The sequence below is a fragment of the Apiospora kogelbergensis genome, assembly GCF_038363985.1.
Source record: "Apiospora kogelbergensis strain CBS 113332 chromosome Unknown utg000009l_segment0_segment0, whole genome shotgun sequence".
Taxonomy (NCBI): domain Eukaryota; kingdom Fungi; phylum Ascomycota; class Sordariomycetes; order Amphisphaeriales; family Apiosporaceae; genus Apiospora; species Apiospora kogelbergensis.
Window position 1 is genome coordinate 150,107 of NW_027117426.1, and position 986,921 is coordinate 1,137,027.

Genomic DNA, 986,921 nt, shown 5'->3' on the forward strand with positions numbered 1-986,921 from the left:
GTGTTGGCCAACGGAGATTTAGCTGACCACGACAGGCAGGGACGCAGATGACGCCCTTTAATATCTATCACATCATGGGACGGTGGAGTTTGGGAAGAAACGCTAAGAGTTGATGCTGAATTAAAGAAGAAAAATAAGAAGAAGTATTGTTACTGGCGAAGATGGAAACTACCACGTCTCGCTGCCGCTTTGCAAAGTCTGAACTCGTACATCAACATCCCGACTGCTACATCAATCGCACTGTCCACCGTTTACTTTTCTGTACCCCCTTTTCCGATCCAGAACCTGCTCAGGTAGCCCGAACCCAACCCTGCTATCCTGACCCGACTTCTCATTGATGCTCTGCAACGTGCCATACTGTAAGCATGTCTTCAAGAACTCGTCTGTGGGTGCGTTGAAGAGGCCCTGGGTTTCACGTATGGTGATTTTGTCGAGGTCCGGGTTTCGAGTGGCGCAAAGCAGAGTCGAGAAGTTGTTGTTGCAACTCTTTCTGCCGTTGGCAACGTATGCTGCTAAACCCGCTATGACAGCCACTGATGCCGAACCAAACGCAATGGCATAGGTCCAGATGAGTTTCGATGCATTGTAGTGGTATTGATTGACATATTTGAAAGTCGTCACTTTGGCCGGGTAGATACCGTGAACACTGTCGCCAGGCAAGTTAGTGAAAATGAGATGATGATATAGGAATTGAAAGGGACGCACAGATTCTGTTGTTGACTGAATATGCTCAAAGTCAAATTCCTTGACATCTGCTCCAAAATCTCGTTGAGTCCAAGGGTCCCACTGCCAGGTGAAACAGCCAAATCAGCTTTGGGGAGTGCCCCATCGTTTGGGTCAGCTAGTCCTTCTGTCGCGTTCTTAGATAATTCCCTAACTGCGGCGTTCGAGATCATGCTCCATCGATTATTGATTTCCAGAAGGACGTGGCTTGCGAGAGCTGTACGATCGACGTTCGTCGAATGCTTCTGGTAATTCCTGCGGCTGCATTGGGATATTCCTGCCATGCGAAAAGAGCACCACGAGGGTTGAAAGAAAATCGACCCAGTAAGAATATCGAGGAGGCTCTGTGTAAGCATGATGTATCCATTTGAATCGATAGACTCAGAGTCAGTTCCTTTTTCAGAGCCGTTGAATACTCCATGCAGAGAGAAGTTGTAGCCACTCAAACTCGACAACGGATTCCTCGAGTCAAACGTAACGTTATACTTTGTCTTTTGGATAGAACAGGATGACCGATTGGCTCCAAAGCGCATCCACAATGCGTCAGTGGTGTCCGTCAATTCTCCTAAGCCCCCTGAACCTAATGATGCGTCAGTGAATGGACAGCGTCGCCAATCTGGCTTAACAAGGCAGTCGTCAATGAAGTTAGTAAAGTCAGCATTATCTGTTCCCGGAGCCTTATCTATTCGCGATGTGCCGTTGGTAAAGAAAGGCCACATAGCTCCCGCGTAAGGACTAAAAGCCATGTAAACAGCATTCAGTTGTGAATAATTGCGACCAGCAAGTTGCTCGAATACTTGGTCAATCATTGACTTGGTGTTATTGTTGGGATATTGACAAACAAGCGAGGGTCCGGTGAATTGAACATTGTACGAAGCGTTCGGTAAGAATGCTGGAACTGGTGCTATTTTTTCGCCCGCGGTAACAAGAGAGGCCAGTTTACCGGCACTGGGCGTCACCGCATACGGACGTGTGGCTCGGAATTTCGAAAAGTTGATAGTTGGTACCATTTTAACATCCACTTCAGATGCCAAGTTGGGGACAATTGCAAGGCTCGAAGGGGTGAAAACCGTCACAAGTGGTATAAGCCTGGCGAAGTAAGCGACTTTGCAGTTCAAGCAATGAGACAAGGAAACATACCAGGTGAGTATCGCCAGCAAGACGCCGCAATTCGATGTTGTGAGGAACTTGGGGTCAAGCAGGGAGAAGATGCTTGATGTTGCGGTGAACTTGGAGTCCATTGCCGAGACGGTAGTACGACTCCTCGTGAAGTAAAACCACATGTGCTGAGTGTATGCTGTGGATATAGCTGCAACAAGCGCTGCCTTCGCGATGATAGCCAAGGTATTGCCGTATGAAATGTTCCGTTGCTGCTGCCCTGTAACGCTGCTGTCGTCACCAGGACTCTCCCCATCAAGAGAATGATATAAACGGTGGTGCCCATATGCAGAGCCCCCCACCTAAAAGTAGCAAGCCAACCATTGTCACCGGTGCTTGCCACGTTTGGCGCCAGTCATGGGAGTCACCCATGTTTCGATCGCCATTGTCAACCTTCTGATTGGTATCTATGGTCGATCTGGGTGACGGAGTGTACTCAGGTGGGGAATTCATAGCTCAGAAGCGTCGAAATAAATTCGTGTATGCTCGTGGTGGAATAAAAACAATTAACGGGGACTAAGGTGGGAATCGCCGATATATGGCAATTGACCTTCAATCTATCAGATTTCAAAAGATTTATGTATACGTACTTCGCTATTCACAAAGGCGCGGACGTGCTAGACAGAAACCCATCTGAAGGTAATTATGTTGGACAAGCAAGCCACTTGCTGGCGCGACTTCACCGAATCATAAAACATAAATATCAATAAAGCGCCTGTCCCACCTATTCACGAAAATAGATACGATATCGGCGAATGTAGATCCAATGAGACGTGCCAAAACCGTATGAGCGGTTACACCTGGCTTTCTGTCATCCGAAACATGGCGTTGCCGCAGCCCAGCACCACCATCGCGTGACAACAGGGATCTTTTGACCAGCCGACGTTAGAGCATACCCGAATGTGTCTTTATGAACGAGAAGAACTCTTCGGGCTTCTAAAGATAGATTTCTAGCGCCACCTCGATGTTGGTGTGATGCACAATCATGGAAAGTTGCGCTTTCAACCTAGCTGGCTGTGACAAAGATAGCCTGCGTGGCATCTTTACTACCCGCGGCTGAAAATATTGATCACTAATTGCAGAGATCCCCAAGCGCCCCGGCAATTTGCCAGATGAAAAGCTGGACCTCTCGGTGGTTCTGGCCAGGATAACCATGTGCTTGCCTTCGACGGGGTCTGCGACTGAGGAATCTGAAAAGACTTTTTAGACAACATCGTACGAGACAGCTAAACTCTATATTTAGAAGCTATTCTCTATTATATATTGACTCTCTTTGTCTAAGTGGTAGATACCATGATTTTGATTCCAACAAGGCCCTTTCACTTACCTCTTGAAATGGACGATAACCTGATTCCAGTGACGGCCACGGCATCACTATCAGCACTCGCCCACGTGACGGAGTTCTATGGCTTCAGAAAGCTGACAGGTATAGATGCTGTCGGTAAGTAGATATCCTCCTCCTACTGATCGGGAATCCACATAATGTATGGGACTTTGATCTGACTTTATTGAGAAAAACAGTGAAATACATCAGTTGCAGGTCTGGAGGGTCGTTCACGCAGGCGAGAATAAACTCACAACTTGTAGGAGACTGTTGTGCTAGATCAGACTCATGTAATTTATATTACTCTGCAGAAGGCATGACTGCTTGGTGGGCAAGCTCTAACTTGATATCCTCAACCACATGGTAAGACAATACTGACAACCCGTGCAATTTAACAATGAATCTCTCTAATCAATATTAATAAGGATAATAGTTCGACCGACTGGCAAACACACACAATATGGCAAGACTCTCTAGCTACTGGAGAGCCTATTAAAGCCTATGAGTGTAATGGAATTGGGAACGCAACATTTTACCGAAGTATCGCTTTGGCCCCTTCCCCAGCTTCAACAGGGTCTTGTCCCAGCAACGCGTCTCAACCTGACACTTCAACTCGGGTCTGGATCATTGGGGCGGCTCTTGGTCCCGTTGCGGTTTGCGTTCTGATCGGCTTCCTGGTGCTTTTCGTTGTTAGACGGAGGAAGAAGAATCCTATGGCAACCCAGATGTCGGAATAAGCAGGTTGACAGGTCAACACATGAATCAGATGGGCACGACCAACCCGACAACATGCTGGAAAAGTGGCAGAGGCGTAACACGGCAACATTAGAGGTGGAGAAGATGTAGTGTTTACTATGGGGCTAATATAGGAGTTACATCTGTGTTTAGAGAAGGAACGCTTGAGACTATCCTGCACCTATGAAGCTCTGCATATCTCCCCATCGTATCGGTCTCGAACGGCGCAGATAATTAACTGACGTAACTCGGTCTACCCCGGAAACCAAGGCGTTTCTCATTTCTCTTGGAATTTTCTCTATATAATAGCACCCATGACGTCTTGTGAGTGGAAATTAACCAGGCTGCAGGGAAATGGGAAGCTGTGCGTGACGGCGACATCTATTCTGTTCGCGGTGATCCAGGCCTTGTCCAGCGATGCCTGACTGGCACACGTAGTGAGTGTTTGGCGTGTTTCCGTAAATACACACGTTGTGATTGGCAAACTAATACTAATTCTCTCCTCATTCGAATTTCTCGTATCAAACCCGGAAGAGAAGGATGGTGTAAGGATCCGTACGCCATATCTCATATTGACGTTCTAGAATCTACTGCTGTGGCGTCTCTCTAAGGTCTAGGCATCCTGAGCACAGTGACTTTGGGAGAATATTGGGGGGCTGGGTTCGAGCTATTGGCGATGGTGATGGTAGGAAAGCCAACCTGGGAGGAATGCGACCCCTGACCCCTTTCATGCGCCACTGAGGCGCTTGGAGGGGATGGGGGTAGAAGCGTCCAAGCTGTAGAAATATATTTCTCGTGCGACACACGAACGTGGCGGCCGGGTTCGGGGTACCAATAGAAGGACCGAACCATGATTTTGGCTACAATGAGGAGCGAGTAGCTGGAAATTCTCGGACTGCTTCACGCTCTGGCCAGTGAGGCTTGCAATCTATCCCTTCCCCGTACAATACCATATTGCTGGTTGGCTGATGATTAGACTTGGTAGCACCCAGAGTACGTATGTCAATATACCACACGACAAGGGAAGAGCCTCCTTCATCTGGCAGGAAGTACAAAGTTCTTGCACGAGGGTAACGTTGCGAAGTGCGATTGCGACCTTGTGATGTATGCCAGTCTGAGGAAGATAAAAGCTTGAAATCCAGAGTAAGTGGCATTTGCAAGCATTTGCAGCAACGCTTTCGGTCGGCGAGATATATGCAAGTGGGGTAGTACTCCTATTTCGGTCCTGGTGCCAGTCTGTTCTGGAGCGAGTCCAGCTGGAAGAAGATTACGTTGCATATACCGGAATCAGGTGGGTGTGCGGCTGCTCTACCCCTGATTTGCTGGCGCCTGCAAGGTTCTTGTTGCAGTAGCTCGGGCTGTGACCAATGAGACAGACCCATATCCCTCCCATCCAGTCCCACTCAACTTCCTATATAGGACAGTCTGATCCCACGACCCTTATCGGCTGCCCTCACCGGGGTTCACATTCTGTCTAGCACCTCCATGATACTGAGCCTGGTGATTCTGCAGCAAAGCGCTTCATGTCAAATCTGCCATCAGATCCATGATAGCACAGAATGACCACGAGATAACATCACGCACACCATGAACTTCTCAGGAAGGGTCTTGCGATGTAATGTAACCAAATGAAGTGCGTAGTATCGGATAGTAGTAGTGTATTTGAAGAAGACAGGACAGCTATATAAAAGGAACAATTTGTCTTACCCTGGAGTAAATAAATGTAGATTAAATCTGCCACCCACCGGCATCTAATTACAAGCACCGCGGGTTGTCTATCTAGGTCGAAGGACCGACTTCAATCTTCAATATGTCTGCTTTACTGAAATGCATCCAGCTTAGTCTGCCCTTGGCAGCTTTGGCTCTTCCCACCAAGGAGGAGGCCCCTTCGGCAACCGCTATCCACCCCATCGGGCCACCCCTGGAGGAGTTCAAGTCGTACTGGGCCGACGCGGCCGTCCCCGAGGTGACGACCATGTCCTCCGAAGACCTGTTGCGCCAAGCGTCCACCGAACAGCCCCCCTCGCCTCCCAAATCCGCCAAACGGTGGATCAACGGCGGCGTCGACAACCGCGTGCAGTACAACGACCAGAGCTACCCGTACGCGGCCATGGGCAAGCTGGGGTTCCCGGGCGGGTACTGCTCGGGCTCGCTGATCGGCCCGCGGCACGTGGCGGCGGCGCGGCACTGCTACGTCGCGAACCAGCCGTACGTGTTCCAGCCCGACTACAACAACGGCGACGCCTTCCCGAGCTCGTCCGTGTCCAACATCCTGCTGGGCAACCAGGACGGCGACGGCGGCGGCGGCGACTGCTTCTCGCAGGACGACTGGGCCGTCTTCGTCCTCAACGACCGCCTCGGCGACGCCCACGGCTACCTGGGCGCCCGCGTCGCGCAGCCCTCGGACGCGGGCCAGGCCAAGTTCCTCAACTTCGGATACCCGGGCGACCTCAGCGGCGGCAACCGGCCGTACCGCCAGACGGGCGTCACGGCGACGAGCGTCGCCGGGTGCGGCAAGAACGGGCCGGGCCCCGCCCACACTGACCTCGATTGCTCGGGCGGTCAGTCTGGCAGCTCACTGTTCGTGACGGAATCGAGCGGCGCCTGGTCCTACGGCGTCCTCAGCACGGCCTACGTGAGTGGGGACGTCGTCGTCGATTCCGTCTTCGCTGGTGGGGTGACTTGGGTGAATGGCATAGGGTATGCCCGCAGTACCTGGGCTTAATATTAGGGGCGTGGACGTGTAGTACTTGCGTATCGTTTTTCTTGGGTGTAGTTCCTGTCGGGTAGCCCTTAGTGTTAATGATATTTCACGAATTTAATATATATAACATCTACCGCCACTCGAGTAGCTGCGACTCCTGAAGTGGACTGCGCAGACGGGCTGTTTCGGCAATCTATAACTAACGAACCTGTCGCTATTCGTAGACCATCTTACAATAGGGGGTTATCACCGCTTTCATCACTCTGCTCCCCCTTGTCATTTAATCTATCTACGCATAAAACGCCGCAAAACAAGGTTTTCCACAATGGAACCCAAGGGCCCTAGCCCCCAGCCGGATAGGCCCGCGAGAGCGTCGATAGCGCGGGGGGCTGCAAGGGTGAAGGCCAATTCCCCATATAATATAACTGCCGAAATCATCCATCTGTTCCAACACGCATCTATCGCTCTTAAGTAATATCCTTTCGCCAACAGGTGCTCTCATCTTTCCTACGCCAGATTATATTCGCCTAGTTTTGCTTTCGACCCTGGCCACACTCCCTATTTGTGCGAAATCAAATTCTAGTTCCTTCAGCATGTCTCCATCAATCATCTTCTCAACAGTGGTTCTGCTTGCCGGCTTGGCCCGCGCCGTCACTCTCCCAGCCTGCACCCTCAGTTTTGACGGGCGCGTGCCTCAGAATGCCACAGCCCAAACGTTTGTCTCGAAGCAAAGTCCGTTCAACCCTAGATACGTACTGGGCCCCAACGTGACTTGGGATCAAGTCATCGAGTTCCCACAGATCCCGCCGTCGCGCTTCGACATCCAAGCGAAGACCAAACCCGTTGGCTTGAGCCTATCGGACAAGTCTGTTTTCCTGTCGGGCTCCGAGGGCCTGGAGACGGCGCTCCGGCGAGCGGAGCTGCTAGTGAACAACAACAATCCGACGGTCTCGGGCCACAGGACCTGGCACCTGTCGGTGCGCACCGACCCGGCGCGGCCGCTCAACTACACGCACGAGTACCTGTTCGCCTTCCACGAGGCGCAGGACTTCCAGGCCGACTTCTGGAGCATCAAGGCCGGGGCGCCGCTCGGCGCCCCGGTCGACACCCCGCCACGCAAGACGTTCCGCGTCGAGGGCTACAAGTGGGACGTCCCGACCAAGATGTTCTTCGAGACGCCGCTTACCGACGATGTATGGCACAATTTCGGCATCGACTTGAACTTTGACGAAAAGTAAGCAAATCCAACTAGCTCTATCATGCCCCGGTTGCTGCCTATTGGAAGGCCGCAATCTTGCTCTTCTCTGTGTTCCTGACCCCATTGTGTATATATATATATGTGTGTGTGTGTGTGTATGTGTGTGTTGACTTTGAAAACCCCCTTCTGCAGCTTGATATCAGTCTTGTACAGCACCAACGATCTGCCCCCTAGAGGTGGTGGTGCCGCCAACCTTCAATAATATATCGGGCAAGGCGCCGACAACACTTGGCGAAACGCACTTTGGGCTCCAGAAGCGGCCGCTAGGGGCCAACATTGATAATTTCCTGTTTAATGGCACGCAGGAGGAGGGTATCAACGAGGCCCTGTACTTGGGTGGAATATTCCAAGACAACTCGGCCACTGGTTGCATCACCTTGTAGGGATCGGTGCGGTTCTGACTGGGATTACCTATAAAGCTCATGCGTCTAGGAACGAATGATTAGGCAGGGTGGGCTGAATCATGACTTGTAGGTGATAGGGGCAAATCAAGTATCTCAATTTACCTATCACATTTAACCGCTAATGATTTTAGTAATTAATTCAAGCTACTTAGTTAGTGCATGAAGGCACCGCGGATGGCCGAGACGATGCGCCGATACACCCGCGGCCGCAAGGTAGCAGTCCAGTCGACGGCTGTGGCAACAAGTTGATAATGGCTTACCAAACATCGCTGGAAATGATATAGACCGCGTTTTGGGTGGTAGGAAGGTCGCCTACGTGTCTATGTGGTGGGCGTACGCACACTACACCGCCATGAGCGTGTGCGTTGACACGCTGGACTGAGGTGACGCTAAGGCACCCGTCAGAGGGATGCATGACACCTAAAAGGACAAAAATGAAATATACAACACCGAGGATTTCCAGGTCATCACCGACCCTAGTAGTAATTTGGCTCTCTGCTGCTTATATATGCGAGAGCGGATGGGATCCCTAGTATTCAGCAGGATGTGGTTGTATGTGAAAGAGTCGCGCTGTAAATGCAATTATGTTGCTGCGAGGAGCTTTGTTGAGCATGGGTGCATGCAGTGTGTGCCACCAGCTCCCATGTGCAGCCAGCTGACGGAATCATGACTGAAGCATTGAGCAAACAGCGCATATCGCCTCGAACATGTTCCCGGCGGTTGCCATGGTCCAGCAGTCTTTGAATCCATCATGATATTCATTTGTTCAGGCCAGATTACTCGAAAGACGTGGTGATAATACGGTAGTCTGCCAAAACTAGAACAATGGATTGAATCATACCCACGGGTTGTTCATCGCAAGCGGACAAGCCCTTTGACGGGACTAGCCTGTATACCTACCATCATCATGAAACCAGAAGCCAACTTGAATACTCGGATACAAGCCGCCGATATGCATTTGAGCATATTAATTCTCGCAGCCCTCGCAGCGCTGACCCGCGCTGAAAACAACCTCACAGATGTTGTCAACGAATTTCCCAGCTGCAGCTTTAAGTGCCTGAACAAAGCATTTGAGGATCAAGGCTGCAAAACGGACGACTTCAAGTGCATCTGCGACAGCATGACCAATATCGTCTTCAAAGTAGGCGGCCTGGGCTGCAAGTGTGGGAGCTCCGACAATTACGGTAAGTGAAGCTACTCTCCAGCATCTACCTACCTACACGGCGCCCCTGAGAAATAGGGGCGTATGTGTTGACTGTGTTGGAGGTCACTCTGCTGACACATAAGTGATTGGAAAACACACAGACATGAGCAGCGGCATGGGAAAGCTCTGCGAACGCTGGGACGACAGCCCGCCAGCGACCGAGGTCGCTGCCGCTACCAGCACCATGGCCTCCCTCGTCGCGGTCGCCGCGACGACAAGCCCAACCTCGACGCCGGGTGCTGCTCACCACGCCGTTCCCGGAGCCGGCCTCGCTGGGGTTATGGCCGTGGCAGCCATCGTGATTTGAGCCGACACCATCAGCCCGTTTAGCTGCATGTCACGCAATGGGTCCCCTTTACTATCCGAGATACCTGGAGGTTTGTTTTGATTAGAGTATGAGATGGATCCACTTAGCAGTGGCATCACGTAGCCCGTGGGTAAATAAAAGAAAATGTTGGATTATGTTTTTCGCTTTTCCAATCCTGATAACAGTTTGAACGGCTAAATGACATTTAGACAAATCGCGCCGCCTGCGAGCACCGTCGAACACCATGGTCGCCGAGAAAGTTGTTATAAGGAACCCTTTTGGAACCACGTACCTGACTACTCTGTCCGTGGAGTTGCTGCACGCCATTGCCGCACTGTTCCTCCTGCCAGATCAAGCAGCACTGGCTCGGACCTGCAAAAGGCTGAATTCCGCTCTCACCCCTATCGTCTGGCGCGAGATTGAGCTGCTTGTTCGGGGTAATGCAGGGCATATGGACGTTCTGGTATTCAAGGTCGTATCCCCGAATGCGGGAACCTGAGTACGAAGGGGATGGACTTCTAGACGGCTGGGACTACTACCGGGACTACCTTAAGAGACATGGACCTCGATGGAAGATCGCAGGCTAGCAACAGACAGCCCATCTATTCAACCGGCCGGAGAAATGAATTGGGCAACCTAAGTGCACTACTACCAATACAAACTGGCTGCAGTAGTAGTATATTGTCAAGCTTGACTGCAATCCTTGAAGATCATCAACCCCGACCGATCTTGCTGACGCCGATATAGACCCAGTACGGCATCGGGAATTCCGCCGTCCTTGCGAGGGAAGCGCCGATTGAGCATGATGAGCGTGACGATACGTCGCGTCCCGCGTGGCTTAATGCCAATAGAAACTCGTAATGGGGTGTTAACGGAACACTGTATAGTAATTACGTTATCTAGCTTATTCTAGCAGCTTCGTGCCTTGTAGCCGACAGCTCGGAGACTATGGAAGATTCGGCCGAGACATGGGCGTCAAATGAAGCCATTCAAAAAGACATATTGGAGCCAGCACCGGCGGAATCCGAGGATGAATAACTAGTTGCCGCGAAGGAGGTCAATGAGTCTCGCATCAGCGCCGCTATATGGAGAGTGGGAGACTTCTGTCTTTAGTCAAGCCTAGAAAGCCTAGATGAAAGAAAGTGCATCCCTTCTTACCCTCTCATAGAACATGCAATGTCCTTTCTTGCTTTTGATCCGCTACGAATGCATGTTATGGTGTGACTATTGCTGGTTGGAGACGACAATTTGTAAGAACTTGTTCTTTCCCCGCCTTCTACATGATAGATGAGCATCGGGTTGCTGGTCGTTGTGGTGCGAGACATCATTGCGTGTCGTCGAACTTCCCCGACAGCAAAATCGCTGCATGATCTATAAATAGTTTGGCAGCATGCACGTGTGGTTCACATTGCGTTGCATTTTGGCAATGCTTGTCTGGAGAAGCGAGGGTCGGATGGCAGGTCGCATTGTTCACTGGTACTTTTCCTGGCCTCGGGAAATGGAACGCGCAGCGTGGGTGGTGATTGTCCCAATGCAGAAGTTCCCTGGTGATGATGCAGAATGCTTGCTTTACTCAGGTGTGTGGATGGACGCCAATCGCTGTATCCATCTGCAGCACGGCAAGGCTGACTGCCTTATCGCCCGGCTTTTGCTGCTGCGATTGGGAGGTAGCAGGGAGAGAAGGGAGTTGGATTGTCAGGTGTGTAGAGCGAAATGTTCCGATTGGGCTGGGCATTGCAGATGCAATCTAGACCTGCGGGCCACGCAACCGAACGAGAATGAATTCCAGGTAGAAATCGCCGTGCACACGCATCTTGCTTGCTTATTTACTTAGTTACCTTCTTGAATAGGGAGGAAGTTGGGCATACATACGAGAAAGACGTTGGATTGCGTTGTCTTTATCAAAGCATGAAGCGGAAGTGTGAAGAAGATGATGCATCGGGGCTCTGTCGGCAATACTCTCTCTTTACAGCTGTGGGAGCTGCTGGGAAATTGGGGGCCACTCGGATCGAGTCAAGACAATGGATCTGCCGGAGAAATCATCTACCCAGGGTCTTCCTAGCACCTGACCTCGGGGCTCCTCACGCCGCACGGCAGTATTTCACGAATGGCCAGCTGCGATGTCGTCTGCGACAAGGAGGGAAAAAGTGGCACGTGAAGGGCCTTTGTCTGTTTCGCCGATAGCATTGTGTCATCGGGTCGGGTGCCTGGGCCGGAATGGGAAGGTGGATGGGCGACCAGCAGTTGAGGGCCGTCGCTAAAGAAGCCTAAAGCCGTGCCCCCCTCGGTAGCTCTGCCACAGCTAGCACAGCAATCGGCCTCTTCCCTCTTATCAGAGCCATGGCACCGCAATGCTTAACCGCCATAAGATGAGCGCGGCTCTTGGCATTCATGCCAAGAGGGCCCGTCGCTGCAGAAGCTAGACCACGACCAGAATGTGCCATTGGGCTCACCACCGCCGCCGTCTGCGCAATCCGGCTCCCTCCCACATGCGCATGTCCCGGATTGGCAGGCGCCCAAATGACCACGACAGGCATCTGCTTATGCGCCTTGTCTTGACTTCTGGGGACCGTTACACCAGCCACGGGGCTAATGGCTACACAATCGCCGACATGTAACGCTCAGCTTGGTCGGTCATCCAGGGCCAAGAGACCGGTCACGGAGTGCTCTTTCGACGTCTCCAGCCAGACTGATCCGCCCGCCCGCCTGCCCGCCAGAGTATGAGGCGACAAATCTCGAATGCTCTGATGGGTTTATCATGGCAAACGCGGCAGTCGTGTTTTCGCCGCTCCAGTATCTCCGAGCCTAGCGAGGGCGGGTGATTGGAATCTTGGATCTACGTACGCTGCGATGGCCCTCGATGCGGATCCGGCAGCGGCCGAATGGCTTGCTTACACGTAAGGTCCTGTAAGGTTATCTGGTGGCTCGTCGCCCTGACATGGGACGGAATGGCGTACGCCATCCCTGCAGCCTCTAATCAGTCGGGTGCGAATCCCGCAGACAGTCCAGCTCCCTCCAAGGCACACCCGTCGAGGCCACCTTCCCTTTTGCCTTGGCCTCTCGAGCCGCAATATCACCCAGACCCAGGACTCGCTTAACCGCCGGGCCTATGGCGCCATCCACACTGGCTCCGATCCCCCGCTCCTGCCTATAGCTGTCTTGCATATCACGAACTGCTGTGTCCACAATCGGCTCAAAAGAGGGTGCCCGTGAGCCCCCCTGCAAGGCTACCCGCCTATACTCGACCGCCTATTGGGGTTAGTGAGCCTGCTTTCGGATTAGGAAGCTCATCCTACTAGCTCGACCTGGCCCGGCATCACAGGTCGTCAAGGAGCACCGCTATATAAGACGGCATCGCACCGCGACAAGATGGAGAAGAGGTCCAGGCAGCTCCCCAGCCCAGTGTCCATCTCTCGTCTACTCCTCTCGTTCACAGCTCTGTCAAGATGCGTTCCTCTCTGCTCCTCGGCCTCCTCGGCGCCTCTCTGCACATCAACGCCCATCCCACCGGCCACAACAGCTACAAGTCCAACCTGCGCCGCCGGTCCGTCGACTTGAACGCCTTCCGCCTCAAGTCCACGGCCAAGTACATCAGCTCCAAGGCCACCACCGACGCCGTGAGGATTGCCCGACGTGACACCTACGTCGACACCGCCACCGAGCTGGTCAAGACCATTGCCCCTGGTGCCGAGTTCCGCCTGGTCGAAGACCACTACGTCGGCGAGAATGGCATTGCCCACGTCAACTTCAAGCAGACCGCCCATGGTCTCGACATCGACAATGCTGACGTCAACGTCAACGTAAGATTCCTACTCTGTTGCCTTTGGAGAACAGCCCAGCTGACAGTTCGCCCAGATTGCCAAAGACGGAACCGTCTTCTCGTACTCGAACAACTTCTTCACTGGAGCCGTTCCTGCCGAGAGCCCGCTGATGAAGCGCGCCTTCAGCGAGCCCACTGTTGCGCTGAGCGGAGCCACCAAGATGCTCGATCTTGGCATCTCTGGCCAGGCATCTGCCGAGGCCCAGCCTGATGCGAAGGAGACTTACACCCTGAAGGGAACTTCGGGTGCGGTCAAGGACCCCGAGGCCAAGCTGATGTACATCGTCAAGGCTGACGGCTCCCTCGCCCTGACCTGGAGAGTCGAAACCGACATCATGGACAACTGGCTGCTGAGCTACGTCGATGCTACCACCAACGAGGAAATCCACGGCGTCGTTGACTACGTCGCCGAGGCTACCTACCAGGTCTACCCCTGGGGACTGAACGACCCCACCGAGGGCGAGCGCAAGTCCCTCTCGAACCCGTGGGACACCAAGTCCAACCCCTTCACGTGGCAGGGCGACGGGTCCTCGACCTACAACACGACGCACGGCAACAACGCCATCGCGCAGACCAACCCCAGTGGCGGGTCGGCGTACCTGAACAACTACCGCCCCACGAGCGCCAGCTCCGACTTCTCGTACCCGTACAGCGCCACCATGTCGCCGCCGTCGACGTACCGGGACGCCGCCGTGACGCAGCTGTTCTACACGGCCAACACGTACCACGACCTTCTCTACACGCTGGGCTTCACCGAGGCGGCCGGCAACTTCCAGACCAACAACAACGGCAAGGGCGGCAAGGGCAGCGACTTCGCCATCCTCAACGCCCAGGACGGCTCCGGCACCAACAACGCCAACTTCGCGTCGCCGCCCGACGGCCAGCCGGGCCGCATGCGCATGTTCCTGTGGACGCAATCCACCCCGCAGCGCGACGGCGCCTTCGAGGCGGGCGTGGTCATCCACGAGTACACGCACGGCCTGTCGAACCGCCTCACCGGCGGGCCCGCCAACTCCAACTGCCTCAACTCGCTCGAGGCCGGCGGCATGGGCGAGGGCTGGGGCGACTTCATGGCGACGGCGATCCGGCTCAAGCCCAGCGACACGCGCAAGACGGACTACCCGATGGGCGTGTGGGTGTACAACAACCCCGCGGGGATCCGGTCGGTGCTGTACTCGACGAGCCTGACGGTCAACCCGAACACGTACACGACGCTGAACACGCAGAACGAGGTGCACGACATCGGCGAGACGTGGGCGACGATGCTGTACGAGGTCATGTGGAACCTGATCGACATCCACGGCAAGAACGACGGCGCCAAGCCCACGTTCGACAGCAAGGGCGTGCCCACCGACGGCAAGTACCTCGCCATGAAGCTGGTGGTGGACGCCATGGCCCTGCAGCCCTGCAACCCCAACTTCGTCCAGGCCCGCGACGCCATCCTCGACGCCGACCAGGCCCTCACCGGCGGCGCCAACGCCTGCCCCATCTGGACCGCCTTCGCGAAGCGCGGGCTCGGCGAGGGCGCCAAGTACGCGTCCAGCAAGCGCACGGGGAGCACCGTCGTGCCGTCGGGCGTCTGCTAGATGGGAGGTCCGGCGTACAAATCGATCGGCTACTAGGGCGGCGAGGGACGGATGGGTATGTTGGAGTTCTTGGGAAGGGGCTTTCTTTGCAGAGTCTTGCATGCATGCATTTTATGAACGGGACGATGATGTTTTGGGGGTTGCTTTAGGCATGAACGAATGCCTTTGGGGTTATTGCTGTCTGGTTAATTATTAATTACCTAGGATGTATGAAGATACCATTACTTTTTCTTCCATTTTTAACAGCAATAGTTACTGTGATGTTTTGTCAATCCGGCAAGTATGAGGTGTAAGTAAGGTCAGCCAGCCCCCTAAGCTACAGTGCATTGCGGGGAACCGTACCTAGAGAAATAGAAGGGGCTGCCGGGCGCAACCGGGCCCTTATCTATACAATCCTTTCTTACACATCTTCTTCTTCAAAAAAAAGTATTCATTTTTATGCCAATTGATATATTGAAGATGTTTATATATGGCAGGATAATTAACTATTAATGCTTCGCGGCTACCAGCCTTCCAGCTCCGACGTCCCTCCTGCTGTTATCCCAGCTGCTATCCCGCCCCAGCTATCCCACTACGGATAATGAGCGGGACGTTACGTGGACAGTCGTTTGTACAACTTCTCGATGATTAGTATATATGTCCAGTACAAGGCCCTATACTGGGCTCGGGCGATTGACTGGCCTGTACCTGCAGCTAAGGTAACAGACCGAGTAGGGGCAATGGAACACCCCAAAGTGTCAAACTGAACCCCTCACCCCTCAGCGCCGCAATGCATGATTTCATCCCAACTCAACCCTTGATGTTTCGTTTGTCGTCATTGCGATGATCACCGTCATCATGGCACACGGCAAATAAACAATAGCATCTCTCGTCGACTGCTTACTCGATGAGTACTATAAGACAGAAATTACAACATCACCCAAGCGATGGCGGCGATTCAGGAGCGCGAGTTCGCCGTCTCCTTCCTGTTCAAATATGATCCTGACAACACCCACAAGGCCCAAGTCGCCCTCTTCCGGGGTATTGACTCGGCGCGGCTTTTCAAGCCCAAGCTCGTTCCCATCTCGGGAGTCGTCGACAGGGAGCGTGACGCCAATCCGCTAGCCACGGCCCTACGCTTGATCGAAGAGGAGGCGACGCTTGATTTCACGTCTAACAATATCGAGCTCCTGCGCCGGGGAAAGCCGTGCACCTATGTGCGCGAGTCGCTCGGCCGCCAGGGCACTGTTTACCCGTTCGCCTTCCGCCTCGAGGACGGCGGGGGGCCGAGGCGAGAATCACCGCCGACCGGTTGCAAGTGAGCTGGGGGTGGCACGACCCGCTCGAGGCGGCCGGCTCGGACGAGCTCTTCGGCGGCGTCCCGCGGTGGAAAGACAGCCTGCGGCGCGTCTGGCCCGAGATCGACTTGGGCGCGGAAGCGGGAGGGGTCCTCGCCGCGGGCCTGGAGCGACTGCAGACGGACCACGAGAGCGGGGCCCGACAGCTGGCGGCTTTGGCCGTCTCCATCCTCCGCGACGTTGTCGTCGCCGTGGCGGAGTCGGGGTCGGATTCGGACGGCGCTGCTGCTGCTTTGGACGGCACGTGGTGGGCGAAGATCCGGATGGTGGCGTGGCATATATGGAAGAACGGGCGCGAGAGCATGGGCGCGGCCATTGTCAGTGCCCTAGTAACGACACTTGACCGCGTCGAAAACGTCCTGGAAGTAAATAGGAGTCCGGATGGTGGCCAAAGGCTCCGACAGATCCTGAGAACGATTAACGACTATTTGGCTGGACGCGAGTCGGCAATATGGAAGATTCAGTCCTCGTTCCTCCAACATAATAGGGACCGTCACACGACTTGCAACAAATCCCCACCGGGACTTACAGTCCTAACACTATCTTCGAGTTCGACGATTTCCACTTGTCTGTTACAAGCCATCAGAGATACCGATGTGGGCACCACCCTAGACATCCGCATCCTCGAGTCGAGGCCTCTGTGCGAGGGGGTGACGCTGGCATCGAAGCTTCTATCGGAGACACGTCAGACTGACCCGGGCCTTGGGAAGCGCGTCCGCATCACGCTCTATTCCGACGCGTCGGCGGCGCTGGCGTCCGAGGGCGTGGACCTGGTCCTGCTGGGCGCCGACCGCATCAGCGCGGCGGGCGACGTCTCCAACAAGACCGGCTCGCTGCCGGCCGTCCTCAGCGCGAAACACGTCGCGCCCGGCGCCCAGGTGGTAGTTCTGAGCGAGGTCGAGAAGGTGGCCGGCCCCGGAGAAGCCGGCGCTCATGCGGCCGAGGAGAACGACGCGGCGGAGCTGACGCAGGGCTGGCGGCTAGGTGGTGTCAAAGGCGCGGAACGGGTGGTAGAGGAATCAATCAACTCTTCAGCGATTGAGTTGGACTTAATGCATTCTCCGAATCTCGAGGTGAAGAACATCTATTTCGAATGGGTCCCGGCGCATTTGATTGATGTTTACATCACCGAGGAGGGAGTGTGGTCGGTCAATGAGATCCGCCAGAGATCAGACTGGATCGGGGCCGAAATGCAACGGTTCTTTGGCGATCTCTGATGGCAAGCCAAAACGCTGGCATTGTTTTACTACAAGAGGAATGTCTGGTATATTAACGCCAATAGTACTGTCTGCTACTTATCGTGTGCCCATCAGCCCTTAGTAGGATAGGGGTATGTCCACGGCACGGTCGCGCTCTTGCAAGGATCCTCCCCAAACCGCACAAAATCCAGCACCCGGCCGGTTCGTTGGACCTTGGTCGCTATTTTCGTGATCAAGAAAGTCTCTATGCTGGGTATGAGGTTCATCAGCTTCTCCACCAACCAATACACCCAGCCGCCGCTCGTCGCGGGCCAAGCGTGCTGCCGCGTAGTAAAGGCCGACAGCGTCTGGACCATGTTCAAGTCTTCCCGCCGCTCGCGGCCGTACCGTTCGAAGGCCTCGGCGAGCTGCCGCGTCGTCGGCGTAGGGTTGTCCCGCGCGTAGAGCAGGTCGTGTAGGGCGTTGGTCAGGACGACGGCCGAGTGCGCGCCCGAGTTGTAGCCCCAGCCGATGTTGGGCGTGACCTTGAAGGCGGCGTCGCCGGCCAGGACGACGCGCCCGTGGTGCCAGTGGGCCACCGTGCCCTCGTACAGGTCCGACATGCCCGCGTTGGTCCGCCGCGGCCACACCGCCTTGAACTGCACCGTGTCCGTCACGTGCATCTCGGCGAACTGCTGCGCGTACTGCTCCATGTCCGCCGCCGTGTAGTCCCGCCGCGCCTGCGTCGGCGCGTCCAGCTGCTCGTACATGAAGAACCACGACCGCTCGGGGCCGTAGATGACCATGGACGAGAGCTTGGGGCCGTGGCAGTCGTGGTTCTCGCCGGCGCTGGGCTCGTTGGGGTCGGCGGGATAGTTCCCCCACTAATAATGAGGTTGTTAGTTCACGCGGGCAAAGTCATGGACAGGGAATGGGTGAAGGGGCTTGGTTGTACCATGCACCGATAAGAAGCCGTGTACGGCTTTTCGGGGTTGACTTTCACGCTGGGGTCCGACGCCGCCGCCTGGAGCGCCAGGTTGCGCATGAAGCCGCGCGTCTTGCTGTGGACGCCGTCGGCGCCGATGACGATGGCCCCGTCGAACGTGGTGCCGTCGGCGCAGTGGACCGTCACGCCTTCCGAGGTCGACTGGACATCCGTCACCTTCTTGCCCGTGTGGATGTTCTTCTGCGACCCGGAGTCCAGGGTATCGTACAGCATCTTTACGAGTGCCTGGCGATGGAAGGCCTGCGGCGCGGCGCCATGGCTGTTTGTTCGGGATCAGTACTTGGAGATAGAAAAGCCACGGGCATTCGATCATACAGTTCTTTCACCAGCTTCAGGTTCTCGGTTTCGCGAGCGAGCTTTCCGTCCGGATTCACAATGCGAAGCAGGGTTATGGGAAAGGAGAGCTTGAGGGCGGCCTCCAAGATGCCCAGCTGCGCGTAGATGCGCAACGCCCCCGGGTACAGGATGATGCTGGCGCCCTCGTCGGCGAAGACGGTGTCCCGCGCCTCCAGGACCACGAAGTCGATGTTGGCCTGGGCCAGCGTGTGGGCGAGCGTGAGCCCGACGGGCCCGCCGCCGACGATGACAGCGCGGAAGGGCTTCTTGCCAGCTGCGGCGGCAGCGGCAGCGGCAGGGGCGTCCATTCTTGAGTGGTCTTTTTTTCCCTTTGGGGTGCGTGTGTGGAAAAAGGCTGTTTGCCAGAACGTTGTTTGACTAGAGATAGAGAAGAACGAGGGACTGGACAGCAGTTGCGATCAGCGCATCCCCGGCCTTTTCAAGCGGGATCGGAACGTTATGGAGGACCGACGGATAACGTTCGCCAAGTAGCCAACGGGTCTGTCTTTTCTATCTTTAGGTAGGGCTAGACAATACAGGGTCTTGGAAAGCCAGCATGGGGCACGAGGGGAGCCTGCCCCTGTACGGAACTGGGGCGGCCTGTCCAATTTGGTATTTATTTTCGGCATCTCGGAGGCTCCGCCGGCTGGTATCGGGTATACAGTCAAATATGCCCGATTTATACCCATCTTTATCGTAAACATGCCTTTATAATGTGGCTGGTAGGCTATCATGTGCTATGAAGCGCCGTTGGCCTAGCCGTTTCGTAAACCATTAGCAAGTGAGGGGCGAGCAATGTTGGCAGTTGGTGTAACCCGGCGTGTCGCCATGCCTGAAAAACGCTATCCATCCGTGCTTATTGTAAGCTGGTCCAGGTCGGCCGCAAGCAACAAGGGATGCGTTAGGGCGGTAGGGTCTCGCGCCAGTTGCGGAGTCCTCGTGGAGTTGCTGCGGAACTGATATCTACAATTCGCTATCGGCGTCTTTGCGACCCCTGGCGACTCCATAATTGACTCCATTAACACAGTTGAGGCCAAAAACTAGTACCGCACTTTTGTCGCACCTCTTTCCCTACGCCAGTGGCATGATCTATGTGTATAGATGCCATATTACCTCGACGTCTAGCTTATCTAAGTTCAGACCTCGAGACCTTCCTGTCATGGTCATCTTCGCTGTGACAAGTCTGATATCGAAGGATATCGTCGGAAACGTCATCGAGGATTGCCGTAATATGAAAATGACGGAGTCACATGATAAATCCTCAATTATATAGTAAGCATGACAGTAAGAATGGCATGTACCAAAAGAGATTGGGTAACACAAGTCCTACCACCTAGCCAAAACTGCGGTGAGAAAATCACACCTCTAGCTCTAGATATACCATTGACATGTTTATTCCTCATGACCATCATTGGGGTAAATCAATAGTTAACCACGTTGTCCCCGATCTTGCCGACAGTTGCCCAACTGCATTGCACTGTCGCAATCTCGCTCCGGTGCGGATAGATATAGACTGCCGCGAAAACGGACCCGGGCGCGGTCAAGGTGCGGCGGCCTCCGGGATAACCACTAATCTTCAGAACGAGGCATAGTAATAATGGCCGACCTGTTGTATAACAAAAGGTTTACGTGAAGCTCTTCTGAAAGCCCGCAGTGGAATAGTAGCTGACTTCAGTGGGATAACAGCTGCAGTGGGGTACCAGTTGGAATAGAGTAGCTTGAATGGGATAATAGCTGGATTGGAATAACAACTGTAATGAGACAGCAACGGGAGTATTATAATAGCCAGTGGCTGCAGTGCGATAATAGCTGAATGGGATAGGAGAAGAATATCGCGCGCCGGTCGATTGCCAATGATCGAATACCTAGTCTATTGGAAGAATTATCATACAGGGCAGGATGAGTGGTAATTATCCGCCCAGTTTGCTGATAGGCAGGACAAAGCGGCGGAACTTGTGCAAAACTACGACACAAAGTATAAGTTGAGCAAAGAGGATCTAGCTCTGGAGGCAGATCGAATAACACAGGAGGGGACAATTCAACACGGGGGGTGACCAGCTAGCTAAGTCCCATTGTCAACATACCCCCTAAAAAGCGAAGCTGAAGGGATTTGGGAGCCGGTCATTGCTGGTTCTGTATCATAGGGTGTAGCTGGTCAGGTTGATAGAAGCCGTTCCTCAGCCGTCACCCTCCCCGGTCCGTGCTGCCATCTAACAGCTTATGGAGCAACCTTGTTTCCCACCCACCCTTGTGTGATATCTGCTCTCCCCTACCTGTCCATAAGCCACATAGTCCCCTCTCCAACAGCTGTGTATACTCCAATAAGATCTCACCGTTCAACAAACACCGTTACCCATCATCCTGATAGGTCACATCACATCACAGCTCGGTTAGCTCAGTTGGTTAGAGCGTCGTACTAATATTGGTTCTGCGATCAATACATAGTAATGCGAAGGTCATGAGTTCAACCCTCATACTGAGCAATCTCTTTTTGTCTCTATGTTCTATGTCATCTTTTGATGCCATGTAAATGTCTGGGGCTGCTGGGCCTCTTGAAATTTGTATTAAAATGAATTCGACACTGTCGGCTGCTGTCGCAAGAAATGAAAGGGGCAGATCTTCAGACTCGTGTATATATAGCACTATAATTAGGCGCTGTTTCTATTCTTCTTTTATTTCTCGCATCTGCATCTGCCAGCTTCAACACTACGATGTCCGCCCGACAATTTTGTATTAGCATGTCTGGGACTTGAACCTCTACAAACATAATAATGCATAACTCATAACTCGGTTTATTCCTTAATTACTCTCCTATACACACCCGCCTACCAAGTTTCATCTTAACGGGCAATCATCCATCCCCACGACACGCCATTAACATCCCTAGACATATCTAGCATTTCCATGCTGCTGGGCCTGCCAATCAGCAGGAGGCTGCACGTACACTGACATCTGGCCATAGCTAGGTACAGAGCTCATTATAGGGTATTGCGCACCAGAGCCCATTGTACCGAAAAGGTATTATTAACTGCGGCAGGACGAACTGCGCTACATAGGCGTTAATAACCATTCCTTATTGCTGCTAACCAATCCACTATATTATTTTATACGGTATCGTTTCTATTAAGTTAACAGCTTAGTACTACAAGAGGCTGACAAGAATATTATAAGAGACTGACAAGAGTATTACAAGAGATTGACAAGAATATCGCTAGAGGTCGAGTCGAAGTAAATTAATCGAAGAGTCTATATAATTACGACGCTCCAACCCCGGGTTGTATATGTAAGCTGAGGCTTTAGCGATCTTCAACTCTTCCATCTCTATTACAGACTGGTAGAGGGAGCTGCTGGGTAATCGGAGGGGTAGTTCGTCATGATTATCGGGATAGGAGCCTGGTAGGCGACGAGTGGCTACCTGGAGTATTAACAGATGTTAGTAGGTAGACTTTTAGGCCGAGGCGGGTTAACTTCCAATTGCTGAAGATTGTCTTGAATTTGTTACCAGAATTGTTGATCTCCTTCCGGCTGTCTGTCTCTCTTCCAGCGCCTTCTGCCTGAGCTCAATCTACCCAAGACCCTGAACCCAGTGTATGTAAACTAAGACCCAAGCTTCCACACCACCACCCCAGCACCCGGGATCATATTGCCACCCTTGTCCCCAATGATCACGTTGCCCCCCTTGACCTCAGGCCGCACCGCATCCTCAACACCGTAGTTGAAAGCCCAAAGCAGCCCGCCCCGCCGCAGCAAGCGAACCGAATTGCCCAAGTCATTGTCCCTGCCCGCCGCACGACCCGTAAGATCGCGGACACCGGCCTCCGCCGCCAGGTCGCCCAGGTACGCCACGAGCAGGTCGACGGGCGGGTTGAAAGCGAGATAGTGCATCCCGTCGTTTGCGCAAGCCGCCGGCTTGCCGCTGCCCCGGTGGCGCGACGTGTACATGACGGTCGCGTTGCTCGTCTTGTCCTTGTCACCGCGCGCGCACTCGATCCACTCCTCGCGCGCCGTGATGTTGTACTTCACGCCGCTATACGCCACACCGCTGCGCGCAAACTTCGGCGGAGTTTCGACGCGGTTTACGCGCATGGGCAGGCGGCGGCTGAGCGTGGTGTTGTCGCCCGGGTTAAGGCCCGGGACGGTGGCGAAGTCGGCCGTTTTGGAGCCCGTGTGGGGGCCGAAGACGACGGGGCCGGCGAAGGAACCCAGCGCGGCGTCGAAGGCGGCGGGGATGATGGGCAGGCTGGGGACCACGGCCATCTTGTAGCCGTCGAGCGACTGGTGCGGGTCGATGATGTCGACCGAGAGGCCCAGACGCCGCAGCGCCGAGTAGAAGGCGTACACCAGGTCCGTGTACTTAAGCGCCACGTTCTTGTAGGACGCCGACTTGGGGTCCCAGGACCCGCTGTAGGGCTCGATCGCCCAGACCCAGTTGGCCGTGTAGTCGAAGACGAGCGCGACGTCGGCCTGCGGCTCGGAGCCGTTGACCTCGGCGCGGAGGAGGGGCAGGTCCTCGTTAGCCAGGATCTGCTGCTCGACGAAGCCCTGGTCCGCGGCGTCGTCGGCGGTGAAGAGGGCCGACAGCGTCTGCTCCTGGGCGAAGGGCGCCTGGCGCCAGCGGAAGTAGTTGACCAGGTCGCCCGAGGCGGCGAACAGCTCGTGCGTCCAGAGCCGCACCATGCCCGCGAGCGGCGAGACGCGGTACGGGTTCCAGTTGAGCACGCCCGGCTCCATCTCCATGACGCCAAAGGGCCCCGCGTTCCGGCCGTAGGCGGCGCCCGCGACGCCCCGGTACAGGGCGTCGTGCAGGGCCTGGTAGTCGGGCAGGCCCTGGCGCAGGCTGTCGGCCTGCTCGTCCTCGGAAAGCCAGTCGAAGGCGAAGACGCCCGCGAGGGCGTACTGGTCGAACGTGGCCAGGTCGATGCCCACCTCGCGCGCGAACTTGTGGTGGTCGAACTCGGCGAAGAGCATCATGAAGTTGTGCGTGATGGCCTTGTCGGGCGAGTGCCGGCGCAGGACCTCGGCCTGCTCCTTGGCGAACTCGATGACCATGTCGGAACTAAAGGTATACCAGTCCAGCGTGTGGGCCTCGTTGGTGGTGTAGACCTCGAGGAACGGCGGCTGCACGGCTTCGAAGCCGACGTACTGGGAGGACCAGAAGACGCGGCCCTGGCGGGCGTTCATGCTCTCGATGGAGCCGTACTTGTCCTGAAGCCAGGTGCGGAACCGCGCGATGGCGTCGTGGTCGTAGCTGACGGTGGTTCCGTGGCAGCCGAACTCGTTGTCCAGCTGCCACGCGACGACGCGGGGGTCGGCGCCGTAGCGCGCCGCCAGCTTGGTGGTGATGCCCCGGCTGAGGCGGCGGTAATCGAACGACGAGAAGCTGTAGTGGCGCCGCGAGCCGAACTGCAGCGTGGCGTTCGTGACGTCCACGAAGTCGATGGCGTACTTCTCCGTCGCCCAGTTGGGCGGGGTTGCCGTGGGCGTGCCGATGATGGCTTTCAGGCCGTATTTCCCGCACAGCTCCAGCGTCTTGTCGAGCAGGGTGAAGTTGTACTGGCCCTCGGCGGGTTCGAGAATGGCCCAGTCGAACTCATTGACACGGATGTAGGAAATATTGGCGTCGCGCATACGGGCCATGTCGGGTTCCCACATGGACTCTGGCCATTGCGAGGGGTAGTAGTCCACGGCGAGATGCAAGCCGCTGGGCCAACGGTCAAGGGAGGGCCCAACATGTGTGGTGTTGACCTGGCGAGAGCGTCCAGTTGCGGCACTAAGGACGCCCTGCACTAAAAGTGCCCCCGTATGGAGAGCTTGAAGCATCCTCATTGAGGCGAGTTAACAGCAGATACTACCAAGCGGCAACAGGTCACAGGGCTGACCGTGACATTGGATGAAAGGTTGATGAACGAAGCAGGCCGCTTGAAAGAGTCAACTCGTTATTTATCGATTTTCCTGCCCCGGAGATCAGTCCGAACCCCTCACGACTTCTCATGGTTCCACCTCATCAGGTTGGCCTTGGCTGGCAGTCCTGCAGGACCTCGCAGAGCGGAGAGGATCAAAGCAAGATCTTCTGTTTCTTGCAGGACAGACCCGGCGAAATGGCGTGAACGAGAACGGAAACGGGCAGGTTTAGTGGACTTGGACTTGGAGTCCCCATCGTGACCCCAACACTCCCCGCAAAAGCGAACGTGGGCTTGGGGTATTGCATGTCCAAAACCCTCCTCCACTGCCAGAATCTGAATCTCCCGATCAATGGGCAGATACGAGACTGTGAATAGTTACTCGCACATCATCTCATCAATTGGTGGACCATAGTAAGCAATGCGACGTAAGCGATGGCCCCCAATAACCAGCTGAAACACCATTGCGCTGAGAGCCCACGGCATTGGCTCACTGTCGACTCACCTGGGGCCAGTGGAAGAGGGGTTTGCTGGCCCTGAGTGGTCGCTTTCCTCGGGCAGATTAGCGATCCCTGCCCGTCGCTGCTGCAACGCAATTACAGGCTTCTACAAAAAGCTGCACGAACTCCCACCTCATGCCACCTTCAGGCCGCCCGCCGTTGAGCTGATCGGAATAAATGGCGCTTCCTCGCGACTGCTTTCTGAAAGCCGCCCCCCGCGCCGACCAGTACTTTTCTCAAAGGGCAGCCAGCCAGTGAGGGCGCCACTCGTCAATTTTTGAATGATCGAGGAGAGGCGGAAACTGGGGAAATCGGCAGCAGCCACAGACGAAATGGGGAGAGACGCTCCCACCAAAGCGTCTCGTCGCCCGCACCGGCTGCCCGTGAACCAGCGCCGACACAAAGTCGCGCCAGAGAACCGGAAACGGGTGTCCACCGCGTAGGTTACCTGACGACGACCGAGACTTCTGCTCGGGGTAAAACTGACACACCATCGTGGGGTCCAGGTGCAACAGCTGCAACATCCGGCGCATCAAATGCACGGGCGAACACCCCTGCCAGCCGTGCCACAGCAGCGCCCGCGACTGCGAGTACCCGGAGACGGTCGACAAGATCTACGTTCCGCGCGCGGACTGGGACGAGCTGGTGGCCCGGTGCGCGCGGCTGGAGACATGTCTCGAGCACGCCGTCCCGGATGCGACACGGCGGCGCGACCTGATGGGTCGCGTCAGCGCCGGCAGCAGCAGCAGCAGCCCGAGGGACCTAGAAGTTTCGCAAGGCCATGCCCTCGAGGATTCGTCTCCCCCTCGAGAAGAGGGAAGTGTTCCAAGCGGTGAAAAAGAACCAACCTGCTATCTAGGTCCCACCTCCGGCGCCGCATTTCTCGCCCAAGTCAAGGATTTCATGGCCGATGCTTTTACGTCGGGTTTGACGGGCGACTGCCCTACAGATACCATAACGTTACTCGACTCGCTTGGTCGCTACCAGGCACACGACATGCCACCACACAGATCGCTACAGCCAGCGGGTGGACCACAATCGAATGAGCTAAAAGCGCTGTTGGCGGAGTTGAAACATTTCACGCAAGACGGACACGACGACTCTTCTTTCGGTGGCATCTTTTATTGGGGCAACATCAACCCCTCGCTTCTAGATTTCGGCCCCCTCGACACGCAGCCTGATAGTCTACGGAATCGCCGCGAGATCGCATTCATTCACGCCGCCCTTGCCGCGGCATGTGCTGGACACCCCATTAGGTACGAAGACTAATGCATATAGGGCCGAAGCGTTTTTCGAGAGAGCCAAGGCACTCATGGGGAATCTACTGGATACAGCCAGGTCCTCCTCGCTTGATCTCCCACTGTTGGTCCTGCTGGCTGTCTATCTGATCGAGGCCAACAGGGCCGATGCCGCGTACATGTACGTCAGCTCCGGCTTGCACATCGCCATCGCACACGGCGCGCACCAAGGGTTCGTCGACGACGAATACGAAAAGCGCGCCTTTTGGGCCCTGTACGCCCTCGACCGGTGGCTGAGTGGCTTTTTGGGCCGGCCGCCAACACTCGCCGACGAGGCGATCCACCTTCCGCTCCCTGTAGATACCCAGTAGGTTATCCAGTCGTCGCTTGAGACACGTTACGCAAAAAGACTGATGGCGTTGCAGTGGTCTTCCTAAACCAACGGGCCTGGTTGCCCACGTCAAGCTGGCCAAGATCGCGGGCCATATTGTGCGTCACGCCTGTCAGACCTCTTCCCGTGACGGCAGCACACCAAACGATGCGAGCTATGTCGAAACGACTCTGAGGATGCTTCAAAAGTGGTCAGCCACACTGCCGGCGGAACTACGGCTGGCCAACTTCCACCTGGGCTCCAGCAGGGCAGCCTGCGAGCTCCGAATGGAGCATAACCAGGTAATGGCATCGCCCCCAAACCTTCATAGAAGATCAAACCGGGCTAACGATTTCTCGTCTCTCCTCTCTCGCGCATCAGCTCGTCATCCTGACGACAAGACCCAGCTTCCTCGAGGTCATGAAGAAAGCCGTCGCGGCGCGCATCGACCGACGCACATTTCACCGGCCCACCTTGGCGCAGTCTACGACGCATGTATGGCCATGCCTCGACGCGGCGAGAGAGAACCTGAAGCTGGCCAAGTGGATTTGCAACTCCAAGTCGTCGTCCCGGAAGCTGCTCGCCCCAATTCTGCACCATATTTTCGATGCGGCCATTATCGTGCTTCTCAATGGACTCCTCACCGAGCCCGCCAATGGCGAAGATACTAGCGACATCTCCTTCGCCATCGGCTGTCTCGACACCGAAACCGACAGCAGCAGCAACTATCCCAGGGACTGCGCGCGCGTTCTCCGCGACATGGAGACGCTTATAAGGCGTATGGTCGACGGCGGCTTTGGCGGTGTCCTAGATATTTCTGCTACGGCTTCTCGTACTGACCTAGGAGTGCCAAAACGAAACACGTCGGCCGCCCAGGCACCGACCACGGCCATCTATGACGTCGGCTTTATTCTCAATCCCGAGATCCCCCTCGAGACCCCGGCTCCGGCTCCGGCCCATGCGGCAGCCACGGCGGCGTCTCATGCCCTGTTCACCGAGATCTCGTCCTGGATGAGCAGCGAGGAGCACCATGTCTATGATGGCTACCCTAGGTTTTAGTGTGCCTTGAGGTCCAGCCGTACCTGCTATCTCTAGTCTACTGCCTTGTCCTTGCGGTCGACGCTTACACCCAAAAAGGCTTGGTCGACAATTTGCTCGCAATACGAACTACGCTAGATTCATGATAAAGGTACCGCGTACAGCCCATGGATTTGGTTGAAACGATTTCCTCGATTACGAGCTGATAGTATCTATCGACACCGCCCTCCAGCCCGCACATTACTACCATGATCACGTCCTCGAGCTAACATTGGTAGCCGTCACCGACCCCCTGAGTCCTTGAACGCATGATGGGGGACCCAAAGCTGAGCCTCTTCGTCGTCATTCTGGAGCGCCAGGTGATAGCGGTTCCCGGGGTCAGGGGCGACAGGGAACATCTCATGCGACAACGCCGCGTCTTGAGGGGCCAGGTTGTTGCGGCGCTTGAGCATCTGGCGCTCGGCGTTGCGCTGCTCGACGGTGTCGACGGTTCGGCCCTGCTCGTCGCCGTCGCCGCCGCCGCTGCTCCGCTTCCCGTGCGACGAGATCAGGGCGGGGAAGTACCGCGTGAAGAACGGGCGCAGCGCGGGCACCGAGGCGCAGACGATGCCGGCGTTCACCTCGAGGAAGCACAGGATCATGTCCGGCACCGCGTCCCAGTCGTAGTCCTCGCTCGCTTCCAGGGTGGGGATGTAGCTGACGCGGTAGATGGCGACGACGCAGACACTGTACGGAATCCCGGGGTTTCAAGGATCAGCCATTTATAATCCGGGCAGGAGCGCGCGCCCGAATCGGTTTCTACGGGTGCAAGGAAGAACAGAGGAGCATGTCAAACTCACAATAGCCCGGTCGCGAACGTGAGCACCAGCAAGACCTTCTGCCGCGTGGGGATCTGCAGCGGAATCACGATGGGGACGGGCAGCAGCAAGATGGCGACGTCCATGACAATATTCAAGCAGCTCACGGCGATGTATCCGGGGTAAGAGCCGTCGCAGCCGCCGTCGACGTCGCTCAGCGTCTCGTCGACGATGCCGCGCAGCGGGCGGCAGCCCAGGGATTCGACCAGCATCGCCGTCAGCGAGTAGGCCGCCACCACGAAGACGCCGCCGTACGCCGCGGCCCGCACCCACGTCTGCGGCGCCAGCCGCGTGTAGAAGACGAGCATCGACATCTTGGCGAAGCTCACGCTGAGGATGAAGGTCAGGTAGGAGAGGAGGCCGTACTGCATATCGAGACGGAAAACGTTAGAGGATAGCGCGCGTGGAGCGGAGAGCATGGGGAGCAGAGGGAGGGGACTTACGAGGCGCTCGCCGATGTGATAGGTGCTCTGAAGGATGTCCCACACGTGGTACGTGAGGCCGTGGTCGATGTCTGCCATGTCATTTATTAGCTCTATACGTACATTTGATTCCCGACGTCAAGGCCGGAGTCGGGACGGGGATGCGACCTACCTTTCTTGACGAAAATGGTCATCAGAATTGACATGGCCATAGCCACAGTCACGAGCCCTGTTCCCAAAGATGTCAGTCAGCAACCTCTTCTTGGTCTGGCAAAGAAAGAGAGCAGCAGAACCAAGCTACGTACAGTCATCCGGATTCAACCCCGTCTTGACGACGCGGACGCGCGTGTATAGGCGCAGGGACACGGCGACGCCCGCGATGAGCAGGGTGGTGATGCCGGCGGCCATGAGCTGGCCCTGCCGCGTCGGCGGGTTGACGGGCGTCCGCACCTGGCCCGGGGGCACGTCGGCATAGTACGCCGGCTCGGTGTCCATGGGTTGTTGAAGTTACATGCCCGATGAGTTAAGTCAGGCACTGGGTCAAATCAGTCGGGTTGTGGTGGGCTCGTGTTTTGTGTGGAAATGACGGGTCGATCCTTCCTGTTTCTCGGAGATGATGGTGGTGGGCTGCGCTCTCTGGTATGTCGCCAAGAGGGAGGGGAGAGGGTAGACAATCAACTTGACAAGTGCTTATGCGGGATTGATATGGTCGCCAATGCAGGGACTTAATAATGCCACAGCAGGTAGGCGATCACAATCAATTGATTGCCTGCCGATAACGACGGCAAGGAACAGCCTGGCTGCGCTGCCGGTAGAAATGGCACCCGAGGGAGGGAGGGAGGGGAGGAAACGAGATGCAATTTGTTGACTGCGAAGGCAAATGCCAATGCCATCCCGGCTGATGTGACACGACAGGACGGCTTCTCCTGTCTTGTGCGCTGGTACACGGCATAGATTGAGGGATGCGTCACCTCGGCCAGCCTGTTCTGCCTGGGAGCGTTACAATCTGTTGGGTCTCCCAATCAATCAGATCAGTCTGCCCATCAGCTACCTGCCAGTGTGCCACCGCTTCTGTTGTTCAGTGAGAGAGACACTGGAAAAGCGCCGCTCATCCCGATGCGCTGTTCGTGTGTCCCTCCCGGCCGTACACACAATGTGCGCCCAGCGGAAGGATCGAACCACTGGATGACGGCGTGCATGTCTTGACGTCGCCTCCGTCGATGTGAAGATAAGCCTTTCAGTATCCATACCCGACTGCCGACCCTACTGCTGTACGTGCAACCTATCAACTGCGTCTACGTGCGTGTAGGGTACGGCCGGCCGGGGATGCATATGGATTGAGGGGATTGCTCAGCCACAGCCACCCCGCCCAATTCTGGCCCTTCTTCAGTGCATCTTTGCCCTGGGCAACTATGCATGTCAATTAACGCCCCCTGGTGGCTTCGATGATTAGTGCTCTCTGCAACTGTTAGCGAACGCTCGCTGTTGGACGAGATCGTCTTCGTGATACGTGCTTACTCACCAATTCGGCTGACGGAACTTACCACCTACTTCAGTCGTAGGTGTATGCCAAAAGAGGTGTTCTCATCTCTGACTTCTTCATACGGGTTCGAACGAAGGACTCCGCTTCGTCGCACACTCTTAGCGCCCCAACACGACTAGCTACTTTCCTCATGGAATATCATGACGTAGCTGCCATCTTACCACAACTCTATCAACGCCGCAAGTAATAGACGAGTAGTCTATCGCTGTTGTGGGATTTAGTTGATCTCAGGGTCCGATCTAGCTGGTCGAGGGCGCAGCATCGCCTCAGATTGAGTGCCAATCAGACATCTCTTCCATACCCCATGGCCGTGGGTTATTCGTCGGCATAGCGAACCGCATGGCAGGTATATTATATAACATCCATACTTTGTAGATGCGATACCACAAAGCACATTGCATAAAAAGCTAGGATAACATTCTTTGAAAATACTCGCGTGTCGTCGGTCATTTGCGACATCTTCAGGTGGATCGAAAGGAGAGCCCAGACTTGGGCCGGGATGCAACTCTGGGTATGGGTGCTGATACCCGACTGGCTGGTAGATGACGATTCTGCATGTACAGCATTAACAACTCAGCTTTCTACCATATTGCAGCCGCAAAGGCACTTTCACCTGAAGAAAGCAATCTCCTTCTCAGGCACGGGACATTCAGCCTCATTTGGACTACGTGGGCTTGTTGCTGGGATTCAGGGGCTTTGGCTGGGAGCTTGCCACATGCCAGAAAATGATATTTCAATAGGAACCGTCTGCCCCAAATCGTATGCTAATACCCATTAGATATATTGCTCTATTCATTTACAGTCTTCACCGCGAGTCTCGAAACAACGCCATCGAAGTCTGCAATAATGAAAAAAGAGTGCGTGCTTTACGGCCTGGCCTCGGCCATCATGCCCTTGAACGCCGTCGTAGCAGCCCAGATACTTGGCGCCGACGACGAAAACTCGAATCTGGCGGCAGCAGCCCCCAATGGCTCCCTCTACGACACCGTCGCCGGCAAGGCATCCTACACGGGCGGCAACCTCGCCGGCGGCAAGTGCATGCTGTCGACCTAACAGCTGCCCGCCGGCCTCTTCGGCACCGCGCTGTCGGCCCAGGTCTGGGACGCGTCGTACCACTGCGGCGAGTGCGTCGAGGTGTCCAACGCCAAGGGCAAGACCGTGACGGTCATGGTGAGTACTCCAGAAGCGGACGGGACTCCCCAGGGCAAGGCAACGCAGCACCATGAACACCCGCGCCTGCTTGTCCCGTCAGGATCCTCACTCACTGCCGGACCAACGAACGCTGACACGTCCCGATCCCCCCTCTCCCCCCAGGTCGTCGATGTGTGCACCCCCTGCGAGCCGACGCGGCTCAACCTCTTCCAGCCCGCCTTCGCCGAGCTGGCCGACCCGTCGCGCGGCGTCATCGACGCGACGTGGACGTACGTGCCCTGCGGGTTCCGCAACACGCCACTGCGTCTGTGCAACAAGACGGGCGCGTCGGCCTGGTGGTTCAGCATGCAGGTGGTCGGCGCCGACGTGCCCGTCGCGTCGCTCGAGGTCAGCGTCGACGGCGGCCGGACGTGGAGGCCCACCCGGCGCCAGGAGTACAACTTCTTCGAGGAGCCCGCCGGGTTCGGCAGCGACACGGTCAGCGTCCGCGTCACGGGCGAGACGGGCGGGAGCGTGGTCGTGCACGGGGTGGGGGTGGAATCGGAGCTGGAGGTCACGGCGGGGGGCAATGTTTGAGGTGAGAAGGGGGACGGTTCTCGTTCAACTAGCTTATGGGACGTAATGTTTAGGAAGAAACAGTTTCATATTCGGTTGTGGTATATCAATCTACTCATAATGAAGGTTACGGCTCCCAAATGGAGCCTCACGCCCAAACTCTCCCATTGCTCATTCAAGTCGTCTACTCGTTTATACCCGCAATTCGTAGCTCCTACTCGCGTCCCCTTCTTATAAGAATTTCATCCAAGTCGACGTCCTTCCTAGTGGTAAGACTTGCGGACGACGCCGACGGTGGTCCAAGCCTTCTGGACCGTCTTGGCGGCGTCGTCGCCGAAGAGCTCGGCGGCCTTGTCGACGGTCAGGTCGGCGAACTGCTGGAAGGTGCAGCGGGCGGGCACCTGGTGCGAGTTCATCGTCTCCCACCAGATGCGGCCGGCCTTCTCCCAGCTGTAGCCGCCGAAGTCGACCGAGGCCAGGTAGAAGGCGCGGTTGGGGATGCCCGAGTACAGGTGCACGCCGCCGTTGTCCTGCGCCGTCGGCTTGTACTGCGCGAAGTTGTCGGGCTGCGGGTCCTTGCCGAAGCGCGGGTCGTCGTACGCCGTGCCGGGCGCCTTCATGCTGCGCAGCGCCGTGCCCTTGACGTCGGGCAGCAGGCAGCCCTCGCCGATCAGCCAGTCGGCCTTGTCGGCCGTCTCGTCCTCGACGCGCTGCTTGACCATGATGCCGAACACGTCCGAGACGTGCTCGTTGAGCGCGCCGGCCTGGTCCTGGTAGTCGAGCGGCGACGTGTGCTCCGTGACGGCGTGCGTCAGCTCGTGGCCGATGACGTCGACGCAGGCGGTGAAGTTGTGCAGGAAGTCGTGGCCGTCGCCGAAGACCATCTGGGCGATCTGCGGGTCCCAGAAGGCGTTCTCGTACTGCTGGCCGAAGTGCACCGAGCTGATGACGTGCATGTTGTTGTTGTCGATGCTCTTCCAGTTGAAGATCTTGGCGTAGAAGTCCAGCACGTTGCCGACGTTGTCGTAGGCCTCGTTGACGGCCTTGTCGCTCACGGCATTCTGCCCCTCGACGCGGATCTGCTTTCCGGGCAGCTGCGACTCGTCCTCGGTGCCCTGGGCGTCGTAGACGGCCCGGTAGACGGTCTCGGCGGGCTTGGCCTTGCCCTTGCCCTTGCCGGCCAGCGTCTGCTGCTCGGCCGAGTCATCGTCGACGCGGAGGCCCTGGGTTTGCTGGACCTTGGCGTGGACACTCTGGAGATGCGCCAGGTCTCGCTTGGCACACTCGCGGGTCTTCTCGTCGACGTCCTCGGACTCGGAGATGGCCTTGAGCATGGCATCAGGGACGATGTTGCGGCGCACGGGCTCCGCACCATGGAATCCTCGTGGGACGGTCAAGGCAGCGAAACGCTCCTTCCTCTTCGTGCAATAGTGGCCGTTAAAGTTGAGGGCGTTGCGAGCAGACGTGCGAAGACGCTCCTCGTTCTTATCGCTCTCGGCAATGCCGCTCAGCAGATAAGGAGGGACGACGCAGCAAATGTGATTAGTGGCCATGTTTGTTAAATGGCTAAGTAAGAAACGATAAGAATGGATTCGACTGAAATCTTTTCTTCTTCTGTTTTTCAATAGTTAATATGTTGATAAAGAAGGCGATATCCTGTGACGGGGGACCGACCATCTCTTTATATAGGTGTATGTGGTTCGGGGCTGAGACAACACATTCAGCCGTCTCGCCTTGGGTCTAGATGACTGCCTTGCTGGAGATGCGAGGTGCATGGATGCATATGCAACTCCAGCAGAGGCACCCAAACTGGGACACTCCATTCATGACCCCAAGTCAGGCGTCCGGTGCTTTCAGCTAGCCACCGAGCTGTGTGCTGCCGTGTCTCTGCACCTGTCGTAAACCCACCGCCCACCCAGCATCCACCTTCGACTGGAATCGGCATTCCAGACATATGACGACGCCAGGCTGAGTTCGAAACATCGAGTAGCCGGCTAGCGGTACAGCGCATGACTGTCAATGCCTACTCGTGAAGTATATTAAAGTATACTGGGAAGCTGAACGCCCTGTCGCGGTCGGTTTCCCGACGATGCATCTCTCTGGGCGATAAGGAGGGAGCGACACTTGACACCCACGCATTCAGCGTTTGATATGCCGCGTAAGACCAATGCTATGGGGGTGCGAAGTAGCCTCATTGGGCAGGTTGCAGATCTCCTCGGTGGGTGGTGGGGGGTGCGGCAGGGCTAGTAGGCAGTAGGTTCAGATAGTGACTGGTCAGTCGGGAGATCAAATCGAAAGCGACAGTAAACAAAACGAGATGCGCATGATGTCGATGATGTAACAGAAGGTGACAACTAAGTCGGCCGTTTCAAATGACGTCGTGCCTTGGAAAGCTAAGGTTGGCACATGTGGTTCGGAAAGGCCTGAAAGCTGATAAACCTCCAAATGCCCTGAGCTTTCCACCCCAACACCCCCTAGCGTGCGCTATCTGGCGGCAGCGGCCGGAACAGTTGTGAGCACTTCCTAGGCGCTCAGTGCTGTTAGTGGAGGGGGCCCAGTGGATCAACCACCCTTCACCCTCTGCGATTGGTGTCTGGTGACTTCAACTGCTACGATAGAGCTTCGGTCAGATCATAGGTCACCGTCCCCCAAGTCTTACTTGGTGGTCAGATGCAGACGAACATCTATCAATCTTACCACCCCACACAAGTGCATGCACTGATAGGCAATGTAGGTACGTGGCGTGCATTGCTCCGTTTTCGTTGCTCGAAAACAAACTAGGCCATACACGTGTGTACATGTTCAGCTTGGACGGCCCCGTCTGGCATCAGTGGTGGCTAATGGCTAGGCTGGAACGCGCACTGCTGCCTTCATTCTTTCTCGCCAAACGCCCTCGTAAAGGCGCTTGGCATGTCTCTCATGCTCACGATATGTCGTTGCCTTGGCCAATAATTGATGCATCGTCAGCTATGTAGGCTGCGGTCCAGATCTGGGGAGGCTGGTCGGTGGCGGCCGGCAGTCGAGCCCTGAAAGCGCCGGCGGATTTAGGCTTGCGGGGGGGACGATGAATCTCACCTGTTCATTTCGCCGTGACGCGCCCTGCAGCAGCAATGACTAGCTCCTCCCATTATTATGTAACAACACACCGCTCATCATGGAGGCATCCAGCCATGGCGTAAGAGCTGACAGTCAGTCCTTTCTTGGAGGCCATTTCTTTGGCTCTGCCCGAGTTCTGGGACATTGCTGGCCGTCAATCATTCGTCGCGATACGTTGCGGCGTCTGTCTTGTCGACGCCCCGCGCCAGACTAGAAGGTTGACGACGGTGCCACTAGGCTGCTTGCACACTGAGGGCGTTAAAGGTGGATGAGCAGAGCACATACGCGCTTCGGCTCGATTTCTGAGCGGCAGGAGAGGATTCATGGGTAGTAGCCCTAATGGCTGAGTTCGTCCCAAAGCTCGTGGCTGCCGCGACCTCTGTGCGGCCCGCTAATGTCAACGCCGGTCGCAACGGCACCCCCTCCGGGGATGACAGTACTACTAGTACGCCGAAATAGCGCTGAGATATGGGGCTAGTTCTCGGCCTCGAAGAGAACGAATCTCGCCGGCCCCTTGGCCCAAAAGCTTAACTGTACATCGAGCTGTACGATGCGATAAAGCTGGAGATGTTCAGACAGATGACTGCAAACTGTTCTGTCTTCGCCATGTCCACGAGGCAAAAAGACAGTGCCGTCAAGCCATCATTTCATCGTGACAGAGGCAGAAAGGCACCAGGTACTGGCTGCGCCTGAAGTTCAGTGCCCCCAGAACACCGCAACATATTCTTGGGCGAACTGTCGCTTCAGGTCCCGAATAGCTGCTGTATATCACGCACAGAAACTTTTGCTCACACGTCAAACAGGCATCCTGCCCCCCCGAGGCTCGAGAATACGCAGTGTCTGACAAAAAGGCTCGGGTTGATATATCGCGTAGCACATGCAGCCTCCGACAGACAAGCCCGAGTGCTACCGGCAATACGGTGCACACGTCCAGCTGTACACGTCAATCATGGAGCGGGCGCGGCCGAAGCTGTCCAGCATCACCGGCAAACGAAGGGTCACCTAGGGCGGGAGCTGGAGGCGCCTTGCCCAAGACATCCAGCAACCGGGTGGAAAGCCAACTGTTCTGTGCTCGAATAAGAACTAAGCCTGGGCTTGGTAGTGGTAGCAGGAGATGTCGCTCTCCCCAAACCACGGTTGGCAGAACGGGCAGAAGGCCAAACATACGCCTTCCTAGGGCATTATACACAATACGGCTGGCCTCATGCCTCGGGACGCTTTGCCGAACCTATATTTAGACAAACCTCATTTCCGAGAAACCCCAACGAGCAGCTGGCGGCGGAACCGAGCAGATATTCCACCGAATGGAGGCCTGATATCTGTGGACAAGTACCTCCGATTGACGGTGGCAAAGACCTCCAGTCCTAGAATCCCCCCGTTCTCGTGACTCCTATGGAACGAGTCTCGAGCACGATGGGGCAAAGGACAGGACGCGGTCGCATTCTGTGGTGATGCCACATGCACTTCCTGCGTGCTTAATGGAATTCCTTGATCCATCCAGTGCCACCATGGCAATGGCGCATCGAAGGAATGGCGGACACCAGAGCCAGGATAAGGTTGCTGCCTTCCGGCTCACCCGCTCGCTCCCTGCTCCGATCAAGACTTTTTCTCCGACCAGCGGACTGCCTCGGATCCTATAGTCGGTGAGAATTGGGAAAAGATCGACTGGCAAACAACCCGGTGCGAGGGTGCTCGAGTTAACCTGAGACGGAGGATGTGTTGTAGGTGAATTGAATTTTACAGAATAGGAAATCCACATTGGAGAAGAGGAGTCGTCGCCGCCGTCCAGCAGAAATATGGAAGATTACTGCTATATACCCCTGCCCGGTCTATAAATAGCACGCTCCCTTGTCCTTTCTCCACTCCCGAGGATGGTCTGGAATCTCACTCCGTTTTCCGTCTTATTAGTCCTCAGGCTGCACCGCCCAATGTGGTATATGTATGCCGAGCCCGCCTGCAGGCCCCCCAGACTGCACCAGGTTCTACGACGGCAAAGCGGCAAAGCTATCTCTCTCCACCTCGCTTGTAGCCGAAATCTTGTTCGTATGGTCAGTTCTGGAATATTTCCAAACATAGGCATGATAGCCAAGCTACGCCCCACCAACGAGGCTTATGTCAACTTGCCCAGGTGGCAGGTGGATGCGAGTCTACGCCAGACGCAGTTTTCGCATATGATATGGGGCTGCAGCCGGCTTGCGGCACGCACAATTTCGCGATTGAATATGAATGGATGGTATTTGATTTATTCCAGTAACGTTGGTGATCCCTTTTGTGCAACGATGGCCGGAATATGGAAATGATTCTCTGGCGGAAGGATCAGTGTCGCTTGAGGGAACGGGCTGGATGTATCGCAATATATTGCCAACATATTCTCAATGGAACGTAGCGTTGAGAGGCTTCCTGTCGGATGCACGAAATTTCGCACTTCAGCACTGGCTCGGTGTTCCTGAACCAGATCTCTCATCTCTCATCTCATAGGGGTCCACTGGTACGACCGTCGCCAGTAAGCAGCATCCCTGCCAGCCGAGATTCGTCCGACAAGGGTCCCTCCGACGGTATGTGATTTGTGCCAGTGATGTTAGGTAAGCCAGCCCATTTCCACACTTTTATTTGGCTGCGCATAGGACAGGGGTGTAGAGCCTCAAAAAATGTAGCCGCAATGGGCGTGGTTAGGCCAGGGGTTTCTTGCGTGCTTACCCGATGAGAGGCTCCAAAGATTCGGTCGCGCTTGTGTTCTTTTTTCCGCTCATTGGTACAACCATACGAGAAGTGTAACTTCTGAGCCATAATGTTTTCGTCCAACGTCAGTTCGGCCAGTCCCGTCGACTGTGGCACCAGTCACAGACAACTCATTGGTTCAACCCGATCTCACTGCCCCGTTGCTCATGTAAGGCTCACGCCAGGTGGTTGTTCGCAAGTGTAATTTTGACCAGGCTGTAGTAAGAGATATCTTAGTCCGTCTGACACGTACGTGGTGGGCAATCTCTGCGATTGGACGGTCTCGACTGACCAGATCAGGCGTCTATCCTGCGGCCCAATGGCGGCAAACCCCTTTTACTCCAACGTGCAGGTGCAGGCTGACATCTCGAGTGTCACGGCAGGGGTGTTGTTCCTGCAGTAGTGGCATATGAGTGTCTCCCACAAGGGCTCAGACTTCAGCTGCCTGAAACAGAGTGCGCTTTTCGGCATCGTGACCTATCGTGACCCTCAAGGATGCAAACGGAACATGATCCTGCCCCATCCTGCGATGCTGAGGTGAGTGGGCGAGATGAGAGTCCTATACTCGGACTTGCTGTCTGACTGGTTCTCACCAACATGTCCCCCTCGAGGCTTAGATGTGCCTGGGTCATGCCGGCAACACCCAGCAAGGCACCGCCGGAGCAGGCAGCGGGAAGCCTTCAGAACCGAGTATAAAGCATTCGACATGCCCGTCTCGTCTATCGAAAAAGAAGAAGAGCATCACCAACAACACAAGCAACACAGTCCTTACTACCACTTCACTTTCAAGACTCTCCTTTTTACCATTTCACAGTAAATACTATCCTTTCATACACATACTACTCTCTTCGAGAATATCCAATTTCACAAATCACACAAGAATAACAACAACTACGAAATGTACGCCGCTAAGATCTTCGTTTTCATCGCCGCTGTCGTCAGCGCCTCGCCCATCAGCTCGCTGATGCAGGCCGAGACCGGTAGCGTCCTGGCGGCCCGCGAGGCGCCCAAGCACTACTCGGGCACGTGGGACAAGTTCCCGGCCAAGAAGACGTGGAAGAGCTTCGACGCGCTGTGGAAGCTGAACACCAAGGCGATGAAGGCCAAGGGCGACACGGACAGCGACCTGACCAACATCAAGAAGGCGCTGCAGAGCGTGGGCAAGAAGTACGGCATCGAGGACCGGGTGCTGCTGGCCATGATGATGCAAGAGTCGCACGGCGACGTGGGCGCCATCACGACCTACAGCCAGCCCGACAACTTCCCCACGGGCGGCCTGTTCCAGTGCTGGAAGTGCCCCGGCTTCTACGGCAAGCACGGCCTCACCCTCGACCAGATCACCAGCATGGTCGAGGGCGGCGCCAAGCACTTCAAGGAGAACCTCAGCCACTGGGGCAACACCATGGAGCCCAAGAGTGTCTACCCGGCCCTGCGCATGTACAACTCGGGCAACGTCAACGAGAAGGACCTGAGCTCCGCGCCCAACGCCACCCCGGCCTACGTCAGCGACATCGCCCAGCGCCTCGGCGGCTGGACCGACTAAATGCCTTCGTCCTCTTCCTTTCTTAGTCCTTCGCTTGTGGGGGACCTAGAGGTCGGCATTGGTTAGCGGCAGCAACCTAGATCTAGCATATCGGATATGCAACTTATGTATGGGGGGAGTTACGGGGATGGGAGGATGGTGGGAGTTACAGGAATGATGATAGATGGCGGGACAGTTGGGGGGGCAAAGGAAACTGCGCAGGGTGCATTTCATGTTTATGCTTTATTTCACATTTTCTCCGTATATAAAATTTCAGGATTGATTTCAGAACACCACACAAAACCGTCCCTGTTGGAACTACCGTGAGCCTCGCTAATACGACCATTGTCCCAGCATATGAAGTTGCACTCAAGTTAGTACCACGGGCAGAAGATAACCAGTTATAATTATTTTACCAATACCCACTAACCTAATAGGAGGTAAGGTATAGATAACATAGCATAATCAAATTTCATCCTCCCATAGGTAATCCTCGGTGTCGAACTGCAGCTTTTGCTCAACAGCGTGGTCGTTGGGCAGCTCGTGCACGACTCGCTCCATAGGCTCCATGAGCTCCATCTACTGACCAGGAGGGGCGGGCTGCTCGTGCAGCTCGTCAAGCGCATGCTGAGCAGCGACACCCGAAAGGTAGGCTTCCAAGATGTCCTTGATGCCTCTCAGTATAGCTGTAGCCTCGCCGGCGTCGTGAAGAACCTTGCGAGCTTTCTTAGCGCCAGCTCGGGCCTGGTGGCGCACCTCCTCATTGCTGGACACATACTCGGACGTCTTGGCGGCGGGCAGCTCCTTGTGGCTGCTATCGTTCTTGATGGCAGGCTCCTGGATGGCGTTGGACATATTGCCGCTTGAGGCTTTCTCCTTGGTGGCAGTGACATCGTTGGCCTGGGGCTTCGGTAAGACGAGAGGCACGTTGCCAACCTGGAAAGCAGCGCCGTTGCCTTGAAGAGTGGAAGTCGCGGCACGCGCAACTGATCCATGGCGGCCAGGCAAGGGGGCGGCCTTGGGGTTGGGTGAGGAAATGTAAACCTGGTACGGATGATGGCCACGTTCCATGCTGTTGTAGATCATCCAAGTACTTAGCATCCACCGAGACAATAATCGATAGCTAGATCAGAGGTAGGTACTTACAACTTGTCGCTAACATCGTCCTTAATCATCTTGCGGCGGGCCTTTTTAAGAGCTTGGGACTTACCGGGGTTGGCGGCTTCCCAGCTGGCAGCCTTCATATTGACCTCAAGCTTGATAGCCTCCCATCGCCTGTGCTTCTCTGCATCCCTGGCTTTTTTTCGTGGTTAACTCGGAGGGAGCGGCGAACTTCAGGCGCTTGGCGGCTTGGGCGGTGGCGGGAGTGTCCATGGATCGCTTCTTTGCGCCAGTGGCATCAGTGGCAGGGCTAACGGCAGGATGAGGAGTGAGGTCGGAACTCGAGTCCCCACCCGAAACGGAAGTGATCTCCTTGGTCTGGGCTGCCATGATGAGATGCTGGCTGATTGAGATGTTGATTAGATGGAATGAATGTGTGAACGGGGTGCGAATGTGGTAGAGTGGGTAGAAAGATGAGGTGAGTGAAGAGTGGCGGAAGTAGGGTGAAAGAGGAAGGCTTGCAGGAACTTAATGTTGCAAAGATATAAATTGCCCAGGTGATTGTTTGATCGATTAACTGTAAGCAGTGAAATTATTCTTGAATGGAAGGTGCGTCGGCAATCTGGCTGATTGTCTGTCCTAAGAGCCTCAGAACCCTGAGTTTGAGACGCAGAACACAATCACTTGGCGAGAGGACAGTGGCGGCAGCGGGTTGAGAATGAGAATGATATTTAGACTGGCGATTGACTGTGAGTTGTAGATGTGTTGGTAAGATGGAGTGAATGAGTGGGTGTGGTGAAGAGGATGAGAGGCGTAAATACCTAACTTGGTGGTCAGCAAGATAGAAGTCGTAACTTCGTGGTTGTCCGTGTGTGAAAGACTTGTTGCAATTATGAGGCTGAGTGAATAAGGCCAGTGGAACAATAGGTGGCAAGGGATGGGAATGTTAAACAAGCGACACACACTTACGGAACAGTCACCTACATGAGTAGCTAAGTAGAATGTACGAGATAAAAATGTCAATGCAGTCACTAATTTCATATGGAAACACACTTTCATGACCACCGTGGTGTTGCTTTACGTTGGGGCTTCTCATTTTCTTACGCTGCTATAATGATACCACTATCTCAGCCAAGTCGATCCCTTGCGAGCTTTCCACATATGAAAATCCATTCCAATAATTCTCATAGAAGCCGCTGCTTCCTAGACCCGCCATCTTGTTAGCCGGGAACCACCCAAGAGTGCCTGTGTGATTCCATGTTAGCACTGACGTATCACCTGGAACAACTGCTTGACTTACAATGTCTTGAACCTCACGAGATTGTGACAGTACACTTGCTGTGCCACTTTTGGAGCAATTCACTACCGGTCAGGTCCTCGACGTCCTGGTAGAACTCCAAGACCCCCTCCTGGTCCAGAGGGTAGGTGAGCTTGATAAGCTTCTTGACTCCGCCGAAATGCCATTTGGTTTCGGAAAGTTGATAAGAGTCCTCATACTCATACTCGGGATGGCAGTCGCCGCAACCGTTGCATTCGCCGTCTTCATCATTGGTGTTGATGCAAATATCCGACTTCTCGATCTCCCAGCACTTACCAAACTCCTCCGAGGGACACGGGAGCTCCATGATGTTCTGCATGGCATCGCGATGCTCCTGTCGGCGGAGCGGCTGCGCCACGTGGTCCATGGATATCTTGTCGGAACAGATAGCTCCCCGGAGGACGTCATCAGGGCAAGGGTGGCCAACCACCAAGACGTCATGCTTGGGGTTAATGTAAAGCAGACCGACGTCGTACCAGTCGACTCTGAGCTTAGTGTGATAAGCTTTCCAATACGCGTCATGGCTTGTGCGGAGAGTGATTTTAAGGCCGACCGGGAAACGCTTCAGAAAGACCTCGCGGCTCTCCTGGGAGACGGATTGCAGGACCGAGAGGAACTTGTGTTTCTCAGGCCGGATGAAACCGGGTTTCCGTGCGAAGAGGAGGCGGTCGTGGATTTCGGGGATCACTTCCTCCCAGATCTTGAGGCGTAGCTCGACGGGAAGGCGCGGGAAGGGATGAAATGTTGGCTCCCCCGTCTCGGGGGCAGCGACAAGCTGACAACCTGTATCAGTGGCCATTTCTGCGTGCCCATGAGACATAGTCAGTCAAGTGCTCTTGGTGATTTGAGTAGTAAGCCTTACCTTTGTGAGACTTGGTGGAAATGAAATGAGTCAGGGCTGCTAGTTTGATGCGATCCAGCGGAAGAGAGGCGTAAAGTTGCGAAGCCAGCAAGGGAGTTGTTGGTCAGATGAAGAAGCAGTTGAGGAGAGAAAATGAAAAATGATTGGAACTGAGTAAAATGGTCTTTATATAGGTAGGTGGGCCAGTGAATTGAATACTGCGATTGTCTTAGTGAATGCAGTGAGAGACATTGAATACAGTGATGAAGTGACGCTATTTTGTATGATGACTACCTACTGAGCAGGCACACACTCACTTGACCCCACGTCCACTGCGTTGGTTGATGAATGCAATTTTCCTTAGTAGGTTAATTAATTATGGAAAGCCTAATCGTCGCAGTCTTTCTAGTTCGTTGTCTCCGGCACTGCAATGGTCATCGACAACGCAACCTCCCAAAGCTTGTCGACCCAACCTGGGAGGCGGTCTCTCTCATGTATCTGGAAAGCCTCCACCGGCTTAACATCGCGTTTAATTATGATTGAGGGTTCTACGTGTAGTATAATGACAGTCTCACCAGTAAAGCTGTCTAGGCTCATCTGGTGTAACTGCTCAATAGGCCCAGTGTCTATATGTGAGCTGTAGTGGAGGCTCTATGCTTTCCAAAATGCCAGATCCATCGTGATAATACTCATCGCATGGAGTGGCTTCGTTCTTCTCGTCGAGATCAAATATGAAGCTTTTCCCCAAGACCTCACAGAATCTATGCGACATTACGGGATCGTCAGAACCAAAGGATCTAATATGGAAACGAGCCTTGAAGTGGTGCCGCAGGATATAATCAAAAACCTTGAACTCCTGGGTTGGTAACGAGCAATCACCCATCCAGTCTGTAGCTGAGTTTGGCTTGCCCGAATGTCGAAAGACGGCGTGAAGAATGCAATCTCGCAAATTGTTCCAGTGAGTAAGATCCTTGTATGGTACCTCTTGTTGACGACCACCGTAAGAAACAGGATATGCGAGGATATTGGGCTCGTTGGCGATGTCGAGGGCTTGTGGGGTGTGTATCTCCTCGGGCCAAAACTGGCCAAAAACAACGACATGAGCCTTTCTCAGGCCTTTCTGGTAATTTGCCTGAGTAGATACCTGGGGAGTATCCCTTTGGGGACGCTCGACACAGGAGAAAGGACTGTTTTGGTCCAGCCCCTGGAGATGGCTGCTGACCCAAAGTATCTGCATCAGTTTCCAGACTACAAAATGTGAGTCGGAATGCTGGAAAGCCTCCATATTCGCTATGGGACAGGGGTCCTCGTCCCGTTCATCGTTATTGTTCTTGCAGCACCGAGCCCGACCAATATCCTCCTGGTACTTCAAAGAAAGCGCTTCACGGCCATCGCGATCTGAGAAAATCCTCTTGAGTAGCCAATCAGCCAGCGGGCCAAACGTGTCATGCTCGGCTGCGGGTGACGGTTGCATATCGTAAGCTGCGAAGCTTTCCAAATACTTGAAGTGCTCTTGCGAGAAACTCTCCCCACTCTTCAGGTGCCACTGTAATCCATCGTCGTAGAAAGAATCCTTCCATAATCTCATGATGTCGAAAGCAGGCTCCGTGTAAGCGCGGGAGAGAGAAGCGCCGGCAATGAAGCTGCGGTAGATAGCCTTCCGTAGATGGGTGCTCCAGACAGGCATGCGATGCGGGGGTTCAGGATCTGGGCCATCAAAGAAGTCGAGAAGGCTGATGGAAATCTCCATAGCATGCACGCAATGGTCCAGGTCCATAAGACTCGGAAGCTCGTGGATGGTGGGAGGCCGGGCGCTGAGCTCCTCGAGCTGCAGGTCCCTAGGCGGCAGCTTCCCCTCGCGCTCTGCATCGACGCACACCTGGATGGCGCGGACGGCGACAAGGGCCTCGTCAAAGGCGAGGATGTTGGCGGCTCCGACGTGTCGTATGATGGTGGATGCATTGGCGTGCCACATGCCGCGCGAATAGCGGCAAGTAGCACCGAGGGCAAGCACATCTGCTATGGAACTACATGCTTGAAAAACCATGACGAGCAGCTCGGCTGGGCCGGAGCCGGACAGGAAATGCGCCGCCATGGATGGTTTCGGAACGGGAAGAAGATGTTGACCATGTTTCTTTGGGTTCAGAACGAGGTGCCGAGTCTATCATGGGTGGTGGAAATGTGGGTTCGTTTAGGCAGCTTCAATCGTGACTTCTTATCTCTCCGGCCAGTTCTTCACTCATCCCTGTTCAAATGCCTAAGCTAGACCACCTAATACGGAACCACCCTTGAAATTCGAGTAAATTCGAATTAAATAAACTGCCTTGTCTTTCTCCGATTGACTCGGCGACTTTGAGGCCGTTGACCTTTTCGCTGCATCATAGTATCTGAACCACGGCATAAAGCCCCTGCTTGGCGGAAAGGGAAGACGACGTGGCACACATGGTTGCCTGAAACAAGAGGCGCTATCTGTCCAACGGCGAGCTTGAGCATTTCGCCGCCTATGATAACCTTCCTTACGTGGATGGGCTGTTCGACGCGATCGGCGTTGCCGCGCGCCGGAAGAAAGGCTGGCTGGGGAACATGTTCGCTCCTATCATGCCTGCCGATGTGGGGAGGGTCTGGCAAGAGTATCTGAAGCGCCAGCGGTCTCCATCTGGTTCATAGACAACGAGATGATGGGCTAACGAGAAATAATGGCACGAAATGCGCCCAAGAGGGATTGTACGGCAAGCGGCTCATATGAAATCTACCAGGCAGCGCTCGGTTAACCATTTTCACCAGTCAAGGCGGGTTTCTATGTAACTGGGATTGTAGCAAGTGTGCACTTGCTTACGAATCAAATATGCGAATACGCGTGATGCCGTTACGCGGACGATCTAAGTAAAACCCGATACATATTTGCTCAATGTTAGCGACCAAGCCGTCCGGCAATTAATAGTACAACCATTCCTTCGGCCCCAAAGCCTTGTGCTGCCCCTTCCCATTGAAGCCAGACGTCTGGGACAAGCTGACCCTGTCCTTTGAAGCCGCGAGTACCCTCACCTTCCACTTCTTAGACATCTTGGCATCGTAGTATGACCAAAGGCGGGGCAAGAACTGGACATCCTGGACGCAGTAGAGTCGGATCTTCTCGGGCAGCGGGCGCTCGTTGAACACCTCGTAGCTTCCACCCTTCTCCGGCGCGAATAGCGCAAGTCCCTCCTCCTTGGTCCGCTTCCAGTCCTGCCTCTCCCCAGATGTCATGGGACAGTCACGATCAATGCATCGGGAAAGCCCGTTGATGTGTCGCCGATTGAATGTGCGTGTCGCCAATTCCATGAGCTGCAGGTCCTGGATGCCGGCCAGGTCGACCTTGAAATTGCCGAACAGCGCGTCCGAGTCGTTGCGGACATCGAAGAAGACTTTGGGAATGGTGTCGGACTCTAGTAAGTCTTTGAGGGTGTTCTTGCAGGCCTTTCCTGGCGTGTCAAAAGCGTCATTGCCGAGGGCGTGCACGTCGACGAGGTAGGTGCGGTTCTGCGGCCGGACGAAGATCTGGAGGATGGAGATGGACCCGTGGCGGGACAAGTTGACCCCTTCAACGTCAAGGAATAGGGATGGGATGGTGGTGGTAGGCTGATCGTAAAGATTGTCTACGAGGGCAGCCATAGCGGCCGGGTTGTTGATGAGGCCGGTCAGGGGAATATCGCTGATTTCTGTCTTGGCAAGTACTTCAGTGATTGCTTCGATGTCATTCTCGCTGCTCACACTTGTGGTGGTGATGACTGCGGTGGTAGCCATGATGAATGATGAAGAATCAATGAAGCTAATGAGGTGTCTATGCGAGGATAGAAATCTACTCGATGCGAGTGAAAAGAGGGGGTTCTTATATTCAATATATTTAAAGGATGATTGTAAGCACGTCTGTAAAATTGTAATAATCTGATAAGTAGGCATGTCTTATGGATGCTGATCATTAAAAGGCCAGTCAGTAGATAAAAGCCGTGGCACACTGTTCTACGGCCCACGGTCCTGCTGTCTCAAAACCTCCCTACGACTGCCGAGATGCGGGTAGATATCATGCATTGTCTTGATTACAGTTTTCTTTCCCGTGCTGGCAAGACACCAGCTGTGTTGCCCATTGGTAAATGGTCCAACGAACACTGCCAACTGAGTCATCTCAAGGTTCACTTCAGTGTTTGGCTCATCAATCATTTTTGACCAAAGGCGAAATAGGGGTCTTATGGCGGGACTTGAAACATGTTGCATAATCTTAGGGCAAAGGAAAGTTTGAAAGCCAGAGAATAGCAATATTACGACTCAGTTTTGTAACAACTTCCCATTTCCAAGGCTCTTCCCCTATGTCTGTCTTTGCACTGTTCATGAAACCTCACCCGTGCCAGCAACAGCTGCTGCACTACACTCGAGGTCGGTTCTAAAAGGACGCGGGCTCGCGAACGAGCTCTATGCCAATAACGGTGAGTTCTAGACTTGACCTGCTGGCTGCGCTAGTGTGCCATTGATACTATTCTGACTCTGTACTTCGACAATAGGGTCAACAGGTCAGCAGGCGACTATGAAGCTAAGACCGGAAACAGCGAGCGAGGATCTTCGAGCTCTCAACCGATGCAGTGAAAAGAGAATATGCTTTCGGAGGATTCTCTCTGAGGCTACCGACCTCTATCGGAACGGTAGAAGTGGAGCGCTGGGGATATCAGGTTTTGTCTTGTGCACCAATACGGGTATGGGGTGCGCCACAATTTGTTTGTCTGAGGTTCATTCCCGTCTCTCTGTCGAGATTCTGCATTATAATCAATCTGGCCAACAAAACTCAGGACCGAAACAATCCATGAGACTCTTCGAGTTGATGCAGCTTGTCACTGGATAATTCTGGTTCCATTCGGAACTGGCGCACTTCGAGAAGGGTACAATAAGAGACTACGGTCGTGCGGGCCATATTGGTTGTTTGACCTCTCAGTCATAGGTGGGAATTGGAGGGGTTACAGAGTGCCTCTTTTAATCCAGCAGGTGCGCCACACCCAATCATACCTGCAGATATAGGGAGTGTCCTGCAAGAGTATCTAAAACGCCAGCGGTTAATAAAATGATTGGATATAGATTTTCAACTGATTGGAATAAGAGTGCTACGACTCTACCGCCTGTAGATAAATGGACGGGTAGGCTCGGTAATAGGCTACGCGGGTAGGAGACTATTATTAGGGGTACCGACCTGGTCCAATGCAGCCTATGTAACTTCTCTGGTATACCTAAACGTGTGAAACCCCCATGTCAGCTTAGGTAACACTGCTTAAGTGTGTCAGATTCAGGGGCCAACAATCAACGCAAAGGGGCGCGCGGGGCCGCCAACGGAGAAACCCGTCACAAAAAGAGCAAGGATCGTCGTATCTCATATCAAGTACTGGAAGTACAGATTTATATGATGTTGGCTACTTTTAGATTTCATTGTCGACTCTAGGGAATCCATGGTATTTTTACTTCACATATATCTTGCGACTGTCGGCCTCAATATTCCTCTTTCGACAAACAGATTGTCGATGTAATGAATTCGAGACGCCCAACAGCTATTTCCAAACCTTTTGCCTAGCAAAAGAATAAAATAGTCTAGGGGTTCATTTGGGCATCAGGCTAGATTCGATGCATGGGGGCCGCCGTCGTCCAATGCAATGCTATTGACTGTTGGGGGCCAGTAGCCCAATTCATCCCCATTGTCATAATCAGGTGTGTGATCACACAGCAACCATAAGATATGTGCCTTTAAGTTAGCCCTTCTGTGTATCCTTACGTGCTGTATTAGTGCCTCGGTGTCCCAACGTAACGAAGATCAAACTCACTAGCCCCCTCAGGGGCTGGCCACGACACCTTACATTGGGGCAGACTCGCTTCACCGAAGTTGGGGGTAGCACTTTGTAACACGACTGGGGGTTGTGCGCCGGCTGCGCGCGAGCTGTGATCAAAAGGGCATGGATAAGCTGATGTAAGACATGAAAAGCCGTCGTACCTGCCGTCATCGGTGTGACTGTGCTACATCAACAGACTACGAATGTTCGAAACTAGAGAGGTAGGTGCACAGTCTGCCTCGTGGGGTAGTTTTCCGATATAAATCATGTCCGTCTAAGAGAAAATACACTGACTTGAGGTTTATAATCTTGCAGTATTCATCTCAGCGACTTCAGGTGTCTAGCCTGGGCAGCTGTATAAACTTGACTTCTAATTATCACCGTCGAGCACTCGCTCCTCTGATGTTCTATGGTAGTTGAGAAGCTACTGATACCAACGCACAATGGATCCGGCTCACAGAAACATCCATAACCAGCCTCCCTCAAATGATGACCATGAGACCGTATCGCCTTGTCCAACAGCATCGTCGTCGACCGTGAACCGTATCGAACCCGACCTACTTCACGGCCAGTCGACTGAGTCAAGCAATAATCAGTATCCAACCAACTCCATTGATCCCACGTACAAACTGCATGGAAAACCCGAGCCATCGGCAAAGTGGAACCCATTGTTCCTCTCAAAACTATTTCTTATACCCTTCACACTAGTATTAGCCGCCTTGACAACGGCGCTGATCGTGCTGAGGAATGCGTCAGAGAAGAACCAAGGCTTCCCTCTTTCCACACATAACAGTTACTTGTGGACGTATTCCCCTACAGCGGTGCTCGTGTCTGTGGTCAGCGGGTGGCAGCAGATCGAGTATTGGTGCAAACTCCTCCAGCCATGGAAAGGATTACGAAATGGCCCGACAACCGCTTCAAACAGTGTCCTTCTAGACTACATCTCGCCTAATGTATTCTCGAGCCTTTGGCGAGCCGGAAAGCTGAGACATATCTCAGTCCTGGCAGCGCTACTGGGTGGCCTTCTTCTCAAGCTCGTCGTCGTCGCATCGACCGGTCTTCTCTATCCGATTCCCACCTTCACGCCTATGCACAATATCACTTTGGAAGCTTTATCCACTTTCAAGAGTTCTGCCAATGTTCACAACATGATTGGCAATACGGAGTCTGCCTTTGATTACGGTGCTTACGCATTGATTGCACAGAACCTAAGGCTTCCCGATGGTCTGCAGCCCAATCTGGCGTTTCAGAGATTTGCCTTGCCGAAGAATACCACTCTAAACAACACCGGGTCAACCATTCAAGCCGTGGTGGACGTGTTGATTCCCCAGTTTCATTGTGAGAGTTCGATAGTCTCTCCTTTCAACTTGACCTGGGAGCCTGTGCCCGACGGTGCAGCTGTTATGAGGTTTGGTCTCAACAGCACGGTTTCTTGGCCAAGCTGTCTTGAATCTACTCATAAGGGATTTTACCATCACTTATTCTTTGAACACGCTTTCTGGAATGGCTCAAGCAACTTCCCTCCCCCGTCAACTTTACGGTCAAACGGGATTGATAGGTTGTGAAACTCCTGCTGACCACATTATTCCTGGGTTTGGTGGTGGTGACACTAACCTTGACGCTAATCTGGCACTTCTCTCCGTCCTGGATGTCAGATATAATCAATCGTCAGTTGCTGGGGCAGCTCTACAAGCAGAAAACAACAACGTTACTGGTTTGTGGGGAATCCAGATCATTTCTATCAACGCAGTCGTGTGCAATGCAACCTACACGATGGGCAGAACACAAGTTTCGTATAATTTTACTTAAGGATTTCCACAAGTCACTGTCGACACATCAAACATTACGATGGGGAGTCAGTCGATCGATGGGTTTTCGAAACCAGATTTTTCTAAAAAAGCTGTTTGACGACCTTAGCATAGCAAAAACGATGACCGGAAACTATTTGTCAAACAGTATGGACGAATCAACCCCCAACCCGTTCTGGTCAATGATGGCAGTCATCAACGGCAACTCATCATCGTACGAGGCCTTCGTTCAGAACCCTTTGAAAATTCAAAAAGCAGCACCGGTTGTACTTGGATACCTAGCTGGGCAAGTGACAAAACACTACGCTATTTCTGATGCCTCTCTCCCATTAGAGGGGGAAATCAGTTTCCCCGAGACGCGGCTCATTATCGACGGGCTTTCTTTCTACATGATGCTCTGTGGCCTCCTCCTGGTTGTCGTTGGCAGTATCGTTATACTATTCAAACACCCCACGACGTGGTTCCGTGTCATGTTGGGACTCTAAGCGGGAGTGGGATGCTCTTGTCCCACAGTCAGGAGTTCCAAAACGTGCTTAGGAACTGTATGGGAGCGAAGTTCAAGTCCTCATTACAGGGCTATATGTTTGTCTCCGAGCCATCAAACGCCTGCGATGAGTCACTCGTCATTCGCACGCAGAATAGGTCCTCAAGCGAGCTCACCAACGTCAACAATGAACCAGACATCAGACATTTGTCACGTCGTTGGTGGCGGCCTGTCATTCTCAAGCCGGCCGCTTTCATTTCTATTACCCTACTTCCAGCCTCACTCGTAATTACATTAGAGATACTTCAACGCCTGTCCGCTCGGCCAGATGGAATTGCTACTAGTGTCAATCCAGAGGGCTACCTAGTCACTTTCGGCACTCGGATCCTTCCATCGATCATCTTCACAATCGTATCGTTGTTTTACGATTCTTTCTCGTTCAACCTCCTCCTGTTTGCACCCTTTTATCGTCTCCGGAAGCAGGCCACGAACGCCTCGACAACTCTCCATGAATGCTTGCTTGACAAGATTGCACCACATGCGTTTTACATCGCATTCCGCCATCGGCATTGGGCTGCAGCGTTATCCGTTCTCGCCAGCTCCGTTGGAACTTTGTTCCCAATATTCATCTCTGGCCTTTATAAGTTCGAGGTGGTCCCTGGCCCATTACCGATGACTATGGAGAGAGCGGACACGTTCAATCCAGTGTGGTCTGACAGCTTAAGTCATGACGGCGGAGCTGCAGTGCTACTCACTTCCATCGAGATGTTGAACCTCTCCTTTCCCAGTCTCACAAACGAAGAGCTTGCGTTGCCGCGCTTAAAAATATCAGGACCAGATATAGGAAGGGTCCAGGACTCGTTGAATCCAGTCATATCGTTGCGGTTGCCAGCATTGAGAGGCGACCTAAGCTGTGCGATGGCAAAAGTGGATTGGAAAGGCACTCAAGAATTTGTGACGATCAATGGCTCATCGCGAACGCCGCTGGGCTGTGATATTGCTGCGCCGTCAATCGAATGGAATTTGAGGTTGCTAATTAACCCATCAGTACCCAATGAGATATGGGTAGGACAAATGCAGGACCTACATGCCCAATTCCCTCCCGGCGACATTCGCGGCTCGGGTGAACGAGACCTGCCATTCACCCAAGACAACCAACCTGGCTGTCCAACGCTCGCTTTCACATTTGGAAAGTACGTGAGATGGCCTCAGAACGATACACAGACCAAATCGAATCTCACATCAATGGTTTGCACACAGCTGATGACAGAAGTCATTGTCGAAGCTACCATAAACATCCCTGAGCAAAGGCTCATATCAGCTTTCCCAGACGAGTCCACCGTGAAGTACTTACCCAGTGGCCCTAATGGACAGACCGGCTTCCCCTATCGACCACAGGTGCACTTCGATCTCGAAGTGGCAATATGGGACGGCGAATTTAAGTTTGGAGGAGACCTCTCAGCTGACATCGTGACCTTTTATCCGGATCCGAATATCATATACGACGGATTCTTCGCTTTGATGTTACATCCTAATAACAGTGTTCACGCAGAGGAATTGTTAGGTTCTCAGAATCAGCATCGCCTCCAGGAAGAGATCTCATCCGTATATAGACGTTACATGGCACAAGTCGCATCGGCCAAAATGAGGTTTCCGACGAATAACTCCTCGAAGCCCGAGACGTTCGGTGCAACTTGGACTAACCCAAACCGGGGAGTTTTGCGGCAGAACATTGTTTCTAAGATTGTTTTGCAGGTCATAGTTGCAGTGATGTTTGCCAGTGGCATCTCGGCATACTTGCTTATCGACACGAAAACCGTGCTGCAGAGAAACCCATGCACCATCGCTGGAATGGCAAGTTTGCTGGTCGACAGCGCCATTTGCAATGGTCAGCTTGCAGATATTGTATCGCAGGACACGGACTCTGTCCACAGCTCTATTTGGGGCTCCCTTACTTTTAGCTTGGGCTGGTGGGAGGATGAACATGAACAAGAACGACGCTATGGCATAGATGTAGGGCAGGCCTGTCGGACGGAGACCGAAGAGTCAACTTAAAGGCTCGGATACGTTAGAACGAATAAGGTTACTGCAGCGGTGATAGTACCCGGAAATCCTTCGATAGCTTGGGAAACATCCGTGACTACTCTAGTGGAGGTGGGAAGGTCTGTGTGGTTGAGCACGGTGATAACTTTTGGGGTAGTCTTATTGGTATTATGAATCGTTAGTCAGAAGAGCTTAAGATGTTGGTCGCATCACATTTCAGGGCTATCTACTTGCTGCTAATTAGCTCTACATTTTTAGGCTAGCTATAGAACGGAATATGGGAACTGAATTTATAATCCACACTAAATAGCAAACATCGTAGTGTTCCACCAGTCACTCATGAGATGGAGAGAAGTTATACATATATGAAGATAAGTATGGGCTGTACTCAAGTCCGTATCCGTTATTGACAAGGGTTCCTGTCCGGTCTCAGCTGAGCCACGGCTAACTCCAAAGGAAAAGGCCGGATAACGTCACTTGCTACTTATGGGCTAGTGCTCATGCTAGTTGTGTATAACAGGCTGATCGGCTTCGAATGTGAAGAAAAAAATCCTGGAGCTGTCTCGACTTCATCCATCCACCTATTCCAAAGGCAACCATGCAGGTTCCTCAAGACACGCTCAGCTGCTTTGCGCTGGTCACCCGGTTGAAACGCACGAGAGCGTCGCTTCCCAAGACAAAAACAGGATTTATTACCTAACAGTCCACTGTTCCTTGAGTCGGCTATCCACTATCAGTGTGTGGCTAGTTGGGTTTATGTACGTAGGCAAGCACGTTCACACTTGGAGTTGAGCTGGACCGAGACATGATGGGCTCTAATTCATGTTTGAGGAAGCGCCGTGTGGAATGCGACGAGGCCAAGCCTAGCTGTTCGGACTGCGTCAAGCTCAACGGCGCTTATGAGAGATACCAGGGGAAGCCATCTGAGCCGCCGCATGTAATACTAGACCGGAAACCTAGGAAGACAGTTGATCCAACTCCCGCTAGTAAGTCCCAGGTAAAAGGCAACAACATTAGTACCGCCACAAGCGGGGGAGATAGAATATCGTCCTCCATTAAAGATACCGATGAGCTCTTCGTTATTCATTTTAGAAGCTCGTGTTTGAATTTAAAGTATTATTTCGAGAGAAGGAATGATCTCCTTATCCTTACATCTGTAGATCTACTTTACATATTTCTAGACGGTATAATGAACGCCTTCCGAGACAAACCCGCACGGCAATATGTGTTGACACAGGACTTATGGAGTATGTGAAATGAGTTGGTTAAAGAGGGAAAGAAGGGATCTCTGAGGAGCAACTCTGAGATGTGACTATATATATTTATAGACAAGGCACATGACTGCCACTTCAACAAAGCAGTCAATCACGGATAAAATATGCCAGGACAGACTCCATGATAATGAAAAGGCCTACCACAAAATGACCGTCTCCCACCGGGGATTGAAGTCCTTCCACCTGCTCATGCGAATCTCGCCAGCCCCGACCTTTCGGGCGATGTATGGGTGCATCGAAATTCGCTCTACCAGCATCACACGAAGCCACCACCTGTCATGATCAGGGGAAAAACCACGGAGCCAGGGCTTTTCCGTGGTGCGCATTTCCACCAATGCACAGACAACGATAAAGTCGAAGATAACCCTCCCTTCGCTCTTTATACCTCTTTGAGCCCAGATCCGCTCTTGGTCTGACGACTTGCACTCCAGGTACCCCAGTATTACACCTTTTCGACCCCTTATCGTTGCGGATAAATGGTCCCTACCAACGAGGCGGAACCTTTGGTCTACCGAAGCGACCGTCGTATTGAAGACCAAGCAACCAGGTAGCATGTTGGCGATTCTACATTCGTCGAAAGCGATGTCTTGATGAGCAATGGCCTCCCAAGGACTCTGAGGACACTGTTCCCATGCGTCATTTGTGGGCGGCCAGTTCGGATGCGATATGGGTTGGACAAGTGGCAAATCGGCCACACTTTTTAATTCGGTCATGTCAACATGCTCTGTGACCCATTTCTGTTCAACATCCAGCTTGCGCAGATCACCTCCACTGCCTTCCGGGTCATGGTAATAGAAACATGCCACTATGCTTGCCGTTTGTCCATATTCGGTCGTGAGATATATCGTGCCAGGGGAGCCCATCCAGCGATACTGAACGGGTTCCGCCCAACGCGCCCAGCTCCAGCTTGGGATCGACACGCCATCTATCTCGAGATGGACACCAGGATCAGCAACTTCCGATGATGCAGGTCCCCACATAAGCGCCTGTGGTAGGTATCTCTCTGGCAGCCCGAAGAGCATACGAGACCCGAAAGAGCTTGACACCACCTTAGCGGGACCAGAAAAGGCATTCAGTATGTCAGAAGGATAGGTGAGCTCGCGCCTAGTGTACTCTTCGACCCAGGTGCAATATTGCCACAGGTTTGGTGGTCTTCGCTCTGCCCAATTAAGTTCCTTGCTGTCAACTTGGGAACTGACATAGCCATGGCTCCAAGTAACCTCCTCCTCTTCCCTTATGAGTCGAAGCCAATCTTCGGCTTCCTCAGGGCCACAGCGAAGACGCCGCAGATGGTCTACGTGCGGTACGAGCTCTATGTCTTTATAGCTCCACGTCTCCATCTCCGAGGCTCTTGCTTCTGGGCACTCGAATCTGACTTCATGCTCGGTTACGAATATAATTCTCCTGGACAGTAGCCTTTCTTGGAATGTCCAGCCACGCCTGTTCCATCGAGAAGAATATACGTTCATACCCCTTGTGTTCGGATAGAAATCTCGGTCCACGCCGTTTACGTCGTGCACACTCTCGGGAACGGAAGGATTCGGGTATCTTGGACGGTTTTTGTAACCGGGTAGACCTGTTCCATCATTGTTGTTGAGAGCAGCAGCAATTGTGAGAGTTGCAGATCGGTAGATGGCATCCATGTTCTGGATTTGTTCCATCTTGGAGGCCAAATCATCCTGGACAATGCATAGTCGGTCGACCCATAAATACTTCTCACCCATATCCTTGCACAACGACATGGCATCGGTGAGAATCCCAGGCAGCCCAACTTCGGCGAGGCTACCTGGCGCCTCCAGCCTCGTGACGAGATCTCGTTGGAGCTGGAAATCGCCAGTGCCACCACTTTTCCACATATAGCTGAGCGCTATGAAACGAGGTGTCCCAGTGGGTTGGCAGATATTGAGGTTGATAACATCAATGACACGAAAGTCATGCGGTAACTCTACTATTGTGCTTTTTGCATCTGCTGTAAGTCAGCACACGAATTCCAAACAAGCCACGGAGCGGATTACCTTCTGTAGTCCAACCTTCCTCGCAATCTTGGTGGACATTATCGCAGCGGCTGATCCAACGTTTGAGAAGTTCAATATCGAAATAGTCCACTGTCCATCTTTCCAAATGATGCAAATGGGGCTTCCCTTTTCGAGTGTAGTAGAATTTGAACTGGGGAGTGATGCGCAACTCTCTCTTGTCAGCCCTGACGACACAAACCATAAGTATTAAAGGAATGATGGGTTCTTCATCCTTGAGTGACTTTAGGTGTGAATTGAAAGGATTGCTTCGCCGAAAGTGTCTGAAGTAGAACGGCCCCCGAATGTGTAGAATGCAATCGCTTTGGAAACCTAGTTGGTCTTCTTCGTGATGGTATCGGGCTTGAAGGGATTCCCAAACCGCCTGGCAAAGTAGGCAACAGCTCTTGTTGCTCGACATCTGCTCAGGAGTCAAAGAATATTCCAGACACTCAACACTTGGAAACCTGAGTGGTATGTGGACATCTGGACAATCCCATATTTGGCACTTGTCGCAAAGTAAACTTGCTCGTTCGTTGGGATCTCCCATTGCGGCAATCTTCGCACTCTCGAGGCTCTGGCATCCATGGATGTTAAGGAGATTGCAAATCGCATCAGCCTCGATCTCACGCGCTTACTCCAATGCGTTTCCACGAAACCCCGCACATTTCTTTTCGTCATCCACCAGTAAAATCTCCTCCTTAAGATGATCCGTTTCCGCACCGTTGTCCAATAGAAACTGCACCAGCGCCGCATTCCTCATTGATATGGCGGCTTTTAAAAACCTTGCGCTCGTCTGCATCGTGCAACTGACATCGGCTCCATGGTCTACCAGCCACTGCAGCACCTTGGGGTAAACGTTACCGTGGTTACGCCAGCTCAGCAGCGAAGCGTTCAGAAGAACCCAACGGTATATTGCGTATATAAAGAGAGCGTGTGTTGGGAATGTACTTGAGATGTGACACCACGATGAGGCGTTGTATGCCGCAGAGCCAGCACTTGGATAAAATGGTCCGGTTGTCTCTGTTGTACAAAGTTGGTGAAGGTCTAATATTCTTTGTTTCCTGCCGTGACATTTACCGCTACCACGTCTTTCTTGCCAGGATCCCATCGCATACCGTTGCCGGTTAGGGCGCTGCCTACCGACATCAAAGACCCAGTGTTAATTGTATCGCTAGGACTAGGCGATACCGCATACGTCGGGTCGATCTCGTACCAAACGGAAAGCGGCCACGAGGCCATCGTAGTGGATCCACGCCGCGACCATGACGGCTACGTGGAAGATCTGATGGCTGGCGCCGTAGACGTCGAAGACGCGGGGCGCCCACCGCTCGGGGATCCTGCAGGCGTAGATGGCGGCCCCGACGAGGTTGGACGTCGCCATCCAGCCCATCCACACAAGCGACATGTGCGACCTCTGCACATCCCAGCCGTAGCGTGCAAGGCCATGGACAACGAAAATGATGGAGCTCAGCCCGAAGCCGGCGTAGAAGCAGGCGCGCCACTTGCGGAACTTCGGGGTGGCAAAGTGCGGGTGGAGCGTGAGGATAGCGCAAGTAACTGCGGTTCCAGTCGTCTGTTCTGCTGTTAACTATAGGATATCGTCGCGAGGTTGACATGTTTTGGGACAACTGACAGACATCCAATAGAGTAGACGTAACCTTGGATCGCAGAAGAATCCATAGTAAATGGTCGGTATTCCAGCTCTCCACATCAATATGAGGATGCCCATGTAGTCAAGCTTGTTGCAGATTGACGCCAACGGATGGCTATGATTCCATAGGATATGGAAACTAAACGTCGTAAGTTAGGTACCAAGGGCCGTACAGCAAGGCACATACTTACGTCGCGGAAAACAGAAAGCATACCGACACACCTAGACAATACGTCGAGACAACAACCAAGTCCGCCACTTGACTGTTGGGTTGGTATTTGTATACACACTCTTTGAAGTGAAGAGGCAAGGCGGCAAAAGCTGCGGCGCCAGCGAGGTGCGTGTAAGCGTTGATGGTCTGGTTGTGTAAGTAGGAGAGGCTTTGGAGCGACCTCCATACAGAACCCGAAGTCGGTCTTCCATCCTCGTCAGCAATGATCTCGAGCGAGGCGGACCAATCATTGTGTGCCTGTAACCGGATAGGATGTACTCGTTATCTTGCTGCCACGCGGGGATCTCGTGGAAGGAAAGTAGGCGGGCATGGTTGTGCCAGGACGGAGACTCATTATTGCCGCCAGGGCTGAGTTCCTTGCTGAGCAAGGGTGATGAATCCAGCTCGACAGATCGGGAGCCTTGGCAGCAATTCATTTTTCACGCGGAGTTGAGGAAGCAGGGAGAGATAGGGGAAATGAGCAGCACTCAAAAATATTAAATACCCTAGTTAATGTACATCCTTTGTGCACATACTTCAAGAAAACCAAATACCAACCCGCTGATGCCACTGCAGCAAACACTAATGGAATGTGGTTGGGAACTGTAAAGTCAGAGGGTCCCAAGTGAACAACGTGCAGCCAACAGTAGCACTTGGCACTGCACGTGCCCCTATTCAGCACCAACACCCTTCTCCACCACCGTTATATGTTACATTGCATGTCTTGTCAACTCGTATATGGAAACGAACCGCAGAGTTGGCTGAGACACCTTTTCATCCTTCAAGCGCAGCGTGGTCATTGCCTACTACTGCGCCAGATAACTCCATTTGCCATAGGTTCAATCGCAACACAAATGTAGGTTCAACCCAGCCGCGTACAGATCCCATACTCTTTCAGCGCCAATCCCACCTGAACCATACCCCCAATAGCCGGCACATAAAAGACAGTAGCGAACAGGAACCGCACGAGTGCCATGTTCCACATCGTGTCTCGCTCCATGGCCACTTCGTAAACGCCCCGAACCCACGCGCTCGAGAAGGTCCCGATCAGCAGCCACGTCGCCATCCAGCCCGCCTGCGCCGGCGTGCTCTCGTTGTGCTGAAAGTTGGACAGGAAGCCGACGATGAGGAGCGGCGACGCGGCCAGCGACACCACGGCCAAGCGGTACAGCCGCCGCTTCCACTTGTTCGGCGGCGGCACGTCGTACAGCCGCTCCATGTCGACGGCGGCGACGACGCCGTCGAAGACGCCGCCCTCCTTGCGCGCCCGCTCCATGTCCGGCGTGTGCACCAGGTACATGGTCTGGTACTCGGGCGTCAGGATCCCGACCGCGAAGTTCACCATCGACATGATGGCGTATGGCGCCACCGTCAGCCCGAAGGCCGCGTAGCCGTACTTCTGGACCTGCGCGCCGCGGGCGGCGTGGTACAACGTGACGATGCCCCAGATGGCCTGCACGAAGCCGACGAGCATCTTTGGGATGTTGTACGTGTAGGATAGCTTGACTTGGTCCACGGTCCCAACGGCGGCGCGCTCACCAATCAGGACCTCTTGATCTTCATCCCCGGCTGCTACATCTTTGCGCGCTCCGAGATGATGCTGCCTAACGTTTCCTCGCTGGCCCATAGATGCCCCTCCATCGCAAGATCTCAGTGGCGTACGAGGCGGTAATTCCATGAGCTGGTAAGTCGTGGACGTGGGCATTACGCATGTGCCGTAGAGCTTGCGTCCCCTCGGCACGATTCTAGGTTCCTTGAGCCTCTGCTTGTCCATGATTATCGCACTGGCCGAATTATCCTCACTGGAATAGATGTGTAAGTGTCAATATGTCAAACAGAGTGTGGCGAGCTGGCACTCACCATATGCGGATCATGGCCAGCGCACCCGATTTGGCAGCGCGGCGCAGGTCATCATGCCGAATAGTTCCCGAATGGGTGAAGATTCGTTTCAGCGTGTTCAGAACACCAAACCCGGGGATAAACAGGGCGGTGATAGCAGCAATTAGCGACTCGGTAAAAGAAGCCCCCGGGTTGGAGTGGAGGGTCGCCGCGTGCGCCAAGTAATTTGCAAAGAAGAAGGCAGCGTAGTCATACCATTCCGGTGGTACGCATATAATCCGGGGGTCGCCGTGATTTGTCGTGCCAGGAGGCGCCTGAATAGTGAAGTTCATAGCTCCGAGGGCCTTAAAGTAGATAAGAGTATCTTGATGGGAGGGGACATCCGCCAATGCTCCTGCGACAAACGCAAACGTATCGGGGTGGAGAGATGTTAGAAATAGTGAAACAATCGGGGGTCGCGAGTAAAGAGCGCGCAGCCAATGATGGCACTGGCGGCCCCCAGCAACTGCTCAACTTCTGCATTGGCTTGTACAGCTGAGTCCCCAATGCCAAGCAACGCCTCAACGAATCAGCTTGTTCAGCTCGTGGCGTTTGCTTCTCGGGTTACATGCAGGTAGCGAATGAATCCAAACCAACGCTCCGAATCGCTTTGCTTTTCCCCGCATCCAATTCTATGACTGGATGGCCACGCCGTCGGCTGCAACCATTCCGTCACCCATAGCAGGGATAAAGTGCGCCGGCGAGTTCGCGACAATTGAGCTGTGGAGCCTCGTCAAGACTGATGACCCCAGCCTGATCTTTGGGGATTATGTGGCATCAAAAAACATCTTCGGGGAGGTAATATGCGACGTGTTCTTTGATCGATACCTTGCCAAATCCTGGTTGAGCGTGCAGTCAGATTCATGGGTTGACGATGGAAGGCTGCTCGATTCAGACCTAGTCTCTATCGCCTCGCCCCCTAGAAAGCAAACTCCTATATTCCTCCTCTTCTTGCAAAACTCTTGAACACAACGGCTTCGGTTCATCAACATCCTGGCGCAGGACGTAGCGGCGCAGCCACCAAGGCGCGTACTCGCAGACTTGGTACCGCGCGAACGTCCGCGTGCGTATCGAGAAGACATCGTCTAGTTGTTCCAGCGTCTTCTGTCGCGTTTCGGGCACGAATAGGAAAACCAGAATGAACGCCACGAGGTTCAGGAACGCGTAGAGGATGAAGGCACCCTGCGACCCCAAAGCCGTCTCGAGTCGGGGGAACGTTAGAGACAGAACTGCCGCCCAGAAGTTGGTGGTCGCCACAGCAAGAGCCATGCCAAGCTCCCTATGGAATCGAGGGAAGACCTCGGCCGAGTACGAGTTCGGTACGGGACCCATTCCGGGTGAATACAGTGCGCAGAAGACGTAGATGAGGATGACCAGAAGGGCAAAGTGTGCCGGGTTATTTGCCGGTATGCTAAAAGTCAGCCCGGCGCAGAACATGGCAAGGGCCATCAGTGGCAGGGTCAAGAGCAGCAGTGTCCTTCTCCCAAGGGTGTCCATTGTCCAGATGGCGGGGAAGGCCCCAAGGAAGTTGACAAGTCCAAAGAGAACGGTAGCTATCAGGGCCCCATACCTGGAGAAGCCGGCACCCAAGAAGATGGATGAAGAATAGAACGAGATGATGTTGATGCCGCAAAGTTGCTGCGAGATCATGACCGAAAACGATGACAGTGTGGCTCGCCGTATTCGTGGGACGGAGTAGAGGTCAATGAACTGCCTGCCAAAGGACATCTTCTCCTTGGGCTGGTCCTTAAATGTTTCAATGGAGTGGTAGGCGATATAAACCTCCCTAGCGGCCTGAAGCTTTGAGTTGCGAAGCCGGCACAGTGACTCAAAGGCTTCCTTGTATCGTAAGTTCTTCATCAACCAAGCTGGGGACTCCGGGCATTGCCAGATAAGGACCGTAAGAGGAATGGCAGGCAGGGCAGGTGCCACGAGTTGCAGTCTCCAAGTCAACTCCCCGAACTAGCACGGATGTTGGTTAGAGTCGCTAAATGACACTGATACGAGTTGCTCACATTGAAGAATGCCACGTTTGCCAGAAAGCCGGCGAAAACACCAAACGCGACCCACATCTGCCATGAGACAGCAAGCCCTCCCCGGATGGAGGGAGGAGCGCACTCGGCGGCCAATATGGAAACGGTACTGGCGCTGATACCCAGGCCGATACCGACCACGGTTCGGAAGACCAAAAGCTGCGGCCAGGTCCGGCTGAGTGAGGATGCGACATTGAATACAAGACACAACAGCGCGCCCGCGAAGACAGCGCCGCGTCGACCAAATCGGCGGTTAAGAGGCTCGGAAAGCCATGCACCACTGTTAAAGGGACTGGTCAGTAGAAGCCCTCGCTCATGCCGCTTTGAATGGAGCCCTTACACAATTGCAGTACTGAGATAAATTGCGCTGTTGATCAGGCCAACCAGCAGAGTGTCCCTAAAGCTCGAAGAACCAATTCCGAATTCGTTGGGAAAGTAAAGATTGGCACCATTCATAGAAGCTTGTGCCCATCCCTGTTCAATCGCGCCAATGGAGCAGACCAGTATTGTGAAGTAGAGCGCCTTGGGCTGCCTCCATTTTCGATCGGTTTCGAGCGTCAGTGCCTGGAGTTCTGCATGTGTGATGTTGGGGATCTGGTCTACAGGCACTTCGCCTCGTGACAAAATCGCGGCTTTATCAAACAAATCAAAGTATTCCGATAGATCGCATTTTCTGACAATGACATGGACGACAGCCTGCCGGATGAGGATTTGGATATCTTCCGGAGAATCACCAACTGTGGTTTGTGTGGGTGAGGCCGTGTCGGAAATGATGTCGTCATTATGATTCTCTCCTGGCAGCGCATCGTAACCACGCATTTTGATCGTGGGCTTGTCGGGTTCGATTCAAAACCCAATGCAAAGTATTGAGATGTCGGGATCAATTAAAGAATGAATGCAAAGTCACGAGAAGTTCGAAATCGAAGTAATAGGAACGGGAAGGTGGGAATGTGGGTGCCTGGTGCATGTCCATCTGCGCATCGTCGCAAGTGCCCTGAAAAGCCGGGGGTCCGGGGCGCCCCACCCTATTTATCATCCCCCAACACCCTAAAAACTCACCTAGCGATTAGTTCCCGGCCCATCATCTAATCCTCCGACGAGCCTCAACTTTAAGCAGACATCATGCGACCAATTTCAATTGCTGTTTCTCAATGTTTCTCGGGCCGGAGTCACAGCGCACAGTACATAGTTGCCGGTTGTTGTTATTTTGTCCAAGATTAGATGCTAAGTCGGTCCCGGAAACGCGCAAGTGCGTGCTGTAAGCTGACAACATGCATCAACGCCCTTCCAATTCAATGTCCTTCAAACATGCCAAGTCAAGCCAGCCACGACCCCATTCTCCGAGCGACACCGTCATTTCTATTTCTATCTCTATTTCTATTTCTATTCAAATTAGTTGACCACCCGCATTTTCCGTAGGTCTCACCAGCACTGCGCCGTCCGCCAAACACCGACGTCCCAATGGCTACCGCCTCGAAAGTAGCACCCCCGCAAAGGCCCGCATTTGGGTGGTATCCCAACGAAAGAAAGCATACACGATAATGGCCATGGCCATGGTTATGACAGTCCATACCCAGATAGAGGGTGCATCCGCATCGCCCAGCTCTCTAATGTTCATCCCGAACGCCGACGTGGTGAACGACAGCGGCACGAACACCAGGGCGAGCTTTGTCAACTTTGTGACGCTTCGGGCTTCCGCAAAAGCCTTCTGCGACTCCTGGAGAGTTGCGTTATGAGCGACGATCCCGATCCCTTCGAAACACTCGTCGCATAGCCCCTCGGCACGACGAAGCGCGGCGCGGAAGTCGTCGAGCACCGAAGCCATCTCGCCCGCGCCTTGATTGATTGGGTTGTTGATGACGGCTTGGTACGCTGGCCTTTTCATGAAACCCTCCACGAAGGCGATGGTCTCCCGGAGGCTGTCGATGTGACGCTTCAAGATCGGCCGGGTGTACGGCAGGTTGGACATTGTCGGGCTCTCTTGGGCAGTCACGGCAGAATGGGCTATCTCGCTTCGAACATTCGACTCTATAATATCCAGCAGGGCCACTTCGGAGTACAACGCGAATTTGAATATCGGACTCAGGGAGTACAGCGGATCAATAGCAGCTTGCGCGCTATCGAGGTGCTGGTCATATTCTTCGAAGAGTATCGATGCGCTTTGGTGTTGAGCATGCGGTGCACTATCGTGCCGGCTGCGCCTTCCGCGTTCAAGAGCGATCCTGGGTTTGAAGATGGAAATGGGCTGGAATATAATTTCTGAGTGGTCCAATTTGGGCATTTTCGGTCGCCAGGGCCCGTCCAGACCCTCATCAAGACTGCGACCGACATCCGACCATACTGTGCCTGGACCCACATTAGCTTCTTCTTGAACACGTAGATATTCCGCCAGGACTTACTCGTCCACCCTCCATTTCTGTTGGCAACAATACTGATAGAAATGATTTGCTCGATTGCGAAGTGGTTTGCATCCAGCATTACGAACTCTCTCACAATGGAGTAAGCCACATCCATATCGGGGGACTCCAGAGTTGATAGTTGGGATATGTACGCTGTCATCCTCTGCGATGTCTGTCTCCGGATATGCTCAAGGTTCTCAAGAACGGCATCTCTATGTGTCGGTTGCTTTCTTCCAGTCAGCTTGCCAATCGTCGGGATCCGAAGCCCGATGGTCTCTGCTTGGACCGAGGGGAGGCGAGGTGCCATGTTTCGCCTCGAGGTGTTGTTTCCGGACTCTGACCAGAAGCACAAGTGCCTCTGATAAAAGTCTGGGTCGATTCGGAATTTAGCCCCAAGGGCATTAAGCCACTCAGCTGTTGGATATCCCTTTAGTACAACGAGATTGGCTGTCGACTTATCGACCGTCTGCAATTGGTCCACGGTGCTCAATTGCTGTATCCGTTTTTCCGGCCCCTCTTGCCAATTGAGTACCATGAGGAATGGGAATGGCTCAAACTGATGGGCGGCTGTCGTCGGGCGGTACCTTGTTGTGGTGGCGCGATGTTCGTATGGTCGCCATAGAAAGTCGCCCAGGCTCAGAAAGCGCGGGCCAGAGTACAACGACTTGAAGCTGGATAGGCGCGAGAACTCTCTTACTGTCTCTGCATAGTCCTTTGCACATTCTGGGAGGCGAATTGTGAGACCGGCTATCAGGAGTAGTCCAGGGGTGGGCTTACTGATGTTGCCACTGTGGCGGCGACAGCAACTGTCACGCGATGCCTTGCTGTCACCCGTAGGTACTCGCCTTGCTTGTTCGAAGCTTCCCATGGTTACTGAAGTCGGCAGGATATGTAGTGAAGGTCGTATTAGGTGTAAGCAGGATGTGGAACTCGAGTTTCATTCTTTTTTCTCTTCAGTTCGATGTCATGGTGTATGGAACTCGGCTTGATAGTCCAGGCTTGCCCCTATCGTAACTTTCAATGCCTGGATCGCGATATCGATAAATATATGGGATCAAGAGCATTATTATATCTAACAAAAGTTGCTTCTCAAGTTCAAGATACTGTCTATGGTAAATTTTTTGGCGCCAAATCGAGTGGTGCCTTGGAAGACTACTTGGTGTTGTGCATCAACAGATCAACGCCGAGATGCCTGATCAAGATGCAGGAAGTTTCCTGGTGTCTGAGAAATAGCAGATGCGATATCCACAGTCGGGCGCATCAGAGTGCCCGACAGCTCTGCGAACTACTGTATCCCACAGCATGAACTAAATATCCTTGACCTGGTGTATGGTGGAGTGTTTGTTCATCGGATTGATCCTGAAAAGGAACAGAGCATGTTGGTTTTCATGGAGCATTAACTGCATTGCATCCTAGGGCAAAGGCACATGCACCAACTGGTGCATCTAATTACGTTGAAACATCGAGGTACGATCATCGCTGCAACCACCAGGGTGCGGATACTACCCTACATTTTCAGACCGTTGCCAGTTCTTGCTTTTTTTCGGTTCAATGTCGAGCTGCCAGCCATCCGACCCGTGCAACACCTTACCCATTTAGCCATTTAATACTTTCGCCTAGGTACCATCGCCCACCATCGCTTGTTGATCTTTTCTAACTCTGTTCTCGCCCTCGTCCGCATCGACGCCCTCTTCTCGGCACTAAAAGCACGCAGCCCGAAGGCATTCTAATTACAGTATTGGAATTTTGGTCGGAGGTCTCTGAAAAGGGGCTTCGAATACTCTCAGGGCGTAGCCTTCATACATGACAACACGCCGTATAGATTTGAATAGACGATTTTCGGATAAGGGGGGGAGGCGCGGATAGTTGATCAATCTAGGTAGGCTACAGTTTGCTGGCAACCCACTTCCATCATGCATTTCGTGGTGGCACGACGCCTTGTGTGACTTCAGTTGGTCCACTGGCCTCGCTGCTGGACTTGTCACCCTCACCATCACCATCCGCATGCGTGCGCTCATCCTTGCCCTTTCCCTTATCCTCATCCTTAGCAGCACCGTTGTCCTCGTCCTTAGCAACACCCTTATCTTCACCCTCAACTTTATCCTTGTTTCCATCCCCATCCTTGTTTCCACCCCCCATCCTTGTTTCCATCCCCATCCTTGTTTCCATCCCCATCCTCCTCCTTCCCGACGCCCTTGTTCTCAGCACTCTCCACCTCCTGGCTATCTTCCGATTTCTTATCGACACCATGCACATGAACTACATTGCCATCCATCACGACTTGCTCCCCCTTTCAAATCCGTGGCTTGTGCCAGGACCGCTGGATTCGGAAGCTGCTAGTGCATCCCAGTGCTCTTTCCATGGTTGCCGTTTCTCTGGGATGGGTGTCTCATCCCGGCACGGCTTGACCCCTGCTGGCGGCATCTTCGATCTGATTGTGATCGGGGATTGTAACACAATAACTGAAACACAGATTCAGCCCGACTGAGAACATGCATTCGAATTGAACAGTATGAGGACTTACTTGGAGTGAGCTGGATATCCTCTTCTTACAGGGTAAGTGCGCGCTGAACTTGTGAACGAGAGTGAAGAGCTGGAAATGGTGATCAGACTTCATACCTACCTCGGGCATCAGGAATAAATACATAAGGGCCTGCTCTGGCTGATTTTCCTCCTGACTCTTAGGAGATCATCGCCTCATCGCCATAGCCTTAGGCGTTTTTTAACACTACGAATGAAAGACTCGTTTCACTTGGGCGCCAAAGTAAAGTGTCCAACTACTGTAACGACAGCCCAGTAGACTGCTCGGTCCTGAACGTGGCATATAAGACGATTGCATATACACTCCACTTTTGTAGGAGAAATACTACATAAAGCAGCAGGCTGAGAAGCCCACACTTACGATAGGCCATGGAGCCATCTAAGCCACCTGTGCCTCCTGCAAGCAATTGGAGATTAAATTGGCTGTGATTTCCCCAGAACCACTCATTGTCGCATGTCGGTTGAGTTTCGCCCGGCGGACCAGAACCTGCAACCGCAAGTTCGGCGAAGCTGGTAAGTACGTGGCTGAGCGTGTGCAACCCCTATTTCATCGCCCGGCGACGCGTGGATCGTCTTTGGGCCGTCGCGCCAAGCACTTCCTGCCGTGGGTGCCTTGAGGCGCAAGACTGACGATGGCTAGATGTTTGGTTGCCGCGCCTGCGGAGTACGGCCCTTTCCGCGTTACGGCCTTTTCCGTGAGTATGAGGCCAATACGAACAGATCGAACTCTGTGTTATGACTGGAACACGTCAGTAGACGTTGGGAAATCGTTTCTGCTCTTTCTCTTTCGGTCTGATGTCGAGCTCCGGCAGAAACGAGCCAGGAACTCACTGGAGGCCTCGCGCCCCCAAAGGATCATTCTTTTGAAGACCTCCTACGCGTCTCACAACTTTACACAACTCAGCATTGGAATTTCGGCACATTCGATTGACAATGGAGGTTCACAATGATCACAGTGTCATCTCCCACATGCACTACCTGGAACGGCACGATATTTACACCGAAGAGAAGCCATACAGCTTACGATTCCCTCCAAATGGCGTTCCGCAGCTCCCACAATCCAACGTGAAAAGGGATAGACACCAGATCCAATTTCACAGTATGCGAGGAGTAACAGATCTGACACTTGAAAGATGCGGCTTTGAGTTATTGTCATCTCCATGCCCCCTTTCTTACCCGGACTTCGAGAATCAACAGAAGGTCCAAGGCACGTACCTTGCCAACATCGCCAACGCTGTGAAAGACAAGCTCGGAGCGAAGCTAGTGATCCCACTGGACGTCTGTGTAAGTACACAAAATCATGTTGCTGTGCGACACTAATCAGGGACTCAGGTCAGGAGGCGTCACGAATCCTTCCCCATTTCCACGGGAAACAACTACGAACATGATCAGCCTACAGCCATGGCTCACATCGGTCCGTGAACAGCCATTAGCCTTCCGACCCCCCTACAGACTCTAATGCGAACTAGACTTCACCAGGCGTGAAGGCGAGCGGATGATCCATACCCTGTTCGGAGAAAATGCTAGCAGGGTTCTCCAAAGTCGCTGGCAAATCATCAAGCAAGCGAATTGTCCCCAAGCCGATTGGCCCAAAATCAGCACGCTGACTAGAACGTAGTGCATGGAGACCCATTAAAGGTCCTCTTAGTGATTGGCCTTTGGGGCTCTGCGACACGAGAACCGTTGACTTCGATTCAGATACGATGCCTGGTGACATCGTATTCCGCAGCTTCTTCACTGAGAACATCCAAGTCCACTTCAACCCAAAGCACGTTTGGTACTGGCTTCCTGAACAAAATGTCGACGAGGTTCTCATCTTCAAGAGTGCTGAATCAGATGCCAGTTCTGTCCAAGGTATGAATCATATCAGTCGAAAAAGGCAACCATCACGTTGAGCGAAGTAAGTTCCTAACAAGAAACTCATTACAGGTGTACCCCACGCGGGGTTTTACAATCCAAACATAACTGAAGGAGTCATGCCCCGTGAAAGTATCGACTGTCGGCTGCTGGTGTGTTACGCAGATCTGGCCAATTACCCCCCCAATTGTTGGCGGGCTTTTTGGAAAGCCCGTTCAGGGGCATTGAGTGGCGAATTCCTATTGAAGACCCTTGCTCTCTGAGCCTGCTTCTTATGTCGGCTCCTCCGATGTATCTTCGATGCAGCCAGCTAGCCAGCTAGCTGTGCATATGTATACTTCAGCAATCGCTACGGCGTATTGGACAGCGGCGAGGCAGCGTTGCAATGAGATCAACACAAACTTGCATGTACCCCCGCAATGACGGGTTTTCGTAACTTGCCACCCCCCATTTCAACCAAACCAACCTTTCATCTTGGGGCCAGAAGTGATTGTCGTATCATGTCGTACGTGTGTAGGCTCTAGCTACAACTAACCCTCTGGGTGCGATACTGTAGAGCCTCCCCCACTTCTTGTTTTCTGATACACTAGAGAGGACCAGGCCCTTTCTTCGCCCGCCTTCTTTGAGTCCAAGATACCAATCTTACGATCATCTTTTGTGCCTATATTACCATAGTATCGCAGATGCCACATTGGATTCTCCACGGACCGTCAGATCTCCGATCGCCTTGTTGAAGCGTATGCATGAACTGCAGCCAATCACACATGAGCATTCAAGACATGGATTCACGGTCGCTTCCCGAGTCTGCCCACAACACCTTCAAGCAGCTTCATAGGCTGGAAGGATCTCCACCGGATGTCCAGTAAGGCATTTCCATTGATGTTTTGGAAACCACATCTGACATTGCCCTAGCCTAGTGCTGATCCCTGATATTGGAACCTCAGCTAACGAAGGCTGGGGGATCTGCCATGGAGTTTGGCTCGAAGCACTCAGAAACCAAACCCAGTCAATTGTGATTCAATGGTACAACCACGGGATCTCATCGAGTAATCTGTCTTCATGGGACATCATACTCGTGGAAGGAGGACGCCTACTCACAGCCCTTGATCAATATGCGCAAGGGGGCAATGTATGTAACTGGATCCTGAGAGGAAGTGTGCACTGCCTACAGCAGAACACTGACTAATGAACAGAAATAAGGATAGGGAACACCAGAGCCTTTGGTTTTCATCTCACACGGCTTCGGTGGATTTATCCTCAAACAGGTATTTACCCATTTCGGCTGACAGCTTTTCGATCGCAGTTTCCGAGTTGCCCAATTCAATTGATCTAACAATCTCGTGAAGGCACTCAATATCGCGGGCTTGAATTTCGAGAGATACTCCGGCTTTTTGAACGCCGTAGCTGGGATAATCTTCCTTGGCGTACCGCATCTCCTGGAAGATGCGGACGATGACCACTATGGAAAGCACATCTCATACTTGCTCAAAGCGAACCCTGCGATCAATCTCAACCGCCAAGCCATCACGCGGCTGATGAACGACATTTTTGACCTCCGAGACATAGCACGGCGTTTCAGTCTTCGGAAAAACATACTGTCAGTCTACGAGACCAAAGCCAGCAAGTTGCGAGACAATCGCATCCTGCAGAGAAATAAGAAAATGGTGGTGAGTATTATTATTATCACAGCTCGTATTTGCTTTGGCTAATCGCTAGTAGGTTGTCGACCGGTCCCTGTCGAAAATTGTATCACCATTGGAGATTCTGCTAGGCCTTGACCTTGACCATATCGAATTGCCATCATTGATTGATTCGACACAACAAGGACCAAGTGAAGAAGTCAAATCATGGCTTCTCTCTGTAATACACGGGTCTGTGTCCGAAATACAAAGACGTTTCACATGTACTGGTTTCCCGCTCTCTTATCATTTCGATAATATACAGACCAGCACGGTGCTGATCCATTTAATCAGATACGTCAGAGTCTGAATACAGCTATGACAGTAACGTATCCATTGATGACGTCAGGCAAGGTCAGCACCATCCGAATGCCGTTCACGTGGGTACGAGTTAACATGATCATAAAGCTCTAGCAAAAGCCACGCCAGGACCAAGTTCGTCCCGTGATGCGCAGCACGGGTCAGTCAGCGCTGGGCCCTCCAGATCCGAAAACACAGATTCGTTCGTTGATGTCGGTGTTGAGTCTCTCCTTAATGGCCTAACTATCCAGGAAACCGAGCCCCAGATACCATGTTTCATGGTTGAGACCTTCACGAAAAACCCGGACTTCTTCGGGCGTAGCGATGTACTGCGTCGCCTTGATGAATGCCTCCTACCATCGAAAGATCTCATAGTAGCCTCGCAGCCTGACAGAATCAGGGTGGGGGTCCTTACTGGTATGCCTGGTCTTGGAAAGACCGAAACAGCGATAGAGTACGTCTACAACCGGCAGCATGAGTTCGATTGCATATTCTGGACCCGAGCCGAGGACACAGGGAAACTCGAGGCAGATATTGCGCACATCGCCACAAGTCTTGGCATCCACGACACATCCGACCCCCTAAACAGAACTGCCAACAAAGGCCTGGCCCTCGGTTGGCTCACCAACCCATTCAAAATCGAACACCGTGCAAACTCGCCACAAAGGACTACAGCGTCGTGGCTCATCGTGTTCGACAACGCGGATGATCTTGAAATACTTCTTCCTTATAAGTACATTGCCAACTGCGGCGCTGTACTGATAACGAGCAGAGACCCTCGGTCTAAAACCCTCTTTTCGCCGTCTTCCGTTGATGTTGAGCTAAACGTATTTGATGATAAGGAATCAGGGATGTTTCTCCAGCGGATCACCGATGAGGACCATGAGGACGAGGCGATACTGGTTGGATCAAAGCTGGGTGGTCTGCCTATCGCGATAGCGCAGATGGGAAGGATGATCTGCTCGAAGTACCTGACCTTCTCCGAATTCCTGGACTTATACGACAACCCAGTCGAAGAAACGGAAGTGTTGGAAACAGACTCGCGTACGCAGCGGGAAACATCACGAGGTAATATCTCTACGATCTGGGCCATTGAGAAGCTATCCAAGGAAGCCAGGTCTGTTATCGAGGTTCTAGCCTTCCTGGATCCAGATAGCATTCAAGATGCAATCCTGCCACGAGACGAGTCTCACTTCTCCACCATACCTTACTACCCAAAGAGGAACATCACCTTCTATGATGCCAGAAAGGAACTACTACGGTCCTCGCTCATTCGACGAAACGACCAGACGGGCGAGTTCTGGGTCCACAGAGTGGTACAGCATGCTGTAATGGCCAAACTCACCCCCGAACATCGCCTCCAGGTATTTACGTTAGTCATTTCGCGCATAGCTTCGAAGTGGCCTGCTGCCCTGGGAGCACATGACCCAACATTGTGGAATGAGATGGAGTCGCTTTACCCGCACGTGGTCTCTCTCACAGACATCTACAAGAAGTACTTGCGCGAGAGTTGGTTAGACAGCCATATCGACCTAGCGAAGCTGATACTTCGCGCGACTTGGTTTGCTGTCCATTGGCAACCGTGGTTAGGAAAAGCTCTAATACATCGATAGGTACCAACACGAGCGTGGAGCTTCACATATCGTTCGCCCGCTCTTACTGGTAGCACTAGAAGTCTGCGCACAGAGTGGCAAAGAGTCACCGAGTATTCAAGATCTCGAGTCCGACATCCATTGCTGTCTGGGCGCTGTCGCAAACGAAACGAATGACGCCGAGTCTTGTTTGAAACACAACAAACGATACTTGAATATTCAACTCAATCTCCAACAGAAATCGGACTTGGTCATCGAAAAGCTTCCACGGGCTTTTAACCAGATGGGAACGGGGTGGATGATGGCACACGAGTATGAGCAAGCTGAGTCGTGTTTCTCTAGTGCAATTTCAGGGTTACATGACTTACCAACTTGCGACAACAATATGCTTGCAATATTCGTGGCAAACCTCGGCCTTGCCTACTGGCTTCAAGGCAGGCTTGACGATGCCGTGAAAGTACTAGAAGAGGGCCTGAAAGAAAGGGAAATGTCTTACGGCCTGAACGACAAGCACTCCTTTCGGTAATTGCCTTGGTATATCCTTCTTTTAGTGAACCTTTCCAACTAACGTCATGCGTTGCAGTACCGGCAGACTTTTACACGCTCTTGGGAACGTGTACTTTGACCAAGGAGATGCGGAAAGGAGTGAGCAATTTCATCGCCGAGCTTTGAGGCAGTATCAGTCCACCATCGGCAACCACCACCATAGAACTGCAGATGTCTGCCACAAAGTCGCGCAGCATTGCCTGAGACACGGTCAAAACGAACACGCCCTCCGACTGGTTGACCAGGCGCTCGGCGTCTGGTCTGTCGACAAGTCAGTCTATACGCCCGAGATTGCTCGCACAACATTTCTGAAAGCCAAGATCGTCATGGCTTTGGACCAGGAGACAGAGGCAATGGGGCTGTATCGAAAGGCTGCTAGTCTGCGCAAAAGACTGACAAATAACCCGAAGAAACACGACCAGCTTGGTGAAGCTGACTTTGAACAATTGGTGGCTTTCTGGTCAAGATGATGCCACAGGCATGACAAATAAGCACACATTCACTGTCAGCTATTTCATTCGGGTGTTATCAATGGCGTATTGAATTAGAAGACCAGGATACAATCAGGCTCCAGCTGGGCGACATAAATGTGGATAAAACTTTACTATCTTGATAGGAGGCTGCGAGACCGTCGGTAGGAGCGGAACTGCGCTTGAGGGGTAATGTAGTGTCTATTTTTGACTCAGTCAAGGATTTCAGAGTGACTATGCTGACGTGACGTAGGCTTGATCTTGTGCAGCCACACCCTAAATCTGTTGTCGAAGTCACCAAGTGGAGGGATCACCTGATCAATAACTGAACAAGTATCAATAGAGGTGCTGTGACAATGCCGGTAGTGGTACCACACCAATGCTGCAGATCAGCCTGTCGGAAAAATAAAAAATCTCTATGTGGTTGGGGCTGGTGTGATCGGGGTTTGTATGCTAGCTGTTATGCATTGCATACAGTCTCACCCCTTAACACTATGCAGTGGCACTTCATCAATCATTATTATAATGCACCAACCCGATTACAACCCAAAAAGTATTGCTCTTCACCGAAGTTTACAGCCGAAGCTGGCAGCTTACCACCCTGGTCATAGTTTAAAGATAGTCTCATGGGCTGTAAAATCACCCAGCCCTCTCTGGACTAGAACCGGAATGGCATACAGTATGAGTAATATCCCAAACTTCACTCATACAACCTGGGCGCAACTGACCCCTCTTCAAACAGGGATTTGACTGTGTGCTGCAGCCGCTATGCATATGCAGTGCTCGTGGACTAACGACAAAAAGGTCTTGCAGCTGCCAACACATGCGACCGAATGTACACATGACATGATAATGGATATAATTAGCTCGGGAATTTTTAAAAAATGTATTTCTGCACACTTAGATACCTGCTTCTCATGCTGAGGTTATATTACTGCCGAGCCTTCTCACGTTTTTCCGATAGGTCTTCCCCCGCGACGTAAATCCTCAATGCATTCATGAAGATCGCATGAAGCTGTGGCCAGTCCTGACTGGTCTACCAATATGGCCTAAGCCTTTTCGGCATTCAATATTGAATCTCACTGCATCTAGTGGCATACCATATGCATTTCATGGTGTGAGTTAAAGTCACGTTAGAGCCTGGTGCTTTTTATAGAAACTAGCAACCATTAAGGAAGTCCTAAGCTTCACTCACTAGAATATTCAAGCCTTGATTCTGAAATTCTCTTCGGCTTATCGTGCTGCCTATCTGTACCCGTTAATGAATCCAGCTTATAGCTTTGAGGTTTGAGTCGAAGGTTTAAAGAGCAAATTTGTTTACATATTGCCGCTGGAGATGCCAACGTCACTTTTTCAATACTTATGCTTTCACATTTATTTGACCATTATCCTTAGAGGCTGGTGTCGGCACCGGTCCAGTCACGAACGGCAAAGTCAATGGTTTCAAGCACAGACAAAATCCAACACGTATGATGCAGTCAACAGCCTTTTCTCCATCTGAGCATACGCACTACTCCCCTTATTTGGGAGATGACTCTCGGTTGCATCGTACTTTTAACACAAATCTTGTGAGCGCTGAGCGCAATCCAAGGCACGGAGCTTCCAGCCGAATTTGCAGGTAAGAGTCAGCTAAGTACTTCACACCGGAGCAGTCAAGCTGAGTAGCAATAGATTCCAAACAGGGGTCGTTGACAGTTGCTATAAAAGTCGATTTTACGCTTTAGCCCTCGAATATTACCTCCTCGATAAGGCTTCTCCTCCAATGCCCCACGGTATAAAGTGCCTGATGAGTGATTGCCCGAGGGCTTTCCGAAACGCCGAGCAAATGCTTTGGCACCTACGGGACTGCTCACACTTTTCGAAAGGAAGATACAACTGCCCGGAGTGCCACAACACCAAAAGGTTCCCCGCCTCTTCTAAACGGGAGTGTTCATGGCTTCGTTCAAGAATTAGCAGCAAAGCTATGCAGATTTTCCGTGCCTCTGCAGTTGTTATAAGGCGTATGACAGGTCACGAGCCAAACATATGCAGAAAATGTTGCAATACGCTCAAGGATGAATTTGAAAATCCATTACGCAATTGTGATATCCTAACAAACCCCGTTGGAGATTCACCACCTCTCGTTATCTGTGAGCGGGGCAGCTTGCACACACATCATGAGAGAAGGCCAGATACGGGCCCTTCAAGCCCGTTGGGATACTACTTACCTGGGTCTCATGAGCTCCCTGTTGCTTCAAGTGAGCTAACACCTCACTTGCAGCATAGCATTAGCGAGCTGCCTGGGGATGGCCTTGCCGAGTCCCAGACGGCGTTCGGTTTTCGCAGGGCCCAAGTCACCGCTGGTATTTCCCCAGAGCGGCACACCAACGATCCAACACCTTCCACAGATTCCTGCTGCATGTCTGGGACGGCTGTGCATAGTCGTTCTACAGACATTTGGTCAGATATCTTTCAACTTACGCCTGCGTATCTCCAGGGGGATATCGAGGGTTCGATCACAACGCATCAGGCCGAGGTAGAACCTAAATTTCAGACCGGCACCGAGCACCACTGTTCAGATATTGAACGGCCATCGGAAAGACTTTATAACCCGAGCTGGGACCAACTCACAGAACCGCATGATGCTTTCATGGCTGAACCCAAGGAGCAGCCTTTATTTCAAGACAGATTTGTTAACAGTATTTCCGTTTCACGAAGAGGAAAGCCTCGCGCTCATCGGAAAATACATTCCCTCAGCCTACATATCCCGCCCATGGAGATGAATGACGAATCGTTCTCTTGGGAACCAGATATGCCGGGCAAATCCATCGAGCACATGCTAGGCCTAGTCGCCGGTTCATCAGCCCCACAGATGGAAAAGAGTACCAAGTGTTCCTTGGTCAGATCTTCGTCGAGCCCTACTGCGAGGACACTCAATCAGCAAAGTACCGGAGCTCGAGGAATCAGATCCTCTGTGAACTCATCACCGAGCTTAGCCAACGACCTAATCGTTGGATCGGATTTCGATTCAGCTAACACGCCAATTCAATCGGCACTGCAGTGTGCCGACTGCGGCTTCCGCTCCGACGGCAAGGCGGAAATGCCTGTTGTATATTACCATAAACACCGGATGATTCATTCCAAGGGGGGTTTCCATTTCCCTCGTCTCAATCAGCCTGCACCGCACGTGGAACCCTCCTGCGCTCTTGAAAGATCTGTTGGAAAGGTTACGCCCGACGTTTCCCCAGATTCCTTAGCCAAGCCTCTCAGCACACTTGCCCGTCCTATCCCTATGCAGTGTACCAACTTCGAACCTTGCCTTGGTATGAGCCCGACCGCAAATATCAAACCGGCCTCTCCAAATCTGGTGGGCTACATGTGCAACCCGGTTGCATACGTAACTTCCAGTATCGGTATTCCTGACATATCGCCAGGCGTGTCACCTCAGATCTCACTTGGAGACGATGGTCCGCCTAGCCTTGGAGTGGGCATTCCGCCCGAGACCTGTGTGCAAGTCAAGTCAATAAACCTGGGCTCAGACTACACGGATTTCACCCCATACCAATGTCTGGATCTTGGTACCAGCGACACCGCCCCGGAAACTACGACCACACAGAGCTTCGAGAACACGTTGACTAGATCTTTCACGGACCCGTTTCCCCAAACAACATCAGCAGTTGCTATTAGATCTGCCAGAAATATCCACATTCGTAGACAACAGAGCAATTACGAAAGAATGCTCCATTACTCAACAATCAGCCCGAATCACTCCGGAGAAACTAGTTCATCTCCAATGGGTGGCGATGATGCCAAACAAGTGGTACCGAATACGGACACCCGACGCCATGACTGCGGCTTTATGTCTGATCGGAAGCACCGGACGACCCATCTTGGAGTGCGCTACAGTTGTCCGCACTGCAACAAGACGTACGCGCGAAAGGATAACTTCGTTGCGCATGCCAAGAGGATTCACCATGTATATGGCCTAGAAACACCATTTCCCCCCCCTGGAGGTGGTATGGAGAGCCAGGGAAGCGACACCGGTGACCAGGGCATTGTGCAGCGACAGAGATCCCGGAGCTGCAGCAGCGTATCTTCTCCATTGTCGTCTTCAAGGTAATCATTATGGGCCTAAAAGTTGGACGTGGCAAATTCAAATTGCTGATTTAGCAGAGAATGCCTTCAATGTTGCGTGGCACGCATACGTTTTCTTGGACAAAGCCGCTACCGGAACTTGTCGAAGATTCTTTCTATAATTGAGATTTGTTGCAACACCATTTATCCTTCCATCTTCACGCGAAATTCCACTTAGGTAGCTCGGCACATGATATATTTAAAAAAGATACCAATACTGTAACCTACAATTATAATAGATCAGTCGATAAAATAATGGAGAATATCGTTATAGGCGTGTGTTTTCATGTATTCCATCATTATAAACCTATTAGAAGATCCTCTTTCGAGCATATTTGGCCTCAGATCTATGTTTTTGTGTGATGAATAGTTTTCGTGAAATTCCAATGATCCAATCAATCAGGGCTTCTGAGGCGAGTTTTCCAGACATACAAAAGTGAAATATCGTTTCAATTATGCCTAGATTTGTTCCGAATTATCCGGAGAATGAGATCGGTGATCTGCCATATAAATGAGCCTCGCGACATCTATGACACCTACCTAGGATCAAATACAAGATACATGAGAAAACGCAGCAATCCAATTTATTCATCCCACCATATCGCCCTCCCCCCGGTTAAAGCTTGCAGAGGCGGGTACTAAATATAGAGCTGATGAACTCGAAAGTTCAATGTTATTCTTAGTACTCGTACAGGCCTATCGTACAGGACCTAAAGGCCACCTGAAATCTATAGATAGAGCATTTTGATATAACTTTGTAGAGGGTGAATGGTTGCCTAAGAGATGTGCCAAACTTGGGTTGAATCGATGAATAGGCTGTTGTACGTAGAGGCCAGGAAGAGGGCATCATTACATGTTCAGGAGATACCATTGTAGGAATATAAATTGACTTCCCGTCCTTTGAGCTGTCTGAAAATTCTCACACATCCTTTCTAATATCTTCTTGTTCCATTACAGAAAAGAACTCTACTCCGACTCTTCCCAGCCTCTCGCGGACAAATTATACGCAGCAGGCGTACTTGTTCTAACCTTGTGGACAAAGGCCCTACTTAAGCACTCGTCACAATGGGGAAGCACAAGTACGTTGACCAGACCTGAGACCCTTCCCTATATCCATGATCACCAGTGATATACTCCGTATACAGTCTTTGGCATCGTCTAACATATTCCAACAGTGCAACAAACGAACCGTCCCCTTCATCCGCTTCCAAGAAATCCAAGCGAAAGCACCATGATAGCTCGTCCAAGGCAGAGTCTAAGGACTCTACATCTCATCATCAACATAAGGATTGGTCCATTCCGCTCGATCGTTATGTGTCTGATGATCAAACTCATGAGCATGTTGCGCTTGGCGAGCCATCTGGTCGCAACACAGAAAGGGTGATGGCTGATTGGAATGCTGCCTGGGAATCGGCGAAGACGAATGGGTCATAGACAGGGTTAGCTGATGTTCACTAAGCACAGACCAAAATATTCGAGTGTTGGTTAGGTGGTGCATTTTCTGTTTCCGAATTAGGTAGGAAGCGGCACACGCATACGGTTTGGATAAGGGCTGTAGACTGGACCGGGAGGTATTGCGTATGTTTGGAATCATTTTCGGTATTAAACGTAACATTCAATTGTATTACATAATCAGTACGGGGAAAAACTGAGTACTTTAACACAAGTGATCAAGATAGCTATATCGAACCTTTAACGGGAAAGAAATGGGAAACAGCATTCAGGCTATCCTGACTCTCCGGTGGACACTGTAGTATGGTTGGCCAGTTCCACGACAACTCAAGTTGCGACTTCAACCAGGTGCATATTTGGCATTGCTATGCCACGCACAAAAGATCTGCGGCAAACAAGTAAAGCTATAAGGCCCCTTAGGTGCTGGTCTTAAGGGGGCACATAACCGGACGACGGGCCACGCGTTGGTAATTCATACGGGTGAATCAATGCCAAACATCGTGGTTGCTATAATGGGTTATCTGCGGCGAACTACAACACTGGAGACTGGATATTTCGGAGCATATATATTAAGTAAATAAAGATCTAAGGAGCCGGCTTTTGGATAGGTCCCCACGCTCGTGTTTTCTACAAGCTTCTTAGGCATAAATCATAACCAAAGATAATAACCGGGCTAAAAGATAGTATTGGGGACAGTTTATATAATCATGTATCATTTAAATTTTAAGCATGAACATACATAAGTATTAACTGCCACATTGAACACCTTTTCGTCAAATTGAGTGATTTTCACCGGCCAGTCATACTAACATAATCGCGACAAAATTCATCCAGCTGCAGTCCAATTACACCATCCGTGAAACTCTTTATGGTTGTATCCATAAAACTTTCAAGTTTACACCCGTGTGAATAATATGAACCGGGAACAGTCCAATTTGGCGTTTTGAAATCGCACACAATTGCAGTTGTTCCTGCAACGCTGTGGCCAAGGAAAGGTTTTTTGGGCTTTGGCTCGAGAAGGCCCTTGATTTGCATTTGCTTGGTAAGTGCGCCTAGCAAAATCGAAGAGCATTCGAATGTGCATTTCGATCGTATGTGGAAATACGATATAAGAGTGTGAAGACCAGAAATGATATCATTAATCGTTTCCTGCCTTTGCTGATCGATAACTTCTATACACTTGTTAGCTGTGATAGGCATTATTCATCACACTACTTACCGACTATGTGCTGGGGTATTGGAAGGCCTAAAGTCTGGAGAGGCCCGGCCGTTTCCTTTATAGCAACTTTTGTCAAGGTCTCGAAGAGGTCCTTTCGGTAAAATACCCATGAAATTGAGATCCATAGTGTGAGGTCTCTGCAATACTCTTTCGGGAGGGGACTCAGGTTTTGTGTCCAGCAAGCAGCAAACAGTTCAACTGCTTCGTGGCATTGGTAGTAATCAACGAGAACCGCGATCTTAGCTAGCATCTCAAGACTGATGGATCGAGGAACTGCTCGGTTGCGGCCATGGATGATGTTCATCAGGATCAACAGAGCCTCAGCATCCCAATCAGATGCCTCCATTGTATGAGTCCGGCTTTCCTCCCACGGGCCTTGAAGCATTTTCTTGAAGACCACAGACGCCAGCATCAAGTGCTTTGAAGAAAGTTGCATGTGTACTTCGACGTCTTCAGCTGAGTGGGCAGCGTTTCGAGACTGGGAAGATGATCGGGTTTTAACTTCGTCGCTAACGGGCTCGGGTTCGGGTTCAGGCAGTTCGGGTGCGGGTTCGGATACTTCGGGGTGCGTCACGGACTCGTTACCAGGATCCAGTGACCTGAAAAATCCGATGATCGATTTTGGCTTCTTTCCTTTTCTCTTTTTTGGCTTTCTTGTTGCTTCTCTGAACTCTTGGGTCGCGACTGGTTCTAGTGCCTCCAACAAGCTGGGCAAATATTCAACAAGGAAGTTTTCATCCCATTCCGCAAAGGGTGCGTCTGGATTCCGTAGAATCAACTCAACATCCCCATCCGGATCAATCTCGTGACACCTATTGGCCATGATGAATAGATGGCATCCAAGCCAGGACGCCGATGTATTCTCGGGTGAAAGACGAAGAAGTCACGGTTGTGTGTCTGTCAATAACCATGGAGATTGTTGGTTTGGTCCATGAATTGCAGTGCGGGGCAAGGAAGGAGACAGACATTGGGTGAAGTGCAGAGCACACTGAATGCAAGGCAGCACTCCCCCTCACCATCAATCATACTGATTGGTTCAGGCTCTCGGCAATGACGTTTCCTGGAATCACTTAGAATTACTTGCTAGAAAGATTGCCAACTCAACCAGCTTGAATCATGCGATGATTGTCAATAACTTTGAGGAGTTTTTTTTACCATTATCTGTACCTTGAATAAATGGGAAATAGGATAAGAGAGCAGTTTTGCTTGCAGCAATATATATTAACTCTGCCCTCAGGCATATCAACAATACATATTGATCTGTATCAAGCCTGGCCATCTTCACGGGGCGATCCGTCCTTCCGTAAAACCCCACTTTAATTCTCAATTTCCCATAAGCGCGTCTTGGCTATCTCCAGTGCGTGTCCCGCGTACTCCTAATCCAGGCAATATCTTGTGCATTAGAGGCCCATAAAACAACGCAGGTATTGACAAGTTACAGACTAGTAGATATCTAGTAAATATTATGTTAGCAGAGAAAGGAAGAGCACACAATTGCCTTAATCCGGACTGATCTGCAAGGTGCGTACTTGAGACAAGACTGAAAACGCAACGAGTCAGGGGTGAGCCGGGAGCACCCGCCAACTCAATATTGACTCCCGACGACCCACCTGACTCGTCATTGGCCCGTTACGCAGGTTGCATTCTATAAATGAACATATCCACGTCAATTACACCTGATAGGCATGAAGGCCATCATTGACCATTACAACAAATATATCGTTCCAACACACCAACACTGCTTCCCATACATACACAAGAAACGCCACTCGCAAAAACAGAGGAGAAGATGAACACATCTAACACAGCATACCCCCATGTCCTTATATTGGGCGCTGGGTTGGGAGGTCTTAGTCTCGCCCAAGCATTGCGCAAGCGGGGGATAACTTTCGAGATCTTCGAGCGAGATAGGCACGATCTCGAAAGACTCCAAGGGTGGACAGTTTCTGTGCATAGGTAAGTCCGCTCGAATCTGCCTCGGCCTTTATCTACCGTGCATGACCTGCTACTGACGACGAGAGCCCCTGAACGCAGCATGGTAGAAGACATGCGGGAGTCGGTGGCCGAGGACATGCCGCCGTTTACGATGGTGAGCCACCTGGATTCGGTCGACGTCCCGTGCGAGTTCGCCTATTACAACCCCGACAGCACGGCCAAGATGGGCTACCGGGACGACGGCAGCCAGACCTACATGTGGGCCAACCGCTCGACGCTGCGCCAGTGGCTCTCGACGCACGTGGGCATCCAATACGACAAGCACGCCGTCCGGATCGAAGAAAAGGCAGACGGCGTGACTGTCCATTTCAAGGACGGGTCCTCGGCCACGGGCGACATACTCGTCGGTGCCGAGGGCGCTCACAGCATGAGTACATGGTCCCCCCGTTAACTGTTGAAAATAATATGATGTGCTAACGTTTCCCGTCCTGCTCTATTACTAATAGCCCGCAAACACATCCTGAAAGGCAACGACCCCGTGCAAGCCGAGAAGATGTTCCTGGTCAGCGGCGACGTGCGCCTCGATAAGCGCGAGGCGGAGGCGCAGATGACGCTGTCGCACTCGTCGTACCTGGTCGACTTCGCGGGCGCCGACGACGGCAAGCCCTACCACCTGTTCGTGGGCCTGGACAGGCTCGCGACGCCGGAGCCCGGCAACCAGATCCCGGGCGCCGACTACTACTTCCACCTGACGGGCCAGGACGACGGCGCGGACCGCGACGACTTCTGGACCTACGCGGCCTCGCGCCAGCAGCTGCTCGCCTTCGCCCGGAAACAGGCCCGCGACTTGCCGCCTCGGTTCCGCTGCGTCATCGACAGGGCGTCGGTGGGGCGCATGAAGAGCCCGCCGGTGCGGCTCAATACGTTGATCATGGACTCGCTGCCGGTGGGCAGGTGCACGCTTCTCGGCGATGCGGCGCGTAAGTGGAACAACACCCCCTCGATCAATGGGTTTCTGCCTCTTTTCATGAGCCGCCGGCTGGTCTTCACTTACGACCAATTGGTTCATCTTGATCGTGTCGTCCGCTAACCGCGATATCACAGACGTCATGACCCCTTTCCGCGGCGAGGAGGCTGCCACGCCATGAAGGACGGGCTCAACCTGGCGAGGGCCATTGGCAAGATAAACAAGGGCGATGGGCAGAGCTTGCGACGTGAGCTGGGAGAGTACCAGGAAGAGATGATCAAGCGGGGGTGCGGTGCGGCGGCGGCGTCTAGCAAGGAGTACACGACGGCCATCGACCATGAGAAGCCCGAGAGCCGCGCCGTCCGGGGGTCGCCATGGTGGCTTTGCCGCAGGAGCAGGTCGTTCTGTAGAATACCTTCTCACCAAATATCATTGCAAGGCACTTGAACTGGGAACCACCTTACGATGTCATGAGTTAGCATGTGGGTTAATAGACCTAAAGAGAGAAGAGAAGTGTCTTCTGCAGGCTCAAAATCTGAGCATAGTTTCTATCTCCTAGCAATACCCTTGTGCTTTCATTTTGCTCTCATTGCTAGGGAACTGAGCATTCAAAAAAATAAAAATAAAAAAACAAAAAGCAGGCGATGCGTCCCCCCATCAGGTGCAAGGCACATTGCCACAGCTGGCACTTAAGAGACAGAAGCAAAAAGGATGAAAATCCAAAAAGGAAAGCATTCTTCTTTTTCAGAAGATCGTGATATCTCTAATGCTGTGATCAGAGTGGGATTCGAACCCACGAGGATTGCTCCACCAGGATGAAAGTGTCAAGGTTTACCTTAACCTGGCGCCATAACCAACTCGGCCATCTGACCGTGATGCTTGTTGAAGAAAGGTCGGTTACGAAGGGTTATGAAGCCGTGAATCGTGGCCGACCTGCTTTTGGGGGCATAAGTAGTTGTGGTTGGTATTGCGCTGGCTGGTGCAGCAGATCAGTAGTCGGGTGGGATCCGTCAGGATTGACGTCTGACTACTCATCCACTTCTGGACTGGAAAAAATAGTATGATGGCACTGCAGTGCTTGGTCTTCCTGGCCTACACGGTCGTTGTTGATCAGGGAAGTTCAGGTGGGGAGGATAGGGGGTTCTTGCCAGAAAGAAAAATGGAGGAGGGGGACTTGGGCATGGGCTTGGACTCTGACTTTTATGACTGTACGTTCAGTGCAATAACATCTCGAGAGGAATTGTAGAATGGTTGTGTGCATATTCAAGGCTCGCCAGGTCAATGCACAAGTCAGCGTCCTTAGTAGTCTAAATAACCGCCCAAAGAAATAACACTTCTTTCTACGCAGCGTTCGTTTCTAGAAGCGAATGAGGCGTGCTTATCCCTAGTCACTCGGGTGCCCTTTGGGTCACTGGTCTAACTAACGAGAAATGGAATGGTCTGCTGGGTTGATAAAGTATGGAGTTGAGTTCAGAAGGAAGTGTCAGGTTTGGTTAGTCATGTAGCTCTTTTTAACTGCTTAGTAAATGGGATTGTACTGTCGGCTAGAGTACTGGTAACAGTACCTTAGCAGAACGTCACAGTCTGTTCACAATTAGACGGCGGGTAGCGTCTCGCCAGACTTCTCGGCCGAGTACGAATAAAGTTCAAAGATGCGACACACATTTTCGTTACCAAAGCTATATGATATGTCCCAACGGGTCTCGGTTGAGTGGTCGCTAGAGGGCCGGTAAGCCCGAGTTGTGAAGAGCTATCCCTTGTTATGGGCTTTTAGACTTGTCCGAATTCAGTGAAGCTTAGGTCATGTCATGGCAGGTTGGTCTGATCCAAAACGGTTCTTGACTATCCAAAGCTGAACGAGCACCCGATGGACGCGGCTAGAATCATTGAATGTCAGATCCGCCGTCCACGCCAGTCGTCGCTTCCTGCAGGATCTTGATTGGCCGCATATGAATACAATTCAGGGCTGGAACGGAACACGAACACACCGGAGACTTCTCAGCCAGCCCAGTGACAAAGAAAGACCCAATAGTGAATTTCGCTTGCTCGATGGCGCGGAAAGGGTAAGAAAGCCAATGTTGAGATACGACGAGGAACGATTGCCACGTACAGACAAAGTAGTGACATGTATTACTCTGATCTGGATTGGCATGCGGGCCAGGTCTTGGCGATCTAGAGCTCCATAGATGCGAGTGTGACAAGATCAAGCCTCATTGTCGGGACCCGGCAGTGCGACCCCGCCTCCGTGTTCCCCCAAGGGGACCGAAGGGGCCAAATCTCCAAGCCCGCCAATCAAGCACCTGGCTGGCACTTTACTCATGCATTATTTGCCGATTAATCTGGCTCGACTGCCTGTGGTATGGACGACTGCCCCAACATGGCCTTCTTTTGCCATCGTTCCGAGCTGGACATGACAGTCGAGGGAAACCCTTTTGGGAGTGGAAGTACATGGGTTGTGCCACTAGGCATAGTTAGGCTTCTTGCATCGGAAATAACATCGGCCACGCGACGTTGCGGTACGTTGGAGTTGCAATCGGTTGGTTTTTAATATCTGTGGCAGTTGGGAAGCATCGGGCGTGGTGCTTCCGTTTGCCCATCCAGCGGCGTCCGAGAGCATTCGGAAACGTCGCGGAGCTTCCTTCGGCTGGCCTCAAGCTGCCTACCACCAAACGCAAACTGCTTCTATTATCAAGCCCCCTTTAATTTGGTACAACAACGTTTTTTTGGCTGGTGACCTCCCCAATCTGCCCATGCTCTAAATGGAGTGACAGTTTTACCAGGTTGTTGCCCGCCACGGCGTCGTCCCGCGCACGCATGGGTAATTTTCCTAGCGTACAGGCAGGTTTGCCCCACGCACAAAAGCCGCAGCGTCCCGCTAACAAGTACTTTGGCAGAAAGAACGCAAGGGTGGTGTATTACTTGGCGATGCACATGCTGCACAAATTGAATGCATGCATGTTAGCTAGTGAATGCTGGGCATTCGACGGTCCCGGGATCCTTCAACTCAGCATCGTATTGACCAGTAGTAGGCGGGTTGTGTTTCGCAGCGATCAACAGGAACTGGACAGAAGGGTTGTTGCTGTGCTGTTCGGTCAAGATATCTGAACTTAATCCATTCATCAGGCAACTTGATGGTACAGTGAAATCCCAAATGGCATACGTGACGCTCATTTAGAAGTTTTGACATGACCGTTGCTCGATATGCCTAGATGCGTAAACGTAGGAGCCAAAATTAAACAATGCCTGCATCTGCTGACGGATGCAGTGGAACGCGTGGGTTAGGTATTGTTGGATGACGCTCACGCACAAAGAGCGCATCTCAGGTCTCATGAACCGTGTTTAGTGGACGTAGCAGTGCGCACGGCGGGGGACAGGCCTGGTGGTGGTGGTGCCTGGACAGTGCCTGGCTCAGTACCTGGCTTGTCTGGCAGCGCGCTAGGCGGCCGCCACCACGCAGAAACCACTCAAAACTTAAAGGGGAAATCGATGATGGGTATGTTCGTGTGGAGGGATTTGTGCCACTACAAATCAGACCACCCCTGCCCTTCTCGCATCTTCTCTGAAAGGAACTGTTTCTACACAATTGCTTTTTAAGGACTTTTCTTGAAGATCATAAAAGAGAATCCTGTTCCTCGCTTGATCTATCGTTTTTGGGGCTTCCAGTGTAACATCGCATCACATTGCATCCTCACCTTTTGTGACCAATCGCAAGACCTTCAGCTACACCCACACTCGCAGTGTGCTTCGCTACGCCGGTTGATTATCCGACTTACAGGCACCACCAATTAGCTGTTTCGCTGTTCTGGGCTTGTAAGATTTCTGGAATTACGGGCAATCGCAAAATAAAGTAATAAGGCAGGCAGTTGCCCACCCTGCAAACATGGCTACCGACCCAGCACGGGAGCCTCTGCTCCAACCTTTGCTCCAACCTCGGGACCAAAATAACAACAACAGCAACAACAATAATTACCAATCCATATCCACCACTACGAACATGGAGGCTCCGGTGTTCCAGGCCACCCTGGCCATCGGCGGCATGTCTTGCACCAGCTGCTCCAACACGATCGCCAAGGAGCTCGAGAAGCAGGACTGGATCTCGAGCGTCTCCGTCAACTTCGCCACGGCCATTGCCAACGTGGGCATCCGCAACAGAGACGCGGCAGACCGGGTTGTCAAAGCCATCGCTAACATGGGCTTCGAAGCCCAAGTCCAGGAGGTGCGAGCCCCCGTCCAGGAGCGTGCCCGATTCGTTCAAGTCCGGCTCGACGGTTTCCATTGCGTCCACTGTCCGTCGCGAGCCGTCGCCTCTCTCAGCAAAATGGAAGGCATCGTTAATATCGACCACGAGCCTACCATGGCTACGCCCGTCATCAAAATCACATACATCCCCTCCGCCCCGACCCTGACGATACGGAAGATCCTTTCCACCCTGGAATCAGTCGACCCGGCTTTCAAGGCTTCCATACATCACCCACCCACAGCAGAGGAGGTTTCCCGGAAAATGCAATCACATCATAGAAAACAGCTTCTCTACCGCATATGTCTTACACTGGTCATGGCCATCCCTACATTTATCGTTGGAATTGTCTACATGAGCCTGGTTCCTGCTGAAAACCCCACCAGGATGTACCTCATGATGCCCTGGACTTCCGGCATCAGTCGAGCCCAGATCGCCCTTTTCGTTCTTTCTACTCCCATATTCTTCTTCGGTGCCGACGTCTTCCACCGAAAGGCCTTGAAAGAAGTCTACAGTCTTTGGAGACCCGGCAGCAAAACACCGATACTTCAACGATTCTATAATTTCGGAAGCATGAACATGCTTATGTCCCTCGGCACAACTATTGCCTACGTTTCTTCGTGTTGTCAACTTATCGCCGCGGGTGTGACCAAGCCGACGCACATCAACGACGCCAACTTTTACTTCGATTCCGTCGTCTTCTTGACCTTGTTCCTCTTGGTCGGCCGGATAATTGAAGCCTACAGCAAGGCCAAGACTGGCGACGCCGTCGAAGCTCTCGGCAAGCTCCGACCAACAGAAGCCGTTCTGGTTAAGCCCGATGGAAGCGGCAGCGCTGACAAAGTGGTTGCTGTCGACCTGCTTGACTTTGGGGATCTTGTCCGCATTCCTCACGGAGCTTCCCCGCCTTGTGACGGGAAAGTCATGGAAGGCAAGACCAAGTTCGACGAATCGAGTTTGACTGGCGAGTCACGCCTTGTCAACAAGAACACTGGCGACGAAGTATTCTCAGGCACAGTCAATAAAGATGCCCCCATCGTCATTCAAATCACTGGCGTAGCCGGCCGCTCCATGCTTGACAAGATTGTCAACATCGTGCGGGATGGACAAACGAAGAAGGCCCCGATCGAAGACATTGCGAATGCCCTTACTTCTTACTTCGTACCCATCATCACACTGATTGCTATCCTCACATGGCTCACTTGGTTGAGCCTCGGTATCAGTGGTGCTATTCCTGAGTCTTGGATGAGTGTCTCTTCCGGGGGCTGGGTCGCCTTCTCCTTACAGTTTGCCATCTCGGTTTTCGTCGTTGCCTGCCCCTGTGGTCTAGGTCTTGCCGCCCCGACTGCTTTGTTCGTTGGTGGTGGTCTAGCGGCGAAGCATGGAATTCTTGCCAATGGTGGCGGTGAAGCCTTCGAGAAAGCGAGCAAGATCGATTGCGTTGTTTTTGACAAGACTGGTACCTTGACCGAAGGAGGCGAGCCCAAAGTCGTCGACACCCTGTTATACCCGGAGAAAGACGATGCTAGCGAAGAGATGCGAAGCAAACTCCTCGCATCTCTGCGAGCCATTGAAGAGAACAGCAGTCATCCCATCGCCAAGGCCATTGTTTCGTATTGCACGCGTGAGACGGAGCGACGCACAGAAGTCACCCATGTGGAAGAGATACCCGGTCGAGGACTGAAAGCCAAGTACAGCGCCATCTCCACCATGGCGGTTGGCAACGAAGCCCTCATGCGCGAGTTGAAAGCCTCGATATCCCCGACACCGCCAACCATATTCATGACTGGCAAAACGAAGCCAAGTCGGTTGCTTTTGTCGCGACACAGACAGACTTGAATGCAAGCTGGAAAGTTGTCGCAGCTTTGTCGATCGAGGATCGCATCAGAGACGAGGCCGTAAATGTCGTCCGAGACTTGCAGGCTCGTGGAACAAAGGTGTGGATGTTGTCTGGAGATAACGCAAAAACGGCGCGAGCGGTGGCACTCCGTATCGGCATCCCTGAGACCAACGTCATCTCCGAGGTTCTACCCGCAGACAAGGCCGCCAAGGTCAAGTATCTACAGTCCACGCTAAAGGCTGGGATCAACGAGGACTCCAATGATCGCGCGACTGTTGCCATGATTGGCGACGGCATCAACGACGCCCCGGCGTTGACGACAGCCGATATCGGCATCGCCATCGGCTCCGGCTCCGACATTGCCATCTCGTCGGCGGACTTCGTGCTGATACAGAGCGACCTGCGCAGCGTGGTGACGCTGCTGAGCCTGAGCAACAAGGTGTTCCAGCGCATCAAGATCAACTTCGCGTGGGCGCTGGTGTACAACCTGGTGGCAATCCCCTTCGCGGCGGGGTGCTTCTACGCGGTCCGCACGCCGAGCGGCGGCCACTTGACCCTGGACCCCGTGTGGGCCAGCCTGGCCATGGCGTTGAGCAGTATAAGTGTGGTATTGAGTAGTTTGGCGTTGCGTAGCCGGATCCCGGGGTTGGGCTTCCGGGGTTGATTCATTTGGCAAAGGGGGCGTTAGGTGTTTGATAGAGATTGGGGCGTTTCGGTCGGTTTACAGGAAGGTAATATCGGTTCATCAGGAATTAAAGAGTTGAACATAGCAAACTCGAGTTTGTAGTTAATAATGAAGTGATGAAACGACATTGGCATTAAGGTGGCATAACGCCGGGGCTGGACTATGTAACTTGTGCCAAATTCGTTCCTCTCCAGCTTTTGAAATAAATATTCATGAATTTCTCTTCTTCACCCGGTACAGCTAACTTCGATGGCGCAAGCCTTGCCGGAATCTGTGCAAGTGTCATGAAGGGCTTAATAAACATAAGTAGCGTCCTCAGCTCTGCTCCTCGAACTCCTTCCGCTTCTCCAACAGCGGCCCGGTGTACAGCTCCGCCAGTCCCGGCACGCCCTGGAGCCCCTCGTAGAAGCGACGGACGTGGGGATACTCGTCGCGCATGGCGGCGTCCATGTAGGTGAAGCGCAGGATGAAGAGGGTGCCGCCGAAGACGAGGTCGGCGAGGCTGGGGCCGCCGGCGTCGTCGGCGTTGACGAGCCACGTGCGGCGGCCGGCGGCCAGGTGGCCCTCGTAGCGGGCGAGCCAGCGGCGGACGTCGGCGGCGGCCTGCGCCTCGTGCGCGGCGTCGTAGGCGGCGTAGCCCAGGCGCCAGCGCGCCAGGTCGGCCGCCGTGCGCTCGAACGTCAGGTCGTTGAACTGGATCCACTGCTGGTTCAGGGCGCGGGCGCGGGCGTCGCCGCCCAGCAGCTGGTCCCGTCGGGGGCCGCTGGCGGCGACGTGCTGCGCGATGGCGGTGCTCTCGCTCAGGTACAGGGGCGGCTCCTCGGCGGACTCGAAGGTGGGGATCTGGCCGAGCGGGAACTTGGACAGGAAGTCCGGGGTTTTGTTGCTCACGCCGTTCTCGAAGGCGGCCGGCAGCGTTAGGGTTAGGTCGTTCAGGGCCGCGGCGGCTAGGATCTGAGGGGGCAGGGGGGTGAGAATAGGGCGGGTGAAGCGATCGGGGTGAGTAGGGAGATAGGGGGAGTGGGAAAGAGGGATGGAGGATGCGTGTGTAAGTCAGGTGACTACATCATGCTTGGGCTTTGGGGGTGACTGGCAGGGATATTCATTCGTTTCCTTACCTTTCTGGACCGGGGGTGGACAGTGTCCGTGAGCGTGTATAGGGTTCCGAAGGGCGCCATTGTCGATTGGGTAGCTTGGTTGGTGAGTTTTGCAAATGGAGGTTTCTAGATACCAACACCAGTGCGATGCGAGTACTTGGAGTTCTTGTTCACAGGGCCAGCACTGACTTATATGTAGGTATGACTAAGGCGATGGGGGAAATAACTTGACGGAAAAGGCCACTTTGAACCAAAACCACCTACCTACTTATGGACTATACCAAACGAATCGTGCATGCAGCAGACCGGAGTTCGGGCTGTCTTGGTGGGCAACGCCGGTCACGGCTCGAGTACAGGATTGGTAAGCGCGCTTCGGGCTTGTTACCGGACGGAGGAACGTCGACCGGTCGCTAGTGTGAATGTTCGTCGAGTGGATCCCTCGGAGACATTTGGGTTGCGGCGCTTACATAAAGGTGCCGAGTGTTTTGGTCAGCATTAGGTTCGTTAGGGGCGGCGCGGCATGATTAAACGTGGCATATCTGACGACGAAGCGATTGGGCTGCAGTATAATGGCTGATTCGTGGACAAGGAGCGGCAAAGCTGTTCATGGGGTTGGTGTTGAAGCAAGTGTGCACCCTGGACGAGATGACTCCGATCAGGCTGCTTGCTTGATTGATACAAAGTCTCGAGTTGCTAATATACAGACGGGAGAACGCTTATCTGGGAGAGTTCAGACATAAAGCATGCATGCACTGCTGTATCCCCTTGTGACTATCCCTATAGAAAACCCCATTCACTTGACCCTTCACTACCATTTCATAATCTTCGTTACGGGACCAAGGCCGCTTTTCTCAAATTTGCTTGCGAAGCCCTGAGGTGTCTCACGAACCGTGGACATTTTGATGTGCTCCCACTCTTTCACTCTGTTATGGCAGCCGTATCCCGGTTCCATATATTTGTATATCCGGAGGGGGGGGAGTGTGGTGGTGTCGATGTAGCCTGTGCTGTCCGGCCATTGCGATGTCGTGGGGCGGTTGTCTGGGTCAAACGGCCCCAGCTGCAATACGTTCTGGATGTGGTCGATCACTTGACGCGGACACTCGGTGGACTGGCGCTTGAGGAGGTTGCTGTACTTCGTAGGCACGCCAGTGGCTCTGTAAAAGGACGGCACAACGCCGGCTACGAAGATGTCCGTCGCCGGGTTGAGGTAGACCACACCGAGGTGATGATGACGATGATGACGATGGGTGTTATGTTGACAGGGTTGGATACGCCGCCGCTGTGGGAAGGAATTGTAGCACAACACGTCCACGGCCACGGTGAAGAACTCCAGGAAAACGCCACGAGCCTCGCGGCATACGCGCAGAAGAGGCGAGGCAAGTCGTCTGGTCGCCACAATCGTCCTGATCCGATGCTTACGCATGTTGTTGTATACAGGTCCGTGTCTTATCAAAACGTGACGTCCGGCTTTGTCCTCGGCCAGGAACTCCTCCCAGATCATCAGGCGGATCTCCGGTGGGAGCTTCGAGAACTGCGGGAACTCTGGAGGCGATGGCATCTTGCGCACTTTGTGTGGACTGTCAGAAACTTGTCAGCGACGTTCCTCGGAAGCTTGCGCATTCAGATCCCCAGAGAGAGAAATGGGAGAGAAATGGGAGAGAAATGGGAGAGAAATTGCGCGTTCGGAAAGGCAACTTACAGGTTGAATGTTCGTCGGCAAGAAAAACGACGATCTTGAAGTTGTCAAATCGCAATTCAGAATGACCTGGAGGTGTTGGCGCAGAGAAAGTAATCTTCTGCGAGAAGTAGTGGAATGAGGCACCGGTTGAGGTTTTGTTTGTTTTAGGCTGATGACGACCCGAAGTCGACGCAGAGAAAAGAAGAAAAAAGGTGGGAGAAAGAACAAGTCATGGGAGACTTCCTGACTGGGGGTCCAGCAGAAAGAATAAGAGTCCACTGAAATCAAAAGCAGTTGAAGTAAATTAACGATTGTGAACACGATGAGTTGGGAAGCAGGCAGGTGGGCATTCATCAGTCCCTACGGCACACGCAGCAACACTAAGCACATTAGCACCACATCACTCTCACGCACTGTTAACTCGAATTGAAAAATGATTGCGGTTCTGGAGACTCAGGTGCAGTGCCATTCAACCGATGAGCTCAAATAGTATGTATCGCGTATGGAAGGGCCTTAATGGCGAGGTACTGCGTAACTCCCTAACCACTCTGCCACCTAATTAGTGACCAGTGAATTTTCACTAATTCATACCACTCCCATACTTGTCATCAACTATCAGCCAGCTGAGGTAGAAAGGAAAATTAGTTCTCGTCTTCAGTCGAGCAGGTATCGTAGGGGAAAGATGAAAGAGTTCTGCAAATGATCATTGACTGCACAAGAAAGACTACTGGTCGCCAGTTCGTTGCCACGAAGGTAAGATGAATGCTCTAATTGAGTAATCTGATCTGATTGGTATATGCTGCTTGTATGTAAAGCGATACCCTGTCCCAAACGACACTCCATATGTGCATCTATCATGGCCAGGTCGCGAGATGGTACCTGAATAGCATACGCAAATCCCCAGCTTCTCCCCAATCGCCGCTGTTTGGAGCCGCAAAAAGATATTCTCCTCCCAAATAATGAACCATAAAATCCCAAAATGTGTTGTTCTATCTACCGTATTCATGCAGAAACCACTTAAGCAGATGTAGCGTTGGCTGCGTTCTGATGCTCGTGTTCCGTGTGGATCGGTGCCGTAGTCGATACGAGGTACCAGGAAGGGTAGAAAGAGGCAGTCATTGACTTGAGGTCTATTGATAGCATGCTGACTGAAGACACAACGTAGCCTGCTGCCTCGCCTGAGGGAAGATTAGACACATGCGTGGACTAAGATCAATATGATGGAACGTACCAAGAACAACCAAAACCATGTTCCTCACCACGGAAGGTGGTAGCCCATAAGATCCCATCACAAGTGATGCCGCGGGGCACCATATGTATGGCCAGAGGGACGCGACTGGTGATTTCTTCGAAAGAGCTTCTTCAACGATAGCGGCAGATGCGGCTGTCTCATGCAATGTTTCGAGGATCTCATTCGTCATGCCCTTTGCCTGGTGTAGCAGTTTGGCATGAACATCGTGTTTCGAGGAAAGATCGCCCGTCAGATCAACGAGTCGTTGCATTCCCTAACGCATGTGTTAGACGATATCTCTTGAACAAGAACGTGAAGTTTTGTCTCACCTCTTCAAGTGTCATCTGTCTGTGCTCCAATTCGGCAGATTGCATGCGCGATATTTCCTAACCACAGTTAGTCCATTAGCCAGTCAAGATACTCAGATAAGCTTACAATCTGATTTTGTAAACTGGAGGCCGACGCCACTGCGGCGGCCATTGCGTTCATCACTGTGGCCATCTCAGACCCCGTCCTTTGAGAGACGAGTTCCATGGACTGTTGGTGGGAGGCTGCGGCTTCAGCATTGGTGGTCAGGACTGTTTGCAGCAGGACGTCTAGCACTCGTTCCAAATTCGCCGCCGATCTCGTACCCCCCTCTATGGCATTGGCAGATTCCTGTTATCATGTCAGCTATTGAGGTCGACAATTCACGTTGGGGGCTGTACATACCATTAACGCAGTGGTCAAATGACCCGAAGCGATCCCTCCGGCATTGGACACTGCGCTCCTCAAGTATTCAATCCGCGAGGACAGGCTTTCAACCTTCCCGCCTGCTGTATGGAACTTCAAATCGAGGTCGGTGAGCCGTTGGTCCACCCGGAGGCCAACATCATCTGCCATTCTGCTCATGATTTTGGTAAGTCGCTGGAATGTCTGAATACTGCGAGCTGGAATGAGTTAGCAATCAAGGTCAGTTCAATCATGACAATTTACTTACTCTTCTCGCTATCTGCTCTTGCCGCCTCGCAAAACCGAAGAGCTTTGTGTCGGTAACTGATCCATGTGTTCCATGCGGAATCTGAAGCACCCAGCCCTGACAGACAGTTGTCAATCTGTTTTGAGGTAGCATGCAGCTGGATGGTGTTTTGCAACGCCAGCTGAGTTAGTGTCGTTTCTCGAAACGGGTCGCAAGCCGTCGGTATGCTGAAGCGTCCTCTCTCCAGGTCGCAGATGGCAAGACTTGCGGCGTAAGCATCCACGAAATCTCGAACTTGGCGGCCGCTGTCTGTCAATACAGTTGCGTCATCTTTCCCCTCGAGCACTTGGCAGTTGCTCACAAGTAGTCTGGCCGCTGTCTGATGACACAACGGCTCCGATTCCAGCTCTTTCAGTTCTTGCAACGCCACCTCGTATGCGGATCGTGGGCGCGAGCCTGATTGAAGTAGTTGCGATGCGCTCAAGCTTGGGTCAAAAGCGGGTTGACTGTGTATTTCTCGAGTTCGCGATCTTGCTGTGCTTCCCCATGAGAAGCCAGATGCCGTGTCAGCGCCGAGAAGGACGACGAAAACAGCGACTAGAATCCAGCTTGCCATGTTGACGTTCGTAGGTGTTCATCCATCCACCGATATTTCGAGTGCATGTGTGATTAGGTAATAAATCAAATGGGTTGGCAGATGGTGGAAAGGTGGGTAATGTGAGGCGAAGAGTTGCAGTCGCTTCCCAAGTTCAGGTTGATTGTTCGTGCAAGTCAATCAGAATCAAAGTTGTTAAGGGGTTGGGAGACAGAGAGAGAGCTTGATTCTGAACGACAATGCAGCGTACATTGCCCAACTAGATGTATTTAATTTCCAGTCCAAGAAGCTCTTGCGTCCCTCTCGGGTTAATTAGACTTGCTCGGCGCCGTTCCTTCTCTGACACGAGACGCTACACGCGATGCCATTGTAGTAGACAGCTTTTGCAATAACCAGTGGAAACTCTGCAAAGTCCAGTGAGCAAGATAAAAACTAATAATCCGTACATAGGAAGCAATAAATTTGCATTCTAGCCCGGATTTTCAGTACATGTTGGGGTTGAGTCATAGAACTAACTCGAAAAAGTGACGGTTGTCGTCGTTCTTTGGGATGGAAAGCGCATCCCCCAGCTTTTTAATGGGTCCCTCTTTGGACTTTTCGACGCCAGCTAGCCGCGCAGTCACATGACCTTGATCCAGCAATTTTCAGACGCCCGAGCTCCAATTATCGCCGAGAGCTTCAACATTCTGGTCCCAGTGCGTCCAGGATTCGGCGTTATTTGCGAGCAAAGCCAATTGCTTCACACCACCGACCAATTCGCCAACCATGCTTGCGCCCAGTCGAGGCCGGGTCCTCGAGAAGGCCCTGAACGGCTCGAAATCCTCGACCGCCCTCCCGTCCTTCCTAGTACCCGCCTTCCAGTCGCCATCGTCATCATCATCGTCGGCGCCACAGCAAAAGCCCTCACCACCCGCATGCCGACGAGCCTTCTCCTCCACGGCGGCGAAGCCCTCGAAGCTGGGCCGCACGCCCATCTCGATACCGCCCGGCGTCGAGCTGTCGGTCGGCGAGCCGTTCGTCAAGAAGGACCTGACGACGTACCTGCGGGTCCCGATCCGCAACGTGACGGTGACGGGGCCCCTGGGCGCGCTGCAGCTGCAGATCCCGCCGTACCTGACGATCGCGCAGGACACCGAGGCGCGCAAGGCGGTGCTGTCGATCAATGACACGACACAGAAGCAGCAGATGGAGATGTGGGGCACGACGTGGTCGTACCTCCAGCGGCACATCATGGGCGTGTCCGAGGGCCACACGGCCATCCTGCGCCTCGTCGGCGTCGGTTATCGTGCCAGCGTCGAGGAACGGCCTGCCAAGGCCGCCTACCCGGGCCAGAAGTTCGTCTGTCTCAAGCTCGGCTTCACCCACCCCGTCGAGGAGGGCGTGCCCGAGGGCATGAAGGCCAGCACCCCGCAGCCCACCAGGATCCTGCTCGAGGGCATCAACCGCGAGGAGGTCATGACGTTCGCGGCCCGCTTGCGGAAGTGGCGCAGGCCGGAGCCCTACAAGGGCAAGGGAATCTTCGTCAACGAGGAGACTATCAAGCTGAAGCAGAAGAAGATCAAATAGACGTACACATACTCCCTGCGGGGAAGGTCAGGAAGAAGGCCAAAAGGCTGCCTGGGCCATATTCAAGGTGGATGGATGGTTGGCATTTACAACATGGGGCGTCAATGTACATCATCACATATTCACTGGACGATGCAATACTTTCGTCTGGCTGTACTCTTTGAATTGTATTCTATATTGTGTACATCACACGTCTATTTCTTGGAGAGCACCTCCTGCACAGCCTTTAGTACCTGGGCGTGCCCGCCCGCCGGCGCCGCCACAACGCCCTTGTTGTTGGCCAGCGTCCGGCCCACCGTGAAGTCCAGCCTGTTTCCGTTGACGTCCGTAACCTGGCCGCCGGCCTCGCGCACGATGAGGTCGCCCGCGGCGTGGTCCCAGATCTTTTCCTGGTAGGTCGCCTTGACGGGCAGGCGTAGGTAGATGTCGCCGGCGCCGCGGGCGATGGACGCGTACTTGGCCTGCGAGTCCATGCGCACGCTCGGGGCCGTGATGCCGAGCTTGTTGGCGATGTCGGCCTGGTCGCCGTGGCTCGAGTGGCCGGCCTCGACGCTCTCGCAGAAGTTGGCCTTGGTAATGTCCGTGATAGGGCGCATCGAGATGCTGCGCTCCGCAGCCAACGCGCCCGTCGTAAGGGGCCGGCTCGTGGCGCCCTGGCCCAGCACGGCCGAGAAGAGCACGCCGCGGCCCTCGCTGTCGTCGGCGTCCTGCCCCACGTCGGCCGTCAGCGGCGCCGTGTCGTCCACCGGCAGGTTGGGGCAGCCCAGCACGCCCACCACCACCTCGCCGTCCACCATCAGCGCCAGGCACACGGCGTACTGGCCGCCGCGCAGGAAGCCCTTGGTGCCGTCGATGGGGTCGATGGCCCAGATGCGGCCCTTGGCGCCGCCCTGGCTGGCGCCCTCGTCGAGGCGCTTCAGCATGTCCTCGTCCGTCTTGACGGCGCCGCCGACCACCTCTTCGGCTTTGTCATCCTCGAGCTTGGTCGAGCGCACGAGGTCCCAGACGGTGCCGCGCAGCTTCTCGTTCTCACGCAGGTCCGCGGCTTCCTCCTCGGCCACGATCTCGTCGGCGGGGAAGTTGGCCTTGAGCGCGGCGATGATCAGGGCCTGGGCGCCGAAGTCGCCGATGGTCACGGGCGAGGCGTCGTCCTTGGACAGGGTGCCCTTGGCCTTCTCGTGGAAGACGCGCTTGGTCAGGCGGGTGGCTCGCTGCACCGCCAGCTGGGCGACCTGGAGTTCCTTTTCGTAGGCCATGATTTTCTTGGTTGTGGTCGGAGTGGTCGTAGTAGCTGTAGTTGTAGAGAAGGGAGAGCGGGAGGTGTACGCTGCTGATGACGACGCTTGTAGTATGGAGGTAGTGGGGGTCGTAGAGGCGAGGTGGGAGAAGAGGAGATTTAGGCGGGGTACGGCGCGGATTAAGATCATGGACGCCAGGATGGGAAGCAGGAGAAAGAGCAGGGCCTTTTTGAAGGTGATGGGCCTTAACGGCAAGTTTCGTGTCATGGGCAGATGTGCTGCGTTTATCAGTGCTCCTATGCAACCTCCGCGATGTAGTAATTGCTGACCAGGTCGCTATATTTACCCGGTTGATTCGCCTATCAGTGCTTTCTCCGGTTGCATCATTGCAGCTCTACTGCCCCGCCATCAATTAACGTTGCTGGGCGCATAGTACCGGTACCAGGTGAGGAGGCCTAAGCTCCGGCGCTGTGGCTCTGGCGGCAGTGCAGCCCAGCAGCGCCTTAACTGCAAACTGCATGGCTCTCTGGCAAGGGTCACCGTCGCCCCTCCGACCAGCAGGGATCATTCTATTTACAAGCGAGCAAACCTTCTTATCAATGGCCAAGCTTGCAAAGCGCTTCCTCCGGATTTGACGATCTTCCAAGCTACAACTTATTAATTCAGCCTTGCATTTCCTTCTCCACTGTAGCCCTTTGTTTCGTCGCATCGATCAAACACCGGCCGGTTAGACTCGCCGTCGACTTCCTTTTCCTGCAAGCCCAGAACAGCCAGACTGGCACGCAGCCAACCAGCATCACCTGTCGAGTTGTCGAGGCCATAATTCTCTCCCGTCCGGCGTGTTGTTGTCTCACCCAGCAAAGTCAAAATGAATGCTACCAAGCGGAAGTTCAACACCCTTCTCCAGGGTCTGGGTGGAAAGCCCTCGCCCACGAGTCTGTCGTCCGAAAACATCGACGACCTAGACGCTCCCACCATGGCCGGCTACACCGATCTGGCCACGACCACGGCTTCCGTGCTACACAAAACGCCCACGGCCGGCTCCACGGCCAGCACCGACTCGACGCGCGCTCCCGTCTCGGCTCTGACCGCCGAGCTCCTGGCGAAGCGACGACGCACGGCGGCGGCGAGACCCATGAGCCTGAACGAACCGGGCGCGACGATTAGAACCCTCGTTTCCAACGTGACCATCAGAAAGTCGACGTCGAGAGCCGCCGAGAAGAACACCCCGACCGACCCTCCGCGGTACTGCCCCAGTGACCGCGGCCAGCTCATCAAGCGGCTCGCGACTTTCCAGGAGCTGACGGAGTGGACGCCCAAGCCGGACAAGGTCAACGAGATCGAGTGGGCGAAGCGAGGCTGGGTATGCTCGGGCAAGGAGACGGTGCGCTGTTCTCTCTGCCACAAAGAGCTGGTGGTGAATACGGGCAGGAGGAATTCGGAAGTGCAGGATGCCTCTACCTTGGCGGCATCTGAGTTCGAGGAGGCGTTGGTTAAGAAGTTCGCCGAACTTATCGTGGAAGCCCATCAGGAGGATTGTCTTTGGAGGAGGCGTGGTTGTGACGGTAAGACTATCTATTTCATCACCATTCGAGTAACTACAACTGGCCATTCACTAATTGTCTGCTCCAAGATACCCTACTACGACTCAGCTTGACGAGCCCGCAGACAGCGCTTCCTTCCCTCCGACAACGATACGATGAGCTGTGCATGCGGCCTGCTTTCCTCCCATACGACTTCAACCTCCGACTTCCCGACGCGATGCAGTTGAAAATGATCAAGTCCCAGCTGCCGCCTAGATTCTTCTCCGACCCGCCACCGCCACCGACCAACCCCCCAGTAACGAAGCCCAATGATGTAGCCCTGGCCCTCGCTCTAGCTGGCTGGCAGGGCCTTTCCAACGACCGAATCGGCCAGGTTCCGAACTCTGCTTCCTGCACCACATGCATGCGTCGGTTGGGGTTGTGGATGTTCAAGAGCAGGGAGATCAATCCAGACACGAATGAGGTCATCATACCAGCTCCGATGGACCATCTGGACCCTGTTCGCGAGCACCGCTTCTTCTGCCCCTGGCGAAACCCGGCCAGCCAACGGAATCCCGGCAGCAACACCACCGAGGCGGACGACAAGATGGCCTGGGAAATCCTGCTCCAGACCCTGCGTAACGCGGCCTACCTGCGCAGCCAAGGCAGCCACAAGAAGTCGGCCACCCCGGCCCACGGTCGAAGCAAGAGCTCCGCCGCCCCCACGACTCCGACGCCCAACACGGCGTCCCCCTGAGCCGGAGGCGGCCGGGGACGGCGGGCGGCGACGAAGACGCGAACGAGGAACAGCTCCTGATGATGAGCCCCGCCACGGTGGGGGGCGACGAAGAGGACGGGGCCGAGCGCGACGCCGAGGACAAGCAGCGCTGGGCGCGGCTGCGGCGCGTCAAGAGCCTCTTCGAGACCAAGGCGGGCAAGAAGCTGCGGCGACTGAGCCGGCCGGGCAGCGTCGTCAGTCGGCCCGACACCGCCAAGAGCGGGACGCCGGATACGGCGGGCTCGGGGGCTGCGGTGGAGAATGAATGAGATGAGAGACTTTGAGGTGTCAACTGAATGGACGGTTCTAATTTGAAACCGAGAAGGAAAGAAAGAAAGAAAGAAAGCAAGGGTGGCACTTTTGTATTATTCCTAATATGTAACCGTACCTGTTTGTAGGAAAGCTCGGCGTTGCTGGTTTCTTTGTAGTTAATCTTTCAGTTGGTCGGAACTAGTGGTGAGACGAAGATGAAGTCTACGAAGTGGGATAGCTGTAATTGACTGATGTTAAATAGCATCTTGGTACCGTACAAAAGCCCACGCGATGAAGACACAGCATATAGACGAAAGATGCCGCTCCGTTGACGTAAGTTGCTGCCCCTGATGACTTGTTTCGCCAAGTCTTCCCAACCCTCTGCTCATAACGTGTCACTAAATATTCATATACATCTTATAGGCGTATCAATAGGGCAAACCCAATCGATACCAACTCGTATCGTGTTTGGATCGCGGTGTTGTATTCTCCCTTGCCTGCTCCAACCCTCAGCTTTTTCTATATATCAACTCATTTCGGGGGGTGTGCTACCTCGAGTCTCGAGGCTCCTTCCACTACAACTCGTCATCGAGCAAAGCCCCCCGCGCCCGCCTCCCACTCCTCCCCGCACGATCCAGCCGCAAACAGCGCCGGCGCAACCGCGACAGTGTCGCTACCGGCCGTGAGCAGGATGCCGCAGATGAAGGCGGCCAGTTCGTCGGAGAAAGTTTCGTTTTGGGGCTTGGAGGAGGTCTTTGGCGAAGCACGTCTATTTCAGGTGTAAGCAAAACGAAACGCTCTCTTCATTCGGAAAACAAGGATCATAACCCGCATGACCCGCGCCGCTGAGAATCCGCCCCCTCGCCCCGTCCCAGTGCCCCAAGAAGATCCCCAGCTGCTTCCGGTACGAACCCCGCGCGCGCCGGCGGGTCGGGAACAGGGTGTCGGGCAGATACCGTAAAACCGGGCAGATGTCGGCGAGCGCCGTCATGGTCTGCCCCTGCAGCACGGTCCACTCGGCGAAGCACTCGTGCAACCGGGCGAGTTGCGGGTCCGAGGCACGCGGCGTGCGGGAGCTACTTGTTCTCGAGGTCTAGGTGGGACCGGTACCGCGCGGCGGCTTTGGTGTTGAGGTGGTTGGCGAAGAGGCGATGGCACGTTTTCCAGGGCTCGTTGTATTGCTGTAGCCGGGAGACGGGGTTTGTTCTGCGTGTTAGTGAGATGTGAACTTTCCTTCGTTGGGGGTTTCTGGTAGGAAGACAGATAGGAAGGGAGAACTTTGCCATGTCGGCGAAATGGAGACGTCCGGACGATATGTCCGAGATGTACGACTCGGGTCGCGAGGAGTAGATGTGGCCTCGCGTGTCGAGGAGATCCCTGGCCGTCTCGGGCAAGGTCAGGACGATGATGGGCTTGTTGCCCATGAAGACTGTGGAGGCCGGCCTGCGACGTCGCCCGACACTCGTCAGCTTTGTTTAGTCTCTTTGAGGAGGGAGATCAGATCCAAACTCATCCGTACTTCTGCGCCCATTTCTGGAACTGGAGCCACCACTTTTAGGTCGGGATCTGGTGCAGATTGCCGATGAAAGGGAGGGCTCGGGGGGCGGGGGCAGGCCGATGGCTCTTCGGCTGGACTTCCAGAGCTGAGTCAGTGAGATGAAGATCACAGAGGCGAATTTTATGAGGTATAAGTAGTTCATGGTAATGTCGCTGCTTCGCTATCGTTTGCTTTGATTGTCTGGTTGCTCTACGGGTGATTCGCACTGCTGGATATTGACGTAGCTGGCCGTCTACTATATATACAGGTATATTGATTACATTATAGACCAATTACTTTATTAGAGTACTCCCACATATTCACATACTCTATATTTTAGCCCATATGGCCAGGAGCGGGGAAAGGAGAGCATATCGTATCTATGTTTGCCTCCAACTGCCCATAGTCGCCGGCGAGGCGGGAGCCGTGGCTTATAAGCCAATGAGAACGCGCCAATCCCGACAGAGTGTGACCGGCCAGCCCGTGGTTTTGTCCAATCACACGAGCTCCATCCGGCATCTCCTTCTGCCTCCTTGCCTCCAAACTGGAGAGAGACGAGTCTATCGCCACGGATACGGGCGGCCACCGTGGTGTGTACGCACATATCCACCCCCGCTCCCGCTCCAGCTCGTGCGTACCGTTTGGCAAAAAGCAGCAAACAACTCTTATATCCAAAAGAGCGTTCATCTTGGCCTACGGACGGCGAGCTGAACCTTGTAGGGTTACATTCACGGACAACACAGGGGCAGGGTTGCGACGGCATGTATCCAAATTGCCGGGTCAGATCTTCTCCGTCAACAAGATTGGGGAGGTGAACGGGAACCTTTCATTCCGGCATCGGTCCCTCTTCGACTTGGTCATAGGGGGTAAGAACTTCCATGTCATTGAGACGACTGCTTGGCTTGCAATGGCCAAACGCGTGCTACATCGAACCTAAACCTGCATGGTATCTTTCCTGGCTGCCGAATAACAGGCTCTCTCAGGGAATTATTCAACAATATCGTGGTCTTTTAGTTCTTGGGGGCAACCGCATCATCTCTAGAGCATTATATAGGAGCACCCAGTCAGCAAGGCTGCGTGCAAGAGCAGTTGGCTCTATCCACAAAAGTGTAGGGAGCTGTTCTAATAGGCAGGCCGCTGTCCAAAAGCTCCCATAAAGCCGCTTGTCCCTTCCGGGCACTAGCGGGCATCAGGCTGGACGCTAGCCAGGTCGCCTAGGATTTTGATGCGTTCACCGTAGGTTCCCAGGGATATTCCGACTTCAGGGGTTCACTAATTCCACAATCAATCGGTGCTGGCTCTCCCCAAACCACTGAAAGGAACGAGAAGGTGACGACGAGTGATGTTTGTTGCCTGTTTGCTTTGACTCGATTTCTGCTCGTGTGCTATTGACATTGACAGCATTTGCATGTCGTCGAATGCCCCTCACCTGAAACGTTCTGGACGTCGACCAAGTGCAAGACCCCCGTCACCCTTGGGCCTGTTCCGGGGGCACTCCTGGGCACCTCCTGGACGCTACTCTCGCCCGGCCCGCATTTTCCCCCTCTCTTTGCGCGCGGCGATTTCCCCTTACCGAGTCGAAAACCAAGCACCCAAGCTGCACATGCCAGCTCAATTGAATCCGACAACAAAGTGAACGAAGAGGCTCGCTTTCTTGGCTCCCATTCCCATTCACCGCATCAACTGTTTTTTTTTCTCTTTCACTTGGGAACACCAGCAGCACATTTCGTCGTCGCCATCATCCAGCCAGGCATGCTTGTGGCTGTTGGGATCTAGTCGTCCGCTATCTCCTTCTGATCTTGTGCCACAAAAAGTCACAAGTTCGACGTGTGCCGGCCTCCCTCCTTCGCAGCAGCATCCCTACATCCCTACCTACAGTACCATCAACAAGTGTCATAGTCGGCTAGCTGTTCACTCTCGCTGCCCCTCCTTAATCCCCCAACTAATTTACTGCACCATCGCTGCCCAAAAGCGTCCAAGTCCAAATTGCCCTCTGCAGGCACTTTCTGCTACATAGAAACACACTGCGTCTCGGCCCGTCGAACCGCCACCATGGACCCAAACAACCGTCTCTATCTGAACATTGGGAACAACGAGCAGCGTCTTGGTCCCTCCGACAGCAGACAATATCCCACCACGCCCTCGACCTTCCCCCAGCCTGTCTTCCCCAACCAACAGGCAATGGCTGGCCAGCAGCAGCAGCAGGGCCAAGGCCAGCAGCAGTATGGCGGAGGCTACCAGCAGGCCGGCAACTACTTCATGCAGCAGAACCAGTATCAGCAGCAGCAGTATGCCCCTCCGCAGGGCGGCGACTACGGCCAGGGCCAGCAGCCTGGCTACCAGCCTCGATCCAACACCCCGGGCAACGACCCCAACGTCGGCCTCGCTCACCAGTTCTCCCACCAGAACCTCGGCGGCTCTGCCCGCGGTGCCGCCTACGGCTCGCCCCGGGGTCCGTCCCCCGCTCAGCGACCCCGGACGGCCGGCTCGTCGAACCAGTCGCAGCCCAGCTACAGCTACATGAACCAGCCGATGCCCACCCAGGGCGGCCAGCGCCCGACCGAGTTCCAGCCGGCGCCCGAGCGCAACCCCCGAGAAGTTCGGCACCAACGCCAACAACAACCAGAAGAAGTGCTCCCAGCTGGCCGCCGACTTCTTCAAGGACAGCGTCAAGCGCGCACGCGAGCGCAACCTCCGCCAGAGCGAGATGGAGCAGAAGCTGAGCGACCCCAACCAGTCGGCTTCCAGACGGGAGCAGATCTGGCAAAATGGCGGCAAGAAGGAGGGCCGCTACCTGCGATTCCTGCGAACCAAGGACAAGCCCGAGAACTACAGCACCATCAAGATCATCGGCAAGGGTGCGTTTGGTGAAGTCAAGCTGGTGCAGAAGAAGGCCGACGGCCTGGTGTACGCGATGAAGTCCCTGATCAAGACGGAAATGTTTAAGAAGGACCAATTGGCGCACGTGCGAGCCGAGCGAGATATTCTGGCCGAGTCGGACAGCCCTTGGGTGGTCAAGCTCTTTACCACTTTCCAGGATGCCAACTTCCTGTACATGTTGATGGAGTTCTTGCCGGGTGGTGATTTGATGACCATGCTTATCAAATACGAGATTTTCTCCGAGGATATCACGCGTTTCTACATCGCCGAGATAGTGCTCGCGATTGACGCCGTTCACAAGCTTGGCTTCATTCATCGGTAGGTGACGACACTGCCCTCAACACATTTCATAAGGTATAGCGACTGACTTTTTCACCACAGTGATATCAAGCCTGACAATATCCTACTGGATCGAGGTGGTCACGTGAAGCTGACAGATTTCGGCCTGTCAACCGGTTTCCACAAGCTGCACGACAACAACTACTACCAACAGCTTCTGCAGGGCAAGTCAAACCGGCCGAGAGACCGAAACTCGGTGGCCATCGACCAGATCAACCTTACCGTTAGCAACCGTTCGCAGATCAACGACTGGAGACGGTCACGACGACTGATGGCCTACTCGACCGTCGGTACTCCCGACTACATCGCCCCCGAGATCTTCACTGGCCACGGCTACTCGTTCGACTGCGACTGGTGGTCCCTCGGCACTATTATGTTCGAGTGTCTTGTCGGTTGGCCGCCGTTCTGTGCCGAAGATAGCCACGACACGTACCGGAAGATTGTGAACTGGAGACAGTCTCTGTACTTCCCGGATGACATTACACTAGGCGCCGAGGCCGAGCATCTGATCCGAAGGTTTGTTCCACTCTTGAGCCCATGTTTATAATAAATAACAACTAGCTAACTTTGTCCCAGTCTGGTTTGCAACACGGAAGCCCGTCTGGGCCGCCACGGGGCCCAGGACATCAAGGCGCACCCCTTCTTCCGCGGGGTGGAATTCGAGAGCCTGCGCCGCATCCGGGCGCCGTTCGAGCCCCGCCTGACGTCGAGCATCGACACGACGTACTTCCCCACGGACGAGATCGACCAGACGGACAACGCCACGGTGCTCAAGGCGCAGGCCCTGGCGGCCGGCAAGCCGGTCGAGGAGACGCCCGAGATGAGCTTGCCGTTCATCGGGTACACGTTCAAGCGGTTCGATAACAACTTCCGCTAGATGGGGCGTGGCGTTGGACACACTTTCCAACGTCTGATGCATGCATGCATTTGTCAAGTAAGAATCATGTTTGGATCACCGGTTGCGGTTTGACGATAATGTTCTATGTTTCGATGAGCCAGCGACCTGATTGCTTGGGAGGAATACAACGCTGCAGAGCTATTGTACGAGTATGGGTGGTTCTTCTTGACTTGCTGGCCACCAGGGCTCTGTCTGTAATGCACATACTCCAACATGGTACACCATCACTTTGCCCAATGTGAGATGGAATCGGACTTTGATCTGGCCCGCGATAAATGATGACAGACAGAATAGTGAAATTGTGCTTCCTCCGTAGATTGGCCAGCTTATAGATGCCGCTGTCACTCTGGGTAGACGCATAAACGGCGCTACATGCATACACCTGCAGGCCCCACTCATCACTAGTCTAGCCCGTGCTATCTTATCCAACCCTTGCTCACCTTGTCACCTTGCTAGCTCAGCTTCTCGGTATTTCATCAGCCTTCTCTATCTCATATTCCAATTGCTGGAATCGATAATTCATTGCCATCTTGATACCCATACCAAGTCCGACGTGAACCGACGTTGCATACGACTGCAAGTATCTCCCTCGGGACACTACAACCAAAGCTTAAAGCTCTTTCGCGACGAGCTCCTCCTCAATCGCCTTCGAAAACAACAACACCACCCAGATCCCAAGATGGATTACCAGAACCGCGCCGGCTCCAAGTTCGGCGGCGGCGGTGTGGCCTCGGGCAGCGCGACCACGGCCGACCGCCGCGAGCGCCTGCGAAAGCTCGCCCTCGAGACCATCGACCTCGACAAGGATCCCTACTTCTTCAAGAACCACGTCGGCTCCTTCGAGTGCCGCCTGTGCCTCACGGTACACCAGAACGACGGCTCCTACCTGGCCCACACCCAGGGCAAGAAGCACCAGACCAACCTGGCACGGCGCGCCGCCAAGGAGCAGAAGGAGGGCAAGGGCCAGATCGACGAGCGGACGGGGCTGCCGGTGGGCGTGGTGGGCGCCGGGTTCGGCGCGCTGGGGCTCGGCGGCGCCAAGCGCAACGTGGTCAAGATCGGGCGGCCGGGGTACAAGATCACCAAGGTGCGGGACCAGGTGACGCGGCAGCAGGGGCTGCTGTTCCAGCTGCAGTACCCGGAGATTTCCAGCGACGAGGTCCCCAAGGTCCGCTTCATGAGCGCGTTCGAGCAGCGCGTCGACGACCCCCGGACAAGAACTTCCAGTACATGCTCGTGGCCGCCGAGCCCTACGAGACGTGCGGCTTCAAGCTGCAGGCGCGCGAGATCGACCGCACCGGCGAGCGCTACTGGACCTGGTGGGACAAGGACCTCAAGGAGTTCTGGGTCCAGGTCATGTTCCTCACGGAGCGCGAGGAGCGCTACGTGGGCGTGCCGGGTCTGCCGGGCAGGCGGTAGGCGATACGGGTGATATACAACACACACACACACACACACAGGCCGTTTGTTGCCCGGGCTCTAAATTGATTGGACGAGAGGCGGAAGCGAGGGAGGGAGAGAAAGGAAAGGCGGCTGGACACTACAAGGCTTGTACGATACGCCAAGACTACGGCCACGGCTCTTTGGCCAAAGGCATAATGATACCACAAGATTTCACGTTCTTACGTTTTTCTTTTTGATGACCGAGGTTGCTAAAGACACCAGAAGTAGCTCGTTGGTGGCACTTCAGGGCTTCGAATAGCAATAGCCCACGAGATGAGACACCGCAACGCGCAGGCCGAACCTGATTGATCTGCCACGTTGTTTACGTCTGCCACTTCAGACAAGCAAGATCCCCGCGTCTCAAATGAGCTGTTTTGTCCGTCTTTCGCCGCGGATCAGGCGCGACGGGCTTTTTGGAAATTTAATTTAAAGAGTGCATTCCCGCCCTCAATAGTCTGAGAAAAAGGAACTAAACAGGGATGGATGGACTTGACTTGACATGCGCTCTCCCATAACGAGCCGCTCCAGCTCCCACTCGCCCATTCACAATAAATGCAATTCGATCTTGTTGGAATCTCTTTCTCGTTTCTTGGACAGAGTTTCGCTCTATCCATCCTATCGCCGCCACGTCGTGGCAAACTGACTGACTGACTGACTTCCTTTCCAATCATCTGTCTGTACATTCTCGTTGCATGCAAATCATGTACCATCCCAAGACGGCCGAAGCCCCTCCGGGGGACCACTGCGTCTGCCACTACCCGGACAACACGACGCACGTCTGGCTCATCCACGACGACGACGACGACGACGGCACTGCTACTGCGGCACATGACGGAGGCTCCGAAACGCAGGAGACCAAGAAGACGACGACGGAAAGCACCGGTAGTAGTATTGGCAGTATACCGACAACAGCCGGCGCGGATGACGGAGAGGATGTCATCGCCGTGCCCCTGCACTACACCCGCCAAGGCGACGCGATCCGGGCCTCGTACTGCGACTGTTTCGTGGCGGACGCAGACGCAGGAGCGCCGGCGGACGCGGCAACGACGACGACGGCGGCCGGGGCGGCGGGCCACTTGTTCGCGGGGGCGGTGGTCCTGAACCACACGTCGGGCGGCTACGACTTCGTGCCGCTTTCCAGCGAGGACAGCGGCTTGGGCATGTTCGCGCCGCCGCGGCAGGGACGGGAGGGGGAGAGACGATGCGTATGGACTCGGTAGCGGGTATCGGCGACGCAAGGGGCGCTTGGGGGTGTTTGGCAGCAGAGCTGGCGGAGTCGGTACGGCGGGGTGCTGGTGTGCGTCTTGGCGGTATTTTTGGGTGTTCGCGGCGATGCGTTGGAGGGGGAGGAGGAGGAGGGGGAAGGATGCGATGGGTTGGCGGGCGGGAGGGGGCTTTTACAGGTCCGGTGACGGTGAAGCTCACGGCACAGAGCGGGGGCGGTTTCTACCACTGCTGCTGCTGATGATGATGATGGTTTAGGGGATTGCAAGTGAGCGGTTCGGAATTGGCAAGTCAGTCACTGCTTTTGGGACTCTTCGTACATGGTCTACCACGGTTAAGGGATGCTTGCTTGTCCGAAGGGAGGCTGGTGCGCATTTTACCCCCGACTTCCTTTTTCGCTGCGCTACACCTTGGCCTCTTTCTATGATCTGTCCGTAGGTCAGGCAAGCTTCGTGAGTTTGCACTGGGTATAGCAGACCCGATGATAAATGTTCAAAACTTGGAGAGGTACGGTGTTTAGGGAAAAGAACATACCTGATGGCAGGAAGTAAGGCATGGTCGTTGGTGTTGGGTCGATATGTGCAACTCCGACTTGACCCCAGCCATTCTGAATCCGAGCGATACAGTCAGATACAGCAACGTCGGTTCCTCTTCGTGCCTTTGCCTTGAAACTCGGAGATTGTAACCAATGGGTTTACTTCGGTGCTTGCAAGACACGGGAAACAAAACCGATGCTTGCGGTCGATGGGTGTAGGCAACCCGGCCATCACAGTCCAGGACACGATGATCATGAGAACCGTATGAAGCACGTAGACTCTGACCCGAAATCGCGGGAGTCTACAAAGACAACGATATTGGCAACGCCGGGCACCAACGGAAGAGCCGGTCATCGCGCCATCTCGGACAATCGCTGGACTAAAACTGTTGTCTCGTTGTCCCGCGGTTTTGATGGAAGCGGCGGGTGGCAGGGCCCAGATGTGTGTCCTGAACCACTCGCCAGGGAGAACAGTGATTCCTGATCTCTCCTGTATCCCAGACTATCTGGTCCTTCATCAGACAAAAGGGCTCAGGGACACATAAATTCCGACGCCGAGCATGTCAAATTAGATCACCATGTTGTGCGTTCCCTTGTAGATTCCGTGTCAGTACGGACTCATATCAACAAGACGAAGAAAAGACCTACCATGCGATGAAGTGCGAGCCTAGCCATAGAGGTCGCCAAACTCTGGGATGCAAAGTTTGGAAATCACCTACAGAATTGCAACTGCATCATCGTCAAAGTTCTCTCTGGGGTGATGATGCGGAATCTGACAGACGGCTTATATCTGAAGCTGGGTAGCAGGCACCGGTATTGGGAGGGACTGGATGTGAACTCAGGACTCACCGGCCCCCAACGTTTGACCACGTGCTCTATAGCAGAACCGGAGGGAATAATTATAGGGGACGGGAAATTACCGGGATTGGCTCAGATGCGAAAGGATCAAGTCACGCATAACATGGGGACGGTGTGCAAAGCGACTTTTTCGTCCGCATTCTTTACCAGGCTCAAGACGGGCCATCTGGGGGGTGGCGTGGGTGTGTCACGGTATTACAAGAAAAAGCACCCATCGACATGCACAACCCGTCTGCCAAGCCACACGCGAAAGGACCTCACCGAAATCGAGAAAGGATCAGCACCACTGTCAGCTTACGATAGTAATCTTGATCTATTTTGCAAAAGGCGATACTGCATACACCGTATACGATGGCCCAACTCTACCATACGCCGAGACAATAACTTGCCCACGTGGGAAACTTGCCTATCAGACCCTGGGGTTTCGATTATCGCTGTCAGGGGTGGGATCCCAACAAGGGTCGTTGTGCACGGGGTCGATATAGGATCCCTCCTCACTCGTATCTTTGCCGTCACAAAAACGACAGATACTCCGAGGAAGGGTTTTGAACTGGATTTACTTCCTCATTATGCTGTTTTCTTTGTCAAGCGACTGACGCCCATTTGCAGAGTATCTGCCTGGTCTTGTTACACACGCTCGCAGTGGGGGCTTAGAAGGATTGGCCGCAGCTGCTCACGCGAGTCTTGATAGTTGGTAGCCTCAATCTGAGTCAGACCCCAGAGAATGGGTGTTGTGACTATCGTTGGCCGTGGCTTCGTTTTTCGTTGGTGGTGACCCCGTTGGTTGTTGCTTCTTCCCCCCTTTCAGCCCTATCAAGGTCAGGGGTGCAGCTGCGTTCTAGGAGAGTATATAATGTTCGCATACCCACCGACGTAGGATGTAACGCCGGAGCATGCAGGACTTGGTTTGCTTAGCATAACCTAGAACTTCCTTTCTTTCTTTTTCTTTGGCACTTCGGTTCAATGTCAAGGTATGATCCCAACAGAGACAAAACCTTATAAATCTGACTTTCTAGATCAACGCACATAACCTAGAACTTATTCCTTCTTCTATCCACGAGCTTCCCCCATCTCCACCTACATCTGTGGGTTTCATTCACATACTCCGTGACCATGTCATCCACAGCAGCCAAGGAAGCCCGGCCCCCGCTACCCTCCGTCGCGACCGACGTCGGGCCCGGAAAAGCAGCAGTACCCCCGCTGTCGCAGCCCGCCCCCGCCACAGGGTCGTCTGCGGGCAAGCCGAAGCCCGCGGCGCACGACTCGCAGACGCCCGAGAGCCCGGTGCACATCCGGCACGCGCGCGCCGACACGAGCTTCACGTGGGGCTCGCCGGCGGGCCTGGGGATCCGGGCGTCCAACGACGAGAACCTGCTGATCTTCCGCAAGGCCGTCGGCATCAACTACCTGCCGCCCGTGCGCGGCCCGGCCTTCGACGCGTCGGCGACGGTGCTGAGCCCGCGCACGCTCGAGGAGGGCCGGCGGCAGGCCATCGGCATCTACCGCAGCGTGCTGGCCGAGGCGTCGCGCAAGAGCACGCTGTACACCGTCATGACGCTGCTGCTGTACCTGTGCTACTTCGCGCAGGTCGTCATCGGCGCGGCGCTCACCGCGCTCGGGTCCGTCGCGGCGCGCTACTCGACCACCATCACGGTGCTGGGCGCGCTCAACACGGCGCTGGCGGGCGTGCTGGCGCTGATCCGGTCGTCGGGCCAGCCGCAGAAGCTCGGCAAGGACCAGGTCGGGTTCCGCAAGCTGCAGGACTGGATCGAGGAGACGGACGCGCTGCTCGCCGTCGGCATCATCGGCCGCAACCGCCACGAGGTCGGCGTGCTCGTCGAGGTCGCCTTCCGCAAGTACAACGCCGCCAAGGAGAGCGAGGAGAACAACCGCGCCGACATGTACGTCCAGCAGCCCGAGGACGCGGACAGCGTCGGCGCCGGCCGCACGAGCGGCGCCAAGGGGGCCTCTAGAAACGGCGGGGGCGCCGACAGGAGGGGGGACACAACTGACTGGCACGGGCTTGTTTGTATTTTAAGAGATAGACTATTATATCTTCAAGGATGGGATGGATGTGTCTACAGGGAAGACATACCAACCAGTCCCCAGGATCTCGTGCCCTTTATTAATTGTAAGTAGATATGTAATAAAGCTAAAGACATAGAAGAAAACTACTTCATGAGAGGCCACTATTGTTCCCATTTGCTATCCATATCTGTCATCCCATAAACATGACTAGGTGTTTCAAGAATACTATATTTGCACACATGGGAGCCATTACTTTACAGCAAAGTAGATAAAGGAGAAGCTAGTAGAGCCCACCCGAAAGTTCAAGTTATTCAAATCCCCCGTCCCTGTGGTGTGCGCGCAAACGACAGTGTGCAATGACAACTGGGACGTGTCCGCTGGGCTTCTACTTGGTTTGGATAACCATTCCAGCTTGAACGGCCCTGATCCTACTAGCGATGTACCTGAAGGCCCACGAGTCGCAGATCAGCTAATACTGGACAACAACACCAGCTGTATGTACGTGTAGCACAGTCCGTTGATTAGTGCATATGGAGCTCGCCGACAACGTGGTACGGAAATAATGTGTAACTGCAGAGATACTTGAATAATTAGCAGCCTGAGCATCAGGCACTTTTGTATTGCCGATTGTTGCTCTTCTTCACCGTGACCTGAATGAAATACGCACACACCATCCGAAAATGTGAACTTGTCTATGCCATGATCATCGACGCTGTAGATAAGCTCGGGCAGACAATTCACTCCATGTTATGGCCACCCCTGTCCACAGTCCAAGTTATCTCGGAGTGCGGCACCCCTCCCTGTCTCGGAGAGAAAGGCTTACCGAGATCGGCAGCTGCGTCCCAATGCAGTATGCTGCTCATGACGAACACCCCAGCAGCAGGCATCGCGTCCAATGTCCGATGGACGGATGGGAACGAGGAAAATCACATGCCACTACTACCCCCGGCTATCGCTTGCTATACCACTCAACAGAGGTATGTAGCCGACACCCGTATAATACAGACAGATAACGAGAAAATAACGTTCGGGGCGGGGATGGATACCATGGGGGGGGCGGACTATTCTAGTCTCTTCAAACCTAGCCGCCATCCACCACCCACTGGCTCTCTTGCGCTCGGAGTCGGTCCGATTTCAGTTAGTCGGGTTCTGTATCCAACTCAGAAATAACACCATCCACTATAAGCAAGGGGGCCTCCTCCAATATCATACATGCCGTATTGAGCGAGCCTGAGTGTCTCACCTTGCGTGGCATTCAGCAAGCAGGGCAGAGAGGCCACTCGGCCGGTGAGGGGTTAAGGGATGCCCTTACGATTCCCATCACAATCAATACAAAGCGAAGTAGATACTATTGGGCATTTGGCCCGTAAACCTCTGGCGGTGAAAGTTACCCAAGGTTCCCAAAAATGTTTTCTTTCTATCGCCGGTTTTTGCTCTGCCCGTACAGTGGACAATGGGTCTCGATAGTGACCTGCCCTCGAATGTACCGGGAGACATGGACACACCAATGGTATACTGTACAACTGCAACTGCCGTAAGTGTCTGAACGGAAATGGTATCTATTAAAACCAAGGAAGCTTGTTTGTGGTATCTTAAAAGTAGAAAAAAAAAGAAAATAAAAATGCCGTGGTATCATAGATAACAGAAAACAAAGAAAACCCCCCAAAACCGCCGTCCAGTGGTGGAAGAGATCCTTTTGAACCCCTTGCAATGCATAACGTCGCGGGACATCAAGTCGTGAGCCGTCCACCAGAGAATGCTACCATCCAGCCAACCCGCACGCCGTACGCCAGGTTCCTCCTCCTGCCTGCTTCCTTTTCTTTTCCCCTTCCTACGTCATCTCTTCCACCTCCATGGGCATGGGCCGTCGCTCGATCCAGGCCCGGACGCACTGCGCGAAGAGCTCGGGCAGCTGCAGGTTCCACGAGTGGATGGCGTTCTTGACGACAAACGTGCGCGTCTCCTCGCCGGGCCCGTGCCCGAGCGACCGGAGCAGGCGGCCGACCTCGCGGACGCCCTCGAGGGGGTCCTGCTTGCCGCCGGCGAAGACGGCGACGCGCTTGTTCTGCTGGCCGGCGCCGGCGACGTCCTCGCGGCCGAAGCGGCGCGTGTCGCCGACGCCCGCCGTCGACAGGCTCGACGTCGTGTTCTTGCGGATCTCGCGCAGGAGCTCCTCGTTCTGGAGCTCGGGCGCCCAGCCCGTCGCCTTGAGCAGCATGCCCGACGGCGAGTACAGCAGCGCCGACAGGCCCAGGTACATCATCTTGGGGTACTGGCGCGACAGGCTCATGATGCCCTCCTGGATGTACGAGACGCCCGAGATGAAGCCCGTCTGCACGACGTCCGGGTGGCGGCGGATCAGCTCGAGCGCGATGTAGCCGCCCGTCGAGATGCCGACGACGTGGGCGTGGCCGTCGTGGGCGTGCGTGCGGATCATGTCGGCGATGAGGTCGGCGGCCAGGGCAAAGGAAAAAGGCCGCACGTGCTTGGAGCGCGAGTGCTGCGGCAGGTCCGGGATGAGCAGGTGGTACTCGGAGATCTTGGGCCAGATATGCGCCCAGTCGAGGTGCGAGCTGAACAGCACGTGCAGCATCACCACCGTCACGGGCGCCAGCGGGTTGAGCGAGATGAAGTACAGGTCCCGGTCGCCGCCCGACTCGTTGGTCGCGATGGTCGTCGTCCAACTGCCCCCCCGCGCCGCCGCCGCCGCCCTCGCCCCCGACGACGACGCTTTGCTTACCAGGCTCGCCGCGTCATCCCTGGTCGACTTTCGCCGCGTCGAGCTGCTGCCGCTGATGCTGCTGCCGCCGCTGCCCGAGGTACTGTTGGTGGTTAGTGCCCCCGGGAACAGCCCAGAGCGAGGCATTGCAGGCTTCTCTGTGCTCCGCAGCCTCTTATTCAACGAACTGGATCGATAGGCTCCGACGATGTTGTCGTCGTGGTCGGTGATAGTGGTGCTCCTTAATGTCGCCTCGAACACTGCGTAGATTTGGCGTGGTTATTCAGCGTCTATTTTGGGAACCGTGAGTCTCAACTGCCGACATTCATGCAAGGAAGCGGCTCTCGTCCAAAATGAGGAAAAAGCAACGATGCACGTCACCGTCGATCCGGGGAATTAAACTCTGGGCCCAGACTGTCGGGAAGCCTAAGCGAATATGACGAGTCAAAAACTGGCGAATATGAGCCGGCGGGATGTCAACGTCGACTAAGAACAGTAACCAACAAATAGTTCGAGATGACAGATGACAAGTGCGAGCAGTAGTAATAATAAGTGGCAGGACGGAGGCGGAAATGTATCGGAAATTCTGTAGAGGGTGAACGGGGGAGCCCTGGCCTACTTCAGACCCGACCTTTTTGCCCTTCTAGAACGCAGAAGTGGGAGATGGAGGAGGAGTCGGCCGCCAAGGAGAGGGCTTCTCTCAGTTCTTAGCTCAAACAAGGCCCCCTTGCGTTCATGCGTAACGAACGTATGGCTCGCTCGTTCGCTGGGTGGACGGGACGGCAGGCACCGGGGTCTCTGTTTTTTTTCTTCTCTCTCAGCTCTGATCACTCGGAGGGGTTCCTCGGATCTGCTCCAGTCATGACACTTTTTTGCATGGCAGCTGAGAGTTGCTCCATCCAAAGGCTACCTCGGGCGGCAGCGGAATGTGGTAGCAGCGATGGATACGCTGTCTGTCACGCCAAGAGGATGACAGCGAGCATTACGGCGGGCAACCCTGTTACCAGATTTCTGACCACATGACGCTGGCGCAGAAGCTGGACGATGTCGGCAGAGACGGGTGTGGGACCGAAGGACGGCCTTCTTGTTTCGGCATGGTGATCTGAGCAGAGAGAGAGTCCCGTGGGGTTCTCTAGGCTCTGAAGGCCAGGTACACATGCCAAAACACGTGGTTCTTCGGGCACTTGATGGCCTCGCGTGTAACTAGAAGGCTTCTAGACAGAGCCGAAACGGCGGAGAAGAGAAGTGCTGGCGCCATTGCAGGCGACCTGGAGGCCGTGGTAGCTTCGTCTCGTTCGTGTATGCCGTGCCCAACGGCGCCGGGTTAGCGTCCAAATTGGTGCTAGCCATGGGAGCCCGACATGGTGGTTCTCTGGGTTCTACACGTCGCCCAGTTAATTTTCGGCAGGAGGGCGGGTGGACGGAGGAGGCAGAGCAGGACAGAGCGGAAACAGAGGAGCTGAGAAGTGGATGGACGCCTGAACCCTGCAGGCACCGTGTCAGCTGCAGGCATGGTCCCTGTCAGCTCGGATCGCAAGACGTAAGCTCTGGAAAGCATCAGTGCGCATCCCTTGGCTTGCCATGTCGTGCAGCCTGCAGCTCGCAGCTCTGCTTTCGGAGAGCCAGGGGGATGCTTGTGGAGGATATACTCCGTATGCTGTGACTGTTTTTGACTGGTGTTGGTGGTCGGGGCGAGAGCCGAACCCGGCCGAAAGAAATTGTCGAGATTGTCGAGATTGTCGTAGCAGAGATTGCAGGTAGGCGCTTACTCAGAATGCACTTTGTTTGCGACACTTATTTACCGCCCGGGCTGGCCGACTCTCCGACTCTCTCCAACTCTCAGGCCATCACTCAGGCTTTTCGTCCTGTTGCGTGACCAGAAAAAGATTGCTCCCCAGTTCTTTGGTGGCTGCTAGTCGAGCTCGACTCTGGCAACCTTGGTTCAGAGAGAAGAGCGAAATTAACCATTACGTGGCCAGATGCGGCATGTCCTCTCGTCTTACATAACGTGCTAGCAGCCGGACCAGGATGACGGATGGACAACAGTGGATGGATTAGCGAGTTCCTATCGTACATGCATCCAGGCTGTAGGCTGCCAGGGCCTCAGGGCATGTTCAGGGCATGCAGCTAACCAATTGCTTGTTGTTTGGTTTGTTGAAATGGTTGCACCACACATGCAGCTTCCCATGCAGCTTCCCCGATGGATCCGCTTCAACTGCCGGTCGGCATGTTATCACTTGTTACTTGTCACTTGTCACTTGTCACTTGCGATGTTTGTTTCCTCAAAAGACCCCCCCATGGATGGCCATCCCAATCCATCCATCCATCCATTCAATCCCATACCCACGCACCACGCAACACGCAACGCGCGAGTGGAGGAGGAAAGGAAGACCACTAGGACGAAGCCCCGAGTCCCGAGCTGAGCCTGTCAGGGGAAATGACATCATTTTCTGCTGCACGCACCGATAAGGCTATCCAGTTCGGCGCCCCTAAGACCCCTAGCACTTCATCCTCATCAACAAAGACCCCCAAAGACCAAAACAAACTACACACGGCAACCGACCACATGGCCAACTAGGCAAGCAGCCTCGTATCAAACCTTTGTCGCTTTGTCCAGCAAACGCCCCCAATCTCCCGAATCCCCGGCCCAACCTTTCTGTCCGACGTTACCTTAGACCGAACGCACGCCATGCCCCTTCCCCAAACATTCCAGTGATCCGGCCCGAATATAAAGGAAAGGGAGAACGAAACAAAGAAAGCCAAGACCATCTTTAGGTCGCCAAGCCATGCTCCCGAAATACGACCTCGATTCGGTTCCAGGAAGAGGAAGGCGGAGATGTCCGACAACACCGTGATGGCGCATACTCCCGCAACCACCACCACTGTCGCCGCCGCCGGGAGTCCCGATGCCGAGGCTGGGACTGGGAAGACTACTACCACGGTGCAGCTCGTGTTGTCGTCCCGAAAAGGCAACAAAGAGAAGACGTACGTCGCCGAAACCCGCACCCGCCGCCTCAACGACCTGATGTTCATCATTGGCTGGCTCGAGCTCTTCAACGCCCTCGACTTCCCCGCCAACGTCTTCAACCAGCGGCCCGTGCCGGCCTACGCCGTCGCCCTGATGATCACGGGCGGCGTGCTCATCGTGCTGGCCTCGGGCATCGCCATGTGGGACCTGCGGAAGAGCTGGCACAACCTAAAATTGCTGCGGCGCGAGCGGGCGTACCTGCACGCCGAGCTGGCCGGGGCGCAGGCGCGGCGCGGCAGCGAGGACGAGGCCGAGTGCCGCATCGTGCACATCCGCGCCTGGCTGCTGGTCAACCGCGGCGAGCTGGGGTGGGAGCTGATCGACCGGGCGTTGATGGACGCCATCGGCGGCTTCGGCGGCTTCATGGTGGGCGTGGGCACGCTCATCGCGCCCGCGGGCGGCGACAACCGCCGCATCTTCGACGCCAGCAACCTGCTCTCGGGCTACGTGGGCAACGGCTTCCTGGCCTTCTACGGGCTCGTCAACGCCGGCTGGGCCGCCTACCTGTGGCGCCTCGGCCACCAGCGCTGGAACGCCGTCGAGGCCCGCCTGCGGGACCCGCCCGTCCTGAAGCGCGCCCGGGGGTGCTTCTGGAACCACCAGGTCTACGCCGTCGTCTACGGCGTCACGGTGCTGGTCGCCTCGGCCGGCTCGCTGATCAGCGCCACCATGTGGTGGGGCTATGTCATCCTGATCCCGTGCATCGCGTCGTCCGTCTTTGGCAACGTGCTCTGGCGGCGCCGCGTCGGCTACGACCGCGTCGTCTTCCCCTTCAAGCCCATGCCGTGCCACGACATCCTGGACGAGATCCGCTGCGTCATCGGCGTGCAGACGCAGGTGCGCGAGGGCCGCGTCGACGCCCTGCTCGCGCCGCTGTCGCGCCTGCAGCTGCTCGACTTCCTGAGCGACCACGACCTGCTCGAGGATGTCTGTCTCGAGCTGACGCGCGACCCCGCCATGGCCAACTCCCTGCTGCGCGGCGCGCCCGCGCGCATCCGCTGGGACCAGGCCACCCTACAGGCCGTCGAGTACGACACCTTGCGTCGGGCCACGGAAGCCGCGCTGGCAAAAGTGGGACTGCGGCGCGCCATCGACCGGGAGCGCATGCTCTACGAGCTCCTAGGATGCTACAACGGTGTCGAGCGGGAAATGTTCCGCGGCCCCTCGCGCAGCGCGACGGAGAAATCGCTCATGGCGCGCCTCACGCCGGGGCAAAGCACCCTGTCGGTTGGCATGGTGGGGATGCGAGAACCCGAGTTAAACGAACGCCAGGACACACGATCTTGATCACGAGGCAAAGAAGGGTATATATATATAGATACGTGGTATATGTGATAAATATTATGGACAGGGGAGGGGGTATGTGGCCACCAAGCTATTGGGGCATAGTAAACAAACAGACTCGAACCCAAAGGATGGCGGTTTCTGTCTCGAGATAATGAATATAAATAGGGGGAGGGCGACGGCTTATCCTAGGCCCGGAACAGTAGAATGTAAGATCGAGATTTACTACATTCTTTCCTTCTCTTCTTTCCGCCTTCGTCGCTTCTCTCAACCCCAGATCTCCGGCTCCCCGAACGAGATGTCGGCGTTCTCCATCTTCAGCCCCAAGGCCAAGCCCGGGGTGCCGGGCCAGAAGTTGCGGAAGAACTCGTCGCCGACGGGGTTGCGGCCGGTGTCGCCGACCTGGTCGCCGCGGCCCTGGTCCATGTCGAAGAGGCCGAGGCTGGAGCGGCGCGAGGCCTGGCCGGGCACGACGGCGCGCCAGCGCGCGGTGCCCGCCAGCTCGCCGTACCGGCTGGCGGCGTTGCCCGGCAGCGGCGGCTGCGCCAGCGTCGCGTTGATGCCGATCCACTCGTACAGGTCCGTGCTGAACGGCAGCCCGCCCAGCACCGGCGTGAAGGTCGTCTGGAAGAAGGGCAGCGCCGCGGGGCCCGACTCGGCCGCGTCGCCCGTCGTGTCGAAGGGGTACACCTTCACCGTCGTGCTGCCGTCGGGCTCGTCGGTCCAGTCGAACTTGGCGAGGTGCTTGGGGATGTTCCAGTCTGTTGGGGGGTTGGTTAGCACGCACACACACAAACACACACAAGCGTCCTTTGTAGTGCAGCAAAGTGTTCTGCTTGGGGGTATAGCGACGACTACTCACTCAGCCGCCCGTTCCTGGCCGTGTACTTCTGGCTGACGTAGATGCGCGTGATGGAGGGGTTCAGGCGCTCCGTTGTGCGGCCCTGGGCGTCGACGTGGGCGTACTTGAAGTAGCCCGGCACGATCAGCAGCTCGTCGTAGGGGCCGACGGGGCTGTCGGTGTAGCGGATGATCTGGATCATGCCCAGCAGGCCGACGTACTCGGCGGCGGTCGTGTAGCCGGGGGCGGCGCGCTCCAGGGGCCCGTACGCCTTGGCCGGCAGCTCGCCCGGCGGCAGCACGCTCGCCACGCTGTACACGGTCCCGTGCAGCGCCCAGGGCGCCGGCACCTGCTCGATCGGCGCCGTCGAGTTGTTGGTCCAGTCGTCGCCGAGCGCTTTGGCGGCCGTGGCGACGGCGCTGCTGACGAGGGCGGCGGAGAGGCGCATCGTGGGCGATGGATCTGGCCTGTCTGTCGTCGATGGTATGTATGTGTTCTTTTTTCTGCAGGGAGAGAGAGAGGATTAGAAGAACCGAACACCCTCAGTGAGTCGAGGAGTTGGTCGTGGAAACGAGCGACTGGAGCAGGTAGTATAGAAGAGAGTAACAAGGCTTGTTCCCTGACAATTTCAATGACGACGTGCCCGCATATACACACGCACGACTACCGGAGCAGTCTCCGTTCGCAGCAAGCACCGAGCGGCAGGTGACGGTCGCTATATAGGAATGTCCGATTGCCAAACCTGCCGGGGGTAAGGGAAAACGTGGGATGCCTTCTAGACTCCACGCCTCTTGCTCCTTGTTGGCCGCATCTTGCATATCTCCCTTCCCCACACCGTTTAACTTCCCTCCCCAATCACGAGCTACCCATCTCCAGGGTTCTGCTGCTGTCGTTGATCATACGAAATTTCTGGTGATTTTGTTTTCGCACCTGTCGGGGAAATAGATCTACAGTTGTACCCGCTCTTGGCAGATGCGGGTCTTGGGACGCTGGGGACTTTTGCCCTTCTTCATAGGGAAGGTCTCTGGGACCAGTCTACTTTCAGAATCATCTCGTCTCCAGGGAGGAAACCTCGACGGACATCTCCTTCTTCTTGACCGGAGTGTGGGCGGTCCCCAGGTAATCACTTGATACGACTTAGATCAAAAGGTTCCTGGGCGCTGGAGCGTGGACAATTGACTGAATAGTGCCTTGCTGCAAAAGGAAGTGATGCCAGCCAGGGTGTTGGCCATGACTCGCTGGTGGGTGTTGTTCACTGCGCTGGGTGCAATCAGGAGACCTTCTCGAGGGCGGCGACTACTACTATGTAAGTATAACATGTGAAGAATGACGCGGAGTGCTGCCCATCAATTGCCCTCTAAGGTCTATACCGCCTTATATCCCCTCGCGGCAGAAGCAGGAAAACCTGGTCGAGCAGAAGCTGAGGTGACATTCCGCCATTGGCATGCATGCGTGCTCGGGGGCGCTGGGCAGAACATGGCAAACCCCGAAGCCTTCCCACCATCTTGGTAATTAGTTGCACGAGATGCTATCCATCTTGGGACGCCGCCAAGATGCAGGTAATCTGCAACGAGCAGCCCTCTGAAATTGGGTCGCCAGGGTCCCGGGTGGGGATGGTGGAACTCGACTGAAAGAGCAGCAGCAGCAGCAGCAGCAGCAGCGACGTGAACAATGGATACATAGAAGATGGCAGGAGAAGAGATTTGACCGATTGACCTTGCAACCCAGCAATTCATATCAGCGCAAGAGAGTGAATGGGTAGTTGATGGGAGGTTTCTATTCCGGCCCAGACGAGCACTGCGATGTGAGATCTCATCGGGGGCTGCCCACTGAGCATGTCACCATAGCAGGGCCCCCAGAATGCGGGGGTGTGGTAGGCAGAGAGCCAGCATGGGGCGCTGGCCGTTCTGTCTTTTCGCTTCATCTAGCCGGCTCCGGAGCGAATTGGCCGATACGTACATACACTTGTGGATTGCGTCAACGAGATTGGCCTTGATCTGGGACAGGTTGTTTCCCGATGGAGACGTGTCGGGATGCCCCGACCGACGACGGGGTTGGGGGCTTGGTTGCTGCCCGTCGGTAAAATTGCCAGCCAGCCAGCCGTCCGGATATCCCCTTTCACGTGGAATCTCGACCTGGGGCCGAAGACGTGGTAGTTTGGGCAATCGGGTTGGACCGGACATTGATTGACAGCAGGCTGCACCGACTATTCTCTATGTGCGGCCCTACACGCATGATTATATGGAACGCCAAACCCCACGATGAATTCGTCATTTTCGTATGATCCGTCCTAGATGCTGGTTGGCACAGTTGCCTACGAGCTTGAATCCCGTTCGTGTTAATCATTCAGTGCTCTTTTACCACAGGCCTAAAGATGGTGGGGCGGGGAATTCGCTCGCTAAACTACAGGCAAACCTACCAATAAGGAAGCCAGTGTCCGGCCACTGCTCAATACAGGGAATACAGGGATGGGCATTGGTGTTGCACCTTCAAAAAGAGACCGGTAAACAGAAAACATCTCGAGCGAGAGAAAATAGCGTTTTTTTTTCAATTACTTGGTATTCTAGCTGTATCCATGTCTAGTCCACCATTGGGCGAGAAACCCCCACCTCGAGCTTCTTGGGGCAGACTAAAACGCTGCTCGCCATCTCGAGGAAACCCAGAACGCCGTATAACCCATCTACTTCTTTTCCCGTCAACCCCAATACCTCGTCTCCCACATCATGCTAGCGACGGCGGCGGCGGCGGCGGATCGTCGCTCCTGGCCGCGAGGGCGGCCTGCTGCTGGTGCGCCTCGACCTCGGCCATGTACCGCTTGAGCTCCGCCTCCATGGCCGCGACGGCGGCTTCTTCTTCCTCGCGGGCGGCCTCGTCGTCGGCGCGGTGGGCCTCGGCGGCGGCGCGCGCGGCGTCGTCCCGCGGGCGCTCGACGTCGCCGTCCTGCAGGACGCCGTAGACGGGCTCGGCGGGCCGCAGGAAGCCCTTGGCGTCGGCCTCGATGATGGCCTGCACGATGATGCGGCCCATCATCTCGTAGCCCGCGTCGTTGGGGTGCATGAGGTCCGGGCCCAGGTTCTCGGGGTGGATGCCGTCGGGGCCCATCATCTCGGCGAGCACGACGGGCCGCTTCTCTTTCTGCAGGATCTTGTGCAGGCGCCGCAGCTGCCGGTTCACCTCGACCACGCGCGCCCCCGCGTTGAAGCGCGCCGTCTCCGTCGTCGGCAGCAGCGTGCCCATGACGAGGGTGGCGCGCGGCGACGCCGCGAAGACGTAGTCGACGAACTGGTAGTAGCGCTTGTAGAAGTTCGGAATGTCGAAGTCCTGGAAGCAGTCGTTGGACCCCAGGTTGGCCAGCACCAGGTTGGGCTTCAGGAGGGGCAGCGAGTGCTCGGCGCGGTGGTGCATGACCTCGGTGCGGGCGCCGGGCCAGGCCTCGAGGTCGTTGTCCGTCATGTTGCCGACGCGGTGCGGGCCGACGAAGTTGACGGGGTTGCCGATGCCCGTCAGCCACTCGCGCACCGGTCGCCGGAACCCGTTGTTGTCGAAGCCCTCGTCCCCCCGCGTCGTCGACGCCCCGATCGCCATGATGCGCAGCGCCAACCCGTTGGCCAGCGGCCGCTCGTACCCCGGCCGCTGGTAGCCGGCGCCCAGCCGCATCGGGCCCCCGACCCGAAGGGGAAGGTGGTGCCGTTCAAGAGCGTGCCATTCTGCGCCGTGAGGTGTGAGAACCGGCCGCTGCCGTGGGTCCAGTTGGGGTCCTCAGTTTCCGTCAACGATATGGCTAAGAACCGGACAAGAGCATAAGTTAGCTACTACTACTGTCCATAAAGAAGCAGCGCAGGTCGGGAAGAGGTATGCCGTGCGCAAGAAAGATATATATAGGTTATAGCTTACCGATGAGGATTAGAAACACTAGCGACACGCCGAACAAGAGCCTCTTTCGAGCAACAATTGCCGACACGTACGATGTTTGCGACACGTTGTCTATAAACGCCTTCATACTGGGTAGGGAGATAACGAAAGAGCGGGAAGGGAAAATGCCGAATAAGGAGTGTAAACTGGTGATAGTCCTCGGGGCTAATGACCCATCAAGCTTTGATGGCCGTTGGAACAAACGTTGAGAAAGACAGGAAGGATCAGGAGAAGAAGGAACGACAGCAGAAAGGAAATGAGAGTTTGTCTTTTTCTTCCTCCGAGCCAGCACTCGAGAAGTGTAACGACAGACAAGAAGGACGAAAATAGGAACAAGATTCTCTGCATGCGAGACCACGGCCAAGCAAAAGTCGACGGGGAGTATGCAAGTTGAGGCGCACGCCGGTTGCTTACTTACTGGGCATCATCTTGTTTTATCGGGTGCGTGGTAGGTGTCGGGGTTACGCTTATCACTGGAAACACTAAGAGCGAGTGGCAGACGCAATGCCTGTCTTACCTTTGGGGGATGGGCATTGATCCATTTGCTTGGCTGCGTACGGTTTTGCAAGTTGCGACAACCCAAAAACGGTATGTACGGGTCGACATGACTGACGGTGGGGACTGACTGGTTCACCACTTCCCCAGTCGGAGCTGTGTAAGGTGTGTGCTTAAGATTCCGATGCCAAGACGAGGGCCGCATGCCGGGTCTGCAGAGGCGACGGGGGTGATGCCTGCGGGAGGCCATGGACGCTGGAGAGACGGAGATAACAGCAGCAGCAGCAGCAGCAGCAGCAGCAAGAGATGGACTCAATACGGGATCTGTCTGTTGTTGCTGATACTCATACATACTCGACTGCAAACACTAGAATCCAATACGCAATGGGCTATGTGCATCCGAGCATCGACGGGCGCCGAATCATTGCACAATTTTGGATGTTTCGGTAGACACGACATTGAATCACAACATGAACCGGTTGTGTGTATTGTGTTGTATATCAACGGGATTGAACTAAGTCATGGTGCATGGCGATCAACCTGCCAAGCCCGCCCAAGCTTTCGGCAACGGCCCCTTGTGACAGAGACTAAAAGGCCTCGAGACCCTTCCTGGCTTGGCCCTACTCGATCTCTGATCCGATCCCCTGAACCTAAAACATGTCTACAATTGCCTTGTCCGCCCTCAGCTAACCTCCCTGCCAATCAACAACTCTGGATTTACTCTGTCTGGCCCGTTGTCCAAGTAGAAGTGCCTACCCAACTCATTGCTCTACCTGCAGCCCCGAATGGCCAAGATGACGACGACCAAGATGACGACGACCAAGACTGTTGCTTGCCCGCCATCACCTGTAACATGCCGGATCGCCAGGCCCCGGTAACAGAAGCTTGGGGCCTTGGGGTTCTTGGGGGGCGGGCAGGGCTCAACCTCAAAGCTAGCACTGTAACTGGCCAGAAACTGGCCTCCCCCAACCAGCCCCCTCTACACTATGATAAGCTCTCCATCTGAGTCACGCTTGGTCATTCATTCACTCAGATTGGGGAGCCGTTTCTGCTGCAAGGCCGCGTCACTTTTTTCAATTCAGGTCCCTCGAACAGATTGGGTTCCCGATAAGCAAATCCAACATTGCTAACCAAACCAGAATGCGGCTCTCCTGACCCCCCAGCTGCAAGGACGATAACCTAGTTTAGCTCCCCCAGGACCCGCCGAATTATGCAGCAAAGCTCCCCCGGCCTTCGAAATTGATGATAACAACACCACCACCCTTGACGAGCCAGACGAGATGTGCGTAGTACGACATTTCATAGTCCACCAACCACCAACCATAAATTGCTGTGTCCCCAAAGATCGGACGAAGATGGCCATATGACCCCGCTTGATCTCCCAGCTCGGCCACGACATCTTCTCCATTCCGACCGCTTCAGCAAGGCCCGTCTGTCACTTTACTCAGCCCCGACATACACGGCGACGAGCAGCCCGCCGTGGTAGGGCGCGGTCGACGTTCTGAAGCCGTTGGCGGGGTCGTTGAGGTACACTAACAAGTCGGCGTACTTCTCCTTGGCGGCCACGACGTTATCCACCACCACGGTCGCACCGATTCGCATCTTCGGTTGCACGAGACGCAACGCCGGCAGTGCGAGGACCGCCCAGACTAGATAAGAACACGCCCGATTAGCCGCCCATCAATCAATCCACAGGTAAGCAGTCAGTGAATTCCCACGTACTGTCCAGCAGAAGAAAGTCGACCTGCTCCGGCAGGTCCGTCTTCAAAGTCTCGCGGATGTCGCCCACGCGCAGGTCGATGCACTCGCCCAGGCCCTCGCCCGTCTCGGCCCAGTGCGCCCTGGCCCTGTCGGCCTTGGACGGCTCGTTCTCGGTGGCGATGACCTTGGCCCCCGTCCCGCCCGCGTTCTGCCGCGCGGCGAGCGCCAGGTAGACGGTGCTGACGCCGAACGAGGTGCCGGCCTCGACGACGCGGCGCGCCCCGCTCGCGCGCAGCAGCAGGTACACCAGCGCGCACTTGTCGGGCTCGAGGGCGACGAAGCGGTCGAGCGCCGCCGCCTGCGGCTGCGTCGCGTCCGTGCTCACGTAGGCCGGCTCGTGCAGGGCCTGCGTGTGCAGGCGGCGCAGCAGGGCGAGGGTCGCCGGCGCGGCCTGGATGGACGACAGGGCTTCGTCGATCATCTTGTCTGTCGCAGTGGTAGCCATGGTGATTCTGTTAGTGCAGTGCAAGTTTCTGGTGGCTGAGAGATTGTCGACGTGAAGAAGAAGTAGAAAGAAATAGTATCATCCATCCATCTTTATTAGTCGCAACTCTACTCTGGCGAACCTACTGGCCCCGAAGCTTGCGCGGGTGGATCCTACGGTAGCCGGCGGCTCTGTCCGCTCCCGTAGCCGAAGCCGGGCAGCCAACTCAATGTTGAGCCGCACTATTGCGCCTCTCGTAGCACAAAAGCAAATGGCGATGACTGATATCCTACACCAAGCCCCAAGAGCGCACCCTGTAACGTCGCTTTGCTGCGTCACCCATACATGACCCCGCCTCCAACCGCAGGAACCGGACCTCTCAAGTTTGGTGGTGTAGCTTCAGTTCCACCACGCTCGTGACTCACATTCTCCGTCCATCACCGCACATCTCCGCGGAACCGCCGGCAGCTGCCTGGATGCAGGGACATCTATCTCCCGCGATCCAGTCTGCCTGGCAAGCGGTTTCATATTCATCCGGCACCGGGTGCCGTCGTTGAGCCGCAGATCACTGAGCAACCAAGTAGTAATTTGCGACATTGCGCATTCTTTTTCCGTGAATAGCCGATTTCGCCGTATTTACCTCTAATCAGTACAAGTATTCCTATCACATACACAACGGCCCGAGAAGCCCCCGGAAACAAATATCCCAGCGTTCAGTTGGGACCAGCAGAAACGAATGGGGACGAATATAATACACTCTTCAACCAATGGCTATTATTACTCCGAGAACGCAATGAGAAAAGGAAAAGAAGAGGCCAATCCCCCATCGCCGTGTGCATCCACGCATTCCAACAGCTTACAAACCTTCAACCGTCTTCGCCAGAGGATCCGGCGTCATCGATATCCACATGCCGTTCCGGTTGGAGAGGGCCAGCCGCGTCCGGGGCGCATAGGGGCGGTCGTCGCGGCTCTCGATGCGGGCGAACGACTGCACAAGCCGGACGAGGGTGTAGGTGGACTGCCGCTGCACATAGGTCTCTGGAGCGCGTCGCCCGTCGGCTTGCATTAGCATCTCCCAATTTGGTGTCTTGCAGTGGGAAAATACATCAAAAAGAGAGAAGAAGAAAGCCACTTACGTCCACTGCAGGTGCGCGGTCCGATGAGGAACGGCAGGTAGCCCGGCGTGTCGATGGGCAGCTCGTCCCAGCGATCCGGGCGGAACTCCTCGGCGTCGTCGCCGAAGACGTCGGGGTGGCGGTGCGCGCCCCAGGTCGACAAGACCAACGGCTGGCCCTTCTTGATCAGGAGGCTGTCCTTGCCTTCGGGTCCGCCGCCGGTCGGCAGCCAGGTGTCCTTGTTGGCGATGCGGGCGTTGACGGGGATTGGGGGAAGGAGTCTCAATGCTTCAGTCGTTGCGGCGCGAGTTAGCAGTGGCAGGAGACGGTGGAGGGACAGGAACAACAAAAAACTTGAAAGAAGTCACTAACCCTCGTTGACGACTTGCTGAAGATAGGGGAATCCTCCGATCTGCTGGTATGTGGGCTCTTCGTAGCCGACCGTGTCGAGCACACTCCGCCGGAGCTCGGCGTACACGTCCGCGTGGCGCGACAGGAACCAGACCGTGGCGGCCATGATGCCGGCCAGCGAGTCATTGCTGAACGAGACGGTGATCATGGCGTCTCTGATCTCCAACGGATCATCCGTGTACCGAACAAGGCCATCGAGAATCGAGCGACGCACCTCGTTGCCGTCGTCCCCTACCTGTAGGTCCGGGGAGGTGGTCTCGGCTATCTCTTGGAACTTTCTGGTGATGATGGCGTCCATGTACGCCTTGTAGACGGCCACGTCCGCCTTCCAGCTGCCCTGCGGCAGGTACTGGTAGAGCGGCCCCAGGTTGCCGAGCCACGCCACGTTGCGCTGCACGCGCGCCGCGGCCTGGACGAACCGCCTCTGGCGTTCCGACTGGCGGTCCGGGACCTGGCAGTCCGGGCAGTCGCCCGTGACGGCCTCCTGCAGCACGTCGGTGGCCATGTCCACGAGCAGCGCCTGGACGTCGACCTGTTCGCCGCCCGCGGGAATGCGCGCCAAGAGACGGCGGAAGTGCGCGTCTTGGGAGGGCATGTGGAACAGGTCCGGCAGGCGCGAGAACTGCAGCCGCCACATATTGCGCTTCTCGCGCCAGGCGGCGCCGTCGGCGACGGCGATGCTGCGGGGCGAGATGTCGCGCATCATGTGCTCGCGGATGCTGCGGCCGGCGTCGAAGTCGAGCCAGCGCGTGTGCAGGATGTGGCGGAGGTTCGCGGCGTCGCGCGTGAAGGCCACCCGGACGCCCAGGAAGCGGGCCACGTACGTGTCGCCGTGCTCGGCCCACAGCGTGTCCAGGTACTCGGCCGGGTTCTCGCGGACGACGGCGCGCACCGAGGCCGCGATCTTGCGGAGCCCCAGGACGTCCCAGGGGCGCTCCGTCTTGCCGGCCTTGCACCGCCGGCTCGCCCGCACTTGCTGGGCGGACCGCCACCGTTTGGCTTGGTGCAGGAGGTACGTGACGGAGAGGTGGGAAAACAGCAGGGCGAGACAGACTTGGGATAACGTTGTCAAATACATTTTGGCTCTACCGCTTCTGGCGAGAGCATCGGACAAGGGAATTTGTGGGAAAAAGGAAAGCGAGAAAAGGCAAGGCTGGATTAGTTTCTCATTCGGCTATATGTACACTATATCCCCCAAAAGACGATATCGACCACCCGAATTCACACCACCATGAACTTGACGTTCCTGTGGGGAGTTCCAGAACATACTTACCTACTTGGCTCGGGCCTCACCAATGATGGGGGACGTGTTCGGCAACGTTCCGAACCAGTTTTGATTTGCCAGTACAGCTAATAGGTTCGTGCTTTGATGTTCTGAACGGTTACACCGCATGGCCAGTCAAGCCCTACGCAGTCTAATCTGAGACACGTATGGTGATTTCCGCTCTCAGATTTAATTTTTTCGTGATCTCCCTCGCTAATTGCGGCATTGATTAGTTGTGGACAGTGTTGATCGCTCGAGAATTCGCGCCGCCCGGGGACTTTCGCTTGAAACAAGGTCTCACCAACCTCTGGGCTCGAGTGAAGCCAAACTTTTCGGGGTCCATGGGCGGGAGCCTCATTGGTGATAAGTTCTCCTTGGTCATACGGGCGGTATGTTGTGGTGATAACCACCACTCCAAATCTTGAGCAGACCAATCAATACGCCGCCGGCAGATATCAAATTCTGCACCAGGCCCAAACGCCCCGGAGAAAGTCTTTCAAGTAGCGAAGCATGGGGCTTTGCCAAGTCCGAACTCATACATCCTTTCCATTCGGCTCACAGACCGACAGCCCCAACGCTTTCACTTCTGAAGATTCATGTAATGGGTCTGGAATGGCACATATTATTGGTGAGGACCAGCTGTAAAGCACAAGCCTAGTAAGGTTCTTGGTGATTAATTTACACCGGTTTATACGCATATGGTTCATGAGTTGGACCTGGAATGTGTTCACAGGCCTTTACCAAAGGCATATATTGTGGCCCGTGTCGTCAAGTGGCATAGGGAATATGGCTTTCACTTATAATCGGCTCCGTTAGAGTAGGAAAGAAGGGCATTCTGGAACCCCAAAGTTGGTAAGTGCAGACTGAATATTGGTCTACCTAGTAGCCGTTGCGGTACCACCTCTGCCTGCGCTGTGGGTTGTGCATCATTAGTTGATGGTCGTAGACTCCTCTTCAGCCGCGTAGATCGCGTACTTCGAGCGCTTGTCCAAAGCGTCTTCATCCTTGCCAGAAGCATAAATAGCATATTTCTGGCGCTTGTCCAAGGCATCTTCATCCTCGCCAGCCGCGTAAATAGCATATTTCTGGCGCTTGTCCAAGGCATCTTCATCCTTGCCGGACGCGTAAATCGCATACTTCTGGCGCTTCTCCATAGCGGCGACAGAGCCCGAACGCTCCGAGTTGCGCTGCAGGCCAATCTTGGTTAGCATTCAAGGTGGATGGACTGAGTCCGGTCTTGGAACAGGCTTACGCTGTTTGCAATATTAGCTTGGGTGATACAATGATACATATATAAGATTTGATACTTACTCCTTGTTGATGGGTCCGGCCATCGCACCGAGGCTCAGGGAGAGGATGATGAAAGACTTGAATTGCATTGTGACGGTGTGTCTGTTAAGTCGATGCTTCGATACGAGGAACGTTTTAATAACAATGGTTAAGAACTGATAGTTGTCGAGAACGATGCTTGGATGTTTGAATCGACTCGTGGAAGGTGATAGCAACACGGGTTATATAGCATTCTCAGTTCATTCCAAAGACCTTATCAGCACCACCAAGTTGAATCATCGCTTAGCCTTTTCGGCGTTTTGTTACAAACACTTTGAGCCGCAATCTGTGTAAGACTTGTACACACCAATGATTGACCTGTTTCTACTTCTGCCAGACAAGTAAGCCGCGGCATCCGCTGGACTCGGTACGCGAGATGATATGAGATGCGTTTCGCGAACCTCTCATGGCGATCTTGAAGGTACCGCACTTGTACCGGCTGCCATTGAGTTCTTCCTCATGTTATTACCACGATGTACTATGACCAGTATAAATCAGGTATACTAGTAAGTAGTCAAGGTAGCACAAGGGGTGAATTGATGTGCATGATCTTGTGCCAACCAAAGACTAGCCTGCCTGATGTGTTGACAAGTAGGAATAACACCAACTTTGCCAAATCCACTTGATACATTAGGCAGGTCGAAATGCAGTCCCCAGCCTATGTGATATGCAATGTCCTTTTGCCTTTGCCTTTTGCCACGCGTGATTTCTTTGTGACTGATGAGCCTTGTTTCGAATGAACTCCCCCGCTCTCTTCTGTGCAGTAGTTCAGCCACCAAATCATGCGTGGGCTCTTTGTATTCGCTAACGTATCGCCAGTTGCATCAGGGACATGGTCCGAGTAGCCGTTGATCTCGCGATGAGAGGTTTTCACTTGCATATACGAGCACTATACGCAGGCGAGACCACCAATGCGATCAAGGGAGGTCAGCCCCAAGGCGTCTATGACTTCGCATGTGCTAGAGATAATCGAACCCCACCCCAGGAGAACCGCTAGATACATAGATTATGCAGTGAGACTCGGTTGCTATGAGTAAGCGTCCAAAGCTGCAGTAAGACTCGGTTGCCATGTGTAAGCGTCCAAAGCTGCCAGTCAGCAACATTTCTGCACATTGAATTCCACTAGATCTCTAATACTTGTGCTCCTTGTTGTATGTAGTACCGAACCAAGTTGTGGTTTCTCCAATCTAGTGCGAGGCTTCGGCGTCGGTAGAATAGGACCGAGAAAGCCGCAAGGTGAGTAGTCACTTGATGTTATCACCAAAGTCTCCTAAACGAGATGTTAGCTCCCATTTAGTAGCACATAATCTATAATCTGATAGAATAAACACAATTTTGGTAGTGAGAAAGCACGGCACGCGTAAGTCCAGCAAAACTGGTATCATAATATACAATTCTATGTCGTTCAGCATGGCGGGTAAATTACTTCCATGTACGCATGTAGCCCATCCAGCTCGTGAAACTCCAGAATACTCTTGGAGCAATGATCCGTGTGATGCTGCTGCACCGACTCCGCGTCCGTCCTCCAGCCATGCACAACCGCCCGGTTCAGCTTCCTCCACATGTACAGGCAGTGGGCCACATGCCAGCGGTTGGTCGTCCAGATCCTGCCGGCGGTATAGCTGCCCAGGGTATCGGGGTCATCCGGCAGCCGCTGCGCCCCTGCTGGTCGGCGTAGAAGCGCCAAGGGTGCTCCGACAGGAATTCTTCCATGAGCTCCGTGTCAATGCACCGTGGGGGCAGCCACGCCGTGGCGACCATGTCGAAGTGGCAGCCGCGTGCGATAGCCTCCGATGGGGTATTTCCGCATGGCAGAGGGCTGAAGTCCACCGAGTAAGAGAGCTGACCATGGGGAAAGTCCTTTCCGTCCTTGGTCAGGACCTCGGCGATCAGATTCGTCCTGAAGAAAGACCCTGTGGCTTGGACGCCAAAAGCAAAGGCGATGGCCGCCAATACAGCGAGAAGAAACCAATATGGCCATGAGGGCATTGAAGCCAGTGTTATCTCGGCGTACGACTTGCTGCGGCTGTCGTGTCCACTGTTGACTTTGCTCTCGTGTCCATGCAGGCCATCTTCCCCGCTGTCTTCAATTTCCGAGCCGTCAGTTGCCAAACGTTGGCTGCTGTGTCGCCGGTAGATGTTCTGTGCTATGTCTCGTATATAGCTCCAAAGATGGGTGGCCATCTTGCGTGTCTGATTATAAAATTTCGACTTTGCAAATGATGACTTTATCAAGAATAGACCGAGAAGCGACAAACGTCTGGGAAAGCAGAAGAGCAGAGGAAACGAGGAGCTCGAAACTCGAAACGAAGCGGATTGAAAATGTTTCAATAGGGGACAGATGTCGTTTGACATGGGAACTTGCTTGACCCCGTAAATAGCTGGCTTAGAAGGGTTCCTTCCTTTCAACTAAGGTTATACTGAATTGTGGTAGCACAACCGCTATGATAGGGATATAGTACCATACTAAACAGGTACTGCATAGTACATGAAGTCTTACGGGCCTAAAAAAGTGAATCTGTACCGAGAGATCCCGCAGGTACAAGCCAGCCAATCAAGTTCGAACTAGCTTAGAGACTGCATGGGGAGCAGCAGTACCGAGTGAGCAGGGATCAACCCCGCAGTTATGACACCCCTGAATAAGCCGCCATCAGCTTCGTGGGATTATACTGCATAGAGATGAGCTCGCAGGGACGATCATGGCCCAGACCCAGTCAATGCTACCCAGGACTGGGGTGAGGCCCGACCCTAGTCAGCCCTTACGATACTTACTGAGAACCCGTTGTAACACAGAGCTCTGTACCACCTACCTTGGGAGGTATGCGTATATCAGCCATTGATAAGTGCCTAGTCAAGTGACCTAGAAGAAGCTCTCTTGTCTGATCATGAGATGTATGCCACGCATGTTGGGCCCGAATGTGGCTGGCTGATGCTGCGATCGGGCGAGATTGTTGTCTGACGTGATACAGCACTCCTATGGCGGGATTTCGGTTCACCCTGCTCTATGTGGCGCCATGGTGCGATCGCGATAGACCAGGATGTTCGAAAGCCAAAGCGTTTGTGGTTATAATAATATAGCTTAAATGCATCTCAACGACTTTCTAACGGATAATGCCCGGAAACAGAGAAACCATGAGCTGCCTTGGCCTACATACTGCCAGGCATCGGGCTCGCATGCTCCTCGGCCCATTTCCCCAGCGCCGCACGGTTGCGGCACACATGTAGCTGCCCGTTCGGCACATGCGGCCACGCCGGCTCCAGGTTCACAAGGGTCGGGTCCAGGAAGCATTGCAGCGCCTGCCGCACGGCCTCCACGCAGTGAAGCACATGATCCCGTCGTGACCCGTCCTCCAGTGCGTCGATGGCCGCGGGCTCGTAGAGCTGATCCCGAATCTCAGACTGTTGTCATGTTCGTGTCCCATTAGCTCTGTCTTGTAATGGAGGCGATAGGAGGCGAAAGGTACCTACAAGGCAATGTAGCTGGTGATAGCCCGCGATCATGTAATGCATCTCCCCTGGATACTGTGTAGACTCGGCACCCCTGGGGAGCGAATATTTATCGGCGAAAGCAGTGGCTACACGCACGGATCCTCCGCCCTCTTTGGCACGCCACCGTATTAGCTTGGGGCATTCATTGTCTTGGGATTTCCAACGGAAAACATACTAGGGATCGTATCATGCCACTTTTCGTCGGCATAGCGATGACCCGGTAGGGCGTCATCTTCCAGGCCCACCCAGTCGTGGTCGAAAGGTACTGCGATCTTGTCGGGAGCACCAACTAGGGAAGCACACCTCATTAGAAATAATTCAGCTTTTCTAATTGGAGAGACACCTGAGCCAATGAAAAAGATGGGGAGAATCTCACAATAGGCAAGCTCACGCGGGCCTGACGTCGAAAGAAATAGGTGCAGAAACCAACTGGCACTTAAGGCGATGAGAAAGAAAAGGAGCATCAGTTCTATCAGCGTCCAGCGCCGAACTAATCGACGTAACGAAGGGGCGGAGCGTTCATGGCCGCCATCCAATGAGGTCGATTCCTGTGAGGCAAGAGTCTCCTCGACTTCAAAGTCTTGCTGCGGAAGAGGACCGTACGGTTTCATGGTCAAGGTTATGAGCGACAAGCTTGTGGATGTTAGATGAAAGAAAGAGGTACAAGTCTTGCAACGACTAACGTGCATGGTCATGATTTCTTATATGTCTTAAATACATAGTTCCGGTATAGAATATTGCAGTGTGGGTCTATTAAGTACTTTTTGTACTACGGTAAGCTGACTTATTTGGCAAGATAAATTTCCTATTGGCCTGATATCACGCCACACTTGAATACCGATAGCATAACGGACCGGACTCCGTCGTCATGACATCGCCGACCCTTATGGCCCGAGCAAGTCCTTCATACTGCAATACGTCTGCCAGGTTTGCGGGGCCGGAAGACGAAGGCTGTTGCTCCGACTCGGAGTAATCGTTCTGTCGGGCACGAGCATCCTCCTCTTGCCACAGCCACCACAGCCGGTCTAGTTGAACATGGTGAAGCCAGAAGAGGGGATCTGGCACTCTCGCAAAGATTAGACAGCGTTTTCCTGGCCCCTTAGACCTTCCGCGATTACCGTATAATAAGACAGAATAACGTACCGTTGGGCGCTGCGCTGGTATTCAAATCGCCGTCTATCTGGTAATGGAAAAAGTTGTGGGCAAACCCCTCAAGCATGTACCGAAACGACCCGTAGTTTTTTGCTTGGGCCAGTCGCTTCATAGCCGCGGGCTTGATGAAATCCCCAGAGAGGCTGCCTCCTTCGCCGGACTCGTAGTTGTGGAAGCTCCGGGACAGGCAATGGGGTAAGATGCTCCCATTTTGTGTATAAAGAGCCTGGACACTCCCAAAAAGCCCAGTCACACATCCCGCGTTGAAGTCTTTGTTTGCTTCGCCACCGAATCCGGTCTCGTCATCCCATATCGAAGAACTGCTCAGATTTTGCCAATCTGTCGTCCAGTCCCAATATCTGTCAGATAGCTGTCAGCAGTGATGAAACGACAATCGCAGCTCCAATGGTCGATGACGGACGGGAGTTGACCTTGAAATCCACAGTATTCTCGTAGGTGTTGCTCGTAGATGTGGAGGAACATGCGATGCCAAGGTAGGAACAAGGCTCTATCATGCGCTGCGCAGGCAGCTCGTCAGTATTACGAGGCCAACCGAGAGAGAAAGAATCGGGGTCTGTTCGACTTACCGTCTTGCATGATATGCACCCAGGTGAGATCATCAAGCAGCGATCCCTCACCATTGAGTTGGGACGGTTTCGTGTAAAGACACATGGCGGCCGACATATAGTCTTTCTTCTCTCCCGTCGTCAAACTCCTCCATTCCCGCCTCGTACGAGGCCTAGAGCATATTTGTTCTAGCGGAGCATCAGAGGGCTTTCTATCCATGGGCGGTGACGGAGCGGACGACGATAAGGTCCAAGCAGCTCCAAGTAAAAGCAAAACCGTAGCAGAGAAGAGGAGCACATAGCCGAGAATCGTGCGCGCTTTCCATTGCTCTTTCTTGATGCTGCCCCGCGGTCAGAGAGAGCTCAGGTATGGGAATCAAGAAGGAGAGCTGTCGCTTACTCTGTAACCTGTTCAGTATCATCGTAGTCACTCCCCTGTAAAAGAAAATCCGAGCTCTGGGCCACACTCGCCATTGTATTATTCAACGAAACAAAACGCTGGGTTAGAGTGGCGGAAGAAGCAGTGAACAACAACCCGCTGCACAATTATTACAAGGCAGCATACGGTGTTTTCTCTGGAAATGCACTAGAGTTGGGCATACCAAGAACCCTGAAACCGATTAAATGCATAATAAGCTATACCGAGGTTTCTGATGTCATGAAATAGGTTAACCCCTGGACCCCCGTCTCACTCGGTGTTCTTACTCATACCCTGCATGACCCTCACATCTGCATGCGCGCTAAGACTATAATAAGTAAGGTATACCAGAAAGGAAGGTGGGGTTACCAGATGCGATTACTAGTAGATGTGCATAATCTACTGCCTTTGTTACTTATGGTAAGCTTACGGTAAGCATCTTATCATTTGCGGGGTTATGTACGTGGATGGACGGATGGATACCCGTGTTCAAAAAGATGTTCTTGAAGAAAGCTATTGGACAACCTTTGTAAGAGCCCAGCCGGCTTTACAAGACAAGCGTTTAGGCGACGATCTCTAAAGTACCATTCATAACAGTGGGAAGACCATTGTAATCCGTCATCCTTCCTAAAGCCCATTGGTGAATCTTGTCAAAATCTCGGCATGTGTGTGGCGTTTTAGTGCTCAGAATCAGCTTGTTGCCTACCCTTTCCCACTCCATCGGGGTCAGGTCACTGTGACACTGGATAGACTGTCGCAGGTGGTTGAGGCAATGACCGATATGGTCCTTCCGCATCGGCCCGTGAGACTCCGCGAAGACATGACCGTATGCCTCGGGGTAGAGCGCTTGGCGAAGCTTGTTCAGACAGTGCAGCGAGTGGAACACCTCCAGCCCGGTGAAGGAGGCGCCCGTCTCGGGCCACCTGAATGTTTGCACCTCGGCCCCTTCCTGCCCGTGCAGGTCGATATTCATACCGCGTTCGAGGTAGTCCCAGGCTTGGTCGACCGCGGGCGAGGGCGGTCCAACGTACTCGGAACCCCTCGAGTCGGTCAGGAAGTTCCCATCCTCGTCGAGCTCCACGCCGCCGCCAAAATCATGTTGGATCAACTCAATTGCGCCCCTGGCAGCCCCTGATGATTCACGTTAGCGTCAGAGTACGAACAGAAAGACTGCGTGCTGAGGTACGCACCTAGGTCGGTCGCAAAGCCACGATCATAAGACGAGTGAGAACCGCGACAATGCCAGATAGTAAATGAGGCGAAAGCGATGTTCAAAAATATAGATATGAAAAGTCCACTTCGAAGAAGTGTATAGGAACCTTGAGAATCGGATGGCCTGGCGGCCGCCTGTTCCAGCAAACCTTCCGATTCAAACTCCTTCTCCTCTCGGTTGAGCATGGTGATGTGCACAGCAATCAAGACGAATGCGAACTGGATACGAAGTATTTCAGGACGTATATCTGGGGTGCCGGGAGCAGAGAAAGACGACCAACAGAATGCTCGATGGCAACAGATAGAGTATGTTGCCGTGTCGCTACGGGGAATTACCTTTAGATTCTCGCCGCAAGCCGGACTGCCATTGAGCTCGTATCTGCGTATCTGCATTGTCCTTTGACGAAAATGGAAGCTATAGGTTGCGAAATCTAAGGGTGCCTTAGTATACGCCACCTAGATGCAGCTGTGCTACCACACATTAGGTAGGACGATATGCAGTCAGACTTTGGAGCCCGCATGTCTAGTCCCACCAACCTTTCCAAAGAGCTGCGATATACTACATCATTATTCTCCTAAATTAAAGAGCTATCATATCATGCAGGTGGTCTCACCGCTGTTCCAGCGTGGCGAGGAGCCCGGGAATGACTTTGCAACCCGTCCGCTAACGTCATGCCGTCATCGAGGGCCGCGAATAACTTGCGCGGCAACTAGTCCCTGGCACACGGAGGTACAAACTGATACTTACAACACCAATTTTAAGGACTGAACTTGCAAGCCTCTTAATCTCCCTGTAGTTTTCCGCTTTGGAAGGTGGTACTGAAAATATGGGTGGGAAGTCTCTGAGTAAGCCCGGCAGAACTCCTTACACGCTTTACGGACCACTCGGCCAGCGGATGAAAATCAACAAACTAGAGACTAGACCGTGGTGCAGTTTATACGCCGTAATGTGGACTTTCAATTCTCCTTCGGTACCGTTCCTCACACAGGCCAGTAGGTAGACGAACCGATGCCAAGACCCAGCGATTTATTATCACCCCCCTAGGCAACCCCACAGTATACATGGGAAAGATAGCAGACTTCGGACAGTCAGCCGGAGCAGATAGAGTCATCCAATGGATCGAAATTTTATTCCAGAAGCCCGACACCACATCGATTTTTCCTCTTCTATCCATCAATCTATTGAGTGCCGGTCGTAGACATTCATGGTTGCGAAATAGCCTATATGTTTTCAATATTCTCAAAGAGCCATAGAGGAATGGCACATTATCGTGACTTGGGAGACTCTTTGGCAAGGGAAGCTCATGGAGATACGAGGACTGAGGCTCTCGAGTCGTTGATAGGGAAGGAGGAAAGACAAGACTGGGGAGACGACCCAGGTAATCATCTTGGTTCCAGGCGTGCGCGGGGGCTGAGATCACAACATATGAAGTACACGATGATTCCCTTGCATTGGGTCTTGCATGCCGTCCTGGTGCTGGTGATAGTAGGCTTGGTCCTCGACAGGAGTTACCACGAGGAGCGATATGGCCAGATAGAGGTTGCAGGTGATCTCACCGGCTTTGCCCCAAAGAGTGAGTAACGGCCCTTGCCACCCACGTTGCGCGGCGAGTGTGCTCACTTCTGAAACAGTGTCGCAGCAAATTACAACCTTCGCACCCGACACGGCCTTCGTCCCGGAAAACATTTCTGAATTCTTCACCGAGAAGGTTCAGAAGAAGTGGCTGAGTATCGTACCCAGTACGTGACATCAACGCCCTTCGTGAGCACAGTTGGCATCACAGCTGCTAACACAATATTCATTCACCAGAGGGTCTTGGCTACGTCAAGGTCCATGATCCCGAGAAATACAACAACCTGCCTACACCCTTGGTGGGCTACAGCCCCAACACGTTCACCACCTCCGTGACGCACCAGCTGCACTGTCTGCACTCCATCGTGTCGACCTTTGCCACCATGACGTCATCCGACAACAGCACCGAAGAAGGGGCAGACGTAGAGGCGTGGCACCTCTCCCACTGCTTCGATTACCTCCGGCAGAGCATCATGTGCTGTGGTGACATGGCGCTTGAGGGGACGCACACAACCTTCCCGGACGGCTCGATAGGAAGCGACGGCTGGGATGCCAAGCACGTCTGCAAAGACTATAGGCAGATCCTGACACACCTCGAGGAGCAGCGGGCGAACGACGATATCTGGATCTAACTAGGGCTGAGGGTTTAGAGGATGTCAACCGCAGCATATGAATCTAATGGATAGTACCTCTGGAAGCGGTGTCAATTTTGTTTTAAGCTTTTATTGAAGCCCAAATCTATTGCATGTCCCCCCAGCCCATAAATTATGTACAGATCATGGGGATGCAATTATGTTTCCCAGTACGGATGCTCGGCGTGTAGTACATGGAAGAATCCACTGGGGGATCATCCGATGCTGTCTTCCCAATTGGTACTGAGATCGTCATTTCTCCCGTGACGTTCCATCGCTCGTTCGTACCTCGGCGGCGCAGCACACGATGATGCAGTGCAAAGATACAACCCAATCATATGAGTGCAGTTACTAATGTAGTGGAGGGGTCGAGATTGACGGGTACGGCAATCAGTGGTTTATAAATCGAGCTTCCTGTCATTCTGTTTGCCCAATAGAACATACACATTGGATCCTGAGGACAACAAAATGAACCGGAATAAGGTTGCTGCCAGCTGCCTTCTGCTGCTACACTACGCCCGTATCGCGAGCGCGGATACAGATACGAAGTGTGTCAGTGACCCCCTGACCACCCCTTAACAACCCGTGCTGACAAGATAGTGCAATGCCCTGTCGCAGGTGTCATCGCTGATGGATAAGGTCTATTACCCAGACACGGAGGAATACCAGGGCCGCGCCAAATCCGTCTGGTCCTCCAGCGCTGCATTGGGTCCTTGGTGTTTTGTGCTGCCTCAAAGCGCCGAAGATACGGCTACCGTGATCCAAACAGTGGTGCGCAACGAATGCCCCTTTGGTATTCTTGGCGGCGGCCACAGCGACTTCCCGGCGTCCAACAGCGCCAAGGAGGGTGTCACGATAGATTTCGGTCGCATGAACCAGACAGGTTACGATCCCGGAAAGAAGATTTCCTCCGTTGGCCCGGGGTGTTCATGGCAGTCCGTGTACGAGACGTTGGAGCCGTTGTAAGTGCCAATCCTGTGCCATGTCTTGCCTCGCCTCGCTGACCACCTCCTAGCGGTGTCACAGTGACGGGAGGCCGTGCTGGCGGCGTTGGCGTGGCCGGCTTTATAACTGGCGGAGGTAACTCGTTCCATTCCACTTCCCACGGTTGGGCCTGCGACAACGTCCAGAACTTCCAAGTGGTCCTGGCCGACGGCACCGTTGTGAACGCCAATGCGGATGAGCACAACGACCTGTGGCAGGCCCTGAAGGGCGGCTCGGGGAACTTGGGGCTCGTCACCCGCTTCGACATGCACGTCATTGAGTTCCCCGACCCCAAGAAGCCCAACATCTGGGGCGGCGTTGCCGAGTACGAGTTGAGCGCGGCCGACGATCTAACCGCGGCGTATGTGGATTTCGTCGAGAAAAACCACCTGGACAAGAACAGCTCCACGATGCTCTACTGGGCCTACACGCACTCTGGTAAGAAAGACCCATCGTACTGTTTCTTTCTGACTCGTCCCATAGCCCGGTCCCTGGTCGTGCGAGTGGCCATGGACAACACGGTCGACATGGCGTATCCGCCGATCTTCGATCGCTATCTCAACACGTCGGGACTCATCAGCACTTCGCTGCGCTCGGCACCTATGTATGAGATCACCGCGGAGTTCGACCTTGGCCAGCCCGAGGGGCTACAGTAGGTGGCCAAGTCTGCTATTATGCCTCGTACACTCACTAACGATTTTGGCTGCAGCAACATCTGGCTGACCGGGACTTACAAGAATGATCCGTAAGCACACCGACCTAGCTTAAAACATGATGCTGATACGTACTACAGACGTGTTATCAAGTTCGCGGCCGACAAGCATGAGGAGCTGATTGCAGGCAAACTGGCTGGACTGGTCGCCCATGATAGCGAGCTCGTCACCCTCTGCTCCATGTTTCCCCTGACGCAGGCCATGATAGAGCACGGCCGCGCGAACGGCGGGAACTCCATGAACCTTGAGGCCAAATCTAAGGGCGAGAACGGTGTGCTATTTCTGGCTAGTTTATCGATCAAAGGGGCTGAGAACGAGGCCATTGCGCTACCCATTATGAAAAGGTGGCAGGATGAGGTGGACGCTTATGCCACACTGTTGGGTATCAACTGGAATTGGCGCTTTCTGAACTACGCTTATACTGGCCAGGACCCCATTACCACCTATGCGACTGACAAGATAATGGTTGCCTCTAGAAATTACGACCCGGACATGGTCTTCCAGAGGCTGCGGAGAACTGGACACCGGATTCTTGCTTAGTATGTGACTCCAAGGGGTCTTATATAGACCTCTATTTCAGCAGACATGCGCAAGAAACATAACATTTGTGCCCACACTATTCAAGGCAACCTCGAAGGAATAATGGTCCAGCACTAACCATGTCTAACATAGGCAATATCAAGTAACTAGCACTGACAAATCCACCACAAAACCAGCTAAGACAACCACCTTTTTAGAAGGCGGGGCGTAATCGTATTCGCGTTCAAAACATTGTCGCTGAAATGCAACAGCATCATTCACCGGACATGCACGGGGACTTGACCAGGGCCGCATATGCAGCTGTAGTTGATAAGCACCCACATGTCCTTCGATTCCTGTTTGAGAACGGCGCTTCTGTAACAGGAAAATACTTTTTTCTCTCTGCCGGTTGCCGGTTTCCCCGTAATACCGAGATACTTCAAGTCATGCACGAGCATGGATGGGACGCAGATCAAATCAATAAGGATATGTCACGTTGCCCAATGGGTTTGTGAGTGTTTGACTCTAGTCCAGTTGGACAAAAGCTCATATCGGGCGCAATAGGGAGATTGCAATGCATAGCAAGTCTATCACCGAGTGGTTGCTTGATCATGAAATGGACCCTGACCTGAAGGGCAGGAGGGGATCAAGCATGGTCAGGGGTGATATGACGCCCATGAACGCCGCCGCTCTGGACGGACGAAAAAGTGAGATACGATGGATTTGTTGCTTTCTCGCGGAGCCACGGTCGAGCCTACGATGCTGATCAATGCCATCAGCCCCAATTCCAGAGCCGGGTTGCGTGTACGTAGAAAGGGGTTACATGGGCAGCTCTCGAATGTCTTCGCCAGGTATTCGCACGATTATGAACGACAAGCTCTGAAGGGTAGTAGTTTGCCGTTTATAACAGCGGAGTGCTAGTGGCTAACTAGATATACTTGTAAAGAGTGACTTGAGAAAATAAATCGCCGTTCCTCCCCCACCAGGTCCACCAATTGCCCGAAGCATCGCCATTCCTTTCGGACTTCGTATCGATACCACCAATCTTCCGTATATCAAGACTAGTGTCTCTGGTTGTCTCCCTCTAGCACTTTCCAGGGCAAGAGCTGCAAGTAGCAAGGCTGTCCCAACGGTGTTAGTATTCAGAAGTGAATAACGGAGAGCTCAAAGGTTCAGGGAGGGACGTTACCAGTTGATGGTGCTGGGAATGTTCTCCTGATGGCAGAACGAATACTTGTCGAAGCAGGTTTGGCAGTCACCCCAGTTATCGGTGCAGAAGTTACGCTTGTTCAAGTCGCGGGTGTCGAGGTGAGAGACGTAGGCATCCAGCACGGGGCGGAGCTCTCTGGCCTCCTCGACGGTCAGGCCGGATACGGCCGTGGCGGCGAGGAAGAAGGAGGAGATGGCGGTGATGGAGAACTGCATTTTGGCGGTTTGGGTTTTGGTGGTTGTTAATATGGATTGGCTTGGTAGAATGTTCTGGGAGAAGAGATAGAGAATGAGGGTTTTTGATGAGGATAGTAGATGGGATACGGTGGTCTCTTTATACTTGAGAAATGGCGGTAGTATTCCTGATTCCAATGAGCGACTTGGCTGGTATGGACAGTCAGGTGAGTGAGCACTGAGAATACGCTACTTGCGATACTTAGGGGGCAACCTTTGGGATACGTCGTATACTCGTAGCCTGGGCTGATGGAGAAGCTATTCGGGATTGTTCCGCGCTCGCCAAGCAACCGTTACAGTGTGTAGTATCATCACCCCGTACGAGCAGCGACTCTAAGCATTGATAGCGTCACCAAGCTTTGTCTCAATCTACGCTCAGCTCTTGGTAGCTTTGTACACCTACATTACATACCTAGCAATTGCTGGCTGTTGTGTAAGACGACGTCACCCCAGGTCACAGCCCCGGAAATCCTTCTCCCTCACGCATTAACAGAGCTGGAGGCCCGTATCCGTATCGGCATATTCCTGATAGTGGTTATACTGGGCATGACAACATCTCCTCCGCTATCTTACATGCAACTCTCCAAGTTCTTCGCAATGCTGATTGGACAGGCACGAGTGTAAGCATCTCTCCGACATGTCTACCTTACCTGCCTATACTAGACTAGGTAGCACAGAGATATCCTACCATTCAACTGGTATTTACGGAAAGACCTGAGCACGTGAATATCATTTCCAATCTTAACGACGTGAGATTTGGTTTGCAAGTGTCGATCGGCCGTAACTTCTAATCTTAGACGTATTCTGCGAAATTATCACTAAACACAGGCAACAGCTCGTTCGCTAGGTATTATACCAAGCCCATCCTCCTCTTGGCATCAAGCTACGTGGACCGCCAAGCTCAGCTCCCAGCTGATGTTGCTGACTTAAAAGTTTCTGATAGGGTAGTGTACCCCATAAGGAGCGAGCAACGTAAGCAGCCACATGATCTGACCATTTAGACTCGTTGTCACAAATTCAATGGTTCTTTTAATTCATTGTGCTATGTGGAATCATTGCTAAACCTTTGGGTATATTTTCAGGGTTTGACCTACTTCTACCCGCCTTGAGCGAAACACTGAGTGTCTGGCACTACGGAACAACCCTTCTTGCAAGCAGCTTGCGAATGGACTCCAGTGACTCCGCCCTGATGTCATGATAGCTACCGCCGTGGACCGGCCATAACACAGCATGGTCCTCCCTCTGAAGTAAACTATCGGCGTCCGAGGCCGGGCGGCTGGTAATTAGGTGCACGTCGCGGCGGATCTGGTCGCAGAAAGTGTCAAGGGGTAGATCATTGACGCCTTCATCGAAGGGGTTCTCGATCTCCTGGCCGATCAGGGCAATGCCAAGGATGATGTAAGCGGCGAACACGGAGGCCGGCACAGTGATCCAGCCCAAAGTATTGAATAGTTGGAAGGGCAACAGCAAGATGTAAACCCATGTGATTTGCGAGATAGCAATGGAGTAAGCGAGCGGTAGCGGCGTGGCGACGATGCGGTTAGTCCCTTGCTGGATGTCGTGCAGCAGCGCCATCGAGTTCATGGCCGAGGTCTGATACGGCACGCGGACGAACGTGTTGTTGTCCATGATGCGCTTCAAGTAAGCGGAGCAGTGCGACAGCAGCTCCAGCGGCACGTTGCCGAGCGGACGCGGCGGCGCCTTGACGAACTGGCGCGGGTTGGGCTCCGCCATGGTCAGGCCAAGGACCCAGCCGAGCAGTTTCCAGGCCGAGGGGTCGGGCTCGGCGCGCACGGGGGCCTCTTGGGCCGTGAGCGGGAGGTGGCGGACCAGGGGGTCGACGTCGCCGTAGCACGTGTAGGGCTCGAAGCGCAGCTGGTGCTTCAGCGCCACCGCGAAGGCCACCAGCATGTTGCAGAACGCCACCTTGTCCAGCACGTCCTCCTTCTCGTGGCCCGCGCGCTCCTCGGCGTGCACCCACACCAGCCGCGCCAGGCTCGACGTGCTCGACGCCAGCTGCGCCCAGAGCTTCCGGCCTTCGTTGTAGCGTTCGTACGCCGTGGAGCTCCGGAAGGACAGGGATAGACCGACGACGAAACCCAGCACCGTCAGCAGGACCGGGTTCATGGCGACTGAGGAGACACATAGTAAGCCACTAGGTACGACTGAAAACACGAAGTTCCAGGAGGCAGCAACGAACTGTTGTGGAGATATTTGCATATGGTAGTGATGACTGTCGACCAAGCTGCCACAAAGGCCAGAGGGAGAATCATCAGGGGTATGACACTGCCATACATGCGGAAGAAATAGGGCCATCTTGAATGGTGCTCCAAATCCCTAGGCCCTGTCTGAGGTGATATTAGGAAAAGAATTATGCATGATGGTTTCCGCTGCCACAACTTACGAAATATGAGAAGAAACAGCCAGGTTCGAAGTCATCCTCAATCCCAGAAGCCCCAGACCCATTGACAAAAGCCGTGCGTGAGGAGTCCATCTTTCAAACGTCGTTAGGTTGATAGATCGACATTGACCAAGCAGGAAATAGCAAAATAATATTTCCAAAGGCAAGTTTCTTGACTAGACACTGAATATGTCAAATACTGAATTTAATGAGGTTATATATCCGAGTTTGGCCATACGGGGCTGACTCGTTGCAATGACGGGCTTCCCTAGACACAGGCCAAGGGCGTGACTCGCCAGGGTATGGCCTAGACCTTGAGCTGGGGTAATTGAGGCTCCTATCCCCACTGAGGTACTGCATGGGTATATAGATCTCGCTTTGTAAGAAACTTACATCTCTCGCTGACCTTAAAGTAACATTATTGGGGATCGCAACCAGTAGTCAAGACGACGCCCGATAATTATCATACACTACCTCCGGGTCATATCCTGCTGGTAGGCGGTGGATAAGTGACGCAGTTATAATCCCGCTGATCATTATCTCTTTTCGGGGTCCTAGGGTGCAACTGCTGGGACAGAGCAATGAAGCTATTTTCCGAAATGCGAACATCGACAATTAGTTGCTCGCCTTCCCTATCGTTGATGATGATGATGGCCTTTCACGTGAGAATGGGTTGCCAATATATGAAAGCATAACTCCACGCCTGACTCGAGTCTGGGGAATCGCCCGATTGCCAACGCTAAAAATAAAAGTCGCTCAGGGGTGCCGGGGAAACCGGTCGTTTGGGATTCAGGGGTAAAGCCACTAGCCACAGACAAGCCACACGCCACGCCACACACGATGTTCCGACACATGACCGACGTTCGGCTCAAATGTCAGATTCACGAGTGTGCCAACGATGCATTATCAGAAATGCATCATGCTGTCTCTGGTCTCGCCTGCCGGAGACGTAATGTTTTGGGAAACTGCGCGAAAGCGGATGAGCCAATAGCTGGTCGCGGCCTGGTGTTTAGTTTCAATGGCATATGGAACCTGAATAGGGGTACCCTGGCTAGTGCCGGGCATCAACTTCATGTGCCAATGAATCTGTAACAGATATCCGCAGTTTGATGAATTTCATGTTGAGTGGCCATAATACACGAGGCAGAAGACCAATCGTCCATCTTCTTGCCCCGAGTCTTTCATCTCCCACCTGACGACAAAGAGAAGCCTAATGCCCGAAGACATGCCATGTGGTTGACAAACTTCGGGCAACGTCAACCGCCCGTCTTTGTTGGACGGACGTACGGCTTGTCAATGCCTTGTCTGAAACCAGGTCGACAGAGTTTTAAAAATCCCCCGACTTCCAAGTTCCAGTGTTTTGGCTTGACTCATTTCCGTCTCATGAACGAGCACGCCTGATCGTGAAGCCGAGAGCCACATCCTACCTACTAATTACTCTATTTGAAATCGTCTCATCCGCCGGACATATCCTTATATCTCTCCAGTCCAGCAGACACCCCCATTGTTTTCTTCTTACGCATCTGATATGTGTACCATGTTCGAGATCTGCTAGCTACGCCTGCTGCTGTTACATCGCACACACGCCAGCCCTGATGACTTCGTCATGGCGCCCATCGACGCCGGCATGACTACGCCTCTACCCCACGATTCCAACGGGCCCTGGATAGTCGCTTCCACATGGACGTTGACGGCAGTTGCGAGCGTCTTTGTCCTTTTGAGGTTCTATTGTCGCATATTCAAGGGCCACATTTTCCCTATTGACGACTGTCTCTTACTGATAGCCTGGGTGAGTGCCATTTTCTTAAGGCCATGGGCCTGTGGAAGAAAAATGTTGCTAATTTGGTCCAGATTTTGCTCGTTGCTCAGACAGTCTTGTCTGTTTATAGTGTTGGACTGGGCTCAGGGAATCATATCTGGGATATGCGTCCGGAGTCATCGGTAGAGCTGCTCATGTTGCAGGACATAACCACGGCCCCCTCAGTCCTTGCTGTCGCATTCTCTAAAGCCTCGGCCGGTGTATCGCTATTGCGCCTCCTCGCGTTCCGGTGGCAACGGGTGTTGACAATATTCATTGTTGCATCCATTGCGTTGCTTATGACTGGAATTATGGTAAGTGGAATCGTCCAACCTTCCCCATTTTGATTATGTTATGCACTTTACTAACTGATCACAAGGTCCTTACGTTGGTTCAATGTATGCCGATCCAAAGGCATTGGGACTACACAGTACCCGGCACATGCTGGCCTCCGAGCATTGTCACCCAGTTTGCCATTGGGGCGTCCATCTGGTCCGGAGTAATGGACATCATTCTCGCCATACTTCCAATGCCGGTGATACTGGGTCTGCAGATGAACAAGAGGGAGAAGCTGGGTGTGACCATTGCCCTGGGTTCCATGGTGTTGTAAGTAAAGCGGCCCCTATTACACTTTGTGATGTCAACTAACATGTTATGCTTCAGTGCCGGTGCATCTTCGTTTATCAAGGCCAGCACTCTTATCAACTTGAGTAGTACCGACCCAACCTGTGAGTTCAAATATTTTCATCCTGTAACCAAGTCACCTAGCGCATGAGCTGACCCTTGTCTTCACCTAGTCGACATAGCATCCGTGGTCGTGTACGGCACCGCCGAGATCGCCGTCACCATAATCGCCGCCTGCATCCCTGTCCTGCGCGTGCTGATCCGCGACGTATCGCGTGCCGGCACGCTGCGCTACGGCCACACCGCACGCCCCCACGGCAGCACCCCCCGCAGCAAAGGCGGCGGCACCAGCAACACCAGCAGCCACCACAACAACAACTCGTCGCAACGGACGCTGGCCTCTTTCCATAGCGTTCCGGCGGGCCGCACCCGGCCGTTCTCGTCGCAGACGAGGAAGACGCTCGAGGTCATGAGGGAGAACACCATCGAGATAGAGTACTCGTGTGCCAAGAAGGACAACTGGACCCTCGCGCCCGTGAACTTGAGTCCGCGGACGTTGTTTGACGAGGAGTTCGAGAGGACGATGCGGGATCGAAGAGACTCTGTATGACGTATGCTTATAATTTCAAACTAATTCCTACTAACTACCTAATATCTTTACCGTTGGGCTTTTGTAAGCTTGACCCAAAGATCAGGCTTCGTCATGGAGTGAAAGACTTTCATGCGTTTCAGCTTGCCGTCCAGTCCCCAAACCGAGTTTTCCTTTGCATACCTCTCCCTGTCGAGCTCGATGTCGAAATTCCATAGCAGGTTCGCGGTAATCAGCCGCATTTCCATGTACGCTAGGTGCCGCCCAATGCAGACGCGCGGGCCCGTACCGAACGGAAGCGAAGCGTTGAGGTGATCGTTCGCGTACCGCTCATCTTCTCCGAGCCACCGTTCCGGCCTGAACTCGGTGGGCTCGTAGAAATGCACCGCGGAGTGAGTCGAAACCCAGGGCGGAACGGCTACGGTCGTGCCCGCGGGGACGTAGTGGCCGTCGATTGTCGCGCCGCCCTGGGGTACGACGCGCTGCTGGCTCGCGGGCGAGGGCGGGAACAGCCTGAGGGCTTCATGGATCGTGGCTTCGAGGTAGCTGAGGTTTCGTACTTTATCCCATCTGATATCGTCCTCTGTGGCCAGACTACCCCTGACTTCGGCCATCAGACGCTGGTACACCTCGGGATGGGTAGCTATGAAATACGTCCATCCGGTGAGTGCCGTGGCCGTGGTGTCGGTGCCCGCACTGATGAACAGAGCTACATTCAGAATGACTTCGCTGTGGCTTAGAGAGCTCTTCGACTCGCTGTTCAGGATGTGGTATATGAAGTCCGCGTGGTCCTGGTCGGTGTCGGCGAGTCGCCGCAGCGTCCTCTCCCGGGAGTTGTTCAGGTGCGTGTCCCGCCACTCGGACGCCTTGGCCGGCACGAACAGCCGCGTCATCAGGGCCTCGAGCCAGGTGCCGGTGCCCGAGAGCCGGCGGATGCCCTGCGTCCACGTGGCGGCCACGAAGACGTTGATGACCGAGGTGGACCACTCGGTGTTGGTCGCTTGGTCGAGACAGCCGAAGGGCTCCGCGAAGCAGAGGTCGCCCATGATGTCGAAGGCGAGGTAGGTATCTACATCACTGTCAGCTTCGTGTTCTGTGCCCAATTTCTCAAACTGCTGGGGTCGTGGCCTACACCAGCTGGAGACGTCGACAGGTTCTCCTTGCGCCATCTTCTCCCCCATCACTGCGATGAACTTCTGGACCTGCAGCTTCATCAAAGGCTCGAAACGCAGGAGCGCGGTGTTGGTGAACAGATACCCCAGCGCCCGACGCTGACGGGCGTGGTCGGCGTTCAGAGCAAGGCTCACGCCGGTTTGCCCGTCCACCTTGCCGACGGCTCCCAGGAAGATAGGGCTCTTCTCCATGTTCAAGCCGCCTTTCTGGTGAATTGTTAGTTGACTACGTACTGGGGCGCCGGTCATAAGGCGGACGACTTACGCGAAGACCATAGATCTCTTCCCGGGCTTCGGTGCTGAGGAAACTCAACTCGTTGGGGGACACCCGAACCACATTGCCATATTTTTCGTGCAGGGACTGATAGTAGATGTGCTGGTCACCCTTGACTAAGGCCAGGGCGGCGGGGATTTCGGATATGCTGTTGAGCCATGGTCCGGGTATGGCGCGCAGAGGGTGGAAGCGCCTTCTCCAGAGGACTTGGGCAAAGAGACCGAGAGCAGCCTGGATGGATATTATTAATTTGCGGCCATCGTAATTTGGGAGTGAGGAGTAGGTAATTACCACTATCGCGACAGTCAATGCCAACGGCAATTTGTCCATCATGGCCATCGCAGAGTCAAAGCCAAACATGTTTGCCGAAATCGTTGGTGTTTTAACATGCAAGAACAGAACAATTGTAAAAATGCGCCAAAGGACGTTGGAGAAGGTTCAATCATAGATTGCTGAATTCGCGGCCACTATGAAGTGGGAATATGTCGAAGACGTCGAGGAGTACTCCAATTGTCCCCACCTATCTTCACGAGATGCGTGTCTCGTCATAAGCATTTCCTGTCACTGACTCTCGTCTGAAGGGATGATGCTACCGTTACGTCGCACGTGCATATCGCCAAACCGCCATACTAACTGTCGGCAAGCCCCGTATATGGCGCGCCTCTAGCCAAGTCCAACCCCTGGAAGGCCCGGTAGTGCAGCCAATAGGAGAGATGCACCGCAACCCCGGAAACGTGCTCAAAATGTCGCATCGCGGAGACTCTGCAGATCGCCCATGCACGATCCGGCCGCTTACTTTTATTCATCTAACGGGGCCCGCGACACCTCACCCACTCTTGGCTATGAAACATGACGAACCGTATTACCCGAGCCAGCCACCGATGTGCGGAACTCGAAAGGACAACAACCCAGACTCTCACATTAGCAACCCATTTCGGCATTTAATACTCGTGTACCTGACAGGTCGCACTTCTCTGGTGTCACAAAATTGAGCAAGAAAACTATCCAGTCAGCAACGCATAAGCACTCCATTGCAAATCAACACAGCCCACAATGCGCGACACCAAAGAACTCGCCCAGACCTACACCGTAGTCAACAACACACAATATGACGCAGGCCGCTTCCTCATCCAGCGTCTCGACCTGGAACCCGGCATGCGCATACTAGACGTCGGATGCGGCCCGGGCAACCTGACAGCCTACCTAGCCGAGCTGGTCGGCGAGCGCGGGGCCGTCGTCGGCATCGACCCCAGCGAGGAGCGCATCGCCCTGGCGCGCGACACGTTCCGCAGCAAGAACCTGGCGTTCCACGTCGGCCGCGCCGAGGACCTGGCCCGGTTCCCGTCGGCCAGCTTCGACGTGCTGTACTGCAACTCGACGCTGCACTGGGTGGCGGACCAGGCGCGGGCGCTGCGCGAGTTCGGCCGCGTGCTGAAGCCGGGCGGCCGGCTCGGCGTGTCGGGCCAGTCGGGCGACTTCGTCGCCGCGCACCAGGCCGTCAAGGACGCCGTGCTGGCGCGCGCGCCCTACCGCGACTACGACCACCGCGCCGCGGGGGCGCCCACGTTCCTGCGGCGGGCCGAGATGGACGCGCTGCTCGACGCCGCGGGCTTCGGCGCGCGCCGCTTCGCGACCAACAAGATCTTCAAGTCGACCCGCGACGGCGCCGAGATGGTCGACTGGCTGTCGTCGAGCTCCTCGGGGGTGACGTTCGGCGGCGTCCCGGTCGATATGCGGCCGCGCGTGAGGGAGGAGATGATCGTCGAGTGGGATAAGCTGGCGACCGAGGAGGGACTTACGATGGAGCTGGATTTGCTGGTTACTGTGGCTACTAAAGCATAATAAGTTAACTATCAAGTACTTATTAATTGGATGACGAATACAACTCACTAGGCATTCATGAGCTCTGCAAATTGACATAGTCTGTGTTCAGACAGCGATTATGATATGATTTTAGAGTTCAATTCCTCGATTATTTCAAACCATGCAAACTACGTAAGCATATGTCTTGAATACCCAATGGGACCATCTGTAGTCTCTCAAGTCGGACTTGATTCAGACATCCAGATGGTCGTAAGTTGTACCGAAGATTATCCTCCAACCCATTGTCAGATGTTGGATTGCATTACCAACAAATCTTCCTGCGGTGTGTAACTTAATGACGGCGGCGAGAAGAGAAAGAATGTCCCAGGTGTTTGAAAGGGCAATTTTGGCCAAAGTGCCATTAGAGGCATTAAGGAATTAGCAGAAGGTCATTTCGATAAGAGTCCCATTTCGCAACAGCCAAGCACCCCCGACAGGCGAGCAGCTGATAGCTGTGGCAAGAATGCGGCAGATAATTCAGCACCAAAACCGAACATATCAGGATCTCCCCAGAGAACCATAAATACTATCGGATGAAGGCAAGAGGCTAAAGCACGAAGAAAGCCCCAAGAAAACCCGATCCTCGCCGAATCAGATACCCCCTGAGCCTGAAGACTACATGGAATGGTTCGATTGGACACACCAAAAGAAGCCGAACGGCTGTAGGCAGATAGACGACCAGTAGAACTAATTGGGGATTCCAGGGTTCACGAATGGCTATTATGAAGCAGTCGAGGAATCCAAGTGTTGATTGCTGTAAATGATCCACGAATAACGTAACCTCGGTCTGGTCGGGTACAGGATGTTCAGGGCCATCCAATATCATCCCTCTATCGTCGCTAGTTTCCACAGCTTCCATGATAGCATTGACTACGTCGTGGAGGTGAGGCTGCTCATTGTTTTTATCAACTTCAACGTCCTTATCGCCCTCATATTCGGATCTTTGGGGATTGGGAGGGACTTGTGCTCGTTCCTAGAGGAGGTGGGATCCGATATGATCTGATGATGGTGGACAAAACGCCTTGAATCTCGCAGCTGATCGGGTTAGAAAATAGACGGACGAGCGAGCTGGTACTGCAAATTTTCACAAGAATGATTAGACGAAACTCGAAATCTAACGAAGAATAAAATCTTGAAGGCTCAGACAAAGAAAAGATTCAAGTCCACAAATACTAGCTGCGACTTCAGATCCTATCTTGACAGGCAACTCCGTCGGCAGCCAATAAGCCCTGCAGAACAGTGGACACGACGGTGGCACTAAATAATGGCAAAGGAGCATCGTGGCCGCGAGACACAGTGGGCATGCTCTAGCGTCTACGCTGCCGTACACCCAGTAGTGGGATTGCCCCTAACGGCCACTGATGCTAGCCGCCGTTTGGGGGTGATAGCCCTGGGGTTAAGTAGGACCCATAAGACTGGACACGGGACGAGGAGCCTCCACTGGGATATGGTGCCCTGCTGCCTAGTCCTGAGCGCGCTCTTGCAAGCACTATTTGGCAACCAAGTCCATACGGGAGACGCACAGTGGGCGCTTCCACATAACGCAACCAAAGCAGAACTTCAAGTAGCCTCCCCTACAACCCCATGATTGCAACTGTTTGTGAACGTACAATAAAGTACCGCATTTCCTGCTTGGGACAGGATCGGAAACCAGTCCGCCTTGAAAGGTCTCTGGTACCATTTTCAGACAAAATATATATCTGCATGGCTCCAGTTCAGTTGTTGTACTGTACTCCCACAGTGTTAGATGGATCCATTGGGGCGGACAGTCAATGTACACATTACCCAGACCAAAACGACGCATTTTGTTGCCACCAGTAGGCTTCATGGCCGCAATATCAGCGTCTAGCGATCAGCAGCATGAATTCCGAGCCAATAATGTTGATATATCTGCCCTCCAGACTGTGATACTCTGGACACACGTGTAAGCGACCTGTAGGAGTGACATCCAGTTTCATAGGTACCTGCAAAGGGCACGTTGGAGCTACACTGTTAGCCGCGGTAGAGACAAGTAGGTAGAAAGGAAGGAACGTCAGGTAAATGGCCGTGCTCATTCTTGGGCGCGGGGGTCTATGTAGTCGTCGGTGGTTTGAGATTCTTGTGATTTTCTTTCCTTTTTCTTCTTCGACCACCGTCCGACAGCGTGAGTTGACCCCAGATGTTGCGGTTGCGTTCGTGGAGGATTGCATACTGACTATATATATATTAGTTTCGAAACTTACCTGCCCCCTTTTTTCGAAAGATTCTCGCCCGTAAGTAAGCCCCAATGGCTTGGTTGGTTTAGGCCTGTATTAACTGGAAATGGAGTCAAGACTACTACCACTACTACTGCTACTGCTGCTGCTACCACTACCACTACCATGCCCAACCCGTAAGTCCAGATATGATTCCCCCTTTTTCGTTTCGGAAAGACAGAAACTAAGTATATATACAGAATCACCATTCTAACCATGGTTGGCAACGCCACCACCACCACCACCATCACCACCACCACCACCACCGCCTCCGCCGTCGCCGCCGCCGTCGCTGCCGCCACAGAGACAATTCTCTGTAAGCCGGCCCCCTCGCCCCGACCGACCAAGGCGCCAGCGGCGTCAACGTCGGTGTCGAGTGGGTGTCAAGGTTCGGCCTGCCAGGCACCGCGGCCGCCATCTTCTTCGCCATCCTCTTAAGATGGTGTTTGAACATCTTCGCGGTGCGACGCGTCGCCCGCAGCCTCTGCCTCGTCGACGAGGCCAGCCTGAACGCGGCTGATCGCCGCAACCAGAAGAAGGAGAAGGAGGAGGAGGCCAAGCAGGGCGTGGACAAGATGGTCCGGGCTGCGGGCGATGCCGTCGTGGCTGTTGAGAACCTGGCCAGCGTGCCAGCTGCCTCGGCTTCCGTTAAGGTTGCCCGTGCCGCTGCCGCTGCCGCTGAGGGCGCTGTCGCCGCTGGCTTCGGCCAGCAGGCTGCTGCTGCTGCTGCTGCTGCTGTTGGTGCTGCTGCTGCTGCCGCCGCCGCCGCTGCTCCTGCCCCGGCTGCTGCTGCTGCTGCCACTGCTGCTGCCCCGGCCCCCTCCCCCAACGCCGTCGCCGCCGCCGCCGCCCGCGCCGCCGCCGACGCCTCCGCCCGCCGCCTATCCGCCCCTGTCGCCCCGGCCGCCCCTGTCGCCCCCGGCGACCCTGCCCCTGCCCCTGCTGCTGCCGCTGCCGCTGACGACGGTGTCGCCGCTGCCCCTGCCGCTCGCGCCCCCGCCTCGCGCCGCCGCCGCCCGACTCTCTGGGCCGAGCTCCGGAACAAGTGGACCCGCCGCACCTCATCCTCGTAAGGGGATGGGGTGTGGTGGGGGAGTAGGAGAAGAAGAAGAAGAAGAAGAAAAGAAGAAGAGAAGAAGAAAAGAAAAAAAAAAAAAAAGTTGAAAATAAAAAACCCTAAAAAAAAAAAAGACTTCGCCGTCCCTCCGGGGGGTCTTCCGAAAGGAGGATTCCCTGGGGGCCCGGGCCATGGAAGAGTGGTTCAGTGTACCTGCCTGGGTCTAGTAAGCAGGATGTTTCAAACATCTCTCATTGCTGAAGCCAAAGCATCTTCCTTTGCAGCTTGACATCTCCTCAGTCAAGTTTGCATAAACGACGGCGAAGTCAATTTTCAACTTTCCACCAACCTTCATTTTCTTTAAAAAAAACACATTCAGTCCATCAGATTCGACTTCTTCACTTCTTCATCTCGGGCAGAGCTCCAGTCAATCAGGCTCGACTTCTTCACTTCTTCATCTCAAACAAAGCTCCACACATGGCAGGCAGTCCAATGACACAATGAGCAAGAACAACCAAAGCTCGAATAAAACAGCGACTTGGTTCTACTCAGACTACCCAGCGTCACGTTTGTTCGTCAGCTGCAAGGGACGACTGACATCCTCATCTTGAGGCAAAAACGGTCTTCCACGCCATCATCCACGGTCCACTCCCATTCAGCTTCTTCTTCCAAACAATCCGTTTCCTGGATCGATCCTTTCTCAAATCCATTACCACTAAGATATCACAACTTACTGGATTATCTTCTCGAAGCAATGTAGACATCATCCCATTACCTCCACTGGCAGCTAAAATTCAGGGGATTTCTTTCATCGGAAACAGAGCAGTTTCCGTCATTTCAGCAGGCTATCCATTGTCTTCACATACGAAGCAACCAAGGAAGACACTCAATACTTTCAATGGTACCTGTCGGGCACGCCCTCGCCTTCATTTGAGAACCAACTGCGCATAATCTGCCCTCTCCTTCGTACGTCTGCTTGAGCACCAGCTGCGGGTCAATCATTCTCTTTCGTCCACCTTCCTGGGACTCAACAACGTTTGCTCAAAAACCGGTCGGGGCTCACTCAACTGGTTCATCTGGTTCACATGCGTTGTGAAACCTCAGTGCAGAGGCCTTGCGCAACCAATCCCACATCACCAAGCATTTACAAAAATGCGATCTCTTGGTAGTCAGCTACTTCAGCGTGGATATCCATTCCAGGCATCATCAATTGACTCTTTCTAGTCGTTGCAGAGAGTCTCTCGTCTTCGGTTCAGAGCCATATCAATTGCAAGATCTCATCTCTTGGTCTTGAGAGCCAGCAACTACCTTCAACCATGATACACATCTTTATCATTCTGTGTCCGAGAAAGCGGCAATCTCGGCATGCCTCTGGCGGCAATCAAATCAAAACAACAAATATATACGGATCCTACCATGCTTCATGGATCTCATCACAATCAGGCGGCAAATCAATTAGGCGGCAAACCAATCAGGCGGCAAACCAATCAGGCGGCAAATGAGACTCAGCACAAGACCATGTGGCGGCTTCACTGAAGGTCTCGTACTACCCAAGATGGGAAGACACAGTTCATTCGCATTGAAACTCTCATGGGACGGCTTTCTTGCATACTTACTCTCGCTGAGCATTCCAAGTTCTTGCGGGCTCGCAATAGCTTCATCAGATTCTGTGTGGTGGCAGAATTATGAACATGCACCAAATCCAAGCAAAGGCAGCAACAATGAATATAGCCCTCGCGGCCACGTTGATAATGACGAAACGACGCGGTGGTCTAACAGGCGGAGCAGATGGTGGTAGCCAACTCGATGGTGGATACCCAGGTTGATTGCTATCGTCATGAGATGGTGTTTGAACATCTTCCCGGTCTAGAAGAAGGGGAAGAAGGAATCTGTCGGGTATATACTGTGGTTGATTGAGGCCGGGGACTACCGAATGCCCATATTGTGGCCACCTCACTGCCAGTCGATTTCGACCTGACCGATCAGCCCACCTGATCGAGATGATGCATTGTCAACACTACCATCATCAACATCATCACCCAAGTAACGCTACCGTCACCATGGCTTCTTCCACGCTGCCCTCAAATTAAAGTCAATGTCGGCGCGATATGTTCAGGAGCGAGCGCGATCATTCCCAACCCGACCAGATTGGACGACAAACCCATACAACGGCGGCTGGGTGCCAATACAGCTCGTCGACTTGGTGCAACCCAGAAAGGTCGAAAGATCAGCAAACAACCAACAGCCCAGTAAGTTGCTATATGCGCTGTTTTGAGATGATTCATATTCTAACGTTCAACAAGGTCAGCGTCATATTGGCCGGCCATTCGTTCTTTCTTCTCTTCGGTTCAATCTCAAGTCATCAACCAAACAGAAACGAAACCTTATGAAGGCGGCTTTTAAAATCGGCGCACACAACGAAGTGGCAGCTTTCTCCGATGATTCAGGGCATCCTGAACGAAGCGACATCTTTCTCCGATGATTGAGGACATCCTATATAAAACCGTCGTAGTCGTGGCGGTCCAGTTCATCGCTGCTCCTTAGCCTTCCCAACCTACACCAACCCTCTCTTACCTAGCTAGGCTTGTCGTTGCTACGATATGAGGGTCTTTTTCTTTCTTACGTTTTTGGGGGTCGTCCAGTCCCACCCCGGCAATGGTGGATATGGATGGCACTCGTTGAACATGGATAATTCGGTCCCCAGCCCGGCCATCCCAGCTGCCTCCATCCCCGCTCGAGTGTCTTCCTCGAAGGACGTCGCTGTTCGCAACATTAACCACGCCAACTATATTTCGGATATGGAGTCAATGTTCATTGAAGTCCTACAGAACGCGCTGAAACGCAACCGCGCCAAGATGTGCAAGGGCATGGATCAGGGGAGGCCATTCCTCGAGCGGATGCATAAGTTCCTTGCCTATTGGGAGACGGATGACTACGTCATGGGCAATAAGACGGAGAGCGATCTGCTCATCCGCCTGGTTGAGTATCAAAGTGTCTATCAAACCATGGTGACGCAGAGCCGTCAAGACGCCTTTCCAGACGATATCGTCGACCAGGTCCGGAGCCTCCATGCACTGGCCACCAAAGCCAGCGCCTTCGTCGGCACCAACGCCCGCCTCCTAGACCCGCTCGACGTCATCCTCAACGATGTTTGCGCCGACACGGGCGGCGCCAAGGTGCCTCGCCGCGTCCAGGAAATTGTGGACGTCATTCTGCATGGACTCACGTACAACGCCGAACTGGGGAATGCCGAGTCTCCGCCGGAGGAGTGCCCGTGTATTGGGACGCACGAGGACTATCCCTGCGGGGTCACGGCCAAGCTCTTTTGGCTTAAGGAGACCAATATTTGGCACTGTCATTGTTTGAAGTGGACGGGCTGTGATGGCAACGCTACGGTGATCTGTGACGATGGTATATGCAATGAATGACCATACTCAGGGTCATTTTCATTAGAAAGGTAGTAGAGAACTGTCTTGCTCTTCAGTTAAAACACATCTACTAAAAGTTCAGTTGATGAAGTTACGTAGTTCATCAGTCAAAATTCTTGAGAGTGAAAAGATCCAATGGTAATCCTAGCCCCTTCTCTGCCATCGTAAGATATGTTGAGCTCATCTGAAGACTGTCAGTGAGCCCTAAGTCGCCTTTTGGTTTCGTTTGCGGCAACGAGCCACACGGGGTCCGATTGGATATACATAAGTGCCGCCTCCGAACGTAGTTAAATCAACGAATGGCATATATAATGCGCAGGGAACCAGTGACATCACCTTCGAAGACAATAGAACAGTACATACCTCGTCTCTATTCAACTCCAAGCAGAAATGTTTCGTGAAAGACCTCTACATCGTGATCGGCTGCGGCGGGGACGATGGTGGTGATGACGGTGCCGGTGGTGGTGGTGAGGGCGGTGGTGCCGGTGGTGTTGCCAAACACGCCTCTAATAGTATCGGAGAGTGGTGTTACTGGTGGTGCCGGTGGTGGTGAGGGTGGTGTTGCTAAACACGTTTCTGGTGGTGGTGAGGGCGCTGACGGTGGGATTCGTAACAAGGGTGGTGATGGTGGTGATGGTGGTGAGGGTAGTATTTTTAAACAAACTTTTAATAGTATTATTATACCCTTATGCCCAGGAGGGTTAATTAAGAGGATCTATCCGTCATCTTACCAACAGATCTCTAATCATGCGGGTGGGAGATCGAAAGCCCGGTTGGCTGTTTTGCACTGGCCACGGCAGATCTACGGATGACTTACCGAAAGGAGAGTCACACGGCAAGTGTTGCCGGCGCTTCTTGGCACAGCGCTGTAAGCCTGGTACAGGACACCTACATTGTGTGGAACCTGATCCGGCTCCCTTGATAGTCCCCCTTCCATAACAATCTGGACCTCGATACCGATGGGTCCAGCAGCTTCGTCGAATTCATAAGCGCATCTTGGTAATTGAGCCCTTTCTCAAAGCAGGGCACCAATACTGCGACATTTCCCTCCCAAGACGCAAGTCCATACAGCTCTGACGTCATGCTTTGGGAACCTACAACCGCCCTACAGGATGCGACCACAGTATGCGCCGCTGTGTTCCTCGTTGCCCTCCCTTTTCGATTGCTCCAGCTTAGCAGGTCTACCATACGCAATCTGCCGAGCTCAGATGGACGTCTCAAAGCAGTCAGTGCCCCAATGTCCCCATGCCCACGTTTGTAGGGACCCAATGCTGAAGACCGTCACAGGCAATCGCGTTTTCGCTCTGCCTCGCCCTGTTGCGGTACTGGACGAAGGCCTTGGCCTTGGAAATCGCCTTCAAACAGCACATCCTCCTCTCGCTGTCCGCTTCTGCCGCGGCGGCTCTAGGACTCTGTACTCTGTTGGTTTTCGAGCAGCAGAGAGCATCCGAATCGTCAGACCTGGCCACCTTGTACCTCGTCGCGTCACTCATCACGGACATCGCTTTCGTTTGGATACCTCTAAGCGCACCTTTGCCATCCGGATTACACCATGGCGTTCGAATTCGCTGTTTTGCCCACACGTCTCTGCTGGCATTAGAACTCCGAGCCAAGAAACCCGCATACGACGGGCAGGGTTTGCCATTATCGCCCGAGGAGCGCTATGGCATTCTCAGCAGGGCAGTCTTCGCATGGGTCAATCCTGTTCTTGCCCAGGGCTATAGCAAAGTACTTTCCAAATACGAGATGCCGGTTTTGAGCCAAGATATGAAACCCGGACACTATAGGAAGTTGATGATTCGCTCGTGGTCACGAAGAGGTAAGTCGGCAGCGAGCTTCTGGATGCACTGGTTACCCAGTTCTGACGAAGCCTAGATAAGCCGGAAACCAAAAACACGCTACAGCGGGCCTTGCTTCACTGTTTGCAAAGGCCATTCCTGGCAGCCATCGTACCTCGCTCACTTTTGATCTTATTCCGGTATTGCCAACCATCTCTGATTAAGGAAACCATCAGATATGTCACTGCTTTCCCAGATACTGCGGGATCTAATTGTGGCTTTTGGCTTGTACTTGCAGCCGTCGTAATTTACGTCGGCCTTGCGGTAAGAGATGCGCTCCCCTTGGAACCTTTTCTGCATGTTACTAAAATTGCCTCAAGATATCGACGGCTGCCTGCCAGCATCGCATCAACAGACTCAAACTCATGACTCGAAGTGCCCTTGTTGGACTCATACACGCCAAGATGATGGAGTCCCCCAGTGTGATTGACGACAACGGGGATGTCATGACCCTCATGAGCACGGATGCAGAAAGTCTAGACGGGATCGGTGAAATGGCCCACGAGACGTGGGCCCAAGCCGTTGAGGTTTTGATTGGCATCAGGCTTCTCGCGGGCCAAGTCGGTTGGATTTGGCCTCTTCCCCTTTTCCTCATCTATCGTTAGTTATCCATTAACCTTTTGGGATGCGGGATGCTGATCCGAATAGTGTGCTCGCATGTCAGCCGTTTCGTAGCCAGGAACCTCCAACCAAGCCAGAAAGCGTGGAATACAGCAACGCAAGATCGCATAGCGGCTACGAGCTCTATGCTGGGTGCTATCAAGACGGTCAAGATGCTCGGGATGCAGAGGAACATGCACAGGCGCATCGAAACACTCTGGGCAAACGAGCTTTCGGCAGCTTCGAGGCTTCGATGGGTCATGGTTTACTACAATGCGTCAGGTATGTCCAGCACAATTCCATACTTCCCTCTCGTTTCCTTTCGTTTTGCGGCGGGAAGAGTCTGACTGTGTGATCTAGCCAATGCGTTAGGAATTTTCTCTCCGGCCATCACCGTGGCAATCTATGCTCTAGTATCGGCACTTAACGGCAATAGGATGGATATCGAAACCGCATTTACCACCATGGCTATTCTCAGCATGGTCACGCATCCGGCCAACATGGTCATGACCATTGTCCCGCGCGCGGTAGCGGCCCTTTCCAGCTTCCAGAGGATACAGACGTTTATGCTCCGCCCTTCCCTGCCGCCTCATCGCGAGATTTGGTCTGAAGCCTACGCCGACACATTGTCTCCTCGTCCCCGTACTCAACAAGGTGTTGGAAGGGGCTTGGCGGTGCACCTTTGCAACGTCACAATCAGGCACAGCAAACCACTCTTAAGTCGGGTCAATATCAAGGTACCTGTCGGGGCTTTGACTATCATATCAGGACCCACGGGTAGCGGGAAGTCGACTCTGATGCGTGCTATCCTCGGCGAGGTAGTTCCGGCCGAGGGCTCTGTTGCCGTGTCGACACGCCGGATTGCATACTGTGCTCAAAGGCCCTGGTTGCCCAACGGCTCCATTAAGGAAGCCATCTATGGCACCACGGAACTTTACGATGCCGGCCATCAGGAGCACGAGTCTTGGTATAACAAAGTCACTAAAGCTTGTTGCTTGGCCCACGACTTCGGTTCCCTGACGGACGGCGATCAAACTCAGATTGGGAGCAGAGGTCTGAACCTCTCGGGTGGGCAAAGGCAACGCGTGGTGAGGTTCCATGATCATCCTTCTGCTTCCCTCCCGATACCATCTGACACTTTTAGACGCTTGCGCGCGCCCTCTTCGCAAAATGTGACATACTCTTGCTAGATGATGTTCTCAGCGGGCTGGACGGAGACACGGAACAGACTGTGTTCGACAACCTCTTCGGTGCTAGAGGACTGCTCCGGCTCTCCAAGACTACCGTCATCCTCGTCACGAACTCTGGTATTTTCATCACCCAGTCCAAGACCTTTCGGCCAATGACTAAGCTAAACTCCGACATAATAAAGCACAATACTTTCCATCGGCAGATCATGTGGTGATTTTAGACCACAGGGGCATCCGGGATCAAGGGCCATGGGGAATGCTCAACATCCCATCGACCTTGATTACCAAGTTTTCCTCCGGCCACCAGGTGCAAGTCGACGAGAATCTGCTATCAGAAAGCTTCAATAACCTCAGCACCCAGGTCCAAGCCAAGGACGAGATCAAGGCAGACCTCACTAGGCAAAGTGGAGACCCTGCGCTCTATGGTGAACCTTCCTCCCTTCTCTCGTTACTGAGACACAGCTGACTTTGGATCCAAGCATTCTACCTGACGTTTGTGGGATGGGGAAACGTGTGCCGACTTGTAGTGTGCACTGCTACCTATGCATTCTTCATAACCATCCCGCAATACTGGCTCCAGATGTGGACCGAGTCGGGCAGTGCAAGCACCACATATTATGTCCTGGGCTATCTAGCCATTGCATTCATGGCGTGGGCTTCGACGAGTATGCAGATGTGGTAGGCCTTGCCAAATCAAACTTCTGATCCAGGTCTCACACGCCGCACCAACTAACTACACCAAAGGTCGGTTTTGATACGGTTGGCCCCGCGTTCGGGGTCTTTGATACACAAACGGCTCCTGGACATTATCACTGGGTCCGTTCTCCCTCCTCGCCCTCCTTTCCGCCATCTAATGAATTCCTCATTGCTTCATACTGTTTCTCACCCCTAGATCCACAGAGCTCCCCTCACGTACTTCTCCCAGACAGACAACGGATCCATCTTGAACAGGTAAGCAGCAAATCTTGGTCACTTGCTAACCCTCTCCACACAACTAATAGTAGTGAGAAGATTTAGTCAAGATATCCAGTTGATCGATAAGCAACTACCAGGAGCATTCCAAACTATCGTGACGCGTAAGTTCTAGGACCCGGCCAGCTTCTCAATACGTACTATACATATATACTGACATATATGCATGCTCATTTATTACCAGAAATCTTCAAACTCTTGATGCAGGTAGTCTTTCTCTGTTTGGCGGAAAAGTGGCTCGCGCTTTCGCTGCCCATCTGCGCTGTCGTTATCTTCATTGTGCAGAGGCTATACCTTCGTACTTCGAGGCAACTCCGATTTCTCGAGCTCGAGTCTCGGGCGGGAGTCTTCTCCAGCTTCTTAGAATCAGTACGTCTTGTCCAGAAATAAAACCAAGATGATAAGTCTCAATATCCCTTAAAATCACCCGCTGACTTTAATCGCTCCCCTTCTAGGTCGAAGGTCTCGAGACGATCCGCGCCTTCGGCTGGGCCGACAACGCAGTCCGAGCGAACGTGTCCAGCGTAGACCAAGCCCAGCGCCCCGGAGTTCCTCCTCCTGTGCCTGCAGCGCTGGCTCGGCGTCGTTCTCGACCTGCTAGGAGCGGGCGTCGCGACGGCAGTCGTAGGTCTCGCCGTCTCTCTCCGGGGACGCGGCGAAGTCACCGGCGCTCAGGTCGGGACCGCGCTCAACCTTATGCTCGTCGCCAACTCCACACTGTTGAAGCTCGTCGAGAGCTGGACCTCCCTCGAGACATCCCTCGGCGCCGTCGCCCGCCTCAAGGGGCTGCAGGAATCGACTCCGTCGGAGAGGGGGAGGCGGGGGGCTTGGAGCCAAGTGAGAGCTGGCCGACGCGGGGATGCTTGGATTTAAGAGGTATCACGGCGTCGTACCGGTGCGTAGCCACTATCCTACCCTCCAAAGTACAAAGGGCGTTGATAGAAAGCTCACTAACGTGCCTCTTTCTCCCTCCTTTTCCAGTCCTGGGTCGGTGGCTATCCAAAACCTAAGTCTTGGCATCTCAGCTGGGCAGAAACTCATCGTGTTTGGGCGCACTGGCAGGTACGTCCCTTAATATCCATTCGCATTCCGTTCCGTGTAGATTGCTAACCTGAGGCCCATTTGATAGTGGCAAAAGCACCTTCCTGTTGACCCTTCTGCGTCTCCTGGAGCTGCAATCTGGGAGCATTGAGCTGGACGGGATCGACATCAGCCAAGTCAGTGTTGACTTATTGCGTGAACGGTGCTTCGTGACGCTGTCCCAGGATCCCCTTCTCCTGTCCAACGAGACTGTCCGCTTCAACCTCGACCCCGACAGCTCGGCCTCTGACGAGACCATCGTATCCGCCCTAACCAAGACGGGGCTATGGGCCCATTTTCGGTCGTCTCAACTCGGTGGAGCTGCTCTAGACCGCCAGCTCGCTATGTTCCCGGAGATGTCTGTGGGGCAGATGCAGCTCTTCGCGCTTAGCCGGGCACTGGTCAAGGCGGCGACGCTCCGTCGCGACGCGGGCACGCGGCCCGTCGTGCTCCTGGATGAGCCTACTTCTGCGCTTGACGCCGTTACTGAGGCTGCCATCTACCGCATTATAGACGAGGAGCTTACTTCCAGGGGGGCACACGGTCATCATCGTGGCGCACCGGCTCGGGGTGTTGCGGTGGTACATGAAGAGGGGGAGGGATACGGTGGTGGAGATGGTGAATGGGAAGTTCAGTCCTGTTGACTTCGAGTAACTATCTTATTGTTGAACATGTATTAAGACCTACTGTACAATGTAGGCATTCCGAAAGCCTGGAAAGGGGCTTCACTTCGACACGTTCATTTTGTTTGAATGGTGCACGATATGGTCAGACTTGCGGCTGAATTTATCCTCCTCGTCGATGTGAATCGGGTCATGAACAATGATAATGGCCAACACTACACGCATTGGATGAGAATAGGTATTCCAAATCGGACTATTTCCAAATATCCAGACAATTTCTGAGTTGTGACGTATTGTAGATTGTCCTTCAGCCCCTGTCCAACATCGCGTTACAGATGGATTGTGGATGATCGGAGACGTATCTCGGACCTCCTCCCAGCTGATCTAGCTAGACCGAGATTGTCTGTTGCAGGCTAGGATGCGCCCTACAGTAGCTTCGGATGCAAGCCCCGAGTATGAGGTTGGGGCGTGAGCTTCTTTGAGCACATTATTCCTTGGCAGCGTCCCCACCCAACGGTCTCGTCGTGTAAGGCAATATCGCTATATCGTTTATTTGCATAGCTCCGTAGGATGATGACTAGGAACAACGACATGACACGTAATTGAGCAAGTTGATCGCTTGACCCATTCCAATCCACACCGGAAATGCAACTTATTGTCACCCTAAGCCGTCGCCCAAAAGACGATGCTGCAGATGAGACATGTAAAGGGGCCTACTGCAAGGTACTCGCCGTGACATGCTCGCTACTGTCGGAGTGCTGAGACTATTAGACGAACTGTAATTTCGCAAACTGGAACCCCTTTTGTTTTTAACCCAATGCGCTCAAATCTGCTCCTGTGTTTGGTTCGTAACACATCATAGTACACCTACACACAAACGGCACTTGTGGTCACTGGTATTAGCCGAATCTATGGACGAAACAAAGGACCCAAGCCCGTCCACCTCGTCCGCCGAGCCCGACGGCGGCGCAAACGCCATGCTCGACGTCTGGTGGGCCGAGCCGGAGGATTCGGACCCTTCAAATCCCATGAATTGGTCCTCGAGGAAGAAATGGACGAACATATTGACCATCTCGGTTATCAGCTTTCTCGTGTAAGTGACCCAAGACAATAATCGACCTAGCTATGGAAATTAATTTGGACTAACTAACTCTCTCCTCCCCAGTCCTCTGGTATCGTCGATGCTAGCCCCGGCCGTGCAGTCCGTCATGCACGACTTCGACACCACCTCCCCGCGCTTCGCCACCTTCGTCGTCTCCATCTTCGTGCTGGGCTTCGCGTGCGGGCCGCTGGTGCTGGCGCCGCTGAGCGAGCTGTACGGCCGCGTCGTCGTCTACCACGCCACCAACGCCCTGTTCTGCGTTTTCACGGTGTCGTGCGCCCTCGCCCGCGGCGAGGCTGCCCTGCTGGTCGCCCGCTTCCTGTCGGGCTTCGCGGGTGTCGCCACCATCACCATCGGCTCCGGCACCATCGCCGACCTCATGCCGCGCGAGCGCAGGGGCCGCGCCGTCTCTGTCTGGTCCGTTGGCACCATCTTGGGGCCCATGGTCGGGCCCATCATCGGGGGGTATGTCGCCGAGGTCGCGGGCTGGCGCTGGATGTTCTGGATCATGGCCATTGTCGTGGGCGTCGTAGCCGTGTTTGCTTACTTCGTCCTCGAGGAGACTTACCCTCCTGTGCTGCTCGAGCGTAAGGCCACTCGGCTGAAAAAGGAGACGGGAAATCCTGACTATCGGTCCAGGCTGGCACTTGATCTCGCCCCAGGACAGCTGTTCGCCAGGAGTATCCTCCGGCCTACCAAGATGCTACTCTGCTGTCCCATCGTCACCGTCATGTGCACGTACGTGGCTATTCTATATGGCACGCTATACCTCCTCTTTTCGACCTACTCCTTCGTCTTCAAGGAAGTATACGACTTCTCCACCACGGCAGCCGGCCTAGTCTTCCTCGCCGGCGGCTTGGGCACCCTGGCCGGGCTAGCCTACATCGCCCACTTTAGCGACCGAAACGTGAAGCGCTGCGCCGCGGCGGGCGAGCAAGTCACACCAGAAGCCCGCCTGCCACTCCTCATCACGGTGCCGGGCGCCCTCGCCTTCCCGCTCGGCCTGTTCGTCTACGGCTGGAGCGCCGAGGCGCGTGCGCACTGGATCGTGCCCCAGATCGGGACCGCCGTTACGGGGTTCGGGTCCATCCTGGTCTTTGTGGCGGTACAGACCTACCTGATAGATGCCTTCGAGGGCCACGCCGCGAGCGTCGTCGGCGCCAACGCGGTGCTCCGGGGGCTTGCGGGGGCGCTGATACCGCTGGGCGGGCTGGGGTTGTATGACGCGCTCGGGTGGGGATGGGGAAATAGCTTGCTGGGCTTCGTTGCGCTGCTGTTTGCGCCGATACCGTGGATACTCGGTGCGCATGGGGCGCGGGTTCGGGGTATGAAGAGTAATAAGGTAGAATTGTGAATTTCAGATAGAACAAAATCAGTAGATTTGCTTGCTTGCTTAGTGCGCTAAATACTCGACTTTGACGGGACTGAATTGTACCATCATCTTCGCAGTCACTGACTATCATAGCCGACTCTCATGCTGCGTCGTAGCCGCAGCCGCAGAACCAAACCGCGCCACCAGCTCCCTCCGTGAAACCGTATCCAGCTGCAGCTTCGCCAAATTCCGCCCCGTCTCCCTAAAGCGCACCCCCGTCGTCAACTCGGCCAACACGACCACCGCCGCGATGGGCGACGCATCGATGCCGAGGACCTCGGCGAGCGCGCACCACGGCACCAGCAGGTCCGGCACGTCCTCGGAGATATTGCGGTGGCCCGCGTAGTCGGGCGGCGCGCGCAGCCGGTTGTGCGGCGGCGAGTGCCGCGCCAGGGCGACGAGGTCCGGGAAGGACGCGCCGTAGCACGCGTTGGACGCGGCGAGCGCGCTCGGCAGCTGCAGCCCCAGCGCGGCGCCGATCTGCTGTCGGACGCGGTCCACGCCGTCCATGACGCCCGCCACCGCGGGCGTCAGGCCGTCCCGGTACAGCAGGAAGTCGCCGCCCGTGCTCTCGATGCGGCCCGCGTTCAGCAGCATCATGGGCGGGTGGAAGACGCCGTTGATATTGGTCAGGCACACCTCTACGACGCTGCTGCACCACCGTAGCCGCGTGCCGGGGAATAGGTCCTGGACCACGTCGAGGTCGAGGGGTTGGTTGTGCAGGGCGGCGATCATGAGGCGCTTCTTCCGACCCAGGACTAACAGCTGACCTTCCTCCATGCGACACGAGTAGGGCGACAGGTTGGTCTCGAGGATGTTGCCCACCTCCATGCTCGCGTCTTTGACCAGGGATAGGAGATTGCCTGGGACCGCGATCAGGATGTGTTGGCGTAGGTCGTATGCCTTCATTATTTGTAGGATGGTTTCTTGGCCCGTGGACGGCACGGCCAGGAACACGATGCGCGAGAAGGCGATGACCTCTGTCATATCGGTGGTGATGGGTACGTTGGTAACCCCTTCCATTACGCCGATCGACTTGAGGCAGCCCTTTTCTTGCACGCTGTTGGCGTGCCGCAGGTGCTCGGGGTGCGAGTATAGTAGAACCTTCTTCCCGTGGTTCAGGAGGTCGGCCGCCAGTGCGAACCCGGCAGGCCCTGCGCCGATTATAGACACAAATTGTTGGTACTCCATGATGCCAAGCAGGGTCCGAGTTCAAACAAATGCTCTGAAAGGGGTTGTTGGTTTTCAAAGATATTTAGGGGTTCACGACGTTTACTCTAACATAGTCGGGTTTCGTTGGCAACGGACGAGGAAACGCGAGTAGCTTTGACTGAATTATATTCCTAGGACCTCCCATGTTTCACGCCCAGCTTTTTCCTAGTTCAGACTACTATATTGGGCCGTTCTAGTCCCTAGCTGGAGCCGGTCTCAAGAACGCTGGGGCGCTGCCGTTGAGACCCAGCCCAGCCTCTAGGGGGGTTCTTGTATAGGCATGCGCAGGCGGACATGCAATTAACAGGAAATGCATGCATGCGTGCTGCAACGTTCCGCGCCCCCGATGTTTCAATGCACCGCGCTTGAGCAAGTTTGCTCTGATTGTCTTTGGCTAAATGCAACCCCATGCCGATCCCTCTCCCCGGCTCGGAGCTCCACGTGGTACGCAATGTTCCGCATTCTGCGAAGATGCAGTGTTTCATTCTTGGGCTGCTGTGAGATTGACGGACTACATACGACACCTGCATTGCGGATTCCTGGAGACCAATGTAGCCATCCCCGCCATTAAGCCATTATCGGACTGTTGCCCCAGGTTCGTTTCATCCCTGTCCGGTGCCCATGAGACGAAAGGTCCGCGGCGGCCTAGGGTTCTTTGACAGCTATCGGATTATCATATCGTCGAACTTACTTTACGAAAGACTTTGGTGAAAAAAGAAACTTTCATTTGCAAGGGCCTAAAATTAGATTCGACACTGCTTTCGACGTCACCACGCGTACGCCTCCTCGATCAGGTCGACTCTGAGCCCGTCCTTCACACAGCCGACCACATGACCTCGGACTTCGTCCGTCATGGCTCCCGGACCGCATGAGATGATGGTCGTATGGCGGCCCTCCTCTACCGCAGATCGTACTACTTTCCCTGTGTCCATCCGCCCCTCCTGAATCGCCGCCGCCGCCGTCGTAGACATCGTCTGTTCCAATGCGACCCCCTCGTCCTTGGAGCTAGACATCGCGGCCGAGGTGGAGGAGGAGGACCCCGTGCACCACAGCAGACATTTGACCCCCTTGACGTCGCGCAGGAAGGTCTGCTGCACATGCTCTATAAGGGGCAACTCCCTAGCTGACCATGCGAGAACGAACCGTTTTGTTCGTCGCAAAATACCCCTCTTGCTGTTTCCAAGGTCTTCTTCTTCTTCTTCCACAGCACCTCCTCGCGGTCTCGAGGCTTGATACGCTTGTATGAAACCAAGCGCGTTCGTGATCCCGATGCCGCCGATCACGCAGACCACGGTATCCGTGGCTGACAGCGCTTGGTGCGCTACGGGATGGCCGGCATAGGGCCCTTCGTTAAAGACGGTCATTTCCAGCCGGGGCTTTGAGGAGGATAGGACCCGGCGTTGGAGGGTCGCGGTTGCCCCGGTGTGCACGCGGGTCAAGAACCGTATGGAAGCGCGCTTTTCACCCGTCTGGGACTCGTGTGCGTTCGTCGAGACGTTGGGAGCCCGCTTGGCTTCACTGGCAACTCCGTTTGACACGGAGTAGTCTGGGCTGCGAGAGGCAGGCGACACCGGCAGCTCCCCGGATATCCAGCCCGCCACGCTAAAGGGGTGGCTTTCCCAGAACTTGCTCAGGCCGGGAAAGTACAGAAAGCTGTGCTGTCCGGGGCCGAAGCCCGCGGTCGTTCGCGGGAAGACGGTGATCTGCAGGATGTTGCAATTCGGGACGGCCTCCACCACGGCCCGCGAGCTCCCGAGACGGTTGTAGTAGAGCAAACGCGCTACGCGTGCAAGCCGGTCCGCGCCCCAGAAGGCGAAAGCGATGTAGAGCCAGACTTGGTAGCCGTAGTCGAAACCGAAGTGGGGGACCAGATGGTACCAAGTAGCCGCCAGAGTCAGGATGATGAGGGCGATGTGCGTTATCAGGAAGGCTTCGTAGAACCGGACGCGCAGCGGCAGGACGGCGAAGGCTACTGCCAAGCACATGGCTATTGTAGCGATAATCCCCCAATACTGTTTGCCTCAGTAAGTCAATGGGTTCTTTTGGTCTGGTCATTTGGGGTATAAGGGAGCAAGGGGCAGAAAAAGAAGAAGAAAGGATGAACAACATACGAAATAGGGCTCAGCTGCCTTAGCTGCATATTCTTTCGCGCCCCCGTATCCGGGCTCGAAGTAAGCCTGTGTGTACACGATCGAGTGCACGACAGCCTGCACGGTCGCCACGCGCGCCGCCCAGCGGTGGAAGGTCAAGAAGGTGGTCTGGCTCCAGCCGGTGAGGGCGAGGAGCAGGTTGTTGCGGCCGGCGAACAGGACGGCGATGCTCATGTTGACGAGACTCAAAGTGCCCGTGCGGTTGCCGACGTACTCGCACAGCTCGAACCCCGACGAGACCCAGTAGATGTTCGGCTGGAAGCTGCGGAAGGACACGGCGGAGAAGACGACGTTGAGCGCGACGTACACCGCGATGAAGAGGCTCAGGGCCCGGTTGGGGACGTAGCCTAAGCTGCCGGGGAGGGGCTGGAGGTGGCGGGTGCCGGCGAGCGCGGGGAGGGAGGAGGGTCTGGCGTAGTTTGGACCGGAGTTTGGACCCTTGTAACCAGTTTTGCAGACTGGGTATTCTGCCTGTCGTCTGATTGAAGAGTCCGCAGACCAGTACAGTACCGATCGTGAGGAGACATAGAATGACTCTGTAGGGGCAATGTCAGTCCAGTGCCCGAGGGCTATCTCTGTTCTGTTAGAAGGGGACGACTTGCGAGTATTTCGTATGAAGATATTCCTCCCTTGCGAACTCCCCGAGGGTCCCGTGTATGGAGTAGTAACTGTCGCCGTTGACCAAGCTGGTAGCATTGAGCCACATCGCATCTGCGGGAAGCTCGGCCGTGGGGACAGCACCTACAGGCGGCAGACTATCCCGCAAGGTCGGCTCCGCCGCCCCGTCTACGGCGTGCTTGCGGAAGCACTGGTCCTGCTTCTCGGGCGGATAGCCGTCGGCGTCGCAGCGGGACTGGATGCAGTGTGCCATGGTTTGGAGCCACGGCTGGTTGGCCGCGCGGCACTCGGGGCTCGTCATGCCCATCGGCATGTCCTCCATTCCCATGCCCATGCCGCCCATGCCAGACATGCCCCCTTCCGAGGAGCCGCCTTCGGGCTGGTCCATGAACGTGGTGCAGTTCAAGAATAGCGGCGACAGGGCGTCGTGGCAGGCCTGGCAGCAGAGGTCGGGGTAGAGGTCGATGCCGAAGCCTACGATGCCGTGTTGGAAGCACATGGTTTGGAATGGGAGAAGCAGAAGGAACGGCAGTGCCGTCCATGGCGATGATGCGTACATGATGGGTGGTGTTATGGTCAAGCGATGGTGATCAGAAAGGTGGTTCTCTGGCACGACTTTCGTGAAGAGGAGAAGTTGCTAAGTCGTCATGGTGTGTTCTTCGTCTGAAAAGCACTCAAGAAGATCCGAACTTTGTGGGATGGTGAAATATGTTTTGTGTCTCCGTCTCGAATCAGGAGAGCAGGCAGAAGGCTATAGCTAGAAAGCTCATGGTACAGTTGGTTCATGGCACCCTGTTTACTTCTACCGGCTAATATCAATTACGTATATCAATCACATCTCCCTCCTACGATGGCCGCGTTTGCTATCACGGGAGTTGGTCGAAACAGTACCCGGAAATATCATGTACGTGCCCGATGAGTTATAATTACCTATCGTTCTATGCCCCGGGTTTCATCGGGATGTTCCATATGATCTCGGCGCCAGAGATGGGGGGTGCATTTGAGCTGGTTTCCTTAAATGACCCGAGACGGAGGCGGCTAAAAGGGGTAACCGGCGCCACCTCGCCCGAACTGTTCTGTCATGATACATGCAGCACAAATTGAAATCCAGTCTTGGGACCTATAGACGTGGTATCCAACAAGCTCTTGGATGCCGAATTTTCCGAATGTAGGCACCATCTGGGGTGCATGGGAATGCATGGGATTTCCTGGGAGCCTGGGGACTGCTTGCCCCTGAGCGATTGCCCAAGGGCTCTTCATTGGGTCTCTGGAAGTGCATATTGAAGGATGTATTTATATTCTTGCCTCCCTGGACAGCCCATTGGTTGGGGAATGAACCAACTTCAGTCTCTTGGGTGACCCTTCACAGTGGTTGTAGAACTGTGTAATATCAATGTCATATATATTCCTATCCAACTGCTTGCATTTTACTTACTGGTGGATCAGCCCCCAAAGGTGTTAGTGGTAGGTGTCTGTCTACCCCACTGAGAAGACCTCCAGGCACCAAGCTAAGCTTCGACGCCCCGGCGCTTGGCGTTAGTACCTAAAGCTATGTATAGTGGGGGTAGGCACTCAACGCGTCCACTGTCCACTGCCTACTGCCAGCGCGTCGCAACTGTTGTCTAATTTGTACAACACTGCAGACATAATGCGATCCTTTCAGGCGAGGATAGCTACCACAATGCCGGCCTGATCCAAGTGCGACGCAACCTGTTACAAACCACCAACCCCGACAATCTCTGGAATGGATCAAGGCTGCAGTGAAAAGGCAACTTGGAAATTCAAAGGTCGCCGCCCATCGGGGTATAGCAGAAACAGAAGCTAGGAGAATGGAAGGTGCCACGAAGCAACACTTCTTCTTCCACGGGCTACCCGTAAGTCTTCATCTTCCATTCTTACTGCTTTCTACGTCATTTTAGATCTACGTGTGATTGGGCTACCTTGCTGACAGACAGGCTGCCCGCCATACGTAGGGTCGCGAAGCCGAGAAATCGAAATGCCACTTCTGCCAGATCCGGTCCTTTACCACACATGCCGAATACCCGATCACCATCACGAACATCCATGACGAACTGGTGCTCGAGCCCGGCTTCCGCTTCGTGCAGAACTCACATCTCGGCCGCGGCGTCCAACGAGCTAATGACGAGTTCCGCGTCGGCTGCGACTGCCAGGATGCCGAGGAGTGCCAGTACGAGGGGTGCACCTGCCTAGACGAGTTGGAGGGAAGTGATGAGGAGCCAGACGAGGACAATATAAGATACCGTCGGAAGAAATACGCCTACCACTCCCACGGCGTCAAGGCCGGACACCTACGCACCGAAGTGCTGGAGTCTCGGGATCCCATCTACGAGTGCCACGACGGATGCGCCTGCGGCCCAGACTGCCCCAACCGAGTTGTGGAGCGCGGACGAAAGCTCCCTCTGCAGATCTTCCGGACCGAGAACCGCGGGTGGGGAGTCAAGAGCCCCGTAGACATCAATACGGGGCAGTTCATCGACAAGTACCTGGGGGAGATCATCACGCCCAAGGAGGCGGCGCGGCGGCGGGCCAAGTCGGACATCTCGCAGCGCAAGGACGTGTACCTGTTCGCGTTGGATAAGTTCTCGGACCCAGAGTCGCCCGACGAACGGTTGCGGGGCCCGCCGCTCGAGGTCGACGGCGAGTTCATGTCCGGGCCCACGCGCTTCATCAACCACTCGTGCGACCCCAACCTGCGCATCTTCGCGCGCGTCGGCGACCACGCCGACAAGCACATCCACGACCTCGCCTTCTTCGCCATCCGCGACATCGCCAAGGGCACGGAGCTGACGTTCGACTACGTGGATGGCGTCGAGGACTCGCAGAACGACGCCATGAACCCGGCCACCACGAAGGACATGACGCCTTGTCTCTGTGGGAGCAAGAAGTGCCGAGGGTATCTATGGTAGGAAGGAGTCTACTGCCTATTGAACATGGATGCACCCATACCATCGCCAATCAGCTGGCGGGAGAGTTTGACCCTGCGCCTAAAAATGGCTTATTTAGAGTCTCGACAGGGCGAACCATCACGATGCTGTGACGGAAGGTTGTCGGGAATACTTGCTCACGCCCTAAAAGGAAAAAAACTCCGGCCTGCTTCCCTCGGATCCGGATGGATCCCACGTGGTGGACATGTGACAAGGAATTGATAGTGCTTATTATCGACATGTGCATAGAGTGAGCCATATCAAGTCGATGATGATGAATCATGCATTCCTGCGTCGTGACTCGCCGCAGATGGAGCGTGGGAGAAGCAGGGGATACAAGCTGCCAGAGAGCAATGACGACACACATGGTTTGGTGGGAGATTGTGGTAGTTTGCATCAACTATCTGCAATGCCGAAACGAAGCATGCCAATCAAGCATCCGCCTATTGACCGTGTAAGCTATTTTTAGGACCTCTGAGGTTCTTGTGTCACTCCCTAGATCCCTATGGTTGCCGTGTCTTTTGGTGGTTTAGTGGTTAGTGGTCGACCTAGTGTGCTATGGACATGGATCTCCAAGCCTGTCTTCCTTCCCTGCTTCCCTCCCATTTTGGGCCTAACCCGTAATCAATCGCAGCTGCAGCAACTGGAAATTCCCAGTGGCGGGGCTCTGTCTGCAACCTGCCAAACCTTTTGCGTGCACTTCCTACTTCTTTCTAGCTCACCTAACCGCGCACTTGCCCACGATCGAATCTCGGACGTGCTGCCTTGAAGAAAGCTGATCAAATGCGAGCGAGCCTGAGGGACGGAACAGGGAAGAAGAAACATCTGATTGCACGACTAGAACAAAAGCCGGGGATGCTTGGCGTCGTTTCCATTTCGTTCCCTTCATTCGCTTGACCCGTAGGTCGTCTCAGTCAGTCAGTCAGTCGATTGGTTCTCAGCCTCTTCGACCTCGAACCGAATCGAATCGTCGTTCGACTTGAAGAAAGTCCTGGCTTTCTACACCACCGACACCAACACCACCCAGATCTACAAAACAGGTGCGCAAAGCGTCCCTGCGCAATGGTTTTATAGAGTCTGTAACCCGATCGCGAAAACTCTGATCGGCGCGCAAACATGGTATGCTTCCAATTCCCCTCCATTGAGCTCAATCCCCAGTTCGACACCCGCCTGCAGACATGACTAACCTCTCGGCTCTTCTCTCTCTCTACAGGGCTGCTGCTTCTCAACGCCCAATGGGCCCAATGCCCCATACCCTGGAGGTGCGCCTCCCTCCAGCTCGGCCCGCGCCATCAACTCCCCACGCCTCGCCGCCAACAACGAGGAAGCCGTGCGCAGTCCCCGGCCCCCGCAACCGGAAGACATGCGCGCCGTCCGCCGCAGCAACCGCCGACAAAGCCAACACCGCCAGGCCTCTTCCCAGCAGCCGCTCTCCCAACATATCGACAAGCCCCTGCGCCGCCACTCCTGGGTTGCCAAGAACCGCACCTGGACCCGACAGCAACTGGCCCGCGAGCGCCAGGACTTCTTCGACACCCGCGTGGCTGGGCGACCCGAGATCTGGCAGACCATCCGCGGCGCCCTCGAGGTCCTGTGGGAAGCCGACGCTGCCAAGGCTGCTGCTGCGTCTGCGCGAACGGGACCAACAACGAACGAGAATGGGGAAGAAGTCCATAATGGTGAACCCGAAAGCGACGATACTGCCCTGGCTACTGCCCAGAGCATTTTGCAAGCGGCCGACGTCACCCTCCCCACTGGCAACCTCGCTAATGGCGTGTACGACGCCCTGGGCACCTATTACGCTGTTCCCGAGTGGATCGTCTGCGACCCCACCAACGTGGTCGACGGCGGCAGCCGAGACGACGCTACCGCCGATCCCAAGGCAGAGGAGGATCTGACGGGCGGCGAGGAGACGGCCGAGGACGATGTCGATGACGACGAAGAAGAAGCCCTTCGGCGGCGCGAGGAAAAGGGCAAGGCTGTCGCCGACGTACGCGACCTCGTCAAGATCCGGGCGCGCCTCAGCGAGAACAGCCGCGACATCGTGCTGGCCGTCGGCACCGGCGAGAGTGTGCGGAGCATTATACGGAAAATCAAGGAAGAAGCAAATGTAGGTTGGGTCTTTTTCTTTCCTTTTGCCCCCCTCCAAACCCCACTCCACGGCCCATTCAACACTCGTCCAGCGTGACACAGTGGCTAACTTGTTTCTCTCTTCCAATAGCTACCCACCACCAAAGGTGTCCGGTTGTCGTACATGGGCAGAATCCTCAAGGAAAACAACTCCCTGTTTGACCAAGGCTTCCAGAAGAGCCATGTCGTCAACGCCTTCGTGTTCACACGGTAGGGTAGATGTGAGAAATGTACGTACGGGCGTCGACTCTGCTATCTTGTTGGCACGGGGTCTCAGCTTATCTACGACGGCTGGAGCCTACCCCGGCATAGTTCATTCTGGTATATTATATGGATGACGGTATGATTGCTTCATCGCCTGCAATCCAACATCGATCGTCGAATGAGGGATCAGCCACGCATCATGACCCACGCACCACAACCTCCACGCCTGTCTATTTGCTCTTCTTGTGTTTTCTTGTTCCCCGTTTGTTACATATATAATCTGCATGTTGTTTCCGGATAATACCCCCGGTTTGCTACGGCTAGGAATGGATGGATGGATGGATGAACCAGCGTGTTTTCCCTTCCCTGCCGAGGTCGAACCTATTATAAGGAGTTAGGTGTGGCGTTGGGTAGGACAGATCTGAGATTTTGTGTTTTTTCGTTTCTTTCTCTTTTTTTCTGTTTCCTTTACAAAGCAGCGTCCCTGTCGAGGAGGGAGGGACACACTACTATTACTACTACTCTTCAATTGTCTACTATAGCGAGCATTAAAACCACTCAGAAGGAGCCAAATTGATATTTGTTTGACGTTAGGTACTGGATTAATTGATGGATTCATCGCGCTCGATATGTTTCTTCGTTTGCATTGATGTTGCGGTAGTTTTCTGCTTGATGTCTAGGGAGGCTTACTGATTGCCTAGTCCGGCAACCGAGCGACTTGATATCTCATCCGGCCTTTCGCGCGACCCACGACTGAGCCATGTAGCTACTCTTGGTCAGCCCGCGCACATTTGAGCCGTATGTAGCCTCCATCCCCCGAACCTTCCCCAGACTCCCCGCATCATCGGGGAACGTCGGCTCCCCGCAGCCCGGGTCCAGGTCCAGAAACGCAAACCCCATGCCCTCGGCCACGCGCACAATCTCGTCCAGCGACAGCTGCACCCACGGCCCCGTCCCGTACAGCAGCGGGCCGAGGTTCAGCCAGTGCCCGCCGGGCCGCAGCAGGCGGAACACGGTGTCGAGGTAGCTGAGCAGGTTGCGCGCCGTGTCCAGAAAGAAGTAGGTGATGATGGCGTCGTACGAGCCGGCGGAAGAGGAGGAGGAGAAGGCGGTGGTGAAGTCGCCTTCGACGAGGAGGACGCGCGATGGGTCGTTGAGTAAGGAGGCAGATTCGGGCGAGGGGAAGACGATGGGCCGCTGCAAATCGGTTGTGGTGGCGTGGTGCGACAGGCTGTCGATGAAGGGGTGCAGGACGTGGCTGTCCGCGGCGGGGTGGGATTCTAGGTAGCGGTAGGCGGCGATCATGTACGTGGACCATTCGTTGATGGTTACTTCGAAGCCTTTCGTCATGTCCAGGAGCGATTGTCAGTGGTAGAGCGGGAAAAGGCATCCTCACGCGCAACGTCAGGGAGAAGAGAAAGGGGGAAAGGAAGGAAGAGCTCACCCCCTAAGGCCTCCACCTCGTACCCCAACCGCCCCAACCCCGCGCCCGGCACCAAGACCCGAGCCGGAAGTGCGCTCGCGTTGTTGTTGCCGCCGTCCAAACGGTCCGGATAGAGCCCCTCCAGGGTCCGCAGCAGGCACGCGAAGGCCGGGTCCCGCTCCCGTGCGCCCTCGACGGACCAGTCGCGCACGTAGTGCTTGAGGGCCTGGACGACGCTGACGCGCTCGGCAGGCCGGCCGGCCTTGGCTTCGTCGCGCGCGAACTCGGACAGCTCCGGGTCGCTAACGGCGTAGAATGACTGGGCGTGCGCCGCGATGGCGTCGCCCAGGAGGGCGTTGCGGTCGATGAGGTGGTCGAGGGTGTTGAGCTTTTGGCGGTAGTTTACGGCGGGGGACTCGAGGGACTATTCTCACGAAGGACTGTCAGTCGGTCCGGTTTCGGGGTATCTATGGTTAGGGATAGTGGCTGTCTAGTAAGAGGGATATGCAGATGGAGCGGTATGGGGGCGGGCCCGGCCGGGCTGGATCGGGCCTGCTCACTTTCTTCTGGTCTTTTCCGATGTGGCGGTAGGCTTCCCGCCACCGGTCAACCTCGGCCTTATTCGCGTCCCGATAGGATCGGAAGCCGTCTATTGCTTTGAGGAGGCGCCATCGGGGATGATTCGCGTTCCAGGTCCCTTGGTCTCGGGCAAGCCTCCCCATCAGCTTTTCCTTCTCGGTCTTGTGTCGACTGCTACACTCCTCGGCAGACCCATTACAGGCAGCAGCGGCAGCAGTTGTTATAACATCGAACGAGTTGATAATGAGCTGGTCATGGACCGCGTGGTTGCCTTGACCTCCAGAAGGGTCTTTGTCTTTAGGTTGCGCAGATTTAGATAAGTTAACTGAGATGATAGGCAAAAATAGAGAGATGTGGCTCACTTTGTGGAGGTTCTAAGGGCGCTGATTCGACATTTCTTGCGACCACTAAGGGGGCGAGGCTTAGGCGACTGAGTATAGCGATCAGTAACCAACTAGACAGAAGCCGCACCATCTTTTCTAAACACTCTCCAGTATGTCGTGATCATATGGGGTTCCTGTAGGTTTAATTACACTACACAAACATTTCAACAAGGTGACGCGTTAGGCATATTTTTTAAAATTTCCCCCGGAATAGAGAACCTTGATGGCTCGATGCCGAGCCCGGAGTCTTGGCCGCGGCCACGACTCAACCCTGTTACAGGCTCCATTGCCTGTTCGTAAGCCCTGCGATGATCTTTTACCCTGTTCTTTGTATGTAACGTGTGCCAGACCTATGCCACTTAAAACATTTTGAGCCATCAAGGTTCCTCCCGTAACACTCGTCACAAGGCAGCTGCATGCGCCCGAGTATGCATCTGGTTTAGTAGCCGTTTATAGTGTGTAATATATGGATCTGTGTATCCAAAAGGGTATCCATTTTCAACGACATGTTTGTGGTTTTGTCTCATCTTGAGTCATCTTGGGGGCACAAGGTGCCCTGAGCAAGTTGAAGAGACGCAATATAAATCCCTGGCGATACAACATTAGGACTCTAGGATATCAATATACAATAAATGCCCCATTGCCATAGTTGGCTACATCATCCAGAATGCACCGAATTTCCCACCTATACGCCGTGCTCAGCTTACTACTGTTGCTTGCATCGTTCTCCTATCAAAGCCCACTTCAGCCCCGGCCGGCCGAAGAGAATGGACGCATTATATATAGGACGATCCGGGGAAGGACAGCGATATACCCGATCAGGAGTGCACCCAATATATCAGTGCTACTAGGAGGTGAATCTGGTTCCAGCGAGAGGCATTGCCATTTCCATGCCGGTGTCGAGTAAGAGACGAGTTCCATAACCAATGGGTTGCAAAAGATGTACAGAGCCCGTTGGCGTGTAACATTGAGCAATCCCTGGTTGAACACCTCAGCTTGCTAACAGCCGATCTCCTACCCCCCGAAGACACTGCGAGGATGAGCAGGACTCCCACCATCCCACGGACTGCCAACGCGTCGAACGGGACTACAATGTTCTGTCAAGATGGGTGGCGGTATTCGCGATTCTCGGTTCTAGTGCCATTGGTGAGCACGTTTCGAGCCCCCGGTCGTCTAATGGCTACGCCACGTTCAGTACTTACATGTATACCAGGTGTATACGGCCCCATCCTGATGAGAGTAAGGGCGCCTTCAACGAAGCATGCTGTCTTCATTTTCGTCAAGCAGTTTGGCACCGGCGTCGTCGTTTCCACGGCGTTTGTACATGTGAGTCAACCAACCCCCCTCTACTCTCCAAACCAAACTATTTATTCATCCTACCCTACGGCTGCCAGTTGACTTCCAATCATTTCCCCCTCAGCTCTTCACGCATGCGAACCTCATGTTCGAGAACAAATGTCTGGGCAGGATAAACTACGAAGCGACGCCGGCAGCGATCCTCCTGGGAGGCGTTATCGTCTCCTTTATGGTGGATTTCCTCTCCCATCGATTGTTTTCTCGACGGCAGCAGGACGACGACGAGCGCCAAATCAGCAACGACTTGGTTAAGATATTTGCTCTTGAATGCGGAATCCTGTTTCATTCACTCTGTAAGGCGCCGAGTTAATAATGAAATCTTTGGCTAAGACATGGAAAACAGTGATCGGTATAACCCTGGTGGTGACGGGAGATAGCTTCTTCTTCACGCTGGCGTTGGTTATCAGCTTCCACCAGCTCTTCGAGGGCATCGCGCTAGGGAGCCGAATTGCCGAGCTGGGCCTGGCCAAAGTACAAGTTATAGCCGCCCGAGCATCGTCGTACGGGACCATGGGCGAGGAGGGCGCCGAAGTGCCGCTGCTGGGCATCGAGATCCAGACGTCGCCCGGGGTGTCAACCGAGTGGAAGTTTGTGCTGGCGTCGGGGTTCGCGTTCGTGACGCCGCTGGGCATGGTGGTCGGCATGGCCGTGCTGCACCAGTTCAACGGGAACGACCCGTCCACCATCTGGGTGCTGGGCTCGCTCGACGCCTTCTCCGCCGGCATCCTCGTGTGGACCGGGGTCGTGGAGATGTGGGCGCGGGACTGGCTGGACGGCGGGGAGATGGCGCACGAGAACAACGCCAGGACGGGCGTGGGACTACTGGGGCTCCTCTCCGGCATGGCCCTGATGGGTGTCTTGGGGAAGTGGGCTTGAGCGAAGTCGACGGTATCTATTTATTCTCTTCTCGGAGCCGTTGATCGGTTCTAAGCGCCCACTTCAACGTAGACGCATTCCCTTTAGGGCTCTAGCCCATAGGTCTTCGGACCTCGTACACTCTTTGCGGCACGTCATTTCTGTCGCCGATTTGCCCCAAGACCGTGCCAATCTGCTTGAAGCCGGCTTTCTCCAGTACACGGGAGCTCCCGGCGTTTTGATCAAACACGTAAGCTTGCAGGGTATCTTTATGTTCCTGGCTCATCTGTTGAAGTCCATTCGGATAATTCGACCAGTAGGTAGTTAGAAACGCCCCCAAAGCTTCGGTGGCGTACCCTTTGCCCCAGCTGGCCCTGCTGAAGATGAAGAAGACTTCGGGGGGCCTGGCAATGCCAATGAAGCCAATGACAGTCTCGCACTCATCTGCCGCCCCTGTGGTCGTCACAGCAAAGGCGAAGTTGCCGGGCTTGATCATCATTTGCATCCTGACTAGACTATGCGACTTCTCCGCATCAGGCTCGGTGTCTACGCCAGTTGTCCTGGGATACCGTATTAGTCAACTCTACACTTCGCGAGTCGCTGATAACCAAATACGCACATGTACTTCATGGCAATAGGGTCGGTGCGAATTGCATGCAGTGGGTGAATATCCGCCGGGCAGACGGCGCGTAAACGGAGCCGCGGCGACTTGATATCCAGCCCATGTTGAGGACTCAACTGCTCAAGTAGAGATGTCATTTTTGGGGTTACAAGTGAAGAAACCAACATATGAGAGGATTGTGAAGAATGCTTGAGCATACTATGTCACTTGGTGTACCGTACGAGGGTAGAACGTCCTGTTGTTGCCTGGCATTGTCTTGGCGCTTACATTCGCTCGGCTTTTACAGCAGATCGCCTATCAAAGTCCGAGACTAACCCAGAAGTGATGCACCGTTCTATTGACCGTGAATGGAATGATATGTGCCAAAGCTGGCATGCCCTGACTAACAAGATTGACAGACGGGACCTTGCAGTTGAGCAGGCAGCAAGGAAAGGACTTGGGGAGTTCAATCTCAGAGCCGATCAGGAAGCCAAGCTGTCTACCCGAACTACCCGAGCACGCCGCGATCGCACTACAGCCCGGCACAGAGCCACATTGAGAAAGGTCGTCAGTGGGAGGTTGTGAATCGTCGCGCCCCAGGGTGCTAGGTTGGTGCAATATATCAATGGTGCCGTTGCAGCGTTGCGTTCCCTTGCTTACTGCAGTCTGCGGTTGGACGGTCAATGCTTTGCAGCACATGTTTGCTCAAACCCATCACTAACTGAAATGTAACATTCTCGGACCCTCGAGAAGGCTGAGAGACTCCCAGCCGATCCATCCGATCATATGAGAAAATGCCCAGCCGAAATGATAGGGAGGCGGCCCTGGTCCGGCTGACCGGGAGGGCTTGGCGGGCCATGATGGCTTTCCAATATTTGCTCGAGCTGACATGGATGGCTGGGGTTCCAGAACGGTCGGATTGGGACACCCCAAGCCACGGCCTCTGCATCTGGGAATCGTGATTGACTGGGAATGCGAATACGCGGCGGTTGTGTGCCCTCCCTCATGTACGTATGAGGACTCGGCAGGTAGAAGTCGGTTGTTTTTTTCCATTGCGTGGACGAGGGGATCGAGCCTCGCGGTTGTGATCTCTCGAAGGGCGTCCGTCCCCTCCAATGCCTGCCAGGTTCATTGCTTGAAGTGCGCGTGAAAACTGATATCAGAGCCTTGAAGCCCAGGCGTTCGGTCTGAGAATCGAAGCGAGAGAAATGCGACTCCTTCCTTCTTTGCCGTAAATCGATTAACTGTCTATAATCACCAAGCGGTCACATCGGTCGCGCCACCTAAAGACATCGGCGGCGTAAAGTGCTTGAATGAGTCCTGCTCGGCCCCCAACGCCATGATTGGCCTGCTCCCCGCCATTGTGATTGGAGCTGGGCTTGTATGGTGCCAGCAACAGCAACCATTCTTGCAACTGGAAGATGTCGAAGAAACAGCTACCGACTTCTCGGCCAACCCTGTATGGAGGATCGGAGAAGTGCAAACGATACGGTGGACCACTACGTCCGTTGGTTGCACCATCTCGCTCTGGCAGCAAAACCTCAAGAGCGGCTCTGCATTAGAGGGACCGCCGATCTTCCGTACGTTGCACTGAAGAGCTCTCTTAGACATGTGGCATCCCTGACGTTCCATATCCACAGACAGCCGATCGGCGACGGGTCCTACCCAATTTGACTGGACACCGCAGATCTTCGACTTCGACCTCTCGGAATCGAACGTCTTCTTCCTCCAGCTCCGTCACGGAAATGGAGCGCCCGACGTCCCATCGCTGAGGTCTCACTACGTGAACCTCTCGATGGCGTTATCACCGCCGCCCCTGCGCCTGAGAGCCCTGAGCGCGCCCACGGAGGTGGACGACAGCATCCCGACCATCCCCCGTCGTTCACGGTGCTGACCCTGGCCTCGGGCGCGCCGCCCCCGACCCAGGCCCCGTCGCAGAAGCCCGTGGCGCCCCAGCCGACGTACATCATCGCGGGCACCAGCAGCACGGCGACGCCCGACCCGCTGTCGACGGGGGCCAAGGTCGGGATCGGGGTGGGCGCGGCGGTCGGGGGCTCGCGCTGGTGATCGCGGGCGTCGTGTTGACGGTGCGGCGGGCGCGGAGGCGGGACGGCGCCGTGCGCATGAGCACGTTGAAGGAGCTGCCCACGACGCCTCCGCCTCGGATCCCGACGGCCGTGGTGGGGGGTGCGCCGTACTCGCCTTCTTATTCGCAGTTTTATCAGATGAAGGGGGCGTACCCTCCTTCGAACGTCAAGAGTCATCAGCAGGTGACGATTTCGGAGACGAGTCTGGGGTACCACCCGACCAAAGTGGCGGAGATGGGGTGATGGGAACATATGTGTGACATAACACCCATTGACAGCTTGTCAAGATAATGCCCTCGAGGGAAAGATGTAGACTGTCCATATCCCTTATGAAGGACCTCCATAATGTATAAGCGCTTCATTCGTCCCCACTTCTTAGTACGAGGGACTCAGTCAACATCTCAGGAGATCATGGGCTTGGGCTACGGCTACTTATGCCATGAAAATCGTATTGACTCATTTATTAATGAGTCCCGCTAAAAAAGGTATTAATTACTTTGTTGGATCAACTGACAAAAGTTCAAAAGTTGAGGGCCAAGCGGGACTCGAACCCACAGCCTTTGCTAATTCCTTGAACCGGAAAGCAACGCGCTACCATTGCGCCATCAGCCCTTACATCCCTTCGTTTGCATTTGGATGAAAGATTTGGTAGTAATGAAGATCTATATGTCATAACATGAAACTTTGCAATTCGATTAGTTTCTCTCGAGTGACACCTCATCCTTTTGCAATTGATTGCAGCCCCTCTTGAGTTTATGGGCTTCTTTTTTCTTCTGTCTTCTGACCCATCGCCAGCCTCTTGCGTTTAATTACTCTGCTTGGCCAATCGCCCATTGATTATGAAATCAGAGTATTGCCGTCGCAACTCAGATGATCAATAACTGCCCTGCCACTTACCCATGAGGCGGCGGCTGCCCTCGACCGGCAATCATTGGATGCGAAGAGAGCAACTTAACCCAAATATGTCACCACGGATTTCACTATTGGGGTTTTATAATCAAGGCGAAGTGGTTCGTTGTACTGAGTATGGCAACTTACATTACTGATCAAACACCTGGACTAGGTTCGGGCCAAAAGTCCATGGCGAGAGACCAGCCGCCGGGTGGTGTTGTCCACATCATGCGGTAACTGGGGACAGATGGATTGCGTATTGCGTGAGGAACATTCAGACATATTCTACAGTTCGTGAGTAACTATATGCCAGATGGATCTTCAGAAGAATGATATAAATGCTGTGAAAGAGCAACCATGGAGCGAGGCAACAGCGCATTTCCCGCTTTGAGGCAGGGGAGAGACGATACCCCCTCGACCACCAAGGTCCACAGTTGGAAATGAACAGCCGGATGCTAAACAATCCGAGAATACATGAAAGGTATACGAGGAGCTGCTCTCAAGGTTCCCCTGAAGTGGCCCAAACTATGCGTCCGCAGGAATGAAGTTCCGGTATATGATTGCGATCGCAAGCGTTGGCGATGGAAAGAACATCGACGTCAATGAGCAAACAAGGCGCACGGATTGACGGATGGCGACGAAACCTTCTTGATATCCCTCCCTCTAGCATCGCTATCCCTCCCCCAAACTCAAGCGCTCCCCGAAGGGCACTCAACATCAATCCGCCTCACCAAAAGCCCCTGCTCCCCCTGCCCGTCCCCTGCATCCACCCCCAGCGCCACGCAAGGCTCCGACTCGTCGTCCTCGTCGTCCTCGCCCTCGGCGAAGGCGATCTCGCTGGGGTCCGGGTAGACGCTGTTGTCGACGAGGTCCTCCTCGCCGGGGTGGCGGTGGTCGAACCAGACGCGGACCCTGCAGCCGGCGTGGGCGGCAGGGATGCGGGCGCAGACCATGGCGTACGACGACTCAGACGAATCGGGAGAGGCGTAGGCGCCGGGGAAGGTGAAGTGGCTGTCGCCCGCCGTCGGGGGCTCGAGCATCCGCACGTAGTTGCCGGCGCGGTCGATGAGGCGGAGCGGGATGGCGGCGACGGGGGCCGGGGCCTGGGGCGACGATGAAACGACCTGGACCTCCTCGGGCTTCGGCTGCTCCTCGTGGTTCTGGATCGTCGGGCTGCGGGCTTCCTCCGGCATGGCGGCGGGGGGCGGCTTGGGCCGCCGAGGCGAGCAGGGAGAAGAAGAGGACGGCGACGACGGACTTCATGTTGGGCGACGGCTTGGTTTTTATTAGGTATATAGTATAGTATTAATGGTATTATGTAAATAGATTAGACCACGAATGGATAGTGCGCGTATATGACGATTGCCTGTTGTGTATAAACGAGAGTGATTGACTATGGTCAGGAAGATCAGGCTTGATGGTGATCATTCTAAAATCCTCTCGCCCGCGCCGGCTCCCGTCGAAGGGGCTATTATATCTATGTATGAAATTCTCAGTCCGCGCGGCGGCCGTGGCAGCAAGGAAGAAGGGAGTGACATCGCGTGTCCCGCGTCCCCCCACATTATCCAAGATTGCGCTTCGCAGCAACAAGAACTCCCGCATTCTCTGCCTTGATGCTGTCTTGGCAAGCACCCCAGCACTCACTAGCATGTATGCCTGCCGTTCGAAATGGGAAGCGGTCGACCCTTTTTCCTTGCGTGCTTTCCGCCACTCATTGCCCGATGCAGGGTCGCATGCATAGCGACGTCGCATCCCAGAGCGCTTTTATTGACTATCGCGGGACGTCATTGGCGGGCGGGCTGGGCTGGGGTTGCGACTACAACGATTTGCCTGTCTGCTTTGGGAAGAAGACGCTATGCACGCCCAGAACACTGCCGCCCTTTTGCCCTCGTGCGCCCGCGTGCCCGCGTGCCGCCCTGGCAAACAGCCGACCAATCCGCTTGGGGTGTTGGTAGGAATCGGCCTTCGATCGTAATCTTACCATGCTTACCCCGGCAACGCGACGACGGGCTTCTGGACGGGTGACTGGGCTGCATGACTGCATTGCAATGCAATCAATTTCCCTTCTGTGCATATCTACATGCAGTTCAAGTAATCGATTCATTCCATCCCTTATTGGCGATACTCGAGTCAGAAATGGCAAAATGCCCTGGAAATCCATGCTGATAAAATGTTAGCTGCTGCAAAGGGCAATAAACTCATAATGAAGTGCTACGGCAAGCTGGCTGGCATCAACATCTCATTGTCACATTCGCTCTTTGCCAAAATCTGGCCACAGTCATCCGTCCCGAAGGTAATGGTTACGTAAAATCGATTGCTGACCTCTCTATCAGTGTATTACTCTTTCTCAATCCTACTCTCTTCTTCTCTCGATCCTAGTATCTACCTCGTTGGGCCACCAAACCCATAGAAACAAACGACGCAAAGCTTTGTCATCATCCAAGTCGACCGATAGCAACTGGCCCGGGACATGATCAGTCGGTAGGTAGAGAAACCGACCTGCTTAGACCTCCGGACGAAACCCCGGACGCATTGCAGACAGACAATTTCTAGTATACAGAACGGGCGAGAACAGCCAACCCGCCCCCCTTTCAGCAGCCAGCCAGCCAGAGGTGGAGGCCCCCTTCTAATTAGCGTGTAACCAAAGCCACGTCGTTCCTCGAAATGGCTTTTCTGACGCGCATCGCCTGAGCCTGCAAAAAACACATACCGCGTGCGTAACTGCAGCAAAGCACACAGGCATGCATGGTATCCCCTCTCAAAATCCATCCCAAACGCCTAGTCTTACATCGTGTTGATCATGGAGGATTTGCTGTGTAATGTGTATCTTCGATGGTGCAAGCTCATCTCCGATCCCAGCTCTATCAGATAGGACGCGGGTCCATCGCGTGCAGGTTGAGTGACCACCGGGGCAGCTGTTTTGTCTGCTCCCATACACTGCCACAGTTGGCGCAAAGTGTCTGGATGTTAAAGTCAGCAACGAAACTTGGTACAATAGCAACTTAGTAGTAGAGCAGAGACTTACCCGATCGCCATAGGGGCCCTTGCGGACTGCCCATACGCTAGTGCCCCAGACGCGGCAATGCAGACAGCGCCAGTTAAACCTCTCTTGGTCGCTCAACGAACCACCACCTCCGTAGCCTCCCACGTCGGGTGTACCTCGTCCAGGTGTGCCAGAGCGACCCACGGGACTGAGACTTCTGAACCTCCGCTTCTTCTTGGACCGCTCTCCACGTCCCATTCGCTCTTCTTCCACTTCCACAGTGCCCACGGGCATACCGCCCAGCATGCCAGTATTGCTGCTGAACCGTGCCGTCTCGCGACGAAGGCGGCGAACCTCTCTCTCGCGATCACCTTCGCGCTTCTCGATCTCTTCTTTGGACAAGAATTCGATCTTGGGCTCCCAGTCTTCGGCAAGGTGTTCAGGGTCATAGCGCCAGCCGGCATCCGCTCCGTGCGCCGCGTCGTTTGGCAGCTCTGCGCCCATAGCACCCCACCCCGCCACAAGGCCTCCGGACTCACAAGCTTCCTTCTTTAGACGCAGAACAGCTTCGTAAATGGCGTGCGTCAGGGCCGGCACCCACTCTCCGGCCAGCCCCAGATCCGTACAAGTGATTTTTGCGAATGCTTCGGCCGTGCCAGGGGGATGGAGTAAAGACCATTCGAACTTGTCAGAATACACGCTACTAGCCAAGTTGAGGCTAAGTGAAACTATGCATCTATACGTATCGTCGGGACTGTAGTCGTCTGCGTCGGCAGGAACAGGGCTTGCCGTGGCCGTGACTTGGGGAACAGAAGCAGTGGGTCCCTTGGAAGGAGTGTCGACAGCGCTGAGCATGGGTGTATTCGAGCCGCCGACAAAAGACGAGGAAGATTGCTGGAGCGGAGTCCCGGGCGTGCCCGGGGTATCGTTGACTGATCGTAGGGCTGCGGCTGCAGCGGCCACATTGCCATTGGCCACAGCACTCGCGTCCTCGGAATGGAATAGAGGGTGAAGCGCAACACCGGCATACTCCTCGAGCTGTGTCCGTATTTGCTTGCTAATCTCGTTCGCGATGTTGACTTGGTTGGGAAGGTCGAGGTCTTGCACCAAGGTCATGGCAAACTGATCTGTAGTGATGACAGTCTCGTGCAAATTCCACAAAAAGATATCTCGTAGCTTGTAAGGGACTGTCAATTCGCCGGCTCTGTAAAGGCTTGGGTCCATGGCTGGTGTAGGCTGAGTGACGCCCGGGGGCAGAGGAAACGGCGCGGGTGGCATGAAGGCGGGAATGTCGACATCGATACGGATGGGGATCATGGTGACAGGCATGGCAGCCTGGGCCTGGGCATTCAGGTCGGACCGGGTCCGACTCTTGAGCATCCAGTTTCGCCAGATGCCCTGCAGATCTACCGGCGCATTGGTGTCCTTGCCGACCTTGTCGCTGGCCTCCAGCCTCGAAGTGCTATCCTCGCGGCGGAGGCTGCGAAGGCCGGTCGGGCGGCGCCTGCCTTCATCGTCGTCGTCGTCATCGTAGTCGTACCCGTCCTCGGCGTAGTTGATGGCGGTGGTGCCACGCTTGGTCGTGCGCGATTGGGCGACGGTGGTGGTCGGATGGGTGATGGGGGTGATGAGGGGAGTTGTTGTAGGTGCGCAATCGCGGCGCGTAGCTGGACAGGAACGCCTGGGGCGCCGCTCGAGTTCCCATGGCGACGGATCGGTGGATGGCTGGGAAAGAATACGACCTATCTCAAATCATACTCATGTCGCATAAGCATGCAAAGAAATGAAGAAAAATAAGCTCCCGAGCCGGACTGACGCTGGCTGGTCCGCGCAAGGGGGAATCGCAGGTCGGGTCGTCGAGCTGTGGTTACGAGGTTGAAAAGCAGGAATGCGTAATGGTGCAGCTCGAAGTGTACACAGATGGGTTGGGTGACCTCGAAGCTCTTACGTCGAAAAACGGAACGTTAGTTCAATTGATGGAGAGAGGCCGCTGGGCTGGGTTGACTTGGAGAAGCGCGTTTGTCTGGTCTGCGGCCAAAATTTCCCAGCAAACCAAACACCAAGGGCGGAGGGCGGCTCCTTGCGTCGCGCGACGGGCAGTGGAGTCCTTGCATTCTGGCCGCTAATCACGTGGGGAATCGTGAATCGTGGCTGGGCTGAGTGTGGCTGAACCGGACAAACATCGTCAACTGGCTGAAATCAACATTTGTGGAAGTTGTGATCCTGTATGGAAAATGATTTGAATTCTCAATTGAAAACTACTCATGTGCAGCAAGTATTTTATCGTTGAACAACGGGTGCAGTCATTCCTGTCTGTGGTTGGTCTTGTAAGTTGTCGTTATCCGTAATGGGCTAGCAGAGGTGGTGGACAACTTGGGCAACATAAGCTTCAAGGATGTAGCTATTGGCATATGTGCCTACAAAAAGGCAAAACAACAGCATCTATCCAGATCCTATCCGAATGCATCCATGTCCATGATCAGTTGCTACACTAGTCACAATGTATACTTGGTTGGCACCCAAGAGCCGCACTAACCGAGACAGCCTGTAATTATCATTACACTCCCTAGCGCATCATCACACGTCATTGTACCCAAGCACCGTCTTCTCGAGCCCCTAAGTCCGCCACCGCCCAAACCCAAGCCCTCCCCGCCTCGCCCGTGTAGAGGCTAGAGTTATCCACGCCCCGTTTCAGCTCCATCAGCCGCCCGGACCGCACGAGCCCGGCCGTGCTCATGAACGACTGGAAGTGCACGAAGTCCGCCGGCCGGTCCAGCGCCAAGGCGTTGCCGGCGATGCCGTGGCACAGACACGGCGTCTTGGTGAGCAGCCCGCGCGCCCAGACGTGCGCCTGGGTACGAGCGATGGCTGCGTCGATCTGCTCTCGCATGGAGGTCGGGACGTAGGGCCGCAGCGAGCGCAACGACACCACGAAGCCCGGCGCGCCGTGGCAGAACTGCACGAGCGTATCCCTCCTGTCGGAGGAACCCGCGGGTGCTGGGAGCGAGGCGGGGAAGCTGGCGCTGGCTAATTGGGCGGCGAGGATGCGGCGAAGTTGATCCTGCATCTCGACCGTCACGGCCTCCGTGGACAGCACGATCTGGCAGATAGTGCCAATGGTGCCGTATGCGGCGCCCAGCTGCTGTCCCGCCTGCCAGTTCCAGGGCTGCGGTACCTCGAGCATGCGATGGATGGTCTTTTCCATCGTACTGTGGAGCAGCCGGCGGCTGCTGGCATTCCCCTCGAAATCGCCGGTTCTCTCTACGACGTAATCGGATACTCGGAGAAGGTACAAGTATCCGGCCCTTCCGTTCATCCACTGGTTGCACCCGTCCTTATCTTCGTCGTTGATATGCGGCTCGTGCGAACACAGCTGATATATAGCCCGATGGTCCCACTGAATCAATGCCTTCGCGGCCAAATGTGCAAGCGTCTCATTCCTAATGCCACAGTTATTGGCTGTGGGTGCGGTGTAGCTGTGGCCGCCATGCCTCGGGTCCGACAGACGCAGATAATACAGTGCCCAATGAGCCAGAAGCTGGCTTTTGAGTATCAGGCCAGGGTACAGGGTGGAAAGGCGATGAAAAAGAAAGGCAATAGAGGTGGGCCCGCAGTAGAGCCCTTCAAAAGTCGATTTAGTCGAGGACGAGGGCGGGTTGAAGTCGATGATCCGCTCTAGGCATGCCATAAGCTCATTATAAGGCACTGGGGTCGCTTGAGCATCACCGACCGAGGGGTTGCTGAAGTGCCGGGGGACTTCTTGTTGACCTTCCATCCTGCGTAACGGACTTTGAATGGAATCATCTTTGCTCGTTGCCAAGATGGAACTACCTTCCAGTCCAGCGGAGTCCTTTTGATGTCACGTCTTTGGTAGGCTTGAAGGTCATTGGGCATAAAAAGCTCATATTCGAGTGCGCGAATTTGAGAGGTAACCCAAGAAAAATGAATAGAAACATCTTTTTGAGAAAGCGTATGGCATTCGTTGAGTGGTGAGAGGTAACGACCCCAGATTTCATTTGGACAGACAATTGGCATTTCTCGGCATGGTTGGCCAGACCTGAACTTCACAAATGTATCTTAATACCTGACAGTGGAAATGTAGGGATTCAACGCTAATGAAAATGCGAAACGGCCAAATCACTCCTTTGGGTCCCTCCCGCCCATCGCCTCCATGGCCTTATCGTAATGCTCATCGGACTCCAGGTCAATCTCGAGGGGCTGGGTGATCGGTAGCATCGACATGCCCTTTTCCTCCAGGAGCTTGAGGCGCTGCGCCGTCAGGGGCCTCGAGCGGTTCATGCTATAGATCTTGACGCGGTGACAGGACGACGTCACATGGAGATCCCAGTTCCTATCCATCAGGTCAATCAGTAAGTTTCTTTCTTTCTTTGTTTTCGGGGGTATGTAAAGCGAAAACAATGGGGAAAACATACCAGGCTGACCGAACAAACGTCGGCTGCGTGTTCAGGGCGTTGTCCCAGCAGCGCACGCAGAACTCGAGCCAGCCCTCGGCGTCGACGGGCATCTCGATCTCCCAGAGGCGCCAGCCGTGGAAGTACTTGGTAGACATGTTCTCGGGCGGGACCTCGTACCAGACGGAGCCGCCGTCGGCCGAGACCTCGACGCGGATCGGCCAGTGGCCGCCGCCGCTGTAGGCCCAACCCTTAAGCCGGACCTTACCATCGTGGACGATCTGGGCCATGTCGACGGGCGACATGATGGCCGACGACACGGGCATGTCTTGAATCGAAAACCCGTTGCTGTACATGGCGTTCTGCTTGCCCACCTGCGGCGTGTAGTACAGGTACTCCTTCTTCTGCACGGGCGCCTGGCTGGGGCCCCGGATGCCCTTGATCTGGTACAGCCACTTGCAGCTGCGGGCGCCGATGTAGCCGAAGACGACGGTCCTCAGGGGGAAGCCGTGGATTTTGGGCAGGGGCTCGCCATTCATGTCCCAGGCCAGCAGGACCTCGTTGGCCTTGACCTTGCGCCAGGGCACGCTGACGACGTAGTTGTAGGCCTGGCCCTTCTTGAAGTAGGTGTCGGCGCCGTAGAACTCGAGGTGGTCGGCACCATCAACGAGCCCGCCGCAGTGTTTGATGACCTTCTTCAGGCTGACGCCCGTCCACCGCGCGTTGCCGATGGCGCCCTCGGACCACGGCGCGTTGATCAGCTCGTCGCCGTCACCCGGGTACACGCTGATCTGCTCCATGCGCCGCGTCCCCGAGCACTGCAGCGTCACCGTGCTCGACTGCCGCGGGAATAGCGCCTCGTTCTGCAGGTCGGCGAGGGTCAGACGCTGGGGGTTCTTGACTAGCCCGGAGATGTCCAGGGTGTATTCCTGGGGGTCGATCTCGGGGATGCCGCCGTGGTTGCGGACGAAATGGTCCTTGTTGGGAGTGATCTCCGTTTCAACAAGCCGGTCCTGCTCATCATTGTTAACGATACATGTTTGCTAGGTTAGTGCGCAACCAGCAGTCTCGGGCACTTACCCGTGGGGTCTCGCCATTATAAGGGAACTGGAGCACATGGATCATGTCCTCGGACTTCTCTTTCTTTACGTAGTCCCAGCTGATGTCCGGCAGCTTCTCCAGGTTAGGTCCCATGGCATAGTGATACTGCTTCCACCGCTCTCCTGTGAGGATGGGGTTCGATTTCGGTAGTGGCTGCAATTGGAACTCGGGCGGCTGGTGGTGCTAGAGGTCAGCATCATGTCCCTGAGCCGCGGGTTGATCTCAGCGGAGAGTGTAAGTACTGACGACTGGGAAGTCGTATTGCTTCAAGACTTCAGCCGCTTGCTTCTTCTTCACAGGATACTTCTCCCATTCGATGTAGCCCTTCCATCCTTTCCGTTCTTCTTCGAATACTGGCGGCTCACCTTTGGCCCTGAAGGCCAGTGCGTTTGGTTCAGCGGGTGCCATGTTGTACGGGTCCTGGTCAAGCACAGCAATTGAGTTTCGGTATAAGAATAACTTCGAAGCTAAATACCTGGAGAACTGAAATCATTCAAGTCCAGAAGAACCGTTCCTGGAGCGGCCGCACCGTCCACGGCATTGCCATAGTCGAAACCCACCACACCATGCCGGCCCCATCTTTGCCCTGGTCAAGTCGCCCAAAGATACACCGTCATGACGTTTACATTCCCAAAGTGGAATCGGGGTGCTTCGTCGCTGCGACCAGCCAAATCCAGCAATCGACAACAGCTGACTGGCTGTAATGCAACCGATCAAGCCCACTTCAGATGTTCCAAGTTTCTTGTGTCAATTGGACGAATGCTGAGGTTGCGTGTGGTGTTTTTTGGGACAAGGTTCGGCCACAAGTTATGGAGTCCAGTTCTTTGGGCTATTTTTACGGGCGGGGAAACCGGTAGTTGATCAAAAGCTAAGGCGTCGACGTTAGATCTTAAAAGCTTGGCTGGTATGGTGAGTGAGTGAACACCCACCGGTGTCAACCAATATTCTATCCAACATAATGCAGTGGTATTTATCCGTGCTATAGAAGTAAGGCTTGGTGTGGCGTACGCCACAAGCAGTTATAGTGGCTTATCCCCTTGCACATGTTGGTGTTGGTTCGTGGTTATCTGTGATGGCGGCCTCCATCTGCGGGGTTAACAGCAGATTAACCACCCCAGGTATCCCATCGCTGACATACAACGAGTGTCGCCAGAGGCTCTACACGAGCCAGCAGGAACACAAGAATGGCTGATTCCACAGACCATCTCCTTCGATCCATGTCGGAGACCTGTCTTTCTTATTCCCACTCCTGCCGCCACTGTGAGGTACCGCTCCAAGTCCACAGCCCTGAAGCGCGACCACATGGATTGTCTCGACTGCCATTGCCTTACACAGTCCGCCAGGTTTTCAAAGCATCCCAGAACGGTTGCTCGCTATGCAAAGAGTTGGTTTCTGTCTACAAACAGCGGAGCTGGTGGTTGCTACTGAAGACACATCTGTTTTCACGATGTTCCTGCTGTAGCAGCACAAAGCAGCGCTTATATTATCTCCTGGAGAGCATGGGCCAGAGACCATTTCGACTTGTTTTCTTTCCATTCTACCACGGACCAGAGCCGGAAGACCCAATACACTCTTTTGCGTATTTTGACTCCGGAAACGGAGCCACGGGAACTCGATTCAATGCTTATACCTACACCGGTAAGTAATAAACAGCAATTATAAATCCACCTCCATAAGCTGACAAGACTGCAGGTGACGATGCGGCAGACATCCTACCGGCTTTTAGCCTCGAAGTTGACTCTGCAGAAACAACCCGTGGCATACAGCAATGGATCTCATCGTGCAACTGCGTCCGAGGTATCCACGACACGGATCGTTCTCCCTTCAGACCAACGAGGTTAATCGATCTCGGCGAACATTCAGATTGTGAAAGTGTCACAGTGATGCCAACCTTCGGTCTCAATGTTCCTGCATATGTGTGCCTTTCATATTGCTGGGGTGGGCCTCAGACTTTCGTCTGTACATCGTCCAAATTCGATTCTTCCCACGGTTGGATAGTCCCCGTTGCCGCCATTCCAGCTGGCTTCGTGGACTCTTTCAAAGTTGCTCGCAAGATTGGTTTCCGCTACATGTGGATTGACAGCTTATGCATCATCCAGGATGATCCCGCTGACCTAGAGAACGAAATTCTTCAGATGCCCAACATCTATAAGAATGCCGCCCTAACTATCTGCGCGTCCTTGGCAAGTTCGTCTCGAGAAGGCTTTCTACATTCTCGAGCGGACTATAGCGAAATGAAGGTTCCGCTACATCTTCCAAGAGGTAGGGTGGGGACTGCCTACCTGGACTCCTTTATGTGGTGGTCCCCTCCCGTCCCCGAGCCTCTGAGCGTACGTGCTTGGGCCTTCCAAGAGCGTTTGCTCTCGCCAAGGCTTCTGGAGTACGGCTGGCGGACCGCACGCTGGACCTGCTCGTGTACCAATGGCTACAGCGGCCGTACCGTTCTATCGCCGAACGAAATAGTGGATGCGACTTCGGAAGCCGACATGCAACCCAGAGCCTACAATCTCTTCATGTATTTGAACCCTAATGGCATTCGAAACCTCCCGACGTCAAAAACTGACATCTTTGACTCCTGGGTTGCTATTGTCTACAAATATTCCGCCCTCAAGCTAACCTTTCCGGGAGACCGCCTGGCGGCAATTGGTGGCGTGGCAGCAGAGCTGCAACGCATCACTGGCGTGCGATATCTTGCCGGCCTCTGGCACCACGAGAGACTGGCCTCCTTCTTACAGTGGCGGGTTACCTCTTCACTTGGCGACTTGTGTCAAAGGCCAGTTAACGCCCGCACACCATCCTGGTCATGGGCCGGGCTCGACAACAAGGTGGTGATTATCCAAAGCAAAGTTGTTGTTGAAGCTTTCGAGGTCATTAGCGCCGATGCCACGGGAGGATTTGGGACAACAACGGCCACCGGATCCATCAAACTGAAAGGGCCGCTGAGTGGAGGCATGTGGTGGCGGGGGCCGAGAACGTCCGGATGGAGTCATCCCAGACCGGGCTTGAGATACAAGACGGTGACGGGCCCGCTTTGACTATCTGGCCGGATTGCGCAGAAGAGTTTATGGGCTTTGTCGATGGATATCCTATGCTGTTCATGATGAGGTTGGAGTTGGTCTTGCTAGCCATTGGACGAGCCGGCAACGATCATGGTATCGTTCGTGGGTTGATCTTGACGAGGAAAGATGCAAGCAAAGCATTTTACACACGAGTAGCCATGTTCGAGGTCCGGGATGAGGGTCATTTCTCGGTACAAGATTGGAGCATTGAGACTATTACGATTATTTAGATGTTGTAGAGCACGAGATGTATTTTCAATATTTTCCAACCTCTAATTCCGGGTCAAATCACCTTTTATATACCGTAGCTCCTGCCCGAGACTGTCACAACACAGTGCCGGGAGCTGGTCTGGCCCCTCTCGTCGGTATATAATGTGGGATTCGGGGGTGCTCCCAAGCTCGGGAGAACAGCTTGTCTTTTGGACCGTTGGCCGGTTGGCACCCCATACCAATCCTGCTAGAGACTATTAAAGCAAATCTATCCTGTTTGGAACTTGCTATTTTCCTTCTTCCTTTTCTCCCTTCTCACCCTCCTTCTTTTCTCCCTTCTCTCCCTCCTTCTTTTCTCCCTTCTCTCCCTCCTTCTTTTCTCCCTTCGCTTCTTCTTGTGTCTCAATAAATTGAGTAGAACCACAATAGAGACATTGGTGAGCAGTTGTGCTAGATATAGTCTGACAGACTACGCATCTCTTAAAACGCATACTCTAATAAGTATTATAGTTAATTCTTTATTTATTAGATAAAGAATCTTTTTAAAAGTAATATTATGAACTTACTCATAAGATATTCAAAATTAGGTTACTAATAGGATAGAAGAAGATATCTTGCGGAGGAAGGAAGTTACAGTCAGCTAGTCCTTGTCGTTTAAATATCAAGAGGACGCCAGGCTCCGCAAATACCTGGATGTTCCGTTAGCGTCCCTCAGCCAATCCGCTCAGACATCGTGTCTATGCTGCATGCGGGGTCGCTGCCTAAAATCCCGCAGGCAGAAGGCAAGGCAGGTAGCGAGCTATTGCTCGACTGATGCAATACATCCGACAACATACCGATATTCCAGTGCCGGCTGTCTACTGTGATCTTGAAGACGACGAGGCCTATTACTTGATCACAGAGTATATTAATGGGGTCAACATGGCAGACCTCGGAAAGACTCAAAAGGACACTGTTCGAGCAAAGCTTCAACGCCACTTGGACACACTCAAGACGCTGGTGTCAACTCGCATTGGGAGGCTCACGGGAATTGTTATTACCCTTATCGGGCAATGAAACTAACCAACAAGGACGAAGGGTACTTGCGAGACTCAAAATCAAGTGAGTATGTTTTCTGCCACAACGACTTGTCTCAACACAATGTCCTTGTGAACCCAGTTACCTTGAAAATCAACGCGATTGTAGATCGGAAATATACTGGTTTCTTTCCGTCCTTCTTCGAATTCCCGCTCTACAATAGAGTTGGTCCTTCGGTGGCATTGGGGGATGAGGACGATGCGTCGAAACTGGTCGGTTTTCTTGTGTCCCAGGTAGGTGCAACATTCCAGGAGTCGGATGCACAGGCTACTGAATGATCCATTCTGGAGTCGAAAAGGGGTTCCATCTTCTGTGGCTTTTACTTTTTCTCAATTAGAATGACCACGAAGACCAGGTTTAAAAGCAAGAAATATTTGGATGGATACACTTAGAAGGGATACGTGATCTCCTCTGTCAGGTTCGGGTGGTAAAGTGGCCTCCACATTGCGACCTGCCCCTTTTCTTAGTCAGCACAATCCATCAGGACTTGACTTACACGATTTCAATTGAATCAACAACATGTATAATAATAAACCAAGAGTGAATAAAATTTCACAGATATCAGTCAGAAGTTTAGTTAAAATATTAATTGTCTTTCAATTAGACGATTATTCTATCCAAATCATGGCGAACCCCACGTGTCGCCCATCTCGCTGTTCTGACCCCAGCGGCTTGCTTTCCCCTTTCTTTTAGTATCCCCAACGCCTTACACATAGCAAACCGCTACTGTATCCAATCCCATGCTATTATTTTCCACCAATATTACCGCCTTTCCATTAGACCGACCGACCACCTGTCGGAGTCCCTTTGGGTATCATTCGAATGTCAAGAGTTGTTGTGCCATCCCTTCATCCTCACTCCAGCAGAAGGAGCGAGCATATCGAGAGTGACAGAGAGTGACAAGAGCCAGCTTGCCGTGCTTGCTTAAGCGAAAAGCCTTAGCGGGCGTTGCTGGCGCCGTAGAGACCCCAGACGGAGGCGTTGAGGCTCTCGTGCTGGGCGCGGACGCGCTTCTTGTGCTCGGCCGAGGAGCGGGGCGAGGCGTGCGGCGACGCGGCCTGGGAGTGGACGGGCGAGGCGGCGGCGGAGCTGGCGCGGCTGCTGTTCTGGCTGGTGATGCCGGCGGTGCCCATGCCGTAGAAGGTGGAGTAGGCCGCGTTGACGGACTGGTGGTGCTCCTTGGCGGCGCGCTTGATGGTGGACCAGAGGCCCTTGGGGCTGCCGGACGAGCCGGTCTTGGTGGTGTTGGCGGCGGCGATAGCGGCAGGCATTGTGATTTGTTGGTTTTGGAGAGTGATTTGGTTGGTGATAGATAAGCAGGTGGTGTGATGTTTGAGAAGAACTGGAGCTGAGCTCGGGGATTGGCTGTTTTGGTGGGATGAGGGAGATAAGGAAGATGGAACTTCGGAGATATAAGTAGTTGAAGATGCTAGTGTGTGTTTGTGTAGATGCGATTGATCTGTTGATGATGCTTGATGCTGGATGATGATTCGGACCTTCTAAATCATCTACTTTTCCCCATGGCGGACCCCATCTTATATCCCCTTCGCATCGCCAGTCCACGAGTACGTACACATGCTCTCGCCATCTCCCCTTTGTCGTATTGTTGTTATGAAAAATTTGCTTGGAATTAGGTAAACGGGGTTCTCTGGTTTCGGTTTGGGCGCAAGGCCTTCGTCAGCTGCCCCCCGGGGCCCTTACGTAAAAGGTGGCACGACATGGTGACTATGCGACGAGGCCCAGTGACCAGCCAAGTGAATGGGCGGCGGTAAAGGGAAACAGGAAAAACCAGGCTTTGGCGGTAGACGGACATTTGCTCGTCTCGGGTCTGTACGGTCGCTAACACCCCTTTCGGCACAGGTACCTTGTAGCGCCAGCCAATCAGGGCCTCGGCGACCCTGAAGATCCCGGCCTCGAGCCCGCAAATAGCGCAGCAACCAGAGAAAAAACTTCCTTTCGTTACTCACAGGGCTGAAAACACTTGTCAGTGTAAGTGACGGTATGGAGTGACGATCGCTGTCCATTCACTCCATATGCTCGGGTAGCAGAGAATGGAGCGCACTAGAATCGGCTTGAAATGGGTCGAATCCACCCCCTAACTGCTAGAACCTCTGAGTTTTCCCAGACATTCCAAGGCCACGAAACCAATCGCGGGCGTCGCCTGGAGCCACGAGCCAGGCCTACCATCTTGATCTGGGCTAGCCGGTGACAGCTGTGACCGAAATAAACCATGGTTTCGAAATTTTCTACGGGGGAGGCGTTACGTTGGCGTCAGACTCAGACGAAGTTTTTTCGAGTTTTCGAGTTTTCGTTCGTGGCTTGCCAAAATATGGAGACCTCCCCCGGATCCGTCCGCCCCAGCTGGTTTTTTGCGAGTCTTTTCACTTACACGGGCGCGGCTCTTGACGGCTTAATAACCAGCAATCCCACCTCTTTGTTACCTAAGCCCACAATTCGCGACGCAGCTAGAACTTCGACACGGGAGTGCATTGCTGGCGAGAGTGAGTCTGGACCTGCATATTGAATGACCTCGTGGCCCAAGCCAGCCACATGTCTGTGGTCAATAGGGGGCTTCGCGGACGTCCTTCCATGGCGGCCTACTCCGTCAACTACCAAAGCGAGAGAATTGGTTTCAAAAAAGAATGCAATCCTACGTATTTTGCGCCAATATAATCAAGCAGAGTCTGAAGCGCCAGCGCTTTAGTCAATTGTGCTTCTACGCAGCGCAACTCGAGAGAGTGTGTGCAATGAATGCCATTCTCTATAGAAACCTGCAAAGCTCTTCAGGCCCGGCGCCTGGCCCGTCAGGTCACCCAAAGACACGGGTGCGGGCCGAGCTCCTAGATTGGTCCGTTCGTTCGTTCGTTTTGTCTTGTCTCGCGCGGCTACTTGAGGCTCTGTCGCATCGGATTGCCTCTAGAGGTGTGGCGTAATGGATCCCCTTTAATTCGTTTCCCTTTCCTGTACATGTGTACATGTGCAAAACAAGATCCTAAACCAACATTCGATCGTGAACTCAGTCGGTGCTTCCCGCCCCTATGCACCACCTCATCGTGTGAATCGTGATCAGGGGGACACCGCCGCCGCCCCATGCCTGCCTACTCTTACCTAACGGCTTACCCGTCCCGAATCTAGCATCGACGTGGATGGATGGATTGGATCTCGCTTTTTCTCAGGTTTATGTCTTAGCAACTCAGGAGGTCGATTGAATTTTCTTGCACTTCCCCTTGATTTTTTTATTACTCTTCTTCATCTCCGCCCCAGCCCACTTACAGCCGCACAAGTACGTATTCACGACAGCTCAAGCCGCGTACAGCCGCTTCAATGAACAACTGCCTGCCTCCTTTACTCCCTTCACCCCTTTTTCATTTCAATTCAACCATACACGCGCACGCACACACACACACACACACACACACGCATACGAACACACAACATAATCGCATACGAGGAAGACGTATCGGACCCGTGCATAAACACATAGAAGTGAAATGGCATTAGTACATTACGAATACGAGTAGTCCTTTCGTGGCTACGTTACTTTCTACTTCTCATACGTACAAAACTCTCCTCTCTCCACATACATAGGATATCATCGTCAACAGCGGGTGCCACAACCCGGGCTCACCGCAACCAGCTACTCTTTCTCAGCAGCAATATAATAGCCACGCATTTGGAAACTCACATGGTGCGCGAGGAATAATATCAGGCAGATCCACATGGCTGCCTCCGCCAGTTGGACGTCCGTCCAAGGCTAGCCAGGCAAGGCCCAATGCTCCTCACCGCAGTATTACACACCGATCTCTCACAGCCTAGCCCATCGACCAAGCTATGATTTCGTCTTCTACCTCCCCCCCACGCGCGAGCTCCCCTCCCCCGTTCCCTGCCTTCCCCATCCCGCTTCGCCGTCCCCGTAACCCTCAACCAATCCTCCCACTCCTTCGAAATCTCCATGAGCACCGTACCCATGACGTTAGCGCTGGCCATGAGCCCGTGGCCCTCGCCCTCGAGCACGCGGACCTCGCAGCGCTTCATCATCTTGCCGAGCCACTTGACGTTCTCGACCGGCACCCGCGTGTCCTTGCTGCCGTGGTGGATCACCACCGGCCGCGTGATGTCCACGTACCGGAACCCCACCGTGTGCCGCCGCTCCAGGCACACCAGCAGGTCCACCGCCGGGTTCGCCCCCGTCGTCGCCAGGTCCCAGATGGCGTGCGTCAGCCGCGTGTCGTAGTTCAGCTGCCGCTCCTTGTCCGCCAGGGCGTCGGCGGCGGCTTCCAAGATGGCGTTCTCGGGGGAGTTGAAGTTGGGGTTCGGCCTGTATTGGTCCATGTTTTCCGTCGGTAGAGGTGGCGAGGTCTTCCCATGTGGTAAGTAAAGGTCGGTCGGTAGGTTTTCTTTCTCTAGCCCCTCCGTCAAGTCACGTTTGTCCCGTACAGTTGCCGCCGACTTTCGTTTGGTTTTGGAACGAGGAGTCTTGGGCAGCGAGCTGGTGATGGAGCTGCTAGTGGCCGACATGAACGAGCTATTGGCGGCCTTCAAGAAAGGAGTAGGTAATGCCCGCAATATGCGCTGCGAAGTCGGTATGGCGTTGGTAGGGGGCATGGCTTGCGAAGCACCAAATACGTTCATTTGCGATGGCGGTATCCACGGGGCTAGGAGGTGAATTCGGCCGCGAATATGTTGCGGCATTCGGAGGGCTGTCGCGAGGGCGTAGATGGCACCTGCAGAGTGAGCGAGAATCGAGAATTTCGTGATCTTCAGAGCCTGACATATCGCGTATACGTCATCTGTTACAATGAAGGTTAGCAAGATGCAGTGCAACAGTGTCACCCAACGCTGTACTTACCAGGCCAGCTTAATGGCGTCGCAGTGCCATCATTGTAAGCCTCGCTGTCTCCCACACCAGGACGGTCTGGTGTGATCAGGCGCAGCTTAAGTGTGAGCGCAAGCTCATCGTAAAAGGCCGTGATGTAACGCGTTAGTCCCATGCCAACGCAGCAGAATACAGCCGAGCCATCTGGGTCTCCAACTTCGGAGAACGAGATTACTCGCCCAGTCTGTGGATGCTTAATCTTCTGTGACAGCCTCGGAGAGGTTAGATAAGACTCGACCGCCCCGTCCACCGAATCCGCGCTTTCTGGCCTTTCGTAGCTGACGTGGGGGTCGGGCGTCGTGGCGCGGCGATCGCCTGGCTCGGGGGTTCTGTTGCCAGACAGCCGTTTTAATGCGGAGCTGCTCCGCTTCGGCTTAAGAGTTTCTCTGGGTTCAGGAGTGCTGCGTCCTGATTTTCGCCGTTCCGTGCTCCGTGCACTACGTCGTCGACTTGAGTAGACTGAAGGGAACGGCGCCCCATCCTCCATATTGTCCTCGGGGGATAGAGCATGGGGTGAAAGGGTATAGTTCACCTCTTGAGGATGGCGGCCTCCCGCTGTAGTGGACCGGCTGGGCATTTCTGGTCTCAGGTGGTCGTCTCTCCTCCGACTCTCGGCTTCGACGTCTGTGTAGGACTGGTGACGGCGAGCAATGGGCGCCGGTGCCGAATCGTCTCGCGACCTGTTGTTGTAGTGTTCTTCGTGCTCTGGGATGCTGTCGTTGATGCCCACCTCGTTCTCGCGTTTCGATCGCCGTTGTGAGGTGCGTCTCATATTCGAGCCCGTCTTTCGGAGGGAGGACTCGCGGGCGGGGATCGTGGAAGGGAAGGTCTGGTGGTAGTTGTCGAGGGAGGAGCTGCGAACTGGTAAATGCTCATAAGTCGTTGGCTCCTCTCGGATCGAGAGCTCGGACAAGAACGGATCTGGCCTGTAGCTGGATGGTGATAGGGCACCAGGGCTGTCGCCGACTGCTGCGACGTTGGCACGCTTGCGCTCTGCTGAACTGGCTCGCAGGCGCTCCCTGGAGCTCGTGTACATAGCACTCGACTGGTTCCGGCTAGTCTTCCGACCCCAACTGTCCTGCGATGCTCGCCTTTGTAGTTCGGGAGTTTGACCTCGTTCGATGGACAGGTTTCCTATACTTCGTGTGTCATCGTATGCCGACACTTCGGATCCACGAGAAGACGGCCGTGATGATCGCAACAGTGATCTGAAACCGCCCGATACGTCGCGACTTGGTGACCGAGGGGACTTGGGGGCAGTCAAGACCGAGAGGCCGGATGGAGGTTTAGATGTGCGGATAATGGGCGGTGCCGCGGCGAGCTCGTCGAGACGAATCCCCTCCTGCACTCTGCCCAGGGGCGGGGAATGGAAGGCGCTGTAATCGATGCCGAAGCTGCCGTCGTTGGGCGATACGGGCGTAGGAAGGGTGGGCGGGCCGTCGAAGAGGCTATTGGCAGGTTTGGAGATGACGGAAAGACTCGTGATTAGGGACGAGATAACCTCGGGAGACGCAGGTTGTACCGTGACACGATTGCTGTCATCGGCCGCATTACTATGGCCGCGGGGGTGGGCGTGGAGGGAGGACGGATCGAGGGACAGGTTGTTGCGGCGGGATTGGTGGCGGGTCTGGCTGTGACTGCTGCTATATCGAGGGATAGGGGCGCTGAACTGCGATGATGTCGAGTCCATGTCCGGATAGCCGACCGTCCGAAGGGTCGGGCACGACAGGGCAAGACGACAATACCTTGTAGGCGCCTGGCACCTGGTCTGGTTGCTGACAGTAGGGTACTCGTCCGGAAGTATCGCAGGGCTGGGCGCGAACCAAAGGCGGTGCCAAACAAAGCGACGGTACGGTTTCGGTCGTGTGCAAGTACGTAAGGACCGGACAGATTTTTGCCTAATTGGAACTTTGGAGGGCGGGTAGCCAATGTAGCCTGCCGGACTCTTCAGGTGTGACGGAGACTACCAGGAGGGTGCCTGACTACCAGGTAGTAGGAGTAGTACCTGTGACGGTTTTTTTTCAATGGAGCTCCCTGTTTCCCTTTTGTCGCAGGTTGCGAGCGTCTGCGCTGCAATAAGCAACCGGCTCGCTGGCTGCGGGCGGAATTAATTGAAAATAGATCGACCTGCAGTTGGGGTAAGTCGAGTGCGACTTTGTTTCGGTTCGGGCGAGTCGGCCAAGATCGATCCAGGCAAAGGCCAGGCACCAAAACCTAAACTACCAAGTCCGGGCTGATTATAGATTGTCGCCGGCGCGCAACTGGTTCGGTTTTCCGAATTGCGAGTGGAGTCGCCTCGGGATGATGGCAATAATAATAAGAAGAGCGCGAGACGGGCGAGGGAGACAGGCCTGAAGAGCTAGGTAAGTGGTAAGTAGGTAGGTAATGACGGTACGGTATGGTATGTAGCAGTGATGTGATGTTGAAACTTTGGGTGTTCCTCAAACAGAACCTAGGCGGTAATTGTAATGTAGGCCTGCATCTGCATGCACGCATGCACGCTGGTCGTCGGAAGTTGGTTTTGGTTTGGAGGACACTCAAAGTCAGTCCATTTGCAGCAACACGGCACACCAGTTCAAGCTTTGGGGTATGGCAGCATGACTCTCTGCGCGCACTCTAATAGAAGCATTGGTCTTACTACGGACATATTACGAGAGAGGGCGAGGAGGAGAGGAGAAAGGGAAAAGAAACTGCGGTGATGGTGATGAGAGCTGTGATTTGCCCCGGGCCAATCTCTCCATCGGTCAAATCACAGTCCTCGCAGCAGTTATGCGAGCAAGTGACATCGGCCCCGTCGGTGCAGGTGGACATGACCTGCCGTAGTGTGTATGCACGCAGATCTCTTTCTCTTGTGCTTAAAATTTGGGGGCTCCGTGCGGCGTCTTCAGTTGGTCTAGTGCGCTGGGCGGGCGCCCGTCTTTAAAATGAGACTGTAACCACAGCAATTCCTTTGGAAGCGCAGGACGGGTGGCCGGAGAATGTGGCTGCTCACGCACTTCATTCTTTCGAAGGATGTCAGGATGCTCAACGAAAAGCAGCCTTTCTACACACAAGGGATTGCAAGAACAGTGTTGGCAGTTGGGACTCTGCGAAACGCCAATCGCCCGTTCAACCTGGGGGAGGGGATTAATTGAAAAAGTCCCTTATCAATTATCGAGGGGGGTCCCGGACCCTCTAGACCCTGGAGGCCAGCCCCCCTGGAGATTGTGTCCGAATAGGAGACCTAGAAGACGGATGGGGACAGAACTGGGGCCTGGGCGGACAGCAGTGGGCCAGTGATGCAACCATGTCCCCAGTGCAGTTGAGCTGCACAGAAACTCCCCCTGCATGACCAATCCCCCCACTTGCACTAGCAGATGCCTCATGCGAGTTTCTTCTTCTTCTCTTATTACGCTCTGCACTTGGAGGACCATTACATACCATAAAGCATATTGAAACACACATCGCCTGGAGATAATTCATGATGCTTTCGCTTAGTTGTATCCTGCTTGAATTTTCTCCTTCTCCTGTTTTGTCTTGCATCCAGATCAGGTGATCCTTCATAAAGAAAGAATACTCGAACGGCCTGCTGTCTCACCGCATGCAACGAACGATGCCATGCTTGCAAGACTTTGCTCGAGGCCAAGTCGATCTTGTCGGTCCGAGTCAAAACGGTCAAGGCAATTGTGACTTCGCAAGTGATGCCTCCTCTGTGCGGTATTCTGCCCGCTCGAAACACGGCGGGGAGTCACGTTCGTCTCTTTATCTGCTCGGACAGCAAGCTACCCCATGTTTGCGAGTCGGCCAAGACAGACAACGCCCCCTAAAATCTGACGTGTGGAACGCCGCCGTGCAGACGTATAAGACATGCCTCGACTTCTAATCAAAAGCCTAAGCCCCACCCACCAAGACGTGCATGATTATATTGCGCTCTCGATCGCTACGACAACGCAGCCCATCCTCGGATATGCGCAATTGAATGCGCTTCTGGTCGGTTTGTGATGTATTCTGAGTGGATAAGTCCGTGTTCCGCGTCCAGATCCAGGCTGACGGGTCGATATTCTCGGTAGCGGTACCGGTATGCGGCTGGTAGGAGCTTCAAATATAGTCCGTGTTTTCCTGCTATAGCTTGCCGTTGACAGCCGTACGGGACCCACCAACCGCCCAGAGTCGCAAGGAAAAGAAAGCAGTGGCCGGGGAACTGGACGTTGCTCATTGATTGCTCCCATCAATAACGGGTGGTTGAGTGCCACCACTGGCAATAGAAAGGGAAGAATCGATCGCTCGTTGAAACATTTCGGATCTACACAGGGGCATTTCACGATCGATAATGCCTGTTGTGCCTTTCGCTACCTGGCCCAGAACTTAGTCAGGGAACTTGCATGCATGATGCTTTGGGTTTACCTTTTTCACCAAAAGTGACTATTCAATCAGTCATGCGCGCTTTCGCATGACGAGCTTTATGGAATTTACATTTCTCCCGCCTCCTCGAGGCTCAAGCTGGCAGTTGTTGCTCCTCCTGAGATATCGAGGAGCAGCAGCTCCATATGCACACAGCTCGTTGCGTGTACGGCAGGGGTGTGAGCAATGTCTCCATCGACAGCTGTCATTGTCCAAATCGCTACGTCATTTTGCGACGAGGAGAAAATGGGAATCAAGGCTGGCGCAGAGCACCCGAGTAAATGAAGATGGTAAGTCATATTCCACATGCAATTGTCAATAGGATTTTACCATTCCGAAGAAGCGCAAAGCTATTCCTATTGAATTGTTACCCAACTGCGATTCCATCTCAAATTGAGCCCATCCGCCCACAATGGACGTCATCCTCTCCCTGCCCATTGTATCGTACTTTGCGGCGCCCATGCTGACATCATGGTCGACCTCGATGAACCTGCTGTTCTTCTACATGACGTGGACGACGCTGGTGCTGTCGCACTCGCCCCTGAAGATCGAGCTCGTCGGCACCCTGGCCGTGCGCGTCGTCTTCTGGCTGCTGCCGTCGCTGCTGTTCCTGCTCTTTGACGCGGGCGTGCCGAGCCTGGCCGAGACCATCAAGTTCCACGGGTCCGCGTCGCTGCCGCGGCGCAACGCCGCCGCCCTCGCGCGGCAGGTCGGCCTGGCGGTCGCGAACCTGCTGGTCGTCACCGCGGTGCAGGCCGGCCTGTCGATGGGTGCGACGATGCTCCTCCAGGAGCCGCTGTTCCAGACGGCGACGACCCTGCCCCTGCCCTGGCACATCATCAAGCACGTCGCCACGCTGTACGCCGCGCGCGAGGTGCTGACGTACTACATTCACCGCGACCTGCTGCACTCGCGCCGGCTCGGCGGCGCGGCGGCGACCCTGCACAACCGCTGGGCGCACGGCACGTCCTCGCGCTGGAGCGGCGGCGGGGGCCCCCTACGCGCTCATGGCGTACGCGGACCACCCGCTCCCCCTGGTGCTACACCGCGTGGCGCCCGTTTACCTGCCGGCGCTGGTGGTGCGGCCGCACCTGCTGACGTACTTCGTCTTCACGCTGCTGACGACCATCGAAGAAACGTTGGCCATGTCCGGGTACAGCGCCGTGCCGGGCATCGTCATGGGCGGCGTCACGCGGCGCACGGCGACGCACTACGCCAGCGGCGGGCGCGGCAACTTCAGCGCCCTGGGGTTCCTCGACTGGATCCACGGCACCAGTGTCGGCAAGGACGTCATCGACGACATCCAGGACGAGGCGGACAAGCACCGCGTCAAGGAGCGCGGTCGCCGGAAGGCGAATGAGGGCAAGGGCATGGTGCAGGACGGTATCGATAGCTGGAGGAAGAACCGTAAGGGCGGGAAAAAAAACTGAGATCGTTGGACTTGACGCATATAGTGATTTGACTTGGTCTGCTGCATTGAAGCTTCCTTTGCACCCGCCGATACCCTGAGCTTCAGGACGTCTTGCGTATTGTCTTTGAGTAATACGTTCTAACTATATTATTAGGAGTTAGATAGATGAGTTTATGATACTATACGAATTGAACTTTATTCTTGTCACATTGACTGCTATAGGTATATAAACCTCCGCTGAATGTTTGAAGAAGTTGAGACTCAAAAGGGGCCGTCGCCGTATATCAGAGGGCGGCTGTCGTCGAAGTTGGGGCGTACTTTCGTCTGCTGATATACCTCCTCAAATATGTCTTCCATATTGAGTAGATACGTATCGCGCAGCGAGGGACACCATGCGACCACCATCCCAAGATATGTGCCATGCCGGATGCTCATGGCCCATGAGCCGCAATCACCCGGTTCTGGGATCGACGAAGTGGGCTGGGCGACACGCACAGGCTGAGGCCGCATACTTTGAGGAAGCCCCAATATAGCGACAGAAACAAGAGTTGCCCCCTTCGTTTCCAGGGGTGTTTGGATCAAGAGATCGTTGTCGCTCCTGCTGTTGTCAAGAGAGGCGAAGGTCTTATTCCTGGCCCAACCCGGGACCTTCGTCAAAACCCAATCCAGACCATTCTCAGGCGGCACTATAAGACCGAGGTTCCCTTCTTGGGCGATCTGTAATGCTGCGGCCCTTGAATTCATTTGCAAGTGTGATCGATCCGTCTGCCACGATTTTCCCTCGTCGAACTCGCCTTTGGGATCATCTGGGAAAAGCTCCTCCAAGTCTTCCACTGATTCGTCATAAAATTCAATGGTGTCTTCTTCTGGACTCTTGCCATCTTCAGATGCCACCAAACTGGCTCCCGTTTCATCTTTCTGTAGAAAGGCGTGCCAAACAGTCATGGCATAGACCTTGCCATTGTGTCTGACAACTCCGCCCAAGGTAGCTTCGCTGAGGACTTGGTCGGCTTCCCTGATTTCGACTCCGATTCCGTTGAAAGTGCCATGGACCAGCTTCAGCTCCTTTCGCAACACAAGGCGATAGCCACTATTGCTAATTGGAGTCACCCCATCACTCCCCTGGGCAATGCTACCTCTTTGACTTGTAGCTTCATAAGGATTCAGGAAATGACGGAACCAGGGAGGTGCTTTGTATCGGGCAAGTGATCTGTCTCTGCGACCAGAACGATGTAGAACCCCTGCGGGTATGCTAGCTGATGGTTTCCTGGAGGTCTTGCGAACATCGAACTTCTTCTTCTTCAGCAGTGCTTCGAATTCTTCGAGTCCTTCCCGATTACCAGCTATTGCTTCGATCCTTTCTGGCAATCCAAGACATTTAAAGCCGTCAGGCCACAATAAACCACTTTGGGTCAGACGGGTCCCTATAATCTTACGAAACCATTTCTCTGGACTGATGATGACCACGTGAGGGCTGGCATGACCCTGGTCAAGTCCTAAGAGGAAGCAATCAAGCACGTAGCTTGGAAAATCGTTCCCGGTGCGTTGATTCGGCTGTCGCCTAGGTCTTTGAGTAAGCCATTCGGGGAACTTCTCTTGGATAAAAGTGCATAGTGGTCTGTAAAGCTTCTCCCATTTCTCGGCAACGAGTCCGGTGACTCTCCAGAAGATGATTTCATACTTGATGACACCGCTCAGGCGGTTTTCTGAACGACGAAAAGCTTCAGGGCCAAAAGATTGTGCATATATCGGATCTGTACTTGGGTACTTGAGCCGACCAGCAATGGATGCTGCCGTTGTAATCAACGCCGTCGTATTTGACGCCGCTGTATTCGTGACCATCGTGTTCGTTGCCACCGTGCTCGTTGGCGTTGTACTTTCTGTCGACTCGTACATTGGTGTCGCTGTTCCTGCTCTTGTACTCGCAATCGCTGTATTTGGCGCCGATGTAATCGTGGCCGTCGTGTTTGCCGCCGCAGCAGTACTCGCAGCAATTGTTTTAGTCGCTGTCGTATTCGTCGCAGATGTATTCGTCGCTGTTGTCTCCGTTGGCGTCATGCCCGTCTCCATTATGGTCGCCGTTATTGTGTTCGTTGCAGTCGCATTTCTCGTCGTTCCTCTCTTTATCGCCTCTTGTGCTGTTGGTACGGCGGCGAGCCCGGGTGACGTCGACACGGTATGCACCGTGGGCACCATAGACGTTATTCCAATCGTTGCCATTCTTATCGTAGCCCAAAGGATCAGTACAGACGTGATGCATCTCAGGTGCTGGGACGAATCGAAAATCTCGGGGTAGCTGACGGCTGGGGTCGCTGCTCATGCAGCGGCTAAATTGACCAGGCGTCCTGGTTGGGCGGAATATCGGTAACAACACTTGAAGTGGCGCGAGAAAAACTTGAAAGCGCAGCCTTTTTCTAGAACCCTAGAAGGTAATACCTTTCCTTTTAGCAAATGGTCATGAAATGCTATACAACCAGTGAAATGACTACACCAGCTCAATCGAGTAGACTGCTCGAGGGGCCGCTCTTTGCTCCTGACGCGCTGCCTCCTGATGCGAGGGTTGTCTTTTTGGATTGCATTTGGCCCACGAATAGTACTGCCAGAGCCTTACCGGTGACAGACTTTGATGCGTACTTCGCGTACGTCCGACAAAAGCTTGATGGGACAAATCCTGAAGAGCATGTCGTCAAGACCTACAACGACGTAGTGTGGATTATCACGCTTGTTTCCAGAAATTTCACGGAAAAGCTTGCTGTTTTGCAAACAAAAATACAGTTGGCATACCCTGGAAGCGATAAAGACAGAGTCTCCGCGTCTTTGGAATTGACAATGCAGCTGTGGCTATTGATGAACATCCGAGTCCTCATGTCGATGGATAAGTACGCCATGTACAACAGCCAGCCATGGCTCGAAAGCCAGAGCCTGCAGGACGTGCTAAGTCAGATCACAGTGTCGCCTAGCAACAACAGCTCGGGACAGCTCGACAGTAGCAACGGGAAATTCTCAACTTACTTGAACGCGGCTGATATGGAGAAAATCGCTGGGTACCGGATCGTGTGGACCAACAGACTGTTGGATCACCTGGATACCGCAGGCACATTGGTATACATGTTCCATCATGTGTCGGTACTGAAGCGTCTGAAAGACTCGCTGCCTAGGTTAGAGAGCATCCCATATTGACCAAGACCAACATCTCTGACCGGAAGATACTCATAGGGGCCTGCTTCCGCCCACATACTTCGACGAGACCCTCGCCACCATCAGCCTCCTTGTCCCGCACAGCCAAGCAGGATGCAACGCCTGGCTCGAAGAGCAGATCTCGCAGAATGGCCTCGATGCCAACATTCGGTATCGCGAATCGGCTTCACGAGACAAGGGACATTACAGCCACTGGCAATACCGATTGATGCTCGTCGCAGAGACTTTCGACACAGCGGGGCCGGCCACGCTACGGCAATGGTGGCACGACCGACGGAACATGGAGCGCTGGTGGCAGTTCTGGATGGTCGTGGTCGGGGTTTCCCTCGCACTTTTGTTCGGGCTGATCCAATCGGTCACGGGGATTCTGCAAGTGATCAAAAACTGATGGTAAATACGGTCCTGAGCTTCATATCTTCCTGGATCCTTAAGGACTGAGACGATGCCTAAAGTATCCTTTCCTGAGTATCATATCAGGAGCTGGTGCAGTACCTCTACTTGCCTAGCGAAATTTAGCAAAAGAGACTTCAAGGCTCCGAGGGACGTTAAATATAGCTTGCTTAAGTACTCTAAAACAATATTCTCAAGAGTATCAATATGCGTATCTTATCACACTGTTGCGCAAAGAATAATGAGATCCCCCACTGTTTGACTATTGATACGAGGCCATGCTCACGTATCGCAGCTAAGAACTACAATTGCAACTGTTGGTATAACCGACATAGGGGTAAGAAATACCCTTTTTCGGGGTGTTACGTGTCGACAGCAAACGGGCCACATCGCTACTGTACGTGGGTGGCCGCGGCGCGAATACAACCACACCTGAACCAACCAGTACGATCGTACGAAAGCCCATTCAATAATAACTATCCTTGAAATGACCGCAACCTTCACAAACCCAGTCGCCGTAGCGGTTTTGGTTAAAATACGAATTGTCAGCACAATTGCAGCAAAATTTATTTGTTGATCTACCTCGGCGGCAGGTTGATCGACTTCGTGTTAGTAGGGTAAGTGGTGGATTTGGTGCAGGTCGAACGGGTAGTCGCCGCCTAAGCCTTTTGGCGATTAGTTGTACTCTCTTGAACCCTGAGGTGTCTTCGTCATCAGAATCGTCTGTTTCCGTGGGCTGGCTACAATTTGCACATTGAGGGCCATGCTTTTTTCCATGCTGAGGCGCCTCTGTGCCGATATTCCCAACTTCGGTGACCCTGGTGAATATCAAGTCACACCTAGTACTGAATAAAACGTTAGCCAAAAAAGATCGCGAAATTATATATAGAGTGGATTACCATCGAGTCCCTTCATTTGTCTCTTCCGTTGACGTGCTGGAGCAGTTTGGACAGCTCTGAAGAGGATGTCCAGATTCCGGTTCTGACTGGGAGCTACAAATGATGCTCATGCTAATTTGGGATCCAGGCAGCATGGCAGACTGCCAAGGCATGTCGTGGCGGATTTCTCGACGCCGGCGGTGGTCTTGCAGCACGTATCGTTTCCGAGTGACCCGGTTGAACCCCCTTTGCCTTTTGTAATGCCCAATCATGATGTCGTCGAACATCTCCCATGAGCTAGCAAGTGTCAGGGAGATTTGTATGTGGCGACCAAAAGCGTCCTCAAGGGTGAACATTCCCTGGGCAGGAGGCCTCGCGATGTGGGATTCCAGGATCTGAAGCCGAGCTTGAAAATCATGGTAGATGAACATTTGAAGCTGCACGAGTTGTTGTACCCCCTCACGCACAACGATGCTTAAAGTGTGAATGGAGCCGAGTATGCGCTGGCCGGCCTGTAGTATCTGCCGACTGGTGTCTGACAAGACAGTGGCATCCCTGCGTCTTGCTTCTTCATTGACAATGATTATTCGACTAAAAGAATTAGATTTTCGCAATTATAAAGTGTTTTAGGCTTTTGAACTGCTCACCTGTTTGCCATGGTTATCATCATGATTATCAACCCGTTATACGCATCGAGCTTGTTGCGGAACTTGTTGATATCGTCCTTTTCCGTAAGCCACAACAATTTCCGGAAATCCCTCTTGAAACGGTTTCCACTGTCACTCCCCAGCGAGCGCTTGTACTTGCTCAGACGTATCGTGAAAGAGGTCAATTCGTCTTGACAATCTTTGATAGTTTTCTGTGCGAACTCATGCAGCACCTGCACAGCAGGAATGGCTGGGTGCGATTCGAACAATTGATGCGCATGCTTAAGCACGTTGTCTGTGGTGTGAAGCACTTTAGCCAGTGAACGGTAGTCGTCGACCGAGCCATGAGTGTCCCTAAGTGCGTTCACAATGTCCCTGATTAGGATGCTTAAGGTAATGAAGTCGCCGAATGAGCCAAACGCAGGTGAGAAAGACATCTTGCGAGGCCTGAAAAGTTCCCACGTATTTTGATAAAGTGCAGGATGAGAAGAAAAGAGAGAAATGTTAAGAGAGAACTGAGAGGACAGGAATGGGAAGATAGAAATAAGAAGAGAAAATGGGGAGAGAAAATGGGGAGAGGGACATTGCTAGTGGGCTCTCGAGGCATTCTGTAAGGCGCTTTTTGTTTGGTGAAACCCAAGTTGCATACACACTTGCATGCATTAGTTTCCAAAAGCCAGCCAGTAGATACAAAACACATATAATCAGGTTGTAATCTCTTATCGATATTCCTGATTGAAGTTGTCACAAATTGGTTCTTCGCCTTCCGAAAATGACAGGCCAATAGGAGCAGATCTCACTCCTTTCCGAAATTACGACACCAACGAATTCTGCCCGATAACGACTGTAAGTCATTGAAGGATATATCATATCAAGGACAATAGTTCACATCCCCTACACTCCCAGTCCACCTATAATGCCCGACATCGATAATGAGCCGCAAGTTATGCGGATGCAGCAAGATCCGAGCCGCATCAGCAAGCCAAGCCATGTGACTTTCAGTCAACAGGCGGCTGCGGCAATACCTGTCTTCCAACTCCGCTCGCGTCATTCTGACGTTTGGGGTATTGTCTCCACATGTGCCGAACGATTCCAACGACGCAAGGAGACTGTTGTATGCCTCCATGCCCCCATACTCACACGGCTCGACACCGGAAACTTGCTCCACGCCGGCGATGACCTCGTATACCTTATGGTGGGACGCCATAAATAACCAGTTGCAAAAGCCCAGGGCTACCAATGCGGTGAGCTGGCTGTTCGTGACCATTTGTGTGACGGCAGCGATGCATTCTCTCATCCGACTGCTGAGATATCCGCACATGTCATCCGTCATTCCTCTGAGAACAGGGTTTTCCCGCTGCTTGCGCATGGCGTCGCTGCGGAGATCGATAAGGTCGTTGAGTAAGACAGTTGCGTAGTAGAGTTGGCGGAATTGATCATGATCGATCCGTTCACCCGTGGCAAGGGAGGCAGTCACTATGGGTGGTATGATAGCAAGGTCGATGATTCGGTGTCCCAGCAGACTGCTCATGTGGCTCCCGTATATCCCACCTGGCAATCGGGGTCTCGCGTGGTCTCTATAGTAGGACAGGACGCGGAAATGGATCGAAGAGGCGGCCAGGATATCGAGATGCCATCCGTCTATGGTGCTGGCCATCCGGCAAAGCTTCAGGAAGGCGAGTGCAGCAGCGCCCGACTTTGACATCAGCTTCAACGTCAGCTCGTCAGCCGCTTCGGCGTAGTCGCCAATCAAGATGTCGTTGGATGCATCAGTAACCGCCCGGGACAAGCCCCCGTCGCATTTCGAAACACCGCAGGCTATGGAGATGAAGTACTTGGCGTCTGAACATAACTTGACTTGCTCAAACGTGGGGAATCTGGCGCGGTGCTCTTCCGGGGAGGAGTCGACGAGTTGGCTCACTTTCCGGTCAGGGGCTTGGATCTCATCGACGGTTGTAGAGAAGCACGTCTTCGCAAGCGGTCTTGTGTCGGTATTTAACAAGACCAAAGATTGAGCAGCTACTCGCAGGTCCGCTGTTGTGAATAATCCGTGACCGCACCACTCATCAGACCTTGCAGTGACCGTGTCGACGGCTTCCCACAAACGGTCGATGGCGTGGCATTTGCCCTCGGAGAAACTCCTGGCATCCTGAATGGCAACCGTCTGCGCTGTTGGACTCAGGCCTTCACAGGAGCAGTCTACCCGAGGGTCATAGGAACCAAAGAGCAGGTCTGTATCGTCGCTTGAAGGCATACTGGCTTCAGTGCCGAGGATGCGCGACTGGGGGTCATGGTGGAAGTTTGCAACGACCTTGTACAGGACTTGCTTGCTGGCTTCTCCATGCGTAATGGCCTTTGCATCTTCCTCGGAGATCACGCCATGGGCTGGCAGGGTCATAGGATCGGCGTTCATCCACGCATCTACCCATGACAAGTAGCCCTGGTAGCAGCTCATGGTCAAATACTTGAAAGATACGTCTGGAGCGTCAGATGTTTTGTTATTTGGTGCTTGATGAATGACAAACTAGGATACTGAATATGAGAATCAGGAGCAAGAAGCTACTCCTAGGAAGGCACTTAAGTCCCTCATCACCCATGACATAGTTTACCACGTGAGAACTGCTTTCTGCAAGTCATCTGCCGCGAGCTGCTTCAGGAAGAACTAAGGCACTACGATGATGCAGTTTTAAGACACGGGACATAAGTTCTGATGGCGCAGTGTTGGGACACGGGACAGAATGGCACTATAATACTGCGAGTAGTGGCTAGCCCCAAAGTCCATAGAGAATGGTGTCCACACCATCTGCCTTTGATTCGGCGATGCCTATAGGCTTCTTGTGAGGTCATCCTTGCAAAACCCAACCAGTTATGTTAGTGCATTGGTGCCTACACAGCTAGTCTAGTCAATGGATACGTGTCATCGGAGATGCAAGAAAAAAGAAGACATCTCTCCAGCCACGGCACGTTGGCACCCCAGTCCGAAGATGACAGACTAAGATAGGTATATTTCACCTCTTTCTCCACCATAAGCTTTGCCTCCCAAATAAGGGCTGTCAGCCGATCTGCTGCCAGTACGTCGTGGCGCCACTTCTGGCCCGACGAAAGCCGTCCCGTCTCGGGGAACTACAGGGGTTTCTTGGCGGCGGCGGCGACCTGCTCCGCCATTCCCAGCGTGTAGTCCCAGACCGGGGTCACATTGGCAAAGTCGAACACCTGAGCAATGGGATTTGTCCCGGCCCATGAGGAATGCGTCATCTCCCCTAAGTAGCCATAGAATACTCTCTAAGTTTGGGAAAGCCCTTGCTGTCAGTCACCCTGAGATCCACTGATGAGTTGCTTATCCCATTTGCTTTTTCTCGTAATGCTGATGATGGACAATCAAGTACCTACAGACTTCCTCAGATTTGACACTGCTGATAGATAACTGCCCAGTCAATCCACCAATCATGGTGCGTGGACTCTTGAGTGTCATATTTCCCCCTACTTGCAAGCACGGCCTTCCTGTCAACAGTGATCGACATGGCAAGATTGAACTCGGTACGAAGTGGTCTTTGGAGGTTGCCGATGCCTTTGATTGGTGGTTCCATTAAGGCAGCAACCCCGTTGACGGGTTGGGGGCTTTAGCCAATGGAGTAATAGAAATGCACATTGCTGTGGCTATTTGACGAGAGGCTCTGTTGTCACCCAAAGGTCCGCGGGTCTGGATCTCTCATGGTAGAGAGGGCCTTTCGTGCACTAACTCGTATCTGACCATAGCACTTAAACGCACGGTTGGTCTCCCACAAGGTTCATCTGGCTAAGCTTTTTGTAACCGAACTCGATGGAGCAAATGGCTTGTTTAGACTGGGGCACGAACGATGACTTCGGCCGCCACGGGCCCGGCTGACGGCGGCAGGCGGGTCATAGGTGTGTGACACTATAAGGATAAACCCCTAAACATGGCCATTTTTCAATATAACCATGCGGCTCTGGTTTGCATATTCCGTTTCACAACCCCCCCGAAGGGACAGTCATGTCCAGAACCGATCAGAATATTTATTATCCTCGGCAAGAAACCCGAAGTTGGTCGGCAATACTGTCAAATCAAAAAGGTCTCGGAACAATTCGGCAACCGTTTTCTTGGCGATCCAACTCACTGACGACAACGCCAAGAAACTACAAGTTCCCCTTACCCGCAATTGCGGGAATCGGCAGTCTCAGGTCTTCACATAAATGTTTTCCACATTCAACAACTTATCGGCTTACGCGTAATGGTAGTTTCCAGCTGTCTGGCTGCATGGATTCAAGTTCAATATCGAAGTATTTGAGGTGAGGAGGATTTGGCACCTAGGAATCACTATCAACCTTTCAGCCAGTGTGTGACGCGACCGCAGTGGAAATGGGGCTCCCAATATTCGAGCACGAGAAATCGGGCCAATGGAGTATGGAGAAGCGACGCGACTCCAGGAACGAAGTCCGAACACTTCATGACTACTCTCATCACCAGTTGATTGCCAACCGTGTCGCGCCCGGTGCAAAGCTATGGACGCCCGAACGCGCTTCGTGGGCGTCGTGGCTCTTGTCGAGTTTCGCCATGTCAGCCGTGTTTACGTCCTTACTGAGTGGCCGGCCCCTGGCTATGATCCAAGATCTGTTCCTGGGCGCTGAGCCGCACCTCGGAGGGGCTTGGCCCGAAACCGCCACGACCAGCTCGACGACAGAGTCGACATTGCATGCGCCGCTCGAACGACGCGCATCCTGCCAGTCTGGCGGCGCCGACGCCGCGAGCTACAACCTGCCCCTGCGCGTCGGGGCCCTGTTCATCATCCTGGCCGTGTCGTCGGCGGCCTGCGCCTTCCCCATCCTCGTCGTCAAGCTGCCCGGGCTGCGGATCCCAGACACCTTCTTCTTCGCGGTGCGGCACTTCGGCACGGGCGTGCTCATCGCCACCGCCTTCGTGCACCTGCTGCCGACGGCCTTCACACTGCTGGGCGACCCCTGCCTGTCCCGCTTCTGGACCAAGGACTTCCAAGCCATGCCGGGCGCCATCGCCCTCTTCGGCATCTTCGTCGTCACCGTCATCGAGATGCTCCTGCACCCCGCGCGGCGGACGCCTGCGGGTGGCGAGGAGGAGGGGAGAAGAAGAAGGAGAACTTGCCAGGGGGTCCAGCGGGGAGGAGGGCGGCCTCTTCTGAGGTGCGGGCGAAGAGACCGGTCGTCGGCCGCTCGGAGAGCATTGGGCGCACGCTGTCTAATATCAACAATCGCGCCAGCATTGATGCTATCCAGGCGTCCGCGAGGAGAGATGATGGCGCATCACCGCCCAAGGAAGCTGTTGATGAGGAAGCCGAGGACGCGGAGGCTGGGCTCCCAACTAGCTCGCTGACGGTGCTCAGCGACCAGCAGAAGCACCGGAAGGAGATCATGCAGATCGTCCTTCTGGAGATGGGCATTTTGTTCCATAGCGTATTCATCGGGATGGCCCTGAGCGTGTCAATAGGCGGCAACGAGTTTGTCGTCCTACTCATCGCCATCGCCTTCCATCGTAAGCATACTTTCCCTACTCTAGCTTTGCATTCCAACAGAGAATGGCTAACCTTGGTCACCAGAAACCTTCGAGGGCCTCGCCCTCGGAGCCAGAATCGCCGCCATCGAATGGCCCGAGAAGAGCCTCCAGCCGATCTTCATGGCTGTTGCTTACGGCTGCACCACGCCCGTTGGTCAAGCCATCGGGCTCGCCGCGCGATCGGCGTATAGCCCCGAGTCCGAGGTTGGGCTCATCCTGGTGGGCGTGATGAATGCCATATCCGCGGGCCTCTTGACCTTTGCCTCCTTGGTGGAGCTGTTGTCGGAAGACCTCTTGTCGGACGAGAGCTGGCGAATACTGAGGGGCCGGCGTCGCGTGTGCGCCTTCGCGTTAGTCGTGGCCGGTGCGTTTCTTATGAGTCTTGTTGGCGCCTGGGCGTAAGTTCTCTAGATGTAGTTGACAATTATTGATAGAGAGGTTACGATGATCCAAAAAGGCCGATGTGGCTGGACATTGTGACAAATCGCTATTGAGTCTCCTATTGAATACAGAACGTCTCTTCCAAAAGCTCGTCGTCCTGCTCCAAAGCCGACCCGTCCATGCACCCGTCCAAGAAGCATTCCCCTACAAATGTGTGGTGGCGCCCGTTATCGGATTTCCGCAGGAGAACAGGAACACTACAGCCATAGAGCACACATACAAAATCTCCTTTCCTTGCCTTGTGCGACGCCATGCCAACACGTCCCTTGCGACTGACCATCAAACGCAGAGTCATCCTCACGACGGTTTCGTAAAACCGGCCGAAGAACGATTCATGGTAGAATTCGTCTTGGTTTGGGGCTGGGCCTCGAAAATCGGCGAAAAGTCGGTACCCGTTGCGCAGGGTCGTCTCAAAGCTACGCCCGTCGATTCGAAGTGACCTGGTCAGGTGGAACCACTCCTGCAACGCCTTGGGCGCAGAGCCGTGGGCTTCGTGTAAGAGTGGTGCGCAGAGATGAACGAAGTCCCCGAGGAACTCATCGGTAGGCATGGGGTACCGTAGGAACCGGTCCCTACGGTCCAGTACCAAGCATCTGCAAACACTTTGCAGAATATCGGTGGCGGAGCGCCCCGAGCTAGAGAGACCGTCTGGTGCCGACGCACTGTTCCCTTCAAGACTTTGGACTAACCCGCTACCCTCCGATCCGGCTACTCCGTCGACCCTATCAATGATGGCCCCACGGACGAGTAGTAGCGAGCCTCTGAATGTGTACTCAGCCTTTCTTTGCTGCGACGCCGTATAATAGACTGACGGGTCGTAGTCAAGGTAGTGAGGTGCCCGAAGATTGCCGATGTTGGTGTTGGAGCTTTGACTGACCATTACAGGGACGACCAATAACTCGCCCCTTTTTCGCCAGTCGGGTACCCAAGATGGACAGCCGGACCCAGGTGGGGCGCTGAATACAGACGCGAAACATATAATGTCCAGAGATCTTGAGTGCTGGATGAAAGCTTTGGCGAATCGTGTATAGACTTCTTCACTGGTAATTGAGTAGTTGACTTCCAGCAGGGAGCCGCCGTCTGTCGACAGGGCTCGGAGGCCGTACAGACGGTCTCGGTCGTCGGTGGCATCCGAGCTGCAGAAGTAAGCCGCCAATGAGACGAGTGACCTACGGGGGTTGGGCTCTTGCTCCTGCTCAGCCCTATATAAGACACACGCTCTCCTTCGACTGAAACCATGACGGAAGCCTAGCGTCTCCGGAATCCCGGTAGATTTGCATTTGTCTGCAACTGACAGGCTATTGCACATAGCGACCCTGCTGACGTCCTCTTTGCCGCACCAGAATGAAAGACTTGGCGGCATCACGAACTCCTGTATTGTCCAGACTCGAGTCCACCATTTTCGAGCAAGTAAATTCGTTAGAGCTGCCCATTGAGACTTGTACTCCTCTTTCTGCAGTATCGTACGTATATCGTGAACACTGTAGTCCTGCAGATAGATTTTATCGAGGTGTCGGATGAAGCTGATAGCAAGAGAGCTATCGACTGAATGGTCGCCTAGCCAGACCACGACGTCGGCAGCTCGGCAGTAGATTTGGTGCATGAGCTGCACTTGTTGCCCTCTCTCCTCCAGGTTTCCTTGGTCGATGCATATTGAGTCGATCCACCACCGTCTCCCGCTGAGCAGCAAATCTCTAGCCCGCAACGCTTGGACAAAGGGTTTCAGTGAGTCCAGAACTAGAAGCTGCTGTTGCCCTATCAGGAGAGACCATGATCTTGCGAGAACTGCCTGGTCGCAGGCCCATGTGTAGGATAGAGTATAGTACTTCGGGAGGTGATCGTCGAGTGAGAAGATTTCGAGAGCAGCGGATATTTGGGTTTCATCCTGGAGGAATCTCAGTAGCCGGATTTGATTGGACTGTATTGGATTGTATAAGTATGTCATCTTTTATTACAATATATAAATCAAAGCAGAAGTAAGAAGAAGTGCACAGTATGGGGCGGATCTACATACCTTACACAGCATGCGGTCCCCTTAATAGGGCGGGAGGAGGATCAAAAGAGCGGAACACATATGATCATATAATTGCTGACTAAGATGATTCCATTCCGTCCCCTCCATTCAGAATCCCATGGTATTCAGCTCGAACATAGGACGCGCTATTAGCTTGATTTCAGTCACACTGCATCCTGTTGGTCCTCTCTGATTGGGGGACACCTCAGCACATTTGGTGTACACCAATAGAATGCCTGCCAAGGACTGGAAGCCACTGTGCGTTAGCAGTGCCACGCCCAGCTAGTCCGATTCGAAGAATAGCTGGCTAGATTGCAAGGGAAAGTATCGGTCGGGCCAATCCAGGAAACCGGCGATGCAGAACGTGGGAAAAAAGAATGTGTGGCCGAGCTTCTGGCTGGCATGTCTTTCGGCTGAAAAGACTTGAAGATTCAGCTGAAGCTTTCTGCATTAGTCCACCCCTTCGCATTCTATTTTTCACACCGACTTTTCCCCTCCTGTGGAAAGTATTTGTGGTATTGAACACCCTCCTGCGTATATCTCACCCACAAGAAGTGCCACCTCTTTTGCAGGTTAATCACTGTCGGCGTTCGTTATCCTTTAGAAGATGAATTATGGAAAGTCAGGAGACTACCACGACAATGATTCAGAAGGAATCCATAACTGGTGAATACAAACATCCAAGGAAATATCCCACGCTCCCGAAGGGATATGATTGGGAAACCCAGAAGCGTCGGTATTGTCCACCTAAAGTGAACGGAGAACCCCCGCCCTACCGCCACGAGTTGGCTGATCCAAATGGCAAAGTGTACTGCCATCGGGGATTGTACCAAAGATCAACAGGGATTACTGAGAATTCCCAGTCGGCGATTGAGAATGGGTTACGAGAGGGCATATTCCTTCACGAGATTGACGCTTTTGCACTGAATGGGCTGGGCGAAGCAATTGTAGCCCACGACCAGGATGCAAGTGGCGTGACCGAAATGGAGATGCTTTGGAAAGACGGCACTTTCGCCGAGATCCTCAGGACTCCTCTGGTGGGAAGGAGAGGCCATATGCAAGGCCCTTATTTGAGGAAAGGTGATTATGTGCTCGGCCTGATAGACATATTGTGGGGGGGAACTGAATCGACCAACCGGCCGCACCCTTCAAATCGACTTAAGGGGTGAAGATCTCGCCGAGGCGATTTCCTTTTACCTCGCCCACACCGGCAAACAGGCTACCCAGTACTGGCCAAATAGGGGTCAGGATCGTACCCTGGTTTATCGCTTGTTCGAGCATACGATACTGAAAGGCTACAACCACAGCTTCAAGTCGTTCGATGATCTCAAAAAGGCCATCGAGAAGAATCTTGACGCGTATGAGACCCAAGGCAAGCGGCCTCGACGAAACCCTGCTCCACGTGCAGACTTCGCATTGGAAGATCTGCATGGTCTTCCACGTTTGATCATGGTTTTTTCTCATGGACCGTTAAGAAGCCTCGCGGAAGAAACAGAGCCGATAGACAAAGGTTCGCGAACGAGTTACGAACACTTCCTTTTCGTTGTGCGGCAGCAGGTTTCGTCATTTGTTCAAGTTGGGAAGAAAAGGCCCTACAATTTCATACTCGAGATTGCTCATAGTGGTCTCGGCCTGGGCTATGACCGAGTGACACGAAAGGCGACGAACCCTCTCAATGGGGAAGGTATCATAGACACCGATGTCGTCACAGAGAGTTGTCTTGACCGAGCCATGATCGATGTCAGTTTAGAGCTGAGGGAAAGGGACCCGACACTACTCTTCGCTTCCTGCACACGATTGCCCGACGTTATCACACCGGATGGGAAGAAGTTCAAAGCTCATTATCAAACGTCGAAATTTGAACCTTGGCCAGAAAAAGAGAAGGAGATTCCGTATAAACTCCGAGCGATCCATGGAGGATTGTATCCGCGGTCTCATATCGTCATTGCCGACGACCCGCTAGCAGAAATTGCAGCACGGACATGGATCGACGAAGAGTTGAAACTGGATCGAAGCAAGCTTCTGACATGTTCTTATGGAAAATGGCTAGAAGGGGCCGGGGAAGAAGCGGTCAATGTCATTAAACAGCTGAACAGCGACTTCCTACCAAACATGGCAGATCACCCGGCAGAACAGACATTGGTTACTTCAGCACGTCATAGCAACGAATCCTCTAGCCTGGTCACTTCGCCACAAGAGACAGGCGATTTAGACCAGGGACATGTCGAAAGCGATGCAGCTCCCACCACCTTCGGATATATGCCAGACGAAATACGGGTTGCTCGGCATTCCAGAATAAAGCTGCAGATATCGGGCGAGAAACAGGAAACTTCCATACCTGCCAACGCAGTATATGCAGTTACCACTCTCGCAGCCTACAGAGCAGCCTTGGTAGGGGCTGAAAATGTCATCAGAGACATCTTTTCTAAAGATGCTACCAATCAAAGGGGCAATGAGACGATTGTCAACACCCCAATCGGAATTTACGGCACCGTGCTAGGCGCAGCTTGTGAAAGGGGTAATGTAACGAGTGTACAGCTACTGCTGGATGCAGGAGCCGACATCCACGCCAAGGCCGAAATATACGAAGCGGTCGCAAAGGCCCAGGGCTACCCGTCCTACTTGAAAACCCCCTTGGAAATAGCATCTGGAGCTGGTCGTACCGAAATCGTCAAGACCTTACTTCGGTTATGGGGACCGAATAACAAGCTTTCCGGGATTCTTCGACGACGATACCACTCCGCTTTCTTCGATGCTTGTGAGGGAGGACATGCTGATATCGTTAATTTGTTACTCGAGGGAGAAGCTGATGTGAACTTTGTTGGTTTTCAAGAGAAAACCGCGCTCAAGGCGGCATGCAAAAGAGGCAACCTGGGTGTTGCCAAGCGTCTGTTGGAGAAAGGGGCTAATTTCAACCAGCCCTGGTCTCGCTCATGGCTCGACCCCGGAATCATACAGCTCCTGGAAAGCTACGGCGCAATACTCCCCTTTGAGACCGGCACAAAGGGGCCGGCGCAAACAAAGCCATCGTTGAAATTCAGCCGCAAAAAGACAACGCCACCGAGTGGGATGCCAGAGATGAACTTTGAGCCATTGGAGGTGCTTGGGCCTACAATTCATGGTCCATATATCCGGATACTTAGGTGCAGATGTCTCGTGTGTTTCCTTGACAAAGCTCTTTACGCCACGATATTGAAAACAGGCCAGCCTAATGGAACATCGAGCAGTACTCTATGGCGTCTACATTCGAACTCTTATGATCCCCACGATTATGAGCCATCAGGTAGTATTGAGCATAGCATCTATAAGAGGCTTCTATCACAGAGTTTGGCAGGGGAAGGCTCTGATAGTTAGCACTGGTGTACCAAGCTATGAATACGGCAACATATAGAAACGCTATTGGTGGTATCGGGGGCACGAGATGCTCCAGACTAGATTGCCTATGCAACTGTACAGTAGAGCCTCCAGATAGAGCCGGAAATCTCGGGACAATGTGGAATCCCCCTTCGCCCTGTCAACCACTTTGACGAACATCGACATATATGCACGGATCTGCTGTTTGCATATCCCCTTGGCTTCTTCCTCATCCGCTTGGTACTCCTTCATGATGACCCAGATGGCATTGAACACGTAGTTTGACCGCGCTTGCTTGGCTGCTTTCAGTTCCTTTTCCCACGAGTATAAGTCATTGGTGAGCCCAAGCACGGCGTAACCCGGCCGCGCCATCTCCATACATGTTTGATACTCGTCCGCCGGGATTGTCAAGGCCATGCCAAACGTCAGAAAGCCGAACCAGAGCCTGAGGGGTAGATCAGACAAGCGCTCATACACGGGGTCAGGACTAGTGGACGAAACCGGAACAGGAACTCACATCTCTCCAGCGTCGATAACCCGGGCGGGGACATATTCGGCTAGAGTCATGTATTGCTTGACGCGCGTCCTCGCCGCCAACTGTACGAATTCGGCCCATGCCTTCATTGAGGTCTCGCCTCGGACAGGGTCAAGCGCAACCATCTCGGTGAATATGCGCGATTGAAGTCGGATTTCGGGCCGCGCGTGAGCTTTTGCTCTACCCAGAGCCGTTTTGTCAAAGCATTCGTCGTCAAAAGTTGCCAAGAAGCCGTGGACGGCTGATTGGGCGTCCAACCCGCCATGCAGATCGAGATTTTCAAGCTTATCTGGGATTATGTCAGGTTTTTTCGCGCCCAGAGAGGGGGATCCCAAGCTAGGTACGACGTTACCATCGTAGAGAAAAGCGAACTCGTTCGCGTAGGCGAGAATCTCCAGCCTTTCTGGAAGACACTCTGGCAACGTGACAGCCATGAAGCTGTACGGGTCGCCAATGCCCCCTTGATATCCTGCGATGTTCCCTACGTTTGCGTCCCAATCGTTTTGGGCTCTGAGGCAACCTTTAACATCCATGCAGGAATTTATATGCACTTGGAATTCAAATTAGTCGAGACATCATTAAGCGTGTTCGAAGCATTACTAGCAAGGGAAGCAGAGAAGTAGTAACACGAGGATCATAAGTCCATGGCCTTCTCCTCTCGTCGTGTGAATGAACATCACGGCTTCGCCAGGATTTTCAAAATGATAAGGAGCAACGAAAACTATACATACCGCGTAGTGGTATCCCATGGTTCAGACCATCTGTCTCGTAGAGATCATTTTCAACCTCGCGGGAATACTTGAATTCCATTCTCGCTTGAAGACCAACTAAGAACTTCACGTGAAAGAAAAGGCGATCAACTAACTAATGCGGTCCCCAAACAAATATCTGGCGCCGAGGTGTAGCACACTCTTCATAGGTTGGACTTAAAGCTGTATCACACCAGGGGAATGTTAAGCGAAATACGCTCCACACCATACACATGTCAGAGTACGCTCGAACCTGGAGGATTCGGATTGAACGGACATGGAATAAGCACTTGTGTTCAGGCTGCATGCGCAGGGAATGAGTGAGACAATACTTCCCCAATCACAGCTGATGTCTAGGGTGCTGGGCCTTTGTGGGAGACTATGTATACACATAGAAACGGACTAGCTCAGTATTCTAGTGCTGAGCAGCAAGGGTCACCCCTAACACATTCTTCAGCCCTTGCCTAATTGGTTAATATTCACGCCTACTACGTACATCTTCATTCGGGCCATTAGGAGCGTGTATCTGTCGACATAGGGCGTTCTGCAGGGTCTCGATATCGTCATCATATAAGCGCTATAATGCCACACCGCTTTTCTAGGAACAGAACAATGGAGCGCAAATCGCTTCGAGGAATATCATAGCAATCTAGCAAACAGATACCACTAAATTCTGAGGGTGTGTTGCGGATTTCAGCTGTGACCCCAACAACATGTCCACATACCATGAGAGACTGGCTACATCCCACCTACAATACACATAATAAGCCCCAGTCAGCCCTACCGTGTGGAATTTGTCCTGTTATCTCAAACGGCTGCCCGTCGTCCAATCGTTTGTGTCATTCATATGAATGAGGCTCGTTCTGATTCACCATGGATCGCTTGCACTCTGGCATGTCTTCATGGCATCTGGCGGTGCTCCTTGTCTTGGCGTCGCTCTTATACTTCACCACGCTGGTTGTATGGAGGTTATACTTCTCGCCGACAGCCGGATTCCCTGGCTCGAGGCTAGCTGCAGCAACAGGCTGGTACGAGTCCTATTATGACTACTGGCTTAATGGGCAGTACATGTTCGAAGTGGAAAGAATGCATCAGAAGTATGGTAAGTAGCAATGAATGAGAGAAATCCTAGATTACAGCGGTGTCAACTCATGGCATCATCATAGGCCCAATCATTCGAGTGAATCCCGACGAGCTCTCCATCCACGACCCAAGCTTCTATAATGAAGTCTACGTCACGAGGAATATAAGATGCACCAACAACTACGACCATTTGTTGAAAGGCATCAATTTTGCAGGTAAGGTGCAGCCCAAGCCGAAGTGGGACACGATTTCTGACGGTCGTTCAGATTCGCATTTTCTGACCACGGATCACGATCTTCACCGCAAGAGACGCAAGCCGCTGGAGCCCTTCTTCTCCAGAGCCGGGGTCACCAATCTGCAGCCTATGCTTTCCGAACTCGCGCGCCGCATGGAAACCCGGATTCAAGAGTTCAAAGACCAGCACCTACCGATTCGTCTGGACCACGTCTTTACCGCCTTCACTGGGGACGCGATTCAAAAGTTATGTCTTGGTGAAGACGCCAAGTTTCTAAGCGGCCCTGATTTCTCTCCTGAATGGTAATGCAGTTCTTAACATGAAAGAAGGATAGTTGATACCAGGATTGCTAATTTAGACCACAGGCACAATCTGATTGAATCAATCATACGATCTATACCATTGATTACAGCTTTCCCGTGGCTCGTGAGGTACGTTGACCAACATATTGCTATTCCCTTCTACCATGAACTGAAACGGACCCAGATTGGGTACGTACCTACCTGAATCGATAATTCTACAGATTGATCCTCGAGTCCAGTCTCTGAAAAGGTTTAGAAACGTTTGTAACCCATGCCCCATTAGTCACGAACAAAGCATCACTGACAAATTTACTACAGAAGGCCACAAGTCACATCCAGAGGGTTCTGCAAGAACGTGGCAAGCCGAAGGGTACCGTATCCCTATTCAGATTCATTGTCCATCAGAGCGACATGCCAAAGTCCGAACTATCGGAAGACCGCCTCATTAACGAGGCACAAACCCTGCTGGGTGCAGGCACAGCCAGTGCCTCTAGTGCTATGAGATTAGCTTCGTACTACATCCTAAGTCGCCCAGGTCTGCAGAACAGGCTTCAGACAGAACTGGGGGATGTAATGGCCGACTGGCCTCATCAAGGTCCCACATGGGCGCAACTGGAGGCTCTGCCACTCTTGCAAGCTATCGTAAAGGAATCATTAAGGTGACTGACTATTCAGTTTTTTATCCGGCACTCAATTTGCGTTGTCTTCCTATACTAACCACGCGTCGACTTAGACTCAGCTACGGAACAGTCCGCCGACTGCCCCGTGTGTTCCCGAACGACGATATCCAGTACAAAGAGCACGTCATTCCGAGAGGCGTAGGTGTGCCCCTTCTAGAGCTTGAACCAAAGCTTTCTCTCTAATGACGGGAGTTAGGTGCCTGTGGGCATGTCTACGTACCTGATGCACACCGACGCCGAGGTGTATCCTTCTCCTTTCACCTTCGACCCAGACCGTTGGCTAAGAAGAATTGGGCCGTTGATGGACCGAAATTTCGTGCCGTTCTGCAGGGGATCTAGAAATTGCACTGGACAAAAGTGAGCTTTATTTCCCCTTGACAATATTCGTTCCGACGACACAGAGGCTGACGCACGCTCGATGAGTGAATAGCTTGGCTATGGCGGAGATCAGCCTTGTACTGGCGATCCTGTTCAGGCCGAGGGGTTGCAAGCTGGAGCTTTTTGAAACTGATGAGAGTGATGTGAAGATGGCTCATGACTTCTTACTTCCACTCCCTAAACTTAGCTCCCGAGGCTTGCGTGTCTTAGTCCGCTGATACATAGGACCGACTGATGTCCTCTGTTGTTCACTCAGAAATCCAACCTCTGACATCACCCACACTTCGTTTGATAGAAGCAATATATCAGTGGGTTTCTATGCCTGTGGTGTCGTTTAGCTGTATTTATACGAAAAACAGTTTAGATCTTCTGATTTATTCGCCCACCTCTTAAAGCCATTTCGACAAGAGTACATACTCAATGATAAGAGCACATGAAGAGGATTTGCGACGGATTGTAGGTTAACAATTCAAGTACAGTATCTTCCGTTTTGAGTCAGCCTTGCGAGGGGAGAGATGTGTGGACTTACCTTCTCTGAGGATGAAGTCTGGGGGAAGTTTTCTTCTTCATGTCAAAATATTAAATGGCCATGGAAATGGTAAGTTCATGTTGCAAAGGAATTTAGGTGATGTTTGCTTTTGTGGTGGTTTTAGTCTCCCCATGGTATAAGGATAAGGTAATTAACCCTTCACGTTGCTTTCATTCCCCATATTCGGCCTAGTATAAAGGGGATGTGCGTTGTGACCGTTGCTACGCACTGTACAGCAGGGATACATTCATCTTTGTTACTCTACGTCGAGATAACACATTCTCCTTGACATTGCGCATTAGCATCTTCCCATGTATCGAAAATGGTTTCCTTTGTGGCGTTGGCTTTCATTAAACCTGTTGTGTCGGTTTCTCTTGTCGACACCACCTGTCAATGCAATTGTCTCGTCACTTGTTAGTTGAAGGTAACAATCGATTGTTCGTTGCACCCATAAGCATCATCGTCATGAGTATAAGTACCAGCCGCATTCCCCCTTGGATTGGTTTGAGAGCAGACACCAACGCAACCTTTTATCCCATCAACACTTTTACACACAAATCTTTCAGATCATCATTACCTTAAAACTCACCATAATGGATAGTAGCATCGCATTCCGCCGCTTCCTGCTGCTCGGCAGGATGGCCGAGGATGCCGACCTCTACGAGGACTACATTCGCCAAGCCCTTCACAAGTACTTCCAGTGGCTCTCACCCGAGGATCAAGCCAGGGTCGCCGAGCTGGAAGGTAGCGACATCGATACCGTTCTGTCAACGGAGGATGCGGACCCAAAGCCTCTCTACGAGGTGAAAAACGGAGGCCGCGACTTTGAGATCCGCCAGCCCATGCTGGAAATGGCAATCCGCGAGGCCTTGGAGAACCCCCTTGAGCTCTATGGCCCCCAGGGTTGGTTCATTGCCTTCGCGCGCTGGACACACTCTCAAATGGCGCTCCCACTTTCCCTCCTGGACCCGATCCTGTACCTCATCCTCCTGGCCCACCAGCTGTTGGCGCATCCGAGGCTTCGCCTCCAGGAGTCTGTCCGGAAACGCGCCTTTGGAGCCTGGATCCGCGTCTTCAAGGTGGAGCGACTTTCAATTTGCGGTGCTTTTCCACCCAAGGAAGTAATGCCCGAAGACGTGGACGGGATGCGGGTGCTTACGGATCTCATGGACGATGTGCTGGCCCGGCTGGATCCCCACTAGACCGTCTGGCGTTGTGCGAGGAGCTGCATGACTCTCAACAGAAGCCCATCGAAAATGATGAATTCAAGGATCGCTGGAATGATTTGCTCAATCTTCTACAGGGAAATTAGGTAGGTGAGAGGGCGACGAATTCGTAGCTAGATATGATGTCTAGTTGTCAAACAAAGCGTAGGTAATTGAGAATTAACAGAATGCAAAAACTCCGTATGATAATCTGATGCGTATCCTGTTTGACGAATATCATGTGACTGACTATCTTGGGACACTGGCGTCCACTGTCAACGAAGTATAGATGGAGTTGCGTTCCTGAACTCCAATATATTATGTGACCCCTAATCATCCACGACTCTTGGCCTGTCGAGTCACTTCGTACTCCTCCGTGACCAGTATGCCATGCGGCGATATCTTCTTGTTGTGCGATGACGACCGTCCCAAAATACTCTCCTCGCTCGTATTTCCCGTCCCCGTACGACCGCCAGTGATGTAAGGTTGGTTGAACGCTCCTCTCACTTTAGCCTTGACGTCCCCATCGCAGGGACCATCTCGGCCAGCCGACGAATCCAAAGTAGTGCCGTCCAATGGCTTCAGCGTGCTCCCGCCAAATGTATGCATGGCGAACACGTCGCGCTCTTCGATGCGCTTCTTGTACTTGCTCGCGTCGCTCGAAGTCAACCGGGTCAGGAAGCTCTTGTATAGGGGCCGGCACACGGGTATGCCGATGCAGATCATGGTGACTGCAATCTCGGCCGCGGACCAGACGATTAGGCCGACCGTATCCTCTAATAGCGATGTGAATAATTAGCACTCATAAATAAATACGAAATCGAGTGCAGTGAGAAAAACAAAGGGGGTTCTCGTGCGCGACACCTACTTAGATAGTTTTTACTAGAAAGCTCGGGCACCTCCAACGTCCTTTTGATCCCACAAGCTCCCGCACTAGACCCGTAGTCAGCATTTCGTATGTCGGTAGCAGGATGGAGAAGTATACGGACATGACACCTAGGCTCATGCTGATGAGGATCATGATCTTCTCCCGGCTTTCCATGTTGAGTTGCCATATGAACAACCAAGGGAACAAAGCAAAGAAGAAATCGACGACAACGCATATTACTGTGAGGATGTACAGTCAGTGCCAGAGCCTCCTTCAATCGATTACCCTGACCAGATGGTTCGTTGAGGAAGTGGTGAAGATGCGTTTCGCTGCCTTACTGCATAAAGTCATGGATACCGGGGTCGAATCCAGATGGCAATACCCCTTGATTCGGCGATCCCACAGATACGCGGGCGGTGTACACTGCAACCAGAAGACGAAGCACGTTGATATCGAGGCTCCCATGAGCGCTATCATGGCGATCCAAATGGCCCACTTGTGCGAGTTCTTCATGACGATGCGCAGAAGAAAGATTCCAAGCGACCACTTGGCTATGGCCATGCCCAAGACGGCAAAGGTTTGACCAATAGCCTCAAAAAGCACCGCTCGGACCGCGTCCTCGACGTCGAGATCGTATACATTCTGGCCAAATCCATATCTTGCAGAAATGGTAGTGAATGCAGTGTAGCATACGAGGAAGACCTGCCGCCGAGAAACGATGCCAAGCAAATCGTCAGCCAAAAAATGGACCAAAGGGTCGTGGAAACGCACAGCGCGCTGTACGTGGTGGTTATGTTGGACTCACAAATGCCAATATATAGACCTGATCGTCTATACCGAACGATTTGACCACAATCAATCTCGTGTATATCCTGAGAAGAACGAACACAAAGGTCGCAGTGGTCAGGGCCCACATGACTGTGATGGCCCATGGTCCATCTCCTCCCATTGCCATGGTTTGCCGTAGTTGGGGTAAATGGAGCAGTCGGCAGTCGGGTGGGAATTCATGAGGTAGGGCGGCCAAAGGAAGAATCAACCAAGATCCGAAGCCTTTTCATACCCCTCAGCATCTATTGCCCCTTTTATGTAGGATGGAGGAGTAACGGTCTGCAGCGATCAGCAACGCATTACTTAGACCCCATACTTACGAGATTTCCCAGGCCAGGGGTATAATAGAGGATCGTGTGTGAATGACGTTCAGGCACTAGTTGTGTAGGAGCCTGAAACTGGGCCCTGCAGTATTCCGACAACGTATCCAATGGTCAGGATTAATTCCAATTGGCTATATACCTACATATCACTAGACTCAATTGGCAGCTGTTTCTACCAAAATCTGTCACCCTGAAGAGCGAATCTCTGGTAGGCATCTGAGAATCCTGTTATGGACAGGAGGCACCTTGCATGTCAGCTTGGAACCGTTGCTAGCCTACACATTAAAGTTTCCGGTAGGTAGGGACGCTAGCGGTATAGTGACAAAAGGGGTAACGATCGCCCGAATTGGCCAAGAGGATTGGTGCACGGCGTCTTCAAAGTTTGCGAAGGCCTAGAGGCATAGTCTCCATGGGCACCGTTGTGTGTCATTATTGTTCAAAAGCTTCTCATTGGGGCTTTGCGGCCATTCTGGCTTATAGTCAGACTGCAGGTTTTCAGGAATCGCATTGCAGGATTAGACTGAGTTTCGCGAATCTACCTGTAAGTTGTTGCGCCGGGCCAAGACCAGGATCATCTAAGAACAAAAGTTTAAACTTGGGAAATGTGGAAAGTGGCCTGTTCAGCCGTGGGATACAGGAAACAACCCCTGTCGTTGCCGGCACAGACCGACCCCGGATCCCGATGTTCCACCGGGCCACTCACAAGAGCAGCGACATCCGTACGTGTAGCCGCGATGATAACTAAACCCTCCGGACTAGACTATTCTGGTTGTTGAGCGCTTTGCTGCTTGCATGGCTCGGGACTGGACCCGAGAAGACAGCAACCCCAGAAATCGAATGCCCCTCGTTTCTTCTTTTTCAACTCTTCTCCTCCTCTCCTTGTTTGGGTCCGTGCTAGGACGAATAGTTGCGAGAGCAGCCAAGAATGGAGGCCATTCAACCTATAATCTCGGACCCGAGGTCGGCTCTAGTTGCCTTGGTCGCCGTCTCGGGTCTGACAACAGCCGTCTGGTGGACTATCTCATATCTCACGTCCCCGTTGCGGCAATACCCCGGTCCCTTCCTTGCCGGTTAGTACATGGAGACGAGGCGCTCTGACAGCTCGGACGCTCACCCTACGACCACCCACTCTGACTTGCTGGATAGGCTGGACGAACTGGTGGCGATTCTTCCTCGTCCGCACGGGTTCCTACCATATCGGCATCAAGAAGCTACATGACGAGTACGGGCCGGTCGTGCGAATCGGCCCTAATACGCTGGACATTGACTACCCTGAACTGAGCAAGACGTTCTATGGCACTGATGGGAAGTGGAAGAAGGTAAGTCATCTATACGCATAAGGAGATGCATCCCAGTTGTAACTAAGCATGTTTTTAGACCGAGTTCTACCACAACAACAGTGCTGTCGTCAATGGCAAGATCACCTATCACCTGTTCAGTGAGACTGACCAGGCGAACCATGCTCGGATGAAGCGGCCGATCGTGCATTACTATTCGGCGAGTAGTGTCGCGGCACTGGAGCCCCTGATGGACAAAGTCATCGGAGATTTCTGTGGACACTTGGAGACCCGATTTATGGGAAAGACCAGCAAATCTTTTGACCTGGGCGAATGGATTGCTTTTTGTAAGTGGAAGGCTCTAGGAACGCGGTTGCTCATGCTACGTTGAACCATCAAGCTCATGGAGATGCTAGGTTCGTGGGATGTCAACGGCGCTGTCTCTTTTAGTAAACGGTTTGGCTACATGGACGAGGGTCATGATTACGACCACACCATTTCCATTGCAGATAAAGCACTCGACTAGTAAGTCACTCCCCAAATGGCTCCCAGACACTCTCCCCGGCATCCGATCTGACAGCGAAACCGGTCAGTTTTGCCGCAGCGGGCCAGATTCCCTTCTTAGACTTCCTCCTGGACAAGAACCCGGTCATGCGTATCGGACCGCCAAATCTCGGCAACGTCACCCGTATCTCCTTGGAACATCTCATTGCCCGCCTCCAAGGCAAGGACGCCAACTTCGATCCGGAAGTGCCCGATTTCCTGCAGCACTTCGTCGACACCAAGAAGACCAGCCCGGACCTGGTCGACGACGGCATCATCATGGGCTACCTGCTGGTCAACCTGCTGGCGGGCGCCGACACCACCGCCATCACCCTGCGCGCCATCTTCTACTACGCGCTGCGCGAGCCCCGCGCCTACCGCAAGCTGGAAGACGAGATCCTCGCCGCGGACCTGGGCGGCGCCGTGCCGAGGTACGGCGCCTGCCGCAAGCTGCCGTACCTCGAGGCCGTGGTCCGCGAGGCCTCGCGCCTGCACCCGGGCGTCTGCATGCTGCTGGAGCGCTACGTCCCCGCGGGGGCCTGACGCTGCCCGACGGCCGCCGCGTGCCGGCGGGCGTCGCCGTCGGCATCAACCCTTACGTGGCGGGCCGCAACGCGGGCGTCTGGGGCGCCGACGCGGACGCGTTCCGGCCCGAGCGCTGGCTGCGCGGCGAGGAGGAGAGCGAGGAGGAGTACCGGCGGCGGCTGCGCCGCTTCAACGCGGCGGACTTGACGTTTGGCGGGGGCAGCCACGTGTGCATCGGGCGGAACCTGGCGCTGCTGGAGACCTACAAGGTCGTCGCTACTATCGTGAGGAGGTACCACGTGGAGCTGGAGGACCCTGCGAGGGAGTGGAAGGTCACGGGGAGCTGGTTTACGCGGCAGAAGGGAGGTCTGGATTGCCGCTTGCGTTTGCGTTGCGGTCAGACACCAGCGAATGGGCGTGACGGCGTCGCGCATCGAGATTCGTGATGGGCGGCTAATGTTGCCACTTGCTTCATCTCGGGAAGCTGGAAGCCTTTCCCTTTCCAGGTAGTGTCGACGCTTGCTGTAGATAGGATGGCATTTAACTTGTTCTAAATGGGTTCTAGCTCGTTTCGCTGGAGGGGCTGATAGACGGCTGCGGCCAGTGGATGGGGTCCCGGAAGATTTGTCCGGCGCTGCTGCATTTACCAACCAGACGGCCGTACTCTGCGCGGCATGGCCGGCATTGCCGATCAAACATACGACTAAGCTCGGAGCTTTTCATCGTGAGTTGTCGTCCATAGGGTTCTACATAGGGCTGAGATTGACACTATTAGTGGTTACAGGTGGGATAGTCCTGGTTGGCGCCGGACGCTACGGGATAGTCGCCTCCTTAATAACGCTAGGGGCTCTGCTTGAAGTGGGTATACCCTTTTATTTCAGGCACCGGACCGAGATAGGCTAGTGTAGATCCCCCAGCTTCTAATTATATTGATTTAGTCAATTTCTCCCCTGGCCCGGAGAAGGGCTTTTCTATTGCTGTGGATTCAGCCCTCTCCCTTTCCCTTGGTGATCGACGGACATAACGCTATACCAATATGCCCTGCGTGTGGCAGTGTCATGTGATGCGTAAAATCACTGTTGAGCCCATGGTTTCAAACATCAGCTCGTGAATGTCATTAGCCCCCTTTCATATTTGACAGAAGCAGCCTGTTTCACCTTATATGCCGTTACCCGTGAAGTGGCCATTGCGGCTCACGATGTTCTAGTTCGACGCTAGAAGCATGGACGATGGGCAATCGTAGATAAAGTAATGGAAGCCGCCCTTCTCTGGCATGCGTCTTGACCACTGGCTTTCCAACCCATATGAAACGTTGAACGTCTTCTTGTTTTATTCTATTGTCCGCAAAAGACACACTTTTCAAGATGCCGGCATCAATATCAGATAACTCCACGAGGACGAGCAACGTCGAACGAACGATAACCGACCGGTCCACGCTGCACCCCACGACGTCCATCGACGAACATGAAAACTCCCTTAGTATCAAGACCAAGACGCCCCGAGCCCACAAGTATGGAGCCGGCAGCCGGACCAGCAGTAACAATAACGCCCTTGACCCGGACTTTGGCAACCACAGGGATAGCGGATCCTACTTCGAAGGCGCCACACTGAACACCGCGCAACCATCATCGCCGATGCCGTCGCAGTTCCTGACGCCATCTCAGGGGCGGACCATGTCCTTCTACGAGATGCAGGAGCAGGCCAAGCAAGCGAAGAAGGAGGCCAAGATGCAGGCCAAGAAGAACCGGCGGTCCGCCCTGATGATCCAGCGCTCCTCCTGGCGCAGCGGCGAGATGCCCTACAACTACGCCGACCACATCGGCGGCGACCGCAACAACTACAACCCGCCCACCATGGGCCGCCCGCCGCCCAACAACCGCCACAGCGCGGGGACCTGGACCATGACCGGCGGCGGCGGCGGCGGCAGCGGCGGCCGCGACACGCCGGACCCCTTCTCCATGCGCCTGCCCCTGACCATGTGGATGCACAGCGAGGCCAAGAACCTGTTCGTCGCGGCGCTGGGCGAATGGGTCGGCACGACCATGTTCCTCTTCTTCGCCTTCGCCGGCACGCAGGTGGCCAACGCCGGCAGCAAGACGCCGGCCGCCGCCACGACGACCAACGCGACGGCCGGCTTCGACCCCGTGGTGATGCTGTACATCGCGGTATCGTTCGGGTTCAGCCTGATGGTCAATGTCTGGGTCTTCTTCCGCATCTCGGGCGGGCTCTTCAACCCGGCCGTGACGCTGGCGCTGTGGGCGGTGCGCGCCGTCAGCGCCAAGCGCGCCGTCGTCCTGTTCATGAGCCAGATCGTCGGCAGCATCACGGCGTCGGCCCTGGTGCTGGCCATGTTCCCGACGCAGTTCAACGTGCGCACGACGCTGAGCGAGGGCACGTCGCTGCCGCAGGGCGTGTTCATCGAGGCCTTCATGACGGCGGAGCTGGTCTTCACGATCCTCATGCTGGCCAAAGAGAAGCACAAGTCGACCTTCATCGCGCCCGTCGGCATCGGCCTGGCCCTCTTCGTCGCCGAGCTGGTGGGCGTCTACTACACGGGCGGCTCGCTGAACCCGGCGCGCAGCCTGGGGCCCTGCATCGTCACCGGCCAGTTCGACCCGGAGCACTGGGTGTACTGGGTGGGCCCCGGCATCGGCGCGCTGATCGCCATCGCCTTCTACCAGTTCATCAAGATGCTCGAGTACGAGATGGCCAACCCGGGCCAGGACGGCGACGACGAGAACGACCCGACCAAGAACCCGAACCACGAGCTGCGCGAGAAGCAGCGCGAGGCCACCATGCGCATCCTGTCGTCGCTGGGCATCGATCAGCAGCCGCCACAACAGCAGCTCTCGCCACAGCAGATGATGCAGCAGCAGCAGATGATGCAGACGCAGTGGAGCAGTAGCGCCGCCCGCTCCGCCGAGGAGGGGGCCTCGCATTACCACCCCTCGCCCATCATCAGCATGGACGAGAGCGACCATGAGCGCCGCCACAACCCGGGCGTCGCGCTGTCGACGGTGCAGTCTATGAGTGACCATGTGGCTAGCCCTACTATCACGGCCATTCATCACGACCTTCCTTCAGGGAGGAGTTCGCCGTATAAACGGAGTGACCGGGCATCTTAGCGGGTGTTTGTTATACATTTCCCTTTTAGCATTTTCAGATTTGAAGCGATATTTCTAAACCCTTTTTCAACTTACTGGTATATATCTCAGTGCTATAGAATATTTGGCATTACAGCGTAGCAGCAGAAGGAGGTTGACAAATGAAGTAGTATAAGGCGCTGACCTAGCTAAGCAACAAAAGAAAGAGAGCGAGCTACGCTATATATATATACTAGAGGAGGCATAGCACGTGGACTAGGCCACCGTGCTATGCTCCATACCAGTGACAGGGGCCTACCCCTGTTACTCCTAATGCGACAGAATATATTAATCATTATACCCATCAGTAGCCTCGCTGCTTTCGCCTGTGTCATGTTTCATCTCGGCCTATCCCCTAACTTCTAATCGCCATGATACTTCTGGTTTCCATTCAAGTTGCTAAATGATAAGCTTGATCTGATAGTAAAATCAGAATTTCAGGCTTTGTAAAGATTGATTTCCTGGCAAAACTCTTCCTCCCACCCTCGTCGGCGCTTGCGAGCAATCTGAACGAGCATTTGCCCCTAGCTTGGCTCCGTTGGCAAAGAAGCCACTTGTCGTGACAAGCAACTTAACACGGTTGTCTTGCCCATTGCTTCTAATTGCATCCAATAGATCTCCCACGTACTGCGCGAGCTCCCCATATTCGGGCAACTGGAGGCCATCAAGGATGCAGATGAGTTTGGGAGATACCTGGAACAATCTTCCCAGTAGACCTATTGCCTCAGGAACTGCCTCGGGCGACCCGTCCAATTGGTCCAAGACCTCAATGTCGGCAATATCTTTGCTGGATTCTGGCGGGATTAACAGGCACAGCTGCCGCACCAGAGAGTAGAGCATCGAAGTCAACAGTTTCTGCCTCTGCTGCAACACTGTTTCCAGACAGGTGATGACTGGAGGCCTGCAGATGTACCATACGCAGGGCACATTGGCCTCTTTCGCCAGAAGAATGATGTGAGCTGCCGCGATCGACTGAGGTGAGTTCTTCGTAGACATGGCCTTGCCCATGATCCACAGAGGCGTCGACTCGGTTTTGGACAACCAATGCCGCAGCCTGATAATGGCCTGATCTGGAATCTCTCTTGCAACCAGATGATGGGCTTGCGAGCGTAGGGATTGTAAATCATCGCGGTCGTCGAATGCTTCAAGGTGTCGGGAAGCAGAGTCGAGATCTTTGCGCTGGGGCACCAAAACTACCTCCTCGGGAGTTTCATATTCCACCGCCAATAACCTCTGTACTGGCTCGCCGGAAGACATCAAGTCTACATCATGAGACTGAGATAGCAGCCTGTCTTCAGAAATTGTTTGACTGGCCTTGAATCCGGGTTTGAGACTCTTGTCTAGATTGGATGTAATGTAATTCAGAGAGTCTTGGGTGTTCCTCTGTGACTCCAACGATACCTCGTGCCGAATGCTGTCTGCAATATCTTTGATCTCATTGACCTGGGCCTGAATCTTCTTCTTGAAGTAAGTTTGGTCGAGTGACGACTTGATTCGTTTCCACTTCTTGGAAAACCACTTCATGGTTTTGCAGAGGAACTTGAAATACTCGATGTACAACTTGGCAACGAGCCTTCTAATCCGATCGGTAGAGTGCACCGAGTTTTGTCTCAGGCTGAAGTTCATTTTCTCGCTTATTTCGATTAAGGCGTGCGAGAAACCCTCAGCAATCTCTCCGTGACGACTAACAGCCTGTCGCTCGTCAGCTTAATCTTTCCAGTCACTAGGTTGTAACGGCCTACCTTAATGATGGACGATACTACGCCAGTAAAGACGGATGTATAGTTATTGCCCTGTGGGATTACGGAAAACAGCTGGGAATGTGCCAATAGGGTGTCACAATATTTGGCCAGAAATGCCGTTGCCTTCCCGATGCCCTTCTCGTTCTTCTCTTCCCATTTTTTCAAGACTTCCTCAACCGCAGCTTTAACGGTTGTGATACTGGGCGGCTCATGGAAAAGAAGTTCATTTGTCTGAAGCCCAGGAAAAAGAACCCGAAAGTCATCCCAAGTATCCACGAGACATTTGCATTCCTTTTCGAGGTTTGCTATATCATCATCCCTGGTAACTCCGTTAGCTGGATTGCAAAAATATAGTTTGACTCGCTCCGGACACTTACTCGTCGTAGTTCTCAAACCGAAGCCACTTCTGCCATTCCGAATGTCGATGACGCCTGATATCATCACTTTCCACTCTCTCGCCCCCAGACGGAGCTTGACACAGTGCCATTAAACGCTAGCGATACCGAAAGATCTTTGCGCGTTCAATTGATGGACAAAATGAACTGGGCTAGGGTTTGACGGATGCAATGTCAGCCACTGCTGCTCCCGGCTCTCGGCCGTGGACGGTGGACGGAAATTTCAGATGGAACCACGCACCACGTATAGATGGACTGACACTCGATGGAACGCTGACAGCCTGCTTTATCTTTTGCCAGCAGGGTTTGGGGTCTACTATAGTCAAATAGCCAATCGCTGGGCCAGAGTTACCAGCCTGCTTTATCTATTGCCAGTAGGGTTTGGGGTCTACTATAATTAAATAGCCAATCGCTGGGCCAGAGTTACCAGCCTGCTTTATCTATTGCCAGTAGGGTTTGGGGTCTACTATATATAGCCAATCATCCGAGTCAGGGCCGATAGCCTGCCTTATCTTTAGCCTGCCGCATTTTAGGCAGTGACCTCGTATGCAACATCGACACGATGCATGTGCGGATTGCTCGGGGAGATCCAGAAGAACAACAAATCATCCACGGACGCCATTACATTGAACCGGAGAGGGGGCAAAAGAAAAAAGGAATCCACGGGGCTTAAAGTCCTCTCAGTATCCAACTTGCAAGGGCTCGCACCAAGCCAAAGCTTTCTTCCCCAGGTTTCTGACTTTTGTCTTTTTTCGCTCTTCTTTCTTTCCCTCTTGCCAGGCTACTATCAAATCCTGCGTCATCCTCACTATCCTGCTCGTTCCTTCCCCTCTACCCTCGGTTCGGTCATCAGATATCTCATTTTACCCCAAGTTTCAAGGCTACAGTAACGTACAATTTCGACCGTACGCTACGGGCATTGGAAATGTCATCCACCGGGATTCGTCACAGCCGGTCTCCTCCTACAGAAACCAAGGCCACTAACGACGTGAGCTCAGGGCTACCTGCCGATTACACCAACCTGGAGTGCGCTGATCCACCTGCCAATTCGGATTTACAAGATGGCTCCATACATTCCGGAAGCGAGGAGTCGTTGCATGAGCCTCCTAGGCTAACCAGATCCTATAAAGGTCAGACTTCGAAGTCCACCTCTCTATGGTGTTCAAAAACAGGTCTTAGCCATGGGAGTTTGCAGCAGTGGCATATTACAGCTTGCCCCGCGTGTAAACAGCATCTTCGATCTCCCAGAGCAGAGAACGGCGACATGAACAGGGGGCGTCGCAGGGCTTCACAGCCTTCAACGGCCCCAGACTTTGCACCTCTGTCGGAAGATCAACGTGGATTCCTTGGATTTCATGTACCTCGACGAGACTCATCTCGCGCTTCACGTTCAACATGGGGCTCGTCAAGAAGCAACTCAAGAAGCCCTCAACCTGGTCCCCATGGTGCAAAGGTGTCTTCCGGCGACCCAACAGGCACGCTTCCAGTATCAGTTCTGCCCCGAATATACGGGACGGACCCATATGTACCTTTCACAACAATGCCTAGTCCTGGCAATGAACCGGGGTCTCTCGATGTGGGATATTCTATCACATTCTTATCTGCACAAGGGGAAAAGATTGGCGACCGCCCATACCACGAACGTCTAGACATCCAAAAAGAACGAGACGCAATTGTGAGCAATACGGATGCATTTTTCAACAATAAAGATCCAATTATCCAGATCATGACACTGGTGCAAACAAACATCAAAGAGCCTTCTCAAGTACAGCGCACGGCCATCCCCCACTGGGAGAGGACCATGAGAGAGGGAATACTGAGGAACCCGAAGTATAGCGTCGAAGTCAAATCGGAATGCATCAAGATTCTTTCTTATCGCATCATCAAAAGATTGAAGGAGGTGGTCACCTACTATCCGGCAATGAATCTAATGGAAGACGAGGTTACTCTCAAGGAGCCTTATGCTTTCGTATTTCATTGCATGGACATATTCAAGTCCCATCAGCAAGACAATACAGTTCCAGCCAACACGAATGTTGGTGCTGAATCATATTGCGACGAGGAGACGCGGCGCCATCTGAAAGTACTCTTCGATGCGGTGGAGGTCAAGCAGGGAGCCGATGTAGAGCGAGAGTTAGCTCGATATGCAGCCCCTGTTCCAAAAGCTACCTTCAAGATGCTATGGCTGCTGTTTAGACCAGGGAGTACTGTCTACACTCGATTGCTTGGAGGATGGCAGGCATGTGTTGTGACTGAAGTCAAGTTTAACTATCCCAAGGTCTCCAAGCTGTCAGGATCATATTTGTTAAGTCTTTGGTACCTGAATTTCGATGGCAGCTTACTAGGACGATGCAAAGTTGTCCGCGAGATCACACCCTTTGACGGAGAGGCTGACATCGTCTCATTGGGCGCATTTCCAGCCAAGTATCTCGATGCCGTCGATGGAGGAAGGATGAGGAAAAAGCTCGAATCGAGAGGAGAAAGATATTACAGATATCTGAAAGGGACCCAGGTGCACTATAGCGGGGAAACCCTGGGAGATGAAGCTCGCCAGGTTCGGCTCGCCCCTTGAATCTCATTTCGCCACGCTAATTTGTGCCCTTAGTATACTGGTCCAGCAATCATTGATATCAGTGCGTATTTCCGGTATGGCACAGCTCAGGGCTACTATACGAACCGCATGCTGGCCAAGCCAACGATTGGGTTTATCAATGACCATGTATTCGACAAAGAAATTGACGACATGTACGACCCTCGCCCTCCTCACCTCCGCCATGGAGCTCGAAGGCAAATGCCCAGAATGCCCATGCAAGGGCCTCCTGGGGCGCCAATGGGCCCATCGCATTCATACGACGATGATGAGGACGCCAGCAGAGCTCAGGATCTGAATGAAGATTCTTCCTTTTCCTTTCCTTTCAGCGCATACGATGACATTGATCCAAAGAAGACATCAAGCTTAGATCTCCAAGATCGTCGAATGGGCCAGAGCGAACGACATCGGTATCTTCTATGTCCAAACATGGTTATTGGTTTCATGTTGAAATCTCGAAATTGGGGTTTGTGATCCTTGAAATCCACTTGCCAGTGCTGATACTAACTTACTGTAGACCTGCTAGATATAGATTGCTGTCACGCACCTCGGAATAACAGAGACGCAATCGATACACTGGTTATATCTAAGAAGAGAAAAGTCATGATCAAAGCCCTGGTTTATCGCTACACCGATCAAGCACTCGAGGGAAACAATAGCTCTGTGCCTTGGGCTGCGGACTTCATCGAGAATAAAGGAGAGGGTCAGATCTTCCTGCTCCATGGAAGCCCTGGCGTAGGTAAAACTTACGTACGTAACCCCGTGACCATATGGATGTGTAAAGACGACTAACATATATAGCTCTACAGACTGCAGGCAAGTTGAAGAACAATATTCTCAGCTTGGTTCATATTAATTAATACGGGTTGATCTAGAATGCATTGCCGAATCAACAGGACGGCCTCTACTTTCCATCACCTGTGGCGATATCGGCACTGATGAGGAAGACCTCGAGCGTCGCCTGTCAAAATGGTTTCGTCTAGCTGAAAGATGGGGAGCAGTCATGCTCTTAGACGAGGCTGATGTCTTTCTCGAACGAAGAGCGACTTCGGATCTTCATAGAAACAGCTTGGTGACAGGTAAGTCAAATTTCCTACTCATAATGACGACCACCCTCATGCTAATGTGACTTTCTTATAGTCTTCCTAAGGGCTATGGAGTACTACAGAGGCATTCTATTTCTCACGACCAACCGAGTGGGTCACTTCGATGACGCCTTTATATCTCGCATTCATGTGGTGCTTCGGTACGATAACTTGACAAATGAGGACCGAGAGACGATCTGGACTCAATTTTTCGAAAAGCTGAAGAAGGAGCGAGGCAAGTTCATCGAGATCTCTCGGGAAGCCAAAAAATATGTCCTGAAAGACCCAGAAATGACGAGCATCCCTTGGAATGGGAGAGAGATTCGCAACAGTAAGATCCATACCTTCTTCTACCTATTTTTAGACATTTGCCGACTGACATTGTGATGGGCAACAGCGTTCCAGACTGCCGTTGCTCTGGCGGAGTATCGATTTGTGCATCGGGAGTATCAGGAGGACGGCGAAAAGGCATGTCTCGATTGGGAAGACTTTGAGAATGTCTGCAGAATGACCGGCGCGTTCAAGGGATATCTCCAGTCGGTTCACCATGGTGACGACGAAGCCCAGAGAGCCAGGAACGAGCTGGCACGCAACGACGCCTTTGTTGAACCTAAGGGCGATGTTACATGATATGTACGGGAGGTGAAGGTTCAGACATGGAAGTGATGTTAGCAAAACAATAGGTCTCAATCTCATTATATTGCCTTTACAGATGTCAACGACTTGGCGTTATGGTGACGATTGTGGAGTTTGGCTATAACATACCATTATACCACGTCAATCTGGATTTCTCCGCTTTCGTTTTCGTCTTTAGACCTGCGCAGTGCGTTGCGTTAAGGGAGCTCACAACAAAGCAGGCTGAGCTCAGCTGAGCCGAGCCTGAAAGCCATTAGCAGCTTTCCGAGGTTGGAGAGGGGTGCTGCCTTTTAAGTTGCAATCAAGTATCAGTGCCAAGATGTATGACGTAATCCAAGATAATCGATGCAAGGCGTCCATGGCTACCTAGCGCATCATCCAACTGCCAGAAACTATAACCCTCGCCCCTCACTAGTAAAGAGTAGACCTCGAACATGACCATGAAGCTCGCCATCGCTGTCACGTCTCTAGTTGCCTCGCCCGCCTTCACGGCAGGGCAGGCCACTCCGAATTACACATCCCCGCTCGGCGTCGAAATCTACAATCCTGCCCAGCTTTTCAACGCCAGCGGAACTTGGAGTCTCATGTCACGAGCCGGAAATACACTCTACATATCCGGTACTGCACACAAGCCTCCCTTATCACTCTCTCCCTCCCTATGGCTAGCAATCCCTCCGGCTAAACTCAGACCCTGACGACATGACAGGGATGCGGGGTTTCTATCCGTCCAACACGACGCTCGCGCCTGTGGGACGCGAGCGTATCTACCAGGCCTTTGCCAACATGAAGACGCTGGCCGAACTCGGCGGCTCAGACCTGGCAAGTTATTTTCTCTCTCCCACCCACAGACAAGTTGATCTGCATTGGATGTCCCACGCTGACTACTGGGTGGGTGCTCCAAAAGACGTCTTGTGTACGGCTGCAAGTCTTTGTTACAGACATGTATCGCTGGCGGCCACTAGTGAACGAGGTTCAGGAGGAACTGTGGAGGACCGTGGCTCCCAACTACCCGCCAAGGACGATTGTAGAGGTAGACAGGCTAAATGATGATGATATCGTCGAGGTAGAGGGGACTTTCTATCTGGGCGATTAGAATGGTAGGACATAATTTTAAGGGTGTTAGGATATAAAGTGATTGCTGGTTTATCAACTAGCCCCCTTGAACAGATCTAATATTGCACGTTATGGAAATCCTTCGAAGGATTGGTATTATGCGATAAACCCCTGCCAACAAGACTCAGGGGCACGGCCCCTTCGTGTAATACTCAGCCTGGGCCCTTCCAGGTAGTCGCAAAACATCTCGCACACCCCGAGTGTAATACATCAGTGGCGGCTGCGGTGGGATTTCAAGGCATCCAATATGCATAGAAGCTCTGTTGTGACCACATAGTGTTTACAGCATGTAGAATTAGAGCTACCTACAGATCAGGAACCAAAGAGGCTATGAACCACCACGCGTTACGATAACCTATTGACGGTGAATCTATCATGTTACCTGCATACTGCCCATGACAATGATCCTGCTATACGAAATCCCAAGTACGGAGCAGTACCGTTCTCAATGTGTAGCTCGCAGATCTTCGCAAGTTTAGGCCACCTTTTCCTTCCTCAGAAGATTATCTTCCTTATCAGAGAGATGCAACGGAATGAAAGTCTCTATAAACATCCACATAGGAATATGCAGCAGTATATAAGAAAAAGGAGATGAAAGAAATTTCTCTGAAAAAGCAACAAGTGTTACCACAAATGGGTAGCCGAAATGGGCAGCTGCGTGTTTCCAAACGTTGCCGACTTGTGCTTGTGATATGCCGCACAGCTCCAGTAAGAGGCCATAATATATAAGGCATGACTGCAAAAGAGCCAAAGTTGGGGAGATGAAAGTGGCCAAGAAAGTGTTAAGGAAAGATGCTGGAACCCAGCGATCAACCAGCTCGTTATTGAACAAGGTGAGTAGAATGAAAATGGCGAAGCATATAAGGAACTCTAAGGAAAACTGGAAGGCGAGCGATTGAGAGCCAAAATTAGAATGGAAGAAAATCACCGACACCCTCGTCCTACTCTTCTTGGCAAAATAAAAAAGACTGCCAACAAAAGAGAGAGAGATGGTGAGCGAGATCAATTCTATGACTTTGATAGGCGGGAAATACAATAGTAGGCCGAGCGTCAAAAACATAAGTATATAGCCGAATTGGAAATAGTAGCGTTCGTAGACTCTGAGATTAGACGCCAAGTGTAACGTCAAGATACGGAATGGGTTCCTCGTTTCGATGCAGTCGGCACGAACGTAGCGAGTCCCGAATGCCGATTCGCAGGAGACCTTCCAGTAGACTTCTGGGTGTCGCCGCCATATGTGTTGCAGGCCGGCGCCGAGGGTTGAGCATGTGCTGTTGTACATACTTATCTTTACGCCAGCCGGCCTCGAGGTGCAAGCTTCATCAGCGTAGGCCCAAAGGATACGGACGGGAATGGCAACAGGACTCAGCAAATCCCTCTTGTGATGAAAGAGGGAAAAGTGGGCATCAGTTCTGGGCCTGAAAAGTTTCCGAGAAGGATCCCAGCCAGATCCGTGATGAGAGATGGTATATCCTGGTGGCAGGTCTCCTAGCTGAACAGAATCGCTATACATGCCCCATCCAACTTGAAGCAGTTCACCACTGCGACCCATGTGGAGGTATACGAGGCGTATGGGATAGCGTTTCCACAACTTGGCCCATTCCCAGCGTGGGGGTTCGTCAAGTGCCCGAGCATACACGCCGTTGGAAAGAGGGACCAGGCGTAACACCAGGATCTTGGACTGATCCGACTTGGTGCAGCAGGAAAGCAACATATGAGGGTCGATTTCGTCAACGAACGGCAAGGTCACCATCAAGCCTTTGTTCGTTATACCATATGGTGCCTGCATCACACCCATATCGCGTGGTAATAGGTCGCCACAGTCGACGAATGCTGCAGGGGAAGGTGCTAGGATTGGCGAGTGCGCTGTCGCCCCTTTCCTGTAGTTGGATCCCAGCAAGCGATGAAGAGTCTTCCATGGCCAAGTCAAAGGGGTTTTGAATCGCCTCTCCCCACTCCACAAGTCAGCGTGGCCCAAAAGGCCCCAAGCAAATATTGTCTGATCGGTGGATGATTTGATGATTTCCTCCTGCAGCCTATGGAAGGATTTCTTCCCTTCGCCGTACAGAAGCGGCATACTGACTTGGAAAATCCCAAGGAGGCAATACGCCTCGTCCTCCACAACCGTCGTGGTCCTCCTGGAAGCCCAGCTCATTCGTGCCGCAATACTCGAATCATGGACACGTTCCGGGTTTCCAAGGACTTCCAAGTCAATACCTGTGATAGATTCGACAAGGCGGCCGAGGGAATTGTTGTCCTTGTTTCCCAGATAGGATCTGTCGCGTGCGTAAAATTCCACTACACGGGGGCCAAGTAGCTCTTGCAGCGTCCAGCCCCTTGTGAACCAAGAGCTTTGCTCGAAGGAAGATCTGGATTCGACGTCGGCCATGTAAACATAGCACTTGGCGGCTTCCCGATACCACTGGAACATCGAGTTGATGGCCTTGGAATACTCCGTGTTGTTCGATTTGTTGATGCAGCACGTGTCAATCCAGAAATATCGTAGCCCGTCTTTGGAGCTTCTCTCGGAGCAAAACCGAAGTTTCTCATAACCTGGTTTGTCGAGGCCGGCGCCATCTCTCATGTCCTCGAACGTGACTTCACTCTTGTCTGGACCCCACCTGTGCGACAGTATAGCGTACGGAGGAAGGCGATTCTCGTGCTGGTCATCCGCCAAGGTGATGCGACCATCCGTCTCGGTTCTGAGCAGACGCATTCTTTCTGTAAGAAAAACAGTGGATATAGATTACTGGAACAATGATGTGGGGATGATAGAGTCACTTGAACTTGTAGTCAACTGAATGAAGTACACATCCCAACAATCAGGCTCCAGTTCGAAATATGTCAGCTTTCTTGGCGTGTGACCAGGCTGTGGATGCGTCATAATGCAGGCCGCTAGGCCGCTAAAGGCCTGTCCGAGAAGTAAGCACAAGGGCATAGTGTAGGTACCCCATGGGTAATAGTAAGTAAGCCCAAACCCCAGGCTAGGAACACCCACGAGTTTCGGAGTGGAACTAATTAAAAGGAAAAAGAACATCGATAACTCGATCGAGCTATCAAATCATCAAAAGCAACCCCTATTATATTCGAGACTGTTATATGCGATTTGAAATTAACTTGATGATTATCTATCTTCTTTTCCAACCTTAGACGTGGTGATGCCCTATACGCTTTAGTTCCTGAAAAACTAGTGCCCATACCTATCTTCTCAGACTTATGCGGCAATCAAGTCATCAGATAGCGTGCTAGCCCAGTTCATGTTGCCCACTAACAGCGTATGCGTTGTGTTGGTTGTGAGCGAACAGTTCGTGGTTCTGCTTAGGTTCCCTACTCCCCCAATCTCGTACATATGGTTGCTGTCCAGTTGATGCCCGGCAGTTTCGGATTCCACAGGGTTTGAAGCCGCAGATGACGCCTTTGCTCTTCTACGCTTTCTGAGTAGAATGAAATACCCAGTCGCCCCAAGCAGCAGCAGCGCGGCCAAGGAGGCGCCAACACCAACTCCGGCTTTGGCACCGACACTCAGGCCCTCTTGTGCAGGAGTAGATACAGGAGAAGCGTTGCTGTTGGTGGGCCCCGGAACCTGGACGTCCGTGACAGATCCCGTAAACAGACTAGTTGGCTGCTGTGTGGAAGTACTACTGGGGAGGTCGGTCGGCTGCCAGTTGATCTGGATCATGGGCGCCAGCAGGACGTGGTACGAGCTGGCCGTGGCCACCAAGGTCGAGACGGCGGTGCCCACGGCGCCCGCGCCGCCGCACGACACGACGTCGTAGACGGTGGACTGCAGGGTGCGGATGCACGTCTGGATGTTGTTCTTGTCGCGGGCGCACGCGTAGGACGTGGGGCAGCAGCCCGCCGCCGTCTCCCCGTCTGCGGGCGGGTACCGGAACGTGAAGCCGTCCGGCCGGCCCGCCGTCTTGGTGCACGCCGGCGTCTGTCCGGCGGGACAGCGCACGCCGGGCGAGTAGAAGCCCCAGCCGCCCAGGCCGGCCTTGGTGGCGACGTCGACCGTCGCGGCGCCGGCCGTGTACGGCGGCCAGCACGAGGATTGGTCCGCCAGCCCGTACGAGTTGCCGAACTTCGGCAGGCGCGTGCATACTTGGCCTTGGTAGGCGTAGCAGGGCGCGGCGCTGCATTCGCCTACCATGGGCGTCACGCAGGTCGGGTTGGGAGTAAATGGCGTCGTGAGTGGCCCGAGGTTATAACGCGTGGCGGTCATCTCGGCTCGCGATACTGGAAGACGGTTTCGTGTATATCGAAAGGTCCAGTCGTAGAGGGCGAGCAACAATGTGACATTTCCTGCCTTGCTTGAGTGGTGCTTGACAGAAGAAGATATTTGATGACAGAAGTTAGGGCAAAAGGTTGAGATCATACCCTCCTCGTCTCCCCCGCCCCTTGCGAGAGCCGGCCCCTTGTTGCGGCCCCCAAAGCTTGTGATAACGGTTAAGCTAGTTTCCGAGAAGCTCCATCGGTGTGTTACACAGTATAGATAGTACCGAGATGATATGATAGTTGAGTCAGATTATTCCCTACACCCCCAAATTTGGGGAGACGATACCTGCGATCTGATTGGGGGATACATCAAATTGAGACGCGAGCTGAATCTATCCATGAGGTCAATACGCAGACCCACCCTCCGTGATTGGATAGAAGTGTTCACCCTCGAAGGAATCGAACCATCGAGATTTAAGATGTCAGCCACCCCAACGTTTCTACAAGCACACCAATAATCTGGCTCACCGGTGATGTTGGTGGTCCAGCAGGGGTCCAGAGGCTATATGATGACCGACGTGAAAACAGAAGCAGGGGCCAGCAGCACCTCGGCAATGGCGATGGTAGCAGCATTAAGGGAGCGCGTCTAATCCACGCGGACATGATGCTTTGGACAGAAGAGTGTAAGGGGGATATGGTAGCAGTTGTCGTAGTACGTTTCAGCAGTATTCGTTAAGTACACGCGTCTAATGTATGGATAACGGGGTAAGTAGTAAGCCTATATTTAATGAATACCCTGCTGCTATATCAAAATACCTTTAATGGGATAACCTACCTGTATAGCGGACGTTGCTCTCTCTCACCCTCTCTTTTTCTCTATACCTGCTAGCTTGTCTAGGTGGGCTGAACCTACCTGTATATCTAGACCTCATTACAAGAGTGCCGAACGATAGACTCACCTAGGTTCTGCAGCATCGTGCGATACGTCATGCCACCACCGATAACAAAAGGGACTTTCTGGAGCTCGGCCGTGTGCCCGCCCTCCCAGCCCGGGTGTGCCGTCGCCAGAGGGTCGAAGTCGCCCTCGAGCAGCTCCTTGGGGTTGTAGAGGCAGGTAAGGGCATACTCGCGCAGCGCATACTGGTACTTGGGTGCCCCCTCCCCGAGCGGGTTGGGCATCTGGGCGAAGTGGTTTCTCACACGAACATGGCTCTGACTATACCTTGACTTGGAATCGGGCATGTCACTTGACGACGCCGACGGTTCCTGTTCGTCGTCAGGACCAACGAACGTCTGCTTCACACCCTCGAAACAGACGCCGAAGCCCGGATGAGGCTCGTGAAGGGACTCAGGGCAGCGGATGGGCACATCGACGCTGTAGGGGAAGTGGTGGCCACACCCAGGGCAGGCTAGAGTTGTGTACTGTTTGAAGCACATCTTGAGAGAGATGCGCGCGCCCTGAAATGTGGTGGATTTGCCTGTAGTGAGTGGGTGTAAATATGTCTTATGATCGGAGTCTGGGAAATCAAGCATGAAACAGATCCATGATTGAGATTGTGAGTGGTCTTATGAAGGGGATCTGATTCTACAAAGGGCATTGTGCGCAATATTAGAGAGACCTGATGTCAAAGCAAATAACACATAGAAGATAAAGGAGACATGACGGGATCCAAAATAATGCTTCTTCTTTCTTGTGCGACAATGCAATCCCAAAAATCGTGGGAGAGGCATTTCATTAGCGTTGAAAGACTGGGGGAGAAACCGGCCGACTAGAACTACCGGAATTAGTGGGCTCGACTTGGCTTCCCCGCATCACGATACCAACCCGAAGCCGGGGCAGGCCCTGGGACCCCAAGTGCGGAGTGGAATGGTGACGTGCGGCAGATAAAGTAGCCACTTGCAATGCCTGACTCGTGCTTCTCTCAGCTGGAGCTGGGGACTAGAGGCACGAGACATGCATATTGACAGGCTGGTACCTGTTACTCCCCGGAGAACGGAAACTCTAAGGCCATATATCCCACGTGCCGATCTCTTACTTGGCATAGCTTGTATCCACCAAGCCCCTGGTTAAATAGCCCGGGGGCAGAACTTACACCCTCTCACTTTCAAGTGCAATCGGTCGTATCTGCTATTTCTTAGAATCATGGCGAACAATCCCATCAAGTCGCGCGCCCTGGTCGCCAGAGGCCCCTTCTCCGAAGGCAAATGGGCCATGGAGGAGGTAACGCTTCGTGAACCCGGCGACGACGAAGTCCTCGTGGAGATGGTGGCGTCGGGACTCTGCCACACCGACCTGCACTGCGGCGACACACCCGACGACAAGGGCGTGCCCGGTGTCTACTACCCACGGGTCTTGGGACACGAAGGTTCGTAACTCTCTCGTATCAGGTTCCCGCAGGAGAAGAGCCCCCCCTAGCTAACTCATGTGCGTCGGACGATCAGGCTCGGGCTACGTGCAGAAGGTGGGGGCCGCCGTGACACACGTCCAACCCGGCGACGCGGTGCTGCTGTCCTTCACGCACTGCGGGCAGTGCCACGTCTGCCAGACGGGGCCCGTGTCGCACTGCACGTCCTTCTTCCGGATCAACTTCATGGGCGGCCCGGTCTTCGCGCCGCAGCCGCGACCCGACGCCGACGACGACGAGGCGCCGCCGCTCGGCGGCCTCTTCTTCGGCCAGTCCAGCTTCGCGCAGCACACCATCGCGAGCGCCAAGTCCGTCGTCAACGTGGCGAGCTTGAACCTGACGCGCGACGAACTGAAGCTGCTCGCCCCGTTCGGCTGCGGCCTGCTGACGGGCAGCGGCACCGTCGTCAACGTGGCCAAGGCGGGCCCCGACGACGCCGTCGTGATCATGGGCATGGGCGGCGTCGGCCTGGCCGCCGTCATGGCCGCCAGGAACGCGGGCTGCCGGCGCATCATCGGCGTGGACCGGATCCCCGCGCGGCTCGCGCTCGCCAAGTCGCTGGGCGCGACGCACACCATCGACACGACGGGCCTCGCGCTGCCGGGAGGGCTGGTGGACGCGATCAGGCAGGCGGCGGACGGGCTGGGCCCCACCGTCGCCATCGACGCGAGCGGGCACCAGCCGCTCGTGGTGGCCGCGATCGAGGCGACGCGCTACATGGGCCGCATCATCCAGGTCGGCGCGGGCATGCCGGACGCGGCGGTGACGCTGCCCATGCAGAAGTGGATGGATAGCGGCAAGCAGTACTTTGGCGCCGTCATGGGGCAGTGCGACACGGCCGAGTACATTCCGCAGATGATCCGGTGGTGGAGGGACGGCGATTTCCCCTTTGAGAGGCTGGTGCAGTCGTTCAGCTTTGACGACTACGAGGCGGCGATCGAGTCGATGATAAAAGGGACGGTGGTCAAACCGATCATGGTTTGGTGATGTACGAGATGAGCAGCAGCAGCAATTCGGTCGAGCAGAAGCATTTTGGCGTGTTCTCCTTTGGCACTTTAGCGTACGTAGTAGGCGTTAAGATCTTGAATTTCGTAGACTTTCATACAAGTATGATCGACAATAGCCCAAGTGCTTGCCTCTCGAGTGAAGCAGCAATCGACTAGAAAGTAGTAGTCCCCATAAAGAGGATCAAACCGGCCGCATACGTAGTAGGATAACAAGTCGCAGCGGATGTTAGAATCCACGGAGATTTGAGCAATCAGTCACAAACGTATTGTGTCTATTTGAGGGGTATCATCATGTCGCATAATACATCGTGTTATACATGTAGTGTACAGTAACCTTGGAGCCCTATTTGGATTCCCCCGTCTTTGGCGGCATAACCAGCGCGTCCGCCGTAGCGATGGCACCCTCCATGTCATCCTTATGGAACAAGAAAAGCCCCTGAATGGCCGCCGTGCTAGTCCGAATAGGCGTCGCCTCTCCTTCCTTGGGCTCGGCAAAGAGCCCCAGCCCCTCGAGCCGGGCGAGGAACCGTTCTCGGCCCTTGCCGTCCGTGTCCACGTCGCCGTAGAACTTGTCCCAGAGCGCGGCGGCCTGGTAGCTCGTCGCCTCGCCGATGCGCACCATCATGTCGACGCGGCCGGGGCGGATGAGCGCGGGGTCCAGCAGCTCGATGTGATTCGTGGTGAGGAAGGCGATCCGGTCTTCGCCAGCCATCAGGCCGTCTAGCGCGTTCAAGAGGCCGGAATAGGTGACGGTCGGGCCGCTGTATCCGTCCGAGGCGCGTTTCGTGCGGTTGACAAAGGCCGAGTCCACGTCTTCAAGCAGGATAATTGTTCGCTCGGGGACTTTGGAGAGTAAGAAGGCGAGCTTGTCGTCCGTCACGCCGACCTCGCTCAGGTTGACCATGGCAACATTGTAGTCCAGCTCGCCCGCCAAGGCGTGGATGAACGAAGTCTTGCCGGTGCCGGGGGCCCAAACAGCAGGTATCCTCTTCGGTAGGGTATGCCGCGGTCGACGTACCACTGGCGCCGCTTGACGAAGTCCTGGACGTCACCGACAATGCTCTCTTTTAGCCCCTCAGCCAGCACCACGCTATCCAGCGGCCGCTTCCAGCGCGCCTCGCCCAGGGGCACCCAATCGAAGTTGCGGACGGAGTAGATGACGGTCTTGCCGGCAACGGCCTGGCGGGCGCTGGCGTGGGCCTCGGTGAAGACGTCCTCGAAGATGTGGCGGTGGGCGTAGAGGGTGGTAAGAAGGATGGTCTCGTGGGGCTCGCCCGTGTTCATCTTGGCGGTCGACTGCTTGGTGCGCGAGACGGCGATGTAGGTGTTCTTGTACTTGACGATGTGGCGGCCGTAGCCGGGCTGCAGGAAGAAGCTGGCGTTGGAGGGGCTGCCGGTCGACGAGTTGGTGTTGGCGACGGTCGTGATGGACAGCTCGTTGATGCGCGTCAGCCGCTTCGCCAGGAAAGACGTGTGCTGCCGCGGCTGCGACAGCCACGCGAGGATCCACGGGTAGGCGGGATCTTGTCGGCTGATCTCGACGTTGACGAGCAGGCGGCGCCGCATCAGGTTCGCGGTCGAGATGGCGCCCCGGCGCGCAAAGGTCAGCACGGCGCCCAGGGAGGCCAGGCCGAAGCCGCCTGCGAATACTGGGTTGTCGAACAGCTGGTTGAAGTCCAAGAGGGACTGGCCCGTCTTGATGGGCGTGTCTGACGCCATGGCGTGGGATGTTTTTTTCGACCTAGACCCCAAAATTCGGTCGCAATTGGCGTCAGTTTATTCTTGGACAGAGCTTGACCCACTAAAGAGCTCGCACCCCTCACTGTGGACTAAGCTTAGTGGGTGGGTAACAAAACACCCGGCCTTCTTGCACTCGTATCAACATCAACAGCAATCATCAATCAATATGGCAATCAGCTATCCATGTTATGCGCAGTCTCCCTAGGTAATTCACGAACACAAACCTGCTGCATCTCTACCTCAGGCTGGCTTTGGCCACCCACTCAATCAATGCAGCGTAACATCCACTATCCATCGGAAGCCGGCAATAGCCAAGTCAACTACACATTGTACATCATCTTGGTTCCCGAGATATAAGAATAATATCAACGCCAGCTATTGAGATAATCTACATCGAAATGTGTAGCAAGAATTGAACGATCGATCACCACTCATGTAACCGGTGGCCCTAAAAGATGTTGCTTTTCTCTAGCGGTGATTAATTACATCACCCGGAGGTTGGAGTCATTTTCGCAGCAATCAGTAATCGTTCGACGTCTAGCCCCTGGCTTCTAGCAACCGAGGGTGCCATTTTTCGGCCGGTGTGAATTTTGGGGTCCAAAAGGGGGATGATATGATCCCGTTGGCGATTTCTTTTGTCGGCGTTAGGTCTCCAATGTTCACTAATCACCACCCACGATGACCACGGCCCGATCCTGAACTACCGAGGCATGCCGTTACACTAGGCATGCATTGCGGAATAGACGGTCAGCAAAGCAAACAGCCTGCATCCGCAGGCTCGTCGGGATCTCCTGCCTCGTCCGATTTATAATCCCCTTGCGTCCTGTGATCATGACAGGGCCTTTGCTGTATATTGAATGCACGCATCAGTAATCGCATGCCCTAAGTACTTATAGGGGGGGCTCCCAGTCTCCTCAAAGTCAGTCTGGTGAATATCTGCTCTGCGCACATCTCAATGACTGCTCGTTGTGCTTAGGGGGTACTCCACGAGGTGATTCTTGGGTTGAGCAAGTAACTGCAAGCGCTGACAAGCAAGCAAGCTTGAGTCCGTTTCTCATAGCAAGATACGCCCAACAAACTAGAGTGGACTGCTTTTATCAACCCCGACCTCGATCCATAAGAGTCGCATCCTCGACTTTCTTTTTTCTTCCCAGCCCATCCAACTGGAAGCCAGGCGGGATCGAGTAAAGACATGGCGGAGGTGGAAAACCCATCCCGGTCTCGGCTGGACACCTCCAGCGAGGAGGAAAAGCAAACGACCGGCAACAATTCCAGCGAGAGGACTGGCCTTCCCAACGGGCCAGCGGCGATGGAGAGCCCAAGTCCTCCGTGGGAATGGCGAGACGACCCGGCGAACCCGTACAACTGGCCCAAGTGGAAGAAGAACCGCCAGCTCGCTATGGCTGCCATCACTGCTTTCTCAGGGTGAGTGGGAAGCCCATCACGCCAACTAGCCGGCGATCAATGACGACTTCAGAACTAATCATCATGTTTCCGCATCCACAGATCCCTAGCGACTTCGATAGTGAGCCCGGCCCACAGCCAGTTCATGGACCAGTTCGGCGTCTCGAGCACCGTGGCCTTCCTCCCCCTGTCGCTCTACATCCTGTCGCTGGGGCTCGGCCCCGTGCTTGGAGGCCCCCTCTCCGAGCTCGCCGGGCGCCGCGTCGTGTACTTCATCGCGCCCATCCTCGGGGGCCTGTTCTCGCTCGCCTGCGGCTTCACCACCAGCTTCGTCGGTCTCTGCATCATGCGCTTCCTCGCCGGCTTCTTCTACGCGCCCAGCATCGCTGTCGGCTCGGGCGTGCTCAACGAGATCTACTATCCGGCGGAAAGGGGCTTGCCAATCGCACTCTACATTCTGAGCCCGTTTCTGGGACCGGGGCTGGGGTAGGTTTATCGGTCAACTCAAGGGTACAGAGGTACTAACAGATGTATTGCGATTTCAGACCGGTCGTCGGCGTGTTTCTTGTGGACAGGAAAGGGTGGCCATGGACGCAGTTCACCGTCGTATTCTTGTCCATCTTTACCCTGCTATGGGTCGTCGCGACCCCCGAGACGTACCACCCGATCCTCATGCGCCGCCGCATGAAGCAGCTCGGCCTCGAAGCGCCGAAGCAGCCGCCCTTCCTGTCGCTGATGCAGCAGTTCCTGCGCATCGGGCTGTTCCGGCCGATCCACATGCTGCTGACGGAGCCCATCGTGGGGATCCTGGGTCTGTACATCGCGTGCGAGTTCGGCACGCTCTACCTCTTCTTCGGCGCCTTCTTCCTCGTATTTCAGGGCACGTACGGCTGGACTCTGGTCCAGTCCGGCATGGTCTTCCTGGCCGTGGCCTTCGGCTGCTGTCTGGGCACCGGCCTGGTCTACCTGTGCGACCGCTTCCTGTACCAGACCAAGATCCGCCATTTCCCGCCCAACGAGATCCCGCCTGAGCATCGCCTCTACTCCGCCATGTTCGCCACGCTGCTCCTCCCGACCTCATTGCTCTGGTTCGGCTGGTCGGCCCAGGCCGCCGTCAATCCCGCAGTGCCCATCGTTGCCATCACCCTTTTTGCTTGCGGCAACGTGGCCCTGTTCATCAGTTCCATGCAATGTAAGTGGGATGCTTATCTGCGTGACTCCGTCTGGCATCCACTGCTAATCAAGAACTTATATAGATACCTCCGATGTATACCACCGAACCAACGTTGCCAGTGCTGCAAGCGCGAATGGATTGATACGTTACATATTCGGCACCGTGTTCCCCTTATTTGGACTGCAAAGTGAGTCGCCGATCCCCTGTGCTCAGGCAAGTCAAAGCTAGAGAGATATTAACGATGTGGTGTTAGTGTATCGAAAACTAGGCACCGGCTGGGCAACCAGCGTCCTCGCCTTGATCGCCTTGATACTTTTGCCTGGCCCGTGGCTGTTGTTCAAGTATGGGAAGAAGGTTCGAGCCATGAGCAAATATGAGACTGCGAGCTATTGAATAGACACAACTGGTTCCGCCCCGAATGTCGAATTGGATAAAAGTGACAAAGGGAGAAAATGGCAAACGCTAAGGCAAAGTCAGGAAACATTCGAAGACCCCAGCAAGATAACGAAATCTCAAACAAAACATATGAAAGCAGGAAGCATATAACCAAGAAAGAAATTTAATTGCAACGCATGTTAATCAACAGATGGTCCTTACTCGCTTGTATTCATACCCGGGTTTGTCTCCATTCCCATAGCAACTACCTACTCCGAGGATGCAGGGCCTAGATGTTGTTTTGACCCGTACATGCGCTGTTCGCGCCTGTCATGCTGTTGCTCCTGTTGTTGCGTGTCCTGCGATTTCTCTCGGTGGAGCGGAAGCTTGAGCGGGCGTTGTACCATGCTGCGGTCGAGTGAGTTGTACTAGGGAGTCCGGTATTGGGACCTTGGCCCGATGACTTTATCATCACGGCCACCAGTTTTGTTCATCGCTCAGCTTGTGTTCCAATAAAGACCCAAGATTTCACCTGCTATGCAGAACAGTCAAATCAAGTCTTGATGAATATGACACAGAAGCGAACAACAGATCTTCATGTCTTCTTGCCGCTGTTACCAGAGTTCCCCGGATAAAACTCCTCATCGTCCTCAAAGGCACGGCCCCGGTCGTACTTCTTGCGGGCTCGGTTGACATACTCCGCCCTCTCGCGCTCGGCCTTTTGCTCCGTGGTTTCAGGCGCCCGGATTAGTGTCGGCAGGGAGGCCAGGCGACTATGGTCGACAATGTGGGCGACTGCGGGAGTGGGTTAAAAGGGGACAAGTTATAATTACCATTAGCAAAGCAGTACTTACAATCGCCGTGGTGGGCCCCCAATGTGGGAGATCAGCCTGCCACATGCCGCGGCCCTGAGACGGCTGTGGGTGTATGGGCCCGTCGGAGATGACGCGGCGATTGGTTGCGCCGGAACGGGCATCGTAGGCGGTTCCGTCAGGCGGCTGGAAGTAGCCCGGAGGCGGGCCCAGGTTTGCCTGTCGGCGATCCGGGGCAACGTTCATCTGCTGTGGACCAAGTTGGGCATGCGGATACGGGCTTTGGAAAGGCATGGCGAGTCCGAATCCGTATGGGGGTGCAACGGGAACAGCCGGGGCCATCTGATGGTGTACTGCAGAGAAGGACGACGGACCATAGATGAGATGGGAGGGCAATGCGGCTTGGCTTGGTGTTCTTGCGGCCCTCGCCTCGGCGGCAGCGATGATAGCACTCGTGAGGTTTATCTCGGGTCGTAGGTTCGGAGCTTTCGTGGGAGGAAGGCCGGAGGGTTGGGGGGCGTTGTAATCCCGGTTGTCGTGATTGCGGTTGTTGTTAGCCATTTTGAGCAGGAATTGCTGGAAAAGCAAAAGCGTTTCAGACAGACGAGAAGGATGTAGAAGAGGAGGGGAGGTGGTGGAGAGAGAAGAGGAAAGGTTTGGCAAAGTGAGGGAAGATTGATACTTATGGAGCTTTTTTAATGCTTGTCAACCTGGGAATGGGATCCGGATACCTGGTGATATCGTAAGTACCGTCCATCAGAGTGTGTCGTTGGGTCAACGGCCATCCGATAGGGGGTTGCTGTAGTGAATACCAAATGCCCTCATAGATACCAGACTTAACTCAGGACGACAATTGCAGATATCAAAAGCCCAGAGTCTCCGCGTGGACCACAAACATCAATACGAGTCTTATCCTCGAATCTTCAGAGAGGCTTGCCAACAGCGTAACATGCTACACGAAAGTCCACTCGCAGTTTGACCCGTCGCTTCGAAGACCCAGTTACGAAACCCTCAGATGAGGAGGTCATAGTGAGATTGCTAAAGGGACTACAGGAGAGATGGGGAGGTGGTCCCTTCTATATATATACATAGTATGTGGGCCGAACCACCCTGGATTTGCGATAGAGACCGTGGGAGCCGGATATGCCCATGGCTATCATATTGATGATAAAGATAACAGCAAGTAAGATACTGGTAAGCCCAACTGTAGGGTAAACAATTGGACTCGAATAAAACAACCCCTGGCATCCAAAACACACATAATTCAACATCCAGCGGCAACCCAATACTCGTTCCCCTAAATCAGCCTCGACCAACTGACAAGGGGGCGGGTAAAAGACACGACCACATTCGATGGCAGTCAACAAGACCCTCGAGACGGCATACGCGTTCATGTATTCGCTAAGCTCAAGCACATAGAACAAAGCAAGGCCTCAGGTAAACTAGTCCGAGATGCAGGCCGATATCTAAGGCAACAGGATCTCGAGGACCTTGGGTCTCCATCGTCATTTCAGTTGAGGCAGTATCGTGTCAAGGTTCTGAGGATAGCGTTGCTAGGGGTTATAAAAAGATCATAAGTTATGTCACCAAAGATCCAGGTACAGTCCACGGCAAAAGTCAAAAATACTGATTCGCTATTTATTACTACATTTTTGCGCCTCTGAACTAGTGGCCCCCCAGTGTATGATCAAAGGCTATCAATAACAAAAGACATACTGAGAATTCGTGTGTCATACCAGAATACCAACGCTTTGTACCCGACTCATAGTAAGAACATATTAGAAATAAAAGGCAAGCTATGGCATCAGGTACCAGCCCTTGCCGTCTGGCTTCCTCTTGCGGGGACCTAGAATCGATGGAACGCTACCCTAGTTCTTCTTCGTCCTCTTTCTGGAACTAGCAGAAGCGGCAGGCCCTTTTCTCTTGTTGGCGGGTTTTTCCTCTTCCTCCTCGGGCTCCTCGTCCTCGTCGGCAGCCTTCTTGGCGGCCATGCGGTCCCGCTTCTCCTGGGAGACGCCGTTCTCCAGGATCTGGAAGAACTCCTCCTCGGTGATGGTCTCCAGTTCGTTTTCGTTGATGGTCTGGAGCTTCTTCGGGCCAGCTCGCGTACCGAGAACGATGTAGTCAGTGTCTTCCAGCTTGTTAATGACCTCGGCGCCGTACTTGTAAGCGGTGGCGACGGACGTCTTGCGATCCATGGTCTCGAAAGTGCCGGTGAAGAGCAATTTGAGGCCCTTAAGGCAATCGGGCTTGCCATCGGGGATCTTCTTGCGATGAGTGGCGGGAACGACGGCAGTCTTCTTCATTTTGGGCCTGGCCGCCGGCTTGGGTTTCTTCTCCTCCACTACCTCCTCCTCTTCCTCTTTCACTTCCTCCTCATCTTCATCCTTGACCTCGTCATCCTCTTCGACCTTGGACTCCTCCGGCACCTCGAGCGCCTTGGGGCCATCCCCAGTGACGGACTCATCTTCGTCCTTGATGATTTCGACGTCCTCTTCGCCTTTCATGGCAGCGCCACGGTGTTCCTCGGGAAGAGAGTCACTTGGGCTAGACGCCTTGAATACCTTAACCCGGGCGCCGATGTGGCCGTTGTAGCTGCTGCCAAGGAAGCCGAAGTAGTAGCCGTCAGACGTCTTTTCATGATTGAATTCCCACTTCTTCAAGCTGCTGGGCAATTTGCACTTCTTTGAATAACGGGTCATCATAGCCTTGGCGGCATCATTGGCGGCATCGAGTCCACGGTAGACTTCTGGCAGCTGGAGGGTCTGGGTCATGTCCTGGTCATCCCAGATGAGGGAGGTGACGACGTAGAGCGGCGCCGAAGCGCTTTCAGATGAAGCCATGACAGCTCTGAATTAGGTATATGATGTAGGTTGATGTATGTTGAGCTGAAAAAATGAATAAAGCAGGTTCCAAGGCTATTAGCGTATCGAAGATGGATGTTTGCGGAAGAAGACGAATGAAGTATGAAGTCAGAAGTAAGTAAGAAACCAATCAGTCCGTCAGCAGTGTGTTGTTTGAAAATGCGCGCTCGCGTTTCCCAGTGGTCTTTAGGCAGCTGCAGGTAGGGGCAGGGGTAGGAGGGGCAGCAGCAGTAAGCCGTTCCTGCGTTCCTGCGCCGCTGCAACTGCTGCTAGGCTTAGTTCAGTTGTCTAGGCTACGCTGCAATTGAAGGTGCGTCCCCACCACAGAACTAAACAAATGGACTAACGATTGTGAGATGTAGTATGCAAGGTCACAATTTCATTCAAATATCTCAAATAGAGCATTTCCAGGTTCAATTTGCCGTGTTTTTGGCGTGGATGGATGGCAAGTGCACCCGAAATATCGCTGCAACTGCCCGCCTTGGCTGCGGCATGTTCATGGGGACTGCATCCAGTGGTGAGAGTGCATTGACGTAAGCCAAGTAAGTTCTTTTCTCACTGCGCTCGTTTCTTTTTCCAATTAATAACAGACATGAGGCGGAGCAATTGCCGCTATCATACATCCAGATGCCCTTTCCAGACCTTCTATAACATGGCTACGGCAACCACCCAGCTACACAGCCCTTCCTCGATTAAGGGTGTTTTCCCGAGTTGGCTTACATGATCAAAGGCCAAAGATCTCGGCATCTGTGATTTATTGGGGAAGACGATCTGTGACACATGGATCCTAGAGGGGCGGCACAATCCAGATCAAATGTCAGTTCGCGAAAGTAATCCCCAAGTAGCTCTGCGGCGCATGTTTTCTCTGTAGAGCCAACACCATATTTCAATACACATGTTTAATGCCCCTCGTTGTGCCAGCTGTTAGCAATGTAAGATACCTCACTCATTCATATGAAGGTTTGAGATCTGTGTGGTTGAAATTGCATACAATTGGCCTAGAACTCTGGTGCTTGACCTTACTCCGAACACTGTTTCCATTAATATTATCGTCGACTAATCATCTCATCAATCATCAGTCTAATCAACCTGCGTTTTCACCGAATAAACATTTTGACGAATCACACCATCATTCTACGCATGAAGCCACTCCACTGCATCGGAGCGGGTGCATGCGGTAGCGTCTGGTCCATCGATTACGATGGCGCCGACGAGGTTTTGGCATTCAAACGAGAAGATGGCGCCAAGAACCGCTCCCTACTGAACGACTATCAAGTCCATCATTCCATCATCCGGGCTCTACCACATTGCCCCACGGGCATTCGCACTGCTTTTCAGATTCCTCAGTGCCACGGCTTCGCGCGACCCGAAGAGATTCCTCCCCTTTTGCTACAAAGATTTCCCCCAGACCAACAGCAGCCATGCAACATCTTGACCTCGCAACGGATCCCACCATTGGGTAAAAATGTCCGTGATATGCTCTGCGACAAGTACTGCCCGCCTCGCTTCCTCGACCAGATCAAAGCCGACCCCAGGTCCGTTGACTGCATGATCCGACCCTATCTAGGCCGTCGCCGCGATCCGGGAAGCAGCGGAAGTCGACGTTCGATGTTCCAGTCCTTCAGCCTGCGCAACCATATTGTGTCAGTTGACCAAATGGACGAGCTGGGCATCGATTTCGAGACCAAGGAGGAATACGCAGTTGCCATGGCTAAGGTATTGGCCTTTATGCACTGGTGCGCGCGCATAGACGCTGACGATATCGAGTTTGTCCTTGCACCACCCCCGCCTCCACCGTCGTCCAACCATACACATCAGCACCAAAACCCAAGTCCTACGGTATTCGATTCTAAGTCCCTTGGCCGCCATTACCTATGGATCCTCGATTTTGATCGGTGCAAACCCCTGACTATGAACGAAGAAGGCATAGCACTGGCAAAAAAGGCCTTCTACCGGAATGACCTCTACTACCCGCGCCCGGGACGAGCTCACCCCGAAGACCAGCAGCTTTGGGCGACGTTCAAACACAGTTTCCTAGATGCCAGTGCCAACATCATCAAATCAGGCCCTGCTTCAGAAACGGAAACCATACCAGTACACCTTCCCGCTCGCCTACTCGAAGCCATAGAATCTGGCATGGCCGGGGTAGAAAAGGGCTGACGGGGCAGAAACATGGGGGCTCATCAGGATATCCCCAAATATACATCCGCACGGGAGGCGTGTTCTGGAGACATGAAATTCAGAATATCCTCATCAAGCATGCCGTGAGTTGATCGACACCGCATATGATTATTATCGAATAGAGCAAGCATTTAAGGAGCATGGTGTTCTGAACAGACAACTCTGGAATTACCCGCACATTCTCCAAACGGACCCATAAGCTATGCAGCCCCCGCAGCTACCTATTTGCTGGGGGGCATCACTAGCTCGGTGGGTTAGTTAGTGGCTGCAACGCAAACCCATGATATCGTACGTGGTAGATTCCCGTCGTCCTCTTCCAACAATTCTTCAGATACCCCTTTCGATAGTTCACAAGCCTGGCCTAGATTCCCCAGGCCTCAGAGCTATGTATATGATGCTCCACACTGCTTATTTTCTGTGATCAGCGGTCAATGTGAAATTTGTGGTGGGGGCTCGCAAGCACGATGCCTGGACCAGAACTTCTCAAGATGGGGCGGTTTCTGCGACACAGAAAGTACGTTGTATGGCCAGATCATCATCGCCCGGAATAATTCGCGTCGGTGGCGCTCAGGAATCATCTGTCAAAACGATGCCATTGCCACTCCGGTGGCCGGGCTTGTCCCTCCGTCTACCGGAACGGGCTTGGCGTTGCATTCCACTCTAGGGTGGGCGGCCCGAATATTGAATTCAGCTGTCGCGACCTTCTGATTCGCGGATAATGCTGCCTCACACTCCGTGCAAACCTTCTGTTGCGCGCATGTTCGTCGTACTACAGGCTTTCTCCATGGTGATATAATTGTCACTTCCTTCCAAGAGATGGTCTCTGTTCCCCAGGCTTCTTCTTCACGTCCCCTGCTATCGTCTCTGTTCCTGTCTTCGCTCATTCAATCTAGCTGCAATGGCTTCGAAAGCGGCATTTGCCTTCGGCATGGTCGCAGCCCTCATGGGTCTGCAGGCCAATGCACAGAACCCGTAGGTTTACTCGTTCTCCATGGTATATTAAATCATTCACGTCTAACATCGTGCAGTGACGATACCGCAGAGGCCTCTCCCAAGTTGACCACCTACAAGTGCACCACAGCTGGTGGCTGTGTCTCACAGAGCACGTCGGTCGTTATTGACTGGAACTACCACTGGTTTCACACCAAGGACTGGCTCTCCTGCACCACCTCCAGCGGAGTCAACTCGACCCTCTGCCCCGATCAAGCAACATGCGCCAAGAACTGCATGGTCCAAGGAGACGCCAACTACACCGCGAATGGTGTGGCGACGACCGGCGATAGCATGACCATGAACCAATTCACCTATGGCGCAAATGGCATCCAGAGCGCTTCCCCGCGCGTATATCTCCTCGGCGCCGATGGCAACTACGTATTGACAAAGCTGTTGGGTCAGGAGCTGACTTTCACTGTCGATCTGTCCACCCTGCCCTGTGGAGAGAATGGTGCACTGTACCTCTCTGAGATGGATGCGTCCGGTGGAAGGAACCCTTACAACACCGGCGGTGCCAAGTACGGTTCCGGTTACTGCGATGCTCAGTGCCCCGTACAGAACTGGATGAACGGTACGCTCAACACTGCACATGCTGGCTACTGCTGCAACGAGATGGACATTCTCGAGGCGAACTCCAGGGCGAACGCCTTCACCCCGCACCCATGCACCAGCACCGACTGCGACAAGGGCGGCTGCGGTTTCAACCCCTACTCGCAGGGCCACAAGAACTACTACGGCCCCGGCGGGACGGTCGACACGACCAAGCCGTTCACCGTCATCACCCAGTTCATCACCAACGACGGCACCACCCGCGGCACCCTGAGCAAGATCACGCGCAAGTACATCCAGAACGGCAAGATGGTGGCGAGCGCCGTCGAAGGCGGCGACGCACTCACGGCCGACGGCTGCATCGCCGCCGACCCCGCCGCCGCCAACTTCGGCGGCCTCCCCACCATGGGCAAGGCGCTGGGCCGCGGCATGGTGCTGACCTTTGCTATCTGGAACGACGCCACCGGCTTCATGAACTGGCTCGACGGCGGCTCCAACGGGCCCTGCAGCGCCACCGAGGGCGACCCGGCCCTGATCCAGAAGAACAACCCCGACACCCACGTCGTCTTCTCCAACATCCGCTGGGGCGATATCGGCTCGACGTTCAACAGTGGTGGTGCTGCGCCTCAGCCGGGGACTACGACGACTTCGAAGCAACCTACGCTTACCACCACCACCAAGGCGAGCACGACGACGGCTGCTGGACCCATGCAGACGCAATTGTGAGTTTTGATCGTTCATGTTATTCATACCATATAACCGGTTGTGGGACACTCACTGATACTTGTGACCTGTTCTAGCGGACAATGCGGTGGTAGCGGCTACACAGGACCCAAGACTTGTGTCAGCCCATACACTTGCAAGGTTTCCAATGAGTGGTAAGATCCCGCTGACTCCACCTCCCTGCTTAGCTTTTACTGACATAGTTTTAGGTACTCTCAATGTCTGTGAGGAAGGGATTGAGTTGAAGACCAGTGAACGAGTGACAGAGGATGAAAGATATTAAACGAAATCAAGAGACCAACGACTGAGTTAAAACCAGTGTGTGGATAATAGGCTTGTATTATAACACACCAGCTGAGCATGTCACTTTATGCAAACAGATGGCAGTCGTGTTGTCACTGTCCAGTACTGAAGCATTCTCATTATCCTTTCATGCTCCCCCAAAAGATCAAAAGTAATATCAGATATCTACACCTGCTCGTCTCAACTCATGATTTCAATAATACGAAGGAAACAATCAATCTTCAACTTCCGGCCAATTGTGATTTGGTGTTGGGCTTCATCTTTCATCCCAACGTGTTGCAGGCAAATCAGGGGTAACGATCCAAAGTCGTATTATAAATCCAATGAATAAAACACATGGTGATGGCCAAATAAGAGACTGTAAGAGTTTGGGGAAGTGAGAAAGGAGACGGGATTTCGTCGTTGTTGTCGCTGTCGCTATCGCCAAAAAGAATATCAGCCAGGAGGATAGAGGCTCATTGCTTGCGTCCGGCTGCTTGTCGTGATTGACGCCAATGTTATCGCCCAACGCGAAAGGTGCGAGAATAAGCTACACGCAGCTTATCATTCATGATTTGCGATGTCTTCGTCGCGGCGTGCAACAATCCGATAACCCCTGGGCTGCCGCGCCAAGCCACCGCTGCACCGAGCCCCTTTCCACCGTATCCTTGTCCCTGACACTCCCCTCCTCCTCCTCATCCATGACGAAGATGCCAAACTGGCTCGTCCCCGCCTCGTTCTCGCCCCCACACGCCCGCCCTTCGTCGTCCGGAACCAGGCCCCATCCCATCCACAACTTGAGTCCCCGGTCGTCTTTGTCACAAGTCGACGAGGGCTGCGGCCAGCGCGCCAGCATATTCCCGCCCGCGATGAGCGCCAGGACCGACGCGATGCTAGCCGGTCTTCCGCGCGGCATCACGTCGGTGCGCGGCTGCGTGGCCCAGCCGAGCGCGGCCGAGACCAGCGCGGCGGCCAGGAGAGCTTCGAGGATGCGCGTGGCCGTGGCGTCCTGCACGACGCGGCGGCGGCCGGCGGCGTACGTCGCCGTGGCGTTATAGCGGCCACGGTCGTCGAAGGCGGCGGGGCCGCTGACAAGCCCGAGGTTGTTCGTCTGGTTCGCGGGTACCCGTTGCTGCGCGATGTACTGGGCTGCCACGATCCCGTGCTGTTTCTCAATGGCGGCGGCGATGCGACCGCTGGCCGCAGCGTCGCCCAGGTCGGACAGCAGAACGGCCCAGGGGGAGGACACGAGTAGGCTGAAAAAGTTGTCCAGGAGCTGCGGGTCGAGGCTGAGGCTCGCCAGGTACATGTAGCTGAACCACGCACGGAAGTGTAACTTGGTTGACGACGTGTTGCGGGCGGTGGTCTGGTGTAGCCGTGGTGGAGCCCGCTCGTCCATATCGAGCTGGCTTCCTGTGAACGTCACGTCCGCATCCACGGTCTCGAAGGTTGTGTTGCATCCCAAGGCAGAGACGTGCTGCACAATGGGATTTGCCTTGTAGTCAATGCGGCCCCAGATATAGAGCAACTCACTGCAGCCATTGATTGTATTGGCATTGGACTTGGAAGCCAAGCCGAAGTAGGTCGCATTTGGGTATGTGGATAGTATTGCATTATAGCCGGAGCTTTCTGTGTGGGAGATTCCGCACTCCTCTCCCTCGATTCCGATCTCGAGGGGGTTTTGATGAATTCGGTGGGTAATACTGGTCACATTGCCCCAAGCGATGTGTGTCCGTATCTTGGAAACCCCGTAGGACCGGCAACTCAGTTTCCCGCGAATAGCTGGGATCACGGCAGCAATCGTCGGTATAGATGCAGTACGAACGTTGGGGATGGTTCCTAGCGAGGGAGCCGATGATAACTCGGGGAACGCCAGGTCATCGTAAGTAAATCGAGGGTAAGAAACGTTACCGCCCAAGATCGTGGAGGATACGCTGCTATATGCGAGGTCCCGGTCACCCGAACTATCAAAGCTATACGGGTCAAAGTTTCTGAGTGCTTGAAGTGTGGTTGGGACCGTTGTGGCAAGAGGAAGCACCTGGAACAGCGATCCAGAAAATATAGTGAAAAGTGATGCAATCAAAAACGCAGTGGTGGTTGCGAGCAGTCCGATATTTGTAAATTTGACCTCTCTGTAGAGGATTCTGGGGAGAGATGCATCCAGAAGGTCGGCAGACGTCATCCGGGCCACATGGACTCCTTTTCTAAGTATCATGTAAGGAGCAAGGGCTCGAATACAGGAATCGGTTGCGGATAGGGATAAAGCGAACAGTCCACAAACGAGTGTTGGGATTGCCGTCCAAGTGTAATGAAGATAGGAATCATTTCCGGCATCCCCAATGCCTTCATTCTTATTGGACTCCTGTAACGTTAGCTCCAGCGTGATTAACATGGACACTAGGCCAATACACAAAGAGGAGCGGAAGATTGGGTGGAGGAGTGGTGGGTGATACGGGTCTGAGGAGGCCTGTTTCGCTGGTTCCGCATCACCATCTCCAATGATGCAAAATTGCTTTTGGCCGGTGGCTGGATCAAGAGCAGTCGTTGACTGGAAAGCCTTCCCTTTCAGGTATTTATCCAAGTATTTGTCGTCAGCCAATCCAGCGTAGCGTAAACGACGAAGAAGTTCCTTGCTGTAAAACGCAATAGATGTCATGTTTAGTATAGAACTGGGATTGGATGGCAGAATATCCTCTCTAGGAACCAGGAAGAGTGAGATGATGGCGAGGACGACACAAAGTATGACCAGTCCAGCAATCCACTGCGCTGCCCAAGCCTGAACAAGAAGGCGGTACTGGTTGACTGTGGCCAAACCTGTTATATCTGTCGACTGCGGACGCATCAAACATACTTTGGCGATAATAGCACTGAACTGCATGTAGTAGTCGGTTGCGATTCCTTGCAGAAATTGTCGATCGTACAAAGATGCTACTTCTTGACCCGAATACCACTGACTTTTCAAGAGCGTTTTGGTGTATGTATCAACGTCCACCAGTGCTGAAGAAATTTCAATCGACTGCTGGTAATAATAGCCATATGGCGACATCACACCATCGGAAGCAGCAAAGAGGGCATCCATGATGCGCCACGGGCTCACAGAGTCTAGTGTCCTGGTAGTGCTGACCTGTAAAGGTGTTATACTCCTGGTTTGTGTTCCATTGCGGACGACTTCGAGGTTCATTATAGTGTACCTTGGCACACAGAGCAACTGTGTGGACTTCTTCAAGGTTCCCGTAAACGCCAAATACTCATTCTGCGACGGGTCCCTAGTGTAGCTCATCTCACCGAAGATGACAAAGACTCTTCGCCCTGCATCCCCGGTCGTTCCATCGCACGTTGTCCGGGTGAATCTTGCAAAGTTTATGACCGCAGTGGTATTGTCTTCGCCGCTCCACTGAACGCCTCCCATCTTCAATTTCGACACTGTACACTGAGGCGAGTTGATGGTGAGGTTCAGCCCCTGGCCGTTGTTGCTATCGTTAGGCGGCATTGCTCCTCTCAGCTTCACTTCCACTTTCTCACAATCCAGGGTGTTGATGATACCCTGCACCACGGTTCGCGTCTCTACGCCGCCTGGTAAGTCCGACTTTACCGACTGAAACGCATACGCGCGAGATATACCATCTGGAAAGAGAAAGTTTTGCGACCTCGATTCCTGTATAATATGCCATGGGAGGGTGCCAACGTTGTGAAGCTGTGTGTCGCTATCCACAATCTGATCTTGCAGAACCATGGGATGGGAGCCTTGAACTCCTGTCCATGTAAGGGTAATCAAGCCAGATGAGAGCACGATTATGAGCTTGATGATGAGGCCAATTGCAGTCGTAATGGACACGAGGAAATCGCGATTGCGTATGGAAGTGAAGGGTATGATGAAGGGGGACATTGATACATAGTCTAGGAGAAGAGACTTGGATGCAGGAGTTTCGGGTTGAGACAAGCGAGTCCACGGTGCTATTAGCTTGCTCTGATACTCTGCCCTAGTCCAGATGGCCGCGATTATAGTAAGGAAAGCAGTTGGCCCGTTAACCCAGAGATGATGGTTACTGGGTGTGCTTGTGGCGATCCCGCTGTTCTTGTTCGAGACAACGAATAGGGTCTCAACCGTGCCCAGTATAAGAGAAAATATGAGAATGAAACCGAGTAGGACCCGTCGCCTCAGGTAGAATGGCCGCCATTTTAACGGAGTCGTGGTTGACGGAGATGGTTCTGCAGGTGCGGTTGGAAATTTAGACTGCGGGTTGACGCTTGCCATTTCGCATTCATGCTGGCCATGCGAATGGCTTGTCGATGGTATAAGGGACTTGTAAGACATCAATGTGTACGATGATACTCTTTCCTTTTAGGTCGCCTGTGTCGTTATTTTGTTATCTTTCACTGCTGCTGTGTGTAGAATATAACAAAAATGGTATACGAAGGAAGAGAACACGACATTCGATTTCAGCAGCTTCAGCAGTGCCCATAGGCAGAAAGGCAGTCGGTCAGTAATTGCTTTTCCTCCACGCTGACGTGTATTTCATGTGGCTGAGCACCCCTCTGTGCAACACCTCCATCAACCATCCCTTGGCATTCAATTATCTACATATGAAGTATCTCAGGGCTGCTAGAAACTGGATGTGATGTGTGATGTACCCAATTGGCTAGCTCCCGTGTACCAGCCATCCAATGGGCTCGTACTTGGGAGATAGCTTCGGTGAGCCTATCCATCACATCCTAGGCTCATGCTGCATCGCCTCTCTAACTATATTCACAGGATAAGCCCTTGTTGGCCTACCTGCTTTCGTGGCTAGCATGTGAGGAGAAATACGACATAGAAAAGAGGTCAAGTCGACGTAAAGATCCGAACTTTCTGCGGGGATTGGACTCATCTATGCACGTTGGTACTGCATTATTGAGTTGAGTATTTACCTGCAATTTTCAGACCCTCCAAATTGCATACTGAAAACCTCCAGTCATCGGAGCGTCTGAGATGGTGGCGCGGGGCTGCACGTCATTCCATGATCAGGATATTCCACTCACATCACTGTGGCTTGTTCGACGTAGTGGATAGGAAACCGGCGCGCAAAAGTAAGCACACAAGTGGCAGATCTGAACCCATAATCCATGGTATGAGGTACAATACAGATAAAACTTATCTATCCTTCTCCAGGAGCAGCAAGATCTGCTTGGCAGTGCCAAGGCAGACCAAGACAGTGAAAACCAATAGCGTAGCCTCGAGCTGGTTATCTGGGCATGTCACTGTAGGCAAGCAGAAGCCGGTCGTATTTCGATGTCCAGCACTTAAAGGTCTGGGAAAACGGACGAACCAAGAAAGAAGTCGTATTCATGGTCCGGGTCGGTCTTCTAGGGCGCTGCTCCACCTGTTCCGTAGCCAGGGCGCCCCCGAAAGAGCCTCCTAATGGCTTGCCGCTAGAAGGGACCCCTGGAGGGACCCAGGCTTTAGTGGTGTGGACCACCGTTTAAGGCCGAAGAAGGCCACTAGAGCGCCTAAACACTAAACAGTGAATGTACCATGTGTTGCTGCATGTGCCATGAAGCATGGTCGCCATGGTCTACTACGTACACACCGTAAGCTTATGCACATGCGTGTGCCCCTAGACAGACTTCTTTCTCCTGGGTGTTGCTGGACGTAAAGTAACCCCTTCAACTTCTAGAGGCAATATAGTGAGAGAGAACAGTTGCTTCCTCACAACTAACAAGCTTCCTACCGATTACCGAGCATTTCCTTGTTTACTTTTAGCGCCCGCGCAGTCTCTGTTCGCATTTCAGCTCGCATGTCTTTGCCAACCAACAGTCCATGTAGACCAGCCCCGCTTTGGGGCCGACAATCACTCACTTGAATTGCTGTGGTCATCGAGCGATCATCAACGTCGATCAAAGTGCCACAGATAGACTCGTTACTTGTGGCAATGCCGCTGGTCAATGGCCTCAAAATGGCTTGGTAAGCAAGCAGAGAATCATCCAACTATGCGCAATCACCGAGCATGCCATCTTCTGACCTCGTCTCCGTCGCAGCGAGCCGTGCATTCGGGGACACAGGACTTCCGTCTGCAACCATGGCCAAGAGCGTGTTCTCATAGCCGTCCGCAAGCCGGGCCGGCCGTTGCGCCAGTGTCCGCACCCGCCAGACCGTTCTTGCTCGTGCAAGCCCCAGCCTCCGCTCGTCACTGCCGCCCTCCCCCGCAAACGGAAATGCGATTGCATCACCGACGCAGAGGATCCTCTGCCCGACGCCCCAGAGTCGTCTCGTCCAAGGCTGTCGGGCGCCTCTCCATCCATCCCCCAGCGGCCGCAGTCGCCTTCCCCGTCGCCAACGCGCGTCTCATTACCATCTAGCACCACGGCCAGCCACTCCGCGACGGCCGCCACTACAACGAATGCCCCAGATGCCGTTCCGGACGACGGCGGCTTGGACATTGATCTGTATGACGCTTAACATGCCTTTCTCTGCAGTAGCACAACTTTTCTAACGGTCAAAGATCAGCAAGCCAACCCGTCCCGACGCCGGCACCGCTGCAGGCCAATACAATGGGGGCCACGAGCCAACCCATAACCATCAATCTGAGTATCTGCGCAGCCTGTCTCAGCCAACCCCAACAGAACATCGTCTTCCAGCTTCCGCCCACGCTAGGAAATAAGGGTGCGCCCATCATAATTCAGCTGCCAGCCCACCAGACCGCGTCGCAAGGTTCGGCCAACCCACAAATGGTACCACAGATCTTCGAGGGCCGCCCTGATACAAATGCCTCGGCGCCGGCGCCACAAATTCCTGCGCAACCTGACCTACCACCACATGGAGAAGTGGTATCATCTGTTGCGAGCCTTGGTGATGAGTGTGGCGCGGGCGGTTGCAACTGCGGCCCTTCGTGCCAATGTGTTGGTTGTGTGGTCCACCCTTACAACAGCGCCACCGAGGACTTTGTTTTTTCAGCATATCTTGACAGCATGGGTTTGGCGGATCAACCAGGTCAGTTATGGGACTCTCAACATCTCGGGTTTGCTACGCCCGAAGTGGCATCCGGGAGTCTGCCGTGGACGTGGGCTGGCTATTAGAACCCCAGCTCACGTATAACCCGAGTTCTGTTGGCCCAATGGCTGAGGATGCGTATTTAGATGACGACTTTCTTGTCATCAATTATTTAAATTATACAACGTATCATTAGGAAGATATAACATTACTGAGTTTATATATACTTCAAATATCAAATACATTAATACAGGTATAATCCGTAAACAGATGTAAACTAAAGTCCGCTCTCACCTTAATGGCAAGTGTTATCATCGTCCGTGCCAAACCGGCCAGCGAGTAATGTACCACAAAAGACACCGCCGAGGGCAGATAAAAAATACCCCAAGTTCATAGTCATAACCACTAGCATGCTATACCAGAGAGGAGAGACTTTCGAATTAGCTAGGTATGCGACGTGCAAATTTGGGCGCCGCCCTGAACCCCCGTGCTTCTCGTTGACTTACAGCAAGTAGCTCACAAGTACAATGGTAAGTTCACAGAACGCCCGCACAGCACCGACGGACGTCGGAGGTATTCTCCTCGCCTGGGGCATCTCGCCCGCGGCGCCGCCGTGGCCCAGGCATGCCGTTGTCTCGGTTTCGTCCTCGTCGGCCGGCGGTGGCGGGCCGGTCTTCTCACACCTGGCTGAGGCGCCCATGGCGCGGGCTTCCTCGAACACAATGTTCCGGAAGGCGACCAGGAGGCGGTGGATGACGCCCATGGCCAGTACGAAGACGCATGTGGCGGCGTAGGCGGCAGGGCCGGAAGGCGTCCAGGCTCGGGAGAAGAGCGGCGTGGAGAGGGAATGGAAGAGCACCATGCCCATCTGGTCCATGCCTACGGCCATCGCGGTTGCAGAAGCCGCCCCTTGCCTGGTCATAGTCGCCGTCGTAGGCGTCAGCGATGGCATCTCCATATCAACCTAAACAGTGAAGATTCTAATGTGTGAGGCAACGACCGACGCAGATTCAGGTCCGTAAACTTGGATCAAGCCAAGACGTAAGGAATTTAATATTAGTTCAGAGGAAGGAAAGATCGTATTCCTTACATAATCTTTCCAGTTACAAGGACAGGCGCAGCTAAACAAATATTGCACCCCAGGAATATAAACAAATCCCCAGGACTTCCCCACTCCCATCCCTCCCCCCCAACCATAAACTGCGTTGCTTGTGCTGGATACCTGAAACAATGTGCTCACCTAGAGATCCTGCGGCTTGGCGAGATAAGAAAATAAGATGGTGGCGATAGGGCGCGCAAGTCGTTGCCACCCAACCTCAAAGCTAATGCGGAACCCGAAGGCACACCTCGTCAGCTGTACGAGGAACCCATGGGAATAGTCATGGACAACCTCCCGGTTCCAGCCGCTAGCGATAGGCTGAGGCGCTGGGCTGATGCTCTGAGCTGGCGGAGAGGGCAACCCAATGCCCCGTCTCTGGCCACCGTGTGACATTGCGCTCGCTCGAAATGCAGTAAGTGGTCTGTAGGATCAGGGTCAGGCCGCCCAAGCTAACTACGGGAGCATTTCTCTCCAGGTTTGATCCCCGTTCCCGCGTCGTTCCAACCCCCCGGTACATCAATCGGAGCAGCAGTGCGTGCGTGTGCACGCGTAGGCCCGTACCTGCAAGACCAGGGCGCTTTTACTTAACGCCATCAACGCTACCGCGGTAGAAGGGAATGGGCCAAAACGAGAAGAACAGTCGTTGCATACGGGAAGTAAGGGGTCTGGCATGCACGTGGACATTGCCTATGCTGTCTACGTCTGTCGGGCCACGCCCGCGAGTCGCCGTGCGAGAAACAGGTCGATGCGCTCCTGTCGGCCCAGCCGGGCCGCTGAGGTGCCCATGACACGCAGCTCTTCCAGCAGCGCTTCATGTGTCTTTAACCGACGGGCTGCCATCCTCTTGGCCCTGGTACCTACTGCCAGCAGCATGAGGCAGCTTCCCGTGCTCGCCAGAAGCAGGAGCGTGAGCACAAACCTACGGTTACGCATGAAGACGGCCTGTTGCCGGCAGCCCCTCGCTCCCCTGCCATCGCCATGCCCGTGCGCGGCCCTCTCGCCCTCGTCGCGCCATTCCTCCCAGTCCTCCCAGACCGCGTTCATGCCACCGCCACCGCGCCGCCGGGCCGTTTGCGCGCGCTGGTGGGTATGCGCGGCGCCGGCGGGGCCGCCGCCTTCACCCGGGGCCCAGCCCACGCCGTGCTCGTCGTACACGCGCCGGCGGGCCGGGTCGGAGAGGATGGCGTTGGCAGCCAGGATCTGGCGGTAGCGCTCGACGCGCGTGGCCTTGGGGACGCCGTGGTACTCGCCGCCGTGGACCCAGCGGTCCGGGTGGTAGACCATGACCAGCTCGTAGAAGCGCCGCTTGTTGTAGGGGCCGCCCCGGGCCTGCTCGAGGATCGTGTAGGGGTTGCAGTCCGCCGCGGACGGCCAGCGCGTGAGGACTTGGTGCTCGTGCTGCCAGCGGCCGTGCATCCGACGACGTGTTATGCCTCCCGTGGCTCCGAGGCGTAGCAGCCCGGGCTCCTTCTTCATCGCGGTGTAGGTTCGAACACACAGGGGGTGGTGGTGCAGGAGCATAGCGCGCTTCTGGGTTGCCGTTCTGGGGAGCCTCTTGCCTGCCGGGGTAAACAAACGTGGTGAGATCTTTAGGCCAGGAGACTTGAGCCACTCGAGGCAAAGGACAAAGGGAATAAGCGCAAGGAGCCCTCGAACATGGCACAGCTGCCGCAGGCGGGCATTTCGCCTCCTTTTCAGGCCGTTTGGGTGTATATTGGCCTCATCCAAACGGACTCTTCTTTGACCATTGTAGGGATCCTGCGACAGAACTGCGGAAAGTATGTAAAGATGCCCTCCTCCACTACTTCCCCTCGGAAGGTGCCGTGTTTCACTTGGCCCAGCCCAAAAGAGACCTGCTTGATGCAGGCCCGCACTCTGAGTTGCCCCAGCTGCCAGCCTGTACGGCGCGACTAACAAATGCTCTCAAATGTGCTCACCTCATTGTGTTGCACACGCTGTGACGCGACGAGGCCGTTTGAGCAGATATCATCAAAGAAAGACTAAAGCGTAAGCCCTGACAACGCCGATCACTACTACGATAGACCAACACCCCGCATCTCTACATATGCATAGTCCTGTGGGCATCACACATTGCTGTGCTCTGTATAAGGTATTGGTGCACAACGCCTACTGCTAACCTACTACACCTCGTGCTGATAGCGCTATGGTTCCCCCACTGGCACGGGCTTGGCTGCCTAGTGCCGCCACGGGGGCTAGCAACAAGGGTCTTGCGCAAGTTAGAGCAAAATACGGGATCTTTAACGAGACACACGATACACCCTTTTGCCGAACAGTGCGTCTGCATTGCAGTAGTCGACATACATACGTACTTATTAGAGTAATCGAGTGACTCGCAGACGGGTCACAATCCGAGACCCGATCCGCCCGGTGGTTATTACGAAATCTGCCTGGATAGGAAAAACCTAGGAACAGCTCGATAAACAGCCAGGCTAATAACTTCACCGAGTAAAACCATCTGCATGCGGTTCGAAAATCGTTTCTTCTCCTGCTGGCCCCGTAGGGCCCCTCCACCGATATCCTGCCGGTGGTGCAGTATTCCGGGATGCCAGAGAACACCCGTGGTCACTATTCCAACAACGTGCTCAACTTCGTCATGGAGATAGTTTCTCCACTTCCAGCTGACCTGCCATCAAGAGACGATTGTGATAACAACGTTCGAGACTGGTCCCCCGCTCGCTCTTTCTGGACTTGAACTTGCCATCTTTGAAGGTCGAGTTGGACGGGAGCGGGAGAGATTGATTGGCAGCCATGGCCCCTTTAGACTTAATAAGACTTCAGGCTGTCCTCCCTCACTTCCCGGAACGACAAGACGGAACGAGGGGATAGTGTAGAGGCAAGACGAAGGCAGCTCAGGACGGTGCTGTCAGATGAGAGATCCACTAGGATGATGATGTTGGTCATGCTTGATAATGTCTCTGCTCTCCAAGGCCTGCCAAAGCTTTATCGCATATAATCGCCTGAGCCCGTGAGATATTCCCTGCCCTTCCCTTCAACGACTTTTGGGCAACCTCTCGTGGCAAGGTCGCTAGTCTTCAGGTTTGAAACCGGCTGTTTCCCCAGTTCATAGACGCGAAACATTTGTAGTTGAACGTACCAATTTCTTCGATGCCAGGATTGCTTGGGTTTGTCGTTCGTAAGACGGCTGCACTCACCAGTGATGCTGCGGCTGTCCACATTCAAGTCCATGGACTCTCTATGGCCCTTGTTTTGGTTAAGAAGACCACAGATTTTCCCTATGTGATTTCTTTGTTTGATCCCCTTTTGCTCTCCTCTTCTTCTCTTCATGTTCGATCGCCGATTCACAAGTTTGATATCAAAACAATAAGCAGATCGTGGCAGAACACGGGGAAAAGAGAACAAACATGGCCATGATTTGCCAACAACGGCGGAGCTGGCTGCGGTATCCCAGGGCATTAGTCGTGAGGGCGGGCTTTTGGTAGTACCACTCGTTGTTTTCAAACAACTTCGATAATTTGATCCACGTATGCAAGTTTTGGTCAGAGTTCTTCAAATCGACAATCTCCTCTGCCTTGCGCTTACGCAACAAGGGGTTGAACTCACCCGAGGTGAGTGAACCACTTCGTTCTCAATGCCTTTTAGGATATTCTGGGCTACCTGATGGGCTGAAACTCCAGCAGTCGATACTAAGCTCTCATGCTCCCGAGCCCCAGGAGGGCCTTGACGAGTAGGGACTGTATCGTGAGGTCATTGTCGATTTTCTTCGGGATTTCGATGCCAAAATCATGGTTCGAATCAGCTTAATTGTCGTTGTGAACCATTATAGCATTCGGGTTGTGATGTGATGCGATGAGAAAGGCACTCATCTTCCAAGACACGTAGATGACAAGACAGTGTCAAAATTGATGGCTAGTTGTAAATGATCAGCACAACGAGCTACCATAACTGCGTAGCAGTACTTACTCTACGAGCATGGCGGTCGTCCGGTAGGAGGGAAGAATCGTGAGCTGCAAGGCCTTTGGTGCGTATGAACGGGGCGTAGGCGGGTAGGGGGTGATCATAATTATGTCTAATAGTTAGCCGACATTCCGATAGGAAGAGAAGCAAGAATTAGAATACAATCTCATATGGGAGTCACATACGTTGTGATGGGAGCACGAAAAAAAACATCACCACCTTGCTATTGCCATATTCTTCACAGCCATGACCAGCATGATCCAATAGCCATAATCACTCATAGCTCAAGTCAGTATTTCAGGGCTTCTCTAGTTCGTTAGTGCATGTCGCAGTATGGTTCCAACTTCTTGTTTCTGGCCTTGGCATTGCGCCACCCGGTGAGACGGAGCCAGTCTTCGAGGCGAACTTCAAGCTGCAGCCTGTCACAGCCCCTGAATGGTACATCAGGTCGTACCGCTGTATCCCGACAACATTCCCACCACCCTCTGTCGGTACACAGATCAGGTTTGTCCAGCATCGCCAACACCGTGTTCTTCGAACCCACGATCTCTTCAAACTTGCGCCTGCGCAACGAGGACTTGGACTCATCCGAGGTGGGTGAGCCATTCTCCTTAATAGGAGGGTCCTCCTCCTCCTTGTCCTCGCCCCGAGTTTGTCGGGGAACAGCGGTACCTTCTTTTAGGTTTTCGATGCCAGTGTCGTCGCCCGTCACACACTAGCTGAACAGCTATCCCAATCATACCTTGAGCAAAGGTTTGTCGCCTGAGCTCATAGGAGCAGACAAGTCCTAGGCAGTCGCCTTGCCCCCGCAAGCGAGTTCTAATCGACAGACCAGACCAAAGGTGTCCGCGGTACTGGTCTTCAGGCCCTGTGTTTCACTGATGGGATGGGAATGTACAACATCACCGGCCACAGCAATACGTACTCCTCGTCGAAATAAGCCATTATACTCACCAGTGGCCTCTTTCAACATATATCGAGAGTCCCAGGCCCGCGTCAAGTGAAGGATCAGAGGAATCCAACCACCACAGGCTTCAAGTTCTTTGACTCGTTCAGATTATTAGCGCCGCGAAAATGACGGAGAACGCGGTCGATAATTGGGAACTCTACATCGAAGTTCCTCGGCAAGTGAAAAACAACAAGTGGGTATTTCTGGCGGAATACTCTGAGCTTTTTACCTTGTCCGCGCTTCAGTGGAAGTTGTCAGACTCATTGGTTTATCGTCCTTTTCGCTTGTGACGGCGATCAAATTCGCTTAGGTCTCCAATCCAAATCTCCTCCTTTTCGTTTTCTGTGCGAATGGGAAGCGTCAAGCTTTTTCAGGCTACTGCGGATGACCACAGTGATTGCCAGTCTAGGTATTCCGCTCTTGTTGCATATCTCAACGAACATGAACACAGAATAGGGCATGGGCTTCTGGGTAGAGAAGGCCTGGTCGACCCCCATGTAGGCATGGGAAGGAGGTTCTGACTGCTTGGTGGCCGCTCACAGGATATGCCGCATTGTTGATTGCAGCGTTTGGTAGTATACAGACGTGTATCGTGTGCCGTCAAGAGATATGCTGTGTGGGGTGTGCCGGAGGGAGGGCCTAAGGCCGGGTTGGTTCTCTGGGTGTTAAGTATCTCAGGAACCTAGGAATTATCGTTAGCGATTCGTTTCCGGGAATTACACAAAATGGCGAGAAAACTGCCATACCCATATCGTCACGCAAGCATCGCCCTTGCCGCGATATTCGGTTTTCAGGGGCCTCTCGGTGCCGCATTTAGACGAGTTTGGGTTGTCAAAGGAGCAGTCTGTCTCCTTCTTCTCTTCGATAGGCTCACAGGTGCCCTCCCACGCTGGAATACACGGATAACGGCTGTTAAGAACGCGCCGCTCGTCCGAGTACCGGGTGGGTCTTCAAGACCTGGCGACGACGGGCTGTGGCGGCACGTGCAGAAGCGACGACGGGCTGTGGCGGCACGTGCAGAAGCGATAAGCAATCAGCGAGCGATCATCACCCGCGCGTTATTAATTTTGCCGTTTTCTACGGTATCTTCTTCTTGTTAGTCTGGTTCGTGAGTCGATAGTGGAGGAGGGATGAGGAAGACTAGATGGAGGAATAGCAGATGGAGGCTGTCCATCATTCGTCTCGCCCAGGTGATACTTGCGCCAAAACGCCACGAGCCGCTCCAGCCGTTCATCGACGTCGTCGCGCCAGGGGTCGGGCGCCAGCGAGCACACCTGCCGGTTTGGGGATGATGCGCTCTCCGCCCCTCACGAGTTCGTTTGGTCATGACCCTGAACACGACGGTGACGAACGTCTCGTTCGCCCATGGCATGCATGTCGCCCCTCTATGTATATGATATCCATGAGGCGCAGTCGACATCCGTTGGGTTGGAAGCCGAGAATTGCGACAGCTATCTTCAATATACCTGGACATAGCTGGTCGAGCCGCTCCAGATCTTCCTCTGGTTTGAAAGGGACTATCCCGTCGGGTACTACAGCTTCGCCCGTCACGCGAAGGAGGTACTCGCCAGCCTCGTACGACATGTACGGATGTCGTACTCATCGAATACGTAGAACTCCGTGAAATCGAAGAGGTTCTTGCCGGACATATGCTGTTGAGGGCTGGGACTGCCTCGACCTCCATGTCTTCGCGGACTCTCACGCGGGGGAAACCCACGTGGGCAGCTTCTTTTGACGTAACATCAGGTCGCAAGTAGTTGGGGATCACGTTGAGCTCTTTGGTGTCGGTGGAGGACTGGCGCGTCTGCTTCTCGATGTTCTCGTGCCCCGGGTCGTACATGATCACCTGGTACCTTAGACGCGGGTGGGTCTTTTTGTGAGTGCGGCACAGGGCGAGTGCCAGACCGCGACGAATGCATCGGTCGCTCCAGTACTTTGCGCGGGTCACGGTCTGGCCACTCTCCGCGTAGAGCAGTCGATAGTCAAGCGACCCGAACCTCTTGCTGGGCGAGTAACAGGCCCAGAAGTAAAAGCGATAGAAAAGTGCAAAAGAATGCGTTTCTGAGTTTATGAACATGTTCTCCCGGCGCTGCTATGTGCCCTGGAGTTGGGGGGTATGGTCAGAGTTCTTCTGGTTGGCATATCGTGTTCATGCTATTCCAATGGTGTGTGTGGGCGGAAGCTGGTAGAAAGTGAGCCTCATGTAAAGACTGGCAAGCCAGAATGCGAAGCCTATGACAAGTATCATGGAGACTTACTGGTAGATATCGATGATTTGACTGTGTCCGTGATGGGTAGCGTTAAACGCAATAAAAAGGAGTTTTTAAACTGACTAGAAGACCGAAGAATATACGAAAGGGTCCCTCTAAGTAACAATAAAGGAGGCAAAGATAGTATAAGAAGGTTTATGTTCTTAGCGCCTTTCGAGACGTGATAAACGGGGTGGTAACAAGATTTCTGTTTTCTGAGACCCGATCGAGGTGCGCAGAGCGCCGAGGGTCATGGCGAGAAAAACATCGAGGATTCAAAAGCGTAGCTTGTTGTTATCATCCTTCAGGGATGCCAGTATGTACACACCTTCACTGTGCATATCAACCGTTGCTCGGCCCCCATTGAGCGACGATTACCTCGCGGATATTGGGAAATTCTTTCTTCAAAAATGCTCTGATCTGTGCAGCGAGCTCTCGAGAGGGCGCTCGCCCTACCATTGAAGGAACACTTCTTCCTGGGTAACAGAGTCAAGGGGGACTGGCGCGGTAACGGCAATTGGGTCAAAATAATCGTTGTATCTCTGTCGTTTGGTGGCCCCGGGGGCCACACTGGTCTCGTTAGCGTCTTTGCTGAACTCAGGCCGAAATTCGTAATCTCGATATTGGCGATGTGAAAGAGTTTGTTGGGTGTGCGCAGTGAAGAAGCAGTACAAGATATCGTCGTCATCGGCGTTGAGGAGACGACTTCGGTGTTTGGGCAGGATGCCAGATGATTTATATCGATAGCTGGGGCGAGCCCAATTCTTGCGATCTCTGATGGCCGGATAGAGTACCAGGTGTTGGATCCTGAGGCATCCACGTGTATGGTTAATTGTGTGATGCAACTGTCTTCTTCTGGGGAGGCAGGCCTGCGGGGTCTTCTACTTACCAGCTCAAGACATGCTATTTCGCGGGGTTATTCTGTATGAGAATATGAGCAAATTGCTGGTCGGCAGAAACCTTCAGGCTTTGCTCAGGTGTTTATTGCCAGTGGGCGGTTAATCTCCAAGCATAACTCCTGCATTTGGTACACCCACGGCTTCGAATAGCGATATAGTAACATCGATGAGGGGAGATGTTTGAAAGATGTCGTTTGGCCATCGACGGAAGCAAGCTGGCTACTGGTGCTGGGTGTAGGACTTTGGGCTCTCGGCCGCGAGGGCTGTCGGTTCATTTCCGTCTTCAACATGACCGTGAGACAGAGTTTGCAAAACCAGTATTCGCAGGTCTGCACGTGCTCATCTTTCAATAATCGCGGGAACTGGCTCATATATCAGCCGCATCTCTGTGGGCTGCTAAGCCGAGCGCTATGCTTCCTAAAGGCAGCATACGTCTCTCCGTTGAAGCGGCGGCGTCGAGGAGCGGCGTGGAGGCTCGGCTGGGTAAGGGGAAAATCCTGCTTGGAGTAGCCATATGAGGAGCGACGATCTAGTCGCGGGAGTTTTATGCCTCTTGGGTGATCACAGATCGGTGTTCGGGGCCATCATGGTTAGTCCAGGCCATGATAAGTATTTGTTGGGGATTGTCAAAAGACCTTTAGCCTAACTAATTCGATATCTAGGGTTAGCGAATTCTTTGGCCGCGAATAATATAATCAAGTGAGCAGTGTATCCTCAGTTTGGATTGAGCTGGAGTGACAAAGGGAGAGCTTATGACAAGCTGTAGAGAAACAGCAAACGTGGATTACCTTCAATCCCGGTTCCAATGAAAGATCTTGGTCTAAGACAAGCCTTTCCAGTTACTCCGCAAAGAAAGTATTTGAGCGAATTTTCCAGGCCATGCCATGTTGCAAAAGTGTGAAAGGTTCGCATAACTTGCTCGTTCCGTGTGCAGAGCCAAGCAAGGTGGTGTTCAGGGCTCTTTGAGTGGTGGGGCATTCAGTAGAAGAGTCAGAGAAAAGGGAAGGGGAGGAAACATGATAAGCCAGAAATCCGATCTGTATAACAGCACTATGGCTTGCCTGATCTGAAGAAAATGTGATTTGGTTGTGACCGATGTGAGTGTTATGGGTGACATATGGCGGATGAAACAATAGATTGGACTCAGATCGAGGTGAGGTGTGAGTAGATCCCGCGAAAAAAGTCGCAGGATCTGAAAGTTGAGAGAGAGTGTGTGTATAAAAGCAAAATCAAGCTAGGTCAGAGAGGAAAACTTGAGGTAATAAACATTTGCGGCTTCCGTAGTTTAGCCCCATGCGCGGCTGTTGTTGCGGCTTGAATGCGGTGAATGTATCGGCGACTGACAGCGAACACCTCGGCGACAGACAGTGAATGCATTAGCGGTGGAGGGAACTAAATTGGCAATCGTAGCAAAACTTCGTTGGCGTTATCATGCATCAAATATGAGACGAACCTCTTAGTCTGTATATATATGTATTGGTTGATAGCATCAACATGACAACCCGAATATATCATGGTCGAGGGAAATAGGGGCTTTGTCTGGAGTATGAACTGGAGCCCATGGCCACCATGTACATTGCTGCAAAGGATCATATTACGGAATAACTAACAGAGTCTGAATTGGATACCCCCATGACTTGATTCGCAGATTTATCTCTGAGCAACAACAGTTCTGGCCAGGAGAAGACTTGATTAAGTAATTATATATGTACTGCCTCTGATGGTGATGTGTGAGTCAAAGTTGGATTGCCTATGTCAGATGTGGCCCTAGCAATGCTTGCCCAAGGGTGACTAAACTCATGTTTATACATCGCAAAGTTTGATATGGTCCTGCCACGCACATATTGAGACAGAAGAACCTATTCCCATTCGACTATGTCCCAACCATCCATAACCTCCAAGAGGCCAATTCCAGCACGATGACCTGCTAAGCGAGGATAGATGGAGACATCTGAAGCGGAAAAGAGTATCGCCGACACCCCCCAAGCTATCCAATGGGGCCCAGTCTTAAAATCCCGCTAGTCCTCCCCACTGGGAAGACAGGATCCCAGGGTCCCTCACTGCAGCAGTCAAGTTTCCATGGTGGCGTGCACCCCCACCTCATGCCGGCAGTCATGTCAATTGCAACTCATCACCATCATTCCCTCAGCCTTGTGTGACAGAAACGACGTACCGAAGAAAAGGCAAGATGGTGGCAAAATTGTCGGATCTCCCCCGAGCTGCTGGATCGGGTCTGCTATTTCGTAGATGCCAAGAAGACTTTGGTGCACCTGTCCAGTTGCTCGCGGCAATTGTGCGCCGCCACCACCCCACATCTGTATCGTCACATAGACCTGCTATCAACACCGGCAACGAACGTCGACAGGCACTTAGACACCCTCGTCTCGCTCTTTCTCAGCCATAGCGAGGTTGCTCACCATGTGCGTCACTTGGCGATTCGCATGCCCGACAGTAGGGCTCCGCGAGAGGAGTCTACTGTGCGTGCGCCGGAGATTCAAGAGTTCATCAGGCGGCTAGATGGTATCTTTCCGTCTAGCGACAAGCCGAGTCCCAGCTTGGCAACTCAATCGACTGAGGCCATCCCTGTGGTCCTCGAAGACAGTGACGATGATGATGCAGATGATGACGACGGCAGCATTTGGAGCACCACCGACGAGAGTGAGGAGGAGGAGGAGATTGAAGGCGGCGACGAGGAAGAAGCCAATGAGGACATGAGTGGGAAGCTGTCACAAAAGGCAACCGAGGTTCAACGCTGGGTGATTCTCGTCATTTTGTTAACGCGGCTTCAGAAGCTGGAGACATTGGATCTTGAGTTCTCCCAGCCTGCCTACTGCGGCGAGATCTTCGATATGATTCTCCGCTTCAATGAGCGTGCGATATCTGCGAGACTCCCCACCATCGACAGAATATGTTTCGGGTACTCCTCCGTACCTGCACGGGGCTTGCTCTGTGATGGTGTCTTCTCCTTTCCCGGCTTGAAATCTGTCTATCTGCACCGCGTCACCAGCGGGGCTTCCATGACCTTCCTGGGCGAGCCGTACACGCTCCCGATGGAGCATTTGGAACTGCGAGACTGCCGCTTGTCGCCCCCGGAGCTGAGCAACATCGTCAAGTCGGCGAAGAGTCTGAAGACGTTTATATACGAGGTCGGCGAGCCGCGCACCGTGTATCAGAGGAGGCAGAACATCAGCTACAAGTCGGTCCGCCTGGCACTGGAAAGCCAGAAGGACAGCCTGGAATCCATCTGGATCGATTATCCCCACGATTACCTCTTTGACGAGCTCTCGACCGACGAGACAAGACCCATCGGTTCGTTCTGCCACTACACCGCGCTCAAGCGCTTGCGCATTGCGGGCACTTACATATTCGGCTTCGTCTACACGGACAACCTGGACGTGAGCCGGCTCGTGCGGGCGCTACCCGAGCAAATCGAGGTGGTGCATCTCACCCACGCTGATGAGGACGAGGAGACGATGGAAGGGGCACGGATGGTCTTGGACGCCAAAGCAAAAGGCCGCCTGCCGCAGCTTGCGACCATGGTGATGGAAATGTCTGACATGTACTTCGAGGAGCATGTTGAAGACATCGGAAAGCTGGACGACGATGCAAGAGAAGCCGGCATGAAATTTCAGATTCTCGACAACCATAGCGACGAAAGGGTCGTCTCGGACCACGACTGGGTGGGGTTGTCGCGGTCGGGGAATCTGGGCTACGGCCGACAGGAGAGCAAGTGGGGGTTTGACGGCGAGGTAACTTGGCCAACGCGGGCCTCTGGATGCATGTCGAGGCCCAACTACGGCGAGATCTGGATACCTGGAGAATCAGATTCTTCATACTTAGATCCACGGTTGCGCTGAGACACACAGGCGCTTATGCACGCACAACGGCGATATTACGGAGGTTGTCATGTACGTGAGCAGTAGTACAATTCTGCCATCCTCATCCGGAGCTATCTTACTGTAGCCATAGTTACTACATACATCTTCTTCCAAACAACTGCCTAGCTGGCCTGGGTCTTTGCGGGAGAACTATCGGTGAGAGAAGGAAAAACTCGGCTCGGCCCCAAAACTTGTCCGAGAGTGAGGCATCGTTCACCCGGGGTATCTTTGAAGAAAACCAGGGGTAATGTGGAATAACCGGGCGTGAATTTTCCAGAAGGAAATCAAAAAATCTTCGTCTCCAACAATTAATGGGACCCAGCTGAACATTACAGTAAACCCGTGCTCGGCAGTACTCGGGAATGGCGGGAATGAATTGGATTGGCAATTGGATATCGCAACCCCTGTAATGGGAATCGGTAAAGGCGACCGAAAATATGCCAGAAAAGAGATGCCTGGTGGAGGGGCAGGGACAGGGGCAGCGAGAGATCTCATCCAAGGTCCTTGCACGTTGACTTGCAGAGCAGAAGAGTGAGGGGCAAAGGCGAAAGGCGCTGTAAATGGCGATGGCACTGCACCTGGCACCGCCGCACTTTACAGGACTTTAGGCCTCAGCGCCGCCTAAAAGAAGCTCTGCCCAGCACGTATTCAGGCACACCCACGCGCGAGTGCCACTTGTTTCATCTTAACTTCTGCACTCTAAAACCCTAGGTCCGATCTCTTGGCGGGACTTTGTCTGGTGCTGACCTCCAGTTTTCCCGGTTTTTCCTTTGGGCGAGCATTGCAGGATGGATGACGATAGCCCACGATTGCGCTATGGGGCTCTTTTTTCCTGTCGTTCCTCTTTGCGCCCTGGTACCTTGAAGCTGGCCCGCAGCAGAGCCGCTAGCCTAGCACGCAGCACAGCACAGGCAGCAGGGGGGCTGGTGCGCCCGCGGAGCTGAATGTCCAGGCGATGGATGCTCAGGTAGCAGTATCTAATCTTGAGCAAGGCCCGGCCTCGCTATGCGCAATGCGCCCGCGCGTCCACGGAAGAGACGAACGGGTTATGCCCGAGAGAAAGAGAGACGAGAGAAAAGTAAAAAGCCCCGAAGACGGACGGACTCGTCCGTAGCATACTGTAATCCCACAGGTACCGTACCTGATTTGTAAACACCATGCTGACGAGCTGAGAGCTAATATTGAACGAAGGGGAAAGGGAGGGCGTCTGCCACGTCGCCCCGGCCTGTATCATGGTTCTTTTTGACGCTGCTGGCGTTTGTTATGACACCCGCTGTTTGAACAGGCCGCGGTCACTATTGGCGAGCTGGACTGCAGCCACACGTCACGTCGGGTTGCATGTACGTACAAACTCCGTACACCGACTTCCAGCCAAACATTTCTGCATGCAGAGTACGGAAAGGCATCATAGATATGTATGTAGCTGCATGTGTCATAAAGAAGAGGCCGGCGATGGTTACATTGCCAATGCTTCTTCTACCTGCCATTCAATTGTTCCTTGATTGCGCAGATCCACCCACCACCAGGCTGTTTGTTACCATGTTACCCGGCTGCCGTGTTACGCGACTCAGAAGGTAGCAGCGAGCTACTGCATCTTACGCAACCGCTAGTTCCTTCGCGGGGGGTGCTACGCCATGCTGCGAAAAAGGTCAAAATATTCAAGATTTCAAGACTCTGACTCTGACCGAGTAAAGAAAAAAACCTGGCGCAGCGACGAACCCCGCCAAACAGGCCCAGCCCCAGCCCCAGCCAGCGCAGTGCAGTGCAGCGCAGTCCCGAGAGGCAGAAGAAGAAGCATGGCACTGGATTACATACCATCCATCTCTTGGCACGCCTGCCCGTGCTCATTGGATCACGTCCGGCAGGCAAATGCAAGCACAAGACCCCCTTCTGTAAGGCCACGCGTGTGCTGTTTAGCAGAGGGCCTATCGAGCTCCAATGAGTGCCGCCGAGTGCCACATGCTGGCCGGGTCTTGGGTTTCAAGAATAGATCATGGACTCACCACTACGCGATCGAGGCAATCAGACACCCCATATCATATGTACATAGATAGATACGTAAGCTGGAAATATGACCAGGACGGCGGCTAGGGGCATAGAACTAGCAGCAGCAAAAGGCATCGAGAAGCGAGCAGCAGTCGCTTCGTTCCGCTCTAGGGCCCCCGTCCCCGTACGGCGGCCTGTACCTTGCTCTCGGGCCCCCTCATCAAAGCGGTTCCTGGCGCAACAAGAAAGCAAGTAACCAAGAAAGCAAGGCGAGACAAGAGCAAGTTTGACCGACTATGCATATGAGACGAGACATATAACGCTCTCACCCCAGACTTCCTGGTTTATTATTAACCTATTTCACATACTTTGACATCCGGGCCCTGTTGTTGACCGACCCTCTCGTTGGCCTGCCTGCTTGCTTGCTACCACCCACCCCGCCTAAATCAGAGACCGCCCACACACACACAAACTCACCCGCTGTGTATCGTATCGCAGTGCAGCAGTAGCAGCGCAACTTGGGAAACACGGATACGTGCAAGCAACCTTATCTTGACTGCCATTGCAGCCCTTGGAGGTTACATGCAGCAATAGCAGAACGTTGCTAGCTTTCCCGTCAATTTTGAGGAGAGGGGTTGTTGATCGGACTTGGCGATTCACTTTAATACTACTTTCCCCCTTACCTCCACAGATACGAACGAACCCCCTCTCGAGGACGAAGCGCAACAGAGATGGCGGGCACCAGATTGCAGCGACCGACCCCGGTCACGTTGCAACCGAAGAAAGCCCCCAACACGCTGCGCAAAAAGCCACCGCCAGTCTCGATGCACAGTCACAGTTACAGTCAGCCCGCAGTGCCCACGCAGCAAAGGCCACCCCCGACTTCTTTCGACAACGTAAGATCCTCACCTGCGGTCCCTACTGCGAGACGGAGGCACGGCTCCTTGTCCTCCATCACTGGATCGAGCCAGCCATTATACCAGGCGCCGTATCAGGGAGGGCCAGGCCAAGCGGCGGCGCCATATCAACCACCGTACAAGACAGCACCAGCGCCCTACCAAGCGCCTTACCACCAAGCGCCCTACCAAGCGCCCTACCAGGCACCATATCAGCAACCACCATACAGCAATAACAGCAACAGGGCACCGTATCATAGGCATCAGGCCACTCCCTCGCTCGACAGCTACAAAAACGACGGGCGCCGGGGCCGACCGGTTGATGCGGCAGGTGATAACAACACCACCAACAACCACAACCAGTAAGCGACCCTTGCATTGAAACCGTACAATTTCCTCGCCCGTGGCAGAACCACCGGCCGCCTATTTGTGTCTTTCACCGTAGTTGGTGCTACCAAAATCCTGCCATCCTGCCCATCCTTGATGACATGGTGGACCGGTCCATGTTCGCTCACACCCCAGCTTCTGCTTTCTGCTGTCTTGACTTGGTGTCTCCTTTTTTAAGTGGCTTTCTGGGCCTGCACAAAAGACGGGCTGGCAAATTGGGCATTTGGCGGCTGCAACGACTCCTCTTATGCGCACCAGATGCGAACCTTTCTGGTCGAGCGATCGGCATGCCATCTTTCCCCATGTTTCGTTAGAATCCCACCCAACTTTACCATGCCGTTTTCGCTCAGTGAGCATCCCAGAAAGCATCCATCAGCCATTGCCAGCTTACAGCACGCAAGCAAGCAGTTGCGTGTGTTTCGTGCAGGTTCCACTCCCTGATGATCTTATTCCCCCACCACTCTCGCCTGCACACACCCACGCATCAGCCCCTGCCCCCTTGCACATGTTCGTGGTTAGCGCTGCGCTGAAAAAAAAGCAACCATCATTTCCACAACTGCCGTTGGCGCTGCTTTAACCTCTTCAGCAACAGCCTCGTACTATTCTCAGGCCAAGTGGCTTGTAGCCTCCTTCTGGTTGATACCTAGAACGGTCTAGACGTAGTGCGTCCCAGCAAAATGGACAGCCGTATTCAAGTGAATAAATGAGTTTGGGGGAAACAAAGACGAGAGAGAGGGAGACAGGGAGAGAGGCAGGCTGGAAAACACGCACTCTCAATCTCTCTCTCTTGATGTTCTTCATACCCCCTTTTGAAATCTGCAGCACACAAACACCCACCTACCTACATATACATACATCCATAGTGACATACACGTGGGCTGTTGGATCGCCGCGCGTTTCCCTGCGTCGTATTGCGACCTCCATGAACCCTAGCACGCCAATCATTTTAATCCCTTGAAAGCCCCACGGAAACCTGCCGATCGCTTTTACCTCCCCATCCCCGTCCATATGTGCCTGGGGGTGTTAAGCCGATAAGACATAAACTGACCCTGTCCGTCTCTTTTCTTCGCCCGCTTGCAGATTTGCGAGACAGCCGCATACAAGAACTCGCTCTGCCTCTGCTGTCGTGTACACGCATCGGTACGACAACGACCTGCTGAAACCCGCCAGCGCCCTCGCCCCCAGCAGGAGAATTAGTCCTAAGATGGTTGCGGCAGCCGACCCCGGTCCTGCCTTTGTCCCCGTCACCGCTGCTGGTCCTCCTCCAACAACATTAACAAGAGACCCCAGGATGATGAACATGGACCGCCAAAGCTCGTTCGGTGCGATCAACACCTCCACCACCTCGACACAACAAGCACGCCGCACGAGGGTCCCGCCGCCCATCGCCCCGGGCTCCTATGCGCAGTTTGACAACCGCCCGCAGCCCTTCCAGCGGCCGTCGAGCAGTAGCTCCAGCGCCAGCGGCAGCAGCGTCATGACCCGGGAGAGCATCGAGTCCCGGATGCGCAGCCCGGCGAGCAGCCGCACGAGCTTCGAGTCGTGGGACTCGAGCCCCCGGAAGGGGGAGTTTTCGGCCTGGAACCGTCCTTCCCCCATAAAGCAACAATTCATGAGGAGGAGGGCGCCTCCGGGCGAGCTGTTCGCTGCCCTGCCGGGAGACGTGATCCAGCTTATCCTGGACCACCTGGGAGACTTGCATCTGGAGCCTAGCAGCACCAGCTGTGCGACTTGCATGATGAGAGACTTCTGCTCCGTGGCTCTGTCGGCTAGGAAGCTACTGCCTTGTGCAAGAGTAGCACTGTAAGCACCCATTGGCAAAGCTACGCCGTTTCATCACTAACAAGATTGCAGCTACGAGAACATTCAGTTAGTAGGAAACGATTCCGCTGTGCAGAAGAAACGGTACAAGCTCAATGCCGGCACTCGACTCGTGTTGCTCCGGCGCACATTAAGAGCGAATCCCCAGGTGAGCGCCCTGGTGCACACGTTGAAGGTGCCTACAGCCCCCCAGGGCATCGCCCCCGAGGAGTACCAGAACCTAGTGGCGTCGGTCATCATGGCGTGTCCCAACTTCGAGCGGCTTGTCGGCCCCATCAGCACATACGACCACACCTGGAACCGCCTACACCATGCCTTGTCCACCCGATGGAAGCTCAAGGAGATGAACTGGGTCGTTGGCCCTTCCCAGTACCAGCGCCAGCGCCGGATGCGGTCGAGCTCCATGGCCCCGAAGACGATGACGCCCGCGAACCAGCAGCTGCACACGGCCCCGGGCGACCTGCAGCCGCAGCAGAGCATGGCCTTCCTCGACTTCAACACGAACTGGAGCCGCCTCAAGACCTTGTCTATCCACTGTTTACCGGGCGCCACATTGACACCTCTTTCGCTGGTGGAAACCATGCTCGCGCACATGCCTAACATCGAGCACCTCTACTTGTCGAACCTACCCCTGACCTCATTCGACGACACATCCCTCCTGGCGCTTCCGTCGCTCAAGACGCTCTGGCTATCGAATCTCCCCGGCATCACCAGCGCCGGCCTGTCCGCGTTCGCCACCCGCCAGAGCGCGCGGTCCATCACGGTCCTGACGCTGAAGGACCTCAACATCGACTCGCTGCCGGCGCTCGTGCGCATCTTCTCGAACCTGGTGCAGCTCGACCGCTTCGCCTTCGTGCAGGACCGGGCGCCTGTCCTGCCTCCGGACGAGATGATCTGGCTCTTCCCCTACCTCGCCTCTCGGTCCCTCCGCAACCTGCACTGGGACATCCCCGTGAGCGACGTCGCCAACGCGGCCGACCCAATCCTGGCCAAGAGTATTGGGGCAGGCGGCTTCCCGTCCCTGCGCTTACTGCGCACCCCGAGCGACGCCGAGGGCATGTTCCAGTCGCTGTGCATGCCGGTCGAGAAGGTCGAGCTGGCCAGCGACCGCTTCCACGGGCGGGGGCTGCTTCCTGGGGCGCAACGATCGGGCCCGAGCTCGCCGACGGCGGCGACGCACAATATACAGCAGCTGGACTCCGCGGCGCCCTTCAGCCGGAACCTGCACCACGCGCGGCTGGCGGCGCAGACGCGGATCGAGGCGTCGCGGTCGCGGCCGCGCTATTTCGTGAACGTCATCGACGAGGACGGGTCGGTGGTGGAGAAGTACGGCATGTCCGGGTACATGGGGCAGGTCGAGTCCAAGATCCGGTACCACCTGCTGCCGGACGCGGGCGCGGCGGACGAGAACGGGGGCTCGTGGACATGGCGGACATGTTGAGCGACGGCGGCGAGACCCTCGGCGACCGCGAGGGCTGCTCGGGCCGCTGGAACGCCAACGAGACGAGCGCGGCGGACAAGCGGGACCGCGAGAGGTGGTGGCATACGGAACGGGGGCGGTGGAGGTCGGTTGGGTTGGCTTGAGGAGGGAGCAGGGAGAAGGAAGGGAGAGGAGAAGGGAGGGAGGAGCTGCAAAAACTTACAACATAATTATGAGCGGAACGAATGATGGGATAGCGAATGGGAGTTTGGGTCTCTCTTTGAGTATTGGGCGGATCAATGATTTTTCACGGGCTGAAAAGGAGCCTAGGTTGGTTGGGATAGATTTCCTCGAGCCAGGCAAAGTCTGATGGCTCTTGCATAACCTGTAATGCTATATAACACTAAGTGATACCCCCACACATGGAAATCAAACTGTACTGGAATTTGAGGATCTTTCCTTCGTGACTGATTACCAGTGTTCAGCAGGTGTGGGAAGCAATCATCGGTTCGGCGATATGGTCGTGGTTGGTGTTTGGCTCGGGCTCGGCTCCGATGGTCGGGCATCCTTGACGCCGACCAGGGATTACAGTGGACGTCATTGAAAAAAAGGGTGGCCAACGTTATCGCGCATAACTAACGAAACACCAACCCAACCAACCAACAAAAACAGCACAACTACAACGCTCTTTGTAATTGATACACAAAGTGCTACCTTGAACCTGCGACGTCGACACATTGCCATACCCTACAATCAGTACTACTTCGATAGTGCTGCCTTACTCTGTCTGCCAAAAGTCGCATACACCAACACAATGCGACCCTCGTTACTACCTCGCCGGCGCCCGCTGGAGCGCATCTGCGACGCCTGCAAGCAGCAGCGGCGCGAAGCATCCAGCTCGTCCAGCAGACCCCTCTGCCGCTTCAATAAGCCTGCGCCGTCACCCTCTCCATTGAGGAACAGCCCGCCCTCCTCGACACCGCAGACGTCGTCCAAAGCGACACCGACCGCCTCCTCGTCTCTGCTCTCGCCGCACCGACGCCCCTTCTCCTCCACGTGCCGCGCGCCAGCCGGCGAAGCCGCGTCGCGCCAACCCGAACCCGAACAACCGCGGGAGCAAGCCGCCGCGGTGGTGCCCCCGACGCACTACGAGCTCTTCCCCGACACGCTGCCGCTGGGCCCGCCGCCCGCGGGGCCCTTCGCCGTCGACACGGCGACGCTGCGGCGCGAGTTCCTGCGGCTGCAGGCCAAGGCGCACCCGGACATGCACCCGCAGTCGCAGAAGAACCGGGCCGAGGCGGCGTCGGCGCGCATCAACGAGGCGTTCAAGACGCTGACGGACCCGCTGCGGCGGGCGCAGTACCTGCTGGAGCTGGCGGGGCGGGGGCACAACGCGGCGAGCGACGAGGCGGCGAAGGTGGAGGACCCGGAACTGCTGATGGAGGTGCTCGAGGCGCGGGAGGCGATCGAGGACGCGGAGCGGGAGGAGGACTTGGTGCCTTTACGACAGGAGAATGCGCGCCGGGAGAGGGGGAGCGAGGAGGTGCTGGCGAGGTGCTTCAAGGAGGGGGATTTGGAGGGGGCGGCGCTGGAGGCGGTGAGATTGCGGTACTGGGTCAATATTCGGGAGAGCATTGACGGGTGGGAGAGGGGGAAGCCGGTTGTATTGGAGCATTGAGGGGAAGATGGACATGGCTGGGGCGTTTATAGAGACCCAACGTTGCTACTGAATATCACTCTACTCTGATATGAATTCACCTTGTCCACTGTTGTGGTTTTGTTGGTGTGAGATTGATCGATCTATCAAGTGACGATGGCCGTCGGTGCCTAGGACTTAAGCATAGCTAGGTAGACCATCATCTCCAACCCCCAAAGAACAGGTACAACCAAAAACGTTCACATCGCCCTCGATCCTGATCAGGTCCTTGATATTGATTGTGTCGACTGGATAATGTATCCCAAACATCGTGAAGAAGATAAGGAGTGGTGTAAACAGTAGCAGTACCAACACTAGCAGCAGTAGTACTAGCAGTAGTACTACTAGCCGGAGTAGTAGGCGGATGACGATTAATGGTGCAGCCATGTTCGCGGCACGGAAGCTTGAAGCTGACCTGGGAAAATGAACAAGAGAGGCTGTAGGAGTAACTCAAGATGATGGCTGTGACTTGTCGAGGAGCTGTCGAGTTGAGTAGACTAGAGGAATATACGTCCGTATATAGCTTCTTAAGTGGGAATCTGGTTGCTTGGGTGTGACCGGTTGAATGCAGCTGGTATCTCCCTTCGGCCCTGGCGTATATGGATACCAGGTATCGGTTTCGTTAAGTGGTAATCTGAATAGAGCACTCGCATTAGCACGCCATCCAAGCTTCGTTCGAGAGGGCAGGGGATTGTTCGAGAAATCAACGCTCTGGGTTGTTCTGACCTCGTTGCAGCTCGGGCTGATATACTCAGTGGTGATAAGCGTCCTCGGCGCCTTACTATGAAATCTAATCGTATCGTCTGTGATGGAGAATTGGACCGCGTTCAGATGTAGCTTGATGGATTCCGGTAAGTTGTTCAGCAACAAGTGGTGGAGGGTGAGTTGATCTTGACTGCGCGATGGCAAGATCCGGCAGGTGCAAGCAATAGATGAAATGATGGGTATGAAGTTCATGTCTTGCTGTTGCCGAAAATTGTCACTACGGGTGCCACTTCCTCTGCTGGATGACCTCAAAGTCGGTGTTTCCATTAGGTCCAGAAGCATATGGGATACTCGCACGTACATATCCTACATCACCAGCGGCACGAATGATAATCAGAAATTGGACAGTTCCCATGGTCTTCAATGAGCCCTTCCTGGTCACCTCCGCGGCGACCCTTTCCCCCACTTGAAGCAATCCCCGGTAGTGCACGCAAGATCAAACCACTTCATCACCACCGCCTCCTGGTTCTGGATGTTATGAGAAACCCCCGCGGCGCTGTACGCCTCGAACCAGCCAGTCGATCCATACACGTACTTAGTCCACCCAGACAATGGAGTGTCAGCCGTGACACTAGCCGGCGTCGCGTCCAGGCCCAGCACCGAAGTCCACTGCTTGACCTCCTCCCCGAAGTTGACGTAGCTCAGCACCTCATCGTCCGTGCCGTGGAAAATCTGCATCTTGGGCCGCCACCCGTCGCCGTAGCCCGGATACGCCGCCCGCACCATCTCGGCCCACTCCGCGCCCGTATGCGTAATCTTCCCCTTGGCGCAATCATCGCTCCAGGCCCCGTAGCCCTCGCCCGCGAAGCACCCGAACGGCACGCCCGCAAACGCCGAGCCGGCCGCGAACAAGTCCGGGTACGCGCCCACGAGCACGGAGGTCATCATGGCGCCCGACGAGACGCCCGTGACGAAGACGCGGCTAGCGTCGCCGCCGTACCGCGCCAGCGCCCACCGCGCCATGCTCGCGATGCCCAGGCTGTCACCGCCGGCGTCGTGGCGGAGCGTGGCGTTGGTCGACGAGACGTCCCAGCACTTGTCGGCTGCGTTGGGGCTGTCCGGGTAGATGACGATAAACCCGTGCACATCGGCCAGCGCGGCGTACTGGGATCCCGCGTACGCGGCTTGCGCGGAGCCGTGGCACCAGTGCGGGTTCACGAGGATGGGCGGGCTTGGGGCGAGGGTGGCGGGGACGTAGAGGTAGAAGCCTACGTTGCGCGGGTTGGGGCCGAAGTCTTCTGCCACTTTTTGCAGGGTGGCGGCTTGGGTTGCGGCTAAGAAGGTGCCGGCGAGGACCATCAGAGTGGTGCGGAGCTGACTGATCGGCGTCATGTTGGTTGGCGTTCAGATGGTTACTTCATGAGTGAGCAGCATGTTAAGAGCACAATGTAAATGCATGCGATGACTTATATACAGATGTGAACGGTAGTAGACCGGACTCTTTCGCGGAGCCATACCCGAGCGGGCGTGGAGGATTGCGCAGATGACGGAGCGTTGATGCCCGTAGTCGAGATTGGTCTAGCATGCATTCTGGTTCCTTGCTTTTCATAATCTCACATGGCAAAAGGAGATGCGGCCATCACTTTCATATTCGGACGGGAGTCCAGCATTAAGTTGTGCTGCATGTAGAGACTGTCCGGGAAACCATACATCGCATTTCTTCCAGGCTTGTTTACTAACAGTTGGTAGTTGGCGGGGACTGGGTGGTTTGACGTTGCGGCAGCGAGATCCGACCCGTGCTGATCATCAGTCTAGTCCCCAGTTCAGTCCACTATGCCCCGCATCTGTGCGACGACGACCAAATCATGTCCCGCACATAACTCAGCAGACGGCAGTCGGCCCGGCTCTAACAACTCACCGTTCTTTATATCACCGGCAGTCAACTCGCTGCTTTCATTGCTTCTTTCCTGATTGACCGGACATCTATATTCTGGGGGAAATATAGGCATCTCAAAGACAGCGACAATGGCAGCCCAGAATCTTCCGGAGGAAGGGCCCGTGGACCTGTCCCTCAAGCCGGACAACAGCGACGTCCTGCCGCCCCCTCCACCGCCCATGTCCGCCAGTCCTCCCCGCATCCTGGTCATCGGCGCCGGCTCGCGTGGACGCACATACGCTCGCTCAGCCGTGTCGTCCAGCAACGGCGTCGTGGTGGCCGTGGCAGAGCCCAACCAGTACAAGCGCGAGCAGTTCGCGCGCAGCTTCATCAGCCGCGACGGCGACGGCTTACCACCCTCCGAGGGCGCGCTCTTCACGGACTGGAAGGGGTTCCTCGACTGGGAAATGACGCGGCGGGAACGCGAGCAGGCGGGGCAACCTGTTCCCGAGGGCGTCGACGCCGTCTTCGTGTGCGTGCTCGACGAGATGCACCACGACGTCGTCGTCGGGCTGGCGCCGCTCGGCCTGCACATCATGTGCGAGAAGCCGCTAGCGACGACACTGGCCGACTGCGTCAGCATGTACCGCGCCCTGGCCCCGCACCAGAAGGACAAAGTCTTCTCCGTCGGCCACGTGCTGCGCTACAGCCCGCACAACACGATGCTGCGCCAGCTGCTGCTCGAGGACCGCGTCATCGGCGACGTCCTGAGCGTCGTCCACACCGAGCCCGTGGGCTGGTGGCACTTTTCCCACAGCTACGTTCGCGGCAACTGGCGGAAGGAGTCGACGACGGCGCCGTCGCTGCTGACCAAGAGTTGTCATGACATCGACATTCTCCTCTGGCTTTTGTGCTCTCCGGCTCCGGGCTCGGATGCCCCGCCGCATCTCCCGTCTACAGTGTCCTCCTCTGGCTCTTTACAGTTCTACAAACGCAGCCGGAAACCCAGGGCCGCAGGAAATGCCACGAATTGCCTGAGCTGCCCCATCGAGAAGGACTGCATGTACTCGAGCAAGCGCATCTACGTAGGCCCCAAACACATGGGTCTGGAGACGGGCAACACGCGGTGGCCCATCAGCATCGTGACGCCCGACATCGAGAGCTTCGACGAGGGCAAGCGGAAGGAGGTGCTGCTGGCGGCGCTGGCCGAGGATTACGACGAGTCGACGCCCAAGGAGGACGTCGACAAGCGCAACTGGTTCGGGCGCTGCGTCTTCGAGTCGGACAACGACGTCTGCGACGAGCAGGTCGTGACCATGACGTGGGAGGAGGAGCCGCTGACGCCCGGCGCGGCGACGGATGCTGAATCTTTACAAGGGCGGGGCTCCAAGCAGGCGACCTTCCACATGGTGGCGCAGACCAAGAAGCAATGCGAGCGCTACACGCATATCTACGGCACCGAGGGCGAGATCTACGCCGACTCGCGCGTCATCACCGTCGAGGACTTCGGCACGGGCGAGACGACGGCCCACAACACCAAGCTCGAGAGCCTGGGCCACGGCGGCGGCGACGTAGGGCTCACGCGCCAGTTCATCTTGGCCGTGGACCGCGTCAAGAACCACGGATGGCCTGCGCAGAAGGCGCAGGCGGAGTACATCGGCTGCACGCTCGAGGAGGTCATCCGCAGCCATGCTATGGTGTTTGCGGCCGAGGAGGCGCGGACGGGCGAGAAGGTCATTGAGTGGAAGGCTTGGTGGGATAGGGAGGTTGGGCAGATTGAGGGCTGAGCTTCATTCTCATCAGCCAGTCAACTCCGATACCCGAATCTCAATAGATATTAATTTGCTATAATATGAATCTCAATGAAGCCTATATCATGGCGGCTCATCCCACGTCCTTCTTCCAAAAAGACTATCGAGAACCTCCGGTGGACTGCATCTCTAATGATCGGCGCCGAGGTCATGCAAAGGAAAGCATTTTATAGAGGACAAATAGGACGAAGCAGAGGCATGCAAGTCCAGACAAGCCGGCGATGACTCGATCCGTTGGGCTTTTCCGCCCACGTCGCTGCTGCGGTTCAGTTTGTGTTGACGGGAATGTGTTGTAGTGCGACACATGCTGGGTATGGGTATCCCAAATCACTATATCCGGACCCAGGTGTCCCTGCCAAGCCGTCTTTTTAGCGTCCGTCGCATCTAGAACAGGAGTTGGGGTGCTTGGAGCCGCCACCTACATCTAAATTGTTTGGATCGGGGGCTGCTGGTATGCCCTCCATGTTTCTCACGATTCGGCGCCTCGGCGGAGTGGGTGGGTGGTGGGTGGAAAGAAGTTGTGCGAGTGGACGAGTGAATGAGTAATCGTCGATTCCGGTGGCTGGCACTTCTGGATATCAGCTGAAGGCTGGTCAAGGTTGCTGTGCCGGACCGGACACAACTTTGTTTTGGACACCATGTTTGTTTGGTTGGCAGTTAAGAGGTACGGTCAGTCGTCCAGTAAGTGTAACAACCCCGCCACCATGGCAGACAGTCACACGTGCTGCGCCTCGTAGAGCTTGTTTCATTTTCGGGGGCGGATCCCTAAAGGCTGCGTAGGTGGCGCAATTCTGTTTTTATACTTAGCTGATAGGGGTCGTCGGACCTTTTTGGGTTTGGGCTTGCCTATCTAAATCGTCCGGACTGGTGAACGGGGGCTCGTCAACGATCCGTTATTTGCCCAGTCGTTGGCCTAGTGACGAACAGATGCCGCTCTTTCCAGCAGCGCTGATGGCTGCTTATATCGGCTGCACGTTCAGCTCATCGTCCCTACTAAAAACACGCAGTGCAACGGACATGCTAGAAATCGAAATTGTTGTCGGGTCTCTCTTACGATCCGTCGCTTTGTGGTTAGGCTCTGTTGAAACGGCAATCAGGTGCTTTGTCTGTAAATATATATAGTCACATCTCAGAGCTCTCTTCTCTTTCTTCCCTTCAATCAGCCCATTGTTCATACCCCATAAGTCCTATGTCAACACGTTTTGTATAGTGAACATTTACAATTATTAGTTTCATTGGGAGTTGTAATATATCACAAACGGAGGGAAAGGATTGGACAGTACGCGGTCGTCTCACTCCTCTGTCCTGTGTCAGCATTGAGGCACTGATCGGCTCGAGCACATAGCACTTCTCACATACTGCCTGAACCACTTTTCTTTTTCGCATAGATTGTACCACCCCTTGCCGTGATATCCATTTTCGAAAGACGTCTTTATAAAAGATATGAAGCAAATAGTCCGTACTACGCTACCTCTTGGTCGGAGGGTGATCGGATGCTAAGGCGGCTTCCCCAACACAGCCCCCTTCGCGAACGCCTTCCCCGATCGGGATCGGACATGTGTGCTCGAATTTGGAGCTCATATAGAACAATCGCTTGATCAAGGAAAGGGGGAAGGAGGTCGACGACGATGGGGTAGACGGCGAGGTTGGCGATGGGGGCCTCAGCAAGGAGGGAGGAAGGTGGCGATGAGGCTCTCAGCCCCCTTGAAGAATGAGATGGCGTCTGTGTGGTCGGTGACTAGATCAGGTGACTAGATCAGGCCGTTGTGCAATGCATAAGCTCTGGCCCCTTGATTTCATACAATTGCAATGTACTGATTATAGCTGTGCTATGTGCTATGTGAACAAGCCGATCACAGCCTCAGCCATCACCCTCAGCGTCACGTGAACGTACTTTCTCCTTTACATGGTCACAGGGCTAGTGCGCTGGCTATAGTGTCACAAGCCACATACATCTGAGAGACACATCCCCAAATTGCCTGCCACACAGCCATATCTTTTCCCCATTCTGAAGAGTCTTTCTCAAGCCAGTGTTATTTATTATTCTAGTTGAAGGCAGCGTTCAACTCATGGCATTGTACCTCTCAGATGCACGTGACTTTGTACCACCTAAATCTATAGATGATTGACTCAAAGGCAACATGGGTGATCAAGCTGTGTAATGCATATTAAAACGCTCGACGGTTAGTTGGAAGATGACTAGCAACGTCCACAAGGGCTTCCTGTGCTGAAGAGGAATTGGCAGTTACTCAGGGCTACGAGAGTTGTTCTTTTCTTCTTTTCGGTTCAATGTGAAGGCGTCAACCCAACAGAAACGAAACCTCATGAGATATAACTCTTTAATGAGCGCACATAACTAAGTGGCCATTATACCCAATGAACTGGGCTACGAGAGTCATGTCTGATTGTCCTCACTACAACTCGGTAACAGTTTGCTTCATAGAAACGGCTGGCGTCCACGACCGGCACAGATTCGGAAAGTACAGGCGGTTTTGAGAGGTTCATGAGGACGTTAGGGCCGAATCTGACTCAGCATTGAGCGTCAACCCATTCAATGACATCAACGTCTATATCCACGAGGCTGGCTCGGGTCCGGTATCCTCGGGAGTAGACGTTAGAATATCTGATTGAACCTCAGCCCTGACGGGCGGACCGAGGTCAGATGGGTGTTGTCGAGAATAGCTAAGTGAGACCGGTTAATCAACGAATCCCACCAATTACCTACGTCCAAGGTGAGCCACGTGGTGAGCAGCGACCAACGACAATACCTTGTCGAAGCCGGAGTCGGGGTTGAGCTAGAGCTGCCTATGATCAATTCTTCCGCCATGGCAAAGCCAGATCCAGCCTAGCAGGTTCCTGTGTACAGCCCAGCAATCTGACGGGATCGAAAGCAAAGAGGCACGCAAGATACTTTCACCTTGGTGTCTTAATGAGGGGAAGAGAAGCTACCAGGAAACGAAAAGGTATTAGGCGAGGCGTGAGGGGCTGAGAGGAAGAGCTGGCTAAAAGCAATCTAGAGTCCGTCAATAGCGCGAACCAACATGCAGTCATCCTGGGCCGTGGCTAGGCCGGAACGAGTAGGAGGATGCAGGGGTGTGCGAGCGGCACCGCACGCGATTGGTTCCCGATATGAAATCGCTGCGACCAACCTTTACCCCCGCCAATCCGATAGTCTAGTTGGGGCTCGCCTAGCTGGGATCGCGAGCGAGCCCAGCCCGTTGGCTCCTGCTCGGCATCCCGGGGAAAAGAGCATGCCCTGCTGGAGCGCATACTGGGAGCTAGATAGCTGTTGTATGGAAAAGGAAGGTTGCAAAGCCACCGCCTGTGTTCGCCAGACGCTGTTTGGCATGTTCGGCTTGGCTGCATGGCCTGGTAATCACCCAGGTTCGACGTGTTACTGAGGCAAGATACATCCATATAAGTGCGGGAGCCACCCTCCTCAAACTTCAGCTTTGTGGTCTTCGTGTTTCTGGGCTTGTCAGATTGGTTCAAATTTCTCACCTGCAAATAACTCTCCCGGCAGTCTCACCTTGGAAAGGCACCACCCGAAACCATGAAGTCGGTCCTGATCACCGCAGCCCTGCTGCCTCTGGCCTTTGCCGCCGCCGCCTTCGAGCCTCGCAACAACAACGGGTGCAATTCCGTAAGTGACAGCATCATCCATTCCTCCCCCACAAAGGGCCAGCACCAAGCTAACGCGCTCTCTCCCGCCCCCAGGACAACTGCGCCCGCGCCGTCACCGGCACCCGCCTCGGCTCCGCGTCCGTGTCCGCCTACCGCCAGGACTGCACCTCGTTCCTGTCGGGCACCGTGACGCCGCCCACGTCGACCGCCACCGTGACGGTGACGCCCGATACGTGCGACGACGACGAGCAGGCGCCCCTGACGTTCCGCCGCGAGGTCAAGCGCACCGACGCCGCCGTCACCGCCTTCCCCACCGCCGTCCCCACCTACGCCGCCGCCTGCTCCGGCGCTGTCCGCTACAGCTCGGCCTGCTCGTGCTGGGGCGTCTCGGCCGCCTTCACTACGGCTCCCACTCCGGTCGTCACTGTTACTGTCACTGGATACTGAGTTGGGTGTTTGGTCCGACGCCGCCGCTTGGGAACGAGAAAATGAGCTGCGTGGGACGGGTTGTTGTTGATGATAAGTGGGCTACGCATAGTATGATAGATGTCAACTAGAGCACAGGTCTAATAATGAAATATACGCATCATGATACATACCTTTTGAGACCCAAAGCTTGGAATCATAGTAGTAAGGGTCAGTCACTTAATGTTACTATTGTTAGGAGTGGGTATAGCTACCAGCAAAGGGAAACTTGACAACATGAGCTGGTGGGAGCTAAGGATCCAGACGGCAAATTGGGATATGGAGGGTGTGTACGTCACAATATCCACTTCACCCCAGACTCCAAATTCGTAAATATTTTCTAATCACGGTATCTAATTTCATTGCACCTACCGCGGAGGGGCCGTGGTAAGACTCTGATAAGAAATTCTCAAGAATGTTTTATTAGTTTGATCCATCAACCAATTATCACTCTCATACTGTAGCCCGGTACTTTTCCAACGACTGGATTCGTTAGCAACGCAAAATCCATATGAATAATCCTAGTAAATCTGGGCGGGACAATGTCTTCAGGCTCTAACTTCCACCTCCATTTCATCCTGTCGTGGCCATTCCCATTCATATGCCTAAGCATCGACGATTCGGAAGACTTACTCGGTCTTCTCGTTACCGACAAGCTCTTGCCGTTGTAGATGGCTCAGTCTTCTTCTAGCAAACCCCGGTCGTAGTATAACACAAGAACAAAATAAAAATCATTTCCCTTTCGGTAATAGTCTATCGTTCTCTCAACAGTTCCTGGACCAAAGACCGACTGACGTAGGCTTTACTAGCGCCTTACATCGACGACATTGTCGTATGCAGCGATACCTGGAAAGAGCAGTCGGAGCACTTGCGGGCACTATTCCAAAGATTCATGGACATCAGAGTCTTACTCCCAGAGAAAACATCCTCCCTCGGTTACCCGAGCGTCAAGGTCTTGGGCTCCGTGGTAGGCTGATGAAAGTCACGTTTTTTATCTTTATATTTCAAATAGCCACATCACAGAGCTTTCGTCTGTCACTCTCAAATCAATCGATTGTTCCCATCCCATAAGTCATATTACTACAGCCCTCTTAGCAGGCCGTTCTTCTACGACGATTTCTCGATGAGCTCTTTCAGCAGATTGTTGGTTTCATCTGAGGTATGGCTAGCCGTCAGGTCGATATTCCTGGGTGCGTGTCCAAGGTCTCACTTTCGAAAGCTGCAGCCGGGGGTCGTGCACGTCGATATCGTTTTGGATTTGTTTCCTGAGATTTCTCCCTCGTTCAAAGGCGTCCACACTATACGCAGCCACCACTGACAAGACGGATCCAACTGTGCTAGGAAATTTGACAAAATAGTCAATGGGAGAGGACGAATCGACCGCCATGCGCAGAGACAGCGGTCTGGACACCCGCATGAAAGGCAAGTCGGTTTCCATAGCAAAGTTTGAGCTCACCAGCTCCGTCAGGCTACTTGATCGTATGGGTGAACTTTAGGTGGTGGGTGGTACCGCAAGCTGAAGTAGCGCATATTGTACCTGAATAAACATTATCTACATTTATTACAGAAGAAAACAATCAAGCATATTATGAACGCATTTTCATTATTCTTGTTTCAAAAGTTCGGGATTTATATCTATAAGGTTTTGTTTCTGGTTGGGTTGACAGCTTGACATTGAGCCGAAGAAGAACAAAGCAAGAATGATCTCGAGAGGGCCCTCTTGCTCGTCGGCGCTGTGGTAGCGTATGAAGGGCAACATTATCTCAAGTGGACCCTCTGGCCCTCTTGCTGGTCAGGCTTTTCCGCCTTCTTGTCGGCTCTGTGGCGGTGGCGGCCATAACTATTGCAGCGGCAACTGTGACAGCGGCGGCGGCGGGGGGCGGAGGCGGACCATGGTCAGGTCGGCCTGTTGTTGGTTGCACCGGTAAAGCCGCCAGGCACTTACTATCCTTCTAACAGAAGGTTCATTCTCCTTATTGATTGGTCATGGGTAATATGATCTTAAGAAGGCTCTCTTGCTCATCAGGCCGTTCAGCGTTCTTGTCGGCGCTGTGGCGGCGGATCGTGGTTAGGTCGGCCTGCTGCTGGTTGCATAAGTAAAGTCGCAAGGCACTGACTGCCCTTCTAGCAGAAGGCTCTTTTTCCTTATTGATTGTCTCTGCGGCGCCAGAACTCCTGTTGTACACTGTGGCCCAAGTCGCGAAGTCAAGCCTTCTGCCTCGACGAGAAAATGACACCAAGTTCATAACCCTCTTGGTGATGGTTATAAGTTTCTCGGCGATGTTTACCGACCTTCTCGGCGATGTTTACCGACCTTCTTGGCGATGTTTAACAAGATCCTCGGCGATGGTCGTAATCTTCTCGGCGATGGTCGTAATCTTCTTGACGATGGTCATAACGTTCTCAGCGATGCTAGCGTTCTGGAACTCCACGAATGCGAATTCACTGATACCGTTCTTGATCAGAAGTGGCGAAGTCTGGCACCAGTAACTCGTGTGAAAGACAGTTAAGTGCTCTGGCACTGCCCTTGGGTCTTGTCTTCTTGCGCATCTTGTGGTAAACCCCACCACTCAGATGTGTGCCCTAAGTACACATCCGAGGCCAGCGATATGGGGAAGGCACCCCGGCCTCCGGACTGTACTTGCAGGGAGCGCTGCATACGGGCGGCGTTGCGGAGGGAAGAGCCGTTCCCTGGTTCCTTGTAAATTTCCGAGGTGGTGAGTCTTGGGACTCTAGGAAAACCATCTCAGAAGGTGTGCATATCTTCAATGTTCATGGGAGCTACGCTTGAGGCTCGCGAAGGTTGGATTCAGACTTGGGTCGGGGTGTCAACTCGCTTGACGTCGCCGGCCGGGCGTTGCTTGCGGATAGCTGCGATCGGGAGACTCGGGTCTGTCGTGGGGTTTGTGCACCTGAAATCTATTGGGTGATGGTAGGTTAGCATCAGGCGTGTAAATATAGGGCGGCAACGGTGGTGATCTTACCTCGATAGGCATCGGGATTCCTCATCATGTGGCGCAACCTGGGCAACCGCAGGATTTCGCGGGCGCATCTCGTGGTGATATAATGTACAATACTTCTCTACAAGTCCTCTCTGTTGCCAGTGTTTCTCCATGCCAACTGAAAAACAGACGACAGCTGCTGAGTGTGTAACTCATAGTAGACAGAGAAATGTTCCGCATCAGACACTTCTGCTTCGTAATGAGTAAGGGGTGTGTTTGCATTCGTGTTTCGCTCGGCGCTTAGTCGCGAGCCTGGGCTCAATTGAATGCTTTGGTGTTGCCCTTTGCTGCCTTCCTCTTGCGCATCGTATGGTGGTCCTCATCACTCGTTCTAGAGACTTTACTTGGCTGGTCATGTCCAGTAGAGAAAGCTGTGAGGTCAAGTCTGTGAGACGTGTGACTAGTACCAGACTTCACAACATTCTTGGTGACAATTGAATTCTGGAACTCCACGAATGCAAAGTCGCCGCCGTTCTTGCACTTCGACCTGAGAGCCTAATCCGCTCAACCACATACCACTTGCCTGATCTTTTGCATAGGTAGAACCACCCCTTGCCGTGGTATACCTTTTCAAAGATCCTAGGCCTGCCTGTTTTGGCACGGTGATGTGCTCGAACAACCAATCGACACCGCAACACTTATGAAACACCAGCTTCGCAGCGCAGTTGTGCGGGTTCCGGGAATCTAGGCGGTTAATTTGAAGGGCCCAGACTTTGCTTCCGCAGCCTCGGACGAGCGAAAGCAACAGGCTGTGGCTGCAGGTGGGCGGCAAACCACGACTGAGCAATCAACACGACATGTTCACCATGCGGCACAGCGTTGATCAAATAAATGACGTCTCTCAACTTTGAGTCGAGATGCTGAGGAGTGACTGTCATAGGCTTTCCTGAAGATTGGAGGTGTTTAGCCCTGATCGGGCGGTCTCGAGCTTTCAGGCCATTGGATATAATGGCCACTTGGTTGCGCGCGCAGATTTGAAGAGTCATATTTATAAGGTTTCGTTTCTGTTGGGCTCATACCTTGACATTGAACCGAAGAGCAAAAAAGGGATTAACTTGTTTGAGTTGGGCGAATGTTTTCACAAGGATGAAGTTACGGCCGTTTCCGGAACCAAGGAATTTCTTGATCTCTCCTCCCCATTGGCGAACAATGTTTGGTGGACAAGTTACCAAGTTGCAATTGAGTGCTTTCTTTGTTCCTCGGTTCAATGGAGGTATGATTCCAACATAAACGAAATGCAATTGAGTGCTGTCGTGGTGCTGTCCAGGCGTCGAAGAGGGAGGGAGACGACGATGTTGGCGATGGAGGCATCGGCGATGAGGCTCTCGGCCCTTTTGAAGGATAATATGACGTCTGTGTGGTGTGTACTAGATCCGGTCGTTATGCACTGGTTATGCAGTACATACTGTAGCAGGGCCAGTGCGTTGCAACGGCTGCATGCAGCTAGGGTATAAAAGCTCGAATCGGCTGCTGTATAGCCACAGTCACATCTTCAACCGATACTCTCTTTTCACCTTTTCTCTTCTGGAGGGCCGATGATCAAGAGCTTCGCTCTTGATCTGAAGTGCCGGTACCTTTCCAAGGTTGGGTGTTTTCATAGCTCCCCTTCGCACAGGCTCGATCCCTTTGGGCCTCCCTCTCCATTTGAACCTCTCTTGCTTTGAACAACTCTCTCGCCAACAGTCGGAGAGTACCAGCACCAACGCAGAACTAGCACCAGAGCAGAACAACGGAACAAACGGAACATCGATCTCGGCAGCCTGGTTGGGGACATCGGAAGGCCCTAGCCAGCAGTCTAGCCGGTCTCGCACAGGAGCGCACATCGTGCATCAGCAGCTGGCCGAAGGATGGAAGCTGATGGAATGGTCTGATCAGGGCAAACGGAGACGAATCAGACGGAGGGAGGCGAGAGCATTGGACCTGCTACAATACGCTTTGGTCCCTTGATCTGGATGTCCATGTTTTCTTTGTCTTATGTGCTATGTGGTCGAGCCGGTCAGGCCCTTAGCCCTGATCTGGCGGTCTCGGAACTTGAAGAAACTCGACAAATTGACCACGCCATTGTTCAGGCGGGAGACCAGCACAAGCAACACATCAGAAGACCAGCATAACATTAAAAGAGGTGCAGAGAAAAACAAACGGTCCGCATAGTACTCTTCTGCTTCGTGATGAACGGAGGGAAATGTATGTTTTCGTGTTGCGCTTGACGTTTAGTCGCGTGCCTGGATGTTCCGGGCATTTGGCGAAGGACGGCCGGTACTGGAGGCACTGGGGCGGGAGCTGGCCAGTGACTTGGGTTCTTGATCCTTCCGGCAGTTGACCTCGATGGCCTGGAGGTCTGGTCCTTCGGAGGCTGCAAGCGGGTCTTGCTAGCCTGTGAGGATCGGTTTCACGGCGAGTGTATCGATCTCGACAAGAAGCTGGGCGAGAAGCTTGTCGAGCGCTTCGTCTGCCCTGACTGCACCGACGGTGATCTCAATCATGTTCTGCCAGGCGCCGGGTGTGATGATGATGAGCTCCCCGGAGGAGTTCCGTGGCTAAGGAAGCGAAGAGATCCTCAAGCCTTACCGGAACAGAACTTTGGGTTCACAACAATGCGTTCAGAGGCACTTCCAGATACCCAATCCTGTGGTCGCGGACTTTGAGAAGAACTTCATGAAAGATATGAAGAACAGAACTCGTACCACGCTACCTCTTTGTCGGATGGCGATCGAATACCAAATCGTCGTACCTTGAAAGATCATCTTTGCGAGCGCCTTTCCCGATTGGTAGGGGACGAACCTTCTAGTGTATGCTGAATTGAATTCTGAAAGTCATGCGTGTACCAAACTTGTCGAAGTCGGTATGGTTCTGATCCTTCTTTAAACATGATGGTATGCTCGACCAGATCCGTCACCTTCAAATCATCCAAGGTTGCCACGAAACAGTCTCGCCATGTATAGCACAGGCGTTCGACCAGTGCTCGTCGTTCATCAGTGTCCACAGCTGCTCTGATGATTATCAGCAATTGGCCGAACCAGCCATCGACGGTAGACTGCTGCTCGCAGCTCAGATCCCTCGTCCACGACCTTCTTCTGATGATTGATCGATGTGGTGTTCGTTGAGACGTAGGGTTCGCAGTCGTTGTCCCCGGATTCACCGACATTGCCGGTATTAAAAGTTGCACACATAGATTGGTGCTTCTGGCCAAGGGCATCGAGAATATACCTCAATCATCAAAAAACACGCCACTCAAGACGATAATCCTGTAATCCTTGGGATTGCCTTGTTTGAGTTGGGCGAATGTTTTCACGAGGATGAAATTATGGCCGTTTCCGGAACCAAGGAATTTCCTGATCTCCTCTCCCCATTAGCGACCAATTTTCAGGCCCTGATCGATTTGACCACATAACACATCTCATATGCCGCATATCACACTCTTAACTACCCCTTGGTGTGGTAACCCTTTTCGAAGATCTTAGGCTTGATTTGGCGTAGTAAGAAGAGGGAAACGTCTTTACAAAAGATATAAAGAATAGAATCCGTACCACGCTGCCTCTTAGTGGAACGGCGAGGGAACTCAGCGAGAGAGGAGGGAGGAGGTCGGCGAGGGAGGTCGGCGAGGGAGGAGGTCGGCAAGGGAGGAGGTCGGCGAAGGAGGAAGGAGGTCGGCGGTGGAGGTCAGTGGCGGAGGCATCGGCTATGAGGCACTCGGCCCCCTTGAAGGGTGAGATGAGGTCTGTATGGCCGGCGACTAGATCAGGCCAGTTATACAGTACATCCAGCTTAAGGGGCCAAAGCGTATTGTAGCAGTGGCAGTGCGGCTGCGTGCATGCAGCCAGGGTATAAAAAGCCACATCAGCTGCTGCGCAGCCTTCAGTCAGATCTTCATCCAATACACACTGTTTTGATTTTCCCTTCTAGGGCCTGGTGCCATCATACCGTACCAGGTGTTTTCAGTATGTATCAAATTTAGATGTACTATGTGATATGTGAACGAGCCGATGACAGCCTTGGTGGACAAACTACCAAGTTGCAATTGAGCGATGTCGTGGTGCTGCCCAGGCGTCGATGAGGGAGGAAGACGGCGACGAGGTTTACCAAGTTGCAATTGAGTGCTGTCGTGGTGCTGCCCAGTGTAGCAGGGGCAGTGCGGCTGCGTGCGTGCAGGCAGGGTATAAAAAGCCACATCAGCTGCTGGACAGCCTTCAGTCATATCTTCATCCAATACACACTCTTTTGATCCTTTACCTTCTCTTCCAGGGCCTGGTGCCAGCATACCGTACCAGGTGTTTTCACCAGGCTTCGATGAGGGAGGGGTCGGCGATGCGGGAGGGAGGGTGACGACGACGAGGTTAGCGATGGATGCAGCGGCGATGAGGCTCTCGCCCCTCTTGAAGGATGAGGTAACATTTGTACTATTGTTTTATGTGCTATGTGGTCGAGCCGATCAGACTCTGAACCTGACCATTGGTGGGAGCAGAAACCGGAGCTCACGACTCCACACGACTGCAAGTAAAGGACGAATACTCCACTACATGGAATATTTTCACACGCCTAGAAGACTTCACTTCACAGCCTTCTTTATTGGACATGACCATGAAGTAAAATCTCCCAGGCGTGTAAAAACAGTCCATGTGGTGCAGTATTCATCTTTCACCTGCAGTCGTGGGGAGCCGCGAGCTGTCTCCTTCCCACCATGGAAAGGCATCGTCTTGGCGGCGTGGCACGCGGCGGTGTTCGGGGTTTGGTAGGCCTCAAGTCCGGCTGACTTCTGTTTGTGGCTTTTGAAAGCCTCCACTAACACGTGGTTGCCCTGTGATAAACGGTTAGCAAAAAGAAAAATAGCTGACGATAGGATTCATGTACTTACCATCATGAACATCTTGAATGTTCAGGCGGAACGGCGACCAGGTGCTGGCCAAATCCGCACGGCGGTCCTGGATCCAACCATCGGTGGGGGGCAAGAACAGGACCTCGGACCGGCCATGAAGCTGTCTTTGGCCTGTAGTCCTGTCGAGCCGCGAGCCGTCTGTCACCTCCTCACCAAGGGTCTGGCTTCTAGGACGTAGCACTGGCAGTTCATGTGGTCGTTGAAGCGCAGCTCCAGCTTGAGGAAGAAGCACTGCATGCGGAGCAGGTCGTGGTCGGTGAAGGCCAGGATCTCTTCCGGCAGGCCGGCCACGCCGATCTCGGATAACATCTTGAGCTTCTTCAGGGAAGGAGGGACTTGCCCGCTTTCAAGGCGGCCTTGGCTTGAAGCATGTAGCATTGACAGTTGATGTTCGCACTACTACGGGCGTCGCCGCGGATGAGGAAACGCCGACGCTCGTTGGTAGGCGTTGCTATAAGCTTCCAGAGCTTGAGAAGCGCGGTGTTAGTGCCTGGGGGAGTGCGAAGGCCGCGGCGTGCCAGATGTGGCAGAATGTTGTCTGCTACGCTCAGAGGACCACTGCCGCTCCGCCACTGACTTCAACAAGGAAACTACAATACAGTAGAGTCCCAACACTCATAAGCTAGGCTTAAGGGTTGAAATGACGCTCCCCCCCAACAGCCGTACCCACCAGACTACTGCCTGCTGGCGCTTGAGGCACATGATGTACCACTTGACCGTGGGGACCAGGCGAGGGACGACGCGGCTGTGTTGGGGGTTTTGTAGGCCTCAAATCCAACCCTCCCGGCAACGGTGGCGGTCTGGAATTTCGACAAACGCAAAGGCGCTGATGCCCCTTTGCATCCCTTCGGTCGAGTCTTGTCTGTGTGGGTGATTCCATGGTGCAGCGCCAACTGAGCGGTGGCGTACTGCGAGGGATTGGTTAGCGGTGAAACGTACTCATCTTAGACTTGCATCGGACTGAACTCACAGGATCCATCGCCGTCGGGGTGTGTCTCAGAAACACCCGTGTTCTCATCCTCACCACGCGCCGGTGTCAAGAAGATAATGTGGTTGGCAATTACCAGGTTGCCCCCAGCTGCTTGCTCTGAGTTCACTTTCATGGTTAATACCTTGTATTCTCCATTCTTGAACTTCTCCAATGCGTCATTGTCACTGTTTCGGGCAGATTCAGTGGTAGCGAGCTCATTCGTGGTAGCACATGTAGTGCTGTCCCAGGCCGCCCGGGCTACCTCTTCCACGTTCATCGGTGATCTATTGGCAGCTGTTGTTGTTGTATGAACACACCCAACCCTTGAAAGGTGCCGGCACTTCAAATCAAGAGCTTCGCTCTTGATCTGCCGCGGCCTTCAAGAAGGAAGGTGAACAAGAGTGTACTGGCTGAAGATATGACCATAGCCACACAGCAGCCCCGGTCCACTGACCGGTGTTAGTGTTGGCGAAGGTGGTGAATAGCGACTCGCGCTCCTTGACGTAAAGGGTGCGGCAGGTGTCAAGGAAGTCAGCGACGAGCTCCTCCTTGACGGACTCGACCAGGTGGACCGATGACGGGGCTTCTTGCTCAGCCCTGGTCCACTGGCCGCTGTTAGTGTTGACGAAGGTGGTGATCAATAACTTATGTATGGTCTGTTGTGTTTGTACTGTCCCTTCTGTGATCAACGACTCGCGCTCCTTGTCGTAAAGAGTGCGATAGGTGTTGAAGAAGTCGATGATAGGCTGCAGCGACGCGCCCAGGCACACGAGTTGCAAGTCCATCTCATAGTGGCCGTAGCCGTTGACCTGATCGTCGCATGTAGTGAAGCACTGGTCCTCACTCATCTGACATTGAATGCAGTCTGCATCCAAATCGTCCCTAACCTTTCGTCTCGGCTTTGGGACCAAGTTGCCGGACTCAGTTGATTCATGCGCTTTGGACATCAGGTCCATCGCTCATCCAGGGTCGCTTGAGTGTGAGGGAGCTGTCATCCAGATAGTTCACACCCAATGCCTGCACCTGCAACCCTTGACGGGCGCGGTGAACATCGTAAGCTGTTACACGGTAGAGCGTGTGGTGGCGAAGGTTGATGTCGCAAGCCGTCACAGGGTAGGCCGCATGATGGCGAAAGGCCAATACCCGCGACCCTTGACGGGCACGGTGAACATCGTACGCTGTTACACGGTAGAACGCGTGATGGCGAAAAGCCAATACTTATCGGCTTTAAAAAGCTCGAGGTTGTCATCGTTTGCAGTCAAACAACAGACCCCACAATGGCGGAACGCCTAAGTAGAAAAAAGGTAGGTTAGTTGCTGGCAAGTGGCTTGTCTCAAGCAGGATGAAGACACTTACAGCTTGGACGCCACAATCAGGGTCGTAGTTCTTGAACTCGACCGTCACCCCTGCCTGATACCGTTGGTATAAGCGGTCTCAGCACTAATTTCTTCAGCGCCTTGAATGGGTCCAAACTGCTTTTGGAACTCTCCCAGGTGCCTATACAGAAAGAAAAAGGTAGGTTAGTTGCTGACAAAAAGCTTGTTCCAAGAGGGATAGAGATACTCACAGCTTGCACATCACGATCAGGATCGACTTGGGAGACACGACAGCCAGTGGTCCGAAGGCGAGTCCCAAGGCACTAACTGTCGCGGCTGCGATCTGGAACACTATGTTAGCCCATCTTTCCAACGTGTGTAGGATGAATGGATATCCAATACTGGGGAACTTACGGTGGCACAGAGCATCAACTCTCAAGCGAGTGCGAAGAAAGACCGACGCCCAAGGGGAAAAAACCTCGTGAGTTGGGGTATCTTGAGGGAACGGAGTCCATGTCTAATGCCGTTGGCATACGCGGTCTCGGCACTTATCTCTTCAACTCGTTCAATCGAGCCGAACTGCTCAAGAACCCACCTTCTTTCGCTTGTCCATTCCAAGAGAATGACCATCACATATGAGAGGCTGTCGATTTCGGCTCAAGAATGACTGCATCAGCGGCGGTGAATACTCGTCGTAATTTCTACCGGATACGGTTGGAAATTGTTTTGGGAATAGGTGGGGGACTGGGAGGGAGTTGGAGATGTGATAAGATGTTGGTAAGAAGGGTTCAAACTGGGAGATGGTTTAGGAAAGAAAAGAGTTTTCTTTCCGTGGAAATGTTTAGATCGTGGAGGGCTAGACAAGCGGATCACTCAGGTTTATGCCCTGGAACACAAAGCACATAATAAACAAGGCATCTGACTTTGGAAACAGGTTATTCGGTAGGTCACCGGCGTTCATCAGTGGCAAGGGAGCCGGGGTCCACGGGGAGGGTTGTGTCGAAAGGGGGCTGCCCCGGGGGCTATCCCCGTGGGCTGACCTCGTCAATGGGTAATAGCTGGCTGTACCCCCGGGAAGATTTGAATGCCATAATAGAGAAGGACCGGAATGCTGCTCATCGCTACTCATTGCTTCCTGTAATAAAATTGGGTTGCTTGTCAATAGTCGTCTATCTGATCATTGCTACTGATATCGGATTGCTCAAAAGTATCACCACTATAGTGGCCAGTCATCATACTAGCCTTCTTGCCCATTCTGATAAAGAGCACTTTCAAGAATCACACCGGAAGCCTCTCCTCCTCTTGGAGGTGGCACCGGTCAAAAGACTTTCCACGGGGGTCACTGTGGGAGAACATGCCACTGGAGCCTTCTCCCTCCTGAATAGGAGTTATCATAAATCCACCGAAGTAACTGATCGACGAGACCGGCTCAAATGCTGACGTACTATGAAGGTAATGATTGTATATCAGATCTTTAAGAGTTGCTGTTACAGGGTAATTCGACGTATATACTGTATGAACTAGGGATGAATATTTCTCCAATGTTCACTGCCGTCATTCACTCAGCGGTATCACCATCCCACTCTCAACTGAATCAGAGAAAGATGCCATAATGTAGGAAGAGCCTGTGGAGCGGCGAAGACAGGCCCGTTGTTATTCATATGACTGGAGCCCTTAAGCTGTCCGAGTACCTCTCACAACTCAATGTATGTATTACTTACTTACCCAGGTTCAGAACCGAAGGAAGTGACTTGTCTACTTAAGGTTGAATTACACATATGGCAATAAACTATGCTTCTTTGGGGGATGTTCTCATTCAGAATAATATCCGTAGTGATGTACACTATCTGATACATATTCAGGAAAATAGTTTGCGCCTAGAAGTAGTGCACCGGATAAAGCTATTTCAAAAATGGCGAGTGTTGATCTCGAGAAGTCGAATCACACTTTTAGATACTTATCCTGCAAAGTCTATATAAGGTAATAATATGTCGTGAAAAGGGGACATTGCCCACGTAAGAGGATTGGAACGCAAACAAAGCCACTGCTACGCTAGACACCAATTTTATCATGTCAATCGGCTTCGGGGACGAGAGAGCGCTGCGTGGATTGCTTAGAAGAACTATGATTATGGCACTCATTGGTTCAGTCACAGTATTATCATCAATTTAGTGCTTACTCAGACCTTGCTTTTTCTGACCTTCTAAAGGCTGTGTGCATACTGCAGAATAGCACAGCCAATGCTCTGCGCCATGTTTCATAGCGGGCTCTCGTGCATGGAGCCCAATGACGGTACTTCTTATGAGATGCGATCTCACTGGTTGCTGGTTAAGATTCCTTGCATCCGTCTACCGTCAGGGGGTCCATGGTAAAGGCCTAGGCCTTAAGATGAGCGAGAACCCCGTCCAATTCAAAACAGGCCCTTTGGTTCTTCCAATTGATGAATATCTTGTCGCTCCCCGTACCTCATTATGTTCCTAGGGGTCGGACTCCTTCTACTAGCTGGCAGTACCCTCGCCGCCGCTGAGAGCAAGCAATGCTACTTCCCCCACAAGAACGTCCACTCTCTCGGGATACCGTGCGACCCCGACGCCCAGGGGGCCGTGGCGTGCTGCGAAGCGACGCATACGTGCCTGTCCAACCGGCTCTGCTGGGACACCAAGACGAACCACGTCCTGCGCGGGAGTTGCACCGACAACGCCTTCAAAAGATCCCAACTGTCCCCACTACTGCAAAGGCAAGGCCCAGGGCGGCGATCTGGGGTTCTTGCGCCAGTGCAACGGCAGGTTCGACGACTGGACCTGTGTCGACAACTTGGATGTGACGAACTGCGCATTACCCTTCGCCTTGGCTCCGGGGTTCGTCAGGGACTACCGGCCAAGCAACGTCAGCAATGTCATTTTCTCCAACGCCAACACCACGAGAGGCGCCCATATTGAGGCGCCGTCACCTACCAGTTGCGACAATAAGGAGAACGCTACAATTCAGGTTGGGCTCGGTGCTGGATTGGGTGTTGGTCTGCCGCTGGTCATCGCTTTCGTTTTGAGCTTGTGGTTCTTGAGAAGAGCGCGGCAGGAGCTCAAGCAGCTGAGGGCGGACCATCAACCCGACAGTAGCAAAGCTGCAGATACGGAAAAATACACCCAGGCTCCATTGCAGCAGCCAAGCGATCTGCCACATCAGACCTCACCCGCGGAAATGCGAGGGATTTTGAGCCCGCAAGAGCTGGAGAGCGACGAACAAATGTTGCGACAAGCAGCCAGCTCCTCGGCGGTTCAGCCGCCTCTCTCAGCTTTCCAGACGCCTGCTCGATTTTATGCAGCGGGAGATTGACCCACTGGAAGGACCAGGGGTTTGACTTGCAATTGAAATAGTTTGTCGTCGTGCATCTTAGGGGCTGGAACTCTGAGGAGAGCAACACTTTGTGGCTTTACCTCTGCCATTGACCCCCAACGCTAGAGAGCTGCAAATATAAGGAGAGCGCGATACAGAAGCGGGCATACCGACGAGCCTCAGTGCCCGGCCGTCACGGTTGTCGCCACTGGCTACTACCTTGGGGTTTAAGTCCGATGCCACTGTTTGGGAATGGGAAAAGAAGAGGCATAGGTAGGGTGTTAATATTCAAGTAGAACGGAGTCTATGAAATCCCACGACAGTACTTGCTCAACCAATACGATGTGGAAACCCACTTCCCTCGATTCGAGAAAGAAAGAAGAAGAAATGACCCTCGAAATGACCAGATAAAAGCACGCACACGACTCTATTGATCGACGTGATCTTAGCACAGGCTGGCTTTATGCCGAGCCTTCATGCTTTGAAGTAAATCAAAAGATAAAGAAAAAGGAATACATCGTCATCACCCGCCTGTTCATTTCACATCTTGCCAATGAGGGGTACGTAGGCTCATTGCTATTGACCACGAGAAGAGGCGGGACTATGCGTTCCTTCCACGGACTTCTATCCCGCGTCTTATATACGATGTGTAGCGTCCACTGTCCTCGTTCTTGGAGGCCTGAGGAGGTGATGATCTTTTCTCTGTTGGTTTGCTTGCCGTTGGTTTGCTTGCTGTTGGTTTGCTTGCTTTTGTTGTTCTGCTTGGTCTTGTTGTGCTATGTCTTCTTTTTATCGTTGTTGTTTTGGTGGTTACTGTTGTGATTGTGGTTTTGTTTGGTTCTAATATGCGTGTTGTTGTGGTTGTTGTTTTGCTATGTGCTGGTCTGCGTGATGTTGAACTGTTCCCAGGCATGGCGTATAATGGATTGATTGGCTGGACTGAATTGAACTGCAACGTTTTAATACTGCGAAAGACTATGAGAGTGGAAGTCAACCTACTGGTTTCGGGAGGCTAGGACAGTTGTATCTTTACGGCTGCGATAACTAAAGAGATTGCCGGTGGTTCTCGTAGACTTGTAGTCCTGAATCAGGCATAATGTAGGAATGACACGGCATTAAGTAGTTCAACTCAGCTAGGCTTAGAAACGCCCATCTGATTTCCTGCACCTAGCAAAACGCCTTGCTGAGGCACGTCACTCACTACAGAAGGTTCTACAGGGGGGTAATTTAGGGGGGTTGCATCAGGTATCTGGCTGTAAGCTCAACCGCATCTGCCCGGGTGGCTGACTCCCCCTCCTTCGCCTGAAAAGCCTCCTTGATTGGCTGGTGTGACATTTGAGAGGGTCACGAGATGCTCGCAGTTGTGGCTATAACTGTACATCCACTGTCGCCAGCCCCCATTCTGAGCCAGCCTTCCTCGGAAACAGAACTGGAAGTTGATGAGCAATGCATACTTGACGTGCTCTCCGATCTTATAGTCGGCATGGCCGACGCAGTGGGCTGAACCGATCAGCGTCGAGTGGCTGGACTGGGTACGACGGGTAAGCATGGAGGTTAATACGATCGCCCTCTTTCTCCCCAAAAAGGCTGCGAACGCGATTGAAACGTGCCGTGCGTCTCCGGGAATAGCTGACAGTCAAGGCCAATATCATACATGATGCGCCATCTAGCTGCAGAAATGTAGAAGCCAGTTCAGATTTGTCTTGCAATTGAATTAACCATTCTAGATGGGTTCAATTCCCTAGACTTATGACATATATGGTAATATCAACAAAGTTCTATGATATCTTCCTGCAACTCTCCTTGCTGTAGTGCTCCCACGGCTTCCCCGTTCATGAAATCTCGGAAATATGAGCCGCCAACAAACTGATATCCATTTTCACACTGCCTTATGAAATAGGGAACGCCGCCTCCGTAAAGCACAACCAGAAGATCCGTTGGGCAGGTTGCGTCCGGGCCTATTCCAATCAGGCATCGCGATGTGACGATCAAAGATCTGCCATGGCAATAATTCCGGGCTAACTCTTCGTAAAACACCGCATCGCCGCCGAGGGAGATCTCCCGTAGCTGCTTGAAACCGTCTGGGCCACCAAAACAGGTCTCGAAAAGCGATCGGGGTGTGCCATGGTCGGATAGCAGGGAGAGAAGATACGCTGAGCCATCCTTCAGCATCTGATCTGATCCGCGTCCACTCAGATAGTGTTGATCAGCAGTTGTCGTCTGTATGTAGCATGCTGCGAAACTCATCACGTCTTTGCCGTCAAAGAGTGGTATAGCGACTTCCAACATTCGTTTGGATAAGGACGCAAAATCCGTGATCCCGAACTCTGCTGAGTGCTCTGTTTGGCGAAGTCTCAGTATTGTTCTCACTGAATCTACTATCAACCCAGCAAGTCGTAATGTATTATGACTGCGAGACTCCAATGCCTTGAGAGGTAGCCTGTTCGAGGCGTCATATTGTCGAGGAAATCCAAGCATCGGGGGTTCTGCAAGGCCGGAATAGGTTATCCATGAGAAGGACTTCGGAATCTCTCTGTCGGAGACGGCAAAGTCACTCCAGTTTGGCGTCCACGTTGGGAGTCCCTTCAGATTGTACTTGCGCATCGATCGATCAATATCTTCAGACAGATCTCTGGTGCGAATGAGCATTGCAAGGGGAGGCTTTGTGTAATACGAGATACCGCGCGATCTGTACGTACACTTCCTCTACCGCAAGAGTGTAGTCTGGAATGAGAGGCGTGGGCACGTTCGAACCGTCGCTGCATTCCGCTGCCAAACCCAATAGTGCGTAAACTTTGTCTCTCTGGTCTGTGGCGTGGAACTTGACCGATGTTGTTGTTACAAGAGCATCCAGGGGCCAGGGCACCTGGGACCGGCGGATGTTGGATATCTCGTCGACATTGCGCATCACTTGTGGGACTGCTTCCAACCGGAAATACCCGCAGCGACGCATCCAAGACGCAACCCATCCAAGCCGGCTCCATGGATAAGAATACTGCCCAAGCAGTATTATCGGATCTTGGGATGATATGGCCACCTCTTGGATTACCCAGATACGCGTAAACCAGGGCAGGGTGAAAAGCATGCGGAGTGACTCCCAGCCCTTGTCGTCCCAGTCCGGAAGGCCCAGGAGTTCGTGGCGTCTCGGAGAATAGAAAGTGAGAGGAATGTCGATGAGGGTTTTGGCACTCGGGTTCTCAGCTCTGAAAACGCCATAAATGCTGTCAACCAATGACCATGCGGCAGAGAAGTCTCCAGCCGTTGGTCCAAGCCATATCAATACATTGATTGCCTGGGAGTATATTCGGCCCATACGACTAACCTGCGAAGACCTTTCGGCGGTATCGGCTTGGTTAATGCAAATGGTATCAATCCATACATACGATATAGGGGGTTGTAGCTCGGAGTCATTGGAGGCGAGCCTCTTCAATCGCTGAGTGCCTTCAAATAGGTCCTGGTTCACGTATAGTGTGCCCTGTTCTGCTCGCAACGCCACATCTCGAACCTGGCTACCCCAGCAGTAACTCAGTGCGTAATATGACGGGGCCTCATCGAGGTGCCAGGTTTCCAACACGCCAATATAGTCTGTTGCTTGGGCGCCTTGGATGTTGAGCAGACGAATCGTTCCTTTGGCGAGTGCATCATAAGCAATAGACCCATCCCTTGTGGTGACCATGGTGATGGCGAGCATGTATCAAACCGAGATTCAACCCAGTTTCTTTGAAGATAATTAGTGGGTTGTTCCTTGTTGGAGAACGATCCAGAGGCCGACACACCATAAACTGTTCCCGGCTCTGTCAGCATTGCAGAGAACTCCGCGGAATTTGAGCTCTCGTGCATAGAGGTGTGTTACTCAATCCAGCGATTGGCCGGATAAAACCTGGCTTGGAGCACTGCCTAGCACACCGCCTGCAATGCAATGCATCGAGCAACAGGTTACGGCTGAAAAGTCCTGCGCAGCCAAAATGACAGCCACAACGGCACCCCCTTACCAATAGTAGGGCAGTATTTCCACATTTCATTTGACAGGCTGGCCTCGGCGAGGGAATGCAAAAATGCCTTGCGGGGGTTTTGGTCGCAGCTACTTGCTCTTCCTCCATGGCTTAGCAACGAGTGGGTGGTCGGGATTCCTCTCAATTCAACGAAGTGCTCGTCCGGACCCTATAGGATCCATTATATTCAGTCTTCCCTCATCATAAGACTCGAATGTATAAAGCTGACATATCACCAGCAAATTGTTTCAATCGACTTTACTCTGCCACGGTACAGTCGATAGAAGTTGCATTTCCAATCAAGCCCTTCTCACCCTTATCATGGAATTCCACACTCTTCTCCTTACTGTTTCCATCGCCACGGCAACTGCCCTAATAGCGTGGTACTATTACCCCAAGCAAACCAAAGAACGTCGGTATGGGTTAGTGCAGCAATTCCCTAAGGTTACTGACCAACAAGCACCCGATGCTACTGTCCAACAAGCACCTGATGCTACTGTCGAGTGAGTGAAACTGACCTTGATTGGCGCGTGTTATCTTTCTAAACTCGATGAAAAGTATTATTGCTATCCATGGCCTAGACACCTCGTCGCCTGGAACATGGACTGCCTGGCAAATTCCTAATAAGCCAAATTCCGGCAAAGTCCATTGGCTGAAAGATCCACACATGCTGCCCAACGAGATGAAGACGGCGCGCATCTTCACCTACGATTGGAACGCATCTTTGGTAGGGCCGGGGGTTTCACAGAATCGGTTGGCTGACCACGCGAGGGCGCTGCTGAACAGCATATCCGGGGAACGAGAGAAAACGGTTCGTACATGGAAAATCATTCCTAATGAAGACTATTGTTAACACATGCAGAAAACCACCCAACGGCCAATCATTTTCATAGCATCTTGCTTTGGTGGTCTGTTGTTAGCAAAGGTAACGTGCGACAACAAGCACCCCAAGACTTACATAGCAGCGCCCACGCTGCATCTTTGCCCTGCTGACAGAAATCTTCTCCAGGCATTGGTGACGTGCTCTCAGGCATGGCAAGCTGAAAACCAGCCCGTCTTGGATTATACCGTAGGTATAATTTTTCTAGGCACTCCGTTCCACGGAACTGCCGAAACACATCAGAACGCAACCGAACTCCGTCTCGTCCTTGAATCCGCGGCAAGGAATACGACTGCTGCCCATCTCGCCGAGTACGTGGGAAAGGGGGAAGACGCACAAGCGACGCTCCACGAGGTCGTAGCAGACTTCTCGCACCTGATCAGGCTGGAACGAGCCAACATCAGTGTAATATGTTACCATGAGACCCAAATGACCGACTACTCTTCAATCGCCTCCACTCTTCCCGAGAGCTTTAGAGAGCGATTGGACAAGAACAACCGTGCAACTGTGAGTCGATAATCATAGTTATCTTGGTCGAACTAGGATATCTTCTGACTGACACATAGTTCGTCACCCCCGTTTCTGCCTCGCTCCTGGGATGCCCATCGTATTCCCTTGACAAGAAACACAGCACACTGAATAAATACCACAGCCCCAGCGATCCGGCCTTTCAAGAGGTGGTCAGAAGACTGAAGAAGATGGAGGCCGACGCACCTGCTGAACTAAAGCGTCGCGAAAGTTAGTCTCATTATCTTATAGATGAATATATTGTTCCTTGTCGCTTCCTTATTCTTCAGCTGCCTAATCGACCTGCGCACGTGTGATTTGTTTCAGGGATATTAGCTGACATTCGCAAAGAATGGAATGAGATCTCACAGCCTGAGAAGCAGAAGATTTTGGATATCTTCTACAAACAATACAACATCTACCGCCAGATAATAGATGAATTGTCGCTTTATCGGTATCAGGATCACCATCAGAAACGCTTAAAAGATTTCCAACCAGGGACTTTGAAGTGGTTTTTTGATAAGGACACGAATGATACGTTCAAGCACTGGGTAGGAGACTCTCCCGGGGTGGGAAATAAGCCGCCTAACAAACGTGTATTGTGGTGCCATGGGGGTCGTGAGTTTAACCTTGATGCTTTCTCATACATTGCATATTCAGTCCCACTAACTACTCGGTAGCTGGCGTTGGCAAAAGTGTTCTGACGTGGGTGCTTTCTCGCTGAGATCAGAAATGGTGCTAACATTAAGGATACAGGGCACAAGTTGTAAACTACCTCCAAACAGAATTCCCTAAAGGCGCCGTACTCTACCTGTATTGCGAATATACAGATCGGAAACATCAGTCAAGAGAGGCTTTGTTGTCCAGCGTCGTCCAGCAAGTCGCAAGACATGTCACTCAAGAATATCACGCAGAGCTTCCCCAAGAGCTTGTCATAGCTTACCAGCAAGGGCTTAAAGCTACTATCCCGCAACTTCGGAGATCTTTGGTGGATATGCTGAGGAAATCGCCTCGCTCATTCATCCTCGTGGACGGCCTCGATGAGATGGTTCATGCCGAAGGCGAAAAGAGGATTGTCAAGTCAATCGATATCCTGGATGACTTATACACCGTCATGCAGGATGTGAACTCGTGTAGCATGTTCTTGACGTCTCGCGATCAATCACTTGCTTTGGAACCGAAGGTTGACGCCATGTACTTACCAATCAAAGGGACCGACGATGATATCCGATTGCTCATCAAGGAAAGAATCAACGACAAATCCTTCAGCCACTCTGAGAGGGTGAGAGAAAACAAAGACAACGAGAGCTATTTCCTAGAAAAGCTAGAAACCAAGTGGAATGGACAGTTAGTTGAGTCGAGTTCAAGATGCGTCGGTAAATAGGACACCATACTGATTTTCTTGTTTGGCAGATTCCTTCTCGCTGTCTTGCATCTGAAGATGCTAGATAGCACAGTCAATTTTCGAGATGCCAAGGATACCCTCGAGACACTTCCCTTGGAACAATTTGACATATACCAAATCGCACTCGACAGGATCAACGCCGCGACCGGTTCTCCAGGGATGAGAATTCTTGGCTTCCCTTTGCACTCAAGAGCAGCGCTTACCGTTCGTGCTCTGCAGCATGCTCTCGCAACGCGTCTTAAGGACAAGAGCTTCGATGCCGACGGAATGATGTCCCCAAAAGACATTCTTCTTCACACATTTGGCCTCCTTACGATTCAAGGTCCAGAAATAAAATTCGACCACTATACCGCTCTCGAATTTTTGAAGCAAGAGCACATATACGACAAATACTTCTCGACGTTTGAGGAAGATTTGTCGCGGACCTGCTTGACATATTTGCGTTTTTCAGACTTTTCGCAGCCCTCCGACGAGTTGGAGAAGCGCCACCAAGAGTTCCCTTTCCTGGAATACGCAGCTAGCCATGTTGGCGGCCATGCTAGAAAAGCCCTCGCTCGCGCAGCCAGAAAAGGAAGTAGCTCTACTCTCTTGGGCGAGATTTCTGGTTTCGTCCAAGACGACAAGCCCCTAGGCACACTCCAAATCTTTGCCAGCAAAGTCCTCACAATGCCGAGGTCAGATAGAATGAAGTATTGGAAGAACACTACTTCCAAGCTTCACTTCGCCATCTGCGCGGGCCTGAATGACACAGTCGATCAGCTTCTGAAGCAGCAAGAGAACGTTGACACATTGATCAACTTGAGAGGCTACAAGAAGGAGACTCCAGTTCACATGGCGGCGAGAGCAGCTAATGAGGATGCGCTTCAAACACTGATAGACAAGGGTGCCGACATCCAAATCAAGAACGGCAGCGGCAAGAACGCGCTCGACATGATCCTTGACGCACCTTATACAAAAGCCGTGCTGGAGCCTCATAGTCATAGCTTGTCCGAATACCTTTTGGGGATGGTGTTCATGCATGCATCAGCGTCCGAAGCCAGCGCAGAGAAGACGAAGATCGAAGAAGAGGTTTTTGCCGATGTCAAAGCCAAGGGCATTGATGGTTTCCTCCGCAGCATAGACCAGACAGACTCGGATACCAACAAGTCGATGCTCAAGCGCATCTTGACGGCAAAAGCTGCAATGGACATCACAGATCAAGAAGAGAAGGTCGCCCTCAAGTTGATCGAGCACGGTATAAAGAACAATGCTGTGGGCACACAGCAGGAAACCCCTCTGCAGATGGCGGCACTGTATGGACGGGAAGCCATTGTTCGTAGCTTGCTTGAGAAGGGTGCGAACCCATGGCTGGACTGGAACCTTGGTTACACTCCTTTGGAGCTAGCAAAAGCTCGTCCTGGAGTCGGTACGACGGGGAATGACTCTATCATTCAACTTATATCCGACACAATGAAGGCATTGAAGGCCGCGGAGGATGCGGCCACAGACGACGCGGAGAAGAGAAGTGAGTCCTGGCATCATCCAGGATAGTAGTTATGTCCATGCTAATGTTTCCAGGAATCCCCGGTCCGTTTCAGGCCTATCTTCTGAAAAGAGAGACTACGGAACGGCGGCCTGTTGACATGCTGTTGTTTCGATTGCATGGGGGTAGCTTAGATATCAGGACGGAGGCGCGAAGCAACGGAATGTTACTCATATTTATAGCATAGTAGATGGCACTTTTATATCATACAGAGGGTGCTGATTAAGGTCACACAAGCAATGTTGGCGTCAATCCAGGAAACAGCTCGGCCCCACTCGCACCCCGGAACCTTGTGTGGCCATTTTCCGCCCTAAGCTGCAGCAATTGGCAAGCCTTCTCAACCCCCCAAAAACGAAGCTCCATCAAAAAGTTCGCGAAGACGTCAAAACGCCAGCCCAACCCACGACGACGACACACCAATTGGCCCCCGACCTCGATCGATCCCCCCCAGCAGCAGCACCATGGCGTTCCGAATACAACCTCTAGCCCGACCGGCGTCGCGGGCCACCGCCTTCGCCGCCGGCTGCCCCACCACCACATCAGTATCGTCATCATGCCGCCTTTCGTTACAGCAGCAGCAGCAGGTCCGGTACGCCCGCACCATGACGCGAGCCGAAGAAGAAGACCTGCAGGGCATCCCGGTGCGCCTGCTGCGGGACATCGTCGGCTTCGGCCGCCAATACGCCATCATCCGCGTCAAGCCCGGCCGCATGCGCAACGTCTGGCACCACAAGGGCCTCGCCGAGTACATGACCAAGCAGCGCTTCGCCGAGCTGGGCGTCACCGAGGCCGCCATCGGCGTCCGCGACCGCAGCTTCGGCACCCAGATGCTCATCGAGGACGACGACGAGTCGGCCAAGGCCGGCGGCGGCAAGAAGGCTTCCGGTGGCGGCAGCAGCAGCCAGAACAGGAAGAACAGCGCGATGCTCGAGGGCACCAGGGCCCAATCGGTAAGTCTACGTTCCCGAGTTCGCAGGAGGTGGCATTATATCGGTAGTTTGGGATCAATGATTTGCTAACGCTCGAAACCCCACAGCCCGAGGAGACCCGCGCCATCTTCGACCAGATCATCCCCCAAGTCCTGACCTTCGCCCGCAAGCCCATCACGACGCCCGAGCCCGCGCCCGCCGCGCCCGCCGAGCCCGTCGTGCCGCGCTCGCCCGCGCTGGCGGCCAACGCCATCACCTCGACGCACTCCGGGCAGCCCCAGCAGCCGCCGCAGGAGGTGCCGGCGGCCTACATCCCCGTCACGACCATCTTCGGCTCCGTGACGGCGCAGGACGTGCTCGAGATCGTCGTCGCCGCCGCCCAGGCCGCCCACCCGGGCGCCTTCAGCGGCGTGCTCGGCGCCCGCGACGTCGTCCTCTTCGGCCTCGAGGACGGCGAGGACCGCATCAAGCGCCTCGGCCGCTTCGACGTCGAGATCCACACGGGCGGCGAGGGCGTCCCGCCGCTGCGGAGGGTCGTCGAGGTCGTGCCCGAGGGCGAGGAGAAATAAATGCGGAAAGAGAACTCTGGTGGGTCACTCCGAGGACGAAAAGGACGAACCTCCCAGCAGGGTTTTTCACTCGAAACAAGAGAAGGCTGCGAGGTCGGGCTCCCAGAATCGAAGGTCATGATAGATGGGAAAGGGGGAGAAGGGAAGGACATCCAAAAACTTCGATATCTGTCTATCTGCTTAGGGCCATGGAGTGAATCGTAGACATGAGCGGGTGGGAGGCGCCGACTGTATACTAGTTTCGACAGAAGTGTCGATATTATATATGCACATGTACCATACATATTACCACGACAACCACGGGGCCATATTGCAGTTCATGAAAGAGTGAGCGAGCGGACGGGGGAGGCTCAACTGTGGAGGCAAGCCGCATAGATCTTAGTTGTACCTGTAGCCACCATATTTTGAAAGCACACCAATCCAGTCAACCACACACAGCAACACATCACTGAAAGTCTGGCCCATGACCAACTCACTTGATGCTAAACGCTATCCTGAGGAATGCCGTCTATAATGATCTTGGGGTATACTGCTACAAACTAAAAGCAGCCCGTCGTCTTCTTCCCTTCCTCTTTCGCGTGTTCGTGTCATGCAATAGTAAAAAGGTGCTTGAATAACAATTTCCTGGGCACAACTTCACGCCCCGTTCATGCCGCCGCCGAGCAACTTGCCTACTTGGCGTGACGTAAGGAAAAAGAGACGATCAATCTGGGGTGCGAGTTGAAGCCGACCGACCGACCAAAAATGCCAAAAAAGGAAAACGCCTCTCCTTCGCGTCTCTCGTCCGAATCCCAACCAAAACCTAACCAACGAAGAACGTACCCTTCCACAAAAGAGATGAAGAGGATAGAGAAAAGCACCAGGAACAAGCCAAGTCACCAAACACCCCAAATTGATATATGTTTGCTATGAGAATCGCCTATTCCAAAAACCACTAAACACAAACTATGTCCCCAGGGGCACGACCAAACGATATCCGAAATTACTGTCCAGGATAACTGACATCCAGACTCCAGAGCTCGTCCCAGACCACGCTCTGGTCGCGGCCCTCAGCATTGGCGCTGCTAGCGTTGCTCGCGTCGCGGTGAAGCGTCGGAGTCGGCGGCGGCGGCGGCTCCATCGCCTTCTGCGGGCGGAAGTAGGGGTTGCGGGCAGGAGCAGGAGGTTGACGATGGCGGCGTCGTGGAGACAACGACAATCGCTGCTGCGCCCTCGATTAGTGAGTAGACACCTCGGATACCCCCTAGTCACCTTTCTTCAAGGACCGAGCAGGGCATCTACGTCGTGTTGTCGTACCTCGTTTGCATTGCCTCCTGGACCGCTGTCTGCGTTGCTTGCTTCCACATTAGACAGTGACGTCTTGCTGGAACCGCCCTCTTGCCGCAACTTAGAAGGGCTGCCCCCGGGCACCGACTGTCCTGCCTCGGAAGCCTGCCCTCCAGCAATAGGGACTGCCCGCAAGCTGTTGGTCTCTGACGTCAGGGCACTGCTCTTGGCGGCACCGGCACCGGCGCCTCCTGCGAATGGCAAGTTCTTCCTAGTCGAGCTGCCAGAACTACTGCGTCGGGTCTTCAAGCTCTCGCTTAGAGTCTTGCTCACAGCCTTCATCTTGGAATTATCGCCCCCAGCCGACAGGAGCTTGCTACCGCCCGTGCGTGCTTGATGGGTATGCATGTCGGCTCGGGCCTCGACGTTATTGGTGGCCACCGTGCTCTTGCCTAGGCCCGGAGTAGACGGAGCGCCGGCCTTATCCTCAATCGCATCAATGAGCCACCAGCGGAGACCATCGGACAAGTCAAAGGGGTTATCAAACTCGTCTCCAGTATTGACGGAGTCAGTCTCTGAGGGTGGAAGTTGGGCAGCTGTCGAGGACAGACTCTTAGACAGGTCAACAACACGTTCCTGAACCCGTGTGATCCGGGCAACCAGCCATTCTCGCTGGCGTAAGCGGTGACTTTCTTGTTCACGCAAGAAGAAATGGGGACAGCCAACATTGAATGCCGCCCAAGCACCGGTGCTCTGATTCCTAGTGGGCAAGAATAATGCCAAGTCGCCCTCCTTGAAGTGCCTGAATGCAATCTTGTCATGCGAGTCTTTGACGGCAGCATGGGCTCGTTCACGATAAGAGCGGGCGTCACGGGTCATCTTGCGGGCAGTATGCTCAGCCTCCTTCACACGTCGATATAGGGTTTCGGCAAATACATCGATGTCGAAAAAGCCTGGTCCCTTGACAAAAGACTGGTATTGCGAAGCCTCAGTGTCGCCGTCATCAGCGTTCATCCAGAACATAAGTTTCAAGTCGGTACTGCTGGCCATTGGTGCTGTAGCCCAAGAAACCGAGCGGCGGACTGAACTGCTGGGGTCGGACGAGTCGTTAGGGTCTCGAGCGGTACGTTCTGAGCGCGGGATCCTCTGGATGGCGAACTCCTCGTCTTTTCGGGTAACGGAAAAGCCCAGTCTCTCAAGGAGACGGCAAAGCCGCTCGTTATGAGTGTACAGCCGCTGTGTAATGTCCTTGGTCCGGTCATTGCGTCCCTCAAAGCGCTGGTTAAGACTAGTAAACCGGGCTTCCGAAGACTTGAGCTTTTCTTGGTACATGCGAGCTTCCTCCTCCAAGCTGCCGACCTGAGATTGCCTCGATGCCAAGGATTCTGTCAACTCGGCGACTCGCTTCTCCGCGTTTTCAAGCTCTGACCGCAATGTCTCGGATCCAGACTCGCCTTCCGTCATCTTTCTTCGGAGTTCGCTCAGCTCATCACGACTCTGCTTCAGCTCACCTTCCAAAGTAGCACTCTTCGCCTTCTCCTCATCCAGAGACTCTCGTAGCTTCATCCGAGTGGTTTCCTCTGCGGACAACGTGTCTTGAGCAGTTGAGAGTTCGGCTTTGGTGTCGTGCATGTTGTGTTGCGCAGCTTCCAGCTCGGTCTTTAAGATTGACATGTCCTCTTCCAACGACATGAACTTGGTGAGCATTTCGCTGGATTTGTTGGTGACAGCCTCCATTAGGTCGTTGATGTCTTCGGGGACCCGGTCTCGCGGCGACATCTGCCCGTGTAGATCTCTAAGTGTGCGAGCATGAAGTTGAGAGCTTTGCTCAGAGGTTTCCGCTCTGCTTGTCAGGTCCTTGACATTTTCTCTGGCTGCCTGAAGCTGTCTTTCGAGTTCCTCGTTTCGCTCGATCTGAATCCGAGCCTCATTTCTCAGGTACTCGACTTGTCCTTGCGTCTTCAAAGCTTCATCCTGCTTCTCCCGGGTCAAACGTTCTACCTCATCTTCGAGCGATCGCAATTTGTCGTCGTATGTGACCTTTTCGTTCTCCCTGGATTCGCCGAAATGTTCGATCTCGTCTTCGGTTTCCTCGAGGCGGGCTTTGAGTGCTTTGATCTCATCTTCCAAAGACTTTCGCTCTTCCATAAACTCTCGCTTCAAAGCTTCCATGTTGCCCAGGAGATCTCTCTTGGTCGAATTAACCTCATCCATCTGTCCTTCTATTTCCTTGGTGCGTGCAGCAGCTTCTTTCAGCTGCGCTGACTGCCCCTGCTCCGCCTTGAGTTCGCCTTCCAACTGGGCTATACGATTAAGAAGAGCACCGTTAGCTTCTGACGTTCCTGAGCCCCTTCGGCTTTCGGATGCACGCGGCGACTTAAGCGAAACAGCAGAGTCGTTGTGTTCTTGTTGGCCGCCCGGTTGGAAAAGACTGCCAATAGATGGTCTAGATTCGGCACTCTGTCGGTGCAGCAGACCTTCCAGGCGACGGACACGACTCTCCGCAGTCTTGAGCTTGTTCTCTAACTTCACTTTGTCGTCCTGAAGCGTTCGGAATAGATCGTCATCGCCACGGATCATGAGCCCACTACGACCGAGCGCAGCCTCATGAACGCTTCCATTCTTGAAGGCCTTCAGTCGTTTGGATTGCTGCTTCGTTGGGGAGTTCAGCTCCTTGACAATCTTGGCTACCTCTTCGATCATGTTATCGTCAACTCTTTGCTGCTGGGCTTCGATCATGAAATCCTCAAGCTCGCGCTTCGTCACGGCTGGCCAGGTATCTTCGTCACCTAAGAGGTTCACTTCGAGGGCTATCACGCTGTCGTTCTTATCGGGGCCATACGTGTTTCCAACCACTTTCTGGAATTTCCGCCGGCGCTTGAGCTCCTCGTCCTGGAACAATGCCATCTCGTTGGCCAGGGTGGATGAGTCTGCCTTGACCTTGTCCTGCCACTCACGTCTTCGGATAGCCTCGGCTACAAATGAAGCGTACATAAAGGGTAGGTGTTGTATTAATCGGAGGTAGTCGAAAGTAGTCATTTCTTCCTCTCCCTGGTTGATCAAAGTCATCTGGGTCTTGACGCTAGAGTGCAATGCCGTGATCTCAGCGATGGTGCGCATAAAGTCGAGCGAGCCCGAAGCCAGGTCGTTGCGTGCTTTGGTGGCATAGCGAAGCATCTCGTCCATCTCTTGGGCCCGTGTGCGAATGCTGGGCAACAGTCGCTCCGTATGGTTCGCCGCCGTTTTCGAAGCCTGGGCAAAATCTCGCGTAGAAGAAGAGTAGCCAAGCGTCGTCTCGTAGTCGGTTTCGACCTTCTTGGCCACAGCCTCAATGTCCTCGAGCAGCTGCATACATTCGTTGCCACGTTGTAGTGCCGAACGAGCCATGACCTTCTCGAACTCCTGGAAGAGATTGTCACACCCATCAAACAGGTTAGCGGCCGTTTTGTCCAACTCGGAAACCTTGCTGTTGAACTTTCGTAATGACGTGTTTGCCAGCTTTCCTGCCTTGCGTGTGGTATCGAGGTCGATCAAATCCTCCAATGTCGTCTGCCGGGACTTCCGTGTTTCTCTACCCGTCATGAAACGCACCATGGCGGGTGAAATACTGACGCTTCGTGCGATCTCTAGAAGACGTTCCCAATTCTCAGCAAGCGAGTTGTATTCTTCCTGCGTGGGGGTCACCCAGTCCTTCAGCTCATTGTACTTGGGCTCGATCGGGCGGACGGCGGTGTCCAAGTTGGCCACGGCGGCATCGAGACACTTGACCATGACGTCCATCTCACTGTGACGCGCTTGGGTTGCCTCGGCCATGGCGGAGCAGTCTTCGACAACCGTCAGCGCCCAGTCGCGCCGACTCTTGAACAGTTCGTGCCATGACTGCAGCGAACGGGTGTCGGTAAGGGAGTTGGGGGCGGCGGGAATGTTGAGGCGCTTCGGGAGAGGTTCTTGAGACACTAGCGACGTCGGAGTGCCTGGCGTCGATGCTTGTATTATGCGGAGGTCGAAGATGTAGGCCTCTTTGTCCGTTTGTAATGTTTGGAGTTTGACTGTCTTGCCGTGGGGCGTTAAAGCGACGATGTTTTGGACCGGAATGGCGCTCTGCTGAGCTACCCAGGACTTGAAGTCATCGAGGCTGCAGCATATCTCAGAGTCAGTATTCGTCACCGCAACAACTGATTGCCACACCGACAGGGCCGTCATGCATGGGCCAGATGCAATCAGGAAGGGACGGGAACATACTTTGCGAACTGCGAGATGTCAACCTGCAGGCGCTGGCCCGTATGGGCTATCAACACCTGCGTCCTGGTCGCCATGGCGTATGCATTTCTCCCTCGCAAGGCAATAGGATGAGGAGGAATAAGCGAAGACGAAACCTCGGAAACCCAGGGAATTTGGGCGATTAGGTAGAGATGGAGATTCTGGGACGGAAGAAGGCGGGTGCCTTATCGAGTCATCCGGCCTTGTCTTGCCTGTCGCATGGGGTTTGAGGTGGTACTTTTTTCTTTGTCTCCCTGTTGTCGACTAGAATGGATGATTAGCCAACGTTAGGCAGTTGCATTTAGTATTGCCAGTCACCGGCATCTCTCTAAATCCGTGCTTATTGGAAGACAACAATGCTAAAGTCCGACCAAACACACGCGGGCGATGGCATAATAAGGCTTCCCTGGGGCCGCGCATCGAATCAGGAATCGTCACTCGCCGTCTCTCAGTGCGTAGCTCTGACTTGCCTTGTAGCTTGCCCGTTCGGACTAGGTCGAAGGACCCTGGCAACCTGACCGTGCTAGGTTGGCTATTGCCGTTGCTAGTGGGGTACTGTGATGTCGCCTGCTGATCTTGCGGCCTGGTGAGATAAGGCCTGCTGTTGTGAGTTGGTGTTCGAGCAATCAGGTAGTAAGAGGTGTATAATTTTGCAGATAATTACGTCGGTATATAGAAGTAATGCTACGTAATGGGACGGAATAGAAAAATAATTTCAACGAGTTGGGATTTTTAGTTACGTGTTGCAAATGTTCTCTCACAGAGTTTGGCCGGACCTTGGACGGTGACGGGCAAGGCATCCGCCACATTTGACCAGCCACAAGTGTTTCCGCCACACTAAACATCACGAGAACGCGTCTTGGAGCAATCGGGGGCATTTACACGTAGCGCTTCCAAGGCATTGTAGATTTGATTAAAAAACCGCAGTCTTTCTTACTACTAGCACTTCCAGACAATACTTGGGGATGGATCGTTTACCACGAAAGCCGACAGCCAATTCTCCTGCCGATGAAGGCGAAATCCCAGGATCCAGTGAGCTGTTGCTGTCGGACCAAGAGAAGCGTGTCCTAGCGCTTTACGATCAACTGCAGCAACTGCAACTCGAGATTGCGCTCATAAATGCGCACAATAGTTATGTTCCGGGTGAGTATATGACCTATCCTGGTTGCCCACTCACTAGATGCTAATAACGCTTATTCAGGCCAAGAGGAACCACAGTCCCTGGAGGCAGCACAGGAGGCCTTGCTCCAAACGAGAGCGAGATACGTTTTGCGGAATGAGGTGGCAGAGAGCGTGTTGTCCGTGAAGCCTGTCCTGCAAGCTGTCCACGCGGGTAGCAGGGCATCTCCTATTGAACGGTACATATATGGCAACGTTTCTGGCCCAGCAGGCAGTCTCTCTACACACTTGACTAACGATATGTGTCAGTGATCTGCTCCCCGTCGTGCAAGAAAGGGATGCGGCCTCGACAACTCTGGCGCAGCAATCCACAGAGCTTCGCGCCACCCTGGACGACATCACCGAGACGGAAGCCAATGTGCTACGACTGAGCCGCGAGAACGCGGGTCTGGCGTCGCAGGTGCTCGAGCTCGCCGCCGAGGAGAAGCGCCTGCGAGACGAGGCCCTCGTCTCGGACCCGGCGTACCGCGATGAGATTGCCCGGCTGGAGGGGGAGGTTCGGACTAGCCACCGGCGCTGGCGGGTCATGAAGGGCACAGCAAGCGCCATCGTGGCTGGGAGTGGAGTCGACTGGGCTCAGGATGAAGGTCTGAGGAAACTGGTGCTGGATGAGGACGAGGACGGTGTGTAAAAGTACCGGCAGGAAGAGTGGGCGAGTCGTAAAAGACCTGTTCGAGTTGTTATTATACCCCTACGTACTTGGCCTGGCAGCCAGTGAACGATCAGTGATGTGGTCGATCAATCAATACAGGACTCAGCAAAACTGATGCCGATTGGACATTTCTTCTACACGGATTCACCCATGGGTTGCTGTTTTGACAATGTCAGTTAAAGGGAAACCCAGTTTCCTATCAAATATCCAGATGCTTGTATGGCTCGTGTAGGCAGTATACTGCACCGACCTGGGAGCGGCCCGGAAAGCATCCCGCGATCTTGGTTCGATTTGGTTGAGACTCAACCTGTCTTCATGAAAGTTACGCTACCTACCAGGTCTACCCCGACACGCTTGTGACAAGTAGCTTGTCGATACTAACAAAGCGACATCGCAGTGTTGAATACCCATGTGGTAGAAGACTTTGCGGGTATCGCAGAGCTCCGTGGAGTGCATACGCAAGTAGGGACCTTCCAGATGGCGGGGGGATTGTGGATTTGGCGCGCGAGATCTGGGTTAAAGAAGGGGGACGGGCATATGCATGTGCTGTTCGCGATCACCACAGGCTGGGCTGGACTCTCTGCTGGCTGGGATTAGAAAAACAAGCCGAGCGGGCCAATCTGAGAGAAGCTGTGCCTGAATGGAAGAGGACTAGCGCGGTTGCGGTCAAGGTCGCATTCTGGCTTGTCTGGGGTCCATGTCGCCCTTCGTTTCAAGTCCATTTGATTGTTTGGTTTGGGTTGGGAGAACAAGAAAAACCCTGGACTGTCGGTCATCGAGGTCGGGCTGGGAAAAAGCAGATCAGAGCACCTCGGTCCCAAGCCTAAACGGACGAGGATGGAAATATTGACAATACTGAGAGGCAATAGCTTCGGCAGCGGGATGGGGGAATCGATATTCCACGTGATGTCAAAGTTACAACAGAGTGAAATCAGCCGCCCGTCACCTTTCCAAGGCAGAAGAAGATGACATGGCGCATTGGCATGGTTGGGTTGCTTATTGTCCCTATTCCTATCCTGTCTCCGACTGTTCCCAGGTGATTGATTTGTTCCTATTATGGGCGATTATGCTTTGCCGAGTGGACTGGCCGCTGGGCCTTTCCCGGCCTGGGCTTGGAGTAGGCGTCGCGGTGGAGGACCGTCGACTTAGCGACAGTGCGGATTGGTGCGACGCACGCATGGGAGCCCGCGAAGAAACCTGGCAGATCCTGTACAGTGTACACCTTTGGTGGCCCGGTACATTGCTCTCGACGCTGATTTCGCCTCTGCATTGGGGCTAGCGAGACATCCAATGCCTGACATTGCCTGTTACTTTGGGCGTCGTTGGTTGCTAGCGCTGGAATACCTTCCCAGTGCTCCAAGGCAATAAGACATGACATCGCGTCGCTCCTCATGTTCCGCATAAAGCAGCATCAGGATCAGTCTGGCCCTACCTGGCAAGCTGGGTGCTGGTGCTTGGAGTCGCCAAGTGTAGTCGGATTAGCCATTCTCCCATTCACCGCGTCTGAAGCACCAGCATTGGGTGGCGCAACTCCCGAAAAGATGGGATCCGCGGTACCCACCCAGAACAGGTGAGGTTATCATGTATATGGCACGCTCAGCGCGAGCCTTGCTTTGATAGTCCTTATGCAATTGTAGTTGCAGTGGCCAGAATAGCACTCTACTATCTAGTACAGCAAAGGCTGCCTGACTTGCTGCAGAGTGAGTATGGCTGGTTGCACTTGCTCTTGATATGTACGACATGTTGACCGGGCGGCCAGATTAATCAATATCAGAGGTGCAGTGCGGTCCGGCCTGTGGAAGGGAGGCTCGCTGCAGAGACTCGGTGTCACGAGGTTACGCATTGGAAAAGATCAAACTCCTCACTTACGGGGAGGAGATATCAGGGTAAATATCTGCGTGTGCCGCCGTAACGTAAAGGCTCATGTAGTGCAAACCAAATAACTACACTTTAGGATCCTCTCCATGTAGGTTTTATAAGTCGTTCGTAACATGATGCTATGATGTAAGTAACAGGCAGACATACGACTATGAGTGCACCAGCTCGGGGGATGCATTGTTGAGCAAGGCATTGCATGAGAGCAATGATGGTGCCATGCTCAATTGTCGTTGCAAGCAACATTGAAAATTCGCGACTGTTAGTGAAAAGGCAATGGTGATAGGACATGGGAGAATCGCTTCTGCCCATCGTATCATCCAAAGAATGATCAGAGTCCGAAGCAGGATTGAAACCAAAGCGTTGATAGGTCAGAATAAAAGAGTGTTGAGAGAGGCGGGGCCCATGGCATGTTGGAGAGGAAAATTGTGTCAGCTTTGTTTGGAGGAGAGAAAGGGGAAGTAGGATGGGAAGGGAGAAAGAAGAGAGAGGCGGTTGCTAGGTTGACCAAGCAAAGGCGACTCCAAGAAAGCTGTGTCGTCCGTGGTCCAAGGTGCAGCAAGCAAAGGCAAGAGAAGAGAGGGAAAAGTCCGCTGCAGGCAAATTGGGGGACCGTCGAAACTCCCAGCGAAATGGTGTGCCACGGAAATCAGCTGCTGCGCGACAAAAGCACCCAGCTTCAAAAAGCATCGCACCCACTTTGTTCGTCATGGAACAGGAGATAGGGTGATAGGCCGATGTACCACGCACGCTAACAAGGGACCGCGAGGTACATGGGCAGCTACCGGGCTGCGAGCTTCCCTCAGCCGTAGGTGTGCGACAAACCGATGGCTCTGGGAGGGTGCAGGTAAAGGCGTAGGCAAAGTCAGTGGGTGCAGGCGACACGCTGATTGAAGGAAACGTGGGCATGGGAGGGTTTATCATCGATAATGGATGGGGGTAGGCCTCGGAGAGTGATGTGTGTCAATTGAACGAGCCGGCCGGATGGCTTGGAAGGGGACCTCGCCAACGACGCCCAGATGAGACCAGCAGCACCCATGGATCGCGTCCCAAGTACACAGTACTGTAGCTGGAGCCGTGGTGGACGCGCTACAAAGCCGCGCAGTTGCAGTACATCGCTTGCGGGTGAGTGACATGAGCAGGGGAGAGAGGCAGCAGCAGCAGCCAATTTTGATTGATAAACATGCACCCAACTGGCATCTGCATCACTCACTTATTCACTGTGTACTACCAAGTCGGTTAAAGGATAATGGAAACAGAAATGTATAAAAAGAAAAGGAAAAGGAAAAGGCAGGCCTCAAAACCATCAAAGCCTTCTCCAGACAGACATACGTCAAATTGATATGATAGCCTGCCTCCCATTTAGGTGGTACCTTAACGCACATACATACACACATGCATAAAGCAGCGCGCGAAATGGATTCACGCTTTGCGGCCTGCAGTGGACAGGCAGCAGGCAGGAGGCAGACAGGCTAGCACAAGTTCAGCCAGACACGAGACACCACAAAACAATCAGGAAGGGGGGACAGGAACATGGAAGGAAAGAAGGAAAAAACAGACAGAGAGAGAATCCACACCGAGCAGCGAGATCCTTTGCAAGTGTGCCAGGCATGCCAGGCTCCCAGGTTCCGTTCCCAGAATTATGCCCAGTCGTGCCAGTCTCAGTGAACCAGAACAGCCGTCGCCCTAAGCAATGGCCGGGCAGGCTGGACAGGGAGTGGTGCAGGTTACAGTCGTGTGTGTACAAAGGAGCCAATGGATGGGGCAGGTGCATAGACGATGAGTGTACGTGAGTGGTGAAGTGTGTGAGGGCGTGTGAGGGTACAGTCCAGCACAGTAGCAGTAGCAGCAGCAGTAGGGTAGTGTGTAGTAGGTAGTAGTGTATTCCCATTGAATGTTGTGTGTGTGATGTCTGTCTGGGTCCATGTCTGGTTTTTGGTTTCCCCCTCAGAAGCCGGGCCCCCTCCCTCTTTTCCCCCTCTTGTCCTGCGCCTGCGCGCACACACACACACACACACACACACACACCAGACACTTTGCAGTCAAGTCCAAGTTCAAGCCTGGCTGGTCTGGTCTCCCCCTCTGCCCGCGCAATCACCCAGCCAGTCCCAGCCCATAGTAAAAAAGGCTGTCTACCACTTTCCCCCCCATACAAATTCCCCCTTCTTCTCTCACCCATTCTCTCATACAAAATCTCCCACCCAAAATCGTGTCTTCACCTACAACTGCTTGCCAACACACTCAAGGCGAGCATACCACTATCCAGTGAGTACATCCCATTCTGTGCAATTCCCTCCCAACCACAAGTCACTTTCGACTATCCGCCGCATACCCAAGTTATTCATTCTCAAATCCCCTCTGGCTTTGTCACAATCGCCATTGGCCGGGTTTTTGGACTGCTGGCCGTTGTGCATCCGTCGCCAAACGCGCAAGGTGCTTCTTTAAGCTTTTTCCAAAGCTTTGCCATCACCTTGCGTGCACAACTGGCTGGCATTCGTCTCCTGGGCCAGCAACCACAACGCATCGCATCATCACCATCATATCCAAGTGTTATCAATCACTAACAGCGATTTTGCATCATAGCTTCAACCACCACCACACACACATCTGTGGAACCGCACAGAACCTTCAAGGTATGCAATATACCCTACACGATCCGATTCCAAGCTTCAATTCCCAATTGTCCCGCGTGGGGATGCGCAATTGCACTTGCGCTCGGAGTGCATCACACAACCACACCCACGTCCATGCTACGCGTTATCGCATAAACTGCCCCGCGACGCGACATTGCTGGCGCCGTCGCTTTCCCCCTGCCCATCCCCATGGGCCACCCGAGTCCTCAACGCAACACGCCCAGAACACATCTGTTCCCAACCCATGAGAATGACATGACTGACAACGATTCAAGATGCCCAAGGAAGCCACCACCAAGCGCGGTAAGACCGGCAAGGTCGAGAAGAGAAAGAGCAAGAAGGGTAAGTTAAAACTCCTCCTTTTGGCACTTCGAGAAGATTATATTGAGCACGTTGCTGACTTGCCTCTTATCAGACCCCAACGCACCCAAGCGTGGTCTGTCAGCCTACATGTTCTTCGCGAACGAGCAGCGCGAGAACGTCCGTGAGGAGAACCCTGGTATCTCGTTCGGTAAGCAACACCTGCTATGGACTGTCCCCGATCCCCCCTTGACTAACACCATCCCCCCTCTACAGGTCAAGTGGGCAAGATTCTTGGTGAGCGCTGGAAGGCTCTCAACGATAAGCAGCGTGGTCCCTACGAGGCCAAGGCTGCTACCGACAAGAAGCGTTACGAGGACGAGAAGCAAGCTTACCAAGTAGGTCTCTCGACATGAGAATAATAACTCCAAAGACGTTCGTCTGATAGAGATTAGGCCGGCGATGACGACGACGAGGAGTAAACTTCTTGATGTCTGCTTTTTCTCGTTTTCTACGCTTCCGCCCACGAGAGCCTAACTTTATGAGAGATGACTTCACGCTTGGTCGTCTTTTGCAAGTGAACTTGGGCCCCAGGTGGATGGCCTATGTTTTCTTTTTTGATTGTAATATGGATCTCGGAATGAATGGTGTTGTCACACAGGGAAGGCCCTCGAATCGGTTGATTTTCCCATTTCATAGTCAACAGAGCTGTTAGTTGACTACACTTCGCGATGAGCCAAGGGGCGATCAAGTTGCGTAAACGTTCTCAGATACCATAGTCATCGAAATCAAATGTACAATATTCCCACTCGCCAGTATGTACCCTTCTGTGAAACCCTTCGAATGTGCTCACCAGTCTGTTCACTCTTTCACAAGTAGTCGGTTCGTCACCGGTAACATTAAGAGCTATGCAGCCATTCATACTTGGATGACTATTTTAGCGAGTAGGTAGTACTTCTTGTGTTGTGAAAACGCCGAAACGTCGTTCCTGTCATTGACAATAGCAAAGCAATCAATGTGCAAGTATGTTAGTACGTAAAGAAGGCAGGTTTGAGAATGGCTCTACGATAGTCTCCATAGATTTCTCAGCTGAACACAAGGGGTCCGTGTAACCAGGTTCTGCATTCCTTCCATCTACATACACACATAAGCTCATCGCCACGGCCCACCCCTAGGGCTGACTCGCTCTGGGGCGCGGTGTGGTGTGTAGTGGTGGTGTGCAGGGTGAAGAGCCTCGACATGATTGGGCGCGAAAGGTTCGTTCGAAGACATGGAAACACGCGAGATGGTTGCCTCAGTCCCCCAGGATCCCAAGGATCTGACCAGCTTTCCCTCGATTGCTTTTAGCTGCCTTGCTGCCTCCGGCCGGCGTGTTGGCAACCTGGATGACTCCGGCCCGATGATGTATTTTCCAGCAATCACCGTCTCTTCTCCTAGCACGGTTTCGGGTCCGTTCTGGTTGACGACATCCCCGTAGAATGCGGCTACAAAGTTTCCACCAAACCGGCCTCTTTCATGTCTGCCAAACATTGTCACTACTATATGCGACGACTTGGCCCGATCAGCCTAGCATGCTAAGGCTACGAGCATATTCAAGCTCGATACAAGTCTCGGCGATGTTGGATTGGTGATGGCCTCGCCGCCTGTCTGGTCCTCGAAATACTGTCAGCAATCACAAAACGCACGCTTGGATGGGGTACAGCAGCCAGAGTCGGAGCGCCAGGCCCTTGATGGGGCCGGTGGTCGGAAGTACCCTGCCATGCATGAATGTACTTCTCGACAGCCTTCAACATTAAATCTTGGTCTTGGGTGCTCGCAGCCCCTGCTGGTGTTGCTTATCTCGAGCTGCAGTTTACCGAAACGGATTGCACAAGCCTTCGCTCGGCACTACCCAGTGGATTCATTCCTCGAGAAAAAGGAGCTCCCCCCGATACCGATGGGACCAACTGTTTGCTTGGTCTGCCGAGAACCAAATGTTTTCAACGCTGGCAATCATTTAATCAATTCCATCAATTGACTTCTTCTTGGCTGTTTGCTTCTCTCTTGAAATCAGGGAATGAATGCCCGTATCAACGATCGGGGCCACGTAGCCCCAGCCGTGGCGAGCCCTCGAGGCGAAGCTGGCTCCGAGGGACAGAATGTTTTGAAGGCTCGATGCTGTGAGTCGCCGATGTGATATTGCGATATGCCACAGAGTCGGCCGGGACTGGTCCAAACCCCCTCTCTCCGCAGGCGGCTTATGCAGGGTTGCTCGCTTCGGAGTAGCGAAATCTACCTACACATGACACAAATTGCAACCGGCTCGACCAATCCCCGTTGCATTTACTTTACGATAGTGGGCGAGGGAATTCGTGGCAACCGCTTACTGAACATTTGCGACATGCTGTTGAACTCTGCTACCCACGTATTGCCGTCTCCGGCAGCAGCAGCTCAAGTCAATGGCATTCAAGGCCGGGTGCAGTCGAGGTCGGCTGGTAGAGAGAGCCCTTTGCTCACGGTTGCTTGTTATGCCGCCAGTCATTCTCCTCACGTCCTGTGGATATCTTGGCCCAAAGTGCAAGTCGGGGTAATCATCGACTTTGGTGTTTTCGTCGTTGTGCGCCTATGGGTTTCCCTCTTTTTCCTTGCCGTGACGAGTTGTTCCATACAATGACGCTTTCGCCCAACACAACCCAACACCTGGTGCTTCTCGTACGATAGATGTCTTTCCACGTCTTTCCCGTTGACGCTCGGGACCTAGCAGCATAGAACTGCCATTGGATACGGGGGTGGTTCATTCTGGGGACGCCCCATCGCTCCTCATCTCATCTCATCCATCTATATCTAAGACAGTGGCCTTTTCCTATGCACATTCGCGCGCGTATCATTGACACCGGCTTGCGACTTCCCCACACGGCCACTTGGCCGGCCTCGTGCGGAGCAGACAGCCTGCCGCTGCTTACCTGCCGAAATTAAAGCCTTTTTCCTCTCTCCCTCTCTCTATTTTACTTTCCTGACTCGCAATCTCCCGTGCGTGTAGGTCTCAGGCTGTGATCCCCTCTTTCTTTCCTTTGTTTTCCATACTAGCTTTTGATTTCCTGTTTGCGGCACACGCAAACACATCCCCGAGACTTGCCACCCCGGGTTCAAGACTCAGAAGATATGCATACAATCACTACCACGACCAAGCGCCATGGGACTCTTTTAACTGCACTCCTCCTTCTCGCCCTCAGCCCCCTGCCGGAGCGCCGACCGCTCATGACCTGACAGCCATGGACATCATCACGCGGGAGGTTGGCCCCAACTTGCTCAATGGATGCTGCGTCGAAGCCGAGCGGGCCCGGCGCGTGGCGATGGCCCTCGAGGGGCTTTGCGTCCGCCTACACGAGAACTTCCACCAGCACATGAGGGGCCTGATCCAACAGATCCAGCAGTGCGGCCAGATGCTGCGGACCATAGCGGACCTGTCTCAGCTCCATATCGCCCGTATCCCGGTGGTCACCGACTACCTCAACGAACTGCTCCCCTGCTTCTCCCGGAGTTTGCGGGATATTACGGGCTACATCGAGGACACCTCGCTCGACAAGGAGCACCGATGGCGCAAGATGTACCACGTCCTGGGCGCAGAGCTCCCGGGCACGACGCTACCCGCCCGCTTCGCCATGTACTACTCATTCCTCATTATGCTGAAGCACCTCCTCACCAAGTACAGATCCTTCCTATGACCGCCCCTGATGTACCCCTTGCTTACTTCAGGATAGGTCTCCGGAGTTTGACCTCAACGGTCTCGAGTTTCTCCGTCACCGGGTCTACCAGCTTCGCGAAGCTAGGGGTATTCGTGAGTGTAGATGTCGACGCAAGATTGACCGTCTAGCTAACCTCTGAGCCCAGCACCTCCGAGTCCAATCCACCATGACCAACTCATTCGCCAACAAAAGGCGATGCTATTTTGGGAACAAGAGACGGTACGTGCCCCGGAATCTTTTTTTCCCGAATTGCCACTGATGCGTATCAGGACGCACACTGGGCCGAGGATATCTTCACTCGGCCGCTCCCTTGTCGTACAGAATTCAAGAGAACCAGTCGGTAAGCACCACCATTCGTCAACAATGCATCGGGCATGCTCATATTCTCTAGCTTCTTCTCACGAGCTTACGGCCCCTTTCACCGTTTGGGTTCTCTCGACATGACGGCCGAGGTCAAGACGCTCGCTAAAAGGTATGCAAGAATGCTGACGGCGGATTACTCCCCCAATGGCATACACTTTCTACCGTTGGCTACAACTGACGTCTTGATCTTCCTTAGAACCTTCGACGATGACAACGTCTCCGTCACTTTCTTCCTCCAAGGGTTGGAGGAGACCCCGTTCCTTATGGTCCGACAGATCCATAGTGGCGAGCCTTGGGCCTCTATAAAAGGTGCCCATGAGCTGTGCATCAAACGCGACTTCGACTCCAGACTGACGTTGAATCGATGGAGCTCGTCAGAGGGTCGGAGCAAGCCGTGGGCACAGCTCACGTTTATTACCTGGGAAGGTGAGCATCCCCCAACCATGTGGTTGGAGCCCCGGTTGGGGACTACCGGCTTATCACAGCCAGCATCTTACCCCGTCTTAGAAGTTGTCCTGTTCTACTGTACGTTCGTGTGCCTGAAGGTGCGCAGTCCGATGTTCACCAAAATGCGCTCGGAAGAGTACGAGATCCGCAAAGAAAAAACTCTGTTTCAAGCGTAAGCCTCCACATGTCTGGTATATCTAGGATCAGCACGATGTGCTAATGCACATTAGGCAAATCTTCGACGATGGATTCTACCACAGTCTCAGGGTCTACGAAGACATAGTGACCCATCGGCGGCGCCTTCACGCTTCTGTCCAGGATGGGGAACTGAAAAACTGTCCCGTTTGGACCGCATTCCGTACGTACAAGGCATCTCAATAGCCAAACTATGTCCACATGATCACTAACAGATGCTCTCAGTGCCTGTGAAAATGGGGCCCCTGAAGAGCTGGTTGCTACTGAAACGACCTCACGTGATCGCGATCCGGGATATCAGCCCATATATCTTTTGCCAAAATTATCATCCCAATACCACAGACCCGCGCCAGAGCAAATTCCAGCAGCTCGAACTGGAATTCACACACGCACAAGGTAAGATCCACGATGACGAGAGCGCCCTTGGTAGTGAGTGGAACTATGTTGACCATCGACTTTGAGAAAAAAGGGGCCAAACGTTTCAAAGAGTTGTTCGAAGAACCAGCCACACCTTCGATAACGTCGGTAGCGTCATCCGACCACGACACTGCTCCATCTGGTGACTCTTGAGCCTACCGGGTCTCGTGATATCCGTGATCACTTCCTCCATTTCCAGCACGGAGTTCGGGAGTCATTGAGACCCCTCACCCCCGTTCCATCATCGATTCTTCCGACCGGTTTCCTCGCTATATCCAAGGCGAATACGCATGACTATGTCCAACACCATCACCTCTACCTACCCACCCACCTCCTTTTGATTTTACCTAGACAGCGCTTTCTTACGACTGACGACCATGACGACCCCTTTTATGCCACGGGAACACGATTTTGCATGACACGCTGTACGAACTTACGTTTATCTTTACGACGAGGAAGACTGCATGATACCCCAGGGGGAGAGGAAAAAAAGCATGCTGATTATGTATGGGAATTCTGGCGACGGGCTGTACTACCAAACGGAAACACGGAACGTTGGCAGGATCTGCATGATAGATGTGATGTGATGATGGATGGACAGCCTTTTCCCCATTTTGGCTCCATGTTTGTTCCCATTCATGAACCCTTCTTGAGTCTTCTCTGCCATAAACTATGCAAATGTTTCTTCTCCTATGAGCAAGTATTAAGTTATCATAAGTGCGATGCTTTAAAGCTAAGTAATCACGAGGCACACGACTCCAGTTTGAGGAAGTGTCACGAAGTCCCTCTGTTCTGCGTTGTCTAATCTGCCGTTACAGGGCGTAGCTCTTTGTGCCTCGACTCGTATGCCTGCGTGTGCGAGACCTAAGATTCGGTCATGTTGGGGTGCGGCGGACCTGCTGCGGCTAGTTTGGGCTACTGGGCTAGCTTTTCCCACGCCTCGTACTTTCCATTCTCTTTTGCTCTTCGGTTCAATGAAGGTATGATCCCAACAGAAACGAAACCTTATAAATGTGACTCTTTAAATCTGCATACGCAACCAAGTGGCCGTTATACCCAATGGCCTGACTCGTACCTTCCATGACGCCAGTTTTCCGGGGAGAAGATAGGCAGGAGGCTTCTGCTATGCCGTCACATCCATCACAACTTTGCCATCTCCGCCCCTTTTCAGACTTGCCTTACACGACTACTACAACTTGATCTGGAGGTTCTGTATACGATCACCGCCTTGAGCCCACCCCGGTCTGTCTGTGGAAAACATCTTGGTCACTGCCACCTCTGTGAGGAATACTGGTATCGTACATTGAGAGATAACAGGGATTTGACCCGAGAGGCAGGGCCTTCGAAAGGTCTGTATACTATGATGGGCTATTGCTAAGGTAATTGGCATAATGACTAATCACTACAGGGTAATGTTTCTAAGCAATCCGGTACCATTAGCAATGATCATACAAGCACACTAATTTGTTATAGATAAACAATGAGTACTAAATAGCAACACTCCGGTACTTCGTGCCCAGTGGTAGTCTTTAAATCTCAACGAGGGGTATAACTAGGACTAGTAACCCCCCCGTAAGACTGGCACCCTTTCCTCCTCACCCCCGGGGCGCGGGTCTTTCCCCCCTCCCTCCCCGATTCGAGCCCCGTGGTGACTTATAATCGGTGATGGCTAGATAGGCCCCTGCTTTCAAGAATCAGGTACCTCGTTTCCCAGGCAATAAACTCAGTGTGATCCGCTTCTCCAGCCCTCCACGTACTAGAATTACAAATTCCACGAGGGAAAAATGTGTTTTGTGTTTCTCACACACCTCTCGACCAAACTCCAAGCTTTTTGACCACCTTTCATATACCCCATCATCAACTAATTTCGGAGCACTCCCCATGGCTGATATCCATTCTCCTAGCAGGGAGAAGCGTAAGAAGCCTGGAAAACCACAGGCTTCAGAGACAAGCGATTCAGACAATGATCGCCCCACACCCAAACGAGCTCGGATAAGTGATGGACCTCACCAAGATTCTGTGCCAGGCCCTGCCGAGCGCAATAAGTATGACCCTGACCATGTCCGAGTTCCCAAGCCGAGAGGAAAGGTTCGAGAGGATTTGGAGGCAGGTTCCGCCCAGCAACAGAAGAACGAGAGACGATGCGTGAACTGTTGGCGCTTCGGCCGGAGTCACAACGGCTTCCATCCCTTTCGGCAGTGTACCAAGAACGACCGTAAGAAGAAAGACCCATAGACCCCAAGCATTACGCACATCTCCAATTGCTAACAGCACACTCAGGTCTGTCGTGCGTTTTCTGCAAAGCCCTCCATGTCCCGTATAAAGCTGCACCACAAGACAACGTCTTGAAAGCGCTGGAGAAGGAAATGGACGAGAAGAGAGCCGAGATGATCAACCAGAATTGCGTCAAGGAAGACAACTGGGACTATTGGTACAGCAAGACGGACCCTGTGAGTCACGCCAGCCCCGGTACAAATCCAAATTGAATATGTTCCGTTGCTAATTCCCCTCTCAGTTCGTTGTCGCTTAGTTGGCGGCGGCCGAGAAGGCATACGCGCGAGCCCTTGTCGTCGTTGGGTCCAATCCGAGATGGAAGGACAAGAAAGATCAGGATAAGAAGGCCAAAGAGGTTCCGAAGTGAACCAGCCGAACAGAAGGGCCTCACCTCATCCATGGACTGGGATGATTTCGTCGGCGCCCTCGGCTTGAAGGGCTCCAAGGAGGCCAAGACGGCCTTTGAGTTGACCTGGTGCAAGAGTCCGCAACATTGGCGGTGGACAGGGCTCTTTTGACAACAGCAGCTGCCATTTAATAATAATATCTGCACATTGAAGATACCTGGACACAACAGGCGGTAGATTGAATGGAAACGGAATGAAACGCGGCTCGTGATCTCTTAAGACAAATTCAGGTGGGAAATATCCCACACCATTGCAAAATGACATGAGTAGACAAGATCGGGAAAGCACGAAATACGGTTTGCTTTGGATTCTCTGGGCGTTGAGAACATCTCTCGTCCCCCCTCTACCCACGTCGATCGGGGCTGTCTATCAGGTCTCACTCCCCTTGGATATCGGAGAAATCCCAACCTTGAACTGAATTCATCATGCTCCAGTGTGGTTTGGATTCGACCCTGTAAAGGAAGTTTTGTTGTTCCCTCAGCTGAAGCGCCACTGCGGCGTAATGCTGAGCGACATTGAATTTTCCAACCTCGTTTTCCAGAGCTACAACTCGTTGTTTGCAGCACCAAAAAGTAATGTGGCATTTCAAATAACTCTTTTGCTTCAGCACGCTGGTCGTCTTGGTCAGCGTGATTCACATTTTTTCTCTACGTTCCAACAACAGGCCCTGGCTTGATACTATCTAGCTCGACTTTGTGTACGACACCACTGCTATACGACATTGTGTAGGAGGTCCTGAATGAGCCGCAGTCTTTTCCTCTCACTTCGATTCGACGCTATCTCAGTTGTTTAGGAAGCCATATATTGCGTAGTGGTACATAATATTACAGTAGCGGTACTTAAGAGGGAGGTGGGTAGGATTGCCTGCAAGTGCGGCATTAAATAGACGTCTTGCCTATAGGATACTTGATGTGTGGCGCGAAATGGCGTGCTGGCGGCGCGTTGGCATCAGGCTCCTCGTTGCGAAAGGCATTGTACAAGGAGGCCGTTTCCTCTATTAACGAGTCCATTCCGAACCGCTTCATGACGGTTTCCAGCGCCTCGTCACCCCCGTCAATGAAAGCCGCAGCGGCAAGGGCTTCGATGGTGGTAGCCATGTACTTTGGTGTCGAAGTATATTCGGTTATTTGGTCCATGGCTGGGAAGCAACTAGGCAGACCGATCCTTTTGAAGAGAGCGCATAGTTCTTTGTCGCTCAAGGCGGTTGTATTTATGGAGTTCCTAGGAGAGAGTCAGCGGCGATGCGAGGACATAAAATAGATGCTGGGAGATTACCATAGCAGTCCGGTACCCTTCTCGGGTCCCAGCTCCATCAACTTGCCGGTCAAATAAGTTCGCATCAGGCTGTCGCCGTAGATGGCGATGCGCTTATTTCCCGGCAGTAAGTAGGGGCTGCCGCGAATCTTAAACTGCCTATAATCCTCAGGTTTCCAAGCATGGAGGTTGAGTGCCTCGGCAAGGAGAACTTTGGACTTAAAAGTGTAGCCGAGTATGCGCTAAGTGGGAGTTTCGTCAGTCACAAAACACAGCAATGGGGACGGGTTGAATTGTCATCTTACCTCACACCGTGCCACGCCAGGCCCAAATCCGTGGTGGACGGGCTGTGTCAAAGCACAGATAAGGGGCGAGGATGGGGCGAAGAAGGCATAGCGGCCGAGTGGGTTTGGGCTGATGCGAACAACCTGGCTCAGCGCCGGTGTCTTGAGTGCTGGAGCGACCGGTGCTGGCGGCGTCGGTGCTCTTGGTGCTCGACGTGCCACGAGTCGTCTTAAAAATGCCGGCACCCAAGTTTTTGTTTTGGTTGCTGCCTGTGCTGCCTCTTCCTCTTCCTTCAACGTCTGTGCCAGTAACCGCCTTCGTCGTCTTCTAGCTCTTTTTAACAATGCCGATGATGTAGTCGGCGCCCAAGCCTCTGCTTCCGTTGCTTCCGGTGACGCCTTCTCCGGTGATGCCTTTTCCGGCGACACCTTCTCCGGTTGCGTCTTCTTCTCCGGCGACACCTTCTCCGTTGGCGTCTTCTTCTCCGGTGGCGTCTTCTCCTCCGGTGACGCCTTCTCCTGCGACGCCTTCTCCTGCGACGCCTTCTCCTGCGACGCCTTCTCCTGCGACGCCTTCTCCTGCGACGCCTTCTGCGACGCCTTCTGCGACGCCTTCTGCGACGCCTTCTGCGACGCCTTTACTGCTTTCGCATCCTTCTTGGCAGCAGCAGAAGCAGCTGCTGCAGCCTCAGTCATTGCGCGAAACTCATCACGCTTCGACGTCTTTCCCTCCTCTTTTTCTAACTTTGCCTGAACCGAGAGCAACTTTGCACGTGCTGCTGCCTGCTTCTTCGGTAGTTTGGCAGCTGCGAGTGTGCGCTCAGCTGCTGCTAAATTCTTTTGCAAGGTCAACAGCTTGGACGCTCTCTGTTTACCCACTGTCACTTGCAAGTTAGAAGATCCAGAGAACTTTGGTGTGACATGACTTACTTATGCGTGGAGTCGGAACATCAACAGCAAAATTGATAACGAAAAGGAGGTTGGCTGCATAGCTGGAGCTTATATCCGTCAAACGCCACTAAGTTGGTGAGAAAAAAAACACATATGATGGCGCCACTTTCTGCCGAGAATGCCACACCCGAGCCACATTTAGTGGGGTCCCATTACCCACACACCACAAGTCAGCACCTCCAAAATATTTCATTGGACCCGACCCAGCGCATGCCCATCAACAGGCTCCACGACGCTGTTTCCGGCGGCCCGGGCGGAAACGCAGGTGGGCAAACCGGCGCCGGTGCTACTTGACGGACCCGATCATTCAATCTCGATCCACCGTCCCGACTTCCATGTAAATAATCTATCGTATAGGTCATTGTAATGTCTCATCTCCAACTGCAGTCCCATCCCCATCACGGCACTGTTGCTAAAAGCTCTTCCCCGAAGAGCTCTGCGATAATGTGACGATCTCTGCCCACGTTGGAATATCTAATTGTCTTGTGTATGGTGGTTTCTCGAGGACACTGTGCAACATTTGGTGGTCGGCTTCGGCTCTGCCGTGTATCAAAAGCCATCTGGCCAGTGTGGATTTGACAAAAAGCCCGAACGACAATTGGGAGATCTCACTACCATATGCCGGCGTTATAGTTCGATGAATAATTAAAGTTCGCTTAAACTGCTCAGGGATACACACTCCATCTGAAGTGTAAGATAGAGTTGTGAGAGCTCTAAGTGTATTGACAAGAGATTTTCCGGTCAGGAAATTATCCCACATGCTGCTTGCAGTATTTATCTCATCGATAATCGTCCCCGTCCCCGCCGATATTGGAGGGTTGCTGAATGAGAGAGGTGTAAGCATGGGTAGTCTTCTTATCTGGGGAGAAGTAGTGCAGCCCAGCTCTACGCATTTACCAGCTCTGAAGTCTGGCCAAGCCCTTGGGTAATCCAGCCTGACAGCTCCAAGGGAACAACGAAGTCTGGGACTCAGCTTGGTAAGTTTGGACTGCGTCGATACTTGCAGTTTTCCCTATCGTATAGTACGCGAAAACGTGACCCCATGTCGGCTGCACAACGAAACCAATATCAACCCATGCAATGGCTATATGTCCCTCGCCTACGCCGTATTACAACTTCACTGTCGTAGCCAGCGGCACTTCTTCACTATCATTAACCCATCATATTTGCACAGCTTATGCACCTATTCTTCTGCCCAAAATCGTTGGAGGATACGGAGGGTAAATTCCGTGAATTGGACCGTCTACGATATAGTTTGTGGCAGGATCAAAATCCCATTGCCCAACAGTGATACACGGCGTCTGATAGAGGTAGTTGGAGTATGCTTAACACATACTCTTGTTACACCTTTCACGAAGTCTGCAGCACCGGTGTTACTTTATGGGACTCGACGTACGAGCAGTAGAGAAACCCACTATTATATAGCTTTCCTTTCGCCAATGGAACACATGGAACGTCTCAACGCTCGGTTACACCTCGGTTGGGCACCATGACTGGACCCGATGTGCAACGCTGGACAAGATTCTATGGTTCATATGCGCCAATCCTTGTTCAACCGATGGTTTGCACTACGGCGCGTTGCATCATGTTGCAGGGTTGAATCTTGAAAACCCTTGGATGGGATGGATTAGAACATGATCCCACAAGGACACCACGTTATGCGGCGTGACCCGTTTAATGATGCAGTTGTGAGGAGTATATGGGATTTGGAGACGAGATCGTCTTGCAGCAAGGACTAAACTATTCGCTTTGAACGTGGCATACTCATGGCGACGTATTGCTACCACACTGTCGTGGAACATGCACGTTGATCGTGTTGTTTATTATCATTCTTCAAACGTGGCTAGACCAAGCAAGACGTAGGGAACTTGGCGAAAGCATCTCTGCGTTTTCCATCAACTTGATGGGCTGCATCACCAGAGGTTGGTCTGGGCTGGATCTTTATATATATGCCCATATCCTCTCTCTGTCTTCCAGGAAACTCGAGCAAAGAATCATCCATCAGCCCTTAGCCACCAGCAATCACTCTACCCATCAATCTCTGTTCTTCACTACACTTACCTTTCAACACTTGATTCCATCATGTCGACGGAGAATGCCCAACCCACCACGGACTCCCAGCCCCCCACCAGCCAAGGACAACCCGAGCTTAGCCTACAGACCACACCAAATGGTAAGAAACTTCTTTCGCTTGATGGTGGCGGCGTCAGAGGCTACTCCAGCGTCTTGATCCTCCAGGCCATCATGGAAGAAGTCAAGAAGATCGAGACCAACGGCCAGGACGACGGCAAGGAGCGCAAGCCTTGCGACTATTTCGATCTGTGCGGCGGGACCAGTACTGGCGGTCTAGCCGCCTTGATGCTGTTCCGCCTCGAGATGGCACCTTCTGCCGTCAAGACAGCCTACGAAGATCTAGCCCCCCCAGATCTTCGGCGAGCGCAAGAAGGTCAACCCTGTCCTAAAAGGGTTAGTGTCTGTGGTTAATAACAGTTTGATGAGGTGGGGATGCAAGGACGTAACTAAATATATCTACGGCTTCATCTTCGGGTACATGTACGAAGCCGATGGACTGGAAAAGGCCATCAATGACCTGGTCAAGAAGCACGCCGTGAATGCCCAGGACCTTGAGAAGGGAGGCAATGCCCCGCTATTGCAGTCTGACGAGAAGAAGCCCAAGATGTGAGGTTTTTCTTTCAAATTTAAATACTGCCCCTTTCCTTATTCTCTGTCTAACAATATGCTAATCTCTATCGCGCCTGGGTAGGTTTATGTGCGCGACTCTTGAGGATCACGACAATAAGGTCCTGCTCAAGTCTTACCACGTACCCTATGACGAGAAGGCCCCACGTGAGGGCATCAAGCACGACTTTTGGGATGTGAGTAACTTATCGGTCTCAACCTAGGTGGTGACACAGATCACTCCCCTGCTAAACTTGATGTGTCACGTTGCTGACTAGCTGCTTCTTTTCCAAAGTCTATCACGATCCTACAGGCAGCCCGCGCCACCTCGGCCGCCCCTCTCTATCTTCCAAAGGCCGAGTACAAGGCGCACGCGCTCACGGACGGCGGCCTCCTGAACAACAACCCCATCGACCAGGTCTGGGACGCGCGCTTCGACCTCGTGGAGCCTCGACAGCCGGCGCCGGACGTGTCCGTGGTCATCAGCCTGGGCACGACGAGGGAGGACGAGAAGGTCAAGCTAGCGGCCGACCACCTGATGTTACAGTTATACTCCAGAACCTTCGGCAAGGTGCTCGAAGACATGGTAGAGATCGGCCGGAACGTGATCGACGGGATCGCGACCGCCAGCCAAGCGGGGGGCGAATTCATCGATTCCCTGTACAAGGTCCTCAACTTCACCACCAACACCGAGGCGCGCCACCTGGACTTCCGCCGCCGCCTGTATTTCGAGCAGGGCCATGGCCGCCAGGCGGGGACGCCGCAAACCCGCTACTACCGCTTCGATGCGGACGTGCCGAAACCAATCGCCCTCGACGACCTTGCGGGCATGCGCAAGTCGCTGGTGACAGAGACCGAGACATACCTGGCAAACGAGAAGACCCAGGGGAAGATCGCGGAGTGCGCCAGGCTCCTTGCGAAGACTTAAGCTGCTCCACTGGACGTTTGTGCTGGGCCTAGGGCGTGGTTTGGAAATCTTGGCGCGAGCAAGCAGGTGGTACCGGTAAATTGATGAGACATTCTGGGGAACCCTACTGATAGCACGAGTAGTCGACGGGGTTTGTGTTCAAGTTTATTTGGTCTTACATATTCATATCGCAGAGGTTGTATCAAACAACTGTGACTACCTTTGGGAATAACGTATTCCATGGCCTACATTTGGCCCTACGATAGTGATAAGACTTAGCAAAATACAAAACCGAGACATCAAGGCGCTGGTCGTCTAATATGAACGTTTTGTTCCTAACTGATCGTGTACCTACCGATGGACTAGGCCGCTACATGTTAATCTATCCTTCCCCTTTGGCGCTAATATAGTCGACTTGAGGCCAAAGAGTGCTGGTTGCCGTGGCGGTCTTGTGCCCGTAGCAGAGTACAAATGGTATGCTTAAATTGCTCCGAAATAGAGTGGCTCGAGCCAGAGCCAGCGCCGTGCCCATCCTGGCATGCACGTGGGCAAGTACCTCGAGACAAGTCCTGGTGGTTTCTGGGTGCCGCAGTGGCTACTGCCTTCCTCTTTTCGGACTCTCAGCATGGAAATTGCTCTAAGATGTGGAAAGTCCACTAGGCTATAGGCAGATTACATCTATGTAACACTACCACATATTCGATGTGTGCAGAATTACCGCCAGTTCCTGATAATAGGGGTCAAGTACCCCTTCCACAAGCCCATCCTTGATCCAGGCACTATCCCAGCCAGGGCGCCAGAGGCTCTTGCAATACTCCCAATATTCCGGGTAAAACCCGGAGTACTCCCAGTCTAGAATTGCGACCACCGTTGAACCCCGGACCAGAATATTGCGAGGTGCAAAGTCATTATGGGTCATGACGATATCATGGCCATGCATGGTGGTTCGCTGCATCTGGCAGAGAAGAAGCGTGAATGCCTCCTCGTCTTCGCGATCTTTAGACCATGCCTGGCACAAACCCTCATTGAACTTCTCCTCGGTTCGGTACGGTCCGTATGACCAGGGGCTCGCACAGAAGAACTGATCGTCGCATGCCGAGCCGTCCACGGCGCCGATGAAGGACCCTTTGATGCTTCGAAGCTCGTCGAAATAAGTTCGAGTTGCTTCATCACGGATCCTTTCGCCTCTTTGTCCAGTGTCGCCCACGCATGGTCCAGTCGGGTTCCCGCCACATATTCCATGACGATACACCAAAAGCCTATTCGCTGGTCCTCATACACGTTATAGACTTCGGGGACCGGGATGCTGGTATGCTGTCGTACAAATTTCATCGTGTTGCCTTGTGCTTCTCGGGTACATGCCCCGGTCTTGACGACGGTCTTGCCGTCTTTGAGAAGCCAGACGCCAGTAAAAGGCTCCATAAGCACGGCCTCGTTCATCTCTTCTTTGGTAACGATGCCACCCATTTTGGCTCAACCCGACGGGGACTGGGTCTTTGTCGAAACGTTGGCTTCGAAAAGCTAACAACATAAAATATCAAATGCTTAGAAAGGGGCACAGATATCGACAGCCACTGAGGCGGCTAGTTTTCAACTAAAGTATCCTGTTTGATAGGAGTTCTAATAGCCACTCGGTGCAAATTTCCAAGAAGAGAGCCAACTGAGTTTAGGTACTATATATAGGTAAATGCATGTAGTAAAGGCGGGTCACTTTAGGCGCCCATGAACCAACAAAGATTCCCCCGCATTCCATTGGCTCCTCCCTCCTCTTGTTTTCCTTTCATCTCTCGGGTTTCAACCGACCCTTGCTATTAACAACCTCAGTGTTATCGACGACCTCGCGACCGTCTTTGCTTGTCGTGAGTATCATGACGGTCTGATTGCGATACGGCCTGTACGCGGTGGTGTCGGCCGCGGACCGGACCTGCAGGCCTGCCTTGCGGGTTGCCGGGTCGACGATGGGTGCCTCGCCGTTCAAGACTCACAAGCGTAGCCTTTGCGTCCAGGCGCGGAAGCGACAAACCATCTCGCCGGACTCGGCGTTGCTCTGCAGCGACAGGAGCAGGGGGGCGAGAAGGAGGCGGGGCTGGCTCCCCGGGCTGCGGCACTGCGTCACAGCGTTCGGCGTCCGCTCGTTGGATGCTTGGACGGAAGGTTGAGGCGTGTTGTAGAGCGAGATATACTGGTCGAATGACGCACCCGTCCTCCAGTTAGAATATCGCGTTGCAGGAAGCTCTGACAATGGCCGGTCCAGCCTTCATCGGCACCAGCGCTACGTGGATGGCCATGGCCCATTGGAGGGCGAGTATCGTCACGAGCATGTCGCGTATCCGATCCAATCGGGTCTGAGCATATCGGGGAACTCGGGGTGCTATGTTAGGATGGACGAAGCGGAATTTGCAATGGCTTTACGACTGGCGCCGAGGACATACAGGGGTTGTATGAATGTGGTCAGACAACCGTGGCGGTACCGGGACGGACCAGGCCGCTGCATGGGCGATTGAAGACATAAAATTTTCATATGCAGATGATCGCCGTCGTGCCGCCCGAGTTGGCTCTTGAAAGTTCTCTGATTGCCTTGGCGCTGGCGTGGACTTGCGGTGGATGTGAACAACTCACGCTCGGTCCTCTGATGTATGCTCGGACTTCCACCCAACATTATGGATGTGATTAGCCATTATGATGTTGCGGTGTAACGTCAAGAGAAACGGGATCGCTATCTGTTTAAGAATACCAAGACGTGGCTCACCAAGCATCCCCCTCCAACGAGAATATGTAGGCCTTGCGTTTATATGATATATATATTTTGACCCTCCGCCCCCTCCCCCTTCTCCCTTTCTCTTCTCCCCCTCCCTAAAAACCCCCACTGTCTCTGAATTAAGTTTTTTCAGTCTAAGTTCTCGCCCGTCTATCGGTAAGTTCGCCCGTGGCAAACCCATGTTCGCATGCCGCAGGGCTGATAGACGGGAAACAAAGCGGCAAGGAGGTGTGGCCTTAACGCCTGCGTTATCTATAATTGATTGCGGCGAAGGCCGAATGAGACTATGCAGCTTTTACAGAGTTTTCCATGAAACAGAAAATGCATTGTCAGCCTCTGGCCCTCAACAAATATCTCTAACCAAGGGTTGCTACGCGTGTGATGCATCTATATATAGCCAAAGGCTATATTGAACCCCCCTTTCGAAACGTTCAACCCATGTCAACTAGCATACCTAAAATACTCGCTGTTGTCATTTACTACTGCTTCTAACGATGAGCAAATCATTCATCATGGACGAAATTGACAAGCTAGACCAAATGGATGACCTGGACGAAATGGACGAAATGCCCGCTGACCACCTGCGAACCACAACCACAGAGACAGAATCCTTGACCCGCAGTGTTAGTCAGATACGATTCTCAAGGCACTCGATGTTCAGAAATCTAATATGTTAGAAGGACGAGATAGCCGTTGGCCACCTGCATACCTTGGTCGAGGAAATAGAGTCCTTGGCCGGCGATGTCAACCAGCTATCATTGGCAAGGCACTCATTGTCGAGTACAGCAACAAGGCAGAAGGGCGAGGTGGATATTGACCCCTTACGAATTGTGGCCAAGGAGATGGATTCCTTGACCGACAACATCAATCAGCTCTTGGTGTCAGAACATCCATCGCTCAATCATGCTGCGACATACTACACCAAAGCCGAGGGTAAACGCATGCGACCTATGATTGTTTTTCTCATGTCGATTGCAACAGCACTATGCCCCAAGGCTCCTTGGACCTATGATCTGACTGAGAAGCAAATCAATTCCTCCATCGCACCAATCGACGTTATTAAAGACGGAAACCCTTCGACATCTTTGATAAGCAACTTTTCTTCTCCGCCAGACTCAGCAGAACCTGGACCCGGTGTTCTACCATCCCAACGACGGGTTGCTGAGATTACCGAGCTAATCCACACGGCCTCGCTCCTCCACGACGACGTTATTGACCATTCAATCTCACGGCGAGGATCTCCTTCCGGAAATATCGAATTCGGCAATAAAGTGGCTGTTTTAGCCGGCGACTTTCTATTGGGCCGGGCTTCAGTAGCGTTGGTCCGGATACGGAACGCCGAGGTCGCCGAGTTGTTTGCTACCGTGCTGGCAAACTTGGTGGAGGGCGAGTTCATGCAAATGAAGAACACAATCGACGACGAGCAGGTCCCACAATGGTCCGAAGCTGCCTTTTCCTATTATATTGAAAAAACCTATTTGAAGACGGCCAGTTTGATATCCAAATCTTGCCGAGCAGCTGCGTTGCTTAGTCGTGCCAGCGCGACAATAGTGTCGGCTGCGTATGCCTACGGCAAATACTTGGGTCTGGCATTTCAGCTTGTTGATGATCTGCTGGATTATACGAGAAGTAATGAAGAGCTGGGTAAGCCTGCTGGGGCCGACTTGGAGCTAGGTCTGGCGACTGCGCCACTGCTCTTCGCATGGGAAACTCACCCGGAGCTGGGTGCTTTGATAGGGAGGAAGTTCGCGCACGAGGGAGATGTTGCAAGGGTGAGTTGGTCGACGAGGAACAAGTCTTTCTTGCGTGCCGAATCTGACAATTATCTCTAGGCGCGGGAAGTAGTCGGGCAGAGTGACGGAGTTGAGAAGACTCGTGCCCTCGCCAAAGAATATTGCGAGCGCGCCATTGCAGCTCTGGATACTTTCCCCAAAAGTGATGCTAAGGACGGATTGGTAAAGATGGCTATGATGACACTGCACCGTAAGAAGTGATGTATATCAGATGTTGGGTGGTCAGACGAGGATGATGCATGGGCATTCAGGTGATATGCGGAGTCGGATCGGGGGCCGAAGATGCTGCTGGGGTTTAATCGAACTCGATCTTACTTGGCCAAGGATCTAGAACCTTTTTTATTGGAGGTTGACGAGAGCCAAGAGCGTTGCTTGTCGTGAGGTGATGGTTGGTGGAACTAGCCGTTATTGCAAGAGCAGCATTCGGCATGCAGCTCGCATTTGCCCATGTCAGGGAGACGGGGCGTTTCGTCTTGCTCAATCTCCCCAATCTCCCTAACCTTACGGGGCACCTTCCTCCCCCAGCAAAATGAAGAATTGACGAGTCTTCAAGCGACAGCCCTACCCTTCATTGATGACTTCACAATTATCTCATCGCAGCTGAAAAGAACTAAGCAAATGCATACAAGTACGCCTTACTACGGTGGGTCGTCGCATCGTCGACGGGTCTTCTAGAAGAGGTCCGATGTTCGTTTTCTCAGCTGGCACGGACAACCAATCAGTACCACGTGCCTGCCGAACGAATCGAATGCTACTGTGATCTAGCGTCGCAACGAGTCAGCACTGACCGGCAGGTGGTCCACTGCCCTACAAGGACATCCATCACAGTGAAGATCGCAATGAAGACCTAACGCTCGAAGAGGGTTGCAATCCGATGCGGCCCGTATCGACACATGGCGATTTCGGCGTGGGACACGCATCTTGGTCGACTAAATCGGAGATTCTGCTTCCGCACCCTTGGGTCATCCTATTTCAATTATGGGGAGGGACGCATCTGGGGGCCAAGAGGGGAGAAGAGGGGGTCTTCTTTTCTTTTTGCGCAATCAAGTTTTACGACATGCCCCGTTGACGTCGAAGTCGAAGTGACGGGGAAATGGAGTGCCGGGTCACGCGGCAGATAAAAGACGTTTAGCCACTCTATGCATGGGCCCGATCCCTGAAGTCGTTCAAATAACGGCCTTTAGCCGCTGTTCTCAGCTTTCTGGGTTGGTCGCTGATCTCCTCGTCTGCCCCCATCCAACTCGCAGGCTGGCTGCCAATCAAAATGTACGCCTCTACTCGCCTGTTGATCCTTAATGCCCTCTCTTTGGGCTGTGTCTCGGGCTCTCCTCTGTTGGGATCCCTCCTCAACCCACTCACAGGGTCCTTGGAGACGCTCACCAGCGGCTTGGTGGAGGCCACAATCGGTGAGCTCAAGGGAACTTTGGGTGATCAAGAATCCTTCGACTACGTCGTAGTAGGAGGCGGAACCGGCGGCAACACCATCGCTTATCGCCTGGCCGAAGCCGGATTCTCCGTCGCCGTCGTCGAGCGCGGCCTGTCTTACGAAGTCGGAAAGCCCATTGTTGGCCCGGCACCTCTCGGTGACATCATCGGCGTCGGCAGCAATCCTATCGACTCCATCCCGACCGTCGACTATGGCCTGGTTACGGAGCCGCAAGCAGGAGGCGACGGTCGCCAAATCCACTACACCCAGGGCAAATGTCTCGGTGGCTCATCTGCCCTCAACTTCCTCATTTACCACAGGCCTGACAAGGGATCGATGAAAACCTGGGCCGACGCGGTAGGCGATGAAAGCTATGAGTTCGACGCTCTGCTACCCTACTTTGAGAAGAGCATTACCTTTACACCCCCCAACAACAAAGTCCGCCCGGCCAATGCCACGCCCGTCTACCACGAATCCGACTTTGTCCCCGCGGACAAGGACAACGCGCCGCTGCAAGTCTCTTACGCCAACTGGTCGCCTTCTTGGTCGAGTTGGGCTGCCAAGGGATTTGAAGCGCTTGGATTCAAGGTCACCAGTGCATTCAATCAGGGTACCCTTTCGGGATACCACTACTCTCAGGTTACCATCAAACCTAAGGACCAGGTTCGCTCCACGTCTGCTGACTTCATCTACCACGCCAAGGACAAGGGCACCAAGGGCAAATTAACCGTCTACTTGGCTACTCGCGGAAAGAAGATCCTCTTTGACGACAACAACAAGGCTACCGGAGTTGAGGTGGGCATAGATTTGCTGCCCTCCTACGTTCTCAAGGCCAAGAAGGAGGTGATCGTCTCAGCCGGTTCCATCCACTCCCCGCAGCTGCTCATGCTGTCAGGTATCGGACCGGCCGCCCACCTTGCTCAACATGGTATCAAGGTTATTGCCGACCGTCCTGGCGTCGGCCAAAACTTCACGGATCATGTTCTCTTCGGACCCTCGTACGAGGTCAAGATCGATACCCTGAACAAGGTGATCGGAGACCCCGTCGTACTTGCAGCTGCTATTGCCGAGTACGCCTTGACGCAAACTGGCCCTCTGACATCTAATGTAGCTGAGTTCCTTTCGTGGGAGCGAGTGCCCGCATCGGCCAACTTGTCCCAAGCCACGCGAGATGCGCTGAACAGCAAAGCGCCCAGTTGGCCGCACATTGAGTACTTCTCTGCCGCCGGGTTCATTGGCCCCTTCAACATCCCGTTCCTGGACCAGCCCAAGGACGGTAAGATGTACAGCTCCGTCCTCGGTGCCCTTGTCGCGCCTTTCTCTCGTGGCAATGTCTCACTGTCCAGCTCGAGCCCCTACTCCGTGCCCAAGGTCAACCCCAACTGGATGACGGACAAGGCCGACCAGGAGCTCGCCATCGCCATCTACCGCCGCCTCCGCGTCCTGTACGAGACCGAGCCAATCAAGTCGGTCCGCGCCAACACGGCCGAGTACTGGCCGGGCCTGGACAAGGTGCAGACGGATGAGCAGATCCTCGCCCACGTGCACAAGACGCTTATGGCCGTCTACCACGCCTCGTGCACGAACCGCATGGGCCGGCGCGACGACCCGACGGCCGTCGTGGACAGCCTGGCCCGCGTCATCGGTGTGAGCGGTGTGCGTGTCGTCGACGCTAGCGCCTTTGCGCTTCTGCCGCCCGGTCACCCGCAGAGTGTCGTGTACGCTCTCGCCGAGAAGATTGCCGACGCCATCATTAAGGGGTTGGAGTAAAACACTTACCTATTTTAATCATTGATTTTTTTACTTTTATATAATAGAACCCGAGCCAATCATTCACTGTCAGCCTTCAGCCATCATTAGCGTATTTCTTTGTTCCCATCTTGTCCCATCATACCATCCAGCGCAAACAGAATGTCCTTTGTTCGCATCCACACGCCAATCGCTTGCGAAATTCCGATACGATTGACTTAGTCACGCCAAATTTCCATGCTGGTTCCTCCTCAACGGTGGTTGTCGAGATCCACTTGTCCACGAAGCAGTGTACTAACCCGCATAAACTCCATCATGGCCGACCCTTGGTTGATGACATCGCAACAAACATACGAAAATAATCGAAGGGAGGATAACTGGAGATTTAACCAATACCGTACCACAGGTCGTCTCCCGCGATTCGATGATAGGAATCAAGTTTTCGCAAATGCTTTTGGGACGCCGTTCCAAAGAGCTCCGGGTACGCAGGCGCCTACTTTGGGGGCCATTAGCCAGGTTGCTCCCAACCAAGTTCGAGGCCGATTCGCCGCGAGACCGCCTGCCCAACCCCCTAATGCCGCGGATCAAGCAAACCAAAACGCTCTGTTATTAACCACAAAGAGTTACTTCCAGAGACCTCCACGTTACCGCTTCCGACGAAGTCTTGGCCAAGGAGGGCAGGGAACAGCATACAAAGTGACCTACCGATCACCCAACAACAACGATTTGGAAATAGACTTTGCCTTAAAAGTCAGCAATAAAATAAGCGGAATCGATGAGAAGCTCCGAGCCGAAGCACGGATGATGGAGGTAGGTTGACGACCTTTAAGGGGGCGCCCCACCCTGGAGCTCTGATGACTGACCTCTGGCCAGAAAGTCCACCGCGCTGCGCATTGTGTCCAGATAATCCATTCATCGGGACCGAAACCGGATATCGATATGCTGGATGAGGATGACTCGAGCGACGGAGAAGACAGCAGCGGCGATGAGAGTGTCGACGAGCCTCCAATTCGTCCACCAAGAGCCGACCGTGATTTGGAGGAGAGAATGAACAAACGTCTGGAGCACACAGCCCGAATAAATCAAATCAGGGAGAACAGAGCCGAGTGGAGGGCGCGTTTAAAGAATTATCGCCAAGCTACGGGGGACGCGAATGCGATACTTCCCGAGGACACGCGCGATTTCATCTTCATGGAGTACCTGCCCCTGGGGGATCTGCAGCATGTGCTCTATAGGGTCGTTGATGGCAGTACTACTGTAGTCGCAGGCTCGAACGATAGAACCGTCGAGACAATACCGAACGAGATACTTTGGTCCTTCTGGCTGTGCTGTAAGTACCACACAGGCTTAGGCGGCTCTCCAACACTTTACCTGGGAAGCCACTGATGCTCCCCCCTCCCCACTCCCCATCTCTATTACTACACCGCGTGCGCATGCCACTGAATAACCCGGGGTCGGAAACCAACAGTGATCCGCGCATGCACTGGCATGGCCTATCCTCCGCGTAAATTCCATCCGATGAGGAACAGTCCAGCGAACCCACGACAGTGGAGGCTTGACCGGACAACGTGGGACTTCGATCCCACCCGGGCAGTCTTAGAAAGATTTCCGCCTGAAAGAAAGAGGTGGAGGAAGAAACGGATGGTCCACTACGACATTGACCCGCAAAACAGTGAGTGCTTTGCCTTCTGGGGAAACAGGCGTCTATCTTCCCCTATCTCTTTTCGTATTCTGTGTACGTATGTCATGGCGACGCTAATGAGTTTATGCAGTCCTCATAGGGCCAGCCATGCATGATTACGATGAGAAAGATGATCCCGATGATGGAATCGGCCAAGGGGGCAGTGGAGTTGGCCCGATGCCAACAAAGATCGATATCAAGATGGAGGACATGTTAACTCGCCCCGACAGTCAAGTCGAAGCCGAACATGACGTGATCCCTATGCTGAAGGTGAGGCCCGGCACTTGCCAGCTTGCGGATGTTTTTCATTCTATGGTCATTTCTGACAACGACCGATCTATCTAGCTTGCCGACTTTGGACTTTCCAAGGTGATCAAGAGCAACAAACGCAAGTAAGTAGGACCTGGCCGCAGCTGCCCACGCACAACGACGCATCGATACACGACACGCGTATGGATGTTACAATATGTAATGTGTTTCAGGGGCTGACAGAGTTGTTCGATCAGCGGGTACTACGCCGATGAGCGAGATGGTGGAAAGCCAGGGTATCTTACACCAGTAGGTTACGCCCATGAAACAACACAGAGGCAATGAAAGGGTTTACTGACACAGCCATGTCTGTCCACAGGAGCAATTTACACCTGACTGGGATTACATCCCATTGGACCGAGACGGCGATGACATCGTCAACGAGCCGGTGGCGGGCAACTTTGACGATCACTCCAACGTGTTTCAATGTGCCTTGGTAAGTCCTTACTATTTCAAGGCCGATGAGGAGGAGGGACCTGATTATTAGAATTTTACATGACTAACTACTTTTGTTCTTGTTTTTCAGGTCATGTGGCAGCTCATCACCCTCTGCATCCCGCCCCGGCCGCCGAGGCTGGTCACGGAGCGTCTGCCCCCCAACCGGTTCGAGCAGTCGTACGGCGTCCTGCTCTTCGACCCCAAGTACCGAGACGTGGACCGCGAGCTGCGGACGACCATCTTCCGCTGCCTGAAGCACGTCCCGAGCGAGCGCCCCACGCTCGAGACCCTCCAGGCACAGGCGTTGCGGGCCGTGGCGAGGCGCAATAGGGATGCTACCCCGGGGGAGGTTCGGGGCTGGGTGCAGGAATATATCTACGACGCGTAGGGGGTTCAGTGTATCAAATGCGGTGGGGTTATGCAATTGTAATAGTTTATATGAGGAAGCAGACTTGTCCTGCGGATGATAGAAAGTATAGTAACATTTACTGGTATCATTGTACCATGTACATGTTGTTTCCTTCTTCTCACACGTCACGTATCTTTCTAGTGTCTAAGCCCCATCTTCATATCCCTCTTCTTCTTAGCGCACTTGGCCCCCTTGGTCTCGAGCACCGCGATGCTCAAGTCGGGCAAGCTGAAGGTGAACTTGCCCTCGGTGTCCGAGACGACCTTTGTCTTGGCCGTCTTGACGACGTTGACCCCCGTGAAGGGGTCGTTGAAGCCGTAGGGGTCCTCGGGCCCGCTCAGCACCGTCAGCTCGGCCTCGGTGCCGGGCTTGAGGCCCTCGAACACGACGGACACGGGCACCTCGTCCGTCGTGGCGTTGAAGACGGCGCCCTTGAACAGGTAGCTGCCCTTCTCCTCGTTCTTGCCGGTGACGTAGTACAGCGGGTTGAAGTCGGCCGACGCGGGAAGGGTGTGCGTCATCAGGTGGCCCGCGAACAGCTCCCACAGGTACCAGCTCGTCGACAGCGTCGTCTTGGCCGGGTCCGCGGCGAACTGGATCATGACGGCGGACCATTGCCAGCGGTCGAGGCTGCGAATGATGGGGGCCTATGGTTTGGTTGTCACGTTAGCGGACCAATTCGCAAAGCCTGGGGGTCACAACAGGTAGTAGAACTTACATAAGCTGCGCCGATGATCCTGTCCGCGTTCCGCTCGTAGCCAATCATGGACACGGCCTCGCCGATGGTGCCGCTCCACCAGGGGTACTCGAGCAGCCCCGCGTCCCAGCCCTTGCCGCCGTTGGGATGGACGGCGGCGGCCTCGCCGATGATGTGGGGGATGGTGACGTTGTCGAAGAGGTCGAACTGGTCGACGAGGCTGTCGGGGGTGCCGTAGATGTGGTAGTCGCCGGCGCCCGGGGCCGGGATCTCGTAACCGTCGAAGACGGACCCGGACGAGATGACGGTGATGTGCGGGTGTGCCTTGTTGATGGCCTCGAGGAACATGGGGAACCGGTATTCCTTAAAGCTCGCCCACCCGGCCTCCTTGCCCGCCAGCCAGTCCTCGTTGCCCACCTCCACGTACTGCAGCTTGAACGGCGCCGGGTGGCCCAGCGAGGCGCGCACGGCGCCCCATTTCGTCGACGCCGCGCCGCTGACGAACTCGATCTGGTTCAGGGCGTCTTCGACGAAGGGGACGAGTTCTTCCTTGGAGAGGATGTCGCCGTCGAGGGAGAGGCCGTTGTAGACGCCGAGGACTGTGACGGGGATATCGAGTCAGCATGGGGATCGTAAGTCTTCCAGCCCAGTAGCAAGACATGAGCTAGAGGGGATTGATTGCTAAAGACTCCACTCACCAATCTCGAGTTCCATATCCTCCGCAAGCTCCAGGTACTCCATCAACCCAAGACCGTTGCTCTGCTGGTAGTTCCAGACGCCCGAGAAACCGGGACGGTCCTTGAGGGGGCCGAGAGTGTTCTTCCAGTCCCACCAGGAGTTGCGGTTGTTGCCCTCGAGCATGTTGCCGCCGGGGATGCGGAGCAGGGTCGGGTGGAAGCCCTTGATGGCCTCGGCGAGGTCGATGCGCAGGCCGTTCTTGCGGCCCTTGTACGTCGGCGGGAAGAGGCTGATCAGGTTGAAGTCCAGCGAGCCGTCTTTCGCACCCTATTGCAACATCACCATCAATCAGTAAGCCACCTATGGGTATATAAAGCCAACATATGGGGGGTGCGAGGAAAGCTTACAGCAGCATCAAAAGTCAGCGAGAACGTGTTGTTGGAGTTCGGCGCGTTCTTGGTGGGCGTCAACTTGAACTCGTGCTCGACCCACTCGGAGGGCGACGTCTTGGCCTTGATCTCGGTGCTGCCAAAGACCTCGCCGGTCAGGTTGGACTGCAGCGACGCCGTGAAGCTGCCCTCGTAGGCGCCCTTCACCCAGAACGAGCCGGCGTAGGGCTGGACTTTCACGTCCATGCCCCAGTAGCCGTCGTTGGAGAAGCCGACCTGGTGGCCGCTGCTGCCGTTGGAGGACGAGCCCGCGGCGACGTGCATCGAGGTCTTCAGGACCTTGGACAGAGGCTCGGCGAGGTCTTTCAGGGACAGGGCGGCGCCGTTGACCGACGTCCACCCCTCCAGGGTCGAGTTGAACTTGTTACTCGACTGGAAGGCGCGGTTGCGGATCAGTTCGGCGTACAGACCGCCATCGCCGGAGTTGTTGATGTCCTAAGGTTAAGGCAGTATTAGCCAGCATTCCGGGATCGAGTTGGGCGCATAAGAAACGCATTGGTTCTTACCTCGTGCAGGAAACCATATTGATGAGGGCTGGTAGCGTTACCACCAGTGGCCTTGACAGAGATGTCGATGGCAGAGGCCAGAGGAAGGGCTGCCGCAGTGGCCAGAGCAGCCAGACTGACGCGAACCATGCTGTCGACTCAGGATCCCAAGGGGGTATATCGAGGGAGAAGGATAGAGAGCACAACACGGGGCGACGGTGAGTCGGTGTCTCGTTCTGGAAAGGAACTTCCATCCCCGGGGGGGCGGTCAGCTCACCCTATATACCCCCCGGGCACGTAATACGACATGATGGAAGACGACAAGACGCATGCGGAGAAGATTGGGGATCGCGGAAAATTTGGAGAAGATGCAGCAAAAAGACGCAGACACATGAATGCCATGACCCGGCCAAGGGGACCAGCTGTCGGTTGAGATCATTCCGGCTAAAGTCGCCAGCCTTGGAAAGAGGGCGTTGACTCGGTAGGGGGCGCGTACTGCAAGCCCGGCCCCGTTCTTTTTTCTTCTTCGTAGGCGCTCCTATAGGAAGTGACTGCGTGCTGTGGGGAGATGGGGGAAAGCGAACCCGGGAAGACGGGTTCAGAGAGTTGGTCACTGGGCCACCCAGCCCCGGATTGCGAGCAACTTCGGGACACCCAAGGTGCTTGGGGCCGACTGCGACGGTGTGGGCGCGCTAGAGACCATCACGGGATAGCTCTGCTCGCAAACGGGCAGCTTCTCCGCAGAACCTCGCAGAAACTCGCATGCGCGGTCGTGGAGGCGTGGAGGCGGGTACCCCTGACTGCGGGGGAGCAACCTTGGCGTGCGGGGAGCGGTCCGTCTTGGCTCTTGGATATTCATCCATCTTTCTTTCCCAGCTTGTTAGTCGGTTGCCCGTCGCTCGTCCGTCACTGGCCAATTGCACTGGGCAGCTGGGGGCGTCTGAGATGATGGAAGTACATTGCAGCAGCGTGCGTATAATTGGCGTTGCGGTTGTGGGAGAGCTGACGGATCTGCCACGCCCGGATATTGCTCGATTGCCCGTCGCTCGTCGCTGGCCAATCGCAAGGAGGACATCTGCTGAGAAAGGCTAGCCGTCGGCAGTGAAGTCGTGGAAAAGGTTCCCGAGATTAGCCATTCATGCCCAGTCGCGCGACTTGTTGCGAGTCACCGCCAAATCTTGGAATTGCGATGTGCGCTCAAATTAACATTAAATACTACTATTAGTCATTATATGTGCAGGATCCCTTCAAAGGAATTGTAATAATCGTCATGGGTATCTCTTTATAGCCCCCTCGAGTCCAGCCCGGGAACGGTCGTTTGCTTCCTTAGCATTTTCCGGTTGATGTGTTTCTTTCGTTGGTCCAGTCGTATTGTAGCATTTCTTTTTCATTCTCTCATCCTGGCAGAGCCGGACGGGTTATCAAACCCGCTCGCCTTGGCCGTTTCTTCTTCCTCGGCCGCGCTGATGATGATCAACGGAGGTTCGGACAGGCGCTGCTTGTTCGCGTCGGTCGCTTTGTCTTCGGTCGCGGAATCCTCCTCTCCCTCGGATCGGTCGTCCTTCTTGATGTTGTACACGACGTAGCGGAACCCGCTGCGGAGCAGACACCACAGCCAGAAGAGGTTGAGCGACTGCAGGAACGAGAGGAGCACCAGCACGATGACGTTAGAGATCCAGCACTTGTACTGCTCCGCGTGCCAGTCGAGCTCGTAGGGTCCGACGGTCTTGAACTCGGTGAGGATCGAAATCAGGATGCGGATGTTGAGGTAGTGTCGCATGTAGATCCAGACGCCGACGTTGGTGGCAAAGAATGGCCCCACGATTGCGCTATCGATATAATGAAGCGACTTGGACACCTGGATGTGTCGCATGAGGTCAGTTATGTTGTTACGCGCCGATATGGTAAGAACAGTGAGAAGCGACTTACAGCGAGAAAGAAGTCACTGATATCATGGGTAATGTAGACAGCGATACCCGCGTAGGTAAAGTGGTAACGGTAGCTCAGAGAAATCAAAGACAGTGTGACGATCTGGAAAACATTAGCAAACCTGCACGTTGAATCGAGTATTGAAAGACACCAGGCAGGCTTACATGATGTCCGACCAACTCCTTGAAGTCCTTGCGCCTCTTCTCGAGGCCCAGGAGCATGACCAGGGCCTGTTGCGCCCAGTACGCCGCCTCAAACAGGTAGTAGAACTTGAAGGCCGCCTCGTGGGTGCGGTTCGGATACGTCTCGTACATGGCACGGGTGTTGAAGTACCACACGGGCGTCTGGCGCATGACGTAGAGGCCGAAGGGGCCCATGGCGCCGAAGTAGAGGGCCGTGTACATCTGCTCCATGAAGCGCAGCTGCTTGGCGCGCGACGCGATGCCGCAGAAGCGCGAGCGCGACAGCGGGCGCAGCACCTCTTGCATGACGAACTCGCGCGTGAAGGTCAGGACGACAGTGTAGAAGGCCACGAAGGCGACGTCCCAGAGGCCCTTGCCGTACTGCGTCGGCGCCCGCGCATCGCCGTGGGCCACCGTTTTCGGGTACGAGAGGAAGATAAAGTGGTGGATGAGGTTGGACTCGGTGGGGTTGATGGCGTACAGGGCGGCGATGCCGGCGAGCATCATGAGGGGCAGCGCCCAGGTGTGCTTCCTGATGAACCGGTGGCCCGTCTTGGCTAGGTGCAGCCGCTTGCTGCTTTTCGACGACGCTTTGCGCTGCCGGCCCTGCCGAAATGTCTTGATGACCAAGCCATCTTGAAGGCCGCCGGACGAATTAGAGAAATCCATTTTCTCCCCACAAGAACGAATGAAAGGTGGTGGTGGTGGTTTTGTCTGCAGTTGTGGGTGCTTGCTCTGCTGCTGCAAGGTGATGTTACAGCGTGCGTTAGTGATGTGATGATGCTTGCTTGGTGGACTTTTGGTGCACCTAGCGAACGAAGGCTTGTTTTGTTATGTCCCCCGATGATCGAGAAGGGAGGGAAAGTGTCGAGGCACGTTTCTTGGTGTTGGCTGATTCTCAATCGTCTGGCGATAGCACGATAACCCAGCCAAAACAGGAAAGAAACATGCCAACCGGTCAGGAAAATTGGCCTGTCTCTCCTAATCTCGCTGGGTGAGGTGGGATGTTTGTGGGCGGTTTAAGATGAAATGAGCCGGGATGCGCGGGCGGCCGAAATCAGTTCTGCCGCTGCTTTGGGTTACACGACACCGGCTTATCAATCGAGACGCGCATTGTGATTTGGCCGTGCCGCATTTGCACAAAGCTGATCCGAAATTGGCTTTCGTATTGTCAGTGATGCAGGAACCGTATGCGGATTGACTTCGGATCGGCATCGTGCTCGAGTTTGGGTTCATGTACGCTGCAATTGTGCCACGGCAGGATGGGCGACAGTGAGACATCTTCCCGAAGGTAATGCAAGCGCACGTGGCTATCCGAGAAAAAGAGGAATTCAGATTGGAAAGGGTTTCACCTGCACTACATTTGGTTTGCCGGTCGGAAATGTGCTACGGACTTCATAGTTGCACTGAGCCGCTGGAAGCTGACATTGCATGGTACGTTGAACCATATTTCACATATATTCCATTCGCATCTTCTTGCTCGTATTTGGGTTTTGTCTTCTGGTCATCCATGCATTTAGATGAATAAATATCTCGTAAGTGGATTTGCACGTTTACCAGACAGCGTCAATGGACGGGCCGTCCGAGACTTTACCATTCCCGGTAGCGCCGCCAGAGAGCCGAGTGAGAATGTCAAGATCTATGCGGCAACCTTGTACACCAATTTCTCCGCGCTCACCTTGCCCTGCGCATGCAACTCGAAGCCCTTGGGGATATCCTCGAGCCCGCCGATCTCCTTCGGCTTGTTCGGCTTGACGCGCCCGGACTCCAGGTACCCGGGCAGCAGCGCGAGGTACTTCTCCCAGAAGGCCTTGTCCGCGGGCGTCTCGCCGCCGTGGTTGTCGAAGTCGCCGTAGCGCAGCGGCCGCCCGAAGACGGTGTATGCGATGGTGGACTCGACGCGGACCCTGTTCTGGAGCTCCTCGGGCAGCTCGGCCGTCTTGCGCGGCAGGATGCACATGACGTGTCCGCCCTTGGTGGGCGACAGGCACCGCGCGACGGCGGGCGTCGTCTCCTTCTCCGAGATGCAGTCGAAGGCGTGCTCGAGCCCGTCGTGCGAAACCTTCCGCACCTGCTCGACCCAGTCGGCGTCGTTGTAGTCGACGACGGCGTCGGCGCCGAGCCCCCGCAGGAAGGCGTGGTTGCGCCTCGACGCCGTGGCGATGACGAAGAGCCCCGCCATCTTGGCGAGCTGGACGGCGTAGACGCCGACGGACGAGGTGCCGCCGTTGATCAGGACGGGGAACGGCGACGTCGCGGGCTTGCTGGGCTCGGGCAGCCCCAGGCGCTGGAAGAGCGCCTGCACCGCCGTCGCGAAGGCCAGCGGCACCACGGCCGCGTCCGCGAACGACACGGCGTCCGGGATCGCGTACACCAGCGTGCCGTCGACGACGGCGTACTCGGCGAAGGCGCCGCGCGTCGGGTTCGCGGCGCACCCGTGCACCCAGCCCGCGACCCGCTGGCCCTCGCGCCACGACGAGCCGTTGCTCGCCGCCACGACGCCGGCGAAGTCGCAGCCGACGGTGCGGCCGGGCTTGGCCGCGGCCGCCGATTTCCAGTCCGTCGGGTTCTGGGCGGCGTAGTGGACCTTAATCAGGATCTCGCCCTCGCCTGGCGTGGGGACGGGGATCTCTTGGACGGCGACCTTGCCGCCCTCTACCGTCATGAGAGCTTTCATGTTCGCCATTGTATAAGTGGAGGAGTGGAGTCGTAGGCTGGAGTTTGAGTTGACAGAGGAGGGGTTGTGGTAAGTCTTTTGATATTCCTGGGAGGGACTCTAGAGCGAGACTTGGAGGCCAATGTCTTTATAGCGTCACGAATGAGGCATCGACAGAAAGTATTATGTCTGAGTCTACCTCTTTTAAGTCCGGAGGGATTACAAATATGCATATGCTTAGTCTTTGGTGACGATTATATGCCACGATGACACATGAATTGGCTAGCACATGAATAAAGAAGGGGCCATGTGGGGCCGGCAAAACGATAGCCCTGGCATCTTGCTTTATCGCATCGCAGCAAGTAGCAGAAGGAGATCGAAGAAGTGGTATCTAGGGAATAGATAGTAATAAAGTACTACTCTAAAAGAGAAAGGTGATACAGGAGAACAGCACTCGCGTGCTTATGTAAGGGAAACATTACCATTGCACACCGGCTCGAGTAAGGGGTAAATAAGCCCCTAGCGTCGATGCGACATGGTTGTGTGATCGGGAAAATAGGTCAGAGGGTTCGTCCAAGGAGTTGGGGCTGCAGCATGCGATTGGTCTCGAGTTTGGTTTGTAAGAAGCTAGATTTGTAATCCGTATTGTGTTGTGAGATCTTAGGAGAAGCCCGTATCGGCATGGATACGGCATTGTGTTACCCAATTGGCATAAGTCCTCCCCTATGGGGGTCAGCAGGTGTCGCCAAAGGTAATTCACCTCCGCCTGACGGTCACCGGCATCCCTTCGTTGGGGTGCGCCGTAATCATCTCCTTCAGCTGGATCTGAAACCCCTTCTCGCCCTGGAAACTAGCCGAAGCCTCCGAGTAGGCCGGCGCGATGTCGAACTCGCGCACCGTCAACGCCAGCACGAGCCGGATCTCCAAGCTGGCCAGCTCCTGCCCGATGCAGTTGCGCGGCCCCAGCTCCCAGGGGCGGAACGCGTTCTTCGGGGGCAGCAGCGGGTCGGCCTCGTCGCGGGTGGTGAAGCGCTCGGGCCGGAATGCGAGGGGCTCCGGCCAGACGTTGGGGTTGACGTGCGACGCCTTGGTGCAGGCGAACAGCACGAAGCCGTCGGTGGGGTACCGCACGCCCGTGTCGGGCGCCAGCAGGCTAAACCCGCGCGCCCCCGCCCGCACCGTGCCCACCACCGGCCACAGCCGCAGCGTCTCCTTCACCACGCCCAGCGTGTACGGCAGTCGGTTCAGAAGCGCCGGGTCCGCCGCGATGCGCGCCGGCGCCTCCGCGCAGTCCGCGCCCAGCACGGCGTCGAGCTCCGCCCGCAGACTCGCGAGCGCCGCTGAGTTCCGCGCGAGCTCGTAGTAGGCGTAGGCGATCGTCGTGGCCGTCGTGTCGTGCCCCGCGAACATGAACATCTTGATGTGGTTGACCACGCCGTTCAGGAACGCCGGGGGGATGTTCCCGCGTGCGGAAACGTCCACTTCCGTGACGTACGACTTGAGCGCTAGCGCTAGGATCGTCTTGGGCCCTTCTATCTTCTCGTAGTTTCGGACGGTCTCTTGAATGTAAGGCATCATCTCGTTGTAAAATATCCTGTTGTAGATCCAATGTCGAATAGGAATGAGCGGGTTGAGCATCTTTTGGAGATCGTTGTTAAAGTAAAGCATGGCAACCTGCTTGACCATGGTATCGATGAATTTGACTGTGCTCATATGTCAGCATGACTGAGGAGTTGTTGCTATGTACCCAAGGAGTTTTAGACAAAGATAAGGTCGTCCTAAGCTGACTTACCTGACTTCTTCTGGGCCTCTGTACGTGCACCCCTGAGTTTCAAGTCAGTCAAGATCATGTGCAGCCGTTAACGTTCAATACTCACAGAACCGCTCGGCAGATGATGTCGACTGTCAGATCGGTCGTGTAGGTTTCCATCTTGACAGTTTCTCCATTATCGGCGACTTTGCCCAACCGTTCACGAAACACGAGCACCTCCTCTACGAAGGCAGGCACAAGAGACAGCAAGTTTTTCAGCGAGAATCCGGGGTTGAAGATGGACCTGGCCGTCTTCCACTCCTGGCCCTCAAGCGTGGCCAGGTCCGCAGCCCCGGTGAATGGCTTCATCTCTTGTTTCATGTTGTCATGCTTCGGTTGGCTCTGATCTTGCGTGAATTGCGCCATCATGTCGGGACGGAACACGGCGAGCAATGGTGGAGACATGGGCCAGACATCCATGTACAGAGCGCCGGCATCCATTATCTCGGGGTATTCACGCGAAAGCAGCAATGGCATCATCTGGCCATGCAGCGCCGGGGGGCGTTTTCAGCTTGATGGCGAGCTTCGTGATGACGATCAAGTGGCCGAACAAGAACGAGTGAGGCATGAGAAACTGGATTCATCGTGAGTATGATAGTGCAGCCAGTTCGTCGCAGGCATAGCGGTGTTTCCCTGGCGAAGAGAGATGTAGCTTCCACTTACGACTCCAGGTTCCCTCCCCGCCTTGCGAACCGTCGTCCGCACTTGATACAGGCGATAGAAAAACCGGGCGAGGCCCAGAAGTGCGAGGTAGCCCACAGCCTTGATCGCAAAAGCATAGTAGGCCTGATAACCTCGTGACCCTGCGTCTTCTGCCATGGCGACGGCTAGATTCTCGCAAGTTGTTTTCGATAGGAATGGAGGGTGCGAGAGCGACAGCTATTATCCATACATTGACGTGACACAGCTTCTGGGGTGCAAAGTAACGTTAAACTGGTGTGCGGAACTGCATATGTTCAATTGACCCTCGCAGAGTGTCGCCGTCATGAATGCTTTTTCGGGATTTTCGCCCAGATCTGCATAAAGCGCACATAGCTACGCAAAGGCGCACTACAAGCCATGGCAGTCTCCAATGATCACACATTACTGGAAGGAGGCACCCAGACACGCCGCCAGCGACGGGTGTGGGGAGGGGGGTTGCAGAGCCAAGTGGAGGTCATTGTGCCCAGGATGAGTATATCCTCTTTGGTTGATGGCGGTGATTGGTAGCCGTACTTGGATGAGTAGGCTAGACCACACGTTAGGTGACAGCCAGCCAGAAAACCAAACCTCTCTAATTCTTCGGCGGGCAGCTGCGGGATCGACTCTCCGCACGTTCCCGAGGCGTTGGTGATGCGCCCGATGGCGTACACGACTGGTGGCGCCTGTTACGTTGCGAATACAGAGTAGACCATGCGCTCATGTCAGAACCCGTGTCGCCCATTGAAAGATAGAGTGCTCTGCATTGGGCCTTGGAGAGGGGTTTATGCAGATTATGGGGGATATATATAACCAGTATATACATCTGACCTAGGCCTGGCGCCTGGCTTGGAGATCATCGTGGCCCACAAAGCTCAGGTATTGAGATCGCGCCTTGTGGAGGAGTTAAGGTTCTCAGCTGGTTCCGATTTGGGATTGACGGGTGACGGCTACAGTAGCGGGTACAGCAGCCTAAAGGCTTCAGGGCTAGAAATCAAATGGTTTTCTTTTCTTTCTTCGTTTTCAAAGACGTATCGCTACCAGTTGCGTGCAGCATATCTGTCATGAAAAACATGATTGAGCATTTCGCAATTTCGGTAAATGTAGCAGCATTGCGACGCCTACAACCCACATCCAACAGGGGGTTCAGGATCTAGACCTGAAGATAGGCAGACCAAGGAATAGGGGTGCAGGCCATTTCTCCATGAAAAGTTGAGGTTCCCAGGTTTTGAGGTCCTGCCATGTCGGCATTCGTCAGTTTAGTGGTCCGATAGGCTGTGCAGCCAAGCCTTCTGGCCAAGCATCCCACTTTGTGACTTGGGAGGTGGACTCTTCGCAATCGATGGTCAGGAACCCTTAATGTCTGCTATCGATTTAGATATGCGCATTATTTTGGTGTCTGACCCAAGGCCGGCATCTCAAGGTGTTAGCATGCAGACTTAAGGTTAGCGGTCCTGCGTAATTCCTAGTCGTACCTGTTCATTGGCGATCGATAAATGAACACGCGCGTCGGCGGGCGCGGCGGGTAAACCGGTAGGGATGCATCTTGTATGTATGTAGGTAAGCAAGCTGCCGGGGGTCGAGGGGGAATCTCGGTTGAGTGCATGGCTCGACAACTTGAATTCATGTCCATCTCCTTTCCAACTTTTTCTCCCACCAGCTCCCGAGACGAGACATCTTGGTATACATACCATTTCGTATACCCTCATTAAGTGCCTGCTTTGCTTGTGTTGGGCTGCATTTTACTTGTCACTCGTTTTTCGCTTGTTCCAATCCAACGTCGATTGCTGCTGCCTTTATATACCATCTTGCCTTGGGATCGCCGTACCCATCCGCTCGCTAATTTTAGTACCTGCCCACCATTCGAACCACCTCACACTACACTAGTAGTGCCTTGCGACGAGCGTCATCATTTCTCTCGCATCTTCGTGCTTCTTGCTGGACTCAAGTTGCAACTTGCACTTTTCTTTTGCGAATCTTGACGAAACTACCTTGGACTTTTTGCGACTACCGACTGCTGCCCCGCCCTTGTCACTTGTCTGACCTTGAGGGCGATCATTTGCGTTTGGACCGCTTGGCAACCGACAGCGGCCACGAGAGGACAAACTCCTACCGAAACGATGGGGCTCCGGACAGAAAGCGCGACCAATATGCGAAACTTCGTCACGACTCGACTCTCCAAGTTCCGACTTCAGATCCTCGCGGGCGTCGCCGTGCTGTTCGTCGTTTACCTCCTTACGCCATACGATAGCGACGTTCGCTCGGCACTGCGATTCCAAAAAACGATAGTGGCCAACTACATCCAACACAAATATCCCAGCGATAAATGGCTCTTAGGGGCACAAAAATACCCCATTGATTCTCTGCGCGATGTAGGCGTCGTGATCAAGACCGGCTACGGCACGAGGCGGCGTGTACCCCAAATGCTCAATGCCTATTACAAAGAGGAATTCGCCGGCGACATGGTGATCGTGCAGGACTACCCCGTGGCCGACAACGAGAAGAACTATACCCTGCCGGATGGGAAGAAGGTCCCCGCCCTGGACATCATTGGATGGATGCTGGAGAAAAAGCTGTTGGCGGGTAAGGAAAACTTGGAACGCATCAGCAAGTACAAGCATCTGGCCGAAGCCATCGAGGGAGAAGAATGGTTTCTTTCCGAGGAGCTGAGCAAAGAGATCGGGTGGGAGTTGGATGCTATGAAAGTAGGTGCTACTCAGGAGTCCAAAACATGATAAGCCTAGGCTGTACTAACTTTTGCTTCTACTAGTTCATCTCTGGCCTCCAGTACGCTTGGCAGACCATGCCCAAGAAGAAGTGGTATCTGATGGTCGACGACGATACCTACGTCCTTAAGGAATCCATGAGCCTCCTGCTAGGCCACCTCAACTACGCAAAGCCGCAGTACCTCGGAAACCCTGTTGGAGACTTCAAGGGACGATTTGCTCACGGAGGCTCATCCGCCATCATCTCCGGAGCTGCCATGAAAAAGCTCTTCGAGGACTACCCTCAGGTCGCCGCCGCGGCCCATCTCGAGTCGCCCACGGCCATTTATGGCGACAAGCTCCTAAGCACTACCCTTATGAAATTGGGCATCTACCTCGACGAGGCATACAGCCGACTTTTCAACGGGGAAAACCCCCACGCGACGCGCATCTGGGGCGATCGTTTCTGCGTGCCTCTGGTCTCTTTCCACGCCTTGGGCTCGGGCAACGCCATGGAGCAGACGGGCGATACATTCAAGGCTCTGAAGGAGCCCGTCTTCTGGCGACAACTCGCCAAAATATACGGAGCCGCTGAGTGGGATACATATTTAAAGGAACCGATCCGGGTGAACATGAATTATGTTGGCCGCCTCGACGAGCATTCCACGACCATCAAGAACGTGAACACAGTCGAGGATTGCCTCCACAACTGTCAGTCTCGCGGTGGTGAGTGTCTGGCGTGGACCTGGAGTCAGTCCGTGAAGGAGTGCTACGTTGCTCCTTGGGCCGTGATCGGAGAGTTCCAAGAAGGCGTGTTTTCAGGTGTCAATGGGCCGGTGGCGACGAAACTCGCAAGCCATTGCCATTCACCGCCAGCACCTGCCAAAATACCGATCGCAACGGCGTGATGGGTTGGATAGCGATCTTGTTTCTCATTTATTTGTGCGTTTTCTTTTTGGTATATATATAAATCCGTCGATGGAGAAGCACCAAGTGGTATCTTGGTACACTCGACTATGGCTCAGGATATAGGCATGGCACGAATTGGCTAGCCTCGGACTCGCTGGGATCTCAGGGTGGAAACGGACTCATGAAGTGATGGAATGATACCCTTGGAGAGGTCTGTAATGTATTCGTCCTAATGGAGGTGTTTTGCTGGATTTAATGATCAATATACTTCATCACACACATACCTATCTCCGAATACAATTTGAAAATCTGGAAGCCACATTAAAGTTAGAGGCCCATTGTTCTTTCCATCACGGCCAGTACACCATGAAGACAAAGGAGAAGCCGCACCGAGGAGCAACACATGGCTTCAATCTCTTACCACGAGCACAAAGCCTGGGGAGATCCGCGTTGTCTGCTTCAAACTCAATTCTCTTTCACCCGCAACCAATACGTACTTATTTCTTCAAATATATTCGCATCTGCATCTATACCCGTGCACGACCTCGATTTTGCTTCAAGACGGTCAGAGAGAGCCGCAGCCGACGGACGGATATCTCGACTTTGCAGCTTATTGGGGGGACTGTGGTGTTGTTTTCCTCAAATGCACACTCCTTAGCAAACATCCTTCGCATACGGCATTGTATTCACTCACGCATCCGCTACATTCACTCGCATCGCTGAGAAATCGCTTACGTTCACTTTCCTCCGCCACGCTCACTCTCATCCGCTACGTTCATTCCTCCAGTAACGGACGAAAAACCCCCTCAAGCGCACAGAATGTCACCACCACCCAGAGGTCAACGTCCCCAACAACAGAGAGGAGGGCCGACGCCACCCAATAATCAGCAGATACCAGCGAATGCCGGATACCCTCCTCCACCTCCGACCAGACCGCGAAGCCAGCCGCCGGTGTTCGGTGACTACCAAGGCAGCGGCCCTCCCATGGCGCCGCCATCGACACCATCTCCACATCCTCCTCAGCCACCGACCCAGTCCCAGCAGAATTATCTCGCGCAGAATATGAGGAACTTGAGGGGCCTCGAAATGCCGCCGCCGCCGCCACCGCATCGTCACAGGACGCCGATACCCGGTCCGCCCCATCAACAGCAGTACCCGCCGACGGACTACATGATGCCGGCAGCGGGATTTCATCCTCCTCCCCCTCATCAACAGCACTACCCACCACCAGGCCGCATGATGCCTCCACCGGGATTCCATCCTCCCCCTCCTCCTCAACAGCAGTACCCACCACACCACATGATGCCGCCGCCGGGTTTCCATCCTCAGCCGCAGTGGCAGCAGCGACAACAGCAATATCCACAGCATTACTACCAACCAGCGAACAGCCCGCTAAACCAGCGGCCGCATTCCGCACAGTCACAACCTCCACCGCCGCCGTCCCGACCATCGAGCCAGCCACTGGGCCCGCCGGCGGTCGCCCCTCCCGGAACGATCAACCCTTCTGATCTCCAGCAGCAGATTGCTAGTGCGGTCCGCCCAGCTTCTAATCCGGTACCACACAGTCGATCGCCGGAGACGACCAGCCCATCTGATACTCAGCCGCGAGTTCGATTGCCGACGCAGAGCCCTGGGCGCACCCGGCCAGACTTGACTCCGCTACCGCAGAGGCCGCCGCAAGACCTAGATATGTCAAAAAGGCCTTTCGTCCCGCCGATCCAGGGACCGGCAGACCAGCTCCACCCAGAACCGCGACAGGAACAGAGCTTATTGAATACCCCAATGCCTCATCAGCATCCCGACGAAGCTAGGCCGCAGCAGCAGCAGCAGCAGCGGCCGCAACAGTCGCAGAAACGGCAGCAGCGAAACCGGCAACGTTATGAGCAGTGGCGGCAATCGCAACAGTACCAACAACAGCAGCTACAACAGCCACAGCAGTATCGGCAACTGCCAGACCACCGTTTCCCTACCATTCCAGGATTTGGGTTAATACCCGTAGACGAACAGGCACATCCTAATATCGACGACAACGACACCCAACAAACGAAGGAGAGATATCCCCAAGTAGGAGTCGACTACTTCATGAGTAAAGGGGACAAATACCCGCGCGACATGGACTGGGTAGAGGATCCTGGCGGCACCAGTATCATACCCAGCTTTCTGTACCCTTGCCAGCTCTGCGTGTTCCTGAAGCGCAAGACAGGCAGCGGCGGCAAGTGCCTCCCGAGCTTCGCCCCGCTGCACGAGAAGGCCGACAGGAACGTGAGTGTGGCGTGGAACGGCAACTGCATTCCCGTCCGGGCCCAGTGCACGACTTGCGTCGGCTTCGGCGAGGCGTGCGTAATGGGCGGTACGCCTGAATGCCCCGACGACCCCGCAGCCCTCGAGGCCAAGTTCATGCAGAACGACGTGATCAAGGACTTGGTGTCAAGGCCGGCAGCGACAGTGAACGAAGAGGAAGCGAAGCAATAGAACAATGGCTCCTCGGCTGCCTTGCCGAGGCCAGGCCATTGGAAGACGAGGTCGTTGGCAATCAGAAAGAAGAAATAAGATGGTATAAGAAAAGAGATCATATCTGGTAGCTGGGTTGCCTGATATTCGGATTTTGACTGGATCAAAACTAGAGCCGGTTAGGACGCTGTCGACGAGACGATGGGAGTGGGATTCGCGGTTGATATCTTCACGTGCGAGGCGGTCTAGGGTGTGACAGCGGAGATAATGGGTTCAATGTGTAGAGCCATACTCGAGCATGCGGTGCACTGCTTATTCCCCAGAATCCTTTTGATAAATAACGTCGATAGTAGCGTTGATAAGGAAAACAGAAGCCTTTGATTATACGTAGAACCCCAGTGGTCGAGCTTGTGACTTCGTTTCCGTAATTAACAGGATGTCATCGTCATCCCCTTCTAGAGCGAGTTTCCGAGGGACATGAACAGGATTCGGGATCAATGGCACGAAGCTTCCTTCTCTTCCTCTCCCAGTCCTTCCTCGTCGTCGTCGCCCGACAGGAACTTGCCCGCGGCAGCCCCGACGCCACAAGCCAGCATGACCCAGACGTTGAAGGTCATGAAGATCAGCATGTTGGTCATGCCCCAGAGGTAGCCGACGCCGTACAGGGCCGCATTGACGGCAGCGGCGCGGCGGCGCCGCGACCGGTCCGTCGCGGATAGTGAGGGTGTTGAGTGGCACGCGGGCGTTTGCTTCTCGCCAGCCACCGAAGCGGTCAGCTCCTTTTTGCGGGCTGCGGCCTTGTTCTGCCTCGCGACCGACGCGGCGTACCGCCGCCGCCACGCCGCGAAGCGCTCGTACAGGCCGACGAGCAGGGCGCACAGCAGCAGCGAGCCGGCGAGGGAGCGGGCGTCAGTCACGTGCCAGCGCTCGTGCAGGATGCAGATGTCGGTCACGTCGGCGTTGAGGTACATGTTCATGCTGCACATGCCCGAGGCGGAGGCGCCGTGGTCATGATGGTGGTGGTGGTTATGGTGCTGATGGCCACCTCCTCCCGCGGCTGGGGCTGCTGCTGCTGCTGCTTCTCCCCCCGCGTGGTGGTGTTTGTGGTGCTGGTGGTGGTCCATGGCCGGGGCGGCGTGGTGATGGCCATGATCCATGCCGCCGTGACAGTCGCCGCCCCCACCGCCGCTTTCCATAAAGTGGTGATTCATGATTCTTGTTGCTGAGTCGGGCGTTCGTTGATGGTCTAGTCAAGGATGATGCTGTTTGTTGGATATCTGATGGATGAGAGCTGACTGGGTTGACGGCGGGAAAAGCGGACACCTGTCAATCTCGGGGAGTACGGCACTAAAACAGCCCCTTGTTTCAGTGGACTTGAATGCCCTGGCGTGCATTTTCAGATGGAATCTTGTGAACCAATAACCAGCGAACTGCAAACATTTCTAATTGCTTCAGTTCCAATTCCCAAATCATGGGGTAAACCAAACAATATTTCCCTTCAATATATTTAGAGTCTCTCCAATATGTTTGTTGTTGAACCCCCAGAATGACCTCGGCGACAGTGGCCATTACCAAAAGGATTTGGCGGGGTGCATCTATTTTAACAGCCATCACGGTCCTGAACCAGCCAATTGCTGTAAGGTCATTGATCCAATGTGCACACCTTTAAAAGTGTACTGAACCGAGAAGCTAGCATATGGTATGCCAGATAAAGGAGGTGCCCCGTGCAGTGCGACCTTTACAAGTCATTAAAGAAAACCATGTCAAACCCTACATACTGAACCTGCAGTCAGCCGAAACCCCTTGTTGTGCAAAGATTCAGCAGACGCCCGGCGTGATGGGCCAAAGGTTAGGGGCACCAACTAAAATCCCATACCAGATATCTATCCTACTTACACAAATCAATCCCACGCATCGTTTCGAGATTACCTTCCTAAATGGCGCAGTCAGTATTTCATTTTCTCTCAAGTATTTCCCTTTATCCTGGGACAAAGGCTAAAGACGAATTCTATGTTGACAACCCCCCGTACAGCTAGCTGGGACAATGCAATGTTACAGCCAAACGAAAACACCCGTCATTGTATTCATACAGAATATATAGGAATTGTCGGCTTTTATCCTGTTCTCATTTCTCATGTGTTATAGAATCTAAATCTATTTGGTATTTGTTCCATGCAATTGGAAAGACTACCTGCCTAACATGTATCGCCGATCACAACCCCCTCACTCACCTCCTCTATCCCCTCCTCTCCACTCTCCAGCTCTCTCCCTTCCCCCTTATCCCCCTCCACCTGTCCTCAGCGACGCCTATGGCAGCGATGTGGAATGGATTACGACCCGTCCGAAACCAAAGTCAGCCCGCCGAGATCATCGGAATCCCGCAGGCGACAGAGACAGAGATGTAAGTAAGGCTGCCGCTTTGTCGAAGCCAGCTCCCCAGGAAGCGAAAGGAGCAACTCGAGATTCGAACAAAGGGAAAGAGAAAGAGAAAGCGGACTTGCAAGACCTCGATGTTGTAGTTCCTATCAGCGGCGAAGACGGACGGAGTGAGTCAGAGACGACTTTATGTATATATGCGAACAAGCACAGTGTCTCTAGCCGCCTTGGTCGTTGGAAATCGCTCCAGAAGCGCTTTGCAGCGCCGTTAGTGACTGACGAAAATGCTCGCCGCAGAGCCTACTTCGAAGAATATCGCAGAAGCTCCCTGGACGTTCTTCGAAAGCGCCGTCGCCTACACCTCCTGGGCGAAAAGAAGTACGCCAAGGTCCGGCTCGACAAAGAGCAGGTCGGCAGCAAGAGTCTTGCGACCTGGCGTGGCGAAGAGGAGGTACGCGAACTCCACAAGCGGCTGACGCTCGCGAGACTCGAAGCCATGAGCATTGTGGGACGTTTGAGATCTCTCCTATCCAAGTGGCGGGAGCTCGTGCTAAAGATCAGGGAGCTAGACATCCCAAGAGAGACAGAGGGCGAAGATGCGGGGCAAATGGGCTGGCAGACTGGTGAGTGCATGGGGGTATTGCTGAAGATATGGCAGGTCGTATAAATGCAGCCATCGAATCCTGGCTCGCCCACTGCTACGAGCTGGATTGCTTCCATGCCATCGTCGGGGAGAAAATCAGCCGCAAGGCCTTCGACGACGAAGTAGAGGTGCCGGACGCGATCGGGCTACCTGTCGCTCACATGCCGCGAGCTTGGGGAGCCCTCAATGATTCCGATTTTCTCATTGAAAAACTAGTGACTGCTTTGGAACCACTGGAAACTAATGCATCGTCGGTTGCGGTAAGTAAACTACGGAGCGATGGCAGAGTTGGCGAGGTAACGGTGGCTGTGAAGCAGCTCAAGCTCGTCTTTGAAGAACTTTCCTAGGTAGGCGGGTAGATGTGCCGAGTGAGATGTGATGAGACTACGTGACTCCTCGCTCGACACCACAGTGCTAAGCACAGAATGAATGCAAATACCGACAATGAAGTCTTAAAGATATGTATGACCTTCTTAAACCAAATGCGCAAAACCATGTTCCTTCAAAAACTCCCTAATAGCTTCCAAGGCCACACCCCGCCGCATCGCCGTCTGATCATCCCACGACGAATGCAGCCCGACCAGCAGGCCCGTGGTCGCAGCCAGCAAAGGGGCGCCGCTATGTCCCCAGTACGTCCAGCAGTCGTGCATCAAGGCCCCTATCTCCGAGTTATCCTGCACGTCCTGGCCCTCAGCAAGGCCGCGGAAGCGACCTGTACTCGCATGGAGAACGTCGTAGCCGGTTTTTGCGCCCGCTTCCTCCGCCTCGAGATCTTCGCTGCCCGGGTGTCCGATGCACACCATCTTGGCGCCCACCGCAATGGGACCTGTCGCGACCTTGACCGCGGGAAACCGAGAGTCCGCCGCCGACTGGCCTTGCTGGGCCTTCGCGATGCGAAGAAGCGCCAAGTCGCGGCGCTCGTCCCAAGCGATGCACCTCGCGCCGACGACCCGGCCAGAAGCGAAGATCAGCCAGTGGAGCGTGGCTGGGCCGGGCCTGTTGCCCTCTTCGTCGACGCAGCAATGCGAGCAGGTCAAGAGGAGCCCCTCGTCGGCAACGCAGACGGCAGTGCCCGCTTCCTCTTGCCCGAAGACCAGGGCGGCCTCCACTGCGGCCTGGTGCCGCACGAAGCCCGCCTGCAGCTGCAGCTGCTGCAGCTGCGGGATGGAGGCGGCGTCGTGGTGGTGGTGGTTGTGCGACAGCCAGGCCTGCTTCTTGCGCAGCAGGGCATGGTCACTCGTGCGGAGCCCCGTGTGCGCGCGAGTCAGGTCGCGTGGCAGCTGCACGATCCCTGACACTTTTCCACTCGTCTTCGGGTCCGTGCCCGGCTCGGCTGGCACAACTTGGGCTGCTGCCAATGCGGCAACTCGCGACCGGGTCAGGCGAGGGGCAGCATCTGAAGAGGAACTCATTTCGGCTCCGCCTGCGAATGGTGGTTGTCGTGTTTCTTGTCTGTGGAGTGAATGAAGCCTTGTTCCTTGACATTGGGCATAAGGCATGTCACCCCGGAGACATGTCGCCCAGCGAGGCGGGATGAGGTGGGTGGGCGCCTAAAGCAAGGGTCTCCCTAGCAGGCACCTACATAGAACATATCACACTATCACGTGCAAGCCGCCGCATGTCACCCTGATGATGCGACCAATCGCATGTAATACATGACCAGATTCCATCAACACATCTCAATTCATCTTTGGCGATAGTAAGGGATGATGGGCTTGGATTCCTTGATATGTACGTGGTTGTCCGTAGCGGTGATGAGAAGTTGAGCTTTCGACTTTGGACTGATCTTACCTTCCTCCAGCCGGATAGAAGAAGAGGCCCAAGTGCGAATAACAGCAACGATTATCCACCCTCCGAAACTGCCAGTATTCTTCAAATTGCAGATCTCCTCATGACTCGCTTATAGACTTTGAGATGGAGTGGGTTCGTGGGTTCGTGCTATTGTTGGGCTCGCCGAGTGGGCACCCATTCATTCCGCAGCGCAAACCGCAGTATTCCGGATGCACTCGTGGGAACACGGGAACGTGCGACTCATGGACGAATGAGAAGAGATGCCGTTCATCCATGCGAAGGCAGACGTTTGTCGCCCATTGAAACTGCCATCGCCGAGCTAGAATCGACACGCCGACTGCTGCGTAGTCCTGTAGTCACCCCAGCTAAGTATCTTAATCAGGCCATTTACCTGCGCTAGGCGGGCTTCTATCGGGATACTTGGTCTTCCGTTTCATCTTCTGGGCGGAGAGTGGAGGTCTTGGCGAATAAACTGGACAAATGGTGACCGCAAGAAGCTTGCTCCAACCCTATGCCAACGAAGTCCACAGGTCCCCGGTCCCCGATGCAGGGCTACTGCGCAGGCGGAAGCGGGCAGTAATGCGGGCAGGAAGCAGGGTCGCGTCCAGCAGGGCGGAAATATTCGTCCGACCTAATTTTTAGTGATGACGCTTGGGGGGTTGACAAATACCTTACGCAGTCCCCCTAAGGCACCCCGACTTTTAGGCGAGCATTGGGTTTCGAGCTCTTCTAGAACACCAAGTGCTGAGTGCATTGGGGTATGAGGATCATCACTTGCTTCCCTTGCCCTTTGCGTAATCTCCTTTTCCGATGTTGTCGTCGCCCGCGTTTTGTGTGACCAGCGAGCCACAAACCCTGGCAGTCTTCAGTGCCCAACATGGACAGCCCAAGGATGTTTTTTCGGCCGTTAACAAACAAGGATCGGCCCATCTTGGCGACCCCACGCGCAGGCGACCATCCCTCAAATCTCCATTCCCAAAACTCAAAACTCGACCCTGGATCGAAATACCGGTTTCTTACTGACCCGGCCCAACGCCATGGGCCTGCCAGGCCTGATAATGAGGTTGAAGGCCGGATATTGCGATCATCCGCTCTGCACAGAGCGGCTGGTCCAAGTTGCGAAGGTTTGCCCAGAAAGGTAGCTAGCTACTGCCTTCTGCCTCCATACCAAGGTGGCAGTTGAAGTTGTTGTTTTGGCCTTGGCAAGTTCCTTCGATCTGCCGTCCAGTGCACTACTCTGCATATCGACCACTGAGATGGCCTGCTTTTTAGGGGACCTGACCCACCAGCCTCACTAAAGTCGGCCCCTCTGAGCCGGACCTTTTCATCCCCAGTCGCCTGTCCCAAGTGCTGGGCTTGCATGTTACAGCCAAAGGGTCTGGCCCCACTCTCTGCATGTCTTCCATTTCTTCTCCCCTCTCAACCTCGTGTCACAATCAGGGATAGGAGCAGTCTAGAACGTGAACCATGCCGGAGTTACGTCCGTCTGCATGCACGCCTGGGCGGTCGCAAATCCCGAAAGTGGAATTTATAAACCCCCCGGCTGGCTAACCCAACCCGCCGTCGTCATGCCTCCCGCGTCTTGTAACCACAACCTCAGTATCAACAATGACTTCTCGAAAGCCAGGCGCATCCCCAGGGGCTGCTCCCTCAGCGCAGCCTACCGTGGCAGGCTCGGAAGAGGCCGTCCAGCTCGCTTTGGAGCAGTTGCGTAGTATGGGACAGCGCTTCCGCACCGCCTCCAAGGAGCAACAGGTCCTGATACAGGAGACACATGTACAGTGGGCTGCCATGGTAAGGAAGCTACTACTCGCTCCCTTGCGCCATACTGACCACGCTCCAATCTTTCAAGACTGATACACCCTCGCCAACACCACAAACCACAGTCCATATGGTTGAGCCGACCGTTTCTGCTAGGCAAGAATCAGTTCAGTCAAGTATCAGCGGGCTCGAGTCGCATGTCAGCACGCTCCAGATAGAGGCCCCCGAGGATTCCATGAGCTGACCGGTATAAGTGATGTCCGGGAACTGCTGAAAGGCCAATTCACAGAGTCGGTGGCGTCGGTGACAACTTCAACATCTGTTCTTGACCCCGTTTATGTTGGCTCGCTTTCCACGTTAGCGCACCCAAGCCCCGACATACTGCAAAAAGGGATTGCCAGCTTTTTCGACTGCAGCAGCCAGCTCTTCCACGTCTTCTCGGAAAACCAAATTGCCGACTACCAAAGGGCACGCCTCCCTGGATCAAGCGACGAGTGTCGCGACTATGCGACCTGCGTCGTCTCTGCCATTGCAGCAGTAGGCCTGCAGTACATGCCGAACGACGAGGACACAGCAGCCGAGCAGTCTCTTTACGCCATCGCTCGGAACCACTACGACCGCCTCTTAGAATTCAACCCGTTGGAAGCGATGAAGGTTTGCGCGCTATTCGTGCTTTACAACGTTTTTGCCAAATCCACTGTGGCTTTGGCCTATATCGGTCAGTGGTCATCATCGGCTGCTCGCCAGGTCTCTCTAACCCAGATGCAGAGGTTGGCTTGAGCCTTTGCCACCAGTTCGGTATCGACAAGCCTACGAGTCCGTCCCAAGGAGAGCAAGAACAATGGACCGAGTACCGGAGGACTTGGCGGACGCTCCTTTTCTTCTCGGGGTAGGTTTGCTAAGCTGAACTCACTATATACCACTCGGAACTAATACGCTTTCAGTTGGCTCTCTTCAACATTGGGTTACGTATCAGGGGACGACACCTTAGTTCGAGCCATACCAGTAAATCTTGCCGTATCCCGTTTTAGTCGTCTGATTCGGTGCTAACATGCTGCAAGCTATCAGAGATCGAGCCGGGGAACCCCTCCGATATCAATCAAGGTCAGTCGATGCGTAGCACAAACATGTTTTTTGACCTAGCTAACAATCTTCGAAGTGGCGCAAAGTGAATTGGTCAAGATCTCGCTATTGAAACTCCGAATCATCCGCACGCAGGAAGCCTTTGGCGAACATTCTGTGCTGTCAGTAGCCTCCACGAGGTCTGACTTGAAATCTTGGTACAGCAGCCTACCACAGGAGATATCGTTCGCCAGTCTCTCTCAAAACAATTTACAAATGCACACCCGGAAGATGATATACAATCTACACATACTCTATCTAGGGGCTATGATGTTATCATATCGGCGAGTTGCATCTCACATTGTCCGCCTCAGTCGCAGCGAACAAATCGTTTCTCTTCAGCAGCAGCAAGATGAGCTCCTGGGGTACATTGTGGAAGGCCGCGAAGCAGCAAGGCATTCTGCCGCTGTTCTCGGCCGGTTTTATTATGAAAGAGCTTTTTGCAAGAGATGCTGGCTCGTCATTTTCCACGCATACACCACATGCTTGATTCTTCTGTTCTCTGTTGTACAGGGCCACGTTGAAGGTTCCCATCCAGATGTACAGCAACAGGACCTGGAGAAAGCAAGGCAATGTCTCGAAGTACTGGAATGGTGCGGGACATTGGACCGTGTTGCCCGCCAGTTCCATCGGACACTGACTGCTTGTTACGATGCCCTGGTGACCGCGGGAATGACCACCCCTACACAAGAGAACCCGAGCGGTGTCTCCCCTTTCTACCCTGGCGCAACAACCCCTACAGCAACCCCGCAAAGCTCGGGCTCGATCGCCAAGTACTTCTCGATTCCTCATTCCGGCGACCTCAACTTCCACCGCCACGCCTACAAGCTTCTTGACCTGCTGTGCAGGCCCTTTTCCGACCCCTATGCCACGTCCGACACAGCAAGCGAAGCGATGCTACCCAGACAACTTCGGCAAAACCCGAGCGGCTTCGAAGCCATGCTAGCACCGGAGCGGATGGAGTGGAACCCTGGCAGCCGCACGCTGTTCCAGTGGGACTTGGCCAAGATCGGCATCCCGGCCGCGCCGTCACAGTGGCCTGACGTCTCGAGCGGGGGAGCTTTCCTGTTGCATGCAGCAGAGTCGGTGCCATCCTCGAACCATTTTGTCGGGGATATGCGGCCGAGTGGCTGGGATACCGAGCCCTCACTGCTGCGGTTGTGTTGAGGGCTTTCTATTTGATTTTGTGGCTTTTGTTCTTCTCTATAACATTTTAGGGATCATGGGTTATTTGACCTCGTAGAGGTGTAGGCGTTGGATTGGTTTCTTGTTCGTATGGTTCTGCTCTATGATATCCTGGTGGCGAGACTGCCCAGTTCCCTCTTTGTAATCGAGAACACTGTGTCGCACCTCCTGCTTCTAGCCCCCTTCCCAGGCGCAAAAGTGCTATCCTACTTCCAGCCATACACAAACTTTTGCCCATGTGAAACGACCAATCAGTTCCGTTTGCAGACCTGTACCTGCAGCACTTTTTCCTGCAGAATACACTCGGCTTCCTTCTAGGTATTGCCAGACGTCGAGAAGTAGGCCCTTGAGGGCGCTAGGCAGCGAGTGGACAGTGCTGGACAGTGGAGTATATAAATCGGACTATACTGCTGGAGTGTTGGTGTTACTACAAGGAGCGGCAGAGGCAATGCGCTGGTCACAGCGTCTGTGAGATGCGCCGGGTAAAGGAGGGCCGCCCGAGTTGGCAAAGTCTTTACCTCGGGTCCCAAAGAGGTCCAATACATACTACTCATTCTATATCCACGACATCACGCCATCTTGGGACCCACGTTTCACGGACAGAAATCGCGCCGAAAGAGGTATATTCACATCGACTCCATCTGCTCAGGAGGTCCCTACGCAATAATACTCCTCCGCCCAGAGCGACGCCGCGCAGTTCTCCCCATGCACCCCCAGGACCGTGTTCCAGGCATACAGCTGCGCCGTCATGATGCCGTTACGCGCGGCAAAGGCGTCGCAGCTGTCGCCGGCGACGGCCGCGGCATACTTTGGCACAGTTGGCGACGATGCCAGTCTGCGTCGGGCCGGGGGCGGCCCCGACGCGCCTCGTCGTCGTCGTCGTCGTCGTCGTCGGGCCGCCGCCGCCGCCGCCGCTGCCGTGCGGGGCGGAGATGCCCACGCAGTACCACTCGGCGGCCCAGAGCGACGTGCGGCAGTTTTGGCCCGCGGGCCCCAGCACCGCGTTCCACGCGTAGAGCTGGGCCGCCGAGATGAGGTGGCGCGCCGCGAAGGCCTCGCACCCGTCGTCCGCCTGCGCCTGCGCGTACTTGTTGCAGTTGGGCGCGACGCCGCTCTGCGTCGCGCCCGGCGCCGTCACGGGCGCCGTCGGCGTCGGCCGCACCCCGATGCAGTAGTACTCGCTGGCCCAGAAGTGGGTGGAGCAGTTGGCGCCGTTGAGCCCCAGCACGGGATTCCCTGCCCCCCGTCTCGCGTCGTCAGAGCGCGCTGCCACGTGTGCACCAGGAACGAAAAGAAGGGGGGTGGTAAACCTACACGCGTAGAGCTGGCCCGGGGTCACGCCGTGCGCCTTGGCCCAGTCGACGCAGTTGTCCCCGGCCTTGACGCTGGCGAAGTTGTTGCAGTCGCTCGCGAGGCCGTCCTGCGTGGGCGACGGCGCCGACCCGGAGCCGTGCGATGCCGGGTCGGTGATGGTGCCGCTGACCGTGGTCGTCGGCACCACGACGCCGCCGGCGCCGCCCCGTTGCTGATTTCCCGCGTCGGCGCTCGTGCCCAGCGGCGGCGGCGGCAGAGCGTAGGAGATATTCGTACCCGGCGCGCTATTTTCACAGTCGCCCGTCAACTCCCTTGTTGTCTGACGGAAGGGGCGTATTCGACACGGCGGCGGCCTCTTACCTTGCGCACACGTACTGCCCCGGCGTAGGGCTGTCGCAGAGACCCATGATGCTGGGGTTCCAGGCCAGAAACTGCACGGTGGTCGCCTTGAAGCTTGATGCGAGATTGTCGCTATCGCGTCAAAGAGCTTGTCAGCACAACCGAATCTGGAATATCGGAGTAAAAGTCTTTGCTCACCAAGTCTGGCCGCTGATAACCTGCTGCAAAGTACAGGTAGCGGGGAGGCAGATTGCTGCCGTTACCTGACAGGTGCTACTGTTGGTTGCAGCCTGCAAATCACCAGTGGTAACGCCGTACTTGGTGGCGAGGCCATTGCAGCCGGAACCACTAGTCACGGTTTGCCCAGCACATGTGGTGCTGGAGGGGGGCTTGACGTCGTCGGCGTGGACCCATTATTCAACGAGGTCGAGGTCAGCGGCGGTGCCGGGTCGTACGTGGGGACAGCACGCAGAGTAAAGTCACGAATGCTCGTACTGCATATGTCTCCGATGTCCTGAAGTTGATCAACAAGGTAATCCGAGTGGTCCTCGTCCGAGAGAAGACTGGATGTCACTCGCTGGTAGAGCATCTCGATGAAGCAGTCGTTGCAGAGCTGTCATCGGCATCAGCTCTGTGCCCAGACAAAGGACCGAGTGCAGAAACCTACAGTGTCATCGTCGTAGAGGTTCGCCATCCTCATGTCTGCGACCGGAATAGCGGAAGCATTGCCCCCGCAGGCAGGATCCGAGGGATTTGCTGTGCAATCTGTTGAACAGAACACGGTCAATATTCCATTTGTGTCACCTGTGGCCTCCCGATCAGCTAGGAAAAGAAGTATCTAAAGCCTGACCTGGGCGAACTATGTCGCTCCCTACCCACTGCTGAGACTCGGTGATGCACCAGCCAAAGTTGTCCGAGCTAGAGGCAGACTATGGGTTAGACAAGTAGCTCCGAGGCATCTCTTGGCGGTTTGCACTTACTACGATGGGAGGCACATGAGATTCATTCCGTCGTTCAGACGCTCGCCAATGGAGCTGGCCGGCAGTTGCTTCCCATAAGCGGATATATACTCGCCATAACAGATGCTATAGAGGTCCATGCTCCACGAAGAGACGTCCAGTGCGCAGTTCCCAGAACACAGCGCCGTGACGTTGTCGTCTTCCCACCAGAAGTTCTCAAAGTCGGCAACCATTCCCAGTAGAGTCTGGTCGCAATTCGGCATGGTGCGGTTTCTGTCGTTTCTATCAGCTTCCGATAATCACGCAGAAGGAGCTCTACATACAAGGCTTGGAGACAATCTGTAGCAATTCCAAGCGCCTTTCCCAGCTTGTCAGCATTGAGGGACGGATACAGGTTGAAAGCGGCGGCATGGTGGGCGATGGACAGCAACAGCAAATGGGAGGGGATGGATTTCATCATGGTCAAGTCTGGGAAAGAGAAGTTAAGAAGCTTCAGCCTCGAAAACAACCTGGGGACCATTGGGGAAACATAAAAGTCGGGAGTGCCAGAGGTTTGGCCAGCCTGCCGTGGCCAGGAGTCACAAGTCTTGGAGGGCTGTCCCGGCCCAGTCTGAGTGCCCGCGATATCGAATCTGACATGGTACATACAAGCCTTCTTGGCAAAAGCTTACATGGCGGTAAGCCGTGGGAACAAGCATTACATGCACCTGGCGGTGATTGTGCGACTCTGATTGCAGATTCCGAACCATGCGGACGTCATGCAGCCGTAGGTGGTAATTATGTAGGCGCCCGGCTAATATGGTCGGGGCTCGAAGGCGGCGTCTCTCGATAGGTGATAGGTTAGATGTTCTAGTATTATGTCGTGAAACATGTCGATGTCTTGCGGTCCAAGGTTGCTTTCTTTTTATTGTATCTGGTGACCAGCCTGACTGCAGGCAGGCCGTCTGCTGACCGGCTAGATTAAATTTCACCTCCTATATTGATGTCTCAGCTCCGCTCGAGTCCGCCACGGCAATAGTTGGCGACATTCCCCCTTGAAGTGGATGATGGAGTGTTTCTTAAGTTGTTTCGATATCTTCCAACAGAGGTGTCTCCTAGCGAACAGTGCACTCAAAGCTTTGGACCTTGACTGTTTGCTACCAAGATGATGCTATTTCTTACCTTATTGTTCACGGCTCCGGCCTTCGCGGGGTCGTTTGAGGGTCTTGTAGGTGTCAACCCGAGGCTGTATGAACCGCCACCGCTCCGTGTCCTAGAGCTCAGCTCCGGTCTTCACGGACGAGCACTTCCCACCGGGACATGCAATGCGAATACGCCCTGCGAGAACGCCGCCTGCTGTGGCGGCAACAACAACAACCTGTGCGGCTACTCACCGGGTGAATGTGGTGCGAGTAGGTCATGGCCCCCTCGTGCTCAAGTTCACACAGCACCTACTGACACGGCAGCAAGGCAACTGCAGCAGCAACTGTGATGCAAAGGCCGAGTGTGGCATGTATGGCAAGCCCGGCCAGCAAAGCTGCCCCTTGGATGTGTGCTGCTCTAAGTTTGGGTGCGTAACACCTCGGGCTGCTTCCACGCCGGCGCCTTGGAAGCACGGCACGCTTACTGCGCAACAGGTTCTGCGGGTCTACCGACGACTTCTGCGAAAGCGGCTGTCAGAAGGGCTTCGGCGGGTGCGGAAAGGTGAAGCGTCCTGGGTGTTCTGGCAACTCGGTAGCCAAGCGGGTTATAGGATACTACGAGTCCTGGGCCGCGACTCGGAAGTGCCAGCCGGTGCTCCCAGAAGACTTGAACTTGAACGGCTTCACCCACATCAACTTTGCCTTTGCATTCTTCGATCCGAGCTCCTTCCAGATTGCGCCTATGGATAGCCACAGTGGCACACTGCTGGGCCGGTTCACGGCGCTGAAGGACACCCGCAGCGGCCTGCAGACTTGGATCTCGGTGGGAGGTTGGTCTTTCACCGACCCTGGACCGACCCGTTCGGCCTTCAGCGATATGACCAGCTTGGCAGGGAATCGGCAAAAGTTCATCAGTGGCCTCATCAGCTTCATGGACCACTACGGCTTTGACGGGGTCGATCTTGATTGGGAGGTCAGTATGCAGCATCAGGGAAGCCAAGATGAGGTACTAACTATTTTGCTTCGAATGCCTAGTATCCACAAGCAGATGACCGAGGTGGTCTTACCGCCGACAAGGCCAACTATGTCAGCTTTGCCAAAGAGCTGAAGGCGGCTTTTGGTAAGGAAGCTCTGACCGCATCACCGCTGAGGAGAGTCGCTGACATGTAAAAGGCGACCGATACGGGATTTCTATGACCCTGCCAACTTCATACTGGTATCTGCAACACTTCGACTTGGCCGCTATCCAGCCTAGTGTGGACTGGTTCAACTTTATGACTTACGATCGTGAGATAGCCCTGAGCCGTTCATGATAACCCGGCCGAGACAGTGCTGACTAGGCGAAAATGTAGTCCATGGCATTTGGGACGCACAATCAAAAGCCTTGGGTCCCCATATCGCGCCGCATACTAACATCACCGAGATCGACATGGGACTGGATCTGCTGTGGCGGGCAGGTGTCGAGCCAGCAAAGGTGGTGCTTGGCCTCGGGTGGGTAAGACGACCCGTTCGCATCCACCCTTTCGACCTGCTATCCAGCTTACAAAAGACCGAAACAGTACGGCAGGAGTTTCACCCTGACTGACGCCGCCTGCAATACTCCCAATGGCGTTTGCCAGTTTTCCGGGGGTGCTAAGGCCGGCCCGTGCTCCGACGCCAGCGGAATCCTCACCCTCCAAGAGATCAAGGACGTGATATCTCACAACCATGTTCAGCCTGTGTGGGATAAGACGGCGGCCGTAAAGTGGATTACGTGGGATAACGATCAATGGGTGTCGTACGACGATGACGATACCTTTGACCAGAAGCGGAAGTTTGCCAATTCGCGCTGTCTCGGTGGCACCATGGTATGATGATGTCCATCCTGCTTCCCAGACCCCAAACTCATGATGCTGTTCACAGGTCTGGGCCATGGACCAAGTGGACCAGAGGGCGGACAACGGCTTGGCTCCGGCTCCTGGAGTCACGACCTCGGACCAAGCGGACGCCAAGCAGAGGAGTGATGATATACAGGCTGGCGTGACCTGTTATGCCACGGGTTGCGACCAAAAGTGCAAGTCCGGAACTAACGAGGTGGCTCAGAGTAAGTGCTTTTGCTCATGTCCTCATTGCGTGTGACGCCGTCCTGCGGCCATTAACACGGGCTTTCGCTGGTTTAGTGAACGGGCAGCCGGGAAAGCTGTCCACCAACGACCGCTGTAAGAAGGATAAGTACCGCCGCCTCTGTTGCGATGACGGTACCCGCATGGGCACGTGCCAGTGGCGAGGGTACCGCGGCGTCGGCCTGACCTGCATGGGCGGCTGCGGCGACGGCGAGACCGAAGTCGTCCAAAACACCAACAGCCATGACAAGAAGGCCGGTGATCACACCTGCACGGGAGGCATTCAGAGTTACTGCTGCAAGGGCTTCAAGCCGGCACCGACAACCAGCAAGCTGAAGGACAAGGCTGAGGATGCGGCCAAAGACGCGGCCGAGGCCGCTGCCGAGCAGGCCGCCCTGGACATTGCGGCCAAGGCCTTCTGTCGCTTGGCCGTCCCCGCCCTTCTCGCGCCCTTGGAACTCATCGAGGCAGCTATCCCCATTATAGGTGAGCAGGTCACTGTGCTACGGCGGCTGGGCCCCATGGCGAAGCTGACTCTCACAATCATGTGCTGCTAGGCGAGATTGCCGATATTGCCGAGATCGCCGCCACTCCAGCACTGATCCAGCTCTGCGTGAAGGGAGTGGAGAAGGAGGGAAAGGCCGTCTTCAAAGTCTTCGGTAAAAAGCACACTATCACCATGGACAAGCCGACCGCGACTCGAAGGTCGCGACCTCCGGAGTCGAGTCATGTGAGTTGATCTCTGGTTCACAAAACACGCCCCTAGTCTCCTGGTCCGCATTATAGACGTTTCTGACTACGTTTTGGCCTCCTTAGAGCTCTGTCAAGACAAGCCGATCCGCCTGTCCAAGGAGCGGTAGAAAGCGGGCAGATTGCGAACCCGACAACAGGCACCACACAACAGGAATCACCCAAATCACAGACCATTTTCAAGACAGCCCAAACGCCATCATATGCGACGGCAACCCCAATCTGCCCCAATCCCATCCCCAGGCGTGTCTGAACTACCACTCCATCATACAGCACTACCCCCAGTACGCCACCCTGACTTGCCACTACTACCCCAAGGAGAAAGGTCGACCTGTGAGTCAAGCCTGGACACGGCAGCGAGACCTTGCGCATTACCTGCCAATGATGGGGGAGAACAGGTGTTCGCCTGATGAGTACCCGCCAGCGGCCATCTGTGATTTCAACGATGGCTGGGACGCAATACGTAAGTGAAGACAACCCGGGCGGCATTCGGCGCCATCAAGGTTTCCCTGCCCGTCGCTAACCGTGGCTTGTCTGCAGCTTCGAAGGCGCCGGCCCTCGCGGCACGTCCCCAGATCGACCGGGGCCAAAAGATCCGTCTCATCCAGTCCAAGGACAACCACAACGCCGGGAGCCTCTTCCGCTGCCCCCGGATCCCCTCCTACAACTTCGACCAGGAGCACCAGCGGACCGAGCCCGGCCGAGGTCGTCGCGGCTACGAGACCGTCGTCCACCAGGTCCGGGCCGTGTACACGCGCAGCCGCTACACCATGGCCTTCCACAACCTGCCGCAGTTAGACGACGACGGCCTCGAGGCCAACCCTTGCCAGCCCGTCATCGAAGGCGTGTCCCACCCAGGCTTCGCGCTGCTCAACGGGGACCAGTGGTTCATCGACCACCCGCGCGAGGCCGCGCTGACGGCGGGCTGGGCGCAGGGCGCGGTGCACCGGCGGCACGGGGCCGCCAAGAGGCGGGACGGGGTCGAGGAGGAGGAGGCGGCGCAGGGGTCGGGACGCCTCGTCATCGTCGAAGCCAACTCGACGCGCCTCGCCACGCCCGCGGAGCTGCGGGCGCGCTTCGGCTTCGACCGCTGCGGCGACGACGCGTGCTCGCGCGAGCTCGCGGCCTTCGCCGCCGTCGTCGCTACCCTGCGCGAGCGGGCGCGCCCGACGGCGCCGGTCTCCGTCGAGGCCCTGGCCACAGTTACGGTCGCGCTGCCGGTTGAGGGCGAAGGTGTGCCGCCCAGCTCGCCTGGTTCCCACTTGACAGTAAAGCCGGTGCTTCCCCGGCAGACGGGAGAGGTGGCGTGAGGTTGGATACCTAAGCAACTGTACTATTTTTTAGCCATAGTATTCCTCCTCTCATAAAGACACTCGCCTGTCGCGCAATTCATTTTCCATTGATAGGAACCTCAGATCAAGTAGCTAGTGTCCGCCTCCACCATTCCTCGAGTGCGTGGTGGCAAGCATCTTTGTCGTAGTTATCCGGCCATCCATGCTCCTTGTAGATCTTCTGTAGCTCCTAGGGCTGGCTGTCAGTCCGGCCTAGTTGCAGCAATATTTGGGCTGTTCCCCGAGAATCCCTGTACTCACCTCGGTCTCTTCCCAGTGATAACTACCCGGCCCCGCGCCCCGGAAGTAGAGGCTGGGGTAGCCGCCCCCGCTGTCCAGATTGGGCAGCCCCAGTACCGCCATGTCGCGGTATGCCAGCCGCCACTCGGCCAGCAGGTGCCCAAGCGTCTTCGTCTCGGGGTCGCAGGCGCGGTCCCGCCAGACGCGCGCGTCGCCGCGGGGGTAGGTGGGCGCGTACTCGGACTTCATGACGCAGTAGCGCGTCACCGTGCCGTCCGTCGTGTCCAGCATCCAGCAGGAGCCCTCGCGGTCGCTGCCCGTCGTCAGCTGCACCACCCAGGGTGGCCATCTTTCCTCGACGACCTGCTCGCCGTCGGCAGCCAGGCCGACGTCGTCGCGCACATTGCAAGCCCAGCCCGGGGCATCGCGCTCGCTTAGCTCGCCGACCACGCGGTAGTCGCAGGGATAGGCCTCGTGCGCGACCCAGGGGTGCGTGTCGTGGCAGTAGCCGGTGTCGCCGTCCCGGTGCACACCGTCGATGTAGGGAAGCCGTTGCAGCAGTTCGATGACCTCAGGGCTCTTGGCGCCGAGGTGGTCGCCCAGGGTGGAAGGCGTAATGGACGGCCAGCCGCCAGGCGGGGGCTCGTGTACAGCTTTGACAGGGATGTGGGGAGAAAGCGGTAGAAAGACACGAGCTGAGAGATGACTTCATTGCGATCATATCTCGAGGTCTGGCCGCCAAGACGCGGGTCCGGCGACGGCGACGGCGGCAATGACGGGTTGGGATGGGTCATGGTGTGGGGTGTGGGGATGAAAAGAAATCTGGTTGGGGGTCAGCAGTGCTCAAGCAACTGGAGGTTACCTACTAATATCCCCTCAACCCCTCGACGCGCTGTCGGAGATGAGTTAGTCCGCCGGCGTGCAGAGAAACCTTTGACTTACATCATCACCGTCTATCACCGTCTATCAAGTACTCAGTACACCAGAGGAACCACCACCCAAATTCGGGCCCCAGAACAGCGCTTTCTCGTTTTAACCGTTGTCACACGTAGGTGGTAGTAGGATCATACTCTGTGCAAGTTACTGGAATCCGCCGAGGTCAAATAACCACTTCTTGATTGTGCTTGTGCTGTTCGTAATTCGCCTCCCATGCTTATTCTCTTCACTAGCAAACGAAATAAGCAGGTCACTCACTCGTCAAAACATGGTAGGCGCGCTGTTACCTCCGTGTGGCTAGAAGATCCCATCAGCTTATAATGCTTTTCTCTGTTCACCTACCTTCCCAACTTGTGACCTGTGTAGTCAAGCTTTTATGGACAATCAACAGTTGATCTACTGCTGGTTCTTCTGCACCTATATCAACGCACATTGATCGAACATCCACAACCAACTTTTCCGCGCCATTCAACCGCTTTTCTGAACTTGGTTCAGAAAAGTAACCCATCCCTCACATTTACGAGTTTTCAATCCATAGGGTTTAATGGCCACTTGGTTGCGTGCGCAGATTTAAAGAGTCACAATTATAAGGTTTTGTTTCAGTTGGGATCATACCTTCATTGAACAGAAGAGCAAAAAAAGAAAGAATTCCTCACATTTACATTTTCTTCTCGTTGATCATTTTTACCATTTGGTTCTTCTCTTCAACTTTGTTTTCACCCACGACCCAATATCCCAACAAGCAACGATCGTTCCCATCAGTGCCTATCATAATGGCAAACGTTCAAGAGCCACTTGGTGGATCACAGGATATGCAGGACACCGATCATGGAAATGGCCAAAGCGGCAGATTCAGTCAGGATGAGTCTATCTCTAGCAACACTGACGCTGGCCATTCTCTTCCTGCCGGTACCCAGCATGCCTCGCAAGACGGACGTAGCTCTTCGATGGACCGTTTCGACCTCGAGTCTCTCAACACAGCACTGGATGAAGCGACCCAGGCCATCGGCAGCCACCATACAGGACAGCAGCATTTGCAAGACGGCGACTTCACCGGACGACTTATGCTGGAGATGACTGATTTGGCAGAGCTGTATCATGGCTTAAGGGAGACTTCCAAGGCAATAGCACAGAATGCCTCCGACTTGGCGAAGCGCTGGGATTGGAAGAATTCGCGACTCAATGCCCAGGAAGAGCATGCCCATCGCATGGTGAACGATGTTTGGTTCGTGTCACACCAAACCTTCATCTTGACGCACTATCTGCAGACGACGCCGGAATCTCGTCGCGACATGGTGTATGTTAAGGATTTGGCACAGCAAATCTCTGCCTTGGCGGAGAGATTTCAAATGTCGTTGATGGCTTTCACCGAGGACTCGAAGGCTATGGCCCTCGACATGATAGCTTCTGCTGGACGAGATGAGTCACAGCAGCATGGACTGTATACGGCAACCGCCCTGGCTCCTGCTCCATTCGCGTTGATCGCCAGAGAAAGAGCCGTCTCCGCAGCCCTCGTGCAGCAACTGGCACAGCCCTATTTCAACACGACTCAGGGTACAGGCAACCTAGACTTGGTTACGCCCTCCTCCATCAAAGCGATTCGCGCAGAACTCAAGAAAGCAAAGAAGGCCAAGAGACTGCAACATCGCGCAGACTGCACGAAAGCAAAGAAGGCCAAAGAACAGAAACATCAGGCAAGCCACAAGAAGGCAAAGAAGGCCACTGATAGCAAGTTACTGGACATACATCTCTAGGCGATGCTATCAGACAACCCACATCTGACAACATGACTGGCACCGCTGCTTTCGACAATCCTGGCAGCGATCTAGCAACCGGCGATCTCTCCATCGCTCCTCAAGTTGCCCCTTTCGCTTATTATGCCGTATTTGCCTCCCCAATACCGGCAATGGGAGCCTGCATTGATTTTTAACCGCGAATTACGAACTTTCCCATGCTTTCCCATGCTTTCCCATGGAACGAGACTACCTTGGTCCACCACTACGGTACGCTTAGGGAGGCTTTGACAGACACGCATCGTGTCTCACTCAGTCTGGAGCTGGATATCTTGCACAGATCAGTCACGATACTGATTCCCGGAACCCCGTCGTGAAAGGATATAGGGTAGGGTGAGGACCAATCAACATCAGCCAGTAAAGCAAGATATCACTTTGGCATGACTTATATGCTTGTGGAGAACTTTATTCGCAGACTAAATTGATACTGGAAATAAACCAAGTCTCTTCCGTCCAACGCTCACCGTGATTCTTGACTCATTACTGTAATCTTGTTCACATGATATGCATGGCTCACAAGCGTAGAATACGTAGACATGTGATATTATTACCAATTTCGAAAGGCTTCAAACTGCCATTGAGAGTAGAACTGTTAACCCTTGGCTGTAAGTGACGCCTTTTGCCCTTTATGGAATCATCCTCAATATGTAAGCTGCTTTAGGGGCTATGAGAAAGAAAGAGAAAGACGGAGGGAGGTGATGTGTGAATTTCGATTGGCATTTACTCTTCACATTTGATTGATTGTTAAAAGGCGCAAACACTGTAGATTGTTTTCAGGTGATTACAGATCTTATCTTATGTATGGTGACACTCAGCATATACACGAGCATAGCATGAGCCTAGATTTCCAGTTTGTACCTCAGAATCAGGATGCTTGTGGGCCTTCCCATTTCAACTTGTCCTGCAGCCATCATAGCAGACACACCTCATCTGCCACAAGCAAAAACGGAAACCCCTCTCATTGACTGAAAGTTCTTGGAAGTAAGTTGTAAACTATTCATTTTTCTGCTCACGGAATGCACATTTCTCACATAAGCACGCAACTGCCACAGCTATCTGTAAAACGAGCTGCGTACCGCCTTCTCAAGAACAAGAACCAACCCACAAGCCGATTTTCTGGACCGTCAAGACGGCCCAACCACCAGTCGACATGGATCCCCTGACCAAGTTCGACACCTGGGACCTCTCGCTGCCCATCTCGTCGACCAAAGCTCGCCGGCGGCGCGAGGAGATCGTGCGGCTGTGCGCCCGGGTCGACCCGGGCTGGGAGGGCAAGATCAAAATGGTGGTGACGGCGGAGCACAACGTCTGCCGCTTCCTGTGGGAGCTGCACCACCACGGCAAGATGCCCGAGGACCGCTTCTGCTGGCTCGTCGACCAGGTCATCTTCCGCTACACCGAGACCCGGCTCCGCGCCCAGCCGGGGGCGGCGCCGTCCACCTCTCCATGCTGCTGGCCATCCTGGGCGACATGCCGCCCATGCGCGTCGACTACGAGGTCGAGAAGCACAGCGGCACTTGGGAGAAGTACGAGGCGATCATGATGCAGAGAATGGCAAAAGAAAAGTAGAAGTCGGAACGGGTGTCGAACAAGCCGGCGGCGTCGTCTGCTGATATCGCAGCCTTTGCGGTCAAAGGATGGTCGGATTCTACGGCATCCTTCTTGGCAACAGCCCCTACGTGCTTCCCATCTGCCTTGCGCGACAAGACATTGATCATTCGGATCTTCGCCCGTGATGAGTCGCAATACGTCTACTTGGTTTTGCGCGATAAGACTCTGGTCATCTGAAACCTTACTCGTGACGAGGTCACAATACAGCCGGTAAGCATTTCTGGTGACCACCTTGCTTCGCTGTTGACTAACATTGTCTCAAGTCCCAGTAGAGTTGCAGCATGCAGATAAGGCCAGAAGAAAAATGGAAATAAATGATGGATGGATTTCGCTTGGCTAGCTGCGCATAGTTAATGTTGAGAAAGTCCAGAATCGCATGCAAGTCATCGATTGTGTTTGTTCATTTCCTGGTTGCCTTGGGTTGGTTGCCATTGCGATCACGCGGAAACCGAACGTCCCCTACCCGAATACGACTGCGAACTTGACGTCGGGAAGATTTACAACGTGACATTTCTGCTATTTCGAGCGAGGGTTGTCGTACGAACGTGCTCTTATATCACATCATGTGGCATGAATCCAGATTGGGACGAAATGTGCCCCTGAACTAGCACAAGTGAGGCGAAAGTTACCGGTGCCGTGGAAGCCTGTTAGTCTCAGCCACAAGCGGGCTGTGGTTGCGCTGTGGTTGTGCAGGACATCGTGGCTAGTGGCTGTTCGTAAAGGAGGTGCCCCGCACCTCAGATTTCTTGGCTTGGCGCCGTCCCAAAGTCGTCAGTCGCGCTGACGTCAAGATAATAGTTATCTCGTCCCATGTGTTGCGCCACGCGCCCGCGACACTTTAGATTGGGTGAGCAGTCGTCAAGATAGGGGGGGCTGCTGCATATGGTTACTTAATCTTGTTTTTTCCCACTTCGTCAGGGTCCTCGCCTCGAGTTGGTTTGATCCCCTCCCTTGTCCTAGATCTTGACCTAAAAAACACCTTCGAATTCCTGGACCCTTTCCCATAGTGGAACCTGCCAGCCTTTTCTCCATCCATTTCGTAAAGACGACGTATCCCTGCGCAGCTCAGCTATCCAGAAGTTGATATCAACGCCTCATTCCCCAGTCCATTCGGTGGGGATCTGCAACGTCTCTCCCATACCTACTATACACGTCGTTCAAATCTTCAGTACCTGTCGCAAATAGTTCAACAAGCCACCGAAAGAGGCCTTTCAAGAAAACATGCCAGAAACCGAGACCCCAGTCCAGAACCCCCAGGCGAGCGGCGCCACTTGGACATCGTTCATCAAGGTATGTCTTGCACTTTGCCGACACGATTCGGGCATGGAAGCTTTGTGCCCAACCACGGGGGCAGGACCATCATTGTGTAATGGCCATATCACCGTCTCGCCAACTTTGCTAACTTACGGCTCGTCCTGTAGTCCATCGCATCCTTCAACGGAGACCTCTCGTCCTTGACCGCGCCGCCCTTCATCCTTTCGTCCACGAGTCTTACCGAGTTCAGCTCCTACTGGTGTGAACACCCGACCATTTTCGCTGCCCCAGCCAAGGAAAAAGATCCTGCCAAGAGAGCGCTGCTCGTACTGAAGTGGTTCTTGACGACCCTGAAGCAGCAATATGCTAGCCGGAGTGAACAATATGGCAACGAGAAGAAGCCGCTGAACCCCTTCTTGGGAGAGCTCTTCCTTGGCAAGTGGGAGGACGCCGCCGGCACCACCGAGCTGATTAGCGAGCAGGTCAAGTACGTCCTCTTCCTACCCCTCTTCTCGTCAGCCCGATGACTAATATTTACTTTGCGCAGTCACCACCCTCCCGCGACCGCATACAGCATCACCAACAAAGAGTCCAATGTCCATCTCGAAGGCTACAACGCCCAGAAGGCGTCCTTCTCCAAGACGATCAACATCAAGCAGATCGGCCACGCTTTGCTTACCGTCCCCGACCCTACCAACCCGGCGCAGAAGGACACCTACATAATCACCTTGCCCTCCCTCCACGTCGAAGGTCTGCTGTTCGGATCGCCGTTCATTGAGCTGGATGGCGCGTCATACATCACCTCATCAACCGGTTTCACCGCCAAGGTCGATTACAGCGGCAAGGGCTGGCTGAGCGGGAAGAAGAACTCGTTCACCGCGGTGCTTCACCCCACTGGCAAGGAGAAGGAGGTGCTTTACAACATTTCGGGCCAGTGGACCAAGGCCTTCGAGATCCACACCGGCGCTGCCAAGCACAACTCGAGTAGCAACCTGATCGAGTCCTGGGATCCCTCCGCCAACCCCCTGACCAAGCTGAACGTCGCCCCCATCGAGCAACAACACCCTCTCGAGTCCCGCCGCGCCTGGTCCAAGGTCGCGGAAGGCATCCAGCGCGGAGACATGGATTTCGTCGGAAAGGAGAAGTCCAAGATCGAGAACGCGCAGCGGACCATGCGCAAACAGGAGGAGGCCGAAGGCCGCACCTGGGAGAGGCGCTACTTCAAGGCCGTGGAGTCCGATCCCACCCTGGCGACTCTTGCCAAGAACGTTGGCCTCGCGTCCGACGGCGACTCGGAAAAGACCGGAGGACTCTGGAGGTTCGACCAGACCTTGGCCGACAAGGCGAACAAGCAGGATCTGACCCAGGCCGACAAGGACAAAATCGCGTTGGACTTGCTGGGACAGTAGCGACATATAGATCAGAAGAGATCACGATGGGACGATTTTGGCTCAGAACCCGTGGAGGTAATACGGATGGACGCACAAGCAGGACAGAAATAGGCATTGTTTTAATTGACTAATTTTTGAGACGACCGATTCACATGAGACGGTTTCCATGCGGCAGTTTATCAATTGCCGCATCCTTTGATCAGGTAATCAATCATGCATTTCGATACGGGATGAATACGATGTTGATCGATTCCCCATGTAGATTTGTCAAGCGCTTGGCCATGTAACGACGCATCAGCTACAACCCGACCAGCGAGACCGTTTGATACACTTCGCAAGATAGGATTGCAGATGTGTATTCGAATGTTATTTATGCCCTGCATAGCTATACAGTCTACTGTATAGCAACGTGACACACTCTGATGAACCATGCATCCCCTGATGACTTCCATGTAATCCAACACGTAGCAATCGCATATCCAGTAACGACTGTCCAACCTGATCCACTATGGCTGGACCGGCCTTTCTTTCTCTCGAAGTAATTTGAGAAGATCAGGTTTCTCCTCGTCGATGATGCGGTCGAGTGTCGATGTGCAGGCCCCAATCCCACTCCAGGACCACCCAAGGTGCGCGCTCAAGGCGAACAGGGTGTCGAATTTCGCAGAAACCTCAAGCCCAGGTTCCTTGGCCTTGGCCTCCTCCGAAGCCGCTTTCTCCTCCTTGTCTTTCTTTATCGGCGGTCATCACTTGCCATCCTTGGCAGCCAGCCTGTCCTGTAGGGTAGGTGACATCAATTCGATGGCGCCAGTATTCGAAACGCCTACGCGACTGCACGACAAGGCCGAACGTCTCGTCCCACGGCGCGGCGGTCGGGTCCGGCGGCGGGAAGCGCTGGCAGAACGCTACAATGTTTTTGTGGTCCTCATTGTCGCCGCTGCCGTTGCCGTCGCCGTCCTGCGCGAAGGCGGCGGCCCAGGCGATGAGCTCCGTGGACCAGGCGACGTAGTCCTGCGACAGGCGGCCGGCGACGGCCAGGTCGCGGATGGCGGCGCCGTCGTGGGGGCCCGTGGCCGTGGCGCAGCGGTGGACCAGGGCGTCGTAGCTCTGGCGGAAGAAGAGGCGCAGGGGTTCGCGCGCGGAGCCGGCGGGGGGTGCACAGGCCGATCTCGAGGAAGTGGGATTTGATGGTCGCCACGACGGTGTCGTGGCGGCGGCGGTTCCAGCCGGGGTGGGCGAAGCTGAAGGTTTCTGGGATGGCCATGGCGGGTGGCTGGGGATACAGATGACGGACAGTTTTATTGATCTTGATGGTGATGAATTCAGCAAATTAGAAGAGGAAACCGAAGGAAATGAAATAAAATTGACTGAAAGGATGAAAGCGGTGTTGGCAATTCAGTTTGACCAGACAAGAGAGGGAGCGAGGCCGGCCTCTTTGTACAGGGAGCACTGAATTATCGGAGAAGACGTTTGCCGTCACCAGCAGGAAGCTTCCATCAAATCTTTTTTCAGTTCACTCGAGTCCATTTGGTAGATGTTGTCAGTGTCATGTAAGGTTTAGTATCTGTTGGGTTGACAACTTGACATTGAGCCAAAAAAAAAAAAAAAAAAAAAAAAAAAGGGAGATACCAAAAGAAGTTGGTACTTCATCTCATGCGGTGGGTGGCGACTTACAATAGCAGGTGACGCTATCCATAAGGAGTAAAACAGGAGCTCGCAGTCGTACAGATGGGGTGTGAGAGGTATTACAGTTGTGGCAAAGGGTGTGATTGTGATGAATAAACGATAAGCTCCGTGAACGTGGGTGAGTGATGCAGTGTGCGTGTGAATGCAAGGCGCAAAAAAGGTGCCAGGATGGCAGGGCGTTAGTGATTGTCGAGTTACAGTGATTACTCGAGTGGGATGACAGCCATCTGCTGGGGATTTCGAGCTCCAAAACAAGACATAAACAGAATACTAGTGTTCTTTCAGCTTTTACAGAGCTGCTCTGGAGATAAAATTTGAAACTGACTACGGTTCCGGGCACTGCTCTATGAGAAGCCCTGAGCTGCTGTGCCGAGTGCTTGAATCCGATATGCAAGATGTTTTGGTGTTGAGATCGTCAATTATACAGCAGCGTTTTTTTCACCTTCTTTTGAAGTCCTGATTCCAACTGTCATTGAATTGCAAGACAATGGTGGTCTCAGCCGCCTCTAACACCCAAAACGTGTTGAAACTCAGTGTCATCACGATACCTATATCATGAAAACCCTCAAACATAGACATGACCTAATGAGATCTACTTAAATAAAGATCCTCTACCTATTGCATGATATCCCCCTTCCAATAAGTCAAGGTTCACAAGACAACTTATACGAATGTTACATATTCTCAATAATTATCGTAAACAACGGACAGGTAATTTCTGCTAACATACTAATATGCCTAGCCCGGCTTTGACTTCAATATGTAATAATAGCTTGAAGGGTGGTGGGCTGTGATAGGTTGGCCAATCCTTTGTTCAAAGATGTGTTGTTGAGATGCGCCTGATGTGTTATCGAGCTTTGGTCAAAATAGTTGGAGGAAACAGAAAACGGGAACTTACAAGAAGGAACATAGAAATGCCGGTAACAAACCAGTTCAATAAGTCCTCTGTACTCGATTTGAAACAGCCAACCTGTTCAGGCATACATAAGTGATGCTGAAGGCAATCATGAAGGCCATCGTGGCATGATCTTGTCTCAAGAGTCGGAGGCTCCAGGTTACGTGGTCCACACCAGAAATCGTAACATAGCACGATGCATGCAACATTATTGCGTAACCCTCTATAAGGTCTTGCAATCGTCTCATAACTATTTAACAAAAATCCTAATTACGCACAGTGTCACCCATCTCAATACCAGGTGATTGCGGATCTAATCCATGTGAAACTAGCTTTCGGTTAATATAGCCCACCGCACTATAAATAATACACCCTATAAAATATAGAGTATATAAAAGTATAGGTTGAACTAATGGGATTAGGTAATTAGTTAAAAAACTAATTATCCCAGTATTAAGAAACATATTATTAAGGAAATAGTATACCGTAAAAAAGATGAAACTCATCGTCCAAAACCAGAATAGCCTCACAGAGCGTCGTTGTTGATCCAGGACCCATGAGTGTAAGCTTAATCCAAGTAGAACAGTCCCCATGCAAGCAATAGGAAGGTCGATGATGAAGATGGCGATGAAGCCGTCACTCGACAACCAGAATTCGGAAAGGGTACCTTCCTGATACACAAACGCGAACTGAAATGGGAAGATTGTGAAGAAGAGAACCCAAAGGCATGATAGCGTTGAACAGGTGGCTATCCATGGAGTTGCCATACATGAATCACGTTGGAGCCAGTGTTCTAGGCTTTGTGTCGGCGCAGCTGAGGAGTAAGGATCATGCTCGCGAGTTCTCAAAGTCTCCGTACTTCGCTGTGTTTCTCCTGGGGAACGGGGAGGTGTCAGACTTTCGGAATTGTTTCGCCTAGAATATTCGCCTCGTGTTGCTTGGTTATGGATGTTTTGACTGTCTAAACTCAAAGCGTTGCTGGTTGCCGACGATGTATGAAGATGTAAATATATGCTCCTATAGATGCCTGGGGTAATGGCACCGGAAATCGTGAGCAAGGGGCCCGCTAACAGAAGGACAGGCAATATCTGGCCAAAGGTCCATTGATTTTCTTCATCCACGATGGTACTTGGGACAGACCCTCTAGTACCAGTAAGTTTGAAAGTACCCCATAGCACAATGCTAAGCAACCAGTATACCTAAAAGTAGATAAATTTTTATTAATATAGTGCCAGGTATAAAGGATATAATGCTATACTAACCTCAGCTAGCATTGAATTAGCTAAATTAGCTAATATTCGTATTGTGATAAAAGCTGCTAAAGTAGGCAGTTGTATAGCATTATGCCAAAGGGAAGAATGTCCCTGTGTCGATTGGCGTGCTATGATCTTACGTAGGAGATTCTGACCCATTGTGGATAAGTGCTCCCTGATTAATATGTTGAAGGTTCGTGATAACGGGCCAAAAAGTCTCACCAAGCGACTGATGAAGCCAAAGGCTAACAGAAACATGGACATAACTGCCGATTGAAATTGGCTCGAATTCTTCAGATCCTTGACATATCCTGATGCTGATAGATGATCTCGGAGCTGTAATGCATAATCGATCTTTAAAAAGCAGACAGCCCGCGAGTTTAGCTTTCCTGTGGTAAGACCGGGCTTCTCTACCCAGTCGAAAAAGAGAGTCGGAAAAGTGGCAATAAGCAGCATAATAAGGAGTATGGACATCAACATAAGGCGGCCAAATTTGACCCAGCGGCGGCTGACAATATAACCGCGTAAGGCAAAGAGGCCGGATAGATGTGTGACGGCTGAGAACCAGGCAAGATGGACTATCATCTGCCAATGATAAGCGTCCAGACCGCATTGAGGGCCCAAGATAAAGGCACTGATGAGGATGCTTAAGCCCGTGACAATCTGTATATCGCACATGCCTAAAATGGACTAATTAGGCGTTGCCATTAGCTACAGATAGCGTTTGAGATTCTTCTAGGGACATGTAAGGGTTTACCTTGGTAATAGAAGTTTGAAGAGACGAAGTATGGTCTTCGAATGATTCGATGCGCCGAACCCATCGCAGGAACCTGACGTCGATAGGATTAGGGCGCCAATGGAATTTGGCAGCCTGTCCGGGCCATGGACATTGTGTGGGATCGTAGGCCACAAAATAATTGAGTATAACAAGTATCACAACAAAATAACCTGTCCCAACGAAGCCAATAATGGCCTGTGATGGTAAGAATGCGGACGACATTATTCGTTATGCGCGAGTTAATCTTGGACTTACCCCAAGTCCAGAGATGTCTCCATACGGCTCGAGTTCTGGCAGATTCCCAAGGGCCTCCGGGTCCAGGCTGCAGTCCCGCGTCCAGTTAAGGGGCCGACATACTGACATAGCGGGGTTGGGAGCTGATCTACTTCGCTATGAAAATCCCGCCAGCACGTTGAGTGGGTGTGAAAATTGGCGACGGAGTGGAAGGTGGCTAGGATGAAGTTGACAGGAGATCAGGTTGTAGATATTTTTATTGATGTTTCAAGAACATTCTATCCTCTGGGACGTAGTTGAGCGATCATAAGCCAGATGAATCGTGCATTGAGTGATTAGCGACATAAGCATCAGCCACTTATTGTACGACTTGAGCCTCAACAAAAATGTAGAGATGCGGTCAGCTGGTTCCGTGAAGACTCACGCCGAGAAGGGCAGTGCCCCATTGCGTAGCCCGTGTTCAACGAAATACAGCCGTGCAGCTTCTTGGTTTCTGCCTTGCAGTGCGTTGACACATGTTGGCGGCACGACTATGCCTTACACAATACAGATGATATAGTATAGATCGCGTGAGCCTCCGGTAGTGCCGCTTGGGGTTATGAAAACATTAACGGCTCGAACAGGACAAAGCCGAGTAGCCAGTTCAATATTTCTACTCATGTACATAAATGATAAGAGATGATGATAAATCAATGATACTTGTTCGTCACTTCAAGGTCCTTGTCAACTTCTTTAAGGTTGGTATCTAGATACCGAACCGAGAAAGGAGGGAAAACAAAAATGCCCAAGTTCAGGTGCCTGGTTTGAGTATGTAGCGGTTGTAGCCTACCTTGTTCCACCCTGACTGCCCCCGGCTTACGACAACTGCCATGGTGGTGTCGCTGGGACACCCCGGAAAGCTCAACCTGCTCAGCAAACATTCCTGCAGGGAAAATTGCCGGCGGCTTCTCATCTTGGCCTTTATTCGTCGACACCCCTCATATACAATTCTGCCTACCAACCATTTCTGCAAGGTAGTGCATCACCCCTACTTATCCTGCGAATGAGATTGCGATCGTATATGCAAGCGCCTTACTTTGCGCCTCGCTTCTCGGAGCCTGGGCTAATTGCTCCATGGGCCTTAAAAATGCTGGATCCTCAAGGCTGGCGAGTGCCTTACTCCTACTTAGGTAATATGGGCTTATCTGATGGCTTTCGCTTATTTCGGTTTTCATTTGTCCGAAAACTGCCAGCTCCTGCTGTCATCTTCCACTGTTATCTTCAAAGGGATCGTATTAAAACTGCATATGGTCTTCGTAGCTTCGCAAAAACGAATGCAGCAGCAGCGAGATGTCAGCCCCAAGCTCGTCCACCGACAGCGAGACACATCATCTCGATCTGGCAGCCCGCACTATCGATCTGATTACCACTGTTGCCAACGCGTCGTCCAAGTCCAATCTAGTACTCTCGGGCATTCTGGAGATTGGCGAATGGCTTGGGCGAGAAAAGCTCAGCCGGTTTGCTCTACAAGATTGCCTTGAAAAGGCAAAATGTCTCGCGATAACCAATTCAATTGGAGAGGCTCTCTTTCCGGCTATCTTGAAAAGGGGAGATGATCTTCCCGTCGGCCATTTGTTCCTAAGGAGGTCTGGATCACTCGGCTTGCTCATAGCCAGGGACCCGAATCTTCATTGGATGGTATCTACTGTCGCTTGCCTGTTTCGATTCACCAATCAAGAGAGCTTCGTCTCTGAGGCCATTTGCGATTATATCCTGGGCCTCCGAACGGCAAACCAAGGTTCATTCAGACCCGTCATTATACTGCGCCAGGACCCTATACGGATCCAGCTGAAGTCGGTGCTGGATAAGATTGTCTCAAGTATATGGCTCAATATTGTCAATTCCGGAGGCTGCTATAACGTCAACCTACCAGGTGAGCTCAAGGATGTCTGTTCGCGAGGGCATAACCTAGACTCTCATCAATTCGCGGATGTGGCCATTTGCCTCAAGTCCCCACGTGGTCACATTGTCATCCGCAGCCAACATCTGCTCCAAAACCTGACCCTTTGGTTACACCACCATTTTCATGGGAGACTACAGGTCACAGTCGGTGGGAAGATTCTCTACAATAAGGTCCTGGGACCTGAGGAACGTGAGATTGACCTCCGTGTTGAGATGTCTTGTTCAAAAGGTGGCAGTTGCAAGAAACCGAACTCGAAGGTTGAAGTCCTTGTTTCTGTCTCTGGGCGTCTTGAAACACTCATATCCAGCCAGTATCCTGATAGGGATGATGGAAGTGAGATTAATGGGTCTGGCGTACGACAACAGTTCTACATCTTCGCTAAAGACCAGGGTTCGGAGGAGGGCTTCGGCACATCGCAATTCAGATTGAGTACCCAAGAGACTGCGTGGTCCATGATCAACTGGATACTGTCTCAGAGAGTCATGGGCCCTGCCCACGGCCCAAGGGATGTGTCCTTTCAAGTTCTACTCGACAGCACCAAGACTTCAAAGCGACGAGGAACAACTTGCCTTACTGTTGGCGATTTACTTTACCGAGTTCCCGGAATCATCAACTATGGGTGGCATCCAAGTATAGATGGTGAGAAGGTGAGATCAGAGAAAGACGAATTGATCATATGGAAGAGAAGCCGCACCAAGCTAAGCCATGAACGAAGATTCAAGTCGAGTCGAGGACCTCAGACGGGTGGAAATCGAGTGAAGAACGACCGAGAATACGACCCTGTACTGGAACGTATTATAAGGAATTTTCCCATACTGCAAGATCTCCTCCGAAGATTCAAGAGGTTTTGTTTTTGCACACTCTGTTCAGGATCCGTGAACAGCCACAGCAGCCCGAAGAGTGTCAAGACTGTAACGGATGAGTTGCTCTACGAATTTAGAGACGGATGTCTCAAAACCGAAGCGTTGAGGGTGGTGTTCATTCTCATTGCTCACTCAATTGCTGATGCGATGGGATGCAAAGATGCTTCAGGATATAAATCTTCCGACGCAATATTCGACGGGGTTTCTTGTCTGCTTGACGAGATTGCCGGTGAGGACCCAAGAATGACTTGGAAAACCTGGTTTCACCTAACGGCAACTGTCTCACTTGGATGTACCTTTCGGCTGCCTGAGAGCTTCAAGTACGACAAAGGGTCAACGACTGTTTCCGTACAATACGGAGCGAGCGCTCTTGTTGCTTCTTGGCTAGACATCTCGAAAGCTTTGCGTCTGCAACGATGCTTTGCGGTGGCTGAACTTCGCGGTGGTAAAATAGGAGTCAAATCAACAAGCGAGGACGGATCGCCACAATTCGTGGGAGTCCACGAAGACTTTGCTATTATACAGGCCGAACCCACCCAAGATTTGATTACTTATGACGATGCGATAGTGGAGAAGGATCCTATACCCATCGATGACCTGGCGACAATCCCGGTACATGATTCCACAGCAGAAAGCACCATGTTCTTGTTATCAGTCACTGATGGGCTTTACAAAGTCTTGCTTCGAGTCCAAACTGGCCAACACAGTCGATTTATCAACCCGGCAGACGCCACTATCGGGTATGGGTTTTACTTGGAACCCGAAAATTGCCAACACGGGCAAGGCTCCGGTCCCTCAGCTTCAAGGAGGCTTCCGAACAGTGCGCCCTTATACCTGTATTCATTCGACGAACTTCTGGGACAATGGCTAGGACGTGCTCGGAGAGGCGGAGGGTCCCCAGAGCAAGAAGATTCTGATTCGCCAGCAGAGTCTCCTGAAGGCGGCAGGATTCTACCTAGTAGACCCAAAGCCCTGCATATCACCCAGCCTCTTGACACCGCACTCAAGATCAACGTAGCGCGAGCACAAGCCATCTCTAGCCATCCACTGATTTGCAGTCTCCCATTCTGCACGGATTGCTGCAGTGCGGCTGAAGCTACTCATGTTATCAATGAAGGACTGGCTGCAGACATTTCGGAGGGATATCAAGTTGCCATTAGACAATGAGCGATATTGAGCAGCAATTCCCACTCTTGTTTTACTAGGGAATCTCCCTACATTACACCCAAAGACATTGTCTTAGATGCTCACGGGTCAATATCGTAGCACCAGTGGTGGATGAACGCGCTCCTTAGCAGGATGGATTGATGTCGTTTCTGTCTAATATCCTCTTTTTCCTTTCCTTTGTTCTTTTTCAGTTCGATGTCAAGCTGTCAACCCCTTAGAAAAGAGTTGGCGCATCTTGCGAGCGAAAGCGGTGTGGTGGATCGAGGGATGTTTACGCTAATCAGTCGCCGCAGTGGAGCAGTGGAGGGAGGACAATAGATCGGTAATCTCGCAATTCCTAAGCGTTGAATTCTTTATGGATGTTGCATTGTCAGACAGACAGCCTGGTTGCAGTTTCAGCTGCAGACCTGCACGTGTCCACTTGTCGTAGCGAGCCTTGCATGACCCGGGTTACAATCTCTAGCCATCAACTGATGAGAATGCCACACTATAAGACGGGCCTACGGCTCTGATACGATGGTTCATTATGTGTGTCCTTGAGTCGGACTATATTTGAATTACTGTATGGATATTTCAACCCACTCTCTGAACATAGCATCAGCATCCTTTGAGTCCTCGTTAGAGCGTATTCCTTCCATGGCAAACCTCACGAGACGTCTGGCGAGTCGGTACTTTGCGTCATAGGCATAGCGACAGTAGTCCTGACCAGCGCATTGCTCGAATAGGAGCTTCAGCTGCCGGTTCTCAGGCTCGGGAGGGTCATCATTCGCTTTCCGCTCGTCTTCGTCTTCGTCATCCTTCCAGTCCCAGATCCACTGCGGCGGGGCGCATGCCATGAAGCCAGGGCCAAAGACAGCACTGTCCCAATCCAGTATTCCAGATATGATGGTTTGCTCTGTCACGTCGGGCGCACAGCGGACCAGAATGTTGCGTGGCGCCAGGTCAAGATGTGCAAGGGAATAAGTGGTTTGGCTGAGATAGCCTTGTTGGTCCAGCGCGGATGCCATGGAGACGAACTTTTCCACCAGACGAGGGATGTATTTGCCCTTTGGGTCACGCTCAAGGGCGTCACTCTTCTGTAGCTCGAACATACTTGATAGGATGTCGAATAGTTTTTGGGGGTCTCATGTTGCCCTAGAACAGCTCTGTATGGCTCGGTCTCATGAGATTCCGTCGAATACCATGCCTCGATGGCCACGGTTGGATTCACCGCAGTTGTCTTAGTATCATTATGGAGCAGAGCTAAATGACCAGGGTCGCAACTTCTGGTTTCAAGCATTTGACGGACAACTGAACCAAAGCTTTTGGCGAATAGGCATTTCTGCCAATGATCCAACGTTGGGAAAGTATGGTAGAGGTCGGCGCCTGGAAGTCGGTTTTGAACCATGTAGGGAGAGAGCACTGGATTGGAGTCTGTCTGATCAAAGTGAATCACTTTTGGTGCAGGGATGTGTGTATGTTGCTCAAGGAACAACAAGACAGCAACATCTCTGTCCAGACGCGCCGAGTCAAACCGAGGAAGTCTGAGAATGTACTGAATCTTGTCGTCAGACTGGGACTGTCGTGTCAAGCCGATGATGCGGTTGAATCCACCGCCGGGCAGTCGGTCAACGAGGATTTCCCCGGCTGGAGCATCGATCCAGATATGGCTCTGCGCAAGGCTAAGAACACGATCCTTGAAGGTTTCAAAAGGTTCATGGTCATATTGGACTGAAGATGAAGCCGTCCGTTCGCTTGCGTCGCTGCTGGCGTGCGAAGTGATGCTTGATGCGGCAGTCGACATGGTACCGAAAGGTCACCAAGAATACCACTCTGTTTTCGTGCTGGTTCTTGCCTGATCAATCAGACCTGGACGGAGATGCATCGAAATCGTACCATATAAATCAGGGGGAGAGTTTATTTAACAAAATCCTTAGTTGCATGCGGAAGCGCTCGCAGGAAGGTGTTATTGAAGGCAATGAAGCAAACAAATCTTTCATGGCTTAATTTGAGACACTGCGGGGGCAGGCTGGTAGGCGTGGCCACTGCTCACGTGTGATGTAATCCCTCTATGGGCGGCCCGGACCGATGATAGAGTAACCTGGATCGGGCACCACACCGCCTCATTATTTCATCGACGATATCCTCACTGGGAGGTGAGGACATCACGATGGTGGTCCCAGAGTCTATGTGGCCTCTGGGCTGGCGTTGAGGCACCGTTTCAGGTCTGCTAAGGAAATAGCAGCGGATAGCAAGCTGACACTAACAGACAGTAGGTGCCAAGAAATAAAAGAAAGGAAGGTGCACTGAGGGTGGCGGTGCTGGGCCGCGAGCATCCCTTCACACTCACCAGCATGAACGAACTGGCAAATGCACTCAGAAACATGATAATGCGTAGCTAGGCAGGTAAAACCAGTTAGCAATAATACTTGCAGGGAGTCGAATAAGCCATAATGACTGAGAACTTTATACTGCTTTACACCCTTTCTGAAAATATAGCTACAAACTGATTGAGTACTCAAGAGACAGCGTGATCCATGATCAATTGGATGCTATATCAGAGAGTTTCGGGCACCGTCCATAACCCAATGGGTGTGTCCTTTCAAATTATACTTCATGCTAATTCATATTGAATATTTAAGCCGAGTTGAGGGCTTCAGATTGGTGGAAACCGAGTAAAGAGCGACCGACGATACGACCTTACGCGGAGGTCCGAAATCCAACACCAGGCAAGGGACGATAGAAAAGACATAGGAAACCTTCAAGCGAAAAGACCAAATAGCCGAACACACGAAAGTAGCCCCAAAGGTTACTAAAAGACGCAGCATCCGTTGTTGACGTCCATATTTATGCCGTGAAACGTCCCATCCCCTCGCCACCCAGGATATCACCCCAGTATACTAGCAGATGTCCGATGGAATTCTGTGCTTTGGGTAGTTTTCAAAGCCAACGAAGCTTTCCCGCGCGCCGGAGGTAAAAGCAGAGGGGTTTTTTTAGCCGCAGAATCCGCCGTCTCCTCGGTTCTCGTACCCGTTCGAGTACCACCAGGTCGGACCCTGCTGAGTCCGCCACCCAGCCACGTACAAACCGCAGGAACTGGTGATGCGTCGGTTGCTATCGTCAATGAGACCACGGCTGCAGGTGCTTCCGTCCCGGCCAAAGTCGCACATGTAGGCCACGACGCTTCCAGCCACGGAGTAGAATTTGGTACCTGGCGGCAGAAACTTGGAGTCACCGCAGTAGTTGTCGAGGCCGTTGACAGCGGCGTCACAGTCCCCCTCGTTCAGCCTGTAGTTCGCGCAGCTCACCGTGTCCGTAATATCGCGCCTCTCCTTGGACGCGAAAGACGAAGAAGAACGAGCACGAGCAGAAAGGTTCGGCTTGGTGGTAGGGATAGTGATGTTGTGGGCGGCAATGACCTCGATAACCTCCTGGCTGCTTAAGCCGTCGATGGGGATGTGCACATCTTGGCCGTCGGCCTGGGTCACAACGGCGTATAGCCCGTTTGGCTGGTCTGCGGGAACGACGAAGGCATGGGCGGCCCCGGAAAGGAGAAGCAGGTACTTTGCGAGAATCATGATTCCGAGAGGATCCAAAGGGACTCGAAGCGAGGGAAGGGGACTATGATGAATTATGGCAAGGGTGACAAGCAGAGTGGTTTTGGGCTGAGAGTGGCTTTAGACGGAGATGTTTGGAATCTGCTCTGTCCAAGTAGAATTCAGATACCAGACTGGGTTGAAGTGTGGTTTATATACACATTTCTCTTATTCTAGATGATAGTCCTAGGTGATACGTCGCCCAAATTCTGTGTTGCCCAAATCTTGTGTCACCTAAACTTCGTGTAACCAAAAGTTTGTGTCACCCGAAGAAGCAGTCAAGGCTCACTGATGATCAATACCAAAAATGGGCATAGACTCCGGCCACGATGTAGATACTAGAAATGGCAACTACTCATATGAGTCCAATAGTTGATTGGATAACTGTAAGGCAAGATCTTGCGAAGTGTGAGAGGGCCGGAGTATTATAATGCAGATGCGGCAGGCTAGTGCCTTCGTGACTGTGACACGTGGTCAGATTTTATAGGGCTATTGGCTTAATCTTTACAGATTTATCGATTGTGGCTGCTTATGTGAATACTATGTCTCTACTATACGCCGTATGTATGCAGAAGGCCCTCAATACGCCAACCTACTTGTTACGGTCTGACCAGATATGCAACCAGCCCCACCTCCGGCACAGCACAATAATGCCCCGTCAGGATATAACGTTGCCCGCGACTGGCCTAGACCAGTTACCGACCGGATGGTGATTTTCAAATCTTGTCAGACTTATGGCCTCCCGTGTGTCTCCCTTTCCTCCCTTCGCGTCATCTCCTGCTGTGAGTGATAGGAAAACGGCATAGACCGTACTTGTCTAAGCATGGTGGCCCCGGACCAATAGGTTTTGATGCTAAAATACATTGCATGCCATGCACCCCTTTCAACACCACCGACGATATTGGCCACCCCCTGCCTCTCATTGGTACCCCCGATATCACTGGTCTCGTCTAGTTGGCCAATCCCAGCTAGACCAAGGTTCCGCTGATCGTGTACTACGTTATTAAGGCCATGGGGACGCATGAACTGTGAGACAACTTTACCGCGACGTTACACGGCACATGCATTCGAACTTTCTAGCTACACTAACGATGAACAAGGTAGACTCACTTAGATAGGTCCATCCACATTGACCTCCGTCAGCGGTACCAGCAGCGCAGTCGACCACTTCACAGCCTGACAGAAGGTCGGGCTGGGACTGGGGCGCCAAAAACTACACCGGCAAATGTCTAGTTACAGGTGGAAGGGCTCGCTGATGTAGCTAGTTGTGAAGAGAAAACCGATCCAATATGACTAATACACATTTCGTCCAAGCTAGGTGGTTTCAAGAACAACATCAGTCTCTATAGTGGCGGCTTACTCTCACTACCGAACTGACGGTGTCAGGCAGATCCCCGATGATTATGTTATTAATTCACCCCTTCTTCCACAATAGCTGCTGAACCCAAAATGGTACCGGTATCTAGAATCCTACTGTTCCTATTGTCACTTCTCACGACCCCGAACTTGTATACACTTCTTCTTCTTTTTCCTCTCCTGGGCAGGTATGTATCTATTCCAGCTATATAGCTAGCCAATCCATCCGCTAGCTATGTGGCTTTGGACTAGCATTTCAAGATTATAAGATTACGTGCTTACACCGAGAACTATAAAAGTAACCCTAAGCATCTCGCCTAGACGACTTTTTGGTATTTCGGTGGGGAGAATATGTAATACGTATGAATGGAGGCTATTATTACACGCCTGATAGGTGGCCTTGGTCTAATTATGAGCTACAGAGGACAGAAGGCTTAGCTGACCCAATATACCCGCCAGATTACCTTGGTTATAGTTTGAAGTGTTGCTGTGCATAGAGGTCTAATTCTTATCTGAAAACGTAGAGCCTTGATTGAGGTGGTCGCTTAGATATCCTGAGCCGTGTTATCATTAGAAACGCCGGGGGATAATAATATCTCGGTGTATGTAGTATGTATACGACATAATACAGGTAGGGTCCTATCCATGCTATGAGAACCTCGTGTAAATGCATATACTCAACACTGTGAAAATCTGGTGAAACTGTCGGGTACTTGGTCCCAATTTAGATGTGTGTGTGGGGGAGGGGGGAGGGGGGAGGATGTGGCAAAACCAACACCCAACCTACTAGCCGAGCGAGTGCCATGGACGTTCGTGGCATTCATTCTATGTGAAAACGAAAAAGAAATCGAATAGTGACGGACTGGTAGTAAGAAATAGTCTGTTGTGGATAGAAAGAATTTGATCTCCGAAATTGTATTATTCTACCAACTAATCACATTGCCCCCTCAGTATCCTCAGACTAGCTATCACACCCAGTCTACGAGCTGGCGAATGGAAAGCCTTCCAAATTGAACGTCAATTTGGTGCTGGACATGATTTCGTCCTTCTTCTGCTTCAACTCCTCCACGTCCCAGTTTGCCCACACGAATCTGCCGCTGAGGAACTTGGCCTCGGGCGACGTGAGCCAGAGACTGAACCCGGCGAATAGCTTCGCTAGCACACATAAGAGGTGGGTTATTAACTTTTAGACCAAGTAGAGGGATTGCATTTTCTCCGACGTACGGGTGTCCATCGCCAGCATATCCGGGATGGCTCCGGACCGGCGGAAGATGTCAGTATCCACCATGCCAGGGTGCACCGCGGCGAAGAAGACGTCCGGATTCTCAAGGGCCAGGAACTCAATGGTTTTGGCCAGAGCCATCTTGGACACTAGATAGCCAGACAGACCGACCAGCATGCTCGTAGGGAATACGAGAGAACCGCCGACAAGGGCCAGGACGGCCGCGCCGGGCGCCGCTTTGGGCAGTAGTGCCTTCACAAGGAGAACAAAGCTCTTGACGTTGATCTGAACTCAGACGATAGCATCAGTTATTGTTCCCATCGAGGGACTAGCGAAAGGAAAGGGAAAAGAAAAGAGCGCCTCGCGGAAACGAGAGGACATAGAGAAACAAACCTCATAAGCCTTCCAGTAGTCGTCGACGCCTGCTTGAGCCGCCGGCGCCGGCGAGTTGATGTAGCCCGCCCCCTGCACCAGAACGTCCCAAACCCCGAGAGAGGCGGCGAGGCTGCGCACGGCCGCCGCGTCGGCGACGTCGGCGACGACATGCTGCACCTCGACGGCCGGGTGGCTCTGCGCGAGGTCCGACGCCGCCTGCTGCAGCTTCGCCTCGGTGCGACCTACGAGAACCAGGCGCTTCGCACCGGCCGTAGCAAACGCCGCGGCCGCTTCGCGCGCGATGCCCGATCCCTACTCGTGGGGTCTCTCGTTGTCAGTTCTCCGCTGGTTGGGCACGGAGACAGACGGGAAGTCGGAACTCCGGGTACCCTAGGGAGGGGTTTGACTTACAGCGCCGGTGATGACTACTGTCTGTCCTTCGTGACGGAGGCTGGGATTCTTATAGTCGATGGCCGGATACACGTCGTTGTGCCACTATTCTATGTCTTCTGGTCAGTGATGTGGTTGTACAATTCACGTTAAGGGATATCATCCGTCTGGAATTTGTTCGTAGATGAGCATGTGAGACAGACGAGCGCATACTGTGGCAGTCAAGGATGGACAAGGCGGCTGCATTGAGACTAGTGGCAGGCTTGATGAAGGGGATGTGAGAGTGATGGGAGAGAGGGAAGACAAAAGGAGTAGGGTTTATTTTTATCTTTGAAATAAGAAAGCAAAAGCGTATATGTAGCAGGGCAGGCGCGATTAACGTATGGGAAGAACTACCGCGTCATACCTTGTGCCATTCGACCTAGACACCCAAGGTGTTGGCTACATGTCAGTCAGGGATAGACATGCAAGGGGCTTAATTAAGGATCCGATGCAGGCTCACCCATTCCGGGGCCCCTATCCGTCCTTTACGTTACACAAGCAGAACACAGATACTAAACACTACCGATCTTCTCCGAAACCCCTCATCCCCCTTGCATTCCCCCTTGTCCACTAACTGCCCACTTGCTGCGTCAACCTCTGGGCTCGAATACGCAGAAGACCGGACCAGGCTGAGTAGTCACCTGGTCCCTCATCCCCGATCACATCGTCAAGCGATGGCCTTCCCGACACATTATCGACTCCCTGAATAAACATACGAGGTTCAATCACTTATGCTAGCACTTGAAACCGACGGGATATGAAACACAAATGCTTACCGAAGAAAAACGGGCCAAAGGCATTTTTCTGGAGGATCAGCTCGGGTCGTGTAGCCCACCGCTCGGGAATTAACTCATTTGGATGCTTGAAGGCCGATTCCGCTATGGTGAAGTAAAGGTCAGCCTAGCTATCTGTGCCGCGCAAGGTATCATTCGGGAGCGCTGCACTCGGGATGTCATTTGAAGACCGGCCAGTCACAACGGGCTCCTAGATCGCGTAGATGATGCGCAGCCCGTGGTTGAGGAAGTTCTTCTTGTATGTAAACAGTCGGACTCGCACTTCCAGATTGTAGAAGATCTCTTTGAAAGCGTCGAACGCGGCCTTGTCCTCCCACACCATCATGTTCAAGGAGTCGTAATCCATCGGGTGAGGCTCGCCTCCGTATATGACGGGGAGGTTTGGGCGCTCTGGGTCTTTCCAGGTTGAGGGGGATGCGGCACAATGTCAGGATCGAGTTCAGACTCCGAAGTAAGGATGCTTGGCATATTGTTGGTCTTGGTAACGTAATTTTGAGTATGCGAAAAGGGGAAATGAGGCGCCAACGAGTGACTGCAGGAGCGGGACATAGATATCATCATACTTGGCGCGGAACTGGGCCGGTGTCGTGCCCTCCTTGCGACGGATCAAGGCTACAATGGTGTATGGTATAGTTCTATGTACTGTAAATATGGGAGTATACCATTATTCCTTCAATCGTGGCTATTCATATCTATGGCGTCAAGCTCCAAGCTGCAGGCGTTTCTACTTTCGGTACTCTGGATTCCGGCACAACCGACCATCAGGCCCTTCGGCCCACCCTTCGCTCCCGACGGCAGTCTTGGCGTAGAAAAGCCCCTCTCGATCGTACTTGTGCTTGATGGCGAGCAGTCTCGGGTACATTTCCCCGTAGAATAAGTGCTGAAAATCTGAGGTTTGGTAATCCGCTTCGTTGAGATACGCCGCGCCGTCCGGCGTGACTTTCTCCAGTTGCGGGAGCAGCTCGTTCGTGATCTGGTCTTGCGCCGCCAACGTGGCCGCCCAGTCCTGGTAGTCGATGGCAGTGCCGATCGAGATCCCGAACAGCGCCTCGCGGAACTTGGGGTTCACCGCACCGCCGTCGGCGGAAGAGGCGCCTTTCTGGAGATTGTAACTCACGCCTGACATGAGCGTCCGCGAACTGATGTACCGAACGGATGCCATTAGATTTGCGGTGTCATTAACGGCGACCTTTCGTGGCACGAGGCGGCCCCCGAGGTTGTAGTCTGACACGTTCCAACTGGCCGTCTTCTGCAGCTCGTTGTACCGATCCAAGAACGTAGTGCTTTCGGCCGACGAATACTGGTACTGCAGACCCCTATCTTTGAAGGTTTGGAGGGCGGGCAGAAGCAAGTGGTCCAGCTCTGCTGACGTGAGATCCGGCGCGTAGGCGGGGCTGATCATGAAGCCGAAGGGCCCCGCGACCCAGACAACCATAGCCCCCGCGTCCACGAGCGAGGGCAGCGTCGTCTGGATGAAGGAGCCGATGGAAGCGTAAAGCGCATCGGCGTTGGTCCCGTCGTTGAGGACGGTCAGCGAAGCGGACGAAACACGGAGTTCGGGGTAAGCTTTCACAGTAACAGAGACGAGAAGAGCGAAAGTACCCGCCCCGCCTCCGCGCAGGGCCCAGAGGAGGTCGCTGTACTCGTTTTCCAGGGTGGCGGTGATGAAATCCCCCGCGGCCGTGATCACCTCGGCTTCGAGAATCTGGTCCGCGGCCAGGCCGTATCGGGAAGACAAGGGGCCGTGTCCGCCACCCTGGATGAAGCCGCCGGCTAGGCCCACGTTGGGACAGTTGCCGCCGACGACCACCAGGCCGTGGCGATTGGCAAAGGTATAGGCTTCGATGGCTTCGACTCCCGCACCTACTCGTAGCGCAGCGCCCGTGTAGCCCGTACCTTTGTAGGCAGCGATTAGATCAACGTACTTCAGGTGGTGTGTCCACACGCCGAGCGAATGCGCTCCGGTGGACTTGCCTAGGTAATCGTGGCCTGTGTTACGGATGACTAAGCGGATGTTGTGCTGTTTAGCGAAGGCGACAGCTGCTTGCAGATGTGAAACGGCGGTTGCATTGACGCTGTAGACCACATGCGACCCCAAGGTGCATGGAGTGTGCGGGTCGAGCCAGGGGTTACACGAATTATTGGAGAACTGATAGGCCATAGGCGACGAGGAAGAGGGGAGATGCGTCTCTGGGAAGTTCCAATTGACCCGCAGAGCATTGCAAGCATCTTGGTCAAACAGGCTGTTGGACTGGCCGAATAAGGTTGTGTGGCAGGCTGCAGCAATGGGGATGGTAGCAATGAGCTTCCCGTCTACTGTCTTGTTCAATTGTTGCCAGACGCTCGTCGGGGGCCAGGACGCATCTCCCGGAATGGTTCGACAGTTGTGTTGGCTGTTGGGGCGTGAGTCGGAGGAACTTCCCACAGCAATGGCCGCAGCCACAATGACAGCGGCGGCAACACCAACAAGATGACGCGTGGACATGTTGGCAAGCCTTCTTCGCAGGCGGTGTAGATGTTGTTGACACATGACGAGGAGAAACGAGATAGTATTGCTCATTTACACAAGCCCCGTGGGATAGAAGAGGATAAAGACTAGTTTCGAAGGATTCGTGAAATAGCCGGGAAGGGGGAATTAATAACTGTGTACCAAGAGCCGATTCCGCCGGGAGGATTCTACCGGAAGGATATTCCGGGGGATTTCTTCAGTTGCCTCTCGGGGCTTGGCATCTTACAGCACCTCGCTTGACCCGTGCACAACCAACACCTCCATGGATTATTCATGCACCATGACCATAGTCATGTGAAAGCCAGAGTCTGTAGTTTTTGAGAGTTCGTAGTAAAGAGCAAAGTCCTCACTTCTGGCTTGCGACTCAGTTTCTCTGACTCTTCATAAGTGAGCTGTAATGTCTCCGGTTGTTTGCTCGTATCCCCCTTGCTTTCTCGCCTTGCATCTGGACAACAATGACTATGACGTATGTATCTCCTGAAGGTCACAAACTCATTATCTGGCTGTCTCTTTTTACCGCCCTCATATTCTCCATTTTTGGGCTGCGCTTCTATGTCATCACCCGGCTGAACTGCAGTCCCCTCTGTCTCGAAGATGGCGCCATTCTCGTGTCGGTCGCAGCACTACTGGAAATGGACGGAACCACATTCTGGGGTATGTCTAATGACGATATTAAAATCATTGTCTAGTTCCCGGTATCAAAATATCTGACTGTCTGTTGGGCTATTGAACCAGCCATCCACAACGGTCTAGGAGCGAAAACCGAAACGCTGCCATGGCCACAAATGGCAGTAATTATCAAGGTGAGTGATTAGTCACCTCTTACATCCGTCCCGACTTCTTCCAATATTTCATCCCTACTAATCCTTCCTGCTTAACTCATTGTGTCCGCCGGCTGGACCTGGACCATCTCGACCTGTGTCTGCAAGATTGCTCTCCTGCTCCTGTACCTCAAGATATTCCGCCACAACGCCTTTCTGAGGCGAACGGTTTGGATCCTGGTGATCCTCAACGTTGTCTATGTCATCGTTTTCACCAGCTTCTTCATGACACAGTGCGACCATATCTCGGATGCGTGGGACCCAGTGCTCTCCAAGACAAACTGCCGACCACGCTCGATCCAGGAAATTGCTTCCGTCGCCGTCAATTTGCTACTCGATTTGCTTGTGGTTATCCCGCCGCTCCCGAGCGTCTGGAAGCTCCAGATTCCCGTCGACAAGAAGATCGGCGTTACCATCATGTTAACTATCGGACTTGCGTAAGCCGAGAGCCATAAAGGAGAGCCACCCTTTGGCTGTTTGCTAACCTCTCCCCAGTGTCATAGGTATCATGGCCTGGCGCCTGCATTCCACCATTGTGCCTGTAGAGCCGGCCGATCCAGTCCACGATGCATATCTCCTCACTATACAGAGTCATCTCGAGCTGTGGCTGGGTATCTTGGCCGCGAACATGCCGACACTCGGCTCGCTGGTCAACCGTATACCCGTGAGTCATGTGAAGAAGTATTTGATCTCCGACAATCCCTCTAAGAGAGGTCCAGACGTCAGGCTAGCAAGCTGGAAGGGCCTGGCTTCTGGTAGTCGTGCGCCTAGAGGGAACGATTTTGTCAAGCTCCCAGGTGAAAGCGGCATTTCCGAGTCTCATGGGGGTATTTCGAGAAGTCAAGAGTATGAAGTTTTGTATTCGCGACCAGAGATCGCCTAGCCAAGGCGTCTAATAGAACCTGCTGAGCCTGTCAGCAGCTGTCAAGACCATCTTATAGCTTCGCAATAGTCTTTATATGAAGATTCATGTGGTCTTTCTTGGGGGTATAAGCTCGCTGCAGCTGCTACCCGAGCGCTGGTAGGATTAGTATGGGAATCAAAAGGTGTTTTTGTAAGATACTAGACGGTTGCGGGAATCAGAGGAGCTGTTGTTGTCTATATTGGCCTGCGACTCAGATTTTGCCATCTGTGTTTATTTAAATATCCGTCAGCTTACGGCCATGGCAGAGAACGCCGATTGCCACCAATCGGAATATCTACTGTGATGTCGGAGTAAGCTGACACAGCTTATTCCGTACTGAACACTAAAGGTTTTCTCGACCTCTGCCATTTTCGCAACTCTCGCCAAGAACAAAAAGTGGCATTGAAAGGCGGAGACTCATTGTTTACTTCGTCTGTGATTAGATACAGGACTTGCGAGTAGTCCAAGCAATGGAGTCGCACTCCTCGAGCTCCGCCCCGGATGAGCGCACGCTCCTGCTTCGAGATGACCAAGCCCCCGACGAGGCGTCAGCAGCACCAGGCGCCAAGACAGCAAGCGCAGAGAGACGCATCCAGCTCAGGACACAACTCGGAGTGATCTTGTTCGCGGTCGCCATCTACCTTTACGAATACATGACCATTGCGCCGGAGACGAGCATTCGGGAAGACATCATTTGCGAGGCATACTACAAGAAGCTTGACCATGGTGTTTCGGCGATGACCACGGGTTCGACAGAACGCGACTGCATGGTGCCCGCAGTCCAGAGAGAGCTAAGCCTCGTCAATCAAGTCTATGTTACTCTGCACCAACTGCCGGGTAAGAAGCGCCATTGCCGTTTTGACGCGACCGGCGGGCGTTCTTGCCGTTGCTGACCTGAGCGCTCAGGGTTTCTCGCACTGCCGTACGGTATAGCAGGTATGTAGAGCGTTTTCCGGTACCGACATTCATTTGACTGACATGAAATAACAGCGGATCGGATCGGCCGGAAAAAGGTTCTTTTGATGTCAATCATAGGCATTCTCCTCTGCGAAGGCTTCCGCCATTTTGTCAGCAAGTATTGCCAACAGCCTCAACTGCACTACCCGAGTTCAAGTCATGCTTACATCATTCATCCAGACTGGCAAGCGGGTGGCATCCCGCTGAGAGCGATATGGCTGGCTCCTCTGTTCAAGGTCTTTGGGGGAGGTGACGCCGTCACCGCGACGATGCTATTGTCGGCCCTGACGGACGTGTATTCCGAGGAAGAGCGGCTAGTTGTTCCTCAGCGCAACCACCATCTGCACACAGGCTAACTTGCAGTAGCACAATCTTATTTGCTAGAGTGGCGTCGGTAGCTGTCGCCTGCCAAATCTTCGCGCCCCTCCTTGGCTCGGCTCTCATGCTGAAGAGCCCTTGGATACCAATCTTACTGGGATTCGCAGTATTCGTAGCCGGTGCCACTGCGACCATGGTCGTCATGCCGGAAACGCTCCCCAAGCGGCGATCCTCAGATCAAGTACCCGAGACACGCGTCACCCCTAAATATGGTTCTTGGGGCTTTGGAGCCCTATGGAAAAGGATCAGGTCGATGTTGACGACCTTTTGGCAGTCCATCACTCGTCTTTTTGGAATCAAGAACATCTCCCCTCTTATGTTCGGCTTCTTTGCGACCACGGTCGGGACGATAGCAGGCCTCTTTGAGCTGCAATATCTCCACATGCGTTTTGGTTGGAGTTACCCATACGTGAGTCTCTCATCGAAGCTTCTAATCCGTACAGAGCCCGCTGACAGTATCGCGTAGGCGACTTCCGTCTTGACCATCAGGCCGGCCGTCACCCTCGCGGTGCTCCTCGTCATCATCCCGTTGGCCACCAAGGTGTTGCTCTCGCGGGCTAGGGTGGCGACTGCGCGCAAGGACCTACTGCTTCTGCGCGTGAGCGCGGCCATGATGACAGCCGGCACCCTTATCCTGTGCATCGCGGACGGGTCTGCGCTAGTTGTGATATCGCTTGTGGTTTTCGCTCTCGGCAATGGGTTTGTCACTGTGGGCAAGAGCTTCCTACTGACCCTGGGGCCCACCGAGATGGCGGGGACGCTGCTGTCGGCTATGAACCTGAGCGCGTCCATCGGGGCGGTGCTTGCGGGGCCCTTGATTGCCGTCGCCTTCAACTGGGGTCTCAAACAGGGCGGGGTCTGGCTAGGAGCCCCCATTCTTCTCCTTGCGCTGCTCTATGCGATGACTCTGGCTGCGGTGTGTGCTATACAGGTCTCTGGAAACACTCAGCAGCATGAATGTGAGGAGGACGAGCAGCGTGCGTGATGTATGACATAACAGATGGGTAGAGCCGTATTTATTAGATGGTCTATACATTAGCTGATTTCACCCCCTATTTCGATTTGCCGCAGGTAGACTTGTCTTAACCTAATTCATCGTTAATGGCAGTGAAAGAAACATCACGTTCATGTTGACTCTTGCCATTCGGTCCAGATTGGTCGTTTTTCGTTGTCTACTTGTTGAAGATTCAAACACGAGGACCACTGTCCCCTTGCGGATCATCCAGCACACAAACATACCCCTTGAAAACATGTGTCACATGAATACAAGACAATGCAACGGGAGAATGAACACAATGCAATGCGATGGGCTGCGTATCCTAGTAGTCGGAGACTATGATGCAACTATCAGATACGTGATTGGTGCAACTTTATGTGAATAGAGGATTTGAAACCTCGAAGGCTTGTGCGCTTTGCCATTCAGTCACTGATGACGCCGACTTGTGACCTGTAAACTGGGAACAGTACTTCACATCAACCAGCTAGTGGTGCAACTGGTATGCTGCGAGCAGCAAACTGTTTCCCAACAACATTGCGTAGCCCTGAAGAATACCATGAAAGTATCTAGCAGCTTGGGGATCGGCGCTTGAGGGGCGATGTAAATGCGACAAGCGACACTGTATTAGGCGATCGTATCTTCGGCGACAGTATCTTTGGCAAGAGTGCCTTCGGCAGCGGCGTTGGCCGCGTGGCTTTCATTGCCAACGAGGGCAAGCTCCTCCATGGCCTTCGTAAGGAGGTCGGTCTGGATGTGTGCACTTGTTAGCCGGGTCACTAAGATTCACAGTGATGACTTTGCTAACTAAGGACTCTTACCTGGTAATCACGCGATCCGAGACGGAGACGGTCAACTTCAATAGTGGGACGGTTCAGAGAAGCCTTGCTGACTTTGCCGAGGGCGAAGTCGCTTGGAGTCGGGTTGGGGCGAAGGCGACCGACCCACGCTCCGCCGTTTCGGCATCGGGAAGACCGTTCCGTGACTCTAGCAGGCCTGCCTCTAACAGGTACGTCCCCAGCGGGTTCGCTCTTAACAGGTCCGTGCGATAGGAGCCGCTGTCTCTTGGACTTTCTCCTTCCCCTGCGGCCCATGTTGCCCAAGAGAATATGGACTGGGGAAGCGGTTTGGTGCTTGGGTGTGGTTGTTGCTCGGGAAGAAGAAAAAGGTGCTGTAGGTGAAGGGAATGCGTGCAAGGTTGCTCTGCAAAGTGACTTCGATTGTGGTGAATTGCTGTAGAAGCTGCTCAGCATGAGTCACCAAGAAGTTGGTTTTGTGTGGCAGCTTGGAGCAACTTGCTCGCAAATTACAGTGCATTGAATGGCAGTCGCGGTGCGTTAGAGCGAAGGGTGTCAATGTTGCTACGGTCCTTGGTGTCGCCGTTCGAACCAAACTAATGATACGCAGCACAACGTCCTCACATAGTGGTCACTCTGTCGATGATAAGTTGTATTGGATCCATCTATAGCGAGATCCACCCAAAGCCCTGGGCTGCTATAGAAATGACAACACTATCCAATCTGTTTGCTGGTGTCAAATCGGGTGGTCGTTCGATTTGGCTTTCTCTTGGCATGGAAATCATCCCATGTTTTTGAGTCGGTCGCTCATGCAACGTCGAAGCTTTGGTGTTTTTGACTTTGCTCCAGAAACAAGAATTTGGACGCGACCCCCTGACGTCATGCCGCCCCATCATTACCAACGACCACCGAACCTGCCACGCCCACGCTCACCACGTCCACCATGCTCTAACCTCAACAACCGTTGCATTTGGCCCTTCTCAATTGAACCGTCTTTTCAAAACACCGTATTTTGACGCTTAAGCAGTTCGGCGCCCCACCATGGACGCCCCTAGCACCTTCCCGCCGCCGCCGGACATGGCAAAGCGGCTGGCGGCCAAGCACTTTGTGGAGCCCGAGGGCTGGGACATCGGGCAGACGGAGAACGACGCGCGGCTCAAGTGGCTGCACGAGGAGCACCGGCGGGCGATGGAGGAGTGCGAGAGCCGGCTGCGGGCCGTGGACCACGACAAGAAGATGTCCGAGGCCGACAAGAGCATGGAGAAGCACCGCCTCTTCCACATGCGCGCCATGCAAGAGGCCGACATGCGCCTCGCCGACGCCCAGTCCTCCATCGAGGCCCACCGCGTCTTCCACGCCGACGCCATGCGCGAGGCCGACGAGCGCCTTGCCATGGCCGACGACAGCATGGTCAAGCACCGCGAGTTCCACGCACGCGCCATCAAGGAGGCCGACGAGCGCCTCGCCGCCGCCGAGGACAGCATCCAGGAGCACCGCAAGTTCCACGTCGAGGCCATGGAGGAAGCCGACGAGCGGTTGGCCATGTCCGACGACAGCATGATCAAGCACCGCGAGTTCCACAAGCGCGCCATCAAGGAGGCCGACGAGCGGCTGGCGGCAGCCGAAGAGAGCATCCAGGAGCACAGGAAGTTCCACGCGCAGGCGATGAAGGAGGCGGACGAGAGGCTGGCGATGAAGGACGATAGTATGATCAAACACCGCGAATTCCACGCCCGCGCCATCAAAGAGGCGGACGAACGACTGGCGGCGGCGGACGACAGCATCAAGAACCATCGAATTTGGCACGAGGAACAGATGAAAGAGGCCGATGAGCGGCTCAACGCCGCAGACGACGCGATTGTTAAGCACCGGATCTGGCACGCTCAGCAGATGAAGGAAGCAGATGACCGTCTGAATGCCGCCGACAACAGTATGGAGAAACACCGTATCTGGCACAAGGAGCAGATGGAAGAGGCGGAACAGAGGATACACATGGCAGAAGACAGTATGAAACGCCATCGGGTGTGGCATGCTGAGCAGATGGTGGAAGCTGATAAGCGTATAAACGGAATGGGCTGAAAGGCCCCTGAAGATCGGTTGGGGTGCAATATTATACTAATTTGTAATTACCATTGAGCGGGTAGCATCTAGATTGAGAAGCGTTGTCTGGTCTTTCCATACATCATCGGGATCTCAAACCGCAGCGACTGTATAAAAAGGAGCATCTGACAGCGAACCTGGTAAGGCGGTGGACTAGGGTAAAATGGATATACCGATGGCGCTACGTGGTCAACAGATCTAGACCGTGGTTTGCTCAGTCACCACCAATCAGATCGAGACGCAAGCTCAGCTAGGGCGCCATAGCTTTCAAGTCGGCACTTACGTCTTCGTTTGAGTGACCAATAAGATGCGCGCCAGGTAACTCATGTACGCCAGTTAATTAAAGGCGCTCGCCAAATGTGGTGGCAGACCTCTAATTTGAGCCCTATAGGAAGGGATCACGGAATTTGCCGCGTCTGACTCTTTGACCAGTAGGTAATCCTCTCGTCAGAGTGTTGATGTGATGACTTTCTATATATATATCTCCTATCCTTTTTTAAAACCCGTTGTGAAACCCAACATTACTATCCTGTCACCTACTGTGTACACTACGCTACCAACATTCTGTCTAGTCGCCATTCCCCTCGTCCAACATGACCAATAGCACAACCCCATACAACTACACCCAGGGCGCGGCCGATCTCCAAGCCATCACGATCGACCAAGCGGCCTGCTACGCCCAAACCTTTGGGGGCATCGGCTTCGCCTCGCATATGCCGACCTACTATTTGCCACGCTGGGGGTGTGGATGCTTACCACGACCATCTGCGTTTCGGTCCTGCCCATGACTGTGTCGTTTCTCCACAGCCGGGCCACCGAACTTGAGCGTATCGATGTCCATGGGGACAAGGTTGAGGTGAAAACAAGGGTGAGTCAATACCTACAGAGGACTGCTGGTTTGCGTCTCAACTTGTCACAACTAATAGCAACCACTAACCCCAATAACGCCAGGTATCCTTGCCTAGCGGTAAGAAGCGCATCCCAGTGTGGCCAGCCCTCCTCTGGATCTTAGGTTCCTTCGCAGGCGTATCCGGGACCATCGCGATCTCGCACCCCCGCTGCGTGGCAGAGGGAGTCGACCACCGCTTCGGTCCGCTGTTCATCCTGGCCATCATGGTCATCATTATCACCCTAACCCTTAGGGGTATGGTGGTCATCATTACCATGACCACAGTTATAGCCAAAGGGACGCAGATCGACTGAATGCCATGATGTTCTTGGGTGGAGGAGGCACTGGAAACTCCGAGCATAAGGGTCCACTGTACCCGGAATTCCGAGCATAAGCTGGTTGCTAGATTCTGAGTCTTGGTCTGACTTTTGGAATTGATCAATAATACATTACCAGCTACGGGTATAAGGTCCGCTGCTAAGGGCCAAAGTACACGCACGAATGTAGTTTGCGTTGCAATATAAGATATACATTGTCGCAAATGCAGTTTCTGGGAGATAACCACCAACTCCAACCCAACACGTACCCCTTTCTCTCCTAACCAACAACAAAACCGATTATCTCCACCGTTGCAATGGCTCGTATCATGATCTACGGCGCGAATGGCTACACTGGCCGCCTCGCAAGCGAACACGCCAAAACCCTCGACATTCCTCTAATCCTTGCCGGCCGATCCGAGGCAGCCATCGCACATGTAGCCGCTTCCCTCAATGCTCCCCACCGCGTGTTCGACCTCACCGGCCCTTCTCTCACTGTTTCCGTCTTGAAAGACGAGAACGTCAAAGTCCTCCTCAACTGCGCCGGCCCCTTCGCCCTCACGGCCGAGCCCCTGATCGCCGCCTGCATCGAGGCCGGCGTGCACTACCTCGACATCTCGGCCGAGCTGGGCAGCTACCAGCTCGCCCTGGACCGGGCCGGCGCCGCGGAGAAGGCAAACGTGATGCTGCTCCCCGGATGTGGCGGAAGCGTCGCGATGTTGGGCTGCCTGGCCGCGCACGCCGTGCGGAACATTCAAAGCCCGACGCGCATCGACATCGCGCTGCGCGTCGCGGGACCCATGTCGAGGGGGTCGGTCGCGAGCGCGGCAGGCAGCTCTATGGCGGGCGTCAAGTGTCTACAACGACTAGATAATGCACTGCTTCCGTGGTCTCAGCAGGATGGTGGTAGCAAGGAGTCCGCGGGTGGCCAATTCGACTTTGACAATGGTGACGGGCTCGTCTCGTGCTTTCCGCTTACCCTGCCTGATCTGATCACCGTCGGGAAGTCTACCGGCGTCGCCAACATCCGGACCTTTGCCTGCGTGGGAGGACCTGGGGCCATGTCCTTTCCCGACGAGGGCAAGATAATCAAGGACGGACCGACTGCGGAAGAGAGGGAGGCGAGCCCTTATCACGCTGCGGTGACTGTTACGGATGCAGATGGGGGAATAGGACGTGCCGTACTTCATACCGTGAACGGATACACATTTACCGCCATGGCGTCAGTGGAGGCGGCCAGGCGCGTTTTGGCTGGAGAAGTCAAGGCCGGCTTCCAGACTCCGGCGATGCTTTTTGGGAAGAACTTTGTGGAAACGATTGCAGGATCCCGTCTGGTAGACATAGAGACAGTTGGGAAGTTGGATTAAGCAAAGGTTGACAAGGAGGTCCATTGGCTTATCCAATCATACGAGTATTCGTTCCATTTGAAAAATTACCATTCCTCGCTTATACCGATGTATAACACTTCCCGTGAACGTTACTCCGTCGCGGGTGCACAAATTCCTTACGGGTCGCCCACGGCATTTACTTCATATGGTCAGCAATCGCTTCAGATCTCAAGCGGGTTTGGGGATCAAAGGCCAATCTTACTCTCTGCCATGAGCATCATCCCATACTCATCCGCCTCCGAAAGCCACCTCTCGCTCCGGGTATCCAACCTCGCCTCGGCCTCGATGTTGAAGAACTCGCCGATCTTGTAGACGCCGCCATCCTTCCAATGCTGCAACCAATCGCTGTAGAGCGCACTCCATGTCGTCTCGTCCGTCTCGCGCCACAGGTACCCCGCCGCCGGTGCGGGTACTGCCGCGAGCTCGAAGCACGTGAGGATGGGGTAGCCATGCCGCAGGGACCAGGACCACTCGAGGTGGTGCATGGCCAGGATGGTGCGACGCTTGGCCGAGATGGCGGCCCAGTCCCGCCAGCGCGGCGGCGTGGTGTGCTGGGACTTATCTGCTTCTTCGGGGAGGAATAGGCCCGTGGCGGCGAGGCGTTTCTTCACGTCCCAGAGTTGAAGGATGAGATCGGCCTGTGCCCGGACGGACAACTCCTGGCCCTCGGGACTGCCGTAGAAGAGGACGATTAGCAGAATTAGAAGGGACTGAGCGGCCGCGAGGAGATCCGCCTCGTCGTATGACTCGTGCTGCATGAAAGTGGTCAGACATCTCTCAACAATTCGGTAGGACGCAAATTCGCATCTGTCACCAATCCACGTTGCTCGCGTGGTTTGGGCGTGGGCAAAAAGACTGGGCTCTATTACCTCTCTCCACAGGCGTTGCACTTCAGCTAGGACGATACCCTGTACGAGGTCGGCACTGCCGGCAACCTGACTGTCCCACATCTTGGCCAGCGTGTAACAATGCGCGAGCGGCTTCGGGAGAGCACCATCCATAATCTGGGAATTATGGATAATGGGCGGCAATTGGGCCGTGTGGTAGGTCCCCATCAGGCGCGGCCAAGAGCCGAGTACTCGGATGACGAAGTGCATGGTGTGCCGGACCACCATGTTGTTGCTCGGAGTTCCGGGTGCTGTACCTAACAGAACCTTGCGTCGCTCTTCGGAGACGACGGCTGTAGCTGGAAATCCATTGCGTTTTACTCGGTCATGAACGCTCTCATTCGCGGTATATGGTTCAGCGACTCCCGGTCCATAGCATCCTGGGTGGTGGTCATCGATGACGGGAAACTCGCAAACTAGGAATCGGGCCCGACACTTGCCGCAGGCGGGGCGCTGCAAGTCACATCGCACCTTCGAGTTGGAGCATTGAATACACGATCTTCTCTTCGACGGCGGCTTCCAGGAGCAGCGTCCGGAGTGCCTCACGAGGGACGACTCTGTCCTGGTAGTTAATTACAGGGGTTCGGAGTTGGCGGTACAGCTGTGGGGATCTGTAAACAGGCAACGTACTCTGAGTGAAGGTCTGAGAGCAGCGCGAGCAGACGAGGGGGCGATTTGCCGTGGCATGGCGGTATGTGCAAATATCAACCTGGTATCTAAACGTTCGTTTAGACTCGTTCTCTGGAACTTGCTTTCTTCCCAAGGGGATTGCTTGGTGGGAACAAATGAGGACGACGACGAGGCCCGGAGATCGGGGTACGGGGTTGTACTTAAGCACTGTTTGTCCACTGCGGGGTTGCTGGTGCTCATTGATTCAGCTTACAGTGCATCCCTGTAGGCCTCTTGTGCTAGGCCCACGCCAAATCGGAGTTCGGGGTTGCTGGTATAGAGTCAAAACCATCTACCCCGAGTCCGAACATACAGATGCAACATTGGTAGCCATTCCTCTATCGTTCTGGGTGCTCGAGGATTTTAAACTTCATTGATTGGTCATTCGGGAAATACTGCATCTACGAATGCTTAGAAGGAGGTTGATTAGTAGGCATGCATGTGTAATCAACCCCTGTAATCAGAGTCGGTCCGCCATACCCAGAGCTTATATATACAGCTATGATTTTCCAAGTTGAGCATCACAGACAGACATTGTACATACCCTGTCAGACACCCGAATTTCGAAGTGACAACAATAAAAACAAATCTATTACATATTCAACACCCACTATGCCAAGCTACGTCGTCTCGGGTGCATCTAGAGGCCTTGGGGTAAGAACCACTCATCTCCGGATGTCCTGTTTTCTCTGTATGTTACTGACGAAAAATTAGTATGCTTTCATCAAAGTCCTAGCCTCGGACCCTGCCAACAAAGTCATCGGACTCGCCCGTGACAAGAAGGCCACGGAAGACCGATTGAAAGAGGACGGATTCAGAAATGTGCACATCCTGACCGCTGACGTCACGGACGAGGTTGGTTTGAGGCAGGCAGCAGCTGAGTCAAGCCGCCTACTCGAAGGCAAGGGCTTGGACGTGCTAATCAACAACGCTGGCTACGTCAGCGACATGTCGCAACTGAAGCCGCTGACCGAATTGTAACCAGCCCCTTGCTTCCTCCGAGCAATCCCCTGTTGAGAGACAGCCTATTAACACTACATACAGCGAGGACGACATCCAAGGAATCGTTGACGATGCGCAGAAGAGCTTCAATGTTAATGTTATCGGGGTTCTACGGACCACGTACGCCTTCCTGCCACTCATCCAGCAGGGCGATCTGAAGAAGGTGGCGACGATCTCAAGCGGCATGGGTGACCTGGGTAAGACTGCCTGAAACTCCAGTGACTGTGGATCTTGATTTCTGACTGAGTTCAGATTTCGTCAACGAATTCGGCGTCTTCCAAGCGGCGCCCTACGCCGTCAGTAAAGCCGCAACCAGTCTGCTCGTCGCCAAGTTCCAAGCCGGCTATGGGGACCAGGGGATCCTCTTCTTCTCCATCTGTCCTGGATTGGTGGACACCGATGCAACCCGAGCGAGTCGTGAGTCTGACCCTTCCTTCCCGATCTTTACTTCTTGACCCCCCTACTCCTCGCACTTCACTTGCCTTGCGTCACTAGGGAAGCTAACTTCGGGCAATCATCGTTAGCAACGGAGGAAAACCTTGCCCGCCTGGCGAAGATCGCGGCGTTGTTTCAGGAAAAGGGAGTTGTGGGTGGACCCCCAATGGACCCCATGGTGGCTGCCAGGAGAAGTTTGGCGGCTATCGACCGCCTCTCGCTGGAGGGGGGCTACGGTGGTTCGTTGCTGAGTCACAATGGGACCAGACGGTGGATGGAGCCTGCCCAAGAGTAACAGCCTGCTGGTATACCAGTGATGGCGAAAGTGCTGCTCTTGGGGCAAGACGTACGTACCGTAAATAAACGACAGACCAGCTTATGTGATTGATATCACGAGTAACGTAATAATTGATGAGCCATATAATGGATGACCCCTGACTTTGCAGTACAGTAGATCATGAATAGGTGAGAGCAGCAGCAGATCAATAAAATAAATATACCGTCTCTTCACAGCACTGTAGGCTAGAAGCCGGACTAAACAAGAGTGATAGCGTATTTCTCTTCCGGGAACTCGGTGTTGTTGACAATCCCAGCGCATACCGCCTTTGCTGTCGCATCCGAATTCCGCTTGAGCATCTGCAAGACTGCTCGTCGCTCTTCCACGTCATCCCGTGTCGGGTCCGAGCGGCTGACAAGCAGGTTGTTTCAGTCCTGAACGTGGCTTGGGTTGACCTACTAAGTTCCCATGATACGCCTTCGTCTAGCTCCCATTGAACTCTCACTGGCGTTTCCGTGTCCTGGCCCGAGACCTTCCAGGAGATTGTGTGGTTCACATTCTCCATTAGAAGGGCATAGTTGATATCCTGGGGATCCGCCACTGGAGGGTAGACTCCCTCCGGGTAGGAGCAACCGGATCCCTGCGAATCGCACCATACAAAGGAAGTAAAACACAATGAATCATCGCCGCAATCTATTTTGCTCGCGTCCCAGGCAAGAACAATGGTAGCCCAAAGGGCGGGTACAATAACGAAGGGCTGCATATCTGTTGGGTGTAAGACAAGGGAACTTGATGTTGTTGACAAGATAAAAAAACGTTGTGAATATTTATGATTCGATCATTTATCGGCTGGGTAGATAGTCCGCGAAAAGTCCTCATGGTAAGCAATACTCAAGTAACATGCCCCTCACAGGTATTACAGGAAAGGAGATTGTACAGATGGAGAGCCTTGCATGTGACGTCACCGAGTAACATCCCTGGCAGCGCCTATGCCTTCATCAAACGACCCGAGAGGACACGCCAAGATCTCGTCTGGCAAGGGTGGTACAGACGCAGCCCATCAGGAAGCCGCGTTGGTTGACTGGCCACCCGGTAAATTCGGATAAGCATCACCCTGCAGAAAACCATGTCCGTTGACTCGGGCCACAGCGTGGGACGATTACTGGGACGATGGTATGGAGTCAAGGTGCCCTGTTACATATGCCAAGATCGGCCCATATACCAAAAGCATACCCAGTGTGACCCTAGGCACATTGTAATATTATATCGTAATCATGGTACCCTGAATCGAGACCTATATTTGTGATGATTCCGAGCTGTAAGATAGAGAGATTTTGGGCCTCAGCAGGAGTCAAGTGTAATGGGCTTATCTCAACACCATGAGATTCCGGATTTCCTACGGGAGGTACGTAGAGAGGCCACGAAGACCTCAACTTTCGAGTAGCTAGGGGGCGCTTCTTCACATGGTAGCGATTCGTAATAAAAGGCAATCTTGCTGCACGCGGCAAAGGGTTTGGCAAACCAAGCGTAATGAAGTACAAATGGACAAATCAAACGACTCGAAGCACAAGTTGTGAAGACTCCGGATTCCAGTACGGTCACGCAGAATTCCCGCGGTTTCCCTTTCCAGCCTCGACACCTTGCTACGTTGGATTTACGGAATTTGGAAGATCTTTCATCTTGCGGGCAAACATCAATGTTTGTGATCCCAACCACATTCTCGTAGTCTTTTGTCTATTGAATTGATTGTGACACCAACTGGAATGAAGTGAAACCCTACTTGTGAAATATCCAATCACCAACTTCTTGATATGCATTATAAGATGCTTCCAATACCTGCTCATGTCTAAAAGATGGCTGTAAGCAAGATTACAAGCATCTCTCATTCGAAGTTGCAAATCACACACCTACTTATCTGCCCTTTAGCCTAGTGTACAGTACATCTGCTAGCATGGCTTCTGAACAACAAGTCTTGAAGACGCCTCATATCATAATTGTCCACAATGTCTGTTGGCATCCCGACCTGAACGCCACACCAGTAGATTATGGCAAGCCAGAGTTGGTGAAATACAATCCCGAGGTCGAGGGGACGACTCCCGAAAAGTATTTCGACAAGTATGATCCGCGATCGGACAAGGCATGCGGACGCTGTAGGCACAAGATAAAACCTTTAATGGACAACCTCAAAAAGGCACACAAGTGGGTAGGGAAACTGGAGCCTCCCACCAATGGGTCGGTCGTGGCAAACGCCTTCTCCGACGCACAGAAGAGTCTCGAAAAGGAGTTCACTCGGTTCGCCAAGGATCAGGTCCAAGAACAGGAGGATCCGAAGCACAAGTTGCCCCTGATCGGATGTACCCGGCAATTGCGGCAGCTGGGCTTGTTCGCCGAGGAGATGGAGCGCAACGTGACATGCCACTACAAACCAAAAATCGCCCTTGTTGGAAAGACTATCTCGGTGCTCGCCGAAAGGTTTCTTGCCAAGGACGCCTGGGAGGATGTGAGTGACAACAAATTGAGGGACGTGTTTGAAAAGTCAATGGGAGATCTCATGAAAGTCGTCCTTCAAATGTCGGTGGGTACAACAAGTTGGTTGGAAGACGACATCGAGGCCACCATGAAAACAGAGTTTGCAAAGCATGGTCTATAGCTGAAGCCCACAGCTTCGAAGGAAACATAATGAGGTAATACGGAGGATAATGCATATAGTTGCTGTCTTACTCGGCAGGAAGAAAAACATGGTAGGCCTAAGTAGGGCCGGCGCTTGGGTACGCGAATGATTCTTTTCCGTTTTTTTTGGTATGTATTTGGGTTCAGGGGTGCTTTCATTCACCGGATATCAGGTAGTCCATTCATTAATAGCAGTATTTTCATTATACGACGGTCTCGACGACAAGCTTGTTTAATTTATTTTCCATCATCGCAAACTCATCCTACCTATCAAACCATACAGCTCGCCGCTCCAGTCCAATCCTATCTCCAACTTCATCTTCAGCTTCGCCGGTCGCTGCTAAGTTCTTATTCCACTCACCGTTTTATGCCGCAAGAGCAACTCCATGCAAATTACCACCATGAGAGCCACCTCTGTCGCTGAGTTGATTGCTTCCGGCCTACTCGCCTCGAGTACCGCTTCCGGCCTCCCACTCCTCCCTGCCAATCCCATCGGGTCTCTTTAGGCTCTTGGTGCACTCGGTGCTCTTGCCATCCCTGTCGTACATGGCATACCCGTGGGAGGTCTCAAGGAGCGCGCCAGCATGATCAAGCTCCCGCCTGGAAGTGAGGAGTACGGTGGCTTCTCGGATTCATTCTCTGCTTAGTTAGGCTTTCATCGAAATGGCGCCAATGTGCTTAGCATGCTACTACGGTCTGGATTGGACCCTCAAAATAACAAGTAGTTTTTATCTATCTGGCGACGGAATAGTATGAGCATTGGGCCAGCGTGGTACAGCCTGACTGGAGGCGATTTGGAGCTATGGAACTCATAAAATCCTTGCGACATTGATCTTAGTTCTATTAGCCCACGCCGTGTTCGTTCCATGTCAAATATTTACAATTCATTATACTATCTATGATACAGCTTGGACTACCAGCTGCAGATGAAGGTTTGCTCCTTGCCGAAGTAGATGTCATCCATAGTAACGCAAGCTACGAACGAAAGGATGTACAGTCAACACATGAGCTCACTCGACGACTGAGAGCATCTAGAATCATTCCGAACCCGAGTCCTTCAGCATTGCGCTTTTCTGCCTCAGCAAGGGGCCATAAATGCGGAAAGCGATGGGGATAGGAATCATGAGAGCCGCCAAACCCCGAGGATGGTACAGGCCCACTGCGCGCCCAGACCCCGGAACATCTGCGTCGAGAAGAGCGGGAACCCCGCGGCGATCGACGAGCGCAGTATTATGTTGGCGGCGACAGCCGAGGCAGCCCTGTGTGACGATTCACAGTTAGAATACCACCTACAGAACCAGAAGAGAAAAAGGGGCTTCGGGGACTTACAGTGGAAGGTAGGCATCGACGATGTAGTTGAAGCACGGCAAGAAGACGCAAAGGATTCCAAACCCAATGAAGAGCCCCGCTACCGTCGGCACGGCCCAGTGGATGTCCGGCGTAAACCCCGTCCACCCGAACCAGAAGATGCCCCCAGCGAAGACGGGCGCCCCAACCAGCGTCGGAGCCAAACGCCACTCGGGCACCGGCACATTGTCGTTCGCCGCCAGCTTCCGCGCATACTCGCGCTGCTGCGACAGGACAAAGCCGACACCCAGTACCTGTCCCACGGCAAGGGCCAGAAACGGCAGCCCGCCGACGCCAGGGCTCATGCCGTGCACATCCTCGAAGACGTAGGGGAAGCCGGCCAGGAGGCAGTACGTCAAGCCGTAGACGAAAGACATGTAGAGCGAAACGAGGAGCAGGATCGGCTCCGTGACCAACATGCGCAGCGGCCGCGTGAAGTACTTCTCCGCCAGCCGGCGGGGGTCGAACGCGACGCGCTCCAGCGGGGCGTGGATGTCCTTGTTGCCCGTGCGGCGGCGCAGGGCGGCGGCCTTGGCGGCGAGGACGCGGGGCGCGTAGGTCTCGCGCACGAAGCCCAGCGTCAGGGCGCCGTTGGCGAAGGCGAGGATGGCGGGCACGTAGAGGGTCCAGCGCCAGCCGAGGGCGGGGTTGACGACGGTGAAGCCGCCGAGGGCGGGGGCGCCGAAGGGCCCGCAGAAGACGCACAGGGCGTACAGGGTGATGGCCACGCCGCGGGCGCGGTTGTCGTACAGGTCCGACAGTACGCCGGGCACGACCGTCAGCTGGGAGGCGCCGCACACGCCGCCGAAGAAGCGGCACACCAGCAGCGTCTGCACGTTGCGCGCCGCGGCCGTGCCGATGGTGAAAGCGCCGCCGGCGATGATGGCTACTGTCAGAGGCCATTTCCGGCCCCAGAGCTCGGAGGCGGGCGCCCAGAAGACGGGGCCGAAGGCGAAGCCGAGGACGTACAGAGTCGTTCCGAGCCTCCCGACTTCGGCACCGACGGCGAGTTCGCGGATGGCGCTCTCGAGGGCTGGTGCGAAGACGGCACTGGTATATGACACGATAAGTGTCCCAACGCAGACGGTTATAGATATGAAGAGTCTAGATGTGTGTATTGTATGTGAGTAATCGGTGTTCCCAGATGAAATGCTCAGGGCAACATCAACCTACTTTGTGAAGAGTGACTGGTTGTGTGGATGCATAGAGTCGTTCTCCTCGAACACGACAGTGTAGTTGGATGATTCGGACGGGGGTGGCGTATCTGAACCCCCTGTTCTTTGTCGAACTTCTCTTCCTCCATCGTGGCTCGGCTAGAAGTAAGGAGCACCGATGTTATCAACACCCATAGAACGTGCTTGGCAAGGGTCTGGATTTTGACAAATGGGTAAATATCTTGCTGATGTCCGATGACGTGAATTTGTCAAAATTACTCATCGCCTTGGATAGATACTGGGACTTGGCATGACAGGTTGGTCCGGCTTATAACTATTGCCCTTTTCGGCTTCCGGGCGGAACCTGCGGGATCTTACTAAGGCTGGTGGCGGCACTTGCGGTAACATAGCCGCAATACCCGCACCTAGGCCATCCACTTCGTCATTGACATACACTAATCGCCCAATTGCAACCAAACGCAAATCGGTTAGTCTTCGCGAGGCTTCAATCGCTTGCTTATGGTTCTATCCTCAAACATTCAGGCACCAAAGAATAAGGGCGAACCAGCAATCATGTCCGTGTTCAGGAACTCGTCCAAATCGGTATCTCTCAGCGACGGCAAGTCAGCGACCAACGCCTCCAGCCACGCGTGATCCTCGGAGATGTTGACATCGGTAGGACTCTGAGATGGAAGACTTTCTGGTTGGTTGTCCAACAATGCTTTGCTGAAGACGGCGAGATCGTCTTTCCGACGCTGTTGGTGGAGAAGAACCAATAGATAGGCTGTGCTCTTTGCCTCTCGCATGGTCTCGGTGTCATATGTGGAGGCGACATACCCAAGGGTCTGGATTGCTTCGGGGAGCAGGGCAAGGGACGAGCGTGTATCCATAATGAGGAGCACGCAGATGATGTGGAACGGTACGTTGGCGACTTGATGCCAAGGAGAGCAGTCCTGGACCATGCTCTGCGCACAGCCCAGAGCTTTCCGTAACAGACCGAGAACCTGCTCTGCCAGATTCGACATATCCAGGTTCTGTGAGAGGATGCGACGCACAATACACAGAACGAGATTGGTTTGGGCCATGACAGATGGAGGCTGCGTGTGTGTCCCGTTCAGTATGTGGGACAGAGTTAAGATAAGGTCAGTATCTTCTGCAGCTATGCTAGGGTCGAGGCTGACAGATGTGGGGAGAAGTCTGATGAGCTCAGCTGTGTAATCGCCAAGCTTCGGAGCCGGCGGCAGGGGCAGGTCATTAGTTTGAAACAACACACGGGAGAGCCCGAGGTCGAACGACGTCCAAGCATTCAGATGGTGGGCGACACCCACGATTCTCCTCTTTAGATCTGGTTCGCACTGTGCACTAGGAGGAAACCTCGAGGCAGAGTCCGGTTCGACATCCGTATGAAGACCCAAGGCTTCGATAAGGTGCATCAGGGTACTGCTGGCGATCCATGTAGCATGGGGCGAATCGGTCAGTCGCAGATGGACAGTTCGGAGCAACCAGCCAGTCAGAAGGTCCAGAGACACGGAGTTGGAAAAGATGTGACTATCGAGAATGGAGCGCGCCGACTGTACCAGGTGCAATTCAGTGACGGTCGCATTGCGCTGGGAGAACATGTATCCGAGCGCGGCGACACCTGCTAGGACACTATCGTATACGCTTGGCTCTAGTTCAACACTCCAGCGAGCATCTAGTCGTTGGAAGAACATCTGCTTGTCGATGAAACCATAACAAGGGTCCAATTTGTCGAAGTAGACATGGGCCAAGACCTGGCGATGGAGAATGTTAATTGTCAATTGAACACCCGACCTGATTCAGAGGCCCATTACCCACCTTCATGTGTTCGAGCGAGGTGATGTCAGTAATCGGGATGGCTGATGCGGCAGGAACACCGGACGACAGATTCCTTGAGCCAATGTTCCAGCCGAAAAGATTGAGCCTGGGCGCCCGGGTCGGGTCCATCTTCAGCCCCAATCGTCGCACCGTGGTGGCTCCGGAATTGGCCTCGACGCGGCGACGGAGTCCATCTTGAGCGGACGGAGCGGCCGATGTGCTTGGACTCTGCACAGGGCCAGCAACGCCACGGGGCAGAGCCTGGAGCCCGATTGCCACGATTGGTGGTGCCTGTGTCAGCGGTGCGGGTGGCTGCGACGCTTTTGTCCGGGCTTGGTACCGGCACTCGTAGCCAAAGTCGAAGCACATTTTGCATGGGTCACGGCCGTCGCATTTCCGCTTCCGTTCTCGGCAGGGCTGGCAGGCCAGTCGGGCGCGCTTCCGATTCGGCGTTTCCATCCTGGAGGTGTCGGCAGGGAATTGTGATGGTTGGGAAAGCGGGAAGCGGATGCGGGGGAGATATGGCTGCGGGTATTGCGGAATTTGTCGTTGGCCCTCCACCCCCCACAGTGTGTGCTTCTTTCACCCAACGTCAAATATCAACACTGAGACCCCAAAAACGACATTTCCGAACACCTCATTGCTCAACGATGATGATCCCGGCGTAGTGGCAAGGCTCTTCCAGATGCTAAGTACTTCTGAAAGCCTCAACCCCCATCCTGATATTATGTCTTCTGTCCCTTTCCATGTAGCTTATGGGTACACATGTACGGTCGTCCTGTAGCAGGCTTGTCGTATGTCAGACAAATGACTCAGCTCGGGGCCGAAAGAATTAACACGACAGACCCCGTTCAGTGTCGCTTATGTTAGCTGAACTAGCAGGGGCTCTCCGTTTCAACAGCTACTACAGAGTAGCAATGGATCAAAAATATATCAACCATTTGTTGTCTTGACCCTCTCATGGTGCCCCTATTTGGCAGACCGAACCTCGATTTGAGGTGTACCACATAAGGATCGGGCGGCTGATTGATTATTACAGGGGCAATGACGACGCAATCTGACCTAAGGATTCAATAATGAGCACCGAAGAGGAGAAGAAGTAAGCAGTAGTGCGAGTACGACTGTCGAACCTCAATAGCTCGGGGTTTCGCTGCTCCCAATTACTGTTCTCTAACCCTCTCTAGAATGCCGGTTGGTTGCATATATGCAGTCAAGGTAAGATTCGGTGAGCCCGGCCTATTAGGGCATGCTATTTCACTTGTCACTGCCGAGAATTAGGTAATTTGCTGACGTGATCAATATATTGGCAGGATTTCCCCATACTAATCTCACACAGTCAGCAGCATTGACAACTTTGATGCAGCACCTCTTCCGTTGGCATGTTTTGGAAAACTTTCTCCGTAATAATATCACGGATCAACAATTTGTAAAGCACACCTTTCCCCAATCGGCCCCATCGTGATAGGTGCTACTTCCTCCCCGCAAGCACTGGCTGTACCTTGAAACTCTCCAAGTCACATTCGATCAGCGGATCACGAAGCCCCCTTTCCGCGGCCGTCTGGATCCTGTGATACAAAGTCTTTTCGGGAGTCGCGGACCCCGCCTGGAACAAAAAGCCTTCCTTTTCTCTGTCCCACACGAAAGCGCCCCCATCGAGGCCGTCCAATGAACATCGCCATGGCCCTATTTCACCGCCTGGTTGGGGGCCGATCACGACATATAGCACGTCCAGCCCTTCGTACCACCTTTCGGCTTCTGGTAGTTGCGAGATGACGTCTTTTTGTTGAAACAACGAGTCAGACACAGCTACGGCCTTGAGGGAGGAATGCAGATCAACAGACTTCCCTGCCAGATCGGGCTCGGACAGCCGGTCCACAGCCTCCAGGCAGAAGTCCTCCCATCTGTCGTCAGGTACGTAGAGCGCGTCTGCTTCAGAGCTGAATGGGCGGGAGAAGAGGATCCCTCCGTTTCCTTGAGGCCGGATGCTGATGTTCTATGCCGCGATTCGTTCAGCGCCAGACCCACGTTGGAGCCCCCAATAGCTCGTAATGTTCAGGTGGGATGGTGTGCACTCACGTGGGTGTCAAGCCAAGCGCGCGCGATGGTGCGGGCCTCGCGGTTGACGAAGAATATGGGCACGTCAAACTGCTGATCATGGCCAAGCAGGTCCAGCCGAAAGTCTAACGCCAGATTGTGGTCCTCGTTGGCGTGCTGATAGCCATGCACGGCTTTGGTAATACGGCGTGGGCCCCAGCACCCCCGCTTTCGGTAGAAGTACAGGGCAGGACCGACGTCCTCAGGCAGCGTTTTCCGCCAGATATGGTGGCGTAGCTCGGGAGCGAGGTTTGGAAATAGGGTGAACGTGGCCGCCATTTTCGTGTTGCGAGGAGAAGGAAGAGAAGATATTGCCCGCTGTTGGGTCTTGGTGAACGAAAGCAATTATAAGATGCTCCGCATCAGAAATGAGGGAGGAAGTGGGGTACGACGTCTGGGACTTTTCAGAAAACAGAAGGCCAATACCGATGATCATCTCATATAAATTATCAAGTCACACAAACACGCAAGCCTTTTATGTCAGCTCGGGCTGACTCCCCTGCCTCGCTGACCCCCGTTTCCTACATAAATCGTTTAAATCTAGCTATATTGTATTAATAGGTTAATACTCAGCCATTCTAGCAACGAACGCCTGTCAGCAATGACGAAGTCTCACATAATTCAACACTCTGGGAAGTATGTGAAACTGTAGTTGGTTGGCCGTTCTATCCGGCTTCTAATGCGGCGTATGGTATGGATATGGACTTCACAATACCTCTTAGACTATAAATCAGACATATAAATATGCCGGGACTAATCATCAAAAACTCATGTCAATAATTCACATCATCAAGACTTGATTCACCATTCACTCACCACTACAAGATCTTCTTTCCTCTCCCACTCTCTTACCAAAGACCAATACTACTCGTATCAACTTTCGTGAGTTCCAGTCTGATCATAGCCCCGTATCTTCAAACATGCTAAACTTATGGACAGTCAACAACCGTCAAGATGCAGGGTTTCAACTTCATTTTCTTCGCCATCGTGGCCATGCTCACCGCGGGCGTCATCGCCGAGAAGACCCGGTTCAACATCGCGTCCAAGTACAAGGTGACGAAGAACGGCAAGCCCGAGGAGCAGCGCAACACAATCAACTACGAGAAGGAGGGGATCGTGAACATCGACAACTACGTCAAGAACTTCAACTCGTGGTCCGGCGGCGCCTTCAACTGCAAGAAGTCGGCGGCCACCGGCATTTACATCGTAACGGCCACCAAGGTCTACGACAACAAGGACAAGTCCACTGCGGCCAACAACGATGCCAAGAAGGTCATCAACGATCACGCTTCGGACAAATAGGCCAGAGTCAGTGAGTCCACACCCATTTGCAAATTTTGTCTCGTATCTCCTAGAAGGACCTTTAGCATGTGATTCGTAGCTTACACCTTCTGCAGCCTTCTGACCTAGCTTTGCGCGGACATCACTAGACCAATCTGCTATATTGCTCTACCTTATATATAGCTTTGATGTTCTGTTCCCAGCACATTATATTTGACACCGTAAATGCGGCTACCATGCAGTGGATATAGGGGTTGGTTGTATCTGGGGTAGTTGTACTCGACAATTTCGAGGAGAATCAAGTCGGATCTTGGGGTTTGCTTTCCACACATTCGTTTCACGCAAGTATGCTTAACATCACTTGAGGGCTATTTTGAAGAGTCGGGGTTAGTATTCGTTCGATATAACTAGTCACTGTATCTGGACAAATGCAACTCGTATACTTATGTCTTTCTTATTCTTCGTGACCTGATAGCAGACATTAAAGGCCACTTCTGATGGGTTTTAACTACTAAATACACTACATTAGGCTGGAGAGTCAAATGGATAAACAGGTGAGAGAGTAGTGGACGGGAGCAACGAAACCCCTGAATATTGACGGTAACATCATGCAGAACCAGGCTTTACGTCAGCAGCTTACACCAGTCCTTGACGAAGATCTTATGCATAACGCACGCATTTTATAATCAGCTCACAGTACAGGGTCAACATCGATCGAGCGCATAAGTTATGAATTGACTAGGTAGGTCAGTCGGATCTGGCCTTGTCTATCAACAAGTAGATACCCTCAAGCCGGACCCGCTAGTTGGCCCTACCAACTATCGCATGGTTGTTCCATATCTCGCCGGTGCTTCCATCGAGATGCACTTCGACTGGCATCGCTGCTCTTTCCCTTCAAAGCTGCAGGCACTCGATTACCTTCGACTCCCACCATAGGGGGTCAATGGTATTGTAAGTACCAGCCTGGAAGACCTTCTCGTCCGAGGTGCTGCATCCGTTGCTGATGGAGAGAGGTTGGTCAGCAAACCTCTGAACAAGCAGATGCGGTCACATGTTGATAGGCAAAGGGAGGGATAGTTGCTTACATCATCACGTTGCACTGGTACCCGTCATTGACCTTGATAGACTTGACGTCGTGTTTAGTGGCACCTAGGAGCCGGTTAACTGTCAGCAACAGCTCGCAGGGACCTTGAAGCTCAACGTAGGAGACGGCTTCCATCGTAGACATGTGTATGCTTACCACACAAACGATCATCATGGGTGTCGACGTCGGTGCAGGAACCCTGGAGGTTCTCGGAATCGCAGTATGTAGCCTCCGTGCCGGCATTGGCGACGGCCGCAAGAAAGGAGGCGATGAAGAATGTAGCCTTCATGTTGACGGGTGCGGAACTCTGTGTTTCGGTGAGGGTGCTTGGTGTTTGGGGGATGGGGGAGGTTGTGACAAATCGTGGTTGTTGGTCGAAAGTCATGGGGTCACGAACTGGTGGCATTGATATACTTATGGTCTCAGGGTGCAGGTGAATATAAGAATAGTGATCATTCCATTGAATACAGGAACAATGTTGGCGAGATTTGACTCACTCCCTGGTCACCATGATGCCCGATGAGTATCCAACACGCCCATCGAGCCGTATTGTATGCAATCGGACGCAACTAGCCTCATGGTCCTGACCAGAACCCCAGTCATCAGGCATTCTCTGATATTGCCCTTGCGTGCGATGTCAGGCAAGGGATAGGACCTCGATGATGAGGCATATTGGCAAACATTAAGCCTGACTCCCCGCTGGATCACGGAGTTTCTCTCTATCCTCAAGAACCTCGACTTCTCCGAGAGTGCTGTGACTTCTGTGATTTCAATTGAGTAGCTTCGTGGACTCGTGTATGGCACCTGCAGCTGCTAAGATTTGATTTTAGATCCATCTATGCTTATCTGACAGCGGGTCCACAGGGGATCCCCAGTACCGGGCTGGGCCTCTCTCGGCGGGCCTAGGCCTAGACTCAGATCCCACCTTTCTAATGATAACGTCAAAACCCGTCAGAAGTTGCCTGTCCCTGGTCAAAATTTTTCTCTCTCGCTCGGTGACTTTTTGGCAGTCATGGCACCACGTGCCTCGGCGATTCGCTGGGGGCGGTGACCGCCATGTCTGTCTCACCACCACCGTCATCACTTTCTCCTAATCCAGCCCCTGCCAAGCCACAACCCGAGTAGAACAAACCCTCAAACCTCCTTCCGGTGCCACACGCACTCGCTCCCGAAGCTTAACCCAAAGTCCATTTGTTTGCTTATCGGTCACCCAGTTTCCCCGGCAACTTCATTGACCTCCAGCCCTTCTTCCCGGCCGATCCGGCTCCCATCCCCTCAATCTCCCGCTCACCACCGCCATGGCGTCTCTTTCGCCCCCACCTTTCATCGTCCACCCGCACCCCCTAAAAGGCCGCGCCGTCACCGCGACCCGCGCCCTGCCGCCCGGGGCCCCGCTCCTGACCACGCGGCCGTGCTCCGTCTACACGATCCAGCGCGAGTTCCGCCGCGAGGTCTGCGCGCGCTGCTTCGCCTACGACCGCGGCGTCGAGTGGAAGGTCCGCGCCGAGCTGCCCGCCGAGGGCAAGCAGAAGCAGAGCCCCGCCCTGGGCCTCGTGTTCTGCAGCGAGACGTGCCGCGACGAGTGGGTCCACAGGCAGGGCGCCGTCGGGCTCCAGGCTTGGAAGACGGCGTGGGAGATCGGCAGCCGCCAGCAGGGCAAGCGGTCGAGTAGCAACGGATCCTCCGCGGAGTCGTCGGATGATGGTGCGGACTCCGTCGCTCCTGGGCGGCCGAGTTTCGAGGAGATCGATAGAGCTTGGACGGAGGCTGAAGACACCTTGGGCAAGCGGGTGCGGGAACTGAGATTACGAGAGTCGAGTGAGGGAGCGCAATTGGCCAAATCGGAACGGAAACTGCTGCAACGCGCCAAGGATACGAAGCCGCCGTCCATCGAGACCCTCTGGGCCGTCGTCTCGGGTATCCTGACCCATTACTGGACGCACAACACGCCGGTCGCCGTCATCGACGAGAAGAGCGAGCTGCCCGCGGAAGAAGACGAGTGGACAGAGATTCTGCGCCTGAAACACCACCATACACCCTTCTCGTCGCACGAAGAGCTGCAGGACTACATCAGCGCATACTTATGTGTAAGTCAATCGCCAATTCATTCCCCTATTCCTTTCCCGCAAACCCAATGGAAACTAACGTGGATAACCCAATCTAGCTCCTAGCCCAGCTCCCCGTGTCTCTAGTCCCCTCGCTCGTCCCCGAGGTGATCCAGACGCTGCAGAACGCCGCGGCCCACAACAGCTTCAGCATCCGGCCGGCGCTCAACAGCGGCGCCTACAACGCCGAGTACCTCGGCTGGGGCCTGTGGACGACGGGCAGCATCTGGAACCACTCGTGCGCACCCAACGTCGCCAAGGCCCGCGTGCGCGACCGCTGGGTCTTCGTCGTGGACTCGAACGTCAATGGAGGGGTTGGTGTCAGCATCGGAGAGGAGTTGTGCATCAGCTATCTCGGCGGGGATGAGAAGGAGCTGGGTGTGTCGGAGAGGCGGAAGCGGCTGCAGGACGCTTGGGGGTTCGAGTGTCAATGCGACGCCTGCGTCCGTGAGGCCTCGTGACTATGACGGAGCGCCTCAAAGGGGCTTCGAGCGGTGCTTTGTGTTGCATTGAACTCTGACTAACTCAGGTCTGCGTTCGGACTCTACCGGCGAAGAGCGTTGTCCTTGGCAAGTCTAACCCGTCGAGGAGCTATGACCGTCTCGGCAATCTTAACCTCCTTACACCGTCGAGCAATACTACAACTAGACGCCTCAGTAAGCAGGCATCGTCTCAGCAGAGCGCAAAGTTCGCGGCGTTTTTGGTTTTCGAGAATGGGGAATAGACGGAATGGCAGAGAACTCGATGGCTTTGTGTACCTCCAGCATGTAGCTAAACAGAACCACGGAGAACACAGTAGACTTCGGTATTATATAGCCAACACGCATTCAAACGAGAAAGTACCGTACTAGGTGCGTCTGTGTGCCCTATTAGCTGCCACATATTCATTGTCGACCCTGTCCTTCTTGTGTATACGCAAGATTGTTATGCTGCTCAGCGTGTCTGGATGATCCGGCCCGAGTTTCTACTTTTGAGTCTTCATTACTTCCACAGGCAACTCCCTCGCTGCCTCCCAATGACCTTCCAGGATATATACATGACCTAATTTCACTATTTCAATGTGGCGTAAGGAATTTCTTCCTGCTCCCTTCCAAATATCTTGATTCTGAGCTTCTCGTAACACCTATCAGTGTCCTTCACTTCCAACAAATCGCCCGCGATATCCGCAACGACGCGGACAACTAATGTAGCTTCTATACAAGCATGTAATCCTCGTTCTGTCTAGCACCATGGTTTCTACCCCGTGGATTTAGCAAGTCGGTGGCAAAACTTGCTATCTTCTCAACAACCACCGCTAGCCTTATGCTGACGCGCTGTTTACCTGAATCTAGGAAGTCAGGCACCAGGTAAGGCTTCCCCATTGTAATGTTTTGATTGAGGGTAATATCAGTCGAAAAAAACCAGCCTACCCTCACATCCAGCATGGACACTCCTTTCATCCATTACCATTCCTATGCCAATCGGAAACAGGTAAGCATCCCGATCATCAGTGGGTCGTCGACATAGAGTTTCGAGAACTCTGCTGTTGTGGCAAACACGCTGCATATCCAAAGGGACATCTTTATATCTCCGGATTACAGAGTTGAATACTAGAAGCAAGATGAGTAACACAGCAACTCCCAATGCCAAAATGGAAGCAAGGGGAGAGTACCCCCGCCCCGATGTATCGAACTGGCTCAAACGCGTAGCGTTCGGTCCAGATTTGAATACACTTGTGCGGACGAGGAATAAGGCTTGAGAGATAAGCCAGTGCAGTATACCATTGAAGACGAGGAGTGTTCCAGAGTACTTAAAAGGCAATGTCAAGAAATAGGAAGACCGCTGCATTCCTATAGGGGAAGAAACACGTAACGGCTTTTTCCCTTGTGGTTTAAGAAAACCTAGCCATTCGTCGGCAGCCAATTGTCGCGTGAGGATATTGTTGTAAAAGAGGTAGAGAACGCTCATGAGAATTTGGGGACTGTTGGCTATAAGAATGTTGATAAGAAACTCTGTCGGCGTCCCTAGGTACTTGTTTTCCCAAGGCCCCAAACCACTTACGGCGGCGGGATGGACTTTGAAGCCCTGGTCGATAAGTGCTTTCAAGCCAATGTCAACGCCGATATACCGTAGGTGGCCAAGAGATGACAGGACAGAGTAAACGGGATAGGACAAGCCAGCAATGAATCTAGAGCCCGATTAGCGTTGTTTAATCAACATAGGAAACCGTCTCCGACTCACACAACTATGGCACTCAGCCAGGCCCATTTTCCAACTCCATGTAACCAGAACACGCGTTTTCTCACAGCCCATTCCTTTTTGCAAGCTTTAGCGTCATGATCCGCGTTCGAAGGGGAGAGATCGGGGTCATTTGGGAATTCCAAGAAGCTGTGTACAGCATCCCCAATGGTAACCAAGCTTTTGTTGATATAGCTGCATTCTTCGTTTTTGGTATGGCGTATCTTGACGGCGTATATCAAAACCATCATTGCCCCAGTACATCCACATACCAAAGCCTGGATGACGAGGGAGTAATGTAGACCACATCTCTCCTCATTGTCCGCCTGCTTGCTAACTAGGCAGCGATCGACTGCGACTGTCCAAGGCATAGGATACCGACCAGAAAGTATCCAAGCGTCAGGCGGGGTTCTGGCCAGTTCCTTTGTACAGAACCGCCATTCTTGAGGGTGGTCATCGTACCATTTTCGGCAAATCCAGAGTGCTGATAAAGCCCAACCATCCCAAATTGACACCCAACCATCTAACAGCGACGAACCATTGTATTGATTTGAGGTCATGTTAGAGGCTACCACGATAACGCTCTCGGATGCATTCAGAGGGCTTACTAGCCGCTCGATACATTCTTGCGTAGATATAGGTGCCATGGATAAAGCCTTTCCTTGGAGCTCGTAGATCATTGACCGGTCGCGGGAGGCTTCTTCTTTGCCGATGGATGTTTTCGCCCAGTGGTCTGATAGCCAACCAGATCTGTGCCATAATGGATCTGAAATGGTCCAATTCTCGGCAGCCGGATCCAGAAAATCACTTGTAACAATGGCACGTGGAATAGCAGCAACAGGGCGTGAAATGAATATTGCGGAATTCCAGCTGCGTACAAACTTATAAGCATTTCAACCTAAAGCATCGGCACAGGATAACTTACAACAAATGGAGGAACGCTGATAGAAAGCCGAGCAGAAATACTATACAAGATCGCCGCCGGCTAATTCGATAGATGTTCGTAAAACTGGGCACTCCAATCTCCAGCGAGTGTCCTTTGGCATGAGCACAGTTGACTTCATAACGCGTAGGCGCTACCAAAAGCTGCATACAGTAATTTCCAGCTGCAAGAAACAAAGATGACACAATGTTAAGAGCCACATGGATCACAGTATTGAGCATGCTAATGTAGGAGCAGTTGCCACGTGTGAAGGTACCTACGCCACGGTCGAGCGTGGGCCGAAAACGGAACCAAAAAGTCAGGCCAAAGTTGATTGCCACGACCGCGAAAGCCAACCAAAACTGTAGTTTCAGCATCTTTGCTCTCTTGGGAGTCTTCTTCATCTTGTCAGGGCTCAGCTGGGGGATATATCGCTGCAGAATATGTGCTTGTGCATAACGCCCGATATAACTATACGTCATTAGAGGATTGTGAGAGGTCGGTGTCGATCTTAAGGTCTATGACGCTTGAAATGAAATAGTACATACGTTCCGGACAATTCTACGTCTCTGGTGGGCTCACTGGGATCATCACCACTTGGGATTGATAAGCTGCTGTCTTCCCCATTCGACGTACTGCGAGGTATGTTACCTCATCTGAAAATGACGACATGGCTGGGTAGTTGGAACTTTTTTTGCGCTGCTTCTGGATTTGTTGCTTTCGGCAGCTTCAAACTTTCAATTGCTGTTTGACTTACAGTCTGTGTTGGACTGTGTTGCAAATTACGGAAAGGTGGCATACATGATAGAGAGAGATAGCCAAGCTTATAGAAGTGAGTTTCTCGTATTCCCGTAATGAAAGGGTTTAACGAAGAGGGGAGATTTGCTTTTTTGCATCTGAGCGAGTGAATTTGATCTATTAATAGATTTCCAAGAAGCGCCGAACGCCTCCTAATATGTGATTTGCGCTCAGCTACGAGAATCGACCTGCAAGAATAGACTGTGCACTTTTACATGTCTCAACTGGTTTGTATTCACGCTCCTTGGCGCATTAGTAATTTGAGTGCTTATGCAGTAAAGTTTGAATATTGGACACCCCGGTATGTTGAAAGGTGGACTGGTGCGACAACATCTGGAAGGGTTACTTACTTCTCTACCAGTGTGATGCCAGTCGCACATGGCGCACTCGCCCCAATTTCAACCACTAATTCGGAAGAGACTCATCTTAAATCTGTCACGGCGCATGTAAAGCTTGCTTGATCTCGGTCCGACCAGCTACAACGATGTCTAAGATCATGTTCCAGACAGGGAGATGAAGAGAGCCCCCGAAAACAGCATATTGCCTACTTACCTTTCATGTCATGGTATGACAAGTGAAACAGCGAAGGGCTGAAAGCAAGCTTCTCCCATGACACCGCATGAGCCCCGTTCCAGCCGCAGCTGCGAGGAGCGGCCAAGCCGTCGACACCCCAACCACCGCGGCTGTAGGATTCTGCAGTCATCACAGCCAACAGGACACGCCCAACTTCCACTTCGCAGCCCACAACGCCCACACCGGTGTAGCCTTTCGCGGTGCGTCTTCTGACTTGGCGCACAGAATCTTGACTCATACCGCCCGTAAGCCAGCTAACAGCCTACTATAACGTAGCTTCGGACAGCTTACTCTGCACCACGATATCGCTCTGCATCTACCTACTCTTCTAAGTATTGTCCGCTGCTGTGTAACGTACGAAATGGGAATAGCTCGGTACCCGGCTGGTAAGTGAGGTTGCCATAGGCTTCTACCGAAAGGGAGAGCGAGCGAAGGTAACAGGCAACCTATTATCGCACCCGTTGTTAGCAACATGCACCAAGTCCGACTGCCAAGCACCTCAAAAAGAGCCTCGCTGCGTGATTTTATGTATCAAACGCGGCAAAGCACCAGCCCAATCACCGACCTTTAATGGCTGAGCCTTCGCAACCAAGTGACCGTTCGCCATCAGTGCTTCAGTTCGACCCAAACAAATCGTGACGATTGCCATGACGCCCGCCAGGCCATCATGGCCTCGCATGAGGTCACCAAGCTCGCGAACTCTCGCCCCCGCTTCACCTCGAACAGCCGCGTGGCTGAGGCTGCCACCCGTGCCGGACCCTCTGGCCAGGGCTCTGGGACCGGCTCTGACGCCGGCGCTGAGTACGAGCATATCTTATTGGTAAAGAGCATATCTCTGTATATGATTATATTTATATGTCGTTGCCCTTGATGGTGATGGCTATGCCGTTAGTGACGTCTTCGAGGGCGCCTGTGCCGCAGCCGTTGTCGCGGATGACGTTGTCGTCTTGGATGGGCCTGGCTACACCTAGAGATGCCCGGGCAAGATTCTCCATGCTGTCCGACACGAGCTAATCGTAGAGATAGGGTGTCGGTGCAATGAACTGTTTCGGTACAAAGTGGGTTTCGCCTTCGGTTGCGTTCATGGTGAAAGGACGAGTGGAGAAAGAAAGTGTTTTGTGGTTTGCAGGAAATGGTATGAATTGAGAAATGAGGTTTATTCGTTTTTTGAAAATAAGCTGTCGAATTGAACAAATCGAGCACATTGCAGCTTTTAGCATCCACGCCTACTGCCACCCCATTCAGGAAGCCGGGCCAATGGGTACGTAAGGTACCGGATGGGCGAACAGCCACTCGTCGGAAGTTGGAAAGTGTTTTCAAGGTATGAGGCATAATGGGAGATGGTTTTTATGTGTAACACGAATTTCCATTGCCGCACGCAAAGGGTAACTGCCAGCATGATAAGATCGGCAGCCGTATGCGTGGGACGAACCACGCTTACCACACGTCGATTCACCAAGCTGCTAGTTTCTGTCTACAGCTTTATTGGGTATTCTCTCTGGAGGTCCTTCTGAGCCTCGAAGCCCAACAAAGCTACGCAGGGGCAGGTGGGATGTGTTTCCAAGGCACCCGGACCTCCCGGTCGACGAAGGGCACGTAGTCCAGTATCTGTCCTCTTTGAACAAACCCCGCCAGCCTAGCCACGATTCTGTCAGCGCTGATCCAGGGCTTGACGAACCGATCCCAGAACCAGTCCAGCCAAGTCGCCCAGGTGACCCCACGGATCTGTTCCCGGCCCATGGTGTGCAGCCGACTGGCCTCCGGGGTGCGGATCCGCTGGTAGCGGGCGAACGCGTCCGCGAGGACCGCCGTGCTCGGGTCCGGGTCGGCTTCCAGGACGCGGTGCAGCTCGTTGGCCAGCACGGCCGCCGAGCCGATGCCCGTGTTAACACCCAGCCCCGTGACGGACGTGGCCTTGTGCACCGCGTCTCCCGCGAGCACGACGCGCTCGTGGTGCCACCGGTCGCAGTAGCCTTCCTCCTGATCCACCATGGCCGCCGTGTTCTTCGCCGTGGCCGCCCATACGTCCCCGAACGAAACGCCGGGCGCGACCATGATGCTCGCCTGCTCCGCGGCGAAACGGTCCCGGTCTTCGGTCGTGTACCGCTTCGATTCGGCCCTGGGAGGGACAACGGGCCGCAGAACGGCAAAGTGGCCCCGGTCAACCCCTACCATGATCTGAGACACGAGTCCGGTGCTGCGCGACTGGTAGAAGGTGCCGGGCTCGAAGCCAGGGAATGGATGAAAGAAGCCGTAGAGGCCGTGGTAGGTCGCGGTCATGGGCCACGCGTCGGGCGGTGTCAGAGCTAGCTGCTGTTGCATGATCTGGCGCGTCTTGCTGTGGACGCCATCAACCCCGATGACGATAGAGCCCTCTTCGGTACTGCCATCTTTCAGATCGACTTTAACGCCCTTTTCATGCGTCTCTATGCCAGAGACAGCTGCGCCATTCTTCACCCGCGTCTCTTTACCGGGCAGAGACTCGTAGAGCAGGTCGATCAACTGTCCGCGGGAGAGTCCGGCCATAGGGTAGGTATGCCTGGTTGGTAGAAACTTCAATACGCAGGAGCTACCTCGGAGTTGGCGGGGTGACTCACTGTTCTCCCAACATGGACCACAATGGTGTTGACTTGATGACGCGGCCATTCCCGGTGAGTAGGTCTGTCATGATGTGGCTAACGGTAAATATCTCCTCGGCTTTCTCGTAGAGCCCAATCTGGTTCAGTAGCCTCAAAGTCTGCGGCCACAGAAGAACGCCGGCGCCTTGCCACCGGCGCACCGACTCGTGCTGTTCGAGTACGACGTAATCGATGCCGGCTCTGGAGAGGGCGTGTGCCAGGTACAAGCCCACAGGGCCAGCGCCGACGATGATGACACGGAAGCTGGACGGGCCCGTTTTGACCATGGTGCCTGGTGGGAGGTCGAGGGTCGCAATGGTTTGTTTGGCGAGAGACGGGCGTAAGCTAGAAGAGAAGAGTGCAGACTGGGCTGAGTGGCTTTGACCAGGGGAAGCGCAGGTTCCCAGGCAGCAGTGATTGCTGTTTCTTGTTTTATACGGAGGTCGCCGCCAAAAGTCTGGTCCCTCCTCCCTTGTCGCCAAGACGGGTATGTCAGCTGGCCTACCATACGCCAACTTTTGGCGGTGACCTCCGTAGATTACCTATGATTGATGGGATGCTTGGTTGTATTGCACACGGACCAGACCATTCTGCTGTGTTGGTACTACATACGGTAAATGCAGGCATCTTAGTCCCTTACTTCAGCTACAGGACGAGTTGTTAAAATTACACTGCATGATTGTACAAGGGGTTGCTGAAAGGCTTCAAAGCGACGCAATCCCCCTCCAGTGCCGCAATTGTAGCGGCTTTATAGTGACACGTGATGGTGGCTGTGAAAGTACAAATCTCGTAGTACGCGACCATGATGTAAAGGGCCTAGGTTATGAAACCAGCGTTGGCGGTTTCAATGAACGAGGAGCCGGAAGTCTTTTCGTGTTAAACTCTCATTTCGACTCTTCAACGGGGGGGAGTGTCGAAATATAAGTACGATCCTAATGAACCACATAGCGCTGACAGGATTACAGCCCAGGCCTCAAAAAGGTATGCCCTTATAATTTATGTCTCTTCTGGGTCTGGGTGGAGGAGAACTCTCTGCGTGGCTGCCGACCGGGGCCCTGTATGCGTGACTGCCGACCGGGGCTTTGTATTCATTCAACGGCACCCAATCAAGCGGATCTTCCCACGGGCTCCTGATCTTGTCTATCGAATGGGGGTCGAAATCTTTCTGCTGCGACTCCAAGACGCGAGCCTGGGTCGCTTTTTGGAGCTTCAGTCTCCAAGCTTGGGACAGCGAGCCCCAATGCTTCTTCCGCAGCCGCGGGAGATAGTAGACGTCGCCGACGCAGTAGGAGAGGATGGCGGGGTCTAGCGGGCGCGCGTTGAAGACATCGAATGAGCCCCCTGTCGCCGGGTTGAACATTGCCTTGCCCGCCGTCTTGCAGCGGTCCCACTGGGCCCTCTCTGCCCTGGACAGAATACCCCTCCAACCCATGCTCTTGGCCAGCCCGTTGATGATGTTGCGCTGGCCGTCGGGCCGCGTGGCGTTCTCCATCAGCTGGAGGTCCTCGACGTTCCGCAGCCCGACACCGTAGTGATGGAACAGCGCGTCAGAGTCGTTGCGCACGTCGAAGAATGCCTTGCAGTACTCTTTGGACTCGAGAATGCCCCGGATGCTGAGGCCGCTGTCGCCCGGGCCCTGCGTGTCAAAGGCCGCGGCTTGCAGCATGAAGACGTCGAGGACGAAAATCTGGCGCGCGGTGGGACAGTAGATGATGAGGAGCGAGACGGTGCCGTATCGCGAGAGATCCACGCCCTCGAGATCGACGTAGAGGCAGTCGTCGCGGGTCACGGCCGACAGGCGACCCACGACGTCCGACACCCCGGCGGGCGTGTCGACGAAGAAGGCCTTGACACCATTGGTTGTCATTGGCATCTTTATAGGTAACAGTTCGCGACGAGCGGGAGGGGTCTTGGTCTCGCCGACGACCGGCCTCGCCGTTTTCAGGGAGGCGGCAGCGGCGGCGACAACAGGCGCTGCTGCCGCTGTTGCTGTGACGGCGTCAGTGCCGAGAAGTCTGCGACTGGGTGCAGCGCGCTCTCGCAAAACATGGCCCAAGATCCGCCGCGCAGAGCTGCGCGCCCCGAAAGCGGCTTTCCCAACTACATTCATCGATGTCGATTTGATGGCGCAAACATTGCAGTCGTGACTGGGAGTCGTGACTGTTGGCGCCGTGATTGATGATAATATTCTCAAGTTGAGAAAATGCTGGCGGCACAGGCTACAATCAGTTCCCCACCGGGTTCTCACCATAAGTGGGGTGGGGGCAAACTGTTGGCTGCCCCTAAACATCGGATGCAAACCTCAACCACAACGATGCGCATACACATAACTAACTGGGCTGATTGCTGATGCCAAGGGTCCGTCCGCTCGATGCGAGCAGCCTTATGAACTAATCCGACATGTCGAGATCCCCTGAATCAAAGTACAGTCAACACATATTAACACTTCCACTCCTGTTTGACGACTGCTCGTCTACACAGCTCCACCCATTTCCGACCACGATGGTGACCAGAACCCCCTACCCTCACCTCCCCCAGCCTGACGAACCATATACCGAAGCGTATACTCTCCCCAACCCCCATCGTCACCCTCCCTCCTCCCCACCGCCCACTCATCCAAATCGATCGTCAACCTCTCCACCTCCACGAACCCCTTCCCCTCGAACATCCTCCATCCCGCCTCCGAGGCGTGGACCCAGCAGAACACCCCGTTCCGGTCCGCCTGCTCCGTCCCCCACCGCACCAGCCGCGACCCGACCCCGCGCCCCTGCGCCGCCGGGTCCACGGCCGCGGCGATGATGTACATGCAGCGCGTGCCCTCGGGCATGACCTTCTTCTGGAACGCGGCGAGGTGCTCGCTCGTCATCGTCTCGAACCGCTCGATGCGGGAAGCGGCCTCCTCGTCGGGCGCAGCGACCTGCTGCTGCTCCTGATCCTGCCGCTGTTCCGCCGCCGGGTCTGATGCTGCTGCTGCTTGTCCGTCCTGATCCGGGCCCCTTGCGACGACCAGCGACTCCTCTTCGTCATCCGCAGAAGGCAGCGCCAGCTCCGCGCCGCGGACCCCCAGCAGACCCACCCCGCGATGCGGCCGGCGCCGTCACCGTCACCGTCGCCATGGCGCTCGACCGCCTTGAGGACGACGCAGCGCGACGGCGGCAGGCCGATCCACATGCGCAGCCCCGCTGCCATGCCGTGCTCGAAGGCGCCGGGCTTCTGGCCCTGCGCTTTCATCTGGGTGTTGGCGTCGCGCGCGAAGGCGCGGGCCGAGATGGCGGCGAGCTGGGGGATGTCGGCCGGCTGGGCCGGGTAGAGGGTAAACCGCGGGCTGCTGGACATTTTCGTGTTCAGTCCAGGGTGAGAGGGAAGCTAGAGTGAAGCATTGGCGTTGGGTTGTTCTGGATGGGGGCTCTGGGTCGTCCTGATATATAATGATGGGCTTGAGACTAATTCGCAGCAGGCGTGGCGACTTGGGGATGCTCAATGATGCGGGGGTTTCCAATTGGGCACACGAGAACTGCATCGCCGGATGAGTCATGGCGCCGAAAGACATTACCTGCAGGTCAGTAGATCTCTCTAAGTAAAGTAAGCCAGGTACAAGAAACCAGATCTTACTGCAAGGGACACTTGATCACATGTGGGGTTCACTGTATGAGACACAACGGACTTTGGTCAGGAAAAGAGAAAGCACTCTCCAATTTTGCCTTTTGGTATATCCCCTAAATCCCGAGACCCCTTTATTCCTGATCACAACGAAATCCAATAACGCCGACCGTTGGTATAAGATGGTAGCCCCCGCACAGAGAGCAAACTATGTAGTACAACCGCATTGCATCAGCTATTTCGGGGCGTCAGTGACCACTGGCGTCCCGCGTGGTATCTCAGTCATCAATCAACACAACCCGTCCCTCCCTTACCTATCCCCATACCCCACCTGAGCATAGTCGGCAGGGTTGTACGGATAGTGACTGGGGTGCTTCACGCGCAGCGGCGCCGGCGTGTGCTCCTCGCGCGTCTCGGAATGCGTGGACAGCTCGTTGGTGAACCCTTTGTTGTCAAGTCCTGGCGACGCAACGCCGATGCTGCCCCCGCCCTCCGAGGACATCGAAGTGGGCCGCGACTGCTGCAGGCCGGGGCTGGGCTGGCTTGCGACCAGCGCCAGTTGCCGTTCGGATCGGGCGACGATTTGTAGGACTGGTCGGATTTGGTGGAGCTCTGCGCAAAACCCGGCGAGGGTTGGCCGGGCTGCAAACTTGACGCGGGTGGCGGATAGTCGCCCGGCAGCTCCATGACGACGGCGGGCGGCGCGTTCGAGTACGGAAGTTCCGAGTAGCGCTGGTGGTTGGCTTTCTGGCCCGCCTGGTACGCAGGGGCCTGCGAGCCGGACGTGCCCGGTCTGCTACCGTATGGCTGCGGCTGCATAGTCAACGGGCGCGGAACTGTGTAAGGAATGCCAGGCGATCCTAGCGGGGGCGAATTCGGCGCAGACCCTGCGCCCGCACCGGGGTATTGTAGAGGTCGTCGATCTATCGTTCGGGTTGACTGTGCGCAACTTGCCGTCCTCTATCATGGCCGACAAAACACCGGCATCGAGCAGCTCGGCCTTCTTGATGATGCGATTGACCATCTCCTTGCTGGCCGCCTTGAGCTGGGCTTTGACGAAGCTAACCATAGCGAAGTTACATTTTATCTCGATATCCTCGTGCAAGTAGAGTCCGTCTTTCGGTGCGCCCAATGCCGCCAGTCCCATCTCTTGCGGCCCGGGCGCTTCGACGCCAGGCTGGTTGCCCGCGATCCGGTACTTGTTGCGCAGGTCTACGTTGGCTGGACTACCGACGTAGATGTGTGACTGGAGGCCCCAGGGCATGTCGTGGAAGCAGCCATTGAAGCTGATGGTGCCGGAGCCTAGCTTTCCGAGGCCGGGGATATATTGGATGCGCTCGGTAATCTCGTACCAGGTCGAGTAGTATTCGTCGGAAGGCGCATCTCGGGGTGCTTTGATGGGTTTGAAGCCGGTGACGAGTGGGTTCAACTCAATGACCTGTGAACTGCTATGTTAGCTATGGTCTGCGGTTTTGCCGATTAGTAAGGACAAGGGGCTGGACTTATCTTTGTGAGCATGGAGGATATCAATCGCGAGAGCCTGGGGAAGTTAGAATCGCAAGAATCCGTCTAAGGAAGCTATGCTACGTACGCGCGGGATGAATCTGTCGCGGACGTCAGTTAGAAAAAACGGACCCATGCTCGAGGAAGGAAGATGGGGTGGGCGCAACTCCGCCGAGACCCTGGAAACCACATACCCTGGTATTGGCGTTATGATGGTGAAGACCTCCTTCTTTTTCAGCACCATCGTGTCAGGCGTTGGTCGTACGAACTTGGGCGCGACAATAGCGATTAGGAAATGCGTTTGGAGACCGTAAGCTCGATCAGAAACAGCAGCAACAGCTTATTTGGAAAAAAGAAGAATCAATCAAACCCAAGCAAGCAAACGAAACGGGCTGTCAGTCAGCCAGGCTTTCGCTGCCCAGCCCCCCAAGCCCCCGGATTGAGACATTGCCGTTGATCGCCTGTGATTTGGGGGGTCCTAGGGGCGATGGGGGGGGTAGGGGAGACCTGCAGTCAAGGTGACGTGGGTGCGTAGACCAGCGTCAGCACCGGGAGAGGGCAAGCGGCGAGGCTAAAAGCAGTCCGATCCTCTGGCTAAGGCTAAAGTGGCCCAATAGATTAAAATGGACACGCGCCTTTCATGCAAGCGTTACGTCCCTCCTGCCAGCCAGCCTAGCTGCCTCCCCTTGAAAACAAATATGTTTACCTCTAGCACGCTTATGTGCTTAGGCTGTGCATCGTTGGGCCAGAGACTAGGCCAGCCCGTCGTTCAGTCAATTGGCGACAGTCAGCGCCTTGCCGCATCGTTGCAAACAGATCTGTCTCGAGTGGACGTTTCATTGCACACATGGCGGAACGGGCTTTCGCCGGTGCGTCACTAGCCACTCCGCCAAGAGGGTAAGATAGCTTGGAAGGAATGTGCGCTCGACCGCACTGCCAAGTCTTACACCCTGTTTCCCATTGGCAATGGGTTGGAGATGCATGCATGTCCGGTGTTGGTGATAGGGGGATATTTCCCGGACGTCGCGCAGAGGTCAGCCTGCCTGTCAGATGCATGTATGAGGGTCGCATTCTTGCAAAAAGACCCGACTGAGTGTGGTACGGGGAGGTGTCGTTTCTTTCTTACGTAGGTGTGGCATCGGTTGGTCGGCATCGCGCGCGCTAAAACGAAGGAAATCCGTCCTCCCGGGACGTCGATCCTATTAATAGCCCCAGGTAGGGCATGTTAGCCCCTCGCTCACGAATCGCGACATCGCCTTGTTCATCCCATCAGTTCATTCGTGATGATGTCTGCTTCTAAGTAGTAGGAAGCTAAACGCGACGTCTCCCGTAGTTGTTCCTCCATTCCCTGCCAAGTTATTCTCCCTCTAAAACATTAGGCCACTGACTGTACGTCTTGAAGCGACTTTCCACATTTGTACGTCAGGAGATGCAAGCCGCTACTAATTTAGTAACACGGGCAGTACCCTTCTGCGCTTACTCCCGCCGTTCCTCCACGACCAGCTGCCCCGCGGGCGTAACCGTAGCTCGGTCCAGCGACCGCGAAACGGCGCCCAGCACGACCTTGAGCACGCCGTCGGCCGACAGGACGCCCGGCCGGCCGGCGTTCCAGGTGACCGTGTCGACCATGTCGCGCGTGCCCTCGGTCTTGTACATGTCGTCGTCGGCGCGGAGGCCCGCGCTCACGGCGGGGTCTCTGCCCACCTGGAACAGCTGCACCCCGGCCTGGTACGCGGGCGCGCGCAGCCGGTCGAGCTCGCGCGCCGCCGCCGCCAGCGTCTCGTAGATGGCGTCCTCGCGGTGGCCCGCCGTCACCACGATCAGGTTCATCGGGCGCTTGCAGCGGCGGTTGCGGTGGAGCGGCGTCAGGAAGCTGTACTCTTTGATGTACTTGTCGAGTAGGATCTCCTTCAAGCGGGCGCCCAACTATCATGATATTCCCATCGTTAGCATCATCGCTTTTGTTTGAAAGATTGGAGGGAATATCAAAGATACGTACCTTGCAACGTCCCTGCGGCTTGACCTGGTGGAAGATCCCAGCCACGTTGTCGCTTTGCAGAGGCGAGCCGACTGCGATGCCGATGTTGCGGTAGCCGCTTTTCTCGACAGAGGAGAAGAACGAGTGGCCACGGGGTCGGTGGTTCAAGAAATAGAGGTCGATGCCGTTGTGGTCGCGCTCGCAGCAGATGGGCACGACGGCGCAGATCAGGGCGATGACCTCGTGCCAGTGCGGCTTCATCGACTCCGAGTCGTCGATCAGGAAGACGATGTCGAAGACCTCGAGGAAGGCGAAGGGGTCCTTGTCGTTGTCAACGTGGGCTTTGGTGAGCTCTGGTATCTCCGGCATTCCCTCCTCCAAAGGGTAGGGTAGCTCGGAAGATCCAGGTCCAGCCTGAGACTCCATTGTCATGGGTGAGTGCGCGTTTAAAGAGAAGGAGGTATTGACTGCGCAGGTCTCGGTCAAGTGAGGTGCTGGGTGACTTTTCAATTGTGGGTGTGTTGGTTCTATGTCTAAGAGGCAACTGCCAGTTGAGCTCAAATATGACAGCTTGAATTTTCTTTGTCACGTATTCTTGGGATAGAGGCGGACCAGCCACGTACAATAATCGAATTCTCAACTGTCATTTATGAGTTGGGTAGTGGTTTGTCAGTAGAGAGGTACGCGCGCGGTTACTGTTCCCAGATGCTACATTCACCACTCTGATAAAGTGTACGTTGTTTCCACTACTCGTTTGCCAAGAAAGGACCCAACATCAATTCAAGCAAACACAAAGATCCTATTCCAAGAAATTCTGGAATAAGCTGAAATTCTGTCATGGAGCATAATCTCGCCATCCCGTGCCTCGACCATCCAATATATTAGTGGCTTGTAGGTCTTGCAGACGATGTTAATAGCTACCTTCGCAGCTGTCTCTTCTCCTTTCCATCTTTTGGGGGTCCCATTGGTAAAACTACAGAAATGTAGAATGATGAAGTTAAAGGAAAAAATAAAAGACCGATGATTGAGCTAAAGAAAGGGGTTTCCATAGAAGTCAGACTCGGCATGATTGATGACCCGACTTAGGTGGATGCACCGCGACCGTTTTACACCACCCCGCGTATTTCAAACAGTTTTCTACTCACAAACCTGTAGACTCAGTTACCTTTCTTCACTAACAATGCTATCTCGCTCCAAGATGTTGCCCCATATCAGCAGGACAGCAACTCTCCCACTACGGCGCCTGCACCCACACCGCAATACGCAGCAGCAGCATGCGGCATTCTCCTCGACAAGACGTTTGACCAAAAAAACGAATCGCAACACCCAAGACGAAGAGCCCCAAATCCCAGCATTCAAGGTCAGCGACATCGTGTCGACAAGACGTGGTCGGGTAGTGTTCTACAGTGCGGTAGCGATTCTGGCGACGATGGAAAGCCTGACGTGGCTAAAATTTGCGCCCAAGGCATTTTCCAAGAAGGAAGAGGGCCAGCAGTGAACTGTTATTATAGGTTGCCTAGGTAAACGATGCTGACCTCGTCGCTGGAGCTGAGATTATTCTGGTAGAGGCTAACGTGAGAATAGTATATTAGGATGGAACAATATTTAAGCTTTATAGTTTAAGCTAGGGATACGAGTCTGGCTAAGGTTCCTGCCGCCTATCCACACTGATGCTGTAGGGATACATTGTAGGACTAGCCATATAGCGCACTAGCGCAACTATTGGTATCAGAAGCGGTGTACCCTTGCTCTGGATCCTGTGCAGTATAGAGTTTGAAATTCCGCGGTTGATTTAATCCGGGCCCCTAGGAGGCCGACGACGAGAAGCTGGACGCGCACAATATATATTTACTGTTGTGGAATCACTCACATGCCGGTGTCCCTGCCGAAAGTCAAAGTATCCCCTTCCGAGGAAACCGTTATCGCATGACCGTGTAAACCATGTCGTCGGGGTTCTTTACAATCCCGCTCGGCCGACATTTCCCTTCCCTGCCAAGGTCAGCCAGCTTAGCCCTTGTTCGACGAAATCTTGCTTTAGATACATATATCACCACTAGTTTCCCTACCCAGTCGAGAATCTCCCAATACGACGATATGTCGACTATACAGTCTAGTCTCAGCGACAGCCTATAACCCAAACTTCGTTGCTCTGATCATGGCGGAAAAACACACCAAACACCAAGTCGTCATCGTTGGCGGCGGCATCACCGGCCTCACACTCGCCCTGTGTCTCCAGCACCTGAAAGTCGACTACGTACTGCTCGAAGCGTATGGAAGCATTGCACCTGACGTGGGCGCGAGCATCCTGCTGTTCCCGCACGGCCAGCGGATTCTGGACCAGCTCGGCATCCTCGACAAACTGCAATCGGCGGGGCTGCCACAGGGCATCCTTGACTACCGCGACGGCGTGACGGGGCAGAGCCTGAGGCGGAGCAACTTCGGCGACATCTTCCGGCGCCGGCACGGATACAGCCTGCTCTGGTCGTCGCGCCATCGGATCCTGCGCGCGCTGCACGAAGCCGTGGCCGAGCCGCAGCAACGGCTCCTGGTCAACAAGCGGGTGACCCGCATCGACTCGTTGCCCGAGGGCGTGCTCGTGCACACGGACGACGGCTCTGCGTACGAGGCGCAGATCGTCGTCGGCTGCGACGGCGTGCACAGCACCGTCCGGAAGGAGATGTGGAGGCACGCCGACCTGACCGATCCGCAGTGCGTCCCCGAAGCGGACAGGGGGGATGTCGGGTGCGAATACGGCTGCTTCTTCGCCGCCAGCAAGTGCACGCCGGTCGTCACGGAAACCGTCGAGCCCGGCGCGGGCGCTTTGATTTCGTTGCAGGACGGCCAGGTCGTCCTCGGTCGCGGGCTCGACGACGAGATGTATTTCTTTTGTACGTGGACACTGCCCACCTCGCAGCAGAAATGCTCCATCGACGACATCCCCCCGTTTCACCAAGGAGGACAAAGAACGAGTGCTGGATCGTTTTCGCGATGTCGTCTTCGGTGACAACGGCGTCCGTATGCAAGAGTTGTTCGACAATCTCATTCGCAGCGGCGTCACGGCCCTTCCCCACTACACCCTCCGCAAGTGGTCCTCCGGCCGTATCATCGCTATTGGCGATGCAGTACACAAGTTCAATCCGGTCGCCGGCCAGGGTGGCAACAGCTGTATTGACTCCTGTGCATTGCTCGTCAATGCCCTACAAGAGCATCTTGGAACAGACTTGGCAAACATGCCGTCGTGGCCACTCCCCAGTCTGAGCCAGGCGTTTGAGGATGTTGAGAATGCCTCAGTCGGGAAAGTAACGACTCTGGTGGAAGAGAGCCAGAATATGATCCGTTTGCTGTCATGGCGCCGATGGTACGACAAGATCATGTATAGATACATCGTACCCTATCTACCAGCATATTTCCTACTGCAGCCGCATAGCGCCGCTATTGTCACTGGGGTCCGGCTGAGAGGCCCTTCAAGCAGCCCGAGGCCAAGCACGATTGGTTATATGACGAGGAAAGAGTCCCTAGGAAACCAATGAGTCTATAAGAGAATATAAATCTAGAAATTATATTACTTAACTTGTTATTTAGTAGCTGTATATACAATGTATTAGATACCTCAAATCCCCTAGAAACTAAACCGTCGTCTCGATATGCTGCAATCCCGCCTGCTTCTGGCTGTGCATCGCCACGTCCGCCAGCGCGGGCTTGAGCATCGCGGCCTTCTCGCGGGAGAACTCGCGGGCGCCGGCGCCGTGCTCGAACAGGAGGTCGAGTTCCGAGTAGGTGAGGCCGTACGACTCGGGCAGGCGGAACCAGGTCCAGATCAGAAAGACGAAGGCGACGCCGGCCCACAGGAACCCGCCCTTGGCGCCCCAGTTCCAGTCGTTCTTGCCCACCATCTTGGGCATGACCGTGTTGTTGACAAAGACGGCCGAGTTGTAGCTGGCCCGCGCCAGCGCCACCGTCTTGATGCGGAGCCGCGTGCTGGGAATCTCGGCTGCAATGCAGTAGCAGATGGGACCGAGAGTTAACTATTCAAGATGTCGGGTCAGTAGAACGTCGTTTAGGAATACGAAGCACCAGAGGGCGGGCTTACCTGGAAGGCGAAGAGCATGATAATGAGCAAGGCGCCAACTGCCCAGCTTGCGTCTCTGTTGGAGCCGGGGGCAAGCCCGAGACACCCGACGATAGTCAAGACAACAACGATAACAGAAAGACCGGTCAGATATAGGGTTCGGCGGCCAAAGCGTGCGATGGTGTACCAGGCGATGATGCATCCAATGAGACCAATGGAATTCTGGACCACGCCGAGGTCGAAGGCGTGGGCGGGATCCAAGCCAGCGTTTTGCATGAACTGAATGCCGTAGCCCATAAACGGAACACCGCAGAAGGCTTGGGTGATGAAGGCCATGGCGGACACCTCGGTGCGTCGGAAGTCACTGCCCTTGAAGAGGTGCCAGTAGTTGGTTCCCGAGCTCATCTCCTCCTCGAACTTGTTGGTAACGATCATCATCTCGACATGGGCGTCGAGGTCGAATTCGATATCGGGCTGGGGAGTCATCAGCTTCTGGACGGAGCGCTTGGCTTCGTCGATGCGGCCATGTCGAACCAACCACCACCTAATTTCATGTTAGCATCTGACGAGCATGAGATATTTGGTGCTAGTACATACGGTGACTCAGGGCAGAGTAACGTAGTGACAATGATGGGAATAGGCCAGATCCATTGCAGGGCGAAGGGGATCTTGTAGCCCCATTCGCTCTGGATGTTGAACAGTCCCCGTAGAATACCAGTGGAAAGAAGGCCTCCTATCACCCAGCACATGTTTACCCAAGACGTCATGTATGCTGATTCGGACTAGTCAGTAAGGGATTATGGGTCATATGTCGAATATCGATAGCATACCTCGAAGATGTGTTGGGCAAAGATCACTGAGCAGGTTAGCTGGGGAGAACTATAGTGGAATCAAAGGGGACGTCGTACGCAGCGTAAGATATACTAAGGGTCTGGAAGATGCCCCAAGGCAAGCCTTGAATCATGCCACCTGCAAGGAACATCTCCAACCCCGTCGAGAAGAAAGGGATGAAAATGGCCGCAATCATGAAGAGCATGGTGGCGACCATAGTCTTCTTGTAGCCAAGCCACTCGGAAATATATCCATTGATGATGAGGCCAATGATGCAACCGACCTATGGAGGGGGCGAGTCAATATGGGGAGGTCACAGCGGTAAAGAACGGATCTGTCGATATAGCCTACCTGAGTACCGTTCAAGATGATGGTCTGCCACCGAGACGACACAAGCTTGCCCCCGTCGGTCGGGTCGAACTCGTCACCGAACTTGTTCTTGAAGGCCGGGAATGGGAAGAAGTTGTTCATGAGAGAGGTGTCGTAACCCTCCATGATGACGGAGAGGGAGATGACGAAGCTGAAGACGATGGCCTTCCACCAGAACCGGAAGCTCTGGCGGAGGGTCATCTTGTGCTCGTTGTCGATGGCGACATTGGTGTCCCTGGCGGCGGCATTGTGCTCGCTGGTGGTAGTACCGACCTTCTCGGCCCATTGGCCCTCTTTGGCTTGAGCATCGATGGTGGCCATGGTGGAGGAAGAAGCGAGACCACTTCTATGATGTGAACAAACAACGAAGCGACATATCTTCAATCACCGGGTACGACGCGTAAAAGTGGCAGGACCATCTTAATATATATGGCAGCAGCTTGACATCCTCTTAACCTGGCCACTGAGCTGAGCCGAATCAAACCCCACAAGGGCTTGGCAGGAAATGATGGAGAACAGAGCAGAGACTGTACTCTAGTATGGACGTTGACCTAGTCTTTCACTAGAAGCAGATTCAGCAAGCCATGCGGTGTGCGGGGAGACGCTAGCTCGTACCGGTGCTTGCCGCTGCCCCATGGAGAAATGGTCGTATGCGGAGGAGAATCCAGCCAGTCAGCGGTTGCTTCTAATGTTGACATCTCGTAGTTGGGGTCACCCAGTAGACGGAGGACATTGAACCTGGGGAAGTATCAGGCGAGAACAGGGACGCTTGGGGGTGGAAAGCGGCCATGTGATGATTGTAAGACCCATCATGCTGGTGCCATCAATTTGCAAACAGACGCTCGTCGAGTTTTCCGCCTGTAGTCCGCCGCTAGCTGTCTAGGGGGGTAGCGCAGTGCTTGGACGGGGGTGACTGCCTGATCGGGTCAGGGTTTTGACAGCGATTCGTCGCTGAGCCCATTGCAACGCGAGTCAGAATTCCCCGTCCCATGCCTGATCAAAAGCGCCCAGAGAGTTTTCCGCCGCTTGTCGGCATTCCATGCATACTCTCATCTTCTCTGCTGTCTGGGGCTCGACATCGGTGAGCCATTTGACACCCGAGATCCTGTTGCATCGTTGGAATATTATGGTGGCCATCATCGCGCTGTCCACTCGTATTTCCCCACAACCCCGCGTTACCGTGCCCCTGTTGCTAACAGCCTCAGGTGTGTATGTGTGGAGGTGGGTCAGCAGTCCAGTCAATCCAGTCTCCCGTGAAGGCTTTCAACATGCGCAAGCCGTCTGCATGTGTCGCTTGCCGGTAAGTGGTTCCGTAGAGTCGGGCGGTTTGTCGGAGACAGAGATGCGAGGCTAACCGAAAATCCAAGGGCTCGCCGGCGCAAGTGCAAATTTGCCAGTGAAGTCGATGGCACGACATGCGAGTATTGCCTATCGCGCGGGCTGCCATGCACACAAGGGCCGCCCGAGGGGGGCTACTATGCCCAACGTGAAATAAAGATCCAGATGTCAGGGGTAATGAAATCTAGGCCTGCATCTGCCCCGAACGCGAACGTGGCGACTGTTGCTGAACTCCCACCTATGCCTTTGAGGTTGGAGTTAGTGAAGCTATATTTCGACTTCATACATGACCAGTTTCATTCACTCTACCATAGGCCCACCCTGATGGATGATGTGGCTCATGACAGAGTCCCATCCATTGTTCTCTTGGCCATCTTTGCTCTCTCTTCTAGGTTTTCCGTCAATGAAGCCTTCGCGGGATGCGACCCGAGAGAAAGAGGCGAGCGCTTCCGTCTCCGCTGCGAGAGTCTTCTGAATATTCGAGATATAGGAATCGCCAACATTCAGACCTTGATTCTTTTGGCAGCATATGCCGCAGCCAACGGAGATACAGGGGTTGAAAACCTGTACTACGGCTTGGCTGGTCGCATGGCTTTGACACTGAATCTCCCCGAGATGCCTGCCACGACGCTGCTAGAGCGTGAGCTTAATCTCCGAGGTAAGATCGAGAGGGTATTAAGTGTGTCGAGAATTAGCTGACAAAGACTAATAATATTCGTCAATAGTGTGGTGGACTCTGTGTATGGTTGATGTCTGGTCCTCTACAGCGGTAAAGCTACCAAAAATCATGCCTTCAAATCAAAGGCACCCGCTCCCGATGGACGAACTTTCGTTTTTGTCAATGAGCCCCGATGACCAGGTTTTCGTTCATAACTCTCCCCCACAGGTCTTGGAGCCCCGTTACTCGCAGAGATGGTGAAGCTCAATCTGGTACTAGCCAAGGTCATCGAGTTCAACAGCCGCTGCGTCGCCGAACGGCTCGACGGCATCACGTTGGAATTGGGCGTGCGCGCATTGGCCTTTGAGCTGGACGGCTGGCTCGCAAGCCTGCCGCCGCACATGACGGACACACCTGAGAACTTCCATGCCTTCTCGGAGCTGGGGCTGGGACGCATGTTCGCAGCGGTGCATCTCGGCTACTATCATTACGGGCAGCTGCTCAACTACCAGTTCCTCGGCGCCGACGCGGCCGACCCTTCGACGCCGTTCCACCAGCACGCCGAGCAGTGCAAGGAGCACGCCGCCCGTCTCTGCGAGCTCGTGTACCGGTCGTTTGCCACGCCCGGTAGCGACGTGAAGTACTCGGCCGTCTCGCACATCCTGGTGATCAGTTCCACGGTTCAGATCCACACGCTGCTGTTCTCGGGCGATGAGAACCAGATCCGCCTCGCAAAGTCCCGTCTTGAGCGGAACTTCGAGATCCTACTCCAGCTCCGAACGTATTGGTCTAGCGTGGACAGTGCCATGAACCGGCTGCAGGCCTTTCACCAGACCTGTCTGAAAAGCCGAGAAACGAGCTTTGTACTGGACCGCTGGTTGCTGCGCTTTCTTGTAGAGTTTGCTGCACACATGGAGTCTGAGCCAAGGGACAGTGATACAGATTACGAGGCTCTGTTGTCGCTGTCCAGGGAATGAATGACACATGGAGGCTGTCAAATATGCGGGGAACTTGGGGTTTCCTGTCTAGCCTGTCATTTTGGGGCCCCCTCAGTGCTCATGCAGGGCGGACTCCACCAATTTAGCGGCGGGAAACAGTGACCTGGCGGCGGCTTTCACTGACCCGTCCCCTAAAGCAAGTTGCAGTCGGAATCAACCCTCATGTCCTTTCTCATGCATATGCTCTCCATAACATTAGGTACACACATTTGACCGCAAAAACAACTCCACCATGCATCAAGTCGTCGTTATAATAAGCTTGCTCCTGCGGCTCTCAACATCTCGAAGCTGGCTAACATCATCTGGCTAACTGCTCATCATTCGAAATGACTATGGGTTCGTCAACGAAAAGAACAGCGGTGCTAGCCACCGCATTCATTGGCGGGGTTGCAGCTATCAACAACGGGCTAGCGATAACACCCCCGATGGGCTGGGTGAGACCTCTCCTCTCGCAGTGCATATTAACTCATATACATCAGAGCTAACAGAGATCTCGGAACTTTGAAGAACAACTGGAATGCTTTCGGTTGTGACGTTTCCGAATCCCTGCTCCTCAGTACCTCAGAGCAGCTCGTCAGCTTGGGGCTCCGCGATCTGGGGTATCAGTATGTCGTCTTGGACGACTGCTGGCAGAAGGAGAGCGGGCGCGACCAGCACGGCAAGCTGCAGCCGGAACCCAAAAAGTTTCCCAATGGACTCAAGTCGATATCGGACCGTCTGCACGAACAGGGGCTCAAGTTCGGCATGTACTCGAGTGCCGGCGAGATGACCTGTGCGAGATACGGTATGTCACTGGAGCTTAATTCCCATCGTGCCTTGACTAACCGCTGTCCATCTCAGCCGGATCGCTCGATCACGAGATCGACGACGCCGAGAGCTTCGCATCTTGGGGCGTCGACATGCTGAAGTACGATAGCTGTTACCACATGGGCCGGATCGGCACCCCGCTCATCTCCTTCAACCGGTTCAAGACCATGTCGGACGCCCTGCAGAAGACGGGGCGGAACGTCCTCCTCAACCTGTGCAACTGGGGCGAGGACTTCGTGCACACCTGGGGCATGAGCATCGCGAACTCGTGGCGGATGTCGGGCGACATCTACGACTCCTTCACGCGGCCGGACGACCTGTGCGGCTGCGACCCGACCGTCATCTCGGACCCGTTCTGCATCGCACCCGGGACGCACTGCTCCGTGCTCTTCATCCTGAACAAGATCGCGCCCATCGCGGACCGCAGCATCCCCGGCAGCTTCGCCGACATGGACATGCTGGAGGTCGGGCAGGGCGGCATGACGGACGAGGAGTACAAGGCGCACTTCGCGCTGTGGGCCGCGCTCAAGTCGCCCCTGTTCCTCGGCAACGACGTGCGCGCCATGTCGGCCTCTTCGTACTCCATCGTCAACAACCCGGCCATCCTCGCCCTCAGCCAGGACCCGCACGGCCGCGCCCTGACGCGCGTGCGCCGCGACGCCGGGCCCGACGTCGCCAAGGACCAGTGGGGCGTCGGCGAGACCCACGTCTGGAGCGGCTACCTCGACAACGGCGACGAGGCCGTCGTCTTCCTCAACGCCGGCGCCGCCGACCTCGACGACATGTCTTGTTCCCTGGCCGAGATCTTCACGGCTTTCGGCCCGGGCGGCTCCGCGCCCCACGTCCAGCACGACTGGGCCGTGTACGACCTGTGGGCGCATCGCATGTCCGAAGCCACGGCAGCGGGTATCATCGCCGCCGCCACGGCGGAGGAGCGCGCCGCCCTGCTGAAGAAGGCGGACTGGTTCAATGCGACGGAGACGTCGTACGCCGAGGGGCTTCGCAACGGCGACCCCCGCTTGTTCGGGGAGAAGATCGGCGTCGTGGAGGCGGGCGGCGTGCTCAGGGCGCCCGTCAAGAGCCACGCGGCGCGCGTCTTCCGGCTGCGGCGGATCGCGAAGGACGGCGAGACGTTCAAGGGCAAGAGCATCGATCGGGTGGCTAGGGATGAGTTGTAGGGGAACCCAGCTTGGTGCTGGAGGTAGACCACCGTACGTACAGTAGGTAGCACGATGAAAGGCATGCGACTATGCTATTTCTGTCGCAAAAGCGCTTTCAACTACGAGGGAGAAATATGAATTGTATCAACAAGTTATAGAGTAAGATTGTCCAGTACAATCTGTTTTCTTTCGACATACAGTCGCCGTCGTTGGGGTCTTTGAGTATGCCGTCGTTGCATCTGCCCGCCCTGTAATTGCGGGGAAGCTCCGACAGTGCAAAGAGTTGATCAATCCACTGTCGCCAACCAACAACTCTCATTACACTTGCTCGGGCGTTGATCATCACTACCAGCCTCTACTTTAAGTGCGAACTCATATCACCCATCGCGCGAATTCCGCCTCCATGCATAGTTTTACTGATTCCCCCACAGTTACGCCATTGGTAAAGCGCGAGTAAATAGTCGGGCGATAAAGCCAACCGGTGATTACAAGCTCTTTTTCCCGGCGTGACTCAAAGATCTCATTCGCCTTCGTAGTTCCAGAGTCTCCAACGGCACATAAGACTTCTGAGGATATGGCATTCGAGTTAACGTGTCCGTCAATTTTTGATTCTTGAATCTTTCTTAGGACTATCTGGTTGGAAACGTGAATTGAGATGAGGCGAAAAGTGTGTATGTGTTCCTTCTCTAGAATTTGACCAATGCAACAATCATTTCCTGGCCGAGCGTGTTACTCATTTCTGAGGCAGACCTTCCTCCTTCTTCTATGACTCTTCCTCCCAAACCCTTATACAATCTACCATAAGGTCGCAAAACCAAGAAAACGCGCTTCGTCGTAATTCGCTGCTTCCTTCACTGGTCAGTCAGATATTGGCGCTGAACACATACTTGGGAATCCAATCCTTCCGTTGCACACCACCATCTCCCCAACCCTCTCCAATCCTCCCTCACCCGCGGGCGCTCCAAAGAGCAACCGAAAGGCGCACCGCCATGGGAGGCCAGATTTTTGCCGGCGGGCCCGACCCCCTCTACACCCCGCGCATGCCGCCCGCCGTCTACCAGCACGTCAAGGCGGCGTGCCACGCGAAGCTGCAGCGGGTCTTCGAGCACGTCGCCACGCCCATCGAGGGCCCCGAGAAGGCCGACTTTGGCGACATCGACTTCCTCGTCTACAGCCGCGACGCCGACGTGCAGGGCACTGATTGGCAGGATGTCGTTTACGCCGCGCTAGGTGCGGAGCGCCGCTTTTCGCAGCAGAAGCCCGCCTGTGCGTTTGCGATTCCTTGGCCCACGGAAGCTCTCCCGGAGAGTGGTGATGTTGAGGATGTGCAGCAGGAGTTGGTGGGACCCGCACTTGGAAGAGATCAATACATCCAGGTCGATGTCCACGTCTGCGAGGGCCTGGACACGTTCCGCTGGTCCGTCTTCAAGCAGGACCACGGCGACTTGTGGAACCTGCTGGGCAGCACCATCCGCCCCTACGGCCTGACCATCGACCACGAGGCCCTGTACGTGCGCATCGCCGAGATCGAGAAGCTGGACAAGAAGAAAGCCAAGGTCTTCCTGACGTCGGACCCGAAGACCGTGCTCCAGTTCCTCGGCCTCGACCCCGAGCGGTGGAAGCAGCCCTTTGCCACCATGCAGGACACGTACGAGTACACGGCGACCAGCCGCTTCTTCTGGGTCAAGCCCGACTCCGCCGACGACGGCCCCGGCGGTAGCGACGACGAGCAGCGCATCGGCGGCGAGTTCACCCGCAAGAACCTCAAGTCCAACGACCGCCAGCGCATGGACAAGCGGCCCATGTTCAGCCGGTGGATCAACGAGTTCATCCCCACGTGCCGCGAGCAGCGCCGCTATGCCGAACGCACGATGGACCGGGACGGCGCCCTGGAGGACACGTTCAAGCAGTTCGGGGTGCGCGAGACCCACGACGCGCGCATCTTGGAGTTCCGAAAGAAGCGCCAGGCCGAGGCGCTGTGGAAGGAGGTCATCAAGCCCGCCGTGCCGACTGAGGGCATCGAGCCCATGTTTCGCGGCTGTGCCACAAATGGGCTCAAGAAGATCATTATGCAGGACGACGAGAGCTTTGGCGTGGTACCCGATGAGCCGCTGAGGGACAAGGATGGGCTATTTGACGAGGACGCGGTTCGGCGATTCGTCAAGGCACATTGGAAGGAGGTCGGAGGTATTGGCTTTCAAAGGAACCACGAACGGTTCCTGGAGAAAAAGGCAAAACAGAATAAGGAAGAGGCGACCCCTAACAGAGTAACAGAAAAGGAAGCACGCGAAAAATAAGATCTGGCCAACTAGCAATCGAAATATAGGAGCAATGTGTATGGGTATGGTCACGGAATCGGTTCGAGTGCGAGGATCGCGCCTCGAAGTCATCACGATGGGGAGGATAGCGCTCCGGGAGGGAAATTTTGCCCAAAGGGAGGCCCGCCACAAGAGTTAGACGAGTAATAAACTGTTCCATGGATTTCCAAACATAACATTGGTATTTAGTGGGATCATGTGGGAAAGAGTAGCTACGACTCTACTAGAGCTTAAAGTCAGCGTTGGTCTTCTCCCAGCCGTGAGATGTGGGCTCCAAGTTGGACACTCGGTCAGCCAGTCGGGCTTTGAGGGCTTTCGCTCGATCCGTGCACAGTTCATACATAGTGCTGAGGTTGAAAAGTAGTGTGCGAGATGACTGGCCGTCGTCCACAAGACCTTCGAGGATTTGCCGCCCCTTGAAGTTGTTAGTTAGCGATTGCAAGGGTCCGGGAAGGTTTCAATGTAAGACTCACCTCCTGCATCCGACCCAGGTACAACAAACACACGGCCAGATTGACGCCGACCATCTCGTCCTGGATGTCCCGCTCATCGAGTTCTGCCTTCAGCCCGGTCCACTTCTTCAGGCCATCGTCGAACTCGCCATTGGCCATATCGACGAGCGCCAACACCACCTTCTCGCCCACGTCGCCGCCCTTTCCGTCTCTCATGCACCGGCAGGCCGCGTCGACATCTCCCAGGTGGAGCCACAGGAGCGCCTTGGCCGTCGCCAGCTTCCCGTCCAGCCCCTGGTCGCGCAGCGTCGCCATATGGGCCGCGGCGCCGGCCAGGTCCTCCATCTCGACCAAGGCGCCGCCGACCTTGACGCCGAGCTCCGCGAGCCGCCGCTTCCACAGCTCCAGCTCCGAGTGGTCGTGGGCCTTCGCCGACTTGGCAATCTGCAGGTGCGCTTCCCGCGCCATGTCGTAGTAGCTCATGATGGCCCGGCGCGGGTCGCCGAAGCCCAGGGTCTGCAGACGGATGGCGAGCAGGCGCAGCTCCCAAGGCATCAGGTGGGCTCCCGTGACGGGGTCCAGGTAGTACACCTGGTTCAGGTCCTCGAGCGCCTTCGCCTCTTGCGCCGCCAGGGGCACGGAGTCGATGAGACACAGGCATGCTAAGCGGATGTACAGCAGCGAGAAGACGCGGGCATGGTCGGCCGGGTCGACAGGGGGTGGGCCGCCGCGATGGTCGCCGAGACGGGACTGCTGGTCAGCGCCTGCACGCTGGCGATGGCCGCGGCGCGGAACTGGCCTTGGGCCAGCAGCTCCGAGATGGGCGTCTCCGGCGTGGGCTGCTTGGCGGGATTGCGGAATGGCGGCGGAATGGACAGGGGGCTCAGCTGGTGGAAGATCTCGGGCCGCAGGAGGTGGGAGAAGTCCCGCGTCCCGAGTGGCGCTGGCGTGGCCGACCGGGCGGGCGAGCGCGCAAACGGAGAGCTTGTCCGCGAGCCTCGGACCTGTGGTGATAGTGCCCGCGATACTTGGGCGACGACGGGCGATTTCAAAGGGGCCCTGGATGACTACTTAGCCCGTTTATCATGATGTGGCAGAGTGGAACGGCGATCCAACTTACTCGTCCGCATCTAATGGACCTTTGGTAGATGACCGAGGGCGTGCCGCTAGCCAGCCAAACATGTCAGCAGTACACTCAGCGAAGATGAAGGCAGTGATGGTGTAGATGGTAGAGACGAATCTGCCACCGAAGAGAAGTGAAGGCCATTCTGTCCGGCTAAAAGCTTCATCTCAAACAAGGACGTGTGCAAACGGGCAGTTAAGGAAGGCGTTAGTGCTAGGCGCTGCGATGCGACTTCCTTCTACATCGCATGCCGTCACAACCCGTGGGAACCAAATCGGAATTCCCGCGCGTCATTTCAATCTGACTCACTTCTTGCACCAGACGATGTCCTCGCATGCCCTTTCGAGCTCGCTCTCGGCTGTTGCTGTTCCATTGCGAATGTTGGGCGCGCTCACTCAATTGATGTTCAAGCTACGTTTACGTAAAAGGAGAACGGGACAGGTGACGTCTGCTTAAGCTCGAAAGCTTGAGGTCCCCCGGCCAATCGTCGGTAAAATGCAACGTCACTAAAAACGACATCAGACGCAGCGGTCCGTTAGCGATCAACCCGCCTAAAAAATCACGATTACTGGCTGCTGCCATCTATCCCATCCTCCAGAAACACCAAAACGGCCTTTCCTTCCTGGTCTTCCGGCCAGAACTCCATGCACGCTTCTTCTCCCTCTTCGATATCTGCAGCAGCAACACCTGGCCGTTCCTGCGCCTCATTCATCATCTTTTTCTCCTCTTCTGTTTCATCTTGCTCCTGCACGAACACTTCGTCCTCCATCATTTGGATGCACGTCCCGTCGCTCATCCGCTCGTCGCACGAGTAAATGTCATTTTCCAGCACGATCCAGCAGCACGTGTGCGCCGGGCACTTGTAGCCCTCATCGTATGGCCAGCACTCTACATCGCAAACGTGGCTTTCGCGCTCCTCGGCGTGAAAGCTGATTTTGTCTGCGTGAAAGCAGTGATGCACTATTTGAGTGTAGCACATGGCAAGGGTGATGCAGCGTTTTTGGTCTCTAAGCAAGTACTCAGAGAACCCCTTTTCCTTCTTCTTTTCTCTGTCGCTTGCAATTGGTGAGCGATACGTCTATCTATATTTATTAGCCGCGAACTATGTCTTTCATCCTCGTATTGCCTTTGAGTCAGCAATGGCGACACATAATGGGCACAAAGAGTCTTTCATCTCAATTGTCCGAGGTTGCACATCAGCATCGGTCCAGATTGACCATCCTTTTGTCACGAACACATGGTATTCCCACCCACAGAAAGAGAACCACCGAGGCTCTAAACACAAGAGGATACGTTTTGACTTGGGGCGGAAAGTTTCCATTGCTATTGATTTCCTATTTCTGTTTCTGTTTAATTACATACGAGTGTTATGTGCACAGCGTGCCTCGTTGAGATAAGCCGAACCCGTCGGGCAAAGTTCATTATAAGGCAGATAGATGCCTTAGCCCTCAAAGGCGTGTGTAGATAGTCGCTGCTGTATCAGCTCTAATGAGCGTCCGTTTTTGCTGTTAAAGCATCACCAACAAGATGGTCACCCTCTCTATACCTCCTTCTTTCCCACGAGTCGCGCCCCCTCCCCTCTTCTTCCCTATCATTTCGTGACAGCGTGTGGCCCCTCGAACTCCGGCGGAATCCCTGGATCGCCGTACGAGTGCATCGACACCCGATTCTGCTTCAGCCCGTTCTGGCTGTTGCGCACTTCCGACGTGGAAATGGTAGTGTCGCGCCGTATCAGGCCGCTCTCGGCCGTCGGAGGTCTGCCCATGGGCCCCGCTTCCCTACCGTCGCCCAAGTCCAGCCAGCCCTTTTCGCTCTGTCCTCCCAGATGCTGCCTGCGTTTCCGGCGACGGCAGAAGAAGAACACGGCAAATGCCACGAGTCCCAAAAACGCCACGGCACCGGCGATGGGTAGCGCGATCTTCAGGGTCGACGAGGGCCCGTCCGAAACCTCGCCCACCGACGGGTCGGTTGCTGAGTTCGCACTACCGGGCGCCAAGGAACCTTGGGTCTTCCCGCCGCTGGCCACGCCGCTGCTCTCCTTGGCGAAGATGGTAGTGGCGACCAGTGTGGTCAGCGTCTTGGTCTGGGCAAGGGGAACAGTAGAGACTCCCGGACCAGTCACTAGACCTGCTGCGGTTGTAGTGATGGCGATGGTAGCTGTTGCCGAAGTCACAATCGTCCTGGTTAATTCCACTTGAGTTGTCTGGGGTGGAGGTGCTGCTCCTGGTGGCGGGTTCACCTGTCCGTTGTTGGTGTTCCCGTTGCTTTTTCTAATAAGTCTTGCCGTGTCAATGCTGGGTTGATCCAAGATCTGCGCGCTGTTCCGAGAGAATGGGGTCTTCAAGTAACAGTTCTTGAAGCCGAAGCTCTGGCTGGCCTCGAAGGAGATCCCGCCGCAGCGGTTGTCCTTGGCGCAGGCCCGCATGCAGTCCTCGAAGGAGATCTGAAACTGGACCTCGAAGTCGTTGCCGCTCATGACCTTGCCGCAGGTGATCTGGAACATCATGCCGTTGGCGTACTGTATGGAGCCTGAGCCGAGGGTACCGCAGCTCGAGCTCGGCTTCTGGAGCATGCCGGCCGCGATGGCCGAGTCGGCGCCGGCGTCGAGCGTCGTGGCGCCCTTGTTGATGGCCGCCATGAGCACGCAGTGCCCGTTGGACTGGTACACGACGCCGTCGCAGCGCGGGCCCGCGTGGTCGTTGCACAGGTCCGCGCAGTCGCCCAGGGACGTCGTCTGCTGCCCCCCAATCTCCCGCCCCGCCAGCCGCGAGCCGCACAGCACGTTGTACGGGCGCAGCGTGCCGATCTGCGCCCCGTTCGCGCCGGGGCATGGCGAGCCGGATTGTCGGTTTTGCAGGAGCGCGGGCAAGGGCATTGACGAGCGGGGGTCGGAAGGCGAGCGCGGCAAGGTGAGATTCATTGGATCAAGGTTCCACCTGCGGTTCTCGGTACGGTATTATTAGTATGGGCGGCTTCCTAGTAAGTACGTTATTCCAGAGCCTCTGCCGCCGTATAAGACATGTGTGATAAGCATATGACAGCCAGGTAATTAATAAGTAAGTATATTGAGTAGATTAGATTTCGATCCAGCGACAATGCGACAACAAGCGACACAATGTTGGGACGGAGCCACGTTATTAATGCTGTGCCGTGTCTGCAGGTATCCGCCCTTGGCGAGTGTGGACAACGCGGGTGATCAAGAAGTTTCGCCAACATTATGCACCTCACGTCAGACTTGGAGATCGTCAGATCTGGAGGCCGAGGATCGTGTTATGCCATTGACTGCCAAATGCACCGAAGCCTCCTGCGATTGGCCGGCATTATGCTGTCACGACTGATCTGCGGCAGGGATCCGGGGCCACTGATCTGTCTCGTCAAACTGACATGAGACGGACGGCAAAAACTGTGCACTATGCCCGAGGCGCGCCATCGTGGACAAGTCATCATCCAGGTCATGCGGCTCTGGGAAACATTCAATCACAAAAAGCGAAAGTTCTGCCGGCGCGGCGGCTGAGATGGCGGATGGGCACCTGTCGTCCCAACGCGTCGCATGGGCAACCCCGTCTCCGTCAGCCCTGCATGGAAACTATGTGTATTTTGGTCTGCGGTCCGTGTTTCGACAACGCCATTCCAAAAAACCGAAGAAAACTGCCAGCAATATTTGCCGCGGGCAATTTGTGCGGATGAAACCACGCGCGAAGCTGATTGGAAGGCGGCCGATTTGGTCGGGGTTGGCGTCGTCTCGGAGCCCACACACGCGAAGACGCAGAGACGTGCCAATCAGGTGCCTCTATCATGCGTGCTGATATGTTTTCGATCCATCGTGCTGCCCGATATGCTTCGCCTTTTCCTTGCGCCTGCGGTCTTGTCTTCTCCGATCGCGCTTAGACTTGCGCTGTTTGGCGCCCACATCCTCGGGCTCCCACTTGTACAGGTCAGGCCTTCCTGGATACTTTTGGGTCCATTCCCATCTGAGATTCTTCTTTTCTTTGTATTTATTCGTGTAGGACCGAAGGCGCCGGAGGTAGTCGCCATTCTGTGCGGCTCTGAGCCATATTTGGAGCTTCGGTGGATGAAACCTGTTCCAATGTCCGATCATGAGGTCCACATCGTAGGCATCTGTTATCCCTAATTGGTCGTAGGGGTCATCGACAGATTCAATTTGGTTTGTGTCCAAGCAAGGATGTGGCTTAGTCCAGGAGGTGCTGAAATCCAAGAAACGCCCCTGTGCTACGTTGGAATTGTTGATATCCCTGTGCAATATCCCTATTCGATGGAGGGTTACCATGTTATTCAAGAGTTCTCGAGCCACTCTAGGACTGTCAAAGGCTCGGGTGATCCGCCGTATATTGGAATTGTGGCCTCTCTCCCGTGCTCCAACATGGTCATACTCAATGAACTTCTTGACCAAAGCTTGGATCGGTCGGCCCGCGTGTAAATCGTGGTAGTAGTACCAATCCTGAGTCCAGTCACAGGTCGTGTCCTTTTCACGTAATCTTAGCTGTTGCTCTTGGTCGAGGAGTAGGTAGCCGTAACACGGAATAGCGAGATGCTCCTGGTCGGCCTCCTGCAGGCGTGCATATGCCCTCGCCTCGCAGTTGAATGGATGCATGTATAGAACTTCCTCTTCCGGGGTTAACTTCACATGGAAGAAAGACGCGGGCGTGAAATTGTCGCCAAATCTGAACTGGAGACGACGATATCAGTATTTAGTCTATTATCCTAATTGGTTGGTCTTACCATCTTCAAAGCGTATATATCGCCATCTATTCGGACTTTCCACACGTGGGCATGCACTCCGGAGCCTAGGTATTTGATGAACTCAATGTCTAAAGGGCCACCGCGGCCCTTGAACTGGGGCAGCCGCGGGCCAGGAATGGGAGGGAGGGGCTCCATGGTCAGCAGTAGTGAGATCGTCAATGCATCTACAATCAGGGAAGGTAAACGGTCCAAAACTCCATTTTTGTTCTATGTATATACCAAAGGAACAATTCGCATACCGCTAATGTGTATTTACTAGCCCCTTTTACTTACCTGGCTTTCTATTTGTTCTTTGTCCTATCTGCATGCGGTGTGACGTGTCCTATTTCAAAAACGGGGCCATGAAGACAAAGGACGGAGAATATCCCTCCTTTGGATTTCTCTTCCTTCAGGATCAAGACTCATCATGATGGTGGTCCAGATGGCTTTCGCAGCTGACATGTCGTTCTCCGCAGGCAGGGGGTGCCACTCTGGACACCAGGGGAAGGTCGCTTGTTGGACTCCCCAACGCTCTGTGCCGTCTCCATTGTCAATGGTGAAGAACCTGAACACCGTCGCACCCTCCGTTGTCATAGTAAAGGCGAGACATGTGTTGGCCGCCTTGCAGTACATTGCGACTTTTCCCAGATGTATCCGGCCGTGGAATTTATACGTTTCCCGGTCTTTGGAGCAGCTCGGGTCCCACACCACAGTTCTAGCCGACTCGCCTATGACAAAGATTACATCCGTCGGCGGTTTCATGCCAGGCATGGACTTGGCTGGAAGGTATATGGGGAAGTTTGGGCGCTTCAAATGCTGTGAATAGGCATTATCTCCTGGGAGCCTGATCTTCACAGCTTCAGTACTGAAAGGAACTCGGAGGTTCAACGCCATTTCGTTGCCAGAAGCATCGCGCAACAGGTCTTTAGTGCACTCGATAGAATGGCTAAGTATCGGGCCTATAGCCTGGAGGAAGTAATTGTCAATGTCCTCTTCTTCCTCAATAATTTTCTGTTGATCAATGACAGTAAATGGTGCATTGAGATGATTTCCCTGCGGTATGGACTGATCCAGAACTTTGCAAAACGCATTATTCGCATGTTTCTCAGTAAAGTCAGCCCATTCCTCAATGTCATCGAACTTGATTTCAATGAAGCTCTTATCCCAAGCGGTACCAGGATGTAAACTTTCATTTGGCTGTAAATTTGGACGTGCCATTGTGAAGAGATACCGCGAAGTGAGTGGACGACCCTCTCTAGTGCTGAAATCCCGGAAGGTACGCATTGTGTTTCTCGAATCCGACATGGTGTAATTAGTTAAAGGTTAGTTTAGTTGATGATGTTTGTGTATAAGTGGTGAATAGAGATATGCAAGTGATATTATCTAACAGACTCAGGGGATTCATTACTGCAGGCTTCCTGTCACGGGTACTTATCTGCAAAGAGTTTCGGAGCTATGTCTGTCAAGTAACAATGCCATTGTATAGATTCTTTGACAACTCACAGTCATAGCTCAAAGATACTTTGAATGGCTTGGCTGTGACCTTTCACGATCATCTTGTCGGATAAAGGACGAGTGATGTGGAAAAGAGCGAGTATGCGCTATCATCCATTGTCCTCGTGGTTCCAGTTCTGGTTCTAGTTCTAGTTCTAGTTCTATGGGAGGTTTGACATAGACAAGACGGGTTTCGACGTGATTTTGCTCCTACTCAAGAAGTATCGATGCCTATTGTGCGAGTAACAGAACCCAGAACATATATCTGACGAGACACATGCGCGAAGTTAAATGGGCCTGGTCGAGGCTCGAGTTGGTATGTCATCTTACATACCATGAGAAATACTTACTACCATCTATTTTCTAGTTTGTTCCATTCCATACGTATTTCCTTCACCCCCTCAGGATTTCCGCGCGACGAATCCGCAAAGCTTGGGTTCGTGCCAGTCCTATACTCGGGTTCGCACACGAGTCGCCACGGCGTCAAGTCCGTGCTGTCCCTGAGCTTGGGGCCTGCCCCTGCGTCTAGCAGCGCCCTGACGACACCCAGTGATCCGCGGCCCGCGATACAAAGCAGTGGTGTAAGACCGTCTTTGGCGACGCTAGGCTCGGTAGCCGCGCACCGTACCAGCGTCTTACCGACCCGGAAGCCCCGGGGCTCGTCGTCGTACAGATCGTCGCGTGCCTCTCTGGAGAAGAGAGGAAGCAGTAATTAGCCGGTCAAACCCCTGTGCGGGGTTGTTGAGGAGGGCCAATATCCCGTCACGCGCCAGAGCCGCCGCTTCGTCGGCAGTCGCGTCGTCAAGGACCGGGTAGCTTCCGATGCAAGCAGCGCCGTCCGGCCCTCGGCGGTGACGGCCGCAGGCGTCGCGCCGCACAAGAGGTGGAGCCGGGCGGCCTGAGGGGCGCCGGCCTGTGTCTTCCCGCGGGCGTTAGGGAAGGCGTGTCCTAGGGCACAGAGGAGAGGCTTCCAACCGGATTGGCTAGACAGAGTCTCGCCGTGCGCGTTCGGAGAGGCCAGATCGGCATCTCGGTCTGCGCAGGAGGAAAGAAATATTTAAAATAACTCAACATCGCCATCTCTGACTACCCACTAGAGCGTGAGTAATCCATGAATACCGAAAGCTGGTAACGACTTTGAGCTCGTCTAGCATTCTACATGGTGTGTAAGTGTGAGTGGTAATTTGTTATGTTTTGGGGGTTCGAATGTTAAATATCTTCGTTTATTTGTAACTAGTTAAGTGCTCAATTCACTTGGTACAGGTAAGGGGTTGGTAAAACCATGTCAGCAGGTGCCGTTTCCGTGCTTGAATTGAACATGTATGATAATGGTACAGGCTACATAATCGTATAATACATGTGTTTCTAAGTTGCTGCGAACGTAGCAATGATTAAAAAGGGGGAGAGGTCAACAATCCGATATTAACACTCCAGAAATTCCGATTCCCATCCGTTTCTAAGCACGAATAGTTTACTGCCCTTGTCACAGAGGGACGAAATGATAACAGAATGGAGCGCTGCAAAATATTGTAAGTGAGAGAGCCCTTACAAATTTCGAATGGATAAGAAATTGACCTGCATCTCAAAGGTAGCTGTATCAGTAGTACATGTAAGCCCTAGACATGTAAGGCTCGACAGGTACCAATGGTAACTTAATGGATTGATTTTTATAAGTAAGCCCATAATAACCCAATCTATCCTCCTAGAATATTCTATTTTTAATTAATTGGGTCTTACAGGGCGAACTACTCTGCCTTGCGAGACGGTTTAAACCCCAACATTAATCATTAAGCAGACCCTTACGCCTGCCGCGGTTCGCAAGTAACGGCCTCCTGGGGGCCAAGTCTCAGATCCCTTTAAATCAATATTTAGTCGGTCGGCTCTTCTACTTATTATGAGAGATGAAGAATCAACAAAGCACACAACTAATGCATCATGGATGAACGACACCTTATAAAGCCACCGGCGAGAGAAACAATCAACTAGATGGGGCGTATTATATTGCTATGGAACTATGAGCGCAAGATGTGGGATACACAGTTTAGCTGCTCGTAGCTGAAATTGTGTGCCACCCGAAGCGATGAGGTGGTTAGGTTGTCACTATGGCAAACCACCATACACAGGAGCTCGTGAGGACCGATGATGTGTTTCGCCTGCTGAAGAATTGGAAACAAGGCTTGCGAACCAAGGAAATTGTTTTCAGATGCAGCCACCGGACTAGTGTGCTTAATATAGATATTGAGACAACGCGCCTCCTTGGTTGGTAGTACGGATGATGCGAAGCCTTCAAATGCTCGGACATTGAACATAAGGCTGTCCAATCAAGCTTTTCAGGCCTTGGCACAGCCCTTGCGCCATCTTCGGAGTTTCTTTCCATTTCCGTACTTCAGGTGTGCTGATTGGCACTCTATATGGCTGGTGTCGTTAGTCACATATAAGGGGGCCGCTATGCAGATTGGGGGCCAGGACGGCAGATTGGGGGCTGTAATGGCAACCAGGGGGGCGGAGATCTTATTTCCATCTATATAAATCTGTCCTCGCCCCTATCAATTCCCCGAAAAGGCATCTCATCAAAGCCAACAAGCTCTTAGCGTCACTCCTGAATATCCTATCACTCACCAAATCGAAAAAAAAGACCTCATCATGGGTTTGCTACGAGGTCTGACATCCCTGCTTTTGTTGGCCCATGGGGGCATGGCGCTGGGACCAACCACCTGTAGCGAAGAGGGCAATAACAAGATCTGTCAAATCGCGAGCCAGGTGGACAGTAGCGGCACGAACGACTTTTCTAAGGACGCGGTGACTCGTCTCTCGTGCGCCTACCCATCGAAGAACGTGTTGATCTACACAGACCCGGCAAACCCTGCCGCCGGTGGCTCCGTCGTGACCGGGTTCGACGAGCGCACAGCCAAGGGCGCCGAGGGCCACAACTTCCAACATGCACAAAAGCTGTACCACATCTGGGTGTTCGACTCGGGCAAGATATTCCCCGGCGAAGAAATGAACACCGTGGGCGACTTGAACTACTTCCCATCCGGCAACAAGGATCCTCGCCATGGGGGCAGCATCGATTTCGGTCAGCGTCCACAGCAGCAGCAGCAGCAGCAGTGTTCCTCGCAAACCGGGGAGAGCACCACGAAGATGACGGCTTCCTCTACCACGTCGACCCACAAGATGGCCACCACGAAACGACGATCCAGCACCTCCGCCAGTGCCACCCAGTCGCAGCAAAGCGCCGACACCGCGACCGGCGTCTCGACCACGTCCGCGGCGTCATCCGACACAATCAGCCCAGCACCAGGCCCGTCTACTACCGCTGGACAGACATCGTCGTCCCGCGCTGGGGCGTTGGGGGCGCTACCGCTGCCGTCTGCTGCTGCCGTTGCAGTTGGTTTAGCGGCTCTCTGGCTATAAGGGGTACTTGGTGATGATGATCATTGTTGCCGGTTCACATCTCGTTTAATTCTTTGGATGTTTCCCTTTCACGGACTGAGTATACGGGGTAAAAGGGGGGAGGATGCGATTCTGTTGATGGTGCCATTCGTTTAGCTGAAGTTACCATTATGCACATTGTATTTTATAAATATTCCGTGCGTCGCTCGCGTCAACATCAAAACGCGACGTTGACATCGCTGCCTTGATCTAGTGATTGTTGGAAAATGACATGATAATGATGTGAATTGCGAATACGGCTTATAATTGGACGAGACTCATGTCCACAACACTTCTCCTTCTGCGCTGAAATGTGATGTATCTGTCAGGCAGTTTATTGTGTAATGTTACAAAACCTCGTCTAAGCTTATGCGAATCCGCGGTGTCAGCACGCAAATGCTAGAATACTCCGAACTGCGACAGCTAGCCGCCTTCGTTTAGCCCAGCAGCCCCCTAGTTGGCCGCTAAGCCCCCGAATTAGGGGCCGAAGCGCAGCTAGAGACTGCCACACACAATGGCTGACGGGATCGGTACGGTTTCGCAGTTGGCTAGAACTGACCAGGACTTCAATCTCGGCCCCATGGTATGGCCAAGTAACGCAATCGGACCCAAACTCACCAGAGATCCCGTCCCTTCAATGGCATCATCCCCATCGGGATCCTCCCTGCCCAACTGGAAGTCGCCTATCTCCGCGGCCTCTGTCGCGCGAACCCCAACATCGGCCGCAGCTGCGATGCACCACCCCATCCGCAGCTGCGTGGCCTGCAGCACCCGCAGGGTACGCTGCGACCGGCAGCAACCTGCCTGTGGTAACTGCGCCCGCGCCCGCGCCCATGGTCTGGGTAGCGACTGTGTGTATCCCACGGGGCGGGGCCGCGCACCCAAGCGGCGTCGGGACCCCCGCGGGTCTGCTGCGGACGAGCAGCAGGTAGCAGAGCGCCTGGCCCGTCTCGAAGCTATGATCCGGCAGGCCGGGGAGCATGATCAAAGCCCAGATGGAAACGACAGTGCGACGGCCGCAGACGAACCGTCGTCGACGCCTGGCAGTCGTCGGGTCTCTGCGGGGCATATCGTGAACACCCCCGAAACCCCGCACGAGAGGGGCTTCGGTCGTCTGAAGGTTACCAAGACCGACAGTCATTACGTCAATGATGCCATGTGGGGAGGGCTGATGGAAGAGGTGAGTCAGTGGAATGATTGCGTCTCACTTTTGGATGGAGCATGCCATCCATACTTTTGAGATCGTGTGTGATGGTGACATTGGCCCGCCTTGGCCGTCAAAGCCGCGAATACTCACGTACATCTTTTAGGTCGAGGAACTCCGCAATTTCCTACTGGGGCCGTCTTCCGATGATGAAGTCGATACGGAGGAACCTTTGATAGCCACTCCCTCCGGAGGAAACACAGGGACGTCACCGGCTACCGGTCCTACCACCATCCTCTTTGGCCTCGGCACGACAGCCTCTTCGTTACTCGGCTCGCGCCCATCGTTGGCGCAGGCCGCGGCGCTGTTTGCGGCCTTCTGCGGAAACGTGGCCCCGGTGATGCGCCTGATGCATATGCCAACCCTGACCCGGCGGTACTGGAACGCCGCGTCGTCGCCAGATAAGGTCGACCGCGACACAGAAGCGCTCGTGCTTGCCATCAACTACGTTTCCGCCGCCACCCTGAGCGACGAGAAATGCACTACTGAGCTGGGTCAGACACGCCAACAGGTCCTGCTGCTGTACCGTGCCGCGGCGGAACAAGCACTAGCCCGGGCGCATCTTCTCAGCACACGCAGCCCCACGCTCCTCCAGGCGGCCATATTCTACATCGAGGCACTGCAGAAGAGCGATGACGCCAAAGCGGGGCAGCCGGCTGCGGTCCGGTCGCTCGTGGTTCTGGTGCACCATCTGGCCCGGGCCATGGGCCTGCACCGCGATGGCGACGCGTACGGCCTGCCGCCGTTCGAGGCCGAGATGCGCCGGCGCCTGTGGTGGTACATATGCATCCTGGACCACCGCACCGCCGAGGTCTGCGGCGCCGAACCCGCCGTGCGGCCGCGCTCTTTCGATGCCCGGCTGCCGCTGCACGTGGACGACGCCGACCTCTCGCCGGAGATGTCCGCACTCCCATCCGAGGGCCACGGCGCTATTACTGACATGACGTTCTGCTTGGTCCGCTACGAGACGCTCGAGACGGTCTGGAGTGTAAATGACGATACTGTATCTCTGGCCGAGAAGCAAACGGCCATACGCGACCTGGAGCGTCGGTTGGAAGACCGGTACTTCCGACACTGTAACCCGGACATCCCCTTCCAGCTCCGAATGCTGCTCGCGGGGCGCATGGTAGCCAAGCGGCTCTGGTTCATGGCGCACTGGCCCTCGCGCGAAAGGGATACGAGACGCCATCAACCTCCGCAGAGCGTAACAACACCGCCATCAACAGCGAATGGGAGCGCTGCCACCCGCGACCAGCTCTTCGCCGCGGCCGCCGATCTCCTCGGGGCCGCGGCCGACATCTTGGCCAACCCCGCCCTGTCGCCTTGGCTGTGGCACGCGCAGACGTACAGCCACTGGCACGCCCTGGCCTTCGTGCTCCACGAGCTGCGGCGCCGGCCGCCGGGCCCCGATCATGAATCCGAGCGGGCGTGGCGGTATGCGCGCGCGGTCTACGAGGGCTGGCTGGCGGGGTCTGCGGACGCCAATAATTTGCGGCGGCCCATGAAGCGTCTTTTTGAGAAGGTCCGGCGGGAACGTGGCGGGGATGGGGCCGAGGGCCGGGGATCTGATGCTGCTGCTGGCGCCGGCGCATTGTCTTCGGCTGATGGCAGCTGCAACGATGGCGAAGAGATGGATAGCGAGGACTCGTTGGACCGGCTTTTGAATGCGTTTTCTTCCGAACTTGGGGACGGCAGTGATCCCTGCTATCCGCTTATGGCTGATCAGGATATGGCCGACTATTTTCACTTCGGTGAAGATGATTCATGGGGCCTTCCTGTCGCTGATTTCCCATCATGACAAAATTAAGCTGAAGCGATCTTAAAGCTCCCGCCCCTGAAGCTTCCCCTGATCTGGGCAGTACTTTTACCTGTCTATGTCAATACAAGTCTCTTGAGATCAACGCATCATCACACCCACATTAGACACTCCTATCTACGATGAAGTCTGCGAGATTTCAACGGTCCCACACAGTCAGGTCGACCTTTGAGGGGGAGTCCTCGTCGACCTCGTGCGCGCAGTACGACGGACAAGATACGTGGAAGAATCGGCGGAAGTTTTTCCACCCGAGACCAGGATGGTTGACGAAAAACACACATCATCTGACGAGTCTTGATAGAGCTTAGCGAACCAATGTCGTCGCCAAGCCTCCCAGATAAGGCTGAGTGGGGGAGGGAAGATGACGGCCGGTTCGTCCATGGTGGTATCGGGGGAGACAACCGAGGTAGCCCTGGAAGTGGAACCTGAATAAGATTGATTAAGATTGATCAATACGGACAATACGTGACCAACCGCTAGATGTTGCCTGACAGTCGGTCGACCGCAGAGAAGCGGGGTCAGCTTACTGGGGATGTAACGGCAAGGTTTGCCGGCATGCTGGCACGCAGTGTATATTCGCCCTTATAGGCAAGAGGGGTGTAGTAGCCACCATACTTCCAGATAGCTTAGGCCAGCGAACGTCCAATAGTGTCCAAGTATATCCGTGACACTACATCTGATTGGCTGCAGACTTTCATTGGCCCATCGTTCTCATGGGTACTTACAAAGGAAATTCCCAATCACTGATTTGTGTCAGCACAAATCGACGACTTACAATGTCAGGCCGAGGAGACGGTGGTCCAAGGCTCCCTTGTGGAATATAGTCTGCCCAGCTAATTCTTGCAAAGGGGTCCCTCGCCACGGTTGGGACCACGTCTGTCTATGAGGCACAGCCCGTCTCACGTCAGCTATATCAAAGGATGCATATACTATTATCACGTAAGCACTATCTTTCCGATCCATGAATATAGCCAAAGGACACCGGGAAGCAAACTTTGCTTCTTTCCAAGTAGGATAGCGCAAGGCTAACTCAAGGGTCTTGCGGGGGGCCGCGCTAGTTGGATATCCTAGTGGGAACTGCTTTTACCCAATCAGGGTTTAAGTAACGTTGCAGTATAGTATGAGCGGAACAGATGCATGTATAGAGATGCTATATATAGCACCAGATCATGTGGGAAGGCGGCAACACAACATGTCTATCACCCCAGGATCATCTCATGATTTCGGTCTAGCGGCCATAAAGATCACAAGTCTTATCGGTACCAGGGCGCCTTGTGATTCCAAGACTTGCTATATTTCTTTTCGGGCCCGTGGCTGCATGACCTGAATATCGATTTCTATAATTGTCTGTAAGTGACAGGGGTTGCCACCCAGTCCAGTGCGTATTGAGTCTATTCTCTTTGGAAAATCCATATATTCTCATGCAATGTGTCAATTAATTTCGGGAGCCCGTGCTGGAATGGGCAAGTAGGTGCGGCGTGGTGGGTGCCTAGATCGTCTTACCGGCGGGTTCGTGACCGTCTAGACCTCCGGAGAATCTTACGATTGGCACGTTAGCTGCATGTTCCCGAAGTCAGCGGTGATCCACAATCGGTCAGATGAACTAGAAAAACCACCGTCTACGAGTGTGTGGGAGGGCTTCGATAGGGACGGCGAGCCGACAATTCGAGGGGGCCAGAAACATCCCAAGACTTCTATTTGAATGTCGTGGATGCCGCGTAGCCGGGGATGCCATGAAGGGTGTTGGAGGTTGAGGGATATACTGTTCTATATAGTCTCGTGGTGCCTCGTGGTGCCTCGTGGTTAAATCATCTCCAGGACAGAGACAGGCACTCCTGGGCTAGTCGATAAACTTGCTCTTCTACCACGAAGCCTCTGATAGCCATTTCAAGATGTACCCGCCCAGCAGGTTCTGCCTTCTGGCAGTTTTCTGTACGCTGGCCACTTGGTTTAGCAATGTCCACGCCGCTCCGTTCTCCATCGAGCTCTTCGAGGAGGAACTCGCTCGTTTCAATGTCTCCGATTCTCTAACACGGCGACAAGGACGGTCGCCTCCACTGCGCATCCTACCCCTGGGTGCTTCTATAGTATGGGGACAAGGCTCGACCTCGGGCAACGGGTACGTGAAAAAGCTCCCTGGGATAAGATCATGGCTAACACACCCAGATTCCGCAAGCCGCTCAGGGACCAGCTCAGATACCGAGGTTGGGAGGTGAACATGGTCGGCAGCAAGAGAAACGGCAACATGGTGGACAACGTGCGTGTGACCAACCCAGATCACCAGGATTCCCCGCATCCTAACCCTGCTTTCTTCCCAGAACGTCGAGGCGAACCCCGGCGACGTGATCAGCCAGGTGCACGATAAGTCGCGCAACTCGTACGGCTACCGGCCCAACGCGGTGCTCATCAACGCGGGCACCAACGACGCCAACGCCAACAACGGCGGCGGCCTCGACCTCGACAACGCCGGCGTGCGCATGGAGTCGCTCATCAACGACCTCTGGGGCGCCCCCGACATGCGCGACACGCTCGTCGTGCTCTCCACCGTCCTGCCGACGACCGCGCCCGGCCGCGACGCCCGCGTCGTCATCAACAACCAGTACAAGGCCCTCGTCGCCCGGCTGCGCGGCAACGGCCGCCCCATCGTCTTGGCCGACATGGATTACTTGAACACGGGCGATCTCGTGGACGGCGTGCATCCGAACGATTTCGGGTTCGTTAAGATGGCGAATGTCTGGTGGTAAGTAATGCCTGGTCTTTTGTGGGTATAAAGTGGCGCAGTTGGGCGAGGCTGATGGATTATTACCCTTTAGGATTGCTATTGAGCGTGCTGCTTCTCAGGGCCTCATTCGAGAGGCCGCTCTTATTCCTGGTGGGGACAGCAAATGCGAGGGATTTGTCGACGGCGTCTGGGCAGGCGGGCTAACGCAGCGAGGGTCCGGGACTGGAGACGGCATCTACCAGCACGAGTCCCAGGAGAAGGGCATTGTTCTCACGGTCGACAGCGCATTTGACAGAGACCAATGGTTTTTCGCCAGGTTAGTAGTTATTATTCCTTAGCCAGTCATACGCTAACCAAGGTCCTATCCAGTCTGTACGGCAACGGAAAAGACGATCTTGTGGGGTGGTTCGACCGCCCGGATGGCTCCGTTGCGTATGGTGTTTGGAGAAACAGGGGCAATTATAACGACGCCTCATTCGTCAAAATCGGTGACTTGAACGTGGCGGACAACTGCCCAGCCAGCGGTGTTTACTTTGTGGATTTGAACGGTTCGTCCACAACATGATGTTACCAGCTGTTATGTGTTAACCACTTGCTAACGACACGTCGAATTAGCTGATGGATACGACGACTTTGTCTGCATTGCGCCTGATGGCAACGCATTTGCGACTATTAACAATCGAGATGGGACAGATAACAACCCGCCAACGTTCAGGCCCATCGGTTTGCTCAAGCAGAATGTGGGATTCGGAGGTGATCGCGTACGCATGGGTGACATCGACGGCGATGGCCGCTCTGACTACTTGGTAATGGACGACGGAGGTAATATCCTAGCGTGGCGGAACGGTTGGATCGGTAAGTTGCAAGTATCCTCCCCGCGGTATGGCTGGCATGCTGATTCAATATAAGATGATTCTCCAAGATACTGGGAAGAACTGGGCAAGCGGTTTGACGCGAAGGGCATGGGCGACGGCCGAGGAGTCCGGTTCCACGACTTGAACGGAGATGTGCGTTTTCCCACCCATGTCACTCCCCTCTGACAGTATTATTGACGTTATTATTAACTTTGTCGGGGTCAGGGCCGAGACGACTGGCTTTGGGTTGGTAACGTTGGCGAAACCACGACCTGGACCAACGCTAGGAGCTGCGCAAAAGGCCGGCTTGGAGACGGGCTCAACGTTGGATGGCGCCAGGGGTTCCTCAAAGGCGCCAACTCTGGTCCAACCCATGGCGGCATGGGCGGTTTTGTCACCCCTAGCGAGACGTATTTGCGGGACCGCGTGCATTTTGCCAGGATATTCGGAGAGCCACAGGATTTTGGGCTGCGGCCGCGCCGAGACTACGTCTTTATGCAACACAGCACGCTTGGAAACGGACAGCACCGATTTGACATGCGAGTATGGAAGAATATTGGGTCTGGAAGCACAAAGCTCGAAGGTCGGTAGCCCCTTTATTGCCCCTTACCACACTGAAGAGACTCTATCTAACCCCTATTGCAGCTGACGGCAACAAGTACTGCAATATGAAAGGGTACAAAGACGGTCGCATGGACTATGTGTGGACTCTGTCTAAGGGGGAGATGACAATCTACCCGAACATAGGCCGCTCCCAGATCAATGGCGATGAGTCCCTCTGGGGCCCCAGCGAGCTGATATGGGACCCCGTCCGGCTCATCGGCCGGCCCCTCGACCGTCGCGACCTCCACCTGACCGACTGGGACGGCGACGGCGCCTGCGACATCGTATGGACGGACCCGGACAACAACAACCGCGTGCAAGTCTGGCTGAACCGGTACCCGACGACGGGCGGCTGGAACTGGCAGCACGACGCCAACCCGGCCGGCGGGCTGCAGTGCGCCCAGCGGCGCGGCCTGGGCCTGCACGACCTCGCGGTGCGCTTCGCCGACCTGACGGGCAACAAGCGGGGCGACTACCTGTGCATCGAGAAGGACGGGCGCACGACGGGCTTCGTGCACGAGGCCGACGGCTCCTGGCGCAACGCCGGCCAGATCAAGTTCGCGGACCCGGACCTGCGCGACCGCGCCGACTTCCGCTGGGCCGACGTCAACGGCGACGGGCGCGCCGACATGCTGTGGACCGACAAGTTCAACGGGAACACGTTCGTCTGGTACAACCGCGGGCCCAGCGACTCGGCCCAGACGTCCGGGTCCTCGTTCAGCTGGGACAAGCGGACCGACCGCCTCTTCGAGAACAAGGTCGCGGGGACTTGCATGTACTACCCGGACCTCGACGGGGATGGCCGTGCCGACAAGCACGCTATCCTCGGCACCTGGACGAATCAGGCGGAGACTTGGTTTAACCGCTGCGGGCTTCCGGATGTTCAGGGGGATGATGGGCCGATCACCAACCCGAATTTCCCTATCCCTGAAGTGCCTAACGAGTAGTCTAAGCGGCTTCTTCTACCCCTGAGTCCTAGGTGACCAGATAAATCATCTTCTTCCTTCCCTGTGGCATTCCCGTAATTGTTCGTTGCTGAAGTTGTAAGCCACTCCTTGTATCCTGGCCATAATGGAAGTCTCTTTGGTTTCATATTTGAGATTAGGGGACCGGGTGACATTCGATAGGGGGGATGTTGGGCACTTTTGAAGAATATCGGAGACGATGGTTCCTCCTCAATACGTTTTCTTTTTGAGTGGTCCCTTCTGGCAGTAGTGCTATAGTTATATTTAGCACGATTTATCAATTAATGTATAAGTTCATATCTTCGGCTCTGATGACTTCGACTGGTCGTGTTCGTCAAAGTGGTGTCGCGAATTCCATGCATTGGAGGTTGGTAAGGTGCAGAGAAGAATCAGTATTCTTTCGTGGCTCACATTATATAGAGAAGAAGAGAGTGCTGTCGAGCTACTCTGTCATCTATACCAAACTGTGACAATTTATCGAAACTGACTTCCTTTCTCCACGTTGCTAAATTCCGTCATGCTGGAGAAACGGTACCACCTAAGTAGCCTATAAGCGAACGGGCACCGCCGAGTCGAGATCACGTCGTCAAAGTATCTTACCCGCTATTCCCATCTAAGATAAACGTCAGTCTCAACCCCAGTCGACATTTCCAAGGCTTTGGTAACAAGTGTAACACGGGTTGTAAGCTCACCATAGAAAAACGCGCTTTTGGTATGCTGGTGTTTAGCTTGGTAATATCTCAACGGGCATTCCCCATGGTGGTACACTTGGTATGAGTTTCTCTTATTCGGTTATCGAGACTGCGCGTAAGTTAACAGAAACAGCACGGCCATGCGAGTTATGATTAGCCATGGCAACTCACGAAGCAATTGTTCCCGCAAGTGCAAGTATTGAATGGCCAGGGCCCAGTGTCATGGTAGGTAGCCTCGCCTAGGCGGACGCGCTTTGCTCTATCAGCTTATCTTTTCGAACTAGAAGGTCGGCTTGCTTCCCTGGCATAACAGACAGGGCCGTAGTTTGTCCGTCGAGCCTCACGACCTTGGATCTGTCAAATTTTGTTGGGGAAATGGGGACCTTTTGGCGCGGGATCAAGCCGAGAAAGTTCGACCTCTGCCTGGTAGTGACAGAACAACCACATCGACAGTGCTGACGGAGGGCCAGTAACTTGGTACCGTGTTGCTGAGTGTGGGGAATACTTGGGGGGTGTTCGCAGAATAGACAGCATCTAATGTGCCGTAGATGTAGACGTCTGAAGCGTGTATTTTCGGTGCTGTGTATGCGGGTAATGAGCAAGTCTGTCCATGTGAGTAAGCCACAATGTGTATGTTCCCCATGGAGCATCGTACGACGGACGGTGGTGGGCGCAAGTATCCTCAGCGCATTGATATTGGTACAATGCTCATGTCCATACTTGCCTCTCAAAGTCTAATTGGAGATCAATAGCAATTGACGCGCATGTTTAGCTTCAGCCGCCAGTGACGCTAAACACCCTGCTGGTGCGTAGATGGGTTAGGCAAGTTTATTTCGGCTCTGGAGTAATGTGCTCAAATATATGGGAGGCATGACCATCCGAGTCTTTCTCGCACTAGTCTGGAAGAACAGCACGTGCAGGTACTGGAGTATGGTAGTATCGCGTTTCTCGTACACCTGTGGGCAGTTGGCATGCCCCGGGGCATGCGAGCCGTGGGGATATACATCAGCAACTACTCCCATAGTCATCACCACCCTTGTCATGCCGGAGTAGCTACTTGATGTTCGAGTTTGTTGACCAGTTGTTGCGCGCCCACTTATGCCACCTGCCAGTCAAGCCACCGGCCTAAGCACCCAGGAGCTCACACCTTCAAGCCTGTAGGCTACCTATCGTGTACTACTGACACTATACCGGTGTAGGTGGATGATCAAGTATACCTAAGTACTGTATTCAACTCCTCGAGGGCAGCAGTGCATCTTCGCTGGTATCGTGTGATGTTGTTGTGAATACTCGTCGATGCCTTTCAAGTTCTCCTGTAGTGGGATAGGATAAACGCCGAGCAACGACTTTCACTTGCACCGCGTCTAACCAAAAGGCTGTATGGGTTTAAATTCAACTCCTTCCTCCCATTTCCGTTTGGTGGTTTCTCCGTTCTCTTCTGAGCGTACCTACAAGACAGCCTCCAGAAAGCACCGTAGGTAGTCCCTTCCAGTTCTCAGACTTGTGCACCGCTCCCCTGCTCCCCTTTACACACCCACACCCACTACACTTTCCTCTACTGACTTGAACCTCATCGCTAAGTACCTGGCTTCCCATTGACTCGCATCCTTTGTCGTTCTCACATCTCTCCCTCTCGCGACCCATCATCAAGATCACCAAGATCATCAAGATCATCATCATTTGCATCTCCATCTGCATCATCAACCCATCAGAACCAAAGACCCATCCATACACGGTATTGTTTCTCTTTCGCTCGAGCTTATCAGTTGCACGCGTGCTCGCCATTTGCTGTGTACCCAGCACCTTGCAATCCGCTCCATTTGATCGCGCTCTTACTTCGTCTTGTCATTCATCATGGCTCCGCAAGCTCGTCCGGCCAAGGGTTCAACCTCCGCGAGCCTCGACTCTCGTAGTAGTTCCTCGTCGTCTCTTTCATCGTCCTTGAACGAAGACCAACCACACCCACCGACAGATATGACGACTACCGGCAGCTCCAGGTCCCTTCCGCTCAACTTACCATTCGACATTAGCGACATATACCCGTGTTGTGGCGAGTCTCTCGAAGCCGCTGATTGGGAAGAGTACTTGTCATCGGCCGGCTTCGACTGCAGAAACGCATTTGGAGCTTTGCGTAATACAGTCGAGGAAAGATACCGGACCATCCATGACAACTACACCAGACAACAGCGTCTCAAGTATCTGAAATACGTCTATACAGACCAGCTCGTCAACCAGGCTCGCAATAAGCACCAGGAGATCTGCAAAACTTGCAAAGACTCCGACCAGATTTCCCCTCAGTGTGCCCTCAAGGACGACGCAAAGCAGGTCAAGTTCGGACACAACGAAATCAACGCGCACACCAACTTCTATCGGCCCATTCCTCCGTCTAGGGATGCTCTATACATCGACTTCCGCCGAATGCGGTTAAGACCGGACATGGAGGAAGTTGGGGTTGTAACAAACTTGCTTGACATGTACCCGTATATGTCGTACAGCCCTGGGGAGTATCTCCTTCGCTTGACAAAAGAAGGTGTGGTATGCTCCGACGGGATAGTCCCGTTCAAGCCAGAGGAAGATCTGGAGCGGCTCGACCAACTATGCCCAGGTATATTGAAGATGGCTGTTGCAATTCTCGGCTTCAAGCCAGGCACTGCCGAATTCGTTCCAAGTACAATGCGCGCCCTCCTCGAAGCACCCGAGTTATCATACGGACAATGGGCGAAGCTTGTGGAAGCATTGGACTTCAAGTTCAAGGACTCTCCACTACCCGAATGCATTCGATTCTCAGTGGCAGGGGCTCACACTATGTTAGGTGAGGCTGCTTGTATAATCGAGAGGCTCATGCAGAACGAGTGGAAGCTGGTGGCGGAGAAGCCGAAAAAAGGCCTACAGATGGAAGCAATGGAAAAGCTTCTTCCCAAGATGACGGGTCTCACGATGGATGAGCTGAAGGAACGGCACCTCGCGGAACTTTGCAATGAAGCCATGGATTGCTTAAACAACGGCGAAGAGGAAAAGGTCCTGGCGTATACGGACGGCTCATGGCCGAAGAAGACATTCAAGGTAAGTATTCCCCTTGGGATATATATGTGGGTGGCAGACTCGAAGGATATATCTTCAGAGTGGGGCCTTCCTGCGGTACATGCTGGAAGTATCCGAGTCCGGCCGCCGGATCTTCTGTTGATCCACCCGCACCCCCCAGCAATCCATCTAGCCCATTGAATTTTGATGCCTGCCCGCCAGAGAGAGCTTCGAGCTAACGAACGATTCGTCTTGTTTGCAGGACATCCACCATTTCTACCGCGTGAATACAGGATTCCCACCGCCTGCGCCTTTCGACCAAGAACGCCTCGAGGGATTTCGAGTTGCGGCGTTGCGCATCCTTCGTGACGACGAATTCGCCAAAGGGATACTGTCTCATATCTCTCAGTACCTCATCGATCACGGCAAGCTTCGCAAAGACGATCCGATCGACGCGGCCCTTACTGTCGTCGAAGGTCTCTCACCAGCACCCTCGCAGCCAGAAGCATCCTCACGGCCAGCAGCATCCTTGCGCCCAGCCGCCCCTAAGAAACGCGGCCGTCCTCTGAAGAAGGAAGGCGATCCCAAAGGGCCCTATACTAAGAAAGCCAGAGCCGCTGAGCAGTCTCCGAAGCCCCGGACTCCGCCATTGTCATCTTCCCCAGCTCCACCCAAATAGCTCCCCGACTCTGCCGCTGTTCGGAATCCTCACACCCGCACAACCATGGCGGCCTCGGTGCGCGGTCTCTTCTCGAGACTCTCCCTCACTACTCCCACAATCGCTTGTCAGCGCGTATCCAGCAACGCCTCCCCGGTTTCCAGTACCATTAGATCCCCCACAGCAGCCGCATTGACTCAGCAAACGCGGCCATTCTCCTCCACGTCCCCAGCGTTCGCGAAAGCAGCCAAGACCGCCAAGGGCTCTGGCAAGAAGAAGAAGAAGAAGGGCAAGGGCGACGAGCCCGATCCTCGTATCCAGAACCTCAAGGTCTCCAACCCTCGCAAAGTCCCCGCGCCTCTTCGTTTTGGCCGCAATCGCGCACTGCGGCATTGGACCATCCACCGCGCTTGGCTTCTGTGGCAACGGAAGGAACGGGAGCGGCAAGAGAAGGAGCTTGCACGGTAAGATGCCCCGCCCCCACCCCTCCCCTCTACGCATGCATATACAAAGGGACCATTATCACGACGAACGATCGACCAAATACTAATATTGATGTCTCTTTCTAGGCTATATAAATCCATGCACTCGGCGTGCGAAGAGCTTCGCCAGACCTCGGGCCCGGGCCTGGAGGAGGAAGGTTACCTGTACCGTGTGGCCATGGAGAAGAAGGGCGTGTTCAAGCACAACAACTTCCCCATGGAGTATGCTCGTCCGCAGGTCGAGACTCCTGCTCGCGAGGCCTGGAACCATGGATGGACACGCGAATAGTTTCTTTGCCTCGCTCGAGAAATGAATTCATGTATTTTACTCAACTTATACCTGTACAGAAGCCCCAGAAGCACAATTCAGACCACTGTTTATAAATATAGCTATGCAATCCACTATGCGGGGTGAACATGCTGTTTGTGGAATTTGTAGCAATTTCGTGACGTATGATGGTATATCAAGTACCCAAGCCCAAGGAAAAGCGATGCTACATGAAATCACTTGAAGGCAAAAATATATAGTCTGGAAGATAAGTGTCTGTCTTGTTGATTACGCTGAGTGATCCAGATATATATAAGATCATATCGATCATTCTGCCTTCTGCTTTCTGATCCGCACGACTGCAGCTTTGTCCCCCATCGCATGATGATGATGATGATGATGATAATGATAATGATTACCCAACCACATCCGTGTTGTGTTTCCGCTGCCCACCCCTCCTATCCCATGCAAAAAAGAAAAATAGATAGATGCGCCATGGCAATTTGTCCCGCATAGATATTTTTCTCTTGCCACCCCTTAAATTACGCCGGAATATGCGCTCCGCCCTCCCGATCCCGGCTGCTGTTTTTCCTGTACCACCACCATGCGTCCAAGGAGAACCCGGCATAAACCCCTTTGCGCATGAAGAAATAGGTTCATGTTTGGTATTATTACAATAGAGCTCTACCTCCTCGAGGTCGCCATGGTCGGGAGAAGAGAGGGCTGCTCAGTCTGTAGAGTCATGGTGCGATGGCTGGTGCCTGCTCGTAGTGGCCTCCATACCGCACAGCCGGGGGATATACCGCTCGCTTGGTGTGGTTGTTGAAATGTTCTTCGTGGACCTGTTTCGTTCGTTCGTTGGTGATGCTGCAGAGGATGTCGCGGAGCCGGCCCCTTTCCTTATACCTCTCCCTCTCTTCCGGTTGATTATGTACATTTGCCTCGTCACTCCCATGGCGTCTCGTCCGTCTTCCCCTTTTCACCGGGCGTAGCCTCCTCATAACACGACGCAGCAGCCTCCGCCCTCGCCCTTCTCGAACGTGAGCAGCGCCGCGCGCGTGGCGGCCTCGAAGACGTCGTCGACTCCCTCGCCGCTCAAGCTGGAGCACTCGAGGTACTTGCGCGCGCCCACCTCCTGGGCCACGGCCTCGCCCTGGCGCTCCGCGACGAATTTGAGGCTCTTTTTGCGCATCTCCTCGATGGCCACGGGGTCGTCGCGCAAATCCTTCTTCAGGCCCACCAGGATGATGGGCACGTCAGGGCAGCGCTCGGTCGCCTCTTCTATCCACTGTGAAGGGTTCCTTTGTCAGACCTGCTCATGTTTTGGGGTGCCAAACCAGGTTCGTTCGAATTGCAATGTGACTCGAAAGATTCGTGGGAATGGTTGGATGTAACTCACCTTGTGCTTCACATTGTCCAGCGAGTCCGGCGAGTCCACGGAAAATCCTATCAGGATGACGTGCGCTTTCGAATATGCCAGTGGCCGCAGTCTTTCATAATCCTCCTGTCCTGCTGTATCCCATAATGCTAATTGTACCGACTTGCCGTCTACTCTGCAATCTGTGACATAATTCTCGAAGACCGTAGGAATCTGTTTGGAAGGTGCACGGTTAGAGTCGGATACACAAGGTCGAACAGCGTTGTGACGGGGAGAGCTCGGAGTGCGTATGCAGGTCGTTCGGACAATGCGCGAGTTGTTCGGACGGCTGTGTTCGGCGACGGAAATCGTGGGAAATTGAACTTACATAGTGCTGCGTGACTGTTAGCGATGATACCGGATGGAGATGGAACGGTGAGTGGCGCAACTTACTGTAGGGAAATATCCAAGAGTGAAGACACTCAACAGTGATGTCTTTCCGCAAGCGCCATCGCCTATGATGACCAGCTTTCTATACAGGGCGAAGATAACGAGTCAGCTCGGCAGCTCCTCCAATGAAGCGTCCGCATGAATAGGTAGGTCACCAGGACCGCGTGAGCCGGGACGAGAAAGATCGGCAGGGATCCAAGACACATGACAAGATGGGGGAAGAGAGGGTGGGTGAGAGATAGATCTCATCGGTTGGGGGAGTGAAAGCGGTATTCCGGCTGCATCGAAACGACGACAGTGTTTCTTTTCGTGATTGTCACAGACGGGATAACGGTGTTGAATGAAAAAAAACCTGGTGTATTCGTGATGCAACAACAAACACAACAGCATCAACAACAAACAACGCGCGCGCAACCTGCGATAGCCGCTACTGGGATGGAAATTGGGACACAAGAGAAACAGGCTTATTCTTCAACGAACCGGCGGGCGGAACCAACGGACACCTCATTCACGCAAGCGCAATAACAAAAAAAGGTCTTACCTGCGAATGACATTGCCCGGATTTGCATTTGCCATGGCTATGGACTCTAGGAATGCGCGGGATACGTGAAGTGAAGAAGACGAAAGAATACGTCAAACAGCAGTTGGAAATTCCAGGAGATAGATAGGTAGGTAGTTCCCAGGGGAGGGGAGGGTCCGCTTGTTTGTATGCGAGAGAGAGGGCAGTCGTAAGTAGTTCGTTCGTATGTGGTTTAGTAGGATGCTCGAGTTGCAGCTCGGATGGAGAAAAAGCGACGGGAACGCTTTATGGGACCGCGGCTTTTGCTGACAGACTGCGGTCTGGCTGGCTGGTAACTGGCTGCTGCGCTGCGCTGATGCTGCCGGGTTCTGGCTGGCTACCTGGGAAACTAGGAACCGACAGGACGACCAAGGCGCGGGCGAACGAAAAGGCGCACGATGAAGCTCTTTCAGTGGGCTCGAGGCCTCCACGGGCGGGAATGCTAAGATTTGGAAGGACCCGATAGTTTTCAGTAGCTGCAGCAAGTTATTGCGTAATTGGTGGAAGGGTCCAGTCCAGGTGGTGGTGGTTCGTGGAGAGGCAGAGAGCGATGCGGGAGGCGGAATCTGTCGTAATCGAAGATCGAAGGATGTTCTCGCTAGGTGGCACAGAGGACGGGGGAAGCAAAGGCAATAAATAACACGGCGTCGGCGAGGTGGGAAGGAGGTGAGGAGGATTGGGCACTTGTTATGTTTTTTTATTCCTTCTCTCTCTCGCACACTCACTCATATCTCTTTGATTATTATTATGATTACCTCCTGGGAAGAAGGGGGTAAAATTGGGTGAGGGACCTGTTTTTTGGGTTATCCTTGACCCTGACTCCCAGACGTGGAATACGAGTCCCTGCCTGCCTGACAGCCAGATGGAACCAGCCTAAGGCACGTTCGGCCTGGCGATCAATTGGATATCGAACCCCCTTCCAGGCCCGAACCGAACCCCCAGTATGAAGAATACTGTCTGTCTTGCCTGCTTCCTGTGCTGCTTTTCAATGTTATGCGCTGCGCCGCAGCCGAAGTGCAGCCCGTGAGCGACGGAATGGCGAGGAGCACGAGTGTTTAATACATTGATCCTTAATACGATATGGACAGAAAGACAGCGCAGCTTGCATTCGCAGCTAGAGACATCCACCTCCACCTTTCCTTCCCGTCCTCAGAAGAAGAATACTTGTAAGTACGAGAGAGAGAGACAGCAAGCTACCAACTTCACCGCATTGCGATGTGTTGGCGGGCTCACATGCTGACATTTCCCCGACCAATTCCGCCCAATCCCGCACTCGCCGCTTGAAGCGTGGCGCATCTACGCCTCTGCCTCCTGCCTTACATACCTCATGCACCTTTGATGGGTTGCAATGGTGGTTTACCTACCCATTCACTCAGTTTTATTTTTGTATATACATATGCAGGGCGTGGGCTTGGGATTTCGTGATGAACGTGAACCGCAGATCGCCTATTTTGCTGACGTACCTCTCCCCCATTCGTTTCAGCTCCTCTGGAGTTTCAGTACGGGCTGGGGAACGAAGCGGAAGGCCTCCTTCACCAAGTCTTCCCTACACAGAAAGTGGGCAAAAAGGGATAATTGCTGCGTAGTCACGAGAAAGTTGTTTCGTCACATATATCACCTGATCCGACATGTTTGTTCTCGGCCGGCTGAACAAGACGCAATGCGACGGGTGAATACGGCGTTCAATAATTCGGCCTGCACGCGAATGATGCAGCATTTGAGGCTGTGAAGCGCTAAACTGGCCAGACCCACCAGCTGTCAACAAATACCCCGGTCAGGCCGATGTCCTAGCCATGCACATCCAAGGCTCCGCCTGGGCGGCTCCATCCCCTCAGATCTTCAACCTCAACTGCCGTGGGTTGGCCCCCTGAATTATCACGATCTGGACTCTCTTGAACCGGGCAAGGACGGCGGGACTCGGGACGATAGAGACGTTTGTTTCTCGTTGCTCAAGGCGAGAGCCCAGCTGATCCCGGGTCGGGTTAGCCCTTCCGAAGAAGCTGTTTATCTCCCACTATCCGTTTGCTTTTCAACGCTCTAAATGACGTATTCATGGCTTCACACAAGCAGATGGCTTAAATGTTCAGGTTCGGGGTAGACTATCTTGGGCTCCGTACTCAACCTCATTTCCGGTAAGTGCTATTTATGGCAGCAAAGAAAACCTTCTTAAAAAGCCCGATTGATTGCCAATCTAGGCCGAATCTGCTGGAGATGGAACGATTGCCAACGACTTACCGGAGCTACGGGGCAACGGCCCTCCCTTTCATTACCACAACCCTTAATTCATGGCTTCCTATATGACGTGCCCACAGTAGACCTCAGCCGAGGCCCAGGTTTCGTGTTCGACGTTCATTATTCATGACTCGGGCCACTAGTGTATAGTATGGCCTTTGCTTATGAATTGTCGTGTGATCTTCATTGAATGATAGCTAAGCAGCCCGAAAGTCGACGCCAACCTCTCGGCTGCTGTATCTACACCAAATAAACGGGGCTGACCTGCCACGCTCTGATAACACACTGACAGATCAATATATCTTCCTGATAAGAACTCGAATGACGAGCAGGCTTGAGGTCTAGCCTATTCGTAGCTTTGAAATCTTATCGGAGGCTCAACATTTCAGGATCGCAAAGTGAATATATCGTATTGCACCACAGTGAGTGAAAACATTTGTTTCTCAATGAGTAGATGGGGACAGGTAAATACGCTAGCCTAATAATTGCGTATATGCTCAACGGTTGCGTTGATCGTGGTATACATACGTAGTAGCTTAGAAACTAGGTGTTTGCGCTGCCATATACCAGCCCCTTATTTTGATATATGATCGATCAACTGATATACTTGGGCTTTTGTATACAAACTTACTCACTGTCGTTTTGATTGCTTGAAACGCAGAAACCTGAATACAGTACGAACAGTCATATGGTTTGTCATGGATTGAGTGAATGAGTGAGCCCGGTTATGACGGCCCCGTTTTGGAGAGTGGCGTCGCGAAGAGATGTTTCAAGGGATGGAGATAGGATGGAGATATTAGACAAACGCAAAAAGGCAAAAGTTAAGCTTGCCAAGTCCCGGAACGGCGGCAACGATCTCCCTGGATATCCATCCAGTAGCAAGTTCAATACTTCGCAACTGAGGCAAACAGTCTGCCAGAGTGGTGGGAACCACAGTCCCTGTTCTCGAAAAACGGTGGCCGCATGGTTGGGGGCAGACCAATTGAACCATGTGATGCTAGCAAGCAACGGGGGCAGCCAGAGCTGTTGCCGAGTGACCCGTTTGTAGAATTAGAAGGATGAAGCGATCGCTGTTTGAATGTACTATTAGACGATCAATATGGCCCGCCAGACCTGGCAAAGCATCACGATATAACCACAGCAGCAGCCAGTGGATGAGGTTGGCTGGCTGCGTTTCAGTAGGGCAGCGGTAAGTAAGGCGAAGGTGAATTTCGGGGGCTCTGGGGCCCCAGCCAGGCACGATGCGGGTGAGCCTATTAAATACGGGGGCCAGATCCCCAACTTGAAGCTGAGTAGTCACGTGCAATCCTTATAATCGTATTGAAGATGTGGCGTGGTGGATTACATAAACCAGAATGTCACCTACCGTGCTACCAGACTAGGCGGCTGCTCATTGTCAAATCAATTGGCGACGGACGCACAGAAATCTGCACACAAATAATGCTAGGTGCCGTACAGGTGAGGCTGGGGCTTGGCTTTGAGTTTCTAGTGGAGGAATCAGAGGGTATCAAGATGTATGTAATCGTCGGCCCGAGTGTCTGAGTCTGAATCCAATATGACATCGTTCCCAAACCCCATACCTAACAGATCCTCGGCGGCTTTGGGTCGGCAATACATGTAATACCTATGTAGAAATGATATCTCCCTAATCGCGGCTACGAGCAGGCATGCCAGTTGATCGGCGGGTAATAAAAATCCAAGAGTAGCGGGCTGGCACATACTTCGGAGAGTTGGTGAATGTGGATGAAATTGAATCGGATAGCAAGAGCCACACCCACCACGACGGGGCAGTGAAGGCATAGCCATCGCAACACGGTAGCGCAAGCGCAACCACAAACTCTGCTTCACATTGCAGAGAAAGAAAGGCCGAGGAGCCGTGTAGCCACAAGCCTGGCTGTTCTGTCAACTGAGGGGAACCCGGGAGTCAGTTCGTGGCCAGCACAAGCTGCTATCACTCAATTTCATTCATTCATTCGGCTAGGGTCCATGACATATTATTGCCCGCGCGCATACGGAGTGCTACGCTCTCGGCCAACAACAGGGCAGTTCTCCGCGCTTCATTATTACTGCATTGCTTATTATTGATATTGTTGTTGTCACAAGCCTGCAACTTGCCGCTGCCGCGCTCTCTCCCTCTGTTTCGTTCGTTCCCTTCCGGATCGGACCAACGTTTTGTCGTCGCCCATCCACGTACCCTCCTAGCTTACCTTGCAACTACAGAGAGCGGGTGCCCCCCCCAAGAAATTGAATCCAAGACCTGGGCTGCACTACGACTTGCTGGTTACAACACTAGAGTTCCGGGGAGGGGCTAAAGCACGGCACGACCAAGAGCACCACCAACGGATCAGAACACACACTCACCTCACACCTGACACTCCCTCTGACTGACCTACCAACCAACCCACGTAACAACTAACCATTGCCCGCCACCATAGTCGTGTGCATCTCCTTTCTTCGCCCAGGCCGAACAAGGATTATCGATCGCGTCGCTGACCTGCCAATCCAAAGCCCGATTCTTCTACTGCTCCCCCAAGATTGGCATTATCGGACCTTGCAACCACTGCCCGACCACCCCCCCAGTCGCTCTGTTTGCCCATATGTCAACGCTCTCATGATTTGGAACACTGCTGCGTCATAACCCAGAAGGCCCGTCATTTGCACACCTTCGCCTCCATATAGTCTACTTTGTCTGACTCCTGCGTCTATCGCCGACTCGAAGCTGTCCTGGGTTGACGTGATGCCTGCCAGTAACCGCCAGCCGGTCATGCAGGCTGCAACCCCAGCCCCGAAGGCTCCCACGGCAAAGTCCAAATACACAAATAAGGACGGCACCAAAACCATTACGGTTCCCAAGTCATCGTCTTCGACGCCGCCGGCTCAACCATCACCGACAACGACTTCGTCATCCAAGGGCGGCGCCCCAACAAACATGAGCGCTTCCCCAGCGCCCGCCCAGGCTGACTCGGCTCCGTCCGTCAACAAAAAGAAGCAAAAGCGCCGCGCGAAACTCGCCGCCAAAGCCGCCGCCGCACAAGAGGCCGCAGAAGCCGATGACGTACATGCTCCTAACGGGCTTCCTAGCCCAGCGTCGACAAACAGCGCACCGCTCCCCCAGGCCCCGGCGACGGGCTCTCCCCATGCGAAGTCGCGGCACCACCGCCCGCAGCCTGCACCTACAAGCCATGAGCTATCCGGTGAAAGCAACAACCCCGAATATTGGGACGATGAAACGGAGAGTGATGAGGAACATCACCTGCATTCTTACAACGGGGGCAGCATTTCCGGGCGGCTCCACGCCAACGGCTCCGAGGTCAAGTCAAAGAAGTCTAAAAAGAAGAAGAAGCAGAAGATCACCTCCCCCGTCAATGTCATGGCTAACGAGTTGGAACGCCGCTCCTCTGGCATATCGCGCGAGAAGATCTGGAATACGTCATCCCAGGAAGAGCGCGAGCGCATTAAGCAGTTCTGGTTAGGTTTGGGCGAAGATGAGCGCAAGTCGCTAGTCAAGGTCGAGAAAGACGCCGTGCTCAAGAAAATGAAGGAACAACAGAAGCATACCTGTAGCTGTACAGTATGCGGGCGCAAACGAACTGCAATAGAGGAGGAGCTCGAGGGTCTGTACGATGCTTACTACGAGGAACTCGAGTCATTCGCCAACCAACCTCACCATCACCCGGATGGGCCGCCGATGCTCGGAAATCCGACCAGACGGATCGACCAAATGGCAGGACTGGTGCCCCCGCGCGGCTTACCGTCGAGTTACTCCAATCACCACCCATCACGCGGGCGAATAGTCGAACACGTGGACCATGATGAAGATGAGGACGACGATGACATCGACGAATATAGTGACGAAGACGATCTTGAGGACGACGAAGACGACGAGCCCGAGCCCGAAGACCTTCCCCAGGAAACTTCCCACGATGCGCAGGATGCTCTCAGCTTCTTCAATTTCGGCCAATCTCTGACGGTTCAGGGTATGACATCCTTCCTGTGCTGCAGCTCCAAAGCGAAGTATTTAGAAGTAACAATTCTAGGTGGCATTTTAACTGTTGCGGACGACCTCTTGAAGAACGACGGCCGGAAATTTATCGAGATGATGGAGCAGCTTGCTGAGCGACGCATGGCAAGGGAAGAGGATGCGCGAGATCACTACGCGGGCGCATACGGGCACTCGGTCAACGGCGCTCCGATTCCCAACTCCCACAATCATCCTCCGCCCGACGACGAAGAGTACGACGAGGAGGATGAGGAGGAAGACGATTATGAATCGGGGGAAGAGGAGTATGACGAAGAAGAGGTAGACGACTAATCTGATCTTGTTGGCCTAAGGTCTACTAAGCTAAATTCTATTGGCAGGACACCATGACCGAGGAGCAGCGCATGGAAGAAGGCCGCCGCATGTTCCAGATTTTTGCGGCCCGAATGTTCGAGCAAAGGGTTTTGACTGCGTACAAGGAGAAGGTGGCGAAGGAGCGCCAACAAAAGCTTCTTGAGGAACTCGAAGACGAAAGCCGAGCTGAGAGCCAACGGAAGGCCAAGAAGGCCAAGGAGGCTCAAAAGCGCAAGGACAAGGCCGCGCAAAAGAAACAAGCCCTCGCCGAGGAAAAAGCCCGCAAGGAAGCTGAGAAGGCAGCCGAAGAAGCCCAACGCCTGGCAGATGCTCAGCGCAGACAAGACGAGGCGAAAGCTAAGGCCGAGGAGAAGCGCAGGAAGAAAGAGCTGCAGAAGAAGGCCGAGGAGGAGGAACGACTACGCAAGGAAGCCGAGCGCCAACGACGAGCCCACGAAGTGAAGGAACGGCAAGCCGAGCAAGAGCGAAAGGCCCGCGAGGTTAAGGAGCGCGAGAAGAAGCTCAAGCACGAACAGAGCGTGAAAGAGAAAGAGGCTCGCGAGCTCAAGGAGCGTGAGACGCGGGAGCGGCGCGAGAAGCATGAAAGGGACAAGCGCGAAAAGGAGCAACGGGCGGCTCAGGCAAAAGCAGATCGCGATGCCAAGGAGAAGCAGAAGCAGGAGGAAAAAGCGGCCCAGAAAGCGGCTGCCCTTGCGGTGCCTGTCCCAACAGCGCCAGCTAAGAAGCATCATGCTGTTTCTGCGGTGCCCGCACTTCCTCAGCATCCCCCGGCAAGCCATCCGTCGCCCCATATTGCGGTTGCTACGCCCGTTCTACCGAAGGCCCCGACGCCAATGAAGCCACGTTCAACCTCACAGGAGGTAACGAGGTCGATGTCGCAAGCGTCCATCTCAGGATCTGGTGCTAGCCAGAGCGTTTCACCTCACAACCAAACGCCACTCCAAAGCAGCCCCGGTCCAAACGGATCTCTTAACAAAACACCGACCACGGGGCCTCCTGGCTTCGGCCCTCATGGAACGCCAACGTCACCACTTCACTCGGGCATCAAAAGCCCACCGGGTCTGGGCCAAGGGCCCTATCTTGCTGGTATGCCACCTATGGGCATGCACCACCCTCCCGGCCTGCCACCGATGGGCCCGGGCTTCAGTCCACTGCACAACCCCGGGTTTCCACTCATGGGTGGTAACTTCCGGCCCCATCCTGGGACTATGCCGTTGCCACCTCCAGGTTTTGGCTCACCAATAGGTCGTGGTTTTCCCATTCCTCATGCGCCTCCAGGATTTCAGCACAGCGAGTCCATGTCCGGTCTGAGCCATGCTTTCTCGCTGCCTTCGGACATACCACCTGGACAGCCCTCGCCGCATTCTCGACAAGCGTCAGCCTCCTTCGAGCCCGGCTCCTTGGACATGAGAAACTCGCCGCAGATTCAGCCCATAAGCCGACCTACTCCGATTGGCAGACCAGCCAGTATAGTGCATGGCCAACGGTCCAATGATCGCTTTAGTCTCGACGAAGAGATCAGCAATCACCTGGGCAGCAGTGCATTATTAGATGACTCGGACGAGCCTTTGGGTGAACCTATCCCTCAGCGGCGGAGCAATACGGCGGCGCCCGGCGTCAGACCTCCTTTCACCGCAGCACCGTTCCCAGAACCCGTCTTTGGTTCGTCGCCGTTGAGCCACGGTTGGGGTGGTCACCTCTTCTCGCCGCCTCCTGGCTTTGGAACCTCCGCGTGGCCGCCGAATCCCGCCTTTGGCGGGCCTCCACCGGGCATGCGGCCTGCCCAGCCTCACTCGGTCGCTGTCCGGCTGATGCTGTGCCGCGCATGCAGAGAGCTTGGGAACAATGCCGCCGACGCCCAGGGCTACATCAATCTGTCTGCGCTCAAAGGCCATGTGGACTCGCTCAACACGGGCGAGGCCATCAGCCAGTCCGAGTTGCTGGACATGTGCGAGACGGAAGGGAACCTTCAGAACGGAGGTGGGAGTTTCGATGTTCGGCAAGACGAGGCTTCTGGCAAGGTTTCTGTCCGGTTTGATTCCAGCTCTCCTGGTGCTCGCAACGTGGGCGCCCCTGGCGAGATCGGTAGCCCCATCTCCGGGGGCTTGTTTGGTGGTCGCTAGCACCGGCTCGGTTTCTTTGAGCGGCACTTGAAGTCGGATCTGTGACTTTTAATCCTGTAGGCCGAGAGATGGGTTGCGTGTTCGGATGGATGGCTCGACGTGTACGGCTTACCCATGCCACTTCTTTATTTTTTTACTACTCGCATGCATGAGCCCGAGAGGCCGCACTGGGTGAAGCAGTTGCGTTGTTTCTCAGGTTTTCGTGTATTGTTCGAGCTTTTATTGAAATTCTATCATCCCCCACCCCCTGCTTTTTACAGTATGGGCTGTTGTGTAGTAAAGACTCTCGGCGGCTGAAACGAGTGTTTGTCTCTCCCGCCTCATCAGGTAGCCTGGAAATTCCGCGTTTCCCTGCCTGCCACACAGATGAATAGTGTATCCCGTTTTACCTATCCGTCGTCATGGCCGAGAGCAGAAGAGTGAGAGAGGTGATGAATAGAGAGGATCAGACTTGTTGTTGGAGCGCAGACTACGTACGACTGAGATCATCTACTACCTATGTGCATGTGAATGGAAGAATGAGTGACTTGCTTGATGGAGCGAACCTACCCGATTCCGTGTCGCTGGTGTCTACGAACGTAGCTAGCTCCACGGGCTTGGTTGGCATACAGACTGCGACATGCTGCAGTTGAGGCAGTAACGAACGTCAACGTACGATGAATGACGCGTGTGAAATCTTCTAGAAACCCATATCCCCGGTTTTTCATTCCTTGCCTTCCATCTATCAATCAATATATCTCAATCAATCGCAGACGCCGGCTTCCGCGGTGGGTTGCGGAGAGAGGTGGGGACAGAACGTCGATGTCTTGCTTGGTCCTTGCTAGCTGGAAAGTAATTCTGGCCGTTTATTCAACCAGGGGGCTTCCCTCCTTTTCAGGTGGCTGGTCGGTGCTGGTTCAACGTCAACATCCAAGCTTTGTCTATCTAGATGACCCTCCCAGGGGGGTGATGGATGCCCTCTTTGGTTTCGGTCTTCACATCCCGTCGTCGACGATAAGAATGGATGGATACATATGAACAAAATGACCTCACGTGTTCGGCGATAGCAGACAGAGTTAGTGGCTGCAAAAAACAAAAGACTGCGCTTCGTTCTCTTTGTGTCTGAAGTCTGTACATGACCCCTATAAACAAACATCGCGTACAATGGTATTCAAGTATAGTAACCGTTCCGATTCTATGATTATTTGAGTTCCGATCCCCGTGTCCGTCCAGCCGCTTCTCCAACCACATCTACCAAATGTGCGGCCTTCCTGTAGCGTGTTCGTTCCATGTAATATCATCACCCCCGTGCACCTAGCAACAGCATGCCAGGGCTGAGTGAGATATGGCACCGAATCCCAAAGAAAGTTCATTCCCCTTATTCGTGTTCTTCTCCTTTGATTCAAGGCGCGGTTTTGTTATTCTCCCCCTTTCGGCTCCAAGGGGGAAGGAGTTTCCACATCCCAACGACTACTGCTGCTGCTACGCATCATTCATCATCCGGGCAGCTTGTTCCATCTTTGCGGGTCCTATCCGTCAAAGGGGTTGGGGCCGCCGTTGGGGCCGGAGCGCTGGCTAGCGCTGCGGGTGGTCTCGCGGACCGGGGGAGGGGCCGAGGCGACGGCGTTGGACTTGGCGATGGCGGCGGCCTCGGACTTGGCGCGGGCGCGCTTCTGGTCGCGCTTGTCCTTGCAGCAGAGGAAGAGCAGGCCGGCGACGGTGACGGCCATGACGACGGCGAGGAAGATGCCGACGACGGCGCCCGACGTCGTCATGCCGTCCTTGCGGTACATGCAGATGTTGTTGCCCGAGTTGTCCGTCATGCACAGATTGCCCTGCGCGCACACCATCGTCTTGGACATGGTCTTCTGGCAGTCGTTCATGTTGTTGGTCTTGCACGTGCTGATCTCCACGTCCGACTCGGTCGAGCACGGCGACGGCGACGACTCGGCGCCCGTGCTGGTCGTGGTGGCCTGGCGGAGGTACAGGTCGGGGGCTTGAGTCAGGGGGAGTGGGTTCTGCATTTCCAATTCCGTTAGCTTTTCTTCTTTCTTTCGTTCTGTCTGGTCTTTGCCTTGCTCCCCATGCTAGCGGCTGGGTGGCTTGGGATTAAGTTTGGTTGGCAGCTGTCGTCCGTGACTACTTACGAGGAAGGGGGTCAATGCCGCGACGCTTCAGGTCCTGGTCGGAGCCGAAGTGCGAGTCGCACCACGCGATGAGGGAGTGCGTCTCGCGCTTGGACTCGTCGGCCGAGCAGCCGGCGTCGAGCAGGCACTGCTCGACGATGGTGGCCGTGTCGAGCGTGGGCACGCTCTCGAAGCAGCCCCGGAGCAGGGACTTGTCACCGCATTTTGTTTTTTGGGCCAGGTCGACGCTCTTGATGTGAAGGCAGCCGGACTGGGCGATGGTGGCCGACACGAGCGACGGCAGGAGGGAGAGGACGGTGGCCGGCAATGAGGAACGCATTGTGGAAGACGTTTACTGGAACTGCTGATGCTGTCGGGATTCGGAAAAGAGATGCTGCAGGTTACTCTTGGGGTTTCCCTGCTTGATCAATCGCGCGTTTCCGTGGGTGTTTTTTCTCTCTTGTTGTTTTGGCGTCGTGCTGTGAAACACACACGGGGGGCTCGACGGGTCAGGGAGGATCGAGAGTAGGGAGAGAGCGACGTCGGTATTGAGATTAACCTCTTTCTATGCCCCCAATGGGCACTTGTACGAGCTAAGTAATTTCGACGAGGCGAAAAAGGATCGTGATGGCGGAAGGGAGGTTGCAAAAAGAGGTCAAGTTTATTTGTGGAGAGGAGGAATAGAAAGAGGAAAGACGGCGCAGAGCTGGAGCTGAAATGAATTGCTGGCTGGCAAGTAGCAAGCAAACGCTGACGAGACGGGATGGGCAATGGGGTTTCTGGTTCTCAGTGGTGAGCTGTCCCTGACCCGGTCCCAATTCTAGCGGTCCCTACAGGTTGCAGTGCTGTGAATGAACGAACACAGTCTGGCAGTCTGGCAGCTAGCAGCAGTCATGCAGTAGGCAGGTCTTGGTCCTCCATGTACCAGCCCGCGCATTACTGTACTGCACAATACAAATACTGCTGCTTATCCCCGTGTCCCCCAATGGCTTCAGGAGAAGAAGGACTTTTTTCAGTGCCGATTCGATTGGCTGACGAACCCAGTTGGTTCCCGTCCTTTTGACAACTCCCCCTGCTCCATCTCAACCCCATCCCATATTGGGGCTAACACGCCTTTAAGGCTCGTGCGGGCGCTGCTAATTGGGCCTATCTCGCCTGTTGGCTCCGCCCGCTCCAGCAGGTCATGTGGAGGCCCTGCTTGGGATCTAGCCGGAAACGAGGCAGTGCTCGTCGCTGTTCATTATGAGAACCAGCCAAACCGCAAGATTGCAATGGGGAATTTCCACGGCACGTCCCAATCGGCTCTTTTGTTGTTATGTTTCTAAAGCCTCTCTCTCTCCTCGCTCTCTTCGTGTTATTTTATTGTTTGTCCGTCTGTTGTGACATACCCAAGCTTGGTCACGTCTGGTCACGAACGATCATCGCTGCCAACAACTGATGGCAGCGAAGGAGGCGTAGGTGACAAGTGATAGGGATAGGGGGTGTTTTAAACACGCTGGAGAATCTCCAATTAACCTTCCATGGCAGCATGGCGCCGGGAAGGCAATCTTTCAGCCATCTTTTGGCCCTAGCCCGCTCGGGACTAGCACTGCGACACCAAAATCAGCAACTGAAAGGGGGTAGCAGCAAGGCGCGCGAGTGCATCCTTGACGGTGGACTGCTGAAAAAGGCTGTGGCGGAGTCGGTAAGCGGTAGGCAGTAAGCGGTAAGTTTTCCACGATAGAGGCATGAAAGGGCAAAAATACCGGAGGGCGTGCAGGAGGCAGATTGCATCAGACACAGCCTCGTTCCAAGTGCGCCTCTTCCGCCGCTCTCTGCAACAAAGCGGGAATAAGGTCTCTCGGTGCAGCGGTTGTTGCAGCGGGCGTAGCGGTTCCGATGAAGCATGCAGATGCGGATGTAGAGGACCGACCGACACAGCACGAGGTCGGTCATTCAACGTCCCGGCTTTCTTTTTCGTCATTTGCAGCAGACCGTTTCATGTTTGGCCCGGTATTAGAAACACAGGGTATATCAGAGGCCGTTTGAGATCAATATGGATGCACGTACCAACTCAGCTTGGAGCATGGATGGGAATCCTACACAATCTGTCATGTAGATGCTTGGAAGATAACGCCGGTGCTTGGTGACACGGAACCGGAAACGCAGATAGGGGATCAGTCCAGGTTGCAAGGGACTGTCATGTTGTAGATGCTGTCACTCTCGAAACCTTCAACGATGTTTAGTTCGGCAGTCGTTACCTTACCTAAGCAGACACCCACACGTGATGGCGTCGGAGGCCTAGATTGATGGATGCTGCGCAAGCTTGGGAAACAACATACGTCATCTGTAAGCGGCAACGTACCAGCGTCCCAGTTTCGAGGTCTTGTTAAAAGAAGAGCTTCCTCAATCCTGGTGTTCATCTTCTTCAATACATCCTTCATCGAGAATCTGCATTACCTACAAACCGCAAGATATACAACTACACCCATTCAACCAAAGCAAACAATTCTCAATATGCCTCTCGTCGTTCCAGGAATCACCTCCAACTCCGGTGACAAGACCGAGGAATGGACCAACAAGCTCGTCGGCAAGAAGGTATCTGACGATGCCCACAGCGAGGTCGTAAGTCTATACGCCCTTTTACATTTATGCTCTTTCCCTTCCTAGCCCATCCCACGAGACAGTCCGCAGGCCTAACTTTCGGCGGTACAGAACTTCTGCAAGAAGGATCTCCCCCAGGAGTGCCGCGTCATTGAGCCTGGCATGATGGTCACCAAGGATTACAAGCCGGAGCGTCTCAACGTCCACGTGAAGGAGGACGGCACTGTCAGCCACGTCCAGCACGGTTGAACGAAGTCAGACGTGGTTTTGATGGAAGACATCGAAGATGCATGTCGTGGAGACTGCATTCACTCTCCCGCTTCTTGCAGAGGATGGGGTCTTAGCATTCGACCATGGCCGGACCAGCTTTAGTTTAGTATTTTAGTCGACTGAGACGAGCAATGAGAACACGACATATTTGATCTTCATGAGCAGTCCATCTTCATTTTATTCAAGAGTTTATTGAGATCATGCAAGTAAAGAAAGCGCCTCGAGTTCCTGTCTGTGTCTCTAGCGGGCGCGGAATGATGCCGCTGCTTTTGTTGCCCCTCTCCAAGAAACCAGACTGCGGGGCACGTCGTTCCAGGTGCCCCTCCATTGAACTTTGGGAGCTGCTATCCTGAGCCGACATACAACTTCTCTGTGCATACCATACCAACAAACCACGCGACGCGACCGAAAGATCTCGTCCACTGCCGCCAAAATGTTCAAGAAAGAGTAAGCTCGAATCTTCTCCCGTCGCCCGAAAATCCCTCAAGCCCCATCTGCCTCCAGCACGACTTGCAAACGACCACGCCAGCTAACCGTCGATCTTCTTCTGCGCAGACTCCCCACAGCGCCGAAATCCAAATTAAAATCCAGCGTGCAGCGCGCCCTGCGCGGCTCCCTCCTGACGACGTACCCGCTGCTGAACCATGTGATCGACGAGCTGCTGCCCAAGAAGGGGTCGCTGGAGGCGATGAAGCTGCCGGACCGGTGCACGCTGTACGTGCTGGAGGGCGAGCCGCTGTTCTTCCAGCACGACAAGTCGGACGTGCTGCTGCCGCACCTCAAGCTGGTGCACCGCTTCCCGAGCGCCTTCCCCAGCATACGCATCGACCGCGGCGCCATCCGCTTCGTCCTCAGCGGCGCCACCCTCATGGCCCCCGGCCTCACCAGCCCGGGCGGCCGCCTGCCCAGCGGCGCCGGCGGCGACCCCGAGGGGCTCGACGACGAGGGCCGCTGGACCCGCGAGCTCGAGAAGGGCGAGCCCGTCGTCGTCACCGCCGAGGGCAAGCTCGAGGCCTGCGCTGTGGGAATCCTCGTCGAGAGCACCAAGATCGTCAAGGAGAAGGGCAAGGGGCCCGTCATTGAGGAGGCGCATTGTCTGGGCGATGGTCTGTGGAAGTTGGGTACCGATTAAAAGACTGCTGCTGCTGCGATTGAGATACGGACCAATACTTTGCGGCGAGGATATGATGCGGGATGGGGGATGGCACTGATCTCGTCTTTGGCCAGAACAGAATCCATGCTTCGGCAGGCTGAGAATAGCGCTATATGGTCGGTACATCCTCGCCATTTGACCATGCTCAGGTCCGCTAGAGGCTTCCGTGATAGCCACATCAGATAGATAACCACGGAGAAAGCATAGGGTAGGGCCTCCTGTTACAAAACGACCAGAAGAGAGCATTTCCATAGCTGACGCTTCAATGAATCAAAAGTTATTGTCGACTGCCTACTACACCGCTGAAATCCGTACGGTATTCTTCTATGTTGACTCAACTCCAGATCGCGCAATAGCGTGCCATCCAGCCAAAGACGATATGCGGTGTACATAATGATCCGTACGCAGCCCGTGGCTGTTTCTATTCCTGTCGGCCCAAGCTCACAGCTCTTCGGGAGTTCTGAATACTGGATTGCACCAAGGTAAGTTGTCGTCTGGACGCCAGTACCCAATATCTTCACGAAACTTGAAGCTGGGTATTCCCGCCCTGTAACGTATGTCTGCCGACATGTATCCTTCTGGCATGGACACACCTAAGCATCAAATATATGTAGACCAAGATGTCCAACCAAGCACATGGGCGAAGCACCATCCGTAGGCCGCTGCGCTTCAAGGCTCTGCAACTGAATGTGTGTTCGGTCCCAATGAGTTGACCAGTACTGATTGACACCTCTTCGCATGATGTTTTGGTGTAAACTGTGTGGCCCCAGGCTGGGGAACGGTATGCAGTCGGCATGGGCTCGTGGTTTCTTCTCTCTTGATACACCTTGCGAATCCTAGATGCCGCTCAAGTTTCGCGGCGTCATTCGCAACCACATGTTCCTTTGCTACTGCTGTGAAGATCAGCTCTGCAAGTTCGTCCGTACGTCAGCGGTTCAATTTGGTGTACATGGTGTTTATGACCACGTAGTAACACCAGCAATGAGACACAATCCCTTGTTCCGTTCCCATTGAATTGCCTATTGTGGCTGGCAGGCGGACGCCACACGGGTGATTACAGGGTAGGGTGGCGTACACCACAGTGTATCAAATTATTAGCCGGCTTGGCCCCAGGTGAAGTTATGAATAGTAGTAATGGGAGGGTTGGTATCGGAGACGGAAGGATTGTGGTCGGTGATAGAACGGTGATGGGAGGGCGTATGGGTATCGCCGAGGTCGTTGGGCGGGGCTTCTCGGCGAGCCGGATACCGGTCCCTCCGTTTCTCGGTCCACCGGCGTAAGAATGTTCCGCGATACACGTCCGTTAAATTAAACGTAAACGTTTTAAAATCCGTAATATCGGCGACGGATACACATCTCGGCGATCGCCGAGTCCGTTCTACGGCACCTCTCGGCGATCCGGCGTAAGAATTTCTCGAGATGTATTAAGACGTCGCCGAGGGATCGCCGAGACATCGCCGAGACGTCGCCGAGAAAACGATTATGATAAACTACTATCGTCCTCCTGATATTGCCTGTTGGGCTATCTCCTTGTTCTTATTGGCGAAACATATCACGATTCAAATGAGAAGGCTATTCATTGCCACTAGATGTCATATGTGTATTCCCTTGGTCCTACTTGAGGCTGGACCCCGTTATGAAGATGCCTCTGAAAAGAACTACCCTTGTATCCTTGAAAACTCCTGTACCCTTGAAAAAATTCTTAACTCCTTCCCTGAAACCTTGTAAATATTCCCTTTGCCTTCCAGTGTATGCATGTGCCTCCCAGCGACCAAATCTCTAAGTTGTATGCTTAGCGGCGATCGAATCTGAAGAGAGAGAGGCCTTCCATGCTAAAGGTGACTCTCTCAAAGTTGTTGCCGCCGATGTTGAGCTGGTTGAACAGGTACATGGTCGACGTGCCCACGCGGCGGGCGAGCTCCTCATCCACCTCTGACTGGAAGATCTCCCAGGCCATCGGGGGGCAGTGCAGGGCGATCAAGTGGCCGAAGGACTGGAGGGGGAACTTGCGGCGGCGGATGTTGGAGTCGCGGTACGCGATGAACGTGTCGTTGATCTCCGCGATGTACTTCTTGTGCGTCTCCAGCAGCAAGTGGTTGGGCGCGCACGGGATCGTCGTCTTCCAGTCGACCAGGCGGTTGAAGTACGCCGTGACCATCGTGTTGATGCGGTCGTTGACGTAGTCCGCGGCGATGCGGTACTCGGCCAACGCCAGTGCGCGCACCAAGATTGGGCCGGCCTGGTTGTCGAAGTTGTAGACAGCCTCTGGCAAGCGCGTCTCACCGTACAGGGCAACGAAGAGCACAAGGTGCGCCTGGAACTCAAACTCAATGTTCGTCTCGCTGGCGAGCTCGTACTGGACGTAGTACGTCTTCTCTTCTTTCTCTCGGAGGGGAGAGTGAAGGCGATGTTGAATGCCTTGATGCCGGTGAGGAGTTCTCTGTGGACTTGTAGGGATTTGTCGCCGATGTAGATAGTGACAGTTTCTCTTTTTGAAACAATCCGTTAGTGAAGTTTCTGACGAGAACGAAATAAGAAATAAGTTCGGTCGGAACCCGGTCTGTTCCTTAGCAAGCTTTAAGGCTGCGAGAAGTCGCCGAGACTTGGTACCTCAGTCGCCGACAAGGCCGGGCCCCGCTTCTTTCGCCGGCAAAGTTGGGCCCCGTATCTTCCGCCGACACAGCCGCAGCAAGGCACCGAACTTGTCGACAACACCAGACCAAACTGCTTGCAAGACTTACTTTCTGGATCGCATCATGTCAACACTCTCTCGGTAGGTCTTGAAGACATGGTTGTTGAGGGCGTAGAACTGGTTGGCATCCAAGACCGGCTCGGGCTCGGGGCGTACGGTCGACATGGTCGGGATCATGCGGACGGGGCGGTCGTTGGCCCAGTAGCCCTGAAGTCAAGAAAATATATCAGCAATCATCTCTTGGTATGATGGGGTGGTCGGCGACGAGCATAGCTGGAGATAGGTGGTCCGTGCCCGACTGTGCAAGCTTGGCTAGTTGGGGTGGTGGCTGACGAGTATAATTTGGGATGTGGTCCGTGCCCGCCTATCCAGGCTTTGGGGCAGGGGCTGGAGGGTATATGACTGGAAAAGTGGCCCGTGCGCGACTATCCGAAATATAGGATGGGGGCTGGCGAGTATATGATTTGGGATGGAGTCCGTGCCCGACTATCCAAGACTTGGCCTGGTGATTGACGGGCATGTAGTCTGGGATATGGTCCGTGCGCGAGTATGTCGGGATATAGAACTTACAGAGGCAGACTGAATGGGAGCAGACATGATGGTGCTATTCGGGACCTGGAAGCGTTGATCGTTAGAAAATAGTCAATAGACGCTCAGCCAGGCAAGCGCGCACGACACTAAGTAGGCGCGCGCCAAACTAGGTAAGCGCGCGATATACCCGGCGGCCGCGCGATATACTCGGCGGGCGGGCACCAATCAGCGCTCAAGACACCTGCCTATAGACGGAAAAGATCGGACGAAAAGATCGGACGAAAAGATCGGACGAAAAAGATCGGACGAAATAGAAGGGCACTTACTTGTCTGTCAGGCTTTTCGGATATATCTGGTGAAATCGCTCTTCCTGGTGTCGTAATGGCGCACGGAGACGGCGTCTTTGGCGTGCTTTGGCCGTGAGGAGTGACGAAAGTGGGAAGAGTGTTGTGACTGGTGAAGTACGGGGCTTTGGGAAGTTGATGTCGTCAACAAAGGCAGCGTCTCTGGCGTGCTTTGGCCGTGAGGAGTGATGTAACTGGGAGCACGGGGCTGCGTGAAACCAGGTGACTGTGAGTATGTGGCTTGGAAAAAAAGAACTTGAAGAGAGAAGTGATGCAACTTGGAGAGTTTGCAACTGGAGACACAGGGGGTCTGTGTGAAACTAGGCGATTGTGAGTATGTAACTTGGAAGAACTTGAAGAGCGGAGTGATGCAACTGGGAAGAATGTTGCGACTGGGAAGTATGGGACTGTGTGAAACCAGGCGATTGTGATATGTAGGTTAGAAAGACTGACGAGTATATGATTTGGGAAAATGGTCCGTGCGCGACTATGGGGGACGGGCTTGGGCGGTTGTGGTGATGTAGTTTAGAAGAACTGACAAATATATAATTTGGGAAAGGAAACGGTCCGTGCGCGACTAGGAGATACTGGGCTGGATAAAGAAAGCGAGTCGTACCTATCAAATATATGTTCGTAAGAAGTCTCTGCCTGGTGTCGTAATGGACCGGATGCTGGAACGAGTTCTTGCTGATGATGAATTACTGACCCGGCTGGTTTCGATGGTGAAGAGCGTGATGGTTGTGTGGTTAACTCGAAACACGGGGTTGTTAAAACGTGTAGCTGAAAACACGGGGCTGTTCAAGGAAACGTGGTTGATGAAAGAATGGCGGTCAGAACCATCAAATATATAACGATAAAGCTGCTTTGCCTGGGTTCGTGAGATGGACCGGATGTTGAACTGGGTTCTTGCTGATGGCGTATCACCAAGCCGGCTTGTTTTGACGATGGAGAGCGTGATGGTTGTGTGTTGGTAACGGGAAACACGGGGTCGTTTAAGGAAACGGGGTGGATGAATGAATGGCGGTTAAAACCATCAAATATACAATGGTCGAGTTGCTTTGCCTGGGATCGTGATGGACCGGATGTCGAGAGGGTTGTTTGCAAACAATAAACTACCAATGCGGCTCGTTTTATTGATGAAGAGCGTGGTGACTAGGTGGTGACAGAAAACACGGGGTCGTTCAAGGAATTCGTTTGATTGAAAAAAGATGGGTTGGTCATTCGCGGAGAAGATGTAGTCTGTTCAAAATAAACTGGGGCTGTGATTGTATGAAACGTGGTCGATAAAGGTGTCGAAAGGGGTAAGCCCAGAACTTTGGTGTGAGTCACATACAGAGTTTCAAAATAGGCGGGCGCGGAACGTCTATCATTAAAAGCAGCGGGCACGGAACTTTTATCTGAAGAGGCGGGCGCGGAACCCTGGTATAGCTCATATACAGCCCTTCAAATAGGCGGGTGCGGAACGTCTATTATCTGAAGAGGCGGGCGCGGAACGTTTGTCTGAAAGGGGCAGGCGCGAAACCCTGTAGGTCATATAGAGACCTTCAAATAGGCGGGCACGGAACGTCTGTCTGAAGAGGCGGGCGCGGAATATTTATCAACAAGGGCGGGCACAGAATGCCAACGCTTGTCGATGGGGCAGGCGCGGAACCCTGGTGTAGTTTATATACCGAACTTCAAAACAGGCGGACGCGGAATGTTCATCCGAAAGGGGCGGGCACGGAACGTTTGTCTGAAAGGGGCGGGCGCGGCCGGCGGCCGCTCGTCGGGAGAGCTCTAGGCACGAACTAGGGGAAGGGTGGCAGGGGTGCACGGTAGCTCGGGACGGCGGGAGGGACGGGGGAATCCTGGTATAGGCCATATACAGAACTTCAAAATATGCCCGCGTGGAATATTTGTCGAAAGGGGCAAGCACATAATACTTGTGAGAGCGAGCGGCCAGGCGGGAAATGCTAATGTTTACCGAAAGAGGCGGCCACTCATTGTCTGTCAAAGGGGCGGCCACAGAACACCAAGTCTGGTCGATATGGACAGGCCTAGAACCCCAATATAGACGGGTATGGAGTTCCAGAAGAGGTGAGTTTGGATGAAGGGGTCGAGTTGGATGGTTATCAAAAGGAGGGACTACAGACCACCAGAAAGGGCCGGCATAGGATGTTAAGAAGGCTGGCATGTATATCACAAGGGCACGGGTGCAGAAAGTGGTGGGTAAAGAACGTTGAAGGGGCCGGTGCCGATACCAAGGCGCAGTGACAGCAATCAAATCACGTTTCGTGGCTAAGACATAGTAGTTAATAGAATGAGATCAGCGAACAGGAATACGGGGCCAGTCAAGGGAAATAGTTCAAGTCTGCTAGTAGTAATGGACATTCTTGTATGTGTGCTTGACGCGATGCTCTTGTGGGCTCTTGCGTGCTCTTCTGTCTCTTCAAACAAGAAGAGGTTGGTGAGTGGGAATACGGGATCGGCCAAGGGACATGGTTGAGCCCACTGAATATTGGTCATGGAACTGGTCGCTTTGTGTGGCGTGCAACTGCACGCTCTACGTGTGAACGTTTAGACGCTTGGACGGCAATGATGAGGGCTGATTAAGGAACTAGGGTCAAGTTTATTTGCCAGGGGTGGCATTCAACGTGCTTTGCGGACAAAGCACTGGACACGGCAGCGCTCTCCATCACCCTTCACTGGTTGTCTCATGGTAACCGTTGGTGGGAAGTGAGGTAAAAACCCTTGGGACACCGAAGACACTGGGCACAGAAAGCTGAAGGCATGCTTGCAATGGCGGCCATGACGAGAGTACGTCTGAAAGCCAATCACAAGAAGCTATTGGCACGGGCACACTGAAGGTCGAAGGCGTAGGAAGCTGTTGGTGCGTGGGAAACGGTTGGCCTAGGAAAATTTGCTACAATGAAAACGATGGACACAGGAAGCTCTCAGTTTGCTCAAAATGGTGCACAAGCGAAGCCATCAGATTGGCAAGACCAACGGGCAAACAAGCACATCGATGCGTGAAAGCATCAGGGATGGATGGACTTTGATACGTTAGTAATTATGGATGGGTTTTCATGGCAGAGGCGAGTTTGGATGTCGAAAATGATGTGAGGGGACGGCCGTTCACGAAAGGGCAGGCGTAGGAGTGCTAGATGGAAAAGCTAAAACATAAATTAACGCATCAACATATCAAGACTGACTGGAGTGCAGGAGGAATTCACAAAAGGGGTGAGTGTAAAGTGGTATATTACAAGAACGACGACTGCAGGATGTTATAGTTATGCTGGAGATCACAAGGGCGGAAAGCTATTGGTGTTGTGAAAACGATGAGCGCAGAGGCATATGCACGAAAGGAACAAGCGCAGGCCGTATAATGTAGAAGGGGCGAGTGCGGCAGTGTACTGTGAAAGGGCTTTGTGGGGAGAGCTACTTTGCATTGAAGAGAGTCTGTTTGGTTGGCCTGGCCTCAATTTCCATCATCAGAAGCATCTCATCTGGGTGATACAAAACCTGCCTGCTGTTGACAAAGTACTGCATTGGCATTGGCCTACTTACTTTGGCGGCAGTGTGAGCCCGGCACCAAGCTTCCGTTGTGAAGTGAGACCCTGCTTCGCCATTCGTACTCGCACTGCAATGTGCGTTGTTTCGTCTTGTCTTATGCTGATTTGGCTGGGAAGAACGAGTTTGTAGAGGGTATATCTGGAGAAGGTCAAGCACTAACGCTGGATCGCGAAAGGGGTGTGTATGCTGAGCGTACTGATGGTAGGGGTAACGCGAATAGTATTGCAGAAGCCGCAAGGGAACGCTTTCCTCTTGTTGATTGCTGAATTTTCAGAAGGTTTGCTTCGGGCTGGTGTTGGCGGCGGAATCGAAACCCAAGGGAATGGGCTGATATCAGACCGGAGGTGGGTGAGGGAGGCGGTCTGGTCTTCCTTAGTAGCGCTGATGAGATTAGCCAGGGTGAAGATGACAAGGATGAGAATGGACTACATCTTGGAAGAGGTGGACGGTTCGTTAGTGTTCAATGTGTTTAATAAATCACCAATCAAAATAAAATGTAGGGGAGAATAATAATATGTTGTCTTTAGTACCATAGAGCAGCGGAGGCGACGTCAAAGCTAGTGGGCTAGACTGGCTTGAGATCGACGGCGGGGTCTGTTCTAAAGCCTTCAGTGATGAGGATGTAAAGCTTCCTAGTTCAGGTTCAGATTCCGAGTAAGCGGTATTGCGTCGGCGAGGTTGTGAATAGCTTCATTTTGTTTATATACTACCCACCCACATGTATATTTACTTGAAAAATGGCTTGGTGGATGTATATCCACTTGTGAATAGCTTTGTTACACATCTGCTAGCCAAGGGAGAAACGGCCTAGTGCACCATCCTCGCCGCCGTCAAACCAACCGTGGAGGCCGTTCATGGCGGCAAAATGCCGTGCGTACTCGTAACCCCTGAGGCGTTCCGCCTCGGTTCGCTCCCAAGTCCATTCAGTCGACTTGGTAGCGCCGGGCGACCCTTTTGCCGAGTCGGAGGCAGCGCCGTCTGAGGTCCAACCACCAGGCCGCTCCGGGAGCAGCCCGCTGGACCCCAGCATGATGGCCGGGTGTATGGTCAACCTGCCCAGCTTGAACACGTACGCGGTGACAGCAGTGGCGAAGATCTTCTTCTCCCAGACCTGCGGGTTCCCGGGTGTGCCTCTGGTGCGGCCAAAGCTCTGGGCGTCCCACGATCGCGGCAGCACGGCACCCTTCTCGACGAAGTGCGTCACGATGTACAGCCACTTGCGGTCCCAAGTCAGGATGCGTGACCACATCTCGTACCGCTGGTACGGCCTGATCTCGCGCTTGAAGGAGCAGTGCACAGCGCCGATGCCGATGCCAAACGAGCCCCGAGCAGGCTTGGTCGGGTGGGAAGGGTCCATGACCAAGCGGTGTTTGGCGTTCCGGGCGAGCAGGTGGCCGGCACGGGCGACGAGATGCGACACCAGGTGCGAGCGAGCCACGTCAAAGTCGGAGAGGTAGGTCGAGTTGGACTTGTGCCATCGGTAGTCGATTTCCCCGATGGACGTGTGCGACTCGCTGATGACGGGGTGGAAGAGCTTGTCCGGCGTGTGGCTATGGTAATTGCGGACGAATAGGTGCATAACCATGCAATACCACATCCGGACCTGGAAGAAGCAGCCGGCATTTCAGTTTCCATACGATTGGGGGTGCAAGGGGCAGGGTCAACGTACGCTCCAAGCAAAGGGCAAGCTTTTCCAGTTGAGGACCAAGAAGAGGGCGGCGAGAATTCGACTGTAGCTGCCTGGTCCGGTACAGAACGCCAGGATTGCCTCGGGCGCATCGAGCTTGAATGCGACGTACGCCGACGCAGAGCATAGAACCAACACACCCAGTCGAAACCACAAAGGGATGGAAGAGGCGGAGTTGCCAGGGGTAGCCATTGTGATGAATGTATCCCAGGCTTTGACGGTGATGGGTGTGTTTCTGAGGGTGGTCGAAATGAAAAGCTCGAAGGGAAACCCAAGGGACAAGCATGTCAAGGAGCAGACGAGTTCAAATAGCCTGGAGCAAGCAACCCAAATTGTTGTGTCAACAACATTGAGAGCAGGCGAGCCAACCAGCCGGCTATAAGTAGGCGCAAGGGGTGGCCTTGGCAGCATAGAAAGCTCCATATAGATCGCAGAGATTCGCTGGGAAGGGTCCGGGATGCCGACGTAAGGGATGGAACCATCGGCGATGGCAAAGCACTTGAAATAGTTGCACAGAGAGTTAGGCTCAACACGATTTTAATATGAATATGGCAGACTCACGTAGAAAATAGAGAAGACAGCACCATAGCGAGCAGAATTTGAGACGGGCATTTCTGAATACATTTCAACAAATGTAGATCAAGGCATGCAAGAAATATGATGTTGCAATATGGTGTACGAGTAGTGTTGAATGGTGATGTTATTTATTCTCTTCCTATTGGGAATCGTATTTCTGCTCCTTGCCACTCTGGGCTTGGCCGCAAGATTCGAGAAAGCTAACTCTTTATTCTCATAGAAATCAGCGTATTCATGTAGCTTCCTCACCATCTCTGGCTTATTATGGGGTATCCTGTTGGTATGAGAGCGACACGTGACGCTTTTCGATCAGATCAGGAAGCCAGTGTTGCCATGAAGGTTCAGTAGCGAGTGGCACAAATATGGATCGGTTGTCTTCGGAATCTCCGTGGGAGCAATCTGCTTGATCTGTGGGCGTGCTTGTTTCCCTTGTTTGGGTGACTCTCGGTATCAAACCGGCTTGGAGTAAAGCTAATCGCTGAAAGGGCTGCTGTGCAGTTGTTGTCGGAAAGGGGTAACTAGTCACGTGATTCTGTAATCCATGGCCAAGAAGATAAGTTAGTGAAGTTTTGTCTGTAGGCAAACGATTTGAGGGAGGAAAGGCATACTATTTTGTTTGTATCACGTTACAGGATGTTAGACTTGCGGACAAGGAAGGCCATGTGCTTGTCGTTGTCGGTGATAGTGCATGGTAGTTTTCTTTCCCCCATCACCGCCGATTGTGGGTTTTTTGGGACTGAAAGGGGCGAGTACACCGGCGGTTTGCTGTATTTGCTGAAAAGAAGAAGAGGCAGTGCTTGATCCTCGTGTTCCATCACAAAGGATTGGGCAACTGTTCCGTATATGACAGCCTTCTGAGTGGGCGAATGTTTGGTAGTGCACTGAAGAGCGAGTGAGGAACGTTCTGCGGGTACGTGTCGAAAAGGGCGAGTGAAGCTGACGTGCTTTGATATCAAGAGACGGTCTGTTGGCTGCAAGTATTTTGTTTCGCTGACTTGAGGGCTAACATCAAAATAAACAAAAACAGCGACCTGTTGACCCAACTTGAATGGGGACAACGGAGGCGTTTTTTGCAGTGGGCCGGTGTGTTCACTTGCTTCAGAATTTACCACTACACAGATCAGTAGACTGGTTTGATTCAAGTGTATTTTTCGGGCTAATATTTTATATCGTGTGCTCCAAGATATTGGAGCCTGCCTGGAGGCGAATCGTCGGCGGGCCGAACTGCTCCTTAGTGGGCCGAGCACATTTTCGTTGTATGGGAAATCAAATGTATTCATGCTAGCAGTGGGCTGGAGAAGGGCATAGTTAAGGCACTCCTAACGACAGGCTGTCGTCTGTTGAACCATTGATATATACGGGATAAAAAGGGCAGGAGTGTTATGAGTATTATCGCTCACAAAGAGCTGGAACACATTGGATCAGTCTGAAATACCGGGGGACAAGCAGGACGGATATGAGCGGGTGCTGGTATGAAGCAAAAAACGAACAGTAGCCAGCCGAGCTCCCTGGAATATTTTCAGAAAATTGCACAGGTGGCGTTAACAAATAGGTTGGTAATAGCTATTGACCTGTCACAGGGTATATGGAATATATTGTCCCCTGGTAGGTGATGAGTACACGTTTACAAATACCTTAATCTATTGTCACTGGCACTTGACAAGATAATTTGGCCTAGGGGTGGATTTTGTCGTAGTTGTGAAATACTCACGAGAAAGGGATACTATCTACGTTTGTAACACGTGCTGGTGGTCCACCAGTTTAGGGATGCACTGCTATGTTTATTAACAGAATGATAACTTTCACAAGGGCTACAGGGAGCTGCTTGCATCAGCCGTGGACTGATTATGCAGTCCATCACAGGCAACAATAGGTTTTACCACGAATTCCCTGATGCTTTGTTGGCAACAGAAACCGTCGCAATATGAAGGTAGGTGCAGCATACATATCTTAAGTGGAAGCCATGGGTGAGGCACACACTGTAATGAACATATTCGTTGATCTGGTGACCACTGGAGATTTCAGCATGCCCCTTTCCCCTTTCCCCTTTCCCAAATAGATTATGTACCGTGACAGCCTGGCAAAACTGACAGTTTATACTATGAGCAGATTAACCCTTTATATGTAGACCCCGGAAGAAGCTTCTTGATTGAATGGCTCCAACACAACCAGAAATATGTCATTAGATACGGCTCCCATGCCTTGACAGATTTGGCGCATCAATGAGGCTAAGGCATTCACCTGCTCTTTTGTAACAGCTTGGGATGTAGCAGGGATCCCGCTTTTTAGTCATTATCTAGTTCGGCAGGAACACTGAGTATCTACATATATCGATGGCCAGAGTATTCACCTCTCAAGAACTCGATGCAAGGCGGGCAGATCTTCAGAACTGCCGGCAGCTGGGCCCTGTAAAAACTACGAAGGCGATACCTTGACACAAGTCTGTAATGGCTGTGGTTGGCGAAACGAGACTGGGATTACCTGACAGCCGCAGGGTAGACAAGAAGAAGAAAAGAAAAGAAACCGTTGAGCTGGAGAAGTCCATCAACTATGTACAGCCGATGCTGTGCGCGCAACGGCCATGCAAGCCATGCAAGCCCCACAAACCCCCGCTGCTGAATCCGGAGCTGCCGGGGGTTGAGATGGGTTGGGATTTGCGGAGACGATCAGGTCTTTATGAGGGTTCACTTGCATTCTCCACACGCACGCTCGAGAGGGCGTATGTATGCAATAGAAGGAGTCTGCGAAGATGGATGCCAGATGGAAGATTCAGTGCTACGTACATACAGCAAGAGAGATGACTGGAGCTGTCCGAGAATATGATGAAGCCGTTCGAGGCTCTGCCGTGGTAGATGCACTACCAAGAAGCTCACGAATATATATATATACCTGTACTAATTACCTACGTAGTGATCGAGTGATTGATACGTTGATACTTATGTTTGTCTCGGCGAGGTGAAAACAAACCCCGACAAGGGCGGAGACGTGGTTGAGAGACGAAATGCAATTCACGTAGCTTTCCAGGGATTTTGTGCGGTCGTGGCAAGGATGCAATGCAACCTAGCAAAAAGGCGACCAAGATCGCTGGGTGCAGGTGGGTGGATGTCATGTGTTCATCCCACGATTTCCAGACTCTCGTTCGGGTTCCTCGATACCCTGGTCGGAAGAAAAAAAGAAAGAAAAAAACCAGAAGAGGAGGATGCCGCGGGGCAGGAGATATATTCCACGTGCGCGGCCCAATTGGAAGATCACGACATGAATCAAACGACTCTAGCTTGTCGGTTTGTACAGCATTGAATGGCCTGATTGCCGACTGTCTGCTGTCTGTCTGCCTGGCTTCTGGCAAGCAGCAGGCAAGTGACAGTTGAAACAACCAGTGCCCTGTCAGGGCCAGTCATGCTAGGCGACAGGCAATCTTATTAGCGTAGTGTCGTTGATTGCGGTGATTGCGCTTCGAGCACCCGACTTGCTGCTAGGCGCCTGCTAGGCTTGCTAGGGGCCGCCCTATTTCAGCAGTCTTCCTTCCCCTTCCTCTCCCGCCCTCGGTGTCTCGGTTCACGACTCGCCTGCATGTACGATCGAACATCCCATAATTGCTGATTTTTTCTTCTTCTTCTCTTTTGTGCTGTCCGTGTAGTTCGTGCCGCTGTGCCGAGACCTTTCTTGCGCCCAATTCGACTTCTTCTTGTCTATCCACTTGGAGTGTATGTTCTGTTTGCATTGTGAGGCGCACAATACTCTGTCTCTACCACCGACGAAGTATCTCTGTTTGTAAACAGCAACCCCTGTTTGTCCACCAATATCCTAACGCCGAGGTCCGTTTCCTCCACTGTCATCTCACCACATTCCTGGACGGGCATCCTTGGGAAAATTTCACAAGCGAGAAAGCAATGTTGCGATGAGCCCGAAAACAACGAATTGTGCTTCTCCTTTCTGCATTCCCATCTCTCTTACCACCATACTTCCACCACCGACCACGGCGAAGACTATAGCAAGCTAGGCGAGCTGCTTTGACAGCACCCGGCACCATGCCGGAAAAGCCACTCACGGTAGCGACCTATGCTGCCGGCGCCTCTCTGGCTGCCATCACTCTAGTCTATGTGTTTGCACCCACCTACCTGATCGACAACGAACCCAACAGCACCAAGAAAAAAGGGAGTCGTCGGCTTGACGAATCCGGCTAACGACTGCTTTATCAACTCGGTCCTCCAGGCCCTGGCTGGTCTAACCGACCTCCGCGTGTACCTGATTCGCGAGACGCACCGGAGGAATATCGACGAACCCTGGGTATACCAACAGATCATAAAAGACCCCACGCAGACACACAACCCCGATTGGAAGACGGAGGGATTGCAAACCGGCCTGGTCACCAAGGGGCTGAAAGAAATCCTCGACGCGCTAAACGAACGACCGATCTATAAGAAGACCATTTCCGCCACCGGTTTCGTCAAGGTACTGGAGGTCGCATTCAAGCAGCGCATAAGCAGGCAGCAGCAGGATGCCCAAGAGTTCCTGCAGGTCGTAGCCGAAAGGCTATGCGACGAATACCACGCCGGAAGAACAGCCCGGCGGAATGCGCGGAAGGACGGCGGACTCGAGCGCTCGGTCACCAATGGCTCGGCGCCTGTAGATGGCTCGGCTGTAGAAGAGCGGCTGGCGGGGCTCGCGATCAGCGGCAACGATGCCCAGAGCGAGCATTCGGATCGACCGTCGGGATCTACCTCTTCTCAACAACGACCCGACACTGCAACCACCGAGACAATCGTGGACGAAGATGACGAAGAGGAGGGATTCCCCCTGGAGGGCAAGTTTGAGAGTCAGATTGAATGCCAGACATGTCATTTCAAGCCGAGACCAACGGCGAGCACATTTTGCTCGCTAACTCTTAGTGTACCACAAACGAGCTCCACGACGCTCAACGCGTGCCTGGATGGCATGTTCAAAACCGAGCACGTAGACGATTTCAAGTGTGAAAAGTGTCGACTGGTCCACGCCAAAGAGTTTCTGGAAGCCGAATTGGCCAAGTCTACCTCGGAGAGCTTCAAGACAGAGACGCGGACGACGATCGAGAAGCTGCAGCACGCGATCGACACAGACCCCGAAACACCACCGTCAGACGTTGTATTACCAGACACGCGGTACTCCCCGAAACGCAAGATTGCGAGGCACACGCGCCTCACTAGCTTCCCCAAGATTATGGCCATCCATTTGTCGCGGTCAATCTACGATGCCAGCATGTCAACGAAGAACTCGGCCAAGGTCGCATTTCCCGAACAGCTGTGTTTGGGCGGAATACTCAATCAGAGGAAATACAAACTCCTCGGCATAGTCTCACATAAGGGCAGCCACCACAGTGGCCACTACGAATCCTTCCGGAGGCAGAACGTCGCAATGCCCTTCTCAACACCCCATGCGTTCCAGCCTTCCCACGCTTTCACCAAATCGGCTCAGCCGAGTCCGATCACGACACCGCAGGCAGCAACACCGCAGGTTCGTGCACTCCAAAAGTCCGAATCTGCGAGCCCTGCCGTGTCAACTCCAGATCTGCTGTCCCCCGCATCAGGGACAAGCTCTTCAAACCCATCCGTGGAAACGTTGCCTCGGGAGGCGGGAGAGGCGGCCCCGCGCTCATCACCAACCTCCAGCAGTCGCAAGTCAACACATCACAACTCCACGTCTGGCGGGCGTCGACGGGACTCTGATAACATCAGCCTGAAGTCAGTCGCTGCATCGGCGAAATCGACGCTCTCCCGGATCTCGCAGTCAGCGCGCAACAGCCGCACCGGGAGCCCGGCCGGGAAGCGCGCGACGAACGAGACGGACTCTACGATGGCGCCGGCGGGCGGCATGGCCGTGGTGCCGACGGCCAGCCAGCCCAGCGTGACGAAGAGCGTGCTCCCGCGACGCCGCAAGCAGGCGGAGCGGTGGTGGCGCATCAGCGACGAGAAGATCAAGGAGGCCAAGACGAGCGACGTGTTGGGCATGCAGCGGGAGGTCTACCTCCTGTTCTACGAGCTGGAGCGCGAGTGCCAGGCGCCTGCGGAGTCCTAGGATGGTTCCCGAGAGCACCGGATCAAGACGCGCCTGCGGAATAACTTGGACGGCAAGGTCAACGACGTGGACTTGCTGCCCTGCCCGCAACGGACCCGGAGAAAGCTAGGACTCCGCTGGGGGACGTTACGGGAGACGTTACGGGAGACGTTACGAGAGGGCTGTTCTGGCGTGTGGGACTGGATGAAGTGGCAGGCGTCCAACTTCTGGTATGAGGAAGTCATTATGTATATGCCCCCAGTCCCACGAGAAGCTAGGGGCTTGCGAGCAGGCGATCATGGCGGCGCCGGGAGGCGGCATCAAAGCAGCGGGAGCGGCGGGCTTTTCGTAGGACCGCTGCTCTGAGGGGCTTCATCCCTATTGCGAGGACGCCACGGAGTGCTGCTCAATGACTTGGTCTCCTGACCTCTACTTGTGAAAAAATTACTATTGGGGAGGGTGGCACTTTACCACGGCACACATTTGGCGTTCACGAGAGGATGAGCATTTTCTGTCAAGGGGGGTTAGGGATAACATAACTATTCGAGGAGCGTTGTTAGGATACGCTGCATCACCATCACCATTGCTACCCGAGCGGCGGTTGGCGTTTTAGATTTAGAGCATCTTTACGTACATAACAAAACAAAACCCGGCTCTGGAACCCGAAGCGGCATTAGACAGCAGCCAAAATGTTCATATCATACACACACTATAATCTCTTTCTCTCTCTCTTGAGTGACTGCTCCTTTACCGTATCAAAGATGTGACAGCTATCTGTCTCAGCTGCCGAGACCCTCCACGAAAACCAGAATAGCCGTGATTGATTGCGTTCGGGACACATCGCGGGTTTACCCCGCCAGCCGGAGCATTGTCCGAGGTTATGTCGGGACACCGGCTGTCCCTGTTGGAGACAATTACGTTTACCATGCCGGCTATTACGTTGGCCACGGCGAATAAGTGTCAAATTTTCTTTCCCGAGTTTTCTCTGCATGTTGCGTTTACGATGGGAGGCGGCAAATCGGGTTGCCGTAGCAGCAGTATAGCTGGCCCATCGGTGACGCTATATCGCCCAGGTCGGATGGAGCAGGCAGCGCAAACTGCAACTACTAGTCTGGGACCAAAACCCACTGATTACCTACACGTACGTATGTAGCATGCAGAGAAAAGGGCACACAGGCTGGCTATCTGCACAGTGAACTGTACGGTTCCGTCCCTGAATCGACGTTTCAAGTTTCCGGAAACTATCATCTCTAGCCAGACAGCTGAATAGCTACGGACTGTACTGTTGTACATGCATGCAGGAAGGGCACACAGCTAATCTGCACAGTGAATTGCATGCATGTCCTGGCTGATAAGGCTGCTAGCTGAAGGATGGATACTGGGAGGCTGGATCTGGATCGACGATGGGTTCAATTGCTTGTAATAGCAAGACGATCATGTCATGGTGGTTCGGTGGACAAGGGGTCCTCGCGCGGGCTCAGGGCGTTGCCGAACGAGAAGGCAGGAAATGGAGCTGTCTAGAATTTGGGGCTGCTGCAACCGGTAAGCAGCCTTTGCCAGCGCAAAAGGTGAGAGGCGCAGGTTGGTAGCACTCCAGTGTTCCATTTCCAAAGCCGTCAAGCTCCAAAAAGAAGGGCCGCTATGACGACTGACGGACCCCACGTCGAGCAGATGGCATTTCCTCTTTTACCCCTCCAAGCCGCCCAAAAACAACCCAGAACCGTACGAGACCTGCGAGAGCGACGTGAGTAGGTCCTTCTACCTGGTCAGAATAATCCCGAACTGGCCCTTCAGTCGGTATTATATCGAATTTATTTTCCTTCCGATATGACTTTTGTTTGTTTCTCGTGTCACCGCGGAGAGAAAAGAAAATTGGCTCGCCGGTTCCGCCCGTCATCGGCAGACTCGAGTCGTTGAACGCATGTAAAGTCGCGCATTTTTTTTGTACCTGGCCTACTTCCAGCTTCCATGGCATGCCATTTGCCCATCTGGCCAATTTCCTGCATTGACGTACCACGTACCCCGCCATCCTGTCACTCCCAAGACCGCCATTGTTAGCATCGAAAGGAGCCAGGCCAGACAAAGTCCGGGCCTTCTTGGACTTTTGGTGGGACACCACAACAACACATGAAGCACGTTGTTGTTCCAGGCTTGCTCAACAACACACTGTGAAGCGCAAGCATGCGCCCAATCGAAGAGGTAGCATAGTTGCCAAGTAAGCCACCTCACGAGGCTTGACGATTCGCTGGAGAAGACCGCCCATTTCTTACTGTACTAGGTTCCTAGGTTCCAAAGCAGGAGGGGTCCTGGGGCTCCTGGCCAGGGGGACAAGACAAATGAAAAACCTCAAGATAGCTCTGATGTAACCCGTGGCCCTGCACAAACAACTCAGCTGTACCTCTCAGGGACCTGTTGCCAGCCATCGAATGCCGCATGTACCATGCATACCGTACTTGCGTACCAGAGAGCGGTAGCGTCAGAGTGGCTCCCACTTAGGACCCCTCCATCGATGCCGGTACGATGCACACCCCCTGCGAGAATAAGCCGGCCGTCGGTCAACAGCTGTGCCAATGGGAAATAACATCGCAATCAATCTATCCGGACAGCTTTTGCCAGCAGTTGCCGCGTATCTTGGATGCTGCTGCTAAACAGCGTCTCGTGAATGCAATGTTTATTTTCTTCTTCTTCACGTTTACATCCTCGGCCTAGAAGCTCCTGCCGACGTGCAAAGAAAGATCGAGACCTGGCATGTTCGTGTAGCTATTTCGGGTCCTTGGGAGCTTGAGCTCGATTTGATCGGTCGGTCTACATGGACTTGCGACTTGTCAGCCATTGGCGACAAGGAGGCCCGAATATGGTGGGGTGGTTTGGTGGGCTCCCCGAGTAAGAGTTGGCGGGATGTAGAGCATGTACATTCACAGCGAATATGACGACGAGCCCCTCCTTTCCCAGTTTAGCTTCCATTCGAGTCTCTGTTTGGTTTTCGGCCTCGTTTCATTGAACAACTCTGCTGTACCTGCTGTACCTGCTGTACCTGCACTACCTGCACTTCCTCCATTGGCTCCGAACAGCGACCCCTCCTCGAAAAACCTAAAATCATAAAGCGCAGCGACTACCTCGTCTGTGAACTTCCCTCGATTCCTCCCTCCCTCTTCTCTCTCCCATCATCAACTCACATCTATTACCTACACACACTACCACCACTACCAACTTCAATATGGGTGCCCAAGACGTTCTCTCCCGCAAGACCGGTGTCATCTACGGCGATGATGTCCTGGCTCTGTTCAAGTACGCCCGCGAGCACAAGTTCGCCATCCCCGCCATCAACTGCACATCCTCCTCGACCGTCGTAGCGTCGCTCGAGGCTGCCCGCGATGCCAAGTCCCCCATCGTCCTGCAGGTCTCCAACGGCGGTGCCGCTTACTTCGCCGGTAAGGGTGTCGACAACAAGGACCAGTTCGCCTCCATCCAGGGCTCCATCGCCGCTGCCCACTACATCCGCGCCATCGCTCCCGCCTACGGCGTTCCCGTACGTTCCAAACCCCAAACCTTACCCTGCTCAACATGAAAACCTCGGGGGACGTATAGCTGACAGTAGATTCACACAGGTCGTTCTCCACACCGACCACTGCGCCAAGAAGCTGCTGCCCTGGTTGGACGGCATGCTCGACGCCGATGAGGACTTCTTCAAGAAGACCGGCGAGCCCCTCTTCTCTTCCCACATGATCGATCTCTCCGAGGAAGCCGTCGACTGGAACGTCGAGACCACCGCCAAGTACCTCAAGCGCGCTGCCCCCATGAAGCAGTGGCTCGAGATGGAGATCGGTATCACCGGTGGTGAGGAGGATGGTGTCAACAACGAGGATGTTGACAACAACTCCCTCTACACCCAGCCCGAGGACATCTGGAACATCTACCAGGCCCTCGAGCCCATCTCCCCCTACTTCTCCATCGCCGCCGGCTTCGGTAACGTCCACGGCGTCTACAAGCCCGGCAACGTCAAGCTGCAGCCCGAGCTCCTCGGCAAGCACCAGGCTTACGTCAAGGAGAAGCTCGCCGCCAAGGCCGACTCGGACAAGCCCGTCTTCTTCGTCTTCCACGGTGGCTCCGGCTCCGAGAAGTCCGACTACCTCACCGCCATCAACCACGGTGTCGTCAAGGTCAACATGGATACCGACATGCAGTACGCTTACCTCGCCGGTATCCGCGACTACGTGCTCAACAAGAAGGACTACGTCATGACCATGGTCGGCAACCCCGACGGCGCTGACAAGCCCAACAAGAAGTACTTCGACCCCCGTGTCTGGGTCCGCGAGGGCGAGAAGACCATGACCAAGCGTGTCACCGAGGCCCTCAAGGACTTCAACACCGCCAACCAGATCTAAATGGTGGCTTTACGATTAATGTAACGGAAAAAAGGGTTCTGGTTTATGGCGTTGAAGTAGATACCTAGATTGAGGTGATAAATACCACCAAAAACATTTTAAAAACAAACACAATGTGCAAGTGAACCGAGTGAATCTTAGTGCAGTCGTGAAATTGTTGGCTACTCCCTATATATGTACACGAATTGGCTCAATCCTTCAATCCTTCGTAAAATCCTGCCGCGTCCCTTGTGAACCTTGGAATTGGCTTCACCTTGCTAAACCTTATAGGATCTTATTGAAATTATCCTCATTGGGCCACATCTTGTCAGGCTTGGGCATGGGGGCATATTTCGGTTTCGCCCAGCTATCTAGCTGGATGGCCGGGTCGTTCTTGGAGTAGCCCCCAGGAAGCTTGATGGTCGGGCCCGGAGGCGAACCGTTGTACTGACTATCGACTTCGACGTGGGCGCACTAAAAGGCGGAAGAAAATCCAATCAGTCATGGGAACAGAACATAAGGGAAGACCAAATCCCCCCTCCCGCCCGAACATGATGGGATGAAGTCGGGTTAAGCTAAGCCAAGTCAGCTTACCTGCATGAAGAACTGCTTGGCCTTGTAGGGCGGGTGGACGGCCATCTGCTCGATGCGCATCAGGTACTGGCCCTTGGGGATCTCGGCGGGCAGCCGGAACGTGAACTGGCTGCGGTCGCGCGTTAGCCAGCCCTGGTCGGTGCCGTCCCAGGGGTCCTTGGTGCCCAGCTGGTACACCTTGAACCAGTCGCCGGAGCCGTCGTACTCGGCGACGTTGCCCGAGGGGGCTCGGGACATGTGGATCTAGGGGGAAACCGAAAGAGTCAGCAAGGCGGACGGGGGAACGGAAACGGATCTTCCGAGTCGGCGTAGGAGGAGACAGGACATGGCGGAGGAGGAGCACTTGCAGTGACCGGCCCCGGGTGGTAGATCTTGGTCCCCAGGTTCGTCTGGAACCCCACGACGTCGCGGCCGGCGACGACCTGCGCCGGCGTGGGGGCGCCCATGTGGTTCTCGGCGCCCTTGTTGCACCGCAGGTCCGGGCTCGCCAGGATGGCGCCGTCGTCCCACGACGGCTGGAAGCCGTTGTCGTGCTCGCGCACGTGCTCGAACTCCTTGGTCACCGTGTCGTTGATGATGAAGTGGGGGAACAGGTAGTGCGCGGCCGTCAGGGAAGGGGCGAGCAGCAGAAGCAGCGCAGCGGCGGGGGAAGGCGTCTTCATCGTGGCGGGAGAGGAGGGAGGATAGTGGTTGATGGATGATGGCTTGAGCTCAGTTCGACGACGGGTCTCGCTGTCGGTCACGAAAGAGTGTATAAGTATATAGGTAGGCTGTGGCAGCGTTTTGAAACGAATGGCTGGTCTTGATCCCCTTTACAGAGAATGGTGAGGAGCAGTTGATCGTCGAGCGCGTGGTCGGTATTATATATACAGCTACATGCAGAGACCGTCACGCCGGCGCGGCCGAAGGGGGCCATGCCGGTCGGTCAGGGCCAGCATCATGTTCCTCAGCGTCAGAATAACGATCCCGATATTTGAAAGAGCGGGGGCCCGACCCAATCCTGTAAGGCGTTGCGCCGGCCGGCCATCCTGGGATCACCACGGCTGCCGGTTCATCCCTACTTGGTCTTCCACTGACAAGGTGACATACCGCTTGGCGTTCCCGCTATCGCCAGCGGTTTCATGCGCTCGATTCATGGCACTGACACTATTAATGGAGAACATTACATCTATCACCGGCTGCCCGGGTCCGGTCAACGGGGGACTCTGGTCAATGGGAACGCAAAATCATGTGCTCAACCTGTTTCAGAGTCACCCATGCGACCATGCGAACAAACTTCAAGAAACAATACAAATATAGAAAGCAATATTAGGGTTTCCGTCCATTTACTCGAAACGAAACGACATCGTATATGGCCTTCATGAATCGGTCAAGTGCCTGCCTACCTGGCGTCTGCTGCCAAGACTGGTTGAAAGCAAACATCCCAAGCAGCGCATGCTGTACACGCCGAATCAATCAATTGCATGATTCAAGTCACGTCATCGCGCCCGAAGCCTAGGGTCATCCTCAGCCTTCTTTTGCGATTGGCATCCTCTTCTTATAACTTAGTGTCACTTTTCTGTCTATCGCCTACCTAATTTGTTTCGAGTCGGAGTCAGGTGAATGACATCCGGACATGCCCCCGCCGCCATGATGGCCGAACCTGCTTATGGGAGATATAGAGATCTACCATTCTTCTTCTGCGACAGTGAAGGTCAAATTGGGCACTTGAGCAGCCATCATGTTATCGACTGTCGCGCTGGGTATCAGGGATCAATGCCCATTCAGATGTCCCAGAGGAAGGTGTGGAAGTGAAGTGCAGGGAACGCGCGGGGAAAACAATCTCCCAAGCTGATTTGTTCAGCTGGTTCTGTTCTCCTGCTGACTCTGTGTTTTCGGCTTGTTCGCTCACCCGCTCACCAACACCAACAAGATCCTTCCATGTCCACGTTGGAGCTGTCACGACATGACTGAGCGTTATAAACATACGCCTCTCCAGTCCCCGGGTTCAATCCGGCTCCTTGAACTCCTCCCTTCCTCGGCGAGAGACGCCCCCTTGACATGCAAGATCCGCGAAATAAGGCTGAAGAAGGCGCGCTCTCAGTACGAGGCGCTGTCCTACGTATGGGGAGGCAAGCAAGGTAGCGAGCCTATACTGTGCGATGGGCAGGAATTGCTCGTGACTCCGAACTGTCGCGATGCCCTGATAACCCTGCGGCGGCGCTACTTCAAACGCACCTTATGGATTGACGCAATCTGCATCGACCAAACTCCCGAGGGAGAGCTCGAGCGAAACCACCAGGTCAAGGTGATGGGCCAAGTGTACAATAACGCTTCGACCGTGCTTATTTGGCTTGGGTTAGAGGAGCTCCCGTTGACGGTCAAAGACCATTTATCAATATGGGGGCCACAACTGGCAAACTATCTGGTCCATTTCCCGCTCATACGCTTCCACATGCTCATGGGCAAGGGCAAGGAAGATCAGATTGGAGAACAGCTCCAGGCAAAATGGGGTACGTGATTATTTCGGAGAAGTCAAAACCACTTCCGAATACTGCTGACAGTTCGTGTAGAGCCTGCGGTGCAAGCGTATCTTGCATCGTTCCTGAAGCTAGCCGAGCACCCGTGGTTCACACGAATATGGACTGTGCAAGAATTCGTCTTTGCACGCAGGTGTGTATTACTTTCCGGGACGAAGGTGTTGAAATGGGCCCCTCTTGAGTTCTGCCTGGGCTTTCTATCCGAATTCACCGACACCTTGATTTCGGGGGAGTCTGACAACCCCAAACACCAGCTGGCAATTAACCGTCTCCGTTTTCGCCGTCAAGCGCGTTCACTGGCGAATTACAAGGGCCAATACACAAAACCCGCCCTTTCGACCGCATGGCGCAACAAATCCACGATTACTTGGATTGAATACCAATACGCGATTCTTAAAATGATAAGAAACAGAGACTGGCATGGCTGGGAACTCAAGCGCCTGATGTTCTTGAGCTCGGTTAGAGATCTTGATTCAGGACTGCCACACGATAAGATTTACGGCGTGTATTCTATCCTAGAGGCAATGGGAATTGGCCTACCGGAACCGGACTACTCCAAGCCCGTTCAGGAAGTCGCTCAATCACTCACAAGAGCACTCGTTACTAGCACGGAAAGTCTTGATTCCATAACGTTGGACCTCCCACCATCGGGTGACTCGAGAACGCCGTCATGGGTGCCCGACTACCTGACGCCCATGGGCAACAAAAGAGAGGCATTAATACTGCCTATTTTGCGATTAAATTGGCGTGTCTCTGATCCCAATGCAAGCAACGGTTCTAAAGCTCATGCGATATGCGAGGCAAATACCGGCAAACTTCTTGTGCAAGGAAAACGAGTGGTCAATCTTACACGGACAATAGCATCTAATACTTCCATGATGGGCCAAAAACCCTGGGATCATGAGAGCTTTCGGGAATTCATCAAAGCATGCCGGGAATGGTGCTTCGCCTTTAAATCGTCCCAGAACTTTCGCCGCTCGCACATGCTCAGATGGGCCGACCTTATGAGCTACCCGAACTGCGACATGATTGAGCCGGAGGCAGTCGCAAAGTATTCGGACCCGAGTGAAAACGACCCTATCACCATCATACTCAACTACCTGAACAAGAGTGAAAAAGACGCCAATGACGAGTTTGGTGAAACGGTCCGGGGTATCCAACTTGGCCTCAACATGACCGCGAGTTGGGCGTTTTTATTCATCGATACTGAAATAACGGATCAGAGTATCACTGGGAGGGGGTATCACACATGCGAGAAGGGCGATCAGCTCTGGCTGTTGGCGGGCTCGAGAGTTCCGGTCGTGCTGAGACGGACTGAAGAGAACAACGAGTTCCGTTATATCTCGTCCGCAATCTTCGATGGAATTATGAAAGGCGAACACTGGCCAGAGGATGGAAAGGAAGGACTGGAGATGATATACTTGGTATAAACGATAGCATGAACCTCATGCAGGCTAGCATGGCCGCAAGTGAGAAGTCATTGCTGCCGGTTTGTCTTTGCTTCTCTACGTGACCGAAAACGACAACGTCCGGCTTCCTGGATTGGGTGCGAGATAAATTTTCACCTGCTTCTACGGCCGACAGTAGCATTCAAGACACCCTTGCCCCTCGTCCCTAACGCAAACTGATCACTGGCGCTTTCGAAATCCGCAGCTCGAGCATCTCGAAATTGGAAATCGAAGCGCTCGACTAAGCGGGCCATGAGAAGATTCATTTCCGCCCATGCGAGGCTAGATGTTCGATGTCAACACGGCGAAGTTTAGGAAAATAAAAAAGGGAAGGGTGTGAACCTACTGCATGCCAAGACAACCTCTTGTTCCCTTCAAAAAGGGGGCGAAATTCTTCTCGAGTCTTGGCCCACCACTAAGATCCATCCATCTCTCAGGCTTGAAGTTCTGAGGCTCGGGATAGATTGCTTCATCTGCATGGAGCAGAATCAACGACATGCTCACAGGGGTGCCGGCGGGTATCCGCCATTTGCCGTAGAGGAGCTCTCTGTCCGGAGCGATACGAGACAGACGTGCGCCGAGGGCGGGACTCATACGTAGACCCTCCAACAATACAGCCTTGAGGTAAGGCAGCTACTCAAGTGCCTTCAAATCTCGAGTGTCGATAGCGGTAAGCTCAATTCGGAGTCGCTGCAGAATATCCGTCTTGTCGAATACGTGGAAAAGCGTCACACGTAGAGCGCCGGCAGTTGTTTCGAACCCGGCCCCAGTGATAACGGATACGTCGTCAAAGATCCGGATGGCGGTCTTTTCTGATTCCGGTAACTTGGATTCCATAATCTCATGAACCATGTTGCTCAGGGTATTAGTCTTGGGTGATCCTCTAGATGCCACCAGCGCTTCGGTGTCCTCCATATTTACCTGGCCAGCGTCAAATCGGTATGTGATGAAGTGGTCTGAGGATACTTACCTTCAAGAAGCGAAAGAATATCTTGGTGACGTGATCTCCATACTTGATGACCCAGTCAATCGGCATGGCTTTCAGCATGGGTCCGATGAACCGCAGATGTTTCCCCAGGCGCCAGACTTGGCCGGATCCACGTGTCGCGCTCAGCATCACTTCATTGAAATCATCCGCGTCGAGACTCTTACAGCTCTTGCCGAGGATGAAATCAAAAGCCATGTCACGAGTAAAGGCAGTGATGGCAGCTCCGAAATTGAACTGCTCGCCCGACTCGACAAAAGCGGAGATGCGGCCACATAGCTTTTCCAGGTACCCTTCAATCATGTCGGAACGGCTGTTCACTCTAGCCTTGGAGAAGAACGGATTCAGCGGCTGCCGACGAGCTTTGTGTAATTCATGCTGGGGGTGAGCATGGTGGCGCCGTAGGTGGCGAAAGCATCGACAGACCAGTCGTACTTGTCCCATATTCCATCCTGTCTATAGAGCTGGTCAGGAAAAGCGACATCGTGCACATGCAGCTCGTGCGGCGAGATACGAATGATTGGGCCTACATATCGACGGTAGCAATCAGCAGAGAAACAGTGTGGGAGAAAGGGGGATAAGGGCCTACCATATCTCCTATGTAGTTCAGCAATCTTGAAGACATATTGGCCATTCTGCACGACATCATAATAGGCTTCGTACCAGCGCGAAACAGCTGCCAGTTTGGGACCTGGAAAGCGGGACAAGGGGTGCAAAACAGTCTATAGAATGCCAGAGTCGTGAAGTAGACGGCAATAGTCATGCCAAGGCGCTGCCATGAAATCAAACCGAATATGGGTTCCATTTTCATTCAGTGCGGATTCACCTTTGGCAATGGGTTCTACTAAGGAGAAGTTGGCAAGAAGAAGTCTCAACTGATCAACTCTCTCTCGGCTCACACACTACGCGCCAAGCTACAAAAAGATGCCCCCTTACCTGCTTACCTGGCCTGCGCAGTAACACAGAACGGCGTTGATATTAACTGCGGGGCATACGTCACCTCCTCCCAAGACAACTACCTATCAACTACTTTTGGGTGAGTTCCGTGCAGACACCAGGTGAAGCAAGGGCAGACCATGTCACCCTGCCAGCCTGCGTGTTGGTTCTCTCTACATTGGCGGGCTTCGTCGGCGCAATGTGACAGCACCATCGATTCATTTTTTTGGGCCCCCAAACTTGGCGTTGGTGTGAGACCTGCCTAACAAGCAGTGAAGGCTCGCAGCACCGACAAGAGCCACACCAAAAGATAACTGCGTCGGCGCCCACCAAAAAGGGGCCAGCAAAAAGGGCAAAACATACAACACCGAGGATTCCCAGGTCGTCACCGACCCTAGTACTAATTCGGCTCTCTGCTGCTTATATATGGGAGAGCGGACGGGATCCCTAGTATTCAGCAGGATGTGGTCGTATGTGAAAGGTCAGTTGCTTTTAATGATTTATATAACATTAATCCCCCTATCATCATGACCCGCAGTATTTATTTTGCAGCCAACGTACGATAAAAGCAGCAGCTCAGTGAGAACTCACATGCGCCTGTGCACTTATCAATTTATGAAATAAATATCAAACAAACGCTTCAGTTCTTCATCCTCTTATTCAGTTAGGTGGGCCAGCTTATCAAATGTCAACTCATTCTTGTCCCGTACTGGACGCAGCATCCCTCTTTCGTCTCGAAGAGCCGTCAATTTGCCTCAACTAGAAGACCCATTCTACCCAGGCGAAGTCGTGAACCCCGAGTACTACACGACACCATACCCAACACATCTTCCGAAGGGCTTCGAAAATTGGGGCGATATCCGACTGCGATAACAAGGGCCCGAAAAGGCCTTTTACACCCCCCAAGAGCTGTACGAAAACGCCGGCTCCAGCAATGACGAACTGACCGAGGCCGAGGTACGGAAACTTAGAGATGAGTTGTTGGTCTGACCAAGCTCTACCCAGCGCACCCTCCTCCTGAGCCGAGGCGATACCGTAGGGAAGGCTCTGGCCTGCCTAAGGTTGTTGACCCTAGCCGAGAAGTACGAAGCCATGGGATGGATGAGCCTGGACGAACTTCACGCGGCGATTCGTCAGGCTTCCGGCGGCACTATCAGCCAGGCCTCGGGGCTGATTGCCAGGCCGAAGTCTTCGCTCAAGTCCCTGAACTTTAGCGAGATTATGCTGTTTCTCGAGGAATTCCGGTTCTGCCAGGAGCGCTGGCGGTGGCAGGGATTCCCCGGATCCCCGGAAATAGGGAGGCCTGTCGATTGATTAAAGCCCAGGAAGGCATCGACGAGGAAACATTCACTCACGTCCAAGAGTTTTACCTGGAAGATCCTGAGTTACGCAAAGCGGGTTATGCACGGTACTTGGCCGCCGAGGAAAACGGAGAGGATGGACTCTTCGTACACATGTACGAGCCCCACGGTTTTCGCCCACTTCCTGAAATCCTCCCGTCGCCGAGAACCCCCTCCCTGCCGCGCCGTGCAACACCCGAGCCACCATTCATGGATGACTCGTCCGGTCACTTCGAGCCGACGCGCCGTGACGGAATTCACCCAGTGACCGGGCAGCGGCACTGCCGCAGGGATCGGAAACCGTGCTCAAGCCTCTCGCCCCTGAGATCGATCTCACGGGCCGCCGCGAGGGACCGCCCCGCCGCGAGGGACTGACCTCGCGGGCAACCCGGACTGGCCCCTGCTCATGAAGATTAACGGCACCTATCCGTTGCCGCCCGACCAGCTGCTCGAAATGAACCTGAAAAGAACTGGGGAGACCGACCCTCCGCGGAGTGGCCCGAAACGCCCGACGAGAAGGCCGAGCTCGAGACGCGGTCCGAGGTCCTCCGCCAGGCCGCCTGGGACGATTAGGAGCCGGGCGGCTGGAAGAGACGCCCGAAGTTCGGGGGAGATGAACCGAATTGGGAGCGGTTCGACAGCCTCAACGTACTGCTGTCGTGGCGGAAGGCAGTGGCAACGAAAAGCAGCCCGTAGAGGGCTGAGATGATTTTAAATGTGGACCATGATGGCAACCATTCAGGAATAATTGCCAGGACTGCAAATAAAAGAAAGGATGCGGCGTCACGCACTTCGTAAATAAATCATGGGTCGGATTAATGAGTGAACATGTTGGCATTCTTGGAGTTCTGCCGCCTCATTGATGGGTGTGTCAGTAGGTCATCACCCTCGGAGGACGGCTGTCTCTGGCACAGCCAAGAGACACACCATCCCGGCAGACGCATGGGCTCTTTCAAGCGAGGAAATATAGCCCTCCATTTGGCTCTCAAGTACTCTCAGGCAAAGACGTCTTTCAAACAACAATACCCGTGTTTGAACAAAGGAAAAATGCGGCATAGATAACTAAGGAGCCCAGTAGGTACTGTCTTCTATCCGCACAATGGGATTGTGTGGACGAGGCATAAAACACCATGGTTTTGAGCATGATGGCACATCATACTTGTTTCCTTGGGCTTTCATGATATATTAAAGGGCCGGAGAAGAACCCGCTGGACAGGGGTAAGATACTTGCAGATCAGACATACACGAACACATCTACGTACCTTTGCTCACAACTTACGAAACCCCAAACTTGCGGTCCATTTAATAATCAGATAACATGCCCGCCACAATCTGGCTAATTCGCCATGCCGAAGGGCTTCATAACAAGCTCCAAAACTCCGCTCTCCGAGACCCCATGCTGACCGACGAGGGGACGCGGCAGGCCGAAGCCTTCTGGCGCGAAACGGGCTCCCTGTACGCCGGCAATATCGCGGCAATCTTCGCCTCGCCATCTATCCGTGCCATCCAGACGGCCCAGCTCGGCCTGCAAGGCATAGTCCAGCAAAAAGGCCAGCCGGGCGCGGTCCAACAACAAGGTCTGCCGATCATACTGCAGCCGGACATGATGGAGATGCTGGACCCAGGTAGTCTCGCGTCGGGCAGCCCCCAGGTGACCTCCAGCATCCCGCGGGAGAACTGGGCGCTGAATCAAAGGTTCGGCCGCACCCTCTCCTTCGAGCTCGTGCCCTCGGCCGACGTCGTCGAATGGTCCGACCGCAACCCGAACAGCATATACGCCGACACCCCCGCAGCCTACACGGCACGGGCCGGGCGGGCGCGCGAGACGCTGCGCCAGGCCGCCGAGGCGCTCCCCGACGACCAGATCGTCGTCGTCGTGGCCCACTACGAGTCCCTGCGCTGGCTGGTCGGCGGCGACAACGGCCAGGCCCGCGTGACGTGGCGCAACTGCGAGATGCGGCCGTACCGGTTCGAGGCCGACCCCTTCAGCCGCGCGCGGCGGTACTACCTCCGCCCCGCGACGGCGCCCAACCAGCCCGCGGCGGCCGAGCTGCTCAGCCTGCGGCACGTCGTGACGGGGCGGCTGTCGCCGGAGGAGCAGCGGCGGGCGGACCTGGGGCGGGTGTTCATGACGTGGGGCCGCTCGCAGGAGCTGGCGCAGGAGTTCTCGACGGAGGCGGGGCGCGCGTTCGACGAAGGCGCGACAACGACGACGGGCGACACGGACGCGGACGCGCCCGCCATGATGACGATGATGACGCCGCGGTTCCGGTTCCGCCGCGACCTGATCCACGACCCCGTGACGCGGATGCGCGCGCGCCAGCTGCGCCGCTACGTGGAGATCTACCCCGCGGACCACGGGTCCCCCCCGGCCGTGCTCGAGCAGGCCCTGGTGGTGGCGCCCGGCGACGCGTGGACCATCGTCTCGCCGCTCGAGACGCTGTGGCCCGACGAGTGGCACCCGACTAACCCGGACATGGCGGCGCAGCGGTCGGGCTTCCTGCTGGGCTGGAGCCGGGTCTTCCCGGGCAATTGGAATCTTGCTTAGGTGAGTGCATGTTCGCTGATTTCACCTGCCTGACTGTGTGTCCTTTGCGCGAAGGAAAGGTAACCGAGAAACTTGCAACCTCAAGTACGTGCACGAGGTAAGTGGCGCCCGGTGAAATGTGTGGTGCTTTTTGCGAATACTCATCAGGTAATGAAGGTATGGTAGATATAGATGTTTTATTGTAGAGATGGAACTTAACTCATTGCTTGACATGTGTGAAATCAAAAAGTACGATCAGTAATTCTAAGTTGAAAATGACTGTGTGGCGCCTACCTACATTGCTTTATAATTATTTGTAGATTAACTAATGTTATATCGCTCATCAAGACTTTAGGCTTGTGTAGTGTAGTGGCTATCACTCCAGATTCTGATTTACCGTCAATTTTCTGGCAACCCCTGTTCGATCCAGGGCACGAGCTAACTTTTTTCTTTTTTCTTCGCTTGCTATTCTTCAATCGTCGCTTCCTTTTTCAGACCGTGTACGATATTTTTACTAATAGGACGCTGCGAGTCTTTTTCTCCTTTTCTCCCAGCTCTAGTTGCTCGTGTAGGTAGTCCAGAATGTGTTGCAGTCGCACACACAATTATCTACGTAGATTCTTCCCTGCAGTCCTGAAGAGGGGCCCGCGATTTCAGTGCTGCGACAGGGGGCCACGGGCGGGCAATACCCGACCTAAGGTTAGTAGAGAGACAGAATCAGACCATAGCTTCATCGCCAACGCGATTCATGAATTGTCAAAATATCAATTAAATGGCTACTAACTGTCGACTTCCCCCTCTCTAATGGTATTGCCACAAATCAATCTCCTTCTCATCTCCTTATCTCCAACAACTTCACAGCGATTACAAAACGGTACTATGCTAATGTGTTTCCGACCATCCCTTCCGCTCCCTATGTGTTTTGTAAATGCCCTTGTCCAATGTCCTGGTCCTGCCCTTGCGCTATGCCGCCAAAAATCCAAATCCATCCCCGTTGTTCGTTCTTTCTCCTCCCCGTCTTCTTCTTTGCTGTCCCAGCAAATCCACCGTTCAATTTCTCAAATGCAATTATAAACAAACGGGATTGGGTATAACAACGCCTCAGGTCCATGCGGAAAATGCAAATAAATCGAAAAAAAAATATGTCAAAAAAAGAAATCGCAGCCAAGGTAATGATGTATGCAACGCATTCGTGTGTCGTCCGTTCGTCGCTCTCAGAATGTCGCTTGCTTTCTTCTGTCCATGCAATGCAGTAAATGCAGTAAGTAAATATCGAGTCGCTGGTCGCTCGCTGTATGCCGTTCGTTGTCGTTCTTGTTTCATTGGTCGTCATGTTTGAATCTTGGGGGTGAGAATTGGATGGATGGGTGGGCCGTTTTACGATGTTGTCGATCGCCCAAACATGCGCCACCCCGTCTTGCGGCCGCCGCCCTCCTTCGTCTTCTCGAAGCAGCAGTCGTCGTCGTCGAGCTCGAGGCGGTACCGGCGCACGCTGCCCGTGTCGTCGTCGAAGCGCAGGCGCCGGTTCTCCTTGGGGATGAAGCAGTCTGGCACCATGTGCTTGAGCACCCAGCCCTTGACGCCCTGGCTCGCGGCGTCGATGGCCGCGTACTCAAGCCGCCGCGTGTGGTCGCTGGTCCAGTAGTGCGTCGTCTGCGGCGGCGGCGGGTAGACGGGCCCGGCCAGCTCGTCGTCATCGTCATCCTCGTCCTCCTGCTCCAGGTCGCTCTGGCCGAGGGCGGCATAGGAGGATTCGGGGTTGGGGAAATGGAAATAACTGAAGGAATTCTGCTGCGGCTGATGCTGTTGTTGAGAGGCAGGCCGGCTGGAGAGCGCAGTGTAGGAGGTAGGGGTGGAGCGGGTGGCCCGGTGTATTGACGGTCTGGTCCGTGGTCTCACATGGGACGAGGACGTAGAAGAAGACGTCCCGGTGGACGTGCGGCGACAGGAGCCATGGAGGGATCCATCCGACTTGGACCCCGACGGGATCGATTCATAGCCGGAATCCTGGCGTCGCATGGGGCTGGGAGTAAACGGCTCGTTCCTCCAAGTCTGGGGTGGCTTGGTCTGAACGGTGTTGGCGTTCCTGGGGCTAGCGTGCTCAACCATCTCGACGTCGTGGAAGCTGTGATAGGTGGTGTCGGAACGCGCGATACTCCGGGGTCTAGATGAAGACCGGCGCAGGCGGCCGGTATCTCGAGGATGTACCATTTTGCTGGAGACCTGTGGTGTATCTACTATGACGATGCATATGAAGAAACAGGGTGTCTCATTCGCGTGGCACGGCTTCGTTTGTTTAAAAAGAACGGGCTTTACAAACGGATTTTCTTCTTGAACCCTCCGGGAGTTACGACAAAGAAAATAAACGAGGAGCCAAATCGACTCTGGTTAAGACAATTCCCAGGTTGTGGTCCGGCTGGCTACCATATAAAGGGAGCTCAGGGACAAAGGCGGTTGCTGTTGCCGGGTTGCAGCAGTAAAAGACTATTGGTCCCAGGGCGAGCAGGGAGGGTCGCGGTGGAGAGTTGCGGTCTGTGTAGGTGCGCCAGGTTCACGAGACGCACCGATGGGTTCGATCTTAATTTCCAGAAAGCGGTACGCTGGGTGCCGGAGTGGGGACACGAGAATATTGATATGTATGTGCAGCAACGGCGCGCGATCGATGGAGTGGAAAGGGTTCAGACGATATTTTGCAGGAAAGGGATGCAGCTGCCATTGGCACACAGGCGCGTTAGGGCTGGTAGCGAATGCACGATGATATTGAGGTCGGCATGCAGGAGTGGTGAGTGGTGCTTGCTAGACCGCAGACCGGAGCCGTCTTCCCCTCTTCAACCAGGTCTTCTCCAACCAGGATGGTCCGTATGGAACGATTCGAAGGAATACTGATCCTATTGGACGCGGGCTAGGATCAAGTAGCGGGAACACCCTCTTTTTCTTTTCTATTTTTTCCCTCTCTGGTCTGCTGAGCAAGGTACGGGCGAGGGGTATCGGCAAAGTTTAATGCTCGGGGCCGGACTGATAGTCGCGACTTTGCGACTGCAATTGTCACGATCTGCTGATCGATGATGAAATCGCAGGCTCGTAGGTTCGCCCTGTTCCCTTTTCAGGGAGTGTATAAGTCGGTGAAGTGAGTATTCCTGACCCTAGGTAGGTGCTAGCCGACCGTAAATGACCTCCGGGGCTTTCGAACGGACCACTAATCCGGGAATTTTGCTCTCCTCAAATTTTGTTGAGCGAATGGCGGTCTGTCGTCGCTTGTCCTAAATGAGGCTTAGGAACTGAAAGAATCGTGACCCCGCTTGCGCTTGAAGAGCAAATCTCTCCCCACGTTGCACTGGCGCCGGCGCTCTGAATGGGATAAGGAGGGGCCGCTGCTGTGGGGACGGGCGCTAGATAACCGCTGGATCTCTGGTACAATATTGGCAATGACGACGGGGAGACAAGTGAGCGTTCCGGAAACGTTGTAGAAGAATGGTGTAAACGAGAAACCAGGCGGTCAAAATCTGTTTCGCTGTAGGCAGGCTTGCCTGAAGATATCGTGCAGGAGATGGCGAAGTCCGGAAGATGGGAATTCACATACAGTTGCCGATCCCCCTGCATGAAGATGCACGAGGTACTGACGGGATGCTGTCACTGGTTACAGTGTGGTGGAGTGGAAGGGCGAGCCTAACCACTAAAGTCAACCGCCCGATGTCGCTGGCCAGAAGCTGGCCTGCCAGTGGTGAGTGGCAGCGGCGCACAGATAGAAATAGCGACTATCCACTTGGCAACGACTATTGAGAGAATTGGAGACCAAATCAAGAGGAGAGGGGATACGAGATAGGGTTCAGGAGAAATAGGGTCGGAGAAGAGCTCCTCGAACGCAAGATGAGCAACTGGGGGAGGTTCAAGAGGTCTAAGTAGGCGGCATTATCCGCTTCCATCGGACAGGAGAAGAGGATATGATATGTAGGAACCACAGGACCAAGCCAAGCGTGCGCATATGCTGCCGACGACTTGATATATTGGGGTGCATTGTCATCTGCTGCATTTAGGGGACGTGGTCGCGTTTCGTGTAGACACGAACTTGGCTTTCAGCTGAAGATCAGAGCGAGGCATGAATGGCAATACCAGGGCTCGCTGGTGTCACGAATCCTCGTTTTCACATGTTTTGCGCGCCGACGGCCAAGACAGCGCCCAGACAGCCAGATTCCTTTTGGTGTCGCGCGCGGGTTGGGCAGGCGGTTGGTCGTCGTCGTCGGTCAGATCTGCCCACCCTCCCTCACCCGCCAGGGCCTACGCTAGCGCATCATCTGGACAGCATTTGTCCAACATGCCGTTCGGAGGAGGCGTCTAGACTGGCTGGCTGCCAGCCCGCCGCTCCAATGGTTGCATGTCGCGTTGTGGTTGTGAAACTGGACGTCAGAACGTTATTCCCATCTGGGGTTGCATTGTGCCTTAGCCGTCCCGCGGCATTTGCACAGAAGGGTTACATACGCCCGATTGCCACATGCTATCGGGACAGTGATCGGGGTCTGCTTGGTGCCTGTGTTTGCTAATCAGCGTGACCGCTGCTTGCCCTGCCTTCCACAGCAGTAACGAGTAGCCGGTGGTAGGAGTCGTAGACATCGTGTGATCAAAGCCTCTTGGTAGTCATGCATGTCTTGGAGGACTTGGGTTATTGATTAGGGCGGGAGTCAAATGACTAGTGAAGGAGGAATCTTCCCCGATTTGCTGCCAGGACTCGCATGCTATTTGGAGCACGATCTTAGCGCAAGACATATCTGCCCTCTATTTAGCTGCTCAGCCGCCAGCTGACATTGGTGCGTGTACTACTAGAGTTCGCATGAGTAGTTTGACATCCTGGATGCTGTCAATAGTCGACGGCCTCTAAACTTGGCAGCAACGCCATATGATAGACGTTCGTCGTTGTTGTTTTTAGCTGGAAGAGATGTAAGAAGATATGGGGTCTGCGTGGCATCTTTGCTGTCGCTGGGCTGCGGTTCGCCGAAGCCCAAATGATCCTTCCACACCAAGAGGGGTCGGGCGGCAGACGATTGGCGGGCACTCAGCACCTTTCCATCCTGCCAGCCGTCTTGGGCCTATCACATCAGTCAACGTGTGGGTAATCGCGATGGAGGGGCGGCGATCGACTCTGTTCTGCATGCATTCGCTGAATCGTCGTTCGATTTGGGGTAGTCTGGCGACACGCTGGTTGGAGAATCGGCTCGATTTCCATCAGCGCTATTGGTTTGTAGTTCAGCAATAACAACGCCTAACTAGGTAGTCGTTTCCCCAGTTGTTGCTTCCCACGTGTGCTTGTGTGCTTTCAACCCGGCAGCGCCAAATCCCATTACCCCGACATGGGCAAATATATGCCCATGTCTAGTAGTTCGCCTATCGAGATGCATTCATCCTCATTTGGACATTGTCAGAAAGTCTGCTTTTGCACAGACTAGACTGAAGGAAGGGCACAGAACAGAACCCAAAATCCCTGGGCCGTTCCAGTGCATGCTGACTTAGCAGCAAAGCAAATGCCAAATGCCATCTTGGATAAGGGATTTAACCTTACTCCGCCCGATGTTACTCATCTGAACTGCAGATCTCGAATCGAATCTGCATGGTGGCATGCGCTCAATGCCACCGTTGCGACGAAGACGTGCATCCTTGCCATCTTGATTTTCTGGCTGTGCCGCCGTTAGCTATTGTCAATTAACTTTGATGTTGGAAATTCAATTGACCCTGTTGCCCTATCATTCACTCTCCGGTCGGCCGGTCGCCGAGGGGATGCGAGGACCGGGTATCTGAAGAGCTCCTAATGGTATCCAATGTGTCCCTTTCTCCCGACCTTGAGGGTGCCGGCCAGCTGGCTCAGAATTCCTTTTGCCTCCGATATCCTTGCTAATAGCAGAAGTCTTCAGCCAGAACCATCTCCAATAGTAACCACTGTTCAGCGGTCTCTCGAGGTGGTAAAGCGTGCTACCCTAGCTTGTCAGGGAATCAACCCCACGATTTTCTAGAAGCCGGACTAGCTATCTAGGCAGCCCCAGGACCCTTCCTTTTTCTATTATTGGGCTTTGCGCAGCATAGCATCACTCTAACACTCTTGCCACGCTTTACTTACTACACATATTACTTTTATTTACCCAAGGAGCTTGTGGGGGTAGGCTATCAGTGCTTCAGACTGCAGATTGTGCTTGATCCGGCAAAGTTTGCGTCAAGACGTACGATGTCTTGGAATGCATCATTCACGGATCGGACGCGCGGTTTCCCATTGGCCTCACCCCCATCCTGCCGTTCCATCGCGTAAGTCACTTGACACCCGCGACAAGACGCGGCGTTGAAGAATCTCAGTGAGAAAAAGACAATGTAAATAACGTCGTCATCCCGCCGATCAGGCCGGATTCGTGGATTTTCTCTTCCGTCCGGCACCGGGTTGTCGCATCCTGAAGCAGGGGGTGAGGGTGAGTCGAACTTGTCTCTGGTCTCCAACCTTTCGCAATGGCGCGACAAAGACAATGGACGGCGGGAACACAGCCACGGGTGGCGGGTTTGATTAAGGACGACTAATCGACCCCCTTCGGAATCCCCAAACACGATATTCCACAGTAAGCAGCATAGGCCATTGGCAAGTTCGACCTTTTTTAATGAAGGGTCTTTTTTCATCTGCTAATTCGTCTGAAGTCCTTAATAGCAGTAATATGGACGAGCCGAAAACGGTAGTGCCGGAAGGGCCCAGGGCGCCGGACGGTCTAAAGAGAGGTGCAGGGCGCCAGAGGGTGCAGCTGCAGGCCAATGCTCGTGTTGTCCACTGACGTGGCTAGTGGCGGGCCAATGAGCTGTCAAATGTTCCTTTTCTCACGGCCCGGCCACCATGCTTCGCTTATGCCAGTGTGCATACACGATAAGGTGAAACCCGGTTTTTGCTCTCTCCCCAATTCATTCCTTGCAGTTGATCATGGGATTGCGGGATCCTATCCGATTTTCCTCGTGTAACTGTTTGCACCGCGTTTATTCGCCCGACAGGGCAAACAATCTGATGTGTCATAGTGGCTGAGGGCCTCCCTTAGCAGAATTAGGGCCTCGGAGGGGCAAAAGAGACGGGTGTTTGAGGTGGTTGATAGCTCCCGGTGGTCAAAAATAGACGATAATGCGGGAGGGGAGACGACGACCCACCACACTCCATGCGGTGAACCGATGGAGGAGGAGGAGAAGAAGGAGGAGGAGGAGGGGGTCAGGGTCAGGGCCGTCCTGGAGTTCGGCAGCAAAAGAGGGCTGGGTGTCAGTCAAGGTCACTTCAAGGTGGAGGCTGCAGTTGGGTATTAATGAGTTGGCATCGGACTCACTATCCCGTCCGTCGCGGGCTGCGTGCATGCGTACTCACTCACTCACTCACTTTACTTATTATCGAACCGGCCTCCTCTCTGCTTTTTGTTCCCCCTCCTTCCCTAGCCCGCAGATAATGCTTGCGTAGCCGAGATCAGGTTGACTCAAAGTCGGTCGCTTTCACCCACCGAGAAAGAAAGGAAATGAACAATAATCTTATCATGATCTCTCGCTTATCATAATTTTATATACACCCAAACGACGAAAAAAAAGAAGAAGAGGCACCATCGTTTCGCCATGATTATCCCTGCGACAATCGCTCGCAGATCCTCCTCGTCCCCCACGGATAGCCACCAGAAGAACCTCATCATCATCTCCACGGTCCTCGGCAGCGCCTTAATACTCGCCATAGTACTGACCGCGGTGCTCCTCTGGAGCCGGAAGCGGGCGCGGAAGCTGGCCAGCTACCGGGAGGCGTGCCTGCGCGACCCGAACCTGACGTGGGACGACTACGAGCGGCGGCGCAAGCTGAGCCGCTCCATCCTGATCTGGGAAGAGGAGGTGCAGCGGGACATCATACTGCGCAAGACGCTGCAGAGCCGGACGTCGTTCAGCATCCACACGAAACCCACAACGCCGCCGTCGCCCCCCCGCCACGCGGCAGCCGAAGAGAATGCGGTCCCGGTCGTGGCACCCCAGCACCTACCAGCTCGACACGCCCGACTATCCCGAGATGTCCGAGGAGCACCGGGAAGGGTTCGTCCAGGAGTGGAGGGATATCGAGGCCTCCTTAGAACAGACCTGGCAGATCCTGACGGGCAAGCGACACCCGTCGACAGACGACGGAAGGAGGCCCTTACTAGGAAGGGGAGCTCGGATGAGCCCCCCACGCGGCCGCCGACGGCGCTTCTCCGACAGCCCTCGCTCTGGGCGCACCCGGCCTTCAGGGGTCTGGTCCGCTCCAATACGAAACACAGCAGTTTACCAGCCACCGTGGGCAGACCGTGATGATGCCGAGACGGGCAACCAAAGAGCGGGGAGCATAAAAATAGGGCGTGTAGCCGGAATTGCACATCATCTTCAGGAGTTCATTGGGGAATGGGATGGGATCGGAGCGGATCGGTACATCATGGGAAAGCGAGTAATGTTTATACCCCTCATTGTTTTTATAGCCAGCCAGGGTTTTCATGTTTTCGATCTAGAGATCGAATTGGCCTGTCGAGCGTCTCGACGCGCTTCCGGGAACAAAGATACACTCCTTGAATACAACAAATTCAAAAATGACGTGACGGCATGTTGGTCTGTGTCAGGTGAGACAACGTAAACATCACAGCGTAATATTCTTCTAAGCTTCAATTACACCGAGAAGAGCCTTTTCGCAGTGCTGTATTCCAGGCCCTTCGAGTATATTCTGCGTTGGTTACGGAGGTTCCTTGCGTAAATTGTTGCCAGCGAGGGGTGTCTTCGTCGGGTAAGTCTGTGAACATCTGCCAAAGGGGTTGGAAACTCAAAGTGATTACTTGTGTCAATGCACTGGTCTTGATCGTCGGTGTCCTCCTTGGTAAATTCCTAGACATCCCTAGTCCCAAGCCTGGTGAGGACTTGGTACTGACGAGTCTGCGCCACATTAGTTTAGCAAAAGTCATTCTCCCTCATATATGCAGGCTTCGACAAGCCACGCAGTCCTCCGTCATACGGGAATCGCTATGCTCATACTAGGGAAACGATTTCATTGGTTGTTCAGGGATCATCTGCCGTCATTCGGTAGCCCCTAAATGCGGCCGCATTCGGCTATTGCCCTCCAGACCATGTCGGAAGGCATCAGAATAGCCACACACTACATCTTTTGCGCCTAGGAAAGGCTAGAACTCTCATACGAAAGATCATGCAGGATTTTCGGCAGTATCTACGTACAATGATTTTTGCATGGCGATATAGAATGCCAGTTCCAGAAACATTCCCGGTTTGGGAGCAGTTGTTTCACTTTAACGGCATAATGATTAAGGAATCATGATAATCCGGTGTAGTTCGCTACATTTAGAATGCTTCAGTATCTATTGAGCAATGTGAGGCTTGCTTTCACCTATAGATTAGACAAGTGAGTGCTTAGCTGACAACCGAGCGCATGCCAGTTCACAGCAAGAGGCACTTGGGTGTAATGACAGCTCTATGAGCTAATCACCGCCAAACTGACACCGCCAGAATGCGCGCTCGGATACGCATTCGCATCATAGCCCTCTTCCGGGTGAGTACTCGGGCGAAGCGTTCTTGTCGTGGGTAGCAGTGTATCTGTCATCTCCCCCAAACTTCGGGTAATTTAACAGACGTTCGCTGGAGTCGGCTTACCTGAAGCTTGGGTCGGTACTATCCTGCGGGATGACTGGCTTCGACATGAGTTACGTGTTGCTCAGTAGAATGGCAGAGAGAGAGAGAGAGGCGAGAAGGCCGGATCCAGTGGCGCATTGGACTACGACTCGAAAAAGGGGCCGCCGAATAGCTAGCTAGCTAGACGGGTAGCCACGAGCCTCGAACACTCCGAACCAACAGCGTCGAGCTTTGTATAAAGGCCATGTCCCCTCCGCTCTCATAGTACAAGAAAAAGAATCCTATCACCATCACCAACTACCATCATCATCACCAGTCACTCGTTTCACCAACACACTCTTTTCGCAGTCTGTCATTAAGCAGCTCACCCAGTTCTACCTGACTCACTCCCTTCACTCGGACCGAAACCATCACCCTCTTTCCACCTTTCCCACCGCCAAAATGAAGACCAACTCCGTCGTCGCCGCCATCCTTCTGGGCACCGCCTCCCTCGTCTCCGCCCACGGCGACTCCTACGGCGCCAAGGCCCAGGCCCAGGACTCCTACGGCAGCCCCGCTCCCGCCGCTGCCACTACCGCCCCGGCCGCCACCGTCCAGTCCGCGTCCCCGAGGGATCGTACGGCAGCCCTGCACCCGCCACCACCACCGCCCCCTCCACCGTCCAGGCCGCGTCCCCCAGGGCTCGTCGCCCCAGGGATCGTACGGCGGCAGCAGCGGCGTCCAGGCCGCGTCCCCCCAGGGATCGTACGGCGGTAACGTCCAGGTGCCCGACATCGTCGGCGGCGTCGTCAAGGGTGCTCTGCCTCTGGTCGGCGGTGTCGTCAAGGGCGCGGTCGACGGCATCGTCGCCCCCGTCGTCGGCGGCGCCATGCAGGCTGCTAGCGGTGTCCTCGGCAACGTCGGCGCCACGATCGGTGCTGGTGGCAACTACCTTGGTAACGTCGGTGCTCAAGTCGGCGTCAACGGCAACGGCAACGGCTACCAGGGAGGTCTCCTTTGAGGTGGCCTGAAGGTTGGCTTGCCCGGCTTCGGTGCTGGTGTCGGTGCCAACGCTGGCCTCGGCGGCAACGGTGCCGGTGTTGGTGCCGGTGTGGGTGCTAATGCTGGTCTCGGCGGTAAGGGTGTTCAGGTTGGTGCCAATGCTGGCCTGCCCGGCTTCGGTGCTGGTGTCGGTGCCAATGCTGGCCTCGGCGGCAACGGTGTCGGTGCCGGTGCTGGTTTCGGTGCCAATGCTGGCCTGCCCGGCTTCGGTGCTGGCGTCGGTGCCAAAGCTGGCTTCGGCGGCAACGGTGTCGGTGTCGGTGCCGGCGTCGGTGCCAATGCTGGCCTCGGCGGCAACAGCGGTGCCAACGTTGGTGCCAACGTTGGTGCTAACGTCGGTGCTTCGGGCAGCGAGAGCAAGAACGGCCCTTACAAGCGCTCCCACGTCCGCGACTTCGGCAGCATCGTTGCCGAGAACTAAACAGGCTTTGCCTAAGTTCCATTCTCTTGGATATATGCCTCACTTATGATCACAGTGTTTGATTCGCCTGGGAGTTTTATGGGCAAGACTGGTGCTAGAGGCTGAACGTGATAGTTTTCTCTCTATTCTGAGGGAGGGAGCTCGGAAAACAAAACAATGGGTTGGGGAAAAACTGGGTGTTCTGTGGGAATATGGAGTTTTGATTTCTCTTACATAGGCTATGGGTTTGCGCTCATAGCCTCAGTGTTCTTCACAGGTGCGAAAGCTCTGTCAGAATCCATCTTCAGAAGGGTACAGCGGCAACCCGCTGGTGGGAGCGATCCGGCTTTTGGGTACCGTATGAACCTTTTCAGGATTTGGTTCTGTTTTGTTTTCCATCATGAAGACAGTTAATGCGATGATGATGGTATTGTTTAATCTTATACTTGTGGCCTGTGTCTTTTGTGATTGCCCTCCGATCTATAACGCTCCATTCAACTGTAAAAAGCTCTACTTGTCTTTTACGCAACAAGAATGGGTATCTGATCATCGTAACAAATTCAGGTTTTCCGTTTAATGGGTGGGTGACTACAAGCGAGGCATGAAACAAGAATATAATCCATCTTCGTAAGCTTCAATTTATATGTGTTAAGACGTTTGAAGCTTATCATTAGTAATTGTAGCCGATACAGGTCATTCTTTTTATGTAAAGCTGTATGTCCATTTCAAAAACGGGCCCCAATAAACTCCTATACAATCAGTCTCGAGACTATAGATGACGAATGGTACGCCATTATATGAGAGGAAGAGATTGGCAGCGCAGTCACATTGCGGCACAGAGATCTCGGCATTTTTCATTTGCCGAAATCCGATTGAGGGGATATGCTGACGTCCACTGTCTCGCATTAACAAATTGAGCTTATCCTCACTGTTCATCATTTCTTCCATCTACCGTCACGAAGCTCACCGCACGGATGGTAAACGATGGCCAAAGTGCTAAACAAGCTGGACATCAACTGGCGAGATGGTTCAGGCGCACACCGCTTGCTTTTGGACAAAGCCAAGCTCTTGGCCTCGACAGAGGAGGACAGCGCATTCGACTTGGAGGAAGCAGATGAAGTCATCGATGAACTCGAAGCGTTATTCTTTTATGGGAATCTTTACGATACGCCGGCGCTACTCTCTATGGGAGACATAAGCGATTTCGCGGAGATTTCCTTTGAGTTAGCTGCGGCACTCATCCAGCTCAAGGAACGCGCGTTTCGATATCAGGCCTTGCCTAGGCTCTGTGAGCTGGCGAACGGGGGTCCCAAAGTATGCCAATACTGTTATTGGGCAATGCAAAGGATAGGTCGTGGCCGGAACAGTGCGCTTTCACATCCCACGATCTCAGATTCTTGGTACGGCTGCATCGAGTACTCTCATCTTTGCGCCGTGGACTCCAGTCCAACTCTCCCCTCTTTGGAACAAAGGTCCCGGGAAGGCTGCGTGTTGTGCAATTATTTACGCGAACATTATCTCAGCGACTTGCAAGAGCCCAATGAAGATCATGATTCGTTCGGTAAGACAGACGAGCCGTTCTATGTATGGCTGCTGTTCGATTGGAATGACAAGCCTATGCAAGGGCAGTCGAGTGGGAATACTCTCCGACATATTTCTTTGCGCGTTATGCAAGCAGGGAGTGCATCTGAGTACGCACGAACATTACGCTGTCTAGTGGGCTCATCTGACGGTAAGCAAATCTTTTCATATCGTCAGCTTCTACATGACTGACCCGATCGTGATCAGATCGATTATCAACCAGACTCGGCCTCTTTTCACCGCCGCGCTTGGCACCTCTGGACCCAGTAAACCTCACCCTAATTCAGCAATGCCTACAAGCAGGAGGCCACAAGGAAGCTGACTCCCGCTTCAAACCTAAGAGGCTACTCGACCTAGGCCATACCGACGAGTTTTTACCTCGCGTTATTGATACGGCCACGGTCCATAAGTCAATCAATGATCAGCTATTGGAATATGTTGCCCTGAGTTATTGCTGGGGCCCACCCGTTGACGCAAGGCAACAGTTACTTCTGACGGCCGAATCGAAGGGAAGCTTATACAGAGGGATCAAGATGGCCAGTCTCACCCCTGTGATACGAGATGCTGTAATAACGTGTCGAGCCATTGGGTTTCGGTTTCTATGGGTTGATGCGTTGTGTATCCTCCAACATGATCTCGCGGACTGGGAAGAACAGAGCTACGATATGGAGAAAGTGTTCGCAGGTTCTGCTTTGGCAATCTGTGCCATAGCGAATTCGTCCTGTCTTGGCAGTTTTCTTGAGCGCACCCGCCCTCGATTGGACCTAGCATTGGCCTCCGCCAACGCCCTCTCCCCCGCGGGAACCATCACTCTGTTAAAATATGACAGGGATAAGATGTTTCCATACGATAGCAATATCCGCGATATAGACTCGCTATCGCCCTTCCACATAGATTTACGGGTATCCCCATGGAGATTACGTGGATGGATTTTCCGTAAGTTCACCCTGTTCCTCATCTGTTTCTTGTCAATTTGTCTTCCAGATGTCGTGATCATACACGCCTTGACATAAGTTTCCGGATATGTGAGTTCTGACAACATTTGAACTTAGAAGAACGAATGCTAGCAACGAGAAGGTTGTATTTTGGTACCTGCATGATCCATATTCACGTCGATAACATCGTCACATGCGAAAATGGATACGCACTCGAGGATACGTTTAGTTATAGGACTATATGGCCTTTTGGTAGGTATTCTATCACGCGAGATGAGATCCTAAGTCATAGCGATCTCTTTCCAGATTTGTGGTACTCAGTTATCAAAGAGTTTGCAGTGCTGCAATGGAGCGATGACGCCGATATCTTACCGGGCCTTTCTGGTATAGCCCGGTTATTCCAAGATGTTTATAAGAGTGACTATATCGCAGGTCTCTGGGGTAACGACATCGAGTGCGGCCTACTCTGGGATGTCATGGATGAAAAGAAGTATACATTCGGGGACTTGTTTCAGTCACTATCATCGACTCAGCCCAAGGTTGGCCCTTCTTGGAGCTGGGTGGGCCGCAGCCCGGGTAATATTGGATTCATTCTGACACCGGCAAAAGTCTTTCGCTGTCGGATTAGGAGCCATATCAGATCGGAACTACTTCACTTACGTGCCGAGAGCCAAGTAGACGGCAAAAACCCACTCGGGAGAATCAAGAGCGCGACAATTGAGCTTTCTGGCAAGCTGCTGGATATGCCGGGGGTATGGATGCATCAAAACCGCAGGTCAATGTCATATTGGTATACTGTGTCCGAGGGGCAAGTGGCCTATATAGGAACAGACTGGCACGTGAGCCCACTCCGAGAGGGCGACATCGTGCGCCAATGTCGCCTTCTACTCCTTTGCAGTTGCTGCTCGGAGCCTCCAGTCACGATGGCGGATGGCGTCACAGAAAAAAGGTACTCCAATTGGAGAGAAAAAATGATAAGGAGGCAGGACTATCGTCGGACGTTCTACCAAGATAGGAACCGTGGGGACAGTGGCATCGGCCGCTGCACTTTCTGCAAGCCAGGACACGAACGAGACGCTTGGGGACTTCTTATTTATCCAGCAGCTCATCCAGGGACGTACTATCGCGTAGGATGGTTTCTATGCAGAGCACAGCTTGGGGGGCCTGAGCATATTCGACCAAGGGTATACTGATTCTATTACGCTGGTCTAAGCTATAGCTCGGACAACGAACTCGTCTTCACCCGGCTCAGTCTAACGAATGAGGGTGCCGTAACATGATACACTATCTTGATATTTCCAGCATTATAGAACACTCCGTGGAAGCAGCCGAGGTGGCCTCAACTACCAGAGCTATCGCTGTTTACTCGAGAGTACACTGTCCCCCCTCACACGAACTCATCAGTATACAGGTTGTCATTTCACAGGCGCCCAACTCTCAGTACTCACCGGCGCTGCTTTCCCATGCCGTGCCGCTAGGCCGGAGTTGGCTCTGCGGAAGCCCCGGGGCAGTAGACTGCGGTCGTGGTATAGCATTCTATTGGGCCATCTTGGAAGCATTTACGGATAGTTCTCGTGGTGCATTCCTCAGCCATGCTAGATGCTGTCAATACATTGTTCCAAGGATATCGGGGCGAGCTTCCAAGACGGCTGGCTTAGCTTACCACGGCGCTGCCATAAGCAGCAGGCTGACGAGCAGAGCAGAGGTGGCGGACAGTTGCATCTTGATGAATTTTGCGTACGTGCAGATGAGCTAAGACTGACGAAGGTAGATATAACACGCGGGGCTGTGTGATTGAATTTGGCAATGGAAAAGGATACGTTGACGAGAGCGAGGCAGGCCTCTTTATACAGGATGCCCTGAGTTACTAGAGAAAGCTGTCATGAGGTTATTTCAGCCGGGTTGAGTTCGTTTAATTGAGAGATTTGTTTTGGCCATTGGGTATAATGGCCACTTAATTGTGTACGCTGATTTAAAAAGTTACATTTACAAGACTTCGTTTCTGTTGGGCCCATACCTTGACATTCACGAAAAGCGAGCAGCAGCTCAAGCGGGAAAAGTACCCGTTCTAATGCTTCGTCTAATCGCACGTGACTGCCGGGGAACCGAGGCAGTGTCTGCGGGAGTAAAGGATATCAAAATTAAAGCAATGCATTGTGGATTGATAAGTAATGGTTTCGCAAAACATACGACGAACTTCAAGCAAAAGTAGTAGCGCCTGTCTGAAAATTGAGGCGCCAGCTTCCAGGCAGGGGGGGCTGTACTCTAAACTTCAGCTTGGCGAGCAAAGTGCGCGAGTCAGTCAACTCTGAACTCAATGCAAGCCGTGAATGTTAAATAGAACGCCAGCCGTTTTGCATCGTCAAGGGCATACCCAACTGCATCTTCCCCAACAATCCAGTCAAGGTTGTGGCTCTATTACTTTTCATATCTATTCGTTTTCCCATAACAAAGACTCTCCACCGTCAGACTCAGCAGCATAATCAACACCGCCACCGCCACCACCATCATCACCATGCCCCTCCTCTCCACCGCCGCGACGGGCCTCCTGGCCGGCCTGCACGGCTACATCATGGCGCTGGAGATGTTCCTGTGGACGACGCCGCGCGGGCACAAGGCGTTCGGCCTCAAGCCCGACTTCGCCGAGAAGACCAAGACGATGGCGGCGAACCAGGGGCTGTACAACGGCTTCCTGGCCGCCGGCTTCGTCTGGGCCCTCGCCCACCCCGTGCCCGCCGTCGCCCGGCAGATCCAGCTCTTCTTCATCGGCTGCGTCGGCGTCGCCGGCGTCTACGGCGGCCTGACCGCCAACCGGAAGATCCTCTTCGTCCAGGCCGTCCCTGCGGCCATCTCGGGGGCGCTCGTGCTCCTGGGGCTGTAAGGGCTTGCTGTATTGTCGCGGCCGGCGACAAGATTCATTTTATGGAGGCAGTGGACATAATTGGCAAAAAGCGTGGCTTGTCGCGCGATCCAACCTGGAAGGCAATGCAAGAAGGAGGCGAATGCGGCCATACCTATGTGTGCATGCACGCGCAGGGACAGATTCTTGTCGGAAACGGGAAAAGGGTCATCGCTCATATAAGCTAGGGGAACCTGCGAGGAATTCATGCACAGGGACAATCTGATCCCAACAGAAACGAAACCTTATAAATGTGACTCTTTAAATCTGCGCACGCAACCAAGTGGCCACTATACCCAATAGCCTGAAAACTCTTTTATAACAAATCTCTCAATCGATCGAACTCAAATAGGCTGAATAACCTCATGGCAGCTTCCTGGAGGGACAAGACTTACAGGACAACTTGGGCTGATTTGGCAGTCGAATCATTCAAAGCACGATCTTTGAAAGCTGTTATTGGAAGGAGTCAATTAATGCAATCCTTGAGAAGTCTCTCGTGATAGTTTCTTTTACCAGGAATTATAGAATTGTTGAAGCAAGAATCTGTCAATTGGGATACAGTCTTGAAGTGACAGGTCAGCCCATTACTAGAGAAATGTTAAAAGCCACTGGACGGAATAGAATAGCGTTCAACTAAATTGAGTATTGCTATTTTCAAGACTAAACCTCATGTTTGGATATAGTATACTGTAAGAACTCTACAGTTCATCAATCAGCTTAAACAAGCAATCCCGGCTAGCTCAATGGCAGAGCGTGGGACTTTTAATCCCAAGGCTGTGGGTTCGACCCCCACGTCGGGAGGAATCACGGTTCAATTCCGTCCTCTTTTTGCGTTTTGAATGCTTTTTGCCTTCTACTCTCTTGATCTTGACTTCACTCACTTTACCTACCGTCTTCCTCTACTTTCATTTCTTTCTCCTTTTAGCATCGTCCGCAGTGTAATGAGAAGCTAGGCAGCGTCTTTCTTGATAGAGAATTTAGATCGTTTCGTTTATAATATTTAACTTATACAATCCCGTCCGTGCAACATCTTCTGATCATAAGTAGTACGATGACCCCCCTAGTTAAAGATCTCCAGAGGAAATGCATCAGCAATTGCCTGGTAGCCAGCTGGGTTGAGATGCAAATGGTCACCACTATCATATTGGGTCGCCAAAGTCCCAGGGTTACCGCCGTTGGCGACAAACTTGGCGAAGTCGATGGTCGCATTGAAGCTACCATCGCCCCCAGCGAGAATCCACTTGTTCACGCGCTGCCTCGTCGCCTCCCGCGTCGGGTTGCTGTAGCTCTGCCCGTTGCCGCCGAAGGGCGTGATGGTCGCGGCGAAGACGCGCAGGCCGGCTCGGTGGGCGTCGGCCGCGATCTGCTTGAAGGCAGCGATGAGCTGGTCGCCGATGCGCTGCTGCGTGCCCGCGTCCGGCGAGCCGCTGCCGATGTCGTTGACGCCCTCGAAGAGCAGGCAGTATTTCACGCCCGACGTCTGCAGCAGGTCGCGCTTGTACCGCTGCAGCAGCGGCGGGCCCAGCCCGCCGGCGAGCACCGCGTTGCCGCCGGCGGCTTGGTTGTTGACGCCGATGTTCGTCACGTTGGACTTTTGCATCTTCGCGGCTACCAGATCCGGCCACCTAGAGCGAGAAAGGGTCAGCGCCGGCCGTTCATCGCATTCTTTCGGCGAGAGGAGTTTGGTAAGTAGTACCGGTTGTTCGCATCATCCGTGCTCCCTCGTCCATCAGTTATGCTATCGCCCAAGATGACCAGGGCCGAGGCCGCTGTTGGCACCCAAGCATCCACTGCCGAAGCAAAGTACCAATGCTTCGTATTGGCCCCCGTTACCGATGATGCATTCACATGATTGCCTTGCTGCATCCAAGACGTAGTCCGGCTTCCAGGATGGCCCGTGATACTGCTGCCAGACTGCCCGGCCTGTGAATAGATGCTCAGAGTGACCATAGATTGAGCAGCCGCCTTGAGATCGACAGGGTCGCTATACACCACTTGGCCCCTTGGAATGGACACCGACTCGGAGCCATTGAACGTGAGACCAAGCAGCGTCGAAGTCTCGATGGCGTTCACCCCGGCTTTGTCACCAGCTGACAGAGCGACCGAGGCTGCAGTCACCGGCAGATTACTGCCGCCGAATGTGTTCGAGATCTGGAAGCGAAATCTCTCCGCACCGATGGAAAGGTGGAGGGTTTGACGGAGCGTCGCGTCTTTGAAGACAGCACCACCACTTCGCTATACAGATGTTAGGCACCCTAATTCGCGAATCGGATTTAGTAAGACACATACGAATGATGCTGGCGGGAGGTTGTCCTGCTCTACCAGCTGTGGCATCGAAGTCCAGGAGGCAACCCAATGCGCATCGCCATCCTGCCTGGCTTGCACATAGTGGGGGTCGAGAGCGAGCGTGGCTACCAGGGCCGGTAGAGCAAGCAAGGCGACGGCGCAGACGCCGAGGCTACTCGGTACGGGAAATACAGAACGACGCATCTTGAGGCCAAGTAAAACAGAGCCCTGGGAAATGCCAAGGCAACGGTGAGAAAGCCATTGGGGAGGCGGATGGGCACTGGTTCTCGAAATATGAAGGATTCGCTGCTGGGGACGGACTGAGTGCCTCCGCGACCAATACTGCTAATCACTAAACGACTTCAGCCGGCCATACAGGGGCTCATTGGAATACAGGAGATCGCCAGACAATCCCCACACTAACTATGGCAGTTCGCCATTGTATAGTCAAGACGAACGAGGATCCGGCAGAAATGGGTCTGGGGAAATGGAGCGTTCTAATAATACCGAACACCTCAGCGAGATAAGTTGCCAGGAATCATACCGAGTGCCGAGTCTAAGCGAAAGTGACGATGGTTCCTGGACGGATTCGCCAATGACGGGCCCAGCAAGGGTAAAGGCATTGCCGGGTGGGCTCATGGTCCCTTGATTCTCGTACTTGGCAGGTCCCGGACTGCGGGAAGATGCATAAGTTGGAGCACTTCCCAGATTCAGGGGGCTCATTGCGTTGTCCTTCATGTACACCAAACTTGGTGCAGTTCTCGACGTGTCTTTGTCCATTCCATGACCAGGCGTAGCAGGACGGACGCCAAGGCAACTGGATGAATCGACTTGCTCACTTCTCCGAGCTCGGACTTCCCAACTCACGGTATGGTATGGGTCACTCACTCCATCCAATTCTCCACCAAGTACGGAGAATCAGCATAGGTTACTGCATGTCTTTGCTCTAACTTCGTGATACCTATGCAGGGCCATTGTTCTTTTGCAATGTAAGCAGCACGTGGTTGAATTGCTTGGCTCTGATCTTTACTCTAGCTATTAGACCTGCCTGCTTGCTATAGCCAAGTCGAGTCATGACGGAACTTGAGATCACCATGCAAAACAACCCCGCTAGTAACGGTCGGCGGGTTTTGCAACTGCCCCTCACTTCAGAAAAATGTTGGTGGGATGTTGGAAGTGGGATGCATATCCCACATCAGCTCTACTGTAACTGTGGTGACTGAGACAACTATCAAATGAACTGGTGAAAACCCACCGATGGTGTATTGAGGTTGAATTAAGAAGGGACCTTTGCAATTACAGACGCTGCAATTGGTCTCTAATTCGATTCAAGGAACGTGTGTTTCTGAAAAGGCCTCTGATTCGAAGTCCAGCTCTTGGGGTCCGAAAATCCTTAATCCACGACTTTCGACCCCACCACACTTGGTGCGTGTAGGGCGCAGGGAATAAAAGTATTTCTGGACTACTACGTACATACAGCACCTATATCGACTCACTTCTCACCCTGCTTCTGAGTCACATATCACTGCGTTCTCGCTTGTCTTGATCCGGTCCTTGTTACCCCTTCTCGACCACAACCTGACCAGCTCGACTGTTCACCCACAACGCCAGAAATCCTATCCCGATTTACGTCTGGCTGCCCGACCCGTATCCGACCCTCGCTGCCGTTGCTGTCACTGCCCAGTGTTTCACTGATCACGTCTTCGGATACACTACATACAACCGGTTGTCAGAACAAGCCGTCTACACAATGCCCAGTGCAGCAATGACGCCCGTCGTCGTGGACGACACCCGAGGTACGTACGGCGATCTTGGCGTGTACATGTTCGCTACGCCCTAGCTTGTCGTTTTACCATAGCATCTTGCGCCGCCCTGATGCAGAAATGGTATTGTGTTTCTTGGGTCTAGAATTTGCATAAAATGGGTGTCCAAGAAGAGAGCAGCTGTGCTTGTCCTTGGTACCGAATATACCTCCCCGCTGCCACCGAGTGCCCACGATCGTCATGCTAATCAATACTGAACCTTCAGTCCTGGGTCAGGATCCTTTGATCCCTCCCAACCTGCTCATCGATGAGATCCCCATGACCGAAGGTGCCCTGCAGACGGTTGTTAAGGGCCGTCAGGATGCGGCCGCCATTGTAATGGGCCGCAGCGACAGGCTCCTGGTCGTCGTCGGCCCCTGCTCCATCCACGATCCCGCCATGGCCCACGAGTACGCCGCCAAGCTCAAGGCCCTCTCCGAAAAGCTGTCGGACGACCTGTGCATCGTCATGCGCGCCTACCTCGAGAAGCCCCGTACCACCGTTGGCTGGAAGGGTCTGATCAACGACCCCGATATCGACCAGAGCTTCAAGATCAACAAGGGTCTGCGTGTGTCGCGACAGATGTTCCGCGACCTCACGTCGAACGGCATGCCCATTGCCAGCGAGATGCTCGACACCATCTCCCCCAGTTCTTGGCCGATCTGATCTCGGTGGGAGCCATTGGCGCCCGGACCACCGAGTCGCAGCTTCACCGTGAGCTGGCCTCCGGTCTGTCCTTCCCCGTCGGCTTCAAGAACGGCACCGACGGTAACCTGGGTGTGGCCATCGACGCCATTGGCGCGGCCGCCTCCAAGCACCACTTCATGGGTGTCACCAAGCAGGGATTGGCTGCCATCACACGGACGAAGGGCAACGAGCATGGATTCGTCATCCTTCGCGGAGGAACCAAGGGCCCCAACTTCGACAAGGAGAACGTCCAAGCGGCCAAGGAGATTCTCATCAAGAAGGGCCAGAAGCAGGCCATCATGATCGACTGTTCGCATGGTAAGCCAAAGCAGCGTCCAGCTCCGATAAGTTGCACGCAATACTGACATAGAGTAGGCAACTCCAACAAAGACCACCGCAACCAGCCCAAGGTCGCCAAGGTGATTGGCGATCAGCTCCGGGAGGGAGAGAAGTCTATCATTGGTGTGATGATTGAGTCCAACATCAACGAGGGCACCCAGAAGGTGCCTGCGGAGGGACCTTCGGGGCTCAAGAAGGGTGTCAGCATCACTGATGCCTGCATCGATTGGGATTCGACCGTCACGGTGCTGGAAGACTTGGCCGATGCTGTTCGCACCCGTAGAGAGAAGAACGGTGTGACTGATAACAGCGGCGCGTCACCCAAGGCTACTCCCCTGGAGGAAGATTAAGCACGATTAAAAGACCTTGTAGAATATGAATAAATGAAAATAGGCGAAGGTGCGTTGCATGAGCGTTGGGGCATTTAAACAGCAAATTGAAGCATACAAGGGACCATGCACGTATTGATCTAAATCAGGTGAAAGATAGATGAGCGGTGTTCTGGTCTGATTTGGGATATGTCGAACCTACGGTAGTCTCAATTTGGGACATGGACTTACTCTGTTTCAATGCGCTTTTACTGTAGAGCCTTTATGATCCGGGCCAAAGTGTGAATAGAACTAAGGTAGCCTGTCGGGAACAAGCTCCTGCAAGTCGGGTTTGCCCCGATCTTGATGATATATAATAGCACACCAAAACGCCATGCAACTCCGGCCTCCGCCATGTAGTATAAAGTCAAATCATAAATCCGCAACGCGAGGAAGGTTATCATCGCACTTCGACCGGCACATAGTTCCCCCTATCCTGGCCGCCGCCCCCGGGCAGTCCAATGCCACCGCCACCAGCCGCCGCCTTCTGCTTGTCCTCGCGCATCTCGGAGACGCGCTTGGCGCCGGCCCAGCCCAGGAGCCCCAGCGTGCCGAAGATGAAGCCCCAGACGATGATCTGGTCCTTGCGGCTGTCGCGCTGGAAGCACATGGTGACGACGTCCTTCTCCTCGGCCTTCTTGCAGAAGGGGAACCCGTAGTCCAGGCAGAACTTGCGCGTGCACTGCGCGCACGACGCCGACGCGGCGCGCGCCGTCAGGTGGTGGTGGGAGGGTTCGTCCGTGGTGAAGGGGTTCAGCGAGCGCAGGAACTGGCTGTTGGTCGTCGGCGGCGGCGGCTTCGCGTGCGAGGGGGTCGTGTCCGAGGCGTCTTTGGGGCCTAGGGGCACGATGGTGCTGTTCTTGAAGCAGGTGCATTTGCAGAAGGTCGGGGCGGATGCTGTGAGGGGATGGGCGTCGCATTAGTTGGTCCATTCTTCGGAATGCGCACGATGGGGAAGGGCAAATGGCAAGTGAATGGATGTAGTCTTACATTTAGCAATTGCCTGGGAGAACAGGACTCCCAGGAGGAGAAATAGTATCCGCAGATGCTTCATCGTATAGTACTGTCCAATGCTACTTGGCTAGGAGAGCTTGAAGGGATATTGCTGATTGCGACAATACAGTCCTGGTCGTCGCTGGACTTGCCTCTAAGACCACTGGTGCTGAGCCACAAAGGTAGGGATCAATTGGGGCTCAAGCTCTTGACTGAGCCACAATTCCGGGCGCCGACCATTGAGTCGGGATCCTAGCCAAAAAAGTTGCTTGATCTAATGCGGGCTTGGAGAGATCCTCATACGTACGGGCACACTTATCGCGGCTCGAACCCATCTTTTTGAGTGCCGTCTACCAAAATGCGTCGGATAGCGAGATTACGAAAGCCTTCGGGCGCCCCATTGGCTTCAATTGCCCGACCGCTCTGCATCCAGCGCGCCGCCACGAGGCCATCACCGTCCCCGGCCGTCCAGATCAACACAGTACGGTTCTACTCGTCTCGGCAACCCGAGACGCTCCCGGCGTCCCTCGCCGATAGCAAGCGGGCGGTTCCCGAAGTCCTCGAGGACGCAGTCGAGGGGACCGAGGTGCAGGAATACGACCTCCACCCCGCCGAGCCGCGGGTTTTCGTGCCTCCCCCGCGGCCCTCTGTGGCTGAGCGTGCCGACACCATTACCGACAACCTGTACACACCCGCGAGCACGGCCGAGGGACTCGAGTCGATAGGCAACCTGGGGAACTGGTGGGACGACCCGGAGCACTGGCCCGAGACGAGCGACTTTGTCGGGTTCACGCCCAAGCAGAAGGTGCAGGAGCCGGTGCTGATCGAAGCCGCCGTGCGCCGCGCGCTCACCGAAGCCCTGGTGGTGAAGCAGCTGGGTAAAGACGACCAGCTGACCGGACACTGGGGCATGCAGGACAGGGCGCAGCACGATGCGGTGCTTGCCTTGGGCCTCAAGGTCGACAGCGACGGAAAGGCTACAGTCACGGGCAACCTGCAGTCTGTGGCCGAGGGGCTGGTGGCCAAGGATGGCGAGGCAGCCGTCGACTCGGCGTTTGCCCTGCCTTCCGCCGCCGAGGCGCTTGCTTGGAAGCAACAGTCCGATCATAGCTGGAAGGGCGCTTCGCTGCTGGATGCGCGGGTAAAGTTCGCTGTACGTTGCACGAAATTCGAGTCTATCTGGATGATACTAATTGAATTACTATACAGGTCGTCAAGCGCGTCATGCAGCTCACAGGCCATGTTGTTCCCGACCAGAAGCTCGCCGAAATTGCTACGGCACGCGGTCTGCTGGCCACGTTGCAAAAGCCACCGAAGCCCAAGACGTTCTCCCAAGAGATCGAGACCAAGAAGCAGGATCTCATCTCTCTGCCCAACGTAGCATTCTCACCCAAGCGAGTCACTCGAGGACACAAGGATATGGCGCTGGGACGTTTCAAGCTGATCGAGGCCGAGTTCAAGAAGAGGGATCTCCAGGGCGGTCCCTTGTCTGTTCCTAAGAGCAGAGAGATGAAGCACTGGAAGGGCGATGCTTAAGCCGCTGCCTATCAACGGATGTACTACTTGTCTGTCTAGATAAAGGGGTCGAAAAGGACACTCTGGAAATAAGCCAAGTAGGAGATGTGATGTACCATAGGGAAAAGTCTCCGGATGATAATCGTGGAGATGCTGTAAAATACACACAAATCAGCAAATATCCAGTATGCTGCTGTCTGTTCGATTCCGACCCTATGTTGGCAACATTTGATCGTATGAGCCCGCGCGTGCCTTGGGCCGAAACCTACGTCAACTTGCAGTGCAACGGTCGATTTTATGCAAAATTGACGCAGCGCCCGAGGTTAGGGTCAAACAGACAAGGATCAGACCACAAAACGCCATGAGCTGCTGCAATACGTAGTCGGCAGCTTTGCTCACCGAGACGACGACGAACAGCATCACCCGGATCACACAGAAACCAAACACCATGCAGTACCTCTCCTGCGAAGCCAACGACGGCTGCACCCTGGCCTTCCAGTCGTCGCTGCCCCTCCCGGCGGCCAATGGCCCCACCTCGCCCGAGGCCGACCCCCGCTACTGCAAAATCCTGCTGCTGCTTCACGGCTTCAGCGGCTCGTCGGCGTACTTCGGCCGCAACGTCGCGGCGCTGGCGCGCGACTTCTGGGTCGTGGCCCCGGACCTGCGCGGGCACGGCCGCTCCGACAAGCCGCGGGCCGGCTACCACGTCGCGCGGCTCGCGGCCGACGTGCGCGACCTCGTGGCCCACCTCCACCGCGCCATCCACGCCACCACCAACCCCTCGGAGCGCGGCGTCGTGCCCCTCGTCGTGCCCGTCGGCTGCTCCATCGGCGCCGCCGTCCTGTGGACCTACGTCGAGCTGTTCGGCCAGCACGGCTTCGGCGGGTTCGTCTTCGTCGACCAGGCGCCGCTGCAGGACCGCGTGCCGGGGTTCCTGGGCGCCGGCCGCGGCTGGGGCCCCGACAAGGCGCACCTCGGCTGCTACGACGAGGCGACGATGCTCGCGGCGCAGAAGGCGTGGATCGAGACGCCCGACGAGGCGCACCGCGGGCTCGTGGCGGGGTGTCTGGGGTACCGGGTGCGGCCCCTGGACGGCGGGGAGGAGGTGACGCAGGAGACGCGGGAGAGCGACGAGCGGTTCTTCGTGGGCGAGAGCCGCCGGTGCGACGGCGTCTGGCTCGCGCGCCTGCTCGCCGACCACACGCGCTACGACCACCGCGAGGCCATCGAGGCCATCCGCGTGCCCACGCTCGTCTTGGCCGGGCGCCGCACGGGCTGCTTCCCGCTCGACGGCATGGAGGAGACGGCGCGGCGGGTCAGGGCGGGCAACGGCGGCAGGGAGGACGCCGCGGAGTGGATGGTGTTCGACAGCGGGCACTGGATGTTCTGGGAGGAGAGCGACAAGTTCAATCGGGTGGTTGGGGAGTTTGCGGGGAAGTGCATGTCTTGAGGGGCCTACATATGAAGGGATAATGAGAGGGGGCGGGAGAGGGCGAGGAACCCCCTTCAAACAGCTATTACGGAGGGGTCGACGGGGGGAAGCACATGCCATATTATGGGATGACATCAGGAGGATTCACATAAGTTCGCGGTACAAAATGACATATCCAGCCATTGATTTCTTCCGACACTAACGTACAATTCATTTGTTTCATCAAGTCATCTATCGCTCGTTCCCCCATCGAGCCATTATTACGGCGATGTCGCCCACCCCTTACTGCAACATGGCACGGCTCCCATCAATGTTCTCCGCCGCCGTCTTGGTGCGCGGCTGGTCCTGATCGCCGTAGTGAGCAGCGTCTCCCCCAACGAGTCGATGACCTTCTTGCTGTTCTCCTTGGACTTCTCACTGGTGTCTGCCGTGCGCGCCGCGTTAGCATGGGAGACCTTGGAGCGGAATACAGGCATGAATTGTGGTATTGGGACGTACTGGGGTTGGCGAGGTTGGCCTTGTGGCCCTGCACGCTGTGGGAGATGTCTTCCTTTCCTTGCGTCAGCTCCTCCATGTCGCGGGAGACGCTAGACTTGGCACCGGCGGAATCCATGTTGATGATGTTGTTGTTGTCGTTGATTTGACTGTGTTGTGCGATGAAGTAGATGCGATGTATGGCGTTCGTTCAAGAGAGTGCAGATGATGAAGTTGTCTAAGAATGAAAACTATTATCCGAGGAAGAAAAGAGAGATGTCCCCTTTTCTTATGGTCGCCGTTTCCTAAATGCCCTGTGCCACTCTATAGAATGACGTCGCTGCCGGTGCCTTTTTCATCATCTTTACCAAGGTATGCTTGGGGAGGGATACTTGTCCAGTGCGACCACACTTCTATGCCTGCATGGATGTCACGGTCTAGGATCTGTGGGATCTCGATCTTTGAGTAAATGCTAGCCAACTATGAGATTCTTGTTTGTCGCAAACGGTTGCATCGGAGGTCGCGTCACACGTGCAGCTGGTGGATTGGCAAGGCTTGGTTGGTGATGTCAAACCCCGGATTGCGGATACGTCATCCCCCAGGCTTGGCAGCGGCTACCAACGTCAGGGGTTTTGTGTAGATTGCATTTTAGTAATCGTGCAGATAACATGCATCCTGCCTATGGCCTCTACACCACCCGGAGCCCAGAACGTCAGCAGAATAGCTCAAACTATTCTACAAGCTGCTTAACTTATCACTATATACACAGCAGTGCACGGCATTATGATGTAGGCATATTGCTCCTCCATCCCCTTACTGCTTTGGTTTGAATCTGGGTATCTTTCTTTCCACTGTATATACAGAAGAGGCTTCCGGCACTGCAGCATCGCCGAGGCTAACTCCCGAAGACTTCCCCACCATCCGGAGCCTAGAGTACGGCTTCGGGTTTCCACCCGATAAGTTTTCTTAGCAGGAAGGTTACACGCTGGATGGTTACCTGTGGCTGGGTTTTTTTTACCAATGTTCACCATCGACAACAACGAGTATAAATTGTGACACACATCTATAACGAAAATACTCCTAAGGAATCTTGGTTCTGAGGGTGTGTATCATCAACCACAATACTAACAACAGTCAGTCACAGGGTATGCAAGTAACGCCAGCTAGATACCACCGTTACACGTTATAATAATCACATAGAACCTTTGTATTTCTCTCGATAATGTCCGCACTAGTCACAGTTTCAACTACAACTTACTCAAGAAATACTAAGGACGGATGTTCGTCCAATACTTGCCAGACTGAGAACTACGTGGTGGCACGTGCGCTAATATGCACGTACCATCTGATAGATTATGCATCCAATCAGGTATTACAGATTGGTCTCTTCTCAGTATTCGATGTGATTATATGATTATGCATACATGTTGACTGTGTACTTAGGATATGAACAATGTGTAGGCATATGGGCACTTACCACAACTTGACGTTATTCGGGCCTTTAGGGGGCAGAACCAGCAGCTCTCTCCAGGCAGCAGAGCAATGTAGAACTGGCCAATGACACGGCTCCAAATTGCGTGCGCCTTTGGCTGCCTGCTGCCCTGAAACAATAACACCAGCACAACCCTTGCAGAGTGTTAGGCAGAGGGACCGAAAGCATCTTGCGGGTTGATTGGAGGCAGTTATTGGTCCAAAATGTGTTTGACTCATTATCGTATTGCTGCCTTTCAGCGCCCTTTGACTCCTAAGATACACCGCTACACACGCACAACGAGCCTTATAAACAAGCAGAAAAGTTTCTGACGGTAAATGAAAAACGAGGAATTCTATCAACTTCCATATGACTTACTTTCTATCATCGGCCTCTCCAGCTACTGAATATCCCTAGCAAAGGCTTTACAGAAATATATCGTACCAAGAGCCATACCGACCATCTACAGCACCAATCCTACATATTGGGGCGAACCAAAGAATAGGCTTCCCACGATCATCGACGACAATGACTTCGCTGGAAGCTTCTGAGACTGGAAGTAGTCTTAGCCTACTCCAGAAAGGTTCTGACAATGGTTTCCCCGCTAACTACTTCCCTTTTTTCAAGGATGTCAGTGAGAATACGGAAGACACCGAGCATAAGATGCAGACGAGTGTCAAGTACCTGGAGAAGAAGTATGACGACGTTGGCCGAAAGTACTACTCCGAGCCCACAGCTGTCGAGGAGGAGAAGAAACAGCCTCGTGACTGGTGGCAGCGATATGTCCTATGTGAGACGAGGCATTTCTACCCCGAAGGTGACCTCAAGTGTACTTGTCTTCACGTCAACCCCCAGCCCCCTGAAACAACTTCTGGAGGACGTCATCGGCAACTACCCCAACGAGCCCATCGATGCCCAGCATGACGTTGAGATTACCCTTCCCGCCAAATGCCTCTTTCACTACCGGACTGAACTGGAAGCTGAAGGTATGCAGCGCTTCCAGGGCGACATGGAATCCCTCAGCCACCTGCGACTCCTGCTGGAGTGGATTGACCAATCACTCGAAGACGAGTGGAAAGCTTACCGTCGCGTGATGAAGGGCGACTCCAAACACATCAACTACGAGCATCTATGGACCGTCTTCAAGCCCGGCAAGGTCATGTACACACAGACGCTTGGCCACCCGCGCGCGTACAGGATTGTCAATGCTTCGTACAACGAAAACTCCGAGCAGCCCTCCCTGATCCTGAGCGGTGAGTTTGTCGACTACGACGGCGAGAAGTTTGGGTTCCGAGAGGCGCGTCTTCAGATCCCCAAGTTCGAGGGCTCGTCCCGGCTTCAGGACCTTAACGTCGTGCCCCTGGATCTCCACGTCGCACGAGACCAGATCCTGCAAACCTTGGTGACTCGAGGCGGCCGCTTCGAGGAGCTGACGGGTCAGAAGCACGTGCAATACAGCGGCATGGCGGTAAGGAAGACGAAGCTCGGCGGCCACGAACGATTTTATATCAAGGAGCGCATCATGGTCGACGCAAAGACATACAGCCTACTCAACCCCATGGACAGCTTTGAAATGTCACCTTTGGACCCTGGCAAGAAACGGGCGATTACAGATCGCCTGACGGCCGAGGAAACCATCCTCGCCAACGCAACAGTTCGCGGTTACGCATTCACACACCAGCTGTTCCTCGAGTTCTTCATCGACGATATCTCGGAGATTGAGTGGAACACAGCTTGCTTCGACCAGCTGGTTCTGGAAGCTACCTCCAAGGAGAGTATACAAGCCCTGGTTTCGAACCATGCTAAAGAACATCAGCAGGGCCATGTTGCATTCGACGACATCGTGAAGGGAAAAGGGCAAGGTCTGGTCTTTGTGCTGTCCGGGCCCCCTGGAGTAGGTGAGTACTCATCCCACTGAACAGAACAGTACAAGAAACAATAACAATGCACCTGCACATAACGAAGTTCATACTAACCGTAGTTTCCCAGGAAAAACGTTGACCGCAGAATGTGTGGCAGAATGCGTCAAGCGCCCCCTGTACAACGTCTCGTCCGGCGACCTGGGAACCGAAAGCACGGCCCTGGACGCCAAGCTGGCGAGCGTCATGGCCATGGCCAGCACGTGGAACGCGGTGCTGCTGATCGACGAGGCGGACGTGTTCCTGGAGCGGCGCAGCCCGCACGACCTGCGGCGCAACGCGCTGGTCGCCGTGTTCCTGCGGCGCCTCGAGTACTACGCGGGCATCCTGTTCCTGACGACGAACCGTGTCGCCAGCTTCGACGACGCCTTCAAGAGCCGCATCCACGTGCCCCTGCAGTTCCGCCCGCTGCCCGTCGAGTCGCGCCGCGCCATCTGGCGGCAGTTCTGCGGCCGGGTCGACGCCCGGCTCGACGGGGACGACTTGGCGCGCTTGGCCGGGCTCGAGCTGAACGGCCGCCAGATCAAGAATATCGTCAAGACTGCTAACAGCCTCGCTTCTTTCAAGGGACAGAAATTGGGCATTTCCCACTTGGAACAAGTAGCTAAGATCCACACCGATTTCGCCCAAGAATTCACAGAGGCAGATGAGCAGTGAAGTTTTACTGAGCGGGGGCAGGTTAAGATGATTGTTGGACTATAGGAGACATAGGGAGACTAGCTAGACAGCCATGATGCAACGAGCAATGATACATATTAGATAGACCCTTCCGTCCCATTCTCCCATGCGTTCTTGCATATATTGACGAGGAATAGGCCAATATAGGCAACCATCTATTACAAGTGACGGTTCCTACAGGCTGACCAAGCCGAAAGGAGACGACGTAATAAAACATGTCTAAACTAGGCATCGAAATGATTAAACGATTAGAAGGTCCAGTGATAGGAGAGATTATTTGTAGTTCGAGAACATTGGGGGAATGTGAATTGTGGGTGAAGCAACGTTCTATTGGTATCATATCTAAGATTCTGTGTGAAGTTTCATTGTTGTTATCCCCTGGATCCCACACTTCATCCCAACAATAAAATCAAAACGCCGTAATAATGCTAGAGTAGTGTAGTGTCGACAGTCATGAGAGAGTAGCGATTAAGTTTTAAGCAGTCTCGTTGACAAGGACGTATCGGTAGCGGGGTTTGCCGGCCTCGAGGTCCTGGATGGCCTGGTTGGCCTCGTTCATGGGCCGCAGCTGGATCATGCCCTTGAGGTTGTTCTTGGAGACGAGCTCGAGCATCTCGCGCAGGTCGTTGGGGAGCCGATCATGGATCCCGTGAAGCTCTGGCGGCCGAACACGACCGAGGGCGCGGCCAACTTGAAGGGGCCGTCCTCGGGGATGCCGACCTGGACGAACTTGCCGTCGCGCTTCAGGAGGGTGAAGTAGTCATCAATAGGAACCTAAGTTTCTCGCGTTAGCAGTGAACAACACTAGAGATAGCGGAAAGAGCAAATTGTTGGAAGTGGAACAACTTACATCAGCAGAAGCGACCGTCGAGATGATCAGGTCCAGGCTGCGGGCGTTCTTGGCGGTCCAGTTGCCGTCGTCCATGGTGGCGATGTAGTCGTCGGCGCCGAGGCTGAGGACCTCCTTGCGCTTGTTCTCGCGGCGGGAGATGCCGACGACGCGGTCGGCGCCCATGGCCTTGGCGAAGATGATGCCGTAGTGGCCGAGGCCGCCGACGCCGACGATGCCGACGCTCATGCCGGGCTTGGTGCCGTGGAACTTGAGCGGGGCGAAGACGGTGACGCCGCCGCACAGCATGGGCGCCGCCTCGGCCGAGTCGACGTTGTCGGGGATCTTGACGACGAAGTGCGAGGGCGCGCGGTGGTGGGTCGCGTAGCCGCCCTGCGCCTTGCCGCCGTTGAAGTGCAGCGCGGGCGCGCTGTAGGTGAAGACCATCTTGGCGCAGTAGTTCTCCTCGTTGGCGTCGCAGTCCTCGCAGCGCGCGCCGTTGCCGAACCGGCTGAGGCACGAGTCGCCCTGCGCGCCCACGCCCACCCGGTCGCCCACCTTCAGCCCGTTGGCGACCTGGCTGCCCGCCCGCACCACCACGCCCACGATCTCGTGGCCCACGGTCAGCGGGTAGGGGGTCGCGCCCCAGCCGCTGCGCAGCACGTGCAGGTCGCTGCCGCACATGCCGCAGTGCGTCACCCGGATGTCGACGTCGCTCTCCTCCCACGGCTTGGGCTCGAACTCCTCCCAGCGCATGTTGCCGTCAGCGGAGGTGGCGTCGTGGGCTTGCCAGCCCTCGAACTTGTAGTCTTGCGCAGTAGCCATGTTGATGTGGTTGTTGTCGTTGTTGGGTAAAAAGGAGTGTGTTTAAAGTGAAGATTACTTAGTTATTTCGAAAAAGGGGACTAGATCTAAGCGAGCAGGCACATCCTATATAGTCATTCAAGAGGCTGCTACCTTGCCGCCGCCCCACCAGTACAGAAAACCTGCCAGGTCTACAGAGTATAGAGGGTCTTGATATGGGCCGGGTTTAAGTTCCGGCACGGGTATACCCTATGAGATGGTTGGATTCCTGGAATAACGCGAGAGCCGAGACGGGATTATCCATCCTACTGGGGGAGATTGTGGAAGGGTGTTCAGAGATTTAGCTGCACGCATACTCACATACCCACCCGTGCTTCCCGGCCGAGCCGTTTGTTCCAAGCGGTGCAGCCTATAGAAGGCGAACTCGAGATCCGGTGGGTGCCAGTATCGCTGGCACGCTGGCACGCGCGGTCTGCCAGGCCCTGCTTGTTTGGTGCCTCGTCCCCATTGAGTGATATTTCCCCGTGGCCCCCAAGGTTTTTCGTCGAGCCGGGCCGATGTCTCTATCAGATCCGTCGCTGCTTGTTACACCATGGCAGCGTCGGCGGGGCGGACAGGTGAAAAGGCGGGCACGATGCGGGTACCTGACATCTAGTGCTTCGGCTTCTGGGCACGGCAGACCCCGTTTTCCCAAGCATCATCGGAGCTAAGGCCTAACGCCTTCGGATGAAAAGATTTCAAATGAGCGTTTTTGCCAGCGCAGACTCCAGACCCTGCAGAGAATTCATTCGCGACGCACGGCAGCTTGCAAAGCCCGGCGTTCGAGGGACCCGGGGACTCGAGTATGCCGAGTCAGAAAGAGCCAAGCAGGAGGCTTCATCTCCGAAATAATTCCTGCTTTCTAAACCAAACTGGTCCACCACGTTCGGGCAATACATGACGCAATGTTTGGATACGGGCTTGTGCTTTGTGCCCGAGGCCCATTCTCACTCTAGCATACGGCAGATACAATACCCATTGCCGGCGATTGGAATACTAAGGCTTGATCTATAAATCCGTAAGCCCAGCCGAACGTGGAAGTTCACCGCTTCAAGCCTCACTCGTGCGAATCCGACACCTGAAGTCGCCCGCCTCGTTACCGCAGTCTTGGCACAGCGTTTTGGCAGTTGGGAGACCCATGGGAAAAAGACCGCCCCACCGACGAAATCTGCTCCGAGATCGTAGTGCAACCACATCTGGAGAACCATGACAACAGAGCAGGTGGGACTCGCTGGCATTTTTAGTCGCGAGCACGAATGTGAAAGTGCTGAGAGTTAGTGTGAACATCACGTCTTCTGTAAAAACTACCACTGGACTCATCTCCCTCACAAGAATGATTGTATCACGCCAAGGCTAGCTAAGACTTGTTTTTTCTCTCGGGTTGCGGAAATTCTTCGCGCAATGTCATTGTATAAACTACCGGGACTCCTCTGGTGTTTCATTTCTTCCTTTTTTGATCTTTGATGAATGCCTGTGGTGCGAAGCCATTCATTCCCCGACCTCATTCGCCTCCTGACGATTCTTGGTGTCAGTGGAAAATATGTATCTCGTCGTTTTGCTTGGGGTGAAAGCTGCTGCTGATAAGGGTTTTCTTAATGATATCGTTCTGCGTAGTTCGATGAAACAGGGAAAGTCCAGCTCTGCCTGTTTGCGGCGGCAATAGTCTGTTCTATGCCATCACAAGTGTTCTTCATAAGCCACTGTAGCACGTCGGGAGAAGTAATCCACTCATGGTCCTTCTTTCTGCATACATCGCGGATACTTTGGTCAACCTCGGGCGAGGCGTAGAATTCTGTAGGCTATGATGGAGTGCGCATGGGCGGCATCCCCGGCTAAGACAATACGTCTTCTTCCGTTCTTAGTTACGAAAGCTGAAGCGATACGCTCTTCTAGCTGACGAGCTGCAAGGTGGTGATCTCGTGGCAGTCGAGAAACGTGTCGAGAACGGCCAAGATCATATCGGGCTGAGTACCGTGGAAACCGATACAGCGTCTGGAGCTCCATGCTCTGCCGTTCCACGGCTGGGCGACATTCTCAGCTGCCCAGCTTCATCGGCCATGTTGCTGCGTGAAATAGTGCAGATGCAAGCTCGTCATCATCGTCCACGATGATGTAAGGTGCTGGGTGACGAAGCGATTGCCGAGACATTTTCTTTTCTTGATAATGTAGGCTGAACTAATGCTGATCACTGAGGTAAGAGTGTTAGTTACATTAATACTTGTGCAAGATTAATATAAGAGGAATAGAGCTGGGCATTGGATATCTAATGCGATGAAAGTGGAACGTACTTTTTATGTGAGGGTAGAAGAAACCTCGACGACTCTAGGGTAGAACTGCGGACCTCTTTCGACAGCCTACCACGACTTTCATCGTCATCGTCTAGGATGCCAGGGGCCTTTTACCGCCATGTTGCTGTGGTTGGGAAGGTTCGGGCGCCCTGGGGAGTCGCAAACGTCTTAAAGAAAATTAATCACAGAAAAGAAGAAGAAAGGAAAGAAGATGATAACATTGATTTTGCGGACTTTTCTCAGTATAGACGGAAAGGTACCTGGGTAGATAATCTGTTCTAGCTCCAGCCAGATGGCCGAATATATATAAAAAAGGCTCGCTCGGGTGCATCATGCGTTGGTGGTAAAGATTTCTAGTGAGCATCAAAAGATGACTCTAACCATGGAATCGTTACCGCAAATATCGAATGACTAATTGAATAGTCACGTAAACTATTAGGATACGTGCTTGAAATAGGGGAATAGGGCCGGCATTATGCGCGGTGAATTGTACACGGAATTCATGACTACACGATGTGTGCAGCGGGAGGAGTCATGGCGTAACTTAGACGAGTCAACTGCTGTGTTGAAAGCAGCCCAAAGATATTGTTAGTTTGCACAGGAGTCCGAGGCAAAGAAAGTCGGGTTACTCAATTAAAGCCTTGAATGAGTCTACCATTCACACGAAGTCATGCTGGCAAACCCTTCTAGTGAGTAATTTTGGGCAACTCTAGCAAGTGAGCCACCTGGGGTTCACATTTGACTACATAGAACACTATTACAAGGAATAAATCGAAATCTCAAGTTTCGAGACGATGCTTTTATTCCATCATCTGTTGTGGCAGGGCACGGATATCAAATAAATGGTCATATCCATTGCCCCTGGGCTGACCTGATTCCCCCTTAGTTGTTCACTTTTGTGTATTTGATGTTGATGGGCAAGAAGTTTTGGTTGACGGTACTTTTGCCTTTGTGACTGTTAGCAAACAGACGGTTTCTCCATGCTGAACGTCTGAAACTTACCATCGAACCACTTCACATTCCAGCCCTCGTCGGGGTCGGGGAACGCCACCCACTGCCCTCCGACGTCCAGCTTCAGGTGGTCCTCGGCCATCTGGAAGGAATTCCAGTCGGTGGTGGCGGCGTTGCTGGCGCTCATGCCGGCGGGCATGGTGACATCGACGAAGTCGCGGAAGGGGCCCTGGCCGGACACGGCGACGGCGTGGTCCACGATGCCGATGGGGTAGGTGTGCAGGGTGGTGCAGCCCGACTTCTGGCTGGACGCCGGGTACACCTGCACCGTCATGTAGTTGTCCCCGCCGCCGTAGACGCCGATCTTGTTGGCCTTCATGCGCAGGACTTGGCCGTTCAGCTCCCGGTTTCCGCTGTTGTTGTATGTCGTCAGTCTGAGAGTATGGGAGGGCAAAGTCACGTGCGCACGGGTGAAAAGAAGGTTTGGGTGGCGGGGGAAGGAAGAAGCGCTTACCCGGACACGGTGAGCTTGTACACCTCAATGCCTCTTGAGCGGTCCATGATATTGGGGACGATAGGAGACGCCAGGATGGTCTTTGCCGTGAAGGCTAGGGACAGGAGCGTGTTGGTCCACTTCATTGTCTGTTTCTGGATCGGATGTTGCAAGGAGGCAAGTGTGGATGGGAGGGTGAGTAGACAAAGATGTCGTGAAATGTCCAGTTTTCTAAGTTTCAGGCTTATGTATGTCAAAGATAGAACGTGTTCATTGCTACGTGTAACAACCCAGAGACATACGCGGGCTGGGGCTGGAAGGATGCCGTCTTATGAGAGACAATCTCCCCAGCTGGAACCTGGGAACTGGGGGCGGCCGGATCGGGAAGTCAGGAATGTGGATTCCCATCTGCCTCGTCAGTATGGAGTAACACCATGTGGCATCACAATAGGATGCAAGGGGGTTCTTTGTTATATTCATTCTGTCTCTTGGCCATGTCATTGCCACCCTGGTCGGCTGACATCACCCTGGTTGATTGGCTGCCCATGCTCGGGGGTTGCAGTGGCCAAAGAGACCCCAAGTTGTCCAACAGCCCACTAAATCTAGGCCGTGGGGAGCCTGTCCAGTAGCCTGTCCATGGCCCGCCGCCCACCCTGCAACCCCCGTAGAAGCAAGAACTGCCTGCACTTCTCCAGACCATCCACGTACAGGCTAAAACCAGCGACAATATATATTTATTTAGCATGCCAAGCATACCCGGCCTCGACGGGAAAATAGAAACCTGGAACTTAGTTCCTCGTGGCCAGGGCACCCAGTCTGCGTCTATTTTCCTCGCGTGGTAAACAGACTGGCGAAGCTTATTTGAGGTTCTGCTTTCCTTCTTCCGTCGCCCGAGGCCTTGTTGGGTTGTTTGGTGTTGGTTCGCTGTTCACCACTCGGGCCATGGGCTTCCCACAGTCACGGCGCAGCATCACCTGAGCTACTTGCCACTAGAAGCAAAACGTCCGTCCATCGCAACGACGACCAAAACCGCTTGACTTGCTGCGCTGCAATGCGACTTGATCGTGTTGGTAGAACAGGCCGGTTGGAATATTCTAGCCTGCTTGCAGCTGAACCTTGGCTCTGGGTCCTGACCGTAGGGCATGTTGTATTGCGGCAAAGCACCCAGGCGTTATCGCACCACACCACCTCACCTTGCGGTGCGCATCTGCCGTTACTGTTGGTTTTTTACGCCGTCACGTCGCAATGGAAAATATGCATGGCAGCTTGCAGCAAATCTTGCGTGGTCTCGGGACGTTCTTCAATTTTAAAGCCTCATTTTTGGCCGATGATACCCGACTTCGAATCAACGTATTCAGCGAAGACTTCCAATTGTCTTTTTGTCGACAGTGACTTCAAGCATGCCACTTAACCGAGAAACAATAGTGCTGGGCTTGCCCATCAGCCATAGTTCACAGCTAATGAGACCTCCAACTAGGCTCGCTGCAAACAATACACATTGACGATACTCTCTATTTGGCGTCTGCGACCAAGATGAATTGTGCAAATCTATTGGGACCTTGGCGAATATGATTCGGGAACGTGCTGTCCAACAAGCGCCGCAAAGACCGCCCAAGGGAAAAAAAGCCGCCGTCTGTCCATCGCATGAACCCCCAAACAATCCAGCCAGTTCGCTTTATACTTCACGCCTACATGGCGGCCGCAACTCGTTATGCATGCGCAACGTCAGAAAAATGAGTTTCGCATGGTATCAAGGCGGTACTGAACTATCCGTCTACGACGAAATGGGGTCTCGAAAATCGAGTGAGACGGTGGGCTTGGCCGTCCATGGCCACATGACCGCAGCTGTTTCTCGGGAGGGTCCTGCATTACAGAGCGCTCATCAGAAAAGGGGTGATGACTTCGTGAGGCAAAGTGTATTATCGAGTGAGCCGCTGCCGGCTGTGGACCGTTGTCGGCTGTGGCCCAGTAAATCATCGGGATTACCAACAAGCAGCCTGCCCAATCACACTGGCATAAGCTCCAGGGAGAGCCTTTAGGTACGAAAATGTGATGACTCGGCTTATCAGTTGCATGATTGCCTCCCGCAAGTCGCTAGCCGGATGGCGCCCGTTTTTACTACGTTGTTGTTGCGTTCTTCGTGAAACTGCCGCGGTTGTCTTCAGATGGACAATAAAGTTTCGCCGGTGCAGCCATTTTGACCAGCAACGGGCGCCTCTCAATCTCGCCCGATCTGTTTATGTTTACGCCCAAGTCCTGGGCCCATGGCTATTTCAAGGGAGGAATGCCGGCTTGCGAATCATCCATCTCGTGCTGGTTCCGGACATTAAAACGCTCTGGAATGTTGTTCGATAGCCTGCCGTCTACTGTAACGCTTCGTCCCAGACATCTGGGGAAGGAAACCCACTCACGTCATTCATCTACCTCGTCGTCGTCCAGAAAGTCTGCGCAGCTCCAACCGCTCTTCGGAATGACCGCTATGCCGTGGCTTGTGCGGTCGACGGCCTCGTCCTCGATGGGTTCGCCGCGCTCCTCCCTGGGGCCCTTTTCCCCCACGCGGGATCAGTCGCCCATGAGCATCAGCTACGTCCTCCCCCTGATGGACGGGGCTACCGGGACGGTCCCCCTGACACACGAACATTCCATCTGGCCACTGCTGAGAACCGACGCGATGCATTGCATGCGCGCCGTTTCCAGGATCTTTGCCGCCTTCGCAACTTCACTCACCCGAAGAAGGGGGCAGATGAGCTGGAAGGAGTACAGGGAGATACTTTGTACTCGGTCCTCTCGTTACTCGAGCTGCAGTTCCTACTAACAGCCGTCCCGATGTGGCTCTTAATGCCTGGTGTCATCGTGCTGCCTCTCCTTTTGATCGAGTGCAGCTTGATATGGTCATTAATCCAGCTCGTCAACAACGAAGAACGGACTTTCGTCTGTCGCTGGAACGGTGCCGACGAGGAGAAAGAAGAAGGATGGGAACACTACACATGGGCTGTCATCGGCGGTATGGAATGGAGCGAGGACCACCTCCGAAAGAAGACATTGCCCAAACTGACGGAGCTTTTCAACCACGACATGTACACCTTTCTGCCGTACCGGCTTGGTTTCCCTATGGATATGCTTACCAGATTCCTCCAGCGGACGCTACAGGTCCCTACGCCGACCTCAACAGCCGTCTACAATCACGTTCGTGCTAATTGCGTCAAATTACGATCCAAGCAAATGAACATCATCGTCCACAACACGGGCGCGCTCGACATGGCATGGGTTATGTCGCGCCTGTGTGCCGACCTCCCGCCAGGACAGCAAATGGGGAAATTTAACGTTTACACATTCGGGTCCGCCATGCCGGAGATGACATTACCCCTAGGCAGCCACAACGGCCACGAGGGCCACGACTGCAACTGCGAGGACTTCCCGGAGTACCCGATCGTCAACCACTACGCGTTCGAGGACGACCCGTTCGCCAAGGTCGGCGTGTTCATGGGGGTGCGGCAGCGCATGGAAGGCCGGGTGGTGGGCGCCGTGTACGGGCTCTCGTCGTCGTCGCAGCGGTCGCGCTCGTCGCACTCGCCGCGGCGGCCCAAGCTGTCGTGGCTGTCGAGCGGGGGCCGGTTCACGCTGGACGACTACCTGGACGCGCTGTTCCCGGAGGGCAACCCGCGGGCGGGGGTGCTGGGCGAGGTGATGCGGGTGGAGCGCGACGTCAGCGAGATGCGCGAGCTGTCGGCGCTGGCCAAGGCGGTGCGCGAGGTGTCGCGCAAGGGCAAGCGGCTCAGCTGGACGGCGCTCGGCGCGCTCGCGGGCAACCCGTCCAACTGCCGCAACGACCGCAACGAGATGGCGGGCGTCGTCTCGCTCGAGGAGGCGCGCCGCGTCGGCAAGGCCATGGAGGGCCTCCTCGGCTACGAGAACAACCTGCTGGCCGCCTTCGTCCGCGGCGACTACCGCCTGCACCTCGACGAGCAGAAGGGGTTCCAGGCGGGATGCGACGAGTGCGATTGAGAGCCGGGCAAAGGAGCAGGATGGGGAGGATGAGGATGAGGGCGAGAAGGATAATTCGCGCCCGACTCCGACGACGGAGACCGAACTGGCTGGTGAACAAACAGGGTATGGAAAGGAATGACGCTAACGCTTTGACGAACTTACGCTTTTCTTCTTTTCTTCTTCTATGTCTAAATGTGTAACTATCGTACGACCTTGTTTCTATGGGTGGGTGGGTTTGCCGCAACTTCAGGAAAACAGGCGTACACAATAACCAATTTTTATTCTTTCTCAATACCTAGTTTACCTACTTCAGAAGGACTGACTCGGACATTGACCAGGGGTGCGTGATGAAGATGTGCAATCGGCCAATTGAGTTACGTCGCCTGCAGGGTTCATGTCGATCTCCCTTCGCCGGTGACGTTGAAACGTTGAATCAATCCGCCCGGCTTGACAGTAAACGACGCTTGCCAGAACGGCAACAGAAACACGGTCGCGCTCTCGGCTAAAGATGTCAGGGTTCTGCTAAGGGTTTCTCTTTCAGCTCGGATAATAAGCGACACGCATAGCATTGAGAGCATAAGGGGGGGCATCCATCAACCATCCCCTGGGCTGCGCAGGATCAATAGAGTCGCAACAAGATTCGGGGGCGGCCAGGCTGGCGAAAGAGAGATCTGCCAAGGGGCCGCCCACTTAGTCCGGGTTTAGCTGACACCAAACTACGTCTTCATCAGCGTTGCGCTAATCACGCATAGAAACATGGGCCTCGAAACAGCATTCGTAAGGGCGTTTCAGCCCGCACTCCACCAAAAGCTACACTTGGATGCTTCGAGCTTGGAGGCGACGGCACTCCGCGTGTCGTTTAATAAATACAATAATGCCTGCCGGCCGGGACACGAACTGATCGTCAACATTGTCTTCCACACTGCCGTAATCACACAATTCTCCTTTTCCTTCTGATTTCCTTCTATCCGCCTAGATTCTTCCTTATTATTTCCTTTTCTTCTTCGAATCTTCTCGGTGCCGTCGTCAGGTTTTGCTCAATCGGGTCAGGAACCACAACAGCAGTGACTGGACGGGAAACGGGATACAACAACAAAACAACGATACCCAAACAACAAACATATCTCACTCATCACACACATATACAAACGACGTCACACACGCAATTCCCCCTTACTTACTTATCACACGAGAGAGATATATATACATACCGGCATAGACACCGGCCAGAAGACAAGCCCACACCCCCTCCTTGTTAGCTGGTCAAGATGACGGTCGTCGACGACATCTTCTACTACAGCTGCTGCTTCATCGTGGTCCTGCACTCGCTGTCCGCCCTCCTCGTCATCACCCATGGCCGCTGCACCGTGTACGCCGGCGCGTTCCTGGTCGCCAGCGCCATGTGGGTCAGCCTGAGCGTGCTGAACCTGTGGTTCTTCCTGCCGACCGTGGTGCAGGACGCGGCCGAGCTCGTCCGGCACTACCAGCAGGCCGCGGCGTCCTCGGCGCTGGGCGCGGGCGGCAGCAGCCCCGCCGGCATCGGCTCGGTCTGGCAGGCGCTGCTGCTGGCGCGCACCGTCGCCCTCAGCAGCGCGGCCTCGTACTTCTACATGATGCTCTTCGGCTGGTTCGTCGGCGCCATGTCGCTCTCCAACGCCCTGACCATGTGGCAGCGCGAGGGCTGCGACGCCATGGCGCCGCACCGCCACGCCCACCCGCTGGCCGCGGCGCTGCTGCGCGCCGCCCGCCGCGTCGAGGGCTGGGTCGCCATCGAGGACCAGCACGTCACGCACCTGCCGCGCTGGGAGGAGGCCACCACGGCGGCGGCCAGCGAGAAGACGGACGCCCTGACCATCGGCACGCTGCGGACGACGGAGGAGCGCGAGGCCGAGGCGCGCCGCGTGCGCCAGGGCGGGAGCTTGCTCTTTGCGGTGCCCCGGAGGCTGCACGCGTGCTACATGCTCCTGCTCGCGCCGCAGGTCAAGATGCTCGGCGCCATGCGGAATGGGGGCGCGGTGGACGAGACGACGGTGACGGAGAAGGGACGGGTGTTATACCCTGCGATATAGGCTGGAGTAATTGGAACCGCCTGAAGGCATATCACGAGTATTTATGGCATATAATCCATAATGAAATAAACAAGTTCTCAAATAAATACAGTCCAAACTGAGTCTCGTCCACTTGCGTCTGTAAACGAGCCTGCGTGTTGATTGGTCGGCTAGTTTTCACCGCGGTGAAATTGGCGTTTGACACTCAACTACTGGCCTGTGGAATCATTCGCCTGCTTGCCCAATCCTCATGCATTGACGAATCACCGTCGATAACACTCCTTTTCAAGTCTACAAACGGCTACGGAGTACATGCACCTCCGTTTGCTGGATATGCTGTCCTCAGGCACCTCTCGTATCAGCCCAGGGCGAAAGAACCGGGTAATGTGAGATCCCCGCGTGGGATCTGTTTGGACGATCGGCGGCACAGCGACATACACCACAAGTGCCGGGCCAATCCCAGGGCACCAAGACCTTCCTTCATGGGTGTGCACACATTAACGGTGGTGCATTCTTCTTGGCGGCTCTACATGAGTGAGGGCAGTTCAGAATGGCGATAGAAAGGTCATATTTCTGGTCATATCACAAGCCTGGGGCAATTGAAGAAGCCTCTTCTCAGATCTCAATCTCTCCATTTTCGATTCTCCTAATCGTCGTATCCATCCCCACCAGTCATTCGACCCAGTCCAGCATCTGCTGTTGTCTGGCACGCATACGCCACACTCATCCATACACGCAATCGTCATGGTCCGTGTCGTATCGTCGCGCTCCTCGCGGGGCTCCTAGGCGCCATTGAGCTAGTGTCGGCAGCGCCGACTAGGAGCACCCGGGCAACGACTCCTCGCTGTCCGAGGTCCCAAGTAGAGTTGTGGAGGTCGGGCCCGCAGCTACTGTCTTGACGCCGCCGCCCTGCGTGGCCACGACGCCTGCGCCGAGCGTCGAGGAGACCAAGGCCCGGTTCGACAAGTTCGCGCACGCCTTCCTCGTCACCAAAACCCTCACCGAGGCGTTCGAGTCCCTCGCCGCCTCGTACAGGGTAAGTGGGTTTCATCATTGTCCGATTGATTGGATGCTTCGCATTGAAATAGCGAGGTAGAAGGATGCGGGCTAATATAGGATGCGATGCGTGCGCGCAGAATCACAATCCCTTCACCAGTGGTGACGGACAAGGACCGGCATTGGACGTCCTCGGCCCTATCTGGCCTCGCACCCAGATCTCAGTGCTGGGAACGACGTTCAACAGTCCGATGAGCTGGCTGCACTACAACAACATCATGAGTGGTGAGATTGTCGACCGGTACAGATGGGATGCCGCTGTCTCCTTCCCAAGATGATGACGCCGATGGTGAATTACTGTCACAGTGGGACCAAGGAGAGAATTATCCCGGGACTTGATAAGTCTTCTTGGGGGAAGGCGATGGTTTTCCATGCTCGGATTGGCGATTGGCTTGCTGTTAGTGTCGCCTTGTGGATTCTGTCAAGCCCGCCGTCTAAATGCATCGGTCGCTTGCAGTTGCTATTTCCCTCGTCGATCAGCTGTCCAACGAGGAATAGTAGTAAGCCCGTACATCTTAATTATCCTACTAGGCCCAATCACACGGCCCGCGCCAGCGGTGGCGCTCTGCTTTGTTCGTGTATATTTTAGTGACTCACGCATGACTGTGTCCTGCACCGTCTTCATCAACCTGAGCTGCCTCTCTACAATATTTAAGAAGTCAGGCGATTGCCCCGTCGTACTAGGAAGCAATGCTTCTGGTTAAGGCATGGCGGATATGACCGCCTACCAGCCAAATCAACCAGTCGTTCCCGCTGCACAGCCCCAGCCAACGACCGAGCTAGTCGCTGGAGCTGAAGCTAATGGCCCCTTAATTCCACGCCACCAGTCGCCGTCAGGTGACGATGATGGCGACGCCGCACCACCGCCGGGCAGGTCCTGTCATCTCCTCGCAAAGCTCCCGCTGGAGCTCCGCAACGCCGTCTACGCCGAGCTGCTCCCCCGCGGGCCGCCGCAGTACCCGAACTCCTTCCGCCGGCACCGCATGCCCGCGGAGGCGCGCCCGCGCTTCTGGACGCCCGCCGTCGCGCAGGCCTGCCGCCAGCTGCGCCGCGAGGTTCTGACGCTGCTGCTCGGCGGCGTCAACGCGGCGCGCGACCCCGTGCTGCGCCTCGGCCTCTGGGCCCAGCAACCCTGGGACGCCCTGTTCCTCGAGCGCTGGCTGCGGGCCCTCGGCGCCGACGCGCGCCTCGTGCGCCGCCTCGCCGTCCAGCACGAGGTCGACTTCTTCCACGCCACGGCGGGCCGCCTGTACCCCGTCCACGGCGTCTACCCGGACACCCTGTTCGCGGGCACCAAGACGGTTTGGGCCGACACCCTGTTCGTCGTCGAGGATGATGTCAGCGACGACGACGGTGCGCAGCGCGTCCGTGTCGACTGCGACTTCGCCACCTCCGCCCATCCGGCCGCCGACCAGATCCCCGCCGGCTCCATTTGCCTCTGCCCCCTCGCGGCGCGCATGCCGCCCCCGGCCGCCGTGGCGCTGCCGCCGGGCGTGGCGGACTGCGCGCTCACGCGCGCCGTCTACGCGTTCCTGGCGCTGATGGACAAGGAGGGCCAGGACGAGTACGCGGTGCCGCGGTTCCGGACCGGGGACGAGTGGGCGGCGCGCGCCGAGGGCCTGTGTCCGCGCTGCGGGCGCCGGCGGTGGTATCTGCAGGGGCCCAAGACGGCCGCCTGCCGGGAGCGAAAGAAGCTCGGGTTCGGGGGAGGCGGGGAGTACCGTTTCCGTGGTGTATTATCATGGATTTCTGTGGCCGACGTACGCGGAGAGGTGGGCGCACAAGGTTCCTCCGAGGAAGGGGTTGGGCGGTTATGTGTGAGTAGCCCTGGCTACGGAGACGTTGGTAATGTACACCACAAGCGTCCTAATTTATCCTTTACAACTGATATATATATGTGTGTGTGTATGTTATGCGTCTTCACTTGCGCTTATGCTGTAGCACCGCCTGCTTGCATCCCCGGTCCAGAATGACTGCCTTGGGTCTAGGAGCAAGCAAAAAAAAAGACGTGTTGAAGAACGCCAGAGCAAACGGCCCGCGGTGAATACAAGTACTGTCTACAGGACTGCAGGATGCAATCAGCTGCCGTGGGCAGATGTAGACCTCAAGATGCACAGTTGCTGATAGCACACTTGCCGGAACCCGGAGGCACTTTCGGGTCGTACCAATTGCTCTCGAGTAATGCACACAAAAGCGACAATGAGGAACTGAAACAACTGTTCAGGTCCGCCCGACCGTAGTCTCCAATTGTACCGTTTCCGACATACCGCATCTCCATTATCCAAGCCGTCAGCCTCTGACAGGCTCTGGGCCTCAATCGAGATCTCGATGGCGGCCAGTACAACACGCGCCTATCGGATCGGCAGCGGCAGATGTGGCGCCGGATCTGGTGGAGCTACTTCTTCCGCGACCGCTGGCTGAGCCTCGGCATGGGCCGTCCCATGCGTATCAATGCCCACGACTACGACATACCTTAGCCCATAGTCGACGATGTGTTCGAGGACTTCAATTTGGCGCCCTTATTCATCCAGTCCAAGTATCTGCCATCCGACTTTCTCCAGCTCGCCGAACATTGGGTTGTTCTGTTGCAGCTGAGTGAGATGCTGGGAAGGATTTCTAGAGCAACCATGAATGGATGAGGAATCTAGAGAGCGATATTTGCCTTGGCAGGAACCCCTTGCCCGACCCCGCACCAGGTCTCGACAATTTGGGGAAGCTGTGGTTACCAGTTTCCTTCAATTGTCAGCCTGGATGACAATCTTCGCCTGCTCACCAGATACCAGAAGGAGGGTCGACACTTAAACTCGGAGACCTAGACCGACAATCTACTCAGTGCCGATCGCGCTCGACACCACCGCTCGCCATCCTCCATGGCCCACACCGCCACTGGCGTCAACCTGGCCGTAGCCAATCTCTTCGATTTCCGCAGCGATGTCGTGCTGGTGACGGGCGGCGCCACCGGCCTGGGCGAGATGGCCGCCCAGGCCTTTGTCCAGAACGGCGCCCGCGTCCTCATCGCGAGCCGCAAGCAGAGCCAGCTGGACCGGACGGCGGCGCGGCTCAACGCCCTGGGGCCCGGCCGCTGCGAGTACGTCGTCGCCGACCTCAAGGACAAGGCCGGCTGCGACGCCCTGTGCGCCGAGGTCCGCCGCCGTACGGACCGTCTGACGGTGCTGGTCAACAACTCGGGCACCACCTGGGTCGCCGCCTACGACGACTTCCCCGAGTCGGGCTGGGACAAGATCATGGCCCTCAACGTCAAGTCCATCTTCTACGTGACGGCGGGGCTGCACGCCCTGCTGACCCGGGGCGCCACCGCCGACGCCCCCAGCCGCGTCATCAACGTCGCCAGCACCGCCGGCGTGGCCACGGGTGACGTGACCGGCGGGCCCGAGGGCGACGGCCTGTTCCCCCTCGGTACCGGCACCTACAGTTACGGGCCCAGCAAGGCGGCCGTCATCCACCTGTCCAAGATGCAGGCGTCCAAGCTGATGCCCGAGCACGTCACGGTCAACGCCGTCTGCCCGGGCATCTTCCCGAGCCGCATGTCCAACTTCGACCTCGAGCAGGTCATGCCCAGCCTACTGGCCCAACAGCCCAGCGGCCGCGTCGGCAAGGCCGACGATTTTGCCGGCCTCGTTCTCTTCCTAGCCGGTCGTGGCGCCGCTCACGTCACCGGCAACGCCATCGTCATTGACGGCGGCAGCACCGTCAGCGGGTTCAAGGGGAAGCCCAAGAGGCAGGACAAGTTATAAGGTAACTGGTTTCGATTTCACGGCGGCGTATTCTTATTCCGGTTATATTCCCCGGTGGAAGAACCCAGCAAGCCGTCAGGGTGAAATAGTGTACAACAAAGAGTATTACTATTATTACTATTATCAGCAGTACAGCCTTATAGTTCCATTCAAGAATTACGTGAGGTGTCAGATCGACATTTAAATACACGCCATCAATTGGTCGCCGAAAACCCTTGGGGGACGATGGGATAGACCATTGATAAACTAATTTGCGACCATGAAATGCCTGGGATTGGGGGCCATGCTGACGGCGCAGGCATCTACGTAATCCCAGCACCGAGGGCTTCATACAGCACACACGCCCGGCTGAAGAGACGCAGCAGACCCATAGGCGCACTTATAAGAGAGATATGCCTCCAGGAAAGCCTTGCAATGGATTCCTTAGGGGCTGAACAGCGGCAGCAGCAACGCGTGGTGAGACCCCGGACGGGCGACGAGGTTGAGCAAGGCGCAGAACTACGAGGAGATGACGCTCCTCGGCCGTTTATCCAATGACGCTTAATGAACCAAGGCAGGTAAGTTCTGGGCATGTATGGCGTTCTGGGGATTACTGCGTTCTATTCGGCTTCACGAGCAGGTTTCTATGATTTAGTCTATCAATAGCGAGGAGTTCGGGGTCACATAGACATGGATTCTGGTGTGAGACGGGCTTGATGAACAGAAATAACCACTCTAACCTACAAAGCCCGTCCCCTTGTGTATCTGCTCAAAGTGCAATCTATGCTCACTGACGGATTAGCGGTCATCCTGATGTTCCCATATAGTATGGAGAGGTTAATCCACAATCACGGTCACCAGCTCGACGAGATCGCATAACTCGCCCAGTCCACCTTGGCATCCTTAAACACGTCGATGGAGCCCTGCACCCCATGCGGCCCGACCGACCAGATGCCCCTCTCGACAAGGCCAGCCCAGTGGTCCAGCAGCCGCTCCAAACGCTGGGGACGGTTCGGGTTCCCCCAAACGGCTTAAACCCATGCTGAAACAGCTCGTCCGCTGCCAGATCCTGGATCTCGACGCCGCTGCTGAAGCGTGCCCCGTACAAGTGAAACGGCAGCAGCATCCGAAACCCCTCCTCGGTCGCCTCGGGCTCGGACCGGACGACGCACTCGCTGTAGACCCCCGGCGGCACGCCGCCGCCCGACGGGAACGCGATGCCGTCCGGGATGGCGCCATGCCCGTCGGTCCAGTAGTGGCGGAACGGTGAATACCAACCCGCCATGTCATCGACGGGTGGAGCGCCCGCGTTGCTCCAGAAGAGGTACACGGGGGCACGATCCCCTCCCGGGCGCTGCCGTCCCATTGGGCCACCCTTCGGGGCAGGTGGATGAAGGGCTGGCCGGCGGCAAAAGCGGCTGCGTCGGCGGGCGGTAGGGAGAGCCCCGGGGCGATCTGGCGTATGTGCCGGGGACGGCGCGCGAGGCCCATGAAGGCGCGCGCGAACGAGGGATCCGGGATTTGAGCGGCGTCCATGGCCGCAGGCGTAAGCAAGGGCTCGTCGTCGCTGGGAGGAGGAGGGCTGTTATCGTCATGGTCGCTGACCGTGTTGGCGCCGCGGCTCTGCTGACGACGCACCTCGATGGCGTCGCAAAGCCGGTGCCACGCCGCCACGCAGCCCGCTACTTGGCCGTCGCCATACGGCCGCCACTCCCAATTCCCGATCTTGACGCCGCCGTACCGAGCCTGTTCGCCGGTGGGAGAGATGGCGACCTTGCCGAGGCGTATCAGGTCTATCCAGTTGGAGAAGATGGTCTCCAGCGGATGCCAGCTCTGCGGGTGCTCATCCACCGGAAAGGCAAAGTCGGTGTCGTCCGGGTGCACAAAGAAAGAGGCGAGGTGACGGTGCTGGTGGTAGAGCATGCCGCCGCCTTGTTCCCCGTCGCAGGCGTCCATGTGGGAGAAGTACAGGCGCACGATGGAGTCCTCGGGCTCGTCCTCATTGTCCGCTGTCTCGTTGTCGAAGAGGCTGTTGAAGTCACCGTCGTCGGGGTCGGGCATGCCGTCCACAAAGTAGAAGAGCGGGGCATCGGGAGTGCATGCCGCAGCAAGGAAGGCGGCCAGGGAGGGATGCAGTCTCGAGCGGACGGCCTCGGCCGCGTCGCCGTGCGTGCTGAAGTAGGTGGCGCGGCGGCCCTGAGTATCAGCTGCAGCTGGGTCGGTCTGACTATCAGCATCGGCCGCTAGACACAGATCCACGAGGTAATTGTGGAGGGCGGCGCAGCGCGCGTGATCCATGCCATTGAGATCTGTACGCGGCGGGTTGTCGGGTGTGACAAGCTGGTCGTCGATACTGGGGAGTTGGGATGCTGCCATGGCGGGTGTTGGAGCTTGGAGCTTGGAGTTTCTTCTTTCTTCCACTGTTAGGGCATTGTGTGTCTATCTGGGTTACGACTACAGCTCTTCTTTGGTGGTGTCCCATACTTATACAGCGCCGATTGGACTGGATAAGCCAATCGAACAGCACGCCCCAAACTGCGTTTCCGTGCACGTCTTGTTCCCCGCGTTACTGGGCCCACACTCCCCGTTCGTCGACGGGCCGCCGACGTCGGGGTCGCAGTCGCCCGAGTGGCAGTTGCCGGGCGCGCAGAAGTCGGCCCCGCGGCCGCAGAAGCCAAACGGCGAGCAACGCGACAATGTTGATCGTCGATTGATGGTCGAATTTGAACTTGAACCTTTTTATGCTTCTTGGTCTAGCACCGATAATGTTACTACTACTACGGCGATAGCCGTCGGGACACTTATGCAATAAATAGACACATCCAGTATAAAGGCCATCTTGTAGACAGCTGCCAGCGTACTTGAAAATTCGATGCGCAGACTGGGACTGGCTTAACTCAAACCTCTATCGTTCTCCCCTGACCTGTGTCACAGCCGTGCGTAAAGAGGCACATACCTGCAGCACAAGTACGGTGCACTGTGGCTACTTAACTGACTGTCTGCTAGCCAGTGGACAGGTCACCACTTTTCTTGTCACTGGTCCCTTAAATTGAACCGCTTTCCTGACGCCGTCGTCAGCTTCCTCTGTCCATATATCCTATTCGTTAGCCCATTGATGATAAGTCTATCAACCACGTCTTTGACCGACGATATCTCAATCATCATTATCCATTCAGCCTCATAACTCTTCTTCCTTTCTTAGCGATACGACACATGAAGAAAGAACCGACCGCGAATGGAGTGGCAGCAAGAAGCCAGGTGCAGGCTGTGATGAAAGCATCGCCCACTTGGAAGCTGCTGTAAGCTTACTTTTCCCTGACCGACTTTGCTGCATAATCGAGGGGCATTGGAAGGACGCTGGTGGTGTAGCAGGGCCAGTGCGGCGACTATAGTGTCACAAGGTCATGTGCATCCAAGGGGTACAAAGACTCGTTTCGGCTGCCGCATAACTATAGCCAGACTAGCTCCAATTCACGCCTCTTTTCTCTCTTTCATTAGAGTCCTTTATTTAGTATACTACGTATTATCTCGATTAAAAGCCGGGTTAGCTCAAGAGCTTCGCTCCTGATCTAGAGTGCCGGCACCAGCAACGATTGATGGTCTTGTATTTCGTGCTGTGTTTTCAGTGGGTGGCTAAGTCAGCATTGCCACGGTAAGGTGCATATAATCGACACGTCCTGGTGGCTGTGTAAAACCACTGCTCGTTCCGTGAGAAAGATGTATGTATTGCACTCAGCCTGATGCAGCGCACACGGGCGATGGATTTTAGACCCCAAAATTCCCCTCTTGCGCCGAGCTGAATAACTGGCTGGGAGGTCACTGTGGGTATCACAGTAGGGGGGCGGAGTCAAGCCACAATATATTTCACGGCTGGCGGCTAGCAACTGGCTATAGAAGTGTCAAATATAAAGTTATTTTAAGAAATAGTCAACCATTATTACTTTTCTCTTTTTCTTTTATTCAATGCCGCAGCTGATGACACAACCACCGGCACCACATTATTTGCCGTGGGGTCCAAGGAATCTCGAAGAACCTGGGAAAACAAGCCATCGACTCTACGGCAACCATCCTTGACATGGTTCAAGGTGGGCTTTGCCTATAGATTTAAGAACCTCTCGCGCACACTCTATAATTACCGCAGGAATGGCTTCAGCATATGGCCGATTGTCTATCGTATCAGATGACAATCTTCTACCTATATCACAAAACCGCGCCTCCTCCCACGACAATTATTCGCCGTCAGAGGATCCCCATACGCACCATGGAACTTCAGAATCCTTTAGTAGCGCAACCGATGTTGCATGGCTCGAACCTCTGCGTGGGGATGGATCTTTCAACGAAGCAATCCAAACTCCCTTCGCCCCCTACGTTTCAGACTCGCCTGATACTGGACTAAGAAGGTCCAAGTCTTCCTCCCCCTTGAAACGTTTCAGACTGGGGGACTGGCTCTGGGAGATTGGTGCCAGCACTTTCAGCTTAGCTTGCACAATTGGTCTTGTGGTACTCCTTTTCACGATCCAGGACAAATCTCTCTCCAGTTGGCACGCCAAGATCCGAATCAACCCCAACACGGTTGTTTCCGTACTCTCAGGGCTCTCTAAAGCATCGCTACTTGTACCCGTCGCCGCCTGCATCAGTCAACTTAAATGGGTTCATTTTAAGCAGTCACCACGTCCTCTCGGTCAGATGGACACCTTTGATGTTGCGAGTAGAGGTCCCTGGGGCGCGTTGACACTGCTTTGGCACCTCAAATCGGAGGCTAAGCTAGCATCATGGGCTTCATTGATCACAATCCTGTAAGCGTTTGCCACCCGTTAAGTGTTCTCTTCGAGATTGAGAAACGTCTTACCGATACTCTATATATCAGGGCTCTTGCTATAGAACCATTCACTCAGCAGATAATCTCATTCCGTACCAGATCAGTCTACATACCAGGTGAAGCTACGTATAGCGTAGCTCATACATACGACTCTGGCGCTACGCAGGGCACTACTGCGACTTGGCGTGAGTAGTGGGTTTCTTTCGGGTTTCTATCACTACTATATAGCACGTATCCGGAGATACTAACGAAAGAGATATACAGAGCGGAAGATGGACCCTAGAATACAAGGGGCTATCCTTAACGGCTTGTACAGCCTCGGGTCTCCCATTAAATACGACTGTCCAACTGGAAACTGTCAATGGCCCGACTTTAGTACACTTGCTATCGCTGGCCATTGTCGTGACGCCACGGCAGACACTACAAGGTCCTGTTCTGGGATGTGGAAAAAAGGGGAGCCGAGCGATCATGCAATTATACTACGCCAGAGGGCCTATCAATCAAGTTTAACTCGCACGAGAGTTCGGGTGGGGGGTTCAGGACCGAATTCAACTCCACTGCAAAGTCCTTCTCTTCCAGAGATATATGCCTCCATCAAAATGTCAGCAGTGTCCTGATTCACCTGGCAACCGCCAATTTTGTCAATACCGAAAAGTTGCAAACCAAATTTCCTGAACCTGTCATAACGGAATGCCGCATTGAATGGTCCAGCCGAAGGAACAGGGGGTTGCGGTACGGAATGGAACTTTCTTCCCGGGATCGTATGAGGATTTCCCCCTTGTTTGGTCAGGAGATAGCAATGAGGGACAACGCTGCTTGCTGCGCTTCAGATCTCCCTTGCAGAAGAAGAATCAATCTCCTGCGGCCGTCGAGGAATTTTCCCTGAATCCCACCGACCACCATCTGATTGGGACCTACCTGCAAGGCATATTTTCGAGCAGCAGCGCAGACGATTTTGGACGGGTACTGCTAAACTCATCCAGCATCGCTGGGACTGTCCTCAATATCACTACGAGCATGAGCTACGCTATTGGGAATACCAACCCGACTGCCAAGACACTCCTGGGCGACGCTATCACGTCAGAGCAATTCACACATGTGTCTTGGCCTTGGATTGTACTGCCCCTATCCGAGATTCTGATGGGGCTGATGTTGTTAGCATGCACTCTGGTGTATTCCAAGCAGAAAGACGTAGCCTCTTGGAAGTCCTCCGGCCTCGTGCCTTTTCTGACTCAGATGGAAGGGTGGCAGCCTGAAGAGCTATCGCTGTCTTCCTCCTACCAGGTCAGCCAGAGAACTCAACGCATCTATACAACTCTGGAATTTGATAAGGGTGTTGTATGTTTGGTGAAATCGACGAGTGGCGGCAACAAGGCAGTACAGCCAGGCCCTAGGGGTGCAAGGGGTGGTGAATAGAATGGTCTTTTGGCGGCAGGTTTTAACAGGCTAACGTGGAATACAGGGTGATTCTTTATCGAAGTAGGCAGTTCCGATGTATACGCGTAACGGCTAACGACCTTCAAGATCTTGAATGGTCTTGACTTTCTCTGGCCCTTCCCGATGAGGGAAGTGGCATCCAAGAAAGTATGAACAAACTGTCACGAATTGGGTTGTTGATCTTAGATCTTCGCCGTTGACGCCCTTTTACACAAGCTTCAATAGGGTATGTGATAGAGGCTTAGATTAGTGAGCACTAGGAGCTGCAACCCGAATGAGAGTTCACATGTCCTGCGTTGCCAGCAAGAATACGCATTGTTGTGGAGAAGTCTCGCTGGTGTAGCAGAGGCTTGCATGCCAGTCTAGGCAGTAGGCCCGATCCACATTTTGTGATACGTAGGTAACGTATAGTAAGCGACATGTTTAGTAAGGGGTAATCACATTACTGGTGCCGTATCGTCGTCTAGTTAAAGTACCAAAGCTCCCTAAAATAGTTAGATGTGAAGCTAAAGTGACGAGAGGTTGGTGCAGGACGTATATGTACAACTGATACGATAAAAACACAATTATACCCCACAATCATGTCGATCCTTACCAGCGCCTATAACATCTCGCCATTGGTGCATATCTTTGCTCTCCAACTGTAGTGCGACTGTGGATTCAACCCGCATCTCTACGCCGCAACCCCTTTGGACCCCCGGCCATTTCGGCCCTCTCACGGGGCTCCTTCCATAAGCAAGTACTCTACCCGAAGGCCTGCTTGCATGATAGCGCTGGCTATGGATCATGAGTAGCCGGATGTAACATACAGATTGCCCTTCCCCCGTATATAAGTTCAATTACGATCAGAGCCCAATTACTCTTGAGAGGATTTTTCGCCAAAAATCGCACACAATGGATATCGACATCGCAGTCGGAGTCGCCTTCGCGACCGGCATTCTACTCCATGTGTCTCTTTTCCGGATTGGCGAATGGGATCTTCTGGCAATCTGGTTAATGAGAGCTCCTTTTGTGCTTTTGGCTGCCCTCGGTGCTGCCTTGGCCTGGTTCAGACCGGCGGAGACCGTCCTGCAATCGTTGAAGGATGCTAGTAAGCTGGACGCCGCCTTGCTCGGCGGCGTCTTTACCAGCATGCTGGTGTACCGAGCCTTTCTTCACAGGCTTCGAGTCTTTCCTGGCCCCTTTGCGGCGCGCTTGTCGAACCTGTATATGACGGGACAATCCGTGAAGACGATGCAGGCCTATCGTCACTTCAGGAGGCTACACGAGCACTATGGTGACTTCGTCAGAGTCGGTCCCATGGAGATCTCCATCGCCGAGCCCGCGGCGTTCCGCGACATCTATGCGAATTATTCGCCTTGCGAAAAGGGTCCCCTATACAGCCACGGGCATCCTTCCACAACAGTACTGGAAGCGCGATCGCGCAAACTGCACGCCCCCAAAAGGAAACCGTGGGATCGCGCCTTCACCACCACAGCCCTCAACAACTATGAAGAAAGGGTGGACCGGCACACCGACCAACTTCTGAGAAGGATCGAGGAGCATCAGGGGTCGGAATTCAACGTCACTCGGTGGTTCAGCTTCTACACATTCGACGTCATGGGCGAGCTGGCTTTCGGCAAGAGCTTTCGACAACTGGAGGACAACGCCGAGCACTACATGGCGAAGGTAGCCCGTGAAACCCAGCGCACAATAGGCGGCCTGCTCTTGTACACTGCTTGGATCATGAACACCTTTAGGGAGACGCCAATCCTGAACTGGGCATGGATAGAATTTCAGAAATGGTGCAACGAGCAAGTCGATGACAGGCTGGCGAACGAGCCGAAAGTGCCAGACATATTCCACTGGATCAGTGCAGACTACCGGCAAACCCCCAATCCCACGGTTCGTGAAAACTCCCTGTGTTTCCGATAGTAGGGGGCCATCGCATGACTGACCTTCAACCAGCCGCAGGAAAGATTGGACCTGCTAGCAGAGATCAGACTCATCGTGGTAGCAGGAAGCGACACGACATCCATGACACTCACCGGGCTCTTCTACCAGCTCGTGCAAGCACCGAAGGTGGTGGCGAAGCTGCGCGAGGAGATCGACGAGCTCGCGGCCCAGGACGAGCACGCGCTGACGAAGAACATGTCGCTGGTCAAGCTCAAATACCTGCAGGCCTGCATCGACGAGTCGCTTCGCTTGACTCCCGTGGTCCCCAGTAGGCTGCAGCGCATGACGCCGCCCGAGGGGGCTCAGATCGGAAGCCGCTGGGTGCCTGGCAATACCTGCGTCATCGCACCCTCCTGGATTCTTTGCCGAGGTAAGCGAACAAGTTTCACCCCTTTATTCAACACCGCACAGGAGGTTCCTTGGCTGAACGTGATATGATTTCCCCCATGAAGATTCCCGCTGCTTCGCGCGCCCCGAAGAGTTCATCCCGGAACGCTGGACCTCGCAGCCCGAGCTCATCCACGACGCGTCCGTCTACGCCCCCTTCTCGGTCGGCCGCTCGTCCTGCGCGGGCAAACAGTTGGCTCTCATGGAGCTCCGCCGGACCGTAGCTCTGATTGTGCATCGATACGACTTCGCCCTGGCCCCGGAACAGCGGATCGACGCTTTCGAGCGCGACCTTGAAGACCACTTCACCATGTGCCCGCCCGATTTCAATCTCGTGTTCAAGCGAAGGGAAGCGCCCCCGGCCCGCTTTGGCTGATGAGCGAGCTGCGTAATGGAGAAGAGCATGCAAGATCACTCCTTGGGTATTCTTGCGAGGGTCAGTGGTTATCACTCTACGATGAGTTGCTAGTCTGATTCGGAAAAGGGGCTAGTGGGAGTCTTGGCCATTCTACACATTCTTGGGGTGAATAGGTAACAGGCATGAATCACATACCCTGCAGCTTCCTCTTCCTCATATGTGGCCTCACTACCAAAATTGTGATCGAGATTCGAATGATGCTGCCAACCACTCTTCCTCTTCTCAAATTCCAGACACTTTTTCGCGCGGGGGCTTTCTCGGAGCTACATATGGTGGTGTACGACACTGGAAATCGAGTTGATCTTGTATTTACCCAACGCAAACGATCATTGGCTTTAGCTGCTCTGGTCTTACCCACGGCTTCCTCGATTCCGTCATGCGAAGCGTACATATGTGGAACCCGCAAAGTGTTGCCGCCATCATACCGACTACGATGTACATGAGTTGGCGTTGCATTTATAGTAGGCAACCCTATCAATGCGGGGAAGTACGTCTCGGCTGTTAGTGCTGTTGTACCAGGCATAGCTCGTATACCACGTACAAATATTTAACAAGCCGTTCAATAATCATTCGAGATTCTCTACGTGATTCAGTATCGTCTCGTCGTCGTCTTTACACGTGGCCGCGCCGTACATCAAAGCTGGAGCAACTCACGCAGGTAAGACTCCCCATCTGGAATAGTCTCGATGTTGTTGCGTATTGGATACGGATACGGTTGCGGGAAAGACCGAGCACAGGCCGTTTGCGTAGCTCCTTATAAGAAACTTGGTCGGTGATACAAACCCATAATGCCGTTGCAGTTACACAGATTTGCCCAAACGCAACAGAAAAGAGTTCAACATGGCCGAGTCCAACAAGACTTCGCTGCGAGTTGCCGTCACGCAGGCCGAACCTGTATGGCTCGACTTGGATGCCACCGTGGACAAGACATGTGCACTTATTGAAGAGGCGGCTGCCAATGGCGCCAAACTCGTCTCCTTCCCCGAATGCTGGATCCCTGGCTACCCGGCCTGGATATGGTGAGCTCTCACCAGCTCCTCCACTGATCTATACGTCCGCCATGATAATGGCGCCAAAGTTCGGGCGTGTTCCGTAACCCAGGCAGCAGTATGTAACGAGCTAACATAAACACATCTCACCTAGGGATCGGAACCTGGACCCGGACATGGTCGTGGCGTATACCCGGAACTCGCTCGTCCTCTCGTCGGTCCAAATGGACCGCATCCGCAACTGCGCGGTCCAGCACCAGATAGTCGTGGTCCTGGGCTTCAGCGAAAACCGGCACGACTCACTCTACATCTCGCAAGCCGTCATCGACGCGGATGGTGAGGTCCGGGTCGCGCGGTCCAAGATCAAAGCCAGCCACATGGAGCGCACCATCTTCGGCGACGCCTCGGCTGAGTGCCTGCAGAGCGTGGCCGAGACCGCGGCCGGGCGCGTCGGCACGCTGTCCTGCTGGGAGCACTGTCAACCGCTACTTAAGTATCACACATACGCGCAGCGGGAGCAGATCCACGTGGCGGCGTGGCCGCCGGCCCTGGCGCACCAGGGTCCCGAGCTATGGTCTATGTCGCGCGAAGGTATGTCGGACCCCAAAGCCTTAGGCCACTTTTTCCAACTGCTAACGCGGCCGATATACGGTGGCAGGCATAGAGAATCTGTCGAGAACGTACGCTATCGAGTCCCAGTCGTTCGTGCTGCATACCACGGCTGTGCTGGGTAAGTCTGGGATCGAGAAGATGAGGGTGCAGAACAGCCTGCTGATGGCGACGCCCGGCGGTGGCGCGTCGGCCGTGTTCGGGCCTGACGGTCGCAAGCTGACGGAGGATATCCCTACAACGGAAGAAGGGATCGTCTATGCGGACCTGGACTTCGACGAGATCATCAAGTCGAAGTCGTTCCTCGACCTCTGCGGACACTACAGCAGGCCCGACTTGTTGTGGCTGGGCGTCGACAAGGATATGAAGACAATTGTGAGGGAGAAATGATCCAGTCATGATGGGAGATTCGGCAGGTAAAGAGACTTCAATGCTTGCCCCTGATATTTGGACGACCAGGAGCTGCCTACATTTTCTCTATTTCAGTCCTGTCGTTCCCAGGTCTTCATCAACTTGGAACCCCTCTTCTTTTCATCCTACGTCAATCACTTTCTTGCAACAAATTGGCCTCAATTCCTCGGACTGCCTGTGAACGCAAGGGTTAGGCAGGGCGCGACCATTCACAAGCACATCCATACGTGTACTAGAATGTTATGTGCACTTCCACATGAGTCGACACGATATCCCGCCAAAGAAGCGATTTGCTGCCTGACAGCGCAAATGCACATCGCCCAAACGCCCGAGGCGTTTTGCTGCAGCAGGTGCATGGGCTTGGAGAAACACTAAGTAAATTCTGCGCAGGGGTAAGTCACGGGGCAACAGAACCCGCAGCTCCATGTTTTAAAGATGCAAATCCTTCTCGTCTTGTCGCCTCGTTCTACAATACGTTCACTCTAGCAAAAAGCAACACGAAGATAGTGCCTGGTGCGCAGTGAGATCTACATAATGGAAAGCGGCGATCTCCATCGTCCCAAGAAAAAGAAGGAAGCGAGGGACAGGATGATGTGGGTGGGGCTCCTTGAATGCAGGACTTTCAAAAAGTGAATGCACTAAAATCTACCGCGGGGTCGTCGAAAAATGATGGCGGGCGCTTCCCTCGTCGCCAACTCGACCCCACTAAAATTTCCTCGACATGGTGATTAATGCGCTGCGGATTTGATCAGGTCTGCGCCTCGAAAAACAGAATCGCATTCTACATAAACCAAAACAACTTGATCTCTCTCTGATCTATTTTTCTCGTCGGAACCTTCAAGCCGCCTGGCATATCTGTCTCTGCTCCTCAGCAGAACCACCGCAAACATGGTCGAGAAAGTTTACGTAACCTACAATGATGTGCGTGCCTCTCTTTCGCGGACTGACTGCCCCGCACCCAATCGCACAGCGAGGTGGTGAAACTATTACATCTTGGTCGCGCGCCTCGTGTGTGCGCCGCCATCCTGCGCCATTCGGGTCTCACAATGCCTTATAACATCAGCAGCTCGATTACTGACAAGAAAATGCCCCTATACAGGTCCACAAGCTGTGCCAGGAGGCGGCCGTCCAGATCCTGGACTCGTTCCAGCCCAACCTCATGATCGCCATTGGCGGTGGTGGCTACGTCCCCGCCCGCATCCTCCGGTCCTTCCTGAAGCAGCCCGGCAGCCCCAACATCCCCATCCAGGCCATCGGCCTGTCGCTCTACGAGCAGCTCCCCGAGAACGGGCCCAAGAGCGGCACCACCACCCCCGGCGCCGTCGAGCAGATCGGCCACAAGGTCACCCGCACCCAGTGGCTCGACCTCAGCAGTCTGGGCGGCATGGAGAACCTGGTCGGCAAGCGCATCCTCATCGTGGACGAGGTCGACGACACCCGGACGACGCTCGAGTACGCCGTCAAGGAGCTGGAGAAGGACGTCGAGCAGGTGCGCCAGCGTCTCGGCCTCAACGAGGAGACCAAGTTCGGCATCTTCGTTTTACATGTAAGTCATAATCTGCTTCCCCCAACAGGAGGAGGCCTCCAGGTACCCCCGATCTTCTCGTATAAATTCGGTTTCTCACACGTATCCACCTGAACAGAACAAGGACAAGCCGAAGAAGGGCACCCTGCCCGCCCACATTACTACCAAGGAACGATATGTCGCTGCCCGAACCGTAGACGATATCTGGATCTGCTACCCCTGGGAGGCCATGGACATCGAGGAGCACGACGAGGCCGCCAGGCAGCAGAAGAACAAGACAAGCAACGCATAAAGCGCTTGTCTCTCTACACACGCAAACGATTCTACGATATAGACTATAGACGATGAAAGGTCCAGTAAAGGATCTCAACACGCTTGAAACACTGTACTTCCTCTCCCGTTATGATATGACATTTGCTGGGTCGTGAGTACGTATGCAAGTTTCGCCGTCTAGTGGTGTATGGCCATGAGGAAGTGGCCCAAACCATGTGGCGATGTTACATTGCCCTTAAACTCTAGAACATCTTTGCGATGTGTCATTGGCTTTGCCAGGGGAGATGGGATGAGGCATACTCTGAGTTAGTTCCCCAAGAACCAAGTTTCTGATACGTAATTTGGATCTCGGGGTCGACAGCGGGTCATAGATTCGGTTATGCAGGACGACCGCTACCTTGCCGATCATGTCTCCAACCGTTTACTTGCAGCACTTCCACCGATACCATACATGGCCAAGGACTAATAGCTCTTCGAATGACACATCAGCACTCGACCAGAACTGAATGGGCAATACGCTTCCGTCTCTGAAGCTCTTTGGGGCTGTAACATAAGTCATTCTGCCAATATCGACACCCATATCGTTTATCTGATCTAATCCCGCTCGGGGAGGTGTCTGGATCTCGTCGGCGCCACCGCAGCAGCTCCGCCGTGTTAACAGACATACGCATACGCAGACCTGTGCACTCCTCGTTCACGTCAATTTAAAGGGTGGGTGAGTAGCACAGCCGACCCCCTACTAACGGACCTTATTTTCTGCTCTGAAAATGACATTACTGAAAAGGGGGCAAGGAGGGTCGACTTCAAATCAACGCCTTTCCTGGACGAGATATTTCCATCTGCCGAAGCAGTCTTGAAAGGCTTATCTACCGAACGAAGCGTCATTCGACGTCCCGTGGGGTCAAGGCTTTGACGCGATCGTGGTCTAGTTCATTGCGGTGCATGATTGCTATGGAAAACTCATATCTCATTTTAGACACCCTAAGTGTATAGTACATAAAGCCGCGAATCGCAATTCTGCAAACGGCCAATCAGCACTGACTAGAGAGCCCCGGTGCTGCTGCCGTGGAAGTTATCCGCCGCCTGTGCTGTTGTTCTGTTTTCCCTTGCCAGTCCGAATATCCTCCCATCCATTTTTTACTCCAGTTGAATGATCCAGCCATCCCCTTCCGTCTCGCCCTTGGCATCCACGCCTCCCCAGAGGACGACGCCGCTCCCCTTCTCGATGACGTCATAGCCAAAGAAGCCCCGGGGGCCCGGGTGCAGCTTGCCCGAGTGGCCCGCGACGTCGCCCGGCGGCTTGACCTCGACCTCGGCCCATGTGTGCTTGCCCGAGGCGCCGAACGCGGCGCGGATTGCGTCCTTGATCTTGGCCGGCTTGACGGCGTCCGAGAGCGTCGTCGTCGCCTTGTTCGCCACGTCGCTCGACGGCAGCTGCAGCGTCCACATGTCGCTCCACTGCGTCGGCTTCGACGAGGCCGAGTCGTCCGTCGGGGTGAGAGAGGAGGTGCTGCGCTCGCCGAAGAAGTACAGCAGGTAGTTGCGCCCGTAGCCCGTCGACACGTGCAGCAGGCCGCCGTTCTCGCGCGGCCGCGGGCCGGGCGCCAGCGGGTTCGTGGGGAAGACGACGGTCTCCCACGCCGCGGCGGACGGACCCTCGGCGGCGGTGGACGACTGGCCGAGGTCGAGGTAGTGCAGGCTGCTGCTGAGGTCGTCGTTGCCGGCGATGAGGTAGAGGGTGTGGTCGGCGAAGGCGGCGTTGGAGGTGACGGCGGGCGCGTCGGGCAGGCGCGTCCACGTCTTGGACGCGTAGTCGAACCGCCACACGTCCTCGAGCGGCACGTCGCCCTCGTCCTTGCCGCCGTACACGACGAAGTCGTTGCCCTGCGCGAACAGCTTGGCCTCCTTGCGCGGGGGCGGCGGCACCGACGCCGACAGCTCGGCCCGCAGCGCGTGCCACACCGACGTCTCGACGTCGAACAGCCAGATCGTGGCGTCCTGGATCAGCGCGCCGGCGTCGTCGGCGCCGGCGAAGATGGCGACGCGGCCGTTGGAGGCGCAGGCCGAGTGGTCGCTGCGGGCGGCGGGCACGCTCTCGTCGCGCTCTAGGACGGACAGGGCCGGGATGAGACGGTAGTCCGACTTGTCGGCCGGGTCCTGCGTGGGCAGAGCCAGAGAGTGCATCTCATTGTCTGCCAGCTTGTTGTTGCTGCTGGTGCGGCCACCGAAGATGTAGGCTCTTTTGTCGACGACGGTCAGAGAGTGATGAGACCGAACAAGCGATGCTCTGGTAGGTTTTCGTCAGCAACATTCTTTCGCCGCCCAAGCTCCAAGGATGTGTTCAAGGAAGGAAGAACTGCTGACCTTGTGCCATCAGCACCGGCCGTGGCGATCTGGGAAAAGGCGGCCTTCAGGCCATTTGTAGGTCGTGCGACGGTGTAAGCAGCAGTGGCCTGAGCGGCCGTGGAAACGACCTGCTCGGTTGCCAGTGCCGCAGCTGCTATCTCTGCCATGCTTGTGGATTCTGGGTCGGGTCAAGTCGGTTAGGTAGTGAAGAAATTGTGAGATGTGATGATGGTATCAGTGGCAGGCTTTGTGCTCACGCGACAGCTTGGAGGTTGGAGGGAAGTATGTAGGTTTGTATGTGTCCCTTGGGCACACGAGCAGCCCTACCGGCAAATGACGTAACGGGCGGACGGGCGTCTTTGTCCCTTGCATTAGCGAATTCTGCCACTACGTCGTCCCGTCTCAGTGCGCTAAAATTGGGGCCCGCCGTCTGATCATGACGAATGACAGGGCAGTGCACAGTGATGGACGGATTGACGGATTGACGCGACCCAAATAACCAGGCTTGGGCTGAGGTTGGGACGAATGTCTCGGCTTCAATCCAGGTCAACGTCCCCCTGATCGGCATGATATCTGATTTTACTGACGTCTGATTTAATGCATCTCACTCCAGAGTCCAGGGCATATCGGAGTTGAAGCCGGCATCTTGAGCCAGTCGTCGTCAACGCGTACGTGATTGACCACACGGCCGCCAGTCCTACGGTGCTCCTACATCTTGGCATACCGAGTCTCGTTGTCGGTTGCTTGACAGCTGTTGAAATTTGAATTTTGCCATTGTGCGAGTATATTGCATCTCTACGGATCCTCAAGATTGCCCTCTGCTTTACCTCCATGCCTACATAACTATGGGGTAGAAGCACATTCGGGTCTCAAGCCGAACAGCTTCACTCGATCCACGTCAGCATGCTGTCGGTCGGCGGAGATGGATGCACGATTACCCCGCCTTCTGGGCAGATGGCTTGCTGGTGTGATATAACACATATCATACGTTGACACGATGCAGTCTGTCTTTGCGAGATAGTTTAGGATATTCTCATTCTTCGGTGAGAGTTCCAAAGACGCTCCTGTCAATCACGATGCGATCCAGCCTGCTAAACTCCGCATTGCTGTTGCTCCACTGGAGCAGCGCCAGCAGTCTGGAGATTCCCTACCGCCGTTCTTATTTCTATGTTGGCGGAAGCTATGTCGATGACGGCGCAGGCGGACACCTCTTTCAGGGTCAGATGTACGTCGAGAAACTAGGACCCGTTGATGGGCCTTCGCAACCTACGCCAATCGTCCTCATCCACGGTCAGGGGCAGACAGGCACGGTGAGAAGTCCCGCTTGAATCGTAGCTATATTTGTGTGCGTGCATGCGTGTGTGTATCATGATTACGAGATCACTAAAGCCACAAGCCACCAGAACTTCCTGAACAAGCCAGACGGGGGCGTCGGCTGGGCGTCGCGCTTCATCGAACAGGGCCACGAGGTGTACGTCGTAGACCAGACCTTCCGCGGCCGCTCGCCATGGCGCCCCGGCGCCGGCCAGGCAGAGCCGTCCGCGTTCACGGCCGAGTACGTGCAGCAGCGCTTCACCGCGGTCCGGGACTACGCCCTATGGCCGCAAGCCGCGCTGCACACCCAGTGGCCAGGCCCGGGGACCATGGGCGACCCCGTGTTCGACGCCTTCTACGGCGCGGGCGCCCAGTACATCGACAACGCCACGTATCAGCAGACGGCCGTGCAGGCCGCGGGCGCCCGCCTGCTGGACCGCATCGGCACGCCCGTCGTCCTCGTCGGCCACAGCCAGGGCGGCATCATGCCGCCGCTGATCGCGGACGCGCGGCCGCACCTGACGCGGGCCCTCGTGCTCCTCGAGCCGAGCGGCCCCCCGTTCCGCGACGCGCTGCCCGTCCCCAAGCCGGCGCGCGCTTGGGGCTTGGCTGATATCCCGCTGACATACCGGCCCGCTGTCGCGCGCCCCGACGTTGAGCTCGTCACGCAGACCTTCGCCGCGAGGGACGAGAACCACACCGACTGCATCCTGCAGGCCGAGGCGCCGCTGCCGCGGAGGCTGGCGAACTTGGCGGATATTCCGATCTTGACGGTGACGGCGGAGGCTTCGTTCCACGCCTTGTATGACGAGTGCAATGTGAGATATTTGAGACAGGCGGGCTGCAAAGTCGACCATGTTGAACTAGGCGATGTTGGCATTCATGGTAATGGGCATATGTTCTTCATGGAGATGAACAGTGATGTAATCCAAGACCTGGTGCACGATTGGATTCTTAATGCCACAAAGGGGGGATGACATGTTGCAAAGCACATAGTCCAACTCGTGGAAGAGTCTTGATCTGAGAATCTAATTTGATGGGTGTACAGAATAGACCGAAAAGAACAATATTTCCACGGCACCTGCCCTCTCTTTAGATCAATTACAGGATCTGCAGAAGCTCATCGACATTAGTCGTATCAAACTTTTCTACCGCATCCAGAATTTTCCTCTGCACGTCTGCCGAGTAGCAAGCCGAAGTGACACCCAAGAACTTCGCGTGCACCTGCTCCCGGGAAAAGGGGTGCTCGTCCTCGCCCAGTGGGTAAACGACGCCCTCCGTCAGCACGGTGCCGTCCGCGAACCGGAACGTGACACGGGCCTCGAGGTCGCGCACATCGTCGGCAGGCACGGCCGTCACCTTGCGACACCAGGCCCGCACCTCAGGGTCGTCCAGCTTCTCGTACATGGCCCAGCCGATCGCGTCGCCGTAGAGCCAAGCCACGGCGACCTGGTAGTAGATGCTGAACTGCGCGTCGACGACCGTCTGCGGCTGCAGCTTGTTCGGGATTTCGGCCGCCACGATGGGAAAGCAGCCCGGCGACAGCGCGACGGTGAACCCGTCAATTTCCTGTTCCTGTCCCCCCGGCGCCGCCGCACGCGCCGCCGCGACGCGCGCCACGACCTCGATGGCGGCGTGCGTCATGCGGCAGGACGGAAACGGCTTCATCGCGGTCGCGGCGAAGACCCAGTCGGCGCCGAGCCCCGCGGTCAGGCCCGCGGCCGTGCCCGTGGTCGAGAAGGCGTGCAGCAGGCCGTAGCGGCCCTCGACGGGCGAGGCGGCGCCCGCGACGCCCGCGCCCGCCAGCGCCGCGGCCACGAAGGCGTCGTGCACCGCGAAGCCCGGGTGCAGCCGCTTGTTCCACGCGCCGTTGGCCAGGAACTGCATGGTGCCGCCGGCGCGCGACAGCGCCAGGCCCAGGGCGTCGGCGACTTGGCCCGCCGCGAACCCGCGCAGCTTGCAGATGGCCGCCGTCGCGCCGAAGACGCCGGCGGTGGCGGTGTTGTGGAAGCCGCGGGCGTAGCCGCCGTAGTTGAGGCCTGGTAGTTGGTTTTAACTCAGCGGTATGCCCCCTTTCTGAGGGGGTTACACAATAGAGAGCTGTAAACGATGGCGCCTATAGCGAAGAAAAAGGTAAAGAGAAGAGAGAGAAACCCCGATGACTTACCGCGGCCCAGTCGTGTGGTAATCTCGTATCCGACAGCGACTGCCAGCAGGAATGACTTGCCGTCGCTGTGAGATAGCTCGGCCTGGGCCAGCGCGGCCGGGATGGCAGTGGCGCCCGGGTGCAGGATAGAGGCGGCGTGCGTATCATCGAAGTCAAAGCTGTGCGAGTAGGCGGCGTTCAGGAACCCGGCCCATTGGGGGAGGAAAGTCTTCCCCTTCGTATAGACTGTAGAGCAACCGCCCGTGCCATCGCCGTTCAGAGCCTGGACGGCTTTCAGGAAAGGCTCGCTGGAGTCGGCGCCAGCAGCAGCACCCGCGGCGATGCCAATATGGTCTACGATCAGGTCCTTGAGCTTCTCGACGTGACCCGCCGCTAGCATCTCGTACTTGGCATCCACCACGAAGCGGCAAAGGTCCGTCGTGATGTTAGCGCCATACTTGCTGGTCGCCGCTCCGTCTCGGGCGTTCTTCGTGTCGGTGTCCACCATGTCTCACAGTATACGGTTACGACAGGCTATAGATTCGTATCGATTCGGTTCATCCGCCCTCTCATCGCTGCATCGGCCTTTCTTATGCATCGGCCTGTTACTGGACTGTGTTACAACCCCGCGGTCTCCGCATTTGAATCCAAGAGTGCCTAGGCATGACGGACAATGCGGGGTTATGCATCTCACCAAACTCGGCTATGTCTTTTCGATAACCCAATCAATACATCAGCAGACAATATTTAGATGCATCTTCCAGTGTGTGTGATGATGAATTCTATGTTGTGGGGGAGAGCTGAGCACCGACCGGGAGATGCAACGTGTCTCACTTGTCCTCTGGCAATTGTCCTATCAGATTCCACCTCAAAGACTAATCTAGCAATACAACAACTACTGCCACCGGCGGACTGGTACTCGATTCAGGAGTGGGCGGGGCCATTCCCAGGAACGGGAATGTTGCATGACTCGGGAGTCCCTTGGATGCTTCATTCAGTACGAACATGTCAGAGAGTGCTGTCACAATCTCGGTACGTATTGGTCGGCCCAAGTCCCGATGCACTATGATGTCTGCTCCCACTCCCTAGGACCCTTCAGTGAGCGCTAGAGTGCTTACGGTAGCATTGTCGTGAGAATCCCCACCGCCGCAGCACCTATCGGGCGTTTTAATACCCACGTTTTCTACAAATGACCGGGCCGACCTGGTCTGGCATGGCGATAGTTGGCTTTGCTCGAGCGCACTCCAGACGCTATGTCGCGCTTTCCCCGCACCACAAAGACCAAATCTTGTAGATAGATCGAAACTACTGCTGTCAGCAAATCTCTTAGGTTTTCCCCTTCTTCTTCTCTATGTCTGGGAGTTGAGAGAAAGAGAGAAACATCTATATCCGACTTGCTTTTTTATTCCCCGACGCCGTTACCCTAGATCTGTCGCGTGAAACCTTATCGGAACACTCACCTATCAAACATGGCTAGCCAACTTCACAGTGCTCCACCCTTCAGGGCCGAGCAGATGGGCTCGCTTCTGCGCCCCGAAAACCTGCTCGAGGTGCGCGCCAACATCCGCGACAAGGGCGTCTCGGAGGAGGAGGCCGGCCTCCACGCCGTCGAGAAGGAGGCTGTCGCCAACGTCGTCAAGATGCAGCGCGACGTCGGCATCAAGGCCGTCACGTCGGGCGAGTACAACCGTACCCGCTTCTGGGGCCTGTTCTGGGACGAACTCGAGGGCAGCCTGCGCCTCGAGAACGCCGAGGGCTCCATGTTCCGCCTCTACCACCCGGACGTCGTCTCGCTCATCGAGAAGGACCGCCACGTCATGCCCGGCGACAGCGTCATCGCCGGCGCCAAGCTCAAGCACAACCCGGCCCGCTCCGTCTCCAACCTGCACGAGCTCCGCCTCGTCCAGGCCGCCCTGCCCGAGAGCGAGTGGAAGGACATCAAGCTCACCATGATCACCCCCGCCTGGTTCCACATGCGCTACAAGCAGGGACGCGCCTACACCAAGGAGGCCTACGCCAACGACGCCGAGTACTTCAAGGACGTCGCCAAGTGCTACCAGGACGAGCTGGCCATGCTCTACGAGGCTGGCCTGCGCAACGTGCAGTTCGATGATCCCGGCATGGCGTGTAAGTAAAATCTTTCTTCCCCTTATCAGTAGTAACTTGAGCCCTGTATTGACACGTCGGCGCCTCTAGACTTCTGCTCGGAGAAGTTCCGTAAGGGCTGGGAAGAGGACAAGGACAACGAGGGCACCGTGGACGACCTCCTGGACGCCTACATCGCGCTGTACAACGACTCCATCAGCAAGTGCCCGGCCGACATGCACACGGGCATCCACCTGTGCCGCGGCAACTTCATCGGCGGGCGCCACTTCGCCGAGGGCGCGTACGACATCATCGCGCAGAAGCTGTTCGAGAACCTGGACGTCAACACCTTCTACCTCGAGTACGACACGGAGCGGTCGGGCGGGTTCGAGCCGCTCAAGTACCTGCCCAAGAACAAGAACGTCGTCGTGGGCGTCATCAGCACCAAGCTGCGCGACCTCGAGGACAAGGAGGCCATGAAGGAGCGCATCTACACGGCCGCCGACTTCGTCGCCCAGGGCAGCGGCGAGTCCCGCGAGCAGGCCCTCAAGCGCGTCTGCGTCAGCCCCCAGTGCGGCTTCTCCACCCACGAGTCCGGCTACCCGCTGTCCGAGGAGGACCAGAAGAACAAGCTGGCCCTCGTGCGACAGATCGCCGACGAGATCTGGGGCGAGCCTTAGACGAGAGAGGGGGGGAGAACAACCAACTCTCTTTTTTTTTCTTAACGAAGTTATGAATTTGTAAAAAGGTTTTCGAGGACGGGCTATCGGCGCGCAGCCTACTTCAACAGTTTAATGTATATCACACGAGCGATATGGGAGGGAGGATATCATCCGGATGGGAGATGGGAAAAGTTTCTGGATTCAACCCAGACAATGGTTGGGGCAAATGTTACCATGCATCAGTGGAGTTCTACGACAGCGAGTCGTTATATATATATCACTTGAATATAAGGCAATATTGGGGTTTTCTTCCCTTGAGATGCTTCCCTTTTCACAATTGGGAACCACAACCTCATGTTATCGCGGAGACCTGGCAATTCCACCTCCCTCCCCTGCTCCCTTGTTGTTTGTCATGGAGTGGGCGCCGACCACCATCTCGATAAGGGAGAGTCGACCCGCGGAGCAATTGGTGGCTGTTCGGGATACCCCGAAGCCCTGCTGGGATCAAGCAGCATTGAAAACACCTGGTACGGTATGCTAGCCACCAGGGCCTCGAAGAGAAGATTAAAAGAGTGTTTATTGGATGAAGATCTGACTATGGCTGCGCAGCAGCTGATGTGGCTTTTTATACACTGGCTGCATGCAACCGCACTGCCCCTGCTACAGCATCTAAACCAGACCAGACTATCGGCGCCTTCAGTCTCGCGCGACGTATCTAGAGCCCGCTATCCGGTGGAAAGAGGCAAGAAGCGATAGTGAACTGGCCTCATCAGCTGAACATTATAACGAGCTGTTACGGATCTGGCTTGAAACGCACCGAACGCGACCTAGGCTCTGCGACGACGGAAGTGGCAGCAGTGCCGTGGATGGATGTCTAAGGACCATGATGGCAGCGTCCGATTCAACACAACACAGAACGTACAACATTCATCGGCGCGGCGCCAACAGGAATTCGGACGGGAGCTCGGTCTGTCAGATCAGCAGCCACCCGACGTCAATATAGCCTTCAGCCAGAGTGGCCAACTAACGTAGCGATGAATAGCAAAAGATCCCAGAACCAGCCAAGGGACGGGGAGGCGGCGTTCGAGAACACTTCACTGGATCACGGCTCATATTCCTTGTCCGAAGACTATGTCTCTATCCGGTCTGAGTGGCCTTGCTGACGATAAACCATCTGAAAGCGAACACGTCCTTATAAAAGCATTTCTACTTCATACAACGACTCACCCCTTTTCGTAAGAGAGTTTCAGAGCATGACTTTACAGAAGAACAGTACGAGGTCTATGTAGCTATATCACAGCCTCTTATTCTTAACCCCTATTTATTTTTCTGTTCTAGACCCTTCAAATCACATAAAGCTAACGCGGCGGAAGCGAAAAAGCGCATGGGTTATTTTCCTGGACATATTTAAAAATAATATCTCAACTCCGAGAATAAGAAAATGAATACATCCAGTTCGATACACGTACAGCGGGCCATATTACAGCAGAGACTTGGAGGAGGAACAGCCATTATCCTTGTGTTTCTTTTCAGTATAAGATACAGACTACATGCAGATGGGATATTTGCAGGTACGGCTTGGCCTGACTAGACTCTGTCAACCTGTTAGGGGCATCACATAGTCCTCTTCCTTAGAGATACAGTAAAGTAAACCGTGGACTGTTATAAAAAGTAGGGAAAAGACAAGATGCCAGCTTAGGCCTTTTATATCACCTACACTGCTAATAGTCGAGTTGCTTACCAGCTGAGAGATATTAAGCATGTCTGCTGCTACAAGCGGTTCGATTTGCGAGGTTTTATTCAGACTCTGCAAAGAAAAAGCAAGGGGTGGACGAGCTGGGCTACAGTAATTACGTAAAGTCATCAACCACCTACTCACACCCTGCGCGCAACTCACCGGGATATGCATACGTGACTTGCCGCCATATTTCCCGCCCCTGCTGCCCATGGCGCCATCATGGTTCTGATCATGGGGTTGGCTCTCCAGATGGGCCAATGCTAGGATTCTATCACATCTAGGAACGAGCCTCGTCTCTACCCCAACACGCGCGCCCATCCTAGACGTATACAAGAGGAGCAGAGGGAAAAGACGGCGTCTGGGATACGGCAAATACAGGACAAACTACAGGCATCATGATCCCGCATAGCCTGCGCTGCTTTGCTCTATTCGGCTTGCCGGCAACGATCCAGCCCCAGGGGGGGACATACATACGCTATAACGAGCGATTTAATGCGGGCCAGGACAGCCTGACAGCGGCGGCAATGAGAGTGCTTTTGGATTGTGTCTAACTTCTGCGAGGATCCCCCGGAAGGGATGGAAGTCTCTAAGGCTTTTGTTCTTAATCAGATCTTAATCTTGGAATATCCATGCGTTTCGACTTTTGTCTGTGTGCGATTGGACGTAATAAATGTTTACAACATTGCCAAAATCTGCCGGGGGTGGAAGGCAGCGGATCTGCAGTTTCCTTTTCCCTTCTGAGTCGACAGAGTAGCATGCAGGGCTGTGGCCTAGGCAATTATTTGGGGACTTGCAGGAAAATTTCATTATTGATCGGCATATATGTAACGGCTATGCAACCCTTGATTTGGCTGCTGGCTGCCTAGTTGTTACACCATCACAGAGCTTGGAATGCAAAGCAGTGGGTGCGAGGGAGAAGCTTTTCAGATTTGGAAATATTGATCACATCTTACATCGCCTCTGCCTGCAGGGGGTTCACATAGCGACGCGTGTGATTCCAGACTCACTGACTGCTGACGGCTTTCTTATTTTCTCCGCCTTATTAGTGATCCATTATTGGAGAAAGAAAAAGAAAGAAAAGGTGTTGGCATCGTACGACAGAAAAAAGTCGGGAGAAAGCCGAAGTAAACTTTGTTGATGCCAGCCACGTCGAGGTGCCTGCATGGGGATGGTACCTGCAGGAAGAGATTACTTATCACGCCTTGAACCTCAAAGGACAGGAACTTGAGCGTTTACTGTCTAGATCGTGGAGTCTAGCAGATATTGAAGACGCAAGAATGAAGTGATGTCGAACGAGATTGTTTCCCAAAGCAAGGAAGGCGAGCAAGACTGGCAGACTCAAGCCTCGGCAGAAGCCTCGGAGATTCTCGACTGGATAGACTAGATGGGCTAGCTGGCTAGGTCAGTGGTTGTTCCCCGCAGAATGAAACGCTCAAGCCTTAGATGCTACGTACGTAGGTAGTGCGTATGTAGGTATGGATTCCATACCAGAGGAATGGGAATTTGGAATCGGCTGTGCTTCTCTAGCTTCGTGTTGACACGAAGCACCAGCCAGCCAATGTGGGCGAGAGGTACCCGGTATTGAAATTGGAAACGGAGCAGACCGGCGTTGGGTTTTCCTTCGGTCGTGGCCGTGACTGCCGTGATCCATTTCCCGTATACGCATGCGTAATGTGCATTGGAGGCGTCATTGTGTGGCCGGAACAGCGACCGGCTTGTCGAATCCTGTTGGTGTTCGATGCCGCTCAGACAGCAAATCTGGTCCTCATCTCTTTGATTGGGGACCATTTGCCATTGCAGCCAGCATCGGCGCCAGCAAGATGATGACTGGCTACCCCTTACTGCCTTGCTGCGTGGACGACGCTGGTCGCGCTGCAGCAAAAGGGCGTTTGGGCGACGCCAAGAGATTCCAATGCCGATCCCTATCAAATTCGCTAGTCGCTAGTGGCGGCACCCCCCACTACCTGTCAGAAACGGGTTTGGGTCGAGGGGATCCCGCTAAGTGGCCCTGCCAGAAGCCCTGTCTTGCTGCTTACTGGCCCTGTGAAGCCTAACCTGCTAACGTCACTGCTGCTAACGGCTAGGCCAAGTGCTAAAGTAAAGTCCGAACCTTTTGATATTGCGTGTACAATATGCCTGCCAGCCTACTACAGCCTGCTGCCTGCGGCCTGCACCTCTCGTGATCATCTAAGGTGCGAAGCTACTGTGCGGTAGACGTCCACGGCGGGCAAGCGTGGAACACTATTGGCGGTACTGCTGACAGCTAGACAGGTCAATCAGCACACGAAGAGTCCTCGGGCCTGCCGCCGTAGGCAGGCCACCGCGGCGCACGACGATGGGGATCCGTCCAGCGGATGCAGGCGACGGCAGAGCCGCGTCTGGTTCGGGTGGGAATGGCGAAGAAGAAGAAGCCATACGGAGTCTTCTAGCTGTCCAGCAACGGGCCAGCGACGGGTCTGGTGCGGGCAATTAATTGCACGTGCATACACAGACCCCGGCGCCATCCCCAGTCTTTCGACAGGAACCAGCAGCGAGCAGCAGCAGCCTCTCCACTGCAACCCCCCCAGTCTGAGCCAGTCTCCCAAGGAGCAAGTTGACCGCTGCCCAGGTTCTGCCCAGGGTCCTGCAGAGGGCGAGCAGGAAGTGGGCGAGCCAACCGCGGGTCGATATTGTGACCCTGCCGAACCATGGACCGTTGGACATTTGCTCATTGTTAGCCCGACGATCCGAATCACCCTCGCACGCGTCCTTCGGGCCATGCAGCGATGCTTGCCTTCTGGCTTGCCACGCCTTCGGCCACGCCTGCCATGTTCTTGGGCGAATCCATACCCGGCTTCGACCTTTGCCATAGGGGGAGCAGATCGGGATTGGCATGTGGCCCGGCAGCTTCTCATTTCGCCAGCTCGTCTAGAAAAGAAGCCCTTCCGCCGCCTCTGTTCCGACTTCTCTCTCTTACTCCTCAGCCCTCAAGCATCCAACAGACGGACAGTCCAGTTCGCTCTTGCTTTCGGCAGTCACTCTTTTAAGGAGATAGTATTCATACTTCTCCAGTCCATTCTTTAATTGCGAATACAACTGTCCTTCCTTAGACATGTTCTTCTCTACCCGCGGCCTTTCGGCCGTCGCCTTGGCGGCCTCGGCTGCCGTGGCTAGCCCTCTGGCCCCTAGACATCTGATCGGAGGCAACGGTGTCGATGCCGGTGCCGATGTGCTCAAGAACGGCCACATCGTCGATGCCCACGTCAACGTCGACGTCAAGCTCCTCGAGGAGCCCCTGGTTGCCGTCGCTGCCGTCGACCTGGCCGCCACCATCCCCAACGTTGTCGACCTCGACACCGAGGTCGACCTTGGCCTCGCCGTCATCTGCAACGACTGCGGTGTCCACGGTGACGTCGGCCTGACCGTCGGTGCCGAGCCCCTGCCTTACCTTGAGGTCTCCATCAAGGACTTCCACGCCAAGCTCGACCTCGAGGTCGACCTTTACGCTGGTGCCTACATCGCCCTCGAGCTCTTCAAGCCCGACCAGGTCATCGAGCTCAAGCTCGACGGTCTTCTCGACGTCAAGGCCATGGTCTACCTCGACCTGATCCTGTCCGCTGAGCTTCCCATCTCTGCCAGCCTCGGCGCCGAGGTCTCCCTCGGAAAGGAGCTCAAGATCACCACCAACCTCCTGGAGGAGCTTCCTATCCAGGCCGATGTTGACGGCACCTTCGTCAAGCTGCTGCCCGTCACTGTCAACGTTGGTTGCGCCAAGGTTGAGGCCTTCCTCCGCCTCCGCGTCGCTGCCATCGTCGGCCTTGACCTTGGTCTGCACGATCTCCTCCCCATCCTGCCCGACGTTGGTGCCGGTGTCGCCCTCGCTGTCGTCGCCGACATTGTCAACGTCAAGCTCGACCTTTGCGATACCCCCAGCTGCCCTGTCTCCGAGGAGTCTTGGGGTATCGATGTCGGTGTCGCTGTTGACGTCGACGTCGCCCTGAACGATGTCAGCCTCATCCACCTCGACCCCAGCATCATGGTCCAGATCGGCGAGCTTCCCACCAAGACCAACTGCGAGCACGGCCCCCGCCCTACTGGCGGTAACGGCAACGGCAACGGCGGTGGTAACGGCGGCGACAACGGCGGCAACGGTGGTAACAACGGCGGCAACGCCCCTACCACTGCTACTGCCACTGCCACTCGCTCCGGCCCTGCCTCCGTCACCGGCACTACCACTGCTACTGGTTCCAGCCCCAGCAACGGCGCCGGCAACGGCGGCGGCAACGGCGGTAACAACGGCGGTAACAACGGTCCCAGCGCTTCCGCTTCTGCTTCCAGCCCTGCCAACGGTGCTGGCAACGGCGGTAACGGTAACGGTAACGGCAATGGAAACGGCAACGGCTACGGCACCAAGCCCCAGCCTACTGGTTCCAACGGCAACGGCAAGGGCTCTGCTTCCGTCACCGCCACTGCTGCTACTGATGCTGCCACCACCAACGGCCCCCAGCAGACCTACACCTTCGTCGACTGCCCCAACTGCCAGGGCGGAGACAAGACCACCGTCACCATCACTGGTCCCGCTGCTGTCCCCAAGCACCCTAAGACCTCTGCCGCTGTCACCACCTCGGTCATTGACTCCACCGTCATGGTTCCTTGCAACAAGACCTCGGTCGTCACCCCTCCCGCTCACCCTACCACCGTCCCTGCTAAGCCCACTGGCGGCAACGGCGGCGACTCCCCAAGCCTACCACTGCTGTCCCTGCCAAGCCCACTGTTGCTTCCGTCAGCTCTACCGACGCTGTCCCCGCTAAGCCTACCGGTGGCGCTTACTCTGCTCAGCCCATGAAGCCTACCGGCGGAAACGGTGGTGATTCCCCCAAGCCTGCCACCACCCCCGTCCAGCCTGCTACCACCCCCGCTCAGCCCACTATCGCCTCTGCCAGCTCTACCGACGCTGTCCCTGCCCAGCCCACTCAGCCCGCTGGCGGTAACGGCGGTGAGTACCCTGCTCAGCCCGTCAAGCCCACCGGTGGCTACGCTACTTCCCCCAAGCCCGCTCGTGACTACATTGCTCAGCCTATGCAGCCTGAGCAGCCCAAGCAGCCTGAGCAGCCCACCGAGGGCGGCGAGTACCCGGCTCAGCCTCAACCCCCCAAGTCCGCCACCACCACCCAGGGCGGCGAGTCCCCTGTTGAGCCCACCAAGCCCGCCGCCGCCAGCTCCACCGACGCCGTCCCTGCTAAGCCTACTGGTGGTAACGGTGGCGAGTACCCGGCCCAGCCCCAGCCCCCCAAGTCCGCCACCACCACCCAGGGCGGCGAGTCCCCTGCTGAGCCCACTAAGCCTGCCGGCGGCTACGCCACCCAGCCCGCCAGCAGCATGACCATCCCCGTCGAGCCCTCGTCCGTCTCGAGCACCGCCCCCGTCCAGGCCTCGAGCACCCTCGTGACCAAGCCCGGTGCCCCCTACCCGGTCACCACCCCCGCCGGTTCCACGGCCACCTACCCCGCTGGCGCCGCTCAGCCCTCCGGCAGCATGACCTACCCCGCCGGCGCTGCCCAGCCCTCCGGCACCATGCCCGCCGGCGGCTACCCCGTCCAGACCCCGCCCGTCGTCACCGCTGGCGCCGCCAAGGTCGGTAGCGGCTTCCTGGCCATCATGGTCGCTGCTGTCGCTTTCTTGTAAAGCCCCTGACACAGAGATAGAGAGAGAGTTGAAGCGGGGATGAGTGTGCAGTGTGGATGTTGGCGCACAATTTTGGCATTCGCCTGAGGTGAAGAGAAGATGTTCTTGTGTCTATAATCATAATCTAATGTAATTTACTCTCAATGTTAACTGAGCCATGTTTAACTACTAGTCAATCAAAACACGAATTGCATTGGGACTATTTTGTCTTCTATCATTTTGAATCAATGCCAGTGACCAACGTGATATTCCGCCGCCTTTGGGTAACACATGCACCCGATGTTGCCAATCAACACGGCGTCGTTTTCTTCGTTCCTATTAGTAAGATATATTATGTTTCTGCTATATGTGGCCTGAGCCGTCACACAGATCCCAAGCGAGGCTTCGCTCTCCCTGTGATTGATTATTCTATGACCTTGTCTGTGCCATACCTAAGGATCTTGTCTAATTGCATCTTTGGTCATACTTGATCGTGAACTCCTTGCCACACCGATCCATAGTCGGACTGACCTTGAAAGACGTTGGCGATTAGCTGAAACCCCCCAACAATCCTCGTACCCTGCCTGGCCAGGGAGGCTTGACAAAAGACATCGAAAACGATCTCAACTAATCTGGCGGTTGATCACCTTGGACATCTAGATTCATTGATACGTCATACAGCTCGTGAGAAATGTTCATTAAATTCCTATTTTGAATCCCCCTGCATAAGCCCATGGTAGTAAAACCCATCACCAACCCGACCGACCATACATGCATGTGTTATAGCATGTTGTGTTGCACGCGCGCGTATTTTCCCGTCGTTTCGAACACAGTCCCTCCAAAAACAAGAACACCCCGCCAATGTGCAATAGTAATAATACAGGCCGGACTATCCCGCCAAAGCAAAGTGGTATCTCTTTTGGTCGCGCAAGCCCAGGAACGAATGATGAAGCGCAAACGTGAAGCAAACCAAAGTCATAAAAAGCAGCCACCCCCAGTTGATTCAGTTTACACCCTATGCAAGCCTCACCAGCAACGCCGCCTAATCAACATCGTTGGGGCTCCCGTCGTCCTCCGCATTGCCGGCTTTAGCCTTCCATTCCGCCATTTCGGCAACCGGGACCCGACCCCTGAGCCATCGCAGCGTGGCTTCCGTACCGCGCTCGAGGACGTTCCACCTAGGAACGCGGAAGCGATTGCCGTTGACTTCTAGCCTCTCCAGGTTCCCTGTTCCCCCAAGAAGTCCCAGTCGGGGGTTCAGATGGGGGATGTCGTTATTGTTCGCGTCCACAATCTTCAACCCTTTGATGGACTCCGGGTCTAGATCTTCCAAATGGTTATTGGATACAAGGAGCACCGTCAAGCTGGGGAAGAACTCGCGCAGCCGAGGCAGTGATACCACGCGGTTGAAGCTGATGTCAATCTTCTGTAGGTTGGGTGCTCGGAGATGTGCCGTCAATGGCCCCAGGCTGGTGATGTGGTTGTGAGATAGGTTGAGTTCCTTGAGCGCTGTAAGATCAAGCTCCTCACCCAGATAGCTCTCACCCACCAACTGGTTGTGTGCAATCGTCAGCGAGCTGAGGGTGTCGGCGAAGAAAGACAGGGAGTTCGGCAGTGTAGTGAAGGTATTATGGCCCAAGCGGATGTCGCGAATCGTTTGTTCAACTGCCATTTTAGAACAGACGACAGGGTGAAGGGACGAGGATTGGGTGTTGGATCGATCCAGAATCCCACCGGTCTTAACAGGCCAGGTCTGGCCGCTTAGTGTATGAGATCGTGACCGTGCCGGGGAATGGGGAGCGGAGGTTGGGGGTGTGGCGAAGTCATCGTAGCTTTCGTCGCTAGTGTCGTGTGCCTGAGGAGTCTCCTTGATAACCGGCATAGCAATGCTCTCCTTTCTTGGGCGATTTTGAGTATCAACGCCATTACTGAAGTTCTCAACCCCACCGATCTCCTCTGGTAGAAGTTCGAGCCTCGTAAACAAAATCGACTTCAACTGTTCCGTTGTCAACGAGGTGAACTTCTTGTCGCGCAATGGATTCCCCGAGATACGAAGCATGCTAAGACTGTCCATACGCGCTATCTCGGGTGGAATCATCCGAATATCATTGCTGGTGAAATCAACATGCTTGAGGTTCTCGAGGCTGGTAAAGCCATCTGGAATAGCCGCAATGCTATTTTCATCTGCATTCAGAGTAAGGAGACGCTTCCAAGATCCAACATTGGGAAGGGCTCGTAGCCGATTGCATGATATAGTGAGTTGATGGATAGATGGCATGGCAAGCGCGCCTGGTGTGTCGACTGAGGCTAGCAATGTTATTTGGTTTACCGACACATCCAGCACTTGCAGCTGAGGAAGGCTCTCGACTTCTGGGTGGATCAGCGTCCCAGCCAGTCTGTTTTTTCGAGCAAGTAATTCGGTCAGGGGTAGCTTGGCGAAAGCCTTGAAGGGCAGGGAATCGATGGCGTTCTCGTTCACATTCAGAATCCGAAGCCTGGCAAGATTCTCGATCCCTTCAGGCAATGCGGTGATCTCGTTTCCGTGCAGGTCTAGAGTCTCCAAGTTCTCTAGTTTGGAGAAGCATGGATCCATCGCACCATATAAAAGGTTGTTGCCCAGTTTGAGGTCGCGCAGGCTGGTGACTTGGGATATCACTCCGAGACAGTTGTTTGCTAGCTTGTTTGAGGTCTGTGAAGTCATTAGCCACGCCATTCGAGCCTTAAAGAGCCGAAATAACTTACCAGATTCAATGAGGTTAGGAGCTGCAGCCGCCTAAGCCCCATTGGCACGGAGATCAGCATGTTCCCATGAAGATCTAGACTCTCCAGGCCACCGAACTGGTGTCCTTGCCCGTCTTCGTCGTCCGCATAATCAGCTGGGTTGGTATCCGGGAAAATAGAATCATCGATGATCTCCAGCTCATTGTCGGCCGCGACGAAACGCGTCAGATCTACGCTTTCCGCCCATGACCCGCCTTGTTTGCCAATTGCCTCTAGGTCATACATTTTCAAAACATCTTCTGGTATCTCCTTGAGACCCATGGCTGAGATATTGAGTTTGCCTGTCGTGCGAGCCCCATTGATCCTTGCCTGTGATCCTTGCCTGCATTACCTTACGATTTGACGTTTCGAATTGATTCTGATTGAACGGATCATCCGGGAGATCGAAGTCGAAGGATGTGTCGGTGGGGATAAGCGGTGACTTGACGGCAGGAAGCAATGTAGCCTCGGATGCTTGTTTTGCAGCGGCGCGTTTGGCTGCTTTAGCCTTGGCAATCTGTTCTCGTAATGCAGCCGAAGATGTTTTCGCTCCTGTGGCTTCAACAGAGTCAGATGTCAACGCCGTAGACGCCGTGGAGGCACTTGACGGGTTGTGGTCCTCGGCGGATGTTGTTGAGGATTTCTCCGATGCCAGGGATATCTTTCGCGATGGCCGGAAAGGCAGCTCGGATGTGGCTTCTGGCTTGCCAAGGGACGACATGGAAGGTTTCTTGAAAAGACCATTGACGGAAGCCCTTTGCTTCAGTGGTCGCGGGGCCACAGTTTTCGAGCCATATTTGGAGACTGATACGTTCAGGTTCTTATCTGGGCTCGGTGTCCGAGGGCCAAGCGAGGCACGCGGTTGGTATTTGCCAGACACCGGAGAGGGCTTTGCATTTGGTGTCTTTGGGAGCGCCGACGTCCGCCGGCCTGGAGTTCCCTGGACCGACGCCAATGGTGGCCGATACGCGTTGGTTGAAGCTCTGAAGTTGGTGTAAAAACCATCAGCCGGGCCAGAGCTAGATCCTGGGCGGCTTAACGACATTCCTGCCGGCGCACTAGACCCATCAGACTGATAGCTCGAACCTGGCCGTGAACCCCCACTTCCTGATCGCGATGATGGTCTATCATGAAAGCTCGACCCGTTCCGCTTGATTACAGGCGAGGATGGTAATTGAGAAAGGGTCTCAATGGTCCTCTCGCTGAGAGACGGCCTCGACGACTTCTTCGACGGGGTTTTGATGGTATCAAAAGAAGAGGCAGTCTCGCCCGTTGAGCGTGTCAGGGGCGGAAGCATTTCTTGGGTATTCTCCTCGTCCATAGGCGATTCGTCTCGTTTGTAGTTAACAGAGAGGTGCCCAGAGGATTGTCTCCCTCGGGGGCCAAGCGGCTGTTGAGAACCAGTAATCCGACTAACAGGATCCCGCGACACACTTCGACTCTTTGCTCCTTGTATTGCGCCTTGTGAACTTATAGGCGGCCCCGCCGATCGTTGCGGCCTCCGAAGACTGCTCGAAGAAGCAGAAGTGGAGGGTGCATTGAGCTGGTCTCGTGAAATCGAGGTTCGCAACCTGGAATTTGTAGTGCTCGTTCGGGCATCGTTGCTGCTTGAGCGTGGTCTGAGGCTTTCTCTGGATGGAGCGGTGCGCAGGCCGTTGGAGGTTGATTTGGAGGTGGCGGTTGGAACGACTGAGGCTCGGGGCAATGGTAATCGTGAAGTCGGTCGTGGAATAGCACTTTGCCTATTGGAAGCGGTGCTTAGACGCTTGTTGTCGTCCATGGCGGCAGCCTTGACGTGCTCGGAAGCTTAAAGTCGCCGTAGTTGAAGACAAAGACAAGAGGCGCGAGCATACGGACGCATTGAAGCATGCCACACGACACGACACCACATACAAGGACCTTGCTTGTCAGATGCCGAGATGCCAAGATGGGGATGGGCCACACACGGTCGGTCGTTTGTCGACTCTTCTGGAAGGACTTCTGAGAGATTGGTGTCTCATAAAACCCAGCGAAGAAGGTACCACGAGGGACTGAGGCGTATTGCTTTCTATTGAATTAGCTGAAGCGGAAGGCGGGAGGGCGGCAGTGGTTCGTAGGCACTTTATTAGTCCTCTAGCTTCTATTCTTACTCTGACGACAGACCCATTCAAGCTACCGGGGAGATTTGGGTTTGGAGAGCCAGGGGTCGCACCAGGGAAGGAGGCACTCGCTACGACGGAGTGGTGTGGTTAGCACCTGTGTAGTCACCTGTGTAGTGTGCAGCCCGATGCTACGTGTGCTGCTTGAAGCTGTGCTCCCGTGGTTTTGCACCTTGAATTGGTGAACCTAGTGGTGGTGAAGTATTCGTTAACCCCCCCTTTCCCGTCGTTGACAACATGGCATTCCGTTTGATCCTGGTTGTCAGGTACAGACAGGTGATAGGTGGTGAAATATGTTGGTGATTGGCGTGCACAAACACAAGACCAATGAACGAGCCTCTCAGGCACAAACTCTGGTAGTCGGGATTGATTAAAGTGCGACCCTGTTAGCCTGGTCCTTCCCAAAGGGACGTTCGCTGCAAGGGACCCCTTGTTTAGCGTCCCTGTCTTGACCGGAAGGAGCAGATGCCTGGGCATTAGGGCGGGAACCTGCGGGGTGCTTAGCGCTTGTCACCTGAAAAGCTGCCATAGCAACACCGTCGGAACACGAAGACTTGAATCAAACAATAACTCTGACACAAATGCCCACAGGCAGTGAGCATCGAGATGCCCGCTGGACAGGATACGTATGTATGTTCGATCTGGAAGCAGGCTGGCGCAACGATGGCGTGGCTCTCAAGCTAGACTTGCACTTGTTGGGATAGACTGATCAACCTGGCAAGTTGGCTCTCCCTCGAGCTGCTTGAACAATGTTTCATCAGATGTGATCAAACGGCATGGCAGGCACACTGTAACCCTATACAACATTGCACCAATCAGAGCATCTGAATGTGTTGATCATACATACAATCTTGTTTGTATGTATCTACAATCGTCGTTAAGGGCTAACGTATAAGTCGGATGTGTGCCTAAACGTTGTCTGCCGAATGACAATGATTCGAGGATTGGACTGTATGCAGCGACCCGTTTAAAATTATCATTTTCCTAGAAGCCTGGGACTCAGCTGTCTATCCTGGTAGCTCCTGTATGCATACTTCACACATCTACACTCAGATAGTCAGCTACAGTCAGTCCGCAAGGCTATATACTATCTCATTGGGCGGTTGGCAGCCATCCTTCTGCGGCATAGCTTGGTAGTAAATGACTCGTATGCAGGCTTCCGGTCAACGGCAGGTGCAAAACAATTGGAACTATGCAGGATATAACCCTTTGCATTGCACAAGTTTGGAGAATATGACGCTCCGATAGATACGGAAGGTATTTAAAGTTGACACAGATAGCTACATACGCTGCCTAAAGTACTATACATGTATGTAAGGTTGATGGCTTCCATGGTGCAGAGAGCGTCGCCTAAGACTCTTGTGGGGTAGCCAACTCGAAACTCAACGTATAAATGCCATGATATCAATAGGTGATCAGCCTATACCGACGCTGTAACATGGTCACACACATCATCTTCAGCCCTAGCGGTGCTTCCTCCTACCATGAAGTGTCCCTATCAGCTGCAAGAGAGGAATTATCCCCATGTTTGTGACGATGTCTGTGTTTTGGTATTGTAGAAACCTTGCAAGAGCTTCCCACTTCCCTTATCCCAAACCCAGGTGGGCTTAGCCCCTGCAGAGGGTAAAGCTCCGTTTGACCAACCACAGAGTTTTCAGGATTTTCCAGTTGGCAAACCAGACAAGCAAGAACTCAGTTGACTTTCGCAGTGGAATTGGAAAGACGAAGCGAGTCTGTGCGCTGCGTCAGCCCAACCAGCCTTTCCAATCATTTTGTTTCCAGCCTCCTCCGGCTATCAATCAATCAATCAACTTTGCTAGCGGGAAGGTACTGTTAAGTACTGCCACAGCCCGTCAGCCCCAGCAGGTACGCACATTGTACAGATCTACCGTCCCAAAATCGCGGGCAGCAGTTAGAAGGCTAAAAGCGAGCTCCGTCCAGCTTGAGCAAGAGACTGACGAGGTCGCTCAACGCTCCCCGGCAACCATCGATAGCACCGTACTTCCTTACTCATCCCAACAACCCATCACCGGTACACTTCGTCACCACCTGGTTTGCAACCTCAATCAACGCTGGCCAATATTTAACATTGCTCCCAACCAATATCACTCTCTTGTCCATCTGAGCCTCGCCTACTGCAGGCGTGTGCCCCGCGCACCATTTCTCCATCGAATCCGACTTCGTCCTTGTTACTATCTTATCGATAGAGCGGGCACCAGTCGTAAGTCAGGCTTCCAAGTAACGGTGAAGCTGTAGCATTCTCGCCCACTTTGCGACACCACCCACACACAAGAACTTGTCGCCAGCGCCGATACTGCTTAAGAGAGTATTGATCATCAACTCCCTGACCATGTCAGTCGACGCGAATATGACTTCTCCAGACCACGATGCCGTTGTGGACGAGATTCCAGCCACCCCGCCCGATGCCCTTCCGTTCTCTCAATCCCAAGCGTCGATCCCCTCGACAGAAGGTCCTGCGTCGCCGATAGAACCTGAAGCCTCCCTCAAGGCCGAATTGAATGACCATCACAGCCCTTCGTCTCACATTATTCCCTCGTCTCTGACCCCGCCGCCGTCTTCGCAAGTACTTCAGCCCAACGGCCCTTCTGCAGGACAACCTCTGGGCTACATCAGCTCTCAAAGGGCTAACATGTTCTCGCCTCCCGCAACCATTTTTAATCCTCTGGCCCGTCGGGATAATCCCCCTCCCAATGCGCTAGAATATCAACCACCTACTGCGAACCAGATTTCGGATGCCTCTGTGGAGGAGCTCAGGGCTATGTTCCAGTCGTGCCTGGCCGAGAATGCTCGATCAAAAATGGAGACCGCACATCACAAGCTACAGTACAATCTGCTTCGAATGCAGGCCGAGGAAGAGGCGAACAGAGCTGCCGTCGAACATGAGATGATTCGCCGAGAGGTGGATGTTCTGCGCCAAGCTGAATATTCTCGTCAAGCCCGCCGCGAGCTGAGCACTGCAGCTGAATCCACCCATGCCAAGTATCTACAGCTCAAGGTCTTATACGAAGCTGCTGTCGATGAGATCGACAGTTTGCGAAAGCGCTCGAAACTAGCCAAGAAGGTCATCCAGCAAAAAGAAGACGAGATTATCGGTTTGACAGATGAGCGCGACATGCTGCTCACACGTATTCGGGAGAATCGCGAGCATTTCCACATGCTATGCTCGCCTGGTGGTGTTTTTCACGGTGCGCTAACGCCTAAAACACCTGCTATTGCAACACCTCAGCAACCCCGAGCCACTCCGCGGCATACGCCTCGAGCTACCCACCCGCACCATCATGCCCATTCTCACTCCCTCAGTCACATTAATACTCACCACCGTGATCCTCGGCAGGAGAATGATACGAGCCAGGCCGGATTTGCTGCCCTTCTGCAAGCTCTCAGCCATGACAACAACAGTGCGCCCTCGACCCCTTTAGGCGTTAGCCGACCGGCACCGCGCATGCCTCCGAAACATACCCGTGGCGTACAGTCGCTCTCGTCACTTCCAAGCACTCCCAACCCCCGCCCTCGAGGTGACTACTCGGTCCTTCTCCCCTCGGCCGACCTAGTGCCGCATTCTGAACCCCCAGTCCGCATTCCCGCCGACGCGCGGGTTGTACCAGAAACTCCCACTTCCAAAAGGGGTCGCAAAAGCCGAGAGAGCACCATCTCTGCCGAGGATAACGAGGACATAGACCGCGTGGCTCTAGCATCAGTTGCTGCAGCTACGCAATCTTTTATGACATCTGGGACCGGTGGCCCAACCAGCCGCTCGCGGCGCCATCGTGATGATGAGGAAGAGATATACGAAAGCCAGGCTAGTCAAGCAGCTTCGGAGATGCTACGTCGCGATCCGCGAGAGAGCTTTGAGGTGGCAAGCTCAACTGGATCTCGCGACGTAACTCCTCCGGCGGCTGAGAAATCGGCCAAGCTACAGGCGAAGCTCTATGCCGGTGTCAACAAGCCTGGCATCTCTGAAAAGCGGAAGTTTGCAGGAGTATCTGAGACGGATGGTAGCAGGCGCGACGTTTTTGCCAGCCCTCCCAAGAAATCACGACTGGCAGGTGGTAAAATCGGACTGGGTATTATGAACAGCTGATAGCTGGCATATGTGGCACGGAAAAGGCAGCAGTGGTCTGGCATGACCGCAGGGATTTGTGCAAGGACTGATGAAATTTCGAAATTACGATAAGGAAAAGCTTTACGAGACTTATGACAATGTGTATTATACCCTGGCTAGCTTAGGTATGAAAACTGGACGGGAGTTGCTGGACTTTCAAGTTACCTGAGTCTTGGGAACAAGACATGATGTTGATGGAACACATCCCCCTCGCCGGTATTCACAAACAAACTAGATAGATAGGTAGTTATATAACCTGCAACTGCAAGAATGGTAACTGTATTGACCCTGTTCGAAAATCCCCTTCTCCTTGGGGTGGCTACTGAATGTGCAAGTCGTTGTCCATGTCTTTTTACGCAAGTATAAAGGGTGAACGGCCCCATGGGGTTGGGAAGTCGCCGGATTTGCCGAAGTCAATTGCCTGGGGAGGCTCAGAAGCCCCGGATTAGTTCGGGTGTGTGTTTATCCCCCACCTTCAATGTCTCCATATCGCCATGGAAGAGTCCAAACCCGACAACTTTAAGCCGATGTACGGGCATTGCCTCTGTTCTGTGTCCAGCCATGTCCCGGCCCTTTTTACTCCAATCTCTCTGGTCGTTTCGATCTCGGTTTGATTTGTTTGCTCCTTGAATTGGTTCTGCTCTGATTGATACCCATAACTGATTACTACCACCACCCATCATGGCGTTACCAAAAGGCCTCTCCAACGTCCTGGCCAAAGCGCCCTCGGATATCGTCATACTGTCGTCCCTCCGCACGCCCGTTTGCCGCTCCTACAAGGGACAGCTCAAAGACGCCTACCCTGAAGAACTGCTCTCGGTTGTCCTCCGCGCGACGCTCGACGCGAACCCGAACCTCCCGCCCGAAGCCGTGCACGACGTCGCCGTGGGCGTGGTGCTGTCGGAGCTCGGCGGCTCCAAGGCCGCCCGCATGGCCATGAACCACGTCGGATTCCCCAACTCGACCAGCCTGTACACGGTCAACCGCGCCTGCAGCTCGTCTCTGCAGAGCATCGCCGCCGTCGCGGGCCAGATCCGCTCCGACATGATCGACACGGGCATCGCCGCCGGCATGGAGAGCATGACGCGCAACTACGGCAGCCGCGCCATCCCCGTCGACGTCTGGCCCGCCCTCAAGGATAGCCCCAACCACCACGCCCGCGACTGCATCATGCCCATGGGCCTCACGTCCGAGAACGTCGCGGCGCGCTACGGCGTCGGCCGCCGGGAGCAGGACGAGTTCGCGGTCGAGTCGCACCGCCGGGCGGCGCGGGCGCAGGCCGAGGGCTTCTTCGACCGGGAGATCGTGAAGGTGAACACGCGCTTCCAGGAGGTCGACAAGCAGGGCAACAAGGTCGGGGAGGAGAGGCAGGTCGAGGTGGCCAAGGACGACGGGATCCGCGCGGGCGCGACGCTCGAGGCGCTCGCCAAGCTCAAGCCCGCGTTCCAGGCCGACGGCACGAGCACGGCGGGCAACTCGAGCCAGGTATCGGACGGCGCGGCGGCGACGCTGCTGATGCGGCGCAGCACGGCGACGGAGCTGGGGCTGACGGGCAGCATCCTGGGCAAGTTCGTGGCGGCGGCGACGGCGGGGTGCGCGCCCGACGAGATGGGCGTCGGGCCGGCGGTGGTGATCCCCAAGCTGCTGGGCCAGCTGGGGCTCGCGACGGCCGACGTCGACCGCTGGGAGATCAACGAGGCCTTCGCCAGCCAGGCCATCCACTGCGTGCGCGCCCTCGGGCTCGAGTCCGCCTGGGAGCAGGGCAAGGTCAACCCGGACGGCGGCGCCATCGCCCTCGGCCACCCGCTCGGCGCCACGGGCGCCCGCATGACTAGCACCCTCATGCACGGCCTCGGCCGCACCGGCGGCGAGGTGGGGGTGGTGAGCATGTGCGTCGGTACCGGTATGGGCATGGCGGGCCTGTTTGTTAGGGAGCAATAGGCATGGCCGGATTTGGTGTGTACATAGGACTAAATCAATCCGTACAATTCAACAAAGCTCATTAAACATAAATGGAGTGGCAGCATTTCTGTCCTTTTGCTCTTAGTCGACGAGGCGGGTTCGTCCGGCCAAGACTGGGGCGTCTTTGTTACGATTCTGGGGGCGGACAATGTTTGCGTCTCCCTGAATGGGACCAGCCGCAAGTGATTGCGAGGATGGGTTACGCAAAGATACGTACGGCAATGCGCTGCCATGTTACTATACGGCGCTATCAGACTCGAGGATACGATGCACCAAAGTTCCGATCGCTAACAGATATACGCGCACACGAAAATCCAGAGTACATCATACAGTCAACCCTATTGTATGTATGGGGCTAGTCCCACAAGCGCACCCCCTATCCTGCCGCCGCGACAGCGATGTGGCTTCTCTTATTCACGATCCCCCTGGTCTGGACCTTCGTGCTGACCATCCACCTGGCCCGCCACTACCGCGTCCTCGTGCGCCTCGTACGCTGGACTGCGTGGGTCTACCTGCTGATCCTGTCCGTCGTGGCAGCCGAGGTGCTGCGCGAAGGCTTCATCGTCCTGAAGCCGACTCACACCAACCACCACCATCACCACCACAGCGATAACGGCAACACCGAGGGCGGCTTCCTCCAGCGCGGCGGCGGCGGCGGCGGCGTCGTCGCCGACGTCGGCGCCTGGTGGTTCGCCTGGTTTGTTGTGGTGGCCCTGTCGGCCGTGTTCCCGCTGCTGCTGGTGCCCGCCGTGGGCCTGCCGGTCCTCCTGCTGCGCCACCCGGCCTTCCGCCTCGTCGTCGACTTCGGCCTCGCCCGCCTCGGCTGGACCGCCGCCGTCTACAACCCCGTCGGCTTCTGGTACGGCGGCGTCATCAAGCCCCTGGCCGCCGCCGTGGCGTTCAGGAGCGAGTGGGTCGCCGGGGTGGTGGAACGCGCTTTGGCGGCCACCGCGGCTACCGGATGAGGAGGTATCTACTGGCAGAGAGAGTTCGGGTAGTTAAGGGAGGCGGGATTGGAGATTGGGAGAGGACAGAACAAGAAATGGAGAGGGTCATTGTGGGCGGTCATGTGCCAGATTCAGGGGCTGGCATTCGACGTTCATGATGGTGAGCCGGTGAAGGTGCGGCCTCCATACAGATACGAGTATATTTGACCGAATAAATTAGGGTTCATGTTGCATCAGACCTTGTGCGATTGTTGGACATGCTTCGGTCACAAGGTGATCTTGATACGCAATACGTGGCTATGCGTTCTCCTTGCATTGGGCGGAATTGTGCTTGCGGCCTCCCCTCATCCCCCAGTGTGCTTTCAATTGGCGAAGCGTGGCCAACTCGCCTCTCATTGGCGAGATGGTGTACACCCCCTGGAGTGGCCAGCCAATGGTTGCTCGGCTACGCTATCCACCAGTATCACAATTTGATTTGTTCCTTCTGAATACTCAAAGACAGACCGCACCCTCTCTTCAAGTCAGTCCTCCGGAGAGTCTGTGTCCACGGAACCCGAGCCTGGAGCCAGTAGGACACGGAGTGTGGCATCCTGCCTGGTCTCTTCATGTTGCAGTGCTTCGGATGCCCCGTCTTCTGCTACGTGGACCGTCTGTTCTTGTAAAATGCCGCATCTGTGCCGCGACTGTGCGGTGCCCGCTACTATATCATACAGACAGTTGTCTTATTAGATGCGCCACCCCCCACACGGCCTCGCAATATTGGAAGTTGCTTTTTCTGGTCATGCACGCAGCGCATCATCCCTTTATTCCTCCCGAGCTGTCAGAGCAAATTGGCGTCGTTGTTTGCTCATACCGCCATCCCGGGGGCTATTCTACTCCAAGCGAGACCGGTCAGCCTTGGGGGGCCGAAAGGTCGACGGGCCTAGTAGCCTTTCGGGACAACCGCTCGAAGGAGTCACGCAGGTCCGAAGCCCACAAAACCTTTGTCATCCTCGGCTTTTTGGGCTATGTGCCATGATCTAATGAGAGAAACAGAGTGCTGACCCAACACGTGAACCCCTTATCCGCGTTGACGTCGACGGCCCCTGAATTGCTGCCAAGATGACGAAAAACCTCAAGTCACCCCCTGCCAAGGCAGAAAAGGTCCTTATTCTAAGCAACTGCCGTCGGCGGTTTAGACAGCTGCAGGATTCAGTGCCTGACTTCGCTATCATCATCACACAAAGGGTTGTATCATTTGGCGTCACGAGCCCAATACCGCACATCAGACACACAAAAGATGGTGCAAAAACAAACACCGAGCTGATAGTGCTTGGGAATACAACACACACCGACGGGCCCGCGTACAAAAGTCGTGGGGAATATCCATTTGTGAGGGTGTTCTATTCACAGTCGTGATTTGCAGATAAGTCTGCACGATGCGTAAAGGGACGAGTCGTGGTGGGGATGTTTGCTCATGGAGGAACTTTTGAGAAAGTGCTGACGTTTAGTAATAGAGTAAATCATTCCGAGACTACCGTACAGCCAGTCGGCGACTTGGAAAAGCACGATCTATCGGGCCTTGTTGTGTGGGTGACGATGGACGGTGGTGTTGCAGGGAGAAGGAGGCACGATGAGACCAGCTGCTGCACGGGGCTCACCTGCCGCATTTTTCCTAGTCGAGCCCGCTCCCACCGCAACGCACTATTCGCCATGGAAGGTTTAGCTAGGGCGTGCTGTTGTTCGCATGCAAGGCTCTCGGAAGGTCCTCGTCAATTGGCAGGAGGGACTTTTCCAAGGGTGGACGGGCACCAGGAAGCGCTCCGAGAGGCTGGGCTGCGGGATCGTGAGATGTCGAGGGGCAGGACTTTGCGAGGGCGAGACCCACCTGGGCCAAAGGGCTTGCTTCTCCCCTAAGCGGCGCAGGTGCTACTACCCCTGTCGTGGCATGGCGACCTCCTCTTGGGTACGTGGACGGCCTGGCCCTGCCCAATATCCGGGCCACGGAGGACCAAAAAAGAGAGACTGCATTAGCGGGCTCTTGGGTGGCAGTCCGCAGCGTGCCAGTGTGATACGCCGCACACTTGTCCTCGTACCCCCATGCCCCCTTCCCTTGCCTACTCGGTGTTTGGAGTTGCCGGGCGGGAGGTCCGGCGGCGTCTGTTGGGAAAAGGTCGAGAGGGAGAGAGAAAGAGAGAAAGAGGAAGCGGCGCAGGAGACGGGGGGGATCAAGTGAAAAAGGGACGGGAATCCCCTTCCTCGAAGCAGGAGGAGCACCAGCTTCCCTCGGCACTACTCTGCATCCCACTCCCGCTTCTCCAAGCAAGACCAAAATCTCATCACATATTACACGGGACAGCTGTGCCCGGCTGGACAAATGACATCCTTGGCCCCCGAGCTTATTGCTGACAGCATGATTGGGAACGTCGAGTTCCACATGCCTCTTCAGGCTCTCATGCACTGTCACGTTGAGAGTGCTGACATGAGACGGGCAGCGACTAATCATCATCATCATCATCACAAAGCGTCCCCTCGACGGGTCTTGCAGATCGCCGTCCTCGAGTGCGAGCAGATGCCCCCATATATCGTCCAGTCCCACGGCAACTTTGCCCAAATCTTCGAACGCTGGCTCCTGGCCGGCACTCACCGACACAATCTTGGCAAGCCGTCCCATGAGCGCGTCTCGGTCAGGACCACCAGCTGGAACGTGAAGGAGGGCCACTACCCCTCGAGCTTCCAGGGTGTCGACGCCATCATCATCTCGGGCTCGGTGAACGGCGTCCATGACGATGTGCCATGGATCGCAACGCTGCGGCGCTATCTACTAGGTAGTTCGCCCCCCCCTTTATCATAACCCCAAAAGATTCACCGCTGACAGCTGGGAGGTGTTTATCACAACTTGCCGTGGATCAAGATTTTTGGCAGCTGTTTTGGCCACCAGTTGATAGCCCAAACCCTGCTGGGGGATCACGGAGTCCGTGTCAAGAGGTCGGACGGCGGCTGGGAGGTCGGGGTTCACGATGTGTATCACGATCAAGCCTTTGTCCAGAAGTTCCCGAATTTGTCTGAGGCGCCCATATGCTACCAGTTCCTCCACTCTGATGAGGTTGTCGTAGAAGACAACTTACCACCGACGTGGTCTTCAATAGGCTCGAGCACGTTGTGTCAGATACAAGGTCTGTACCAATCCGGGAGAGTCTTGACATATCAGGTAAGCGGCTATTGTCCTGGTCGTGCCAGTCAATCGAGAACTTGAGACCCTTTCTAACAATAGCTTGTGTGGCAGGGACATCCCGAGTTTGATCGCATAATTATGAACGACTTTGTTCGGAGGCTTGTCAAAGCCGGTGCCATCGACGCCGACGCTAGCGAAACGTATCTAGACTTCGTGGAGCGGGATGACACAAGGATTTTGGCGGCAGAAGTCTTACTCGGATTCCTGACAGCTGATTGATTGTTCTGTTTTCGGATGGCCGAGTTTGGCTTGTTTTGGCATGTTTGCGGAGAGACAAAGGTCTTGGCATTCCCGAGCCATTCCTTGTCACCCCTTGTTCTCGTCAGCCACTACTATACTGCTCTACCCAGATTTGGGTTGGAGTATAATAACGACCAAATCATATCATTGATCCCGTTGTCTGCTGGTTCGATTTTGTCTGTGAGAAAACAATTTCAGAGTTGAAACTCCCGAGTGTTTCCCCTTGCGTAGCCCGTCAACTTCTTGCGAGGTCTGCGTCTACTCCAGTAAAATGAGCAACAACGACAAGAAAGCCCAAGCCCCCGGGCATACACATACACACACACGTGATCACGATCATGATCATGACCATGACCATGGCCATTCTCATGAGCAAGTGTTTGCCTCGGGGTTCGATCGTCAAATTCCGCAACCCAGCTTTATGCACAGAGCTATGCATGTCATCAGCGCGACAATCCACCACTCTGTTAACTACGTAACCCGTACACGGCGGGCCGATAGCGACTTTTATTCGCAGGGAACTCGCAGAGACCAGCTTAAGCGCACCTTCCCGACCCGGGTGGCACGGAAGTCCGCCAGCATCGGCTTTGCCATGGCCGAGAACTTGGTGCTCGTCCTGATTGGAGCCCTTTACATCCTCTGCACGCTGAGCCTGGACAGCCTAGACACGCTTCTGGTTCTCGGCGTCCGCTGGTCCTGCTGCCTCGCCCGGCCGTTTTTCGTGGGCCTGTCGCTCGTGCTCGGCTTCCGCTTGTGCACGACCGTCGCCATGCAACAGCCCGTGGTGTGGGCCGTGGTGGCTTACATCGCCTACGCCTACTGGTTCATATGCATCGCCTGGTCCTACGTGGAACATCCCGAGCGCTGGGACCTTTCGTCTTGGCCGAGACGGCCCCGGGCCATCGGACGCGCCATGAAGTCTTGGTACAATTCTCCTGTGTTCTGGAACCTTGCTGGGGCCGGGCTTATCCTCAAGTCACATGTCGACGGCATCACCGAACCTCTTTTCCCATACTTGACCCCAGAATCAGTATGGTAGTAGGATCTGGGTTGCCTTTGAAGTACAGCTCGCTGGCTTCATCCGCACTCTTTTCCCGCACCTATCCGCAGAATTGCACCTGAGTCACCTGGCGTTGAGGTCAAAGACCAGGAATATGGTGTCTGCAAAGCTTCAGTAAGACCGTTCAATCATCAGAGCTTTGCGTTAGGGTCGGAGAGCACCTAAGAACTCACGTACAAAGAGATCTTTTTTAGGCGGATAGGAGATAATCGTCCTGGGTCTTTGTCCGAGTCACTTCAGCTATCATAGCTAAACAATGAGACACCCACCAATGTTTGTTCATCATACCAGTGGTCTTCCCATAGCTAGTACATGTAATAATAGCACTACACCCTGACATCCATGCGTGGCCGATCGTTCCTCAAGTATTTATATCTATATACTGCGCTCTAAAAACAAATGCCGTATCCTGTTGACTTCCATACAGCTCGCAAGCAGCCTGGAGCTGACGAGTCTGCGGGCAGTAACTCCCAAAGCCAGTGGTGCAACGTTCCGGCCTTCTCTTTTGATAGCGGCAACGAGACCACGTCTAACGAATCTAATCGTGACTCATCAACTGCTGATCAAAGCAGCACCGATGACCAACCTCCTCTCCCACCATCGCCAGAAGTCACCACAGAACCGAAGGGCGTTCGAACCCCAGCGGAAAGGGAGCGCGAGCTAGTCCAAGCCCTCGTCGCCGCCCACCGCAGCCTGACGCGCATCTCGCAGTACGTGCTGAAGCTCGAAGCGCGCGCCGGCATCGCCACCAAGGAAGACGTGCGCCAGACGCTCGACGCGACGCTCGAGAACATCGCGTACTCGTCGCAGGCCAGCCTCGCGGGCGCGGACCCGACCCGCGACGGCCGGCTGGGCCCGGACGTCGCCCGCCTCGGCGACCAGGTCTGGGCCCGCGTGTACCTGGCGGACCAGTCGCTCACGCGGACGAGCCGGCAGAACCGCACCGACGACGGGCGGTCGGGCCCCATCCGGCTGCGCGGCGAGTCGCACACCAAGGCCTGGCTCGACGCCGTCGTCGCGTCCAACGCCCTCATGGACGAGGCCACCGTCTTCTACACCGTCCGCGACCTCGCGGCCGCCCGGCCCCTCGGGCTGTGGATCGCGTACCTCCGCGACACCCTGACGCAGGTCGGCGGCGAGGGCGGGGGCCGCCGCGCGAGGACCGCGTCGTCGCCATCGCCTGGGCGTTTCTGGACCGCGCCATTCGCCCGCCGAGGCGGCCGAGTCGCTCGACTTCCGTCGCTCAGTTCGTCGCGGAGTGGGAGAAGCTGTGGAAGAGTGGAGCATTCGACGCGGCCTTGAAGGAGCCTGACAGCCAGCGGGACAGCGATGCGCAGATCCTAAAGAGTTTGAAAGGGATCTGGTCTGCTCGCGTAAGGCCACTGTGAGGATGGGGGTCAAAGATCCCCCTCAGCCCAGTCCAACCATCGGTGGAAGAATTGTGACATCTGGTCCTTGACGCGCGCATGAGTCTCGTTTGATAACTGAGGCGACTTGGCGTAGACGCATATAGGATAATGCTACATTTGGATATGACTCAATATAACTGGTGCATTCCTGGCTTGATACACTGAATACCCTGTTCTTATCATTCGTGTCACAATTATTGAGGACAGTGGCTGGTATCGTTCGGAGACCGGCAAGTGGCAGGCAGTGGCCAAGCCACAATTATCAAAGATCGGCACAGAAGCAATATATATGGTCCAACATCAATTCCTTGGCAAAAGGTGCTGATTGGGTCTTCTCATCCTGGCTGTCCCAGTCGGGCGAGTATAGATTGGCTGTAACGATCGGCAGTTGAGTCGGCCCAACCAGCATACTCGATCGAGTCCACACGTACTTTACCCGGAGCCTTGAGCCTCGGAACCTGTTGTAAGTCCGGAAATGGCCACGGATCCCCAAAGATAACATCATTTATCATAGCAGCTAATAGCAGTAATGAGAAAGGGGAAGTTAAGTTATATTAACCCCCCTCAGTAGCGTTCATCTCATTTGTGAGAAGCCAACCAAAAAGCAAGCCTTAACAAAGATGCAGTGGAAGTTGTCTTACCTCGCAGCTGCGGCTGTCATGCCGTACAGTGCTTCGGCTCAGTTCGCCACGGCGGCCATGATGCGGTTCCAATGCTCCCGACTTGTGGTTGAGCGTGTTGACCCCCTGGTCACGCCAGGGATGATCCAATCGCCTCACATCCATCAAATCGTGGGAGGGGACTCGTTCAATGCGACCAGTAAGTTCCTGTTTCTGAGGGGGGCGATCAGCACAGCCACTAAGAAATTGACTTGATAGTGACACCCGTTGAATACGACCCCTCCGAAGAGTCAACTTGCACCACCTGTGACTACAGCGAGGATTTTTCCAACTATTGGACTGCAAATTTGTACTTCAAAGCTCGCAATGGAACGTACAAACGTGTGAAGCAGATGGTCAACCTGGTTAGTACGCCAACTCCTTTCGTGACAAGCAACGCTAACCACCAATTCGAATTCAGGGACTGCAAGGAACTGAGGGTATGACAATCTATTACATCCCTCCGTACGATGGAAAGACCACTGTTACGGCTTTCAAGCCGGTAAGAATACTTTCTTCACGCAATCGCCGAACAAAAAGCTAAGAAATTTCAGGGCTTCCGTATGCTGGTGGGTGACTCGGCTTTGCGCACCAGTGCCGGTCAGCAGAAGCAGTTATGCCATCGGTGCTACACCAACGTACAGCAGACGCCCTTTGGAGGTGCACCTTGTGTGGATGGCAGCGGTATGGATACCGCCCAGCTTCCCGCAGGAGGCTGCGATGGAGGGATCAGAGCCACCATCACTTTCCCAACGTGAGTTAACACTGTTTCTTTTCGTTTTTCTTTCTTTTCATTGAGAATAAGCGAAGACAAATGCTGACACAAAAGACGAAAACCAGATGTTGGGATGGAGTGAACCTCGACAGCCCCGACCACAAGAGCCACGTGGCCTACCCGGCCAGCGGGAGCTTCGAGTCGACAGGCCCTTGCCCGTCCACCCACCCGGTCCGACTGCCCCAGGTCATGTACGAAGTCATGTGGGACACTCGGGAGTTCAACGACAAGTCCACCTGGCCCGAGGACGGCTCGCAGCCCTTCGTGTACAGCATGAACGACGACACCGGCTACGGCTGGCACGGCGACTACCTCTTCGGGTGGAAAGGCGACGCCCTGCAGAGGGGCCTGGATGCGCGGTGCTTCGGAAACGCCTGCACGGCCCTGAAGACGCAGACGCCCGACGTCTCCATGGCGTGCACAAAGAAGCAGACGGTCGCGGAGGACGTGGATGGATGTAAGTTTAGTCTCAAGTCCCCAGGTGCGTGTCCACGTGATCGCTGACTTGGCACAATGCGCAGGGCTCAAAGAGCTTCCGAGTATGGTTATGTAAGTCTGAGTTCTTCTGACTTCCTGGCGAGACAATTCGTGTGTCTATGTTTTTGGAAGAAACTCATGGCTCCCTGCTGGGCTGAGATCAGGTGGTGAAAAGTTGATTCAGGGGCCATATCGAACTTGGTTTTGGAATGTCTTTATTTTCAAAGAGTCGGTCTTATATTCAAAGTAAGAAGGTCGTTTCCAAGTCTTCCTCATGGTGGAAAGGTGTGTATGTAGCTATGTATCCAAGACTACAAACAGATATCATATCAAGACTTTACTAGAATGACAGCACGGCTTGTTACACACTAGGCAAGAGCGGATCGTCTTGTTTAAACCAACGGCATGTTTAAGAACTAAACAATCACTATATTCAATTTCTTCATCTAATTATCACTATGGTTTGATTCATGTGTAAGCATAGCAAAGCTGTTGCCTTAAGGCTGTACGATATGGTGCCATTGGGGTCCCTTGGGCTCAGGGTAGCTAGCTACCCTTTTTTATTCTTACTACTCTGCTGCTATATCAGCATTTATACACCGGGGCTCGGATACTTGCCCCGGTACCTTCCCCGGAACCCGCCCTGGAACTCAACACGCAACCTGGCTCGGAATCCGTTCCTTCCTTTGTTGTTCAGGATCAAATCCTCCAGTCTTTACTCGAGTATCATCAATAACCTTCCACTACTTTCAGCTCGCCGTTTTCTTTCCACAAATAATCATTAAATGATTTCACATTCTCTCTTACCTCGCCGAGACTATATCATATTCAATTCGAAAGGGCCTATGCATGTAAAAGAAACCATGTTCAGTAGTATGTATATCATTGTAGGATCAAAGTGGTATGTATAAGAAATATCTCTTTACTGGGCAGGCCCTGTGCTGTATGTATGTGAGCCCCGGGTATGAGCTAAGTGCAGAAGAATAGGTAGCGGAAGGTACTATCAGAAAGGGTTCGTCAATTCACCGCACAGGGTAGCCTAGCTTCCCCGGTCCCAGTGTGACAGGCCTTCCACGATCGCCGGCTTGACAATTTTCTTTCCACCTTTCGTTGCACCTACTTTCCCACTCTCACCTTGAAAATTAAAGGTAAGAGGATAAGCGTTGCAAAAATGTCTCGGCAACCGCTTCGTCACCCCGGGTCTCCCATCATCATCCACGATGATGATCGCCATGGCCCCGGATGCATCCGCGACGGCATCCAGCTCATCGACCTGACATGCGATAATGATGAAGACGGCAATCAACAGATTCGTGATGAGGTGGGAGCCATCATCGATCTAACAGGTGATGAGCCGCCTCATATACAACCGCATGTCGTCTTACCCAACCTCGCATATCCATTCCATGGCCATCATCCTCTCCAGCACAACGGCTTTTCGGTTCAAATTGGCAGTTACTTTGAGATCCCTCGTATTCAAGACAACCATCTTATCCAGTTCCTCAAAGTAACTGCCATCACTCACTCACCTCATGGCGGCTGTGTTGTATATGGATTACCATTCACACGAACTCGCAATCTCGGCGGTCGACTTCCTCTCAAGCTCAACGAGGTATGTATGATCGTTGAATCAACCCACGGTGACCCGCGGCCCGAGGATCAGCAATCTACCATTGCTGTAGCTCTGGAAGAAGTCATCAAGCCTCGAGATCTTGTGTGCACGAACGCCAGTTACTCAACTTTCAAATACAAACCGCCTCGAGGGGCAAGCCTTCAAGACCTTCAACATGGCGAAGACAATGGACGGCTGGTTTGCCGCTGGAAGTACAAGCGAACATGGAAGAATGCGCAGACGAGACGAGCAGGTAAGTTTCACACAATCCTCGAACTTCACCGACATACCTAAATACTAACCGATCAACAGGCGGTCCTCCCAGTGAATATGCGTTCTTGCGTATGGACCCGGAAGAACTTACAGCAGGATACTGTGTAGATGAAATGGAACGTTTCAAAGCTTGGAGAGCAGGCCGGGTGGTTCGGGGTCGCGCTGTAGCTCGACGAGAGCATGCAGCTCGTGACATCCAGCCTCGCGGTCACCATGGATACTCCTTTGGTGACTTCTTCGCCGGTGCTGGAGGAGCATCGTGAGTGAGCCCTTTTCTCAACACGTATGACGGAAAGTATGTGATCACTGACGTGGATGGGTACAGATGTGGTGCGCGAGATGCCCGTTTGAATGTCCAGGCGGCTTGTGAGCTCGCCAAAGTCGCTTGTAAAACTTACCGCGCAAACTTCCCTGGAACACGGTTGTACGAGACGGACATTTTCCACTTCCTCCACCCAGAGAAAAGCGAAGTACGACTCGACATCGACCACGATCAACTGGACATCATCCATGTCTCGCCTCCTTGCCAGCCGTTTTCGGTGGCGCACAGCACACCTGGAAAAAATGATGAAAGTAACCAGGCGGCTCTTTTTTTCTTGTATGCCTGTTATTGCGCAAGAGCGACCTCGGATCTTCACCTTGGAGGAAGCCTATGGTATCATGAGCGTTACGAAGCACTCAGGTTTCTTCAATTCACTCATACGTAGCTTCATTGATCTTCACTGCTCAGTTAGATGGAAGATCGTAGACCTCAGAGACTGGGGCGTTCCTATGAGACGGTTACGTCTCATCATGATCGGCTCATGTCCCGGCGAGCCGCTACCCGAGTTCCCTGCTAACAGCCATTCCGAGCACGGCCTCGGTAATCTCAGACGATGGAACACCGTCAATATGGCACTTGGAAAGATTCCGAACAATAGAGCTCGCCAAGAGGACGATTATGACCTCGCCCAGACGAAGCACTTCGATATTCCCAAGGCAGCATGGGATGGGAACATAGCTCTGCCCCGAACCATTATAACGTCGGGAGCTCGAGACTACCACCCATCGGGTACCAGGGAGTTCACTCTCCGTGAACTAGCTACGCTCTGTGGCTTCCCGGTTCGCCACGAATTCACTGGTACGAAGGGCGAGAAAAGGCGACAGGTTGGCAACTGTTTCCCGTCAATTGCTGCTAAGCATCTCTTCAGCCACATACGCAAGGTCATGGAGCGAACGGACCAGGCTCGCAAAGCCGCAGCCCCAGAGATTATAGAGATTTCCGACACCGAAGAGGACCAGGACGTCATTATGATCGACTAAGGTCGTGGTTGTTCTTTGTATGAGTAGAATGGTGGGCGTGGTTAAGGATGCCAGAGCTTTTCCTCCACACGGACAGGGGGAAGCTTGTCGATGAATCTGCGTTCATCTCAGTGAGCCGTCGAGCATCACGTGAGATCCAAACCGCAGACTCGACATAAATAGACCGCAGACAGACTAGATAGTGAGTCTGGCTTCAGGCTTCAGAATGGAGCAAAATGGTAGATGCTAGATTCGCACGCTTTCTCGAGGTTACATTGACATGCAGGTGGTCGGCGATTGCAGCCACCGATAACCGGCGGGGCGTGGCCTAGAAGGGCCTGGCGCAGTGGAGCCAGGGTTTTCCCCTTCAAAGCGCGTCGCTACCTGCGTTCTCCGACGGCATCGTGTCCATTTCTCCCCGAAACCTGTACAACTAGAAGTGAAGATACCGCCGGCCTGGTAGCACTGCAGGCCGACTTCAATGCAGCCAGCCGATCCACCTCCACCACTCCCGACTGAGGATGGAAATGGGACACCCTCAACCACTGCCGACAGCCCCCACGGCGGCCTGACAAAGCGCAAGAAGGACGAATCCGGCGCCGCCGACAAGACCGCCGGCCAGAAGCGCCGCAGGAGGGTGTTTTCATGTCAGTCGTGCCAGAGGCTGAAATGCCGCTGCGAATATGATCCCGGCGCCCAGGCCTGTCATCGCTGTGTCACTCTGAGGCAGGTTTCCCGGTCCTCCCGAAAGCTCTCATCACGACTTGTCGCTGACTCATTTTGTTTCCAGGATCGAGTGCTCATTGAAAGGCGAGGTCCTGGATGTCCCGAGTCATCCCAAACCGGCTGACAATGGCTCGACGAGCATCGAAGAGAGGTGAGCGGGCCTCCGAACCATCAACTCTCACGTGAATCTCATAACCAATCATTACAAACAGGCTGAGCCGTCATGAGAAGTCCTTGGCCGAGATTAAGAGCATGGTGGAGTTCGTCTCACGCCAATTCGGACTGGTCAGCGACGTTCATCGGCAATCTTCATCGGCACCCACTCACCACAACGGCATTGCGCGTTCGGAATCATCCAGGGAGGATGAGGGGCCGGAGAATATTGCAGACCCTGTCGATTTGGCGACCGCGTCAGCCCCAACCGTCGTCCTACGAGAGATTGGCGAACAGGTCACACAAGGCTACCGACGTCTCGAACACGTCAAGCTTGATTTGGTCCAGCTGCAGCTCCTCGATGAGCAAACGGCAACTGAGCTCGTCCGACTGTGAGTTTGCTGCCGCCTGTTTGACCACCCACTAGCCACTGACACGAATCGCAGATTTCTTCGAAACCATGGCCACTTGCTGCTGGTACATAACGCAGCTGATTCTCCCGCCGCAGATCTTCGCCAGATCTCACCTTTCTTACACAGCGTTGTCTGCCTCTGCGCTATCCTCTACCGGGAGGATCTCTGCGGAACGCCAGCCCACCGCCAGGTTTACGAGCAAGTTCGAATCACTCTCGGGCAAACGTTGCTGTCGAGTCCTCTGAATCTCGAAGAGATCAATGCCGTGTTGATTATGAGCGACCATGCTGTAAGGAAAGCCCCCAATACTCAAGCTCAGAGCGCCCACTGACAGGCTGTAGGATGGGCCGGAGTACATCGATTCCTGGCTTTTGACTGGGTATTGCGTGAAGCAGGCCATGCTCAGCATCAGCTTCGCCAAGATTGTGAACAACATCAAACACGGTAGCTCGAATATCCAAGACCGACAAGCAATCCACCTGTGGTCGACGGTCTGCCTGCACCATCTTCAGTAAGACATGTTCTTTGCGATAATTCGATTCTGACATGAGCGCTAATTGTTGCGAACAGCTGGGCTGCTACTACCGGACGACCGTCAGTGCTCCAGACATCGTACATCAATCAATGTAATATCCTCTTGAGTTTCTACCAGGCCAGTATGCAAGACGGCATGTTAGTGGCAGAAGTTCTCCTGTACTCTGTGCTGCATTCAAAACTCAGGAAAAGATCTTACCTCGATGCCCATGGCGAATGCAGCGAGTTCAAAACATGGAAACAGAAGTGGAATCACTTGATGGGTAAGCAATCCCAAGTTCATCCATATGCCACTATAAATCTTTGTTGCTGACGGAGTGCTACAGCATTGCCAACCGCGTCCATGCTGAGGATCGGGTATTTTGCCGCGTACCTCATTCTTGCAGTGCATGCCCTCGAGGCAAGCGGCGAAGCGATGAGCGGGAAGACGTTCCTCTCCAATATGTCGGTTGATTCACCAGTCAGCAGTATCCTGGACACACCGGACCCCAAACCACCCACGAAGAAAGATGCGCAAACATTGCAAGCACACACAGCGAAGTATGCGCACTCAGTTCTCGAGACATTTGTCGAGATGCCTTCGTTCTTGATGGACACAATACCAACATATCTTTGCCTTTGTATCGGATACTCGGCGCTCATCCTGGCTCACTACGATGAAAGCCAGTCCAAGGTGCCTGCGTCAGTCAGTATTGGCCTCATTTCCCGGCTTGAGCAATGGTGCATGCGTACGCCAAGTAAGTCGTGGGCCATCAAGTTTGCCAAACTAGCGCGGCAAAGGGTTGAGTCCAGGATCGGCACGCCAAGATCGTATCACGATGATATGAAAACTTCGCCCAGGGAGGAAAGGCGGCATCTCCCCGGATGGAATAGCCAGACAATGCCGCTATCGACCTACCCGATTTCTGCATCTGGCCACGATACGTCGCCATCATCGATAGCCGAGCGGAACTTTGAAAACAGTGATTTTCCTAGCGCTGGAGAAACATTCCCGATACCCCCCGAGGCCATACACCCAGCTGGATTCGAAGTCAACCAACCGGTCATTCCGAGCATGGAAGACTTCTTCGGTGGAGGATTCCTGCATTTCATGGGACAGCCGCCGCGGGGCTAAAATCCCCCTCATCTTAACTTCTGTGGTCCCGGGGCGGGTGGTTTGCGGCCCATAGTTCCACCTGGGTGCGGTGTAACTCCATATCCCAAAGACTACCACATACTATCACGGCGAATCGGTAGGATCAATTCGCCCGATCACTCACTCGGCGCAATTGAGATTTGTAAAACAGGCTGGATTGATTTAGGGGTACCATAATCTGTATATATGTATATAAAGCTCAGTGCACGCCCACTTCAGGTCTACTAAAAGAAGCATCCAGCACCCGGTATCTACACGGCTAAACAACAATGACAACTACGAAGAGAAGCGTCTTGGTGGTTGGGGCGAATGGCTACATTGGCTTGGCCGTGTGTCGAGCCTTCGCGAGGGCGGGATGGCGTGTTTTCGGCCTGGTCCGTCGGCCAGAGGCAGCTTCCTCGCTCTACGCGGCCGAGGTTACACCGCTCATCGGCTCGTTGTCGGACCAGTCGCTGCCTCAAAGACTCTACAGCCACACCACAACTATCGATGCGATTGTTGGATGCGCTGAACCGGTCGACTACTCTGCTTACTTCCAACAACTCACCTCGCTCATCCGTCGCGTGGCCGAAACCAGCAACAAGAACGGCGTGCGGCCCTTGGTTCTTCTCTCTTCCGGCTGCAAAGACTACGGAACCACCGATGTGGATGGAGCACCGGGCCTGGCGCCTCACACGGAAACGTCGCCGATCAATCCTCCCGCCCAGCTCGTGGCGCGAGCGGCGACCTCGACGGGGATTTTCGAGCTGGACGATGTCGTCGATGCTGCGGTGCTGCGCCCTACCAATGTCTATGGGCTCGGCAGCAGCTACTACGGCCTCGTCTTCGACTACGCTTCTCGCGTTGCGGCCGCCGGCGGTGCGGAGACGCTGTCCATCGGCTCCCACCCCGGCAGCATCATGCACGCGCTGCACGTCGACGACTGCGCCGAGGCGTACGTGGCGCTTGCCGAACGCGCCCCTCGCGAAAAGGTGAATGGGCAGTGCTTCAACATCTCGGCGTCCAGATACGAAACGACGCGCGATGTGCTCACGGCCTTGGCCAGGGAGTACAAGTTCCCTGGGGGCGCCGTCTTTAGGCACGAGCTGTCTGCGGAGGCGAGATCGGGGCCTGACGACGACGACGGCCCAGCTCTGACTGGGGTCTTTGGGTTTAGTCAGTGGGTGGATAGCGGGAAGATTCGGGCTTGCACGGGATGGACGGAGAAAAGAATGTTGTTTAGTGAGGACCTGCATGTCTACCGTATGGCATACGAGGCGGCTCTTGCTTCTGATGGGGGCGAGACTAGTGCGATGAGGACTAAGCTGGAGGAGCGTTGGCATCAGGGGAACAGTACTGAAAATAAGCCAACAGCCAGGTATTTTTAAGGCGTAGAAGGAATTCTATTGGATTTCTTGGTGTTCATCGTGGAGGATGCAATTGAAGGGAATCATGATTGTTCGAAGGTTCCATGTGTAACGGGCTTGTACACAACGACATCCGTGTAGAGTGAGTGCTGCTGTACACACGCAACACAAGCCTAGAGGAGATGCTGTCAGCTTCCCCACGTGTTTGAGTGAAATTTGAGCGCGTATCGTAGGATATCTCAGCTTGCGGGCGTCTCTACCCAGCACACTGGCGTGTGAATTATCGAGGTCATGGCAGGAACAAGCTGAGGGGCGGCATGCGGGGTACTTGTTTGTTTACTTGGAGCAGACGGCTGCAAACCGTCAACATCAACCATCAACCATCGTCCGCGTCTTTCACCGGCCACAACATCTCAGGTCTGTTCTCATGAAATACTTCTTCCAATAAAGTCACATGTAAATGTAGACTGGCCTTCACTGGCGCAGACTCATAACGATACTCTCAAAGTAGTGATAGGCTGCTTTCCAATATCACTTACTGCTACATGAGATACCGTGCGGCATAGCATAATGGGTCCAACGACAAGATCAGCGGCGGCAGCGGCGGCATCCACTGGTGAAAGCGCGCCCGCGCCCGCGCACTTTAACGCCGATGTCCTTCCGGCCCGGAGAACAAAAAGAATAGAGGCAGAGAAGCAAGCACCGGCACCGAAGGTGGCGCAAGCAGACACAACAGCGACACTGGCAGTAGCAGCCCCATCCAATGGTGATGACACGCTCTCGTCCCATGGGACAACGGAAAAATCAACCACTAATACTACTACTACGACAAACAAGAACAATGTGCGATTCAACGCCGAGGCCGCCGCGTGGGACAACAACCCCTTCATCCAGGCCATGAGCGCCGAGGCTTGGCGGGCAATCCAGAATAACGTCACATGCTTTAGGGACTCATCCGACACAGGACTGCCACAGACCGCCCACGGCGGCAAGCCCGACGTGCTGGAGATCGGCTGCGGCACGGGCACCTTGAGCCTGCTGGTCGCCCCCCACGCGCGGCTGGTCGTCGCCGTCGACGCCGCCGAGGGCATGGTCGACCAGCTCAAGTGGAAGCTGGACGGCGTCGCCGAGGAAAACGAACGGAATATCCGCTTGCCCAAGCGGGACTTCTCCAACGTCGTGCCCATATGCGTCATGCTCGAGGACCCGGAGGACCCTAACTTGCCCCCCGCCCAGCAGCAGCAACAGCCCAACGGTAACGGCGACGGCAGTCATGTCGGTGGTAGAGCTGATAGGATCAAGTTCGACCTCGTCATCTCGCACCTCGTCCTGCACCACATCCCGGACCTGGCGCCGGTGCTGCGGACCATGCTGGGGTGCCTGCGCCCCGGCGGCGTGGCGGCGCTGACCGACTTCGAGGACTTCGGGCCCGCGGCCCGCCTGTTCCACCCGGAGTGCAAGATGGAGGGCGTCGAGAGGCACGGGGTCCCCAAGGCGGCGATGCGGCAGCTGATGCGCGACGTCGGGTTCGCCGACGTCCGGGTCGAGGTCGCCTGGCGCGCGCGCAAAAAGGTCGAGAAGTTCCCCGGCGAGTTCGGGGCCGCGGGGGAGGGCACGGCGGAGCAAGGGGAGGACATGGAGTTTCCGTTCTTGATCTGCACGGGTAAGAGACCGTGATAGATCTAGACACACACTCGAACTGCTGCGCTGTGCATTGGCTATCTAAGGATACGTGCGATCTGCTGCGTACATTGGCTATCAAAGGTTACGAACATAGGTGTGCAGGAGAAGACACGCAGATAATTGTACAGACATGGCTTTACGCAAAACCAAACATGACTTAGACCATGTCTCCCTTCCTGTACCGAGACGATGTCTGCTTTCGCATGCTCATGATAGAAATCTCACGATGGGAATAGAGTAAGTACATGCTGAAATGTCTAAGTGCCCCCCCAAAACGCATGGACCCCCCGCCCGGCAGCTCGTGGAGCTAAGCTGGGATTTTTTAGGTGCCACCTTCTTTGGGTTCAATTGGGGGGACGAATAGCGAATCGGCGGGCGAAGAGCTCCATCCTCGTGGGGAAAAAATAATCTCCTGATCATTGAGGAAGAATTGGATTGCAACAAGCCAATGAAGTAGTCGGGAATTCCTCCAGAGTCGCAAAGCCTAACACAATCATTTCGACGGACCACCCGCTTATGCTGTGACAATTGACTGGGCTTTCTACTTCGCTCTCTTCTTCTTATCTTATCTGTCCCAAACCCATCTCTCCGATTGAAGGGGACGGGAGTGGCGTCTCTGAACGATCAAATATCTACCAGCTCTGTCGGACCCGAATCGGAACCCAGAATTCCCCCAGAACCACCCCTCGCGCGCGAGTGTGTGTGAGAGAGACGTATACATGGCCAAAGTCGGTAGCCCACGCAGCGTGGCCGAAGCCACCTTGTTCACCTCGAATACGCCGCACGCCAACATCAAGAAGGCCTCCACCAACTCCTCCTCCTCCTCCACAACCTCTTCCGCAGCGGCCGCCGCATCGTCATCCCAGACCAACGCAACAGCCATGTCGTCCTCAAGGACATCAGCCGCCGCCTCCTCCTCCTCCGCGTCTAGGTCCGCCCCGCTACCCCGGAAACCCATGCCGCCGCCGCTGGGCAACCGCCCCGCCGCCCCCGAGACCCTCGACGAAAAGGTGCGCCGGCTGCGGGCCGCGCATCTGGCGGCCAAGAATCACGACGTGTCGCGCTTGGACAAGGTCATTGGCGGCACGAGGAGGTACATGGACGCGGTCCATCGGTTCACCGTGATGGGACTCATTGGTTTCAGTGGTAAGTCTCTTTTATCTCCTTTTCCGCGCGGGGGTTACGTTACGTCTCGACTTTTTTGGGGGTATGCCGTTATCGCCAATTGGTGCCGGGATTCACGATATATAAGCAACGGTGCCGTGGAAAATCAAAGGAAAGGAGTATCTCCCAGCTGACATGGTTCTTTTTGCTGCTTCCCAGGTCTCGCGTTGGTGGTCACCGTCTACGCCACCGTGGACATGATGATGTACAACCGCAAGCGCCGCAACGAGTTCTTCGCCATGCAGCAGACCCTCCAGTCCGACAGCCTCGACGCCGCCCGCCTCGCCTACATGACGGGCAAGGCCACCGACGAGCAGATCAGCATGGTCGAGGAGGCCACCGAGCGCGCCAAGCAGGCCGGCGTGCCCCTGCCCAAGCTCCTGAACCCGGCCGCCAGCCAGACGTCCGCAGCGTTGATCGCAAACGAGGCCGCCGCCGCGTTCGGCACGGCCCCCGCCACCACCAACACCAGCACCGCCGAAAGGACCGTCTGGCCCGGCGAGTCCATGCAGGGCGCCTCGATGAGCGGCGCCGCCGAGGAGCCCAAGAAGAAGGGCTTCAGCAACTGGCTCTTCTCCGGGCTGAAAAAGGAGGACACGGCGGCGGCGGCCGGCGTCGACGACAGCAACAACCTAAACTTCAAGAACGAGGAGGCCGCCGCCTCGGGCCGGCCCTCGGCCGTCATGCGCGCCCTCGACGAGCAGAAGGACAACGTCAAGGCCGCGCTCGACACGGAGCGGGACAACCAGCGCAAGGGTGGGCCCTTGGACCAAATAGGCCTTGCGCCGCAGGAGAAGCCGCAAAAGAAGGGGTGGTTGTGGTAAGCGAAACGAAGGCAGTTTGGACAGAACAACAAGGGTGTTGCGTTGATACACTCTTCCATCCAAACTACCCTCGCTTGGGGCAAAAAAAGGATAGACTTGACATCCAAGCCCATCTCTGTCTCTCTGCCTTGTTGTTCGTACTTGTACCCGTCGGAGAGAAAGGATGAACTTTCTCCGTGTATTACATACCTGCTTCACTGAGCCATGCTCTCTCTGTCTCTCTTGGGCCATCATCGTCTCTGCTGTCTTCAACACCGCGCGCGCAAAGTAAATGGATGGTAGAGAACTGCATCGATAGGCATCATAGTGGTGGTGGTGGTGGTGGCTGTGTGGTTTTGGGTTCCAGTGTATCAGCATTGTTATTTGTTACTGGTAGATAGATGGATGAGGAAGACGACGACGACGAAGGTGCATCGAATCAGGCGTTCAACGGGCTTATTATTATATCTTAAAACTTCTGAGGTATATACAATTTTCATGTTGTACATATGTTCGAATCGCAATCAAGTACCCATGCGATGTGTATCGTACATCTATTGATCTACGTTTGGGCTCCTTGAAGATAAGATCCCACCACGTTTTGATATCTGTACATAGGTATCGTTCTTTGATATCACTTCAACCCCTTACCATATCGCTACCCAGCGTTAAGCTCATTGGAAATCCCGTTGGTCCGCCGGAAAGCGCTGCTCGCGGTAAACATCACACCTCGTAAGTCCAACATTCATGTGGGACGCTGCATGGTGGGAAGTAATACACAAATATAATGCAAGTAAAATTGCTTTCTATTTTCAATTTGTTTTTGGTATGATGACGCCAGAAGCGGGTCGTGCTGCCACTCGGGTCTACTACTATTCGCTTGCCATCGGGCTCATACCCATCGCTATATATTGACAGAAAATCTGTCGCGCGATCCCAATGACGTGATACACCCCTATCCGTTGCTCTCCCATTATTGAGAAGTCCCTGAACGCCTGAAGTCCATTGCTTGCAAATGCTGTAGTAAACGAGTGTGAAGGATATTGGGGCACTGAAAGGCCCAAAAAAACAAAAACAGTAGAAAAGCAACCGGTAAGCCAGTGACAAAAAACAGAATAACCCCTTGATGCAGTCTCGCTCGGGCATTAACATCCACCGACTTGGAGTACCCAGTTGTTGGCAGTGATTCGTGAAGACGTAAGCGTCTTCGATGCATCGGATAAGTAGCGTAGGAAGGCGTAAACCAGCATGGTGTCTGGCACAGGTATGCCAGCATCATCTTCAGTTACGATACAATAATGTGGTTGAAGTGGCCTGGGATCTTCTGCCGGCACTTGTCGCAATCCGCCCGGTATCCTATACTGAACGACTTTTTCATGCCGGGTTGAATGGTCCAGCTATTGAGCGTGTGCTTGCTACGCTGGTGGCCAAACTTGCTGCGTGGCGAGGGCGTGGTCGGTGCTGAAGATGGCGAGTTACCCCCTTCGGAACAAGCATCGCCGTCAGCGTCCACCATGCCCGTGTCGGTTTCGGCACTGTGGTCATGGCAAATCTCCAAATTGGGATGAAGCGCGCCCATGGCAGCCGGGTTTGTCGAATGAGGCATGTGCGGAAGATACGGCCGTTGCTGTTGCTGTTGAGTTGCATCTAGCACCATGCCAGGGCTCGTGGGCGTTTCCTCGCCACCACTTTCACTAATAGGCGATGGGAGCCGCCGGTTCTGGATCATTGACCATCCTGCCGAGCCATCCAAGGAGCGCGGGACCGAGGGGTCGGCGGCAGGTGGGAATGCATGATGCTGTCCTGCAACAGCTCCAGCATGGCCCATGTGGTTTGAGTACTCCGCGATTCCGAAATTCGAGTTTGCATCATGCATTTGCTGGTTCGCCGAGGCCCAGTTATTTCCCCGTACTTGAGCAGCAAACGTCGCGTGAATGGGCGTCGGAATCCGACCGGTGTTACTCGAGCCGTATCCGTCTGCGGCCGACTGGCCAGAGAGATCCGCCGCACCATCCATCATATCCGTATCCCTGTCGACTTCCATCGAAGAGCTGGGTGCGTGCTGTTGCTGTTGCATGGAGAGCGTGGAAACCCACGGCGTAAGGTGGGACCGACCCTGCATCTCTTCCGAGTCCGAGTCCGTAGGAGTGGGAGTGAGGGTGGTCGTAGCTAAGCTGCGATGGTGGGACCATTTTTTCTGCGGAGGTGAAGAGCGTAAAGGCAGCGAATGCAGACGTTTCTAAGCGCATAGTGTGGTTAGAAGATGCATCATTGGATTCATTGCTTTCTTCGCAAATGGAAAGGTCCAAGTTTATGGCTTGCGAGGCAATACTTACATTGCGGTGGTCGCCAAAGCCCATGGATTCGGCAGCACCATTGTCCTCCTCCTCCCGGCCTCTCTTCCTCGCCGTCTCAGGCCAGTGGCCATGCAAATCAAGCATGGTGGTGGAACTTGAGAAATAGAAAATGACCCAGCAGACACAATAGAAACAAATGCGGGTGGTTGCGTACAAGCTACAGTGGATAACACCGATGCTGCAACGCTTTAATGAAGGAGAACAAAAAGGAAAATCCAATGATTGGAAATGGTAGGTATACAATAACGACCAGTGTATTAGACGTGTCGCCGAGTTTGCGGGGGAGATGGGCGAATGGGTGAGTTGGCTTGCTGATCGTCGGTATCGTGGCTGAGGTTCAGCTTGGTGAATAAACGGAGTTGACGCCCCCAACCTTGTTCGTGCCAGACGGATCTCCAAGTAATATGATTTTGCTCCAATAGTTGGAAACGTGGGCAGGCCAGGCTGGTATCAAGACTGAATCAACCAGTTATTCCACAATTGATATTGACTGGGTTGCAGTCAAATCGAAGGGTAGGTGGTTTTTGTTTTGGGGTGGTTGGCTGATGGAAAGGTGCAGTAGCGGAAGTGATTAAGAGCCATGCGACGGGGGAATGCCGACTGCAGAATCAACAGCTGGGTGAGAATTGAAGGATTAAAGCTAACGGCAACAAGGACAGCTTCTGCCTCCTCGAGATACAAGAGAAAAGAGAAAGAATGTGAGGGCTTGTGGATTCAATAAGACAAGCCAGCTTAAGACTGTAGGTACCCTTATCGTATAATGCGAATGGGGGGAGAGAAAAGAGAAATGGCCTAGCAGAGTAGGTAGACTTTCAGCTACAAGGGGGATAAAAAGAAAAAAGGGAACAACAAGATGACAGACGAAGAAGGAATGACGTGTGTGAGTGCGCGAGCTCAGAATCACGATACGGCAGCCAGAAATAAGATAGAATAATTTTAAAAAAGAGGGAGAGAGAAATCAGTCGTTTCGCAATTGAATTGTCGTAACCAGGTTGAGCTGCCCCTCCAGCCGTCAAGTCAGTCGAGCAAGTCAGCAGTCACGACCCGTGCAGCCGTGTCAAATCTATCCAGGTCCAGGTGCCAGGTCCGGGTCCGGGAATGATGGAGGGGATGGATTGGGTGGGCAGAAGGAAGTGGATACCGAATGGGTTTAACAGATGAGATCTTTCCCGACCAACATTACGAGGAGACAAGGGAGCGCTCTGCGAGGGTCTGCGAGGGTCTGCGAGGGTCTGCGAGGGGACTTGGGATTCTCCTTCGGGGGACGACTTGCGAGCTGCGAGGACAGTGAGACAAGACAGCCAAGACAGGGCCTTTTTGACGGGTTTGATGGATGGATGCCTTGGAGGTGAGGGTGGAGAAATGCAGAGGTGCATCGGCAGACAACAACATGAGCCTGTAATTGAGAGGGTGCTTAGAGTTGCTGCAGCCTGGTAAGTCTATTCCATGTATTGGCCCTACCCACTCCCACTTCCATCTTAGGCAGAAACAGATGGACATCCAGCTGTCAAATCAACACTGACATCAATGCGAATTGATGCATCCTGACTAACAATTGGCGAGTGGCTGGCTGGCTGCCTGTACAGAGACACTAACCGCCTCCATCCATCGTACACCACGAGTAGCATGAAACCCACCCCACAGCCCAACCTGCTCCAGCAGAAGAGAGTCCAGTCCAGTCCAGTCCAGCTCATCCGATTTGGCTTTCTTGATGCACATCCAGGCATCAACCTGTTCACAGTTGACAAACACCCAAGTCCATCGCCAAGAATTCGAGAAGCCAGGTTGAAGCTCGATTGCTGCGCGCGGCCGTCACAGCTCATGTCAGTGTCGGGTTGGGAATGCGAAGGCGCAGCATGACTGGCTAATAATAAACACTTTTTCACGGTCCGAGTCCCCGCTATCCCATCATGCTGGGCATGCGCTGCATGGCAATGGCATGCAGGTGGGTTCCTAGTGACGATGGGCTGCAGCATGCATCTGCACCCGCAGTTGCCATATGGAGCCAATTGGCAGCCAGCTAACCACCGTGAAACGCTTTCTATCACTCAATGCATATCACGACCAGATACTCCTTACGTTGTATTCCGTACGGAGATAATCAACAACAACAACAACAACAACAAAGCAAAACAGAAAAAGAGAGAGAGAAGAAGAAGAAAAAAGCATCCTTCGTCTTGCAGAAGTTGTAGGGTAACGTGCTGCTGCAGATCCAATAGCCGCACTGTCTAATTAGCAATAACGGACTTTCCGAAAGCTCGGATTGCCCATTTCCAGCCCTCAGGGTCGGGGAAAGCTCTCCGATTTTAGCCATTCACAATGGCACTAGAATTTTCGATAACAATTCCTTTTCCGCCTTAGCTTCACATGGTTTCGAAAAAGGGGGATTTCTCGTAATATTATGATATGATGATTTCGAGTCAGCAGGGCTTGCGATTCCACCTCGCTCGTGCAATATGAACTCGTCGGTGCAAACGCCGGCGTGTGTGAACAAGCAAAGTCACGATAGGTCGGTCGAGGTTGTCGGTGAGTCGTGTATGCATTCCATGTTACAGCAGTCGCTAGGCTGAGTGACCCCGGCAGGGCGACTGGTCTTTTTGTGCGGGTGAAGAGAGAAAAGATCTGAGCGAGTTTCAAATTGTATGGAGAGCACGTGGGCGCTACACAAGAGAGAGCGAGGGCAAAGAGAAAGACAGGGCGGCTGACGGTCCAGAACACGAAGAACCCAGATCCCGGAGCGGCAGAGCGACAATTTCGACGTCTCGACCGTCCCCACTGTCCGTCCCAATTGCGCGGTACGCTCTACAGCCCGTGAACCGAGGCTCCCAATTGGGCAACTAGTGAGTATGTTGTGTGACCTGCCTGCTGCGGTAACCTCACTCTGTCCTGAGGGGGGGAAGAATATGTTCTCTGACATGGTTTCAGAAGTGCTTCATCGGTCCCCAGGATTGCCTGCGATTGCACACACAAAAAGACAAAAAAAAAAAAATACATCCACGCTCGTCACATGTGTCATGAGTTATTACGTACTGTTATCATTCAGTGTATCTGCAATGTTCTAATCCATGAATAGCCGCTGAGGGAGCTCTCTAATCAAGGGATGAATTGATGCCAGCGCTTTTGTGCGAGAGAGGAATTCGCCGTATCGCCGAATGCGAGCGATGCAGCTCGGTCGGGCGGGTTTGTTTACCCATTCCAAGCTACGCCGTGGTAGGCTATTTATTATGTCATCAACTCGACCGCGTCATATTCAGGGGGTTTAACCAAGTCAAGAGGTGACCTCACGTCATCGTTTCTTCTTAGCCGGGACCCTGAATTGAAGTGCACTGGACGCGTATTCTTTGGGCATTTGCTTTGGGTTGGGGGTAGCATTTTCTCCCTGTCAAAGCTCGGCTGGGCGAAATCCCGACATGTAGGATTCTGCCCGCCTTGGTGTCGTTGGTACGTACATAGCAGAAGGTACGATACGATACGTAGATAACCTTTTACTAGCTCCAAACTCAATCGTGTAAACCAACGTTCGTGTTGGACAGCACTAGGGAGTCAGCGGGGGCTGTCTCCGCTGCTGGACACCGTGCAATGCCTTCGGCGATGCTGCAACTGCTATATAGTGTCAGCAATGATCCTATTCATGTGCACCATGCCTCAAAAACGGACGCACAGGAGCCGGGCTCGTAGGTCTTTGGTCTATCTCCAGAAACCCAAGTGAAGACCACCTCCTGGGATACGGCCCCATGTTCTTGTTGCCGTAGCTGCCATGCCTGCGTGGATCAGAATACGTATGCATGTTAAATCTTACAACATCATATGCTGTGTTAGCTTAGAATCTTCGTTCCGACTAATATCCGGTACAAACAAGTCAGTCGATGAAGGACAAGGATGTGTTGAATGTGTCCGCAAAGTTATATCGACTGTACCACACACTTCATATACGCGTTCCTCATTCCGCGATATACGACATGTTCCTATTGAGCAATTCAATCCTGTCTGACCTACTTGGCACGAATTTAGAAATTGAAAGCACAATCTTTTTCATGCATTTCTGTCAGGTTGACAGCTTGACATCGACCCGAAGAAGAAAGAACAGCTGCTAAATTAAGCTAGCCTTCGTAACTGTGATACCAAAGAGCTCATACAATATATACCCCGAAATTACAATAGAAATAAAGAGCACCCCAATTGTAGACAATATATCTGACTTACACATTGGGTCACTATCTCGGAATGGCATTGGCTTCAGCTTCAGGGGATATTCTCGAAAGTTACGAGGTGATAGGAACCGATTCGATGGCTGGTTGTTGAAATCAACATACTGAAAGACGATCTGCTTCTTTTCCATTCTACCATATGTACTGGGCTAGTGTTTGAAAAAGCTTTCAGGCCATTAGGTATAATGGCCACTTGGTTGTGTGCGTTGATTTAAAGGGTTATATTTATAAGGTTTCGTTTCTTAGGTTCATACCTTGACATTGAACCGAAGAGCAAAAAAGAAAAGAATATACTGGGCTAACTTGGTAATGTGTATCAAGAAAGGGCAATATGAATCATGAGATGTGATGAAACCAAACCTGAAGTCACGTATTTTATTTGCCAAGCATGCTCAACCACTTGACATATCCCCCCTTTTTCGTCCTTACCCATTCCAAGTACACGTCTTTTCAGTGATTAGCAGCCAACCAATTTTGGAACAGCACAGGCATTTTGAAAAGGAAGAGACAAGTCTTTCCTCGGTTGGCTCGACTACAGCGTCCCAGAGCTACTTGCAGAGGCACACGAAGGCAAACACTATTTTGGTACAGAACGAATGACACTGGAGTTGGAAGAATTCGTGATCCAGGGATCGTGACTTCCGATCAAAACTTATGTCGGTCATTGCTCGGAGTGTCACAATAGCAAACGAGATAACAGGAAGATGATCGCTGGTATTTCTGGTCTAATACCAAGGTAGTCAGGGCTTTCCCGTTACCCATATCATCGAGAGATTTTGAAAGTATTACATCTAGAGGGTAGTTTGATGTAGGTTGTTTCTGCCCTTCCACCGGAAGTGGCATTGAATCAGTTGTGTTTGTTTGGGAGGGAAATAAAATATAAATACCAAAGTAACGACTCACTTCACTCACCTCTCCTCGCACCCGACCCTTTCAACATCTTTGGAAGCGAACCCCAGACCTTATATCTTTCAATCACCTTTCGAACATTTTCATCCTACAGCTGTTGTTCTTGAGCTAATACTATGGCTACTACTATACTCATACAATTCACTCCACCCTCACCTCATCAACCCCCTTGAACGACTTGTCTTCTCTCGATAGCTACTTGTTCTTATGGGTTTCTTTTGTGTACTTAACTAGAAGAAAATCGTCCGCGATTTCTGCTGGGCTGAACTTGCGTTGAATTTCAGTGAAGGGAGAGAAGGAAACCACAACAGAAAGCCGGGTCGGCGTGCTAATGACAAGACTGACCCAAGTATCCCGGATCTTCCCTGCTTGCGTTCATAGTCGTCGTGTTGGCGTTGTTGTTGGAATGAAGTCCGGCCGAGGGAAGTGCATCCCAATGCTCACGATCAAATATCGTGACGAAGTGAGTCACTTCAAGTGTAGCTGTGCATGTCAAATCCGGTCTAAACCTAGATCTCTTTGCTAGTTTCTTAGGTGACAGCTGCACTACATCCCACACCCTTTTGCAAAAACACTGTACCCTCTGTAACAAGAAGACTTCAGGGGTGCTTGACATGTCTAGACACGCAGCTACGCTTTTATTCGCTATATATTTACTGTGCGAGTTCACAATGGAAGCCCTGTGAGCTTCCATGACCATTAAAAATTTGTGACAGCTCAGGCCCTTTGGGCAAAGTGAGTGGTACACATATTGTTGGCAATGTTGATCACGAGAATGTCTGGAACGGCGTCGCTCCAAGTGAACACTGTGTATCGTTGGCTCCCTGATAGAAGATAAGGACCGTACTCAGCAGCAGCAAAAATAAACTTGCCGGTGGGCTGCCCAACAAAAGATAAAGTGGCATCGATACACTTCGCTGGCGTAACTGTGGCCACCCGGATATTGCAGACAGAGACAAGGCTCCAAGTACGATAAGGGAAAGGGGGCTACCAGCCCTGTGCTCATGGCACCTTGCTTGCCCCTGAGCTTTTTTGCCCTACGTGAGTTTGACAGCTCTCGGGTGCGCGCCAGGGAAGGGTCACCAAAAATAGTATAACTTCCGTCTGATGATGGGGTAACCGAGGCAAAGGCTTATTGTGAGTTTCCCTTTTCTCATTTATGGTGAGTGGAGGACTGGATATTGAACCAAAAGTGAAGAAGAGAACATGCGTGCTACGAGGTCCATCGGAATCTATGAAACCCATCGGAAGCTAACGGCCGTAGCAAATCTCTGCAGCCCGGAAAGCCGTCCACGATAGTGCCCGGATTTACGTGACTGTAAAACTGCATGCAAGCTAGTAGACGCCACAACAGTCCTGAAGCTGTAAACCGTGTCCATGACTGCCGGACCTCTGGGTTTCGGCCGGACCTTACCCCATCCCATGCAGGTAAAATGATTCCTCCCGGATTGCTGCCACAGTGTTCTGACATATTCTCCCAGCAACCAAAGTGTTGGTATGAATGGGAGGAGTTTGCAGGAGAAAAAATCGTACGTTGGGCCGGTCTTTCCCCATCGTGTCGGGGGCCGGTGGATAAGCCGTACCTGGGTAGAGGTCCCTTACTTATATATAGCATGTAGGAGACAGAGGGCTCACGAGGTTAGCGGCAGCTATTCTGTGGTCGCGGAAAGCACGATGCCTGATGCCTGCGGTCCCAGAGCTCCGGTTCGAGCTTGTAGTCCGTCCGGCCCTGTCCAGAGGGCAAAGACGGTGGATCGGATAAAGGGGCTGTCATCTACCTTACGGGGCGCCCACAGGTCAGAGCTCGGCTATTATGGGACTTCCTAAGATAGCGACATCCATTAGTGAATTTCTCGTGTTCTCGCGCAGTGTAGATTCCTAGTTAGATATAGATAGCTACGTTGGGTATATCATGCACGCAATCCCGAAGTACGCCGAGATCAGAGAGAACACGACGCTAAAAGTCTGTCGCGACAGCCCTCCATTTTGCCTTGTCTTTGTAATGCCCTCTCATCTTTCTCGTTTAGGCTACTGCTACAGTATAATTGAGGGTCTGAAGGCAAGCCATGTGGACCGTTACCATAAGTCGCCTTGGGAGGGACCCGAGAAGGTCCGTGATAGTATGACTGCGGAGGAGGAGTGTGCCGATCCTGATCTGGGGGGTTGTCAATGCATACAACACTAACACGAACTTCTCTGCCTTTTGACCAGATGTCATGGTGGTTTGGGCGGTCGCTTCGAGCGCTGTCCGTCTGTTGTTTCGCATGTTAGCGGCATGTGATGTCTGATATGTAGTACCGGTAACGATTGACTTTGGGAATTTCCGGGGCCAGATGAAATGCAATCGCCACAAGCCTACCTTGGGGTCAAGGGTCTAGGGCAGAGGGCTCAATGACGTTTGTAGATTTGTCACACCATCGAGACCGGTGATGGGTGGCTCTCTTCTCTGTCTCACGTCCCAAGGAAATGCCAAGACAGATATTGCCCTGCGAATAGTTCGTAGAACCCAACGAGTCTGGCCCCCCTCGTAGGGACGATTTCTCTACGACACGACATCGCCTCGACTCGTGCAGCACGCTATTCTATCATGTCCAGAGTCATTCAAAGTGTGGGTGGTAGGTTTTGTCGAGATCTGCCAGTACTACTAGTGTGTTCTCTCGCGCAGCACTAGAGGGTGATCTGGTCTTCGTCTGAGGGGGAAGCACGATTATCAAGCTGTTGTTCAGCCACCGGATCCCCCGGAAATACTTTTATGAACGATTGTCAGGCAGTATGTAGGCTACTATCTGCTATCAGAGCTCCCTCTAGTAGACTCTAGTGCCTAAAGATCCGTCAAGAACCAGCCAATGAAGTGATATCCACAAAACTAGCCTGTCGCTCTTCTCGTGGGAATAGTTACAGCTCTCGGTAGTTCACTGACCTCATTGGCTTGCTACACACTCGATTTCCCAGTAGTCTGGCAATGGCCAAGCTGCGTGGCTTGAGAAGATTCAGCGCTAGCGTTCTTGTCAGGGGCTGGAATCATCGAAGGAGGTTAGATACATCCGTCATTGGTCGCGTACACAATCTAGGACTGCATGGCCGTTATTAACGCATTCTTCTTCTTCTTCTTCTTCTTCTTTTCTTCTCCTAGAAGGGCTGACGGTTACATAGCATGTATGATCACCCTGGTCTGGAAGTAAGCGAAGGAGCTTGGTGCGGAAGAAATTCTCCTTGAAGCAAGCATCAGCAGGGCAAAAGCGATCGTTATAATTATGTACAACCGATATGGATGGTCTTGGCAGTTAGGAACACCGGAGCTGAACACTAGATGGCTTTAGCTCGAAATACGATATCCACATGGTCCGCAGACCCCGACGATAATGTATTACTTGGTGCAATGCATTCAATCATGGCCCCCAGCTGTCGGCGGTCGCCTGCCGAAGGGAGGGGTCCTTACATAAGGGGGATGTCGCATGGAATGAACGTGTTGGAGTCACAGGGACGAAAGCAGCCCATTGCATCCTTACAAGCAGAAAGGATCGTCAGGAAAATTATACTGAGCCGATCTTAGGTTGCAGCACATTATATAGACTGCCGGATTGCTGTGCCGTGGCCAGGGCAGTCTGCGCCGCTTCACCGCGTGCGCCCACTATAAAATCTCCTAGAGAGCCCCTAGACATGGCCTGCACAGACGTGCAAACAGAACCGTTAGTCCAATCTAGCAGCGAGTTACAGTGAGCACCGTAAGGCCAGTGCATCGCGACTCGCCCCTCCCCCATATCCCGTCCAATGACAGCCTCCGAACGGACGAACTATTGCGGAATTACTCCGTTAAAACCACTGCACGCAAACCAAATCGGTCCGTCGCACGCCAACAACCACGACGCCACCAGACACCATGAGGTGCCACCTGCTCTGCTGCTGCTAGCAGGCCTGAGACTAGGGACGGAAATCGACCCATATCGAGCCGTGGTACTCAGCCGTCTGGTGTGTGTTGTTGTGGTTTCGGATTCTCGAACAGTCAACGGGCGCTACGGTTGCTAATCGGTAGCGCCTGCTCGATAGTGCGCAGTCCGTCGCTCTCTGCGAGCAGATCGCGAAGCCAACGCTTGCATTGCTGCCACTATACCCTGTGCCCATGTGGCCAGGTTGTGTGTGGGGGGACGCTTCGAGCAGTCTGGTAGTTGGTGTCGATCTGAGCCCGTTTCCAGCACACGCAGTATTGGTAAATGCCGGGCAGGACATGTATGTACCGCGTACATTGCATGCACGCAACCCAAGACAGGCATGCCTTCGACAATGACAGGCAGGGCGATGACTGGTATCCGAACATCCTTCCCGTCCAGCCCAAGATTGGCAGTCCGTTCGCGTCTAGAGGCCCTCTAGGCTGATATGAGGGCTCCGCTACCGAGCAGACCCTCGCTTCTCGCCATTGAGCCTCTCCCTCATCCGTTTCATCTCTTTGCTCCCCCAGTGACAGGGACCACTGCTGCATTAAATACAACATGGGGTTGCATATGATGCAGACGGTCCCCGTTTCTTCCAGCTCAGGAGTCGCCCCAGCAAAGCCAGCCCAACAAGCAAAGCCCGGATGAGATTCTGACTTGTCGGTTTTTTAACACTCGATCTCCCATTGAACTTTCGGCCGCCCGGGTGCCGCCATAGCATTGCATTTCGTTTCTTGGTCATATCGATAATACACGGCTCGTCGACCACCAACCCAAGCACGCACACCCACCACAGTCGATATGGCGGCAACAAAGGTAGACTACCAGGTCGCCTCTCTGGCCGCGGGCTTCAGTTTGGGTTTCGGTTTCCTTACCGCCTGGGAGGCCATCAAGCAGACGAAGCGCAACAAGAACCCGGCTCGCAGTATCTATATCTACATGGTATGGGGTGAGATTGCCGTCAACATCGTCATCGCCGTCCTCGGTTGGCTTTTCTTAGATGGCGTGTTAAAACCAACGTGAGTCACTGCCAGACCCCTTTTACGACCGTCTATCTCTCGTCTCCTGAAGCCAGCTACTAACCGAACTCCTTGCAGGGTGCCGGTGTTATTTTTTATTCTTTTTTGTTGGGTCTTCGAGATCCAACTTCTAATGCAGATTATCATCAACCGTATTGCGGTTATTGCGGAGAGTCAGGCCACTGTCCGTATGATCAAGTACGGCACCATCATCACCATCACCCTCATCAACGCCTCGGTCTTCTGTATCTGGATCCCATCCCATTTGGACCCTCCTGTGAACGAAGGGTGAGTCACTCCGCCCTCAATCTAGCCTAGCGGCCTGTTCTTGACTAATACGTTTGTCCTCAGCTTTGTTCTCGCGAACAAGTACTATGACCCTGTGTCCAAGGTGCTTATCCTCATTGTCGATGCTGGCCTGAACTGGTACTTTGTGCGAATTGTGAAGGAGCGCCTTGTCAACCAACATGGTCTCGTCAAATACCAACCCCTGGTTGGCTTCAACGTGAAGCTGCTAATCCTCTCGATTTTGATGGACGTAAGTATTTCCCCTTACTGCTTAGCAGCTCAATCGACAGCCGTACTGACTATTCGAAGGCCTTCTTGATCGGCCTGATGTTCTTGCCCAACCCCGTCGTCTACATCCAGTTCCACCCCGTCACCTATCTGACGAAGCTCAACATTGAGATGAGTGTGGCCAACCTCATCGCCCGCCTGGCCCGCAACGGCCAGAGCAGCGACCAGTTCCGCTCCAGCTCCTACAACAACACGGGCCCGCGCACCGGCAACCACAACCCGCAGTGGAACGGCAACGAGCAAGACCTCGCGCTCAAGTCCTTCACCAAGTCGCGGATCCGATCGGACCCCAACGACAACGACAGCGATGACGGCGCCATGAACCAGCTGGGCGGCATCCACAAGCGACTCGAGTACGAGGTCACGGTGCAGCACAACCCCCAGGGCAACAGCAAGCCCTCGAGCAGCAACAGCAATTCGTTCGAGTTGACCAAGGACGATGAGATGGCCCTGACGCAGCATGCTGGCCACCCCCGAAACCCTGACCTCTGAGACCGGCAATTACTCGCTCGACGTCATTAACGAGTGCGGGGGAGTTCCCCGCCAATGGACCAAACCTTCTTCGATGGCTACTAGTAGGAGGTAGTCGATGCTACCCTACCTTAATGTAGGACTACCTGGACGCCGATGTTATGAAGGACGAGGACATCTATTATCGATTCAGGAGGACTTTGACGACCTGAAGCTGCTGTACATTGGCAGCGCGGCCTCTGCTACAGGCGGGCCTCCTTCGACTTTTCGGAGAGACCTTCTTTTACGCATGTACTATTACTATGGGCACTCGAGAGTCTCAAGTCGAGACCCCCGAGTGCTCCGGCTTGCGACTGCGAAAATCTTTCGCAGTGGCGAAGAACGACACCCAAGAACTTACGCCAACCATGTTTGGCTTGGTGGGAGAGAGATACCCACCGTGCTGCATACCTTTATATCCAAGATACCCCTGGAAAACGATTTTCATAATGTACCAAGTAGACATTGTTTCCTAAGCGCATAGCGTAATAATACCATTCACGAACTTCAACTATTTCAAACCCATCATTCCACGTACCATGTCTGTAATGTGCTATGCCCCTTTGACCCGATTGCCCAAAACGCTTGAAGATCGACCAAGCAGCACAGCTGATTGGCCGGAGATGGGATGTTGCGTGCGGCATTCTCCGCCGCCGTCCTTATCAGCATCGCCAAGTCCCAAAGTCAAATGGCAAACTGATCAATCCAGCAAAACATGCGTGCACCTTGATGGATGCGAAAAAGGGGATCTAAATACCCCGCACAGCCAGTGAGGAACTTCGAATTACGAAGTTGACTCGTGAAGCACCTGTTGATTGGTAACTTTCTGTTAAGGTTACTAGCTGCCATCCCAACTATTTTAGCTAACCCGTCCGAAGGTTAACCTAACTGCGGGATTCTGAGGTTCTAGAACACGGCAATAGGAAAAGGCATCATGGCAACTGAAAAACAGGCCAAACCGCTGTTCTCCAAGGAGGTCAAGAGCGCGGAGGAAAAATGGCTCGTGAGGAAGCTTGGTGTGTATTCCGTCATCTACATGACATACATGACCCCCTTTTTCACGATTCAGAAACAGGAGCTAACTCCAGCATTACGCAACCAGACTTCGTCATCCTCACGTACTGCTGCATCAGCTCCTTCTTCAACTACCTGGACCGGGCGGCCTTCGCCAACGCCTACGTCGCGGGGCTGCGGGAGGACCTGCAGCTGGGCGGACGGGACTACAACGTGGTGCTGTCGCTGTTCACGGCCGGGTCGGTGCTGGGGCAGCTGCCGCACGGCGTCGTGATCCAGCGGGTGCCGCCGCGCATCTGGCTGCCGTCCATGGTGCTGGTGTGGGCCGGGCTGACCATGTGCACGGCCGTGTGCCGCACCTACGCCCAGCTCGGCGCCGTGCGCTTCCTCCAGGGCCTCGCCGAGGCCAGCACCTACTGCGGCACCATCTACATCATCGGCTCCTGGTACAAGCCCTGCGAGATCGCCAAGCGCACCGCCATCTTCACCGCCTCCGGCCAGGCCGGCTCCATGTTCGCGGGGCTCATGATGACCGCCGTCCACAGGGGCATGGCCGGCTACGGCGGCCTCGCCGGCTGGCAGTGGCTCTTCATCATCAACGGCATCATCACTTGTCCGGTCGCCATCGGGGGTCTGCTGTACTTCCCCGATACGCCCGAGCTGACGCGGGCCAAGTGGCTCTCCAAGGTCGAGCGCCAGATGGCGCTCGAGCGGCTGCCGCCGAAGCGGGCGGACGGACATGACATCGGGTTCAAGTCGCTGCTCAAGCGCACCTTCAAGTCGCCCGCCCTCTACATTTTGTGCGCATTTGCCGTCATCTGCGGCGCATTGGAGGCCTTCGTGGTGCAAAACTTGTTCCTCTTGTGGTTGAAGTACTACAGCAACCACTTCACCCAGAGCCAGATCAACACCTATCCCTTGGGGGTCCAGGCCGTCGGGATCGTATCGAACTTCTTGGCCGCGGTGCACATCGATGCGACCGGGAAGCGAGTCCCTATGGGAATACTGGCATGCATGCTGCAATTGGTGTCCGCAATCATACTTCTCGTGCCCTCCATCTCGTTTCCGTGGACCTTCTTTGCGCAGTATCTTGCCGGTACCTCTTACATGGTGAATCCAGTGTCATACGGCTGGGCCAACATCATCCTCCAACGCGGAGGCGACGACGCGCTCCGCTCCGTCACGCTGTACGCTATGAACGCCGCCTCAACTTGTCTTTACACGTTCTGGGGCATCGTACTCTATCCTGCGTCCGATGCGCCGTACTGGCGGAACGGGTACATAACCATGATCGTCGTCGTCTTCGCCACGCTTGTGATGGTGTGGGTGGTCAACAGGCTCGACGAGTGGACGCTCGCCAAGCACTCCGAGATGCCGATCCACGGCCAGCCAGCAGCCGACGAAGATGGACGCGCCGGCGATCAGTCGGGCCAGAAAGAGAATAAGGTGATGTCTGTAACAAACGAGGCGTCATGAGAAATGCACCGAAACGCCAGTTAGTCAAGTATATGGAGCTGTAACAGTTCGTCCACCTGGGCTGTAACCTGGGCACAATAAATCCAGTATTATTACGCTCAATAATTTATGCAGCACAGCGTGCGGAGATGCGGTATATTTCCGAAACACCCTCTAAGATTACCATATCTCATCCAAAATGCCGTATCCATTTGGCGTCGGACTGTGTTGTGTCTTTTGTCATTTAAGAAATGAAGGGCGACGTGCATCGTGAACAGACATTGCGGGGTGTTTGTGTTTGTAGGTGGATATGGAGGATGGAGGATGAAGAGGGGTCGACCAAAAAGTAGATTGGTAAAGCTGCTGCCAAGGCACGTGACATTTGTACCTTTCTATCTGCAAGCTGCCTCAAGCCGGAGCCAGTACGAATTGATTGCCTAGGGAATTGCGACTATTGGTCAAACAGAACCTCATTGGAAATCTTCTGGAATACACACTTGCCTATCCGATTTGCTGCCAATCCATTTGCTGTGAAGCTTGGCTGACCAGGACTGTGCACTTGCTATCCATTAGACGCCAGCAGCCACCAAGGTCCATCCCCAACCCAAACAACCACAACACAGCTTCTGGAAGCTTCCGGATCTTGCACACCACCGACGAGCCCCTGAAGTTGCTGTAGGCTTAGAGGACTACGGGCACGACAGGAGACCAACCTCACTCTAGGACCTGAGACCCTGAAGAACTCGGCTGCCCACTGCAAGTCGGACACAGTGCGACTATCCGGCCATGACTCCCGATGACGTGGCAGCGGTCTTTGCCAGACAAGATCACGATGAGAGCTCGACCACAGAAGCCTCAGATGGGACATCATCAGGCCGTATAGAGGCCCTTGGTCCCGTATTGTCCGAAGTTCGGGGGCTTTGGGAGAGCGGTGCCGACAAGTTGGATCTCATTACCCAGAAGATTGGTGATGGAAGCCGTGATGGTCAGTCAATTCCAAATTTTCTTCCTGGATAGGGGTTTCACTACGCCCAAGATACCTGCTATTCATCAAGCTTCTTCCTGATCTTTCGGGCTTGGGGAAAAAGAAACGTGTGAATCCTGGCCTCTCTTCAGCCGAGTTTCTACCTGGCAGCGAGCCCCTTTTCGGTAGTCAAATTGAGTGGCAAGCCCTAAGAGGGAGGCCCAGTTCCATACGAAGCGATTGCTGACCTATGCTACCCTCTATATAGCATCATGGCGAAAGGCCCTTGGCGAATCAGGGCTGCTTGACTTCTTTTTAGGCCTGGTGAACAACGATGGATTGAGGCCGGCTCTTATCATGCATAGCTTGCGCATCATCGGCAACAGTTGCGCAGATACTGGTAATAACCCCGACCATTGTCCCTCATGTATCTTGTAAAGCAGAGCGCTGACTTTGCACCAAGATGACAATCGAGCGCGTGTAGTGGCCTCGAATTGCATGCCGCGGCTGGTCAATCTGTTGAACAACGACGGTCTTCTTGCGTTGATCATCCCGGTGCTCTTCAACATCATCGTGGATTATGGTATGTACTGCTGTCTACGTTTAACACCACTTAACTCCTCATATCAACTGGAAATAATCTAACTGTTCACAGAGCCCACGCAGTCTGCTGCATACAAGGCCGGCTTGAACCCCGAGCTTGTGTCTCTTATTTCTGGTCCCCGGCTCCCGACCGCGGCACCGCAGATGGGACTCATCTGCAAGCTGCTCGGGCTCATCGCTAGTCAAGGTACGGGTAATCTCCAAGAAGAGTCTCGTTATTGACTGCGGCAACTAACAAAGCGTGTCTCCAGAGGCGGAAGCCAACTTCGTGCACCCCGCCACCCCCTTCACCCTGTTGACGTTGGCAAACGAGACTTCCTCCGAGGACGAGGAGGAAGACCTCGAAGACTTCATGGCTCAGACCTCGGTGGCCCTCGCGTACCTCTCCAACCCGGCCTTCCAGGAGTCCTTCCTGCAGACCCCGAGATCCATCCACCTCTTCCTCGACGCCTTCGCCAAGGCAGCCAAGCGCTCCGACGAGATCTCCTCTGCCCAAGCAGGCGACGAGGCCGTCGACCCCGACGACGCCGAGCAGCTCAAGAAGATCCTGTCCATCTTCCCACAAGCCCTAGCCGACCTGTCCGCCGTACCCCAGTTCGTCGCGTCCGCGCCCATCGGCAGCCCCGAGCAAGCCGTGCTCCAGCAGTGGCTCGCCGCGTCCTCGTCCCCGAAGCTGCAAAGCGCCGCGTGCCTGGCGCTGGGCAACGTCGCCCGCTCCGACGAGACGTGCCTGGCCTTCGTGCAGCAGGCGGCCGTGCACGCGCCCCTGGCCGCCATCGTCGCCGACGCCGCCGTCGTCGACGCCCAGCTGCTGCACGGCGCCGTCAGCTTCCTCAAGAACCTCGCCATCCCCGCCGCCAACAAGGCCGCCCTCGGCGCCGCCAACCTGCTCGACCCGGGCGCCTTGCCTCGCGTCTGGGCGATGGACGCCCAGGTCCAGGTGCAGTTCGTCGCCGTCTCGCTCGCGCGCCTGTTAATGATCTCTTGTCCCGAGAACGTCCGCCGGGTCTGCGCCGGACGCGAAGAGGATGGGGCGACGACGACGCTTCTGCAACAGCTCGTGGCCGTCTTCAAGCGGTCGGACCAGGAGCCGACCAAGACGGAGGCGGCCAGGGCGGTCGCCGCCGTCTTGCGCGTCTTGCACTCCAGCCCAGACGTGCCGTCCATCTTGTCTCCGTCGTCCTCTACCACGGACGGGTCAACCGAAGGCCTCCTCTCCGCTTTCTACGCCGCTCACGACGCCATCCCCGAGGCCCTGGCGTACCTCGGCATCCAGAAGAAATTCCCGGTCCTCCGCTCGGAGCTCTGGTTCGTGCTGGCCCTCATGTCGCGCTCGCCCGCCGGCGCCGAGTGCTGCACCGACGCCCTCCGGCAGACCGAGCTCACCCGCGCCCTGTTGGAGACGGTCACGGGCCGTGACATCCTGGCTGAGCGTCAGGAATCGAACGGCACGGCAGCGGCGGCCATAGAAGCGGCACCAGCCCCAGCGGCGGCAGAAGTCGGAGCTGGAGACGTGCAGAAAATCGAGAACGGTATAGGCGGCCTCGGCTTGGGAGGATTGGAGCCGCAACAAATCGACCCTGCCAAGAAGGCGGATCTGGGCCGCATGGATCGCGAAAATGGGCTGGTTCTTGTGACCGAATTGCTACAACGCTGTCCCACCAAGCTGACAGACGAGGATCTTTTCCTGGAAGCGTTACGTGCAGGAGGGCAAATCATAACTGATGAACGCAGAACATCCGAAGGAACCAGGGAGTAAATAGCATTAGATGAATGCCGATGTAAATCCAATATGGTTCTTCTGAGTTGTCAGTAGAGCGAGATATGAAACAGTATAGGATGATCCAATGTACTGTATTATCGAAAATTAAATCAACATGATCACTACCATCAATGGGGTGTTACCATGCAGTCACAAGTTGCATAATATGCTCGTGTCAGATGCCTATCACAGTCTCGAGACGCGAACACATGCACATGAAGATGCGTATGGTGGAAAAAGTTTCGTTCTTGCCTTGGCTTCCGACGCCGAGAGATGTAAATTACTTTTTCTTCTCTTCTCTTCTCTTCGTTGCAGACATATGCCGCATACATGGCGTGAGCGAGACCAGTTCCCCTAGCTGGATCCGCGGCCGCGACCGATAAACCATCCGACCGAGTCCAGCGTTACACACATGAGAAGACGAAAAGCAGCAAAAAGCCCAAAGTGATGCAATGACAATGCCCTGACTCCCGTGACGTTCATATTTTCCCCTCTTGACTTAAGAGAATGTGACCTCGTTTGTCTATGAAGGAGTTGTTTATTTCTTGTTGGCCTCGGCCTCAGCCTTGTCCTTGGCACGCTTCTCCCGCATGCCTTGGTTGCGCTTGTCAGCGCGAACCGTGCGGAGCTTGCGGTAGGCACCACCCTCGATCTGCTTGGGCATCTCGCTCTTCTTGATCTCGGTAACGGCGGTGCTGTAGGGAACAATGGGCAGAGCGGCGGCAGAGGAAGCCGAGATGCTGGTCTTGCTCAGGTCGGTCTCCTTGCTGTCACCAGCCTTGGGCTTGCCAGCCTTGCGGGGGAAGACAACGAGGCGCTCCTTGTAGGCCTTGAGGCGGGCCACGTTGGCAGCGAGGGACTCCTCGCTGAGGTTCTGGCGGCGGTGGTCGACGGCGATACCGATGGTGGGAGCGTACAGCTTGGGGATACCAGCGGCCTACATGTGTGTCAGAAAGGCTTGTCTTCTTTACCCACTAGAAAGTTCCGAATTACCTTGAGCTCAGCCAGGGAGAAACCACGACCGGCGCGGACGCGGCGGTTGTACTTGATGGTAGGGCATCGCACAATGGGCCTCAGCTTGTCCACGGGTCTGGGAGCAAGAGCAGCAGCCTTGGCGGAACGGGCACCTCTGCGACGGATCTTCTGGGGAGCCTAAAGTGTGCGAAGAGTTCATGTTAGGTATCTGATTCTGCGAAGCCCTGAAAATCGACCCCTTCTTTCCATGCGGTGTCGAATTCCAATTTCAAATGGGAAAGAATATTTGTCGTACCTGGTCAAAGTGGCATCGGACCCGACGCTGCCAATCCTTGCGGAAGTCTAATAGAATTGTCAGTCGCTTGTTGAGTTTGTGGAGGCACCATCGTAGCCGTGAATTTGCGAGCTGGACAAAAAGTGCTGGTAGAAAAAATCGGGGAGACTCGACGTACGGTTCTTCTGGATCTGGTTGTTGTGCTTGATCGCCTACGTGAAGAAAAAGAGAGTCAGTCTCAAAATATTCCCACAAAGTGCGCCGGCTGCGGCAGTGGTTTGACTTGGATGCCTCGAAAGCGAATTGTTCGAGGCGTCTCGTCAACACGGACAGCACGCAGCACGCGGCACGGGCTGTATCGAGGGGCGGCGTACCATTGTGACTTCCTGCGATCAAGATGATTCCTGCTGATGAGGTCTTGGTGGGAAGGGAAATTGGTGCGAGGTTTGGCGAATGATCGGAATGCGCTGTACTCAAACTCGCAGCTGGGTCGACTGCCAATTCCAATCTGAGAGGGCAAGTGAAATTTCCTAAGGTTAGTCCGGCTTAGGGTATGGAAAATCAATCCCACGGGGCTAAACTGGCAGAGCGCGCACACACTGCGGCACACGGACCCACACCACTGCTATGAAATTGGCTGAAGGGCTCAAAAACCCTAGCACTTCTGCGATTGACTGAAGTGGGGGCGACATCAATTGTGGCTTCTCCCCGTCGATGAGTGGCTCAGTCGCAGAACAAGGACCCCTCCTTCCCTCCCAATGCTGGATTGCTGGATTATGTAAGAGATCTCTTATCGACGTCACTTCTCAACGACTTGCCTTGTTACGCAGAGGGGAGTTACCTATAAATCAAACTGCTGCTTGAGCCCGCAGCACATAATTGATGGAGGCCGTTCGTATCAAATCGCACAATTCCTATGTCCCGTTTAACCGTGATGATGCCGTCGCATTAGTCGCCTGTGGCTACCAATCTCAGAAAACATGCTTCCCTATACTACGAAGTTGCCCGATCCAGGAGAGGCTGTTCTTAATTATTCAGTCTTGAATGACACCGAATAGGAATGCGTCAAATGTTGCTTGAAACCTATTTCTTTATCGACGTCTTGGCCAAGCACTGGGCTGCCAGAAGCTGATGCTGCACCGACTAAATATATACTGAAACGCGAACTCCGCGATACTCATATATTGTTCTTTCTTTTTCCCAGTTCGATGGCGATGTATCAACCTAACAGCGATATTCATATATGTGAATAGCTTCTATCGGTGTATTAGAAATTTATCAATGTCGAACGTATAAACCGATGCTATATCATTGGAGACCTGGAGAACTTGGTACTATAGACCGCCGATGCCGTAAGAATTGCTGTCGAAAGACTATATTACAATGTAATATCTGGGAAAATGGCGTCATTGCTTGGTCTCTACATATTCTAGCCTTCGGTACTAGGATATCATTCTGTAGTAGATATCGTAGCTACCAATGTTGTGTTAACATTGGTATCAGGCGTTGTAATCTACTGGATACAGAAAAGGGTCCCAGGGGCTCGAATTACTGAGTCTTGTAAAAAAGAAAAAAAAAAAGAAAACTTATACATAATTTCGTGCCTTTAGTCAGCACTATTAGCAGCATAATTAATGGCATTGAGTCATTATACCTTCATTGAACCGAAGTGCCAAAAAATGGCATTGAGACTTGTCCAATATGGGTGGTCACGTCTTTTTTATGCCTTTAAGTTGGTTAGGAAGTGCTAGGTTATTAAAGGCTCGCCACGCTATAGTATTGCGATTAAAAATTGTAGGATACTGCTCTGCAAGCCTTTGAACTAGGCGGCAATTAATCATGTTTCTGTATTAGCTTTAGATTACTTCATATATCCTCCACCCATGGATACATGTCCCAACCCACCCCTAAACACAAACGCCATGATCTTTGCAAACTCTCCTACCCTAGTAACAGCCGCCAAACCCCTTCTTCGCCGAAAGTAAGAGTTATTAGAGAAGCCCGGCCAACAACATGACCGCAGCGACGCCCATGCCGCCCGAAACCTTCAAAGCGGCCGAGCCGGCAGTGACCGGTACAGACGAGGTCGGGGCAGTAGGGTAGCCGGTTGAAGAAGAAGAGTCAGAAGGAGACGACGTGAAAGAAGGCACGGCCGGAGCAGGTGTAGTGACGATGGAAGTCGACAAGCTGCTGCTGGTAGTGGTGCCTTGACCATCGACGGCCGAGGTGGCGGAAGTAGTGGCAGCAGGCACCGACGACGATGTCCAAGCGGCAGCCGAGCTACTAGCCGAAGCGGTGCAGGGCGCGGTGCCCGTGCCCATGGCGGTGGGACCAGCGGAGTCGGTCTGGTTGTTGGCCGGGAAGAAGGTGAGAGACGAAGAAGAAGAAGAAGGGAGGGGCGTAAGCGAGGTGAGAATGGAGGTGCTGACGACGTTGGTGACGGTTCTGATGACGGTGGGTTTGGTGGAGGTGACTGTGTTGGTGGTGGTGGGAGGGGGCTCGGCGAAGGAGCCGCCCTCGCTCAAGGGCACCGACACAGACGTTGTCAACACCGACGACGGGACGGTCACGGTGTTGATCGTGGTGGTGTACTCGCGCATCGTCGTCGTGGCCGTGGCCGAGGCCTCGGTGCAGGTCGTGTCGACGGCCGCAGCAGGGGGCGCGGCGGCGACCGCGGCCTCGACGAGGGGTCCCGCGAAGAGGAGGGCGAGCAGCGAAAGGTGGTAGCTTGCCATTGTGAAGAAGAAGTAACGATCGTCGGGGGGTTTGCTGAAAACGAGTGACTGGGTTCAAGTGCTGTTTCTTTGGGGAGAGAAACGCTCTATCTGTGCATGAAGCAGAAGAGGGGAGAGAATTAGAGAACGTTTGGGCTTCGGTACAGACAGAAACTTGACGCGAAGAGAACAGAGAGGGGCGAAGTCAGTCAACTTCCTTTTATTGAGTGAATACAACATTGAGCCCGTTTGTTCTACAGATGTACCCGGTTTGGGCGGGCAAATAGCCCTTAATTTCCCGGCTGGTAGGGAGAGTATCACTTCTGTTCACCTTATGTTGCGCAACGACTAGTCATGTGCAACATATCGGTCAGGAGGTATGCAAACGGTTCATAAAATAGTCAACGGCCCAACTAAGACATCATACGTTGTCACCTCTAATCGGCCTGGCTAAGTGCATGCGCGGGGTGAAGTGGCAGGCTCGCTGTCGATGTAAGGACTGGGACTGGGTAGGCACTATTACTAGCAACAGCAGAAAAGACCAATCATCGATGAGGCTCTCTCCTTGGAGATTACTTGTCATACGCATCGTGATAGGTAGGTTCCCGTTTCATAGGCGGCAAGGGGAAAGACCGCTCATGCGTTGGTCGTTGGCCATGATTCCGTGTAACGTGATTGGCCGCCCCTGGCAGAATTGGCACTAATCTATACGTCACACACACCAAGGGATAAGTCGGCTATATGATATTAAACATAAGGTATGTTTAAACGTTTGCGCTCGGGCAGGTGCAATCTGTTTCATGAATAGGGATATGCGATCAGGTCTGTCGAAGCGTTTCTTGGCGCATGCAGATACCCCGGGAAGAGATGATCCCCTTATCAGAAAGATGGGAGATGCCCACCCACAGCTGGTGATCCCAATTGATCTGAGAGCAGGTAATCTGCGAGGCGGAGCAGACAGCAGACATACCTGAGTTGACTTTCCCACTTATGGTGTATGGAAGGAGTCTACTCCGTACGCTTGTGAGAATCACCAGCCCGCATTCACCGCATATCATTAGGTTAGATATCTGCGGGTGAGGTGAAAGCAGCGCAAAGCGCAAGCACGGCATGCATGACCGACCGCAGGTAGGTACTCGAGCTAATTAGCCAGCCAGCGCCATCAGTATCCAGCTCTATTCCACTACCCGACTGTAGTCATGGACGACCTTGACGCCTTGCTGCAAGCAAACCCGCGTCGGCTCTCCCCGGCTTGTTTGCTACACATTGGTACAGAATGGTTGCTAATGGCACGCATCGGCTGCCATGATCGCCCCAGGGGAAACACCCGCTAGTACTAGTAATTGTCCGAACTAGGACGAGTTTCCACGCAACCACGGTTTTTAAAGATGTGGTGCAAGAAGATAGGAAGATTAAGACCCTCGTGGCATAGAATGTCGCTGTCTAATATTAGGTAGAAGGTGAGGTTGCCGAACTGATTAATAGCATGCAGGTATCCCACATGCCAATTTGGCGCTCGAGATACACGGGCTCCACCCGCCCACCAGCCAAGTCGCCCGGGTCCAATCAAACGTCACAGCATAGGCGCGCCGCGTTAAACTGGTCAGACTGTCCTCGAAAAGCAGCATAGGTAGCATATTCAAGTCAAGCCAGGGGTCGCATAGCAGCAGCAGCAGCAGCCAGCAATCGTGCATCACAACGATCCAACATCTCCTCCCCAAAGTCTTTCATTTTCGTTTCGTCACTCTCTTTACCCCGGGAGTGTTACCTAATCAAACCTCTCCATCCTAACGAACGAACAACCTCCCTTTCGATCCCCTCCACCACTAGACCTGAACCCGCAACCATGACGCGCGCCGTGCAGACCATCTCGCTCGCCCTCCTCGCCTCGTCGGTATGAATGCAATCTTACCTTACCCAGCCAGGCCTCGCTGCATGGCGTATCGACCGACTCGCTGACAATTGGCCAACAAACAGATCTACCTGGCGCTCTACCTGGAGCTCCTCCCTCTGCCTCCACTGGTCCAGTCCGAGGTTGTGCCCGTGGTACGTTTTCAACATTTCCGTTCTTCTTCACCCGAGAGGGATACTTCGTTTGCGGCTGGCTAACAATACATGAATCTTACAGCTCCCCTTCTGGGCTCTGGTCTCCTTCGGTGCCTACCTCCTCTTCCGACTCGGCTGGAACGTCATGACCTTCAACGATGTACCCGAGGCGCACAAGGAGCTGATGGCCGAGATCGATCTTGCCAAGACGGACCTTCGTGGACTCGGCGTCGATGTCGACTAAATCCATGGCTGGATGGGCCCTTCTATACATTAGAGAGACCTGCGCGTGGCAAACTTATCGTTGTTGAGGCCTCAGGAACAAGGAGCGAGGAAGGACGCTCGCGCCAGCTAGGCATTCGGGCCTCCTATCTTCGACGCAAGGGGGCGGCCGTACGCGAATAATAAAGAGAACCCATTACACGGTGGAGGAACGACATGTTACTTCACGCAAGCTACAATCAAAATATTATAATAGTGGCAATGTTCTTGTCGCATGTTTCTTTGTCTTTTCGTCTACGTTGTGGTGATGGTTCGTTGAATACGAATTACGTCCAGAGTCTCCCCTGCACCACCGGAACTTAGTGCTTCTACGGGCCCTAGGCCTGGATAAGTTGATATAAGCCCGCCGGGCTAATAGGGTAGAGGCAGCAAACATGCAACAAAACCTCGAGCTCTAATTATTGGAGTCGCCAACGAGAAGAGCGACAACGGTCTTAACCGCCTTTATGGGATTGCCGCCGCCACGTATCACCTTATCAAACAAGCCCGGTATTTCTACTAAGCTGTGCTTCGTATCGTGATGATGCCCTGGAGTTTTCGTTAGTACTTTCTCCATACGAGGGAGGGGGACCAAAAACAATGATGCCCGAGAGAATACTTACACTTGCTTGGTGTTTCCACCAGAGCCGCAATGCGGCTTTGTCCCTCTCCAGTCCAGTCGAAGTCTATCTTCCACTCGATCCGTAGACCGATCTCTCGAGACGACCCAAGCTTCAGGTCCAAGCTCGTACGCCCCAGGTGCGGCAGCAGCGTCGATTTGGGAACTTGATTCCGTGCATCGTGGATATTCGTATCGCCATCGTCCATCTCGGCTTCACCGCTGTCGTCGTGATCCACGGTGGGCCTCCCGGGGAACCCCTTCCGCTTCCGGGACTGGCGCATCTTCTTCGCGCAGCGCAGCACGTCCTTCTCGGTGCCCAGCTCCCTCTGGACCTGGCACCAGAACAGAGCTCGCTTCGTGGCCAGCCGCGTCCACTCGGCCATGGCCCAGGCCACGACGCTGACGTTACGCCGCAGCGCGCTGTTGATGGCGCCCTGCTCGATCCTCGAGATGAACGGACGGAGCTCGGCGGCCGCGGATGGTTCCAGATGAGAGACGGATAGTTCGGCTATAGAGAGCGTTTTGGTGTCTACCGTCATCTCTATCCTGGCGGCGAAAAGACCCTGCGGATCGGAAGCCGCTGTGATGTGATGTTTCTGCATTAAGTGACCAGAATCTCTCGAGTCGCGAGGTTGCAGGGAGATCGACGAGCGAAAGACGAGGGGGCTGAATAGTTGGAGGTACGGTAGCTCCTCAGCGGCGCTCATGGGAATCGGGTGATGTGAAATAGGGGGCGGTGGTGACTCGTCATTTTTGGGCTGCGCGAAAGGTAGTGTTGGTATAGCCGCGGGGTTGCCAAAAGGAAGAAAAGAAGCTGGGTTCAGGGCTGCCTCTAACCAGGCGTCCTCGGGGGCAGGCTCGGCTTTGGGCGTCAGCACATGGCGGCGCAACAGGTCGAGAAGGCCTTCCTTGCCCTGGACCCCGCTAGCCCCCTGGCGCCCTGTGAGCCGTATGTATTGTATATATTATCGTTTTCTGTTGTCGCTGTCCTCAGATCGGCTTCAAGCTGGGTCACTTCTGCCAGAAGTGCGTCTCGTATGGCTTTCTTTTCTGAAAATGGATCAGGCTCCCCTATAGATCGTGCGGGATGTGGCTTGCCCGACGCGGCGGCCAGTCTGGCTGATATCCTCCTTGGTTTGGCCACACGCGAGGGCGCCGGTGGTGCTGCTGTAGTTCGTGCTGTGGCCTCGACCGGCCGCATTGGTGGCTGCTTCAATGGCGAACTTTTCATCTGCTCAGCCAGTGCTCGGCTCCTTCTAGGACGCTTTGTTGGTGTGCGATGGATGCCATAGGGCGAGGACTTGGACGGCGAGGACTGGGGCGCGGGCGGGTCCGACGCCCCTTTGTCTGTTGGTGTTGGCGGTGGGAGTTCTGGCTCTTCGGCCTCATCTTGGTCGGGGAAGATGCCGGCAGGTGGCGGCGATCGACGGAGGACCTGTCCCTTGAAGGGATCCAGTAGCTCTTCATCCTCGGCAGGGGGCGGCGGCAGTGGCCTCGGCGACGGCTTATTGGGCGTCCTCCGGGGTCTGCTGGCCATTCCGCCTTGTAGGAAGCCGCGAGTTGGGGTCTGAGAACCGGGCGGGTTTGCTGCTTGCGTACTCCGAGGCTCTTGGCTCAGTGATGCCGGCTCATATTCAGATGCGGCCCCCGGTTGCGAGGCTCCTCTCGTTGTTCCCGACTGCTGACTTCGTTTTTGACCCTGGCGCTCGAGGACTTCTGGGTTTGCGCGGGCTAGACTCGATTTGGTCGGGGATGCGAAAGAAGGTCGTCTGGGAGAAGTCTCTGGAGTTGTTGTCCTGGCATTGCCGGGCGCATTCGACGTGCCGACGGGGACGCTGGTTGACGGTGAGGTTTTCCGCCTCTTGGGTGCCGAGGCCTCCATGATGAAAGCCTAGTATATGTTGCCTGCTATATACCCATTGGCATAGATGTGCAGAGTCTTGCGGAATGTTTACAAAAGCTGCAATTGTACGATTGGCCTAGCTTATGACATTTGCACCACTCTGCGCCAGTGCCAACATGGACTCCTGACAAGGAGCTGATACTATTTCGTAGAGTATAACAGAATGAGGAATGACGTCCCTATCCGCCGGATATCATCAATCGGTGGCCGAGACTATCGCGATTGCATGCGCAGCTTTTGTATAGGTGGTTGTTGGAAACGGGGCCCAAGAATCGTAACAATTATTTACATTTGGGACTGGCAACCGTCGCGTACCCGCGCGTGTCAACCCACCAAGATGAGAGAGACTCTCTCCAGGGTCGAGCCAATAGCGGGCCGTAGGTACTTGTTGCGTTGTACCTGGTTCGTTGCTCTTTCTGGTTAGAGTGGATTTCGTCTGTTGTTTTCTGAGTCGGTTTCGGGTAAGGCCGGCAATATGACGTCTAAACTTGGAGCCAGTCGCAAGCCGGGATTGGTCAGATCTGATCTTTGTGTGTGTCTATCTATCTTCGGGAGGCTTTTTCTTCCCTTTTCTTGACCAAGGTCAATCAATCAGTGCAATTGCGGTCGCCGACGTCACACCCTCTCTAGCCATACTAAACCTCGTATACTCCCTCGCCTTCCCTTTTCCCTCCTTTCCCTCGCTTTGCTACCAAACGTTCGTTATCTTCAAGCCAGCATACAGCCATGTCGCCCGCCGGCTCACGGTCGCTCTTCCGCGGGGCCCTGATGGTCTCGCGCCGGTCCATCTCCTCGTTCAACAAGACGCCCCCGGCCGCCAACCAGGGCCACAAGGCCAGCACCGAGCAGGCCATGCCCATCGGCGCCTACTACGAGGCCTGCCTCGGCAAGCCCCAGCCCATCCCCGCCACCAAGCCCGAGGAGCCCCCGGCCACCTCGACCACCAAGTCTTCGCGCAGCACCACCGCGAAGAAGACTGCTGCAGCGGCACGTAAGAACTACTCGAACGGGGTCGCGGACACTCCCTGCTAATGCCTTGTTCTTTGTTTGTGTAGAAGAAGCCGGAGACACAGTAGACACCAGCGCCGCGCCCGCCCCGTCGCCCACCTCCGAACCTGCCACCGCACAAGAAAAAGCAAAGATCATATTTGGCACACGCCTCGCTGGCCCCATCGAGCGCGCCGAGAGACTAAAGGCCCTGCGTAACCAGGGCACTCGGGTCGGCGGTGTCCTGATCCCGCCGCGGCCTGACGAACCCGACAACTGCTGCATGAGCGGCTGCGTCAACTGCGTGTGGGACCAGTACCGGGACGACATGGAGGAATGGGCTGCCGCAAATGCTCTCGCGGACAAGCGATTGCAGGAGCAAAAGTACAAGCAGAGCCATCGGATGTGCCAAGTTCTGTCAGTGCTGTGAAAGGAACGGAGATTTCAGAAGGGGCGGGCGCGCCGCGACCGAGTGGCACTGAAGCTACGAGCATGGATAGCGATGGCGGAGGCAGCGGTCACCACCAGCCTGAGATCAGCAAAAACATGTGGGACGAGGATTTATACAAAGACATCCCAGTCGGAATCCGGGAATTCATGAAGACAGAAAAGAAACTCAAGGAACGTCACACCGAAGAGGGTTCCATTGGTGGATAAAAAAACACGATTCTCGATTACCAGCCCAAGTTTACTGTGGCGGATGATACCCTAATAGAAAGATGCTATTACCAACCCCTTTCCATAAACCAATGCCTTGGCAGGTACTGGGTTCGTGTTCATTGACAGTGTCCATCAGTAAATTCTCAAACTATGCCCCTATTGCGTTGTTCTAATCCGACTATTAGGTATATTCTTCAGTTCTACAGTTGGAAAGTTTCACCACTCTCCTCTTGGTTACCGTTGGATGCCCCTTTTCATCTTTCCATACCAATAACTGCTTGGAACGATTTCGCCCCTGTCGAAAGATACCTTATTATCGCCGAGTACCCTTTTGACGAGCGCCTTCTTGCTCTGCTGCATGTCCCGGATATTGTCTTCCACGGTCCCCTCCACGAACAGGCGATACACAACCAACTGCCGCGTCTGCCCGACACGATGCGCCCGGCCAATGGCCTGCTCCTCCACGTACGGGTTGTACACGGGCTCCATGAGCACCACGTGCGTCGCCCAGTGGAGGTTGAGGCCATACCCGCCGGCCGTCAGGGACATCAGCAGCAGGTTGCCCTCGTGTCCGAAATGGTCTACGGCCCGGTCCCGCTCGTCGGGCGTGTTCTGCCCGTCGTACCGGCCGTAGTTGATGCGGGTGGACGTCGTCTTGGACTTGCGGAACTCGTCGCGCTTGGCCCGGACGAAGCCCTCGAACACGTCGAGGAACGTCGTGTATTCGCTGAACACGATGATCTTGGCCGTGTCGTCCGCTCGCAGGATGGACTCGATCAGCCCCATGGCGGAATCAATCTTGGCGCTACGGTACTCCGACATCTCCTTTGGGATGGAGTCATTCTTCTTGGAATTGCCGGACTGAAGTTTGCCAAGTGCTGGCAAGATAGCCCGGCCGTCTTTACCTGCGATCGCCTTGAGACTGACTAGAAGATCGAATGGAAGAAGGCCGGGATGAAGGCACATCTGCTTGAGCCTTATATTTTTGACCAAGCCATTGTTCCTTTCGTCTACCAGGCTTTTATAGTTGTCCCTGATGAGGTTATAGAGCTCACGCTCTCCCTCGCTGAAGCTGACGGACTGATCCTTTTCCCGCCGCTCGGGTATGTCGACGATGGGCCGGCCCTTGATCCGGTCCGTCTTCATCCGTCGCAGCAGAACTTCATTCAAGAGCTCACGCACTTTGTCCAGCGCCGAATCGCTCTCCCGACCGCTGCTATTGTCCACCTCGGTAGGCAGCAGTCGTCGCAGCGGCTTCCCGATCTTGTCCTCGAAGACTGACTTCGTAACGTAGGGCTTGACCCGTAAGAAGCGGAGAAGCGGGTAGAGCTCGTCGGTGTTATTCATGAGTGGAGTGCCCGTCAGGCAAAGGCGGAAGTCCGCCTCCAACTCCATGGCAGCCTGCGACCTTTGCGTGTCGGGGTTCTTGATGAGTTGTGCTTCGTCGAGGATTACGCGATGAAAATGGGCATCGGGGGAGAACAAATTCAGTATGGTCGGGGCAGCTGCCCCCTTCATTGACGAATTTCCTGCCGCTTCTTTCTTCTTCTCCCCCTCCGCGACCTTCTTCTTTCGCCACTCGGCGGCCAGTGTATCATACGTCGTGAGCACCACATCGTATTGATTTGAATGCCCCCGATGAAACACACTTTTCTTCCTTATAGCAGCGCCATGATAGACCAAAATGTTGAGCTTGTGTTCCTTTTTTATCTTACCGTTGATTTCGTCCTCCCACTGTTTCAAGAGTGACAGGGGAACCACGATCAGGGTCGGCCCTTTGCCCTCTGCCGACGCCGCCGACGCCGCCGCCGCCGGCCGTCGAGAGAGGATCAGCGCTAGGGCTTGGATTGTCTTGCCGAGGCCGACGTCGTCCGCCAGTATACCCCCCGGTGGCGGGAAGCTTCACGGTTCATCAGCCACTCGAGTCCGAACCTCTGGTGTGGCATGAGCTTGCAGCTCATCTCAGGCGGAGTTCTAGCAAGTTTTCGCATGGCTGTATCTGGATTGTCGTGGAGAACGGTTATTTCGTGAGATGGGAGATGAAAATATTGTCAGGTGTGTGATTGCTGGAGTATATGATCGCAACGATGTTTTCTGGGTAACAGCTATATCACAAGACAGCTGATACTTGGCCATTTTATACACGACATGGTGATGCTATAGAAGCATCTCGGGAGACCGATGTTTCAGTTAAGATATGAAAGGTCCCTTTCATCAGATAAGTCTATTTTGTTCTGCAAGACACTGTTATTCTTCCATCACAGGTAAGACAGAACTTTGTGGTACGGGATTAACAACAAATCATCGCGTATGCTTTCAGTTCTATGGTAAGCGACCCGAGCGGTTATCTACTACTGTCCAAGCCGATGATGAACTGAGCAATTATGTTTCACCTGCATTGTATACTCAGGGCAATGTGGTCAACGTGTGATATGATTCTTTTCCAGCAATAGTTATACCAGCATTAGTTATACCTGAGTCAACAATCACGTCGATTAGGAAGTGACGTACTAGAGACATCATGTCGACGCCTATAAGGGTATCAGTCACCGCTCGCAGAAGGCCATACAATTGCGTGGCTAATGGCAATGATGGCAGCGTCAACGAAGACTATACAATGGTGTGATAAATTCGTGTACAACGTCTGGCTGGTTTCCAAATACCAGCCACTCCCGGTTTAATAACTATAAATATAATTAATTGCGCTAAACAAACTGCATTCCTTTCTTTCTTTTACGTCCTCGAAAACATATTGGCTTGGTCACAGTTTGTTCTCCTAACATCACCAAACCACCAAGCTGCCTTCCAATTTGTTCTCCCATGTCCACAAACCAGCTACATTCATATTTGCGTCCTTCCAGCCATAATGGATGCTACCAAAGTTGTCTTCGTCCCAACCAGCATGTAGGCGACCAACCTGAGAGGAGAGCCAGAATAACCAGCCTGGCCATTGCCTCTGCGCCTGACGGAGCCAAGTCAGCCAAAATCTTGTAAGTCAACAACTTCTCTGACCGTGGGCCACTTTACTCACAAAATTTCTAGCGGAGGGTGTTTTATCAGCCATCGTGACGGCCGACCCGACTGTAACGTTGAATATCACGACGCCAATGGCAAGTTCATCAGCTGGGCGCGTCTTATCTGACGCCAGCCAGACCGCATGGCAGATTACTTCAAACACCAAACAATCCAATCCATCTACCCAGGATGGTTGTTGCCCGAACTTGGTTGCATCACTCGTTAATCTGTATCCTCTGGACCGTCAAGTGCTGCCTCCAGTAGTCGTGGAACCAGTACACCCAAGAATATATCGATTCACAGACTTAGCCATGAAGAGTTGGTATCTAAAGACATCTAATGTAGTGCAATCACCTTAGAGCTGCACCCATGTCGTGCTATCTATGTGGGTAGAACAAGTTGATTGATTCGTATGTGGAAAGATGGCCGCATGAACGCACTAGCCCCTTTCTATCCCCTCTGATATTACTGGGATGATATAGCGGCACGCGCAACCAAGCTGGCATGTCTATTTAAAACATTTACTCATCATGTGTTGTCGTCAGAGGCGCCTGTGATGAAGATAATCGACCCCGGCCCCGAGCTGGACGAAACATCCACTTCCCCATCCTCCTTGTCACCGGACGATGTATCTTCTTCTACTGTGCAGACGACCTCCCGAGTTACCATGATGCCGAAATTTCCCTTCTTTGACTCGCCATTACAGTCCTCCACCTCATCTATTCGTTCACACCCGCGCCAATTCTTCTGGACAGTGGCGGCTTCTGACGCCTCCGCCCCCCCTGCACCGGTGGGCCGCCCTCGATCCGGATATGCGTCCCGAGCTGCGTCCGGCGGTCTCCCGTGAGCACGCAGGGTCCGTGGGAGTTGAGGAGCTCGAGCCACGCCACCCTGTCCCCGAAGGTATCTGGCGTCGAGGATGACACCGCTTCTCGCGGCTGCGACTGGGTTAGGCTGGGCAGCCTGAAGAGCGCCAGGGATGACGGCCGCTTGAAGACCAGGCGTGGGCGTTGCTGTTGTTGCTGTTGGCGAGTCTGCGGCGCTGAATTCGACGACGAGTGCCAGATTTCCCGGGCTGATAGGCCACAAGAGAAGAGTAGTACCAAGCACACGTCGATTTCAGACCAGATGTAGGGTAATGCGTAGTCGTCTGCTGAGGGTTAGCGGCTGTGTGACATCCTGGCCCGGTAGATGGTAATTATTATGATACGGCCCTCGCTTTCCCCAACACAGGTGTGCACGTACATGTAGTATCTGCCCCTATCTTGGCCACGGAGGTCTGGCGTAGGAGCGCGATGGCGCATGATCTTGTGCATTTGTCAGCGCACCATTCTGCTTTTCCAGTAAAGGGGTCGAGAAACCACTACGCACAAGACTCCGACAATTCCGATTCCCACCAACGTAGCCAGGTCGTATGCTGGCAGGCCCTTGTACCATAGGAACGGCAATGGTTGGAAAAAGAGGAGGATGTTGGTGACCATGTAGCACGCGAACTGCGCTCGTTTCCATACAGGTTAGTTCCTTCCGAGACAAGCATACAGCACTGGAGAGACTGGGCCCTGAAATTCCACGTACCGTAGTCCACCAAAACGGCTTGAGGTTGACACAGGTTCCCGGACCCGTAGAGCTCCAGGCGCTTATCGCGGGGAGACACTGAGACGTCACGACGGCGATTTCTTCGACCGCCTCGCACACGAAGAAAAAGAGGAGACCCTGGTTCAAGGTGTGCAGCAGGTTGCTCCGACCTCGGAAAACCGTGAGATACAGCGCTGCCAGCGAGGCTTTGGCGGTGACAATTGCGATCGTGTATGTGACCGAGCTTATAGTGATCAACTATTCGATGTTAGAAGAGTGATAAACGACATCAATATCCTGGATGTTCTCAAGGAAGAAAGGGTATTTGGATAATCCACGGAACAAACCTTCAGATACATATCGATGTGCGTGACGTCAAAGTTGTCCCAATGTTTCCCAAGACCATATTGTGTCTCTGGGCATATCAGTTACCGATGGAAATACACCATGAAAGGTGTAAAGAGAACACTCACCTATAATTATTATGGTGCATAAAGCTATTTGGGCCAGCTGCGCGTTGATGGGTATGTAGTGTTAGGACATATTCAACCACCACACTATGACGTTTGCTGGGGTATCGGGGGACGAGTGTGCAGGAGAGAATCCAGGCAACTTACCCAGCTCAGCAGCACTAGGCCATCTTCCCATGCCAGCCTCCTGTCGACGAGGAGGAGGGTGCCCAACCTCAGGGCCAGGCCAACCGTCACTGCTCCCATGGACGCGCTTGACACACCCACGACGGTCGAAGTGAGGTCTGGCGGCATAGGGGGTTTGAGAACTGTCACCAAGTGTGGTAATACACAATAGGCAGGTGACATTGTAAACGTTACGTCTATCGACCAAGGGAGAAGAAACGTGGGGATATATTCGATTCGGAGCGCGACCAACAAGTGGCACTGCAACAGTCCCAACTCGTTCGTCTCAAGTTGGCGGTGGTTGGCCCAGGCCTTAGTCCTGAAGACCGTCGATAGACTAGCTACCAAAGCTTAACCGGAGTCTGACTGAAAAAAGCTTTACCTGCGCTGTCAACAGTGAGCATGGCCTTTCGAACACGTGGTTTCGATGTTAACATGCAATAAGGGCGGTCTCGGTTGACAGAGGTGAAGATGATACGATGGGAGACATTGCTTGGCAAAAATTTGGAAGAATACCACGCCATATCCGACTAGTAAACATCATTCTAGTACCTTATTCAAGCTTGGTAACACCCATCCGATAATGTAGTGGGATGACTCGTGCCATTTGCATGTAGTGCGTCGCCGAATCAAGGCGGCAAAGTATCGACTTGTCGTACTTCATACCTCTGTTATTGAAATTTCCCATGCAACAATACGCCATGATATCAAATGGTAGGAATGTGCACGTATGAAACCGACTGTCGTCCGGTTGATAGGATATATAACGCCGTGCTGAATGAATAGCCTCGTTTAACACCCACTCAATACATTAGATAGTAGACGTGATCCGACCATTGAGTTAAAAGGTCTTAGATTTCACCGTGAAACATGGTAGCGCCTTCGGCAGCTCTGATTTGAGTTCAAAGTTGCACGATCGTTCCAAGGGATCGTCGCGCAAAAGTGGCAGCTTCCGCTTCTTTCTTCTTTTTCATTTCTTCACACCGACTTGTGTTTGGTAGTTGATATTCCAATATGAATTGTCATACCTCTTGCACCCAAAGAAACGGATAAGCCCGGAGGCTTGCAGTAATACGTTATGTGAAGGCCTCATTGGATCCGGTGGCTGGTCGCAACAATGTAGATAATGCCAATACGCCGTATTAGCAGGCAGCAAAGTGCCAATGCTGACTCCCGTGACTACGTCGAAGATCATGAGAATATAAACGCTTACTCACTTCAGCTGTCGGTTTTCGGACCCATCATCAGTCCCTTACCAGTTCAATTCCTTATCAAGACGAAGAAATACAGGCAGCTGTCCTTTCTCGCCAACATGCAGTTGATTCCAAGCGGCATCAGCCTGACCCACGTCGGCTACCAGCTCCTCATGATCGGCCGGCGGCGGCAAGACCTCACGCCGGCGCAGTATCGGGACCACTACGAGAACGTGCACATCCCGCTTATGCGGAACCTGACCGGCGACACGTTTCCGCTGTCGCACGAGCGCCACTATATCCGGCGCGAGCAGGGCAATGGCACCGATGGCGCCGTCACCTTCCCGGCGGCGGTCCTGCCCGGGACGTCCCAGGCGGCGTTCGACTACGACGCGGTCGCCATCCTGACATACCGGGACAAGGCCCACTTTGACGCCAATTGGGCCTTCTTCGAAGACCCCGAGACCAGCAAAATCATCGCGGAGGACGAGGCCAAGTTCTCAGAGTGGACCAAGGGCGTCTTTCTGACGTGATAGACGGCAGGGAAAGGCTCGTCATGGTCGCAACAGGTGACGAAGCATGTACAGTAATGCTTGACCTTTGAATGGGGTTTGGAGGTGGCTGGTATAGTAAGCCTGTGTCGCTGTGGTGATCGCCGTACTTGGCGAATGATTGCTGCATCAGAATTGGGGGAGATTTGGGGAAGTTGATTGCTTTTCAATTAACCTTACTACTAGTTGGTCGACAGGTTCCCGGGGCACCTCTGCGTGCCATACCTCTTCCCCTCACTATAAAGCGAGCCGTGTTTTGCCTTTGTTAGCAATTGTCGAGAAGGGAGTGAAAGAATTGCACCGCAAAGCTGCACCACACACACGATGTCTCGAATCTATACGCACCGTGATCCACGCTTTGCTGAGATCGAGATACCTGCGCTAGATTTCCTGACATTGCTGTTTGGTTAGTACCCTCCAAGTGGCCCGATCAGGCAGTCCACGAATACTAACTTGCGCGCCCAAGAGTCCCAGCACTCACTCGCGCAGGATAGCTCCGTCGTGCACGTAGAGGCGGCCTGGCCAGCGAACAAACTCACCAAGGCCGATCTCCGGAGCTACACCGAGCAGGTCGCCCATGGCCTGCGCACCAACTACGGGATCGGCGTCAAGGGCCCCAATCAGGATGTCGTGACCGTCGTTGGGTACGGGCAGATCCTGATGCCGGCCGCGTTCTTTGGAGTCATTGCGGCGGGCGGGGTCTTCTCCGCCGCGAGTCCCTCTTCCACAGGTATGGTGCTATTCCCTACCCCGTTGAGCTATGGAGAAATCCCAGCAGGCTGAACATACATTAAATTCGATTAGTGGCCGAATTGTCGCGTCAAATCAGCCAGGCGAAATCGAATGTGGTCATCTGTGGTAGTGAGCATCTCGATGTTGCCGCCAAAGCCGCGGCGCAGTGCAACCTGCCGGCCCGTAACGTATTGGTACTGGACTCGACCTCGCGCAGCCTGAATAGCACGACGGGCCATATCAAAGCGATCTCCGGGACACGCCTGACATGGGACAGAGTCACGGACCGGCAGGCGCTGAGGGATAGTCTCATCGTCATCCTGTGGTCCAGCGGGACTACGGGTTTGCCCAAGGGCGTGATGATGTCGCATCAGAACCTCGTAGCCGAGACCTTCATCACCTCGGTCTACAATCGGAAATGGGCCATGGAACAAGCCAAGCCGGCCCCCTCCCCTGCGCCCCCTTTTGGATACCGCGCCCTAGCGCATCTACCTACGAGTCACATTGCTGGCCTCTTCGGGTATTTCGCCGGGGCCATGTACGCTGGTGGTGCCGTCTACGTAAGCCTCATTATCTCCTTCACCGCATTGAGCGATGGATGATCTCTCACTGACTATCCGAATTAGTGGATGCGAAAGTATGACTGGGCCGGCCTACTCCGGTACGCTAGGGAATTCAAGATCACGGCGTTCTACACGGTCCCGTCGATCTACCTGCGCATGAGCAAAGCGCCCGAGGTGACAGACCAGTTCTCGTGGCTGGCAGGCGCCGTGACGGGTGCGGCGCCCATGGACGGCAAATTGCAGCAATCGGCAAATAAGAAGCTCGGCGGGGCCGGGGAGCGGCTGCAGCAGCAGATGCTCGGCCAGACGTGGGGGCTGAGCGAGACGACGGGCGCGGTGACGGCAGTACTAGCCGGCGAGAGCGACGACACGGGTTCCATCGGTTCGATCCTGCCGACCATCCAGCTCCGGCTGGTCGACGACGACTTCCGCGATGTCGAGCCGGGTCGCGAAGGGGAGCTGGTGTTGAAGGGCCCCGTCGTGACGAGGGGCTACTATAACAATCCCGCAGCCACCAGGGATGCGTTCCGCGACGGCTGGTTCCTCTCTGGCGACATTGGCGTGATGCGGAATGGCAAGTTCTACGTTGTGGACAGGAAAAAGGTGAGTTCCGATCTTCCTCGCTATACCCTTCGAAGAGCCGCAGAAACTGACGGATTCAATGAAACCCAGGAGCTTCTAAAGTATAAAGGGTTGCAAGTAGCGCCCGCGGAGATCGAAGGGTTGTTGTGTGAGCACCCGCTCATCAAGGAGGCCGCCGTAATCGGGCTGGCCGACCCGTCCGCAGGCGACCTGCCATGCGCCTTCGTAGTGCCTGTGGAAGACGGAGCGTTGGCTGCCGCAGAGGTGAAGAAGTACGTGGCTGACAGATTGGCCCCTCACAATCAGCTGAGAGGCGGCGTGCTGTTCATTGACGAGATCCCCAAAAATGCCATTGGGAAGCTGCTGAGGAGGGAGTTGCGGGAGCGAGCAAAGAAGGAACTCGGGGCAGCGGCACAAGGCGCGAAATTATAATTGGCAGACCTTGGACTGTGTACGTATATAGAAGCAATGAGATGGCGATGCTCAGAGAGTTCGAGGATTGCCCGTGATGAGGTATGTGTGGTGGGGTGAGTCCAAAGGCGAGATGCGTCCACAGGCGCCACGGGGGACGGCGGTCCATAAGGGGGCACAGGCACCCGCTGTTTCTCCAGCAGCCACAGGCCACTGAGGCCACTGGGGCCACTGCTGTATGTAATTAGTACATAAGCTAGCTGCGGCCCCCACCTCATTTTCCTCAGTACGGCTCAATCCGAGCTACTCACCCTTCACAGAGCCCGCAGATCACCAATCTATTTAAACCATGCCAGCATCATCCCCGTCCCCCCTCCTGACGGGCGCCGTCGCGGCCGCCGCCGTCCCCGCCGTACTGTACCTGCTGAACCGCCTCGCGGGGCCCAAGTCCAAGCGAGCGACCCTGACCGCGGCCGAGGAGCGCGTGTGCATCCTCGGCGCTTCGAGCGGCCTGGGCAGAGACCTGGCCAAGAAGTACGCCGCGCGCGGGGCCAAGGTCTGTCTGGTCGCCCGCCGCGCTGAGCTGATCGCCGCCCTGGCCAAGGAGTGCCGCGACGAGGACCGCTGCATGGGCATCGCGGCTGACGCTGCCGTCGCCGAGGACATGGTGCGCGTGCGGGACCGCCTCCTGCAGGCCTGGGGAGGGCTCGACACCCTGCACGTCTGCGCTGGCGTCTCGGCGCTGCAGCCCGTCCTGGACCTCGCGGGCGTCGCGAAGGGCGAGGATGCGTCGGCTGCCAGTATCGCGAACGTCGTGGACATCATGGGCCGCGCGACGCAGGGGAACCTGGTTGGCCCCCTGGTTGCGGCGTTGACCTTTGTGCGTTTGTTATTGTCTTGCCCTATTCATGTGTTGGCTCGCCGTGTAGGAAAGTGAAATTTCGAACTAACAACGTAAATCCAGATCCCCATGCTGGAGCGCACCTCGTCTTTCCCGGCCATTCTTCTCGTGTCCTCGCTCGCCGCCATCGTCGGCGCCCCCACGCGCGGCCTGTACGGGTCTACCAAGGCCTCGTCGCTGCTGCTATACCAGTCGCTGGCCGTCGAGCACCCGCGCATCGCCTTCACCTTCCTGCTCCCGTCCACCATCGAGGGCAACTTCCGCGCGTCCGCCGTGGATGCCGGCCCGGTCCGGGAGGCGGATCCCAACAAGACGGGCCTCAAGATCGACTACGTTGCCAACCGGTGTATCGCGGCCGTCGACCTGCAGACGACGGGCAATGTCTACTTGCCGTTCTTCCCCAACTTCTTGGCGCCGCTGATGTACACGCTGTGGCCGGGGTTTATCGAGAAGAAGGCCCGGAAGAAGTACAACTTTGAGACATCGTAGAAGCCAAGCATCATGCAATAACAGCCAGTCACGGAACCAGATACTCACATGTGCGGTGCATCACTCCACGGCGCTGAGAATTGGTTCACCTGGTTCGGCAGAGGAAGTCTTATCATGTCGAGATGCCCATATGGTATTCAAGATAGGAAAGCGTCATCCAAATGTTTATTCAGACTCAAGAATTACGGGGAAGGCGGTTATTCTGGTGAGGTTGATGGTTCACAACAGCGTCGTCATCTTGCTGATGAAGCACTCGGGGCACTCTATGACAAATGCCGTGGTGGCGCAACCTGGAGGACCGGCCAAGCCAACATGGCGCTGATTTGTCAGGCTGGCACAATACCGGATAGTGCGGAGTGAGGGGAGAAGAAGGAAGGAATGCTGCAGGCCATGGGCCATCCAACAGCACAGCACATCCACCTGTAGAACCTGTTTCGCTACCAGCCAATGCTCGAGCGATCCGCCGGAAGTTATGGAACTGATGTGCAATCCCACCTTGGATGTCGCCATGGAGTACCCCGCACTGTTTGTTGCATGCTGTCACTGTCACTTATTTAACGTCCGATCTATCGCATCTTTCTCAGCACGGGGTCCTCCAATCTGAAGCTGCCCAAACCCCCACATCGCAACTTATAGACTTGCTGGCATTGAAAGCGTTGCACTTGTCTGTTCCATCACAATGGCCACCCCAGCTCACAAGATCAAGTTGTATACCAACCATGGATGCCCCTGTAAGATTGCCCCGCGGAGAAGAAGCACATGAGATGCGCAAGGCCTCAGGCGACTGACATTCGGGGATGGCCCGTCCCGCGACGAAACAGGGGCCCACCGCGCGCACATCGCCCTCGCCGAGCTCAACGTCCCGTTCGGCGAGGAGATCATCGACCTCAGCGTGCCGCGGACGCGCGAGTACCTGCGCGTGAACCCGCGGGGCCTGGTGCCGGCGCTCGAGTTCGACGGCCAGGTCATCACCGAGTCGGGCATCGTCGCCGCCTTCCTGGCCGACGCCTACCCGGCCGCCGGCCTGGCGCCCGCCTCCACCGACCCCGACGGCCCGCTCCTGCGCGCCCGCGTCGCCTTCTTCGTCGACGCCTACTTCACCAAGGCCGTCGCCCACGTCCAGAAGGCCGTCGCCGCGTACGGCGACGGGCCCGCCGCCCAGCAGGAGCCCGCCGCCGACTTCGTCGCCGCCGTCGTCAAGGAGCTCGAGCCGCTGCTCGGGGATGCGGCGCCTTTCTTCGGGGAGCACGAAGCTGACGCTGGCTGAGGTATGTCGTTGAAAATCCCCACGCTCTTCTGGGTATCTGCCTGTCCCCGTTTCTCAACCTCTCTCCCCCCAAAATACAGGTCCAAACCGGTTCTTTCCTCCTCCGCCTCTACGCCTTCATCAAGCACGGCCTGCTCCCAGCCAGCGTGGGTGAAGACCTAGCCGCGAAGGCGCCTAACTTCGACAAGTGGGCCAGGGCCACCATCGCGCACCCCAGCGTCACGTGCGTCTGGGACGAGGACAGAGTTGTTGCGCACGCAAAGTATCGCTTTGGAAAGAAGTGAACTAGCTAGAAATACCAAGGCAAGTGCATGGAGAGCACTGGATTATCGGACGACGACAACGAGGCAGGCCTCAAATTGATGGAAATAGAAGAAGAGAGTGGTTGGCTGGCATTGTTGTTGCATTGCTTGTATAGCTTGAGTTAGATACGAACTACAAATGCCAAAATATGAATAAAACAATGCCGTGGTATATTCAGTTCGTAAAACAAATAATACAAGCGATAGTTCATGTGCCATATTTGTCTACATGGTAAATATTAGCCAAATCGCCTGAAAACAGTATTATACAATGACTCTACGAGTTGGTTCAGGGTGAACTAAACAATGCCATTATATCTTCAGCAAGATGACTTTTTTGTAAATCATATTAAGAGTCATCTCATGCATTGACATTGAACCGAAGAACAGAAAATAAATATTAAGAGTCATGAAGTGGTGTATGCAATACGCTATACTTCTTTTCTCTCAAGGTGGGTAGAGACGCATAGGCTCATAGTCACTATACATCACCCTGGTGCGGCATCTCAAAGCCCTGCGCGTAGAATAGGACGCATTGCTTTGGTGGACTGAGAGATTTTGTTGAGTCCCCTTACATCACTTCTATCATCCAGATGCTGAAGCATTTAATACTCCCAAGGAAGCGTCATCGAGAATATACCACAAATATCATCAGATTATACAAGTATCTTACGCAAGCCTATTGGGCCGTATCCTGCGAGCACACCTCTTATAGCCAACTGCGCTTTACTAAATATTTAGGCAGAATACTGGGATACGTTTATATATAGTTAGTTTTGACAAATATAGATAATAGTATTTCTATCAAGGTATATAGTCGGCTTAAACGATAGAATATTCAAAATTGGTCGTAAACGTCATGTTCGTAGTATATAAAAAGGCAGATGTCACCTAAGCCATGAAGGCCTTTTGTCCCTTGTACTGGCCAGTCCGCCCCTGGGCCGCATCGTAGAGGGCCTGAATATCCGCCTTCCACTGGTCTACCTTCAGTCGCAGAATACGACGATCATAAGTCAAAACTGGATTACCGCCAAGGTCAGTAATGCCATTGCCGAATTTATGGGGGTGAGGAGGAAAGGAGAGAGGGTTCGCTGAGATCCTGTTAACTTACATCCATTGACTTCGCCCTCGACGTCGGTCGTCTGGGTCCAGACGGCGCCGCTGCAGGCGTACCGTTCGATCTGCTCCTTGAGCTCGGTCAAAAGGAGGTGGCCGCGGTAGTTGTATGCCTCGAGATCGGTGTCGATCTCATAGGTCTGGTTGATTTGGTTGATGGCTTGCTCCACTTTCCAGAGACTGGTGCCGGGGGGCGACGATATTAGCAATCGGTATTCATAGGGAGGGGTGTGGTTTTTGAATGCGATTGACGCAGGTGAGAATAAAGAGCGGCTGCCAAGACTTACTTCTCTGCGGAAACATTGTGGCCAATGCCGCCAAACTCGCCTTGGATGGCGATGCGCTTGGGGTCGTGGGGAGTCGACAGGATTGAGTAAAACGGAGAGCCGCATTGCGGGTTGGCGTAGTGGTGGTTGTCGTGGAAGTCGCCGGCCCCGTGGTCGTTCCAGCCCGAGGTCGAGTCGACGAGCCGGGTAGGATCCATCTCCTTGGTGCGGGCGGTCAGATCGAATTCGGGGTAGTAACCTTGGGTGATTTGACCCCAGCCTTCATTGTAGACGACCTAAAACGCAAAAGGAAGCGAGTCGACTGTCAGCGGGGATGTGTAATTGAAAGGACTGGAAGGATCGCAGAAGGATTCATTGGAATCCCGCCGGCTGGAACGTACCCATGTGTAGATGCTGGGATAGCTCTTGTGCTGTTCAATCATGATCTCGTATTGGCGCTCGAACTCGGCCTGCTGTGCTGCGTCCGGCTTTCGGTCGCCGTCAACCATGGCCGGCATGTCCTGGATGACAAGCAAACCCATTTGGTCGCAGGCTTGGTAGAACAGAGCAGGCTCGACTTTGATCTATGTTCAATTGCCCAATTAGTTTCTTGGTGCTGACAAATTGCGTGCCGTGGCAGAAGAGGTGCCCAGTTGAACTTACATGCTTTCGCACCATGTTGAGACCCAGACTCTTCAATACCTCGAGATCGTAGACCATGGCCTCGCGGCTCGGAGGAGTGTGCAGGCCATCGGGCCAATAGCCTTGGTCGAGCGTACCAAAGTGGAAGAAGAATTTGCCGTTGATAAGTGGCCGCTTGATGCCGTTGACTTCACCGGACGAGACTGTCCTGAAACCGGTGTAGCTTGTCACTTCATCATCCTATTGAAATATCACCGTTAGTGACCGTCTTTCGGACGTCCTGGGTCGGGTAGTACTCACGCCCAACTTGATGCTCAGGTTGTACAGATTCGGTGAGTCGGGAGACCACAGCTTCGGCGAATCGACCACGAACTCAATGAGTCCATTGGTGGAGGCCTCGTGCGACTTGATAGACACACCCTCTTCCCCGACAACCGAAATGCTTAGCGTATCGTTCCCACCCGATGTCGCGACTTGCATCTTGACTGTATGGCTGTTAGTTAATGCTCCGGTTACACTGAAGCGCGATGCTTCATGGACCGCAGTCCTTCTCCTTGCCCCGACTTACCCTTGCCATCCATATCCGCTGAGATATCCAGCTTTTTGGATGTAGTTTTGGGGCACCGACTCCATCCATACTGTCTGCCAGATGCCTGTGCAGCTTCGGTAGAAGATGTGAGATGGGTTGGTACGTTGTTTGCCCATGGGCATGTTATAACCCATGGAATCCGTTGGGTCGAAGACAAACACGTGTCTATCACGAGGCGATAAAGGTCAGTCAGGGTACACATACGGAGCCTCACCCCGGAAAGGAGGGGGAATAAGAAGTTGTACGTACAGCTTGTTAGTACCATTAGTTTTGACGAAATCGGTCACGTCAAAGTTGAAATGCCAGTAACCACCCCTGTGGAACCCGGCCTTTCGGCCGTTGACGAAGACTGTCGCTTCATAATCCACGGCCTCGAAATTGAGCATGAGGCGGCGCCCCGTCCGGGCCCAGTCACGCGGGACGGTAAAGTCTCGCGTTAACCAAGCGTGCGTCACGTTGATGTCCTGAACCCCCGAAAGCCCACTCTCCAGGCAAGATGGGACGAGAACGTCTGCCGCGTTCGCAAAGGACTAAGAGTAAAGTTGGTTAGTCAACGACCGGCCATCCAAACGGTATCTAGAGCCGGTGCGACTCCGACTCATAGGCACTCACTTCGTTCATGGGCGCCATGCTGGCCTCGGCCGCTGCGGCTCGTCTGTACTTCCAGATGCCGTTGAGGTTCTGCCATTGCGGGCGCTGGAGGAGTGGCCGTGGGTACTCAGGCCATGGGTTCGTGCCGACCTTGTACGTCCATTCCGTGTCAAGAGGAGGCGTTTTCACCTCGTAACCGAGGACGTGGGACACGGCGGCGAACACGCCGAAGATAACTTGCCCACGGATATGCATCTTGGCGTCAGAAGATCACAGTCCAAACAAGCTGAGAGCTTATCCTTCTCCACTGGATGTGGTCTTACAGATGACACGAGTTGGGTGGGGTGGGAAGGGGGAAGGAGAGCAGAGGCTTGACCCAAGGTTATTATTGGAAAAGGTTCTCAAGATCCCGTAACGCAAGGCCGCCAACGGTGGTTCAGGACGGGGACAGACGGCTCATGTTATATAGACCCCAGACTCAGGCTGATCGGTCATTTCTCGCACGAGGCTTGCTTGCCGGTGTGCCCTAGCATTCTCGATTCTCCAATAGTCGTCGAGCCGGTTTCCGACCTTCCTAATTCCGATACCATCCTCGGTTCCCTGGAAGGCGTCGTGCCTAAGGGCTGTCCACTAAGGCCAAGCGGAAATCGAAAGAGCGGTGCAGTCAGACTGCAGACGCAAGAGTATGCGTGGGTCAGTTGCTCGACTAGTGACTTGCAATAACTGACATCGAGTTGGACGAGTACCGCGGCGGGTGAGAAAGCAAAGTACATGCAGCAGCATACTACGGGTGGCGCCCGGATCCCAGACGAAGTCCCACCGATGTATCCCTGGACTTACAGGGACCGCCCAATTACGGAGGGATCAAGGTATCGACGATGCGAAGAGTACCTTGGTATCGGCTCATCTCGTGGGTGTGTAACGTAGTAGCTCCCCCACGGGATTTGCTGGGCAGTAGCTGGGGAGGCATTGACTCTCTAAGATTGACTTACATCGCCGCGTGCTAGGGATATCTGGAGTGATTGACGTAGGACATGGGTGGCTAATGCAAGCGAGGCGACTAGCCAAGGCAGGCTAGGGATGTCACCGAATCACCGTCAACCTAGGAAGACTTGACCCAGCTCGAGGGTAGCTTTGCGCCAATGCGGTGGATTTCTCATGTCTGTCGTGTTGCGAGTCTGGATTGCAGTTTGCCGGAACGACTAAACCCAGCAAAGCCTTACTTGTGGCTCTCTATTGCGGGCAGTGGGAGATTGTCTATGTGACTGGACGACTGACTGGCTGTAAGCCGATTCCAAGCCTCGACCCTACAGACAGGGTCGCCCTAGGAGAGTTTACTGTAGTAGTGGTAGTGGTAGTAGTAATAGTAGTAGTAGTAGTAGTAGTAGTAGTAGGACCCTCGCTGCTTATGTGAAGAACGTAAATTAACGAGAGCAAAACCAGCAGTCAAGAGGAACCAGAAACTCGAGAAGCATGAAAGAAAGCTCACCGCTCAATTGGCAAGAACAAAACAAAACAAACAAACAAACAAAAGACGTATGCTTTCATTAATTCTGCATATCTCAATTTGCGCATGGCCGTGCTCGCTGCCGTCATGTGGCTCGGTGAATCAGCCAAGATATGATATCTCAATAGGACGGATGGCACACAGCAGGCAACAGCATAGGTGTGTCCCGGCGTTGTAACTTGTCACTTGTAACTTGGTCAACCGGCACCCCGGGCTGTGCCGGTCCTGGGCCCTAGCAATTGGCAGGCTGACAGGCTGGCAGATGATCATCGCCATTTGGCGACTCGGCAGAGGATTGAGGGGAAACCGACGAATGGGCCGGAGGAGACATGACGTTCGGCTTTCCATCTGATGGAGGGCATCAGAAAACCTGCTGGCAGATTGCTGGCACCAATGACGGACGATGTGTCGTGCTGGAGAACATGTGGAGTAAGCAATTTAGAATGCCATCTGGCACATGTAGAACGAAGTTGCTGCTGCTTGGACCAGTGAGACAAATCTATCCATGGGTTGTTGGGGTGATGCGATCGAGGAAATGACATGATGATGCCCATCCCATCACGAGGTCAACAGGCGTTGAACAGCCAAGGCCCGACTCTGCCCTCGCGGGAATCCGGACTATCGAAGGGAGTGGGAGGTGGACAACTGGAAGTCGGCTGTCTCGTCTGGGCGTTGCTTCTCCCTCGCTCGTCTGCGGGGAACCTTGAGTGGAAGCAGAGGCGATCTCCAACCGGCCGCGGAAACTTTGGATCTTGGCATGCACCCCTCCAAGCCTCCCGTAGTTTTTAGGCCCCTCCCCTCGGCCCCTCTTCAGCCAGTGCCGCGAGGGCGCCATGCAAATGCGGGGAGCAATTGTCTAGCTGGACGCAAGGCTCGTGATGATCGATGTAACGAACGCAAGGGCTGGGTGCCACCCCAAATGCGCCAGCCGTCACAAGTCTCGTGATGCGAAGCCGGTGTCTATTAGTAGAACAGAAAAAAGATACCCCATCTTCTACACCCCTCGCAAAGCGATGCCATCGCGATGAATCCGATCAGGGCGATTCGAAGGGGTTGCGCCAAGTTGGGCTGTTTGACTCGCTCCAGGAATACTCCAATCCCACTCGAGGGACCGAGTATGTATGTCGAGATCAAGCGGTCAGTCCGACCGGCTGCTTAGGAGGGCCTCTCGTTTCCTTTGTCAATTTCACTCGATCCTTCCTTCCGGCAGCAGCGAGCAGAATTTGGTTTCCATTTTTAATTTTCTGGAAACTTACACACCATGCATGTCGTAGTGCTAATATGCACGTAGTCAGTCTAGTGCTCATCCGTGAGAGGGAAGAGTTCGGTCGGCCGACACCTCGGGCTCCCACGCTGTGTGTATGTTCAGTAATTCCCTGTGGACATAGCTGACGCTATAAGACGGATGATAATTATGCGTGTTTATACTTTTTCTAATCTCCTTTAATAGTAATTACTTCTTTCGCATTGTGGTCCATTTTCGGAGGCCTGCTGAATATAACTTCAATAGAGGGATCGAGTACCGCGTCGGGGGGAATACGGTGACTACCACATGGCCACGTCTGCCGTGCCCGTCCGAACACGCAGAGTAGGCGAGTAGGCAAGTACCCGGCGTGTGGGACCAACTTTGCAACGCCCTTCTCCAGTTCGGATCTTGCAATCGAGCAAAAGCAAGCCCGTACCTGTTGGTGCCCTGCGAGTCATGGCCAAGAGCAAAGTAAAGACCGACCAAGGAACTTTTAGCGCAATGCAAAAAACAAGGCTAATAGTCGATGCATCTCTGAATCGATAGGGTGTTCATCCACTCTCCCTCCACTTGTTCGTTTCAAGCAACGGGCCGTCTCCCTCTGCCCAGGCTCTTAGTGAAGGAACCCATGACTTTGTTCAGGGGCCCAAGAATGCCCAGCGCCGACCACTTCGGATCAACAGTTCATGTCATGAGGTGGGTGACATTGTCTTGAGGGATGCTCGCTTCCAGCACTAGAACAAGTATGGCCCTTTTTGGTATTTACCAATGCTACATTCCTGTATCATATGTTGACAACTGACAGGAAAGATCCGGGTTCTGTGTTCTGGATTGTATATAACATACTTGGCGGCGCATCCAATACCGGACATCATGCGCCAACCGCCAAGGGAGCCCCTATGTCCGAAGGGCCACTCACAGACTTCGGCATATCACTCGAGCAGGTTATAATCTTGATTTGTATTCGATATCCGTCCCAATAACAATGTGTGTATAGCGCCCAGACACTGGATCCCTATGACTCCCAAATTTCAAATCGCTTTCTATGCTTCTGGTCTGGTCTAGTTTCCACGCCTACCGCCGGTGGACATCAGTGTAATCTTCTGTTTCTTCTTCTTCTTTGCGCCGCCCCCGCCGCCGCTCGGAGTAGCACCCCCAGTATTGCTATTGCTGGGACCAGCATGAGGGTCTTCCAGGGCAAAGGCCTTCATTTGCATATCGATATCAGCTTGCTCAAGGTAATCATCTGCCTTAAGCCAGCCGTCGTCTGCGTTGCCTTCCGAAACAGGGTCGAGGCCGGGCGATGCTGCAAGAACCCGTGTTCCCCACACAGTCTTGGATGTTGAGGGACTTGTGGACATGTCAGATAACTGGTCAAACCCAAGCCGCGGATTGGGCGGCGTCGAGCCTGGGGCTGGTGCGAGAGGCTGGAAGTCATCTATATTGACCGCGGGGCCCGACTCGAAGGTATCCACATGGGACTCGTCGAAGTGTCTGCGAGCAGTCCGACCGATGGCGGCAGCTTCTTGACGCTCGGCCTGGATACGTTCGCGTTCTTCTTGCGCTGCCTTGTCCCGATGGGCCTTGCGGCGGCGTTCTAGGTCGCCTGAAAACGAATCGAGAACCTCTGCTGGGACTATGTCGGTCCAATCGCACTCGAGAAAGCTGACCACACATCCAGATGGTAAGTGACCAAGATACTTGGCTCGCTTTCGCATAGTGTCATCTACCACATGGCCGGCCGATATATGCTCTACCCGCGGCAACAGCGTTGAAGGGAAATTTGAGAAATCGCCAAATTTAGTCTTCAGAATGCGGATGTCCAGCGGCGACAGATACAGGTGAGGCGGAGCTGTATAGAAGAAGAATGTAGGTCCAGTGACGGGTTGTTTGGCCTGCACCTTCGCGGGCAATCCATGCGCCAATGGATCAGAGGCCTTCTCGTCACCAACCTTGTTGCTTTGCTCCTTGATTTGATCCTTTGCTGTAGTGATGGCTCGAACTGCTTTTATCGTCCAATCGCCATCTTCGGTGCCGAATTGATGCTCGTCCTCGCTCGCCTGTCTGCGCAAATCGTCCACCTCACGATCGTATTGCTCAGCCACATAGTCGTTTGTCCCCTTCATGATGTGGGCATAGTCTAGAACGTTGGCCGCGAAATGCCATGGCACATCCTCACCAACATTCATCACATCCGGGCCCCCTTCCCGGGGCAAAGCCAGAGTCGAGCCTGTTTCTCTCATCATCAGTCGCAAAACGACATCTTCCCCAGGTCGCGGCAGTGGATTTTCTTGGCCTGCATAGAAGCGAACAGGTCGAGTTTCTGCCATTTTGAAAGAGTCTTCGCAAATAGGGCACTTCTTCCATCGTGCCTCTTTCCTCGAGCTGGGCTCTTCTTCGCTTGTCGAGTTCATAAACCTTAACAGGCACGGAAGACAGAAAATGTGTCCGCATCGCGCCATGCGGGGCGCCACTGGTTCCGAGAGACAAATGGGACATGACGTAGATTGTGATTCGGTTGAAGCCAGTACTTGGAGTACGTCGGACCAGTCAACATGCTTATTCGCGTCGCTTGCCTGGGCGGTATAGTTGCCATTGGGCGAGACTACAAATCGGTAGTTGGCGTGTACAAATTTGGCCTTGTCGACGGGGTGGTAGCCGGAGCCCGGGCCCCACGTCGCATGGCGGCGAGAGGATCTGCCATGGCCATGTCCGTAGCCCTGTTCGAGATAGGACCGGGTAGGAGCCGAGAAGTTGAGGAGATGGGTGATGGACGTCTGGCCTCTTCGACTTGATGCATTACGGACTGCTCTCTGATGCAGTGTCAGTGGTATGTTTGGACATTCGTAGTGCCCGCTCGAACGCGACAACAGTTATATCATGTAGCCCGATAATCATCGAGTGCCAAAGAAACGAGATGCATAGGTTGTCGCCACCGATAACATGCTACAGTAACAAGACGGGGGAGCTCACAAGTTCATCCATCTCATCGTCGTTGTCCAGGCGGCTTTCCCTCATGGGCCTCCTCTTTTCTCTGTGCTGCTTTCGGGCAGCCTGGCTTTTGCGTGGTGCAGCTGTTGAGGTGGAAGGGTTGGATGATGCCGATCGCCGGACGTTCGACTCGTGGCTTGGAGAGGGTACCGAGACGGGCTGCGAAGGGGTGTAGTTGAAGCTGGAAGCCGATGCCGATAGGGATTTGCCTCCCAAGTTTAGTGAATTCGAGTTCATGGTTACCTCGGAGGCAGTATGGCTATCGTCGGGGTTTGCCTGGGAGACAATGCTGTGGAACGAATCGTCAAGGCTGATAAGTGAAGCGATGACTGATGTCACCGTCCGGTACCGAGGATGATAGCCTAGCAAGGTCGAGATCGGAGTGGTCGACCGAACCCAAAGATCAAACACGAAGATTCAACAACATACGACAGAAATGAAAAACACGGGTGAAAAGGAAAAGAGGTCGTAGTAGCTGGTATGAAGTGGCAATTCAAGTCGAGGTCGATCATGAAGGGGTCCAGTGATGGATGGACCCCAGAGGAGTTGTAGTGATGGAGGTTTAGAGGGGGGATAAGGAAGGCGAAGAGTCACTCGCGCAATCGCTGTCTGCCGGACCAATGATTAATCTTGGCGGGGCAAATCTGACGGTCCTGGCCTGACCTGGCCGAGTCCAAACCCGCCATTTTCACTGGCTGCTGCAGTAAGCAAGCCTAAAAAGGCTTTCCCCCAGTACCCACCAGTAGCACTATACGCCTGTAAAAGCCGAAACTAGGTATCGCAGATACGAACATAATGATGGTGAAAATTGAGCAAAGGAAGCGAGTCTTTACTAGCTATATCATGTTCAATATAGAAACCACTACAATGGTGTATTTAAAAGAAAACATGCAGTCACTAATTGCATTTCGGGAAGATAGTGATCAATCCAAGAGCAAAAGAACAGCGAAAACCTCAAAAAGTTAATGCGACGCCTGCAGGATTCGAACCTGCGCTCCCGAAGGAAATTGATATCGCCTGATGAGGTTCGAGTCAATCACGTTAACCACTCCGTCAAAGCGCCAATTGCTGTTGCTTCAGCTGTTGTTGAAAAAGCCGAGTTATCGGAGTACTAGTTCCGTACGATAGAATCACTATTGCATTAGCGACCTCAATCCAGCACCTAGGTTACTTGGTATGTTCATACTGTCGACTGCCGTATTTAATCACCGGGTGCAACGACACCGCATGCATGACCTCGGAAATATGATAGATAGCTAGGCTGACAGAGCCCATGCGGTTGGTGGTTCATATCAGCTTCTTTAAGCCTTGAGGCTTGAGCTTTGTCTTTGATCACATATTCATGTTTTTCTCATAAGACGAGACTTCTCCCGAGGTTTGGTTCACGGACCTCGCAAGCTTCGGGTTCATTCCTACCACGGCGTATCATATTGAGTGTTAATTCGGTTCAGGATGAATATACGAGGCTCGTCGATGTCTTTCGAAAACGAAGTCTATAAAAAACAGCAATACAGCGGACCCCTAGCAAAAACGACAATTGCCTAAGCCAAGAAGGCCGGGGAGGAAAACACTATTGGCGACTTCTGATTCGAAAGTTAACGCTCAATGGAAAGTTCTCAAAATGCAGAATATGCTATGAGATTACCTAGAAATGCAACCTAAACTCAGACTGCCGTCGTAGAATGCACCAGATAGAACGACATTATAACATCGCCGCAGCAGGTTTCCCAAGCACTTCATCAGCCATAGCGCGGCCAGCCACTCTACCCGTGAAGATGCAGCCGCCGACGAAGGTGCCCTCGAGCGAGCTGTACCCATGCACGCCGCCGCCGCCAAAGCCAGCGACCTCGCCCGCCGCGTAGAGGCCGGGGAAGGTCTCCCCGTTCGCGCGCATGACGTTGCTGCTCAGGTTGGTCTCGAGCCCGCCCAGCGTCTTGCGCGTCAGCAGGTTCATGCGCACCGCGATCAGCGGGCCGTACCGCTTGTCCAGGAGCTTGTGCGGCGGCGCGACGCGGCTGATCTTGTCGGGGTAGTAGAGGCGGGCGTTGCGGATCATCATGATCTGGGCATCCTTGCAGTAAGCGTTGTCGACCTGGCCGTCGCGGGCCTCGATCACGTCACGGATCTGGTCATAGTCCAGGGGCGGCCCATCGGACTTCTTGGCCAGCTCGTTCATGCCGGCCACCAGGTCTTCCAGGTTATCGCGCACCACGAAGTCTTCGCCGTGCTTCTGAAAGTCCTGGACGTGAACAGTCCCCTTTTTGCCGAATATTCGAGTAAGGAGCTGCCAGATACTCTTATTGGTGATATCCGAGTTTTGCTCGGAGCCAGATAGGGCGAATTCGCGTGCTATGATGGTTTGGTTCAAAACGAACCAAGTGTAGTCGTAGCCAGTGCCGCAAATGTGCTTCAGTGTCGCCAACGTATCGGAGCCTGGGTAGAGGAACGGAGGCAGACGCTTTCCTGTTGCATCTAGCCAGAGCGATGATGGGGCTGGTAAGACTCGGATACCATGGCCTGGCCAAATGGGATTCCAGTTTGTAAGTCCTTCGGTGTAATGCCACATTCTATCCCGGTTCACGACATTCCCACCGATCTTCTCGGTGATGCCAATCATGCGGCCATCAACATGCGCAGGCACTCCAATGACGAATTTCTCAGGGACGCGAGGTCCAAGGCGGTCCTTTGGCCAGGCAGCCTTGACTGCATCGACATTGCCACCGATGCCGCCGGATGAGACTAGCACAGCCGAACCGTATATCTCGAATTGGTCGACGACCTTTCTGGACGTCTTGACACCCCTCATCGAATCGTCCTCCTCCAGAATGCTGCCTCTGACACCAATTGCCCGGCCCGAATCGTCGACGATCAGCTCGTCCACTTGGTGCCGGAACTTGAACTCGACAATGCCCTTCTTAGCTGCCTCCTTGACGGGCTCGGCAAAGATGCGTACGACCTCGGGACCAGTGCCCCAGCTGATGTGGAAGCGGGGCACGGAATTACCATGGCCATCGGCAGAGCCAGCGCCGCGCTCGCCCCAGGCAACGTTAGCCATGAAGCCTAGCCCGCGAGCCTTGACGTACGATTCCATCTCATCAGTAGCGAAGTCGACGAAGGCCTTAGCCCACCGGCGCGGCCAAAAGTCCTCTTCGCGGTCGAAGCGGGCCGAGCTCATCCAGTCACGCATGGCCAGCTCGCGGCAGTCCTTGATGCCCGTACGGCGTTGTTCGGCCGAGTTGACGATGAAAAGCCCACCGAGCGACCAGAAGGCCTGGCCGCCGAGATTTCCCTCATTCTCCTGGTCGATGATAAGGGTGGGAACCTTGCGCTCGGCCAGCTCGAAGGCGGCGACCAACCCGGCTAGGCCACCGCCGACGATGATGACGGGCTTCTGCTGCTTTGTCTGGTTGTCCGACGCCATGGTTGAATATCGGGTGCAGTACCAAGGTTGAAGTGCAATGATCACACGTTGGGACCGTTGGAAGAAACGGTCGGCTAAGCTTTCATTAAGTTATGCGATGCGGGGAACCGCGGCTTCCCGGTGTAGTCATCCCATCAGGGTGCCTTGCTCAGCCCCCTACTTCCATGCTTGGCTTGGGTGTACAAGAGCCAGGGATGTGATTTGCCATTGCCTGCAGATTACGGTCGCCTTTGGGTTTAGGGAGTTGTTCATGTGACAATCGGATGGTTCGATACGACTCTAGGAACTCCCGGCGGCGTCCGCGGCTTCATTGGCTGTAGTAAGAAGGCACCAGCCGCTCATAAAGTAACGCCACGGTTCGAAACACTCCTATGAATCTCCCTCCGCGTATACATAAATACAGTACAGAGGTCGTCTATGGCCTGGACAAGCATCAACGACAATCCAAGTCAGGACCTCAGGTCGGAGCTTGGGCTCTCGAGCGAATCGCGGGGCCCCGGAATGGCCCCACCACCCCACTGCTGATACAGCTGCTACAGCGCAATTGTGTAGGGAGTTCTAATTCTCATTACTTGGGAGCCTGACTGTGTATTCTCATCACCACCTCAAGCCTTTGTTTCCAAGGACATGGAAACAATTCTCATTGTCAATCTACTGGGCACTACTAGATCTTTACTGAACTTTCTGTCATTGATTGTTTTAGTACAAACGGTCTGTCCATTTCTAAGTCATGACGCTATTATGAGATCATCATTCTAGCGTAACAACATGTAGTCGTTCTATTAATGAAAATAAATATGTCGGAAAAGGAGTTGCCCAAACAGCGTATTGCTAGGTATGCAGATAATCGAGATATACATTTTCCCCAATATATTTTCTTTAAGACTTGCTCCCGTCATTGCATATCACCAATCAGAATAGTTCATTCTTTACAACCCGTCACGATGCTCTTCATCCGTCAAACCCTACGGGCCACCACCCGCACTACTGTCCCCAACGCAGCTGCATCCGCGGTATGCGCACGTTTCCGTTTCGCCTCATCGACAGTCGGCGGAACGAGTACGGACTTAAGATCAGAGAAGACAGACCCCGCTAAGGTTCAGAAGCCCAACGAAACCAGACAGACCAACGCCTCGGGGCAGAAAGCAGATCAAGCAGCCAAAGGATCAACCCAACAGAATGCTGGTGGAAAGGGGGATAATGCTGGATCAGGCCAGGAGAAGCACTGAGATGGGGGGCAGATACGCAGAGCTAATGGGTAACACCCAATCGCTCATATCGCCAGGTGCACCTGTTCATTCGTCAGAGGCCTTGAAGTAGGATGTTGTCTAGCTTGCTTCATGTTAGAGAATACAGAGTTTGTTACTATAGCTCATTAGTTGACATAGTATTTGATGCTCTAGGGGGGACCATTACTATACTGCCTATATGATAATATTGAAAGTATGCCATCGCAACGGCACTGGTCACTGTGAGGTGTATCTGGGCGAACCATGGAGTTGCGTCCGTCCCGGAATGTTCACTGCCCACACGCGGGCTCCACTTTCAATTGCGGCCGGATTACTATCCAGGTCAAGTCCGGTAAGAGCTCCGTCCTGAGGATCTTGTCGGGATCCATAATGAAATTGGGTATTTGCCGGCATCGGAATCCGGATTGGTGTTTAATCACAGCGATGAACCCAAGGAGAGCGTCTTCGGATACGTCAATGATCCAAGGGCGCACGCGGCCCCGCACCTAACATCTCCCCAGGACCCCGCAGTAGAACCTCGGACTACCTATATGGATCAATGGCTCCTACGATCATATTTCTCGGCTCTCGCGCGGCCGACTATCGATCGCCTCGGTTGACTTATTCCCCCAACTTACTGAAGTATTGCACTCTCAAGCTAGTATCTTGCCTACTATGGACAAATTCGAGTCGTTTACGATCACCACGCAGACCGAACCCAGAGTCGACATATTCGGTCTCAAAAGCGGCGATGCCGCCTCGAACAAGCCCCCCTGCTACTCCTGCACGGCTTCCCGCAGACACACCATATCTGGCACCGCGTCGCGCCCCAGCTGACCGAGGCCTACACGGTGGTGCTGATGGACCTGCGAGGGTACGGCCGGTCCTCAAAGCCGGCGGGGGTCGCGGCCTACGCCAAGAGCGCCATGGCGCGGGACTGCGCCGAGGTGATGTCGCAGCTCGGCTTTGACAAGAACAAGTTTTTCGTCTGCGGGCATGACCGAGGCGGCCGCGTCGCGCACAAGCTCTGCGTGGACTACCCGGACCGGGTGCGCGCCGCCATGTTCCTCGACATCTGCCCGACGCTGGCCATGTACGAGGCGACGTCGTTCGAGTTCGCCAAGAGCTACTTCCACTGGTTCTTGCTGATCCAGCCGGCGCCCCTGCCCGAGACCATGCTGCTCGCCAACCCGCGCAAGATCGCCGAGGCTTTCATGGGAGGGCGCCAGGGGGACGGCATCAACATATTTGCTCCCGAGTGCTGGGAGGAGTACGTCAGGGGATTAAGCGATCCGACTACGGTAGAATCGATGTGCAATGATTATAGAGCTGCGGCGACTGTTGATTTGGAGGAGGCCCGGGAGGACCTGAAAAGGGGCAGCCGGATCAACTGCCCGTTGAAGGTCCTGTGGGGCCAGCATGGCATCATCGAGAAGTGTTTCGATGCCCTTCAGGAGTGGCAGAAGGTCTCTTCGGAGGATGTGTCCGTCGGAGGCCACAGTGTTGACTCAGGGCACTACGTACCCGAACAGGTTCCTGATGTGCTTGTTTCCGAAATCAAAGGATTTTTCGCTGTTTGAAGACATGAGCTCACAGGACACCACCCAGGTGAGTGATCAGTTACGAGAGTTGGCTTTCAATCAGCACAGTGACCATGAAAGACGGGCAGTGGATGATTAGCCAGTCGCAACATCAAATGAGGTCAATTGATCAATTCATGATATCTTACATTACACAGCTTGCACGCCGTCGACCCTTTTGCTAGGTAACCCACGATATCAACCCCCTGGCTAGACTAGACACCGTACCTAAACTCTTGCACCTTACGGGCATAGTAGTAACTAGCCAGAAAGCCGGCAGCGCCCAACGTCAGGGGGCACGGGGGCTCTGCCGCCCGTCTTGATAATGCGGGGAATAGCTGATGCAGTCAGGACAGCAGAGTTGCCGAGGGCGAGCTCCGTGCCGTAGTCCCGGTTTTGCTTGATGAGGTAGCCTGGTTGGGTGTGTATGATCAGCAGCAGTAAACCACATGATGGAGGAGGAGTACCGAGTAGGTGAGTTAGCATACCAGCGTAAGCGTAAGAGATTCCAAGGCCGACGCCTGCGATAAGGGAGGGCTTGCTCTGGGTGCGGACATAGCCCATAGTTCCGCCAACAGCCACTTTGTGTCACGAGTCAGTGATAGGCACAAAAAACAGAGGGTTCACCCCGGACTACCACTATTATGCCAACTTACATAGGCCGGCGAGGGTGAAGGATGGATGTTCGGCCATGGTGTGTATTGAATCGAGGAGACTCGTTACCCGCGTCTACTTTTGTTGTTATGCTACTGTTCGTAAAGAGTGTGCATGTGGTCGTCACCAAGGTTTTTTTGCACAGGTGGGGTTGTGTTGGCCCCCCGGCCACTGCTTACTTGATCTTCTGTGCAAGCGACGCATTTAAGCACCGTCCCTCACGTACACACCTAACACAGACAGTCATGATCACACCAATTAATCTCGCATTATCTGATCCCAAATTTCTATTCTTCTACGTACCGTGCCCAATGATCTCAACACTCCACGCAATAGGCGGCTTCTACGGTGTATGGCTGGCAGCGCAGACTGCACAGACCACCTTACAACTTGTCGGGGATGAAGACCTTACCTCGTCTCTCCCCCACGCTTGCACCCCCCTAGATGAACCTGTCATAGAAAAACTCGTACTCAGGCTCATACTTCTCGAACGCTGGAAGAGTGAAGATCTTAACTTCGATGCCTTGAGCCGCAAGATTCGCGACGTCTTCGTCAATCTTGAGCACTTCGGTTTCAACCCACGGGTCCAATTGGCCTTGGCCTGTGGCTGCTCGGTCGAGGTTGAGCCAGTGATTGACAGCTTCCATTCTCGAAAAGACCACAAACCGAAACTGAGTACAATACTCCCACAAGAACTTGTACGAATTGCTCAAACCATGCTTCTCCACGAGAGCATGTCGGTGGTCCAATATCGTCAAGGCAAGCCGTAGCGCCCGACGCAGGGCAGCGAACTGAATAGACAAATGATGCTTCAAGTCATACACATTGTCAGACAGCGCATTGTACTTGGAACCTGGGCCGAAAAACACGGAAGAGTTTCCCCCAAGCGTTTTCTGTGAGTCTTCCCAGGAAGTTGCGTCTACATAGGCACATATTGACCTGGCCCCCATGTTGGTCGCAACGTGAGATGGATGATCATCGGCAGCCATGTTCCCCGCCAAGCCAACTAGAAAGGTAACATTGCAGCTGGAACAGTAGGAAAACCATCTCCTGGAGGGAGTCTTGAACGAGGCAGGGGCTTTTTCCTGGTTCGTGTAAGCAGACTCCGCGTTGAGCCGCGACCTCATGTGCGGATCGCGGAGTGGATCGAATCGAGCTTGTTCACCAAACTTTGGGTCGATTGCGACCTCTTGAGGCTCATCTACTTTGTACCTCAAGTCGATTTTGCTCCCGTCTTTGGTTACCTTACCATTGATGTCGATAGAACACATGCATGAAAGACATTCGGGTGCGCCATGCTTAGGACAATCACTGAGGGCCGACGGTTTTGAAGCAAGTAGGCTCTTAATGCCACGGGTGATACCGGACATCGCCTTGTCGACCGTCGTTCCTTCGAATCGCTCTCTGAACGACGAACTCCTGGACCTTGTTTTCTTCGGCTTGCCATCTTGTTGAGGAGCCGCTCTAGAGCGGCTCGTCGAGGTACGTCGAGTACGCCCACGGGGAGCTTCTCTCGAACTGGATCGAGATTGGGCCATTCTTAAAATTGCTGTAGACGTGGTATTCCTTGTAACGAGCCAATACTGATAATAAAAGATGCTAGGTTGGTTCTGTCTTGCATTATCCAGCTTCTTGGGATATTCGGTCTTATTTATACTATAACTTGATGGATACGCATTAAAACATGAACTAAATAATACCTTTCAGAGTGCGCAGGGTAAACTACTAAGAGCGCGGACATTGTTTTCAAACAAAGGGAATGTCACATTTTTGGGCGTCGGACAAGCCTTTGTCTAGATTCATTCAATCGTGTGAGTTAAGTGACCCTTATCCCAGAACTAGAGCAGTCAGCTTACTCTGGAAAAGCAGCCGAGCAGTGTTCTCGAATATCGTCATCGGGTTGGTATCAATGTTCCCCGCGCATTGGCGTGTGACTTGATCTGCGCCCGCTAGGATCGATCTCGCCTCTCGCGCGCCACGATTCAGATATTCGAAAGTGAATGGCAGGACGCACATGGACACAGGCGAGGGGGCGATGTCTTCACCGAGCCTCGTCTTTCCAAATCTCAAAGGGACTCGGCCGAAGGATCCGGTCAGCTGGGCACGCACGATGGATTCGCGAAGAAGCCACGCTATCCCCGCAATGGCCGCGACCCACAAACCCCCTATACTTCTTGGGGGCTCGGGTTCGCAAAGAGTCCGAAAACCAATAAGCAATTACGGAGTAATCACCAGGCAGATCCTTTCAATCGTCATCTGGTCGCTAATGGCCACCATAATTTCATTTCTGGAAATTTCAGGCTTGTTTAGTACAAGTATCGTATCGTTTACCAGTGGACATGTATTTCTGACCATTTGCCTGCTTCTTCCACGTCCTTCACCGCAGGACTTGAGATTATATTCTTCATCTATCTCGCCCGGTGTCTGCGAAGGCCGTCAGCATCATGGAGCTACTTGAGGGACGGGTTGGAAACCTGACTCCGGAACAGGAGTCGAAGTTGATTGAGATGTGGGCCGTGGTCCTGAGGAGATGCGGCTCTCACAGCCCTAGCCCAGGTGGCGGCAACGATGCCACCGATTCATCACCCAAGGAGGCCCCGATGACGGACCAGACCGCCAATTCCAAGGTCGCGGAGATGAGCCCGGAGGAGATCAGGTCCGCACTCTGGGCCATGGTGCAAGCGGAGCACCCCGACGGCCTCTTCCTGCGGTTCCTGCGGGCGCGCAAATGGGACGTGGACAAGGCCGTGACCATGCTAGTCGCGACCCTGCAATGGCGGACGAAAGTGATGCACGTCGAGGAGATATTGCGTGACGGTGAGGGATTGGCACTGGAAGAAGAATCCTCCACCGGAGACAGCGCGACCCAGAGGCGCGGCAAGGATTTCATGTTCCAGATGCGTGCTGGTAAGTGCATCGTCCGCGGAGTGGATAAGAGCGGACGCCCGGTGTGCATCGTACGCGTCCGGCAACATTTCCAGCGCGACCAGTCCGAGGAGGTTCTCAAGCGCTGGGTCGTGTACGTCATTGAGACAGCGCGGCTGGCTATTACACCGCCTTGTGATACTGCCGTATGTGTATCCTGAGCCTCAACCCCCTATCTCGGAAAGTCGCTAATTGGGACCTCCAGGCCCTCATATTCGATCTCACGGGATTTGGAATGGGAAACCTGGTATGTAACATACTCAACACTCTGAAGGGGTCGCGTCACTTGATAACTGACTGCATCTAGGACTATGTACTGGTGAAGTTCATCATTGAGTGCTTCGAGGCGAACTATCCAGAAATGCTGGGCAAAGTCATGGTGCATAAAGCCCCATGGATCTTCACGGGCATATGGAAACTGGTGAGGATATCCTTTCTATTTTACATTCTTCTTGAACCTCCCCATTCAAACCGCCTAGCAGAAATAAAACTTACAAGGAGCAGGTCAGCACTTGGATCGCCGATCCGGTTATCGCCAACAAGATTTCCTTCACCGCCAACACGAAGGAGCTCAGTCAGTACATCGATCCAGAAGGGTTACCCAAGGAGCTAGGTGGCAAGGATCCCTGGGAGTACTCGTACGTGGAGCCTATCACGGACGAAAACGCAAAGATGCGCGATACCGTGACAAAGGAACAGCTCCTGGCGGCTCGGGCAGTTCTGGAAAAGAGTTTGAGGAGGCGACGCGCCAGTGGATCAGCAAACCAAAGGACGAAGACACCAAAACACGGAGAAACGAGCTGGCTGCCCGGATTATCAAGGAGAACTACTGGCAGCTTGATCCTTACATCCGAGCGCGGTCTTTGTGGGACAGGATAGGTATGCGAACCCCTGAGGGGGACATAAATTACTTCCCGGAGAAGACTACTCATGGCAATGGCAATGGGAAAGGGTCCGCTTAGCTCCTATTTACTACATTCTACTAATACCGGCTATATCTATTGCATTCGCTATCTATAGGATTGTTAGCAATTTCACTATCTAGTTCATTCTCCCCTGGGATGTATTATAATTAGTGAAAAGTAGGCATCCTCCTCGCTTCCGGCTATGGATGTGCATGAGCTGGGTTGCAATCTCAACTTTCCACTCGATAAGTTCCTTGTGACTATCCATAAGGGTGCGCCATGCCGCATTTGTTTCCATGCTTATGGAAAATATCAGCAGCGGGGTCATATTGGAGAGGTGTGGCTGGAAGCTGAAATATATTTGGGGGCCAATCGCTCGCTTACCGTGGATAAATATTTGCTACGAGACTGGGACTTTCTCAGTTTTCCATCTCCTCATTCTCGTATGCATCCTTTTGACTGTACTCCCAAGAACTATGTCCATTCGCAACTACGTTTCAAGTTTACTGTAACAAGAGCCACGAAGATAGACCACGGGCTGAATATAAACCAGTCGCACAGCATGCGCAAATCCAAGAAGCTCAATAACTCCGAGCTGAACTTCGAGCGATGTACTATCTCTATCTTGCCGCCCCTTCGCAGTTGATGCCATGAGCTAACGGACTAGCTTAGTTCGCCGACAAGACCGGATTGAACCTTGGCTGATTGTCCTCGTTCAAGAGAATAACCAAGACGGGCTGAAAGACGCGTTAGAGCTCGAGAGATATGACACCAATGACAGAGATTCGAAAGGGAGAACACCGCTACATTGGGCTGCCTCTCTGGGCCTCATTCAGATGGTTGGGCTGTTGGCTCCTATGTCCAATCTCGAAGCACGTGATTCTAACGGCCACACGGCACTATTTCATGCTGTGGAAGCACATCAGTCGGGCAAGGAGATATTGGAGCTCTTGCTGTTTCATGGCGCCAAGTACACCCACGTTGACAAGAAGAACAGAACCGCTCTGCGGTATGCCGCCGAGCTCAAAAAGCCCGAAATTGCCAAGGTCTTATTAAAACACGACAGCTGGGCGCTTTGGGATGTCCTCGGTGATTATAAACCAGATGATGGCGATGAGGGCAACGTAAACCTACAAGCGGCGCTGACTCTAATCGAGTACGGGGCAAATATTAACGAAACCCTGGACGATGACACATTATTGCATCTCGCAGCGCGAAAGGGCTGTACAGCTGTCCTGGAACGTTTCCAGAATCTACCGGTTGCCCTAAGCACGCATTTGATAGACCAGCTGGGTGACACATACAGCACCCCCCTCCACGAAGCCACGCAGCATGGCTGGAGGGATACGGTCCAATACATACTGGACGGAATGGGCGCAAAGATCGATACCACCGACCACCACGGTTGGACCCCGTTGCTCACGGCCGCGGCAAATGGACAAACGGATATCGCGTCCCTTCTGATCAGTAAAGGCGCAAATACAGATGCCCTATCAGAGAGAAATTTCAACCCAGCGTATCTTGCCTGCTTCGGAGAAAATGATGAGACGGCTGAATTTTTCTTGAGGCAAATGGCTCCCGAACGCATATTTGCAGCGGACAACATTGAGAACGTAACTTTGATCCGAGTGGCTTCGGCCAGGGGCTGCGTCCGTGCTGTCCAGCACATACTACAAGTCGCCCAAGATACAGGCCGCATCAAGACAGTAGTTGCCGAACTCGAGCAGGGCTGTACACTTGCTTTCGATGCCATCATGAACCAACATGAAGATACCGCCATGGCGCTCCTGGAATATGGCACAGATCTCCAAGGCGAAGACAAATGGGGCAACAACGCTTATCATTTCGCTGCTTTCTACGGCTTTACCGAAGTCCTCCGCCACCTCCTGGCGCGTGACGAGGCGGGCAAGGTGAGAGAGCAGCTAAGACGACCGAATAGCAGCGGCGTAACACCGATCCAGGCTGCAGCAGTTGCAGTAGAACACACAGCTATGGTTTCTGTCATGCCATTGCTTTTACAGACCGAAAATCCGGACCGAGTCCGCGACCAGAACACGGCTGGCTGGACAGTCTTGCACTGGGCGGCTTGGTATGACCGAGTAGACCTTGTAAGCTCTGTTGCAAGGGGCGGCGGCTATGACCTGACAACAAAAGATGCAATGGGACGAACAGCTTGTGATCTTGCTCAGCAAGCCAAGTCAGTATCTTTGGAAATTGTTGAGTGGCTGACCCCTCCAGAGTCGAGCACGCAGGAAATCACACCACTGGAGTTAACTCAGCCGATCTGTAACAAGGACGCCAAGGAGATCTGCAAGTCGATGAAAAACCAAATCATGAACATATACACCAAAGGAGGTCCTTTGGAGAAGCCGGGATTTTCCATCCTCAATTGCCTATACGACTACGGCCCCCGAGAGATCATGTCTGCGGTAGCCAACACGCGGAGGAGAGGAGGTCACCTAGGTCTTAGATGGGTGCACTTACCGGCCAATAATGTAAGTGGCGTTGTTGTCCTCATAAACCCACATCCAAATCCTATATCGTACTGACACACTGTGAAGAAGGTGTGGTTAAAGGCAAGTTTACAGTGATCGGCTGTCTACATTGTGTTATTAACAGAAAACGGCGCAGGATCTGGCACAAATGATCTATCTGGACAAACTAAGGCGCATGAAGGCATCTAAACAGATGGCCAAACCAAGCGACACAGTCGACAGAATCGATCGGAGAAAGAATACACCAATAGAGTCGTCAGATGGCACAGATTCTTTAGTGGCGTCCTACCGATCGTTCAGGGCGGCCATGGATGATTGGCTTTCCAAGGACGCTGGGTCAGAAAGAGCACGATTCCTCAAGCCTGACATACTAACGCCCATGGTGGAAGGCATCACACGACCTATCGTTCAAGTCGCGGTATGCATCTTTCTCTCACTGTGTAGGATGCCGAATAGGTTGCTTATAGACTGCAACAGGTTCCATTTCTGACGTTTACACGTGTCGAAAACTACCTCGAGATGCATCAGGTGGATGAGGCCCTTCGAGGCACAGCAGAGAGAGGCCCCGGAAGACCCAGCGCCCACCTGAAAAGCTACAGACAAATGTTTGAACATTACAATCGCCAACGCAGAGGCGACGTCCACCTTCCATTGACGTTGGATCAGTCGTATTACCACTCGGTAGAAGACACGGATATCCGCAACACCGATCAGGTCATATTCCGCCGCCAGACCGACCCCCGAGAGGAGAAACGATTCATATGTATGGTCGATCAACTTTGGCTGCTGATAGTGAACAATAGTGAGATTCTACCCTTGATATAACTTATATTCTGGTCCCGATAGCTGGCTGACCTCAATGCCAGAAACAATCATAACCTCATGCTCTGAACCGTGGAATAAGGAGTCCATCGACCTGGGCAAAGAAATTGCGGAACAAATTACTCAACACAAAGAGGGACAGACGCGCATTACCTCTGTTTACGCCATGGTTGCGCTGGCCGTAGCTGCTGCTATAAGAAAAACGCTCGAGTGGGAGATTGGCGAAAACCGGGAACGGCTTTTACGCCAATTTGAATCGGCTATAGCCACGGCAGTAAGACTCAAAAGCGACTAGTAATTATCCACAACAGACGCCAAGACTGACATATAGCCCGCAAACAGGCAAACAGAGAAGTCGAGCTGTTCGACGAGTTCACCAGCGGTCTTGCAAACTCTGATCGCACACCGGGTGGTGGTGATGGCACAGACATCAGAGGGGAAGTGGAGCTGCTCCGAGAGATCAAAGACATCGAGGATGAACTCCAGCTAATCATGGGGGTTTTCCGCACCCAGCTGGAACTGCTCAACCGAACGCTGGATTTCTTGGAAGCCGAGTTCGCCGGCCAGCGAGACCAAAAGAGCAGGGATGTCATGGAGCTCGTTGGGTCGTATGATCATCTCATGACGAACCAGTTCAAAGAGCTGGAGAAACTGGTCAGGGAGTCCAAGATGGTTCACGACAATGTCTGTCATACCCATTCGAATCCCAGCTCACCGGCCGTCGCTTAATGGTTCTACTCACTGACTAACTGGCTAGGTTAATCACCTTCTCGACCTCAAGCAGAAAGACGCGAATCTATCCGAAGCAGTCTGGGCCCGGAAAGCATCCGAGTCAGCTACCAGCCAGGGCAGAATCATCATGGTCTTCACAACCGTCACCGCCATTTTCGTCAGTCACCCCTGACCCAGAATTTGTTCATCCTATCCGTCAACTGCGACTAACGGGTAAAATAATATCTCTAGTTACCTCTGACATTCTTCACTTCACTCTTCGCCCTCGACATCACCAGCTTCCCTCACAGGGACTCCGGAGAACTGTCCTACAGCCCCGAATGGGCATTCTCGAGATTAGGTACGCCAGCAAAAGACCAGACAGAGCACCTTCAATGAATGTCTCGCATATGCTGATATGGATGCCTTGCAGCCGGTCTTACACTAGCCTTTTCATTGCCCATTGTCTTTCTAGCGTTTTTCGTGAACCCGGTATTCCAGTACATCGCCGGCATGTTCCAAACGCCTCAGGGCAAACGACGTACAGATACTAAATTTCGGCCATCGAACCCCGACCCAATAGAAGATTTCACCAGAACAGGTAAAGACTCAAGATGGGTGCAGGATCGCCCCGACCACGAGCGGGGGCGATTTCGCCGAGTGTTCAGTAGAGTTTCGAACGAGAGAGGATCTTTTGCATAAACCTGAGTTAGTCAGGTGTAGATTTAGGGCAATTCACTCGTCATGTTTCGTTGTCACTAATACTAGGGGGGCAGTATGTTTCATTGAACCAAGAAATAAAAAAAAAGGATACTTCATTTAAGATCTTTCTGGTTATAACGACTCTCATTCCCGTGTGTAGAGTTCGGGAGGCAGTTGATTGGTCTATTAGATGTTGCTAATATCTTAGCTGGCCTATCCTATTAGTCGTCTTGAATTTGTTAATACATTCTATACGCCATCCTATAGTTGACTATAGGATATTCTTTGTAAAACTAGTGATTCTAGATACATCGCTTTACGCCTCGTTCATATGTGTGGGCTTCAGGGCTTCTCTTCCTCGCCCTCCAAGCTTTCCCGATCGTCTTCACGTGAAAGCGGGGCCTTGACCCGGTGGTGTCCACGCTGCATTTCCTGGCCGCCATGCTGAACAAGGATGGCGTCATGCCAGAGGCCTGCCTTCCCCCGCTGGTCTTGGGCGAAGTCCTCACCACGTGGCGTTTTTGGTGTTGCCTGCCTCTCGTCGCACGTCCCATGTCCCCCAACCTCGGCGTGGACCCCAGGCGCCTCCCCTGCTTGGTGTTGCTGGTGCCGCTCTTCTTTATGGAGCATGGACCGTGTTTGCGGAATATGTCGAGATTCGCTTCGGCGGGGGACGACTGAGCTTGTATTTCAGGGGACATAAGCTGATAGGCTGTGGTTATATCATTCATTACTTGAACAAGTGGCGCCACTATAGAACTGAATGACTGACCCATATATATTGTTGATCCAATGTCGTGCGAAGATCGTTGTTTTCTATAACAACCACCAGGAGGAATTGCTCCCAGGTTCTACTTCCGTGACTCTCGGCACTCAGCTACTGCCCCGGTCGTGTAATATGCGGGGATATGTAGATCACTGGGTCTTCCAGAGACAACATGACAGGCAGCTAGCTTTATGACTCGCAGCTACAGCTTTATACTGAGCTGTGCTTCACTCTGGTGGTCCATATTAGCAGACGGAGGCAGGCTACTATACGATATCTGCCGCGCCAGAGTCGTTCTATTGGAGAGAATCATCAACAGCCTTGCAGACAGGTTGGGACTAGATGCCAAGAAGTTAGGCCCGCAGGGCTACGCCTACCTAGTGGGAGGAGCCAGGCCTGACTAGTAAGTGCGGAAAGAAGGCGCCCCAGGAATATGAATGGGAACATGCTCTTTGTGTGCTACGGATTTCGGCATTTACTATAGGCATTAGCATATGGAGAAGTATGCGCTATTCCTTCGCGCGAGAAAGAGACCTTCTGGAGAAATATGGAGGGCAGATGCACCACATTCGGTCCGTATGCGGACCAAAATCCGGCGCCCTAGTTGCGCGGCAATGTTGATAGGCAAATCATGAAGATGAAAATGCTTATGAGAGCAACTGTGCCGCTGTAAGAATATGTGCTCGATGGGCTGCCTGCCCTAAAGAGAAAAGTTAGAAACATTAGCATTTGAAAGCTTTTTCTTTCTACTACTAGCATTGTTCTCGAAGCTGACTCTGAAATTAAGCTATCCGAGTTCAGCACAAGTAAGCGCCGTGGTGATGTTCTTCTGACCAATGTCTGACAAAAGTGACCGACGCGCTACCTGGCTGCGTCCCTCCCGCACTCTTAACCTCTGCTAAGAATGCTTGTAGGAGCTTAAGTTACTAGTCTCGAAGAGCGGCATTCGTTTTCGGTGATCCTTCGACGCCGGATGGGCTGCCTCAACTCCAATTGGACTGCCGGGCAACAAATTGGGGGAAAGGATATTATACGTTGCGGAGTCGAGCTAAAAGGGGTCAAGACCTGACTCTCTCCGGGCTGCCGGGCTCCATACCGATATTCATTCATGCTTCCCAGCAGCATGGACACACGAATAGGGAATGTGACCCGTGGCGGTCATTTCGTAATGAGCTGAGTGCAATCACGTATGCCATGATCAGTAGCGCATGTAGTGCTGCGCTAGTGAGGGCTAGCAGATCCATCCTCCCTTTGCGCCGGTGATCTTGTCTCCACCAATGGGCGACAGGCACTGACAGGCTGACAGGCAACAGGTTCACTCCCCCATGCTTCTGCCCATGCAAAACCCCATCGCCTTGACCTCCTGCGCTCCCAAACTCGACCGGGTTTGATGTACGCAAGGGTCACAGATCCTGGGGTATGGCCTGATTGATGCCACGTAAGTCGAGGACATGCAGTGTAGGCACCCATTCATTCGGGCAGAATCCGGGGAACACATCGCCGTCTCGTGCGTATTGAACATGATATCGATTAGTCTTGCCAGCTATACGAGAGGTTCGACATCGTGGATTGTCGGCTGGTTCGCCCTCGCTCGCCGTGATCGGCAAGCGCTATGCGCAAGCTGGAAGCGCTATATGAGCCGGCCCAAATCCATCTTTAAGGCGATGCCCAGTGGCGAGTCATCAAGCACCATTATGCCGTCTCCGTAATGCAGGCTACGGATACCCCTGCTTTAGCTTCAGGGACAGGATTTCGAATGCCCATGTCATTGGCCCTATCCAGCTATATGGTTTCCAGATCTGCTCCCAACACAGTTTTGGTTCGGCACCGACATAACCAAGCTTTTTAGAGCAGACTTATCTTTTCTTTTTGGTGCCATGTCGTCGTACGAGGCGTCGCCGGAGGACAGCCTCCTCAATATAGACGATTCGACCTTCAACGGACTCCTGGCTATCGGCTGCCTTGCGACCATCTCCTTCCTGTTCACATCATGCCTTTTGGGATTCATCACTTGGCGCATGCTTTCCTGGCAAAGGTTCTATGCGAGTTCTATCGGACACAACCAATCGATTGTCCTGATTTATCAGCTTATCCTGGCTGATTGTCTCCAATCTCTTGGATTTCTTATCTCGTTCTATTGGGCATCGGAACGCCAAATCATCGGACCTAGCGATGCTTGCTTCGTGCAAGGCTGGCTGATCCAGCTTGGAGATGTGGCAAGCGCATTCTTCGTCCTGGCCATCGCCGTCCATACCGTGTATCAAGTGGTCTTCGCGAAGAGTCTATCCCACCGAGGTTTCCTTGCCGCTGTCTCGGCTGTTTGGGGACTCGCTCTGCTCTTAACCTCTCTGGCGCCCATTGTTGGAGGGCGTTACATCTTCGAGCGTGCGGGCGTTTGGGTGAGTAAATCATGCCCCAATCGAGATCTTCCAGATTATAGCTGACCATCTTCAGTGCTGGATCAAATCGGACCACGAGGAGCTACGGCTTCTTCTGCATTACTTATGGATTTTCATCATAGAGTTCGGCTCGATCGCGGTGTACACGGTGGGCTTCTGGTATCTGTGGAAAGCGAGAAAGCCCGGAGGTCGCCTTCGAAGCAGCGAAAGCATTGAGAGCTTGAACAAAGCTAGTAGGGCGATGCTGGCCTACGCTCTGGCCTATACCGTGTTGACGCTACCTTTGGCGTGAGTCACCACCCCCTTGCCGTTGTGGAAACCAGCCGCTAATCACTCATCATACAGAGCTGGACGAATGGCCAGCATGTCGAACCGCCAACCCCCGAACAGCTACTTCTTCTTCGCCGGCAGCCTCTTCACTTCGTCCGGCTGGGTCGACACGGTCCTGTATGCGATCACCCGGAGATCATTGTTGTTCAAGGAAATGCAAGGCCCGCGCCCGGCCCGCCAGTCACGTTCCGGCCAGATCCGATCTCAAAGGGCCGGGTTTACGAGACAGGATAGTACCGAAGACATCTTGGGAGAAGTTGCCAGTGGGTTCTCGGGCATCAAGTTGGAGACGACGGTCAAAGTCGACATCGAGTCGCCTACCAGCGCCGTGGCACCAAGCCATGAATATAATGTCTCGGCAAAACGACTTACTATGCAAGACGACATGGTATGATGGGACTGCACAGGTTTAGCCCAGATACACAGTATATCCTGGGAAACTCGAATTTCTCGCAGGGTCATGATCATTTAGATATAATAATGAAAGATTAATACTAGCGTCCTGGCGTTTTATGCCAGCCCGACACAAGATATGGAATGCATGTCGGAAAAGCATCGGGCCCGTCACCGATAAGAATAGGGGCTGTTTGCCGACCAATCAGCACGGGCATGCGCCGCGCTAAAGGTCCCCGTCTGCAAGCACGTTGCGCGGAGCAACACCAGCACACCATCAGACCTTGGGCCAAAAACTGTTGCCATTCTGGTCCTCCGAAGTCCCATGCAGCTGAACTCTAGCAGCTGCCCAGAAGGCGGACGGACATGCGTTTTTATAATCAGACGACCTGAGTCTCTGTGGCTGGTCTATGTGTGTGTGGCTTCACTGCGTGCCGTATCGTGAGCCCGACATGACTAAACTACCCCGCGTTTTGGTTATCTAACCCCAAAGTTAGTGATGGAGCTGAACGGGTCAGCGGCTTGGCTAACTGGAGAACAGATAAGAGCTGGGGAAGAAACAAGGCAAGAGACAGGGGAGAGAGGCCAGTAGACAGGACGGCCTGACCAGTACCTGACTCGCTTGTCCGATCCCCTCAGCTTCCGGGGAGCGGGCACGCGAGCGACTGTGTGCGGGATCGGCTTGCTATTTGAAACGTTGTTCCTCGTCTCCATTGCATAATCTACATATCTCGGTCTTTATCTCTTCAATCTCACCTCATTTGCCATCTCATTTGCTATCTCATTTACTGCTGTCTCGTACGTTGATTGCCATCAGGTCTTATCTCTGGCCCCGCGATAGTCCCGGGACTAAGGACCAATTGAGGATTGGATGACCAGCTGACGTAGCGGTGCGTCGCAGCAAGAGGCAGGGTTCATATCAGAACTCCCCGGGCCAATTCATCGCGATCGCGTAGGCTTCCCGTCTACGGCGCGATAAGCAGCCAAGTTGAAACGGCCCTAGAGCGAAGCCGCGTTGCTGCTCAACCCCAAGTCAAATGACTTGTTGTTCTTCCGTTTCTTCTCCCTCTGAGATAAAGGAAGACCGAGGGTAGCAGTCGCGAATCGCAGATCCCGACTTCATTCCTCCAAATTCTGGCTTACCCCAATATTGCCAAGCATCGGCTTCAATCAATTCATGCAGCACAACATGGATCGGAAAGCCTCCGTTTCCAGCGGCGGCGACCAGCACCGCCGGCACTCGCACGAGGCGCATGCAGCGAATGATGCCTTGGCCAACGACGCACTCGCCAAGATGGGGTACAAGGTAAATCACTCCTGCCCCGAAAGGTTGTCGGGAAACCAAAGCTAACAAACATGAACCAAGTCCGAGCTTCCCCGAAGCCTAAGCATGCTCTCGGTGCTCGGCCTGTCCTTCGCCATCATGGCCGTGCCTTACGGGCTCTCGACGACATTCTACATCTCGCTGGCCAACGGCCAATCCGTCACCGTCATCTGGGGCTGGGTGCTTCTGTCGCTCATCTCCACCGCCATTGCCGCTTCCCTCGCAGAGATCTGCTCCGTCTATCCGACCTCCGGCGGTGTATACTATTGGGCTGCCTTGCTCGCCTCGCCCAAGTGGGCTCCCATAGCCAGCTGGGTCACCGGCTGGCTCACGCTCTGCGGAAACTGGACCGTTACCCTATCGATTAACTTCGGTGGTGCCCAGCTCATCCTCAGTGCCATCTCGCTATGGGACGAGGACTACGTCGCCACGCCGTGGCAGACCGTCCTCATGTTCTGGGCGGTCACTTTGCTGTGCTATTCCATCAACGTCTTTGGCTCCAAACATCTCGACCTCATCAACACCGTGTGCATTTATTGGACTGGATCATCCATCATCATTATCCTGATCGTTTTGCTGGCCATGGCGCCCGAGAAACGCAGTGGGGAATTCGTTTTTACCCACTACGACGCCTCGGCTTCGGGATGGCCTTTGGGATGGTCTTTCTTTATCGGCTTGCTTCAGCCAGCTTATGTCCTGACTGGTTACGGTATGGTTGCTTCGATGTGCGAGGAAGTCCAATCGCCTGAACGTGAAGTGCCCAAGGCCATCGTGCTGTCGGTGGTGGCTGCCGGTTTCACAGGCCTGATTTTCTTGATACCTGTGTTATTCGTGTTGCCCGAGGTTTCCATTCTCCTCGACATCGCCAACGGACAGCCTATCGGTTACATCTTCAAGAATGCCACCGGGAGCGCCGGCGGTGGTTTCGGGCTACTCTTTCTCGTCTTGGGGATCTGGCTATTTGCCGGCGTGGGGTCCTTGACGGCATCCAGTCGTTGCACATATGCCTTCGCCCGTGACGGGGCTATTCCGGGCTCCGGTCTTTGGAAGAGGGTGAACAAGAGATTTGATATCCCGCTGTGGGCTCTGACCTTGTCTGCCGTCGTCGATTGCCTCCTAGGACTCATTTATTTTGGGAGTAATGCGGCGTTCAGCTCCTTCACTGGAGTGGCCACCATCTGCTTGTCCACGTCCTATGGGCTACCCATCTTGGTCTCTGTCTGCCGTGGAAGGAAGCACCTTGCCCATGCATCCTTCTCGCTCGGAAAGTTTGGTTTCTTTATCAACGTCGCCACGCTTCTGTGGATCGTCCTGGCCATCTTCCTGTTTTGCATGCCGACCAATCTGGCCGGCCTCGATCCCAAAACCATGAACTACGCTAGTGTGGTGTTCGCCGGCTTTGCCACCATCAGTATCGTGTGGTACTTCGTCTGGGGAAGGAAACACTTCTCCGGGCCTCCAATTCTGCAATCCAGCTTCGCAGAAGGAGGCGTGGGCGTGGTAAGGGGCCAGTCGGTCGATGTTGAGGCACCATTGGACGGTCATGCTGTGACTAAGAAGGTCAGCTCTGAAAAATAGTTTATTTAACATCATATAGAGGCTTATTGTAGCCGCAATGAATATGTATAGTAGAAGCATATAAATGTACTAAATTGTCATGATATGACTCAACATCTCTGAACGCTCTTATACAGGCACCTCTATCATTGAAAAGAGTAGCTAGCCATCCATCTCGTCGCCATAGTTACGAAACAATGTTATCACGCTAACGAAACATTGAGCCAAAGACACAAGTCCATGCAGATTGCGGGCGTGCATGGCTCGCTGATCCTCAATACATCCCTATGACGCAATAGGGCTGATTGAAGCTTATCGCTCTCCAGATCGACCACTTAGGATCTTAGCTCCAACCGTCCCGAGGAATGGACTGTCTGCCAAGACCTTTGGGAAAGCTTCGATCATGTACTTTGATAGGTCAGAGATAGCTAAAAGTGCCTGCCACCCCAATGCTTCACATTAAGCCTCGATGGCTGGCAGCGAGACCACTGACGTATATATGGAGTTGACACTGATGATTAGGTTCATTAAGCGTACATTATCATTGAGAATTATCGATGTGCTTTGAGAGCGTACTTGACTACAATATTGTTAAGTTCTTTTGGAGCCCCTTTTCTGCTCCAGAACACAGAAGCTCAAGCCGACGTGTTTCGCTCAACTCAGCCAAGCATACGTCCGTCGAATAGTTGCCCATATCAATCAATCTAGATCATGTCTGATGTACGCTGGCTCCCCTAACCCCGTGCTTTTTCAAAGTCCAGATGATGAAAGCTAGCTGACACCAAATACCCTGCAGTCATCCAAGCCTACGTCCAAACGGCAAAGTATCGTCGATGCCATCACACCTAGCGGGGCAGACCAGGCGGAGTTCGGGCCCGCCACCACCCACGGTACCGGGACGGGGAACAAGACGTCGGACTTCCGAAAAGGTAAATCCCCACAGCCCCAAATAGACTCGGCGTGCTGCTAGCTAACCGGTACAACCCCCCGCCAGACTCCGTGAGAGGCTCGGCCGTCGAGGGGATCGGGAAGATGCTTCACATTGACGGCCTAGTCGCCAAGGGCCAGAATCTGAGGAAGAAGGAGGGCTGGGAGGGTTGATGCTGACTTTTATACATTGGCATGGTTTCCGAATGGATAATCTCGTGTTGCCTCCTTTTCGGGATGTCGTTCTACTTTCTTTTATTACCTTTAGTTCAATGTCGAGCGGTTAACCAACAGAAATGAAAACTTTATATAACTCTCAAACTTGCGCGCTCGTACGTTGAAAACTCCCAAAAAGAATCCCCCCACCGCCCAAAGATTCGAACCCAGGCCGCGCACCCTCCGTATAGAGAGCACCTGTCCGATCAGCAACGAGGTGTGTGAAATGCGCTATGCCACCACTACAACTACACCCGGCGGGGTTGTCAACGAGCATGTTGTATCTATTTCGTGATTTGTTTCACCCCAGTCCGTACCCCCAGTAGACCAAGACCCGACTACATATATGTATGCAGCTTGGCATATGGACTTCATTTCCTCTATGGGGTATATAAGATCAGATTTGTGACAAGCCCCCATCGGAGCAAGAGAGTCGTCCCCAAAACATAAAGGCCGCTGCGGGCCGAATAGGTTCACACGAGTCACAACCCTTCCCCCTGGATAGTGGATAGTCACATGACTCGCGTTCTCATCATGGTTTTCTTTCATCCCTCGAAAAGTTATCAGCCGCCTCAGATGGATGCGATGGAAATCCGCATCAGTCTTTTCTCTTTTTCATCTTTCTTCTTTGGCTGCGGCCACTCAGAAAGTACCGCAAGCGATGTGGGTGGGAGACTCAGGGGGTCAACGACAAAGTCGTCGTAAGCAACCAAGTTTCCCGCATGAGGGGTCAGCTGTGTCACGCCACTCGCAGAGTCCTTGGTGACTGTAAACCGGGAAGAGTAGCTAAGAGGTTGGTGGTAATTGGCGGGTTAGCAGCAGTCCCATCTCTGATGTCGTTTCATTCAACGTTACAAAGCTCGGAACTTGGGTCATACTCACTAGGCTTGGGAACAGTTGCCACTGGCACCGTCGAACCGGGTCTCAATAACCCCGAGCACCTGGTGCGTCTTGTGGTCCGCGGTCTCCGAGTCCACCGTCGTCGCATTGGGCAGGTGGTTCCAGTGCTTGGTGCCGGTAGCCGGCAGGAGCTGCTGCTTGAGCTTCACGATGGCCTCGGCGCCCGTGGCGACGTTGCCGAGCACGAGGAGCTGGCCCGTGGGCGTGAAGAAATCGGTGAAGGTGTTCGTGGCGCTGGGGTCTTCCGCAGAGGCATAGAGCCTGCAGACACAAGGAGATGATTCGTTAGCCTTTCGTACTTAACGTCCAAATTGCCCGAAGGACTGAGCGTCCCTCGTGAGGAATGTTTGAGCGTACTCTTTCAAGTAAGATGCGAAGCCTGGCTCAACACCCGCGGCGGCGGCGTATCGGGTCATTTCAACCGCCGCAACGGCGCCCACCAAGGACAAAGAAGCGATAAAGTGGCTGGTCTTCATCTTCATGAATGTCTCGCGGATGATGATATTTGTGTAGCGTGGTCATCAACAAGGTATTTGCCTGGCGGACGTGATATTTATACCCTACGCACCGCCTACGTCCCCCAACAATCCATTATATCACGTACATCCAGAGTTGTCCACGTCCGTTTTCATTACTAAACTTGATCAACCTGCCTCCGCTAGTATCCCTATAGCGACAGGGATAGAGCGGGTTTGAAAGGCTGCAGCGCCAATTAGGGGCGAGGGAACGGGGGCATTTCCAAATCCAGAAGCCGGGGTCTAGCATCATCGCCATGGCATTGGCCAGCAGCCCCGTCTGCTTCTTGGCTTGGATCTACATACGAGATGCTGGTTCTATATGTAGACGGGCAGCTATAAGGGGTAGCCGCCACGAGGGCTGCCAAGGTGTACCAGTGCGGTCGTCGAGCTCGGTTTACTCCTCCCCACAGTAGAACATAATGCAAACCCTCGCATCCAGCATATGTACCCTACCAAGTGTAAACAGTTGTATATCGTCTTCGCTATCGAGGCCCGTTCCGAAGAAATTCCAGGATTAGAACAGAAGAAAACAGGAGAGCTAACAGGCACACAACGAACTGCCAGATGAAACAAAGAATCCAGCCACCTCGAAGTGTAATCCCGCTTGTTGTCGCGACAGCATCAATGCCTAACATAGATATATTGTGAAGGGCTGCATCTGTATTGAGGTGACATTGGAGTCTTCCAGGGCTTACTTGGGAAGGTCAATTTTAGGGATATCGGGGGTGAAAGAGGAGCAGGACTTCATAATTCGTCTGAAATTCAGTAAGACAAAGCTGGTGTAGAAACTTCTTTTCCAATTCTTGTGATAGCTTGAGCAATTTCACTCATCAGTGTTTCGAGCACAGAACTGCATCATGGTGCGTTGTACAAACTGCCAAAAACAGAAATCGGCCATAATTAACCCAATTTAATAACATATGGTATATGTCCATCCTTAGCCGCTCCTTTCCATAGAATATTGTTGTAAGCGTGACCGTCCAATCCCTCCGGCACGGGAAGAATCATCCCTTGCATCCCATCACTCATCAGTTGGCACCCAACAGGATTGCACCCTTAACAAATAAATTTATTCTCTACTCCTGAACCTACCATTCTTAGAGAATAAGTCAAGTGAGACTGGGCTCGTGTAGTCTTCGCCTTCTTTCATCTTGCTTTGCGTATCTGACTATCTGACCATATTTCGTTCTCTGGCCATACACCGCAGATCTAGCAACCTAATTCGTCATGCCGCCAACATTCTCTAGCGGTTTTACGCAATGCTTCCCCCAAAACCAGACTTCGTGGAGAAAGACCTACCTGACTTGACCAGCAAGGTCTATATCGTCACTGGTGCAACATCAGGAATTGGTAAAGAGGTCGCACGCCTACTGTACTCACGAAATGCCACCGTTTACATTGCAGCCCGAGATGAACAAGACACCATCCAACACATCAAGCAGGCCGAGCCCCACTCCACCGGGACCTTGGTTTACATTCCCCTGGATCTGGCGGATTTGCGATCCGTGAAAGCCGCGGCTGAACGCTTCCTTGCGTCCGAAACAAAGCTCCATGTCCTGTTCAACAATGCTGGCGTCATGTCGGCCGACGACAACAAGATGGAGAAGACGGTGCAAGGCTACGAGAACCAACTAGGAATCAATTGTCTTGGTCCTTTCCTTCTCACGAGACTCCTCACACCCGTCCTGGTAACCACGGCGGCCGACAGGAGTACGCATACCCACGAAGTCCGGGTCGTGTTTGTTTCCTCCTTCGCGGCGGAGATGTACCATGAAAAGGACGTGGGGATCGACCTGGACAATCTGGACTACCACAAACCCAAGGCGAGCATCCACCGCTACGGCATCAGCAAAGTGGGCGTGTGGGCATACGCCAACGAGCTCTCCAAGCGCCTCCGGGCAAAGGGCATCCTAGGGGTGCCCGTGAACCCGGGCAATCTTCGGTCTGAACTATTTGCGCAGCAGGGCTTCTTCTTCCGGCTGCAGGTGGCTCTGATGCATTACCCCGCCGTCAACGGCGCATACACGGAGCTGTTCGCTGCTTTCTCTCCGGAGGTAACCCCGGACACGGCTGGTTATGTCTTCCCTTTCGGACGCCTGCAGCCAATCTGCAAGGAGTTGCAGCTTGCAGCAAAACCAGAGGGGGAGGGTGGCGCAGACCTGACGCGAAGATTCTGGGAGTGGAGTGAGAAGCAGATCGAGCAATTCGTTCGATGATGTGGTGTGGATGTAGTGGGTGAGATACTGTATCTCATACTTCTAGAGACAGAACAGGATGAGTGGGCAAGGCTTTGACTTGTTCTTCATCGTACTGCACCTTCAGCGCATGGCTTTACCGAGACTGATACCATAGCAAGCGTTGGAGGTAACGCAAGGTTAACATGTTAACATGCAGTGGCATTCTCTTCACGGAGCTACCGTAATAACGCGATCATATCATTTAGCAGCTTCCAGGGGTGCTGACCTGGCCCTTTCTTATCTAGTGAAACCGTTCCAATCACTGACACCTCTTTTAACCTCTCCTCTTATTGTCATCACTAAAACATCATGTCACCGACATCTCCATCTAACCTTCCAAATCCTGACAGTTACCACAGTCCGATCCATGGATCCGATCAGCTCGAACATGTCTCTGGCACATGAACTTACATATGACCCTGGAACTTCTGCAAAAATGGTTCATATCAGCGTCGTATACGGAGACCAGATCCTGGTCGTTGATTCGATTATTATATCATCATCACTTGGATATATTCAAGAGGTTTTGTGTTCATTTGCCTCTGATTCGGACTTATCTTCGCCATTCTTAGAAGAATACTTCTTTGGATATTCCGAATTTCCGAGATCGAGATTTTTACGATATGATTTACGAAACTGCTCATGTAATAAGAGCGCACTGACGACATGCCTGAGAAAAAGCCGAAGGGATTCTCTGATTCAGAGGCCTTGTCATCCTCTTTATAAGAGGTTCCGACTTTCCCACTAGGTTGGGATTAGGCTGGTGGTTGGAGCAGAGATGTTGCCATCTCGCTTGGTGTTGAAACCATCCTGATGAGGTAGGATAAGAAGATCTCCTCCCACGCGTTTTCTGGGTACGGATTGCCGTTCGGAGATCTCATTTATGGAGCATGGTTGAGGTTGAGATATCATGAGACTTCGAGAGCAAGGCTCGCTCTGCACTCTGCGGAAAGAAGTTGATAAATACTTAGCTATTGGGGGTATGGACAACCATTGTGGATCAATGGTCCGATCTAACTTGGGGAACAGATCTTGGTCCAGCTTTACGGTACTACAACTTCTACCTCCCCTTATCCATAGTTACGAGGCATGACATAACTTATCATGAACCTGCACTATTGCCGGCTTGAAGCCAGTGATCAACGTCGATTCCGTAAGCAAGATCAATAAACTTACGGTCTTCTCAACGAAAGACAAGGAGGATACTCAACCTACCCGTCATCAAGACTCTCGAACTCGTTCCCGGCGACCAGAAGCAGCGTCCATAAATAGGTGATAGGGTCCTGTCCAAGCTGAAACCCATTCTCGCGCCGGATCCACAGACTCCACCGCATCTCAGCTCCGCCTTACTTTAGCCACTCTCTCACGGGCAGCGGACGGCGGACCCGTTCCATTGTTAATCACACAGCCCGATACCAGTTACTTGTTTTTGGCTTGGGTGAAACAAGAAACACGTCCCCCGGGCTGCGACGTCCTCAATGACAAGTGTCGAATGCCGATCAGCCTCACGTACACACATGCATGTCAGACTGACCACTGCCAGGACGGCTATCCGGCACCTGTACCGCAATGGAAGTGGGCGCAGGAACACGGCCCCGGCTGCGATCAGTGGGATAAAGCCTTTTTCGCAGTAATTGACCTGCCAATGTGGATAACACCAAGACAGAGGATTAGTCCGGAGCGGCCATTTCTGACAACTGTACCGACTTACTGTGTTGATCTCGTCGCTCAGCCTTGCCGGGCCAGCTGTGCCACGTGGGACCAGCATAAAAGTGCCAGTTAACAGTGGCATCCAAGCCGGATCAGCACTCATCATGAGTTTTGTATGTCGGCCAGTTGGGGTTTGGCGCGCGGTTCTGCGGGTCAGGGGTCTCGGCAGCCCCATTCTGGGACGTCGTTTCCCCCTGCTGGGCCGAGACCTCTGTCATTAGTACATTTCATGCACTGGCCCATGGCCTAGCGGGTACCGGGCCCCTTGAGGTACCGGGCCCCCTAGGCTTCTTGGTGCCTGCGTGACAATTAAAAGTGTTAGCCATCTTTGAACGTTTCCTTTTGTTTTTGTAATGAATGATATCTGTTTTTCTCTGTCTCTGGTTCGCCCATTTGCGTATTGATTTGGGTTTCTTTCTTTTCACGCGTTTCGGAACCGATTGGAGCAGGAAAAGATGGACCTGCGATCTGGAGGACGAGAACACGACGCCTCGTCTGACTCCGGCCGCGCTGAGCAACTACTCCCCGAATACCGACCGCATCCATCATCGTCGGCGCCACCACCGCTCCGGGGACACGGTGCTACGAGGCCATCGACATGGAAGGTCGTCGCTAAAATCCTCCCCAGATGGATGATGATCGTCGTCATTGCCTTCATCTTTTACGGCGTCTTGCTTCATTACCAGGGCCTGGCCGTCATGACAAACACTCAAAAGAGGGTAAGTTCATCATAATGGAGGCGCAGAAGGTTCAGATTGATTCTGACGCGAATAAAGGTCTTCAATGGCGCCACAACGGGTCTGTCAATCGGATTCGGTATCGCCGTCGCGACCAGTCTTGATGGGATGGTGGGTGATCTGAGATGGTGGATCTTGAGCCGCCGGTTTCGATCCAGACACAAAGTCGAGAACATCCTGCAAGCCGACAGCATGATGTCTCTCCTGAAATTGGCCTGGCGAACACGTCGCAAGTCCATCCACATTGCTGTTCTGCTCTGGGGTCTCGTGCTCCTTGTAAGTTGTACCGCCCCTCACTTTCGCCTGAGCTTTGTCACTGATGGAGAGCGATATATACAGGGGTCGCAAGTGGCGGTAGCCTCAATTGGATTGTGTTACTCTACAGATACTGCCGAGAAATGGCCTTTGATGGTACCAGGTAGTGAGGTTTTCATTCCGAATCTGTCCTCCATCCAGGCTGGAAACATTGTGAATGAGACAAGCGCGTCTGATAACATCGAAGCCCAACAATTCATGGTTAACAAGTAAGTCTCACCTCCAGAAGGATATTCCTATGATATGCCAAAGCATATTTTTATTGTTAGCCTGGAGCTCACGGATAGAACAGTTACGGCATCATCTCCACTGCATTCATGCCCGGGGATAATTTCAGCACCATTCCCGATCAAAAGACAATCGTAAGGCCGGGTGATACGCCCATGTATTGCGAGGGCTCCGTTTGTCGTTACGTCTTCAAAGAGCTATCGATCGATCCCGCGAAGCAAGACGATGAGAGCATCATATCTGTTTCGACAAAAAGGACGATCGATGCCACGACGAAGTGCAATGCCTGGCCTGTCGTGGCGGGAGGCGACGGCAACGGGAAGAGTATCTCAGTCGCTATGCCCCAAGGCACCACCAACGTGTCGATACCGTTGAGAATTGGCGTTAACGCAACGATGTACATTTGCGATACCTCACAATCCTGTGGCGAGGGTTGTGCCATCGTTCAAGCCTTTGAGGCGTCGTCCCGCTCGCCGTGGTATTATCAATGCAATGTGACGGTAGGGCCCGTCGCCAATGCCGCGATGCCGCAGCATCAGGCTAGCACCAGTCTAAGAGCGCTCGTGGCCGGCTCCATCGCGCTGCAAGGCTACGGCGCTTCGTCTTTGGTATCGGCCGACGATGCCTTGATCCAATTCCAGACATATCCGTCCGAGAGTTTATTCGGAAGTGCTGTAAATGGCACCTCGGACAAACTAGCGAACATCATCTCGCGCTTCTCCATCGGTGCCATGGCCGCTTTCGCCGACAACAACAAGTTCATCAAGGTGCCGGGCGACGCGCCTCGTCGTGGAATCGAACTGGACATCACGCACCCCGCCATCATTCTGTTCATCTTGCTGCTGATTATCGGCATGACGCTCACCCTAGAGGTCTTCATGGCCGTCTGGGCCAACCGCGTGGTGGTGCCCCCGGATAGCCCCCTGGCTGTGGCTCAAGTCCTACGGGAAATGACGATGAACCGCCCACATCACCAGCTTCGATCATATCCGACATCTTCCGAGGGCAAGCCGTTGTCTGACAGGAAGGGAGAGCCGTTGTGGATCTTTCGATGTGTGGAGAGGCCTGAACTCGGGATGTATGATCTTTACATAGAAGGGTCGGACTCGAGGCTCATTGCACAGAACGACATAGAGATGACGGAGACAGATCGATCCACCGCAAGGGGCTAGCACGCAATATCTAGAGGATAGAGTCTTAAATACACGTATTAATTGTGCCAAATTAACTATCCGTCTTGCGGGGTCACATTGACGTTATCTTTGTTTTTGTTTTCGAGATTTCCAGTGTGCACTTGCAGCGCTGATTCGGGGGGTCGCGAGGGAAAGATCAGTGCAGTTTTCAGTGGGTTAGTGGGCTAACCAAGCTGGGCGGATAGGCGGCAGGTACGAACTAGCCGTTTAATGAGTCGCCTGTCGTCAATTCAGTTCTTTCTTATTATCCTTGACTGATGCGCAACTGACAACATCATGTAAAATGGGACAATTGACAGCACCAAGCAGCTAGGCAGCCAACAGCACAGTTGCAATTGCTTCACACCTGGTATCGCAATGACTTGAACCCGCATGGCCGACTATCGCCTCATACTGCGCCCCCTTCCCCCAACTTCAGGGTTGAACGAACATGGCGAACACACTCAGAAAACATCGAGGAGGCTCCTCCCTCACGCACAAAGGAAGTAGATCTTACAAAGTCTTGTCATAGCTATGATACCTCAATGGAGTACTAAGAAGGTCCGGCCGCTTGACTTCCCATGCCAGGATAGGCGGTCGGCGTTAAAAGACATATCGCCGGGCACTGTTGGAAGTACGCATACCAGTAATGCGGCGAAGCAACCTGGAAACCGACCACGCCGCATTGGCACAGCTGTACGGAGTAGGGTGGTGATGGCCAACGTGAGGACACAACATCTGCCTTGTAGCACAGGTGTCATTGTAAGCTGTGTGATAGAGGACCTGTCTCGTGATTGGATTAATCTGACACCTTCCAGGTTGGCGTCTACCACGATACATGGCATGCAAATGCTACAATGGGCGGGTTCTTACTAACGTTACAGCAGACTGTCAGATATACCATTCCTCTGGGTCGAGAGGTGTCATCGACACCACTCTTAGCTGCAGAGCAGTACAAGAGGGGTAAGAGTGATCTGCAACACTCTCCTCTTCCATGCATCAAAAGTGTTATCACGGCGTCAAAGATTGCCGCTGTTCGCAACACATCTGACCTCTGCCTGCACGAAGAGCTTTGGAGAAAAGTTCGATATATCCAACACTTAATTATGTTGGTTTTGCGATCCTTCAGCAGTACCAAACGTAACCGACAGAACCAGATATGACGTTGACGGGAGGTTTGAGGATTGACTATATTGTCCAGTATGCGCAAAAGTTGTCATGGGCTTCCGTAGTGGCACACCTTGGACTCCTCCTTGCGGCCGTCGTTTTCCTAGTGTCTGTAAGACGGCGCTACCTCTCGCCCATCAGCCAAATACCTGGCCCCTTTCTAGCATCGTTCTCGCGACTATGGCACTTAGGCCAGATCTGGAGCGGGAAGCAGAACCTCAAGCTCATCGAGCAGCATGACCGCTATGGTGAGTTCAGTTTTGCCGAATCTGCGACGGGCGAATGAATGTTTTTGCTGACAGTCATGGAACACGATTGTCAGGCCATTTCGTGCGGATGGCACACAATGAAGTCAGCGTCAGCCACCCCAATGCAGTCAAAGCATTGCTTCTAACGACACTTCCTAAAGTTTGTGGCTTTCCATCCGATGGACTGACTATGATATTGACACTAACACCGTCTCCATGATAGGGTCAATGGTACTCCATTGTCGCATTCCCGGATTACACCTTTTACACGCCCTTCTCCTTGCTGGACCCCAAGGACAAGCACGAATGTTCCAAGTATTTGAGCGCCGGATACTTGCTGCACAATGTCTTGAAGTCGGAGCCAGCCATGGACGCCACCATGCGCAAGTTCTTCGGGTGGATGGACAGATACGCCGACAACGAGCGGCCCATGAATCTGGACGAGTTCTTCACCTTTGTCGCCTTCGACATCACGGGCGAGGTCGTCTTCTCCAAGCCCTTTGGCTTCATGGACAGGGGCGAGGACGTCAACCACTCCATCGCCATGAACGTAGGCTTGGAGGTGTACATCTCCTTCGTCGGCTACATGCAGTGGCTGCACAGGCTCTTCGCCAACCCTCTGACCACCTGGCTCGGCATCCTGCCCATGGGCCACCTCTTCGACACCACCATGGCAGCTCTGGCAGAGCGGCGCAAGAACCCGGACGCGCGCGCCGACCTGGCTGCCCACTGGTTCAGGGGCCTTGAGAGGGCCGAGAAGGATGGGTCTACGCTGTTCGACCTCCGTTGTCTCCAGAGCTTCGCCACTGCCAACGTCGGTGCGGGCTCCGACACGGTCTCAGCCGGCTTGCAGAGCTTCGTTTACCACCTCCTCCGCCACCCGACGGGCTGGGGGCGCATTGCCGACGAGATTGCCGATGCCCAAAAGCTGGGAAGATGTCAAGATGACATCATATCCTACGAAGACGCGACGCAGCTTCCATATTTGCAGGCGGCAATCAAGGAGGGTCTTCGCATGTTCGCTCCGGTATCAAGTAGGTTCTCATTCCGATCCGTTACGAATCTAACTATCCCTGAGCCGCTGACCATTGCAACAACTCCAGTGGGCTTGCCGCGAGTGGCTCCCAAGGGGGCGTAACGATTGGAAACGCTTTCTTCCCGGAAGGCGTCACGCTCACCGTCAACTCTTCCGTCATCCACGCGTCCAAGGAGATCTGGGGCCCGGACGCCCGCGACTTCGACCCGGAGCGCTGGTTCGCGCCCGACGCGGCCGTCAAGGAGAAGAAGTTCTTCATCCCGTGGGGGGCGGGCTACGCCAGCTGCCCCGGCCAGCACGTCGCGCGCATGCAGCTGTCCAAGATCGGCGCCACCATCGTGCGCGACTACGAGATTCGGCAGGTGGTTCCCGGGGCCGAGTGGAAGTGGTCGGCTTGGTTCACCGTGGTGCCGCACGGCTGGCCCGTTTACATCTCGAAACGAAGGGTGTAGTGAGACGTGTTGGGGGGTGCAATTATATGCCCGTGAAGTGGCTATTCGTAAATCGACAAGTTCGGTGTCAACTCAATCTAGGCTTATCATGTGTGCCTTTATTATGGCATCGTTAACTAAATGCACAGGTGCTAGCATCTTGGACGAAGCCCCGCAACGACGGCACTACTATGTAGGATTAAGGACAAGTTTATTAAAAGGGGGACGATGTCCGTCTCGCATATCAATAGGAAAAGCGAAAGACGGCGCCCCAGCATTATATCCCAACCCCCGTACGGTAGGCGCATTAGCCCCTACGCCCTGGAGCTGTACAGCAAGATCGCGCCCTGTAGAGAAGGGTCACCGTCCAGAGTGTCGCGAATATTGCTGTCATATCTCCATTAGGGTTCTCATAGACACCCTTATAATTGCTCTGAACTCATGACTACTGGCCAAGCCTCTCCACCTCCAGCGACGCAAGAATGTAGGCTGCGCTTCCATGAACACTGTTATAAAGCAAAGGCTGACCAACGTAGTACTGCACTGAGGTTAGGAATCGCTGAGCGTAGACGATTATCAATGCGACCGGTGACTTACCTCGTATGACGCTGTGGAGTTCAAGCTGCAAACCGAGACGGTTCCGTTGTAGTCCAACAGGCCCGTTTCGTTTTTGGTGACAAACGTATCAGTCAGATATCCATGTGCGCGCACACCGGCGGTTCTTGCTTCGGCCGCCAGGCTATCGTTCTTCAAGTAACCCATTCGTGCCCCCTTGAGTAAAGCAGATACGAACATTGCACTGCCTGCGTTGGTCCTCTTGTTAGTTCGCCAGAATGTAACTCAGGCTGCTTGGACCTCATGACTCACCACTTGATTCAATGTAGTTCCCGGCTCGTCCCGGCTCGTTCATGATCTGCCACCAGCCCCCTGTGGCCGGGTCCACGGCTCTAAGTACGGCGCTTGCAAGATCGTTATACTTCTTAAGGAGGTGGTTCCTTTCCTTGCATGCCGACTTTGGCAGTAGCTCTACCGTGTCCACTAGAGCCATGATGAACCAGCCTAGACTGCGACCCCAGACGTACGGACTCGCGCCGGTGTTTCGGTCAGCCCAGACAGCTGTCTTTGAGTCATCGTATCCATGCACCAGGAGGCCAGACGATTCGTTATGGGTATGCTTGTAGATCAGATCAATCTGGAATTGTATCTCGTTCAAGGCCTTTGCTGATTCGGGATTGTCGCTGCCACCGGTAGTATACAGGGCGTAGAAGGGAGCCAAGGAGTACATGCCGTCCAAATAGCTCCAATTCGGGTACACGAAATACCAGAAACCGCCCTCGGCGTTGCGGCGATTGAGGTCGATGCTTTGGCGCAGGGCCGCCGCTGCTGAAGTAAACGCGGCGGTCTTGTTTGTCTTGGGCCCGTTGGACAAGGACAAAATAGCGTTCCCGTTGGAGAGGCGGTCCATTGGGTACGCCAGGGCATCGTGCGTGGCATTGAGCATGAACTGGGCCACGGACGCAGCACTCTTGTGCACGTAGTCCCGAAATTGCGGCGCGAGAGGGTCGTTGGGGTACTTGTCAAGGATCCCCGTGAGCGCCTTCTGGGTGAAACCCGCCTGCAACGGCTCCGACGACCCTCCGTTGCCGGTCATGATGCCCTGGCCTCTGTTCATGATGCTCCATGCCATCCATGTTGAATATCGGACATCGGCGGCGGCGGAGATGTCGGCGTTGAGACAAGCCAGCAAGCCGGCGAATGCGACTACGTTGAGCTTCATTGCGAATCACCCAATTTCCAACTTGCAAAGAGCTTGATTCAGTTCATGAGCTGCCTCAATCTCATTTTTTGGGGGTGTTCGGCTTTTACGTTGTATTTGCGAAAGTACGTGGAATTTCCTCCGTCGGATGATTTATTTGTTGGTCGCCAAATCAATCAGCGGAAGCAAACGCCACCAGCCCCGTCCGACCTGCAGGAATCACCAACAACATCATGACGGCCCACAGCAAATCCATAGCAAATCCATAAAGACATGCATGGACCCGTACATACATATATAGCCTAACTTCTGGTCTGACAGCCACCTGCATATACGGGCCGATCCACAAGATTGCGCCATGGATGCCTGTTTGCTGATCCTGCCATGTGATTGGCAACAGCAAAGAAGCTCTGGTATGTTGCTTGCCGGCAGTGAAGGGATTCGCAAGGGACTGGCCGACTGCCAGTCAGTACAGTACGAGCATGCGCATCGGCCCGTCTACCGGATGGAATTCTATGCTTATTCCTCCGTACAGCATTTCGGGCCACCAACTCCAAAGTGGGAGAAAGTGGTGCTGTCAGATCCGGGATGAAGGGGGTTCGGGTGACCAACCAATGTTACACAGCAGATCACAAACCCCAAAATAGATTCACTGGAGATCATGGCAACCCATTTTATGTTTACCAACCTCACTCTGCTTGGCCTGCTCCCATTAATCAATCCGCGACTTTTCATATCGCAGACGACGCTCATATCTCTCAGCAACACCAGGGACCTCCGAAGCGTTTGATGATGTAGCCAGCAGAAAACAGTTCATGCTTTTACTACAGCAACAATCATGGCCGGATATCGTGGGAAACTCCTAGGGGCGATGGTGACCTTCATAGTCGTTGACGGCATCGCTTTGGCGGCTCGGGTCTACGTGCGCGCAAGGATGCTGGGCCAGAACGCATTCGGGCTGGACGACTTCTTCCTCTGCTTGACCTACACGGGATTCGTCATCTCGTGCGCCATGGGCTTCACCTCAATGGCCTACGGATTCGCGGCCGATGACAAACAATTGTACTACGACAAAGCCCGGGAAACGCAGGTAGGTTAACCCGTTCGTTTGCATCCAGTCTAGCTTACAGTTACACCGGATAGTTCTACTACGCGAATCAGCTGGCCATCTACATCTCGTCTGGCCTCGTCAAGCTCGCCGTCGCGTTGGTCCTGCTCCGCATCGCCCGGACGAAGCGCATGCGCTGGCTTCTCCTGGCGTCCATGGTTATCGTGGCGCTCTGGACCATCGTCATGACGCTGTTCTCGTCCTGGCTGTGCGCGACCAAGGGCTCCAGCAACTATGCGGGCTCGGCGACGTGCTCAAGCATGGGCTACTTCCGCACGAGCACCAACATCGTCATCGACTACTTCTACGCCCTCCTGCCGGTGTACATGCTCTGGGACGTCCAGATGAATTTCAAGATGAAGGCATCAGTTTTGCTTCTATTAGGTCTGGGTGCCTTGTAAGTTTCCATGGTCGTGAGTAGTTTCATTGGAAACCATTGTAACTAATACTTCTCACCAAAGCGCGAGTTCTGCAACCCTTGTCAAGCTCGTCGTCATCATAAAACTCGTGCATGCGACAGCTGCGGAAGCGGTGGATCTACATTACGACCTTTTGCTGTGGGCAGACATCGAACTTGGTCTTGCCATCCTTGCGGTATCAGCCGCGGCGCTGCGGCCGATTCTGAAATATGTACACGTTCCTTGGACCTATGGAAGCAAAAGTAGTCCTAGTCAAGATGGTATATATCATGAACTGGAGCATCGATAGCGGCAAATGGGAACACGTCCCATGGGGTCCTACATGTACTAAGTCAACGGGGATATATTCCCCAGGAGTCTGTCAAGACAAGGGGTGGTTCCTAAAGTTATCCCTGAGCAAGGCAGTCGGGAGTATAATCAGCCATGTTGCCTAAGGCACGATATAATTGAGGCCTAAGTATTTAAGACAATACATGCGTTGTTTACTATTGTCCGTTTTCCACTGCGATAATAGTCCCAAAGATACGATCGGGATGTAGAAACACCGACTAGTAACTCGAATGCGGTTCGAAATCCAAGCAAGTCCTTGTGGTAGTACCTGAAACCTCGTAAATAGGCAACATCTGCACTAAATCAACTGTATAGTACTCCATGTGTTGACAGCTCAATGGCCTTGTTTCGCAAAACATACCTTTGTTTCCCTTTTCACTCCATATGTGAGGTGAACAAGCATTCTGTGTAGCTCATTACTGATAAGTATATAGATGCCATGGTCATGTCGTATCTGTACATTATTGGCCAAACCAAAAAGAAGTCTTCTGGAAACATGTCTGTCACAAAAGAGAACGCCACAGTTGAATTACTGGCTGTTGCGCCATTCGGTATCCCTAATTACATCAAGGTGTTTTTTGACGAACAGTCCCCTGCCTACGTCGAGGTGGGCGAAGGGGTCTTCGACAAAGGATGGCAAGGCCATGGGACTCCGGGGAAGCCGGCTCTGGTCTTGCCACCTTTTCCCTCGGGGCTGATGGAGACAACTAATATGTTGAAGCTTGCGAAGAACTCCGACGACGAGACAAAGCCACCCGTCTGGGTATGGTGCCCAGAACGTCGGTTCAAGAGCGTTTTTATTCCCACCGATGAACGGGTATTCAACTACGCAAATATTCGAAGAATAAGAAAAGTCACTTCTAACCCAGAAGTCCGCCTGGAGGATCGCACGTGGATCTGCCAAGTCCAGACCCAAGGTACGTGGATCAACGCCTTTATGAAAATCGTTAGTTTCCCCGAAGGACTGGCCAGCGACCCTGAGTATGACAGCGCTCGTCACGCCGCCATCAATATGCGGGACGAGATAACCATGTACCAGCAGGCCGCCGCCGCCGCCCCCGACATCGTCCCCCGCTTCCTGGGGGTGGTCTTCGAAGAGGGTCGGGGCTTCATTGGCTATGTCAGCGAGCTTGTCGAGGACGCCGTTACCCTTGACGAGGTGGGCTTTGTCAACGAAAGGCTCTTCAACATGGTCCGGGATGCCGTGGATACGCTTCATGATGAAGCGGGCGTCGCCCACTGTGATCTGCACGGGTCCAACGTTTTGGTGAAGCGGGACGGCTCAGGGGTATTTATCGTGGATTTCGAGCACGCGGTCGACTTGCGTAGGGATGATATCGACCCGTTCGATGTTGCCTTTGCGGACAATCTCATCTGGTCGCGGCTTACCGGTCGCATTGGTCTACAATAGATAACGGGCAACACGTAGGACCAGGTTGGCTTAAAGGTTCCTTTTGGATAGGGGGGAATGAGTATTGAGCGAGAGAAATAGATATTCTGAAAAACAATTCGTCGTAAAGAGATTTGTAGTAGTCGTGCAATACAAATGTCCCCTGTGCTTATTCTCTTTCTAGTCTTTGTAACGTGCCGTGTTCTTGTGTCACGTTTTCCTTGATTAAGGGGACAGTATATGGGTTTTTGCCGCCTGAAAGGAGACAAAGCCGCAACGGCCTGCCTTTCGTCCGTGTAACAATGCTAATAGTTCTAGACTCCACACAAAGGAGTATAAAGGAGATTGTTCAGTCAGTTGGTACAAGTACCACCCCTCTACCCCTGTTAATTTACTAATTCAGTTTACTATATCAGTCCTCTTCAATACACCGGCCTGGAGCCTTTTTCAAGTGGCATACTAGGTCATACTTTTTTTACTTCGAGACCACCTCGGATTCTATTTCCACAGTTCTCAGATAGCTACGCATAAACATTCTCCCCGCAAGTTCCGTACAGGTCCGACAGGTCTTTACCATGGGTCAAGGTCGTCGGTCCGGGCGCTCCGGCAGCATCTACACTCGCAGCAAGTCTCGAGGTCTTCCGGCCAGTCATCCTAGTAACGTTTTCACTCAAGGCCTAATCTACGAGGACTCCATCCCCGAAGAAGAGTATCCATTCGGCGGCGAAGATATCTACCTTCCAGAGCCCATTGCTACTCAGAAGGAATGCAGGTATTGGAAGCAGACCGGAACGTGCCGTTTCGGCTCATCCTGCAAGTTCGCACATACGCCGAGGACAGCTGATCACATCGACCACTGGCCCCGTCCAGGTCAGCAACCAAGGCACCACCAGCCCAAGCCGGTGTATCAGCATCAACAACAAGAAGCGTCTCGCAGGCACTTGAAATACGTCATCGCGCCATCACAGCCCGAGGTGAGTGCCTCTAATGAATTCCACCCCGTGCCTGGTCTGGATGCAGATGGCGATACACACATGTAAGTAACATTTTCGAGTTTCATTCCTTTCTTATTTCCAGCATATCTTCAGAGAGCAATGGGACACGTTAGTTTACTGACTGCCTGGAGCCTCTAATATGACAATGCACTGCCCTACCACAAGACTTATGCTGACGAAAATTAAAAGGTGCTTGTGTGATGTTAATTATGAGAAAAAGTGCGAGGACATGCAAAATATGTTGTACATGTCCTGGCTCAGGTCGGGCGCAGAAGAGAAAATGAAGCTGATTCTGTTGATGGACGAATGTCAAGTGCCCTATCAATTGGTCGACGGAACACTTGAATTGATATAGAGAAAGTATGTTGCACCCGTCGGACAATATGCTGGTTCGTCTAATTTATACTAGCTGCGCTAGAAATCTCTGAAAATTTGTCTCTTGAGCACCTACAAATATGTAAAGTGAATTAAAGTCTCTGGTGAGTTTTAAAATGTCGAAGGGAAGGTGGTCAACCGCCCGCCATCAGACACAATAATGGTGCCGTTGCAGTAGGCGCCGGCCCTGGAGGCCAGGTACAGGATGGCGCCGGCCATGTCCTGTTCGTCACCGGGGCGCTCCAGTGGGATAGCCTCCTTGCCGAAGCCGCCCTGGCGCCCGATAATGGGGGCCGACATCTCGCTCGGGTAGAGGCCGGGGCAGATGACGTTGGCGCGAATGTCGAAGGTGGGCAAGCTGACGGACAGCTGCTTCATGAGGTGCGTGCACGCCGCCTTGGACTGGCCGTACGCGAAGCCGCCCGTGCTGACCTTGTTGAAGCCGGCGATGCTGCTCGTGGCCACGACCTGCGACTTCTGCCACACGTTGCCCTTCTTGTTGCCGGCGTCCAGCAGTGGCAGGAAGGCCATGGTCGTGTACCAAACGGCCGAGGTGTTGACGGCGAAGGTCTGCGTGAAGTCCTCCATGGGCACGCCGAAGTTCTCGTCGGCGAACTCGGCGACGCTCATGTCCGGGCTGGCGCGCTTCGTCGACGGCCCGCTCACGCCCGAGTTGCACACCAGGAGATTGACGAAGCCGGTTTCCTGCTTGACGTGGTCTGCGGCGGCCTTGAGGCTCTCTTTGGACGCCACATCGCACGTCAGAGGTACGACGACGGAAGGCTTGCCGAGAGTCCCCGCTGCCTCCTTGAGAACCTCCGCGCGTCTTCCGAGGATGTAGACTTTGGCAGCTCCGTTCTCCACCAAGGCCTTGGCCATCATCAGACCGATGCCTGCAAATGGAATTAGTGCATGTGATCAAAGCCGGCCTCCTCAGCAGTGCATACCTGTACCACCACCCGTTACCACCGCAACCATGCCATTGACATTGAAGATATCGCCGGCAGCTACCGACGGACCGGCTGTTGGTTGAGAAGACGACATGATTTCAAGATTGCTGTCAACTTTTGTCTAGGATTTGAGGTGTATTTGGTAGATCTGGTCAAGTGTCGAGCAGGGTTCCCAAGCACATACTTATATTACCTACCTACCTCGGCCTACTATGTATTTTTACGAGATGTTGAGATGAATGCTTAGAAATACCGAGGTTCCACTTGGCCTCAGATAGGGTATTCAACTGCCTAGCGTATATCCAAGTATCATAGCATCGGATCTCCAGCCTTATCAAGCTTTCCGATTACACGGCGTTATGCTTGATAGAGATTAGGTTGTCCTTGAAGCGCATCCCGGAGTCCTCGTTCGGAACGGGACAGGCTCAAGGAGTTGCAACCCCGCCACGATGCCCCTCAGTGAGTGGGGTGGGATGACGATGGACTATCTTTCGGCATAGTCTCGGGGCCGAGGATTTGTCAGTTACTCAGCTCTAGTAGAGGTAGAGGCATGGTAGAGGACAATTCCTGAAGTTGAGTCCCTCGGAAGGAAAGACGACTCCGGGGCGTGCGGAATATGAGCATTTGGGAGAAGACTCGTAGTTGCGATAAGCTTCAAAGCGGCCTGCTCGGCTTCAATTGACGGGCCCACTTTAAAGTGCAATGGCTTAGCAACAAACCTCCCAGGGTCGCGCAGAGCTAAGGCCAAATTTTTTGACGAGATCTTGCATGAAATCGTATACACTTTGGAAGTCCGTCCAAATAAGCCATTCCAGGTGCCAACATACAAAATGGTCAAGCGAAAGAGACACGAGCCCAAGCTGGATGCGCAGCTCCAGGATCTCGAAGTCAAGCTTTTCCGCGCATTGAAGACTTCCAAAGGCTTTGAGCGCCAACGCTTGGCCAAGAGAGTGCGCGAAGCAAACCCGGACAAAGTCGAGCGACTGGAGAGGGAGGTAGCCGTGTTGAAGGTGCGCAGTCCTGTTTCCAACCTTTTTGCCCCTTTCTCTTTGCTGACATAGAATGAAAATACAGAGCCTCGACCTTCACCAAGCGGCCCATGCTATCCTCTGCTCCCAGCTACTCAAAATCAAAGGCGTCGCCGAGTCGCCACACCTCCCCGAGACCATTAAGCCCGTGCCGAAGCCCAACATCACCGAGGACGAGCGCAGCGCCCTGCACAATGTCACCAGTGGGCTCTGTAACCGAAAGCAGGTCAAGGACGTACTGGATGAGGCCGTCAAGGCTACCTGCCTAAGCCTGCGGGTTGACCTCCCGGGCAAGGCGGGCAAGGGGGCCAAGGGCAAGGCCACTAAGAGAGAGGAGCAGGAGGAGCAGGCTGACGACAGGGAAGAAAAGCCAGCGCGCAAAGCCAAGACCGCTGTCGAGAGCACGAAGTCGAAGACACAGAAGAAACCTGCCGAGTCCGACGAGGAAAGCGAGGATGAATGGGGTGGTGTTTCTGGTGACGAGGGACATGCATCCGACGACGAAGACGAGGAAGAAAAGGCTCTCTCGCGGTATGAGGCTCTGCTAGGTGGCTCAAGCGACTCCGAAGGAGACTATCTGGAAAGCGACGAGAACGATTTACAGAACAGTCGCTCTGCCGCCATTAAGAAAGGATCGCAGACCGAAGTTCGAGGCCCATCTGACTACTTCTCCGGAGGAGAATCCGAAGCTGATGACGATGACAATGCCATGGATCTCGACGACGAGGAAGAAGATGAGGAGGAGGAGGCAGAAGAGGAAGATGAGGAAGAGGAAAGTGACGGTTCAGACAGCGAAGCAGTAACGCCACCGCCAAAGAAGAAGCGCGTGGCAAAGCCTGTCGCTACGAGGGACGGAGACTCTACCTTCTTACCTTCGTTGATGGGTGGATACATTTCTGGCAGCGAAAGCGATGCTTCTGATGTGGATGTTGCCCCTGCGCGCAATAACCGACGCGGTCAGCGCGCCCGCCAAGCCATTTGGGAAAAGAAGTTCAAGCAGGAGGCCAAGCATCTCAACAAGCCCAAGGACTCGAGAGACGCAGGCTGGGATCCCAAGAGGGGCGCCGTCGGCAACGAGCACGGCGCGCCTTGGAAGCAAGGCATCAAATCCGCGTTCGATAAACGAGACAAGGCGGCAGAACCCGCCCCCGAGGGTGTCCATCCCGACCGCCAACGCAACTTTGATGAGTCGGCCCCAGCCAATCCTTCTCATCGCAACTCCAGGGACTCCAGGCCTCCGCACCGCAACAACTTTGGCGGCGGCTCGGCCCCATCTAGGTCCTTCGAGCCGGCCGTCGAAGCTGCTCCCAAGCCGCCGCCGAAACCGGCGAAGCCAAAGCGAGACGATACTGGTGCTCTGCACGCTTCTTGGGAAATGGCCAAGGCTGCCAAGGAGAAGACGCAGAATGCCAAGTTCGAGGGCAAGAAGATTACTTTTGACTAGATACCACGTTGTTAGCGATCAAAAAAGAGACACATTTTTCAAGTCATAGGAGAATGAATGAGTGGATATTAAAGCTGTTTGTATGAAAACTCCCATGATGAGAAGCCGATTCCCTGTAACTATCCGCCCGCAACCATGCTTAAATATCCATCGTAACCTCAAAACCACCCCTTGTTTCTGGGCGACCACCTCAAATTTGAGAGGTAGGGACTGTCCGCATCCGGTATGTCGTGGCGAGCAAAATGTGCTTAGGTTGCATCGCAATGGGTATCGTTCGGTGAAGTAGAAAGGCAGGGTATCTCATAATAACACAGAAGATCCAGTAAACTACTCCAATAGTATGGTTGGAGGTTGCTACCGTGGTTCGGAGATAAATCAGAGATAATACAGAAACGAATGAAAACCATCGCAGGTCATATGTAATCGCAAGTAGTGTGTGACGCAGATGCCGAGAAGAGCTCAATCCTCGACGGAAATGGCTGATTCTCGCGAGCTTCCCGGAGTGTTGAAACGCATGCGCTTCGGGCTGCTTGCGTCATCACTTCCGTGGTACGAGTCGGGGTCGTGATCTCGGCGCTTGGAAGAAGAAGCAGCAGACGAGGCGCCTCCCTTCCAGCTGCTGCTGACGCTCCCGGCGTCGGAGAAGTCAACGACTCTGTCGGTCTTCTCCTTGGACGATCTCTGCTCGTCATACTCGTCCACGTCCATAGGGGCATCGCGGCTCGAGCCGGGGAGGATTCCGTGGCCTCCGGCGGCGGAACCGATGACGCTGCCGCTGCTCTCTTCTTTGACCTCGGCGGCGTCGTCGCCGGTTAGGTCGATGACCTTGTGCTTCTCTTCGTCACTGTCGGTCTTGAAGTGCGTGGAGGCGCGGTTCGAGCGGACGAACAGGGAGGATTCGACGTCGTCGTTCTGCTGTACGAATAGTGAAGACCACTCACGTCTACTATGGTCTTCATTACCGTTGTCAAGGTCGCCATTCCCATCGCCGTCATTGCCATTCCCGTCGCTGTCACCGTCGTTCCCGTCATTGCCATCGTTATTGTTATCGTCGTCATCGTCATCGTTATCGTCATTATCGATCTCGCTCTCTTCAGCATCGGTGTTAGTACTTACTGAATCGTCTCGCATATCCATCTGATCGAGACCCTCGTTAATATCGTCGACTGGGTCGTCCATTTCCATGTCCATATCCTCGACGCCAGAGTCTATGTCCATATCGAACGGGGTCTTATCGCGAGCATCATCCTCATCGTCCATACCATCATCGTCACCGATGTCAACATCAGCACCGCTACCCTCTCCGTTAGAAGAAGGGGTATCGGGGTCATCATCTAATTCAGACTCATCATCTTCTTCATCGTCGGATAGGGACGGTATAGAGCGTGCCTCGCTACTCACGATACTAATGGTATCGCCGTCATCATCCTCACCCACGATACTGCCCATGGGCTCGTTATCGGCATACCATCTTCTGACAATATGCATATCGTCATCGCTAGGCACGAACTCGCCAATCCCTCCAATTGAGGTCAGGTTCGGCAACTCGGATAATCGTTGGTATTCCGGCGCCTTGGGGCGAGTAATGACTGAGTTGATATCATCAATAACACTCCAGTCACGAATCGGCTCGCGCGCAATATTGCCTTGGGCTTCGCGAATTCTGACATAGTTCATGCCTCGTAGTTGGTAGATATAGTCAAGGCCATGTAAGGTCCGAATGCTGCGGTTCGGCCGGTAATTGGGCTGGACTCGTGTGCATTCCTCCATGACTTTAAACGGGTTCCGCAGGTCAAGCCTGGATCCATCGTAAGGAACGTCTTCGACAACAGCGTCCTCTTCCTTCTTCTCATAGCCTCTGCGAGCTCGCCACTCGTCACGCTCTTGGATATGGATTACCAGTGTCCTCAGGCGCCGCGTGTCGCAGAAAAACTGAAGGGGGACCGTTCGTTGATTGATCCGCGATTGGTGACGAGGCATGACAGCTCCGTGCCAGAATAGCTCTATATTCACGATCCGTTCCATGCGAGAGCCGATGCCTCTCATGAACCGGCCCAGCTCTCCGAGAGACGAGAATGCAAATGTGTTAAGCCCATAGAACGCATGGACCCCAAGGTAGAGCCATCTCTTACAAACCAGCAGGAGCCGAAGGACATTATTGGGTCGATGCGCCAACGATACTACACACTGTCGGTTGCCGCCCCAGAAGAATCGATTGAGAGGTCGAGGTGTCAGTGGGCGGTTGCCGGGATCCAGACGCGAAAGGCAGTGGACAAGGTCCGTCTTGACGAAGAGGTACCGGAAGATACGCTCTTGGATATCACGGTCGAGTCTATCGAAATTGAAAGGCCGAAGCGGCCTTTCTTCCTGATCAACGGGAGGCACTGGGTTCTGCTGGACGAATAGTTCGGACTCGTTGTCGCTGTCATTATCTTCCCCCTCTTCGTTGCCGTTGCCGTTGCCATCCTCATCATTCAAGCCGTATGCTGCGCTCAAGGTTGCGTGATTGAGCCATCGAAGCGATATGGTTAGTTGTGGGTGGACGTTGGTATGAAGCTGTGACATGTTGAGCTGCTTGCAAGCCTCTCTGTATATTTGGGTATAAGGCTCGCGTTGCTGCCATAGCTGGGTCCACGGCGTAGGAGGGGGTCGAATACGATTAAGGCGATTCAGAAGGTCTTGTATCTGAAGTTGGAGCTGTGTAATGTGCCCCTGAAGACCCAAGATTACTTCGTCCCGCTCAAGGATGGTTGCTTGGTGTTCATCTACTTCACCTCTCAAGTCGTGAATGCGTTCTCCCAACACCGCTCGGACGCTTTGTATACGACTTTCAGCCTCTTGTTCGGTGTCGTGTATACGTCGTTTTGCCCATCCTTTAAGTTTTCTGTACTCGGCCTGGAGTTTCCCCATAGACCAGAAAACCCAATGCTCATAGTCTTCATCGTCTTCGCCTTGAGTGGTGGTGTCCCGAATAATATCTGGCATAACAGATGCATCATCCTCATCATCATGGTATTGGTCGCTTGAGTTATAACCAGAGTCTTTGGCACAGGAATCGTTACCATCGGAATTGTCACCGTCGGAATCGTTACCATCGGAATTGTCACCGTCGGAATCGTCACCATCGGAATCGTCACCATCGGAATCGTCGCCATCATCATCTGGTGAGCCACCGGATGCTTGGGGCGGTCTGCTGGGGCCTTCGCCGTTGTCTCTGTGAATGTCTTCTGTTTCCGTAACGGTCAACTCATCTCGTTCATCTGAGGGATCTTCCCATTGGCTCTTGTTCACTACGACCGTTTCTCCGGTCTCGGTATCATTGTCCGAGTCCTCATCGCTCGAGCTGCTGACGATATCCATCACCATTGTGAACTTGGTGGGTAGAGATGCGGGTGTTTTGGTTTAAAGTGAAAGTAGTGAACCCGAAGTCTGGAACTGATTTTATCTGTTCTTGTGTCAGGAAGGATGAATCGTGTGATGAGGTAGATTGTAAGTTTCATGGACACTCGTAATTTAACCACATGAGAAGTAGCAGCTGAAGTGGGAATAAGGACAGTGTTGGTGATTTGGAAGAGGATATTCAGGTTTCAGTGTTGGATGCCTTACCTTGCCTGATCTTACCTTGGAACCCGAAAGTTCTCGGTGGGGGTGTTGGGATCAAATAGGATTAGAGGATGTGTTGGGAAAGGGTATGTTGCATGATATATGAGAGTGCAACTGACAAGTCTTGCTCTCACTTAACATGGAAAGCAGGTGAAACGCTTGGGTATTGCCAGGAAACATCCATCAAAATCACGGTAAAATGTTGCACCTACCAGCTTGGGAATCGGGGGTCTGTAGGGGAATAGCGGATGGTTGGATTTGGTGAAGTCGGTGAATGTCGCGAATACTTACTTGCGTCCAAAAGATGACACGGGTGGTATTGATGAAGGGAAGGGATGAACATGAACTATTGAATGTGAAGGTGACCATGAAAAGGCTCGAACTTACCAAGTTAACATGTATGATTGAGACGGTCGGTAACTTGTTCGGTTAATGTTAGTCGGTTGATGTTAGTGGCCACGAGACGCCTGTCTCATGATTCCCTCAGAATGAGATGTTCAAGCAGAAATCGAAGTCGAGGTGTGGTAAACTGAAGGATCTTTGCCAGAGATTGAATGAAGTCGTGCTGGGTGGTTTGAGATAAGAAGGAATAGAAAGCTCATGCTTGTCCTGGGGTGATTGCAATACCAGAAGCAGAAAGAACATCACAGATAAAGAGTTTGGCCCGTGACGTTCTTGGGAGGTGGTGTGTTTGGAAGACAATGCAAGGGAGTGATGCGTAACTTACTGAGATGGCAGGCTTCGTATGGGACTGCTGTCTGGGGAAATGGTTATGGCCAAGAGAGATAGCCGTGGGTTATCTCTAGGTATGTGAAGTTAGAAACTCAACGATCTTGACGGGCGTGCCAGCCGGAGCCTCGGAGCTCTCGTCGTTCGTGAAAAGGGGCGTATGTGTGACTTGATTACGTGCCAAGTTCTGCGGTACGCCGAGGGAAAGGCGAGAAGAAATGGGCAACTACTTTGAAAAGGCACAAATGGTTGAATCTCAGTTTAGTTGTTCCTTGAGAGAAGATGGGGCTGAGTATCGATGTTAATTTGATTCCTCCTGTCGATAGTGGGAAGCTTGATATATTCAATTGAGCCAATAGACGGGGCAGGTAGACATCAATATCCGAAGTGAAGTTGGAAGCTCGTAATGGCTGGGGGCACAAGGTAGTGAGTAGATGTTGGTCCCTCAACAACTGCGAAGCAGATTTCACGGGTCGGTTAAGAGAAGTCTGTATATAGTCTTCGGTATTTGGACGCCATGAGAGATCGTAACCTGAAATCCAATCGTAAAGACAATTATCTGTCTGGGCATTAAGGGTGAGCGATCATCTACTTAGACCCAACGCCCATCTGTCTAAACCAATCCATAACCCCAGTATAGACAACCAGGAGGATACCACCACCAGGTCCGAGTCTCAGCACCTTGGGTGCGAAGCCACGGTAAAGAGCGCCGAATCCTTCCTCACGTAGTACCATAAATACGGAGGGCCACGCCCACTAGAATACTGTATGTAAGTGGCTGATCTTGAGTGAGGGCATGAGGCTTTACTTACGTTGTACTTAGGCACAACACCGGCAACCTTGGGGCTGTTCTGAATTCGAGACTTAACCACGTCCATTGGCGTGTTTCTAGTTATCTGTCAGACATGGCTTCGAAATACAAGTGAGACTCGAGTGGCTAGAGAAACTTACACAATAGTACCAACGGTACCACCAACGGAACCAGCAATAATGTCGTTGCCGATCTGGGACTTCTTCGACTCGGCCGCGGGCAGTAACTGACGGACTTGGAAAATGCCTGTCATAATTCAGATTAGTTACGCAGTCGCAGTGTAGGAACAATACACCAAACGGTGGATGGAATCGGTAGGCAGGAGGCGCTGTAGGCTCGTTTCATCGGACTTACAGCCAAAGTAGCCGGCATTCCAAAGAATGTGACGCCACAGAGTAGACTCCAGACCGTTGTAAAGAGCCATAGGACCCTCGTTCTTGATAATCTTCATCAGAGCATCTCCGGGGCCAGCGTATTTGCCACCGGAGGCCTTGTCTTGCAATCGGATCTTGACGAGCTCGAAAGGCACCACCACGAAGGCTTCAGTCGCACCAGCAGTGGCGCCGGTCAAAATGGACAGACCCTGGGTCATCTTCTGGGCACCGAAGGCATTGCGATAAACCTTGCCCCACGAGTCATTGGCGGCAAACTTGGTAGCTCGCTTGGGAGCCTCCATCAGAATGGGCGCCAGAATACCACTGCTCGGCTATTAGCATTCACCCATGCCAGCACAGATCGGGGGCGGCTGACCGGTAGAGACGGCCGGGGCCTTCGGATCGGATGATGTTCTGGAAGGTCTGGACCATGCCAATGCTCTCGGTCGCGAGCTGCTGTCTGTTCCGGAGTAAAAGGTCAGCGCATGATCGGGAGTGTACGTCATACGACAGACACAGCATTATACTGACCGGGTCTTGACAACATCTGTCGGGTACATGACCAGAATCTCCGACACACCAGCAATTGCGCCTACGCAAAAGGTCAGTATAGTGAGCAGAGGGGTGGAATTGGCATGGGTACTGACCAGCGGCGAACTGGTACACGAAGGGGAGGGGCTTATCCTGGGACGACATGTTGACGGCGGGTTGTTGAAATTTGGATTGGTAGCGGTCGTCGAAATCAAAGTCGGGCTGAATGTTAGACTTTCCAGTAGCCCGGGGTGTCTACGAGACGTCGAGTGCAGGGCGATGGGCGGTGCGACAAGAAAGCAAGCAGCCAGCAATGAGGATTCGGCACGCGACAGGGAAATTGAAATAATTATTCCGCCGAGCGCTTAATACCGCTGCGGCGTTGCAAATGCGATAACGGCTTCGGTGGGGTCACTGGCTGTCACCAATTAACCCCGGACTCTCTCGGCTTACAGCAGCTTTCGACGTCAGGGTGTAGCATCCAGCTTCCACTGCCCCGGTCAGCATCTTTGCCGGTGAATAGCTTGTGCGACTTGTTCCTGCATCGGTCCAAAAAGTCAATCGGTATATCATGCTATTTCCACTCATTCATTTATTCGTTTCTGGGTTTCCCGAATACACTTCAAAAAAGGGAGAGCCCTAAATCCATCCGTAGCGAGATACAAATCCCAACAAATGGCGTGTCTCTCGCTGTAGGTTATGCAAGTACCAGCCCTCGCAACTGGCGACTGGGCTGTCTTTTCTACATATAGGTCTCTCTCTTGCACTCGCTTCCCCGTCTAGTGCATACAGCTACCTATTTACTGGTCTAAAAAAGGATGCGAACTGGCCCTGAGTGCATCGCGGGGCCGCTGGCAGGCGTGCATGGCATACATACGTGTAATCTCCACTGCTCTAATCCCTATTTGCAGGCGCATCGTATTAAACAGGCAGTTATGGAAACCCCAGAAAGCCCGCTGAAGCTTGGTTATTCATTATGTAAATCGCAGGCCTTTGCCTTCAACAGTTGATCGGCTGATAGGGCTGTAGATTACCCTCGGAAGCTTCTATTAGCATCCAGGATGCAGCTCGGGGCAATGGGCGAGCTGTCCTTGCCCTGAGGATCCCCCATGCGCCAACGTTAGCGCTTCCGATTGGTCGGGCGCGACAGAGTCGCGAGCACAAGGTTCCATTACATGACACACATCATCATCTCGAGAAGTCGTCTCCTGAACTACCCCGCCACCGTAGCATCTCGTGCGATAGATATACTTGTCCGTGTTCCCTGGCCTCCATACCTGCATCATCAAATCTCCCAGAGATCAACAGTATTCTATTGAAAAGCAATATATTGACGGTGTGTGCGCACCAGCCAAGCGTCGACTGGACTTCACCCTGAACCGCTACTTGTTCCGAGATAAGCCTAAACCCTATCGCCCCCTTGCCACTGCCTAGATCCAGTACCGCCTCCAATTTCAACCCCAAACTCGAGTCGCGAAACACTAAGCTTTAATCTCTTATCTACACCTCGACACGACCGTATCGGCTTCTACGACGACGAACCGCCTCACACCACGATACGATAAAGAGCTGCAACTTTCGAAGCTTGTCTTCCTCCCTCCGTCGCAGCAGCTTCTGAAAGCGCACCTTAAAAGGCCGTGATCCTCGAGACTCACAGCGGGTGCTATTCGAGCTGCTTGGACCCCGCGCCGCTGCCTACCACATGAGTCATCTACTTTGGAAGTACTACTGGGAAAACGATGTCGACCGTTTCCGTCGGCTCCTGGCTCCGGCCGGATACTCCCAGAATACGTATCCAGCCAAGGGCCCGGGCATTGTTGGAGTAGGAAGCCCCGGCGCATCCGGAAGCTCTCCGCGACCGCTCGTCAAGTCGCGCAAAGCTTCCAGTCAGGCCGCCGGCGGCTTCTCCAAGGCCGACCTTAATACTCGCGACCATGCCGGGCTGACTCTGCTCCTGCGCGCCGCCTCGTCGACCTCCTCGAATGCGATTTCTTTCGTCGAAGCCCTGCTGGACCATCCCGCCGTCGACCTATACGCGCAAGACCTCGAGAGTGGCTGGAACGCCCTCCACCGAGCACTTTACAATGGCAACATTTCGATCGCAAGACTGTTACTGGATAAAGAGCGCAAGGACCTGCACGTGGCTGTCGTTGGGAGCAACCCCGCGAAGATCGGCCATCTGATCAAGACAAAGGACAACGAGGGCAATTCGCCTTTTGACGTCTACAATGCCACCATTGCACTCCGCAGTCTGAGGATGGCTGAAGAAAGGGCCAAGGCTGATGACGATTCAGACAGTGAGGCAGGTTCGGATATAGACGAGAATGGCCTACATGCGACCAAACTGCCTGGCCTTGGCGAGGAACTGTTCACATTCGGAAGCAACAAGAATCTCTCTTTGGGTCTTGGCGACCAAGACGATCGGCAATTTCCTGAGCGTGTCTACCTCCAGCGACCCGAGCATCTGGCCCAGTACTTCTATGACAAGCAACTCCAGCATCAGAAAAAGCAAAGGAGCCTTGAGGAGTCATTCATTCACGACCTGTCGGAAGTCCCGGCACTAATACAGAGTCGGCCCCTATACGTACAGGATGCTGTATTCTCCAAATTGCACAGTGCTGTTCTTACAACAGACCCGATCTCGAATCTGTACGTGTGCGGCGTGGGTCGTGGTGGGCGTCTTGGTTTAGGGGACGAGAACACGCGATTTCACTTTACCCCTGTACAAGGCCCATTGCTCGATAAGCAAGTCGTCTCAGTTGCTCTGGGACAGAACCATACGTTGGCCATCACGACCGGAGGAGAGCTGTGGACTTGGGGTCTGAACACGTTCTCGCAGCTGGGCTATGTTCTCCCGCCGCCCCTGAAAGCAGACGAGGAGCCGATGAGTACATCACCTCGCCAGGTCTTCGGTCCTCTCAAAAGGAAGTGGTACTTGGAATTGCTGCTTCATCAATCCATTCCGTTGCCCATACTGGTTCCTCGCTATACTGCTGGGGTAAGAATGCTGGGCAACTGGCATTGATGGATGCAGATTCCAGGTCTTTGGAAGTTCAACAAATTCCGCGGAAAGTGGCTGCATCGCTGCTATCGACGCATTCATCCATCGTGATGGTATCGGCCATCGAAAAGGCGACGACCTGTTTGTTTGAAGACCGTACTGTCTGTGTCTTCACGAATTATGGGTACAATATGATTAAGTTCCCGTTCTTTGATAGCTTGACAAACTCTACCCTACAGCGATCTGGGACACTTTCCTTGTCGTCCAGATACGACCCGGGGCGGAAGGAGATCCGTTCCATCACGTCTGGTGGAGAGACAATTGCCGCGCTCACGGGCAGCGGTGATCTTTTCACCATGGCACTTAATCAGAAGAATGATGGGTCTTCATCGGCTATCTCTACTTCGACCACCAACCCAGCGCGCATCAAGGACGCTGTCACCACACCACAACTTATTTGGAGCAGCAAGAAAGATGGAGCCGCTTCTGTCAGTGTAGCAGAAAATGGCTCGGTCTTGATCTCGACTCAATCTGGAGCCGTATGGCGTCGTATCAAAAGAACCAAGGCAAAAGACACCAAGGCAGCTGGTGTTTCGGATGGGAAACGGAAGGATTTCAAATTCCAACGTGTCCCGTTCATCAGCGGGGTCGCAGCCGTGCGAAGCTCACCCTTTGGCGCTTTTGCGGCAGTCCGTAAAGACTGCGACGTGACCCGTGAGCAGGTGGAAGTTGATGAGCAGAACCTTTGGGATGATCTTGCGCCTCTCTGCGCCATGCGAGGCTTCAAGGCTGCCAACGGCACAAAGCGTGAAAATAAAGACACCTGGAAGTTCCAAGACCCTGATGTGCTCAAAGGTCGAGTTGACACGTTGGGCTACGAGGTGCTGACATCCACCGATCTCGAAGAAGATGTACAATCTCATTTGAGGCAGTGGCGGTACCAGAACGACGACATTGGGGCGGTTGTTTGCACAAGCTCGTGCCCTGAAATCCAGATCCCAGTTCACACTTGGGTTCTAGCATCTCGAAGCCCTATCTTACGACTTGGACTGCAACGAGTCCGTGAGACTGGCTCTTTCGAAGTACCTGATCTGCTCACAGTCTCTATAGCAGACGACAATATCATGGTCAAATTTGCTGGGATTGACCTAATTACTCTGTTAAACTTTGTCGTATACTCCTATGTGGACAAAGTGATTCCAGCGTGGAATTTTACCCGCCAGTCGCCTCCCCTTGCAAGCCGCTACCGACAGATTCGCAACGAACTCATGAAGGTCGCCTCAAAGCTCGGCATGCTCCATTTGGAACAATCGGCAAGGCTGCAGAGCTCTCCTTCTCGGACAATGGATGATGATTATTGCAAAGCTATCGAAGATCCGGCATACTTCGAGGACGGAGATGCTCTACTCGAGCTCGATGGAGACGAGATACCAGCCCACAGTACTCTGCTGTGCCAGCGATGCCCCTGGTTTCAGGGGCTCTTCAATGGTCGATCTGGTGGTATGTGGCTTGCGAATCGCAGGGAAGGTCAAGCGATGTCAGACAAAATTCCCATCGATCTCCGACACTTTAACCCTGAGTCGTTCCACTACGTTCTCCAGCATCTCTATGGCGATGTTGGCGAGGAGTTGTTTGATGGGGTGGTCGCAGAAAGCATCGACGAATTCTCGGAGCTCGTTGTGGATGTGATGAACATTGCCAATGAGCTGATGATAGATCGACTTTCTCAAATATGCCAGAAGGTCCTGGGTCGCTTTGGTACGTTCGCCGTGGAATACTCGATGGGCAAGTTGTCTAACTTGAAGCAGTCACGATGCGTAACATCTCAACTTTGCTCAATCTTATCAGCGTATGCTCTGTCACGGAGTTTAAAGACAAGGGTCTTGAGTACATCTGTCTGCAGATGGAATCGATGCTTGAAAACCAGTAAGTAAACCCTTCATGTTCACTCCTTCGTTGGGAAATGGCTGTCGTGACGGTCACTACCTGGCGGTTTCGCCCCACAGACCGACTAATTTTGACCAGTCTGCTCGACGACCTGGATGAGGAGCTTCTCCTGGAACTTGATGAGGTTGTCAGGGACAATCAACTTGCTCGATGTCCATTTGCAAGAAGCGGCCGAGCCGACCTGCTACTCCACGAACGATATCCTCAGCTGGCTAGCGATATAGACGAGGAGCGGCAGAGACGTGTGCGAGAGATGGCCTACAAAGCGATGTCGAGGGACGAAGAGAAAAAGATTCCATCATCCTTCAAGGCTCGCATTGGCAGTCTGGACGACATGTCTGGTGTGTCGCTCACACCTGAAAAAACGAGGCAGAAATCGCGGGCTCCTCGCAACGAGCCATTCAGCCCCGAACTCCGGCCCAAGAATTCCCAAGCAGACCTGATGTTTGACATGGATGATGAGACTTCCAGCGTGTCTAGCCCCTTGTCGCCTTGCCCAAAGCCTCTCGATGCCAGCCTACGGCGAGAGCTCGATCAACTCCCAAGCCTCTCAGAGAGCTGGAAGGGCCCTAAAGGCAAGTCCAGACAACGACTAGAGGAGGCTGCCGCCAGCCCTCCGACCCCTCTGGCTTTGCGGCCTGCTCTGTCTGCCTCTCCTGGCGGGACGAACGCGCGGGTATCAAGTGCTAGCGCGCCATGGGCTGCCGCTCCACTTCCTACATCGAAACTAGGACTCCAAGACATCATGAACGAATCCAAGTCGACGCAATCTGCCCTCTCCGCAGAGCTTGCTGCTGAAAAGAAAGAAGCCGCGAAGTTAACGCCACAAAAGCTGTCGCAGAAGGAACGGAAGAAGTTCCTACAACACCAGGCCGAGGAGGCCGCTAGGGAAGAGGCTCAGGCCGCTCAGCAGAGGCAGACGCCGTGGATCCGAGCGGACGACAACAAGAAAAAAGCGGCAGCCTCGCCGTGGAAAAGCAGCCCAGCGGCGCCAAAGACGTCCATCAAGGATGTCCTCAGCAACGAGGCCAAGGTGTCGTCGTCCTCTCTCGCAGTCCCCGGCGCGAAGCCGCTCGTGGCCGCTGAATCGTCGGGCAAGTCGACCCCTCGTCGGACGGCATCTCCCGACACCCGGTTCCCCGGCCAGGCCCGGTCCGGGACGGCCACGCCGCGCGGCTCTGCGACGAATGCCCGTACCAGCAGCTCCAATCTTCTACAACAGCCAGCCAAGGCTGGGCCGTCTCAGGCGGTCTCTCCCAGCCCCTCGTCCGTCCCGGAGAACAAGCCCTTGGTGCCGCATTCGAAGTCGTACATGCGGAAGACCCCGAAGCAGTCCGAGTCGCTCATCGGGCTGGGGCTGGCCGACATCATCGACCACGAGCGGCGGGCGCAGGAGAGCGTCAAGGAGGCCATGGCCAAGCGCAGCCTGCAGGAGATCCAGCAGGAGCAGGCCTTCCAGGAGTGGTGGGACCAGGAGAGCCGGCGCACGCAGGAGGAGGAGGCCAGGAGGGTTGCCCGTGAGAAAGATAGGGGCGAGAAGAAGGCGGGCGGGGGCGGCAACAACAGGCGAAAGGGGGGCCGTGGTGGTGGGAAGTCCAAGGAGACTGCTGCTTCTGCCACTAATACTGCACCCCCTAAAAACAGCAGCAAGGGGAATGGAGGCGCTGCATCGACGCCCGCGGCGGTACCGGCGACTGCAGGCGCGAGCGGGAATGGACAGAGCCATTTCCACGGTAGAGGGAGGGGACGGGGTCAGAGGGGTGGAAAGGTGTGATGGGAGTGTGTGTAAGTTTGAAGAGGGTGAGAAGAATGGTCTACGGTTATAAGACCCAGGCATTTTTTGGATTGGGATGATCAAAGGGAGCCTTGATTTATATCACACATATATAGCATCGCACATATCCTCAGGGGGTTGGTTGCACATGAAGGGCGTTTGTGGTTTTTTTTAATGAGCCTGGTTGGTGGTTATACCCACCGCATTTGAGGGTCCCTTCCCCTTACTCTTACTACCTTTGATTATACTTGTACATGTTGAAGCCGAATCGGCTAATCCGAATATACACCACTATTTCACTCCTCTCACACATGCCGGGTATTCACCAGCAAGATTGGACGAACACATGAAGTTTGGGGAATTAAAGGTTTTAAACTATCTACTACTATTGCAAGCAAAACCCGTGGCCTGCCCCTTTCAATTGCAGGCAGCAAAATGCTTTCTTTCGTGACCTAAACTCATGTTCAACATATTTCACCGGCGCGTGACGGAGGACGTCGGAGTCTGCTGGGTCGTCGTCTTCGCCATTGCCCTTCATTTCAGCGCTTTCTTCGTCACCTTGGCCTTCTACATTTTCCCTTTCCCTTCTCGCCCTCTTACAAATCAAGGAAAACGTAGAGCCTAGTGTCCTGCCATAATCGCGTGGTAATGCGTCCACGCAAGGTTGCGGCTATGCCTGAGTAATACATCCTCGGTGAGAGGCAATTTCAGGATGCGCTGGTGATCCATCTGTAGTAGATTTGAGTTAGTTCTTGTTGTGCAACGGCTGCGTATCCGAGTCGGGGAGCTTACCTGTCCCAGCTTCGCCATGTCTCCAACCACACTCGCAACGACGGCGGCCATGTCTGTTAAAGCTGCGTATTCCTGAATGCCAGCTTCGGGCGTGTTGCCGTGCATGGCAGGAAGACCCTCAAGCAATCCGTTGACAAGAGCATTTGGCGGTTGCTCGCGACGGTTCTGGTAATCAACAAGCTGTAAGAAAGCCTTGTAGATCTCGCCACCCAGATTCCAATCCGATATCTGGGATTGGCGGCCATCGAATTGCCGCAACAGGTCAGCCAGTGCGTGGAAATCGCGCTCAATGATCGCCACTGGGGCAACATCTTTGGTAAATGTGCGATGCGCTTCGGCGTACGAGTCAGCCCGAAGGAGGCACTGCACTTCACTAGAAGCATCTTTTTTCACGCTGCGCATGTAAAGCGCCTTAGCATGCCATATCCATCGGGTGGGTATCTTAAGCTTCTCCGTGAGCTTCTTGAAGCTCTCCGACTGCTCGTTGCCAATGAGACCAGCATGGCGGCACAGATGCTCTTGAATTGCCTTGGTCCGCGCGTTGGGGTCGGTGAGGTGGAGTAGGATGAAGGTTGCTTCCTCCCAGCTACCTTCGGTCGTCAACTGCGAGGCGAATGAAGCCGTTGCAGCGTCGGCCTTCTCCTCGGCGTTCTTACCGAAGGAGACCTTGCCGGTCGCCGTCAATGCCTGGCCGAGTTGCCAGCAGAGACGGTAGTCGAGAGGTGAAAGCTGCGAGTTCTCGGGACGCAGTATCGCCTCGAGATCGACACTGCCGTTCGAGTACAACTGCAAAAGACCCCATAACAGGTCTTGACGCTGTCCTTCTTCGGGGTCGTTCCAGATGCCTCGGATACCTTGCTCGGCAAACCATGTCATAGGTGGTATCTCCTTATCCTGAGTGACGTCCCCCTGGTATTTCTCGACGGCGTCGGCGATAAAGTCTTCACCCGAGATAGCATACCACAGTCTGAGCCCGAAAGCTTGCCTCCAGTTGAGTCCAAATTCCTTAGAAATGACAAACGGCTTCATCCGGTGTTCTGTACTGCTACCCTTGCCACCCTTGCTACCCTCGCAGGCGCAAACATTGCCGCTCAGCATCTCGTACAAAGCGCGGATCGGCTCCGAGAGTTCTGGCAGAACATGAGCGTCCTTCCATTCCTTGATTTGCTCGCGCATATCCTTCTTCATGGCATCGCTGCTTCCGATGAGAGCAACTAATGTTGCCAAGCGAAAGTCCTTCCCGTCCAGTAAATGCTTGCAGGCTTCAGCTACGCGGTGACCAGCGAGCGAGGCCAGCGCCTTTTCTTCGCTTGTCCTTGCCAATGAAATGCCCTTATTGGTTTCCTCGTCAAGCATTTGTTCCCAGAATTTGGACAGGCTCTCTCGTCTCATCTTCTCGACAGCGTCGGGGTCGTTCTGAAGATCCGAAGGGACCTTGATGCTGTCAAAGAGTACGCTTGCAAGCTCCCACACGAGTTTCTCGTGCTCAGCTGCAGCATTCTTGGAACCAGTGTCAGTAGCGAATTCCCTGATGCTCACGCGAGGGCCCATGACTGTCGGTACTCCACCATCGAGGTACACTTCAGTCAGGTCAGCATGTGCCTGAAGTGCTTTGGCGGACATCTAGATCAACCGGTTAGTGTGAAGTCCTATGAAGGGGGTAAAATTAGCTTGTGGTGATATACCTCATTCGTGAACTTGGCAATATGAATGTCCTGCGACGAGGATACAATCGCACCCTTCATGACCGTCATGAGTCCATTCTTCTCGATGACGCGACCTGATCTACCAAAGGGAGTATCCTCGGGTGTCCCAGCAAAGACGAGAGTTCCGCTTGGACCCCAGTTGGGACGAGGAATGCTGTGCCACTGTCGTTCTTTGTCGCTCATATCAGAGGCATCCAAAGTTTTCGCTGCTCTCTTGTACGACCACTTCCCACTTTGCGGTCGAACCGATGGCTGGACAACCTCAGCAGGGGCTTTGGCCTGGTCGAAGATGGATTTCATCAAGTCGATACTCGTAGCAAACCCTTTGCTATCAGGCACCACCCTTTTCTTAGAAGGCGATTTTACATCAAGTAAGCTTTCTTTACCGTAAGTATCGGCTTCGCGTTGACTTTTCAAATGCACCCGGTCCCTTTTTCGGGGACTGATGGTTTTCTGCAACATATCCATCCAGTCGTCCCCAGCTGCTACTTGGACCTTTACAGGAGTAGCCGACTCCTTGATAGCACGCATCCTGGCTCTCATGATACCAGCTGGGGTTTCCTGAACAAAATCCATGTTGCTGGCACTGACACTGAGCGAGTCATCCTCTTGCTCCGCGGCGAGATGGTGTCCGAGGTCAGAACCCGCATCCTGATCCTCAGACATCGCATATTCCTCGTCCGAGTCATCTTGTCTAATAGGGACAAGAGACTGCGACTTAGAACCCGCGGAGCGATCCCCTAAAAAAGACGACCGATAGACACCAGCTTCGGCCATCTCAGGGACTTCGGCATCTACCAGAGCAGCATCGCCGTCAAACGCGCCGGGTAGTGCACGCTCCCTTCGCCCAAATTCGAGGGAGTCATCGTCATCATACTCTGCCGCTGACATTCCAAACTCGGCCTGGTCCCGGCGAGTTTGGATTTCTGCCATCTGTGCAGAAGAATCCGCTTCGTTTCCTTCCTCGTCCTCGTCGTAATCGAGGCCGTATGTTGTGAAGTGCTCCACGGAAAAGGTCCACTCGCCAGTTTCTGTGTTGTAGTTCTCGAATTTGGTCCCGGGAATGCGCTTCAGGCGGTCAATATGTTTGGCGAGAGACGGACCCTTTCTGCCTTTGTTCGTCATAGAGGCACGTGGGTACGAGCTCTCCAGGTTGATCAGAGACGGGACATTGAGACCCTTACCAACGGCTGGCTTCTTTGCCTGATTAGGGTAGACGGTGCAGGATCGGACCACGAAAACAACGATGTTCTCAAACAGGTTGCCATAGTCGACGGTGTTGAGATCAACCGGCACCTTGAACTTGACCCAACCACAATTGACACGACCAACAGTCAAGTCAACAACCTTTTGCCGCTGGACACGGTTCATGCTGTCGATTTCCTCCTTTGACGGCTTCATCCAGTACTGGCCAGGCTCACGGTCGGACAAGGTATCTGCGGAGGCTGGCGCTGGAGTGGTTGTCGTCTCCTCTTCGTGGACAATAGCCAATTCCTTGCCGGTTACCTGTTCCATATCGGAAGCCGCTGGGCTGGACTTGGCGCCATTGGGTCGAATGTAGCCGTTGTTGCTCGCTAGGTCGATATTGCCATTTTGAACATCGCCATTCTCAGCCGGTTCTCCGTTGCTTGTGTCGAAACTCACCCGCTTAGCAAGCTTACGAGATCCATTCGGGGTGTCTTGCGGAGTTTTGTCTTTGGTGGGTGTTGAGAAGAGGTCGGTTCGGAGTTCCCGGTTGATAACCAGTTTCTTGACGTTATTGCTGCCGAACATTCTCGAGCTCGTGCTGGCTGAGAAAGCGCCGGGTGCCAAAAGACTATCCTCGACATTGAAGCTGCGACGCAAACTACTGGTAGAGATGCTCTTGCCCAAGCTGCGCGTTAGGCTGCCGGTCAAAAGACTCTGCGAGGCGGTGCCTGGCGTGCTATTGGCGCTGGATGGGCTAGTGGGTGTTCCATACGTGCTGTATGAAAACCCGAAGCCTCGCTTCTGGGGGGTGGCAAGTCGTGATCCAGCAGCAGGGTTGAGCTTATAAATGGGCAATACCGAAGGACGTCTTGTCGATTGTTTGCTGGATAGGGGTGTGGCGAGAGGACCCGGATCATTACTCTGGGTAGGTAGATTGCCAAACAGCGAGGTAGCCCCGAACGCAGTCGGATCGTTGACGCTCGCAGTTAGAGTCTGCGGGGCACCCTGGTTCTGCGTCGAGCCCCCGAAAAGGGATGCCATACCGGTCTGAGGTTGCTGTTGGCCTTGACTGTTACCGAAGATGCCGCCGCCCTGCTGCTGGTTCTGGGTGCTGCCGAAAAGACCGCCTCCAGTTTGTGTACTGTTACCAAAGGGGGAAGGCTTGGCCTGGGTTGAACCCATACCACCAAAAAGACCGCCACCAGCCTGTTGCTGTTGCGGCTGTTGCTGATTCTGGTTGTTCATGCCGCCAAACAGACCACCGCCTTGGGTGTTGTTTTGAGCTGGCGCGGCGTTCCCAAAAAAGACCTCCACCAGTCGCTGGCTTCGCACCGAATAGGCCTCCTCCTGCAGCCGGCTGAGCGCTGGCCCCGAATCCGGTATTCGTATTGTTGTTGGTACTCCCGAAAAGCCCACCGCCAGTGTTCGTGCTAGGTGCTGCGCCCTGGCCGAATACACCACCAGTTGCAGGCTTTTGCTGTCCGCCAAACAACCCACCGCCTTGCTGGTTGTTCTGTTGGCCGAAACCGCCGGTGTTGGCACCAAAGCCACCTCCTGCATTCTGCTGAGCATTCGCCGTGTTTCCAAAGAGGCCAGTACCACCCGTATTGGCCTGGGCATTGCCGAAGGCGCCACCAGTGCCAGTGTTGGAACCGAATGCGCTACCAGTGTTGTTGGCGGCACCGAAGCCCGTCGAAGGAGCATTGGTGTTGCTGGCCGTGTTTCCGAAACTGAACCCGCTCGGCTTTGGAGCAGCATTATTAGCACCGAACAATCCACCGCCGCCAGCATTGTTGTTTTGGGCACCAAAACCGGAAGTGTTGGTGTTGTTGGCAGCACCGAACCCGGTACCGCTATTGCCGAAGAGCCCACCCCCGGTGGAGGCAGCCGGCGCAGCGCTTGGCGTGCTACCGAACAGTCCGCCAGTTGCTGGCTTGGCTGCGCCGAACAACCCACCGCCGCCGGCGGCAGAGCCGAATCCTGTGTTCGTGGTGTTTTGAGCACCAAACCCAGTCGCGGCGGCATTGTTGTTGTTGTTACCGAATAGGCCTCCGGAGGCCGGAGTGTTGTTGTTGCCAAAGGAACTTGCTGGCTGGGCGTTGGAGCCGAAGCCGGTGCTACCAAATGTACTACCTCCGGTTCCGAAACCTCCTCCGCCAGCACTTGCATAACGACGTTGAGAATTATAATCTTGAAGCCTTAGCTCTTCGGCGGACCATTTCTTGTACGGGTCTTGGAACAGGATGTTCTGGTACGAGTTTTGAGCGCTACCGGTCGCGCTCTCCTTTTCTACAAGGGGCTGGAAGGGTGTGGCAGCTGTGCCTGGGGCTTCACCGAGGTTGCCTCCCAGGGCAGTGCTTGCGGGAGCGCCGAAACCACCTCCGCCGAAACCTGTGGAGGGAGCAGCCGCTGCGTTACCGCCGCCAAACAGGCCGCCGGTGGTTCCCGTTGTTGCGCCAGCTCCGAAAGCAGGTTTGCTCGCATTGTTGCTGCCGAAAAGGCCACCACCACTGCTTGCAGCACCGCCACCAAAAGGACTCGATGTAGAGGCAGCGGTGCCGGAGCCAAAGCCACCGCCGAAACCGCCGGTATTGGCTGTTGTGTTGGCTGTCGAACCGAAGAGGCCACCGCTAGGTGCGGCGGCACCGAATGCGGGCTTCGCGGCACCGCCGAAAGCACTCGTAGTGTTGGTCGAACCGAAACCACCTGCAGTGCTACCGAAGCCGCCGCCGGTATTCGAGGTATTGCCGCCACCGAAGAGACCACCTCCTCCAGTGTTCGTAGAACCGAAGCCGCCGGTGTTGGTATTAGTGTTGGCACCAAATCCGCCTAAGTCGTATGTCAGTCAGATGCATGGTAGATAGACGTTGGGCACCAGTGCGAAGGGAGAGCTTACCTGAGGCAGTATTGTTGGAGCCGAAACCACCAAACCCGGTCGACGTGTTGGTGGCGTTGTTGTTGGAGCCGAAGCCGCCGAAGCCTCCTCCGAACGACATCTCGACGGATGGTTATGCGGTCGAGACAAGGAGGCGCGCGGCCTTGTGTCGGGAAAAGTAGCGCGTCAGACGCGTAGGTGTTGGGATTAAGGGGCCTCTAGCTATATAGCTGAAGACATGGGAGGTCGCAAGGAAATAGGCAGTATTGCGATGATGGATTGATGGGTGCGATAGGGCCCCAATGGTGGCAGGTTGGGGGTTGTCGCAAGGAGAAGAGGTGGATGTGGCCGAAGTCAATATTTTTTTCGCGATGACCTGGGCGAGCTCCCTTGGGTAGGATGGAAAAGAAGCCGGGGTGCTGCTAGGGACAGCTGCACGAAATGCAAAGCCCAAGACCGGCTAAAAAATGGATTGACTGATGTACAGTACAGACAATGGACAATGGACGAACAAGGTCTTGGAGAACAAACCAATGTTCCAATCTTGCAGAATCTGGGCTGGGATGATGAAAAGGAAGAAAGATGCGCCAGTAAAGCTCAAGTGGGTGCCGGGATGAGACGTGAGCGTGTGAGAGCAAGAGCGTCGAAGAATTGAATGGGCGGAACTGGACACGGCTGGGCAGCAGTTGATGGGGACTCCCAGTCGCGCGCAGGTCACAGCTTTCTTTTTCCACTTGGCGGAACCTCCTTGTACTGTAGGTGCAAGGTGCCTGTGCTAGCGAGGTTCATGTCTATGCTGGCAAGGCAGCTCAGTAGGTCGGTAGGTGTCGACCCAATCCGTTCTGTCAATGTCAATTAATCAATGATGCGATCAATCACTGGCCAAGACAGAGAGATAAAAATGGAGAGAGTTGAGCCCAGGAGAAAACAGTCGGCACTCGAGAATTTCTAGCAGCTTCACTAGGACAAGAGGACTCAGGCACTGGATTGCTTGTTATGGCACCTAAGCAGCGCAGCCTGAGGCAAAGTCACATGAGAGAGGGAATGCACAAGTTCCAGGAAGCAACACTTAGGATTCACTCTTTCGGTCACTAGACTAGGAAGAAGATGCGGTTTTACTTGACGATGCTACACTCTTCCTAACCAGTCGAAAGCTCGGTGTTTCAACTGCTGTTCTGCTCTAGTCGCAAAGGTATAAGACAAAACAAATGGTCGGTGGGCGTTTTTGGGTTTATATAGGTCTCTGTTCTCGTGGCAGTGTTCGGGATCCTGAAGGTACTACCAATCACACTGCAAACTGAAGTTTTTGATTGTTAAGCAAGGCAGACTCGCGGTGCTGCGGACACTGCTGCCTGGATTGAACAAGACTCACCAGCACCAATCGCTTATTCTCGGAATTGGACTTGATATCTTCAAAAATAAAGGCGTTATCCCAGTTGCAAGACTCTAGAATTGATATATATATCAGTCTCATGTTAGAAGTATGTGCTGCCCAGAGTTAGGTACCGCAGCCAATGCTAATTGGGTATGAAGCTTGGGCAGCTGAACGATTGGGCAAGCAACTGGCGATGGGATGATTGGCAGCGCACACCTTGTTCGTTATTCGCAATGGAATTCTTAAGCTAGCTACATGTACTCATTACTGAGAAACGCGCCAGACGCGCCTGCCCCTCCTCTTATGGCCATGGTAGGTACGGTATTGACGGAAGGGTTGCGACGTTGTGACCGCAGAGATGGTTCAAGACCCTTGCTAGGATGTGTTCGCGCCTCTGCTTTGCTGGGAGTGGATGGAAAGAGATCTACGCCCAAAACACGGTCGCGCGCGTCAGTCCCTCACTCACACTCACAAGCAAAAGGCCGCTAATCGTGCCAGAAGCAGTAAAGCTCCCAGCCTCACGATATTTCTATGTTTCCGTGTAGCAATTGAGAATCCCCTACTAATCGAACAACATATCGTGTATGCACGCCCTCGATGTTGGAAATTGACTGAGTCCCTTGTCATCGCGAAACCTGCGAGGTTACTGTTTCCCTGGTCTTCCTTTTTTTTTTTTTTCTCTTCCTCTCGCGCGACATTACCGACTTTCGCTGTCACTACTTTGAATACCTACACATCCAGACCCGATCATTTCAAGCGCCCGAAATTTTGATACCCTCTGAAGCTTATCCGAATTCCATCTGCAAGCCCGCGCAGTCGACTACGGCAAATAGATCATTCGCATGCGCAACAGAAAAAGAGGCCATTACTCTTATTCAATCTGTTGTTCGCGACCCGGCGACTCCACGCGTATATCAGAGAAACAGCCAACAAAATCCACCACGGTTTCCACTACCGAGAATACCACCTAAAAGACCGACAGCAGTCCGCGAACATCGACAACGACAACCCCAGCAGCATCCTAAGGGTTTTCCGGACCTCGAGCGCATACTACCGCCGCACCCGTGTCCCGCGTTTCCGTGGCAATAGGGAAACCACAGGTCGCGCAGCCCAAGGGCAAAGCCAAGGATATGAACAATTACGCCAGTACCACTATGAATGATCACAGGCACTCCGAACGGCAGGGGGCTCGCACGCCCTGTCCCATCGGCCTGGCACAGCGAGCGCGAGCGCGTCACGGATGCCCGGGGGAGGTTTGCGCCGCCCGTACAAAATCCCCAGCAGGCCGAGCCGTACGAGCAAATATCCGATGAACACCGGTCCGAAATAAACGATTGCGTATGTTGTTTTCTTTTTCTCCTTCGTGAGGCGCCGGTTTTGGTGACTGCAGTATGCGCCTAGTGAATAAAAACAAAGGGGGAGAGAAAATCGACGATCGACTAATCACCATTTTTTCCCACAGTTCCAACTTTTTGATATGAATAAAGACGAACAGCTCGACTTCTCCGAATTCCGCTACGCCCTGCAAGCCCTGGGCTTCTCCTCCCTCCCGCGCGCCGAGCTGATCGCCTCCTTCAAAGAATACGCCGTGCCGCGGCCGAACTGGAAACCTCTACCGCAGCTGCCCTCGCACCCGGCGCCCTCTTCGACGCCCGGCGTGGTGGACCTCCGACTGCCGCGCGAGGGCTTCCAGATGATCGCGGCGGCGTACATCGCGTCGCGCGACCCGCGCGAGGAGCTGCTTAAGACGTTCGACCTGTTCGACAAGGGCAACAAGGGCATCATCACCGTCGACGACCTGCGCATCGTCGTCAAGGAGCTGGGCGAGGACGTACCCGAGAACGAGCTGCGGAGCATGATCGAGCAGTTCGACATCGAAGACAAGGGCGGCGTCGGGAGGGAAGAGTTCCTGGGCATCTTCTCGAGTGGATGAAGAGGCGAAAAAGCACATAATAGAGGAGAGGCAAAATCTTCATGAGCTTTTACTTACGACGCCCGCGCCCCGTCTCATTCAATACGGACGGCGTTTTCGGCTTAGGGGGAAGGGCTGGCCGTTGACGAGAAAAGGATGGGATGGGAGTGCTAACAAGCTGTCACCAAGGGATCAGCATATGGCGCCATCTCCACACGCGCTTCCTGGAAAACAGACATGGGGGAGGGAAAGATAAGGGGGGTGACACCCATATCAAACGGATCTACGACCAAGAGATAACAAAAGATGTGGTCTCTTCCAAGTGGCAAGCCGCGAGGAGATGGGCAGAAAGAGGCCATGAAGGCCCTAGGAGATCAGGCATAACTTGCGTGGTATCATCGTAGCCGCTTCCCAGAAGCCCGAGTCCAGGTAATATGGCGTCTGGTAACGAGCTGGGACGAGAGTTTGAATATACCCAAACTGGTTTATAGTCCTGTACGCACACTCAGAAAGGAGCCCGTTGGCATATAAGGCTTCTTAATAGTAATTAAACGTCATAAAGTCAACTCAGGTTATATGCGACAAAGTGGTATAGTCCCAAGAGGTCTACAATAAGTCACAGGATTATGGCTGCACCAAGGCAAAATTTGGTTGGCTCCGTGAATGTCTAATTACTGTTCTCTCATATTGCCCACCTGATTATGCTCAAAGAAAAATAACGTAAAGGTTGATGCAGAGCACTGAGATGGTGGTTTTTAGATGTTTTTATATTGTACGTACAGAATGGGCAGAGTTCGCTATATGGAATCAGAGGCGGCCGGTTGAAGGTGGTGTCTATAAACTAAGAATGGTTTGGGCCTGTGAAGACCATGGCGCCTTATTGTGTGAATAGAAGAGTATCCGGGTTTCTTCAGCCATCTATCCATCCATCCCTCTCGGGGCAAACTCAGTTCGCTGCAAGATCTCGACCCAGAGAGGGCAACACCGCTCTGCTAACCCTCTCCTAGGCGATGCGATGGCCGCACGGCAAAGTACCCAACACTTGATACAAAGCAGTCCTTCGCGGCTTGCGGTGATGGGATGAGGTTCGGTAAGTAAAGATGCCCCCAGCCGGGAAATTACAAAGGCTTGGGGGTCTGACGCAGAGGCACCCAATAACGTGTCTGGGAAGCCTCCGTTCTTGTAGGGGGCGAAGAAAACATTAGCGAATGCCTTAGACATGTAAAAATATGCTATTTAGAATTGGATCAAGTCTTGACCCGGCTGCTGGTTGTTCTGCTGTGGCCGTTGTTGGAAAGGGTTGCTTTGTCCGCCGTAGCCACCATTCATGCCCATATTTGCCGGTCCCGTGGCAGCAGGCATCTGCTGGCCTCCATATGATACAGTAGGCATGCCAGTGAACTGTTGCCGCATGAAGGGGTTGTTCCCCGTGGCGTCTGCCGTGACTCTGTTGATGCCTGCGCCAGCAGAGTTGACGAAAGTACCAGGGGCGGTATGTTGAGCTGGAATACGAAGATTGCCAGTGTTGCCATAAGTATCCATACCTTCGCCACTGGCGAGGAGGGAGTTGAGTTTCGCCTCGTGTTCGTTCATCTCCTTGGGTGGTTGCTGCGGCTGGGAGAAGGTAGGTTGTGGCGGAGGTGTGAAAGTCTGCAGGGTCTTCTGCTCAGGTAAGGATTGCATGTTGTTCAATGTGGGCATAGGAGGGGCCTTCTGTGGTTGAGGCCGGCCAAATCCAGAGGCGAAAGGGTTGTTGGAACCGGTGGGCGTAGGCTTGATGGAAGGAGGAGCCATGTTGTTGTTACCGGTGGCCCACGGGTTGTTGCTGCCTGGCTGAGCAACTGGCTCGAGCGATGCTGTCGACTGTTGGTTGAACTGAGGCTGCTGGGGTTGCTGAGGCTGCTGGGCATAAGGATTGTTGAAGCCCGTTTGCATGGGGAACTGTTGCTGGGGCTGTTGCAGCTGTTGTTGGCTCTGCTGCTGCTGCTGCTGCTGCTGCTGTTGCCCATAAGGGTCATACATGCCAGTTGGCTGGTTGGCAAAGTTGTTCTGGAATCCGTTGTTCGGATAGCCAGTGTACTGGTTGTTCATGTTGAAACCTGTCGGCTGCATCCCAATCGGGCTCTGAGCTGTAGTTGGGTTACCGAACCAGTCAACGTTATTACCTTGCTGGTAGCCCATGTTCATACCCGTAGCTTGCGGTTGTTGGCTTGTACTGGAAAACGGGTCGTCGTCGAACAGCGAGGTCGCATTACTTTGCTCCAACTCCTTTCGACGACGTTCCTCTTCTTCTTGACTTAGCTTGATAGCCTTGGCGAGGTCGTCGTCGACATCTTCACCTCCCCGGCCCTCACGCCTCTTCCTATCTTCCTCCTCTTGGTATTTGCTGGCCTCGAGCGCCAGCTTGTACTCGGCATCGTCTTCGTCGCTGTTTCTTCGCGGTCGCTGGTGTCGTTGTGATGGTGGTGGCAAGGAGCCTTCGGGTGCGAATTCCTCGATGCCGGTCACTCGAGACTTCCAGGTCTTGCGATCGCTCCGTTCGGCTCGCAGTCTCTCTTCGTCCTGGAGAAGAGCCGACAGCTCTTTCGCCGCAACTCGAACTAGCGCATGTGTGAGCTTATACTATCTGTATTGCTTTTTCTGCATTGATTTCTTACCATTCTGTCCCACGTCGCGCCCGTCTTCGTCGACGTGCTGGAATTCGCGCAGGGTTCTTATGAGATAGATGTTTTTGCGAGCCCAAGTCACTATCAGCTCGGAGCCCTCATGTAAACAATAGTCGAGGACTTTCAAAGCTTTAAGGACGTGGCGCCAATTCTTTCCTTTGTCGTTCAGGCGTTTGTCGATCATGTCCACGATGTCGTAGAATTCTGTCGAACTTTTGAGGCAATGTCAGCAATGGCACGACACGAAGCGGTGCCTCGCTAAATATTGGGACGGGTACCTACGAATTGTACGTCAACTGGGCGATCTCGCTCATCTGTGTCCCGGTCGGTCCCCAGGGGTCATTGCTCGTCGCTGTGTGTTATGCGTCAGTACGATGGAGGCTTGCGCGAGGGTGCAGCATGTAGAACGAATGCGATTAGCGAACTGACCTTCGCGCACTTTGACCTGGACGGTTGAATAGCCCTTGGTGACATTCTTCACACTTCGCATTACCTTCGACATCTTGGCGGTTTGGGTCGACTAAGCGAGCGCAGAGGCGGAAGCAGAGCGCGGGTTTTCTGTAATGGTATATTGTAGAGAGGGAGGACTAGAGGTTGTAGTGGCTTTGTTTCCAACAGTCCGAAGCTGCGCACGTTTGGCACCGGATGGCGGGAGGCGACGCAAGGCTGATGACGACGGTTGAGAGAAGGCGCAGATCCAACCAGTGGACTGGAGTGGATTGAGAGCGAATGATCGAATCAGGTAGCTGCGCGTTTTCAGGCTGGTCTTTTTGTTTCCCCTGTCTCCCTTTTGCTGTATATTGTGTGGTTGCTCTTGAATGGGGTTTTATTTGACTATGCGCGGTCCGGTCAGGTATTTGTACTTGTAGTAGTAAAGATGCCTTGGGTTGTCTCCCGTATGCGTATGTTTAGGTTCGCTCCTTTTTCGGTGCCCTGCAAGCAAGTCGCAACAGTGCGGTGCGCGGATGGATGACTGACACGGCACCAAATGATGGATTTCGCCCGTACGTTTTCGAGTGACAGTTGCGTAGGAGCATACGAGGTTGGGGAGAGGGGTTTATCTGGCGCGTGTGTCTGAGAGGTGTGCGTGGTTCTCCCTCTCTCTCTTCTCGTTCTGATGGTGCAGCTTAGCTAGCAGCTAGAAAAAGAGCCCAGAGAGTGTCTGGCAAGCGCCCAGCCCAAGCAATTAAGCAGCGTAATGGCCCAGTGGCCCAGGCTTGGCACAACTGGAGAGAGCAAGCATGGAGCATTGGTCCAGGCTAATGACTGGTGCCACTACCTAAATTACCTCCCAACTTCCTGCTGTTCAAACGGTACAGGACATGCCCGGTTTGTGCTCAGCTGATCAAATGGTTTGGAATGTTTGAGAGAAGGGTGCCCGGTTTAAGCGGACCAATCCTGTCTATTGTTTTCACGAGAATTGCTACGACATGTTTCAGGGGATTCCCTCCTTTACTGCCGTTTGCCCTTCACCATGTCTACGGAGATAACGTATGGTTTGTAGAAAAGCAAATGACGTAGCCTGGGCCCACGAGAGGCCATGTTCAGAACATCTGGAGCCTCCGCTTGATGTCGGGATGCAAGAAAACTTTAAAGCACATTTCACCCCATAGCCCAGTGGACTGTATCAGCAAGTCTGATAGCATTATTGAGGTATATTTCTGTCCAAGGGAACGCCATTGGGCAGCTACCCTGCTCGTGAGCCTCTGATCACGAGCCTCAAATACAGATGTGCCAGAAACATGCCCCCAATGGCCAACGCCGGCCATCACTCCCACGGCTAAAACAATAAGAAGAAAAATACACTATGTGCTGAACGGCAAGTCAGCTGGTTATCTCATCGTACAGGCGGCTATTCCTCCTCCCCCTCTGCGTCCTCGTCCCCCATCTCCACGTCGACGTTGTGTTCTATGCTGTTGGCTACCACACCGTTACTTTCCAGAGCTTGCATCTCATTGGCTTCGGGTCCGGCCGTGCCGTTTGCAGATTCGTCAGTTTTGGACCCTCTCTTAGTCTTGGACTCCTTCACTTGAACCTGCACCGTGTCTTCGGCATTCTCACCACTTGCTGACTTGGGCGCGCTGAGGGACGCCTGGCGCTGTTTCTCGCGTTCGAGCCAAGCAGGCGGCAAGCCAGGGCCACTGTCGGCGTTACCGTAGTCACTCTTCTTTGTTCCTTTAGGCCAGCGTCCAGGCCCACGACCTGTGCCGCCAGTCTTCCGACGTGCTGTTGTAGCCTTTGGCTTGGCAGCTGGCTTCCGTACGCCTGTGCCAACTGAACGCCTCACCCGTGGCCTGGGCACTGTTGCGGGTGTACGTACGACTGCAGGTCGAGCGATGGTTGAGGTAATCCGAGACATACCAGGCCGCTTGAGGTTGACGGGCGGGAAAACTTCGAAGCGAGTAGTAGGTATATCGCTGTATGGAGCCGACCAGTCTGTCTTTGCAGCTGCCGAGGGTCCAGAACTACCATTGGTAGATATACCATCTTGCTTGCTAATCTCAACGTGGACATTTTCCTTGTCGGTACTATTTGTGGCTGGCTCAACTCCGGGTCCTATCACTGAATTGTCATTTGGTTCTGTGGACTCCAGAATAGTGACCTCGGTCTCAACCGATGGCTTGGGCAGGACGCCGTTGGCAAGAGCAAAATCACCCGTGGCGATTCCGCTTTGCGCCAAAAGCTGAACAGGTTTGGGCTCTTCCTCTTCTTCTCGTGGCGCTATCGCATTGAGAGCAGGTCCAAGTTCGAAATTCGTAGCATTGCTTCGTCCCATGACATACGGCGTCCAAGTCAATGCTTCGTCTCTCAACTTCACGTAATTTTTCAACTCCCACTTCTCGACGTAGTCTTGACAGAACTTCAGGTCAACACGGAAGGCATACATCTTCGTTTGCGGGTCTCGGACAAGACACCGCAAACCCTCCAAAGCTGAGATGACGTCGTCGGGCATCATGCCGGTATCGTCGGCGATCTTGCGAATGCTGAGTCCCTTCTTCTGGGGCTTCTCCGCAGGGCCATTCTCAAGAAGATATTTGCATATTACCAGTCGCCAATAGTTGCGATAGGAGACCAGACCCATATCGGACAGGGGTTTTTCGGGAGAGCCGTTTTTCTCTTCGACACGGGTTAGAAGATATGAGAAATCGATAAGGAGGTTACCGTAGCCTTTTCGCTGGTGTATAGGTAATGTCAGAATGCAGCTAACATTGTTCTGGCTACTCGCTCGTTTTTCTTTGGAGAAGTAACCAACGAAGTGATAGCCGAGATCATCGTACTCGCATAGTACATAGAAAAGGAAAGGCTCGACGTCGTAGTAAAGGGTTTTAGAGCCGAGGAAGAGCTTAGCAAGCAAGCAGAGGTTCTGACAGTAGACGGGGTTTTTCCGCCCATCCACCTCGAAAAAGGAGACAGATCCGTGACGATAAATTTCGTCCCCCGGCGGGTGCTTCGCGGGGCATTTTAGCTTATGCCTCCACGCGACATAGTCCGAGTTCATGTATTTGAGACAGAACTCGCAGATATACAACACCCTGTTGCGGCTGTATTCTTCGGGGTACGGGGCCGCGTACCAGGTGTCAATCTCCCACCCGCCGAATTCGATGCATTCGATTTGACTGGCGGGCCCCCGCGGCCTTCTTGGATTTCTTGAGGGGCACCTCCAGCTCCGCTTGCATTGCTAGCAGCCGGTTCCTCCATTCTTCGTCGGCCTTTTGCTTGGCCTCGTCGAACCGTCGCCGGTCATCCTTGGTGGGCAACGTCTTGGAAGTGTCTGCCTCAGCTTCGGTGAGAATGCCACCGTAAGGTTTACCTTTCAGCTCATCTGTTTCCTTGTCATAAAAGGAATAAAAAGGCTGCGTATAGCTGGAAGACATAAATGGGGCCATGGTTAAGGGTGCTTCTGCCGCAGTTGTAGGGGCGGCGACCGATCGAGCTGACCGTGATGGCGCAGGTCGACCAAAACGCTTCCTAGGTTTTGGTTTCTTGGATATGATCTGCTGGAGCTCCCCGGCATTCACACGCATTGTTAATTCAAGTTGGTTGCGTGACTTTTTCGAGACGGTGCAAGGTCCAGCCGAATTCGAAATCTTAATTCGAAGCGAGCGCGATGAACGGGGCCGCAGCGCCTCATTGGCTTCATCTGCCTCATCTTGAGGCGCCTCGTCTTGGGTCGATACGTCACTAGTGTTCCTTCGTCGCTTTCGAAGTGACATGGCTCCGTCTTCCACCTCTAATGACTCGGCTTCAACTGAAGAGGTTTTGCGCTTTCGCAGGATTCGAGATCCATCCATGGGGTCATCGTCAAGGACCAGCTGGTTGAAAACGGAATGCGAATCTGGTTTACTAGTTCCCCGTGACGCTGGTAACAAATCTCGTGCAAGCTTCGAGTCGGTAAGTCTACGACTTGAGGCCGGCGATGGTGCCCCATCGTCAGCTTCGATTGTTGCTTCTGCGTCTTCTGCAACAGAGCCTGCGTCTATTTCAGATACATCGTCGCCTACACACTCCGGGCATCTCCAGCCAGTGGGGGCTAGCATCATGTTAGTTGGGCATTCCATGAGATACACGTAGTAGAGACTTACAGTTATTGTCGTCGAGCGCGCTTGCATCTCTTGCACACTGCTGGTGGGCTGTTGACGCCAGTTAGTAAGGACAATCACCAGTCTTTTGTTCAAATATCAACGTACAGTGTTCGCCACAGCCTTTGCAAGCAAGGTAAGCTTCGAATTCCTCGCCCGGATCATGTTCTTCATCCTTTTTGCAGAACATGCAAGTATTCGTTTCTGGCGCTTCCGACTCTTCGTCTTCGTCATCTTCGTCAGCCTCGACGGCATCGTCCCATTCGGCCGCGCTGTCGCTCGAGACAGAGCTGGCATCAGCATCAGCTTCGCTCTCGCTTTCTTCGTCTGTTTCGCCAGGTTTGATTTTGACGGCGCCAACTCCCTCAGCCTCATCTTCTTCGTCAGCCTCTTCGTCCGACAGAGTTGTCTGGTCGCCAACCGGCTCGGCGGCTTCGTCATCATCCTCTCCATCAGCATCCTCCTCGGAGGGTGCATCTTCTTCAAGGGTATCTTGACCTAGTTCGCTGCCTGAATCTCGGTCGGCTTCGCTTTGGTCTGCTGGGTTGTCTGCTGGTTCCTCGTCCGCCTGATCATCGTCGTCAACATCCCCCATGGTTTCATCTTCTGCGCCATCGACAGGATATTCGCTATGCCCGTCTCTGTTTACACTGTTGGGGGCAGGACTTCTCGGGGCTTGGTTGCTCGTAACATCGGGGTTTGGTGGTGTATTGGTGTCGGTAGTGGTCGCGCCCAAGGCATTGCTTCCATTGTCGATGTCCATAGTTTTAGCAGCATTGTCTTGGTCCAGTTCGGCGTCATCCTCTGACCGAAGGACACTTTGTTGCAATTCTTCTTCTGCTTCGGCCATTTTTACGCTTCATGCAATGTTCCGTACGGTGCCTTGTCGTAGATAGCCCAGGTGGGTACGTTGGTCGCAAGCGGACTCGTCACTGCCGTGAGAAGTAACAGGGAGGCGCAAATCGCGTGGTCGTCATGAGGAGTGTCGCATTCTTTCCAGTGTCGTCTTTCTGGCAAGACTATGGGTTGGGCGTGCAGAGCGCAAAGCACAAACTGGGCTTCGTTGAAGGTTTCGGCGCAAAAGGCATGAGGCTTGGGGTAGGTGGCTGTGGCTTTAAGGACGACAGCTAGCCTGGTCAGCGCGCAATGTTTCGCTTTCCAATCGCGTACTGGGACATTCAAATCAATAAAAGTTCAAGGTCGTTGGATTCGGCACGTGAATTCACGCTCGCTTGCCGCTTGATGCAATGACGAAGTTGGGAAATATGGTCTTGATGCGCGCCCTTCCCTCTCTCCGTGACAGTCCAAGTGTACTCCAAGTGGTCCTGTCCTGTCCAGTACAAGGATCAGTGGATTCACGCGTGTTGCTACGGTAGTTCCACTTATTAGTCATCTCCCAGCTCGGATGGTGGCCTGAGGCATTGAAGCAATCGGCAATTCAATCCGACGTCAACCTGCCCAAGCTTCAAGATAGCTGCAACGAGATCTTTGAAAGCTGCAATTGCAACGGAACGCCTGGCACGGCATTGATTGAGTAAGATAACATTCGGGATGCTGTTTTATGTCTACCGATTGCTAACTAAATGTACCCAGCTGAGCCTGATTTCCCGTCACAATGGCGGTCCCTTTTGAAACCCTGATTCCCTATGGAATTATCCTAGCCGTGAGCGACCTCCCCCAACGTGCAATTGGGCTGCCGAACGAGAGCCTATGCTGAGACTACAGAATACCAGATGTTCGGTGTGACTGGTGCCGGCATGTCCAAGATCAAGAACATGCAGAACGGCGGCAAGCGAGCACGACGATCGGTCGACCAGTGGGACAGAGTACGCCCATCCAATCTCTTCTTCTAATCGCGATATTCCGGGATTGTTGGGGCAAACAAAATGCTAATACACGTGGTGCAGCAAATGATGGATCGCGACCGAAGAATCACTGGATTCCTACGTGGACAGTCGGATTCGCCGATAGCACCGCCAGGCTTCGAGCTGAACAACCCTTGGAGAGTATGTATTAACAAAAAAAAAAGCGACTCGCAGTTGGGTGCATCCCATAGCTGACAATTGACTAGGTTGAGAAGCGGATGTCCTAGAAGAGTTTATCTGGGCCAAGAAGTAGGAGAGCAAGAGCTGAAGAAGTATCACCAATTGTACGAGCTACGGGGTTCGACAGGAGTCCTAGTGGAACGGGTTGCTCAAGTGCAAAAAGGGTATCATTATATATGGTTCCATCTACCCAACGCCAGTGATACAATAGAGACGGTTCTATCAACCAGTCAAATCTTTTCAAATTTGGATCTCCGGCCTATTCTTGTTCAGTCCTTCGAGAAGCATGCATGCCTGGCACAGCTTCTGGCTTGACATGTAGCCGCATCTCTCGCATGAGCCCAACTTCTGCTTCATAATGGGCACTGTGATTGAGGATGCCTTCGGTTCCTTTGGCTTAGAACGATCACCCGTCCCGTTAGACTTTGGTATGGTGATTTCGGTCTCCAGCTTTTCCTCTGCAGCTTTGTCGTTCTCCCTCAACTGCTTCTCCATGGCTGCCATTTCACCTCCTGTGCTCCGGCCATTCGCTGAACCACAGCCGCCTCCATTGTCTTCCTCGGCGGCAGACGGTGCAGGGGCTGCATTAGTCTTGCAAGCGCATGGGTCTTGGGTTTGGCCTGGCACGAGCCTGGCCATGTCCTCGCCGCTGCGAACAACGTCCAATATGGCACTGGGCCGCACCTTTTCGAGGCTCTTGATGAGGGTTCGTGCACTGCCTCTGAAGGCCTCTGGGCTGTATATACACTCGGTGCTGAAATAATCCAACTTTTTGTGATGCGCATACAAAACAATCTCCTTCTCGTAGGCGTATTTGAGCGGCTTGCTCCTCTTGACATCGCTTGCATTGCTGCCGGTCACAATACTAGTTGCTCTTGAGAGTCGCGCCAGGTCCCCCCGGAGAAGATTCATGAGCACCGTTTCGGCCACATCATCAGCGTTGTGTCCAGTCACAACGTGTTTGATGCCCAGCATCTTCGAGCCCCGATCGAGCGCCTGTCGCCTAAAGACTCCGCAGTATGTGCAGTTGCCCTTCTTTCCAATGGTCTCGACGACTTGATCCATAGTCCAACCGTACAACTCATCATAGCCCACGATCTTGAGGGGCATATCATACTGTGCCGCGTTCCTCTTGACCGTCTCTAGTGAGTCATCTCGGTAGCCCTTGATTCCCTCGTCTATACTCAAGAGCACGAGGTCAAGGCCGTACTTGTGTCGTTCATTGAGCGTCTTCAGCACGGATGCCAAGACTGTTGAATCCTTGCCACCGGATGCCCCTATCGCCACCTTCTCCCCGGGATAGAAGAGACCCGAAGATAGAATTGTATGATGGACTTCATCTTCAAATATTTGAATAAAACAGCCTTTGCAGAGTTTCTGGTGGTTCTTCGGTCTTTTGATTAGTGCTCTCTCTGTCTTGCAAACGACACAGAGAGGAGGGGCCATATTGAGTACTGCCGGGCGGGGGCGGGCGTGTTGCAAATACGATGATGTGAGAACAAGTAGAAGAGGTTGGCTTCCAGAATAACCCGCTCCAGCTTTCTGTGGCGGGACGGGAAGCAATTCAGTATGCGTGCAATGGATATTTAGGTGCTACGACTTCTTGGTTCTCCAATGTAGCCGTCGTTTTACTTCTACGTACTCTGTACAGTCATCGATCCTGTACCTGGCAGTCTGAGTCTGACTCTACCAAGTAGTGGGGTCGAGAGGGAGTTCAGAATCATCAGCGCACTAGGCCTAATCCGCGCTAGCCTTATCTCAGAGTGCACGGGCCAGTCCACAATCTCCTCCACAAACCCTACAACCACCAAAAATTATGTGATCCGATAGATTTAGTGGTCTGGGAACTTTTCTCGATAATCGATCTTTTTCCTCATTCCTCTCAGAGCAGATTCGGTCGACGCAACACCAGCACCCAACGACCACACGACCAGTAATCCACAATGGCGGTAAGCATTTGACGTCCTACGACCCTCCGAAGTGCCTTTGCGCATTCGATGCAACATCATAATTGAATCCAATGGCCCTCGCTCGTCGAGGTGTCCATCTTCCGCCTGTTGTCTTCGGACTCGGGTGAAGAATTGGCTTGAGATATCGCGGGTGCTTGCTGAAATATGCCTCCCATATGCGATTCTCTGTAGAGTTCAAGGAAGACTTGCAGTTAAAATGGAAAAACACATTTGCTGATGTCTTCTTTCCTCAATGATAGCCTACCAAGTCCGGCAAGAAGGCCGCCCCGGCCCCCTTCGGTGCCTCCAAGGCAGGCAAGAAGGCCCCTAAGGTGAGTAACACAATCCTACGATCCATCCTCTGTCGACCCTTGATGATGCTGACATCCCCCACCAGAACCCTCTCATCGAGAAGCGCACCCGCAACTTCGGTATCGGTCAGGACATCCAGCCCAAGCGCAACCTCTCCCGCATGGTGAAGTGGCCCGAGTATGTCCTCCTCCAGCGCCAGCGCAAGATCCTCAACATGCGCCTTAAGGTGCCCCCGGCCATCGCCCAGTTCCAGCAGGTTCTCGACCGCAACACTGCTGCCCAGGCTTTCAAGCTCCTCAACAAGTACCGCCCTGAGACCAAGGCCGAGAAGAAGGAGCGTCTCACCAAGGAGGCCACTGCCATCAAGGATGGCAAGAAGAAGGAGGACGTCAGCAAGAAGCCCTACGCCGTCAAGTACGGTCTCAACCACGTCGTCGGCCTGATTGAGAACAAGAAGGCCTCGCTTGTCCTGATCCCCAACGATGTCGACCCTATCGAGCTCGTCATCTTCCTCCCCGCTCTCTGCCGCAAGATGGGTGTGCCTTACGCCATCATCAAGGGCAAGGCCCGTCTCGGCACTGTGGTTCACAAGAAGGTTCGTGCTGAAAACAGCTCTGATATCAATTGTTCGCAACTAACACTCTCATTAGACCGCCGCCGTTCTGGCCCTGACCGAGGTCCGCTCGGAGGACAAGAGCGAGCACTCCAAGCTCGTCAGCGCCATCAAGGAGGGATACATGGCCAACACTGATAACAGCCGCCGACAGTGGGGTGGTGGTATCATGGGCGCCAAGGCCAACATGCGCATCGCCAAGCAGAAGAAGGCTCTGGAGTCTGCCATCAAGGTCTAGATAGGAGTCTAATGATTACATTTGGTCATGGTTAACGGAGTTCATACTTTGCGGAAATGCAATGTACCGGCGTTGGAGGGGTCAAAATGGGAATACCAATCATGGATTTGCATGACACCTACTCCATACACTCTCATCTTGACTAATCGCCCATGTGACTAGGATGTTCCTTCGTATGCACGGGCTCTATTGACTCGTTGGACAATGCGTCTCAACATAATGAACCCTCCCAATTTCCGTAGAAACGAGCAGCAGGCTAGGCGTTTTCGGTGTGCCATCCAATCTTCACCCCGCGTATTGTTCATATCGGCATTTTGCATTCGACCCTACTGGGTAACTCTTGACTCTTCCGCCAAGTCCATCTTGGCAGAATGGAACAATTTGACTAACTCCCACCCCCCAAGGTGTAGCAAACGTACAAACGGGCAAACTTCGATATGCCGAACCCATATCAGCTCACCGCTTCTATGTATATATAGTCCCCAGCAGAGGCTGTGAAGTCACCAGTGGAGCCAGAGCACTCGTCCATGGAGGTTGGAATAGTCGCGAGTCCACAAACGGTTTTACGTCGTTTCAATGGGCACGCATGTTCATTTGTTATGCGTTGATTGGGCACGATAACAGACTACGCGGGGGTGATGCACTGCTGACCCCCTTGTGAGGAAGCGGGGCGCTGATGCCGATCCTTGGGTGTGAGACTACATGCACTATTAACAGATATCTTGGCACTTGGCATCAACATAGCGGACCAAACAACAAAACTCAAAGGTGCACATCACACACAGTTATGCAGAGTTGACCGAGTCGAGAGGCATTGCCTGTGGCAGGAGCCTTGGACAGGCAGCGGTCGGTCTAAGGCCAGCTTATCCTCCCAGGTTCTGGAGTGAGATCTTGCCTGTCGATATTATGCCATTGTGGTGGGAGGGGATCCCAAGCCCTGGGTCAGCCGCGGGTTCCCCGGAGGTATGCTTATCCCCAATCTTCCCCAATCTGGGATGCGAGATCCGTCAAATCTCACATCTCATCAGCCAAGCAACTCGGTACCCGTAGGCCCAGGCAGATCATGCGTCGTTTGCTTCATATGTTTCGAGAATCCAGCACCGAGAAGCCTAGGCTTTGAGGTTTGAACTCGGCACTTGGGTTTGCCAAGCCCAGGTGTATTATTAATATTTCGATAGTCGGAGAAACCCATGCTGAGACACCATGAGAGCCGATATACGCGTAGGAGCATGAACACCTACCCGGCCTCGCACGAGATGAACTGTTTTGGAACAGAACAGTGGCTCAGACGCATTGCGTCCCATCGAGTCGTCCCCGGACTTTTGGTTGGAGTTGATAGCAGATAGCAGATAGCTGATGGGGTGGTGAGGCAGGTCGAGTTGGCGGACCGGGCCTGCGGAACTCACGGATGGTCCCATGTTGAACCATAAGACTCTCTGTCCAACCTTTCCCCCTCTCCTCGTCGGTCACGGCCGATGCATACGCTCCCTGCTCCCTCCACTGTCTATTCCTCCTGTCCTTTGTTGCGACTTCCCTGAGCCGAGAAGAAACACCAGTTCAAGTGGAATCTTGAGGCATAAACACCTACATAAAGTGGCTACGATACCGTCCCGGAATTCCTGGGATAGTCCCCGGTTTGCCTCGAGAGACGGAAGCCGCCAAGCCAATACTCGACAGTCGATCAAGCAGCAATTTGTAGTTGGACACCGTGGTTCCGGTACACCTACGCACTATACCTAGAGGCGGATTCCGCAGCAGCCAATCAGCGAGGGCCGAGACCAGCCAGAAGACAAGCACCCTCAACAACAATCACGGCTTGACTTGTCAGTGTTGAGGAGGGCCCAAAAATCACTGGACGAACTGCAACTAGGTTTATATCGCTCCCTCCGCCAGCAGTTATACTTCGAGCTTTCTGCCCAAGAACTTGCACTCGCGAATCTGACTACATCTACTACTTCACCCTTCGCTTCTCCTGGTATCAAGATTGCATCAATTCCGCCCTCGACTCCTAGTAGCCCTATATATTCTTACTCTTCTTTCACTTCTTCTTCTTCTAATTCCACAAGGCCGGTTCTTGTCAAGTGCACAATGTCTCGTAAGTGCAACCAACCACCTGCACTGTACCTCCCTCATGTGAATAGTGTTTCCCTATACTATTTATTCTACACATGCAAAAACAAACAAAGAAAACCAGCCCGGGCCCTGCGCTCTGCAGCCCTCTTTTGCGAGTGGCCGGATGAATACTCTCCCCACAGAAATTAAGACCACTCGGGATGAGGGGTGTTTCCTAATTCTACAATCACCCTCCGAGAAGTCATACGACTTCTAGGAGATCCCCCGACAATCTGGTCAAAGGGCTGAATTAACCTTATTTTTGCTTCTAGAAGATCTTCGGGACCCCTTTACTTACGCCTTGAGCTCCAACCAAGCCTGGGCCGGATACAAGAACCATCAGAACCCCAACTTCTTTCCGACCCTCGCTGCCGGCCAAACGCCGACTATCCGTACGTTGCATGAACTCCCATCCTTTCTGTAGACGTGTTCCCCAAGCATGATTCGGTGTGGCGTTTTCGACAACTGCAGACATACATCCATACATGTAGTGCGCGGGAAACAAGCCTTTTTTGACGTGTTGGCTGGGCGAATCGAATCGTTCGTTGTTTTAAAGTACCGAATACCTGGGCTAACATACCGGCTCGGATTGACTAGTCTGGCTTGGCTGCTCTGACTCGCGCTGCCCCGAGACCACCATCCTGGGCCTGCAGCCCGGCGACGTCTTCGTCCACCGCAACATCGCGAACATCGTCTCCGCCACCGACATCAACACCTCGGCCGTCATCGAGTACGCCGTCGCCCACCTGAAGGTGCAGCACGTCGTCCTGTGCGGCCACTCGGCCTGCGGCGGCGCGGCGGCGGCCCTCGGCGACACCCGCGTCGGCGGCGTTTTGGACACCTGGCTGACGCCGCTCAAGGCGCTGCGCAATGCGCACGAGGAGGAGCTCGATGCCATCAAGGACGACAAGGCGCGCGCCGTCCGCATCGCCGAGCTCAACGTCGAGGCGGGCGTCAAGGTCCTCATGGCCAACGTCACCATTCAGGACCACATCGAGGAGCGCGGCCTGCAAGTCCACGGCTGCCTCTTTGACATCGGCTCCGGGCGCATCCGCGACATCGGTTGCGGCGTCACCAAGGGCGGAGGCAAGAGCAAGAAGGCCGCCGCCAAGGCCGCCGACGTCCCGGGTGAGATTATCCGCGGCAGGCACGCAACGCTCGTCTTTAGGGGCGACAGCGCCGACATGACGACGGTTCGGTAGATACTGCGACGGCTGGCCGACAGATTTGATGTTGTAGGAGATCTAGTTAGGGTAGACACATCAGGTTGTGGGGTTTTGTTGGCTTATGGGTTTCAATAGCAGGCGTGCGCGTATAAAGGATTAGCGTTCTACGGGGAATATAAGGTGGCGAGAATGGGATTATTCTTTGGCGGAAACAGCCAAATGGAATAGGGGCGTTTTCAAGGTCTTGGTTTAGATAAAATGTTCTCAGGACTCTTCCTTAATAAAGATATAAAGGTTGCTCCTCTAAGCTTTTGAGATACCAATGCCTAATTAATAGCGATATACGCTGACGAGGTCTCCTTTCCTGAGCGACATTTTACTGAAGAAGACCCCCTCTAGAGCTGCTTCTTTGTTTCTCCATGTCAGTCCATGTAAGTAAGGTAAATGAGACAGGTTTATCTTGGTCCGACATGCTAGTCTGTGGATTGTCCCAGTCGACGGTGAACAAGAGTTTATTTACTACACTCTGGTCTGAGGGCTAGTTGCTGGCATATGAGGCCTCCACGACAGTATGAAGTACTGGTTTGGTTCAGGAGTAACATTGTTTACACCAATCTGCACCCATCTTCCAGACTTGCTACAGCCCAATGCCTCCCTAGACTCTACATCAGTACGGTCCACTTTGTACTCATGAGTGATTTCTCGCCAGCCGCTTCATCTTGTTTGTCTTGAGCCTGGCGATGTCGCTTCATACGCTATCGCCATCGATGAGGTACAGCGAAGCTGGCCACGGTTCGTCAGGGGTAAGTCATTGTAACATCGCGCAATGCAAGCCGTACCTAGCTTGGGCATACAAGCACTGTTCTGGTCGGGTCGCTAGACGGACAGACTAATACATCAAAGAAGGCCTGAGTCTCGTTCACGCAATAGCGTCCGCTCCAGTTATTCCAGTTATTCTACGGGCATTGCCTAGGGAGAGCTTGCTTACGAGATATATGTCCATTTATGGTTGTGGCCAAAGATTCATGGGCAAAAGCTACCTAATAAGCCTACCTACTCTCAAGGTGTGTCATAGCGACGGAAAAAAAAAAAAGACAATAGCAAACGCCCTGGATTAGAAAAGAAAACCGTCGAATGGAAAACTCAGTTGGTGTCGCAGTTCCCTACTTGTATCAATTATTTCGTTAGTTACGCGGGGTAACGTGGGGTCGCATCACAAGGTGAAACCGCCTATGCTGTAGAACTCACGTGTCTTCCTATCAGTTGTCATCGCCAATCCTCAATCTCTTATTTCATATTGATGGGTAGATCCAAGGAGGCAATGAATGCTATTCGCTGAATAGAAGGAGTCGATCACTTCAAGTCTCTCGGACCTGGCCCCGCGCTGAAGTGACCGCCCTCCCCGGCTATCTCGAGTGCTACCCAAGGTCGCCCCCGTGTGAAGCCAAGATTCTTAGCACCGCTAGAGACTCAAGCTGAACTAATCACAACTCCCGACGATGGTAGTGTACGCGTCAACGAGTGCCTTGATGCTTGAAAGCGCATGCTCATATATGACAATGTTTCTGACCCATTACATTCTTGCCTAATCAACTCTTTGTTTTAGCGTGTGTCGCTGCCAAAGTCGTTTCCAGTCCGTGTAGAATTGCCGCCCCCGAACTTGCCTCACTTACACGAGAGGAGCAACTGGCAGTCTCGGCTGCTGAAACGTCAATTGCATCACCAGCCATCTGACTAGTTCTGGTATCTACAACCTCCAGGCGAGGTGAACGGCGATATATTGGTGGCTTTCAAGACGCTCTTTCCACAGTATCGACACGGCCTGCTTCGACAATGAAGTCAACTACTGTGGCCGGAGCCTTGATGCTCTACGCTGCCGGGATTGCTGCGCAGCAACATGGTTGCCCCACTGTCCTGACCCCTTCCTATCAAGCCCCTGTTGTTGGATCAGGGTGGACTGCCCAGCTCATCGCAAAGGATCTCAAGAAGCCGCGGAGCATTGTCTTCGATACCCAGGGCCACCTTCTGGTCGTCGAACAGGGGTCTGGTATCAGGCGGCTGACTTTCGACGACAAGGGGGGCACTTGCCTCGTACAGTCTGGCTCTGACACTGTCGTTGACGACAAAGATGTAGGTAGCTAAAGGACGGGATTGATTGCCCAGTTTCAAGCGCAGCGTACTAACAGCATACAAGCTTAACCACGGCATCGCCTTCTCCAATGACGGTAGGACTCTCTTCGCCTCGTCCGATGCCAAGGTCCTCTCTTGGGCGTATGACCCTGAGAGCGGTTCTACCAAGGGTAATGCCCAGACCATGGTCGAGAATCTGGACGGGGGCGGGCATTCGACGAGAACGCTTTTGATGTCCGCCAAACAACCTGGCATGCTCCTCGTCTCCAAAGGCAGCGGCGGAAACGTCGATAACCGAGCCAAGGACGTATCGACTGGCGTTTCCCAGATCCGCGCCTTCAACATGACCAACGCCACCAGCACGCCCTACGACTACGCCGTCCAGGGCCGGATGCTGGGCTGGGGGCTGCGCAACTCTGTCGGCGTGGCCGAGGAGCCGACGACCGGCGGCATCTTCAGCGTCGAGAACTCGGTCGACGAAATGTCCAGGGATGGGACCGATGTGCACCAGGACAATCCTGGCGAGGAGCTCAACTTTCACGGCTTCTTGAACGCGTCCACCGAAGGTCAGGGTGGCAATTACGGCTACCCGGATTGTTTTGCGCTCTGGGACACCAACATCCCAAATATCCAAGACCTCAAAGTCGGGAGCCAGTTCCCCCAGAACCAGAGCAGTACCTTAAACGACACAACCTGTAACAAGGAGCGGGTATCTCCCAGACTTACATTTCAGGCTCACATGGCGCCCCTGGATATCAAATTCGCACGTGATGGCAATACAGCATTCATCACGTTTCATGGAAGCTGTAAGTAAAATTCGCTTGACCTCACCTGACATTCTGCTATAGTAACCCCGCCCCTCTTCATCCTCACATGCCTAAGCGATGAATGTGAAGCAACGAGGCTTACAGTAACACAGGGAACCGTGACAACCCGGCTGGCTACAAGCTGAGCGCCGTTACCTTTTCCAACGGCCAGCCCACCGAGCCACCAACATCGACCAAGGCCGTGTCCAGCATCCTGTCCAATGCCGACAACGGCGCCTGCCCTGACGCCTGCTTCCGTCCCGTCGGCCTCGCCATCGACGGCCAGGGGCGTGTCTACATGAGCTCCGACGCCACGGGGGAGATCTGGGTCCTGAAGCAGTCCGAGATATCCACGGGCAGCCCTGTCGGAGGAGGTGGTGATGGCGGCGGGACAGCAACGCCTTCGAGCACGGGGAATGCAGCACCGGGTGGAGGGCGGTACGGTGGCATACGACGATCGGCTTTCGTTCCGGGTAACAAGGGTGACGGTAGCGGTAGTACCGTAGTCTGGGGCCTAGGACTCACCGTATTCGCATGTGTGATGACGGGTATGGGTATCCTGACCGTGATACCTGTCTTGGAGCCTGCGGCTCGCAGAGCTTAGAGGGCTCTAGCTGGTTGATCATGGACTCCTTGGCTGCAATGGTAGAGGCCTGCAATTTCTAACTATTACTGTACTGTACCATAGATAGCAAAACGATTCATAATGTGCAAGTCTTCCTCGGCAAGTCATATATGTATTAACATTCCCAAGGAAAAAGTATATGATCAAATGCAATTGGAATAGGAGTTTATTTCCCCGTTCTGGCTATTTTGAAGGATATCAACGCTTCATCACGCCAAGACTTTTCCTTCTCACCCCAGTTTCTCTGTCGCCTGCCAAAGCCCCTTGTATGAAGATGACGCAGCCAAGCTTCTATAATTTCGTCAGGCCATGTCTCTCTATGAGCTGCAGTTTAATTTTTCGTGGTAGAGGCTGGCGATGCCCCGTATCATGATTGAATTTGCGCTATTGTTGACTCTCGGTCCTACTCCTCCATGGTCTTCACGCACTCCCACTCGCCACGCAGGTTCTCCTTCCACAGCGAAACCTTGTTGTCTCCGCCACTAACAGCCAAGACATTACCGCTCAGGCTCCAGCTGACTCGCCAAACAACGGCATCGAAGTTCAGCACTTTGCATGCCCACTGGCCCTGGCTGTTGCTGTCGCTGGTCCAGATGCGCACCGTCTTGTCTTCCGACGCCGAGGCGATATAGCTCTTTTGAAGGACGGTAGGGCTCCAAGCAACATCCCGTACCCAGTCGCTGTGGCCGGTAAGAGGCTCGCTCTCCTGCTTGTATCCCTGAGTAGCCTGGTCCCAGGACCAGATCTTGAGCACATTGTCGCAGCCGCCCGTCACAAAGCGTCGCTGGATTGGTGAGCCCTGGCCGGGGGTGGCCGAGGAAACGATGCTGCCGGGCGAGGTGGCGGGTGCCCAAGAGACTGAGTTGACGCCCAAGCCGTGGGCAGGGAAGGCGACGTGCTGGAAGTTGTTGTCCTTGAACTCGAGGACCGAGACGGTTCCGTCGGAGGAAGCGCAGGCAAGCAGGCAGCCGGACTCATGAGGTGACCAAGAGACCATGTTGACCGAGGCCTTGTGAAGCGCAAAATCGAAGATCTTTTGCCATTGGTTCTGTTGCTCGCGCCAGATGAAGACCTTGCCGTCGTAACCTGCCGAAGCAAGAATGTTTCCGTACTTGGGGTGTGCCCATGACACGCACCATACGGCACCTTCGTGACTATAGACCCATTGTCAGCAACAACACATCTTCGATCTCCATTGCCAGTAGCAGGTGGCCGTACCCCTTTAGTGTTTCCGTCAATCGTTGCGTCTCGCCCTCGATTTCGAAGATCTTGATGGTCTTGTCGGAGGAGCATGTGGCTAGGCGGCGACCGTAGTAGTCGAGGACTGCATCATGCTGAACAGTGTCAGTGTTGATGACCGAAGACTCCAGGGACAGAGACATTGTGTGTTTGTGTTGCTGTACGCTGTACTTGCAGGTGCTCAAGGGGAAAGAGCTAGCTGGGAGGGAGACATACAATCATATCATCGTGGCCAGAGTTCGATATAACCTGCGCCTGTTCCCAGGGGTCAGCTGTGTCAAGACATTGATCCAGATCGGTGGTGCAAGCTCACCATCTTGGAAGTAGGGCCCGCTTGGGACGTAGAGGTCGGTGTCGCAAGTGGCGGGAAGTAAGCTATGTAGCCTGTATGGCTGGGATAGCGAGCTGAGGGATGGTTGGTGTGAATGTTCTCGTTGATACGAAATGGCCTTCTCAGTATTAGCTTGGTGGTGTTGAGAGGCTGCTGGCAAGCTGGTACACGAACAATTGTTGACCTCAGACCTCACGCACATTGGCAACGTTGCCAGTACCAACCCACCGACACCTTACCTGCAGAGCCCCACTGCCCACTGGGTAGCTAACTGCTCTCAATAGGTACCATAGAAAGGTACCTACCTTCTTGTACCCAGCCAATCCCAGGCCCGATCTTTCGGGGAATTGCTTAACCCGACATCCGATCTTCTGCATTCATTGCATTTACTATTCACTCTGTTATTCTAGCTTCGCCACATGAGCGCCACAACTCACTATCACCAAATTATTGCCTAAGGAATTACCACGCCACACTTTTCTCGGTTGAAACGCGACTCTAGAAATCAGACCTCGGTTTGGGCTACGTAATTCCCACCCCGCCGTTTCCCCAGATCACCGTTGAAGGAGGTCAGACCCGTCTTTGTGCCGAGCACCAATAGCAGCGCGATCGCGTGCGACCCTTCAACTTCGGATCTTGGGAGCTTGACAAGCATCGTCAGTCTGAACATCAATTTATGCAATCCGGCTTTTCGTGCCACCTTCATATTCTTCTCAGTCATTACTTACCAACCTTTATTCTGCCCACAATCACAACCTGACAATCGACGACCTACCCACCTCTTCTGTCTCCTTTCCCTTCCGAGGCGACGCTCAGTGGACTTCGCGCCTAGCAATATTCGCGCCCGCCAGCAACATATTCTCCAACCGACTGTCTCCCAGCATCTCGCGCCCGCCTCCGAATCATCATGGCAGACAACCTCTGCGGCCCGGCCAATGCCGCTAAAGGACTGGCCCAACATTTCGATCAGGATCGCTCGCGCCAGCAGGACCACATCCATGCCCAGAATCAGCCTGGCGAGGTAGGTAGACATTTTGGATCTGTCGCATTTCTACTTTGACACTTTTCAAGTCCTATGCTATCATTTGCGATTGATCACATGAACACATTGTTCACCTGGCCCTCACCAACGCCTCACCCATTTCTCTTTGGTGCCCACAAGTTACCCAGAACTCCTTGCTAACTCATTCAAACAGTCATTCCGCTCGCCTACTTCCCACCTTGCCAATGCCGGCAACCAACACTTCAACAGCTTCCAGGGCAGCCCTGGCGCAATCCCGACTTTTGCTGCCCCGAATCTCGGTCCCATGCCCATGGCGCAGATGCATGGCCCCCCGAACTCTGCCTACATGGGCCCTCCACCCCCTGCTGCTATGGCACAACCGAACATGCAAGGAGATTGGGCTTCCCAATTCCAGAACATGAGTCTTCATGGGCCGCCTGCACAGGCCATGCCCTCGACACAGGCGCATTTGTCTCAGGCACACCAGTCATCGCCCATGGGCAACACAGCCTTCATGCACCAGAACCCCATGCAGATGGGCCCGTTTGCTATGCCCAATAGCGGATATGGCCAGATGGGTCCTATGGCACCTTTTGGGGCTTTCAATAATCAAGCTGGGGGATTCATGGCACCTGCCGGTCCTGCAGTGGATTTGAAAGAGCAGAAGGAATGGCGTGCCCAGCAGATGATGGATCGACAGATCAACGATGAAGAATTCGACCTGGCCTTGGAGGAGTGGATGCAATCGAACCAGGACACTTCTCAGCTTGATAGAGGTATGCTTACTACATCAGGGACGTATAGGTCGTATTACTGACTAGTTTTATAATCCAGATCAAATCTTGAATTTTGCTGCCGAAGCCCAGGAGCCCAAGCCCGAACAAGTTCAAACCCCCATAATGAGACGGAGCTTGCACGTGTCGCCCAGCAACTGGTTGACTCGGTCGCCTCGGACGAATCGGAGAAGTTCAGAAACTCCAGCTTCTTGAGTCTCATGCGACGAATTGCTGCAAAGGAAGTCGTCATCCAGGATAGCAACCTGGTTGAAGCTTCGACTGCAGAGCCGTCCAATGCACCCGCTGGTTCAAGCATCGGCTCGCATGCCACTCCTGGGTCATCTTCCATTTCTGGCTCGCCTGTGTCAGAGGTAAGTCTTTCCCACTTATGTGGTATTTGATAGATCTCCACTAATGTTTGAATAGAATGCCTCCGACCCGAAAGGAAAAGGCAAGCAGAAAGCTACAGAGGGGCTCAGCCCCTAGTCGAGAGCGAGACCGACGGAATCTTGCCTCCATTCACGAACGTTGATGAAAACAAGGCATAAGTGGGCGTTCGAGGCGTTTTCTTTTTGAGCAGGACTCTCACATCGTGGTCACATTCTTTCCCATCGATATTTGCATATCCCCTTCGACCTCTAGTCAAGGTCAAAGGGTATCAAGTCAAGGGGTTCTAGGGAGGTTTACTAAGGCTTGACCAATTTCTCGCGCTGGGGAATCCAGTATCTGGCCCGGCTGGATATAGAGAATTGTTTGTAGGATACGACGAGACCGTACGTTGATTTACACATTGAACCTAGCTCAGGGTCATAGGTGGTAGCAACTTTGATAAGGGGGGTTTCTAATAGGTGTTAATAGACAATGCAACCTTCTTTCCAAGATAGGGCAGAGATGATATTGTCAATCGCTGTGCAGTATAGGTCTACTAATATCTCTTCGAGTTCAATATTGACACTTAGGCACAATACAACTACTAAATGTGCTCAGAAAGCTAAGTTGCCTAAACACGCTATCCGTTTGGGAGAATAGTATATATCCCCACGCCCTGGGTTCTTTCGTCGCAGTCGGGTGCGAGAGTTGCGTGTCCACGGATGGTAGGCTTCCAGAGTCGTCGTTAGTAGACGGTCATACATAAGGCATGAATCTCAAGATATTAGGAAGCCTGGCGGGCTATAATGCTAAGGAGGGAGACCCATATAGTTTTCATTTATTCATGTTTTAGCTGCAGTCATTAAGATCAATTTCTAATTCAGCATATGGGCATGTTCGACAACAATCATCCTTCTACGAGATACGATACCCAATTGCGACATTATTGTCCATGTATCGCCGCCACTCGACATTAATCACCTCCCCGGGCCCCGCCGAGACGCGGCGATGATCCGGGTCGCAAAATTGAGCACGAGGTGATAAGTAACAGGGGTCCACGCGGAGACTACGGGTTCAGATACGTGGGCTCACGTAAGCCCCAAGCCGGAAGGGAGGCTATTGGCCGCTTCCACCGCACAGCCCGGCCTCTCGCGACGAAGCCTCTTGGGGGTTTCCGCGGGATTTGAGCGGGCTTGAAGATAACGCTCTCCAAGACCCGAGGCCATTTGACCCCCCAAGAGGTAGGACCTGCTCTATTGGGGCTTTCGCATAATCCGCTATGCGTTGCGCAGCAGCGGCTGACCTCAGAATGAGGCCGGGAGGCGCGGAATAACGCATGCAGGATAAGGAGAGGACGACTAGCAACTCCGATATTTGGCCTCAGGATTGGCCTCAGAATCGGGATAGGCGACAGTTAGGGCGACCCCCGAACTCCGACTGATCATGTAGATGGATAGGTAACAGGCGCACGGAGTTGCATATGCGGGCTCATAACGCTGGTATGGAGCCGGTGTATGCAATGTATATCTGTTCCCCGGGAGGCTTACTTGCACATGCGCGAGAATGGTCGAATGCGGTCGTGGTTTGAGGTGCAAAAAGCGTAAGACGGAGGAACTTTCCTGGCACCCCGCATACTACTAGTCTATAGTGCCATAGATCAGGAAATTGAGTCCACAATGAGTATCCTAGTTTTGTCTCGGTATCTTCCTACTTACTAGTGCATGATTACATGCTCGGTGAGAGACAGATATTGAAAGTCCTGCGGAAACACGGTAGAGTCCTATACGCCCTGTTGTCGAAACTAGTCGGGTCGCTATACGATATCCCTTACTTGACCTACATAGGTAGGCCTAGGGATGTATGTTTTAGGTCGCAATTTACTACTGTTGAGAGCAGGTTTGACGAACGCCAAGCATCAGCAGCGGAGCTTTGGCCTGGCTTGGCAATACGGGGTCTTACAGCACTGAAGCATGAAACATTGGAAGATATCCATCCCCAGCCGCGCACCCCCGGTCTTCACGAGTATGTACATATGAGTCACAACGCACTGCTACATGAAGAAGGTTGGGGAGGGATTGGGATATCTGATTTGCTGAGAAGGTCAATTCCGAAAACCGACTATCATGGATGAAGCTTTGCGACGAGACCAGGGGCAGGAGCCACTTGCATCTACCCCGTAGGTTAAATTTTTTTTATTTTTTTATTATAAATATAGCTGCCTTGCGCAAGAGGCATCTCATCGTACGTAACGCAACACGTTATAAGTAATCAGAAATGGGATCGTGATTCGTGACCCCCGCCTTGGCCCAACATTCGGAACATGACATTATTAATCGGATCTTACTGTACACTACGCATCTGTGTAAGATGCTGCCACCGAGGCAGGCAGTGCGGACATGGGCAGTGCATACCTCTTCGAAGCCCAAGGGCGGCACATGTCTAGGAACTTTTAAGGCTACCAATTGAACCCAGGCAGCTGTTTATCGTTGCAGCCAATGTCTTCTCATGATTATTGATACTGTGTGCTTAGCCGCGTTTCTGCCATCTCTGCAGGCTTCAGCATATCTTCCCCATGCCAAATGACCATAGGCAGGCACCATTCAGATCAGATCAGCTGAACTTGGCCAGATTATCTACATCTCGTTCTGCCCCGATTCGTGAGAATGGTTCCATGGGTATATGTAATCAAGCGTCTTCGAACCCATTGAGAACAAATCAAAGCCAATATGGCATATCCCGCCGTTGAGAGCGCATCCTGGACAATGCTTGCACCTTAGGCGTGGTATGGGAATTTGGCCGTTGCCTATTCCGGCACGCCGGATTGAAGATGCTGGGAGGACGCCGATGCAGTGGAGATTGGCTGCATGCTAGCAAGGGCAACCAGTTGCGAGGCGCATCAACCAACGCAGTCAAAGTATATACTGAAGGCTTCCGTGTTGGTGAAGCCCATCAAACAGACGTATTTATCACCAAAGGTGCGCAATATCCAGTGGGCTACATAAGCCTTTTTATCGCATGTTCGTAGCATCTTTGTCTGTTGAGTTCTTGTAGTAGACGCGAGACGGGATACGGGCTGGTAATACGAGCAAGATGGAATGGTTGCGTTACTAGTACAGTGCGTTGCGCGTAGGACCCCGGGAGGATGGGAGTGCCAAGCACGCTAAGTATGAGTCATAGCTGGCGACGGGCTGATCCCAAACAGCGCGCAAATGCGATTGTCGACTGTGATTCCGTCGCAGTCGCGGGCCAGTTGGGTGCGTGGGTGAGTGGGACGCAGTAACAGGGGCTAGGCAGGAGGGAACTGCGGCCAATTAGGCCACTGGTTCCTGCTAACCTACACCCTAAAAACCCGGGTCGCAATTGCAATTGCTGTGCTGCTCTGCCAAAAAAATAAGTGTGTGCTTGCTTGATTCTGGCGGGCGCGCAGCCCGTTCTTGCCTACCACGCCCATCCCACCAACACACACAGCCTTTCCCTCCCCACTCATTCAAAAACCTCAGCGCATCCCGACTTGCGCCAACTTTTTTTCCCCTTCCCTCTTCTTTTTTTTACTCACCCCCAAAATCAATACAGACACTAAACAAGAAAACACATCAGGTACCATCCAAGATGCGTTAAACCAGAGAACCCCCCCGTTCCAAGCTTCCCCAGTGCTCCCCGTAGCCAACGTCACAATTCAGTCTTCACAAGAACAAACAATTAACTCCACTCAACCCTCCCCCTCAGTTCTTCCTTCCCAGGTCGATCTGAACTTCAACGAAGCTATTCGCAGCTCCCGCAACAGTTCTTTCACCACCGCCACCATTTCCCCCAGGACTTAACAGTCTTCACCACGGATTCCAATCAGTCACCATGGCTTCCCTCCAGTTCACCCAGCCTGCCGGCAACATCCGCGCATCAACAGCCATATCAGCCGCAACATCAGCAGGACTTCGTTTTGTTCGATCAACAACCCCCGCCAGAACGAGCGCTAATCGCACTGTTTCATCGCCTGCAACAGCAGCGACTACAAACTTTGGATCTCTAAACAACAATCGACGTCACTCGTCATCAAATCAGGTCAACAACAACAGCGACTACTCTCCCTCGCTGCAGAACCACCGAGTGGCCCAGATTATCCAAGCGACAGGGCACCAGACTTCTTCTTTGGCATTCACCAATCGGCTCAACTCTCCCGCTGCTCAAAACCAAAACCAGCAGTTTTACGCATCTTTATCTGCTCCGTCATCGTCCATCGCAGTGAATCAGCAACAGCAGCACCGTCCTGCTCGACCCCCTGTCCCACTGTTCACTCAAAACATCGGTAACCACACCGCGACCAAGATGGATCTGCAAGGTAAACACATCCCTTCTCCTGCCAGAAGGGTCATCCGCTCACACAACGCAGACGCGCTTGGAGATATCACTTGGGGCGAGGGGGAGTAGCCACTCCGGCTTACTCTTCCCCTGGTGCCGGTGCGTACGATTTTGGTGTTAGCTCCGCCTCGAGTTCGACGACAAACATTGGCACTGTCTCTCCCCACGACTTGCTCATCTCCGCACCGAACTCGACGGCTTTCACCAATTTGACTTCGCCTTCTTTCTCCAACGAGTCTCCCGACTACATCGATAGTTTTGACGTCAGCCCCAACTTTGGCAGCAACGACTTTGACAGTGGCGCGAGCGACCCTTGGTACCCACTCTTCCCACAGGAGACTACTGTCGCAGATACTTTCTCTGCGCCTGCCCTCGACGAGTCTCCTATCGACAAGGCGGAAGATCTGGAGGTAGTGGAGCCTGCTCCTCAACCTCGTCGCAAGTCTGGAAACTCGCCTCCTGCTCATGGACGTCATTCTTCTGTCTCTGGTGTCAATGCTCGCCGGCGAGACAAGCCTCTGCCACCGATCATCATTGATGATCCCTCGGACACCACCGCATTGAAGCGAGCACGCAATACTCTTGCTGCCCGTAAGTCTCGAGAGCGCAAGGCCCAGCGTTTCGATGAGTTAGAGGAGAAGATTGCCAAGCTAGAGCAAGAGCGTGATCATTGGAAGCGTATTGCCATGAGCCGATCAGGTGGCTCATGAGGCATTGGTAATTAGGCATGTTGATGTGCTCTTTCTTCGGATGAACTGGAGGGACAGGCCCTTGGCCTAGTCACCTCATCTCATGGAGGCAGTAGTGCATTGTCCTTGATTTATATCGGACTATTGTACTATTTGCCGCGGATTTCCTGGTATTTCCATCATTATTTTCCCATGTATTTCTTACGTGGTTTTTTCTGTTTCTCCGGCTCAGTTTCCGGAATTAAAATAAGGTGTGGTGGTTACAAGGTTACGGTTATTTTCTGTCGCACTCGGGGTGCTTGACAATGTTTTTCTAGTATCATTAGCAGCCGCATTAGCGGTTTCAATCGGATTTCTTCGTTGTATTCTCATAACGTTCCTTGCCCCAATTGTGACGAATTAGTATCAGTGCCGACATATCGCATCCATGCTGTGTGCGCACCCATCGATGAACAGATTTATAAAGTACTTGTGTAGTAAGTGTCTCCAGTCACCCATTCCATAGCCCCTCTGCGCTCTTCAGGATGGAGGCACACTGCCTCGTAGTTTCGCTGCATTGCATACCTTCATGTCTTTCACTCAAAAGGAGCCCTCAATTCATGGGTTATTATCCGAAATTGAATGATATCATATCCTAAATCGGACGATACGAACTCGTGGAAGTAACTTAGAAGGGATGACCTGAGGCATATTCACTTTGTCTTGACGAGCGCGCGCCCCTTTCCCTCGCTCGGGGTAGCAACTACTGTTGGTAGTGTTGAAGTCCCTGCTGCCCTGTTCCATCTTTAACATACGCCGCCCCCTTTTCATGGCGTGTCTGTCTTTATACCTAGATCTTCAACTGCATCATAGCAGGTGGTGTTGCGGGTGCATAGGGGCCTGCGATAGAGAACCTATCTTCTGTATGTGTGCGTGTGTGGCCTCCGGGTTGGTTCTGAAAGGTCCTTGCTGGCTACTATGAGAACCTCCCAGGTCAGTATCCGGGCTCATACGCACCCTCCATAGTTTGTTCCAGATCTGTCGTGGTCCGAGCCAACGCAGGGCCATATGGCCTGCTATCTCGTGTCTGGTCTGCAGAGCACTTGGCGATACCTATAGGAAGGGTCGAGGATCACGAGCGATGGGGCTTAACAGGGTGGGCATGACCTCGGCGTTGACGAGGTTGGAATCCTTTCTCACAGCAACGACAAGGCCTAATAACTCTTCTCTCTATGATCCAGGCTCGCGATAGACAGTAACCAGTACGCATATGCAAGCAGTAGGATATGGCGTCCAGACACTCGATCTCAGAATCGATGTCCACATGTAAAGAGGGACGGTTAGTCAATTACATGAGAGCGGTGCAAGTTTATGCCGTTTCCGAGTGGCCATCACACTTGGCAGTGTATCTGCATCAGTCTCCGGGCTTCCATGGTAAAGGGGATCTCTATGGTTACTAATGAGCGAGAAATCCACTGTAGTAATAAAAGTGAAGAAAACCCTCAACGATGGCACAGCCGGAGTTAAAAACGATACAACTTTTTTCATGATCTATGTCCGAAGGCCTTCGTCCACCATTAGTATTCCGCTGTTTTAGAAAGCATTAGTTCAAACACGATAAGACTAAGTAGCCAGTTAACCCGCATAACCTATCACGCCCTTCATACTTGCCCGGCCGGGTAGCAGATACTGTGATGACCATTCACATGGGATGAATACGAAAAGGGGCAGGAAATAATATACTTGGTACCCCACGGCCATACTTAGGATTTCAAACCAAACGATGACCCGTAGAGAAGCAGCGGAGGGGAGATACGGTAAACGAGTGTCCCAATACGGCCAAGATTGGAAGACAAAATGCTAGCAGCCGTAGGGAAAAGCGAAGTACTATATTCGAGGGGGATGCTGCAAGGGAAGGTATAACAAATGCGAGTCTATACAAATGAAGATAATATATCGTATAGCACTCCTGACCTCTATTATAAGTCGCTGTCAGTTACCTCAAGTGCGGCTGAGTTGAGCGTAGTCGTTCATATATTCTAGTTTGGGCAGGACACTAATGGCAAGCTAGAAATATTGTTCATTACTTCATTTTGAATCGTGGCCAAGTTATCCTGCCATGCATCAGGCCTGCCACCGTGAGAAACCTTGATACGAGACAAACACGACACTGTCGCTTTCAAGGAGAACCACAACGCCCCTCTGACAGACATCAATAGCACGTAAAGATATTACTATAAGATACTTGGGCGCTGGGCTACCAGTTCTTACAATCACAGAATATATCATAGGTCTACACTGTAACCATCAAGTTGATTCATATCTCGCATACTAGTTCTTCTATGACATGCACTTAATGGGCCTTGACGACACCAGACGAGTCCGCCTGGGCCGTGATCCTCTTCTTGTACGCCTGGACGTCTCCGGGGAACTTCCAGACGGTTCCGTTCTCGCACACCCACAAGCTGTTGCACACCGTCTGCAACATGGTGACGTCGTGAGAAACCATGAGGACACCTCCCTGGAACTCCCGCAGCGCCTCGGACAGCGCGTCCATGGCCTCGATATCGAGATGGTTGGACGGTTCGTCGAGCACGAGGATGTGGGGGTTGGTCAGCGCCAAGCACGCGAAAGCGACACGCGACTTCTGACCTCCGGACAGCACTTCCATCTTCTGCAGACCCGTCGTGCCGGTGATACCGAAGGCGCCGAGCTGGCGGCGGTACTCCTCGTCGGTGCGTCCGGGGTACGTCTTCGCCATGAAACTGACGGCGCTCATGGTGAGGTCGAGGGCGTCGACGTGATGCTGGGCGAAGAATCCAACGCGCAGACGAGAGTTCTGCGAAATCAGACCCGTGGTGGCTGCCAGCTTGCCGATGAGAAGCTTCAAGATCGTAGTCTTACCAGCACCGTTAGGACCAACGATACCGATACGAGAATCGAGCTGAACGTCGAGGTCGACATCCTTGAGCAACGTGTTCTGTGGTGAGTACCCAAAGGTGACGCCCGTCATTTGGATAATAGGAGGCGAGAGCTTCTCGACGTCGGGGAACTTGAACTTGACACTGTATTCGGCCTCTGGTGGCTCCAGAATAGGCATGCGTTCCAACTTCTTGATACGGGACTGAGCCTCGGCGGCCTTGGCAGCGTTGTAGCGGAACTTGTTGATGAAATCTTGCAAATGCGCACGCGCCGCCACGTTGTTCTCGTACTCTCGCTGGTAGATCTTCTTGCGCTCCTCCTTGGTGTTGTAGAAAGACTCGAAGTTGGCACCGCGGTAGTAGTCGAGTCTTTCGGAGTGCTGGTGCATGATATCGGTTGCGACTTCGTTAAGGAAGGCTCTGTCGTGACTCACCACGAGCACCGAGCTGGGGTATGTTTGAAGGTAGTTAGAAAGGAAAGTGATAGACGGCACATCCAACATGTTAGACGGTTCGTCAAGAAGTAGCAGATCAGGTTCACAGAACAGAGCTCGGGCAAGAGCCAGACGCATACGCCAACCACCAGAGAAGGTCTTGGTGGCAAACAGCTGGCGCTCGGCTGAGAAACCAAGACCAGCAAGGATACTGGCTGCTCGGGACTCGGCCTTGTCAGATTCCATCTCGGCCAGTTTGCCTTGCACGTCACCAAGCTTGGTGTCGAGGGCCTCGCGTTCTCGATCAAGCCTGGCAGCATCGGCGGACGTATCTGCCATTGGCGCTCGCTGTGTCTCGATTTCGCCCAATTTAGTAGTAAGATCCTAAATCAGCGTTAGTAAAGGGCTTAAAGAATTGAGATTATATACGGCAAAACGTCGACATACCGCTTGCTCCTTAAGTAGGACTTTTCGCCAGACATCGGCATCCAGGACAGCCTGGATGGCTGGCGTGTCATCACCCATAAGCTACGAAATCGGGTTAGTGGCTTTATCGTATCCTGGGAGGGACACTCATACTTACCTCTTGCTCGACGTGAAGAATCGAGATATGCGTAGGAATAGGCACCTCTCTTCGCGAGAGCGCGCGCAAAAGTGTAGATTTACCCACACCGTTGTTACCAACCAAACCATAGCGATGACCGTAGGCCAAGGTGAGATTGGTGTCAGTCAAGATACGCTGGCCACCAATGGAAACATCGATGTTCTCGATCTTGATATCCTTGGACTTGTTGCCGCCACTCGAACCGAGCTGCAGAGGATTGACAGCCATGTAGAACTCCTCGTACGACTGGGCATCGTCGACCTGGTTGAGGAGCTTGGAAGCCTCGTACTGGACCGTCTTGAACTCCTTCTTGTTCTGCTTGGCCGCGATCTTGCGTTCTGCCTTCTCGAGCTTCTTGCGGTCGACCTTGGACTCGACCTTGCGAGCGTTGGCCGACTCCAGATCGATGCTGCCCGTCGCCACGGCAAGAGTGGAGGACATGTTCCGCTGGGTGCCGACCTGGATGGCCTGGTCCAGACGCTTCATGGCCGAGGGCCCCTTACGCCCGCCATTCTCACTGTTGGCGGCCTCGTACTTCTCAACCCACTTGGCAACCAGGCTACGGATCTTGTCCTGCTCGGGCCCAGTAGCATTGCCAGCAGCGGAGATCAGAAGCTCAGTGATGGCGATGGCGGCATCAGCCAGGGGCGACAGTCCAGTTGCCTCCTCCTCATCAGTCCACGTGGTCGATGCATGTCGCAGGTAGCCCACGGAATACTCGGAGAGAATCGGGTCCAAGTCCGGAAGCACGGCTCTAATCTCAGCCTCCATCTTGGTGAATGGCACTGGGACGACCGGGATATCGACTTTTCGCAGGAGCAAGGGGCTGGTAGGACTCGTGCTATGTGCGAGTAGCCGTTGCCTGTTGCTCGGACAGCGGGGTGGAAAAAGGAAGAATGTCGCAAAAAGCCCAACTCAGGCAAACAATAAATCTGAGACTTTCGATGACGCCCTCTGCACGATTGCCTCTATCTAATTCCGTTTCAAGATCTACGGGATACCAAGGTTCAGTGTGCGCTGGCGGTGTCTTCAGTTGCACAACATATGCGCATTTGCCTCCTGCCAATTTTGCATCTCCTAGTACATATTCATAAGATGTCGTCGATGGTGGGGTCACGTTACAGTGCAAAATACAGTGTGCGTCTTACTTCGGTCGGACTCCAAGCACTGTGAGCTGCTCAATATACGTTGAGACTTGGGGTACTGACTATACCTATACCTGTTTAGTTGCAGCGCGACTTTTGGCTTTTACCGCCAAGAGACACAAGTCAGAACAGTAGAATGTTGTGGTGTGATGTTGTGATCGAGTCGATCCGGCTCGGGGGCATGGTATTCAGGGATAACGGGAGTTTTCTGCTTTCTGGGGAGAAGCTTATTGACTGCCTTTCCTTACCTAATCGACGCAAGGACGCACAGTGTAATTTATGGCACGGACGTACAGTATTTCTCGTATTCCAGAGCGCCGACATTCTTAAGAGGCTTGATATAATGCCCAGGAAGGTGGTAGTACACAGCACACTGCTTTGTGCTTCAGGGAACACCCGTTTAGCCGCATCTTGATAATATATATTATGTGGCATCGCTTGCCAACTCACCAGGTAGGTGCGCCATCACAGTAGTAGAGCGTTCAGGGGAGATTTAGCGACATTTAAGGTTGCCCCCTTTCGAAGAGAACATTCATCGCTCCTGTACGGAGCATGTGTGGACACGCCTACGAACAGCAGCTCCGCGTCTGTGGAAGTGGTGGGCTTTGCTCCGAATCTAACGAATCCCATCCACGGACAGACTTAAGGGGGATCGACACGTGCCAAGTGAATGATAGTTGGTTATTCTAGAATTGCTCGTGCTTTTGTTCGAGAATAGACACATGCACTCACTTCACTACCTATTATATCGAGGCGCCGGTCGCGCCTTGGTGGCGGGCTGACTTTGGCGTGATCGGCATGGTTTTGATGAAAAAGGATGATGCGAGGCGTCCCTTTGTTCGGTGGCTCTGGATAGTGGTGGATGGGCCAAAAAACGCAACTCCCGTGCCGCTCCGCTGGGATTGGCGACGCCTCATGACGCGAGATAGACGCGATTTTGGTGTGGTTAATGTTATTTCTATTCGGGGTAATTTCACCCTCAAGCCCGCCCGTGTGGCCAAGGGCGGCCCAGAACGCGGCTTGTAGGAAAACCACACCAACGGGCGCGTCTACCGGCACGTATTCTTATTTGCTCGTACCACGGGTGACGACATCCAGGCCCAGCCAATCGCTGACGGGCAAACCCCCTCAGCCCTTTGCCCCTCGCGTGTGTCCAAATTGCCCACAGTTGCAGTTGCACCATCGCTCGAAATCCTAGATTCCTGTCAGCTCTTGGCGTGGGAATGCAACATTTCTGCTTTTCGGCGTGAAATGTGCTTGTCTGTCTGTCACCTGTCATGTTACTCGGGTTGGCAGGCAGGCAGGCATGTTGATTCCTATCTATGTACATCGGTCTTTCGCCTCACAGTGTACGACCAGGCCCATTATCCTTACTCCTACTCCCTTAAGCCATCGTATGCAGTCGACAACCAGAGCGTATGGGTTGACAGAAAAAAGCAAGGGGAGTCTTGGCATGTCAGATCGCCAAGCATTACTTGTTTGGCCAAGGTCACCAATCGATGTACTATTTATCCACGAGTGTGGCATCCGTCGACTTGCAAATGACTACCTGAGCAAAGATGTTGACCACCATTATTGTCTTTAGCCCCTCAATGCACAGAGGGGTAAAGCAGAAGAGCTGTCACGTCATGATCCACATGATGTTGACCTGCCCATCAGCATGGTGTGTTTTCGTTGCTGATGTTGCAAAGGGAAAAAAAAAAGACTAGAAGCTGTTGCAGGGATACCTCAGGGCACAGGGGTGGAAAACTGGCTGCGGCGACTACATACAGCTCAAACAGCCAATGAAGTATGTCAAATCCCTGCCTGTTCATGGACGGGGATCTGAGTTGCATCCTTTTCATGCGGCCTGGTCGTAAACACTCCGCTTCAAGATCAAGAACATTCCGCTCCGGGGGCAATGGCGAGTTACATGTGTATCCGCCGAGGTCTGACCAAATCCCGGTTCATGATATCGAAGCAACCGTCGCCATTGTGGCTGTATGGCCGGGCAACGTCTCTTCCATCCTCATGACCTCGGTTTCCAGAAGATGGGAGCGGCAATGCAGTTCTGTGCCTGACTAGAGGTACATGCAGTGGTGCGCGGCTGAAGGGAGTTGATTCTCCCACGGCTCACTCGCAGATCCCAACAAACTCCTCTATTTTCTCCTCCAAAGGTTGGACATTTGGGTCCAAGTAAAGCTTCTAGTGCAACTAGAGTTTACCAATACCGGGCTGGTAGAGCGGAGCCAAGGCTAGGCGGTGCCGTTTCGAACCAGCTCCTTAGTCCTATAGCGTTCGATGCTGATGGCTAGCAAAACCAGTCTTATGTAGTTCGCGCACGAGCGACCGTTTGCACTTGAACTAGTTGGAGCCTACGGAAAACGGGCTTCACGATGCTGCCAGCTGCTTGCTGCTCCGTTGGGTCACATGAGCCGGCTCTGCCGAACTAATAGATAGCGCAGGAAGTTTGGCGCCATGCCACGATCCGTCTTCCTGGTTCTTGTTTTCCCACGACCATGAAGAAAATAATAGCACGGCATTTCCGATAGCTTGGCGAGCTAACACACAAAGGAGAATTCTAGGAATATCGGAAAATGCGGGCAGCGGCTTGCGGATTTTCCTTACCTGGCGACTGGCGATCTGGAGGCGACGTATTACAATGTTACTCGCGCTTTGGCCTTTGAGGCTCCGTAGCTGACGTGAGATATATTTTACTCCGTCCTATGGAGCAAAAGAAACTGGCAAGACTTGGTATGATACTGTGAAAAGCAGTCAAGTCAAGGAGGCTGAGAGGTGGGTGGTTGCTTGTCGAGTTGCACAATACTTACTTACATTGCAGTATGCAGACGTTGGCGATAGATTAGTGTGTACCTGGAAGTAAAGAATGTAGCTTGGGTAACCGGGTAACAGGTCTATTTCCATGTTGTTACATAGATCACCGCAGCTCACCTCCACTTCCACGGTGGAACCATACATGCGATCAGACGAAGGGCACAGAGTGAACCGTGATCAATATCGGCCCTTTGCTTGTAAAGCCTGTTTATCGGGCTGTTGGCTGTTATCTTTTATGTGTCCAGCCACTGTGCTAATAGATGAAACTGCTTGCTGGTACATACAGAGCCCGTTCCGATTCGGATCGGTATCCTATATACGCATCAACAAAGCCGATAGGCTCGGACGAGTTTGCTGCCTCGCCGTCGGGAGACTTGTTAAATAAAAGGCGTTGAGAAAAGGCGAGATACCGAGAGACTGTCAAACGGCTAGAGGAGATAGTCAAGATACTTCCGGCCGGAAGGAGACGACTTCGAATGGATACGAGACAGGTACGACGGTTAGAGACATAAGAGACAAGTCGATCGTCGTGCGGAGTTGAAGGGGCAATGCCTGCGCCTCGAATAACTAATCGTGAGAGCCTTGCCGACCCCTCGTTCTCCGAGTTGCACTAATATCTCTGACCCCATGCCACCCGGCGCAGTCGAGAACCGTCTAACTTATTTTCATCCCCGCGACCAGGGCGCTTCGAACTAATTTCCTGGAGCTTAGACGCATCTGGGGATATTCCCGGTGATATCGGTCGCAAAGCGTGTTGTAGCAGTAGCAACGACCGGCTTGAATATTCCTGGAAGGTTGTTGGAGGCCACCAGGGCTGTTTGTCTGCCAGCTGTGATAGGGAAGGTGTTACCACATGTTTGCTGTGCCTTGCACAGCTTCTGCACTTGATATAGCATGCCATTCCTGCTTGATTGTAGCCGGTGCGTCCGCTTGTCTAACCTATGGGGTGGGAGAAGGAATTTTGACAGCTTCAGTCGATGGCCTAGGTCAGTGCACAACATCAAGAGAAGACGCCACAGATCAGCATTGAACTTGTCAGTTATACAATTATGTTGCCTGTCAGCGGGATCATAGCAGCACTCCTGGCGCGTCGCCAGGTTCATGTATCGAGCCCAACTGTTGTCTGTATTTAAGGCTTCTCGGGCTTTATCGCTACGAGAAACGGCGACAGGCATCTCATTCACGGTGGCGTTGACATCCTGGAGGTTAGGAAACCGGGGGGCTCCAACAAGACGAATGCCTGTCTGGGGTATTTGTTGGGTCCCGACACAATGCAATGCCGCCGCAAATAGCGCATCCAGTACTGCATCCAGTAGAAGGCGAATGTTTCCAATGCCCATTGAGAAGAAGCAAAAGGCTCCTTGCAGCTGGCGCTTTGCTATTGTTTCCGCTTGGCTCCAACTTGCCGAACAATAGGGCAGGTCTGGGCAGGGGAGGAAATCAGGGCAGACTCGCAGTAGTGTCCAGCCCGCGCTAGCGGGAAGTGCAGTTCCCAGCCAGTCAAGACGGAAGAGGTGGACGCCCGGCGGCAGGCTGTACGACATGCGCATCGCATCAGATGCAGTTGGCTGAACACGAATGAAAGCCGTGGGATCGAGACTAGCATGAGTTGCCTTATCTCCACTGGCTGCACTTGCACTGCTTACGGGCATTGTTAGTGAAGCAACCAGCAGCGCAGCAGTCGGAACCTGCGGGGGTTCGTGCCGATGTTTCTGCAGACGGACCATGCCTGCAAAAGTCCATGGCAATATCCGCGGCAAGCACTTTGGGCTGTCCGCCGAGGCGGGAAATTTCGTTGAGCAGTCGTCGTTTCCCCGTGCCGTACACTGACGATAGTAAGTCTCAGGTGAGGGCGTGGGAAAAGACGCTACCACACCGATCTCATCAGTGCAAAGAGACACATGGTAATAAGAGTGAGACAGCCCGCATCGCTGTACACTGTGCTTGGGGATGCGGTCAATGTAAGTGCAGGGGAGGAGGAGATAGCGCAGACTTTATATTTCTGGCCATTTCGGGAGACGACATGTGGATATTCTGGGGGGCGTTTTCCAACGAGACCCGGCCCTACAGGCCAATGCATCAGCCGGATCAGGGAAGAGATGCGGCGTTCTGTGGTCTCTGCCGTGGAAAAGCAACATCAGCAATCAAGATCCTCGATTCTCTCCTGGTGCGCTCTCCACACTGTTGCCCGGAACCCACATCGTGTATCGAACCACCCTCTTGTCCCTGCCGAAAGCCCGTCACCTGGCATCTCCAATGCATCTGCCAATACCGGGTACCAACGTAGCGGAATGGGCTAGGGGAAAGGGGAGACTGGAGGCAGCATGGATTCGACGTATCACAAGTATCAGGCGTCCTGGAGGAGGAAGAAGCAGAATAAAAACAAATACAACGAATGACAGGCTACACACCCGACAGACGACAGACAGGACAGGGCTTAAACGGGTAGGTGGTAGGCCAGCAAAAAGAATATCACTGTCTGTCTGTCTTCTGTCACTGTCTCGCAGGTTGCTGTTGTGGCTCTCGCACTGTGGCATTGTACCGCTAGATTGTTCGGTCAGCCAATGCCAGCTCCATAACTCCATAACGCCCCCAGCATGGAGGGTAAGCCAAGTGCTAGACGAATCAGACCCAGCTTTCCGCCCATTGAAACAGCCCAATGGCGAGGGAAGCAGGAAGGGACAGGACTAGCTGGGATGGGCAGTGTACCTACATGCATGGTGTAATCAAATTGCGACCAAGTAACAAGCGACATCAACAACAACAACAAACAAATAATAACACAGGCACTACTGCCCAGGTTCGTTGTTTTTTCAGCTACCTTAGGTCAACCTTGTCAACGCTCCGGCCTGTCAACGCTCTCTGTTACCGGGCTAATTGCGTCGTGACAAGCTGAAAACCAGCCGCCCAAGGGTACCTACTGCTACCTGTGCCTGTCACCCTGTCCTGTCGTTGCATTGCTCTGGGATTAAGCAATTGTGCCGACCTGCCTGCCTCTGTTGGATGTTGTGCTAGGATCTGGTCCTTCATTCGCGCTGTGGGTTTTTGTTGTCGCATAGTACAGTGCCGGGCTTTAATTTCCTCAACTGCGATTTGCAGCATAGCATAGCATTTCCCGCATTTTGTTTCTCTCTGCCCGAGTCTGGCATTGATCCTTCTGCTTCTCTCCGTTGTCTCTTCTTCCATCTTATTGCATTGTGGTCAATACCTGTTTGGAGCTGTTGCTTGTGTCCTTCTCGCCCCCGAACCGCCTGCTTACACGTGGGTATTGAAGCCGAACTCGTTCTTGCAGTGTCCGGCGCGTCTAGAGCGGGCTGGTGGTCGCAGAGTTCAGTGCCTGCATATTTACAAATACAAAGCCGACCTAGTCAGCGGCCGACCTCGTTCAACAACAACAAGGACAGCGCTGAGGGGGAACAAACGGTCGAGTTCGCGTCGGGAGCCCTTTTGTTCAGAAATTGGACGACTTGGAGACAATCCGGTGTCCGCCTTTCATCTTCGACGCCATATTTGCGTTTACGAATTATTCGCCATCGCGACGCCGCTTCCCATCCTTCCGTTCGAACAAACTTCTCTGGGGTCTTCTGCCATGTCTTGACGAACAATGGTTACGAGAGCGTCCAACAGCCTCAGCCACTTCTCCTTTTTACCTTTCTGCTGGCGGCTATTATTCCTCCCCCTAGAAGAACGCGGCTTGCAATATGCAGACTGTCCCTAGTGTAAGTCCCAGCCCACCACCCGGTGCTGCAGCTCAGCGCACATGAAGTCAAAAGTGCGCCGGCAAGCATTTTCCCCAGAGTAACCAACCTCGTATACCTGCCCCTGCATCAGCACACAATTGGGCATATCAAGGTCTATATCGACTCCTCGAGCATTGTACTTCCTACAGTCTTGCCTCGTCTTTCGCCGATCCAATTGGGGTGTATTGCTAACTCGAGGATTTCCATTGTGCAGCTCATCGGGTCCGGCACAGCCATCGCTGCGGCGGCAACAGGCCTTGTCTTCGGCCAGCCTGCCGAAAACCACACTATTCCGCCTTCGAGGCAAACTTCTGGGAAGCGGAAAACCCCCGATCGAGAGTTAATATCGCCCATATCGCCCACATTCCCTTCGCGCCCAGGGACGACTGGTTCTGCATGGGTGGAATCGACAGTCGATACGCAACAGTCCACCGCCCAGCTCGCCCCGAGTGCAATCATCCGCTCACGAAATTCGCAACGGCGGTCAACACAAACGCAAACAACGCCCCCTAGGCCGTCAACGTGGCGCCGGCCCTCTGTAAAGCAGAGTGACGCGGGATCCGGGATCGCAAGTACCGAAGATTCGCGAGACTCGTTTTCATCTTCCAACGGCTCTTGGATGCGGAGGCTGTCGCTACGACCCATGTCACAGCACGAGAGTGTGAAATCCAGCATTGGACAAGATTCACCCTCTGTGTTTTCTTATGGATCGGGCCAGCCCATCTTCGGACAACCGAGTGCATCTGCCCGTCCGTTACCACCCAACAAACTAGTCAAGAGATCTTCGGCGAATCATGGACACGGCTCTCCAATGGTATCACAAGGATCAAGATCGCAAATGCCGACACTGCGAAGGCCGGCAACGAGCCATCAAAGATCCGCAACACTTCACCAGTTGACCGCTGAAACTGTCTCTTCCCCAGTCGCCCAGATCTCCCAAGAATCTCGCTCGAGACCCAGGGCGCAAACATTAGGCTTCCCAGCGCATGAGCCAGCGCTCGATATTTCGGCGCGCGACCGTTCGAGTTGGAGATCGTTCTTCCATGCTCGGATAGCTAGAATCACTGCCAGAGCAACACCAATCAGTCGCGAATCGCGACCGGGAGCAAAGCGAATTTGTGTAGAGCGCCAATCCAGTGTTCAGGCCGCGTATCTTGTCTCACCTAGATCAGTGATGCAAGGCTCATATCTTCCTCCTATGCAAGAAGTATCGTGGGACGCCGACGTTAGTGAAGAGGTGGCAGGAAGCCCACAAAACTCTAACGATTCGGGACCCTCTCGCAGTGCTACGCCGTCCAAAACTCCCAAGCGCTCCATGTCAATGCATTTCAGCTCCCCCGCCAATTGGATTCCCAAGTCAGGAAGTCTTCGCCGCCGCAAACGAGGTGGGATCGGTGCGGACACTGAAGATGAAACACTACGCCAAGTTTCTGATCCAACGCCAATCATGACACACTCCAGCTATGATCAGGCCTCCTCAAATACCATTAGAGCTCACACCACCGGCGGGACGGGCACACCCAGCAGGGCAGAAGCGGATTTGGCGGCTATTTTTCAGCCACCTCAGCAGAGGAGCAACTCACCTCTTCCATCGCTGTCCAGGCTGTCGAGTTTCCACATGGACCTATCCCGCATCGGCTCACCAACGAACATGGCGTTCCAGCCTAATTTGGACAACGAGCCAGCGAGCTTAGCGAACCCGCCAACGCTGCGTATTAACTCGAATGTTTCACATAATCGGACATTGGAACGTGCATCAACTGTCGCAAGCTCCGAGTACCACCGCGGCTTTACGTCGGGTGACGATGATGATACAGATTTTAAGACGGACACGCCTTATGATTCCCTTCGGACTGCGGGATCGGGCCGCCGAAGGGCGCTCGACTCGCCGTCGGAATCCATGTTTGATGAGTCACCTCCGAGCTCCGCCGGGAATAACAAGCCGAAGCGTCTCTCGATACAAGAAATCCTAGGGCCAACTTATGATGGCGGCGACAGGATAATGGAAGAAGACGAGGGCTTGTCCACGCCTGTCGGTGCTGCCTTTGACGAGGCCGAAACTCACTTCCGCCTTGCCAGCCTTCAGGATAACGAAGACTTCAGATATCCATCCACCATTCCCGGTCTGCCGCGTGCGAGCGCTGGTGCGGACTTTGGTCGACCATCGTTTGACGATGATGACGCTTTGGACTGGGCCAAAGAAGACGAACACCACGTCTACAACCACCTATCCCCCCTAGCTCTATGAACTCTCGGGGTGGCAGTCCCAGCTTGCGCATGGCACTGGCTAGTATCACAGGCAATGCCGTTAGCAACCCTGAACTAAGGTACAGTAATGAACGCCCGAGAAGTAACATATTCGACTGGACCGAGGCGACCCAACACGACAAGCACGAAGGAGAGGGCCATTCGACGCGGCCCAAGACCGTCCATGGCAAACAAGCGCTCGACATGAGAGGCGGACGTATACCAAGTCGGAAAGGACCGGTGGCGGCTCACATACGGAGCCAGAGCGTCCCTGCCGTACAGGATATCGTGGATACTTCAAAACCGGCAAAGCCAGCGTCTAAGTTCGGTACTTGGGGCCTAGGCTCGAAGAATGTGAGCGAGGACTGGGACGACGATTTCGAGTTTGAGGAAGACACGGGGGCTGGCCCGTTGCAAGGCGCCAAGGCCAACAATCGCCTATCGATGGTTGTCCCCGCGTCTATCGCCGCGACCCAGCCCACGGTCAAGGCACACTCTGGTCAAATTCGTGAATTATCACTCCTGGTCAATGACCTCAAACGACTCTGCCGCTTGGGAAAGGAGATGGATATGCTTGGTGGCTCATCTGCGACGTTGTGGCGAGAAGCCGAGGGCATAATAGCTCTGGCCTCGCCTGACGAAGACGCCGGTGATACCCCTGCATCTCATGTGCACTTCGATGAGACGGACCTGGATGCTGCCGATGAGAGGTTCATTGACGAAGGTTTCGATGGCAGTGCGCTTGGGGATCAAGGTTATCGAGGCAAGGTTTCCGAACAGATGAAGACGGCGGTAGTTAAAGAAAGGCATACAACCCGTCGGCGGTCTGTTTTCTCTCCAGACGACGATATCTTCGGAAACTTCCCACAGTCCCAAGACGGTACTTCTGAGCCTCCCAGGACTCCGGATGCGCGCCAGACGACACTGCCCTTCTCGCCCTCATCTGTGGCCAAGTCCTTGATGGAATCCATGCAACTTCGGCGGCGAGAGCCTACTGATGGCTCGGACGACGACTCCCCCAACGGGCGGCTCAATTTCGACACTAACAGTCTCAAAGAATTGGTTAAGCGAGCAGGCGACCTTAGGGACTCCCTCTCGGATATTGTGCGCAAGGCTGATCACATAACGCAAAGCCCGGTTCGAACTCCCCGGCGGGACAGGAGCGAAAAGAACGAGGATGGCAGCCCTGCCTTCACTCGTGTCTTCAACGATCCCTCGTCGAGCCCTTCGAAGCGGATCCCCCACAGTCACAGCAGCAGCTCAGTTCTAAACGGAGGCTCTATGAACGCCCCATCGCCTAATGGACTAAGCCAACGCCTGCAGATGATGACGGTGAACTGAGGCCATCCGTCACCCATCCACCCACATACCCTATAATATACTACCCTTGTCTCGTCGCCGACACCCGCCCACCCACGCTATTCGAAGCCCCTACGCAAACCTCGCTCCCCAGTGGGCTTGTATCCGTATACACAATTGTTTGATTTGCATAGCGAAGGTGGTTTCTCTTTCATTTCGCGAAGAAAAGGCATGCATCGAAAGGCAACCCCCTTTTGGGTTGGTACGGAGCCATGACTGACGAATGGATTCGATGTCCGGAGGCAAAAATAAAATCCCAGCGCTGCTGATGTTGGCAGTGTGGCTGGGTGGGAATGCTTGTTTGTTTCTGCCATATCACCTTTTTGCCCGAGCGAGCGACTCTGGATAAAAAAAGACGTTTCATCGTTTTTTCTCTCTTGTTTTGAAAGACGATTTTACGAGAAAGACTTAATATGAAAAAGAACGAAGACCACAGCGATGATGGCGACGCGTGGCCGATCTGGAGGTTTGGGGCTCCAGGTCGATGTCGAACGAAGTATGCCCGTTCTTTATAGATATTCGGGACCTTACGAGTACGAATAATGACAATTCTTCCCCCATCCCCTGCCGCCCTTGCATTTCTGCTTTCTCTCGGACTTGCATGACATCCCGAATGGATAGCAGTCTATATAATTATGGGCGAGGGAAGGCGGGCAATCAATCATATGACGACCGAAGAAGAGAAAAGAAGAAGTCCTCGCATAAGCTTATGAGTGATGAAGAGATCCTTTCTTCGTTAATAGATTTGCTGTTCAGTTTGTCGTCGATTCCAGTCCAGTCCCGGACAGTTATGGACGTGGCCCTGCCCCCTGGCCTGCTGTATATACTACCATGGGCGTGGGCACTTCCAGAGGACTGGGCGAGACGAGGCGGGAAAAAAAGGAGGGCAACGTTTGTCATTTTGCCAACGACGTCGGAGAAGTATGTAATGGAATGAAGAAAAGAAGGAAAAAGAGGGAGAAACCGAACAACCACGATAATGCCCTGGCCTGCCTACGACAGTATGGAGCCGGTGTTGATGTGTTTTCTGGTGTTCCTAATTTTCTCCTCTTGGGGCGTGGGCATTTCTCTTTTTGTCTGATTTGTTTTGTATCGGACTTCTCCTATGTGTGCTCAGGAAAGGGGACAACGGAGTTCTTGTCGGTGATTCAAGGGGAAAAGGGGCATTCATCATATTTTTCTACTAGGGCAAAGACAGAACAACAAAAGACTTGGGGCACACACAAGCATACAAACGTACGAGGCATAGGGGAAGGGGGGTGAGATAGTAGCATAAGACTTGCCATGGCATGGTACCTTTATTCAAGCAGGAAGCAGATGTGTTTTCAGACAGATCCATAGAAGTCAACGACTATTTCACTCCACATATATCGAGGCTTGATCAAACCCAGAAATGTTCAGGTTTTCCACTTGTAGGCGCTCTCTATGCGTCGAGGCTTGCCGGTGTACCGTATCCTGAGTCCTTCTTCGCATGTCCTCCTTGGATGTCCTTGGCGTCCTTTGGAGCCTCCTCAGAACTGCTAATAATACTGCCACCCTCTTTATCCGTCTTCGTCTTCTTACTGGCACCTTGGCGCCGCTTACTCTTTTCTTTTGCTTCTCCGACCCTGATTCGGATGCCGAGTCTGACTTGTCTTCTTTGGAGCTGGATTCGGAGTCAGAACCGGATGACGACTTAGCCTGTTTTGCTTTGCGTTGCTTCTTCTTTTCAGCCTTTGTCTCTTCCTTTTTCTTCTCTTCGGCCTTCTTCTCCTCTTCCTTCTTCCTGTCTTCCTCCGCCTTGCGCTTCTCCTCGGCATCCTTAATCTCCTTTTCCTTGCGGTCCTTGCGCGTCTGCTCTATGAAGTCTTCGATCTTGTCGATGGCAGTCTGGGGGTTCCGCTTGTAGCGTAACAGATGGCCCTGTAGCTCAGCAGGACTAAACTCGTGAGCCGGGATTTTAGACGCGAATTCGAGGGCAAGCGTGTTAACGCGAGCCTCATCAGCCGCCGCCTTCTCCGCCTTCTCCTCGAGACGGCGTTTCTCGGCCTCCGGGTCCCCGGTAAGAGGCATCACCTTTAAATCGGTGTCGCCCTCCAGGTGAGCAAAAATAGCTCGGAAGATGGAAGCAGTCATACCCTCGTCGGCCAGTCCAAACTCGACGATCATATCCACACGCCCCGGCCGAATCAATGCTCTGTCTAGCTTCTCGAGGTGGTTTGTCGTCATGATCAACACTCTGCCTTCTTGCGAAGCAACACCATCGAGAATATTCAACAGTCCAGAAAGGGAAAGACGACCGGGAATTGCAGGGGCAGAGGCACTGGCAGTGATAGTGTTGCCATTGCCGGCCGAAGTTTGGCCAGGCGTGAGGGGCTCGGGAGCAGCTGCGGCATCGGCGTCTGTGCCCTTGTTTCCCTCGCGTGTATGGGTCAGACCGGCGGTGTCAATGTCCTCGAGAAGAACGACGCAACGGCGAGGCAGATCTGCAAATAGCGTCGCTAGGTTCTCCTCGGTCGCAGTAATGGAGCTGAGACTGACGATGTAGATGCGCATCTTGAAGAAGCCGGCGAGCGCTAGGGAGAGAGACGACTTGCCGGTACCGGGAGGGCCATAGAGGAGATAGCCACGTCGGTAGGGGATACCACGGTTTGCATACCAGCGCTGTGTAGTGGGCTGCAGATAATCCGTGACATCTTCGATGAGGTCCTGTTTGGTCTTCTCGTTGAGGATTACTGTGGAAAAGGGGCGACTGGCCCTGGCCATGCACCGCTGCCACTGAGGCTCGCCCGTACCAGAGCGCATGGTGCCGCGATAAATCAGAGTCTTGTGCTGGTCCTTCTCGAGATACATCTGGCGGGCCTCGTAGATAAGCTCCTTGAGAATCCAGGGATCGCGGCCGAGGCAGGAAATGGATATCTCCTCCTTCTCGCTCACGAGCATGAAGGAGCTTTGTTCCTTGTTGGCGCTCCGGCGGAACAGGAGAAAACGGCCGCGGAACCAGAAATAGTGACTTCCGAAAGAGGGAGTGTAGCTCAGGTTCTTCTTGCTCTTGAGTGCGGCCGTGCCGCCTTGGCTGTCTTCATCGTCGTCGTCGTCTTCATAACGCAACAGGTGCCATGCTCGCGAGTTTAGGTTCGTATTCACGACGAAGCGTCGTGACTTTTGGGCGAAGCTCTGGTTGGCGACCCAGGCCATGATGATGTTGTAGATCTCATCGTCTGTACGAATGTCGACGGTGGACATGAAATAATTCTCGAGCTGGTCCCAGAGATACTGGCTGGAGTAGTTCCAGACCAGAACTAGAGCGCCAACGAGGATGACGAGGGGGATGTATAGATTCAAGTTGATGTGAAGATATCTTTGGACAAGGTCTGCCACGACGGAGAAGCCAGGGAAGAGGAAGTCCAATATCGCCAGCGGCTGTGCACTCTCCGGGCCCGCAGGAGTGGCAGAAGGTCCATCCCAGCCTGTGGGGGAGGCGACGATGGGATTGGCCATGGTGAGGATTAGAGGCGTTCAGGAAGTCAAGTGAGTTGACGACGGATGTGGGAAGACAAGCAGGGTATGGGGGCGCTCCTATATATACATACATATATATATATATACATGGGGAGCAGAACTGCGAGTCGACACGACATATGTGCCTGATGTATGCGAACTTGCGAACTTGCATAGCCCATGGGTTCAGTGCTGAGTTACTCATACCGGCCGGGTAGTGGATACAAGGCAAGACCGATCAACTGTAGTTTTCACCAGAGGGAGGTAACCGTCCTGCCTTCCCCCAGGGCGCGGGCCCGCGGATACGACAAACCCACAGCCCACGTACATATGGGACGCTCTTGCCGAATGACTGGTAATTGGCGATTGGTCGGCAGACAGGCAGGCTGGCAGGCAGGCAGGCTGGCAGGCAGGCAGAAGGGGCTTAGACAGTAAGCAGGACTAGGCACGACCACGCCAACCAAGCAACTAGGCTTAGGCACAGATCTCGCCTGTGCCACCCAGCCTGTGCTCTTTTCCCTCCGCTGGCTGTGGAGGCAGCCAGCAGAGCATGCATGCATGCGCTTGGGTCGTGTGGCTCATTCGGCATTCCCTGCCGTAGCCATCCAATCCTACATGGATTCCCGTTGCATTGCAAGTCTTACACTCCAACATGGGGTGTCAGCTTCGTAAGGCGGCAGATGGACCTAGGTAATCCATCAATCCGCTTTGGTCTGGGGAAAATGGATGATGACGATACGTCGAGTTACGATTCGATATTTCACTGCTGTCATGGTAAATAACACGATCCCAGACCAAAGCTTGGGCGGCAGACAGAAGCATGAATCCGACACACCCAAGTCCCAACTAACCAGCCACCTGAACTCCTTAACCACACAGTAAACAATACCAGAGGGAACAGAGTAGCAGAGTAGAAAGGAGACAAAACAACGCAATACTACACAAGCCCGTGATACCATTACGCACATACGCATGCACACACGGCATGCTGCCCCCTTCGAGATCCGCTCCCCTATTCATTCACCAACTCCACAGTCGGCTGCTGCCACCTCTGTCCAGGCGGCACTCTACCCCACATCGGATCCGGCGGCGGACCACCGGCATGATGAGGAAGGGGGCCGGGGACGGGCACACCGTATGCCGGGCGACCGCCTGGGCCACCACCACCACCACCACCATTCAACTGAACGAAGCCCGCGGGCCCAAACGGAGCGCCGCCTCCGCCCCCGCCTCTGCCCATGGGTCCAGGAGGGGGCCGCCAGGGGGATACGGGAACCGCGCCGGCGGCGGGCCGCTGCTTGTACTGCTCCCGTCGTCACTGTCGCTGTCGCTGTCGCTATCGTCCGAACTACACGACCTCCGCGAGCCACCTCGGCGGCCGCTCTTGCCGTGCCGGGAGGAGGAGTGATGCTTGCTACTTTTCCGCCCCGAAGAGAACGGCGCGGTCGCGAACGGGCCCCGCACGATGTGGGCCATGAAGCGGATGGCCGGGTTGTTGGACTGGACGAGGTTGCGGGTCACGGTGTAAGTCGTCCCCTGCGAGCTGCGCGAGTGGCGCGAGGACGAGGAGGAGCAGGTGGACGCGCCCGAGGACGAGTGGCGACTCCGGCCGCCGCTGCTGCGGCTGCTGCTGCCGTCCCCGTAGGAACGCGAGGTACACGTCGAGCCGGAGGAGGAGTAGGAGGAGCGCGAGCCACACGAGTGGCCCGAGGCTTGGGACGCGGCGTCCGAGGAGCGATGATGGCGACCTCCCATCTTCGCTTTCTATGTAATATAGGCAGGGGGTTCGGCGTCCAATGACGCTTTGCGACGAGGGCGGGAAAGGGGGGGTTGGCTAGTTCGCTTAGGGACGGCCGTGGAGTCCTCGGTGAGTCTCGACAGCGATGGTTGGATACCCAAGGTAAGGGGTTAACGCCCTAGTAAGCTTTGTCGTCGCCTTGCTCCGGTGATATCGCGTAAAATGACTATTACTCTCTTGAAATAAGAAAGCTTTTGGTGTGTTAAGATGGGCTATTAAGACGGCTGAGATCCAATCAAAGTGTTTCGCCCGTAGACTTAGATGACTGAGACTGGGGATACTCTCGGCGAGGGGCGTACAGAGTGAGTGATCAGGAGGTTGGGGAAGGGCAAACAGAGAGATTCTTCATTGAGTCGGGGCGAGGCCGGGGTCCTCTATATAATGTGTGTTTCCCTGTCCGTCTCTGTTTCTCTATCTCTCTATTCCTCCCTCCCCTCCCAGAGTCCACGTTCCGATGTACCCTACCATTGCTCAAAAGAGAGCGCCCGGTGAGCGTGTGGAAGCAAGCAGACTCGGAGCAGAGCCTCAAGTTGTTTGTGTACGTGCGTGCCATCTGTGTTCTCGAACCCCGTAGACCAACACCAACGGGGCGAAAATTCCAATAGCTAACATCGCCCAGCATACTATGCTTCCGGGCATATATTATGCAGAAGGAAACTAACTACCGAGCCAATGGAGGCCTGGCGCCCAGGCAGCAGCAGCGCCCCATGCACTCGAGCCTCGCAAGGCAACCAGTTCGTTGCCCAGCTATGGTGTAGATGGCCTCGTTTTTGACACGAAGCCGGTCAAGAGCCAAACGCGTGTCTGCCCAAACAAAGGCTTTCGGGTGCAGGAGGGCGTCCGTCACCTCGGGCTCAAGGTGGGCGGCGTTTTGGGATTTGGGTGAGGGGTTTGGGGAATGGGATGGGATGGAATGGAGGGTGGTGGGATCAGAAAGCCTCGCCATATCCGCGGGGCGTTTTTACTCACCCCCGAACAATACCGCCTGTCTTCGGTGAGTCCACACAGCAGGGCAGAAGAGACAGCAGGGGTCAAGTCTGGAGAAAGAACCATTCTCGGGGAGAAGCGTGGCGTGCCACATCAAGCAAATGTGCAACCACACCGGCCAATGGTTGGAATCTTCAGCAACCGAGTTCCGCCCTGTCTATGAGTACGCCTCGAGTGCCCAAGTCTATGCGAATACGACACTTGCAGGTAAGCCTGGAAAGCGGGCGATACAAAAGAAAGTACCGCTGACACGATAACATCGAGGCATTCTCGAAAAGTAGGAATGATAATTCTCAAGAATAACGGCTAGATATCTTAAATATTTGTCATTATCTTCCTTTTCGGTACTTTCTTTTCTATTTACCGCCTGGTAGGATATATCGCATGTTTCATAGAATTGGTCTCATTGGTATAATTTGTTGTCCCATTTGTCGGCAAACACTCAACAGACGATCGAAGTGAACGACGGTCGAGTACAGCTACCCTTCATTCATTCCCTATGCATTGACTCCGCCAGACTCCTCATTCCGATACGTAAGCCTAAGAGGGTCATATACCCATTTCATTGTTTTACAATGACCAATCCCATATGGTCCAGCGCTCATAATTGCTCAAAATGGGAAATATGTGATGAACTGCACCTGATGGGGTATAGTGGTGCAAGCCATAGTGTCGTTCATGCCCGCCCGTTCCAGATGCGCAGAAGCCGTATATGCAAAAAATTCGTCAACCGATAATAACTCGTGCGCCCTCCTTCCCTAAGACTCCTCTCTCTTTCGGCTTGGGGCTGTGGCCGCGGCCCTTCTTGCGCCCAAATAATCCAAATACACCACCGCTAGAGCTGCTAGAATTTTTGTCGTCGGTAACCGTGTTGGCGTCCGCCGGCAACGTCGCGTCTTGCCTTGCCAGTTGAGACCAGCTGCCCGCAGCATCGATTGTCATCTGGATACCACCAGTGGGTGATTGAACTCGCATTCCGGAAGGTTGCGACCTGTGGTGGCCAGCCGCATACGAGTTTGGATACGGTGGCAACGGGGCAGGCCTGGCCGGCCCTCCCCGGTTCCCCGACGAGCATCGACGGGCCGATTTTGGGCCTCCGCATGCTGTTGTGGTTGCTGTCCTGCGCCTGCTTGGTAAAGCGAAGGGTTGCCGTTGGTAGGGTTGGCCGGTACGGCTGTGTTTACGCTCATCGCTTGTCCGTGAGCGTGGGAATTATCCTCCGTCTGGCCGGCAGCACTATTCGATTCGCCCTCTCCGTTTTGCATTGCAGCAAGCCTATGGCCGGTTAGTAAAGGCTGTTTCGTTATACGAGTGCACCTATCAACATCAGATGGGACTGACTTGTTGTACGCCGCCACCGTGTAATCAAAGGGCTGGAAATCGCGTTCAATAGAACGGTACAGCTCCTCCTCGCGGATTTCCTTCTCGGTAGCATCATCCTTCAGCTTCTCGCGCGGCTTCTGTCTCCGTGCTCTTGCTTCCAGAGGAGCTTCTTCGAGTAGTAATTCTTCGAGATCGTATGTGGCATCAAAGTTGGTCTTGTCAGAAGACGGCACAAAGACAGGCTCCACCTCCTTCCTCTCCAGGGCATCGAAATCAATCATCTGGAAGAACTGGTGCCGGATGAAGCTATCCCAAGTAGCCCCCATCCTCTTGCTCGGGTCGGCTGTTAGAGCGGCCTGGATCGCGTACAGGCAAGGGAGGCTGACGGGCGGCGAGGTGATGGGCCATTTGGGGCTCGCAGCTTGGATGGTCGACGAGAGACTGGATTCCGAATTCCCTTCGAAAGGGCGCTGTTGTTGGAGAGTTTGTTAGTTTCGGCCAACACCGGGGACGTACAAGGGCTGTTAGATGACATACTTTGTTATATATACATTCGTAAAACAAAACGCCCAATGACCACCAATCGGCGACCACGGTGTAACCTTTGCCGGCGTAGACCTCGGGGGCCAAGTATGCTAACGTGCCCGATTTGCTGGTCAGGACTTTGCCCGGTATAACATCTGACGCAACGTTCTGGCAGGAGCTAGTGTTAGTCCCAGCACCCCCGCATCGGTATAGAGTCATGAAATGAAGGGTTGGGGTCGAAACTCACAAAATCCGTCAAATGGACGTGGCCATCGGCATCCAGGAGCACGTTGTCTGGCTTGACATCGCGATGTATGATGCCCTGTCCGTGAACGTATCTGAGGGCGCAGCCGAGCTCGGCAATCCAAAACCGCACTGCGTCCTCGGTGAAGGTCTTTCTGGAAATGTGAAATCGCAAATCGCCGCCGCTCATCAAATCAACCACTAAGTACCTGTTGTCGGGTCTGAGTAAAGGCTTTTCGTGACAAAGGGAGCCAGAGGGGATCGTACATATACTCGATGTCCTGAAAACTGTAGCGAAGATTGCAAATAAATGGATGGTTCACATGCTCGAGCATGCGCCGCTCTCGTATTATATTTCGAACGCTTTCGGATCGAACGACTGCAATGAGGTCTCAGCTTCCGTTTATGTCTCTCTCGGTCGGAGGTAGAAGGGTAATTGATGGGTTGCACGTACCCTCATCTTTGCGGATGTATTTCAGGGCGAAGGAAAGCGATGTGTCTTTCCTCTCCACGATTCGGACTTTGCCAAACGCACCACGGCCGACGACTCGAAGTAGGCGGAAATGGTTGAGGTTTACTAGTATGATGAGATGTCCGTCAGCGATTGTTGTCTTGTCTTGTTTTTCGGCAGGGGGGAACGTGGGCGACGGGATCCGTGAAGACTGCACAACTAAGAGGGGTTCACCTCCACCATGCCCGGGGCCTGGGTAGACATGGATAGAGATGCGGCAGTTTGAAGCAGGTAGTAGACGCAGTAGATTTAATTTGGATGATGGGGGGAGAGGGGATTGGTACAAAACCAGCATACCTTCGCCGTTGAGGTCAACGGGCTTGCCCTGACTGTTGCCCATGGCTGCATTAAGGGTCGGTCTCCTCGATGCTGCTTCTTGTCTGGGACGAGATGTCGGAGAAAGTTCGAATGTTGGGATAGTGAGTGAGTGGGCGACAGAGGCAGGGTGGATGGGAAAGAAAGCTGTCAGTCCGAGTTGTCGGTGACCTGGTTTGGGTTGGGTTGGCCAGGAGGGGCAGGCAAAGCGGTCGTTGCTCTCGTTCGGTGCTCTGCTCACTGCTCACTGCTCACTGCTCACTGCTCACTGCGCTCTCTGCTCTCTCTGCTCGATGGGATTAAGTTTCGGATCTCGACTCGAGATGTACAGGTATACTTGGGGTATGTATGGTTCTGGGCAGAAAAGAGTAACAGACCCCATTGATATGCCTGTCAATGATAATAGCAATAATAATGATCCTGCCTGCTCACCCCCTTCTATTCATTCGTTCCTCCTTAGGCTTGGTAGGCTTGCACGATTCTGGAACCGTTATGGGGCCCTGATAAAGGATCGACGAGTGACGGCAGCCAGACTGCCAGGCGGAGGGCAAAGTAAAAGTAATGCGCTTTTACACCGTACCTAGTGGCTTGTTCCCCACGTGTGAGCGGCTTGCTACGATTCACGTTCACGCCGGCTGCTATTGACCACTCTGCCACGGCTACCTGTTTGTGCCCTGCCACCAATAATATCCGTCTCCCAAGACGGGATGTCCAAGCAAGTCAGTGATAGTGCAGTAGCGAGGCAAGCAATTAATTGAGCACGAGGTGGGCAGCGGCGTGGGTGGCGTGGGACAAACAAAAAGCTGGCGAGGGACGCTCTTGATGGTTGGTTTCTTAAGTAATTGCAGGTCGCTATTTTAGCTTAGCGGCCTGCAGATCAGTTCATGGGGACACCTAGAACCCGGCCTAGCCAGCCCAGACCCCAGCACACTCTCGACTTGTCCGTTTCGTGCCTCGACCGACATACATACATACATACATACATAAAAAGCACCCCATACATACCTGTCCGCCAAGATGATGTGTGTTCGTTAACCCAAACCAGCATTGCTTGTTCTTGTGTGATGATCGTGTTGAATCACAACGGGGGTGCATATGAGATCTCCTGCATGCTGTCGCAGTGGTTCTGTCACAATAGGGGAAGCACCACCCTTGCTATCGAACCGCCGCTGATAACCTGCTGCTGGCGCGCACTACTCTGTACCATCCGGCCAACGGTCGACTTCGCTACTGCTATACATAGCAATGCAACCTGTCTGTCCAGCAGACAGACTAGACAGACAGACAACACAGTAATCGAAGCTCCGTGTCAGCAGTCGGCGCTCGCATCATGGATATAATTGGGTACGCATGACGGATGAGACTCCGTTACAGTGTCTGGAATCCGATGCTCAGGAGAGACGGTCATACATCAGGGATAATATAATAATAATAACACTTGTACGTGTAATCAACCAGTCGCATACTCCGTATGTAGAAAGCTGATTTGGGCTGGACATGGGCCTATGGCCTAAGTCTGTATGTATGCATGGAAATATCCCTGCTAGCGATGGTTACAAGTCGCAGGTGGGCAAACAATCAAGTCAAGGGGTCCAGCTTTCAGCCAAGGGTAACATCGGAGCATGCATACCAGTTTGGGGTTAAACACAAAGCTATCGATTGAATGCTGGATGCGCAGCACAGGGGCCAGCATACCAAATTGTCCTTGAGGAGTACAGTACACGATGCGTATGCTGTTGATGCAGAACGGGCAGTTGGAGCTGCATATCATATTGTCCTGTCCCGTTCTGGCTAGCAAATGAGCTGTCGCTTGGTTGGCACGGAAGAGGCCGTCAAGCCTCTCATCTCACGGCAAGACAAGGTCTCGGACTTGAAGTACTCATTCCTGACCGGGCTATTCCGTTGCACAACAATCGTCGCGTGAGAAGCTCCAGTCTTCAGACGGATAGGTGGGCATGGCATGCACACGCAGTACCGCTCCTGTTGTGGAGGTATTCCCACACCAGCATATCGTGAAAAGACAGCAATTACGCATAAGCTGCATGGCTATTGGCTGTGCAAGTAAGCGTAAAGACAGGACGGCAACAACGCCATACACAAAAGACACCTTGCCTAGCAGTCGCTTGAACACATCGTGTAAAGTTCGCCGACTTTTGCGGAAATATCTATGGGAATAAACACACAATACAGCCGTACATACGCGATAGCTGCCGCATGCCGTTGCCTCCTATGGGAGATATTGGCTAAAGGTGGCATGTCTCGACTTGGAAAAGGTCTCACCGATTTGCTTGAAGCTTCCACATGGGAGTCTGTACCTGGGTCGGAGCAATTTGACGTTCCTCCTTCCGTCCCGCACAAGGAGTAACACGATATGTATGTAGTGTCTCGGGGGGCCATCGGGTATGACAATGTCGACCTGTGAGGAAGAAGTTACTGAACCCCAACCCCCCAAAGATGTACGATAGGTAAGATGTAGGCACCAATCAGTAGGCTTGCGCTCGTGTTTGGGCGTTATTGAACAGCAGCTTAATGTTTAGTAGTGGCGAGCGACAGGCCAGTGCGATCGATAGTGGTAGCTTTAAATGGTTCGAGGTTTAAATTCCAACGACCTACTACTGACACTACCACTACACGCGCCTTTCTCCCGGGCCTGGCCCCCGGGCTACCTTAGGGACAGCTAGGGGCAGCAGCGTCTTTGAACTCGCTGGTAAACTACCAAATCCGGCGATACTAACTAACCATGGCCACCCTTTCAGGGGGAGGCCTACACACTTTGAGTGCCGTAGCAGACAGGAATCCGTGATGTCGAAAGCCCTCAAGTAAGATGGAGGTCAATAGTATCAACTCGTTTGACGATGGATGCAGAGGCGTGAAACACAGATATTCTTACGGATTGCGTACGACGCAGCCAGAAGGATCCCTGCGCTCCACGTGCCCCGAAGCACTCTAAAAAAGCATCCCAGTCCGTCCAACGGACGAAATGTGATGTATTCAAAAATCCCTTGAGCCGGCGAAAAATCTCCTTGCGCTAAATCCTGTTCGTAGCGGTGTGCGTCCCAGAATACGCGGACAAGCAAGTAAGCAGGTACTTAATATATATTAGACCGACAATCGGCAACAGAGCCGCGTTAGACGACGACAGCACCCGGCGCATCTTGGGCTCTGTCAGTATCACATAAGGCACGTAAGTAATCAATCAGTCATTCGAGCCCACGACCAGCAGAAAGCAGCCAATGAAAGCACGAAACATCACACCCGCCGCTATGTATACGATGACCCTGTAGGGGTTACTTGTCAGCTCGTTGTACACGTGCAGACACGTTTCAGTCGCTCTTAGCGCTATCCCAGGGGCCTCAGCCTTCTGGAAGATTTCCCGTTTGGGCGGGGGTTTCGAAGGGTCTGAGGTTACATCGTCCGCCCTTGCGAAACACGACTGCATGCGGGCATGCAGCAGATATGCGGAAAAAAGGAATTCGGGATCTCTCAGCTGCATCAGCTGCAGGCCGAAAAAGGAAGATGACGAGAGAAGGCCCCGGAGGGATTGCTTCTGGACGAATTCCAAGGATTCGATTCCCGGATTCCAGGTCTTTTTCGTCAGTCAGTCAGTCAGTCAGTCAGCGGGTGGCTGGGCTGGCATGGGTGGTGGATGGTGAGTGGCTCCTCCTTTTCCCAGGTGCCAAGTGTCTCCTCCTCCCGCAGCCAACCCAATGCATATCGACCGTTCGGCATGTCCGTGAGGTTCACACGATGGGAACGGCAAGGGGATGCGATAAAAGCCCAGCATGGCCCGTGCAGCCAGCATTCGAAACCGCTCAATTCACCACCGCACTTCTTTTTTCTCCGACCAAGGTTGGCAAGTGAAATGCTCCGATCAGCCAGGGGCCCGTCTGTTTGTCGGTCAGTTACGAGAATAGCCTTGAAACCCCAAACGGAAAGTATCAACGTTACATGATCAGAACACGATGTTCGGGACGCCCCGGGCGTGCCGTGTCCTTCTCACTTTTTTGTTATTCCCGGCTGTTGATCTGTCACGAAGCCTCCCTATCTAGACGCCACTGTACCAGATGCCGTCTGCTTGTACTGTATCTGGTGTAAATTTTTCATCAAGGCTTGTATATCGCGTGAGATGGGAAATGAGGTGATCTGGTAGATGCTCGGGTCCTCCGTAACTGGCTGATTGTATTTCTTTCCACACGCAAAGTAACAGAAGAGATGCCGGGGGCTGGTTTGCAGATAGATGGCCAGTTGGTTTGGTTCTGACCCGATGTGATCTGGGGTATGGTAGGCCTACTAGGGAGCTCTTTCAGCTTCCAGTCTATGAAAGAACGGCATCGCATTGCCTTCGTCGCTCTGGTGGATATTCTTGTGTCTGCGGCTTGCTCAAAGAAGAGGCAGGTCATCTCCCTGTAGGTTCTTGAAGCAACTCAATAACAATAGCTTTGTGTCAGTGCAGGAGAAGCCTTTGGAAGCCTTACCCGAGCCATATTTAAAGGCGGCCATTGGCTTCAATTATCGTACAGTATATGAACCAGTGAAACGAATCCTCGCACTCGCCATCAGTATCGGAATCTGTACCAAGTGAATTCCCAGCCGGTCAAGCTTGCAAGACTGGTTATTATTTGTGTTGTAACTTACTCTCCCTTCAATAAGACTTGTTGCCAAGAATGGGTAACTTTCTCGGCAGCCTTTGCTGCACCACCGGTGAGCCGGCCATCCACATCCGTGCCCACCGGCGCCGCATAGGCAGCGTCCCGCCGTCCGTCGGGTCCCGGGATCGGAGGTGGCGACCGAAATCAGGCAGTGACTTCGCGGTCGTGACAACGATCCACGGGCTATCCCAAAGCAAACGGACACCGCATCTAGAGACTGGTGCCAATGGTTGTCCCCGTGAAACAATGCACTTGCTAACGGAAAAGCTTGGGTGCCGCGGCTCTGTTGTCGAAGACCCCGTCTCGGGGCCCGTCGTCTACCTAGGAGGAGACCGTCGCGTTATCGTCAGCAGGTTCTTAGCCTGGGGCCAAAACGGCCCCAAAATAAAACCATCGCGAATCAAGGTCCATGAAGTCGTGGACGAGGAATGGGGAACTGACATAAACTACTCTCGGGGAGATTGGTTCCCGTGGATGAGAAGAAAGTGAAATTCGGGGCAGGCTGCTTCATCTCCTGAATCTGCGTCCGGGACAAGAGCCCGGGTCTCCTCCCGTTCAGCCCAATGTTTGTAAGTGCTGAGCCAGAGGCAGCCCCCTCGCGAAATACATACACGGGATAACCCCATCGTCAGAATTGCAGATAGAATACACCCATAGATCTCATAGAAACACGATTATGTGAGTTGACATATGTTTTGCTATATAATAGCGTACGACCACTAATACTGTCTCTCTCCTTCAAGCAATGCTGCGAGCATACTGACACACTTGCAACGAGGCCCCAAGTCGTGGCAATGATGAAACGGCCTGCATAGTAGGTATACAACCTCCCGGACTAATCCGTTGATACGAATAGCCCAAGATCAAAAAGGCACCATGCCCATCTGTTTTGATGGTGCCTGGAATGGGAGAGTCTGCATAGAGACCCAGTAACCTGTCTAGAGGCACAATCGGCGAATAAGCGGGTGTACGCGGCCAACATAGAACGTGACAGTGAAGTCTCATATCAGCCATCAAATATAGCTGAGGTGTATGATGCCAACACGAGTCTCCTGGCCCCTCCCGAGTGGCAAGACATGTGAACGAAGGTTGGCGTAGAGAAATGCCGCAAGTGGGCTCACACATGTCGCAGCGGAGAGCGAAGACGCTGCGCCTGCAATACCTGCTTCACGCGGGGTTTCACGACATCCTCACACAGCACGGCCACGAAGAGAAGATATAGTTATGGCATCAGGAGCAAAAGATGCCGAATTTTGAGCGAAAAAGAGCGTTCCGAGGTGGTCGACGTCGTCGTACGTCTATTACTAAGAACTTAATACGGCGATTGGACCGGAGTTGTTGGAGCCGCATGGATGGATTGGATCTGCCCCCTTGCCCCCGCGCGCGTGCAATCCAACGGGTGTCGGGCTGTCTATGTAGATCGACTCATGCAGGTCTTCCTCTCCCCTTCTCACAAGGTCAGCTGGAGGAAGGAAAGTCCAAGTAATGGGACCCCACTGTAAAGATATCCGTTATCATCCGCGCTTTCACTTCTCCGCGGCAATACAAAGAACGGCCGCTGCCAACGTCTCGCCTCTGATTGGCCGCTTTGCTACTTATCTCGACTTTCTGTTATCAACAATGGCTCGATACAACAAGATGCACGTCGCCCAGACTCAAAAACAACATGCAAACCGCATGACACACTGCTTGCATTAGGTACAGGAAACCCAACCCCCAGTATGTCCGGAGAAGGCAGAAATGGGGCTGAACTGAGTAATCCCGCCGGTATGGGAGACCCAAACCAATGCCGCTCTGTCGTCCCGTCCAATAGGACCCTTTCGGTTCTAGCTGCGGTCGCTTGAAGACTATCGGTGTCGCGGAGATGCACATCTCTGGCTTCGGGTTCAGGTCAAAGCTGATATTCAGGCGAATTCCCACGCCAAAACGAAGATGACTTCTAGTGAACCATTTTTTTCTTCTCGTTTGCATTCCCTTCTTTATCTGTGCCAAAGTGATACCCCCAACATCCCATGTTTATTGGCTACCTGACGTGGTAACACAGCATAAATCTGTACACCCTCTTTTTGCCTCGTAAGCCCGCCGGCTGCGTGACGTAAGTTCTTCAAGGCATTCCTCCTTTACTTCTTCCACCCGACTCAACATGGCCTTGGAGTCTCGGAAGAAGTTGGTGGTGGTCGGGTTGGGAATGGTGGGTATAGCATTCATGTAAGTCGTGTGGATCGATTGAAAGGGTGTTTCTTTCTCCCAACTTGAACTAACGATTACCCCAGAGAGAAAGTTTTGAAGCTCGATGCACGACATCGCGAATACGACATAGTAGTAATTGGTGAAGAGCCGCATTTAGCATACAACAGAGTGGGCTTGACGAGTTTCTTTGACCACCGCAAGGTTGAGAACTTATACTTAAACCCAGAAGACTGGGTACGTCACCTTGATTACCCCTTTTGGCTTGTATGAGAAGCAGACTGCTAATGCATTCTACAGTATTCCAAATATGCGCCCGAAAACCAACTCGGCTATCATGTCAACACCCTAGTTACATCCATTGATGCCGGCAGGAAGACAGTAACCTGCCAGAATGGCGATATTATCCCCTATGATACCCTGGTCTTAGCCACCGGCTCGGATGCCATACTGCCTAAGCAAACGCCAGGCTACGACGCCAACGGAGTTTTCGTGTATCGGACTATACAAGACCTCGAGAGGCTCATCGCCTTCGGCGAGTCCAAGAAGGACACCGCCGGCATGGTAGTCGGCGGTGGCCTGCTGGGTCTCGAAGCCGCGAAGGCCATGATGGACCTGGAGTGCTTCTCGAAAGTGAAGCTGATCGAGAGGAACCGCTGGGTTTTGAGCCGGCAACTAGACGCCGACGCCGGCGGATTGGTCATCGAGAAGGTCACAGAACTCGGTGTGGATATCCTACTCCGGAAGCGCGTCGCCAAGATCAAGACGGACCAGGACAATAACGTGGTTGGGGTCGTCTTCGAGGGCGGCGAAGAGACGGACTGCTCGACCATCTGCTTCGCCATCGGTGTGCACCCGCGCGACAGCCTGGCCAAGAGCGCGGGCATCAAGTGTGCTGAACGCGGAGGGGGTTTCATCGTCAACGACGACCTGAGCACCAACGTCCCCGACATCTACGCTGTCGGCGAGTGTGCAAGCTGGCACAATCAGACCTTCGGCCTCATCGCGCCCGGCGTCGAGATGGCCGACGTCCTCTCCTTCAACCTCACCCAAGCCAAACTCCATACGCCTAGAATCTTCAAGCGGCCCGACCTGAGCACGAAGCTCAAGTTACTCGGTGTCGACGTGGCCAGCTTCGGCGATTTCTTCGCTGACCGTGACGGGCCCAGCTACTTACCCGCGAGGGGGGCGAGGAGGAAATCAGTAGTTCAAGGCGCGGATACAACGGCGTCGGTCAAAGCCCTCACTTACAAAGACCCTTTTCAACACATCTACAAGAAGTATATCTTCACCGAGGACGGAAAATACTTGCTTGGCGGCATGATGATTGGCGACACGAGCGACTACATCAAGCTCGTGCCCATTGTCAAGAACCAGAAGGAGCTGGACGTCCCGCCAGGCCAACTGATCCTGGGCGCGAAGAAGGAGGGCGAGGATGACGGCGCGGATCTTGACGACGACACCCAGATTTGTTCTTGTCATAATGTCACAAAGGGTGATGTGGTCAGTAATGTCAAGGACGGCACCTGCAAAACCCTAGGCGAGATCAAGGCCTGCACCAAGGCGGGTACGGGGGTGCGGTGGCTGCATGCCGTTGGTGACAACCATCTTCAATAAGACGATGAAGGACATGGGCAACGAGGTGACCAACTACGTCTGCGCGCACTTCAGCTACTCCCGCGCCGACCTCTACAACATCATCATGGTGAAGAGCCTCCAGACTTTCCCGGACGTCATGCGCGAGGCGGGCAACGATAAGAACTCAGATGGCTGCGAGGCATGCAAGCCCACCGTGGGCAGCATATTCGCGTCCCTCTGGAACCGCCACGTCATGGACAAGCCCACACACGGCCTGCAGGAGACCAACGACCGCTTCTTGGGCAATATCCAGCGCAACGGGACCTACTCGGTCGTGCCGCGCGTTTCGGCCGGCGAGATCACGCCCGACAAGCTGATCGTCATAGGCGAGGTGGCCAGGGACTACAACTTGTATACCAAGATCACGGGTGGTCAGCGCATCGACATGTTCGGGGCCAAGAAACAGGACCTGATACCAATATGGACCAGACTCTTGGATGCTGGTATGGAGAGCGGGCATGCCTACGCGAAGTCCCTGCGAACGGTCAAAAGCTGTGTCGGCACGACGTGGTGCCGATACGGGATAGGTGACAGCGTCGGCATGGCTGTGAGGCTCGAAGAGCGCTACAAGAGCATCCGCGCTCCACACAAGATCAAGGGTGGCGTGAGCGGCTGCGTGCGTGAGTGTGCAGAAGCCCTGAATAAGGAGTAAGTAATTCCTTCCTCACCTTCATCATAATGCCACTATAGGCTGACACTAAACTCCTCTCCAGCTTCGGACTCATCGCAACAGACAAGGGCTTCAACATCTTTGTCGCGGGCAACGGCGGCGCCAAGCCCAAGCACTCGGAGCTCCTGGCTAAGGATGTGCCGCCGACCGAGGTGATCCCCATCCTGGACCGCTACCTCATGTTCTACATCCGCACGGCCGACAAGCTGCAGCGCACGGCGCGCTGGCTCGAGCAGCTGCCCGGCGGGCTCAAGTACCTGCAGGAGGTGGTGCTCGAGGACAAGCTGGGCATCTGCGCGTCGCTCGAGGCCCAGATGCGCGCGCTCGTCGACTCCTTCTTCGACGAGTGGGCCGAGGCGGTGCGGACGCCGGCCATCGCGGCCAAGTTCCAGCAGTTCGCCAACACGAACGCCGCCGCGGACAACATGGAGGTCGAGCTGGACCGTGGGCAGGAGCGGCCCGTCATGTGGGCCAAGGAGCCCGCCCGCGAGGACTTCAAGGGCCTCCGCGGCCGCTGGACGCAGACCGCCTGGCAGCCCGTCATCGACGCCTCGTACTTTGCCGGCGCCGACGAGACCCCCAACGGCATCTCGGCCACCATAAAGCGCGGCGACACCCAGCTGGCCCTGTTCCGCGTCCGGGGCCGGTACTACGCCACGCAGCAGATGTGTCCCCACAAGCGCGCCTTCGCGCTGTCGGACGGCCTGATCGGCCAAGAAGTCAACACTACTGCTGCCACCAACGGCACCAACGGCACCACCACCAACGGCGATTCTCCCCCATCTAAAGAGCCCTGTGGTGACGCCAAGGCCCCCTGGGTCTCGTGCCCCTTCCACAAGCGCAATTACGACCTCTCGTCGGGCGAGTGCAACAACGACGCCGAGCTGTCCATCGCCACCTTCGACGTCGAGGAGCGCGCCGACGCCCGCGGCGGGCCCGCCCAGGTCTACATCAAGCTGCCCCCATCGAGGAGCTGGACCGCGAGCTCGGCACCGCCCGCTGGATGGTCAAGAAGGGCGAGGCCGGCCCCGGCCAGTACGACGCCCTCGACAAGAAGATTCAATTCAAGGGCCACCGCGCCAAGAAGCCCGGCGTCCGGCCCCTCGCCGACGACGGGCCCGGCAGCAAGCTGAAGATGCAGATGAGGAAGCCCGTCCAGATCATGGCCGGGGGCGGGGGGTGCGGTGCGGCACCCGACTGGTAGATCGAGTGTGCATGTGCATGGACTTGTTAGACGCACGGTTGGATTCTTGAGGGTAGTAGATATATATTTTGGGTTTAGCTCCATATATGGATATTTGGAGTATTGTGTTAGTTGTAGCAGCATAGCACTCGGCGACTGGTATGGGTTTCCAAAATATGAAGCAGCATTAGGCCGTATTCCTATGGTTTTCTACAACCAAAATGTATCGAGCTTGCCCTGCCTGCGTCAAGTTTCACTCGTAACAACCGCGGACCAAAGAACATGGCATGGAAGTACTCACACGTGGTTTGCCGTTCGCTTTCGAGATTACAACATGTACTGTATAATTGGTACAAGAAGGTCAATTATTTTCTTGTCACTACTAGCAATGAATAATGTCTTCTGTACTGTTCCCAGTGACACAAGACACCAAAGAGGTATATCTAACAAACGCCTCGCAAAAGCCTCCGACAGACCCAAACTGAGTCGATTAATCCATTATCTTAAAAGGCCATCGAAGGTCGAAGCGGCGGAAGAAAACGGGGGAATCTGGGGTGAAGTAATGGGAGATGAGAATGAACGACGTGTGTGACGTATCTGCGAACCCATCTAGGCCACGCTGATAATTCGCGACCTTTCAAGACGTCTTCTAGGCGATGGAGAGATCATCTACATCTCCTCCTCAAGGGGGCCTCCTCCTCGTACTCCTCTTCCTCCTCGTCAACACCGGCATCCTGGTACTGCTGGTATTCGCTCACAAGATCGTTCATATTCGACTCGGCCTCAGTGAACTCCATCTCGTCCATACCCTCACCAGTGTACCAATGCAAGAAAGCCTTGCGACGGAACATGGCAGTGAACTGCTCACCAACACGCTTGAAGAGCTCCTGGATGGCAGTCGAGTTACCGACAAAGGTCGAAGACATCTTAAGGCCGCGAGGGGGAATCGAGCACAGGGCGGTCTGCACGTTGTTGGGGATCCACTCGACGAAGTAGGACGCGTTCTTGTTCTGGACGTTGCGCATCTGGTCCTCAACCTCCTTCATGGAGACCTTGCCACGGCTAGAAATAGAAAATTAGCACCGCACAAATCTCGGCAAATATTCAAGCCAAGGGGAAAACTTACAAGATGGCAGAGCAGGTCAGGTAGCGACCGTTGCGGAAATCGGAGGCAGCCATCATGTTCTTGGGGTCGAACATCTGCTGGGTGAGCTCAGGGACGGTGACGGCACGGAAAGAGTGGGCGCCACGGCTGGTCAGGGGAGCAAAGCCGACCATGAAGAAGTGCAGACGAGGGAAAGGCACCATGTTGACAGCCAACTTGCGGAGGTCAGAGTTCAGCTGACCGGGGAATCGCAGACAGGTGGTGACACCGGACATGACGGCGGAAACCAGGTGGTTCAGGTCACCGTACGAGGGGTTGGACAGCTTCAGCGTGCGCATGCAGATGTCGTAGAGAGCCTCGTTGTCAATGCAGAAGGTCTGGTCCGAGTTCTCGACCAGCTGGTGGACGGACAGGGTGGCGTTGTAGGGCTCGACAACGGTGTCGGAGACCTTGGGGGAAGGCATGACGGAGAAAGTGGCCATCATACGATCGGGGAACTCCTCGCGGATCTTGGAGATCAACAGAGTACCCATACCGGCACCAGTACCACCACCGAGAGAGTGGGTGATCTGGAAACCCTGGAGGCAGTCGCAGCCCTCAGCCTCGCGACGGACGACATCCAGGACCTGGTCGACAAGCTCGGCACCCTCAGTGTAATGACCCTTGGCCCAGTTGTTGCCGGCACCGGATTGACCGAAAACGAAGTTGTCGGGGCGGAAGAGCTGGCCGAAGGGACCGGCGCGGACGGCGTCCATGGTACCGGGCTCGAGATCGACGAGGACGGCACGAGGAACATACTTGTTGCCCGAAGCCTCGTTGAAGTAGACGCTCATACGCTCCAGCTGGAGCTCAGAGGTGCCGTTGTAGCTATCAAGTTATAATGTCAGCTACACGTAATGCGTACGATATGAGACAGGCAAAACTTACACTCCATTGCTGTCAAGACCGTGCTCGCTGGAAATCTGTTGCCTAAAAGGAAAGACCGGTCAGTATCCTGTACCCTCCCAGATTGTCTTGAACTGATCGACGCAGGTAGGCCGGCCCGTCAGGCGGCGGTCTTCGTATCGTATTGAATCGGCTCGAGTTTATATTGTTTGAAGGGCAAAGAGATGGCGAAGTTGGTACGCACCAGAAAGCAGCACCAATTTGGTTACCCTGTTGTAAACATGTGAGCCCCGCATTCATCTGGCATCAAGTAGGTGTCGGAACAACTTACGCATTGACCGGTCTGGAGATGAACCTATATCATTGAAAAAAAATCACGGGTTAGCTCAAGTAATGTTTGGATCGGGTCGAGTGTCGCGAATGCTCACGACGTTCGCGAGCGCTTTTCTTCGCAAATAGGGTAGTGGGGTAGAGGAAGGGCAATCAAGGGGTCGGTGCCATCAGATTGACTTTTGGGACGCGTTCCAAGATGGGCAAATCAACAAGAGGCGAGGGAGGGCCAGGGTCGACTTACAATCTCACGCATGATGGGCGATTAGTATGTGTAAAAGGGTCGAGGAGAAGGGCAGAAGCAGGCAAATCAAGCTAGGACTTGCGAAGAGTAGAGGGAAGAAAAGGTGGAAGTGGTGGTTTGGACCGGGAAAGGTGTGAAGTTGTAGTAGTCGGGTAGCGCTGTTGGGAGATTGTTGATTTTTGGCGGTGAACGGGGAGATAGAGGAGAGAGGGGCGCGGGAAGATTGGAGTCTGTGCTTTTCGCTCGCTGCCAGTCAAGCTGCCAGTGCTGCTGGAGGTGCTGAACGTGTGCTGGCCGTGGGCAATTCTGGGCAAGCGTGGGCAGTTTTTTCAGGGGTTGCAGCTACAGAAAGAGGAAAGGTCGCCCTGGCTTGTTTACCCACCCTGCCTTGGAGCCTTCCCTCTTCTGGCCATCACCAGCCAATCACTAATTTTGTTTCCAACAGCTAGCCGGAGCTTGGACCAGCCGATACATGGACCTGCACCCCGGCCAACCACTTTCTGGCCCCCGAAGGCACATTGATTGGTGAAGCCAGACAGACATCGTGACAGTTGACAGCTTCTTATCACATCTAGGCACCCGGTTAATCTAGGCACCCCGAATTCCTTGCTGAGGTCAAGACAGGTACATTGACGGCAACGGGCACGCAGTCAGACGGTATGTATCTATTCACTTCTGGTCATGCCTCGTCTGTATCAATTCTGTATGCATGCAGCTTCGATCAAGTTGCTGCATATGGAAATTAGTACTTGCACTAGGTAATAAGAACCCAGAGAGGGCAAGTCGATCAGATTGATCAATCAAAAATGAATCTCCCGTACCAATACTTTGATGGTCAATGACACCTCGTACTTACTGTAAAGCCCCCCTCCCCAGTCACTGCTGCCTCGGCCTGAAAGTTTCCCTAGCTGGCGACTCGCGTGTTTCCCCAGGAAAGCACCATCTATCACCAAGCTAAGTGCTAGACGGAATTCACAAGGTGGGTGAAGCAGCATACCACCCAATTCCTGATCCCTACCTACATTATTCCATACTTCACATAATGTTGCAGTTTGTTCCATCTATTTTGTTCTTGTGTGTAAGTAAGCAAGATGCGTATGTCATCACATGTAGACAGTCCTACTATCAAAGGGGCACATCGAAACCACCCATCTACAAGTATGGGACTCGCGTCATAGAACAATCCAGTCCAAGTCCAACACACGTATCGAACTATTAAGAGTTTCCTAGGAATTATGTCCACGGCAAGCTACGGGAAGCGGTGCGCACCCTTGACTCGTTCGTGGACTGTCCTGTCCAGTTGGCTAAACTCTCACCAAACACGGAATTAGAAGTGAATCAGCATCAGATGGATAATAATAATAAGCCACTTTCAATTCTGTGGCTATGACATACTATATCACAGCGCTTGCCGTTTTTCGGACATATATACAATATTTCCTAGTTCTCTGCGTGCTGATTGATCCAAAGCCCACGCGCTGCTTCCAAGTAGCTGTCAGTCATACCGACAACCAACGACACAAAGCTTGTCTCCTGCCACTGCTGCTGCGGAAGATATGCATGTGCTAAGGCGCCACCACGCCAACTAGGAATAACAAACGACTACTAGCTAATAGCGACAAGATATGTAAAATGGTGCCGGGATGATTCGTAATAGGGTGGGAGGAAGTTCTAACAATGCCAATTAAACGCCGGTCCTTTCTTTGGGTGCAACAGGGAAAACACAAGCAGTTGGCTCCATGCAACCAACAATCTCCAGATAGCCATGCCCGTTCCATTCCAGTCGTAAAAAGGGAAAAGAAAAATACGAAGAAAAGTAAAACACGTTACGCCGTTGCGCCTCCCCAAAAGCGGACATGATGCTGATTGCGCCAGAATATGTTGTGCAGTAGATACAGAGTGTGTGAGAGATGGTTGGGGTCGAGATATGTTCCGCAAGATGAATCGAGAAAAGCGAGGCATTCTTCTCAAGTAAGCCACCACATGCAGCCACAGTTGCTCATGTCCTTTCCGACATCGCGAGCTTCGATAGAGTGGCCAAGGTACCTCTCGATATCACGCCTCCGAATCCGTCGAGAAGGGTTGGAATTGGAGTTGGATCCTGAACTGGACGTTCGCTCGTCTTCAATGATGGAGACCTCCACAAAGTTCCCCTCCTTGTCCACCACCGGCTCCGCACCTTGGCCGTTGGCTAGGATGTTGTACTGCCTGCAGAAGGGTGCCCGTGCCCGCCCATCCAGTGTCCGACGTTCTTCGAGCTTAACAACGCGAGGATACGACGACTTGTTCGAGGTGGGCGTGGTGGCCTGGAAAGGATTCGTAGGCGTTGTCGGACTGATGGTTGTGGGAGATGGGTTAGGTGTTCTCGTCGTAACCATTCTGTCGACGTCGCCAGTGTATGCGGTAGGTGGATATCCAGGTATGCCCATAAAGTTATCCGGTCCAGTGTTAGGACTTGTATAGCTAACGGTGGGGCCCGGTGTAGTGGCACTTGATGAAGAGCTGCCAGTCACAATGGGATTGCGACTGCTGTTCTGGGAAGCGTAGATGAATGTCTCCAAGAGGGTACCGCCCCAATGGCAAATCCAAGGCTTGTCTCCCGGATGCGCAACGCCCTTCCGCTTGAATTGGTCACTGAAGTCAGCGGCCTTGCGACCTCGCCTGAATCTGGGGCTGTTGGTGGTTTCAGAGGTTGGCATCGCAGCAGATACTGAGGCTGTCGTTGTTGGGAAAAGCTCTTCGGGGATGATGACTGTCTTGTTGTAAGGCAGTTCAAACGCCCAAGCCGGACCTCGCCCAGGCTCATTCGTGTCGTTCACCAATATCAGCTGAACGTCTTGGATGGACGGGGGCTGCATGCCGTATGTGAACACGCTGTTCGCTAACGTCAGGGAGCTGTTGTAGCTCAGGCTTGCCGCATACTGGGAAGTAGCTGGCTCATCCTCCAACGCTTTGATAGTCAAAGTAAGCTGCGAAAAAATGATGTTACAGTTCCACGCTTGAGCCTGGGTAGTATCGTTGAAGCAAGTGCTCGGCGAACGGTCTAACGACAGAGGTAAAGTGTAGTCTCCAGTGGCCAAAGGTGCAAGACCCGGCGGGAGTGTAGGCCATGGCACAACGTCCAGTGTTACCGTCGGTGTCGTATCGCTGCAAAACTTGATTAGTACTCAAGCATCGTGATCCCATTATGTACATGACTTACCTGCTGGCTGGTGGGCTGGGTCCCTGTTTCGGGTGCTTGGGGCCAAAATAAGTACCCAGAATGGCCCCTAGAACAACTGCGAGCATAACGAGTACAATGGCTGTCAAGGCAATCGCCCAGCAGGGAACGACTCCCCACACTTTCCTTTTGGCCGCTTTTTGCCAGTCATTCAACTTCTCTTTCTCGTTCGTGATACTCATAGCTGCAGTATTGATGTCGTGATGGCTAACATCCGTCTGAAAACTCCTCATTGACTGCCTCGACAAGGGTGAGTTGGCACCGTTAAGATGTAAATCTTCCGTCGAGGCAAATTCGGGATTCCGTGTTGCCAGCCCTAGGCCTCCAGCACCTGGCACAGCACCTGATACGGAGCTGCTTTGTGCGTGTGCTTGTGGTTGAGGTGGTTGAGGAGTCGGCGAAGTGGAAACGGGGGCTGTCGCGGGCGTGGTCGACTCCAAGGCAACAGCCTTTCTTAGATAAGCCTCTTCTGGGTACCTTGTGTAAGGAGGAAGTTGTTCCGTATGCCCGTCCGGCCCAATCATGTCAGCAATTTCTTCCCCATCCGGCCCAATCCGCCTTTGGTATTGATCTGTTGCGCCCGGGAACCCAACAGGTATCGGTGCTGGCGTGACCCGATCCTCGGTGCTTTCGACCCCAGGTACCGTGTTTTGGGGATACATCTGATAAGGATGCGTTGGACCACGCGGGCCGTGGTATGATGATACCTCGGAAACGGCAGCGGTTGATGCCGTGGTTACACTGGCTGTCCTTGCGAGACGAACATTTTGGGGGTACATTTGATAGGGAAACGAAGGGCCCGACGGACCCTCATATGGACTCTCCGGTCGCACAGCACCCGACGTCGATGTAGAGCCACTTGACGTCCTCACCAGTGCTGGGTGGTTTGCGGGAGTAGGGCCAGTGGCCCCATCATGCCGTAATGTCAGGGAATCATGCTGCCGGTGAGGCTTGGTTATGCTCGAGGGCCGCGGCGGCGGACTTGACGGGGGCGGTTGGCCGAAATGTGATGGTAGGGGCTGTGGGTTCGTGTAGTGGTTCTGGCTAATCTCGGTCGGTCGGAACCCATCAGAAATACCCGCCGCCTCCAGATCGTAGTCATCGTCATCATCATCCAGCGCGGATGAAGTCGAAACCCTTATCGACGTCCGGACAGACCCTGATCGCTCCATCTCGGACGCCTTTTTGTTGTTGTTGTTGTTTGAGCCGCTCATCGCGTCGAGTTGTGTTGGGGGTCGGGTGGTAAGATTGAACGAATGCTGCCTTCACAGCATGGGGCTGCACTGCAGCATCGAATGAGCAATTGATGAAGGATGAAACGACCTTCTCGATTGAATTGTCGTCGTGCTGCCGAGAAAATTCTACGCTGGAGCCGGTCCTGGCCTGTCCAGACTCGGACTCGTCGTCGTATTGGGGGCTACGCTCGAATTGACCAATGTATCCTTCGCCTTCTCGCAAATCGAATGTTGGTTTCGTGAGTGGTGTAATTTGGGTGTGCAGAAAGAAGATGTTTGACAGGAAGGGGAAAGCCAGGAACAGCAGAGTGGCAGTGCTGAACGTGCGAGCAGCCAGATGGACCTCAGTCAGCAGTGAGAGGATGTGCCGGTGCGAGAATAGTGGGCTTGGTGCTTGGGTCGGGTGGGCTGGGCAAGTACTGGGGGCGCTGTTCCCTACTGTATCCTGACTTTTTGACTAGACCCCCAACTGGAAAAGGACTGGAGTTGGACTCGCTAGACCTGGACCTGGACTTGGGACTGGCTTCTACAGTACACGATTGGAACCAGCGAGTGAGCACATTTGCTGAGAAAGTGGGAATATGGGGGACCAGGAAGTAGGAGGCGGACCATTCAAAACCAGGGAACGGCTTGTCTCCTCGAGTGGTTTCGGACTTGATGCTTGGGGGAGGGAGGAGGAGGAGGAGGAGAACCCGCAGTGTGCCCGCGCGCAGCAGCAGCAGCAGCAAGTAGCAGCAGTCTCCCTACGGTACTTTCACGGTCGCGAGGTGATGTGTGCCATTGCTAATTGGTGGGCGCAGCTTTTCAGTTGAGTGGTAGGTGGTAGGAGCTAGGAGGAACGAGGAGCGAGTCTAAGGGTTCCTTGCAACTCACTCACCACCACCTTGGAACATGAACCCTGGCATCGTGCAATTGCGTCGATCTTTCCCAAGTTTACCCATCCGCTGCAACGAACCATTCGAGCCAATCATGTGTTGCTTGGCCTGGCCTGTACGGTCTGAGAGTTCGGATTAGACTTTCTAACTATAAACTCCAATTGTCCTTCGTTGCACCCCAGAATGGCGAAGGAGAAAAAGGAGAAGGTTTACTCTCAGACTTCGTGCTCTTGTGCGAGGCCCGATCGAGGCCAGCCGATGGACTGTTGCAATCCAAAACAAACAGACCATCTGACTTGTGGGCTTTGGTCGCCCCAGCCGCCATCTCGCCTAGCTGTGGGTACTAGAGTCTGTTTCTACGCGCACTCCAAGTTGAGGCATACTGCATACCGCATACCGCATATTCGGAAACGGAGAGTAGACTAACGTAGAAAGTGAGGCCCAAACCCCAGCGTTCATACGATGGCTCGGTACTGTGTGAGTGCGTGGGTGTGTGTGTGTGTGCTTGTTGGTAGGGTTAGCACGGGTGTTTCTAGGAGTCAGCGTTGCACGCCCCTGAAAGATTGTATCCAGGTCGTGTTGCGGGGATCACAGAGTAAGTAATCAAGAGAAAAAATATATAAAGTGCTATAGATAGATTGTGTTTCCCTTTCCGCTGCGGCTAGCTTGTTTTTCTGTTTCTGTTTTCCCCTTCGCGTGCTGCTACTCTCTTACCACCACTGTTTGCAGTTGCGGCAATAAGCCTTTCCGCTGCCCGACACCTTTTCTCGGCTGGAGCGGCAGGGCATAGCAGGGTCTTGGCACCCTCGTCGAACCTCTCGAACTCGAGACCAAGCCAACAACAGCTAGACCATCGCGCTCTACACCTGCAACAGCGCCCAATCCGAACGAGTGAGGGTAAATAAATAAGAAATGTCACCGTGAAGCAATCTGGGTGTCGGCACCGACCAAGCCAGCCCAGCCAGCAACAATCGGCAGACGGATGATCCTGGCTGCTACAGTGAGTGAGGGATGCTGTCACACATCCCATCTTTGAACCAGCTGCCAGAACGTGAAAGTCTCAATCCGTATTCAGACGGCGTGTTCCGTTACGGTTCCAGTCTCACCACATCAGTCATGAATGAGCTCATTGCAGACGGCCACTATTGCATACTGGTTTATTTGCCTCGACCGATGATACTATGGCATAACTCCCCCTCACAGCCCGTCTTAAGGTAGTAGTTGGGCTTAATAGGCCAAGCTATCACCAACGATTCCTCTTTTAGCCTGCGGCAAGTGGAGTTTTGCCTCTTAAGTCTCCCAAGTACTGCCGATACACGCCCGGTCCGCTAAAGTCGCCGTCACCGACTAGAATGCGTACCAGTGAGAGTGTTTGTCTCGTGTGCGAGCTGAGAGCCAGCCAGTTAAGTAGGTACGAGAGCATTGCAAGGATGTCGTCCGTTTCTCGTGGGAATGACTGATTCATGATCGACCGAGATCTTGGCGATCTCGTCTCCGGATCATCATTCTTTGGTGTTGGTCCGATGAGAACAGGAATTACAATACTACACACCTTGGCCACCCAATCGCCAATGTAACTCGCTACCTGCTACCTACCAGAGACGGCCGAACCGTTGGCTTATTGTGGCCATTCAACGGGTAGCAAAACGTATCGGGCGGGTCGCTCCGATAAAATAGATGTATTCTGGAATCGTTGCCCGCCAGCTACCTGTCTGCTTGGAAGCAAAGAAAGTGTGATTCTGGGCGTGAATGTGCGTGCGCGAAACGGGCATATGGCCCGGCCCATATGCACGCAGGCAGAAAACAAATAAAAAATGGTGTGGCCGGAAGCGGTCAAGTGACGGAGAAGCTGAAACTCAATGTCTAAGGTTCGAAGGTAATGAAAAACACGATCATTGCTCCCGGAGAGGGAGAATGGACGATGGCATAGGCAGCGTGACAAATGACATGTCTCTGTTCAATCCCCTCTATCATAAAAAAACGTGAATCGTGGGATATTGAAGAAGCACATTCCATCGAGAGACTCCACCAATCATTGGAGTTCAGACAGCCGGCAGTTGGCTGCCAGACCATAGTAGATGGAGGCTCTCTTCCTGCCCGAGCTCGGGGCCGGCAGAAGTCGTTGCTTGCATCGAAATGGCCAGATATGCTCACGGCTTAAGTAACATCGTTCGCCAAGTCAGAGCATGGGCTGTTCGATCCAAGGAAGAAGAGGGAAACAAAAGCCAAGGAATACCCGACGTCATCGCGATAATACCGCATCCACGCGCATCCACGCGCACACAGACAGCATGGCAGGAACGCACAGCGTTTCGACCAGGTACCCCTGAAAGAAAGCCCAAGGGCCCTGGATGCCGCAGGCCGGGCCCATGCCCCACTAGGCGAGGGCGTAAGAAAAATTGAGCCTCAAGTGTTAGGTTAGTCTTTAGTCCAGCTGCCAGCCGATAGCCGGCGGCCAGGCATTGTGATGGATACTCGCGCCTACAAACATACTCATATGCTCCCCTCGGAGAAAGCTTCACCACGGTGGAACTCTAGACTCATGGCCCAGATCGATCAAAGAAGAATCCCAATTCGAACGCTGCCGGGCTCCCGACTGGCAAAGGCAAATACGGCGAGAGTGTTTCTCAACCACGTGGGCCGCTCCATTGCTCCATCATTCCGTCCCACGAACGGAGAGAGGCGGAGACGGACCGAGCATCTACACACGAATTTACAAACTAGGTAGGAGCTGGGTGTGATCAGCACATTACTAGAGCAGTAAGAAACATCAGCTGTCAGTTGCTCAGATCAAACCACTTCAATTATATGTGATCAACACCGGGCTGCTGCTTTATGTGGTACGAAATTGGAGTTGCCCTGATAGCTTGAGATCTACATATACAACAGCTCATGGATGCATGTCGTTGTCCCCAGCCCTTTCTCCTAACGTCCCGGGAATTCGGCATTCTCGGTTGACTGTAGAGAAAGGAGAATAGCATTCTTTCTATCGGAAATAGAAACTAAGGCCGGGCGGCTGGATCCGAATCCCTCAGGACCCCGTGCAACATGTATCACTTACACCATATTATTAGTATTGCTGATTGACAAGTCATAGGAATGAGGGGTTATTGGTGGCTAGGTAGAAAATGGTGGTTTTATTGTAAGCTATAGCTCGTTTCGAGTGATTGCTTTATATGGAAGCCAATGCGAGCCGCTCCGGGGTATATTTAGTCTCGCAATGTTATTGTAAGGGGTATTTCAAACTGGCGATACTGCTACAGGAGCAGTTTGGCGCCGCTAGACTCATGATGTATCTGCACTGGCCTGATCATCTTTCCCCGTAGTAGGAGCAGTAGCCATCTCGCCTGCAAGGCCATCCAGAAAGTCCCCAGCCAGCTTCTCCGCCCTCTTCTCGCCGATCTTGCGCCTCCGCTCCTCGATTTCTCTCTTTCTCTTCTCTTTCTCCGCCTGCCGCTCGCGCCGTATGCGCTCTGTGGTCTCGCGTTCCGCCGTCAGGCTGTCCATTTCCTTCCGGCGGCTCTCCTGATCCTTGCTGAAGTGGAAGAAGCCGACGCCCTTGTTGCGGATCTCGGCATTGCCGTCGTAGTGCGTGTCCGCCGGCGGCGTTGGTTCGCGGTCGCGCTTGGCCGCCAGCTCCTCCATCTTGTCCCATGCCGCGTCCTCCGGATTGAACGCGTGGCTCTGGATCGCGTCGCCGTAGAACACCTTCTCGGGGGCCCGGGGGCGCGCGCTCATGCGGTCGAGCTCCTCGGCGCCCAGCGCGCGCCGCTGCTCGATGCGCCGCTGCCGCTCGTACTCAGCGCGGGTCCCGCGCCTCGTGCGGCCGAAGTCGTCTTTGTACTCGATGATCTCGTCGTCGGCGGGGTCGTGATCGTCGGAGTCGGACGAGTCGCTATCCACATCGGGATACTTGTCGTCCTGGTCCTCAGGGTTCTTCAGCGCCCATTTGGCATCGAAGTCCACTAGAGGCGCTGTCTCGCCCTCCTTGGCAATGTAATCTCCACGTTTCATGGCTGTGTATAGACGTGCTTTCTCTTGCATCTTGCGCCGCGCCCGGTCAAAGTCATATTTCTCTTCTTCGGTGCCACGGACATCTTTAAGATTAATGCCCTTGCTAGAGGTGGGAGCCTCCTTTGTGTTTGCAGACGAGGCGTTTTTCCGTTTCGCTTTGACGTTGAATAAGTCGTCGCTCTTTTTCGGGCGTGACCGGCCTGAGGAGGATGATGCTGCTGTCGGCGCAGCAGACGAGGGTGTTGAGAGGAGCGATGTGAGCTGTGACGTGAAGGCAAGCGAGCTGGACAGAGGAATCTCCTTCTTTTGTCGCTTAGCTGGCCGCTGGCCATAGAGATTTGGGTCTTGGGGCATGGCAAAGGACAGCGAGTCTGAAGAGCCGGGGAATGATTAGAAATGTGAATCTATCCTTCGTTAATCGATTCGCAGGCAGACATTTGATGCGCCTGTATGTTATTGGGTACATCAACGTTAGATAACCGGTACACGCGAAGGAAGCCCCACCAAATTTAAGCTCCAGGCCTTTCACTTTCAGTACGTCCCCTAATTCCAGCTGTTGCCCCGCGATCGGCCAAGGGCATTTGGAAATACACGTCAACCCCACGCTCTGTCTGAGAACCTCGATCAGCAATCACTAGAATCACCATTTTGCCATAGTCTTTATAACCAAACCTGGTAATCTGCAAAATGTCGACAAACCAAGTATACATTGCCATCATTGGTAAGCTGAATTTTCGCTTCATCCGCATGGCTTTGCTAAATTTCTAACACTACGCTCTTTACAGGCGCCGGAGGGGTTGGCAAGTGTTTCTTGTCCCAGCTACAGACACTGGCAGCTCGACGACCCGTCCCCAAGCTCAACCTGTGCTATATCTCTACGAGCAAGAAGGCTCTTTTCAAGCAGGACTATAGCCCCATTCCTTACGAGAGCGCCCTCAACGATCTTTCCGCCTCTTCAGCTGCCCCGCTCGACCTGACTAAAATTGTCGATTACCTCGCTGCTGCCCCTTCCAAAGCCGTACTGGTCGATAACACCAGCTCCCAAGATGTCGCCGACAAGTATCCCGAGTTCTTGAGCCGTGGGATCAGCGTAGTCACCCCCAACAAGAAGGCCTTTTCCGGCTCCTACTCGCTATGGCAAAACATCTTCACTGCTGCCGCCACTTCCGGGGCTAAGGTCTACCACGAGTCCTCGGTTGGTGCAGGTCTGCCTGTCATCTCCACGCTCAAGGACCTTGTCGACACTGGTGACGAGGTTACCAAGATTGAGGGTGTTTTCAGCGGTACCATGTCGTTCCTTTTCAACTCTTTCGCTCCTCTCGAGGGATCTGGCGGCAAATGGTCCGAGGAAGTCAAGAAGGCCAAGGAGCTTGGATACACCGAGCCTGACCCCCGTGATGACCTCAACGGTCTTGACGTGGCCCGAAAGTTGACTATTCTTGCTCGACTGGCTGGTCTGCCAGTTGAATCGCCCACCTCATTCCCCGTCCAGAGCTTGATCCCCAAGGAGCTGGAATCCGTGGCTAGCGGTGACGAGTTCCTCCAGAAGCTCCCCGAGTTCGACTCCCAGATGGAGGAGACCAAGACGGCAGCTCAGAACCAGGGCAAGGTGGTGCGCTTTGTCGGCAGTATCGATGTTGCTACAAAGTCCGTCAAGGTCGGACTGGAGATGTTTGATCGATCGCATCCCATTGCCGCACTCAAGGGAAGCGATAACATCATTAGCTTCTACACTAAGCGATATGGTAGCAACCCGCTCATTATTCAGGGAGCTGGTGCTGGTGGAGATGTAACGGCAATGGGTGTTACGAGCGATCTGGTGAAGGTTCTGTCCCAGATCTAGAACAATATGTGGCCAAGAAAGTTCCGTAGCACAAAAGCTATATTGTAAAGCTGCACGTTCGTAGTCTAACCACGTTGTAATAACCTCTCATTGTGAATATCATCAAGTGTCGGATGTAGTCGGAAATCCGGCACGCCTCGTTCCAGCGAAAGGCTGGCTGCGACCAGTAAGCTGTGCGTTGGAGGAGCCGGTAGATATAGCGAACGGTGGGCTCTGTTTCTGGTCGCTTGCCTGCGCGGAGCTCGGCTGCAGCTGGGTGGGCGTGTGGACAGGCCGGGCCAGACGACAGAGCCAGAGACAGAAGTCGAATATGATTAAACAGATGACGGGAACGGCGAACGAGAGGCTAGCTAGTTTCTAGAGACGACGAAAGTCAGCATCATGTCCGTGGCCGGCATGCATAGCTCTTGTAAGACATCTGCAGACTTACAAAAAAGAAGGCAACCCATCGCACCAGACCCCAGATAGTAGCAGGGAGCAAGCCGTCCGTCGGGAGGACGCTAGTATACCAGGTCATGATCTCGACACCAGAACCCATCGCGGAGTCCATCAGACACGAAAGACGACGGGGAACCTTTGGCCAGAATGCTGCGCGATTCTCGACAGCAACGGACGGGCGAAGGGGCAGAGCCACAGAGGGATGGGATGAGGTACGATAGAGGATTGTAGGGATAGTCGGCGTATGTAATCGCTATCGTTCAGCCCTTGAAGATCGACGCTGCAGATAGTGGAAGGGATCGGATGAGCTAGCCAGGTGTGTGGTGGAGTGGCGTATTGATTATTGATTGGCCCGAGTCAGGTGAAAGCTCAGGATAGAAGCCTGAGAAGATTATTGACAGGCGACGAGAGATTTATCTACGACTTGGGCCTGGATGGCTATGCGAGCGTTATGCGCGTGTTATTCGGATCTTGGACGGACGGGAATCCGAATCAAGGAAAAGGGGAAGGGCAAGCACAGCCCGATCATTTGACTACAGTTGGATCTGGGGGACTGACTGCATGTGATTTCGATGGCGAAAACGATTCGATGCGTTCCGTCTGTAATATTCAAGGGGCAGCGGCAATAATCAGAACCACGTCGCAACCACAACAAGCAAGGGAAGAAAGCAAGGGCGGCCTCGTTCCTGAAGATCCGACCCCCTCCGACCGGGTGTGCCTGGATTCGGCAATTTAACAGGCTGAAGCTGTCAATGCTTAGGCGTATTCTATTAATATCTAATATGTGTATATCTCCAGTAGCATTGTACAAAGTTGGAATGTGCTTAGACAAGCAACAAGTCCACTGGGAAGCAATTGCAGTAATCGGAGGCCAGGACTGCACTGCCCTTGGTTGCTCATCAAATGCGTTTCCAGACATCTATTTCTCCTAAGCCTCGGTCCTCGGGGTGGCTCTTTTTCTTCTCCCACAATGTGAGCGAGAATCAGCCCATTCCACACTGCCAACAACATCCACAAACTTATGATGGCAAGCTCACGATATGCACATGCCGGTAAGTACGTCAAATCCAATTGATGCGCCAGGGGCGGCTACCAACCTAGCGTGTCCTGCCCTATTTCACCGCCCAAATTTGATAGTCGGTATTGTAGCGCAACCAGGATCCCTTAGGAGATCATGAGATGGAACGAAGAGCTGCGAGTGGCATGACGGACACTCCACACTACCGCCAATTGACTGTTCATCCCACCCATTCTCCCGTGCTGGCTGGCTTCGAGATCGAATCCGATCCCAGGGCTCAACCCAACCTTCCAAAGAAGTGCGCAGCAGGCGTCTAGTTGTGCTCCATCGCGTGTGCCTGTAGTAACCGTACCGGGGGTTGTTGATATGGCAGCCGCTCCGTGGGCCGGCGTGCCCAGCAACGAGCAGTTCTTCGTCTTGCTCACCGGTGCCAACAGGTAAATTTGATACTTTTCCACCCGTGAGCGCCACCAGAAGAAGAAGACTCGGTATCCAGAGAGAGAGAGACAAAATGTGTGTGTGCATGTGTATACGTATGTGTTTCTAACGGAGAACCCAGTGGTGTCGGCCAAGGCATCTGCCAGCGTCTGATCGACGAATTCCTCGCGACCCGCCCCCTCTCGGCCCATCTCGTCCTCATCCCGACGACGCGCTCGCCCCAGAAGTCGCGCGAGACCATCGAGAGCCTCCGGGCCTACCTGGCGAACGCCGCCCAGACCTCGACCAAGCTCCGATCCCGCGCCGGCCCGGACTTCGACCCCGACGCCGCCGTCGCCCGCGTCCACCTGCTCGCCGTCGAGGTCGACCTGTGCAAGTTGCCCTCGGTGTACGACGCCGCCGCCAAGCTGGTCGGGGGTCGGGCGCGCGACCCGACGGGCTTCGTGGCCGGCGGGCAAGACGTGACGATCCCCAAGCTCGACGCCGTCCTGTTCAATGCGGGTTACGGCGGCTGGGACGGCATCAAGTGGTTCGAAGCCGCCAGGCAGGTCTTCACAGTCGGCTTGGTGCAGGCGACCACATTCCCATCTTTCAAGTCGGCGCAGGCAGGCCACATCCTGCCGCCGCAAGAAGCCTCGGGAAGTAAGTCGGGAGAAGAGGACGGCAGCAGCAGCAAAAACAGCAGCCAGCCCGTGTTGGCCGAGGTTTTCTGTGCGAACACATTTGGTCACTACGTTCTGGCCCACGAGCTGATGCCTCTATTGACCCGGACGGACCCTAGCGAGCCCGCCGCAAGGGTAGTCTTCACCTCGTCCATCGACGCCGAAGAGCGCCATCTCGACCTGGACGACTTCCAGGGCTTCAAAAGCACGGCCGCCTACGAGAGCAGCAAGCGCGTCACGGACATTATGTGCCTAACCTCGGAGCTTCCCAGCGTCCAGGCCGTCTCCTCATCGTACTTCTCATCCGGAACGGCATCTTCCTCTTCCCGAAAGTACACCAAAAGCCGCGCCTGTACCTGTCGCACCCCGGCATAGTGTGCACGCCCCTCTTCCCCCTCAACGCCTTCCTCTTCTTCTTCTACTACTACGCCATGCTCCTCTCGCGCCTCCTGGGCTCCCCCTGGCACGGCGTCGACCCTTACGTGGGCGCCTGCGCCACCGTCTGGCTTGCGCTTGAAGACGAGGCGACCCTGGACGCGAGCGGTGCGCAGCGCGTCAAGTGGGGCTCCGCCGCGGACCGGCATGGACGCGCCGACCCCAAGAAGACCGAGGTCGAGGGCTGGGGCTGGGAGGGCAAGACCGAGGACGCCGAGGCCCTCAAGCGCGACGAGGCCAGCGGAATCCTGCGGAAGCTCAAGGGACGCAAGTGGGACGCTGTCCAGCTGACCGACGAGAAGAGGCAGAAGTTTGAGGAGGACGGCGTGCGGTGCTGGAAGGAAATGGAAAACCTGAGGATGCAGTGGGAAGGCATCATGGGCCGTCGTCCGGGCCCCGAGAAGAATGGCAAGGCCTAAGAAGAGCAAAGATAACCCTGCTTTGTTTCCTTAGGCATACTCGGAAGAGTTTCTGATTGAAATTCCCGGTATCATACAGGGGATTTACTGTCCTACCCACATCTTTTCTCAGGGCCTGGGTGTGCCCTATTCGAACTAGATATAGACTATAGCAATGTTAATTCGATATTTCTGACGTAGCATCTATATTCATATCTCGTGAGGCTTCATTGGCAATCATCAGTATTCCTCTGGCGACATCAGCCTTTCCAAGCTATCCTCATTATTCTAACACCTCAGTCCATGTCTCGCCTCATTACAGCATTTGTAATTGGGAGTTCCAGGGGCTCTCAAAAACGATAAAAGGGTGGTATAGTACTAGTTCTCTTGAAAATGTATAGAACACCAAAAACCAACGGAAGTCTGGATCATAATGGCCAGTTCCGCGCAATCATCATAAATACAAGATGAACAAAAAAAAAGAGAATGAATAACATCATATATCACAACCCGCTAACCCAAACTCCATGATGCATTCCCTGGCCAAATACATCTGTATACCCTCTTCCCGCCCCTTACACAGCAGGAGCAGCAGGCGAGCGGTCCTTGTCGCTACTCGTCCGCCTCAGATCCACGTACTCGCTGCGGCCAAACAGCCCAAGACAAAGCGGCAGCGGCACAACGGCCAAGGCCACCACGGCGTGGAAAATTAGGCTTTTCTCCATGTGGAGCGGCGGGTTCGCGTCGGGGCCGGCCTTCAGGGCGTCCGAGATGAGTATGAAGCAGCCGCCGAGCAGCTGGCCCGAGGCCCAGCCCACGGTGCTAGTGACCTCGGGCGAGCACGGGTGGGCCAGCTCCGTGAGGAATTCGAGGGCGACGGGCACCAGCGAAAAGGACGCGGCTCCGAGCACGGCGAGAACCACGTAGGGACCCGCTAAGCCGGCGGCGTCATGGGTGCCCGGCATCCAGATGAAGACCAAGTACATGAGGCCGATGACGGGGACCAGAACCTTGATCGCCAGCAAGAATGCCTTGGTGCGGTCGAGTATCGGAGAGGAAATGGCCGACGAAACTAGGCCAACGACGATGAGGACGGCGCCTGCGATGCCGGCCTCGTCACTCGTGTACCCATGGGGCATCATGGTTTGGTTCAGGATGGTCGAGATGCTGTTGAAGAAGCCGACGTAAACGCCGAAGGGGATAAGGATCATCCAGATCTCGGGGATGCGAACGACGCGACGGATCGAATCTCCCAGCGGCTCTTTGGGCGAGCTGCCCGACGACGCCGCAGGCGTAGGGGCGCAGCTGGTGTGAAGAGGGAGGGAACCGCGATGACGGTTGCGATGATAGAGACATAGAGCACCGCACTAGAAACGTCCCGAGGGCCTTCGACCATGAATGGCGTGATGAGCTGCCCCAAAGCTGCCCCGAAAGGATTGGCCAAACTCATGAGAGCGGTGGCCCCTACACGGCCCCTGCTGGTGAACCAGAGGTCCGAATAGGTCGTAGGTGCGCTCAGGACAAAGGTCTGGGCAGCGCCTGTGAGGACTTGGCCGAACATGACGACGCCGAAGTTCCCGCCATCACTGGAATGCGAACCGGCAAAGCGGATCCAGTTTCCGACCAATACCAGCACGGATGCCGTCACGATGGACAGCTTGGGACCTTTGTGGAGAATATATATGGCGATAGGACTGGTGGCGACGAAGACAAAAAGAAAGCCTGTAGAGAGCCAGTTGATAGCCGACTCGCTGACGTTATAGTATGTCGCCGAGAACTGTGATACAGGCGAAAAGGTGATCCACTAGAATGGAGATAACAATATTAGTCGCCACTCAGCCGGATGCAATATATATATATAGGGCTCTGAAGCGCCAGCCGGACTTTTTGGGTTTGTTGGTGTAGCCGACCGAATTGGTCGCTGACCATCCATCACATCACAGCCAACCAAAATATTGGCCCGCATATAACAGCATTCGTCGTCGCAGCGTGCCCCAACATACACTAGGATGTATAGAAGGGAGAGTCCAGATCTCTGCCAACATACATCCACATCCCCTTCGGAATGCGATATGAAGAGAAGCGCGCATGGTTCGTTGGCGACAGGCCCAGGATCCATGATGGGGCTCGAAGAGGAAGAAGACGGAGAATTATACTTACATCCCAGCTCACAATGATGTTTAGCAAGGTCAACTGCACTAAGCCGAACCACCTCCTTTTATATGTGCGATAGACCACGCCCGCGCGGATGCTACCCTCTTCGCCGTCTATATTGTTGGTGGACGCCAGTACGGCATTGTCGTCGCCAACCTCGCCGTCGACGTAGAACGTGTGATCAGGTCGCTGCGCAACGCCGCCGCTCTTGAAATCGCCGCCGTCTGGGGAGTCTTTGGAGCCCTGCGTGTTGGTGCGCTGGTGCGTCATTGTTGTCGTCGACGTGGGAGACAACTCGTCGTTCCTGCTGCTGCTGCTGCTGATCCTCATGGCGCCCAGGGCATAGGACTGGTCCGCTGTGTTGTCGATGTGATAGTAGGAGGGGCAAGTGATAGAGGCGGCAAGTCCTTCGTTTCCTTTGGCGCCGTCGTCTTCTTCCTTGCGAAGAGGTTGTTCATGTCGGTGCGCGGTGCGCGGCATTTGGGGAGCGGGGAGGTGCCGTCCTTATGAGTGATGGGCCGGTGCGTGTCGTCGACTTCCCTTTTCGACCATCTAATCACTGCCACATGCGGTCGCAGTTACAGCGAAGGTGTGTGTAGAGACCAAGGGTTTCCACGGGTCCCGTTGTCCGTCAGTAGGACAGTCTGGACACCACCACCACATGCGACACTGGCCCCGGAAACGCCTGTTTCTAGTGGTGGCATTAGTGGGCGGGCGGGTTTCTCGACGAGGGTTGGGGCGCTGGTTGGCTCGCGGGCGCCGGGCGCATTGAAAAAGGTAATGGGGCTTCGGTAGGCCGGCGACAGAAGTGGTCTAGCAGTGGGCTCCCCTGGAAGAATCAGATCTGGGGAAGCTAGTAGCCTTAGAACGACCGGGCCCGACACAAAGTATCGTCAATGGCCCGTCTCTTATTCTGTCGACATCGACATCGACATCGACAGACAGCCTGGCTCCTTATTATACACGCGACGGATGGCTCAAGTCAACTTGCGCTCCTTTTGACGAGGGAAAGAAAACACTTCGACGCTATCTCGTTTGTTCGAGTGTAGCAGGAATTCTCCGTCCACTATACGCCGTCGTGTTTATGCACGACCATCACGGCCAGGGTCTATTCTGATTTCGTCTAATCATCCGACTTGGCTGCGACCCCACCCCATCAATTAAGATCATGGGCCCGGAAAAAAGCACGCGAAATATGTACATACATACGTCCGTGAACAAGAATCAATTAGCCAGCTTCTCGAATATAACTGAGTATTCTTCCTCTCTCTCCAAGAATAAGCAATAACACATTGAAACGAGCTCGCCAACAGAGCATCCCTTGCGCTTGCGTTACAGCCCCCCCAAGCCTTCCTATTTCATGCAAGGCATATCCCGTGCAGCGTGCATCCTTAGATTGGCGTGCTCCCCAAAACGAAACTTCCCCTAGCACCGGGAGGGCTTTTGCTTTCGGTATGAGTTCTGATCTGACGAGGGGCTTGCCGAGGAGATTGCCGCCATTTCCCCATAATATTCTCTGAAGAGTAGGCCACTGCTGGCAACGTCTCTACCTCGCCAATGAACGACACGCCGCGTAGGTAATAGACGGGTCTATAGCTATTACCAAGAGACACAAGCTTCGGGGGGCAACTTGCACACCAGCTGTAGTAGGAAGCCATCGCCTAGGAGTCGTCCCTCGTTTCTTAGTCCCGGTCGTCTGGGTCAGGGGAAACGACCGTCTGAGAATCGTCCGATGGCAGACTCCCAGCATCGGGTGTAGTATTACACACTAAGTAGGCGAGGCCTGTAACTCTCGGCTCTTTCTCTTTCTCCGCATGTCTCGGCAACATTGTTTAATCGATTACTTTTGATTCATATATATGTCAATAACCATTTGATGTATAGGAGTATTTCCTTGCACCTTTCCAATGGATTGCTACCAAATGTTTTTTTCCTAGACGACTAGCAAGTATGGTATCTAACCAACTAAATGCCTGAGGACATTTTCCTTAGGGAGGAAACACAAGTATCAGGATCTGCTCCCTCTGACTCCAGGGGGCCCATATAGGACAGATGCAGGTTTTTACAACCCAACAGGTAGGATTTATGCATGCAACGGCATGAGGCTCTCGCCATCCCAGAAAACGAGACAAAGCAACGGGTAGACCCCATATTCACGCATTGCCAATGGCAAGGCCATCCATCACTAAAGTGCAATTTCGGTTCTGACGAGCTCTGAACTTGACGATGCGTGCCCCTGAGCCACAAGAGGGCCTGCTACAGCAACGTATTGTGGTCCATATATTAGCATGAAACACTCAATCCTAAAGGCTTAGATATATCGTAACATGTCCGTTTCCTAGCGTAATCAGCAGTGTCGGAGGAGCCGGCACGTTCAAAGCTCTGGGCAGGCAGGAATGAGAAATCTAATTGTCTTTGTTGTATGCGGTATGTATGATACAAGAGCGGGTGAATGCTGGGGGTCTATCAGACAGCATTGCTGGGTCTTCCTGAGCCGCATCTCTCCATGTGTTACAAGAACCACCGCGAGGTCGACAACGCATGGGTCGTGACTCGAGCGGTTGGCTGGGAAGTCCCCCTCATGTCCCATGGTTGTCAGCACCGTGGCCACGCATTATCTAGACGATGGATTTGCGCAGTAATTGGCGGCGAACGCCCCGGTATTGGTCGGAGCTGTTTATTTGAGGGTAGCCCACAACTTGGGAGCAGCACATTGAGTGGCGCAGTGAGCGAGGTGGAAGACTATAGTTGGAGCACATTCTGGTCAGCGTGGTTCTTGGTGAAGCCCGGGTAACCGCAGCATCAGGGAATTTTGGCTGCGCAGGCTGGTAGAAGGTAACAGAACGACTGGAGACACTCACATTCCTCAACACAGTCCTCCTTGGCACCGCCATCCTCTTCTTGCTTAGTGACTCGCTCAACACACTCATCGAAGTGGTGCTTGGCCGGGGAGCATTGCTTGGAGTTCTTGCACTCTAGGGGACGGTCAGTATACATGAACAGACCATTGTCGGTTATGACGTCTTCAAAAACTAGACGTGGCCATGCCCCTCTCTGTGGGCGGATGTATTCGGGGGTCGTATGGCAGGCTACGAACCTTCCTCGAGCGTCTCCTTGGGGTCGACGATTTCCTCTTCGTCGTCCTCCTCCTCTTCCTCGGCGTCGTCTGATGAATCCTCGTCCTTGGACTCTTCGGCCTTCTCGTTCTTGGACTCCTGTCGATGACGCAGATAATTAGCTCAAGTCCCTTTGGTTTGCGACAAGTCTGTTCCGAAGCTGCAGAGAATGAACATGCGATCTGGATGGCCAATTCAAGACCCCAGCTACGCAGGCATTTCGGAAGGCCGAGGATGGGCCAGAGTTCATGCAAATGCTTCGGGGGCAGGTGAAAATTGCAGTCGTACCTCAGCAGGAGCTTCGGCCTCGGCGGTGCTCCAAGGGGCGGCCGCGTCGACCAGGTCGGTGAAGGTCTCCCAGATGCCCATGGTGATCGAATTGACTGCTAGTGAGTACTGGCCAATGGCAGGACTATTGTAGGGTTGAGCGATTGGTTTGGTGATGGTTGAGCCGTACGATGCAGGTTTACAGTTCCGACTTCACTTAGCTCTTGAGAAATTAAACCACCATCTTCCAATTGGCTCGCTCTGATTGGCTCCGAGGCCCAAAGCTGCTGCTGACTAGCGTCACGTGACTACAGTTACCCGATATCACCCTCAAGCTTGCAATCGTTATTCGGTATGTGATGATTATGTAGCCAAACATACTTGATCTTGCTGGATCACGCATCGCAAGCATAACCTCTTGAAATTGAAACATCTTGGCTCAAAACGCTACATACATATTTCAAACTGCACACCCAACTTCCTATTGTATAGTCGGGACTAAATCTGCCGTGTGACATAAAAATAGACAATCCCACCCAATAACGCCCATCTATAGCTTCAAGTAGTGCCGGAGTCTTGTGTAGTGGCTGGCATTACGTTCGCCAAGTATACGGCGGTGCTTCGTGTCCGCACTTCGTGCAACAACGACAGGTATGCAGTGTACGAAACCAGCTGCTCCTGGGTACATGTGCCCCAGACAATACCATGCACAGCAGATTCGACGTAATTCTTTCTCTGCCTTTCTCTCTTATAGACAAAAACTTCATGCGAGCAATAACGACAGAGCATAACGCCAGTGGTACCGTGTCTCACCTACGCTCATTCTCCTGCCGCTCGCGCTCGTCGAACTGCATCTCGACCGCCTGCATTTGTGCGGCGTCGTAGTCTGGCGGCGGCTCGTCCGGCAGTGGTTGATTCGCCTGCTGTTGCCTGGCTGCTTCCTCGGCTCTCTCTTCCACCTGGGCCTGCTGCTGATGATCGCGCGCCGGCTGCTCGAACTCGGACGCGCGGGGCGAGTACTCGGGGAGGTCCTCTCCGTGCACCATGTTCAGCATGTTGGTTTGGCCCGTCTCACGCGCGAGCTGGGCGTAGTGGTATACGCGCTCCTTGATCTTCTCATACTTGATGGCCCAATCGCTATGCCCGCCGTCGTTGAAAACCAGTTTCATGTTGACCCTGGTAAAGTCGGCCGGGATGTGGCCTCCTGGTACAGGCTTCACAGAAGTTTCCCAGAACGAAGCCCCAAAGCCGCCCCAAGTGGAGCCGGTGCAGCCATCCTGGGCATTGATGATTGTCGTTGCGAAGGACTGAAGCTGATCCGTAGGCGTGGCTGGTAGGTATATGAGCTGTGGAGCTGGTTAGAGTCTGGGTTTTCATTGCACAATGTACGCGCGTTCGTCCATAAGCTCACTCTTTGCGTTGTGATGAAGGCGGTGCCACGATCACACTTTATCGACAGAGGAGAGACTCCCGGGGAAGGCGACGGCGCCGAGACCTCCAATGCCACTCGACCTTGGGTCCTGTGCTGTATGGTCTCGTTGGGCAGTGGCTCGAAACCGCCAGCCCGGGTGAGCATCACCCAACTGGCACTCAGGTCAGAATCATCCTCGAGGGCGGTGTTCTGGGCGAGTAGGATGCCCGCGTGCTGGTCATGGTAACCATAGTCCATAGTGACCCCGGGTAAGATAGTGGTGCGAATAGTTGAAGGCACATAAAGCGGGGACCCATGTGGCTCGAGGAAGGGTGGCTTACCAGACCAGGAGCTACATCGGTATGGAGGAGGCTAGGAGATGGGTGAAGAAGGGCGTACAGTATGGCCGGAGGGGGGAGAGGTAAAAGTCAGACTTACTTTATCGACATTCTGGGATGAAGCAAGTAGTATTGGAAGGCTGACCAGGTGTGTTGCTGTGGTCGAAAGTGGTTCCTATCTCGTCTAGAAACAGTACCTTTGACTGCCTTGGCCTTCTCATAGGGCACCGGGCGGGCGAACTGGTCCAGAGCGGGACGGCCTGCAAGGCTCGCTCAGGTTTCAGCAGATCTAGTCGTAGGGGATGCAAGTGTGGGCCGGGCTTGTCCGCAAGCTGCTTAGCCCAGAGGTCGCTCAGCCGAATATGCCCGTCAAAGGCATCCAGTATGGCCAGTGTCCGGTGAGGTGGAGGCGCTTCATCAGCCGGGGGGTCGTTCTTTGAAGCGGCGAGACTGAGGGGTAGCGAGTAGGGTAGTACCTCCCACTCTAAGCGCTTTTCTCTGTCACGGGTATAGGTGAGAATGTGAGCATGTGTGGCCTGCTAGTGCGTATCGGCCAGCGCGCAAGGATAGGGGTGGCCAGTGGCACGTTTGGATCCCGGGAGGCGAAAATTATAGGGAATGCCTGGGTGCCTTGGTGCTTGGAGTATGTAGAGGAGGACGGCATGTACGATGGAGGGGCACCGACGTCTGGACGTTCCTGAGTTAGGACCAGTCGCCAGTAAAAGCAAGTCGCCCTTTGGTCTGTCGCGCCTTGATTGCCAATGGCTGGATGCATGCAGGCTACTGTTAGCGGATACTCAGAAGAGCAGGATTGCTTCCAACCCTCCGTCGATCGTTTTGATTGGTGTGATGCTACGTATTGATTGATATTGATTGTCTGGTCGTACGCCAGGCACATGCAACTTGCAGCAATCCGGCCCAATGCGCCCGTCTGATTGACTGAACCGATCCCCTACACTCCTCCAAGGTTTCTTGGGACTGCGGGGCGGTTGTTCTGGAAACAAACACCCAATATTTCCAACTCCAAAGGCAAGCCGGTAGATGCTGCCTTACTTGCATGGAGGTACATGTAATACTACCGAACGCCGACTGTGGTGGATATGGATGTGGTGGTTGTGATTCGACGCTGACTCGCCCAGTCACGCACACGCAGCCTGCCTACTTACCACCTCAAAGACACGAAACTGTGTTGCAGGTGACCTTCGCATCTACACGTAGCCATCGCGAAAAGACACAGCAAGTCGAACATGGTGAGTGGGTACTGGCCGTGCTAGGCTAGCAGCCCTACTAACTTTGGCTTGCAAGTCCTGCCTGCCCAATCTTCCAATATCAGTTCCATGTCACACACACCGGGTCTGGGAGATCCGGATCTGCCGTCATGTCATCAACATGACACCCTGCCAGCCCGGAAACGCCATTTGCTTTTCGATGCAGTGTCTACTCGGCCGAAACCCCCCAAGAAGCAAGCAGCAAGCTATACAAGGCGCGCGGGTATTGCAGCTGACAGCACGCCAGAGGGGCAGTGGCGTCAGGGTTTTACATCGTTTCGATAACCCACGATTGCCAACTGCCAACCACACCCCTGTGCTCTTACACGGTCACAACGGCCTGGTGGAGCACTGCTCTCAAGCTTCTTGGGCCACCTATAATGGGATCAGCAATACCTTCCATATTTGCTGCCAAAGCCACCAAGCTCACCAGATGCCAGGCTTCCCCCGCCTTCGTATGGCTTGTCGGTACAGGATGACGCGTCTAGGTATACCATCAACGAGGCCCCCAAGCCACACCGAGAATCGATCGCCCAGCCCTGTAGTGATACCTCGTTGGTCCTTTGCATGGGGGGGCTGCAATTCATCGGCCTAACTGCTTTTCCCACGAGAGCAGAAGACACTCGCAAGTAGCAGGTGGGCCTGGGTGGTGACCTGCTGAGAGGTGCTGAAGTCGTGGCCACCTCTCCATGGCTGGCCGGCACGCCTTCTGCTCAGCATTCTTTCCCGATGGGCCTTTCGAATACCCAGGCCTCATCGGCCACGAGTCTGGCGGGTTTTCGAAGTTCACTGGACATCAAATGGCACGCGCTTGTGCAATTTGCCACTACTTATGGGATGAGCGTTGTCGTGCTACTCTGCCCCCATTGCACGACTAGTCAGCCATGTAGCAACATCATTCGGTCCTCAGGAAACGGATGACATGGCACTAAAGTGTAATATTGTAGGCCCTGGCACCTGGCTGCTGGCCTAGGAGTCTGTCCGTGCTTTCTCTACCGCAAAGCTAATGTCACGCGAGAAGAAGTAAGGTGGGTGTAAGTTGGTGGGAGCGGTTCGAGCTGACGGCCGCACATGCCTTAACCCTATCACAGACTACTCCGTTCGGCTGGGTGGCCGTTTACAGCTCAGCAGTCTGACACCAACACTTTACGTATCAGAACCACCACTCAGCATTCTGCAGTATCATTGGCCGTCCGATATGTCTCACCGGCTTTAAACGAGCCTCCGAGGAACTTGGCCGACCCCTGAGTTGCTCCGCCCATGCCCACAGCGATCAATGACTCTCAGCAACGTATCTCGACACATAGAAGTCCGCCGCTGGTGGGCAGCTTCTTGCGGATCGCCCGGGACCTCGCCATGCGGAAGTCGCCCGTCCTGCATACAAACAAACAAACCACGGCTCTTGAGACACTTGAACGGCGATATTCGGTGGTTCTCCCATACCATTTTGATCTCAGTATGGATACACAAAGACGAGCCGATGGTCATGTCAATAGCTCAGAAACATGATTTACAGGTGAGTCATTGCAGTATCGGGGGCTTCCTCCTTTTCAAACTCATGAGCTTCCAGATCTCAAGGTTGTTCTACTTGCCATATCCTCGGTACATGTGACAGCAACCGTGTTCTTCATTGGACCACCATGTGTACCGTGAACTTTCGTATGGAAACTCCCTTTCCACCGATTCGTCTGTATTCGGCTATCTAGCGATCTACCAGGGCGCCGGAAAAACCAAACTTTCGTCGTCAGTGCACACCGGCCACGTTCTGTGTCCCGAGGTGAAGTTTACATCCGCATGTCGCCCGGGGCACCGGGCGGGGGGCGCGCCTTTGCTCAGCAACGCTGCCACCAATGGCCTGGTCGCATTCGACAAAAGCGGTGTGTGACAAGCCAGGGGCTCCAATGCTGTTTACCCCGGTCAAGCCTCCGAGCCGGGTCCGCGCCCTAGCCAGGTGGCGGCCCAGCCAAGCAAGTTGGAGCCCTTCCATCGGGTCTCGGCCAGGAACTGCAAAGTACGGTACAGGACACCAAGCTTTTTTTTCCCTTTTCTTTTTTTCTTCTTCCTGTTGGCGCTCTGACCTTCCTCTTTCTGTTTTTCCTTCCTCTTGTCCTAGAGGATCTACATACCATAACCCCTGAGTGGTCCGAATCGTAAATTGCAGGGGTGGTGGGTTCTTCTTCTTCACCGGTCTTGCCACCACCGACTTCGCCCAAACCTACATGGCGTATGGAGCACTTTGCATAGCCATGTTCGGCATCTATCCTTCCTCCTTCTTCTTTCTGGCAGGAGGTTGGGACGCCTGTCAAGCCCGCACTTAGGCCCCCCGGCGGATATGCCCGTCCCGGAACGGAGCGCCTGTCAAGTAAGGTTTAGTTAGTCACCGTTGGTTTTGGCCCGCTTCTCTACAACAGAGCGAGCGCACGCGCTCCAGATCATAAGGAGTATGGACCAGCGTAGGATCCGCTGCGGCGATGGGAGACGGTGCATAGGTGGCTTCGAGGGGAAGAAGAGTCTTGGGTAAGTAAGAGGGTATGCTGTTGTGTGAACACGGAAGACTACATGCATAGAAGTGACAGCCTATCCCCAGTGAGCTGAGGTGTTCTGACTCCCTACGAAATATTTGTTCAGGTGGGACGATGGACGCGAACTATCGATCACGTTGTTGCCAAGAGAAGAAATTTCCTTAATCGTACGTACGTGTCTGTGTATGTATACCGTTGGATTCGTCATGTCATTCAATCGTAAAAAAGCACCAACACTGTCTAAGTAGTTGCTTCTTCAGGATACGCGTTTCCCCTCCTCCCTCCTCCATTTCCCTCCCATCTCCTGACAGCACTGTTTGACGCACCCTCCATCCTCGTCCCGTATCGGCTCCCCCAACGGCGGCTTGGGGGCTGCAAGGAACAGCAAGAAGAGAGTTCAACCAGAAAGGCCAGACAGAGGGGAAGGGGAGCGAAATAGCAGGGACGGTTGATTAGAAGAGAGGTGGGAGGATGGAGGGGAAAGAGGCCGAGTGGGAAATTGCAAATGAAAAACGCCCCCTTTGATAACCGTCAACCCTCGTTTGCCCATAACCATGAGGAAAATAGAACACCAACAATCAAGCCAAAAACAGGGATTCTCCCAAAGAGTACAATCTCATCCATATACAAACTCCAACAGGAAATGACGGTCGCGTGGATGTCCCCGTGACAAAAAGACTTACTCCATCCATATGCTTCGGTTTTTTTTGTCGGAATGTCGCGAGCTGATCGAGATGATATACAGTCAGACTATTTGCTCTGGGTGTTTCTTCACAGGGCCACCTAGTGCAGGCTCGGCCTTGTCCTTGTTCCACCGTAGCAGCAATCTCTCGCGCTACGAGAGCCAATTCATAGCACTATTGTTGTTATTGTTGTTGTTGTTGGCTCCGACTCCTGCAGGCCTGCCAAACCCGCCGCCGGGGGTGGTAACGGGGGAGACGTGGGCGTCGAAGGCGAAATCCAGCTTCGGCATCTCGATCTTGGGCGGGGGTTGGGCGGGCTTGACCCCCTTCTTGTTTTGGTTGTCCTTTCCGGAAGGTGGTCTCTTGGTAGGGCTCTTAGACTCTGCTGGCGGCCCGTATCGGACGTCCTTAACACCCCAGCCATCGTCGGATGCAGCGGCCACCCACGTTCGCAGAGCATCGTGGACACCCGGGTAAAACTTTTCCTTGCAGAGACGCATGGAACCGCCCATGCATCGCTCCCAGCCCGAGATGCGGAAGAGGTTGCGGAGCTCGTTTCGTTCCTTCGTCGTCGGGGTACAGGCCACGATGGCGTTCAGAAGATCCAGGTGCGAAGCCAAGTAGTTGGTTGCGTCCCATTCGACACCGCCAACGTACGGAGCGGCAGGAACGGGCGGTCTTTCCTGCGGGAAATGTGTCTGCATGTAGAGCATGCTGTCCCCTGCAATCTTCGCTGAAGCGGCCGCATCGCGCTCCTTATCCCTAGGCAGGTACACGACGTTCAGGTGGTGGAGGAAGATCCAGAAAACCTCCTTCGTGACACCAATAGCTTCTTTGCACCACACCCTATATGGCCGCTCGCGGCGCATCTCCAGAACGAAATCGACGGGTGCCTCATCATCCTTGGGCTTGGGATCATGTAGGTGAGCCAATACCGTTCGGGCGCGAACCATGCGATCTTGCGGAGGCGCCGACTGGATATAAGTGAAAAGAACCGACGTGATGATACCGCGAGTGGTGAACTCGCTGGGCCCCTTCTTCTCGGGGTCAAAGATGAGGTGCAGCAGAGCAGGGAACAGTGTCGATTGCTTCGAGTGCAAGTACTGCAGTGCCAGGGCTGTCGTGCAAAGAGCTTTCAGACAAAGAAGGTTCTCGTGGAGAAGGGCATCTTCGTGCTCCTCTCTGCAGATACGTATTAGTAACAAGGGACGCCCAGAGATGTAGACGTTGTGCTGGCAATCATGACTTACCTCCACTCAACTTCCATAGTTCGGTGAAGCAGACTAACAATCTCTTCCATGCCGCCTTGGCGTACGAACTCGTCGGTCCACGACACAGTCTCGTTTCGCAACAACAGCCGTAGCTTATGCAATTTGCCGACCTCTACCTGTTGAGGCTTCTGCACTTTACGCAGGTAGCTCACAAAGTCCACGGGGCCTTGCTGGGCTTGCTGCGACTTGATCTTGGATAGAATGCCACCGCCGAATCCCGAACTGGAAGAGGACGGTCTGTCGAATGTAACACTTTCCGATGACTTGGTCCGGAAATGCCGTCCTATGGTACCGTCACTCTTCTTCTTGGTAGGCGAGTTGGGCTCGGATTTCTTTCCGCTGTTTCTCGAAAAGGTGAAGCTTCTGGGACGGGCTTTCTTGGGCTTCGCTTCTTCCTCCTGGCCCTCGTTAATGCTCGAGTCGCTGTCGTTCGTGCCGGGCCGGGCGGTGGATGCCTTGGTCTCGGCCCAGTCTTGTCGGATAAATTCCATCTTGATGGTGCTCGTCAGGTTTCGCATCTTGTACCGCTGGTGTTCCGGGATATTTCGCCGATCCAGCATGGCCTCTAGATGCTTATCGATGTCTTTGGGGTCCAGGGAGAACTCGGACGACTCCGGCTGGGAAGAAGTCGACGATTGTTTGGGCTTAGAGCCGCCGCCGAAGCCACTGGTGAACATCTTAAGTCCCCGCTGTGTCTTGGACGGCAAAGGGAGCTTCTCGCTGTGGTAACCAGGTCTCGTGCTGTCCGCGGATTCCGACGAGTTTTTATTCTCGAGCTGTTTCGCAGTGTATTGGACGTGGTACGACTGGGGCCGTGGCTTCTTCATAAAGGCTGGGTTCGTGACGTCGCTAGTGGAACTATTCTGCGAGCCTGCCTGCCCGGACCCAAACACACCGCCGTTGCCCGGTTGCTCCAACGCCCCGCTAGAGAATTGGGCGTAGATGGGCGGGCGTCCTTCCTGTGACGGTGCTGTCACTGAGCTAGGAGGCGTTCGGTTCTCCTTGTCTTTGCGGGTGCCTACCACGTCGTCCTCGCTCTGCAGCTGGTGCAGAGTCTTCAGGCTCTTCGGCCTGCCCAAGAACGAAGCCAGGTTGGTAGCCGATTTGGTCTTCTTGGGTTTCGTGGGCGACTCGTTCTCCTTCTTGTTGTTCAGGGCGTATTGGCCCATGCTTTCCGAACTAGAGGCCGAGTCAACCCTCGTCGTTGATCTCGCAGCGATGGGATTGCCTTGAGTCTTGAGAGGCGAAACGTGTCGCGAAGAAGGGCGGGATTGGTCGGTTTGCTTGCTGGGAGAGCGAGAGCCGGGTGCACCAGCACCGTCCACGCGGTTGTTCTGGATCTCGCCCAAGGCAGGTGGTCGGCGTGAGAAATTGGGGAATTGCATATCGATCGTGGCCGGAGTTTGGGGAATGACGTATGGAAGGGCAGTGGTAGAACTCGACTGCATGGGCGGGATCACAGCGGCATCGTTCGGGTGGTTGCGACGGCCCATGAAGGCCCTGAGAACGCTAGATTTGGATCGTTGATGGCCATGTTTGGGCGGGGGAGGCGGTTGGTTTTCAAGTTGATATTGGTCCTGGCGATGCTGTCTAGTGGGCTGTTGAGGATTCCCTATGGAAGCCATGGTGTTTCACTGCTCCAGTAACGGTGGCTTGTCGAGCCAAGTTGCCTGATTCAGTAGCTAGATGGCGTCTTCATGAGAGGGGCCCCAAAAATGCTGCATAGGAATGAGGGCTGGGTCGGCTTCGAGTCGATAGTTCGGGATCGAATCGAGATGGGCTGCCAAACCGAAGAGAGGACAGAATTGAATTACAAGAAAGCCAACAAACAGTAAGTAGATGGGTATGCAGTGTAGCAATGCCGGAATGGGTGGAAGAAGATGTCGTAATGATTGCTTGCTACAACTCGTCCAACGCCATGCAGTTTGAATGAAACAGAAATGTCGTTCGTTGGGCGACGGCGGCAGCTATGATGGCAATGAAACCGAAGATTGACTCGGCCGTTTGAGGTTCACGAACACATGTAGTAGGGTCAGGGACATCAATAGATGAAAGCAGGGAATCTTCCCAATTCATCAATGGCGGGCAGGCTAGAGGGCAGCTTCCAAGACCGGGGGCCAAGAGGCTTCAGGCTTCACGCGCTTTCTTGCTGGCCGCTAAAAGTTCCCCGGGAGGGACGAGGGTTGGGATGCGTTGGGATGGGGGGTGGTAAACACGCGCCTCTGCGTTGGTCCAGCAACGGCCTGATCGGACCTCTCATCGGGGGTCCCACTCACCGCAACCATCATCCATGAATGATTCGACCGAACACCCATTGACGTATGTACATCCGCAGATCTGTTTATTAGGCACCCGGGAAAGGTGAAAAGGCTCTTCTTAGCAGATAGGAATATTGGCAATTAGCTGCTCTACCACCACGTGACTAACTTGTCCTGACCCATTATTACGAATTGCACCTAGTTATCCGAGTAACAGTCACCAGTTTCTGGTCCAGGCACATGTAGTTAATCCGCTTTCACATTCTACAATCACTTATGGTTTCCAACCGAGTAAACATCTTGGATACTCTATACCTCTGTCATGCAGAACATGCCATAATCTCGCGGAAGCAGCACTTGCGCCATCACGGATATAGAGAGACACCGAAGACAATGTGCCAAGGCGCCGTCGGTCTGCGGCACGCATTCGAGGTGAGGGGGACCAATGGTGGGCAAAAGTCAAATTCACTATAGTACCGACTGTCTGCCGCTAATATGAAGACAGAACATGGCTAACTAATAGCTGCTCTTTCATCGCACCGTCTTCGTAGGGCGGGCATCTTTTTGATCGCCATTGCCCCGTCTAGGGGCACCCCGACACTCGAGGGCCCTGGGCTTGTCCCCCTTGGGTCTCTAAGATTTTCCAGTTCATCATGCCATGCCATAACCATGCCAAGCTATGCGCTATGCAACCAACTGAACCATTCGATATATGCCATCAGCACATATGCATCATTTTGGGGCGTCATTATAAAGTTCCTCTCTATCATGTGGAGACCAGCCTGCGCAAACCGCATCCGAGAAAGACGCTTCTAGATCTCTTGCCTCATGTTGCGGGACGTGTCGCACTTCGTCGTGTCTCGCCAACCGTAAACCGAGGCCATCAGAACGCCTTGCTGCACCAATCATAGTCGAAAAGGAAAGGGGGAAGTTGGAGAAGAGAGGTTTTCGTCCTGTCGAAAAAAGGCCGTACAAAGGGTATTACGAGTTCGTAAAGTGAAACCATTATGGCAGAATGTACAATCGAAGAGTCGGGAAGTAGTAGAGGTCGAAAGTCGCAAGGTGAGAAGCGTGCCATTTACATGATAATGGCAGGCACATCGACGTTAGCCTTGATGCTCTTGTGAGGCAGGACGCTGCCACCGTTGACGTAGATCTCGTCACCGATGGTAACATCATCACCGAGGACGGTGACGTTCTCCAGGCGAGCCCACTTTCCAACGGTGCTGTTCCAGCCAACAATGGTGCTCTTCACCCAGGCGTGGTCCTTGACCTTGGAGCCGGGCAGGAGGGTACACCGCTGCAGGCGGACACCATCACCAATGACGCAGTCCTTGCCAATGACAACGTTGGGGCCAATGCGGCAGTTCTTTCCGATCTTGGCGCTGGGGTCAACCATGACGTTGCCGCCATAGACGTAGCTCTCCGAGGGCGAGACCAGCAGCTTGGGCTGCTTCTTGGCCAGGGATGAGAGGTAGAGGCAGGTGCCGGTCAAGAAATCCTTGGGCTGACCGACATCCATCCAGAAACCCTCCAGGTCGAAGGAGTGCAGCAGGCCTTCGCGGACAATGGCCGGGAAGGTCTCCTGCTCGATCGAGGTGGGTCGGTTCTTCTCAATGCGGTTCAAAACGGATGTGTTCAGGATGTAGATACCGGCGTTGATTCGGTTGCCGACGAACTCGACAGGCTTCTCGACGAAACGGTCGATGCGCGAGGGGTGGCTGGGCTTGTGGACAATGACACCGTATTTCGAGGGCTCCTCGACCTTGGTGACGCAGATGGTACCCTCGTCTCCGTGGGCCCTGTGGAAGTCGACGAGCTTCTGGAAGGGGAACTCGCAAGTAACATCTGAGTTGAGCACGAAGAAGGGCTCATCGTCCTTACCGAGGATCTCCTCGGCCAACTTCAGAGGACCAGCAGTGCCCAGGGGTTCGGACTCGAGGGAGAAGTGGATGTTGATTCCACAGGTCTCGGCAACCTAGAGAGGGGGGCCAAGGTTAGTTGAGGGCGTTCCCTTTTGCAAAATGAGGTCTTGGCAAGGCAAAAGGGAAATACTAACCTCCTTCAGGCGGTTCTCCATAATCTCAGGGCGGTAGTTGACGGCCAGCACAACATCCTTGACACCAACAGCAGCCAAAGCCTCGATCTGATGCATGATCATGGGCTTGTTGGCGAACTCGACCAAGGGCTTGGGCAGAGTCAAGGTCTGAGAGGGGAAGCATTGTTAGTCAAGTTGAAGGGAGCTGGAGCTGGAGCCGTGGCATCGGGCCTGTGCATGTGCATGCATACGCGACGACGCCATTGACCTGTCTAACAGGCAGGAACCAAACATACAAGAGGGCGAAGGCGCGTGCCAAAGCCGCCGACGAGAATGAGAGCTATTCGCAAGAAGTCATGGTCAGTCTAAGGCCTCTGGATTGGTGCAGCCGTTGGGCAAGGCTGCCATCGGAGTGCGCCGACGAGGCAGGGGGACAAGCTTACCCTTCATGTTGAGTTGGTTGGAGAAAGTTAAAGTTGATTAAACGAATGGGTGAAGCGAGTGTACGAAAGGGCGGAAGTGTTCTGAGAATCTGGGACAGATCAAAGAACAGAACAAGAAATGGCGGGCTTGGATTGTTTGCGACGGAGGAAGAGAAGACGTGAGGTAGGGGGGAAGTTGTGTTGTTGGACTGGAATCTTTTAATGAAAGATGGCCAGGACTTGTCGAGAATCACACGGTGGCTTTCCCAGCTCCTGGATTGGACGAGGTGGGGACCCAAAAGGCTTAGGCTGCTTGGACTTGAACTTCGGGGGTCTTCGGGGGAGGTGCTACTGATGCTACTGGGTGCTACCAATGGCGCGTTCCTGGGATGCAGGCCTGCAGGGGGGGATGCCCAAATTAAAATACTCTGAGATGGGACTTCAATAGGCAAGCTGGAACAAGATGAGGGAGCTAGGTATACTAACTAACTACTTATATTCCCATCCACGAAACCTTGCAGGCAGGATCGAACCCAGACGCGTCGCTCCTCACCACATGCCTCACGTCTATACCAATATAACCTTCCAACAGATGTCTGTGAAAGCGTAGAGCGCGCATACATGCACGCAGTAGAACATTGAACGATGGTCTGATATCGTCTCGTCCTACTCCTTAAAATTGCCAAAGCATGAACCCTGCAGCCCTGGTCAGTCCTTTGCTATCCAATCTATTAAAATCAGTCCAACTTTGCCTCCCGTGATGCACGCGCGACGCCCCACCCGAGGGGTCGTGGGCCAGCCTGGGAAGATGGGAAAGCATGAGCATGAGCATGAGCGAACCTCACCTTCATTCATCAGCTGCGCCCCCCAAGTCGCAAGACGAGAAAGAAAGAAAGGGCAGAGAGCCATGTTTTTGCCCGTCCCTCCCTGTCTTCCCATTGGGCAATGCCTCCTTTTCCTACCCCAAAGCTCGGGGAGAGCGAAGTGGCAGAGGCAGCAGGGCTCAGCTGATCAGACACACGACGGAAACAAGGGGAGCGGGGCGGGGATGGAAGACGAAGAAGACGAAGAAGAAAAAAAGGGGTAGCCATCGTAGCGCATCTTTACTGGACGAACCAATCAGCTCCACCCCGTCAACACGAGCCTCGATTAGCCACCGGCCGTGGAAGAGTGGAAGAGTGGAAGATGAAATCTGTCTCTTCCGCATTTCGTCAGTCCGTCGTCCATCCGTCAATGCTTCTTCGCCGTGTCCACCAAAAGGTTGTCACCATACATATATGTATGTGCACCTGATCAGATGACATGTTCGCCTCGTAAGGCGTATGTAACTTTCTCTCGCCTGGCCAATTCTATGTATTCTGCATGCCTAAGGTTCCATTCAATTGCAATATACCTACTTACGCCGAAGCTTCTTCTCCCTTTGCAATTGGGCCCTCCCTGTGAGAGAAGCCAGAAAGGTGAACAAGCAGTATTTTTTAAATACGACACCGACAGAGCCGGCGACGACGACGAAACACCTCGTATTAACTCTTGAGGTAGACGGACAATACCGCAACACGCCCGTGAGCTGACACGATGTAGAGCGGGAGAGTCTCCATATTTCGGGCCGGCTTGTTGGTCAGCAACGAGCCCTTCCGGTCTTTCAGATATTCTGCATCAGCACTCGTGATGAAGAAGTCAATCAATGACTGTACTTGCCTGGGTACATACATAGTCACATACAAGCCCATCGTCCAGTCTATCGAGACTATCCCACTCTCCATCTCTTTCTCGAACCCCCTCTCGCCTCCTCCGCCAATACTCGGGGCCGTAAACCAATACGAAAATAAAGTTGCAACTGCAACCTAATGCCTTTTCCTTGTTCTGACGGCAGATGCGAGATGACAAAACGCTGCAATGCCACCCACACCCTACAAGCATTCCCCGACTCGACGTGTCGTGTCACGTGGGGGGTTTTTGTTCGTGTGAACCAAGCGGGAGGTACTTCGTGCTCCGTATCCATCTACCTCTCGCTTGACCATCAATTGATCGATCAAATCTGTTGTATCCATCCAGCCGCCGATGCTTGATAGGCAGGATCCTGGTTAGATGTTACTTACCTAGTATCTGGTTTACCCCGAAATGCACATCGCACTAGAGCGTGGGTTTGAGGAGGGGGAGATGGAATGGGGGGAGGGACCGCTGCGTTCTGCGCTGCGTGCCGCGACAAGAGGATGTATGTATAAAGTAATAACCTAGTCTTCAACATTGGTAATAAGACAAGGGCTGGCCAGATTCACGCCGACAAGGATCCCCTTTTGGGCGTGCTCGTACCACCCCAGGCTGCCAGGCGGCTATTTTACTGGACCAATCCAAAACACCACTCTTTAAGGAATTACATACACGTTCCCTCTGATAGGGCTACATCGTTCACGGCCGTGTTTACCCGCCAGCTATCACACATACCGGCTTGGGTTCCAACCTATAGGAATGCATCCATCGCTTACTTGTCCCTTGTCGGGGCGACACCAAGATAGATCACGGTGAGAGGTGAGTGTGACGCCTCGGCTGCTCGGTGAGCAAATGTATGGATAGGATGCATGGACTTCACCTCCCACCCCGCTCCCCCTATCGTACCAGATAAGCGCATACTACATACTGTGCTAACCTCGACGGCACCACCACCATTCTACGAACTAGGGGGTTATTGCCGGCCGAGTGCTGTTATTGGGGAGCAGTAGCCTCTGGCCAGAGTAAATTGACACCGATGCATGCAACCAATCAACTCTGACATTTTTTTCTCTTTCTGGGCACATCTGTAGTCTCAACTCTAATTCGATTGCCAGCGATGGGCTCAAGTACATCATTTCCTTCATGTGAAATATGAAAGTAAACTGTCCTCATTATCTGATGCGATAGGCCATTGACAGGGATGGTCTTGTCGTCTAGGGAGATTGGTGATCTGGTGGCTCGGATGCAAACTGACGACGTTCTCTCCCATTCATCGTGAAAATATAGTATCATTCGTAACTGCCAATACCTCCCCCCTTGGAACTTGTCTCGGCCATAACCGCCAAAGGTACTCTGCAACCCAGTTCAAATCATCCTACCCACCACAGGGTTTCTTTCCTCGTCTGCCGGAATATCCAAATCAGCCATTCATGAATGAGATAAAAATAGCAAAAAGTCCGGCCCGGTCTGTCTCTCATAAGTCTTGTCGTGAATCATTGCCGAGTCCATCAAAATAGGTAGTCTAAGGTGTCATAAAGGGGTCGGCACCCGCTCGTGGTTACCGCCCAGAAAGTGAAACAAGAGAAAAGCGATCATTGGCAGGGGCGCCGTCCCAAGAGATATGGGATCGATCATTAGAATCTCGAAAAGTAAAGTCCGGAGAACCACAGGAAAAGTCATGATATTCGTCCAACGTTCCATCTCAGGGGTTTGGGGAAAGGCCCCTTCCGAAAGGGATAACTATCAGCTGCGCCCGGGAGACATGGGCCTCCGAAGGTAAGCGATACAGCAGCCAATGGCCTCTCCAAGAAGTATATTGGCATGAATCATGCCGGTCAAATGATAGATAATTCCCTTCTCAATAGGCAATCCAGGAAGAGGGATTGGCCAGTCCCTTGCCCCCTAACCAGGGGAAGACGTTCCAGATATACCCACGAAGGACAGTGTGGGGAAAATCCAATCCAGTCCAAAAAGGTGTGTATGGGAGCGTAAGGAAATTCCACTCCGCGGAGGATGGATGTGTGTCATTATGACTGAATCAAGGAGAAGAAAACCAAGAAGAAAAATGAAGGCAGTCGTTTCGTCATTCGTGTTGGTATTTGTCGTTAAGTCGTTAGTCGTCGATTTATGCAATTTTGGTCTTCCGCGCTCTCTTAAGTTGGTATGTCCTCAGTGGAATCTCTGCGGAATATGCCATGAAGATCAGCTGTGAAGCTTCGCCACTTTTATAGTTTCAACGTTCCCGGCAATTCGTTTCTGTCCCTCTCGGTCTCTCATTCGCTCTTGTTCGCTCTTGCAACCTCTTGTTTGGTTTGCCCCCATCTTATGGCGCAGGCGGGACCAACGGGCCTTTTGGTCTCGCGGGCAAAAAGAAAAGGAAAATATAATTGGTTCCAAGGTCTCAGGTTACACAGGAAGGATACATCCTGGGGTCCATTGGGTGAGGGCGTGTGTGTATGTGTATATGTCTGTGTGCGCGTGCGCGTGCAGGGGCTGGCCTTCAGTCGAATGAGGCTGTCGAGCTGCTGCTCGAGTGATGACCGGAATGGTGATGGTGGCGACTCTCCCTGTGCCCGGCAGATGCGCTCCCACGCGACTTCTTGTGACGCCTGCCAGTGTCATTGGCTGGGAGGCCCTGAACGATTCCATTGCGGGCAAGCATGCCCCCGTTGACAGAGAAGTTCCGGCATACCATGAAGGCTCTCATGGCAGCATTCTCCTGGGCCAGGCCGTCAGATTCGTAGGCCAGGTCTGTCTGGTACTCGCGGCCATTGACAAGGACCAGGCAGGTATAGCCACTGGCGTCCCGGTAGCATTCGTAGGAAGGGTCTTGCCAACCTCTTCGCCGGCACAAGCCTGCAGGGGGAGTAACGTCAGCTCTTGCTCTTGCTTGCATTCTTGGAGGGTCCCGATTCGACGCGAATTGACGATGCTGCTGCATATATCTGCAGCCTCGACGAGGCGAGATGACAGGAACAGCATGCCGCTGCATGACAGCCCAACGACCGCAACACCCTGATCGGACACGTTCAGCGGTGGATAGGCTGTCAGGAACGTGGGGCAGCCGATCGCGAGGGACACGTTCCTAGACGGCGGGATCTTTGATGGTCGCCTGCACGTCTTCGTGATGCAGGGGTTGGCACATGTAAGACGAACTGCCACCATTACAGCCCCACACTCGCATCATCACCAACTGGTTTTCTTGGAGGTGCGAAAATTGCAATTGGCGACGACCAAGTCACAAAAATGGAATAATAAGGAGACTTACTCTCTAGGTATTGCATGTAGAACCCGCCCATGTTGCTGGTTTTTTCCAATGGCTAAGCCCGGCTTGCTCTTTTTTCTCCTTCTTTTGGGGGTGGAAGGGCAAGAATAGTCACGAACAGCAGACAACACCAGGGGTGACACTTCTTCCTTTGTTCGCACTTGGGGAAAACAAGAGCAAGCAGCACACGGGACGAAAGAACCGACACGCCTTGGGGATATGCACTCAAGCCCAACCGTGGGGGAATGGTAATGAACTTGTAGAGGAAGGCAGACGATGGGCAGGTAGGGCTGCGGTGCTGAAAGAGTCTGTGGCACAAGACTGAGAGGTGTGATGAGGTAGTGGTGTTAGGCTACGTATTCTCGGGGCTGCGGTGCACAGAGACGATCCATCGACGGCGAGACATGTGTGCTTTATTGCAGAAATGTGTGTTGTTTAGTGCGGGGCAGGGATATCTAAAGAGACGGGATCAAAACAGACTGGACCGAATGGACGGCGGGTAGAGGAAATAGGACAAGTTCGACAGAGAGATGCATGTCGAGATGCGGCTCTCAAAGTGTGACCCATCCGTGATGTGTTGGCGCGTGTCGTCGCCAGTTGATAATACCGCAAGAGACTAGGCAACTCCACCGCAACACATGGGGTAGGTATGCAGCCTGTAGACGATCTCCTGCCTGTCGATAAGTCTCGCAGTAGGTAGGTACATACATCTGTCCAAAGTATGTATGCATGCATGTCTATTCCTTACCAAGACTCGTTCTTACCTACTATTAGTTGGTATGCGTTTGCGTAGGTGTGTGTGTACATACGTCGTCTATAGTACCGGGCCCCGTCTAGTCTTGTTGTATCCTCTCCTTCACCTCTCTCCCTCCTCGGCTCTGTCCCACAAAGAGCGAGGAAGGGTCCTCTGCCAGGGAGGGGGCAAAGGTGAACAGGATACAGCACAGTAGATGCAGAGACTGGGCATAGCGAAGTGGCAAAATGGGACCTGGCAAATATGGTCTGCGACCAATCTGCAGCGTCGGCCGAGACTGATAAACAGCGGGAAAGAAATAAACCTTTTTTTCTGTTGCATAGGGTCGGACAGTGTATGGCCACTGACTGGGCCGGCCGACCATTCAAGTCACGACCATATAATAAGTCGAGAGACGGACAGACTAGGAAGGGATGTGCCTAGTTCTCACCCGGAAGACAAGAAGAGACCGAACTGGCGCTGCTGGAGAGATGGACTACCTCTCCCTTGGCCACTAATGCGGCAGTGGCCAGAATGAAGTGGTAACAATATCTGACGAAAGGGGAGGGAGGGGAGGAAGGGGTGGACGGGGTGGACGGGGTCGCCTCCCCTCTACCAGGAGCGGCTCGGGGGCAAGGGAGCGACGATGACAACAACACCAAGAAACAGAGAAGAAACAAAAGGTACAACAGTCGAACTCCCCACGTAACGTGCATGCCGTCCACCTGCCATGCTACCAGGACGCCTGTCTTGCCCATGTAATAAGCTTGTAGGTATCATGTAGGTCGACGTAGAGACCCATGCACACGACCAGGACTTGCGATGCAAAGAACAAACCGAGAGAGGGGCAGAGGGGGGTTGGCAGCCCGGCTCGATGAGGTATTGACGGGGCTAGACGAACAGGTCGAGATCCATGGGAGCCAAACTACTGGCCAAGAGCACATGAGGACCTTAGTGGGCCACGAGAGTCAGCGATTCGCACAAGGGCGACAAAGAGAAATAAATAAGAATGGTAGTTTGGCCGTGGACAGGATATGAAAATAGATAAATGGAACGAGGGAAAGAACCAATTGGACGAATCAGGTGGCCCAATTTAGGCCGGCTCTTTTCAGAAGGCGAGGGAAAAAATGAAAACCGGCCAGCTAGCTCGGCGGCCAAGTACCTTGGTGCTTCGTTGATTGACCAGACTGGACCGAAGACCAGACTGGGGGTCCGGAGTATATAGGTAGAAGGCGCCGGCGCTTTTGTGGCCCTTGGCATGATAGGTTGCAAAAAGTGCTGTTTCTTTTCCTTCACCCGTGAGAGTCGGAAATAGGTTGCATGGTGCAAAGAAAGGGACAAGGCCGGCGTGTGATTGGCCGGCTTGCTCTGGCAGAAGCGAGCGGATGGATAACGGAGTCGGTGAACAAAGTTACCTTACGTACATGGCAGGTTAGTAGGATCAAATATTAGAATATGAGTTGCATGAACGGGCTCTACCAGACAAGACATATCGACAGTACTCCGTACTTTTGGCGACCGACCTACTTAACCCCCGGCTCGGCCTGGTCTGTCTTTGGGCCTCTACCCCCTCAAGACCCTGCTACCCTGCCCAGAGGCGAGCGTGAATGGACGAGATCTGGCGAGGCAACTAGGCAGGCAAAGTCCAAAACGCTTAACACCTCATGCAATGATGAGTTGTCAGTGCCGCTTGATATTAAAATTATGAACCGTCCAATTGATACTTTCCTCTGCAAATACTCCTCCCCGTCCACGAGTACGGAGTACCAGCCCAGCAAAACAACGCCATTGCATCAACCGATTGGAGTACAGTGTGCGTGCTGCGTGCTGCGTGCTGCGTGCCCGCCCGTACCTGCCGGTCTCGTTGTTGCTATGTCGAGGTAGAACGGCCGACTCGATGCACATCACCACGTAACCCAGGTATGGAGCCGGAACCCCGTACAGTAGAGCATGAAATTGGGCCATCGAGGCGGTGATAGAAAGTCTCCAAAGGAACAACGGCCGAAAGATGCGGCCCGGTGGCGCCATGGAGGGTAGACAGGCAGACAATTAGTCGACGGTTTATTGCAGAAGAGGGCAGAAGCCGAAGCAGACAACTGCAGATGCTCGAGAGTTTCGTCCGGCCAGTTCACGATGTCTTACGGCAGCCAATGGCTTGGTAACCAAATGGACTAGCACACAGGCTTGTTCTTCTAGAAGACACATGGGGGACCCTATAAAATGGTTCCCATGCAAGTTACCTAAGACAAAACCCGACCGAAGCCATGCTGACAATATGTAGATTGACGACTGGCTGCATTGCGCCGTCGGGTTGGTGGTGGAAACCCTGATGCTCGAAGGGTCGTCGGTTTGAAGGATGAGGGGTGAGGGGTGGGAGGGACTGAGGGTGTGTCAAGTCAAGTCAAGTCAAGTCAAGTCAAGTCAAGTCAACCCACAGCCCACAGCCCACGAAGCACATAAGCTTTTCGCAGCCAATCCACGCTCGAGTTACACACGGCCAATGGCATCCCAGCTCTATACCGAGATGTGCTCCAAGATCTGTAGAGCTTATTAGTCCAGCACTCCGGGAAACCTTCTTTTGTGCGGCCGGCCTCGTTATCACCCTCATGCTCCTGCGTGCCTGCTCCTGCTCCTGCTCCTGCTCCTCCATATATCCCCTCGTTCAATCAAAGTGATGTGCACTGCACCCCCTCTTGGTCGCAAAATGAGGAAACAACATCATAGTACATGCCTTCCGTGACAGTGGCCGTGGCCGTGGCCGTGGCCGTGGCTGCGTGGCCGTGAGGGAGGAGGAGGGTAGGAGGGGTCATTACATTTGCCCTAGAGCGCAAAACCCACTTACCTGGCTGGACTACCCATTTCCGCTACGATGCAAGTGTCGTGCATCAACAGCCAGGATCAGTCCAGTAGTACAGCGCCAGGCACTCTTCGCATACACTGTTTCACTGGCGATTGATTGACTGATCGATTGATTCGTATGGTCGGCACGCCGCAATAGCTACACTGCCATTCTCATTGTTGTCCATCATGTTCAATATCAAAGACAAGGGACAAGGCGGCGGTGGCGGGTGTTGAGCTGCGTGAGCCGAGGTCGTCTGTCCAAATCGTCATTGATGCCATTTCGGAGAACATATACTCAAGTTGGCTTATGCGCCTACACAACCTTTACTGCCATGATATGTAGGCCGAGAAGTTAGTACATCATGTAGCGGTACATACCCCCGCCTCCTCCTTTTTCATCTTATAAAATCCCTATATACATACTGTCGGTATGTATGTATTGTATGTACTACGATGTAAAAAAGAATGCGCGTACTACTAGGTAATCGGACTATAGCCGGAGAACAGGTTGAGTCCATCGGCAGTTACATCTAGAGTCACTGGCTCTGTCATCACGTCCATGGACGGCGCGGTTGGCGGCTGTCGAGGACAAGCCCATGGTTTTCAGCCATCTACGTATGGAGCTGAGATTTCCTCCTCTCGCATGTATGTAGTACTCGCTCGCTGGGCTAGGTCGTCCCAGGTAGCAATTCCACTCGAATACATACACACATGTTGATTCTTACGGCTGAAATGTGCTGCAGCGAAAGCTTTGGGCGTCTGACTCTGATCATCCACCTGGGTCTAAGAGCTGACTGCAGGCGCTACAATAATAACACCAAAAATCCATAATGTTTGTTGAAAAGGGGGCAGGATGTGTGTGTGGGAGATACTATATTGGCGGATGCAGAAGAGCAAGTCAGAAAGGCCATCCGGTTCTCGCGGTCAGGCCCAACTGCTTGAAGCCTCGACAGTGAACAGGTTCCAGACTCGTCGGTGTGCGAGTTGCTACGGAGTCATGGCTGTCCATTCAGAGGTCTGACTCACTCCAGAAGATACCTCAGGCAACGTCATATGGAAACGCCCAGGATGCCCGTTCATTCCCGCTGCCTTCGTCTGCCAACGAGGGAGAGGGCTCCGATGGCTCTTGAATCCCGAGATCGAAGACAGTGGGTTGGGGTATAGCCTGAGGTTGATGAAACCGGCCAGGTTGTTTCCCAATTGCTTGGGACAAGGGAGACGACACAGTCAAGGGAAATGCATACCCTTCTACTGTCTTAGGAGAGTTCTCATCAATTCCGAAGTTGGACAAACCCAATTGGGACCGTCAACGTCGTGAACTCTAGATTGGCGAATGCATGGAAGTTCACAATGGTCTGGCTCTTCCCCCCGTTGCGGTCGAACGAAGTACATCTATCACCCCCCTTCGTATTACCACGCGCACTTCACCTGCCGTTTGCAGCCTGCATGAGGATGGATGTATAGGCAAGCCAAAGCGGCATGGTCGGAGGCTGAGCCGGCCCACGGCAGGAAATAGATTTTACTGCCCATGAAGCCAAGCTTCAATAACTGCTGTATTGTGTGTGTCATTATGAGATGATCCTTCTCCATGCAGAGCCGACTTTGACGCCATGTCCTAATATCCGGCCTACCCGTCTGGGACATGGTCCGGGTCTTCCCGCTGGAATAGAACCCCTTTCCCAGTTCTTAGCCAAGCCAAAACACCTACGTAGTCTCACGCGTAGGGTTCGAACGCGTTCACGAGAACGGCCCAAAGGTCTATTCGGGGGTCGCAGATATTACTTGCCACGTATTGGTTCGCCTCCGAGGAATGCGGCCTCTATGCGACCGCCAGGCGGGCCAGGACTTAGAACCCTGGCTTCGATAAGAAATATGTCATAACCTCCTCCCGCTTCTTTTGGGGAATAGCGTAGACAGGATCTGTGGGGTTAAGACGGTCCTGCTCATCAAATAGCTGAGGGTCCGAGTACGGTGATACCTTCCACGTCGTGTTTGCCACATATTCATCCTCGGCCAGGACAGCACTCACAACATGTTGTGCAGAAGTGAGACCGCTCAGTACATAACATGTATGATATGCGTCAGATCGGCTACGGAGAAGGAAAAATCAGTGTAGCCCCTCCAACGGGTGAGAGTCGACACAAAGATTGCAGGACTTACTGGCTGGGCTTGTCCCTCATCCCGCCTTTGGATGAATGATCCTGCCCACAGGTCATGATGTACCGGATTAAGCCCTCACGGTCATAGAAACTGACAAATTCAGGAGTGGACTCGCTTTGGGGTCCAGAATTTTGGGCCGGCTTCGACGGTGTCCCCAGGCTGGCTTGGATAAGAGGCCAGCATGCACCCACCCAGTGGCTGTAACAACCATCGACGAGCTTGTTGGTACGACCAGAGAACCCGCCTTCTGGGGCATATTGGCGAGAGGAGAGCCAAGAGATAAGGCGTGGCACATTAAGTGTCCTGGTTACGTAGGGGTCAGTGAGCATCGTCTACGTTGTCACGACCTCAATGGACAGAATCTTAGATGCTGCATACCTGGGAATGATCCGATGCGGAGCGTCCAGTATGGACAGACAGCCCAGCGCGCAGAAGGCATATGCACCATGCGCTTCAGCATCCGGCTTTGCGGAGATGCCACCCTCGAATGTTTGGCCTGCATATGTTAGTCCGCGTCGGCGGCAGGGGTGTACCTGTTTGGTTCTTGCTCACATCTTTGTACATAACTCGCTAGGCCGGTGTACAGGTCATCCAGACCAGCGGCGCTCGCGGGAGAATCAGATGACAAACTCAGTGGAATATTGAGCAGCGATATGATGACGGCCGCGCAGTAAGCACCCCTAAGGAGAATATCATGAGATTCCGATGTGTTGGGCTTCCCAGAACAGCCACTCACCTGACGTCAACCTCGCCCCCAAGAGACATTTGGAAACCTCCGTTGGGCTGCTTCAACGACGACAGCCATTTCCACATGGCGCGTCTGTCAATGACCTCATATGCAGACTCCCCACCCACAATGACCAGCGAGAGCACCGTTGCATAGGTGGTTGCCAGATGGGAGGTCTGACCAAACCCTCCGCCGAAGCCACCAGTCTTGTTCTGCATGTGAGCTGCCGTCGCAATGAGATTTTCTCTGAATTTGGACACATCGGCTCCCAATAACGACAGGGCATTGAGCGCCCAGTACATGCACCACGGCCTGCTTGCATCGGCACCAACAAAGGCCGCCGGAAGGTTTCCGAGTGTGGTTTCCAGGTACTTGATGTGTCTTTCACGGTGAAGACGGGGCACGCCATTGGCGTTGTACTCGAGGTTGCTATCCGCCGCCCTCAACAAAGGTAGACATTGGTCGATAGTCTGATCCTGCGCCTTGGATGTAGTAGTAACCAGAGGATCGACTATTGGTGGTTCTGACGTGTAAAGGACATCTATCGGAAGACGTGATCCGCGAGTCGAGTAGTCGGCCATTTGAGAAACGACCTCTTCGTCGACGAGGTTGTCAGTAGTACGGTTGTCCGTGGTAGCCATACGAGCCAAGCTCAAAGCCGCAAGCTTTCTCTTGAAGGGGACTTTCCGTGCACGTGCAAGACTGGTTGTCACTGGCATGGGACTAGATATGGCGAACTGAAGCACGTGGTATACCAATTCTGAGGCCAGTCAGTCCCCCTGGTTGAGTTTTGAGACCGATGGTGGGGAGGGGGCAGCTGGGCGGATGCAGACTTGACAGTGAAGGCTGCACGGTTTCAGCCTCCGAATCAAGCACCGTGAATATGCGCTTCTAAGTTGAAGAAAAAAACGAGGTAGATGTTGTCGATTCACTCAGTCTGGGCTGATGGCTTTTTGATGAGGTATTCAACTTTTCGAAGTTGAGGCTCCAGATTGCCCCGGCAATAATTCGGGCTAGTTACTGGGTGACGACTTCCTTCACCACTCCAACTCGGGGACCTAAACACATCATTCTGGTGTCTATCCCTCATATCTCTCAACACTCAGTCGCCGTCACCGCCAACTCATGATCAGTATGTCTCGTATGATCGAAAGCACGAAGACCGAATCATTGAATCTGTGGGGGTTCCAACCACAATGATTGTAAATATTTTTTGGATCTACAGCGGCGTACTGCGGCAGTTCAGAAGTGGTTGTTGGAAACAACGATGGATTTCTACATGTTAAAGCATAACTTCCAAACCCAACTGCCTATGATCATCAAATTTCTATTATTCAACTCTCCAGGCTCAAATGTTGATTCTCAATACTTTTTGGAGTAATTAGCACGGTCTTCACCAGATGTTATCTTCACCCGCGAGTGTTGGAAGAAACCCGCAAATGGGTGCACTGCTTCCTTCTTCCTGTCGTGAGCAAGCATTTTATACACTTCTGCCATACGGACAAAATCATTGATGCTGTTACGGATGGCTCGAGGTAGACTCGTGTCTAATCCATCAAATGTATGGGTTCCTACTACACGTCTTGCCCGAAAAAACACCTATAACCAAAGCGAACAAACACCGTTTGATATCCATCGACTTCACACAGCCAATACTGTAGCACTATGAATGCACATATCTTCACTCTGACTATTTATGACGAATATAACTTATGGTATAGTTAGGTTGATACATATTCTTGGCACGCTATTCTGAATTTGCCATTGTGGCCATCAAACCAGCAGGCCTTCAGATACCGATGCGAAGGATTCATCGTCAACTAACATCACCATACGAAAGAAACCTCAAATCGTATAGAGCTATTGTCATTGAATGAATCCCTCTCCCTTTGACAGCAACTTCAGCGGTACAGAGCATGGATCTAAGTAAATACTGTAAGGGCACGCTCAAGCAAGACTATCACTTTCCCATGTTAACCTACTCTACTATTATGAATAGCGAGCGGGCATGTATGTCCCAACTCGTACGCTGGCGAATCATGCACCGACGACATGATGTCTCCGGACCGTCACGAGAAGATACTGCCTCGCAATAGATTGATGAGTCAAGCTCGGCTTCGACTTGATGCAGGCAGGTTGCTCATGCGCTTACCTTCAACGCCTCTGACATCTGATACGATATGAGCAACTGGCATCCAACTCCTAACACCAGTATGATGACGATGTCACAGAGTTGCGATTCTAGTCGACAGTGCTGAGTAGGTCTCATAAGCCCTAGGCGGTGATCAAGAAGGCGGCATCACTTCCTTCCTCCAGGCTTGACGATGTTGCTCGTATTGAGGATGTAGACGGGCTCATATCGAGGCATTAGAAGCATCGTGTGTCGCATTGTGGATACAGATTAGCAAGACTACGCGTACTGCAAAGGCTGAACGGCCGATATGGATCATGATGTCGCGCGGGATCCGACGGCCGGATTAGTTGAATCTCAAATCAAGAACCAGCTCACCTTGCTAACCTGATCGTGCAATAAGACTTGTATGAGAGTGGTTCCAGGCGTGGGTTTAGGCATCATTCGTTTCTTAGCTGGCGCCCGAGCCTCACCTTGATGGTAACTACTGCTACTTATCAGATTGGGTTGCACAGAAGCATATCTCAACTTGCGGGTTTCGACAGACCTTATCGACCTCACTCCGCAAATTACATGAAACGCAGACGTTGGTTTCCGATCGCTTTTCTCAGCCGATTAGCACGTCTTACACAGAAGGCGCCAATAGCCCAACGGGCGTGCAGTTGACCGCTTAATGACATTGACTTTCTTTTTCCTTTAGTGAAGTTTCATCGACGTGCGCTCGGCATTGGCAAAGCATTGATGGTACTGCCACCCGCAGCGGCCCCATCCCCATCTCCTCGATCGTGCTTTGGTCGTGCTCCAGTTTGCCAATGCCCCCCAGTGTTCAGTTACGGCTACATATCTGGCCTGGCCATAAGGCATCATCATACTTGTATGGTAGTGGTGAGAAGAGGGGCCCCGGCAACTACTGAGCACCGCGCGTATGACCCAAGCACCAAGGCTACTCGCCCTGTTTCTTAGCCGGAGGTAAGGCAGCTGGCCTCCAGGCCTTCTCCATCAGTTGCCGCCGTCTTCCTGCAGACACGGATTGGCCGACGGCATCGTCGAGACTCGATGCAACAACCATCCATATCCATGCTGCTCTATCGACGTTGGAAAGTTCAATTTGGCTAGTGGATACCCAAGCAGATCTCTCAGGACGCGCATGGGTAACAAGCCGCCTGCTGCCGTTGTCTGGTCTGCGTAGCTGCAGAAGGCCCCAAGCGAGAGTCAGGATTTTCTTGTCTAAGGTCACAGTGGCGAGACCAGCATGAGAGACGTGCGCGGCGCTTGGTGACACTCTGTTTCCGACCGACCAAAAGCGGGAAAATCACGGACTCGTTCGTTCATCCATCAAACGGTTCCCGCAACTCAAAAATCATGGCTCAAAATGGTACGATTACACAGATTGGAAGCCAGATCACAAAGAGGTTTCGGGTGCCACTCAGCCAGTACAGACTGGCTGTACAAGAAACAAGCATTGATCAGTCCTGATCAGACACGACAACAGTAACAGCACGTCGTTCAGAATCAAGGCAATGACAGAAGGAAAGGAGACTTGTTCCTTGGTGGTGTCGGCCAGCTCTGACCAACCACCAAGCCACTTGACCACCACCCCACTTAGTCTCTAGCCATGAGGGTCGTCGCCGCAAGCGCACGGGAATAGCCTGCCCCAGCGCTACCTAGGTAGGCATGTCGGTGGTGCGCCCGAAAGGCAGGGAGGCTGTGTTGCACACTGTCATTATCGCCGTCACTGCCCGGAGGCAAAATAGAGAGTAAAAGGCAAGAGGCCAAAAACATTGGACAGACTTCGCACTATCTCGCTATGCTATAGCCGCTTCACCCTTCCTGTTGCGGCAAGCCAGAAAGCAAGCCATGGGAGCCATTCAAGCCAAGCGCGCTGCAAGTCATCGGCCGGCCAAGGAAAATAGAGGCCTTTTTTGCCAATCAGAAGTGGTGGCGTGAAGCCGGCCGGTTTCCCTCGCATACATATAGAGGCGAAGGTGGAGTTGAATTGCTACGTGTTGATCGGACACTACAAACGAGGGCGCATGATACACCATACTCTTTACGAACGTCAATTAAGTAGCCTGATACAGCGAGTCAGACAGACCATGGTAGAACCATGATGTTTTGTTTGTCAGTGACCAAGAACTATGTCTCTCAAGTGTTGAATCTCCAGGTGGCAGGTAACACGAGAGGGCATCGTGTTACCAACCACCCCGCCCCTGGCGTTTGGCATGATGAAGCAAACAGCTACAGGGCTGCGACGGTTGAGCTGACAACTTGAGTCTCCTGTACAGATGAGAGGCGAAATCGAGGTCGAATGGATTTTCCCACACACGCCATCATTGCTTGAAACTGGGTGGTGCAGAATAATGGACATACCTGAGGCGAATCCGCCAGGTTGAGATGCTCGTCTTCGGGCTATTGACAGGTCAGGCCATGGTTGCATACCTACAAGCGACGCAGGGGTGTTTTCGGGAGATCTCTACGGAGAAGCTAAGGGAGTTGCTAGTCTCTTGCAGGATCCTGATCTGCCAGTAAAGTAGGAAAAGTACATATTATTAGTAAAGGGCTCGCGATGCGGTGAGCATAGTAAGGAGTATGCATAGGCCACTAGCGAGGTGCTTTGTCTGGAACGGCTCAAAATGTCGCGCCATAGTAAGTCGCCGGGTCTGCGCCGTTTGCGCGATAGTCCCGAGGAAGGTACTTGTAGTATGCAAGCTTGCGTGGAAGAAAAACCGCCGGCCAGAAAGCCGAACTCCACCGTGGCTACTCTGGGGCTCTGTCTTCTTGTAGTGGTATCGATAGTCTTTACTTGGATTCGTGGCCGGCTATCCATCAACCCATCTCTTTTGAGGTCTGGATATCGTGATGGTGGGGCTTTCTGCATCTTCTCACGTCGTATCAGGGGGGCAGTGGTGCCCCAGAACCTGTCTGCCAAGCTGCCTGTCTAGCTGTATGTAGAGGGGAGGATACTGTTCGTGCAAGCCCCCCCGACGCGTCAGGGCAACGGATCTCAAAGCGACTTAGCTAAGTGGGACTGGATTCATTCCAGAATGAGAAGGAAAAACACGATCGGGGTGATCCAGATCCTCAAGCTGTTCAGGGTCTCATGTAGAAACCGGACTGTGTTGGGAGAGGGATTGGCACGAAACATGAGCTTCGGAGGGGCGACAGCTCTACATCTGATGACACTCACTGCACATGCTGTAGCGCACTCCACGAGCAAGCAAGCAAGCGCGATGATTATGCGACCACATTTCGTCCGAGCGAAGAACGACAGCCTTTTCGCCTCCGTGGCTGCAGATCCAGGCGGTTAGGAGATGCTGGGAACGATGCCCTCACTTTCCGAATTGCGTACACGGAGCTTTTATATGTATGCAAAGCGCGTATACAGAGAGAGCTGGCACTGATGTTTTGGGGTTTCGGGCAACACGACTCACCTTTAACACGAAATAGCGGGTATGGTCGCTACAAATATAACGGCAAAACTGGACACCCCTGTCTGTCGATCTCCCTCCATTGAGTCTCAGAACGGGCCACGAGACTACAGCGAAAAGAGGGACGGGACCAGAGGATTCACGGCGCCGACTGGAGACGACTAAGGGAACTAAGGGACCGACCTACGACCTGCGACCTATCAGTAACCCACGACCTACAGCATCTGCAAACTGCAAAGCACACCACTGCAACTGCAGCATTTGGACGCTGGCGACTCCCGCGACGACCGATCTTGCACCGTGGACCAATGGACTCCGAGGCGCTCTCGATAGTAGCGTCCCTCCGGCCCCCCTTGGTGCAGCTTCCCCGCTAATGCCCACTGCGACTTGGTCGAAGCACAATGCCGATAGGCTGGTCACGATGCCGGCCTTGATTGGCCGAAGTGGCCATGTACCCTTGACTGAGGTGGTGCCCGGGGGCTCCACCACCGCGACACTCATTGGTCGGGCAGCTGCATCTCCCAGCCCCAGACCGGAACAGCCAACGTTCGTCTACACCGCTCTTCTCCTCGCACAATCTCACCCACTTCTGTCGGCCATGTCCCCTCGATATTCTCGATCGGGCGCTCGACTTACACCAAATCTCACCCTCTCCAGCTTCTCTTCTCACCTCCATCCCCCATAACGCCGGCCCTCGACACCCCAGGGCTTCGCACCGTCATCTCTCGAAAGAGCGGTGACGATCCTTCAACACATACAATACTAGCGGCCAACCTCGTCCCTTCCAAGGCACTCTTCTCCTCCTTTTCCTGACTTTTCGACAACCATGAGCTTTGAATTCAACACCAGCGGGGGAGATGGGCTGCTAGACTTGACCTCTTTCGACCAGCGGGACCGATATCCTTACAACACGACGGTGGCCAACCAAAATCCCGCCCTTCAGTCAATGGCCTCAAACCGCACGCCCGGCGCCTGGCCGCACAGCATGTCCATGGATATGGCAACCGCCGCAGCCGTGGCCGCCGCCTCGAACCCGACAGCTGTATCTTCGCCGGACGACTCCCAGAACCAGCAGTCGCAGTCACCGTCGCCGAGCCAACACAGCGCCAGCCCCCTGCAGCACTCGCCGACCTTCCAGGGCGCCGCGCATCTGCACTCGCCCCCGCTTCTCACGGATTGGACTCTTCTTCAGCACCAGCAGCAGCACCAGCCTTCCCAGGACCTGGCCCAGTTCATCCAGAACAACACCCTGATCCCGTTCAACCCCTTCCAGGCAGGTTTCCAGACCAATGCACTCGGATATCTCCCAGCAACCACCCAGTCCGTCATGGACGCGGGCTTGCGCACATTCAACGGCATGTCCCCGATAGAAGGTCCCCAGACGATGCAGCAACAGTGGGAGGGCATGGGCATGGCGAACTGGCAGGATTTCGGTGCGCCATTGCCGCAGTATCCCACCGATGGGCTTCCCCGCTACGGAAACTTGGGTAGCCAATCCCCCACTGGAACCTACCTGGAAGTTCTGTCGCTGCCAAGCACCGGGAGTGACCAGGGCTGGACGACAGTCGACATGTATCACACGTCCAACTTTGAATCATACCCCGCCCAAGCTCCGGGACAAAACGCGGCCATCTTCAACCCTAGCCAGACGCTTCACATCCGAACGCCGTCAGACGCAGCGCATTCCGATTCCCTGAACTTCAGCAGCGGCAGCTGGGAGGAGGTCCCATTCAACTACTCACCCTTCTCCCCGAGCTCTTCCTCGGATTCCTACTCGGACCCCGCAAGCCACCGGGAATGCTTCCATGGTGACCACCATCACTCGCATGACACGGTCAGCCCGTCGGCAGCTGTTTCCCCTCTGCAGATCAAGGCCGCGTCAACCACGAGAAGCAGCCCTGCCAGTGGATCTGGTGTTGCATCCTCACCTACCAACCCGACCATTCACAGGAATTCGGGTCCGAGAAAGAGCCCCATCGCAAAGACCACAAAGTCGGTCACTCGGCGGATATCCAACGGCAAGAAGGATGGCGCCGTTGAGAAGAAGGTCGGACGGAGAAAGGGCCCTCTTCTGCCAGAACAGCGTAAGCAAGCAAGTGAGATCCGGAAGCTTCGTGCCTGTCTGCGATGCAAGTTCCTCAAGAAGACTTGCGACACCGGCGAGCCTTGTGGAGGCTGCCAGCCTTCTCACGCTCGTTTGTGGCAAGTTCCCTGCACAAGAATCGATATCAAGGATATCGGTTACTTCATGAAGGACTGGAAGGCCGACTACGAGCGTCATCTCAGCCGAGGCGTATCCGTTTTCAATGTCAAGGGCTTCGCCCAGAAGGAGACCCTGATGTGGATCACCCACGGTTATGGTTTCTGTTTGCCCGTCATGGTCCGCGAGGTCTTTGTCGCCGATGACAACTGCTTCCAGGTCGACTGGGTCGAGTCCTACCAACAGGACCAGGAGCCTATTGAGTTCGACATCAAGACGGAAAGACTCGATGTTGGTGAGAAGGGCATCAGCACTGACGCCCTGGCCGAGTACCTGGATAAGCACATTGATAATGCTTTCGAGTCATTTGTCGATGACCACTTTGAGGGCACTCCCTTCATCACTGAGATTTTCAAGACCGCTCACCGCTACTACATGAAGGAGAAGCTGCCCGTTATCCGCAAGGCACTCAAGCTTGTTCTGGCCTACAATCTCACGCAGCACATCACATTAGTGGAGCAGCAGGGATCTGACGCGACGTTAGATGGCCAGATTGACGACGAGGACTCCAAGTACTACGGAAAGTACGTCGCTCCCGTCATGGTCAACTTCCAGATCAAGTGCGCGATGGCAGACATGTGGCGCGAGCTGCAGAAGGACATTTTGGAGGAGCTCTCCGCACTCTACTCGAGTGTGTACAGCGGTGACCGACTCAAGAACTGGCCTACTATCTTCATGCTTGCGTCGATTCTCCTTGCTGTTTGGGAGGAGATGCAGTTCGATTGCCATTACCGTGTGCCCGATCCTGTTGCGGTGGAGAAGTTCTGCAATGACATGGAGACCACCCCTGTTGGCGTCATCACTGGTCTCTTCCACGCCATCTCGCAGAAGCTGCCTGCGCTTGCCGACTGGGATACTGAGCGTCACGGTCAGATCCTTGGCAACAAGGCTCCCGTGTGTGAGGCTTTGACCGAAGTGCGACAGCATGTTCTGAAGCATGGTAAGCAACCCATTCCCCTCTCGGCAGCTGTACAATACCCCGAACAATACTAACAAGTCTACAGAGGCATACCTGCGAACTCGCAACCAGTCCAAGTTTGACAGATACGACTTCGATTCATTATCGAACAAGTTCTTGTCTAAACTGGTCATCAAGTCCAACTAAGACTTGCACGAGTACGACGTTACATGATACGGCGTGTTTTGCATCATTCTTGAGACCTGTCGCCTCCAACCCTTGAAGACGGCAGCCGTTCTCTTCTATTTTGTCGAACTTTTGGTTTTTTTCATTTGTTACAAAATTTGCTCGATTCATCCAGCGACGGCGTTCATCCAAGGATCTGATCTTCACATCATGATCTACTACAGCAACTACTTTCCACCTGATCGATCTACTTCTCCTACATTCCCTCACTTCACGGCTGGTCACCGCCACAACTCGAAATACTTCACGTTATGACAGATGTCTCTGCAACGATGACAGGAATTATGACCTCAGACTTTTTTTACGATTATTTCAACGAAATGTATGACTTTGGAACACACACCTTCTACTTTATTACTTTGGTAGCCGCGCAAGCACCAAAAGCGATCTCGTGGGATTGGATTCTTTCTTAGCTCAATGTGAATATGAGATGTTTGCTTTACGTCTTATGTGTTTAAAATGAGCAAGGTTTTTTATTTGAAGAGTGGTCCATCATGAACACGGGGACGCACAGAGAGCATAGACTACATATGCATATGATTCTTTTTGCATGGCGTTATGAAAGTCCCCCAGCCCATCGGTGACGGTCCGACGGCTGGTGTGACAGCAACAATTCATCTTCGCTCAGAGAAAGGAGGAGGGCTATAATGCACCGGGAGGAAATTGGAACCCCTAGCAGTCAGTTGGTACAACACTGTCCCAGTGGGACTTGTACTTTTCTTCGACTGCCCTGCTTTTCATTGGGCTGTTGCTGGTTGAGTTGGTTGTCATGGTGTAGAACGCGAGGCGCAAAAAGCGAGACGAATGAAAAGTACCACCCGAAAAAAAAACCTGCTCTGTCATCTTCCCACTACCTTATAATCTGTCTGCTGACACGTTCCACTTGTGTGATAACGGATGTGAATTGTACAATCTCGGCGCACCACATAGCGTAGGAGTGGCCAAAACGGTATGCCTTATGGTCGTTCATTAGATTGTGATGAGACATAATTACATGCAGGTAGGGCTATCTTGGTGTATGTGTAAGGCGTGTGAGTGAGCACGAACGTGTAAGCTGGCTCCCCACCTCCATCCCCCAGGGCCCCTTATTGCTATTGCCCATATGCAGGTAAGCCACCATGTTCCTGTTTAAGACAACGGGCGGCTAGTCCCTAGTCTCTCAAAGTTGCTGCTGACATGTTCTTTAGGAGCTGGGTCGGACCCGGCTTCGTCGGATTGTGCAATTTACACTGCATCGTGGATGGTAAGGAAGGTTGGGCAGGTTGCCCATCGGCTTGGGTTGAACACAGTTCGTGTTGTTCTATGTGGATACTGTGTTTTGTGCTACACATGCGTTATCTTATGGTCCATGTCTCCTGACTTCATTCGTTTGCGCTGTGTTAATGACCGCATGTAGATCTTGGATACATTATCTAGTTGCGATTCTCACTTGTCAGGTTGGGACCGATGGTTCGGGAAGTAGGAGGCTGACTTGCTAGATCCCGGATCTCTTGACGGTATCCTGCTACGACCGAGGGAAAGCAAGCTTTCCGTTGTGCTTTCTGACATATACCTACTTCTTTCAGTGCTATGCTGCAGTTGGCTTATCTTTCCAGAGCAGTTCAGTGCGAATATACCAGCTTAATATTTGCCGGCTGCTGCGTAGATGTATGTAGCTAGTGGCAGCATACTTGTGTTCTACTAGCAGGGAGAAGGGAACCGTTGAGCCTGCTTGTCTTTCAAACGACACAACCCAGCTTACGTAAAACAAAAAGCAAGGCGCAAGCCATGCTATGTTATATTCCCGAGCAGAACCAGACATGGATAAGTTCACAATACGATAGTCATGGCCTATCGGAATTTTGGGTGACGACCAAACTGCAGCAGCCGGCAAAGCCATGTTAATATGACGTCGACTTTCAGGGTCCTCGTCGGCATATATCGATGGATAAGCTGCAACCCCACACGGGGGAAGGCGTTAGAGCCTTCTTAATATGGGAATGGAGAGGAAACGGGGCATGATTGCGATGCAACTTGACATGTAGCTATTCAACGGATTTGGCTACGGGTGATGGGTAGGATGAGGCTCTTCTGCCCGGGATATTACCAAGCATCAGGAAACCCAAGCTTGTTTCGGCGAGAAGAAAAGCAACAACCAGCCAGCCAGCGCCTTTCTTTTGCCACCCAGATTCGGGCTGACAAAACCGAACAGGGTATAGGCGTCGAGGAAAATCCGGGGTGGCTAGTTGGATCGGAGTTTGCGACTACCAGAGCAGACAGCCTCTAGACGATCATCACCACAACTACCGACTACAATCAGGTTGTATGATGACAATAGCAACGATTTCCTGGATACCTAAAGCGCGACATCTTAGGCCAGTTGGAATGGCTCAAAGAGGTACAAAGCCGTTCCAGCCTTGGAGCCTTGGAGCCATGCGCAATAAGAATGAAACACCTTGATGGTTAGTCAGTCACCTTAGACAGCTCACAGCACGGATGAATAAAGAGCACAACGCTGTTTCCTTATCTTCCCCACCTGCCACCCAAGGCTTACCTTGACCGCATGACGTGCCATTACTCTCTACCCCACCCCGTAGTGCCACTTCGCAACGACTATTGACTCGACTCTTGACTGGGCCCGAACCATCCAGGCCTCATCGACTGATAAGAAACGACCGACCTCAAAGGCTTCTATTACCACTACTCAGTCCGCAACACCAGACAAGCCAAACAAACCATCTCGAACACTTGCCACAAAGCCATACGGCAAACCGAACCAAAGAACAAGGTGAGTAAGCAATCATTCCGGTTTGTACCCGCCCCTTCCAGTGGCTTCGCGCAAGGTGGCTGGCTGCACCTTTCCTTGCCCACCGGCTGCCTGGACCAAGTTCGGCCATCGGCCTTAGTCTGTCCAAGGGAACCATGAATCACTCGAGGCACTTGCTCCTGGAGCGCTTTTACCCTCTGCTACGTGCTACGTAATTGGCCCTGCGTGCTGCGTGCTGCGTGCTTGCCCCCGCTGTCTCTCCAGCCCGTTCTGCCACCTTCTAGGCTGAGTTGGGCACTCCCTGCGCCTCCTCTCGAAACACCCGTGCTGCGTGCCTGCGTGCCTGCGTGCCTCAGACCATTGGCCACCGCTCCTCCTTCACCTATTTATTACTTCAATCCATCCACCATTCCTCCTGACCTTCTTCTCCATTTCATCTCCTCAACAAATTATCAATCTTCCGTTGAAGTGCCACACACTGATCAACCTCTTCAACTCTCAGTCATCTCACCTTTCATCACTACACCCATCAACAACTCCCATCAATCGCCATCACGATGCAGATCTTTGTGAAGACGCTCACCGGCAAGACCATCACCCTCGAGGTCGAGTCCAGCGACACCATCGACAATGTCAAGTCGAAGATCCAGGATAAGGAGGGTATCCCTCCGGATCAACAGCGATTGATTTTCGCCGGAAAGCAGCTTGAGGATGGCCGCACTCTCTCAGACTACAACATCCAGAAGGAGTCTACTCTCCATCTCGTTCTCCGCCTGCGCGGTGGTATGCAGATCTTCGTCAAGACCCTTACCGGCAAGACCATTACCCTCGAGGTCGAGTCCAGCGACACCATCGACAACGTCAAGTCGAAGATTCAGGACAAGGAAGGCATCCCCCCCGGACCAACAACGCCTGATCTTCGCCGGCAAGCAGCTCGAGGACGGCCGCACCCTCTCAGACTACAACATCCAGAAGGAGTCCACCCTGCATCTGGTCCTCCGCCTGCGTGGTGGCATGCAGATCTTCGTCAAAACCCTCACCGGCAAAACTATCACACTGGAGGTGGAGTCCAGCGACACCATCGACAATGTCAAATCCAAGATCCAAGACAAGGAGGGTATTCCCCCAGACCAACAACGCCTGATCTTCGCCGGCAAGCAACTCGAAGACGGCCGGACGCTCTCGGATTACAACATTCAGAAGGAGTCTACCCTGCATCTCGTCCTTCGTCTCCGTGGTGGCCAGTAAACTGGCGATGAAGCGAATACCCTCAACGATCTTTGATATGAGCCCCGGAATGGGCATTGCGAGCATTGCGTTCATAGGATTCTCTGGAATCTACTATTTAGTACCCTAGCATCACAAATACGATGCTCATGATGAATAAAACATGATTCATCTAATCAAATAATTGCCGTTCTATGTGATACTACATCAATTAGTGTGTAAGGATTATGCAACCGACGCTTGCTGTCCATTAACATAATTCACCTATCTAAGTAGACGGGGGTTCAATCCAACAGACTCGAGTGCCCATGGGAATGTTGAATCGTGTCGGGTCATGCGTAACTTGTGTACGAGAATGCATACTTGTATTCTGTATTATCTGGTGACCTTTATCTGATACTAGAATGTGACGTCGCGGTTAGCGGGCGGGTGTTTCTTTCCCCCACTTCGTTCCGCTCGTTACCTACCAAACCTTCGATGGTTGGGCAGGCTAGAACGGAATCTTGCCTTCGCTACAACCACAGCCACTTTCAACCCAGAGCCGAAGTATGAGGCGTCTGCCTACCCTCGACTGCTTGCGGAAAGCTGAGATCCTGTTGCCCCCATGAGAAGTGACCTTGCATTCGCCACATGGTGGTGATTGCCGTCTCTTGTTTTGGACGAGTACGGACGTCACTGGGTCGTGGGAATCGCTCGAAGAACGCACGAACTAATCATTCAACTGTTCTTACTGGAAGAACTTAACCAGCACTGCGATCAAGACATGCCGTCATATTATTACCACCTACGATTCGAGCTTTACTCTACACCGACTCCACAATCTCGATCCGAAGCCAAGGGCAAGTCCAACATTCCCATCTGGCTGCCGCCTAAACACTTCGATATCTTCGGCGAGCTTCCGGCGCATACCCAAGAAGCCACTCCTCACAACCGCATCCATAGGCAGTTGCCCTCAGCAAGCGCTGCCCAGCCCTCTGGAAATTACAAGTCCGAGCCCGATTGTGGTCTCATAGATTGCGGGACGCCGCGGCCCACTGCCAGCGAGGTCGAACCGAACCGTGTTCTCCTGAACGAGAGACAATATCGTCAGCTTCACCAGCGGACAGCAAGCTTTCCTCCGCCTCCGTCTTATGCTGCCATCAAGCCACAGACGGCTGCGAGAGACTGGCGCTTTAATCAGCTCAGTGTTCATGGTCTAGACATGGCTACCCCGACCGAAAGCGCCAGCAAGGCCATGGCAGCCGCCAATTCTAGCTCAACATCATCCACAGCTGCGGCGATAGTAGGGCCATATATGGGAAGTACGGGCAAAGCTACAAAGGCAAGATTCTTGCCCCTGAAGACCAAAAATACCAGTATCGGCTGGGGCATCGTTCATCTATATCGAGAGGTCGAGGAAACGCCCGAGCTGGCAGCGCTTGCTGGTGCCGAAGAGGTGGGGGACCCAGAGCGGTTCGAGGGGGTGGATTGCACCACGTTGTGCATACCAGCAGTTCCTAGTTACTTGTCACCCAGTGACTTTCTTGGCTTTGTTGGGGAGAAATGGAAAGATCAGGTCAGCCACTACAGGATGGTCATGACGGGTCGATTGAATCGATACCTGGTTCTGCTGAAGTTTCGCGACAGCAAACGCGCCTATATGTTCAAGAGGGAGTTTGATGGCAAAGTATTCAACGACATCGAGCCCGAGACGTGTACCATCGCGTTCATTCGGTCCATCACGTTCGAGACGCCGACGCGGTCTAACGAGAGCTTCCCTGATTTAAGCCAAGACCCCTTTACACCTTCCATCCCAAGCGGAGCGACCGATCCCTCAGGCCTTTCCCTCCTCCGACACCGAACCTCATCGAGCTGCCGACTTGTCCGGTCTGTCTTGAGCGCATGGACGATACGACCGGTCTACTGACTATACCTTGTCAACACGTTTTCCATTGCTCTTGCCTGCAGAAGTGGAGGGGGACAGGGTGCCCGGTTTGCCGACATACCAATCCTTCGCTTGCTATCCCCAACGATGCCAATGGTGGTTCCTCATCTTCTACAGCGGCGCACGGTGATGTCGGGAACCCATTCGCACAGCCCTTTGGATCTCATGTCTCTAATCTCTGTGCCGTATGTGACTCGCCCGACGACTTGTGGATCTGTCTCATTTGCGGCAATGTAGGCTGTGGAAGATACAAAGGCGGCCATGCAAAGGAGCACTGGAAGGACACTGCACACACTTTCGCCCTAGAGCTCGATACTCAACACGTATGGGATTATGCTGGAGATATTTGGGTGCACCGCCTAATTAGAGAGAAGGGGGAAGGCAAGGTTGTCGAGTTGCCAGGCCATCACGACCAACCCCGTGAGCAACAAGATGTGGTACCCCGTGCTAAGCTCGACAGCATTGGCATAGAATACACCCATCTACTGACGAGCCAGCTTGAGAGCCAGCGCGTTTACTTTGAAGAAATGCTCTCAAAGGCGGCTGACAAGGCGGCCAAGGCCTCAGCAGATGCCGAGGCGGCGGCAGCGCAAGCCACGGAAGCGCTCAAAGAACTGCGATCACTGAAAGCAGAGCACCAAGTCTTCACGTCTGATACACTCCCAAATTTGGAGAAGGATATTGCTCGCGAGCGTGTACGTGCTACGAAGTCTACGGACCTGGCTCGCAACCTGAGTAAGAGCCTGCAAGAGGAGAAGCTGGTGAACGAGGGGCTCATGAAGCGTCTTGAGCACGTCAGCAAGGAGATGGAAAATCTCGGAGAGCAGGTCAAGGGTCTTCAAGTGGAGAATGCGGACCTGAAGGACCAGAACCATGACCTGAGCATGTTTATTAGCGGCCAGGAGAAGCTCAAGGAGATGGAGGCCGAAGGAGCCGTCGAACAAGAGGAGTTGGAGGCCGGCAGCGCCAGTGTTCCTGAGAGCAAGCGGAAGAAGGGCAAAGGCAGGGCCAAGGGCTAAGGGGACGGGGCATCAGCCAAGCGCACACAGCGAGCGTTCTTACCCTATAGCCGGCCCGCGGTATCGGCTCTTGTGAGGCCATTTGAGGCAACCCTCTTGGCAAATAACGAGCTCGAAGATTGTCGACGAGAGTTGTATACTAGCTGGCTTAAAGTTCTCATCGGTTCAGCCGTCCGTCCGACCTTGGTTATTAGCTGCGGCCAGTTCCTGACTTAGATCAGGTTTAGTGAACGATAATAAACGTTTAATTGTGTTTATTTCCGCCTATGAAGTCACGGCGGCGCCATAATGCTCGTATCTCTCCAAAAATGAATTGTTTTGTTGGGATGCAAGAGACCCGGTACTGCATATGCCGGCTACATGATGTAACCTATCATGTTCGACATGGCAGACAGCTCTTACATGCCTGTGGTCAAATCGTTGCTCCCAATGCACGTCTGATACATACAAACTATCTTGCGACTTTGCTTATTCTAGGGGTGCTCAAGAGGAGCGAGGGGTAAGTTAGGGGGTTTGGACGCCACCGCGCCCCGCCCCAGGTCTTAACCCCCACCAGAGCGGAACGAAGGAAAAGAAGAACAGGTGAAAGGGAAGAAAAACAACTAAGGTAAGTAAATATACAGGAACACCACGAATTGGCCTAGTAAGTGGTCGTAGAGATGCCACCAGAAAACCTTGTTAAGGAGTTAGCTATTGAGGTTGAGCCCTGATGGCGCCCAGTAGAAAATTTCCAGCCCAATTGCAGTGTGGGAGAAAGAATAGAATGAAAGAAAAGGACGGGCCTATCATAAGGGGGCGGCGAATAAAACAACAATGCTTTCTGGTAACATGCGATTTAGGTAGCTTGAGTGGCATTGTCGACGCCCAGCTCCAGTCAAAAGTAGCCCAGCAACAAGATCTACATGCCACAATGATGCCCATGACGATGAACGGTTGTTAGGTGTGTGAAAAAAAAGACATCTAGCCCATCCAGTATTTCCTTGCGAAAACCACGTTCAACAACATCTGCGTCCCCTATCTTTCGTCTTTTCAAACTAGGAAGGTTACAAACCGACTTGCGGATTTTTATTTTATTTTTGGTTGGCTATCTGGTCGACTCGGCCTTATCACCATCGCTTTGATTTGGGCACCCTGGTCTTCCGGTTATGCGCCTCCGCAGGTGATTTGCACACCACGCCTATATCGTGCTATACTTGCATGTGCGACAGTGCGATATCTGCGAGACCCAAGGCAGCACGATAGTTTATATACCTCGGCCCTCGCTGCTCCGTCCCATACCAATTCGATTCGAGACCTCTTTGCCTACGCGATCCTGACACCTTGCCACTCCTAGACGGGCGCAATTCTTTCTTGGAACACTAGTTGGCACGCCGACTCAGTCTGGTTATCAGACCACAGCGTCGTGTGCTTGCTGTATCCCGACTAGCCTCTCGCCCAACCAGTGGTCGCACTTTTTGGACGACTGGCGACACAATCTTCGGCTTCTACTTCGCCACAACCCCCTTATCCGACCGAGTAACCCCCGCCCACGAGACTGCCGAGACCAACGACGCCATGTCGGACAATACTTCCAAGGAGCAGCAAGCTCCTGCGAAGCCGGCCGAGAGCGACACCAATCCCGGCAAGGAACTATATCCTATGAGCAACTGGAAATACGATGCTTTCCTCTGGGGAATTTCCATCGTTATTGACCTGTTCTTCCGCGAGGTTCATCATAGAGGCTCCTGGTACGTGCCTAGATCGGGCCCGGTCCTCTTCATCGCCGCGCCACACGCGAACCAGTTCGTCGACGCTATCATTCTGCAACGTACCCTGCGCAACGAAGCCCACAGGCGCGTGTCGCTGCTTATCGCCCAGAAATCGGTTCATGGCTTCATCGGCTGGGGTTCGCGCCAGGTCGGTTCCGTCCCCGTCGGCCGCGCCCAAGACTCGGCGAAGCCCAAGCCCGGTCTCGTCTACATGCCCGACCCCATCAACAACCCCAACATCATCCGCGGCGTCGGCACAAACTTTGAACGGGATGCCGAGGTGGGCGGCATGATCTTCCTGCCCTCGGTCAAGGGCCAGTCGGGCACGAATGTGGACATTCTGGAAATCGTGGGACCCGAGGAGATTCGGACCAAGAGAGCTTTTAAGGGAAAGGTCTCGCTGTTTCAGCTCACGGGCCGTGAGGACATCAGCGAGGAGGGCAGGTTCACCAACCCGCAGCTCAACGGCCCGAAGCCGGGCTTCGCGGGCACGAAATACAAGCTCGCCCCTCGCATCGACCAGAGCAAGGTCTACCAAGCTGTGTTCGATCGGCTCCGATCTGGCGGTTGCGTGGGTATCTTCCCCGAAGGTGGCAGCCATGACCGAACCGAGCTCTTGCCACTGAAGGCAGGCGTTGCCATCATGGCTCTGGGCACCCTCGCACAGGATCCCGACTGCGGCCTGACCATCGTGCCGGTGGGCATGAACTATTTCCACCCTCACAAGTTTCGATCGCGAGCTGTTGTGGAATTTGGGCAGCCGTTCTCGGTGCCGCCGGATCTGGTGACGCTCTACCAGAACAATGAGCGACGAGAAGCTATTGCCCAGCTTCTGGATATGTGCACCATGTCTTTGAAGTCGGTGACAGTTTCTACGCCGGATTACGATACTCTCATGTCGATTCAGGCAGCTAGGAGACTGTATATGACGGGCAAGAAGTTGCCCCTATCTCACATTGTTGAGCTCAACCGCAAGCTGGCCAAGGGCTTCTCCAAATTCAAGGACGATCCCCGCATCATTGACGTTCTGACCCGAATCAAGAAGTACAACGACGAGCTTCGCTACCTAAATGTCAAGGACCACCAAGTCGAGCACGCGAGGGCGTTCATTCCCAAGGTGGTCCTGCTACTTCTGTGGAGGGTTTTGAAACTCTGTGTCCTCGCGATTGGAGTGGTTCCCGGCTTGGTCCTCTTTGCGCCCATCTTCCTTGTCTCGAAAGTGATCAGTATCAAGAAGGCTGCAACCGCCCTGGCCGGATCCACGGTCAAGATTGCCGGTCGCGACGTTATGGCCACATGGAAGATTCTCGTTGCTATGGCTTTGGCACCGGTGGTCTACCATTTCTATAGTATTTTGTTGGCATACACTCGGTGCTTTGGATACGCCCCGGACTGGCTTCCTTGGTGGGTCATCTTCTTCGCCAGCTGGGCTGTATGTCCCGCCATCACCTTTGCGGCGCTCCGGTTCGGAGAAGTTGGCATGGATATTGCCAAATCTCTGCGACCTCTCATCCTGTGCCTCAACCCCTCGTCTAGCTACAGCTTCCACCAAATCCGCCAACAACGTGCCCAGCTTGCCGACCAAGTAGTTGCCACGATTAATGAACTGGGACCTGACATGTACGACGACTTCGAAAAGAACCGTCTCATCAAGGATCCGGCCTTCCCTGGCGGCGTCACCAGCTTGCCAGAACCTGCGAGCCTCAGCGAACCGAGCTCTCCCGTCAGCGTGGGTACGCCCCCCATGATCACGCGCCAAAACACCACAGCATCCAGTCGAGCCCTGCCTCGCAACGAGTCCTTCTCCAACATTGGCCGCGTCGCCATGTTCCCTACCCGCCCGCCCTCGCGGGACCGCAGCCGGAGCAGCAGCAGCGGCGGGGGCTTCGGTTCCGGTGCGTTCCCCATCACGGGCTTCACCACACTCGACTCTAAGGAGGGTTTCGAGAAGGCGAACAGCAAGATCCGTGAAGCGATGGCGGAGCGCGGGCAGATGCGGCGACGCAAGAGCCACGTGGGCAGCGATGACGGGACCGAGCCAGACAGTAGCCAGGACGGCTCTTGGGAGGAGATCAAGAAGTATACCTAGAGCAGTCTTGGGCTCGGTACGCCTGTCCCTATTATTACCTTCAGCCCGATGCCGGGGCACTAGCTAGTATATGGAGAGAGAAAACGGCGAGAAACCCCCATAGCATGTTGAGCTGCAAGCAGTACCGCTTTGGGGACCTGTCTTGGGCTGGCTTGGTGACTGTGTAGCCGCCCAGACATGCACATCTTCTACAGCATTGAGGCGTTGGACGAGCGTTTCCTAATTTGGGAGTTGAATATCGTATGAAGGTAGTAGCCATGACCCCGGACCTAACTTAGGGCGGTGGCGCTATCCGACTTAGCATACACACTCATACATACAATACATATGTCGAATATAATCCATGTGGTCTAGCGCACCTACCAGAGGACTCAAAACTAGTCCTTAGTTTCAACTGTAGACACCGCCACAGCGGGCTTTTGCATATAGCACTAAACTCCATGTTAGTAGTGGTACCGAAAATAGTAAGAGAACATGTGTTGATATGCATCGGGTGAGATATTAGCATGTTGTTTTACGGCCGATGATGACTGCCAGGAAAATGCGACCGTAGCACACAGCACATGGAGGGTGTTAGTCATAAGGCTAGAAGACAGCGAATGCCGAGGCTTCTGCGACGGATAAAGGACAGGCCCCTCTGATGTGATGGGAACGACTGGATCGACAGGATCGGTCACAGGTCACAGGCATATACGGCAAATACGCAGAAAGGTATAGCACGTTTTTCATATATACCGCTCGTCACATCATGTCAGCTTTGCAGTAGCAGATGGGGTCGCGGAGCAGCTGCCAGGATACGTCATTGAGGGAATCGCGATCGCCGGAGCAACTCGCGGAGTACTGCAGTCGGGTCGGTCGACAGGTTTGGGTGGTTCGATTGGTCCTTACGGAGCAATTGTACAGGGCCAAGGGGGAAAAAAATCTTTGTATCCCCCCCCAAATCCCCAGTGCCAAGGGGCGGCCCCCAATCGTCACTCGGCCTGTAGGGCAAGTAAGCAGGCAAGATGCATGTCTCCTCTGGCGTCTTGTGTCATCATCTGCAAGTTCTATGTGGGTGTTGTCGATGGAATCGAGGAATGTCATGTCTGGGCTCGGCTCGTCGGCACAACGGGAGAGGGGGCGACACACCGAGACCTCCCACACCCCACGAGGGCAGACAGAGAGAGAGCAGGCAGCGCCGCAAGGAAGAAGTCAGTCTGTTGTTCGTCGGAGGGAGGTCGAAGGATGAAAAGACGAAACGGCCTGAGCCACGCGAAGTTCACGTTGACTCTGCATTCCGCACTCTGCGCCACAGCCCATTGGGTTTATTAATAGCATCCCACCTTAGATCGACAGATATGTACATAAGTCGTATCGTGCATGCATCGCATGGCCTACAAGTGATTTACCTGCTACATTACCTCTTGGGGTGGCGCAGATGGGCTGCCTTATGTACGACCCGAGTCAGTCAGACCGGACCAAGATTCTAGCCAGTAGCCGGAAGCGACAAAAGTCTGGGGGAAGTTCGGGAGGCGAGAGGCTAGAGAGGCTACACTTCCACACTTCCACACTACGACGTGCAAGGGCGCAATTGATTAGGGAAAGATGAAAAAAAGCGAGATTGAAAAGAAGAGGAGCTGAGAGCAAAATGGGCAGAGCTAGAGAGCTAGCAGGTTCTGGGTGGGCTTGGGCGGCCTTGGCTCATGCAAGCCGGTCGTCATTTCGGGTCGAAGCTCGTCGGCATCGCCCACTCTTTGCACAGTCAGCCCGGGCCTGATTGGCTGCGGCCGGTCCCAGCCTTCTGTTGTCTCTTGCTTAATTTGGTCTGGCAAGGCTTTGGCGGGCCCCAAGGCAGTCAAGGCCAGCAGCTAGCACTAACGGGGGAGTCTTGGCTCCTGCTTGGGGACCACACACGGCCGGCGACGGGGAATCACAGGCAGGGATCTGCATCCTTCTCTCTCCTCTCTCTCTCTGTCTCTCTCTCCAGGCTACCAGGCAAAGACAACAGCAGTCTGTCACTGTCTGGTCTGTCTGTCTGTCTGTCTGTCACTTACACTCAGTCGGTTACGTTGATCTTGCCTGGTATCGTATCTCAGCATCCGTCCCCCGATTCCCCTTCCCTTCCTTCCCGTCCTCTGCTTTTTATTCTCGGGCCCCCCTTCCCACCCAGCATCATCATCCTTCCACCCCCAAGCCAACCCAAGAAAAGACCAGGCAGGCTTATTACTGTATCCATGCGCTCCTCCTGCCTGTCAAGCTGTTCCTTTTTCTTGTGACCGATCCCCCCCTTCGCATCCCTCTTCCCACCCATATAGTTAGAGTTCTTAATTGAACTGGAACAACCCGACAAAAGAAAGGGCAGCAAGACAATAAACAAGACGATAATCGCCGAAGGGGCCTCGACCACTTTGAATACCTCGTTTGCTTCGCGATTTGGGGTGCCACTATACCACACACACCGAATCATACCGACTTGGCATGGTCTCGACGCTGTCAGGTTGAAGCTTGATATACTCGTCCCGCCGGCTTCAATCCCTCTCAATTGCGACTGTCTGGGCTCGAACAAGAGTCTGTCCCTGGATACCCGTCGACACACACGCCATAGCGAGCTTGGAGTACTACGCGCCGTCCCCCCGTTGTCTGTCGGACTAGTAGGCAGACTCGCGAAACACGACCGCCCGTCCAAGAAACATCGCTCGCCATGCAATTCTTGCCCGCGCTGCTCTTCCTGAGCGCATACACGCTGCCGTTAATCGGCGCCGCTCCCGTCGATGGCGTAAGTTTCACATCATCCCTTCTCCGTTCTTTAAGCATCTGTCATCCCTTCTTCGCATACCCCATACCCCATCTTCCACCCTCCATCCCTCCCCATGACGCGAAACTGAGACTGTCTGGCGTCTCCACCAGACTTGTTAACTTAAGTTCGGCTTGGAAAGCTAGCTTCAGCTTCTCTCCTCCCATGTCTGCCTGCTTGATTGCTAACAACATCGCCTGTTCATACAGCGCTGTACCGACTTCCGTGCATTCGCGCCTTCCTTGTCCGATCTCTCGTATATGTCGCGCCATGCCATCCCGCGCAAGATAACCACGGCCACATCGTCGACGATAAAGCACCTGGAACCCGGCTTTCACGAGTTTGTCTACCAGTCCGCCAAGGCCATCGACTCGGGCGAGTCTTACTCGCGCATTGCCGCGCGCCATGCCGGCGTATGCGCCGTAGGCAGCGCCGTGGGCCTCGTCCTGCTCTGGATCTTGGCGCGCTGCCTGGCGGCCAAATGGAGGAAGCACAGGAGCCAGAAGGAATGGGGTCGCAAGTCCCGGGGCTCATTCATCCAGCGGTCCAGGCCACTCTCTATCGGAAGCCGAGGCGAAATCGTCTTCAACACAGACAACGAGAAGGAATGGGATGTGCGGTGGGCTAGAGAGACGGGCGTTGCCGACAAGGCCGGCGATGCGGCCCAAGGTGTTAGGCTGTACTAGAGAGCTTCTCCTGGTAGCTTCCTCCAGTATAACATCTCTCGCCTCAGCCACCCTGCCCGAGTCCTAGCGAGAACACACAAATCAACAAATATCAAACTTACCACCAGAACACATCACTCACTATATCCATCTGCTTGGCATTTGCAGCATTTGTCTTTTACGCCTCGGGCTCTCGTCATTCATCATCTTAGCACGTTGCTTGCTACGGAAAACGGCGTTTCATATACCAAAGGCGTTATTTTTGTTTCGACTGCGACATACACACCGTGTTTGTTTTACTCAACCTCCCCCGACGTCTGTCCACCGTTAGCCCTTCATTATCTTGCGGTCGAGAAGGCAGGCTGGGTTCTTGGAGACAACATTGAGGAACGCGTGTACATACATGTGGCATTTGTATATATTTTTATCTTACGAGACGATACGAGCTACACAATCGATACTCCTATCTCTCGCTTAGACCAAAACACTACGAAAACATACAACAACGACGCACTGTCGGGGTCAGGAGTGTAAGTCTCTGGCCTGAGAGGAAGGAGAGGGGGGCTGGAGAGATATACATGCAAAGATACTCAATAGATACCCATGAACTAAAACTTCACATCTACTGTCTGTGATCGTCGCTACGCCGTCCGTGGCAACCATACGATTGTTATTATTTGTTTCGCTTACCATCATCGAAGTTCACTTATAGTTTGCCAATGTTGCGCCATACCGCCACATGTGCGGTTGGATGCTGGACTGTCTCCTAGTCATCTGATACTTTTCATCCCATGCAAGGGCGGGAGGGCCGCGTTGCAGCCAGGGAAGTCTATGCGTGGCGGCAGGACCCTGAGAACGTTTTAAGTTGCGATATACCTAATCTGAGCCACCATCTGGTCTGAGGTCTAACCTTCATGGCTACACGTGCATCCAAAAAAGAGTGCATATGCAGGTAATATGTATGCGTTTCAATTCTCGTGTCCCGTGAACGTCATGCTTATTTCCCCCTTTGGGGAGGGGAGGATAGATGCCGAGAGCCAGGTGTATACGGACAAATTCACGTCCTGTCTACATGCTATGAGCGCCGTCGCCTCTGAGCTCCTCCACTTCCTTCTCTGCATCGACTCCATGCTCCCGGTTCTAGGTCTAGTAATAGTAGTCTATGTCAATTCTGTCATCCATACGAAGAACATGCGAAGCAAACTCTTGCTCTCCTGTCCTACGCACTCCAGAGCAATATAGGTAGATAGGTGCGTTCTGCAAGCAGAATGAGCAGCACTATGTTCATCCCACTGCAACTGCTGCTGTCCTACTCGTATGCTGGCGAGCATATCAACCCCCTTCTTTGAGTTGAAATGCATATAATGAGCCATGGCTATGCGTGATATTTCATGTTTTCCGAGCTTCGTTTCAAGTGTGATGCGCACTCGGTTTTAAGTCGTGGTAGAGGCCTGGCGACCTGCCTCTCACCAACTCATCAAGCCTTTGCTCCGATCGAAACCGCCGCGCAGTTGTGTGTCCGGCTTGACCACTTTGCCCTGCAGCACGGTGTATTTGATGATATTCTCGCAGTCCTCGGGCTTGACGCGGGCCAGCCATATACACTGCCCAGCGCCAACGTCACTGCTATCTTCTTCTTCTTCTCCTCCTTCGGCATCCACAGGCTTGACCTCGACGACCCTTTTCGTCTGCGGTACGGGCTTGAGGTCGCCCCCGCCGCTCTGCTGCTCGTGCAGCGCGCGCTGCACGTCGTCGACGCCGAACGCGTCGGGCCGCCGGTACACCATCATGTTGGCCGAGTACTTGTGCCCGCCGACGTGCGAGATGAAGTAGACGCCGACGCCGCCCGGCCGCTCGTCGTCGAGGTCGCGGAACAGGCCCAGCGGCCGCAGGTGGCGCTCCAGCTCCTTGCGCAGCAGGGGCGCCGACTGCCCGCACCGCGCGTCGCGCGTCTTCTGCGAGCAGAGCAGGATCAGCGCCGCGTGCGGGCAGGGGCGCGACAGCAGGTCGGATGCCGAAGGCGGCGGGCCGTTGTTCTCGGATGTGGTGGTAGGGTCGGGAGAGAGAGACAGGGGGATGCGCTCCGGCAGCGTCACGGGCGCCAGCGGGCTCGCGTTGGTCGGGGATGCGTCGATGAAGCGCGACACCAGCGTGGGCACGGCGGCGGGCGTCACGTTGTCGACGAGGCGGAAGGCGGGTAGTAGGAGCACCGTGGTGGGCGCGGCGTAGCGCTCGGCGTCGTCGTGGGCGTGGCTGTCGGGGACGGGGATGTTGCTGGCGCTGAGCATGAGGCGGCCGTTGGCGGGCTTCTGGGGGCAGCGGCCGAGGGCCTGCATGACGGAGCCCTTCTCGTCCTCGACGTCGCGCACCCAGTCCGTCTTGCCCGTGGCCACCAGCAGGTGCGTGCTCCAGCCCTTGACGTGGCCGTACAGCACGTCGGCCTCGTCGATCTTGAACCCCCGCGGGTAGGCGACGTGGCACGAGTCGCAGTCGTGCAGACAGGCCTCGCCGTCGACGGCCGCGTCGGTGGCGGCGAACAGGGACCGCGCCGAGGCCGGTTCCTGCTGCGAGGCCGGCGTGCCTCCCGAGAGCGGCGTCAGGGCCTTGCGGGCGCCGTCGACGAGGGATCGGAAGCCCAGGGCCATTTTCTGTTTGAGCGGCGGTTGCGGCGGCGGTGGTGGTGTCGGTGTCGGTGTCGGTTTGGAGGAAGACGAGGGATGGGTAGGAATGGACGACGGGGTGTGAGGTCTTTTGGTGGCCATGATGCCAACGAAATTCGAGTCTCGGAGCTAGTCGGGGTATTTTAGGTAATCTTATCAGATGGTGGCCCGTCTCGCTGCCCCCTCCACACTCCCGACAAGCCGATTGCTCGATCCCGTCCTGCGCTATGCAAAACTTGGCCTAACGCCGAGTGGGCTTCCGGAGCCGACCGAGATGGCCCCTGTCGTCCCTTGCAACTCGGAATTCCGATCGGGAAGTGGGGTGCTGCCTTGGCGGGCGAGGGAAATGGGAATCAATAGTGTAGGGCAAAAGGGCAGTGCGCGGGCTCGTGTCCAGGCGTGTGTTTGTGAGGCCACAGCACAGCACAGCACAGCACAGCACACGATGCAGCAGAACACGGCGCGGCACAGGTCGGCCAGGCCGGATGCCGGATGCGGCGCCGTGTTGCAACAGAGCTGGCTGATGCTTCGAAACTGGACGGGTGGCAGGTATCGTGAGTCGAACCGAGGGAGGACCGTCTGTTACGGAGGCTTCGAGGAAAGCCAGCGTCTGGGTGTGTGGCCAAGAGCGGGGCAGCTGCAAATCTGGAGAGATCCGAGAGAATATACTGTGCTAGTTCAACAAAATTGGAGTGGAGGCATGGGGAAAGGACGGAAAAGGGGGAACCAGAGTCGCAGAGGGTGGAAGAGGGTGCATGCCGCAGAGTTCTAGACTAGCAGGCCATCGTATCTGGGGATTCCACTCTGGCTTGGCGGAAGGGCCAGGTGATATGGAAAAAACGCGCAACCGACTATTCTCGCCCCCGTCCAAAGCAGAAGGTGGATAGGCCGATCACTTCACGATGTCGGTGCTTGGTGTTTTCGTGTTTCTGCTGCTGTCGGACAATGCCACAGCTGTGGAGGGCCAATTTGATTGCATCGTCGTCGTAAGCTCAATGGTTTTATACTTCGCTCTTGGCGCATGACCGGCCTCGGTGATACGAGCGAGACTGAGGGGGTTGCTGATTCCTCCGTCCTTCCCTCCTTCCTCCATCCTCCTGTCCTCTCTCTCTCTTTTGGTCTCCTCGGCCGAGGCGAGCATCCCACCAGTGTCTATGGAACAGGTGCACTGCAAATACTAGTACTGCTAGAGCGAACAGGCTAGTTACATGGTTTCAACCTTTATCTCACGCCTATGGAAACTAGGCCATTTGTACCACTACTGCGACTTCGGACGACGAGCCAAGCGACGGGCATGACTTAAATAGACTCCCCGCGAAAACACTAGCTTTGCGGCTCGTCTCATCCGCTGTCCGGGTCGCGGGACAAGATCCAGTGCGTGTGCGAAACTAAGGGCAAGTCAGGGCTTCGTGTGCCGACACACGAAGCGACTAAGCGACCGACCACATAAATACATCCGAGGCAGGGCTTCGTAACTCCGCTCGCTCGCTCGCCCGTTAAGACAAAAAAAAGAAAAGTAAAGAAGAGGAGTCAGCCAAACGCTGCTGCGTAAGTGAGTGCAGTAGCGCAGATGGGAATGGGACCATCAGTTGGTTGGTTGGTGATTGGCTCTGCCGCGTGCCAGCCGTCCCGAACTGGCAATGGGACTTTGCCCAGGTAGGGATTCCGGAGAGGTTAAGTGTTTAGCCGCCCGTCCTTTTGGTTGCTTGCATAGATTTGTTTGTCTGTATGTGCAGAGGGGTGGAGAGGCGAGGTTCCATCCCCAACGTTGTCACATGGATGCACAACCTCCATGTTGGGTATTTATGGGGAGCCGCGAAACCTGCCCCTCGGGGTCTCCAGCATGCCACCATGGGCTTCTGCATGGGAAACTTTCAATCCAGACCGTCTTTGTAGTTGCATTCACTGCAACGATATGTATGTATGTATAAAACATGCACCTGCAGCGGGGTAGAATCGAATTGTTCTACGCGCAGACCCACCCCTACAGCGACTATCACTTGCGCGCTTCTATGGTCATGAAGAGGGAAGAAAAGCTTGGGGTCAAGGCAAACAGAAGACAAACAATGAATCACAGCGTGTTGAGGTTGTAATGTTATTGTTAAGGATGATTTGATCATTAAGTGTTGATTGATAATAATACACACAATCATTAAAGCTATAGTGGTAGTTGTGGATATCACCCGTTCCGCTCAAAATTATAGGCGGTTTTACCCCTTTCAGACTCCCCGGCAATGCAGCCCAACGAACTCCTCCCAAGCGCCAGACCCACGCTTCAATGCAAAAAAAAAAAGACTGTACCCTGAAATGTAGCCAGCCAAGCAGCCAAAAATAGGTACTGGAGGCCTAGGATTGAGACTGCTTGATGTTCACAGCGTGCTCAGGACCATCATCCTCTTCTTGGACGACCCACCCGCGGCTCATCTGCACGGCGCGCTCCCAGTTGGCATACATGCGCGCCACCTTCTTCTTGTCGTTGGCCGGCTTGAAGATCTTGACATGGTCCTTGATGCGCATCATCTCCGCCACATCCTCGAGGCTGTCCCAGCCACAGCCTTCGGCCGCCATGCCTGCCGCGATGGCTGCACCCAGAGCTGTGGTTTCGCGCATGGGCGGGCGAGCCACCTGGATGTCCGACACATCGGCTTGCGTTTGCATCGTCAGGTCGCTGTTGGACATGCCACCATCGACGGCCAAAGAGTGAAGCTTGTGACCGGAGTCGTGCTCCATGGCGTCCAGGATGGCTCGCGTCTGGAAGCAAGTCGCCTCCAGGGTTGCGCGGGCAATGTGACCACGTTGTGTGTGCTGGGTGATACCGAATATGGTTCCCTTGGCATCGTCGATCCAGTATGGCGCAAAGAGGCCACTGAATGCTGTGACGAACACCAGACCGCCGCTGTCCTCGACACTCTCCGCAAGAGCACTGATGCGGTGCGAATCTCGCTCGAATCCAAGGTTGTTAAGCAGGAACTTCACACCAGACCCGGCCACAGCGACACTGCCTTCCAAAGCGTAGACGGGCTCGCTGCCCTCGCCGAAGTCATATGCGACAGTGGCAAGCAGGCCGTATTTGGAGATGACAGGCTTGTGGCCAACATTGTACAGCAGGAAGCATCCCGTGCCGTATGTGTTCTTGGCCTGGCCGGCATTGAATCCACATTGACCAACCAGTGCACTCGACTGGTCACCTAAGCAGCCGCCAATCTTGACACCCGCGAGGGCACCTCTGGCGATGCTACCATAGGCATCAGGAGAGGAAGAGGGCACAATCTTGGGCAAAGTGACCTTGGAGGGGTCGATCTCAAAGAAGTTCAACAGTTGATCGTCGTACTTCAAGGTGTGCAAGTTCATGAACATGGTACGGCTTGCGTTGGTGGTGTCCGTAACGTGAATGTTTCTCTCGATTCCGCCGTTGAGTTTGTAAATCAGCCATGAGTCGACAGTACCAAAAGCCAAGCGGCTCTCGTCGTAAGCCTTGCCGACTTCTTCATGGTGCTTGATCATCCACATCAGCTTCACGCTGGACGGGTACGTGCTGAGAGGAAGGCCGCAGAGGTCGGTGAGTTTGTCGGCGCCAGGGCGACCCTTAAGCTCGCGTACCAAGTCCTTGGTACGAGTATCGGGCCACACCACAGCTTGGCAGAGAGGCTCGCCAGTGTTCTTGTCCCAGCAAATGGTTGTTTCGCGCTGGTTTGTAATACCGATGGCCTTGATCTGGGACTTGAGGTAGCCCAGAGCGACAAACTTCTCTGTGGCCTTCTCGATACACTCCTCAACAGTATCAAGGAGCTCATAGGGGCTCTGGTCGTGCCATCTGCAAAGAAACGATTAATTATAGTTCGGAGAAAGGGGTCACGGTACAGAAAACACATACCCTGACTGAGGATACAGGTTCTCGAATTCAATTTGGTGCATAGCAACAGGGTCTGCCCAGCTGTTGAAAATGATGAAGCGAGACGAGGTTGTGCCTTGGTCGACACTGCCAATGAACCAGTCATCGTGGTTCACTTCTTGTGTGCCATTGCGGTAGGGGTTGTAGTGATCATTGATGCTTCCGTTGGAGTTGCCATTGGTGTTGCCATTGGTGTCGGCGCCGTTGTCGTAGCCATTGGTGTAAGGCGCAGGGGCGGGTTCTCCCTGGCGGACGCCGTTGGCGCCCTCTTCGGTGATGAGTCCAGGCATATGGTGGTTCGTTTTTGTGCGCTTTGGATGAGGTGGCTCAGAATCTGACATGAAAATAGGGGGGTGTTTGGTTGTGTCTTCTTTGGAGAAGGAAGTTGAATGGTATGGAAAGGTGTTGGTGGTGAGGGAGGAATGTGAAGAATGGGCGGAGAATTGTCCGGAGAACTCTGGGGGAGGATTTGGCTCTTGAAGTAGTCGTGGGATGTCGGCCTGTAGTCAGCAATTAGGGTGGTGTCCCCGCGGGCCTAGGGAGGAGACAGAGGAGTGGGCCAAGATCCGACAGTCGGTGGGCATTAACGGACTGGGCAGCTTGGGGTTTCGAGTCCCGAGGAGGGGACGGTATTGGCGACCAGGACCAGACGAGGTGGCTGTGAGTGTGGAGGGTGGAGGTGGCAGCATAGGGGATCGCGATCCGGTGGTAGAACAAGCGTGGAATGGGCGCGCGTAAGCGCAGGCGGGTTGGTTGCGCAATAATGTGGTTCCCCTACATAGCAGGCGAGGGCTATGAGAACATAACGATAGGGGCCAGGTACTGCGGGTAGCAGGCAGGAATATCAGAGGCAAGTATGGCGCGGTAATCATGGTGTTTTCCCCCCGTTTGGCGCATGCCGGTTTGGAGGACTCTTTTTTTCTAAATTGGTTGCCAGCAAAGGTTTCCGTGACTCGGTCCAGGTCTGTTCTGCTACTGAAGCTGTATCATCCAACGAGCCGTCTGCAGCATGTACTCGGTCGCAGGCCGCAAGCGACGGGCCTACGAACGGATTGCGAAATGCCCAAGGCAAAGGCCGAGTGAAAGCAGCAGCCAAGCGAACCTTGGTTGAATGCAGCCCACAGAATTGAGCCGTGGCAGATGTGTAGCTCGGAGTACTACTGTAGGTTAGGCTGGTGGTACGTACAGCAATCTAGACTGCTACTGTGCGCGGGCGGGGTAGTTTTGTTTGCGTGGGTTTTCCGATGCTGGGATGTAACTCGACTAAAACGCTCAAGCAGGATGCAGTTCTGGGAAGATGGGGGGTCGTGGTGGTGGCGGGCGCGGACAGTACGGGATCTCGGTGTCGTGTCGTGGGCGTGGGCGTGTCTAGTGTGCGCAGACCGGAAAACCGTCTGTGGTTTTCCAATCTATTTTCCTCCCATCTGTGGGCGAGGGTTGCCGATCTGCGCAACCGGCCAATTAAGGCGCTTTCCCGCCGTTCTGGGCTCCTGGAGAACATTGCGGAGAAGCACAGGCCCCCTGGCCCCCCTGTTGGAAAGGAAACGCCCAGAAAAAACCCAAGCCAGACCCGTGCCACGAGACACCTCTGTGGTTTCAATGGACTGTACCTGTCCACTTTTGATATCACGGATGGGTTTATTTGCGGGGTTTTCATCTCGCAGTATTGTTCATGTGAGTCAAAAAGAAAGCAGCAGATGCAGGGGAGCCAGAGAAAAACACCAACATTCCGAAATCCTACACACACTATTGGACGAGCTCAGGTGAATTTTCCACTTCGGGGAGCACCCTATTTCTGGCCCTATCTATGCTTCCCTTTCTTCTGCCTGCCCATCTCCCTGCCCAATACTGTGCTGTGCAGATGCCCCGATACCCCCTACTCGGTTCACCGTTTTGGGCCTGCACCTCTCCGTTTAGCCCTTTTTGCTCCTGTTCTCCCCGTTTTCAAAATCTCAGTTTGGTGGCGGGGTCCTAGTGTGCGAACGGCACGGTTGACGGGTAACGGGAGTGACTTTCCCCAGTTCGCGGCCGTTCTCTCGGTCGGTTCGCCTGCCTTGATGTTTCTGGGCCCATTCAGCCTCTTCCTGCTCCGGGGCTTTCGCCCCGGGCGTGACGTGCCCGGCCCAATTTTCTGGGCCTGATCGGAAACCATCTTCTGCCTTCACTTCTGCTCCACATATATGACAGCAACGACGTCTGTTGACAACACCACGCTTCGGTCTTATCATGACATATCCTCTACCCACTACGCTTCATGCTAATCAGCCTGGTTGTCAGATTACTAAGGAAGATGGCCCAGGACCCTGGCGATCTGGCCAGCAATCGACATTCATTTCTCGATCTCGAAAGCCATATCACCTGGTTTGACGTCAATCTACCATTACGTCACGATCTGGCTGTCACTGCAAACCAAGCCCCCGTGTTTACGACATTCTGTCGATGCGTCCTCCGCAATTATTGAAACCGAGGAATTATCATTCATCCTATGCCATCCACCCAACCGTAGATCTTGTAAGCAATGACTTCATTGAGGTCGGATACGATAAGCTCCCAGGCTCCTTGAGCTCATGCCCAAGTTTCACCACATCATTAGAGTGAGGGTGTGAATATCGAAATCTGAAGCTCTAGTATTCGCCGAGATGCTCTGGTTACGCGCACGTTAAACAATCAATTGCGACAGACTGTCAACGACCAGCCATTCAAGCACAACTAACGGTCGCAGAGAATAAACTACGCAACATGAATTGTCGCCAAACCAAATTCAATTGACGTCAAATCAAACTCCCTATAGCGATTCCAATACTAACACCATTAATGTGTGGATGTCTTCTTGGCTGTTGGTTGTAGCGAACAGCGCATTCAGACTTCCGGAAGATCTCGACGTCATGGTGGCGACTTGCCAGCTCGGCCCGGAGGAAAAAACCCGGCCAAGATCTGCGTCAGATAGGGCATGCCGGCGAGGCCGCTACGACGCCGATCAGTTGGCGGAGCTCTGGGCAGTACTCTGGGAAGGATGCGCCACATGAGGCACACAACCTGACGCTGTCAGAGCTAGCGCGTGAACAAAAAACCTGGAGGACCAATTGCTATCAAGAGCATACCGTTTGTTGTTGCTTGGAATCTGTAAAGGAGTCCTGCTCCGCCAATCCTCTCTTTCCTTCTGCTGTCGGACGGGCTCCTCCTAGCCGGGCCTCAGATCGTTTCACCGCTTGAACCAATACAACGATTAATACGATGATATTGAGGAGCAGTGAGTTGAATATCAATATCCACCATTAATCCCCTTGAAAGAATATCATCCACCAGGAATTTGCGTTCGCATGCTTCTTTACTCGCTAATTTGTCACCAGCCTTTGCTTGAATCACCAATGTGCTAGATATGAGTATGGAGTGGACAACCTCTATACATGTGTTGGTGTTCCAAGATTACAACATGTTGGGTGATATGCCGAATAATCAGCTCCAGAAGAATTAATACTTGAGTATTTATATTGGATATCTATTTTGAAAGCCCGAGCAAGCTACAGGTCCGTAGGCTAGCGAGGATGAATCGTTTTGTGCTAGTTGACGGATCGCTTGAGCCAACTCTCCGTGCCTTTTCCTCTTTGACCTCAAAGACGGCGCCACTACTACAGAAAACCAACGGGATACTCAGTCGGTATGCTGTCCGTATTGGGCGTGATGGTGGGAACATCGCCATAAGATGCGGTCTCGACTGATTGGTTGGCGAACGCGGGCATCTTGCGCACCGGATACTGCCGGGTAATATGCGCCGCCATGTTCAACAGTTTACTTTCGGTGAATGGCAAACCCAAGATCTCCATGCCCATGGGGACACCGATGGGAGCGACGCCGTCCTCGCTCGCGGGCGAGAATCCAATGGGGACGGTGACGACGGGCGAGCCTGTCAGCGCCGCCAGGATGCCGTTCCGGCCGCTCTGCGAGGGGGCGCCGAGCTTGACGACGAGGTTCTTCTGCTCCGGGTAGATGATGGCGTCCAGGTTGTCTCGGGCGAAAGATGCGTGGAGAGCCAGAGTCAGGTCCTGGATGCCCACCTTGTTGGCGGCGTAGGAGGTGTTGCTGGTCGAGGAGACGAGGGCCGTGTTGATGTAACCGTATTGGCTGGGGATCACGAGGAACTTGCCGCTGTTCGAGGTGTACAGCTCGTCAAACGAGGGCACGCCAGTGTCGTCACCATATTGTGCGTTCGTGCCAGCGAGGTAGGAGTTTAGCATCTCGCGGAATTCGGTGGTTTGAACATCGAGCTTCGCGATTGCAGTCGCATTGTACATGGACTCGGTGATATTGACAATCTTTACCCCCGCGGACCCCAAGAAGTCCATCATGTCCGACATGGCATTGTTGACTGGCGTGGTCTCTGCCGAGTCGGTATGATTGAAGAAGCCGTCCAACACGCCTATGCGCAACCCTGCGAGACTCCCACCAAAGAGGCCGGCCGAATAATCCGTCGTCATCCCGCCAGAAGCAGGCGACAAAGCAGGACGCGACAGCGCCGTGGCGTTGTCGGCCTCGTCGTACCCCACGCTGGCCATGACGGTCAGAGCAACGGCCAGGTCCTTGACGGTGCGCGCCATCGGCCCCGCGGTGTCCTGAGTGTAGCTGACGGGGATGACGCCCGCGCGCGAGACGAGCCCCCACGTGGGCCGCACGCTGACGAGGCTGTTGGCGCTGGCAGGGCTGCGGAGGCTGTTGACGGTGTCGGTACCCGTCCCCAGGACGGCGAAGCTGGCCGCGAGGGCGGCGCCTGTGCCGCCGCTGGAGCCGCCAGGCGTCCGCGTTGGGTCGTAGGGGTTGACCGTCTGGCCGCCGAGCGACGACACCGAGAGGCCCTCGAGCGCGAGCTCGTGCAGGTTGGTCTTGCCGATTACGATGGCGCCCGCGTTCTTGAAAGCCCGCACTGTGGGGGCGTCCGCGGTGGGCCGGTTGCCGGCGAGGGCCAGGTTGCCACCCGTCGTGTTCATGGGCACGGCATCGTAGTTGTCCTTGAGCAAGGTTGGGATGCAGAACAACGGCCTGCCCGTGGCGTTTCCCGCGGCTAGATCCCGGTCCAGGTCGTCGGCGAGAGACAGTGCTTCGGGGTTAAGACTGATGACCGCGTTGATGGTGGGGTTAAAGGTCTCGATGCGGGAAAGGAAGCCGGACACCACGGCGCGGCAAGTTGTCATGCCGGTGAAGAGGGCATTGTGCACGCCATCGATGGTGGCCTCGCGCACGTCGAAGCGGTCGAGACTGTAATTGGCCAGGACCACTTGTGGCAGGACAAGGGAACTCGCCACGACGGACAGGAACCGCAGTGCCATCATGATGTAAGGATTTTACAGTCGGTGCCAAGTAGATAGGTAGATGGAGTTGACCAGCGAAAAAGAGCTCCGTTGGGAAGCGATTTGGAGTTTTTGTTGTTTGTCGCTGATCAAGACATTAAATAGTAGATGAGAAAATGCCCGGCGATCCCATGAAAGAAAGAAAAGGCCCAGACTGCATTCACATTTTCAAGTATCGTTCATGCCTGCTTTTAGAGGCGAGCCTTTATCTGGCGGAGTATCCGATGCGGACTTCGGATCATCAAGTGTCACGGCACCCCGCAATGATCATCGATGCGGATATAAATGCGCTATTAAAGCCATTACACTAAGTACGCTACTACAAACTACAATGTTTATAATACAACAGTGCTTGGTGAGGACGTGAAGAACAAAAGAATCAGTCCACAATACGACGGAAATGACATAAGAGTCAGTGGCTTTGGCCACTCTTTTCTCGCGTTTGGCTCATTCCACCTCATTCCGGTCAGCAAAAGGATCGTTCTCATCCTCCTCTTCCGCCTCCGAGTTGTCATCTACGGCCGGGGTGGGTACAGGCCGAGGAGGAGCGGCGGGCTTCGACAAAGCTGATGGCCGAGGAGGGGGCACAGGACGAGCTGGCAGCTTTGGGCTCATGCTCAGTCCAGCCATTTCCGAGGTAGGGCTCGTGGGGCTTGTAGGCGACATGGGCGTCTTGCCCTTCTCAGTAGCCACTGCCATCATTAGTATTACAGAGCGCTATTGCATGCGAATGGTACTTACTCCGATAAAGATGAGCCTGTTCAGCCAAGTCATCTTCAGAGTCACTATCCGCATCGATAGAACGATCAAGCTGCTCGAAGGTCATCAACGCCGTAACAAGCTCGTCGTTTGCATGGAGAAGACCGCCGAGATATTCCTCGTCGTTAACGTGATGAATCTGCAGTCGTCAGCAAACCTTTCGGGTCCTTTAAAAGTCTCGGGTATAATAACAACATACGTATCGCAGAATCTTACGCCGCAATTTCTTGCAAGCTTCAAATCGTTCAGCGGCAAGTGCGTTGTCTGAAATACGCTCCTTCTCTCTGTTGATACTCTGCAAAGCATTGTTCAAGTTCGTGGCGGCAATAGACGAATCGGCGATTGCTACTTTCATCGAAGCCTTCTCTGCCTCGAGATTGAAAGGTTTCTTTATACTCTTGCTCTTGCCCTTTTTCTTATCCTTGGACGAAGAACTGGAGAAAAAGGAACCTGATTTCGAGTTGGACTTTACGTGGCTGAAGCTCTGGACGGTCCCGGATGGCTGTGGGAAAGAAACAGGGGCTTGCGAAGACGAAGCCTGCGGGGTGGGTGAGGCTTTGGACTGTTGTTCCTGCTCGTCTTCCGAGTCACGAAACGGGTCTTGTTCAGTCTCGCGAATGACTTTGGATTTCTCTTGCGTAACGACTTGTTTGCGCCGCGGCAATTCCTATCGACTTTGAGCACGGGGAGGTTTCCCAGTTAGTAGACCACATACCTTGTAGAGTGCTGCAATACGCTCCAAGCCTGGTGTGCTCTTATACTCGGCAGCCCAGCCCCTGTAAAGCTCCGAACACTTCTTCTTGACTTCGGGGTCTGATAAGTCCGAAGTGCCACACACACGTAGACGTTCAAGCAGTGGCTCATCAGCAAAGGTCTTCTGGAAACGAGGGCCTGCGTTTTGGATTAAGCCGTCTAGCAAGGTCAAGGCTCTGATCTGTCGATGCACATTTCCGTACTTCAACTTCTTCCGGAGTGCGCGCGCAGCCTCAGTCGGCCCAGCGGCCTGCAGCTTGATGACCTCGACCAGATCTGGGATACCACTAAGATCATCCTCATCGTACTGCTCACTTGTGAGCCGGTCAATGGTCACAGTGATGGCAGAGTAAGGCTTCTTCTGTAAGGCAAGTAAAGTTAGCTAAATGACTCGTCGAAGGGCCATGGCTTTCCTATGTGGGCACGAGTTGCGCCAAAGGGGACGGGAGGAGTGAATATCAAAGCTCACCTGGGTAAACATGATTGCAAATGATTCTCGACGTAGCGAGCCAGCTCTGCCTGCCCGCAGTCAGACTAAACCAAGAGTGTCTGCCGGAAGGCGAGGCAGGACAAGTTAGGCTCTTCGGATGACGGGAGCCCTGTTGAGTTCTCCTGATCTAGTGCCGTCTGATGTGTCTGTGCCTTGTGTCAGACTTGCGGTCTCTACGGCTAGGACTGGTCGCAGAGGGGGTGACGTACTGATAAGATAGACCGCGGGGTAAGTAAACAAAAGTAAAGAAAGCACTGGGAGGGGGCTGGGGCAGTGCCGAGCTCGCAATGAGCAAAACCAAGGCGCGTGATGGATATAGTCAATGAACGATGTCTTGGTATGTCGAAAGCAAGATAAGCGCAGGATGATCGGTCGGATAGCGTGGTCTACCGTCTACTGGTATAGCTGCCTACTTGAAACATAGGTTGAAAACTATGGTTAGCGACATATGCGACAGGCTCGTTTGTGGCTTGTTGGGCATCGTGCCACCTTCTTTGCGGGGAGACACAAGTGGGGCGGGGAAATATATCCTCCTCTTAGCTCATATCACCAGCTTAGTTGCATATTCCTTAAGTGGCAGGTATATGTAAGTTCATATCATTGGAAGCCATGCCCACACCTTCCTTCTTTGCTTTTGATAACCAGTATTTAGGTAGGCATGTGGTATGACTGTTTTCGCAACCAAGGAAGGTACGATAGAGAGAGAAAGACCAGCTACGTAGGGAGGGCTGGCAACTCGAGCCTCAGATACTTCCATAATACAGACACATTCTAGCACACCTCCCAGACGGTGTGCTTCCTGCTTTGCCTGTTTGCCATCTGTGATACTCACTCGACGTTTCAGATCCGGATAGTTCCGGGAGACAAGTCACCGATATGCCCTTTCAGAGACAAGGTGACCCATGCATCGGGAGCGATCCAAGACATGCTGCTGTGCATCGGTCTGACCTCAGGTATAACCTAACTCCTATTTGATGAGCTGGTTTCCCAGATAATTTGACATATTATTGCAGCGGCGAGGAACAGCAGGATGACTCTGCAGCAAGCGTTGAAGAGCCACTCACTGATGCCCGGGGCAAGCGATCGATGTCCCTGTATCATGACTCTGGTCCGAGTAAAAGGCCGCGTTACGGCCCAGCCACCCCACAGGAGAGGTCCGTACGAAGCTCGCAAGTCGCCGATGTTGGTTCTGTGGATCAAGAGCAACAGTTGTCAGGAATGCGCCCCTTGAACGTTCTCTCGGCATACGAGGACCTTCACGTTCCTGAGTTCCAGTTCAAGACCACAGCCACCGGCCTTTTCACCCCTACTTCTACTATGCACCATGAGTATAAAAGCCAACGTATAGACCCTGGTGCTCGATGTCAACGCTCTACCTATGGAAACAACCCAGGAAGCAACAGACATGGATCACCAGTCTCCGACTCCAATGACGATTATCCAATCGACCCAGAGAATGAGAATGACATGCTTCAGCTGCTGAATCGTGTCGAGACATGCATCGAGACCCAAATGCCCCCATCAAGTGTCTTGAACAGGTGGGACAGAGATTCGAGATCTGCAGATGTGTATGATCAAAACCTGCAACATTCACCACTTCAGCCCCCCGTTGGCGTCAACAATCAGACCGACCAAGACCATGGAGCCACGGAAGAAGACAGCTTCTTAGATGAAGACGTCGATTGGGATGCTGTGTACGATATATCGTCCTCAATTCCCAAAGATCCATCCCCGATTGGGTCACAGCAGAGGGAAGAGCCCTGTGATAACCCTGAAGATATAGTGACGGCTTGTAAACAGCAATCGTTGTGCACTAGGGACGAGAGCGCATCTCGACCACTCGATTCTTCCGTACGCCCCCAATTTCATGAAGTGGCTTACGACAGGTCGGTCTTACCGGGAGTTTCTCCAGAAACGGCGCTACGGACCTGTTTCTGTAACGAGGATCTCCTTATACAGGCTGCGTATTACTACAGCCACAGCCAGGAAGTCGTGTTTGCACTATATGCAAAAGTCAAGTATTCCAAGCGGGAAAGTCTTGTGAAAAAGCAATATTTTCTGCTTGTTGACCTGTATGAGGACCAAAAGCCTCACCTGTTAGGCGCGCTTTCCGGATGGAGACCCGGAGACTCAAGAGATCCACAAGGTCAGGCACTTCTGGAAGCCGACTCGGGCATGATGTGTAGGTGTATGTGTAAAGCAAAGAGGAGCTGGAAGAATACGACTGGCTGGATACTTGACATCCTTGACATCTCAGTGGCAGACTTGGAGCAAATACGGCATGCCGAGATGGTTCTTGCTGGAGACAGTAATGAGCATTGATGAGTGGGCGACTAGCCCGGATATCTGGGACGAACGGTTGTCTTGCTGTAGCTACAAGACGTGGGAGATATCATCAAATCGGATTTCATGAGTTCTAGCATTTGCTCATACAGACTTGGCAGGATCAGTTAGAATCATCCAGGACCACATGGTGTAAAGCAAATTGTTCGGGAGATTCAAAAAATACAGCTATGATGATATGAAAATTCATGTTTCAGCTAAAGTGCAACTTCTGACTTCAAAATGAATGATCGACTTTCGAATGGTCTAAGGTCAATATTCGAGCATTAGATGACAGGAATGAGTTTCGGATGAACTATATAGGTATAAAACTAAAGTAAGTGTCATGTCGCCATGGTTTCTCTATCGGCTGCTCAATCACCCCCTAAAGACACACTGGCCCTCTTCTTGGGGTGGTACTCGTGCTTGTGTTCATAGACGGCGGTCTCTCGCACGCCACTCTGGCCTCGCTTCTCCTCGACAACCGCAAGCAGCTCTGCCCGGAGCCTCTGTTCGAGCCGGTCAAGAATCCATTCGGCCTCCTCCCGTGTGTCCATGAGCGGGCTTCTGTGGCCAACCCAGCTCCACTTGCTGTCATCTTCCAAGCCGTGAGGAGACGATGGTGTCCCCGCCACCGCAGATCCCGCGAGATACTGCTCGCTAGACGAAGCGCTTGGCGGACCAAGAGGACTCAGCTGAGAGGAGTCGGTGGCGTTGGTGGTGGTCTGCTGAAGCTGAGGGCTGTTGACGTTACTGTTGTCGTCTTTCGTGGCGTGTTTTCTCCCTCTCTTGGGTTTTCGGCTGGGCCGCTTGTGCATCTCGGCGCTGCTCTCGTCTTGGCCCATGAGCCGTAAGTACCACGCCCATTCCTTGAACGTGTACTTGCGGGGCGGGCTGTGCTGCAAGTGCTTCGTCACCCGCGCGATCTCGTCGATGAGGACGAGGTGGTATTCGGCCCGGGTTTTGGGCAGTTCGGACGGGAGGTCCTCGCGCGCTATGGATTCGACACGACTGCCCAGGGCCAAGCCGTCCTCGTCTCCCTTGTTGCTTCTGCTGTATGATCGAGATTTCTTAGCTTTTGACCCGGGCTCGTTTTGTCTTTCAGTGTGGGTAGGTTCCAAAAACTTCAACGTGCTCGGTGATGCTTGCGTATCAGCCTGGTTGGATGGGAGACCTCCTCCCTTGGCTTCTTTTGTACCTCGCACATGGCTCTTGTTGGATTCGTCCCCTTCCTCCTCGTCTTCATCTTCATCTTCATTGGAATCGTTAGGCTGAGCAGCGCCCAGAAAGCCAGGTGGGCTTTCCCTTATTTTCTCGTTCTTGAAGACGCCTCCCAAGGGCAGTCTCCTTGACAGCGATTCAAACTCCTGTTTGAACCCGTGCTCACCTGGAAGAATAGTGATATTTCCGAGCTTGAGAGTGCCATCTCGAATCCACCGTACTACGGTGTCGCCAGCATTGGAGATCAGCACGGTCATCGTGGGCAAGGCCAGCAGGGACCAGAAGACGAAGAAGGCCTTGCCCGAGTTTGACACGGGGGTCAGGTCGCCGTATCCGATTGTGGTCAACCCGGTGAAGCAGAAGTAGAAGGCGTCGAAGTAGCTCCATCCTTGGTATGGCCTCTCGCATTCCTGGAAGATTTTGGCGCCCACCAGCCATAGCACCAGCCATGTGGAGAGGGACACACCCATGGCAGTCCATCGTTTCCGGTTGGATGCTTTCTCCTGGATCCTCCTCATCAGCTCAAACTCTTTTTGCCGCCTTTCGAGCTCGGTCGACAGGGATCTGTCTGCGTCTGGCGACCCCATTGCCGACCCTGAGTCGCCAATGGGTTCGAGCATGCCACCTTTCCCTCTGCGTTGCATACGACGAAGAAGTTGCCGCCTCTCCTTCTCCAGCATTCGCGCGTCTAGCCTGCGCTTTCCGCGGTCCAGCATCAAGCTCCGGATCGAACCAATCACCAAACCAAGGCTGATGACACCCACCAGTGCATAGGGGATGAGGAGAGCTCGACCCAGCGTGCTCAAGGGCGAGAAATCGCCGTACCCAACGGTGAAGAGTGTAACATCGGCCCAGTAGACAGCGTCTAGATAGTCCCAGCCGTCTTCTATCTTGGAAAATACCAGGGCGCCGATCAGCAGATACATCAGGAACATAATCGTCTGAAGCATCAAGGTCCTTTGGCTCACTGAGAGCTCAAAGTCCTTGCGGTAATGGCCGGACTGTGCGCCCCAGACAGTGACGACCATCAATGACGCGACTATAAAATACAGTATAGCAGCAAAAATACCATAGTAGAAGGCCTGTGACCAAACGTACTCGATCTCGGGCTGGACGACCAGAGATCCGCTAGCCGTGGATGTGAGAGCGACAAGGAGGATGGCGGAGATGTACCAGCCCACGATAGTGATGGGCTGTGCTACCGAGAAGCGCACCCGCTTTGCCATGTTCAGCAGCAAGAACATGTTGGATATAATGGCAATAGCCAGCTGGATGGCATTGATGACAGTGAGCCAGAGGGGATCCCTGAGATCAAACACAGCTTTCGTCACATCTGAGCCGGGTAGGATATGCTTCCTCCAGTACTGGACTAAAGCGCATATACTGAAGGCAGATGCCACGGGCCCAAGGGTTCCGGCTATCATGGGAAAGGCGGAGGAGGCAAACCACCAGCGGCTGTTCGGTTGGTTAGCCAGTATTGCTATAAAAGGTGTTGGCTGAGCAACTTAACTTGGGTCTAGATGATTTGGGTCTTTGTCGAGATTGCCATCTTTGTCTCCTTGGTTCGGGCCATCGACAGCCTGGGCCCGGCTTCCGATGTTGTCGTTGAGTTCTGCGGCATCGTTCATGATGCAAGTCGTTGGTCCGCAAATGCAGGAGTATGAAGTGACAGCCGGTAGAAAGCGCGAATGGCATACATTCCCTCAGCTTATTGTTATAGGATAGACGGTAGGTTTTGGTTGTCCAGACGTTCGCGACGATAGGTAAACAAACTGCCCCTCAAGACAGATACGCAACCAGACTTTCGGAAGTGAGTATTCTAGGTGTCTCGAATGAACATCTAGGAGGTGTATACAGTTGAACGCCAAGCGGCGCAAGCCTTGGCGGGGATTATGTCCTTTATACATATAGAGGGATGTTCACCAAGGATGCAGTGACGTACGGTCAGCAGCAGAAGACCAAGGCCTGGACTTTGCGATGAGACAGCTAATTGGTTGAGGTGCCCCATGTGGTCATTTGAGCGTCAATGGGGAAGGCCATGATCCCCTAAGGCCCCCCAGCCGCCGGGAGCTGGGCTCTGAGTGGACAGCAGCCCCCCCCACTAGTTCACCATTCCTAGTGGCCGATCGATAGATTAGACGATAAGCCGAATAAAGTCATTTACAGCGCTTGGATTTCCTTATTCTCAGTACTACCCAATGCCGCCATCACGCGACGCGTGAGATACATACAGTGCTCCAAGCCGTGGCTCTTCATGTTCACAGCATTGGGCTGTTGCAGACCAACACCAGCCATGATTGCTGCACGCCAGCAGTCTTTTCTCTAAGTGAGCATGCAAAGATGTCTTCTTCGGGTGCAGCGGAAACTCGGCCAAGGCGTTTGCCAGGCGCGCCGGAGTCTAAGTACCGTATCCCCAGCGCCAAATAACATTGAGCGAGTCAAAGTCAAATGTGGCTTGTCCGGCAGCATACACATCGAGTAAGTTGCAGAGACGTCTTGAGGAGAAGGCTTTGTTCGAGTTTGATATTGATTTCCCGGGACAGCCTGCATAATCTGGGAAAGTTGTCCTCGTCAGATCCACTCATGATATACCTGCCACCCTTCTGGGATCACTCGGAACGCTTGAGTCAGGTGCCCGCATTCTGCAAGAAGTACCCTACGGCCGTCATACATTACCGATGGGCCGGTTGGGATGGTTTCAGCCCTGCCTCGGAGGCTGAGGCTCATGAAAATGCTAATTCGTCGTCGCACTTCAACTGGCCGATGCCGATCCACGATACACTGCGTGGCTACGATTGGATCCTCCAACATCTTGCGCCGCTGGATTCCTCCAGACGTGATGTTTACGTCTTCGGCTCCTATCTGGGTGCCTCGTTGGCCGTGTCATTGGCTTTGACCGAGAGTCATCCTCACAAAAGGACAGCCATCCGTGGCTGTGCGGCTTATAACGGTATCTATAACTGGACAACGTTTTTACCTAACCACCCAATCCACGAGCTTCCGAAGAACATATCAGCCAACATCTTGGAGGATATTCTTGGACGGCCGGCTGATCCCGGCTTCCAAGATATGAAGTACCAGGCCGAGACACTGTTCAGTAGCCCTGAGGGTCTTTTCGATCCCTTCGTTAGCCCTTGCCTTTTCTTCCATACGCCCGGGCTTCTCGTACCTCAACCCCCAAGGTCATCCGAAGAGACTGGGGATGAAATCGATAAGATACTGGCGGCCTTGATGGGAGGGCCGGAGAACGCACCACGACGGTCGGGTCTGGTATTCCCACCAAGGAAGTCGACCTTGAAAATCCCCGAGTGTCTAATTCTGCACAGCAAACAGCCAATGCCGGTGATCGCCCATCGAAAAGGCTCCAGGCGGCTGAAGCAGATCTCTGTTGGCAACCACTTCCGAACCCAGGCGCACGAGCTGGCTGGGCTCATGCGGCGGAGCCTCGAGAAGGTCGAGTTCAATGATCGCATGAAATGGGACGACGACTTCGGAGGGTTTAGAGAAGAGATGGACAGGCGGATAGACTTGCGAGACGTCGGATTCGAACGGTCTCCTTTTGAAATGCCTGGCCTTGCCCAAGAGGCCATCGGCGAGTGGTTAGAAGATCGTACGACGATACACCCGCGTGACCAAGTATCATATCCTGTTAACCCGGAAAACTTCTGGGGTACCTACAGAGACGGTAATTAGAGAAGGATCACGCTTGCGAAGCTGCTTCTAGTGAATGACCATTTCTGGGTTTCCGACAAACAATGGCTGATAAGTAAGTAGCCTGACTTAAGCGGACATTGCAGCGCTTCTGAATGCGCCTCGTAGTCCAGCTCGTGCAAGTCAAAGGAACGATATACTGCACTTATAGCATTGTGAGTGTATAGAAATAGCACTGAGCACATTCCCCCCTTTGCCTGAGAAATGTATACTTGGGCTGTAACTCGAGACAACTCCAAAATCCCGATAGCATACCTTCGAACCCATTTTCAATTAGACACCCGCATGCCCAAGTAAATATGGTCCATTTTGTAGTAGCTATATTTACCGTGGCCGCCTAATAGCAAAATGTGCTGCTGTCTCTATCGTGCAGCCAGCCACTCACTAGGGACTCTACGTGAGCTTTAGCTGTTACCCCCTGTTTTGAAAGCGTAACCCACTCTGCCCCGCGCTCCGCTTCGTCCCAAGCCAACAACACCGACTTGCTCCCAGCAATAATTCGGACGTCGCATCATAGAAACCAAACCACCACCAAACAATCACGACATTCTTGGGCAAGGATTGAAGAAACTTGAAATATGGCCGCTTTGGAGACTATCGAGTCCTTCGTAGAAGGCGCCCCCTCCTGGAGAGGTAACTACCAGATCCTCCTACCAACCCCTCTCCTTATTCTTTGCTTGAGCTTCATGCTGACCACACACCCGTTGAGAACAGCTGGCGGATGTCATTGCTGGTATGCTCCCAGACCTCGACCTCGACCCTATCCGCGAAATTCTACTCCCTCCTGACCATCTCAATCACTAGACATCAAGGCTTTGACCGTCTCCGACCCGGGTCTTGTTTCCAAGCTCGGACCCGCGTTCGAGAAATACAACGAGGAGCAATTCGCGACCGCTAAGCTCCCAGGTAGCACCCAGCCGGTCATTGTCAGCTCGCACAGCTCGCTCGGCGGCGGCCGTTACTTCGATGTCGAAAGCTCCACGAGCTTCGAGTATGATCATGCGACACAGGTGTGAATCCTGCAACTTTTCCAGCTCGAGACCCCAAGGAAATGTTAACCACTCCTACTGTAGAAAGCAAGCGGCGCTCATAGTTACGTGTTGGAAGGCGCACAGGCGGAATTGACGTGGGCATCCCTCCCTCCTGATTGACATTGGATGTCTAAAAAGGAGACAATACGCCAGGACATGTTACTGATGCTGGAAGCAGGAAATCGACACTCAAGAGCCTGTCGCCCTACGTGAAGGAGCACTTCCCTAATGCGGCATACGGCGTCTACCCTATCGAGAACGACTCCAAGGTGGCTATTATCATCGTGGCTAACAAGTACAGCCCCAACAACTTCTGGTGAGAAACGCATTGCAACCAACAACACCAGACAATTGCACGAGTCCTAATATATCACGAACAGGAATGGACGTTGGCGATCGCTTTACATCTTCGACCCGTCATCCGGCGCCCTCGAGGGCAGTCTCAAGGTCGACGTGCACTACTACGAGGACGGAAACGTCCGGCTGCTGACCAGCAAACCCATCGCTACCTCTATTTCCTCGGGAACTGGCGCGGGCATTGTGAAGGAGATGGGGAATGCCGAGAAGAAGTACCAAGAAGAGCTGAACCGGGGCTTCACGAGCCTGAGCGAAGGCGCCTTCAAGGCCCTGAGGAGACAGCTGCCGGTGACGAGACAGAAGATCGAGTGGGATAAGGTGGCCAGCTACAGGGTGGGCCAGGATATCGGAGGCGGAAGCTCAAGACGATAAAGCTGAGAAGAGGAGGATTGGCTGAGTTGGTTCGAGCGTTGGCCGGTGCGAGCAGCAGGGATATGTAGATCACGTAGTGCAATGGGGCTATTGTTCTACTTCAGAGTTTCGATCAGGACATGGCAAACTCCGGGTACCTGCTCATGGCAGGCCGCCTCTATGCAATGAAGAAACTTTGATAAACATCTATGCAGATTTTGGGCTGGCGTGAGGGCCACCAAGACTATCGGAAGATACGCCTGCGGCATTATTCAGACAAACTATGCATTCGCTCCAGCTGTGCTGCGTTGTCCACCTGAAGGGAGAAAGGAAGTGAGTTATGCGCAGTTGCTAATTTTACTACTATGGGCAAATAGAACCCGATGTCGGGTTGCATAAGACATGAAGAACCAAACATGTCGGGTTATGCATCGGCCTATTTTGGACCCCTAATCTTATTAATGTCCCTGGACCTGGCAACTAACTGGCCGAATCTTGAGATATGGATCTTGCCCCCAAGCTACCAATTTCTCCTTTGATCAAAAACATCCCATCCCCGCATGCATGTATTAAACGTGCAAAGGCAGCCAGGGCATTGGGCAGCAGCTCCGAGTATTCCAGCTGGCCGCTTGTCACTTATGCTTGCATAAAAACCTAATGCAGCTCTGAGCAGTGTTCAATAAGTCGGGTCTGATTGGCCACAACTCAACAACCCCCGGCTACAGATTGCACATTATCTGATTAGTGGTAGGTACGGATCGCTCTTGGCCGCCTGCTAACCTAGTAGTAGTCAAGTAAGTACATACCCTGTCCTCAATCCAACTGATTCGGCATCTGATTTTCTAATGTCAAGGACCGAGTAAAAGAAACGACAGCTTGGCTGCTTCTCTCCCACCTCTATCCTCCCGACACTTCCTCACCACCCCCCAAAAGAAGATCAACCCGTCCGTGACCCTCGTTGCCTTGAACTTCCAGTTCCCACGCCGTCTACATTCTCTATCTCACCTTCTAATCGCCTTCCAATCCCCGATTTTTTTGCGACCAGTCTCCGGGCTCCCAACAAATTAATTCACAATGGCTACCCAGTTGGAATTGACCTACCAGGATGTTGCTGAGCACAACACCAAGAAGGATATGTTCGTCGTGATCCACGACAAGATCTACGACTGCACCAAGTTCGTCGATGAGCATCCGTAAGTTTATTTCTCCGTTCGGTTCCTCTGAACCCTCGCACTTTGGCTCGAGGCCGAAAATGTCACCACGCCGATAAGCCATTCCGACCCGGTGCTCCCTCCGGACATTAAAGGCATTTTCACTGACACGTCTCGTTCTTGCGTATAGCGGTGGTGAGGAGGTTATGCTCGATGTCGCTGGCCAGGACGCCACTGAGGCTTTCGAGGATGTCGGCCACAGCGACGAGGCTCGCGAAACCCTGGAGCAGCTCCTGGTTGGCAAGCTCAAGCGTCAAGTAAGCAACAATCCCCCATGTTTCTCGCTGGTTCTTTCGCAGCTAACCTGTCTTCTCCCATAGGCTGGCGACCCTGCCCCCAAGGCCGCTGTCCCGGCCAACCCGTCTGGTGCCAACACGAGCTCCGCCGGCCTTGGCTCCATGCTGTACGCCGTCATCCTGATCGGTGGTCTTGTCGCATTCGGTGCCTACCAGTACATGCAAAGCCAGGAGCAGACCAAGGCATAAGCGACGGGTTACCCCCATCGCAAATTGCGCACCGAAACATTCACGAGAGCCGGCTGTGGGAGCGGGATACATTATCTGAACCAAAAGATGAAGATGGCCGTGCAGCGATCACAGCGCATAGAGAAACGGCAGCTCATTATTTTAATGAACATCTTTCAGGATTCGGAACGTATACAACAGGAGTTGATATTTCTGGAACGAATCACGACGAACATAGCCCATATACTACTTCAACGTTTAATAGACCACAGACCATTACTCTTGGTCCTTTTTTGCCGCCACTGAAGATCCGAAAGCCACTGGGCTGGAATGAACCCTTGTTGCAGCGCTGGTCATCTGTTCCGTATAGATAACAAGCGTTGGGTTGAGCTGTGCCTACCTACGCACAGAGCCTGCCACTTTCCCTAGACATCCTGCCGTGGGGGCGTATTGTGTATTTGTCCCACGGATAGCATAAACCCGCCGGAGTCCGAAAACCCGTAACATAGATGCTCCTCGGGAAGCAAGACGGGTCAATTGGTATTCTCGGGTTCTTAAGCTACCCCGCATAGCCTATCACTGTGCTTCCCCTCTACTATGTAGTCTGTCATTGGACAAGTTGGGTCTTGAAGTAGGCCCGAGATGTGATGTAAGCATTCCAATGAATTCTCCGTGAATCGCCGGATGGTCCAGCCGCCAGGGGGCTGACTGTAGTACTACTAAACCCTACTCATACTCTTCAGATGGAATGCATGAATTGCAGTCTCGGGTCGCGTGAGATCCTATGTGCTGAGCCCCTTTACTTGTGGCGGCGTCAGACGAGCTTGGGGTAGAGAGAAAAGACGGCCAGCCACAGGGGGAAGGGCTTATTGTCTGTAGGAGCAAGCAAGAGTGGTAGGTAGAATAAAGCGTGCATGTGGCTGGGAACAAGATAGCCTTTTATACAGATGGGAAATAAAGGCTGGCCCCACCTCGGCCTGCCATAACCATAACCCATAACATAACCTCAACCTCAACGCTGGGGCCGGTTCCACTTGCCTGCGATAACTTAACTTTGGTTACAGCCTTCCTTCCTCCATTGTCTCTGTAGTCCAATCAGCGTGCTACATCAATCGCTCTGACAACATTACCTGCCATTTGCTTCTGAAAACGAGCTTTGGTCAACACGTTCTTTCTTTTTAATCGCTAACATCAACAACCACCCTTGCCAATATGTCCTCCAAGCTGGGTGTCAACGGCACAAAGCGCGCCCTGGCACCGCCCTCGCCTTCACCATCCAATGCTTCGAATGCCTCTCACGGCACCCCGTCGAAACGTCAGAAGCGCGCCGATGCCGCCAACCGTATCCGCGACCATGCCACCCCAACGCCTGCCGCCGCCGCCGCCGCGAGCCAAAGCACCAACTTCGGCGAGGAGATGATGACGCAGCTGACCTACGCCGTCGAATTCCTCAAGGCTAAGGGCGAGCCGAAAACTCTGGCCGACATCCTCAACCACCTGACCATGCAACACCACCCCGAAGAGGCCCAGTCCAAGTTCGTCAAGTATTTGCGCCGGCATCACCAGATTAATTATCTGCCGCACACCGAGGCCATCCCCAAGTCGGTGCCGGCCTGGCGCTACGGCAAGTACGAGTTCCGCGCCAAGATCCCCGGCGTGGTCGACAAGACGAGCCTGCTGCAGTATCTGCAGAACAAGCAAGACGCGTCGAAGCTGGACGTCAAGGACCTGAAGGACGGCTGGCCTGACTGCGACCAGGCCATCCGGGAGCTCGAGAGCATCCACAAGATTCAGGTGGTCCGTACTAAGAAGGACGGTCACGCCAAGTACATCTGGCGCGATCAGCAAGAGCTATTCAACAAGGTCGACCCGGAGTTCCAGGTCCAGTGGCACCGCGTCAAGCTGCCCGCGGCCGACGACATGAATAAGAAGCTCATTTCGGTCGGCATCAAACCCGCCTCGGAGGACCCCCAGCTCAAAGTGAAGGAGACCAAGTCGGGCAAACAAAAGCGGAAGCCCAACCGGACTACAAAGAAGGTCACCAACACCCACATGCAGCATCTACTGAAGGATTACAGCCATCTCAAGAGAGGCTGATGGGGAAATGGTTTCGAGGGTTCATTCTATTGGTTTTCTGCGGGTCAAAAAACCGACTTCCGCAAGCATGGCATTGGCGTTCTAAAGGCGTTTCCGAGAACTGGCAGCATCTGGTGAGATATCACGGTTAGACTAATAAAGCTTTGATTTTTCGTTTTTTTACGACATGACATGGCTGGTCTCCTTGAATTCCCATATGCTACCAGACTGCTAAACTTCAGATACCCCTTTGAGTACGGTTTTACTGATTGTCTCGAGGCTGCCGACCCGAACTTGCTGCGATAGTACTGCTGAGATCGTCCAGATTCATGTCCCGCGCAGGTTATTGAGGTGTTTCTTCGGCACCTTTCCCTGACCTGATGCGTATATCAGGCGTGCTCTCATATCTTTTGGGGTGTTTCGAGCACCCCTTAGCTGCCTTCCCCGTACCGAGCCCCAAATGTTTTGGGGCAGTCTGACGGTCTCCAGTCACATGTATAATCCGGTCTGAATACCGCGTGGACTGACCCGCGTCATGGTGACTGATCTGTTTTGCTACGGATATCTCCCTCAAGCCAAGATTCGGCTTGCTTGCTCCTTGTATGAGCTAACTGGCTAATTGCTGATCACATATCGCGAGGAGTTTCTCTTTTCTTACCGAACGAGAATCCATATTATGCCTCCGCTCAACTAGGTCAGGAACTCCATCTGTGATTCTATACTTTTTCGAGCTTTATCATATCTGGGAAAGCACGAGATTGAGCATTTGTTAAGATAGGAGCCCCGCGGATTAGTATCCGCACCAGGCTCTTGGGCCTCTTCCCGTACTGCTCTAACTGGGGTCATTGTTCACACAACCTCGTGTATGTTGCTAACATGCTGGCTGCAATTGCCGGATATATATAACTAGCTAACTGCCGTTTCACACGAACCTTTCGCGTGCGCAAGGCAGAAACGAGCTCTAGGCTACGGGCTTTTAGCGCACGCCACGAGGCAAGCAAACCCGCAAGTCAACCGGGGCAGGGGAGGTGAGAAGTGAGGAAACCCATCCCACAGCATCATCATGCGATCGGGACTTGCGGGCTTGGAAGAGTGGATGTGTAATAACAATGCATCGTGCGATACATACATACATTGGATTGAGAAGAGAAACAAAGGATACAAAACCCCCACTATCCGGCTACCTGGATTCCCTTTTACTGTTCGGACTCAAACATCGTGTCTTATTTCCCAAGATAAACTCGTTACACCTCAACCTGCCATCTCACCTCACCTCACCGCCCCCCCTTCCGTTCGTGGGTAGGCCCTGTGACCGGAACTGTCCTGGCTGGCTGGTGTGTGTATCTTGATTACTGAACCAGCTCACACAAACGCACATGCGCACACACGGCTTCTTGGGATTGGGGGGTCTATCGTATGATGAGACACGTCGATCATTTCCCGGCTTCATGTTACTCTTGTGGTAGAGGAACATGGTGACATTATTTCTATGTATTGCCGAATCATAAGAAGAAAACAAACATTTGTATTACCCGCCCCCGTCCCGAAATTCGTTCACCGACTCCTCAGTCAGCACTTACATACACACCCCCCCAAGGGATGGCCCGGTTGGACGGACGGGAGGTTTCGCACACATTTCTTGATTAAGGGGTTGCACACAACGAAACCGAGCCGGTGGTGTCGAGAAGCCCCCTTCGGATGGTCGGGGAATGGCAGGCGCTATATGCATGAGCGAGCGCCATAAAAGCTTCCAGAGCATTTATTCATCTGCCCCCAGATTGAGTGGCTTCGCTATGTGCAGAATCGATGCCACTAGCTACGAGGTATTCCGAGTATTGAAGCCCGCAGGATGCAGATTGTATAGTGTGTAATGTGGCATGCTGCGCTCTTGCTCTCAGATACAGAATCGCGTGTTGAGAGGCTACTAGAGAAAACGGAGCGACTTTTGCAGCTGAAAATAACATTTCATCTAGCCTCCCAACTGGTGTAGAAAGGGCATAAACATGGAAAGAGATCACATGGTCGCTTATAATACAACAATGGAATCTGACTCAACACGCCAACAGACTCCACCCAGATATGTGTCGTTTGTTCGGCTTTCGACGAGCTCTCGCTTTCGTTTCCGTCCATGCCGGTCTGACGTCTTGTTTACCAGCATAACTCCCGAGAGAAGGAATGAATGCTTTGAAACATCCCTTTCTGCCATATCACTTCCGTAGACATGCCCACTGCCGTCTTCGGTCATAACCTCTCCCGGCCTCTTCCCGCTCTCCACCACTTCGTGGCTACTCATTTGCCGGCATGAGGAGTAACAGCACCGACAGCAGAAGCAGAAGAGGCAGGAAAATGAACACCTCCTTCGCCTCCACCCACACGAATCCGCTCAAAGACCTCAAGGAAGACGCCGGGCTCTTGCCACCCGCCGGCCAGGTAGCGCTCCTGGAGGATGAACTGGGGGATGGCGTGGAAACCGCGGTCGCGCACGTCGTCGAGCAGGGCCGTCAAGTTGCGGTCCCGCTCGTCGCTCTCCAGGCAGGCCCGCACCTCGGCCGGGGGGAGGCCCAGCACGCGGGACCCCACGTCGACGAGCCACGCATGCGACGACAGGTCCCGGTCCTTCTCGAAGTACTCGTGGTACATGATCTCGAGCAGCCGCATCTGCACCTGGGGGCCGGGGTAATCGGGAGCGCCCCCGCGACCCCTTCCTCCTCCAGTGGCCGCTGTGTTGGAGATCCTAGTGGCTCCGGGCGTAGCAGCAGCAGATGTGCCACGCGAGGTAAAGGTGGTGCTGCGGCTTGCCGTTGTGGTTGAGTTCCCCTCGAGCGCGAGGCGGAGAAGTTTGTGCGAATCCCTCGTGTTTCCGGTCAAGCCTCTCCAGCTGAAGTCTATGCCGACTCTGTCGCCCAGTCGACTCCATTCCACCAGTCTCGAGGGGGGATATTTACGCTGAAACACGTAGTATTCTTGCTTGTTGTGGACTAAAGATTTGCATCAGCATGTGTTCAATCACGCAGTGTTATAAGCTTGGGCGTAGCCGCAAGGTGGGCAGACGGACATGGGTTGTTGGATAAAGAAGGTAGACATCCAGAAACTAGGCGTCGAAAGGGGTGTCAGAATCAGCCCTGGGGACCCATGTCATCGAGTTTCCGAGGCTTATGTGGTCTCTGTACGTCTCGAAGGTATCACGATGGACAAGGAGTATTGATCTTGCTACTCCCCCCTCTTGGCCTTTCCTAGTGGTGATGGCGGGATGATGCCTTGCATCATATGAATGATAGGAAAGCACCATAAACTTACCGCTCCGAGTAGCATGGGGATTCAAAACCATGGGAGAGCAGGTCACCTCAAAGGTCGCTTCCGGGTGTTGCTTCCTGTAGATTTCGATGGCTGTATTCAGGCTTCGGAGCCCAATGTAGCAATGAGGACAAATCGTGTCGAGAATGAACTCGATGGTAAAGTGGGTGGTTTCGGCCGCAGAACTGTGCTGCGTGCCTGGTCGTTCAGTGAGGTACTTTTCCTGTCCTGTTCCTTCCTTGCTCGCTGTGGCTTGTTCGTCTATGGGAGACAAAAGGTCTTTGATACTTGCCATTTCGTCGTCGGACCAGCCAGTCGAGATACAGATATACAGACTTGTGATATATCTTCCAGACGGAGGCGAGTCCAGTTCCAGGTCCAGGCCCCAGGATCAGATAGGAGAGGACACTAGCGCCAACGGTTGCTAGTTGGGAAAGCAAAGTGATGTAGCTGAAATGGAGGACATGTATATGTTGCTGTGGTACGGTAAACGTCCTCAAACAGCATCTTCGTGCGTGTTTGTCTCCCTCTAGTGCTGGCTCGATACACGGAGCAAGCAAGAGTCGAAGTAAGGCGAGGGAGGAGTAGCAGTAGGAGGGTAAGTGTGAGACTCTGAACAGAACCGTAGATAGACAGGTCTACACCTCGGGGGCCGCCAAGCTGGCCTTAGAGCAAAGTCTAGCAGCCATTTGGATATATAAATGTATGGCAGATGTAAATAAAAGGTGTTTCGGTACCTGGTAAATGAACCGGCGGACGGTGGGCTTTTTGTTGCGTTCGCTTGCCTGTGCCTCATTCTCTGCATCAGCTGGTGTATATTTTTGATTTGTGATCAAGTCGGGTAGATGTTGCACCAGCAGTCAATAGGCCGTAATAGTCGCCTTCCCTCTGCGCTCGCACCCGTTGCGTTGCATGTGCCAAACAAAGCATCCACACACACGTAGAGGTCGCTGTCTACGTGCCGCAGAACACGACCTCCGTTTCCTCCATATTTCTTTTGCTCGTGTACGTCCTCAAAGACGAGCCGCACATATATGCCCGCTGTCATTAAGAGGCTGGACTAGACTGCAATGTCTTGCGAGGCCATGACGAAATCCAACAGCAAGAGGCACAAACCTCCGGTTCTTAAATGAGCCCGACTCAGGAAACAACGAGATGCGCCTAGGGAAGACAGCAAAACCCCCGACGCCATATAAACATACCCACAATCATCATTGGAGCCATCGGGCCACGGAGTTGAAACAATGGCTTCTCGTAATTTTTCCTTTGCAGGCCTAAAGCAATGCGGACTCGACTGTGTCAATGTCATCGAGCTAATCTACAGTATATCCTTAACACGCCTGGTCCCCTTCTATCTCCTGTCCTGCAGTTCTTTTATGTATAATAGCCATGTCACACACGTGCCTGGCCCACCGTGCTTCCTCCTTCACACTTCCCATTTTCCTTCCAGACCTCATGCCCCATGTGTGTCGGTGTGTGTGTGTGCTTTCGTCAAGGCTACCGAACCAGACCAGTCTATTATCGAGAAGTTGTTGCGTAAAAGGAAACCCAACCAAAAGAGACGGGAACAAATCATCAGCCCAATCTCGTAGCCATCGTCAAGAAGCCTCCCCGGGTTGGGCCGGTCCATTATTGCTTCTTCCGGCGAGGCTCGCATCATGCCGGATTCCATTAAGTGTAGAGCCCAACCTTTGATGGCATAGCCCCGACAAGCCGCTTTGCCACCCAGATCAAGCAACAGGGGCTCAAAAGCACAATATCGCATTTCATTAACGCCGCTCGGTGATTCCCTCTGGAAACGAAGAGGGGAACAAAAACATGCCACGCCCTTGGGTATTCTGGTGTCCGGGAAAAGCAAAAGGACTTGTGCCTGACAAAAGAGATCTATCGATTAAAAATGACGAAACCGTTTTGGCGAGTTCGGTGGTGAGGTTCCCGCAGAATCACGCGCTTCCCAAGACTCGCTCGTGCAGCCCTGGCGGCAGTAAACGCCGAGCAAACCCAACCTAGGAATCCGCGAGAAGATGCGAAACGTTGGTGTAGAAGCTGCGATTCTATTGCGCTACTGTGGGCCACATTTCGCCTGGGCGGTGCTTGGGATCAAACGTATTCGTTCCTGGGTCTGTACTGTTGGGCCGGCGGATGCCTGCAGCGCTACCATAGTACATCTGACCCATACCGTTGGGCGTGAAAGACTGATCAGGATCAGGGTACACGTACGCAGCACTGCCATTGTTACTGTGCGTGGGCGAAGGCATATGCGACGACATGTGCGAGGGCGAGGCCCATCCAACACTTCCCATGTGTGGACTATTGCCAGCACTACCTGGTCCTGGCTGATGCGGCTCAACACTGGGCTCCAGTGTAGGCGGGGGAGGGTAGCTCGTGGGGTGGGACGTGGGTCGCATGGCCGTGCCAAAGGCAGTGGGCGCTGACGTAGGGCTCTGCGAATGCATGTCTGTGCGCAAATGGGCGGGAAGTCCACCATTGTTGTTCATGTACGAGTACTCATTCTGGCGCATGGCATTCGCTGACGCGAGTTCGGCATTCGGCGAGATAGACATGTTGCGATGAGCTGGAGAGGGAGTGTTGAGGGGAGATCCGTGGTTGGATCCTGGATCACCTTCGCTACGCGACTGGCGAGAGGCGTTTTTACTAGCCTGCTGAGCCAGAGCTGCTGCTGTAGCCGCTGCTGCTTCTTCCACGGTGCCAGAGTGGTGATTCTGATGGCGGGTCAAGGTTGTCCGACGGGTGAAGGTCTTCTGGCAATCGGCATACGGGCATTTGTATGGTCTCTTGCCCGAATGGATGCGTCGATGGCGCGCCAAGGAGCTAGAATCACTGAAGGGCTATATATGCATGTTGATTAGCTTCAATGATACTACGACCAGTTCCTTTTATTGGTAGCAGGACTCACCTTTCCGCATCGCTCACACATGTGAGGTTTTTCTCCAGTATGAACTCTTTGGTGTACAGTCAGGGCAGAGCGCTGGATGAACTGTTTGCCGCAACCGGGGTAATCGCAGACGTGAGGCCGAATACCGCTATGGATACGCTCTGATTTCGACCAAGTCAGCATATTGCATCGTGAAGAAGGTAATATCGTTCTAGTACATACCGTGTCTCGCCAGGTCGGAGCGACGGGCAAAGCCCTTACCACATGTACTGCATGGGAACGCCTTCACCGGGGGTTGTGTCTGTTGCTGCTGCTGTGTGTGCTCCATCTTGACAGGCTGAGGGTACCCTACAGTCATGCCATTTCCAGCCTGCATTGTAGGCATACCGGGGATCATCATGCCTGGGGGCAGGGCTGCCTGCATACCGTGGTCTTGCATCGTGAGAGATGCGTGCATGGACGTCGGGGAGCCGTATGATGATCGTGCGGTGGCCATATTCAAGGAGTGCAAATCGCCAGGACCACCTCTGGAGTAGTGCGAGCTCTCCGATCCATGTGGTGAGTTCGATCTATCGATACCGGCGCCTAGCAAATGAGGATGCGATGCGAGGGTCGGGGGCTCCGACACGTTGGGTTGACCGTGTACAGCTGCCACCGCGGCGGAGTTTCTCTTGTCCAACATGTTTGTGATGTTCATAATTTCTGACGGCGGCGACCTCGACATGTTCACCGAAACTTGTATGCGCGCTATTGCGACAGAATTAATAGCTAGTTTGAGTTACTCGGTTTTTCTCAAAAGCACCATCCAAAGAAGATGGCGCGATGATACGGTTTCTCTTCAAAGGGATTCCGTAGAGCTCGAGAACTCGGAGCCGGATCGCGTTGCCTGTGGTGCAGTTAGTCAGAAACAGAGTTCTACTCTAGTGGGGTGAAGTGCAGGTCGAGGTTTCTCCAGTATGTGGTGAGCCACATTGTGATGTTAAAGAACTGCGAGCATAGCAGTGAGGATCCATCTTGGCCACATTTGGCCAAGGCGAAACCAATTTGGACAAGCAACCACATCCTAGTGATGCACCTGTAGGGGAAGATAACAGTGTTTCTTACCTGTCCTCGTTGAGGGAATCAAGGAAATCCTGCTCGCGAGCAAGTCCAGTTATGCAGATCGGAAACGTCGGAAACCAAATCGTTGGGTGGGGAGCTTAAGTGTACCTGGCGTGTTGGTTTTGTTGATGTTGCCCTATCTTAGATGCGTATGCCTGAGATGATCAAGCCTCGTAACCTTTTCTCGTTCAAGACTGCCGTTTTTGTATTCCAGGATTTTTCGCGAAGAGTATCAACAACCTGTGACTGCGCCGTAGTTCCCTCGTCTGCTCAATTTCCAGAATGAGTGAGGTGTGCTTCTGGCGATGTCGCGTCAATGGCTGGTGTTTTGGCGCGTCTCGGTAGTCTGATGCAAGCCTAGTATCGAAGAGAATTTATGACGTGTCGCGGAAGGTGGGCAGTATCTTTGGCGTCAAGAGAGTGTGCGTGGTGAAGCTGGATCTATTTCGTGATCAGGACGTGTCAGCCAATCTTGCTAGGGACGGAATGCCAGGAAAAAATCCAAGACGAAGCTTTGCTCAGATGGTCCATGCAAAGAACAAGAACAGAGCATCAAGGGCAATCAAGGGAGGAAAAGCAAGGTGTTTGTAGTTCATTTCGGGGGGGCTCGGTGACACAACCCTGGGTAGGGGGATAAATCAAGATAGGCCCAGCGGTTTGCGACTGGATGTGGTTGGGAGTCTCGACAGTGGACATTCCCGTACTTGCCAGGTCAGGCCTGACAATACAGGTTTGCCATGGTCGAGAGCCAGCCAACACGGACGCAGCACCTGCTTGTTGGGCAGAGGCCCTTTGACATCTGTAGATAGATACATTACAGGATGCCGTCGAGGCAAACAGCACGGGGCAGCGTATAGCAACTGCAAGGCAAACGCTAAGAACGGGGCAGGGAGTGGTCCGGACATACCTTTTTTGTATGTAGATGTTATAGCAAGGTGCAGGACCAAGTTGCGAACAGTATGAGGGAGGAGTGAGGGTGTGGACGATTGAGAGTCGGATGTGAGAGTTAACAACGTTGGCAGGAAGATGGCAACGCTGCACGTCAAGTGATTGATGTTGTCTAAAAAAGAAAATTATGTGATGGAGGTGACATCGACAAAAAATCAGGATGATTCGGGACTGGAAAATCGGTTTACAGCTGGGCCCTGTTGCTTCCTTTGGGGGGGTCGCTGGGCTTTAGGTACTCGAATCCCTGTACAGTACAGGAGGTGATGTATTCTAGTCATTCCAACTGAAGGTCGGGTGGACAGAGCGTGCGTGTTGAAACGAACTGGGGCCCCTGGCAAGAAAAAAGCGAGACCCCGGCAGCAAAGGTACGTACTTTACTCAACCAGTCAGTCAATTTTGCCCAGCGGTGGCCTATTTGCTTAGGTACTTGTACTATCAACGCAGGAGGGAGAGGCCTGGGTAGATTGGCTGACGCGAAGGTTTTGATATGTGTCGTGCGTGGGACGTCTACTGGAAAACCACCACGGAAAGTCGCTGGCGGCAGGGAAACATTCATCTGTGCAAACCTGATGCCAAGTGCCGGCACTGCGACTCAAGATCAATCATCACGTCCGTCGTCCATCGCTCCTCGTCCACCGTCAATGGCAGCTTTCTCGAACATTGGGCAAATGGGCACTGCGGCTTACCGTTCTGTGCTAACCAGGCAAGAAACGTAGCTGGGTAGGTGAGCTGGCTGGCTGGGTGGAGACCTCACCGTGGGTGCATTTCTGGGGCGCCCTCTGCAGGAACTCGGGTACCTGAAATGCGTTGACATGGCCAGCATCCATCCGGGCTGGTCTTAGCACTGTTTTGAGGGTGGGGCAGTAGAATGAAGTGTAATGGGCAATACGTCAAAAACTAAATAAAAATAATGCTGCTGGCTACACCAGCTTCAGACCGCGTTTTGCTGGTGACGATCGTTTGCAACGGAAGCATGTAGATTGCGACTTGATTGATTCCCTTCGCAGCGTTCTTTGTTGTTGTTTTTTGGCCTGGAGAAAAGGGAATAGCGAATCGAATGGATCCCAAGTGTTCCATCCATACGCATATGTACAGTAGAGCTTCCAATGGGCCTTCTTCGGGTTGTTCAATTGTTCCATGCTAGGACCAGCAGTTCCGTAGGCCTGGTATGTCGGTGTGTCCCTACTACCGAAAAGCTTGGGAGAAAATCCATCCCCTGTTGGCCTTAAAAATGTACCCTACCCTGGGGGCCATCATCGTCGTGCACACCAAGTATCATGTATCCAAGTGCTGCCGCCACCGCCAAGGGAGGCCTAACAATCGTGGCCCCCTAGACTATGCTTAGAATTATTTTCAGGGGTTTCGGTGATATTGGGCTGTAAGAAGAAGATCTGCCCCCACCTCCCCAAGCCAGAGTAGACTGCCGTTGGTCACAGCTTTCTTGCCCGACACGACGGTGCTTCTTGACTTCCATCTGCTCCGCGCCTGCTAATAAATCTAATCTGACCTCAGTCTATAGGCTCGGGGTCAAAGTTCAATAGAGACCGGCGCGAGCGAACGTCCAGTGAGCTTAATTGCGGTGGAATATGCAACTCTACAGGCGGCCTCTACATACGGAAAAGCTGCATGGTAACTGCGAGCAAGCATGTTAATATTGCGCCACAATCGACACGTTTGCAGCAACGGAGGGAAGGTGTTCTTCGAGATCGACGACCGTATGGGTGACGATGCCGTGGGCCTCGGGAGATTACCGCCCAAACCCAGGAGCTACTATCAGTTTTCCTCCTCCTGGGCAGTACCTGGGTTCCCAGAAACGGCCATTGTAGCGTTTGCGAGCAACCTGATTAAAGTGGCCCGGTTCTTTATGCCGATTATACTTCCTAATAACCGCCGTATAATATGTGCAAACCTAAACCCGGATGGTCCAGCAGAGGTTCCGGATGCCACGAACACCAATGAATGCATGGTGCGAGCAGAACCTTTTCCTGCTGCTCCATTTCTCAAACTCCACGATATTACACATTCGAAATTGAAGTGTCAAGAGTTGACATGTTACTGGTCATGGTGAAAGAAGAAAGAAAAAGAAAAGAGGTATTCCTTGGCTACTGGCCATCGCTCATGTGGCTGAAGCGGTTATGACATGAAACCGTCCATTCAATTTGTTCATTCGCTAAATCATCTCTCGTGTCAACCGCAGCGCAGGGCTGAGGTCGTGTTCTGTTTATTTGCTCGCCAATTTAGTAACCGGCCCAATGCTTCTTCATGTTGCATAGGCGGGCGTGCGTGCAGTAATTCAAGTCACGTAACTGTACAACTGCCGCCCCTTTTGGCTGTTCTTGGGCTCTGGAGAGCCCATCCGAGATGTAGCAAATGAGCGATCTACGCTAGCACCCGACAAGCATTCAAATGGCCTAGTTACCATTGAAGAGCCCTGCTGCCATGATGACACACTTTTATCAAGGATATTCTCGAGGCGGAAACGGCGGGACTGTTTCCAGACCCATTTGTTACGGTCGTCTCCTGAAAGAATACGAGTCCCTAGCGAACCAGACTGAGTGAGCGGTGGGCTGGGCTGCTTGGTTGATTGAATCAGACTGTATGCTGCTGTGGGAGGCGGGCCTTTGACGAGCAGAGCAAAGGAAGGAGTGGCAGTGACAGTAGTGCAATTTGACCAAATTAAAGGTTGTGCTTTCTTTTGACTCTAATGTTGGCGAGAGAGAGCCGACCAGTGAGGGCTGACGTTGTTTTCGGTTGTGCAGAATGACATCGATTGCTCGTCAATGCGCCGTTCGTCGCATGAATCTCAAACAGGCACGAAATTGGGCCTAACGCGATAGGGTAGGCTTCCAGAATGGTTCGAGAAGCAGGCAAGGGGGTGAGGGAAGGTGTGGGAGCTGCGGGAACAGGCCCCCGGTGCATGCCAAGGGGCACGAGACAAATAGTTTGGCTGCGCCTTCGCTGCTACTGCCTTTGGTGGTTATTGTCATTATTATCCACAACGCACCCAAGCCAGAGAGCGGCCGCGTACAGTAAGTGAGTACTGCTGCTTGACTTTGCTTGGAGTGGAAGGGGTCGCCAACGCTTCATCTTGATCAATCGCGTGTATCACGGCACGGCCGCCGGACTAGCAACCTGATAAGTGGCTTCACCAGCGTGCTAAGGATCCCCGACGCTGAATACGGGTAGGGAGTAGGGAGAAACTTGGGGATTGACAGACAGCATGAAGTTGGTCAACCCATGGCCCGTGGAAGGAGGTGCCTTACTGGGTGCCTTGTGCCTCGCCCACGCGCCAAGCTCCATCTCCCGCTGTGGCCCGCCCCTCTCATGTTTAGGGAACCCCCTTCATTTCTCCTTTCATGCCCATGAGCTTATGATATCAATTCATCTCGTCAATCTCGGAGACGCCTTGACTTTGGCCCTAGAACACTTCTCGAACCACTCCACTGTCCTACTATATTTGGCATGGGCCTGATTCTGCCTCAAACGCAACCACTCTTCTGACCATTGTCCGTGCCATTTGGCAGCTCCTTACTGGGGACAACTTGCGACCATGACGCCAGGGTTTGCTTGGGCGAGTTGCCCGGATCCGGACCCGCGCCTCGTCTATCCCAGCACCCACCACACAACACAGTATGTATGGGATGGGACGCGAGCTGGCCCTTGCCGACGTACAAGGCCTTTTTATCCTGAGTGTAACGTCCCGTTGGCCTAACAGCCTCATGCTTGCCCTGGCATGCACGCGTTCGGCTATCTTGCGTTCGCGTTTCGCCGGCGACCGCTCAAAGAATAGGCATAAACACAATGAGTACCACTCTGACCCGGAGAAACATCACTCAACCACACAGCTGAGCAAAAGAAGAGAGGCTATCAAACAGCTCTGGTAGTGCCATGCCCGCTCGCAGGGCCAAATAAGTGGTGCTCATCCCTTCCAACCTTCCCTGAAGCCACTAGAATCACCTTTGAAAGCCAGTAGCGCATGCCTGGCCCACCCGACTACCTACACTATTTTCTACGCTGATCATGCCATACCGATTGCAGCATGCCTACCGCTCGAGCAATGTTGTGATCATCACACCGTTGTCAGCTTCTGGAAGCCTTCCGCTTCAAGCTTGACCAGTCTGGGCTGAAGGCCTGGTATCAGGAGGACTACGGACTATCGAGTCCGAATCTGCTAGGAATCATTTCCGGTCACACACTCCGGGCGCTTTGCCGACGGAGACATATCATTTGTTAAAGTTAGCTTCTCGCCCAAAGACGTCATGTCATCTACCAGCTACCAAGAACGAAGCCAGAAGCAGCGACTTCACCTGTCAACTTCTTGCGCTATTCTCATACAACTGGCCACCCCTGCGCTTCTGTTGCAAGTCGTCCCCTGCCCTGTCTTAGGCTAGGCTTGTTCTTACCGAGCTCGGTGAGGCTCATTGCGCATCAAACACATTAACCTAGTGTTCGTCGCTACATGTGGGGAGTAGATTGACGGAACCGAAGGAGATCTGACGGACGGATGGACTGGCGGGACCAGCGCACTGCCTGCCTACCTGGCTAGTGGGTTGAAGAAGTAGCTGTCAACCCTTCCAACTGTCGGGAAGCCCGTTCACAGCCTATTCCAGCGACTTTGCTTGTTTCAGCGCCGCAGTGAGACAGGCCTTGACTGGTGCGAAGTAGAGCTTCGCTGGCCTTGCAAGCCCGTCGCATTTACGACCAAAATAGGCGTTCACCCATTGGTAAGAGGACTTTTGTCGATGCTGGCGTGGCCCAATCGCAAAGGCCCGTGTACTGTGCGGGTGCCAGTGGATAAACAACATCAGAGGTCGACATGCGGGATTATGGCATGATTTCTACCAGCCTCACAATATTCGCGTGTTTACCAGCCCAGTTGAGCTTTCTTTGTGCACTCTTCACGCATCCTCGTCATGCAGGAGTGATCCACGGGCAAAATGAGGAAGCTTGATGATAACGCGCGACACCTGGGGTTCGACAAGTGGGTTAGGTACAATACGTTGCATGAGGGGTGTTGAAGATATTTCTTTTACTGGTCACATGCCGATTTGATGATGCGTCTTAGATTGGACTCATGTCGATGCTTGTACCTGGGGAATCTTGGCCCCTTCGCCAAATAGCTAGGTCGAAGGGGCCGTCTGGCGATACCAGCCCACGTCACGTCAAGCCAGTACGGTCTAGCATCAAGTGATGTCGAATTAGGACGCTTTCCATTGTACTGGCGCCGACCTTGTCCTGGTCCTGCCCCCATGGCCGGGTTAGAGATTAGCATCCCTACCGGGTATTGCAGGCAGATCGGATGGCTATGTTTCCCACAAGTCAACTGACGTTAACATGAGCGGGATCTGAAGTAGATGTCGCTCGGGCCCTGGGAACAGTCTAGAGTAGAAACCCCATGGTCTCGTGCACTCCTCACCACGACGGCTGCAGCGCCAAAACTATACGGGCGGTTCTATTCATGCTACAACATACATGTCTACGTTATCATGGGAGACTACCTAGTTTCCTCTCCAAGTACGGAGGCGTAGACTGGAGCCATCAGTCCAACGCGAGTAAGTATCACATTGACCGCCCCTCGGCCCCTCTGCGCCTGCGTGCAACTAGAGAAATCTATTGCTTTGGACTACGCCTATCACCCTCCTATGAGTGAACCAGTGGGAGAAAGAGACGGTATACCGTGGTTTTCGTTGGACTCTTGGCTTGCAGCGGTATTCTCTGATCCTCCGTCAAACCAGGACAACCTATTCGTGGACGCGACTCTGCGGCTCTCGGGTGATCATCCGTGTGTCCACCATCGTCCCCAACCCCTGTACTGCCGCCCTTGTCGAGCATTGGCACCCTTGTCACAGTTGTTCACGCATACAACCATGCGCACACAACTGCAACGCGCTTCCACGGTCAATTTGACGCGCTCTACCACAGCGTCGGGCGCGGCACAGCAAGCGAATTGACGACCAAGGTTACACGGCCATGAACTTTGTCGTCATGGCAACTACTCAAGCCTTTTGTCGTAACATCATTTTCCATCTACTGACTATAGACATCCAGCATCGGTGGTGAGGAATGGCAGCAGCACCCACATCGATTCGCAACCCATGAAGTATTAGTACGCTCGGGCGCTCTTTTATCCACCCACGCAACACAGGGCGTCTAATCCCTGCCCGCATGATTATTGATACAGCCTTCTAAGCTTCTTCCGTCGAGGAACTCCAGCTTCTTCGTCTAGTGGTTGATGGCTGCCAAGCAATAGGACGGAGAGGCATCCTACTGCTGCTGCTACTTTTGACCTGCATGAGGCGGTGGCGCATCACCCTGGGTTATGACTACCGCAGCACACATATGAACACACGCAAAGGTTGTCGGCCTGCTTGCATGCTTCCGGTTTGCGCGCATCTCACCGACTTTGACGAACCTGCGGTGTTGATATGTATGAGAGAGGATACAGGAACACGCTGTCCAAGCGCCAGTGGTTGTGCTAACGCAGACAGACGGTCGGGCAGGAGGGACGTCAAACAAGCGGGTAAATTTTCCGGGTTACGCGTATCATGTCCGTCATCCTACGCATGGTCACCGTCGCAGCCTCTGTGGGAGCACTTGCGGATAGAACTTGAACTGGCTGGCAGACGAGGGGCTGAGGGGGTTGAGCACGAGCACACACACGCCCCCGAAGGAAACGTTCTTTCATCCCTCACTCTGTTCTCCCCCTTTCCCACTCTCGCCGGCGGTTTATCCGTTTAGAACTACAGGGATGCATATGGAGAAGGTGTGTTTTTTCGGAGGGGCCTGCCTCCCCCTCCTCACAAGGTGGGCTCCTAAACAACAGTTCACGCAGAATGCAACTGCATTCAGCAGCATCAAACGCTCCCTATGTCCGTGGGTTATCTGATGTTCCATGAACTATTCCGCGTTCGGCTCCCAGCTCGTCTGGCAGAAACTCTCGATGTGCTGCTGCTGCCGGCGAAGCAAGAAAGAGAGCGGCGCCAGCCTCCTCATCCGTCTTTGCTCGGGGAAGCCGTGTTCCAGACACGGGAGGCTCTCATAAATAGGCAACACGGAGACCGGAAGGGGCATCCCACCGCACATCCTGCCCTGCCTGCCACCCATGTCACTTCGGCACTCCCTGGCCGCCACCCACCGCACACCGCCTTTCTAGAAGGAAAAATAGAACACCCCCTTTGCGTGACATTGGGGGTGGCGCTCACTCTATTTGTCACCGTGATCCGTGACAGGCAGCTACGGGCAAGGGGCGGCGGCACACAAACTATAAGACGGGTTCTATATAGCTCTTTTGCGGCGGACCGTGGCCCGGGGACTGCTGCTCATCATGCGTGTTTACCTAGTCCTTGTCGCGGTGATCATCCCTTTCTCCAGCTCCACTATCGGCATACAGCCTGTGTTGCGAAGTGACCTATCATCCTATGCCAACCCAGAACTACATCGCTCGCGCTCGGCATTTGGTCATCCATAGATACATATATGGCAGCGGAGGGCATTGAATGAGTGAGCGACTTTCTCCTCCTGTTTGCTTATTAACGACCTGTCAATATATCGTAAAGAAACATACAGTGTGGCTAGAAAATGCCGCATGCCATGCCGGGCGGCACCCCTGGGTAGGAAAAAGATCGGTTAGAACGCCGGAATCGTAGCCGTAGCCGTGACCGCAATGACGACCTGCCTCCGCCGGGATGTGGCGCAATGGAGTGCGGGCTACGCATGGGGGTCCAGACGTGCTTCCAGACAACCCCTGAGACTTGGTGCGTGTATACCCCCTCCTTTCATAGGTGTTGAATGGGCGATGTTGCATGCTTAGCTTTTGAAGAGCGTTGGCAAGCTACGGGCATCCTGTCGTATGTCGCACTGATGTCACTTTCGTTCTAGCCGGAAGGACCTGCAGAAGCAAGGTCACCCAATTGAGGTGAGACTATCAAGACATGGCAGTCTAGAACAGAGAGGGGTTTCTTCTTGCCCGCGGTGACGTGGCCATTTTGATGGCATCGTATACACACGAGCCCCGCAAGCTTTTATCTCCTTGGCTCCCTAGAGCGGACGGTCCGCAACCATTATGCTCGCCGTTGGAGCTATGTCCTGAGTCGCCTCTTGTCATGGGCAAACGTACGCCAGCTCATACCCTAGCCCTGACCTGTTGAGTTTGGGGGGTATCGTGGATAGCGTGGATAGACTGGGGCAGCTGCAAGTGTAGTTTGAACGATTTCGCGTGGCCCTTTGGTGACAGCCGCATTCGTACCATTGGCTCCGGCGGGATGAATTCTGCTCACAGTCAGGCAAGACTCAGGGGAAGGTGATGGCTGGTGGCGTGAACCAGTTCACAACCAGTGGGTTGAAACGTGATACTTGGTATGGCGAATAAGTTGCCCAAAACGACTCCTGTTTGCAGTGCTGAAGGGCGCGGGTGTAATCAATGGTGACTTCTGATGTTGTCAGTAGAGGACGATACGGTTTCGGCGCGTAACTACTCAACGAAATAAACATATTTGGCGGCAGCATGATCACAGGCATATATACGCTTCAGTTCCCGTACCCGACGGCTCGCTCTGGTGTCTGTCTTGCAAGATATGATGCTCTGTTGTGATGGCAGGCCTCAGGCTCAAGCTCAAGCTCGGAGGTTATATTTGGGTTCCTGGATACGAATGCCAGGTGTCGTCGGCGCTGATTTGGTTCGAAGTTATAAAAACGTCATCAACAGAATCCAGCTATGCCACGGCTTAATTCGAATGGCACTGATCGACTCGGAGTCAAATCACATTCGGCTACCTTTGTTCGTCACGAGTCGGCGCCCATCACCGTATCGAGCTCAATGTCGACTTTCCTACGTTACTGCGAAGCGATTTTACTGCTTCACACCTCTTATCCGTTCGGTCATAGATATGGACCCAAGTAATCAAGATATATTTCTTATATATTGTCCCTGGATCAGTACCATGGATGGCTGTTTTATGTTACCACGAGTGTCCTTAAGCAAACTGCTCTTAGATCCTACTACATATTAAGGAATTTGTGTTACATCCCACTCTCGTTTTTGAACATACTACAGCATCTAAGTAGAGAAAAAGAGCATCATAATTGTCAATTATTAGGTGTGTCATTAAGATGATGTTGCCTTGTCATGTCATCCGATGGTGCACCAGGCCAGGCCAGGCCATCATTACACCATTCTGGAAGTGAATAGCATAGTAGATTCATAGATATTTTGCCAATTACTGAGATAGTCTAGTGCGTGGATATTGGAACTGATAGAGACTCGCCGTGGGTGGGATTCGAAGAGGACGTTGTCAGGTTCCCCCCCCAACCAGAACGACCCATCGGCTCGGTTTCACGTACGGCACACTCAAGTGGTATGTATGTCCTAAAAAGGTTGAGCACTCATGTTTTCATCAGAGCATTTCAGAAAAGCCGATACTGTCAAACTTCTACTAGTGTATACATTGTTCCATGGCAGGGAAGGTCGCCATATGCATCCTATCACTTTGGCCCAACAGTAACTGGCAGCTGACTGACACATCCGAGGCCCAAAGATGGCGAATGGGGATAGTTGTCAGCAGGCCTCTATTTTTCAAAGTTTCGTGGTATAGACAGTATTTCGATCAGTGAATTGAATATCTCGATCGACAATCAATTACATAGAGCGTATGCCTTTCAACACATAGCCTGATCAGACCATACAGCAAGACAGAAAACGATCATGATACCGGAGACGTGTAGTCGTTACAAGAAACCCGTGACCTGGGCCTCAACCTTATGTAATGAGACACCAGCCTGGAATAATAAATGGATCGTTATTTCTGCGATGCATCGAGAATCTCCCCCACGCACAAGGCTGATCCCTGGTGGATGATATGAGAAACAGGCAAGGCTTGTTTGCTAGGCGAGATGCTAAGAGCCAGGAGGCTGACTTTTTGTCGTCATTAATGTCAGTCTGGCAGACCATGTGCAAAGTAAGACCTCGCTTGGCTGACCGTCTGTTCTGCTGAGACCTGCATACAGCGACCCCGAACGAGACCTGAAAGGAGGCAAGGGGGGCGAGTGCTGCAGTATAGGGCCGCCACTAGTAAGAATCAAGAAAAGCAGGGTGGCTTGGTAGTTAGATAGGGAGACAGATTTGGAGGGCACCATCTTCTCAAGTCTTGGCCGTTCTTTTCATGTACACTCCCGGGTCCTGGAAGTGTGCCCCGATGGAGATCCTATGAGAGATTGGTACATTGTTTTACAATAATAGCTAATATATATTGATCGCTTGGGAGCCACGGCGCAGCCCTCCCAGCACGCCACCCGAAAGCCCCGGCGCAACGAGGCCGGCGAGAGCATGGTTCGAATGGAATGGCGCCCAGGCCTTTTCATGGGCAGCAGCACTATTCTAGGATTCATGACTCATTCTAAGTGAGCATCGTGCATTGGAAATAGCATAGGGAATGCGGATAGCAAACAATGCATGTTGTATCGTACTGTCCGTGGTACGTTGGCGAGATGCGTGTGGGGGCCCGCAGATGATGCTATATCGAAAAATGATAATGAATATAATCCAGTTTATCGTAGATATATATTTCCAGGTGTAAAAAATATTAAGGATTAATGTTAATATTATTTAATCGTTCCCTGAAAATATGCCAGTAGCTGCAAGTATTTGGCCATGTTGGGGTACAGGCAGCCAGAGACAAAACACAAACCGACGGGCTGGAATTCTGACCTGAACACAGCAACCCAACAGCCTCACCATGATGCTGCAACAGGCTCACGTTCCGGCCGCCAGCTCAGCATCACCAACGGCAGGATGCCAACAAACAGACCGCATGGTGAAGAAAGGCTCAGTTGACTCACTCTGAAGCTTGTTAGAGGTGGTGAACCAGATCGCCAGGGTCTGCGTCACCCGGCTCAAACGGTTGCTCGCCTGAGCAAGGTTGTTATTTTATCTACCCTCTATTTATCTACACGCAACTGCGTAGAGGGCGCGATACGTAATTGAGCTACTTTTACCTGTTACTTGGGTTCGAACAGGAAATTTCGCCCATCACATGTGCCTGTGAGACATGGACAACTCAGTGGGCTTGGGGGTAAAGGCTGGGGGTGAAGGCCGTCCCGTCTATTCCCCCACCTTTTACCCCGTGTACAGGAAAGGGAAACGGTAAGTAGGCAGATCATGCATGTATTCCTGTCCAGTTTAGGCGTCGGCTTCCATCCCCGCCCGCTGGCGTTATGTAAGTCAAGTTCACCGCCCTCGAGGCAGCTGGGGGCCTGACTTGACTTGCATAAAAACCAAGGTCATCTGAAAAGCCAACGATGAGTTGGCAGACTTCTGCCATGCAATAAAGTCGCCAGGAATGCTATCGACCACACCTTTTATCTTGAGGGTGGCACCGGTGAAGGCGACAAATGGCATTCAGGATTAAGCGATGTAAAAGATCAAATCATGATTTGATTTGATCAGACATGATCGAAATAAGTAATCCCCACGCTTCAACTGTCAATATCTCGATTAACCGAAAAATAAAGCGATGGCGAATCGACCCTGTTTCGTTTGGCGCATTCGTAACGCAGCGCTGAATCCAGAGTAGCGGCCGCCACGACGATGACTCCAGAAGGCACGAGATGTCGCGTGAACGGCAACGAGGCCGGTAGTCGATGGGCCCTTCTTCGTTGGCCTGCTTGCAAACCACCGTAGCACCTTTGACATGGCGACGGTTTCGAGCGTCTTTGCTTGCGCAGCGATGTTGCGCATCGACGGGCACCATCGTTTGTTGTGTGATGGGAGATGCATGCAAGCCATGGAAGCTGGTGGGTGGGGTTTTGTGTATGCCCAATGTTCTTGCTTCTCACCTGTCGCTGGCCTGTCACTGAACGGATGTCCGGTCCCGAGATTGGTGCGCGTGAGGCGTCAAATCATCGGGCGGACATGCCGTCGTCAACTCGCAACCCCCGCCGGCAGTTAGCATGCAGAGCCTGTCGTCTGCGTTCCTCACCGTCGTCGGGCGTGGCTGCCCATCACATTGTTGTACAAAACCAATAGTCAACGCAGTAAGGTGAAGCGAAGGCACATGTTGCCGGCCCTGCTGCACTCGCCTTGACAAAACGTGCTATGCCGAAAGATACATACCGAGGTAAAGTTGTGGGGGTCGGGCTGTTGACGGGATCTGGATAAGTAATCAGTGCATCAAGCCTGGATGAACCAGCTATGAATTGGAATGATCCAGAATGAATCATCCAGGCCGGGCCCCAGCCCTACGGCCGGAAAGCCCACACCGAGCCTCACCGTAGGCCAAGCACAGACCCTCCGAACCCAAGTGGTGGCCAACAACGTCAGCTTGGGAAGAAACCACCCGTCCATGAACAATCTTCACTTCACCCATTAGTGACTGACTCACTTTATCAACTGTTGGATTGCTGGAACCCTTGCATAAGTATATTGAGATTGCGCCTGTTACCACCCATCTGATTTTCCACAACACTCGGCATATTGATACCTGGAGCAACGCCTTCGGCCCTCTAGCAATATCTCCTCGGAGGCACACTGCAAATACAAGCTAAACCAGCTAGCTGTACGCTTCCATTGTATTCTACTGGATTCGAAGCTGTTCGCCTGCGTTCCCATCTCGCTTCTGCTATGATCTCTTCCAATAATCTCCCGGAAGGGGCTGTCGACGGCCAGCAAGCCGTCTCGCAACCGCGCGCAGAACGTGTGGTGCCGAAACCTATCCCGCAATCTCAAACTCAGGACCCCCGGAAGTACCAGATTGAGCAACTGAAAAAAGATTCTCGCCACGGATAACGAATCTCCAGAATGGCACTACCAATGTGCAATTCCAACTGAAACCATCGGACCCGGACTTCCCTTTTGAGTTGGACTATCTGGAGTGTGAACTGCAGATCCCCGCTTCATATCCGGATGAAAACCCGGCCCTGCGCGTGCGGAATAAGGACATACCCCGGGGCTTCAGTGTCAACATCGAGAGAGGATGGGACAAATTGGTTGACGAGAAGAAGCCTGGTACCACCCTTTTGGCGCTCACGAATACCCTCGACAAAGAACTCGAGGCTTTCCTCTCAGAAAAGCAGACCGATACTGTGAAGTTGGTCTCGTTCAAAGACACAAGGCATATGGAATACCCGGAAGCACCATCAACCATCGCGCCTGGCCCAGCCCCAACTAAAGAGCCCTCGGCAGCACCTTTCAAGCCATACGTTCCAGAGGAATCATTTACGAAAGACCAGATCGCCCAAGCCAGAGCCAGGCGCGCGCAGGAGACCAGACAACTCGACGCCCGCATGGGCCGTTCGACATTGTTTCATAAGTCAGCCGACGGTGTTATTTACACGTTGGGCCTCGAGCCGAAACGCCGAAGCGACCTGCCCACAGGGCTCCGGGCAGTTCAGTCCGTTCAGATGATTATCCCCTTACTATACCCTCTCCAAAAACTCAGAATATTGCTCAACGATGTGGAATCTCACGACGCCGAGGTATTAGAGGAAGCATTTGCTACCAGAGCTGCCCAGCAAAGCCAAATGTCACTCATGTCGCATTTGAACTATCTTGCACAGAACATGCATATCCTGGCTAAGGCGGCCAAGCCTCCTGCACCCAGCAAGACAACGGTCGAGGAAACCCCGATGGATAAAGGGAAAGAGAAAGCAGTGCTAGGCCAGAATGCCGAAGATGATCGAAGTCATATTCAACATATACCGCGACCCCCAGAATGGGTCATGGTTGGCGAATCAGATGAATCCGATTCCGACGACATGGAGTCGTGGGATTCAGAAGAGGGTGGATCTGATGGTGGCGTGGTGATTGTCCCCTCGGCAGGCGAGAAGAAGCAAACGGACTCACGGCCGCAGGAACGTGGCACCTCCATCTCGTTTCCATCCATCGAGCTGCACAGCATTGAGCTGCTGCAAGTGTCAATCTTGAGCATCAACGTCAAATGTGAGCGGTGTCGGACCATCAACGAGATTACCGGCTTGCATCCAGACACCGAAAAGGCGAGCAGCTGCAAGAAATGTGCCACACCGTTCACAGCAACATTCCGTCAAGAGATGGTGCATCAGAACTCTACTCGTGCTGGTTTCATCGATGTATCCGGCTGCACTGTTGCGGACATGTTGCCCAGGTAAGCATTAGCCCCTTTGCGAAAGAATAATCTTCGTTTGGTTTTACTGATACATCCATAGCACAATGGTTCCCACATGTGGAAGGTGCTCTACTGCGAGCCCTGGGCTGGTGTCGGTCCGTGGCGACGTCACGACCAACGTCTGCCGCGAGTGTCACTGCAAATTCCAGTTCAAGATACCGGAGGTTAAGTTCTTGGCCATAAGCCACGGCGCCGCGCTGCCGCCGACGACGGGCCCGAAGCGGCGACAGGAGAAGCTGGGCCTCCACATCGGCGACCCGCTCCCCAACAACGGATCATGTGCCCATTACAAGCGTTCGTTCCGCTGGTTCCGGTTTTCGTGCTGCAGCAAAGTGCACTCGTGCGACAAGTGCCACGATGAGGCCGAGGACCACCTCAACGAGTGGGCGAACCGCATGATCTGCGGCTGGTGCAGCCGCGAGCAGAACTACGCCGTCGAGGCGTGCGGGTTCTGCGGCCGCAGCGTCATCGGCAAGAAGGGCAGGGGCTTCTGGGAGGGCGGCAAGGGCACCCGGGACAAGAGCATGATGAGCCGCAAGGACAAGCGCAAGTATCAGCGCGTAGGGGGCGGCGCGGCGAAGAAGAAGGATTGATTTCACGATAGTGGGATGGATGGAAGGCCTCGCCCCCTGCCCGTGGAAAAGGGGCTGACCCAGGTACCTACCAAGGCATCTGCTATACGCCTTGCAGAATTAGCACTTGAGCACCGAGCAATAAAATATATTATTAGCGCTCAATGAAACCAGTTTCAACTTCTTATGAAGTCATAGAGCATTTTTGATGCGACAAAATATGACAGCACAGCCTTCTGGTAGGTTGACCATGATCAACTAGCCGTTGCGCTCATCGAACAGTCCCGGGCGTGTCGCAGACGCCGGGCCGGTAGGGTCGGATGCGTCACACAAACCGTGGCGGCTAATATGCGAAGGTCATTTGGCGCAATGCCTTGAGCTAGTGGTCACGCTCACACACTCACACACCACACAAACCCTTTGTTCCTTGCATAGCCTACGCAAGACAAGTCCATTCGCTAGCTATTGATGATGTGGTCGTGTTTTGGGGGAGGAACGCCTGTCAAGTCATTCGCTTCCGACAGGCTGGAATCTTGTCTCTGCCATAAAAGGGGGAGAAGAGGGGATGGGGGTGAATTCGATGCTTGCCAACCAACGCCATGTACCGGCATGTGTGCGTACGCATCGGCGACGGTGTTTCGCTGGCTGTTGCCACTGAGGACGAGGGAAAATAATGTCTTTGGATTTTATCTACATTTAACCTGCTATTATAAATCGACAGCACTATATGAACTGTTAATGTTATTCCTCTTGGATGAAAAGCTCGGTTCAAAGTAGTAGTAGGTACATTTGAGAAGGGCGCGGGCGGCATTGACATCACGGCTTGGCTTGGTAATACAAGGGGGTGTCATTCCGCGGGGAACAAACACTACGACCGCGACCCGGCCCTGTTATCCCCGTCTTCGCTAATGGCTATTTGGTTATTGCCGCTTCGGGAAGAATGAAGTAGTTTCCGGAACAATCTTTTTTCTTTTTTTCTCGTTTCTGTCGTTTCTGGGGGAAAATAGGCGGAAAACTACTATCGTATCTCCATAGAGCCAGCCGTTCGTCACTGTGGGGGAGAAAGCGGGAACCGTGGGGAAGAGAAGACCCCGAACTGCAAGTAACAAACGGGTTGGGGCGATTGTCTGAACTACAATACACAGGTTTTGATCCGATATTCCAAACCTTCCAACTGCTCATTGACGTGTCACCGTTCTTGTGTGGGCAAGTATGTCCCACGAGTCAAGGCGACGCAAACGATTCAACAGCGATGACTCGCGAGGAGGATTGTCGGGGTGCTATGTTTCGCATGGCAACTTTCGTCTTTCCTTCCCAGCCCCGGGAGACAGGATGGTCGTTGGTTGGTGCGAATACAGATGCAAGTATCCCGAACGGGAAAACCAAAAAAAGCCATTTGAGAAAGACCCCCTTGCCCCTGGCACGTCAGCCGTCGTCGCGTATCGTGTGTGCCACCTGATATGTCACGCCTCATTCATGTTTGCTCGGAGTGACTTCTTTCTCAAATGGACGGCGAACCGACGGCAGAGAATCCCACCTGCCTCTCACCAGCACTCCCACCCCCCTCTCAGGAAGCAGACCCCCTGCTTCCGCGGCCGTTTCATTGGTCGGGGCCCGTCCCGCGGAGGCGGACGACGGGCCGGGCTCACTCACTTCCAATATCGAGATTCTTTCGCGGGTCAAGCACCGCTTTAAGACGTTTCTGCATACCGAACACTGGATCTTGACCTGTGGTCTCAATTATCGTACACGTACGGTAGATAGAGCTTCGCCCCAAGAGTCAAAGCCAACTCGTATTCACACCAACCACGGAGAGGCTGCAGCCAGTGTTTGCGTCTTGTATCTAGGCCTGATAGCGTCTCGCGGCAGGAGACGGGACGGGAATGTAACACGGCGGGTGTGCACTTCCAACACACGCATCGCCCAGCTTGCTGCTTGTAGTTGGTCTGTTTCTCATGCTCACCCTGCGAGTCGTTACGCATGTTGCGTCACTGATAAGGTGGCCGGTCACAGGGAAAGAGCAAAGCATGCCCTGCAATGTAGTGGACAAAGATGGGACGAAAGAGTCATGAGGCTGCACGAGTGTGCACAGGAGTTACGAGTCAACCCCTGGGTGGTTCGCTGGGCTACGCAAGCGAGCGCAAACCCTGTCCGCAAGCCCTGCTGGTTGTCAGTGGTAAGCCTACCCCGGATAAAGATTGTCTTGCATGCAATCTTGAGATGGACCTGCATGCAGACTTCTTCCAATCATGGGCAATGTCGGCCTGTCAAGATGTCTAGATGCGTGTTCCAGTCGGTAGCGAGACGTGCGGGATATGCAAGGCGTATTTTGATCAATGCGACTCTGTAATGTTCGATGCACCGCATAGAAGCCATCCACCTACCTGTAGCTGGTAGCATCAACGGCACGAAAATTGCATGTTACCACACGGCAAGAAAGATTGTAGCCTTCTTCTACGTGTACATATATCAGGCACGTTTTGGGTTTGCGGAAGAAGAGCCGGGGATGGAGAAACGAACGGCTCGCTCGCCCACTGAGCCGCCTTGGTGGCGGCGGTGCATAGTTGCAATCCACGTGGAGTATGCCGCCATCAATGGAAGTGCTCGTAGTACTATTGCTACTCACTGCAAATTGTATGTGTGTATGTACATGCCGGCAAGGGGAAATAAAAGCAAGCAAGGTCAATTTAATCCCAGATAATTGATTTATTGAATTGATATATGGATGTATGTATTCTCGTCCCCTGGGAAAGTATGGCTAAACAATACTCCCCTTTCGCGCGACCACATGACGAGAGATGCTGGCCCTTGCTTGCTCGGCCGCGGCCGTATTATGGAGTCTGGGGAAATCATCTTACTAACACAAGCCTAGTACATGCATACATAAGCAACTAGGCAAGTCATTTACCAGCGATGCTCTGCCGTACGTTTGTACGTTTCTGGTAGATGTCGACATTGCATCACATCACGCCGGCTCGGGGCTCGTGTTGTTGAACGGCTCTCGCGCCACCAATGCTTCTTCCATGACTCTCCTTCCCAAAGCATCATCCGATCACCTATTTCGGGGTGCAGTTCATCCGAAATCCATGTCGATTGCTGTGCCCATGACCCGCGTTCGCATAATTGGATTTCACCCCCCCAGCAGGCATGTCGCATCGTAGTAAGTCAGAGAGAGACGTCTGTTACGCGGTACAGCCGGCTGCGGGCATATGACATGTGCTGCTGCAGGGCCCTGTGACCGAGCGGACAAATAGGCAGGCTAGACAGGGGCGCCAACGTTACCTGTGCGCTCGTCGCCTAGGCAAGTGGTAAGCAAGTAATAACACGAGAGAGCCCCTCATCGCTAACGTAACGTGACCCATGCCAATGCCTTTGCCCAATTGATGCTCATCCTTCTCGAAGGCCGCTAGAAACCAAATTGCATGCGCCATGCTATGTGGCGCTAGGACGCAGCGAGTCGGAAACCTGCTTATCCGCGCTGCGCAGCTGAGAGCCACGGACATTGATGCAGACTAGCTTCCGGCGGGCACGGCGCATTGTGACGCTGGCTGGCTGGTGGCTATTGGCTTTTGGCTTTTGCGCCATGGCTGTCGGAAGTTCTCCGTAGACAGGGCAGGCTCAGGTGGGGATGGGGTTGGTTGGCGGTTCATGACTCTTTGAAACCGTCGGGCGCTGGTGGATAGCGTCGTGGTTTTTTGGTGGTTGAGTAGGTAACAGATATCAAAACCCGTCGATCACCTTCCCTTTTTTCCATGCCTGCTTCTAGAAGGCAGCGTAGTGGCTGACAGCCCCCACCACCCGTTTCAAAATGGCAATTTCTCGTTACACCGAGCAGCACCTAGCGACGATCGGTTGGGCTGTCCCAATTGGGAGAAAAACCCAGGCTGCCAGGTGCTGCTTTCCTCTAATTCTTTTTTCTTTTTCTTTTCGTCCGAAATGCTGCAGGGCTAGGCTGCTAGGTTACAACGAGTCAGGGCTCTGGCAGGTTTGGCGACACTTGATGCGCCGCCGGAAGGGCAGCCGGGGCGCCCGTCGACAAGCACATGGCGGGTAACGTGCAACGCAGGAAGGAACTCAGTCTCTGTCTAGCGCATGGTACTTTTTGGCTCCCATGATCGTGTAAGTGATTGCGACGGCGGAATGGAAATGGAAACAGGCAAGGGACGCCTGGTCCCAGCGCTATGTTTGATATCACCTCTCTCTGCATCCGCGCCAGGGGCCTTGATCCGAGCAAGCGTCATGATCGGTGAGGAAAATTCGGAAGAATTATTTTATCAGAATTTATCTTGACCCTGATGAATCATTTATTGAAATATTGGAACACTCCTTGCTCTTTACTGGGCGAGGTTGGACATTGCAGCACGCCTCCCAGGAGTTCGCATGTATCAGTGAATAGATAGCAGGCCTGTTGCCGTGGCCCATAGTAACTCGCTAATCTGATTCCCTCTGCTCGGTAAGTCAGTCGTCACCAGAGTACACAACCAGAAATCATCAGATGCTTTGATCTTTGATGTTAATTTCCTCCCCCTGGTCTCTGCAAAGATGTGTTTCTCCGCTCCGCTCGGGTTTGATGTCACTCGCTGCTCTGGTGCTAGGACCAACCGGACATCGCGATGGGGTCATTCACCAGTCCCATGGTCGCATCACGAACACACCCGCTAGGCATCTCCTGCCTGCTGCCCCGGGTCCCCACTGCACACGCTACCGATTCATTAAACAGGGGAGGGAAGTAAAGACGGGTAGGCCGAGTATGCTGTTGGTATTTATTTTTTATTTTTTTAATATCTTTTATTTTATATTTAACAATTGGCATTTAATCATAGCAACAAACCTTGCGACATTGCTTGAAGACTTCACATGCCGAAAAGGGACGGCAGCGGCTATTTTGGGGATCGGCAGCGGGTTTGATCTACAGCCTGCAGGGAACTGCCCGCATGCAGCGACTTGTGTGCATGCACGCATCTCAAAACAAGACTGCGAAACTGCACTGCCGGACATGCATAAATAAATATCCTTGCATTGGACGAATCTAGACTGCCAGCGCCAACCACACCCATTGAATCACCATGTTCCAGGAAAGGAAGCGTACTTCTTCTTTTGGTGTCCCAGGTTACAGCTTGCGTAGTTCCCGGCCGTCCGGCGCCGGCACGTGGCGTACGGGGCGGCGGTTCGATCCAGAGAGGCCTTTCGCAACCGTCGTTTCGCCCGGGTCGGCGAAGTCGAGACACTCGTCTCTTGATATCACCGATAAGGATCTATACCTCTAATTATTCTATCGAAAATCGCTAACGCCGTTGATGTTGACCCAAGTCGGGGCCTTATGGGGGGGCCATGTATATATCTCTCGGATGTTGGCCAGCTTTTCATCCGGGATGTAGTCAAGCCCGAAGAACGTCACACAGGCCTTGCATGGCACTCCAAGGCAGGATCGTGAGCTCGTCTTGGTGCTTCTTGTGACGCTCGTTCATGGTGTTCGCGTGCTTTCATCTGCTTTCCGCCATGGCCATTGAAGCCGTCGAATCGCGACACCCGACCCTTGCGGAAATAACAGTCATCTACCAATATAGGACCAGAGACAATACCAGGGAAGCTCGACCAGGTTTCACCAACCGTTCAGCTTGAATAGCAGGGTTTGATGGCGTGGATACCACGGCTGGCAAGGAGACGCTGTGGTTCTGCTATGAGTCCAGCCTCATGAATCCATGATTGCTGTTAGGATAGGTGGCATCAACTATACGCGGCCGCATCTACACGAAGTTTTTATCAATATCATTTGGAAAGAAAGGGGTATCGACCATCATGCCCGAGGCGGTACTTACGGAAGAGGCCGGACGCCCTTGATATAGAGCAGCTGTCACTTTGGCAGCGCAGGCGACTGGTACATCTTGTGTCTTGCGCTCGTATTCCCTCCCAGTCGAAAGAAGGGCCTCAACTAAGCTGCTTGACAGCAGCATTCCTCATGTGCTACCTAGCACAGCGCCCAAGGCCATGTTATCTGAGCCCGGATTCATGATCCCGAATGGAACAGCTACCGTTTACAGTTGTATGTGGCGCCATGTTCACACGGGTGCTTGGTACCCAAAACTCTATAGTTCTCTCTCATCCACTTTAACAGCAAAGCAAAAACATGTAAAAATGACACGCCCGCTTCGAGAAGTAGTCAATATATACCCAAAAAGACCCTTCTTCCCTTGACCGGGTCGGTATAGCCTAGCGGTAGTATTCTTATGCATATTATACTTAAAGGCAAGGGGGTTCAACTCCCTCTGCGGTCACTTGTTCAAATCCTGCCTGAGTGCATTGTCTTCTTTTTAGTCTCTTTCTCTTAACTTTTCATATATTTTGCACCTCTCCCCTAATTCGTCTTTTTTCTTCTTCTCACAGTTAGCATGTATACATCCTCTATCAACACAGTTGTCTCCTAACTACATACCATACAGTCTTAATCAATACCCCTGAGCCCCTAAACCGCAGCCCGTGATGAGACTAGATGCTATCGAGCCTATCGATAGCATCTGCAGCTGCGCTAGAGCCGATTCATCTCGCATCACTGATATCAGGTGGGAATAGATAAGTCAATAGCTGACTACACATATCCAGTGTAGGTTTTGGCAGCTGGCGGCGTGACCAAACTCCAAGTGTCTGCACTTCTTCTACCTGTGGCGCATGTAGGGAGACCGAGTTGTGTACAGATTCCCGGTCTACAGAAGCACGTCGCTATAGCTTCGGAAGGCGGGACGCGGGCCGTAGGAATCCTTTCATGGCAGGTCAAGCGACCAGAAGTTTCATCAAAGAGTCAAAGGGTGCCCCGTGAGCAAAGTCCTATCTGACCATCCGCTGTGCCGGCCGGGCTTCCATCTTCGAGACGGCACTCTGCTTCCTCTCTCGTCTGAACCGGAAATAATCTACGTACGCGCGTAGCCCACCCTCTTCCTTCGGAAAATCATTCTGATTCCCTCCCAAGGCTTGGACGGGGACGGGAGAGCAGAATGAGGGCAAATGGTGCCTTAGATGCCTCCATGAGGCAAAGGCTGTGCTTCGTTGGCAATATTACCAGAACGCAATGGCAAAAGAGAGCCGAGTCGTTCGCTTACCGTTGGGGGACGTTTCAAAGAGGCGCGTGATGATGAAGATGCAACCCCCAAAGAGTGAGTTGGCGCAGCGTTACTGAGTTGGGTGTTGTCACGTTTCTACCCCACGTTTTCTATAAGTACTTTTGAATTGGTTCATCGGCAGGCAAGTACATGAGGCATTGTAAGCGTGTGTGTAAGCAGGTTCCCTCCCCCTTATTCCCTCCGCCTCCGGGGAAGTGGGTGGTGTCATGCCGGTAGCGAACAAGACACAACCTCCGAACCGAACCCATGGCTGTGGGCTTCACCGGTGAGCAGCATAGCGTCGTAGCCGCTTAAGCGCACCATACCGACTGGTTGGGGCCCTGCGAGGACCTTTAAGCAGAGCTTTGGGAGGGTGTCCGGCTTGGGGAATCCCCCCTCATTCCGGCCCCCCTCCCCCTGTAGGTGCGCGCGTGAGATAGTGTGCTCAGTGGCGGCATGATGGAATTCGGGTAAGCAGGGGAGGGTGGTGGTTGTTTCCCAATTCATTGGGATTTTGCCTTTCTCTTGTGATTGACGGCGCGTCGGTTACCAATGCTACATTGGACCCTACGCGCACCTATTTGCTGCTTGGACGGCCGGCGACGTTGGAAAGTAAATTAGAAAACCTGGGGTACAGATGCGACGCCATCAATCCAGGCATGATTTTCAATCACACATGATCTCTGTTGGAAGACGTGCCACTGTGCCGTAAGGAATCGAAGCTGCCAGCCGTCTTGGCAAGCGGCAGTTCCCAGCAAGACTTTGATCATCTTCAGTGTAGCGAGCAAACACCACATGCTCCTCCCCCTCGTCAGGTTAAATTGGCCTGCCGTGTGTGTATTCTGACACCTCCTGCCAGCCCTGCGGCCCTCCCCGTAAGCCGCGGTGAACGGGACACATTTAGCCGTCCAATTTAGCCATGGAAAACCACTGCCCTATTTTGGACATCTACCCTCGCCCAGTTGATCTATCCGGGTCTAGCACTGGCAGTTCTGGGGGAAGAACAAGGGCCCCTGGAATCCCAAGCAACGGACATGCCACCGGCGCAACGTTGTGAGGGAAGAAGCGATCCTCGGTCCCGTATCTTGTACATCATGCCGGTACGGTCACGGCAATTTTCTTCACTTCGTGCGGTGAGACGAATGCTACCAGGTAAGCCAAGGGGGAAACGCCAGAAATTGCAAGAGCCGGAATAATTCAGTGATAAAAGAAAGAAATATTTTATTTCTCTCCAGAACATACCCCATCCGTGCTTTCCCATCACGTTCGGGGTACAACGCTTACTGCCTCACCCCTGTCTGATCATTCAGGATGATCTGGATATCAGACTTACTCTCGTCCTCATTACCACATACGTGGAAGATTGTCTAGTCAAGGAGTCGAGATGGTCAGACGCGCCGACTGAAAATTCCTCGTCGTCATTTTACGGTTCGATGATGGCAGACCGCTCCCGTCTGTTAAGCGACCTGCCGGGGATCTTCGCTTACCATAGTTGACGTTGCTTGGGTGTGGTGTTCCCATTCTCACGACTTCGACTGTATCCAAACCGCCCTACGCCGCTGGCGAACCCTCGAAGTGAAATGTGGTAAGCTGCTGGATCATCCATCACCACCACGGTTCCGTCCTTTCTGGGGGTCGCTTGGAGATTATCAGGAGGGAGGAGGATACTTCTCCCGCCCCAACCGCCTACGCGTCTGACCAAAATATGCAGTTATCGTAAGATGGTCTGTCCAAGCTTCTTATTAATTCGCAGTCATCGCCACGATGCCTAAGGCCCCCAAATATGGTCCTTAATCTATTGGAGCCTAAGGCACGGCCCGAGAATGGTCCACTCGGTTTACCTGCAAAGCAATAGTCATATGTCCCATCTGCCTCCCCTTTGTGCAGCTAGTAATCATCCACCCACAGCCTCGGAATTCGGATTTTGGAAATGGAGGGCTCTCCCCCACCATCACCTCACCTCACGTAAGACTCAATTTCCCTGTGATAGCGAGGTAGACTCGACCACCGAGATCTTTGCTCCTTGCCCTCAAGGAGTCAAAAAGGGGTAAGCCGGATGAGCTGGCACTTTCTCCTTCCTTCCAAACTCTATGTCGAGAGGTCTCATGCCGGCACCGTCGAGGGTTGGTGGTGACGGCGACGTTGCTGTTGCTATTGTCAGCTCCTGCAAATCATCTTGATATCTTACCCCACGAGAAGGGAGTTCGCTCACTATCTGTTTGACCCCGTGGGGTGAGTGAGATGAACTGGGCTGGCTTACTCGGGTCTTCTTCGCATGAGTGATAATTCACAGGATGGTAAATCATGAAAAATCCTTGTCTGAATTTATCTGTTGTTTTATCTCTCCCTCGTTCAGGGCAGGAGTATCTGGCATAAGCGGATGCGCAACACACATCGTTCGTTGCATAACACGTTTCCCCACGCCTTGCTTCCTGTGTCGCAGAGCCCGCCACTTCATTTATGGCACATCAGCCGTGCAGTGATGTGATCCTCTTCACCGTCATACTCGCCTAACCAAGAGCTCCAAAGGGCAGCAAGAATTCCGAGCCGGGAAGCGAAGGGAAGGAGGGTGCCACTCTGATGTCGCATCTAAATATGCACTGTTGTGTGCCGGTTGCTATCCAAAGGCCCACGCTCGTGCTGCAAATCGCGGTCATGCATAAACGGTGTAAGCTGGGCAGCAGCCAGAGTCCCCTTTACAAGCCTCGAGGCCTTCTTTTCCTTCGGGGCCCAGGGTTGACCGCTTCCATGCAGGCTTGCAAATTAACTGCGAGATATACGAGGCCTCTGGCATGTGCCACCACATTGGTCGCTTGCTGGCCCACGGCATTGGCCACTGACGCCGTAGTTGCACAAAGATGATTCAGCCCCGTGCGACCTGGGCGCTGGTCAATGAAGCAAAGAGAAGTCAGCCCCTGGCTGGCGTGGAAAGACTCCGGAGGGGACTCTTTTCCTCAACCCGCGAGCTTCTCCGTGAAGGCGTATGACGGCCTGAATCCGTAGGGCTAATGTTTCCCGGTCTATAAGCCGATTCGACTTGCCTTGTCGTCAAGAACTTCTCTCCGAGGCATTGGGACTGCCAGCTAATCCAAGACCTGCATCAAGATTCGAGCAGCGTAACTGGTGGGAAGTGCCGGCGCCGTGGTTCGGTGTTTGAGGCTTGGAGGACTGGAACAGGAGAAGATTGCCACCTTCGCGTAGACAAATGATTAAATCGAAAGCTGAAGCAGGTCTTGGTGAGCACCAAGGCACCCTCTGGGTGTGATGTAGGTAGATTGGGAATCCTGGAACGATGACACGAGCATCGCCTCCGGTCCGTACTATCACGCATTTCCAAGATTTCCTACGACACCACGGGTCCGTACATCACGGGAACCCCCAAATCTCCCAGAGGGGCCCCTTTGTGCTCCTCTCAACCGTTGCTAGTGTCACGTATCCATGGCAGCCTGCGAGGTCTTACAAGCCTATGGCAGTGGAATGGGGCCTGGTTTTACAGTCACTCAGCCCTGGATATGAAATCACCAGCTCATCAAGTTGCACATTACCACAGCGACTGGCAACTCTTCCCCATGGAGGAAATGGGTTCCCATCCAGTAGCTACACTCTCCTTCTGACTCACCACTCGTCATTCCATCATTGATAGGGGCTAAGAGAGAGCCGTGGATGGGTGGTCGTATCACTGTTGGCGCGGCCTTCTGCGGCCCCCTTTCTGGAGATATGACCAAACACGCATACTACCGGGCCTGGGGCGGCCATGGGGAAATCCTGTACTTTCGTAATGTATTCCGCAACGGGTCGACAGCCCCCCTGAAGCTGACTGCGTGTAAGCCCCCGTAACCTCCATGGTCCACTGCACAGATTGGAGCTGTGGGGGGCAATTGTTCAGATGATAACATGATAAAATAAATGATAATACAATACAATAAATCCGCGATGATTCTTGAATTCAAGTCGAAGTATCTTCTGGGCCCTGGATACATCAGTCCAAGTCGCAGGGGACAGATATCGTCATGATGGGGCTATCAATTAGATCCCACTTGGATATATCTGGGGAAGAAGGCAAATTCGCAAAGCAAAAAGACCCTTGAGCTAAGATCGATCCATCAACGTTGCAGATCTCGCCTTGTCAAGCTTGCACTAGGTCCTCGTCACTGGGCATGGCATATGAAGCTCTCGCGAGTCGCGACACAGCTGTGACGAGGTGTCTGTAGGAGTGACGCGACGTTCTGCACTAGCTGACTCGCCGGGGTGGGTCACTTGACGGATTCAGCATCACCGGCGCTTGAATCTTCTTCCACCTGGGCGTGGAGGAAAGGCAGCAGATGGGGACCCCGAAGCGTCCGATGTTAGCACCTGGTAAACCCCATCTGCCCTACCGCCCTGTGCTGTGAAGCCTGTTTTCCATGGACAATTGATGGGGTCTGGGGGGGCAGAAGGGGACCCGGCCCCATTTGGGGTACCCCAGAAGAACAGACACGGGATGGGGAAATGACATCACAACAGCCCATAAACCCCCAACAACCAACGCTGACTGACCGCCGCTAACGGCAACCGACCATCGATGCTTCGTTGCAAGCCAAACTAACTGGTGGGTGACTCGAGCAGAATCGTTCTCTGTCGAGATGGACGTCAGGGCCTGACTTGGGAGGAGGATGGATTTGCGTGGCGCGCGTGTGTTTCAGGCTCCCTAGGATTCCCGATGGATCAAACGGTCATGATCTCATGGCTTACCATAACCTTTTGCAGCCCCCGTGACCGCGTAACAACAATATGGTCCGAGTTGGTAGAGGGTACGGCGCCCCCATTCAGGCAGTCAATCAAGTCAATTTGGTTATGCAGCTGGCTGGAGGGATCAATGGGCTTTGATTGGCCCGATATCTGCGATGAGCGCTGAAAGGTATACCGCAAAACGTATTATTATACGTCTTAAGCACATTCTACCGAGTGTTCGAAAGAACGATGCATTCACATATGGCGAGACTCTTGCAAGGCCATTGCTGGGACGGGAAGCTCGACCAGGGGCTGCCACCCACGAAAGGGCTGGAAAGGGCATCTGAGACAGAACTGCCACTTGGTGGTCCTCGAATGGAATCGGGGAACTCTTCCTGTCAGCTCCTCCCCCGTTGGTGGGTGGGATTCCAGGGGCAAGAAGCCGGGAGACTGATACCCACCAAGTAAGCAATTGTAGCAGTCATTCCATTCCGCGACAACGAAGCATCTTCAGTCCTAGATGCCCCCGTTTGGCTATTTGGTGGTGTGATGGGGGGAAATGGGAGGGTGGGTTGTTGTTGCGAGGCTTGTGATTGACGGTGGGCTCATCATCACGTTGTCAATAAATGAACAATATATCTGCACCGAAACCAGAAACCAAGCAGCCGGTAGCATGTGGGGGTGGTAAGCTGTAAGCAGGTAGGTACATTGCATTATGTCTTGTGTTGCATCTGGGGGTGACGATGTTGCTGGCGGCGGCATCATGCCCCCTACCTCCACAGCTCCAGCACACACAGGGGCGCAGCGAGGTAGGGACGGACGGTAGACGGACGGGCAGATCAGCGGGTTGGTTGACTTTAGATGATTACTCCCATGTACCGCACGACGACAGCAGCAACCCGTTTTTGATTTGCAACACGCACAATGCAATACACCACATGAGTGCGGGTGTGTGCCTCCAATCTGCTCACATCTCACATAATCCTCCATCACATCTTACTTTCCCTGACCAGGGTCCTGAATTCCAAAATTACATTCTGGCCAATCCCGATTTTTGCTTTATATCCCTACCCTCGATTCAAGCGCGGCGCTCGGACGGGCCAGCAGCTTCCCCGGGGGAGGGCACATAAGGCGGAGGAGGTGGCGCTGGGTTTTGAGTAAGCCCGCGTGGGATTGACAACATCACAAGACGCTGTCACCGCGGCCTCCCATTCGTCGGTATTCGATGCCTATCTTGTCTCATTCCCGTCCTTGTCATCCCTCATCGTTGTCTAGATCTTCTCGTATGTGTGTCTGTCTGTATGGATGTACGTACACAACGCAGTGTATATTCACCATCATACCGTTCATCAGCTTTCATTGCTGTGCTGCGCTGCGCTCCCCCTGAAAACCAAGAAAACAGTCAGAACAAAAAGAAAAGTACATACTCTGTCGCATATTGCCCAGCAATCCTCGCTGACCGCCTGATGTGTCGCCCAGTCCGGTCTCAGCCCTTCTCGGGGAGGGTATGCCGGCGATGGCGGTGATGGCTTCCTGCCTGGATGAGGTGGCAGTCCACCGCACCACCTGCCCGTATCACACAGATAATAAGCACAGTACATAATGCATGTCTGTATAGCTATATTGATGTATCGCAAAATGCATGTACTTCGGGTTCTTCCCCGCCGCCACCTTGCAGTCCCTACTACTGCAGCCTGCCTGCCTGGCACCCGCAAGCGACCGAATAAAGGCACGGCAGGCGGCCCCTCACTCGCCCAAAGCGAACAGGGTGCGTGGGCTGGGTCTGACTGGGTGGCCGGTGGCCAGTGGCATTGTGTGCGCGGATGGCCACGGGAAACGGGTAAAGACAAACGAATAGGGTCCCCTGGGGGAGGGGTAATGGGAAACAAAGGGAAAAAGAAACGATGTCCAATCCCGTAACGGTAGGTGCCACCGCAACGAATGAGACGATTTGCTGGCTGGTCGAGGAAAGAATGAAGATCAAGCAAACAATCACGAAATATGCATCTCATCATCTGAACCCTCCTTCGCTCCACTGCTATTTGCAGCTTACATGCCAGCATGCCTTCTGGGGCAGAACTGGGGGCATTGCAGAATGCGTGCCATACATGCCACGGCAGAGACCCAGAGGTCTGGGCCGCATCCAATCCAGTCGCTTCGCGTCTAAAGGGGGACGATGCAACCCTCCCTCTCCTCGTGCCCAGGACGGAGCTGAAGAAACAAAGGACACCGCATACCGGTTCCGCGGCCAGTCGTTCGAAGGCGCATGATGATCTTCATCGTTTGCGCCCGAGAATAGAGGGTGGTGTCGCGGTTGGTGTGAGCGGGAATTGGGGGATAAACAGGTCCCAGCTTACGCTCATTTCCTGGGTTTGGTCTCCAAACGAGGGAAAAGGCAAAATAGCACTTTGGTACCCTATCAACGGGACCACGAAGGCCTCGCGATATCCCAATATAAACGCTTCACTCCCTACCCCCTGGAGGAAATTGTTGGTTCAGCTGTGTTGCAGTGCATGCTGACTCGACTTCTCCAAGGCCACGCGGGCCCGAACGAAGGCAAGACAAATCTTCAACTCCCTGCAACGCTGACCGGACATCGTGACAATCCGCATGTTGAACAAAGTACAACCAGGTTATTTGCTGTACCCCTCTCATAATCCCGTGGGATCATCCTCCAAAAACTGTCGCCAAGGGAGCAAAACCTTATAGCGAGCGGGTTGGAGATACCACACAGCTCAGCCAGATGGATGATGCTGCTATTTTCGTAACCGCGTGCGCCTATTGGTCTGTCGACCTCAATCCTTCCTCGATCAGGTAGAGTGATGACATAAGAATCTTTGCACACCTGACTTCATTTTCAGCGGGCGCAGCCAAGGGCTGAACCGCTGTCGAACTGCCGATCTGCCTTGTTTCTTACCTGTTCCAATGACTTCATTTCTATTGTCAGATTGATGCCGCGGGCAGGGCTGGGCTGTATTTCATGACAACGGCAATGGTGGATGGATGTATGTACCATGACAAAGTTTGTTCCTAACGGCGTGCCGAATATCACATCCAGACGGGCCATTTTACAGTTTATGCCGATGGTGTCAGCTGTTCTCCGCTGCCGTGCGAAGCAAGCCTCTTTGTTCGCACCTAATGCATTTATCGTGGTATTTCTCAAGACATAAGACAAACGGCATGATGGCCACCCCCATCTTAGATGATAATAAGTTGACTGTATATGATTTGGACATTTTATCTAGAGTTTATCTGAGTTTTTCTCTTCCTTGCATGTGCGGTATGACTCTTGACGAAACTCGATAACACCTCCCATACAATGAGATGCTGACCTAGGATGGCCGGTGCTGAGGTGGGTTGAGACACCTTCCTGCCTGAGAAACGCAACTGTCGGAGAAGAGGATTTACGGAGAAGACGTTGCTGGGTTGCCATCAAAGTCTGGGGGAAACAATGCCCCTAGCAGACCTCCCCACGCACCACGCTACTCCGTACCTTGGCAACGATGCGAATCGGTCCATCTTCCCATACCCTTGGAGCTATGTGTCAATCTTAAGACCGGCTTCTTCTTCTTCATCCCACCGTAAAACATAACAGCGGCTCCATCGCAAACAGGCCACTCGCGGCTGCTATGGCGTGGTTTCCACGACGACTTGCTGCCAGGCATGTGTCTTTCGGACATGGACATGGCTTGTACAGCTCTTGCCTGCCCTCCGTAAAAGCTGGGCTGTGAGCGGTTCTAGGCGGGGAACCCATCGCACACATGACCGGAACAAGATTGATGATTACTTGCCATGGCCGGCCGGGGCTGGTCGTCCTCTGTGGCCTAGAAGAGTGCATCGTGACTATAATCGGCACTATCGGCATTTGGTAGTGTTGTAAACTTGTTGGGGCCAAGTTCTGGAGGGTGCTGCTGCTGCCATTTCAATCCCACGTTTCCAAGACACAACCCAGTCGAGGCCCGACGAGGCTAGGCAAGTCTGTACAAGCCTGTGGGGCCCCATATTCTCCCAGGACAACCTTGCACTAGCAGGCAGTCCAGGCAGTGTCCCTGAGACTACCTGACTGCCCAGGCCCTACCGGCTTAGGAGGGGGTAAGGATTCAGCCGAGTGCCCTGGAATAATAAGGCCGAAGACGACTTGCGAATGGCTCGTTCGAACGAACAACACAAATTGGCCCGGCCATGTCGCGGCATAATGCCCCTCCCCCACCCAGCTATTGTCGGGGTATTCATAGACCGGGCATAACAAGAAAACAGTAGTGCTGGTGCCTACCGCTGCCAACCTCGTGATCTGCTGTAGCTCTTGTTGGTGTTGCTCGTATGCCTTAGCAGGGCCGGAGGCATTACTATTGCATAGGGAAACGTCCGAAGACGTTTCGAATGCGGGGGGTGATAAGGACCGAATGCAAATCACGAGGAAGGACGTTTGATGAACGATTCACCTTCTGGGATTCTGGCCGCGCAGGATCCTTGGGATCCCGAGCCTTGCGAGATGCTGGCTGGCACCAGCCTTGTACGATAGTATAGTGGGCAAGGACCTGGAGAACGAATCGCCTTTCGACTACAACGAAACAGCTTCTCGCGTGAGATTGCTGCGAAGGATCTAGGCCGTCTAGCAAAGGAGACTCTAAAACATTGTCCACTCTTTCCTGGCCGATCAAAAACCTATTGAGCATCACATCAGGCGCTCGGTATCGTCTGCATGCTGAATATCTAGTTGTTACCGGGCGTTGGACCAACGTAACACGCCGCGACTCATCCTCCACGAGTCGGGCTACTACGCTCATGCTCCCAGCTCATGTGAGTTGAAGCGCTTCTCTTGTGCTTGGGTCCCTGTATGTCTTGGACCCTGATACCCACCTCATCCATCCGCCAGGATAGCAATTGCGCGTGAACATACCTGATTAGGTAGGATCCAAGTCAACCACCCACAAGCGCTTCTATTGATTGCCGCCGAAAAAAGAGTCTGTAGTGTATGCTGATCACGAAAACAGCGGTCGCTTGGACCGAGCCTAGAACAATCTCAGGGTCCCCCCCTTTCGCGAGAGCCAGCCGAAGTGCGACTTTCTCTCTCCACTTTCAACAAAACATCTGGACCTGTTTTAAGTCGGATGCTCGTAATAAAGATTGGAAAGACGTGCGCGTCTCGCGGCTCAGCATGCAATTCTGGATCGGAAAATTGAAACTGGACTATGCACCAAGCACCCGAGTCGTTCAGCCATTGATTGGCCCATGACTCTCATTCGCCGTTGTCGTGACCCCGTCCACCACTGGGGATTGGGGGCGGGCATTTGGTATTCTCCAGAGAATGATGCAGATCGCAGCAGTGGGTAGTGTCAGGTGTATGCAGCCTCCAATTGACAGCAAGGCGGCGGATCAGGAACTGGGAAGCGAGCGAATTGTGTATATCGAATGCATGCTCCGTACATATTCGGCTCTCTGCCTAAATGGCTCGCCTCGCTAAGCGGGTTTTCTGGCAGCGGACCCTTCGTGCGTTGAGGCGCTTCCCCTAATCGAATGGACCATTGACGAATCTGGAGAAATGTCGGCATTTTGGACAAGGTTCTCCTCATTTCCTGGGCAGTGCAACATTGGTGTGAGTTCTGGTAACAGTCGAGCCGAAGATGCACGCGCGCACGTGGGTTTTCTGGTTTCGCGTGATCTCCAAACATGTGCCCACGACACGGCCGACGGGAAACAATACCGATGATGCGTGCCGCGTCTGGCCGGATGACCCGCGGGACATGGTGGGAGGATGAATGCGTTGCGCATTACGGATAAACCACCAAAGACCAGGTTGACAATAGCCGTCCGTCCCCTGTATCTGTACGTAAGAGGCCGGAGAGGGACTATTGAGGTGTATTAGATGAATAACCAGCCAGGGTGATGGAATCTCATAGAAATAAGGCTTTTTCGCGTGCAGCCACGGTGGATTAAGTTATTTTTCCATCCATTCGCAAGGGGAGCCTCACTCGGTCAGCTCATCCGATGGTTGAGATGAGGAGGCTTGAGGATGCTTACCGATGCTTACCTAGAAGCTTGGCCCGAAGCGGACACTAAGCCGGGCACGCGCAAACACCACCACCCGTACCTGCGCAAGCCTATCATCGTACGAGGCACAGCCCGGCCCAACGGGCTCTGATGCCCGGCCTGACCAAGGCTGGCTGGCTGGGGCCCTCGCCGAACAGAGAGATTGCGTGCGTCCACCAACCCCCGAGATCTCACCTTACAGAAAGAGAAGTGCATGCATGCCATGCCATGCGAGGATACAGATATAGTACGATCCTGTCAAAGGACCTTTCCCTCGTGTTCTCATTTACTTGGTGGATGCTACCGGTCAGTCGGAACAGCGCAGGTCGGACAAGCACATTCCTCTTTCAGACTCACTTACCTTGAGCTATTATTGCCTATAAGATGTATACATATGAAGTGGCTGTTTCGGAGCGTGGGGGTTGATAGGCCCAGTCCCTTGTTACGATGCTGGGAAAGACTGCCGCGCGACCAACAATGTCGAGCGGCACAGCAATCCAGTATTGTTGTTACAAATGACAAATAGATGGAAGGGTAAACAGGGTGGATGGAAAGAGGAACCAAACAACCGTGTCTATCTAGAGTGTCTCCTTGATCTAGTAAAGCCAGCGAAATGCCATGTGCTGTGTTGACGATGGCCCTCGATAATTACAATATAGTACGGAGTACGGAGCACCCAAACCTCTTTTGTGATATATGACTTCGAGAAAGCTTCCTATTCCGGACTTACAGACAAAGGTCAGTGCGGCCGGAAACGTATCCGGTGGCCGGTCTAGACTATGCTGTTTCGCTTATCTCCCAAACGGCGTTGAGCATTTTCAGAATGTGTGCCGCAGCTGCAGCGGGAGGGAGAGGGCCTGACCTGTCATCTGAGTTGACGCTGGGCTGGGCCAAGCCCGAGTTGCATGACTTTGGATGCCCGAACAGGAAATGCATGGGTGACGGTCCTGCTGACCGAATGCCCCGTCTCCCGCACCAATCAGATCTCTGCATCAAAACGCGAAGATGAATGGATGTGTATTGTCATGAACACGAAAACAAAGTCCGTGGGAAAGGAAGCCATCGTCGACTCCTGGATATCGTGAGTGAGTGAGTGAGTGAATGTGGGTGGGTGTGCCATTGCATGCCTATGACGAACCAGCCTCATCCTTGAAGTGATGCATTGGATGGCGTGCACAAACACTGGCCGCCTGCCATATGTCGGGCCTGCCATTGGACGGGGAAGTGCGCAAAGGAAAGCCTATGATGCCTGATTGCATCTCAGCTTCAGCCCTTCATTCCCTTCCCTTCCTTCGCAACGCAACCCCGTGCGCGAAAATGACGGGTCAAGCCAAGACTACCTAAGAAGGGTGGTATGACGCAAAAGCATCTGTCGTCGTGCTTTTCTTTTCTGCCTCAGCAAGGAACGACTGCAACACAATCAAACAACATCAAACATTGGGCATGAAACCATCGGTGGCGTCACGGCAGGTTGGGCTTCAAGCTGGTTTGCCTGAGCCAAGTGGAAGCATTGGTTACCAGGAGTCTGGATTTAAATATGGAATGTGACCAACAGCAACCCATTAACCTTGCAGCTGTCTCCCTCGCAGCAGTCAATCAATTCCATAGGTAATTAATACTACCCATGTAGCGACTAATAATCGTCAATTTGCAGTGGGATGGCCGAGAGTATGGCGAAATCCGTTACGGCTGTCGCGATGGAGGAGGATGCAATGCTTGAGCCTCGTCGTAAGGAGCAGAGGATCGACAGAGCAAATCGGAAAAGAGCCCAGAACGTTGTTGTTGCGATGCGAACAAAGCGAATTGCACCCCTCGGTGACAATTTAGACTATCATTCCCCCATTGGGATGCGATGTGCCGCTGGCAGGCTGGAAGCCTTCCGCGGGTGATGCGGTAACACTGACCAGCTGGCGTCACTAGCTTTTCGGGGTTCACCTGTGGGCTGCCGCCGGGGTGGGAGGGGGAATGGGGGAAATGGGGGGATTGGGAGGGGGGTTGTTAGATAAGCTCAGGGAGGGTGGGAGGGTGTGAGGAGTAAGCCCACACGCATCACATGACCAGCAATAATACCGCCAGCTCGGTACGACGATGAAGTAGAAGCTCTGTGGCTCTGTGGCCCTGGGGAACCCCTGGGGATAATTCAGGTGAGGAGCGAGCGCCCCAGACGCCAGATTTTCCGGAAATAGAACCACTTTAGGCCCCTGGGAGAGCACGGCGATTTGATTATCTCCTTACTGGGGCAGCAGACACGGACGAAACATCAGCCAAAAGGCGTCGAAAAGAAAGAAGTCAGATCGAGGGGCTTCTGATCCAAGCGTTAGCTCAACGGTACTTCGTTCAATACCAGCCAGCCATGAACGCCACGACGATAATTCTTACCTGTGGCAATTGTGTGTAAAAGAACCCCTGCAATGGCTTGCATTTCCCCGTGCATGTCATTCTTTCCTTAAATTATCTATATTAAAGGGAGGCTCGGGGTCAGCTTTGTACATGATACGGCTGGACAATCACTGTTTCTCCCTCCTGGCCACTTACGTCTTCCTTCTCCCCCACACTAAGCTGGGGTTGCCGTCCTCCCTCGCTCCGGGGAAGCGCTGCCGGGGCCAGTGGTCACCAAACTTGGATACTTACCAAACTTTGATAGATGACAGAGGCAAGGGAAGTCATTTCCACGCGGGATGCAAGATCCCCACGTCATGCGTTGATTGTCAGCATCTTGTCACTTTTCCGCCAAACGACGAGTTTGTGACAAGTGCAATACTGCAGATAAATGAAACCCGGTATACACGCACTTCGAGCAATGTATGTTTATATGCATTAGGTACATGGAGAACTTACCGCCGGTGATTGACATTGGCTGGCTGCCTAACTTGGACGCAAATCGTTTCTTGCATGCATGCATGTAGTGTAGATCAGATGGTCGAGGCCAATTGTCGCGGATCATAGCTGCGTAGCCTCCTCACTTTGCTGCAGCCCTGCATGGTCGGAGTGATTGGGCGGAGCCATGCCAATCAGTTGTCAATCAATTGTCGCCTTGGGGGAAAACACGAGACTTCCGTAAATAGCGAGAGACCGATGATGATCATTATCGGCGGCCATCTGCACTGACACTTTTCGTAACAGGTCATTGTCGCATGTGGCTATTGAGTAACTACATTGGACATAGGTAAATGTCCAAATATCGTGGCTTTCGCGAAAACGGCAGGTTACTACGCAGCTTACTCTGTGCTGTGCGTTTAATCCTAGCACACTCCTACGTAGATGTAGACCTAAAAGGCCTGCCTGGATGCGTGGCGTGGGGGTGCTGTAGCACGTCTTCAATCCTTCAAAGCCGACACAATCAAACAGTAATCCACGTGCGCTTCACGATGCTTGCGGTTCGCCGCAAACGCGAGTTTGGATACTGCGGCACGAAAGGGCCTTTTCCATACAGCAGCAGACGATAATATGGAGATTCCTCTGTTTAAAAAAGAAAGATGGACGCACAACGCACGATTTTCCCTCCGGAGCGGGACGGCAAGCCCCAACAGCGGGATGAAGCGCCTCCTAAATTTACCACATTTTGCAAACAGTTTGCTTGCCCAATGTCACTCTAATACGTAGATCGATAATCAGTCATCAATCGGCATGTTTGCCTTATGTACACATCAATGTATTTCGACTTGGAGAATTGACGAGGGCCGGGTAGGTATGTAGGTGATCAGCAGAGGCAGAAAACTGGTTGATACACCCAACATCAGACAGCAGCGTGGGATTCAGGGGGCCGCAAGTGTTTCTGGTATCGTGGTAGCGCACGTCTACCACGTTTTCCCAAAACTCTCGGGCTCCTTGACACACCCACGACCCAAGCGTGTCTGATTTCCGACCTTACTGATCAAGTCGACTCGGTGAGCGTTTTGGCAGGGTTCGGAGTTCGCTAACGCGCAGGAGCTAAAAAAAAAAAAAAAAAAAAAAAAAAAAAAAAAAGTACCGCCGACATTGGAATGTGAGACGATCAAGGATCCCGACACTTCGGGGGCGATGGGGACCGATGGAAGGCCTGTCACACACCTTCCAGAAGGGCCAATGTGAAGAACCAGGAGCACTGGGACAAGGCTGCACAGGGGCTTCTACCCACGATAATACAAACGCCTGCCACATTGGGCATACTGTCCGTACAGCCTCTGATTACGGATTCCTTGGGAGACAATCCGGGATTAACGGTTGCTTCTAATGCTTACCTGGGCATTGGCTCCTTTATTACCACCAGGTCTCTGAATTTCCCGTGATCGCCCGGTGGCCCCGCCCAGCTTGCGTGGACGGGATTCTAGGATAATAGCAAGCGTCTCTTAATTCGTTCTGGACATCGTGCACACGAGCCTGGTTTGCCAGATTTTGTCATATTTGCTCGTGGTAAGTGTGACCAGGGAAAAGATAGTACCCACCTCACCACGCTGTTGGAAATTGCAACAGCCCAAGGTGCTGGGAGTCAAAGTTCGTTCAGTGCCGAAGCTCGACAGGGATCGAAAATTGAATCGAATCATATGAAGGAGCATAAGCGCCACCGCGTGTATATAGAACAATATCCGACTTGGCAGGTCAAAAGTGGTGGTTTGCAGCTAACACCATTTGAGCTTGTACACGATGGTGATATGGTGTTGGGTAGTTTTGATAACAGCTCGCTCACATGACGAAACTCCGCGCTTCTCCGGCATGGGCAAAGATAAACGCGCCGAGTGCATGGCCCGTTTGGGAACATGCCCCTGTTGTTGCATTTATCTCGATGAGGAGACTGTGTGATTGAGAGGTGTGATTGACGATACGGGTGCGGCGTCGGCACGGGTAAGTGTTATCACGCCCAATTGGCGAGCGTGGGGTTGGGCTTTTATCGGATTGGCCAGAGGCCATCCCCGTGATTGCCTTTTGCCTCCACGGTCGATAAGTAAGGACTGGAATGCTGAGTGCTTCAAAGCGGCCACGGCTGCGTGATGCCGCATTGTAGCACTTGCAACAACAACGCGGTTCGTCGGAAACGTAGTGTCCCATCATTCCTGAGCAGAGAGGCACGGCAAGATGCCTTCACAGGATCACGAGAGTGATTTGTACCTCGGGTGTACGGAGGAGGCACAATAATAATAAGCAAGCCTTGAATAGGCCGCGGGAGTAACCGCGACGCAGTTGGCAATAATGTGGAGCGAGGTTTTGGCTCTTCAATCTGGCGTTGCCGCTGACTGATAGCGATTACCTATGTATCACCTACCTGGGTCAGCAGCCAGGGCGGCGGACTTCTCACCTTCTCCGCAGGACCCAAGCTCATATTAGAGTCTGTAACTGTAACATACATTGGCGACAGTGAGTGCATTGAAGAATGCATTCCATTATCTTGTTGGATGTTGGGTAACCTGGGTTCGACGGAGCGCCGGGGCGCCTAGGGACCGCCGAGGCATGCCAGGTTGTGAGGCTGAGAGCGCTCAGCTGACCATGTTCTTTATGCGGAGGAGCCAATAACTGCCAGCACCAGATCCCTGATGTTGAGCATTGCTTTTTTGGGTCATGCTCACGGGAACAAACAGCGACAACGCATCGACCGGAATTCATCAAGTGTCAGCCAGGACTGACAGGATCCGAACGGTGGCCTCTCCCCTCCTCTTTGTCGCGTACCTTGACGACACCACCATATTTGGGTCTCGTTGCTTTGACTACGCACGTGTCTGCCTGTTCGCGGCGTTGGATCGCACCCGAGGGGTTTGCCGGGCCACGTCTACTCCATACTTGGCCATGAATCTTGCCGTTCACGCATGTGCCTAGGTGCCAGAAATACTTTCAACCACGCAATGGCCAAGAGGTGCCTGGGCTGTTTCTCGTAATTCCCCAACAGTAAAGATCGCTACCAATGAGCATACTCTACCAGAATGAGTCAAATGCCGTCAACCAAAAGAATTTGAATGGAGCACTCTTTCTCCAATACATAAGCGCTTCGGTTCGACGATGATCAGCAGGGCCTTCGGTGAGGCAGAATCTTGAATTCCGGGAGTGGTATCAATCAATAGCCAAAAGAATCTCGGGTCTCCAAATCTCATACATATTGGTCATACTCATCGACAGCCAACAATAACCATGACAATCCGTTATACTTCGTTATTGGAGCCAGCGATTGGCACTCTTTGGATCCCGTGCCCCGTCCCCAGTGACAGAGAAGCAGTGAAGCATTGAACCGTACAATCAACAACAGATTGCCAACCAGTCGGTAGCCGGAGCCAAGTGCATTTCTGGCAATAGGTTCAATATTCGTGTCTTGTGACTGTATGCCGATCCAGTAGACCACCAAGCACTTCATCTAGAGGTTGAAAATGTAGAAAAAACATATCACGAGGCAACAAAACCCGGTGCGGATGTTTCCAGTCAAAGGTGAAAGATCGTGCCAGACAACGTCAGAACGATGAAACAAAGCGACAGGTGCCGGATTGAGCTTCTACGGCTTTGATCATAGGTGGACCGAGAAATCATGATGCCAAGTACTATGCTCTACACACATCAAGGCAGATTTGGCATTGACATCAAGAAAGCGGAGAGAGCACCATCAATTAACGTATGTGGTGGAACTGTCGGCCAGGCCATGGCCGATTGATTGTTCGTATCCCCTTTCAAACTTTCTTGCAACGCTGGGTTCATGAACCGGGAAGAGAGATGGGTCGTCTAGACTCCCAAGAGGACTCCAAGTGCTCTATCGTCATGATCGTGGACGACTGGACTTTGTCTTCGCTCGTGTCCTGCTTGTATGCAACACTGCCTCTCTTGCAGAACGAGGCTGGACTTTTTGCCAGGCATGGTTTCCCAATTGGCACCTTGGTTTTTGTGAAATAGAGTGGGTACTTGTCCGCCGGCTTTGACGACCACCAAGCGACGAGGCGACAGTCAGGACTAGACGACGACCTGGTTGCGCGATCAGAAGATCTGGTCACAGAAAAGAGAGTCAGACGCCGGGAACAGAGTCCGGCTTCGAAACGCACAATTCACCGGACAAGTCCCGGTGACTGGGCAGCCCGTGGGAAATGCCTCATGCGGAAGATACTGCCGCTTCCAGCCTAGAAAAGGCGCTAAAGATAGTGTCTAGCCGTTGAGGGTAAGTGCTTAAATCTAGCCAAGTCGCTCGCTGTAGGAGAGTCTGGCCGTAGACCGCCGACCACTGGGCCAGGGCCGTTCTAACGTGGAGAATCCAGTAACGGGGGCCACATGAGATCAGTGGAAGGGGAGTTGGAGGAAGAGAGGGAAAAACGGTACGGCGGTACTTGGCCACCTCTGCCCAAAGTCCAGGTTGGAAAAAGGTACTCGTGGGCCCCTGGAAAACCATGGACCACCACCCACAAACAGCCCGAAGAGAGACCCCAGATACCCACTCGGCCTGGCTTAGGGAGGTATCCAAGCCAAAGTAGCTACGTACCGGCGGTGCTCCAGCGCTCAAATGCCATCCGACCGCCAGGGAGACGCCAGGAATGAGCAGAAAAAGAAGAAGAAAAAAGGCGCGACTCGCTACTTTGGCACATGGCGGTACGTACCCCTGCGTACCCAGGTACTTCACACCGCGCCTTCTGGGTTCCTAGGTTCCTCTCCCATTCACTGACACCCTTGTCCTGCTGGCCTCCACTTCCCCTCCGCTCTCCCTCTCATATCAGAAGGACCAGACCAGACGCACCAGCACAACATCCTCATACATATGTATACATGTCAACCCACTCCTCCTCCGCAGACTCTTTCTCTGCCTTTCACGATATTGACATTGACAATTGACATAGCGCCAGCTGCAACAAACATAACAACCCTGTGTCGACTTCACAACTGGGAATCAGTATCTGCACAGCTGCCCGCCACGACGACTTGCCACGGCCTGCCTCACCACTCTACCACCACAGCAGCATATAGCAGTCCTGCTACCTCCTACACAGCCGGGGGTCCCACTTACACCACCACCGCTTGCGGCCTCACCTCTTCTTGAACAACATCCTCTCGACGACACCGCACGACTCCTCACGTCTTTGTTACTCTAGAGGTGCCGATTTGTACTTATGACACCCCATTGACCGCTTGAGAAGCGCTTCCCGAGTAACGTCCGCGATCGACTTCGCGCTTCCAACAACACGATTTCCGCGCTCCTCTCCCACACAGCTGCTTCCATTACGCGGGAAGCATCCAGCATCATCATGCCTGGTAGACCTGAAGGATTGGTCCTGACCGTGGACCCAAATGTCATCCACAAGGTCGACACTGCCAATGCTCAGAACCTCTTCAACATGTGGACAGGTACGTTTACTTACCCGGTACTGGTGCAGTCCGGCTTGGCACTAACTCTCCCGGCAGTCTTCTCTAGATGTGCGGACTCCGTCGAGCAGGGCCGGAGGTTAGAAAACCTCAGCTGGAGACTCTGGAACCGCGAGACCTTTTGCTGCGACGCTACCGAGGGAAAGCTACAACACGCCAAGTCCATCCCCATCGCCCCCTCCACCGCACCCAAGGACATTCCCGATGTGCGGATACCAGAGGTCCCTCAGCTGTCTGGCAGTGTCGACTCTGCCGTTGACGACGAAGAGGCCATCGAGTTCAGCTCTGAATCCGAACCCATGGAGATTTCCCGACCTAGGATCCTGCGACAAGACTCCAGCGCGAGCAACCGCAGTCGGGGTCGTGAGCGCCACATCACTTCCGACCACCTGGAGAAGATGGTCGTCTCGATAATACAAGACAAGGAGCCTAACCTGGCCCCTCTAGTCGACATGTCCTCGCCGTCACTCGAGCCCGAGTCGGACGACTCGCAGACGGCTTATTCGTCACCGGATGTCCAACCGACACCCGACACACCTACCACTCCGGCAACTGAGCCCATGTGCCACTCATCTGTGGAGGCCCCTTCAGTCGTGTCTGCATCGCTGTCATCGTCAGGTGTCGCGTCTAGCAGCAGCGAACGTGCCTCCAGCCGCACCACCGTCATTCGCGGTTTCTCTCCCTCCCAAGTCTCCATTCCTGCCCTGCAGCTTCGTAGCCAGGAATCAATGAAACGACTCGCCCTTGGCGCGATTCCCGAACCTCAAGCTGCCCCCGCCTACCGCCCGGTTCAGCTTAAGAAGCAACCCGCTAAATTTGCTCTTGGCGGCTCTTCGGGCGATGAGTCCTCTCCTCAAAGCTTGGTGCAGCACAAAGCGCTCGCCCCTCAGGGCAAGCCCAAGATGTTTCAGCTCGGCGCATCATCTGGATCTGTTGAAGACCCCAGCCCATCGCTGAAGAGTGCCATGCACTCTGCTCGGCCCAACACTCTGCTTAACGCCCAGAAGAAGCAAGCCTCGTTCAGCAACCAGGTTAGCATGCGCACCATTCAGACCCAGTCTAGCGACGAGCAGTCGGACAGCTACATTGACGAGAGCGCCATCGACGACGACGAAGACGATTCGGAATGGGAGGACTCGATCGAGGAAGGCGGTAAGGAAAGCATGGACGACCCAGTCACGTTCAAGCGCGTTCCGTCCAAGCCTAACCTGACCTCCCATCGATCCAACCTCAGCCTGATGTTTGCCGCTGGGCAGGAACAACAACGCCCCCGTGGCTTGGGCGCTGCCATTGCTTCGCAATCAACATCGGCACTTCAACGCGCGCGGACTCTCCAGAGCATCCCCACAGTGAAGGCCACCTCCCCTAATGATTCTGACGACAGTGGCCTGGAAATGAAGGGTGGCATGCGCCGGACCCCATTGAGGCCCATCAAGGAAATCCCTCGCAGCACTGCCCAGCCTATCATGACCAACGCCAATGCCACTCAACGGCAATCGGCATTGTCGCCCCGAACCACGAGACGCAACATGCTGCATCATGAGTTAACCGAGTCACTTCGTCGACAGCTCCTCTGGGAGCGTCAACAAAAAGACATCTACTGCCAACGCTGTGCTGAAGAGGCGGCACACGTCCCATGACGTTGCCAACCTCAAGCAATACCCCGAGAAAGCCTACATGAACAAGGCCGAGGAGACCAACGAGGAGCCCAATGCGACCAGCTGGAACCAGTATCTGGAGCGTGACGCAGTTGGCGGATACCACGCCCAGGGATGGTGATTGGAAACTACACCCCCCACTACGAAAGACCACAAACGATTGTGGCACACACCTTACGGCAGACTTGACTGACTGCCTTGTACATTGTTATACTACATTACTGCATCGCGAGGTGGTTGATTTCTGAAGATACCTATTGCACGCATAACGGATGGCGTTCTATTAATGCGGCTTTATGGCTCAGCATTTAACATCATTGGCCCTAATCACCAAGCATACTTTTTATTTACCGCGGTGGTATATAGCTACCACACGCGCGCGGACACACACATACACACGAGACATTATTTGGTGGACAGCGGCGTCCATCAGTTGGCCAGGTCACCACCGATGCCGGTGGAAATTGGCTCGTCATCGTGGGCACACAACGGCGTTCTCTAATTCAAATGATACCATGTCTGTTTCTTCTTTTTGGGTTTTCGCCCACCGATGGGAATTTTTTGGGTTTTGGAAGTTACCTGGAACGGTAGCTGGGCTTCGCATCGAAAGAATGGTAGTGTCTATTCTCGGCAAAAGGGGTACAGGGGCAACCCTAGGCCCGCCGGAACAAGAAAGCATGTTTAGGGAGGCATCGCAAAGAGTTGCTTGACTTCATTCGGTGCACACGAAGGAGGTGCGCAAAAGCAGCTCGGTTGGAAGATGGATTAAAAAAGGCAAGCATCTATGATCAAAAACATAGAAAAATTCGATAAAGCTACATCAAAACAAGATTAAAATTGTCCTATGGCACTCCCATTCTCCCATTCTCACCTTGACTCATTCCAATTTCTTGTGACTACCCCTGCCTGACATGACCCGACAGCCACACACGTTGATGAAACCCCCTGTTGGGGTCATTGGATGAAAATACATAGAGGTGTTCCACGGCTGCCAATCGTTTTTCGTGCTAGTGACTTGTTCCGGCTGCCCACGGCACCGCTGAAGTCTGCGTAGTTGGACAGTCACCTTCCGTCCGAACTGTGCCCTACGCGTATTATGCTATAGTTTTAAGGTTTTCGTATCACTGTTGGAGGCTGCTCCTGGAGGATCTAGAATCCGTTGGGTACCGCAACTAATGTTTTCCCCTACTTAGCATTCATATGTGCTTATGGCCTTGAGAAAGGCAAACATGTGAGAGGCTCGTGACAAGGCGGAGGAGGCATCCAGCCAGGGTAGGTAGGTTAGGTACGGGTGTCTGGAATGCTGTGTTTGCAGTGGGCATGGCCATCACTTGGCCGTGCCTATTTTCTTTCCTTGGGTAATTGTCCAATCCAAGGAAGGAGGCGAGTCTCTCTAGGCGGCTTTTAGGTTGCCCTAGCTACATTTTACCCCATGGGAAAGTTGCTCTGTCTCGTCTCTCCCCGCAAACGGCTACAACAAACAACAACAGATTACGGCCGCATGTCTCGGATTTGGTGGGTAGATGGATAAACTCTCAGTCCCCCTTGTGCTGTATGCAAGGAATGGAAAGCAAATGCAAGGGCATATTTTTATCTCTTCGTACGAAAGAAAGGAGCCATATGATCTCTTCCACATCGCCCAGTTGCTTGTTTGCAGGGCACTGTGTTTAGCAGCGACACAAGGGGACATGGGAAACCAAACTATCGTGGGGTTGGCGGTGCTGAATGCATTGTGTGTGCGTATGTGTACCGCGCCGGACCTGAAGCTGCTGAACTTGGCACTCGCCCCCAACAAAAAACAAAACTCCCAGTCCGCTGGCGGTGACGACACGCATGCCTGCCTGTCACCGCATTCCATCGGTTCAGCAAGCGAAAGCGCCTTCACTTCACTAGCAAATTCGCTCACGGGATGCGATATGGTGCCTATGCCAGACTACCAAAATCCAGTCGCAAGCTAGGAGCTCCAAGACCCTGATCGCCACCAATGCTCTAAATCCAATGTGGATCTTTTCATCTGCTGGTTTGTTGGCAGTGCTGGCACGCTGGGCTGGCTGGCTGTAAGTATAGCATAGTAAGCAATACAGAGGTGAGGTTGGTGTAACAGCCACCCCGCCAGCGTTGCAGGCGACTAATTAAGTATACAAATCACTATAGCTGGGCATTGCTGTTATTATTGTTACCTATAATTAAGTGGGCTATACACGTACACTCGCAGGCGCTGATCAGGACCCTTAGCGGTCACCTGCCGGAGAAAATTAGACTACACTGGAGAAGGGTCGGTATAAGCCTATGGAAATCCCGAGTTTCATTTGCTAATAGCTCATGGGAAAGAGTATACAGCTAGCTGCATGCCTTCTTGTGGAAAGACTATGCGAAAAGAACAAAGGATCATGCCTGCTTGAGCTGCTCCATCGAGACGACGAGCTGGTCGCTGACCGCTCCAGTCTCTTGTTGATGAACTGACTGCCTTGCTGTCAAACAACATCAGATGGCGGCGTTCTCCAATATAGCAGATAGCGGAGCCATGCAATGGGCATTTATTCCAGGCGGCACAGCCCAGTCCCCAATAATGAGCCGTGGAATATGAATATCTTCCCAGACAGCTGACAGCCTAGAACTGGTGGAGTCACTGTACCCTCTCTCTGCCTGTGTATTCTACCATGTATACATGCCTATACTTCGTACAAATTACATAAGTTGTCTGGTGTTGATGGACCAGGTCATTTTCTTCCCTGTCGTCTGCTGGAGATCGTGTTGTTGCTAAAAGCGTGTGTTACTAATAGACAGACAAGCAGAGAACAACTTCACCGCCTTGCGTGTTCTCTATCTGGTTCCAGGCCTATATCCACACTTTGCGGACAAATTTGCCCTTATCACGAAACATAGGCGCCCAAAAAAATCAAGATCAAAGCACGCATGGATGTCTGTATACCCGGCGGGGAGAGTTGGATTCCACATCCCAAGGAGAAACTATCGCTCCAGCTCACCACCCCTGGTAAGTAACCTTGCCGTACAGCATGCGCAACGAAGGGCCTATCTGTCTGCGCCGCAAGGGTACATGATGCGATATGTAGTTGCATGTTTTTTTCTCCCAAGGCAGCCAAGCAATAATGACGATGGTGGTTTGACGCGCCGGCCACACGCTCGGAGCGTCATCCACCCGCACTCATGATCACGACATGGATGTATGTAAATGTATCAATGCTTATCGTGCTGTATGCTTCTCTGCACATGCTTTCTACAGACAGCGGGTTACCTAATGTAGGCAGGCATGGGTTGGTGGTGAGGGGCAGCTCTGGGAATTCCCTCCTCCAACTTTAACTACCCCGCGTCGCCAGTCTCAGGCTGTCGCAGGGGCACCTCAATTGATGAGTTGTTGTGAGTCACATGCTCCCTCGATGGATGAGGGGTCGCCGAAAGAGAAGGACAGGCAGTTCAATTGAGGACTGCCAGCTACTTACACACATTGGGCTGCAACGCGTATGTCTGAATATGGCGAAGAAGGTGGCTTCTTCCTTATTAGTAATCTGCCGTAGGATGCACGGCGTTGATGTAAGTGTGCCCGGTATGTACGCCACACACACACACACACACACACACACACACACACACATGCATGTGAACGGAAAGTGGCCGAATCTGCCACTTGCCAGCGTTGATGTCTTCGAGCCGTCCGTCTTTTTTCGGCCTCGCAACGAATAGGAAAAATGCTGAGTGCTGAGAGAAGATTTTATCTCTCCTACACCGACTTTCGAAGAGGCTGGCCGCACCCGGGGAGGAAAAGATGTTCACCTATCAAAATCTACAGCGATAGACCTTGTTGACCCCGGAATACTCTATGCCGCTTGTGATTTGCGGTTGATCCTATCACTTCTCATTCCATCGTAATGCACACATCGGTCGGCATGCGTTGGATTGGATGCTAGAACGTCTGCGCCGCCGCCGTCAACAGCAACGCAAACAGCGGGATAGGCGCGGGAAAATGGCGGTTGGTCGCCAAGCGGGTTGGGCTGTCTTGCGGTAGGACCAGACGCAGGAGAAGGGACCGTCTCGGGGGGCCGTGAGTGGCTCTCCGGAGTGCCTCCATCGCGTCGCTTATTTGACTTCACCGTATCGCTTTTCTAGTGCGAGCAATCTCCCCTTTGCGAAACAGCTCAGGGAGCGAGCTGGCAAGGCACACACGGCCGCGCGGTCGGTCAAGCGATGATGGCTGGATGGATGGATGGGATGATAGGCAGTAGGCCCGGGCTCCATCCAATCCGTTCGGTTGGCCCAGATCGAAAGTTTCATCTCGATATCGATACGAATTATATCAACTCGATTGACACCGCCATGGCTGATGGCTGGGCTCGTATATCCATGAGCAACCGGCCGGATCGCTAACCAATAACACCGACACACACCATCTCAAATCACCATCACCCACCCTGTCATCATATATTGATTCAAACGGGGTGGCGCTGACGTGAGGGAATGGAGCCTACCAGCAGTGGTTTTGGTGCTACGTCGGAGGATTGTTAGAGGGTGAAAATCGGGCATCTTCCGTAACGGCCACTTATTTGTCTCCCATTGTCCAGTCAGAAAACATCTGGTTGGTCGCTACCGAAAGGCTTCGCTAAGCTGGCAACTCTATCGCTACAGCATCCAACTAGCTTCCTGTCGTTTGGGGTTTCATAGGGCAGCAGCCAATTGGTCTTTGTTCTTACTGTTGAGGTTGCAGGTTGCCATGCACGGAGAGAGCTTCGATGCCTGCAGTTCGAGGTGAAATCTGACTCTCGTGATTGGTTGAAACAATTGCAACCGTTCACGCAAGCATGGACCTGCTGTGCCTGAATATCCCGATTTATTCCTTGATTTTCTCTTGGTATCTGCTCTCTTTACCCTCGGTCCGCAAAGTGGTTAGAAAGTCCCCTGCTGATCGGTCCTTTTTCGTGTACCACGCTGGCATGGCTCGGTACTACAGTACTTAGCCTACCTACCGGGCCTAAGGGAACCCCCCCAGCATTGCCGGTTCACCTGTAGTCCGGCCGGCCGGTTCTTTTCTTCCTAGGCTCCCCTAGGCAGGTTTCCAGTTTGCTTGATTCTGATTGATTGTTCCAAGAAGTCCAGACGATTGAATCCAGGGGCCCCGCTGCTTCTCCCCCACATCCTTCTAGAAGGCATCAGGCGCTCAGGCGCCCCTTCTTGGCAGCTATACCCTATGCGGCAGTCCCAGCCACTGCAGGCTGGAGCCCCTTGCACCGCCAACCGCCTACCGCCTGCACCGCCAGCTTCTGCCGCCAGCACCGCCAGCACGATTCAATCCGGTCCTTGCAGGCACACTCAACTGACAAAGTCCCGTTCGGTCCAGTCCAGTCTGCCCGTCCCCACCTTGGGCTCGAGGCTGAGGTTACGCATCACCTTCTCCAGAAAGCCGCCGAGAGATGACAAATGGATACTGCAGGTTCGTCTGACTTACTGCTTGCTTCTTCGTTCTATGCATTCAATGCATTGCAAGGTCCCTGTACGTCACACAAACCCCCTGCTTTTTTTTAATGAAGGATGAGGGGATATCACATCGAGCGCGTGCCATGTTCGAGCCCTTGGCTGGAGAAGGAAGAAAAAAAATCCTCTCCCCCACGCGCGCGTGACGAAACCCCATGTCAAAGTGCGGTGCTCGTGAATGAGGGGTTACCTGAGGGGTAAAAGGGTTCATGCTTCTCTCTTTGCGTGTAACACACCCTGTTGTCGCTCCACGTCCAGAATATTGCTTGTCCATCTCAATTGGTCACGCAAAACTCTATTCCATGAATTGTATCGCCGCTACCCGTCATTGAAGAAATCGCCTTCCCCCCATCCACGGTAGTAGTCTTGGATATGAGTGACTTGGCTATTGGAAGGCAGCCTTGTGGCCTGTCAAATCCGTAGCTAGTCAGCATCCTGGTCGGTTGCTACAGGCGGCTCTCTTTTGCACG

The 986,921-nt window shown here is 53.8% G+C and overlaps 350 protein-coding genes across 350 annotated transcripts; 186 read left to right on the top strand and 164 right to left on the bottom strand.

Moving 5' to 3' along the window:
• Positions 1–231: 231 nt before the first annotated feature.
• Positions 232–1,964, bottom strand: PG998_013074 (uncharacterized protein; the record flags this gene model as incomplete). The annotated part of the gene is made up of 3 exons (XM_066879890.1): positions 232–646; positions 706–1,812; positions 1,864–1,964. The coding sequence occupies 3 exons, from the start codon at positions 1,962–1,964 to the stop codon at positions 232–234; spliced, it is 1,623 nt and encodes a 540-aa protein (XP_066724029.1).
• A 3,786-nt stretch (positions 1,965–5,750) lies between these two features.
• Positions 5,751–6,665, top strand: PG998_013075 (trypsin-like cysteine/serine peptidase domain-containing protein; the record flags this gene model as incomplete). The annotated part of the gene is made up of 1 exon (XM_066879891.1): positions 5,751–6,665. One exon carries the CDS (start codon positions 5,751–5,753, stop codon positions 6,663–6,665), a length of 915 nt encoding a protein of 304 aa, XP_066724030.1.
• A 572-nt stretch (positions 6,666–7,237) lies between these two features.
• Positions 7,238–8,104, top strand: PG998_013076 (uncharacterized protein; the record flags this gene model as incomplete). Its single annotated transcript, XM_066879892.1, has 2 exons — positions 7,238–7,878; positions 8,035–8,104. The coding sequence occupies 2 exons, from the start codon at positions 7,238–7,240 to the stop codon at positions 8,102–8,104; spliced, it is 711 nt and encodes a 236-aa protein (XP_066724031.1).
• Positions 8,105–9,213: 1,109 nt separating this feature from the next.
• Positions 9,214–9,817, top strand: PG998_013077 (uncharacterized protein; the record flags this gene model as incomplete). The annotated part of the gene is made up of 2 exons (XM_066879893.1): positions 9,214–9,490; positions 9,612–9,817. 2 exons carry the CDS (start codon positions 9,214–9,216, stop codon positions 9,815–9,817), a joined length of 483 nt encoding a protein of 160 aa, XP_066724032.1.
• Positions 9,818–10,061: 244 nt separating this feature from the next.
• PG998_013078 (uncharacterized protein) lies at positions 10,062–10,316 on the top strand (the record flags this gene model as incomplete). Its single annotated transcript, XM_066879894.1, has 1 exon — positions 10,062–10,316. The coding sequence occupies one exon, from the start codon at positions 10,062–10,064 to the stop codon at positions 10,314–10,316; it is 255 nt and encodes an 84-aa protein (XP_066724033.1).
• A 2,947-nt stretch (positions 10,317–13,263) lies between these two features.
• On the top strand, positions 13,264–15,223 carry PG998_013079 (extracellular metalloproteinase MEP; the record flags this gene model as incomplete). The annotated part of the gene is made up of 2 exons (XM_066879895.1): positions 13,264–13,617; positions 13,673–15,223. The coding sequence occupies 2 exons, from the start codon at positions 13,264–13,266 to the stop codon at positions 15,221–15,223; spliced, it is 1,905 nt and encodes a 634-aa protein (XP_066724034.1).
• Positions 15,224–16,149: 926 nt separating this feature from the next.
• On the top strand, positions 16,150–17,777 carry PG998_013080 (uncharacterized protein; the record flags this gene model as incomplete). Its single annotated transcript, XM_066879896.1, has 2 exons — positions 16,150–16,457; positions 16,526–17,777. The coding sequence occupies 2 exons, from the start codon at positions 16,150–16,152 to the stop codon at positions 17,775–17,777; spliced, it is 1,560 nt and encodes a 519-aa protein (XP_066724035.1).
• A 92-nt stretch (positions 17,778–17,869) lies between these two features.
• Positions 17,870–19,388, bottom strand: PG998_013081 (uncharacterized protein; the record flags this gene model as incomplete). The annotated part of the gene is made up of 3 exons (XM_066879897.1): positions 17,870–18,622; positions 18,694–19,003; positions 19,060–19,388. The coding sequence occupies 3 exons, from the start codon at positions 19,386–19,388 to the stop codon at positions 17,870–17,872; spliced, it is 1,392 nt and encodes a 463-aa protein (XP_066724036.1).
• Positions 19,389–22,677: 3,289 nt separating this feature from the next.
• PG998_013082 (uncharacterized protein) lies at positions 22,678–24,906 on the bottom strand (the record flags this gene model as incomplete). Its single annotated transcript, XM_066879898.1, has 1 exon — positions 22,678–24,906. The coding sequence occupies one exon, from the start codon at positions 24,904–24,906 to the stop codon at positions 22,678–22,680; it is 2,229 nt and encodes a 742-aa protein (XP_066724037.1).
• Positions 24,907–25,812: 906 nt separating this feature from the next.
• On the top strand, positions 25,813–28,147 carry PG998_013083 (uncharacterized protein; the record flags this gene model as incomplete). The annotated part of the gene is made up of 5 exons (XM_066879899.1): positions 25,813–25,919; positions 25,987–26,736; positions 26,759–27,085; positions 27,144–27,390; positions 27,470–28,147. 5 exons carry the CDS (start codon positions 25,813–25,815, stop codon positions 28,145–28,147), a joined length of 2,109 nt encoding a protein of 702 aa, XP_066724038.1.
• Positions 28,148–28,407: 260 nt separating this feature from the next.
• PG998_013084 (uncharacterized protein) lies at positions 28,408–29,900 on the bottom strand (the record flags this gene model as incomplete). The annotated part of the gene is made up of 5 exons (XM_066879900.1): positions 28,408–28,852; positions 28,966–29,348; positions 29,427–29,497; positions 29,578–29,634; positions 29,711–29,900. The coding sequence occupies 5 exons, from the start codon at positions 29,898–29,900 to the stop codon at positions 28,408–28,410; spliced, it is 1,146 nt and encodes a 381-aa protein (XP_066724039.1).
• A 1,936-nt stretch (positions 29,901–31,836) lies between these two features.
• PG998_013085 (RlpA-like double-psi beta-barrel-protein domain-containing protein-containing protein) lies at positions 31,837–32,676 on the top strand (the record flags this gene model as incomplete). Its single annotated transcript, XM_066879901.1, has 2 exons — positions 31,837–31,935; positions 32,005–32,676. 2 exons carry the CDS (start codon positions 31,837–31,839, stop codon positions 32,674–32,676), a joined length of 771 nt encoding a protein of 256 aa, XP_066724040.1.
• A 242-nt stretch (positions 32,677–32,918) lies between these two features.
• Positions 32,919–34,208, bottom strand: PG998_013086 (metalloprotease; the record flags this gene model as incomplete). The annotated part of the gene is made up of 1 exon (XM_066879902.1): positions 32,919–34,208. One exon carries the CDS (start codon positions 34,206–34,208, stop codon positions 32,919–32,921), a length of 1,290 nt encoding a protein of 429 aa, XP_066724041.1.
• A 5,159-nt stretch (positions 34,209–39,367) lies between these two features.
• On the top strand, positions 39,368–40,012 carry PG998_013087 (uncharacterized protein; the record flags this gene model as incomplete). The annotated part of the gene is made up of 1 exon (XM_066879903.1): positions 39,368–40,012. One exon carries the CDS (start codon positions 39,368–39,370, stop codon positions 40,010–40,012), a length of 645 nt encoding a protein of 214 aa, XP_066724042.1.
• Positions 40,013–40,570: 558 nt separating this feature from the next.
• PG998_013088 (uncharacterized protein) lies at positions 40,571–41,235 on the bottom strand (the record flags this gene model as incomplete). Its single annotated transcript, XM_066879904.1, has 2 exons — positions 40,571–41,063; positions 41,138–41,235. The coding sequence occupies 2 exons, from the start codon at positions 41,233–41,235 to the stop codon at positions 40,571–40,573; spliced, it is 591 nt and encodes a 196-aa protein (XP_066724043.1).
• A 7-nt stretch (positions 41,236–41,242) lies between these two features.
• PG998_013089 (uncharacterized protein) lies at positions 41,243–41,482 on the bottom strand (the record flags this gene model as incomplete). Its single annotated transcript, XM_066879905.1, has 1 exon — positions 41,243–41,482. One exon carries the CDS (start codon positions 41,480–41,482, stop codon positions 41,243–41,245), a length of 240 nt encoding a protein of 79 aa, XP_066724044.1.
• A 923-nt stretch (positions 41,483–42,405) lies between these two features.
• Positions 42,406–43,209, bottom strand: PG998_013090 (uncharacterized protein; the record flags this gene model as incomplete). The annotated part of the gene is made up of 1 exon (XM_066879906.1): positions 42,406–43,209. One exon carries the CDS (start codon positions 43,207–43,209, stop codon positions 42,406–42,408), a length of 804 nt encoding a protein of 267 aa, XP_066724045.1.
• Positions 43,210–43,861: 652 nt separating this feature from the next.
• On the bottom strand, positions 43,862–45,346 carry PG998_013091 (uncharacterized protein; the record flags this gene model as incomplete). Its single annotated transcript, XM_066879907.1, has 1 exon — positions 43,862–45,346. The coding sequence occupies one exon, from the start codon at positions 45,344–45,346 to the stop codon at positions 43,862–43,864; it is 1,485 nt and encodes a 494-aa protein (XP_066724046.1).
• An 839-nt stretch (positions 45,347–46,185) lies between these two features.
• On the bottom strand, positions 46,186–47,034 carry PG998_013092 (uncharacterized protein; the record flags this gene model as incomplete). Its single annotated transcript, XM_066879908.1, has 1 exon — positions 46,186–47,034. The coding sequence occupies one exon, from the start codon at positions 47,032–47,034 to the stop codon at positions 46,186–46,188; it is 849 nt and encodes a 282-aa protein (XP_066724047.1).
• Positions 47,035–49,534: 2,500 nt separating this feature from the next.
• On the top strand, positions 49,535–53,438 carry PG998_013093 (uncharacterized protein; the record flags this gene model as incomplete). Its single annotated transcript, XM_066879909.1, has 3 exons — positions 49,535–50,499; positions 51,048–51,356; positions 51,413–53,438. The coding sequence occupies 3 exons, from the start codon at positions 49,535–49,537 to the stop codon at positions 53,436–53,438; spliced, it is 3,300 nt and encodes a 1,099-aa protein (XP_066724048.1).
• A 1,399-nt stretch (positions 53,439–54,837) lies between these two features.
• Positions 54,838–56,917, bottom strand: PG998_013094 (uncharacterized protein; the record flags this gene model as incomplete). The annotated part of the gene is made up of 2 exons (XM_066879910.1): positions 54,838–56,666; positions 56,716–56,917. 2 exons carry the CDS (start codon positions 56,915–56,917, stop codon positions 54,838–54,840), a joined length of 2,031 nt encoding a protein of 676 aa, XP_066724049.1.
• A 975-nt stretch (positions 56,918–57,892) lies between these two features.
• Positions 57,893–60,748, bottom strand: PG998_013095 (uncharacterized protein; the record flags this gene model as incomplete). The annotated part of the gene is made up of 6 exons (XM_066879911.1): positions 57,893–58,303; positions 58,349–58,505; positions 58,558–58,835; positions 59,328–59,347; positions 59,457–60,379; positions 60,438–60,748. The coding sequence occupies 6 exons, from the start codon at positions 60,746–60,748 to the stop codon at positions 57,893–57,895; spliced, it is 2,100 nt and encodes a 699-aa protein (XP_066724050.1).
• A 604-nt stretch (positions 60,749–61,352) lies between these two features.
• PG998_013096 (uncharacterized protein) lies at positions 61,353–63,307 on the bottom strand (the record flags this gene model as incomplete). The annotated part of the gene is made up of 3 exons (XM_066879912.1): positions 61,353–62,417; positions 62,471–62,768; positions 62,829–63,307. 3 exons carry the CDS (start codon positions 63,305–63,307, stop codon positions 61,353–61,355), a joined length of 1,842 nt encoding a protein of 613 aa, XP_066724051.1.
• Positions 63,308–63,953: 646 nt separating this feature from the next.
• On the bottom strand, positions 63,954–65,755 carry PG998_013097 (uncharacterized protein; the record flags this gene model as incomplete). The annotated part of the gene is made up of 2 exons (XM_066879913.1): positions 63,954–64,834; positions 64,888–65,755. The coding sequence occupies 2 exons, from the start codon at positions 65,753–65,755 to the stop codon at positions 63,954–63,956; spliced, it is 1,749 nt and encodes a 582-aa protein (XP_066724052.1).
• A 1,043-nt stretch (positions 65,756–66,798) lies between these two features.
• On the bottom strand, positions 66,799–67,026 carry PG998_013098 (uncharacterized protein; the record flags this gene model as incomplete). Its single annotated transcript, XM_066879914.1, has 1 exon — positions 66,799–67,026. One exon carries the CDS (start codon positions 67,024–67,026, stop codon positions 66,799–66,801), a length of 228 nt encoding a protein of 75 aa, XP_066724053.1.
• Positions 67,027–68,361: 1,335 nt separating this feature from the next.
• Positions 68,362–73,872, top strand: PG998_013099 (uncharacterized protein; the record flags this gene model as incomplete). Its single annotated transcript, XM_066879915.1, has 14 exons — positions 68,362–68,712; positions 68,761–68,842; positions 68,898–68,937; positions 69,047–69,282; positions 69,961–69,994; positions 70,040–70,147; positions 70,198–70,414; positions 70,491–70,550; positions 70,632–70,952; positions 71,005–71,156; positions 71,290–71,318; positions 71,379–72,825; positions 72,878–73,378; positions 73,440–73,872. 14 exons carry the CDS (start codon positions 68,362–68,364, stop codon positions 73,870–73,872), a joined length of 4,011 nt encoding a protein of 1,336 aa, XP_066724054.1.
• Positions 73,873–75,835: 1,963 nt separating this feature from the next.
• PG998_013100 (uncharacterized protein) lies at positions 75,836–77,971 on the top strand (the record flags this gene model as incomplete). The annotated part of the gene is made up of 1 exon (XM_066879916.1): positions 75,836–77,971. One exon carries the CDS (start codon positions 75,836–75,838, stop codon positions 77,969–77,971), a length of 2,136 nt encoding a protein of 711 aa, XP_066724055.1.
• Positions 77,972–80,394: 2,423 nt separating this feature from the next.
• On the bottom strand, positions 80,395–81,479 carry PG998_013101 (uncharacterized protein; the record flags this gene model as incomplete). Its single annotated transcript, XM_066879917.1, has 2 exons — positions 80,395–80,609; positions 80,657–81,479. Coding segments are annotated over 2 exons (1,038 nt in total), but the record flags the coding sequence as incomplete, so codon positions are not given.
• A 966-nt stretch (positions 81,480–82,445) lies between these two features.
• PG998_013102 (FAD-dependent urate hydroxylase) lies at positions 82,446–83,739 on the top strand (the record flags this gene model as incomplete). The annotated part of the gene is made up of 4 exons (XM_066879918.1): positions 82,446–82,612; positions 82,676–83,022; positions 83,098–83,571; positions 83,696–83,739. 4 exons carry the CDS (start codon positions 82,446–82,448, stop codon positions 83,737–83,739), a joined length of 1,032 nt encoding a protein of 343 aa, XP_066724057.1.
• Positions 83,740–87,438: 3,699 nt separating this feature from the next.
• PG998_013103 (heavy metal translocating P-type ATPase) lies at positions 87,439–90,299 on the top strand (the record flags this gene model as incomplete). The annotated part of the gene is made up of 2 exons (XM_066879919.1): positions 87,439–89,599; positions 89,659–90,299. The coding sequence occupies 2 exons, from the start codon at positions 87,439–87,441 to the stop codon at positions 90,297–90,299; spliced, it is 2,802 nt and encodes a 933-aa protein (XP_066724058.1).
• Positions 90,300–90,635: 336 nt separating this feature from the next.
• PG998_013104 (Glutathione S-transferase-like protein FUS3) lies at positions 90,636–91,498 on the bottom strand (the record flags this gene model as incomplete). Its single annotated transcript, XM_066879920.1, has 2 exons — positions 90,636–91,274; positions 91,439–91,498. The coding sequence occupies 2 exons, from the start codon at positions 91,496–91,498 to the stop codon at positions 90,636–90,638; spliced, it is 699 nt and encodes a 232-aa protein (XP_066724059.1).
• A 727-nt stretch (positions 91,499–92,225) lies between these two features.
• PG998_013105 (uncharacterized protein) lies at positions 92,226–92,975 on the bottom strand (the record flags this gene model as incomplete). The annotated part of the gene is made up of 1 exon (XM_066879921.1): positions 92,226–92,975. One exon carries the CDS (start codon positions 92,973–92,975, stop codon positions 92,226–92,228), a length of 750 nt encoding a protein of 249 aa, XP_066724060.1.
• A 1,137-nt stretch (positions 92,976–94,112) lies between these two features.
• On the bottom strand, positions 94,113–95,900 carry PG998_013106 (uncharacterized protein; the record flags this gene model as incomplete). Its single annotated transcript, XM_066879922.1, has 6 exons — positions 94,113–94,273; positions 94,327–94,600; positions 94,656–94,712; positions 94,762–94,983; positions 95,038–95,255; positions 95,306–95,900. 6 exons carry the CDS (start codon positions 95,898–95,900, stop codon positions 94,113–94,115), a joined length of 1,527 nt encoding a protein of 508 aa, XP_066724061.1.
• A 744-nt stretch (positions 95,901–96,644) lies between these two features.
• PG998_013107 (mitochondrial 54S ribosomal protein uL6m) lies at positions 96,645–97,445 on the top strand (the record flags this gene model as incomplete). The annotated part of the gene is made up of 1 exon (XM_066879923.1): positions 96,645–97,445. The coding sequence occupies one exon, from the start codon at positions 96,645–96,647 to the stop codon at positions 97,443–97,445; it is 801 nt and encodes a 266-aa protein (XP_066724062.1).
• A 194-nt stretch (positions 97,446–97,639) lies between these two features.
• PG998_013108 (3'-phosphoadenosine 5'-phosphatase) lies at positions 97,640–98,950 on the bottom strand (the record flags this gene model as incomplete). The annotated part of the gene is made up of 1 exon (XM_066879924.1): positions 97,640–98,950. The coding sequence occupies one exon, from the start codon at positions 98,948–98,950 to the stop codon at positions 97,640–97,642; it is 1,311 nt and encodes a 436-aa protein (XP_066724063.1).
• A 601-nt stretch (positions 98,951–99,551) lies between these two features.
• PG998_013109 (uncharacterized protein) lies at positions 99,552–101,253 on the top strand (the record flags this gene model as incomplete). The annotated part of the gene is given in 3 exon segments (XM_066879925.1): positions 99,552–100,248; positions 100,317–100,904; positions 100,916–101,253. The coding sequence occupies 3 exon segments, from the start codon at positions 99,552–99,554 to the stop codon at positions 101,251–101,253; spliced, it is 1,623 nt and encodes a 540-aa protein (XP_066724064.1).
• Positions 101,254–102,312: 1,059 nt separating this feature from the next.
• Positions 102,313–102,660, bottom strand: PG998_013110 (uncharacterized protein; the record flags this gene model as incomplete). Its single annotated transcript, XM_066879926.1, has 2 exons — positions 102,313–102,442; positions 102,515–102,660. 2 exons carry the CDS (start codon positions 102,658–102,660, stop codon positions 102,313–102,315), a joined length of 276 nt encoding a protein of 91 aa, XP_066724065.1.
• A 2,165-nt stretch (positions 102,661–104,825) lies between these two features.
• Positions 104,826–106,869, top strand: PG998_013111 (serine/threonine protein kinase COT-1; the record flags this gene model as incomplete). Its single annotated transcript, XM_066879927.1, has 4 exons — positions 104,826–105,262; positions 105,318–105,971; positions 106,035–106,508; positions 106,569–106,869. The coding sequence occupies 4 exons, from the start codon at positions 104,826–104,828 to the stop codon at positions 106,867–106,869; spliced, it is 1,866 nt and encodes a 621-aa protein (XP_066724066.1).
• Positions 106,870–107,569: 700 nt separating this feature from the next.
• Positions 107,570–108,309, top strand: PG998_013112 (splicing factor 3a subunit 2 protein; the record flags this gene model as incomplete). Its single annotated transcript, XM_066879928.1, has 2 exons — positions 107,570–108,058; positions 108,109–108,309. 2 exons carry the CDS (start codon positions 107,570–107,572, stop codon positions 108,307–108,309), a joined length of 690 nt encoding a protein of 229 aa, XP_066724067.1.
• A 725-nt stretch (positions 108,310–109,034) lies between these two features.
• On the top strand, positions 109,035–109,553 carry PG998_013113 (uncharacterized protein; the record flags this gene model as incomplete). Its single annotated transcript, XM_066879929.1, has 1 exon — positions 109,035–109,553. One exon carries the CDS (start codon positions 109,035–109,037, stop codon positions 109,551–109,553), a length of 519 nt encoding a protein of 172 aa, XP_066724068.1.
• Positions 109,554–112,063: 2,510 nt separating this feature from the next.
• PG998_013114 (C6 transcription factor) lies at positions 112,064–113,089 on the top strand (the record flags this gene model as incomplete). The annotated part of the gene is made up of 1 exon (XM_066879930.1): positions 112,064–113,089. One exon carries the CDS (start codon positions 112,064–112,066, stop codon positions 113,087–113,089), a length of 1,026 nt encoding a protein of 341 aa, XP_066724069.1.
• A 1,720-nt stretch (positions 113,090–114,809) lies between these two features.
• Positions 114,810–115,571, bottom strand: PG998_013115 (uncharacterized protein; the record flags this gene model as incomplete). The annotated part of the gene is made up of 1 exon (XM_066879931.1): positions 114,810–115,571. The coding sequence occupies one exon, from the start codon at positions 115,569–115,571 to the stop codon at positions 114,810–114,812; it is 762 nt and encodes a 253-aa protein (XP_066724070.1).
• A 2,980-nt stretch (positions 115,572–118,551) lies between these two features.
• On the top strand, positions 118,552–120,012 carry PG998_013116 (uncharacterized protein; the record flags this gene model as incomplete). Its single annotated transcript, XM_066879932.1, has 1 exon — positions 118,552–120,012. The coding sequence occupies one exon, from the start codon at positions 118,552–118,554 to the stop codon at positions 120,010–120,012; it is 1,461 nt and encodes a 486-aa protein (XP_066724071.1).
• Positions 120,013–120,276: 264 nt separating this feature from the next.
• On the bottom strand, positions 120,277–121,298 carry PG998_013117 (uncharacterized protein; the record flags this gene model as incomplete). The annotated part of the gene is made up of 2 exons (XM_066879933.1): positions 120,277–120,770; positions 120,872–121,298. The coding sequence occupies 2 exons, from the start codon at positions 121,296–121,298 to the stop codon at positions 120,277–120,279; spliced, it is 921 nt and encodes a 306-aa protein (XP_066724072.1).
• Positions 121,299–123,571: 2,273 nt separating this feature from the next.
• PG998_013118 (carbohydrate esterase family 3 protein) lies at positions 123,572–124,850 on the bottom strand (the record flags this gene model as incomplete). The annotated part of the gene is made up of 2 exons (XM_066879934.1): positions 123,572–124,608; positions 124,745–124,850. The coding sequence occupies 2 exons, from the start codon at positions 124,848–124,850 to the stop codon at positions 123,572–123,574; spliced, it is 1,143 nt and encodes a 380-aa protein (XP_066724073.1).
• Positions 124,851–126,697: 1,847 nt separating this feature from the next.
• On the bottom strand, positions 126,698–127,463 carry PG998_013119 (O-methyltransferase; the record flags this gene model as incomplete). The annotated part of the gene is made up of 2 exons (XM_066879935.1): positions 126,698–126,906; positions 126,980–127,463. 2 exons carry the CDS (start codon positions 127,461–127,463, stop codon positions 126,698–126,700), a joined length of 693 nt encoding a protein of 230 aa, XP_066724074.1.
• An 835-nt stretch (positions 127,464–128,298) lies between these two features.
• PG998_013120 (cytochrome P450 oxidoreductase/alkane hydroxylase) lies at positions 128,299–130,046 on the bottom strand (the record flags this gene model as incomplete). The annotated part of the gene is made up of 3 exons (XM_066879936.1): positions 128,299–128,480; positions 128,579–128,845; positions 128,930–130,046. The coding sequence occupies 3 exons, from the start codon at positions 130,044–130,046 to the stop codon at positions 128,299–128,301; spliced, it is 1,566 nt and encodes a 521-aa protein (XP_066724075.1).
• Positions 130,047–131,161: 1,115 nt separating this feature from the next.
• Positions 131,162–131,611, bottom strand: PG998_013121 (uncharacterized protein; the record flags this gene model as incomplete). Its single annotated transcript, XM_066879937.1, has 3 exons — positions 131,162–131,431; positions 131,485–131,501; positions 131,572–131,611. 3 exons carry the CDS (start codon positions 131,609–131,611, stop codon positions 131,162–131,164), a joined length of 327 nt encoding a protein of 108 aa, XP_066724076.1.
• A 1,498-nt stretch (positions 131,612–133,109) lies between these two features.
• PG998_013122 (uncharacterized protein) lies at positions 133,110–133,745 on the bottom strand (the record flags this gene model as incomplete). The annotated part of the gene is made up of 1 exon (XM_066879938.1): positions 133,110–133,745. The coding sequence occupies one exon, from the start codon at positions 133,743–133,745 to the stop codon at positions 133,110–133,112; it is 636 nt and encodes a 211-aa protein (XP_066724077.1).
• A 963-nt stretch (positions 133,746–134,708) lies between these two features.
• On the bottom strand, positions 134,709–135,282 carry PG998_013123 (uncharacterized protein; the record flags this gene model as incomplete). The annotated part of the gene is made up of 2 exons (XM_066879939.1): positions 134,709–134,960; positions 135,226–135,282. The coding sequence occupies 2 exons, from the start codon at positions 135,280–135,282 to the stop codon at positions 134,709–134,711; spliced, it is 309 nt and encodes a 102-aa protein (XP_066724078.1).
• Positions 135,283–135,869: 587 nt separating this feature from the next.
• Positions 135,870–136,988, bottom strand: PG998_013124 (Tyrosinase; the record flags this gene model as incomplete). Its single annotated transcript, XM_066879940.1, is given in 4 exon segments — positions 135,870–136,108; positions 136,194–136,561; positions 136,620–136,776; positions 136,790–136,988. 4 exon segments carry the CDS (start codon positions 136,986–136,988, stop codon positions 135,870–135,872), a joined length of 963 nt encoding a protein of 320 aa, XP_066724079.1.
• Positions 136,989–137,748: 760 nt separating this feature from the next.
• PG998_013125 (uncharacterized protein) lies at positions 137,749–138,584 on the bottom strand (the record flags this gene model as incomplete). The annotated part of the gene is made up of 2 exons (XM_066879941.1): positions 137,749–138,317; positions 138,506–138,584. The coding sequence occupies 2 exons, from the start codon at positions 138,582–138,584 to the stop codon at positions 137,749–137,751; spliced, it is 648 nt and encodes a 215-aa protein (XP_066724080.1).
• Positions 138,585–139,656: 1,072 nt separating this feature from the next.
• PG998_013126 (uncharacterized protein) lies at positions 139,657–140,603 on the top strand (the record flags this gene model as incomplete). The annotated part of the gene is made up of 3 exons (XM_066879942.1): positions 139,657–139,972; positions 140,031–140,138; positions 140,209–140,603. 3 exons carry the CDS (start codon positions 139,657–139,659, stop codon positions 140,601–140,603), a joined length of 819 nt encoding a protein of 272 aa, XP_066724081.1.
• Positions 140,604–141,088: 485 nt separating this feature from the next.
• PG998_013127 (uncharacterized protein) lies at positions 141,089–142,840 on the top strand (the record flags this gene model as incomplete). The annotated part of the gene is made up of 6 exons (XM_066879943.1): positions 141,089–141,151; positions 141,204–141,565; positions 141,619–142,025; positions 142,071–142,239; positions 142,297–142,332; positions 142,381–142,840. Coding segments are annotated over 6 exons (1,497 nt in total), but the record flags the coding sequence as incomplete, so codon positions are not given.
• A 1,164-nt stretch (positions 142,841–144,004) lies between these two features.
• PG998_013128 (uncharacterized protein) lies at positions 144,005–144,244 on the bottom strand (the record flags this gene model as incomplete). The annotated part of the gene is made up of 1 exon (XM_066879944.1): positions 144,005–144,244. One exon carries the CDS (start codon positions 144,242–144,244, stop codon positions 144,005–144,007), a length of 240 nt encoding a protein of 79 aa, XP_066724083.1.
• A 1,149-nt stretch (positions 144,245–145,393) lies between these two features.
• PG998_013129 (uncharacterized protein) lies at positions 145,394–146,389 on the bottom strand (the record flags this gene model as incomplete). Its single annotated transcript, XM_066879945.1, has 1 exon — positions 145,394–146,389. The coding sequence occupies one exon, from the start codon at positions 146,387–146,389 to the stop codon at positions 145,394–145,396; it is 996 nt and encodes a 331-aa protein (XP_066724084.1).
• A 1,880-nt stretch (positions 146,390–148,269) lies between these two features.
• Positions 148,270–149,695, top strand: PG998_013130 (uncharacterized protein; the record flags this gene model as incomplete). The annotated part of the gene is made up of 5 exons (XM_066879946.1): positions 148,270–148,452; positions 148,515–148,775; positions 148,841–149,067; positions 149,125–149,189; positions 149,259–149,695. 5 exons carry the CDS (start codon positions 148,270–148,272, stop codon positions 149,693–149,695), a joined length of 1,173 nt encoding a protein of 390 aa, XP_066724085.1.
• A 47-nt stretch (positions 149,696–149,742) lies between these two features.
• On the bottom strand, positions 149,743–151,480 carry PG998_013131 (uncharacterized protein; the record flags this gene model as incomplete). The annotated part of the gene is made up of 2 exons (XM_066879947.1): positions 149,743–151,053; positions 151,112–151,480. 2 exons carry the CDS (start codon positions 151,478–151,480, stop codon positions 149,743–149,745), a joined length of 1,680 nt encoding a protein of 559 aa, XP_066724086.1.
• A 693-nt stretch (positions 151,481–152,173) lies between these two features.
• Positions 152,174–152,962, top strand: PG998_013132 (uncharacterized protein; the record flags this gene model as incomplete). The annotated part of the gene is made up of 1 exon (XM_066879948.1): positions 152,174–152,962. The coding sequence occupies one exon, from the start codon at positions 152,174–152,176 to the stop codon at positions 152,960–152,962; it is 789 nt and encodes a 262-aa protein (XP_066724087.1).
• A 2,471-nt stretch (positions 152,963–155,433) lies between these two features.
• On the top strand, positions 155,434–156,290 carry PG998_013133 (uncharacterized protein; the record flags this gene model as incomplete). The annotated part of the gene is made up of 2 exons (XM_066879949.1): positions 155,434–155,533; positions 155,620–156,290. The coding sequence occupies 2 exons, from the start codon at positions 155,434–155,436 to the stop codon at positions 156,288–156,290; spliced, it is 771 nt and encodes a 256-aa protein (XP_066724088.1).
• Positions 156,291–158,958: 2,668 nt separating this feature from the next.
• PG998_013134 (uncharacterized protein) lies at positions 158,959–166,026 on the top strand (the record flags this gene model as incomplete). The annotated part of the gene is made up of 17 exons (XM_066879950.1): positions 158,959–159,669; positions 160,990–161,521; positions 161,779–161,804; positions 161,861–162,140; positions 162,189–162,422; positions 162,501–163,228; positions 163,285–163,447; positions 163,513–163,755; positions 163,810–164,008; positions 164,075–164,146; positions 164,231–164,281; positions 164,348–164,406; positions 164,487–164,671; positions 164,758–164,826; positions 164,873–165,105; positions 165,284–165,364; positions 165,432–166,026. The coding sequence occupies 17 exons, from the start codon at positions 158,959–158,961 to the stop codon at positions 166,024–166,026; spliced, it is 4,461 nt and encodes a 1,486-aa protein (XP_066724089.1).
• Positions 166,027–166,916: 890 nt separating this feature from the next.
• PG998_013135 (uncharacterized protein) lies at positions 166,917–169,145 on the top strand (the record flags this gene model as incomplete). Its single annotated transcript, XM_066879951.1, has 3 exons — positions 166,917–167,098; positions 167,171–168,425; positions 168,651–169,145. 3 exons carry the CDS (start codon positions 166,917–166,919, stop codon positions 169,143–169,145), a joined length of 1,932 nt encoding a protein of 643 aa, XP_066724090.1.
• A 1,313-nt stretch (positions 169,146–170,458) lies between these two features.
• PG998_013136 (uncharacterized protein) lies at positions 170,459–173,018 on the bottom strand (the record flags this gene model as incomplete). Its single annotated transcript, XM_066879952.1, has 3 exons — positions 170,459–171,703; positions 171,803–172,421; positions 172,480–173,018. 3 exons carry the CDS (start codon positions 173,016–173,018, stop codon positions 170,459–170,461), a joined length of 2,403 nt encoding a protein of 800 aa, XP_066724091.1.
• Positions 173,019–174,288: 1,270 nt separating this feature from the next.
• On the top strand, positions 174,289–175,386 carry PG998_013137 (uncharacterized protein; the record flags this gene model as incomplete). Its single annotated transcript, XM_066879953.1, has 2 exons — positions 174,289–174,333; positions 174,433–175,386. 2 exons carry the CDS (start codon positions 174,289–174,291, stop codon positions 175,384–175,386), a joined length of 999 nt encoding a protein of 332 aa, XP_066724092.1.
• Positions 175,387–176,520: 1,134 nt separating this feature from the next.
• Positions 176,521–177,748, top strand: PG998_013138 (uncharacterized protein; the record flags this gene model as incomplete). The annotated part of the gene is made up of 3 exons (XM_066879954.1): positions 176,521–176,523; positions 176,618–177,514; positions 177,626–177,748. The coding sequence occupies 3 exons, from the start codon at positions 176,521–176,523 to the stop codon at positions 177,746–177,748; spliced, it is 1,023 nt and encodes a 340-aa protein (XP_066724093.1).
• Positions 177,749–178,464: 716 nt separating this feature from the next.
• Positions 178,465–179,883, bottom strand: PG998_013139 (uncharacterized protein; the record flags this gene model as incomplete). Its single annotated transcript, XM_066879955.1, has 3 exons — positions 178,465–179,078; positions 179,183–179,585; positions 179,722–179,883. The coding sequence occupies 3 exons, from the start codon at positions 179,881–179,883 to the stop codon at positions 178,465–178,467; spliced, it is 1,179 nt and encodes a 392-aa protein (XP_066724094.1).
• A 1,084-nt stretch (positions 179,884–180,967) lies between these two features.
• On the top strand, positions 180,968–182,355 carry PG998_013140 (uncharacterized protein; the record flags this gene model as incomplete). The annotated part of the gene is made up of 4 exons (XM_066879956.1): positions 180,968–181,026; positions 181,130–181,449; positions 181,518–181,772; positions 181,823–182,355. Coding segments are annotated over 4 exons (1,167 nt in total), but the record flags the coding sequence as incomplete, so codon positions are not given.
• A 91-nt stretch (positions 182,356–182,446) lies between these two features.
• Positions 182,447–183,093, bottom strand: PG998_013141 (uncharacterized protein; the record flags this gene model as incomplete). The annotated part of the gene is made up of 2 exons (XM_066879957.1): positions 182,447–182,894; positions 182,954–183,093. The coding sequence occupies 2 exons, from the start codon at positions 183,091–183,093 to the stop codon at positions 182,447–182,449; spliced, it is 588 nt and encodes a 195-aa protein (XP_066724096.1).
• A 1,181-nt stretch (positions 183,094–184,274) lies between these two features.
• On the top strand, positions 184,275–185,265 carry PG998_013142 (uncharacterized protein; the record flags this gene model as incomplete). Its single annotated transcript, XM_066879958.1, has 3 exons — positions 184,275–184,515; positions 184,576–184,812; positions 184,862–185,265. 3 exons carry the CDS (start codon positions 184,275–184,277, stop codon positions 185,263–185,265), a joined length of 882 nt encoding a protein of 293 aa, XP_066724097.1.
• Positions 185,266–186,602: 1,337 nt separating this feature from the next.
• On the bottom strand, positions 186,603–187,106 carry PG998_013143 (uncharacterized protein; the record flags this gene model as incomplete). Its single annotated transcript, XM_066879959.1, has 1 exon — positions 186,603–187,106. The coding sequence occupies one exon, from the start codon at positions 187,104–187,106 to the stop codon at positions 186,603–186,605; it is 504 nt and encodes a 167-aa protein (XP_066724098.1).
• Positions 187,107–188,777: 1,671 nt separating this feature from the next.
• PG998_013144 (uncharacterized protein) lies at positions 188,778–190,636 on the bottom strand (the record flags this gene model as incomplete). The annotated part of the gene is made up of 2 exons (XM_066879960.1): positions 188,778–188,873; positions 188,939–190,636. Coding segments are annotated over 2 exons (1,794 nt in total), but the record flags the coding sequence as incomplete, so codon positions are not given.
• Positions 190,637–191,480: 844 nt separating this feature from the next.
• Positions 191,481–192,671, bottom strand: PG998_013145 (uncharacterized protein; the record flags this gene model as incomplete). The annotated part of the gene is made up of 1 exon (XM_066879961.1): positions 191,481–192,671. One exon carries the CDS (start codon positions 192,669–192,671, stop codon positions 191,481–191,483), a length of 1,191 nt encoding a protein of 396 aa, XP_066724100.1.
• A 362-nt stretch (positions 192,672–193,033) lies between these two features.
• Positions 193,034–194,817, bottom strand: PG998_013146 (uncharacterized protein; the record flags this gene model as incomplete). Its single annotated transcript, XM_066879962.1, has 4 exons — positions 193,034–193,247; positions 193,330–194,321; positions 194,389–194,583; positions 194,656–194,817. 4 exons carry the CDS (start codon positions 194,815–194,817, stop codon positions 193,034–193,036), a joined length of 1,563 nt encoding a protein of 520 aa, XP_066724101.1.
• Positions 194,818–196,292: 1,475 nt separating this feature from the next.
• PG998_013147 (HET-domain-containing protein) lies at positions 196,293–197,444 on the top strand (the record flags this gene model as incomplete). Its single annotated transcript, XM_066879963.1, has 1 exon — positions 196,293–197,444. The coding sequence occupies one exon, from the start codon at positions 196,293–196,295 to the stop codon at positions 197,442–197,444; it is 1,152 nt and encodes a 383-aa protein (XP_066724102.1).
• Positions 197,445–198,491: 1,047 nt separating this feature from the next.
• PG998_013148 (uncharacterized protein) lies at positions 198,492–199,033 on the top strand (the record flags this gene model as incomplete). The annotated part of the gene is made up of 2 exons (XM_066879964.1): positions 198,492–198,710; positions 198,749–199,033. 2 exons carry the CDS (start codon positions 198,492–198,494, stop codon positions 199,031–199,033), a joined length of 504 nt encoding a protein of 167 aa, XP_066724103.1.
• Positions 199,034–199,693: 660 nt separating this feature from the next.
• On the bottom strand, positions 199,694–200,026 carry PG998_013149 (uncharacterized protein; the record flags this gene model as incomplete). The annotated part of the gene is made up of 1 exon (XM_066879965.1): positions 199,694–200,026. The coding sequence occupies one exon, from the start codon at positions 200,024–200,026 to the stop codon at positions 199,694–199,696; it is 333 nt and encodes a 110-aa protein (XP_066724104.1).
• A 2,534-nt stretch (positions 200,027–202,560) lies between these two features.
• On the bottom strand, positions 202,561–205,321 carry PG998_013150 (uncharacterized protein; the record flags this gene model as incomplete). The annotated part of the gene is made up of 3 exons (XM_066879966.1): positions 202,561–202,567; positions 202,615–203,545; positions 203,605–205,321. 3 exons carry the CDS (start codon positions 205,319–205,321, stop codon positions 202,561–202,563), a joined length of 2,655 nt encoding a protein of 884 aa, XP_066724105.1.
• Positions 205,322–208,423: 3,102 nt separating this feature from the next.
• On the top strand, positions 208,424–209,441 carry PG998_013151 (uncharacterized protein; the record flags this gene model as incomplete). Its single annotated transcript, XM_066879967.1, has 2 exons — positions 208,424–209,090; positions 209,146–209,441. The coding sequence occupies 2 exons, from the start codon at positions 208,424–208,426 to the stop codon at positions 209,439–209,441; spliced, it is 963 nt and encodes a 320-aa protein (XP_066724106.1).
• Positions 209,442–209,683: 242 nt separating this feature from the next.
• PG998_013152 (uncharacterized protein) lies at positions 209,684–211,264 on the bottom strand (the record flags this gene model as incomplete). The annotated part of the gene is made up of 1 exon (XM_066879968.1): positions 209,684–211,264. One exon carries the CDS (start codon positions 211,262–211,264, stop codon positions 209,684–209,686), a length of 1,581 nt encoding a protein of 526 aa, XP_066724107.1.
• A 157-nt stretch (positions 211,265–211,421) lies between these two features.
• Positions 211,422–211,742, bottom strand: PG998_013153 (uncharacterized protein; the record flags this gene model as incomplete). Its single annotated transcript, XM_066879969.1, has 1 exon — positions 211,422–211,742. One exon carries the CDS (start codon positions 211,740–211,742, stop codon positions 211,422–211,424), a length of 321 nt encoding a protein of 106 aa, XP_066724108.1.
• A 509-nt stretch (positions 211,743–212,251) lies between these two features.
• On the top strand, positions 212,252–213,008 carry PG998_013154 (uncharacterized protein; the record flags this gene model as incomplete). The annotated part of the gene is made up of 2 exons (XM_066879970.1): positions 212,252–212,580; positions 212,639–213,008. 2 exons carry the CDS (start codon positions 212,252–212,254, stop codon positions 213,006–213,008), a joined length of 699 nt encoding a protein of 232 aa, XP_066724109.1.
• An 897-nt stretch (positions 213,009–213,905) lies between these two features.
• PG998_013155 (uncharacterized protein) lies at positions 213,906–216,990 on the bottom strand (the record flags this gene model as incomplete). The annotated part of the gene is made up of 4 exons (XM_066879971.1): positions 213,906–214,294; positions 214,352–214,479; positions 214,536–214,982; positions 215,561–216,990. The coding sequence occupies 4 exons, from the start codon at positions 216,988–216,990 to the stop codon at positions 213,906–213,908; spliced, it is 2,394 nt and encodes a 797-aa protein (XP_066724110.1).
• A 1,923-nt stretch (positions 216,991–218,913) lies between these two features.
• Positions 218,914–220,482, top strand: PG998_013156 (Zinc/iron permease; the record flags this gene model as incomplete). Its single annotated transcript, XM_066879972.1, has 3 exons — positions 218,914–219,634; positions 219,685–220,059; positions 220,124–220,482. 3 exons carry the CDS (start codon positions 218,914–218,916, stop codon positions 220,480–220,482), a joined length of 1,455 nt encoding a protein of 484 aa, XP_066724111.1.
• Positions 220,483–220,579: 97 nt separating this feature from the next.
• PG998_013157 (uncharacterized protein) lies at positions 220,580–222,466 on the bottom strand (the record flags this gene model as incomplete). Its single annotated transcript, XM_066879973.1, has 1 exon — positions 220,580–222,466. One exon carries the CDS (start codon positions 222,464–222,466, stop codon positions 220,580–220,582), a length of 1,887 nt encoding a protein of 628 aa, XP_066724112.1.
• Positions 222,467–223,176: 710 nt separating this feature from the next.
• On the top strand, positions 223,177–225,705 carry PG998_013158 (uncharacterized protein; the record flags this gene model as incomplete). Its single annotated transcript, XM_066879974.1, has 3 exons — positions 223,177–223,615; positions 223,707–225,634; positions 225,679–225,705. 3 exons carry the CDS (start codon positions 223,177–223,179, stop codon positions 225,703–225,705), a joined length of 2,394 nt encoding a protein of 797 aa, XP_066724113.1.
• Positions 225,706–225,931: 226 nt separating this feature from the next.
• Positions 225,932–227,234, bottom strand: PG998_013159 (Fusicoccadiene synthase; the record flags this gene model as incomplete). Its single annotated transcript, XM_066879975.1, has 4 exons — positions 225,932–226,334; positions 226,407–226,713; positions 226,777–226,944; positions 227,156–227,234. The coding sequence occupies 4 exons, from the start codon at positions 227,232–227,234 to the stop codon at positions 225,932–225,934; spliced, it is 957 nt and encodes a 318-aa protein (XP_066724114.1).
• Positions 227,235–228,046: 812 nt separating this feature from the next.
• Positions 228,047–229,656, top strand: PG998_013160 (cytochrome P450; the record flags this gene model as incomplete). Its single annotated transcript, XM_066879976.1, has 6 exons — positions 228,047–228,275; positions 228,340–228,471; positions 228,523–228,793; positions 228,904–228,922; positions 229,112–229,452; positions 229,527–229,656. The coding sequence occupies 6 exons, from the start codon at positions 228,047–228,049 to the stop codon at positions 229,654–229,656; spliced, it is 1,122 nt and encodes a 373-aa protein (XP_066724115.1).
• A 25-nt stretch (positions 229,657–229,681) lies between these two features.
• PG998_013161 (uncharacterized protein) lies at positions 229,682–230,069 on the top strand (the record flags this gene model as incomplete). Its single annotated transcript, XM_066879977.1, has 2 exons — positions 229,682–229,830; positions 229,904–230,069. The coding sequence occupies 2 exons, from the start codon at positions 229,682–229,684 to the stop codon at positions 230,067–230,069; spliced, it is 315 nt and encodes a 104-aa protein (XP_066724116.1).
• Positions 230,070–230,973: 904 nt separating this feature from the next.
• PG998_013162 (uncharacterized protein) lies at positions 230,974–231,582 on the top strand (the record flags this gene model as incomplete). Its single annotated transcript, XM_066879978.1, has 1 exon — positions 230,974–231,582. One exon carries the CDS (start codon positions 230,974–230,976, stop codon positions 231,580–231,582), a length of 609 nt encoding a protein of 202 aa, XP_066724117.1.
• Positions 231,583–231,918: 336 nt separating this feature from the next.
• Positions 231,919–233,408, bottom strand: PG998_013163 (uncharacterized protein; the record flags this gene model as incomplete). Its single annotated transcript, XM_066879979.1, has 5 exons — positions 231,919–232,361; positions 232,454–232,518; positions 232,575–232,692; positions 232,792–233,230; positions 233,277–233,408. The coding sequence occupies 5 exons, from the start codon at positions 233,406–233,408 to the stop codon at positions 231,919–231,921; spliced, it is 1,197 nt and encodes a 398-aa protein (XP_066724118.1).
• A 1,121-nt stretch (positions 233,409–234,529) lies between these two features.
• PG998_013164 (benzoate 4-monooxygenase cytochrome p450) lies at positions 234,530–236,395 on the top strand (the record flags this gene model as incomplete). Its single annotated transcript, XM_066879980.1, has 5 exons — positions 234,530–234,674; positions 234,751–234,923; positions 234,982–235,228; positions 235,486–235,949; positions 236,081–236,395. 5 exons carry the CDS (start codon positions 234,530–234,532, stop codon positions 236,393–236,395), a joined length of 1,344 nt encoding a protein of 447 aa, XP_066724119.1.
• A 918-nt stretch (positions 236,396–237,313) lies between these two features.
• On the top strand, positions 237,314–239,074 carry PG998_013165 (aquaporin; the record flags this gene model as incomplete). The annotated part of the gene is made up of 1 exon (XM_066879981.1): positions 237,314–239,074. The coding sequence occupies one exon, from the start codon at positions 237,314–237,316 to the stop codon at positions 239,072–239,074; it is 1,761 nt and encodes a 586-aa protein (XP_066724120.1).
• A 447-nt stretch (positions 239,075–239,521) lies between these two features.
• Positions 239,522–240,718, bottom strand: PG998_013166 (uncharacterized protein; the record flags this gene model as incomplete). Its single annotated transcript, XM_066879982.1, has 1 exon — positions 239,522–240,718. The coding sequence occupies one exon, from the start codon at positions 240,716–240,718 to the stop codon at positions 239,522–239,524; it is 1,197 nt and encodes a 398-aa protein (XP_066724121.1).
• Positions 240,719–242,154: 1,436 nt separating this feature from the next.
• Positions 242,155–245,534, top strand: PG998_013167 (uncharacterized protein; the record flags this gene model as incomplete). The annotated part of the gene is made up of 6 exons (XM_066879983.1): positions 242,155–243,783; positions 243,835–244,285; positions 244,337–244,558; positions 244,695–244,898; positions 244,960–245,235; positions 245,302–245,534. The coding sequence occupies 6 exons, from the start codon at positions 242,155–242,157 to the stop codon at positions 245,532–245,534; spliced, it is 3,015 nt and encodes a 1,004-aa protein (XP_066724122.1).
• Positions 245,535–245,974: 440 nt separating this feature from the next.
• On the top strand, positions 245,975–246,633 carry PG998_013168 (uncharacterized protein; the record flags this gene model as incomplete). The annotated part of the gene is made up of 3 exons (XM_066879984.1): positions 245,975–246,158; positions 246,229–246,359; positions 246,445–246,633. The coding sequence occupies 3 exons, from the start codon at positions 245,975–245,977 to the stop codon at positions 246,631–246,633; spliced, it is 504 nt and encodes a 167-aa protein (XP_066724123.1).
• A 3,234-nt stretch (positions 246,634–249,867) lies between these two features.
• On the bottom strand, positions 249,868–250,875 carry PG998_013169 (uncharacterized protein; the record flags this gene model as incomplete). Its single annotated transcript, XM_066879985.1, has 1 exon — positions 249,868–250,875. The coding sequence occupies one exon, from the start codon at positions 250,873–250,875 to the stop codon at positions 249,868–249,870; it is 1,008 nt and encodes a 335-aa protein (XP_066724124.1).
• Positions 250,876–251,789: 914 nt separating this feature from the next.
• Positions 251,790–252,305, bottom strand: PG998_013170 (uncharacterized protein; the record flags this gene model as incomplete). The annotated part of the gene is made up of 1 exon (XM_066879986.1): positions 251,790–252,305. The coding sequence occupies one exon, from the start codon at positions 252,303–252,305 to the stop codon at positions 251,790–251,792; it is 516 nt and encodes a 171-aa protein (XP_066724125.1).
• A 706-nt stretch (positions 252,306–253,011) lies between these two features.
• PG998_013171 (Alcohol dehydrogenase superfamily- zinc-type) lies at positions 253,012–254,260 on the top strand (the record flags this gene model as incomplete). Its single annotated transcript, XM_066879987.1, has 2 exons — positions 253,012–253,234; positions 253,311–254,260. The coding sequence occupies 2 exons, from the start codon at positions 253,012–253,014 to the stop codon at positions 254,258–254,260; spliced, it is 1,173 nt and encodes a 390-aa protein (XP_066724126.1).
• A 363-nt stretch (positions 254,261–254,623) lies between these two features.
• PG998_013172 (putative BCS1 protein precursor) lies at positions 254,624–255,999 on the bottom strand (the record flags this gene model as incomplete). The annotated part of the gene is made up of 2 exons (XM_066879988.1): positions 254,624–255,266; positions 255,299–255,999. 2 exons carry the CDS (start codon positions 255,997–255,999, stop codon positions 254,624–254,626), a joined length of 1,344 nt encoding a protein of 447 aa, XP_066724127.1.
• Positions 256,000–257,212: 1,213 nt separating this feature from the next.
• Positions 257,213–258,991, top strand: PG998_013173 (major facilitator superfamily transporter; the record flags this gene model as incomplete). Its single annotated transcript, XM_066879989.1, has 5 exons — positions 257,213–257,445; positions 257,527–257,910; positions 257,970–258,616; positions 258,681–258,785; positions 258,852–258,991. 5 exons carry the CDS (start codon positions 257,213–257,215, stop codon positions 258,989–258,991), a joined length of 1,509 nt encoding a protein of 502 aa, XP_066724128.1.
• Positions 258,992–259,568: 577 nt separating this feature from the next.
• PG998_013174 (uncharacterized protein) lies at positions 259,569–260,346 on the bottom strand (the record flags this gene model as incomplete). Its single annotated transcript, XM_066879990.1, has 2 exons — positions 259,569–259,768; positions 259,824–260,346. 2 exons carry the CDS (start codon positions 260,344–260,346, stop codon positions 259,569–259,571), a joined length of 723 nt encoding a protein of 240 aa, XP_066724129.1.
• Positions 260,347–261,653: 1,307 nt separating this feature from the next.
• On the bottom strand, positions 261,654–262,628 carry PG998_013175 (uncharacterized protein; the record flags this gene model as incomplete). Its single annotated transcript, XM_066879991.1, has 1 exon — positions 261,654–262,628. The coding sequence occupies one exon, from the start codon at positions 262,626–262,628 to the stop codon at positions 261,654–261,656; it is 975 nt and encodes a 324-aa protein (XP_066724130.1).
• A 1,161-nt stretch (positions 262,629–263,789) lies between these two features.
• PG998_013176 (uncharacterized protein) lies at positions 263,790–264,809 on the top strand (the record flags this gene model as incomplete). Its single annotated transcript, XM_066879992.1, has 1 exon — positions 263,790–264,809. One exon carries the CDS (start codon positions 263,790–263,792, stop codon positions 264,807–264,809), a length of 1,020 nt encoding a protein of 339 aa, XP_066724131.1.
• A 919-nt stretch (positions 264,810–265,728) lies between these two features.
• On the top strand, positions 265,729–267,323 carry PG998_013177 (family 7 glycoside hydrolase; the record flags this gene model as incomplete). The annotated part of the gene is made up of 4 exons (XM_066879993.1): positions 265,729–265,802; positions 265,859–267,094; positions 267,173–267,250; positions 267,305–267,323. 4 exons carry the CDS (start codon positions 265,729–265,731, stop codon positions 267,321–267,323), a joined length of 1,407 nt encoding a protein of 468 aa, XP_066724132.1.
• Positions 267,324–267,945: 622 nt separating this feature from the next.
• Positions 267,946–271,632, bottom strand: PG998_013178 (uncharacterized protein; the record flags this gene model as incomplete). Its single annotated transcript, XM_066879994.1, has 1 exon — positions 267,946–271,632. The coding sequence occupies one exon, from the start codon at positions 271,630–271,632 to the stop codon at positions 267,946–267,948; it is 3,687 nt and encodes a 1,228-aa protein (XP_066724133.1).
• Positions 271,633–273,310: 1,678 nt separating this feature from the next.
• On the top strand, positions 273,311–273,813 carry PG998_013179 (uncharacterized protein; the record flags this gene model as incomplete). The annotated part of the gene is made up of 2 exons (XM_066879995.1): positions 273,311–273,318; positions 273,393–273,813. The coding sequence occupies 2 exons, from the start codon at positions 273,311–273,313 to the stop codon at positions 273,811–273,813; spliced, it is 429 nt and encodes a 142-aa protein (XP_066724134.1).
• A 1,033-nt stretch (positions 273,814–274,846) lies between these two features.
• Positions 274,847–275,266, bottom strand: PG998_013180 (uncharacterized protein; the record flags this gene model as incomplete). The annotated part of the gene is made up of 1 exon (XM_066879996.1): positions 274,847–275,266. The coding sequence occupies one exon, from the start codon at positions 275,264–275,266 to the stop codon at positions 274,847–274,849; it is 420 nt and encodes a 139-aa protein (XP_066724135.1).
• An 873-nt stretch (positions 275,267–276,139) lies between these two features.
• Positions 276,140–276,919, bottom strand: PG998_013181 (uncharacterized protein; the record flags this gene model as incomplete). The annotated part of the gene is made up of 1 exon (XM_066879997.1): positions 276,140–276,919. One exon carries the CDS (start codon positions 276,917–276,919, stop codon positions 276,140–276,142), a length of 780 nt encoding a protein of 259 aa, XP_066724136.1.
• Positions 276,920–279,695: 2,776 nt separating this feature from the next.
• Positions 279,696–282,405, bottom strand: PG998_013182 (uncharacterized protein; the record flags this gene model as incomplete). Its single annotated transcript, XM_066879998.1, has 6 exons — positions 279,696–280,094; positions 280,212–280,420; positions 280,914–281,010; positions 281,075–281,217; positions 281,795–281,926; positions 281,976–282,405. The coding sequence occupies 6 exons, from the start codon at positions 282,403–282,405 to the stop codon at positions 279,696–279,698; spliced, it is 1,410 nt and encodes a 469-aa protein (XP_066724137.1).
• A 3,512-nt stretch (positions 282,406–285,917) lies between these two features.
• Positions 285,918–287,333, top strand: PG998_013183 (uncharacterized protein; the record flags this gene model as incomplete). Its single annotated transcript, XM_066879999.1, has 1 exon — positions 285,918–287,333. The coding sequence occupies one exon, from the start codon at positions 285,918–285,920 to the stop codon at positions 287,331–287,333; it is 1,416 nt and encodes a 471-aa protein (XP_066724138.1).
• A 2,738-nt stretch (positions 287,334–290,071) lies between these two features.
• Positions 290,072–290,602, top strand: PG998_013184 (uncharacterized protein; the record flags this gene model as incomplete). The annotated part of the gene is made up of 1 exon (XM_066880000.1): positions 290,072–290,602. One exon carries the CDS (start codon positions 290,072–290,074, stop codon positions 290,600–290,602), a length of 531 nt encoding a protein of 176 aa, XP_066724139.1.
• A 1,225-nt stretch (positions 290,603–291,827) lies between these two features.
• On the top strand, positions 291,828–294,028 carry PG998_013185 (uncharacterized protein; the record flags this gene model as incomplete). The annotated part of the gene is made up of 3 exons (XM_066880001.1): positions 291,828–292,426; positions 292,478–293,863; positions 293,887–294,028. 3 exons carry the CDS (start codon positions 291,828–291,830, stop codon positions 294,026–294,028), a joined length of 2,127 nt encoding a protein of 708 aa, XP_066724140.1.
• Positions 294,029–294,678: 650 nt separating this feature from the next.
• Positions 294,679–295,542, top strand: PG998_013186 (HSCB C-terminal oligomerization domain-containing protein; the record flags this gene model as incomplete). The annotated part of the gene is made up of 1 exon (XM_066880002.1): positions 294,679–295,542. The coding sequence occupies one exon, from the start codon at positions 294,679–294,681 to the stop codon at positions 295,540–295,542; it is 864 nt and encodes a 287-aa protein (XP_066724141.1).
• Positions 295,543–296,703: 1,161 nt separating this feature from the next.
• Positions 296,704–297,657, bottom strand: PG998_013187 (carbohydrate esterase family 1 protein; the record flags this gene model as incomplete). Its single annotated transcript, XM_066880003.1, has 1 exon — positions 296,704–297,657. One exon carries the CDS (start codon positions 297,655–297,657, stop codon positions 296,704–296,706), a length of 954 nt encoding a protein of 317 aa, XP_066724142.1.
• A 633-nt stretch (positions 297,658–298,290) lies between these two features.
• PG998_013188 (oxidoreductase family protein) lies at positions 298,291–299,928 on the top strand (the record flags this gene model as incomplete). The annotated part of the gene is made up of 1 exon (XM_066880004.1): positions 298,291–299,928. One exon carries the CDS (start codon positions 298,291–298,293, stop codon positions 299,926–299,928), a length of 1,638 nt encoding a protein of 545 aa, XP_066724143.1.
• Positions 299,929–303,505: 3,577 nt separating this feature from the next.
• On the top strand, positions 303,506–304,023 carry PG998_013189 (Cell surface glycoprotein; the record flags this gene model as incomplete). The annotated part of the gene is made up of 2 exons (XM_066880005.1): positions 303,506–303,595; positions 303,670–304,023. The coding sequence occupies 2 exons, from the start codon at positions 303,506–303,508 to the stop codon at positions 304,021–304,023; spliced, it is 444 nt and encodes a 147-aa protein (XP_066724144.1).
• A 1,991-nt stretch (positions 304,024–306,014) lies between these two features.
• PG998_013190 (uncharacterized protein) lies at positions 306,015–307,037 on the bottom strand (the record flags this gene model as incomplete). Its single annotated transcript, XM_066880006.1, has 5 exons — positions 306,015–306,226; positions 306,356–306,567; positions 306,633–306,773; positions 306,827–306,960; positions 307,026–307,037. The coding sequence occupies 5 exons, from the start codon at positions 307,035–307,037 to the stop codon at positions 306,015–306,017; spliced, it is 711 nt and encodes a 236-aa protein (XP_066724145.1).
• Positions 307,038–309,211: 2,174 nt separating this feature from the next.
• Positions 309,212–309,688, top strand: PG998_013191 (PHD-finger domain-containing protein; the record flags this gene model as incomplete). Its single annotated transcript, XM_066880007.1, has 2 exons — positions 309,212–309,227; positions 309,360–309,688. 2 exons carry the CDS (start codon positions 309,212–309,214, stop codon positions 309,686–309,688), a joined length of 345 nt encoding a protein of 114 aa, XP_066724146.1.
• Positions 309,689–311,899: 2,211 nt separating this feature from the next.
• On the top strand, positions 311,900–312,222 carry PG998_013192 (uncharacterized protein; the record flags this gene model as incomplete). The annotated part of the gene is made up of 2 exons (XM_066880008.1): positions 311,900–312,074; positions 312,122–312,222. The coding sequence occupies 2 exons, from the start codon at positions 311,900–311,902 to the stop codon at positions 312,220–312,222; spliced, it is 276 nt and encodes a 91-aa protein (XP_066724147.1).
• Positions 312,223–312,236: 14 nt separating this feature from the next.
• Positions 312,237–314,631, bottom strand: PG998_013193 (uncharacterized protein; the record flags this gene model as incomplete). The annotated part of the gene is made up of 9 exons (XM_066880009.1): positions 312,237–312,488; positions 312,583–312,661; positions 312,734–312,824; positions 312,887–313,144; positions 313,341–313,785; positions 313,832–314,064; positions 314,304–314,383; positions 314,454–314,545; positions 314,617–314,631. 9 exons carry the CDS (start codon positions 314,629–314,631, stop codon positions 312,237–312,239), a joined length of 1,545 nt encoding a protein of 514 aa, XP_066724148.1.
• A 2,042-nt stretch (positions 314,632–316,673) lies between these two features.
• PG998_013194 (uncharacterized protein) lies at positions 316,674–317,535 on the top strand (the record flags this gene model as incomplete). The annotated part of the gene is made up of 2 exons (XM_066880010.1): positions 316,674–316,887; positions 316,913–317,535. The coding sequence occupies 2 exons, from the start codon at positions 316,674–316,676 to the stop codon at positions 317,533–317,535; spliced, it is 837 nt and encodes a 278-aa protein (XP_066724149.1).
• A 1,767-nt stretch (positions 317,536–319,302) lies between these two features.
• On the bottom strand, positions 319,303–321,211 carry PG998_013195 (heterokaryon incompatibility protein (HET) domain-containing protein; the record flags this gene model as incomplete). Its single annotated transcript, XM_066880011.1, is given in 2 exon segments — positions 319,303–320,224; positions 320,235–321,211. The coding sequence occupies 2 exon segments, from the start codon at positions 321,209–321,211 to the stop codon at positions 319,303–319,305; spliced, it is 1,899 nt and encodes a 632-aa protein (XP_066724150.1).
• A 3,144-nt stretch (positions 321,212–324,355) lies between these two features.
• PG998_013196 (uncharacterized protein) lies at positions 324,356–325,849 on the top strand (the record flags this gene model as incomplete). The annotated part of the gene is made up of 1 exon (XM_066880012.1): positions 324,356–325,849. The coding sequence occupies one exon, from the start codon at positions 324,356–324,358 to the stop codon at positions 325,847–325,849; it is 1,494 nt and encodes a 497-aa protein (XP_066724151.1).
• A 453-nt stretch (positions 325,850–326,302) lies between these two features.
• On the top strand, positions 326,303–327,339 carry PG998_013197 (uncharacterized protein; the record flags this gene model as incomplete). Its single annotated transcript, XM_066880013.1, has 2 exons — positions 326,303–326,791; positions 326,878–327,339. 2 exons carry the CDS (start codon positions 326,303–326,305, stop codon positions 327,337–327,339), a joined length of 951 nt encoding a protein of 316 aa, XP_066724152.1.
• Positions 327,340–328,321: 982 nt separating this feature from the next.
• Positions 328,322–332,921, bottom strand: PG998_013198 (autophagy-related protein 11-domain-containing protein; the record flags this gene model as incomplete). Its single annotated transcript, XM_066880014.1, has 3 exons — positions 328,322–328,543; positions 328,636–332,740; positions 332,848–332,921. 3 exons carry the CDS (start codon positions 332,919–332,921, stop codon positions 328,322–328,324), a joined length of 4,401 nt encoding a protein of 1,466 aa, XP_066724153.1.
• A 909-nt stretch (positions 332,922–333,830) lies between these two features.
• Positions 333,831–334,675, top strand: PG998_013199 (uncharacterized protein; the record flags this gene model as incomplete). Its single annotated transcript, XM_066880015.1, has 3 exons — positions 333,831–334,008; positions 334,067–334,223; positions 334,294–334,675. 3 exons carry the CDS (start codon positions 333,831–333,833, stop codon positions 334,673–334,675), a joined length of 717 nt encoding a protein of 238 aa, XP_066724154.1.
• A 4,804-nt stretch (positions 334,676–339,479) lies between these two features.
• Positions 339,480–340,005, top strand: PG998_013200 (uncharacterized protein; the record flags this gene model as incomplete). Its single annotated transcript, XM_066880016.1, has 3 exons — positions 339,480–339,546; positions 339,620–339,715; positions 339,781–340,005. The coding sequence occupies 3 exons, from the start codon at positions 339,480–339,482 to the stop codon at positions 339,918–339,920; spliced, it is 303 nt and encodes a 100-aa protein (XP_066724155.1). The 3' UTR covers positions 339,921–340,005.
• A 2,750-nt stretch (positions 340,006–342,755) lies between these two features.
• On the top strand, positions 342,756–344,695 carry PG998_013201 (uncharacterized protein; the record flags this gene model as incomplete). The annotated part of the gene is made up of 8 exons (XM_066880017.1): positions 342,756–343,189; positions 343,245–343,321; positions 343,375–343,448; positions 343,499–343,569; positions 343,621–343,701; positions 343,789–344,211; positions 344,270–344,397; positions 344,460–344,695. 8 exons carry the CDS (start codon positions 342,756–342,758, stop codon positions 344,693–344,695), a joined length of 1,524 nt encoding a protein of 507 aa, XP_066724156.1.
• A 1,837-nt stretch (positions 344,696–346,532) lies between these two features.
• PG998_013202 (uncharacterized protein) lies at positions 346,533–347,292 on the top strand (the record flags this gene model as incomplete). The annotated part of the gene is made up of 3 exons (XM_066880018.1): positions 346,533–346,866; positions 346,932–347,101; positions 347,182–347,292. 3 exons carry the CDS (start codon positions 346,533–346,535, stop codon positions 347,290–347,292), a joined length of 615 nt encoding a protein of 204 aa, XP_066724157.1.
• Positions 347,293–348,210: 918 nt separating this feature from the next.
• Positions 348,211–349,566, bottom strand: PG998_013203 (uncharacterized protein; the record flags this gene model as incomplete). The annotated part of the gene is made up of 3 exons (XM_066880019.1): positions 348,211–348,553; positions 348,608–348,828; positions 348,892–349,566. The coding sequence occupies 3 exons, from the start codon at positions 349,564–349,566 to the stop codon at positions 348,211–348,213; spliced, it is 1,239 nt and encodes a 412-aa protein (XP_066724158.1).
• Positions 349,567–351,903: 2,337 nt separating this feature from the next.
• Positions 351,904–353,428, top strand: PG998_013204 (uncharacterized protein; the record flags this gene model as incomplete). Its single annotated transcript, XM_066880020.1, has 4 exons — positions 351,904–352,287; positions 352,400–352,500; positions 352,586–352,697; positions 352,796–353,428. The coding sequence occupies 4 exons, from the start codon at positions 351,904–351,906 to the stop codon at positions 353,426–353,428; spliced, it is 1,230 nt and encodes a 409-aa protein (XP_066724159.1).
• A 667-nt stretch (positions 353,429–354,095) lies between these two features.
• PG998_013205 (uncharacterized protein) lies at positions 354,096–354,874 on the bottom strand (the record flags this gene model as incomplete). Its single annotated transcript, XM_066880021.1, has 2 exons — positions 354,096–354,666; positions 354,687–354,874. 2 exons carry the CDS (start codon positions 354,872–354,874, stop codon positions 354,096–354,098), a joined length of 759 nt encoding a protein of 252 aa, XP_066724160.1.
• Positions 354,875–355,187: 313 nt separating this feature from the next.
• PG998_013206 (uncharacterized protein) lies at positions 355,188–355,728 on the bottom strand (the record flags this gene model as incomplete). Its single annotated transcript, XM_066880022.1, has 3 exons — positions 355,188–355,373; positions 355,431–355,589; positions 355,648–355,728. 3 exons carry the CDS (start codon positions 355,726–355,728, stop codon positions 355,188–355,190), a joined length of 426 nt encoding a protein of 141 aa, XP_066724161.1.
• A 949-nt stretch (positions 355,729–356,677) lies between these two features.
• Positions 356,678–358,159, top strand: PG998_013207 (hexaprenyl pyrophosphate synthetase; the record flags this gene model as incomplete). Its single annotated transcript, XM_066880023.1, has 3 exons — positions 356,678–356,788; positions 356,846–357,937; positions 357,998–358,159. 3 exons carry the CDS (start codon positions 356,678–356,680, stop codon positions 358,157–358,159), a joined length of 1,365 nt encoding a protein of 454 aa, XP_066724162.1.
• A 1,063-nt stretch (positions 358,160–359,222) lies between these two features.
• On the top strand, positions 359,223–361,154 carry PG998_013208 (uncharacterized protein; the record flags this gene model as incomplete). The annotated part of the gene is made up of 1 exon (XM_066880024.1): positions 359,223–361,154. One exon carries the CDS (start codon positions 359,223–359,225, stop codon positions 361,152–361,154), a length of 1,932 nt encoding a protein of 643 aa, XP_066724163.1.
• Positions 361,155–361,448: 294 nt separating this feature from the next.
• PG998_013209 (kinase-like domain-containing protein) lies at positions 361,449–363,949 on the top strand (the record flags this gene model as incomplete). The annotated part of the gene is made up of 6 exons (XM_066880025.1): positions 361,449–361,943; positions 362,007–362,463; positions 362,906–363,084; positions 363,160–363,206; positions 363,427–363,559; positions 363,650–363,949. 6 exons carry the CDS (start codon positions 361,449–361,451, stop codon positions 363,947–363,949), a joined length of 1,611 nt encoding a protein of 536 aa, XP_066724164.1.
• A 158-nt stretch (positions 363,950–364,107) lies between these two features.
• PG998_013210 (alpha-N-arabinofuranosidase A) lies at positions 364,108–366,429 on the bottom strand (the record flags this gene model as incomplete). Its single annotated transcript, XM_066880026.1, has 5 exons — positions 364,108–364,617; positions 364,689–365,266; positions 365,366–365,672; positions 365,753–366,229; positions 366,301–366,429. The coding sequence occupies 5 exons, from the start codon at positions 366,427–366,429 to the stop codon at positions 364,108–364,110; spliced, it is 2,001 nt and encodes a 666-aa protein (XP_066724165.1).
• Positions 366,430–367,666: 1,237 nt separating this feature from the next.
• PG998_013211 (longevity assurance proteins LAG1/LAC1) lies at positions 367,667–369,059 on the bottom strand (the record flags this gene model as incomplete). The annotated part of the gene is made up of 3 exons (XM_066880027.1): positions 367,667–368,137; positions 368,209–368,310; positions 368,373–369,059. 3 exons carry the CDS (start codon positions 369,057–369,059, stop codon positions 367,667–367,669), a joined length of 1,260 nt encoding a protein of 419 aa, XP_066724166.1.
• Positions 369,060–370,029: 970 nt separating this feature from the next.
• On the bottom strand, positions 370,030–371,076 carry PG998_013212 (zinc-binding dehydrogenase; the record flags this gene model as incomplete). Its single annotated transcript, XM_066880028.1, has 1 exon — positions 370,030–371,076. One exon carries the CDS (start codon positions 371,074–371,076, stop codon positions 370,030–370,032), a length of 1,047 nt encoding a protein of 348 aa, XP_066724167.1.
• A 726-nt stretch (positions 371,077–371,802) lies between these two features.
• On the bottom strand, positions 371,803–373,297 carry PG998_013213 (cytochrome P450; the record flags this gene model as incomplete). The annotated part of the gene is made up of 3 exons (XM_066880029.1): positions 371,803–372,749; positions 372,839–372,870; positions 372,924–373,297. 3 exons carry the CDS (start codon positions 373,295–373,297, stop codon positions 371,803–371,805), a joined length of 1,353 nt encoding a protein of 450 aa, XP_066724168.1.
• Positions 373,298–373,310: 13 nt separating this feature from the next.
• PG998_013214 (cytochrome P450) lies at positions 373,311–373,675 on the bottom strand (the record flags this gene model as incomplete). The annotated part of the gene is made up of 2 exons (XM_066880030.1): positions 373,311–373,430; positions 373,520–373,675. 2 exons carry the CDS (start codon positions 373,673–373,675, stop codon positions 373,311–373,313), a joined length of 276 nt encoding a protein of 91 aa, XP_066724169.1.
• A 1,979-nt stretch (positions 373,676–375,654) lies between these two features.
• On the top strand, positions 375,655–377,147 carry PG998_013215 (family 31 glycosyltransferase; the record flags this gene model as incomplete). The annotated part of the gene is made up of 2 exons (XM_066880031.1): positions 375,655–376,239; positions 376,305–377,147. The coding sequence occupies 2 exons, from the start codon at positions 375,655–375,657 to the stop codon at positions 377,145–377,147; spliced, it is 1,428 nt and encodes a 475-aa protein (XP_066724170.1).
• A 776-nt stretch (positions 377,148–377,923) lies between these two features.
• On the bottom strand, positions 377,924–378,598 carry PG998_013216 (uncharacterized protein; the record flags this gene model as incomplete). The annotated part of the gene is made up of 1 exon (XM_066880032.1): positions 377,924–378,598. The coding sequence occupies one exon, from the start codon at positions 378,596–378,598 to the stop codon at positions 377,924–377,926; it is 675 nt and encodes a 224-aa protein (XP_066724171.1).
• A 1,495-nt stretch (positions 378,599–380,093) lies between these two features.
• On the bottom strand, positions 380,094–380,576 carry PG998_013217 (uncharacterized protein; the record flags this gene model as incomplete). Its single annotated transcript, XM_066880033.1, has 1 exon — positions 380,094–380,576. The coding sequence occupies one exon, from the start codon at positions 380,574–380,576 to the stop codon at positions 380,094–380,096; it is 483 nt and encodes a 160-aa protein (XP_066724172.1).
• A 1,341-nt stretch (positions 380,577–381,917) lies between these two features.
• On the top strand, positions 381,918–382,965 carry PG998_013218 (uncharacterized protein; the record flags this gene model as incomplete). Its single annotated transcript, XM_066880034.1, has 3 exons — positions 381,918–382,000; positions 382,273–382,598; positions 382,649–382,965. The coding sequence occupies 3 exons, from the start codon at positions 381,918–381,920 to the stop codon at positions 382,963–382,965; spliced, it is 726 nt and encodes a 241-aa protein (XP_066724173.1).
• Positions 382,966–383,091: 126 nt separating this feature from the next.
• Positions 383,092–384,030, bottom strand: PG998_013219 (uncharacterized protein; the record flags this gene model as incomplete). The annotated part of the gene is made up of 1 exon (XM_066880035.1): positions 383,092–384,030. One exon carries the CDS (start codon positions 384,028–384,030, stop codon positions 383,092–383,094), a length of 939 nt encoding a protein of 312 aa, XP_066724174.1.
• A 1,987-nt stretch (positions 384,031–386,017) lies between these two features.
• Positions 386,018–388,459, top strand: PG998_013220 (uncharacterized protein; the record flags this gene model as incomplete). The annotated part of the gene is made up of 7 exons (XM_066880036.1): positions 386,018–386,203; positions 386,262–386,341; positions 386,389–386,888; positions 386,939–387,059; positions 387,115–387,175; positions 387,232–387,274; positions 387,555–388,459. 7 exons carry the CDS (start codon positions 386,018–386,020, stop codon positions 388,457–388,459), a joined length of 1,896 nt encoding a protein of 631 aa, XP_066724175.1.
• A 775-nt stretch (positions 388,460–389,234) lies between these two features.
• On the bottom strand, positions 389,235–391,549 carry PG998_013221 (uncharacterized protein; the record flags this gene model as incomplete). Its single annotated transcript, XM_066880037.1, has 8 exons — positions 389,235–390,075; positions 390,167–390,262; positions 390,329–390,478; positions 390,586–390,743; positions 390,798–390,952; positions 391,010–391,059; positions 391,111–391,362; positions 391,413–391,549. The coding sequence occupies 8 exons, from the start codon at positions 391,547–391,549 to the stop codon at positions 389,235–389,237; spliced, it is 1,839 nt and encodes a 612-aa protein (XP_066724176.1).
• Positions 391,550–392,233: 684 nt separating this feature from the next.
• On the top strand, positions 392,234–396,372 carry PG998_013222 (uncharacterized protein; the record flags this gene model as incomplete). Its single annotated transcript, XM_066880038.1, has 12 exons — positions 392,234–392,480; positions 392,539–392,638; positions 392,706–393,183; positions 393,246–393,330; positions 393,384–393,497; positions 393,563–393,705; positions 393,770–394,057; positions 394,113–394,293; positions 394,370–394,798; positions 394,870–395,042; positions 395,129–395,525; positions 395,603–396,372. The coding sequence occupies 12 exons, from the start codon at positions 392,234–392,236 to the stop codon at positions 396,370–396,372; spliced, it is 3,405 nt and encodes a 1,134-aa protein (XP_066724177.1).
• A 106-nt stretch (positions 396,373–396,478) lies between these two features.
• PG998_013223 (uncharacterized protein) lies at positions 396,479–397,427 on the bottom strand (the record flags this gene model as incomplete). Its single annotated transcript, XM_066880039.1, has 3 exons — positions 396,479–396,583; positions 396,655–397,275; positions 397,326–397,427. 3 exons carry the CDS (start codon positions 397,425–397,427, stop codon positions 396,479–396,481), a joined length of 828 nt encoding a protein of 275 aa, XP_066724178.1.
• Positions 397,428–398,342: 915 nt separating this feature from the next.
• On the top strand, positions 398,343–399,323 carry PG998_013224 (uncharacterized protein; the record flags this gene model as incomplete). Its single annotated transcript, XM_066880040.1, has 1 exon — positions 398,343–399,323. The coding sequence occupies one exon, from the start codon at positions 398,343–398,345 to the stop codon at positions 399,321–399,323; it is 981 nt and encodes a 326-aa protein (XP_066724179.1).
• A 1,189-nt stretch (positions 399,324–400,512) lies between these two features.
• On the top strand, positions 400,513–401,150 carry PG998_013225 (uncharacterized protein; the record flags this gene model as incomplete). The annotated part of the gene is made up of 2 exons (XM_066880041.1): positions 400,513–400,888; positions 400,999–401,150. The coding sequence occupies 2 exons, from the start codon at positions 400,513–400,515 to the stop codon at positions 401,148–401,150; spliced, it is 528 nt and encodes a 175-aa protein (XP_066724180.1).
• Positions 401,151–402,194: 1,044 nt separating this feature from the next.
• On the top strand, positions 402,195–403,636 carry PG998_013226 (uncharacterized protein; the record flags this gene model as incomplete). Its single annotated transcript, XM_066880042.1, has 3 exons — positions 402,195–402,263; positions 402,395–402,714; positions 402,775–403,636. 3 exons carry the CDS (start codon positions 402,195–402,197, stop codon positions 403,634–403,636), a joined length of 1,251 nt encoding a protein of 416 aa, XP_066724181.1.
• Positions 403,637–404,416: 780 nt separating this feature from the next.
• Positions 404,417–404,803, top strand: PG998_013227 (uncharacterized protein; the record flags this gene model as incomplete). Its single annotated transcript, XM_066880043.1, has 1 exon — positions 404,417–404,803. One exon carries the CDS (start codon positions 404,417–404,419, stop codon positions 404,801–404,803), a length of 387 nt encoding a protein of 128 aa, XP_066724182.1.
• A 4,987-nt stretch (positions 404,804–409,790) lies between these two features.
• On the top strand, positions 409,791–412,433 carry PG998_013228 (uncharacterized protein; the record flags this gene model as incomplete). Its single annotated transcript, XM_066880044.1, has 1 exon — positions 409,791–412,433. The coding sequence occupies one exon, from the start codon at positions 409,791–409,793 to the stop codon at positions 412,431–412,433; it is 2,643 nt and encodes an 880-aa protein (XP_066724183.1).
• A 557-nt stretch (positions 412,434–412,990) lies between these two features.
• On the bottom strand, positions 412,991–414,216 carry PG998_013229 (uncharacterized protein; the record flags this gene model as incomplete). Its single annotated transcript, XM_066880045.1, has 2 exons — positions 412,991–413,525; positions 413,615–414,216. The coding sequence occupies 2 exons, from the start codon at positions 414,214–414,216 to the stop codon at positions 412,991–412,993; spliced, it is 1,137 nt and encodes a 378-aa protein (XP_066724184.1).
• Positions 414,217–415,405: 1,189 nt separating this feature from the next.
• On the bottom strand, positions 415,406–415,990 carry PG998_013230 (uncharacterized protein; the record flags this gene model as incomplete). The annotated part of the gene is made up of 1 exon (XM_066880046.1): positions 415,406–415,990. The coding sequence occupies one exon, from the start codon at positions 415,988–415,990 to the stop codon at positions 415,406–415,408; it is 585 nt and encodes a 194-aa protein (XP_066724185.1).
• Positions 415,991–418,343: 2,353 nt separating this feature from the next.
• PG998_013231 (NADP(+)-dependent dehydrogenase) lies at positions 418,344–419,562 on the bottom strand (the record flags this gene model as incomplete). The annotated part of the gene is made up of 5 exons (XM_066880047.1): positions 418,344–418,519; positions 418,589–418,871; positions 418,980–419,273; positions 419,373–419,456; positions 419,500–419,562. The coding sequence occupies 5 exons, from the start codon at positions 419,560–419,562 to the stop codon at positions 418,344–418,346; spliced, it is 900 nt and encodes a 299-aa protein (XP_066724186.1).
• Positions 419,563–420,377: 815 nt separating this feature from the next.
• PG998_013232 (FAD binding domain protein) lies at positions 420,378–422,672 on the bottom strand (the record flags this gene model as incomplete). Its single annotated transcript, XM_066880048.1, has 2 exons — positions 420,378–420,583; positions 420,947–422,672. The coding sequence occupies 2 exons, from the start codon at positions 422,670–422,672 to the stop codon at positions 420,378–420,380; spliced, it is 1,932 nt and encodes a 643-aa protein (XP_066724187.1).
• A 479-nt stretch (positions 422,673–423,151) lies between these two features.
• On the top strand, positions 423,152–424,400 carry PG998_013233 (uncharacterized protein; the record flags this gene model as incomplete). The annotated part of the gene is made up of 4 exons (XM_066880049.1): positions 423,152–423,350; positions 423,432–423,499; positions 423,626–423,954; positions 424,013–424,400. The coding sequence occupies 4 exons, from the start codon at positions 423,152–423,154 to the stop codon at positions 424,398–424,400; spliced, it is 984 nt and encodes a 327-aa protein (XP_066724188.1).
• Positions 424,401–424,891: 491 nt separating this feature from the next.
• PG998_013234 (uncharacterized protein) lies at positions 424,892–425,734 on the top strand (the record flags this gene model as incomplete). The annotated part of the gene is made up of 3 exons (XM_066880050.1): positions 424,892–425,258; positions 425,328–425,357; positions 425,412–425,734. The coding sequence occupies 3 exons, from the start codon at positions 424,892–424,894 to the stop codon at positions 425,732–425,734; spliced, it is 720 nt and encodes a 239-aa protein (XP_066724189.1).
• Positions 425,735–425,889: 155 nt separating this feature from the next.
• Positions 425,890–426,741, top strand: PG998_013235 (uncharacterized protein; the record flags this gene model as incomplete). Its single annotated transcript, XM_066880051.1, has 2 exons — positions 425,890–426,165; positions 426,223–426,741. 2 exons carry the CDS (start codon positions 425,890–425,892, stop codon positions 426,739–426,741), a joined length of 795 nt encoding a protein of 264 aa, XP_066724190.1.
• Positions 426,742–427,377: 636 nt separating this feature from the next.
• On the bottom strand, positions 427,378–427,844 carry PG998_013236 (uncharacterized protein; the record flags this gene model as incomplete). Its single annotated transcript, XM_066880052.1, has 2 exons — positions 427,378–427,500; positions 427,572–427,844. The coding sequence occupies 2 exons, from the start codon at positions 427,842–427,844 to the stop codon at positions 427,378–427,380; spliced, it is 396 nt and encodes a 131-aa protein (XP_066724191.1).
• Positions 427,845–428,588: 744 nt separating this feature from the next.
• Positions 428,589–429,626, top strand: PG998_013237 (uncharacterized protein; the record flags this gene model as incomplete). Its single annotated transcript, XM_066880053.1, has 1 exon — positions 428,589–429,626. One exon carries the CDS (start codon positions 428,589–428,591, stop codon positions 429,624–429,626), a length of 1,038 nt encoding a protein of 345 aa, XP_066724192.1.
• A 614-nt stretch (positions 429,627–430,240) lies between these two features.
• PG998_013238 (uncharacterized protein) lies at positions 430,241–430,850 on the top strand (the record flags this gene model as incomplete). The annotated part of the gene is made up of 3 exons (XM_066880054.1): positions 430,241–430,389; positions 430,455–430,515; positions 430,599–430,850. 3 exons carry the CDS (start codon positions 430,241–430,243, stop codon positions 430,848–430,850), a joined length of 462 nt encoding a protein of 153 aa, XP_066724193.1.
• Positions 430,851–431,170: 320 nt separating this feature from the next.
• Positions 431,171–432,220, top strand: PG998_013239 (uncharacterized protein; the record flags this gene model as incomplete). The annotated part of the gene is made up of 1 exon (XM_066880055.1): positions 431,171–432,220. The coding sequence occupies one exon, from the start codon at positions 431,171–431,173 to the stop codon at positions 432,218–432,220; it is 1,050 nt and encodes a 349-aa protein (XP_066724194.1).
• A 206-nt stretch (positions 432,221–432,426) lies between these two features.
• On the bottom strand, positions 432,427–433,356 carry PG998_013240 (uncharacterized protein; the record flags this gene model as incomplete). The annotated part of the gene is made up of 1 exon (XM_066880056.1): positions 432,427–433,356. One exon carries the CDS (start codon positions 433,354–433,356, stop codon positions 432,427–432,429), a length of 930 nt encoding a protein of 309 aa, XP_066724195.1.
• A 1,053-nt stretch (positions 433,357–434,409) lies between these two features.
• On the top strand, positions 434,410–435,529 carry PG998_013241 (uncharacterized protein; the record flags this gene model as incomplete). The annotated part of the gene is made up of 5 exons (XM_066880057.1): positions 434,410–434,451; positions 434,512–434,774; positions 434,842–434,996; positions 435,052–435,216; positions 435,324–435,529. The coding sequence occupies 5 exons, from the start codon at positions 434,410–434,412 to the stop codon at positions 435,527–435,529; spliced, it is 831 nt and encodes a 276-aa protein (XP_066724196.1).
• Positions 435,530–435,768: 239 nt separating this feature from the next.
• Positions 435,769–436,274, bottom strand: PG998_013242 (uncharacterized protein; the record flags this gene model as incomplete). The annotated part of the gene is made up of 2 exons (XM_066880058.1): positions 435,769–435,922; positions 435,967–436,274. 2 exons carry the CDS (start codon positions 436,272–436,274, stop codon positions 435,769–435,771), a joined length of 462 nt encoding a protein of 153 aa, XP_066724197.1.
• Positions 436,275–437,462: 1,188 nt separating this feature from the next.
• On the top strand, positions 437,463–438,161 carry PG998_013243 (uncharacterized protein; the record flags this gene model as incomplete). The annotated part of the gene is made up of 1 exon (XM_066880059.1): positions 437,463–438,161. The coding sequence occupies one exon, from the start codon at positions 437,463–437,465 to the stop codon at positions 438,159–438,161; it is 699 nt and encodes a 232-aa protein (XP_066724198.1).
• A 1,140-nt stretch (positions 438,162–439,301) lies between these two features.
• Positions 439,302–440,831, bottom strand: PG998_013244 (uncharacterized protein; the record flags this gene model as incomplete). The annotated part of the gene is made up of 3 exons (XM_066880060.1): positions 439,302–439,440; positions 439,511–440,632; positions 440,818–440,831. The coding sequence occupies 3 exons, from the start codon at positions 440,829–440,831 to the stop codon at positions 439,302–439,304; spliced, it is 1,275 nt and encodes a 424-aa protein (XP_066724199.1).
• A 390-nt stretch (positions 440,832–441,221) lies between these two features.
• On the bottom strand, positions 441,222–444,891 carry PG998_013245 (uncharacterized protein; the record flags this gene model as incomplete). Its single annotated transcript, XM_066880061.1, has 4 exons — positions 441,222–442,454; positions 442,519–443,043; positions 444,017–444,511; positions 444,595–444,891. 4 exons carry the CDS (start codon positions 444,889–444,891, stop codon positions 441,222–441,224), a joined length of 2,550 nt encoding a protein of 849 aa, XP_066724200.1.
• A 675-nt stretch (positions 444,892–445,566) lies between these two features.
• Positions 445,567–445,914, top strand: PG998_013246 (uncharacterized protein; the record flags this gene model as incomplete). Its single annotated transcript, XM_066880062.1, has 1 exon — positions 445,567–445,914. The coding sequence occupies one exon, from the start codon at positions 445,567–445,569 to the stop codon at positions 445,912–445,914; it is 348 nt and encodes a 115-aa protein (XP_066724201.1).
• An 873-nt stretch (positions 445,915–446,787) lies between these two features.
• On the bottom strand, positions 446,788–447,362 carry PG998_013247 (uncharacterized protein; the record flags this gene model as incomplete). The annotated part of the gene is made up of 3 exons (XM_066880063.1): positions 446,788–446,920; positions 446,979–447,042; positions 447,134–447,362. The coding sequence occupies 3 exons, from the start codon at positions 447,360–447,362 to the stop codon at positions 446,788–446,790; spliced, it is 426 nt and encodes a 141-aa protein (XP_066724202.1).
• A 958-nt stretch (positions 447,363–448,320) lies between these two features.
• On the bottom strand, positions 448,321–452,625 carry PG998_013248 (uncharacterized protein; the record flags this gene model as incomplete). The annotated part of the gene is made up of 7 exons (XM_066880064.1): positions 448,321–448,776; positions 448,921–449,034; positions 449,223–449,521; positions 450,498–451,249; positions 451,303–451,523; positions 451,572–452,169; positions 452,225–452,625. 7 exons carry the CDS (start codon positions 452,623–452,625, stop codon positions 448,321–448,323), a joined length of 2,841 nt encoding a protein of 946 aa, XP_066724203.1.
• Positions 452,626–454,259: 1,634 nt separating this feature from the next.
• PG998_013249 (uncharacterized protein) lies at positions 454,260–454,563 on the top strand (the record flags this gene model as incomplete). Its single annotated transcript, XM_066880065.1, has 2 exons — positions 454,260–454,393; positions 454,485–454,563. 2 exons carry the CDS (start codon positions 454,260–454,262, stop codon positions 454,561–454,563), a joined length of 213 nt encoding a protein of 70 aa, XP_066724204.1.
• A 562-nt stretch (positions 454,564–455,125) lies between these two features.
• On the bottom strand, positions 455,126–456,497 carry PG998_013250 (uncharacterized protein; the record flags this gene model as incomplete). The annotated part of the gene is made up of 2 exons (XM_066880066.1): positions 455,126–456,131; positions 456,190–456,497. 2 exons carry the CDS (start codon positions 456,495–456,497, stop codon positions 455,126–455,128), a joined length of 1,314 nt encoding a protein of 437 aa, XP_066724205.1.
• Positions 456,498–457,183: 686 nt separating this feature from the next.
• On the bottom strand, positions 457,184–458,320 carry PG998_013251 (3'-5' exonuclease; the record flags this gene model as incomplete). Its single annotated transcript, XM_066880067.1, has 1 exon — positions 457,184–458,320. One exon carries the CDS (start codon positions 458,318–458,320, stop codon positions 457,184–457,186), a length of 1,137 nt encoding a protein of 378 aa, XP_066724206.1.
• Positions 458,321–458,683: 363 nt separating this feature from the next.
• Positions 458,684–459,546, bottom strand: PG998_013252 (GNAT family acetyltransferase; the record flags this gene model as incomplete). Its single annotated transcript, XM_066880068.1, has 2 exons — positions 458,684–459,256; positions 459,283–459,546. The coding sequence occupies 2 exons, from the start codon at positions 459,544–459,546 to the stop codon at positions 458,684–458,686; spliced, it is 837 nt and encodes a 278-aa protein (XP_066724207.1).
• Positions 459,547–460,120: 574 nt separating this feature from the next.
• Positions 460,121–461,557, bottom strand: PG998_013253 (uncharacterized protein; the record flags this gene model as incomplete). The annotated part of the gene is made up of 5 exons (XM_066880069.1): positions 460,121–460,401; positions 460,461–460,617; positions 460,697–461,248; positions 461,402–461,414; positions 461,508–461,557. The coding sequence occupies 5 exons, from the start codon at positions 461,555–461,557 to the stop codon at positions 460,121–460,123; spliced, it is 1,053 nt and encodes a 350-aa protein (XP_066724208.1).
• A 1,232-nt stretch (positions 461,558–462,789) lies between these two features.
• PG998_013254 (uncharacterized protein) lies at positions 462,790–463,717 on the bottom strand (the record flags this gene model as incomplete). Its single annotated transcript, XM_066880070.1, has 2 exons — positions 462,790–463,239; positions 463,313–463,717. 2 exons carry the CDS (start codon positions 463,715–463,717, stop codon positions 462,790–462,792), a joined length of 855 nt encoding a protein of 284 aa, XP_066724209.1.
• Positions 463,718–464,471: 754 nt separating this feature from the next.
• Positions 464,472–464,789, top strand: PG998_013255 (uncharacterized protein; the record flags this gene model as incomplete). The annotated part of the gene is made up of 1 exon (XM_066880071.1): positions 464,472–464,789. The coding sequence occupies one exon, from the start codon at positions 464,472–464,474 to the stop codon at positions 464,787–464,789; it is 318 nt and encodes a 105-aa protein (XP_066724210.1).
• A 657-nt stretch (positions 464,790–465,446) lies between these two features.
• On the top strand, positions 465,447–466,821 carry PG998_013256 (uncharacterized protein; the record flags this gene model as incomplete). Its single annotated transcript, XM_066880072.1, has 2 exons — positions 465,447–466,168; positions 466,206–466,821. The coding sequence occupies 2 exons, from the start codon at positions 465,447–465,449 to the stop codon at positions 466,819–466,821; spliced, it is 1,338 nt and encodes a 445-aa protein (XP_066724211.1).
• Positions 466,822–466,917: 96 nt separating this feature from the next.
• PG998_013257 (uncharacterized protein) lies at positions 466,918–468,905 on the bottom strand (the record flags this gene model as incomplete). Its single annotated transcript, XM_066880073.1, has 6 exons — positions 466,918–467,316; positions 467,382–467,904; positions 467,958–468,132; positions 468,191–468,216; positions 468,269–468,474; positions 468,543–468,905. Coding segments are annotated over 6 exons (1,692 nt in total), but the record flags the coding sequence as incomplete, so codon positions are not given.
• A 1,905-nt stretch (positions 468,906–470,810) lies between these two features.
• Positions 470,811–473,539, top strand: PG998_013258 (glycoside hydrolase family 27 protein; the record flags this gene model as incomplete). The annotated part of the gene is made up of 3 exons (XM_066880074.1): positions 470,811–471,454; positions 472,043–472,338; positions 472,395–473,539. The coding sequence occupies 3 exons, from the start codon at positions 470,811–470,813 to the stop codon at positions 473,537–473,539; spliced, it is 2,085 nt and encodes a 694-aa protein (XP_066724213.1).
• Positions 473,540–474,510: 971 nt separating this feature from the next.
• PG998_013259 (uncharacterized protein) lies at positions 474,511–475,818 on the top strand (the record flags this gene model as incomplete). Its single annotated transcript, XM_066880075.1, has 1 exon — positions 474,511–475,818. One exon carries the CDS (start codon positions 474,511–474,513, stop codon positions 475,816–475,818), a length of 1,308 nt encoding a protein of 435 aa, XP_066724214.1.
• A 244-nt stretch (positions 475,819–476,062) lies between these two features.
• PG998_013260 (tetratricopeptide-like helical) lies at positions 476,063–477,473 on the bottom strand (the record flags this gene model as incomplete). Its single annotated transcript, XM_066880076.1, has 4 exons — positions 476,063–476,254; positions 476,313–477,041; positions 477,062–477,350; positions 477,412–477,473. 4 exons carry the CDS (start codon positions 477,471–477,473, stop codon positions 476,063–476,065), a joined length of 1,272 nt encoding a protein of 423 aa, XP_066724215.1.
• Positions 477,474–477,979: 506 nt separating this feature from the next.
• On the bottom strand, positions 477,980–478,393 carry PG998_013261 (uncharacterized protein; the record flags this gene model as incomplete). Its single annotated transcript, XM_066880077.1, has 1 exon — positions 477,980–478,393. The coding sequence occupies one exon, from the start codon at positions 478,391–478,393 to the stop codon at positions 477,980–477,982; it is 414 nt and encodes a 137-aa protein (XP_066724216.1).
• Positions 478,394–479,005: 612 nt separating this feature from the next.
• On the bottom strand, positions 479,006–480,334 carry PG998_013262 (uncharacterized protein; the record flags this gene model as incomplete). The annotated part of the gene is made up of 1 exon (XM_066880078.1): positions 479,006–480,334. One exon carries the CDS (start codon positions 480,332–480,334, stop codon positions 479,006–479,008), a length of 1,329 nt encoding a protein of 442 aa, XP_066724217.1.
• An 873-nt stretch (positions 480,335–481,207) lies between these two features.
• On the bottom strand, positions 481,208–482,310 carry PG998_013263 (uncharacterized protein; the record flags this gene model as incomplete). Its single annotated transcript, XM_066880079.1, has 2 exons — positions 481,208–482,101; positions 482,155–482,310. The coding sequence occupies 2 exons, from the start codon at positions 482,308–482,310 to the stop codon at positions 481,208–481,210; spliced, it is 1,050 nt and encodes a 349-aa protein (XP_066724218.1).
• A 192-nt stretch (positions 482,311–482,502) lies between these two features.
• On the bottom strand, positions 482,503–483,372 carry PG998_013264 (uncharacterized protein; the record flags this gene model as incomplete). The annotated part of the gene is made up of 1 exon (XM_066880080.1): positions 482,503–483,372. The coding sequence occupies one exon, from the start codon at positions 483,370–483,372 to the stop codon at positions 482,503–482,505; it is 870 nt and encodes a 289-aa protein (XP_066724219.1).
• A 625-nt stretch (positions 483,373–483,997) lies between these two features.
• PG998_013265 (uncharacterized protein) lies at positions 483,998–484,761 on the bottom strand (the record flags this gene model as incomplete). The annotated part of the gene is made up of 3 exons (XM_066880081.1): positions 483,998–484,337; positions 484,458–484,683; positions 484,743–484,761. The coding sequence occupies 3 exons, from the start codon at positions 484,759–484,761 to the stop codon at positions 483,998–484,000; spliced, it is 585 nt and encodes a 194-aa protein (XP_066724220.1).
• Positions 484,762–486,291: 1,530 nt separating this feature from the next.
• Positions 486,292–487,062, top strand: PG998_013266 (uncharacterized protein; the record flags this gene model as incomplete). Its single annotated transcript, XM_066880082.1, has 1 exon — positions 486,292–487,062. One exon carries the CDS (start codon positions 486,292–486,294, stop codon positions 487,060–487,062), a length of 771 nt encoding a protein of 256 aa, XP_066724221.1.
• A 532-nt stretch (positions 487,063–487,594) lies between these two features.
• PG998_013267 (Bikaverin cluster transcription factor bik5) lies at positions 487,595–490,082 on the top strand (the record flags this gene model as incomplete). The annotated part of the gene is made up of 2 exons (XM_066880083.1): positions 487,595–488,260; positions 488,391–490,082. The coding sequence occupies 2 exons, from the start codon at positions 487,595–487,597 to the stop codon at positions 490,080–490,082; spliced, it is 2,358 nt and encodes a 785-aa protein (XP_066724222.1).
• Positions 490,083–491,992: 1,910 nt separating this feature from the next.
• Positions 491,993–495,226, top strand: PG998_013268 (uncharacterized protein; the record flags this gene model as incomplete). Its single annotated transcript, XM_066880084.1, has 9 exons — positions 491,993–492,219; positions 492,267–492,357; positions 492,419–492,840; positions 492,914–493,138; positions 493,192–493,370; positions 493,438–493,677; positions 493,732–493,829; positions 493,902–494,259; positions 494,322–495,226. The coding sequence occupies 9 exons, from the start codon at positions 491,993–491,995 to the stop codon at positions 495,224–495,226; spliced, it is 2,745 nt and encodes a 914-aa protein (XP_066724223.1).
• Positions 495,227–497,790: 2,564 nt separating this feature from the next.
• On the top strand, positions 497,791–499,636 carry PG998_013269 (uncharacterized protein; the record flags this gene model as incomplete). The annotated part of the gene is made up of 2 exons (XM_066880085.1): positions 497,791–498,999; positions 499,220–499,636. 2 exons carry the CDS (start codon positions 497,791–497,793, stop codon positions 499,634–499,636), a joined length of 1,626 nt encoding a protein of 541 aa, XP_066724224.1.
• Positions 499,637–499,681: 45 nt separating this feature from the next.
• On the top strand, positions 499,682–500,386 carry PG998_013270 (mitochondrial 54S ribosomal protein mL40; the record flags this gene model as incomplete). The annotated part of the gene is made up of 2 exons (XM_066880086.1): positions 499,682–500,079; positions 500,185–500,386. 2 exons carry the CDS (start codon positions 499,682–499,684, stop codon positions 500,384–500,386), a joined length of 600 nt encoding a protein of 199 aa, XP_066724225.1.
• A 976-nt stretch (positions 500,387–501,362) lies between these two features.
• PG998_013271 (GTP-binding protein rho2) lies at positions 501,363–502,748 on the bottom strand (the record flags this gene model as incomplete). Its single annotated transcript, XM_066880087.1, has 5 exons — positions 501,363–501,653; positions 501,765–501,956; positions 502,111–502,116; positions 502,176–502,254; positions 502,714–502,748. The coding sequence occupies 5 exons, from the start codon at positions 502,746–502,748 to the stop codon at positions 501,363–501,365; spliced, it is 603 nt and encodes a 200-aa protein (XP_066724226.1).
• Positions 502,749–507,700: 4,952 nt separating this feature from the next.
• PG998_013272 (stress response protein NST1) lies at positions 507,701–511,440 on the top strand (the record flags this gene model as incomplete). The annotated part of the gene is made up of 2 exons (XM_066880088.1): positions 507,701–509,263; positions 509,323–511,440. 2 exons carry the CDS (start codon positions 507,701–507,703, stop codon positions 511,438–511,440), a joined length of 3,681 nt encoding a protein of 1,226 aa, XP_066724227.1.
• Positions 511,441–512,948: 1,508 nt separating this feature from the next.
• Positions 512,949–513,885, bottom strand: PG998_013273 (uncharacterized protein; the record flags this gene model as incomplete). The annotated part of the gene is made up of 2 exons (XM_066880089.1): positions 512,949–513,487; positions 513,567–513,885. The coding sequence occupies 2 exons, from the start codon at positions 513,883–513,885 to the stop codon at positions 512,949–512,951; spliced, it is 858 nt and encodes a 285-aa protein (XP_066724228.1).
• Positions 513,886–516,041: 2,156 nt separating this feature from the next.
• PG998_013274 (uncharacterized protein) lies at positions 516,042–516,377 on the top strand (the record flags this gene model as incomplete). Its single annotated transcript, XM_066880090.1, has 2 exons — positions 516,042–516,149; positions 516,240–516,377. The coding sequence occupies 2 exons, from the start codon at positions 516,042–516,044 to the stop codon at positions 516,375–516,377; spliced, it is 246 nt and encodes an 81-aa protein (XP_066724229.1).
• A 454-nt stretch (positions 516,378–516,831) lies between these two features.
• PG998_013275 (Translation machinery-associated protein 20) lies at positions 516,832–517,530 on the top strand (the record flags this gene model as incomplete). Its single annotated transcript, XM_066880091.1, has 2 exons — positions 516,832–516,845; positions 516,954–517,530. The coding sequence occupies 2 exons, from the start codon at positions 516,832–516,834 to the stop codon at positions 517,528–517,530; spliced, it is 591 nt and encodes a 196-aa protein (XP_066724230.1).
• A 1,813-nt stretch (positions 517,531–519,343) lies between these two features.
• On the bottom strand, positions 519,344–520,840 carry PG998_013276 (uncharacterized protein; the record flags this gene model as incomplete). Its single annotated transcript, XM_066880092.1, has 3 exons — positions 519,344–519,991; positions 520,316–520,450; positions 520,814–520,840. 3 exons carry the CDS (start codon positions 520,838–520,840, stop codon positions 519,344–519,346), a joined length of 810 nt encoding a protein of 269 aa, XP_066724231.1.
• Positions 520,841–525,457: 4,617 nt separating this feature from the next.
• On the bottom strand, positions 525,458–526,549 carry PG998_013277 (uncharacterized protein; the record flags this gene model as incomplete). The annotated part of the gene is made up of 2 exons (XM_066880093.1): positions 525,458–526,273; positions 526,340–526,549. 2 exons carry the CDS (start codon positions 526,547–526,549, stop codon positions 525,458–525,460), a joined length of 1,026 nt encoding a protein of 341 aa, XP_066724232.1.
• A 4,412-nt stretch (positions 526,550–530,961) lies between these two features.
• On the top strand, positions 530,962–532,984 carry PG998_013278 (ubiquitin carboxyl-terminal hydrolase 2; the record flags this gene model as incomplete). Its single annotated transcript, XM_066880094.1, has 2 exons — positions 530,962–531,033; positions 531,089–532,984. The coding sequence occupies 2 exons, from the start codon at positions 530,962–530,964 to the stop codon at positions 532,982–532,984; spliced, it is 1,968 nt and encodes a 655-aa protein (XP_066724233.1).
• Positions 532,985–536,180: 3,196 nt separating this feature from the next.
• On the top strand, positions 536,181–537,348 carry PG998_013279 (fructose-bisphosphate aldolase- class II; the record flags this gene model as incomplete). Its single annotated transcript, XM_066880095.1, has 2 exons — positions 536,181–536,492; positions 536,572–537,348. The coding sequence occupies 2 exons, from the start codon at positions 536,181–536,183 to the stop codon at positions 537,346–537,348; spliced, it is 1,089 nt and encodes a 362-aa protein (XP_066724234.1).
• Positions 537,349–537,612: 264 nt separating this feature from the next.
• On the bottom strand, positions 537,613–538,583 carry PG998_013280 (uncharacterized protein; the record flags this gene model as incomplete). Its single annotated transcript, XM_066880096.1, has 3 exons — positions 537,613–537,801; positions 537,922–538,164; positions 538,275–538,583. 3 exons carry the CDS (start codon positions 538,581–538,583, stop codon positions 537,613–537,615), a joined length of 741 nt encoding a protein of 246 aa, XP_066724235.1.
• Positions 538,584–539,866: 1,283 nt separating this feature from the next.
• PG998_013281 (uncharacterized protein) lies at positions 539,867–541,870 on the top strand (the record flags this gene model as incomplete). Its single annotated transcript, XM_066880097.1, has 2 exons — positions 539,867–540,413; positions 540,474–541,870. The coding sequence occupies 2 exons, from the start codon at positions 539,867–539,869 to the stop codon at positions 541,868–541,870; spliced, it is 1,944 nt and encodes a 647-aa protein (XP_066724236.1).
• Positions 541,871–542,001: 131 nt separating this feature from the next.
• Positions 542,002–542,482, bottom strand: PG998_013282 (uncharacterized protein; the record flags this gene model as incomplete). Its single annotated transcript, XM_066880098.1, has 2 exons — positions 542,002–542,170; positions 542,235–542,482. The coding sequence occupies 2 exons, from the start codon at positions 542,480–542,482 to the stop codon at positions 542,002–542,004; spliced, it is 417 nt and encodes a 138-aa protein (XP_066724237.1).
• Positions 542,483–542,521: 39 nt separating this feature from the next.
• PG998_013283 (uncharacterized protein) lies at positions 542,522–543,176 on the bottom strand (the record flags this gene model as incomplete). The annotated part of the gene is made up of 2 exons (XM_066880099.1): positions 542,522–542,809; positions 542,859–543,176. The coding sequence occupies 2 exons, from the start codon at positions 543,174–543,176 to the stop codon at positions 542,522–542,524; spliced, it is 606 nt and encodes a 201-aa protein (XP_066724238.1).
• A 41-nt stretch (positions 543,177–543,217) lies between these two features.
• PG998_013284 (uncharacterized protein) lies at positions 543,218–543,498 on the bottom strand (the record flags this gene model as incomplete). The annotated part of the gene is made up of 2 exons (XM_066880100.1): positions 543,218–543,329; positions 543,404–543,498. 2 exons carry the CDS (start codon positions 543,496–543,498, stop codon positions 543,218–543,220), a joined length of 207 nt encoding a protein of 68 aa, XP_066724239.1.
• Positions 543,499–544,901: 1,403 nt separating this feature from the next.
• PG998_013285 (uncharacterized protein) lies at positions 544,902–545,722 on the top strand (the record flags this gene model as incomplete). The annotated part of the gene is made up of 3 exons (XM_066880101.1): positions 544,902–545,053; positions 545,107–545,413; positions 545,618–545,722. The coding sequence occupies 3 exons, from the start codon at positions 544,902–544,904 to the stop codon at positions 545,720–545,722; spliced, it is 564 nt and encodes a 187-aa protein (XP_066724240.1).
• Positions 545,723–546,467: 745 nt separating this feature from the next.
• PG998_013286 (phosphoglycerate mutase protein) lies at positions 546,468–547,697 on the top strand (the record flags this gene model as incomplete). Its single annotated transcript, XM_066880102.1, has 1 exon — positions 546,468–547,697. The coding sequence occupies one exon, from the start codon at positions 546,468–546,470 to the stop codon at positions 547,695–547,697; it is 1,230 nt and encodes a 409-aa protein (XP_066724241.1).
• A 1,356-nt stretch (positions 547,698–549,053) lies between these two features.
• On the bottom strand, positions 549,054–549,887 carry PG998_013287 (uncharacterized protein; the record flags this gene model as incomplete). Its single annotated transcript, XM_066880103.1, has 1 exon — positions 549,054–549,887. The coding sequence occupies one exon, from the start codon at positions 549,885–549,887 to the stop codon at positions 549,054–549,056; it is 834 nt and encodes a 277-aa protein (XP_066724242.1).
• A 5,391-nt stretch (positions 549,888–555,278) lies between these two features.
• Positions 555,279–555,989, top strand: PG998_013288 (uncharacterized protein; the record flags this gene model as incomplete). The annotated part of the gene is made up of 1 exon (XM_066880104.1): positions 555,279–555,989. One exon carries the CDS (start codon positions 555,279–555,281, stop codon positions 555,987–555,989), a length of 711 nt encoding a protein of 236 aa, XP_066724243.1.
• A 1,758-nt stretch (positions 555,990–557,747) lies between these two features.
• On the top strand, positions 557,748–558,768 carry PG998_013289 (uncharacterized protein; the record flags this gene model as incomplete). Its single annotated transcript, XM_066880105.1, has 3 exons — positions 557,748–557,897; positions 557,986–558,250; positions 558,308–558,768. 3 exons carry the CDS (start codon positions 557,748–557,750, stop codon positions 558,766–558,768), a joined length of 876 nt encoding a protein of 291 aa, XP_066724244.1.
• Positions 558,769–559,731: 963 nt separating this feature from the next.
• On the top strand, positions 559,732–560,598 carry PG998_013290 (uncharacterized protein; the record flags this gene model as incomplete). Its single annotated transcript, XM_066880106.1, has 5 exons — positions 559,732–560,035; positions 560,099–560,219; positions 560,271–560,331; positions 560,465–560,479; positions 560,536–560,598. The coding sequence occupies 5 exons, from the start codon at positions 559,732–559,734 to the stop codon at positions 560,596–560,598; spliced, it is 564 nt and encodes a 187-aa protein (XP_066724245.1).
• Positions 560,599–563,778: 3,180 nt separating this feature from the next.
• Positions 563,779–564,144, top strand: PG998_013291 (uncharacterized protein; the record flags this gene model as incomplete). Its single annotated transcript, XM_066880107.1, has 1 exon — positions 563,779–564,144. The coding sequence occupies one exon, from the start codon at positions 563,779–563,781 to the stop codon at positions 564,142–564,144; it is 366 nt and encodes a 121-aa protein (XP_066724246.1).
• Positions 564,145–565,222: 1,078 nt separating this feature from the next.
• On the bottom strand, positions 565,223–566,652 carry PG998_013292 (uncharacterized protein; the record flags this gene model as incomplete). Its single annotated transcript, XM_066880108.1, has 3 exons — positions 565,223–565,787; positions 565,859–566,397; positions 566,452–566,652. 3 exons carry the CDS (start codon positions 566,650–566,652, stop codon positions 565,223–565,225), a joined length of 1,305 nt encoding a protein of 434 aa, XP_066724247.1.
• A 1,561-nt stretch (positions 566,653–568,213) lies between these two features.
• PG998_013293 (phospho-2-dehydro-3-deoxyheptonate aldolase) lies at positions 568,214–569,626 on the top strand (the record flags this gene model as incomplete). The annotated part of the gene is made up of 4 exons (XM_066880109.1): positions 568,214–568,244; positions 568,477–568,899; positions 568,929–569,255; positions 569,313–569,626. The coding sequence occupies 4 exons, from the start codon at positions 568,214–568,216 to the stop codon at positions 569,624–569,626; spliced, it is 1,095 nt and encodes a 364-aa protein (XP_066724248.1).
• Positions 569,627–570,044: 418 nt separating this feature from the next.
• PG998_013294 (uncharacterized protein) lies at positions 570,045–570,972 on the bottom strand (the record flags this gene model as incomplete). Its single annotated transcript, XM_066880110.1, has 2 exons — positions 570,045–570,541; positions 570,945–570,972. 2 exons carry the CDS (start codon positions 570,970–570,972, stop codon positions 570,045–570,047), a joined length of 525 nt encoding a protein of 174 aa, XP_066724249.1.
• A 23-nt stretch (positions 570,973–570,995) lies between these two features.
• On the top strand, positions 570,996–572,173 carry PG998_013295 (uncharacterized protein; the record flags this gene model as incomplete). The annotated part of the gene is made up of 2 exons (XM_066880111.1): positions 570,996–571,790; positions 571,847–572,173. The coding sequence occupies 2 exons, from the start codon at positions 570,996–570,998 to the stop codon at positions 572,171–572,173; spliced, it is 1,122 nt and encodes a 373-aa protein (XP_066724250.1).
• Positions 572,174–572,600: 427 nt separating this feature from the next.
• On the top strand, positions 572,601–573,602 carry PG998_013296 (AB hydrolase superfamily protein YdjP; the record flags this gene model as incomplete). Its single annotated transcript, XM_066880112.1, has 1 exon — positions 572,601–573,602. One exon carries the CDS (start codon positions 572,601–572,603, stop codon positions 573,600–573,602), a length of 1,002 nt encoding a protein of 333 aa, XP_066724251.1.
• A 264-nt stretch (positions 573,603–573,866) lies between these two features.
• Positions 573,867–574,197, bottom strand: PG998_013297 (uncharacterized protein; the record flags this gene model as incomplete). Its single annotated transcript, XM_066880113.1, has 2 exons — positions 573,867–573,994; positions 574,083–574,197. 2 exons carry the CDS (start codon positions 574,195–574,197, stop codon positions 573,867–573,869), a joined length of 243 nt encoding a protein of 80 aa, XP_066724252.1.
• Positions 574,198–576,057: 1,860 nt separating this feature from the next.
• On the top strand, positions 576,058–578,105 carry PG998_013298 (uncharacterized protein; the record flags this gene model as incomplete). The annotated part of the gene is made up of 3 exons (XM_066880114.1): positions 576,058–576,299; positions 576,385–577,427; positions 577,519–578,105. 3 exons carry the CDS (start codon positions 576,058–576,060, stop codon positions 578,103–578,105), a joined length of 1,872 nt encoding a protein of 623 aa, XP_066724253.1.
• Positions 578,106–578,601: 496 nt separating this feature from the next.
• Positions 578,602–579,780, bottom strand: PG998_013299 (uncharacterized protein; the record flags this gene model as incomplete). The annotated part of the gene is given in 3 exon segments (XM_066880115.1): positions 578,602–578,781; positions 578,799–578,900; positions 578,977–579,780. 3 exon segments carry the CDS (start codon positions 579,778–579,780, stop codon positions 578,602–578,604), a joined length of 1,086 nt encoding a protein of 361 aa, XP_066724254.1.
• A 3,188-nt stretch (positions 579,781–582,968) lies between these two features.
• PG998_013300 (uncharacterized protein) lies at positions 582,969–583,676 on the bottom strand (the record flags this gene model as incomplete). The annotated part of the gene is made up of 3 exons (XM_066880116.1): positions 582,969–583,033; positions 583,089–583,471; positions 583,552–583,676. The coding sequence occupies 3 exons, from the start codon at positions 583,674–583,676 to the stop codon at positions 582,969–582,971; spliced, it is 573 nt and encodes a 190-aa protein (XP_066724255.1).
• Positions 583,677–586,356: 2,680 nt separating this feature from the next.
• PG998_013301 (uncharacterized protein) lies at positions 586,357–587,535 on the top strand (the record flags this gene model as incomplete). Its single annotated transcript, XM_066880117.1, has 1 exon — positions 586,357–587,535. One exon carries the CDS (start codon positions 586,357–586,359, stop codon positions 587,533–587,535), a length of 1,179 nt encoding a protein of 392 aa, XP_066724256.1.
• Positions 587,536–588,785: 1,250 nt separating this feature from the next.
• Positions 588,786–589,586, top strand: PG998_013302 (uncharacterized protein; the record flags this gene model as incomplete). Its single annotated transcript, XM_066880118.1, has 1 exon — positions 588,786–589,586. One exon carries the CDS (start codon positions 588,786–588,788, stop codon positions 589,584–589,586), a length of 801 nt encoding a protein of 266 aa, XP_066724257.1.
• A 723-nt stretch (positions 589,587–590,309) lies between these two features.
• Positions 590,310–590,899, top strand: PG998_013303 (uncharacterized protein; the record flags this gene model as incomplete). Its single annotated transcript, XM_066880119.1, has 3 exons — positions 590,310–590,312; positions 590,386–590,601; positions 590,702–590,899. The coding sequence occupies 3 exons, from the start codon at positions 590,310–590,312 to the stop codon at positions 590,897–590,899; spliced, it is 417 nt and encodes a 138-aa protein (XP_066724258.1).
• Positions 590,900–591,328: 429 nt separating this feature from the next.
• On the top strand, positions 591,329–593,098 carry PG998_013304 (uncharacterized protein; the record flags this gene model as incomplete). Its single annotated transcript, XM_066880120.1, has 2 exons — positions 591,329–592,352; positions 592,944–593,098. 2 exons carry the CDS (start codon positions 591,329–591,331, stop codon positions 593,096–593,098), a joined length of 1,179 nt encoding a protein of 392 aa, XP_066724259.1.
• A 393-nt stretch (positions 593,099–593,491) lies between these two features.
• Positions 593,492–594,376, top strand: PG998_013305 (uncharacterized protein; the record flags this gene model as incomplete). Its single annotated transcript, XM_066880121.1, has 1 exon — positions 593,492–594,376. One exon carries the CDS (start codon positions 593,492–593,494, stop codon positions 594,374–594,376), a length of 885 nt encoding a protein of 294 aa, XP_066724260.1.
• An 833-nt stretch (positions 594,377–595,209) lies between these two features.
• Positions 595,210–596,731, bottom strand: PG998_013306 (uncharacterized protein; the record flags this gene model as incomplete). The annotated part of the gene is made up of 2 exons (XM_066880122.1): positions 595,210–595,385; positions 595,528–596,731. 2 exons carry the CDS (start codon positions 596,729–596,731, stop codon positions 595,210–595,212), a joined length of 1,380 nt encoding a protein of 459 aa, XP_066724261.1.
• Positions 596,732–598,430: 1,699 nt separating this feature from the next.
• PG998_013307 (uncharacterized protein) lies at positions 598,431–600,590 on the top strand (the record flags this gene model as incomplete). Its single annotated transcript, XM_066880123.1, has 4 exons — positions 598,431–598,440; positions 598,497–599,151; positions 599,223–599,366; positions 600,005–600,590. Coding segments are annotated over 4 exons (810 nt in total). The 3' UTR covers positions 600,006–600,590.
• A 915-nt stretch (positions 600,591–601,505) lies between these two features.
• PG998_013308 (uncharacterized protein) lies at positions 601,506–603,309 on the top strand (the record flags this gene model as incomplete). The annotated part of the gene is made up of 3 exons (XM_066880124.1): positions 601,506–602,495; positions 602,559–602,916; positions 602,999–603,309. The coding sequence occupies 3 exons, from the start codon at positions 601,506–601,508 to the stop codon at positions 603,307–603,309; spliced, it is 1,659 nt and encodes a 552-aa protein (XP_066724263.1).
• Positions 603,310–604,191: 882 nt separating this feature from the next.
• Positions 604,192–605,339, top strand: PG998_013309 (aliphatic nitrilase; the record flags this gene model as incomplete). Its single annotated transcript, XM_066880125.1, has 3 exons — positions 604,192–604,370; positions 604,495–604,931; positions 604,999–605,339. The coding sequence occupies 3 exons, from the start codon at positions 604,192–604,194 to the stop codon at positions 605,337–605,339; spliced, it is 957 nt and encodes a 318-aa protein (XP_066724264.1).
• A 909-nt stretch (positions 605,340–606,248) lies between these two features.
• Positions 606,249–607,177, top strand: PG998_013310 (uncharacterized protein; the record flags this gene model as incomplete). Its single annotated transcript, XM_066880126.1, has 3 exons — positions 606,249–606,281; positions 606,460–606,906; positions 607,004–607,177. 3 exons carry the CDS (start codon positions 606,249–606,251, stop codon positions 607,175–607,177), a joined length of 654 nt encoding a protein of 217 aa, XP_066724265.1.
• Positions 607,178–608,295: 1,118 nt separating this feature from the next.
• On the bottom strand, positions 608,296–609,671 carry PG998_013311 (galactose oxidase; the record flags this gene model as incomplete). The annotated part of the gene is made up of 2 exons (XM_066880127.1): positions 608,296–609,445; positions 609,523–609,671. The coding sequence occupies 2 exons, from the start codon at positions 609,669–609,671 to the stop codon at positions 608,296–608,298; spliced, it is 1,299 nt and encodes a 432-aa protein (XP_066724266.1).
• Positions 609,672–610,580: 909 nt separating this feature from the next.
• Positions 610,581–611,795, top strand: PG998_013312 (fusarubin cluster-esterase; the record flags this gene model as incomplete). The annotated part of the gene is made up of 2 exons (XM_066880128.1): positions 610,581–610,814; positions 610,884–611,795. 2 exons carry the CDS (start codon positions 610,581–610,583, stop codon positions 611,793–611,795), a joined length of 1,146 nt encoding a protein of 381 aa, XP_066724267.1.
• Positions 611,796–611,919: 124 nt separating this feature from the next.
• On the bottom strand, positions 611,920–613,472 carry PG998_013313 (uncharacterized protein; the record flags this gene model as incomplete). Its single annotated transcript, XM_066880129.1, has 2 exons — positions 611,920–612,857; positions 612,986–613,472. 2 exons carry the CDS (start codon positions 613,470–613,472, stop codon positions 611,920–611,922), a joined length of 1,425 nt encoding a protein of 474 aa, XP_066724268.1.
• A 961-nt stretch (positions 613,473–614,433) lies between these two features.
• Positions 614,434–615,729, top strand: PG998_013314 (UROD/MetE-like protein; the record flags this gene model as incomplete). The annotated part of the gene is made up of 2 exons (XM_066880130.1): positions 614,434–615,091; positions 615,161–615,729. The coding sequence occupies 2 exons, from the start codon at positions 614,434–614,436 to the stop codon at positions 615,727–615,729; spliced, it is 1,227 nt and encodes a 408-aa protein (XP_066724269.1).
• A 4,811-nt stretch (positions 615,730–620,540) lies between these two features.
• On the top strand, positions 620,541–623,113 carry PG998_013315 (uncharacterized protein; the record flags this gene model as incomplete). The annotated part of the gene is made up of 2 exons (XM_066880131.1): positions 620,541–622,127; positions 622,268–623,113. 2 exons carry the CDS (start codon positions 620,541–620,543, stop codon positions 623,111–623,113), a joined length of 2,433 nt encoding a protein of 810 aa, XP_066724270.1.
• A 1,021-nt stretch (positions 623,114–624,134) lies between these two features.
• PG998_013316 (uncharacterized protein) lies at positions 624,135–627,632 on the bottom strand (the record flags this gene model as incomplete). Its single annotated transcript, XM_066880132.1, is given in 3 exon segments — positions 624,135–625,781; positions 625,835–626,190; positions 626,210–627,632. 3 exon segments carry the CDS (start codon positions 627,630–627,632, stop codon positions 624,135–624,137), a joined length of 3,426 nt encoding a protein of 1,141 aa, XP_066724271.1.
• Positions 627,633–630,340: 2,708 nt separating this feature from the next.
• On the top strand, positions 630,341–632,092 carry PG998_013317 (uncharacterized protein; the record flags this gene model as incomplete). Its single annotated transcript, XM_066880133.1, has 1 exon — positions 630,341–632,092. The coding sequence occupies one exon, from the start codon at positions 630,341–630,343 to the stop codon at positions 632,090–632,092; it is 1,752 nt and encodes a 583-aa protein (XP_066724272.1).
• A 702-nt stretch (positions 632,093–632,794) lies between these two features.
• Positions 632,795–634,054, top strand: PG998_013318 (uncharacterized protein; the record flags this gene model as incomplete). The annotated part of the gene is made up of 1 exon (XM_066880134.1): positions 632,795–634,054. One exon carries the CDS (start codon positions 632,795–632,797, stop codon positions 634,052–634,054), a length of 1,260 nt encoding a protein of 419 aa, XP_066724273.1.
• A 419-nt stretch (positions 634,055–634,473) lies between these two features.
• PG998_013319 (uncharacterized protein) lies at positions 634,474–635,040 on the top strand (the record flags this gene model as incomplete). Its single annotated transcript, XM_066880135.1, has 1 exon — positions 634,474–635,040. One exon carries the CDS (start codon positions 634,474–634,476, stop codon positions 635,038–635,040), a length of 567 nt encoding a protein of 188 aa, XP_066724274.1.
• A 2,374-nt stretch (positions 635,041–637,414) lies between these two features.
• Positions 637,415–638,455, top strand: PG998_013320 (uncharacterized protein; the record flags this gene model as incomplete). Its single annotated transcript, XM_066880136.1, has 3 exons — positions 637,415–637,832; positions 637,887–638,212; positions 638,288–638,455. 3 exons carry the CDS (start codon positions 637,415–637,417, stop codon positions 638,453–638,455), a joined length of 912 nt encoding a protein of 303 aa, XP_066724275.1.
• Positions 638,456–638,747: 292 nt separating this feature from the next.
• PG998_013321 (uncharacterized protein) lies at positions 638,748–639,515 on the top strand (the record flags this gene model as incomplete). Its single annotated transcript, XM_066880137.1, has 1 exon — positions 638,748–639,515. The coding sequence occupies one exon, from the start codon at positions 638,748–638,750 to the stop codon at positions 639,513–639,515; it is 768 nt and encodes a 255-aa protein (XP_066724276.1).
• A 420-nt stretch (positions 639,516–639,935) lies between these two features.
• On the top strand, positions 639,936–640,924 carry PG998_013322 (uncharacterized protein; the record flags this gene model as incomplete). The annotated part of the gene is made up of 2 exons (XM_066880138.1): positions 639,936–640,760; positions 640,784–640,924. 2 exons carry the CDS (start codon positions 639,936–639,938, stop codon positions 640,922–640,924), a joined length of 966 nt encoding a protein of 321 aa, XP_066724277.1.
• A 641-nt stretch (positions 640,925–641,565) lies between these two features.
• On the top strand, positions 641,566–642,932 carry PG998_013323 (uncharacterized protein; the record flags this gene model as incomplete). The annotated part of the gene is made up of 6 exons (XM_066880139.1): positions 641,566–641,764; positions 641,824–641,969; positions 642,026–642,106; positions 642,159–642,358; positions 642,445–642,836; positions 642,901–642,932. 6 exons carry the CDS (start codon positions 641,566–641,568, stop codon positions 642,930–642,932), a joined length of 1,050 nt encoding a protein of 349 aa, XP_066724278.1.
• Positions 642,933–644,027: 1,095 nt separating this feature from the next.
• PG998_013324 (C-5 cytosine-specific DNA methylase) lies at positions 644,028–646,043 on the top strand (the record flags this gene model as incomplete). The annotated part of the gene is made up of 4 exons (XM_066880140.1): positions 644,028–644,721; positions 644,781–645,000; positions 645,067–645,314; positions 645,472–646,043. The coding sequence occupies 4 exons, from the start codon at positions 644,028–644,030 to the stop codon at positions 646,041–646,043; spliced, it is 1,734 nt and encodes a 577-aa protein (XP_066724279.1).
• A 460-nt stretch (positions 646,044–646,503) lies between these two features.
• On the top strand, positions 646,504–648,962 carry PG998_013325 (uncharacterized protein; the record flags this gene model as incomplete). Its single annotated transcript, XM_066880141.1, has 7 exons — positions 646,504–646,760; positions 646,813–646,899; positions 646,961–647,293; positions 647,348–647,603; positions 647,656–647,825; positions 647,885–648,111; positions 648,175–648,962. 7 exons carry the CDS (start codon positions 646,504–646,506, stop codon positions 648,960–648,962), a joined length of 2,118 nt encoding a protein of 705 aa, XP_066724280.1.
• Positions 648,963–649,252: 290 nt separating this feature from the next.
• On the top strand, positions 649,253–650,350 carry PG998_013326 (NAD(P)-binding protein; the record flags this gene model as incomplete). The annotated part of the gene is made up of 1 exon (XM_066880142.1): positions 649,253–650,350. One exon carries the CDS (start codon positions 649,253–649,255, stop codon positions 650,348–650,350), a length of 1,098 nt encoding a protein of 365 aa, XP_066724281.1.
• A 549-nt stretch (positions 650,351–650,899) lies between these two features.
• Positions 650,900–652,006, top strand: PG998_013327 (uncharacterized protein; the record flags this gene model as incomplete). Its single annotated transcript, XM_066880143.1, has 1 exon — positions 650,900–652,006. One exon carries the CDS (start codon positions 650,900–650,902, stop codon positions 652,004–652,006), a length of 1,107 nt encoding a protein of 368 aa, XP_066724282.1.
• A 725-nt stretch (positions 652,007–652,731) lies between these two features.
• On the top strand, positions 652,732–654,000 carry PG998_013328 (uncharacterized protein; the record flags this gene model as incomplete). The annotated part of the gene is made up of 2 exons (XM_066880144.1): positions 652,732–653,158; positions 653,336–654,000. The coding sequence occupies 2 exons, from the start codon at positions 652,732–652,734 to the stop codon at positions 653,998–654,000; spliced, it is 1,092 nt and encodes a 363-aa protein (XP_066724283.1).
• A 1,264-nt stretch (positions 654,001–655,264) lies between these two features.
• Positions 655,265–656,420, bottom strand: PG998_013329 (uncharacterized protein; the record flags this gene model as incomplete). The annotated part of the gene is made up of 2 exons (XM_066880145.1): positions 655,265–656,218; positions 656,316–656,420. 2 exons carry the CDS (start codon positions 656,418–656,420, stop codon positions 655,265–655,267), a joined length of 1,059 nt encoding a protein of 352 aa, XP_066724284.1.
• A 9,763-nt stretch (positions 656,421–666,183) lies between these two features.
• Positions 666,184–667,469, top strand: PG998_013330 (uncharacterized protein; the record flags this gene model as incomplete). Its single annotated transcript, XM_066880146.1, has 4 exons — positions 666,184–666,401; positions 666,480–666,689; positions 666,753–666,939; positions 666,999–667,469. The coding sequence occupies 4 exons, from the start codon at positions 666,184–666,186 to the stop codon at positions 667,467–667,469; spliced, it is 1,086 nt and encodes a 361-aa protein (XP_066724285.1).
• A 952-nt stretch (positions 667,470–668,421) lies between these two features.
• On the top strand, positions 668,422–669,977 carry PG998_013331 (pantothenate transporter liz1; the record flags this gene model as incomplete). The annotated part of the gene is made up of 2 exons (XM_066880147.1): positions 668,422–668,503; positions 668,590–669,977. 2 exons carry the CDS (start codon positions 668,422–668,424, stop codon positions 669,975–669,977), a joined length of 1,470 nt encoding a protein of 489 aa, XP_066724286.1.
• A 765-nt stretch (positions 669,978–670,742) lies between these two features.
• Positions 670,743–673,282, top strand: PG998_013332 (uncharacterized protein; the record flags this gene model as incomplete). Its single annotated transcript, XM_066880148.1, has 4 exons — positions 670,743–670,941; positions 671,384–671,503; positions 671,576–671,710; positions 671,775–673,282. The coding sequence occupies 4 exons, from the start codon at positions 670,743–670,745 to the stop codon at positions 673,280–673,282; spliced, it is 1,962 nt and encodes a 653-aa protein (XP_066724287.1).
• A 541-nt stretch (positions 673,283–673,823) lies between these two features.
• PG998_013333 (60S ribosomal protein eL13) lies at positions 673,824–675,104 on the bottom strand (the record flags this gene model as incomplete). Its single annotated transcript, XM_066880149.1, has 5 exons — positions 674,909–675,104; positions 674,713–674,746; positions 674,556–674,602; positions 674,279–674,437; positions 673,824–674,222 (listed from the first exon to the last, which is right to left on the bottom strand). The coding sequence occupies exons 1-5, from the start codon at positions 674,909–674,911 to the stop codon at positions 673,824–673,826; spliced, it is 642 nt and encodes a 213-aa protein (XP_066724288.1). The 5' UTR covers positions 674,912–675,104.
• A 1,421-nt stretch (positions 675,105–676,525) lies between these two features.
• PG998_013334 (uncharacterized protein) lies at positions 676,526–677,269 on the bottom strand (the record flags this gene model as incomplete). Its single annotated transcript, XM_066880150.1, has 1 exon — positions 676,526–677,269. One exon carries the CDS (start codon positions 677,267–677,269, stop codon positions 676,526–676,528), a length of 744 nt encoding a protein of 247 aa, XP_066724289.1.
• Positions 677,270–679,094: 1,825 nt separating this feature from the next.
• Positions 679,095–679,538, top strand: PG998_013335 (dolichyl-phosphate mannosyltransferase polypeptide 3; the record flags this gene model as incomplete). Its single annotated transcript, XM_066880151.1, has 3 exons — positions 679,095–679,142; positions 679,226–679,294; positions 679,377–679,538. The coding sequence occupies 3 exons, from the start codon at positions 679,095–679,097 to the stop codon at positions 679,536–679,538; spliced, it is 279 nt and encodes a 92-aa protein (XP_066724290.1).
• A 432-nt stretch (positions 679,539–679,970) lies between these two features.
• PG998_013336 (uncharacterized protein) lies at positions 679,971–682,059 on the bottom strand (the record flags this gene model as incomplete). Its single annotated transcript, XM_066880152.1, has 3 exons — positions 679,971–680,104; positions 680,179–681,109; positions 681,193–682,059. The coding sequence occupies 3 exons, from the start codon at positions 682,057–682,059 to the stop codon at positions 679,971–679,973; spliced, it is 1,932 nt and encodes a 643-aa protein (XP_066724291.1).
• A 747-nt stretch (positions 682,060–682,806) lies between these two features.
• PG998_013337 (uncharacterized protein) lies at positions 682,807–683,497 on the top strand (the record flags this gene model as incomplete). Its single annotated transcript, XM_066880153.1, has 2 exons — positions 682,807–683,071; positions 683,136–683,497. The coding sequence occupies 2 exons, from the start codon at positions 682,807–682,809 to the stop codon at positions 683,495–683,497; spliced, it is 627 nt and encodes a 208-aa protein (XP_066724292.1).
• Positions 683,498–683,961: 464 nt separating this feature from the next.
• Positions 683,962–685,877, bottom strand: PG998_013338 (uncharacterized protein; the record flags this gene model as incomplete). The annotated part of the gene is made up of 2 exons (XM_066880154.1): positions 683,962–685,627; positions 685,873–685,877. 2 exons carry the CDS (start codon positions 685,875–685,877, stop codon positions 683,962–683,964), a joined length of 1,671 nt encoding a protein of 556 aa, XP_066724293.1.
• A 1,584-nt stretch (positions 685,878–687,461) lies between these two features.
• On the bottom strand, positions 687,462–689,081 carry PG998_013339 (uncharacterized protein; the record flags this gene model as incomplete). Its single annotated transcript, XM_066880155.1, has 4 exons — positions 687,462–687,892; positions 687,988–688,021; positions 688,318–688,575; positions 688,935–689,081. 4 exons carry the CDS (start codon positions 689,079–689,081, stop codon positions 687,462–687,464), a joined length of 870 nt encoding a protein of 289 aa, XP_066724294.1.
• Positions 689,082–690,264: 1,183 nt separating this feature from the next.
• PG998_013340 (uncharacterized protein) lies at positions 690,265–690,678 on the top strand (the record flags this gene model as incomplete). The annotated part of the gene is made up of 1 exon (XM_066880156.1): positions 690,265–690,678. The coding sequence occupies one exon, from the start codon at positions 690,265–690,267 to the stop codon at positions 690,676–690,678; it is 414 nt and encodes a 137-aa protein (XP_066724295.1).
• A 342-nt stretch (positions 690,679–691,020) lies between these two features.
• PG998_013341 (4-coumarate-CoA ligase 2a) lies at positions 691,021–693,005 on the top strand (the record flags this gene model as incomplete). Its single annotated transcript, XM_066880157.1, has 4 exons — positions 691,021–691,102; positions 691,163–691,426; positions 691,501–691,988; positions 692,055–693,005. The coding sequence occupies 4 exons, from the start codon at positions 691,021–691,023 to the stop codon at positions 693,003–693,005; spliced, it is 1,785 nt and encodes a 594-aa protein (XP_066724296.1).
• Positions 693,006–693,333: 328 nt separating this feature from the next.
• On the top strand, positions 693,334–694,374 carry PG998_013342 (uncharacterized protein; the record flags this gene model as incomplete). Its single annotated transcript, XM_066880158.1, has 2 exons — positions 693,334–693,864; positions 693,949–694,374. The coding sequence occupies 2 exons, from the start codon at positions 693,334–693,336 to the stop codon at positions 694,372–694,374; spliced, it is 957 nt and encodes a 318-aa protein (XP_066724297.1).
• Positions 694,375–695,053: 679 nt separating this feature from the next.
• Positions 695,054–695,925, top strand: PG998_013343 (glutathione S-transferase; the record flags this gene model as incomplete). The annotated part of the gene is made up of 3 exons (XM_066880159.1): positions 695,054–695,105; positions 695,196–695,632; positions 695,722–695,925. The coding sequence occupies 3 exons, from the start codon at positions 695,054–695,056 to the stop codon at positions 695,923–695,925; spliced, it is 693 nt and encodes a 230-aa protein (XP_066724298.1).
• Positions 695,926–696,834: 909 nt separating this feature from the next.
• Positions 696,835–699,402, bottom strand: PG998_013344 (CAZyme family GH2; the record flags this gene model as incomplete). Its single annotated transcript, XM_066880160.1, has 9 exons — positions 696,835–696,962; positions 697,055–697,239; positions 697,347–697,621; positions 697,727–697,909; positions 697,989–698,207; positions 698,268–698,460; positions 698,536–698,721; positions 698,806–699,086; positions 699,169–699,402. The coding sequence occupies 9 exons, from the start codon at positions 699,400–699,402 to the stop codon at positions 696,835–696,837; spliced, it is 1,884 nt and encodes a 627-aa protein (XP_066724299.1).
• A 3,559-nt stretch (positions 699,403–702,961) lies between these two features.
• Positions 702,962–705,128, bottom strand: PG998_013345 (uncharacterized protein; the record flags this gene model as incomplete). Its single annotated transcript, XM_066880161.1, has 2 exons — positions 702,962–704,713; positions 704,874–705,128. 2 exons carry the CDS (start codon positions 705,126–705,128, stop codon positions 702,962–702,964), a joined length of 2,007 nt encoding a protein of 668 aa, XP_066724300.1.
• Positions 705,129–706,593: 1,465 nt separating this feature from the next.
• On the bottom strand, positions 706,594–708,312 carry PG998_013346 (KsdD-like steroid dehydrogenase; the record flags this gene model as incomplete). Its single annotated transcript, XM_066880162.1, has 1 exon — positions 706,594–708,312. One exon carries the CDS (start codon positions 708,310–708,312, stop codon positions 706,594–706,596), a length of 1,719 nt encoding a protein of 572 aa, XP_066724301.1.
• Positions 708,313–709,256: 944 nt separating this feature from the next.
• Positions 709,257–709,541, top strand: PG998_013347 (uncharacterized protein; the record flags this gene model as incomplete). Its single annotated transcript, XM_066880163.1, has 1 exon — positions 709,257–709,541. The coding sequence occupies one exon, from the start codon at positions 709,257–709,259 to the stop codon at positions 709,539–709,541; it is 285 nt and encodes a 94-aa protein (XP_066724302.1).
• A 675-nt stretch (positions 709,542–710,216) lies between these two features.
• PG998_013348 (uncharacterized protein) lies at positions 710,217–711,121 on the top strand (the record flags this gene model as incomplete). Its single annotated transcript, XM_066880164.1, has 2 exons — positions 710,217–710,264; positions 710,288–711,121. 2 exons carry the CDS (start codon positions 710,217–710,219, stop codon positions 711,119–711,121), a joined length of 882 nt encoding a protein of 293 aa, XP_066724303.1.
• Positions 711,122–711,382: 261 nt separating this feature from the next.
• Positions 711,383–711,814, bottom strand: PG998_013349 (uncharacterized protein; the record flags this gene model as incomplete). Its single annotated transcript, XM_066880165.1, has 3 exons — positions 711,383–711,534; positions 711,589–711,702; positions 711,778–711,814. 3 exons carry the CDS (start codon positions 711,812–711,814, stop codon positions 711,383–711,385), a joined length of 303 nt encoding a protein of 100 aa, XP_066724304.1.
• A 401-nt stretch (positions 711,815–712,215) lies between these two features.
• Positions 712,216–713,313, bottom strand: PG998_013350 (uncharacterized protein; the record flags this gene model as incomplete). Its single annotated transcript, XM_066880166.1, has 1 exon — positions 712,216–713,313. The coding sequence occupies one exon, from the start codon at positions 713,311–713,313 to the stop codon at positions 712,216–712,218; it is 1,098 nt and encodes a 365-aa protein (XP_066724305.1).
• A 906-nt stretch (positions 713,314–714,219) lies between these two features.
• PG998_013351 (uncharacterized protein) lies at positions 714,220–715,662 on the top strand (the record flags this gene model as incomplete). Its single annotated transcript, XM_066880167.1, is given in 5 exon segments — positions 714,220–714,846; positions 714,906–714,947; positions 715,008–715,121; positions 715,205–715,417; positions 715,432–715,662. 5 exon segments carry the CDS (start codon positions 714,220–714,222, stop codon positions 715,660–715,662), a joined length of 1,227 nt encoding a protein of 408 aa, XP_066724306.1.
• An 800-nt stretch (positions 715,663–716,462) lies between these two features.
• Positions 716,463–718,925, top strand: PG998_013352 (uncharacterized protein; the record flags this gene model as incomplete). Its single annotated transcript, XM_066880168.1, has 4 exons — positions 716,463–717,515; positions 717,627–718,100; positions 718,225–718,518; positions 718,578–718,925. The coding sequence occupies 4 exons, from the start codon at positions 716,463–716,465 to the stop codon at positions 718,923–718,925; spliced, it is 2,169 nt and encodes a 722-aa protein (XP_066724307.1).
• Positions 718,926–719,088: 163 nt separating this feature from the next.
• PG998_013353 (Ankyrin repeat protein) lies at positions 719,089–720,032 on the top strand (the record flags this gene model as incomplete). The annotated part of the gene is made up of 4 exons (XM_066880169.1): positions 719,089–719,196; positions 719,265–719,606; positions 719,680–719,811; positions 719,886–720,032. 4 exons carry the CDS (start codon positions 719,089–719,091, stop codon positions 720,030–720,032), a joined length of 729 nt encoding a protein of 242 aa, XP_066724308.1.
• Positions 720,033–720,677: 645 nt separating this feature from the next.
• PG998_013354 (uncharacterized protein) lies at positions 720,678–720,965 on the bottom strand (the record flags this gene model as incomplete). Its single annotated transcript, XM_066880170.1, has 1 exon — positions 720,678–720,965. One exon carries the CDS (start codon positions 720,963–720,965, stop codon positions 720,678–720,680), a length of 288 nt encoding a protein of 95 aa, XP_066724309.1.
• Positions 720,966–722,978: 2,013 nt separating this feature from the next.
• Positions 722,979–724,224, top strand: PG998_013355 (uncharacterized protein; the record flags this gene model as incomplete). The annotated part of the gene is made up of 3 exons (XM_066880171.1): positions 722,979–723,500; positions 723,556–723,788; positions 723,846–724,224. The coding sequence occupies 3 exons, from the start codon at positions 722,979–722,981 to the stop codon at positions 724,222–724,224; spliced, it is 1,134 nt and encodes a 377-aa protein (XP_066724310.1).
• Positions 724,225–725,412: 1,188 nt separating this feature from the next.
• Positions 725,413–727,125, top strand: PG998_013356 (amino acid permease-like protein; the record flags this gene model as incomplete). The annotated part of the gene is made up of 2 exons (XM_066880172.1): positions 725,413–725,529; positions 725,590–727,125. The coding sequence occupies 2 exons, from the start codon at positions 725,413–725,415 to the stop codon at positions 727,123–727,125; spliced, it is 1,653 nt and encodes a 550-aa protein (XP_066724311.1).
• A 690-nt stretch (positions 727,126–727,815) lies between these two features.
• On the top strand, positions 727,816–728,205 carry PG998_013357 (uncharacterized protein; the record flags this gene model as incomplete). The annotated part of the gene is made up of 3 exons (XM_066880173.1): positions 727,816–727,824; positions 727,901–728,016; positions 728,058–728,205. The coding sequence occupies 3 exons, from the start codon at positions 727,816–727,818 to the stop codon at positions 728,203–728,205; spliced, it is 273 nt and encodes a 90-aa protein (XP_066724312.1).
• Positions 728,206–729,128: 923 nt separating this feature from the next.
• On the bottom strand, positions 729,129–729,623 carry PG998_013358 (uncharacterized protein; the record flags this gene model as incomplete). Its single annotated transcript, XM_066880174.1, has 2 exons — positions 729,129–729,408; positions 729,505–729,623. 2 exons carry the CDS (start codon positions 729,621–729,623, stop codon positions 729,129–729,131), a joined length of 399 nt encoding a protein of 132 aa, XP_066724313.1.
• A 1,301-nt stretch (positions 729,624–730,924) lies between these two features.
• Positions 730,925–731,881, top strand: PG998_013359 (short-chain dehydrogenase; the record flags this gene model as incomplete). The annotated part of the gene is made up of 1 exon (XM_066880175.1): positions 730,925–731,881. The coding sequence occupies one exon, from the start codon at positions 730,925–730,927 to the stop codon at positions 731,879–731,881; it is 957 nt and encodes a 318-aa protein (XP_066724314.1).
• Positions 731,882–734,067: 2,186 nt separating this feature from the next.
• On the top strand, positions 734,068–736,064 carry PG998_013360 (uncharacterized protein; the record flags this gene model as incomplete). The annotated part of the gene is made up of 4 exons (XM_066880176.1): positions 734,068–734,331; positions 734,389–734,625; positions 734,806–734,873; positions 734,957–736,064. The coding sequence occupies 4 exons, from the start codon at positions 734,068–734,070 to the stop codon at positions 736,062–736,064; spliced, it is 1,677 nt and encodes a 558-aa protein (XP_066724315.1).
• A 1,159-nt stretch (positions 736,065–737,223) lies between these two features.
• Positions 737,224–738,967, top strand: PG998_013361 (uncharacterized protein; the record flags this gene model as incomplete). Its single annotated transcript, XM_066880177.1, has 4 exons — positions 737,224–737,479; positions 737,554–737,639; positions 737,703–738,496; positions 738,583–738,967. 4 exons carry the CDS (start codon positions 737,224–737,226, stop codon positions 738,965–738,967), a joined length of 1,521 nt encoding a protein of 506 aa, XP_066724316.1.
• Positions 738,968–739,391: 424 nt separating this feature from the next.
• PG998_013362 (glycoside hydrolase family 105 protein) lies at positions 739,392–740,723 on the bottom strand (the record flags this gene model as incomplete). Its single annotated transcript, XM_066880178.1, has 3 exons — positions 739,392–739,484; positions 739,544–739,749; positions 739,814–740,723. 3 exons carry the CDS (start codon positions 740,721–740,723, stop codon positions 739,392–739,394), a joined length of 1,209 nt encoding a protein of 402 aa, XP_066724317.1.
• An 817-nt stretch (positions 740,724–741,540) lies between these two features.
• Positions 741,541–742,518, top strand: PG998_013363 (uncharacterized protein; the record flags this gene model as incomplete). The annotated part of the gene is made up of 3 exons (XM_066880179.1): positions 741,541–741,792; positions 741,846–742,207; positions 742,272–742,518. The coding sequence occupies 3 exons, from the start codon at positions 741,541–741,543 to the stop codon at positions 742,516–742,518; spliced, it is 861 nt and encodes a 286-aa protein (XP_066724318.1).
• A 537-nt stretch (positions 742,519–743,055) lies between these two features.
• Positions 743,056–743,970, top strand: PG998_013364 (uncharacterized protein; the record flags this gene model as incomplete). The annotated part of the gene is made up of 1 exon (XM_066880180.1): positions 743,056–743,970. One exon carries the CDS (start codon positions 743,056–743,058, stop codon positions 743,968–743,970), a length of 915 nt encoding a protein of 304 aa, XP_066724319.1.
• Positions 743,971–744,524: 554 nt separating this feature from the next.
• Positions 744,525–744,989, top strand: PG998_013365 (nf-x1 finger and helicase domain protein; the record flags this gene model as incomplete). Its single annotated transcript, XM_066880181.1, has 1 exon — positions 744,525–744,989. The coding sequence occupies one exon, from the start codon at positions 744,525–744,527 to the stop codon at positions 744,987–744,989; it is 465 nt and encodes a 154-aa protein (XP_066724320.1).
• Positions 744,990–745,430: 441 nt separating this feature from the next.
• PG998_013366 (uncharacterized protein) lies at positions 745,431–746,363 on the bottom strand (the record flags this gene model as incomplete). Its single annotated transcript, XM_066880182.1, has 2 exons — positions 745,431–746,212; positions 746,267–746,363. 2 exons carry the CDS (start codon positions 746,361–746,363, stop codon positions 745,431–745,433), a joined length of 879 nt encoding a protein of 292 aa, XP_066724321.1.
• Positions 746,364–747,099: 736 nt separating this feature from the next.
• PG998_013367 (uncharacterized protein) lies at positions 747,100–748,741 on the top strand (the record flags this gene model as incomplete). Its single annotated transcript, XM_066880183.1, has 2 exons — positions 747,100–747,279; positions 747,344–748,741. The coding sequence occupies 2 exons, from the start codon at positions 747,100–747,102 to the stop codon at positions 748,739–748,741; spliced, it is 1,578 nt and encodes a 525-aa protein (XP_066724322.1).
• Positions 748,742–749,200: 459 nt separating this feature from the next.
• Positions 749,201–752,107, bottom strand: PG998_013368 (uncharacterized protein; the record flags this gene model as incomplete). The annotated part of the gene is made up of 1 exon (XM_066880184.1): positions 749,201–752,107. The coding sequence occupies one exon, from the start codon at positions 752,105–752,107 to the stop codon at positions 749,201–749,203; it is 2,907 nt and encodes a 968-aa protein (XP_066724323.1).
• Positions 752,108–753,661: 1,554 nt separating this feature from the next.
• PG998_013369 (uncharacterized protein) lies at positions 753,662–754,954 on the bottom strand (the record flags this gene model as incomplete). Its single annotated transcript, XM_066880185.1, has 7 exons — positions 753,662–753,829; positions 753,886–753,961; positions 754,025–754,130; positions 754,239–754,582; positions 754,635–754,718; positions 754,790–754,850; positions 754,906–754,954. 7 exons carry the CDS (start codon positions 754,952–754,954, stop codon positions 753,662–753,664), a joined length of 888 nt encoding a protein of 295 aa, XP_066724324.1.
• Positions 754,955–756,491: 1,537 nt separating this feature from the next.
• On the top strand, positions 756,492–761,511 carry PG998_013370 (myosin; the record flags this gene model as incomplete). Its single annotated transcript, XM_066880186.1, has 4 exons — positions 756,492–757,787; positions 758,030–759,548; positions 759,599–759,716; positions 759,816–761,511. 4 exons carry the CDS (start codon positions 756,492–756,494, stop codon positions 761,509–761,511), a joined length of 4,629 nt encoding a protein of 1,542 aa, XP_066724325.1.
• Positions 761,512–762,132: 621 nt separating this feature from the next.
• Positions 762,133–768,193, bottom strand: PG998_013371 (uncharacterized protein; the record flags this gene model as incomplete). Its single annotated transcript, XM_066880187.1, has 5 exons — positions 762,133–762,240; positions 762,304–763,926; positions 763,989–766,462; positions 766,506–768,026; positions 768,094–768,193. 5 exons carry the CDS (start codon positions 768,191–768,193, stop codon positions 762,133–762,135), a joined length of 5,826 nt encoding a protein of 1,941 aa, XP_066724326.1.
• Positions 768,194–770,605: 2,412 nt separating this feature from the next.
• PG998_013372 (uncharacterized protein) lies at positions 770,606–771,380 on the top strand (the record flags this gene model as incomplete). The annotated part of the gene is made up of 2 exons (XM_066880188.1): positions 770,606–770,785; positions 770,910–771,380. The coding sequence occupies 2 exons, from the start codon at positions 770,606–770,608 to the stop codon at positions 771,378–771,380; spliced, it is 651 nt and encodes a 216-aa protein (XP_066724327.1).
• A 1,215-nt stretch (positions 771,381–772,595) lies between these two features.
• PG998_013373 (ENTH domain-containing protein) lies at positions 772,596–774,527 on the bottom strand (the record flags this gene model as incomplete). The annotated part of the gene is made up of 4 exons (XM_066880189.1): positions 772,596–773,959; positions 774,017–774,237; positions 774,308–774,377; positions 774,455–774,527. 4 exons carry the CDS (start codon positions 774,525–774,527, stop codon positions 772,596–772,598), a joined length of 1,728 nt encoding a protein of 575 aa, XP_066724328.1.
• Positions 774,528–775,877: 1,350 nt separating this feature from the next.
• PG998_013374 (MOZ/SAS family protein) lies at positions 775,878–779,455 on the bottom strand (the record flags this gene model as incomplete). Its single annotated transcript, XM_066880190.1, has 4 exons — positions 775,878–777,642; positions 777,758–778,556; positions 778,609–778,656; positions 778,714–779,455. 4 exons carry the CDS (start codon positions 779,453–779,455, stop codon positions 775,878–775,880), a joined length of 3,354 nt encoding a protein of 1,117 aa, XP_066724329.1.
• A 765-nt stretch (positions 779,456–780,220) lies between these two features.
• On the top strand, positions 780,221–780,697 carry PG998_013375 (uncharacterized protein; the record flags this gene model as incomplete). Its single annotated transcript, XM_066880191.1, has 4 exons — positions 780,221–780,268; positions 780,339–780,431; positions 780,513–780,611; positions 780,677–780,697. 4 exons carry the CDS (start codon positions 780,221–780,223, stop codon positions 780,695–780,697), a joined length of 261 nt encoding a protein of 86 aa, XP_066724330.1.
• A 193-nt stretch (positions 780,698–780,890) lies between these two features.
• PG998_013376 (uncharacterized protein) lies at positions 780,891–782,096 on the bottom strand (the record flags this gene model as incomplete). The annotated part of the gene is made up of 1 exon (XM_066880192.1): positions 780,891–782,096. The coding sequence occupies one exon, from the start codon at positions 782,094–782,096 to the stop codon at positions 780,891–780,893; it is 1,206 nt and encodes a 401-aa protein (XP_066724331.1).
• Positions 782,097–782,593: 497 nt separating this feature from the next.
• On the top strand, positions 782,594–783,762 carry PG998_013377 (60S ribosomal protein eL8; the record flags this gene model as incomplete). The annotated part of the gene is made up of 4 exons (XM_066880193.1): positions 782,594–782,599; positions 782,860–782,931; positions 782,997–783,506; positions 783,562–783,762. The coding sequence occupies 4 exons, from the start codon at positions 782,594–782,596 to the stop codon at positions 783,760–783,762; spliced, it is 789 nt and encodes a 262-aa protein (XP_066724332.1).
• Positions 783,763–785,850: 2,088 nt separating this feature from the next.
• Positions 785,851–787,076, top strand: PG998_013378 (carbonic anhydrase; the record flags this gene model as incomplete). Its single annotated transcript, XM_066880194.1, has 3 exons — positions 785,851–785,857; positions 786,147–786,266; positions 786,472–787,076. The coding sequence occupies 3 exons, from the start codon at positions 785,851–785,853 to the stop codon at positions 787,074–787,076; spliced, it is 732 nt and encodes a 243-aa protein (XP_066724333.1).
• Positions 787,077–788,873: 1,797 nt separating this feature from the next.
• Positions 788,874–790,580, top strand: PG998_013379 (uncharacterized protein; the record flags this gene model as incomplete). The annotated part of the gene is made up of 3 exons (XM_066880195.1): positions 788,874–789,170; positions 789,235–789,976; positions 790,090–790,580. The coding sequence occupies 3 exons, from the start codon at positions 788,874–788,876 to the stop codon at positions 790,578–790,580; spliced, it is 1,530 nt and encodes a 509-aa protein (XP_066724334.1).
• A 424-nt stretch (positions 790,581–791,004) lies between these two features.
• Positions 791,005–792,110, bottom strand: PG998_013380 (protein transporter sec-13; the record flags this gene model as incomplete). The annotated part of the gene is made up of 3 exons (XM_066880196.1): positions 791,005–791,755; positions 791,820–791,998; positions 792,057–792,110. Coding segments are annotated over 3 exons (984 nt in total), but the record flags the coding sequence as incomplete, so codon positions are not given.
• A 968-nt stretch (positions 792,111–793,078) lies between these two features.
• On the top strand, positions 793,079–794,436 carry PG998_013381 (peroxin 20; the record flags this gene model as incomplete). The annotated part of the gene is made up of 4 exons (XM_066880197.1): positions 793,079–793,192; positions 793,368–793,950; positions 794,041–794,321; positions 794,377–794,436. 4 exons carry the CDS (start codon positions 793,079–793,081, stop codon positions 794,434–794,436), a joined length of 1,038 nt encoding a protein of 345 aa, XP_066724336.1.
• A 3,735-nt stretch (positions 794,437–798,171) lies between these two features.
• PG998_013382 (bZIP transcription factor domain-containing protein) lies at positions 798,172–799,385 on the top strand (the record flags this gene model as incomplete). The annotated part of the gene is made up of 2 exons (XM_066880198.1): positions 798,172–798,655; positions 798,745–799,385. 2 exons carry the CDS (start codon positions 798,172–798,174, stop codon positions 799,383–799,385), a joined length of 1,125 nt encoding a protein of 374 aa, XP_066724337.1.
• A 2,311-nt stretch (positions 799,386–801,696) lies between these two features.
• PG998_013383 (protein GCN20) lies at positions 801,697–804,073 on the bottom strand (the record flags this gene model as incomplete). Its single annotated transcript, XM_066880199.1, has 3 exons — positions 801,697–803,082; positions 803,146–803,226; positions 803,282–804,073. 3 exons carry the CDS (start codon positions 804,071–804,073, stop codon positions 801,697–801,699), a joined length of 2,259 nt encoding a protein of 752 aa, XP_066724338.1.
• A 3,895-nt stretch (positions 804,074–807,968) lies between these two features.
• PG998_013384 (uncharacterized protein) lies at positions 807,969–808,913 on the bottom strand (the record flags this gene model as incomplete). Its single annotated transcript, XM_066880200.1, has 1 exon — positions 807,969–808,913. One exon carries the CDS (start codon positions 808,911–808,913, stop codon positions 807,969–807,971), a length of 945 nt encoding a protein of 314 aa, XP_066724339.1.
• A 2,049-nt stretch (positions 808,914–810,962) lies between these two features.
• Positions 810,963–813,249, top strand: PG998_013385 (uncharacterized protein; the record flags this gene model as incomplete). Its single annotated transcript, XM_066880201.1, has 2 exons — positions 810,963–810,980; positions 811,114–813,249. 2 exons carry the CDS (start codon positions 810,963–810,965, stop codon positions 813,247–813,249), a joined length of 2,154 nt encoding a protein of 717 aa, XP_066724340.1.
• A 29-nt stretch (positions 813,250–813,278) lies between these two features.
• On the top strand, positions 813,279–814,589 carry PG998_013386 (uncharacterized protein; the record flags this gene model as incomplete). The annotated part of the gene is made up of 1 exon (XM_066880202.1): positions 813,279–814,589. The coding sequence occupies one exon, from the start codon at positions 813,279–813,281 to the stop codon at positions 814,587–814,589; it is 1,311 nt and encodes a 436-aa protein (XP_066724341.1).
• A 1,441-nt stretch (positions 814,590–816,030) lies between these two features.
• On the bottom strand, positions 816,031–818,087 carry PG998_013387 (uncharacterized protein; the record flags this gene model as incomplete). Its single annotated transcript, XM_066880203.1, has 2 exons — positions 816,031–816,105; positions 816,171–818,087. The coding sequence occupies 2 exons, from the start codon at positions 818,085–818,087 to the stop codon at positions 816,031–816,033; spliced, it is 1,992 nt and encodes a 663-aa protein (XP_066724342.1).
• Positions 818,088–819,266: 1,179 nt separating this feature from the next.
• Positions 819,267–819,842, bottom strand: PG998_013388 (uncharacterized protein; the record flags this gene model as incomplete). The annotated part of the gene is made up of 1 exon (XM_066880204.1): positions 819,267–819,842. One exon carries the CDS (start codon positions 819,840–819,842, stop codon positions 819,267–819,269), a length of 576 nt encoding a protein of 191 aa, XP_066724343.1.
• Positions 819,843–821,598: 1,756 nt separating this feature from the next.
• PG998_013389 (uncharacterized protein) lies at positions 821,599–823,814 on the bottom strand (the record flags this gene model as incomplete). Its single annotated transcript, XM_066880205.1, has 8 exons — positions 821,599–821,773; positions 821,842–822,147; positions 822,214–822,665; positions 822,787–822,888; positions 822,968–823,172; positions 823,231–823,342; positions 823,418–823,540; positions 823,772–823,814. The coding sequence occupies 8 exons, from the start codon at positions 823,812–823,814 to the stop codon at positions 821,599–821,601; spliced, it is 1,518 nt and encodes a 505-aa protein (XP_066724344.1).
• A 6,767-nt stretch (positions 823,815–830,581) lies between these two features.
• PG998_013390 (nitrite reductase protein) lies at positions 830,582–834,137 on the top strand (the record flags this gene model as incomplete). The annotated part of the gene is made up of 6 exons (XM_066880206.1): positions 830,582–830,646; positions 830,712–830,862; positions 830,926–832,200; positions 832,244–832,911; positions 832,977–833,877; positions 833,904–834,137. 6 exons carry the CDS (start codon positions 830,582–830,584, stop codon positions 834,135–834,137), a joined length of 3,294 nt encoding a protein of 1,097 aa, XP_066724345.1.
• Positions 834,138–834,790: 653 nt separating this feature from the next.
• PG998_013391 (beta-tubulin) lies at positions 834,791–836,929 on the bottom strand (the record flags this gene model as incomplete). The annotated part of the gene is made up of 6 exons (XM_066880207.1): positions 836,681–836,929; positions 836,438–836,461; positions 836,351–836,376; positions 836,149–836,190; positions 835,243–836,088; positions 834,791–835,178 (listed from the first exon to the last, which is right to left on the bottom strand). Coding segments are annotated over exons 1-6 (1,338 nt in total), but the record flags the coding sequence as incomplete, so codon positions are not given.
• A 1,718-nt stretch (positions 836,930–838,647) lies between these two features.
• On the bottom strand, positions 838,648–841,114 carry PG998_013392 (uncharacterized protein; the record flags this gene model as incomplete). The annotated part of the gene is made up of 2 exons (XM_066880208.1): positions 838,648–839,827; positions 839,883–841,114. 2 exons carry the CDS (start codon positions 841,112–841,114, stop codon positions 838,648–838,650), a joined length of 2,412 nt encoding a protein of 803 aa, XP_066724347.1.
• Positions 841,115–845,295: 4,181 nt separating this feature from the next.
• On the bottom strand, positions 845,296–846,378 carry PG998_013393 (uncharacterized protein; the record flags this gene model as incomplete). The annotated part of the gene is made up of 1 exon (XM_066880209.1): positions 845,296–846,378. The coding sequence occupies one exon, from the start codon at positions 846,376–846,378 to the stop codon at positions 845,296–845,298; it is 1,083 nt and encodes a 360-aa protein (XP_066724348.1).
• A 333-nt stretch (positions 846,379–846,711) lies between these two features.
• On the top strand, positions 846,712–847,867 carry PG998_013394 (Homoserine dehydrogenase; the record flags this gene model as incomplete). The annotated part of the gene is made up of 2 exons (XM_066880210.1): positions 846,712–846,745; positions 846,810–847,867. The coding sequence occupies 2 exons, from the start codon at positions 846,712–846,714 to the stop codon at positions 847,865–847,867; spliced, it is 1,092 nt and encodes a 363-aa protein (XP_066724349.1).
• A 102-nt stretch (positions 847,868–847,969) lies between these two features.
• Positions 847,970–848,405, bottom strand: PG998_013395 (uncharacterized protein; the record flags this gene model as incomplete). Its single annotated transcript, XM_066880211.1, has 2 exons — positions 847,970–848,224; positions 848,298–848,405. 2 exons carry the CDS (start codon positions 848,403–848,405, stop codon positions 847,970–847,972), a joined length of 363 nt encoding a protein of 120 aa, XP_066724350.1.
• Positions 848,406–849,689: 1,284 nt separating this feature from the next.
• Positions 849,690–851,277, top strand: PG998_013396 (uncharacterized protein; the record flags this gene model as incomplete). Its single annotated transcript, XM_066880212.1, has 3 exons — positions 849,690–849,760; positions 849,883–850,657; positions 850,696–851,277. 3 exons carry the CDS (start codon positions 849,690–849,692, stop codon positions 851,275–851,277), a joined length of 1,428 nt encoding a protein of 475 aa, XP_066724351.1.
• Positions 851,278–851,831: 554 nt separating this feature from the next.
• PG998_013397 (MFS general substrate transporter) lies at positions 851,832–853,890 on the bottom strand (the record flags this gene model as incomplete). The annotated part of the gene is made up of 3 exons (XM_066880213.1): positions 851,832–852,623; positions 852,725–853,060; positions 853,417–853,890. The coding sequence occupies 3 exons, from the start codon at positions 853,888–853,890 to the stop codon at positions 851,832–851,834; spliced, it is 1,602 nt and encodes a 533-aa protein (XP_066724352.1).
• A 2,197-nt stretch (positions 853,891–856,087) lies between these two features.
• Positions 856,088–856,895, bottom strand: PG998_013398 (uncharacterized protein; the record flags this gene model as incomplete). Its single annotated transcript, XM_066880214.1, has 4 exons — positions 856,088–856,152; positions 856,272–856,385; positions 856,508–856,625; positions 856,815–856,895. The coding sequence occupies 4 exons, from the start codon at positions 856,893–856,895 to the stop codon at positions 856,088–856,090; spliced, it is 378 nt and encodes a 125-aa protein (XP_066724353.1).
• A 707-nt stretch (positions 856,896–857,602) lies between these two features.
• Positions 857,603–858,924, bottom strand: PG998_013399 (uncharacterized protein; the record flags this gene model as incomplete). Its single annotated transcript, XM_066880215.1, has 3 exons — positions 858,643–858,924; positions 858,205–858,556; positions 857,603–858,139 (listed from the first exon to the last, which is right to left on the bottom strand). The coding sequence occupies exons 1-3, from the start codon at positions 858,651–858,653 to the stop codon at positions 857,603–857,605; spliced, it is 900 nt and encodes a 299-aa protein (XP_066724354.1). The 5' UTR covers positions 858,654–858,924.
• A 4,243-nt stretch (positions 858,925–863,167) lies between these two features.
• Positions 863,168–865,911, bottom strand: PG998_013400 (GTPase-binding rid1; the record flags this gene model as incomplete). The annotated part of the gene is made up of 2 exons (XM_066880216.1): positions 863,168–864,197; positions 864,266–865,911. 2 exons carry the CDS (start codon positions 865,909–865,911, stop codon positions 863,168–863,170), a joined length of 2,676 nt encoding a protein of 891 aa, XP_066724355.1.
• A 90-nt stretch (positions 865,912–866,001) lies between these two features.
• PG998_013401 (uncharacterized protein) lies at positions 866,002–866,219 on the top strand (the record flags this gene model as incomplete). Its single annotated transcript, XM_066880217.1, has 2 exons — positions 866,002–866,117; positions 866,138–866,219. The coding sequence occupies 2 exons, from the start codon at positions 866,002–866,004 to the stop codon at positions 866,217–866,219; spliced, it is 198 nt and encodes a 65-aa protein (XP_066724356.1).
• A 1,403-nt stretch (positions 866,220–867,622) lies between these two features.
• On the bottom strand, positions 867,623–869,032 carry PG998_013402 (Mannose-1-phosphate guanyltransferase; the record flags this gene model as incomplete). The annotated part of the gene is made up of 4 exons (XM_066880218.1): positions 867,623–868,522; positions 868,604–868,750; positions 868,879–868,922; positions 869,026–869,032. 4 exons carry the CDS (start codon positions 869,030–869,032, stop codon positions 867,623–867,625), a joined length of 1,098 nt encoding a protein of 365 aa, XP_066724357.1.
• Positions 869,033–873,214: 4,182 nt separating this feature from the next.
• PG998_013403 (uncharacterized protein) lies at positions 873,215–874,013 on the bottom strand (the record flags this gene model as incomplete). Its single annotated transcript, XM_066880219.1, has 2 exons — positions 873,215–873,570; positions 873,983–874,013. The coding sequence occupies 2 exons, from the start codon at positions 874,011–874,013 to the stop codon at positions 873,215–873,217; spliced, it is 387 nt and encodes a 128-aa protein (XP_066724358.1).
• Positions 874,014–879,399: 5,386 nt separating this feature from the next.
• On the bottom strand, positions 879,400–881,021 carry PG998_013404 (Terpenoid cylases/protein prenyltransferase alpha-alpha toroid; the record flags this gene model as incomplete). The annotated part of the gene is made up of 5 exons (XM_066880220.1): positions 879,400–879,643; positions 879,714–880,016; positions 880,092–880,209; positions 880,266–880,393; positions 880,450–881,021. 5 exons carry the CDS (start codon positions 881,019–881,021, stop codon positions 879,400–879,402), a joined length of 1,365 nt encoding a protein of 454 aa, XP_066724359.1.
• A 5,804-nt stretch (positions 881,022–886,825) lies between these two features.
• On the top strand, positions 886,826–889,364 carry PG998_013405 (C6 finger domain protein; the record flags this gene model as incomplete). The annotated part of the gene is made up of 2 exons (XM_066880221.1): positions 886,826–889,199; positions 889,264–889,364. 2 exons carry the CDS (start codon positions 886,826–886,828, stop codon positions 889,362–889,364), a joined length of 2,475 nt encoding a protein of 824 aa, XP_066724360.1.
• A 4,775-nt stretch (positions 889,365–894,139) lies between these two features.
• Positions 894,140–896,319, top strand: PG998_013406 (Zn-finger in ubiquitin-hydrolase; the record flags this gene model as incomplete). The annotated part of the gene is made up of 2 exons (XM_066880222.1): positions 894,140–895,273; positions 895,324–896,319. 2 exons carry the CDS (start codon positions 894,140–894,142, stop codon positions 896,317–896,319), a joined length of 2,130 nt encoding a protein of 709 aa, XP_066724361.1.
• A 1,554-nt stretch (positions 896,320–897,873) lies between these two features.
• Positions 897,874–900,156, top strand: PG998_013407 (acyltransferase; the record flags this gene model as incomplete). The annotated part of the gene is made up of 1 exon (XM_066880223.1): positions 897,874–900,156. One exon carries the CDS (start codon positions 897,874–897,876, stop codon positions 900,154–900,156), a length of 2,283 nt encoding a protein of 760 aa, XP_066724362.1.
• Positions 900,157–902,836: 2,680 nt separating this feature from the next.
• PG998_013408 (uncharacterized protein) lies at positions 902,837–903,615 on the top strand (the record flags this gene model as incomplete). Its single annotated transcript, XM_066880224.1, has 2 exons — positions 902,837–902,911; positions 903,139–903,615. 2 exons carry the CDS (start codon positions 902,837–902,839, stop codon positions 903,613–903,615), a joined length of 552 nt encoding a protein of 183 aa, XP_066724363.1.
• A 1,445-nt stretch (positions 903,616–905,060) lies between these two features.
• On the bottom strand, positions 905,061–906,356 carry PG998_013409 (uncharacterized protein; the record flags this gene model as incomplete). Its single annotated transcript, XM_066880225.1, has 1 exon — positions 905,061–906,356. One exon carries the CDS (start codon positions 906,354–906,356, stop codon positions 905,061–905,063), a length of 1,296 nt encoding a protein of 431 aa, XP_066724364.1.
• A 2,244-nt stretch (positions 906,357–908,600) lies between these two features.
• On the bottom strand, positions 908,601–910,436 carry PG998_013410 (glycerol kinase; the record flags this gene model as incomplete). Its single annotated transcript, XM_066880226.1, has 2 exons — positions 908,601–910,068; positions 910,129–910,436. The coding sequence occupies 2 exons, from the start codon at positions 910,434–910,436 to the stop codon at positions 908,601–908,603; spliced, it is 1,776 nt and encodes a 591-aa protein (XP_066724365.1).
• A 3,339-nt stretch (positions 910,437–913,775) lies between these two features.
• PG998_013411 (uncharacterized protein) lies at positions 913,776–915,470 on the bottom strand (the record flags this gene model as incomplete). The annotated part of the gene is made up of 1 exon (XM_066880227.1): positions 913,776–915,470. One exon carries the CDS (start codon positions 915,468–915,470, stop codon positions 913,776–913,778), a length of 1,695 nt encoding a protein of 564 aa, XP_066724366.1.
• Positions 915,471–915,935: 465 nt separating this feature from the next.
• Positions 915,936–917,481, bottom strand: PG998_013412 (Protein lsb5; the record flags this gene model as incomplete). The annotated part of the gene is made up of 5 exons (XM_066880228.1): positions 915,936–916,180; positions 916,230–916,386; positions 916,447–916,914; positions 916,963–917,361; positions 917,470–917,481. The coding sequence occupies 5 exons, from the start codon at positions 917,479–917,481 to the stop codon at positions 915,936–915,938; spliced, it is 1,281 nt and encodes a 426-aa protein (XP_066724367.1).
• A 618-nt stretch (positions 917,482–918,099) lies between these two features.
• On the top strand, positions 918,100–919,812 carry PG998_013413 (uncharacterized protein; the record flags this gene model as incomplete). The annotated part of the gene is made up of 3 exons (XM_066880229.1): positions 918,100–918,142; positions 918,335–918,443; positions 918,504–919,812. 3 exons carry the CDS (start codon positions 918,100–918,102, stop codon positions 919,810–919,812), a joined length of 1,461 nt encoding a protein of 486 aa, XP_066724368.1.
• A 374-nt stretch (positions 919,813–920,186) lies between these two features.
• PG998_013414 (uncharacterized protein) lies at positions 920,187–923,328 on the bottom strand (the record flags this gene model as incomplete). The annotated part of the gene is made up of 2 exons (XM_066880230.1): positions 920,187–922,488; positions 923,261–923,328. 2 exons carry the CDS (start codon positions 923,326–923,328, stop codon positions 920,187–920,189), a joined length of 2,370 nt encoding a protein of 789 aa, XP_066724369.1.
• Positions 923,329–923,616: 288 nt separating this feature from the next.
• PG998_013415 (uncharacterized protein) lies at positions 923,617–924,726 on the top strand (the record flags this gene model as incomplete). The annotated part of the gene is made up of 1 exon (XM_066880231.1): positions 923,617–924,726. One exon carries the CDS (start codon positions 923,617–923,619, stop codon positions 924,724–924,726), a length of 1,110 nt encoding a protein of 369 aa, XP_066724370.1.
• Positions 924,727–925,322: 596 nt separating this feature from the next.
• On the top strand, positions 925,323–926,504 carry PG998_013416 (uncharacterized protein; the record flags this gene model as incomplete). The annotated part of the gene is made up of 4 exons (XM_066880232.1): positions 925,323–925,377; positions 925,549–925,735; positions 925,954–926,091; positions 926,156–926,504. 4 exons carry the CDS (start codon positions 925,323–925,325, stop codon positions 926,502–926,504), a joined length of 729 nt encoding a protein of 242 aa, XP_066724371.1.
• Positions 926,505–927,557: 1,053 nt separating this feature from the next.
• On the top strand, positions 927,558–928,179 carry PG998_013417 (uncharacterized protein; the record flags this gene model as incomplete). Its single annotated transcript, XM_066880233.1, has 3 exons — positions 927,558–927,676; positions 927,825–927,951; positions 928,015–928,179. 3 exons carry the CDS (start codon positions 927,558–927,560, stop codon positions 928,177–928,179), a joined length of 411 nt encoding a protein of 136 aa, XP_066724372.1.
• A 1,191-nt stretch (positions 928,180–929,370) lies between these two features.
• PG998_013418 (Transcription factor TFIIE beta subunit- DNA-binding domain protein) lies at positions 929,371–930,255 on the top strand (the record flags this gene model as incomplete). The annotated part of the gene is made up of 1 exon (XM_066880234.1): positions 929,371–930,255. One exon carries the CDS (start codon positions 929,371–929,373, stop codon positions 930,253–930,255), a length of 885 nt encoding a protein of 294 aa, XP_066724373.1.
• A 2,268-nt stretch (positions 930,256–932,523) lies between these two features.
• On the bottom strand, positions 932,524–933,823 carry PG998_013419 (uncharacterized protein; the record flags this gene model as incomplete). Its single annotated transcript, XM_066880235.1, has 2 exons — positions 932,524–933,212; positions 933,532–933,823. 2 exons carry the CDS (start codon positions 933,821–933,823, stop codon positions 932,524–932,526), a joined length of 981 nt encoding a protein of 326 aa, XP_066724374.1.
• A 1,759-nt stretch (positions 933,824–935,582) lies between these two features.
• Positions 935,583–937,106, bottom strand: PG998_013420 (zinc finger protein 58; the record flags this gene model as incomplete). The annotated part of the gene is made up of 3 exons (XM_066880236.1): positions 935,583–936,377; positions 936,446–936,585; positions 936,647–937,106. 3 exons carry the CDS (start codon positions 937,104–937,106, stop codon positions 935,583–935,585), a joined length of 1,395 nt encoding a protein of 464 aa, XP_066724375.1.
• A 12,855-nt stretch (positions 937,107–949,961) lies between these two features.
• Positions 949,962–950,204, bottom strand: PG998_013421 (uncharacterized protein; the record flags this gene model as incomplete). Its single annotated transcript, XM_066880237.1, has 1 exon — positions 949,962–950,204. One exon carries the CDS (start codon positions 950,202–950,204, stop codon positions 949,962–949,964), a length of 243 nt encoding a protein of 80 aa, XP_066724376.1.
• An 882-nt stretch (positions 950,205–951,086) lies between these two features.
• PG998_013422 (uncharacterized protein) lies at positions 951,087–953,201 on the top strand (the record flags this gene model as incomplete). Its single annotated transcript, XM_066880238.1, has 3 exons — positions 951,087–951,208; positions 951,235–952,587; positions 952,649–953,201. The coding sequence occupies 3 exons, from the start codon at positions 951,087–951,089 to the stop codon at positions 953,199–953,201; spliced, it is 2,028 nt and encodes a 675-aa protein (XP_066724377.1).
• Positions 953,202–979,158: 25,957 nt separating this feature from the next.
• Positions 979,159–981,088, top strand: PG998_013423 (uncharacterized protein; the record flags this gene model as incomplete). The annotated part of the gene is given in 3 exon segments (XM_066880239.1): positions 979,159–979,291; positions 979,349–980,852; positions 980,863–981,088. The coding sequence occupies 3 exon segments, from the start codon at positions 979,192–979,194 to the stop codon at positions 981,086–981,088; spliced, it is 1,830 nt and encodes a 609-aa protein (XP_066724378.1). The 5' UTR covers positions 979,159–979,191.
• Positions 981,089–986,921: the final 5,833 nt, after the last annotated feature.